This window comes from Pristiophorus japonicus, chromosome 12 (genome assembly GCF_044704955.1).
Source record: "Pristiophorus japonicus isolate sPriJap1 chromosome 12, sPriJap1.hap1, whole genome shotgun sequence".
Taxonomy (NCBI): domain Eukaryota; kingdom Metazoa; phylum Chordata; class Chondrichthyes; family Pristiophoridae; genus Pristiophorus; species Pristiophorus japonicus.
In genome coordinates, this window is record NC_091988.1 from 20,531,126 (window position 1) to 21,684,558 (window position 1,153,433).

A 1,153,433-nucleotide genomic window follows, 5' to 3' on the forward strand; every position below is an offset into this window, starting at 1 on the left:
GTGGACTTCTGACTTAAACAGATGTGTCTACCTTTTGTCATGAGTTCCAGTAACAGTGAGAAATCTGTTGAGTTGACTTTGCAGCAATAGTGTCCAGTGCATCTACTGTCAACTGATGGCAGAGATTCTTGGATGCTCATTGCTGTTCAGAAGTTAGATGAATTAGATGATTCTGTTTTATTCTAGAAAAAAAAACAATAATCTCAAAGCCACTGGAGGTTAGTATGGTCTAAAGTTCATTTATGTACATTTTAAAGTTGACAAAAGTAGATTAGAAGAGGCTGATTGAGATAGTAGTCTCATCTCGTGCAATCATCATCATCATCATAGGCAGTCCCTTAGAATCGAGGAAGACTTGCTACCACTCTTGGAATGAGTCCTCAGCTGGCTGAACAGTCCAATACGAGAGCCACAGTCCCTGTCACAGGTGGGACAGACAATCATTGAGGGTAAGGGAGGGTGGGACAGGTTTGCCGCACGCTCTTTCCGCTGCCTGCGCTTGATTTCTGCATGCTCTCGGCGATGAGACTCGAGGTGCTCAGCGCCCTCTCGAATGCACTTCCTCCACTTAGGGCGGTCTTTGGCCAGGGACTCCCAGGTGTCAGTGGGGATGTTGCACTTTATCAGGGAGGCTTTGAGGGTGTTCTTGTAACGTCTCCTCTGCCCACCTTTGGCTTGTTTGCCGTGAAGGAGTTCCGAGTGGAGCGCTTGCTTTGGGAGTCTCGTGTCCGGCATGCGGACGATGTGGCCCGCCCAGCGGAGCTGATCGAGTGCGGTCAGTGCTTCAATGCTGGGGATGTTGGCCTGGTTAAGGACGCTAATGTTGGTGTGTCTGTCCTCCCAGGGGATTTGTAGGATATTCCGGAGACATCGTCGGTGGCATGCACAAACAGCCATTCGGATTTGTCAGCAAACATTGCCTTTGTTCTCCTGCAGTAATGCTGCAGCCCGAGAAAATACAGGTTGAACGTCCCTTATCCGGCACCCTCAGGACAAATTGAATGACCATAGCTATGCCATAACTTGAATAACGGAACGTTGTGCAGGGTGCCAATGAAAAGAAATGATACACTGACTATAGGAAAGGGGTGTGTGTGCATGCGGTGCGCGGGTGGGGAGAGCCAACTATGAAGCAGATGGAGCTATCTTTGAGCCCTTCTTATATATTTTCGAAATACATTACCTCCCAATATTCAGAAGAAACGTATTACCAAAGCATTCATGGGTAGTTGTGCAGGAGATTGCTGGAACAAAAAGCAAAGTACTGCAAATGCTGGAAATCTGGTCTATAAACAGAAAATGCTGGAACGACTCAGTAGGTCAGGCAGTGTCTGTGGAGAGAGAAACAGAGGCCCTGAAATCCCGGTCCTCCGCTTCCCTCGGACGTTCGCCAGAAAATGGCTAAAAAGATGCGCACCTGCCTGTTCCTGCTGCACCCACCAGTGATCCCGGTCCTGAAGCCTCCTCTCCCTGCGCATCGGAGCGTGTGCACATTGGGACGTCTGTCTGCTGGAGCTGGAGTCACATGGCACTGGGCAACCAATCCAGTTACAGTATTTTCTCAATCATAATAATGAGAACGAACAGGAGTTCTCATTATTATGATTGAGAAACACCTCCCCAACACCAAAACACCAATAAAACATTGAAAAAAAACATCACATTTAAATTAAAGTTAATAAATGTCTTAGTTAAAAAATATATTTTTCCGATTTTTTAAAACGTTTTTTAATTATGGTTTAAAATAAACTTACCTTCATTGCAGGGTTTTTAACGTTAAAATGTGTTTTTAAAATGTTATTTTCATATGTTTTTGTACGTTTTAAAACTCTTATGCTGCTAAAGGTAGGCTATGTGCTATGTTCATTCGCGGGCAAGAGGTGGGCAAATACTGCAATCTTGCTCATGCGAATGTCCTGGTTGTGGGGATATGGAGGATCTGTCAAGCCAGAGCTTGACAGATTGGAAAAGCCGTTTTTTGGCTTTCGCGATGCCTTCCCAGGTCTGTACACACTCTGCACAGACCCGGGAGGCCAAGATTTCAGGGCCAAAGTTAACGTTTCAGATCTGTGACCTTTTGTCAGAACTAGAAAATGTTACAGGTTTAAGCAATCATCATCATCATAGGCAGACCGTCGAATCGAGGATGACTTGCTTCCATGTCAAAAAGTCCACAGGTGTTTCAGTAAAGGACCTAATATTTCAGATCCCAAATTAAATCTTGAAGGGTGGAAGATGCCTGTGCGTGGATTTTTTTAACGTGTGGTGACCGTTGCACACCAGCCACCACACGGGCTTGACAGAGCTAGGTCTTGGTCCAGTGACAAGGATTAACCAAGACGACTGGAGACCTGCAATGTAATTTGTCGAATGTACTACAATGTATCCCGTATTGTAGCGAATTGTACTTGAACTGAAAAGCAAGGAAATGTATCGAACGGAACTGCCGTCAGCACCCAAATGTAGTGTATGGGATTGCTGACCGCAGCTAAATGTACTGAACTGCTTTTGAATGTACTGTACAAATTTTTATATGAATAAAGTATATTTTGAAATAAAAAAAAATGTATGTAACCTTCATGTAACAACACTGCAATATACTTGAGAAATGCACACATTGACCACAGGGGGTGAACTTGTGGGAGACACTCCTCACCTGGTCATCCAGGCATATAAAGGGAGGTCCCACGCTGGTTCATCACTTCTTGGTCCTGTGAATAAAGGTGTAGGTCATGGAGTGACCTTGTCCATAGAATGTGCCTCGTGTGGATTTGTGGTATTGGGTAAGGACTTTACAGTGGCGACGAGAAACGGGAATTAACGACCCACGAGAATGGCCACCGGTAGCACAGAGGAACGGTACTGTGATGGTGAGGACTGGGACGATTTCATTGAGAGGCTTCAGCAGAGCTTTGTCATGAAGGACTGGCTGGGAGATGCAGCGGCCGACAAGGGAAGGGCTCATCTACTGACCAGCTGTGGATTTAAGACTTACGCGCTCATGAAAGACCTGCTAGCACCCGAGAAGCCAGCGGACAAAACCTTTGAAGAGCTCAGCAAGCTAATCAGTGAGCACCTCAAACCGGCGAGCAGCATACACATGGCCCGACACAGATTTTATACCCACCGACGTCGGGAAGGATAGAGCATACCGGACTTCGTTGCGGACCTCCGGCGCTTGGCCAGCCTCTGTAAGTTCACAGACGCCTGCAGGGGGGAGGTGCTAAGGGATTTCTTTATTGAGGGCATCGGTCATGCCGGGATTTTCAGAAAGTTAATTGAGATCAAGGACTTGACCTTGAAAGCGGCGGCGTTGCTGGCTCAGACTTTTATGGCGGGGGAGGAGGAAACCAAGATAATATACGCACGGAACTCTGACTCCAACGTGGCGATGGATCAGGGAGTCAATATCATAAACGCGACTCAGAGCACAGCAGGCAGGCAAAGGTAGTTCGACACATCCCAGGCAGTAATAGACCCCAGAACAGGTTTTCAACACAGACAATGGCAGACTGAACGGACATTTACACCATCTCAGTGGACAATGCGTTCTGGGATTGGGCCAATCACACCCACTAACAGGGTGCTCAAGAGCAGTCAAAGGGACAATCAGCGAGGAATGCCTGGTAACAGCTCTTTTGTTCACAACAATGGGGATCTCAGTTCATGCTGGAGGTGTGGGGGCAGACATGCTGCCAGGACTTGCAGGTTTCAACACTTCGTCTGCAGAAATTGTAACCTCAGTGGCCATTTAGCCAGAATGTGCAGGAAGCCTATCACCTGGATAATTTACGAGGCGGATGGACCAGAAGAGGAGTCTGCCAGGCAGGATGACGCGTGGGGCAAATCAATGGACGCTGAAGTTCAGCGGGTTCATGTGGCAAACATTCACAGCTCATATACCAAAACGCCACCTATGATGATGAAGGTCCGATTAAACTGCATCCCTGTACGCATGGAGCTGGACACGGGGGCCAGCCAGTTACTCATGAGCGTTCAATGATTCGAAAAGCTATGGCCACTCAAAGCCAGCAGATCCAAACTAGAACGCATTGAGACTCAATTACGGACGTACACCAAATAAATCATTCCAGTGCTAGGCAATGCAACGTTAGCTGTCACACACAATGGATCAGTGAACCGGCTGTCGCTCTGGATTGTCCCGGGCCGTGATCCCGCACTGTTGGGGAGGAGCTGGTTAGCTGAGATGAACTGGAAATGGGGGGATGTGCACGCAGTGTCATCTGTGGAGCGAAGTTCATGCTTACAGGTCCTACTGCAATTTGAGTCGCTATTCCAACCTGGCGTCGGGACATTCAAAGGTACCAAAGTAGTGATTCGCATCACCCCAGATGCCAGACACGTGCACCACAAAGCCAGAGCTGTGCCGTATGTGATGCGGGAGAAAATTGAAAGCGAATTGGACCATTTGCTGAGAGAGGGCATCATCTCGCCCATTGAATTAAGTGATTGGGCGAGCCCCATTGTTCCCGTCCTAAAAGCGGATGGCTTGGTCAGGATCTGTGGCGACTACAAGGCCACTATCAACCGGGTGTCCCTACAAGACCAATACCCGCTTCTGAGAGCGGAGGATCTTTTTGCCAGGCTGGCAGGCGGCAAGCTGTTCACCAAGTTGGACCTCACTTCAGCCTACATGACCCAAGAACTGACCGACGAATCCAAACTACTGACCACAATCACCACGCACAAGGGACTGTTTGTTTACAACAGGTGCCCATTTGGCATTCGATCAGCGGCCACGATCTTTCAAAGAAACATTGAAAGCTTGCTCAAATCCATTCCTGGAACGATCGTATTCCAGGACGATATCCTCATCACGGTCGGGACACTGAGGAACATCTCCACAACCTGGAGGAGGTGCTACGCCGACTGGACCAGTTAGGCCTGCGACTCAAGAAGCCTGAGTGTGTGTTTTTGGCTCCCGAAGTCGAGTTTCTGGGCAGGAGGGTTGCTGCAGACAGGATTCAGCCCACCGAATCCAAAACAGAAGGGATTCGACGAGCGCCCAGGCCCTGCAACACATCGGAGTTGTGTTAATTTCTGGGACTCTTGAACTATTTCGGGAACTTTCTGCCGAACTGAAGCACATTGTTAGAGCTGCTACTCATGCTTCTGTGTAAGGGTTGCGATTGGTTTTGGGGGGCTGTCAAGAACGGGCTTTCAATCGGGCGCGTAACCTACTCTATTCAAATAAGTTGTTGATCCTGTACAACCCCAGTAAGAAATTGGTTCTGACATGTAATGCATCGTCCTATGGCGGTGGGTGCGAGTTGCAGCAGTACAGTGCTGAGGGGCAACTCCAACCTGTGGCTTATGCCTCCAGGTCGCTCTCTCAAGCAGAACGTGGATATGGGATGGTTGAGAAGGAAGCACTCGCATGTGTCTATGGGGTGAAAAAGATGCACCAGTACCTTTTTGGCAGGAGGTTCGAATTAGAAATGGACCACAAGCCGTTAACATCCCTGTTGTCAGACAGCAAGGCTGTCAATGCCAATGCGTCAGCTCGCATACAGCAATGGGCTCTCACGCTGGCTGCGTATGACTACACCATTCGGCACCGGCCAGGCACTGAAAATTGCGCTGACGCGCTCAGCAGGCTTCCACTGGCCACCACTGAGGGGGCAGCGGAGCAAAGCGCTGAGATGGCCGTTGATGCCTTTGACAGCGCAGGCTCCCCCATCACAGCCCACCAGATCAAAATCTGGACCAACAGAGATGCCCTCCTATCTTTGATCAAGAAATGTATCCTGACTGGGGATTGGGCGCCCGCACATGGAGCATGCCCTGAGAAGGTCAAACCGTTTCACAGGCGGATGGATGAGCTCTCCATCCAAGCCGACTGCCTACTATGGGGCAGCTGAGTAGTCATGCCCCAGAGGGGCAGGGAAGCTTTCATCAGGGAACTGCACAGCGAGCACCCAGGCATCGTGCTGATGAAGGCCATTGCCCAGTCACACGTTTGGTGGCCGGGAATTGATTCAGACCTGGAACACTGTGTTCGCAGGTGCACGATGTGTGCTCAGCTGGGAAATGCCCCCAGGGAGGCCCCGCTCAGCCCATGGCCCTGGCCCACCAGGCCATGGTCACGCATTCACGTAGACTACGCGGGTCTGTTCATGGGGAAAATGTTTCTCATCGTGGTTGATGCGTACTTGAAATGGATCGAGAGCATCATTTTGAATTTGTGCACGACATCCACCACTGTGGAGAGTCTACGTGCGGTTTTTGCGACCCACGGTTTGCCGGACATCCTTGTTAGCGATAATGGCCCATGTTTCACTAGCTACGAATTCCGGAAGTTCATGTCGGGTAATGGTATCAACCATGTCAGGACAGCACCGTTCAAGCCGGCCTCCAATGGCCAGGTGGAATGTGCGGTCCAAATCATAAAACAAGGCATGCTCAGGATTCAAGGTCCCTCCCTTCAATGCCGCCTATCGCGCCTCCTGCTGGCCTATAGGTCCCGACCGCACTCGCTCACGGGGGTCCCGCCCGTGGAGCTCCTTATGAAACGTACACTCAAAACTCCGCTGTCCCTCATTCATCCTGTCTTGTCCGACATTGTTAAAGGCAAGCGCCAGTCCCAAAATGACTCCATGACCATAGTTCAAGGGGGAGATGTATAGAAATTGGTGACCCCGTATTTGTTCTCAATCACGCTTTGGGGCCTAAATGGCTTGAAGGTACTGTAATAGACAAAGAGGGGAATAGAGTCATCGTGGTTAAACTTAACAATGGGCAGATATGCCACAAGCATCTGGACCAAGTAAAAAAAAGGTTCAGCATGGACTCTGAAAAACCTGAGGAAGATCATGAGATGATATTCACACCACCGCTAGTGAACCGAGCAGCAAGAACATTCAGCCGCATGCACAGTCCCTGCAGTCAGCCCGGACAGGCCGGAATCACCACAGGGGACAGCCAAGGCTCAACAGCCAGAGCCCCAACTGCGGCGCTCCACGAGGGAGCGCAGACCACCCGAAAGACTTAACCTGTGATCCCAATAAGACGTTGGGGGGGAGGTGATGTCATGTATGTAACCTTCATGTAACAACACTGCAATACTGTATGTACTTGAGAAATGCACACATTGACCACAGGGGGTGAACTTGTGGGAGACACTCCTCACCTGGTCATCCAGGTATATAAAGGGAGGTCCCACGCAGGGTCATCACTTCTTGGTCCTGTGAATAAAGGTGCAGGTCACAGAGTGACCTTGTCCATAGAATGTGCTTCGTGTGGGTTTGTGGTATTGTGTAAGGACTTTACAGTTTTGTGCTGCGTGCAATGTGTGATTGGCGCAGTTATGCACATATAGACCAGGGCAGGAGCCTCACTCTCTCTAGCCTACATGAAGGTTCTCTGGCCATCATCATCATAAGCGGACCCTCGTATCGAGGAAGACTTGCTTCCATGCCAAAAAGGGATGAGTTCACAGGTGTTTCAATGAAGGACCTAATATTCCAGATCCTGAACTACATGTTGAAGGGTGGGAGATGCCTGTGTATGGATTTTTTTAACATGTAGTGGCTGTTGCAAACCAGCCACCACACGGGCTTGACAGAGCTAGGTCTTCGTCCAGTGGCAAGGGTTACCCAAAACGACTGGAGACCTGCTCTGCTGCATGGACCTTATGCGCACACATATCGCAGTGTGGGCTGGCTCGTGCTACCCCGGCGCTCGCCTCTTCTGGCTCCGAACTCACTTCTATCCTGGGCCCCGATCACATCACCAATAATGAAGGTAACAAACCCCAGCAAATAGCTGCAATCCATGATCTTAAAACAACGATGCAGGCAAACTATGTGCAGATCCAATGCTGCAGATGTAAATATTCATGAAGCATTTCCTACAGAAACCAGAGCACGAATCAGACCTACTGATCTGAAGCAGTTCAGCAATATAAATGCACTGTTTGACAGATAAGAAACATAATAAGAACCACATGCATAACATGCCCATTTGGCATACCTAGAGGTATATTTTTGTCAAATCTGTTGCTTTGGAGTGTTGCAGAGCTTCTTATTGACAAGATGGACTGATCTAATTTCCCTTTTTCCCCCACCCCCACTCAGCCACCAGAATTTTCATCTTGCTAAAGGAATGAACAGATTATGGGCTCTACCTTCGCCATGACTGTGCGCCATTTTTTGGCAGCCAATTGTTTTTTGGCGTGAAATACTCACTTTCCAACTTTCGCCAACATTTGGACGTCAGCGCCGAGCATGTGCGGCAGTTGAAATATTTTTGGCGAAGACACGAGTCAAAACGGGATCCGCCGCCGTTTTTGGGGGCTTAATTGATTTTGGCCGTCCATGATTTTTTTCAGCGCGGCGCAAAAAAAACCGTACCTTAACTTAAAGAATCGGCACGGGGCACAAGAGGACAGGAGTGAGGCAATAAGAATACACAATAAAATACCTTTTCTTTCACAGGGAACTCTTCTTGGAGCAAGGGAAGAAGATTTCCAGGCCGAAAGGAATGCTTCCACCGCTGCAATCCCGGGCCGAATGGCCTCCCGCTCAGTCCCGCTCCTCCTGCGAGGTGAAGTTCGGGAGCGGGAGGGCCATTCGGCCGGGGATTACAGCGGGTCCAGCGGGGGAGAGGTCCTTCGGGGGCCTGGGATTACAGCGGGTCCAGCGGGGGAGAGGTCCTTCGGGGGCCTGGGATTACAGCGGGTCCAGCGGATTTCACTTTTTAAATGCTGGATTGTATGGTATAGAAATGAGCAGGTTAATCATTTTGGGGTACAGAGTACAGCAGTGATCAACTCATCGCTGAGAGCATGCAGAAATCAAGCACAGGCAGCAGAAAGAGCGTGCGGCAAACCAGTCCCACCCTCCCTTTCCCTCAAATACTATCTGTCCAACTGTGACAGGGATTGTGGTCCTCGTATTGCACTGTTCAGCCACCTAAGGACTCATTTTTAGAGTAAAAGCAAGTCTTCCTCGATTCCGAGGGACTGCCTATGACTGACTGACGATACCTTAGTAAAGTTGTCTTACGATCGCTAATCCCTCAGTGTGAATGTCCATGACTCAAAGACAGGAGCGGGCTTCAGCTTGCTTCAGCATCTCTGGTTGCCCCGGCAGCTTCAGCTTTTTGTGCATGCTCAGGGGGTTTTTGGCACAGACTTGAAGCTCCGCTCCCGAGACTAACAACGGAGAGCGCTGCACCAAATTCAAATAATTCTTTGCCGAAAGTCCCGATTTTTTTTTTGCCGCAAACAGGCACCAAAAAAATCGGCTGTACATCCTCCTGGGTGCCAAAAATCGTCAAAGAGGAAAATAGAGTCCTGAGAAAGTTGGGTTTGGGTGTCTGGAAGAATTGTGACTTAAGCCTGCAAAGACAGATGTGAAATGTAACCACATGCTACCAGGTCAGGGTTAAACATGCTCCTCCATGCACTCATGCATAAATTACATGATCTGGAGGCGGTGTTGGACCTCGTCTGCCCTTGCTAATAGTAGGCTCCCGAGGTATGGAAAATGGTCCACGTTGTCCAAGGCCGCGCCGTGGATTTTGATGACCGGAGAGCAGTGCTGTGTGGTGGGGTCAGGTTGGTGAAGGGCCTTTGTCTTACGGATGTTTAGTGTAAGGCCCATGCTTTCGTACACCTCGGTGAAGATGTTGACCTCGAGTCTCATCGGCGAGAGCATGCAGAAAACTAACACAGGCAGCGGAAAGAGCGTGCGGCAAACCAGGCTCCCCACCCACCCTTTCCTTCAACCACTGTCTGTCCCACCTGTGACAGAGACTGTAATTCCCGTATTGGACTGTACAGTCACCGGGGAACTTACTTTTAGAGTGGAAGCAAGACTTCCTCGATTTCGAGGGACTGCTTATTATGATGATGACATGATCTGGAAATTTGTTTTTTTATTGAGAAACCAAGACCATAATACAGAACACCATCAAGGTTGGAAGGAATAGAGGAAAAGAAAAGATAAATCAAGTTAGGATTTTAAATGCCAACACGGAGAAAGGTAAGAATTTCCAGAGTTGAAAAGTTTAAATTGGATTTTTTTATCCCATGGGACTGATACAACTTCTCATGGGAGTGACACAACTGATAAATTTATTTTATAGCAATTGCTCAGAACTGAAACCTTTTTGCTTCCAGACTGCAATCCTGCTACTGTGCTTAAGGTCATTCTTGCTATTTTATTTAAGATCCTGTTATGTCCTGTCCATGTATGAGGTAACCAAATATAAATGTGAGTGTAAGTGCTGGGTATAATTTATAATGAAATACATATCACAAGCAATCTTTTACACATTTTAACGCACATAACTATATTACATGTCAAACAAGATACATATTAATCCTCCAGCACAAAAGAACATTTAAATTCTAAGAGTAACAGTACTCAATTAGGTTTTCCTTCCATGCCTCGGTTCTCTTATCCACGGACAATGTAAAGTTCTGGGGAAATTGAGGAACTGGGGGAAAAATAAAGAAGGATTTTCCGCACAAGCATGACAAAAAGATGACCTAGGAAGTGGGGGATTTCATTTTGTTCCACTAGTTCTTAAACCGATTGATACGTCCTTACTATACAGTATAAATGCACACGAGGCCCATGCTTGAGAGAAGGTCAGTCTGTGACCTGTCCTTTATTCCATAGCACTCCAGTGATGGAAGTGGGTGGAGCTTCCCCTTTTATATCTGAAGGTCCAGGTTAGGAGTGTCATCCACAAGTTCACCACCTAGTGGTCATTGTTCCCACAGTGTACAACTTAGGTCAGATTATACATGGGTTACATTGCTGGCTGAATACATGACATCACCTCCCCCCCCAAAGTCTTATTGGGATCACAGGTTGAGTCTCTCTGGTGGTTTACGTTCTCTTGTAGAGCGCCTGAATTGGGGCTCTGGTTGTTGGGCGCTAGCTTGTGTGTCTGTTTGCGGTGCCTCAGGCCTGTCCAGACTGCCCACAGTGTTTGGGCTCTCCTCCCTTTGGTTCCTGTGTTCGGTCACCTGTGGTGGAGTGACCTCTATATCGTGTTCTTCCTCTGCTTCTTCTATGGGGTTGCTGAACCTCCTTTTTGTTTGATCCACGTGTTTGCGGCAGATTTGTCCATTGGTAAGTTTAACTACCAGAATCCTATTTCCCTCTTTGGCAACCACAGTGCCTGCGAGCCATTTGGGCCCTGCAACGTAGTTGAGGACAAAAACAGGGTAATTTACATCGATACATTGCGCCTTCGCATTCCTGTCATGGTAGTCATATTGTGACTGGCGCCTGCTCTCGACAATTTCTTTCATGGTGGGGTGTATAAGGGATAACCTGGTTTTGAGCGTCCTTTTCATTAGCAGCTCTGCGGGTGGAACCCCTGTGAGCGAGTGTGGTCGGGATCTGTAGGCCAACAGGAAGCGTGATATGTAGCATTGTAGGGAACCCCCTTGGATTCTGAGCATCCCCTGTTTGATTATCTGCACTGCTCGTTCTGCCTGGCCGTTTGAGGCCGGCTTGACCGGTGCCGTTCTGACATGGTTGATTCCATTACCTGCCTTGAAGTCCTGGAATTCAGTGCTTGTGAAGCACGGGCCATTGTCGCTGACCAAGATGTCCGGTAGACCATGGATGGCGAACATTGCCCGTAGACTTTCTACCGTGGCAGAGGATGTGCTTGAATTTAAAATGTCACACTCGATCCATTTGGAGTAGGTGTCTACTACAACCAAAAACATTTTTCCCATGAAAGGACCTGCGTAGTCCACATGGATGCGTGACCAAGGCTTGGCGGGCCATGGCCAGGGGCTAAGGGGGGCTTCCCTGGGCGCATTGCCCAGCTGGGCACACGTGTTGCATCTGCGAACACAAAGTTCCAGTTCTGTGTCTATCCCTGGTCACCAAACGTGTGACCTGGCAATTGCCTTCATCGTGACAATGCCCGGGTGCTCATTATGGAGTTCTCTGATGAACACCTCTCTGCCCATCTGGGGCATGACTACGCGGTTTCCCCACAGTAGGCAATCGGCCTGAATCGAGAGTTCATCCCTGCGCCTGTGAAATAGTTTAAATTCCTCAGGGCGTGCCCTGTACGTGACTGCCCAGTCCCCATTCAGGACACATTTCTTGACTAGAGACAATAGCAGGTCTCTATTTGTCCAGACTTTAATCTGACGGGCTGTCACGGGTGAGCCTTTGCTTCCGAAAGCTTCAACAGCCATGACCATCTCAGCAGCATGCTCGGTAGCCCCCTCAGTGGTGGCTAGTGGGAGCCTGCTGAGTGCATCGGCGCGGTTTTCGGTGCCCGGTCTGTGCCGAATTGTATAGTCATAGGCGGCTAACGTGAGTGCCCATCTCTGTATGCGGGCCGATGCGTTTGCATTTATGGCCTTGTTGTCGGCCAAAAGGGACGTTAGGGGTTTGTGATCTGTCTCCAGCTCAAATTTCCTGTCAAACAGATACTGGTTGTGGAAATGTATTTTTTATCTAAGCTGATACCACACAGTATTTGTGTGCCCTTTGCAATATATATATAACAAAATGGAGTCCTGGTCCTTCCAGAACTTTCTGCATAAAAGCAGTCGGCTTGATTAAACAGCTAAACCTGGTTTGAGATGGCTGATGGCCATCAGACAGCTAGGAGACAAGTCATGCTGAGACAAGTACCCCCCACCCCCATGGTGCTCTCCTATTGTCTATACGACACCAGTTCCATGCCACCCCACCCTTTTCGAAGTACTCAAACCACTAGCCATTATCTCTTGTAGAGACCTCATCCATTTGATGCAAAAAGATAACTGACTAGGAAACTGGACAATCCTGACACAATGCAAGACAGGTAATAGCTCATTACCACACTCTCATGGAGTAATGGCCGGCTGGCCAACAAAGAACCTTGACAAACCATGTCTGGAAACCATGTCAGGACAAGGATGTAGTAATTAACTCTTTATCTGTATTCACTGACTGCGAGACAGAGCCAATACACAGGGAGAGGCCATAACTTGGGTTTTTCTGCATAAATATCTCGTGAAACTGTACCATTTCGGAGGTGTTCACTTAGCCATTGACTGAGTGTGACCTGCAAGTAAATTAAAGAAACTTCTGCCGGAGCTGAAAGTTTCTTCACTGTTGAATCGCATATGTAATCTGTTGTCCACAGGGGAGGTACTGCAATCTACAAGACTCGACATTTAAAAGCTAAAGTTATTTTTTTTAACCATTTCTTTCTCAGCTTGCAAGCAGGAGAGAACGGGTTCTGGAAAAATCTCGAAACAGCCCAGGGAAGGTTTCAGTAGGTAAAGTAGAAACAGCGCTAGTCGATTGAAAAAGGTTCCTGAAGGTTCTTATGTAATAAGATTAGAAAAAAAAAGCGCTAATCGATCGAAGGTTCTTATGTGATAAGAGTTAATTGTTTTTAATTAGGAAAAGGTTCTTATGTGATAAGAGTAGGAAAAAAAAAGAAGCGCAATCAATCGAAGGTTCTTATGTGATAAGAGTTAGGGTAATGGAACCATAAGTTTTATCAGTTTTATAAGTTTTATTAGGATAAGTTAAGGACTCGGTCTGTAGTGGCATACAACGCAGACTGAGAATTGATTATTTGTTTAGATAGAGTTTAAAGGTTATGATTTGTGTACTCGCGTGAATGTTGTTTGTCCTAGTTATCCTTGTTATACTGTTGTGTGCAATACCTTTGTGCGACATTGCCATTAGAGAAACGGGAAGAGTCACGAGGGAAAATTGTGATTCGGAAAAAAAAACAAGGATTGATTCAGAAAAGAAACAGTAACTGATTGATCAACTACTGTTGGTTCGTGCCAACATATCTCACACACCCAGACTGAGCCCGAATTAAGAGCCTTTTCAGGCCACGTAACGGCCAGGAGGAATGGGCGTAGAGAACTCGGTTGGCCGAAAGGATTGTGAGATCAGAAACTGTGGAAAATCTTAATCATCCAGAATGGGGGCTGGAGCAAGTAACCCACCACCAAAAGGGACCCCAGCCCATTTTATGCTCCAGAATTGTGGTCAGTCTTCAATTGACCACCTAAGAGAATGAGTAAAGTGGACTAAGGGTGAAAACAGGCCATTTCCACCCGATGGGTCATTCAATTTAGAGAGAATAACATGTCTAGAAGAATGCCTTATCGACAGAGACCCAGGTAGAAGAGGTAAAAAGAAAGTGAATTGGTCAGCGTTTGGAGATTGGAAAAGGGAAGCTGAGGAACGACACGAGAAGAGCCTAAGAGTTAGCAAGCAGTGTACTAGAGGGAGAAAGCAGGTGGATGAACGAGTAGAGCAGGTGAATCGCCCTCGACATAGCAAACATCCATCTGTTATGGTTGCTAAAGAGACAAAGGCACACTCACCAAGTGCCCCTAAGGGTTGGGAAAAAGATGAGGATGACGAATGGGACGAGGATTGGACTCCCTACAGCCATCAACCACCGCCGTATGTTCCACCCCCGGGCGGCGCTCCAGGCCAACAAGGAGGAGACGATCCTCGGGCCGGAGCACAGGGAAATGGGGTAACACCCGCTCCCAACGATGCAGGTGCGGCTGCAGGTAAAATAGATCAGTCACAAGGGAATCAATACCATGTCGGCCCTGTAGGTGGCACACGAAGTCTTACCCGTGGACCAGGGCCAGGGCCCAGTGCCATCATCATCTGCATACCCAGTAAGACTTTTTCCCAGTCCACTCTCTGGGGGGGCTCCGGTCCCTATTTATCGATCATGGTCACCAAGTGAGTTAAGAATAATTGTGGAAGGATTGGCAGACCCGAAAACCAATATTGAAAAAGCCATAGACCAGTTAAATGTGATCATCTTGTGCCATGAACCCAGTATATTAGATGGTCAAATCTTACTGAAAGCATGGTTAAAGGACACGAAATTTGCCGAACTTGAGATAAAATTCAAAAATTTTAAAACCCATCGAGAGGCTCCAGATGCAGATTCCAGCACGAAGCCAGGAGAGGGGTTCTGGGAAAGATGTTGGGAAGCCTTACATTCGGTGTTCCCAAGAAAAACGAATTGGTCCAAAATTATGGAAACTACACAAAGAAAGGAGGAGGATGTTGAGGATTATGTAGAAAGAGTGCGAGAGATCATGAACCAATGTTCAGGCATGAAAATAGAGGAGGTAGAAGCTCCTATGATCAGCGCCGTGGTAAACGGGCTACGACCCGAACTCAGAGATCCCTTTAAATTAGTTTGTCCCGGATGGCGACAGGAATCGCTATCCAAGGTTGTATCTATGTTAAAGGACATACAAGAGCGAAATAGAGAATCTAAAAGCAAGGTCACCGTGTTTGTGGAACAAGCAGCTCCAACAACACCCACCCCGGTGACACCGTCCTACGGCTCCCCCCAGGGTAGAGGAAGAGGGCGAGGCAGAGGAGGAAATTTCAGGGGAAGAGGGAGAGGAGGTGCAGGGCGGGAACAATATGATACCTGTTACAATTGTGGTCAGATTGGACACTGGGCGAGAAATTGCCGGGCAAAACAGCAACAACCAAATTATGATTGGACTCAACAGGCAGGTAATAGAGCACCCCCTCCCCCTCCAGGACCCAACCCGTATGCGACCCAAGTCCAGGTACAAGCTAGACCTCAGACTAATTTCTCTGTTCAAGATCCATTTGGATCACAGAATCAAAAGCAATTCGGCCAACAACCAAATTGCCCGTATAATGATCAATGACGCCCAATCCCAGACCCGAGTGCTGCGAACAAACAGCTACCCATCATTTCGTTAAATGCCATAGGAGAACCTGAAATAAAAATACGAATACAAGGAAAGGATATCCCATTCCTGGTGGATACTGGTGCCACCTATTTGGTCCTTTCAAGGGAGGATACGAGGGGAATTCCCACTTCCACTAATTAAACCTCAGTGATTGGACTATCTGGACACGCTTGGCAAATGTTTTTCTCCAACCCTATCAATGTACAATTAGAAGATTACGAAGATAGTCATTCATTCCTACTGTCTAATGAGGTTCCAGTGAATCTGTGTGGACGTGACCTATTATGTAAAATGAGTGCCGCGATCCTCTGTTCCCCAGCTGGTCTGGAGGTTCGAGTCCCCATAGATAAATGTGGCGCATATCCACTACTTCAACCCACAACTCCCATATTGTATGCCTGGAAAAATTTGGACCCCACACTAAGCAAAACCCTATCCTATTTGGTTGGTTCATACTGGTGCGTAACAAGGTTAATCACAGACTACCTCAAATCTCAAACCTTGGGAAATTGGTACGAAACATTACACTGCACAGCATATTGTGACAACACGAGATCAGACGCTACAGCACAAATCTTTTATCAACCATTCCTGCACCAGAAACATCAATTGATGATCGAACAAATTTTTATTGAACCTGAAGGCATAGCGGCAGGGGTTGAATTATCCTCCCACAGTCAGAGCTTGTTTAGGGTTAAAGGGAGCGTTCCACACTGCACCCTTGCGGTTGCAGGCATACATAAACCCCAGGATTTGGGACGAATGGTTAAAAGAATGTAAGGATCCCCAGTGCAAGAGGAATGGCACACACTTAATGGAACTTTGGGGCAACATGAAAGGGGGGGAGGCTATTCTGTCAAGTTGAATGGGAAAATATACTTCGATGCTGTCTTAGAAGAAAGGATGCTTTCAGCCATTAGCTTCCCATTACAACAAAGCACAGTGGAACTTCTTGCTAAGGTTCCAGAGCAACTATGGTCAACACACGCTAATGAAGTAGGAAAGATGCTCACTGCCCAACCATATAAGGTAGCGATCAATTCAACCGCCCCACTCCCCAGGAAGCCCCAATACCACTTGTCCCCAGCCGCAGAACAAGGTATTGAGCCAGTCATTAAGTCCCTGCTGGCCCAGGGAATAATCGTTCCAACTAGAAGTCCATGTAACACACTGATCTTTCCGGTGCAGAAGCCCAATAGTGACAAATGGAGATTTGTCCAACACCTACGAGCTGTGAATCATTCTGTGTTCCCAACTTATCCGGTGGTACACAACCCGGCAATTATACTTGCCAGTATTCCGGCATCCTCAAAGTATTACACAATAATTGATCTGTGTTCAGCATTTTTCTCAATACCCATTCACCCAGAGTCTCAATTCCTGTTTGCCTTCACATATAAAGGACGCCAATATACGTGGACAAGACTCCTACGAGAGCCCTACTATATTCTCACAATGCCTAAAGAGGGATCTGGAAGATGTAATTTTACCAGCAGGTTCTACACTTGTGCAGTATGTTGATGACTTATTGCTCGCCTCACCCTCCAAATTGGCCTGCGAAATGGACTCTCTTGTGTTATTAAAAGCCCTGGCCTCGAAAGGAGACAAGGTGTCAAAGGCAAAGTTACAATTTGTCTCAGAAAAGGTTCGGTATCTAGGGCACGAATTGGTCAGAAATACGAGACAATTGACACAAGACCGAGTAAAAGCAATCTGCTCTGCCACACTATCAGTAACCAAGAGAGAAATGAAACACCTCTTTGGCATGACAGGATACAGCCGGCAATGGGTTATGAGTTATTCCGAGATCGTTAGACCACTGTTAGACATGTCCATGCCCGCACTACCAGAGAAATTGATTTGGAATGAGGTATCCCAGAATGCTTTCCAGAACCTTAAACAGTCCCTCACTTCAGCACCCGCCTTGGGATTACCAGATTACACTAAGCTATTCAACTTATTTGTGCATCACAAGTCGGGTTTTGCACAATCTGTTTTGACTCAGTTACATGGGGACAGGCAGCGGCCGGTAGCGTATTTCAGTATCCAACTAGACCCAGTGGCACGCAGACTACCAGGATGTCTTCCTTCGTTGGCAGCAGCTTATTATGCTATGCAACAGGCTCAGACAATAACTCTAATTCATCAGACCATTTTGTACATCCCATACTCTGTCGAGATTTTACTTACTAAGTGTGCCACCCAACACCTAACCTCCGCAAGAACCACTAAATATGAAGTTGAACTGTTATCAAATCTGAATCTTATCATCAAAAGATGCACGACCTTAAATCCAGCCACTCTACTCCCCACGGAAGAAGACGGCGAACCCCATTCATGTGAAATGGTAACCGAATTAGTGACTAAACCACGTATCAATCTAACAGATGTACCAATGTGTAACCCTGATCTAGTGTACTATGTTGATGGATCAGCCCTACAAAATGATAGGGACCAACCTACAGTGGCTTATGCAATTGTAACCCAGTTTAATGTTGTCAAAACAGCCTCTCTTCCAGACTCCTTTTCAGCCCAACAAGCTGAATTGTTTGCGTTAACTCGAGCCTGTATTCTGGCTGAAGGACAAACAGTTAATATCTACACTGATTCCAGGTATGCTTTTGGGGTATCACATGATTATGGACAAATTTGGAAGATTCGCGGGTACCTGACTTCTTCAGGAACCACTATCAAAAATGCAGAACAAGTGGAAAATCTTCTGCGAGCCATTGAGTGCCCCTTGAAACTTGCCATTATCAAATGCCAAGCACATACAGGCCAGTCGAATGAGGTGGCACTTGGAAACGCCAGAGCTGATAATGCAGCTAAGTCAGCAGCTCTGTCAAAAGGGGAGATGCAGGTGTCATTGTTCCCACTAAGGAACAATAATTGCTCAGACCCGCCACCGACTATTAATGATATGCTGGCCTTTCAGACACAGGCCAGTACGGAGGAGGTGGTGACCTGGACGAAGGATCAATGTTATAAAAATCCAGAAGGAATATGGGTTCACCATGACGGCCGCATGGTGGCGCCCAGATCCTTACTTCCATGGATTGCCCGATGTGTTCATACATTCACACATGTAGGCAAAGGGGGGATGGCAGATAATATTTTGGCAACTTGGTATGCACCAGGTATTTCGGCAATTGCAAAACAAATCTGTGAAAATTGTGTTACCTGTCAGACAATGAATCCGGGTAAGACGGAAAAAGTAGAATCTGCCTCCCACCGAAATCCAGTCGGGCCTTTTGTACATTTACAAATGGATTTTATTGAATTACCTATGTGTATGGGATTCAAGTATGTATTAGTTATTGTAGATGTGTTCTCTAGATGGATTGAAGCCTTTCCATGTAAAAAGGCCGATGCCACTACTGTTGCGAAATGTTTGTTAAGAGAAATCGTTCCGGGCTTCGGAATCCCTGCTAAACTATCAAGTGATAATGGGTCATATTTCACGGGAACTGTTATAAGAGAAATGTGTAAAGCTTTACAGATGAATCAACGTTTTCATTGCAGTTATCATCCACTATCAGCTGGACTTGTTGAAAGATATAATGGAATGCTTAAAAATAAGCTGGCAAAACTATGCAATGACACTGGACTGAAATGGACAGAACTGCTGCCCTTAGCTTTGATGGTAATGCGATCTGCAACCAACAGAACAACAGGCCTGTCACCGCATGAGATAGTTATGGGACGTCCCCAACGACTATCTTTTACAGCACCATTTACTGCAAAACAAATGGACATCCACAAAATGGAGGAAAATATGTTGAATTATTGTATTGCACTAACCAAATGTATTTCCAGCTTTCATTCACAGGTAAAGGAAGCTCAAGTCAAGCCAGCGGAAGGGAAGTGTCATAACCTGGAACCAGGGGAATTCATTTATATCAAGATTTTTAAAAGAAAAAGCAGTCTACAGCCAAGATTCGAAGGACCATACCAGGTCTTGCAGGCGACCAATACTGCAATCAAGGTAAAGGAAAGACCAACATGGATCCATGCATCCCAATGCAAACGGGCACCCGACCAGGAGGAAGGGAAGAAGGAACCAGAGGAACAGAAAAAGGAAGACTGAATAAGGAACTGTATGGACTATGGGGACTGATGGTGCTGGGCTTGACAGGGTTTTACTTTGCATTATTGATTACACCAGGGGTACAGACCCGCCACCGAAGGGAATTGCAAGTAAACGTATTTATGGCACTGAGTCATAAGTATGCTCAAGAAAGAAACTTGTCGAGTTGTTGGATATGTTCCCATGTACCTGTCCACTCCAAAGGGGGTATTCCCCTGAGATCTGTCCCCTTTAATGAATCAGAAATGGTAGAATGATTGATAGTGCAAAATAGGACAAACCTAACTAAGGGGCCAGAAACGAAGGAGCAAACAGAATGGAGGTCAGCAGGGTATAAACTTACAGCCTTCCAGGGATGGTACCAGCCCAATTATGATAATAACCGTCAGCCTCCCTTCCTAAGCATTACTCCCAGAATAGGAAATCCTGAAGGTATAATATGCATAGTGAGTAATGAGACTAAAGGAGCAGAAATGGGTCGCAGCAAGTGTTCCCAAATGACTAAATGGCATGCCACAACTAATCCCACTGATGGGAGAAAGATAGCAACCGTTGGCGGGACAATGGTCCATAACAAAGGCCCAGGTGAAGGGTGGGAAGGTGAGACCACTCGAGTATGGATGGCGCGAAAGGACCAGGAGCTGACGTCCTATAATTGCACCTACTTTATTTGTGGCCATAAAGCCTACCCATGGTTACCAGCCAACTGGACAGGGTCCTGTTACTTAGGATATGTGGTACCCTTTATCAGATCAATAAAGACTCTAACGGATGCCTATGGAAGTCATAGATTTAAACGGGATTTGACATGGCAAAACGGAATATTCAAGGTAATGGTGCCACCCTATGGAATAGCATCAACCGAATGGCAGTTACGGGAACTGGCTAACTTAGTCGAATCAGTAGCCAACGCAACTTCCCAAGCCTTTGAAGGGGTGAATGATGAAATGGTAGCTATTCGAACAGTGGCTCTCCAAAATCGTATGGCATTAGATTATCTCCTAGCCAAGGAAGGAGGGACATGCGCATTAATAGGTGGAGAATGCTGTACGTATATCCCGGATAAATCAGAAGAAATCGGCAGTCTAGCTGAATACATCAGGAAAAAGGTAATAGAGTATAAACAGACAGTTGGCCAGGACGGTATCACCTTGTGGGGTTGGGCATCAGGATGGTTGGGATCCCTAGGGAAATCTGTGGTACAGGGTTTGATTATATTCCTGCTGATAGTCTTCGCCCTGTATCTATTATTTGTCGTCGTTAAGTGTTGCTGTGCCAGGGTGGGAAAAACTATGTCACCTAACGAGACCACGGCTAGAGTTATGGTAGCAACAACTGCTGAAGGCTCTTGTGTGGAAATGGAAATGGAGAGACTATACAAGATCAGAATGGATTAAGTTGTCCTTGTGAAGGACAAAATGGGGGAATGTGGAAATGTATTTTTTATCTAAGGTATTTGTGTGCCCTTTGCAATATATATATAACAAAATGGAGTCCTGGTCCTTCCAGAACTTTCTGCATAAAAGCAGTCGGCTTGCATAAACAGCTAAACCTGGTTTGAGATGGCTGATGGCCATCAGACAGCTAGGAGACAAGTCATGCTGAGACAAGTACCCCCTCCCTCCCCGCCATGGTGCTCTCCTATTGTCTATACGACACCAGTTCCATGTCACCCCACCCTTTTCGAAGTACTCAAACCACGAGCCATTATCTCTTGTAGAGACCTCATCCATTTGATGCAAAAAGATAACTGACTAGGAAACTGGACAATCCTGACACAATGCAAGACAGGTAATAGCTCATTACCACACTCTCATGGAGTAATGGCCGGCTGGCCAACTAATAAGCCTGACAAAAGGAAATATCTGGAAACCATGTCAGGACAAGGATGTAGTAATTAACTCTTTATCTGTATTCACTGACTGCGAGACAGAGCCAATACACAGGGAGAGGCCATAACTTGGGTTTTACTGTATAAATATCTCGTGAAACTGTACCATTTCGGAGGTGTTCACTTAGCCATTGACTGAGTGTGACCTGCCCCTTGCTAGCAAGTAAATTAAAGAAACTTCTGCCGGAGCTGAAAGTGTCGGAGTCATTTTTTTCGGAGGTTGAGATTTTGACATGGTGCATTTTCTTTACCGCATATACACATGCGAGCGCCTCCTTTTCTACCATCCCGTAGCCCCTTTCTGCCTGGGACAGACTTCTGGAGGCATAAGCTACCGGCTGTAACTGACCCTTGGCATTGACATGCTGCAACACACACCCGACACCATAGAACGACACATCGCACGTTAACACAAGTTTCTTACATGGGTCATATAATGTTAACAGATTGTTGGAACATAACAAATTGTGTGCTCTATTAAAAGCCCTTTCCTGGCTGTCCCCCCAGACCCATTCGCGATCTTTGCGTAGGAGCACGTGTAGCGGCTCTAGCAGCGTGCTCAATTTGGGATGAAAGTTAACAAAATAGTTCAGAAGCCCCAGGAATGAACGCAGCTCCGTCGTGTTACGGGGTCTGGTTGCTCTCCGGATCACTTCCGTCTTGGACGCAGTAGGGCTGATCCCGTCTGCTGCTACCCTCATCCCCAGGAATTCTACCTCTGGAGCTAGGAAGACGCACTTCGCCTTTTTCCGTCGCAGCCCTACCCGGTCCAGTCTGCATAGCACCTCCTCCAGGTTGTCGAGGTGTTCTTCAGTATTGTAACCCGTGATGAGGATGTCATCCTGAAAAACCACCATCTCTGGAATCGACTTGAGGAGGCTTTCCATATTTCGTTGGAAGATCGCGGCGGCCGAGCGAATCCTGAACGGACATCTGTTGTACTCAAACAACCCCTTGTGTGTCGTGATGGTGGTCAGCTTCTTTGACTCACTTGCCAGCTCCTGGGTCATGTAAGTTGAGGTCAGGTCCAATTTTGAAAAAAGTTTGCCACCGGATAGTGTCGCAAAGAGGTCCTCCGCTCTCGATAGCGGATACTGGTCTTGGAGTGACACCCAAGATTGATGGTGGCCTTGTAATCACCACATATCCTGACCGACCCATCCGCCTTGAGCACCGGCACAATCGGGCTCGCCCAGTCACTGAATTCGACTGGCGAGAAGATGCCTTCCGTCAGCAGGCGGTCCAATTAACCTTCGATCTTTTCCCGCATCACGTACGGCACCGCCCTGGCCTTGTGGTGTACTGGCCTGGTGTCCGGGTTTATGTGAATCACTACCTTGGCCCCCATGAAAGTGCTAATGCCGGGTTGAAATAATGATTCAAATTTGTCCAGGATCTGTGAACATGATACTCGCTCCACAGAGGAAATTGCATTGACATCGCCCCATTTCCAGTTCATGACAGCAAGCCAACTCCTCCCCAGTAGTGTGGGACCATCCTCCGGGACAATCCAGAGTGGCAACCTGTTCTCCGAATCTTTGTGAGTCACGACTACCGTGGTGCTGCCTAGCACCGGAATGATCTGCTTTGTGTATGTCCGTAGCTGTGCGTCAATCGCCGATAATTTTGGCCTCCTGGTCTTGGACGCCCACAACTTTTCGAACTGTTTGACACCCATCAGGGACTGGCTGACCCCCGTGTCTAGCTCCATTGATACTGGGATGCCATTGAGGAGCACTTTCATCATTATCGGTGGCGTCCTGGTGTATGAACTGTATACGTGCTCCACATGAACTCGCTGAACTTCAGCTTCCAGCGATTTCCCCCAGCGTTCATTTCTGCAATTTCTGCAGGTATTTTGCTCATCTCTGCAAACTTCGGCTGAGTGTGTGCCACCACGCCTCCAACATGAGCTGCTGTTTGAAACAAAAGGTCCCTTGCCAGTCTATCGTCCCTGACTGCCCCTGTTATTGTCCTTGAGTGCGCCATTAACAGGTGCTGATGGCCCCGTTACTGGCCGCATTGTCCCTTGCAATGCCATGAATCGCCGTTCAGCTTGCAATTGTCTCTGTCGAACTCCCCCCCTGGGTTTGACTACGTGTTGGGGCATGCCCGATTGCCCTTGTCTGCCTGGAGAACTGTGTGTTGCTTTAACAATGTTGAATCTCTGTCCAACCATTCCTTAACACAGTACCTCTCATCTGTTCTGCTAGTGGTCATGCTTGTGTGGTTTAAATCCCAGTTTCTCGTCGCCATTTGATACGTCCTTACTATACAGTATAAATGCACACGAGGCCAATGCTTGAGAGAAGGTCAGTCTGTGACCTGTCCTTTATTCCTTAGCACTCAAGTGATGGAAGTGGGTGGAGCTTCCGCTTTTATACCTGAAGGTCCAGGTTAGGAGTGTCTCCCACAAGTTCACCACCTAGTGGTCATTGTTCTCACAGTGTACAACTTCGGTCAAATTATACATGGGTTACAATGCTGGTTGAATACATGACACCGACCTTAATATCAAAATTGTAAATGAATCTATTTCCACCTAGGATTGTATTCTTTCAGGTGAGACCAGACTGCTCACTCTCAGGGCACACACCCATGCTGATTCACGTCATCCATCAGATAATGGCCCAGAAATCTCGATCGGCTGCTTCCCGCAGGTAAAAAACTTTAAAAAGATGCGCACTTACCTGAAGCTGCTGCGCTCACGCGAGTTCCTGGTCCCGAGGCCGCCCCTGACTGCGCGTCGCAGCATGTGCGTGTCAGGACGTGTGCAGGGCTGGAGCTGCCGTCACATGGCTCTGGGCAGCCAATCAGGTAAAGTATATTTTCATTCATAATAATGAGATGTCCGTAAGTTGGAGTTCCCATTACTATGAATGAGAACCCCCCCCCCCCCCAACACACAAAACTCTAATAAAAACTAGAAAAAATACACTACATATTTAACATTAATTTAAATTAAAGTTATTTATGTATTATTAAAAATATATATTTTTCTGATTTTTAAAAAAGTTTTTAAAATTATGCTTTAAAATAAATTTAACGTCGTGGGCAAGGTTTTTAAAAAGAACATGTGTTTTATTAATTTTATTTTTTATGTTTTAAGTGTGTTTTAAAACTCTTACACCTATAAAAGTAGGCTATGCACCTGCCTTCAACAAGCACAAGAGTTTTCAGAACATTTGCTGGGCAAGATATGGGTAATTACCGCAATCTTGCTCATGCAAATGTCTTGGCTGCCGAGATACGGAGGATCTGTCCAGCTCCAGCTTGACAGATCGGAAAAGCCCGTTTTCAGCGCATGGGCATTGTGCACTGCAAACCGGCTTTTGCGATGCCTTCCCGGGTCCATACACACTCCGCACGGACCCGGGAGGCTGGAATTTCTGCTCCAGTGTTAAAATATCAGTAATATGTGCAATAGAAACCAGAAGATTACATCAGGTGTTTATATTTGCCTGCTGTAAATCCCATGATGGCATGGAGCAGATTTACATTTGAAGTAAGGTCAATGTAAATAAATGCAGCATTTACACTAGCAATAATCATCATCATAGGCAGTCCCTCGGAATTGAGGAAGACTTGCTTCCACTCTAAAAATGAATCCTTAGGTGGCTGAACTATTCAATACGAGAACCACAGCCTCTGTCACAGGTGGGACAGATAGTTGTTGAGGGAAAGGGTGGGTGGGACTGGTTAGAAATAATAGGCTGAAAACAACTACAAACTTGCAAAATTTCCAAATTTGCAGTTGATGAACAAATGAAGCTATACTTATCCTGTCTGAATGTATAGTCAATTAATTTAACCAAAAAGCTCTAATGAGATTGTGTGCTGGAGATAACTTGATGCATTTTATCGTAAATGAAGCTTTCAAAAACCCAACTCATTTCCTTTGGAGATTAAGTAGTAAATATATATTGTTTCGCATTTTGTTATTTTAAAGGGCAATTTAAATTCAATAATAGGCCCACAAAGCTTTGCCAATCATTTACGAGTCACAACAGTGCAGCGTAAGTGATTTTTGCTGTACTCAATGCTTTCTTTGGCATGAAGCCGTGTTGACTGTCACTGGTATTCTTGTTTTGAGTCAGATCTCAAATAGCCTTCAACAATAATTCCAAGATCCTCGGTAACTATGGCAATAGGAAAATAATCAAACACACAGTTATGATTTGTGGCTTTTAGTCACTTTAGTGTTAGACATAATATTCAAATATATTGGCATTGAATTTGTTCATGTTTTCTGGCATTATCGGGACTTACTGGCGAGCATAGCACAAATTGGAGCAGAATCTGTTTGCATCGAATTTCTACCCCATTGTCAGACTGAAAAGAAAGAAGGGACTTATATTTATTGAGCATTTTTCGTGACCTCAGGATATTCCACAGCCCCCAACAGCCAATTAAGTACTTTGTGAAGTATAGTCACTGTTTAATGTAAGGGAACATTTGCACACATCAAGGTCCCACAAACAGCAATGAGATAAAAAAGGACGCAATTATTTGCACCGGCAAAAAGCTCTGATTGTCTTTGATCTGCTCACATGATCACATAACCTGATTGCTGACTGGTCCCCTTGGAGGATAAGCCACACCCAGATGTTTCTCTGGAATGAGTAATTACAACCGCCCAGCCCAAGTTCTGAGTGACGTTGCAAAGTGCAATTTGAGCCATTCTGACTTCAGACCCCAGACAGATAGCGCTCCCCCATCCCAGCACAAGTTCCTGACAACCCCAGCCCAAGTTCATGCTCCCCAGCCAAAGTTCCTTACCAACACCCCTCCCCAGCCCAAGTTCCTGACTCCCCCCCAGCCCAAGTTAATGCCCCCGCCCCACCCAAGTTCATAACACCACCCCCTGTCCAGCCAAAGTTCCTGCCCCATCCCAGCCCATGTTCCTGACACCCTCGGCCCAAGTTCCTGACCACTCCATTCAGTCCAAGTTCCTGACTCCCCTCCCAGTCCAGGTTTCTGAGCCCCCAAAACCAAGTTCATACCCCCCTCCAGCTGAAGTTCTTGACTCCCCCCAGCCCAAGTTTATGCCCCCGAGCTGATGTCCATTACACTTCCCTCCCCACCCCCAGCCCAGGTTCTTGACCTTATGCCCCCCCCTCACTCCATCCCACCATAGATGGGGCATTGTGTGCGGATCGCAGATTGTTTACAGGTTGATTGGGTATGAAGTGAATAGTGACAATGTTGTGACTTCCGGATTTTATCCACTCCAACGATATCCCTTGTCACACATGCACCGAGCTTTCCGAGAAATCAGGTGTGGGTGCAAAGGAAGTTGGAAGAATGTGATCCATCTTCCCTGAGTTCCCTCTCTCCCCTCCGATCCTCTCCCCTCTCCCACATGCCCTCTCTCTCCCCCAGTCTCTGTCTCTCCCTCCCCAGTCTCTCTCTCTCTCTCCCACCCAGTCTCTCTCTCTCTCTCTCCCTCCCCAGTCTCTCCTTCCCCAGTCTCTCTCTCCCCCTTCAGTCTCTCTCTCTCCCCCTCCCCCAGACTCTCTCTGCCCCAGTATCTCTCTCCCCCCCCCCCCCCGTCTCTCTCTCTCTCTCCCACCCAGTCTCTCTCTCTCCCTCCCCAGTTTCTCTCTCTCCCCCCAGGCTCTCTCTCTCTCTCCCTCCCCAGTCTCTCTCTCTCTCCTCCACCCCTCTCTTCAGTCTCTCTACCCCAGTTTCTTGCCCCCTCTCCAATCTCTCTCTCCCACTCTCCAATCTCTCGCACCCCTCACCAGTCTCTCTCTCTCCCTCCCCAGTCTCTCTCTCTCTCCCTCACTAGTCTCCCTCTCTCTTGTCCACTACTTCAGATGCTTTCTCTCCCACAGAAGGCCGCAAAAATGTTCCAAATAATCCAAAAGCTCGAAGCAGCTCCGGCTCCAGCAGCAGCGCCACGCAGTTCATGGTTTGGCCCCACTTCCGACTTCCGGCTTCCTCGTACGTCGCACTGCGCATGCGCGACCGAATCTAGGGCCCATGCTCAAAAAGGGGGCGGAGTCCAATGCGCACATACGCAGAAGGACAGAAAAAAACTAGTGCAAATAGTCACTCTGGATAAATAACCAATTAAATTGTTTTAGTGGTGTTGCTTGATGGATAAATGTTGGCCAGCACAACGCCTGCTCGTCTTCAAATAGGGCAATACTATCCTTTACGACAACCGAAGAGGGCAGACAGGATGTCAATTTTAATGTCTTATCTGAAAGATGGTACCTCTGACTGTGTAGCGTTCCCTTAGTACTGCACTGGAATGTCAGCCGAGATCATATGCTCAAGTCCTGGAGTGGAGTTTGAACCCACAGCCTTCTGACTCAGAGGTGAGAATGCTACCAGTGAGCCACAGTGGCAAATCTTATAGAAATCCCATCATAGGCAGTCCCTCGAATCGAGGAAGACTTACTTCCACTTCTAAAGTGAGTTCTTTGGTGGCTGAACAGTCCAACACGAGAGCCACAGATCCTGTCACAGGTAGGACAGACATTCGTCGGGGGAAGGGAGGGGTGGGACTGATTTGCCGCACACTCCTTCCGCTAACTGCGCCTGACCTCTTCACGCTTGCAGCGTTGAGATTCGAGGAGCTCAGCGCCCTCCCAGATGCACTTTCTCCACCTCGGGCGGTCTTCAGCCAGGGTCTCCCAGGTGTCAGTGGTGATGTTGCACTTCACCAGGGAGGCTTTGAGTGCGTCCTTGTAACGTTTCCGCTGCCCACCTTTGGCTTGGTTGCCATGAAGGAGCTCCGCGTAGAGCAATTGCTTGCGGCGTCTCGTGTCTGGCATGCGAACTAAGTGGCCTGCCCAGCAAAGCTGATCGAGTGTGGTCAGTGCTTCAATGCTGGGGATGCTAGCCTGGGCGAGGCCACTGATGTTGATGTCCTCCCAGGCGATTTGCAGGATCTTGCGGAGACATCGTTGGTGATATATCTCCAGCAACTTGAGGTGTCTTCTATACATCATCCATGCCTCTGATCCATACAGGAGGGCGGGAATTACTATGGCCCTGTAGACCATGGGCTTGGTGGTAGGTTTTAGGGCCTGGTCTTCGAACACTCTTTTCCTCAGGTGGCCGAAGGCTGCACTGGCGCACTGGAGGCGATGTTGAATCTCCACCTCAATGTCTGTCTTTGTTGACAAGAGGCTCCCGAGGTATGGGAAGTGGTCCACGTCTTTGAGGGTCGCGCCATGAATCTTGATGACAGGGGGCAGTGCTGTGTGGAGAGGGTAGGCTGGTGGAGGACCTTTGTCTTACGGATGTTAAGCGTAAGGCCCATGCTTTCATATGCCTTGGTGAATACATCGACTATATCCCGGAGTTCAGCCTCAGAATGTGCGCAGGCGTCGTAAGATATCACACATCCAAATTTCCATAATTTTTGAAATAAAAGCAAAAGATACTGGAAATACTCAGCAGGTCAGGCAGCACTTGTCCAGAAAGAAACAGAGTTAACATTTCAGGTTGAAACAACAAAGAGCAAAGAGAATGTGGCAACATTGAGCAAGGATGAGGTCAGCCCAGAACCACTTGAACTCTGCTTCAATAGGGCCAGCAATTCTTATGGGGGACTGAGTGAGTCTTTGCAAACATTGATTCACAAAGGAAGTCCTGAATGACTTGTTCCAGCTTCCACACATTGACTTGAAGCCCAGAACAACTGCTAAACAGCTTGACCATCTGGTCCTACATTTGCGAGGTCATCAATGCTATCGTTACAAGAGCTGGGGAATACATCCATCTTTGGATGACTCTGAAGCGAGACTCATGTTGCTGGCTTCCCCAAAGTTCATGGGGCAATCAAAGGCACCCACATTGCAGCATGTGAGCCCATTTAGTTTCCTGATTAGAAAAGGGGTTCCACTCCCTGAAAGATCAAATTATTTCTGATCAGCAGCAATTACATCTCCATGGCATGAAACAGTTTAGCCTCCCAGATCTATTCAGAGAATGGGACTGAGTAACAAAGCAAACACCCCTTGCATCCATGGCTCATTACTTGACTTCAAGTGCCACCTTCACCAGCTAACATTAGTCCGGTGAAGCACATTCATCAACTCGAGTAGCCATTGGGATGACTATTAAGATTCTGAGAGGAAGGATTTGCTGCCTTGTGAGATCAGGTTGGGGCCTACAGTAGGCTCCAGAACACGATTCTCGCATTGCGGTTGCTTGCTGTGTCCTGCGCAAATTTGCTCACCTGAAGATTTCCGAGCCCCACCCACAGGAAAGGATATGCAGCAGCAGCATGGGTTCTCGGTGTGGGAATTTCTCTGTATGTAATCTAAATGGCCAGAGATGCAGAGAACAAAAAAGGAGAGTGAGGTAGCATTGAGTATCGATGAGGACAGCATGGATGAGAAAGAAATGGAACTGGAATTCCATGGGGGAGGCTGAGGAACTTGGAACTCAACATCATGAGGATCCTGACTCAGAGAAGGCTGCTGGTCCCATCTGCCCAGGAAATTTGGAGGCAGATTATTAGTAATACATTCTTTTCAGATTAACGCATTCCCTGGCTAAACTTTCATCGCTAAATCTCCCTAGCCGTCATGCCTACTCCAATTCTTTTATGACAACACAGATGTCTTTTTGACTTCCTAAACAAATATACCACTGCATCCCAACCAAACCTCCCGAGACCGAATGAGCTTATTGAATAACAGAGCAGATTCACATAACAACTTCTGAGTTATTATTCTTATATACAGTTGCACTTCAATACCATGCCCGACTTATTATCTGCATGGTTCCCCTGGGTGCCCGGATGTGCTATCCTATGACCTACCCAGGTGCCAGTGTTGTGAGAAATGGTTGGCTGCTCAATTGGAACAAAAGCCTCTTGAGACTGAGATGGCCTTCGTTTCATGACTGCCTGGGATACTAGGCTGTGTGTCCTATGTCCTTTTTGAGTAGGCCCCTGAGGGGCTAGACCAGAGACCCGGGGGAGAAACTGGGCTACCTTGTGCCTCCCATTAGCGCCCGGTGCGCGAATGAGTCTGCGACCGGACGCGGCACTGTTAACGACTCCTGCTAAACTTAGCGGCAGCGCTAGAATGTCGCGCCCCCGATCTTCTGCGCCTGGAGGCTGTGACGTCATCGCCGTCCGCATCGCCTCATTGGAGCCCCAGCCCCTAAATTGGGTCTCGCCCCCTGCAGCTGCGATGGGCGACAACAGCGACAGCTTCAGGGGTTGGGATATCGGGCGACCGATCTCCGACCGAAGCTAAAATTAAAGGGGAGGTGGCCGGCTGCTGAAAAAAATAAACCTCACCTTTTTGTTCCCGCTCCTGATGCAGTTTCTTCATGGTGTCAGGGCCGCGATCGCTCAGCCTGGCACTCTGCTTGAGTGTCGGGCTGATTGGGGCACCCCTGCTCCAAAGTGGTTCAGGAAGGTGCCTCCTTGGGGTACTGAGGTGAATGATCAGTCATGATCTTATTGAATGGCGGTGCAGGCTCGAAGGGCCGAATGGCCTACTCCTGCTCCTATTTTCTATGTTTCTATGTTTCTTCTTTTTGCAGAGGACGCAGCGTGGACTCTTGTCTTTGATTGAGTGATGAGCTGTGAAATCAATTGATTGCGGGGAATCCTGCAATTTGTTTACTAATTCCAGAAAAAGGGATTATTTGGGAAACTTATTCCAATAAGGGAGAATTAGTAACTGATGACTACCTGCACAATCATTTTACTCTTCGGAAAGAGAAACATTTGGGACCTTAATTTCCATTAGGGTAGGAGAGCGGAAGTGAAGCACATTGCCCAATTGTGGGGTCGGGGTGGCAGGGGGCGGGATTTCTGGGGAGAAAACCCAGAGCTTCTTGCTTTTCACTCCATGTAAGATCCAGCCCAAATTCAGATGGGGGAGGGGGGGGGGTGAAATGGGGCCAGTGTGGGGGGCGGTGAGGATATACAAGTCTCCAGCCTACCTCTCCTCCATCTGAAGGGCTCATTCGGTCTCGGGAGGTTTGGTTGAGATGCAGTGGTATATTTGTTTAGGAAGTTAGAAAGATCATCTGTGTTACCCCGGGAATTCTACCCATTACACTCTCCCTTGGCACAGCAGGGTCTGCCCCAGCTGGGAGCTGATGTAGGTCACACACTTGTTTTTCCAAAGGCCTGTAAAGAGTCAATGGCAAAGGTAATCTATCCCAGAGGGGATTGATTGCCTTAGAATTAAGACTACCATCTACCAATGCTAAAAAATGTTTTAAATGATCTTCGGCCCATCAAGAGCGTTTGCCACCACCCAATAGAGTGGCAGGGTGCTGTTTTAATTTTCCTCCTATCAGTGGGCCAGGCACCTGACAGGTGTGGGCGACCCACCTAACTATTTAAATAACCCAGGATTCGGAATGGAGCCCACAGCATTGGTCACCAGCAGTCTGGAGATCTGCTGTGATGCTCTGCCAGTGTTGGAACAGGGACCTTGCAATTTCCGGGTCTCAGTTCCTAAGATGCTTTGATGAGATGTTGGAGCATTCATGGATGCGTCTATTTGTACTAACTGAAATGCAACCATTTCTCTGATTGGCTCTCCAGACCAATTGCTGATTGGTCCCCTTGGAGGATAAGCCACACCCTGAAGTTCTTCTGAAATGTGGAACTGGAACTGCCCAGCCCAAGCTCTGAGTGATTTTCTGATCTGTAATTCGATCCATTTTGACTTCAGAAGCCACAGAGGATAGATCTCCCAAAAGCCACCAAATTCCAGCCAAAGTCCCTTACCCTAGCATAAGTGCTTCCCTCCCCCTGCTGAAGTCCCTGACCCCAGCGTAAGTGCTTCCCTCCGTTAACTGAAGACCCTTACCCCAGCAATCCCTCCATCAGCTGAATACCCTTACCCAAGCGCAAGACCTTACCCCGCCCCCGCTCCCCCCCCCCACCATAGATGGGACATTGTGTGCAGATTGTTAACAGGTTTATTGGGTATGAAGTGAATAGTGTCAGTGTCGTGACTTCTGGATTTCATCAACCCCAACGATGTCCCTTACACGCACCAGAGGCAGGAAGAACGTGATCCGTCCTCTCTGAGTTCCCTCTCTCCCTCCCATCCGCCCGCACCACCACCCCCCCATCCTGTGGCTGTCTCATCCACACCCCCCCCCCCCCCGCTCTCTCTCCCCCCCCTCCCCTCCCCCAAGCTCTCTGCCCCCCCTCCAATCTCTCTCTCTCTGCCCCCCCCCCCCAAGCTCTCTCTCTGCCCCCTCCACCCAAGCTCGCTCTCTCCGCACTTCTCGCGGTCACTCTCTCTCGCCACTGACCGCTGTCCCCGGTGCTGTGGGAGGCTCGGGGCCCGTTCGGCTGCTCAGTGGAGGCAACATAGTGTTGGACGCATGCGCAGAAAAGGGTTAGTAGGAATTGTGCTTGTGGGGGTGGGGGGGGGGGGTGGTGTCAGTGATATTTGTCTTAACTCTCGCTTCTGCACATGCGTCGGGAGACACATGCACAGAGGGGAGACTTAGTACAAATAGTTACTGCGAGGGGCTACAGTCAATGAACTCTACTACTGAGGAAAGATTAACAGTAGATAAAATGGTACCTGTACCCATGTCTGTGTAGCACTGTCTGGTAAAACAGTACCCTTTGTTGAAAGTTCCTCGTTATTTTGTTTTTGCTTAAGATTAAAAGGGATATCCAGTCTAATGCCCTTCAGTAGCCTAACAACATTATTGCTTTTTTTTATTATTTGTTATTAGGTTTCATGTAAAAGTGAATATCATTGTCCCACATGCATATGATGTCAGCATGGGCCTTCTGGCTCCCCAGAGACAAGCACAGTTACTATTTAGGTGCGAATTGCTCGTGGATTTCTTTTATCACTAAGATCGAAGGCAGCTTTGCAGCTACCTCTGCTGTGTCCTTCCGTTCCCTGGCTTTCAGCCCCCTCCAGTTTCCCCACCCATTCTAGCCCTGATCCTCCGTCTGTCTGCAGCTTCCGCCCCCTTTCCCCCTCGCCCTCTCCAAGCTAATCTCATTTGTGGGACCCACTTCCAGTTCAATCACGTTCCTACTTAACTGACAACCCAGCTTCCCTTGCTGGCTCAAATGCTAGCTGACATTTTCAATGGTTTTCTCTCCTCACGCACTTCCCCTAAACCCTTCAGAACTGCTGTCATCACCCGCCCTGCAAAAAAAAACACCCTCAAATCTTCTGTCATCACCAATTACTGGCCATCTCAAAACTTCCATTCTTCTCTAAGATCTTTGAACACGTCACCTCCTCCTATGCCCATGTGTCCCATAATTCCAAACCCTTCAATCTGACTTCCACATTCCTCACAGTATTGAAAGGGTTGTAACCAAAACCTTGAACATCCTTTGTGACTGTGGTTGTGGTGCTTTATGCCTTATTCATCTACTCAGCCTCCCTGCAGGGATTGATGTGATTGACCACATATGAGAGAGAGAATAATTTAATTTATAAACGATTTGGATTTTCTTTTTATTAGTTTTGTTTGTTTTGCCATTTTCTGTTTTGTCTTTTCAAAAGGATTGAGTCAGTACCACATATGTTCTGATACACCCAACTCTTACTTTCTCATTGATCCCAAATCTGTCACTGCGCCCTCCAACTGCCAATCTGATATTAAGTCCTGGATACGGCAGAAATTCTTAATGTTTCATGTCAGCAAAATCAAACCACCTTCTTTGGATCTGACCAGCATCTATGTGTCTTCTCTTGGCTCTATCAGACACCCAGCTGCCATCTCAAACTCAGTCAAGAGCTGTGGAACCTTGGTGTTCTGCTCAATCCAAAGCTCAAATTTGTCCCCTCACTCACCTGCTCCATTATCAAGGCAACTACCTTTCCCCTCTGCAACACTGCCTGTATCCATCCAATGAGTGCATGCCTTCATCACCTCAGGGCTCAATTTCTCTCAACATTTTCCCAGCCGACCTCAACCTTCCACTTCTGTAGCATTGGGCTTTCTGTTGCCCCCTCTCCCTCTGCTCCATCATTTGTAGCTGCCCATTCACTGACTATGCCCCTGCACCTTGAAATGAATGTTTCCTCTAGTTCCCTTTACCTTGCCTCCTCAATACCTGTTTTCAGAAATCTCCTCAAAACTCTTCTCTTCAAGATTCCTTTGGTTTCTCAGCCTTGGGCTTTCCATTTACCATTTCCCCTTCATGTTCAGTGCCCACAAATTTTGGGACTACCTTCAGCAACAGCACTGGAAAAGAAATATTGAGCTGTATGTACATTGGGTTTAATGGAATCCCAGGGCTGCTGATTCCTGAAAACACAGGTTTTAAACTGCTGGTGGCAACCCCAGAGTAAACTTACCAGATTTGCTAAGACAAATACCATTAAGGGACTGCTTTAAGTACAATATAATGGCAACTAAGTAAACAATAAAATAGGTGTTTCTGAATATTACAATGTTCCCAATATACATCACTACTTAACAGAGCGTAGGAGCAATTGAATATAGTTAAGGATTTAAGGTTCAGTAGAAATTGCCATAACGTTACTGTTCAAGCACTATTTCAGAATGCAGCCTCATATAATTACAAACTAGGAGTAATAAAGTGCACAAATTTAGCCCGGAACAAGCAATTTGGGAGATGCAGAGATAGGCAGTAAATTTATAAATGTAACTTTACATTGTGTACATCTCCTAATAAAATATTATTTGGCTGCTACCCAAGATGCTTGTTATATTGAGTATCCTGTATATTTTGCCATAAAAGTACAAACTGGTAAACTGCTTTCTATTAGATGTAAGTCATTTTAATTAAGCTTTTTATTGGAATATTCATGTATCATATTTCTGATATAGGCAGCACATGATTTGCACTCGACATCTCATCCACAAGTGAACTCACCCCCATGTCAAACAAACTCATGGCCTGCTTTTTGTTTTCCTGCAGCATCTGCTCCTTCTTATAATAATCTTCAAAACACTTACAAACGGTTTAATCCCCACCTAAGATTTTGTCCATCCCACCCTCTCCGGAGGTTGCATAGCGAAGAGCCTGGTCTGAATTTTCCCGCAGTTGGCTACCTGTTTTGGGGTGTGGCCAGCGTTACCAACAGAGCAAAATCAAAGGAGAGTTGAGGTGATTACCAGGTTATCAAAGTTCTGCAGGCACTACTTTCATCAACAACAATGTATTTATATAGCACCTTTAATGTATTGAAACGTCCCAAGGTGCTTGACAGGAGTGTTATGAGATAAAAAAAATTTGACACTGAGCCGCATAGGAGAAATGAGGGCAGGCTTGGTCAAATAGGTCGGTTTAAAGGAGTTAGAGAGGTGAAGAGGTTTAGGCAGCGAGTTCCAGAGCTTAGGGCATTCTGCACATTCGAGGCGGCATTCACCTGTTTCCATTCATCCTGGATTGCCTCAAGCACAATGACTGCCACCGTAACATAGAATTTACAGCACAAAACAAGCCATTCCGCCCAACAGGTCCATGCTTCACACACACCCCCTCCCACTCCTCTTCATTTCACCCTATCAGCATATCGTTCGATTCCATTCTCAAGCTTCCCCTTAAATGCATCTGTGCTATTCACCTCAACCACTCCATGCAGTAACGAGTTCTTTGCTTTTCAATTTTCTTCTTCTGGAAACAAACCTCAGATTAGCTGCACTTTTTATGACTTTGTTAACCTGCAAAGATAGAAGTGGAGTGCTCTCTGCTTTCTTGCAGTCCTTCATGTTATTTGCAAACTGGTGATCTTCCAAATTTGAATTTAAATCCTACAGCAGCACTTACGTTCCTGCTCATCAGTTAAGCTGTAAATCACAGACATTTTGCTCATCCGTACCTCCAGTTCTGCATTAAAATGAGGCTGGCCTCAGCACAGTGTGTATAAGTTGGGTGTGATTTCCACACTGGCCCAATTCCAGCTGGGCTTTTGCCTGATTGGAAACACCATACCATTCTGCATCTCTGCAGAACTCTAAAAATAGCTATGTCATAGCTTGATTGACTGATCATATTTAAACTCGATAAGTAAAAAGAGGAATATTGCAAATGCTGGAAATACACAGCAGCTCCACCGGTAACTGTAAATAGAATCAATTGATTAACTTTTTAGGTATCTTCTATGTGCTACTCGTCGCCGAGAGTGTGCAGAAATCAAGCACAGGCAGCGGAAAAATCGTGTAGCAAACCAATCCCACCCACCTCTTCCCTCAACGACTATCTGTCCCAATATGTAACAACACTGTGCATTGTATACAACTGTGAAATACACACCTTGACCACAGGGGGTGAACTTGTGGGAGACACTCCTTACCTAGTCAGCCAGGTACTTAAAGGGAGGTTCCACGCAGGCTCAGCACTCCTTGGTCCGGGGAATAAAGGTGCAGGTCATGAGTGACCTTGTCTGCAGTATATGCCTCGTGTGAATATGTTCTAGAGTTGAGAACTCTACACATGTCACATGTGCCCCATTTAATGGTCAGGCAGAGAGAGCAGTGCAAACCATCAAGCAAGGCTTGAAGAGAGTTACTGAAGGCTCACTGCAGACTCGCCTATCCTGAGTCCTGCTTAGCTACCGCACGAGACCACACTCACTCACTGGGATCCCACCTGCTGAACTGCTCATGAAAAGAGCACTTAAGACAAGGCTCTCGTTAGTTCACCCTGATCTACATGAACAAGTAGAGAGCAGGCAGCTTCAACAAAGTGCATACCATGATAGCGCAAATGTGTCACGCGTGATTGAAGTCAATGATCCTGTATTTGTATAAAAATTATGGGCAAGGTCCCAAGTGGCTTCCCGGCACTGTCATGGCCAAAGAGGGGAGCAGGGTGTTTCAGGTCAAACTTTCAAATGGACTCATTCACCGAAAACACTTGGACCAAATCAAACTCAGATTCGCGGACTACCCTGAGCAACCCACCTTGGACCCTACCTTTTTTGATCCCCCTACACACATACACGAGTGGCAACCAACACCACAGTTGACCACGAAGCAGAACCCATCATCCACAGCAGCCCTGCAGGGCCCAACACACCAGGCATCCCAGCAAGGCCAGCTGCACAGCAGCCCAGCGAGAGCCCAGCAAGTGATTCAACAACACCAGCCTTCACACCGAGACGATCAACCAGGGCAAAAAGGGCCCCAGATCAACTCACATTGTAAATAGTTACACTATTGACTTTAGTGGGGAATGTCATAATGTATGTGGACTTGTATATACTCTCTACAGCCACCAGAGGGCTCATTCCCCGGAGTCCCAAGGGATCTCATAATCCCTTGGGAGCACAGGTATTTAAGAGTGCTTCACAGGTTGGAGAGGCACTCTGGAGGCCTGCAATAAAAGACTAAGGTCACACTTTACTTTGAGCTCACAGTGTTCAGTCTGACACTTTCTCCATATACTACACACCCTAACGGAAAAATCATTTACCCGGAATAACCCAATCCCCGAGGGACCCGGATAATCGAGAGTTGCCTGTAATACTATGTCATTTCTGCTCATCTGTTGTCACTTTGGTGCAAGAGCCGCAGAAACCCATGAAAAACAGCACAAGCACTGTTGATGCCATTTTCCTGGGCTTTTGCCAGCTCTACCTTCAAAGTTATGGTGGGTGAATGAGAGAACCTGGTGAAAATCTGCCTTCAGCCACTAACACAAGGCCAGTGACAACTATTTTATAACTATATTGGGTGCACATTTTTCGACTACATTTTTTTTCTGTTGACTGCAATGAATTTTGGGTTTAAATTTAAACTGTGTTTTTTTTTTGTTATGCTTCTTTCAGATGACCGTTCAGAATTTAGAATTTATTCCTCGGATGTAACATTTTTGTTCTGCTCTCCGTTTAGAATTTAAGAATTGGTTCTGCAATCCAAATATCTTCATGTGAAATTAATGCCTGCTGGCCAGCGAATCAGAATCTTACGCTGTGCTCAATTTTGTATGAGCAGGAAAATAATTAACATTTCAACAAGATTGTACAGGGAGCTGAGAAATGTTTAAAGCTTGAGATATCATTGAAGCTCCTCGGAAAGAATTTCTTTTGTAAGTGACTGCCTCGAGATATTACAGGATTCTCTGCTGATTGCATTTACTGGCCAAATACCACATTGTACAATCACTGTCGCCGTGTGTAATGGAGGTGGTGTCACACAGCAGCTGAAGGCTGGTTAAAGAATGCAGGCTTTCAAAGTACATTAATGCTTAAATCAAGCATACCAATTTGGTTGCTTGATTTAATTAATCCATCTGCTAATAAATATAATTGAAACCTTGAATAAGGACTTTCAAAATAATTAAACCAATATTGAGGAGCGAATTAGAGGGCTATGGTCTGCAGAGTCAACAGAATCCCATGAAAATTGATTATTTCAGTTCTCTCAGTGGAATTCCCCTGGTCCCAAGTAATAAACACATTTCAAGCGGGTGATGGCTCAGTGATACAGTACATCAGTGCACTAATCTGCTGTGCCCAACTGCAACAAAAAACTTGTGATCTTCTTTGGATCTTTTCGGATCCTTTTTGGATCTTCTTTAGTCTAGATAATTTTCTCGAGTTCAGCAGCTCAGACCATTCCCATCGATGAGCTCTCAGGTGAACTGCCGTGATTGAACAAAAACACTCATCACTATATTTCAACTTGCTCTTTCAATCATGGGCCCTCATGCTCGTCCTTGACTTCAGAAAACAGTAAAATAAACAATTCACTATATGTGTTTTCAGACTGTAAACTGCCAAACAGATTTATTACACAGTAGCAAAGGTAGATTCACATTAGTTACAGGCTTAATTTCCCTTCCTCAGAAGATAGAAAATAATAAACAAAATAACTATCGATCTGGTGCACTAAAGTGCAAAGTAAACATGAATATTAATGCTTCATGTTGGTTTCTTATTGACTGTCTCTGGAGTCTGTCTGTTTTTCTATCTCTATGGGCTAGAACCTCCACTTTATGGCCACTTAACGCCCATTTAACCGCTGAAATGACATATAACGCCCAGATATCGCCCATTTGGGCACAAAATGGAAACTGACGGGCTTTTTTAGGAGGCTTATCGCAGAGCGTTATTTTCCCAATGGGCTTAACGTCGAGAAAAAATATTACTGCCCGCCCACTTTTTTTCGGCGGAATCAGCAGAATGGGTGATTTCAACGCCCCATATTGTCGCCCAGTGTTACTTTCCTCACGGACTTAACGCTGAGATTCAATAATAACACCCTGCGACTGTTTTTTGTCGTAAAGAGCATATTTACCCAAACTAGTGGTCATGGAGATCGCCCACCATCAATTTCACCACCTCCTACACATCGCCCAGTATATCGCCCGCAAATAAACGCCCACAAAAAGTGGAACTAACCGGGACGGACGCCAGCAGTGTAGCTGGCATTTGTTAAGTCCCACTCTTACATGAGGAGCTGATATCAGAAAGATTTGCCTGAAAGAGCGCTGATGTAAGTGACAATGCTGACACACTGCTGTGTGTGTGCAGCTCAGACATCAATGGTGCCCATCATCTTGGTGCCAGTTAAAGTTTACGTTGATTGATGTTAAGTTGTATTTAACCCTTTCACCATAAGGAATCACCAGTGTGCAATGATCCAGCTATCTGAGACAATGCGCAACAAGGTTACGTTCAATAACAAAAGTTTAATACCAACATTGGTCTGAAATCATAAGTGACTCAGCCAATCATGCCCAACCCCTGCCCACATCCCACTTTTTCCAACATTGACATAAATCACATGGTCAACATGTTCAGCTACACAAAATACAAAGGCAAAGCATGAGCGTGGTCCCTAGCCCCCATACATTGCATCAAATTGCATACACCCAGATGGAGATATAACACAGCCATCACCTGCGCACATGCACCTCACTTTCCTTCCCCCTCTCTTTCTTCTGCCCAACTCTATCCCTTCCCCGCCTCGCTCCACAGCGCCTGGCCGAGGAGCTCCTCAGGCGGTGCCTCATTGGGGGGGATGAGGGCAGATGCGTTGGTTGAACAGGTACAGGAACGGGGGGTGCCGACGGGGTAACATTCTCTGATGCAGAAGCAGAATCTTGGTCCTTGCTTGCATCTGTCGTTCACAGTGGTCGTGCCGAACCTAGGGGTGGAGTGCCGCGCTCGGGGACCACTGGGAGGGCTGTAGCAGCAGTGTCCCTGGCTATCACATCCAGAGACTCCGCCATGCGCGGAATGTACTCGGACATGGTGGCCAGGTGTCGGGATATGCCCCCCAAAGCTTCGATGAGCTGGTCACCAATGTCTACAGTCCTCCTGGATAACTGAGCCATCTCTCCGCTGTCATGTGGCGCTCGTGGAACAGACCTGCCGCGTCTACGAAGCCTCTGCAGGGTCGGCGCCGTCCTGGGGACAAATGGGGTGCCCTGTGGAGAGGTGCTTGGGGCTGGCACCTCCAGAGTGGAGGCGGGAATGACTGGAGGACCAATAGATGGCTTTGGGGTGGAATGGGTTCTGGAGCGTGGCGATGCAGGTTCTTCGAAGTCCGCGCTCACATCCGTCAAGAACAGATCCAGCGGATTGACGGGCGAGAAACGGAGATCCTCAGCACCAGATGTAGTAGGATCGTCTGCTGACTCCTGCCCCGTACCCTGACCCCCACCTTCTGGCCTCTGTGGTCTTGCCTTGGGCCGCGCTGCTAGCTGAGCTGCAAGACACAAATGAGATTGTTAGAGAAGAGGAGGCTGCTGGGGTGACAAGGTGAGTCCAGCGCATATGGATGACAAAAGCACCACCGCTCTCAAAATCATCACAGACATCACATTTCATGACCATCAACACACTGTGGATTGCAATGATTTTCATTAGGCCAGCATTATTTCTGTGACACTTTTAGAAATCATCTATCATTTCTGATTGGTCGGATATGAGTTGGTGTGGCATCTATTGACTTTATATCACGCAATGGTGTAAGCTTTGCTCAGTTGACATCACTTCAAGGTCTGCATCCGTGGCTGTCCGGGGGTGCTTTCCCACGAGTGCGAGCACTCGCTCCTCCATGTCAGTGATGTCGATGGGGACTGGTGGCCCCCCACCCGTTTGCCTCTGCATGGACCTCATCGTCGATCGCTTCTTCTGTAAAAGATGACAGGACGACATGGCATGAGATCATTGCATGATATCATTGCTAGGTACTGTCACAGACACTGATACACTACATAACCGACAGATGTAATCATGGTTATTATCATTCTTTACCTAAAGATGTACACCATGACCACAGGCTTTGAGTAAAACATTCCCTGTCAAAGTGCAAGACCTCACATCTACTGATTGTCCCTCATGACTGTTACAAATCAAATTATATAAATACATAAGTACTTGTAAATCAATGTAATACTTACTCTTGCGGATCCCACAAGGGATGGGCTTCCCACCCCCTCCCTGTGTCAAATCACCCCAGCGTAACTCGACCTCCTGCAGGAGGGAGACATTTGCCTCGTCCGAGAACCTCCTGGCTCTTTTGCAGCCTCCAATGTGCTCCTCTCACATCTCACTGCTCTCTCCAGCGTCAGTCTCCACAGCGTGCTGTGATGCCTCCTCCTCTCTCTCCATTATAGATCAAATTCGGGCAAATATATGGCTGGTAACAGCTAATTTTTGTTTGCCTACTTGCTGTGAAGCTCTAAAGTCTTCCTCCTTCCTCCCAAAGCAGCCACACCACATCCAGCCACGCCTTCAGTCCCTCTGAGCTCCCTCTCTCTCTGTCTCCTCTTCTGCGCATGTCATGATGACCCTTGACCTCCTGAATCGTGGGAATCGAGTGTTGTCATACTGTTGCTAAGGACGGCCACACTTTATGGCAGAAGGTCAAAAAAAGTTAACGCCTTCGCCCATTTGATAACGTTCACGGTAACGCCCATTTTCAAAACTGTAAACTCGGTGTTTTGAGAATGGGCGAGAAGCCAGCGATCTGAAAACCCTTTTTTACTGCCCATGCCGGAAATAAGACCCATTAAGGCATTCGTGAGTTTGGTAAGTAGGTGAGTTTAGGCAAGTGGGGGTGGCAGGTGCTGTTTTGTCTTGTTTTTCCTACCAGTGCTGACACTAGAGCAGCTGATAAGGAGTGCGAGAGTAGGAGACAGAGGCCCAGAGACCAGCCCAACCAGCTGCAGACAAAGATAGAGAGGTGCGAAATCGAGAGGTGACGTCACAGCCAAGCTGGTAAGTGGTTGGCTATTCGACTGGTAAGTATAACTCTCTTTAAGACTGACTTTTAGATTGGTTTAATTGGCAGCGAACTACTAAGTAGCTGTTTGGTGTTTAAGTAAATTTTAGTAAGTAAATTAATTTAAGGGTTAAGTCATAGCAGGAGAGCTCGGACTCAGGTCATGCTCCTCCTGTGCTATGTGGGAAATCAGGGACACATCCAGTGTCCCTGACTACTATGTGTGCGGGAAGTGTGTCCAGCTGCAGCTCCTGACAGAACGCATGACGGCACTGGAGCTGCAGATGGACTCACTCTGGAGCATGCGCGATGCTGAGAATGTTGTGGATAGCACATTTAGTGAATTGGTCACACCCCGCAGGTAAAGGTTAGGACAGATAGTGAATGGATGACCAAGAGACAAGGCAAGAGCAGGAAGGTAGTGCAGGAGTCCCCTGTGGTCATCTCCCTCCAAAACAGATATACCGTTTTGGATACTGTTGGAGAAGATGACTTACCAGTGTAAGGCACCAGCAGCCAGGTTCATAGCACCATGGGTGGCTCTGCTGCACAGAAGGGCGGGAAAAAGAGTGGGAGAGCTATAGTGATAGGGGACTCTATTGTAAGGGGTATAGACAGGAGTTTCTGCGGCCGCAACCGAGACTCCAGGATGATATGTCGCCTCCCTGGTGCAAGGGTCAAGGATGTCTCGGAGCGGCTGCAGAGCATTCTGGAGAGGGAGGGTGAACAGCCAGTTGTCGTGGTACATGTAGGTACCAACAATATAGGTAAGAAGCTGAATTTAGGAAGCTAGGAGTTAAATTAAAAAGTAGGACCTCAAAGATAGTAATCTCTGTATTGCTACCAGTGTCATGTGCTAATCAGAGTAGAGGGAGCAGAATAGTTAGAATAAATACGTGGCTTGAGCAGTGGTGCAAGAGGGAGGGATTCAAATTCCTGGGACATTGGAAACAGTTCTGGGGGAAGTGGGACCTGTACAAAAGAGACGGTTTGCACTTGGGCAGGACTGGAACTGATGTCCTGGGGGTAACATTTGCTAATGCAGTTTGGGAGTGTTAAAATAATATGGCAGGGGGGTGGGAACCTATGCAGCGAGACAGGGCGAAGTAATATGGAGTCAGAAACAGATGGTAGAAAGGTAAAAAGCAATAGTGGAAGGCCGAGTCAACAAAGGCAAGAAACAAAAAGGGCCGCACAACATCATAATTCTAAAAGAACAAAGGGTGTTAAAAAAACAAGCCTGAAGGCTTTGTGTCTTAATGCAAGGAGTATCCGTAATTAGGTGGATGAATTAACTCTGCAAATAGATGTTAACAGATATGATGTGATTGGGATTACAGAGACGTGGCTCCAGGATGATCAGGACTGGGAACTCAACATCCAAGGGTATTCAACATTCAGGAAAGATAGAATAAAAGGAAAAGGAGGTGGGGTAGCATTGCTGGTTAAAGAGGAGATTAATGCAATAGTTAGGAAGGACATTAGCTTAGATGATGTGGAATCTATATGGATAGAGCTGCAGAACACCAAAGGGCAAAAAACATTAGTGGGAGTTGTGTACAGACCTCCAAATAGTAGTAGTGATGTTGGGGAGGGCATCAAACAGGAAATTAGGGGTGCATGCAATAAAGGTGCAGCAGTTATCATGGGTGACTTTAATATGCATATAGATTGGGCTAACCAAACTGGAAGCAATACGGTGGAGGAGGATTTCCTGGAGTGCATAAGGAATGGTTTTCGAGATCAATATGTCGAGGAACCAACTAGGGGGGAGGCCATCTTAGACTGGGTGTTGTGTAATGAGAGGGGATTAATTAGTAATCACGTTGTGCGAGGCCCCTTGGGGAAGAGTGACCATAATATGGTGGAATTCTACATCAGGATGGAGAATGAAACAGTTAATTTAGAGACCATGGTCCAGAACTTAAAGAAGGGTAAGTTTGAAGGTATGAGGCGTGAATTGGCTAGGATAGATTAGCGAATGATGGGGTTGACAGTGGATGGGCAATGGCAGACATTTAGAGACCGCATGGATGAACTACAACAATTGTACATCCCTGTCTGGCGTAAAAATAAAAAAGGGAAGGTGGCTCAACCGTGGCTACCAAGGGAAATCAGGGATAGTATTAAAGCCAAGGAAGTGGCATACAAATTGGCCAGAAATAGCAGCGAACCCGGGGACTGGGAGAAATTTAGAACTCAGCAGAGGACAAAGGGATTGATTAGGGCAGGGAAAATAAAGTACGAGAGGAAGCTTGCAGGGAACATTGAGATGGACTGCAAAAATTTCTATAGTTAAGTAAAGAGAAAAAGGTTAGTAAAGACAGACGTAGGTCCCCTGCAGTCAGAATCAGGGGAAGTCATAACGGGAAACAAAGAAATGGCAGACCAATTGAACAAGTACTTTGGTTCGGTATTCACTAAGGAGGACACAAACAACCTTCCGGATATAAAAGAGATCAGAGGGTCGAGTAAGAAGGAGGAACTGAGGGAAATCCTTATTAGTCGGAAAATTGTGTTGGGGAAATTGATGGGATTGAAGGCCGATAAATCCCCAGGGCCTGATGGACTGCATCCCAGAGTACTGAAAGAGATGGCCTTGGAAATAGCAGATGCATTGACATTCATTTTCCAACATTCCATAGACTCTGGATCAGTTCCTATGGAGTGGAGGGTAGCCAATGTAACCCCACTTTTAAAAAAAGGAGGGAGAGAGAAAACAGGGAATTATAGTCCGGTCAGCCTGACATTGGTAGTGGGTAAAATGATGGAATCAATTATTAAGGATGTCATAGCAGCGCATTTGGAAAGAGGTGACATGATAGGTCCAAGTCAGCATGGATTTGTGAAAGGGAAATCATGCTTGACAAATCTTCTGGAATTTTTTGAGGATGTTTCCAGTAGAGTGGACAAGGGAGAACCAGTTGATGTGGTATATTTGGACTTTCAGAGGATCTTCGACAAGGTCCCACACAAGAGATTAATGTGCAAAGTTAAAGCACATGGGATTGGGGGTAGTGTGCTGACGTGGATTGAGAACTGGTTGGCAGACAGGAAGCAAAGAGTAGGAGTAAATGGGTACTTTTCAGAATGGCAGGCAGTGACTAGTGGGGTACCGCAAGGTTCTGTGCTGGGGCCCCAGCAGTTTACATTGTACATTGATGATTTAGACGAGGGGATTAAATGTAGTATCTCCAAATTTGCAGATGACACTGAGTTGGGTGGCAGTGTGAGCTGCGAGGAGGATGCTATGAGGCTGCAGAATGACTTGGATAGGTTAGGTGAGTGGGAAAATGCATGGCAGATGAAGTATAATGTGGATAAATGTGAGATGATCCACGTTGGTGGTAAAAACAGAAAGACAGACTATTATCTGAATGGTGACAGATTAGGAAAAGGGGAGGTGCAACGAGACCTGGGTGTCATGGTACATCAGTCATTGAAGGTTGGCATGCAGGTACAGCAGGCGGTTAAGAAAGCAAATGGCATGTTGGCCTTCATAGCGAGGGGATTTGAGTACAGGGACAGGGAGGTGTTACTACAGTTGTACAGGGCCTTGGTGAGGCCACACCTGGAGTATTGTGTACAGCTTTGGTCTCCTAACTTGAGGAAGGACATTCTTGCTATTGAGGGAGTGCAGCGAAGGTTCACCAGACTGATTCCCGGGATGGCGGGACTGACATATCAAGAAAGACTGGATCAACTGGGCTTGTATTCACTGGAGTTCAGAAGAATGAGAGGGGATCTCATAGAAACGTTTAAAATTCTGACGGGTTTAGACAGGATAGATGCAGGAAGAATGTTCTCAATGTTGGGGAAGTCCAGAACCAGGGGTCACAGTCTAAGGATAAGGGGTTAGCCATTTAGGACCGAGATGAGGAGAAACTTCTTCACCCAGAGAGTGGTGGAACTCTCTACCACAGGAAATATATTCAAAAAGGAGTTAGATGTAGTCTTTACTACTAAGGGGATCAAGGGGTATGGCGAGAAATCAGGAATGGGGTACTGAAGTTGCATGTTCAGCCATGAACTCATTGAATGGCGGTGCAGGCTGGAAGGGCCGAATGGCCTACTCCTGCACCTATTTTCTATGTCTATGTCTCTATGTCTATTTTTGGGCGATAAGTTCAAAAGTGGAGGTTCTAGCCCTATATCTCTATCTCGAGCAATTTCTATCATTCTATATCTCTTATTCTATATCTATATTTATATCTGTCATTCCATATTTATATCTATCATTCTAAATCTATATCTATCATTCTAAATCTCAATCTATCATTCCATATCTTTCATTACATATCTATGTCTATCATTCTATGTCTATCATTCTATGTCTATCATTCTCTATTTCATTATCTATCTATCTTTATGTATCTATCTTTATCTATCTATCTATTGTGTTCCTAACACAGATGAGACTGCACACAGGGAGGTTAAAGTAACAGCGACCTCAGTCTTTATTGAGACACTCCAGAGTCAGGAACAGGCCTTATGGGCTGGCTTATACACAGCGCTCCCAAGGGATGCTGGGATCCCTTGGGACTTCAGGGGATGCACTCCCTGATGGTGGAACATGGGAGTGCATGCTTTACAGACACACAACATCACTCCCCGCCAAAGTCAAAGTGGAAACTATTTACAAGGTGAGGCGGTCGGGAGCCTTTCTTTCCCTGGTGGACCGCCTCGGTACAAATGTCTGTTCTGGTGTGTTGGCTGTGCCCTCGCTGGGCTGGCGTGTTGTTGGCCCTGCAGGGCTGCTGGGTGAGCTTGGCCTTGCTGGGCTGTTGGGCGTGATGGGTTCGATTTCCTGGTCCGGCGTGGTGTCGTTGATCCTTTGGGTGTGTGTTGTGGGCTGAAAAAGGTGGTATCTACTGTGGGTTGTTCAGGGCAGTCTGTGAACTGCAGCCTCTTTTGGTCCAGGTGCTTTCTGCAAATTTGTCCATTGTCTAGTTTGACTACAAACACCATACTCCCTTCTTTAGCTATCACTGTGCCCGTGATCCACTTGGGACCATGTCCATAGTTTAGCACATACACAGGGTCATTCAGATCAATTTCCCATGACATAGTGGCGCGACCATCGTTTACATTTTGTTGCTGCCGCCTGCTCTCTATCTGATCATGCAGGTTGGGGTGAACCTGCGAGAGTCTGGTTTTAAGTGTCTTTTTCATGAGTAGCTCAGCCGGGGGCACCCCTGTGAGCGAGTGGGGTCTCGTGCGGTAGCTGAGCAGAACTCGGGACAGGCGGGTTTGGAGTGAGCCTTCTGTGACTCGTTTAAGACTCTGTTTGATTGTTTGTACTGCCCGCTCTGCCTGCCCATTGGAGGCTGGTTTAAATGGGGCCGAGGTGACATGTTTGATCCCATTGCGGGTCATGAATTCTTTAAATTCAGCACTGGTGAAACATGGCCCGTTGTCACTGACCAGTATGTCAGGCAGGCCGTGGGTGGCAAACATGGCCCTCAGGCAGTGGCGGTGCTTCCCGACATTATTTCACATTCAATCCATTTTGAAAAAGCGTCCACCACCACCAGGAACATTTTACCGAGAAACGGGCCCGCATAGTCAACATGGATCCTTGACCATGGTCTGGAGGACCAGGACCACAAACTTAGTGGTGCCTCTCTGGGCGCATTGCTCAACTGAGCACACGCTGCATTGCTGTACACAGGACTCTAAGTCAGAGTCGATACCGGGCCACCACACGTAGGATCTGGCTATCGCTTTCGTCATTACTATACCCGGGTGTGTGCTGTGGAGATCCGAGATGAACGTCTCCCTGCCCTTTTTGGGTAGCATTACGCGGTTACCCCACAACAGACAGTCTGCCTGAATGGACAGCTCATCCTTTCGCCGCTGGAACGGCTTGATTAGCTCTTGCATTTCAATGGGGATGCAGTACACAGTTTTTTACTCGGGACAGCAGAGGATCTTGGCTGGTCCAAGTCCTAATCTGGCGGGCCGTGACAGGTGATTTATCATTTTCAAACGCTTCCATGACCATCAGCAAGTCTGTGGGCTGCGCCACCATCAACAAGTTTGCAGGCTGCACCATTTCCACCCCCGTGGTGGGCAATGGTAGCCAACTGAGAGCATCCGCACAGTTCTCGGTGCCTGGCCTGTGGCGGATGGTATAGTTATACGCTGATAGCGCGAGTGCTCACCTTTATATGCGGGCTGAGGCATTAGTATTTATCCCCTTGTTTTCAGCGAACAGGGATATGAGGGGCTTGTGATCGGTTTCCAGCTCAAATTTGAAGCCAAACAGGTACTGATGCATTTTCTTTACCCAGAACACACAAACGCTAATGCCTCTTTCTCAATCATGCTGAAGGCCCTCTCGGCCTTAGACAAGCTCCTGGAAGCATAGGCGACAGGTTGCAACTTCCCCGCAACATTAGCTTGTTGTAATACACACCCGACTCCGTACGACGATGCATCACATGCTAGCACAAGTCTTTTACACGGGTTATACAATACAAACAGCTTGTTGGAGCATAAAATGTTTCTGGCTTTCTCAAAAGCAATTACTTGGTTTTTTCCCCATACCCAGTTCTCATCTTTACACAATAACACATGTAGGGGCTCTAAGAGGGTGCTTAACCCTGGTAGGAAGTTACCAAAATAGTTGAGGAGTCCCAGGAACGACCGCAGCTCCATGATGTTCTGTGGCCTGGGCGCGTTCCTGATAGCCTCTGTCTTGGCGTCTGTGGGCAGAATGCCGTCCGCCGCGATCTTTCTCCCCAAAAACTCCACTTCTGTTGCCATGAAGACGCATTTAGACCTCTTCAGCCGCAGCCCTACACGATCCAGTCGCTGGAGGACCTCCTCCAGGTAGTGTAGATGCTCGACGGTGTCCCAACCTATGACCAATATGTCATCCTGAAAAACCACCATGCATGGTACCGGCTTGAGTACGGTCTCCATGTTTCTCTGGAAGATCGCTGCAGCCGACCGAATTCCAAACTGGCATCTGTTGTAGATGAACAGTCCCTTGTGCGTATTGATGCAGGTGAGGCCCTTCGAAGACTCCTCCAGCTCCTGTGTCATGCAGGCCGAAGTCAGTTCGAGCTTGGTGAACATCTTGCCTCCTACCAGCGTCGCAAGTAGGTCGTCTGCCTTAGGTAGCGGGTATTGGTCCTGTAGCGAGAAACGATTAATAGTTACTTTATAATCGCCGCAAATCCTGACCATGCCATCATTTTTGAGTACTGGAACAATCGGGCTGGCCCACTCGCTGAATTCCACTGGGGAGATAATGCCCTCGCGTTGCAGCCTGTCCAGCTCGATTTCCACTCTCTCCCTCATCATGTGAGGTACCGCTCGCGCCTTGTGGTGAATGGGTTGTGCCTCTGGAACCAAGTGGAGCCGCACCTTTACCCCGGAAAAGTTTCCAATGCCTGGCTCAAAAAGGGAAGGAAATTTGTTAAGAACCTGGGTACATGAGGCCTCATCGACATGTGATAGCGCTCGGATGTCATCCCAGTTCCAGCAGATTTTGTCCAGTCAGCTCCTTCCAAGCAGTGTAGGGCCATCGCCCGGGACAATCCAGAGTGGCAGTTCATGCACCGTGCCCTTGTAGGTGACCTTGACCGTGGTGCTGCCCAGGATATTGATGAGCTCTTAGGTGTACGTTCTCAGTTTCGTGTGGATGGGGCTCAGGGCTGGTCTGAGTGCCTTGTTGCACCACAGTCTCTCAAACATCTTTTTACTCATGATGGATTGACTAGCGCCAGTGTACAGTTCCATGGCTACGGGTAAGCCATTCAATTTTACATTTAGCATTATAGGTGTGCATTTCGTTGAAAATGTGTGCACCCCGTGTACTTCAGCACCTGCCTCCTGTCTCTGAGACTCGAAATTGCTTTGATCCACCATGGACCGATCTTCCTCTGCCACGTGGTGGTTAGCAGGTTTTGCAGAGCTTGCAGCTTGTCTGCAAGCTCGTTGGAGGTGCCCCATTGTTCTACAGCTCTTGCAAACATACCCTTTGAAGTGGCATGAATAAGCTGAATGGAAGCCTCCCCAACGCCAACAAGGTGTGAATTGCCTTGCATTCATCCTTTGTTGCAGACTCTGAGTCATCTGGGTCACCTGAGGCCTGCTGGCAGTTGCAGACTCATGGTTTCTGCCCTGTACATTTCTGCTCGCAAACACAGTTCCAGTTAATTTATGAACATTGTTAGCACTTGTGTGCTGAGAGATTTGTTTGGTGTTATCACTGGTGGACATAATTGCCTGTGCTATCGCAATGGCCTTACTAAGGGTCGGTGTCTCTACAGCCAAAAGTTTTCATCGGATGGTTTCGTGGCCAATGCCCAGTACAAAAAAGTCTCTGAGCATTTACTTCAGGTAGCCATCAAACTCACATTATCCTGCAAGTCGCCTTAGCTCGGCGACGTAGCTCGCCACTTCCTGATCTTCAGATCGCTGGCACGTGTAGAACCGATACCTGGCCATCAGCACGCTCTCCCTCGGGTTAAGATGCTCCAGAACCAGTGTACACAGCTCCTCATATGACTTATCTGTGGGTTTCACCGGAGCCAGAAGATTCTTCATGAGGCTGTAGGTCGGTGCCCCGCAGACTGTGAGGAGGACCGCTCTCCTTTTTGCAGCGCTTCCTTCTCCGTCCAGCTCGTTAGCTACAAAGTACTGGTCTAGCCATTCGACATAGGCTTCCCAGTCCTCACCCTCCGAGAACTTCTCCAGGACGCCCAGTTTTCTCCATCTTTGCGTTGGATTCATATACTCGTCGCCAGTTATTGTGTTCCTATTGCAGATGAGACTGCACACAGGGAGGTTAATGTAACAGAGTCCTCAGTCTTTATTAAGACACTCCAGAGTCAGGAACAGGCCTTCGGGGCTGGCTTATATACAATGCTCCCAAGAGATGCTGGGATCCCTTGGGACTTCAGGGGATGCACTCTCTGGTGGCGGAACATGGGAGTACAGATACACAACACTATCCATCTATCATGGCTTCAGAATGACGGCTTGAGTGAAACAAGTCTGATTGAGCAGTACTTTTCAAAATTTGACTCAAACATGGAAGTTTAAATACGTGTATAGGTCTCACAGACCCCAAAAATGCTGGCAATGAAACATACAGTCAAAAACACATAGGGCTAGATTTTACACTTTTGTGCAGATCATCCAAAAATGGGCGTTATTTCCGGCGTGGGCAGTAAAAATGGGTTTTCAGATCGCTGGCTTGTTGCCCATTTTCAAAGCCCCTAGTCTCCATTTTAAAAATTGCCCGTTACCACGAGTGATATGAAATGGGCATTAGCGTTAAATCTCTCTGACCTTCTGCCGTAAAGTGTCGCCGTCCTTAGCAATAGCATGGCAACGCTTGATTCCCGTGATTCAGGAGGTCAAGGGTCATCATGACATGCGCATAAGAGGAGACAGAGAAAGAGAGGGAGTGAAGGCGTGTGTGGGTGTGGTGTGGCTGCTTTGGGAGGAAGGAGGGAGAGTTTTGAGCTTTATAGCAAATTGTGCAAAAACAATTAGCTGTTACCAGCCAGATATTTTCCTGAATTTGATGCCTATAAAGGAGGGAGCGGAGGAGGCGACACAGCACACTGTGAAGACTGACGCTGACGAGAGCAGTGAGCTGGGAGAGGAGCACATTGGAGGACGCACAAGAGCCAGGAGGTTCATGGACGAGGCAAATGCCTCCTTCCTGCAGGAGGTTGAGTCACGCTGGGGTGATTTGATACCAGGAGGGCATGGGAAGCCCACCCCAAAGGCCTACCAGAAGATATGGGCCGAGGTAGCAGAGGTGGTCTCGTCGGCGACCAACGAGGTGTGTGAGGACAACCAATGCCGCAAACGATGGAACGACCGTGTTGGATCCGCAAGAGTAAGTAATACATTTATTTACATTTACTTATATATTTATATAATTTGATTTCTAAGAGTCATGTGTGACTATCATCAGATGTGAGGTCTTTCACTTTGACCGGGAATGTTGTACTCAAAACCTGCGGTCACGCTGCACGTCTTTCGGTAAAGAATGATAATTATCATAACCGATAGATGTAATCATGATTATTATGTGTTGTGTCAGCCTCTGTGATAGTACCTAGCAATTATATCACTCAATGATCTTATGCCATGTCGTCCTGTTACCTTTTATAGAAGAAGCTATGGACAATTGGGTCCGTGCAGAGGCGATCGGGTGGGGGGGGCCACCAGTCACCAGCGACATCACGGAGATGGAGGAGCGAGTGCTCACACTCATTGGAAGGCACCCCCGGATGGCCACACAGGCAGCTGCAGACCCTGAAGTGATGCCACGTGAGCAAAGCTTACACCATTGCATGATGTGAAGTCAAGTGATGCCACACCCACGCATACCCATAAGAACATAAGAACATAAGAATTAGGAACAGGAGTAGGCCATCTAGCCCCTTGAGCCTGCTCCGCCATTCAACAAGATCATGGCTGATCTGGCCGTGGACTCAGCTCCACTTACCCGCCCGCTCCCCGGAACCCTTAATTCCCTTATTGGTTAAAAATCTATCTGTGATTTGAATACATTCAATGAGCTAGCCTCAACTGCTTCCTTGGGCAGAGAATTCCACAGATTCACAACCCTCTGGGAGAAGAAATTCCTTCTCAACTCGGTTTTAAATTGGCTCCCCCGTATTTTGAGGCTGTGCCCCCTAGTTCTAGTCTCCCCGACCAGTGGAAACAACCTCTCTGCCTCGATCTTGTCTATCCCTTTCATTATTTTAAATGTTTCTATATCCGAACAATAATATATGATAGATGGTTTCTAAAATTGTTCTATAAATAATGCTGGCCTCATGAGAATCATTGCAATGCAGAATGTGTTGATGGTCATGAAATGTCATGTCTGTGATGACTTTGATAGCAGTGATGCTTTGTCGTGCATCTGCTGTGTGTCGCGCTGTAATCACCTTGTGACCTTGTGACACTAACACCGCCTTCTCCTCTAATAACCTCATTTGTGTTTTGCAGCTCAGCCAGCAGCGAGTCCCAAGACAAGACCAGAGAGGCCGGAAGGTGGACTCGGCAGACGATCCTACATCTGCTGCTGAGGAGGTCCGATTCTCGCCCGTCAATCCACTGGGTCTATTCTCTATCAATGGGAGCGCGGACTTTGAGGAATCTGCATCGCCAGGCTCCAGAAGGCATTCCACCCCAAGGCCATCTAATGCTCCTCTGACCATTCCCACCTCCACTCTGGAGGTACCGGACCCAAGCACCTCGCCACAGGGCACCCCATTTGTCCCCAGGATGCTATTGTGGATACAGCAGGTCTGGTCCACGAGCACCAGATGAGAGCGGAGAGATGATGAAGTTGTCCAGGAGAACTGTAGACATTGGTGACCAGATACCAGATGCATTGGGGGGGCATATCCTGACAGCTGGCCAGCATCTCCGGCACCATGACTGAGTTCCGCGGATGGCAGAGGCCCTGGAGGCTTTAGCCAGAAACACTGCTGGCACAGGCCTCCCAGGTGGTCCCGGAGCGCGGCACTCCACCCCTAGACTCCGCACCCCCAGTGCCAATGACACATGAGAGGCAGCAGCAAGATCCTGCTTCTGGATCCAAGAATGTTCCAACCTCGGTATCCCCACTCCCGTACCCGTGCAACCACCGGCTCTGCCGTCAACCCCACCAATGAGGCACCGCCTGAGGAGCGCCTCGGCCAGGCGGTGTGGACCGAGGAGGGGAAGGGGTAGGGGTGGGGAGAAGAAGGGGAGGGGCGAAGGAAAGTGAGGTGCATGTCCGCAGATGACGGCTTTGTTATATCTCCATCTCAGTGTATGCAATTTGTTGTAATGTATGGGGGAAGGGGGCTACACTCCTGGTTTGCCTTTGTGTTCTGTGTTGCTGGATATGTTGACCATTTGATTGATACCAATGGTCGAAAAAGTGGGGTGGGGGTGGGGGTGGGGTGTTTTTGCCCGTGATACTTATAATTTCAGATCAATGGTCATATAAAATGCTTTTTATTCAACATAACCTTGTTGCGCATTGTCTCAGATAGCTGGACCGTTACACACTGGTGATTCCTGAACATGAAAGGTTATAATTAAACTTAACTTGAATCAATTTAAACTTTAACTGGCACCAAGGTAATGTCCACCATTGATGTCTGAGCTGCACACACACAGAAGTGTGTCAGCTTTGTCAATAACAGCAACGTTCTTTTAGGCAAATCGCTCATTTATGAACTCCTGACGTAACAGTCTTGCCACCACGGGCCCTTTCCTGTGGTCTGAGGGGTGGGGCGTGGGCATGGTTGCATAGTCAGCCTGATTGTCTGGCTTGAGGTCAGCATCCAGCCCCTCGTCCTCCTCTTCCTCTCTTTCCTGAGGTGGACCATCAGTCCCTTCTGGCAATTCTTGTCCCCTCCTGATAGCCAGGTTGTGCAGCATGGAGCACACAATCACAAATTGAGCTACTTGCTCAGGGTTGTATTGTGGCTCCCCTCCTGAGTGCTCCAGGCATCTAAAGCGCTGCTTAAGCACACTACTTGTTTTCTGGACCACATTGCGTGTGGCTCTGTGGCTCTCATTGTATCGCTTCTCGGCCTCGGTGTGGGTGTCACGCAGGGGGGTCATCAGCCAGGTGGCGAGGCCATATCGGTTGTCACCAAGCATCCAGCATTGACTTTGTGGCTGATTGTTAAACATGTCAGAGACAGCGCTTTCAGGCAGGATGTGCATCTCATTGAAGCTGCTTGGATATTTGGCATTCACTGCCATTATTATCTGGTTATGGTCGACAACTAGTCGGACCTTCAGGGAGTGAAATCCTTTTCTGTTGCGAAAAACCTCTGGGTCCTGAGAAGGTTGTGATGTGAGTGCAATGTATTGCTCCCTGCACCTTGGGGAACTTAGCAATGCGGTAGAATGCTCCAGCCCTGTCAGTCTGAGCCTCCGTGGTCATGGGGAAGATGATAAACGTCCATCCTTCATGTGTACAGGGCCTCCGTGACCTGGCTAATGCAGCGATGTGTGGCATGGTGCGACAGTGGGGAAATGTCAACCACGGAGGCACAGACAACAGGCAGAAGCCATCAAGGGCCACAGGAACGGCCGTTCACACCTCATTAAACCACAATGCAAGCAATCAACTACAAACTGAGAGAAGCTCAAGAGAGATCAGCCAAACGCAGCTCATTCTTTGCAAGCAGTCTGTGCTGGAGGTGTGGGGGTGGGCACTCGGCAAGGGGATGTCGATTTCAGCAGGCTGTTTGCAGGAACTGTGAATATACATAGCATTTGGCCCGCATGTGCAAAAAAACGGCAGCTCAGCTGGTACACGAATCAGATGGGTCGGAAAGCGGACCAGAAGATGGTGGGGACAGTACCCGGGACACCGGTGTACAGCGGGTCAACACGATCAATGGCCGTTGCTCCTACAACAGGACGCCTCCTATAATGATGAGGGTCCTACTCAACGGGATATCTGTCAACATGGAGCTGGATACGGGAGCGAGTCAATCTCTCATGGGCGCTCAACAATTTGAACAACTGTGGCCGCATAAAAGAGACAGACCAAAACTCACAAGGGTCGACACCACACTAAGGACCTATACCAAAGAAATCGTACCAGTCCTCGGCAGCGCCATGCTCTCTGTCACACACAAAGGGACAGTGAACCGACTTCCCCTGTGGATTGTCCCCGGAGACCCCCCAGCACTGCTGGGGAGAAGCTGGCTGGCAAAACTAAACTGGAAATGGGATGATGTCCATGTCATGTCATTCGAGGAACGGACCTCCTGCTCAACAGTTATAAAGCGATTTGAACATCTCTTTCAGCCAGGTGTGGGCACTTTCAAAGGGGCCAAAGTCAAAATCTACATCACACAGGATGCTAGACCGGTCCATCACAAGGCCAGAGCTGTACCCTATGTGATGAGGGAAAAGATTGAACACAAACTAGACAGGCTTCTGCGGGAAGGCATTATATCACCTGTGGAATTTAGCGACTGGGCATGTCCCATCGTCCCAGTTATGAAGCCTGATGGATCCGTACGAATCTGTGGGAACTACAAATCTACCATAAACAGAGTCTCCCTACAGGACCAGTACCCACTGCCCAGAACGGAGGACTTATTTTCCACATTGACTGGAGGTAAACTTTTCTCAAAATTAGACCTCACATCTGTGTATATGACGCAAGAATTGACCGAGGAATCCAAGCTACTCACCACCATCAACACACACCGAGGCCTTTTCATGTACAATCGATGCCCATTCGGCATCAGGTCGGCAGCTGCTATATTCCAGCACAACATGGAGAGTCTGCTCAAGTCCATCCCGGGGATGGTTGTATTTCAAGACGACATACTTATCACGGGCAGGAACACCGACTCCCATCTCCGTAATTTGGAGGAAGTACTAAAGCGGTTGGATCGGGTAGGCCTACGAGTCAAGAAATCCAAGTGCCTGTTTCTTGCACCCGAGGTTGAATTTTTGGGCAGAAGGATTGCCGCTGATGGAATCCGCCCAACAGAGTCCAAAACAGAAGCAATTCGCCTGGCACCCAGGCCCTGAAATGTCTCAGAACTGCGCGCCTTTCTCGGGCTACTCAATTATTTTGGGAACTTTATGCAGAACTTAAGCATGCTGCTGGAGCCTCTCCACGTGCTACTCAGGAAGGGGTGCGATTGGTTTTGGGGGGACGCCCAGGAACGCGCCTCCAATAAGGCACGCAACCTTCTGTGTTCCAACAGTGTTTTGACTTTCTTTGACCCAGGTAAAAAGCTAGTTCTCACATGCGATGCATCAGCGTATGGGGTCGGGTGCGTTTTGCAACATGTCAATAGTGCGGGCAAATTATAACCCATAGCTTATGCCTCCAGGTCACTTTCGCGGGCAGAGCGCGGATATGGAATGGTAGAGAAGGAGGCGCTCGCATGCGTGTACGGTGTCAAAAAGATGCACCAATACCTTCTCGGGGCCAAGTTCGCATTAGAAATTGACCACAAGCCCCCTCACGTCCCTCCTATCCGAGAGCAAGGCAATAAACGGCAACGCCTCGACACGAATTCAATGGTGGGCACTCATGCTGGCGTCCTACAACTATAGCATAAGGCACAGACCAGGCACAGACAACTGTGCCGCTGCGCTCAGCAGGCTACCCCTGGCGACCACGGAAGGGTCTGACGAACAGGACTGTGAGATAGTCATGGCAATCGATGCCTTTGAGTCCACAGGATCGCCCATGACGGCTCGCCAAATCAGAGCCTGGACGGCCAGCGACCCCACGTTATCCTTAGTAAAAAGATGTGTCCTAACCGGTGACTGGGCAGAGGCTCGCGATGACTGCCCCGAGGAATTAAAACCCTTTCACAGGCACATGCATGAGCTATCACTACAAACAGACTGCCTGATGTGGGGCAGCCAAGTAGTCATGCCTCTGCGAGGCAGAGAGGCATTTGTCCGGGAGCTCCACCGCGAGCACCCGGGGATCGTTCTCATGAAGGCCATAGCCAGATCCCACGTCTGGTGGCCTGGTATTGACGCGGACTTGAAGCTCTGCGTCTGAAGATGCACTATTTGTGCCCAACTCAGCAATGCCCCCAGACTCCACTGAGCCCCTGGCCCTGGCCTACCAAACTGTGGTCGCGAGTGCATGTAGACTATGCGGGCCCATTCATGGGCAAAATGTTCCTCGTAGTTGTAGATGCATTTTCAAAGTGGATCGAATGCACCATTTTAAACTCGAGCACAACCTCCACCACTGTGGAGAGCCTCGCAACCATGTTTGCAACGCATGGAATCCCTGACATAGTGGTCAGTGACAATGGTCCGTGCTTCACCAGCGCAGAATTCCAATACTTTATAATTGACCACTGCATAAATCACATCAAGACGGCACCATTCTAGCCGGCCTCCAATGGCCAGGCGGGGAGAGCAGTGCAAATCATTAAACAAGGCATGCTTAAAGTCCAAGGTCCCACGCTGTAGGGTTGCCTGTCGCGACTGCTATTGGCATACAGATCTCGTCCGCACTCAGTGACTGGGATCCCCCCGCGCAACTGTTGATGAAAAGGACTTTAAAAACAAGGCTCTCATTAATCGTCCAGGCATGCACGAAATCGTTGAGGCAAAGCGCCGTAAGCTGACTGAGTACCATGACAGAAATTCGAGGGGGAGATTTAATGAGATAGGGGACAAAGTGTTTGTACTAAACTATGGCAGGGGTCCCAAATGGCTTGCAGGGACAGTAACAGGCAAGGAAGGAAACAGGCTACTGGTAGTACAAATGGACAATGGCAAAACCTGACGGAGGCATGTAGACCAAGTCAAAAGCAGATTTACCAACAACACTGCGGAACCAGAGGCAGACTACAATGTGGAACTCACACCACACCTGGTGGACAGACAGAAGGAACAACCTGAGGAAAGGGCAATCCCAACAGATAGCCCAGGCGAGTCAACAACAATCACACCAATCGAAACAGACAGCCCAGGCGAGATACCAGCAACCACACCCAAAGAAAAACAGACACCAAGGCAAACAACTGAACCACAACTCAGACGCTCCACGTGAGAGCGTAGACCACCTGAGAGACTGAACCTATAAAGACAATAAGACCTTGGGGGAGGGTGATGTCATGTATCTTACATTATTATATATAACTGTATCCTAACATGCTATACATGACTGTAATAAGATATGACCTGTAACCACCAGCATACCTTACCACCAGGGGTGCACTTGCAAGAGACAGGTATATAAGGTCAGGTCTCAGGCAAGTGCTGCATTCCAGAGTTGTGAATAAAGGTGCAGGTCCAGAGTGACCTTGACTTCACTACATGCCTCCTATGAATCTGTACTGAGGGGACAGAACTTTACGATGTATGTAACACTCGGTGATAAGTGTCTGAAAAATGGGCGTCGGTTTCCATTTTGTGGCTAAATGGGCGATATCTGGGCGTTACACCTCATTTCAGCATTAAAATGGACGTTAAGTGGGCGTTATGCATGCCAAAATAATGGAAAATCTAGCCCATAAAATGCTTGTATTTGAATTGAATGGCTTGGCCCCTCCTTTGGATAACTGCTACAGACATAATGGCTGAGATTGTACTCCCAGCGGCAGTGCTCTGGCAGTATAGGCCGGGATTTCCACCGATCCCTCTGTCACTGCCAGAACCTCGAGCGACTGCGCAAGGAGATCAGTGTGGTTCATATGGAGGGAGAAGAGGCTGCTACAAGTCTCTCTGTTTCCATTGAAGAACCCAGGATCATTACTGGCATTTCCTGGGACCTACCGCCGCTTTCCTCAGAGAAAAGTTTTGAGGAAAGTTTTGAAAACAAGGAAGGAGGAGGCAAGGTAAAGGGAATTATGGGCTGTAATTGGTGTGGGCAGAGGGGACATCTTCTGGGGGGCTTGGCCCTGCATTCCAACTGCCATTGACATGTGAGAGTTGGGGAAGGAGTGGCCACCATTAGTCCCAGCGATGGGGGATGTAACTTCCAGTCAGGATGATGAAGGCCTCACTGTTTGCATTTCCCATCATTCTCCAGGGCAATGCCGCCCAATTTTGGGTGAGATCAGAAAGCAAATTTCTGGCCAATGTCTTTTATGGGGCTATTATGTATCAAACTTGCTGGATCATTTTCTGTAAGTGAACCTGGCTTTTAACCCTATATGTTCATAACAGAAAGAAGGATGCCAATACCAGGACACATCATCCCTAAGTCAGAGAATTTGGCACTCATGCTGCTGCCACAACTCATGCTGACTACAGATTGCAAATGATTGTGGCCAGAGAAATAGCTATGTGTCTACGTTCAGTCAGGAAGTGGTATTTGGCACAATGGTGAGACTAAGCTGGGAGAAAAAAGAACTTAAAAAAATAGGATAGAAGTTAAGGGAAATCGTCAAAATGATCATCTTAGAATTTTCAAACAATTGGAGAGTGAAGCTAAAGCTTTGTTATGTCTGCTAATCAGCTTGATTGTTTTAATTGCCCTAAAGCCATAAGAATTCATGAAAGTTCCCTGCAAATTCTGACATTTCCCACAAATGTGTATGGAGATTAGTATTCTGTGCTACCTGGAATGGCAACTGTTATGTTTAGAGTAACTCCAAGACTGAGTACTGTAAGCTTAAACTGATGTGACCTTCGTCTATTTAATAAAACTCCAGAGTGCCAAAGCAGCATGGCAGACAACCTTTTATACTCGCTTGCATGAGGTGTGTAGGAGACCCTTGGGCCTCTAACAGGTGCAAGTCTTACACAGTTATAATGTTTACATACATAACATCAATGCTCCAGGAAGATAGAAAAACTAACTGTCTAAAGGGACCCTATTCTCCAACTGCTTTCAGCTAATGAAGACTGCATTAATTAAATTGCCAAAAAAATACTTTGAGTTGCAAAAGGTTTTGCCACTCGCTCGTATAGCAGAGCACAATAACAGCATTTTCTGTACCTTGGGCTGTATTGTCTAGCCCACAATACAACTTGAGATGATTTCTCCTCCGAGATATCACTGTAACACAATTGGTATACATTTGAAATAATGCCCTGGGTAAATCTATTACGTCTTCAGACATTTTTATCGTTATAACATCAGTTTCATTTCCACTTCTCTCTTGGAGCTACTCATCCATGAGCAGTACCATCTCTCTTGTACCTTGCCCAAGTGGCTGGTTTTGTTTGCGTTAATGGCAGGCCGCTCAACTGTGGAGGACATGATAAGATAAATCTTTTGATTATCAACGTTCACATTTGAATACTTTAAACAAAGCTATCAATATTAACCTATGTACTTCATTGTTTCGTGAATCTACCCATATTCTGAGGTGAAAAACCAGCATTCTCACAAAAAATTACATTCAACTTAAAATATCGATTCCTTGGTTGGATTCAGATGAGAGCAGACCTTTTGAAACTGATTTGCTCGCACAATGAGTCTTATGATTGAACTGAAACAGATCCTCCCAATATTTGATTCCCTTTCCTACAACAATCACTCTTTCTCATGACTTTTGCATTTGTCTATTCATTTTCAATCTGGTCCAGTGACTCATGATACGTGAACCTGGTTCTTATTATCCTATTCCTGCATAAAACTCTGCCGTGAACTGTGCTACAATATCCATTTCATTTTTACAATGTAATTTTTTAATTGATTTTATGTGATTTGTAGTCATCTAATAAAGATAAAAATTGATTTACGGTTAAGGACTAGAAATTGTAAGTCCTATTAACATCTTTTTCCTTTTTTTGTAATTTGCTGGAATCAACCTTGTTGGTCTCCAAGGATCTGCAATGTACCACCAACTGTATCTCCTTTGGATGTGCTCATTTTTCTAAACCACTTATGCGCATAAATGTAAATGGCTCACTTTAGGTGATATCATAATTTGAACTGCTGGAGATACATATTGAATGGCTGAGTATGTTTTATTTATAATACTGGGTTATTTATTTTTTCTTCAGATGTAACCTGTATCAGTTTAACACTTAGCCACAGGAGCAATCCTGCAATGTGTTCAAAGATAATACAATTCTGACATATTCCACAGCCTCAGGTGGGACTATAAATAGAGGCGTTTTTAATATGCCTATATTTCATCTTCATTCAATTCTGCATTAGCCAAAATAATTTATTTATGAGCTATATCGCTGTAGCAAGATGCCAGGACAATGTCTGGATCTCCCTCATGTGAAGGCATTGGATTGTAAGGAAGCAGGTTCAATGCTGCACTCCAGAGAGATAGAGACATTTGCTCCCACTCTTTGCAGCCAAATAATGCAGGGCACAGGCTGCTACTGGTTGGTGTCAACACAAATTGAATGGTCCCAATCAGCTCTTTCAAGTCCTTTGAAATTATCCCGCAGAAAGTATCTATAGAAGCAGTTGTACCCGCCACTCCAGAAGCCACCAAAGTTTTTGGAAGCTCTTTGCAGCATCTTGGTGTCATGACATTGACCTTTTGAATATCTGGCTCCCCCGATTCCTTCAGCCAAGGACAGTCATCTCTTTCCTCTTCTGTGGGAGAACAGCACTCTTCCATTCTTCTACTGCCTGATCCTCATTCTCACTAATGCTCAGAGCTTCACTTGGTGACAACCCTTTTGACTCACTAATTAATTCCTTGTGAGTGGGTGTCTCTGTGCAGGTAAGATATGAGGAGTTGTTGAGGAAGTGACAGGAATGGCAGATCTATGAGTGACAGCATCTGCATCTCTGGAAGTGCTTGGGTGGCCTGTTGGTCTGAACGTCACCCCCTATGAATTGAAAGAGAGAGAATCTTGTTTAGTTGTGCGGTGATTTTTTTCCTGAAAGAATAGGTTGCTGAGTTAAAAGCATAGCAATACTTTGAGAAAGCACATGAAACCTCATGAAACCACTGAGAAGAGTTCTGAGCTTTGCCCGAGCTTCACCAACATTCTGCTGCCAGCTTGCCTCCAACGTTGCTCTGTCCTATCGAAACGTATCAGATTATGAGGGGGCTTGACAAGGTGGATGCAGAGAGGATGTTTCCACTGATGGGGGAGACTAGAACTAAAAGGCATGATCTTAGAATAAGGGGCCACCCATTTAAAACAGAGATGAGGAGGAATTTCTTCTCTCGGAAGGTTGTAAATTTGTGGAATTCGCTGCCTCAGACAGCTGTGGAAGCTCTGACATTGAATAAATTTAAGACAGAAATAGACAGTTTCTTAAAATGATAAGGGGATAAGGGGTTATGGGGAGCGAGCGGGGAAGTGGAGCTGAGTCCATGATCAGATCAGCCATGATCTTATTGAACGGCGGAGCCGTATGGCCTACTCCTGCTCCTATTTCTTATGTTCTTATGTTCTTATAATGCCAAAAAAGCAGTAAGCTTGAGGATTGGAAGGATTTTAGAATCAGCAAAGGAGGATCAAGAAATTGATAAAGAAACAAAAAACGAATATGATAGTAAACTAGTGAGAGACGTAAAACAGAATGTAAATGCTTCTATAGGTATGTAAAAAGAAAAATATTATCAAAAGTAAATGTGGGTTCCCAACAGGATGAGACAGGAGAAATTATAATGGGGAATGGGGAAATGGCAGAGAAATTAAACAAATACTTTTTTGTGTCTGTCTTCACGGAAGAAGACATAAAAAACCTCTCGAAAATAGTGGCGTACCAAGGGTCAAGCGAGAATGAGGAACTGAAAGAAATTAGTATTAGTAAAAACACAGCACTGGAGAAATTAATGGGACTGAAAGCCAGTAAATTCCCTGGACCTGTTGGCCTGCATCCTCGGATTTTGAAAGAGGTGGCTGTAGAGATAGTGGATGCATTAGTTGTCATCTTTCAAAATTCCATAGATTCTAGAACGGTTCCTGTAGATTGGAAAATAGCTAATGTAACCCCGCTATTTAAGAAAGGAGGGAGAGATAAAACCGGGAACTACAGACCAGTTAGCCCGACATAGTAGGGAAAATGCTAGAATGTATTATTAAAGAAATAAAAGAAAGATTTACATTTATATAGCACCTTTCACGAACACCGGATGTCTCAAAGCGCTTTGCAGCCAATGAAGTACTTTTGGAGTGTGGTCACTCTTATAATGTGGGAAAGGTGGCAGCCAATTTGTGCATAGCAAGCTACCTCAAACAGCCATGTGATAATGGCCAAATAAACTGGTTTAGTTATGTTGATTGAGGGATAAATATTGGCCAGGACACCAAGGATAAATCCCCTGCTCTTCTTCGAAATAGTCCATGGGATCTTTTGCGTCCATCTGAGAGAGCAGAAAGGGCCTCAGTTAAACATCTCATGTGAAAAACACCACCTCCAAACGTGCAGCGTTCCCTCAGTACTGCACTGGAGTTTCAGCCTAGATTTATGTGCTCAAGTCCCTGGAGTGGAACCTGAACCCACAACCTTCTGACTCAGAGGCGAGTGTGCTACCCACTGAGCCATAACTGAGACTTTAAGGACGTGGTAACAGGGCATTTAGATAAAAATAGGATTGGACAGAGTCAACACGGAAATATGAAAGGGAAATCATGTTTGACAAATCTGTTCGTGTTTTTTTGAGGTTGTAACTTGCAGAATAGCTAAGGGGGAACCAGTGGATGTGGTGTATTTGGATTTTCAGAAGGCATTAAATAAAGTGCCACACAAGAGGTTATTAAACAAAATTAGGGTTCATAGGATTGGGGGTAATATACTAGCATGGATTGAGGATTGGTTAATGGACAGAAAACAGAGTAGGAATAAACAGGTCATTTTTGGGTTGGCAGACTGTAACTAGTGGGGTACCGCAAGGGTCAGTGCTTGGGCCTCAACTATTTACAAGCTATATCAATAATTTGGATGAGGGGACCAAATGGAATATATCCAAGTTTTCTGATGATACAAAGCTAGGTGGGAACGTAAGTTGTGAGGAGGATGCATAGTGGCTTCAAGGGGATATAGACAGGCTAAGTGAATGGGTAAGAACATGGTAAATGGAATATAATGTGAAGTTATCCACTTGGGCAGGAAAAATAGAAAAGCAGAGTATTTTTTAAATGATGAGAGATTGGGAAATGTTGGTGCTCAGAGGGACATGGGTGTCCTTGCAGACAAATCAGTGAAAGTTAACATGCAGGTACAGCAAGCAATTAAGAAAGCAAATGGTATGTTGGCCTTTATTACAAGAGGTTTTGAGTATGAGAGTAAAGACGTCTTACTGCAATTATATAGGGCCCTGGTGAGACCGCATCTGGAGTATTGTGTCCAGTTTTGGTCTCCTTACCAAAGGAAGGATATACTTGCCATAGAGGGAGTGCAAAGAAGGTTCACCAGACTGTTTCCTGGGATGGGGGGATTGTCCTATCTGGAGAGATTGAGTAGACTAGGCCGAGGCAATTAGAAAGGAAAGTGACATGTTGGCCTTTATTGCTAGAGGGTTGGAGTACAAGAGTAAGGAAGTCTTGCTACAATTATACTGGACTCTGTTGAAACATAGAAACATACAAACATAGAAAATAGGTGCAGGGGTAGGCCATTTGGCCCTTCGAGCCTGCACCACCATTCAATAAGATCATGGCTGATCATTCACTTCAGTACCCCTTTCCTGCTTTCTCTCCATACCCCTTGATCCCCTTAGCCGTAAGGGCCATATCTAACTCCCTCTTGAATACATCCAATGAACTGGTATCAACAACTCTCTGCGGCAGGGAATTCCACAGGTTAACAACTTTCTGAGTGAAGAAGTTTCTCCTCATCTCAGTTCTAAATGGCCTACCCCTTATCCTAAGACTGTGTCCCCTGGTTCTGGACTTCCCCAACATCAGGAACATTCTTCCCACATCTAAATTGTCCAGTCCTGTCAGAATCTTATATATTTCTATGAGATCTCCTCTCATCCTTCTAAACTCCCGTGTAAAAAGGCCCAGTCGATCCAGTCTCTCCTCATATGTCAGTCCAGCCATCCCGGGACTCAGTCTGGTGAATCTTCGCTGCACTCCCTCAATAGCAAGAACGTCCTTCCTCAGATTAAGAGACCAAAACTGAACACAATATTCCAGGTGAGGCCTCAGCAAAGCCTTGTACAACTGCAGTAAGATCTCCCTGCTCCGATACTCAAATCCCCTAGCTATGAAGGCCAACATAGCATTTGCCTTCTTCACCGCCTGCTGTACCTGCATGCCAACTTTCAATGACTGATGAACCATGACACCCAGGTCTCGTTGCACCTCCCCTTTTCCTAATCTGCCGCCATTCAGATAATATTCTGCCTTCGTGTTTTTGCCCCCAAAGTGGATAACCTCACATTTATCCACATTATACTGCATCTGCCATGCATTTACCCACTCACCTAACCTGTTCTAGTCACCCTGCAGCCTCTTAGCTCACACCGCCACCCAGTTTAGTGTCATCTGCAAACTTGGAGATATTACACTCAATTCCTTCATCTAAATCATTAATGTATATTGTAGAGAGCTGGGTCCCAACACTGAGTCCTGCAGAACTCCACTAGTCACTGTCAGCCATTCTGAAAAGAACCCGTTTATCCAGACTCTCTGCTTCCTGTCTGCCAACCAGTTCTCTATCCACATTAGTATATTACCCCAATACCATGTGCTTTGATTTTGCACACCAATCTCTTGTGTGGGACCTTGTCCAAAGCCTTTTGAAAGTCCAAATACACCACATCCACTGGTTCTCCCTTGGCCACTCTACTAGTTACATCCTCAAAAAATCCCAGAAGATTTGTCAAGCATGATTTCCCTTTCATAAATCCATGCTGACTTGGACTGATCCTGTCACTGCTTTCTAAAGGCGCTACTATTTCATCCTTATGCAGGGAGGCAAAGGGAAATAAAAGGGAGACAGAGGCTAAAGATAGAAAGGAGAATAGTAAAAGTGGAGGGCAGAGAAACACAAGACAAAAAACTAAAAGGGCCACATTACAGCAAAATTCTAAAGGGGCAAGTGTGTTAAAAAGACAAGCCTGAAGGCTCTGTGCCTCAATGCGAGGATTATTTGGAATAAGGTGGATGAATTAACTGCGCAGATAGCAGTTAATGGATATGATGTCATTGGCATCACAGAAACATGGCTCCAGGGTGACCAAGGCTGGGAACTCAACATCCAGGGGTATTCAACATTTAGGAAGGAGAAACAGAAAGGAAAAGGAGGCGGGGTGGCGTTGCTGGTTAAAGAGGAAATTAATGCAATAGTAAGGAAGGACATTGGCTTGGATGATGTGGAATCAGTATGGGTGGAGCCATGGAATACCAAAGGGCAGAAAACGCTGGTGGGAGTTGTGTACAGACCATCAAACAGCAGTAGTGAGGTTGGGGACAGCATCAAACAAGAAATAAGGGACGTGTGCAATACAGGTACAGCAGTTATCATGGGCAACTTTAATTTACATATTGATTGGGCTAACCAAACTGGTAGCAATGCGGTGGAGGAGAATTTCCTGGAGTGTATTAGGGATGGTTTTCTTGACCAATATGTCGAGGAATCAACTCGAGAGCTGGCCATCCTAGACTCGGTTATGTGTAATGAGAAGGGACTAATTAGCAATCTTGTTGTGCGAGGCTCCTTGGGAAAGAGTGACCATAATATGGTAGAATTCTTCATTAAGGTGGTGAGTGACACAGTTAATTCAGAAACTAGGGTCCAGAATTAAGGAAAGCTAACTTCGACGGCATGAGGCATGAATTGGCTAGACTAGACTGGCAAATGATACTTAAAGGGTTGACTGTGGATAGGCAATGGCAAACATTTATAGATCACATGGATGAACTTCAACAAATGTACATCCCTGTCTGGAGTAAAAATAAAACAGAGAAGGTGGCTCAACCGTGGCTAACAAGGGAAATTAAGGATAGTGTTAGATCCAAGGAAGAGGCATATAAATTGGCCAGAAAAAGCAGCAAACCTGAGGACTTGGAGAAATTTAGAATTCAGCAGAGGAGGTCAAAGGGTTTAATTAGGAGGGGGAAAATAGAGTACGAGAGGAAGCTTGCCGGGAACATAAAAACTGACTGCAAAAGCTTCTATAGATATGATAAGAGAAAAGATTAGTGAAGACAAACGTAGGTCCCTTGCAGTCAGATTCAGGTGAATTTATAATGGAGAACGAAGAAATGGCAGACCAATTGAACAAATACTTTGGTTCTGTCTTGAGAAGGAAGACACAAATAACCTTCCGGATGTACTAGGGGACCGAGGGTCTAGTGAGAAGGAGGAACTGAAGGATATCCTTATTAGGCGGGAAATTGTGTTGGAGAAATTGATGGGATTGAAGGCCGATAAATCCCCAGGGCCTGATTGTCTGCATCCCAGAGTACTTAAGGAAGTGGCCCTAGAAATAGTGGATGCATTGGTGATCATTTTCTAACAGTCTATCGACTCTGGATCAGTTCCGATGGACTGGAGGGTAGCTAATGTAACACCACTTTTTAAAAAAGAAGGGGGAGAGAAAACGGGTAATTATAGACCGGTTAGCCTGACATCAGTAGTGGGGAAAATGTTGGAATCAATTATTAAGGATGAAATAGCAGCGCATTTGGAAAGCAGTGACAGGATCGGTCCAAGTCAGCATCAATTTATGAAAGGGAAATCATGCTTGACAAAATTTCTGGAATTTTGTGAGGATATAACTAATAGAGTGGACAAGGGAGAACCAGTGGATGTGGTGTATTTGGACTTTCAAAAGGTCTTTGACATGGTCCCACATAAGAGATTGGTGTGCAAAATCAAAGCACATTGTATTGGGGGTAATGTACTGGCGTGGATAGAGAACTGGTTGACAGACAGGAAGCAGAGAGTTGGGATAAACGGGTCCTTTTCGGAATGGGAGGCAGTGACTGGTGGAGTGCCGCAGGGCTCAGTAGTGGGACTCCAGCTCTTTACAATATACATTAATGATTTGGATGAAGCAATTGAGTGTAATATCTCCAAGTTTGCAGATGACACGAAACTGGGTTGCGGTGTGAGCTGTGAGGGGGACGCTAAAAGGCTGCAGGGTGATTTGGACAGGTTAGGTGAGTGGGCAGATGCAGTATAATGTGGATAAATGTGAGGTTATCCACTTTGGGGGCAAAAACACAAAGGCAGAATATTATCTGAATGGCGGCAGATTAGAAAAAGAGGAGGTGCAATGAGACCTGGGTGTTATGGTTCATCAGTCATTGAAAGTTGGCATGCAGATACAGCAGGCGGTGAAGAAGGCAAATGCTATGTTGGTCTTCATAGCTAGGGGATTTGAGTATAGGAGCAGGGAGGTCTTTACTGCAATGTTGCAGGGCCTTGGTGAGGCCTCACCTGGAATATTGTGTTCAGTTTTGGTCTCCTAATCTGAGGAAAGACGTTCTTGCTATTGAGGGAGTGCAGCGAAGGTTCACCAGACTGATTCCAGGGATGGCTGGACTGACATATGAGGAGAGACTGGATCAACTGGGCCCTGGAGGTTAGAAGGATGAGCGGGGATCTCATAGAAACGTATAAGATTCTGACGGCATGGGACAGGTTAGATGCGGGAAGAATGTTCCCAATGTTGGGGAAGTCCAGAACCAGGGGACACAGTCTTAGGATAAAGGGTAGGCCATTTAGTACTGAGATGAGGAGAAACTTCTTCACTCAGAAAGTTGTTAACCTGTGGAATTCCCTGCCACAGAGAGTTGTTGATACCAGTTCATTGGATATATTCAAGAGAGAGTTAGATATGGCCCTTACGGCTAAAGGGATCAAGGGGTATGGAGAGAAAGCAGGAAAGGGTTACTGAGGTGAATGATCAGCCATGATCTTATTGAATGGTGGTGCAGGCTCGAAGGGCCAAATGGCCTACTCCTACACCTATTTTCTATGTTTCTATGTTAATAATTCATTCCAACATTTTCCCCACTATTGATGTCAGGCTAACTGGTCTATAATTACCCATTTTCTCTCTCCCTCCCTTTTTAAAAAGTAGTGTGACATTAGCTATTCTCCAGTACATACGAACTGATCCAGAGTCAACTGACTGTTGGAAAATGATCACCACTGCAACCACTATTTCTCGGGCCACTTCCTTAAGTACTCTGGGATGCGACTTTCAGGCCCCGGGGATTTATCGGTCTTCAATCCCATCAATTTCCCTTACACAATTTCCCACCTAATAAGGATATCCTTCAGTTCCTCCTTCTCACTAGACCCTCGGTCCCCTTGTACTTCCGGAAGGTTATTTGTGTCTTCCTTCTCAAGACAGAACAAAAGTATTTGTTCAATTGGTCTGCCATTTCTTCGTTCCCCATTATAAATTCACCTGAATCCGACTGCAAGGGACCTACGTTTGTCTTCACTAATCTTTTTCTCTTCACATATCTATAGAAGCTTTTGCAGTCAGTTTTTATGTTCCCTGCAAGCTTCCTCTCAGACTCTATTTTCCCCCTCTTAATTAAACGCTTTGTCCTGCTCTGCTGAATTTTAAATTTCTCCCAGTCCTCAGTTTTGCTGCTTTTTCTGGCCAATTTATATGCCTCTTCCTTGGTTTTTACATTATCCTTAATTTCCCTTGTTAGCCATGGTTGAGCCACCTTCCCCGTTTTATTTTTTACTCCAGACAGGGATGTACAATTGTTGAAGTTCATCCATGTGATCTTTAAATGTTTGCCATTGCCGATCCACCGTCAACCCTTTAAGTATCACTCGTCAGTCAATTCTAGCCAATTCACGCCTCATATCATTGAAGTTACCTTTCCTTAAGTTTAGGACCCTAGTTTCTGAATTAACTGTGTCACTCTCCATCTTAATAAAGAATTCTACCATATTATGATCGCTCTTCCCCAAGGGGCCTCGCACAACAAGATTGCTAATTAGTCCTTTCTCATTACACATAACCCAGTCTCGGATGGCCAGCTCTCTAGTTGATTCCTCGACATATTGGTCTAGAAAACCATCCCTAATACACTCCAGGAAATCCTCCTCCACCGCATTGCTTCCAGTTTCATTAGCCCAATCAATATGTAGATTAAAGTCACCCATGATAACTGCTGTACCTTTATTGCACACATCCCTTATTTCTTGTTTGATACTGTCCCCAACCTCATTACTACTGTTTGGTGATCTGTACACATCTCCCACCAGCGTTTTCTGCCCTTTGGTATTCCGTAGCTCCACCCATACCGATTCCACATCATCCAAGCTAATGTCCTTCCTTACTATTGCATTAATTTCATCTTTAACCAGCAATGCCACCCCACCTCCTTTTCCTTCCTGTCTGTCCTTCCTAAATGGTGAATACCCCTGGATGTTGAGTTCCCAGCCTTGGTCACCCTGGAGCCATGTCTCCGTGATGCCAATTACATCATAACCGTTAACTGTTATCTGTGCCGGTAATTCGCCCACCTTATTCCGAATATTCCTCGCACTGAGGCACAGAGCCTTCAGGCTTGTCTTTCAAACACACTTTGCCCTTTTAGAATTTTGGTGTAATGTGGCCCTTTTTGCTTTTTGCCTTAGGTTTCTCTGCCCTCCACTTTTACTTTTCTTCTTTCTATTTTTTGCTTCTGCCCCATTCTACTTCCCTCTGTCTCCCTGCATAGGTTCCCATCCCCCTGCCATATTAGTTTAACTCCTCCCCAACAGCACTAGCAAACACTCCCTCTTGGACATTGGTTCCGGTCCTGCCCAGGTGCAGACCATTCGGTTTGTACTGGTCCCACCTTCCCCAGAACCGGTTCCAATGTCCCAGGAATTTGAAGCCCTCCCTTCTGCACCACTCCTCAAGCACATATTCAGCTGAGCTATCCTGCAATTCCTACTCTGACTAGCACGTGGCACTGGTAGCAATCCTGAGATTACTACTTTTGAGGTCCTACTTTTTAATTTAGCTCCTAGCTCCCTAAATTCGTCTCGTAGGACCTCATCCCATTTTTTATTTATGTCGTTGGTATCTATACGCACTATGACAACTGGCTGTTCACCCTCCCTTTTCAAAATGTCCTGCACCCCCTCCGAGACATCCTTGACCCTTGCACCAGGGAGGCAACATACCATCCTGGAGTCTCGGTTGCGGCCGCAGCAACGCCTATCTATTCCCCTTACGATTGAATCCCCTATTACTATCGCTCTCCCACTCTTTTTCCTGCCCTCCTGTGCAGCAGAGCCAGCCAGGGTGCCATGAACTTGGCTGCTGTTGCTCTCCCCTGATGAGTCATCCCCCCAACAGTACCCAAAGCGGTGTATCTGTTTTGCAGGGGGATGACCGCAGGGGACCCCTGCACTACCTTCTTTGCACTGCTCTTCCTGTTGCTCATCCATTCCCTATCTGGCTGTGTACCCTTTACCTGCGGTAAGACCAACTCACTAACCGTGATGCTCACGTCATTCTCAGCATCGTGGATGCTCCAGAGTAAATCCACCCGCAGCTCCAGTACCACAATGCGGTCTGTCAGGAGCTGCAGGTGGTTGCACTTCCCGCACATGTAGTTGTCAGGGACACCGGAAGCTTCCCTGACTTCCCACATATTACAGGAGCAGCATAACATGTGTCCGAGCCTTCCTGCCATGACTTAACCCTTAGATTAACTTAATTTGGCAACAACAGTGCTAAAAGGTTACTTACTGATAAAGAAAAGAAAAATAAAACTACTCACCAATCACTTACCCCCTTGGCTGTGACGTCATCTTTCGATTTCTTTCTCCTTCTTTTTTGCCTTCTCTTCCTGCTGCAACTGCACCAGCTGGCCTCTCCGACTGCCTCACGAACTCCCAGCTGGCCTTTATAGGCCTCCCGACATTGCTCCTTGATCTCCCACCTCTCCGACTGCCTCACGAACTCCCTGCTGGCCTTTAAAGGCCTCCCGACATTGCTCCTCGATCTCCTGCCTCTCCAACTTGAGACCACAGCTGGAGTACTGTGCACAGTTTTGGTCTCCATATTTGAGGAAGGATATACTTGTCTCAGAGGTGGTGCAACAAAGGTTCACGAGATTCATTCCTGTGATGATAGAATTGCCCTTTGAGGAGATTGGGCCTAAACTCTCTGGAGTTTAGAAGAATGAGAGGTGACCTCATTGAAACATATACATTTCTGAGAGGGATTGACAGGATAGATGCCGAGATTGTTTCCCCTGGTTGGAGATATGTTGGGGAGAGGGATGGAGTCGGTGGCTAGAGAACGGATTTAGTGGCAGGGACCGAAAACAAAGGCTTCGGTTTTCCAAATATTAATTGGAGAACATTTCTGCTCATCCAGAACTGAATATCAGACAAGCAGTCTGACAATTTAGAGACAGTGGAGGGGTTGAGAGAAGTGGTGGTGAGGTACAGCTGGATGTCATCAGCGTACATATGGAAAATGACGCCATGTTTTCAGATGATGTAGCTGAGCGACAGCACGTAGATGAGAAATAGGAGGGAGCCAATGGATAGATCCTTGGGGGACACCAGACGTAACGATGCAGGAGCAGGAACAAAAATCGTTGCAGGTGAATGTCAGTAAACTGGGACATTAACCTGCACTGAACCAACCAGAAAGCTAGCTAGATAAATAAATAACCTCTCGAACTTTGGACTCAATTTTCCCCAATTATCTGCGCCGTTTTTTTGCTGTGCACCATTTTTTTTTGGAGTAAATAAAAATCTCCACGTTTCCCCAAAGTTTCTGCGCCAGCGTAATTCAATTAGGTATGATTTTATTCGGTTACCATTTTTTTGCATCATGGGGTCGTAACCTGATGTCTGCGCCAGTTTTTCAGATTTAAGCGAGTTTGGCCAACTTTCATCTTTCCTTGGACGGCGTATGTGACCACTCCCAAAAAACTTTCTGGGCACTTCAGAAAAAGCAGCGCACATTAAGAGATCGGTGCAGAAAGACGCCATTGTTTTTCACTGAAGTTTTGGAGGGAGTCAAGAAGGCAGAGAATATGCATCATAAAGCTTAATTTTTCCAAGATCAAAAGGGAGAAATTGGAAATCTAATGCAATTCTTGGCTTTTTGTTCAAAGTACCACACCACCATCGAATGTCTCCTCACCGGGCTCGAGGGTCGGAGCGTCGGCCGGCAGAATCGCTCCCTCGCCCAGCCACAGGGGCTCTGGGCTCGGCTTCAAAAGAAGCCTGGAGTGGGGGTGGGGCGGGGTGGGGTGGGGTGTTTCGAGCCCAGTGAGGAGATGTTCGGTCAGTGATGGGGCGGTACTTTGAAAAAAAATCAAAAATTCAACAATTGCATTGGACTGTGTTGCCACAAATATCTTCATTGAATGCCTAACTTCCTGTTCTAAGCAAGCCTACCATGCTTGCACAGACCAGGGTGTGGTCCATACTAGGGCATGCACTTTGGAGAGAGAGAGGAAAGAAGAGGAGCGTGTGCTTTGTCCTGCTGTTTTAAGGTTGTTGCAAAGCTACAATTTAATTATTGGAGCAATATTGACAATGCCATTCCTCGTGCAAGCCTTCTGCATGATGGTGCTGCAGAGGAGAAGATTGATTCGACATCATCGCCTGAGGAACCTCAGAGCACATAGAATGATGGGCAGGAGGCCTTACCTACATCGGGTATATCGGGACTGGTGTTCACACGTGCACCTGAGTAATGCAGACTGTGTGAGAAGGCTGCGTTTCCGCAAAGAAGTTGTAACCGAGATCTGTGAGTTAGTAAAAGCAGACCTGCATCCTAGAAGCATCAGGAGGACTGGTTTATTAGTTGAAGTAAAGGTTACAGCTGCACTTTCATTCTATGCATCTGGATCAATCCAGGCCACAACTGGGGATGTGTACACCATTTCTCAACATACAACACATATCTGCATTTGGCAGGAGACTGTTGCACTATAAGCCCGGAGGAATGACTAAATAAAGTTCCCCATGACCGCCCAGGCAATGCGTGATAGGGCTGTGGGCTTTTCCAGGATTGCTGGCTTCCCAAAGGTACAGGGCTCCACTGATTGTACCCACATCGCCTTGCGAGCATCTTTGGAGGATTCGGAGATGTATAGGAACAGAAAAGGCTTCCACTCCGTGAATGTGCAGCTTGTCTGTGACGACATGCATCGCATCATGGCAGTTGATGCGAGATACCCTGGGAGCACCCATGATGTGTTCATCCTGCACGAGAGTGCTATATCTGCCATGTTTCAGCAGCAGCCAGAAGGCAGAGCTGGCTGCTGAGAGACAAAGGGTACGGCCTCGCCACCTGGCTCATCGGCACCCTACGCGTAACCCGGACAGAAGCTGGGCAGCAGTACAACATGTCGCACATTGCGACGCGCAGCATAATGGAGAGGACCTTTGCCATCTTGAAGCAGCGTTTCCGATGCCTGGACCATTCCGGAGGCTACTTGCAATACTCTCCTGGGATTGTCGGTCAGTTCACTATTGTCTGCTGCGTGCTGCACAACTTAGCCATATGAGGCAGCAGCAGCTGGTAGTAGAAGACCCAACTGAGGTGAGAGTGGCTGATGATGATGAGGAGGAAGATGACGAGGAGGACGAGGAAGCCATGCAACTATCTGAACTGGAGCATGCCGGCGGAGGAGGGCGGGCCGTCATGCCCCTTTAACGATTGCTCGAACCTTGCGCCAGCAGCTCATCCGTGAACGCTTTGCTGCCTAAAGTCTCAGCGGCAACTATTCCACATGGAGCATGTTTACTGTTTGGACCTGTTCCGTAATGTTGTGTTAATAATGGAACCAATAATGTAAATGATTCAGTTATAATTTAAAATATATATTTTATTCAAAATTTTAACACTTGTTTGTACTTAAATTAATTTTAATAAAAATATTTTTGTATCAAACTTTAAAGTATTCAGTTAAGATCACTTACAAACTTTTAAACTTGCAAATTTACATCACTTACAAAAAACTTTTAATTTGATGAGAACAGTAACAATAACAGTAACAGCAAACAAAGGCTGTCCCCATCTCTCCTCCACATTATTCTAAGACCGCCCGCTGTGCTTGGTCTTGTTGACTCCACCTCTGCCCACAGACGGTGGCGCAGCATTTCTCGGTTTGGTACCAAATTATTTTTTCCAGCATCTTGGGTAATGTGCACTTGTTGGGGGGCGTGGGCAGGTAGTAATGTGGAAGGCCTGGCTTGGGCCTCTTCAGCGGTTGGTCTGGGAATTGGAGTGGAAATGGCAGTTGATTCTGTCAATTGCCGTGGGGTCTGGGCGTGCTTCTTTATTGCAGCAGCTAACTCCGACATTCCCTCCCTCATGTGCCCAGAACCACATCTGTTAGATCCTGCATCTCAGAAGAGCGCTTTCGAGCTCTCCTTCCACTCCTCACCCTGGGTGTGGCTCGCAGCATCCCACTGAGACCCATAGCCTCAGATGGTGGGTCCCTGGGTGTGGCTCACTGCATTCAACTGGAACCTGCAGACTTGGACAGTGTGAAACCATGAAATCTCCCAACACTCGCACCACTCAGGAAAGGGGCTGAAGGGGCTTGCACCTCAATAGGCAGCACTTGCACCTCCTCCAGAGTGAGTACAAGAGTGGGGGCTTCATCGTCCCCCTCCCCCTACCCCTCCCCCTCCCCCTCCCCCCTGTTCTCTTGGTCTGGAAGGTGGGATTGGAAGATGTTCTCCTCAGGCTCGTCCGTGTCTGAATCTTCTTCTGCATCGGCTTCAGCCTCGTCAGGGTTGGCCTCAAGTTCTGCAAAATATAACAGAGCAGAGAATTGGTTAGCAGCAGAGGAGGGGCCAGGGTGGCATGAGTAGGCACACACAGCGCAAGCAGCAGGCTCAGTTGAAGGGCCACGATGAATGACAGCACATTGCATCAACCGAAGTGTAGCTGACGGAGACATCCCCATGAACCGAAGCATGGCTAGCCCGCGCAGTACTTAACATTTAGCAAAGCCAGACTGTGCAATTTGCAGGACTTACCCTCTCCCTCGAGTGTGGACCCAGCTTGTGCAGTGGTGATTGCTTTTCTCCAGGCAGGACCCATCAAAGCAGCGACCCTGTCATCCAAGGGTGTCAGTGGGTGCAGATTTGCCGGGACTCCTCCTGTTCGAGTTCTTTCCCTTTTGTTGTGTGCCGCCTTCCTCTGCAAAGATGAATATATAACTTTTTAGAGAGTGTGTCTTTTTGCTGGGTGGGGCATACATATGGTCACATTTACAATTGCAATTCCAGTGACTAAATGAAAATATTACTTACACTAACTGCTTGTCCAAGGTCCTGCCACATTTTGCACTGGCCTCCGGACCTCGGGGTGGTCACCAGTGCACAGTCGTCTTGTGAAAGTTGGTTCCAGCGTTTCTTCATTTCTTTTGGTGAAACTTTTATGTGACCTCTGCTGGTGTCCAGCTCGTGCCATCTGGCCTCAATTACAGTAACTAGTGCCTCCACATCGTCCTGTGAGAAATTCTTGGTCCTTGAGCCGTGTTGCATATTACAGCTATAATTTTTTTCCACTCCGAATTAAAGTTCTCACACACAACTGGCTCTTTAAAAATGGCTGAATGCAGACCGGGAGGTGTACTGGGCGTGCGCGCCCATACCAGTCACGTTAAAAAAAAAAAAAAATTTTCACACATGCGCAGGGCGGGTGGGGGGAGGGGCATAATTTTTTCGCCGCAGACATTAGGCTCCACCCCGCCAAAGCTAAATGACAGGCTGCATGGCGCCAATTTCAAAAATTAGAACATGGAAACTTTCAAATTCTTTTTTGGCGTAGCCGGGCCCAAAAAAAACAGGTGTAGCTCTTCAAATACGCCAAAAAACGACATTGGGGAAAATTGAGCCCCCTGTCTCTGGATCCCGGCATATTAAGTAACCTCCTCCCGTTCCCTGCCTCTTTGCTTGCTTAAAACCTGTTATATCTCTAATTTTTTTCCAGTCTGCTGATAGGTCATTGACCTGAAACTTGAACTTTGTTCTCTCTTCAAAGATGTTGCCTGACCTGCTGAGTATTTCCAGCATTTTATGTTTTTATTTCAGATTTCCAGCATTCGCAGTATTTTGCTTTTATATTAAATAACCTACACGTGCTGAACGGTGCCATTGAAATCACCAGGACTGGGTACAGCCTGGGAGCTAGAGTGTGGCATCGGCACCATTCTTAAACTTCGTCTTTTGGAATCGTCTTGGCACTTAACAGTTTTTCTGTGGCTACATGTTAAACTGAATTTCCATTTGGCAATCTGCTGGCTCACATTTACAATAAATTTGCACCTGTGGGAATTTCTGGAGCTGCAAATCAATTGTCTTTAGTAATGGGCAAGCACAGTAAGTGGAATTTTAGTTCCATGTTCGTGGGACTGATGCAGTGGGTCAGCACACCATCATTCTCAGCTTTTAAAGCAGCCCTGTCTGATGGAGTGAAAGCCTCCTGGCTGTAAATAACTTTTGTGTGAAATAGGTTTGGGTATGCTGTTTTTTTATTCCATAGACCCCATGCCATCAGTCACTTGTCGATGGCTGACTGTTCCTTAATTCTGGCATAACATTCCTATGGCTGAATTGCTAACCAGCTACACTAAGAATTACATTTAAAGTGTTAAGCAGCGATATGAAGTGAGTAATGAGAATGGAATGAAGGATTTAACATAGCTCACAGCCTGGGAATACAGTTTTAACTTGGTGCTGCACCACAATCCATGTGGGATCCTGTGCAAGGAAATGGTTAATAAAATGTTACTTTGGACTTCTTTGCTGGAATTAATTGTAGAAACATAGAAACATAGAAAATAGGTGCAGGAGTAGGCCATTCAGCCCTTCAAGTCTGCACCACCATCCAATAAGATCATGGCTGATCATTCCCTCAGTACCCCTTTCCTGCTTTCTCTCCATACCCCTTGATCCCTTTAGCCGTGATTGGAAAGACATTGAACCAAATGAAATCGGGTGCTCCCCATATCTTAGCCTATTGTGTCTAAACCCAGACTTCCAAAGAGTGCTCTTATTGGACCATGATGAGCTTTTCCTTTAATTCCAGACAACATCCATGGTACTATATATATATATAAAGTAGTTGGGCCCAAGTTTCAACCGACCCGTAGAACAGCTCATCTCCGAGAGGTTCACCGACTTTCTAGAACGAAAAGCACGCCTCATATTTACCTCGGTATTCTCCACGACGATCAGGCCTGCTGTGGACTCGGCGCAGCGCAGCAAAAGGAGCGAGGGGCGGAGCTACAGCCCTACGCCAAAAAGAGTGCTGGCAGATGCGCGTGTGCGCAGTGGAGTCTGCGTGCATGCGCAGTAGCTCCTGGACCTCCTTGCGTGTCCTGTCTCCGGGCGACCCTATCCCTGGCCGAAGGGATGTCGCGATGTTCGCCGTCCCTATCCTGGGCCGCACAGGCCGGCCACTGCCTTCCCGCGCTCCCTGAACAATTCCCACGGCAACACGGCCGTATGGAGCGTGTACACAGGGAGATTTAGGCCAATTTGTTTGCAGTGCTAAGGAAATAATGTTGGCAGTCGATATAATATACTCCAGTACATAAAGTTAATTACTTTGAGCATGCATATATGACATATTTACCTCGCACTCTTTTCAGGAGGCAGGACCCTTTGTTCTTGGATCAGCAGCCCTGCCAGAACTTCCCCCTTTGATGTTTATGTATCTCAAATAGTATCAGCATTTTACACGATGACTAAGTATGCTACAGTAGGTGATGTAGGAACTTTTAATGTTTTATTTATTGATTTATTTATTGATTGATTTTATTTATCATTTATTATTGATGATGGTTCTTTATTTTTAAAAGTGAATTGTTTAATGCTTTGGAAAATCCTCTAACTTCCCTCTAACTTCCCTTCCACCCCCCCCCCACCCCAACCTCTGGCTACTTGCGCCTGATTTCTAAAGTGCCCGCAAGGTTTTTCTGAGCGTACAAAAGTGGACACTTACTCTGGCCTAAGTTAGTTTGGAGTAACTTTTCGCTGTCTAAACTTGTTTAAATGGCCAAACCAGGCATAAGTGGCTGGTAACACCCCCTTTTGTAAAAAAAACACAACCAAAACAAAACTGAACTAACTGACTGAAACTGGAGCAAACTAAATGAGGTGAATTGCGATTTTTAGGATACTCCAAAAAAACTAGTTGATCCAAAAAAATAGGAGCAACTCCTGTCGAAACTTGGACCCATTAGCTCGAATTAAAACAGAAAATGCTGGATGTACTCAGCCAGCAAGTCAGGCAGCATCTATAGAGAGACAAACAAAGTTAATGTTTGAGGTCGATAACCGGTCGTCAGAACTGGAAAAAAGTTAGAGATGTAACACGTTTTAAGGAAGTACAGAGATAAGGAAAAGGGGGAGTGAAGGAAAGAACAAAAGGGAAGGTCTGTGATAGGGTGGAAGGCAGTAGGGATTAAATGACAAAAGGTTGATGGTGCAAGGCAAAAGGGGATGGTTATGGGACAAGTAAAGGAACAAAGGATGGGTCTGGGGGAGGTATAAATGGCAGTAACAGAACCATTACCAACAGCTGCTGTCAGTAACAACGGGAGCGGTGGTTCTGATCTTAAATTGTTGAACTCCGTGTTGAGCCCAGAAGGCTGTAAAGTGCCTAAAGTTCCTCAAGCTTCATTAGAACAGTGTAGGAGACCAAGGACAGAGAGGTCAGAGTGGGAGTGGAGCGGAGAATTAAAGGGATAGGCGACCGGAAGCTCAGCATCACTTTTGTGGACTGAACTGTTATGTATGTAATAACTCGATAGACTGAATACTGTAAACTAACACAGATACAAACCTGGCTCTGCTTTATTAGGGCCCAAAGTGATTACATTACATGATGGCTTGCCTTTTATATCTGGGTTGCACAGACGTGCGTACAGCTCAATGACCTCCGACAGTGGCGCCACTTGGTGGCTAGTAACCCCAAGCATACATACATGACATCCAGAAAGTAATCACCCAATCTGCACTTGGTCTCCCCAATGTAGAGGAGGTCGTATCATGAGCAGCGAATGCAGTATAACTAAATTTAAAGAAGTACAAGTAAGTCGCTGTTTCACCTGGAAGGAGTGTTTGGGGCCTTGGGCGGTGGCACGGGAAGGTGCTGTGTGAGGGGGAGGGGCTGTTGGGGGTAATTGAAAAGTGGACCAGGGTGTCACGGAGGGAACAGTTCCTTTACAATGCTAAAAGGGGAGAGGAGGGGAAGATGATAGACGTGTTCAAAATTATGAGGGGTCTCGACAGAGTAGCTCGGGAGAAACTGTTCCCATTGGTAGAAGGGTCGAGAACCAGAGGACACAGACTGAAAGTGATTGGCAGAAGAACCAAAGGCGACATGAGGGAAAACCTTTTTATGCAGCGAGTGGTTAGGATCTGCAATCCGCTGCCTGAAAGAGTGGTGGAGGCAGATTCAATTGTGGCTTTCAAAAGAAAATTGGATAAGTACCTGACGGAAATAATTTGTATTGCTATGAGGAAAGGGTGGGGAGTGGGACTAGCTGAAGCGCTCTTGTAGAAAGCCGGCACAGGCTCAACGGGCCGAATGGTTATAGCACAAAAGGAGACCATTCTATGATTCTATGATTTTGGTGGTGATATGGTGGAAATGGCGAGGACGATCTGTTGATTGTGGAGGCTGGTGGGATGGAAGGTGAGGACAAGGGGAACCCTAAAATGGTTCTGGAAGATGGCGGAAGGGGTGAGAGCAGAAGTGCGGGAAATGGAACGGGCACGGTCGAGGGCCATGTCAACCATGGTGGTCCTCCGTTAAGTCATTGGCTAGGTTTTTACAGACATTTTTGAGAGTACTTATGTCATTGTTCCTGATTGATGGGGTCTTGTGCATCCCTTCGCCGAGCCCAAAGTAAACTTGCTGGACTTGCGAAGTTTGGATGTCAGGAAGACCAAGTTAACAAAACATTTTGTTGTGTAAAACCATTGGGCCTGAAATTCCAGCTTCCCCGGGTCCGTACGGAGTGTGTACGGACCCAGGGAGGCATTGCAAAAGTCGGTTTTCAGCGCGCAATGCGCATGTGCCGAAAACCTGTTCTGGCTTGACAGATCGCACGCATCTCGGGGAAAAGGACATTTGCACGGGTGAGATTGTGTTATTTGCCCATCTCTTGCCAGCGAATGTCCTTAAAACTCTTGCGCCTGGTAAAATCAGACGCATAGCCTACTTTTACCAGCGTAAGAGTTTTAAAACATATAACAATAAAAATTTTAAAACACATTTTTATGTTAAAAACCTTGCCCCTAAGTTTATTTTAAACCCTAATTACAAAACTTTTTTAAGAAATCCCCAAAATATATATATATTTTCTAACACTTATTAACTTTAATTTAAATGAATGTTCAATATGTGAGGTGTGTTTTTTATTTCTTATGTTGTGTTTAGTGTGTCTGGGTTTTCTTTTCTCTAATAGCAATAAGAACTCGTAGATACGGAGTACTCATTGCCATTAATGAGAATACTGTACCTGATTGGTTGGGCAGTCACATGTGACTGCACCTTCTGCGTGGGAACGTTGAGGACGGGAGCGCGCTTCGCAGCGGGGGAAGAGAAGGCCTCCCAGCGCAATCGCAGGCGCCTCCGAGACCACCAGGTAAATTCGTTTAAAAATTCTCAGGTCGGAGGCGTTCGTTGGAAAGAAGCCTCCGACCCGAATTTCAGGCCCAATATGTTAGACTTGTGGCTGTAAAAATAATATATAAAATAAGTTTTGGTTGTCTCAACCCACTTTCTCATAGACATGGGTATGCACCACAAACCTGTTTATAATTCAGCAGTAATTGACAGTCACCCGTAGAGAAGCCATAAGGATGGGCGGTGAGAGAAGTGGAAAAATTCAGATTGGTACCATGGGGAGTGCTTTCCTCAGGTTCAGGTTGAGCAGAATAAATGAAGCAGTGCAGAAGGAGCATTACTCTGCATCTGACTCCTGCTATGTTGCATCTGGGAATGCTTGAAGCTGGCACTAGTGCTGAAGTAGTAAAATGTTCCGACTCCAGCACTGCCATTCCTTAGCATTAAGACACAATCCGTAAAAGTATATTTACGACATAAGTATCCTCTAATGCTTGTGTCAAAGTAGCTGATGGCTTTATGCATATGGGACCATGGATGTAGTCTGGAATCAAAGGAAAAACTCACCATGGTGCAGTAAGAGCACTATTTGGAAGACTGGGTTTAGACACAATGTCAGGCTAACATCGAGGGAGCACTTAATTATATTTGGTTCAATGTCTTCCATAAACTGACTGATTAATTCCATCACAGAAAATAAAGGAGGAAAAAAAAACATGATTATCTAGCATAGAAGCCCAAAGTCACTTTTTATTAACCAAATAATAAAACTTGCATAGTAGAGAAAATCACTCTTTTGTGCTCACTTTTTCAAAATAATCGACGAACTCCAAAGGAATGGGACAAATAAAAATGAAAACGGTTCAGTTGCCCAATAACTCAGTTGGTGAAGGCAGTGAGTCGGTGAGTCAAAAGATTACAACCAACTCATGTTTGCCAGGGTGACGCTTGGATGCTACAATTGGCCTCAGTGCCCTGGATCAGTGAGGGGAAAATTGGCCCAGATTCCTGTTGTAGAAAATGCATGTGTGGACATTGGCCGAGGGCTGCACTGGGCTTGAACCCGATGTCCCTTTTGTTCAATAGCCCACCAGCACTCATTACATCCTGCTCATTCACGACGAGAGCCAACGTGGGAAAGGTACCGAAGTGTAGCTGGTGTCAGTGGAGCCAGGCCCAAGTTAACACCTGCAGGAAAGAAAAATGAGAGAAAATTCATCAAAAAAGAGAGCTGAGCCATGTCCGCTATTTGTTCTGGTGCTAACCAGTGCTGTTGACACTGGGGATGAGCATTGTTGGGTAAGTACAATTACAACTGATTTTTTTGTTTACAGATTTCTTTTTCAACATTTACCATAGAAACAAGAATACTAGAGTGCTGCCATCTATTGACCACTATCTGACCACTAAAAAATCTACTGCAATGAATATATATCAGCGAATTCAACCTCACATTCAATGAATGGAGAGATTTATCACATCAACGTTCACAAACATTTGGTATTTTTATCAATGAGACAAATATCGATTTACAATCAAATGTAACAAAAACTCAATGAGGAATTTGAGGTTCAAACTCATTCCGTGGTTGTTGGTAACCATGTTGAACTTCACCAAAGTGCTCATTGTGATTATTGATATAAATACAAGGTTTTTTTAATGTTATACTATAATAGTAGATCATCACAGAAACAGGCCACTCGGCCCAACCAGTCCTTGATGGCATTTATGCTCCACGCAAACCTCCTCCCATTCTTCCTCATCTAACTCTATCAGCATAAGCCTCAATTCCAATTTCTCTCCTTATCTAGCTTCCCCTTCTATACTATTCACCTCAACTACTCCCTGTGGCAGCAAGTTCCACAGTCTTACCATTCTCTGGGTAAAGAAGTTTCTTCTGAATTCCCTCTCCCCTCCGACTCTCCTGCGGCCATTCAGGCTTGAATTCCCCTTGGATCATCATCATAGGCAGTCCCTCGGAATCGAGGAAGACTTGCTTCCACTCCTAAAGTGAGTTCTCTGGTGGCTGAACAATCCAATATGAGAGCCACAGACTCTGTCACAGGTGGGACAGATATTCGCCGAGGGAAGGGGTGTGTGGGACTGGTTTACCGCACGCTCCTTCCGCTGCCTGCGCTTGACCTCTTCATGCTCTCGCCGTTGAGATTCGAAGAGCTCAGCGCCCTCTCGGATGCACTTTCTCCACCTAGGGCGGTCTTCGGCCAGGGACTCCCAGGTGTCAGTGGTGATGTTGCACTTTATCAGGGAGGCTTTGAGGGTGTCCTTGTAACGTTTCCTCTGCCCACCTTTGGCTCATTTGCTGTGAAGGAGCTCCGCATAGAGCATTTGCTTCGGGAGTCTCGTGTCTGGCATGCGAACTATGTGGTCTGCCCAGCGGAGCTGATCGAATACGGTCAGTGCTTCAATGCTGGTGATGTTAGCCTGGAAGAGGACACTGGTGTTAGTGCACCTGTCCTCCCAGGGGATTTGCAGGATCTTGTGGAGATATCGTTGGTGATATATCTCCAGCGACTTGAGGTGTCTTCTGTACATCGTCCATGCCTCTGATCCATACAGGAGGGTGGGTATTACTACAGCCTTGTAGACCATAGCGACTCTGTATGCTTTTTGTTATATTCTTTGAAAGGCCCATCGAGTCACCAGTCACTACCATCTTACGAGCAGCAACCCCAACTGTCCTGTTCTCCTCTTTTGCTGACTTTCCCCCGCAGTGCAACTTCTGGGGGCTAACTGCATCAATCTCCTTCCTGTCTCACTCACCCCACCTACCACTGTCATATTGAACTCTGTCAGCGAACCATCAATTACTGTCCGTCTCCATATTTCCGTATAGAATGTCCCTTTACTAGCAAACAAAGCCACTTCCTCACACTCTGCTTTGATGCCCTTTACTCTCTCCCATCCTTGTTGATCTCCTGGCATTGTCCCCATTTTCCCTCCCACAGGTCCCAGGGGCGGAAACTTGAATGTATCTGGTGCACAAATGATTCAGCCATCCATCATCAGATCTCGCTGGACCACCTCGAGCACGATCGGGCCTCCTCTGCTAAAATCACACACGACTGCAGGATCATTTTGGAGAGGAAAGATAACCGCAGCTTCTTTTCTCCTCCACCAACCATCTCCCTAAACCCCTCTCTCCAGCTCCCTCCAACATCACATCCAACAATTGTGAGGAGCTCATAGACTCCTTTGTCACTCAGATTGAGACCATCCATTCAGCTGCTTCTCCCTTTCCCCTTTCATCGGACTCTTCAGTCACCTGTTGACTCATTTTTAGTGTGGAAGCAAGTCATCCTTGATTCCGAGGGACTGCCTAAGAAGAAAAACCCCGCCCCCGAAACCCTGCGCTCGGCCCGGTTATACCAACCTGCCTAGCCCTGAGCCCATATCTTTCTCCAGTCTCTGAGTCTCTGTCCTTTCTCCCTTAATGCCCTCTCCGAGCACAAGGAGTCCAAGGCATTTACCGGAAAACAATGGGGGACAAAGCACAACCCAAGAACTGTAGCTCTAGTCCAGCCAATTACTTCAAATTGATCCTTAGGCTCCTGACATAAGAGTTGGCCTCTCTGAGAAAATGTTTCCCAAAGATTTACAATATTATATAGGAAATTCCAAATGAGAATAAACATTTTATTCTGAATTATTTAATATTTTTATGGGTTTCTTAGCTATTAATGCTACTTTTATCAGCAAATTTTCAGATAGATGAAAAATTAAAGATGGTGGTTTCAACTAACTTTCCTAAACTATTTGAGATTTGATTGGTGACTTGCCATAGGGGCAGTTTGTGGTTGATAGCTGTGAAAAAAATGGAATGATTTAATTGGTCAGTTTTCTGCTCATTCCTCTTTTGTACTTGTTGATTGCAACTAGTCGCTTTTGATTAATTTACATTTAAGTCAATTGGATGTTTGATTGGTGACAACCGATAAATCCGTCTTTTGCCAATCATTACTTTTTGTCCTGCAGAGCTCAGCAGTAATGCCCTGAAGGGTTATACTTCCAGATGTGCAGCTTTTGACTGGAATGTGCTGAAGAATCAACACTTTTAGTTACATTGATCTGTGAGCTTCGGCTGGTTATTTATCTTGGGAGAGTATCATAGCCAAGCCCCTAATCTCGTCCTCACTCAACATCCATATGTACTTCTAAACTGAGCCAATGGATAACCAGTGGTTACAGAACTCTGGTGGATATTTTCCACTCTCTACCTCAGAGCACTGTCAATTGTAGGACCCCAACTGCATCCCCAGCTGAGGTTAGTGAACTCAACACAGAATTAAACTCGGGAAGCTCTGCATTGTATGGCTTCGTGTCACGCTAGGCAGTGCTATTATCAACTTGAGGGAGAACTTTAGCTCCCATTTTAATCTTCCTGTCGAAACTCTGCCAGTTAGAATGCAATGTATCTTGTCCATGTGCCATTGCCTTCCTTTCTAAGGAATTTGCACATCCTTGTTCTTCGCATGCAATTTTCATAGGGTTGTATTTCAGTCTGTGGATCCAGCCTGTGTTTGCTATTCTTTTGTAGTTGGTGTGTGATTCTTCCCTTCCATAACCTATGGTTTCTGAGGCCTGTTGCAGTGTTTCAGCTAAGACAAGCTCAACTGGCGCAAACTGAGATTGAACCGGAGACGTTCCTGGTTGTTATGGTTCAGTTCTGGGGTTGAAGCTGTTTTCCAATAGTTTTCCACAATTAAGTTGCTTCCCCAAGTTGTCTCATGCTTTTTGGCCCTTTCTGTTGTTGACCCACTGAGTCCCAAGTACCCTCATTTACATATATGGTAATTAGGACAATGGTATTGCAGCTCTGAGTTTTCTGCTTTACACTCAATGCCCTTAGGGTAACTGAGACCATAAGGTGCAGCTATTGCCCGGATCAGTTGAGACAAGTGAAAATGGAACAGTCTGGAGAGTTTGACCAATGATTTCTACAGCTGAGAAACAACGCTTCTCGGCCTTTTGGCTAAGATCAAGTGTAGTATCTGTTGATTGTGCATTCATATTCAAATTGACTGACTGCAGAAACACGTTTTTCCAGTTTTGCTGGCTCTGGCCTTTGGCTTGGACCAGGCGCCAATTGGAGAGAAGAGGAAAATCTGCATGTCGACCGACCATTCGGCGGGCCCGCAGGCCCATCAGGGGGCAAGCCCAGAGGCCCGGCCAAGCACCGGACTGGCACAACGAGAGATTGAGGGCTTCGGCCAAAATACACATCGAAAGGAGGAATCGGCAACCCGGATGGCGGCCAACCGAGCGGCGAACGAGGGTGTCCGAAACACCATCCGAGTGACGGTGAAGAAAGTGGAAGGCCAGACAACGATCAACCGGGACCTGTTTGTGAAGAAAATCCTGCTGGGAACATGCGGCATGAAAGTCGCCGACATCTTCGCCTTGCAGGACCTCCCGAAGAGAGGTTACTTCGATGTGACCTTCAGAACCGTCGCCCTGTTCCTGAAGTTCCTGAAGGGACTGAAGGAGGCGAGTGAACCACTGCGCTCAGTGCTGACTTGGGACTGTTCACCCTCCCGTCGCAGAGAAGACGCACTATCACAGTGCAGATGTACAACCCCCACATCCCCGTCATTGATGAGCTGACTTTCCTCGCCAGGTACATCGATGGGGCAGGAAACAGCAGCGACGTGAAAGACTTGCACGGGATATGGACCAGCAAGCGCCAGATCCAGGTCACCATGAAGGTGGACGCCAGCGGAACCATCTTGCACCCCCCCCTCCAGCTTCGCCATCGGAGGAAGTCGGGGCTACATGGTGTACGCTGGCCAGCCCAATGTGTGCCGGACCTGCGGGAAGGCAGGCCATGTGGCGGCAAGCTGCAAAACTCTCATCTGCCGAAACTGCAAGAGCGAAGGCCACCAGACAAAGGACTGTAAGGAGACCAAGTGCTGCAACCTCTGTGGTCTGGCTGGGCACCGTTACAAAAACTGCCCCAAGCGCAACTTCAGCTATGGGCAGGCAGCAAAGAACATTGCACCAGAGGAGGAGGAAGCTGAGGAACACAACGCTCCAGAGGAGAGCCACACCCTCCCCCCGACCAACGCCCCCGTGGACTCGGAACAAGTCGGCGAGGAAGAGAAGCCTGCCACGGCGAGCTGCGAGACACCAGCAGCGAAGCTCTCCCCCAGCGCACCGAGTCCAGCAACGAGGAGACAGCAGACGATGAAGCGGGATGGGAGACCGTCAAGAAAAAGGCCCGCAAACGTAAGGAGAACAGGCGAGCAAGGGCCCGTGCGGAAACGACAGGGAAGAGGCGGCTAGCCACCTCCGACAGACAGCAGCGGCGGCAGCTCGTCTCATGAGGAAAGGCGAGAAAAGGCCCCTCACTACCGACACCAAAACAAGAGGCAATACGCCAGCCCACAGCCACAGGCGACCGGGAGCAGTGAAGCGACCAACGCACACGAGCTCCGGAACACCGAGAGCGAAGAAACGACCAACGCAGACCAGCTCCGGGATAACAGGAGCAGTGAAGTGCCCAGCACACCCCACCTCCGGAATACCGGGAGCGACGCAGCGATCGAAGCACACCAGCTCGAAACCGCCGCGACTGAGGAAAAGAGGGAACCACCAACACCAGGCGAGGACTGCACAGAGGACATAACGGACTTAATTACAGAACTGCAGCAGTCCCCTGGTCAAAACACCCCCACGGCAGAGGACGACCACCACGCCAGCCCAGGTGCAGTAGACTTTCATAGTAATAACTTACGCATGCTGGAAATGGCCATTGAGCAGATGTCGGACTTTTAGAACAATTTATCCGAAGTGTAATGTTTGAAACTGTAAAAAATAGCTTTAAAATGGATTTAAAAATTGCTACTATTAACGTGCGTAGCGTAAAATCTACTACGCGATGTGTTTCCACCTTGGGGTACCTCGCCAAGGTCAAAGCGGATCTGCTGTTCTTACAGGAGTGCGGTCTGTCGCACTACAGCAGTTACTGGCAGTGGTCACGATGGTGGGCCCATGGACCATCCATATGGTCAGGAGGCAACGACAGCCGGTCTTCCGGCCTGGGCATTCTGCTGTGGGGAGGCCACTTCACCATCACCGAAGTTAAGGAGGTGGTGGGCGGCCGCCTCCACGTAGCAGACGTAATGTACAAAAACTCCCCTCTCAGGTTAATTAATGTTTACGCCCCAGCTCACAAGAACGAGAGGCTGGCCCTCTTCCAGCAGCTCCCACTGCTACTGGCAACGTCCAGGCCGGTCATTCTGGGCGGTGACTTCAACTGCATCATCTGCTGGACAATCCAGCAGAGCCGACAGCAAACTGGACGCCACGTCCAAACTCCTGATGGATGCGGTAAAGGATGCCAAGCTGTGCGACGTCTTCAGCAACCCTGCAGACGGAGCACCGCGCAGATACACCTGGTCGAGACCAGACGGGTCCGTCCGTTCCAGAATAGACTTCCTGTTTGTGTCCCACACGCTCAAGGTCAGATCCACCGACGTCACGCCGGTGTTCTTCTCTGACCACTGCCTCCTACTGGCCGACTGTCACCCACAGGAAAACCAGAAAGTTGGCAGAGGGATATGGAAGCTGAACGTAAAACTGTTGACTCCGGAAAACGTTGAGGAACTCAAGAGAGATTACAAAGGTTGGAGAACAGTAAAGCCCCTCTGCGACTCCCCGATGCACTGGTGGGAAACAATCAAGACAAACATCAAGAGGTTCTTCACCCTCAAAGGTGTTCAGCAGGTGAGAGGGAGACAGAGGGAATTGTGCCAACTCCAGACGAATATGCAAAACCTGCTCCTGCTGCGGTCGATGGGGGTCGATGTCGCGGGGGAACTCGAAGAGGTGAAGGGCCAGCAAGCCTCGCTCTTTGCCTCAGAATCTTCCAAGATCATCTTCTGCTCCAGAGTCCGCTCCGTCATGTAGGATGAGACGTGTTCGCGTTTCTTCTTCCAAAAGGTACACAAGGGGAGCTCTGTGATCACCAGCCTAAAGGAAGAAGACGGTTCTGTGACGTCTTCGCAGCCTGACATGCAGAGGATCAGCAAATCCTTCTATGCCAGGCTGTACGACGTCAAGCCCACAGACCGCGCGGCCTCCTAGTCTTTCCTTTCATCTATCTCGGAGGTCTTAGACGACAGCAAGCGGGAGAGTCTGGACCACCCGCTCACTCTGGACGAGCTGACAAAGGCCGTCCGGTCCTTCGAGACGAATAAAACTCCCGGAAGCAACGGCTCTGTGAGACTGGATAGGCCCAGACCTGCTGGAAGTGTACGGGGGTATGCTTCTGGCCGGCAGCATGTCAGAATCAATGAGGAAAGGCATCATCACCCTCATCTACAAGCAGAAGGGGGAGAGGGAGGAAATCAAAAACTGGCGGCCCATTTCGCTGCTCAATGTGGACTACAAGATCCTGTCAAAGGTCATCGCCAACAGGGTCAAGTCTGCTCTTGAGCTGGTGATTCACCTGGACCAGACCTGCGCTGTCCCCGGCAGGAAGATCTCTGATAGCCTCGCGCTACTCAGAAATACGATCGCCTACGTGTGGGACAGGGGGGTGGGCACCTGCTTAATCAGCTTAGACCAGGAGAAAGCCTTTGACAGGATATCGCACACGTACCTGATGGACGTGCTCTCCAAAATGGAGTTTGGGGAGGGTTTCCGCAATTGGATCCAACTGCTCTACAGAGACATCAGTAGTGCAGTCCTAATCAACGGGTGGGAAACTCAAAGCTTTCCAATCAGATCTGGAGTCAGGCAAGGCTGTCCTCTCTCGGCTGTCTTGTTTGTGTGTTGTATCGAGCCCTTTGCCGAGTCCATCAGGAAGGATGCGGGCATTAGAGGGGTGACAATCCCAAGCAGCGGAGGCGCTCAGGTAAAGACCTCCCTGTACATGGACGACATCGCCGTCTTTTGCTCGGATCCGCAGTCGGTCCGCAGATTGCTCGCAATCTGCGACTAGTTTGAACTGGCCTCGGGAGCAAAGGTCAATCGCAGCAAGAGCGAGGCCATGCTCTTTGGCAACTGGACCGACCGCGCATCCATTCCCTTCACCATCAAGCCAGACTTCCTGAAGGTGTTGGGAATATGGTTCGGAGCGGACGGGGCGTGCGCCAAAAACTGGGACGAGCGTATCGCCAAGGTCAAACAAAAACTGGCATTGTGGGAGCAGCGCTCCCTTTCCATTACAGGCAAGAACCTGGTCATCAGGAGTGAGGTGCTCTCGGTGTTGTTGTACGTGGCACAGGTCTGCCCCATCTCACACTCCTGCGCCGTGGCAGTCACCCGGGCCGTCTTCCACTTTGTCTGGACGTCCAAAATGGACCGTGTCCGCAGAGACACGATGTACAAATCTCTAGACAGTGGAGGAAAGGACGTTCCGAATGTGGCCTTCATCCTGATGGCCACCTTTGTGTGCGGCTGCATCAAGCTGTGCACAGCCCCCCAGTACACAAACACCAAGTGTCACCTCATGCAGAGGCTCTACCCGTCCCCGGTGTTGCGAAGGATGGGTCTGGCCACGCTACCACGAAATGCCCCCACCAGTTGGACCATGCCTGTCCATCTGTCCTTCGTGGAAAAGTTCTTCACAAGAAACCCCTTCGACCACAAGGCCATAAAACAGTGGTCAGCCTGTAAGGTCCTGGACGCCCTACGAAAGAAGGAGAGGGTGGACCCTGTCGGGTGATTCCCTGAGCGGACTGTTGAACTTGTTTGGCAGAACGTCTCATCGCCAGAGCTTTCACACAAGCACCAAGACGTAGCTTGGTTGGCGGTGAGGAGGGCCTTACCCGTCAGAGCGTTCATGTACAGCTGACGTCTCAGCAGCACGGCACGGTGCCCCCGTGTCGGCTGCGAGGCGGACAAGACTGTCACCCATCTCCTTCAGGATTGCGCCTTTGCAACGCAGGTCTGGAAAGAGATGCAGTGGTTGCTGTCGAGGTTCATCCCAAGCAGCTCCGTAACACAGGACTCTGTGCTCTACGGGCTGTTCCCAGGGACACACACCGAGACAGACATCACCTGCTGCTGGAGGGCCATCAACTCGGTCAAAGACGCTCTTTGGTCTTGCCGAAACTTGCTGGTCTTCCAGAACAAGGAGATGACCACGTCTGCGTGTTGCAGACTGGCGCAATCCAAGATCCAGGATTACGTGCTGAGGGACGCACTTAAAATTGGTGCAGTCGCCGCAAAGGCACGGTGGGGAAGGGCCACAGTTTAAAGCCCTTCTGCCACGGTAAACCCGGGGGGCAGGAATCAGTACAAAACCCCCCTCGGGCCGTACTTGTAATTTACTTTTTGTGTACATGGAGCACCAAATCTGTAAACACCTATGTAGTGCCATGTACAATGCAAGGTCTGTTGCGAAATGCATGTTGAAAAGAAAAATGTAAATGTACCGTCACCCATTCCGTGTACTGTATTGTAACAGATGAAATGTAATTTATTTGAATGTACCACAATGTATCCCGTATTGTACCGAATTGCACTTGAACTGGAAAACAAGGAAATGTAACGAACGGAACTGCCGTCAGCACCCAAATATAGTGTATGGGATTGCTGACTGCAGCTAAGTGTACTGAAATGCCTTCAATGTACTGTACAGATTTTTTTAATGAATAAAGTATATTTTGAAATTAAAAAAAACAATTTTTTCGTTGATTTCCAGCCCCCCTCCCCCCTCTCCGCCTCACCCCCGCCCCCCCAACAACAACAACTTGTATTTAGTAAAAAAAAGTCCCAAGGCGCTATGCAGGACTATGAGACAAAATTTGACACTGAGCCACATAAGGAGAAATTAGGGCAGGTGACCAAAAGCTTGGTCAAAGAGGTAGGTTTTAACGAGAGTCTTTACAGGAGGAAAGAGTGGTGGAGATGTATAGGCAGGGAATTCCAGAGCTTAGACAACAGAAGGCACGGCCGCAAATGGTTGAGCAGTTATAATTAGGTGTGCTCAAGAGGGCAGAATTAGAGGAGCGCAGACATCTTTGGAGATAGGGAGGGGCGAAGCCATGGAGGGATTTGAAAACCAGGATGAGAATTTTGAAATCGAGGCGTTACTTAACCGGGAGCACAGGGGTGATGGGTGAGTGGACTTGGTGCGAGTTAGCACACGGGCAGCCAAGTTTTGGATCACCTCAAATTTACGTAGGGTAGAATGTGGGAGGCCAGCCAGGAGTACGTGGAATAGTCAAGTCTCGATGTAACAAAGGCATGGATGAGGGTTTCAGCAGTGGATGAGCTGAGGCAAGTTGGAGATGGGCGATGTTACGGAGTTGGAACTAGCTGGTCTTATGCTGCGGATATGTGGTCAGAAGCTAATTTCAGGGGCAAATATGACACCAAGATTGTGAACAGTGTGATTCAGCCTCAGGCAGATGTTGGGGAGAGAGATGGAGTCAGTGGCTAGGGAACGGAGTTTGTGGCGGGAATTGAAAACAATGGCTTCAGTCTTCCCAATAATTAATTGGGGGAATATTTCTGCTCATCCAGAACTCTATGTTGGACAAGCAATCTGACAATTTAGAGATCGCGGAGGGGTCGAGAGAAGTGGTAGTGAGGTAGAGCTGGGTGTCATCAGCGTACTGTGGAAATTAATGCTGTGTTTTCTGATGATGTCGCCAAGGGGCAACATGTAGATAAGAAATAGGAGGGGCCTGGCGGACACCACAGGTAACGAAGAGAAATCGTTGCACGTGATTCTCTGGCAATGAATTGATAGACAAGAATGGAACCAGGCGAGTGCAGTCCCAACCAGCTGGATGACGTTGGAGAGGCCTTGGAGAAGGATGCAGTGGTCAACCGTGTTAAAGGCTGCAGACAGGTTGAGAAGGACGAGGAGGGACAGTTTGCCTTTGTCACAGTCACAAAGGATGTCATTTGTGACTTTGATAAGAGCCGTTTCGGTACTGTGGCGGGGCGGAAACCTGATTGGAGGGATTCAAACATGGAGTTGCGGGAAAGATGGGCACGGATTTGGGAGGTGACAACACGTTCAAGGACTTTAGATAGGAAAGGGAGGTTGGAGACGGGGCGGTAGTTTGCAAGGACAGAGGGGTCAAGGGTTGTTTTTTTGAGGAGCAGGGTGATGACGGCAGATTTGAGGGAGAGGGGGACAGTATCTGAGGAGAGAGAACCATTAACAATGTCGGCTAACATGGGAGCCAAAAAAGGAAGTTGGGTAGTTAGCAGTTTGGTGTGAATAAGGTCAAGGGAGCAGGAAGTGGGTCTCATGGACAGGATGAGCTCGGAAAGGTCATGAGGGGAAATCGTAGAGAAGCTGGAGAAGGATGTGAGGTCAGGACTACGGCAATGGAGAACCTTGGAGGAAGTTTGGCCCGGTGGGCTAGGGGAAGGAAGGGAACAGGCAGAGGCAGCTGATCGGATGGTATCAATTTTCGAGGCAAAGAAGTCCATGAGCTGCTCTCACTTATTGTCAGAGGTGAGGGTGGAGACAGGGGAGAGGGGTTTAAGAAGATGGTTAGCAGTGGAGAATAGAAGCCGGGGTTTATCTTTGCATTCCAGAATGTTTCTGGAATAGTGAGTAATTTTGGCAGACAAGAGCAGTACCTGATAATGCTTTATGTGGTCCAGCCTGATCTGGTGGTGAATGGCTAAACCAGTTGTCCGCCACATCCGTTTAAGTCTGCGTCCTTTGGACTTAAGGGAGCGAAGATGAAAGCTATGCCAGGGTGAGAGTGCGATAGTTTTAATAGGGACTAAGGCATCAAAAATGGTAGTGAGCATCTGGTTGAGTAGATCCCCCCGCCCCCCCCACCCCTCACATTCTACCATCACACCTCACTCTGCTTCTGGCAAGGTCAGACCACCAATAGATTTTCAGCCCCACTCCCTGACCCGACCTGCAGTGGGGTCTTCTCAGGGGCAGGTATGGCATTCTCTATTGGCGTCAAGATCCTGCAAATCCCCTGGGAGGACAGACGCACTAACGTTAGCGTCTCGATCAGGCCAATATCCCCAGCCTCGAAGCACTGACCACACTCGACCAGCTCCGTTGGGCGGGCCACATTGTTCGCATGCCTGACACAAGACTCCTAAAGCAAGCGCTCTACTCGGAACTCCTACACGGCAAGTGAGCCCCAGGTGGGCAGAGGAAACGTTTCAAGGACATCTTCTAAGTCCTCCTTGATAAAATGCAATATCCCCACCGACACCTGGGAGTCCCTGGCCAAAGACTGCCCGAGGTGGAGGAAGTGCATCGGAGAGGGTGCTGAGCACCTCGAGTCTCGTTGCTGAGACCATGCAGAAAACAACCACGGACAGCGGAAGGAGCGTGCGGCAAACCAGTCCCACCCACCCTTTCCTTCAATGACTGTCTGTCCCACCTGTGACAGAGATTGTAATTCTCATATTGGACTGTTCAGTTACCTAGGAACTCACTTTTAGAGTGGAAGCAAGTCTTCCTCAATTTTGAGGGACTGCTTATGAGGATGATGACCCATGTATTCCATGAGCATGGAGGAGGAGAGGAGCAGCATAAGATAGAGCTAAGGAAGTCAAATGGCATTTAAGGAGGATGCATCCCATTTTTCCTTTCTGTCTCTTTTTCTCTCTCTCACAATCCAATCTTTCTTTCCCTCTCTTTATTTCTCTTTCTGTACCTGATTTGAAATTGATTTCATCCACTTTAATTTACACTTCCTTCTCAGCCCTTGCGCTGTTATTTTCACAATCCATCAATTTGATTGGTTAAGGAGATGTACAGTTGCTTGTACTGTTCACTCAAGTCCGAGATGCCCGTTTCCCTCACTGCAACGTTATCAGCTCGCACTTTCAACAACTTGCCACGCAAACAAGTATAAAAACCTAAACATGCAAGGACAAGTCTAACTAACAGCAGACATCATTAGATGCCCTGCTACAGCAAAATTTGGCCCAATGCATTTGCAAGACCGAAGACATATATTTGAACATGAATCATGTTCACATGTCACAGGATTTGCTGGACACTTTCTAATATTGACATTGACAACAATCTTGCTCTCAAAGTTTAAGCGATGAGTAATACAGACCAAGAAGCCCGTAGGTTTGATTCTTTGTGCTGAGTTCGCTGATTGCAGCTAGAATTGTGGTTAGGTTCTACAACTGTCCTATAGACTTCGAGGTTACGTGGGTAAACTTGGCCAGGGTTTCTGCTTGACTCACTTTCCAGCCCCATGTGTGTCAATATGAAATGAACAATGGATTGGGCCCAGCTGTGATTCTCCCATGAAGGAATAGCCTGCGAACATTTTCTGTCAAGACTCTCAAATTTCAATGAAGCATAGGAGGGTTCACATGTAGCCACGCCCCAGAGAGAAGTCACCACCTTCAGAAGAGGAGAGAAATGAGGGAACGAGAGGTAAAGGAAGACAGGTGGCAGAGAAAACTGAAGAAAAATTAAAGCAATAAACAATTTTGCATTTTGCCCCAAGGTCTCAAAGAAGTGGCATTCCCCTTAAAATTTCTAGATATGCCTATTCCTCCGAATCAGTCAACCATCTCCCAATTCATTTATCTTTTAGTTCTACCTTCACTGAGGATGAGTGCTGGGGGAGGCACTGTCTGAATGACTTCTTCATAAATGACAAGCTGTTCTGCTATTTTATGGGACTACTCTCGCATGTTGTCCATTTGTGTGAAGGATTAATGACTTGGAAGAAATTCCTTTCGAAACGATTAATGAATTTTGAAATAGTCATCACCATCATAGGCAGTCCCTCGAAACGAGGATGACTTGCTTCCACACCAAAAAAAAGGATGATTCACAGATGTTTTGAATGAAGAACCCGAACTACATTCACGCCTGTGCATGGATTTTTTTAACGTTGCACACCAGCCACCACACGGGCTTGACAAAGCTAGGTCTTGGTCCAGTAGCAAGGGTTACCCAAGACGACTGGAGACCTGGTCTGCTGCACTGACCTAGTGCGCACACATATCGCAGTGTGGGGTGGCCCGTGCTAACCCTGGGCCCCTGGCACCGAACTCACGCCTCCCCTCCACAGTCTCTCACAGCTCCTTCGCCCCTCTTGCCGCTCCTGCTGTATATGCCCATGCGCCAATCACTGACCTCGACCTTGATGACGTCACTCTTCGCTACCGTTGCCCTCCTGCACCAGCTCACGCTGCCTCCACGCTGCTTCCTGGGCTGCACGCCACTCCTTTTATGGCCCCAACCTGCTGCTGATGATTTCTCACAGGTTGTGGCCTCCACTATTTGAAATATTACCTTTTCAAAATTACCTCAAAGATACTTTCCTCCTCGAAGTGCAACTTAGTATATTCTAAATTCTATGACCTGGACTAAGTGCACTTTATGACATAGTAGATAGAGAGAAACTGTCCCCATTCATGGAAGGGCCGAGAATCAGAGGACACAGATTTAAGGTGATTGGCGAAAGAACCAAAGGCAACATGAGGAAAACCGTTTTGACGCAGCAAGTGGTTAGGATCTGACGTGCACTGGCTGAAAGGGTGGTGGAGGAATTGGATAAGTACCTGAAGGACAAAAAAAAACATTTTCAGGGCTGCGGGAAAAGGGCGAGGGGGAATCGACGGGCCGAATGGACTCTTGCTGTGCAGGAACCGTTCTGTGATTGCTCACGGAAGAAGATAACGGGCTTTAGGACCCGGGTGAGGGCCTTTCCATCCGCGGTGTGAGGGCTGGCTGGCGCATGCGCCTGGCGCCGGCTGCTTTGAACCCTGTTGGCTGTGAGCTGGAACAAACAGAGTTGTGGGGATTGAGCAGGACACTGCAAAGAAAGTCGGAAACTGTGTGTGTGTCGGGTTAAAGCAGCCACAGGCAGGACTGCGAGAAAGTGCAAAGCGCCCTGAAGTTGGGACACTTGAGCCTCAAACACTTTGCAACTACAAAAAAAAACACCAATCTTTTTTTTGGTGTTGTTTTCCTTGTGTGGGGAAACTGTGGACCGTGGACGTTCCAAGCGGAGCCAGCAGCAAATGTTCACAGTGCCTTTTGAAAATGTGAAGCTATGATCCCTCCTGCAAGAAGTTGCCTTACAGAAGCTGCTCCAGAGGATATTCAGGAACTGATTGTCGAACTGGCGGCTAATGAGGCAAGTTACTGAAGGGGAGAGAGAGAGACTCTATGAGCCGTTCATCACCTGTCTGCGCTCACTCTGTTGAGGCTGCCTGCTGGCCGCAAGCACCATGTCTAAAGTGATTCAGAAGAAGAATCACTGGACCACGAAAGTGCACGAAAGTGTGGTGTGCAAGAACCGGCACGGGGAGCTGAATGTGGTGGTCTCGGGCGGAGCAGAGAATGGAGAGTTCTCCTATCTGAGGGAAGCCAACCAGGATCAGATCGTTTACAGCACCGGGGAATTAAGGGAAGGCGAACTGCTGCTGGAAGTTGACGGTGTCCATGTGTCCGGGCTGCCGCTTTATGATGTACGCGGTGTGGTGAAGAGCAGCAAAGATCCTATCCGCCTGAAAACTGTCAAACAAGGTATGAAACTGACCCGGGGATCTGAAATTGACCGGGGGTATGAAACTGACCCGGGGTATGAAACTGGGGGTCTGAAACTGACCCGGGGGTCTGAAACTGACCCGAGGTCTGAAACTGGGGGTCTGAAACTGACCCGAGGTATGAAACTGACTGGGGGGTCTGAAACTGACCCGAGGTATGAAACTGACTGGGGGGTCTGAAACTGACCCGAGGTATGAAACTGACCGGGGGTCTGAAACTGACCCGAGGTATGGTACCCATGCTCCAAAGATTAGCATTAGCATTCATAAGAACATAAGGAACAGGAGTAGGCCATACGGCCCCTCGAGCCTGCTCTGCCATTTAATACGATCATGGTTGATCTGATCATGGACTCAGCTCCACTTCCCTGCCCACTCCCCATAGCCCCTTATCATTTAAGAAACTGTCTATTTCTGTCTTAAATTTATTCAATGTCCCAGCTTCCACAGCTCTCTGAGGCAGTGAATTCCACAGATTTACAACCCTCCGAGAAGAAATTTCTCCTCATCTCTGTTTTAAATGGGCGGCCTCTTATTCTAAGATCATGACCTCTAGTTCTAGTCTCCCCCCCCCCCCCCCCCCAATCAGTGAAAACATCCTCTCTGCATCCACCTTGTCAAGCCTCCTCATAATCTTATATGTTTCGATAAGATCACCTCTCATTCGTCTGAATTCCAACGAGTAGAGGCCCAACTTACTCAACCTTTCCTCATAAGTCAACCCCTCATCCCTGGAATCAACCTAGTGAACCTTCTCTGAACTGCCTCCAAAGCAAGTATATCCTTTCATAAATATGGAAAACAAAATTGCAGGCAGTATTCCAGGTGTGGCCTCACCAATACCTTATATAGCTGCAGCAAGACTTCCCTGCTTTTATACTCCATCCCCTTTTGCAATAAAGGCCAAGATACCATTGGCCTTCCTGATCACTTGCTGTACTCTTTTGTGTTTCATGCACAATGATTCCATATCATTTAAACCTTAATTCATATGGTAGGTATTTGACTGATTTTGTATTGTTCTCCCGGTCAGTCTACTATAACCATAGTTGCACATCCCACCCCAAGAGATTTTCCAAGGTGTATAAAAAGATCCATCAGTCTGGGCGTTTGGTGACGAAGCAAGATGTTCGACTGAGTTCCTATTTTTAGAGAAGCAGCGACACAGTGTTGTTCGTGGTGTTTGTGTCGCGAGGTGGAATTCATTGGTCTATGGGGACTATGTGTAGCGTCACAAGTTTTGATAGGACTTGGAAGATGCCCAGGTTTATTCAAGCACATTGGGAAATAGTGAAGAAATACCGTTGGCCATTCCCAACTGTTGTTCCCCTGACACTGCTACAAGGCAAGAGAGTCGTAACCTCGCACCTGCTTATAAACATGAGCTTGAATGAAAAGTTGGCAATCAGTTACTGAAACGACTTACCGGCTTTATAATGCTGAATCCTTCTCTCTCTCATAACTCTGACCGCGAAAACCTTCTCTTTATATCCCTCTCGTCAGCAGGGTGGTCCCGAACAATTTCAGCGGCCTGAGAAACGTTAAGTTTCATGCCTCAGAACCCCCACACAAGTCATGGCCTCGTGTCTCCCAGCAAGATGAATCATTTTTTAATTGCCTTTATTTGGAATTTGAGATTGTTTGTGTGACTGCTTTCTGGGAAGACAACAGAATCGTAACTAATGAAACCTCTTTTTAGCAAGTTTTGTTGGCGATTAGGTAACATTCATTTTGAAATGTAATATATACTGTGTCCTGCAGGAGAAGGTAAAGCTGGGAGAGGTTGATGGCCTGCCTTTGATTTGTTGCGAGTGATATTGTAATTCATTCTGACCGCAGGGTCCCTGTAGAAATGAAGCAAAGTCTGCAAATTCCGTGTTGTGCAGAGCATAATACTGAGGAGGGAATGTGCTCTCCAAGTTGAATAGGAATGTCTCCCCTTTTGTAAGCATAAAATAAATCCCCGTCTTCTGCATTTAGTGTAAGGAATAGGAGGACGCACGCTTGGCAATGGCATAAGTCGGTCCCTGCCCACTCTTGGCTACAGGAATAACGTGGGTGGTGTGTCTAAGGGAGTGGGTGGGGAAGGAGGAGGCTTTTAAACGTTTTATATTAAAGCATGAGCAGGATTGTCGTGCAAGGCCGTAACACATTGAGGAGTCTCTGATGATGATAAACTGTAAGATTAAAGCCCTTGTGCTTTGTGGTCCCTACTGTGTATTGTTTAAATGCGCCTCAGTCCCTGTACTTTATGAAGTGTGCACAAGAAATCCATTTTCTTGTTTGGCAAATTGGAAAGAAACAATTCCCACTCAGCACAGTTAGAGTTTGTGGTTGCCCTTTTTTCCCTGTTTTGGGTGACATTTTTGTTTCACAATAGTGGGTGCTGTGATCACCAATCTCCGAGTTGGTGTACTCTAGGACTGCCTGTTGCAGTTGTCCAATAAAATCTTGCATATTTTTTTAGAAAACGGCAAAAGTTGTAGACTGGCCGTCCCCTCCCTTATGATGATAAAACCAGCCTGATTATGTTTACATGAGGTCCATTTACAGACATGGTGAATATGATTTGTATTGGCATGGATAACGAAGTGTACCAAAGCATGTTGTTTTAGGGCATATTTGAACTGTGGGTTACACTGGGCAGAGTTGGAGTTTAAGTAGAGGTAATGGTACCGTTATGGAATATTCTCAGATTATGTCATCTGAATAAACATGGCTCAGTTGTCAAAGGTTCAAAGGACATTCCTGAGAAGGAGATTTTGTATAACCACTTGGAATTCACCATGTCAAGAGTTTAGAGTCCACCCTTTCAGTTAAACAGGTCAGCCTGTAAACGTGCTGACAGTTGAACAACTGAATAATCGTAATATGTTGAGGTAGTGATTATGCACATCTAGCAAACTGTCTCATTCTGGCTGTGCAGCAGCTGTTTCTTGTCTTTTAAAGTTGGATGTCAGATTGCAGGACATTTCATCACGTTCAAAGTGAAAGCATCTGTGGGTTCATCCTGTCGTGGTCAAATGACAGCCTATCTGGCCATGTGTGTTTTATGTATGTTTCATGCCACTGTTTTTGTGGCAATGTCTGCTAAATTCATCATGGCTTCATGCGTTTGCAGGAGTTTGAATACAAGTGACTGCCTGTTTTATGGAGATTATACCAAGATAGTGTAATGCTCATTATTGACAATGGAGCCAGTGCATCATCAGTTGTCGAGGGTAATCTGTGTAGACAAAATCCTTTTACTATCTCTTGTGATTAGTTTATGATCACTAAGGCTTAATGACTTGCGAAAAGACTGATCCTTTTTCTGAGTTTATGGATTTTCTGAGTTACCACTGATTATATCCATGCCGTGATTCAAGGACAGCTTTCCAAACAGGAAAACAATTCTTCACCTTTTTCCTGCTCCTTTTGATGTATCAGTGAGCACATTTTTGTACCTTGTTACTGAGCTCTGAGTGGGCTAGTTAGCACCTCCGTTCCCCCGTTCTGCTATTCAATTAGATCATGGCTGATCTGTATCTCAACTCCAGTTACCCGCCTTTGTTCCATATCCTTTGATACTCTCGTCTTACAAAAATCTGTTGGTGCTCAGTCTCAGCATCCCCATCCTTTTGAGGGAGTGAGTACCAGAGTTCTACTATCCTTTGTGTTAAAGTAGTGCTTTCACATTTCATTCCCAAAGGGCTGAGTTGTAATTTAAGATTATGTCACCTTCTTCTGGATTCCCCATCAGAGGAACTAGCTTCTCTGCATCTACCCTATTGAATCCCTTTAATCATTTTTAAATACTTCAAATAGATCACCCCTCAACCTATTAAACTCAAGGGAATAAAAGCCACGTTTATGCAACGTGTCTTCATAATATAGCCCTTTAAGCCCCATTAACATTCTGGAGAATGAAGTCCCAAATGCAATACCTGGCCTCAGTTTGTTGATCTGATTTGGGTCAGTAGTGAGTGCACTCTGGCTGACTCAAGTGCCCCAGGATTCCTACTCCTTATTGCTGTCCAGTATGAGAGTGCATATGTGTAGACTTCAGAACTAATACCCTTCTCATCTCTTGCGGTGGTCTGCAAGCGGTCACTATCTCAGTTCATACACCAAAAAAAGGCCCCAATGGGGGGGCTGTTGATACTTGTGGAGCTGAATCCTAAGAATCAATTAATGCTTTCAGGAGGTGAGGGAAAAAATACCCTACCTTCTCTGTGAAATTCATGTCCATCACTGGGAATTTTAGATAGGTTATCTAAGTAGGCAAAAGAGCTTTTAACAACAACTTGGCAGTTTTCTTGGATAACCCTTGCCACTGGACCAAGACCTAGCTCTGTCAAGCCCATGTGGTGGCTGGTGTGCAACGGCCATCATACATTTTTTTAAAAATCCACGCACAGGCATCTTCCACCCTTCAGACCTGGAACATCAGGTCCCTCATTGAAACACCTGTGAATTCATCCCTTTTTGGTGTGGAAGTAAGTCATCCTCGATACAAGGGACCGCCTAAGAAGAAGAAACAGCATTTATATAACACCTTTTAACGTAAAAATGTCCCAAGGTGTTTCTTGAAGCATAATCAAACAAAAATTGGTGCCGAGCCAAAGAAGGAGATATTGGGAGGGTTGACGAGTGAGTTTTAAGGAGAATCTTGAAGGAAGAGAGGCAGGTGCAAAGGTAGAGAGGTTTAGAGTTGGAATTCCATAGCATAGGGCCTAGATAACTTTTTATTCGTACAGGAGGGGGGTCGGTTGCACAAAGTGGGAGGAACACAGAGTGCCTGGAGGGTTGTGGCCATGGAAAAGGTTGCTGAGATGGGGAGGGACAAAACCACGAAGGAATTTAAATACCAGGATGAGAAGTTTAAATAAATTTTTTTTTTTTTAGGTGTGCTATTTTTGTGTGACATGTTGGGAAAAGCTGGAATATCCAATGTGCTAGAGTTTGGAATGCTTCAACTTTCTGCCATTTCCACCAATATAACTGCAGCTACAAGGTTATCCAGAGGTGACTTGAAATTGTAACAATCATGTTCACTTATCTCATTTGTGATTAGTAGACTGGCTGAGTGGGACTGTTTACTATTCAACAGTTGTGCCTGATCTCAAAACTGAAGTTTGAGCAGTTCTGCTCCAGGTCTCTAAGGGATTTTGTTCCTGATTTTATTCCTCAAAAGTCTTGGGGTGCACTTCTTTTTGAATCGATGTTTCAAATTTTTAGTTTGCAGCTAATGGTAGCCTTCTGAGTTCTTACAGTTGTGCCAGAGTTTTTCTTGCATTGAAATTCTGGGAAAAAACATGGGGTGAGAAGCTTTGGTAGTTTTTAAAATACTGCCTGTAGCAGAACAAAGATGGGTAATATTGACCTGGGGATTTATGTGCTTGGTTACATAAGTTTTAGTATGTATAATTGAACAGTTGAGAGAATAATTTTATTCTATTTGCTTTTTTTCCTTTTGGTACTTGCTGCTGCCCGTGAAGTTAGCTGATCGCTCACATGTACATTTGTGATTGACTGGCATTAATTGTTACTGTACCGTGTTGAATTCCATCCCGTAGTCTTGAGGTATTGGAGATCATAGCACTAATACAGTAATATACCCACTAACTGCACAGAGTGTGAAAATTTAAATTCAACAGAATGCCTATCATGAACTTTTAAATAGAGTAATTTGGAGCCACTCCACTGTTTCATCTGCTGTCATTGTCGTGGCTGGTGTGCAGTTAAGGGAGTTATTTTTTTATCCTCTGCAGCTTGATCCCACCTTTTTAATTCTGTGATGATATGGATCCCTCTCAATTGTTTTTCAAATCTATGCTTTTTCTTGAGTCTTGCGGACCCACTCTCAAACTGCAGCTTTGAGGGCAGGTGGGAAACCATTGTAGCCTGGCACTCGCTCTTCCTATATTTGTCCCTTCTTTCTATGACGATAGGCCTAGCCGGCTCCACTTGATACTTCGCTAAGCAGCATGATGAGGTACAGCTCCCAGCCAGAAATGGAAGCCGCTCTCTTCCCTGTGCTGGCACTCAGTTCAACCACACCCCTGCGATACATTTCTACAGCACTGTTATTCAGGAACAGTTTGTCATTGTACCTGATCATGAGGAAGCATTGAGAATGTCGTACACCAATCATATTGAGCTTTTCAAAGGAAAAGTTTTGACGGTTTCAGGAGAAGGGGAAGAAAATTTAACATTATCACTGGAGCATCTTTTAACGGAAATAGAAAAATGAGAATTGGCGCGTACATTACCATTTGCTGCTTTATCTTTCCCTTGAGAGATGATGCATTGGAAAAGTTTAAAACATTTTCTTTATTTCCTGCTGTTTGATATTTATTTTCCTGACTTCTACAACATAAAAAGAGTCCTACACTTGGATTTTAGTTCTGTTGATCCTTGGCACTCTAAAATCTCTAGCATACGTTGCTGATTTTTTTCACCACCATTCGCCTTTTTTTTTTATCTTGGCTATTCAAATCCATTCACCCTGTTTGAGTTGTGATATTTAGCAGACAATCCAGTGTCTGCTTTTTGATCATACCCCTGGTTTTGCAGGTCCTAACTCCACTCCAGGATGTTGGAATGGGCCTGCCTACAAGCGTTCCATCAGTGGCCATCACCCAGCTCTATGTATTGGGATTGAAATAGACAAGACTGGATTCCCCATTGATGATTAATGCTGAAAGATTGCAGGGACAGCCAACCCGAGGAGTCAAAGCTGTCCGCTTTTGCACTGTGCCATGATTATTGCTGTCATAGCAGTGTGTAACAAGCATAATCCAGGCACAGGTGGCACTCCTTCTCCAAGAGGTTACACACATGTCATGTTGTTCTACATGGTGAGGTCAGTAATATCACTCGGAGGAAAACCATAAGATATAATTACCGCAACATAATTGAATAATAGAACACACAGCTTAGGACCAGGGGAGGTTCCTGGTACATAACAGCCAGCCGCGTGACACTGTGCCTGCCCCCATTACATAACCTGGTTTCTCCAACTGGCAGAGCCTTTGAAACAGAATTAAACAGAAAAATCAAGCTTAAAGAGAAAAAAAACAGCCTGATGCAGACAGATGGTTGAAAAATGATATAAATGTTAAATGTGATTTGCGACAAGAAGCAAATCATAGTAATAATGAAGGATCGTAATTTTGACTTATTTTAAATAAATAACCCAGGAAATAAGGCCAACCCTGGATGACTACATTGCTTCTCCCTGGAGAATGTACTAAGTTGGACAGATATTCTTAATCTGATGGAGAGGCTTTTTATTTTTGAAAGATTTGTGAACAACCTAATGCATTATAAATGTTTTTTAAAAAGTAGATACATGATTTATGAAATGAATCAGTAACAAAAACAGACACAGGAGAAAAAAATTGAGATCATAAAAATGGCTTTAAAAATAGTCAGGGAAAGTATTAAACACATATACCACTCTTAACATAGATATCCTTTTAAAAGTCCTATCAACATGTCTGTAAATGCCCCTCAGAATTCTACGTTTGCAATTTCAGCTACAGAGCTAGAGGCTCTGTGCCCGGGTGCAGTTGCTATCAATTGCAGTCTGTGAGTAGGCTGGAGGAGGTGTACATAGATAGCAGGACAGACATGTCTTCACTTTTTGCCCTCTTGAGATGGAGTGCACTGTTACCCCAAAATGCGTTGTCTGTTAGCTGTGTTGACCACTGAAATAAATTGTGTTTGAATGTAGGCCTCAAACACTCTCTGACTCACTCACTGTTGGAGCTTAGAACATAAGAAATAGGAGCATCCTCATTATCTTATATGTTTCGATAAGATCACTTCTCATTCTTCTGAACTCCAATGAGTATAGGCACAACCTGCTCAACCTATCCTCATAAATCAACCCCTTCATCTCTGGAATCAAACTAGCTTTCCAGATTATCCCAGGCAGACACATTAGTGAGTTAACATTGAAGTGTCAGCTGCTCGGGGCAAGTTGGTGCTCCAACATATTATACTGTTGCGTGAAGTAACGTCAGTTTCTGGTTACAGTTTCCTATGTGGTGAGTCCCCAAGTTATGAAACTAAAGCTGCACTTTCCTGCTGGGGTGATTGGGGATTGGAATCTGCCAGTTAGTCCCTCCCGGTGCCACTCTGGCATATCTTCTGTGAGCCAGCTCAAAAACCGAATTGGCAGATGCCTGGGCATAAGTCTCCTGCCCTTGAGTCAGCTGCCCACATAGTGGTTGTGGGTATTTTGTGCGGCATGGGAGTCCCAAAAGTTATGAAAAATTAATTTAAAAAGATCCCAAAATGTACTTATTACAAAACCGTAACAAAGGAGTACAGAGACTATCAGAGGGGAATTACAGGAAGCTCCTTGGGAGGGAACTTTATTGTGAACAAAGAGATCCTGTGTCCTTGCTGGTCTTCCTGGTACTTTCCTACATTATTGGATGCTTTTCCTGTTGTCGTGCTGCTTTAGCAGAATGTACAACTTTATTATTGTCTTACTGGAAGGAATGTAGAACTTTATCACAAAGAAATACTGTTTTACTTTCTAACAGCATAATGATTTGAATATCAAGAGTAAGGTTACTGAAATAAATTATGTGCCCTTCATAGTTATGGGGTTGTTGCAACCTGTACTATAAACCTGTCATAGGATCATGAGGGCTTGATAAGGAATCGTCCTGTTATTGGCCAGCATTCTCTGAACTTGCAGAGTATTGACTTGTTTTGACTGTATTTTGCATTAGCTAATTTTTCATTTCAGCACTTCCATGGGACTAACGAGCCCCGTTAACATTGCAAGCAACAAAGTGATTTGTGGGAGAAACAGGCAGAAGGTGAAATGTACAAGGAATGGTGGAATTCATTGGATAGTCTCCAGGCTGGTACAGAAAACGATCTAATCATTCACGGAATGTAATGCCGAAATAAGATTCAGGTATCTGCTGCAAAGCTGAAGCCAAAGATTCCACAATACCACAACAGCAGAATTAATTTGTAAAGGGAAAAGACACAAGTATTTTCCAATTGAAGCAACGTGTCCAGGCTGGATTTTTCTGGCTCCTGTTCTTTTAAGGCAAAATACAGTAATCTTTGGACGTCTCTCAAACAGTAACTGTCCTCACTGAGTACATGCAATAAAATAAGAAAAGAATCCAGATATAAGAAACTGATGGATTATTCTGCTAATTCAATAAATGTAAAATAAATACTTGCATTTATATAGCGCCTTTCACGGCTTTGCACAAAAGGAAATGCAGCAACCGATTTGCACACGGCAAGCTCCGACAAACAATAATTAAATAAATAGAAACATAGAAATTTACAGCGCAGAAGGAGGCCATTTCGGCCCATCGTGTCCACGCCGGCCGACAAAGAGCCACACGGCCCTTGGTCAGCAGCCCTAAAGGTTACATATAAAACCTATGAACAATGACTGAAAGGCAAAGAGCACCCAGCCTAACCAGTCTGCCTCACACAACTGCGACACCCCTTATACTGGAAACATTCTACACTCCACCCCAACCAATTATCTGTTTTCGGTGTTGGTTGACCAGAGCACCGGGACCACTTCCCTGCTACATATAATTGAATGAATAGTCTGATGCAGAGACCGTCATAACAATGGATCATTTACTAGTTAATGCAAATGTGTTCAGCAGATATGTGTCGGCACAATTGTTAATAGAGCCTTTTGGCATCTCTCTTGGCCCATTATTTACTTCAGCATGATTTCAAAATGCTGTTGTGATATTCGTGAGCTGTTTCAGTAGAACTCAACTATTTTTTTGTTCTCTCTGATATCGCAATCAGATGGGTTACTTGATGTATGTTGCTACAGGCGCATTGAAGTTGGGTTTAGTTTTCTACAGGTGTTTCGGCTACGACCAGCTGACTTGATACAGACAGGAAATTGATCCGAGGTATGCCTCCAGTGTGTGTGGCACTGTTGCACACTAAGGTCTTTTCACCAAGAAAGCCATCAGACAGTGAGTTCAGCTATCCTTGAATGGGAAATGAAAGGGCATTTGGCAACCAGCGAAACGAACAGGAATTGTGTGAATGAGGACTGAATATAGTGTCACTGTACGAATTTTGTTTGGGCCTGCAGAGCACATCCTGAGATTACTTCATGGGAATATAAAACACCTACCTTTTTTTTAATGTGGCTTTATTTTGTTGCCTTTTTGTGGTGAATGAACAAAATCAAATGGTTGTATTTGCACCAAAAAACCTGCATTGTGAGCCAAATGTACGTGTTTTGAGCTCCCTTGATGGCCTTAGTGAGTAAATAAAGTGCTCAGAGCAGTTTAGAAAGTAGAGATACCAGGTTTGATCCCCACTCTGTGCTCATGGAGCTTATTTTAGCCACTAAGAATCTGGATGCTATTGTTGGCCTCAGCACCACTGGCAAGGACTTAGAAAAACTCGGTAAGCCCTGCTGGAAAGCGTGCACTTGTGGACATCAGGTGAGGAGAAGATTGGGCTTGTCTAAATAGGCCCCACAATCTGTGATTCACTCCAAGCTTGTGTATGAGGAATGGCTCTGCCTGGTAATGTGGCTACCGGTAATGTGAGATCTCAGCTTGGCATGAAAGAGAAAGGAGGGGAGAACATTGGAAGAGTGAAAGTATCTAATTTAAAAAATAAAATCACATTTAGCTGTCAAATGTACATGTTTTCCATTTTTCATGGCCAATCATGTAATATAGGTGAAGGCATTTAAATCTCTTCAGTAAAGGAGGAAGATGATAATGGCTCCCCTTTCAGCCAAAACCCACTAATGAATGTTACAAGACTTCAGTTTGAATGTTGTAGAAGAGTGCAAGACCTAGCAGTGGTTGTACCATTTTATTCAATTACTGTCAAGTTTTTTGTTAAGAATTCTACACCATAGCCACGGTTAACACAACTGCCAAGGCCTGGAAAAAGCAGATGAAATCATTTTAGCCCCAAAAATGCATATTCTGTATTAAAGTACAAGGAAAGATTTTTTAAATTTACCTTGGAGGACTTTGGACAAACACTTGTGCGTCTGCCGGTTGAAGAATTTGGCTGCGTGGAATGCAGTTGTACCAGATAAGTATTTCCTTTGTCCTGAATGGTGCAATTTTGCTCCTGTAACCTCTGCAGTACCTTAATTAGTGCATTAAGGGTGGAGCTAAAGTAGTAAAATATTTAAAAGCAATATATATGCGTTTTGGTGCCACTGCATTTCTGCTGGGTTCAGAACTCTTGAGTGTGTGGGTTTTTTTTTAAAGCATGATTTTGCTTCTTGTAGTGCAGTGAAGTAGAAATTGCATGTAACAGCATTATGCTAAAGTCAATAAATTAAACCAGTTTTGGGGGGGACTGTGGTGTTTATCACTGCCACCTCTTTCACTTTCCCCTTTCAATTATCTGCCCACCTCTTCTGAAGGTGACTTGTGTAAGCAGCCTTCCGTTACTTTGTCCGGGTTGCAATTCATTATGTACGAGTCCAGATAGTCCGCCTCAGTGGGCTGTTTAGTTATGAAACACTCGACAGTCACACATGCACACTCCAGTCACGAAGTAGGAATTACGATTCTTGTCATGCTCTGGTTCCTCCTCCCAAATCGAGGGTTAGTCATAATGCCCATACTGCCGACACACAGACTTTATCCTCTGTAATGTTGCAGTAATTAAGAAGTAGTATTCTTACTGAGTTTTTTATGATGTTCAACATAATTTTAGAATGGCAGAAATTACAGCACAGAAAGAAACCACATGTCCCTCAATCTTCAGTTGGAGTTCCTGATTATAATCCTACTTCTGTGCTCCTTCCATACATCTTTTGATCTTCCTTTTCAATGATGCTGTGGTCTCTTGTCTCAATAGTCACTTGTGATAAAATGTTCCATGTTCGAATAGTAAAAAACGTTTCCAGTGGTCAAAGGGGTCCAGAGCAAGGGGACACGGATATGATTTAGGACAGAGGACAAGAAAAACTTCCTCCATGCAGAGTTATCAGCCTGTGGATTACAGTACCAGGGTTCGTGATTGAAGCAGAGACCACGTCAACATTTAAGAATAGATTGCATAAGTGGTTGAAGGAAAGGCAGATAGAGGGATGTGGGAACAGAGTGGGCACATGGGATCAGGACTACATCACATTGTGGAGGATGAACACCAATGTGGATTTGTTGAGCCGAGTGGCCTGTTTCAGAGATATCAATTGTGTGTGTGATATATATAATATATTTTGTGAAAAATTTCTTATGAGTTCCCCCTTCATTCTTCCGGTGATGATCCTAAGCCTATGCCCCCTTCACGATTCACCCCCTCAAAGCATTTCAGTATTTTGAAAATGTCCACTGGATTCCCCCCTTGACCGTCCTCTTTCTAACAGAAAAAGGCCTATTTTTTCAAGCCTGCCTTCATAACTATCACTTCTCATACCTGATACCATTTTAGTGAGCCTTTGAGTGTATCCTTCGCATAGCTCTAATATTCTTGGAATGGGGTGTCGAGAGTATGATACCAAACCTTTATCAGTTGTTTATTTTTAAATTGACTTAATAGTTCAACTGAAGAAAGCATGCACCACATTTACAAGCAGAATAACCTCAGGCTTTGAAAACAATAAACTCATCTCCCTTCCCGCCCCCGCTCCCAAGAGAGTTCCGTGTATGTCCCACTGTGTCTGCCGTTCTCTCACTATCATTCTTTGTCCTGCCTGTTGGCCCTCCACATTTCTGATTCAGAGAGTTATAGAAATGCATGAATGAAATGCCAGAGCCTTTGCCCCCACAGACCAAAAGCCAGGCTGCAAATATAGGACAGAAGACTATGTGATGCTGCACTAATCGCCAGGCAGCATCACTCTACTGACTTACCAGTTTCCACATGAATTACTACATAGAAAACGGCAGTATAATCCAAGAGAAAATATCATGTGCTTAGCATAATTTAAAATCTCATGAGCACATAGCCCATGGTATAGACAAGATGTACAATGCAACAGGCTTTACAGAAAGATAAATCATGAGGTGGATTCATTGGACATTAAGCCCATGAATATGTGCTTGATATCACTTGACTTGTTTTTGAGTAAACTTTTATACGCCTTAACAACATATCTGCTGCACACAGTGCGTTAAGAGATGGCAGTGCAACAGTGAAATCTTTATGTTCATATTCATTGAAGAAGCAATTTTGCCAAGAGCAATATTAAAATGCTAATGATCTTTAAAGAGTTACTTGGCTGCTTTGATGTAATTTTGCCTGCTTCTATTGCTGCTGCCTTTTAGTTTCTGCGTGTCTCCTGGCTGCAGAAATCCACCTGCAGTTCCTGCTTCACCTGTTCCACCTTTGTGACGCAGTGCATTCCAGAGCCAGCCACCTGTTTATGCTTCAGGCAGGCAGTCGCTTCCTCACAATAGTCAGCTTGACTTAATGCAGGAAGTATTTGCAGAGTGCCAGATACTGAAACCCAGTGGTTTCGATGGTGATTGATCTGCTGATACAATTGTCATCTTTTGCCAAGTCCAATTTATGAACTTTGACACGATCCCCAGTTGCAGCTTCTCTCTTCTGCAGAGAGAGTTGCTGGGAAACTTCAGTGCTGCAAAGACCGAGTTTAAACCTTGTTTCAACAAATCATAAGCTGTGTCGTAATGATGTCGCCTGGATGATGTGATGTGCCAGGCCCCCAGACAGAAATAATTGAAAATAAACAAGAATTGTATTTTAAAATGGGAATTGTGGTGTCTAGTCTTGATAATTCAGAGTTGTTTATTGCATTGATAATTTGAATTGTATAATAATTTGAATGAAACAATGGCAGTGTTGCAGTGTGGAAATTTGCATAAAAACTGGAATTACCAAATAATTTGAATTAAGCAACTTTGCATTGAAATGTTGACTGCATTCAGGACTACTTAAAAATTGAACTGTTCAATTCAAAACCAAATGGGTGGTGCCCTATTAATTGAGGTACCAACTTCTGCATAAATAACAATGCATTCAACACAATTAATTCATACAATTGTCAACATTTTTTATTGTGTTCTCTAAACTGTCAGGACAGGTTAATAAAACAGTTAATAAACCATGTGGGATCCTGGACTTTATAAATAAGAGGCACAGAGGAAGTTATGCTAAACCTATAAAAAACATTAATTTGTCCCCAGCTGGAGTATGGTGTCCAATTCTGGGCACCGCACTTTAGCAAGAACGTGAAGGCTTTGGAGAGGGCACAGAAGAGATTTACTAGAATGGTTCCAGGGATGGGGTATTACAGTTACGTGGATAGACTACAGAAGCTGGGGTTCTCCTTAGAGTAGCGAAGGCTGAGGGGCGATTTGATGGAGGTGTTTAACATCATGAAGGGTTTGGACAGAGGAGCTGTTTCCAATGGCTGTAGGGTCAATGACCAGAAGGCACAGATTTAAGCAGATTGGCAAAAGAACCAGAGGCGACATGAAGAAAAGCTTTTTTACGCAACAAGTGGTTAGGATTTGGAATGCACTGCCTGATAGGGCGGTGGATGCAGATTCAATAGTGGACTTCAAAAGGCAATTGGATAAATACTTGAAGGAGAAAAAAGTTGCAGGGATTTGGGGAAAGAGCGGGGGAGTGGGACTAACAATTGCTTTTTGGAAGAGCCGGCGCAGACTCGATGGTGCAAGTGGCCACCTCCTGTACTATACTCCAAAACAAGTGTTCTACTCAGAGCTCCGACACACCAAGCAAGCCCCAGGTGGGCAGCGGAAACGCTTCAGGGACACCCTCAAAGCCTCCTTGGAAAAAATGTAACATCCCCACCGACACCTGGGAATCCCTGGCCCAAGATCACCCAAAGCGGAGGAAAAGAATCCGGGAAGGCGCTGAACACCTCGAGTTTCTTCGCCGAGAGCAAGTTGAAGCCAAGCGCAAACAGCGGAAGGAGCGCGCGGCAACCCAGGCACCCTACCCATCTGTCCCTTCAACCACCGTCTGTCCCACCTGTGAAAGAGACTCTAGCTCCCACATTGGACTCTTCAGTCACCTGAGAACTCATATTAGTGTGGAAGCAAGTCATCCTCGACCCCGAGGGACTGCCTATGATGATTCTATGATTCTAAACAATTACTTCAATGGTTCACTCATGCTTTTTTTGAACGATGTCTTCATAGTGAACTCTTTTCTACAAAGGGTGACTTGATAGAGGTCCTTAAGATTATAAGAACATAAGAAATAGGAACCGGAGTAGGCCATACGGCCCCTTGAGCCTGCTCCGCCATTCAATAAGATCATGACTGATCTGTTCATGGACTCGGCTCCACTTCCCCGCCTGCTCCCCATAACCCCTTATCTCCATATCGTTTAAGAAACTGTCTCTTTCTGTCTTAAATTTATTCAACTTCCCAGCTTCCCCAGCAATCTGAGGCAGCGAATTCCACAGATTCATAGCCCTCTGAGAAGAAATTTCTCCTCATCTCTGTTTTAAATGGGCGGCCCCTTATTCTAAGATTGTGCCCTCTAGGTCTAGTCTCCCCCATCAGTGGAAACATAGAAACATAGAAAATAGGTGCAGGAGTAGGCCATTCGGCCCTTCGAGCCTGCACCGCCATTCAATGAGATCATGGCTGAACATGCAACTTCAGTACCCCATTCCTGCTTTCTCTCCATACCCCTTGATTCCCCCTAGTAGTAAGGACTACATCTAACTCCTTTTTAAATATATTTCGTGAATTGGCCTCAACAACTTTCTGTGGTAGAGAATTCCACAGGTTCACCACTCTCTGGGTGAAGAAGTTTCTCTTCATCTCGGTCCTAAATGGCTTACCCCTTATCCTTAGACTGTGACCCCTGGTTCTGGACTTCCCCAACATTGGGAACCTTCTTCCTGCATCTAACCTGTCTAAACCCATCAGAATTTTAAACGTTTCTATGAGATCCCCTCATTCTTCTGAGCTCCAGTGAATACAAGCCCAGTTGATCCAGTCTTTCTTGATATGTCAGTCCCGCCATCCCGGGAATCAGTCTGGTGAACCTTCGCTGCACTCCCTCAATAGCAAGAATGTCCTTCCTCAAGTTAGGAGACCAAAACTGTACACAATACTCCAGGTGTGGCCTCACAACTGTAGTAACACCTCCCTGCCCCTGTACTCAAATCCCTCGCTATGAAGGCCAACATGCCATTTTCTTTCTTAACCGCCTGCTGTATCTGCATGCCAACCTTCAATGACTGATGTACCATGACACCCAGGTCTCGTTGCACCTCCCCTTTTCCTAATCTGTCACCATTCAGATAATATCCTGTCTCTCTGTTTTTACCGCCAAAGTAGATAACCTCACATTTATCCACATTATACTTCATCTGCCATGCATTTGCCCACTCACCTAACCTATCCAAGTCACTCTGCAACCTCATAGCATCCTCCTCGCAGCTCACACTGCCACCCAACTTAGTGTCATCCGCAAATTTGGAGACACTACATTTAATCCCCTCGTGTAAAACATCCTCTCTGCATCCACCTTGTCAAGCCCCTTCATAATCTTATATGTTTCGATAAGATCACCTCTCATTCTTCTGAATTCCAATGAGTAGAGGCCCAACCTACTCAACCTTTCCTCATTAGTCAACCCCCCTCATCCCTGGAATCAACCTAGTGAACCTTCTCTGAACTGCTTCCAAAGCATGTATATCCTTTCGTAAATATGGAAACCAAAACTGCACGCAGTATTCCAGGTGTGACCTCACCCAATACCTTATATAGCTGAAAGTAAGACTTCCTTGCTTTTATACTCCTTCCCCTTTGCAATAAAGGCCAAGATACCATTGGCCTTCCTGATCACTTGCTGTACCTGCATACTAGCCTTTTGTGTTTCATGCACAAGTACCCCCCAGGTCTATCCTATGGTTATAAAATGGTTTGATAGGATAGAAACAGACAAAATGTTTCCACATGTTGGGGAGACCAAAACTAGGAGCCATAACTAAGATTAATAAATGCAGTAAATCTGATAGGGAATTCAGGAAGAACTTCTTTACCCAGAGATTGGTTAGAATGTGGAATGCTACCATATGATGTAGTTGAGGCGAAAAGCACAGATGTATTTAAGGGGAAACTAAACATATGAGGGGGAAGGATATGCTGATAGGGTTAGAAGAGGAGAGATGGGAACAGGCTCGTGTTGAGCCTAAACATTGGCATGGAACATTTGGGCCGAAGGGGCTGTTTATGTGCCATACGTTCTATGTGAACAAAAATGTTAGCACTGGTTGAATAATCAGGAATTACAGTGAGACCTCCATTATGTACGATAATGGGCAAACCATTACTCTTCTGAACTCTGAGTGGATAATGCAAATTGGTGGTTAAATGTGCGTGTGGAAATTTTTGTCATATGCTAATATCATGGAAATGAAGGGATGCACAACACAAATACCATAGATTAAAGTTTCATGGGCTGTGAGTTTAAAAAAAAAAAGTAACATTCATTCTTGGGATGTGGGCGCCGCTGGTATTTATTGCAAATCCCGAGTTGCCCTCAGATGGTGGCGGTGGGCAATAATCCCCCTTAATATTGTTTTGGGTGCGTGGCCCCTTTAACCGGCTGCGTGGTCCATTCAAAATTTTTCGCATGTGTGAAATTACACACTTGAAAAGCAGGTCCCGGACTGGGTGGCACCACGCAACCTAGAGAGAACGTTGGTGGTGGGCGTGCTAGGCTGCTTCAGAAGACATTTTAAGAGTCAACCACATTTTGTGGGACTGGAGTCACTTATAGGCCAGACCAGATAAGGACAGTATATTTCCTTTCGTAAAGGGCATTCGTGAACTGGTTGGGTTTTTATGACAATCCACTAGCTTCATGGTAATTTTTACCAAAACAAGTTTTCTTTTTCCAGATTTTTAAAAACTGAATTCAATTTCTCAAACTGCCATGTTGGGATTGAACTTCCATTCTCTGGATTATTTGGGCAGGCCTCTGGATAACTAGTCCAGTAACATAACCAGTACACTCTGTGCACCTCTGTCAGACATGGAGCTCTCTCACCTTTTGCTGAGTTCAAAGTCGAGCTGGGGGCAAACGTAAAGGAAAAAGATATCTTTATAACTATGACAGCATATTGATTCCAATTGAGTCTTTTCCTCCCTCAGAAAATTATATCATCTGGCCAAGAAAAGCAAAGGCAATAATAATAATCAGATAGGAGGAATTGGTATTCTGTATGGAGGATGATATTCTGCATAAGGCTTTGTTTGTGGTCCTGTGAGCCGCCTCGTGAAGTGTGAGGTCACTGACCGGACCACTGGGGTCACTGGCTCCGTGTGAGTCACCACAAAAAGGCCAGAGTCACCGGGGCTGAACTTCAGGGTCCCGACAAGGTCCTTTACTGTCGGAATGCGGCGACCAAGTGGCGGAATTCAGTGGCCGCCGATTTCTGATTGAATGGCTGCTGCCAGCCAAATTCAGCAAGGGAGGTTTTCTGGCGGCCCTCTCTTCTGCCCCGCCACTGCCGAGCGGCCATTAGTGCGTGCACTGCCAGGACTGCCCCAGCATCCCCCCACCCCCCCCAGCTCCCTCCCACCTCCGTCGATATTCAGACCAAAAAATCTAGTGCCCCCGACAGCTTAACTGATATCTGGCAGCAGTTTTACGGTAACAGCTCAATTAATACTTCGGCTCTGCTTCTAAATGTTTTGGGACAAGTGTTTGACCTAACCCAGTATAGTAAAAGTTTACAGTGAAAATCTACCAAAAAGGCACAATGCCCTGCCACCTTGGCTAACTGTTGTACTATAGGAATGTGACTATATGTGCACCAGCATAATAAGAATGTTCCATTATGTTAATGAATGCCAGTACAGATTTATCATCATCATCATAGGCAGTCCCTCGAGTCGAGGATGACGTGCTTCCATACCAAGAAGTTCACAGGTGTTTCGCTGAAAGACCTAATATTCCACGTCCCGAACTATATCTTGAAGGGTGGAAGATGCCTGTGCGTGGATTTTTTTAACGTGTGGTGGCCGTTGCACACCACATGGGCTTGATAGAGCTAGGTCTTGGTCCAAGATGACTGGAGACCTGCTCTGCTGCACGGACTTAGTGCGCACACATATCGCAGCATGGGCTGGCCCGTGCGGCCCCTGGGCCCTCGCCTCTTCTGGGCCCCAAACTCTCGCCTCTCCTTGACTTGCTGTGTGCAGTCTATCCTGTTTCCTTTCTTGTGCCTTGAGGCTTAGTTAAGTTTGCTTAAAGGGCATTTCCCTCCACAAAGTCATGACAAATCCTTTTAAATGGAGGCTTCAAACGGTCTGATTTTAATGTGCAAAGGACCCATGGAGTACTTGTAAAATCTGTAAAGTGCCATGCGTCAAACACTATCCATCAGTCAGTTTAAGATTTCAATTTTAGATTGTTGGCATGAGCGAGTGCAAAAACATGTTTAGAAAGCCTTTTGTCCAAGGTTGTTTGATGATTAGGTGGGATATCTGGAGCTGATTATGTGTCAGTAATTTGAAGAAGTCATTGTTATCTGACACCAAGCTATTCAATTCAAAAACCTCAGTTAAACTTTCCTGGTATTTTACAAAAAGTTTGGAAGTGTTCCGTATGCTTTGATTTAGCGAGCCTTCTATCATATATATGTAGTGTGGAGAATGATTGAGTGTCTTGATCTTGTTCAGGATTGTTTGAAGAAGTATAGTTACCTGTCATTTCATTTTCATTCCATATCATCATCATCATCATATCCAAAGTGTATGGGGTTAAAAGTGAATGAGCTGAATCGAGAGAACCTCCCATAGTTGTGGGAAGGAGTTGGAAAACTGTTGGGGTGGGGGCTCATCTGCCTGAAGGAAGCTGCCAAAACTGGTCGTCATGAGCTCATACAGGAAAATCTGCACATTTTCAAGGTCAATTTTATGCAAAGTGACCGGTTCCATTTGATGATAGAGTTGGTGTGGGGTGGGCGGGCATGGAAGCAGCTGAAAGCATTCAAATTACTGGGCACTTCAAATCATTGAATCGTGTAGAAAGTCGTGCATACTCCGGAATGATTCCAGCATCCATTCTTTGTAAATAAACCAAGGATTAAATTACGAGGAGAGATTACACAAACTATGATTGTATTGCCTGGAATTTAGATGGTTAAGAGGTGATTGGATTGAAGGTTTCCAGATATTAAAGGGAACGGGTGAATGGAGGAAGACCAATTCCATCAGCTGGGGAGCCCAAGACAGGGGGGCATAGTCTAAGAATTAGAGCTACCCCTTTTCTGAGTGAAGTTAGGAAATATTCCTACACGCTAAGGGTGGTAAAAGTTTGGAACTTCATCATTTTAAAGACCTTGATCAGGTCACCTCTCAGCCTTCTCCAAACTTGTTCAGTCTTTCTTGGTACTTATATCCTTTGATCTCTGTAATTGTTTTTGGGCCGTGCACAGCCCCTTCAAAATAACACGCATGCGCATTTTGTACATTGAAATGCCAGCAAGCCAGCTGCATGGGTTCCCTGGAGCAGTGTGTGGCTGAGCACCTCACAAGGAACACTGGTTATTGTTACGCTCATAATAAAATGATACAACTGAGTACTGTATGCAATGGGTAAGTGTGACCTTAGCTCCTTTAATTAAACTCCAGCGTGTTGGTACAGCATGGGAGGCCTGCTTATATACAGTGCTCCCAAGGAATGCTGGGATCCCTTAGGACTCCAACAGGTAGGCCCTCTGGTGGTGGTATGATACAGGTTGCCAAGGGTTACATACATAACAGTTATAACCTCCCACTTCTGGTATCATCCTTGTAAATCATTTTTGCACCTTCTCCAAAGCCTGTATATCCTTTTTATTGTATGGCTCAGAGACATGGACTGTGTACAGTAGACACCTCAAGTTGCTGGAGAAATATCACCAACGATGTCTCCGCAAGATCCTATAAATCCCCTGGGAGGACAGATGCACCAATGTTAGCGTCCTCGAATAGGCCAACATCCCCAGCATTGAAGCACTGACCATACTCGATCAGCTCTGCTGGGCAGGCCACATTGTTCGCATGCCAGACACGAGACTCCCAAAGCAAACGCTCTACTCGGAACTCCTTCACGGCAAGTGAGCCAAAGGTGGGCAGAGGAAACCTAACAAGGACACCCTCAAAACATCCCTGATAAAGTGCAACATCCCCACTGACACCTGCGAGTCCCTGGTCAAAGACCGCCTTAATGGAGGAAGTGCATCCGGGAGGGCGCTGAGCACCTCGAGTCTCATCACCGAGAGCATGCAGAAATCAAGCGCAGGCAGCGGAAAGACCATGCGGCAAACCTGTCCCACCCACCCCTTCCCTCAACGACTATCTGTGATGGGGACTGTGGCTCTTGTATTGGACTGTTCAGCCACCTAAGGACTCATTTTTAGAGTGGAAGCAAATCTTCCTCGATTCCGAGGGACTGCCTATGATGATTCTTTTTATTATATGGAGACTCGAACTGTGGTCAGTAGTCCCAAGAGTGGTCTAACCAAGTTTCAATACAAGTTTAACATTACTTCCATGCTTTTGTATTCTATCCCTCTAGAAATGAACCCCAGTGCTTGGTTGACACTTTTTATGGCCTTATTAACCTGCGTCGCTACTTTTAGTGATTGGTGTATCTGTAGCCCTAGATCCTTTTGCTTCTCTACCCCATTTAGAGTCTTATCCAAGCAGCGTGTGCCTCTTTATTCTTCCTACCAAAATGCACTACTTCACACTTATCTATATTGAAGTTCATTTGCCAATTCAGCAACCATTCTGCATGTTTATTAATGTCGTCTTGTATTTTGTCACAATCTTCCCTTGTATTAACGACAACCCCTAAATTGGTGTCTTCTGCAAATTTAGAGGGGAAGCTGTAAGGGCAGCTGTCGTGTGTATCTGGCTGTGATATAACTGACCTTGGAGTGCTCGATGCTGATTCTGTGTGCATTAAATGGGAAGACTTCCATTACCTGGCAAGCATATCCCTCACCTTGGTTTGCATAAAAAATGTCGTAACAATTGAAAGAAAAGTCTGTCTCTGTGCTGATGGGCTGTGAAGGTCCAGTGACTCACCATGTAGCCCGTCTCTCAAAACATAGCTAAGGCTGTACGGAAAGAAATAACTAGTATTTATCTAGTGCCTTTCAAGAAGTTCCAAAGTACTTCACAGCCAATAAAGTTGTTTTAAATTGTAGTTACTGTAGGGAAACATGACGGCCAAATTATGTGCAGTAAGGTTCCACAACTAGCTGAGATAAATGACCAGATCATCTGTTTTTTTTAAGTACTGTTGGTTGAGGAATAAATATTGGCCAGGACTCTAGGGAGAACTCCTCTACCCTTCAAATAGTTCTCTGTCTATCTGAGAGTGCGTAAGGGGCTCATCTGAAAGATGGCACCTCGAACAGTGCAGCACGCCCACAAGATTGGACTGAAGTATCCGCCTAGTTTATGTACTTAAGTCAGTGGAGTGGGGCTTGAAGCCTAAACTTTCTGATCGAGGGAAGAGTGCTGTAACCAAGCTAAGGCAGACACCTAACTGGCCCAGGGCCATATTGTGTACCTGCAGCTTCACAGAGTTATTGAATTTACAGCAGATAAGGAGGATCTCTGGCCCATCATGTCTCTGCTGCTTGCAGCATTAACATTCACTCCAGCTTCTTGGTCCTGAGATTGATGAGGTTGAAGAGCAGAGGCAACTGGAGTAAATGGATAGAAGGGTTACCAATAGCATTCACTACTGCAACAATTCTCCAAAAACAAGATGCGAGGAGCACAAATACTTCATTGGCTTTATTTCCGGTTCTCCCCAGAGAATTTCTCTGGGTTGTTTTGCCTGTCGCTGCTTCAACCTAACGATTCACCTTGCTACAATTGGGATCGGGCATTTAAAATTATAACATTTTTTGGATGTTGACCGAATTTGACTGTTGTGATATCCTTCATAAGTAAAAATGTGCAGATAGTGCTACATTTTCTCTGGCTGACCTGAAGTCACTGGCCCTAAGAGATGGAATGCTTTGAAGATGCACATCCGGTGAGAAACAGAATCTGCACCTTGTAGCACGGCAGCAGAGGAAGTGGTGATTACATAGCATTAACATTTGTGGAAAAGTCCAATGTTGGAAACAGAAGCAAGCAGGCTAGTATATAACTTTATCATAACTTGAATCATATTTATTCATTCTACAGAGACCCATTATTTGTTTCTCAATTTTCGAGGAAGCATTTGTTTAAGGAGCTGAAATTGCCATGTTCCATGCACTGAATGAGAATGACTGTCTCTGACTTAAATATGTCAATCTATGAAGCATATTGTTGGTAATATTGCAGCATCCACTATGAAAATCAACTCTGCCAAATGTTATTAGTGAATTGATATTGTTCCATAAGCCAGGACAGAATGGGCGAGTGGTTGTATGATTCCTATACTGAAACTTTTAGATTAACCAAATCAGTTTTCTTTTCTCTTGTTTAATGTGTGCTGTCAATTATAAAGCTTATACTATTGAAAGAAAAGAATGACTTACATTTATATAGCGCCTTTCACGACCACCGGACATCTCAAAGCACTTTACAGCCAATGAATTACTTTTGGAGTGTAGTTAATGTTGTAATGTAGGAAGCGCGGCAGCCAATTTGCACACAGCAAGCTCCCACAAACAGCAGTGTGATAATGACCAGATAAACTGTTTTTGTTATGTTGAGTCAGGGATAAATATTGGCCAGGACACTGGGGATAACTCCCCTGCTCTTCTTCAAAAAAGTGTCATTGGATCTTTTGCATCCACCTGAGAGAACAGACGGGCCCCGGTTTAACGCCTCATCCGAAAGACGGCATCTTCGACAGTGCAGCACTCCCTCAGCACTGCACTGGAGTGTCAGCCTAGATTTATGAGCTCAAGTCTCTGGGGTGGGATTTGAACCCACAACCTTCTGACTCATATGCGAGTGTGCTACCCACTGAGCCACGGCTGACAAAAATGGATAAAAGTAATTTGAGTCCAAGTAATTGCAGGATATGATTGGGCCCGATGTCTAAGCTATGTTTCCATCGATGGCTATTTCATTGATATTTTGGGGTCTGTTTTCCTGTTTTCACTAATTCTAGTGAAATAAACTTACTAAAAATTGGTGTAATGTCAGGAAGACATTTTTAACATACTTCCTCTGTATCCAAAAATAGATGATGGGATATTACTACAAGCAAGAGGTAAGGGCAAAAAAAAAAAATGCATTTTCTAAATTGTTAAAGGCTTACTAAAGTTAAGTTAAACATTAATTATGAACTCTCAGTGCATTTTGCACTTAGTCAAATGGAAATTAATGTTTTACTTCAGGTCAGATGAAAGGGAAGGTTTTGATGTATCTGGCACACAGCAGTGAGAGTGAATGGTATAAGACCATTTTCTGCCCATAAGGAAGTGGGACGTGTCCTTTAGCAGGTGCAGTCAAAAGAAGAGAGGGAAATCTGTGACTGCAAAGGATATCGGAGGTGCATGACTCACAATAGGACTTACACCAGACAGTGTTTGTAGTATAACAGAGCTACGTGTACGTGAGAAGAGCAGTACATGGGGCCAAGGTCATAACTCTCTTGAACTTTTGTCCACAAGCTCATCTCACACATCCATAGATGACATGACAGCAGTCACATTTTGTTTGGCTTTGGGTCACGTGACATTTGCTTTTCTGGATGGTGCAGCAATGAAGTACTATTTTAAGTGAATCAGATTTAAGCCAGTGATTGTTAGTACCTGTAGTATCTGTGCTGACTGCATTTTGCTGCACCATTTAGCCCTTGTGCTGTGAAGTTCTTTGTTGTGGTTGTGGATATGGTTAACTACTAATTACTCCTTAGTTGGGGGAATACCTCTCGTCGATGCCAACATGGCTCATTATTGAGTACAGGAGACACCGAAGGTCGACGAACTGAATCTTTGACTCACCAGGATGGATCCTCCTCTGTGGGTCAATGGTTTTTGTTGATGCTTATGTGGGCTTATCGCTTTCAGAGGCAGAACCTACTGTCACATGTCTAGAGCTATGTGATGGCATAATGCTGCATCTGACATAAATTCCACATGGTTGCTCCTGTGCTACTCTATGCATGCTCCTACTCAAAGATCTGCTTATAATGCACATTACTCTGTGAGCATAGAATCGTGAGATTTTGGAATCCTCCCTCATAATTATCTGTATTAATTTTCCAAGGCACTTGAAGCTGGCCATGTCTGCCTCTTGAAGCTTAGATCTCAAAGATTCCAAAGCTGCAGTGGGAACTTTCATCAGAGTACCCCTGGGAGGCGGACAGACGCACAAACATTAGCGGCCAACATCCCCAGCATTGAAGCACTGACCACACTCGATCAGCTCTGCTGGGCAGGCCACATTGTTCGCATGCCAGACACGAGACTCCCAAAGCAAGCGCTCTACTCAGAACTCCTTCACGGCAAATAAGCGGAAACATTGTAAGGACACCCTCAAAGCCTCCCTGATAAAGTGCAACATCCCCACTGACACCTGGGAGTCCCTGGCCAAAGACCGCCCTAAGTGGAGGAAGTGCATTGGAGAGCTCCTCAAGTCTTGTTGCCGAGAGCATGCAGAAATCAAGCGCAGGCAGCAGAAAGAGCGTGCGTCAAACTAGTCCCACCCCTTACCTCAACGACTATCTGTCCCACCTGTGACGGGGACTGTGGTTCTCGTATTGGACTGTTCAGCCACCTAAGGACTCATTTTAAGAGTGGCAGCAAGTCTTCCTCTATTCTGAGGGACTGTCAATGATGATGATGATGATCTATGGTCTTTGGACTTGGGCTATTAACTCCAGATACCATTGGTGCTAAAATATACTCACTAAAGCAATTGTTGGTCGAACCTAACCAATCCACCAAACATACTGTGTGTTTAGAGACATATGACTGTTCAGAGCACTGTGCTCTCACTGCCTTCATTGGGAAGAAGAACTGCTGTGCTCTGTATTCCTGTGCAACTCCTGTGCTGGATTTTCACCTGGCACTGGTCTACTTCTCATGAACCCTCAAGACTCTGTCCCCAAATCACAACGGCCAGATTCCTCACTATAATCTTATAGAATCATAGAAATTTACAGCACGGAAGGAGGCCATTTCAGCCCATCGTGTCCGTGCCGGCTGACAGAGCTGTCTAGCCGAATCCCACTTTCCAGCTCTCGGTCCGTAGCCCTGTAGGTTATGGCACTTCAAGTGCACATCCAAGTACTTTTTAAATGTGGTGAGAGTTTCTGCCTCAACCACCCTTTCAGGCAGCGAGTTCCAGACCCCCACCACCCTCTGGGTAAAGATATTTCCCCTCAAATCCCCTCTAAACCTCCAGCCAATTACTTTAAATCTATGCCCCCTGGTTGTTGATCCCTCTGCTAAGGGAAATAGGTCCTTCCTATCCACTCTATCTCGGCCCCTCATAATTTTATACACCTCAATAAGGTCTCCCCTCAGCCTCCTCTGTTGCAAAGAAAGCGAACCCAGCCTATCCAATCTTTCCTCAGCTAAAATTCTCCAGTCCAGGCAACATCCTCGTACATCTCCTCTGTACTCTCTCTAGTGCAATCACATTGTTCCTGTAATGTGGTGACCAGAACTGCACACATTACTCTAGCTGTGGCTAACTAGTGTTAACTAGTATACTGTTCAAGTATAACCTCCCTTCTCTTGTATTCAATGTCTATATGTGCTCTTAGCTCATCTGCCTTATTCCCTATACACCTTGCATTGAAGTATATATCATTTAGCAATGCCAAACTTCCTTGTTGTCTATTTTCTAGCCCTTGTTTCGTCTGTCTTCCAAATTCACTTTCTACTTTTCTGCTTTCCAATTCCAACTTTGCTTCTCCCCCTACTGAATCTATTCTCGGGTTCCCATCCCCATGCCAAGCTAGTTTAAACACTCCCTAATAGCACTGCAAAACCACCCACCCACCCACCCCCTTCATGGAATGTTAAAGATAAAAATGTACCCTGTTCTGAGGACATCCATTTTGTGCAGTATCCTTATGATGTACAATCATTGAGAACAGGCAAGTTACGATAAGATATTGTACCAATCATAAAACATATGGTACATACCTCCCAGCGTGAAGGTGGGAACATTGGATGAGCAGAGACATTTAAGGGTCCAAGTACAGAAATCACTAAAAGCTCAGACACGGGTCCAAAAAATAATTTAAAAGCCAAATGGAATATTGGCCTTTATCTCGAGGGGTGGAATATAAAGCGGTAGAAGTTATGTTGCAGCTGGGTAGTCAGACCCCACCTGCAGTACTACATTCAGTCTGGGCACCACACCTCAGGAAGGATATATTGGTCTTACCTTGGGGGTGTAGCGCAGATCCACGAGAATGATATCAGGGCTCAAAGGGTTACATTGTCAGGACAGGCTGCATAGACTAGGCTTGTCGTCCCTCAAGAATAAAATAAATTAAAAATGATTTGATAGGGTAGATAGAGAGAAGCTATTTCCTCTGGTGTGAGAGTCCAGAATTGGGTGTATACGTTAAAATTAGAGTTAGGCTGTTCAGGGGTGATGTCAGAAAGCTCTACTTCACATAAAGGGTAATGGAAATTTGGAACACTCTTTCCCCAAACAAACTATTGAGGCTAGGTCAATTGAAAATGTCAAGACTGAGTTTGCTAGATTTTTGTTAGGTAAGGGTATTAAGGATTACAGAACCAAGGTGGGTAATGGAGTTAAAATACAGATCAGCCATGATCTACTTGAAGGACAGAACAGGCTCTCTGGACTGAATGGGCAAATCCTATTCCTATTACTATTAGTTTTTCACAATACTCTAATTTCTGTCTTCACATACGTCAATTGTTGCTTGCTCATATATATCATCATAGGCAGTCCCTCGGAATCGAGAAAGTCTTGCTTCCACTCTAAAAATGAGTTCTTGGGTGGCTCAACAGTCCAATATGAGAACCACAGCCTCTGTCACAGGTGGGAAGGTAAAGGTGGGTGGGACAGATTTGCCGCACGCTCTTTCCGCTGCCTGCACTTGATTTCTGCATGCTCTCAGCAATGAGACTCGAGGTGCTCAGCGCCCTCCCAGATGTACTTCCTCCACTTAGGGCGGTCTTTGGCCAGGGGCTCCCAGGTGTCAGTGGGGATGTTGCACTTTATCAAGGAGGCTTTGAGGGAGTCCTTGTAACTTTTCCTCTGCCCACCTTTGGCTCGCTTGCCGTGAAGGAGTTCCGAGTAGAGCGCTTGCTTTGGTAGTCTCGTGTCTGGTATAATGAGTTCCTGGAGATCAAACAGTGAAACATCCAATTCCACATTGTGCTTCCTGTTATGTGCCACTACATGATAAAACCGCAATTAAAGTTTGCAACAAAGCCAACCCTGTGAAGCTGATCTAGTACCTGAATCCACCCGGACTGCAACGCTCCAGGGAACTGATGATGATGATGGACCAACTATTCTGGTTTAACAGAAACTCACCGGGGCTGGACTTCCTCCCACTCAGCTCCAGATAATCCTGCAAGATAATCCATGTCTCTACCAACCTGCACTTGAGCGTCCTGGATTCAGGCAAGTGGGGTGTGTCCCTGTGGGGAATGTGTGTGCACGCCATAGTGGACAAAGAGAAATCAAATGGGTGTGGATTTCTCAAAAGCTTGAATTAGTGACCGGTAAATGTGGTGATGGTTTTTTGTGTGTGTCAGAGACTGAGCTAACACACCATCAAAAACAAATCTGGAGTCAGGGCCCAACCTTGTGTTGTCAATGGCGCCATAATTGTGTCAATCTCCCTGTCGGAAACCCTGGGGGTGAAATTGCACGACATGACAGTTGTGATGTAAATGCAGCTTAGTACTCTCAGATATAGCGTAACGTTTGAGATAATTCACACTGCATATGTATCTTTAATTGAGAAACCAAATACCCATTCCATAGCTTGCCCCTGGCTTCTTCCTTGGATAGCGTTAAATCCAAGGAAGAGGCATATAAATTGGCCAAAAAAAGCAGCAAACCTGAGGACGAGGAAAAATTTAGAATTCAGCAGAGGAGCACAAAGGGTTTAATTAGGAGGGGGAAAGTAGAATATGAGGGTAAGCTTGCAGGGAACATAAAAACTGACTGCAAAAGCTTCGACAGATATGTAAAGAGAAAAAGATTAGTGAAGACAAATGTGGGTCCCTTACAGTCAGAATCAGGTGAATTTATAATGGGGAACGAAGAAATGGCAGACCAATTGAACAAATACTTTGGTTCTGTCTTCACTAAGGAAGACACAAATAATCTTCTGGAAATACTAGGGGTTCGAGGGGCTAGCGAAAAGGAGGAACTGAAGGAAATCCTTATTAGTCAGCAAATTGTGTTCGGAAAATTGATGGGATTGAAAGCCGATAAATCCCTAGGGCCCGATAGTCTGCATCCCAGAGTACTTAAGGAAGTGGCCCTAGAAATAGTAGATGCATTGGTGGTTATTTTCCAACATTCTATAGACTCTGAATCAGTTCCTATGGACTGGAGGGTAGCTAATGTAACCCCACTTGTTTAAAAAAAGAGGGAGAGAGAAAACAGGGAATTATAGACCGGTCAGCCTGACATCGGTGGTGGGAAAAAAGTTGGAATCAATTATTAAAGATGTAATAGCAGCTCATTTGGAAAGCAGTGACAGGATCGATCTAAGTCAGCATGGATTTATGAAAGGGAAATCATGCTTGACAAATCTTCTAGAATCTTTTGAGGATGTAACTAGTAGAGTGGACAAGGGGGAGCCAGTGGATGTGGTGTATTTGGACTTTCAAAATGCTTTTGACAAGGTTCCACACATGAGATTAGTGTGCAAAATTAAAGCATATGGTATTGGGGGTGATGTACTGATGTGGATAGAGAACTGGTTGGCAGACAGGAAGCAGAGAGTCGGGATAAATGGGTCCTTTTCAGAATGGCAGGCAGTGACTGGTGTTGTACAGCAGGGTTCAGTGCTGGGATCCCAGCTATTTACAATATATATTAATGATTTAGATGAAGGAATTGAAAGTGTAATATCTCCAAGTTTGCAGATGACACTAAGCTGGGTGGCAGTGTGAGCTGTGAGGAGGATGCTAAGAGGCTGCAGGATGACTTGGATAGGTTAGGTGAGTGGGCAAATACATGGCAGATGCGGTACAATGTAGATAAATATGAGGTTATCCACTTTGGTGGTAAAAACAGGAAGCCAGATTATTATCTGAATGGTGACAGATTAGTAAAAGGGGAGGTGCAATGAGACCTAGGTGTCATGGTACATCAGTCATTGAAAGTTGGCATGCAGGTACAGCAGGTGGTGAAGAAGGCAAATGGCATGTTAGCCTTCATAGTGAGAGGATTTGAGTATCGGAGCAGGGCGGTCTTACTGCAGTTGTACAGGGCCTTGGTGAGGCCACACCATGAATATTGGATACAGTTTTGGTCTCCGAATCTGAGGAAGGACACTCTTGCTATTGAGGGAGTGCAGCGAAGGTTCAACAGGCTGATTCCCGGGCTGACAGGACTGACATACGAAGAAAGACTGGATTGACTGGGATAATATTCACTGGAATTTAGAAGAATGAGAGGGGATCTCATAGAAACATATAAAATTCTGACAGGATTGGACAGGTTAGATGTAGGAAGAATGTTCCCGATGTTGGGGAAATCCAGAACCAGGGGTCACAGTCTAGGGATAAGGGGTAAGCCATTTAGGACCTAGATGAGGAGAAACTTATTCACTCAGAGTTGTGAGCAGATGGAATTCTCTACCACAAAGTTGTTGAGGCCAGTTTGTTAAATATATTCAAAAACGAGTTAGATGTGACCCTTAAGGCTAAAGGGATCAAGTGGTATGGAGAGAAGGCAGGAGTGGGGTACTGAAGTGCATGATCAGCCATGATCATATTGAATGGTGGTGCAGGCTCGAAGGGCCGAATGGCCTACTCCTGCACCTATTTTCTATGTTTCTATGTTTCAACACACAGTGAATTTGCGGGATTAGGTTGGCGCAAAGACTGGGCTGAATGGCGGCCTCCTGTGCTATAAATTTCTATGATTCTATAAATTAGTGTACAAGGATGTTAATTGACGACATATATTGTATTGAAACATACTGCACACAGTATATATTTTTACCACAAAATTTGAACCTTGCCACCGATTCAATCCCACACCCTGCTCACTGTCTCTGGTTGAAGCAGACTGTTTCCAACTTCGATGTCCCTTTTTACCCCTTATGTTCTTCGCCATGACGATCACTTACTTCCATCTCTCTAACATTAGCCTGCTTCTGCCTCTCTTCCGGCTGGCTTCCCATCTGTAAACTTCACCTCCTCCAAAACTCTGCTGCCTATCTCCTATGCTGCACCAACTCCCGCTCACCCCTCACTCCTGTCCTTGCTGACCAACATTGGCTCACCATCCTCCAAAGCTACAAATTTAAAATTCTCATTCTCAAGTTTATATCCTGTGGTGGCCTCACCCTTCTGTACCTTGAAACCTCCTCAAGCCTTACAATCTCCTCAGAACTCTGTTCTTCCGACTCTGGCCTCTTGTACATCCCTCTTCCTTTTTTGCACCACTATTATTGGCTGTGCTTTTAGCCATCAAGGCCTGGCATTCTTAAATTTCTTCCTTCGACAGGCCTTCTGCCTCTGCACCATCCTCTCCGCCTCCCTCTCCTCCTTCACGACCCTCCTTAAAACCCACCTCTTTGATAAAGCTTTTGGTCACCCTGAATGAACCAGACTTTGTGGTGGGTAATGATGGCTAACTGTCAGCATTCATCGTCATTAGTCCTCTGAAACAGACTACAACTTCGGGATTTAGCATGTACACATCTAAGTGCGGAAATCCTGTAGTTGCAGTCAGTTATTCGCTACTCTGACACAGGCTGCACTGTGGACCCGTTTCGCCCTATAGCCGGCAATCAGTGAAACTGATGAAAACTTGAGATTTATATTTGTGAAATGTTGACTTTCTCCATTTAAAAATAAATAAATAAATAAATAAATAAAAGCTGGTTTATGATATTTCAGCATCTATCTTACCCCCATGTGAAAGTCCCAATCTATATTTCACTCTAACATTTTTAAAAAGTGAGGAATAAAGCTGCTTTTTATTTCCTGGTTTGCCATCTGAGAATTATTTAATATGATTGGCTGCAGACAGCTTGTTGATGTCACTGCAGCATCACCATAGGAGACCCCTATTCACAGCACTCCACTCAATTACATGTCGAGAAACCTGAAGTTTTCGCTACAGAGATCACAAGATCTCTGTGGGCAGCTTTTTTTGAGGTTAGCAGTAAGCACCTATGCTTTGCAATTTGCCCGCAAATTACGGGCCGATATCTCCTTCTTTGTCTTGGCGACTATATTTGTCTGATTGCACTTCCTATGAAGCGTGGGACTTTTTTCTAGGTTAAAGGCAAGTTGTTGTTCAGCAAATGTGAACTGATAGTCTGCTTTTTGAGTTGTGTCAATGTTGACTGTGCCCAGGAGGACGATTCTGCAATATTTATATTGCTCTAAACAGCAGCTGATCTTGAGGAGCTGCCACCTTCTGATGCCTCTCGGCCAAGGTCCGTGTCGGCCGGATTCAGGAAAAAAGCTGTCGACTGAACAATTTCCTGTTTAAGCTGCTGATGCTGAAAGGGATTTCCTCCTCTCGGCCCTTTGCTTCTTGCCACCCTGATCAGCGGAAGCCTTGTTTGCTGAACGAAGCAGAATCCTTTTTCATCATTGTTATTCTTGAGGAAATAGCTGAAGGCAGCATGTAGCACAACTTTGGAATTGAGTGTCTGCAGACCAACACCATCGTGCCAGTCAGTCCCCTCAGCAGCTCAGTGAACAGTAGTACTAAATCATTGACATCACAGTTGCTGTTTGTCATCCACGAGCTTTATTTTTGTTGCTGTGATTTATATGCAAGATGAAATCTGGCTGGAACATTTTGCGTAAGTAGTTTATAGTCTGCCCATTCCTTTTGGTATGTTCTTGAGTCTCATCTTGATTGGAAACATAAAACGGGGCTGTCCATGAACTATGTGAGTGAAAGATCATAATTCTTTGTCCTCTCTGCCTTGCTGCTAAACATTTGCCCTTCCAACCTTCAAACACATACTTTTGATCTCCTGCAGTCTCTGCCACCCAAAAAGCTTTTTACTTCAGTTCATTTTCAATAAAGCATTTTGAGTAGAGATAACACTTAAAAAAAAAAAAAAAAAAAATAACTAAAAAAATAATTTAAAAAAATATACACGAGCTTTGACAAAACTGCCTCTTCCCCTCTTTTTGGTATTTAAAAAAAAAAAATCATTTTTGGGATATGGGTGTTGCTGGCAAAACCAGCATTTTTTTGCCCAATTCCTAAACGCACTGAGAAGGTGGCGATGAGCCGAATTTTAGAGCCGCTGCAATCCGTGTATTAAGGTAAGGGGTTCCAGGATTTTGGCCCAGTGACGATGAGAGAATAATGATGCATCCTCAAGTCAGGACAGTGTTTTCAAAATCCGGACCCTATTGTTTCCGCCTTTTGTTCAGAGAATTACAGCTGGAGAGACTTGATGTCAGAATCTGTTATTAGTGTATTCACAAAGCATCATGTACTGTTGATTTTTAGGGAGTTCTACTCAATTATCTGTGTATCTTTTGAAGCGAGACATTTTTCCTTTGAGCATCTTGAGTTTTTTTTAAACTGTCTCAATACTGTATGTTCGAAACGTTTCATTTTAATTGGCATCAGAAGGCTCCTTGGTAGTAATTAGAATGAGAAACCATTGCATGTGGACAAGAAGATTGCTTTTCAACAACTCTCATTTTTAGAAAAACAATGACCCTTCAAACCTTTTCCTGTTCATTTGTGATTTATTCTTCTTTCCCTGCCACTCTTTGTGTGTAGTTCCCAGCTGAAAGTCTATGTTTGACCAAGTGTAACACACACGAGCTGAATTATTGTTGGATTAAAGTATCTTGATTTTGGCAATTAGAAATCAATTAGCAATTTCCACCAAGGTCACAGTCATCGTCATCGACGACGAGATCCAACACCGCCTCCAGTGCAGCCTTCGGCCACCTGAGGAAAAGAGTGTTTGAAGACCAGGCCCTCAAAACTGCCACCAAGCTCATGGTCTACAGGGCAGAGTTAATACCTGTCCTCCTGTATGGCTGAGACATGGACCATGTACAGTCGACATCTCAAGTTGCTGGAGAAATATCACCGACGATGTCTCCGCAAGATCCTACAAAATCCCCTGGGAAGGCACACCAACATCAGCGTCCTCATTCAGGCTAACATCCGCAGCATTGAAGCACTGACCACACTTGATCAGCTCCGCTGGGCAGGCCACATAGTCCGCATGCCAGACACGAGACTCCCAAAGCAAGCGCTCTACTCGGAGCTCCCTCACGGCAAACGAGCCAAAGGTGGGCAGCGGAAACGCTACAAGGACACCCTCAAAGCCTCCCTGATAAAGTGTGACGTCCCCACTGATACCTGGGAGTCCCTGGCCCAAGACCGCCCTAAGTGGGGGAAGTGCATCCGAGAGGGCGCTGAGCATCTCGAGTCTCAATGCCGAGAGAATACAGAAATCAAGTGCAGACAGCGGAAAGAGGGTGCGGCAAACTTGTCCCACCCACCCCTTCCCTCACCGACTGTCTGTCCCACCTGTGACAGAGTCTGTGGCTCTCGTATTGGACTGTTCAGCCACCAAAGAACTCCCTTCAGGAGTGGAAGCAAGTCTTCCTCAATTCTGAGGGACTACCTATGATGATGATGATAAGATCTGTTCTTAATGTACATATGGTGATGACAGTCCCTCGTGTTTCCTGCTGTGTTTTCTATCTTTTACACAAGTGTTATTTTACAGCCTACTCTGTCTGTAATGGAGGTACTGTACCCAGTGGACTTAATGTTAATTCTTCTCCTATGTTCATTAACAAAAACGTAATAAAAAAATCATTATTGCAAGAAGTATTTCTCCTTGGCTGTTTTTAAATTGATTTGGGCCATGTTTGTACCACCAGCTCCTGATGCAACAGGACGTAACCTCCGAGTAAACTTGTTGGATTTCTGGAGGCTGCCCATCAAGTTTTTAAAAAATTGGCGATTTAGCCGAGAAGGGAGTTTTGGGTGAATTTCTATCATGATGTTGTATATGAAGTTACATTCAGTGTACAAAGCGGTTAGCTCCCAGTAGCACAGAAGCTATCTGGGATACTGATTGGGTCCATTAGCGAAAGCACCAAAGTCGTAAACAGAATTGTGTACTTTCCACTTCCTTCTGACTCCGAGCTAAGATGGCATTGACATTTTAATTTTTAGGTATGCATATTAAATTACCAGAGTGCAGGTGCCTGTTATTATGGTGACTGTTGAGATGTCTGAATTTTTTGCTGGGAAATTGGGTCTGAACTTCCACTGCGATCCCCACTTCATCGCCATGCATTTCTATTCATTACATTGTTCATGTATTGTACAGGTTTCTGCACAGTACATTGCTAGAGTCAGCAGCCATTGAAATGGACAAGATTGGAATTAATGTAGTCCCTCCCAATCATCATCATAGGCAGTTCCTCTGAGTCGAGGATGACTTGATTCCACATTAAAAATGAGTTTTCTGATGACTGCTAAGTCCAATGCAGGAACTACAGTCTCTGTTGCAGGTTGGACAGACGTTGGTTGAAGTGTCGGTTTGTTGAAGTGCTTGGTTTGTCATGCACTCCTTCCACCATTTGAGCTTGGTCTCCGTTTGCTCCCGGCAAAGAGACTCGCAGTGTTCAGCGCCTTCACGGGGCTTCTTCTCCTGAACTTTGAGCGATCTTGCGCCAGGGATTCCCAGGTGTCGGTGGGGATTTTGAACTTCTTCAAGGAGACTTTGAGGGTGTCCTTGAAGCATATCCTCTGCCCACCTGGGGCTCGTTTACAGTGTCGAAGCTCCAAGTAGAGGGCTTGCTTTGGGAGTCTCATATCTGGCATACGGACGATGTGGCCCGTCTATCGGAGCTGATCGAGTGTTGTCAATGCTTCGATGCTGAGGATGTTGGCCTGGGCGAGAACACTGACGTTGGTGCACCTATCCTGCCAATGGATTTGCAGGATCTTCCTGAGGCAGCGTTGGTAATACTTCTCTGGCACTTTTACGTGCCTGCTGTATATAGTCCATGTCTCACAAGCATATATGAGGGCAGGTATCAGTACTGCTCTGTCGACCATGAGTTTGGTGCTGGTTTTAAGGTTCTGGTCTTCAAACATTATTCCTTAACGACCAAAGGCTGCACCGCCACACTGAAGGTGGTATTGGAGCTCGTCATCAATGTTTCTCCTTGTTGACAGTAGGCTTCTGAGATATGGAAAATGGTCCACGTTGTCCAAAGCCTCATGAATTTTGATAATCGGGAGGCAGTGCTGTGTTGCAGGGACAGGTTATAAGAACATAAGAAATAGGAACACGAGTAGGCCATACGGCCCCTCGAGCCTGCTCCGCCATTCAATAAGATCATGGCTGATCTGATCATGGACTCAGCTCCACTTCCCTGCCTGCTCCCCATAACCGTTTATCCCCTTATCGTTTAAGAAACTGTCTATTTCTGTCTTAAATTTATTCAATGTCCCAGCTTCCACAGCTCTCTGAGGCAGTGAATTCCACAGATTTACAACTCTGAGAAGAAATTTCTCCTCATCTCTGTTTTAAATGGGTGGCCCCTTATTCTCAGATCATGCCCTCTAGTTCTAGTCTCCCCGATCAGTGGAAACATCCTCTCTGCATCCACCTTGTCAAGCCCCCTCATAATCTTATACGTTTTGATAAAATCACCTCTCATTCTTCTGAATTCCAATGAGTAGAGGCCCAACCTATTCAACCTTTCCTCATAAGTCAACTACCTCATCCTGGAATCAACCGAGTGAACCTTCTCTGAACTGCCTCCAAAGCAAGTATATCCTTTCGTAAATATGGAAACCAAAACCTCACGCAGTATTCCAGGTGTGGCCTCACCAATACCTTGTATAGCTGTAGCAAGACTTCCCTGCTTTTATACTCCATCCCCTTTGCAATAAAGGCCAAGATACCATTGACCTTCATGATCACTTGCTGTACCTGCATATTATTCTTTTGTGTTTCGTGCACAAGTACCCCCAGGTCCCGCTGTACGGCGGCACTTTGCAATCTTTCTCCATTTAAATAATAACTTGCTATTTAAATAATAACTTGCTCTTTGATGTTTTTTCTGCCAAAGTGCATGACCTCACGCTTTCCAACATTATACTCCATCTGCCAAATTTTTGCCCACTCACTTAGCCTGTCTATGTCTTTTTGCAGATTTTTTGTGTCCTCCTCACACATTGCTTTTCCTCCCATCTTTGTATCGTCAGCAAACTTGGCTACGTTACACTCAGTCCCTTCTTCCAAGTCGTTAATATCGATTGTAAATAGTTGGGGTCCCAGCACTGATCCCTGTGGCACCCCACTAGTTACTGGTTGCCAACCAGAGAATGAACCATTTATCCCGACTCTCTGTTTTCTGTTAGTTAGCCAATCCTCTCTCCATGCTAATATATTACCCCCAATCCCGTGAACTTTTATCTTGTGCAGTAACCTTTTATGTGGCACCTTGTCAAATGCCTTCTGGAAGTCCAAATACACCACATCCACTGGTTCCCCTTTATCCACCTTGTTCATTACATCCTCAAAGAATTCCAGCAAATTTGTCAAACATGACTTCCCCTTCATAAATCCATGCTGAATCTGCCTGACCTAATTTTGCTTTACCAAATGTCCTGCTACTGCTTCTTTAATAATGGACTCCAACATTTTCCCAACCACAGATGTTAGGCGATGTCTAAAGTTTCCTGCCTTTTGTCTGCCTCCTTTTTTGATAGAGCACCTTTGTTTTATGGATGTTTAATGTAACGACCATGCTCTCTGATGTTTTAAAAAATATATTTTGAAGACATTTAATTGAGAATTTTTTTGATGAGTCAACATTTCCTTTGTCTTTAATTAGTGCCTCCCTCCCCTGACCTGCCTCCCAGTATTCCTGGTTGAGCGAACAGATGACCTGTTGCCAGGCCTCTCCCAAGGCTGCTCTGAAACCATTTACCTTCCTTCCTGTGTCAGGCAGCAGCTTTAGCAGCACAGCTGAGATTGGGAACTCGCTGGGTGGAGGCGGCATTTTAGTGAACACAAAAATAGAGACACGGAGTAAATAGTTGCAAAGATTTTTTTTTTAGTGAGTGTGAAATTTACATTGATTATGCTTTGTGCCCTCTGTCAATATCAAAAAATGTTCAAAACCCGAAGATATTTTCCCAATCCCTATGGATGAGCCTTAATAATATAGATATTATATTTTTTGGTGTAACTGTCCCCTATATCCTTACCGTGTTTGGTGCGAATGATCGGTTCATCCTGCAGACACGTGCACAGATGCTACCACATCATTCCTTAACAAATTGACTAGGTGCTTTGTTGGAGCGATTTATTGTAAACCATTTTCTATAGCACCATTTCTCCTTCCTCTCTTAGACAAGTAACAGTCGAGCCTTTGATAATTTACACTCCAGTCTCCTGATTGGCAGTCTGACCATGGATCCATTTTTGCCTTTCTTTGCCCCTGCCCCCCCCCACCCCCCGACCCACCACCTGCCGGCCCCCAAATCAGCATTATGCATTATGACAGCTAATAACAGACACAAAATCTTTATATATTTGTTGAAGGCACTTTCTGTTTACTAATGGTTTATTTGATAAGTGAGGCTAAAATGGTTCGGCAATTGATTGTGCTTTTGGATCATAAATGTTGAATTTGTTGAATTTCTTTCTGCTGCAAGGTCATTCTGTGTTGACTTGTTGTCTAGGTGTATGATTTTAAAAAAGGAATGCTCGATAAGAATTACCATAACCTTTTTCTATTCTCATTCTATCGTCAAGCAATCTGGGAATGTCTGATTGACAGAATTGATAGAAAAGATGGAACATTATCCTGTCAGGGGATTGAGTAGTTCTTGGTCTGAACTATTTCAACCACCCCACTGCTTAGGGGCCAGTCAGCTTACATTACAATTATTGATTCTTCCAGTGCCTTTGAATTTTCTCAAAGATCACTGCTGTTCAGGGGCAGTTCTGCAAGAAGAAGCATAGCAAGGACTGTTGGATATCCATCTCTCGTGTTGAAATGTCTGCACTCAGCTCAGAATGGACACTTGCTTCAGCCGCTTATGATTCAGAAGCTGTTTTGCATCGGATTTTGCTGCTGGTATTAACTGCTCAGTCTCTCAGCTGTAGTGTTGATGCCCCTAAATCCCATGCAGGCTGTAAGTGGTTGAGGAAGTTTGGGAACTTGTGGAATTGCATTTTGATGTGTCTAAAGTTCATGATATAAGCTTTCACTGGAGAAATGCAAACTGCATATCTGTGGAGTGACATGAAGCTGAAAGCTCTACGATCAACTGGGGAAAGAAAACTTTGAAACATAGAAACAGAAAATAGGTGCAGGAGTAGCCCATTCGGCCCTTCGAGCCTGCACCACCAATCAATAAGATCATGGCTGATCATTCCCTCAGTACCCCTTTCCTGCTTTCTCTCCATACTCCTTGATCCCCTTAGCCGTAAGGGCCATATCTAATTCCCTCTTGAATATATCCAGTGAACTGGCATCAACAACTCTCTGCGGCAGGGAATTCCACAGGTTAACAACTCTGAGTGAAGAAGTTTCTCCTCATCTCCGTCCTAAATGGCTTACCCCTTATCCTAAGACTGTGTCCCCTGGTTCTGGACTTACCCAACATCGGGAACAATCTACCCGCATCTAACCTGTCCTGTCCCGTCAAAATCTTGTATGTTGCTATGAGATCCCCTCTCATCCTTCTAAACTCCAATGCATAAAGGCCCAGTTGATCCAGTCTCTCCTCATATGTCAGTACAGCCATCCTGGGAATCAGTCTGGTGAACCTTCGCTGCACTCCCTCAATAGCAAGAACATCCTTCCTCAGATTAGGAGACCAAAACTGAACACACTATTCCAGGTGAGGCCTCACCAAGGCCCTGTACAACTGCAGTAAGACCTCCCTGCTCCTATACTTAAATCCCCTTGCGATGAATGCCAACAAACCATTTGCCTTCTTTACCTCCTGCTGTACCTGTATGCTAACATTCAATGACTGATGAAGCATGACACCCAGGTCTCGTTGCACCTCCCCTTTTCCTAATCTGCCACCATTCAGATAATTGCGTTTTTGCCCCCAAAGTGGATAACCTCACATTTATCCACATTATACTGCATCTGCCATGCATTTCCCACTCACTTAACCTGTCCAAGTCACCCTGCAGCCTCTTGGCGTCCCCCTCACAGCTCACACCGTCATCCAGTTTAGTGTCATCTGCAAACTTGGGAGATATTATGCTCAATTCCTTCATCCAAATCATTGATGTATATTGTAAAGAGCTGGGGTCCCAGCACTGAGCCCTGCGGCACTCCACTCGTCACTGCCTGCCATTCTGAAAAGGACCCATTTATCCCGACACTCTGCTTCCTTTCTGCCAACCAGTTCTCTATCCACGTCAGTATATTACCCCTAATACCATGTGCTTTGATTTTGCACACCAATTTCTTGTGTGGGACCTTGTCAAAAGCCTTTTGATATCCAAATACACCACATCCACTGGTTCTCCCTTGTCCACTCTACTAGTTACATCCTCAAAAATTCCAGGAGATTTGTCAAGCATGATTTCCCTTTCATAAATCCATGCTGACTTGGACCGATCCTGTCGCTGCTTTCCAAATGTGCTGCTATTTCATCCTTAATAATTGATTCCAACATTTTCCCCACCACTGATGTCAGGCTAACCGGTCTATAATTACCCGCTTTCTCGTTCCCTCCCTTTTTTAAAAAAGTGGTATATTAGCTACCCTCCAGTCCATAGGAACTGATCCCGAGTCGATAGACTGTTGGAAAATGATCACCAATGCAGCCACTATTTCTAGGGCCACTTCCTTAAGTACTCTGGGATGCAGACTATCAGGCCCCGGGGATTTATCGGCCTACAATCCCATCAATTTCCCCAACACAATTTCCCGCCAGTAAGGATATTCTTCAGTTCCTCCTTCTCACTAGACCCTCAGTCCACTAGTACTTCCGGAAGGTTTTACAATTTAAAAGAGGAGGTCATGAATGTACTTTTGCAACATTCAGTGTGAATTAGCTCCGCCTGTGTTCTGTGTATTTCTATGTAGTGTATATATAGATAAGGAAGGCCATTTGGCCCAATGCTATCTAATCAATGCAGAAAGAACCTACAGCCCCATCCCATCACAACATCCATCTTTTTATTTAATGATTTGGGGGAGGGGGTTGCCTCCAGTATTTGGTTCATGTATCCTATCCAGAAGTAAATCCCACACATTGTTCACTTTTGTATGAAGAAAAATTCCTGATCGTTCTAATTTTGCTTTCCACTATTTGAACGCATGTCCCTTTGTCTTGATGTTACGGTTGGATTTGAAGCAATGATCTGGATTTTCCTTCTGCATGCCAAATAACATCTCACATACTTTCGATCTCCTCTCAGCCACGTGCTTTCAAGGCTGAAAATCTCTGTTATTTCCTCAAATTTAAATCTTCTGATGCGAGGACTTTGTTCCATGCCTGCGCTTTGTGCTGTTCCAGAAATTGAAAGACTGCCTTTTGTTTAATTGACCACAGATCAATACAGTACGCTGTGGCGTGAGCAAGAGCTGTTTTGGGATTAGTATAAGATCCATGCAGTTCACTATAAATTAAGTAATGGTTTGCTGTTCTCATACAGCTACAGACCCTGGATGATCTTAACCAGTATTGTTGCTTTGATGACGGAAGTGGAATGTGATCACATTTGGCCAGTACACGGTCATGAATTGTGCAGAAATGCACAACTAGTCCTGTGGGAACACAGGATTATAATTGTACTGTCGTGATGCAGTTGTGGAGGTAGAGGTTACACCTTTGAGTGTAATCTGTTTGTTTTTTGTTTTCACTTGGGACAAGACTGTTCGTGTATAACTGGTTTTAGTGCTGAGTTTTGTTTGTACAGGGGGAATGATTTTTAATGCTATCTGGCAGTCTTGGGGCACTGAGAGGCGTTCAAATTATTCAGTAATTTAAGAAGTATGCCAAAGTACAGATTAAACTGAAGGGGAAAAGAAAACTTAGGCAAAGCATTATATTTTTGAAGAAGATAATTATTTTCTCTTTTTGAAAATATATTGTGTATTCTGACTCTGGACTCTGAACAGCAGCTCATGAATAGTGCAGATTTCAGGTTGAGGGAGGATAAGGTAACATAAGAACATAAGAAATAGGAGCGGGAGTCGGTCATTTGGCCCCTTGAGCCTGCTCCGTCATTCAATAAAAGATCATGGCCGATCTGATCATAGGCTCAGCTCCACTTCCCCACCCGCTCCTCATAACCCTGTACTTCCTTATCGCTCAAAAATCTGTCTATCTCCGTATTAAATATATTCAATAACCCACCCTCCACTGCTCTCTGGGGCATAAAATTCCATAGATTAACAACCCTCTGAGAGAATAAATTTCTCATCTCAGTTTTAAATGAGCAGCCCCTTATTCTAAGACTATGTCCTCTAGTTTTAGTTTCCCTTATGAGTGGAAATATCTTCTCTGCATCCACCTTGTCGAGCCCCCTCATTATCTTATTAGTTTCAATAAGATCACCTCTCATTCTTCTGAACTCCAATGTGTATAAGCCCAGCCTACTCAACCTATCTTCATAAGTCAATCACCGCATCTCCGGAATCAACCTAGTGAACCTTCTCTGAACAGCCTCCAATGCAAGTATATCTTTCTTTAAATACGGAGACCAAAACTGGATGCAGTACTCCAGGTGTGGCCTCACTAATACCCTGTACAGTTGTAGCAGGACTTCCCTGCTTTTATACTCTCTTCCCCCTTGCAATAAAGGCCAACATTCCATTTGCCTTCCTGATTACTTGCTGTACCTGCATACTCACTTTTTGTGTTTCATGCACAAGGACCCCCAGGTCCCTCTGTACTGCAGCACTTTGTAATTTTTCTCCATTTAAATTGTAATTTGCTTTTATATTATTTCTGCCAAAGTGGATCAGCTCACAATTTCCCACATTATACTCCATCTGCCAAATGTTTGCCCACTCACTTAGCCCGTCTATATCCCTTTGCAGATTTTTTTGTGTCCTCCTCACAATTTGCTTTCCCACCATCTTTGTATCATCGGCAAACTTGGCTACATTGCACTCGGTCCCTTCATCCCAAGTCATTAATATAAATTGTAAATAGTTGAGGCCCCAGCACCGATCCCTGCGGCACCCCACTAGTCACTGTTTGCCAACCGGAACATGACCCATTTATTCAGACTCTCTGTTTTCAGTTAGCCAATCCTCTATCCAAGCTAATATATTACCCCCAACCCCGTGAGCTTTTATCTTGTGCAGTAACCTCTTATGTGGCACCTTATCAAATGTCTTCTGGAAATCCAAATGCACCACATAGACTGGTTCCCCCTTATCCACCCTGCTCATTACATCCTCAAACTCCAGCAAATTTGTCAAACATGATTTCCCTTTCATAAAACCATGAATCATGCTTTACCAATAGTCCCGCTACTGCTTCCTTAATAATGGAGTCCAGCATTTTCCCAACAACAGATGTTAGGCTAACTGGTCTATAGTTTCCTGCTTTTTGTTTGCCTCTTTTTTTTTTAAATAGGGGTGTTATATTTGCGGTTTTCCAATCTGCTGGGACTGCCCCAGAATCCAGGGAATTTTGATAGATTACAACCAATGCATTTACTATCACAGCCGCCACCTCTTTTAAGACCCGAGGATGTAAGGCGTCAGGTCCAATGGACTTGTCTGCGAATAGTCCCATTATTTTACCTAGTACTACTTCATTAGTGGTAGTGATTTATTTTGATGGAGCTGCAGTTTGGAATGTGGGCTTTCACACATCTATCATTGGGAGCTGTACTCATAGGGAGGCCAAGTATTGATTACCACCTTATCCCAAAGTTGAATATTTCTTGATTTGTGGAGCCATCGATTGGGTTTGCTGGGAATTTTACGACAGTACAACTAAAGCTGGCAGATTGGAACTCTTGACAGTTCTGGTGATTCTGGATATTCATTGAATCATAGAAATTTACAGCATGGAAGGAGTCCATTTCAACCCATCGAGTTCACGCCGGCTGACCAAGAGCTATCCACTTTCCAGCTCTTGGTCCGTAGCCATGTAGGTTACAGCACTTTAAGTGCTATGGGCCCAAATTTCCCCAGGGGTTCCTCCATTTTTTTTTTGGAGCAACTTGATTTTTCTGGAGTATCTTTTTAGTTGCAGTTCTGGCCATTTAATTTGCGCCAGTGTAAGTGAGTTAGTTAGGTTTTTTTTTTAAGTTTAGTTTTTTTTTCAAAAAGGGGCGCTCCTAGCCACTTATGCCTGTTTTGGCCATTTAGCGGGTTTGGCCAGCAAATAGTTGCTCCAAACTAACTTAGGCCAGCGTATGTTGTCACTTCTGTCCGCACAGAACAGGCCTTACCTAGAGTTAAGGAATCGGCACAAGTAACTACATTTAAAGCACCACCAAGTACCAAGCAAAGCACGAAAAGTAATAAGCATTCAATAAAAAATAAAGAACTGAAGTAAATCCTACCTTCAACTAAACTCGGCAGCAGCTGGCCTTGCGGGAGTCCCTTCGGCCTGGGATAGGAGAGGGAGAACGCGGCATCTGAATGATGGGGGGGGGGGGGGTGGGGGACACACGCACACTCACACCTTGCCTTGTCTTGGAATGTTCCTTCACTTTCACACGCTGCACGAAACCGTCCCTGCTCTCTGAACGCTTCATGTGCCCCACACGCGCATAAACCCTGTTGCCAAGCATCTCCTGTCTTTGACTTGCAGGTTGGCAATCATGCCTTCGGCAAGTTATGCTGCAAAGATCCCAATCTTGTCAAGATACTTTAAATCAAAGCGTGCGCCCACACATAGGCACAGCCACTAAAATAATGCTGCTGGGGCCATTGGGGGCCCGCTCACATGAACGCGGCATCGGGGGAGCCCATTCAGCCAGGGCTAGGGGCGGCGTGCTTCGGGCCCTTCCCGCACAGCCTGCAGAGATTCTGGTTGCGAGGAGCTGCTGCACATGCGCGCACACTCTAGCGCGCATGTGCAGAGGTCCCGGCACTGTTTTCAGCGGCGGGACCTGGCTCCGGCCCCCCACGCGTTCTGCTGCGCTGCGCCAAGGGCCTGGATCGACCGGACTGCGGGGAGAATACCAAGGTCAATAATAGGCGCCATTTCTGTTCTTAAAAAGTCGACGCACCGCACGGAGGTGCACCGTTCTAACCCTGGGGGCAAACTTGGGCCCTGTGACACTAAAATAGGCTGTGTGGTTGCTAATGAAGGAGAAAGCTGCAGATTGCAGGAAGAAATAAATGTACTGATCAGGTGGGCGGAACAGTGGCAAATGGAATTCAATCCAGATAAGTGTGAGGTATTGCATTTGGGGAGGTCTAACAAGTATTTTTAAAATGTGGTGAGAGTTTCTGCCTCTACCACCCTGTCGGGCAGAGAGTTCCAGACCCTCACTACCCTCTGGGCGAAGACATTTCTCCTGGTTGTTGACCCCTCTGCCGAGGGAAACCGGTCTTTCCTATCCACTCTATCCAGGCCCCTCATAATTTTATACACCTCAGTCAGGTCTCCCCTCAGCCTCACCTGTTCCAAAGAAAACCGACCCAGCATCTTCAATCTTTCCTCATAGCCAAAATTCTTCAATCCAAGCAACATTCTTGGAAATTTCCTCCATACCCTTTCCAGTGCAATCACATTTTTCCTGTAATGTGGTGGCCAGAACTGCACACAATACTCTAGCTGTGGCCTAACCAATGTTTTATACAGTTCAAGCATAACTTTTTTTTTCAAAAATATACTTTATTCATATAAAATTTTCACAATACATTGGAAAATAGCTTAATACCTTGTGGTCAGCAATTCCATGCAATTCGTTTGGATGCTGACAGCAGTTCCATACAATGCACTAGGTTGCATTTCATTTCAAGGTACAGTTTAGTACAATCCGTAAATCACGTGACATGTGCAAATGGGGGTATTACATGGAGCAGATGAGAACAGGTTTACATTACATTCCAGGATACATTTCAATACCGATCACCAATCATGTTACATGTAGCACTATGCAGATGAAAGCAGTACACGGACCGGATGGGGATATATTTACATTTCTTTACAAGTTACTAAACTGTGCAGAGACTTTCATTATACATGGCACAACACAGGTGTTTTTCAGTACATGGTGCTCTATGCATACAAGCAGATTAACAAGTACAGCCCGAGGGGGGTCTGATTCCATCCCCTGGGTTTACCGTGGCGGAAGGGCCTTAAACTGTGGCACCAATCTTTAGTGCGTCCCTCAGCACGTACTCCTGGACCTTGGATTGCGCCAGTCTGCAACACTCAGCCATGGATATCTCCTTGCTCTGGAAGACCAGCAAGTTTTGGGAAGACCAAAGTGCGTCTTTCATCAAGTTGATTGCGCTCCAGCAGCAGATGATGTCTGTCTCGGTGTGCGTCCCTGGGAACCGTCCGCAGGGCACAGAGTCCTGTGTTACAGAGCTGCTTGGGATGAACCTCAACAGCAACCACTGCATCTCTTTCCAAACCTGCCTTGCAAATGGGCAGCGCATAACCTCCTTGCTCTTGTATTCCATGCCTTGAAAGGCAAGTATTCCAAATGCCTTCTTAACCACCTTATTTACCTGGCCTGCTACCTTTAGGGATCTGTGGACCTGCACTCCAAGGTCCCTTTGTTCCTCGACACTTTTCAGTGTTCTACCATTTAATGTGTATTCCCGTGCCTCGTTAGATCTCCCCAAATGTATTACCTCAGCCTTATCTGGATTGAGTTCCATTTGCCACTGTTCCGCCCACCTGACCAGTACATTGGCAAACTTCCTGCAGTCTGCAGCTTTCTTCTTCATTATCAACCACACAGCCTATTTTAGTGTCATCTACAAACTTCTTAATCATACTCCAACATTCAAGTCCGTCATTGATATATGCCACAAAAAGCAAGGGACCCAATACTGAGCCCAGCGGGACCGCACTGGAGACACCATCCAGTCACAAAAACACCCATCAACCATTACCCCTTGCTTCCTACCTCTGAGCCAATTTTTGATCCAACTTGCCATTTTGCTCTGGATCCCATGGGCTTTTACTTTGATGATCAGTCTGCCGTGTGGGACCTTATCAAAAGCTTTGCTAAAATCCATATACACTACATCATACGCACTGCCCTCATCGACCCTCCTGGTTACCTCTTCACAAAATTCAATCAAGTTGGTCAGACACGACCTTCACTTAACAAATGCATGATAACTGTCCTTGATTAATCCATGTCTTTCCAAATGAAGATTTATCCTGTTCCTCAGGACTTTTTCCAATAATTTTCCCACCACTGAGGATAGGCTGACTGGCCTGTAATTACTCAGACTATCCCTTTCTCTCTCTTTAAACAAAGATACAACATTAGCAGTCCTCCAGTCCTCTGACACCACACCTGTAGCCAGAGGGGACTGGAAAATGATGGTCAGAGCCTCTGCTATTTCATCTTTTGCTTCTCAACAGCCTGGGATACATTTCATCCGGGCCTGGGGATTTATCCACTTTCAAAGCTGCTAAGCCCCTTTATACTTTCTCTCTCACTATGTTTATGTTTATCTTGTCTAATATTTCACAGTCCTCCTCCCTCATTGCAAAGTCTGCATTGCCCCTCTCTTTAGTGAAAACAGATGCAAAGTATTCGTTGGGAATCATACCCATGTCTTCTGCCTCCACACACAGATTTCCTTTGTGGTCTCTAATAGGCCCCACTCTTTCTCCAGTTATCCTCTTGCTCTTAATGTATTTATAAAACATCTTTGGATTTTCCCTGATTTTACTTGCCAACATTCTTTCATGCTCTCTTTTTGCTTTCCTGATTTATTTTTTAATTGCCCCCTGCTCTTCTTATACTCCTCTAGAGTTTCTGCAGTGTTGAGTTCTTCGAATTTGTCATAAGCTTCCCTTTTTTTCTTTATCTTACCCTGTATGTCCCTTGACATCCAGGGGCTCTAAATTTGTTCGCCCTCCCCTTTTTTTTAAGGGAACATACTTGCTCTGTACCTTCAGGACCTCCTCCTTGAATGCCTCCCACTGCTCTGACACTTAATTACCATCAAGTAGCTGTTTCCAGTCCACCTTGGCCAAATCCCATCACAGCTCAGCAAAATTGGCTTTACCCCAATGGAGAACTTTTTTTCCTGGTCCACCATTGTCTGTTTTCATAACTACCCTAAATCTTACAGAATTATGGGGCCCAAGTTTCGGGCCGTGCCTAAAACGGCGCAGCCCGGACCTGGACGCCCGTTTCTTGCGCCACAAAGTGCGCCTAAAAAAAACTTGCCTATTCTCCAGCTCCCTGCAGACTCTCTGGAGCTGGGCGCGGTGCAGCACGAGCTGTTGGGGGTGGAGCCAGGTCCCTGCGCTGAAAACAGTGCCGGGACCTCTGCACATGTGCGCTACAGTGGGCGTGCACATGTGCAGTAGCTCTAGGCGCCCAAAACTGTGGGAGGGGCCCAAAGCACGCAGCCCCTAGCTCTGGGGCTGCGTGGATAAGGCTCCTCCCACCGGCCCCCGCTCTCTTTCCCCACCCCCCCCCCCCCCCCCCCACCCCACCCCGGCGACTCGACCCCTGCTTCCCCCAGCCCCCCCGGAAACCCGACGCCACCTGTAAATCCAGCCCGAAATCTTGGGCCCGGCTGTTCAGCCTCCTTCTCTTCCTCCCTTCCCTCTCCCTCCCTTCCCTCTCCCTCCCTTCCCTCTCCCTCCCTTCCCTCTCCCTCCCCTCCCCTCCCTTCCCTCTCTCTCCCTCCCCTCCCTTCCCTCTCTCTCCCTCCCTTCCCTCTCTCTCCCTCCCTCCCTTCCCTCTCTCTCCCTCCCTTCCCTCTCTCTTCCTCCCTTCCCTCTCTCTTCCTCCCTTCCCTCTCTCTCCCTCCCTTCCCTCTCTCTCCCTCCCTTCCCTCTCTCTCTCCCTCCCTTCCCTCTCTCTCTCCCTCCCTTCCCCCTCTCTCTCCCTCCCTTCCCCCTCTCTCTCCCTCCCTTCCCCCTCTCTCTCCCTCCCTTCCCCCTCTCTCTCCCTCCCTTCCCCCTCTCTCTCCCTCCCTTCCCTCTCTCTCTCCCTCCCTTCCCTCTCTCTCTCCCTCCCTTCCCTCTCTCTCTCCCTCCCTTCCCTCTCTCTCTCCCTCCCTTCCCTCTCTCTCTCCCTCCCTTCCCTCTCTCTCTCCCTCCCTTCCCTCTCTCTCTCCCTCCCTTCCCTCTCTCTCTCCCTCCCTTCCCTCTCTCTCCCTCCCTTCCCTCTCTCTCTCCCTCCCTTCCCTCTCTCTCTCCCTCCCTTCCCTCTCTCTCTCCCTCCCTTCCCTCTCTCTCTCCCTCCCTTCCCTCTCTCTCTCCCTCCCTCCCTTCCCTCTCTCTCTCCCTCCCTCCCTCCCCTCTCCCTCCCTCCCTTCCCTCTCTCTCCCTCCCTCCCTCCCTCCCTTCCCTCTCTCTCCCTCCCTCCCTTCCCTCTCTCTCCCTCCCTCCCTTCCCTCTCTCTCCCTCCCTCCCTTCCCTCTCTCTCTCCCTCCCTCCCTTCCCTCTCTCTCCCTCCCTCCCTTCCCTCTCTCTCCCTCCCTCCCTTCCCTCTCTCTCCCTCCCTCCCCTCTCCCTCTCTCTCCCTCCCTCCCCTCTCCCTCCCCTCTCCCTCCCTTTCTCCCCCCTCCCTTTCTCCCCCCTCCCTCCCCCCTCTTCTCCCCCTCCCCCCCCCCTCTTCTCCCCCTCCCCCCTCTGTCGGAAAGTGAGTGAGACACACACAGACACACTGGGGGGACCGTCCCAGCACACTGTTGGAGGACTCCCGGTGCTGCAGTTGGTAAGTAGAAAATGTTTTATTTATTGATTTAAAAAAAAAACATTTTATTTTTTATTTTTTTTTGATTGATTTATTGGTTGATTTATTGATGTATTTATCATTTATTATTGATGATGGCTCTTTATTTGTAAAACTGAAATGTTTAATGTTTGTAAACTTCCCTTTTAAACCCTCCCCACCACCCATTCCCTACGCCTGATTTGTAACCTACGCCTGATTTTCTAAAGTGTAGACAAGGTTTTTTCGAACGTACAAAAATCTTCACTTACTCCATTCCTAAGTTAGTTTGGAGTAAGTTTTCACTGCCTAAATTTTGAAAACAGGCGTAAGTGGCCGGACACGCCCCCTTCTGAAAAAAAAATTCTGTTCCAAAGTGAAACTGTTCTAACTGACTAGAACTGGAGCAAACTAAATGCCGAGAATTCAAATTTCTAAGATATTCCATTCTAAACCAGTTGCTCCAAAAAAACAGGAGCAACTTGGCCCCATGATCACTAACACCAAAATGCTCTCGCACTGATACCCCTTTCCACCTGCCCCTCTTCATTCCCCAAAACCATGTCCAGGACCGCCCCCTCCCTTGTTGGGCTTGTTACATACTGGCTAAAGAAGTTCTCCTGAATGCATTTTAGGAATTCCGCATCCTCTGTACCATTCACATTGCTTTTTCCCCAGTTATTATTAGGGTAGTTGAAATCCCCCACTATTACAACTCTATAGTTTTTGCACTTCTCAGCAATTTGCCCACATATTTGTTCTTCTATCTCCCTCTGACTGGGGGTCTATAGAACACTCCCAAGTCGTGTGATGGTCCCTTTTTTGTTCTTCAATTCAACCCAAATGGCCTCGTTTGATGACCCCCTCGAATATATCATTCCTTCTCACAGCTGTAATTGTTTCTTTCATTAATATTGCAACACCTCCTTTTTGCCCCCTCTCTATCCCGTCTAAAAACACTGTAACCAGAAATGTTGAGCTGCCATATCTATCCTTCTTTCAGCCATGTCTCAGTAATAACTATAATATCGTACTCCCAAGTGTCTATCTGTGCTCTTAGCTCATCTGCCTTATTCCCTGTACTCCTTGCATTGAAGTATATACCATTTAGTGGTGCCAAACTCCCTTGTCGCCTATTTTCCAGCCCTTGTTTCCTCTGTCTTCCAAATTCACTTTCTATTTTTCTGCTGCCCATTCCAGCTTTGCTTCTCTTCCCCACTGAATCTATTCTCAGGTTTCCATCCCCCTGCCAAGCTAGTTTAAAACCTCCCCCAACAGCACTAGCCAAACCCCCCCCACGAGGATACTGTCCCAGCTTTGTTGAGGTGCAATCTGTCCGGCTTGTACAGGTCCCACCTCCCCCAGAAATGGTCCCAATGCCTCAGGAATCTAAAGCCCTCCTGCCTGCACTATCTCTCCAGCCATGCATTCATCTTCTCTATCTTCTTATTTCTGTACTCGCTAGCACGTGGCACCGACAGTAATCCAGAGATTACTCCCTTTGAGGTCCTGCTTTTTAATCTCTCTGCTAGCTCCCTAAACTCTGCCTGCAGGACATCATCCCTCTATCTACCTATATCATTGATACTGATATGGATCACGACCTCTGGCTGTTCACCATCTTTCCCCCAAAATGTTTTGCAGTCGCTTCATGACATCCTTCACCCTGGCATCACGGAGGCAACATACCATCCTGGAGTCATGTCTGCGGCCGCAGAAAAGCCTGTCTGGTCCCCTGACTATCGAATCCCCTACCACTATAGCTCTTCCATTCTTCTCCCCCCCCCCAGTGCAGCTGAGCCACCCGTGGTGCTGTGGATTTGGCTCTGGCTGCACTCCCCAGAGGCAACATCGCCCTCAACAGTATTCAGAATAGAATACTGGTTGGAGAGCAAGATGCACTCAGGACTCCTACCTTACCTGCCTAGTCCTCTTCTGTCTGGTAGTCACCCACTTCCTCCCTGCCTGCACACTCTTTAGCTGCAGGGTGACCACCTCTAGAAACATGCTATCCACGGAATTCTCAGTCTGGTGGATGCACCGCAGTGACTCCAGCCACTGCTCAAGCTCTGAAATGCAGAGCTCGAGTTGCTGCAGTTGGAGACACCTCCTGCACACATGGTCATCCAGACGATGCGAAGTATCCAGGACTTCCCACATGCCACAGGCTGTGCACTCCAGGGGACTGAGCTGCCCTGCCATGCCTCTAGTTAATTGATGATAAGTTTATTTCATAGTTTAGTTTAACACTCAAAGGCAAAAAAGACCCCACTCACTGGCAACTCACCAATCAGCTCCTTCCCTTGTGCTGATGTCACTTTTAGTTTCTGACATCACTCCGCCTGTTCGCTCCTGCCACTGCTCCGGTCTGCGCTGTCTCTGGGCCTCCCGTTCAATGCCGTGGTCTGCCCTTCTTCCCCCTCTTCTCCGAATTCCCACTCTTTCCAAATTCCCAAATAAACCACTCTGTTTAAATCTACTCCCTTTAAGACCACTCTATGCAGACCACACTGTGCTTTGAAAAGCTGTTGACTTTTTGGAATGAGTGTTCTTGCTGAGGCTATTGCCTGTTACTCTCTATGTATCTTTATACCGGCTTTTCATTTAGGTCATGTTTAATTGTACATGCTTAATATTGCTCGAAGGAGTGTCATTACAAAGTTCTATTTGATCTGATGTTTTTTTAGTCCTACTTTGCATCTTTATCGAATTGAATCTTTGAACAGGACAGCTCCACCCTAATTACGCAGATGAACTAAAAGGTCACTACTGTTGTAGTCAGTCATTCTCTGTCCAGCTCCACAGAGTTGCTGGTGATCCAATGAACGGAGTCATTTATCTCCGTTACTTGACACTAATTCATTGCTACCACTTAGCTGGGTTTTTTTCAGAGTCTGGCTTCTTCCTGTTTAAGGTGGCCGAGCACATCGATAGTGCAGGTCCCAAACTGCTGGTGGAATGTCAGAGCAGTTACGTACTGCTCTCGCAGAGAGGAGCTCGGCAAGACTTTTGAAGAACAGTGTCGTCTTCTTTTCCCAATGGAGCAAGGGGCCTCTTGAGGAAGCTAATCGATGCCCTCTGACATTGATTACCTTTGCTTAATAAAGGTCTGCAACCTTTTTTTTTTACAGACCTCAGTGGAGATCCCCAGACATGCCATTTGATGTGTGGTGGAGTAGGCAGAAGATTGGTCCAGAAAATGGTGGATGCAAAACACTGGGTGGAATCCCCGCAGACTGGGCTTCTGTGGTTTCATGGAGACATTGAGCAATTGACCCTCTGGCAGCTTCCCAATAAATTGAAGAAATTCACGTTTCGTACAACTTCAACATCAATTAGTCTTTAGAGTTGGGCCAGTGGGGATTAAAAGTTCTAGAGCCTGACTGTTACAAATAGATGGGCTCAATACAGATTTAAAGTATTGGTGATATGTTGATCCAATTCTAAACCGAGCCACAACAGAGGGCAGTTGGGATTCTGCTTTGGCTCTGTTTAGAATTGGATCAACATATCACCAATACTTTAAATCTGCATTGAGCCCATCTATTTGTAACAGTCAGGCCTTAGAATTTTTAATCTCCACTGGCCTGTCTCTAAAGACTAATTGATGTTGAAGTTGTACGAAACGTGAATTTCTTCAATTTATTGGGAAGCTGTCAGAGGGTCAATTGCTCAATGTCGCCATGAAACCATCGAAGTCCTGTCCAGATCGATTGATTCACCAGGAGTAGAGAAGAATGAAAAATAAACATTGGTTGCAATAATCAATCTGTATTCTTAAATTTCTGCGTGTCCAAAGCTTGCAATCTGCTGTAATGCATAACTTAACACATCATGCCAACAGTCTATCATTTGGGATAAAGGTTCATTCATGTCTCTCAGAACAAATGCTGTGGACCATGCATGAAACTGATTACAGTAGGAAGTTCCTGAGGGATTCAGAGATATTGCGAGATAGAATTACCATCTCTGGCTAACCGATCTTTCAACTTGTAATTTCATAATCAATGGGCTCAATTTTCCCCAAAGCATTTTTTTGACGTACTTGAAGAATTGCGCCCGATTTTTTTTTTTTTTTGGGGGGCCCAGGTATGCTTAAAAAATGTTCTAAGTTTCCCCGTTGGATTTCATCATTTTAACCCGAGCTTTAGTTTTGGGGGTGGAGACTTGATCTGTGCCAAAAAGATCGTGCTGCCACGGTAACCAGGGACACAACGCGAGCTGAGGCTGCAAAGTGAAGCATACAGCCAGCTCCAAACGTATTAAAAGAATTGAAAAACACATAGCAGCAGCTTCTCCCTCCCTCCCTCCCTCTCTCCCTCGAACTGGGGACCGAGAATGGGACCGAACCCCAGACAGCCTTCGGGCGGGGTTGGAGGCAAGTTGCTGCTATGTGTTTTTCAATTCTTTCACTGTGTGCGGGAAACTGTGGTTTTACAACTTAGAACAAAAAGAGCAGCCTGTTCCCCCCCAAAAAAAGCCGCAAATCATTGGGGAAAATTGAGCCCATTGTCTTTTGAGATCTGCTTTTTCTTCCTGCCAGTGGCTCAGTTGAAGAAAGCCAGCACGTAGCTGCATTGTACAGGCCAACGTTTTGCAAGCTGTACTAAGTTAACTGTTCTTGTGTTCAGGTGGCAGTCGGGGTACTGCCCTTAGCGCGGCTGGGCTAAGTAATGGCCACTTGAGTAACGTACTGTTTAATGACTCAAATCATATTTCAGCAGGAGTCAGTGCCTCTAGAAGAGGAGAGGGAGGAAATATTGGCCAATAAAAGATTGTGTTTTATTTTGAGAAAGTTAAACATTGTTGATTGGACAGGGAATTTCTCCCCTTTTGTCCAGTAGCGCTAACCAATGCTGGAGAGCAGTTCCATGGGTGCTACCTACCCATCAACCATTATTTTGAAAATGCCTATCCTTCATGTGTAACTCCAAATGGTGTGCATCAGCAGCCTATTCTACAGTGGGAAGCATCGCAAGCATTACTTGAACATATCTAAAACTCTGCTGCACGCATCCTAACTCGCACCAAGTCCCTTTCACCCATGTGCTCGCTGACCTACTTTGGCTCCTGGTCTGCAAACACCTCACTTAATTAATAAAAAATTAAAAAATTCTCATCCTTGTTTTCAAATCCCTCCATGGCCTCGCCTTTCCCTTTCTCTGTAACCACCTCCATCCAAGATCTCTGCGCTCCTCTAATTTGGGCCTCTTGCTGATCCCCAATTTTAATCGCTCCACCATTGGCAGCCGTGCCTTCAACTGCCGAGGTCCAAAGGTCAGGAATTCCCATCCTAAACCTCTTTCCTCCCCCCCCCCCCCGTGACCCCTCTCTCCTTCTTTAAGAGGCTCTTTAAAACCTACCTCCTGTCCTAATATCGCCTTATGTGGCTCGGTGTCAAATTGTGTTTGATAATGCTCCTGTGGAGCGCCTTAGGACATTTTACTACGTTAAAGATGCTACATAAATGCAAGTTGTTGTTGCCCTTCACTGGACATGCACGTGTGCAGTTTTCAGCAGGTGTCGATGGATCAGTTGAAAACTTTTGCTGACTTTATTTTCCCCCTCCCTAGATCAGGAAGTAGCTTCCAGCTAAAACCTCGAGCAGTAATAAGCCTCTGTGTACTGCTAATAGACGGTGAACAAGTCTATTCTGCATGATTGGAGTACGAAAGCTGCATGAGCGGGAATTACCTTTATTGCACTCAAAAAGCTGCACTCTCGACATACGTGCTTAAATTGCAATATTAATCTGCACCAGTTAAATGTAATAATGCGATTTACTCTGAACTAATGGGGGGGAAAATTACAGGGATGTTGGGAATGAGCAGGGCAGTGGGAGTAATTGGATATCTCTACCAAAGAGCCAAACAGGCACGGTGAGCCAAATGAGCTCCTTCTGAGCTGTATCATTCTGTGAATCTATATCCTGTTTTTGCGTAAAGTGGTTGAACTTTTATTGTTTTATATATTCCCTACAAGGAAGCTGCTGTGACCCCCAGAACAGTTACTGCAATGTAACATTTGCAGTCTGGATGGTACAATCACTGAATCATTTTCTCATAATTGACTGTGGATCATCTCTCAGTCAATGTGAGGTAATCACGACTTGATCGTTAAATCTTCAGTGTGGACAACACCACACATCAACTGCAAGAAGTGACTAGCCCATCATGACACTGAATGCTCGTAGACAGAAACTCGAAAGACATTCCATCAAATTCACTCTCTAGTTGTATGTTACAAGCTCATCGTGCAGGAGACATTCATAAACCAGTGACAGACGCGACCAAGGTTGACAAGGATGGGAGAGAGGTTAAGTGATGCCAAGCTTGAGTTTTAAGAGCATGCAGGAAGAGGGTAAAGAGTGAGCCAAATGGCGAATTCTACAGTTTGAAGATCTTGGGGAAAGAATGAGTTTAATTTAGGAAATCGATCATGATTTTACCACAGTGCAGATGAAGGGAAAATGAAGTGTGTCGGATGCGAAATTTGGAGTATTGAAAGAACGAGAGAGGAAAGTTCAAAGGAGCAAATACTACTGTGGTATCAACAAGATTTCAAAAGGTCCAAAACAGTTGCACTGCAGAGAGAGAGGTTGGAGGTTAGCAATGAGAGAAGAATCAGCCATCACATGACGAGTTTTTTCTTACATTCTGTCCAGATATTAGAAGTTCCCAAGATTTCTGGCTCAATTTTCCCCAAAGCTTTTTTTTTGGCATACTTGAAGAGTTACGCCTGTTTTTGGGGGGCCCCAAGTACGCCCCAAAAAAATCTTCCAAGTTTCCTCATTGGATTTCTTCATTTTGCCGTGGCCTAACCTGTCCTTTAGTTTTGGGGGCGGAGCCTTGATCTGCGCCAAAAAGATCGGGTTGCCACGGTAACCAGGGACACAATGCAAGCCGAGGCTGCAAAGTGAAACATACAGCCAGCTCCCAACACATTAAAACACATTGCATCAACTTACAAATACATTAAAATATACTGCAGCAACTTAGCACCAATTATTAAAGCTGGTCCCGCTACCCACCAACCCACCCCCCCCACCAGCCCTGGCCAAAAAGCTCGCCAGTCTGCTCCCCCACCCGACGCTGGCCCTGAGTACCTTGCCGGCCCACTCCCCCACCCCTATGCCAGGCCGAATGGCCTCCTCCCTCCCGGTCCCCGCACCTAACTACACACAAAAGGCTTCCCCCCACCCCCTCTTTCTCCCCCCCCCCCCCCCCCCCCCACCTCTCTCTTCATCCCCCCCGGCCCATCTCCCCCTCTCTCTTACCTTTCCTGCTGCTGCTGTCTGGGCATCTGCTGCACTTACCTGCGCCGATTTCTTTAACTCTCCAGAAGGTTTTTGTGCCGAGGCCACATACGCTGGCCCAAGAAGAACTGGAGTAACTCTCAGCTGGCCAAACTTGCCTAAATGGCCAGAATTGAAGCGGGTGGCAGGTTTACGCCCTCTTTGGCTGAAAAAAAAAACTTGCCTAAAAAAATCGGAACTAACTGACTTACACTGGTGCAAATTGATTGGGGAAACTGTGATTTTTCAACTTGGGCCAAAATAAGCAGCTTGCTCAAAAAAAAACGGCGCAAATCACCGGGGAAAATTGAGCCCATAGGAACAGCAATCATAACATCATGTCCCTGAATTTGCGGTCGGAGGCTTCCTTTGGGGAAATGCCTCCGATCCGCAAATAAAATGTCCGCATAACAGGAAGTGTGGAGATTTGCGGTCCTGGGCCGCTCCGGGTATCTGCAGGCAGAGGTCCACGTATCTCTGGGGGCGCAGGCGGTTCGCAAGCGCTCCTGGGATCATGTGGGCCAGCCCAACCAATGAAAGAAGGGAATTTCCATTCATACATACATACGAATCCCCGTACAGAATACCCCACAAAATGCATCTACACATCAAATAAATAAATACAAATTACATACCGGTATTTAAATTGAATTAAAATGGCATTTAATTATTTTTAATTAATATTTAAAAACATTAAATTATTAAAAATGTTTTAAAGGGGCTAAAAATAAACTTGTCTTATTGTACAGGTTTTTAATGTATAAATTATATTTTATTTTTATGTTTTTTTTAACCTCTTGCACTGGTAAAAGCTGGACTTTGGCTTGCTTTTACCAGGCGTAAGAATTTCATGGGCATTCACTGGGCAGAAGATGCAGTTTCCCGCGAATGTGTTGGATCTGTCAAGAAGATTCTTGACCGATCACAAGTTCTTGGTTTTCGTGCATGCGCTTCGTGTACGAAAACTGGAACTTGTGCGGCCCCTATGTAACACTTTTTTTTAGTCCATTTGTAACACAGTTACTGCACCTTGTACGCGCCTGTAGGGGCCGCAAATTATGGCCCAACTTTTTAAGGCATGTCAGAGAACTTTGTGCACTTTTCCTTTGGCCCCACATTGTGCTGGAGAGAAGAAACAGGAATTAGGAGGGAAGGGGATGAAAGCATCTTTGAAGAGGTGAACAGGAAGAGTGGTGGCAGGGGGAAGGACTTTGGGAGGAAGGGAAGAGGGGACCGGGAGCAAGGGAGCGTTTCAAAGGACAGCTGTTGGAAGAGACTCCCCTGGTATTATGTAGTCACCTGTTCCTCTTGATGAAATTACCATTTTTCTAATCAGTCCTGCTCATCTTTTGAGTCCATTCTGGAAAACTATTAGCGATATTGGTCCTATGACATGATATAATTTCAGATGTTATGCTTCCATGGCCTTGTTTACAATCCCCTAATCTGTGCCACAACATTTCTGTTATCCTTTGCATGTATGCTGTAGACCATTAAACATTAAACTTCATAAATATGATATTTCTTAAAGCAATAGTTGGTATTGAGCTAGAAATTCAGTTTCCGACATCTGCCCACGTTCATAAATCGCCACATTTCATTCCTGTGGTTTGTGACGCCATTAAGACCATTTGATTGATTTACTGCTATGTAATTCACCGGCAGCTATGTATTATTATCGTTTAAATAGTTTGCTGACAAATCTCTGATCTCTGATAGTACAGCTCCTTTATCAAATGGTAAACAATGAGTCCTCTCCTGCTGTGAAATCCTTGCAGCTTCAGCACCAAACGCTGATCTGTGAGTTTATGTGGCAATTAGCAGTTGATGTGTTGTTAGTGAGAGTATTTAAATAATGAATTAATTGATGAATTTTAAACCTTGTTTCCCAAACTAAAGCTGGTAATATGGGCCCCAAGTTTCCACATGATTTGCTCCTGATTTTTAGGAGCAACTGGTGTAGAACGGAGTATCTTAGAAATCGGAATTCTCCACATTTAGTTTTCTGCAGTTCTAGTCAGGTAGAACAGTTTCACTTTGGAACTGAATTTATTTTTCAAAAGGGGGTGTGTCCGGCCACTGACGCCTGATTTGCAAGTTTCCACAGTGAAAACGTACTCCAAGCTAACTAAGAATGGAGCAAGTGAAGATTTTTGTACGCTTGAAAAAACCTTGTCTACACTTTAAAAAATCAGGCGCAGGTTGCAAATTAGGCGTCCGGAACGAGGTGGGGTGGGGGGGGAAGGGAAGTCATTAAATTCTACAATTAATCCTTAGTTATACTTATACAAATATTATACAAATAAATCCAACCTGAATAAAAATTAATAAGCAAAGAAAAGATTAAATAAACCATCTTCCTACCTGTGTGAAAGTGCTTCAGGCAGGCCTTTCAGGCAGCGGTGTGGCGTCGGTCTCGGGGGCAGGGGCAGGCAGCAAGCAGCCTTTGTGCTTGAGGCAGGCCTTCATTCCCCGCGAAGATGCAGCACCCGGACGGACTTGAGGCCATTCGGCCATGGGATTGCAGCGGCGTCAGTGGCTGGTCGAGAGCAGCAGCAGCCTTCGAGCTGTGAGAGGGACTGACTGAGGCCATTTGGACAGGGAGAGGCAGCCACATCGACATCTTTTATATTTAAATTTGCAGAATGAGTGCACCACATATTATGCGATGGTTTGCTTCCTCATGCAAGAAATTCTTTGTTCTTGGTGGAAGTTGATCCATTGCAAAGTTGAATTGGCACTTTTATTTCTCCAAACACACAGTCCTTAACTTGCAGGCACCGGTTCTGCAAGTTTAGCAGTGAAAAGCTGAACTCACTGATTTCAGCAGGTGATTTATTCAGCAGTGCTGCTAAAAGCACTCCCTCACACACAGAAATATCAAGAAAATTAAAATGCAAGCCTTTGCAGGGACCCAAGAAACAAATCTTCACTTTTTCTGCAGCACTTTTAAAAATGGCCGAGTGCCAATGTTTACTTCAGACTGCGCGTGCGCGAACACTCCAACGCGCACGCGCAGGGTTGCCGGCACCAAGAAGCCTCATTTAAATTGTACCCGCCCCCTCCTACTTACAAAATCGGCGCGAGTGGTAGGCTCCGCCCCCTGTGCGCCGCGCCAAGCAGACATCGAGCTCCAAGGAGCTTGAGAATACCGTGTTTTTTTTCAGGCGCCGTTTTCGATGCAAAAAACAGGCGCCCAGCTCTGAGGGGCGCCTTTTTCGCCGCGTGTGGAAACTTGGGGCCATGGTGGCAGCTGTTAGCACAGCACAGATAATCTACAAGATGCAGGTTATTTTCAAATTGATTTCTGGTGTTTAGATAAAGTAAGCTGTGCTTAGTAATAAGATTTTTCTCTGCCTACGTGTATCTTGAAATGTCACAGAGCAGAATCATAGAATAGTACAGCACAGAAGGAGGCCTTTTCGGTCCATCGAAACTGCCTCTGCTCTTTCGAAGAGCAAATCAGTTAGTCTCACTCTCCTGCTCTTGCCACGTATCCCTGCAGTTTGTACTCCGTATTTATCCAATTCCCTTTTGAAGGGTGCTGGATACAGATTCAATAGTAACCTATCAGGCAGTGCATTCCAGATCCTAACCGTTCCTTGTATAATATTTTTTCTCATGTCGCCTCTGGTTCTTTGGCCAATCACTTTAATTCTGTGCCCTCTCGTTATCAACCTTTCAGCTATTGGAAAGTGCTTCTCTTCAGTCTATCTAAAGCCATAATGATTTTGAACACCCCCATCAAAGCTCCTCTTAGCCTTCTCTTCTCTAAGGAAGCAGATGGAAATGTAACAAGTTGTATTTTAAAGACTTTTCTGCCTAAATTACATACACTGCACGAGTCATACTTGATTATAAGGGTGCAAAATTATAATGGGCATTGAAATCTAACACGATTACATAAAAGTAATGTTGAAAGACCTCTATTCATGCACTTTTTTGTGAAAGCCTATTTGTAATGAATCTGCTTAAGTGAGGACATTAATAATCAACATCTAGCAGTCAATCCAATGAAGGTCTTGACTCTCAATCCTTTCTCGGCAAAGGCTGCAGATATTTTTGAAAAAGCAAGTTTGCAGGGTATTTAATCTTCGATACATTTCGAAACATCTCCAATAACTTTGCGCTGCATGGCATTGTCGTGTGCATGTGAGAGAGGAATGTAAATTTACTCAAATGTCAGCAGATGGGGAAAGCACATTGCCCAGCAGGTCAGAACAGATCCATTAAATGTCACTGGCCAACCCTTGCATCAATCGAAGCTTTTCAGCTGGTTGGCAGTTTTCCGACTTCTACCCATTTCTCCAACTGTGTCCCATATGCCCTTCCAGTATTCCACTGTCCTCCCATAGGTCTGTTTCCCCTTAAAATCTCTTGGACTGGGAAATTAATGGCGAACAAGAAGTCAAGAGCTGTTCTAATCCAAGATAACCAAACTGCTTTTTAAATAGCTGTGTCTGGTCAAACTGACCAGACAGAGATATTTCATTAGTACCTGGAGTGGTTGTGGAGAGCCAGAGCATCTGCTATGGTTTTTGAAACTTATTTCGGGGTTGGTCAAGGAATAAATAACTCTTGTTTTAGTCCATTTGTAACACAGTTACTGCTTTTAAACTGTCCACGTAAATGTGATTGTCTGCCGTGCTGTAAAATATAACTTAAATCATGCTTGCTCCACGTATTGTTTCATATGTGGTCAACCATTGTGCTGCTATGACTTTACATTTTCGTGATCATAAACTGAGAGTCCAATTAACTCTCCAAGTGAATCAATGAGCCCAGTTGGTGCAATGGTCTCCCATATCCTGGAATAACGCAAGCTATGGACAGTGTTCTTGGAGACAAGTGATTCTAATGAGTGTTCATGTAGATGCAGGGAGTTTAACTGAATTGAAGCTGTAATATTCCAATTCAACCTCATTATTACTAAAACAGCAAAGTAGTATCAGGGATTCAAGAAATGTAGCTTCTTGTGCCTTTACTGTGTATTATACAGCTCCCTGAGGGCACAAGGGAAAAACATTGGAATGAAGTTCCTCCATTCTTTCATCTTTAGTGCAAGGATGGGAGTTTGATTTTTGTCAGAGATAAATCAGGTGTTGCCAAAATATTTTCACTCTTTTTAAAATGTTAGCAAGTATGTACGCTCTCAGAACTTTGCACATAGTAAAACGGTGAGCTTTGAGCAGCAGGAGAGCAGAAATTACTGTTGGTGATGTTGTATGAAAACATAACACACTCCTCCTGCTATTTAAAAGTAAACAGATTAGTGGCTCTGTTTTAATAGCGGTGTGTGCAATATGATACCAGTGCATTTAGTGTTCATACAATAACATTACCACTAGTCATTTCTGCCTTAAATCTTTTAGTCGTGACTGCTCTGGTACAATGATAAATGCTGTTTGAATCAGTGATGATATATTGAGCACAGTGCTTGCTCAGACTCTGATGGGTGTATGGAGCCATCATCAGGGGAGAAGGTGATAACGTGGCTGCAGCTGGATTTAAATTAAACATTCCAGATTTATTCTTGTTGAGAAGCTCGACTCCCGATCTGTGGGTGTATTGATAGTACAGGCAGGAAGAAAGTACAATTTTAAGCAATTGCATTTTTGGGTTCTCTCATTGGCACTCACTTATTGATGTGGGATGCAGTGTGTTACCTAGACACATCCCTTTTTTGTTGTAATGGGATAATATATCAGTACTGATGTGCTGCTGCCACAGCATCTGGGTCCTTTCTCAGTACTAAAGAAAGCGCAAAGGCCCTGCACGATGAAGCAGTAACATGCTGCATCACAGTATGTAGTTAAAATTGATCTATAGACGTATGCATCATTGCACAGCCTCAGCCAGTCAAGTGCTGTGTTTGTATAATGTCTGAAATGTCTTAATGGAATAGGATGGTTGTAGAATGAGATTAAAAAATAGAATCAATTCCTTCTCACTTAGACCCTACATTTTGATTGCTTCTGTAGGCAATGGACATTTTCCAGAACATCAGCAATGAGATAAATTCAATTCTCAAAGTAAGTGAAAGTAATGACCGCTGCTTTATTAGCAATATCGCTAGGAAAAAAGGTAATGGATAGCGTTTAGTAATCTAGAACTGCTGCAGCTGGCTAGTAACTGCTGACTTTGTTTGGCTAAATGGCTAAATGCAGTAAATGAACTGATTACAGGCTTTCAAGTGAGAAACAGAGGTGACCTTGTTCTTGATGTTTATACATTGTACAAAATGTGCATAGCTGTGACTGAAAAGAGCTCAATGGCATAGAAACTGGGTGTGGCTTGATACCATGGTGAGCTGGGCTATACATGACATGAAGGATCGTACTGAACAAAGTGCACTATATGGGATGAGTACAGTCTTTAAAAAAAAACCTAGGTTTATTGTATAAAATAGCAGATGTTACACAATGGAAAGATTGGGCAGAAAGAGTGCTTATTCACTCTTGTATCACGGAGTTCGCCTACTCATTTTCCAGTCATAACTGAATTGCCATAGATTGGGAGCAATAGCTGCAGCGTGTCAGAGGAAGGCCAATGTTAAATGTTGTCCGATCAGCACAAAGGAAGTGGGTCTTGATGTTACAAGGTTCGGTTGTTGGCAAAAGAACATGCTGGGAAGAAAGCTCCCAATAAGACTTGCATTTAGCGGTTTGTCCCTCAACTGAATGTAATTTATGTCTTGCTGAATACTGCTACTATGTCAAGGCCTTGGAGAGGGTGCAGACAAGATTTACCAGAATAATACCAGGGATCAGCGACTTCAGTTTTATGGAGGTACGAGAGGCTAGGATTGTTCTTCTTGGAGCAGAGAAGCTTAAGGGAAGATTTAATAGAGGTGTTCAAAATTATATGAGGTTTTGATAGAGCAAATAGGGGCAGCTACCAGGAGACGTAGATTTAAGATAATTGGCAAAAGAGCCAGAAGGGAAATGAGGTATTTTTTTTAACTTAGCGAGTTATGATCTTTAATGCATTGCTTGAAAGGGTGATGGCAGCAGATTCCATATTAACTTTCAAAAGGGAATTTGAGATATACTTGGAAAACAAAAAGTTTGCGAAGGGGGAAAAAAAACAGGAGTTGGGACTAATTGGATAGCACTTTCAAAAAGCCTTCGCAGGCATGATGGGCCGAGTGGTCTCATTCTGTGCTGTATGATTCTATGGGTTAGATTTTTGGTTTTCGGCAAAAACGGTAGTTGTATGCCAAAATTGCCATTTTCACTGCACTGCCGTTAGGCCTAACCTTCGGCCTTTACGTCTGCACCATGGGTAAAGTTGGCATTGCACGAGGATTCGCGGCGTAAACCGCGATTTTTGGCAATTTTTGTCCGATGCTGGTAGCGCTGCGAGAGAGGCCTTGGGAGAGGCGAAAAACAAAAAATAAAACTGCAAGAAACATTCACAAAACATTCAAAAACCCTTGCCTACTAAATCGCTGAAAAACAATTTAAAAAAAAATAAAAACTTTTAACTTGCCTTTTTGCAGTCTTCATACTTTTACCGCTGCTGGCAGGGCTGCACCAACAGGTTTGACCCTGTCGGTATTCTGGGTGTGGTTTAAGGGTCGGGGGAGGGCCAAAAGTATGTCGTTTCACGTTGGCGCACCTCTCCCCGGCGGTACGTGGAAGCGCCGCCACAAAGGGGTGCCCGAGGATCCCGCCAACCAGGTTTTTGCGCGGAGGGTCAAATCGTGGTGAAAACCCGATTGTAAAGTTAGCGATAATCCAGCCCACTATGTTCCAGCCTCCTGATAATAGCCAGCCTTAGTACTGTAGATAGATTATAATATTTACAAGATTTAATGGGCTAATAATTGGATTTTCATGTGCAATTTATTCTTGTATTCAAAGAATTTTGTTTTGAATTTTGTCAGTTATGAGTGCAGAATTTGACTGTCATGGCCTGAGAATATGATAGTTACAGGTTCCATTCTGGCTTTAGTCAGTTCCTTGTTTTCTGCTTTAAAACTCAGTAAGGATTTCAGTGAAATCCTGTCCAATGGGGTTTATAAAAAAGAGTAGGCAAGTGGAAGCTGTGGGAAGAGCGAGGAAGTAGATGTTTTCGGAACAGATGTTGAATATGGTGTAGCATTCCACGCAGCCTGTGGAATTTTGTTTTAGCGGAATTTTCCGATTTGAGGTCAGTAGTTTCAAGAGCAGAGGTTTTGGTGGCATTCAGTTTTCTTCCTGTTTTAGATAGTTGGGTGCATGAAATGTTATATTACAGGAAAATACATCTTATCCTGGGAATAGCAAACTAAAAGGAATACTCTCTCTGCTCTGTAAATTCAGTGAACCAGGAGCTTAGGGTTTCACACGTTTATGTAATGTAATTCTTCGTGATGTTTGAGAGTGCTTTTCTTGAAAGGTCTGATGTGCATTCGAAGTATGCATTGCTTCTGTACCACAAATCACAACATTGAGGAGTAATCTTTGCCTCTTAACAGCAGTGACCACATTTCATAATGTAATTCATTGGATGTCAAGTACTTTGGGATGTGGTAAGGGACCCCATAAAGGCAACTTTCTTTCTTGCTTGATTTCTTTCTTGCTTATTCTGGCCATGTTGGCATGTTTGTTGCCAAGGTGACTTTTGTGAGTGAACCTGGCTACTTTGTGCACTTTCAGTTTTGTCGACGCAACCCAGTGCTCCTTAAACTGATGAGCCCTGATGTGCACTATTGAATATGAACTGCTGTGTCCTTCCGGGAAATCTGGATGTATTGCAACAACAACTTCCATTTATATAGTGCCTTTAATGTACAGAGAGGATGTACTGGGCATTAACTGTTTCACATCCAGACCTCCAACAGAATAGCAAGAGAGGGAAAAGTGACTCAGAATGGATGTGCTGTCTGATCTTTGCAGCAAAGGCAATTCTTTATAACTTTGAGTGCCATAGTTCTTTCTACATTTTTAACAGTTGCTGCAGCCAAAGGTGAACATGGCGTCTGGTTGCCAGGGAGACTCTGGTCTACATTCTGTGTAGCTACATTGGTAACTATCTCTCGGGCCTGTTCAGCAATGTTCAGTTAAAATCAAATCATAGGCTTTCTTCAAAATTATTCTTGCAACAAACATTTAAACATGCTCGTAATGGTGACCAATGCCTGCAAACAAGATATCTGACCTGACTTCAATTATCAACATCTGTACATCGCTGAAAGCCAATCTCAGCGCAGCCGTTTCTGGTTTGCATTCAGCCTTGCATGTTTACCTTCACTGCCTTCTGTTCAAAGCATTTTTTGATTGTCTTGAATTGAAGGCAGTGGAATTGAATACTTGTTTCCCCTCCTCCCATAATGCTCAGTTCACTGTCATAAATGACGAGATTTCCTTGATACCACTTGCATCATTTGAAATCTCTGTGAATGAGTGGGCGGGGGGAGGGGGGAGGGGGGGTGTCCTCCGTGTCCATGTACCCAAAATTTCCAGTCATTCATGTAATGTGTGTAAGGATTTGTATATTGCACTCTAATTATTTTAGTAGCAATTAATAACACAAATGAATAAACCTGTCTTTACGTCCAGAAGTTTACGTTTTAAAAAAAAAAATCATTTGTACTTCTGAACATTTATGACATGTTTCATGTTTGCTCCATGGCCTCGGCCATGTCAGAAGTCTCCTATCATTTTAGTGTATACAAAAGCAAAGATTAAATTGATGGGTATTGATGCTGATTGGAGGACCAACCTTAGTTATTGGCCTGGATTTTGCGTCCGTGGCGAAAAAACGGCGCTTGCCATGCACTATGCTTACAGCTGCCCACAGATATTTCATGGGCTTTTGCGGAACAACCTTTTCAGTGTGGTGCCCTCTACAGTAGATCTATGTCGTGTGTAACCATCATCACAGGCAGTCCCTCGAAACGAGGATGACTTGCTTTCACGGCAAATAAGGATGCGTTCACAGGTGTTTCAATGAAGGACCTAATATTCCAGGTCCCGAACTGCATCCTGAAGTCTGTAAGATGCCTGTGCGTGGATTTTTTTAACGTGTGGTGGCCACTGCATACCAGCCACCACACGGGCTTGACAGAGCTAGGTCTTGGTCCAATGGCAAGGGTTATCCAAGACGACTGAAGACCTGCTCTGCTGCACGGACCTAGTGCGCACGTATCACAGTGTGGGCTGGGCCCGTGCTGTCCCTGGGCCCCGGTCACTGCCCTCGACATTCTCTCACCGCTCCTTCGCCCCGACCTCGCCGCTCCTGCTGGACCTGCCCACGCTCCAATCACCGACCTGGACATTGATGCCGCCCCTCTTCGCTGCCGTCACCCTCCTGCACCAGCCCGCGCTGTGCCCTGCAGTGGTACGCTGCCCATGGCCGCCGCTCGCTGCTCCTTTTATGGCCCCGACCTGCCGCTGATGGTCTCTCACAGGTCGGGGCCTCCACGCTGCTCCCGAGGCCTCCAAATCGCTGTGTGTGTAAACTGGGCAAGCAACAGCGTGTCTCTTCAACCAATAAGATTGAAGAAGCTTCACTGAGACATGCAGGGTCTAAGCCAGGAAGTATCAATTAGAATATTTAATTCCTTGTAAAACCATATACAGAAAGCAAAATAAAGAGAGGGAAAGAACTACGGGATTAAGAGAAGTCAAAGAGACAAAGAAAAAGTTTTTGAAAATTTAAAATAAAAAAAAAAATCTTCAACAATGATTAAAATCTGAAGGACAGAGAGTCCACACTTGGAAAAGTAACTTTTCAATGCCAGACAGCTTGTTTGGCAGTAATTTAGTAAAAATTCACTTTACACCTGAATGCACCAACTCTAACTTTTTCTGGTATGTTTAGTGGATGTCTAGTGGGCAAATACTGCAACTTCATATCCTCCTTGCGTTTGAATGGCGAATCTATCGGCAAGGTACCAGTGTAGTGAAGCTGTGGAGGAACAGGGAAAATCGCACCGGGATTTCCGTGGTTTTCTGCGCACGTATGGACTCCCGGAAGTTGCTGTCCGATTTACTCCATAATAGTGGTGAGCACTGATAGCCTCACCATTATTCCTATCTCAAAATCCAGGCAATAGTGTCAATGTGAACTTCTGAAGACTGAAAGAACAATGTGTCTCTTAGAAGCCTCTGAAAGTATGGATAATACAGAATGACCCAATGGGGTGATAGTTTTCTTTTTAACAAAAATTGGGAGAATTCCCATTGTAAAACATAATTAATGATCAAACAAAATTGCACATGTCAAAGCTGCACGTTCCCACAATGTTAGAAACAGGTCAGTAACGACAGAGAGCAAAAAAACCCTCCTCCTCCTGTTTTTCATTGGGGTGAAATTTCACCCCTAAGCATCTACTATTCCTTTTTGTCATCATCATCCGCAGGCCCTCGGAATCGAAGAAGACTTGCTTCCACTCCTAACATAGAAAATAGGTGCAGGAGTAGGCCATTCGACCCTTCGAACCTGCACCAAAAGTGAGTTCTTTGGTGGCTGAACAGTCCAGTACGAGAGCCACAGACTCTTGTCACAGGTGGGACAGATAGTCGTTGAGGGAAGGGGTGGGTGGGACAGGTTTGCCGCACGCTCTTTCCGCTGTCTGCGCTTGGTTTCTGCATGCTCTTGGCATTGAGACGCGAGGTGCTCAGCGCCCTCCCGGATGCATTTCCTCCACTTAAGGCAGTCTTGGGCCAGGGACTCCCAGGTGTCAGTGGGGATGTTGCACTTTTTCAGGGAGGCTTTGAGGGTGTCCCTGTAATGTTTCCTCTGCCCACCTTTGGCTCGTTTGGCTTGAGGGAGCTCCGAGTAGAGCACTTGCTTTTGGAGTCTCATGTCTGGCATGCGGACTAAGTGGCCTGCCCAGCGGAGCTGATCGAGTGAGATCAATGCTTCAATGCTGGGGAATAGAGCACTGCAGATCTCTTCCTTTCAGGGTGGTGAATCTGATGATATGGCTCTGCATTTCTATTCAGATTTTTTTCAATGAAGGATGTGTGAACAAAAAGCTATGATTGGCTTTTGTTGCTCTGCAAAAAAAAAAAATGCACTGGGATTACTCCATCTGCTGTCAGTTCTTTAGCTATCTATCAGGAGACTGATTGATTGATTAATGTGCGTCATTCATTTATGAACATTCTGTGAATGCAGGGGTGCAGTATCTTGCCAAGATAATGTAAGACTGATTCATTGAAGGAGAGCACCACGTGTTGTGGTCTAAAGTAGCTTTTCGCTTCAATTCAGTTCATTCACACACGCCATCCTTTTATTTCAGCACCTGTGTGCAGTTCTTCCCCTCGCCAAATCCCTGACTTACTCGGGAAGGGGGAGGAGGGGTTCCATTACAGGAAGGTTCATTATAAATGACTGATGTGAATGTCTTTACCCTTCTTAGTATTTGTCTAGACATAGAACCAAGCTTCAGAAGTGTTTGTTTTTGGTTAACTAATTCCAGGTCACCACCTAATCACTGTTTCTCGATCTAATGAGTCTTCGCTCCTGTTGTACTCAATTTAGGTGCTGTCCTGTACTATTGGCATTTGGCCTTTTGTACATTTCTCCATACAAAATGGATTTCGACAGAATGATATAGTCAAACATGGTGATGCTCAGAAAGGCTATTTGGCAGTAATTTGCTGGGTTGTTCACAAAGAATTATTCCTAAGAAATTCACATTTAAATAGATGTGAACTGGCTGTTGTTCCACTTCAGATGATGATTACAGTGGCACCTGGGGAATACAAACACATCAGCACAAACCTCTCATTATAACCAGCCTTATTCCTGCTTAATTATAGGAGCTCGAACCGCAGTGAGATGAATCCCTGATGAGAACGGCTGTTTTGCCAATTGCTAAGAGTTTGGGACTTAACACAATGTTCCTAATTTGTTAATTCATATGATATTCCTTAATTGATATGGTTACTGTTGAAATCATCAAGAATGGCACTTTTAAAAAAAAATGTATCATTTTATCGGCTTTCTCCCAATATCTCCTGGGAGAATGCATTGCATAGTTTACTCCTAAGTCATACAGCAAAATCCCAGCTTTAATCGCCAGTCTTTAGCTGATCTCACGTGGGGCAGAACGCAGTTGGCCTGAGGGAGGGGGAAGCGGGGTGGTGGAGAAAGAGCTAGAGTTGCTGTTTCTGGTCACTATCCAATGACCTGTGCAGGAAAGGTGTGTGTGCATATGTGTACAGGTGTGAGTGCACATCCGTCTGGTGAAAACTGTTTTTCAGGACACAGATGTAGCAGCCATTGTACGTTCTCAATGTCATACAAAGACACCAATGGAATCAATGGACAACAAGCTAATCTGTTTTTTGATGGTATTGATTGAGGGAGTGATGTTGGTCAAGCTAGTGGAGACCTCCCTGCTTTTTGATCAGTGCCATGCCAAATTTAACACCTACCTGAACTACTGGAATCGGCAGCTTGCAACCTGTTTAAAGACTCTGCTGACCATACAGCACTCCCTCAGTCGTGCACTCGTGTGCCAGATGGATTTAGTGTTCAAACTCTGGTACAGGGGATGAAGCACAGTCTCTGACCCGGGGGTGAGTGTGCTAGCTCATTGATGTGTCTCACAATCAAGTAGCCTTTCAGCATACCACTTGGGCGAGGATCTGGAAGACCGCCAGTGTTACACTCATAATAAATGGTCAGACTGAGTACTGTGTGCAATGAGCAAGTGTGACCTTAGCTCCTTTATCAAGATGCCGGAGTGCAGGTACCTCGTCGGTGGCCTGCTTATATACTGTGCTCCCAAGGGATGCTGGGATCCCTTAGGACTCCCAACAGGTGGGCCCTCTGGTGGTCAGGTGTCATGCAGGTTACAAAAGGTTAAATACATAACAGCTGGGCAGGGGCCTGTGCCTTCAAGGGAAGAAGGACATTGAGGGGAAAAAACATTTAATTTCAAAACAAACAAACAAATGAATTCCGACAGGACTCCTGCTCCCTTTCCAATGGCAGCCCTGGACAGATGAACAGATTGCAGCAGCCGTTTAGTGTTAGCAAAAAAATCTTGCTAAAAATTTACCAAAGTATTGATGTATGTAATATTTCAGAACTCCATCGAGCATATCACACAAAACAGATTTTCTGTCCATAAAATATGATTCAAGTTAGTCTTAAAGTTAAGAATAATTGGACTGTTGCTTTCGCGGATGTCAGATACTCATTTGTTAGAGCCTGGATTTAATGCTTCATTTCTTGAATTGCCTTGCATACCTATTCATTATGCTGCTTGTAAAATAATAGTTCATTCCATCCAAACAAAAGCCAGAGCCAGGAAGCAGGGTTGTCTGTCTAATTAATCTTTCCTTAATGTTGGAAGCTGGACTGTTGCCATGGTATTGATCAAAGCAATTGAAGTGGGTTTATGAATGAAGAATGTCATTCTTCACCTTCCAGAAAGGATGTATATGGTATGTTTTAATATGAACTTATTAGAATGTTTTTTTATGGGATCTTACCCTCATGATGTGTGTCTCCCACCCCCTCTTGGCACTGGAATGTTTCTGAGAATGATGAATATGTATGGGTTGTGGCATTGTTGGAGCTGCATTTCAACTGGCTTTAACACCCTGCTTCCAATCTTAAAAAAAATACAAAGGCTATTCTTTTCACATCAGTTCCTGGGCTTCTCTGACCTCTGGATCCATCCTGATTTCAAACCATATCCAATCAATGTGCACTCCTGTTTGAGCTCAATGAACAGAAGAATCTGAAAATAGACAAGGGCATGATGTAAGGTTATCATCATTGGCAGTCCCTCAGAATCGAGGAAGACTTGCTTCCACTCTTTAAAAATAACGCCTTCGGTGACTGAACAGTCCAATATGAGAACCACAGTCCCTGTCACAGGTGGGACAGATAGTCGTTGAGGGAAGGGGTGGGTGGGACTGGTTTACCGCACGCTCTTTCCGCTGCCTGCGCTTGATTTCTGCATGCTCTCGGTGATGAGACTCCAGGTGCTCTGCGCCCTCCCGGATGCACTTCCTCCACTCAGGGTGGTCTTTGGCCAGGGTCTCCCAGATGTCAGTGGGGATGTTGTACAGGGAGGCTTTGAGGGTGTCCTTGAAACGTTTCCTCTGCCCACCTTTGGCTTGTTTGCCGTGAAGGAGTTCCGAATAGAGCGCTTGCTTTGGGAGTCTCGTGTCTGGCATGCGAACAATGTGGCCTGCCCAGCGGAGCTAATCAAGCGTGGTCAGTGCTTCAATGCCGGGTAAATGTAAGATTGGAGTACAGATAAAGGGTCCCGGCACGTGCACAAAAGGGAGAGATCTGTGATGGAGGAGGGCAGAAGTGATTAAATAATGGCGCTCGGGTGGGCTGCACTCCTGGAGTCTACCTGCTGTTCCGAGACCAAGGAGGCCTTCCTATCTTTGCCAGATTTACCATGCTTCCCTCCTCTTCTGCTATTCTGCACTAACCATTTACACTTCCCCGGGACACTCTTGTTTCTATATAAGTTTATTATCCCCTCAGTATGCCTTGCACCATCATCACCTTTGTCATTTAATCACTCCGACCCTCCAGGCCATGATCGACCTCTCCCAATCTTTTTCTGCCCCAGCCCCCGCCCCCATTTTTCTCTGACTCTGTACTTGCTTAAAAGCTGGTCATCTCCAACATCTTGCAGTTCTGATGAAAGATTATCGACCTTAAGTGTTAACTCTGTGTCACTCTCCACAAATGCTGCCTGCTCATCTGAGTTTCAAGCACTTTCAGTTTATATTTCAGATTTCCAGCATCTGCAATATTTTTCTAGCTTTTTACATTTTCAGATGCTGATTGACTTACTGTGTATTTCCGTTGTTGAACTGCAGTATGTGGACGACGCCTGCGTCTGCGCACATTCTGAGTCTGAACTCCAGGATATAGTCAATGTATTCACCGAGGCGTATGAAAGCATGGGCCTTACGCTTAACATCCGTAAGACAAAGGTCCTCCACCAGCCTGTCCTCGCCGCACAGCACTGTCCCCCAGTCAGCAAGATTCATGGCGCAGCCCTCGAAAACGTGGATCACATCCCATACCTTAGGAGCCTCTTGTCAACAAAGGCAAACATTGATGCGGAGATTCAACACCGCCTCCAGTGCGCCAGTGCAGCCTTTGGCCGCCTGAGGAAAAGAGTGTTCGAAGACCAGACCCTCAAACCTACCACCAAGCTCATGGTCTACAGGGCTGTAGTAATACCTGCCCTCCTGTATGGATCAGAGGCATGGGCGATGTACAGAAGACACCTCAAGTCGCTGGAGATCTATCACCCACGATGTCTCCGCAAGATCCTGCAAATCCCCTGGGAGGACAGACGCACCAACATCAGTGTCCTTACCCAGGCTAACAGGGTCAGGGTCTGTGGTTTTCGTGTTGGACTGTTCAGCCACTAAACAATTCACTTTAGTAGTGGAAGCAAGTCTTCCTCGATTCCGAGGGACTGCCTATGATGATTTCCAGCATTTTCTGTTTGAATTTCAAACTGGGTGGTTAATTGTGGGACATAATTTGAGACAGATTTGAACTATATAAAACACTAGGCCACAACTAGAGTATTGCGTGCAATTCTGGTCACCACATTACAGGAAAGATGTGTTTGCACTAGAGAGGGTATAGAGGAGATTTATGAGGATGCTGCTGGGACTGGAGAGTTATAGCTATTAGAAAATGTTGGATAGGCTGGGGTTGTTTTCTTTGGAATAGAGGAGGCTGAGGGGAGACTTAATTGAGGTGTACGACATTATGACACGGACTAGATAGAGTGGATAGGTAGGACCTATTTCCCTTCGCAGAGAGAGAGAAAGAAAGGCTTGGATTTATATAACTCCTTTCATGACCACCAGACATAGAAACATAGAAAATAGGTGCAGGAGGAGGCCATTCGGCCCTTCTAGCCTGCACCGCCATTCAATGAGTTCATGGCTGAACATTCAACTTCAGTACCCCATTCCTGCTTTCTCACCATACCCCTTGATCCCCCTAGTAGTAAGGACCTCATCTAACTCCTTTTTGAATATATTTAGTGAATTGGCCTCAACAACTTTCTGTGGTTTACAGGCAATGAAGTGCCTTTGGAGTGTAGTCACTGTTGTAATGTAGGAAACCACTGTTTTAATGAGAGGTCACTAACCAGGGGGCACAGATTTGAAGGAATTAGAAGTAGGATTAGAGGGGAGTTGAGAACTTTTTAAAATCCAGAATGTGGTGGGGGTCTGGAACTCACTGCCTGAAAGTGTGGTAGAGGCAGAAACCCTCATCATATTTTAAAATTATTTGGATATTCACTTGAAGTGAACCTACAGGGCTAAGGACCAAGAACTGGAAACTGGGATTAGGCTGGATAGCTCTTTTTCAGCCGGCATGGACACAATGCGCCGAATGACCATCTCCTGTGCTGTAAATTTCTATGATTCTGTGGTTCTATTAAAATAGAAGTATTAAAATTATGTATAATCTTTGGTGGGGGGGCGCGGTAAACAGGTCTTCCATAGCATTACTGATAGAGGACGGGCTATTTTATTATCCACAACCATGTCAAGGTCCCCTGTGATGGATCTCATTGCAGCACTTGCACTGACAGGAGAAGAACATTATACTGGAAGCTTTTTATGTGTGATACGTAATCTTTTCGAGCACCACGTTGAAGATGCCATCTTTTGGATGAGATATTAAACCAAGACCTTGCCTGCCTGTTATAGTGGATGTAAAAGATCCTATGGCACTATTCAGAGCTCCGAAATGGAGAAACGGCCACAAAGGCAATTGAGTGATTAGAACTGGGTGAGGAAGGTAGGCTTGAGGCCTGCCACTGTATCATCAAGAAAGCAAACAGGCCGAGTAGGAAGTGAGTCAGCCAACACCTGAAACTGAACAGTTAGAAATTGGATTGTGGAGGTGGGAGGGAGTCTTGGAAATGGCTAAGGGGTGGTGGGGTGGGTGCGTAGGTGCACCCTGTATCAGAGGCCCAGCTCTTACCTCCTCACTCCTTCCCACATAGCCATGACCTTTGTGCTGACGGTCTGTGTCCAACATTAAGTCATGGATGAGTCCCAGCTTCCTCCAAGTGAACGGCAGGAAGGCCAAAGCCATTTGCTTTTGGACTCCGCCATAAACTCTATTGCCTTTGCAGTGGCTCCGTCCTCCCCTCGCTCAGACTGTGAAATCCTGGCATCCAGTTTGACCTTGAGCTGAGCTTCAAACTTCACATTCTATCCATGACCAATGCAACTTAATTATACCTCCACAACACTTCCAACCGCTGCCCCTCGTTCAATCCCCTGCTGCTGAAGTTTTTATCCATATTTTTGTCATCTTAAGAAAATATTTTCTCAAGTCTTCCTTGCTGCCCTACAATAACTCTCTGTCTCCCAACACTTTGAATTTAATATCCTCATTTTCATCTTCAAATTGCTTCATGGGCTTGCCTCATTCCATCTCGCAGAGCTTGCCAACCTTGTATCCCTTCCTGCATCATGTCATCCTCTGGCCCTTTCTGCATCCACTATTGGTGGCAGAGTCTTTCGCTGCTTTTTTTTGTCTTGTAACACTCCTGTGAAGCGCCTTGGGACGTTCTATGTTAAAGGTGCTATATAAATACAAGTTGTTGTTGTTTCATCCCTGTTCTCTGGAACTCCCTTCCTTAACTCTTCTGCCTCTCCACTTCATTATCCACCTTTAAAAAAACCTTTGCAAACCCTCCCTTTGTGACCAATCTTTTAGTCACCTCTCCTAATAATTTTCATCTGGCTTAGCAGCCATTCTTTGTATTTTTTTTCCCGCTCTGTCAACACCTTGCCTTATGTTAAAGATAGCAATTGCAAGTAGTTATGGTTGTGGCCATTGTAGTTAAATCTTTATGAAGGGCACATTGACAAATAAACTGGTGCAAAATATTTGGGCAAATTGTATCCAGCTGAATAAACTTTATTGGCGTATATCTTTCTGTAGCACAAAGTTAAATTCTCCTTCACTGGCATAGTTTTGCCAATGTGTAAAGAGACTTTTTTAAACTTCTGTGCAGTAATTATGATCTAATATATGCTAAAGATTTACAGTAGTATTGAAGGATAACTTAAAAAGGTTACTTTTCTCAGGAGTTTGGACTTTTCAGAAGCTCGCAGTTAGCATACATTCTTGCAGATAGGCCCGGATTTTGCAGTGGTAACAACGTCAGCATTCACCGTCTTTACCCCTCTGAAACTGACAGCAACTTCAGGATTTAATGCAAGTGCTGATAAATGTGGAAATTGAAGGTGCAGTGAGTCATTCATTACTCCACCACAGACTGCGCTGTGGAAATCCCCAGAGCCGGCAATCAATTGAAATCACATGTAAGGATTAAAACTTGCTCTATTATGCTGGAATATCGCTATTAACCTGCCCTTCTCCCCATAAGATGTTACACCTTGTTGAGAGAGGTGTAACTGGGGTTTTGATGATGTATTGACTGCTGAACAACCGTTCTGGCCCTGAAAAACTAATTTTATATTGTGAAATGTCAAATTTTCCATTTAATTTAATTAAGAATTACAGGTCTTTTAAATATATATTACATTTCTTTGATATTTCAGCTTCTACCTTAACCTTGTGTGTATCTCAGTCTTTATTTCACTCTCTGTAAAATTTATAAAAGGTCAAGTAGAATCTGTGCATTTCACTTCCTGGTTTGCTGTCTGTGAGAATTCTTCAATGTGATTGGCTGCTTCGCCAGATTGATGACGTCGCTGTTGCTGGACACTGGAAATTCGCTTGACAGCGCCAGATTCAAACAAAGGTCGGAAGAGCAGAAATCGACACCACTGAGAGCATTAGATCTTTGTGACAGCTTTCTTCACGGTCATGGGGAGAGCGCCGTCACTTCATCACTAGACCACAAATTCGGGGCCATTGCCAATATCTGCCGCTAGCTGTAGCTCCAGTGTGATCTAAATAACCAATCTCTACACAGTTGCCACCTAATGGTAAAAATACACGTTTACATCTTATAATACTGACTGATGTCTAAGATTATAACCTATGAGGTTCCATCAGAATACATAGTCTAATATCAAGAGCAGTTTTTTTTTTTTTCTTTTCTCCCTAATTTTCGAGGGTCAAGCGTCAGTGAGCCAAAGCAACTTTGCTGGTTCTTGGGTTAATTTTCTGCCCTCCTCTGCTGGAGGGCATTAAAGTGAGCTCGGGTATTGTCTTCATCCAATGTCCGCACATGCTTATTTTGCAGCACAGGTCACTGAATAGTCGTATACCTACCACCTTTCCTAACCCAGTGCCGTGTCCTTTACTGCTCTGGCTAAGATCAGCTAATCCAACGCAGGTCACTATCTTGAACCTAATTCTTGATCTGTTTGTACAACAAAACATTGAGTGGCTTTGGGGTTTTGCCTGCTTTAAAAAAAAATATATATATTATTTAATTTGTTTTGGGGGCGGGGAAAACATTGCTATATGCGGTGTGAGTAATTACCATGCTGCATCGCACTCTTAAATCAGGCCCCATTGTCAACAGCAGCTGCATGTTGCATTTATTTCAGTAGCAGCAAATATTGTTTGGAGGCTGAGCGGGATCAAAGCAAACTGATCAACTCATGAGGTCGAGCAGCCGATGAACCAGGAACGGAATAAGTGGAAAGAGAGCAAGCTCTTTTATTTAAAAAAAAATTGTAATAATTCATTGGAATCATAGAATCTTACAGCACAGAAGGAGGCCATTTGGCCCATCATGCTTGTGCTGGTTTCTTGAAAGGCTTAGCATAAGTTCCTTGCTTTTGTACTCTATGCCACTATTTATAGGATCCCATAAACTTTTTTTTAACCACTGTTAACTTGTCTTGCTACCTTCAAAGGCCTCTCTGCTCCTGCACCCATTTAAAAATTGTTCCATTTAGTTCATATTGCTTCTCTTTCTTCCTCCCAAAATGTATCGCCTCACACTTCTCTGCATTACATTTCTTTGACCATGTATCCGCCCATGTCACCAGTCTGTCTATGACCTCCTGAAGTCTGTGACTGTCCTTCTCACTGTTTACAACATTTCCAAGTTTTGTGTCATCTGCAAACTTTAAAATTATGCCCCCGATATCCAAGTCCAGGCTATTAATATATATCAAAAGAGCGGTGGCCCTAATACCGACTCCTGGGGAACACCGATCTTCCCTCCAACCTGCAAAACATCCATTCAACTCTGCTTTCTGCTTTCTGTCCCTTAGCTAATTTGGTATCCATGCTGCCCCTATGGCGTACATTCATTGATTTGCAGTCTTTTATTTTGTTGGGAAACATCAAACAATTGCCTCTCATTTGCACATAATTACCACAGTTATCAGAACACCGGTTTTGGTGAATTTTCAGTGTAATGGCCCAGAAATCCCGGTTGGCTGTTTCCCACGGGCGATCGGGTGAATATACCAAAAATGAATTGTGACATTAGTTAACTATTTTTGAGATTCACGTTTTATTTTTTGGTTTCATACCTCATGTACTCTGATGAAAAACATCCAGACAAAGGAAAAAGAGGGAAGGAGTGGCTTACAGAAAGAGTCACTGGAAGAAAGAGTGAGAGAAAAAGAAAGAGTCCTAGAAAGCAAATAGTAAACAGACAATGAAAAAAGTAATGTGACATCTAGAGAGAAAGAGGGAGAGAGAAAGACTAAAAGCAAACAAAGACAGAAAAGATGGAAAGAATTAGTGTTGGGAAGCAAAATAAAAAAACAATTAAATTGTACATGCCACAGGAATGTGTTTTGATTTGGATAAAATGAATGAGTGAAAACATTCCGAAAATTTTCTTTGATAAAATTGAAAGAATGAAAAGACAAATGAATGGCTATTTTAAGGGTACAGAGATTGCATAATTTTGTTTAGATACCTGCTACACCAGGTTAAAATGTTCTACTGCATATATATATATATATATATATATACTTTAAAAATAAATGAGATTGTAGATGAATCATCAAGATCCTAACAGTATTTAATGCTGCTGTCATGAATTTTTTATAAAGTATATCTGAAATGACAATTTTCATCATGCATTTTATTTCATTTTTTCTCAAAACCGGTAAAGGCCCATGAGCCAGTCAAATCCGTGTGACTACCGGATTGTCGTAAAAAACCCATCTAGTTCACTAATGTCCTTTAGGGAAGGAAACCTGCCGTCCTTACCCGGTCTGCCCTATATGTGACTCCAGATCCACAGCGATGTGGTTGACTCAACTGACCTCTGAAATGGCCCAGCAAGCCACTCAGTTGTAACAAACCGCTACAAAGAGCAGCGGTTCAAGAAGGTGGCACATTAGCACCTTCTCGAGGGCAATTATCGATGGGCAACAAATGCTGGCCTCGCCAAAGGGGCCCACATCCCATGAATGAATAAAAATGTTTTTAAAATGCTGGGATTGTGTGAAGACTTGTATAATTCCCGCTTCCAGTAAATGTTACTGTCATATTGACTTCATGTAAAACCTAAGGTGATTTTAACTTTTCTGAATTATACTTAATGCTGGAGATTGCACATTTTAAAATTCAGATTGTACGATTTACTGTGAAAATAATTTCCGTCCATAAATGACTTGCGCAAACCATGACTATTCATGTGACATCATTTTGAACGGAATAGAATAGAATTATTAAAACTGTAAAACCGAGTTTAACAGAATTGGACATATGAAAACATCATCTGTTTAGGATTTCGAAGTAGATCACCTTGTCAAAGCTTTACAAAAAAAAACAGCACCACTGATTTTGAGTCACTAGTTCCTGTACTTTATAATTGAAGAATACAGGTGTGTTTGTATGGAGGACTTTGTACCAATGAGAGATAATAGACTTCAGGTGGATGTAGGAAGAATAGGAGCTGAAGTAAAGTTTCACAATTCTCTTTGTACTTCCTCCTACAATTGCATATAGTAGGTAATCCCCTTATCACAATATGATGAACTGCACATATTAATAGCTGCTGTCCTGTATAATCTTTCCATTAGCGAGTGCCACTCCTCATGTGGCTGGCACATGTGAATGTTAGTTTTAATTGGGACCTGATCCTTGCCCACAGTAATTTGTATATTTTGAACTGTTTTACGCAATAGTTTATCAAAATAATGCAGTATTCAGGGGAATCTGGCACAGTCGCTAGCAAGGCATCTTTCTACTTTCAGGTTTGAGAGTTCAAATCCACCACAGACTTCCGGCTGCTAAGTTAAATGATTTGGAGATGGCCTCCAACTAGTTCCTAGGTGGCAGGAATCTATAATATGCTATTGCCCATAACCTGCTGCTAAGTTGGTAATACCCTGTATCATCAATATGTTCACAGGATGAATGATAAAGGAATGGAAATGTTACTGTGGTGCCACAGGGCATGCTTTCCTGTGGTCGGGTGAAGGTCGATAGTTGGACTGGAGAAGAGGAAGGCAAACTGTTTATATCTAACCTAGCAGTGTTAGATGTTGATGGTGGTGTGAAAAGTGCTCCTTTGTTTGGAGTGACTGCCCAATGTGTAATGCACAACATTTTAGTTAGAAATAAATAACCACTCTACAAGAGAGAGTTCAAGACCTCAGATAAATGGTTGGTTCTAATAAACATGCCCACGTAAAATTCTGGGCAAGACTGAATGGTGTGTTAGATTCTTTCCCATTTTGTCATTTAAAAGCCATTTATTTATTGAGTGTTTTATTTTTTTTCTTGATCCCTTGTTCAAAGGATTGCTATTTGTTTCTCGCTCAATAATTCAAGCAATACTCCCATCATTTTACGAGCTTTATAAGATAATGTTGGAATTTGTCATGCTTTCTTGCATTGCTATCTGGTGCATGAACACATTTATATGAAGGTGATGTCATTTTCTAGTAGAAAAAAGACATTTACTGCTCCGGAAGAGGGATGACTAGTTAATCTGGTTAAGTGCTAGTTATGAGCATTCCCATTTGAGGCAGGGCTGAATCTGAGCTTTATCTGATCTTTCTGTTCTGAGCGCTTGTCCTCCTACACTGTGAGCGTGGACGCTAATGGTGTTCTGTGTTGATCATTGTAGAAACCCTGACAGAATAAATAAATGACAGAAAAAATTCTCTGGCTGTATTTTTCTGAATTCTTGTCTGTGATGTTGAGATTGATTTGAACTACATTAAGGATGATTTCTTGTGACCTTGTTTTTTGCTTTGTGAAATGCTTCAAAGACGTGTCATGTCCCAGAGTGTGGTAATCTAAGCATCAGAATGAAGACTGAGCAATCACAATCGCAATATGGAAGAATAACGAACAAGTTCTCTGGTGTTCCTTGTCATTGAACAAATTCTCTCTTTCAGCAAATCTGCCAGACTTACATTATTTTTTCCTGCAGTGCTCTGTATCTCTAGCCAATAAAAACAGGGAGATGTCTATGAAAGCCAGAGTGTCATCTTGGATAGAAATGCTTCCAAGTAATCCGAGAAATATTTTTAATCTGCTACTGTCTTCATTCTACTCTCCACCCGCTCCAATTTTCTCCCCTCATCTCAAGGTGCTAGCTCATGCCTGGTATGCGCCACCCTTCAGTATTTTGTCTCTGTGGTCATTCATCGTACATGCGTCACTGAATGCCGTCAGGCAATGTGACGTTGGTGGGTGCATTATAGCCGAGTCCAAAAATTCCCTCTGCTAGTGTTCACATAAATGCACTTTCCAGCACCAGTTCGCAATCAGCACCCCCTCCCCAACTTGCTCCAGTCCAGGGGAACTAATACCAACTGTAATCTGGCAAACACGACCCCAAATGAATAACTTACTTGGATCAAGCCTGGGATTTTTCTGGTCTGTACAACTCTGCTGCATATTAGGCAGCACCTTCAGCAGCCGAGACATTAAAGCAGTTTTGTGCAGAAACCTTGAAACAAAGGGAAGATTGGAGCTTAGTAATCTGTAAAGATCATGTAATAAAAGATAAATGCTTCCACCAGTGAAGAAAAAAATACTTGCGTAATTGTAATGGAAATCTTTGACAATTATATTAGCAAGTATGTGAGATATCCCAGGTGCAGAATTCTGTTCAGTACAGTTAGAAATTTCGAGGGTATTTCACGCATGCACCTTTCTAACACAGAGAGAAGGGAGTACCGAGGCTTCCAGACCCTGGTGAGGTGTTGGCCCGGAAATTTCCTGGAAAGTTTTAATGTAACTATGGAGTAAAAGTTTCGGAGGGAATTTGTGCAGAACTGAATTTTACCGGTTTTACGATCAAACACGACTTTGTGTGCAAATTTCCTCAATCGTTTGCGCTGCTTTGGGGATATGTACACTGAGCCCCTGTGCCATTTATTTACATAGCCCCCGCCCCCATGCAAAACACCAGCTCGCGCCAGGAAACCATACGCAGCCATAGATTTATGGTCAAATATTTAGGCGCGGCACGGCCCGAAGTCTCCCGATTGCAGCATAACTGAGATTTCTGGAGTTTGATCGCGATTCCCTTTTGCATTTATTAACTACATTTAACCAGAGTGCTGTCCGTCTCATTGTAACTGACATTTTTCATACCCCACTGATGTATTCAGAAGGACTAAGCAGCTAGAATGGCCTCCCCAACAGGCGCATTCCTGTTCTGAAGTAACAGTGGACAAGGAGCAGCTAAGGCAAGCAGCTTGGAGGGTGAAGGGCCATGGTAGAAGACAGCAGCCCAGTATATTTCCTCGATCCGCAGCACTGCATTTTCACCTGTTTTATATTGGTTTTTACATTCCAGTGTCGGCAAATGAGCTCTACAGAGAATTCGGGCGTAATTCCCATCAAAGATTTGTGCAGCAACGGGCATTCATTTTGGTGTAATTTCTGCATGGTGTAACTCAGGAAATTTCAGCCCATTATATCTGTTATATAGGTGTGGCCACAAGTGCGGGAAGAAGAGATAATGGCACTAATCTCAATAGTCAGACACAAATAAAAAAATTTTTGCAGGCTTTCCTATTTTTTTATGGCATTGCATCCATGGATTATTTTGTTGATGCCAATAAAAGAAGGGCTACTGCCAGGGATATTGCAAAACTTTGTTATTGAACTTGGAAATCCCATATGTATTTTTAGTCATGGTCAGGGTGCTGTGTCCAAAAATATGTAGCTGGTAAATAGGCCGTATTCCCACGAGTTTTTTAAAATTGTACAGTAATAATGGTTGGGACAAACAAAATATTGTAGAGTGTAATGGAAAAGATTAAAACTAATATATTTCTGGTCAAATTCCTATAATTTTGACCTCTGATTGTGTCTCTAACTCTTGGCATGATACTAATTCAGGAAAGTTAGGCAATACTGGATGCTGTTCCACCCATCATCATACCCCTCAAGTGTCTGGACTTTAACACAGTACACTGATGTTGCTTCTCCACTTTATCATAGAATAGTACATATCATAAGAACATAAGAAATAGGAGCAGGAGTAGGCCATACGATCATGGATGATCCGATCATGGACTCGGGTCCACTTCCCTGCCCTCTCCCCATAAACCCCTTGTTCCCTTATCGGTTATGAAACTGTCTATCTCTGTCTTAAATGTATTCAATGTCCCCAGCTTCCACAGCTCTCTGAGACAGCGAATTCCACAGATTTACAACCGTCTGAGAGAAGAAATTCCTGTACAGCACAGAAGGAGACCATTCAGCCCATTGAATCTGCATTTGTGCCGGCCCTTTCAAAGAACAATCCAGTTAGTCCCATTCCCCGGCTCTTTCCACATATCCCTGCACTTTATTTTTCTTTCAAGGACTTATCCAATTCCCTTTTGTAAACTACTATTGAATCTGTGTCCACCACCCTATCAGGCAGTGCATTCCAAATCCTAACCACTCGTTGCGTAATTTTTTTCCCTCATGTCGCCTCTGGTTCTTTTGGCAGTCATCTTAAATCTGTGCCCTCTGGTTATCGACCCTTCAGCCATTGGAAACCGTTTCTCTTATTTACTCTGTCTAAACTCTTCATGATTTTGAACACCGCTATCAACTCTCCTCTTGGCCTTCTCTACTGCAAGGGGAACAACCCGAGCTTCTCTAATCTATCCACGTAACTTTATACCCTCGTCCTTAGAACCATTCTAAGTAATTCTCTTCTGAACCACCTTCAAAGCCTTCACGTTCTTCCTAAAGTGTGGTGCCCAGAATTGGACACACTAGTCCAGCTGGAGCCAAACTAGTGTTTTATATGGGTGTTGCATAACTTCCTGGCTTTTGGACTCGATATTAAAATGGGCTGGAAATTCGGCAACTTTTGCGACCGGCTTTTTGGTGCTATTTCACTTTTTTGGCAAAAACTCGGTCGGCGGAAATTTCAGTGACGTTTTGCAGCAGCGGTTTTCAAATACCGCTGGAGAGCGGAGCGCCACCGCGCAAGACCTGAAATAGCGTTTTCGCCAGAAATTTGGCTCTGTGCGCACCCGTATTTTGCGCGAAAAATACCGCCAGGGAAAAAAGCTGCATTGCAGCCCTTGGAACTGTGGTAGGTTTGAAGACTTGCAAAAAAAGTTAAAGTTTTTATTTTTTTAATTCTTTTGCAGCAATTCGTTAGATTAGTGTCTGGTAAATGTTTTGTGAATTTTTTTTTCTAGTTTAATTTTTGGTGATATTTTTTGCGGCGGCGGTCCTCCCAAGGCCCGGCTCGCTGCAATATCGGCCACGGACTAAAGTTGGCAAGGATCGCGGTTTGCGCCACGAATCCTCGTGAAACGCCGCTTTTTACCGCTGTGCAAATTAAGGCCTGAATTTACAGCCTGATAGCGATAGCGAAACGATAACAGTAATTTTGGTGAAAAAAATACTGTTATCGCTGAGAACCGAATTTCTTGCCCATTTAATGCCTCTATTTATAAATCCCAGGATCCCCTATGCTTTGTTTACCTGTCCTGGCACCTTCAAAGATTTGTGCACAAACACCCCAGCTCCCTCTCTTCTTGCACCCCTTTAAAAATTGTACCATTTAGTGTGTGTGGTCTCTCCTCATTCTTGCCACCAAAATGTATCACCTCACACTTTTCAGTGTTGAATTTCATCTGCTATGTGTTTGTCCATTATGGTCATCTTAGAATAGTTTGCCTTCATTGTTTCCTCTTGCAGTTATCCTGGCATACTCCTCAATTTTCTCAACAACTCTTGGCCACTGTTGCCCCTTCCCTACAGTAGCTAGGGCATCCAATGCAAAACAATTTAGCATACAATGAGTACCAAAGGAGTGCAGAAGATTCATAGTCATGTGCCTGTTAGTTGTGTACATTGGCAAACAGCTTGTTTAGTCTTACTTTTTCTTTAAACCTTCCACGTTCATTGTTTCCTGAATTTCCAGCGCTCAAGTGATGGGAGTTCAGTAAAGCTGCCTGTTTTCAAATGAGTCACATTTGAACTTCCAACCTTCAGAAAGCCTGACTTCAGAAAGTGCTGTACATAGCTCCGGGAGGTCCCTGTATTCTGAGGATCATCAAAGAGAGACTGAGACTGAACAATTCTAAGATGACACATGTTACAGAAAAGAATGTCTCCGTATTGCCTTTGAGTGCTGTGATGCGTACAAAAACCTATGGAGTCCTGTTGTGATAAGGATAAAATATAGTAATCGTGATAAATATAGGAGAAGCATCCACAGAGCACAGGTTGCGATGGATTATATACTAGGATAAATGAAAACTCGGGTTCCAAGCAAAATTACTGGATTAATTTTATTTAGAAGTGTTGTCATTATTAAAGTGCAGCTTTGTGTAGATCCTTCCAGTTTGGGCATTCCACCTTATGATTAAGTAGGGGGACTACTTTTGTTTTTAGTGGCTGATGACCTGCATGTTTGATTTGCACCGTCTTTTCTCTAAGTTGTTTCCTTATTTAAGATTCTTATTCAAATCTTCTCAGCGGTCTTTCATTCCAAAGGTCAAATTTGACTTTTGCCTGGCAGCTTATTGCTGAGTAGGCAGGGGCTGAACTTTCATTCTTTGCATTTATGATGCTGCAGGGTGAATCCCTAATTCCTTCGAGCTCAATCTTTGTGCTGCTCCTGTCCCTGAATATCTCGATGTTGTCGCAAAAGCTATTTAGCCTCCAACCCCACACCAAGCTCATGGTCTACAGAGCAATACCCGCCCTATATGTTCAGAGACATGAACTATGTACAGCAGGCACCTCAAAGCACTGGAGAAGTACCACCAATGCTGCGCAGGATAGGCGCACCAACGTCAGTGTTCTTACGCAGGCCAACATCCCCAGCATCGAAGCATTGACCACGCTCGACCAGCTCCGTTGGACGAGCCACATCGTCTGCATGCCTGATATGAGAACCCCAAAACAAGCGCTCTACTTGGAGCTACGACACGGCAAGCGAGCCCCAGGTGGGCAGAGGAAACACTTCAAGGACACCCTCAAAGCCTCCTTGAAAAAGTGCAACATCCCCACCGACACCTGGGAAATCCCTGGCCCAGGACTGCTCAAAGTGGAGGAAAAGCATCCGGGAAGACGCCGAACACCTCGAGTCTCTTTGCCGGGATCAAGCTGAAGCCAAGCACAAACAGCGGACGGAGCGCACGACAACCCAAGCACCCCACCCACCTGTCCCTTTAACCACCGTCTGCCCCACCTGTGACAGAGACTGTAGGTCCGTATTGGCCACCTCAGAACTCACTTTTAGTGTGGAAGCAAGTCATCCTCGACTCCAAGGGACTGCCTATAAAGAAGATTTAATAAATGGATTGTACTTAGTACAAGACGACAACAACAACTTGCATTTATATAGCACCATTAACATAGTAAAACGTCCCAAGGTACGATTATCAGACAAAATTTGACACTGAGCCACATAAGTAGATATTGGGACAGGTAACCAAGAGCTTGGCCAATGAGGTAGGTTTTAAGGAGCATGTTAAAGGAAGAAAGGGAAGTAGAGCGGCAGAGAGCTTCAGGGAGGGGATTCCAGAGCTTAGTGCCTTGACCATTGAAGGCACGACTGCCAATGGTGCAGTGATTAAAATTGGGGATGTGCAAGAGACCAGAATTGGAGGAACGCAGAGATCTCGGAGGGTTGGAGGAGCTAAGAGAGACAGGGAGGGGTGATGCCACAGAGGGATTTGAAGACAAGGATAATAATTTTTAAATCAAGGTGTTGCTTAACCAGGAGCCAGTATTGGTCAATGAGCATAAGGGTGACGGGGAAATGGGACTTGGTGCAAGTTAGGATACGGGCAGCAGAGTTTTAGATGAGCTCAAATTTATGTAGCCAGGAGAGCACTGGAATAAGACAGCAGTAATTGTGAGATTGATTAGATAAGAAGAAAAGAGGCAAGTGTGGAAAATCAGAAATATAAACGGAAAATGCTGAAAGTGCACAGCAGGTCGATCAGCTTTAGAAAGAGAGGGATAGCTAAACGTTGAGTTGAACTGGGTACTGATGAGGGGTCATAGCCAAAGCTTTCGCCCATCTTTTTTATTCAGATACTGATTAATGTGTGCATTTCTGTTTTTATTTCATAATCATGTTATTGCTCAATGCCATATTTTGCCATTGCAAACCTAGAATCGGCTTGAATACAGTGAAGCTGATGACTGAAGAAAAATCTCTGCCTTCATTCGTTACCAGGCTTTGCGATGCTCACAGTAGCCGAAGGTTGTGATGTCTGGCTGCAGAGTTGGATTGTTCCTTTAAGGCCACAGCTGCTGTGAGAATCCAGGTAATTGTAGCTGCTTGTATATTTTAACTAAATTAGAGCTCAGTCAATTTTGGGCTCGATGTCTGAAGAATGCAGGATTAAATGCCTGGCTTTATTTTTCTTCTCTCTGCGTTCAAAGATTGCTTTACACCTGTACGAAATACGCTGTTGAGAGTGGGCCAGGCGTGTGTGCCTGACTTTCTTCTACATATCAGTGGATTTCTGCAGCATTGCTCACAGTAAATTGAATGGTTCACCGTTTTATAATGACAAGAGCACTATACCATGTGTTTTGCGTTTTTACTTCAGATGTTTTTCTCTAGTCAGCCATCTCTGACCACTCCCTTACCTTTGCCTGCCCAGAATCTAAATAATTTGTTGGGAGTCCAGTGATTGAACAGAAAAGCCTTGTTACAGTATTGTGGTTTACTGGCTATATCATGTGTCCTCGTATGATCATCCTCCACATTGGAAGGTGGTAGAATAAAAACTGCACTAGACTAGGCTATAAGATGGCAAACTAATTTATTAACTCCTAAATAGTGAAGTGAAAAGAAGCAATGATGTGCTGTAGATTTTGGCATTACAGTAGTGAAATGGCGGTTGTTGGATGAGTCACCTCGAGATCCAGACTAATAATCCGTAGAAAGTGAGTTCCAATATCTCCATAGCAATTTGAGGAATTTGAATTGTTTTTTTTAAATCTTGAAGTTAAAAAGCTGGTATCGGTAAAAGATTTTGAATACCTCCCATCAAATCTCCTCTCAGCCTTCTCTGCTCCAAGGAGAACCACCCCAGCTTCTCCAGTCTATCCACATAACTGGAACCATTCTTGTAACTCTTTTCTGCAATCTTGTAAATCTAAGGCCTACACATCCTTCCTAAAGTGCAGAGCCCAGAATTGGCCGAACCAGTGTTTTATAAACTTCCTTGCTTTTGTACTCTAGCGGCTAGAAATTCACCGACTTTGCGACCGGGTTTTTGGCGATATTTCGCCATATTTGGCGAAATCCTGGTTGGCGGGAAATTGGTGACATTGTGCGGTGGTTCTTTCCACATGCTGCTGAAGAGAGGAGCGCCGCCGTGCAAGACCCGAAATAGCGCTTTTGCCAAAAATTTGTGTCTCTCCGCACCCGTATTCTGCGCTCAGAGTACCGACACGGTCAAACCTGTCGTAGCAGCCCTGCAAAAAGGTAAGTTAAAGTTTTTATTTTTAAATTCTTTTTCAGCCATTCGATAGATAAGTGTCTTGTACATGTGTTGTGAATTTTTTTTTGCCTCTCCCAAGGCCCAACTCTCAGCGTTGTCGGCCTCGGACTAAAGTTGGCGAGGATCGCTGTTTGCGCCACGAATCCTCATTGAACACCGATTTTTTACCGTTGGGCAAATTAAAGCTTGAATTTCTGGCATGATAGTGATAGCGAAGCGATGATGGTAATTTTGGCGAAAAAATACCATTTTCGTTGAGAACCGAATTTTTAGCCCATACCCTCTATTCATGAAACCCAGGATCCGGTAAGCTTTTTTAATCGCTTTCTCAACCTTCCCTGCCACCTTCAACAATTTGTGCACATATACCCCCAGGTCTCTCTGTTCCTGCCCCCACTTTAGAATTGCACCCATTAGCTTATATTGCCTCTCATTCCTCCTACCAAAATGTATCACTTCACACTTTTCTGTGTTAAACTTCATCTGCCACGTGTCCGTCCATTCCACCAGCCTGTCTATGTCCTCTTGAAGTCTATCACTATCCTCATCAATGTTCATTATACTGCTAAGTTTTGCCATATGCAAAATTTGAAATTGTCCCCTATACACCCAAGTCCAAGTCATTAATATATATCAAGAAAAACAGTGGTCCTAGAACCGACCCCTGGGGAACACCACTGTATACCTTCCTCTGGTCCGAAAAAACAACCGTTCACCACTACTCTTCGTTTCCTGTCAATTAGCCAATTTAGTATCCATGCTGCCACTGTCCCTCTTATAACATGGGCTTCAACTTTGCTGACAAGCCAATTATGTGGCACTTTTTATCAAATACCCTTTGGAAATCCATGCACACTACATCCACTACATTACCCTCATCAACCCTCTCTGGTTACCTCATCTAAAATCTCAATCTAGTTAGTTAAGCAGGAATACAAAAGCAAAATATTGCGGACGCTGGAATCTGAAATAATAAATGCTGGAAATCTCAGCGGGTCAGGCAGCATCTGTGGAGAGAGAAACAGAGTTAACGTTTCAGGTCAAAGGTCCTTCGTCAAAACTGGCCGTAGTTTGAAATGTAACCGATTGTTAAGGAAGTGCTGGGGCCCTGACGGTGGGGGGAGGGGAGGCAAGAACAAAAGGGAAGGTCTGTGATATGTGGAAGGCAGAAGAGATTTGAGAGACAAAGGGGATGATGGGCCAAATTGAGATGGTAATAGCACAGGTTAGGAAACAAAAGGTGAGTGTAGATGGAGTGTGAATGGCAGAATGATTACCAGCTGCCACGGAAAACCGAGAGAAACAAACTAAAAATAAAGAAGTGGAGGGGGGGAGTTTTTGTTTTTTTTAAAAAAAAAGGAAAGGGAAGAAAATGTAGGCAGAGATTATGGCCTGAAATTGTTGAACTCGATGTTAAATCCAGAAGGCTGTAAAGTGCCTAAATGAAAGATGAGGTGCTGTTCCTCGAGCTTGAGTTGAGCTTCGTTGGAACAGTGTAGGAGACCGAGGATGGAGAGGTCAGAATGGGAGTGGAGTGGAGAATTAAAGTGACAGGCGACCGGAAGCTCAGGGTCACCCTTGCGGACTGAACGCAAGTGTTCCGCAAAGCGGTCACCCAATCTACGTTTCGTCTCCCCAATGTAGAGGAGACCACATCGTGAGCAGCGAATATAGGATACTAAATTGAAAATGAAGCAGGATTTGCCCGTAACAAATCCATGCTGGTTTTCCTTCATTCATCCAAATTATCCAAGTAACGTTAATTTTGTCCCGGAATATCATTTCTAAAAGCTTCCCCATCACCGAGGTGAAACTGACTGGCCTGTAGTTGCTGGGTTTATCCTTGCACGCTATTTTCAATAAGGGTCTAACATTTGCAATTCTCCAGTTCTCTGGCACCACTCCAGTATTTAAGAGGATTAGAAGAATGTGATCAGTACCTCCGCAATTTCCACCTTTACTTCCCTAGGATGCATCTCATCCGATCCTGGTGACTTATTGACTTTAAGTATAGCCAGTCTATCTAGTACCTCTTCTTATCAATTTTTATCTCATTCAGTATTCTTATACTCGGTGCCCCTCTTATTTCAATTTTCTATAGTCAGCTTGGTTCTCACATATTCTCAACCTGACATCGGTCATATGCCCCCTTTTTCTGCTTCATCTTACTCTATATCTTTTTCATCATCCAGGGAGCTCTGGCTTGGATTGCCCTACCTTTCCTCCTCGTAGGAATGCACCTTAACTGTACCCAAACCATCTCCTCTCTAAAGACAGCCCATCGTTCGATTACAGTTTTGCCTGCCAATCTCTGATTCCAATTTACCCGGGCTAGATCTGTTCTCATCCCATTGAAACTGTCCCTCCTCCAATTAAGTAGTTTTACTCTAGATTGCTCCTTGTCCTTTCCAATGCTAATATAAATCTTAAGTAATATAATATAAGTCCCCTGTTATTACTGTTCTATAGTTCTTGCACCTCTCTGTAAATTTGCTCCTCTACATTCTTCCCACCAGTTGGTGGCCTATAGAATACACCTAGTAGTGTCATGGCACCTCTAATGTTTCTTAACTCTAACCAAATAGATTCTGTATTTGACCCCTTCAGGACATCTGCTCTCTCCAGCACTAAGATATTCTCCTTAATCAATACTGCCCCCCCCCCCCAACTCCTTTCTTTCATTCCCTATCTTTCCTGAACACCTTCTATCAAGGAGTGTTTTGTATCCAATCCTGCCCAATTTTGAGCCAGTTCTCCGTTATCGCCACAACATCATATTCCCATGTGGCTATTTGCGCCTGCAGCTCACCAACCCATTTACCACACTTCGTGCATTTACACCACACATGCACCATAAGCCTATCTTCAACCTTGTATTCTCTCTTAATCTGACTCCACTTAATACCTTACTATTTCTTACTCTAGTGCTGTCGGTCTTTCTCAATCCCTTGTGCACCTTGTTTCTCCTTTCTAATGCTACATCCTGGTGCCCACCCCCTGCCAATTAGTTTCAACCCACCCCAACAGCTTTCGCAACCCTCCTCCCCTCTCTTCTCCCTCCCCCCAACCTCCCCGCCATGAGGATATTGGTCCCAGCTCTGTTGAGATGCAACCCATCCGACCTGTACAGGTTCCACCTCCCCCAGAGCCAATGTCCCAGGAATCTAAAGCCCTCCCTCCTGCACCATCTCTCCAGCCATGCATTCATCTGCTCTATCCTCCTATTTCTATACTCACTAGCTCATTGCATCGGGAGCAATCTGGAGATTATTACTTTTGAGGTCCTGCTTATTAATCACTTTCCTAGCTTCCTAAAATCCGCTTGCAGGACCTCATCCCTCTTTTTACCTATGTCGTTGATACTGATATGGACCACGACCTCTGGCTTTTTGCCCTCCCACCCCTGCCACCCCCACTCACCCACCCCAGAATGTCCTGCAGCTGCTCAGTGACATCCTTGACCCAGGGAAACAACATACCATCCTGGAATCATGTCTGTGGCTGCAAAAATACCTGTCAGTTCCCATAACCCGACCCCCCCCCCCCCGGTCCTATACAGCTGAGCCACCCATGGTGCCATGGATCTGGCTCTAACTGTACTCCCCAGAGGAATTATTGCCCTCATTGGTATTTACAACTGAATACTGGTTAGAGAATGAGATGCACTCGGGACACCTGCACTATCTGCCTGGTCCTCCTTGTCTGTCTGGCAGTTACCCATTCCCTCTCTGCCTGCACGCTCTTGAGCTGCGGGGTGACCACCTCCTGAAATGTGCTATCCATGATGCTCTCAGCCTCACGGATGCACCGCAGTGATTCCAGCTGCTGCTCAAGCTCCTCCAGCTGACGACACTTCGAGCCCATGTGGTTATCCAGTACACGGGAAGCGTCCTGGAGTTCCCAGATGGCACAAGATGTGCATTCCACGGGACTGAGGTGCTCTGCCATGCTTCGATTAAATTGTCTATTAACTAACTTCACAGAAATAAACTCGACATAAAAAAAATTATCACCATCTACTCACCAATGAGCACCTTCCCTTGTGCTGACATCATTTTAGGTTTTCTACCTCGCTCCTTGATGCTTGCCATTACTCCAGGTTCGGGTCTCTCAGGCCTACCTTTATCTCCAGGCGCTCCCCTCGCTCTCCCGCAGATCCACCCTCGGGCCTATTAACTGAGAGCCCTTGGGTTCTGTGGCTCCATTCCTCCTTTTCAGTTGGATGTCACAACTGCCTTCCTCCTCTCCACCGATTCCTGTCATCACAAATTCTCCCACTGCTTGCGATCCACTCCGATTGTGTTCACCCAGCTCTGTCTCCAAGCTCTGTGCTCAAGCTAGTAGTTGAACTCCATGGTTTGGCTGTTCCCTGAGATACCTGACCACATTTAATCACTGTGAGCTTTCTCGGGTGTTTTCCCGATTGGTTGCCGTAAACTGGGTTTCTGCCGATCATTGGCCAAAGTTACAGCGGCTCATCAGCTTCCGTGAGGAATTTCTGGACGAATGTCTGTGTATCGAAGTAAAAGGGGCCATTTTCTGTGAATGTAAGTGCATTTTAACATCAAATATGCCTTGACAAAAAGAAAAAATCTAATACTGTGATGCATTACAGACACAATGCTTCACTTTTGTCTTGCCAAGTAATGCAAAAGGTATTATTCTGTTGCTAATATGCAGCTGCTTTGAAAGTCTGTTTCTTTGCCATAAAATCTAATTGGTATGTGAAAATAGCCTTCGAGTTTAATCTTGGTTTTGTCAAAGAACGAGATTGGAATATGCCTGCCAGTTTAATATTGCAAAGCAGAAGTAATCATCATTTGAAGATTTAGTTGTACCTGCAACAGAGTGTTCTGCCGAGTGTTAATGTGTCATGATATATTGTACACGAATCAACCATACTGTGGTGCAGCTTACATTAAGTCAGAGGATACGCTTTTGCAAGAGGAAGGATTGCACATTTTTGCTGAAAGGATTTGGAAAGAGGTTTGTGAGAGAGAATCTTTAAAGGAAGTGCTTTTTAGTTTATGGAATTCAGTAGTAGTTTTCCCTCGTCATCATCATCATAGGCAGTCCCTCGGAATCGAGGAAGACTTGCTTCCACTCTTTTATTAAAAAAAAATGAGTCCTTAGGTGGCTGAACAGTCCAATATGAGAACCACAGTCCCGGTCACAGGTGGGACAGATAGTCGTTGAGGGAAGGAGTGGGTGGGACTGGTTTGCCGCACGCTCTTTCTGCTGCCTGCACTTGATTTCTGCATGCTCTCAGCAATGAGACTCGAGGTGCTCGGCACCCTCCCGGATGTACTTCCTCCACTTTGGGCGGTCTTTGGCCAGGGACTCCCAGGTGTCAGTGGGGATGTTGCACTTTATCAGGGAGGCTTTTAGGGTGTCCTTATAACGTTTCTTCTGCCCACCTGGGGCTCGCTTGCCTTGAAGGAGTTCCGAATAGAGCACTTGCTTTGGGAGTCTCGTGCCTGGCATGCGAACAATGTGGCCTGCCCAGCGGAGCTGATCAAGTGTGGTCAGTGCTTCAATGCTGGGGATGTTGGCCTGGTCGAGGACGCTGACGTTGGTGTGTCTGTCCTCCCAGGGGATTTGTAGGATCTTGCGGAGACATCGTTGGTGGTATTTCTCCAGCAACTTGAGGTGTCTACTGTACATGGTCCATGCCTCAGATCCATACAGGAGGGCGGGTATTACTACAGCCCTGTAAACCATGAGCTTGGTGGCAGATTTGAGGGCCTGGTCTTCAAACACACTTTTCCTCAGACAGCCAAAGGCTGCACTGGCGCACTGGAGGCAATGCATTTTTCCCTCGTACCACTGGTAAATAAATAATTCTGTACACGTGGGGAAAAGGGCAGCTTCGTGGCTCAAGCGAGAAAAGACAAACTCTGAGTAAGAATAAGCATTTAATTCTGATTTGTTTTTGCATTTTATGGGTTTCTTATGCTATCAATGTTACTTATATCGGTTTACCTTATTTAATATTGTGCCCCCCTCTTGGCCAAGTTGTCATCATTGTTTTTAAAAAGAAATGGTGCTTGAGCAATGAGTGGTGCAGTGGGTGTTAGTTCTATTGGTGCTTCACGTTTGGGATCTGCAGTTGAATTCAGGCAGCTGTGGTTGTTGGAATGAAAGGCTAATCTGCTGTCAGCAAGGGTCTTGTGCCAATCGTATCGCAGTGTGGGCAGGCTTGTGCTGCCCCTGGGCTCTTGGCTCTCTTGGGCCACGTACCCTCATTCGCTGCACCTTCGCCCACGATGTTCCAGGGCCCGGCGTTCCAGCTCTATTTATAGCCCCGACCTGCAGTGGTGTTCTCATTCTAGGTCTGTGCAGCAGAGCAGGTCTCCAGTCATCCTGGTTCAACCCTTGCCACTGGATAAAGACCTAGCTCTGTCGAGCCCGTGTGGTGGCTGATGTGCAACGGTCACCACATGTTAAAAAAAATAAATCCACGCACAGGCGTCTTCCACCCCTTCAATTGGAGTTCAGGACTAGAACATCGGGTGCTTCATTGAAACATCTGTGAACTCTTGTGGAAGCAAGTCATCCTCGTTCGAGGGACCACCTATGATGATGATGAGCCAATCAGATTGGACTGTCTCCACCCAGCTCCTGATGGTCAAAAGTCTTTGGACAAAACTGCCATTGCACAGCACTAAGGCTGCCTTATTCTAGGGTGACCATATTTTTGAATCCGAAGCTGAGGACACACAGGGTGGGGGCACAGCAAAATAGCCAGGATTGGAAATGTAGTTTCCGCAGCATAGTGAGGAAAACTGCTGAGATCCGGGGACTGTCTAGTGGGGTTGGGGGTTGGAAGAAGGGGGTTTAGAGGAGGGGCGTAGGAGAGGGGGTGTGGAGCATGCGCACTGCGGCTACAGAGCATGATCTCTGCATAAATTGAAGTCCCTCAGTGAGCCCACTGGTTGAAAACAGGAGATTGACATCTCTCGCACCAATCGGAACTTGCCCAGCTGCACAGGCCCATCCAATGCGTTGACCAATGACAGGGCAGCTCAGGGTCACATGGCTCCAAATTTGAACCCGGCGGCCATTAATACAATAGAAACATTCTGATATTTCTCTCTAACACATTTATTATTTTTTTAGATATTTAGCAGACACCATTATTGAATTCATTGAATTGATGCTAGATCAATTACTAATTTTAATTACTTTATTCGGCAAGGCCACAAAGATGATTGGTGATGGAAATGGAGCTATGGCACGAATGCAGCAGAACCATCTCCTCAGATGTGGTGCGTCAAGTCACATTGCTGAGGCAATGCAGAGCTGGCTTTGTTCAACATCTAATCCGTACTGTGCTGATCTGAGAGCATTTGAAACTGTGCAAACAGTGAAAAACATCTAGCATTGACATTCCAGCACAGTGACCCTCAAATTACACCCTGCAGATAAAGTTAACTCCACAACAGCCAGAGGTTAATGTTGCAGTAAGTGCTTTGAATAATCGGTTTCCCATTACACAGTGGCATTGGTCTTTTGGTCTCAACATTATTGTGGCAGCTGGCACTTCATACCACTTCTGTTTCAGCAACTGATGTGCTGGCAGTCACTGAAAGATATGTGGAACGGTGAGCTGTGCCTTCATCTTCAGCCTAATATGACAGCACTGGAAAGTGAGTATCCATGAAATTAAATTGTTAATATTGATATCTTTACTCAATATGGTGGGAAGTATATTAACAATCGCTACTAAATGTCCAATATACTGCAAATCTCCCAGATCATCATTAGACTATTGCTTCAAACAAGATTATTTATACTGTCCTGGTATTCTGGAATTAAGATGAACTCAAATTGAAGAGAATTCTTTTTTAAATAAACGGTGTGATTGTCAAGTTTCATGTTCATAATCTTGGGTTTCAGGTCAGTTATTTGTTGACCTATGATTATTGTTGTAAGCCCTCTGTTCTATGATGTATGTAACCTCTCAATCCAATTAGTTATAGGTTTGGGTGTTGCACCATGCCATGGTATCCCCCATGTCCAGACAGATGGCTGCTGATTCAGAGTTTCTCGTGAAACTGCCGCCAGAAAACTGAGATGTCATTGAAATCTGAACAATCTGTTAAATTTGACCTAAGCTTCATGTTTCTTCGAAGGTTCACTTCTTTTTCTCTTTTTGTTTGGTTGCTCCATCTGTAAAATGTTTACTCTTCAGCTGAAAGCCTTTTATGTTTGCACAGCGCTGATACATCTGATGATAAAGTCAGCTGAACAAGTTCCTTTTTTACTTGATGGAATTTCATTTGTTCAGTGGCTGGTTTGAAAAGTTCCCCAATCTGCTTGACGCGAGTCTTTTTTTTGCAAAATGCCTATCTCCAGAACAAGGGGTGCCCTCTGTGCAGCTGTAGATACCTGATTGATGGGTGAGCAGCGTAATAATACACAGGTGGCTGGAGGCAGGAATAGGGAAAGGCAAGTCTTAAATCCTTGGAAACAAAAATTGTTTTAAGAATGACCTTGAGGAACAAATAGGGTAGATAGAGAGAAACTATTCCCACTGGTTGTGGAGTCTAGGATTAGAGGTCACAGTCTAAAAATTAGAGTCAGACCTTGGAGTCAAATTAGGAAACACTTCTACACACCAAGGGTGGGAGAAGTTTGGAACACTCTTCCGCAGACTGCAATTGTTGCTAGATCAATTGCTAATTTTAAATCTGAGATTGATGGATTTGTGTTATCCAAAGGTATTAGGAATATGGGTCAAAGGCAGGTCTATGGAGTAAGGTTGCAGATCAGCTATGATCTCATTGAATGGCGGAACAGGCTCAATGGCCTCCTGTTCCTATGTTACCTGATATAGAAACATAGAAAATAGGTGCAGGAGTAGGCCATTCAGTCCTTCAAGCCTACACCACCATTCAATATGATCATGGCTGATCATGCAACTTTAGTACCCCATTCCTGCTTTCTCTCCATACCCCTTGATCCCTTTAGCCGTAAGGGCCACATCTAACTCCCTTTTGACTATATCGCGATGGATAAATACAAAGCAAGCTGTGGTTCTGAGCCATACAAACCTGGAAGGCCCCACTTTGATCCTCTGTTTGTACTGACTGAGCTAAGCTGTCAGATTGCAGTAGGCCCACTACCGATGGTCTCGCTAGGGACGGGAAACATTTGCCAGAGTTGCCTCATCTGCATACAATCCAGTGAATTGTGTTGGTGTGTCTGGATTTTTACTGAGGACAGCCCGACCATGATCATCATAGGCCGTCCCTCGGAATCGAGGAAGACTTGCTTCCACTCTTAGAATGAGTCCTTAGGTGGCTGAACAGTCCAATAAGAGAGCCACAGTCCCTGCCACAGGTAGGACTGACAGTCATTGAGGGTAAGGGAGGGCGGGACAGATTTCGGTTATAGCTAGATGTCAATCGCAGATAAGGCCATCTCTGACCACTTCCTTGTATCGCTCTCCACCCACATCCACTACCTCCCCGCCTGTCTTCCTGCACACCCCCCCCCCCTCCCCCTTGCTGGTCTACTTCTCCCTGGAAAAACTCTCTAACAACTGCACTTGTGAAATCTCAACTGTCCAGCCTTTGGCCCTCCATTCATCATGACATTTCTGTAGCTGCCAATCTGCTCAACCACACTCTAACCATCATCTTTGATGCCCTAGTGCCTATTAAAACCATAATTCTCTCTCACCCTGGCCATTCCCCCTGCTATGGCCCTCATCTTTGCTCCCTTAAGTCCAAGGGACGTAGACCTAAACAGATATGGTGGACAACTGGTTTAGCCATTCACCGCCAGATCTGGCTGGACCACATGAAATATTATCGGGCCCTGCTCCCGTCTGCCAAAACAGCTCCCTATTCCAGAACCATTTTGGAATGCAAAGATAAACCCCAGCTTCTATTCTTTACTGCTAAACATCTTAAACCCCTCACCCCAGTCTTCTCACCCTCACCTCCAACAACAAGTGCGAAGAGCTAACTAACTTCTTTGTCTCTAAGATTGAGACCATCCGATCAGCTGTCTCTGCCACTTCCCTTTCTTCCTTCCCCTAGCCCATTGCCAAACTTCTTTTAAGGTTCCCCCCCTTCCCCAGTCCTGACCTTGCATTTTTCTCCAGTTTCTCTCCGATCTTCCCTCATGGTCTCTTCACGCTCATTCTGTCCATGAGACCCACTTCCTGCTCCCTCGACCCTATTTCCATTAAATCTGCTGTCCTTCTGTGGTCTGGCCTATATGTGACTCCATCCATACCTTTGGCAATGTTGGTGACTCTTAACCACCCTCTGAAATGGCCTAACAAGATACTCGGTTGTATCAAACTGTGACAAAAAATAAAAGTAAGAATAAAACCGGATAGACCACCTGGCTTTGGACACAACAAAGGCACATCCAGTCCAGACGACCCTGCAAAGTCCTCCTCACTAACACCTGCCGACTTTTGTATAATTGGGAGAGCTGTCTCACAAACTAGCCAAGGAACACTGCCACCGTGCTAAATGGGATAGATTGTCCCACCGGCAGGACACGCCCACCAGAGATGCCAGCACAGTGCTATACAGTCGGGAGGGAATGGCCCTGGGAGTCCTCAAATTTGACTGTGGACCCCGTGAAGTCTCATGGCTTCAGGTCAACCATGGGTAAGGAAACCTCCTGCTGATTACCACCTACTGTCTTCCCTCAGCTGATGAATCAGTAACTCCTCCATGTTGAATGTTGTACAGTTTTATTGCTCTTTTCACTTCGTTGCTTTAAACGTCAAATTACACACACACTCAGTTGTAGTAAATGCCGATCAGCTCTTTTATTTAGACATTCATACTATACAAACCAAGTATGAAAGTTACTGAGACACTTCACAAAGGCAGCTCTTCCAATTTCCATGGCTGGTTGTGACACACACATCTTCCGAGATTCCAATGTCTAGTGTCTAATGAGTGTGTGTCAAACTCTCACCTTTATACCAAAAAAGCCTTTGAACTCTTGTTTCTTTGCATATTACATATAGACAATTAACATGCAGATGATGTAGAATCAAAATGACATTGTCCTAAAATCACGGCTAACTGCTTTCTGAATTACTATACACAAACCAGATCATTTAACATACAGACGATGTCATCAAATTATTATTTGCATAGTAACAAGGTACACTCAAATACAGACAATGTCATGAATTACTATACACAACTCAGATTACTATTCGCATGGTAACAAGGTACACTCAAATACTTAACATACAGATAAATGACCAGCCACTCATTATCCTGAAGCCAATGCTCACTGGCATAAATCGACTCGCACCATGAAGTACTGTAAACGCACAGATGATCAGATAGACACATTTCAATGGCTAGATGGCTCCATATCATCTAGCAGCCTGCTTCGATCCAAACATCCTGTTTTAATCCAAACTTTAATCTTCCAACCTTTAACCTTTTCGATATCTCCAGACTGTGCCGAACAAAGTGTTTCAGAAATGCGGGCTTGTGCTCCCACATTGAATACCACTTGGAAGAGGCACGGAGGATAGCAAGGGTACAGAATGTACTCAGGTGGGGTACTTCAATGTCCATCAGCAAGAGTGACTCAGTAGCACTACTACTGACCGAGCTGGCTGAATCCTGAAGGACATAGTTGCCAAACTGGGCCTGCTGCAGGTGGTGAGAGAACCAACATGAGGGGAAAAACCTATTTGATCTCGTTCTCACCAATCTACCTGTCACAGATGCATTTGTCCATGATAACATTGGTTGCAGTGATCGCCACACAGTCATTGTGGAGACCAAGACCTGCCATCACGCTGAGGACCTTGAACATCCCCATCCTCAATGATGGCGGAGCCCAACACGTGAGTGCAAAAGACAAGGCTGAAGCATTTGCCACCGTCTTCAGCCAGAAGTACCGTAGGGCTGATCCATCTAGGCCTCCTCTTAAGGTCCCCACCTTCACAGAAGCCAGACTACAGCCAATTCGATTCACCCAGCGTGATATCAGCAATGTCTGAGTGCACTGGATGAAGCAAAGGCTACATATCCCGGTGGTTGTGCTGAAGACTTGTGCTTCAGAATGAGCTGCACCTCTAGCCAAGCTGTTCCAGTACAACTACAACACTGGCATCTACCTGAGAATGTGGAAAACTGCCTAGCTATGTCCTGACCACAAAAAGCAGGACAAATCCTATCCAGTCAATTACCACCCCATCAGTTTACTCTCAATCGTCAGCAAAGTGATGGACAATGTCATTGACAGGGCTATCAAGCAGAACTTACTCACCAATAACCTGCTCCCTGATGCTCAGTTTGGGTTCCGCCAGGACCACTCGGCTCCAGACCTCATTACAGCCTTGGTCCAAACATGGACATAGGAGCTGAATTCTAGAGGTGAGTTGAGAGTGACTGCCCTTGAAGGAAAAAGGTCTAATAACTTGGTGGGGGTGGCAGATTCAGATCGGGCAGCACCGGTTGGTAAAAAAAAATCCTACAAACATTGAATAATGTGTTTTATTATTGGTTCCTGGAAGGTAGGTGACTATTGTTTTCCATATCACAGCTACATCAGTAATTAGAAAGATTCTCTTGCATCTCTGCCCCTGTGGAAGAATAAACACTTGGTTGCTTTAATATTTATTTTTACATTCCAGCAGCAAAATTTAGTCAGCCATTTCTTGCATTGTTTGGGAAGCAGGCAAGGCGTGTCGTCAGCAACTCTTGTGATGGGCCAGTCTTGCTGTCAATCATAAACACCTCCAGAAATGACCTGAGACTTGAGTCGAAAATAGTTTTATTTTGGATTAAAAACCTTGATAACAAAATTGTTTATTATCAGGTTAATGCAGAAAAAAAAATTACCTGACACAACTTCCAGGATTGTACCCTGAACAGTCAGTAATAGATTCAAGGTGAGCAAATCTTGCTCCGATTTTAACTCAGTGTGGGAATCGGGTCGGTGTGTGATGAGGCTAGTGGCACTCCCTCCTCCCTCCCTCCTCCCACAGACCTCGGTAGCATGAGGCCTGGACAGTTGAAGCACCAGGCTTCACCTTTATGCCACCGGTCAGCTGTCTACCCGAAACAGGTGTGATGCAGTCGCTGGCCAGAGGGCAGGATCGCAATATCAGGTGGCAGAAGGTCACCAGCCAGCACCAAAGGAAAGGAAATAAGAGCATAGCATTGCCTTTCCGCCTACCTGATGCTAACTTCCCAGGCCAAGGTGAAAGCCTCGATCTCTGGGCTCCACCAATGCTTTTCCATAACTTGCTGTGGAAAAACATGAGAATAACTTGGGTGACCCTCCCTCTTTTTTTTTTTTTCTCTTCCTTCCTATCACCAAGCCTCTAGTCTTTATTTGACACCTTGACCAGATAGTACAGCTGGTGACCGAAAAATCCCTGCGTGGGGAATTGCAGACTCAAATAAAGATCGTATCACTTAATGACACAACAAATTGGAGATCTGGTGTACTATGCTTCTGTGGCATTTTGCACTTAAGAGACATTAAATTTGTATTAGGTCAATAATGCTTGAAAGGCTATGTGAAAACAACACAGGAAAAGGAAGCAACCTTTGTAAAAAAATCAGGCCCTTTTATTTTTGTGTCTGCGTACACTTTGTTGTAGCATTATGACTGCTGCTTAAATTATTTACACAACCTTCATTATCAGTACTTAATGGTGGTGAAATTCCTGCAAGCATTGCTCAAGGGTTTAGTTTAGTTATTGAACTGACAACTTTAATGTTTGCATGCATTGCCAGAATATCAATCCCCTGGCTTAGAAATGAAAAATTTAAGGCCCGTTTGAGTTCCAAGGCTTCTTGTCAGTTGAATTTGCCAGGTTAATTTATCATGTGTAACAATTTATTCTTCCTCCATTTTTCTCCCCTCATCTTGTGAACTTTCCAACTCCTTGATGTGGGATGGTTCTATGAGAGCAAACAGCTCTCTGATATCTCAGTCAAGTGCCATTCTTTATGTGGCAAAAGGCAAGTGTTGGGGACCCCACCAATGTGAGTGGGGTAATGCTCGAGACGAACAAGCGGAAACTGCACAATTTACTCACACAGCACATGAGTAGGCTTCCCACTGATCATCGAACTGGGATCATGCTACCTAATAGGGCTTTGATGTCCAAGTTTATCCGGGACTGAATGGGAAGATTCCTAACCCACAGGTATACCACTCCATTTCCCATTCATGAGCTAGCTTTTCCAGTAAATTATCAACAATGCCCTAGGATGTTGTAGGCCTCTAGCAAACAACCAACACAGACATAATGGGCTGAATGCCCCCTTCTGTGCCATAAATGTTCATGGTTTTCAGGACGTGTTTGGCTTGTATTCGCTTACTGAGTCTTCCATGGAGGGTCAACTCAGTTCCAATGTTCCATCGTCAGGTGTGTCAACTGGGAACTAACCTGACTCCAAAGAGATCCTGCCCTGTCCCAAAAAGGATGGTCCTGGACAATTGACAAGTGTGAGGTTCTGCCTTGCTAAGTAGATATCAGATAGCATCACAAGGGCCATGGTGAGCAGCACAATGGAATCATAGGCAGCCCCTCGAAATTGAGGAAGACTTGCTTCCACTCTAAAAGTGAGTTCTTAGGTGACTGAGCAGTCCAATATGGGAATTACAGTCTCTGTCACAGCTGGGACAGACAGTCGTCGGAGGAAAGAGTGGGTGGGACTGGTTTGCCGCACGCTCCTTCCGCTGTCTGCATTTGTTTTTTGCTTGCTCTAGGCGACGAGATTCGAGTTGCTCAATGCCTTCCCGGATGCTCTTCCTCCACTTAGGGCGGTCTTTGGCCAGGGACTCCCAGGTGTCGGTGGGGATGTTGCATTTTATCAAGGAGGCTTTGAGGGTGTCCTTGTAACGTTTTCTCTGCCCACCTGGTGCTCGTTTGCCATGAAGGAGTTCCGAGTAGAGCGCTTGCTTTGGGAGTTTTGTGTCAAGCATGCGAACAATGTGGCACGCCCAACAGAGCTGGTCGAGTGTGGTCAGTGCTTCGATGCTGGGGGTGTTGGCCTGATCGAGGATACTAACGTTGGTGCGTTTGTCCTCCCAGGGGATTTGCAGGATCTTGCGGAGACGTCGTTGGTGGTATTTCTCCAGCGCTTTGCGGTGTCGACTATATAAGTCCACGTCTCTGAGCCATACAGGAGGACGGGTTATCAGTACAGCCCTGTAGACCATGAGCTTGGTGGCAGACTTGAGAGCCTGGTCTTCGAACACTCTCTTCCTCGGGCAGCTGAAGGCTACGCTGGCGCACTGGAGACGGTGTTGAACCTCATCGTCGATGTCTGCCCTTGCTGATAATAGGCTCCCGAGATATGGAAAGTGGTCCACATTGTCCAGGGCCGTGCCGTGGATCTTGTTGACTGGGGGGCAGTCTGTGTGGTGGGGTCTGTATAACATGTATGAGTGTATTACCATGATCCTCCTGAGCACAGCAGTGTAAATGCGTTTCCCCAGAACCTGATGATATTCCACCATCTCTTATAACACTATAAACTGCCTTACATATACCCAGAAAGAGTCAGCTTCCTTTTTGATTGCTCCACAAGCTTCCAAAGCATCAGATAAGCATGCTGCCATGATCTGAGAAAATCAAGTGACATTAATGAGATTCTTTAGTATTTTTTGGTCTCACGGGTTCCCCCATCTTGTGGATAGAAAGCACCGTTGTGCTCTACAGGGTATGCATATTGCAAAAAGAATCCTGTTAGCATCAGCATCCTGCTGAGTTATAATGGCAGTTTCAAGGTGAGTTAAAAGCTCCTGGGAGTAAACTTCAAGACTAGAACCATATTTCCTCCCTACACTCACTGAGAGCAACTTTGAATTAATTCAGCATGAATACCACCCAACACTTGCCTAGCTAGTGTAGTGTGGAGTATTTTTCTCTCAATGAACTGGGTCATTCAGACCTTTGAATCTGTGCAGCACATTTGACCAGCTTTCTGACATCAATGCAAAGGGATCGTTGGTGTAGCCTATTGGGCAAGATCCCAGGGATGGTCTCACTGGTTTGTTGAAATGCACCAGTCACCAGCAGCCTGAAAGCCTTTAAACCCCCAATCAGAGTGGTTAACGGACCTTGCGTTACAATTGGTCGCTCCAAGATGCTCAGCTGTGAAACCTGGGACCAGGTCTCTCTGATTGCTGATGGGGTGGACTAAATGGTGACTTTCCTGTCCAGGTTACTGGATAATGATCAGGATTGTGAATCATGGATGATTCCTTCCCCTTTCCCAACTTAGTTTCCTGATAGCTGCCATGGCTGAGACCAGCTAACTCGATATAAACTGGGGAACTGAATCTATGACCTCCTGGTCACTGGCTCATCATCATCATCATGGGCAGTCCCTCAAAATCGAGGAAGACTTGCTTCCACTCTAAAAGTGAGTTCTTAGATGATTGAACATTCCAATACGGGAATTACAGTCTCTGCCACAGGTGGGACAGATAGTCATTGAAGGAAAGGGAGGGTGGGACAGGTTTGCCACAGGCTCCTTCCGCTGCCCGCGCTTGATTTCTGCATGCTCTCGGCGATGAGACGCGAGGCGCTCAGCGCCCTCCCAGATGCACTTCCTCCACTTCGGGCGGTCTTTGGCCAGAGACTCCCAGGTGTCGATGGGATGTTGCATTTTAACAAGGAGGCTTTGCGGATGTCGCTTGCCGTGTAGGAGTTCCAAGTAGAGCTCTTGCTTTGGGATGTCTTGTGTTGGGCAAGCGAACAATGTGGCCCACCCAGCGGAGCTGGTCGAGTGTGGTCAGTGCTTCGATGCTGAGGATGTTGGCCTGGTCGAGGACATTAACGTTGGTGCGTCTGTCCCCCCAGTGGGTTTGCAGGATCTTGCGGAGACATTTACAGAAGGCTTAAGGCTGTGGTCCACAAAAAACCCGCGACCTAAAGAATAGATGGTGTGCGGAGAAAGCACAGGAGATTCATCAGCTGGCCGACAGCCATGAGTATGGCTCAGTCCTGTACTGGGACACAGGACTTTTGTAGTCAGCCTTGAGGGTAGCTCAGTTTCTTAATTTCTGGTTGAAGCTATTTGGCAAAGTCATTACACATATACAGCCCTATGTTTGGGTGAAGGAGTGGAAAAAAGAAATACACTCACAGTATCTTCGACAATCTTCAATGCTGGCTGGAAGTGAGCATCTTGATGATGGATAAATGAAAGCATTGAGGTTTGGGGAAAGAATAAAATTAGCAGGAAGGGAAAACAGGGGGAAATGGTTTTAAATGTGTGCCAGAAAGTCCTTTATCTTAACCTGCATGATTGGGTATAAATTAATTCATGGAGAACCAGATTTCAAACGGTTAGCTCATTTAATCAGAGTTTTGCAGATGTTTTGAATGTTAGAAAGCTGCTGTCTGTCTTTTAAAATCCTGGGAAATAGATGACTAGCAGATTTTGCAATGAACTGTTAACTATTCAAATTACTTCATTCTTGCTTCATCTATTACCCAGCACAATTAGCCCATAAAGCAGTAATAAATTTAGATGAAGTCGTTTCAATCAAAATCACATCTATATTTTTTGGCTGTCTTATTTTTTTCTGCTATTCTTAGTTAAAGGAACTTTAGTGCCATTACACTGTTGAGGGCCGTATAAAAGAAGGAATGCAAGTGTAGTACACAGTAGGGGTGATTTTAACTGGGCGTTGGTATAAAGCGGGTGTTAGCGAATTCGCCGCCCATTTTATACCACACCCAATTTCCCTTTCCATTGAAATCAATGGAAGAATAAACTCGGTGGGGCGTAAATGGGATGACCAATCCAATATCACCCATTGTACACCATCGCTCAGGGTTAAAAGTATCCCCAGTGAGTGGTGGATCAAAGTTGGTCAAGGTTTCTCACTGGATTCATTAAGCCAGGCTGAGGACGAAAATATTTTGGAGCAGATTTGTCAGGAATTTGTTGCAATTGACAAAATCCTTTCTTGTCACACTTCCCCTTTATATCTCTCACTTGGAGCGAAATTCCGTGCAGGAATGAGAAGACCAGAAAGGTCCAAGGTATAACCGATCTGTCCTCTGTTCCTTGATGTGGGAGCCAATGATGTTAAGAAATGGCGAAAGCTATTTGGTTTACACTTGAAGCTCTTAGCGTTTCTGATAATAGTCATGTTGGTCGGCTGCAGAGTTGTCTGCCAAATAAAAGCCTGGGATTTCCTGTGCATTTGCTCTGCGAGTCACTCACAATTAGGGCGGAAGTTAAATACACGGGCCAAAAAAGACTCTGGGATTTGGGGCTTAAGTGAGCCACGCGTGCAGGTACAATACGTCCAAATCTCCTTGGTCTTTTACAATCGTCCATTGAACTCTCTGCCCACAGACACCTGTCTTTACTACGGGTGAGGTATATAATGGGCTGCCCAAAGTTACAGGGGCCTTATACACATGTTTCCTGCAATGGTGCATGATCAGAGAGTCTCACTTCCAATTACGACCAGAATTTCAGGCACAACAGGGAAGAGCCATGTTTCTGCTGTTTTGTAATTTTTGAATATTAAAAAAAAAAATGATCACTGTTTCTTTGAATGGATTTTTATAGCATCAGTATAAGTCACATTGAAAAATAGAAACGCTTCCTCGATTGTTTCACCTGGAAGGAGTGTTTGGGGCCCTGAGCGATGGCAAGGGAAGGTGCTGTGTGAAGGGGAGGGGGTATTAGGGGTGATTGAAAAGTGGACCTGGGTATCATGGTGGGAACAGTTCCTTTGGAATGCTGAAAGTGGAGAGGAGGGGAAGATGAAGGGAAGGTGATAGAAGTGTTCAAAATTATGAGGGGTCTAGACAGAGTAGATAGAGAGAAACAGTTCCCATTGGTGGATGGGTCAAGAACCAGATGACACAGATTTAAGGTGATTGGCAGATGATCCAAAGGCGACACGAGGAAAAACTTTTTTACGCAGCGAGTGGTTAGGATCTGGAATGCACTGAAGGTGGTGGAGTCAGATTCAATCATGGCTTTCAAAAGGGATAAATTGGATAAGTACCTGAAGGAAACAGATTTTCTAGGCCAAGGGGAAAGGGAGTGGGACTAACTGAAGTGCTCTTGCAGAGAGCCGGCACGGGCTCGGCGGTCTGAATGGCCTCCTGTGCTGTGACCACTTTATGATTTTATTCTTAATAAGCCTCCTATATGGTGGCACTTTGTCAAGTGCCTTCCGAAATTCCAGATATACAACATCTACTGCACTACCTTGATCACTTTCTCTGTTACCTCATCAAAGAATTCAGTCAAGTCAGTCAGACACGATTTTCCTTTAATAAATCCATGCTAACTCTCCTTGATTAACCCATGCCTTTTCAAATAAAGTTTATTTTGTCCCTGATAATGGTTTCCAATTACTTCCCCACCATTGATTTTGATGGATAATCCTAAACGAAATTGACCAGGAGTTTGAAGGTTTAATTCCCAGTCTGTGAGAGTTAGCTGATCTCAATTAGGGTGGCAGTAGAGGTATTACAATTGGTCTCCAGGCTAAGGAAGAGAAAGAAAGCCAGGGTACTACCTTTAGATGGTATCCCAAGGCTTTTGGAAATGTGTATATCAGGTGTGGACAGGATTGGATTCAAATGTGATGCCTGGTGTGATTGTTTTTTCTGGTGATACTATCTGTCACTGACTACTTTAGAGTACCTAGGGAGGCAGACTTTTGTGATTTGTATCCTAGCGAGGAGTCAGTTCCTTGAGGAGAGGAAGGAGGAGAGGAAACTGGCGAGAAATTAATCCTATATTGTAATGTTGTAAAGGTTTGTGAAGGTTGGCATAACCGAGAGATTTAACTATATTCCCCAAACCCCGGTTACTATTGGTAGTGGTTCGATTCTGGTACTGAGTTTGAATTGGTGCAAATGGACAACCCATAATAGAATCCACACTGAATGTGCTAACTACATAAAATTGATTGGTATTACTATTGCTGCTGTGTGGTGAACTGCGAGGTGATGCTATTTATAATTCATTAAGATGCGTCATGAAACCTACATACTGCAATATATTGATTGTCGGGTAACATTACTTGGTGATCAACATAATCCAATGTGTGACAAATAACTGGAAAATAACTTGCTTAATTTTTGTATGAATTATTAAACCTGTAACTAGATGTTATTGATATGTTTATAAAAAAATGTGAATTAATTTACGACTATCGTGTATATATTGTTTATATAGTCCAGATATGTGGTCCTGGTGACTTGCATAGAAACATAGAAAATAGGTTCAGGAGTCGGCCATTCGGTCCTTCGAGCCTGCATCACCATTCAATATGATCATGGCTGATCATGCAACTTCAGTACCCCACTCCTGTTTTCTCTGTCTACCCCTTGATCCCTTTTAGCCGTAAGAGCCACATCTAACTCCCTTTTGAATATATTTAACGAACTGGCCTCAACAACTTTCTGTGGTAGAGAATTCCACAGGTTCACAATTCTCTGAGTGAAGAAGTTTCTCCTCATCTCGGTCCTAAATGGCTCACCCCTCATCCTGATACTGTCCTGTAAATATGGCCCCTTTGGATCTGTACAGAATTTGTCACATTGGCCGGTAGAGATTAACAGTTGTAACGGGAATGTGGCTGGTGTTTGTTTAAAATCACCAGTATTGTTTCTCTAATTATCAAGCTGTCAGTTTCATTATTTCAGAATCAGTTAACTGGTGATTGGTGTACTCGGGCTGAATACAGAAAATGCCATAAAATCTAGACTATACGCTCAATAACAATATGTTGTATGGATCTTTTTAAATTAACTTTTTTTTCTTGGAAGGCGCTCACTTAGCTCTTTTTTTTACATTTTTATCTTTATTGGTCCATCTGTAATTTGCAATTCTCTTTTCTGTTTCTTTGTCTAATCTACTCTAGCTTTGAAGCTCCCTCCTTCTCACAATGTTGGGCCTTGCCCTCTCTCACTCGGTCTCCTTATTTGAGCTACAAAGGAAGTAAAAAAATATGCTTCATAACCAGTCACTTTTTATTTTCCTCTCCTAGTCTGCCCATGCCCCATTCCCCAGTTGGGAAGATACGCAGATACTCCAGTTCTCCTGAGGACCATGGCCAGGCCGGAAATTGTAGATTTGTAACTCTGAGCTCACATGTTACTGCTCTGTGAAGCGATGCTTTTGCACACCAGTACCGATAAAATCCAGCTAAAATATGCCAGAGTCGAACTTGGACTCATTCAATTATCACATCTGAATTTTAAAAAAAATTAATACTGTTCTGCAAAAATTCACAAGTTATCCCAATGGATTTGTTCAAAAGTCATCTGAAGTAACAGTCCCAAAAGCAATTATTTTTAGATTTAAAAAAAAAAAATAGGTGGTAGGTTTTTACCAATAAGGGAATTAAGGGTTACGGGGAGCGGGCGGGTAAGTGGAGCTGAGTCCACGGCCAGATCAGCCATGATCTTGTTGAATGGTGGAGCAGGCTCGAGGGGCTAGATGGCCTACTCCTGTTCCTAATTCTTATGTTCTTATGTTCTCGGCCTACATATGTTCATTCATGATTTTGTTTGCCAAATGTTGCTAACCCTGACTCGTCTTGTTTCATCTCTGAAATATGAGTATTAAGATTCTGCTTAATAACTACACTGTAGAAGATCACTAATAACCTCTCATGAGACTTTACAATACCTGACAGTGTCTCTAGACTTCGTAAAGCACAGATATTTTTGCAGTCTGATGTTCAGTTCCAGGAACACTGCATCAGTCTGCAAAGCTTTTGTTTATATTAAAATTAAAAAGCCGGTACACTTGTTCTCAACACTTATCATTATAGAGCAGCACAACGTGATCTGGGGGTTTTGCATAGCTGAGAGAATGCAAACATTTCTTGTACTGTTTAATATTCTTTAACTTTGTGACTCAAAAGCACTTTGCAGTTTTGCGGCAGCGGAAAGAGCGTGCAGCAAACCAGTCCCACCCTCCCTTACTGTCAATGGCTATCTGTCCCACCTGTGACAGAGACTGTGATTCTAGTATTGGACTGTTCAGCCACCTAAGGACTCATTTTTAGAGTGGAAGCAAGTCTTCCTCGGTTCCAAGGGACTGCCTATGATGATGATGATGATGCGGTTTTGTGTTGTCATACATCTAAAGGACAAGTTGTAGAAGAGCTGTGACTCCATTTTGAAATGGTTTTGCAGCATGGCGATACTATGTGCAGTGACCTGGTGAAGTGGTTTTGCACCCTGTTGCACACAGTGACATGGTACATAAGAACATAAGAATTCGGAGCAGGAGTAGGCCATGCAGCCCCTCGAGCCTGCTCCGCCATTCAATAAGATCATGGCTGATCTTCAACCTCAACTCCACTTTCCCCGCCCGATCTCCCTATGGTGATGTGACTTTCTTTGTCATGACATAGTGACATTGCACACAGTATGCAACGATGTCACACGCAGTGACACAAGTTGCATTTATATAGCTCCTTTAATGTAGTAAAGATGTCCTGAGGTGCTCCACAGGAAAGTTATCAGACAACATTTGACACCGAACCACATGAAAAGAAACGAGGACAAGCAACCAAAGGCCTGATCAAAGAGGTAGGTTTTAAGGAGCGATTTACAGGAGGAGAAAGAGCTTGAGAGATTTTGGGAGAGAATTCCAGAGCTTAAAGCCGAGGCAGCTGAAGGTACGGCTGCCAATGGTGGAGCGATTAAAATCGGTGATTCACAAGAGGTCAGAATTGGAGGAGCGCAGAGATCTATTTGGGGGGGGAGGGAGGGGGCAGGGGTGGTGTTGTCGGGCCTGGAGGAGGTTGCAGAGCTCGGGAGGGTGAGTCCTTGGAGAGTGTTGAACACAAGGATAAGATTTTTAAAATCAATGCGTTGCTGGATCCAGAGCAAATGTAGGTAGTGAGCACGGGGCGAAAGGTGAACGGGATTTTTGTGCAAGTTAGGATACGAGCAGCAGAGTTTTGGATGAGCTCAAGTTTGTAGAGGATGGAAGGAGGAGGCCGGCCAGGAGAGCATTGGAATAGTCAATTTAGAGGTCACAAAGGCATGGAAGTGGGATTCAGCAGCAACTGAGCTGAGGCAGAGCAGAGATATAGTGCACAATAATGCAGTGACATGGTACACTGTGATGTTGCATGCAGTGCTAAGATAATGTTTCACTGTAAATTGTGGCCCAGGCTGATGTCTTGACAAACATTAAGGGAAAAACGTGCTTTGCCTCTTCGCATGTTCTGGATGCCCCTAAAAGAAAAAAAGATTGGCATTTCTATAAGGCCTTTCCCGAAGACTGGAAGCCCCAAAGCGCTTTACAGCCCATGAAGTACTTTTGGATTGTAGCGTAGGAAATGTGGCAGCCAATTTGCGCACAGCAAGCTCCCACATACAGAAATGTGATAATGACTTGATGATTTGTTATGTTGATTGAGGGTTAACTATTGGAGCTGACTGTTTATGGCTCTTGTTTGGTCTTTCTGCGCATGTGTCCCCTCGAGACTCCGCCCCCATGTCTGCAATCATTCCGACCATGTAGCTGATCCTCCACGAGCCTGCATCAGTCAGACCACGTTGTTGAAGGGGCGGGGCAGGGCAGAGAGAGAGAGAGAAGAGAGAGAAGAGAGAGAGAGAGAGACTGGGGAGGGGAGAGAGAGAGCCTGGGGAGTGGGGGGGAAAGAGAGCCAGTTGGTGGTGTGTGGGGGCGCGGGAGAGAGTCTGGGGGAGGAGGAGGATTGAGAACGAGAGAGAGCCGGTGGAGGGGAGGAGAAAGAGAGAGAGAGAACCTGGTTGGGTGGGGGGGGAGGGAGAGAGAGAGATAGCCTGGAGGAGGGATGGGGAGAGAGAGCGCCTTGGGGGGCTGCGGGGGTGGTAAAGAAGAGAGAGAATTTACAACACGGGAACAGGCCATTCAGTACAACTTGTCAATGACTGGGTTTATGCTCCACATGAGCCTCGTTCCACCCTCTCCATCTCGCGTTAAGAGGTTGGGTTACATTTATGATGTTTGTATAGGGAGGTTCACAGGTCTTTTAGGATTCCCAAGTACATTTGATAAGTTTACATTTCTGCTTGGCTTGTATTTGGCAATGTACAGTTTTCAAATACTACTGGTTACTTTCCCTGGAAAGCACTGTGACTGACTGCCATTCATGAGAATGGAAACTGAGACTATGTTTGTTATATGTTGATAGGGATAGTGTACTGAAGAAAATAGGACCATTCTTTGTGGAGGATGAAATTTGTCTAAATTTAAAGAATAATTTAAATATGTGCTTACTTTTTGAAGCAATCAACCCTATCCATGATCTCTGAACTGAGTGAATTAAGTGGATTCATCCTCTGAGATTCCTGCGATTGTATGCAGTGAATTCACTGATTTACTTCAGATTTGAGATTGGTTTGATGTTCTATGGATCTCACTGGAGGTCTCTTTTTTTCTATCATGATGGAAATGGAACCTATTGGATGTAAAATTTAATATGTGATGCTAATCTGTAGCACAAGTGTTTACATCCATTACAGATACTGCAAAATTCTAATCCCACATGAGCCAGGTACAGTAAACTAGCTGTTGTGCTTACACAGATTTTTGGGGGTGCAGCTTAGCTGTCAATAGGGCACTGATCAAACTTAACTTCTATGTTTCCATGTAGAGATTATCTTGCATTTAAAATCACTCCTTGAGCTGGCGAGCTTGTCTGTGTTGAATACATTATTTGGCCCACTGCTTTCGAAGTATGTGGTGCTCTGTGTGGAAGTGGTGTTGCTGCATTTGTGCCCAGTGATCAGAAATAAATAGCTTTAACACAAGATAAAATACTTTGAATTTAAAAGTGAACTGACTGTTTAGAGGAGCAGCGTTAACATGCAGCATAGTGAAGGGGCAGGATGACAATTAAACAAATCCATTGCACAGTACTTTGTGCTCGGTTCATTCTGCATGAATCTTGGCTTGTCGGTGGAACTTAATGTGGTGCCACATTGCAGATTATCACAAAACACAGCTGTTTTGAAAGCTACAACCTGCAACTGCACAAAGGTCTGTATTCTCATGAACCCCAATCCTTTCCTCTGGTTCTCTTTGCCCAGTGAATTGATTTCAAGATTTTCATGCTCAGTTTCAAATCCTCCATGGTCGCGGCCCACCTGAGCGACACTTTCCCACGTGCACCGCCTGCACATCTGAGACCACATGAGACACCTGGGAGTCCCTGGCCAAAGACCGCCCTAAGTGTAGGAAGTGCATCCGGGAGGCCGCTGAGCACCTCGAGTCTCGTCGCCGAGAACATGCAGATATCAAGCGCAGGCAGCGGAAAGAGCGTGCGGCAAACCTGTCCCACCCATTCTTTCCCTTAACGACTATCTGTCCCACCTCTGACAGGGACTGTGGTTCTCGTATTGGACTGTTCAGCCACCTAAGGACTCATTCTAAGAGTGGAAGCAAGTCTTCCTCGATTCCGAGGGACTGCCTATGATGATGATGCCTTTTCCCCACTCCCACTGTTCCACCACCAGAGCCACTCTTTCAGCCATTGCATCCTCCAAAAATTCCTCCCTGCTTTCGTAAACCTCCACAAAACCTTCCCTTCATACTTCCCAGCTTCTGTGTTTTCATTTTGCCTCCTGCTCGTCATCCACTGTTCGGTCTCTGCCTTTTAAAGCGCATTGAGGTGTCTTTCGCTACCTAAGCCCTGAAGCTGTTACTGGATATCCTGCAAGAAGGTTGCCTGCTGTCAACTGAATGGGTTTTTGAAGTGTTGACCTCCCAGTCAGCTGGCAGACACTCCATAGTAAATGACAGCAACACAGGATTTACCTACACCATCATGTTGCACATAAGTGGATCCAAGACTTAGAGCCACTTGTGCACAACACACATTGATGCTGAATTTAAATGTGTTGAGGGGGAATATGATCCATGTTTTTTTTTTAAGCTGAAAGAATGATGTAGTTGCGCATGGAATTGTAGATGCCGAAACCAATAAGCACATTTAAAGGGAGGCTTGATGCATCCAGCAAGGAGAAGACAATACAAAGAAATGGGGTAGGGCAGGAAGAGGAAATTATAGAAAGAAGCGGCTCGTGTGGAATATGAACCCTGGCATAGACCAGTTGGGGCGAATGGTCTGCTTCTGAGCTGTGGATCCAAGTAATGTAGGCACAATTAAATCAGCTAATTTGGATGAAGCAAGTGTAAAATGAACCACTCTCCAAGTAAGTAAGGCTTAAGATTAGGACAGATCCAATACTAATCTGGTTCTGAATAATGAATTGAATGAAACAGGACAATTAAGTGAGATGAAGGTAGACAAGTCTTTTGAAATTGTTTCGCATTAACAATAGATAAAGTAGAAGATTATTCGAAGATTCAAAGATAAATGTGTTGGACTGGAAATGAGCTCATTTTAGTGAGATGAAAGGGCACCTATCCAGATAAATTAGCTAGAAAAATTGGCAGATGAATAAATGGACCAGAAGTGGGACATATTTAAGTATGTGATAGATATGGTACAGAGTAAATACATTCTGACTAAGTAAAAAGATGCATCAGGGGCTGGGTCTCATAAATAAATAGAGAGATCAGAGAAAGAATGAGGTTTAAAAAGGAAATGTATGATTAAATACAACAGAAAACTGAGAAATGTACAAGGCCAGAAAGGAAAATAAAAAGGGAGACTGAGGGAGGCTAAGAAGCAGCATAAGGCAATACTCATGGGCAACATACGGGGAAATAGCAAGTGCTTTTATGACCAAATAAGTAAAAGGATGGTCAAAGAAGGGATGTGGAACCCCATTAAGTTGAAGAGGACAGTCTTGTACTTGAGAATGTGGGAATAGCAGAGATGCATGCATTTTGTGCTACTCTGTATTAAGATGTGGAAGAGGTACTCTGGGAGATAAATATTCACAAGAAAGCTGTATTAAAGAAGTTGATGTGACAAAGTAGAAAAGTCACCAGCCCAAATGGCAGGCATCCCATAATTCTAAGGGAGGCTGAAAAGGAGAAAATGGAGGTGCTAATCATCATTTTCCAATAAAATCTTGGGAAATACGAGATAGTGTCAAAAGATTGGAAGATGAAAAATGTTACACGTTCAAATAAATATGAAAGGTAAAGCAAGAAAATCATTGTTGAGAGTTTTCTCTCAAAAATGAGTAAAGTTCTACAGTGCATCATATGAATGGAATTAATAAGCACCTAGAAAGGCATGGCTTAAGTGGGTACAGTCACCACGTTGTACAAACGGCAGGTTGTGCTTGGCCAATGTAATTGTTTCTTTTTGGAAATCAGAGTGTATAAATAAAGGGATGTGGTGGATGCAGTGTATATATAAATTTTCAAAACCATTTGATAAAGTGCCATGTAAGAGACTTATTGCAAAAACTAAGGCACATTGTAATAAATGGAATTTGGCTGCATGGAGACATGGCTAAACCAGAGAGTTTGGGTAAAGGATGTTTTTCTGATTGTGACAGGTCCTAGCGATCTGTGTTGGTATCTCTTTAGTTTTCCATTTATATTAATGAATTGGACTTGGGCACAAGAGGAATATCAAATAATTGTAGGAGAACATAGAGATAACAACAGTAACTTACATTATATTGTGCCTTGAACATAAAACAACATCCCAAGGTCTATCACAGAAATGCAAGAAAACACAGATGTTGAACCAAAGAAGGAGAACAAAACCTTGGTCAAAGAGGTGTGTTTTAAGGAGGAACAGAAAGAGGAAGGATTTAGCAAGGCTGTTATGGGCATCGGGGGTGGGGGGGGGATTGTCCAAGAGACCAGAGTTGCCAAGATAAAAATTGCTTTTTTCAGTTGTCTCTGTTAATCCATGTCTATATCCCTCCACTTATGAACATGGTGCCCCTTGGCGATATCATCGCAGACATGGTTAACAGGCAGCTAAGTGGGTAGATAGGTGCCAGATCCAGTTCAATGCAGAGAAGTATAAGGTTGTACATTTTGGAAATAAGAATGTGAAATCAAGTAAACCTAAGTGGTAAGATTCTTGACAGAGTGGAAGAACAGAGAGATCAGGGGTGCATAGACATAGATCTTCTTGATCACATCTTTGTTCACCTCCATAACTCCGATTATTCAATGTCTATTTCGGCTATGTGAAGCTCAGTGGGATGTTTACTATGTTTAGCACTATTTAGTATATAAATGCAAGCTGTTGTTTAGGAAGGAGATTAAGAGTTATGAGAGTCAGTGCAGATGGTGAAACTAGAACATTATGGCTGCTAGAACCACAGAAATTCAAGCCAAGAAAGGCAACTGGTGTAATGTGGAACACAAGTTTACCTCCGGGGACAGGAAAAGCATTTCCTCAGTAAATTAAATTCGTTGGTTAGATTTCATGAGAGACATTCTGTGGACTTAATGGGTTTAATAGGATGAATTGCATTTCTTGTTTTATTGTCTCTTGGGTTCTTGCACAGCAGGAGCTTATGCACTTGAGACAACATTGGACCACACCAGAAAAAAAAGGAATGGAATATTCCCAGAAGGAGTTGAATGGCACAAAATCCATGATGGCTGCCAAAAATCCATGAGGCTGTATTGGCTCCATAGTTAAAATGAGTGGTTCATGACTTAATCAAGTGCTTGTTATAAGATTGTTTTTGACAGAAGCACACATTGTGACCAGTGGTGAAATGGTAGGGTTGGGGGAGGGGTAACCTTGCTGTGTTTTGTAGTTAAGCATAAACACAAACACTGTAGCATACAATTCTAATTATGGGTTGAGAGGAGGAGGTTCTTAATGGCCCATCCCATGTAAAATTAAGCAATACCCCATCCCTGCCAAAAGTCTTTCAGCATTATAGTCTTAGTTATACCACATTCTAGAAAATCTGACCCCAGAAAACCTTCTCCGTTTCTCTAGTTCATTGCAACTGGTCTCTTGCGTGTCCTGTACCATCCTGAATTCAAAACAAGCTCTCTCTCTTTCATATCCCTTTTGCATAGATCGCTTAAAAGCAGTTAAAGGAATAAGCTTTCCTGTTGGCAATGGATGGCACTCAGGGTGTGGGATGTGTATAATGGTAATGGATAATGCTTGTGGACACTATTGTCTGTCGCTGGCCTCCATTAGTCACAACAGCAACCGATGGCTGGTTATTCATAAGCGGTCCCTCGTATCGAGGATGACTTGCTTCCACACCAAAAAGGGATGAGTTCACAGATGTTTCAATAAAGGACCAAATATTCAGGTCCCAAACTACATCCTGCGTGTGGATTTTTTTAACGTGTGGTGGCCGTTGCCCACCAGTCACCACACGGGCTTGACAGAGCTAGGTCTTGGTCCAGTGGCACGGATTACCCAAGACGACTGGAGACCTGCTCTGCTGCACAGACCTGGTGTGCACACAATCGCAGTGTGGGCTGGCCCGTGTTGCCCCTGGGCCCACGCCTCTTCTGGTCCCAAACTCACGCCTCTCCCGGGCCCTGATCACCATCATGCTGGAACCCCACTGCTGATTTTGGGAGGCCCTGCCCCATCTGGGAGGAGAGAATAGCGATGCCTCCTGGAAATTATGGGGCTTCCCCAAAGTCGGCAGTGGGGATCTAGCACAATGGTGATAACTGTCCAGTGGTTCCTGTTGTGACTAATGGAGGCCACGACAGATCATGCTTGTGGACATATCGTCTATTACCATTATACACATCCCACACTCATTGGCAACAAGGAAACTTATTGAACTGTTTTTGGGGATCCATGTAAAAGGCATATGAAATAGAAAGATCCTGTTTTGAATTTGGTATGGTGTAGGTCACTCTTGAGAGACCAGTTGTGATGAACTTGAGAAGCAGAGAGGGCATTCTGGGGTCCGACTTTCTGGGTGAATGCGATATAGTTGTGGATTATGCGAATGACTTTTTGGGGGCCTCTTCCCAGTCGAGTAATGTCAGATATGCATGCTGTTTTTGCAATAAAGCTGCTAAAGACCTACAGTGTAGTTACACACATATAGCCATATATACAAGCTACGAAAATCCGGTATCGGGCACTTTTTGCTACATATAAACATGATTGGTGGCGCATGAGAGAGGGAGATAGTTAATGGCTCACCCGATGTTAAAATTAAGCAATGTTCCCTCACAGCTGAAAGTTGTTAAGCATTATAATCTTGCAAATTGAACAAAAAAACACTTTCTTTTTTTTAGGTACCAGTGGTGCCTTTGCAGAAACGGTCTTTAATAACCTTAAGTGAGTGATGCACAATACACTATGTGCCGTTGTTTAATGGTCCATACTCCAGTAAAGCTTGGTGTCGGTACTATTCGTCATGTCAGTAATGGCTGCTGCAGCTTATGGTTTGCCCATAGCCTGAACAGATTTCAGAATACTTCTTCCCACACCTCTGCCATATAATTTACAGCCAACATATTTCAGTGCAACACTTATCTGCCTTTTTGGCATTATCTTGTATCTGTCTAATTATCTCAGGTGAATAATATCCCTAGCTGACAAAACTGCTTTAATTTTTCTTACATTGAGGAAACTGCCCCCTTACTTTATCACATTTGTGCCAATGTTTGTTCATTTTCTATAACTACAAACTATTCAAAAGCTTTGTTTATTGCAATGAGTTGTATTTAATCCACTTACCTGAGCCTGCAGTGTTGCTCTGTCTCTGAAGGCAGTGAGTAGAATTTGATTACCTTTGTGTAATAAAATGAGGCATTGCTGGCCTACAGAAACGCTACTTGCAAAATATTTGATTATCCTTTGTAGCAATGTGCCACCCTGGAGGTGGGGAAATTTTCATTGTTGCGCATTGCTGATGATATTTTATTGTAATATCAGGACCTGGTGGTATTGTACAGACAATCTTTGTAGTGGTATAAGGGACATTATACTACCACTTCCTCTTTATTTTTTTATGAGAAATGATCTTTCTACGGGAGCACCATTTCCAGTTCTTGCGCATATTTATTCCTGAATTACCCTTTTCTGAGGAGTGATCAATCACAGAACCATGCAGCACAAATCGTTTATGTCCAGACAAGGCCTCATTTTTGAGGATGTAACGAGCAGGGTGGATAAAGGAGAACCAGTGGATGTGGTGTATTTGGATTTCCAGAAAGCATTCAATAAGGTGCCACATAAAAGGTTACTGTACAAGATAAGAGCTCACGGGGTTGGGGGTAATATATTAGCATGAATAGAGGATTGGCTAACTAACAGAAAATAGAGAGTGGGGATAAATGGGTCATTTTCACGTTGGCAAATTGTAACTAGTGGGGTGCCACAGGGATCGGTGCTGGGGCCTCAATTATTTGCAATCTATATTAATGACTGGAATGAAGGGACCGAGTGTAACGTAGACAAATTTACTGATGATACAAAGATAGGTGGGAAAGCAAGTTGTGAGGGGGCTGTAAAGAATCTACAAAGGGATATAGATAGGCTAAGCGCATGGGCAAAAATTTGGCAGATGGAGAATAATATGGGAAAATATGAGATTATCCTCTTTGGTAGGAAAAATAAACAAGCAAATTACTATTTAAATGGGGAGAGATTACAAAATGCTGCAATACAGAGGGATCTGGGGGTTCTTGTACATGAAACACAAAAAGTTAGCATGCAAGTACAGCAAGTCATCAGGAAGGTAAATGAATTCAAATGGAAGGAAGTCCTGCTCCTTGGGGCACTGGTAAGACCACACCTGGAGTACTGTGTACAGTTTTGGTCTCCTTATTTAAGGAAGGATATCGAAACATAGAAACATAGAAAATAGGTGCAGGAGTAGGCCATTCGGCCCTTCGAGCCTGCACCGCCATTCAATGAGTTCATGGCTGAACATGAAACTTCAGTACCCCCTTCCTGCTTTCTCGCCATACCCCTTGATCCCCCGAGTAGTATACTTGCATCGGAGGCAGTTCAGAGAAAGTTCACTAGGTTGATTCCTGAGATGAAGGGGTTGACTTATGAAGAAAGGTTGAGCAGGTTGGGCCGATACTCATGAGAGTTTAGAAGAATGAGTGGTGATCTTATTGAAACGTATAACATTCTGAGGGAGCTTGACAGGGTAGATGCAGAGAGGGTGTTTCCCCTCGTGGGGCAATTGAGAACTAGGGGGCATTGTTTCAGAATAAGGGGTTACTCATTTAAGACAGAAATGAGGAGGAATTTCTTCCAAGGGTTGTAAATCTTTGGAATTCTCCACACCAGAGAGCTGTGGAGACTGGGTCATTAAATATATTTAAGGTGGAGATACAGATTTTTGAATGATAAGGGTGCCAAGGGTTATGGGGAGTGGGCAGGGAAGTGGAGTTGAGGCCAGGATCAGATCAGCCATGATTTTGAATGTCGGAGCAGGCTTGAGAGACCAAATGGCCTACTCCTGATCCTATTTTTTATGTTCTTATGTTAATGTCTCATCCGAAAGACAGCACCTCCAATACTGCAGCACTCCCTCGGTAGTGCAGTGTAGTGTTAGCTTAAATTGTATGCATAAATTTCTCGAGTGGGGCTTGAACCCAGAACCTTCTGACTTCGAGGCAAGAGAGCTACCACTGAGTCACGGTTGACGCATTACGCAGACATATGAGGCAGCTATTTTGTGCACAGCAAAGTCCCACACAGCAGTGAGATGAATGATCAGTTAAGCTAGTTTTGATGGTGTTGCTTGAAGGAGGTATGTTGACCACGAGAGGAACTCTTGACCTGTTCCTCTTTTATATCATGCTTTAACATCAACCTAACATCTCTTTCAAAGAATGGCATCTCCGGTGAGATATCGCTCCCTCAGTTCTGAAGTGTCTGGCTCGATTACATGCTGAAGTCCAGGAGGACTGTTTGAACCTGCAGCTTTTTGAATTGAAGGCTAGAGTACGACCAACTGAGTGGAGCTGAGGTTTTACTGTGAGAGCTTTATTCCACATGGACCTAGCTCAATGGGAATAGCCAACTTGGAGCATTTAAGTATATTTTTAACGTCTAAAGGGTTGTCTTAAGTGTATGATTCCATTGACCATAGAGTGGTTGTATTAAGAGTTGCTGCTATGAGACCTGGACCAGGTGGATAGTGCTTTACCTGCCAGACTTCATAGTTTTGTTTTTCATGATATTTCTGTGATTTCAACAAATTAAGCAAACTGCTTTGAGGAAAGCGGTGTATTTAAAATGATGTAAATAGCCTGTTGAGATGTTGGCGTTTAAGGGGTTGAGTTATGGTTTTGGAAGTCATGGAGTCTGATGGAAGCAGGTGTAGGAGCGTACTATTCCACCAAACTGTGGGTGAAGCGATTGAGAGGGACAGTCATTGCATTTTTTGAAAATCTCTTGCTCTTTTTACATCTCAAAACCAATTTGGGGTGGGCAGGAGTGGGGAAATCTCTGAAATGTTGTCAATTAAGAAAGAAATAATGTGCATTGATAGCCTGCCTTTTACATCCTCAGGATGCCCCAAAGCACTCTGTGACAAATAAATGACTTTTGATGTGCGGTCACTCGTTGTTTTCTAGGTGAACACGACAGCCAATCTGCAAATATCCCAGTTCATCTGTTTTTGGTGATGTTTGTTGAGGGATGAATATTGGCCAGGACACCAAGCAAACTTCCCTGCTCTCCTTTGAAGAGTGGCATGGGATCTTTTACAGTGCTGAACCCCCATCCACTTGCTCAGGTGTCATTTAAACTTCGCACCTGAAAGACGACACCTCTGACAATGTGCTGCACTTAAGCATCAGCTTAGATTATGTGCACAAGTTCAGAGGGTGGGGTTTGAACCCACAACCTTCTGATTCAGAAGCAAGCACGCTACCATACAGCCAAGCTAACACTTGATTAATACAGTAAGCAGATTTAATTTTTGCAATGTAACAGCAGTATCATCGTTTTGGAAAGCCTTCATCGTTCAATAGCATTTTTGCAATCTAGCTTTGTTAATTCAGAGTCATTAAAAAATGTTAATAATCCAGGTGGGCGAATTTAAATAAAACAGCTGTTTGTTCAGTTTCACTTAATTGAATCAGCACTGGAGCAGTTTCAATTCAGATTGACACATTATTTGAATTAAGCAACCTCAAATTAAGAGAAGATACTCCTTGTGAATAGGTACGAATATTTTTAAACAGAATTCATGTTATCAAAACTCGTCAACTCCTTAAAGGAAGAGGATTAAAATGACCTGCTTCAGGAGATGCATCGATACAAAAACTCTGGAAAACCTCCAAAAGGTGGGGTGGGTAAAATTCCTTCGTTTTATGGGCTAGAATTTCCCCCAAAGCCTGCCAACGCCAGATTGCCACCCAAAAAACCACTAAGGCTGGGAAGATTATCGTCGGCGCAAACTTCCCGAAAAAATGTTTTCAAATCACCCCAGCGAAAAATATGGGTCTTGCATCCCCAATCTGGGCGAAAATGTGCAATTTGGGCTAGATTGGGCGGTGCCGAAAGAAAATGGGCGATTAAATTAAAAAATCTATAAAAATTTACCCCGAGGCTGCGAGTTGGGCCTAACACCAAAAAAAAAAATATTTTTTCAAAAAAACGAACTAAAAAATCCCCAAAAACATTCCCAAGACACTTTAAAATTAAATCCCGCCAACAGATTTTGAAAACTAACAGTAAAAAAACCAATCGCTTACCTTTTTCTTGCAGACTTACTTACCGACTGCCCAGCTCCACTGATCGTCGTAGGCGGTTTTTACAATTTTTTTTTCATACTTGCCTACGGATCCCTGCTCAGCCAAAGATCACCCCAGGGCGATCTGTGGAAGTTGCACGCCGGCGGTCTGCTCCCCAGCGGGACTTCGAAACCGCTGGCGTGCCTCAGCTGGGGAATTCTTTGCCGACCCGCTCCTCGCCCAAAATAGCCAATACTGCCGAGAAACCGGGCGGTGAACCAGTGCACATTGTAGCCCTATGTTTTTTGGTTATATCAGAGCTTTTGAACAAACACATATTTAATAGATCCCAGTGACAAAGCTGATGAATTTTGGTGGAAATGCACAAAGCCCTCCCGAGCAGCTGAAGCTTTTTTTAAAAAAAAAATCACGTAATTCTATCTCTGACATGGGAGCAGGCTTGGAGGTGAATTCAGCCAGGTTTTAAATTACCATCTGGAATAAATCAGCTGGAATTTTCTTTCTGAATCGTTTACTGTTTTGATAACGGACGGCAAAATTGTTGATGGCTGACATTTCTAACCCCTCGCTGCGAGGGTTTCTCTATATCTGTCGACACCGGCTTTATAACAAGAGAGAGGTACTGTTCTTCTTTTTCATTAGTTGGGAGGAAATGCTGCAATTTGGGGAATAGTGTTCTGTAAGGTCACACTGTATGCTCCACAGGGGCTAATAAAAGATCTTCCCTGATCCTTTCTTGACTCAGGATTTGCGGCACGTACTGGCCCATTTACTTTACCAAGTTGCTTCAAACAATGTCAACGGCACTAAAGTTGCTTCTATATTCTAGCAGTCCAGCCAACGGCCTCTGTGCCATCCTCCTCCTGGACTGTTGACTTAGCTTGTACAAGCGGGAGTGAAATGCTCCTGGGTTGTGAATGCCTATCATCTGACGTGGGAAAATAAATGGTGGGGGGTGATGATGGAGCAGGAGGCCAGAATGGCATTATTCTCCTGAAATCATAATTGCGAAATAAGAATGGATCTTGTTTTCCCTTGAGGAGCTGGGGGTTCCCTGGGGTGTCCCCAATCTCTGGGTACTGTCGCGAGCAGCGGAAAAGCAAACACCCAGGTTTTGTTCAACAGAAATCTGCTTGTCGCCCCACCCATGTTTTTATTGCCATCTCCAAGGGATGTATATCTGGGTAAGTGATGGTACAGATAAGATCATGTGACAAGTATGCAGGCATTGGATAGATTATGTTGCAAATAGGGTTATGTGGCACTCGATGGTTTTGAATAACTATGCACTTATTCCTTATTGAGATAATTAATTGGAAGGAACAAGGAGGCTTTAAAGCTGTATTTGCAGCAACACAACACCACTTGCTTTTGTGTTTGCCGACTGGGACCACACTCGACCAGCTCCGCTGGGCAGGCCACATTATTCGCATGCCTGACACAAGACTCCCAAAGCAAGCGCTCTACTTGGAACTCCTTCACAGCAAACGAGCCAAAGGTGGGCAGAGGACACTCTCAAAGCCTCCTTAATAAAATGCAACATCCCCACTGACACCTGGGAGTCCCTGGCCAAAGACCGCCCCAAGTGGTGGAAGTGCATCCGGGAGGGCGCTGGGCACCTCGAGTCTCGTTGCCAAGAGCATGCAGAAATCAAGCGCAGGCAGCGGAAAGAGCGTGTGGCAAACCTGTCCCACCCACCCTTTCCCTCAACGACTGTCTGTCCCACCTGTGACCGGGACTGTGGTTCCCGTATTGGACTGTTCAGTCACCTAAGGACTCATATATTTTTAGAGTGGAAGCAAGTCTTCCTTGATTCCGAGGGACTGCCTATGATGATGATACAGAATACCCTGATAACAATCCTCACCCCCACAACAAATAAGCAAACCAATGTTTGATTTTGCTTTAATGCTTTCCATGGTGCCTGAGGAAGATTTATAATTTACAACACAACTCCTGAGTTGTTTTTCTGTGACGGATTGAATCTGCTGTAAATTGGAGAGAGGTACTCCCTTCACCTCACCCCACCCCCTCACCCAGCCAGACTCATTTCAATTTGTATCCCGAACAACTGTTTGCGAGATGAAATCTTTATCCCTTCTGTCCAACCTATATTTGAACCTGACTCCCAGAGGTGAAAAGACAGTATTATAATGCGTTGCGTCAGTCAATTCCCTGAGGGATTTTTCACAAACAAGTCCATGACAAGTGCGATGAGATTCATTTTCCATCAAATATCATGTGACAAATAACTGCTTTTTATTTTCATTTTTCACATTAATTGAATGCCTGATCCAGCTCTTCACCGTGGTTTATTTGGAAGCAGTTTTAAGCACATTTTTAACTGAAGCAAGTTCACACTGCTCCTCTGTCAACACTTTGGACATGGAATTGAAGGATAACAAGGGACCAATGAAATGGCAGTGATCATGACATGCATTCATATTTATAGGTTTGTATCCAACTTCAAGAAAAGAAACTTATTGTACTTTGAATAGAATCTGTAACGACTCTGGTTAGAAAGTCAAATTCCCGGGTAATTGGTGATATTAGTTTTGTGATATATTGGTACTTTTTGATCTCGATGAATGGACTTTTACTTTCAAGGACACATTTGCATTGTGGTCTTGGTTTGCATTGGCTGTGGTATAGATTCAACTGTTCAATAAAAAGGAACTACAAATTCCAGGGTCAATAAATGTGAAAACGCCCCATGAATTATCAAGTCAGGCCAGCCCACAGCAAATAACCAGCCTGCATGAGTCCAGAGTACATATCCTGCCTGATTTTACAGTTGCCTGGCAACACAGATGTTGACATAGGAGAGGCTTAAAGGTATACAGGGCACGTGCAACTCCCGATCAGTATGCAGAACTATTCTATGAATAGTTTCAGTAAGAAAGATTATGTCTTGAATTAGTATTAATGGGGTAAGGTCATTTTCATGGCAATTAATATACATTCACTCAAATTTTCAAACATTTTTTTTTCTCTCCCTTGCCTTTATTTCCAGCACCTTCCTACTCATAAGGGTTGTCTTGGAAGTCAGCTGTTGAAGTAAATTATCAATGTTTAATACCTTTTGAAGTCATCGAGACTACAGTTAGGAGGGTTTCTGCAGGGTGACTTTGAACTCTGGATGTCACAGTTGATGAATATAACTACAATCATCAGACCACTCCACTGGCAGTGGGCCATTAGGGGATTTGCATCCCAAGCAGCAACTCTCAACCTCCTCCAACCCTGGAAGTGCTGGTACACCTATCCTACATTGTCAGCACCTGCTATCAGAGAAAATGGGAGCTGCGATTGGGTTAAAGTCAACGTTCAGGCCAAAGTGCCGAGTAGAACGATGAGATGCTGTTCCACAAGTTTGCGTTGAACTTCACTTGAAAAGTTTAGATGGTCAAAGACAGAGAAGTCCGAGTGGGAATGGGACAAAAAATCAAAGTGACAAGTGGTCGGGAACTCGGGGTCAATCTTTCAGACAGAATGAAGTTCTTCAGCAAAGTGATCACCCAGCAAAGCAATCACCCAATTTGCGTTTGGTCTCATGGAGTTAATGGTCCCTTCAGAATGCTGACGGAGATGTGGAAAAGATGTGTTTGGTGTTGGGAATCGCATTGGAAGTGGCAGAAATGGATAAAGATGACCTGTGGGGTGGAAAATGAGGACAAAGGGGACTCGATCTTAGTTCTGGGAGGGAAGTGAAGGCAGAAGAGTGGAAAATGGGACAGACTCAGTTGAGGGGCCCCATCCACCAAGGTAAAGTTAAATCCTTGGCTGAGGAAAAAGGACATTTTGGAAGCTCTGGTTTGGGAGGTAACATCGCTAGAGGAAATGCAACAGAAACAGCAGTTGTTTCCTCCTGTTGTGTGCCAGTTTCTACAAGCAGAGAGGAGGTGGATTCATTTTGTGCCCTGGGCAAGAACCTTCAACCCTTGCCTCATGAGCCAACTTACTATAGTATCAACAAGCACAGGAAGAAGCAGCAAGTGTAGCCAAGATGGAAAAGTAGTTGTGAGGGCAGTAACAGCTTTTGTGAGAGAGAGAGAGAGAGAGAGTGAAAGCAGAAAGTATGTACAGTGAAGCTTTCCCTACTGATTTATGTACACCCTCGGCAATGTGGGGAAAGGAAGAATTGAGACAAAGGCAGAGTCCAGTCGGGCTGTGCAGAAATTGAGAGCTGTGAAGGGAAGGCTTACTTGGTGAGATCAGTCCATTGCTTTCTGCAGTTGAGCTGGATCCTGGAGATAATACTGCTTGGATTCCCATATTGTGCCACCCTTTGTCAGGTCCAGCCCGTAACAACAACAACAACTTGCTTTATATAGTGTCTTTAACCTATCAAAATGTCCACCAACTTGGCTTGGCATAAGAACATGGCATAAGAAATAGAAGCAGGAGTAGGTCATTTGGCCCCTCGAGCCTGCTCCGCCATTTAATAAGATCATGGCTGATCTGATCATGGGCTTAGCTCCACTGACCTGCTGGCTCTCCATAACCCTTTACTGTCATTGTTCAAAAATATGTCTATCTCTGCCTTAACTATATTCAATGACCCAGCCACCACAGCTTGCTGGGGCAGAGATTTCCATAGGTTTACAACCCTCCGAGAGAAGAAATTCCTCCTCATCTCAGTTTTAAATGGGCGACCCCTTATTCTGAAACTCTGCCCCCTCGTTCTAGATTCCCCCATGAGTGGAAATATCCTCTCTGCATCCACCTTGTCGAGCCACTTCATTATCTTATATGTTTCAATAAGGTCACACCTCATTCTTCTGAACTCCAATGAGTACAGGCCCAACCTGCTCAACCTTTCTTCATAAGTCAACCCCTTTATCTCCAGAATCAACCGAGTGAACCTTCTCTGAACTGCCTCCAATGCAAGTATATCACTCCTTAAATACGGAGACCAAAACGGTACCCAGTACTCTAGGTGTGGCCTCACCAATACCCTGTACAGTTGATTCAGGACTTCTTTGCTTTTACACTCTATCCCCCTTGTAATAAAGGCCAACATTCCATTTGCCTTCCTGATTACTTGCTGTACCTGCATACTAACTTTTTGTGTTTCATGCACAAGGAGCCCCAGGTGCCAGCAAATACTGCAGCATTTTGTAATTTTTCTCCATTTAAATAATTTGTTTTTTTATTTTTTCTGCCAAAGTGGATAACATCACACGTTCCCACATTATACTCCATCTGCCAAATTTTTGCCCACTCACTGAGCCTGTCTACATCCCTATGCAGATTTTGTATGTCCTCCTCACAACTTGCTTTCCCACCCATCTTTGTATCATCAGCAAACTTGGCTACATTACACTCGGTCCCTTCATCCAAATCATTAATGTAGATTGTAAATAGTTGAGGCCCCAACACCGATCCGTGTGGCATCCCACTAGTTATTGTTTGGCAACCGGAAAATGACGCATTTATCCCGACTCTCTGTTTTCTGTTGGTTAGCCAATTCTCTATTCATGCTAATATATTACCCCCAACCCCGTGAACTTTTATCTTGTGCAGTAACCTTTTATGTGGCACCTTCTCGAGTGCTTTCGGGAAATCCAAATACACCACATCCACTGGTTCCCCCTTATCCATCCTGCTCGTTACTTCTTCAAAGAATTTCAGAAAATTTGTCAAGCATGATTTCCCTTTCATAAAACCATGCTGACCCTGCTTGACTGAATTATGCTTTTCCAAATGTCCTGCTGCTGCTTCCTTAAGAATGGACTCCAGCATTTTTCCAATGACAGATGTTAGGCGAACTGGTCTATAGTTTCCTGCCTCCTTTTAAATAGATGCAAATGCCAAGCATCCTAGCGGAAGGGGGTCCTCGTTTCTATTGTGAAATTGTTTCAACAGCCTCTCCACAGCTGTACCTGAAAGTGTTGGGGCCCTGTTGGAACTCTTGTTGCTCCCAGACATCTTTCTGCAGCTGCAGCATGTTGCTTCCTTGCTTCGACCACAAAAATTCCACTTGCCCTTTAAGCCCCTTATTATCATTATCATAGGCAGTCCCTCGAAACAAGGATGACTTGCTTATACGCCAAAAAAGGATGAGTTCACAGGTGTTTCAATGAAGGACCTAATATTCCAGGTCCTGAACTACATGTTGAAGGGTGGAAGATGCCTGTGCGTGGACACCAGCCACCACACGGGCTTGACAGAGCCAGATCTTGGTCCAGTGGCAAGGATTAACCAAGACAACTGGAGACCTGCTCTGCTGCACGGACCTAGTGCGCACATATATCGCAGTGTGGGCTGGGCCCGTGCTGCCCCTGGGCCCGCGCCTCTTCTGGCCCCGAACTCGCACCTCTCCAGGGCCCCAATCATGTCCCTCTATATTCTCTCGCCGCTCCTTCACCCCGACCTCGCCACTCCTGCTGTACCTACCCACGCTCCAATCAGCGACCTGGACCTTGATGACGTCGCACTTCGCTGCCGTCGCCCTCCTGCACCAGCTCGCGCCGTACCTTGCAGTGGTACGCTGCCCATGGCCGCTGCTCCTTTTATGGCCCCGACCTGCCGCTGATGGTCTCTCGCAGGTTGGGGCTGCCTCGTCCCTCAACAACCTGTAGCAATATCTAATTTCCCACTTTTGTATTGGCAACCTGTCTATGGCGAGTGCAATTTATGTTTTGTGCTGGCAAGTTGTCTCACTCGTGCAAATGACTAAAGAACTGGAGACTGAGATGGCTCCGTTGCCAACTCGTTCAGGAAGTTGTTGGTCTCGCCCCTCTCCCGACCACCATCACCTTCTGCCAGTTTCCCACTGAGAGACAAAACATTGACCCCATTATGTTTTCCATTAAAATAACCCTGATAACTCAACCGTAAAACTCGTTGGAGGGGGGAATAAACTTGTCATTTTGCTGTGTATTCAGCAGTGAACTGTCGTGTGATTTTTTTATTTGTGTGTGTGAGAGAATGGGAAGGGAGAGGGAGAGGAAGTAGTTTTGTTTTATGAAGCAGTGTTACATTAAATCATATGTTTAAAAATGAACAAAATGATTGCTTCTGTCTTGGAACAAAGATTCCTTGTGAGATGGAAAATGGTTGATATTTCATATGAAACATTGAAATTCTGCTTACCTTTAAGCTGAAAGAAGATTGCTGGGAATATTTGGTGTTCCTAGAATTTATACTTTTTAAAAGCAAACTTAGCATTTGAAAATCTCTTGCATCAAGAGTTAATTTTATCAATACTGCCTCGAGTTTTGTTGAACAGTTACATTACCTCAGTGTGTCAGTATAAGATGGTTTCATATGCCTAAAAGTGGCAGTATAATCTGACTTTTTTGTTTATTTAATATTCCATACATCAAAGCAAGAGCCTTCTAGTAGACATATTATTCCAGCGTAGCACAAAGGTGTGTTTTAGATGTGTCCAATCGGTCCATTAAACTTCTGTAGACTTCATAAACTTACTTTTCACTTTAAAAAAAAAAAAATGGAGTCAATAGGTTGTGGGTTCAAGCGCTGTTCCAGAGAAACATAATTTAGTTTGACACTTCAGTGCAGTGCTGAGGGAGTGCAGTACTGTTGGAGGTGCCGTCTTTTTAATCACATGTTAACAATAAAGCCTTGTCTGGACAGAAAAGATCTCAATGATACTATTCACAGAACAGTGAGGCAGTTCTCCTAGTGTCCTGGCCAATATTTATCCCTTAATCAATACCACCCAAACAGATTATCTGGGCATTGGATTTTATTGCTGTTGGTGGAACCTTGCTGTGTGTAAATTTACTGTCGCTTTTCCTACATTATAAGTGATTACACTTCAAAAACTACTTAATTGGCTGCAAAGCGCTTTGGGACATCTGGAGGTCATGAAAGGTGCTGTATCGATACAAGTTTCTTTCTTACCAGCCAGAGAGCAAAGCTGTGTGGGTGCATTCAATCATACAGAACAGAGTTGCAGTTAGCAGTATAATTCCCTTTGCTAACTGAGTTTTATGTGGGTATCAGTCTCACAACCCAAGTGGAGGTTCTGTTCACTTGCATAGATTCAAAAATTCATAGATAAAAATGGCATAAGCACAAATCTGACGAGAGTTAATTTAGTCTATCTCATTGATTTCTTCACTATTTAGGTGACTTAAATTATCCAATCACCGACCTGGATCTTGGTGAAGTCCCTCTTTACTGCCGTTACTCTCCTGCTCCAGCACGTGCTGCTCCCTGGAGTGGTACACCGCCACACTGCTCCTTCCGCTCCCCAGCCTGCTCCGATGGTGCTCGCAGGCCGGGGGCCGCATAGACTGTTGGGCTAGGCCGCCACGCTACACGAAGTGTGGGCATGTACTGAAGGAGCGGCGAGGTCAGGGCGAAGGAGCAGCAAGAGATTGTAGAGGGATGTGACCGGGGCCCAGGAGAGGCGTGAGTTCGAGTTCCAGAAGGGGTGAGGGCCCAGGGGCAGCACGGGCCAGCCCACACTGCGATATGTTTGTGCACTAGGTCCGTGCAGCAGAGCTGGTCTCCAGTTGTCTTGGTTAATCCTTGCTACTGGACCAAGACCTAGCTCTGTCAAGCCCGTGTGGTGGCTGGGGTGCAACGGTCACCCCACGTTAAAAAAATCCACACACAGGCATCTTCCACCCTTCAGGATGTAGTTTGGACCTGGAATTTTAGGTCTATTATTGAAACACCTGTGAACTTTTTGACATGGAAGCAAGTCATCCTCGATTCGAGGGACTGACAATGATTAAATTATAGTAGATATGCACCATGGTTTTCTGTAATATATATTGTCAAATATCCTTTAAAATGGTTTACAATGCAGACATTTCCATAGCTGATGCAGTGGGTCCTTTTCTCAATCTTCCATTTACAGTTTCAATTTCTATAGGATGTCCCCATGGTATGCTGATGTTGCACACTCCAGCTTTTTTTCTTGCATTGGATGAGGCAGAGTTTGGCAATCAGGGTCTGCTCATGTAATGTGTATTAGATTTAATGCTGTACAGTACCATGGTTTGTCTGAGAGTGACACATCATCAAATGCTTATTTGAGGACAGTGGACTGGGAAGAGCTGCTAAATTTCAAAATTATGTTTCTTAACTGTCTTTAAAACGTCTTCCATAGAATGGAAGTTACTCTTCCAGAACTCCAGCATTTTGACTTAGGCCAGCTATTCCTGAATCACATAGAAACATAGAAATTTACAGTGCAGAAGGAGACCATTTCGGCCCGTCGTGTCCGCGCCGACTGACAGAGACTTGGTCAGCAGCTCTGAAGCCAATGAACAATGGCGGAAAGGTAAAGAGCACCCGGCCCAACCAGTCCGCCCCATACAACTGCGGCACCCCTTGCACTGAAACATTCTACACTCCACCCTACCCAGAGCCATGTGATCTCCTGGGAGAGGCAAAAACCAGATTTAAAAACCCAGGCCAATTGGGGAAAAAAATCTGGGAAAATTTCTCTATGACCCAAGCAGGCAATTGAAACTAGTCCAGGAAATCACCCTGGCCGTATTCGATTCCCGGCAGTACTTACCTTTATATATGCGCCGCATAACAAGAGGTTATCCAGTCTAACCCCAATTACCAGCTCGAGGTCAATGGTAATGCATTGTTTCTAATTTGAACTTTGCTTTCTCTTTGGTCTCCAAAAAAGGTGTCCATCATCTAATTGAAAGTACATTAGATCCTCAACACTAATAGCATTACTTGAAGTGAAGCATGACATTTTAATTATCCCTGTTCCACCCATAGTCACCATGTAAGCAGAAGCCCAAATTACTGTAAAAGTTTTAGTGATCATTAGGACGAAGGAAACCTGTGTTGTTTGATTTCTATACGATTCCTGCAGACAACTGTGGCTAGGTATTGTTTTGAGTTACTCAAAGTTTGTTATTTCTGGGTGTTTGCCATTAAACATGCCTTGGATACCATCAGTGTTTTGGTTTTGAACCAGTAACCAGATAATAATCTGTCCTCATGAATAATATGCTGAAGTGTGACTCCCTTTGCTAATACTAAGGTATTTCTGCAGATAACTAATTCTCACATCGTCAATGCCAGCCCAACTTCCTGCATATTTGCACGCTGCCGAATGAAATAAGAAGTGGTGGTGTAAGGCGGCCTGAGTGTTGTCAGAGGTGGAGGAAACTGTCCCTTTTAATCATTATTGATATCCAAGGTCTTTTTAGAATCAAATATTTGAGGTAGTAAGTTGAGATAGAAAATCTCTGGGTCTCACCACCAGAATCTGCACTTGCCTCTGCTCTTGATGCTGTTTCTCCAGTTGTAATTATCTTCAGCAGCAAGACTGTCAGTCATCGGACTCATTACCTCCTCGGACCGTGCAGTCTTCTACTTCCAAGGCAGCCAATCCTGTCTTGTAGTATAAATGATCAGCTTACTTGTTTCTTGGTCTTTCTAGTTGTAGCATGGAACCATTATCAGCATCAGCCTCGAGCAATTCTTCTGGATTAGATTTAATTCCCTCCAGTTCTTGGAGTAATATCATGCTGGTGATTGCTGAAGATGATTGATCGCCAACTTGACTTGTTGAAGAGAACTTCAGCGAGTTTCTGTTTCTCTGAGTTAGCATTGTATTTTACAAAGGTGGTTCTCTTGTTTGCAACTGAAGCCATATTTCTCCGAGGTTTAAACTGATTATTTGGTAGGGGTGGTGTAAAATTGTACTGTTGAATGTGGGCTTCAGTCACCCCATTATCCCTCAGAGGCGTCACATGCATCTGTTGCCTAGCATTTTGCGGTAAAGATTGGTTTTGATTAACTCTCTTCCAATATATCTATGTTATTGATAGCCTTCCGAATGTGCAGCAGCCTCTTGTATCATAACTTAGTCATAAAATAACAGATTGTACTATTTCAAAAGTAATAAAATAAATTTCAGATACTGTACATAAATGTATTTCCCCCAAGTCTGTCTGTGCAGCATCACTAATGATCTTTAATAACTACTGTAACCCACAGAGTTCAAATGCTGTTTTCATCAAAACAGATGCTAGAATTACTGTTAACATTTTTGCAATTTTTTAAAGGAAGTTCGGCATCCTAAAGTAACAGTAAAATTTTGTGTGCATGTGCCAAACTAAACCTGCACATTTTGACAGCTGCAGAGGACGTTCGATAGTCGGAGGGTTCATACCCTCACCCTATAGCACAATACCAGCCATGTAGTTGGGCTGTAGCATGCTTAAGGTATCATTTCCTTCCTCTTTGAATAACGATGCTCAAGAATTTCTTCTCCCCTCCCCTTTACACTCCCAGGTTTAGCTTGTATTTTATGATAGAAAACAACAAGCGATACAAGAACTCGAGGCATTTGAGTGCTCATTTATAATCTCATTTTTAGTTCAATAGCTGAACAGTTAAATCAGCCAGCTGAAAAAAAAACTTGTTATTTGCTAATTGTTGCAATTTGCAGCACAAGCGTTTCTTTATAAAATGCTATTGTAGAGAGTGCAATCCTTTCAAATCTCCTCGTCTGTGCTTCATGTTCTGTTTTATCCGGCCTGAGCCCAGTGCTCTGATTCATAACCCTTTGTCCTCTCTCTAAATAAACCTTTTTATTAACCATCAATGCACCATGATTGGATCAGTGTACTCTGCAGTGGCAGGAGTTGTGGGCTGCAACAGTCTGAAAGAAAACCCTGTTTGTAGAAGATCTCTGTTGCAATTTTTCTTGGCAGTGCAACCATCCAAGTTGCACTTTTCTGCTTAATCAGTTTTATAAGCAACTATTGGGCACATTGTGTAAGTGCAATATTATGGTAAGCAGGCTGATAATATGTCCCATGGGGAAACCCCTAATGGGTTCCAATGTGGCAGCAGCAGCAGACATCTGCAAGGGTTAGTTGATGGATCACAGCATTAGTTCCACAACACAACAGGTCAATCTGACAGGAAAACTTCATAGTTCTAAAAAGGTATTCTTATTAATGCAACATTGAGATAGGTGTGAGTTAAAGTGATGCATTTGTTTTCGATAGAGCAGAGATGAACATTTCCATTAGTATGCTGTCCTATTTGGTGTAGATTTATGTATCTCTAAAAACACAACATTTTATGCATATACTGAAATAAGAGCAGATGGGATTTCAACGTAATATTTTTCCACATTATTGAGACACTAATGGCCATCAGTAGCATTTTATAATGTTACCTTTGACACTTATCGGGAGGATCAGAAGGGAACATCTCCTCACAGATGGGAAATGGAATCGATTCAAATTGTGAATATATTAACTGATAGTTTGTAATGGTCTGCAGTGGAAAGTTTGAACTATTGCCACGGACATGGCACACAATCCAACAATTCAGCACTTAATTCGCAACCTCGCTCAGAGGATCGCTGATGTGGGAAATTAAGAAAATATCACACTGGTTCAGTCGTGTATACCTTTCACTGGTTGGGCTGGGGCACATTGTCCGTGTGGCAGACACGAGACTCCCAAAGCAAGTGCTCTACTCAGAACTCCTTCACGGCAAACGAGCCAAAGGTCGGCAGAGGAAACGTTACAAGGACACCCTCAAAGCCTCCCTGATAAAGTGCAACATCCCCACTGACACCTGGGAGTCCCTGGCCAAAGACCGCTCTAAGTGGAGGAAGTGCATCTGAGAGGGCGCTGAGCACCTCGAGTCTCATCGCCGAGAGCGTGCAGAAATCGAGCGCAGGCAGCGGAAAGAGCGTGCGGCAAATCAGTCTTACCCTCAGCGACTATCTGTCCCACCTGTGACTAGGACTGTGGTTCTCGTATTGGACTGTTCAGCCACCTAAGAACTCATGTTAAGAGTGGAAGCAAGTCTTCCTCGATTCTGAGGGACTGCCTATGATGATGATTGTTGGGCAGAGTAGTGGAAGCTTTACTGTGCATTTGACTGCTCTAAGCTTGACCTGAGATGGCTAATGCTGAAATTGAAAGAGTTCCATTTCCAGCACTAACATCCTTCATGGCGATGAGCACAAAAATGGAAGATTTTTTGAAAAGCGCTTTGTAAAGTTATGTTATGTCCCAATTAGCATAAATGATAGGGATATCCTGTGTGCTGAAGGAGTTATCCATTGTGAGAATGTCGAAATCTGTGTGTGAGATGAAGTCTCAGACCAAAATGGATGTTGCTGATGGGATAATGTTTCAACTGTTGTTGAATTTCCCAAGTTGTCCTGCATCGCATCTGTTATATTTGAAAACCTGTAAATACCTTGTTTAACCACCAGAGGGCTCATCCCCTGGAGTCCCAAGGGATCCTACAATTCCTTGGGAGCACCTGTACTTAAGGAGGCCTCACAGGTTGGAGAGGCACCCTGGAGACCTGCAATAAAAGACTACGGTCACACTTTACTTTGAGCTCACATTATCTGATCAGACTCTTTATTCATACACAACAACATCAACTGTCACATTTGATACTGGCTGTGTGGCTTTTTACACCAAAGCCTGTTTAAACACTTGAGATTATGTGTTGATTCATTTATACAAAACAAAAGCTTGGTCATTAATTTCAGGATCTATAAAATCCTTCCCTAATGAGCAAAAACAGGTTCTCTGCCGCATTGAGGCTGACTTGTTTGGAAATGCTCTGAATGTACCATCTATAAATGTACCATGACTATATTGTTGGCTCGGATGTTTTATACATCAGGTGTCAGGATGAACTGTAGTGGCCATGATGTGTTCCTGAACTCCGGTTTTCAAGGTCAGGAAGTGAGTATTTAGCCAAGTGTGTTGTCAGTATGGCAGTGACAATTAATGGAGCAAATTCCTCATTATGTGAGACCTTTTTGAAATGTCTTTATTTTCCATCCTTCCCCAGAAACTGTCTGGCGTTATCTTTTTCTTTTGAGAAAAGTTGTATTTCTATCATATTTCGTTCATTTTCAGACCACAAGTGCTTATCTCTGCCACGTATGATACTGTTTGCATTCAAGAGATTGGTGACATTTATAGGCAATTTTCAATTCAATGTTCAAAATGGTATTGGGGGTGGGGGGGGGGGGGAAAGAAACATTAAATCTGTAAACTACAAAAATAAGATTTGTGTTTATTACTTAATGTTCTGCATTCTATGTTACAATCTGAATGACTTGTACTCGTAACAATTAATAGTGCGTTTTCTAATCCTGTCGGTTGCTACATTATATTCAGTGGGGGAAGATTTTCTGTGTTCTGCACTTAGTGGAAACAAAAACACATTACTGAAGAGCAGATTTATAGTTTCATTACACTGAATGTACAGAAGAGATCATTGTCCTCTGTTTATATACTTTTGTACGAACGGAAAGTTTATACCATGTAAAGTATTGCTTCGCAAGTACAAAAAACAATAACTTTATTAAGATTTAATATCTTTTATTTATTTAGCACCTTTTAATGTAGTAAAACGCCCCAAGGCGAGTGTTGCATACAAACAGATAAAGTTGACACCGAGCCACAGAAGAAATGAAAGTAGATTATCAAAAGCTTGTTTAAAGAGGTAGGTTTTAACGAGTGTCTTAAAGGAGGAAAGAGACGTAGAGAGGTGTAGAGGTTTAGGGAGGGAGTTCCAGAGCTTAGAGTCCAGGCAGCTGAAGGCACGTCCACCAATGGTTGAGCAATTGTAATGAGGGATGTTCAAGAGGCCAGAATTTGAGGAGTGCTGTCATCTTGTGGGATTGTGAGGCTGAAAAAGATTAGAGATAGGGAGGGGCAAGTCCATGGAGTGATTTGTAAACTAGGATGAACATTTTGACATTGAGGCGTTGTTTAACTGGGAGCCAATGTCGGTCATCTTGACTTGGTGCGGGTCAGTGCACGGGCTGCTGAGTTTTGGATGACTTCAAGTTTACGTAGTGTGGAATGTGGAAGGCCGACCTGGAGTGAGTTGGAGTAGTCAAATCTAGAGGTAACAAAGGCATGAATGAGGATTTCAGCAGCCGAAGAGCTGAGGCAGGGCGGAGGCGGGCAACGTTAAGGCAGTGGATAAAGGCAGTTTTAATTATGCCGCGGATATGTGGCTGCAAACTCATTTCAGGGTCAAATATGACACCTAGGTTGCGAACAGTCATGTTCATCCTCAGATTGATGTTAGGGAGAGGGATGGAGTCAGTGGTTCGGGAACACAGTGTGTGGCGGGGACTAAAGATAATGGCTTTGGTCTTCCCAATATTTAATTGGAGAACATTTGTGCTCATCCAGCACTGATTGTCAGACAAGCAGTCTGACAATTTCGATACCAAGCAGGGGTCGAGGGAAGTGGTGGAGAGGTAGAGCTGGGTGTCGTCTGCGTACATTTGGAAACTGACTGTGTTTTCGGATGATATCGCCAAGGGGCAGCATATAGATGAGAAATAAGAGGGGACCAAGAACAGATCCTTGGGTGACACTAGAGGTAACGATGCGGTTGTGGGAAGAGAAGCCATTGCTGGAGATTTTCTGGCTACGATTCGATAGATAAGAATGGAACCAGGCGAGTGCAGTCTCACCCAGCTGGACATTGGTGGAGAGGCATTTGGAGGAGGATGGAGTGGTCAACTGTGTCAAAGGCTGCAGACAGGTCAGAGTGTGACCTTTGGCTTTAAAATGTTGAACATTTCAGATGCTTTGCTAATCATCAATACCTGTGGCCAGGCCTTGAAGCAGGGCCTCTGAAAGGATGAAACCATGGAGATATACATTCGGAGGAACATTTTTTTTTCATGGACTGCTCTCTTTTTTTTCCTGCTGGCTTTATCTGTCACTAGCTTCTAATTGCAAAATGCATCTCCGTGAAAAAGATCCACAGTTCACTGTTGTGTGCTGCACGCTGCATAACTTAGCCATCATGAGGCAGCAGCAGCTGGTAGTAGAAGACCCACCTGCGGTGAGGGTGGCTGATGATGATGATGAGGAAGATGCAGATGACAAGCAGGAGGAGGAAGATGAGGAAGCCATGCAACTACCTGAACCCGGAGCACAACAGTGGAGGAGGGCGGGCCGTCATGCCCCTTTAACGATTGCTCGAACCTTGCGCCAGCAGCTCATCCGTGAACGTTTTGCTGCCTGAAGGCTCAGCGACAACTATTCCACATGGAGCAATGTTTACTGATTGGACCTGTTCTGTAATGTTGTGTTGTGTTAATTGAACAAATGGTGGAAATGATTCTTCTTTACTTTAAAACGTTGTGTTAATAATGGAAATGATGCAGTTATAAATTAAAATATATTTTATTCAAAAGTTTAGCAAACATTTGTTTGTACTTAACTTTAATAAAAATATTCTTGTATCAAACTTTAAAGTTTTCAGTTAAGATGACTTACAAACTTTTTAAAAAAACGATTAATTTTTAGAACGGTTACAGCAGTAACAACAATAATAACAACAGCAGCAAAGAAAGGCTGCACCCATCTCTCCTCGACCTTATTCGAAGACCACCAGCTGTGCTTGGTCATGTTGACTCCACCCCTGCCCGCGTGCAGTGGCACAGCGTTTCTCGGGTGTTACCAAGCTTCTTCTTTCAAACATCTCTGGTAATGCGCACTTCTTGATGGGGTGGAGGCAGGTGGTAATGTGGAAGGCCTGGCTTGGGCCTCGTCAGAGGCTGGTCGGGGGATTGGAGTGGGAGTGGCAGTTGATTCCGTCAATGGGCACGGGGTCTGGCCGTGTTCCCTCATTGCAGCAGCGAACTCCGACATTCCCTCCCTCATGTTCACTGACAGCGCATCGGCTACCTGCGACATTCCATCCCTCATGTTCGTGGACAGTGTTCCCATTTCTCGTGAGTGTTGTTACTTCTCCCGACAGTCCCGATACCTCATCACTCACCCCACTGATGGTGTCCAGGAGTGATCGCGTAAGGTCAATGCTCTCCGTATTCATTGCCATCCTCTGAACCACATCTGTTACATCCTGCACCTCAGGCGAGTGCTGTCAAGCTCTCCTTCCCCTCCTCACCCTGGGTGTGCCTCGCTGCACCCCACTGGAGTTCCTAGCCTCGGATGGTGTGAAACCATCGAATATCTCACCAACACTCATACCACTCAGTGAAGGGACTGGCACCTCAATGGGCGGCACCTGCACCTCCTCCAGAGTGAGTACAACAGTGGGGGCTTCATCCTCCCTCTCCCCTGCCCCTCACCCCCATGCTCTTGGTCTGGAAGGTGGGATTGGAAGATGTTCTCCTCTTCAGGCTCATCCGCGTCTGAATCATCATCTGCATCGGCTTCAGCCTTGTCAGGGTTGGCCTCAAATTCTGCGAAATATAACAGAACAGACAAATGGTTAGCAGCGAGGAGGGGGCATGGTGGCATGAGTAGGCTCACACAGCACAGGCAGCAGGCTCATTTGAAGGACCACGATGAATGATAGCACATTGTATCAACCGAAGTGTAGCTGACGGAGACATCCCCATGAACCGAAGCATGGCTAGCCCGCGCAGTACTTAACTTTTAGCAAAACCAGACTGTGGAATTTGCAGGACTTGCCCTCTCCCTCGAGTGTGGAGCCCAGCTTGTGCAGTGGTGGTTGCTTTTCTCCAGGCAGGACCCATCAAAGCAGCGACCCTCTCTTCCAAGTGTGTCAGTGGGTGCAGATTTGCCGGGCCTCCTCCTGTTCGAGTTCTTTCTCGTTTGTTGTGTGCCACCTTTCTCTGCAAAGTTGAAAATATAACTTTTTAGAGAGTGTGTCTTTCTGCTGGGTGGGACATACATATGGTCACATTTACAATTGCAATTCCATTGAATAAATGAAAATATTACTTACACTAACTATTTGACCAAGGTCCTACCATTTCTTTTTGCACTGGCCTCCAGACCTCGGGGCGGTGACCGTTGCACAGTAATCTTCTGAAAGTTGGCTCCAGCGTTTCTTCATTTCTTTTGGTGAAACTTTTATGTGACCTCTGCTGGTGTCCAGCTCGTGCCATCTGACCTCAATCACAGTAACTAGTGCCTCCACATCATCCTGTGAAAAATTCTTGGTCCTTGAGCCGCGTTGCATCTTGTATTGCTGCTCTGATTTTTCCAATGAGAATTAAAGTTCTCACACACAACTGGCTCTTTAAAAATGGCTGAATGCAGACCAGGAGCTGTGCTGGGCATGCGCGCCCATAGGAACACTTGAAAAATGTCCCTTTTTTTTTTAAACGCATGCGCAGAACGGGGAGGGGGCGGCGGGGGGGGGGCATCATTTTCTCGGCGCAAACATTAGGCTCTACCCCCCGAGGCTACAGGACTGGCTGCACGGCGCCAATTTCAAAAAATTGACCGGTGAAACTTGCTCTTTTTTGGGGGGGAATAGTTGGGACTGAGAAAAACGGGCATAACTCTGGCAATACGCCAAAAACCGGCATTAGGGAAAATTAAGCCCTGGCCAGATTGGTTACACAGCTCATCCTTCTGAAGAAAATTATTGTGCATTCTGGTTATGAAACACATGGGCTATGTTTATGTTATGTCTTTAGATGCTCTGATAATGACTCCACGAGGCAATGTGTTGTACTTGAACTGTAGTGACCTTAGTCCTTTATTGATAACTACAGAGTGAGGATCACCCTGGTGGCCTGCCTTTTATACTAGGCCAGGCACACCTGTACAGGTAACCTTCAAGTCTCCCACTGAGGTGCCCCCTAGTGGTACACCTTGTAATAGTAACATAGAAACATAGAAAATAGGTGCAGGAGTAGGCCATTCGGCCCTTCTAGCCTGCACCACCATTCAATGAGTTCATGGCTGAACATGCAACTTCAGTACCCCATTCCTGCTTTCTCACCATACCCCTTGATTCCCCAAGTAGTAAGGACTTCATCTAACTCCTTTTTGAATATATTTAGTGAATTGGCCTCAACAACTTTCTGTGGTAGAGAATTCCACAGGTTCACCACTCTCTGGGTGAAGAAATTCCTCCACATCTCGGTCCTAAATGGCATCCCCCTTATCCTTTGACTGTGTCCCCTGGTTCTGGACTTCCCCAACATTGGGAACATTCTTCCTGCATCTAACCTGTCTAATCCCGTCAGAATTTTAAACGTTTCTATGAGGTCCCCTCTCATTCTTCTGAACTCCAGTGAATACAAGCCCAGTTGATCCAGTCTTTCTTGATAGGTCAGTCCCGCCATCCCGGGAATCAGTCTGGTGAACCTTCGCTACACTCCCTCAATAGCAAGAATGTCCTTCCTCAGGTTAGGAGACCAAAACTGTACACAATACTCCAGGTGTGGCCTCACCAAGCAGTAACCATGTAGAATACATGACAATTAATTAACACGAGAGATGAATAAATTGTGGCAAAAATAAAATGTGTGGTAATGTTATTGTCTTTGATAATTGGCATTTTTCACAATCTGTGCAGCCACGCCTGTTGCATAAATTTCTGTTTGTGTTCACTGTAACTCTGGGGAGGAGTGGACCCTTTTGAAAAGTCCTGTTTCATGTAGAGAAATTGGTTCTTTTGACTTGATCACTGCACCATAAGCATTCAGGCAAGCTCGATGGCTGAAGAGTACATTTATATCTGGGTGCCATGTTGTTGCTCTGCATTAACTGTGAATTAGTTCATTCTAAATTCCTTTTGCAGGAATTTGCCATCCATAGAACTTGAACTCTGATCTGTAAAGCGCTTAGCAACCAGTTCCACCTTTAAACCGCAGTGTGTTTGCAAATGTACAGCAGCTGGCACAGCATGTCTTTACGTTTATTCACTGCGCACAATATAACAGGGGAACATCCTGGTTTGTGCACATGAATCAGATGTGAACAAGTTTCTGATTATGGATTGTCAGGGAAAGCACCCAACAGAGGTTGGATATTATCGGGACAATTGGTAGCTGATTGACTGTGCAGCTCCTAATGCTAATGTACGGATCCAGAGGCATCGAATCAAGTCATGCAGTGGCCCGATCACCTGAGGAAGAGGACCAGAAATGAAAAACATACTTGAAACATTTGGAAACTGTTTCTAATAAATGTGGAAGATATCATATGCCTTTCATTTGAATTCACATTGTTAGGCGAGGGACGTGCGCTTGATTTTATCAGCACCAAAATGCCTAAACATGTGTCCATTATTAATGTTGCTTCCTGTGACATGTCTAATGAAGCCAGTGTTAATTGGTGACCTTTAACAGTGTTCTCAGGCTTGGTCCACACATTCTTCCTTGCCTGAAGCATGTTGCCTTTACTTCACATCTTGTAATTTGACAACAAGATATGTTGTTTTTAATAATGTTGATTTTAATAACGTTGATACAGTAAACATTACAGCAATATGTTACAGGAATGCATGCAGGCAAGTTGTATTCCCAGAAACCGTTTGCTTAAGTGTTAAATTATCACAATGTGAGCTTCATCATTCAGAAAATTATGCGCCAAAAATGTTGCACCTTAATTGCTGTTGAGAATGGAGTTGTTGATATTGTAATTTGATAAACTCTCTTCATTGTTTCTCACCTTGGTTGCCATTTTGCATACTGCATTGTGTACTGAGCAAATTGCTTGTGCATGTCCCTGCATATTTATAACCTGACCCTATTCCCCTGTCAGCAATACAGTAATACGTGTAGTAGTTCATTATTATGTCTGTCACTCAAGATGATCACACTGGTGATAGGACCAGTTGGGTGATGGGCATGATGGACAATCTTTCAGTGATGAGGGTGTATTCTAGTCTTTTAAATAATGAGTAGATAGGCTCCTGGGTTAACTTGGAAAATATAAAAGAGGCAGTGTGAAACTCTTCATGAAGGAATTAAATAAAGATTCATGCTCAGAAATTAGGATTCCAGACTGAGAACAAGCAGCTGCATCTATTACCACACAGCCTCTGATTAGAATTATGAAGGTATTGTCAACAAAAGAATTCCTTTCCAATTACTCAAGGTTGAAAAAGAGGGGTGAGCTCTCCTGGTGGTTCAGTGAATAGCTGAACCATACAGAAGGAAGTCGCAAGTTAATTTCTTGCACAGCAGTAGTGGTGCTACAATTGGCCTCAGCATCTCTGGGTTGGAGAGAAGAAATTGAGCCAAGGCCCTCGCTCCCAATTGTTATCCAGCAGCTGCGAGAATTACATCATATTTACAACATGGAAACTGGCTGTTTGGTCCAACAAGTTTGTGTTGATGTTTATCCTCCACACAAGTAGTAGTCCCATGTGCGTGTCCTGTTCCCATATCCCTTTATCCACTTTTTCTTCAACCACCTATCTAACCTATTCTTAAAAGTTGACATGGCCTCTGCTTCAGTCACTAAGTCTGGTAGCACATTCCACAGCTTTATACAGGTACAGTGTCGGGAATCCACAAGCCTCGAGAATGAGGCCGCTCCAGATTCTGTGTATTTCTGGACTTCGGAACTTCTTTCTGACTTCCCGAATTCGGAAACGCCTGGGCCAAGGTGGGGGGGGGGGGGGCGGCCCGAGGCGAGGGCAAGGTCGGTGCCAGCGGTCCGAGGCGGGGAAGAAATCGGTGGCGGCCTGAAGCAGGTAAAAGGTCGGCAGCAGGGGCGAGGTCGGCGGAGGAGAAGTTGGCGGCAGCCCAAGTTGGGGGAGAGGTTGGCGGTGACTCGAAGCGGGTAAGAGTTCGGTGTGAGCGGTGGCCCGAGGCGAGGCGGGAGGTCGGCGGGTGATAGGTTGGTGGTGGCCCGAGGCGGGGCGGCGGGTAATAGGTCGGTGGTGGCCCAAGGTGGAGATCCGGATTCCGAAACATTTTCCCGATTCCGGACGACCCCGGTGTCCAGATTCCGAAACAGTACAGATTCCAGAACTCTGGATTTTTGATGCTGTACCTATAACCTTCTTTGCATAATTAATTCTCCTGCTGCCTGTTTGTCATCTCTTGCATTTAATCTTGTATCGATGCCCCCATTTTACAGACCCCGCAACCACTGCATTCCCTATTTGGACAACCTTACTTATGGGATGGTTTATTTTCTTGATGTTCTTTCTCCATCCATGCTTCACATCATTCTCCAATCCAGTGAGGGGAGTGTTGGGTAACCTGACTGTCCGCCTTGGCCAGTCATGATCTTGAGCCACACGCTAGATGGTGTTTTTTCCCTCATCTTTGAACAATTACCTCAACTTGACTCCGCGCCACTCCTTAAAGACAGTGCCAAGTTTAGCAGATCAAGCGAGAGAATTTGGGCACCAAACTATCCTTCCATCAATGTCCTGCACCATAACATTGTTCAGAGAGCAGTTTTAGGCAAATATATTAGTTTTTCAAAATTCCCATCTGCTTCAGTGAAGCTATCCGTGCACTTCTGTATAATTCTACTTTATACTGCAGATAGTGCTGAGGGAAAATGTGCTATTCACCGTTTGTGTTATGGCTGTGAGATAATTGGTATTAAAATGTACAACAAACAACTTTAGCCAATCTAATAGAGTGGAAGATATATTGGAAGGTTTTGAGAAAGGCAATTCCCACGTGCTTCAGATTGGTGGTTTGAGGCTCTTTGACTGAAGAAGATGTAATTTAATTCGAACAAAGCCAACAAGGATTAGACTCAGTCTCCAAGTGTGGATGGTTGAAGATATCGTGGGCTGTGGTTTAATGCCCTGAAACTGGTTTCTGTGGCACACCAAAGCGCTCCAGAGCTGATAGCTTTGTGCTGTCACTGATCAGATGCATTTTCATCAGCGGCAGGTCGGGGCCATTAAAAGGAGCGGCGAGGGACAGCATGGCGGCGTACCACTTCAAGGTACAGTGTGAGCTGGTGCAGGAGAGAGATGGCAGCGAAGAGTGATGTCATCAAGGTCCAGGTCGCTGATTGGAGCGTGGACAGATACAGCAGGAGCGGTGAGGTCGGGGCGAAGGAGCGGCGAGAGAATGTAGAGGGATGTGATCGGGGCCCAGGACAGGCATGAGTTCGAGGCCAGAAGAGGCGAGGGCCCATAGGCAGCACGGACCAGCCCACACTGCCATATGTGTGCGCACTCGGCCCGTGCAGCAGAGCTGGTCTCCAGTCGTCTTGGGTAATCTTTGCCATTGGACCAAGACCTAGCTCTGTCAAGCCCCTGTGGTGGCTGGTATGCAACAGCCACCCCACATTAAAAAAAATCCACCCACAGGCGTCTTCCACCCTTCAAGATGTAGTTCGGGATCTGGAATATTAGGTCCTTCATTGAAACACCTGTGAGCTCATCCCTTTTTGGCATGGAAGCAAGTCATCCTCATTTCGAGTGACTGCCTATGATGACGCATTTCCACCGTAAAAGCTTGTTTCCATTATGCAATGGCGTGCATAGCTCCTTTAATGCAAATAAGCATCCAAAGGTGCTTTAAAGAGGGGAAAAATAAAAGAACCACACCAAGTTAAGATGCTACAAGGGCTCACACGCAAGAATGATCCGCTGTGTGCTCTGTATTGGTGGCCATGCCTTCACCAGTGTTATCCATAAGCTTTGGAATTCTTTCCCTAAACCTGCCTGCTGCGCTACCTCTCTCCTTGAAGATGCTCCAAAAAACCTACCTTTTTCATCTGTCCTCATATCTTCTAATGTAGCTTGGTGTCAAATTTTGTTTGGTAATCACTCCTGCGAAGCGCATAGGAACATTTTACTTCGTTAAAGGTGCTATCTAAATGCAACTTGTTGTTGTACCATGGCCTGCAGAAATCCAGCTGATAATGTTACTTTTTAATACTACTTTTTAGCCAGCATTCTTCGGGGAGTGGAGTAGAAAGAGTGAATGATGTGCCAGTACCTTGCTGTCCACAGTGTGCTCTGGATAGAATACTGTGATTGTATGTGTGCTCTGTTACTGTGGTATATAGCTATGCATATAATTTTGGCTCACAGGAAATAAGCAATTCATAGATTCTTCAGAGGCCAGATTCTAAAATTCAAAGCTATCCCTTTCAACACACAGCCCTTTTTAAGTATATCATTTGTATAAAAGCCAACATTCCCCTCAGAAATGTGTGAAAACCCGTTCTGTTCGGGTTATGAAAACAAGTGTAGGTAATGATTTGAATCTAGTTTTCCATTCTGTGCCTGCTTTGCACTCCTGAGATGTTTATTAAATGTGTGAAATATGGGGGGAAAAAACATGATGAAACCTCAACCGTCTGAAGGGTGTAGTTTAAAAAAATATATATATATTCCTTGTATTCTTGGGTTAAGCCAACTTTTAGCTTCCAGGGTGAATGCTGCAGCAACATTCTCATCATGGCCTTTGTGTGATGTGTTGCAGGGTAACGTTGGTTTGGATACAGCTTTCTATTTTATTTATTCTCGGGTTGTGGGTGATGCTGCCCACATTTATTGGACAAATATGGACACATTTATTGCCCAACTGTGATGGCTTGCTTCACTTCAGAGGCTATTAAGAGTCAACCATGTAGCATGGACTGGAGCCACATGTAGGCCAGTCTGAGTAGAGGTGCTTAATGGACCAGTAGGGGTTTTACAGCATTTCAGCAACTTTAAAGGTCATATTTTTCCCCATTCTGGCCCATCAATTATCAGATTTACTGAGTTCAATTTCACAACTTGCCATGGTGGAATTTGAACTCATGAACATAAGAACATAAGAAATAGGAGCAGGAGTAGGCCATTTGGCCCCTCGAGCCTGCTCCGCCATTTAATAAGATCATGGCCGATCTGATCATGGACTCGGCTCCACTTTCCTGTCCGTTCCCCAGAACCCTTTACTCCCTTATCGCTTTAAATATATTCAATGACCCAGCCTCCACAGCTCTCTTTGGACTTTGGAACTTTGGAGTACCATGCTGCAGTACCATAACTATTACACAATCATACCTGCTTGTACATGAAAGTGTCCATCTCCAGCTCTCTGACCTTGGTATTCTTCCTATATAGTGGACCGATACTTTTCAGGTGCAAGATGGACATCTATGAGTTAAAGTTCTCCCCCTCTACCTCCAATAGCTTTTTTAAGCCAAAAAACCTCGACAGTGCATGTTGTTTATAAGGTTATTGCCCATTTATATTATCGTCTTGCATTGGGTGGTAAAAGCCACACAGAAGGCACCCTTGCAACAGAAAGGAAAAGGAGCACGTTTACTATTGGAGGAAATGAAAGTCTCGTTGAGAGGGCGTTTCATTGGATGACTCTGATGAAAAGTGTCACCAGCAACCAGGCTAACTGGCTCCCATTGTTGGTGCTTGCATTGGCTCCGTTGCCCTTGTGTTGTGAAATGGGTGAGTTGATTTCTCAGCTAGCCCCTACCAGATGCAGTAATAGAAACATAGAACATAGAAAATAGGTGCAGGAGTAGGCCATTCGGCCCTTCGAGCCTGCACCACCATTGCAATAGGATCATGGCTGATCATGCAACTTCAGGAACCCATTGGCACTTTCTCTCCGTACCCCATGATCCCTTTAGCCGTAAGGGCCATATCTAACTCCCTTTTGAATATATCTAACAAACTGGCCTCAACAACTTTCTGCAGTAGAGAATTCCACATGTTCGCAATTCTCTGAGTGAAGAAGTTTCTCCTCATCTCGGTCCTAAATAGCTTACCCCTTAATCCTTAGACTGTGACCTTGGGTTCTGGACTTCCCCAACATCGGGAACATTCTTCCTGCATCTAACCTGTCCAATCCCGTCAGAATTTTATATGTTTCCATGAGATTTCCCCCCTCATTCTTCTAAATCAGTAATGCACTTCTCTCACTGGTAGTCTGTAGCAACTCCTTCTAACATCGCCGAACAACATAACAGTTCTAACGTCAGAACTAACTATTTAAAGTTTTATTTAAAGTTTCTGAGCAACTGTGATTTAGTTATTAGCCAGTGCTGGCGTACTTACAAAACCATTTCCAGTGGAAACATTTTGGTAAAACAAAATAACTATTGGTGGAATAGGGCACAGTGTAAGTATCCACTCCGAGAAGTAGTTTTCATTTGCTTCAAAGCACAGTAAAATAATGTCAGTGGAAACCACACACAGTTCATCTGAAATTAGTTCTTTGTTCTTTTTGCATTTCACTGCCAGTTCTGGCCAGTCTTTCACTCATCCTTTTCTTCTACTTGCTGTGGGAATGCGAACATTTCAGAGTTGCTGATATCCACCTACAGGCTTCTGGCTTGCAGCTGTCTAAATTGAATCCCTTTGCCACAAGTATTTCTTTGATAGAGCTGAATTTTGCTTTTCTCTTCTGTGGCTCTTGGGAGAGATGGGGGGGGGGGGGGGGGGGAAATGTAGTTATTTTGATATTACGACAGATTTTCCTCTGATGGCAAATCTCCCAGCTCACTGGTCCACTTGAATATCTTCATTTTATCTCAGAATTGTCAATTTAAATATTATTTCCTGGTAATCTGCTGACTATTTGGATCACTGCCATTATTCCTATTGTATCTTCGGAAATTGAGGCACTGTTTTCCCCAGGGGGGCCCAGGTGGGTCCTAACGTCTTCATCGTCACTTCCCTCCAAAACCTTGCAAGCTATTCCCGTGGGATCTGGCAAACCTGGTTTTAACTTTAGTGATCATTTTTAAGGTTCCATCAATTAGTATTGACCCATTGAGTTCTAAAAGCACTGAAATAGACTATTTGGTTGATCAAGTCCGTTCCAGGGTGTTTCTTCTAAACAACCTAACCCACTCCACTGCTCATTCTCCAAAACTCTATCCTTAATATTCTTCTTTGTCCAGCTCCAGACTGATTATCTGTTGAAAGAATTTATCGATTCAGTTTCAGCAACTGTTTGTGGCACATTCCACATTCCAACCACCGTCTGTGTGAAGAATTCTTTTCCATCCTTTCTTTCTTTTGATGATTTTCTTAAATGTGTGTCATTTTATTACCATCTCGCAGACCAGTGAAAACAATTTATCTCTATTTACCTCATCATAACCTGATATTAATCTTGAAGACCTCTATTGGATCATCCTTACCAAGGACCTAGTGAAAAACAAATTCCTCAAGGGCTAGAAATTAAATTTTTGGTGATATCGGGTTTTTCCCGTTATTTTATGGACAACATACCACAAAAACCGCGATCCTTACCAACTTTACATAAGAACATAAGAAATAGGAACAGGATTAGGCCATACGGCTCCTCGAGCCAGCTCCACCATTTAATAGGATCATGGCTGATCCGATCATGAACTCGGGTCCACTTCCCTGCCCGCTCCCCATAACCCCTTATTCCCTTATCAGTTAAGAAGCTGTCCATCTCTGTCTTGAATTTATTCAATGTCCCAGCTTCCACAGCTCTCTCAGGCAGCAAATTCCACAGATTTACAACCCTCTGAGAAGAAATTCCTCTCATCTCAGTTTTAAATGGGCGGCTCCTTATTCTAAGATTATACACCCTTGTTTTAGTCTCGCCTATCAGTGGAAACATCCTCTCTGCATCCACCCTGTTAAACCCTCTCATAATCATATACATTTTGATAAGATCACCTCTCATTCTTCTGGATTCCAATGAGTAGAGGCTCAACCTTTCCTCATAAGTCAACCCCCTCGTCTCCGGAATCAACCTTGTGAACCTTCTCTGAACTGCCTCCAAAGTAAGTATATCCTTTCGTAAATATGGAAACCAAAACTGCACACAGTATTCCAGATTTGGCCTCACCAATACCCTGTATAACTGTAGCAAGATTTCCCTGCTTTTATACTCCATCCCCTTTGCAATAAAGGCCAAGATTCCATTGGCCTTCCTGATCACTTGCTGTACCTGCATACTATCCTTTTGTGTTTCGTGCACAAGTACCCCCAGGTCCCGCTGTACTGCAGCACTTTGCAATCTTTCTCCATTTAAATAAAAACTTGCTCTTTGAACTTTTTTCTGCCGAAGTGCATGACCTCACACTTTCCAACATAATACTCCATCTGTCAAATGTTTGCCCACTCACTTAGCCTGTCTATGTCCTTTTGCAGATTTTTTGTATCCTCCTCACACATTGCTTTTCCTCCCATCTATGTATTATCAGCAAACTTGGCTACGTTGCACTCAGTCCTTTCTTCCAAGTTAATATAGATTGTAAATTGTTGGGGTCCCAGCACTGATTCCTGCGGTACCCCACTAGTTACTGATTGCCAACCCGAGAATGAACCATTTACCCCGACTCTCTGTTTTCTGTTAGTTAGCCAATCCTCTATCCATGCTAATATATTACCCCCAACCCCGTGAACTTTTATCTTGTGCAGTAACCTTTTACGTGGCACCTTGTCAAATGCCTTCTGGAAGTCCAAATACACCACATCCACTGGTTCCCCTTTATCCACCCTGTTCATTACATCTTCAAAGAATTCCAGCAAATATGTCAAACTTTAGCCCGAGTCCTATCACTGCCAAAAATATAGGCCCTGGGAGGGGCAAAAACAGAGACAAAAATGTATTTTTTAAAATTAGAAAACATTCACTATACACTTAACTAATGAATTGCTGAAAGATAATTTAAAAATAAGCACTTCAACTTACCTTTTTTGTAGGTCTTCATATCTACCACTGTTTCTGGGACTTCAACACAGGCTTTTCTTGGGCGTTTTTTTTTCACCCTGAGTACGGGTTCCCCAAACGGCCAAATTTATCGGTGCCTTTTTTTTGGTATTGCACGTGATCGATCCGCTTTTCGGCGATATTTCAAAACTGCCATTCATTAACTTTGGCCAATTTAGGTAAGTATCTTTTAACGGCAAAAAACGCAAAATATCGCCGGAAAAAACATGCGCAAGGCTGGCCAATTTCTTCCCCACGTCTCTTTATAACTACAACATCCTAGGGAGTTCTACACAACACATTTTCCATTGCTTTTATATCCTTCCCATAATGGAGTATCTATAATGCCGCTAATGCTGTAATGATGGCCTAACTTAAGTTCACCGTTACTTACTCACTTTTGTATTCTATGGGGGTCATTTTGATATTGGGCGGTGGTGTGTAATGGGCGATATTGATTCAGCCGCCTGTTGTACATCTCAGAAATGAAAACCGCCGTTTCGCCCAGCGTCAAAACTACCCCCTATCACTCCGGTTACAAAACCAATTTGCCTTATCTGTTTGCACTGTGTATCTGTTTGCACTGTCATCTGCATACCTATACTCTTCTGCTCTTCCTTTTATTTAAAATCATCATTAAAGAAGTATTTCCTTTCTCGGGTCTTGCTTCCAAAATGTAACCCTTCACATTGAACATCATAGAAAATAGGTGCAGGAGTAGGCCATTCGGCCCTTCGAGCCTGCACCGCCATTCAATGAGTTCATGGCTGAGTTCATCTGCTCGTCTTCCCAATTTCCAGTTGCACTCTTCTCAGTCTTTATCACAATTTACCATACCTTCCAATTTGCTGTCATCAGGAAATGTCAATGTTCTCTGTTGCAGAATGTTTATGTATCTGGTAAATACCAGTGACTCCAGCACAGACCTCTGTGGAACACCTTCACCACACCCCCCCTCCCCTCCCTCTCCTTTGCTTCCTCACTCCCAACCCAAGAGTTTAGTGAAGCAAGACCTGCTTTTTAGGAATCTCTGCTGACTTGCCCTGATTGTCTTAAGTTTCTCCAAATGCTCAGTACTTTTATCCTGTGTTATACACTGGTAGTTTACAAACAACTGAACTAAGCCTGACTTCACTAAAGCTGCTGGCTTATCCTTGTCTCCTTTTTAGACATTTGTCATCTCCAAACATCTGGCACAATTTTCCTTTCCACAGCATTCTGGGACATTGGCCCAGATTTTGCGGTCTGGCAGTGTTTGCCATCATTCCGCCTTTGAAACTGACCGCGACTTCGGGATTTGGCACAGGCCTATGTGTAAATCCTTAAGTTGCGGTCTGTCATTCACTGTTCTAACACGGGCTATGCTGTTTTACCCCCCACCTCCACCCCCCACCACAGAGCTGGCAATCAGTGAAATCACTCAAATCAGGGAAACTGACCAAACTTCAGCCTTTCCGCAGTAATATCGCTGTTAAATTCCCCACTGAAAGTGAGATCAAAGGGATTAGGTGTAACTGGGGTTAAACAAAGGTTATGGGCCTGAAAAACTAATTTTAATTTTGTGCAGTGTCAAATTTAAACATTTTAATAAAAAATACATTTTTTTTAAAGAAAATTTAAAAAAAAATGTTGAAAGTTTGTTGATCTTGATTTCAGGTTACCTTTTCACCAACTGAAGCCCCAATCTTTGTTTTGCTCTCTCTAACATTTTTTAAAAGTTAGAATTTTATGAATTTACGCACGTCCTTGTTTGCTGTCTGAGAATTCTGCGTTTTGATTGGCTGCTTAGATAGCTTGTTGACGTCACAGCAGCTCGCACTAGGGGATCCCCACTGTACTCTGTTGATTTGAATAGAACGTCGGAAAACCCAAACTTCGAGGGAGCTTTGGGACCAGCAGTGAACAGCTTTGCTTCGAGGCTGACCTCAATTTCTGGACCATTATTCTGGCTTTCTTTATTATTAGCCCTGTAAATGCGAAGTACTATGTTTCATTTCAGATTTCATCTAATCTCCATGGAGCACCAGCCTTGAACATACTCTGTTTTTCCTCTGACTTGAATATACTTCATTTGTACCCTTTCATCTCCTGACTAAATATTGCTAATCTATGCTTCTATTTTCCAAGTTTTCCTTTCATCTAATCTGACCCAAGTCCTTCTTGCTAAAATGCTCTTTTTGGTCAGTGAAGTACCCTTGTCCTTGACTCCTTTTTTGTACTTCCACTAAACGGAATTATATTACGGTCACTGCTTCCCAGATATTCCCTTACTTTTAGATTCCATAATTGTTCTGTTTCATTAACCAGAACCATGTCATACTGTTTGTTTCTTTTATTGCAGTTGAAACAAATTGACTGAGAAAACCGTCATGAAGATAAAAAATAACTCCGTTTTCTCACCATGTTTTCCCCATTCTTTGGCAGTTTTGGGATAATTAAAATCTCTTGTGTTCGCAATGCTATTGTTAAAACATGCCTGTCCATTTTGTCTGGGAATTGCAGCCATTATTTCCTTTCCATGATTCATTGGTCTATAATGTATGCCCAGAGTGCCACTGATCGCTTGTTATGTTCAATCCCAAGGAATTCTGTTTGAACCATTTCTCCATTTAAATCCTCATATTCTGGTCTTATGATAATGGCCCGGATTTTGCAGTGGGAATGATATCGAAGCTGTCGGTGTTCACTGTCATTACCCCTCTGAAACTGACTGCAACTTCAGGATTTAGCGCATGCGCAGATAAACGTGGAAATACTGAAGTTACGGTTAGTCATTACTGCTCTGCCACCAGCTGTGCTGTGGAATGCCCATAACCAGCAGTCAGTGAAATCAGTTAAACTAATGAAAACTTCCCCATTTACGCTCTAATATCGCTGTTAAACACACCATAAAAAGTTAAGCCTTGTTGAAATAGGTGTAACTGGGGTTTTAATGGTGTATTAACAGCTGAACAACCGTTCTAGGCTGGAAAAGAATTTTATATTTGTGGAATGTCCAATTTCTCCGTTGTGATTAAAAATGAGTAGTCTTTTAAAATAGATTTGTTTTAAAGATTTGTTTGATATTTCATATCTCCATATCTCCATATGTCCGAATCTTTATTTTGCGCTCTGAACATTTTTTTTTTAAAAGTCAATAATAATCGGTGCCTTTTATTTCCTGGTTTTCTTTTTGAGAGAATCATTGCTAATGCAAGCTGGCGATCCCCTTTTGACAGCGCTGCAATCAAATTAAGGTGGAGAAAGCTCAACTTTTCGCAACATAGATCGCAAAAACTTTTGCAAATCCTGACCCAGCTTCAGCCACATTCCTGTTACTGCTACTGTATTATGTCATAAATTGTATTCAACAACTCTATAGTTCCCCCAGTTTTGTTTGTTGCACTCTGGGAATTGATGTACATACATTTATGTTTGGATTCCTTTATTTTTTCAATGTTTCATTTTTATTGACTTCACTTCTGATTTCTTTTTGCATCTAAAACTTGCTTTATCTTCCATGAATCCTTCTCTGCTCTACAGCTTTAATTCTCGTTCACAACATTTAAGTTTGAAACCTCTGATTGTTGAATATCCAACTTGTGACTTCAGTTCTTATATAAGAACATAAGAACATAACATAAGAACATAAGAACAGGAGTAGGCCATACGGCCCCTCGAGCCTGCTCCGCCATTCAATAAGATCATGGCTGATCTGATCATGAACTCAGCTCCACTTCCCTGCCCGCTCCCCATAATCCCTTATCCCCTTATCGTTTAAGAAACTCTCTACTTCTGCCTTAAATTTATTCAATGTTCCACCTTCCACAGCTCTCTGAGGCAGCGAATTCCACAGATTTACAACCCTCAGAGAAGAAATTTCTCCTCATCTCTGTTTTATCCCTTATTCTAAGATTGTCCCCTCTAGTTCTAGTCTCCCCCATCAGTGGAAACATCCTCTCTGCATCCACCTTGTCAAGCCCCCTCATACTCTTATATGTTTTGATAAGATCATCTCTCATTTTTCTGAATTCCAATGAGTAGAGGCCCAACCTCCTCAACCTTTCCTCATAAGTCAACCCCCTCATCCCCAGAATCAGCCTAGTGAACCTTCTCTGAACTGCCTCCAAAGCAAGTATATCCTTTTGTAAATATGGAAACCAAAACTGCACGCAGTATTCCAGGTGTGGCCTCACCAATACCCTGCATAGCTGTAGCAAGACTTCCCTGCTTTTATAATCAGATACCATTGGTCTTCCTGATCACTTGCTCTACGTGCATACTATCCTTTTGTGTTTCATGCACAAGTACCCCCAGGTCCCGCTGTACTGCGGCACTTTGCAATCTTTCTCCATTTAAATAATAACTTGCTCTTTGATTTTTTTTCTGCCAAAGTGCATGACCTCACACTTTCCAACATTATACTCCATCTGCGAATTTTTTCCCATTCACTTAGCCTGTCTATGTTTGTCTACTGATTCCCAACCCGTCTTAATATGTGTGTGCCCTTTCATTAGCGCAGCCCTTACTGGACCCCCGGTATCCTTGTCTGAGGTATGCCCAAGAATCGTACTGCTGCTTCCTTCCTCTCCCCCTTTCCTTTGTATTTTGCTCCCCAGTCCATGTTCTGCTATTTTCACCTGATCTCTACAGTTTTCCTAAATGAAGATTGTAGCTGCATAAAATTATTTGTAGCTTAGCAGGACACACGAGATGTTTCTCATTTCAGCCTGTACATCACATGACTTTTTAAAATGTATTTATTCTTGAGATGTAGGTGACAGTGGCACATCTGCATTTGTTGCCCACCCCTAGTTGCCCTGAGAAGTTGACGATGTACCTGCTCCTTGAACTGCTGCAGTCCCTGAGCTGAGTGATGGCGCTGCTTCCAAGATGGCGTCATGGCAAGTTGTGCAATTGAATTCAATAAATGTGGTCATTTGTGGGCTGGCACATGGAGAAATGATCATCCAAGCCGTTGGACTGTCGTAAAAACCCAATTGGTTCACACATGCCCTTCAGAGAAGGGAGCCTGCCACCGCGATCCAATCTGGCCTACATGTGACTCCAGTCCCACAACTTCTTCATCCCTCTGAAGGGGCTTAGCAAACCAGTTAATTGTAGAATGACTGCAGTTGAATTTTGCTCTTGTGTTGGCAGTACCAACTGTGGAGCTGCTAAGTACAAATCAAACTGTTCCTCACAAATGGCAATTATTTTCTGAAATAATTAATGAAGTAACAGATTGTTGTCTACTCGGAGAAAGCAAGAAGTATTCTTTGACAAGAATATTAAAAAAAACAAAGCAAAATTGGAACGATTTCCTGCTGTGGGGTTTCATATGGTGAATCTTTGTTCCAGCTAATAGTCTGCAAGTCTATTAACCCATTCTATACATGTCCTTTTTAATGGTTCTGTAAATTTGCTACTGCTGGCTCAGTGTATATTTGCTGTTAAGAAATAAGATATTCTGTTGACACCAGCTTTCTAAATACAAGAGTTCTTTTTACAAGGGTATTGTGTTCAGAACCTTTTTTTTAAAGAACATGAATTCCAGCATGTTAGCTGTGGCTCAGTGGGTAGCACACTTGCCTGTGAGTCAGAGGGTTGTGGGTTCAATTCGCACTCCAGGGACTCGAGCACATAAATCTAGGCTGACACTCCAGTGCAGCGCTGAGGGAGTGCTGCACTGTCGGAGCGGATTCGGCGGTGGTCCGTCCAGTCAGCTCCGATCATGGCGCGGGTGATACGCACGTCCTTGCGGTCCCTCGTTCGGATGACGTAGTCGAGCAGGTGCCAGTACTTGGAGTGAGGGTGTAGCCATGATGCCTTGTACTTGTCCCTCTGATGGAACAAGGTGTTGGTGATGACAAGGTCATGTTCTCGGCATTCTGTCAGGAGCAGGGTATCGCTGGAGTTGGTTTTCCCTACCCGCTCTCTGCTGATCATACCTCGCTAGAGGTCTGTGCCCTTACCGACTCTGGCGTTGAAGTCGCCGAAGATCATCTGTAAGACAAAGGTCGTCCACCAACCTAACCACGCCACACAACACTGCCCCCCGGTCATCAAAATCCATGGTGCGGCCTTGGACAATGTGGATCATTTTCCATATCTCAGGAGCCTACTATCAGCAAGGGCAGACATCGATGACCAGGTCCAACACCGCCTCCAGTGCCGTGCAGCCTTCGATCACCCGAGGAAGAGTGTATGAAGACCAGAACCTCAAATCTAGCATCAAGCTTATGGTCTACAGGGCAGTGGTGATCCCTGCCCTCCGATATAGCTCAAGAGACGTGGACTATGTACAGCAGACACCTCAAAGCGCTTTGAATTACCACCAGCGCTGCCTCTGCGAGATCTTGCAAATTCACTGGGAGGATAGATGCACCAACGTCCATGTTCTCGCACATGCCAACATCCCCAGCATCGAAGCATTGAACACACTCGACCAGCTCCGTTGGGCGGGCCACATCGTCCACATGCCCGACATGATACTCCCTAAGCATGTGCTCTACTCGGAGCTCCTACACGGCAAGTGAGCCGCAGGTGGGCAGAGGAAATGCTTCAAGGACACCCTGAAAACCTCCTTGATAAAGTACAACATCCCCACCGGCACCTGGGAATCCCTGGCCCAAGACCACCCAAAGTGATGGAAGAGCATCCGGGAGGGCGCTGAGCACCTTGAGTCGCCGAGACTATGCAGAAACCGAGCGCAGGCAGCGGAAAGAACGTGCGGCAAACCAGACTTCCCACCCACCCTTTCCTTCAACCACTGTCTGCCCCACCTGTTACAGAGATTGTAATTGCCGCATTGGACTATACAGCCACCTGAGAACTCACTTTTAGAGTGGAAGCAAGACTTCCTCGATTTCGAGGGACTGCCTATGATGATGATGATACACTGTCGGAGGTGCCGTTTTTCAGATGAGAAATTAAACGTTTGCTGTCTCGGGTGGAAGTAAAAGATCTCATGGAACTATTTCGAAGAAGAGCAGGGGAGTTATCCCCCGGTGTCCTGGACAATATTTATCCCTCAATTAACATAAAAACAGATTGGCCCAGAAATTCTTGCCACCCGGGTCCGTACTGAGTGGGAAGATATCGCAAAAGCTGGTTTTCAGCGCACAGTGCGCAGGCGCTAAAAACTGGCTTTTCTTATCAGCTCATCCGCATATCGGGAGCGAGGACATTTGCTTGGGCAAGATTGCAGGATTTACCCATATCTTGCCCAGCAAATGTCCTCAAAACTCTTGCGCCTGATAAAAGCAGGCGCATAGTCTACTTTTACAGGTGGAAGAGTTTTAAAACACACTTAAAACATAAAAAATAAAACTAAAAACACTAATTTTATTTTTTAAAACCCTGCCCACTACGTTAAATTTATTTTAAACCATCCTTTAAAAAACTTTTTAAAAACTCGGAAAATGTTTTTTCACTAAGATATTTATTAACTTTAACTTCTGCGTGGGAACCTGAAGGACGGGAGCGCGCTTCGCAGCGCGGGAAGAGAAGGCCTCCCCACCGGAATCCCACGCTCCTCTGGGACCACCAGGTACTTTCGGAAAAATTCTCCGGTCTGTGGCATTCGTCCAAAAGAAGCCTCTGACTGCAATTTCAGGGCTGTTATCTGGTCGTTATCACATTGCTGTTTGTGGGAGCTGTGCGCTAATTGGCTGCCACGTTTCCCACATTACAACAGTGACTACACTGCTAGTACTTCATTGGCTGTAAAGCTCTTTGAGGCGTCCGGTGGTCATGAACGGCGATATCTAAATGCAAGTCTTTCTTTCTTTCATCTTATGTTCTGCGGAGTGGCAGAAGACGGTGGAGTTAGGGGCTTCTAATGCAGAGGGTCTCTTGAACTCCAATTACACTGCTCCAAATCTCTTAACCATAACATTTGACTGAAAATGTTGAGATCCGCCAGGATTTTATGTTTTCACAAGATTCTACAACTAGTGAACACTATCTAAAAACTGCACACCCCCACAAAAAAACCCATAATGAACTAGATCCTAAGCTGCAATGTGTGGCCATTAACTATTGACTTTTTATCCTACATAATAAGTAAAAACCAAGCAAACTGCAAGTATGAAATGCAGGTATTTTAAAGCACATCTGATGTATGGCCATTGAGAATTTCTGGCTTATAAGTTAGAAGACGCCAGATTTTAAGAAATGGCTATGTTGGAGACTGAAAATCTCCATTATGTAAAACAAGTCCAAAACCCCCAAACTCTCTTTTTTGACAGTGCAACTTTAATTTCTTTTTGAAATCCAGGCTTGGAAGGTACAGCACTAACCACAAATTGGCAGAGACCCTTGAGTATTTTTCTTGCAGTCATGTTGCTTCTCCCTGTGGATATTCTCTTGACATCTCTAAATCGCTAACGCCTCGTTTGATGACGGAATGTTTTGATTTGCTTTTCTTTCTCTCTTTTTTTTGGCTACACTCTGACCTTACTTGGCTTGGTTATGTGCAGCCCTTCTGATCAGGAGTTCGAGCACAAAACACTGACTGGTTGTTTCACTTATCACTATGGAAATCTGTATTATTAAATCTTCCAATATGCAACATGTTTTATCCAACTTGACACCAAGAAGTTCCCTTTCATGGTCTGGTTATTCTAAATGTTGTCCTGTCAGTAACTGAAGCTTGGCATCTTGTTTTACATACACAAATTAGAAATATTTAAAGGAAATGTCAAAGAAAATATACTATTTTAGTATATTAGAGACTGCCTTGTATCTTTTTCCTTGCGTAAATGATTTACTTATTTGCCCTCTCACTGTGAATGGTGTATTATGACACCAAGAGAGACGCAATGCCCTCTGTTAAAATACAGTTAATGGCCTCTTGTTTTTAATGTGTAAGTGTATGAACATAAGTACAGGAGTAGGCCATTCAGCCCCCCTCCCCCCACCCCGAGTCTGTTCTGCCATTCAATAGATCATGGCTGATCTGTACCTCAACTCCACTTATCCACCTTTGTTCTACATCCCTTGAACTGTTGCCCAACAAAAACTAGTCGATCTCTGTCTTAAACATTTAAATTGACCCAGGATCCACAGCCATTTTAGTAGATTTAACGTGAGCAACATGAACAGTGAGTGAAAAAGCTTGGCAACTATGCTTATAATTTCTTAAATAGTCTGTTGAGGCCATACTGATTTGTTGCAATAAAGAGATGTATGTCTTATCACAAGGTTCTGGATTGCACCACAATAAATTCCAATCTTTTAAGCATCATTCTGCTTGTCCTTTGATTTGCATTGGGGTATCTGGTTGAAAGAAGACTTATTCAGAAGCTGAATGTTTAAAATGAAAGTTATTGACTGATACAGAGAACGATCCTGTTAACTTTTGAAGGGCATTCGGTGCTCCACAGACTAAATATTTAGCTTTCTGAGATCTCAAAGGCATTTAGCCAGGAAAGAGATGAAAAACTTTCGGACAAAGCATAGTGATGTGATTTACAACCAGCGTGGTCTCATCCGAGTCTAAAAATGGTAATGTTCGTACGTTTATAGAAAGCTACTGTTGTATGATGCAAGGGGCACAAAGTTTCTGCTATAAACATCATTTTGAATACATCTGTAACCAAGTAAAGAGTCAATCAGCAACATGCATCTACAGATCAGATTCTAACATTCAAATGAAAGCCTTGGGTAGTACGTATTGAAGTTATTCATTGCACAAGTAGCATGTCGGTACTGACTTTGATCAACGTACATAAACGTCTCACACAGCTGGCTTGGTTTCAACATTTCAATTGCAGTGTTATGAATATAGTGCTGGTGGGATATGATTTCTGCTTGGACATAATTTCTATTCTTCAGTTTTCCCCCGTGTGGTTTCCTTAAGTTAGTGAAATGGAGCGTTCCTATAAAAACACGGCAGTCCTCAAATACGTTCAACCTGCTGGTTTGTGTTTTGAATGTTTTCCCTTTTAAAATACAGATGGCGAACTGTTAAATCAAGAACTTTTTGAAAGAAACATAGCTGCTGACCCTCTCCACAAGCACTGCACACTATGGGCTCAATTTTCCCCAAAGCGCTTTTTTGGCATACTTCAAGAGTTACGCCCTTTTTGGGGCCCCAAGTACACCAAAAAAAATGTTCTAAGTTTTCCCGTTGGATTTCTTCTTTTTGGCGCAGCCGAACCTGTCCTTTAGTTTTGGGGGTGGAGCCTTGATTTGCGCCCAAAAGATCGGGTTGCCGCGGTAACCAGGGACACAATGCGGGCTGAGGCTGGAAAATGAAATATACAGCCAGTTCGCAACCTGCACAAGCACATTAAAATACATTGCAGCAACTTCACAAACACAAACACCTTGCAGCAACTTACCTCCATTAAATTATTAAAGTCCCCCCACCCCTCCTGATGCCGGTGCCGATTCCCTGCTCCTATCTCAGGCCGAAGGGCCTCTCAGTCTGCTCCCCCGCACCTAGCCCTGGCCAAGTGGCCTTCTCCCTCCAGGTCCCCGCACCGAGGCCTGGCCAAGTGGCCTCCTCCCTCCAGGTCCCTGCACCTACCTCTGGCCGAGTGGCCTCCTCCCTCCCGGTCCCCGCACCTAGCCCTGGCCAAGTGGCCTCCTCCCTCCCGGTCCCCGTACCTAGGCCTGGCCAAGTGGCTTCTCGGTCCGCTCCCCCGCACCTAGCCCTGGCCAAGTGGCCTTCTCCCTCCTGGTCCCCGTACCTAGGCCTGGCCGAGTGGCCCATCAATCCGCTCCCCCACACCTAGCCCTGGCCAAGTGGCCTCCTCCCTCCAGGTCCCCGCACCTACCTCTGGCCGAGCGGCCTCCTCCCTCCCGGTCCCCGCACCTAGGCTTGGCCAAGTGGCCTACTCCCTCCCAGTCCCCGTACCTAGGCCTGGCCGAGTGGCCTCCAGGTCCCCGCACCTAGCCCTGGCCAAGTGGCCTCCTCCCTCCAGGTCCCCGCACCTACCTCTGGCCGAGCGGCCTCCTCCCTCCCGGTCCCCGCACCTAGCCCTGGCCAAGTGGCCTCCTCCCTCCCGGTCCCCGCACCTAGCCCTGGCCGAGTGGCCTCTCGGTCCTGTACCTAGGCCTGGCCAAGTGGCTTCTCGGTCCGCTCCCCCGCACCTAGCCCTGGCCGAGTGGCCTCCTCCCTCCAGGTCCCCGCACCTAGCCCTGGCCGAGCGGCCTCCCGGTCTACTCCCCCGCATCAATCCCAGGCCGAACACCCTCCCGGTCCGCTCCTCCGCACCTAGCCCTGGCAGCTCCAATCTCAGGCCGAAGGGCCATTCTGTCCGTTCCCCCGTACTGGCCTCCTCCAGGTCCCGCTTCCCCACACCTATCACAGGCCGAATGGCCATCTCCCTCCCGGTCCCCGCACCTAACTATACCTGAAAGGTTTCCCCCCGTCCCACCCTCTCTCTTACCTTTCCTGCTGCTGCTGTCCAGGCATCTGCTGCACTTGCCTGCGCCGATTTCCTTAACTCTCCGGAAGGTTTTTCTACAGAGGCCATATACACTGGCCTAAGCAGAGCTGGAGTAACTCTCAGCTGGTCAAGCTTACCTAGATGGCCAGAATTGGCGCGGGTGGCAGGTTACGCCCCTTTTGGCTGAAAAAAAAACTTATCTGAAAAAAATCGTAACTAACTGAGTTACACTGGTGCAAATTGATTGGGGAAACTTTGGTTTTTTAACTTAGGCCCAAAAAAGCGGCCTGTGCCAAAAAAATGGCACAAATCAGTGGGGAAAATTGAGCCCCATAGCTGTACTTTTTATATCACAAAATATATATATATATACATTGAAAAAATTATATACCAAGATGGGGATATTTTACAAGTACATGGCATACATTTCCAACACTCGCTGGCAATGGGCAAGCTCAGGATATGACTCCTATAGTCTGTATTTTGTGATCATTAAGGTGAGGGATCTTTGGGTCAGGGAGCAGAATAATTTTCATTTTCAGCCTCAAGCATTCTCATTGTTAAATGTGCCATTTTAATATTTTTCCATTTCACAATGGGCATCTTATTCATCATCATAGGCGGTCTCTCGAATGAGGATGACTTGCTTCCACAAGAGTTCACAGATGTTTCAATGAAGCACCCGATGTTCCAGTCCTGAACTCCAATTGAGGGGGTGGAAGACGCCTGTGCGTGGATATTTTTAACGTGTGGTGACCGTTGCACATCAGCCACCACACGGGCTCGACAGAGCTAGGCTTTCATCCAGGGGCAAGGGTTGAACCAGGACGACTGGAGACCTGCTCTGCTGCACGGACCTAGTGTGAGAACACCACCACAGATCGGGGCTATAAATAGAGCTGGAGTGCCGGGCCCTGAAACATCGTGGGCGAAGGTGCAGCGAATGAGGGTACGGGGCCCAGAAGGGCCCAGGGGCAGCATGGGTCTATCCACACTGCGATATGATTGGCACAAGACCCTTGCTCACAGCAGATTAGCCTTTCATTCCAACAACTTCAGCTGCCTGAATTCAACTGCAGATCCCTGAAGTGAAGCACCAGTAGCCTACCCACTGCACCATTGGGTGCATGCTCAAGCATCTTATTACCACTAAGGGATTAACGATTAGTGTAATTACCTGTGAACCATGCCCACTGGAAACTGGGTTGATAATGTCCAAACTAATTTTAGAGAAGACCTTTGTCCCATCAGTCTGGGCTAGTTTTAAATCTGAGCCACTGCACCCAGCATGCTGCTTGCCATTTTCAGTAATGTCCTTTTCCCATCCCCTGCACTTTTCCTTGACAATCAGTGCATGCTGCATCACAAATGTACCTTGGTGGTCAAGATGGATGTCTTTATTGATGGTTTTCAGAGTGGTCTCTCCATGGTTGTTATATTTTTTTTCCCCCTCCAATTTTCACTCCTCTTCTGGAAGCTCTGCCACATGCTTTGGTACAGTGACACGTAAGTGGTCACCCTTTTATATTTCAGCCAAAAGGCCATTTTTGATGTGCGAGTCTCGGTAGTGAGCCTTAACACAATGTTCAAATGTGGAGAGATCACAACCAATCTGGATGCTGTCAACATCAAGTCAGCATAAACCTGAGTCTCAAGCCTTGGATCATCTTGAACTTTATTTTTTGTCCCAGAAACTGAATCTGCCCAAAAACTACAGCAACAACATTGCTTTTAACATTGATTCTAACGCAAGTTATTTAAAAATAAAATCGACCCAGGAGCTAACTGCTTATATATTTTATATTACTGACTTGCCTGCCTCTTGATTTATGAATTTAATTAAGACCTTGTTAGCTGCGAGATGATTAGTAACATCTTCACTTTTTGTGTTTTCAGCAGGAGTGCAACATAGAAACATAGAAAATAGGTGTAGGAGTAGGCCATTCAGCCCTTCGAGCCTGCACCACCATTCAATAAGATCATGGCTGATCATTTCCTTTGTACCCCTTTCCTGTTTTCTCCCCATACCCCTTGATACCTTTAGCCGTAAGGGCCATATCTAACTCCCTCTTGAATATATCCAATGAACTGGCATCAACAACTCTCTGCAGTAAGGAATTCCACAGGTTAACAACTCTCTGAATGAAGAAGTTTCTCCTCATCTCAGTCCTAAATGGCCTACCCCTTATCCTAAGACTGTGTCCCCTGGTTCTGGACTTCCCCTACATCGGGAACATTCTTCCCGCATCCAACCTGTCCAGTCCTGTCAGAATCTCTTATGTTTCTATGAGATGCCCTCTCATCCTTCTAAACTCCAATGTATAAAGGCCCAGTTGATCCAGTCTCTCCTCATATGTCAGTCCAGCTATCCCGGGAATCAGTCTGGTGAACCTTCACTGCACTCCCTCAATAGCAAGAACGTCCTTCCTCGGATCAGGAGACCAAAACTGAACACAATATTCCAGGTGAGACCTCACCAAGGTCCTGTATAATTGCAATAAGACCTCCCTGCTCCTATACTCAAATCCCCTAGCTGTGAAGGCCAACATATCATTTGCTTTCTTCACCACCTGCTGTATCTGCATACCAACTTTCAATGACTGATGAACCATGACACCCAGGTCTCGTTGCAACTCTCCTTTTCCTAATCTGCCGCAATTCAGATACTATTCTACCTCGTGTTTTTGCCCCCAAAGTGGATAACCTCACATTTATCCACATTATACTGCATCTGCCATGCATTTGCCCATTCATCTAACCTGTCCAAGTCACCCTGCAGCCTCTTAGAGTCCTCCTCACAGCTCACACCGCCATCCAGTTTAGTGTCATCTGCAAACTTGGAGATATTACACTCAATTCCTTCATCTAAATCATTAATGTATCTTGTAAATAGCTGGGGTCCCAGCACTGAGCCCTGTGGCACCCCACGAGTCATTGCCTGCCATTCTGAAAAGGACCCGTTTATCCCGACTCTCTGCTTCCTGTCTGCCAACCAGTTCTCTATCCACGTCAGTACAAAGTTATTTTGAAAAGATTATTCTTCAAAATCTTGCTCAATGCTAAAACTTATTTCTTTTACCTGTTGGTGAAATGAAATATTTGACAAAACACATAAAGTCTGGTCTGTTGTGAACGTGTTCCTAAAATACCTGGAAATGAAAATAATTCTCGCTCAAACGACCAACACTTTTTACAATGTTGCTGGCAGCATCTTGATAACTGAATTTATTGCCACAGTGTTTGAGATGCTGGACATGCACTGGGTCCAGTTCTGAAACTATCTGAACTGTTTGCATGGCAATTTACAAATCTTAAAAAAGCTGACTGTTTCAAAAATGATGACAAATCTAAAAAACAGTGTACAACTGAAAATAGCCCCGAATAAAGGCCAATAACATAGAAACATAGAAACATAGAAAATAGGTGCAAGAGTAGGCCATTCGGCCCTTCTAGCCTGCACCGCCATTCAATGAGTTCATGGCTGAACATTCAACTTCAGTACCCCATTCCTGCTTTCTCGCCATGCCCCTTGATCCCCCTAGTAGTAAGGACCTCATCTAACTCCTTTCTGAATATATTTAGTGAATTGGCCTCAACAACTTTCTGTGGTAGAGAATTCCACAGGTTCACCACTCTCTGGGTAAAGAAGTTCCTCTGCATCTCGGTCCTAAATGGCTTACCCCTTATCCTTAGACTGTGACCTCTGGTTCTGGACTTCCCCAACATTGGGAACATTCTTCCTGCATCTAACCTGTCTAACCCCGTCAGAATTTTAAATGTTTCTATGAGGTCCCCTCTCATTCTTCTGAACTCCAGTGAATACAAGCCCAGTTGATCCAGTCTTTCTTGATAGGTCAGTCCCGCCATCCCGGGAATCAGTCTGGTGAACCTTCGCTGCACTCCCTCAATAGCAAGAATGTCCTTCCTCAGGTTAGGAGACCAAAACTGTACACAATACTCCAGGTGTAGCCTCACCAATGCCCTGTACAACTGTAGCAACACCTCCCTGCCCCTGTACTCAAATCCCCTTGCTATGAAGGCCAACATGCCATTTGCTTTCTTAACCGCCTGCTGCACCTGCATGGCAACCTTCAATGACTGATGTACCACGACACCCAGGTCTCTTTGCACTTCCCCTTTTCCTAATCTGTCACCATTCAGATAATAGTCTGTCTCTCTGTTTTTACCACCAAAGTGGATAACCTCACATTTATCCACATTATACTTCATCTGCCATGCATTTGCCCACTCACTTAACCTATCCAAGTCGCTCTGCAGCCTCACAGCATCCTCCTCGCAGCTCACACTGCCACCCAACTTAGTGTCATCCGCAAATTTGGAGATACTACATTTAATCCCCTCATCTAAATCATTAATGTACAGTGTAAACAGCTGGGGCCCCAGCACAGAACCTTGCGGTACCCCACTAGTCACTGCCTGCCATTCTGAAAAGTACCCATTTACTCCTACTCTTTGCTTCCTGTCTGACAACCAGTTCTCAATCCATGTCAGCACACTACCCCCAATCCCATGTGCTCTAACTTTGCACATCAATCTCTTGTGTGGGACCTTGTCGAACGCCTTCTGAAAGTCCAAATATACCACATCAACTGGTTCTCCCTTGTCCACTCTACTGGAAACATCCTCAAAAAATTCCAGAAGATTTGTCAAGCATGATTTCCCTTTCACAAATCCATGCTGACTTGGACCTATCATGTCACCTCTTTCCAAATGCACTGCTATGACATCCTTAATAATTGATTCCATCATTTTACCCACTACCGATGTCAGGCTGACCGGTCTATAATTCCCTGTTTTCTCTCTCCCTCCTTTTTTAAAAAGTGGGGTTACATTGGCTACCCTCCACTCTATAGGAACTGATCCAGAGTCAATGGAATGTTGGAAAATGACTCTCAATGCATCCACTATTTCCAAGGCCACCTCCTTAAGTACTCTGGGATGCAGTCCATCAGGCCCTGGGGATTTATCGGCCTTCAATCCCATCAATTTCCCCAACACAATTTCCCGGCTAATAAGGATTTCCCTCAGTTCCTCCTCCTTACTAGACCCCCCGATCCCTTTTATAACTGGAAGGTTGTTTGTGTCCTCCTTCGTGAATACCGAACCAAAGTACTTGTTCAATTGGTCCGCCATTTCTTTGTTCCCCTTTATGACTTCCCCTGATTCTGACTGCAGGGGACCTACGTTTGTCTTTACTAACCTTTTTCTCTTTACATATCTATAGAAACTTTTGCAATCCGTCTTAATGTTCCCTGCAAGCTTCTTCTCGTACTCCATTTTCCCTGCCCTAATCAAACCCTTTGTCCTCCTCTGCTGAGTTCTAAATTTCTCCCAGTCCCCGGGTTCGCTGCTATTTCTGGCCAATTTGTATGCCACTTCCTTGGCTTTAATACTATCTCTGATTTCCCTTGATAGCCACGGTTGAGCCACCTTCCCTTTTTTATTTTTATGCCAGACAGGAATGTACAATTGTTGTAGTTCATCCATGCGGTCTCTAAATGTCTGCCATTGCCCATCCACAGTCAACCCTTAAGTATCATTCGCCAATCCATCCCAGCCAATTCACGCCTCACACCTTCAAAGTTAGCCTTCTTGAAGTTCTGGACCATGGTCTCTGAATTAACTGTTTCATTCTCCATCCTAATGCAGAATTCCACCATATTATGGTCACTCTTCCCCAAGGGGCCTCGCACAACGAGATTGCTAATTAATCCCCTCTCATTACATAACAGCCAGTCGAAGATGGCCTCCCCCCTCGTTGGTTCCTCGACATATTGGTCTAAAAAACCATCCCTTATGCACTCCAGGAAATCCTCCTCCACCGTATTGCTTCCAGTTTGGTTAGCCCAATCTATGTGCATATTAAAGTCACCCATTATAACTGCTGCACCTTTATTGCATGCACCCCTAATTTCCTGTTTGATGCCCTCCCGAACATCACTACTACTGTTTGGAGGTCTGTACACAACTCCCACTAACGTTTTTTGCCCTTTGGTGTTCTGTAGCTCTACCCATATAGATTCCACATCATCCAAGCTAATGTCCTTCCTAACTATTGCCTTATTCTCCTCCTTAACCAGCAATGCTACCCCACCTCCTTTTCCTTTTTATTCTATCCTTCCTGAATGTTGAATACCCCTGGATGTTGAGTTCCCAGCCCTGATCATCCTGGAGCCACGTCTCCATAATCCCAATCTCATCATATTTGTTAACATCTATTTGCACAGTTAATTCATCCACCTTATTGCGGATACTCCTTGCATTAAGACACAAAGCCTTTAGGCTTGTTTTTTTAACACCCTCTGTCCTTTTAGAATTTTGCTGTACAATGGTCCTTTTTGTTCTTTGCCTTGGGTTTCTCTGCCCTCCACTTTTCCTCATCTCCTTTTTGTCTTTTGCTTTTGCCTCCTTTTTGTTTCCCTCTATCTCCCTGCATTGGTTCCCATCCCCCTGCCATATTAGTTTAACTCCTCCCCAACAGCACTAGCAAACACTCCCCCGAGGACATTGGTTCCGATTCTGCCCAGGTGCAGACCGTCCGGATTGTACTGGTCTCACCTCCCCCAGAACCGGTTCCAATGCCCCAGGAATTTGAATCCCTCCCTGCTGCACCATTGCTCAAGCCACGTATTCATCTGAGCTATCCTGCGATTCCTACTCTGACTAGCACGTGGCACTGGTAGCAATCCCGAGATTACTACTTTTGAGGTCCTACTTTTTAATTTAGCTCCTAGCTCCTTAAATTCATTTCGTCGGACCTCATCCCTTTTTTTTTACCTATGTCGTTGGTACCAACGTGCACCACGACAACTGGCTGTTCTCCCTCCCTTTTTAGAATGTCCTGCACCCGCTCAGAGACATCCTTGACCCTTGCACCAGGGAGGCAACATACCATCCTGGAGTCTCGGTTGCGGCCGCAGAAACGCCTATCTATTCCCCTTACAATTGAATCCCCTATCACTATCGCTCCCCCACTCTTTTTCCTGCCCTCCTGTGCAGCAGAGCCAGCCACGGTGCCATGAACTTGACTGCTGCTGCCCTCTCCTGATGAGTCACCCCCTCAACAGTACTCAAAGCAGTGTATCTGTTTTGCAGTGGGATGACCACAGGGGACCCCTGCACTACCTTCCTTGCACTACTCTTCCTGCTGGTCTTCCATTCCCTCGCTGGCTGTGGACCCTTCTCCTGCGGTAAGACCAACTCGCTCCACGTGCTACTCACGTCATTCTCAGCATCGTGGAGGCAGCAATGATTTGGATGAAGGAATTTGAGTGTAATATCTCCAAGTTTGCAGATGACACTAAGCTGGGTAGCAGTGTGAGCTGTGAGGAGGAAGCTAAGAGGCTGCAGGGTGAATTGGATAGGTTAGGTGAGTGGGCAAATGTATGGCAGATGCAGTATAATGTGGATAAATAAGAGGTTATCCACTTTGGTGGCAAAAACACGAAGGCAGAATATTATCTGAATGGTGGCAGATTAGGAAAAGGGGAGTTCCAACGAAACCTGGGTGTCATGGTACATCAGTCTTTGAAAGTTGGCATGCAGGTACAGCAGGCGATGAAGAAGGCAAATGGTATGTTGGCCTTCATAGCTAGAGGATTTGAGTATAGGAGCAGGGGAGGTCTTACTGCAGTTGTACAGGGCCTTGGTGAGGTCTCACCTGGAATATTGTGTTCAGTTTTGGTCTCCTAATCTGAGGAAGGACGTTCTTGTTATTGAGGGAATGCAGCAAAGGTTCACCAGACTGATTTCCGGGATGGCAGGACTGACATATGAGGAGAGACTGGATCGACTGGGCCTTTTTACACTGGAGTTTAGAAGGAGGAGAGGGGATTTCATAGAAACATATAAAATTCTGACCGGACTGGACAGGTTAGATGCAGGAAGAATGTTCCCGATGTTGGGAAGTCCAGAACCAGGGACACAGTCTAAGGATAAGAGGTAAGCCATTTAAGACTGAGATGAGGAGAAACTTCTTCATTCAGAGTTATTAACCTGTGGAATTCTCTACCACAGGGAGTTGTTGATGCCAGTTCGTTGGATATATTCAAGAGGGAGTTAGATATGGCCCTTACGGCTAAAGGGATCAAGGGATATGCAGAAAAAGCAGGAAAGGGGTACTGAGGTGAATGATCAGCCATGATCTTATTGAATGGTGGTGCAGGCTCAAAGGGCCGAATGGCCTACTCCTGCATCTATTTTCTATGTTTTCTATGCCCCTGTGCCAAGGTGACTGAACTAAGTTCAGAGAGGTCAATAACCAGGGGGCATAGATTTAAAGTAATTGATCGAAGGATTAGAGGGGAGCTGAGAGAACATTTTTCACCCAGGTAGGGTAGTGGGGGTCTGGAAGTCACAGCCTGGGTGGGTGGTAGAGGCAGAAATTCTCAACACATTTCTCAAGTACTTGGATATGCATTTGAAGAGCTGTAACCTACAAGGCTATGGACCAAGAGCTAGAAAGTGGGATTAGGTTGGATAGCTCTTTTTCAGCCGGCACAGATGCGATGGGCCGAATGGCCTCCGTTCGTGCCGTAAATGTCTATGATTCTAGTTTAATTTTATTACATTGAGCTTTCGGGGTTTTATTAAGATCGCATTCTGTAATTCATTTTTAATTGAGGAAACAGAAACCCAGTAGCTTCTTGTATGACATATGAAAAGCGGTAGCTATGTGGAACTGCAGTTACTGAGGCAGCAATTGTGGCAGCAGTACTGGAAGCACATGAAGAGTAGGACCAGAGCTTGTCTGGTACACCAGCACTCCGACAAGGGAGGGAATAGAATGGATGGTGGCAGAGTTTGTGTTATCCATTGAATACAGACCACAGGTATGGACAACACAAACACAAGTCTCAAATGCTGACTGCCTGTATGACCCCTCGCTGTAACGCATTCCAGCCTATGTGACACCTCCTTTGTCTAGTAGCATGCTGCAACCTGCATATTACTCTCTCTAACAAGTTTCAGCCTGTTTATTACTGTCTGCAAACTGTTCTAGCCTGAGTGTTACTCTCTCACTTAAAGGCTCCATCCAGCCTGTGCATTAATCCCTCTCTCTCTCGCTCTCTCTATATATAACATGCTCTAGCTTAAATGTCGCCCTCACTGTAACACAATCCAGCCCGTGTATTACTCTTGCTGCATCATTTTGCCTTGAACCTCATTTCCCTTTCTCAGCCCTTTCCCATCTGCTTGTTAGTCAATTGTTGGAGGGTCTAAGTCTATTGTCTTCTCCAAGGCCACATGATTAATGGGATCCTGATCAGCTGACAGCTTGCTCAGTGGTCATTTTCCTGAAATACTTTTTATTAAAGCACTAAGTTAGTACAGGCATTGACTCTCCACAAAAGATTAAAGGAGGCGTATTGCTCCAGTGACGGATGCTAAGGAAATTTGCAAATGGAATGCATTTATTCCAGAAAGTGAACACTGGGAGCACTACGTGAGTCATGTAAGCGGAAGGCTGAAACATCGATTGCTCACGCAGAAAGCAAGAAGTTGCTGACTCAGTGCTCAGATGTACTTTATGCTGTGTCCTTATGAGGGAGATGATGAATCCCCCCCCTCGCTCTTTGTGTCCAAGAGAGCATCATTAGTACTGGAATTTGACACTTTCCTTTTTTCTCTCGGCATCAGCTGCTTCAGGTTAATTGCAAGGCACAGCTGTATGTTCTCCTGGCTGGCCTCTCATCATGCTCTGCAAACTTAGGGTCATCCATAACTCTGCTACCTGTATCCTGTCCCGTACCAAATCCCACTCAACCATCACTCATTCTTGTTGAACTACATTAATCCCCAGTCCTCCAACGTCTCCAATTTAAAGTTATCCTCCTGTGTTTAAATCCATTCATAGCCTTGTCCCTCCCTATCAACCCCCTCCAGAACTTTGTTCCTCTGACTCTGGCCTCTTGTGTATTCTTCCCTCCTTTTGCCTCACCATTGGTGGCTGTGCTTTCAGCCACCTGGGCCCCATGCTCTGGAATTATCTCCATGGACACCTCTGTCACCTCACTTCCTCTCTCCTCTTGTTAAGACCCTCTTCAACCAAGCTTTTTGGTCACCTTTCCTAGTTGTGCCTTATTTGGCTTGGTGTCCATTTTTGTCTAATTGGGACATTTTTCTTTATTAAAGGCACTATATACAAGCAATTTATTGTTTGAAAAGCAAAAAAGTTTTTAGATATGATGGAACTGGCCTTCGCATGATATCTTTGAAGAGTGTACTGTGCCTTTCATTGCAATTTCAAAAATTTGCCCCTTCCTTTTGTGAGTTGGCTATCGAGCCTATTTTTATTTGCTGAACAAGATAAATGTATCGTGCAAAACATAGTTTTCAAGATTGTTACATGCTTTTTAAAAATGTTATTCTTCGGATGTGGACATCGCTGGCAAGGCTGGCATTTATTGCCCATCCCTAGTTGCCCTGAGATTTTGGGCCTTCTGGTAGTGGTTTGATACAACTGACTGGTTTTGCTAAGCCATTTCAGAGGCATTTGAGAGCCAACTATGTTGGTGTGGGACTGGAATCACATAAAGGCCAGACTTGGGTAAGGACGGCTCGTACTGCTCATACTATCACATGTAAGGGTACTGCACGCAACACGTTCAGTGTAGGATGGAAAACAATGGGAATCAGTTGAATACAATGTTTGAAGTATTAAAGCGCAGCATATTTTGGATGAAGATTAGTTAGAGCTTCTGTTACCAAGAAAAGTTTTTTAAAAAAAAAAGAAAAATTTTGGTTTACTGATATAAAACTATAAAACTAGCTGTTGTATATGATCTCACTTGGGGAGTGCCCGTGAGTACCACAAGGTCAGGAATGTCATATTGCAAGTTCAGGAACATCTTTATGTAGATGTTGATATGAAAAATATTTCCTGTAACTGGAGCGAGCCAGAACATTTACATTGCATCAATCCATCGTAACATGAGAGGTTTCAAGGGTGAGATGCATTCATCCATTGACCTCTGCCTTTATTGTTTCGACTCACCTGGTCTAGCATTCAACTGTATCTTAAAATGCCCCAACTTTTCAGTTCCACCACCTCAACTGGTAGATTGTTCCAAATATTTACCATCCTTTGAGTAAAGAATATTTTTCAAAAACTGTTTTAAATTTAAATTTTATTTTCACTCATTTAATTTAATGTCTTATCCTATTGACTTCACTGACTAGGTAAAATTCTGGCTTCAACTTGTTCATAATCATTGTATAACTCGATAAAGTCCATCCTAAACCTGCTCTCCAGGTTTAAGGTTTATTCTTTCCTTCAAGCTCATCCCCATTATAGTTGAGATCATTTTTGTTGCTTTTCTTAGCATCCTTGCCAATGCCTTTATGTCTTTCTTGAAATCATCATCATCATAGACAGTCCCTCTGAATCGAGGAAGACTTGCTTCCACTCTTAACATGAGTTCTTAGGTGGCTGAATAGTCCAATACGAGAACCACAGTCCCTGTCACAGGTGGGACAGATAGTCGTTGAGGGTAAGGGAGGGTGGGACAGGTTTGCCGCATGCTCTTTCCGCTGCCTGCGCTTGATTTCTGCATGCTCTCGGCGATGAGGCTCAAGGTGCTCAGCGCCCTCTCGGATGCACCTCCTCCACTTATGGCAGTCTTTGGCCAGGGACTCCCAGGTGTCAGTGGGGATGTTGTACTTTATCAGGGAGGCTTGGAATTTGCATTTATTGAAATGCAGTGAAGTTGTTGTAATTCATTGACAATAAATGGACTTCTGCTTTGGAAAGGTGTTAATAATTGTTTCAGAAAAACTGTCCCTTGGAAATATGGTGACCAGAATTACACAAAGTTTTCCAAATTAATTCTGATCAGTACATTACAAAGCCTCAGCAGACTCTGTATCCTATATATCCACGTTAACTCTTTCTCTTTCCACAGATGCTGCCTGACCACCTGAGTATTGCCAGCATTTTCTGTTTTTTATGTCTGCAGTTACACCCAGGTCCCTTTCGACCTCAACAAAACCGGCCCCAATATCCCAGTGGGGGGGTTTGCTAGTTCTGTTGGGCAGGGTTTGAACAAGCTTGGGCAGGGGGATGGGAACCTGAGAGGTGATTGAGAAGGGAAAGAAGCAAAGCTGGAATTGGAAAGCCAAAAATTAAAAAGTGGATTTGGAAGGCAGGGGAAACAAAGGCTAGAAAATAGATAACAAGGAAGTTTGGCAGTGCTAAATGCTATATACTTTAATGCAAGGAGTCTTGTGAACAAGACAGATGAGCAAAAGCACAGATAGACCCTTGGGAGTATGATATTATAGCTATTACTGAGACATGGCTGAAAAGAGGGCAGGTATGGCAGCTCAACATTTCTGGTTACAGGGTTTTTAGATGGGACAGAGAGGGGGTCAAAAAAGGAGGTGGGGTTGCAGAATTAATTAAAGAAACAATCACAGCTGTGTGGAGTGAAGTCAGTCATAGGCGGTCCCTCGAAACGAGGATGACTTGCTTCCACGCCAAAAAAGGATGAGTTCACAGGTGTTTCAGTGAAGGACCTGAACTACATCCTGAAGGGTGGAAGATGCCAGTGCGTGGATTTTTTTAACGTGTGGTGGCCGTTGCACACCAGCCACTATACGGGCTTGACAGAGCTAGGTCTTGTCCAGTGGCAAGGATTACCCAAGACAACTGGAGACCAGCTCTGCTGCACGGACCTATTGCGCACAGGGGATATGTTAGAAGGATCATCAAATGAGGCCATATGGGTGGAATTGAAGAACAAAAAAGGGACGATCACACTTCTTGGAGTGTACTATTGACCCCCAAGCAGTTAGAGGGAGATAGAAGAGCAAATATGTAGGCAAATTTATGAGAAGTGCAAAAACTTTGGGCAGTAATAGTTGGGGATTTCAACTACCCTAATATTAACTGGGATGGAATTAGTGTGAAAGATATAGAGGGTGCAAAATTCCTAAAAATGCATTCAGGAGAATTTTTTAACCAGTATACAGCAAGCCCAACAAGATTCTGGACTTAGTTTTAGGGAATGAAGCTGGCCAGGTGGAAAGAGTATCAGTGGGAGAGCATTTTGGTGCCTTTGGTCATAATTCAATTAGATTTAGGGTAGTTATGGAAAAGGACAAAGATAGATCAGGAATAAAAGTTCTCAATTGGGGGAATGCCAATTTTACTGAGCTGAGATGGGATTTAGCCAAAGTGGACTGGAAACAGCTACTTGATGGTAAATCAGTGGGAGGCATTCAAGGAGGAGATCCTGAGGGTTCAGAGCAAGTATGTTCCCTTAAAGAAAAAGAACACTTCGAGAGCACCCTGGATGATCAGCCATGATCTTATTGAATGGTGGTGCATGTTTGAAGGGCCGAATGGCCTACTCCTGCACCTATTTTCTATGTTTCTATGTCAAGGGGCATACAGGGTAGGATAAAGGAAAAAAAGGAAGCTGATGACTGATACCATGGGCTCAATATGCAGAAACCCGAGAGGAGTACAGAAAGTGCAGGGGTGAAATTAAAAAGGAAACCAAGAAAGCAGAGAGAGAACATGAAAACATTTTGGCAAGTAAAATCAAGGAAACCCCAAAGATGTTTTATACATTAAGAACAAGAGGATAACTAGAGAAAGGGTAGGGCCTATTGAGACCATAAAGGTAATTAAAACTGCTGACAAGGGTGATTAATCAAGGACAGTCAGTATAGATTTGTTCAGGGAAGTTTGTGTCTGACTAACTTAATTGAATTTTTCGAGGAGGTAACCAGGAGGGTTGATGAGGGTAATACGTTTGATGTAGTGTATATGGATTTTAGCAAGGCTTTTGATAAGGTCCCACATGGTAGACCGATCACGAAAGTAAAAGCCCATGGGATTCAGGGCAAAGTGGCGAGTTGGATCCAAAATTGACTTGGAGGCAGGAAGCAAAGGATAATAGTTGATGGTGTTTTTGTGACAGGAAGGCTGTTTACAGTAGGGGTTCTGCAGGGCTCAGTGCTCGCTCCCTTGCTTTTTGTGATATATATCAATGATTTAGACTTCAATGTAGGGGGTATGATTACGAAATTTGCAGATGATACAAACATTGGCTGTGTGGTAGTCGTGAAATGCCTTAGAAGGACAACATTTTATAACCAGCCACAACAGCTCCACCATCGAGATACTTGTGTTTAAATAAATTCCTTGCATTCCTTACAAATATGCTTCTCACCTTTAAGAACTGTCCAAATAATTTTTTTAATTAATTCCTGCATTACCACATTCCCATATTACAATAGTAACTACACTCCAAAAGTACTTCATTGGCATTGAGATGTCTGGTGGTCGTGAAAGGTGCTATATAAATGCAAGTCTTTCTTTTCTTTGGGCATGGGCCAGCATTTATTGCCCATCCATAGATACAACTGAGTGGCTTGCTCAGCCACTTCAGAGAGCAGTTATGAGTGAACTGTGTTGGTGTGGGATTGGAATCGCAAATCGGCCAGAATAAGTAAGGGCAACAGGTTTCCTTCCCAAAAGGAGATTAGTGAATCAGCTCGATTTCTATGACTATCCAATAGCTTTTTGGTCACTTTTACCGGCACCAGAATATTTTTTATTAAACTTAAATCAAATTCTCATGGTGGGCTTTGAACTCTCATTCTTATGGATTGAGTTCAGGCCTCTGGATTACTCGTCCAGTAATATAACCACTACAATACCGTACCCTATGATTGCAGAACAGGTCCATTTTATGGGAGTGAATTCATAAAATAGTACAGCATGGAAGGCGGCCATTCCACTCATTGTGCCTAACCTGACTCTTTGAAAGAGCTGTCCAGTTCATTCCACTCTCCCTGCTCTTTCCCCATAGCTCTGTTTCCCCTTCACGTACTTATCCAATTTCCTTTTGACAGTTATTATTGAATCTGCTTCCACCACTCTTTCAAGCAATACATTCCAGATCATCATAACTTGCTGCATAAAAAAATCTGAAGTTTGCACAGAAATGATAATGGAATTATTATCCACTTACAGAAAATTAATGGTTATATTTTAAATATTTACCACTTCAACAGCAGAATTTGCTTTCACTGTGAGGCCTTGCAAAACTGATATTTGTAGATTTTATGTATTTAAAAAAAAAATGTATTCAAGTGTGCTAGTGCACAGAGATATATATTTTTCTGGAGCCACTCATCATCATAGGCAGTCCCTCGAAATCGAGGAAGACTTGCTTCCACTCTAACAGTGACTGAACAGTCTAATACGGGAATTACAGTCTCTGTCACAGGTGGGACAGACAGTCACTGAGAGAAAGGGTGGGTGGGGAGTCTGGTAACGGGCCTTAAAAAAAAAAAAAAAAAAGGGGGGGCAATTTCGCCCTCAAATTATCTTTAGCAGTAGATGTGCAGGAAAATTATTTCTGATAGAAGATGAGCTGTCAGGTAAACTCTCAGTGTTGAGGTCCATTTACGTGAGAATCAGGTTTGCTGTTACATTCCCAGATGCACAGAAGAGGAGACAGAGAGAGGGTCTGAAAGTGTGTGTGGATGTGGTGTGTCCTTGTTTGGCTCTTGTGGGAGGCAGGAGGGAGATTCACCAGCAGCAAAAAGCCTACTAAGCACCAGGAATATAGTTGGCACTGAGTTTTGGTCCAACAAATGATATATAACATTAAAGGGATGGTGGAGCCCCTGGAGCTGATAGACAGGAATACTGGTGGCAGAGGGCTCCCAGTGGTCCCGGAGCGCGGCACTGCACCCCAAGGTGCCGTACCCCCATTGCCAACGACACATGAGAGCCAGGAGGAAAATGTTGCTTCTGGCTCAGAGCACATTCCCACCTTGGGACTCCATCATCCCCCCCCCCTGCCAATGAAGCATCGCCTGAGGAGCTTCTCAGCCAGGCGGCTTGGAGTCAGGAGGAGAAGGGGTAGAGGTCGGGAGGAGAAGCGGGGGATGGGGGAAGGAAAGTGAGGTGCATGACCGCAGATGTTGTCTGGGGCATATTTTTAGGTTGCTGCTGCTATTTATGGCAAGGGGCGAGGGGGCTACCTTGTTGGTTTGCATTTGTGTTCTGTTTTTCTGGAAATGGGGACCATTGTAATGATGTAAATATGATAAATTTGTTGTGCGGTAGGGTGTTTTTTTACAGTTATACTTATAACTTCAGACAAATGGTAGGATTAAATGTTTTTTATTTAACACAACCTTGTTGCGCATTGTCTCAGATAACTGCACCATTACACACTGATTCCTTAACATGAAAGGGTATAATTACACTTAACTTGAATCAACTTAAACTTTAACTGTCACCAAGGTGATGCGCACCATTGATGTATGACCACATCCAGCAGTGTGGCAGCTTTGTAAATACCACCAACGCTCTTTCAAGCAAAGCGCTCATTTATGAGCTGCTGACGTAAGAGTCTTGCAGCTATGTAGCCACCATGGACCCTTTTCTGCGGTCTAGAGTGGGGTGGGGGCACGGTTTCAGCATGAGCCTGATTGTCTGGCCCGAGGTCAACGTCCGACTCCTCATTCTCCTCTTCCTCTCTCTCCTGAGGTGGACCGTCAGTCCCTTCTGGCAATTCTTGTCCCCTCCCGATAGCCAAAATTGTGCAGCATGGAGCACACCACCACAAATTGAGCTACCTGCTCAGGGTGGTATTGGAGCTTGCCTCCTGAGTGGTCCAGGCATCTAAAGCGCTGCTTAAGCACTCCAATGGTTTTCTCAACGATATTGCGAGTGGATCTGTGGCTCTCGTTGTATCGCCTCTCGGCTTCGGTATGGGTGTCACGCAGGGGGAGTCATCAGCCAGGTGGCGAGGCCATATCCTTTGTCACCAAGCATCCAGCATTGACCTTGTGGCTGACTGATAAACATGTCAGCTACAGCGCTCTCACGCGGGATGTGAGCATCATGGATATTGCCCGGAAATGTAGCATTCACTGCCATAATAATTTGCTGGTGGTCGACAACAAGTTGCACATTCAGGGAGTGGAATCCCTTTACCTTAAAAGGCCTCCAGAGTACATCCAAACTCCCCTGAGGTTGAAGCAGAGCAGCCTTTTAAATGATGCGACCTGTGATTTAGAAAATGGCATCCATACCACTGTGATTAGTTCAGGTCAGTTCAACATTTTCACCGCATTTTTTTCGGCGAGCGATATTGTCGGCGAGATGTGTGCGAGGTGCCGAAAGTAAGGCTGGGCGATTTTTCTGGGCATTAGTTTTGGAAAATGTGATCTTTACGACGAAAAACAGTGACCGGGCAGTATTATTAAATCTCGGCGTTAATTACGTGCCGAAAGTAACGCTGGGTGATATTATGGGTGTTGGTTTTGCCCATTCTGATCTTTCCGCCCAAAAAAAGTGGGCCAGCGGTATTATATTTTATCGGCATTACATATATCCCGAAAGTAACGCTCGGTGATAAGTGACTGAGAAATGGGCGTTACTTTCTATTTTGTGGCTATATGGGCATTATAACTCATTTCAGCATTAAAATGGGCGTTAAGTGGACGGTATGCATGCAAAAATAATGGAAAATATGGAATGTTGCCCTCAAAGAGAATGCTGATTTAAATTTGTTTCAATTCTACAGCGTTTGTTTCTCTTTCAAAGTAAAATTTAATTCAGAAATTGTGTGGATGTGTGTTGTGGGTGTGTACATGTCTAATTGTGTGTGTTTGTGTGTGATAAACCACAATGTACTGGCTTTTAAAAGCTGGCTTCAACAAGTTACAGTAACTCCCAATAGGTCTCCTGGTGAGATAGCTGATAAAGATTTCTCACTCTCACATACCATTCATTGTTGCTGCTGTTGTGAAAATAGACCGAAACCCAGCGTATCATGTTCTGATAATTATGTCAGATGATAATAATGTGGTACATAAGGAATTCATGTCACTACCTCCCTCAGTTTTATATTTCATTAGCTGTCCTTGGAAATTTTCTCGGCCTCAAAGCATAATTTTAATAGTTCTATTGCAATTGTTGAACCCATTTTGTGAGTTTTGTAGCCCTACTACCCAGCCGTGAACTTTCATGACCGTTTGCAGTGTTAGAAGTAACATTTATGAGGGGAGGGAGAATTTAAAAAAGAGATATTGGCCTTTACTGATTTACGGACCACTTTCTAATCCTAACACAAATTGCTTCTAACTTATTCCCAGCATTTAATGAATCTCATTTGTTGGACTGTGGGGCAAAAAACCTAGCATGAGAATTGGACAAAACTTTGTAATTTCCCACTTGGCTGAAAGCTGACCGTTTCTATTGAAAGTAATAGAAATTGCTCTGATTATCAGGAGTAAGGGTTCTCAGTAGGAATTATTAAAGGTACAGACTTGACGTCAAACTTTCAGGTTGTTGTTGCAGACCTTCCACACCTCTCGTGACTTTAAAAAAGAGACTTTTCAATTGTTAAAAGAAAGCATCAGGGAATTGAGACTAATTTCTAGGAGTCTTGCAGTTTGGTTGGAGAGGTTTACCATCTCATCCTTCCATGTATCTTCTATGTATCACATGGTCACAGGGTTTCAGGTGGGGTGGAGTGTGTAAGTTGTGATACACAAGGTATCGCAATTGCGTGGGACAGGCTCAATGGACCAGATGGTCTTTACCTGTCCGTCATTATTTGTATGTTTGTATATTATTCTTTCAAAATAAACATAGCTTTAACCTTCATACTGATTGGACAAAGCAAATTGGCCAGGGTATCCTTGAGGAAGAGTTCATAGAGTGTATCCAGGATATTTACCTTGAACAGTACGTTGCGAAACCAACTAGGGAGTAGGCTATCTTAGATCTGGTACTTTGTAATGAAACAGGATTAATAAATGATCTCTTAGTAAAGGATCCTCTAGGAATGAGTGACTATAACATGGTTGAATTTCAAATTCAGTTGGAGGGTGAAAAAGTTTGGATCTCAAATCAGGATCCTAAGCTTAAATAAAGGAGACTGCAAAGGTATGAGGGCAGAGTTGGCTAAAGTGGACTGGGAAAATAGATTAAAGTGTGGGATGGTTGAATAGCAATGGCAGACATTTAAGGAGATATTTCACAACTCTCAACAAAAATATATCCCAATGAGAAGGAAAGACGAAGAGAAGGGAGAACAAACTGAGGAAATAAGGGATGGTATCAAATTGAAAACCAGGGCATACAATGTGGCCAAGACTAGTGGGAGGCCAGAGGATTGGGAAAATGTTAAAAGCCAGCAAAGAATGACTAAAAATATAATAAAGAAAGGGAAGATAGATTATGAAAACTAACTAGCACAAAATATAAAAACAGATAGATAGTAAGAGTTTCTACAGGTACACAAAAAGGAAAAGAATGGCGAAAGTAAATGTTGGTCCCCTAGAGGATGAGACTGGGGAATTAATAATGGGGAACAGGAAAATGGCAGAGACTTTGAACAAATATTTTGTATCGGTCTTCACGGTAAAAGACACTAAAAACATCCCAATAGTGGATAATCAAGGGACTATAAGGAGGGAGGAACTTAATACAATCACTACCACTAAAGAAGTCGTACTTGGTAAAATAATGGGACTAAAGGCGGACAAGTCCCCTGGACCCGATGGCTTGCATCCTAGGGTCTTAAAAGAAGTGGCTGCAGAGATAGTGGATGCATTGGTTGTAATCTATCAAAATTCCCTGGATTCTGGAGCGGTCATAGCGGATTTAAAAAAGGAGGCAGACAAAAAGCAGAAAATTATAGACCAGTTAGCCTATCATCTGTCGTTGGAAAAATGCTGGAATCCATTATTAAAGAAGCAGCAGCAGGTCATTTGGAAAAGCAAAATTCAATCAAACAGAGTCAGCATGGTTTTATGAAAGGGAAATCATGTTTCACAAGTTTTCTGGAGTTCGTTGAGGGTGTAATGAGCAGGGTGGATAAGGGGGAACCAGTGGATGTGGTGTATTTGGATTTCCAGAAGACATTCGATAAGGTGCCACATAAAAGGATACTTTACAAGATAAAAGTTCACGGGGTTGCGGGCAATATATTGACATGGATAGAGGATTGGCTAACGAACAGAAAACAGAGAGTCGGGATAAATGGGTCATTTTCCGGTTGGCTAGTGGGGTCTCGCAGGGATCAGTGCTGGGGCCTCCACTATTTACAGTCTATATTAATGACTTGGATGAAAGGACCGAGTGTAATGTTGCCAAGTTTGCTGATGATACAAAGATGGTGGGAAAGCAAATTGTGAGGAGGACACAAAAAATCTGCAAAGGGATATGAACAGGGTAAGTGAGTGGGAAAAGATTTGGCAGATGGAGTATAATGTGGGAAAATGTGAGTTTATCCACTTTGGCAGAAAAAAAAGAAAAGAAAATTGCAAGTTAAATGGAGAAAAATTGCAAAGTGCTGCAGTATAAAGGGCCCTGGGGGTCCTTGTGCATGAAACACAAAAAGTGAGTATGCAGGTACAACAAGTAATCAGGAAAGCAAAAGGAATGTTGGCCTTTATTGCAAGGGGGATGGGGTATAAAAGCAGAGAAGTCCTGCTGCAACTGTACAGGGTATTGATGAGGCCATACCTAGAGTACTGTGTACAGTTTTGGTCTTTGTATTTAAGTAAGGATATACTTGCATTGGAGGCTGTACAGAGAAGGTTAACTAGGTTGATTCTGGAGATGAGGAGGTTGACTTATGAAGATAGGTTGGGCCTATACTCACTGGTGTTTAGAAGAATGAGAGGTGATCTTATAGAAACACATAAGATAATGAGGGGGCTTGACAAGGTGGGTGCAGAGAGGATGTTTCCACTCATAGGGGAAACTAAAACTAAGGGTCATAGTCATAGAAACATAGAAAATAGGTGCAGGAGTAGGCCATTCGGCCCTTCAAGCCTGCACCGCCATTTAATAAGGTCATGGCTGATCATTCCTTCAGTACCCCTTTCCTGCTTTCACTCCATACCCCTTGATCCCCTTAACTGTAAGGGCCATATGTAACTCCCTCTTGAATATATCCAATGAACTGGCATCAACAACTCTCTGCGGCAGGGAATTCCACAGGTTAACAAACTTCTGAGTGAAGAGGTTTCTCCTCATCTCAATCCTAAATGGCCTACCCCTTATCCTAAGACTATGTCCCCTGGCTCTGGACTTCCCCAACATCGAGAACATTCTTCCCGCATCTAACCTGTCCAGTCCCGTCAGAATCTTATATGTTTCTATGAGATCCCCTCTCATCCTTCTAAACTCCAGTGGATAAAGGCCCAGTTGATCCAGTCTCACCTCGTATGACAGTCCAGCCATCACTGGAATCAGTCTGGTGAACCTTCGCTGCACTCCCTCAAGAACAAGAACATCCTTCCGCAAACTAGGAGAACAAAACTGAACGCAATATTCCAGGTGAGGCCTCACTAAGGCCCTGTACAACTGCAGTAAGACCTCCCTGCTTCTATATTCAAATCCCCTAGCTATGAAGGCCAACATACCATTTGCCTTCTTTACCGCCTGCTGAACCTGTGTGCCCACTTTCCGTGACTGATGAACCATGACACCCAGGTCTCGTTGCACTTCCCCTCTTTCTAGTCTGCCGCAATTCAGATAATATTCTGCCTTCGTGTTTTTGCCCCCAAAATGAATAACCTCACATTTATCCACATTATACTGCATCTGCCATGTATTTGCCCACTCGCCTAACCTGTCCAAGTCACCCTGCAGCCTCTTAGCATCCTCCTCATAGCTCACACCGCCACCCAGTTTAGTGTCATCCGCAAACTTGGAGATATTACAATCTATTCCTTCATCTAAATCGTTAATGTATATTGTAAAGAGCTGGGGTCCCAGCACTGAGCCCTGCGGCACCCCACTAGTAACTGCCTGCCATTCTGAAAAGGACCCGTTTATCCCGACTCTCTGCTTCCTGTCTGCCAACCAGTTCTCTATCCACGTCAGTACATTACCCCCAATACCATGCGCTTTTATTTTGTACACCAATCTCTTGTGCGGGACCTTGACAAAAGCCTTTTGAAAGTCCAAATACACCACATCCACTGGTTCTCCCTTGTCCACTCTACGAGTTACATGCTCAAAAAATTCGAGAAGATTCGTCGAGCATGATTTCCCTTTCATAAATCTATGCTGACTCGGTCCGATCCTGTCATTGCTTTCCAAATGCGCTGCTATTTCATCCTTAATGATTGATTCCAACATTTTCCCCATTACTGATGTCAGGCTAACCGGTCTATAATTACCCGCTTTCTCTCTCTCTTCCTCCTTTTTAAAAAAAGCGGCGTTACATTAGCTACCCTCCAGTCCATAGGAACTGATCCAGAGTCGATACATTGTTGGTAAATGATCATCAATGCATCCACTATTTCTAGAGCCGCTTCCTTAAATACTCTGGGATGCAGACTATCAGGCCCCGGGGATTTATCAGCCTTTAATCCCATCAATTTCCCTAACACAATTTCCCAGCTAATAAAAATATCTTTCAGTTCCTCATTCTCACTAGACCCACTGTCCCCTAGTACATTCGGAAGGTTATTTGTATCTTCCTTTGTGATGTTCCTCCTTACTATTGCATTAATTTCCTCTTTAACCAGCCACGCCACCCCGCCTCCTTTTCCTTTCTGTCTATCCTTCCTAAATGCTGAATACCCTTAGATGTTGAGTTCCCAGCCTTGGTCACCCCGGAGCCATGTCTCCGTGATGCCAATGACATCATACCCGTTAACTGCTATTTGCTTAATTAATTCGTCCACCTTATTCTGAATACTTCTCGCATTGAGGCACAGAGCCTTCAGACTTGTCTTTTTATCACACTTTGCCCCTTTAGAATTTTGGTGTAATGTGGCCCTTTTTATTTTTTGTCTTGGATTTCTCTGCCCTCCACTTTTACTCATCTCCTTTCTATCTTTTGCTTCTGACTCCATTTTATTTCCCTCTGTCTCCCTGCATCGGTTTCCATCCTCCTGCCATATTCGTTTAACTCCTTCCCAACAGCACTAGCAAACACTCCCCCGAGGACATTGGTTCCGGTCCTGCCCAGGTGCAGACCGTCCGGTTTGTACTGGTCCCACCTCCCCCAGAACCGGTTCCAATGCCCCAGGAATTTGAATCCCTCCCTTCTGCACCACTGCTCAAGCCACGTATTCATCTGAGCTATCCTGCAATTCCTACTCTGACTAGCACGTGGCACTGGTAGCAATCCTGAGATTACTACTTTTGAGGTCCTACTTTTTAATTTAACTCCTAGCTCCCTAAATTCATCTCGTAGGACCTCATCCAGTTTTTTACCTATATCGTTGGTACCTATATGCTCCACGACAACTGGCTGTTCACCCTCCCTTTTCAGAATGTCCTGCATCCGCTCCGAGACATCCTTGACCCTTGCACCAGGGAGGCAACATACCATCCTGGAGTCTCGGCTGCGGCCGCAGAAACGCCTGTCTATTCCCCTTACAATTGAATCCCCTATCACTATTGCTCTCCCACTCTTTTTCCTGCCCTCCTGTGCAGCAGAGCCAGCCACGGTGCCGTGAACTTGGCTGCTGCTGCTCTCCCCTGATGAGTCATCCCCCTCAACAGTACTGAAAGCGGTGTATCTGTTTTGCAGGGGGATGACTGCAGGGGATCCCTTCACTACCTTCCTTGCGCTGCTCTTCCTGTTGGTCTTCCATTCCCTATCTGGCTGTGGACCCTTTACCTGCGGTAAGACCAACTCGATAAACGTGCTATTCACGTCCTTCTCAGCATCGTGCATGCGGAATCCACCCGCAGCTCCAGTTCCGCAATGCGGTCCGTCAGGAGCTGGAGGCGGATACACTTCCCGCACACGTAGTCGTCAGGAACACCGGAAGCGTCCTTGACTTCCCACATGGAACATGAGGAGCATAACACGTGTCCGAGCTGTCCTGCCATGACTTAACCCCTAAATAAACTTCAATTGGCAACAACAATGCTAAAGGCTACTTACTGATAAAGAAAAAAGAAAAGAAAAGATACTTGCCAATCACCAGCCAATCACTTACCCCCTTGGCTGTGACGTCACCTTTCGATTTATTTCTACTTCTTTTTTGCCTTCTCTCACTGCTGCAGCTGCACACCGGTAGGCTTCTCGACATCCCCGGACCAAGGGGCCAAATGGCCTACTCCTGCTCCTATTTCTTAGTTGTTTATTTAAATGGGTTTGCAAAACCCTAAAGAAAATTGCTTAGAAGTCTCCCACTTTTGGAACCAAGTGTAACCTATTAAGACAATAATCACTCGTCTGTAATATTTAAATAGGTTTCAGTTTTACAAGGAATTTCCAATTCTAATGTGTTGAATTAGTTTGTCAGGTTCCCTTTCAAAGTAAGCCTGAAATCTTTTTTATGGTAGATCATGTCTAAGATTTCAAAAATGCAAAGGTAATTCAGCATCCCTCTATGTCATCCAATCAAAGCCAAAGAAGGTGTTGACTTATCAGCAGTGTTAGATAACGGGATTGAATGCAGCGCAGGCTGAACATTTCAAGCTTTTTCCTATTTATTTATCAGGTATTCATTCAATTACATGAATTGGATCCTAAAAAATAATTATTTTAGTAATTCAGAATAACCTACTTCACACCTTGAGATTTGCCTGCTTGAGATTTCATATCCAGGTAGCCCTGGATCAGTGTCAGGCTACAAACTGTAATGTGAGTAAATTGGGAGAGTTAATTATTTATTATATCGTGTACTCAATTTTTATAGGGCCTCTTTTATAGAACCGATTACAGTTCACTACAGTAAGATCCCCCAGTGTATGATCCTATATCCATCTCGATGTCGTGCTTTATTTAAAGACTACAGTTTTAAATTTTTAATTGAAATAAAACCGTTCAGTCAACAACTCCTGACTGAGCACATGAACAGCAGGAGGGCTGGTGCACCACAACATGCTGTACAAATAGTGTCAGGGTCAGTGCCTTTCTAATCGCATTTTCACATTTAATTTTCTTAATTTGGGTGAGAAACTGGGATGAAATCAGCTGCCTGTTGAATACATGCATTTTGTGGTCAAAAAGGAAACTGTTTTTCATTAGAAAACTTTGTGTTCAAGTGGCAAATTCATTTTGATAAGAATAAACTACCATTACATAACATCACGTATAATCTGCAACACGGAAATAGGCATTCCAGCCCAACTAATCTATGCTGGTGTTAATACCCCACATGAGCTTCCTCTCACTCTAATTACCTTTGGCCACCCTGATCCGATATCCCTCTATTCCCTTCTCCACATTATGCATCGAACCTCCCATGGAATGTGTTGTGTATCTATAAAGCATGCACTCTCATGCTCCGCCACCAGTGAGTGCATCCCCTGAAGTCCCAAGGGATCCCAGCATCCCTTGGGAGCGCTGTATATAAGCCGGCCCCGAAGGCCTGTTCCTCACTCTGGAGTGTCTTAATAAAGACTGAGGTCACTATTACTTTAACCTCCCTGTGTGCAGTCTCATCTGTGTTGGGAACACAATAACTGGCGACGAGTATACGAATCCAACACAAAGATGCAGCAAACTTTGGGCATCCTGGAGAAGTTCTCGGAGGGTGAGGACTGGGAAGCCTATGTCGAGCGGATAGACCAGTACTTTGTAGCCAATGAGCTGGACGGAGAAGGAAGCGCTGCAAAAAGGAGAGCGGTCCTCCTCACGGTCTGCGGGGCACCGACCTACAGCCTCATGAAGAATCTTCTGGCTCCAGTGAAACCCACAGATAAGTCGTATGAGGAGCTGTGTACACTGGTTCAGGAGCATCTTAACCCGAGGGAGAGTGTGCTGATGGCGAGGTATCGGTTCTACACGTGCTGATGATCTGAAGGTCAGGAAGTGGCAAGCTACGTCGCCGAGCTAAGGCGACTTGCAGGACAATATGAGTTTGATGGCTACCTGGAGCAAATGCTCAGAGACTTTTTTGTACTGGGCATTGATCACGAGACCATCCTACGAAAACTTTTGACTGTAGAGACACCGACCCTCAGTCAAGCCATTGCGATAGCACAGGCGTTTATGTCCACCAGTGATAACACCAAACAAATCTCTCAGCACACAAGTGCTCGTAATGTTCATAAATTAACTGGAACTGTTTGCGAGCAGAAATGTACGGGGCAGAAACCAGATGACTGAGTCCGCAACAAAGGATGAATGCAAGGCAATTCACACCTTGTTGGCATTGTGGAGGCTTCCATTCAGCCTATTCATGCCGCTTCAAAGGGTATGTTTGCAAGAGCTCCTCCAACGAGCTTGCAGACAAGCTCTGCAAAACCTGCTAACCACCACGTGGCAGAGGAAGATCGGTCCATGGTGGATCAAAGCAATTTCGAGCCTCAGAGAGAGGAGGCAGATGTCGCAGTACACGGGGTGCACACATTTTCGACGAAATGTCCACCTATAATGCTAAATGTAAAATTGAATGGCTTACCCGTAGCCATGGAACTGGACACTGGCGCTAGCCAATCCATCATGAGTAAAAAGATGTTTGAGGGACTGTGGTGCAACAAGGCACTCAAACCAGCCCTGAGCCCTATCCACATGAAACTGAGAACGTACACCTAAGAGCTTATCACTGTCCTGGACAGCGTCATGGTCATGGTCATGGTCACCTACAAGGGCACGGTGCACAAAATGCCACTCTGGATTGTCCCGGGCAATGGCCCCACACTGCTTGGAAGGAGATGGCTGGGCAAAATCTGCTGGAACTGGGATGACATCTGAGCGCTACCAGATGTCGATGAGGCCTCATGTACCCAGGTTCTTAACAAATTTCCTTCCCTTTTTGAGCCAGGCATTGGAAACTTTTCTGGGGCGAAGGTGCAGATCCACTTAGTCCTAGAGGCACGACCCATTCACCATAAGGCGCGAGCGGTACCTCACATGATGAGGGAGAGAGTGGAAATTGAGCTGGACAGGCTGCAACGCGAGGGCATCATTTCCCCAGTGGAATTCAGCGAGTGGGCCAGCCCGATAGTTCCAGTATTCAAAAGTGATGACACGGTCAGGATTTGCGGCGATTATAAAGTAACTATTAATCGTTTCTTGCTACAGGGCCAATACCCGCTACCTAAGGCAGACGACCTATTTGCGATGTTGGCAGGAGGGAAGATGTTCACCAAGCTCGACCTGACTTCGGCCTACATGACGCAGGAGCTAGAGGAGTCTTCGAAGAGCCTCACCTGGATCAACACGCACAAGGGACTGTTCATCTGCAACAGATGCCCTTTTGGAATTCGGTTGGCTGCCGCGATCTTCCAGAGAAACATGGAGAGCCTACTGAAAAACCACCAACTTTTCGAGCCCACAACACACACCCAAAGGATCAACGTCATAACCCTGGACCAGGAAATCCAACCCATCACGCCCAACAGCCCAGCAAGGCCAGGCTCACCCAGCAGCCCTGCAGGGCCAACAACACAGCAGCCCAGTGAGGGCACAGCCAACACACCAGAACAGACATTTGTACCGAGGCGGTCCACCAGGGAAAGAAAGGCTCCCAACCGCCTCACCTTGTAAATAGTTTTCACTTTGACTTTGGCGGGTGGGGAGAGTGATATTGTGTATCTGTAAAGCATGCACGCCAATGTTCCGCCACCAGGGAGCTCATCCCCTGAAGCCCCAAGGGATCCCAGCATCCCTTGGGAGCACTGTATATAAGCCAGCCCCTCAGGCCTGTTCCTCACTCTGGAGTGTCTTAATAAAGACTGAGATCACTGTTACTTTAACCTCCCCGAGTGCAGTCTCATCTGTCTTAGGAACACAATAGAATGTATCAATGTTATCTGCACTAACACTCTATTAGCCAGCGAGTTGCACATTCTCACCATTCGCTCTAACAAAAACATTACTCCTAAATTCTTTATTTGATCTGGTCGTGGCTATTTTATATGCATGCCCCCTTGTACTCGGATTTACCCACAGGTGCAAACAGTTTCTCTGCTATCACCCTATTGAACCCCTTGATAATTTGGAAGACCTCTATCAGGCAATGTTCCCACTAAGTTGCACGGCCGTGCAGCCACACAGCGGTCTGGAGGTCCCGCACAGGCCGTCCACCGGCTTCTAAATGGAAGAAACTGCGCATTCGCAAAAATTTGAATGGGTCACTCGGCCAGTTAGAGGGACGGCAGATGTAAATAAAAAGTAGAGGGAAAATTGCCATCAGGTCTCCTCTTAGTCTTCTCCATTTTAGAGAAAAGAGCCCCCAGCCTGCTTAATCTTACATGACGAGTTGCATTTTTTTCAATTCTGGGAACATTAATTTTCATCTTTTCTGTATTTTTTCCAGTGCTTCAATATCCTTCTTGTACAATGGAGACCAGAACTGCCCACACTACTCCAAGTGTGGTCTAACCAAGGTTCTATATAAATATAACATTACCTCCCTGCTTTTGTATTCTATTCCTTTAGAAATGAATCCCAATTTTTTGTTTGCACTCGATGGCCTTGCTACTTTTAGTCATTTATGTATCTACATACCCAGATCTCTTTTCTCCTCTATGCTATTTAGCTTTTTACCTTTCAAGTAATAAATGGCTTCTTTATTCCTCCTACCAAAATGAGCTACCTCACTCTATGATATATTAAAATTTAATTTGCCATTTATCCACCCACTCTGCAAGCCTGATAATGTCCTGCATTTTCATGCAATCCTCCACTTTATTAACAAAACCCTCAAATTTGGTATCAAATGCAAATTTCAACTGAGACAAATTCTGGCTTTTGGTACCCTGACAAAGATAAGAACATAACATAAGAAATAGGAGTAGGCCATATGGCCCCTCAAACCTGCTCCGCCATTTAATACTTTCATGGACTCAGATCCACTTCCCTGTCCGTTCCCCATAACCCCTTTATTCCCTTATCGGTTAAGAAACTGTCTATCTCTGTCTTAAATTTATTCAATGTCCCAGCTTCCACAGCTCTCAGATTTACACCCCTCTGAGAGAAGAAATTCCTCCTCATCTCCGTTTTAAATGGGCGGCTCCTTATTCTAAAATTATGCCCCCTAGTTCTAGTCTCCTCCATCAGTGAAAACATCCTCTCTGCATCCACCTTGTCAGGCCCCATCATAATCTTATATGTTTCGAAAAGATCACCTCTCATTCTTCTGAATTCCAATGAGTAGAGGCCCAACCTACACAATCTTTCCTCATAAGTCAACCCCCTCATCTCCGGAATCAACCTAGTGAACCTCCTCTGAACTGCCTCCAAAGCAAGTATATCCTTTCTTAAATATGGAAAATCAAAACTGCACGCAGTATTCCAGGTGTGGCCTCACCAATACCCTGTATAACTGTAGCAACATTTCCCTGCTTTTATACTCCATCCCCTTTGCAATAAAGGCCAAGATTCCATTGGCCTTCCTGATCACTTTCTGTACCTGCATACTATCCTTTTGTGTTTCATGCACCAGATATGCCAAATAACCAGACAAATCCTTAAGTCCTTACCAAGGAATTGTCTCGGGTTTTACTTCTCAGCGTATGTTTTGTTATCTCATCTTTTAGCAATGATTCTACTATTTTAATACCACTGATAAGCTGATTAGTCTGTTGTTCCCTGGATTACTTCTATCTCCCTTTATGAAGAAGGAATTACAATTGCTGACTGCTCGTCCTCTGGCAATATTCCTTTTTCTATTATGAGAAAGAGAAAAGATCAGCATTGTAGCCAATCTAGTCTTATGCGTCAAGTACTTGTCACTCTTTGCTATAAAACAATGAATCACTTTAAAGATTTTATATTTATAAGTGAATCTCCAGGGAAACATATAAACATAGAAAATAGGTGCAGCAGTAGGCCATTCGGCCCTTCGAGCCTGCACCACCATTCAATAAGATCATGGCTGATCGCTCACCTCAGTACCCCTTTCCTGCTTTCTTTCCATACCCCTTGATCCCTTTAGCCATAAGGGCCATATCTAACTCTCTCTTGAATATATCCAATGAACTGGTATCAACAACTCTCTGCGGTCGGGAATTCCACAGGTTAACAACTCTCTGAGTGAAGAAGTTTCTCCTCATCTCAGTCATAAATGGCTTACCCCTTATCCTTAGACTGTGTCCCCTGGTTCTGGACTTCCCCAACATCGGGAACTTTCTTCCTGCATCTAACCTGTCCTGTCCTGTCGGAATTGTATATATTTCTATGAGATCCCCTCTCATTCTTCTCACCTCCAGTGAATGCAGGCCCAGTCGATCCAGTCTCTCCTCATATGTCAGTCCTGCCATCCCAGGAGTCAGTCTGGTGAACCTTCGCTGCACTCCCTCAATAGCAAGAATGTCCTTCCTCAGATTAGGAGACCAAAACTGAACACAATATTCCAAGTGGGGCCTCACCAAGGCTCTGTCCAACTGCAGTGAGACCTCCCTGCTCCTATACTCCAATCCCCTAGCTATGAAGGCCAACATACCATTTGCCTTCTTCACCGCCTGCTGTACCTGCATGCCAACTTTCAATGACTGATGTATCATTGCTCTTAACAGAAATGGTGTGCCCCTTGGCACTATTTGTTGAGCTAGGCTGTGAAAGGTAAAAGTGCCATTGTTGGAGCAAGCAAGAGACAGCAGATGACATCTGCAGCATTCTCCATGATTTCAATGTACTAGAGGTATGGCAGCTTTACCAGCTCCTAAGATTTTAGATCTGTTGTGGACATTTTAACAGTATTGGCTGGAGAGCAGCATTCATTGATGAATGTCCTGAACTGAATTAACGGAATCCCAAGTTTTGCATGAAGATCTTTGATATTGGGAATAAGGTAGTGGATGAGATGTACTTCATAGCCTGATTTGTACAGAGTCTCTGTGTGATAGAGTTAATCGTATTTGTTTGCTTCTATTGTTTTGCACTGTCGAAGACTGACCCAGGCAATCATTCCTTTCAAATTAATCAGTTTTCATGCTGAAAGTCACAAGTATGCTATTCATTTTCAAATGGAGACAATTATCTGTTCTGTTGTGAACAAACAACTCTGTTTTCGAGGCCCAGAATAGAGCAGAATCCAAGAGCTTTGAAGCATTGCGACTGGAAGGGTCACAGTGGTTTCTCCAGAATATTAAAGATGGCTACAAAACAAAAAGGTAGTTGTGTACTATTTTTGTAATTGCCATCCCTGTCCCTTTCCCCTCAGTCCATGATATCGATCACAGTTTGGTGAGAACAAGTGCCTTTAGTCCTTGGCTATTTACATAGCTATTGCTTTTTGGTGGTTGTTCCAGGAAAACCAGTGACCTGGGATGAGACTCACTTGGCTGAGACTAGCAAACTGGTTCATGTGGATAAGTCTGAATTATCAGTCAAGACTGAGTTGTGAACGTGAGATTTCTGTTTGAGAGTTCAGCACTGCGATGTTGTCAGTATCAGGGCAGACATGTTTCTTGTTCTTTCTCTACAATTTAGTTTGCCCAGTCCCAACAATCTTCAATTGAGAGGGCAATTCAGTGACAATCTCTTGCTTTTACCAAAGCTGCTCTGTAATTTAAGTTGTTTGACAGTGTTTCTGTAAACCTTTAGATATTATTTAGCCAAGGCAGATGATAGGAAACCAATAAATCTGCAACTTATTCTCCCAGGTGAGAACAACAAAATAATTGAAGTGCCACTGTTGTGTGTACTATAGAAATCTCATTTATATATTGACTTGTGTTGGAAACATAGAAACATAGAAAGTAGGTGCAGGAGTAGGCCATTTGGCCCTTCGAGCATGCACCACCATTCAATATGATCATGGCTGATCATGCAACTAAAGTACCCCATTCCTGCTTTCTCTCCATACCCCTTGATCCCTTTAGCCATAAGGGTCACATCAAACTCCCTTTGCGCACTAATCTCTTGTGTGGGACCTTGTCAAAAACCTTTTTAATGTCCAAATACACCACATCCACTGGTTCTCCCATGTCCACTCTACTCGTTGCATCCTCAAAAAATTCTAGAAGATTTGTCAAGCATGGTTTCCCTTTTATAAATCCATGCTGACTTGGACCGATCCTGTCACTGTTTTCCAAATGTGCTGCTATTGCATCTTTTAATAATTGATTCCAACATTTTCCCCACTACTGATGTCAGGCTAACCGGTCTATAATTCCCTCCTTTTTTTAAAAAGTGGGGTTACATTAGCTACCCTCCAATCCATAGGAACTGATCTAGAGTCTATAGAATGTTGGAAAATGACCACCAATGCATTTTATTTATCCACAAATGTTACATAAAATATTGTATGTTTTTATGTTAATGTAAGTAGTGCTCCTTAGACGCTTGGGGCTCTGTCTTGCTAGCCCACTCAAAATTGGAAAATGGGGCAAAAGCGCACAGAGAGACCTGCAGCAGAGATTTGTAGCATAAAATATTGATGTATGCAGTTTTATTGGTAGCAAAATGTTCTCCTGTTGCTGGCCATTCTCACCTCGGTGAAATGAAACTCCAGATTCCATTCAATGTTTATGTTGCAAATTTGTTTTTCACTATTTATGCCAAAGGTAGCATCAATAGTACATTTTCTGTCACCTCTTCGTTGCCTCTAAGTAATGTTGAAAGCAGTGGAAGCTTGCATCAGGACTGCTGGAGGGTGCGCTTGTTGCTGCATCGTCCCATTTTCATCCGAAATGTGGGTTGCGGAGGAGCAGTGGATCAGTCAGGGAATAATCGCTTCTTGGCCTCACTGATTCTGTATTGGTGCAGTGCTAACCAGCCGCACTAAAAATGACACTTAAAATATCATTAAGTAGCGATATGAACTCTGTAATGACAATGAAATGGAGAGCTCAGCACACCCTCCTGGCTTGATAATACAACTTTAAAAATGAATAAAATGAAGAACGTCTAGTTTGTTGAAGAGATGTATAGGAATGAAGGCACGCCAAAACCTATGAAGTAGCTTTGCAAGTATTTGGTTAATAAAATGCATATATGGGCTTTGTTGCTCGTAAATTATGTTTTCTTTCCTACTTTGCTTTCAGTGACGCCATTAATCAGTCTCAGATCAGATACATGTAGCACCAGATATAATAGAGTTGTTACCCGGATGTTGTGCAGAAACCTAGACTCTCAAAAGTACTCGTGCTAGACTACGTTGAGCATTGCCTTTGGTCCCAGACATTGATCCTAAACCTAAAAAGTCATTGGGCTGTAATTTGTGACTGCTACGGGTGCGTACGTGGTGTGTACACGTAAGACCTGCTTTTACCAGGGCAAGTTTAAAAATGCATCAACATTTTTTTCTATCGTTTTATTCATTAAAAGCCCTGTGCAATAAGGTAAGTTTATTTTTAGTCCCTTAAAACATGTACATTTATTTATCAAAAAATTTTAATTTTTGTTTTAAATATTTAAATGCCATTTTAATTAATTTTACATATGTATTTGTTTATTTATTTATTTGATGTTGATGTATTTTTTATGTGATCTCCATTCATGCTTATGGGCATTCCGTACATACGGAATCTCTATGAGCATGAATGGGGATTACCTTCTTTGGTTGGGCCAGCTCATGTGATCCCAGGGGTGCTTGCGAACCGCGTGCGCCCCTGGGATATGTGGGCCTCTACGCAGGCCTATGCCTACAGGCCCAGGAGCACAAGTCTCCGTGGATCCCAGGGCAGAAGGTAAGTGCGTAGATTTTTTGTTGGTCGGAGGCCAAGGCAAGCCTCTGACCGCAAATTCAGCCCCATTGTGTCAGAACAAATATGCATTTGTGTAATTTGTCAATGAGGTTTGGTGTTTTAATGACTAGTTCATTATATAACAAACAGAATAGGGTGGTTTATTTTTCAATATCCTGCAAATGACCTAGTTATTCTCATTTTTATCAACAGGAAGTAGCTATCTGTGCAGACAGAATTTGATGCAAAACGAATGATGAATGAATTGGTAGATTCTGCTTGCAGCAAATATCAAACCTTCAGTTCTGACAACATGAATTGTACCAGATGCCAGTGGCTCCAAAATCTGGCCATATACAAGGACTAAACTTGCTGATAAAATACTGACTATGTGCAGACAATCAGAACTTCACTTTTTCCTGTTTGTCAATTACATTCAAAGTCATAAGCAAAAGAATCTGACATTATTAACTTTTTGTCAATTGGGGTGCTTTAGGTGAACTGCCAAACAGACCAGAATTGCTTTGCAGTTGAGGGCATTTCTTTTAACCTTTTGGTGCAGTCAACAAGGTAACTTGTTTTACAAAAGCAAAATACTGCAGCTGCTGGAAATCTGAAATAAAAGCAGAAAATACTGGAAATACTCAGCAGGTCAGGCAGCATCTGTGGAGCGAGAAACAGAGTAAACGTTTCAGGTCGATGACCCTTCATCAGAACTGGAAAAAGTTAGAGATGTAACAGATTTTTAAGCCAGTGTAGTGGGAAGGGAAAGCGGGGAGGGGAGGAAAGAACAAAAGGGAAGGTCTGTGATAGGATGGAAGGCAGCAGAGATTAAGAGACAAAAGGAATAGTGGTGCAAGGCAGAAGGAGATGGTAATGGGGCAAGGTTATAAAACAAAAGATGAGTCTAGGATAGGGTGTAAATGGAAATGGCAGAATCATCAACTGCTGCCATGGAAAACAGAAAAAAAACAGAAAGAAGAGAGAAAATAAAATGGGGCAGGGGTTATGGTCTGAAATTGTTGAACTCGATGTTGAATCCAGAAAGCTGTGAAATGTCTATACGAAAGATGAGGTGTTGTTCCTCGAGCTTACATTGAGCTTTGTTGGAACATTGTTAGAGGTCGAGAACGGAGAGATCAGAGTGGGAGCAGAGAATTAAAGTGACAGGCGAGTAACTTGTTTTGTCAGCTTGCTATTCCCTTCACCACTGTGACTTAGCTCGTCGGGAAACTTCAGGTTGACAAATGTTGGCCTGCAAATCAAATCATATTGTCTGACCTATGCTGTGACTGAACTAATTAATCTATGCTCATCAGACAAATAAGCAGTTTTTGCATGCCCTTTCGTAAATTGTTTTTAGAGGCTGATGATTTTAATTTAAGTGGGTTGATTTAGAATAATGGTTGACAGAGATGAACAAATTGGGCATGGACATAATATAAACTTAAATAAGAAAAAAGATAAAATGGTATGCATGGAAGAAAAAACTGCTCAGGATCAAGAAATAATATTGAAAAATGTTACTGTGTCAATTTTCTCCCTTCTGACGATGTTGACTGCGATATGATTCTGTGCGCACTCCCTCAGTAACACTCTCCAGTGTCGGCAGCCTATTGCACTATAGTGCGGGGCAATGCAGCTCAATAACAACTTGCATTTAAACATTTGAAAACATCCCAAACACATCACGGGAGCGTTATCAAACAAAATTTGACACCGAGCCACATAAGGAGGTATTAGGACAGGTGACCAAAAGCCTGGTGAAAGAGGTAGTTTTTAAGGAGCATCTTGAACATAAGAAATAGGAGCAGGAGTAGGCCATTTGGCCCCTCGAGCCTGCTCTGACATTCAATAAGATCATGGCTGATCTGATCGTGGCATGACTCCACTTTCCTGCCCACTCCCCATAACCCTTATCTCGCCTGTAGTCCAAGAAAGGAGTAGAGAGAGGTGGAGAGGTTTAGGGAGCTCAGCCCGAGCTGTTGTCAGTCAATGGCCTGAAAGATACAATTCATACAATAGATAGAAATTGGGAGCAGCAACGACAGCCAATTTTCGCTTCTTTAACCAAGGAGTGTTGGACTTCACTGTGCCACTGTCGTTACCGAGGCTGAAACTGATTAAGTCAGCACAGACCAGGAATGGGATCTGGAATCTTTTCTTTCTTAAAATAGTTAAAAATGCTATATGTTAGTGGCTTAGCGTTAAATGGTTGGAATTGTGTCTTTTCCTGATGAATATTCTTATTACAGTAATTTACTAGTGTGTCTGTGTGTGAGATAAACTCCTTGAAAAAGAACTGGCTTATCCAGGGGAAACGGAATTAATTCTGTGTGTGCGCGCAAATCTGACTACGTTTTTAAAAAAAACTTGTGATAGTTGGGATATTGGATAATAAAAAAATTACATGCTACAAACTCATCGCATTGTAGAAGTGTTGTGACCTGAAGGTTGATGTATAATTAAAGCACTTCTGTGAATATGAAAACCGCCTCGGGCTTTCTTCGACTGCACTGTGGGATGTGTGTTGCTGTATTTTATGTTGTGCAACACAGTCCTACTACTAGTCCTCAAAGATTTTTTAAAAATAGCTGTTTGACATTTCCACATTTGTGCTGTTTTTAAACCTCGCAATCCAAGTTTTTACTTCTGGTGATGTGCTATTTACTTGAACTCCTAGTCTGTGGAAGTTGTAATTAATACAAAGTATTGATCTAAAAAAAATTGCATTTATCAGTTGAATAGTCATGGATATTTTACACAAACTCTGAAGAAAAATGTGGAGCCTTTATACCTCCCACTAGAACTGCAACAGAACTGATAAATCTCCACCGATATAAATATGCAGACATGTTTTGAAGCGAGATTGGGTGATGGAAGCAGTCCCTGACCTTTTGAACTCCTGTAATCCTGGCTTGTGGTTTCAGCACAGTTCCCTTTCTAGCTGTGAAATAAATCTCTGCTGTTCCTGGGAATGTGCTTTGGAACAAGATTTTGTTGACATTTAATTCATCACTGTATCTGATGAAGGATGAGCTCAAGGTTAACAAACGATGATGTTGACAAAAGAAAATGCAAATATATGGTAGCATAAAGTGTGCTGTGACGGATCCTAAAAGCAGCAGAGTTCCATTGAATTTTAAACGTACCCTCCACCCTCTAGACAATACCTTTTGAGAGCTGTGTTTTCTTTACAGGCCCGGTGAACCTGTAAACCAGCAATCTCTATCTCTTGACCGATCAGCTCGGGCAATGGACACGCCAGTCAGTGGCGTCTTACTATCCCGTGCAACCTGTCAAATGGGGAGGCAGCAGGTGTTTGTTGAAGAGCAAAGGTGGAGTTTGTTTGGCCCTGTAAAGAATGTAAGCAGCAGACCTGGCCGGGGAGCTGGTGAACAAGGCCGCGGGCTTTCTGCTCGGTTGCGCTGTTTTTTTCGGTGCAACTTGCCCGAAGAATTGTGAACCTGTGGAATTCTCTACCACAAAGTTGTTGAGGCCAGTTCGTTAGATATATTCAAAAGGGAGTTTACCCTTATGGCTGAAGGGATCAAGGGGTATGGAGAGAAAGCAGGAATGGTTGACTGAAGTTGCATGATTAGCCATGATCATATTGAATGGTGGTATAGGCTCTAAGGGCCGAATGGCCTACTCCTGCACTTATTTTCTATGTTTCTAAATCGGTGCAAAAGATTGTGGAATTTGAAGAGCAAATCGAGTTTAAAAACATCATGCTCTAAGCCGGCCCCGCCCACAAAACTGACCACGGCAGGGTGAATTCATCAGTTTTGGGAGTTTCTGCTAATTGCATCCGTTTGCAGGCCTTTAAGGAGGCTTTAAAAAATGAAGCTGGTTCTTTTGGGTGCAGGGGCACTAATTAATAGGAGCCTTTCAAAAGTTTTTGAATATAATTATTTTTTGAATTTACTAAGAAACTGGCTAATGTACCCCAATATAACTCGCAAATGGTTCTGAAAAGTCATTCTGTGAGAACATTGATGCCTGTTGAGGAAGGTAGGAACACTTTTGTTTTACATGCCCTTGCATACAGTTGTATTATTTTAATTTCTAAAACTAGATAAACATGGAGCCAAGTTTTGTTGGTGAAGTTGAGCAGGTCCAAAGTTATTGGCTTCTTGAGGAAGGGTGTGTGGGACATTTGCACCTTATCTGTCATTCTGTAGCCAATTGAATCCTAAAAATGATGTGGTTTGAAGCAACACATTTAGTTCCCCAAACTGGAGGAAGGAAACCGCCACTAGGGGGAGCCCACGCCATGTTTCCCATTGGTCGTCAAGTTTGAATAATTCTTTTGTCCAGATTAGGATAGATTTGTTCCTGGTCAAAGGCAGACCAGCGTGAATCCTCACATTCTACCGTAGAATTCAGAAAAACAGTTAAGCGGTTTGATGTTTCATATACAAAGAAGTTCACAGACCAGCTGTCATAGAGTAAAAGCAGTATCGAGTTGAAATGTGATTTATTGCTACATGTCCCTCATGTGTCTTTGAGAACTATTTACTATCGTTGACCTCTCGCAGAAGTCTTCTGGGTATTCTGACTTGACTTCACCTCCTTTATATCAACACGAGCTTCAAAGCAACCATAATTCTTTCCCCCTGCAATTAAACGCTCTGTTCAAGCAGTGACTGAAATACAAACTAGCCTCGTAACATCAGGACTGCACCAGGACAACTCTTTCAGACTTGAGAGATATGCAGACAATTACATCAGGCCATTATTTTTCACGGCCCACATATTATATTGCTTCTCTACTTTTCAGACACTTGTATGCTGCTGAGAACCCATACCTTTTTGCCTTTTTCCATTCTTGAGGTATATCTATGCCCTCTAGTGCACCGGCAGATGAACTACAATTTTTCTTTATTGTAGAAACTAATACTGCACTCTTGCATATTTCATTTTGTTTTGTAAATTGGACCATATATAACAATAAAGACGCCCCTGTTAATCTCCCATGACTGATGTAGAGGGAGGCATTTAATGGAAATATACAGCACCTCTGGACTACAATTTGTGAAATAATACATCAAAATGAATAAAATATTTGTTAATTCAGTCAGCTGCACAAATTCACAACACCCAATTTGTTATATGATTGTGTATCTTTATATTCCCCTTGTTTCACTATCCCAAATCAAAACCTCTGTTGGATCCTGCTTTCAGAATCCATTTGTATCCCATTTAGCTTACAAGGATGTCTCCAACTGCAAATAGGCTGTTTGGCTTTAACCTTGCAACAGTAACGTGCCATTTGGGCACCTGAGTGCCTCTGAAACAAAGTGCTGAAAGCTGCTTCACAAAACAAGTGCCATCAGAGGGCACTTGCATTCGGCCACCATTTTGAGTGGGTTGCGTCTGCTATATTATAAACCAGTACAGACCTTTCCCTGACAACAGGGAAGACTTGTGTCAGAATGACACATTATAAACTAGATTTTGTTGTAACTCTGCACTCGATTTATAGGTGTATTTGAGGTTTTTGAGTAATTGCATGTGCTCAATTCTTGTGCATGCACCATGGTTCCTGAATCAACATAACGGTATCAACAGGATAAATTTAGCAAAAAGTACCTTGGCAAATGCTACAGAACGGCTTTAATTGGAAGCAGTTCCATAATATAGTATTAAGGAAGAATTAGTCAATAAACTGTCTGATGGAGAAAACTATTTTGTTGAAAATTGTTGTGTATATTTTTGCCAGGTTAATTAAGATTAATGGGAACCTTCAAGCAAATGAGAAGCAGTGACTTGCTTGAGGGATTCAGCTAGTTTTCAGAGCTTGTCTCTCTACTATCTATCTGTGTGTATATATAATATATTAAAAATCTTCGGTCTGTATGCAATAACTGTCTATTTTTCTCAATTATAACTTCCTATGCTCACTTTTGCAATGAAATCTTGCCCCACTGTAACGACACCTTCCCACAATGGAGGCACTAAGAAAGAACTTGCATTTATATCGCATCTTTCATGATCTCAGGACATCCCAAAACACTTTACAGTCAATGAAGTACTTTTTGAAAGTAGCCGCTGTTGTAACGTGCAGAAATTTGACTGCCCTTTGGTGCACAGCAAGTTCCTTCAAACAGTAATGTGATAATGACCAGGTAATCTGTTTTAGTGATGTTGGTTGAGGGATAATTGTTGGCTCGGATACCGGTGAGAACTCTCCTGCTCCTCTAAGAATAGTGCCATGGAACATTTTGCATTCACGTGAGAGGGCAGAGAAGGGCCTTGGTTTAACATCTCATCCAAAATACATAGGAATTAATAATGGAAATATATATAAAAATAAGGATAGAATGTTCAGGATATGAAGACAACTGTGCTGGCAGCCATGCTGGAAGAAAAGAGACACCAAGAGATTAAAATCTCCACGTTTGACTGAAGATGTAAACGCAAGGATTTTGGTGTTTTTGTTAATGGTTTTCAGTGCTGATTTACAGTTTGTTTTCTGTTTGTGCTAAACCTGGTGTTTCAGCATTGCTTTCAGCAGGAGTTAATATTGGGTAAGCAGCAGCTGATCAGGACCTTGCGACCAGACCCCATGTTGGTTTAGATTCCCATCAGGTCACTCTAAAGCAAGGCTGCTCTGCCACAGTTGATCCCAAAAGAATACAAGTTGGCTTCCTGAGTTCCGACCAATAAACCTGGAAAACAAGATCAAATGATTTTGTGACAAGTGAAAGTACAGCTCTCCCATGGCCTCATCAATACAGCAGAGGATTTTAACGGTTCTCAAGAAGAACTTCTATCCTAAATCTCTGAGCTATGGTTAAACACACCAATACTACAGAATAGAAAGTGGAGACAAAATATAACCTATAAATAATGATTACCTTACCTGATTGATTTTGCAGTTTGAATGGCACTCACTAAATTGAAGTTCAAATTACTTCTTTTTACAAGATTAGAGCAGAGATTATTCAAATTGATTTACTTAATACACAGAGCATATAGAATATATCCATTCTTTAATAATTATTTTGACCTTAAATCCACATCTATGTGTGCTACCTAAACCTCCTTGCATCAGACCAGATAATGCCACAGTAAAGGGGAATTACCAAACAATTACTGGTGCTTTTTAATTGCCATATACTTATCTCATTAAACAGTTTACTAGTATATTTTGTATCAAACAGAATAAATGAAGAGCTTATGACAAACTAAAGCTTATGAGTCATAAGGAGATTTGGCTACATTTCACGCTTTCTGCATTTGGTTGAGTTTTCACCCTAATTAAATTTTCCTTAGGCTGAGAGGTCTGTGGAGGATATTAGCTCCCTCCAGTGCCTGATGCTTTAATTTGAGACTTATAGGAGATTGATCACAAGCAAACAATGGTCTAGTGCTGCATTTGTTAAAATCCCACACAATGTGTTTATATCTTTCAAATGAGGGATTGCCAAAGCCCTTGGACTAAGGCACGCATACATACCTGTTTTAGGAACAAATATTTTTAGGTTCCTTTATACTAGATCCACTTTTCAGAAAGCACCATTCATGCACTGATCTCCCCACTTTTACATTCCGATGAAGTCGTTATCCCCTTGACAGAAGCCTAGACATATTTATTTGTGGGTCTCAGATGCTTCTGCTCCCTGGAACTTGGGCTTACTTACACTACAAATGGAGACCTTTCACATTTGCATTTGGCACTTAGTGTATAGTTGTTTTTGTACTGATTCCAGGAGGCTGATGTTGATGAACTCTTGGCTGGCCTCCCATCTTCCACCCTCCATAAACTTGAGCTCCTCCAAAACTTGGCTGCCCATGTCTTAACTTGCACCAAGTCCCATTCATCCATCACCCCTGTGCTCGCTGAAATTCATTGGCTCCCGGTTGAGCAAAGCCACGATTTTAAAATTCTCATCCTTGTTTCCAGATCTCTCCATGATCTTGCACATCTCGATCTCTGTAATCTCCTCCTGCCCTACAACCCTCTGAGATATCTGCACTCCTCCAATTCTGGCCTCTTGTGCATCACTCTACCATCGGTGGCCGTACCTTCAGCTGCTGAGGCCCTGAACTCTGGACTTCCCTCTCTGTACCTCTCTGCCCCTCAACCTCGCTTTCATCCTTTAAGACGCTGCTTAAAACCTATCTGCCCGAATATTGTCTTATGTGGCTCGGTTTCAAATTTTGTTTGATAAGCCTCGTGTGAAGCACCTTGGGGCATTTTACTGCATTAAAGGTGCTATATAACTGCAAGTTGTTGTTGTTGGACTGGCTCCCAACATTTACATTGCTAAATCTAACTCCTTCAAACGTAGACTTGTTGGCGTCTGGGTCTGGATAACAAAGCTGGATTTAGCAGTGCAAACATCGGATGTTGGTCATGGCTGTTGGTGTCTGGAATCCGATCTTGAGCTGCTTTTGTTATACAGGTATATGAGATCCATGCTGGCACTGGTCTTGCACAACTTGTGACAATCCAAAGATAAACTTGCCAGGATACGCTAAGTCAGATCCCAGGAAGACTTTGCTCGAAAGTGGGTTTTCCTGGCCATTGGCCCTGGCGGGTCTACCTCGGGTTGGAAGCCTGCTGCACGAGACCCACATGTTGGGCATCACCCAGCATTAAACCAGTTTCAAACAGTGCCAGTATAAAATCGATTTTAAAAAATGCCCTTTTTCTTGCTTGGTCTACATGTGTTCAATTTATGGCTGCAATTTCCATCTCGTGCTGTATTTGTTTATGCTGAAGGATCACTTCAAGAGATGGTCATGCAACATTGCCTCGGGGTCCAGATGCAAAATGCAGCATTAGACCATCCAGAAACCATTCTGTTGCCATTTTGGGGCAGACCGCACAGCACCGAGAACAACAGATAAACAACTGCGTTAAAGCAAGCTTTTGAAGGGGATACTATGTTGTGTGTTGCGATAGTGGAGAGAAGGTGCAAGCAGATGCCCCACTCCCTCCCCCGCCCCTTGTTCTACCTCTGGTGGTAACCCTTTAACCCCTTAAAGAGTTGGTTCTTTGACAGAGTCAGGTGCAGAATTCATTTTCTTTACATTGATGTGCCAGCAGTGGAAGGGTTACCGTGTAGCTGCCCCTGCCCCCACATTTTCAGCGTAATAAGTCACCTTGCAATCATGGTTTCCAAACATTTTCTGGCAGCTGTACTCCCCCATTGAAGGTGCATGGAACCAGTGAACACAAAGTATTTCACTGGTCCGAGCAAGTGGAATGAACTGCCCAGGTCACCCGTCTGCATCTCTGACAGCAATGTTTATATTGCCACCAAGGTGGCAGTGCCTCCAGAGACCCTCCTCTGAAATCACCTCTTTAAGTAGACCTCTCACATTCTCCCCCCCCTGCCCCCGGCTTATTTGATGTGAAGTTCAACAATCTCTGCTGTTTTATTTGAATTTGCTTGATGTGGGCTGAATGCAACTTCACTGTGTAACACTTGTAAGATGAGGGCAATAAAAAGGCTTGAAAGACTTGCATTTATCTAGATCCTTTCACGACCACTGGAGGTCTCAAAACGCTTTACAGCCAATGAAGCACTTTTGGAGTGTAGTCACTGTTGTAGGAAATGTCTTGTAGGAATCTGTAGACAAGGGCAAGGTGCTTCCACTAGTGGGGAAGACCAGAAGTAGGGGCCATAAATATGATGGTCACTAATAGATCCAATAGGGATTTACGGAGAAACCTCTTTACCTAGAGAGTGGTGGGAATGTGGAACTTGCTACCACGTGGAGTATTTGAGACAAATAGCATAGATGTGGAGCTGAATCCATAGTCAGATCAGCCATGATCTTGTTGAATGGAGGAGCAGGCTCGAGGGGCTAGATGGCCTACTCCTGATCCTAATTCTTATGTTCTTATGTTCTAATTAATGTTGGGGAAGTCCAGAACCAGGGGTCACAGTCTAAGGATAAGGGGTAAGCCATTTAGGACCGAGATGAGGAGAAACTTCTTCACCCAGAGAGTGGTGAACCTGTGGAATTCTCTACCACAGAAAGTTGTTGAGGCCAATTCACTAAATATATTCAAAATGGAGTTAGATGTAGTCCTTACTACTAGTGGGATCAAGGGGTATGGCGAGAAAGCAGGAATGGGGTACTGAAGTTGCATGTTCAGCCATGAACTCATTGAATGGCGGTGCAGGCTCGAAGGGCCGAATGGCCTACTCCTGCACCTATTTTCTATGTTTCTATGCATTTAAGAGGAAAGGTCAACCCTTGCCACTGGACCAAGACCTAGCTCTGTGAAGCCCGTGTGGTGGCTGGTGTGCAACGGCCACCCCACGTTAAAAGAATCCACGCACAGGCATCTTCCACCCTTCAATACGTAGTTCAGGACCTAGAATGTCAGGTCCCTCATTGAAACACCTGTGAACTGATCCCTTTATGGTGTGGACACAAGCCACCCTCGATACGAGGGACTGCCTAATACTACTAGATAAGTAGATGAGGGAGAAAGGACTAGAAGCTTATGCTGAGGGTGGTGACAGGGTGTGGGGGGGGGGGGCAGCTGGCTGGTGGGGAGAGGAGACTTGTGTGGAGCATAAACACTGGCATGTACGAGTTGGGATGAATGGCCTGTTTCTATGCTGTATATTCTATGTAATTCTATGTAAAGCGAGCATCTATGTAAAGAAAGTTATAAAGATTTGGATTTGTATAGCCCATAAACACATCACACTGTTTTGCACAATAAGTTGTTTTTGTGATGTAACATTTTTGTGCATGGCAAGATCCAACAATGAAATGAACAGCATGCTAATCAGTGGTGTTGGTTGAGTGAGCAATCTTTGACAGTTCACCCAAGAATGCCTGAATGTTGTTGTTCCACATATACAGAGCTGCAAATCCTGCAAACATTCTGACTTAATTAAATAAATGTTAATACATCCTTAAGTCACATTGGCTTCATTATAAATTGTCGATAGAAATAGGTCTCTGCTGTTGAAACTCATTTTTATTTTAATTTCCTGTTGGAACTCATTTTTATACTTTTTATTAAAAAGAAGTGTGAAGTGAATTCTTGGTTCTGTTCCATGTCTTTCAAAATGGCAAAATCAGGATCTGTTGCACATGAAGCCTGGTTCCTAACACACTTCCAGCAGTAAAATGTATGTTCAGTAATTATGCACACTACGTGCACACTATGCACACTACACACAATACACTAGGATAGAGCACCCTCATGTGGCCAGGTTTTTGTGTGTAGTTTTTACTCCAATGAGTGAAGTACTCCAACAGAGTACAATGGAAGGTCATTCGGTCATTAATTTGGAAACTTTAGCATGTTCTGGAGTAAAATTTTAGTAGTCTCTCCAATGGGATATTCCTACAATTACTTTTGCAAGTGGTTTAAAGTTGTATTTGAACATTAACATATGCCGGATTTCTGAGCACAGCTACAGGTAAACACACAGGTGATAGTTCTGGCAGGTTTCATTGTCAGTGATTTTAACAAGAAAGGAGGCACTTGTTTAATGAAAAGAAGTTTGAAAATGCCAAAAATAATGAAGGTAATGTGGGAAAAGCAGGTTTGGCATGTTCTTCAATCTCTTGCAGTAGAAAGGGATGATTTAATTGGCCTTGATCACATCTCCCTTTAAAAATGTGCCTTTCTTGAAAATCAATCTTTGAGAGGAAATGTCAAGACTGATTTGATGAAAAAGGTCATCACTGTAATAATATTTACTGAAGCATGGTGCATAAAAGTGCAGTAAATCTGCCTTTTAAGAATTTAAGGTCTTTCAGAATGATACCACATTATATCATTTCAGACTTGATGTTCAGTAACTAAATGACCAGAAACGCTGCACCTGTACATAGAAGCGTGCGGTACCCTGGCTCTTCACTGGGCTATCTTTCCACGTTTGCAGCCTGTATTTTATGCTCCTGTCTAAGATTTCTGCCTGTTAAAGATTAGCTCAGGGGATTTTCAGCTTACCCTTTGGGTTTTGGTTTACACTTTGTGGACTAATGTACCCCTTGCAGTGTAGAGGGGCAAAGAAGCGGCAAGAGTTTGTAGCAGGAAGTAACGGGGTCCAGGAGAGGTGAGTCTGGAGCCTAGAAGAGGCGAGGGCCCAGGGGCAGCACGGGCCAACCCACATGGCGATATTTGCGTGCGCTAGGTCCGTGCAGCAGAGCTGATCTCCAGTCATCTTGGGTCATCTTTGCCACTGGACCAAGACCTAGCTCTATCAAGCCCGTGTGGTGGCAGGTGTGCAATGGCCACCACACGTTAAAAAAATCCACGCGCAGGCATCTTCCACTCTTCAAGATATAGTTCGGGATCTGGAATATTAGGTCCTTCATTGAAACACCTGTGAACTCATTCCTTTTTGGCATGGAAGCAAGTCATCCTCGCTTTGAGGGACTGCCTATGATGATGATGCAGTGTAGATGGTTCTTCCTTTGACTTCTCCCTCTCTCTCTCCCTCCCTGTAGGGAAAGTGCCTGCTGTTGCCTGCACCTCCTTCCCCTCCCTCCAAAACACACACACACACACACACACACACACACACACACACACACACACACACACACACACACACACACACACACACACACATTTGCTGACACTCCTGAGTCAGAAGTTTGACGTGATGGATCTGACCCGCCATGGATTTCGCCATGTTCTCATGCAGTGTGTTCGGGCTGCAGCATGTCACAGCATTCTCAGAATAATCATTTTTTTTTTAAAAAAGAGCCTTTTTTTAGAGAAAACAAAACTTACCTCAATGATGCTCACATAGTTTTAGATCGATTCTATAAAGTTAAAAATGGGCTCCAGTTTTCTGCCCTTCGCCACTTCCTGAAGGCCGTTTGAGTACTGTGGTTGCATGCAGAATGGGAACTACCAGTTGCGGTTTGCAGGGTTAAATAGTCAATCGGCTCGGAGCCAACCTCATTTAAATGAATTCCCAGTAACTTGCTCATGCTTCTCACTGCAGTGACTGGAAGTTGACAAACTGCTTGATATTCTGATACAGGGGGTACTGCATATTCTGCTCATTGATCAGTTATACCAAGAGGAGCTTGACTTGTCACTATTGTACCTTGCTGACTTGTGGAACAGCCCAGCATTCCTGTTTCGGTTCCTGGGGCCATTATAGGTTTCAGTTGACGTTTAAACTTGCTCTGCTTTGCTTATCAGTACCACGGTAGTCTATTACTTTTAGCACAAAGAGCTGTTGAATATTGATAATGTATTCATTTGGGAGTTTGCCGAAGACAGGTTTGGGCTTAAAACCATGATTGATTAAAATGTTCTATAGAAATTAGCAATGAGAGCAGAATATACAGCCAGGATACTCTTGTGCAGGGCCGTACTTAAAAAAGCAATGCCCCGTGACCTTTTGTAGTATTTTCTTACACTGAGCATTGCAAATGTATTGCTGGACACCTAATGGAAGAACCTGTGCACCTTCATTCAGCATTGCGGACAGCAGAATCAAAATCCGGTGATTCTATTGGGCCCATTCTGCTAAATCCAAATCCAGTTCTGCAGGTTAATTCTCCTTTTTGTAAACTTTTTGATCGTAAATTTGAAACAATTTAACATCGTATACGTTCTAGCCTAGTTCAGTTTGTGGGTGTTTCTGCTGCTTACATCGGTTCTTGATGGGAGGGAGATGAGACACTTGGATCACTCTCACCTCACATCACTCTCACCTCTGCTGCTAGATTACTGCATTGTTTATCACTATCTTAAGAAACACTGCTAAGTGCCATTTGCTACATGTTTAGGTCAGGGCCATTCGGGTTTGGATTGAGGAGATGATCTGTGTTGGATTTTTTGACTGAAACTGATGGGGTAGGGAGAGGGAAAGTCCAGGGGCCCGAAATTCACGGTCCCCGAAGGGACGATGACAGCGGAGTTTGGGCGCTCGATGGATAAAATCGATGGGCCGTCACGGTCGGGTACTTTTCCCTCCCCGAGCCATATTCAGCTCGGGGAGGATTTCAGCAGTGTTCACTTCCGCTGGAAACGGCGCGGTGAAGCCACTGTAAAGGAAGGTTTCCGGCGGTGAGCTCTGCAGCGTGTGGGCCGCTGAAAAGGGACTAGCACAGCGAAATTCACCGAGGAAAAAGTAGGACTTTTCCGGGCAGTGCCCCCGCGAGGTTTTCGATGTGGTGCTTGAACACGACACCACTGGGGCCCTTTGTTGGTAAAAAGTTTTATTACTGTTTTTATTTCATTTTCCAGCATGCATCTGCAGTATTTATCTTTTCATATCGTTTTATTAATTGTTTTGGCTCCATTAAACCTGCTGAATGCTGCTCAGAGGTTTGCACATACCCCTGCACTTTTGTACAACTTTCAGGTCTGACTCTTTAGTGGAGGCCTGTGGGCTGCAGAGACCTGCTGGGCAGGGTTCACCCTGAGGATGGGAGGAGTGTTGGGAGGGCGACACCTGGTACACCTGCTCAGAAGCAGGGTGATGTGCAGGAGAAGGCATCGCCGTCAGCACTGTGCAGACAGGCAGCGGGCAAGGGAGGCAGCAGCCATGATTCATTCATTCTGCGCCAGACCAATGTGTCCACCGTCTTTACCGGCCCAAATCAGGATTGCGGTTGGCTGTTTGGGGACAAGGGATATCTCCTGTCCACTTGGCTACTCACTCCTCTGCGGAAGCCCAGGACAGCGCCAGAGCATGCGTACAATGACGCTCATTGTGCCACCAGGTGCATCATCGAGTAGTGCATAGGCATCCTTAAGCAAAGGTTCCGGTGCCTGGACTGCTCTGGTGGCACCTTGCAGTACTCTCCTCAACGGGTCTCCATAATCGTCATGGTCTGCTGCATGCTGCACAACCTGGCCATCATGAGGGGCCAGCTGTTGGAAGTCGAGCCAACAGTACCACCTGAGGAGGAGGAGGAGACGATGCAGGAGGAGGAAGATCCCCGTCGCCCCAGAGCTAGGAGGCGTTGACCCATCGCCATCCTGGAAGGGCCGGGTGCAGACTGGCCAGAACCCTCCTGGGAGGGTGCGTCCTCACATATATGGAGGTGCCTGACACCTCCCCTGCAATCTCCCTCCATGCATTATGTACTGGCGGCCTGCCAGGTCTCCCCACGACAGGAAACAGTATTCTTCTTCTGTCCTCCACACTGTCCATCAGTGTCTCCAGCTCCATATCAGTGAACCTGTTGGCTCTCCTTGCACCTCTTACACCAGCCATCCTTCCAAACTTCTTCCCCCCTCAGGACCTTGCTGCAAACCCTGGCCTTTTTAGCAGCTGGCTCATTAGAAACCCTTACCTGCATGCTGAATTTCTCAGTGGCGATAACGCTCAAATTAAGACAGCCACACCTCTAAAAGATCCACTTTGGAAAGGTTCATTAGCGCTGGAACCCATTTGTTCACTTTTGGAGCTGAATATGAGGTGGCCCAACCACTCAAAAATGTTGGCGCTAAAGGCCACAGAAAGGTAGGGGAGAGCACCAGCTTTCCAGTGGTACTGAATTGCGGGCCCTCGGTGTTGGAGCTGCTGGGTGTACATAAAAGATCAAGTCATCTTGAAGTACACAGATGGTGATTGTTCACAATTCTGAAGCTGATGGTATTCTGTGGGAGGCTCGTGTCTTTATGTTCGTGGCAAGTTTGCGGGAGTGGATTGGTGAAAGAAGTACTGACAGCCTTGGTAGGGAATCAGCAACGAGCCTGCAAGGGTAGGCTATGCAGGGGAATATGTCCAAACGTGATGCAAACTGGTTCAGTACCTAAAGTGTTTCTCTTACTTTAGTTATGAAGAGCAGAAAACACAAACCGAGTCACGAGCTTAAAGAAACAAAACTGGATCATTGACCCCATCAACCAATGTCCTGTGTTTTTCGTGGAGGCCGCAGATTGGTAGATCCAGTTTTTGAGGGCCTATGGGCTGCTGCCAGAACAAAGGAGCCAGATTTAGTAATGTAAACGCTGAGAGTTGGCTCAGCAACGAGTCTCCCAGAATTCGAATTAAAACCAGGCCGATATAAACTCAGCTTTAGTACTTCAGACCATCATCATCATTATCATCGGCAGTCCCTTGCAATTGAGGAAGACTTGCTTCCACTCTTAAAATGAGTCCTTAGGTGGCTGAACAGTCCACTACGGGAATTACAGTCGTTGAGGGAAAGGGTGGGTGGGACAGGTTTGCCGCACGCTCCTTCAGCTGCCTGCGCTTGATTTCTGTATGCTCGAACGTGTCAGTTGTCGTGTGAAGTTGCGCGACAAGTGGGCCCATAAGAATGTGATTGTTGAGGCACAGTGGGAGTAGGGCTGCACCACATGTCTTTAAAACACTGAAGTAAAGAGATGATTAAAAGAATTGTATTGAAATCGGGGAGAGTACACCCCTCTAATCCATTTCCCACTTTCTGCTCTTCCTCCGTTTTTTTTTCAGGCTAAGATTGACACTGACCGACCTATATTTAAAAAAAAAAACGAAGACAAAGCAAAACTCTTCCCAGCTGCTCTGGCATGTAATGCAGTTGCACCCGCTGAAACCAGGCGTATCTAAGCACACAGTATTATGTGGCGGTGCATTTCCTGGACTGTTGTTTATCACCCAGGCAGAGCTGTAGAATTAGTTCAGCAGTCAGTAATACAACTCACCGGGCCAACAGCGTCCAATCATTTCACTGGGAATAAATCCTGATAAACTTCAGACAGCCAGAGAGAAGCACTCCCTTCAATTGTTTGTGAAAGGGAAGAGCATGAAATCATCTCCCTCCCATCTGCCATTGGCCCATTGTAGGATTTGCAGGCCTAATTAGAGACATTTGTTTTAGCCCGCCAGGCCCGACCACCTCCAGTGTAATTAGGCCTCGGTAACCAAATGTTTAATGTGGAGATGGCAGATGGCAGCCTGTCGTTTTCACAGTAAAACACAGTCAGTCAACAATTTCAGTAGGGACTGTGTTCTGGGTCAGCATTTGATTTCAGTGTAGAAAGTGTCATACAAGTGCCCATAGCTTTTGGTTGTTGTCCTAAAAGCTTTGTAACCTTATACGCCTTGATATAAATGCAAGTTGTTGTTGCCACGGAATGTTTTTTTGATATGAATTGGTTCCCTGAATTCTAAATTCACTCCATCTGTAACCCAGGGCAAATTTGGAGATGGGCAGTTGTCATGAAGGAACTGTGATCTTGTACATGCACAATTGCTCTGTAGTCACACTTGCATCTTTCCCGTTCTGGCTGCAGGTCTTCCCCCATTTGGGCGAGGGTCCAGACAGGGTAATGATGCCCAAATCACATTGCTGGGTCAGAGTTCAGCCCACCAATGGCCAGAATTGGGCTAGCAGCAGTCATTTCAAATGTTTCCGCTGCTGGCATTTTGCCTCCAGAGACAGGTCTACAGGTTCATTTATTTTAGCCGTGGAGACATTGTGATATAAATGTGATGCAAGAAATCAATCGTCGAATGTCAGTTGTTGCTATGCTGGTGATCAGCCTCCACAACCGATCAACTGCACAGGGCCCAATTAAACACACACACATTTTACAATTTTCTTTGCTTTGGGGAGCACTGAAGTATTTGAAATGTGTGCTGGTAGCAGCACACTGAATGATATCTCATTTTCTATCGGCTAATGCCTCCTACCTGGAGACTTGCTAGGAATCCACTCCATGCATACTGTAGTACAGTACTTGCAAAGCAGGCAGCTGCTAAGCCCTATAAACCTTGTCAATAGGCTGGACAAATGATAGAGAGGTCATTACATAGAGACAGTGCAGAGTGACTTAATATCGTAAATAAATCAATAAAGACGTTTACTTTCTGCATCAGCAGCATTGTGGAATTAGATTAGGTTTTCTTAGACAACTTTTTAAAAAATTACATTTAAACAGCTTTGTTTCCTTATCGTCACAGTTCATCAAGAGGCCTCAAACCTTAATCTGAAAATTAATCGGAGATACTTAATGAGGAGTTGTTGATTTACAGAATTGTAATCACACGTAAGGAGGGTTGGGATTATTCATGAGCTGCACAAGTGAGTCAGTTGCATTGTTCCAAGTTGTATGCGGAACACATTTGTTAGTGAGCACTTATAAATGATTATTCTCTTTATCATCATCATCATCATAGGCAGACCCTCGGAATCGAGGAAGACTTGCTTCCACTCCTAGAATGAGTCCTTAGGTTGCTGAACAGTCCAATACGAGAACCACAGTCCCTGTCGCAGGTGGGCAGACAATTGTTGAGGGTAAGGGGGGTGGGACAGGTTTGCCGCACGTTCTTTCCGCTGCCTGCGCTTGATTACTGCATGCTCTCGGCGATGAGACTCGAGGTGCTCAGCCCCTCCCAGATGCACTTCCTCCACTTAAGGCGGTCTTTGGCCAGGGACTCCCAGGTGTCGTGGCGATGTTGCACTTTATCGGGGAGGCTTTGAGGGTGTCCTTGTAACGTTTCCTCTGAACACCTTTGGCTCATTTGCTATGAAGGAGTTCTGAGTAGAGCGCTTGCATTGGGAGTCCCGTGTCTGACATGTGGACAATGTGGCCTGCCCAGCGGAGCTGATCAAGTGTGGTCAGTACTTCGATGCTGGGGATGTTGGCCTGGACAAGGACGCTAATGTTGGCGCTGTCTCCAGGCCAGGTCCAAGACTATTCCAACCTTTGTCGTCGAGCTACAGTACGCGGGCGATGCCTGTATCTGCGCACATACAGAGGCCAAACTCCAGGACATAGTCGACGTATTTACTGAGACGTACAAAAGCATGGGCCTTACGCTAAACATCCGTAAGACAAAGGTCCTCCACCAGCCTGTCCTCACCGCACAACACTGCCCCCAAGTCATCAAGATCCATGGCGCGGCCTTGGACAAGGTGGACCATTTCCCATACCTCTGACGCCTCTTAACAACAAAAGCAGCCATCGATGGGAAGATTCAGCATCGCCTCCAGTGCGCCAGCGCAGCCTTCGGCCTCCTGAGGAAAAGAGTGTTTGAAGACCAGGCCCTCAAAACTGCCAACAAGCTCATGGTCTACAGGGCTGTAGTAATACCCGTCCTCCTGTATGGCTGAGACATGGACTACATACAGTAGACACCTCAAGTTGCTGGAGAAATACCACCAACGATGCCTCCGCAAGATCCTACAAATTCTCTTTATACCACGCACAAGACTCCAAAAGGTCAGTTTGGATGTAGACTTTTTTTCCTGGTGGTAGGATACAACTCTATGGGAGCTGGCCTCCTGCACCTTGCCTAAGCAGCCATTCTTCATTTTTGAACATGATACAACGAGTGTCGTCTGCGATTCACTACCACCTTACACTTATGTAGCTCATTAAATGCCTCCCACTGCTGCTGAGGTCTGACCCCCAACTATGGCACTTTTGATACATTAAAGGCACTATATGGATGTTGAAGAGGTAAGTTTTACGGAGGATTGTGAAGGTGGGGAAGATGAAGGGGTTTAGGAAGAAAGAAAGACTTGCATTTATATAGCACCTTTCGTGACATTAGGGCACCCCAATGAGGTGCCTTTGATGTGTAGTCACTATTGTAATGTAGGAAACAAGGTAACCAATTATGCACAGCAAGCCCCCACAAACAGCAATGTGATAATGACCAAATAATCTGTTTTAGTGATGTTGATTGACGGATAAATATTGGCCAGGACACAAGGGAGAATTCTGCTGCTCTTCAAAATGGCGCCATGGGATCTTTTACATATACCTGAGAGGGCAGATGGGGCCTCGGTTTAATATCTCATCCAAAAGTCGGCACCCTGACAGTGAAGCACTCCTCAGTACTGCCACTGAGAGTGTCAGCTTGGAATATATGCTCTAGTTTCTGGAGTGGGACTTGAACCCACAAGTTTTCCAACTTGGGGGCGAGGGTGCTATCACTGAGCTATGGCTGACACATGGCAGAAAGTTCTTGAATGTGAGACAAGATGGTTGAAGGCTCTGTCGCTGATGGTGGAGGGAATATACAGTGGACCAGAGTTGGAAGACATCGGGCTGGAGGAGTTTTGGAGCTATCTCTTCACCAACAAGTTACAATGATATTATGCCTTTTAATGTACCAAACGTCCAGTGGTGGGGTTAGTCCCAAGTGGAAACACAGTAGGGGGGCATATTAGAGGATGTAGCATGCTGCATTTACTCTCAGCAGTAACCCTGTAAATGATATTTAATGAGACCAGTATTGTCTGCAGGAGAGTGAATGTAGTGGGCTGCCCTCGCAGTCTGGTTGCTGGTAGCAGCAGATTTAAATCACAGCTGCAATCAGTTTCAAGGTGTGGCTGCTTTCTCACCCACATAGGCCAGGAATTTGCTATCCTCTTTGCTGACTTGTACAGTCATTCCCTAACGCCAGAGATGGTCCTGGCCAAATTCACAAAGTTCAGAATGGTGACGTACGCTCGAGGTTCGTGACTGTGACTTTGGAGTAGCTACACATGTGTAAATCTCACACGTGCAGTTAACCTACTGTTGCTCAATCTGTCCCGCAGTCTAAACAGGCTGATTCATCAGCAAGGGAAGCAGCAGTTACTGAGTCACTTCCAGTGGACGCCGTGGGACGTTTTACTACGTTAAAGGCGTCATTAAGAATGCAAATTGTTGTAATACGTGGAGTGTGAAGATCCCTCTGCTCAACCCCAAGGATACGCTTCAACTCCCAGCATTGGAATGGAATATGGTGCCTCTTGATTCACTGATGTGAGATTTTTCCTGTCCCACATCAATTAACATTGGAGCCTTTCTGACTAAGACTGCCAAGTTTGTTTCAATTTGTGCTAAGGTGCGGTTGATTCTCTGCTGTGAATCCACGCCCAGTAGAAACTGGAGACTGCCCAAGCTGGTTTTCTTTTTGACTCTTGTAGCCAGGAGGAGGAGAGAATTTCACTTCCATTAATCCGGGCTGGATTCTGACTCAAATGTGCAAACACAGTGTTCTAAACCACTGCACCACCTCACTCCTCAACCCAATCTTCCCAGTTAGAGACCTCCTGCATCTGGTGATCTTTCTCAACTTGCTGAATGGGACACTGACACAGGAAATGAGCCTTTCATAGGTAAGGGACGCAATATCATTATCTCTGATGAAAGTAAAACTAGTTATGCTATATTGGAGCTGCAGAGACCGAGGTATAATCTTTTGGAAAAGTAATCTTTGTTCCGATGGTGGAGTTTAACAAATGAGCAAGTATGAAGGAAAGAAAGAACTTGAATCACAGCACTGTAACACTTTGTCACATCTGTCAAAAATGGGCTGAACAAACAACACATTACTTTGCAGTTCATTGAATCTTTTTGGTAAAGATCATTGAGGGAGTATTTGCCAGGATATCTGCTCCTCTTTCAGTAGTTGCATGGAATGTTTAAAATCCACCCGAGCTGTCAGAACAGATGTCAGCTCATTTAAACATCTCACCTGATAGGTGGTAGCTTTGACAGTGCGTCAATCTCTCAGTACCGCACTCGAGTCAGCCTAGATAATAGAGTGGGGCTTAAACCCACAAACGTTTTGCTCCGAGATGAGAATGCTACCACTGATTCATGCTTGACACAAATACATTTATGCTAAATCTGTTCTATAAATGGGATTTCACTCTCCGTATTTATTGAACGCATATTTATTTTACTTAGATACTGTATCAATCTATTTACAAGCAATTTAATTGAGTCTCAGAGAATCATGATGCTTATGGGGAAGTGCTGAGTCAAATGCCTCAGTGATCGGTGTTAGCATCCTTGGTGTTTCTAATTTATGTTAATGGCTACTTCTATTCTGCTGCCGTTTTAGATGTGATTCCTGGAGACCATTTTCTCTGCGCCAATTCCCTGAGCTTAACCACAAAGTCAAGCCCTCTTATCCTGACAGCAGAATTTAGGGATAGATTTTCCACTTACCACCATGAAACTGGACTTGTGGATTGGCCACCCACTAAAAGTGGGCAAAAATTTGGCAGATGGAGTATAATGTTGGAAAGTGTGAGGTTATGCCCTTTGGCAGAAAAAAAATCAAAGAGCAGGGTATTATTTAAATGGAGAAAGATTGCAAAATGCCGCAGTACAGCGGGACCTGGGGGTACTTGTGCATAAAACACAAAAGGATAGTATGCAGGTACAGCAAGTGATCAGAAAGGCCAATGGTATCTTGGCCTTTATTGCAAAGGGGATGGAGTATAAAAGCAGGGAAGTCTTGCTACAGCTATACAAGGTATTGGTGAGGCCACACCTGGAATACTGCATGCAGTTTTGGTTTCCATATTTACGAAAGGATATACTTGCTTTGGAGGCAGTTCAGTGAAGGTTCACGAGGTTGATTCCGGGGATGAGGGGGTAAAATTATGAGGAAAGGTTGAGTAGGTTGGGCCTCTACTCATTGGAATTCAGATGAATGAGAGGTGATCTTATCGAAACATATAAGATTATGAGGGGGCTTGACAAGGTGGATGCAGAGAGGATGTTTCTACTGATGGGGGAGACTAGAACTAGAGGGCATGATCTTAGAATAAGGGGCCGCACATTTAAAACAGAGATGAGGAGAAATTTCTTCTTTCAGAGGATTGTGAATCTATGGAATTTGCTGCCTCAGAGAGCTGTGGAAGCTGGAGCATTGAATAAATTTAAGACAGAAGTAGACAGTTTCTTAAATGATAAGAGGATAAGGGGTTATGGGGAGCGGGCAGGGAAGTGGAGCCGAGTCCGTGATCAGATCAGCCATGATCATATTGAAGGGGCCTTATGGCCGACTCCTGCTCCTATTTCTTATGTTCTTGTAGAAACAGCCCGATTTCCATTGAAATCATGTTGAAACTCCATTGCACAGACTTTATTTTAGGTGGGGGGAGGGGGTGTGTGGTCTACAATTCTGCTAGTGAGATAAGGAAGCCACATTTAGCAGAGTAAACTTACTGAGCAGGTTCACAAATGCCAGGTTTCCAGAATTTGATCTGAAATGGTGCCAGTGTAAAAGTGATTTTGGATGCAGAAATTCAATGGAAACGGGTCGTATTGTCTGACAATGCCAATCTGGGGTGGCAGGTGGCCGTAATGCACCGTTGAATCTGTTTAAATTTGTAGTCTTGAGGTCAAACATTTAAGTGAGCAAAGAATGTCAGATGAAATTCAGTTCTGTAAAGTACTAAAGTTTAGAAGAATTTGTAGGTGGTATAAGTACTCCATGTGTGAAGCTTTTATCAATCCAGTTTACTTGCCATTTAATATAAGGGAACAGCCAGTTGAAACCAGATTTGCAATCTATTTCAACACTTCTACAGTTCTTCTGTTGACATAATAGGTTTCAGTCTGTGGTTGAATCCGTATCGTCCTCATCCCAGAATGAAGCAACTAAGTAATTCATTATTTGGCCGTATATTTTTATTTACGATACTGGAGGCTGTCCATGATATTAATAAGATGGGCATTATGTGATGTTACTATTGCAAGTAGCTCTTGCCTGTAGTGTGCCAGTGATGCATATTGGTGGTTAGGGTGTAGGAAGGATGTAATAAGTAAGTAACTAACTAACTTGAAGACGAAGGAATGAAATAAGTAACTAGGAAGGGCCATTCTCTAAAACATGGGACAAAGTGAAGGGCTGTTTTGAGATAAATCAACAAATGAGCTGAAACATAACTCTCCGGAAAGAAAAAAGATAGGAATATTGAAAGGAATAAGAATCATGAAGTGAAAGACTCGGGATGAACCTTTGTGGGAATTAAATCAATAACTGGAAAGGGACAAATTTAAGACTGACTTCAAATAAACATAAATGAAGGAGTGGCCTATTGGGAAGTCACTCAATGGGAAGGGCTGACCTAGTTGCAAAATTAATAAATAACCACTGACGAGACTGCAAATAAAAATAAATATGAGCAGCAACAGCCCTCTGTGGAAATAAATGGAGAGGCATGGGAGAAAAAGAAAGCAGTTGGTGGGTGCTGGCGCGGAGGGAATTGAAGGAAGAGTGATTTAGGCTAATGGAGGAACCAACATGAAAGAACTTGGGGCGGAGTACATTTTCAGGAATGTGCTCAGAGGGCATGAAGTAAGTATCGAATTGGTTTTTAATTGGTTGGAATGATTTGCGTCCTGTGGATGTCAGCAGTTTTTCCATGGCTTAAGAATTTTCTTATGACCCCTGAACACAAAACATAAATAATAATTTTAAGTTGTTGGTCTAAACGGTTTTTCAGATTTTGCCACAAATTTTCTTCTATGAGTGAGAGGGAATTTTTATTGAAGAAAGATCTGTGTGTTTAATTAGGGTGAGATGATACTAATAATTGTTTTTAAAACATTGTTTTAATTAACTTTCAATAAAAGTATGTAGGGTGACAGTGTAATAACGCAAAGAGAAAATGTATTCTTTCACGTGTTGTGAAAAGATATCATAATTTCTGTTTGTTATGTATGCAACACCTTGTAACCAGCATTCTACCACCACCAGAGGGCGCATCTGTTGGAGTCCCAAGGCATACAAGCAGGCCTCCCATGCTGTGCCAGCACTCTGGAGTCAGAATAAAGAGACTATGGTCTACAGTACTCAGTCACATTGCTTTATTTGAGGCATAACACTATTCATGGCTGAATGTGGTGTTTTAAAGGGCAGATACTCATTTTACTTGAGGCTGAATTTACCTTGTGCATGGGATATTTGTACAATGCACTCCACATGTTTTTGAGATAAAAAGCTTTTTGATTCATCTTTCACACTAATTGAAGAGAACATTATTCAGTTCAAAAAATTGTTGTTCAATGAATATTATTTGTAGGACTGTGAAAATATATACTTAAAGTAGCAACGTTGTTCAGAATGTTTGACTTTGGAATGTGACAGTCAGATGCAAGATGTTGAAATGCATCTTTTTAAAAAAAAAACATCGCACAAAAAGCTAGGTCAGTGCTTCAGGTTGATTAATGTTTAAAATGAAAACTGCCAGAACGACACAAGTGATATTAGCAGCTAAAAGAGAACTGCTGGTTAATGTACCATGTGTGAAATCTCATCAGAGAGTTTGTTCAAGGTCTCCATTTGAGGCTATTTTTACTGTGTTTATATATTGGGATATGTGGATTGAAAATTCTATGGGGCATAAATTCAACATAACCAATTTAGCAGGGCAGAGGTCCGTGCCTGATTTGTAGGGGCAGTTGAGCCACTGCTAAATCGGTTGGGCCATTTTTAGGCTCCTGTGCTCATTTACTGACCTGGATTCATTTACACTCGTGTGTACAGGTCTTGAGCGGCTTATCCATTGACGGCCATTCAAGGATAGGCTCCAAAACTTTGTGAAATTGGAAGGAGCACGAGTGTGGGCCACCATCAACTGTCGTACCAAAGGTCCTTTTACATTGTGACTTGATGCCAAAATAACCTTGTATCGCAATGCCATTTTTATGTTTGAGGTCTGTTTCTAGAGTTCTGCATATTTCTAATGGCCGATCCAGACACCTACAAAACCTCAACATGGTAAATTGGCCACATCGTTGACGCTACAGTTTGATGGAGTTGCAGTTGTGCAGGTCATTACAGATTTTTGAGCCATGCAGAGGTGGAACTTCCTAGGATTGATTTGTGCTCTGTGCCAAAGCAGTGGCCAGAGTGATATAATTAGACTCATCAATCTTAGGCCAACACAGAGAAAATTAGCCCGAGTTTCTTAATTATGATCCAATGTCTCATGCTGAACCATGCGGCCTGGAGCTCTGGTGAGGACATTATCTGCTGAACTGGGGATTTCCTCGTTCAATAACTTACCCCCACCCCACCAGGAACTTTCCAGTTTTTGATGGGGTTTTCGGCACCCACACTCATGCTTCTGTAGCTTTGAAAGTCTAATGACCTGTGCATGGTAAAAATACAAATTTTTAAAAAAACGTTCATTTGAAATTACACAGAATATGCTGAAAAAATGCAGCAGGTAAGTGAGTATTTGTAAAGAGAAACAATAGGGTTATGATGTTTCAGGACCGCACCCTGCTGTGTACATCCAGAATTTTCTGTTTTTTAATCTATGACTAGACTACGGAAATAATCTATGGGTTTTGTTTCTGTCTTGGTCTGTGTTTTTATTATCTGTTGTAGTCACGGTGCTTATTTTATGCATGACTCAGCTGGACGGAATCCGAGTAATTCTGAGGAATCTTAGTAAGATTAAGGGGTGATCTAATTGAGGTGTTTAAGAAGATTAAGGATTTGATAGGGTATATAAAGAGAAATCATTTCCTCTGGTGGGAGAGTCCAGGACAAGGAGGCACAACCTTAAAATTAGAACTAAGCTGTTCTGGGTCACGCCAGGAAGCATTTTCTTCACACAAAGGGTCGTGAAAACCTGGAACTCTCTCCGCCAGGCTAGGTCAATTGAAAGTTTCAAAACTGAAATTGATGTTTTTTTTAGCCAAGTATATTGAGGGTTACAGAACCAAGGCGGGTAGATGGAATTAACATTCAGATCAGCCATGATCTAATTGAATGGCGGAACAGGCACGTGGGGGCTGAATGGTCTACGCCTGATGCTACGCCTGCTTAATCAACCAGAAACAATAAATGACGAGCTCTATTTTCTGACCTTAGATGTATGTTCATAAAGTTCAAATGCTTGATGGGTTTCCCTCTGATATGGTCAGAGCAACTGAGCTCCCACGAGATTTTTTCATTTATGTCATGTCTGTAAAATGGATGTAAATCCTAATAAGGGAAATAATGCAGAAGGAAAACAGAAAACGTTGGAACTAATTAACAGGTCAATCAGCATCTTTGAACAGAACAGATAGGTTAATGGTTCAGGTGTAACTCTTCATTAGAACTGAAAATTTAAACAAGTATTTTAGTAGAGTTGGGAAAAAGAGCCAGGAGGAAGAAGAAATGAGCGGTTCTGCAGTCACGGAGAGGAAGTTGATGGACTGGAGTCTATGATTGGAGTATCTATTCTTTCTTCCTCACCCTCCATTCCCCACACCCAACTCTATTAGGAGGGCTTGCTTATATTTCAGTCTTCAGTTCTGACGCAAAGTTGGAGATGTTCACTGACCTGCTGTGTATTTCCAGCAGTTTATGTCTCTCTATGTAAATATGTGTGTAAGAACATAAGAAATAAGAGCAGGAGTAGACCATTTTGCCGCTTGAGCCTGCTCCGCCATTCAGTAAGATTATGGCTGATCTGATCATGGGCTCAGCTCCACTTCCCTGCCCGCTCTCTGTTAGAGTACAGCAATCCATTAGGAGAGGGGCTGGTGAAATAACTGGTCCTCACAACAACAAAAAAACTTGCACTGTCGAGCCTGGTTGTTATTCCTTTAGCTAAAAGATGCAAAGGCTAATTGCTAAGGTTCCCATGGTTCACCCATCTAAAATCAGCTTGTTTCGCGCAGACAAAGGATTATCCTCAACTGGCATGGCCGCCACATATTTGGGAAGCAGCTTAGCAGTTCTGCTTTTATATGAAGGAACCATTTTGTGTTGGTTATTTTACTGTCTGGAATGAATATCATTCAGTGTCTGCACGTTCATAATGTCTGTAAGAACTAACCAAGTCTGATTAAACTACCAGCCAGGATTGCTACCTCATGCTTTAATGACAATGTAGCTTGATATATGACAAAGCACATAGACAGTTTCTTTTGAAGAGGATGATCCAATTATGGATGAGCATCTTCAGGAATTTGTTTTAAAAAGGAAATATTTATTCGTGTTTCATCAAAAATATTACCCTAAATAATTATCTCAAAAATGAACAAACAGCTGAAAACTCACAAAGTATCATTTGGGGGTTCCAAATTCAAGTATTATTATGTTCTTACTGTTTGTAGCAGTGAAAATTGAATAATATTACTATCCATTTTATGCAAATGTTTGAAGTTTGTCACAGAATTTCTGGGAGAAATACACACACAATACTTCCCTCAACAACTTGGGTTAACTCAGGAATTCATTGTGGGTGGAATCTTGGCCGCAAAGTCACCTCTTTCACTCTTGTGACATAGTGTGTTGGTGTTACAGTGGGCCACACCTGCCCTGTTGGGCACCATTGATTTAGGATGTTATTGTTGTCCCAAGTGATTTCTTTTTTTCTCTGCTGAAGGTGATGAACCCATATTAGGGCACAATTCCATGGGCGCTGATACCTCTCTCAAGTAGATAGTCTCCATATGTGAGCCCAGATAGTGTTGTTTCTGCAAGTTGTTTAACCCAGGGGTTATCCTCGCCGAGCTTGGCTCTCCCTTCAGAGGATGTCCTGATACAACTTTTCCAGTAGGGCCACTTGGCTGGTCTCCCTCCCCCACCTCCCCCTTCCCCCCCTCAGTATAGAGGCACTGAAGTGCATTGTAATGACCCTACAATCATTACAGCTGAGATCAACTCATTCAACATGGGTGAGATTGATGGCGTTAAATAGGTTATCTTGCTAGTATGCAACATTTTTTAAATAACCATGCTTAAAAGAAGTTTTTTAAAGTCAGGCTGGAGCTTTGACTTTGAGATATAGATTTGAATCTTTATATTCAGCATCCTTCATTCACTGGTCTGGTTTTACAAATACTTGCACAATGTCAAGTGCATTGGAACTTTTCTTTGTCTGATACTTGAGTGCATTTCAGAAAAACTGTTTTACCTTATAAAGGAAACCACTTCAAATCCACACATATGTAAATAGTTGCACAGTCAAGTCTCAATCCAGACACGTGTTTAATTAACTAGGTTACTAAATAAACAACCTTGAGTTACATGGAAAGTTCTGACCGACAAACATTGGCATCTTCAGAGTGGCTGATTACCTCCGACCAATACATCACCGACTTTGAAGTATCTGCAGTGTTTGCTTCTCTGATTAAATGCAGCAACTGCCATCGTTTTCTCATGAATTATGGATGGTAAGGCTTTTCAAATACATAAATATTGATGCCAGTCAAAACCAAAATCTAAATGGTAATTACTTAATTCCTGCATCAGTGGAGTCTCCGTTCCCTGTACATGACCCTGATGTTTTTCAGTTTAATTTTTCTATCCAAACATACATAATGAGTCTTGGGAGTAGTAACCTGTACCTCCCAGTGTTAGCAGTCAGAGAGCAGAACTGCAAAATGAGCATGAAACAGTTTGGAGTTGTAAAACGCCTGCCACAGGACTGGGTGTTGTGTTTGGTGATTAAAAATTTTAAAACCTTTTTTTGTACTATTTAAAAATGTATAATTCACTGTCAAATCAGTTGTCGGGGTCAAATTAGGCCTTCCCTCCAGGCCTTCACTCTTTGAGACTGAGACACAGAGCAGCTCTGCGCACATAGCTCTGGTTCCAGCCTCACTCTCCACACCACCCCCCATTGCAAGCAGCATCCTTCACCTCGAGCCTACACCCAGACCTGAACCATTGCTCTTGCCTTGCTTAGGAGAGGTTCATTGGTGGAACTTGTTGCCCAATAGCTTTCTTGTACTTTGCAGTCGGCTAAATCAGAAGATTCAAATATTCCATGTAGCTGAGAACATTCTTAACCAACATCACAGCTCCTTGAAGCATGGGAAATTCAAACCAACTTAACGAACTAGCTGCAAACGACAGATGGGCAGCTGACTGGCAAGATTTGTCAATGGTCCTCGCCAATCAACACAAACACAGGCAGGATGGGCTCTCTGCATGGGAGACTTCAGCAACTGAAGGTAAATGGTCATCATCGTAGACAGTCCCTCGAAGTGAGGATGACTTGTTTCCACACCAAAAAGGGATGAGTTCACAGGTGTTTCAATGAAGGACCTAATATTCCAGATCCCGAACTACATCATGAAGGGTGGAAGATGCCTGTGCTTGGAATTTTTTAATGTGTGGTGGCCGTTGCACTCCAGCCACCACACGGACTTGACAGAGCTAGGTCTTGGTCCAGTGGCGAGGATTACCCAAGGCTAACTGGAGCCCAGCTCTGCTGCACAGACCGAGCGCGCACATATATCGCAGTGTGGGCTGGCCCGTGCTGCCCCTGGGCCCTCGCCTCTTCTAGGCCCCAAATTGACGCCTCTCCTGGGTCCCGGTCACTTCCCTCTATGGACTCTTGCCACTCCTTCGCCCCTCCTGCTGTGCCTGCCCACACTGCAATCAGCGACCTGGCTTCATAGCAGTCGCCCTCCTGCAGCAGCACGTGCTGCTCCCTGCAGTGGTATCCCGCCACACGCTGCTCCCTCCGATGGCCCCGGCCTGCTGATGGTCTTGCAGGCTGGGGCAGCACTGATTTCCGGGCTGGACCACTGCACACTGCTCCCTCCAAATGGTACACCACAGATGGAGGCCATTTGACTTATTGTGTCTCTGTTTGTTCCAGCTTCACATTGGGGTAATCTACTCTAATCCTGTTCCTCAGCTCTTTTCCTGCCACCTTTTAACATTTTTCCTCAATGATAATCTAAATACCTCTTAAATGCCTGAATTGACTCAGCCTCAATAGTTACTTATTACATAGAATATACAGCACTGAAACAGGCCATTCAGCCCAACTCATCTGTGCTGGTGTTTATATGACACACAAGAACATAAGAACATAAGAATTAGGAACAGGAGTAGGCCATCTAGCCCCTCGAGCCTGCTCCGCCATTCAAAAAGATCATGGCTGATCTGGCCGTGGACTCAGCTCTACTTACCCGCCTGCTCCCCATAACCCTCAATTCCCTTATTGGTTAAAAATCTATCTATCTGTGACTTGAATACATTCAATGAGCTAGCCTCAACTGCTTCCTTGGGCAGAGAATTCCACAGATTCACAACCCTCTGGGAGAAGAAATTCCTTCTCAAATAATAACTGCATTGGCCGGGAACAAGTCTCCTCCCATTCCATCTGCCTCATCTCAGTCTTTTTGCAGATCTTTCTATTCCCTTTTCTCTCATGTACTCGCCTAGATTCCTTTTGAAAGCATCGAAGCTATTTGCCTCAACCACTTCCTGTGGTAGCGAGTTCCACTTTCTGAGCAAAGACATTTCTCCTCATTTCCCTATTGGTTTTATTAACTAGCTAGTTTTGGATTCTCCCACAAGTGGAAATATTCGCTCCATATCTACCCTGTCCAATCCATTCATTATTTTGAAGACCTCGATTAGGCCATCTCTGAGTCTTCTCTTTTCTAAAGAAAAAAGCCCCAACCTGTTCAATGTTTTCCAATAGCTATATTCTCTCAGATCTGGTACCATCTTTGTCAATCGTTTTTGCACTTTCGCCAGTGCTTCTATGTCCGTTTATAGTGTGGCGACCAGATCTATGCACAGTACTCTTAAGTGCGGTGCCCCCAAAGTCCAATACAGGTTTAACATAATTTCACTACTTTTGAATTCTGTAGCCCGAGAAATAATTCCCAGTGCTTTGTTGGCATTTTTAATTGCTTTGCTTACCTGCGAGGCTGCTTTTAATTTGTTCACCTGTATCCCGAGTCATCTCAGATTTATCAAAGTTAAGGTTCATCTGCCCAACCTGCAAGTTTTCTAATGTCTTTTTGTATTATGCTGCATTGTTCCTCCGTGTTAGCTACACCTCCAGTTTGGTTTCTTTCTGCAAATTTTGATAATGAGTTACTTGTTCCTAAATCCAAATAATTAATGTAAGTTATAAATAACAGTGGTCCCAGAATATATTCCATGCTAATAATATGTGTAACTTTCCCCTTTATGCTTTTAGTAAAATTCCTCATTGTTGACTCACAATTGGGTAATGTGTACTGTATAGGGCAGCTTATTATGCAAAAGATATTGGGGCCATGGAAAAAGTGCAACGTAGAATCATTGAGATAATACCAAGAATAATAGAATACAGTTATGGTGAGTGACTTGAACAAACTTGAACAAACTATCTGGATAAGCAAGGGTTAAGGGTAAATGGATCTTATCAGTCCACATTCTACATTTTGAAAGGGTTTGCGAAAGTAAATAGAGAAAGATTATTTCCACTGGTCAGTGAATTGCTAACAAGTGGTCAACAATGAGGAATTTTACTAAAAGCATATAAGATCATAAGAATTAGGAGCAGCAGTCGGCCATTCAATAAGATCATGGTTGATCTTCTACCTCAACTCCAGTTTCCCATATCCCTTGATTCCTTTATTATCCCAAAATCTATCGATCTCTCTTTTGAATATATTCAAAGACTGAGCCTCTACAGACCTGGGGTAGAGAATTCCAGAAATCCATCACCCTCTGAGTGAAGACGTTTCTCTTCATCTCAGTCCTAAATGGCCGACCACTGATTCTGAGACTGTGACCTATGGCTCTAGACTCCCTAGCCTGGGGAAACATCCTCCCTGCATCTACCCTGTCAAGCCCTGTAAGAATATTCTATGTTTCAATGAGATCACCTCTCATTCTTCTAAACTCTAGAGAATATAGGCCTAGTCTGCTCAATTTCTCCTCATAGGACAATCCCCCCCCCATCGCAGGAATCAGTCTGGTGAACCTTTGTTGCACTCCCTCTATGGCAAGTATATCCTTTCTTGGGTAAGGAGCCCAAAACAGTACACAATACTCCAGGTGCGGTATATGGCTATGGTTATCTTCCTGAAATCCTGGATGTGGCCTTGCTCCTCACTGCCAGGCAGCTGTTGATGTTCGCTCGCTCTGCTGATTGGCAGTTGGGTAAGATCCTGGGTGGTGCCTGTGGAAGTGAATCCCAGCAAAGAACCACATCTTCAGAAGCAGCCAGGAGTTGCTTTCTCTTATTTTGGCAGACTTTGAGGATTTACTGAGGAAAGTAGCAATTGAAAGCAGGTTCAGGAACGAGCTTTACTTCACTTTCATTCTTTGAATAAACTTTAGAGAGATATTTTTCACTTAATGAAGAAATACAGTTCTCAGTGCAGGACATGAGAAACAGATTTTTATTTTTATGATCCTCCGAGAGAGAACAAGCTATTGAGTTGTTAACTGTACAGTACACTTGAGGCACTTTTTCCATCTGTAGAACATCATTCAGAATTGATGAGTGATCTAAGATGTTAAACGGTACAGATGGTTTGTCAACTGTTTGTTCTACATATGTCGACTAGCTTCAGAAGATCTGTAGTGAGTGTTTTTAATGTAATGTTACACAGAAAATATTTTAGTCGATGTTGAAAATTGAGTTTTTCTGTGAAGTTTGGAACAAAATAACAAGCCACAGGATATTTTTTCTAGTAAGTTCATAATGCTATCCTGGCTACTTCTATAAGTGCCTAGTAATTGTTCAGCTATGTTATGGAAAATGCGTGATCGTTTTCAAAAAAAAAGACAGACTTGCATTCATATAGCGCCTTTCATGACCACGGGACATCCCAAAGCGCTTTACTGCCAATTAAGTACTTTTTGAAGTGTAGTCACTGTTGTAATGTAAGACAGCAGCAGCCAAATTGCGCACAGCAAGCTCCCACAAAGAGCAACGTGATAATGACCAGATAGTGATGTCTACTGTTTTAATGATGTTGGTTGAGGGATAAATATTGACCAGGACACCGGGAATAACACTCCTGCTCTTCTTCGAAATAGTGTTATGGGATCTTTTACATCCACCCCACGTCAGTTTGACATCTCATCTGAAAGATGGCACCTCCGACTGTGCAGCACTCCTTCAGCACTGTAGTGGAGTGTCAGCCTAGATTTTTGTGCTCTGGGGTGGGACTTGAACCCCCAACTTTCTGACTCGGAGGTGAGGGTGCCACCCATGGCTAACCAAGCCTCCTTCAGTACCGGATGTGACTTTTAAACAGGTTGTCAATGTAATATCGATCATGAGCTTGGATCAATGAGCTTGAATTTCCAGATCAAATGAAGTTTTTAGAATCTTTCTGCTTCCATCATTCATTAAAGCAGAAGTAATCTGAAGGACACACCTTGGCCCTTGCTGAAGAACATTGAACAATAACTCACATCTTTAGCCACTGAGTCTTTGGAAGGCTCCCTACACCAAGTTAGCTGATAGATTGGACCCTACAGCTGTTTGTTTTCAGCTTTTTCCTCCTTTAGTCTTGCAAAGTTTGACAATCCTTCGATATTAGAAATATGATTCATCTCAAAGAACCTGATTCAGTTTCAAACACATTTGGGATTTCAATATGAAACAGCATTAATCCTTTGAAAAGTTCAGTGTTTATTTTTGATGAACTTTTTTTCCGCTCAGAATATCAGAAATATTTGTTCCACACTGTAGATGAAAGAAAAAAACGCACCCACTGAAAACCTTTTATTAAAAAAAGTAGGAAATGCTGGAAATATATCTGAAAAGAAAAGACAGGTTTAATATTGTCAGAATCTCTTGTTCTGTTCGTCGGTCTACACCTGAACGTTAACCTGTCCTTTCTCTATAGATGCTGATGGTGCTGCTGTCCATTTATATCATTTTTTTTGTTTTATTTTTCTATTTAAAAAAAATTGTTTTGGTGTTTTTCACCACATAGCTTTGACCAGGTCTGGGCTCATTAACTCTCAAATGGCCTTTCTTCCGTGAGGTGACCACATCCACATCAACAATTGTGCTACCCGTTAAGCCAGTCTACTATGCAGAGTTTGTCATGGTTCTGCACCAGGGATCAGGATAATTGGCTGGTACCTCTGAAAAGCGTATGGATTCTTTGGAACAAAATATTGCTGTGTGTCTCCCCTCTACTCCCTTTCATTACCAGGACTATTTACAAGGAGCAAAGTACACTGATTCTCTTAACATCCCATTGGCTAATGAAAGACTTGTTCTTTGATTTTCTGGTCCTATGGGTTTAAAAACCTTAACCAGATCCCTTGAGTCACAAATGGAGGGTCAGTAACTTACAGTTAACACACTGATTCTTGAGAGGACTAGCTTAAGAAGAGCTTCTGTCCCTGCACAGTTCAAATGCTATGGGTATTAGAAAAGCTTCAACCCTGAAAGCTTGCAAGAACAAGTGGAAGTATGTTCACTGGTGCTAAGATTACAGCTGTGTAACCTGCTGGAACAGGAACTTTTACCCAGTTCAGTCACAGCTTATCTTCTGTGTACAGCTTGAACCTCGCTTATCCAGAACTCCCTTATCCGGAACCACTCCTCGTCAGGAACAGGTGGTGCATGCGCAGAACTCCGACATGAACAAATTGAAGTCCTTCCTCGTTGCCGACTCCCACAATCGCTGGTCTGACCCCGTGATCCACCGCTCCCGCCCCCCCCCCCCCCCACCCCCGCCTCATGATCTCTCCGCCACAGTTCCAGCCCCAAGCCCGCCAGCCCCAATATCCCCTTGCTCAGTACCTACCTGTACCATCCAATTTAACGTGACCACCCCTCGTCCGGAAAAATCCCTTATCCAGAACAGGCCAGGTCCCGAAGGGAGGTTCAATCTGTATTATTCATAGCAAAATCGTGAACTTGACAATAATAAATATATTACGATTTCTTATTAATATTGAACAGAGGAAACCTTTCCCTGCATGGCAGTTATACTGACACATCACATTTTAGAAGTACTACAGGGTATATCAATAATAAACAGCTATGCTGTCTGTGAAATAATTTTAAAGAAATCCCAAATTACATATAAGTGCTCAAGTAGACTGCTTTACAGACCCACGAGGAATGCTGGAAATATGTTTTTATAGTGACAAAAGCTCTTCATCAGAAACTCTTCTAAATATGATTTAAGTCCTTAACTGGCAGCAGATGTTGAAAATCCCATTAAGGTTTCTGTTAGATTCCTGAATCAACGATTTTTTTATTAACGATTATAGAATTTTTTGTTTGTTTGGAATTCCTGTACTTGGGCTGATGCGCATATTCTTTTACAAAGTAGATATGTCATATCAGAAAAATATAATGTACCGTGTTGTGCATGTACAGAATAAAACCTGTAAACAGCTGTCAAAAGACGTTCTAAGCTTTGGGTGAGTTATCACTGTTTTGTGGAAAAAACCCACCCCAAGACATTATCAATCGAAGAACATAAGAACATTTTTCAGCATGAATGATGATTGCACAGTTTAGCTAAGACCTTTTCAGGCCATCGGTCCTTCAAAGAATTGACTGTTTTTTTATGTTGCCTCTGCATGCATTTTTGTTTGATCCTCTATTTAACCCAAAGCTGAGTATCAAACCCCATATCTCCCCATCGCAAAGATCACAGAGTTACTCCTGAACATCACTGACTGCCTCTGCCCAAGTTTCAGTTCATTACGCAAGCCTTTGTCATCGCCAGACTCGAGTATTCCAGTGCTTTCTTTGCTGCCCTCCAGTCCTCCACCCACCAACTCTAGTTTGTCTTCAACTCTGTCAAATGTTTTCTGTCTAATTCTAAATCTCACCCACCCATCACCCCTCTCCTAGCTGACCTGCATTGGCTACCCATTCCTCAACTTGTTAAATTTGAAATCGTAGCCCCATCTTTAAATCCATTCATGGCCTTACCTCACCCTATCGCCATAATGCCTTCCAGCCCGATGCCTCTGTACCCAAACTCTCCATTCTTCTTACTCTGGCTTCTTGTGCAACCCCCTTCCTTTGCTCCATCATTGGGAGTAGCCCCTTCAGCCCCATGGGTCCTATTCTCTGGAATACCCTGCCTAGCTCTGCTGCTCCAAACTATGACCACGTTTTTGTTCACCCTTCCAAATACCTTTCACCCCTCACCTGGATCAGTGTCCAAATTCCTATCTGTGAGGTGCCTTGGCATTTTTTTGTTATACGTCAATATATTGCAGTTTTTGTAGTGATTGTAGAATATACATTCCTCTGTGCACTGTGACAAATGTTTTAACTCATGACTTGGATACACTTATCACATTGTGATTATGAACTGGGTAAATTATATTTGTTCATATATGTTGTTTTCATTTTCGGCAATCTTTTTTTACATGTGGACAATATGTTGCACTCCATTAACTAATGATTAATATTTGTAGCTATCCAGAGTTACAGCCTTCCCATTCCTTGGTAACGAATATTCCTACATTTAGTTGTGCTCTGTATTCAATCTAGATATACATCCTGCAAGAGTGTGCAGGGACAGAGAGACCTGGGGGTTCATGTGCATAGATCTTTGAAGGTGGCAGGACTCATTGAGAGAGTACTTAGCAAAGCATATGAAATCTTGGACTTCATAAATAGAGCTATTGAGTACAAAAGCAGGGAAGTTATGCTGAAGCTTTCTAAAGTTCTGGTTCGGCCACAATTAGAGTATTGCATCCAGTTTTGGCTATCACACTTGAGGAAGGATGTGAAGGTCTTTGATGGGTGCAGAGGAGATTTGCCAGAATGGTGCCAGGGATGAGGGATTTTAGCAACAAGGTTAGGTTGGAGAAGCTGGGGTTGTTCTCCTTGGAACAAAGGAGGTTGAGAGGAGGTTTGATAGAGGTGTACAAGATTATGACGGGTTTAAATAAGGTAGACAGGGAAAGGTTGTTCCCATTAGCTGATGGTACAAGGACTAGGGGACACAGATTTAAGGTTTTGGGCAAGAGGTACAGGGGGATGTGAGAAAGAACTTTTTTATGCAGCAAGTAGTAATGACCTGGGACTCGCTGCTGGCGGGTGGTGGAAGCGGAGATGATCAATGATTTCAAAAGGAAATTGGATGGGCACTTGAGGGAAATAAACTTGCAGGGCTCCGGGGCTAGAGCGAGGGAATGGGACTGACTGGATTGCTCTAAAGAGAGCCGGCATAGACTCGATGGGCCGAATGGCCTCCTTCTGTGCCGTAATGACTCTATCCTTGCTGTTCCAATTACTGGTTGTTTAGAAATGTGGATTCCCTTTCGTACTACTGCAGATATTTACTATCTAATAGTTGTCTCTTCTTGTAGCAGGTGTCGGCCTCTTGTCTTTTATTTCCTCAGCAACTTCAGGTGTTCCCTTCACAGTCACAAACACTGAATTTAAACATTTAAATGTCTGTCTGAGACATTTCATGTGATGCAGCTGCATTTAGCCAACTGATGCCATTGCATAGTGAGCAGAAACCCAACTGTTGCATTAATACCCTTCACAGAAGAGACCTGCTTCACCCAGTCCATCCTACATGCATTTCCAGTCTCACCCTCTTTCACTCTTAATACAGGCTACCCTCAAAGCAACTAGGATTGGGCAATTAATATTGCTAATGTGGGCCACAATTTTTAAGAAAATGTCTTGCGTATTTAAAATTTATTAACATTTATTAGCATAGGATTACATAGGATATGCTGCCCAGGGGCAGCACGGGCCAGCCCACACTGCGATCTATGGATAGTTCGGAGCATGTGTGCGCACTAGGTCTGTGCAGCAGAGCTTGGTCTCCAGTCGCCTTGGTTAAGCCTTGCCACTGGATCAAGACCTAGCTCTGTCAAGCCTGTGTGGTGGCTGGTGTGCAACGGCCATCCCATGTTAAAAGAATCCATGCACGGGTATCTTCCACCCTTCAGTATGTCGTTTTGGACCTAGAATGTCAAGTCCTTCATTGAAACACCTGTGAACTCATCCCTTTTTGGTGTGGAAGCAGGTCATCCTCGATACGAGGGACTGCCTAATAGTATACATAGGATATGCAACACAGAAACAGGCCATTCGGCCCAGCCAGTCCATGCTGGCGTTTATGCTCCACTCAAGCCTCCTCCTGTCTTTCCTCATCTAACTCTATCAACATAACCCTCTATTTCCTTCTCCCTCGTATGCTTATCTAGCCTCCCCTGAAATGCATCTAGACTATTCATTTCAACCACTCCGTGTGTAGCGAGTTCCCCATTCTCACTACTCTCTGTGTAAAGAAGTTTCTCCTGAATTCATTATTTGATTTCTTGGTGACTATCTTATATTGATGGCCTCTAGTTTTGCTCTTCCCCACAAGTGAAAGCACGCTCAAAGCCTTTCATAATTTTAAAGACCTCTATTAGCTCACCTCTCAACCTTCTCCTTTCAAGAGAAAAGAGACCCAGCTTGTTTATCCTTTCCTGATGGGTATAACATCGCATTTCTGGTATCATCCTTGTAAATCTTTTTTGCACCCTCTCTAGTGCCTTTTTAATATGGCGACCAATATAGCAGACCAATATGATCACAAGCTAAACCCAAATAATTCTATATGATGAAGTAGTGTTGGTGCCGATAATCATACAAAATAGGTTTAAGATATTTGATTCTTGTTTTAGAGGCATTCCGTTTAGTCACAGCCAGACAATAGAATGGAATACAGGTTCATTGTATTAACTCATGTGGGAATTGCTCAAAAACTTCCATGTGTATTCATAATTATTGATTGAAGCCTCTGGAAGAGGCAACGTTGGCATTCGTCTGTGCAGTGTAGGGATAACTGGTGTTTAAACATTAACTGGACATGTGACCAAACCACCATGAACAATTTCCCCACCGCCGGTTTGTCCCCTCTGATCATGAAGTTCATGCTGCTGTACTGTTCCAAAGGCACCAGCTTCCCACCTCACTCTTCATGTGTGAACCTGGCCAGTGAATGTCAATAGGTTGTTTGACCATGTCCGAGGGGGAGATGGCTTGTGACTAGGAGTTAAACCTGATTGTGTCCTCATTGAAGTTTAGAAGGACACACTTTCGAGCGAGAGTTACTGGACAATGATCAGGTTTAGTAGATTTATTTTCTTTGTTAGTCCAGGGATGTCATGACTCGAGCACAGCCACAGCTGAAGATTTTTGAGAGCTTGGGTTCAATCTACATTCTCGTAGACACCGCCCTCCGTCCCAGAATTGTTTGTTTCAGTTGTATTTGGTTTTGTATGGCTGTAATACGATCATTTATATCTTCCTTACTGTGTGAATAGGTTTGGGGCTGCTGTGTTTTGAAAAGGTCTGCTTCAACTCATTTCCCTCTGAGCACTGTCACCTTGATGTAACCTAATCACAAAAGCAAATAGGAGATTTATTTACCAAAGCACCCAGTGGGTGGCAGTATGCTGGGCTTTTGAGCAGTTCTAACAGTGTAATCATCTTGGTTTCCATGGTGATAATTTTATAGCGATCAGTGTGTTAGCTGCTCAGAGAAAAATCCTTATAGGGGGCAGCGTTGCTTTGAAACAGCAGATAGGTTACATCTGGCACTGGCATCAGCTGAAACAACTGCACCAGGATTGAGGCTACTTTTCAGAGGATTGACACCCAATTATGTCAGAAACGGCTTCATTACAATCTAATGAAAATGTGGCTGTGCCTTCCCTTATTTTAAGCACTGCATTAAGTGATACGAATTAAGAAATACATTTCTTCAGGACAATTTTATGTTGACGCTGTGAACTACAACAGAATGTACCTGCACTGTAAAGTGAAAGTTACTGTAAATACAAAGGCCCTAATTTCACTTGATGTGCAATTAGAGTTGTTATCTGTCCGGCTATGTACTGGATAGTCTCGATTTTGCGTGGTGTGTCCGTAGATATCTAAAACCGAAGGCAGACACCTGTATAAGGTTTAAAATGGAACTTTCTTTCCATTCCTGTATTTTTAATGTTCAAGTTGTCGCTGGTAAGGTTTTCAATGAATTTTCATCATCAACGAAACAAACAAGAGAACTGAAGCTATGATCCCACCCGTAGTTTTGTCCCCGACCTGCCACCAGTCCACCTATGGAGTTTGCAAAAGGTGACGGCACAGAAACACGAGCTGCTGCTCTCTTCCTCCCTGTGAGCCAGGTCAAGGAAGTTTAGAGTAAGGAATAGAAATGATTGGAGTGGCTAGAATCAGGGAGCACATTCTTCTCTTGCAGCCAGCGTTGCATTTCTCCCACACTCTCATATACATGGGCATAAATCGGACACCGACACCACATCCTACCTGTTTTGTCCCAGAACACACTGCTCTTTTTGCCCCCATGGGGATTGAGGGCGACGGGGAGAGCAGATTCATTTCCCACTGGAACAGATGTCAATCCACCATTCCAGATTATTTGACAATCTATACTATATTAAAAACCCTGGATCTGCATGCACTGCTTGTCGACATTTCCCATTATAAATTTCAGTGTCCACAACTGTAATGGAAACTGCCTGAGTAAACTGGTCACGTTGTAATTACACCCGCCAACCAATGTCTGCTGGCTACTCAGCTCATACTAAGGAGAGAAGCCTATGCTGCAACCAAATCTACTTCTCTGCTTTCCAAATTGTAATATGAAATCAAAATATATAGAATTAAAAGCAAAAATGTATGTACTTAAAACAGCTACTGGACCCCCAAAGGATCTTCATTTTGAAAAAAAAAATGTTTCCAAAAGGTTGAGAGGACCCTTGTCAGGGCGAAGGCCTTGTTATGGGTCGACCAGAGATTTGCTCAAAGTGCCGCTTGCAAATGAGGTGCTCTCTCTGATCCTTTAGAGAAATTAATGGTAATGAAAGCTGATAAATCCCCTGGACCTGATGGTCTACATCCTAGGCTTTTTACAAAAAAGTGGCTTTCAAGATGGTGGATGCATTGGTTGTCAACTTTCAAAATTCCACAGATTGGAAGGTAGCCAGTGTAACCCCATAATGTAAGAAAGGAGGGAGAGAGAAAACGGGGAACTATCGCCCAGTTAGCCTGACACAGTAGGAAGGTAAATGCTAGAATCTATTATTAAGGACATGGTAACAGGGCACTTAGAAAAGAATAATAAAATTGGGCAGAGTCAATGCGGATTTATGAAAGGGAAATCATGTTTGACAAATCTGTTGGAGTTTTTTGAAGTTGTAACTAGCAGAATAGAAATGGGGGAACCAACAGACGTGGCGTATTTGGATTTTCAGAAGGCATTTGATAAGGTGCCACACAAGAGATTATTGAACAAAATTAGGGCTCATGAGATTGGAGATAATATACTAGCGTGGATTGAGGATTAGCAAACAGAGTAGGAATAAACAGGTCATTTTTAGGTTGGCAGACTGTAACTAGTGGGGTGCCCTAAGGATCGGTGCTTGGGCCCCAGCTATTCACAATCGATACCAATGATTTGGATGAGGGGACCAAATGTTTGCTGATGTTACAAAGCTAGGAGGGAATATAAGTTATGAGGAGGATGCAAAGAGGCTTCAAGGGGATATAGACAGGCTAAGTGAGTGGGCAAGAACATGGCAAATGGAATATAATGTGGAGAAATGCGAAGTTATCCACTTTGGTGGGAAAATAGAAAAAAACAGAGTAGTTTTTAAATGGTGAGAGATTGGGAAATGTTGGTGTTCAGAGGGACCTGGGTGTCCTTGTACATGAATCACTGAAAGTTAAGATGCAGATGCAGATGCAGGTACAGCAAGCAATTAAGAAAGCAAACGGTGTGTTGGCCTTTATTACAAGAGGATTTGAGGACAACAGTAATGACGTCTTACTGCAATTATATAAGGCCCTGGTGAGACTGCACCTGGAGTATTGTGTATAGTTTTGGTTTCCTTACTGAAGGAAGGATATACTTGCCATCGAGGGAGTGCAATGAAAGTTCACCAAACTGATTCCCGGGATGGGGGGATTGTCCGATGAGAAATTGAGCAGACTAGGCCTTTATCCTCTCGAATTTAGAAGAATAAGATAATTGAAACATGCAAAATTCTTACAGGGCTTGACAAGGAGGATGTTTCCACTAGCTGGGGAGCCTAGAACCAGGAGTCTCAGCAAGTGTAGGACAGTTGATAACAGTGGTGTACATTTAAGGAGATATTTCACAATTCTCAAGAAAAATATATTCCAGTGAGGAGGAAAGGGTGTAAGAGAAAAGAGAGCTATCTGTGGCTAATGAAAGAAATAAAGGACGGTATCCAATTTAAAAACAAGGGCATACAAAGTGGCCAAAACTAGTGGGAGGACAGAAGACTGGGAAGCTTTTAAAAGCCAGCAAAGAATGACTAAAAAAATGATTAAGAAAGGGAAGATCGACTATGAAAGTAAACGAGCACAAAATATAAAAATAGATAGCAAGAGTTTCTATAGGTATATAAAAAAGAAAAGAGTGGCTAACATAAATATTGGTCCTTTAGAGGATGAGGCCGGGGAATTAGTAATGGGAAACTCTGAACAAATATTTTGTATCAGTCTTTACGGTAGAGGACACTAACAATATCACAACAATAGATAGTCAAGAGGCTATAGTGGGGGGAGGAACTTAACACAATCACAATCATTAAGGAGGTGGTACTCAGTAAGATAATGTGACTAAAGGCAGATAAATCCCCTGGACCTGATGGCTTGCATCCTAGGGTATTAAGAGAAGTAACGGCAGGGATTGTGGATGCATTGGTTGTAATTTACCATAATTCCCTGGATTTTGGGGAAGTCCCAGCAGATTGGAAAACTGCAAATGTAACGCCCCTATTTAAAAAAAGGAGGCAGACAAAAAGCAGGAAACTGTAGACCAGTTAGCCGAACAACAGGGGTTGGGAAGATGTTGGAGTCCATTATTAAAGAAGCAGTAACAGAACATTTTGAAAAGTAAAATTCGGTCAGGCAGAGTCAGCATGGATTTATGAAGGGGAAGTCATGTTTGACAAATTTGCTGGAATTCCTTGAGGATATAACGAACAGGGTGGATAAAGAGGAACCCATGGATGTGGTGTATTTGGACTTCCAGAAGGCATTTGACAAGGTGCCACATAAAAGGTTACTGCACAAGATAAAAGTTCACAGGGTTGGGGGTAATATATTAGCATGGATAGAGGATTGGCTAACTAACAGAAAACAGAGAGTCAGGATAAATGGTTCATTCTCTGGTTGGCATCCAGTAACTAGTGGGGTGCCGCAGGGATCAGTGCTGGGACCCCAACTATTTACAATCTAGATGAGCGAATTGGAAGAAGGGACTGAGTGTAATGTAGCCAAGTTTGCTGACGATACAAAGATGGGAGGAAAAGCAATGTGTGAGGAGGACACAAAAAATCTGCAAAAGGACATCGACAGGCTAAGTGAGTGGGCAAAAATTTGGCAGATGGAGTATAATGTTGGAAAGTGGCAGAAAAAAATCTAAGAGCAAGTTATTATTTAAATGGAAAAGGATTGAAAAATGCCGCAGTACAGCAGGACCTGGGGGTACTTGTGCATGAAACACAAAAGGATAGTATGCAGGTACAGCAAGTGATCAGGAAGGCCAATGGTATCTTGGCCTTTATTGCAAAGGGGATGGAGTATAAAAGCAGGAAAGTCTTACTACAGCTATATAAGGTATTGGTGAGGCCACACCTGGAATACTGCATGCAGTTTTGGTTTCCATATTTACAAAAGGATATGCTTGCTTTCGAGGCATTTCAGAGAAGGTTCACTAGGTTGATTCTGGAGATGAGGGGGTTGATTATGAGGAAAGGTTGAGTAGGTTGGGCCTCTACTCATTGGAATTCAGAAGAATGAGAGGTGATCTTATCGAAACGTATACGTTTATGAAGGGGCTTGACAAGGTGGATGCAGAGAGGATGTTTCCACTGATGAGGGAGACTAGAACTAGAGGGCATGATCTTCGAATAAGGGGTCACCCATTTAAAACTGAGATGAGGAGAAATTTCTTCTGAGGGTTGTAAATCTGTGGAATTCGCTGCCTAAGAGAGCTGTGGAAGCTGGGACATTGAATAAATTTAAGACAGAAATAGACAGTGTCTTAAATGATAAGGGGTTATGGGGTGCGGGCAGGGAAGTGGAGCTGAGTCCATGATCAGATCAGCCATGAATTAATTAAATGGCGGAGCACGCTCAAGGGGCTGTATGGCCTACTCCTGTTCCTATTTCTTATGTTCTTATGTAATAAAGCTTCGGCCATTTTGGACTGAGATGAGGAGAAATGTCTTCACGCAAAGGTTGGTGAATCTTTGGAATTATCTACCCCAGAGGGCTGTGGAGGCTCAGTCATTGAGTATATTCAAGACAGAGATCGATAGATTTTTGGATATTAACAGAATCAAGGGATATGGGGATAGCGCAGGGAAGCGGAGTTTAGGTAGAAGATCAGCCATGATCTTACTGAACAGCGGAGCAGGCTCGAAGGGCCGAATGGCCTACTTCTTATGACCCAGCTAACTCTAAAAGAAAGACTTGCATTTAAGTAGCACTTTTCACTAACTCAGGATATCCCAAAATGCTTAATAGCCAATTAAGTGTGATGCAGGAAACGTGGCAGCCAATTTGCACATAGCAAGCTCCCATAACCAGCAATGTGATGAGGAATAGATAATTTTTTTTTAGTGATGTTGATTGGCCAGGGCACCAGGGATAACTTTTCAAAATAGTGCCATGGGATCTTTCACGCCCACGTGAGAGAGCAGACTGGGCCTCGCTTTAATATCTCTTCCGAAAGACAGCATCTCCGACAGTGCAGCACTCCCTCAGCACTGCCCTGTAATGTCAGCCACACTCTGGTGGTTGTGGGAGTCGGGAGGCAAGGGTCAGTGATGGAGGGCACTTTTTGGTTGTGACCCCTGTGTAACCATGGGGATCGTGACCTGAGGAATTCTAACCTAGGATCAATGCATCGAATTGTGGATGGGCTGAGCGATGATTTCATTTTTGAACCGCTCACAACTTTGAGCAAAGAATAACAGTAAGGGAAAAAAAAAATCAGTCCCAAGTATTTTGTATAATAAATATGCACCAGTTCTATTCGAGGGGATGTTAAAAAGAAGCCGCTGGTGTTTATAGCTTGTAATTCTGTAGCATTATGTAGCATGTTCAGAGATATTATTGTTTACTAATAAGAGATCTCTTTACAGCGGAGACTGATTTTCATCATCAAGTCTGTAACAGTCTGTCAACCCCCAAGTGTATTGAGAAATAAGCTCCCTTGTTTCGTTCCTGATGTGTTTTTCACTGCATAGACTTTACCACCATTATCTCACTATAATTAAATCTTTAAGACTTGATCATTTGACTTTTATTAGCAAGGCAAATATAATCATTTACAAAAATATCTAGGACCTGAATAATTTGATTGTTCTGAGAATTGTGTGATCTTTGTGACAGGATCAGACTTGGATCCAGCTGTTGGTTCCTGTCAAAACATTGTTTATAGTAAAGTCACGGTGGGCTCAGTCTGCCTGAAGCCATCTTTAGTGTTACTAAACACAGCTCTTTTGGCAGCTAAGACCAGAGGCACTGCTGTGCTGAATGTCTTCTGCTTAATTATTTGCAAGGAAGAAAATAGAGGGCATATTGGCTTCAAGCTAATCACAGTTGGCAAATTCATAATAACTGCTTTGCAGCATTTATTAACATATAATGTATTGTACCTCGAGCATGAAAATAGATAATTGTCTTTTTTTTTAATTTTGAGGTAATGAATCTCTCTAGTTCCTCCCTTTCCCCCCCCCCTTCCTCTGGATGTCTCACTAGACCAAGTGCCTTCTGTGGTTGTGTGGGCCAGTGACCTCATCCCAGACCTTCATCAATTTGCAACTGCACTGGTTGCTAGGAGGCAGGCAACAGCAGGCAGTGATGAATCCTGCTGTGGGGTAGCATTTGGTCCATCCACTTTGCAGCAGTGTGATAAGATCAGGAATGCAGGAGTGTGGTCCCAATGTACTGCAGCAGTCATTTTCATTCATACAGGTTCTTATTCTTGGGTCTCTTTTGATGACTGACTGGACAAATGTACCACATTGTGCGGGACTGAGCCATTACAGATCAGGCTGGTCCCAAGGTTGGCCCATCTTTGTGGGAAGTCAGCTGACCAATTGTAGTTGCCTCAATGCAAAACAGTTCCAATTGGTCCAAGTGCTCCTGGACTAGGGCATGGAAGATGCACCTCAAGGACCAATATCCACTCGTTTCTGCTAGAAGGTACACAAGTACATCAGGATGTTCTTGGGCTCGAGTGGGTTGTTTTGCACAGTTAAATAACGAACTGAACCACACTGTCAGAGTTTGACATGAAGAATGGCCACTTGGGAGAGATGACAGAAGACTACCAGAGCTTTTGAAATCGTACCCATGCAAGGACATAATGCCTCCTGGAAAGTCGTGCATTTATATAGCACCTGCCATTACTTCAGGATGTCCTAAATCACTTTAAAAAGTACTTTTGAAATGTAATCACTGTTGTAATATAGAGGAACGCAGCAACCAATCTGTGCACACCACAATTCCACAAACCGGAATGAAACAAGAAAATGTTGGTTGAGAGATAAATATTGGCCAGGACACCGGGGAGAACTCCCCTGCTCATCATCAAATAGTGTCATGGGATTTTTTCTGTCCACCTGTGGGGGCAGACGGGTCTCGGTTTAACGTCTCAGTCTTCAAGTTGGCTCATGTGAAAAGAACAAGTCCTGCTCAGTTTGACTGCCTTGAGCTGTTTGTCCACCTGCGGGTAGAAAAAGCCCAGCTAATTATTTTGCTGTAAATATTCAGGAACCAGATCCTGACTAACCCTTACTTAGCATACAGAAAAATGCACATTCACGTCAAGAGGGATTTAATGGATAATATAAGGATCATGAAGATTCTTTCAGGATATAATCTAGAATCCCTTGAGTTTATGAAAAATTAATAAGTGCATGTTTAGTCATATTTTCTCATACTGCAAAGAATCATGGGAATTTCTGGGAACAATGCATTATTCCATAATGCAGTATCTATCAAATATGCTCAGTACATCATGAGATAGATCCAATAAACAGATGAAAACTTGTTCATTGTCTGCCTGCAGTGTAAGGCCACTGTGTTAAAACCAAGGAAGAGGCATATAAATTGGCTAGAAAAAGCAACAAAGCTGAGGACTGGCAGAAATTTAGAATTCAACAGAGGAGGACTAAGGGTTTAATTAAGGGGGGGAAAATAGAGTACGAGAGGAAGCTTGCAGGGAACATAAAAACTGACTGCAAAAGCTTCTATAAATATGTGAAGAGAAAAAGATTAGTGAAGACAAACGTAGGTCCCTTGCAGTTGGATTCAGGTGAATTTATAATGGGGAACAAAGAAATGGCAGACCAATTGAACAAATACTTCGGTTCTGTCTTCATGAAGGAAGACACGAATAACCTTCCGAAGGGGATAGTGGGTCTAGTGAGAAGGAGGAACTGAAGGATATCCTTATTAGGCGGGAAATTGTGTTAGGGAAATTGATGGGATTGAAGACTGATAAATCTCCGGGGCCTGATAGTCTGCATCCCAGAGTACTTAAGGAAGTGGCCCTAGAAATAGTGGATGCATTGGTGATCATTTTCCAACAGCCTATTGACTCTGGATAAGTTCCTATGGACTGGAGGGTAGCTAATGTAACACCACTTTTTAAAAAAAAAAAGGAGGGAGAGAGAAAACAGGTAATTCTAGACCGGTTAGCCTGACATCAGTAATGGGGAAAATGTTGGAATCAATCATTAAGGATGAAATAGCATTTGGAAAGCAGTGACAGGATTGGTCCAAGTCAGTATGGATTTATGAAAGGGAAATCATGCTTGACGAATCTTCTGGAATTTTTTGAGGATGTAAGTAGCAGAGTGGACAAGAGGACAATGGATGTGGTGTATTTTGACTTTCAAAATGCTTTTGGCAAGGTCCCACACAAGAGATTGGTGTGCAAAGTCAAAGCGCATGTTATTGGGGGTAGGACCTCAAAAGTAGTAATCTCAGGATTGCTACCAGTGCCACGTGCGAGTCAGAGTAGGAATCGCAGGATAGCTTAGGTGAATAGGTGGCTTGAGGACTGGTGCAGAAGGGAGGGATTCAAATTCTTGGGACATTGGAACCGGTTCTGGGGGAGGTGGGACCAGTACAAACTGGACGGTCTGCAGCTGGCCAGGACCGGAACCAATATCCTAGGGGGAGTGTTTGTTAGTGCTGTTGGGGAGGAGTTAAACTAATATGGTAGGGGGATGGGAACCAATGCAGGGAGACAGAGGGAAATAAAAAGGAGGCAGAAGCAAAATGTAGAAAGGAGAATAGTAAAAGTGGAGGGCAGAGAAACCCAAGGCAAAAAACAAAAAGGGCCACATTACAGCAAAATTCTAAAGGAGCAAAGTGTATTAAAAAAACAAGCCTGAAGGCTCTGTGCCTCAATGCGAGGAGTATTCGGAATAAAATGGATGAATTAACTGCGCAGATAGCAGTTAACGGATACGATGTGATTGGCATCACGGAGACATGGCTCCAGGGGGACCAAGGCTGGGAACTCAACATCCAGGGGTATTCAACATTTAGGAAGGATAGACAGAAAGGAAAAGGAGGCGGGGTGACGTTGCTGGTTAAAGATGAAATCAATGTAATTGTAAGGAAGGACATTAGCCTGGATGATGTGGAATCGGTATGGGTGGAGCTGCGGAATTCGAAAGGGCAGAAAACGCTCGTGGGTGTTGTGTATAGACCACCAAATAGTTGTAGTGAGGTTGGGGACAGCATCAAACAAGAAATAAGGGATGTGTGCAATAAAGATACAGTAGTAATCAGGGGCGACTTTAATCTACACATTGATTGGGCTAACCTAACTGGTAGCAATGCGGTGGAGGAGGATTTCCTGGAGTGTATTAGGGATGGTTTTCTCGACCAATATGTCGAGGAACCAACCAGTGAGCTGGCCATCCTAGACTGGGTGATGTGTAATGAGAAGGGACTAATTAGCAATCTTATTGTGCGAGGCCCCTTGGCGAAAAGTGACCATAATATGGTAGAATTCCTTATTAAGATGGAGAGTAATAAAGTTAATTCAGAAACTAGGGTCCTGAACTTAAGGAAAGGTAATTTCGATGGTATGAGGCGTGAATTGGCTAGAATAGACTGGCAAACGATACTAAAAGGGTTGATGGTGGATAAGCAATGGCAAACATTTAAAGATCACATGGATGAACTTCAGCAAATGTACATCCCTCTCTGGAGTAAAAATAAAACTGGGAAGATGGCTCAACCATGGCTAACTAAGGAAATTAAGGATAGTGTTAAAGCCAAGGAAGAGGCATATAAATTGGCTAGAAAAAGCAACAAATCTGAGGACTGGGATAAAGTTAGAATTCAACAGAAGAGGACTAAGGGCTTAATTAAGAGGGGGAAAATAGAGTACGAGAGGAAGCTTGCAGGGAATATAAAAACTGACTGCAAAAGCTTCGATAAATATGTGAAGAGAAAAAGATTAGTAAAGACAAACTTAGGTACCTTGCAGTCGGATTCAGGTGAAATTATAATGGGGAACAAAGAAATGGCAGACCAATTGAACCAATACTTCGGTTCTGTCTTCACGAAGGATGATACAAATAACCTTCCGAAGGTACTAGGGGACAGTGGGTCTAGTGAGAAGGAGGAACTGAAGGATATCCTTATTAGACGGGAAATTGTGTTAGGGAAATTGATGGGATTGAAGGCTGATAAATCTCTGGGGCCTGATAGTCTGCATCCCAGAGTGCTCAAGGAAGTGGCCCTAGAAATAGTGGATGCATTGGTGATCATTTTCCAACAGTCTATCGATTCTGGATCAGTTCCCATGGACTTGAGGGTAGCTAATGTAACACCACTCTTTAAAAAAAAAAGAGGGAGAGAGAAAACGGGTAATAATAGATCGGTTAGCTTGACATCAGATCAGTAATGGGGAAAATGTTGGAATCGATCATGAAGGACGAAATAGCAGCGCATTTGGAAAGCGGTGACAGGAACAGATCAAGTCAGCATGGATTTATGAAAGGGAAATCATGCTTGACGAATCTTCTGGAATTTTTTGAGGATGTAAGTAGCAGAGTGGACAAGGGAGAACCAGTGGATGTGGTGTATTTGGACTTTCAGAAGGCTTTTGACAAGGTCCCACACAAGAGATTAGTGTGCAAAATCAAAGCACATGGTATTGGGGGTAATATACTGACGTGGATAGGGAACTGGTTGGCAGACAGGAAGCAGAGAGTCGGGATAAACTGGTCCTTTTCAGAATGGCAGGCAGTGACTAGTGGAGTGCCGCAGGGCTCAGTGCTGGGACCCCAGCTCTTTACAATATACATTAACCATTTGGATAAAGGAATTGAGTGTAATATCTCCAAGTTTGCAGATGACGCTAAACTGGGTGGCGGTGTGAGCTGTGACGGGGACGCTAAGAGGCTGCAGGGTGACTTGGATAGGTTAGTTGAGTGGGCAAATGCAGTATAATGTGGATAAATGTGAGGTTATCCACTTTGGGGGCAAAAACACAAAGGCAGAATATTCTCTGAATGGTGGCAGATTAGGAAAAGGGGAGGTGCAATGAGACCTGGGTGTCATGGTTGATCAGTCATTGAAGGTTGGCATGCAGGTACAACAGGCGGTGAAGAAGGCAAATGGTATGTTGGCCTTCATAGCTAGGGGATTTGAGTATAGGAGCAGGGAAGTCTTACTGCAGTTGTACAGGGCCTTAGTGAGGCCTCACCTGGAATATTGTGTTCAGTTTTGGTCCCCTAATCTGAGGAAGGACGTTCTTGCTGTTGAGGGAGTGCAGCGAAGGTTCACCAGACTAATTCTAGGGATGGCTGGACTGACATTTGAGGAGAGACTGGATCAACTGGGTCTTTATTCACTGGAGTTTAGAAGGATGAGAGGGGATCTCATAGAAACGTATAAGATTCTGACGGGACTGGACAGGTTAGATGCGGGAAGAATGTTCCTGATGTTGGGGAAGTCCAAAACCAGGGGACATAGGATAAGGGGTACGCCATTTAGGACTGAGATGAGGAGAAACTTTTTCACTGAGTTGTTAACCTGTGGAATTCCCTGCTGCAGAGAGTTGTTGATGCCAGTTCATTGGATATATTCAAGAGAGAGTTAGATATGGCCCTTATGGCTGAGGGGATCAAGGGGTATGGAGAGAAAGCAGGAAGGGGGTACTGAGGGAATGATCAGCCATGATCTTATAGAATGGCGGTGCAGGCTCGAAGGGCTGAATGGCCTACTCCTGCACCTATTTTCTATGTTTCTATGGTATCAGTGTAAATCACAAGGTTGGGTGACTTTTACAAAGCAGTAACAACTTTTACTTTGGTTACAGTTAATTAATATTGCATAAATCTTCTATAATCCCAATCAAAGCAAAATAAATTCAACCTATTAATAGTATTTGACATCTTTATGGGACAGTTTTGAAGTCAGAACTGAAGATTTGTGTTTTGCAGTGTATGTAAATGAGATTAAAAAAAAAGGCCTGAAGTTATTTGACTGATTTTATTATACTGAATAAATATTCTGCTAATTTAATTAATTAAAATTGTTGGTATTTTTTTCAAAATGGGTTGGCAGTGTATTGCTTTTGTTAATTTATCTAACTTTTATTTTCATTAAACATGCTGAAATATTCATCAGAAAATAGATTGAAACAGCTGCTTTGGTTGTGAAAAAATGCTTTGCAATCTTCACGTATTGAAGTTATTTTTAAAAGAGAGGACTTGCGTTTGTTTTAATATGTTGGGGTGTATTTTCTTTCTGCAAGTTGGAGTTTGATTAGTGAGTACAGTTGAGATATGCTTTTATGATGTATAAATAATGCGGGCAAAGTACACATTAAGTTGCAAATTCTCTGTTGGTAAACAAAATTAAGAAATAAGCTACCACAATAAAACCTTTCTTTTAAACTTTGCACAGTATGTTTGCAATTTAGGCTATTCTGTCTGTCCCCTCCCTCCACTACCATCACAATGCCTTGGTGCAGTTGGTCCATCTGTACACATGGTACGTTGCCATAGTAAACTAATATTTCCAGGCTCGAGCTTGCTTTTGATAATGGAATGACATTTTTAAATTTCTCCGGCGCACCATAACAACCATTTTGTTGTTGCACACATCCCATTGCTGACATGAAGCACACTTGATAGCAGACAATCCTCTTGAAAGATATATTCGGAGAGATACTTTATAGAGTGTTGCCTTCCTTCCCAAAATAAGTTTCTCGACTGGCTTCAGATTGGAATGAAATATTTCTAAATGATCTGCTTGTGGGCATCTTTTACACGCCTGATACCAGCTGACTGTTTTCTGTCTCGCCTTGTTGAGTTGATTTGCTCTGTGGAAAAACGGGTAAATTGCCTGGTCATATGTACAAAATGCCGTCCCATATTCCATAGTCGCTTTTATAGTCATTGCTTATGTAATTCAAACCAGATCTCCTTATGCCAACAGCAGAATTGTAGACCAGTGGAAATATGGATGTAGAATTCTGGCCTAATGATAAAAATACACTGATGTTGCTTGTCCCATCCACGCTGAATGTACAAGTACCTAATCACTATCCTGATTCATACAAAAAAATATATATTTTTAAATCAAATATTAGTGTAACGGATGACTACATTTTTATTCATAAACTGGATTTTGGCGTCATTACAGATTGGAGTATTAAAACGGTTCTGGTATAGTTATGGAAAGGTGCAGTAGTATCTGTTGCTTGAATTTACAAGCCTGTTTCATTGACCTTTTGACCTGGTGGAGTGGAAAGTGAGGTTTGCCGAGAGATGATAACCCACTTCATGAGGTGATCGAATCAAATCCCTGAGCGAATAGAGATGCAGATTGTCACCTTGAATCATGTTGACCCTGAAATCCCGGTTTCTTCTTCCCGCGGGCGTTCGAGTAAAAATAGAAGAAAATATGCGCACTTACCTTTTGTTCAAATGCTCACTAGAGATCTTGGTCCTGAGGCCTCCTCTTCTTGCGCAACGGAGCGCGTTCATATTGGGGCGTCCGTAGGAGTCACGTGGGCCTGGACACCCAATCACGGTAAAGTATTTTTTCATTCATCGTCATAGGAGTTTCGGAAGTCCGAAACTCCTATTAACGTGAATGAGAAACACCCCCAAACTCTACACCAAACATTAAAAAAACACCTCACATAAATACATTATAGAAATTAAAGTTGATAGAAATGTTTTTGGAAAAAAAAATTGCTGATTTTAAAAAAAGTTTTAATTATGGTTTAAAATAAAATTATCTGAGTGGGCAGGGTTTTTAACATAAATATGCATTTAAAAATGTTATTTTGATATGTTTTTGATATGTTTTTAAATTCTTACGCTGGTAAAAGTAGGCTATGCGCCTGCTTTTACTGGGCGCAAGAGTTTTAAGGGCATTCGCAGGGCAAGAGATGGGCAAATAGCCCAATCTCTGCCGTGGAAATGTCCTTGCTCCCGAGATGTGGCCATCTGTCAAGCCAGAAACTTGATAGATCGGAAAAGCCGGTTTTCAGTGCATGCGCATTGTGCGCCGAAAACTGGCTTTTCCGATGCCTTCCCGGGTCCATACACACTCCGTACGGACCTGGGGAGGCCGGAATTTCAGGGCCGTTATCTTTGAAATATGTTCAGTCTCTTAACACTAGATTTAAATTGGTGCTGATACATTCCGACAATATTTATTTTATCTCCTGTTTCAGCAGGTTCGGCCATACAGCACTCAGTGCTGTTTTTACTTATTCCAGTGTTGAATACGTCTGAATAAACTTAATGTCATGTACTTTTCCCATTTATAGTGCTGTTTCCATTTCTTTCTACTCTCGCCTTCAGACCACTTCAAAGGAATCTGCATAATAGGGGTTCTTCTGACAGATAATACAGCACATGACACACTGTGCACGGTGGCAGAATCCCAGCTGCCCCACATGGTGAATGCATATGTTGGATATTCCCCAGGAGGGAAGCAGAGCCACTCTACCCCTCTTCAATACCCACTGGAACCAGGTCAGGCGTGGCATCAGAAGAAGCCAAGGAACAGGTTGTTTACCATGTATAATGTATTTGCTTCATGGGTTCTTTGCTTAAGAATTCATAGCAACACATTGCTATTAAGAACTAGTTGGTTTATTAACAAAGGTTTAACAATCTCACAGCACATTACCAGTTCATCCACCAGGCTCTCAATGGCATACCTCATCGTGAATGACCTAGACCCAACTGGCTGGGGTTTTATTGAGTCTTGTGAACATCACGTGACTGGCTAAGCCACTCACAATGCAATAAACAGTTAATCCAAGTGCCCCCTCATTAAAGGGGGGACACTCCAAAAACTTTTCAGGTGCCCTTTTTTTTTGTTTTCTTTTGTGTTTTTTAGGGCACCCAACAGCTCTACAAAGCTGAGAGCATACTCACAGGTGCCTACATTACACCATGGATTTCGGCCAGCGAGTGATCAGAAGGAAAATTAAACAAAATAATTATTCTTAAAAAAAAAAATGGGAAAGGGGAATCAAAGACTGCATGTTGTGATGGCTGCATTGCTATTGATCAAAATTCCAATATGATTTCCTGTCAGGAAATCTACTCGACGTATTTCAAAATTTATCAAAAAAATCGGAATAGTTGTTATTACAATTCCAAGGAAAGATGCTAACTCATTAATTGTCAAAGCCATGTTTTAAACATGTTAAAAAGTAAAATGTTAAAAGGAAACTGCATTACATTCAGCAATCTTGTGCAATATATTTTGCTTGTTCATAAATGACACGTAGGTCAACAAAATGAATACAGTGACTCTAATGAGGACTCTACAGTTCTGCTGAAATCATATCTTTTGTATTAAGATTGAGGGGCCATCCATAATTGTCATCATTTTCACAAGAGCACAAAGACTATTCTACAGGGAGGGGGTTAAGCTCTGGTATAATATCTAAATATATAGAAAAATCAATGTTCTACTATTTTTAAGTGCATTCTGTGGAGGGTGGCGGGGGAAGCAAGAATTTTCTTTTGTACTATTGCAAACAAGTGCAATTAGGAGTGGCCCCTTAGCAATAGCACAAAGCGTTTGTTATACAAAAGGCTTTACATTCAAGAAGCCATGATTATCCCTGATTTCCTGTTGCTCCATATGGTGAATTCATTCAGTGTTTTTAATTTCATGGACTAGTTGCTGTCCTTGTCTACTGTAGATTATATATATTTTGCAGTTGAAATGATAGCTTTATATTCCATCAAACTACATCCTGGTGGTAAGTTCCTGGCTAGCAAACAAATAACAGATTTTGGAAACATTAATTACCCTAAAGATAAGATTGCCTGTGGTGCTTCTCCAGTGGCTGGACTAGTTTGTTCACTTGCCTATCCGTATAAGGCAGCAAGGTCCCAAATTCAACCCGCAGTCCAGGTTGAGTTAGCGGATCTCCACTGGAGTGCAAGCAAGAACGCTACAATTGGCCTCAGCACTTCAATGTCGGGAAAGGAAAACTGGCCAGGACCCTCCGCTGTTACATAGGCTGCTGACTTCAAGGTCTTTGCATGAATTAATGGCCATATGGTGACAGACTGGAAGGCAACCAAGCAACAGTGAGGAGTCAACCGCATCAAAAGGGAAGGGAAGAAAATGGCAAGCCAAATGTCCTGTGATCAGCCATGATCATATTGAATGGTGGTGCAGACTCAAAGGGCCGAATGGCCTGCTCCTGAGCCTACTTTCTATGTTTCTGTGTGATTTTCTACACCAGTAGCACATTATTTAATATTGCAGTTGAGATTGTCTTATTTACTTTAAATAAGTGGAAGTTCAGAAGCAATGAAAATGAATGTTACAGAACAGTTTTCCCCAATTTTCTCCTCTCCTCTCTCCCAAGGCACTAATTCATGACCGGGTCCAGTTCGAAGGCCACCGACCACTCTCCAATGCATTCCTTATTCTTCATTTGAGAATCCAGACAGTGAGTGTTGGCAGGCTATTTGGCTCTGTGGGGAGGAGAAGGGAAAACTCATCCTAACTGATCTTGTGACAACCACACACATTCCCAGCAGGGGGGACTGGTACAAACTCCCAGTTGATATTTAGCTCAAGGATGCTGAGGCCAATTACAATGCTTCCACTACTGCCCTCGCCGAGACAGCACAGACTGGGGATTAAATCTGAGTGTTTCTTGGTCTTCATGGCTCAGTATCAAAAATGGGTAATGTTTATACCCACTGAGCCATTCACGGAATCATAGAACGGTACAGCCCAGAAGGAGGCCAGTTGTCCCATCATGCCTGTGCCAGCTCTTTGGTAGAGTTATCCAATTAATCCTATTACCCTGCTCTTTCCTCATAGCCCTGTAAGATTTTTTTTTCTCTTCAAATAATTATCGAATTCTCTTTTGAAAATTACTATTGAATCTGCTTCCACCATCCTTTCAGGCAATGTATTTCAGATCACAACAGCTCACTGTAAAAAAAAATAAAAAAAAAAAATATCTGTTTCCTTAAGTTTCTTCTGGTTCTTTTGCCAATCACCTTAGATCTGTGTCCTTTGGTTACTGACCCATCTGTTGCTGGAAACAGTTTCTTATTTACTTTTACCAAAATCCTTCATGATTTTGAACACTTTTATCAAATCTCCTCTTAGCTTTCCCTGCTCAAAGGAGAACAACCCCAGCTTCTCCAGTCTATCCACATAACTGAAGTCCCTCATCCCTGGTCCCATTCCAGTAAATCTCGACTGTACTCTCTCCAAGGCCTTGACATTCCTAAAGTGTGGTGCCCAAAATTGAATGCTATACTCCAGTTGAGGCCTAAGAAGGGTTTTATGAAGGTTTAGCATAACTTCCTTGCTTTTGCATTCTATTCCTCTATTAACAAAGCCAAAGATACCATATGCTTTTTAAAAAAAAAAACAGCCTTTTCATCTTGTCCAGTCATCTTCAAGGATTTGTATACACATACCCCTAGGTGTCTCTGTTCCTGCATCCCATTTAAAATTGTACCATTTAGTTCATATTTCCTCTCTTCATTCTTCCAATCAAAATGTATCACTTCACACTACTTTGCGTTAAATTTCATCTGCCATGGGCCTGCCCATTTCACTCGTCTTTCAGTGTCCCCCTGAAGTCTGTTACTATCTTCCACGTTGTTTACTATATTTCTGAGTTTCATATCATCTGCAAACTTTGGAATTATACCCTGTGTCCCAAATCCAGATCATTGATATATATTTAAAAGAGCAGTGGTCCTAATGCCAACCGCTGGGGAACTCCACTGTATATCTCCGGATAGTCTGAAAAACAACCGTTCACCACTGCTCTTTGCTTTTTGTCCCTTAGACAATTATGTATCCATACTGCCACTGTTCCTTTAATCCCATGGGCTTTAATTTTGCTAACAAGTCCATTATGTGGTACTTTTTCAAACGTCTTTTGAAAGTCCATATACACAACACCAACCCCACTACCGTCATCAACTCCCTCTCTTATTTTATCAAAGAACTCCATCAAGTTAGTCAAACGTGTTTTACCTTTGACAAATCCATGCAGGCTTTCATTTATTTGCTCATACTCTTCCAAATACCAATTAATTTTGTCCCGGATTATTGTCTCTAAAGGTTATCCACCATCAACGTTCGGCTGACTGGTATGTAGTTTCAGGGTTTATCCCTCACCCCTTTTAAACAGGGATGTAACATTTGCAATCTTCCAGTCCTGTGGCACCAGCCTGTATCCAAGGAAGAGTGGAAGATTGTGGCCAGAACCTGAACAATTTCCACCCTTCCCTCAATAACCTAAGATGCATTCCATCCAGACTGGGTGATTTTCTACTTTGAGGACTGCCAAGCTTTTAAGTACCTCTATTTATGTTTACCCTATACAATACTGCTTCATCCTTTGCTGCTACATTGGCAGAATCCTCTTTAGTGAAGACAGATGCAAAGTACTCATTTAGTACCTCAGCCATACTCTTTGTCTCCACAAGGAGATTTCCTTTTTAATCCCTAACTGGACCCACCCTTCTTTTGAGTATCCTTTTTTTGTAGGAGAAAATTGAGCAGTGGGTGTGATTTCAAATCTCTCTAAAATAATACCAAATAACAAGCACTTTTTATGAATACAGTACTGAGAAAGAAGTGGAATAGGAACAAGGTGATTTTTAAATTAGTTTTAATGAAAAACTGGACAGAATTGCAGAGTGCAATTCTGAAAATGGCAGTAAAACAAAATCTTCTGTAATGAAAATGAACTTGACTTAACTGCCCACTATAAACTAGAGTATGATGATGTAATGTATGTATGCCTGGGATTACCTGCCACCAGGGGGAGCGACCGTCGGAGGTCATTGGGCCACAGATGCACATGTGCAGCCCTTGTATATAAAGAAAGCCTCCATGTTTAATCCTCACTTTGAGAGCTAATAAAATAGAGTCAGGTTGCACCTGATTGAGTTCACGGTACTAAGCCTATTGAGTTATTGTGTATGCAACATTTGCCAACGAGGCACAATACGAACTTTCAGGCACAAAAAAAATGAGCATCGTTGGAATCCTGGAGCGATTCGTGGAGGGAGAAGACTGGGAGGATTTTACAGATCGCCTCGACCAGTACTTCGTGGCCAACAAGATGGATGAAGACGCTGACACAGTTAGGCGCAGGACGGTTTTCCTCACGGTTTGTGGTCCAAAAATCTATAGCCTCATAAAGAATCTGCTCTCACCTGCACGTCCAACGGAAAAGACCTATGAGGAATTGTGTGCTCTGATTCAGGACCATCTCAAACCTAAAGAAGGCATCATTATCTCGAGATATCGCTTTTACAAGCATGTTCGTTCTGAGGGCGTGGTGGAATTTGTTGCCGACCAGAGACGTCTCGCTGGGCCGTGTAAGTTTGGAACCGCGTTGGAAGACATGCTGCATGACGACTTTGTAATAGGCATAAACCACGAGGTGATCCTGCGGAAGCTGCTGGCTGCGGAGACGCTGGATCTGAGCAGGGCCATCACGATCGCCCAGGCTTGCCTGACCACGGTCGATAGTACAAAGCAGATGTCCTCGCAGAGTCGGAACTCCACGGCAAGTACTGTGCACCAGATTGTGTTGTCGGTTGGCAGAGCTGCACCTGGCAGGGTCTACCCGACTGTTTGCGAAACCTATAGCTACTCGAAGTCTGCCATTGGGCACGAATTTGATTTCACCCTGTTGACATTGTGGGGGCAATCATCGGCCTCATCACTGATGTTTCAGGCAGTATATTTGTAGAGGCTGTGTGAAAATGGGGCACCTTCAGCGTATGTGTCCGCAGCTCAGCAAGCGTGCTGCAACACACCACGTGGATTATGATGACCGATCCGGAGCGGATCCGGCAATGCAACCCGAGATACCCGAGGAGGAAGTATATAGTGTACATTTGTCCTGACAAAGAGCCAACCGATAATGATTGAAGTAAAATTGAACAGCGTGCCGGTATCTATGGAATTACACACAGTTCTGAGTCAGTCAATTATGAGCCAGAGGACTTTCGAAAAGCTGTGGGACACCATGGCCATGAAACCCAAGCTGAGTCCAAAAAATGCAAAATTGCGTACCTACACAAAGAGCTCATACCAATGATTGGCAGTGCAGCATGTCAAGGTGTCATAGGATGGGGCGGTTCATGATCTATCGCTATGGATCATAGAAACATAGAAAATAGGTGCAGGAGTAGGCCATTCGGCCCTTCGAGCCTGCACCGCCATTCAGTGAGTTCATGGCTGAACATGCAACTTCAGTACCCCATTCCTGCTTTCTCGTCATACCCCTTGATCCCCTTAGTAGTAAGGACTACATCTAACTCCTCTTGAATATATTTAGTGAATTGCCCTCAACAACTTTCTGTGGTAGAGAACTCCACAGGTTCACCACTCTCTGGGTGAAGAAGTTTCTCCTCATCTCGGTCCTAAATGGCTTACCCCTTATCCTTCGACTGTGACCCCTGGTTCTGGACTTCCCCAACATTGGGAACATTCTTCCTGCATCTAACCTGTCTAAACCCATCAGAATTTTAAACGTTTCTATGAGATCCCCTCTCATTCTTCTGAACTCCAGTGAATTCAAGCCCAGTTGATCCAGTCTTTCTTGATAGGTCAGTCCCGCCATCCCGGGAATCAGTCTGGTGAACCTTCGCTGCACTCCCTCAATAGCAAGAATGTCCTTCCTCAAGTTAGGAGACCAAAACTGTACACAACTCTCCAGGTGTGGTCTCACCAAGGCCCTGTACAACTAGTAACACCTCCCTGCCCCTGTAATCAAATCCCCTCGCTATGAAGGCCAACATGCCATTTGCTTTCTTAACCGCCTGCTGTATCTGCATGCCAACCTTCAATGACTGATGTACCATGACACCCAGGTCTCGTTGCACCTCCCCTTTTCCTAATCTGTCACCATTCAGATAATAATCCGTCTCTCTGTTTTTATCACCAAAGTGGATAACATCACATTTATTCACATTATACTTCATCTGCCATGCATTTGTCCACTCACCTAACCTATCCAAGTCACTCTGCAGCCTCATAGCATCCTCCTCGCAGCTCACACTGCCACCCAACTTAGTGTCATCTGCAAATTTGGAGATACTACATTTAATCCCCTCGTCTAAATCATTAATGTACAATGTAAACAGCTGGGGCCCCAGCACAGAACCTTGTGATACCCCACTAGTCACTGCCTGCCATTCTGAAAAGTACCCATTTACTCCTACTCTTTGCTTCCTGTCTGCCAACCAATTCTCAATCCATGTCAGCACACTATCCCCAATCCCATGTGCTTTAACTTTGCACATTAATCTCTTGTGTGGGACCTTGTCGAAAGCCTTCTGAAAGTCCAAATACACCACATCAACTGGTTCTCCCTTGTCCACTCTACTGGAAACATCCTCAAAAAAATTCCAGAAGATTTGTCGAGCATGATTTTCCTTTCACAAATCCATGCTGACTTGGACCTATCATGTCACCTCTTTCCAAATGCGATGCTATGACATCCTTAGTAATTGATTCCATCATTTTACCCACTACCGATGTCAGGCTGACCGGTCTATAATTCCCTGTTTTCTCTCTCCCTCCTTTTTTAAAAAGTGAGGTTACATTGGCTACCCTCCACTCCATAGGAACTGATCCAGAGTCTATGGAATGTTGGAAAATGACTGTCAATGCATCCACTATTTCCAAGGCCACCTCCTTAAGTACTCTGGCATGCAGTCCATCAGGCCCTGGGGATTTATCGGCCTTCAATCCCATCAATTTCCCCAACACAATTTCCAGACTAATAAGGATTTCCCTCAGTTCCTCCTTCTTACTAGACCCTCTGATCCCTTTTATATCCGGAAGGTTGTTTGTGTCCTCCTTAGTGAATACCGAACCAAAGTACTTGTTCAATTGGTCTGCCATTTCTTTGTTCCCCGTTATGACTTCCCCTGATTCTGACTGCAGAGGACCTACGTTTGTCTTTACTACCCTTTTTCTCTTTACATATCTATAGAAGCTTTTGCAGTCCGTCTTAATGTTCCCTGCAAGCTTCCTCTCGTACTCTATTTTCCCTGCCCTAATCAAACCCTTTGTCCTCCTCTGCTGAGTTCTAAATTTCTCCCAGTCCCCAGGTTCACTGCTATTTCTGGCCAATTTGTATGCCACTTCCTTGGCTTTAATGCTATCCCTGATTTCCCTTGATAGCCACGGTTGAGCCACCTTCCCTTTTTTTATTTTTACGCCAGACAGGGATATACAATTGTTGTAGTTCATCCATGCGGTCTCTAAATGTCTGCCATTGCCCATCTACAGTCAACCCCTTAAGTATCATTCACTAATCTATCCTAGCCAATTCACGCGTCATACCTTCAAAGTTACCCTTCTTTAAGTTCTGGACCATGGTCTCTGAATTAACTGTTTCATTCTCCATCCTAATGTAGAATTCCACCATATTATGGTCACTCTTCCCCAAGGGGTCTCGCACAACGAGATTGCTAATTAATCCTCTCTCATTACACAACACCCAGTCTAAGATGGCCTCCCCCCTCGTTGGTTTCTCGACATATTGGTCTAGAAAACCATCCCTTATGCAATGGTCCAACGCCGTTCGGCAGGAGTTGGCTCGAAAAAATAAAGTGGAACTGGAACGATATTAAAGTTTTGTCATTGGTGGATGACGCTTCGTGTGCTCAAATGCTGAGCAAATTTCCCTCGGTATTTGAACCGGGCATCGGCAACTTCACGGGAGCCAAGGTGTAGATCCAGCTGGACTCTGATGCAAGACCTGTCCATCACAAAGCCCGGGCGGTCCCGTACATGATGAGGGAGAAGGTCGAAATCGAACTGGACAGACTCCAAAGTGAAGGGGTCATTTCACCGGTCGAATTTAACGAATGGGCTAGTCCCATTGTTCCTGTGCTGAAGAGTGATGGCACTGTCAGGATTTGTGGAGACTACAAGGTTACAATCAACCGAGTTTTGAAACAGGATCAGTACCCGTTACCAAAGGCTGATGACCTGTTTGCACTGCTAGTCAGGGGAAAGTTGTTCACCAACTTGGATCTGACGTCGGCCTAAACGACACAGGAGCTTGTCGAGTCATCGAAGAAACTTACATGCATCAATAAGCATAAAGGGCTGTTCATTTACAACAGGTGTCCTTTCAGAATTTCAGAGAAACATGGAGAGTTTACTGAAGTCTGTCCCTAGAATCGTGGTGTTCCAAGACAATGTTCTGGTCACAGGTCGTGACACTGCCGAACACCTGCACAACCATGAAGAGGTTCTACGTCGTCTGGACAAAGTGGGGCTCAGGCTGAAACGTTCAAAGTGAGTCTTTATGGCACTGGAAGTCGAATTCCTGGGAAGGAAGATTGCTGCAGACTGCATCAGACCTACGGACTTGAAAACAGAGGCCATCGAAAATGCACCCAGACCCCAGAATGTGACGGAGCTGCGCTCATTCCTTGATCTTCTCAACTACTTTGGTCATTTCTTACCTAAATTGAGCACATTATTAGAGCCACTGCACATGCTGCTCAGAAAAGGCGACAACTGGGTTTGGGATGTATCTCAAGACAGAGCCTTCGAGAAGGCTAGAAATCTGCTTTGTTCCAACAAATTGCTGGTACATTATGACCCGTGCAAGCGTTTAGTATTGGCCTGTGATGCTTCATCATATGGGGTTGGTTGTGTGCTCCAACAATCCAATGAGTCGGGCAAACTACAACCCGTTGCGTCCGCGTCGAGAAGCATGTCTAAAGCGGAAAGGGCCTACAGCATTGTAGAGAAAGAAGCTTTAGACTGCATATATGGGGTTAAAAAGATGAACCAGTATATGTTTGGGCTTCGTTTCGAGCTTGAAACCACAAGCCGCTCATAGCTTTGTTTTCCGAGCATAGAGGTATCAATACTAACACGTCGTCCCGCATCCAGAGGCGGGTGCTGACATTATCTGCCTATGATTGTCATTCGACCTGGCACCGAGAATTGTGACGATGCATTGAGCCGTTTGCTGTTGCCCACGCCGGAGGTGGAAACGCCACAGCCCGCAGACCTATTGTTGGTCATAGATGCTTTTGAGAGTGAAGGGTCAACTGTCACTGCTCAACAAGTTAGGACCTGGACCAGCCAGGATCTGATCTTATTGGTTGTAAAATGTTGTATCCTTAGTGGTGATTGGTCGGCCATTCCCAGGGACATGTGTGATGAAACCAAACCTTACAACCGATTGCTATGGGGTAATCATGTTGTTATACCCAAGAAAGGCAGGGAGAGATTTGAACGGGATTTACACAGAACCCGTCCCAGTATTGTGATGATGAAGGCCATTGCCAGGTCTCACGTTTGGTGGCCTGGCATTGACTCTGATTTGGAGTAATGTGTGCATCATTGCAACACTTGCATGCAGTTAAGCAATGCACCAGTGGAATTTCCGCTAAGTCTGTGGTCGTAGCCATCCAAACCATGGTCGAGGATCCAGATCGACTATGCGGGTCCTTTCCTGGGCAAAATGTTTTTGGTGGTGGTGGATGCGTATTCTAAATGAATAGAATGTGTAATCAGGTCATCCAGCACATCTACCGCCACCATTGAGAGCCTTCGTGCCATGTTCGCCACTCATGGTCGACCTGACATCGTTGTGAGCGACAACGGATCGTGCTTCACAAGTTGGAGTTTCAAGACTTTGAGACTCAATGGCATTAAGCACGCAAGGTCAGCACCATTCAAACCCACATCCAATGGTCAAGCGGAGCGGGCCGTCCAAACCATTAAGCAGAGCCTGAAACGTGTAGCTCACAGTTCTTTGTAGACTCGCTTGTCACGCATACTGCTTAGTTACAGGACGAGACCCCACACGCTTACCGGGGTCCCCCCTGCTGAACTGTTGATGAAGAGAGGTCTCAAGACCAGGCTCTCGCGTGTCCACCCTGATCTTAACGATCACGTTGAAAACAGACGTCAACGTCAACAGTGTTATCATGATCGCACTGCCGTGCCACACAACATCTCTCTTAATGATCCTGTGTGTGTGCTAAATTATGGTCAAGGCCCCAAGTGGGTCACTGGCACTGTTACGGCCAAGGAGGGTAACAGGGTACTTATTGTCAGGCTCACTAATGGGCAAACATGCAGGAGGCACATTGATCAGACGAAATTGCGGCACACAAACAAACTGGAACAGCTTGAAGAAGACACCATCAATGACCAACCGATTCATATTCAGCCATCAGAAGACCCTGCTGTTGTCAATGAATCTGGACCTTTAATCCCCGACATGGACACTGCCACTCCCATTAGATCGGCTACCCAGCCTCAAGTCATGATTGACTCGGAGAGCTCACCCAGATCTGTAATTGAACTGAGACAATCAATTCGGGAGCGGAAAGCCCTGGACCGTCTCAATTTGTAAATAGGACTGATAGCAAGATCTTGGAGGGGAATGATGTGATGTATGTATGCCTGGGTTTACCTGCCGCCAGGGGGCGCGACCGTCTGAGGTCATTGGGCCACAGACACACACATGTGCAGTCCTTGTATATAAAGAAAGCCTTCATGTTTAATCCTCACTTTGAGAGCTAATAAAGTAGAGTCAGGTCGCACCTGATTGAGTTATTGCATATGCAACAGATGTATATCCTTTCCATGAATGACTTAAGCTGTCTGCTTCACTTGTAGAATAACCACACATTCAATATTCTCCAGTCCAGGAAGTATCCTCTGTGTATCCTTTTTTTATCGGCACTATGGTAATCGAGCAAAACTGATATTAAAATCAATTAGATCCATTGTGCTGGGGTCTCTTGGAGCCTGTTTTTTTTTAAGGAGTGATAATCACTAAAGTCTTCACTGTGCCTGATATAGTGCATATATGTTGTGTCAGAACTTTCTTTCTGTAATATTATGTACAATATATTCACAGCCAAGAGAAACTTTGAAACTGCATTTTTTCATTGAGTACCACTCTGTTTGGAGTGTGCCGTACACTGGCAGCACGAACTCCCATTAATAAAGCAAGGACAAGATGTGAAAAGTGTGAAATGTTTCTGTACTTCTGAAGTGCATGATCTAATTAATTGGCAATTACAGCTGCCATCAGAACTTACCAAATGGGATAATTACCCTGTGTGCATACTCTATTTGTTTGTTACAGCGCACAGGACGGGCATTAGGACCCTGCAGGAGCTGTTCACAGTTGCTGTACTCATGCTGGTTTGGGGACTCCATTTTGCGTTATATAAAAGCAAGTTAAGTTAAGTTACATTTCTCCTGGCTCAGTTTGTCAGTTATTTACGTGTACACAACACACAAAATCACCCTTTTTAAAAAAATTAATCATTTTGATAACCCTTTGGAGACTGTACGAATTTAAAAATATTTTGAAACACACAGCCATTTTTTTTCCAGATGTAACTTGCACAATGCATGCAACTCTTCAAGGAATTTATTCATCTCTGAAATGAATGTTTTCAAATTCATGATTGCTGTGTATTGGCAATGTTCTTAAAGCTGGTAACTGCCAGAGGAACTCAATTCTCAAAGGGATACATGGTATCTTTTTATTTCATTTGAGTTTCTGAGACAGCAATCAAGTGCTCCTGAAGGACATTTTCTCTTTTTAAAAAAAAAATTACGCTAACAGCTGTGAATCGCCCTGTCAGCAGGCTGTGAGACCTTTGAACTGTTGGTTGCTTGTGCTGATCTATACTGCCTGTAGTATGTTGGCAACAGAGCTTGCAGTGTTGTCTTTGCGCTGAAATTGAGCACTTCAACTGTGAGCACTTTTTTTTTTGAAGTCCAAGAACATATTTTTCCTCCTTTTTTCTTCCCACTCCCTCCAGGTGGTAACACCATCGCAAGGGAATTTTCTGTTGAAAATTGTTGTGCAGTTCTCTGCTGTGCAGGCTTGGTATCCCAGCCAGGTGATAATTGATTTCTTGTTTCCTGCCAAACATCAGGATCCAGTATTGTGGCTGATTCCAGAGCCAGAGGAAGCTCTCAATCTGGCACCACCTGACCCAGCAAAAAAAAATTCAATGTTGTTGTCATCCTTCTAGTTCCAGTGATCTTTCAGCATCACTTCAGAATGGACAGTATTTGAAGTAAATGTTAAGACATTCGGCCTGATTTTAATCCGTCACGCCTGGCAGGAATGGTGCGGAGGGTAAGGTCCGGGGGCTTCGCTTTGAATTTCCAACCTCCCATCTTAACTAGTCTGAATTCAGGCACAGGGGGGCTGCCTGCCACAGAGGAGCGGAGGCCTAATTTAAATGTCAAAGTCACATCGCACTGACGGCATTGGGATGCACAAGCCATTTTAAATGTGGGGCTGCCAAGTGTCAAACCCGCCAGCAAAAGCTAACGGCAGGCCACATCCTGGCCACAGGAGGCGTAGGTAAGTTGATTTTTGTTTAACATTTTATAGGTTCCTTGTGGGCCATGGGGAGCAGGAGTCTTTCTCGTAGCTCAGTAACGATACCTTGAGCCTCCCCTTCTCCGGGCTTCCCAGTCCTCCCCCCCCGATCACGAACCTTTAACAATCCCACCCTCACCTGAATCTGTCGAGTTCAATTTCTATCGATCGCCAGCAGCGGCCAGACCATGACGATGTCTGACACCCGCACACCGACAGTCATATCATTCCCGTCAGCTGCGGGCGGGAGTCAGCAACCTAACAGGCAAATGAGGCCTGTGCCCCTCACGCATTCTATGTGAGAACATAACAAGAAATAGGAGCCGGAGTGGGCCATTTGTCCTCTCGAGCCTGCTCCGCCATTCAATAAGATCATGGCTGATCTGATCTTGGCCTCAACTCCACCTTCCTGCCTGCTCCCCATAACCCTTGACTCCCTTATCGCTCAAATATCTGTGTCCCTCCATCATAAATATATTCAATGACCCAGCCTCCTCAGCTCTCTGGGGTAGAGAATTCCAAAGATTCACGACCCTCTGAGAGAAGAAATTCCTCCTCATCTCCATTTTAAATGTACAACCCCTTTTTCTGAAACTATGCCCCCTCGTTCTAGATTCCTCCACAAGGGGAAACATCCTCTCTGCATCTACTGTGTCCAGCCCCCTCAGAATCTTATATATTTCAATAAAATCACCTCTCATTCTTCTAAACTCCAATGAGTATAGGCCCAACCTACTCAACTTTTCTTCATAAGACAACCCCTTCATCTCAGGAATCAACCTGGTGAGGGTTTCCCAACCCGTACATCTGCCTGATTCCTGGCTCAAGTTCCAATCGGGGCATTTACAGATGATTCACTGACACAGCCATGTGCCAGATGTTCTAATCTCACAACATGTCGACTGAGAAAACGAGCAATAGTTGATGAACAGCTTCAAAAAAAGACCAACAGGAATCTGGGGATTAGGTAGTGAGGCAGGGACGGAGGTTGGAAGTGAGGCAGATGTCAGAAATGCCCTGCCTGTTTGTCAATTGTATCGCTCAATTTGAATGGCATTTGTTTCATCGACCTGTCCCAGCAATCCACGTAGCTGGTCAATGGATCGAGTTCTGTCACGAGGAAGCAATTTTTTGATTTTTGTACTTCTAGGAACAGTTTTATGGAAATATATTAGCTGTGAATTTAATTGCCAAGCATCATTCATTTTGTTTACTGCAACAAGATTTTGATATTAACCAAGTCATTTGTCTCCTACCTGAAAGTGAAAAGTAGAACTGGTTAAATCCAGCCTTGATTTCTGGTGCCTTAAATTCTGTGAATTCTGAATTGAAACATGTTCATTAAAATGCAGTATAATTTTGAATATGAAAAGTGGCCACGCAAAGACCCTGTGATTGACAAGTGGTAACTAATCTATGTAATGGGCTGATTTCAACGGCTGTTAAATACTTTACAAATAGAATCCAGGTCAGATGTTGATGAATGCTTCTGTGTATTCAGAGATTGAGGTTGATAAGTATGTAAGTGTGGCTGTTAAATTAACTACTATTATTAGAGTTGGAAGCAAATTGATTATGAGTGTCATTTAATTTCACGTGTACTGTTCATATCAGGCTGTAAATGTTTGTGTTGCAGAGTTCTATCGAAGTATAGCTTCTCATTAAATCCATGCTTCTGTAGACCTTAAATTGTTGGTCACAAGATAATTTTGGATGAGAAGGCCTTTTAGGCCCTTAAATTTCTACAATACCAACCCAACCGTCCTTCCTTTACAACATCGAGCTGTTCCCTGAATAAACCTCCGCCATTGGCAGCTGTGCCTTCAGCTGCCTCGGCCCTAAGCACTGGAATTTTCTCCCTAAACCTCTCAGCCCCGCTAACACTCTCTCTCCTCTTCGTCCAAGCTTTTAGTCTTCAGTCCTAATATGTTTTGTTATGTTGGCGCAGGTTAGGTTTATAGCGATCACCACTTCTGAAAAGTAAGGGAATCATGCCAGAAATTGTGGTTCACATAGGAACCAATGACATACGATTGAGTAGGAGGAGATCTTACAGATGGAGATGATAGAAGTGCAAGACCTCAAGGGTAGTGTTCCATTCATGTAGAAGCAGATTATATACATAAACTAGTGGCTAGATGACACAGAAGAGAGGGTTGAGATTCCTCAGACACTGGGACAAGTAATCTATTCAGATGAAGCTCTGGGTGAATCTACAGGGCATCAGTGAATGCAGGGTCGGAGGGTGCGGGAGTGGCAGAGGGGTTCTACCGCAAACAAGCAAACGTGATATCTATTTTCAAAAAGCTGTTTAAACAAACCTATGCAAATATAGACTCATTGCTCTAGATTAGTGACTGTCAAAAACATGGAATTGATCATTAGGTTTAAATTCAGAAGTACCAACCCAATAAATGGCAGCCAGCACAGTTTCAGAAGGAGCAAATCCTTCATGATCAACATCCTTGACCCTTTTGAGGAAGTTACAGCCAAATGCCTGTTCTAAAGCCCATTGATACAATAGACAGACTTCCGGAAAGCCATGAATAATGATCCACATGAAAGATTGCTGCACAGGCTTAATGCAGTGAGTATTGGAGGTGAATAAAGAATTGGCTGAAAGCGAGGAAGCAGTGAGTACTAGTTAGGGGAGTGATGGTGAGCTAGGAAAATGTACTGACAGGACTACCTGTAGCCCCCTACTGTTTCTGGCCTGTACAAATGATCTGAATTCAGTAGCGCAGTAAGTTGGTCAAATTCTCAGATGATTCTAATGGAGGGGGGTAATGGAGTCTTGACAAAGCAGCTAAGAAATTACATAAGGAGCGAGATAATAATTGGACCGAACAATGGCAGATGCAACTCCATTCAAATAGGTAAAAGGTCTTGCACATTGAGGAATAAATTGAAGGTATACTTTAAAAAGTGGTAACTAACGAGGGATCTGGGAGTAACCATAGACTACATTAACTGAGCAGCAATTAAAAAAGCGAACAGGATACTGAGCTAGATTGCCAAATATGTAGCGTGCGATACCATCATGTGGAAGCTCTACACTGCTTTTTTCAGGCTGTACCTTGAGCACTGTCGGGCCACCCAGGTTCAAGGCAAATATCCAAGCCCTAGAAGGTTGCACAGAAAGGCCACAATGCTAATTTACAGTGTCAGAGTTATGAGGGAAGGTCAGGAAACCTGAACTCTTCAGCCTTGAAAGGAATATGAACGAGAGGGGACCTTGTTGATATGTAACGTGCTACGTGGAATGGGAAAGGTTAATCTGCGGCACTAATTCAACTTAAACCACGGCAGCAGGGCAAGTGATCAGAAGTACAAACTAGTAAAAGGCAAGCTCAGGACTGATATTGGGAAGCACTTTTCCATATAAAGAATGGTTGATGCCCTGAATGGGTTTCTGGGTCAGGTAGTAGAGATACAACTCAGTAACACGTCGGTTTGACTTTGTGATGGGGGTTGTAGATTTGTACCGAAAGATGTGCGCGATGGGCCAAATGGCAGTACTCATCTGTACTTATCTTTGTGATTTAAAATGATAAGCCATTGCATACTATTTATTGCTTGTAAGGTTCAGTGTGATTTATCTGGTGCTGACCCTACAGATGGGATCTTTTCTAGGTATGGGTATTGTCAAGAGAATTTATCAATCAAAATATTTATAGACTGTCGGAGACTGCGAACACAGACTGGAGCTAAGCTTGGGACTAAATTTGAAGAAAAAGAGAAAAGTGTTCTTATTGAATTTTTCAGCTCAAATTTATTGCCTATTCATTCAAAGAAGCTGCTCGTCTGCTGGTATGTTTTTTAATTGAATATCATAAAACTGCTGGAACGTATTGCACTACGTGCCATTTTCTCTGAAGAATTTAATAAATCATGGTGGTATGTGTTTTCTTTAATATAAATATATGTTGTTGTGGCGCTCTATCAAAATGATGTCTCGCTTCTTGGAATCCTCAGTCTGGAATTGTGGGTCCAGTAAAAGCAGAGAATTTTTTTTTTTTAAATCAGGGTAGATCCGAATATCGAACCATATATTTTCCTCATTCTCAGTGTAACTGTACAACTCCATTAGGTTAAAGTTTTCCCTATGCCCCACCATGGAAAATACTTTTTGACCAACCATGAACTATTGTAATAACTTGCAGCTACAAATCTATGCTGATGACTTGCTCAGAGAACATCAGATGTCTGTATGATTTTTGTTTTTTCATTGCGGATCAGTCTACAAATTCTGATAACTTCTCACACACAAAACACAAGTTCATTTTGCAGCAAATTAGTTGCAACCTATGACAAATGGTCAAAAAGGTGCAAGTAAGGGAGGGAAAAAGCTTCTTAAAGTTGATGCAGGTTTTGTTGTTGCTTATCAAGACACCACTGTTTCAGTCCAACATCATTGCTGTTCTGTTAATTAAAATGCTACCCTTTAGGCATTGGATATAATGAATTACTTTCCTCTTGCAGTATAATTTTCTTCCAATCTTTAATTATACACGTTCTATATTCTGTAGTAATTTAGGCATTGGTATGCCCTAAAACCTTTATCATATTAGGTTTACAAAGTAGCCTTTATCACACATCTACTCTAAATGTTCCAATAATTATACAATTACTAAAGAAAATGTAGCTGAACTCAAGTGATTAATTAAATTATCTAATCTTTTTTTCCAGTCATTCCCAATATCTTTGAGGACCATTATGCACATTTTGTGTATCACTTGTGCCATCATACTTTGTGTAATCAGGATCAATCACTGGAAAATGACCGCAGTTACTAGATGTTTTTCCAGTATTTCTGCTGAAAGCCTTCTGCATGAAGACTGATAGAAGCAGCTGTGCTGATGCTGCTTTGAAAAATGATCTCTCTCTCACAGTCAATACGTTGCTTCTGCAGATATTTTCAATACATTGTTAATGTGATAGCCGTGTGCCTCTCCAGTTTGGTTATAAATCTGTTTAATAAAGTATGTAGTCAGAATGCAGTAACCTGAAAGATTGGATGGCTATTAAGAGTTTCAAGCTGGAGACAAAGCAACTTTTCCAAAACAAATAATGTAATCCTGTCCGAAGCAGTCCAGTGGAACTGAATTATTTTCTGCTTTCAGCTTTTTTTGCATTTTATGTTTTAAGTTTGTTCTGGACCACCATTTTGAGGTATGCATTTCAACTACAAGTGTTATTTTAAACATTGATTTTAGATAGAAGTTAAAACTTGGTTAATATCCAAAGTTATTTTGCTACTTCTGAGACCTGTGCTCAAACGCTACCTAGACTGTGCCACCCATGCATACAATATTTGCCCAGTCTCAATCCAGTTCCTGCTATGCACAATTGTCCATAGATTGGCGGTAAATTGGCAGTCTTACTCAGAGAGGCTTTAAGGTAACTTTCCTGATGGCTCAAGGTAGCCTGCTAGATGACTGTGATTAGGTTCCCAGCATCAGTCATGCAGACCAGAAAGATCCCAAGGTCAATTGCTGATCGATGATAAGTGAGTTGCACTCAGACAGGATAACTGTTGGAGTACTGTGCTTTGTTTCAGTGCCCCTGGGCTGAGTAGGGGGGAAAAAAATCAGGCCGAATTTCTGTTCCTAATCATTATTCACTGACCTGTGCTGAAGAATATGCAGACGGATTTAGTTTGGTTACAATGCTGTCTGTGGTTTGTGCCAGGGTAGGGTTCCACAAGTATTAAGTCTTAGCTACAATGCTCTTTATGGTTAAATAGCATGCGGCAGACAGTGTTTAGGCTTATGCCTGAAGAATTGCCACTTGGATGAGGTACAGGGGGAAGTCACTGCTTGTGGAACCTTATCTTAGCACAGGGCAGGGCCTTCAGAAAGTGTGAGAGATGAAGAAAACAATGGGGAGCTAACATTTTAATGAGCTAAGAATGGAAACTGGGAGTTCAATCAACCTTTTCCGGTGCAGTGTGCGATGCTCTGTTGAGGCCGGGTTTGGTGTTGGAGCAGCGTAGAGCAATTTTACATCGAGCTGCATTCTACCCGACGAGAATGTTGGCTTCGGACACTAGGTGCTGAAAATGGAGAAAATCTTGCATTAACCAGCGAATTCCTTATTGTGATGAACATAAAAATTCACCGAAAAAGATAAATAATTGGAAGGTAAAAGTTGTTGGATGTTGCCCATGCTGATTGGCGTCCATTGGCAGTTTGTTTTGATATGGTTCGGTTTGAGGAAGGGGAAGAGTGTTGTATGAGATGTTTTGCCACATGTTCCACAGCTGCATTTTTTCTTCTCGGGGCCAAGTGGGGAAGCCTGGGGAGCGGGTCCTCTCATCCTCTGGTCTAGCAAACTGATGCATGATCGAAAGAGAGCTGGATAACTTCTTTACGTTCAAAACTTTAGATGCAGAAGAATGATATTTAAAGTACATTGTGGTCATTTAAAAGATCAATAAAATCATAAAGAGGAAATGAAATTTGCAGATTTGAATTTCTTTCATGGTTTACTTTGTATAGCATGGCTCGGAACAAGTTTGCCACAAGCCAGTTTCCAGTTGGCTGCAGCTGTGCAGTCCAATAAGATGTGGTGCTGATGTGGGAAAAACCCACAGAACCCACTCCATAATCAAACTCACATAGTTAGCCTTAATGCTGCATTGCGATTAATGTTCACAAATGCTCTTTGTGAAAATCACAATATCTCATTTCTAATTCTGCAGTTAAATTGTATTGAGAGTAGCCATGCTCTGTCCAATTGCTTCTGCAGTCTGGCGCTGGTTGAAATTATTTTCAATCACTGTACAAAATAACTTTTTAGGTTATCCAGTTCTCTGTGGCTTAAGACTCAGGATTTGAAGATATGAAATGCTGATCTTTTGTGTTCAGCTTCACCAGGTTTGATCAGGTTGCCTGGAGGAGAAGTGGGAGGGAGGAGAAGCCACTTTGAAGGAGGGGAGTTTTCCTATATTGCTAAAGCAGGGGTCAAGAGCGAGCGAGCAGTGGCCATCAATATAAACTGTACGCAATGTGCTTATTCCTCCTAACTGACCAGCGTAGCACATACTCATGGCGATGGGAAGGTTGGGCCAACAACATTGGTGTTCGTTGTTTAAAGAAACCTCCTGTTTGTTTGAGCACTTGTTTTCAACTGCCCTACTTTTGATATTGTGTTAGATTTTTCATGCCTAGTTTGATGTGTATATAATCTAGTCGGGCTGCAAAGTAGTATAATGCATGGATTTGTACAGTGCTTTATTATAAATCACCCCAAAATGCTTCACATAATGAATAACTTTCAGTTATAGTGACCGTATAGTTACTGTGTCTGCAAATTAAGCAGCCTTTCTGTGTCAGCTAAGTCCTCCAAATAGCAATCAGATGAATGACCAGTTTGTCTAGTGTCTTGGTGATATGGATTGAGGGAAGAATATTAGTTTCTCTTTGAATGGTGGCAGATTAGGAAAAGGGGAGGTGCAACGAGACCTGGGTGTCATGGTATATCAGTCATTGAAAGTTGGCATTGAAGAAGACAAATGGTATGTTGGCCTTCATCGCTAGGAGATTTGAGTATAGGAGCAGGGAGGTCTTAATGCAGTTGTACAGGGCCTTGGTGAGGCCTCACCTGGAGTATTGTGTTCAATTTTGGTGTCCTAATCTGAGGAAGGATGTTCTTGCTGTTGAGGGAGTGCAGCGAAGGTTCACCAGACTGATTCCCGGGATGGCTGGACTGAAATATGAGGAGAGACTGGATTGACTGGGCCTGTATTCACTGGAATTTAGAAGAATGAGAGGGGATCTCATAGAAACATATAAAATTCTGACGAGACTGGACAGGTTGGATGCAGGAAGAATGTTCCTGATGTTGGGGAAGTCCAGAACCAGGGGACACAGTCTAAGGATAAGGGGTAAGCCATTTAGGACTGAGATGAGGAGAAACTTCTTCACTCAGAGTTGTTAACCTGTGGAATTCTCTACCGCAGAGAGTTGTTGATACCAGTTCATTGGATATATTCAAGAGGGAGTTAGATATGACCCTTACAGCTAAAGGGATCAAATGGAGAGAAAGCAGGAAAGGGTACTGAGGTGAATGATCAGCCATGATCTTATTGAATGGTGGTGCAGGCTTGAAGGGCCGAATGGCCTGCTCCTGCACCTATTTTCTATGTTTCTCTGAATCTAGCCAGGGGATCTCAATGGCTTGATGTGGCAGACAGGCTTCAGTTTAACGTTTCATCTGAAGGGTGGCACATTGCAGCATTTCCCGAACATTGCACTAGAATGTCACCCCAGATTATGAGTTGAAAGTTTTCAGTTAGTTACACAAATCTTATTTCTGCAGCATGCCACGCAAACAAATTTGCTCCTGAATCCCACTGATGATTATTAGTAGACTTTTTCTAATCTGCCTTTCTGTTTTTGGTACATAATGGGAATATTGCTGTGATACTAAAAATAAACGCACAGTTACATAATTTCACCATTTAGGGTTTCTTGAAACCCATTATGGAAACTCTGGATTAAGAATGCCTCAAAAGGGTTTGGTGATGCTGTGGATTAATATCAACATGAACTAGTTGGGTCAAATGGCTTATTTCCTTGTTGTAATTCTATGTAATCTCTGAAACCTAGTTTAAATTCAACTTAAACCAATAGAATAAATGTTCCTTTCAAAGTCATAAATGACATCCTTTATGACTGTGACAAACGCAAACTATCCCTCCTCGTCCTTCTTGACATGTCTGCAGCCTTTGACACGGTTGACCACTTCGCCCTTCTCCAACGTCTCTCCACCATCGTCCAGCTGGGTGGGACTGCACTTGCCTAGTACAATTTTTTTCGATCGCATCATTACCTCAGGTGTCCCCCAAGGATCTATCCTTGGCCCCCTCCTATTTCTCATCCTTGGCGCCATTATCCGAAAACACAGCATCAGTTTCCACATGCACGCTGATGACACCCAGCTCTACCTCACTACCACTTCTCTCGACCCCTCCTAGGTCTCTAAATTGTCAGACTGATTGTCTGCCATCCAGCACTCATCCAAGCCTTTGTTACTTCTCGACTTGATTATTCCAACGCACTCCTGGCTGGATTCCCACATTCTACCCTATGTAAACTAGAGGTGATCCAAAACTTGACTGCCTGTGTCCTAACTCACATCAAGTCCCGCTCACCCATCACTCCTGTGCTCGCTGACCTACATTGGCTTCCGGTTATACAACACCTTGATTTCAAAATTCTCATCCTTCTTTTCAAATCCCTTCATGGCCTCGCCTCTCCCTATCTCTGTAATCTCCTCCAGCCCCACAGCCCCCGTTGCCCCCCCCCCCCCCCGAGATGTCTACGCTCCTCTAATTCTGCCCTCTTGAGCATCCCTGATTATAATCGCTCAACCATTGGTGGCCGTGCCTTCTGTTGCCTGAGCCCTAAGCTCTGGAAATCCCTGCCTAAACCGCTCTGCCTCTCTACCTCTTTCCTCCTTGAGGACGCTCCTTAAAACCTACCTCTTTCACCAAGTTTTTGGTCACCTGCGCTAATTTCTACTTATGCAGCTGGGTATCACATTTTTTCCCCATAATACTCCTCTGAAGCGCCTTGAGATGTTTCACTACGTTAAAGGTGCTATATAAATACAAGTTGTTGTTGTTCTTTTGGAACGCAATGTGAAATTAGTTTGGGAAGTTTCAGTTGTGAGTGCTTGTTGCCCCTTGGTGCAACACCGCCATAGATTAGTGCAAAATTGGCGTTCAGAGCAAGAAGAATGGCGAGTGTGAGAAATGGAAAATAAAGTGTTTTGGTGCAATAAAATGTGACTTGGAGGGAGTTGGAGGTTACATTTCTGTAATTGGGGCTAAGATGCATTTGGCTAGACATTCCACCATTCGTTACATTTATTTCATGGGCAAAATCATAGTAATTGCATCATCTTTCCTATGGGTTAAATGCAGAGTCTTTTCCTCCATTGTCAGTAGTTGCAATGGAAATTATCTTTTTTTTTATCCAGTACTAGCATCCTTTGATTGTATGAGTTGAAAAAGAAAATCTCTCTCGTATGTCAAGTCCACATTAACTGCCAGGAGAATGTGACTGACTTTAAAGGGTAAGATGCAGTTTCAGCACTGACTGGTGGCTATATTCAGAGGCAGCCCGATGGACAAGAAAATGAAATGTTGTTGCTTACAGTTGAAGGTTAATTTCAAATTGTTTAAAAGCTGAGTGTAAGGGATTTCTGTTTATTTGGGGAAATATTCTGGTTTTGTTAAAATAATTTTGAACAAAAACTCTGCACGTCAGTATTAAAGGTAGACTTCCATTGCTTTAGTTTAATTCCCTGAGCATTTATTCAATTGTTGCACAAAGAATAATTAAATCTAGAATGATCATTAAGGAACTACTCGGGATATTTTGTGAAAAATACACAAAATAAACGTGTTTTCGTTATAAAAAGTGTATTTTTTAATTGGCTTCCAGGAAAAACCAAGAAACTGAACAAGTGTGTGTTAATGACGGAGTAGGCACTTAGAAGTTGAGCGATTGGTACAAACTAAACAAGACCAATTCGTTGTCTTTATTGATTACTATGGAGTCCAGGATTTAAAAAGTCATGTACATTAATATCCGAGAAGATTTACACTTATTTTTCTCTCAATTTTCTCCTATTGAGGGCCCCTTGCTGAGACACAAGTCTATGGTGCTGATGTTGGTTGAGGGATCTTTTACATCCTCCTAAGAGGGCAGATAGGGCCTCGTATTGACGTCTTATCCAAAAGACGGCATCTCAGAGTGCTGCACTCCCTCAGTACTGCATTGAAGATGTCAGTCTAGATTGTGTATTCAAGTTTCTGGAGTGAGGCTTGAACCCCAGAGGCAAGGTTGTTACCACTGAGCTAAGTCTGGCATCTTGATTTACACCACTAAAGTTGAAGATTTTCATTAATAGATACATTAATATCACACATTACTCTTTGGCTAAAGCTAAGTGCTGAAAATTATACATCAGCAAGCTTTATCTCCCCTCACATGTAAAGTTCTTATTACCCTTCCTCTCTCCCATTGTGTTATCCCTGTCTCCTGTTTTCTCCCTCCATTGTGTAAGCTGAGCGGATCGATAGGCAACCAGTTGCCAGGCCTTATCAGCAGCATGTTAGAACTTGATTCTGGAACGTTGCTGGTTGATTTGCTTTCAAATTTCCTCCGAGTATGTTACTGCATTGAGCATGGTACCTCCCCTGATCACTTGGGTGAAATCCAGATCCTGGCATGTGAGCAAATACTCTGAGGAAGTCCTTCAGTGGTGCGGTGCATTAATAATAAATACTAATTAATAAATCACACTGAGCAGCTGAGCTTGCCTTCTGGGTACTTTACGCAGAGAACTGTTGCTCTAGGCCTGAAAGTGCGAGAGCTTTATTTTCTTCATACTTTTAAGCTTTTTAACTACAGGGGCTACTCATTTCTGACGACTTGAACCCAGAGATTGATTAAGCTACTCGCTCATATTGAGCATCTTTTGTTAATGGATTGCAGACCCAAAATGTGTTTCTCTTTCTACTGATCAGATATATTTCACTTTAAAACACCAGTAAATATAAATTGTTCCCATGCACTGGATACCAACACACGGCCAAATTTTAGATTCTATGGTATTAAATGTTCTTGCTTAGCTCACGTGCTGAAATCATTGCATCCTCTTTCCTATATTACAATAGCGACTGCACTTCAAAAATCATGGGAGGCGCTGTAAAAATTCAAGTTTGTTTTTCATGTCAGCTGTCTGAAAACTGAATGGGGCTTTGTCTCATGACAGCTGTCTGGTTGATCGATCCTGTATTAGGATATCATGTCCATCTGTTTGATTATTGTACATTTCTGATCACTAAGGGCAACTCTAACATTGATGAGGGTAATTGGGATTCATCCAGATTGAGCTATCAGCTTTTAGGAGCAGTAGGAAATTAATGAATGCAATTAATTGCACCGATATTCATTAGAAACCAGTTTTCTGAGTTTTCTGTATTGTACAAGATTCTTCAAACTGTTCCAAACCAACGGTAGTTGGATATCATAGTCCAATGCAGAAATGTCTCTTTCAATACAAATTCTTCTACAGATTAAGCTTGATTCCTCAGCCCTCTGAAGCTCCATTTTCCTGTTGGGGCTGTTTTATTTTGCACTGTGCAGAGCATTGCTTCTGCAGTAATGAATCGGCTATGCTCCCTGTTGGCCTGTTGTTCCAAGTAGCTGAACAGCACAGAGAAAATACAATCAGATCTGGAAGTGATTATGTAAGATTTGCCGTATAAAAAAGCCTTTGGAACCAGAGCGAATAAAATCATCATTTTGTAAAGATATCAGTGCAGTATTTATTTAATTTTAGTTGGGGGATATCGTATTAATGTATTTGTATATGGCAGGAAAAAAAAGCATCTGAACAGAGTAGGCCTGTGAAATACAGTCAATGCTTTTCAAACTCTGAATAAGGTTAAATATTAAACTCATTGGGCCCAAGTTTCGGGCCGTGCCTAAAACGGTGCAGCCCGGACCTGGACGCCCATTTTTCGCGCCACAAAGTGCGCCTAAAAAAAACTTACCTATTCTCCGGCTCCCTGCAGGTCCTCTGGAGCTGGGCGTGGCGCCGCGCGAGCTGTAGGGGGCGGAGCCAGGTCCCTGCGCTGAAAACAGTGCCGGAACCTCTGCACATGCGCGCTACAGTGGGCGTGCACGTGCAGTAGCTCCAGGCGCCCAAAACTGTGGGAGGGGCCCGAAGCACGCAGCCCCTAGCCCTGGCCGAATGGCCTCACTGGGGCTGCGTGAATAAGGCTCCTCCCACCCGACCGGACCCGACTCGACCTCTGCTTCCCCCCCCCGGCGACCCGACCTCTGCTCCCCCCGGTGACCTGACCTCCGCTCCCCCTCACCCCCCGACCCGACCTCCGCTGCCCCGACCCCGACCTGACCTGACCTCTGCCCCCCCCGCCCTTCGCGACCCCTCCCGAGACCCGACGCCACCTACCTGTAAATCCAGCCCGAAATCTTGGGCCCGGCCATTCAGCCTCCTTCTCTCCCTTCTCTCCTTTCCTTCCCTCCCTCCCTCCCTCCCTCCCTCCCTCCCTCACCCCATTCCCTCCCTCCCTCCTCCTTCCCTTCTCCCCCTCCATCCCCCCTCCTCCTCTCCACCCCCCCACCACCCCCCCTGCCTCGCCCCCCTCCTCCTCCTCCTCCCCCCTCCCCCTTCACCCTCCTCTCCCCTCGCTGTCAGAAGTACAGACACTGACAGAGAGTGAGAGACATACACACAGACAGACAGAGAGATGGAGACACTGACACTGACAGAGACACACTGGTGGGGCCATCCCAGCACGCTGTTGGAGGACTCCTGGTGCTGCAGTCGATAAGTAGAAAATGTTTTATTTATTGATTTTTTTTTTAAATTATTTTTTATTAATTTTTTTTGATTGATTTATTGGTTGAGTTATTGATGTATTTATCATTTATTATTGATGATGGCTCTTTATTTGTAAAAGTGAAGTGTTTAATGTTTGTAAACTTCCCTTTAAACCCCCCCCCCCCCAATTCCCTACGCCTAATTTGTAACCTACGCCTGATTTTCTAAAGTGTAGACAAGGTTTTTTCGAACGTACAAACATCTTCACTTATTCCATTCTAAGTTAGTTTGGAGTAAGTTTTCACTGCCTAAGCTTTGAAAACAGGCATAAGTGGCCGGACACACCCCCTTTTGAAAAATAAATTCTGTTCCAAAGTGAAACTGTTCTAACTGACTAGAACTGGAGCAAACTAAATGCCGAGAATTCAAATTTCTAAGATACTCCATTCTAAACCAGTTTCTCCAAAAAATCAGGAGCAACTGAGGCCGAAACTTGGCCCCGTTGGAATTCTCTGATAATTATCTAAACACAGATCATTTGGTGATTGTTTGAAATACGTTAGCCTGTATCCACATGGACTTGTGTACCTCCGATTAAGGGGAAAATTGAGTGACCCAGAAAGAAGCTGCTTGTTGTAAATGTTTAACGGTTGGGTGGGGCTGCTTTGAGTCTGTATCAGGTAAATGGCACTGGATCACAGCAGCATGGCGGCTGCTTGAACTTGCTGTAGCATCCTTAGTAGCAATTTCTTTACAGCTGGATAAACTGGTGTTCGTATTATTCCTGCAAACTGTCTGGGCCAGGCTATTATTTCTTTCAAGAAAGAGCATTATCTTCAAAATTAATTGCTACCAGATCTTTTATTACAACTGAAGACAGCAATAAAATTGATTCACCGTGGAAGACCATGCTGGTCTTAGATAACCAAAGAAAACCAGTTTTCAGTTTTATGTCAAGTCTGTAATGGGATTTTTCAGGAAAATAAGACCAAATCCATTTATCTTTGAGAATGTGGTTTTCTTAAGTTAAGTGGTGTATTTTTCAAAAATATGTGGAAGAAAACCTCATTAGCATGCACTGCGTTAACAACAGCTTAAAAAAATAATCTTGAAATGTTCCTTCGTGTCTAAGCGCCCATTTAACTATTGTTATTGATCAGCCCACTACTTGCATGCTGGCCGAAGGAACAGATGTTGCTCCTGTTTTTTTCTCTGATGTTTGTGTACTGGAAGATCTTCAGTAATAAAGAACTGTCAGTAGTTCGTGCTCTGTAAATTCACTGTGATTACATTTCCCAGAGACCCTGTGCTAGTCCAAAGAAATTGTGTCCAAATAATGTATCATTAAACAATTTAAGGAATGCGGCAAGATGAGCTGCTTTTAAAAATTTGCTCTGTTTAAAAACTCCAGTGTATACACTTGGGTGCACAGAGTTTGAGCTGACATATATCTCCAGCCTAAAGGGGTTAGATCACATAGCTGGGATATAGTTCAGGTTTGATATTTGACGTTTTTCATGTAATAAATGAAGATGCCGAATTTTATAACATTTGAAAAAAAATCATAAATCTTCCTTCAATTTCTGCAAAATGACAGTGTGCCAATATTGTGGAATCAAAGCTGGAGGGAAGGATTAGGTTAGAACGCTGACTGCCTTTATGGCCCTGGTACTTTATTTCATGTCCATCTCAAACTGAAAGCTTGATAGATTCTTAAGGATTACCGTACCATATTAACCTAGTAAACAGGAATCAACATGGATTCAGATGAGGAAGATCCTGCTTGACTAACCTCCTTGACTTTTATGGGAAGGTGACATTGGAAGTATATTGCAGAAAGCCTTCTGACATGGTATATCTTGATTTTCAAAAAAATATTTCGCAAAGTTCTACATGAAAAGTTACTACGGGTACTTAAGCTGCCAGCAGTGGGGATTTGGGGTAAAACCTGTGAATGGGTAAGAAATTGACTGAAGAGTAGGAAGTATGCTATAGGCAGTCCCTTGAAATGAGGATGACTTGCTTCCGTGCCAAAAAAGGGATAAGTTCACAGGTGTTTCAATGAAGGACCTACATCCTGAACTACATCCTGAAGGGTGGAAAATACTTGCGCGTGGTAGCCATTGCACACCAGCCTCCACACGGGCTTGACAGAGCTAGGTCTTGGTCCAGTGACCAGGATTACCCAAGACGACTGGAGACCTGCTCTGCTGCACGGACCTAGTGCGCACACATATCGCAGTGTGGGCTGGGCCGTGCTGCCCCTGGGCCCCTGGCCTCGAACTCACGCCTCTCCTGGGCCTTGATCACATCCCTCTACATTCCTTTGCTGCTCCTCCGCCCCGATCCCGCCGCTCCTGCTGTAACTGCCCACGCTCCAATCACCGACCTGGACCTTGATGACATCACTCTTGGCTGCCGTCGCAGCTCGTGCTGCTCCCTGAAGTACTTGTAGGAGGAATCATGTCGGGATGGGAGGAGATACTGAGTGGGATGTCCCAGCGATCAGTGTTTGGAGCCCTACCGTTTCTAACTTATATGAATGATTAAGATTTGGAAACTCAATGCAAACTGATCAAATTCATAGACAAAGCCAAAATATAACTGCTTACTTATTGTTGTTTTAGTTTGGATTCCCGGAGACCAGCGTCGGTCAGCCAGTTTCCAGTAATTTATACAACCAAATCTCAAAGATTGCCAGCTCTCTTATCATAGCAGCAAAATAGTAGACACCATTTTTCCTGGGTCTAAGACAGATTCCACTGTCATTGTGTCTGTAAGCACGCTAGTATTGACTCCACGAGGTAAGGTATTGTACTTGAACTGTTGTGACGTTAGTGCATTTATTGCAGCTCCTGAGTGAGGGTACAGTATGGTGAGCTCCCTTTTATACCTGGTTACCTGTAGTGTACAGGTGACCCCGAGGTCTCCACCAGTTGCACCCTCTGGTGGTACAAACATAGGACATACAATGTAAATGTACATCCAGTAGTCTTATGTATCTGTACATTGAGTGTACAGGGAGTATACTTACCACAGCAACTGTCAAGACAACAGGGCCAGATTTACTCCTGTAAGGCTGTAAATGTCAGCGCCCTGGGTCCAAATTAAAGCAACACTCTTATAAAACCTGCTTTTGAGGGGCAGTTGAGTCTCGGGAGTTGAAATCCACAAGAAATGCAAAATGAGTTTAATAAAATATGTAAGTGGGCAGAACAGTGGAACGTGAAATTCATTATTGAGAAGAATAAAGTACTGCTTTAGGGAGAAAAAAATAGCAAGTCCACACCAAGTTGTTAGTGATTATGATATAAAGAGGGAAACTACAAATGCTAGAAATGTGAAATTCAAAACAAAATGTTGTAAATGCCACAGGTCATCAGCATCTAAAAAGAGAAAAGACAGGTTATCATTTTGGGTGTTGGGTGTTGACACTTTGTCAGAACAGCTGGAAGGGTCAATACCTTAAATGTTAACTTCATAGAATCACAGAATGGTTACAGCACAGAAGGAGGCCATTCGGCCCGTCGAGCTCATGTCGGCTCTCTGCAAGAGCACCTCAGCTAGTCCCGCTACCCCACCCTTTCCCCGTAGCCCTACAATTTTTTTTTTCTTTCAGATACTTATCCAACTCCCTTTTGAAAGCAGTGATTGAGTCTGCCTCCATCACCCTTTCAGGCCGTGCATTCCAGATCCTAACCACTCGCTGTGTAAACAAGTTTTTTTCTTATGTCACCTTTGGTTCTTTTGCCAATCACCTTAAAACTGTGTCCTCTGGTTCTCGACCCCTCCACCAATGGGAACAGTTTCTCTCTATCTACTCTGTCAAGTTCCCCCATGATTTTGAACACCTCTATCAAATCTCCTCTCAACCTTCTCTGTTCTAAGGAGAACAACCCCCAGTTTCTTCAGTCTATCCACTTAACTGAAGTCCCTCATCCCTGGAACCAGTCTGTAAAAAAATTTCTGCCCCTTTCCAAGGTCATCGCTCCTACAGTCCCTTGTCTTTATCTTTACAGATGTTGGTGGGCCTGCTGTGTATTTTGAATAGTTTCTGTTTTTATTCCTTCTAGTTGAGCGTTCACATCACAATATAGCTTGGAGTGTTGCATTCATTTGGTTTGATAGAGTAAGTGAGGAATGGAACTTGCACAGCACTGGATTAAGATGCTTTTTTATGAGGTGACCAACTATTTTGTTATGCACTGTGTACAGAGGAAATCTTCCCATGGAAGGTTTGTGCAGATTGGGGTGTGTTGAGGGGTGATTTACCTTGTGTGTAGGTTCTGTTATAGTTAACTGTGGAGTACTTGATGCTGAGAAGAGGTGCAAATATTAAGGTGAAAATAAAACATGCAGTTTATCAAGGCTTTAAAAATTCCTATTTTTTTCACATTGAATACCCAGCTTAGAGGATGGTTTGGTAACATGGGGGAATTAGAACTAGGGGGCATAGTCTCAGAATAAGGGGCCGCCCATTTAAAACTGAGATGAGGAGGAATTTCTTTTCTGAGGGTTGTAAATCTGTGGAATTTTCTGCCCCAGAGAGCTGTGGAGGCTGGTCCATTGAATATATTTTTAAGGTGGAGATAGACAGATTTTTGAGCAATAAGGGAATAAACGGTCATGGGGAGTGGGCACGGAAGTGAAGCTGAGTCAATGATCAGATCAGCCATGATCTTATTAAATGATGGAGCAGGCTCGAGGGGCCAAATCGCCGCCTCCTGCTCCTATTTCTTATGTTCTTATGTCCACAGGCTTCTGACATTGCTGGTCTATGATCAGAGGCGAGGATAGGAATTGCTTTGGGAATGATACGGGTTTTTTTTTCTATCTCAGTCATCCACCACTTTTCTAACTGTTGAAAAGTATCTGGACTTTGTGAAAATGTTTTAGTACAGCCTGTACTGCTAATTGGAGGCATGAACCCCTTTTGACCATTCCATGCCCAAGTATGTTGGTAAATTAAGCCTCTGTAGCTCCGTGCTTCATACTTACTGTGGCTCTAAATACAGACAGATCATAACAAGCAACAGCTACAACCGAGGAGGAAAAATAGTAACGACTGATGCATTTCATGCTACCTATAAGGCAGACCAAATTATAATTCTACACTCATTCATACATCCAGAGAGCTTGACTGTATAAATCCTCCTAATTTTCGAGCTGACTGTCGCAAAATGAGCTTAATTTATTGAGTGCTTAATATGTTCGGATTCATAATGAAAAGGCAGATCTTCCAGGGACTGTACCAGTATGTCAGTTCTTGGAGCTGCTGAATCTCAATTTATTACTGGGACTCATTTTATTCAGGTTACTGTTCACATCATCTGTCGAGCAAATATCTTATTGCACGAAGAGATTTATTTTCATTTAGATCTACTCAAAAACGAATGTTTTCACTGCTTCTGGAAATTGTTAGATTCTAAGGGCTAGAACCTCCACTTTTGTGCTTATTGCCCAAGATTGGGCATAATTTCCGGTGTGGGCGTTAAAAAAAGGGTTTTCAGATCGCTGGCTTCTCGCCCATTCTCAAAACACCTAGTTTCCATTTTTGGAAATGGGTGTTACCGCGAGCGATATCAAATGGGCGGTAGCATTAAATTTTTTTGACCTTCTGCCGTAAAGTGTGGCCGTCCTGAGCCACGGCTTGGCAACGCTCGATTCCCGCATTTCAGGAGGTCAAGGGTCATCATGACATGCGCAGAAGAGGAGACAGTGAGAGAGAGCTCAGAGGCACTGAAAGCGTGTGTGGCTGCGGTGTGTGTTTGTCTGGCTGTTGTGGGAGGCACGACGGAGATTAACCAATAGCAAAAAGCCTACTCAGCACCAAGAACATAGTTGGCACCGAGTTTTTGTCCAAAAAATAAGATATAATGTGGAAGGGATGGAGGAGGCTCTGGAGCCGGTAGCCAGGAACACTGGTGGCAGAGGGCTCCCAGTGGTCCCGCAGCACCGCACTGCACCCCAAGGTGCCCCACCCCCATTGCCAACCACACATGAGGGCCAGCAGCAACATCTTGCTTCTGGCTTGGAGTACATTCCCATTGTCCTCTGTCCTCTCCCGTATCCATCCAAGCAGCACTTCGGCCGTCAACCCCCCCCCCCCCCCGCCCCCCCCAACGAAGCATTGCCTGAGGACCTCCTCAGCCAGGCGGCTTGGAGTCAGAAGGGGAAGGGGTAGAGACAGGGAGGAGAAGCGGGGTGGGGGGTTGGTTTGTACAGAAAAACTGATGATTTCAGACTAATGTTCGGTTTAAATGTTTTTTATTCAACAAAACCTTGTAGCACATTGGCTCAGACACGCTGCATCAAAGGGTATAATCACACTTAACTTCAATCAACTTAAACTTTAACTGTCACCAAGGTGATTGATGTATGACCTGCACACTCAGCAATGTGTCAGCCTTGTAAATAACACCAACATTCTTTCAGGCAAAGCGATCATTGATGAGCTCCTGATGTAAGGCTCTTGCAGATATCATGCCACCATGGGCCCTTTCCTGTGGTCTACAGGGGGGCAGGGGCATGGCTTCAACGTCAGCCTGATTGTCTGGGCCGATGTCAGCATCCGCCGACTCGTCCTCCTCTTCCCCTCTCAGGTGAGGTGGACTTTCAGACTCATCAGGCAATTCTTGTCCCCTCCTGATAGCTAAGTTATGCAGCATGGAGCACACTACCACGAATTTAGCTACATGCTCAGGGTGGTATTGGAGCTCGCCTCCTGATTGGTCCAGGCAACTAAAGCGCTGCTTCAGCACTCCAATGGTTTTCTCCACGATATTGTGAGTTGCTCTGTGGCTCTCGTTGTATCGCCTCTCTGCTTCGGTGTGGGTGTCACGCAGGGGGGTCATCAGCCAGATGGCGAGGCTATATCCTTTGTCACCAAGCATCCAGCATTGACCTTGTGGCTCATTGTTAAACAAGTCATATACAGTGCTCTCACGCAGGATGTGAGCATCATGGATGCTGCCCGGAAATTGAGCATTCACTGCCAGTATAATTTGCTGGTGGTCGACAACCAGTTGGACATTCAGGGAATCCCTTGCAGTTCCTGAAAACCTCAGCATCCTGAAAAGGTGCCTGCATCGCGATGTGTGTACAGTCCATTGCTCCCTGCATCTTGGGGAAGTTTGCAAGTCTGGAGAATCCTAGAGCCCTCTCACTCTGAGCTGATCCCTCCTGCATGCATACAGGGCTTCAGTGACCTGTCTAATGCAGCGATGTGTGGCATGCTGAGAAAGTCCGCAAATGTCGCCAGCTGAAGCCTGAAAAGAATCCGAGGTGTAGAACGACAGTGCCGCGGTGACTTTGACCTCGACGGACAGGGCAGTAGTGATGGTGCTGGCAGGCTGCAGATCTGCCCTTATCAGCTGGCATACCTCAGTTGATAACCCTTTTGTGGAAGCGCAGTCTCCGAAGGCAGGTGGTGTTGGGCAAGTTGAGGTAAGAATGCTTCTCCTTGTACTTGCGTGGGGTGTAACGTCTGGTCCTCCTCATCAGTCTGTCATGTCTTACATTGGGCACATAATGCAGTGGATCGTTCCTTTGGCGATGTCGAGTCTGCTGTGTGTAATTGGTCAGCAAGAGAGGGTGAGAAAGGACAGGCCCCATTGCAGTAACTCTCTTTTCCACTAATTGGTCACAAACAAGGAATGCCCTGACGAAGACACCTATTCAATTCCAATCGGTCACAGTGTGGTCAAGATGTTTTTACCGATGTTCACATCAACTCCAGCGACCTGCAGAGTACATCCGAACTTCGCCGAGGTTAAAAGATGCGATGTGATCTAGAACATGGCGTTCATAGCGCTGTGATTCATTCCGGTTCGATCCACTTTTTCTGGGCGTTTTTTTGGGCGAGCGATATTGTGGGCGCTTTGTGTGCGAGGTGGTGAAATTGACACTGGGCGATCTCATGGCCGCTAGTTTCGGTAAATATGCTCATTACGACAAAAAAAAGTGGGCGGGCGTTAATGAATCTCGGTGTTAATTGTGTGCAGAAAGTAACGCTGGGCATTGAATTTGCCCATTCTGCTGATTAAGCCCCAAAAAAGTGAGCAGGTGGTAATATTTTTTCCCGGCGTTAAGCACATGGGGAAAGTAACGCTCGGCGATAAGTGTCCAAAAAATGCCCGTCAGTTTCCATTTTGTGGCAAAATGGGCAATATATGGGTGTTATATGTAATTTCAGCAATAAAGTGGGTATTAAGCATGTAAAGAAAAGTGGAGGTTCGAGCCCATAGAATGGTAACAGCACAGAAGGAGGCCATTCGGCCCGTCGAGCCCGTGCCGGCTCACTGCAAGATCATTTCAGCTAGTCCCACTCCCCCACCCTTTCCCTGTAGCCCTGCAAATCTTTTTCCTTCAGGTACTTAACCAACTTCCTTTTGAAAGCCATGATTGAGTCTGCCTCCACCAACCTTTCAGGCAGATCCTAACCAATCACCGCGTATAAAAGTTTTGCCTCATGTCGCCTTTGGTTGTTCTGCCAATCACCTTAAATCTGTGTCCTCTGGTTCTTTACCCTTCTGCCAATGGGAACAGTTTCTCTCGATCTACTCTGTCCAGACCCCTCATGATTTTGAACACCTCTATCAAATCTCCTCTCAACCTTCTCTGCTCTAAGGAGAACAACCCCAGCTTCTCCAGTCTATCAACGTAACTGAAGTCCCTCATCCCTGGAACCATTCTTGTAAATCTTTTCTGCGCCCTCTCCAAGGCTTTCACATCCTTCTTAAAGTCAGGTGCCCAGAATTGGACACAGTGCTCCAGTTGCGGGTGGATCAGTGTTTTATAAAGGTTCACCATAATTTTTTGCTTGTGTACTCTATGCCTTTATTCACGAAGCCTAGGATCCCGTAAGCTTTTTTAACCACTTTTTTAATCAGTGATTTGTGCACATATTTGTGCACATATACCCCGAGGTCTCACTGTTCATGCTGGGGCAGCGGATCATGCTCCACACGTTATGTGTGAGATGTCCTTTCCTAATCTTTCACCTGCCCCCAACTCTCCCCCAGGATTTTCTCCACTTATCCAGTGATTGTTGCTGCTGGAGGAGTAACATTTCTTTTAAACTTGAGTTCACATCACCATAAGAACATAAGAAATAGGAGCAGGAGTAGGCCATACGGTCCCTCGAGCCTGCTCCGCTATTCAATAAGATCATGGCTGATCTGATCATGGACTCAGCTCCACTTCCCTGCCCGCTCCCCATAATCCCTTATCCCCTTATCATTTAAGAAATTGTCTATTTCTGTCTTAAATTTATTCAATGTCCCAGCTTCCACAACTCTCTGAGGCAGCGAATTCCACAGATTTACAACCCTCAGAGAAGAAATTTCTCCGCATCTCTGTTTTAAATGGGCGGCCCCTTATTCTAAGATAATGCCCTCTAGTTCTAGTCTCCCCTATCAGCGGAAACATCCTCTCTGCATCCACCTTGTCAAGCCCCCTCATAATCTTATACGTTTCGGTAAGATCACCTCTCATTCTTCTGAATTCCAATGAGTAGAGGCCCAACCTACTCAACCTTTCCTCATAAGTCAACCCCCTCATCCCCGGAATTAATCCAGTGAACCTTCTCTGAACTGCCTCCAAAGCAAGTATATCCTTTCGTAAATAAGTCTTCCAAAACTTGAACTCTCAGTTGTGTCATCATCATCATCATGAGTGGGTTAGCGTGCCCAGGTTTAACAATTACCCTTTAGCCATGGTATGTCGCACCAGAGATGGATTCTATCCTCTTGCTTAAAACGATAGGTGATAAATACCACACATTTGAACCTTTATATTTAAAACTAATAGGTTTACTTACAAGTTAGATAATTAAAAACAAAATAAAATGTTGGAGATGCCATAGCATCATCATCATAGGCAGTTCCTCGGAATCGAGGAAAACTTGCTTCCACTCTTAAAATGAGACCTGAGGTGGCTGAACAGTCCAATACGAGAGCCACAGTACCTGTCACAGGTGGGACAGACAGTTGCTGAGGGTAAGGGAGGGTGGGACAGGTTTGCCGCACGCTCTTTCTGTTGCCTGTGCTTGGTTTCTGCATGCTCTTGGCGATGAGACTCGAGGTGCTCAGCGCCCTCCTGGATGCACTTCCTTCACTTAGGGCAGTCTTTGGGCAGGGATTCCCAGGTGTCGGTGGGGATGTTGCACTTCATCAGGGAGGCTTTGAGGGTGTCCCTGTAATGTTTCTGTAAAGTCCTTACTCTACAGCATGAAACCACACGAGGCACATTCCAGGGACAAGGCCATTCAGTGACCTTAACTCTTTATTACAGCACTCCAGAAGTGAAGACCCTGCATGGGACCTCCCTTTATATACCTGAGTGATCAGGTAAGGAGTGTCTCCCACAAGTTCACCCCCTATGGTCAAGGTGTGCATCTGTGTTGAGTGTATACAGTAATACAGTGGTGTTACATTGTAGTTACAAACATGACAGTTTCTTCTGTCCACCTTTGCCTCATTTGCCGTGGAAGAGTAGTGCGCTTGCTTTGGGAATCTCGTGTCTGGCATGCAGACAATGTGGCCTGCCCAGTGGAGCTGATCAAGTGTGGTCAGTGCTTCAGTGCTGGGGATGTTGGCCTGGTCAAGGACACTAATTGCCATCAGACGCAATAAGACACAACAAGTCGCTGATGGCAGAAAGATAAAAGAAAACAGCAAGGATGGAATCAGACCAAAGGGATTGAATTATCCTCTTTAGAACATAGTTCAAAATATGCAAGACCGTTGGAATGAAATGGTCTTTTATAGACTTCCCAATGCAATATTTATACAAGTTCTGGTTGGGTGAATCGAGTAAGGCTACTTCCTCTAGTCAGGACGTCTGTGATCGGCGGGGGGAGGCAGTGGCGTGATCCATTTAAAATGAGTACTAAGAACGGAGGAGACATTTCTTTATCCAAAGAGTTGTTGGAGCATAGAATGCTTTGCCATGGAGATTAGTTGAGACCATTGCACCTTTTAAGGGGAAATGGAATAACATCTGAAGCAGAGGAACATACATAGCTATGAGGAGAGAGCAGGGCAATGAGTTTGGATTGCTCTAATGAAGAGCTCACTGAATATCCTCTTTCTGTGCTGTAAACTTACATGGCTCTATGGGTGATGTGATCAGACACCAGCTTCACAAGTATATGCAGGTTGAGCAGCTAAGGCAATGTCTTTATGCCAAAGGAACTCTTGATTGTCACAGATGACTTTAACTGTCTTTTGTCCTCTGATGGAACGGCCCTTACAAGTAAAGAATTTGCCTACTTTCCAACTGTCTGCTGACTCACCTAAATTAGCATTTTGAAGTGACTGCCAAGTTACCAAGTAAATTTTGATCAAATTAGTTTCTGAATACAGGCTATGGCCTCGACAAAGAAGACTTGCTTGTGTGAATGGATCTGGCCAATTTCATGCATTGACCATCAATCACCTTGCCATACAGATAAAATGCCACCATTTCAGGTTAGAGCTAATTGACACCAACTTTTAAGTTGCATTTACCCTGTTGAATTTACCCAAATCCATAATTGGTAATAAAATGAGAGAGTATTTAGAAATGCAAGGATCAATCAAGAACATGAATCAAGTTCGATAGGATTTATTGAAGGCAAATTGTATTTGACAAATTGACTTAAGACATTTTTTGAAGAAGTGACAGATAAAGAGAATGTGGTAAATGTGGGGTATGGTAGCATAGTGGTATTGCTACTGGACTAGTGCTCAAGAGGCCTGGACTAATAATCCAGAGATGCGAGTTCAAATCCCACCATGGCAGCCGGGGAAATTTAAATTCGGTTAATTAAATAAATCTGGAATATTTTTTAAAAAGCTAGTGTCAGTAATGATGACCACGGGCTGGAATTTCCCATCAGTCTACTAGCGCCCGATCCCTGCCCAAAAAACCACTAAGACTGGGAAGATTATCGCTGGCAAAAACGTCCCAAAATTTTTTTTAAACTTGGGTGTTGCCCCCCCACCCATTCTGGGCAAAAAAGTGCAATATAGGGTCGAATGGGGGGTTCGTAAACAAAATGGGCGAAAAATTAAAAAATCAATTAAAAAAATTTACCCTGAGGCTGCGGGTTGGGCCTAATGCCAGAAAAACAATAAAAATAATTTTTCAAAAAACATCAACTAAAAAAAAAATCAAAAAAACACTTTAAAACAAAATCACCACAACACATTTTTAAAATAATTAGTAAAAAAACAATTACTAACCTTTTTCTTACCTACCGCCCAGCTCCGCTGATCCTCGTGGGCGTTTTTTAAAAACTTACCTATGGGTCACCACTGAGCCAAATATCATGCCAGGGCGATCTGAGGATGGTGCGCGCCGGCAGTCCGCACCCCAGCCGTACCTTGAAACCGCCGGCGTAACTCAGGTGAGGACATTTTCGCTCACCTGGTTATCGCCCACAATGGCCAATACCGCCCAGAAACCCGGCGGTAAGCCATTGGAAATTCCAGCCCCGTGAAACGACCGGATTGTCAGAAAAACCCAACTGGTTTACAAATGTCCTTTAGGAAATCTGCTGTCCTTGCCTTGTCTGGCCTATATGTGACGCCAGACCCACAGCAATCTGGTTAACTCTTAACTGCCCTCTGAAAAGGATTCAAAACCATTAAAAAAAGCCAATACAATTGTGTGTGTTTTTCATTAGGGCCACACAGCACAATAATGAAGAAATAATGATTGAATATATACACAACATTGCTTAGCCCACAGTTGGAGCACTCTGCAGTTTTTGAGCACCCCATTATAGAACGGACATTAAAACCATACCAAGATGATGCCAGGGATGGGAAACTATAGTTATGGGAAGAGACTTCTCAGCAATTGTGGAAGGAAATGACTCGAGGAGCTCGATGGGATGAACAGTTTCCTCATTTCATTCTCATGTTTAAAATTCTCAGCCTTACAGAAAATTTGATTTATTTATCAATGCCATGTGTATATATGTTTTGAGCGACACTTTATTTTATTTCATCTTTTGATAACATTGGTTTTGGAGGACTGCTATAAGTTCTTTAAAATGTATTTTATTTGTATATTATCAATGTTTTAAAAAATTCACCAAACCAGCTGCCAAATGTTTAAATTCTAGTATTGATTCACTTTCTCATCTGCAAGCACCACCTATTGAACGGCTTTAAAATTCATAAACAGCTGTGCCATTGATCTCTCAAGACTACTTTACTCCTTACCCTTGGCTTAATATCAGACTCTTTCATTATTAATGACTATTCTACCTATGCTTCAGCACCAACTAGCAATCAATCATTTCTGGAACTCTCTGCTTGAAACAGTTTCAGCTATAAAGGCAAATCTCTGACTTATTTCAAGCTTCCTTTAACTACACCCTTCTCTCAACATACATGCTACTCTAATGCTGCTAGGATTTATTTTGTTTACCCGGTTGCACATAACATAACCCCTGTTCTGATTATTTGGATTCTGTTCTGCATCTAGGATACCCGGTTGCACATAACATAACCCCTGTTCTGATTATTTGGATTCTGTTCTGCATCTAGGACTGGTGAACTGAATCTATTGGATTGTTCTCCATCACTGTATCCTTGTATGAATGTTAAACATGAGTATCACCAGTTACTACAGAATAACTGTCGTGGCAAGATGGTCTTCTGGATGTTGAGATATTTTTACGGGATTATACGGAATACTGGGTGGAGACCAGATAGCCTCATTAAAAAGTCAGATATTGCTACCAGGGCTATTCTCCCACATTGTCTTTACAAAAAAGTGAATTGTAAATCGTATTCCATGCTGAAGTGTCAGTATTGGCTCAATAGTCATGCTCTCACCTCTGGGTCAGGAAATTGTAGGTTCAAGCCCCGCTCTCTCAGATCTTGTGCACCATTTCCCATCTGAAAGGTCCACATATTGTTAGGACTTTCTTAATGCAGTCCTTGAATCAGTCGCTATAGATGTGCAAGAGCATCCCTAGTTGGCTGCTGAAAGAAATAAAAATAGACTGACTGGAACATTTTACCACAGCAAGATGTTTTTAGAGATGTGGTTTAGCACAGATGAAGTCTGGTGTTCAGGTACTGCAGTGTATGTGTTATTTAACAGAAGACTATGAGGTACATATTGGCAGCAGTAGCACATGTAATGCAGCGTTGAGTAACAATTTAAATGCTAGGCGAATTAAGTACAGCTCACATTATTTTTCAGACATGCGAGAAATGCAAACATCTAATTATTCTTCACACATACCCACATGCCATTTAGCTATGTCACATTAACAAAAATGTGTCTGGGCCTATTATAAAAATTTCAACAGCTATTTATTTCAATTCATCTGTGTTTTGATATACCAAGAGCCTCCTGAAAAGGTTGACGAGTGTTTGCATTGCATTGGTTTGTGGCTTTGAAAAGACGAAATACATAGTTCATTTTATCAGCTGACAAAACGCAGGGGAGTTCATTTAGCAACAATGAGCATTGTGTTGAATGTTGCTACAACTGAAATTTTCCTCTGTACTACAGCAACAGGAGGAAAATGGAGATGACACAATACATTAAAAGGATTAACATACTTTTAAAGTAGAGATAGAGGTATCCTGAATGTTCCCTGAACCTTGGACAATCGGAGCTCAAACAGAGTTAATCAGGTTTACTTGAATGTATTGTTACAGTTTAGGTTATCGCCAGCATTTTTACCTTGTGTTCCATAAGCAGGCTGAGTCCCCTATGAACCCAAACCTGCATTCTTATACATACCATGTACAGATTAGTGTACCTAGATTTAATAAAGAACTGGTAATCATGGAATATTATTCGCTGGAGATCACATGGGATTCCCACAACTTTTTCTTGCCTCTTGCAAATACCAAACTCACGGACCAATACGTATTGGTTAAAACTACTTTGATGGACTAATTTACAGCTAAATCGAAGATATGCCAAATGATGCAACAAAATACTGATTTGACACAACAACAAAGCAAAATTAGAATCAGTCAAGAGGAGGTTAACATGCCTTTTGTTAGAACAGATTTCTTGGAAAATGATATGTAGGATGAATTTTGGGTGAAACAGTCAAGTTTGCCTTGTCTGAACCAGACTATTCGCAACCTTGGTGTCATATTTTCCCCTGAAATGAGCTTCCAGCCACATACCCACAGCATAACTAAGACCTCCTATTTCCACCTCCATAACACCGCCCATCTCCGCCCTTGCCTCAGCTCATCCGCTGCTGAAACCCTCATCTATGCCTTTGTTACCTCCAGACTTGACGATTCCAACACACTCCTGGCTGGCCTCCCACATTCTACACTACGTAAACTAGAGGTGATCCAAAACTCGGCTGCACATGCCCTAGCTCACACAAGTCCTGCTCACCCATCACCCCTGTGCTCGCTGACCTACATTGGCTTCTCATGCTTATTTTCCAATCCCTCCATGACCTCGCCCCTCCCGATCTCTGCAATCTCCTCCAGCTCCACAACCCCCCGAGATGTCTGCGCTCCTCTAATTCTGCCCTCTTGAGCATCCTTTGGGTGGCTGTGCCTTTTGTTGCCTCAGCCCCAAGCTCTGGAACTCCCTGCCTAAACCTCTCCGTCTCTCTACCTCTCTTTCCTCCTTCAAGACGCTCCTTAAAACCTACCTCTTTGACTAAGCTTTTGGTCATCTGTGCTAATTTCTACTTATGCGGCTCGGTGTCAAATTTTTATCTCATAATACTCCTGTGAACCACCTTAGGACGCCTTTAACGCAAGTCAAAGCGACGGACAGGTCAGTAAATATAAGCATTGAGGTTTTTCCCTTCTTTCTTTCCTTCTTAATTCTTTCTTTCACCCCATCCCACCCCATCCCATCCCATCCCATCATCGTCATGTGAAGGGAAGAATGAAGTAAAATAACCAAATGTACCTAATGGGTAAAGGTGAAGCCAAAATCCTGGTTCCATCAGCAGCTGTTACTATTGCCGTGGTCAGCTCTTGTAGTATAGTGCTCTCACCGCTCCTTCGCCCTGATCGCGCCGCTCCTCTGCTGCTTGCTGCCTCTCCTGCTGTACCTGTCCACACTTCGTTCAGCGACCTGGATTAAGGTGACGTACAATCCAGTCGCCCTCCTCCAAGTCGTCGCCCTCCTGATCTGGCGTGGCTGTCCCTTGCAGTTGCATGCCACCGTCACACTGCTCCCCTCTTTTGGTGTGGAAGCAAGTCATCCTCGATACGAGGAACCACCGAAGAGAGAAGAGAAGAGTGTAGGGTTGGGTGACCATAATGCCCTGTTTTCTGGGGACAGTCCCTGGATGAGGTACTGTGTCCCCAGGCAAATAATGTCCCTGATTCATGAAACTCGTCCCCGAAGTGTACCCGTGGGCAGTGAGTGTACCTGTGGGCAGTGAGCATACCCCCGGGCAGTGAGTGTACTTGCCTTCCTGGGTCTGTCAGTTTGCGGCTCTAAAACTAAATTAAACACCACCTTATGGAATTGCAAGAGTGACTGCACATGTGTGACCAGATGGTCTTTCTGCGCGTGTGCTGGTGGTTGTTTGAGTTTCTGGTTAATATTGTGCTGCTTGAATTTTGGCGCCGGAAGTGCCTGGGAGCACAGCAACCAGAGTGCGTGGGGGAGGGCCTGGGTTTTGGGTGGGGTGTGGGGGGGGGCTTATCCTAGACACTGAGTGGGGGAGGGGGGGGTCAAGTGTGAGCTCAATCACTGGGGGTGAGGAGGTCAGGTGCAACTGGCTGAGGTCAGGTACCTGAATGTGCTTCAATAGTGCGACGTCACATTCACGGTAATTATATGCACATTTATTTTGCATTTGTAGTGTATATGTGCAACTGTTAATATATAGGCTTCTAAAAAATTTGCTTCGCAACGCTGCGCAAACGACATTTTCTGTCCTGGCTGCCTTGCTGTGCTGCCACCCTTTGTGTCCGCAAATTTGGTTTAAAAAATATGGTCACGTATTGTAGTGGATACCTTTGTGGAATCTGTTATCATTGTACTCCGGTTATTGTCATATCCTGTATATGACTTTTGCCAATTACCTTCTGTTGATGGTAGAATGCAGTTGACAAATAGTTAATTACTGAATGACCCTTATGTGACCAATATTTCATTTGTCTGATTGCAGAGCAGCTATTAGGTACTTCCTACAGAAGACAGCAGGATTATCATTGGTTTCTTAAAATGCATATAAATTACATGATCTGTTGTGATTAATTTGGTGTATTATAATCATTGGATTTAAACCAGACAGCACACTAGAACAATTTTATGCTTCTTGTCATCCTTCCTTTCTTTAAAGTACTGGCACATGCTGGGGAAATAGATTTACACACACAAGCAGCCGATCTTGAGTGATCCTGGAACCTCCTTGAGTACAGGTGGTGCCATCCAGAAACATCGGGACCGAGGCCGTTCCGGATTTCGGAACGTCTTTCCGACGTCCCGAATCTGGAAACACCTGGACTGAGGTTCGGGTATTTCCAGATTTCATAACATCTTATGGTGGGAGAGGGGGGGGGGGGGGGGAGGGAGGAGAGGTGAGATCGGCAGCGGCCCGAGGCACGGATCGGTCTGGATTCTGAAACATTCCGAATTTCCGAACTCCGGATTTCAAATGTTCAACCTGTACTACCGTTTATAAATGGGAAAGGCAGGGAATATGACATTTGCATTAACTCTTGGGCCAGTTTATGTAGCATTTGTACTAATGCAGAAAGAACATTGTGCCGGTGCATTTTCTTTACATTGGCTGACCTACTGTCTGACAATATTTAGCTGAAGTCTTTAAAATAGTATAAGCCTCAATGTGTGGAATATTAAAATGGATTTACACTATTTTGAATTTATTAGGCTTTCAAAATATATCTCCAGTTGAAACATTGAAACCCAGTTATTATGGCCTCTCTTCTGCATTCATTACCCATGAAGAAGTGGCATACTATCAAATGGCCTACATATACAGGGATAAACATAGTAACATAATAGTTTCAGGCAAGAGAAGACATTTGGTCCCTCTCGCCAGTTATCCACAGTGCTCCCTTGGTGCATTTCTAATCATTCTCAATCCCATTTGTTGACCAGAACCTGTCTACTTCCTTTGTGAAACTCATATTAAGGTTTCTTTTCTGCCAGCTGGGCCAGTAATCTGTTCCACATACTTATTGCCCTTTTGGTTTAAAAAAAAGTTCCACCTGCAATTTCTTTTGTTGTCCTTAATTTGTAAATATAGTAATATGGTCCTTCAATGTCCCTGCACTGATTCAGTTCCAAGATAGCGAACCAAGCATAGGTAATAATGACTATTTTTTCACAAACTGTTAGATTTGCTTTATTAATCTACTGTTAATGTTTCCAGGATAGCTTTGTGTTATATTCTATTGGAAGGTTTTTCATAAAGATTTTGGATAATTTTTAGCAATGTGACTTTCGGGGACCTGTAGGCCTGCCTTTCCTCTTGTCCTATTATTTGTGATTTTTAAATTATTAACAGCAGGTGTCAATCACCTACAAAGCAGTTTATAAGCCCAGAGGCACCTAGTCTTGTTTTATACTGTGGGAACGTAGCTGCTTGTTATACTTTGAGCCATTAAACCATATTGATAGTTAGCTTTCTGTTAAAGATTTACTTTACATGCACTGCATCGCATTTCTTTGAACAATACTTGAGTTTGAGGTCTGCAGATCTTTATTGATTACCAAAAGACCTTACTAAAATCTCCCATTTCAGGTAACATTTGTGCTCTGAGATGGACAATGCCATTAAGCAATTCAGCAAAACTGAATTCTTGGAGACCTGAAGAGTGGATTTAAAAAATATATTACTCGTCCTCAAGTACCTGCGTTAGAAGTTTTAAAAACAATTTTTGCGTCTCTCCTGTTCATTGTAAAATGTTTATATTTTGATTAGTGCTTCTGCAATTGTCCAGAGTCAAAAAGTGAGCTTGCGCCTGAACCTTTAGCACATACTGCCATGGAAATGTGATTATGATCGAGCTGCAACTGTAACTCTTTCAACTGGTGCACAATAAATATGGTCATTCCAATGGTGATTGAGGAGCCTATCCAGGTTGTGCAGAGGATTTTTTTTTGTTGTTGCAGCAAACTGCCTGCCAGTTACTCTGTAATTTACGCTTTGTGCAAGAACATCGGAACATTACCTGGGCAGCAATGTAAAATCTTTCATGGCATCTGCTTCACACTAGGCTTCATTGGCTATTCGACCAGCACTAGAGCAGCTTTTTGTTTCTGTTTATCATGACGTTGCTTCAATAATGAGATGCATGTTGTGATGTACTGCATGTGGAACCTATTGGCAACTAGGTGCAACAATTGCATTTCCAGTAAATTGTGCCTGAGAGTTTAAAACGCTGTTAGATGGGCAATTGTAGTGCCAGTTTGTGCCCTAACCATATTCAAAACAGTGTGAAATTCCCCAGTGACACGCTTTCCCGTTCTCTCCAACTTTGGCATTATTTTATACTTCTGAGTTGTCGTAAGCTTATGTTGTTGACAATTTATCATGATTTAGAAGGAAATTATATTTTAGACAAATAGTGGAGATGTAAGAATTGTGTTGAGTGAAGCAGATGCTTTAAATGTGGTAATTTTCAATGTGTTAGCAATGTTTTAATTACAGTCGGCCCTGGGACAGATTGAAAAGAGGGAATAATCTGATACATGACTGCTTTGCAACAATAGGAGAGTTGCATTTCCCACGCCTTGTGCCTTTTTAGGAAATTTGTGAGAGCTGATTACCATTAGTGGGAGGAGATAACATACAACCCCATAAAACATCAGAGCCAGCAGCTATAATTCTTCCTGACTCTGCACCAGCAGTTCCCATTGTACAAATCAACCTCTTACAGTTCACCTAGTTTCATGTAATGACAAATTAGCTGCAGAACGGAAACTGAGGATATCATGAATAGTTAATGTTTTATATTTCCTGAAGTTCAAAACAAATTATTCCATTCATCCAAATTTTTAACTTTCAAAATATAAAGATACATGTTGCATAAACAATTATTTTGACAAACCGAACTTGAATATTCTAGTCGATCGCCCGTGGCATTGCACGCAAGCAGTCAAGACCAATATGCAGGTGAAGCAGGAGATAATTCGACCAGGGTGAACAGATATAATTGAATCCCTAATTTAAAATACATACAATCTGCTTTTATTTTGTATAATACTTGAATTTATGTGGAGTTGGTTGGAGCATAAGAATTTCTTTGTGGTACAGGCTAAGGAGTTGGGACATGCACAATTGAGACATGACAGTGCCACTACTGGCAGAAGGATTTTAATTACAACATGACAAGTTTACATAAAGAAAGACTGGCATTTATATCATAATCCTAGGCAATCCCTCGGATTCGAGGAAGACTTGCTTCCACTCTAAAAATGAGTCCTTGGGTGGCTGAACAGTCCAATGCGAAAACCACAGTCCCTGTCACAGGTGGGACAGATAGTCGTTGAGGGAAGGGGTGGGTGGGACAGGTTTGCCGCACGCTCTTTCCGTTGCCTGTGCTTGATTCTTCAAGCTCTTGGCGATGAGACTCGAGGTGCTCAGTGCTCTCCCGGATGTTCTTCCTCCACTCAGGGTGGTTTTTGGTATAGCACCTTTCATGACCTCAGGACATCCCACAGCACTTTATAATGAAGTACTTTTGAAGTGTAGTCACTGTTGTAATGTAGCAGACGAGGCAGCCAATTTACACTCAGCAAGGTCCCACAACCAAATAATCTGTTTTTGTGATGTTCATCGAGGTATAAATATTGGCCCAGACACCGAAGATAACTTCCCTGCTCTTCTTCGAAATAGTGCCATGGGATCTTTCACGTCCACCTGAGAAAGCAGACAGGGTCTTGGTTCAACATCTCATCCGAAGGACGGCACCTCCAACAGTGCAGCACTCCCTCAGTACTGCACTGTAGTGTCAGCCTCGATTTTTTTGTGCTCAAGTCTCTGGAGTGGGACTTGAACCCACAAACTTCTGATTCAGAGGCGAGAGTGCTGCCCACTGAGCCATGGCTGAGACTTTGCACAGGCAATTTCCATTATAAATGTAAATATGGAAATTTCTAAATGAGAAATGTTGACAGCAGGAAAATAGGTTTTGTAGACAGGAAGTGCGCACACACAAGATTTTTAAGATAGCTGTTTGATCATAGCATTTAGAAATGCAATGCTTGCATTGTAGCTGACTATTGGACATTCAAAATCGGTTGACCCCACCCTTGAGACATGGCAGGAAGTTGACCAGCAAATAAATGACAACAGTAGCAGTGGAGAGTTCGCAGTGTGTGAAGTGATTATTTTTTTTTTGTAAGCTGTAAAGACTGAAAATTCAGATTGAAACAATAGCAGAGACTGCAACTGAAATCTGGACCTGGACTGTGTTTGAGAACTGAGTTAGCCAGTTGTCTCGAGGTTTTTGCCTGATTTCTTCCTTCGAATTGTCTTGCTACACTGTACTACAGTTCAAGCATAGTAAAATCTCTTACTTGTTATATTTGTTTAGAAATTGAATTCTGGTTCTTAAGAATTATTTTATTTTTACATTGTTAAGAACAATATTTCAACAAAACCCAAGTAATCCAGATGCATTAGAAGTCACGTGATATGATAGCTCTCTGGAAACACTAATTTTATCACACAAATGGAACAATTTTAGGCAGGGGGGACTCTTCAGGTTGCTATTGACAATCAGCATCAAAATTAATATTACTTGTTAAATAATCATATTGTCAAATATTTTGCAGTGCGCAGTTAGCACGATGTATGGTAATAAAGCATGATTAAGATTTTTTAAAATATGTTTGCCAATATCTTCTCGAGTGTCTTATTTCATATCCAATATTCCCATGCAGTGAGCTCCTGTTTCTCAGCCATGAGATCAGAATTTTTCTTCTTTATTAGTTTCACTATCAATCAATCAATTAGATAAATGTACAGGGTTATTAATGCACCAACAGTCCTTTGATTCAGGCTTCTGGCCGTGTGGTCACGACTCAAAGTGGGCTAACCCTTTTATTTTCAATATCATTCAGTAAGTATACTGTGTGGATTCTTAACATTTTCTATCAGTGATCATCTGTAAATTTTAACTTGACTATGTTTTGTGAAATTAGGTACTTCTGAGATGATTTTGGAAAATGTATTTTTTTAAATTCTGGTCATGTTTTATTTCCAAATATTGTGCTTAACTGAGCATCTCAAGATGTTTAGTACAAAAGCAAAACACTGCGGATGCTGGAATCGGAAATAAAACCAGAAAATGCTGGAAATACTCAGCGGGTCAGGCAGTAGCTGTGGAGAGTTCTGACAAAGGGTCATTGACCTGAAACGTTAACTCTGTTTCTCTCCAAAGATGCTGCCTGATCCGCTGAGCATTTCCAGCATTTTCTTCTTTTATCTCGAGGTCTTTGATACTTTGATCCAAAGTGAACATTCATGTTGAAATTTTGACTGTTACATGCACATAGAAACAAAGAAACATAGAAAATAGGTGCAGGAGTAGGCCCTTCGAGCCTACACCACCATTCAATATGATCATGGCTGATCATTCAACTCAGTACCTCTTTCCCGCTTTCTCTCCATACCTCTTGATCCCTTTAGCTGTAAGGGCCATATCTAATTCCCTCTTGAATATATCCAATGAACTGGCATCAACGACTCTCTGCGGCAGGGAATTCCACAGGTTAACAACTCTCTGAGTGAAGCAGTTTCGCCTCATCTCAGTCCTAAATGGCCTACCTCTTATCCTAAGACTGTGTCTCCTGGTTCTGGACTTCCCCAACATCGGGAACATTCTTCCTGCATCTAACCTGTCCCGTCCCGTCAGAATCTTATACGTTTCTATGAGATCCCCTCTCATCCTTCTAAACTCCAGTGTATAAAGGCCCAGTTGATCCAGTCTCTCCTCATATATCAGTCCAGCCATCCCTGGAATCAGTCTGGTGAACCTTCGCTGCACTCCCTCAATGGCAAGAACATCCTTCCTCAGATTAGCAGACCAAAACTGAACACGCTATTCCAGGTGAGGCCTCACAAAGGCCCTGTACAATTGCAGTAAGACCTCCCTGCTCCTATACTCAAATCCCCTAGCTATGAAGGCCAACATGCCATTTGCCTTCTTCACTGCCTGCTGTACCTGCATGCCAACTTTCAATGACTGATGAACCATGACACCCAGGTCTCGTTGCACCTCCCCTTTTCCTAATCTGCCACCATTCAGATAATATCAGGGTCCTTATGAGTAAGACGAGTACAAGTAGTTGTATATGAGAATAGTCTTCGGTGACTAAAAGTTGTGCTTTTGACTAACTATATTTTTATCTTATTTCAGGAAGCAAACTAAACAAAGACCTTCGGCACTATCTCAGTCAGAGATTTCAGAAAGGATCTGCAGATCATGAACTGCAACAAATAATACGAGACAACCTTTATCGACATGCTGTGCCTTGTATGTATAACTCCAGAAACTGCTTGCCTTTAGCGATTAATTTAAATCACTTAATATTGTGGTACTGTGATGATTTTGGACCTCTTCAATATTCATGATGTTCAGCTGGTACATTTTGTTTTACACTGCTGTTGCCTTCACCAAGAGATTCCTTCCTCCTTTAGTCTCGAACTAAAAGGATACACGTCAGCTATCTATGTAATGATGTGGGAAGGAACTGGGCCTTGTTGAGATGCTTCTTGAAAAGGGAAGGGAAATTGGAAGGTGATTGACAAGCTGCTGTTGCGTATTTGAGAATGGCATTAGCAGAGACCCAGGAGAAGGTTATCTGCTCACCTCAGTTAGAGATTATTGTTGCATGTTTAAGGCCTTGCCTTAGATATTTTCTGACCATTCCTGTAATTTCAAGTGTCATTATGTTGCCCAACATCCAATTATATGATGGTGACACCTGGGAGTCCCTGGCCAAAGAGTGCCCTAAGTGCAGGAAGTGCATCCGGGAGGGTGCTGAGCACCTCGAGTCTCATCGCCGAGAGCATGCAGAAACCAAGCGTAGGTAACGGAAAGAGCGTGCGGCAAACCAGTCCCACCCTCCCCTTCCCTCAACAACTGTCTGTCCCACCTGTGACGGGGACTGTGGCTCTCGTATTGGACTGTTCAGCCACCTAAGAACTCATTTTTAGAGTGAAAGCAAGTCTTCCTCGATTCCGAGGAACTACTTATGATGATAATGATGGTGTAACTCAGGGCATAACAATAGAACTACCTTGTCATCTGAATTGGATATCATGTCTTTCTCACGCACGCTTCCTTAATCCTTCCAAAGGCAGAATGAGAAACACTTAGGATGTGGCAAGAAAAATAATCGTTAAGGTGCTATATTTTACAGACAGGAAGCAAGACTGTGACGTGACATTCATGACGCATTTTCAGCTGGGATCTTTAAAGGGACCATGGCCACATTATATTTGAAATTTAATCTAACAAAGTGGGTGTTGAATCTTTACTCTACAATAATATAATAAAAGTTATATATGAAATATTTAAATAATATTATCATTAAGTAATATGACACCATCTACATAATATAATTTTAAAAGTACATTAATTGAATAGTTATTGGTGCTTTAGTCACAAATCTAAAGACCTGGTAACTGGTACAAATAAAAGATGTGTGTGTATGGGCAATATATAAAATTAAACAGATTTTCCAGAGCAAAGGTCACTAAATTGCACCTCTCTCCTAGCAAGATGGGAATAAATAATATATTAGGCACCCTGTCCCTTTTGTGGGCGGGCTGGCTTGTTTTTGGCAATACCTTTCTTTCACAACAAGTTATAACTGCAAAAACAGACCTCGTGCATTTTAGCTTCCAGCTGTGGGCCTAAGCCAGGAACTTAGTCTTTTGTTTAAAAACCCGATTGACTGCCCATGTGTTTCTTTGTCCCTTTCTCCTCGTACGTGACTTTATTCCTGTTCAGTGATTTGCCAGTAGGCCTGTAAATCAAACCCGCAACTTCCCACCACCCTCCTTGCTGGGTTGCAGGTTTAAACAAAACACCTCCTGTTAATCTCAGGGACATCGTGACTTAATCGATGTGGGGTGAACAAAATTGATCTCTCACAAACTGGCTCATCCGGCTTTAATATAAATCTTCAATGACTGGAGCCAGTGGCTTTTTATTTAAAAAAGGTATGAATTCACTTTTAAAACTGACTACTTAAACATAACTCAATATCCCCATGAAGAAAGTAACGATCAAAACTCTCAAAATGTGACCATATTTTTATATATCCTTTTGTATGGAAAAATATCTGAGCATACATCACACATGGGATAAGGAGAAAGTGGTTGAAGAAGGAGGTTTTTAGATGGGGCGAACAAGTATTTGGTCGAAAAAGTGGGTTTTAAGGAAGGCCTTAGAGGAAGGGTACTAGTGAAGAGGCAGTGTGATTTAGGAAGGGAATTCCAGAGTGTGGGGCCGAGGCGGCCGAAAGCATGGCCACCAATTGTGAGACGAAGAAGTAGAGGAGGCACAAAATTTCGGGGTCAGAAGAATGCTTGGAGTGGGAGTTTGTAGTAGTGGTTCCTTGGAGCAGCACAGCAGTTTGAGTTAAGATGAGTAATTGGTTTGTCAATACTTTTAACTCTGTCTGTGAATTTGTGTGTTCTGTGTTCTTTTCTTCGCCCCTAATTACCAGAGTTCTCAAAAATATTTGAAAGGCGTGATGATCTTAATTGTTGTCATTTTTAAACTGTAACCCTTAAATCTCTACCTCTTGGAATTTTACATTTCAATTGGACCTGTTGGCAAAGATCCGTCCTCTGTATCGCTACAGACATTAGTCATTGGAAAGGACAGAATAAATATTCAAAGATCTAACACGGTGGATCATAATATTATTATTACCTCTAGAAAGATTGGCACTTAAAGAAAGAAGGTTCTCCTGTGCTGAAGCCCTTAGACGTTTCCTTACCGTCAAGGTATATTAGGTAAAAGTCTAAAGCAGAATTCCATCAGTGTAAATGTATGTATGCATTTTGCTGTCTTTTGAAAGAGCATCTAGATTTTTGAGAGACTCGGCAAACTAGCTCCCCTTATTAAATTCTAGCTTCAGCACAATTTATACATTTGATCTTGTGGTTCATCCCTTTGAAATCTGTGGCTTAGAATAGGACAGGACTTTTCCTTGATGTTCCAACAAAGTAATCAATCTGGATCAAAAAAATTCCATCAAAAAAAGAAAGACTTGCATTTATATTGCATCTTTCATGACCACCAGACGTCCCAAGGTGCTTTACAGCCAATCTCGTACTTTTGAAGTATAGTCACTGTTGTAATGTAGGAATCACCCTCACTCCACATAATGTTACATTGTAGAAATAATGATTCGTGGCAGAAATTCATTCATTTGTTTCCGTACCATGGTAACTTTTATCTCAGTCATTATATAGCAGCTGGTGAACAAAGATTCTTCCTGGATAGATTGGTGATTCAATAAAAGTAGTAGCATAGGGCTCAATTTTGGTCAGAAGTTTTCTTTGGATTAACTTGATTTTTCTGGCGTATCTTAAAAATCCCCATTTTACACATTCAGTTTGCGCCAGTGTAAGTGAGTTAGTTACGATTTTTTTTTAGTTTAGTTTAGTTTTTCTCAAAAGGGGGCATTACCAGCCACCTATGCCAGTTTTGGCCATTTAGGCCAGGTAATAGTTACTCCAAATCTACTTAGGCCAGCGTATGTGGCCACTTCAGAAAACCCTTGCGGAGAGTTAAGAAATCAGCGCAGGTAGGTACATCGGAGGCCATTCGGCCTGGGATAGGGGTGGGAAGGGAAGCAGAGGGGACCTGTACCGAAAGCACCAAGACTTACAAAGCACTAAATAAAGCACAGAAAGTAATAAGCATCCAATAACAAATAAAAAATAGAAGGAAGTCCTACCTTCATCTGAAAACTTGGCCTGGGAAGGCAGCAGGCTGACCGGTGCGGGAGACTACTCGGCCAGGGATAGAGGCGGGACGACCGGGAGACCACTCGGCCAGGGATAGCGGCGGGACAACCGGGAGACTACTCGGCCAGGGATAGGGGCGGGACGACCGGGAGACCACTCGGCCAGGGATAGGGGCGGGACGACCGGGAGACTACTCGGCCAGGGATAGGGGCGGGACGACCAGGAGACTACTCGGCCAGGGATAGGGGCGGGACGACCGGGAGACCACTCGGCCAGGGATAGGGGCGGGACGACCGGGAGACTACTCGGCCAGGGATAGGGGCGGGACGACCGGGAGACCACTCGGCCAGGGATAGGGGCGGGACGACCGGGAGACCACTCGGCCAGGGATAGGGGCGGGACGACCGGGAGACCACTCGGCCAGGGATAGGGGCGGGACGACCGGGAGACCACTCGGCCAGGGATAGGGGCGGGACGACCGGGAGACCACTCGGCCAGGGATAGGGGCGGGACGACCGGGAGACCACTCGGCCAGGGATAGGGGCGGGACGACCGGGAGACCACTTGGCCAGGGATAGGGGCGGGACGACCGGGAGACCACTCGGCCAGGGATAGGGGTGGGAGCGATTGACCTGCTGACAGCAGAGCACACACAGGCTGCAGGAAACAAATTCACCGGACAGGCTGCAGCAAGGGCAAAACAGAAGCAGCTACAATTTCTTTTTTTTTTTAAAAAAAAGGCCGATTGCCAAATTTCGGCGCTACTGCGCATGCGTGGACATCGCGATCCGACTCCAATGCGCATGTGCAGATGTCCCAGCACTGTTTTCAGCGCAGGACGCTGGCTCCGCCTCCGACTTGACTGGCCACGCTGCGCGACGACCGGGGAGAGGCCGGGCAGCGGCCAAAGCGGGGAGGAATATTTTCGGTGCACTTCTGAATGGAGAAAAGTGGCGCATCTCCGGTAAGTGCGCCGAAAAAAGGGGTTGGCCAAAATTGAGCCCATTGATTTGTGTAAAGTGAAATTTCTCCCAGAAAGTAATAGTTTTTCACTTCGTTATATTTTGAAATACATTGGTGCACTTTTGTAAAAATGAAGTATTATTTAGGTGTACCTGTGGGCTTATGGTCAAATAGTATGTCCAGGAGCAGAGGAGGAGGATGAGCAGTATTTGTACATATGATATTAATATCCAGCTGTTGTCCACTGATGGGCTCCAAAGGTCACGTTATTTAAGATAGGAAGAAATCTGACCCTGGAGATTGTAACTCCATGAGTTTGACTTTGGTCATGCGGAGCTGTTCTAATATAAGATATATGGGTTGTGATCTGATTACTTGAAAGATTGGTGGTTATTTGGATACCCAACAGGGATTTATAAAATGTTATTTCTGCTTTCCAAACCTGATTGAGTTCTTTGAAGAAGTGACTAAAATGGTAGATCAATGATCATGCAGTTGATGTTGTGTACTTGATAAAATATCATGTAGATAGCTTTTAGAAAAATATAAACATCACGGTATTGGAGGACAGTTATTATGATCGATAAGTTGCTGGATGAAATTGAGTAAGCAGAGATTTGTTTTTTATGGGGGTGGATTTAATTGGGGTATAGTTAAGAGCGGTGTTTCTCAGGGCTCTGTACTCAATCCATTATTGTTTATCATTTTGATAACCTACAGAGGAATTTAAACAGTAATGTTCTCAAATTTACTGATGGTTCAAAATGTGCATTGGAACCTGTTGTGTATCTGTAAAGCATGCACTCCCATGTTCCGCCACCAGGGAGCTCATCCCCTGAAGTCCCAAGGGATCCCAGCATCCCTTGGGAGCACTGTATATAAAGCCGTCCCCTAAGGCCTGTTCCTCACTCTGGAGTGTCTTATTAAAGACTGAGGTCACTTACTTTAACCTCCCTGTATGCAGCCTCATCTGTGTTAGGAACACAACAACTGGCGATGAGAATACGAATCCAACGCAAAGATGCAGCAAACTGTGGGTATCCTGGAGAAGTTCTCGGAGGGTGAGGACTGGGAAGCCTATGTCGAACGGCTAGACCAGTACTTTGTAGCCAACGAGCTGGACGGAGAAGGAAGCGCTGCAAAAAGGAGAGCGGTCCTCCTCACAGTCTGCAACTGCCAGCAGGCCTGCAAAATCTTCTAACTACCACGTGGCAGAGGACGATCAGTCCATGGTGGATCAAAGCAATTTCGAGCCTCAGAGGAGGCAGATGCTGAAGTACACGGGGTGCACACGTTTTCGACGAAATGTCCACCTATAATGCTAAACGTAAAATTGAATGACTTACCCGTAGCCATGGAACTGAACACTGGCGCTAGCCAATCCATCATGAGTAAAAAGATGTTTGAGAGACTGGTGCAACAAGGCATTCAGAGCAGCCTTGAGCCCCATCCACACGAAACTGAGAACATACACTAAAGAGCTTATCACTGTCCTGGGCAGTGCCATGGTCAAGGTCACCTACGAGGGCACGGTGCACGAACTGCCACTCTGGATTGTCCCGGGCGATGGCCCCACACTGCTTGGAAGGAGCTGGCTGGGCAAAATCCGCTGGAACTGAGATGACATCCGAGCGCTATCACATGTCGATGAGGCCTCATGTACCCAGGTTCTGAACAAATTTCCTTCCCTTTTTGAGCCAGGCATTGGAAACTATTCCGGGGCGAGAGGCACGAACCATTCACCACAAGGCGCGAGCGGTACCTCACATGATAAGGGAGAGAGTGGAAATCGAGCTGGACAGGCTGCAACGCGAGGTCATCATTTCCCCAGTGGAATTCAGCGAGTGGGCCAGCCCGATTGTTCCTACTCAAAAGTGATGGCACGGTCAGGATTTGCAGCGATTATAAAGTAACTATTAATCGTTTCTCGCTATAGGACCAATACCCGCTACCTAAGGCAGACGACCTATTTGCGATGCTGGCAGGAGGCAAGACGTTCACCAAGCTCGACCTGACTTCGGCCTACATGACGCAGGAGCTGGAGGAGTCTTCGAAGGGCCTCACCTGCATCAACACGCACAAGGGACTGTTCATCTACAACAGATGCCCATTTGGAATTCGGTCGGCTGCAGCGATCTCCCAGAGAAACATGGAGAGCCTACTCAAGTTGGTACCACACACGGTGGTCTTTCAGGACGACATATTGGTCACGGGTCGGGACATCGCCGAGCACCTACAAAACCTGGAGGAGGTCCTCCAGCGACTGGATCACGTAGGGCTGCGGCTGAAGAGGTCGAAATGCGTCTTCATGGCAACAGAAGTGGAATTTTTGGGGAGAAAGATTGCAGCGGATGGCATTCGGCCCACAGACGCCAAGACAGAGGCTATCAGGAACGCGCCCAGGCCACACAACGTCATGGAGCTGCGGTCGTTCCTGGGACTCCTCAACTATTTTGGTAACTTCCTACCGGGGATAAGCACCCTCTTAGAGCCCCGACATGTGTTATTGCGCAAAGGTGAGAACTGGGTATGGGGAAAAAAACCAAGTAATTGTTTTTGAGAAAGCCAGAAACATTTTATGCTCCAACAAGCTGCTTATATTGTATAACCCGTGTAAAAGACTTGTGCTAGCATGTGACGTGCGTCGTATGGAGTCGGGTGTGTATTACAACAAGCTAACGTTGCGGGGAAGTTGCAACCTGTCGTCATGGGGGTGGAAATGGCGCAGCCTGCTAACTTGTTGATGGTGGCGCAGCCCGCAGAGTTGTTGATGGTCATGGAAGCGTTTGAAAATGATAATTCACCTCCTTGGGAGCATTGTATATAAGCCGGCCCCTAAGGCCTGCTCCTCACTCTGGAGTATCTTATTAAAGACTGAGGTCACTGTTACTTTAACCCCCCTGTGTGCAGCCTCATCTGTGTTGGGAACAGAATAGAACCCAATTTAGATAAGTTATTCGAAAGGGGCTGTTTGTGACATGTCATTTAAATGCCATCACACCTTTTAGGTTAAAAACCCCAGTTATGTCTAGACCTCACAAACTCACTTGTTTAAGGTTCATCTGGGTATGCAACGGTCTTCTTTTGTTGCGATTGAGAATTTAGCTTTTTCTCTTGCTCTGTCCTATAGGTAGATAATACTCGGGGTATGAAATGCTCTGGCATATCTGCACTTGAAATATTACTTGGAATCCTACATTACAACAGTGACTACTTTTGAAGAGTACTTCATTGGCTGTAAAACACTTTGCCCCGTTTTGCGCAGGAAGTTATTTTTGCCCAGGGTGGGGATGGGGGCTGGTGGGGGGGTGAGGCATGACCATCTGCCGCTAAACTGCGCGGGAGTTAGCGGGGGTGTTGACAGGGTAGCGCCACGCCCTGAGGTAGTGCCCCGGGCCACCCCGCAACCGGCGATGTGGGGCGCGAACCGGGCTGGCGTCCACTTGCAGGTCAGAAGTTAAAGAGGAGGAGGGCTATGCCACGTGCCACCATTTTGTATATTTGGCCAACTCGCCCAGTGGAGGCCATCGGAGGCCGTGCAGAGTGCGCAGCGGCCTTCCTCCTTAATGGAAGGGGTGGGGCATTGAAGCATGTCAACACTATACGCAACAGCTGTGTAGTACTTCCGAACGCGACCCCGAACCCACCCCAACAGGAAGTGGAGCACGCGACATTGTGCTTCACTTCCTATAAGGGGCGGTAACCGCAATTTTGTGATGTCCTGAGGTCTTGAAAGACACTATATAAATGAAATACATTCTTTATTAAAAACATAGAAAATAGGTGCAAGAGTAGGCCATTCGGCCCTTCGAGCCTGCACCACCATTCAATATGATCATGGCTGATCATGCAACTTCAGTACCCCATTCCTGCTTTCTCTCCATAACCCTTGATCCCTTTAGCCGTAAGGGCCACATCTAACTCCCTTTTGAATATATCTAACGAACTGGTCTCAACAACTTTCTGTGATAGAGAATTCCACAGGTTCACAATTCTCTGAATGAAGAAGTTTCTCCTCATCTCGGTCCTAAATGGCTTACCCCTTATCCTTCGACTGTGACCCCTGATTCTGGACTTCCCCAACATCGGGAACATTCTTCCTGTATCTAACCTGTCCAATCCCGTCAGAATTTTATATGTTGAGTGTAGAAGCACTCCTGCAGCCATTAAAGGAGTGCCTTAGCACCAAGGCTTTGGCCGAAGGAAGCTCCTTGGGCCTACTTGATCTCATTCCTCTGGACTGGTAACCCATTCTCCAATTACAGCATCTATTTCTTTCTTAAATCAACGAAACAACAACTTGCATTTATATAGCACCTTTCATGTAGTAAAACGTCACACGACGCTTCACATGAGCATTATTGAACAAAATTTGACCCCAAGCCACAGAAGGAGATATTAGGGCAGATGACCAAAAGCTTGGTCAAAGAGGTAGGTTTTAAGGAGGGTCTTAAAAGGCGGAGAGAAACACGGAGAGGTTTAGGGAGGTTCCAGAGCTTTAGGGCCCAGGCAGTTGAAGGCACGGCCACCAATGGGCGAGTGATTTAAATCGGAGATGCTCAAGATGCCACAATTGGAGTAGTGCAGAAATATCGGGGGGTAGGGGGGTGCGGTTTGTTACTGGAGGGCTGGAGGAGGTTACAGAGATAGAGAGGGGCGAGGGCCATGCAGGGATTTGAAAACAAGGGTGAGAATTTTAAAATCGAGGCGTTGGGGGATCGGGAGCCAATGTAGGTCAGCGAGCACAGGGGTGATAGGTGAGCGGGACTTGGTGCGAGTTAGGACACAGGCAGCTGAGTTGTGGATGAGCTTAAATTAACGAGGGTGGAAGATGGGAGGCTGGCCGAGAGCTGTCTCCAATCAAGGTTGGAGACTGCGTGGCTGTGAGTGACTGGGATCGATATTATGCACAGAATTTGTATGTAACTATTCGCCAGACATTGCAGTTTGCCAGAGGTTGGAAGGTGTCGGAGAGAAGATGAGGTGTATCATAAAATAACGATGAAGTGATATCAAGCTTGAACACTGTAGGAAATGGGAAAAAATTGAGTGATGTGAGGTGTTTCACAATGCTGTGGTCTTGGGGTGGAATAAGTTAAATTAGGGAATTGAAAAAAGGAGTTTCTCGACAGCAACTATTGAAATCAGACTCTCCTATTTAAAAGTATCAGGGTAGGCACCGTACTCAGTGTTATATCTTTAGATGCTCCGACAATGACTCCACAAGGCAAAGCACTGCACCCGAACTACAGTGACCCCAGTCCACTCAATACAACTCCAGAGTGAGGACCACACACGGCGGCCCGCCCTCCACACCAGGCCTGGCACACCCGCACAGGCAACCCACAAATCCCCACTGCAGCCCCCTCCGGCGGCACACCCCAGCGACCACACAGCCGGTGCACAAGTCTCCCACAGCAGTGCCCTCCGGTGGGAAACATGTCTGGGATACATGATATTCAGGAAGGGATATCGAATCATTGATGTCTTCTACGGTAATAGATGCAAAGGAAATGTTCATTTTGTGCGCAATCTTCATTGTATGATGCCCATGATCAGGCAATGTTGAAGATCCCATGGCTATGATCAAAGAGCAGGAGGTTCTCCCAGTATCCTGGGAAACATTTGTTCCTCAACCATCTCTACCACAACAGATAAACTGGTCCTGACTTGGAATCTACTGCAACAAAGAAGGGTTGATGAGAGGATCCTCACTGGGTTTTATTGCCCATGAGGTTTCCGTTTTAATTAAGCCCTACAACCTAGTGTCAAGATTATGCCCAAGGTAGAAACCCTCATTCAACAAACTATTCAACATTCACTCCCTCCACCACCGGTGCACCGTGGCTGCAGTGTTCACCATCTACAAGATGCACTGCAGCAACTCGCCAAGGTTTCTTCGGCAGCACCTCCCAAACCCGCGACCTCTACCGCCTAGAAAGACAAGGGCAGCAGGCACATGAGAACACCATCACCTGCAAGTTCTCCTCCAAGGCATACACCATCCTGACTTGGAAATATATCGGCCGTTCCTTCATCGTCGCCGGGTCAAAATCCTGGAACTCCCTCCCTAACAGCACTGTGGGAGCACCTTCACCACACGGACTGCAGCGATTCAAGAAGGCGGCTCACCACCACCTTCTGAAGGGCAATTAGAGATGGGTAATAAATGTTGGCCTTGCCAGCGACGCCCACATCCCGTGAATGAATAAATAAAACAAATTTAAAATCAGCTCATTGCTATTTGTGGGATTGGACTGTGTGGAAAATGGCGGCTATTGGGGCCAATTCCCATGCCGAACACAAATGAGGCGTGCAATGGGTTAAAATGGAGATAATGTCCGGCAGAGCACCCCACACTTACTGTAATTTTAACTCAGGTTTCAAGAGGTCTGTGTGGCTGTTGGTTCATAAATAATCAAAAGTTGGGGTCCATTGACATAATTTGGATGTGATAGATTTTAATTGGCAGTTGTGTGCTCAGTGAGGCACTACACGGCAGCAGGCTCAGAAGAGGACCCATAAGAACATAACATTAGAACATAAGAAATAGGAACAGGAATAGGCCATTGGCCCTTCGAGCCTGCTCCGCCATTTAATAAGATCATGGCTGATCTGATCATGAGCTCAGCTCCACTTCCCTGCCCGCTCCCCATAACCCTTCACTCCCTTATCATTCAAAAATCTATCTATCTCCACCTTAAATATAGTCAATGACTCAGCCTCCACAGCTCTTCGGGACAGAGAATTCCACAGATTTACAACCCTCTGAGAAGAAATTATTCCTCATCTCAGTTCAAAATGGGCGACCTCTTATTAAACTATGCTCCCTGATTCTAGATAGTAAGGATAAGTTACTTTGATGTTTTTAAGTTCCTTGTGGTCCAGAGGAGCAAGAGTGCTTCACAAATAAACCTTGGGCCTCCTTTGCTCTGGGCTGCTTCCACTCATCATCATCATCATCATAGGCAGTCCCTCGGAATCGAGGGAGACTTGCTTCCACTTTAGAATGAGTCCTTAGATGGCTGAACAGTCCAATACGAGAGCCACAGTCCCTGTCAGACAGTCGTTGAGGGAAGGGGAGGGTGGGACTGGTTTGCCACACGATCTTTCCGCTACCTGCGCTTGTTTTCTGCATGCACTTGGCGATGAGACTCGATGTGCTCAGCGCCCTCCCGGATGCACTTTCTCCACTTAGAGCGGTCTTTGGCCAGGGATTCCCAGGCGTTGGTGGAGATGCCGCACTTTATCAGGGAGGCTTTGAGGGTGTCCTTGTAACGTTTCCTTTGTCCACTCTTGGCTTGTTTGCCATGAAGGAGTTCCGAGTACAGCGCTTGCTTTGGGAGTCTCGTGTCTGGCATGCGGACAATGTGGCCTGCCCAGCGGAGCTGATCGAGTGTGGTCAGTGCTTCAATGCCGGGGATGTTGGCCTGGTCGAGGACGCTCATGTTCTCCCAGGGGAGTTGTAGGATCTTGCGGAGGCATCATTGATGGTATTTCTCCAGCGACTTGAGGTGTCTACTGTACATGGTGTATGCCTCTGAGCCATACAGGAGGGCGGGTATTACTATAGTCCTGTAGACCATGAGCTTGGTGGTAGATTTGAGGGCTTGGTCTTCGAACATTCTTTTCCGATGGCTGTTCACCTTCCTGGCGCACTGGAGGCGGTGTTGAATCTCCATCAGTGTCTGCTATTGTTGATGAGAGGCTCCCAAAATATGGGAAATGTCCCGGGAAATGCCATGGAGCTGCCAATATCCACCTCCGAGTCAACAAGCTCCCCGCTGGAGTGGAACTAAACTACAGAACCAGTGGGAAGCAGTTTAACCTTCGCCGCCTCCAGGCCAGATCCAAGACCACCCCAACTTCTGTCATCGAGCTACAGTACGCGGACAACGCCTGCGTCTGCGCACATACGGAGGCTGAATTCCAGGAAATAGTCAACCTATTTACTGAGGCATACGAAAGCATGGGCCTCAAGACAAAGGTCCTCTACTCGCCTGTCCTCGCCGCACAGCACTGCCCCCCAGTCATCAAGATCCATGGGGCAGCCCTGGGCAACGTGGACCATTTCCCATACCTCGGGAGCCTCTCGTCAACAAAAGCTTTCACTACCCCGATAGCAATCCCCGCTGACCCCCTCAACATAGTTCTCTGACTGCCGGGGATCGCTTCCTTAGATCCTGGGCAATGGCATTGCAGCCATGCGATTTTCTGCTTCTGCCTGCTGGTCTGCACGTCATTCCTGCCAGGTTGAGGCTGGAATCACTCCTGGGATATTGCACTGAGACCCTGGGGTTAAAATAGCCTGGGTCTCATGGCTGCGAGTCAGGAGAGATCTGCAGCCCATGCTCGCACCGCACCCCAGGTTAAAATTGAGTCTATTATGTCCAATTTTGGTCCACGCATGATGAACGATATCAAGGCACTGGAGAAGGTGCAGAAAAGGGCAGCCAGAAGGATACCAGATCTCCGAGCTCTTGGTTAATGAGGTAGGCTCCCAGAGAAACATTGGCTTGTGTGGGTGAGGGGGCACTTGATTAGAGTTTTTAAAATGATGAGGTGATTGGATACTTTATTTAATATGTTACTTGGAATGGATATGGTGGTGAGAACTAAAGGTTATGCCTAGATAGTCCTTAGGTGCTTATGTTTTAGGTTAAATGTATCAAACTCTGGGACAAACAGATGAGTCATAGGCCATCATAGTTTCCTGGAACTTCGCTTAATTGCATTAGAGAGTCAGAGAGGAATTTTTGGAATTTGCCCTGACTTATAAGCAGGTTTTTCTCTTTCTTTCCTCGCAGGCAGCTTTGGCAGAAGGTGGAGGAATAATGTGCAAGGTTGCACCATTGACTGGATGGAGCAGGCTTGATGGGGCTCATGGTCTTTTCTTGTGCTTCAGTGTCAACATGGTTCAGTTAGCAGCAGTCTCGCCTTTGTGTAAGATGGCTGTGTGTTCAACCTCCACTCCAAAGTTGAGCGTTGAACCTTCAATGCAGGGCTGTAGCATGCTGCATTGTTTGAGGTGCCATCTTTCAGTTTAGATGTTAAACTGAGGCTTAATCTGTCTGCTTAAGTCGATGTGAAAGGTCCCACGGCACTCTTGCAAGAAGAGCGAAGAGGTTTCCCGCTGTCCTAGCCAATGTTCTTCCCTCAGCTAATACCAACAAAAACAGATTAACTGGTTAATTATTCACTTAATGGTTGGCTGCTGTATTTGCCCACGTAACTGTTGTGTATGGAGAAAGGGTCAGACTGAACACTGAGCTCAAAGTAAAGTGTGACCTTGGTCTTTTATTGCAGGTCTCCAGAGTGCCTCTCCAACCTGTGAAGCCTCCTTAAATACCTGTGCTCCCAAGGGATTATGGGATCCCTTGGGACTCCAGGGAATGAGCCCTCTGGTGGCTGTACAGAGTAAATACAAGTCCACATATATAACAGTAACAACAATGGCTGCGCTTCAAAATTACCCCTGGGTTTCACAGAGTTTTGGGTTGTCCTGCGATATGGCAAGACATTTACATACTTCAAGTTTGTTTGTTGTTCCTCTATTTCCTTCATGTGTTTAGATGAATAGACCCAGTTTGGTCATTCTTGATGAGCAATGTCCAATCCAAAAGTCCATTATCAAACGTAATGATTTTCAACTGGGCTCATCCAATTGCGTTACACACGATGGCTTTTTGATATAGTTCCACACAAAAGGCTATTAATGAAATTTAAAGCTGTATGTTTTCAGATTACATGCATAAGAAACTAGCTGAAGAGTAGGAAACAATGAGTACTCATTGGAGGAACTATTTAAGTGTGGGGCATGGGGTGGGGGGGAGGCGCGATTGGGGGGATTACACTCGACACTAAACATGCGCAACCAATGCAGAGCAGCATTCAGCAGAGTCAGAGGGATGGTGAACTGCATCGCAAAAACAGGAGAATGCAAATTCAAAGAGGAGATGATAGAAACTTTATTGCGCTCTAGTCAGACTGCATTTTATGACTGCATCCAGTCCTGGTTGCCAAGAAATGAGAGAGACATTCAAGTGCTTGAGGTAGTGCAGAGAAGAGCTGTGAGGCTGATCCCTAGTATCTGGGTCAGAGTTATGAGAGGAACTTATGCTTTTCAACCTACAAAGGAGAGGTCTGAGAAAGGAGCTGTAGAGGTATATAAACAACAACAACTTGCATTTATATAGTGCCTTTTAAGATAATAAAACATCTCAAGCCGGGTCACAGGTGCGTTATCAAACAAAATTTGACACCAAGCCACATAAGGAGATATTAGGCCACATTGGTCAAAGAGGTCAGTTTTAAGGAGCATCTTAAAGGAGGAAAGAGAGAGATAGAGAGGCGAAGAGGTTTAGGGAGGGACATCGAGAGATTAGGGCCTAGGCAACTGAAGGCACAGCCACCAATAGTGGAGAGTTTAAAATCCGGGATGTGCAAGAGGACAGAATTGGAGGAGCGCAATTCGTAGGCTTGTATGGCTGGTGGAGGTTCTAGAGATGGGGAGAGATAAGGGCATGGAGGAATTTCAAAACAAGACTGAGAATTTTAAAATGGAGGCGTTGGTTGACCGGGAGCCAAAGTCGGTCAGTGAGCACAGGGGTGATGGGTGAACGGGACTTGGTGCGAGTTAGGATAAGGGCAGCAAAGCTTTGGATGAGCTTAAGTTTATGGAGGGTGATAGGTGGGAGTCCAATTAGGAGTGCATTAGAATAGTCAAGCCTAGAGGTAACAAAGGCATGGATAAGGGTTTCAACCATTGCGAAAGTTAGCGCAAAAGCTGCTCCAGATTATTAATTTAACTTAAACTGTGGGAATAGAGCAAGGGAACACACATTCAAACAAGTAAAAGTTCATTTTAGAAGTACCTGTAAGTCAAAAAATTAATTTATCACATGGGGAAGAAAAATCCAGATGGAGGCACAAATCCTGCATTTATTTGAAACAATGGTGGGACATTAAAATCTCTCTGGATGGACGAATTAAGATTATCCTTCTCATCCAAGTGGCCATTCTCATTTATTTTTGGCCCAGAAATTGTGGTCAAGGCTTCCCGTGGGCGGATGCCTCCAATAAAAATTTTTAAATGAAACATAGAAACATAGAAAATAGGTGCAGGAGCAGGCCAACAGGCCCTTCGAGCCTGCACCACCATTCAATATGATCATGGCTGATCATGCAACTTCAGTATCTGGTAGTCCCGGAGGAACGTAGACTTGTGCTCCAAGGCCTAGCTGTGCAGTCCATATAGGGGCCCACGCATTCCAGGAGTGTATGTGCAGCCTGGGATCACATGGGCCGGACCAACCAATGAAAATGGCGTATACCAATTCACAGTAAAATGGTGATCTCCGATTGTACGGGAATCTCCATTTCTGTGAATGTGGATACCCCCAAAAACACAAACATTTAAAATAAATAAGAAAAACGCTTCACACATTTAAAATGAATTGAAATTGAATTTAATGTTTTAGACCAAAGATTATTTTTTTTTTTGAAATTTTTTTTTGTATGTGCCCGTGGAGACCGCGATTTTTGATCCAATGTCTTGTGGCCTATAAGTTTTTGCAGAGAGCAAAATGGACAGTCTATTTTACCAAGTATTTGTTCGCACGGTGTGGACCACTGACCTCTCTGGTACAAAAGCATATTCAGCACAGAAGGTATTCGAATGTTCTGATGTGAGCCTGTCAGGGCCTGAGGCCAATGCCTTTTGCTATCTCCTCTTAAAGAAACATGGGGCAGGGAATGAGTCAGGCTTTTCTTTCCTAATTGAGAGAATGAAAGGGGAAATACTTGCAATTGATATTCCGCTGGGAGTTTTTACTCTCGGCTGATTTAGAGTAGATGAATGCAGAGTCCTAGTTTTAGGTCCAAAGAGACCATACCATCTAATCACTTAACGTTTTCAATGGTTAATTATTGATTTGTTTATGGAGGTTACAGGCACTCTGGATTATCGGAAGGGAGTTTAATTCCCGACTGGATTGAATTGCTGCTCAGATTTTCGGGCCAGGAGTTGCTGGTGTTGTATTTCTTTATCCTGTTTAAGGATCTTCTGACTGCACATGTAATCATCCCCTTTTAATTGAGGTATCTCGGAGTGCACTTTTTATGCATTTGAGTAAATTGTGAAATTTTTGCTATATTCTATATTGAAAAATACCAACACTTTTCTTCTAAACAAGGGATATGAAAGTGGTTCTATTTTGATTTACTTCTTTGCTTATGTAAAACTTAGCTTGTTTTTAAAAAGAGTATCATATGGAAGCTTTCAAAATACAGATTAGAGGCAATTTTCCTGGGGCCCATGGAAATGTTCAAAACATATGGGCAGTGCACAAAAATAGTGGTGCACTTTATCTCACATCAGGCGGCCTGAATTTCTTCTTGGGCCTCACTTGCATCTTCTGGGTGTCCTCTGAGAGGTCTATGAATGTCATCCTTGGTCCATACAGGCACTCAGCTGGGTACCTCTGCATTACCACTCTCCTCTTCTGGGCATGGCTCACTTGCCCTCGCTGGCAATATTTTTTGCTCCTTCTCCTCCTCCATATAACATGCCAATGAGGATACCAAAGGGCATTCCTATCCTTCGCCTTGCACTGCTATCCCTCCAGCCACCACAATTAGCAGAAGAAAATACCCCTTTTAACAGCAGCTCAAGTGTTCCTGTATCAGATTACTGGCTTTACCTTCACAAATCTACTGACTTACTGACTCAAGACCTCTCTGTGATGTAGCAGCTCTTTAACTTTTCACTATGTCCCCTTTTTATGGGGACAGCTTGTCAATTATATGCGACTGCGCACTGCAAGTCTGCATGCAACTATACTTTTTCCCATCAGATATGAGCAGATTGTAAACAGCAACCCACAATTATCTATTTAATGTAGAAAAAGTGCCCAAGTGACCCAAATCTTGGCCTAAGTGGTGGGGTTTAGGAAAGTCTTAATGAAGGAGAGGTAGAGGAGTTTGGTGAGGGAATTCCATAATGTGGGACCTCGGCAGGCGAAGAAACAACTGACAATGGTGGGTGAAGGTTGGGGAGATGCACCAGAGGCTAGAATCATCAAAATTGAGAGTTCCGGAGGTTGTGGTATAGGCTGGAGGAGCGAGGCCTGAAGGGTTTTAAACACAGGCTGAGAATTTAAACATGATGTAATCAGGAAACCAGGAACCACTAAGTTAGTGAGGACAGGGGTGATGGGTGGGCGGGATAAGTTATGGGCAGCAGACTTTCAGATGAGCTGAAGTTTGCAGCGGGTGGAGGATGGGAGGCTGGCCAGGAGAGCATTGGAATAGTTGGAGTCTGGAGATTATAAAGGCATAGATTTAGATTTCAGCAGCAGATGGGTTCAATCCACTTACAAATTGTCATCAGACCAGCAAATGTGAAAACAATGCAAATGCACCCAAAACTCTTAACAGTGCATTAACTACCAGACTCTTGATGGCCTGGTGCAGAGATAACTCTGTATTAATTTGCCAGATTGGGAATTTTGATGACAAGAGTTACTCACTCCATTGAGTAAATGGACCATGAGATAGAGAATAAGGAGCATAAGGATTGTTTTTAAAATTCTGCAATGCTTTAGTTCGATGAACCTAGACAGTGAAGTGCAGGAAATTGTAGGTGGGTATATTGTACATCATTCTTGGGAGTTGGGGTCTGCTCTCCTAAAAATATTAGGTTTTTAACACTTGCAAATCCTGGATTTTGGTGTAAACTTTTTGTATTTACACAAACATTTTCTGATGTGACACTATTTCATATGACCGATTATGTCCAACGAATATGGAACAAAATCAAGATCGAGTGAGTCACACATATTTCACTATCCATTAACAAAATGAAAATGTGTTTCTTGACCCTTGTTGCTAGCTATATCAGTATATACCTTTTTAAACCAGGAAACCTGTTGGTGGTATTAGTCATATAGATCTGACCACTATTTTAACACCAATGTTATAATATAATATAATATAATATAGATAGTGGATGCATTGGTTACAATCTACCAAAATTCCTTGGATTCTAGAGAGGTCCTAACGGATTGGAAAACTGCAAATGTAACACTCTTGTTTAAGAAAGGAGGGAGACAGAAAGCAGGAAACTGTAAACCAGTTAGCCTAACATCTGTCATTGGGAAAGTGCTGGAATCCATTATGAAGGAAGTAGGAGCAGGACACTTGGAAAATCATAACACAGTCAAGCAGAGTCACCATGGTTATATGAAAGGGAAATCATGTTTGACAAATTTGCTGGAGTTTTTTGAGGATTTAACGAGCAGGTTGGATAAAGGGGAACCATTGGATGTAGTGTATTTGGATTTCCAGAAGACATTCGATAAGGTGCCAGAAAAGATTACGACCCAAGATAAGAGCTCACGAGGTTGGGGGCAATATAATTCGCATGGATAGAGAATTGGCTAACAGAAAACAGAGAGCTGGGATAGATGGGTAATTTTCCGGTTGGCAAACTGTAACTAGTGGGGTGCCACAGGGATCATTGCTGGGGCCTCAACTATTTACAATCTATATTAATGACTTGGATGAAGGGACTGAGTGTAATGTAGCCAAATTTGCTAATGATACAAATATAGGTGAGAAAGCAAATTCTGAGGGGGAACCAAAGAATCCGCAAAGGGATATAGATAGATTAAGTGAGTGGGCAACAATTTAGCAAATGGAGTATAATGTGGGAAAATGTGAGGTTATCCACTTTGGGAGGAAAAATAAAAAAGCAAATGATTATTTAAATGGGAAGAGATTACAAAATGCTGCGGTACAGAGATTTGGGGGTTCTTGTACATGAAACACACAAAGTTAGCATGCAGGTACAGCAAGTAATTTGGAAGGCAAATGGAATGTTGGCCTTTATTGCAAGGGGGATGGAATATAAAAGCCGAGAAGTCCTGCTACAGCTGTGCAGGGTATTGGTGAGACCACACCTAGAGTACTGCGGACAGTTTTGGTCTCCTTATTTAAGGAGGGGTATACTTGCATTGGAGGCAGTTCAGAGAAGGTTCACGAGGTTGATTCCTGAAATTAAGAGGTTGTCTTATGAAGAAAGCTTGAGCAGGTTGGGCCTAAACTCATTGGAGTTTAGAAGAATGAGAGGTGATCTTATTGAAACGTATATGATTATGAGGAGGCTTGACAGGGTAGATGCAAAGAGGATGTTTCCCCTCGAGGGGGCATCTAGAACTCGGGGGCATAGTTTCAGAATAAGGGGTCACCCATTTAAAATGGAGATGAGGAGCAATTTCTTCTGAGGGTCGTGAATCTTTGGAAGTCTCTACCCCAGAGAGCTGAGGAGGCTGGGTCATTTAAGGTGGAGATAGACAGAATTTTGAATGATAATGGAGTCGAGTGTTATGGGAAGCGGGCAGGGAAGTGGAGTTGAGGCCAAGATCAGACTAGCCATGATCTTATTGAATGGCGGAGCAGGCTCGAGCAGCGAAATGGCCTACTCCTGCTCCTATTTTTCTTATGTTCTTATGTTCTATAACTTGGATGCTTATGACCTTCGTGGGAGAATGACTGCCCTTGTTCCTTTTACCTTGTATAATTTGCCATTTTGTGCTTTTTGAGCCAAATGTTACCTACAATGACGTGGTTAAAAAGTATATTTTAGGATCCAAAAATTTTAAAAAATGGGTTTATTCTGTATACACTGGTATGTCCTCCAATATACCCCTGCAAATATGTGTACAGGTTTAAGCTGCCCCCCAGCAGTATGTCCTTTTTAATACCAATACGCTGTCAGTCACTCCTTGCAATTCAACTACCCTGCAATTGAAGGAATGAAAGCAGAATCTCGAACCATCCAAACTCTGCTGAGTTAATCCTGCTTGCATTTGTTGAGGTGGATTTCCTGGAAGAAAGTCAATATGGTATGTGTGTGTGCTATAAATTCTCTAATTTGTAGAATCGTTGAACCGTATTGCTTGAAGGGAGTTACTGGACCTGGCCATAAATGAAGCATGTTTATGATTGTTGGCTTTGGAGCCATGTGGCTGTTGGCACTCGTGTCTGAATACTTCGAGAAACAGATTAGTAAATTTGAGTTAAATAGGGTGAGAATTATATTAAAAGGCCATTGGGTTTTATCTTGAGTCATTGCGACAGAGGTCATATGGCTGTATACAGTAAAATGTGCTCCCTTCTCACTCCACTCTAGCATGTATACTTGTTTTAAATTTTTAATTATTTTCTGTAATTGTAATGCTTGGAATTGCAGCAATACCATCAGCTGTTGGGTTATTGCTGCCATGTTGTCTCTGCAAGATCCTACAAATCCCCTGGGAGGAAAGACACACCAACATTAGTGTCCTCGACCAGGCCAACATCCCCAGCATTGAAGTACTGACCACACTTGATCAGCTCTGCTGGGCAGGCCACATTGTTCGCATGCCAGACTCGAGACTCCCAAAGCAAGCACTCTACTCGGAACTCTTTCACAGCAAACGAGCCAAAGGTGGGCAGAGGAAACATTACAAGGACACCCTCAAGGTCTCCCTGATAAAGTACAACATCTCCACTGACACCTGGGAGTCCCTGGCCAAAGACTGTCCGAAGTGGAGGAAGTGCATCCGGGAGGGCGCTGAGCACCTCGAGTCTCATGGCCGAGAGCATGCAGAAACCAAGCGCAGGCAGCGGAAAGAGCGTGCAGCAAACCTGTCCCACCCACCTGTTCCCTCAACGACTATCTGTCCCACCTGTCACAGGGACTGGAGTTCTCATATTGGACTGTTCAGCCACCTAAGGATTTATATTTTTAGAGTGGAAGCAAGTCTTCCTCGATTCCGAGGGACTGCCGATGATGTTGTGGAGGAGTTATTTTGATCAGTGAGCTTCTGTTGACTCGTGCTTCTCAGTGTTTTTGGAGATAGTTGTGTCTGATGTGATATGATGTCTCCGTCAACTTGAATTATTTTTGTTGTCAACTAAGAACCAGCAATTACTTTCAAAGAGAACTCTTTACACTGGTACAGCATTTTTTTTGGTTCCAATTTGTTAAAAAAAAAAATTTGAATTTCTGACGAAGGGTCATCGACCCAAAACATTAACTCTGCTTCCTCTCCAAGGAATCTGCCTGACCTGCTGAGATTTCCAGCATTTTCTGTTTTTATATATAATAAAATGGTCAGCTTGTGTGAGGGGCCACAAGTCTGTATTAGACGGCATCACCAAGATCGAAGAGCAAAGACTAGTTGCATCAGGAAAATGAGACCTTATTTGGTATGCTTCAGATTTGTAACTCAATTCTCTATCTCTGTCAGGCTGTCTGCTAGAGGTATGGATTGAAAGTAAGATGCTTCTGCACAAGATACTTGGAGAGTCTATCCTATTTCTCCACATGGCACCGACTGCTCTACAAGCCCCCCTCCCTCTGCTGCACATTTCACCTACTGATGCAAATTATTTTTTGGCAGAAACCTGAAAAAAAAATCTTCCTACACTTTCAGTTGGGGATTGGAGATTGGCATGGGAGACCTGAAGAAAGATAAGCAAATGCTGACATTTATTCTATGCAGTTCTGCATAATATTCACTTGTTATTGCTTGATTAATAAATATGCATGTTTAGGACTCACGACTATGACTTTTGAAGCAATGACTCAAAATAAGTACCAACAACTTTTAAAATAATGTATGGACCTGTTCACTCAAATGTAATAATCCATGTTTATAAGTGTCTGGCACAGGAGGCAACCGACAACCGGCTCACGGCTCCAAACCCAACTTCAGACCATTAGCAGTTGGTACTTCTCACTTTAGAATGTCACAAAGTGAAAGAGTGAGGTCTGCTGTGCTGTGCTGTGCTATCCTTTATCGGAATAGATCCTGTAGAGGTGCAAGAGCAATTCCAGTAGTTTATAAATAATTAATAGACCAGGTTATCCTGTATTATTTTTCTAGGCACATTACTGAACATCTACCTAGGTAGTAAGGCTAGTGAAGACAAGAATTAGTAGCAGGAGGAGGCCATATGGCCCCTCGAGCCTGCCCCACTATTCAGTAAGATCATTGCTGATCCTCGACCTCAACTCCACTTTCCTGCCCGATCCCCATATCCCTCGATTCTCCATGAGTCCAAAAATCTATCTATCTCAGCCTTAAATATAAACTACTCTGTTTCCACAGCCCTTGGGGGTAGAGAATCTCAAAGATTCGCAATCTTCTGAGTGCATAAATTCTTCCTCATCTCAGTTTTAAATGACCGACCCCTTATCCTGAGACTGTGCCCCCTAGTTCTAGACTCTCCAGCCAGGGGAAACAACCTCTCAGCATCGACCCTGTCAATCTCCCTCAGAATCTTATATGTTTCACTGAGATCACCTAAACTCCAGAGAGTATAGGCCCAATCTACTCATTCTCTCCTCATAGGACAACTCTTTTGTCCCAGGAATAAATCTAGTGAACCTTTGTTGCACCGCCTCGAAGGCATTTCTGCCATTTCTCAGTTAAGGAGACCAATACTGTGCACAGTGGTATGGGCTCACCAAAACCCTGGACAATTGTAGCAAGACTTCCTCACTCTTGTACTCCAACCCCCGTCCAATAAAGGCCAACATGCCATTTGCCTTCCTAAATGCTTGTTGTACCTGCATGCTAACTAACTCTGTGCTTCCTGTACGAGAACACCTAAATCTCTCTGAACACCAACACTTAATAGTTTCTCACAAATTTAAAAAATATTCTGTTTTTCTATTCTTCCTTCCAAAGTGAATAACCCCACATTTCCCCACATTGTACTCCATCTGCCACCTTATTGGTCACTCACTGAACCGGTCCATATCCCTTTGCAGAATCTTTGTGACATCCTCACAGCTTACTTTCCCACCTAGCTTTGTATCGTCAGCAAACTTGGATACATTACAATCGGTCCTTTCTACTAAATCATTAATATAAATTGTGAATAGCTGAGTCCCAAGCAATGATCCTTGTGGTACCCCACTAATTACAGCCTGCCAACCGGAAGATTACTAGTTTATCCCATGGGCTAGATTTTTGAGAAGTTTGCCACCAGATTTTCGCCGCGATTTGACCCTCTGCGGCGAAATTCCAGTCGCAAAGCCTGGGCGGGATCCTCAGCTCATTGTTTGCAGCGGCGATGGGGCGTACCGCCGGGGAGAGGAACGCCAACGTGCCACACCGCGTTACCGTGGGACTTTCGGCTCTCTCCTGACCCATACGCCGCGCCCAGAATACGAACAGGAAAAGCAGTGCAAGGAAGGTAGTGCAGGGGTCCCCTGCGGTCATCCCCCTGCAAAACAGATACACCGCTTTGGGTACTGTTGAGGGGGATGACTCATCAGGGGAGAGCAGCAGCAGCCAAGTTCATGGCACCTTGGGTGGTTCTGCTGCACAGGAGGGCAGGAAAAAGAGTGGAAGAGCTCTAGTGGTAGGGGATTCTATTGTAAGGGGAATAGATAGGCGTTTCTGCAGCCGCAACCGAGACTCCAGGATGGTATTTTGCCTCCCTGGTGCAAGAGTCAAGGATGTCTCGGAGCGGGTACAGGATATTTTGAAAAGGGAGGGTGAACAGCCAGTCATCGTGGTGCATATAGGTACCAATGATATAGGTAAAAAAACGGGATGAAGTCCTACGAGACAAATTTAGGGAGCTAGGAGCTAAATTTAAAAAGTAGGACCTCAAAAGTAGTAATCTCGGGATTGCTACCAGTGCTACATGCTAGTCAGAGTAGGAATCGCGGGATAGCTCAGATGAATACGTGGATTGAGAAGTGGTGCAGAAGGGAGGGATTCAAATTCCTGGGACATTGAAACCGGTTCTGGGGGAGGTGGGACCAGTACAAACTGGATGGTCTGCACCCACGCAGGACCGGAACCAATGTCCTAGGGGGAGTGTTTGCTAGTGCTGTTGGGGAGGAGTTAAACTAATATGGCAGGGGGGTGGGAACCTATGCAGGGAGACAGAGGAAAGTAGAATGGGGGCAGAAGCAAAAGATAGAAAGAAGAAAAGTAAAAGTGGAGGGCAGAGAAACCTAAGGCAAAAAGCAAAATGGGCCCTATTACAGCAAAATTCTAAAGGGGCAAAGTGTATGAGAAAGACAAGCCTGAAGGCTCTGTGCGTCAATGCAAGGAGTATTTGGAACAAGGTGGACGAATTAACTGTGCAGATAGCAGTTAACAGTTATGATGTAATTGACATCATGGAGACATGGCTCCAGGGTGACCAAGGCTGGGAAACTCAACATCCAGGGGTATTCAACATTTAGGAAAGATAGACAGAAAGGAATAGGAGGCGGATGGCATAGCTGGTTAAAGAGGAAATTAATGCAATAGTAAGGAAGGACATTAGCTTGGATGATGTGGAATCGGTATGGGTGGAGCTACGGAATACCAAAGGGCAGAAAACACTAGTGGGAGTTGTGTACAGACCAATAAACAGTAGTAGCGAGGTGGAGGACAGTATCAAACAAGAAATTAGGGATGCATGCAATAAAGGTACAGCAGTTATCATGGGTGACTTTAATCTACATATTGATTGGGCTAACCAAACTGGTAGCAATGCGGTGGAGGAGGATTTCCTGGAGTGTATTAGGGATGGTTTTCTCGACCAATATGTCGAGGAACCAACTAGAGAGCTGGCCATCCTAGACTGGATGATGTGTAATGAGAAAGGATTAATTATCATAGAAACATAGAAAATAGGTGCAGGAGTAGGCCATTCGGCCCTTCTAGCCTGCACCGCCATTCAATGAGTTCATGGCTGAACATGCAACTTCAGTACCCCATTCCTGCTTTCTCACCATACCCCTTGATCTCCTTAGTAGTAAGGACTACATCTAACTCTTTTTTGAATCTATTTAGTGAATTGGCCTCAACAACTTTCTGTGGTAGAGAATTCCACAGGTTCACCACTCTCTGAGTGAAGAAGTTTCTCCTCATCTCGGTTCTAAATGGCTTTCCCCTTATCCTTAGACTGTGACCCCTGGTTCTGGACTTCCCCAACATTGGGAACATTCTTCCTGCTTCTAATCTGTCTAAACCCATCAGAATCTCTCATTCTCTCTCATTCTTCTGAACTCCAGTGAATACAAGCCCAGTTGATCCAGTCTTTCTTGATAGGTCAGTCCCGCCATCCCGGGAATCAGTCTGGTGAACCTTCACTGCACTCCCTCAATAGCAAGAATGTCCTTCCTCAGTTAGGAGACCAAAACTGTACACAATACTCCAGGTGTGGCCTCACCAAGGCTCTGTACAACTGTAGCAACACCTCCCTGCCCCTGTACTCAAATCCCCTCGCTATGAAGGCCAACATGCCATTTGCTTTCTTAACCGCCTGCTGTATCTGCATGCCAACTTCAATGACTGATGTACCATAACACCCAGGTCTCGTTGCACCTCCCCTTTTCCTAATCTGTCACCATTCAGATACTAGTCTGTCTCTCTGTTTTACCACCAAAGTGGATAACCTCACATTTATCCACATTATACTTCATCTGCCATGCATTTGCCCACTCACCTAACCTATCCAAGTCGCTCTGCAGCCTCACAGCATCCTCCTCGCAGCTTACACTGTCACCTAACTTAGTGTCATCCGCAAATTTGGAGATACTACATTTAATCCCCTCGTCTAAATGTAAACAGCTGGGGCCCCAGCACAGAACCTTGCGGTACCCCACTAGTCACTGCCTGCCATTCTCAAAAGTACCCATTTACTCCTATTCTTTGCTTCCTGTCTGACAACCAGTTCTCAATCCATGTCAGCACACTACCCCCAATCCCATGTGCTTTAACTTTGCACATTAATCTCTTGCATGGGACCTTGTCGAAAGCCTTCTGAAAGTCCAAATATACCACATCAACTGGTTCTCCCTTGTCCACTCTACTGGAAACATCCCCAAAAGATTCTAGAAGATTTGTCAAGCATGATTTTCCTTTCACAAATCCATGCTGACTTGGACCTATCATGTCACCTCTTTCCAAATGCACTGCTATGACATCCTTAATAATTGATTCCATTATCTTACCCACTACCGATGTCAGGCTTACCGGTCTATAATTCCCTGTTTTCTCTCTCCCTCCTTTTTTAAAAAGTGGGGTTACATTGGCTACCCTCCACTCGATAGGAACTGATCCAGAGTCAATGGAATGTTGGAAGATGACTGTCAATGCATCTGCTATTTCCAAGGCCACCTCCTTAAGTACTCTGGGATGCAGTCCATCAGGCCCTGGGGATTTATTAGCCTTCAATCCCATTAATTTCCCCAACACAATTTCCCGACTAATAAGGATTTCCCTCAGTTCCTCCTCCTTACTAGACCCTCTGACCCCTCTTATATCCGGAAGGTTGTTAGTGTCCTCCTCAGTGAATACCGAACCAAAGTACTTGTTCAATTGGTCCGCCATTTCTTTGTTCCCCGTTATGACTTCCCCTGATTCTGACTGCAGGGGACCTACGTTTGTCTTTACTAACCTTTTTCTCTTTACATATCTATAGAAACTTTTGCAATCCGTCTTAATGTTCCCTGCAAGCTTCTTCTCGTACTCCATTTTCCCTGCCCTAATCAAACCCTTTGTCCTCCTCTGCTGAGTTCATAATTTCTCCCAGTCTCTGGGTTCACTGCTATTTCTGGCCAATTTGTATGCCACTTCCTTGGCTTTAATACTATCCCTGATTTCCCTTGATAGCCACGGTAGATTCACCTTCCCTTTTTTATTTTTATGACAGACAGGAATGTCCAATCGTTGTAGTTCATCCATGCAGTCTCTAAATGTCTGCCATTGCCCATCCACAGTCAACCCCTTAAGTATCATTCGCCAATCAATCCAAGCTAATTCACGCCTCATACCTTCAAAGTTACCCTACTTTAAGTTCTGGACCATGGTCTCTGAATTAACTGTTTCATTCTCCATCCTAATGTAGAATTCCACCATATTATGGTCACTCTTCCCCAAGGGGCCTCGCACAACGGTATTGCTAATTAATCCTCTCTCATTACACAACACCCAGTCTAAGATGGCCTTCCCCCCTAGTTGGTTCCTCGACATATTGGTCTAGAAAACCATCCCTTATGCACTCCAGGAAATCCTCCTCCACCGTATTGCTTCCAGTTTGGTTAGCCCAATCTATGTGCATATTAAAGTCACCCATTATAACTGCTGCACCCTTATTGCATGCACCCCTAATTTCCTGTTTGATGCCCTCCCCAACATTACTACCACTACTGTTTGGAGGTCTGTACACAACTCCCACTAACGTTTTTTGCCCTTTGGTGTTCTGCAGTTCTACCCATATAGATTCCACATCATCCAAGCTAATGTCCATTCTAACTATTGCATTAATCTCTTCTTTAACCAGCAATGCTACCCCACCTCCTTTTCCTTTTATTCTATCCTTCCTGAATGTTGAATACCCCTGGATGTTGAGTTCCCAGCCCTGATCATTCTGGAGCCACGTCTCCGTAATCCCAATCACATCATATTTGTTAACATCTATTTGCACAGTTAATTCATCCACCTTATTACGGATACTCCTTGCATTAAGACACAAAGCCTTCAGGCTTATTTTTTTAACACCCTTTTTCCTTTTCGAATTTTGCTGTACAGTGGCCCTTTTTGTTTTTTGTCTTGGGTTTCTCTGCCGTCCACTTTTCCTCATCTCCTTTCGTGTTTTGCTTTTGTCTCCTTTTTGTTTCCCTCTGTCTCCCTGCATTGGTTCCCATCCCCCTGCCATATTAGTTTAACTCCTCCCCAACAGCACTAGCAAACACTCCCCTTAGAACATTGGTTCCGGTCCTGCCCAGGTGCAGACCGTCCGCTTTGTTCTTGTCCCACCTCCCCCAGAACTGGTTCCAATGCCCCAGGAATTTGAATCCCTCCCTGCTGCATCACTGCTCAAGCCATGTATTCATCTGCGCTATCCTGCGATTCCTACTCTGACTAGCACGTGGCACTAGTAGCAATCCCGAGATTACTACTTTTGAGGTCCTACTTTTTAATTTAGCTCCTAGCTCCTTAAATTCGTTTCGTAGGACCTCATCCCTTTTTTTTGACCTATGTCGTTGGTGCCAATGTGCACCACGACAACTGGCTGTTCTCCCTCCTTTTTTAGAATGTCCTGCACCCTTTCATAAAACCATGTTGACCCTGCCTAATCATATTATGATTTTCCAAGTGTCCTGTTACTACTTCCTTAATAGTAGATTCCAGCATTTTCCCGCAGACTGGTGTTCGGCTAACTGGCCTGTAGCTCCCTGCTTTCTCTCTCTCGCTTTTCTTGAATAGTGGGGTTACATTTGCTATCTTCCAATCTGCTGGGACTGTTCGAGAATCTAGGGAATTTTGGAAGATCGCAACAAATGCATCTACTATTTCTGCAGCAACCTCTTTCAGAATCCTCGGATGTAGGCCCGAGGATTTGTTTCCCTTTAGTCGCATTACTTAAATACTTTTTGTCTTCTGATATTAATTACTTTAAGTTCCACTCTTATTAGCCCCTTGGTTCCCCACTATTTTCGGCATGCTTTTTGTGTCTTCTACTGTGAAGACAGATACAAAATATTTGTTTGAAGTCTCTTGTAATTTCCTTATTCCCAATTATAACTTCACCTGTCTCAGCCTCTAAGGGACCAACACTTACTTTTGCTACTCTCTTCCTTTTTACATACTTGTAGAAGCTCTTACAATCTGTTTTTATATTTCATGTTCGTTTATTTGCTGGACACTTTGAAAGCAGGGAGTTGAGGCGCACCTACACGTGTTTTACAAGAACTGAAAAATCTAGAATAAAGAAGGATAGCAAAGACTGAAAAATCAAACAATGGATTCAAGCCCAACTTCAGACTTGAGCACAGAATCCACGCTAATTTTCTGTGCAGTACTAAGGGAGTACTGCATTGCTTTTCACGTGAGATGTTAAACCGAGGCCCCGTCTGCCTGCTCAGGTGTACATAAAGGAGCTGCTGATGCTGTTCAAAGAAGGACAGGGGTTTCTCACTGTGTGTTGATTAACTTTTGTCCTCCAAGCAACACGATTTGAAAATAGGTGAACCAGCCGTTCATCTGATTTGCTGTTTGTGGGAACTTACTGTATATTAGCTGCTGCGTTTGCTAAGATATCAATAGTGACTGAACTTCTAAAGTAATCCAGTGATTTTAAATCCTTTTGGAATGCCTGAGGTGCGATATAAATGCAAATGAAATTCTTCTCAAACACACCAATAACTTTGACTCAGCATTTCTGCCTCAAGTTGCTGCGCAATTGACAATGAGAGAAAATGTGGCCTGATCGATTCCGACATCTTTGAGTCGTAACCTGCTACTGATTTGTGGATTTCTAATGCATTTCAATCCCACCCGCCAAATGATTTGATTGGCAGTCCTCTGTGCAGCCCTCCAACTGATTGGGCTGGTTTGAACAACCGTCACTCCAGCTCTCCAACTGATCTGTTAGTTCTGCTGACCTTGGGTCCTGTTCTCCATCTGAACGGCTCTGTCCTGCTTCCTAATGATGTGACTGTTGACATTGACAGCCTCCAATCCCAGTAAATAAAAAAATGATTCTTGTGATAACCTCACAGATTCACAGATGGATTGAAATGCTGCCTGTCAACTTGAAATGCTGGTGGTTGGCATGGATGATTCCAGAAACCTAACATTCCTTTTCTCACAGGGAGGGAAGAAAGAAGACAAAACCTTCAACTGTTGTTCTCTCTTTCTCTGGTTTTGTGCCTTACCACTCACTCTCCTGATGAGAAAAGCTTCCATGAGTGGCATTAGCCCGTTCCATGAGTGGCATTAGTTCATTGATACTGAAGTTTGCCTTTACATATGCAGAAACCAAGCGCAGGCAGCGGAAAGAGCGTGCGGCAAATCTGTCCCACCCACCCTTTCCCTCAACGACTATCTGTCCCACCTGTGACAGGGACTGAGGTTCTCGTATTGGACTGTTCAGCCACCTAAGGACTCATTTTTAGAGTGGAAGCAAGTCTTCCTCGATTCCGAGGGACTGCCTATGATGATGATGATGCATATGTGAGCATGAGTCGTGGTTGTCAGCAGGTCGTCTGTCTGTGGAAACTCGTACATCTCCAGCCTGACGCCACCTACCATTTCACCTGAGTAACATACAGGTTGATGCATGACGTGACGAGACACTGAACACTGATTATGAACAGAGAACCCAACCCTGGGGTGTGTGTGTGGTGTGTTTATATAATCCACCACATCATAGGTTACATTTACTTATGGAGCCATCTGGGAATTTTTGGGAGCCCATTTTGTTTTGTTTGTATAAATCTGTGTTGTTGAGCAGGTGTGGCGGGAGAGGGGGGAAATATTTTTCCAATTCTCAACTGAAGTTTTTAAGTTTCATATTGTAACTTCATATTTTGGTAAGACCTGGAGGTGAACCACATGGGGGCACTATATTAAGGTTATGGGAAAGAACAGTCTTTCACTTCTCAGTTGGATTGCCTGAGTTACCACATAATACATGAAGGACAAAATTACCAGATGAATTTGAAAAATCTGTGTTTTATCATTGCTTGTTATAAATGATAAATCAAGCCCGATGTTGATGCAGTTCTGGAGTCATTTTGTGGCGTATTATTTTTAGGTTTTTCTTAACTGCCCTTTAAAGTAGTTCTTTCCGAGCTGCGAGCGCCGAGTTGAGCATGGCGAGGGTTGCAAGCAAACAATTCGGCTCTGTTTGATTTTTTGCTTTTGAGCTTTTTGTTCTGCAGTATATAATTTCATTTTTTAATTAAAATTCTTTATTAAATAACAGTAGTATTTAGTCATTGAGTGCTACATATTCATAGGACTTTATTAATTGTACAAAGGAATAAAATAACCAAAATCATAAAAATAGGTTAATGTTATGCTGGGGGCATTTTGTTCAAACCTATGTATGGGTTTATGTTAGCAAAATCCTTTGTGATCTGATGTGTGTCGTTTCAGCAATTAAGCTCACATGTTGATGCATATGTAATGCTTATTTAAAGATAAGAACAAGGGTAAATGATAAAATACATGACACATTTATTTTTTATGAATTGAAATTAAAGGCATTGCTGCTTTGCCTAATAACATGATTGCTGCTGTAGGCCTGGGGAATTAATGTGGAGCCCTGGATGTATGTGACACACACAACATTTGCTATTTTCAGAGTGCATGTGACTTGCAAATCCAGCTGGCTTGGCCAATGGCGAATGCGGTTGGATTATTAAATCTTGTATTTTTGAAAAGTACAATTTCAAGTGATTTAAAGGCCAGTCAATCCCAGGGTTACCTTTCCTGTCACCAGAAATGTTGGTGCAGTCCGAAGAGGTGATTTAGCAAGGCGTGCGATCACTGCAGCGGGTGACAAATGGCACTCGAGAACCAAAAGGTGTAGCTTTTGTTCCTTGACGCATGTGTTTTGCATCCCAAAAGAGAGAAGTGATGATCTGGGCTCTCAGCAGGAAGAATCAGTAATAAAAACAGGAGCAATCAACAGTGCAGTGCTAGATCGCCACACACTTGCGAATGAGTTCATTAAGCTTCACTTCAGAAAAGTCTCTTTGTTTTTGTTAAATTATTTTAATATTTTGAAGTAATTCAGTTACACCTTTAGGCCTCAATTTCCTGGTACGATTGAGCAAATGTTGAGACAAATCCGACTGAACAATTTTGTAAGCTAATATTTAATATTGAAGGGGAAGCTTGAAAAGATACAATTTCTAGTTACCAAAACCAATGAAATTATGAAGCAAATATGTTTTTTTTTTAGAATTCAGCCATGAGCGTGATATAGTTCTTTAATTATTATTGTATTTTTCCAATTGTTATGAATTTACACTACAGATCCTTAAGTTACTCTGTACTTTAAATTGATAATGTGACACGTTGTTGGATCACTGAGTAATTATAGGACTTGAATTACCCCAGAGTTGGGATATTCTAAAGTTTCCTTTACATGCAGGTCATCATGGGCAGTCCCTCGAAACGAGGATGACCCGTTTCCATGCCAAAAAAAGATGAGTTCACAGGTGTTTCAATGAAGGAGCTCATATTCCAGGTCCTGAACTACATCTTGGATGGTGGAAGATGTCTGTGCGTAGATTTTTTTTTTTAAACATGTGGTGGCCGTTGCACACCAGCCACCACACGGACTTGACAGAGCTAGGTCTTGGTCCAGTGGCAAGTGTTATCCAAGACAACTGGAGACCTGCTCTGCTGCGCTGACCTAATGCGCACACATATTGCAGTGTGGGCTGGCTCGTGCTGCCCCTGGGACCCTGGCCCCGAACTCTCGCCTCTCCTGGGCCCCCACCACATCCCTCCACAGTCTCTCGCTGTGTCTGCCCACGCTTCAATCACCGACCTGGACCTTGATGACATCACTCTGTGCTGCCGTCGCCCTCCTCCACCAGCTCGCGCTGCTCCCTGGAGTAGTATGCCTCCACGCTGGTTCCGGGGCCGCTGCACCGCCCCTCCTTTTATGGCCCCGACAGTGGAAGCTCTGTCACTCTGCAGTTCTATCAACACGGTATCAATGCTGTCTGCCCTTCACCAAAAGAACCTCCTCTGGGTTTCTCATTGGTGGTGCTCCTGAACCCTTTCAGGAGTCTGGTAAGAGCGATGCTGATCTCTTTTTCTCTCCAGCTGCAATGTTCTTCTTCTTGCACCGGGCTGCAGCTTGGTTGCAAAAGCTGTCGCGCCTGGGACTGCGCTAGTTTTGGAAAGCAACCTTTAAAAGAATAATAACACTGGAGGTGGGACGAGGCAGGTGAATCAGCGAGCCACCTCAGTGCAAAGAACCAGGATCACTGCTCCCACCGAGTGTCAGCCCTTCCTGATTGAACCCACCTTCCCCCCTCCAATGCAGGTACAATGTTGTCCCAGGGCTTATTTTAATATATTGGTATCAATAAACTATAAGAAAAGTTGTACTTAAGACAATAAATTTGTTTAATGTTCATACTTTAACATTTCAAATTGCTTCCACCAAAGCACATATTCTGTGATTCAAATGGACACGATATGAACATTTCACACATACTAAATGATGCTTTACCAAGATCCTAGTAGAGAAAATGACTACAGTGCATTTGCATTTAAATTTTACTTACTCACCTTTACTCCTGACTGAAATTCCACTGACAATGAGATTGGATATAAACAACAGCTTATATTTGTATGGTGTAGAATGTCTCAAGACACTTAACAGTGCAGGGATAGAAAATACCAAGCGGGCGAGAGAGCATGAAATGGGGGATTGGAAGCACAGTTAAAGAGACAGGTTGATAGAATTGACAAGGCAAAGTAGTTTGAGAGAATTCCAGAGTGCAGGTGTATCGTGACTGGCGGTTTGGCTGATGGTAGAACAGAATGAGAAGGAAACAGTAACCGGAATCAATGAAGTAAGGGTACGTGCTGGAATTCACAGTTGGAGGAAATCACTCCAGTTGGAATGGGCAAGAGTGTGGAGAGATTTGAAAAGAAGGATAAGGACCTTGAAATTGATGTTCTGCAGTATGGAGAGTCAGTGATAGTTGGGAGTGTGCAATCTGGATGCACTCTGCAGGCCATCCTCTGAAAACAGTGCCTTGTGTGCAAAAATAATGTGCACAACTGACGACCCCTCCCACTTTTTGATCCATATTCTTGACAATGAAGCTAGAATTTGGGGCCAAACATCAACAGCGTGAGTTTGCTAATTGCGCAATATTGAAGTTTAAACTGCTGCAAAAATCGAGCTGATGAGAGATTCGGGTTACGTGTTTCAAGGGAGCTATCTAACTCCTATCTATACATGATGCAATGTTAATTATGGGTTAACATTGCAGCTTTAAGTAAGAATAGGTGGTTAATAATGATTCAGCTCAATATGTTCACTTTAGACATCTTTCCTCCCACTCAGCCCAATTGTTTCCCTTTTTTACTGAAGCACTGACTCCAGCTGGGTAATTCTGATAGCTCTCAGATGTCCCATTCAAGCATCCTCACGTGTGAATATAGATATTAACTATTAGCAGTTCACTTGACACAACCAAAGCCTGATTCTTCCTTCATCCAACCAAGCTTTCCAGCAAGGGCAGTGACTAGGAGCAGGACCCCTGACTATGCAGTCGAGGGACACGCGAGCCATTGTAACACCTCCCTGATGTTATCCCAGCTGAAAATAGCCAACTCAGCACAGGCCGAGGACCAAATCTGAGACCTGGGCCATTCGGCTCAGTGCAATACCTGCTTTGGAACCAGCATTCACGCTTTTACAATAAAATAAATGATTACATTTCAATACTTTTATTATTATGATGAATAATAAGAATTCCATTGTATGTAGATAGGGCTTTTAATTCTGATTATATTGCTTATATTGATTACATTCTGCTTAAAGTGAGGATACTAAAAATATACAGTACAGACTGTTTCTACATAAGCCAGTTCTACATCTGTATTTAATTTACTGGGCCCAACACATGCTTACAATTTCCACAGCGCTCCTGTACATTGATGAGTGCAGGCTACATTCTGGACCTTTCAGGAAGCGTCATTTAGTTTCCAACAAATACATGGAGATCAAAATTCAATTGTAGTGCAAGGCTTGTGGAGAGCTGCAATTGAATCCTGTTCTCTAGCACAAGCTGAGAATTGTAATGACCTGCCCAAATAGTGATCTCTCGCTGTACTGTTTAAGTTCGACATCTGAAACTTCCAATGTTGCACAGAACCAGTTTTCATCCTCTATGGATACAAAAATTATTGTTGCTGTTCTCATGTATATCAGTAAGACTGCTGTAAACAGAAGTGATCTGTTATAGGTTGGAAGGACTCAAGAAATGGACACACCAGCCTGGCAGCTATACTTTTCCTATATTTTAACAGTGGCTACCCTTCCAAAGTATTTATTGGTTGAGAAGCACTTTGGGACATCCTGAGACCATGAAAGGTGCTGTATAATTACTCGTTAGTTTTTTCTTTTTTCGTGGGTGAAGAGATTGGACTCTCGATGACATGTCACAAATTTGACTCCAAATATATCCAGTCAAATTTTACCTTAATTTAAAAAAAATATTACTTCCAAACATGAAAATAATTATTTTATTATTTAGAATCTGATAAAATATATTGAAGTTATTATTGACAGTGTAGGTAAGTGGCAAGATAGGACTGTGAATGTAGTACCTTTGTTTAAAAAGGGAGAAAGGGCTAGACCAAGAAATTACAGGCCAGTCAGCCTAACCTTGGTGGTGGGAAAATTATTGGGAAAAATTCAGAGGGACGGGATAAATCTTCATTTCGAAAGATATGGATTAATCAAGGGACAGTCAACATGGATTTGTTAAATGAAGATCATATTCTACTAACTTGATTGGAATTTTTGAGGAGGGTCAATGAGGATAGTGCATATGATGTAGTGTATATGGATTTTAACAAGGCTTTTGATAAGGTCCCACATGGCAGACTGGTCATGAAAGTAAAAGCCCATGGGATCGAGGGCAAAGTGACAAGTTGGATCCAAAATTGGCTCAAAGGCAGGAAGTAAAGGGTAATGGTTGATGGGTGTTTTTGTGACTGGAAGACTGTTTATAGTTGGGTTCCGCAGGGCTCAGTGCTGGGTCCCTTGCTTTTTGTGGTATAAATCAATAATTTAGACCTGAATGTAGGGGGTATGATTAAGAAGTTTTCAGATGATACAAAAATTGGCTGTGTGGTTGATAATGAAGAAGAAAGCCGTCGACTGCAGGAAGATATCATTGAATTGGTCAGGTGGACAGAATAGTGGCAAATGGAATTCAATCGGGAGAAGAGTGAGGTAATGCATTCGGGGAGGTCTAACAAGGCAAGGGAATACACTGGTAGGACACTGAAGTGTCGAGAAACAAAGGGACCTTGGAGTACATGTCCACATATCCCTGAAGGTAGCATGTCAAGTAGATAAGGTGGTTAAGAAGGAATACGGAACACTTGCCTTTATTAGCCAAGGCATAGAATACAAGAGAGGGAAGTTATGCTTGAACTGTATAAAGCACTAGTTAGGCCACAGCTAGAGTACTGCATGCAGGTCTGGTCACCACATTACAGGAAAGATGTGATCGCACTAGAGAAGATACAGAGGAGATTTATGAAGATGTTGCCTGGACTGGAGAATTTTAGCTATGAGGAAAGCTTGGATAGGCTGGGGTTTTCTTTGGAACAGAGGAGGCTGAGAAGAGCCCTTATTGAGGTGTATAAAATTATGAGGGGTCTAGATAGAGTGGATAGGATGGACCTATTCCCTTAGCAGAGAGGTCAACAACCAGGGGGCATAGATTTAAAGTAATTAGCAGAAGCTTCAGAGGGGATTTGAGGGGAACTTTTTTACCCAGAGGGTGATGGGGGTCTGGAACTCACTGCCTGAAAGGATGGTAGAGGCAGAAACCCTCACCACATTTTTTAAAGTACTTGGGTGTACACTTAAAGTGCCGTAACCTACAGGGCTATGGACCAAGAGCTGGAAAGTGGGATTAGGTGGATAGCTCTTTGTTGGCCGGTGCGGACACGGTGGGCTGAAATGGTCTCCTTCCGTGCTGTAAATTTCTATGATTCTATGATATTCCAAACAGAGTGAAACATGTCAGAAATGATCAAACTGATCTTTTTCCCAAAATCTATAAAATGCTGCTCGATGGTCCTTTTCCCAAGAGCCCTGTATTCAGTCGATTGGTCATAGGACATTATTGAATCTGCCCTTGGCGAAGATCATCCGACTCCCTGTGGCGAATGGGCAAAGCAAGATGGCAGCAGCAGAGGGGAAGCGAAAGGCCCCATTTTGAGGTTGGGATGGCTGCTATAAAGTGCTCAACATTCTGTCATTACAGTGGTCTGAATCCCAAGATTACATTTTTGTCTTGCAAGTCATTCCTACCTATCAATATACAAAGCATTGGTTTATAGGCAATATTACAAAAGAATATCTGTACCTCATTTTCTGCAGCCATATATATTTTTTTAAATGAACAGCTGCTTCTTGAACACTTGTTCCAAATTTGAGGACAGTTTTGGCATGTCATTTTTACTCTGCGAGTCCCCAAATTGTGTGCAGATGGGCTTTGTTGTCATGTACCAGAAATGTCATGAATGATGTAAAAACGAGGCTGCTGCACTTCTCCCTTTTGCACCGTCAGCTGCCGGAAGATTATTCTTCCCTGAAATCTTTTGTTGTGTGGCAGCAGCCCTGATGTAAGTAAACCCCTGCCTCTGTCATCCCTCAGCACTCGGTACTGCAGGGGCTGCACAGCGTTACTCCGAAAGGTCTGAGACACGATCGCTACATAAAGAGGATTAATTCCCCATGCAGGTTTTGAATTTCGTAGGATTCTGGCAAACTGTAGGTATATCTGTGCGTTTTGTGCCATTTTCATTTGTTTTAAATTGCGAGCGGTGGCAAATCGAAGCCTTTTTATGTGCGATCGGTGCAATGGTGATGAATGCAGTGCAGTTAGTGAGGTTTAGCAGCTTGGGGTTGTGCATGAGTAGAGAACTTGTTTAGCAGTAGCCTGTCTTAGGGAACAGATGGCTTGTGGTGCTTTTAATTCATCTCGCAGGCTTTACATGAGGCCCAACAGCACACTGGGACCTTCTTTTCACTTCAGTGGTGATGTGCAGCATTGAAAGAAGGTCAACAGACACGAATAGGCGGAGATCAGGTCCAGATGCTTTCAGAACAAAAGGGCTTTGAAATAAATTCAGGAGGAAGTGTGGCGCTTGCATTGTATTCTCTCCGCAATGCAGGTTGGGTTGCCCAGCTAAATTTTAATGAACTGCATTCCACAATTTTTCTTTTTTTCTTTTTCTTCCAGTTTGCATTTTTAAAGGCCTTGTCAAAATAGTGCATGAGATACAATAAAAGAAGAAAAGATTGCATCATTAGAGTCTGAAGAAATCAATATAGTCTATCAATAAATTGTAAAGTATGTTGTTGTGCTGTACCAGGTGGTGTTAGCTGGTAATGGTCATTATTACATTGGACAGGCTATGTGTGTCTCTGTATGTGTATTTACTGCAGCTTCGCAAAAAGGCTTTTTGTTACTTAACCACAATTGCATGATCAAGAATTTTCAATTGTTACCCTGCCTTAAAATCGCTGCTTTTTTTAAAAAAGGTGCCCCTTATATATGTGACATCATAATGCTGAAATCTTATTGTTAGCTTTTAAAACCTGCAGAGATTTCAATTCTTCCACTGACCACTGCTGGAACTTGGACATTAGGGCAGCCAGTAAATACCGTACAAAACATTAGTCATTCAAGTCTGAGCAGCCAAATCAATAATGTATAATTTTTGGATTCCTGGGAGTGCACCAGTGGGTTGCAGTATATTAATATGCAGCAAGTAGTGCAATAAAAATTGGAACTGCTCTGTCATGGTAACAAAGAATTGGTAATTTATAGTAACATGTCTGTGGTTTCAGATGAATCATTGAGGTCACGACAGCAGTATGATTAGTAGCTTGACGTTTCCCCAAGCCTGTTTCACATGCAAACCCCTTCACGAAAACTATGCAAATCTTCTAATACTGTCTGAATTTTTTTCTTTAGTTTGGAATATTCTGGTATCCTTTGGATTTGAAATCTCATTCTGTATGCTAATCCTTTATGGTTTCACATCTAGGTCTTGCACCTAATCCTGCATTGTATGGTTGGGCTTCATGCACATATTTCAGAAATATCTCAGCTGGCTTGAAGGTGTTTCCTCCAGCTGAACACAATGCACTTTGCGTTGGAAAGGCTCAGTGCTCAAGCCCATTACATTCATCAGCATGCAGCAACTTTGGTCTTTATGCATATAGAGTTGGGTTTTTTTCTATCTCCCACTTTAATCTCTTTATAATTTAAATCCATTTGCAACTGTTGAAAATCTCTCTGTCGTTCATTCCCGAAATCTGTGCATCAGTGATTTCTTTTTTAATCGCTCAGTGGCTGTCAGCATCTGCATGTATTTAGATTGACTGTTCAGGTCCTCCACTAACCAAAAAAAAACATGCATTCCCTGGCACTCGTGAGAACAAGATGATACCATGGAAACTAATTATGAAAATTACTTTGTGGGTATTAAAAGCCCCATTGGTAAGCATCTATATTGAATGTAATGAGCATTGAACATGCCTTTTTGTATCGCCTTTGGTAGTTTTGCAAGATTGTCATTTTTTAGTTTGTTGCCAGCAGGTTATTATAAAAGGTTTCCTGAGCGTATTCTTTCTCTTCACACTATTAATAATTATGATTTGACACAGAGGGAATGTAGTTGCGACTCTGTTGTTGTGTCTGCAAGCTGCAGAATTGCTCAGCTTTCAGCGTGGTTATCTTTTGTTAAGATAATATTTCACCTGTTTCATCTATCAGCCTTTGTCTCTGGGGAATCTGGAGATTTAAGGAAAAGCAGCAGGGGGTGCAACTAATCTGTTGAAGACAGGTTTGCATCAGGACCACTTTCATGCAAGGGCGTGCCCTTAGCACAGAAATGAAAGAGCAGGATTACTAAAAGTAATCCTGCTCTTTCATTTCTGTGCTAAGGCACGCCTTGCATGAAAGTGGTCCTGTGCAAACCTGTCTTCAACAGATTATATTGATGTGTTTTCTTAAAATCTCCAGGGTTTTCATTTATATATCTCAAAACATTCGGGCATCTACTCATTCTTCCAAAAATAAACAGCATGGTACCTGTCGGCAACAGAGAAGTGGGATCAGACAGCAGGGATTTGTGGCAAGGTGCATGAATAACTCCCCATGCTGACTCAGCTCTAAAATGGCAGTCTGAGATGGGTTGACACATGCTCAGTTCATCTATTATTTAAAAAGCGTTCATCAGTGATCAATCTGGAAGTCTCTACTAGTCTATCTCCTGTGGCATTACACATGGTAAGTTGGAGCACATGGTTATTCTCTCGTATCTTTGATGTCTCTCTCTCTCACTTTCTGTTAACTTTGTGCTTCTGTCCTAATTTGTTCTCTCTCTGCTTTTACCTATTTTCTTTTAGGTGGGAGGTGTTGCTTGTGTGCCAGGGGAAGGTGCTACCAATGGCTGCAGGCAGCAGTTGGGCTGGGGGTTTCTGGGAGAGGCTGGCCCTCAGTGGCTCTCTCTCCCCCCGCCCCCAATCCAGTCACTTGTGGTTCCCCTCACTCCCATTGCTTTCTCTATCATTACTACTCCCACTTCATCTTTGAATTATGCACTCAAAACCTCTATACTCTCTTCATTGTTGCTCCACTGTTAGTCACTTCTTTTAAGTTTTCATCCACTCTCACTCTCCCCAAGGATAGGTATTGAGACGTCATAGGCCCATGCAGCTTCTATCCCTTCCCCAACTCCTCTTCCTTGTTCCCTTTCCCTCCTCCTCCTCTCCATGGCTCCTCTTTTCTACTCCTGCCTGCCCTCTCTTCTCCCTCTCCCTCTCCAAATTTTTCCATCACCACTTGCCTCCCCTTTCCCTTCCCCTGCTCTCTTGCCCTCCTCCCCTTCCCTTTCCACCTACTCCCTTGTCCCCTGCTCCTTCCTCGTCTCCCGCTACCTTCCTGCCCCAACTGTTTCCCTCAGAGGCATTTATTTGCTTCCAAATTTCACCATGTCAAAAAATAAATTCAATTTGAAAGATGGAAAGATTGCTTCTCTATTTGTGTCCTTCCCCTTTCTGTCTTTTTTTCTCCCTCTGCCTCAGTTTCTGTCTCAGTTATTAACTTTGACCTTTTCTAAATGTCAGGTGGATAATCAGTTGGCTTTAAAATTCAACTGTTTTGACGCAACATGAAATAAAAAAAGCACACTCTCTCACCTCTTTCTCTTTCTTTTTTTGTTTCTGGCCCCAGTCTTTTTCTGCCCCCTCCCTCAGTTTAATGCATTTTTGAAAGTTTACATAACATAAAACCAAAGCTACAACAGGTGTTAAATAAAAACAGTGTCATTTCTTCTCACTCTCTCCCTTTCTCTCTCGCGCAAGACACACACACACTTGTTTTCATTCTATAAATTTTACCTCATTAAAACTTTAAAAAATTTGCCCTCTTGTTTTTTGAAATTATTTGAAGAAAGGCAACTGAGCAGAAATTGCTCGGGGCTAAAGAAAAATATTCCGTTGTTAGAGCTAACTGAATAGTACTGAGGCACATGCCCAGACTGTACAATCCAAATTCAGCTTACAGTGTCATAGCTCTGGCAAGAATATCAAGACCAAACCCAGCATTTTGAGAGAGGCTGTAGTCTTCAAGCATAAATTTAAATTTAAGGGCAGAGAAATCAAAGGCAAAGAGGGCCACATTACAGCATAATTCTAAAAGAACAAAGAGTGTTTAAAAAAAACAAGCCTGAAGGCGCTGTGTCTCAATGCGAGGAGCATTCGTAATAAGGTGGATGAATTAACTGCGCAGATAGCTGTTAACGGATATGATGTAATTGGGATTACGGAGACATGGCTCCAGGGTGACCAAAGCTGCGAACTCAACAGCCAGGGGTATTTAATATTCAGGAAGGATAGACAGAAAGGAAAAGGAAGTGGGGTGATGTTGCTGGTTAAAGAGATTAACGCAATAGTAAGGAAGGACATTAGCTTGGATGATGTGGAATCTGTATGGGTAGAGCTGCGGAAAATGCCAGTGGGAGTTGTGCACAGACCACCAAACAGTAGTAGTGAGGTTGGGGATGGCATCAAACAGGAAATTAGGGATGCATGCAATAAAGGTACAGCAGTTATCATGGGTGATTTAAATCTACATATAGATTGGGCTAACCAAATTGGTAGCAATACAGTGGAGGAGGATTTCCTGGAGTACATAAGAGATGGTTTTCTAGACCAATATGTCGAGGAACCAACTAGAGAGCTGGCCATCCTAGACTCGGTATTGTGTAATGAAAGCGGATTAATTAGCAATCTTGTTGCGCAAGGCCCCTTGGGGAAGAGTGACCATAATATGGTAGAATTCTTCATTGAGATGGAGAATGACACAGTTAATTCAGAGACTAGGGTCCTGAACTTAAAGAAAGGTAACTTCGATGGTATGAGACGTGAATTGGCTAGAATAGACTGGCGAAGGATACTTAAAGGGTTGAAGGTGAATAGGCAATGGCAGGCATTTAAAGATTACATGGATGAACTTCAACAATTGTACATCCCTGTCTGGCGTAAAAATAAAATGGGGAAGGTAGCTCAACTGTGGCTAGCAAGGGAAATTAGGGATAGTGTTAAATCCAAGGAAGAGGCATATAAATTGGCCAGAAAAAGCAGCAAACCTGAGGACTGGGAGAAATTTAGAATTCAGCAGAGGAGGACAAAGGGTTTAATTAGGAGGGGAAAAATAGAGTATGAAAGTAAGCTTGCAGGGAACATAAAAACTGACTGCAAAAGCTTCTACAGATATGTGAAGAAAGAAAAGATTAGTGAAGACAAACGTAGGTCCCTTGCAGTCAGAATCAGGTGAATTTATAATGGGGAACAAAGAAATGGCAGACCAATTGAACAAAAACTTTGGTTCTGTTTTCACTAAGGAAGACCCAAATAATCTTCCAGAAATACTAGGGGACCAAGGATCTAGCGAGAAGGCGGAACTGAAGGAAATCCTTATTAGTCATGAAATTGTGTTAGGAAAATTGATGGGATTGAAGGCCGATAAATCCCCAGGGCCTGATGGTCTGCATCCCAGAGTTACTTAAGGAAGTGGCCCTAGAAATAGTGGATGCATTGGTGGTCATTTTCCAACAGTCGATAGACTCTGGATCAGTTCCTATGGATTGGAGGGTAGCTTCTGTAACCCCACTTTTTAAAAAAGGAGGGAGAGAGAAAACACGGAATTATGGACCGGTTAGCCTGACATCGGTAGTGGGGAAAATGTTGGAATCAATTATTAAAGATGTAATAGCAGCGCATTTGGAAAGCAGTGACAGGATCGGTCCAAGTCAGCATGGATTTATGAAAGGGAAATCATGCTTGACAAATCTTCTAGAATTTTTTGAGGATGTAACTAGTAGAGTGGACAAGGGAGAACCAATGGATGTGGTGTATTTGGACTTTCAAAAGGCTTTTGACAAGGTCCCACACAAGAGATTAGTGTGCAAAATGAAAGCACATGGTATTGGGGGTAATGTATTGACATGGATAGAGAACTGGTTGGCAGACAGGAAGCAGAGAGTCGGGATAAACGGGTCCTTTTCAGAATGGCAGGCAGTGACTAGTGGGGTACCGCAAGGTTCAGTGCTGGGACCCCAGCTATTTACAATATACATAAATGATTTAGACAAAGGAATTGAATGTAATATCTCCAAGTTTGCAGATGACACTAAGCTGGGTGCAATGTGAGCTGTGAGGAGGATGAGAAGAGGCTGCAGGGTGACTTGGTCAGGTTAGGTACGTGGGCAAATTCATGGCAGATGCAGTATAATGTAGATAAATGTGAGGTTATCCACTTTGGTGGCAAAATAGGAAGACAGAATATTATCTGAATGGTGACAAATTAGGAAAAGAGGAGGTGCAACGAGACCTGGGTGTCATGGTACATCAGTCATTGAAAGTTGGCATGCAGGTACTGCAGGTGGTGAAAAAGGCAAATGGCATGTTGGCCTACATAGCTAGGGGATTTGAGTATCGGAGCAGGGAGGTCTTACTGCAGTTGTACAGGGCCTTAGTGAGGGCACACCGTGAATATTGGGTACAATTTTGGTCTCCTAATCTGAGGAAGGACATTCTTGCTATTGAGGGAGTGCAGCGAAGGTTCACCAGACTGATTCCCGGGATGGCAGGACTGACATATGAAGAAAGACTGGATCGACTAGGGCTTATATTCACTGGAATTTAGAAGAATGAGAGGGGATCTCATAGAAGCATAAAAAATTCTGATGGGATTGGACAGGTTAGATGCAGGAAGAATGTTCCCGATGTTGGGGAAGTCCAGAACCAGGGGTCACAGTCTAAGGATAAGGGGTAAGCCATTTAGGACCGAGATGAGGAGAAACTTCTTCACTCAGAGTTGTGTACCTGTGGAATTCTCCGCCACAGAAAGTTGTTGGGGCCAATTTGTTAGATATATTGAAAAGGGAGTTAGATGTGGCCCTTACGGCTAAAGGGATCGAGGGGTATGGAGAGAAAGCAGGAATGGAGTACTGAAGTTGCATGATCAGCCATGATCTTATTGAATGGTGGTGCAGGCTCGAAGGGCCGAACAGCCTACTCCTACACCTATTTTCTATATTTCTAAATGAATGCATTAAAATACACCAAAGGCAATTAAATTGATAAATTAAATCATATGATTGTGAAATATGTATTTTTTTGAATTTTTCATTTCATCTAAACTCTTATTAGACCATTAGAAATTTTATTGATCAAGTGACAGATGAAAACATTTCTTAAAGCAGCATTTGAACGTTTTTTGAGAATCCAATGGCTGGTTTGCACAATCCCAAGATAATGTACTCTAATTATAAAATAGCAGCTGTTGTGTGACACATTCCACATTGAAAATTCTTACCACAGTGTCACCTACAGGCGTAACAGGTAGTGCAGGTACTTATAATGACACGTGTCTCCCACATATTGAATTTCATAAAGATCAGCAATTCCGTTGGCAACTTCTGAATCGTGGCAGGGCCATTCTGCGAAGTAGTTGAACAAATTATAATTCCTAAGATTGCTTGATTTGTATTTATTTATGTAAACGGTGATTTCAACTGTGCTCATGTATAACTGAATGATTGGACTGCAGATTGTGTGAGCAGGAGCGCTAGATTCCATGCTGTTCTCCAGATTGGTTTTCTGCTGACCCAGCCATTATCTCTTCGCCATTATGTCATTCAGTCTGTTTGAGGAGCAGTCGGGCTTAGAGCCCCAAATCTTTTCTCAGATCAGGTTCTGCACGCCAATCATGCCTGTCCCTGACCAGCTCGACTGACTCCCTTATCCCCAGTGCATGAACTTCAAGGTGGGTTTGGAAATTGGGAATTGCAGCAGTGGCTAGAATTTCTATTTTCATAGTGCCCCTTTATAGAGGAGCATTGCCGAGTGCTTTACAATGGGGAAGGGAGAATGCTGAGGAGGAGATAGGGTGGATAATATGGAAGAGAGACTGAAACAGGGTCAAAGCGAGAGGTTTTCAAGAGAAAGGAAGAGACTTAGCAAGACAGTGTGTCTTTGGGAGGGATTTGCAAAAAGAGGGCCAGAGGGTGTGGGTGAGAATGCACTGCTGAAGTAAACTGCCCATCAAAGGTGGGCTGAGAAGTGAATGTAAATGATAAGGATCTTGAAGTCCATGCTGTGAGGAAAAGGGAGTCAGCGGAGCTTGGTAAAGATGTGAGTGATTACCGTGCAAAGCCCTACCTAGTTCTGCTAGAGTGATGAATGGAGCCAGAGGCAGAGTTGAGACTGTTGAAAACCAAAAAGGATTGCTTTGATTTTAGCAACATTGATCTGAAGACATTTTCAACTCACCGAAGGTGTACTGTCCATCAGGCAGTCAGTGAATATGGCAGCAGCCTTGGAGTCAATGCTGGTGCGAGAGAGGCTGGCTTGGGTATCATCAGCATGCGAGTGAAAGTTAATCCCTTGTTTGCAGATGATCTGCCCAAGGTGTAGCATGTAGGCAATAAACTATAGGAGACAGAATCATGAGATACAGCACAGCTGTCTGTGCAGGCAAGGTCAATGAGAAGAAAATCCGTGTGAGCAGATAACATGGCTACATTAAGTGAGACAGAATAGAACCTCGGAAATGCAGTGCTGTGGAAACAGGCCACGTAAGAGGCAATGGAGCATTCAACAATGTTAAATGTGGCAGAGAGTTTGAGGATGGATGATAACCAATGGTTGCAGTCACAGAGGATGTCATTGATGACAACAAGGATTTATGTTTTTTTTAAAAAAAACTTCCAATTTTTTAAGTGTAGCTTTTCATTCATTATTCTTCATAACACTTGGAAAGTGGGAATATAATGTATTTAATTTGAGAGCACTTCATTTGAAGTGTCTGCAGTAAACCAGTATGGAACTCCCTAACCCATATTCACGGCCACCCCCTCGACCTTGGCGTCTCTCGTGGCCTCGCTACTCCCATCGTGTCAATCGCAAATAAGGCCGTCTCTGACCACTTCCTTGTATCGCTCTCCACCCACATCCCCCTTCCACCCCACTCCAACCCTATCCCCCTGGAAAGAAACTCTCTCCCGACTCTTACAACTGCACTTATGAACTCCCAACTGTCCAGCCTTTGGCCTTCCATTCACCATGACATTTCTGTAGCTACTGACCTACTCAATCACACCCTCACCACCACCTTTGATGCCCTAGTCCCTGTTAAAACAATTACTCTCTCTCACCCTGGCCATTCCCCCTGGTACAGCCCTCATCTTCTCTCCCTTAAGTCCAAGGGACGCAGACTTGAAGGGATATGGTGGACAATTGGTTTAACCATTCACCACCAAATCTGGCTGGACCATATAAAGCATTATCGGTTCCTGCTCTCGTCTGCCAAAATCGCTCACTATTCCAGAATAATTCTGGAATATAAAGATAAACTCCAGCTTCTATTCTCCACTGCTAACTGTCTTTTTAAACCCCTCTCCCCAGTCTCCACCATCACCTCTGACAATAAGTGTGAGGAGCTCATGGACTTCTTTGTCTCTAAGAGTGAGACCATCTATTCGGCCGCCTCTGCCGCATCCCTTCCTTCCCCTAGCCCACCAGGCGAAACTAACTCTCAGGATCCATCCTTGCCCTAGCCCTGACCTCACATCTTTCTCCAGTTTCTCTACGATCTCCCCTCATGACCTTTCCAAGCTCATCCTGTCCATGAGACCCACTTCCTGCTCACTTGACCGTATTCCCACCAAACTGCTGACCACCCAACTTCCTTTTCTGGCTCCCATGTTAGCTGACATTGTTAACGGTTTGCTCTCCTCAGGTACTGTCCCCCTCTCCCTCAAATCTGTGGTCATCACCCCTCGTCAAAAAAACAACACTCAACCCCTCCGTCCTTGCAAACTGCCACCCCAATCTCCAACCTCCCTTTCCTCTCCAAAGACCTTGAACATGTTGCATCCCAAAGCCGTGCCGATCTTTTCCTCAATTCCATGTTTCACTCCCTCCAATCTGGTTTCCATGCCTGCCACAGTACCAAATTGGCTCTCATCAAATTCACAAATGACATCCTTTATGACTGTGACAAAGGGAAACTAACTCTCCTCGTCCTTCTTGACTTGTCTTCAGCCTTTGACACGGTTGACCACTCTATCCTTCTCCAATGCCTCTGCACTGACGTCCAGCTGTAGGGACTGCACTCGCCTGGTTTCATTCTTACCTATCTAACCGTAGCCAGAGAATCACCTGCAATGGCTTTTCTTACCACCATGCATTGTTACCTCTGGTGTCCCCAAGGATCTATCCTTGGCCCCCTCTTATTTCTCATCTACATGTTTCCCCTTTGGCGACATCTTCCAAAAACACAGCGTCAGTTTCCACATGTACGCTGATGACTCCCAGCTCTACCTCAGTACCACTTTTCTCGACCCCTCCTAGGTCTCTAACTTGTCAGACTGCTTGTCCGACATCCAGTTCTGGATGAGCAGAAATTTTCTCCTATTGAATTTTGCGAAGACCAAAGCCATTGTTTTCGGTCCCCGCCACAAACTCCATTCCCTAGCCACTGACTCCATCCCTCTCCCCAACTTCTGTCTGAGGCTGACCCAGACTGTTCACAATCTTGGTGTCATATTTGAACCTGAAATGAGCTTTTGACCACATACCTGCAGCAGAACTAAGGCCGCCTATTTCCACCTCTGCAATATCGTCCGCCTCCGCCCTTGCCTCAGCTCATCCGCTGATGAAGCCCTCATCCATGCCTTTGTTACCTCTAGACTTGACTATTCCAACATACTCCTGACTGGCCTCCCGCCTTCTATCCTACGTAAACTGGAGGTGATCCAAAACTTGAAGCTGCCCGTGTCCTAACTCGCTCACCTATCACCCCCTGTGCTCACTGACCTACATTGGTTCCCGGATAAGCAACGTCTCGATTTCAAAATTCTCATCCAATTTTTCAAATCCCTCCATGGCCTCGCCCCTCCTTATCTCTGTAATCTCCTCCAGCCCCACAACTCCCCCCCCCCCCCCCCCAGGTGTCTGCGTTCCTCTAATTCTGCCCTCTTGAGCATCCCTGATTATATCGCTCAACCACTGGTGGCCATGCCTTTTGTTGCCGAGGCCCCAAGCTCTGGAATTCCCTGCCTAAACCTCTCCCTGCCTCTCTACCTCTCTTTCCTCCTTCAAGACGCTCCTTAAAACCTTCCTCTTTGACCAAGCTTTTGGTCATCTGCCCAAATTTCTCACGTGGCTCGGTATCAAATTTTAAAAATCTCATAATACTCCTGTGAAGCACCTTGGGATGTTTCTCTACCTTAAAGGCACTATATAAATGCAAGTTGATGTTGGAATGCTTAACAAGGCTATATTGCTTCAGTTATTAGTTTACGATAATACTTGTTACAAATAAATATTTAAGCTGTTACACCAGTACAATTAATATTTCAGCAAACCTGTAACCTATGTTGTTTTTAAATACAGATAGTTGAATTTTGTGTCAATAAATATAGAGCGATAAGATGAACAATAAATAATTATATCACCATACAATATTGGTCCATACATATCATCCTAAATTACCTCCCGACAACCCCTTTATCAAGTGCTTCAAAATATTACATCCTCTCCAAGAGTGCAAAGAGAGTAATAATTAATTGTCAACAATAAGTGTTGCAGCTTCACCTGTAACTCAGCTATAAATAGGCAGTTAAATAATGTAATGTGCATGACTAATCAACAGTAATCACTGACTCTGAAACATTTAGTTTAATGCCACCAAAGGCACATCTTTCCTTCTGAAGCTATGTAATTCTCATTGAGATTATTCAGAAAATGGGCAACTTCATTCATTAGTGAGCACATGTACTGCAGTTATATTATCTCATTTTTGTCTTAAAACCATTGCAGAATGAGAATACATTGGGCATGCAATAAATTGTTATAATTCATCACTGCTTTATTTAAAATCTCTTAACTTCTTAAATAAATTCTTGAGTAAGTTCAGATTAGTGATGTCACTTGGCAGTGGTTTGATAGATCTAGTGTCGCACCATTGGTGATGGCACCTTTGGAATTTCGCATGGCTCGAACTGAAGAGGTAGGCCAGAGCATGACTCCAAATGTGAGAACAATGCAGATAAACCTTTCTCCTCTTTTTGGTGTATTATAAATTAATAATGTGATGCGCCAAATTGTCAAACATTGCTGAAGTGGGTCTAGTTTTGTATTTGGCATTCACAAATTAATTCTGATTATATGATATGTTGGTATAAATAATTAATGTTACGACAACTGCTAAATTTCCTTGAGCTGGGATATTACAGCTCAGCCTGTATAGTCTTCGTGTTAGTTTCAGAAAGTGTAACGAAAGCTGTCCGTGCAGCACTGGCTCTTGTCGTCGCATGAGGCCGTTTATTATCATTTAGAATTTTTGGCACCATTCTGCGCCGTTTTTTTGGCGTCCGCTGTTTTTTTTTTGGAGCAGCTTAAAATCTGCAAGTTTCACCAAAGTTTCTGCGCCATCCTAAACTACTTTATGGACGATTTATTTTTTTTTAGTTCCCGATTTTTTTTTTGACATCACTGGGGGTGCCAGCTGCCGTCAGTGCCATTCCTGGCCATTTAAGTGAGTTTGGCCAACTAGGATTTTTTCGAAAACAGCGCAGTGCACCATTCTGAAAAACCTTACCTAACTTAAGAAAATCGATGCAGAGAAGACGCCATTATTTTAGCGGAGCTGAGTTAGGTTTTGGAGGGAGGGAAGAAAACTTGACACCGGGGGCGGGGGGGGGGGGGCATTCGGCTTGGGATAGTAGCAGCATCAGCACCAGAGGTGGGGGCCATTTGACGCGGGATAGCAGCGACACAGACACCGTGGGTGGGGGGCATTCGGCCCGGGATAGCAGAAGCACCAGGGCTCGACAATTGCTTGCTGCATCTTGTATGTTTCACTTTGAAGCCTCAGCCCCTTCAGTGTGTCCCTCGTTACCCTGGCAACCTCATTTTTTTGGTGCAGACCTTAAGCTCCACCCATCTGCGCCGCTCCAAAATGAAAGTTTATTACGGCGAAACTTGCAACTTATTTTTGGCGCAGTCGGCCACGAAAAAAATCGGATGTACCTCGACAGCTGCGCCAAAAATCGGCAATGTGGAAAATTGGTCCCATCGTTTCCATCATACTGTCACGTGACTCCAACTGTCTTTTACACCCAGCTCTCTGGTGAACTTGTTCCTAACCGGCAGTAGCAGACCGTTGACTCCAGTGACCAATCACATCATACAGCTAGCAACAGGCAATAATATTTGTAGTGTACCAGCTAATAAATAGGTTGGTTGAAGCGAGTGACTTATGGAGAGTAATAATAATCTACAAAAACCATTGCACCCTGACGTTTGATGCTATGTGTAACCCTTGTGGAATTGCCTCATCATACACCACCTTACATTCTCCGTGTCGCTCACTTAAAACGACTAAGCTATTTTTAAAAACAGTTTTTCACCCCCTTCAGATGCCTTCTACTCTGGCAGGTCTTCCCTTACTCAGTGTTAACCTTGCTCCCGTGAGCCTATGCTCTGTAAAGCATCATTGCATTGTGGCTACGTAGCTGTGGCAATGTAATATCTCCAACTTTCGAACATATTGTCACCCAGTCACCACCATGTAATAAAGGTTAATGGAATGTTGTCTTTATCTCAAGGGGGTTGGAATTCCAAGGGGAAGTAGTTGTACTTCAGTTGTGCAGAGCCTTGGTCAGACCACAACTGGAGCACTGCGTCCAGTTCTGGGCACTGCATCTCAGGAAGGATATATTGGCCTTGCAAAGGGTACAGTGCAGATTTACATGAATGGAGCTTAAAGTGTTACATTATGATGACAGGTTGCATAAACTTGGTTTGTATTCCCTTAAGTGTAGAACATAAGAACACATAAGAAATAGGAACAGGAGTAGGCCATACAGCCCCTTGAGCTTGCTCCGCCATTTAATACGATCATGGCTGATCTGATCATGGACTCAGCTCCACTTCCCTGCCCGCTCTCCATAACCCCTTATTCCCTTTTAAGAAACTGTCTATTTCTGTCTTAAATTTATTTAATGTCCCAGCTTCCACAACTCTCTGAGGCAGCGAATTCCACAGATCCACAACCCTCAGAAAAGAAATTTCTCCTCATCTCAGTTTTAAATGGGCGGCCCTTTATTCTAAGATTATGCCCTCTAGTTCTAGTCTCCCCTATCAGTGGAAACATCCTCTCTGCATCCACCTTGTCAAGCCCTCTCATAATCTTATACATTTCGATAAGATCACCTCTCATTCTTCTGAATTCCAATGAGTAGAGGCCCAACCTTTCCTTATAAGTCAACCCCCTCATCTCCGGAATCAACCTAGTGAAACTTCCCTGAACTGCCTCCAAAGCAAGTATATCCTTTCGTAAATATGGAAAGCAAAACTGCACGCAGTATTCCAGGTGTGGTCTCACCAATATCCTGTACAACTGTAGCAAGACTTCCCTGCTTGAAGATTGAGGGGGTGATCTAATCAAGTGGATTGAAATGATAAAAAGGATTCAATCGGCTGGACACAGAGGGCTCAAGTTTCGGACTCCTGCTAGAACAGCGCACATCGGAGAGGCCCGCCTAATTTGTAGAATAAAAGTTGCGCCGACTACTTACCTCGCGATTCTCTGATAGCTGTAGGCCCGTTTCTTGCTCGGCGCGGCACAGCAGGAGCTTCTGGGGGGGGGAGCTACAGACCTGCGCCAAAAACAGTGCCGGCAGCTGCACGCGTGCGCAGTAGCTCCCAGCGCGTCCCGTCTCCCAGGCTATGACCCTATCCCAGGCCGAAGGGACGTCGCCCCTATCCCGGGCCGAGTGACCTGACACATCTTACCTCGTCGTTGAAGGGGCCCGCCCGCTTGGCCTCTCTCTGGGGGCGGGCCCTGCCCGAAGAGTCGTCGGCGTCTTCTGCATGCGGGCCCCGCTCGAAGTCCTCGGCGGGGCCCGGCTTCATTGGCAGCAGCGTGGCCCGCCTGCCCGGCCTCTCGCTGGGGGTGGGCCCCACCTGAAGAGTCGGCGTCGGCAGTAGCCCGGCATCGGTTACACGCGGGCCCTGCCCGAAGTCCTCGGTGGGGCCCGTTCAGCTTCTTCTCTCTCTTTTCCCCCTCCCCCACCATTCATCTTTTCCCCCTCCCCCCCCTGTTCATCTCTCTTTTTCCCCCCCCCGTTCATCTCTCTTTCCCCCCCCCGTTCATCTCTCTTCCCCCCCCCTCCCGTTCATCTCTCTTCCCCCCCCTCCCGTTCATCTCTCTTCCCCCCCCCTCCCGTTCATCTCTCTTTCCCCCCCCGTTCATCTCTCTTTCCCCCCCCGTTCATCTCTCTTTCCGCCCCCCGTTCATCTCTCTTTCCCCCCCCGTTCATCTCTCTTTCCCCCCCCGTTCATCTCTCTTTCCCCCCCCGTTCATCTCCCTCCCCCCCCCGTTCATCTCCCTCCCCCCCCCCGTTCATCTCCCTCCCCCCCCCCGTTCATCTCCCTCCCCCCCCCCGTTCATCTCCCTCCCCCCCCCCCCGTTCATCTCCCTCCCCCCCCCCCGTTCATCTCCCTCCCCCCCCCCCGTTCATCTCCCTCCCCCCCCCGTTCATCTCCCTCCCCCCCCCCGTTCATCTCCCTCCCCCCCCATTCATCTCTCTTTCCTCACCCCCGTTCATCTCTCTTCCCCCCCCCCCCGTTCATCTCTCTTTCCCCCCCCGTTCATCTCTCTTCCCCCTCTCCCCCCCATTCATCTCTCTTTCCTCCCCCCGTTCATCTCTCTTCCCCCCCCCCCCCCGTTCATCTCTCTTTTCCCCCCCCCGTTCATCTCTCTTCCCCCTCTCCCCCCCATTCATCTCTCTTTCCCCCCCCCCGTTCATCTCTCTTCCCCCTCCCCTCCCTCGTTCATCTCTCTTCCCCCCCCTCGTTCATCTCTCTTCCCCCCCCCCCGTTCATCTCTCTTTCCCCCCCGTTCATCTCTCTTTTCCCCCCCCATTCATCTCTCTTCCCCTTCCCCCCCCTCCCCCCTCCGTTCATCATTCCCCCTCTTTCCCCCCCCCCCCCCCCAGGTCATCTCACCCCCGCCCCCGTTCATCTCCCCCCTTCCCCGCCCGTTCATCTCCCCCCCCCGTTCATCATTCCCCCTCTTTCCCCCCACCCCCGTTCATCTTCCCCCCCCTTTCATCTTTCCCCCTTCCCCCCCCACCCCCATTCATCTTCCCCCCCCTTTCACCTTTCCCCCTTCCCCCCCCTTGTTTATCTTCCCTCTCCTCCCCCCCCCCCCACTCTTCTTCCTGGTGCTGCAGTAGGTGAGTAGAAATAATGTTTTTATTTACTGAGTGATTTTTTAATTATTTTTTTTATTTTTAATTTTTTAATTTTTTAAAATTGATTTATTGATTTATTTATCATTTATTATTGATGATGCCTCTATTTGTAAAAGTGAAGTGTTTAATGTTTGTAAAACCCCCTCCCACCCTGCCCCCACATCTCGCGTTCCCTACGCCTGATTTATAAGTGTAGACAAGGTTTTTCTGAGCGTACAAAAATCTACACTTACTCCATTCTAAGTAAGTTTGGAGTAAGTTTTCGCTGCCTAAACTTGCAAAACAGGCGTAAGTGGCTGGACACACCCCCTTTTGAAAAAAAATCTCTTCTAAAATGAAACTATTCTAACTCACTAGAACTGGAGCAAACTAAATGCCGAGAATTGCAATTTCTAAGATGCTCCATTCTAAACTAGTTGCTCAAAAAAAATGAGTAACTCAGGTTGAAACTTGAACCCAGAGAAACTATTTTGTCTGGTGGGGGAATCCAGAACAAGGGGGGCACAATCTTTAAAGTTAGAGCCAGGCCGTTCAGGAGTAAAATCATGAAGTACTTCTTCGCATACAGTGCAGTTTGAAGCTGGAACTTGCGTTACAAAAGGCTGTGGATACTGGGTCAATTGATAACTTCAAGACTAAGATCGATAGATTTTGGTTGGGTAAGGCTATTAAGGGATATGGAGCAAAGGCGGATAAATGGAGTTGAGGTGCAGACCTGCCATGTTCTAATTGAACAGGCTCAAGGGACTTAATGGCCTAATCCTGTTCCTGTGCTTCTAAGTAGATGGCACAGTTCTGCAAAACCAGTGGTGCGGCCAAGTGTGAAAGGATGGAGCCGATCTTTTCACAGAGGCGGTGAGCCACAGGAGACAGCAGGAATTTTTTTACATGAAGAATTCTCTATGTGCTATGTTCTACTTACAATGTGCTGCCATTTTACATGTTGACAGTCCAACATTGGGCGAAGTTTTCATCCTCTGGTGTTAAACATTTCTAATTTCATTTTCACTGCTTTAAGATCCACCATGTCCTCAAGTGCTAATACCACTCAATCTTCTGGGGTGGGGAGCAGAAAATTAGAAAGCTTCTCTCGAGCATTGAAAGACATCTCAACCCGTCAACAACCTTTGCCAAAGCTAACGAGGTGGGTGGTGGTGGGGGGGTGGGGGGGGGGGGGGGGGTGAACAAGTTACAGGCCACGATGAAGGGAAAGGGATCCATAGGTGCAGGCACAAGTCTACAGGCAAGTGACAGTGCAGCCGAGCACTTGGCTGAAGTTAAGGTTGTGCTGCACGAGATGTTTGTGGGGTAGGTTCTCCTCTGTGCCACTGCACAGCAGCATCCCAAAGGTCATCACTGTAGCATGCCTCCAAGAAGGGGCAGTCAAGGCCACAGCTGACCATTACTGTCCCTGCAGGTGTTCAACAGCAAAAACTTGTATTTATGTGACACCTTTAACGTAGTGAAATGTCCTAAGGCGCTTCACAGGAGTATTGTGAGATTAAAAATTTGACATAAGGAGAAATTAGGGCAGGTGATCAAAAGCTTGGTCAAAGAGCTAGGTTTTAAGGAGCGTCTTGAAGGAGGATAGAGAGGCGGAGAGCTTTAGGCAGGGAGTTCCAGAGCTTGGGGCCTAGGCAACAGAAAACACGTCCACCGATGGTTGAGTGATTATAATCAGGGATGCTCGAGGACAGAATTAGAGGAGCGCAGACATCTCGGGGATTTGTGGGGCTGGAGGAGATTAGAGATAGGGGCGAGGTCATGGAGGGATTTGAAAATAAGAATGAGAATTTTGAAATTGAGGCAATGTAGGTCAGCGAGCACAGGAGTGATGGGTGAGCGGGACGTGGTGTGAGTTGGGACATGGGCAGCCGAGTTTTGGAACACCTCTAGTTTATGTAGGTCAGAATGTGGGAGGCCAGCCAGGAATATGTTGGAATAGTCAAGTCTAGAGATAACAAAGGTATAGATGAGGGCTTCAGCAGCAGATGAACTGAGGCAGGTGCAGAGACGAGCGATGTTACGGAGGTGGAAATAGACGATCTTCGTTGTGCTGCGACAATGTGGTCGGGTGATCTTTTCAGGGTCAAATATGACACCAAGATTGTGAACAGTCTGGTTCAGCCTCAGACAGAAGTTGAGGAAAGTCAGTGGCTAGGGAACAGCGTTTGTGGCGGGGAGCTAAAACAATGGCTTCGGTCTTCCCAATATTCAATTGGAGAACATTTCTGCTAATCCAGAATCGGACAAGCAGTCTAACAATTTAGGGGAGGAGATTACAGAGATAGGGAGAGGCGAGGCCATGGAGAGATTTGAAAATAAGGATGAGAATTTTGAAATCGTGGCGGTGATTAACCAGAAGCCAATGTAGGTCAGCAAGTACAGGGGTGATGGATGAGTGCGTCTTGGTGCGAGTCAGGACACGGGCAGGCGAGTTTTGGATTACCTCTAGTTTACTCGGGTCAAGTGAAGTGGTAGTGAGGTAGAGCTGGGTGTCATCAGCATACATGTGGAAGCTGGCATTGTGGTTTTGGATGATGTCGCCAAGGGGCAGCACGCAGATGAGAAATAGGAGAGGGCCAAGGATAGATCCTTGGGTGACACCAGAGGTAACGATTCAGGAGCTGGAAGAGAAGCCATTGCAGGTGATTCTCTGGCTAGATATGAGATAGATAAGAATGGAACTAGGCAAGTACAGTTCCACCTCGCTGGATAAGGATGGAGAGGTGTCGGAGGAGGATGAAGTGGTCAAACATGTCAAAGGCTGCAGACAGGATGAGAAGGACGAGGATGGATAGTTTGCCTTTGTCACAGTCACAAAGGATGTCATTTGTGACTTTGATGAGAACTGTTTCGGTACTGTGGCAGAGGCGAGACCCAAATTGGAGGGATTCAAACATGGTGCATGGTAGCTGCTGGTAGCCTTGCAGATGGTAGAGCTTGACATCTTCTTTGCGGATTCAGACTCTCAGAAGGTAGATTACAAGAGTCATTCCCAGGTGGCCTTCCAGGGGCTGCAGAGATGGTTGGTGAATTCTTGGGAGCTGTGACCAAACAGGCAACACTGGCTCCTGACCACTCTGGTATGCCATACCCTGGAAAGCATGACCAGTTGTGATTGGGGTGCATCTGTAGAATCTGCCAGCGCAAATATTAGTCAGGCTTTTACATCTTGATGTGAGGCCACCGCAGGTCTGCTGGTGCAGCCATCATTGGGAAGAAGGGCCTTCAGCAAAAACAGAAGTCCATTTTGCGTCCTCTCTGTGCGGATGTTGCAGTGCGGGCAGGAGGGTACAGAGCACCTCTTGGGTATCTTGACGTGCCTGGTATCTGTCTGCCAGAAGACTTCTTTCTGCAAACCCTCCGGTGCTGGTGTCAATAAAAGAAACTTGGAGCAAAATAAATAAACAACAATAACTGGCACAAAGGCTCATCAAAACCGAAATGCCAGCTGGGGTGCGGGGGTGGGGAAACAAAATGAAACTACAGGAAAGACCTTAAAATCATCTATTACACCTACCCTTAAAGTATGTAGTCCTTTTTAAGGACCTCCTGCCTGCAGGTCCACCCAAGGCCTCATTCCTGGCAGGTTACACTGGGTGTGCCGGTAAGTGATGACGTGGGCCCGAAAATGGAACCTTTCCCGGTCCACACCGCTTACATACTGATCGGCTAACCGTTTGAAATGCCCGCCCAGGGTTCGAGCAGAAGAGCTGGCCTGAAACCAGTGGGAATCTGGCATAACTAGATTTACCGGTTTCTACCATGTTGCTATTGCTCCCACCTTCCTTTCCACTGTGGCCATTCTTATATTTAAGTCTATGTAGTGTCAGTAGGTGATTCAGCCGCAGTGCCATCACAGCTAGGATTGCAAAACCTCCCGGACAGGAAGGTTGATCTCCCAGGCGCACTGTAGCTAGCAACCAGGTGGGAAACTACCACATTCGTGCTTCGCGCCTGCATACTTTGACTTGAGTTTAAAGGTTCTGAGCTTTGCCTGCAGGAATGCTGAAGGTGGTGGCCAAGCTTTGTGCCACCAGGGGGACGTACTGCTACTTCATCGGCAAACAAGTGGGCTGGTGTGAGATGACCTGGTCACTGGACTGTGCATCGATCTCAAGATAGTGCCGACCTCCCCATGACTCTCCCTGGGGTACAGTTTGATGGGCACTGACTCTCCCTGGGGCATGGTTTGATGGGCACTGACTCGGGTATGGTTTGATGGGCACTGACTGGGTATGGTTTGATGAGCACTGATTCTGGGGTATGGTTTGATGGGCACTGACTCGGGTATGGTTTGACGGGCACTGACTGGGTATGGTTTGATAAGCACTGACTCTGGGATACGGTTTGATGGGCACTGACTCTGGGGTATGGTTTGATGGGCACTGACTCTGGGGTATGGTTTGATGGGCACTGACTCTGAGGTATGGTTTGATGGGCACTGACTGGGGTATGGTTTGATGGGCACTGACTCTGGGGTACGGTTTGATGGGCAGTGACTAGGGTATGGTTTGATGGGCACTGACTCTGGGGTACGGTTTGATGGGCACTGACTCGGGTATGGTTTGATGGGCACTGACTCTGGGATACGGTTTGATGGGCACTGACTCTGGGGTATGGTTTGATGGGCACTGACTCTGGGGTATGGTTTGATGGACACTGACTCTGGGGTACGGTTTAATGGGCACTGACTCTCCCTGGGGCATGGTTTGATGGACACTGACTCTGGGGTATGGTTTAATGGGCACTGACTCTCCCTGGGGCATGGTTTGATGGGCACTGACTCTCGCTGGGGCACGGTGCCAGCCGCCCTTGAGGGGCCATTCTTCACGTGTGAGCCTAGAATAGGTCACGTGATCAACCATCCAGGAATATGTCGAACCAGAGTTGGAAAGCCTAATCACAGCTGATCCCAATCCTAACTTCACCCAATGCCCATACACATGCACCTGACAGGCAAGGGTGACTGGACAACACTCTTCAGCAGGTTAGGAAGTCTAAGTGTCTGTATATTTTCCCTCTATAACTCACGGGTTTGACCCCAGTTTTAGCACTCCCATCAGTTGATTCAGCACAGATTGACATTGAAGCTGGGACCTTCCCGACTTTTATAGCTCAGTATCACACAGACTGCGTTTATTTACTTGGCTATTCAGGGTGCCAAACAATCAAATATTTAAAAGAGGATTGAGCAAGAGTATCAAAAGGATAAATGTAGGGAGAAGAATCCTTTAGAAAAAAATCACCTTAGAAAAAAGTAATTGTAAATGATAAGAATTCAGTAGAGAAATCAATCTGAAGGATGGCATGAGAGAGACTGCAACGAAACGCGTTTGAATGAAGTATTAAAAGGAAAGTAACACTTCATGATTAAATGGGGTCATAGCGAACCTTTGATTCCTTGTGTGCTTTTCATTTTAACTTCTGCTTAAAACGCAAAAGCTGCAATGGAGGGAGCTCGAAGCCATTAAAAGATATCAGTAATGAAAAATAATGTGCTCGTAAAATGACGCTGGGCTCAGCTGCTTCAAATGTTATATTTTGCCTGAAAAGTTGGGAAAGATCCTGCAAACCTGTGCGTGATTCCTGGATTTGGCCGCCTGTGAGTAAACTGGTTTGTTCGTTGGCAAGTCGTGCTGAAGGAGCGCAACTAAAGTCACATCTGCTGGGGAGCTGGAGATGGGAATGGGCCTCACTATTAACGGGCACTCGTCCAGTTTCTTCATTGTCACTGGTACCAACAGCTGAACTCTCAAACTACATGTGTGTTCCTCCCTCAGTTTAACCCTTTAACTGAATGCTGACTGCCAATCAAATTATCGCTGAAATCGGTGAACAATTTGGTGCCTTCAGTTGATTAAGGCAGTGAACTATTGAGCGGCCCCGATCGGGAAAGCTGCAGGCTCGATCCACAATCTGTGCCGAGTTACCGGCTCTCCGCCCGGTTGGCTACCAGTTGGCCTCAGCACCCTGCGGTGAGGGGAGAGAAAATTTAGGACCTCGTGATTGCTATCCGCCATTCCTTGCTGGAACTACAGTTGTGGACATTGAATGAGGACAGAACCAGACTCGGCTCTGATGTTTCCCCCATGGATGAACGATTGGCCGATATTCACTGTCTGGGCCTCTAAGTGAAAATTGGTTGCTTTGGTGAGGTACTGAAGGCCGTGGAACTGCACCCCAGCAGGTCTTCAGAAGAAGGGAGGAGAGAAATTTGGCAGAAAAAGTGTTCGGTGTCAATAAAGCATTTTTGAAAGTGGTTCATGATTCGTTGGGCAAAAAGCCTACAAATTATCCAATAGGTATTATGTCCAACCAGTGGAGTTCATTTTGCCATGTTGTAACTTTTGACACCTGTATCTGCAATATGCTGTAGACAGGAATCCTCAGTTGTGTATCTTGTTCAAGAAGATTAAACATCAAAGTATGAAGTGTTACCTATCTATGTTAAACAAGGTTACCCGACAACATGTTCAAAAGCTGGACGTTGAAGAGCAATGGTGTTACGTCACTTAGCCCATTGGTTTCATCCTGCTGAAGTACAGACAGAGCAACTGAAATACAATCGAGTTCCAGGTTCAGTGGCGAATGAGTTTGTGAGTCTGGTTACTTTTATATACCACCAAAGTGAGTCCACCCATGAAGTGGGAAGGGTGGCCCCCTCAACGAACCTGAATCCAGCAATGGTAATGCCACACTCCGATACTTGTGAGTTAATCCTTCAGCGTCTCATCATTTGCTTTTCAGTGTTGATTGTCGGGGTCACATGGCCCTTTTCTGGGTGATGCAAGTACCTTGTTTGTCTAAAGACCATGTGGAGGTGGGCGGGTAGACAGCAGGGGAGAGGGAGAGGAGGGTGCAGTGGAATCAGAGGAGCATTCATTGAGTTGGGTCTGAGTGGAAGAAATCATTTGCTGTGCCTGTGGGCATTATAAAAGGAGCAGCTGTTGGTAAGTACTTGTTTAGATGCATGTAGATCAGCTGGAGATGAGCTGCTGAGAAGCCCGACCAGGAATTACTGTATGTGGTAGCTCTTTGTCTTGGTGGAACAAGCTACAGATTTTAATGAGGATGTTGTTTATTGAAATGATTCCTCTTTGGTGACAAATGTCCGCTGCCGTGGTTCATGTGTGGAATACAGTTTATGAGGAGAATGGCTGCTACTGTGTGAAATCCTCCTCCCTGGCATACAGCTTGGAAAAGAAGAGGATTAATGCGTGTTGTATTGTGGTTAAACTGTGTGTTTTTTTTAAAGTGGTGGCATTCTTTATTGTGAACCTGGCTCTAATGGTGAATGCATTTAAGCCTGACCCTGGTCTTGCCGCTGTTTGACATATAGACCAGCTGCATTTAACAGATGACTATCCCAGAACTGATGGTTCCTGAGAAAGGTAGGTAGGCTATGTGTTGTCCCTTTTTGCTACTGGGCCTCCACAGGCCGAGAGTGTCTTTAAAATTAAAATCACTTCTTTTTGGATTGATGTTTCCTCCAGTTGAAGAATTTGCTTTAAATCTTAAAGTTTCTGTCGGTGTGGATGTTTTTACCAATTAATTCGGCTTCCGATTTCAGCCTGTAGGGTTTTTTTTTAAAGCAGCATTTCAATAAAGCTGTGGCTCAGCTGGAAATATGGAGAATTGGAGAGTGTGAATGGATGGCCTTTTGTGTTTCAGCTCTATTGTGTTGGAGTCCTGGTTCGAAAGTGCTGGCAGCCGTTTGTATGCTGCACCTTAGTCACCAGGTTCCCAGACAGCCGGTCACTGACAGCGCTGACGGAACCATTGAATTGAATTGTTGCTGTCAGACTGTAAGATGTTCTGGAACCGGAGTATGTGGGATGCTGTAGAGATAGCTCCGTAGGCGGGGATCCGAAATAAGGTATTGTTCAAAAGGGAGCAAGTATAGCTTTGTGCTTGTAGTGCGAGGATGAATTGTGGAGGCACTGTTGTCATTGGGCATTTAACTTTCAGCAACATGGCTTGAGATATGCGCCATTCATGAAAATACTGTCCGCTTGCGAAAGAATGAAAGTGAATTTATGTGTGTGAGCTATTTACTTTGACTTCTGGATGTTTATGCCTAGGATATTATCTCTGGAAATTGTGCCGTTGTTGTGCAAGGAGAGAGCAGCACACTCTCTCTTTCTGGATGATGCTGCCAATATTTGCACTCGACAAAGGGACCGAGAGGAAGGTTCGAGTTTATGCTGTTGTGTGTTGGGTCTTTTCAAAACTGCAGCTAGCATTCAGCATTCAGAATCCGTTCAGCGGTTCAGCCACTCAGCAACGAGCGCCATACCCTGCAGAGCTCCCTCATAAAATATTAAACCCGGCTTTGCAGAAAATAGGCTCCTAATCAAATACAAATTCGGGTACATCTTTTTGTAGCTATTGTGATTTGATGGAATATTGGAACACTGTTACTAATTGATTTGGTCGAGGAAAGTTTGCTGTTGATTTTGCATGTTGTGCTGCCGACAAATCTTTTGTCCAGCCAGCCGATAGTACAAGCTATTGTTTGGTGATGTTAGAAACTATTAACCCTTGACGAGCCTAAATCTGAATGTATTCCCCTTTGCGTATTGCCTCCTGTTTACCAGAATACGCAGTAAGTCTATTGCACTGCACATCCCAGAAGCGACAAACTTTGGCATTCTTTCGGTTTTGCATGATTTTTCCGCGAGCCGAAGCTGTATTTGGAAATATTCTAGTTGCCATCTTGGTCACTGGGTTGGGTGGAATGGCCATGTGTTATTTTTTTTTAAATCAGGATAGCTTTGGGGCTCATTTTGACACACATTGCGTTGTTACTTTACAATGTGTAGCAAACACGGAGAAAAAGGAAAAGGTTTGCTGATCACTTCAATGAAGACAGTGCCCCTTTAAGAAGTCATCCTACGCTTGGTAATGCCCTGCCCTTGGACTAGGAGACAGCTTATTGTAGGGTGTCAGCAAAAGAAGCCTACCCTCAGGCATTCAGTAGTGGGCCCATCACAAATAATTCAAAACACGGGATTACAAATCTAGCTTTACTGTAGATTTGTAAACTGTACACGATTAAGTTCTGAAATGTGATATTTTATCCTCGTGTATTCCGTGTTCAGTTGCAGAAAGTGGTGAACGCTAATGAACACAGTTCCATTGAAAATGATAGTATGCATGGGAAGATATGTTTAGATTCTGGCATACTGTGGGGATGCACTTTGGAAGGGCTTAAGAGGTGGAATTCAGGTCAAAACACTATGAACTGGTTTTAGGCAACTTAAAAGCACCATTAGGTGATTGTCTGAACTGCTGCGGATTGCAGAGGTGCTGTGGTTCAGTAGTGACGTTCCCAGTTGTCTGCAGTGCTTGGGACTTAGTCGACAGAAGCTGACGATTGATGTTGAGGCTGGGAGCAAACAGCTGTTGATTCGATGATTAGTGTTTCATCTCTAACCTTTTGGAGTGTTAAAAGAATATTTATACACCAAGCCCTGCTTAACAGCATTCGTCATTGTGTTAGCGCTGTGCTGAGGGTAAGATATCTTTGTGTGACTCAGATTGTACTGGCTTTTATCTATTGCTGGAGCTCATTACATGTTATTGTATGGACAAAAATCTTTTAAAGTTCTGTATTGCAAGAAGCAAAATTAGATTTGTTAGTGCCATTTGATACAAATAATAGGAATCGTATTAACTGTGCATGTCTGTTAACCCATTCATCATCCATTAGTCCCCAGAAAACAAGCATTTTCAGAGTCTTTGTTTCCTGGGCTTAATTTAGCATCAACATTATGACCAATTTGTTCTGGCCTGTTAGTTTTATATCCATTTTAATTCAGTGTCAGCTACTAGTGTATTTAAAAAGTCGGAAGATTGATCTTTGGTTAGGAACCCAGTGAATCTACCTCTGATTCTTCTGTTGCTCCAGTTGTCCCATTGTATCGTAAGTAACCGGCTTTGTAAAAAAAAAACACCAATCTGGAAAATTTCAGAGAGTATCGGTAAAGATTTAAAACAATGTCGTTCAGCCGGGACTTCTGCCCCATTCATATTGCAGAGCCGATCCACTTAATTCTGCGGCCCTTGGAGCTCTGAAATACTCGCCATTTACAGTGCAGGCAGATTCCAGAGCACCAGTGACGGTGGAGGTACAAACGCCTACAGAAGGCCACAGATTGTACTCCAGGCAGGGGGAAAGTCAGTACAGGTCTGATATGCTCAGCCTACTTGTGCCCTGAAGTAGTTAGTACTGCCAGATGTGGCTGACCACATTTACTGCCAATGCCAATGTGCCTTCAGTGGTGCTAATATAAAACAATACACCTCCTTGAAGCAGTTACAAAGCTTGGTTTATGTTCCAGTACTGAGTCTGAACTCAAGGCTGCTTTCAGTGATGGTGTTTAAATCTAAAACACATTAAACTAAATTGCCAGTCCATGTCAAACCACTTCTATTTCATACTCAGGGAAAGGAATTAGTTTAACAGGTGTTGATAGAAAACAAGTTTGGGGTTTTCAGCAGCCAGTCTGAAAGCTGTGTTTGGTTCAAGTCTCCTTGTCTCTGGCAGGTGGCAAGACACCTCCTGGGATTAATGAAAGAGCGGGGCTGTGAAGGCTGAGCCCAGAGTGTTTGATTAATTGCATGTGGCTGACAAGGTTAAAAGAAACAAAATATTGATTGTAATACTCAAGCCAAGAAATTGTTCCTACTTTGCAGGAATGAATATTACTACACGTACCATGTTTGCTATTTTTTCTAATTTTTTATTCGAACAAAGAAACGACTGGAAAAACTTTTTTAGTCTTGCGAAAACTATAACGAATCAAGAATAAACATTAGACGTTTCACATATTTTTAAAAATTTAGGACAGTATAATTCTTAGCATGAGATTAATGATTTTGGGATGTTTACGAACAATCTTACTTACAGAACTAACATTTGAAGTGGTGCATTGAGAAAGGCTATTGAGGGACATGGGTTGTCTGCAGTTAATAGGAAGTTCCTTTCAGATTATGAATGGGGAAAGTGCAGCGATCACCTGTTGATGTGGCTCATTGTTACCTAATAACAGCATTCAGGTTTCCAAATGTTTTTCTTTAAGGGAAATTATACACCAGACACAGACTTATTTTGTTCATTGTAGAAGATCTTTCTCAGTGGCGGAGGGCGAGAAAAGTGCCATAGGAATTGTGGGCAATATAATTGAACTATTGAGTGATCAATTGCAGGTCTAATTTATAGGCACAAATTGTTAACCTTCAACGTGAGGAGATTTTAAATGTGGGCTTCCCATTGAAATCTATAATCAGGTTAAGCTAATTCTTCAGTGAAATGCAGATACAAATTTTACATATAAAAATGAAGTTAATACACTTGCAATTTAAAATTCCTGACATTTGGGACATAGCACTTCAGGCTGTCCAAAGGTTAATAGCACTCTGCTAAACTCATAATGCGGTTTAGTGATGCGGGAAGTAGAAGGGAAGCCATATCATGTTGGACAGGTATTTTCATGATCTCATTAAATGTTGGACACATGAGGAATGACTGTTTGTTCTCTGAAAGTTTGATAATCTAATCAGGTTTTGTGCAGTGTGTTGGATTTTCACTCCAGAATTTGAGTGCATAAACTCGTCTGTTAGTCCAGTGTGTTATTATGCATCGTCTGAGGTACTCTCCATCAGACAAAATGTTTAACCAAGATTCTGTCTGACTACTTGGTAGTTCAGTGAACATTAAATGTTCCATGGCAGTATTAGAAGAAGAGCAGGTATCATGATTAGCATTTCTCCATCAATGACTACCAGAAACCGCTTAACAGATCATTAATCGCATTGCTGTTTTATGGGATCTTACTGTCTACAAAATGGCTGCCCTGGTTGTTCACTGCATGTGAAATGCTTTAAGATTTTTTGAGAATTATTATAAGGCACTATATAAATAAATCCTTCTTTCTTTCCTTCTATGCTTTTTGTTCCTTTTTTTTTGTTCTTTCTGATTAGATAGCATGTATTGCTAGGATAATGTTTGGTGCATCAGTCTATGCATTGATCACAAAGCCATATATACTTGCACCTCGACTGAAGGGAGAAGGCCCACCTTGCCCAAAGTGGAGTGTTGATTGCTCTCGTGTTTCATGAAATGCTTCAAATACCAGGGATCAGCCCCTAGTTGCTGCTATAAATCAAAACAAGGAAAGACACGTCGGTATCACAAAAGTAATACGACAAATATCAATTGAACTCTCCTTGTAAAGTGATTTATTTTTGGAGGTGACACCTGCCTGCTATAAGGTTTCATTGTTAATCAAAATTTTCAGGACACTCTGGATTTAGCATTTACGCACAGGAAAAGGATGTTTCACAGTGACCAAGTAGATGAGGAAAATGTGGAACTTTATCTCCACCAATAACTCTTTCTTTCCCCCCCCCCCTCCTCCAAAACTAATATGAGGTGTGCGGTGAAACTGCTACACTAGATGCTTTAGAATCTCAAAAGGGGAACGTTTAGCTCCACCCAGGGAAACCTTATCCTTGTTTTTTCCCTTTCGCCGAGGCAACAAGACAAAGAGTTCCAGATCCAGTTGCATAGACGAGACTTGTATTCCCTTGAGCATGGATTAAAGGGTGATCTAATTGAGGTGTTTAACATGATTAAAGGATTTGATATGGTAGATAGAGACAAACTATTTCCTCTAGTGGGAGAGTCCAGAACAAGGGGCTATCACCTCAAATTAGAGCTAGGCTCTTCTTGTGATGATGTTATGAAGCACTTCTTCACACAAAGGGTAGTGGAATCTGGAATTCTCTCCCCCAAAGAGCTGTTGAGGTTAGGTCAATTGAAAATTTCAAAACTGAGATTGATAGGTTTTTGTCAGGCAAGGGTATTATGGGTTACGGAACCAAGGCTGGTAAATGGAGATACAGATCAACCATGATCTAATTGAATGGCTGAACAGGCTTGAGGGGCTGAATGGTTTACTCCTGTTCCTGTTCTCTGAATAGTCGCAGCAACAACAACTTTAATTTATCTAGCACCTTTAACACAGTAAAACATCCCTTCACAGGGGAACACTTCACACAACTCGAAGTTCACCCACGAGCCAAGATGAACATTCAGCCGACAAATGTGATGTGTACTGCTGATTCTGAAAATACTATTTTATTTAAACAATAAAATGTGCCATTATTTCATAATTTTCTGTGCTTTTGTCTCCAAGTCACAACATTTTAAAGACAGAAATCAACAAAGTCTGCTTGAAAGTAAGGATTCTCCGAACAGCTGCTTGCTGGGCTGGGTGATTTTTCAAAGCTTAAGATCCAGAAATTGTAACCGACAATTTTTTATACCCTTTTGGATTACAATCTTGACAGAGTGACAGCAAGAGTGAGTCTTAACTCTACAGAGCATTTAAAACAATCACATTTCACACCCGGGGCCTCGGACTCCATTGTTGAGAGACTTCAGCGCAGTACCAACAACTCGCATGGTACATCTTGTTTAATTTCACCATGTTTTCGTTTTCGTCTTCCCTTGCCTCTCGTTGAAGGAGAGTTTCTCAGTGTAATTCCATCAGACTGGGATAGGACCACAGCTGTCTATTCCTCGTATTTTATTAAATATTTACTGTACCGAAAGTTTCACCTCAACTCCAGTTTCCCCCCACCCCAAAAGGAATCCAATTAAAGAAAAAAACAGTTGACATCTCAAAGTTTCAACGCTCTGTAGAATGTCATTCCATTAAAAGATGCTTATTTTGGATTACTTGTTCTGAACCTGAAACCCCTCAGTGCATTATTAGGACTAAGTCTTGCAGAATGAACAGCCTGAATCATATAACGGTAACAATTCTCCAACACAGCAACATTTTTTTTTCATATTTTGAAGCGTTGATTTTTTCCCCATATTTATAGCACTGAAGTAGCTATGTTTTTCTGACCATTTTGTTTACTTCTTCCTCTCTTGGTTTCACTCGTCACTCAACCATGCTTTGTGCTTCCGTGTGTCAGCTGTGGCTCAGTGGGTTGCACTCTCGCTTCTGAGTCAGAAGGTTGTGGGTTCAAGTCCCACTCCAGGAACTGGAGCGCACAGATCTAGGCTGACATCCAAGGAGCACTGCACTGTCAGAGGTGCCGTCTTTCGGATGAGACGTTAAACCGAGGCCCCGTCTGCTCTCTCAGGTGGACGTAAAAGATCACATGGCACTATTTCGAAGAAGAGCAGGGAAGTAAAGCGCTTTGAGAAGTATGGTAGTTGTAAAAGGCACTATATAAATGCACATCTTTCAAAATATAGGTCGCTGTCTTCTTAAAAGGTAGCTTCGTGCCTCTAATAAAGTGCTGCCCTCTGCCCCTCACAAGATGTCACCTTGCATTCCTCACTCCATGATATACTTGCATTGGAGGCAGTTCAGAGAAGGTTCACTAGGTTGATTCCAGGGATGAGGGGGTTGACTTATGAGGAGAGGTTGAGTAGGTTGGGCCTCTGCTCATTGGAATTCAGAAGATTGAGAGATGATCTTAATGAAACATAAGATTATGAGGGGGCTTGACAAGGTGGATGCAGAGAGGATGTTTCCACTGATGGGGGAGACTAGAATTAGAGGGCATAATCTTAGAATAAGGGGTCGCCCATTTAAAACTGAGATGAGAAATTTCTTTTCTCAGAGGGTTGTGAATCTGTGAAATTCGCTGCCTCAGAGAGCTGTGGAAGCTGGGACATTGAATAAATTTAAGACTGAGATAGACAGTTTCTTAACCGATCAGGGGTTATGGGGGGGCGGGCACGAAGGTGGACCTAAGTCCATGATCGGATCAGCCATGACCGTATTAAACGGCGGAGCAGGCTCGAGGGGCCGTATGGCCTACTCCTGCTCCTATTTCTTATGTTCTAATGATGCTACACTCAGTGCAGCACGCTAAATTGTTGAAGCCCCCCAGTCTACAACTGGCCGCAGCAGGTCACGCGCAGCACAGCCAACGAATTAAAAGTGGCGAGATGTTGCAGCTCGCTGTTCGCCAGCGTGGTCTGTTCGCCACCTTGGGGTTGGTGGCTGATTTCCCATGTTTGCGAGGGATGTAACTGAGAATGCTTGCCGCAGTAGTTGAAAATGAGTTTCTTGCACAAGATAGCAGAGATATTGGGTACTATTGAAATTGCATGGATTTTGGCTGTGCTAAACTTAGGGTGAGTATTTTGCATGGATTTGCCTACTCCGGAGAGAAAATTGTATTTTACCATGCAGATATTGTGGAATTCAAATCTGCATTTTGACTTCTATTTAAATTTGCATTATTCAGCTGGCAGTCTAAACATGACCTCCATTTGTACAATGCAGATAGTCATTGCCTTCGCTATCTTGTTTTAGCAGATGTTGGATTTAACCCCAGCTGATCTCTGTGTCAGAAAATGGTGGAGGTGGCTTGGAAAACACAGGGAAGGCTGAGATCCTGGGCCAGACGGGAGAGAGCCGAGAAACAATTTAAAACAAGCACTTGTGCTGTTTTCTGTTCAAAATACTGCACCAGACCTTCATCTTGAACAGGCCCCTAACTTAACCACAAAATAAACAACCAACAGCACTCAAGTGCTTCCTACAGAGACCAATTTAGCCAAACTTCATTTGACTTTGACAGTCATGTTCTTGTGTTTGTAGGAATCAGATTAAGTGCACCCACTCACACCTGGCGAGAAGAATAATCAGCCTCTGAAAGGTGCCTCCTTTTAAAAAAACACGCACACTAATATTCCAAAAGTAAAATGCCATTTTTGTCAGATTTTGTTCGTATGCATCGGTGATCCTGTAAGAACCCAAACATTATTCAAAATCAAGTTTTAAGCCTGAGAAACATGTCTTCCAATGTATTTCGAAGTCTTTATTCCCAAAATGTAGTTGAATTTAAATGAAAGAGGTCGTCAAAGCCACAACCTGTGACCATCCAGTCTGATTGTCCCAAATCTCAAAGGTGCACAGTTTCTGTCTTTATGTCAGCCTGGATAAATCATCCTGCACTTTGTAGCAGCTCATTCATGGCTTTTCCTGAGGTATTTTCAGAGATCTTAGGGGCTGAAGAAACTTCAGCTATTCAGCCTTGAAAGGAAGCAATGGGAATAGGACATCAGAGAGGTGTGTAGGATAGCAAAAGGTATATAAAGGGTAAATCTGGAATATTACTCCATATTGAAGCATGTTATTGGGACAGAGAGAATGTACAGGTTCAAAGTAATATACAGCAAACTTGACACACAGTGGGATCAACATGGAATGGACTTTTAAATACAGTTGTGTGAAGCAGGAGCTCAAGACACATTTGACACAGATCTGTTCTGTGATAGAGGGATGAGATTTTTCTTGCACAAGTTGATGGCGCTTCTTAATTTGTATCTATTTTGTGATCTTGTGAAAAAGCCACATCTTTTAGGTTTGCAGCTGTATGTTGTAATTAAATCTTTCATTTAACTTTAGAAAATAATTCAAATCTGACCAAAACCGTCAAGAACTCAGGTTGGCAGAATTTGATTGACCCTCTTCCCAACCATTCACATGAGCGCAGAGTTCAATTTTATGGTTATGTGTGGAAGCTTTAAAATAAAGTCCAAATAACCATTTTGAATTCTGGCTAGCAATTATGTTAAACCGATTAGAAAATGAGTAAATCAAGGGATATGGAGATCGGCTGGGAAAGGGAAGTAGAGGTCGAAGATGAACGATGATCTTATTGAAGGACTGAGCAGGTTTGAGGGGCCGTATGACCTGCTCCTGCTCCTAATTCTTATGTTCTTATATAAAGAGACCTTCAGTCTTTCTGCTAAAAGTTTATCCTTTATCATTGTAATGGAAGCACTAATTCAGTATAGCACTAAGATAAAATACTGGCGTGTGTGTGTGTGTGTGTATGTATGTATGTATATATACATTCACATCTGGTCTTATTCATATAGCTGCTTAGTTTTCCCTTTGTAGTTCGTGCCATACAAAATTGTGAGAAAAAGTGCCAGAAAATCACACTTTTGGTATTATTAGAACATGTACAATAGACAGAATATTAATCACCATATGGACATTTAAACGACGCCCTGTGCCTATTTAAAACCACAAGAGTCTTTTGTATGCTGAAGTCAGTCCTGCTGTGGAGTAGTCCTCTAGTAAGGCGTCAGATGTCTTAATTTCTGAAGTTGCCAACCACCAGGGCCAGTCGCTTAGGTTGTCCTCTCTCATGCTCTCCCAGGCCGCGTGCTGTTAGATTGTGGCAGGAAATCTGCCCCCAAAAAATCCCAGTGCTGTAATCTCTGGGCATTTCTTGTAATTGCTGCTTTCATGCCGAGTTCAGCTTGATTGTGAATTGGTTCTGAATTGATTATGTAAGATGTCGGGTATGACGACATTGAACATGTTCTTCATCACATAGGCTGCCATTTTGTCACAGTACAAGCTAACCTGCAGCTGTCATCTAGTTATACATTTCTGTCATTCAACTGGAGTCAAGTTCTGCACTCTCAAATTAAAGGCGGATCTAACCCATATGCCATTTGTTTCAGTGCTGACTAATATTTTGTTTACTTCTGCTTGTTATATATCTGCACAGTCGCATATTGTCGCAAAAACTATTCAGGTGAGCTTAAAATGCAAATGAATGGTACAGTGCAGATTGGAGTGGCAGCCTCCACAAGATGCAAATCCATAAAGGTAAGAATGTAAAAGGAAAGTGGCCCACTTAATTAAGTAGTGCTGCTGTTTTCTCTTCTCTTTGGTGTCCATCTAGGTCTATCATTTTTCTGGGCCCAGCTTTGCACCATGTAATAGAAAGATTTTATTTTAAATTGTAAAACATTATCAGGTTGGCTAGCTGGCTGACTGAAAGACAGAATGCAGAGAGTAGGGGTAAAAGGTAGCTATTCCGAGTGGCAGAAGGTGGGAAGTGATGTTCCACAAGGATCAGTGCTGGGACCACTGTTCACAATTTATGTTAACGATTTAGACTTTGGAATCAAAAAAACAATTTCTAAATTTGGTGATGACACCAAATTGTGAGGGATAGTCAACACTGAGGAGGACAGCAACAAATTACAAGACAACATTCATAAACTTGAAGAATGAGCATATAATTGGCAAATTAATGTCAGCATAGATAAGTATGGGGTAGAGGAGCGAAGGGGAGAAAATCACTGAAAGTTGTGACGCAGGTCAATAAAGCCATAACACAAGCAAACCAAGCACTAAGGTTTATTTCTAGAGGGATAGAATTGAAAAATAGAAATGTTATGCCAAACTTGTATCGAACATTGGTTAGACCACATTTTGCAATTCTGGTCACCATATTATAAAAAGGATATTGAGATTTACAAGGATGATACCAGAACTGTGAGATCATACCTAGCAGGAAAGGCTGGGTCTCGTTTCCCTTGAAAAAGAGAATACTGAGGGGTTACTGAAAAGAGCTTTTTAAAATTATGAACGGTTTTGATAGTGTAGACACATAGGGCTCAAAATTAGCCAGGAGTTGCTCCCTTTCTTTTGGAACAACTTGTGTTTTTGGGGTATCTTAAAAATCCCCATTTTGCACATTCAGTTTGCGCCAGTGTAAGTGAGTTAGTTACGATTTTTTTAGTTTAGTTTTTCTCAAAAGGAGGCGTTACCAGCCATCTATGCCAGTTTTGGCCATTTAGGCCACTTTGGCCAGCTAATAGTTACTCCAAATCAACTTAGGCCAGCATATGTGGCCACTTCAGAAAACCCTTGCGGAGAGTTAAGAAATCAGCGCCGGTAGGCACATCGGAGGCCAGCAGAACTTAATGACTTGATTAAAGAATGTGAATAGGATCAAACAGCTATACAGGACATCATATGACAAACTTCGCAAAGTTAATTTACTATACAACAGAAGCATTCATGGAAGCTTAAACTACAAAAATAAAAGAAGTAAAAGATATTTGAATTAAATTGCCCTAATCTCACAACTAATTTAAACAACTATTTGTTTGCAATGATTATACTGGGCCAAAATTGAACCCCATATTATCTAAATAAAGTCTACTTCAATAATTAAGATATTCTCTGTGTTCCTCCGTCACTTATGTCCTTCTTTCACAATGGCACCAGGTAAATAGGCTTGACAAATGGTCACCACGATTCACAAGAGACAAAACATATTTACATAATTTTTTCAAAATATCCAAAAGTCCAGGAAAATGACAAGCCATTAAGAAAGTTCAAAAATAGCCACAGTGCACAAAATTTCAAACCCCGAGGTTGATCGCACCAGAATGCCACTCGGCCAGAGCTAGGGGCGGGCAAAGAGTCCCACACACACAGCGCGTACACCGAGGCTGGTGGCGAGGAACTACTGCACATGCGCAGACACTCCACTGCGTATGTGCAAACGTCCCGGCACTGTTTTCAGTGTAGGATGCTGGCTCCGCCCCCGACTCGACTGGCCACGCTGCGTGAAGACAGAGGAGAGGCCGGACAGTGGTCAAAGTGGGGAGCGATTTATTTTTTTTTGGCGCACTTATCAACGGAGAAAAGCGGCGCATCTCCGGTAAGTGCGTCGAAAAAATGGGTGGGCCAAATTTGAGCCCATAGTGTTTCTAGAGGCCATCAATATAAGATAGTCACCAAGAAATCAAATAGGGAATTCAGCAGAAACATCTTTACCCAGAGAGTGTGGATCACGCTACCAAAGGAAGCGAATAGTATAGATACATTTAAGGGGAAGCTAGATAAACATATGAGGAAGAAGGGAATAGAGGGTTATGCTGATGAGCTAGATAAGGATGGATGGGAGGAGGCTTGAGTGAGCATAATTGCCGTCATGGACTGTTTGGGCCGAATGGATTGTTTCTGTGCTGTATACCCTATGTAATATTCATAAAGATACAATATAATAACTTCATGACTATGGTAAGTGTATTGGGCTTGTATTCACTGGAGTTCAGAAGAATGAGAGGAGACCTCATAGAAACGTTTACAATTCTGACGGGTTTAGACAGGTTAGATGCAGGAAGAATGTTCCCAATGTTGGGGAAGTCCAGAACCAGGGGTCACAGTCTAAGGATATAAGGGGTAAGCCATTTAGGACCGAGATGAGGAGAAACTTCTTCACCCAGAGAGTGGTGAACCTGTGGAATTCTCTATCACAGAAAGTTGTTGAGGCCAATTCACTAAATATATTCAAAAGGTAGTTAGATGAAGTCCTTACTACTAGGGGGATCAAGGGGTATGGCGAGAAAGCAGGAAGGGGGTACTTACTGAAGTTGCATGTTCAGCCATGAACTCATTGAATGGTGGTGCAGGCTAGAAGGGCCAAATGGCCTACTCCTGCACCTATTTTCTATGTTTCTATGTAAGTGGATGTGGTTCCACAATATAACTCCGTTTCCATACTGCTGTATCTGCTCTGTTCACATTCTGGGACAGATTCTTTCAGCTCAGTCTTTCCATAATGACTGGAGAAAGTCAGCAATTTTAGAAGCATTGACGTATTCCCAGTTAAGTGATCCGACCTAGTCAGTGCAAGTTCTGCCAGTCACACCTAGCTGTCAGAAGCACCCTTAGAAACCCATCTCAGGGACAGTTTGGTGCATCCTATGATGGTGACTTCATTCATTTACTTTGTGGCCTTGCTTCCAAGGGACTCTTGCCATTGACATCAATCTGACAAAGTAGGAGAAATCACCTTTGAGATAGAAGTTGTACAGGGAACAAGCTGGCTTAGTTGTGGTTTATCAATCTGTATGACTTTGCAAAAAATGTTTTCAGTTAATCCCTGTCATAGTTTAAGTTCAGTACATCGCTAAAATCAATTGGATCCTATTTGATTCTACCAAGTAACTGCTATCTTAGAAGGGAAGTGTTCTGTGGAAAAGAGATTAGAAAGACAATTAATTGCATGGTATATGGTTTTTGATTTCTTTGCAGATGTGCAAAAAAATGCATGTGTAAAATTTCTAAAATGGTGGTGAAATGAGGCAGTATTTTGACATGCAAACTCCAAATCACAGTCAACAGTGGCATTGCATCATAAAATTATAAAACCACCTGCTCTCCCCACCCGCCCCCCCCCCCCCCCCTCACACATACACACACATTAGGTATACACACACTTTATTCCCTGACTAAGAAAGGCAGCAAGACTTCACCTTCCAGGTGTTTAGGAATCTGGCGCAAGTTGCCATTGAAGCAAAATTGGGGAGGGAGGCAAGGCACATTTGAAAAGGAAAATGGGAAAACGCTGAAGGCAAATAAAGGCAGGTTGCTCTCCGGGAATGTACTGATAGCTGGCTTGAGAGCGGCAGAGACAAGGGGCAGATTCCTCGTCTGCACCCTCAGCCAGGGGATGATGGATGAAATACATTTGGAGAAATGGGATAATTGTAACCTGGCCAGTTGCCAAGATTGCTTCTCATACCGCATTAAAAAAACAATGGTACCAGATATATATTTAATTGAACAATTCTCTCCAATTCTGCTGTGTCACAGGAAGCAAAGAATTAATTTATGTTTCATACCCTCTTTAAAAGGTGATATCTAAAGTGTTGCTGAACAGAATCTTAAAAACTTCTATATAGGAGACCATTTGGTCCATTGTTTCAGAGCTACCTCTCCCACTGGAGTAATAGAGTAAAATCTCATTTCCCTTCACTTTCACTGTAGTCCTATACATCTATTGTAACATTTGTTACAATAACAAAAAAAAAATGGATAGATATCTTGTAAATTTTCACCTGATGTAGATGTTTGTATGACTGACCTGAATGCATTTACGTGTGGGTTAGTGTCACTGTTGAATTCGCAGATGGTTTATGAAAACCACGCGAAATGCCATCTGTCAGGCGTGTGTCTAGTTGTAAGCTTATCGTCCTTCGACATGAGGGTAGATGTGCCTTTCTTTTCAGCTCCATTGAATGTTGCAACTCAACAATTGGTCAGATGCGAGGCTGCCTTTCTCGAGGGTGACCTGCACATTCCAGGGCATCGAGCTTGGCTACAGTAGGCACGCGCAGAGAGAGCCTGCACTCCGCTTTGGCCTCCCTGCTGTTATGTTCAGCAAGGGTACTTGGGATTATTTCTTTGTTCTATGTCTGGCTTTTTCCCTCCCCAGACACAAAGCAGTCTTAACAGTTTAAAAACTGGAAGTAGCATGATGTGGTGGTTGCTTTGGGAGTTCATCTCCACAGGCAATACCCATCAGAAATGTACATGACTGGACACATATTTAATAGTTTGTTTTTTTGGACAATACTTTCCAAAACATTTGTGCCACTTCTCGCCTCCATTATTGCAGCATCTATGCTTCAGTTATATCTATCTCAGTGCACTCTTTTAAAAAAAAAAATTATTTTAAAGTCAAGATAAAAAAAAATGATTTTAAAGTCAAGATAAACTCAATCAGTGGAGGTAAAAATGATCTTTCTTATGTTTTCTTTTTCTGTTACTCAGAAGTGTGGCAGGCACTTAAACACAAACAAAGGGGCAGTGCTGCTCAATTGCCTGACCTGTCACTGTGGCTCCTTGCCTATTCAGGGACGCTGCATCTTCATGACTCTGCATCTTTCCTTCCGTTCCCCTGCTCCACAGCCTAATCTTACTTCCATGGCAACAGATAATTCGTGTCAGGCCTGATAGCCTAACTATGGTGCTTTACACTATACCTGACCTCCAAACAACCTGAGATGATGGACAGAAGTGTTGGAATGTTTAGGGTGCAAAACCCTAAAAACAAGATCATTGCTTCTGAAATCTGATGTTCAAGTACAAAAGTTCATGGGGCCATTTCCCACGCATCTTCAGTTGAAATTGAAAAGAAAGAAGAAAGGCTTGCATTTATATAGTGCCTTTCACAACCACTGGACATTCCAAAGCGCTTTGCACCCAATGAAGTCATTTTGAAATGTAGTACTGTTGTAATGTAGGAAACGCGGCAGCCAATTTGTGCACAGCAAGCTCTCTCAAACAGCAACAAGGTAATGACCAGATAATCTGACTTTGTTATGTTGATTGAGGGATAAATATTGGCCAGGACACCGGAGATATCTCCCCTGCTCTTCTTTGAAATAGTGCTATGGGATCTTTTACGTCCACCTGAGAGGACAGACAGGACCTCGGTTTAATGTCTCATCTGAAAGACAGCACCTCTGAACGTGCAGCACTGCACTGGAGTGTCAGCCTAGATTTATGTGATCCTGGAGTGGGACTTGAACCCACAGCCTTCTGACTCAGTGGCGAGAGTGCGACCCACTGAGCTACAGCTGACACTGAAACTAGGTAATTGAATAATTTATTATAAAAATTGCATTCCCATACAATAAGTGTATTGGAATGTTGAGACTTATCTCTAAAATGGTGGCCAGAACCTTCAACAACATAGCGCAGAATTATAGCTTTGTGACTTAGCGAGGTCCCTTTATTTTCTGTCGAATGGAATGAAGCTACAGTTTAGTATTGCTGGTTTATAGCCATGGCAATTGATTTGGCGCAGTGGCAAATGCTGAAAATTGTAATTGGAAAAAAGTAAATTGAAAGTTTTTACTTTCAATGCTGCTTTTATTCAGCTCCAACATGTGAGGTCCTAGGGGAATAAAATGGCTAATCTACAGTCCAGCTGCTCAAAATAATATCAAAACATCGAAATTAGGTGGGTTTACCTTTCATTGCAAAACCTTCCAGCTCCAGATCCATTAGAGCAAGAACTAACCACTGACATCACTGGCATATGCAGCGTAACAGAACAGGTTCAGTCATTAGGAGTGGAGTTTCAGAAAAGTCAGCAAGAAATGCTTCCAGTGTCTTGGAGTCAGCTCTAGCGAAGTGTGAAACTGGCAATTTAAGTAACTTTGGCACCTTTCTTTGGAAAGCATGCTATCAGTGATCAGTCCTGTCACAAGGTGGCATGCCATGACTTACTTACAGTTCATTTACTTTGCCAGCAGCAGTCCTGCTATCACAACAGCAAGGAAAAATAAACAAGGTGGCATGCCTTACCTCCTGACAGTCTGCACCCTCCCCAAAAAAGAAGTTTCTGTAGCACTGATGGTGACAGAAATATTGAGGACCTTGTCGACAGAGACGGACAGGTCGTATTATCGTGCTAGTGTTGACAGGCGAGCCTCGTGGTTTTGCTGGTCTCCAGTCGTCTTGGTTAATCCTTGCCACTGGACCAAGACCTAGCTCTGTCAAGCCCGTGTGGTGGCTGGTGTGCAACAGCCACCAGACGTGAAAAAAATCCACACACAGGCATCTTCCACTCTTGAGGATGTAGTTCGGGTCCTTCATTGAAACTCATCCTCGTTTCGAGGGACCGCCTATGATGAAGTGGTTTTACACCCACTGGCATGGATGCTTCCCCATCCATTAAGGTGCAATTTTAAAAGAACTGCACAGGCAGAATTGTTTTTCTGTTCTGGTTGCTATCGACACACCTGTCCAATATAAACCATGTGGTCTCCACAACAAACCAGGGCGCCACTGTTGCAACATTTCTTGCAGTTTTTCTGTGATATATAATGCTCAATTAAATTCAAGAACTGTGCTGCTAACGATAACTTTGAACAACGGAAGTGAACCCTGGAACAGCTGTGAGTTCCAGTGCTTGTTGCTCTTCTCTCCAAATAAATCTCGCTGCAAATTACACCGTGCAGTCATTTGATAATCTGCTCGAGCTGGCTTTCAGTTCCTGTTTTTTTTTCTCCCCCCCCCCCCCCCGCCCCATGGAAACTGTATTTTACCTTTCAAGAATATTCTGTTCAAATTGACTACTTGAACAGTTATTAGTTTACAGACATCTGAAGAATTTTTTGTGGAGTAAATCTAAACACAGAACCTGGACTTTTGGAAATAAAATTGTTTTTTTTATATAGTTTCACAATATAAATCTATATGTACAAAACATTTATAAAAAAAAAAATGCTCATAGTTTGATTTTTTTTTAAACTCAGAACATCAGATTTAATTGTATTGACCTCACCTTCATATCGAGCAGACAGCTAGGGCCAAGCATTCTATACATTATAACAGAGTCTATATTCAATTAAATATCAGAAATCCAGCACAATGCCTGACATACAGAAGCCTTCTACTAGAAGTCACATTATAATTGAAGAGCCGCTTTGTGCAGGCTTTCTATAGAAAAAAGCAGCCTGATGATGCTGCCCCGAGATTGGAAATCTGCTGTTTCTTAGAGTAGTTTTTGCAGAAATCAATTTGCAATAGCTGATCATTATTGCAGTTTCAGAGTACTGTCATCTGGTGCTTTAATGTTTCAAGACTGAATTATTGTATGTCCCAATGAGGTGCTGCAAAAGTATGTTTTTGGAGTTGTGTTGAGATATTATCTATATAGGTGGAGTTAAGGAACAGAAATGGAAATAATATTCTCAGTATATTACAGGCTACCAAGCAGTGGATTTAAGATAGAGGGGGAGATTTGTAAGGCAGTTCAGAGAGATATCGAAGAACAACTGGGTAATAATATTGCATGATTTTAACTATCCCCAAATGAACTGGGATAAAGATATTCTATGTAGTCAAAATGGAGAATGCATTTTGGAACCAAGATTGATTCCTGGATGAGTATATTTCTAGCCTTTCCAGAAAAGAAGCATTGTTTGATTTAGTTCTGGGAATTGAAGTGGAACACACAACTGATGAGAATAGTAGGGCAATTAGGAAATAGTGATTACAACTTAGTAACGTTTAATGTGGAAGCAGCAAGGCACAAAAAAGATTCAACGATAAGGGTGCTAGACTAGAAAGATACAAAATGCGGTAAGGTAAGAAGGGATCTGGCCCAATGTAATTGGGCATAAAAGATGGCAAACAGGAGGAAAGATCAGCAGTGGGAAATCTTCAGATATGAGATGGATAGAATAGTTCCACAGTCCACTTGAGATGTCAGTTCCTCAAACATGTCAAGGAAGTTATTCTGCTGTGAGGTCTTGGGTCAGGTGGGCAAAGAAGAAGCATATGTAAATCCGGATAAAGGGCAAAATGCAACCAAAAATTTTCCTAAGGAAAAATATTTGACATTTCTTGTTAAGGAGATGAGCATTTTGTATTTTTTCCCCTCAAGGCACAACTCGGCCACCGCGAGACGGGGAGGCTCCTGGTGTTGACTACAACTTTCTCACAGTAAAGGAGTTCTTTGACCTTGAGGAAAGTGGGACTCTTCTGGAAGTTGGAACATATGAAGGTAAACCTTTTATGCTTAAATAATTATCTTCTAAACACCAGGGCTAACCGCAATGGCCAGAATGATTTATTTTCCATGGGACCATCTCCCCGCACAGCCTTTGTCTATCATCATCATCATCATCATCGGCAGTCCCTCAGAATCGAGGAAGACTTGCTTCCACTCAACATGAGTTCTTAGGTGACTGTACAGTCCAATACGAGAATCACAGTCCCTGTCACAGGTGGGACAGATAGTCGTTGAGGGAAGGGGTGGGTAGGACTGGTTTGCCGCATGCTCTTTCTGCTGCCTGCGCTTGGTTTCTGCATGCTCTCGGCGACGAGACTCAAGGTGCCTATTAATGTCACTGGTGACTTCAGTCTCCTGTCTTCAACTTCTCTCAAAGCTTACTCTGGCATTATTGTCTCTCAAGTATGGCTTTTATGTTTTTTTTGAATGTTGTCTGTTTGGAGCACTATAAGCAATCACTCCTGTTTATATTGATTTTCCAGAGTCATTTCTGGCAATTTTCAATCGGTAGTTTTGAAAGGGCTAATAGTTCACCAAATGAACATGGTTTCACTAATACTACAGCGGTGTCAAAAGCAGGTATTAGTGCTTTGATACCAAATATGGTGACAGGTTAGTTAGTTAACAGAACACAGCTACATCACGTATGGAAATATGCAAGGAATTAATTTCCAATTGAGCGGTTCATATAAATTAAAATATGAATTTCTATGTAGAGTAAAGTCTTAATTTGAATGCCGTATTGTATTCTTGTACTGTGGAAAGCACACTGATTCTGGTCCTGTGCCACTACAATAAATAATGTGCAGCAGTCCTTTACTAATTAGTTGTTTACTTCATCCTGAAAATGTTCCTGGGCTGGTCCATTCCACTCACTGTACATCACCAAGGATGCAATTCATATTGTTCAGAAGTTTACATGGGCATTAAATAAAGGATTACCTCCATGGTCAGCTTTCCCTCTATCCTCCTGACTAAAAGCTGAGCACAAATACTCATCAGGTCCAGTATTTGATTGAGGTTTTGCAGGTTCAGACTGGGTTTCTAACCAAACATGAATAACTGAATTACTGACAAAACTGAAACCTATTTCCTCACCCCCCCGCCCCCGACTTCACCAAGAGTTGGTAGCACTAGAGTTGACAATGGGACATAGTAATTGATGGTAGTAATCTGTAAACATACATTTTAATACAGTTCTATTATCTGTTGTTTAAAATAGTTATTTTTTTTAAAGTAGAAAGAAATAAAGACTTGCATTTATATGGTGCCTTTCATGACCACCGGACGTCCCAAAGCGCTTCACAGACAATGAAGTATTTTTGAAGTGTAGTCACTGTTGTAGTGTAGGAAACGCAGCAGCCAATTTGCGCACAGCAAGCTCCCACAAACAGCAATAAGATAATGACCAGATAAGCTGTTTTTGTTATGTTGATTGAGGGATAAATATTGACCGGGACACCGGGGATAACTCCCCTGCTCTTCTTTGAAATAGTGCCATGGGATCTCTTACATCCACCTGAGACAGCAGACAGGGCCTAGCAGACCGGGAGGGTTTAAACTAATATAGCAGGGGGACGGGAATCTATGCACTGAGACAGATGGAAGTAAAATGGGGGCAGAAGCAAAAGGTAGAAAGGAAATAAGGAAAAGTGGAGGGCAGAGAAATCGAAGGCAAAAATCAAAAAGGGCCACATTACAACATAATTCTAAAAGGACAAAGAGTTTTAAAAAAACAAGCCTGAAGGCTCTATGTCTCAATGCAAGGAGCAATTGTAATAATGTGGAGGAATTAACTGCGCAGATAGCTGTTAATGGATTTGATGTAATCGGGATTAATTAGCAATATTGTTGTGCGACACTCCTTGGGGAAGAGTGACCATGATATGGAAGAATTCTTCATTAAGATGGAGAGTGACACAGTTAATTCAGAGACGAGGGTCCTGAACTTAAAGAAAGGTAACTTCGATGGCATGAGACGTGAATTGGCTAGGATATACTGGCGAATGATACTTAAAGGGTTGAGTGTGGATAGGCAATGGCAGCCATTTAAAGATCACATGGATGAACTTCAACAATTGTACATTCCTGTCTGGTGTAAAAATAAAATGGGGAAGGTGACTCAACAGTGGCTAACAAGGGAAATTAAGGATAGTGTTAAATCCAAGGAAGAGGCATACAAATTGGCCAGAAAAAGCAGCAAACCTAAGGACTGGGAGAAATTTAGAATTCAGCAGAGGAGGACAAAGGGTTTAATTAGGAGGGGGAAAATAGAGTCTGAGAAGAAGCTTGCAGGGAACATAAAAACTGACTGCAAAAGCTTCTATAGATATGTGAAGAGAAAAAGATTAGTGAAGACAAAGGTAGGTCCCTTGCAGTCAGAATCAAGTGAATTTATAATGGGGAACAAAGAAATGGCAGACCAATTGAACAAATACTTTGGTTCTGTCTTCACGAAGGAAGACACAAATAATCTTCCGGAAATACTCGGGGACCGAGGGTCTACCGAGGAGGAGGAACTGAAGGAAATCCTTATTAGTCAGGAAATTGAGTTAAGGAAAATGATGGGATTGAAGGCCAATAAATCCCCAGGGCCTGATAGTCTGTATCCCAGAGTCCTTAAGGAAGTGGCCCTAGAAATAGTGGATGCTTGGTGGTCATTTTCCAACATTCTATAGACTCTGGATCAGTTCCTATGGATTGAAGCGTAGCTATGTAACCCCACTTTTTAAAAACGGAGGGAGAGAGAGAGAACAGGGAATTATAGACTGGTTAGCCTGACATCGGTAGTGGGGAAATAGTTGGAATCAATTATTAAAGATGCAATAGCAGCACACTTGGAAAGCAGTGACAGGATCGGTCTAAGTCAGCATAGATTTATGAAAGGGAAATCATGCTTGACAAATCTTCTAGAATTTTTTGAAGATGTAACTAGTAGAGTGGACAAGGGAGAACCAGTGGATGTGGTGTATTTGGACTTTCAAAAGGCTTTTGACAAGGTCCCACACAAGAGATTAGTGTGCAATATTAAGGCACATGTTATTGGGGGTAATGTATTGACATGGATAGAGAACTGGTTGGCAGACAGGAAGCAAAGAGTGGGAATAAACGGGTTCTTTTCAGAATGGCAGGCAGTGACTCGTGGGGTACCGCAAGGATCAGTGAATTGGACCCCAGCTATTTACAATATACATCAATGATTTAGATGAAGGAATTGAATGTAATATCTCCAAGTTTGCAGATGACACTAAGCTGGGTGACAGTGTGAGCTGTGAGGGGGATGCTAAGAGGCTGCAGAGTGACTTGGACGGGTTAGGGTGAGTGGGCAAATGCATGGCAGATGCAGCATAATGTGGATAAATGTGAGGTTATCCACTTTGGTGGCAAAAACAGGAAGGCAGAATATTATCTGAATGGTGACAGATTAGGAAAAGGGGAGGTGCAACGAGACCTGGGTGTCATGGTATATCAGTCATTGAAAGTTAGCATGCAGGTACAGCAGGCGGTGAAGAAGTCAAATAGCATGTTGACCCATAGCGAGAGGATTTGAGTAAAGGAGCAGGGAGGTTTTACTACAGTTGTACAGGGCCTTTGTGAGGCCTCACCTGGAATACTGTGTTCAATTTTGGTCTCCTAATCTGAGGAAGGACATTCTTGCTATTGAGGGAGTGCAGCGAAGGTTCACCAGACTGATCCCCGGGATGGCAGGACTGACATATGAAGAAAGACTGGATCGACTAGGCTTATATTCACTGGAATTTAGAAGAATGAGAGGGGATCTCATAGAAACATATAAAATTCTGACGGGACTGGACATGTTCGATGCAGGAAGAATTTTTGTTCCCGATGTTGGGGAAATCCAGAACCAGGGGTCACAGTCTAAGGATAAGGGGTAAGCCATTTAAGACCGAGATGAGGAGAAACGTCTTTACTCAGAAAATTGTGAACCTGTGGAATTCTCTACCACAGAAAGTTGTTGAGGCCAGTTCGTTAGATATATTCAAAAATGTGTTAGATGTGGCCCTTACGGCTAAAGGGATCAAGGAGTATGGAGGGAAAGCAGGAATGGGGTACTAAAGTTGCAAAAATGATCAGCCATGATCATATTGAATGGTAGTGCAGGCTCGAAGGGCTGAATGGTGTACTCCTAAACCTATTTTCTATGTTAACGTCTCATCCAAAAGATGACACCTCTGATAGTGCAGCGCTCCCTCAGTACTGTCAGCCTAGAATTTTGTGCTCGTGTCTCTGGAGTGGGATTTGAACCCACAGCCTTCTGACTCCGAGGCAAGAGTGCTACCCACTGAGCCACAGCTGACACTGAAAGGAAGGCAGCTTTCCTGCTGCCTCGCCAGGTTGTCATTGTGGTCGAATTGACCATGCATGTTCATTCTTGCGCACCTGTGTTTTGTTTTCATTTTTCAGGTAAAGTGTGGGACAGTGAACAATGCACACAAGCTCACTGTTGCAGATATCCCTCGATTGATCTCGTATTGTATTTTATTCATTTTCAAATAAATCATGCTTATTTTCCCCCCTTTTTTGCCCCCTTTTTCTTTCCTGAAGATGCAGTCCCATGAATATTGTTTTGGCAAAGTTTTGTTGGGAAAGAAATGCAAATATTCTATATTGATAACTTGGCACCTGCTGTCATCTATTGGTGTTTCTTCATTCTTTTTCACACTCCTCATTTTACTTTTCGTGAGGCCTGATCTGTGCTAAATACTAAAAGTGCACATTTTACATGCAAGAAGAAAACAGGACAAACAGTAGAACAGAAGCTGGGACAATTGTGACCTTTTCAATCAATCATACGCAGTCCCTCGGAATCAAGGAAGACTTGCTTCCACTTTTAAAATGAGTCCTTAGGTGGCTGAACAGTCCAATACGAGAACCACCATCCCTGTCACAGGTGGGACAGATAGTCGTTGAGGGAAAGGGTGGGTGGGATAGTTTTCCATTGCCTGCACTTGATTTCTGCATGCTTTTAACGTGCTGTTTGCAGCCCTGAATGTCATGTTACTCAATTCTGCTGCACAGGAATGGACTAATGTTAAATGGCTTTGCCATTTGGATTTTGCTCTTTCCAGAATCTGCTGCTGTCCATTTCCCGCTGCTGCAGTGGACCAGGTCTGCAATGAAATCAATTCACTGGGAGCCTCTGTTAGAAAGTGCTGGCCTGTCTTCTCACAGCAGTTGTTCACAGTTAGTTTTAAGTGTACATTCTTAATTAAGTGCCAGATCCAATGCCAGCAGCTCCAAGAGGTGCCTGTAGCAGCAAAATGTGTGAGCTTCATTGGGACCTCGGGAGAGGAACAGAAAATTATTTTCAAACAACTCGTGGGCATTATGCTGAGGGTAATTTTCACCTTCACCGCTTGGCAGAGCAGTTTGCCCACAAGGTATAGAAACCGCCCAATTTTCATTTCCATTGTCCCACTCGAGGAGTTTACCGCCAAGTGGTGAAAGTGAAAATTACCCGCAGTATGTCTGTACTGTTTATCATTTCTATACACGATACTAGTTGCGATTCTCAGTAATTTCACAAAGCATATTCAAATTAGTATTTGATTCAGAGTTTGACAGATTTATATAGAAACCACTTCAAATTAAGGGTACATGACACAGCATCTGGAGTTGATCATTGAACAAATTTGTTGCTAATATGCAATAACAATTATAATTGGCATCGAGTTTTGGAGCTGTTGAACTCAATCTCCTGGTGTGCAATATATGCTGTTGAATTCCTGTTCCTTCCAAAATTATCTGCTTGCACTCTATACAATCATTTACAATTAATTTAAATTACAAATCTGAATACTTCCCTCAGATGATAGGTTTTGTTAAACAGTGTACTACTGTCATACTAGGTGTGAGGTTGGTCTTGGAAGGAAAACAAAATTTTCAAAATTTCGTTGTAGAAGTTAGGCTTGAAAACAATCCACAATTCTCACATGAACATGCTGTACGACACTTACTGACCCATAAGAAAATTAGGTCAAAATATCACCCTATCCAAGGAAAGACAAAAATCTTATGTGATAATCTTTTCATGTGACAGATTTATATCTCGTGCAATTTCACAACCTGGACTTTGTATCTAGCAAGGACTAACATTTTTTAAAAGTGATAAAAACATAAATGATACCTAAATACTGTCGTTACAGAAATCAGACATGATTTATGGCTGCAGCTTTTGCGAAAATGTAATACATTCATTCTTATCGAAACTAAAAGTAGGTGTGGTGCAAAGCAATTTTGCTCTTTTTTTTTTGGAGTAACTTGGTTTTTCTGGCGTAACTTAAAAATCCCCATTGCCCCAATCAATTTGCACCACCGTAACTGAATTGGTTACGATTTTTTAAGTTTTGTTTTTTTTCTCAAAAGGGGGCGTTACCAGCCATCTACGCCAGTTCTGCCCATTTAGGCAACTTTGACCAGCTAATAGTTACTCCAAATCTACTTAGGCCAGTGTATGTGGCCACTTCAGAAAACTCATGTGGAGAGTTCAAAAAATCGGTGCAGGTAGATACATCGGAGGCCATTCGGCCTGGGATAGGGGCGGGAAGGGATACGGAGAGGTCCTGCACCTAAAGCACCAAGACAAACAAACCACCAAACCTTGCAAACAAAAAGTAATAAGAATTCAATAAGAAATAAAAAATTGAAGAAAGTCCTACCTTCATCTTCAAACTCTGGGAAGACTCCTGCCCGCCCACCCCTAGCCCTGGCCGAGTGGTCTCCCGGTGCGATCGATCTCTTCGAAATCGCACCGGGAGGCCACTCAGCCTGGGCTAGGGGTGGGAGCGATTCCAGTGGCTGGCATCGGGTCCCACAGAGCGGCTGCAGCAAGACACAGAGGCTGGGGGCGAGGAGCTACTGCGCATGCGCGGACACGCCACTGCGCATGTGCAGACGTCCCGGCACAGTTTTCGCCGCAGGACGCTGGCTCCACCCCCGGCTCGACTGGCCACGCTGCGCGACCACAGGGAAGAGGCTGGACAGCGGTCAAAGTGGGAAGGAAATTTTTCGGCGCACTTCTGAGCGGAGAAAAGTGGCGCAACTCCGGTAAGTGTGCCGAAAAACGGGCAGGGCTGAAATTTGAGGCCAGGGTTACTAAGGATTTGGACTTTTCTCAGAATTCCAGTGTTCTGTTGGTGTTTCATCAGCAGCTGGTTGAGGACTGTTAATAATCACTTAATGAAGGCAAGTGGATTAATGTGTTCATTCTCTCCTCTCATGAAGGCAGTGGCTCATACTAGGGTATGGTTCCATGGGCAGCAACAGGCCTCCTTTGCATTACCCTTAGGGCCATACTTCATGCTTGTTCCGGAACAGAATGTGTCAGCAGGTGATTTGACCCTGGAAGCAACTGAGCAGTATTGGCCTCACTGGATCTTCACATATGAACACTTTCATCAGAGATAGCTATTAGGAATGGGAACTAAGTTCAGTTTCCTGCCCACTCTTTAAGCTGAAGCTGCTCCTTTCCCATTTTTATTCTCCTCAGCTTGCTAACTGAGATTGGCTAACTTGGCCCTGAGCTGATCTGGGGCCAGGTGTGCACTAGTCTGAGTGGGCTGATGAACTTTTGTTTACCTTCCTCTATCTCAAAGTTGTCTCGGGCATCGCACCATTCTTCTTCTAAGATAAGGACTGTCAATACTTTAAGCTTGTTTGTGGGATGTACGTGAGAGAAGTTACTACATTATAGGACAACATATCCTTTTAAGCTTCAGTCGCTTCTTACCTGCCTCAAAGATCTGTCCAAATATGCCAACTCCTGACAGGAGCTTTTGTCAACAAGATTAAGAGTGGTGGAGTCAGCTTTTTTGGCATATTAGTATCTGGGAAAGGGCTTGTGGTGGAAAAGCATTCATAAAGCAGTTTTAATCTAAGGTAATATGCTTGTTTACTAGTGGCAAACTCATTTTTTTTTTTCCAGAACATTTTACTTTCAATGCAAATATAGACAACTGAGTTTTTGCTTGAACCAGTGATTTCATACCCTTTAAGGGTTTTATTTTGAATGTTGTCTTTTTGGCCAGCGATAAACAACATTTTTTATTTTGGTTGTATCACTCTCTCGTCAACTATATAAATAACTACCTGATAAGTTAATTAAATGAAAATAATGGTACAATTCTGATGCTGCCAAATTCCATGACTATTATAAACCATCTCCACAGAGCCAGTGCCAGGCTCCATTATCTTTAAAGTCCCAGGTATGTCATCCATGAATCAGCCACAGTCTTCCACAAGGCCACCTTCTCACTAACTACCACATCTCCAGGGCAACTGTAGCCATCCCTGAGGATGCAACCTTCCTCTCCCAAAGACACCACCAACATTTACAAGGACAGTGCCATGTTCCACAGACCTGGCCAGCCACCACCTGAGGCTGATGGAATGATCCCTGAGGATGTTGGTCACAGGGAAACTGCCATCATTGATGGAGCTGCTGACAGCTTACTTTGGATATGCACCCCGAAAGCACTGACGTTGTGCATAAATTGACTCATTTCTTGCTCCCTCCCCAAACCCCCCTCATCCAGCAGACATTATTTGTGCAAAGGATGGGTCCAATTGGTGAGCATCACTTACTTAGATATCAGCTTCACAGTTCTATATATCCTACCTAATTTCCTTGTATATCACTTTGGATCAAAATGGGTTTCTAAATGTTTTGCTTCCTCCAACCCCTCTCTAGATTCTAATACTCCAACAAGATGACTCAACAGGTCCTAATCCTGTTGACAAAAGCTCCTGTCAAGAGATGGAATTATCCCCAAACAAAGGCTGTTTTTCAATTTCAGTGCATGAAGGAGTAAACGCAGGGCAGAATACCTAGAGCATTAGATAGACGAGGAGCTCAAAGTCTTTGAGATTAAAATTCCTTGCACACACAACATATCTGGCTGTGCTCTAGTTGTTGTGCACTTTCATTGTTTGAAGAATACTAAAAACTGAATGTGTGAGTGTTGATCATAGAATATGTATTTTTTAAAGACGGTGCAAATTTGCAGAGCAAAATATTGTACTTGCTGAAAAAATGAAGTGTAAGATTTTTGTGGAAACCAGAGGGGACATTGCAGATGAGTGAGCAGCAGATATTGCAAAGTGAATGAATGTATGGTCCCTTTAATACATGTAGATGCTGAACTCTGGATAAAGGTGGTGCCCCTTTGATTAAAAGAAGGAAAGAATACGTCTTTCAAAGCTATACAGAGGAAAAATAATTAATGGGAGCTCAGCTTTTAACAAATTATCTCCATTTCTGAAGTTAACATGGAAATTTGTTCCTGTTGCCTAGGTAACTATTATGGAACACCCAAACCTCCAAGCCAGCCACTCAGTGGGGAAGTAATTACCAGTGATGCTTTGCGAGGCCCTCAGTCTGGCTCAAAGCCGACTCCAAAACGAAGCAAGTCATACAATGATATGCAAAACGCTGGAATAGAGCAACCAGAAAATGAAGATGATGAGGAAAACCCTGAAATGAACAGTAGTTTTACAGGTAAACTGAAGGCTTCCAGGAGATCTCAACAGCCTAACAGAAATGTGTAATACAAAATTGTAGTAATGTCCAATTCCATGCATTAGAGCGTGTTTAACATAATTAGAACAAGATAGAAATAAATAAATAATGGTGTATTTTGAAATCTGCAGTACACTTAGTGAAACATGTTGTACAGTTAACCATGTGATACAATAACTGAGAGGGTATGGCAGCATAGTGGTTTCTTTACTGGACTAGTAATCCAGAAGCTGGGACAAATGATCTGGAGATATGAGTTCAAATCCCACCACGACAGCTGAGGAATTTTAATTCAATTTATTAAGTAAATCTGGAATTAAAAATCTTGTATCATTAACGGGGACCATGAAACTACTGGATTGTCAGAAAAACCCTTCTGGTTCACTAATGTCCTTTTAGGGAAGGAAATATACTGTCCTTACCTGATCTGGCCTGTATGTGACTCCAGACCCACAGCCAAGTGTGCTCTTACCTGCCAACTAAAATGGCCATTCAGTTGTACCAAACCTTCACCCCATGGATGCTGGCTCACCACCATCTTCTCAAGGACAATTAGGGATGGGCAATAAATGCTGGTCTTGCTAGCGACTCCTACATCCAATGTATTAAAAAAAAATCACAGAAAGATGAAAACAAATTATCAGTTTGGTAATCTTCTCACTTCTGACTTAAGGATTTGGGCACAAATTAAATTCTAGATTTAACATTGCACCATGACCTCCGTCGTTTCCCTAACGATCTAGCCTTGATGCCCACCTATTCCTCATCTATAGGCTGCCCCTTGGCAGCATCATCTGCAGTCATGTGATGAGCTGTCACATGACGGCACCCTGCCCTACCAGTTTCTCTCTGCTGTCAGACTGCTTGTTCAACATCCAGTCTCGTTTGAGCCACAATTGTTTTCAAATTATACATTGGGGTAAAACCCAAAGCTGTTGTCTTCGGCCCATGTCACAAATTCTGTACTCTTGCCGCTGGTTTCAAGTTGCTTCCCCGGCAACTGTCTCCGGCTTTACCAGACCTCTGGCAACCTTGGCGTCCTCTTTGGCCCTGAGCTGAGCTAACCCTATATCCTTCTGACCACAAAGATCGCCTACTTCTACTTCCGTAGCATCACCTGTCTCTGCGACTGCCTTACCTTATCTAGTGCTGAAATATCACGAGTCACCTCGGGCTTGACTAATCCAATACTCTCCTGCCCATCCTCCAACCTCCATAAACTTCAGCTCAGCCACAACTCTACTGTCCTTATCAGATCCCACACCAAGTCCTGCTCAACCAGTCCTTCAAAGTTTCAGACTTAAAATTCTCATTTATTTTTAAATCCCTTCATTGCCTCACCCTTACCTATCCCTGTAACCTCCTCCAGCCTTAGAACCCCTCTGAATTCTCCATTCCTCCAACTTCTGGCCTTTTTTGAATTCCCCCTCTCCTTTCATTGCATCATTAGTGGCCGTGCCTTCAGCCACCAAGGCCCCACAGTCTGAAATTCCCTGTCTAAACGCTTCCAATTCTCCAACTGTCTCCTCCTTGAAGACCCTGCTTAAAATCCACTGGTTCAACCAGGATTTTGGTCATCCCCTCCGAATGTCTCCTCCTTTGGCTAAACGTTCAGTTTTTCCTTTATGCTTCTATTAAGCAAATTGGGACATTTTCCTATTTTAAAGGTATGATATAAATGTGAGTTGTTGTAGATTTGTACATATAATCCAGGCTGATACTCCACTGTAGTATTGAGTGACTGCTCCATTTTCAGAATGCTGTCCGTCAGATGAGATATCAAACTGAGTCATTTTCTGCCTGTTATGATTTGAATAGATGTTAAAATTCCGTAGCACTTTTTGAAGAAGCACAGAGTGTCTCCATTCCTCAACCAACACACCAAATAACAGATTTATCAATCATTTGTCTTATTGTGGTTTGTGGAATCTTGATGTATACAAAATAGCTACTGTGTTTGTGTACATCGCAACAGACACTGCATTTTAAAGTTATTCACTGTAACATGAAGTGCTTTGAGATATTTTTGAGATGTGTGATAATGTGTTAGATCAATAAAAATCTTTTTTTTTCCTTTCAATGATATGTAAAGGTCAGCTTTCCTGATGGCTTAATTTTTCATAAACATACCCTTAATTGTCAAGACTGTGAGTAGATTACATAATCGTTTGGCAGTATAACTGCACTGCAGCACACCATGTGCTCTATCTACTAAATTAAGTAATCAATTGTGTATATATGTAAATTAGGGAATCTGCTGCCAATGTTGTTGGCCAAGCTAAAGAGTACAGAGGCATTTAAAATAATCTCTGTAAATAAAATGGGAATTATGAGATTGTTTTTTTTAATAGGAAACATTGCAATAGAGGTTTTTATTTGAGTTCCATAGTAACATCGAAAATAGGTGCAGGAGCAGGCCATTCGGCCCTTTGAGCCTGCAATGCCGTTCAATATGATCATGGCTGATCATTCAACCTCAGTACCCCACCCCAGCCTTCTCTCCATACCACCTGATCCCTTTAGCCATAAGGGCCACATCCTTTTGAAGATGTTCAACGAACTGGACTCAACAACTTTCTGTGATAGAGAATTCCACAGGTTCACAACTCTCTGGGTGAAAAAGTTTCTCCTCATCTCGGTCCTATATGCCTTACCCCTTATCCATAGACCGTGTCCCCTGGTTCTGGACTTCCCCATCATCGGGAACATTCTTCCTGCACCTAACCTGTCCAGTCCTGTCAATTTTATACGTTTCTATGAGATCCCCTCTCATTCTTCTAAATTCCAGTGAGTATAAGCCATAGCCGATCCAGTTTTTCCTCATATGTTAGTCCTGCCATCCCGGAAATCAATCTGGTGAACCTTTGCTACACTCCCTCAATAGCAAGCACGTCCTTCCTCAGATTAGGAGACCAGAACTGAACACAATATTCCAGGTGAGGCCTCACCAAGGCCCAGTACAACTGCAGTAAGACCTCCCTGCTCCTGTACTCAAATCCCCTCGTTATGAATGCCATTTGCCGCCTTCACCACCTGCTGTGCCTGCATGCCTACCTTCAATGACTGATGTACCATGACATCCAGGTCTCGTTGCACCTCCACTTTTACTAATCTATCACTATTCAGATAATCTATCTTCCTGTTTTTGCCACCAAAGTGGATAACCTCACACTTATCCACATTATACTGCACCTGCCATGCATTTACCCACTCACCTAACCTGTCCAAGTCCCCCTGAAGCCTCTTAGCATCCTCCTCGCAGCTCGCACTGCCACCCAGCTTAGTGTCATCTGCAAATTTGGAGATATTACATTCAGTTCCTTTGTCTAAATCATTAATGTATATTGTAAATAGCTGGGATCCCAGCACTGATCCCTGAGGCACCCCACTAGTCACTGCCTGCCATTCTGAAAAGGACCCGTTTATTCCCACTCTTTGCTTCCTGTCTGCCAACCATTTCTCTATCCACGTCAACACATTACCCCCAATACCATGTGCCTTAATTTTGCACACTAATCTCTTGTGTGGGACCTTGTCAAAAGCCTTTTGAAAGTCCAAATACACCACATCCACTGATTCTCCCTTATCCACTCTACTAGTTACATCCTCAAAAAAACTCTATAGACGATTTGTCAAGCATGATTTCCCTTTCATAAATCCATGCTGACTTGGACCGATCCTGTCACTGCTTTCCAAATGCACTGTTATTACATCTTTAATAATTGATTCCAGCACTGTCCCCGTTACTGATGTCAGGCTAACCGGTCTATAATTCCATGATTTCTCTCTCCCTCCTTTTTTAAAAAGTGGGGTTACATTAGCTTACCCTCCAGTCCATAGGAACTGATCCAGAGTCCATAGAATTTTGGAAAATGACCACCAATGCATCTACTATTTCTAGGGCCACTTCCTTAAGTACTCTGGGATGCAGACTATCAGGCCCTGGGGATTTATCGGCCTTCAGTCCCATCAGTTTCCCTAACACCATTTCCTGGCTAATAAGGATTTCCCTCAGTTCCTCCTACTCACTAGACCCTCGGTTCCCTAGTATATTCGGGAGGTTATTTGTGTCTTCCTTAGTGAAGACAGAACCAAAGTATTTGTTCAGTTGGTCTGCCATTTCCTTGTTCCCCATTATGAATTCACCTGGTTCTGACTGCAAGAGACCTACATTAATCTTCACTAATCTTTTTCTCTTCACACATCTATAGAAGCTTTTGCAGTCAGTTTTTATTTTTCCTGCAAGCTTACTCTCATACTCTATTTCCCCCTCCTAATTAAACCCTTAGTCCTCCTCTGCTGAATTCTAAATTTCTCAGAGTCCTCAGGTTTGCTGCTTTTTCTGGCCAATTTGTATGCCTCTTCCTTGGATTTAACACTTTCCTTAATTTCCCTTGTTAGCCATGGTTGAGCCACCTTCCCTTTTTTATTTTTACGCCACACAGGGATGTACAATTGTTGTAGGTCATCCATGTGATCGTTAAATGTCTGCCATTGCCTATCCACCGTCAACCCTTTATGCATCATTCGCCAGTCTATCCTAGCCAATTCACGTCTCATACCATTGAAATTTCCTTTCTTTAAGTTCAGGACCCTAGTCTCTGAATTAACTGTGTCACTCCATCTTAATAAAGAATTCTACTATATTATGGTCACTCTTCTCCAAGGGGTCTCACACAACCAGATTGCTAATTAATCCTCTCGTTACATATCACCCGGTCTAGGATGGCCAACTCTCTAGTTGGTTCCTTGACGTATTGGTCTAGAAAACCATCCCTTATACACTCCAGGAACAACTCCTCCACAGTATTGTTACCAGTTTGGTAAACCCAATCAATATGTAGATTAAAGTCACCCATGATAACTGCTGTACCCTTATTGCACGCGCCCCTAATTTCCTGTGTGATGCCGTCCCCAACCTCCCTACTACTGTTTGGTGGTCTGTACACAACTCCCACTAACGATTTCTGCCCTTTGGTGTTTCGTAGCTCTACCCATATAGATTCCACATCATCTACACTAATGTCCTTCCTTATTATTTTGCTAATCTCTTTAACCAGTAACGCTACCCCACCTCCTTTTCCTTCCTGTCTATCCTTCCTGAATTTTGAATACTCCTGGATGTTGAGTTCCCAGCCTTGGTTACCCTGGAGCCATGTCTCCGTAATCCCAGTTACATCATATCCGTTAACAGCTATCTGCGCAGTTAATTCATCCACCTTATTATGAATGCCCCTCGCATTGAGACTCAGCCTTCAGGCTTGTTTCATTTTTAACAAACTTTGTCCTTTTAGAATTATGTTGTAATGAGGCCTTTTTTGATTTTTACCCTTGATTTCTCTGCTCTCCACTCTTGTTTTTCTCCTTCCTACCTTTTGCTTCTGCCCCCTTTTTACTTCCCTCTGTCTCCCTGCATTGATTCCCATCCCCCTGCCATTTTAGTTTAAACCCTCCCCAACAGCACTAGCAAACACTCCACCTAGGACATCGGTTCCGGTCCTGCCCAGCTGCAGACCGTCTGGTTTGTACTGGTCCCACCTCCCCGAGAACCGGTTCCAATATCCCAGGAATTTGAATCCCTCCCCCTTGCGCCGTTCCTCAAGCTACGTATTCATCTGAGCTATCCTGCGATTCCTACTCTGACTAGCACATGGCACTGGTAGCAATCCTGAGATTACTAGCTTTGAGGTCCTACTTTTTAATTTAACTCCTAGCTCCCTAAATTCAGCTTGTAGAACCTCATTCCGTTTTTTATGTATACCGTTGATACCTATATGCACCACGACAGCTGGCTGTTCACCCTCCCCCTCCAGAATGCGCTGCAGCCGCTCCGAGACGTCCTTGACCCTTGCACCAGGGAGGCAACATACCATCCTGGAGTCTCGTTTGTGGCCGCAGAAGCACCTTTCTATTCTCCTTACAATAAAATCCCCTATCACTATAGCTCTCCCACTCTTTTTCCTGCCCTCCTGTGCAGCAGAGCCACCCACGGTGCCATGGACTTGGCTGCTGCTGCCTTCTCCTGATGAGCCACCTCCCTCAACAGTACCCAAAACGATGTATCTGTTTTGGAGGGAGGTGACCGCAGGGGACCCCTGCACTACCTGCCTTCCCTTGCTCTTCCTGATGGTCACCCATTCCCTATCTGGCTGTGCAACCTTTACCTGCGGTGTGACCAATTCACGAAACGTGCTATTCACGACATCCTCAGCATTGCGGATGCTCCAGAGTGAATCTATCCGCAGCTCCAGTGCCGCAATGCGGTCTGTCAGGAGCTGCAGCTGGATACACTTCCCGCACACACAGTAGTTGGGGACACTGGTCGTGCCCCTGATTTCCCACATAGCACAGGAGGAGCATGACATAGGTCTGGGCTCTCCAGCCATGACTTAAGCCTTAGATTAACTTAATTTGTAACAATGCCAAAGGTTTCTTACTGCTAAGAAAAATAAAAGATCAAATACTCACCAACCAGCCAATCACTTACCCGCTTGACTGTGACGTCCCACTTCGATTTCTTCTTACTACTTTGTTTACCTTCTGCCCCTGCCCCTGCAAGCCTCCTTCTACTCTCGGGCCTTTATATTCCTCTGGAAATTGTTTTTTCAAAGGATGTTATCAGTATTTCAGAATATATTAAATATTAGGAAAGGTATTTGTTCACAATAATCTATGTTGCCTTGAATGATTCATAAAATTTAATTTGGAAACGCATATGAGTTATTGAATGCACATAATCACCAATCACTGGACAAAATGGCGATCTCTGGTGAGTGTCCTGGCAAATCTCTCTCACCCTGTCTCTGCTGCTTAGTTGCAAAGAAAATTCTTTACCTCTGATGATGTACTGGATCCCCTACAAATTCAGAGGATCCTTTGTGAATTAATTATCAGACTGTTGATTTGTTTAATGCATTTAAGTGATTACATGGTGCTCATCCTGTTTGTTAACTCATTTGAATGAAAATGGAAAAAATGTTTTTGGCAAGTTCAGAAATATGGACTTTGTTCATAGATGCCATTTAGAATATATAGTCTTTTCAAATTTTTTTTTTGGACTTGAAAATTGAACATTTACTGTGTTTTGAGTCTGCTAAAACATTAACTGCCCAGTCACATGACCCGCAAATACTTCAGTATTCCAGAATGAAACCGTAAGAATGTGTTTTTTTTTTCTGACTTTAATATTCAGCTGGTTTTTAGATTCTAGTGAACAAGACGAGCAAAACACTCACGCTCCCAAAGAAGCGGCACCTCAATACAGCAACCTCAACAACTCCAATACCCAGAGCACAGAGCTGACTCAGCAAACAGTACAGAACTCTGATCTCACAATAGACAACCTTGGCCCTTTGCCTGACAACTTGGAAATGGCATTTACTGAAAATGGAGAAGTCTACTTCATTGAGTGAGTAGTTTCCTTTTTATTGAAATCATATTTAGTGGTTTGCAATGTGTGAGTCATAAATCTATGAAGAATTATAGACCTGGTTCATTGAAGATCAGAACTTCTTTGGTGACTTTGGGAAAAGTTAAGCACATTTGCAGTGGTAATGAAATGATAAACCAAGTTTTTCCATACACCACCTCATGGCATGATGGAGAGCAGCATCAGCAGATACTTTGAAGCAAGACATAACAGCTTGCATTTATAAACCGCCTTTAATGTAGTAAAATGTCCCAAGGCACTACACAGGAGTATTATCAGACAAAATTTGACACTGGAAATATTGGAACAGATTAGTCAAAGAGTTTGGTTTTAAGGAGCGTCTTAAAGGAGGAGAAGTAGTTATTGAGGCGGAGAGGTTTAGGGTGGGAATTCCAGAGCTTAGGACCTAGACAGCTGAAGGCATGGCTGTCAATGGCGGGGAGAAGGAAATAGGAAATGCACAACAGGCCAGAATTGGAGGAACACAGAGTTAATAAGAACATAAGAAATAGGAACAGGAGTCGGCCGTACAGCCCCTCGAGTCTGCTCTGCCATTCAATAAGATCATGGCTGATCTGATCATGGATTCAGCTCCACTTCCCCGCCTCCCCATAACCCCTTATCCCCTTATCGTTTAAGAAACTGTCTATTTCTGTCTTAAATTTATTCAATGTCCCAGCTTCCACAGCTCTCTGAGGCAGCGAATTCCACAGATTTACAACCCTCTGAGAGAAGAAATTTCTCCTCATCTCTGTTTTAAATGGGTGGCCCTTATTCTAAGATCGTGCCCTCTAGTTCTAGTCTCCCCCATCAGTGGAAACATCCTCTCTGCATCCAGCTTGTCAAGCCCCCTCATAATCTTACATGTTTTGATAAGATCACCTCTCATTCTTCTGAATTTCAATGAGTAGAGGCCCAACCTACTCAACCTTTCCTCATAAGTCAACTCCCTCATCCCCGGAATCAACCTAGTGAACCTTCTCTGAACTGTCTCCAAAGCAAGTATATCCTTTTGTAAATATGGAAACCAAAACTGCACGCAGTATTCCAGGTGTGGCCTCACCAATACCTTCTGTAGCTGTAGCAATACTTCCCTGCTTTTTTACTCCATCCCCTTTGTAATGAAGGCTAAGATACCATTGGCCTTCTTGATCACTTGCTGTACCCGCCTACTATCCTTTTGTGTTTCATGCACAAGCACCCCCAGGTCCTGCTGTACTGCGGCACTTTGTAATCTTTCTCCATTTAAATAATAACTTGTTCTCGGAGGGGTTGTAGGGCTGGAGGAGGTGACAGAGATGGGGAGGAGTGAGGTCATGGAGGAATTTGAACACAAGGATAACAATTTGAAATTTGAGGCATTGCTGGACTGGAGCCATTGTAGGTCAGCGAGCACAGGGAAGATCTCCTATGAATAGAGCATGATGCAGGATTATCCTAAGGGAGGAAGAAAACAAAAGTTAAAAAAAAATAATTGGGTGGAGAGTGATTATTAATTGGATAATTTGATCCAAATGTCTCAATTGTTAATTCAATTTAAGAAGTTGGTAACTGAACTCCTCTGCACTCTGCTTTGATATTTGTATGAGTATAGAACACTCAATTCATAATTCTTTCACCTTGACTATTCCAACACACCCCTGCCTGGCCTCCCACATTCTACCCTATATAAACTGGAGATGATCCAAAACTCGGCTGCCTGTGTCCTAACTTGCACCAAGTCCCATTCACCCATCGCCCCTGTGCTCGCTGACCTTCATTAGCTCCCAGTTAAACAATACCTCAATTTCAAAATTCTCATCCTTGTTTTCAAATCCCTCCGTGGCCTCGCCCCTCCCTATCCCTGTAATCACCTTCAGCCCCACAACCCCCTCAGATATCTGCGCTCCTCTAATTCTGCGCTCTTGAGCATTCCTGACTATAATCGCTCAAGCATTGGTGGCTGTGCCTTCTGTTGCCTTGGCCCAAAGCTCTGGAAGTCTCTGCCTAAACCTCTCCACCTCTCTACATCTCTTTCCTCCTTTAAGATGCTCCTTAAAACCTACCTGTTTGACCAAGCTTTTGGTCACCTGCCCTAATTTCTTTTTATGTGGCTCAATGCCTTAGGATGTTTTACTATGTTAAAGGTGCTATATAAAAACAAGTCGTTGTTGCTTAATCTGGATATATTCCTCGCTCTCCCACTGTTTCAGTCATTATTATTTCTATTTGTTCACACTTTCTGTTCAAGTCATACGAAGCTGAAAAAGTTTGGCCCAGTGGCAGTGTCTTGGCTCAGAGGCAGCACTCTCGCCCCAGACCCATCCCAGAGCCTTGAATGCGTAAACTAGGCTGGCAATTCAGTGCGGTACTGAGAGAGTTCTGCACAGGCAGAGGTATTGTCTTTAGGATGCGACGTTAAACCAAGTCCCTGTCAGCCTTCTTCGATGGACGTAAAAGATCCCCTGGCACTATTCGACAAAAGGCAGGGGGCATTCTCCCCGGTATTCTGGACAATACTCCGCCTGCAACCAACATCACTTTATAAAAAAAAAACACAGATTATTTCATTGGTGTGTGTGGGACCTTGCTGTGCGCAAATTGACTCCCGCCATGTCCCTACAGTACAACAGTAAGTCCACTTCAATAGTGTAAAATTGGGTGTAAAGCATTTTGGGACTTCCTGAGGTCGTGAAAGACACTATATAAATGCGCACTCTTCCTTTTCAACTTGTAATCAAGATACTCTGATAATTTTTCTGTGTATCTAAACCTTTCAAACTACTGTCTTCAGGATTTACATTTCTGCATCATAAAGCGGAGTTCAATATTTAAATCTTTACATATTTGATATAAAGCTATGATGACCCACATAGAAGGTATACCGTGGGATACAAGTGTTTAAATGTTTAATTCATTTGTCTGAAATTTCTCTGCTTGCTATTTTAGTGAAGCTGTTAACCTAGTTATATTTCAATATTTGTATTCTGTCTATGAGGAACATATTGTTGCTAAGAAGACAGTTCTTTTGCCTCTAGGCTGAAATCTACCCCACAGGATGAAAGTCTCCCCTCTTCAGTTGTAAATCTGTTATGTGAAAAGTGCAGAACTAGGAACAATTCCACAGTTTAAAAAAAAAATCAATAATTTAATCCTAAATTACCTTTTTATTCAAAAACATCACAGAGATGGCTGGTGTGGGAATTGGATGCTTTATTTTTAATGTCAGAATACTTTTCTGAGAATGAGAAAATGGAGGGTGATCTACTCTGCTTTTTATCTTCATCTCAGAACGTGGCTGGATGAAGATAAAAAGTGTATAAGTATTCCCTCTCTAGCTTGATGAATAGAAACTTTACCAACGACTTTGCATTATAAGCATGGCAGTAAGAGAAATATATGACACTTTAATTTGATATTTAATTATCATTTTAGTTGAATAGACATTTTGCAGACTTTATTGTTTTCTATTTCCAATTTTTTTTAAAATTTGTTCATGGGATGTGAGTGTTACTGGCAAGCCCAGGATTTATTGCCCATCCCTATTTGCCCTTGAGAAGGTGTTGGTGAGACACCTCAAGGTTCAACCGCTTTGTAGTGATTTGGTGCAACTGAATGGCATGCTGGGCCATTTCAGAGGGCAGTTCAGAGTCAAACACATTGCTGTGGGTCTGGAGATACATATAGGCCAGACCAGGCAAGGTTGGCAGATTTCCTTTCCTAAAGGACATTAATGAACCAAATGGGTTTTTACCACAATCCGGTAGTTTCATGGTCACCATTACTGACACTTGCTTTTTATTCCAGATTTATTTAATTCGCTGAATTTAAATTCCACAGCTGTCATGGAAGGATTTGAACTTGGATCCCCGGATCATTAGACCCGCCTCTGGATTACTAGTCCAGTAACATAACCAGTATGCTATCACTCTCATTTGGAGCCTCCAAAAGCTTACTTTGTGATAGCTGGTATTTCTTGTGTGATTGTCCGTTAACACTGTGATCCTGCAAGGTTTTGTCCAGGCAGTATTTCATGCACAGTTTACTGTTATTTTTTTGTTGTTGTTGACTGCCTTTATTGCTGGGTGTTTTTTGTAATTGGGGTTTAACTTGTCTCTGAAAAAGATGATTACATGACATTAAACATAGTTTTCAGGTAGTGCATGACGTCACCTCACCAGGGAATAGTGGAATGTTCAATATTTCCCTATAAATGTGCACGTGCCTGATTTCTGATCTCGGCTGTGTTCTTGGTGCAAGTGCCAAATGATTTTCAAGCATTTCAGATAGACTGAATAAAAGGCGCAAAATAGGGTGAATCAAGAGCAGCATTGCATTTCTTTTGATTAAAAATTAATGAGTGTTGCGTGTTATTGACTCTTGTTGCCAGAAACATATTGAAAATCTATTTGACAAAAGAGTAAATTTAATTTGTAGCAAGTCACAGGTCTCATTGTAAATCTGACTTGGCAGCCACAATCTACTGCACCCAAATCCACAAACTGCACGTGTAGTAGATGTTGAAGTAGCCTAATCATTGCTCACTGTAGAAAAATGCATAAGTATCAAAATGACAGTTCACAGATTATACATTCAGAAGGGGTGCACCTTTTTAAAAAGAAAAAGTGATGTTATTTTCATGGCACTATAGCTTTAGAGAACTAAATTCAACAATGACCTTTATTTATGCATTGTCCATGTCGGTTAAAGATATCGGAATCAATGTTGAGTTTTGGGCGACTAACCTACGGAGTGTGCTGGCTGGTTGCCCACACTTAAAGTGAAGAAATGACAGTGATTTTGAGCCGCAGCCTCATTAATACCAGCTACATGGCTGCAGGCACTAAACAGACGCCCCGATGCAGCTCGGCAGTTTGAGGCCTACCAGTATCTGGGGCCCAGAGGAGCACTCCTGCTCTTCCTGATCCCACAAAAAATATCAGACTTATTCTGACTGGGGCCCATCTCCTCAATCACCCATGGAAATGACATGAGCTTTGACCATTTCTAACCTAAAATGGCATTTGGGGCCCTAAGATCACAATTTGCATATTGAACGGGCCTACAGTCTGAAACAGGCAGGTGCTTCGGGCGGCTAGCGGTCAGTCCCTTTCAAATGTCAGGGTTTATGCGACGGTACGGCTACTGGCCCCATTTGGAGGCTATTCCTGTGCTGTTAACACCAGCCAATACAAGTTTAAATCAACCCCATCTAGTAGAAGAATCCATCCTTAAGTCCCTTCTTGGATCTCTGATTGTCTCCTTGTCATAAAGAAATAAAACTGCATCTCTTGGAAAGTCAGTGTTCATATTTTTTCAATAATGAAGCTAATAAGCTGATATTCTATGTCATGATCCGCATCCAATAATGTTCCAGTTCTGCTGGAAACCTACTCTACAGGATCCGAAACAACTATGAATTTTTATGTAAAAGTTTGAGGTAGAGATTGAGACATCCTCAAGTGGATGAAAACTGTTTTCTATTTGGATCTTTATGTTGTCCATCTGACAATCCAGAAATGACCATACATTTGCAACCACTCGATCCACTCTACACCTGGAATCTCTGCCCTAAATGCTGGGCTGGAGACTCTCCCTTGTGCCACTTCCTTCAAAAAGGAGTGTTGAAGGCTCCTGTTCTGGTTGCATTTTGCTTGTATGTTCCTTGTGCAAGTTGACTTGATATTATTTCTATTACTCTCCTCCTCTGTTTGAATTCTATAATTTGTCTGTGTAACAGGTTTCGGTTCTAGTTTTTGGATGGGCATTTTCACTGTTTGAAAAATGATTGTTCAAATCGTTCATTCCACTTTGCTCATTACCCTTCTAATTTGAGATTTTCCTTTTGGGCTCCTGTTGACATTTGTCAGATTCATGTCTCCCTGAACTCAATTTGCCTTTCTGTTTTAAGAAATGGCTCGGTTACAATCCATAGTAGTTGCTGTCTGTTTTCTCCGGTCCATTTGCTCCCGTTTTAAATCTGCTCGGTTTCTTTTCGGATGGGTTCTTGATCCATCTGCAGCAATAGTTTAAAGCAACCCCGCTCCTCCCCCGAGAAGATCAGTTTCGGATGGAAGTGCCTAAAATAGCTGTGTTAAAAATTTCTCATCATTTGCTTCTGTAAGATTTGATATAATTGTGTGATCAGAGGCATTTCAGTTAATTGCCTGGGGTTGAACATTTTATCTCCTTAAGAGTAGCTGCCCGTCAAGTTCATTCAGAGCATGTTGGTTAAATTATTATGCCTTTTCGCAATGTAGAATTTGCAGTATTTACCATTGTATTCAGCATGCTATAGATTCACCTGGCCTGTTCCGGATAAGGGATTTTTTCCGGACGAGGGGTGGTCACGTTAAATTGGATGGTACAGGTACTGAGCAAGGGGATATCGGGGCTGGCAAGCTTGGGGCTGGAAGTGTGGCAGAGAAATCATAGGGGGGCGGGATGGAGCGATGTCAGGTCAGTGATTGCAGGAGTCGGCAGCGAGGATGGACTTCAATTTGTTCGTGTCGGAGTTCTGCGCATGCGCCACCCGGTGGCCGGGAGTGGCTCCAGGCAAAGGGGTGGTTCCGGGTAAGGGAGGTTCAACCTGTAAAACTAAAGCTTTCGAAATTTTGGGTAATATATGCGAATACTTATGTACATTGTTAACTTCACAGCCATAATACAAAGACCACATCATGGCTTGATCCGAGGTGCCTGAGCAAACAGCCAAAGCCACTGGAAGAATGTGAAGATGATGGTAAGTGTGTGAAATGTGCCGATTCTTGCAACTGAAAAGCATTCATTTGTTCTTCAGAAAGGTTTGAAGTTGCAACAAAGCACAATTTATTTGCTGACAGAAATATACTCTTAAATTCTTTTTTTTGAGCAATCCACTAATTAATTAGCTGCTCTAAAACACCAATGGCTCCACTCAAATACTTAATGGAATGTCACTCCAGGTTACAGATTTCAGTGACTAAGCTGGTGTGCACCTTCAGTTTTAAAGATTGCTTTGAAGTCCAAGAATTTCCTTGCAATGTTTATTTATGCTGTTGTTTGTAAAGATATTGGGTGCTAGCAAACCACTCACTACTTCCAAAACCAGTCAGTGTTCTTAGAAAATAAATAGAAATTCTTAGATGTAAAAGGCCGCAGATCAGCCATGATCTCATTGAATGGCGGAACAGGCTCGAGGGGCTCTATGGCCTACTCCTGTTCCTATGTCCCTAAAGTGTTGAAAGTTTCTATGCCTATATGAACATACATAATTTGAAACTTTACCAGTTTTAGGTGATTACTCTGATAGTCAAAGTGATTTAAAACATCTCGAATTCTGTTGAAATTATTGTCCCTGTTTAGAACGTTAGCTTTAATTTGATCTTTAAATGAGCTATTGCCCTTTGACTGACTTAATGACTTGGGGAAATATAGCAGCTTGAAATATATGTAGCATTTTGGTTGTGTTCTCAGTTAGCCCTTTCCTCTTGGAATTCCCTTTCCTGGATTATGCCTGTGCTGTTCATTTATTTAAAGCTGCGGTATCCTTGTTGGTCTCTTCATTTGATAACCTGCCCTCATTTACAAACCTCATCTTAATTGTGGAGGTCTTTCGTATTTACTTACATAAGCAAATATAAATTATTAAAGAAAATAGCGTTTTTTTAAAAACAATTGATGCCAGCTACAGAGTTTAAAGCATTCAAAAAGATGATTGAAAGATTATTAGAATAATAAATTTGATGTCTATATTATATGGCTGTTTCTTTAAGCCATTTGCACAGGACAACCCAAAATGGATACAGTAACTTAAATGGTGTGGAATGCTAGACATCCTTTAGAAAATCTGGGATTTTGTGGGTTGCTTTTGTTTCCTGATGTTTTTAAATAACTCTGTGTGTGAAGCTACTGCTGTTGGGAGTGGGGTCTGTGGTTGTTGGTATAACTCTGATTTTAGCTAAATTCTTTTCTGTTGCTTTCTTCTGCCCTTGCTTGGTGCATTTTCCTTGGAGAAGAAGGGGTACACACAGAGGAACTGGACAGTGAAATAGGTAACTCACCATATAGCATGATGTGCAGTAACCCGTGTTTCCCCTAATATTCTCAAATTGTTAAAACCCTGTACTATTTTTTTTCTCAAATGTTTTAATTATTATTGTGATGAAAGCAATTCAATGCTCCTGTTAGTTGACTCGACGTTTGTGTCTAACTGGAAGCCCTGTCCTTATAGCAAAGCAATCTGTATGTAATTTTAGACCATTCTGACCTGTAATCAATGGTTATCGATCACAAAAGATACAAGATGCATCTATGTGGTTACTGTGGTGGATGAGATTAGTCTGAGGGTACGACATTAACATTTCTCAAAGTATAAGGCCAGCATCAACATTGAATGATCTATGGGTTTGAATAATGTGCGTGTGCGAACATATATTCAGAATCAGACGATCTAATTTGAATCATTCACAGTTAGGGAATGTACACTCCGGAGTCAATCATTATGCAGCTGTATAGAAGAGCTGTGTATTTTGGAGCTGCCACCTCCTTTAAATATCTGGCAGAATTGTCTTTTTACAGAATCTGAAACCTGAAAATTTGGCCATCACAAATGAATGGTACTACATTACTCAAGAGTGCATTTCTGGAGTGCCTCTTATTCCTTCAAATGCTGGTAATTTGTTGCAGTCTCACCTGGGCGCAGACTGCTGGTGCCAGCTTTGAGAGCTGCTCGGAGAGTGTAGCGACATTCAGCAAAGGTTGTACCAAGCTGAGCTGAGAATTCATTACTATCTAAATTATAAAAACCTCTAGCAAGATGCTGTTCAGACAAATGCGTCACTCCAGGCAATGTCGTGTAGTAATTAATGGGATGAAAAACATAGATTGCTGGAGTTTAAAAGCAAAATTTTAAGTATATTTAGAGCAATGGATCCTTTTTTATTTATGCAATAATCTGTTGAAATTAATGCACTCTCAAAATTATTTTTTCTATTTCTGTTTCATTTAATAATGGGTGCAGCACATTTACATCCATTGCTTTTTTTCAAGTGTGTGCACAGGTGGCGAGACATGCAGAGTAAGTGTTCAAACCTCCTGACTTTTTTTTAAAAAACGATTTTGGTGAAGTCCTTGCATGATTAAAATCTTTTTTTCATGCCCCACATGAAAACACATTGAGATTAAATTGTTTGTTCCATAACACAATATCAAGAGGGGGAGCTTACACACAAATAAAAATTAAACCGGTCAATGTTTCCTTTTAATTTGACCTCTATACAGGGAGGGAGAGTCAATTCCTGGGCATTTGTGTGTATAATATCTTGATTCCAGCTGGTGTCCACCCCTCCCCTCCCCCCCCCCCCCCCCCTGCCCCGCTATGATGGTGGGCGAAGATCAGAATAGCTATTATTAGCATAAACCCTGTTTTGTGCTTGCTGCAGGTACAAATGCACATTGACAAAGAAATCTTAATTTGCACCCAAAAAGTCACAAAATAAATTGTGAATGCTTTGCTTTCATAAATTACTTCTAAAATCTGATTTGCATAGAATTACATTGAATATACAGCACAGCAACAGGCCATTCGGCACAACCAGTCCATGCCGGTGTTTATGCTCTGATCAAGCCTGTTTATAATCAGTACACATCAATTTATAATTTTTTTAAAAAAAAGATGTTTTTAGGTTTTGACTCAATTGGACTTTTAATAGTAGTGATACAAATGTAAAGTAACATAAGAAAAACTAGCCAGTTGTATGTATATCGGAAGGATTAAACAGAGCTAACAGATGTCTGCATGTTCTCCATTGGAACTGAAGCAGGTATCATCAAACTCTAGAAATGTTCATTGCTGGGAGGCCATTGCAAAAGTGGTACTCGAGGGTTAATAAAGCATGCAATTTCTGCCAGATGTAATTCATTTACTGTTTGACAAAAAACTGCCAAATCATTGGTGTATTTACAGACTTGAGGGCTTATAGGGAAGAGCAGAGAATGGTCTGGGAAGGGTGGCCTTATGTATTTCCTCTGTCACTGGTAGAGTTGAAGAGGTATTGAATATACTATGACAGGCAGATGTGTATACACAAACACGCTTGCACGTGCATATGCACACGCACCCTATTTTTATATATACATACACGTGCGCACAATTTTTCTGTACACGCACGCACACACCGACATTATATATATATATATATATATGTATCCGCACACACTATTTTTATGCAGACACACGTGCACAGACTATATATAAATATAGTATGTGCACGTGTGTGTGTGTGTTTATCACACAAACACGCTATATATATATATACATACACACACAAATCCATATATGCACACACACAGACACCCATATACACACACACACACATACAAATATATATAAAACAATATATGTACTTAAAATTTGATTATTTCAGTTATTTGATCCATACCCTCGTACTTCAAACTGATAAACTGATCGTAGGTCTTGGCCAGTGCCCGATAATAGATGAAAGGGAAGTAAATTGGGGACTTGCCAGACACATTATCCAAAGATTATACCTACACAAAAGGAATGTGTTCCTTGGCTTATTTCCTGTTAAAACCATGAGTATAATTAGAATTCGATATAAATTTTTTAAACTAGAAATAGGATAAAAGTGAGGCAGAATATTGAGGATTCAGGTTATATCGGAAATAATTGCATTACTAAAGATGAAAACAGTGGCTATGAATCATTGTTTCTGTCTTTGTGGCTGCAAGGGCCATGGAAATCATTTGGCCTGGGTCTTGTGTTCTCTGGTGGAGGTTTGATTGCCAGAGAAATAGTGTTTAACCACATAATTTTTTTATCTGAAGCTTGGAGAAGGGAAGACAGCTTAAACCAAAAACAATGGTCCAAAAAATAGTTATATTAAAATTTCTGAATGATGCAAGTTACATTCTTCAGAACTCATATACACCACAATGTAACCATTTAATATTGCATGGTGTAGTTAGAAGATTTTTTTTTTAAATGGGACTAGGTGGTGCAGTATGGTAGTATACTGTCTTATGACCTCTGGACCCTGGATTTAAATCCAGTCCAAACTGAGGGAATGAAAATCTACTCCCCCTCTCCCCACTGCCTTTAATGGTCCTGTGTGTAATGAGCATTGATGCCTAGTGTACAAAGCCATTGCTAATTTGGCACTGTGTTGCCGATCTCACTCTGAGAACCCACAAGGATAGCAGACGTGGAAATAGGAAAATATCCTAGAATGTAATAAGTGTGCTGTCACGAGGTTGGCGCCCAGGCACATTTTTGGATTGGCGTTGATTCTGACTGGGTAGTGCCCGAATTGCAGCTGCATGCTACTGATATGGAAGGTGTCCATACCCCAGTGCTAACATCCTTCACCTTGGTGAACACAAAAGATTGCCCAAAAAAGATTTGTAAAAACCTGATTGCTTGCTGTGGGAATTTTACGAGTCACAAAAATTAAAGAGAAAATGTCAAACGTTGCAGGGTGATCTTTGAGAGAGAGGAGGTCAGGATTACCAGAGCAGGTACCAGGTTTTAATGCACACACACAGCAATTGAATTGCAGAACATGGCACAATAGAAATAGAAAATGCCAATCGCGTCAAGGGCTTTTGACACAGTTTTCAAGTTTGACCCATTTTTAAAATGTGGGCCACTGCAGCTTCACTGGGGGAAAAAAAACGAGAATATTCTTCCAAGAAAAAAAAATCCTCCTCTTACACTGCTGACGTCTGGGCCAGAATCAGTCTGCAAAGATCTAGTCACATGTCTTTTGTTCAGTGTTTATTTATTTCAAAGCTCAGTATTCGTGGAAATTGAGATTACTGGAAGATTTTTTTCACGAGGGTTATTACGGCATATATTATCATCATTATTGATGCATTAAATTGCTGTAAGTGCTTGCTCGAGAGCCAGTGTAGAGTAATTCCAGTCATGCTGCATGCTTTTGTACCAATACGGAGAAAAATGATGATTTGACAATCCTGTGCATTTTTTTTTAAGTCATTCTCCGAAGACAGATGACATATATACATAAATAAATTCAAAGATTTTTTAAATATAAAATTCAGAAGTGTATTTTAAAATGAATGTCGATGCACTGATTCAGTGGTCTGTGATAGGTCTGTTTGATGCTGAACACCTGCCCCTGATGGACTGAGTCTTTGGTTTAGTGAAAGCATTCCCATCTCTAGCCACAGGGTGTAAGGTTCAAACCCTGCTCCAGACAGATCTGCTGAGTGGAGACTGGAGCTCCAGCTCTGAATTCTGGGTTGACATCTAGCGGGATACTCATGTCTGGTGGGTGTGGTTACCCTCCTCCACCTATTGCCGCATGGGTTGTGGGAGCCCATAAAACCCTTCCACCATATAGGACTCATCACCCTATTGGTTTGTACAGGTTGTACCTCTCCAGTCCGGGACTCTTTGGTTCGGCAACATCCCTGGTACGGCATCATTCCTGGGGGGGCGGTCGTGACCCGCGCTGCATCCTGGGGCTGGCTGCTCCTCTTCTCCCTGCTGCCTCCGGTATTCCCTCCTTGGTCGGGCCGACGCGGAGAGGGAGCAAGTAGCGTGACGGTTGACTGAGGCGCCAAAGCTGGACCTGAGAAATACTGCATAGTAGGCTTCTGCGCAACGCATGCACAGAACACGGCCGGGTCATTGTCAGCAGCGTTGTCAGCAGTACCCGGTAAGTCTCATCATAGGCGGTCCCTCGAAACAAGGCCAAAAAAGGCTAAGTTCACAGGTGTTCCAATGAAAGACCTAAAATTCCAGGTCCTGAACTACATCCTCAAGGGTGGAAGATGCCTGTGCGTAGATTTATTTTAACGTGGGGTGGCCGTTGCAAACCAGCCACCACACGGGCTTGACAGAGCTGGGTCTTGGTCCAGTTGCAAGGGTTATCCAAGATGACTGGAGACCAGCTCTGCTGCACGGACCTAGTGCGCACACACATCACAGTGTGAGCTGGCCCGTGCTGTCCCTGGCCCCGAACTCACGCCTCTCCTGGGCCCCGATCACATCCCTCCACAGTCTGTTGCCGCTCCTTCGCCCCAATCTTGCCGCTCCAGCTCCAATCACCAACCTGGATCTTGATGACGTCACTCTTCGCTGTCATCGCAGCTCGTGCTGCTCTCTGAAGTGGCCTGCCTCCACGCTGCTCCCAGGCCGTTGCTCGCTGTTCCTTTTATGGCCCCGACCTGCCGCTGATCTCACGCGGTAAGTGGAGGGTACTGCTGACAACGCTAGGATTGCCGTGACCTCCCATGGTCCGGAAAATTCTTTGGTCCGGCACCGGTCAGGTCCCAAGGGTGCTGGACTGGAGAAGTACAACTGTATAAAGATGGCAATCGCCATTGAAGGAGGGTTCACGTTGCGGCCTGTCAGGTTGTTGTTGATCATCCCACGAATGCTTCCACTACTTCGTATTGTTCTCCGAAGATACAAAACCAAAACACCATCTGTTCTTCATAAAGCAAACTCACTTTGGCACAGGAAATAAATCTCTTTTTTATTTTACATTTATACAGGAGTCGGCTCATTGATTCTAGCTGTAGTGAATTATCGTAAACAGTAAATGGTACCTTTACTTTACTGTCCACAGTACTATCTTCTGAAAACCACTCAGGATTCTAGGCTTTTCCCTTTTCCTCAGCTCTGTGCTTACTTTTGAGGTTATTTGTACCTATTTTTGAATTCATTTTGTCTCCCTAGACATAAAAAAGAATTTCCTGTACAATATTAGCTCATTCAGTTTTATCCAAATCTACAAATGGATAGACTGGTTTTAGAATGTGTCCAGCCCGAGGAAAAATAAATTAAGTGCTTTTATTCAAATGTTTAAAATGCACCCCTCCCCAAATCATGTCCTCACCTGACGGTGTCAGCTGTGACTCAGTGGGTAGCACCCTCACCTCTGAGTCAGAAGGTTGTGGGTTCGGAGTTCTTCTCCAGAGACTTCAGCACACAAATCTAGGCTGGCACTCCAGTTCAGTGCTGAGAGAGTGCTGCACTGTCAGAGGTGCCATCTTTTGGATGAAGCGTTAAACCGAGGCCCCGTCTGCTCTCTCAGGTGGACGTAAAAGAACCCACGGCACTATTTCGGAGAAGAGCAGCAGAGTTATCCCCCGTGTCCTGGGCAATATTTATCCCTTAATCAACATAACAAACAAACAGATTATCTGGTCATTATCACATTGCTGTTTGTGGGACCTTGCTGCGCACAAATTGGCTGCCGCGTTTCCTACATTACAACAGTGACTACATTTGAAAAGTTCATTGACTGTAAAGCGCTTTGGGATGTCCAGTGGTCGTGAAAGGCGCTATATAAATACAAGTCCTTCTTTCTTTCTGACATCTACATGTGGCACTTACCATGAGATTTTATTTTCACACTAGCCAATGGGATCAAATGTAGCATTTCACCATTCTATATTGTACTCTTCAATTAGAAAAGCTTTAAGTCAGGGCCATAATCCATATAAAATAACAATTGCTTTTTTTATCATATTTATAACACAAGTACATTTCTCAAAGCACTTCATAAATAAGTATAAAGAAAATGAATGGTGAGTCAAGAAGGAAAGGTGCCTGAAAGCTTGGGCCCAGAGTTGGATCTTGCAAAGAGTTCTAAACTGTGAGTGAGTGAGTGATTGACTTTGGAAGGGAGTTGCTCCGGATAAGGAGGGGTGGGGTGCACAACAAGTCAGAGTCCGAGGAATGAAGTGTTCAGAAGAGGAGATAGGAACAAAGAGATGCATTGTCACAAGGCCACAGAGGGAGTTCGAGAAGAAGACAAAAAGTTTGAATTTAATATAAGGTACTTTTCAAAATAAAAGATTGAGGTGAAATCCTGGCTTTGTTGACTTTAGCAGAAGGTGGATGTGAATGAAAATGCCATTGCATTTACAGGGGTAGAGTTTCTGCCTTGGGTGCAATCATCTATCTGGGCATAAATTGCGCTTGAAATTGTGCTGGGTTTCCAAAGTGAGGTTGTGATTCAAGTTTCCGTTCAAATATATTTGCATAATTACAAATGTAAAACATTTCCTGAACCAATGCAATCGATCAGCATAATAGAATGCAATGGTTGATTTTATTTTCCTTGTATTAGAATATATTAATTGATGTATTTAAAAGTGGTAACCTGGTGCAGTTTTATTAATACAACTGAAATTGGGTTTAGCGCAAAAAAGTAAGCATTTTTACTAAAAATGTCCACCAGTGAGTAATCTGATTTTAAATCACTGAAAATGACTTTAGATAAACTAAACTGAACCGTTTACTAGTTCATTGGTGTACCCCAGTCAGTTTCTTAGTAAATTAAGTGTTTTTTAATATTTGCAAACTTTCATACCATGCCTTTGAGCAGGCACGAAGGGCTGTAGGGCCTTCTCCTACTCCTATTTCTTAAGTTCTACTAGTGCCTTTTGTGCCTAAAGAAAACCGGCTTAATTTGAAGAGCCTTCTCGAACGGGTGCAATCGGTGAAAACTCGCTATGCTTATCATTTTAAGCTGAGGGCGTAGCCAGTTTTGAGGGCGGGGCCGGCTTCAAGCGCAATGATTCTTAAACTAGTGTTAAAAATCGCAAAACCTCAAAGTAACTTGCACTTGAAATCCCTCGATCTTTGATGCTGGTTTGGCGAATTTCAGGTGAATTGGACTGGTTAAAACCAACCGGAAACTCTAGGCCACTATCTTGGTAAAATTGGCAACGAGAAGAATTTGAGCCTCATGTTTTTAAATATCTGCATTTAATCTATACTAGAAGTGAATCAACAAAGGCATCTTTCTGTCCTTTCAGAGCTGCCCTCTGGGTGGGAGAAGATAGACGACCCTGTATATGGTGTTTACTATGTTGAGTAAGTTTGTGATTTTCTGCCATATCTAGAAGATAACTGAGCCAACAACCAATAATTTTTAAGCAGAAATGATTGTAATCAAGAAAAAGGTACAATTCAGTTTTACCTTTTATTTTACAGCTTCTGTAAAGCTATTCCTTCTCCCTCACCCTTCTCTTCCCCTACCAACCCACCCCTACCCCCACTCCCCTACCAACTCACACCCCCTACCAACCCACCCCCACTCCCCGTACCAACCCACCCCCACCCCCGCACCCCCTACCAACCCACCCCCGCCCCCGCTCCCCCTACCAACCCACCCCCACCCCCGCACCCCCTACCAACTCACATCCCCTACCAACCCACCCCCACTCCCCCTACCAACTCACCCCCGCCCCCACTCCCCTACCAACTCACACCCCCTACCAACCCACCCCCACTCTCCCTACCAACCCACCCCCGCCCCCGCTCCCCCTACCAACCCACCCCCACCCCCGCACCCCCTACCAACTCACATCCCCTACCAACCCACCCCCACTCCCCCTACCAACTCACCCCCGCCCCCACTCCCCTACCAACTCACACCCCCTACCAACCCACCCCCACTCTCCCTACCAACCCACCTCCACCCCTACTTCCCCTACCAACCCACCCCTACCCCCACTCCCCTACCAACTCACACCCCTACCCCCACTCCCCTACCAACTCACACCCCCTACCAACCCACCCCCACTCCCCCTACCAACCCACCCCCACCCCCGCACCCCCTACCAACTCACATCCCCTACCAACCCACCCCCACTCCCCCTACCAACTCACATCCCCTACCAACCCACCCCCACTCCCCCTACCAACTCACATCCCCTACCAACCCACCCCCACTCCCCCTACCAACCCACCCCCACCTCCACTTCCCCTACCAACTCACCCCCGCCCCCACTCCCCTACCAACCCACCCTCACTCCCCTACCAACTCACCCCCGCACCCCCTACCAACTCACCCCCGCACCCCCTACCAACCCACCCCCGCCCCCACTCCCCTACCAACCCACCCTTCTCTTCCCCGACCAACTCACCCCCGCCCCCACTCCCCTACCAACTCACCCCCGCACCCCCTACCAACCCACCCTCACTCCCCTACCAACCTACCCTTCTCTTCCCCTACCAACCTCACCCCTGCACCCCCTACCAACTCACCCCCACTCCCCTACCAACCCACCCCCACTCCCCTACCAACCCACCCTTCTCTTCCCCTACCAACTCACCCACCCACCCCCAAGGATACAGACATGTGACCTTCTCTTGGGATTCTGCCAATACCTCACTGTGTGAGGCAGCTGCACGTCAATTTATTTTTAAACTATTTGTATGAAGAAATATCTGACCACTGTTTCTTCACAAATTTTAGTTTCTGCATTATTTTCAATGTTTTTTGTCTTTTTTTTTAAATGTTATTCCTTCCTTTGAACTAGCAGGTCTGCTTTCCCAGGGGAAGAAGCCTACATGAGGCATTGACCTGTTGATGAAAGGCACGAGTGGTGCTCCCTGCTCGGCTGATGGAAGGCACTCTGTGGCCTAAAAAAAGTCCCTCTTTTACCTTTTTACCTTCATCTTTTGTCACGTTTGTTAATTTATTAAATATCACCAGCAACTCTTTGCTTATTTGATTAGGCACTGATCAATTTCCCAGATTAACCACTTGGCTGGTAATCATGTCATAGAATGTCTCTGAAGACATCACAGTCTTTTCTGGCTGAGATCCACTGTTCTTTGCCTTGTGTTGCAGTCCACAGAGAATGGAAGCCTTTTATTTATTTGTATCTGTCTAAATTCTATGGGAAGTTTGGTTGTGACATATATACATTATATATATATATACATGTATACATAGATTTATATTTGTTTAGATTGTTTATGGTATTCGGTGTTCTATCATATTTTACCGGCAACGTGAATTTGTTAATATGAATGGTACATGGTTGATGCAAATGCAACATAAATTTTGATTTCTCTGGGGATATGTGTTTTTTCTTAAGGAGGATTTATTAAGGAATAAATGCATAATATATATTTATCTGTCAGCTTCTGAATTTGCTACAGGGATGCTGATACAAAATTAAAAACTCATTCCCAGAGCTAGTTTGTATCCTAACACAACGCTGTCTCTCTCATTAGTCACATCAATAGGAAAACACAGTATGAGAATCCTGTTGCTGAGGCCAAACGCAAAAAGCAACGTGAACAACAACAAGCAGAAGGTGAGTTGTGAATTCTGACTGGCGCATCACTCAGAAGATATAATGAGGAAAATGTGCAATCAGATAACTTCTCTCACAAGACATCGGCACTGAACACATCTGCTCAATCATCAGCATGGCATAATATAGGTTACGTACTGTACCTGGGCTTGGCAAGAAAACTATCCCGATTATAGAGTGATTGGTAAATTTAATGCTCATCACCATAATGAAGAAAAATAATACAGACCATTTCAAACAGTGGAAATGATTTCTTATTGTTAAGGCAATGATTCCTTAAATAGTCATTGAAAGCAAACTTGGGTTGAGGCCATTGTTGAAGTAGATCATCCACTGAAATAATACTTTGAATTCATTTTTCTCACCTCTCCAGAGTGGACGGAGCAACAAGCATCTCCTGGTCCCAAAGCTCCTAGCTACATGCAGAATAGTCAGGAGTCTTTCAGAGAAACCCCAGCACAAGGTATATATGCTTCGGCATAAGCATGTATAATTTACAATCTGAAAACAACTGAACTCTATCATAAAAATTAAAGGGAAAACAGTAGATAAAGCTCTGAAGGTTCATTTGTTGAGGGATTTTGAGAGTGGGATTGGTTGGGGCAGGGTTTATGTGTTTATTTGCTATAAAGTCACAAGAATCCTGTTCCTTGTAGAGTAACAGCACAACATTCAAATTGCCAACTGCAATAAGAAAGGTTTTAAAAGCCATTTTAAGTCAACACTACCTTGCCAAAGCAAATTAATAATCCTTAACTGAGATATAATTTGGATGGTGTGCACAATAGTAACATCCTTATTAATTGAGCTGACAGTTAACTTCAAATCAAATAGAAGTTTCTGAAATCATTCTTCGCTGATTTCAACACGTTTAAAATGTTCAACAAAGGTACAATTTCTCTAGTTCATTCCTAGCTGGAAGGCTGACACTGAACAAAAACTATTTCATTTGCAATTCATTTCTATGAACAGGCAAGCCCTTCTTTACAAGAAACCCTGCAGAGCTGAAGGGGCAGTTCATCAACACCAAACTGAAGAAGAGCACCCGAGGATTTGGATTTACTGTTGTTGGCGGTGATGAACCTGATGAATTTCTACAGATTAAAAGTTTAGTCCTTGATGGACCTGCAGCACTGGATGGCAAAATGGAGACAGGTACCAAATGAGCAGAACCATTCTCGACAGCGAGTTGGGCCGATCCATGATGCAGATGTCTCCATGACAACCTCTGGCCAACCTCTGTGGGATAAGGACCAGGACTGGGTCTTCCACTTTTTCCCTTCTCTCTTGAAGTGTTTTGCTCCACTGTGAAGCTGCACTCCATTTATCTGCTAAGATGAGAATCAACAGGGAAGTTTGAATGCAAGTCATTGCTGAAATTCGAGCTTGTGATCCACTACGCCACCCAGCCTAGTGCAGCCTCCATTACCACCAGGGTCACTGCTCTTCAGTGTGGCTGAATAAATCAAATTGTGCTGTTATTAAATGGAATTTTGTGGATCGCATTCTATGATTCTGCCTGTTTCTAATTCGGTTTATGTTGACTGAAAAGTCAAATTCCAGGATTCTGGGGTCTCCCTTGAAAACCACAAACCACTGGCCTTGATTGTAGTCTGGTTGTTTCTCTTGACTTTTAAGTTATTGGTTACATTCAGTATACCTACCCTTGGTACTCACCAGTATTCAATTGCTGCCATTGTCAAAATGTTATGCAAATTGTTTAAAAAAAAATTGCATTGCACAACACCATTTGTGAATTAAGTATGTAATTGTGAAGGTAATGTGCATAAATGAAGTAACTTACGATGCATTAATGTGACTAATCTCTTCTAATTTTCTCTTTTAGGTGATGTGATAGTAAGTGTAAACAGCAGTTGTGTGCTGGGGTATACCCATGCTCAAGTTGTGAAAATCTTCCAGTCTATTCCAATTGGTGCAACAGTGGATCTTGAACTTTGCCGGGGTTATCCTCTGCCATTTGATCCAGATGATCCGAATACTAGTTTGGTGACATCAGTTGCTATTTCAGATAAAGAGCCAATTATTGTCAATGGCCAAGAAAACTATGACTCCCTTTCAAGCCACAGTAGCCAAACAGCTCCTGCAAATGGGAATGGAGTGAAAGACCAGAGACCATATAGTCCATCATCTGGTGATGTTTCATCAAATGGATCCCATGCAAGCTATCCCAATGATAACGTCTCCTTGGCTTCCTCTATAGCAACTCAGCCTGAACTTATAACTGTTCATATAGTAAAAGGCCCAATGGGTTTTGGTTTTACCATAGCAGACAGCCCTGGAGGTGGTGGCCAAAGAGTTAAACAAATTGTGGATGGTCCACGTTGCCGCGGCCTGAAAGAAGGGGATCTCCTACTAGAAGTCAACAAGAAGAATGTCCAGAACCTAACCCATAATCAAGTAGTTGATACACTGTTAGAATGTCCCAAGGGAAGTGAGGTGACGCTCCTGGTTCAGCGAGGAGGTGAGTTTTGAATCTACATTCTGACGATTTTAGATATGTATGAAACTTTTCAATAAAAGTTACATGTTGTGAAGCCCATTCCCTCCTAGCAATCATTCTCTAGTCCCTGCAGTCCATAAACACAAATATATTTTGTATAGTTATATAATCGACATGATCAATCATCTTTATTGCTTTAGGAAACATTCTTGTTAGATCTCTTAATTCCCAATGAAATACAAACTCCGGTTGTAGATTTAATGTAACTTTATTCTGGCAGCAGCAACAAGCTTCTGGCTTTAAGCCAGGCCTTTGTCCTTCTGAGACCACATGGCCAAAATGGCTGTACTTATACCTGGTTCAATTTACAGAAAAGAACTCGCCTTCTTTGACTTTATTGGCTCAATTAATAGTCTGTTAACCTTTAATTGGCTCGCTACCCAAAGGTCCTAAAATGTCAAGTTGATTGATGACTTAATGCAATGTGGTCTGTGTTTTCTCAAAACTACAGCCGGGCTGCAGAGCTTGAATTCTCTTATCAATCCCCCCTTTGATTCTTTCGCAAACTGAATCATAAAACATCAGGTATCACTGGTTAAACATGCTAAAAAATAATTTCATGCATATTAATAGAGTTTCCTTCTAAAATGTGTTGATGTATTTCACCACATGTCCGGACTAGTAGCTTCCACACAAATTTACACTAACCCGAGTTCTATTGTGGCCACAATGGAAGTCTGGTTTTAGGAGGTTAATTAACCTTATTCCAATTTAATCCAAATCAGTGTCTTAATTCAACCAGTAAACAGCCTTCCCTTAAGCATAACATACCCCTGTGCTGTGTACAGACGGTCTGCTGGGACAGCAGCTATAGCCGCCTGGTCGCAACAACATTTAATCAACATAAACAAACAATATAAAAGTAAAATAATTACAATGAATAGAATTAAGCCTTCCACCAATGAAGTTCCTATTGAACCTAGCCATTCAGTGGCTCCGCTCCACAAAGTGAATGATGGGGGTTGCTTAAGTTTTTCTACCTCCTTTTGGATATGCTCCGCTAAGTGGGGAATTTCTTCGGAGCTATCTGGGATATATGTGCAACACTCAGTTCCGAGTAGGTGCAAGTACCTCTCTTTTCAGCCAGGATGTAATCAGGGGCCAGTCTATTCTGTAGGGCTACTGTGCGGATTGCTACCATTTCTGCATTGATTTTAACTCGGGCCTCTGAGGTATCATTGGCTACCCGTTCCACAACGGATGCCATGTTAATGGATTCCCTTGCCAGTCTGGCGGTCCCATACCTGGGGATCAGAATGGCAAAGAACCTCCCTGTTTCTGTGATAGCTCTCTTAGGACGGTGTAAATGTTCCGACAGTGACTTTATATGATACATATAAGGCACAATGTAGGTTAAATAGCAGGATCCCGTCCAATTCTGGGGCAGCCAAGGGTAGGCCTTGTGGCCACATACCCAATAGATGCCATTATAGGAAATAGGCTGTTTCTTTGTCATCAACACTCCGGGGCCTGTCCAGGCTTTTCCATCTGTTTTATTCAGAATCCCTGTTGCGTTATAAACTCCCATATCGGCCCAGTTTGGACGGTTCCGTGGCTTGATTACATTATAATTCCGGGAGCAGTTACTATAACCCATATTTTGGCCTCCTTTGATGTTTCTAATCAGACAGACCGATTCCCCCGGTCTTCCTATTCCCGTTGTATTAGTGATAACAAAAAATGGGGGCCGTTTGGAATTATTGCAGCACGGTTGGTATCCCCTTTCAAAGGTAGTCAGGTTGTAACCTGCTGACTTCCATTTACGTGCCCAGTTTTCTGTATCCTGAAACGCATTGCCTGTTTTGTTTTGATTAATTATCCACTCAGCCATTTCCGAGATATTCAAGGGAACTCGCCTCAAGGGAATCCCTCCCTTTGAGTGAATAGGAATATGCACACATACCCAACAACTATAAATGTTACCTTGTTTGGCATAAATGTATGACATATATAAAAAGGTATTTACATATAATTCCCTTGCTACCCTCTTATTTCCCTTTGGTGTAGAGGGTCGGCTAGTAAGAAGTAGGCCTATGCCTATGCCTAGAATACCTACAGTCAGTAATACAGTAAATTTATACATTTTGGCAAAAAGTAATTGTCCTTATTAGATTTCAGCTTCAGTTACGGGTGCTCGTTTAACGTGTGAAGCGTGGATCCAGGCTTTCTTTCCTTGGACTTTAACAGCTGCCTGGGTGGTCAATAACACTTGATAAGGTCCCTCCCACTTGGCACCCAAAGAAAGGTTCTTTATGCAACTTTTTCACATACACCTAGACTCCCGGGATGATGTCGTGTCCTCCTTCGGGTGGATTACCCCAAGCTGCCGATACCTGTCGGGAAACAGAACTAATAGCATTGGTTAGGTTCTGACAGTATGATAACAGTGTCACTCATTAAGTGAACATCAGCTTTCCTTAAATCAATAGTTCCTGGCAGGACATGGGTCTTCCTGTTATAATTTCAAATGGGCTTAGACCTGTAGTTCTGTTCGGGGTTGCCCTAATGCTACATAGCACTATTGGTAGTGCCTGGGGCCATGGTGTTCCTTCTTAGTGATATTTGGCAAGCTGTTGTTTCAGAGTTCGATTCATTCGCTCTACTTGTCCTGATGATTGTGGATGAGAAGGACAGTGTAAATCCCACGTAATGTTCAGTAACCTATAGACTTCTTGGCAGACAGCACATGTGAAGTGTGTTCCCTGATCTGAGTCAATGCTACTCGGGATCCCCATCGGGGAATGTAATCCTTACACAAGACCTTTGCAGTGTGATTGGCTGTGGCTCTTTTAGTTGGGACAGCTTCTACCCATCTAGAGAATCTGTCGACCATGACAAGAATGTTAGTGTATCCTTGGCATGAGGAAGAGATATATAATCAACCTGCAGATGCTGGAATGGTCCGACAGGGGCAGGGGGCCTCAGTTGGGGCATTACCGTGATGTGTCCAGAATTATTTTTCTGGCAGACCACACAGAGGTCTACTATCAGCTGGGCATGTTTTTTAAATCCCCGACCCCACCAGCTTTTCTGGAACCGTGCCGTCATCTGTTGTGAGGCCAGGTGTCCCCACGAGTGGATCTGTTGGGCTAAAAAAGGCATAAGCGCTTGTGGCGCGACTGGCTTGTCGGTAACTCTTTATCTCCAGACACCATCTTCACATAGCTTAATTCCTGCCTCAATCCTTGTCCATTTTTCCTCTCTGGAGCACTCGCCTTGCATTGTTTGAAGGTCTCGTGTCAGAGTCCTGAGTGCTTTCAATCTGCACATCTGTGTTGGTTCTTATGGGGGAGCGCCCTGTGAGGCGGTATCTTTAGCTGCATGGTCGGCTAGGGCATTTCCCTGTGCTTCCGTGATATTTTCCTTGGTATGGGCCTTACACTTCAGGATGGACACTTCCTGAGGTAATTGTATGGCCTCCAGTAAGTCTCGGACTTCTTTTCCATTTCGGATAGGTGTACCAGCAGCAGTGAGGAATCCTCTTTTCCGCCATAACAGACCAAAGTCGTGAGCGACTCCAAAAGCATAACGTGAATCTGTGTAGACATTAGCTGTCTGTCCTTCTGCTATTCGACATGCTTCTGACAGGGCCCGTAACTCGGCCTGTTGTGCTGACATTCCTGAGGGTAAACATCCTTTTGCCACTACCTCATATAAGGTTGTAACTGCCCATCCTGCTTTTCTGGTACCATTGTCAACAAAGGAGGAACCATCTGTAAACAGGATGAGGTCTGGGTTGTGCAGAGGCTCCTCTGCTGCTAAGGCTGCTTCTTCTGTTTCTTTTAAAATCTCCATGCAGTCATGCTCTTCACATTCTCCCCTCTCTTGCTCCCTCGATTCTGACATCGGGAGCATAGTTGTGGCATTAACCGGGCTGGCCCGGACGATATGGAGATTAGGAGCTTCCAAAACTGCTGTCCAGCGGGTCCATCTAGCTGCCGTCACCTGAGACATTCTATTCATAGACAGCAAAGCGTATACGGTGTGGGGACACTTGACAATCAGCTTTTGGTCGAGGACTAGACCCGCAGTGATCATTACCGCTCGACATGTAGCTTCCATGGCCCTTAGGCACTTTCCCCATCCGAGGGCTACCGCATCCAGTTTTGCCGAATAATAGCCAATAGGTTTTTGTCGATCCCCATGTTCTTGTGTCAGTATAGCTGTCATGTATCCTTCTTTCTCATGGACAAACAGGGTAAATGGTTTACCACTGTCGGGGATTCCCAGAGCCGGTGCCGAACACAAAGCCTTTTTCAAACTCAGGAAGGCCTCTTGCTGTTCCTTAGTGAGGGTGATGGCTTCTTTAGAGGCACGTTTCCCCTTTAAGATACCATTCAGTGGCTGAGTGAAGGAGTCAATCCAATTTCTGTTAAAGTTACACAATCTCAAAAAGGACCTTAGTTCCTGAATAGTGGTGGGTTTTTTTAGCAGCCCGAATGGCTGCAGTTCTATCCTGGGTAAGTTCTCTCTTTCCTTGTGAAATCTTTTGTCCCAGGTATACAACCTCTTCTTGGGATATTTGTGCTTTGTCGATGCTGGCTTTATGTCCTTTCAGCCAAAGGTGGTCCAGCAAAGCTCGTAAATCTTGTTCACGCTGTTCTTCCTTGTTTGAAGCTAGCAGGATATCATCTACATATTGGATGACTGGATGACAGGGGAGGTAATTCTCGCAAATAGCTTTGTAAAGCCATGTGGAATACCGTAGGGCTGTTGTGGAAACCCTGCGGTAACCGCGTCCAAGTATACTGTTGTCCTTGGACAGTGAAAGCAAACCACTGTCGAACCTCCGGTGCCAGAGGCACTGACCAAAATCTGTTGGCCATATCTATAACCGAGAAATATTTATGTTCCGGTTTGAGGGCATTAAAAATGGTGGAGGGATCTGCGACCAAAGGAGCTTTTTGATCAATACACCTGGTTAGCTTTCCTATAATCGACAGTCAAACGCCAAGTCTCATTAGATTTCTGTACCGGGCACACGGGGCTATTGGAGGAGCTATGCGTTTTAATAAGCACCCCTTGTTTCTCCAATTGCTGAATAACCGGTAAGATTCCCGCGATGGCAGTTGGACTGATGGGATTCTGTTTAGTGCATGGAGGCTTGGTCCCAGTAAATGATGCAAGCTCCATCTGGAGTAGGCTGCAATCGTTCTTATCTTTTGCCCATATTGGGTGTTCCTTCAATTCTTCTTTCTTCAAAATTCTAATTGAGCATGTCACCCGACCATCCTCGAAATGCAACGATAAATCTACTTGGATTAGAACGTCCATTCCCAAAAGGGGTTGATCTACTGGGCCTGTCCAGACCGGCGTGGTTAGTTCATGTGGACCCAGCCCTATAAGTCCTTTTAATTTCCATTTTATGGCCCCCAACTCCATAGGCTGTACGTGCCCTACCATCCAACGGCAAAAAGTCTCCATATTGTAGGGGTAAGCATGTTAATTCCGCCCCTGTGTCTAAAAGACAGTCCACATCCTTATTGCCCACCCTCACAGTTATATATAGCCCATCTCCCCTCTGTTGTATTAGTGCGAGGAGGGGGGCCAGGGTAGGCTATAATAGTTTTTTGCTATCCCAAGTAACTCCTTCTGTTGTTGTATTGTCAGTCGCTTAAATGCTTCTATGAGGTCGGTATCTTGTGACAAGCCTGGTTTGTTGGCTGAATTGTAACCCTGGCTGCGTCCTTTTTCCCGGCCGCGACCTTGCTGTTTTGCCCTGCACGTCTTGGCCCAGTGACCACCTTTCCCACAATAATGACATTTTCCGGGTAATGTTCCTAAGAACTGTTTATCGGAATCCTGGGATTTCTATCCCATAGCCTGTACAGCTCGGACTTTAGCTCCCATATCCCTATCTAATTGGTTACATCGATCCACCAATGCTGCAAAGGTCGTTCCTCTACCTTCCCAGTCCGGTAACACTACCTTAAACATTTTGGACAATTCTGGCTTTAGACCTGCCACGAAAGCTGCTTTCAGAGGTCCCAACACTTGTTCATCCATTTCCTCATCCGTATTATTCATACCCGAATGTTCTAGCCTCGTGCATCTAAACCGCTCGCCATAATCCAGGACCTCCTCTGTTCCTTTCTGTTGGCAGGCTGCAATTTTTCCCCAGTCTGTCTTTGCTGGACTGAAGGCTTGCAGCCAGTGTTGAATCGCCTCCCGTCCTGCGTTTAATTCTTGCTCATCCTGCCCCATCTTCTACCTTGTCGTGCAATTTTCTTCCTTGTGTTTTTGGCACCATTATGGTCAAAATTTGCACTCCGTCCCAGGGATGAAGTTGATATATATTTCTTAAGCGGTCCAATTGGTCCCACGTTTTTACTCCCCTTTTCTTTGGATTGGGCAATTCCTTGGATCATTTATCAATTTTCTCTGGGTCTGCCGGATCATGAACTAAGTATACACCCTTTTCCTCGTTTTTTTTGGTTCCGCCCTCATCCGTAGTCTTTTATGATTTGACTACAACTCGTCTTTTTTTAAACGGGGCAAAGCGCACCCCTAATTCTTCATCCTCCGACACTGTATCGTCAGAGGATTCAGAATCCGTATCTATTCCTTGGTCGTGTCTTCGGGTTTGCGCTTTTAATTTATCCAAACATGGGTACCCTGGGAATTGACCGATATATTTTCCTTTTCCTATTACTGTCTCCTCACCTAATGATTTTTTCCATTCTTTAATTTCACCTTTAAGATCTTTAACTTCCGCTTCCGATTTTTCAAGTTCAAGTCTTGTCTGTCGCAGCTGTGCACAAACAGCTTGCAATTGGTCCTTTGTACTTGTCAATTCTCGATCATGTTGGGAACGCATTATAATTTCATTCCGCTTTCGGATCTGTCCCATAACAGCTAGGGACCATCTAGTTCGCTCTTTATTTTTCATACGGGTCGTTTTTCCCCAGACCCTTTTAATCTCGTCCAAGGACCATTGTCCTTTGGAGGTACCGTATTTTTGTTTGATCTTAACACAGGTTTTAGATAAGTTGAATTGTTGCTTTATGTATTCTTTCAACTGTTGGAGGATTTCATCTATCGAAACTTCAGGTGGTGCCTGCCCACCTTTAACAGTTGTAGGCAATTCTTTGCTCTTGTCTCCTGCTGCCATAATACTGATTTCTTTACTGGGGTCTCGAGTCGTAGGCTTTCTAGCCGATCAGTAGGTCGGTGATTAATTAACTAACACACCGCCGAAGTTAGACGTCTATGGGATCTCGAGCCGACTATCAACCGGAGGGTTCGCAAACCGGAGGCTTTCGGAATCGTGTAGAAGGAGAGGCGAATTTAGACTTTTGACCGAGGACTTTTATAAAGAGGAGTCCTTGCCTCAGTATGTAGGTCCGATGTCTAAAATTCAGTTTCTTCCCTCAGCGATCGTGTTCGTCACACCAAAATTGTTAGATCTCTTCATTCCCAATGAAATACGAACTCCGGTTGCAGTTTTAATGTAACTTTATTCTGACAGCAGCAACAAGCTTCTGGCTTTAAGCCAGGCCTTTGTCCTTCTGAGACCAGATGGCCAAAATGGTTGTACTTATACCTGGTTCAATTTACGGAAAAGACCTTATTGGCTCAATTAATAGTCTGTTAACTTTTAATTGGCTCGCTACCCAAAGGTCCTAAAATGTCAAGTTGATTGATGACTTAATGCAATGTGGTCTGTGTTTTCTCAAAACTGCAGCCAGGTTGCAGAGCTTGAATTCTCTATCAATTCTGAAGTTGCCCATCCTTTGGAAAAGCTATTCACCTGTACTTTGTAATTTGTATTTATACACCATTTTAGAATGTGGCAGAGCGCTCATTCAATTTAAGATTGCTTTTAGTTAAATCTCTTTACACTTGTACAGGTTTAATAGCTTTTGCTGCATGCTGTTCTTGGGTAGGCTTGTCGCAATGATTGAGCTTGCTGTGGTGCAGTGAGTTTAATCTTCTGATTAACTTTTGACAAAGTGTATAAAACACAATGAAATAATAGGATAATTTAATTTGTGCAGTTTGTGAACACAATAAATTGTTGGGGAGGGGAAGAACTGATGGAAACTTCTGTATGGAAGAGGTGAGAGAAGTCATTAAATGTTTCTACGTTATGAGTTTGATTCATGTCTAGGGCTTAATTGGTGCAACAATACTAAATGGCTCAAATGACTTGAGTTCGATTCGTAAATTGATTGTAACTGCTGTCGTGGCAAAGTATTATTTTGTCCTTGTGATTGAAATAAATTGAACTATAGAAAGCAAGTCATTAATGAAAGTTAAATATGTTAGCTGAAAGAACTAAAGTCTGATAATGGATGAACATTTCACATATTTATTTGACATTCCTTTGTCTACTATATGTCCTCGTAAAAATAGCAGACAGAGAATTGTTAGATGAATATTATTATTTTCAAGAGTAAGTTCCAGTCTTAAATATATATAATACATCCATCTGTATAACTACAGTTCTTGCGTCATGATCGCGTCAGCTATTTCTCTCATTGGTTAAGTGTGTGTACCTCAGGCATTTTTCTGTTTTCGAACAGACTAGTCCTATGACTCACCAATCATACTGCATGGAATTATTTTCCCAAAATTCAATTTTCTCAATCAAATTGCACCAAAAGAACATTTCTCAGATGAGATGTTAAAGCGAGGCCCTCTCAGGTGGACGTAGATCTTCCTGGTGTCCTGACCAATATTTATCCCTCAATCAACATCACAAAAACAGATTATCTGGTCATTATCACACTGCTGTTTGTGGGAGATGCCGTGTTTCCTATATTACAACACAGACTACACTTCAAAAGAACGTAATTGGCTGTAAAGTGCTTTGGGACGTCCTGAGGTTATGAAAGACACTATATAAATGCAAGTGTTTCACGTCTTTCTTTAGATATGCCACCACCTGCTCAATTATAAATCCTTAATATAAATTTGGAACATATAAAAGGGGGGGAAAGTTACAGACTTGCCCATAAACTTACTCATTCCATCTTTTAGTTTTTGAACAATTCCCTCTCTGCTTGTCTGTGCTTTCAGTGCACCTCCACCAGATATCACTGACAGCCTTGACCCCAGGTATACCTTCCTCAGGCAACAGAGAGCAGCTCACAGTACTGACATTTCACAGCTCGGCCTACAGGGAAAAAAAACCTCAAAACATTAAATAGCTCTCTCCACCACATCATCATCCGAAAAAAAAACCCAATCGCACTTATCTGAGGTCGACATTATTTACTCACTGCAGCCGCTACAGGTTGGACCGCCCGCATTCACAGGCAGTCCCAGCTCTACGCAGTGCTACGGATCAGGCGGAGGAAAAACTCGAGCCGGTATCCCAACCAGGGGCATTGCACACCGGCTCGCCTCTTCCGGGCAGTAATGCTCCACGCCTTGCCGAAGCCGGCCCCGAAAATCCCGGTGGGGCTCTAGAAGCTGGCCGCCCGCCCAGAAGAGCTTACCGTCGCCATTGCCACCCCTCCCGGGCGAAAACCGAGGCAGCAGCAAGTCGAAAATCCAACCCTTAAACTTTTTTCCATCAATAACAAATTGGCGTGTGGAAGAGGTCAGCTCTTGTGATGCAATTAAACTTTATCAAACGACAGAATGTAGATTTGGCAAGTAGCCCTTGGTTAGAATTTGAGCAGTTTTAAAACATTTTTGCTTTTGGTAGAACATAGAATAATAGTTATATTGTTGAGAATTAGTGTGGTGAACGGTAGCTCCTTCATTCCAGCTGTGTAGTGTATTAGTTGAGCTTACAAATAATACAATCCTAGTTAGACTTCTGTACAGCTGCAGAAATGAGGCGTTGCATTTTGAATGCAGCTACAAGTCCATTCTCACAAAATATCACTGCTCTTATGCCGTGCTGTTGTATCAAAAATGAACTTGCATGTCTGGAAACATTACTTTTTCTTATATGGTGACTCAGTATTCATAAATGTGCTTTTGTGCTTTTTTCAGTGTAGGTGTACATAAATCTGACCTCTCTAATCTGGATTACAGATATGTTTGGAATGAAATCTCCAAGGATTTGTCTGTTCAGGAACCTGTAACGTTAGGTCACCTTCCCATTACGGTTGAGATACATTGATTGTTGAATAATGCATCGCAGTGTTTCTTTCACATTTGACATGTACCTTACAGTCATCGGATGGTGCTTTTGGTAACATAGCTGCATGTGCTCTCATTTCCAGCAGCAATGAGAGCCATTAGTGTGAATTATTTATTACTGTCTGCTTGCACTTTAGTTCATATATAGACCACTGGATGTTGGTGACAGAATGGGAAGAATGAGTGAAGTAGTGTTACTCATTTCATTTTCGTTAAGTACCAAGATGACGGTTTTCAAGCTAGTTGGCAAGAGATTGATATTGTTTCTCGGGAGATCACAAAGTGGACTCTGAGATTCCAGAGCATTCGGGGGTCTATGTGAGGATCCCAGCAGGACTCCAGGGTCATCAGATTGTTGTTCATTTTGTACAGGTTGTAGCTCTCCAGTCCGGGACGTTCTAGTGTAGAACCAGCCCTGGTCCGGCATCAGTCCTGGCGTAAGTGGCATCCATTGGCAAAAACAATTGTGGCTCCACGTGTTTAACATACATGTGATGCATTTTGGATGACAATCTTGACAGTTTGCCCTGGCCAGCTGGAGGTTTTACACACTGGCTGGTGCCATGGTTTGACACGCACTCCTCACTGCCGAGGCCGCCTCTCCTTGCCTGATTGGCGGCGGGTGCGCTGAAGGCTGCGGCTGCAACTGCAGCGCTGGGCTGAACCGACATTTCCCCCCCGTCCCCCGGTCTCGAGGGGGGAGTTGTGTGTGTGTGTGTCTCGGTGCGAGGAGGCTGCCGTTTCCACCAGTCAGGTTCTGCTCGCAGCTTACACACAGACTGGCGCCGGGAGCAGCATAATGAGTAAGGGTCGTTTTTTTTTGTGTATGCATGTATTTTTTTTGAGGTGTTGGTGTTCATTGAGGTTAGTGGGCTGGGCAAGGAAAGGAAAGGGCAGGTGGCTGACTGAGGTGCCGAAGCTGGGCCGGAGGGTTTAAAAAAATGGAGTGATTCTGGATGACTAAATGCTGCGCAGTAGGCTTCTGTGCAGCGCATGCGCAGAACGCGTCTGGGTCGTTGTCAGCAGCGTTGTCACCAATTGACCTCCCGTGGTTCGGAAAATTCTCTGGTCCGGCACCGGTCAGGTCCCAAGGGTGCCGGACCAGAGAGGTCCAACTGTATTTGTTCTATTAATTTTATTGTTGTATCTGTTTTAAATTAAAATCACAGATAGTGGGTCACAACATTCCATTTCAAATGACATTGAAACTACAGTGTCAGGCTCCAATAGATTTATAATAGGAAACCCCATTTCTAACTATGCTAAAATGTAACGTCATTACCGATAGCTCCTTTAAGTGGCACTGTAATGAGGGTTTTCAACATTAAATATCATGCAACGTTAGCTGTGAAAACAATAACTATCAAATAGAGTCATAGAATCTTTTATGTCCACCTGAGAGGGCAGACTCAGTTTAACGTCTCTTCCAAAAGACAGCATCTCCGACAGTGCTGCACTCCCTCAGTAGTGCACTGAAGTGTCAGCCTAGATTATGTGCTCAAGTCTCTGGAGTGCACTTGAACCCACAACCTTCTGACTCAGAGGCAAGAGTGCTGCCACTCAGCCACAGCTGACATCGGCCTTTAAACCGTTCTATAACATTAAGTTAAAGTTTTTAATTTTTTTAAATATTCTTCCTGATATATTCCATGGATAGCCTCCCACCTAATCTGCCTCTTTTCCAAGGCTCCCAATCTCCCAACCCAGAACGTTAGCCTTATCAGAGCAGTCGGCAGCCCAACTATCCTCTGCTGAACTGTGCCTTTTTGCCCTGAGCCCAAAGTCTCTGTCACTGTTACATGGCCGAACATTCCCTTGTGTGTCTAGCTGCTGCTGTGGCCTTTTTACCCTTCCATTTCTGGGTCCAATGAACCCTCCACCTTCTAACCCTGCTTGATCTGAACACTGCACTTGGTCTTGACTCTCTGTGTACAACTTGGCTGGTACTGATCAAACTTGTTTTCTACAACAATAGCACAATGTTCTGTTTGATAGCTAACACTATCTTTCAAAACTTAGGTCAGCGTCCCTTGGTGTCTCACTATTTTCAGCAGGTTGATGATATTTTTGCAGGAGGTCCCCCATAGAGACTAATGCAAAAACTACTGACCTAGACTAGAGTTTATGCTGCTTACAATACAGCCAATAGACTAACTTAAATGGAAAACATGATTAATGTTAGCTATTATCTCCTTGGCCAGCCTATTTCATTAATGGGAAAACATTTCATTCTTGCATTTACTTTTCTTCCTCATTAAAATGTTTAAGTGCAGCCCACAGAATGGTATATATAATACAAAAAAAATGGATTAATGCTGCTCAGAGGAATTTTTGTTCAAACCTAAATATAATATAATTTGTCAATCATTTAATGCAGTCTTGTATCAGCGAATGTGCTAGAATTTTTTGATAATCTTTCACATTTGACATTTATTTTTAATTACCAGGGACCGAGACTGGGGAATTAGTAATGGGGAACATGGAGATGGCAGAAACTCTGAACAAATATTTTGTAACAGTCTTTACGGTAGAGGACACTAAAAATATTCCAACAGTGGATAGCCAAGGGGCTATAGGGGGGAGGAACTTAACACAATCAAAAATACTAAGGAGGTGGCACTCAGTAACATAATGGGACTAAAGGCAGATAAATCCCCTGGACCTGATGGCTTGCATTCTGTGGTCTTAAGAGAAGTAATGGCAGGGATTGTGGATACGTTGGTTGTACTTTATCAAAATTCCCTGGATTTTGGGGAGGTCCCAGCAGATTGGAAAACTGCAAATGTAACGCCCTTATTTAAAAAAGGAGGCAGACAAAAAGCAGGAAACTATAGACCAGTTAGCCTAACATCTGTGGTTGGGAAAATGTTGGAGTCCATTATTAAAGAAGCAGTAGCAGGACATTTGGAAGAGTAAAATTTGGTCAGGCAGAGTCAGCATGGATTCATGAAGGGGAAGTCATGTTTGACAAATTTGCTGGAGTTCTTTGAGGATGTAACGAACAGGGTGGATAAAGGGGAACCAGTGGATATGGTGTATTTGGACTTCCAGAAGGCATTTGACAAGGTGCCACATAAAAGGTTACTGCACAAGATAAAAGTTCACGGGGTTGGGGGTAATATATTAGCACGGATAGAGGATTGGCTAACTACAGAGAACAGAGAGTCGGGATAAATGGTTCATTCTCTGGTTGGCAACCAGTAACTAGTGGGGTGCTGCAGGGATCAGTGCTGGGACCCCAAATATTTTTAATTTATATTAATGACTTGGAAGAAGGGACTGACGTAGCCAAATTTGCTGATGATACAAAGATGGGAGGAAAAGCAATGTGTGAGGAGGACACAAAAAATATGCAAAAGCTCATTGACAGGCTAAGTGAGTGGCCAAAAATTTGGCAGATGGAGTATAATGTCGGAAAGTGTGAGGTGATGTACTTTGGCAGAAAAAAATCAAAGAGCAAGTTATTATTTAAATGGAGAAAGATTGCAAAGATCGCAGTACAGCGGGACCTGGGGGTACTTGTGCATGAAACACAAAAGGATAGTATGCAGGTACAGCAAGTGATCAGGAAGGCCAATGGTATCTTGGCCTTTATTGCAAAGGGGATGGATTATAAAAGCAGGGAAGTCTTGCTACAGCTATATAAGGTATTGGTGAGCCCACACCTGGAATACTGAGTGCAGTTTTGGTTTCCATATTTATGAAAGGATATACTTGCTTTGGAGGCAGTTCAGAGAAGGTTTACTAGGTTGATTCCGGGGATGAGGGGGTTGACTTATGAGGAAAGGTTGAGTAGGTTGGGCCTCTACTCATTGGAATTCAGAAGAATGAGCAATGATCTTATCGAAATTTGTAAGATTATGAGGGAGCTTGACAAGGTGGATGCAGAGAGGATGTTTCCACTGATGGGGGGGACTAGAACTAGAGGGCATGATTTTAGAATAAGGGGCCGTCCATTTAAAACAGAGATGAGGAGAAATTTCTTCTCAGAGTTGTAAATCTGTGGAGTTCGCTGCCTCAGAGAGCTGTGGAAGCTGGGACATTGAATAAATTTAAGACAGAAATAGACAGCTTCTTAAACGATAAGGGGTTATGGGGAACGGGTGGGGAAGTGGAGCTGAGTCCATGATCAGATCAGCCATGATCTTATTGAATGGCGGAGCAGGCTCAACTCGGCCTACTCCTGTTCCTATTATGTTCTTATGTATTAACGGTTCACTTCATGTTGATAGCCAGCTCACCTGAGCATGTCTGGGACTATTCATTATTGCTGCACACCCTGCCCCACACGTACTTTTAAATGAAATCAGAAACTATTTATCAAAATAACGCAATGGGGGGGGGGGGGGAATCAGCCTTTAATTTTGATTAATTCTTGTGAAATTTTAATGTAAATTGCACTATAGAACACTCTGCTGGTTATGCATTTGTGCCACACAAAAGGTTACTACAGAAGATAAAGGTACGCGGAGTCAGAGGAACTGTATTAGCATGGATAGAGAATTGGCTAACTAACAGAAAGCAGAGAGTCGGGATAAATGGGTCCTTTTCAGGTTGGAAATCGGTGGTTAGTGGTGTGCCGCAGGAATCTGTGCTGGGACCAGAACTGTTTACAATATACATAGATGACCTGGAAGAGGGGACAGAGTGTAATGTTACAAAATTTGCAGATGACACAAAGATTAATGGAAAAGCAGGTTGTGTAGAGAACACAGAGAGGCTGCAAAGAGATTTAGATAGGTTAAGCGAATGGGCTAAGGGGGTTTGGCAGATGGAATACAATGTCAGAAAATGTGAGGTCATCCACCTTGGGGAAAAAAAACAGTAAAAGGGAATATTATTTGAATGGGGAGAAATTACAACATGCTGCGGTGCAGAGGTACCTGGGATCCTTGTGCATGAATCCCAAAAAGTTAGTTTGCAGGTGCAGCAGGTAATCAGGAAGGCGAATGGAATGTTGGCCTTCATTGCGAGAGGGATGGAGTACAAAAGCAGGGAGGTCCTGCTGCAACTGTACAGGGTATTGGTGAGGTCGCATCTGGAATACTGCGTGCAGTTTTGGTCACCTTACTTAAGGAAGGATATACTAGCTTTGGAGGGGGTACAGAGACGATTCACTAGGCTGATTCCGGAGATGAGGGGGTTACCTTATGATGATAGATTGAGTAGACTGGGTCTTTACTCGTTGGAGTTCAGAAGAATGAGGGGTGATCTTATAGAAACATTTAAAATAATGAAAGGGTTAGACAAGATAGAGGCAGAGAGGTTGTTTCCACTGGTCGGTGAGACTAGAACTAAGGGGCACAGCCTCAAAATACGGGGGAGCCAATTTAAAACCAAGTTGAGAAGGAATTTCTTCTCCCAGAGGGTTGTGAATCTCTGGAATTCTCTGCCCAAGGAAGCAGTTGAGGCTAGCTCATTGAATGTATTCAAATCACAGATAGATAGATTTTTAACCAATAAGGGAATTAAGGGTTACGGGGAGCGGGTGGGTAAGTGGAGCTGAGTCCACGGCCAGATCAGCCATGATCTTGTTGAATGGCGGAGCAGGCTAGAAGGGCTAGATGGCCCACTCCTGTTCCTAATTCTTATGTTCTTATGTTCATTAATCAATCTTGAAGAGATGAAGTGCCCACAAAGATTTTATATAAGAAATGTATCTGAGTGATATAAAATGACTAAATCAACTAATATGTGCAAGTTAAGTTTTAATAAAATCCAAGCATTTCTTTCTGTGAGAGGCACAAATACGCATTGATGGAATTCCTCTTGCTGGATGGGGTAAACCTGTATTATCCTGGAAGGTTAAATTTGCCTCTGTCTTAAACTGAGAAATCTCTCTAATGTTTCCTCCCTATCTCTGACCCCTCCATTTTTCAGTGCACCTTTTAAGTGAACATTCAGCATTTTCAATATTCACAACTAGTTAATGTCGGAAAAACCATGCACGAGGGAAAAAAACTATTTGGCCCTTCTGAGCTCATCTCTCTAGTACTTCATGGCATCTAAATGTGCTTTGAATAACCCAGATGCTTTTGTCTCTATTACTTGGGTGGATTGTTTCATATCTACCAATCAAAGTATTTGCAGTATTTTCTAATCTGTTTTCCATATTTTTTCTTTTTATTTCTCATGTATGATATCTCTTCAACTGGGGCAAATGAATGTTAGTGAGGATATTTTCAAGATAGGAAAATTGTACATATTCCTTAGGTATTATTGAGAAAAGGATTATACTGAAAGTACGATTGTGCACATACGTGCACATTACTCTCTTTCTCCCCCTCTCTTGTTTTTCTAATTGATAAGTGGCTAGTTTTAACTAAACATTTCCTGGAAGAGTTTGTGTACCTGGTATTGCAAGTCATCCCTCATAACTAATCGGCAAATGATGATTCAAACGGCAGCAATTGATATCAAGAGCATATTAAATAGGGGGTATTCTTGGAAACTGTCTCTTTGCCATCGCCTTTGCACTCTTATTTATCCCTCTAGTCTATCCGTATGCCTGTTACTCATCTCTTTCCTTCCTGTCCACCTCGATGAGATGTATGCTGTGAAGTAGAATATTACAGCAGGCCCTACCAGTAATATGAACTTTGAACAAATTCTGCATGGATCAATCTCCAATGAAGAAACTAAATAAACATCCTTTTTAGAATGACCATTAAAACCTGTTTTCCTGGTTTTCAAAGGCTGCATTATACAGGAGATTTAGATCTCAAAACAATGAATGCAATAGAGAGCTGTGGCAGCAAATGAATGACCCTGAGGGTTCTGGAAGTGACTGACTGTTCGAATGCATGACACAACACTCAAGGTCACTTCTAAAAACTGAAAGACCAGTTTTTTGTACTTGAAATCCAAAACCATACTTACATATTATATCATAATTAGAGACTGCAAAATATAGCAGATAACAAATGAGTTATGGGAGCAGAGATCAAAAATAAAACACATTCTTTGCATCCCAATTCCTTGGCAGCAATTGTCATGGATCCAATGAAGTGAAGCTGTTGACATTTTTGCAGTGCTCTAGTTTGCACTTGGGATACGATGTGTGTGTTCCAATACTTCAGGGAAACCTTTTCACTGGTTTCATGCAGTATATGCCAACTGCAGCACTCATTGGTAGCCACTAGTTAAGATCTATTGAACACTAACATAAATTGGAAAGAATTGCTCAGAATTTCTTGCATAAGGTGCTCGTCAGCAACTTGTGATTATTGTATCAATCTAAGATTTTAAAAATTAGACTGAGAATTTAGTTTGTTTCCACTGGCAGGAGGGTTTGATAATAGTAGACACATATTCAAGATAATTTGCAAAAGAACCAGGGTGGAGATGAGGAGAATTTTTTTAACGCAACGAGTTGTTATAAGGAAAGAGTAGTGGAAGCAGATGCAACAGTAACTTTCAAAAGGGTTGTATACTTGAAAGGGAAAAATTTGCAAAGATTTGGAAAAAGAGCAGGGGAGTGGGACTAATTGGATAGCTCTTTCAAAGAGCTGACTTGGGCACAATGGGCCGAATGGCCTATTTCTGTGCTGTCAGATTCTATGATTCTAATTGTATTTTTATATATTAATAATAAATTGGTCATTCGTCTTGTCGTGCACAAAATGGCTGTCATGTTTGCTTGCAGTCACTGCACTTCAATGGTTCATTGTACATGAAGAGATGTGAGATGCTTCTGATCAGGTGCTTATCAATGCAAGTCTTGTCCTATTCTCATTTGTTATCAGCAGTGATAGAAAATAATAAATTGTAGTATCAGTGGGTTCCGGTTTCTGTCTTTCCCCCTCTGCCAGTGCTTTAGGTTTCACATTTTATTGGTCCATACGCCATGGGGCATCACAAGCAACAAATGGCCGTTATTTCACCTGTGGTTAAATAGGTAAATGCCCATTACATGGTGTGGCACTGAGCCCTGCAGTGCAGGGCAGCCTTAATCTATGCTGAGTCGGTCAGTCCTGATGCAAGTGCTTCTGGCCTTGGTACCCCACGGTTGAGGAGAGGAAAAGTTAGCCAAGCTTTCTGTCTTTGATTGTTGACAAATTAACTGTGAGTGCGCACGCGCGCGAGCGATGACAGGATTGGGATCAGATGTGGATGGCAACTCATTTGTTCCAAGCTCATCTCAGAGAATGAGTCCTTGAATGAGGTACCAGGAATCTTCAATGGAATTACATTCAGCAGGATTTGCTGTCTCCAGAGAGGAGGGGTAAGGAGAAAAATCTGAGGAGAGCAGGGGGAAAAGGGGAGGTTTTGATAGCCCAATCACAAATGAAGCAGTGAAATGTTGAGAATAAAGCCATTTGGCCAGGTGCACTGTTAATGGTTAGTATCAGTGTTTTTGATGCCAGCACTGACAGATGGGATACGCTGTTGGAAACCACACCTCTCATGCTGCCATCACATTGAGTCTTTATCTGTCTTGACATTTGTCTAGTGGATGCCATGAATGTGATAATTTTACCTTAAATGGTTTAATATTTTGTCTGCTGAGTTTGCCATTTTTCGATTTGACCTGGGGTGCGCTGCACTCTTGATATCTGACAACCAATCAGCCTGTCACTGGTGTGGGAAAGGTACAGACACAGTAAACTATTTATTCCATGTTGCACCTTCCCAGTGCAGTCAAAAAATAATAAACATCGACATTTTAATAAATGGTGTTGGTTTGTACTAATTACGATTTCCATGATATTCTGTATGATACGTGCCTTCTGGTTAGAGGCAGATAAATACTGATTAAATGTATCTTCAAAATATGGATTTTACTTGGTTTTTGAGGGGAGAAAGATTAGATTTTTTTTTAAGTCTTCCCCTCTCCCCAACAAAAACTTCAAGCCACCGCTCACACTAGTGACTACATGCTTTGTGTGCTCTCTCAGAACTAGAGACCAGGAAGGTCCACTGGTCAGTCTTTGATCTAGGTTGGGTCAATGTTCAGGGTGCTACAGTTGGCGGCCTCAGTGTCCTTGGACAGAGGGAAAAAGCCAGCTGTGATTCTCACTCCTAACTGCAGTGCAGTGCCCCTTGCTGAAAATGTGTAGGAGTGGATCTGTTGAGAATAGAACTGGGTTTGTTGTCTACGCTCTCGTGAAGATGGCCAATAAAGCAAGGCGCTGGAGGGCTGCCACAATCATTCAAGTATCAGCATACTCTGGAGAAGTGCAGAGACAAGTTAAACATTTGCCTCTTTTAGGGGATCATGTCTTCGAACAATAAATAAGAAAGATGCTGGCTGATCGCTCATTCTTCACACTATTCATCTTTTCTCTTGACTAGAACTTTTTGGAAGAGAATGGAGAGAAAATGAGTGTGGGTCATTTTCAGCAAGGGAGAGGAAACCAGCAGGCAGGTGAAGCTAGACCTTCCACACACACTAGCTGACACCTAACTCAAAACACTGGCAGAGGCCTGGAATCATTGTGGTTGGGAATAGTATGAAATAGATAAAAGGAGGGGGGGGCGGGGGGGGGGGAGATAACAAAATCTCCATGTCCGACCTAAACTGCTCCCTCATTAATCTTTTAATTTGCCACATGAGAGAAACTACATTCATAGACAACAGTCAGGATAGGAATGATTTATAGACCTTACATAGATTGTCAAATACCTATAACTAAATAACATTTTAAATCAGGCTTCCAGCTGTTCCAATCATCTTTTAATAGCACAGATAAATTATATATAGTACATGTGTCTGTGTGATGCTGTGAATTACGTCCTGGTACAATTAAACATGGTAATGACTCGGTTTCTGGAAGTTCCGAGCTGTGGCATCGAGTGGAAACCTGTCAAGCTCTGTTTCTGGAACCTTCTCTGTGTTTTTGCTAACGTCTAAAATGAGCCGGAGGAAGCTGTTAACTGTTGGTGTGCTGACATAAGAGCACAGGCTTGCTATTTATAATCTCTCATTTTGGGGAATTTTAGATTTTCTAAAATTTAAAAAGAGGATAATAATCCTGACTATTTCAAAAAAGAGTTTGACTGTTAAATTGTAGCTCTAATATCATTTGAACTTGCTGGCCTTTACTATACTTTGAAAGTTGTCGATAATCCTGGCTGGTTGCTGGATGGAGCACTGTTTCAGGGGTACACAAGGGACCAGTCCCTCCTAAAAGAGCTGCACCTCTTGCTGGCTGATCTCGCCTGGAATCATTGTGGTTGGGAATAGCATGAAGTAGATGAAAGTGGGGAGATAGATGACAAAAACTCCATACCTAAGCTGTTCCCTCATTAATCTCTTAATTTGCCACATGAGAGAAACTATATCTGACAGCAGACAAGATAGGAATGATTTATAGACCTTACATGGATTGTCAAATACCTTGAACGCATCATAGACAGTCCCTCGAAACGAGGATGACTTGCTTCCACGCCAAAAAAGGATAAGTTCACAGGTGTTCCAATAAAGGTCCTGAAATTCCAGGTCCTGAACTGCATCCTCAAGGGTAGAAGATGCCTGTCCGTGGATTTTTTTAACATATGGTGACCGTTGCACACCAGCCACCACACGGGCTTGACCGAGCTAGGTCTTGGTCCAGTGGCAAGGATTAACCAAGACGACTGGAGACCAGCTCTGCTGCACGGACCTAGTGCGCACACATATCGCAGTGTGGGCTGGCCTGTGCTGCCCCTGGGCCCCTGGCCCCGAATTCACGCCTCCCCTGGGCCCCGATCACGTCCCTCAACAGTCTCTCACTGCTTCTTAATTAAATAACATTTAGCTGGCTATACTGTTGGTAGCAAGCATAGAGAAGCATTGTGGTGGGAGGGTTGCACAATTCCTCCTTGGAGGTAGCCTGTTCTGCAGGCAACTTAAGGAAAAGGGTACAAGTCAACTTTGATCAATGTAAATGTTTTTCTTTGTGAACATTATTCCATCTGAACATTTATATTTCTTTGTTTGACATGGCTACCATAGGCGTCAGTAGGTTAGCTAACTGGAGAACTTCCATCTATTGCAGCATCTCTGTCATGTCTGCACAATCATATGGTACAAATTCACACGGAGGGGTGATAGTTTGTGTATCCATAAGACTATGAATGATGGGCTGCCTGCACAAGTTTATGAATAAAAAATGCTCTGAAGCTGTACAAGTATGGAGGCACCAGGGAAATGAGAGGCATTTGAATTCCTACTATTTGAACGGAAAATTTAAAATTCCTTTGATTTTATGTTGCTTTTACAATGTCTCCATAACCGGTGCTGTAGAATATTTTCTGTTTTTGCTGTAGAATTTGGTTTCCTAGGTCACGCAGACTTGTTTAGACTGCTAGCCTCGAGGCTGCTGATTCACGAGTCAGCATAAGCGATGCACCTAGAGTTCATTGTGCTGTAATCTGATGTGATCAGACTCCGAACACAACGGCTGACACAGAACTTAACATAGTCCAAGAGCTACATGCTCACTATACACACTTTGAGGATTTCCTGTGTTTTTTTTTAAAGGTTGTGTTATTGCTGTGATCCTGAATGTGTCTTTTTGTTTTTGCTGTTTCACAGGATTGCCTCCCAAGAAAAGCCCAAAGTCGGTAAGTTTAATACAAAGCCTGTTGTCTCGTCTCTTATTGTGCATCTGTGTGCTCCTGAAGAACATGTTGGTGTCTGCTCAGTAATGCGTTGCTCCCTTCCTCATTCTTTCTCCTGATTATCAATTTTCCCTCAATATTACTGAGCTGTGTGTATATGTGTTATTTATGAACGTGCCCTCTTTGCCTGGCTGATCGGACAGTACTGCAGATTGGGATGTGGAAGCTGAGAGCAATGAACAATAAATCTCCTGTTTTCTCATGCCAAGTCTCCGTGTATGTTTCCCCCCCCCACCTCTTGACCACGAAGAAATTCCTAAAATAGATAATTAATGCTTTTCTAATGGTTGCAAGGCAACGCTGATTAAAGTCACATTAAAGTAACTTCAGGCCCACTCCATTGTCAGATTGTATTAGGTCTGTGAAGGGGAAGCGTGGTTGTATTCACTATCAAATCATAGAAATGTCAGCCTGCATGGGCTTCTTTGTCAGTTTCAAATAAATTTACCCTTTGGCAGAATACATCTGTGTGCACAGTATATGTTCACTTTCCGTGTGTTTTGCAGTTGTTTTTAAGGATACCTAAGCGTTCTGTTCGAAGAAAGTAATACCCTCTTGTGTATTTTTGAACCTGATATTAAACGCGTCACTTATATTCCCCAAGCGTTAGAAATATCTGAAACTGTTCGAACAAGCAGGATTATCGTAGCTCTCTATTCAATGCGGAGTAGGCTTTTTATGATGGGCTGCACTTCTGAGGAGAGATGTTTTTTCAAAATGGGAGCATTGTATCGATTCCTCGCACTCTCTGAAAAGCTGGACTGACCTTCTGTTCTCTTGAATAATTGCAGCAGGCACTGGAAAGAAAGGACAGCCAGAACAGCTCCCAGCACAGTGTCTCCAGCCAGCGGAGCACACACACTGCTTCACCAGTCCTGGGCGCCCCTGGGCTTCCAGATTACCCTTCAAACGAAACACCAGCACTGGATCAAACAGATAACTCTGCGCAAAGGAAGCCCGATCCTTTTAAAATCTGGGCCCAGTCGAGAAGCATGTATGAAAGTAGGCGTAAGTAACCGAGGAAAATTTAAAACATGCATTCTTTCATTTGACTAACTCTGCCTCTTTCACCAGAAATGCAATTGTAATTTGCACACAAAGATTGACATTTGTGTCCTGTGCATTTATGTACTCTGCAATTCAGGATTAATTTCTACTCAATTCATTGAGGTCACTGGCATTACCAAATGTCACATTGTTAATGTTGTCGCAGGTTATCACTAAAACATGCAGAAAATGCCTCTCGGCACCTCAGTAAAGAACTATTTTGTTTTTTCATGATGGCCTTTTATTCAAAACGCTAATTGTTTTACGCTGTGAACTGAAGAGGAGCGCGCTGCATCGATGACTTTGCCACTGTCGTTGTCCGACTGTTCAATGTGCAACTGTCCTGTGACGTTGCCTTTAATTGTGTCCATGGAACTGTTCAGAAGTAAGGCTTTAGTGTTATTCTATCAAAATGCAGGACAAGAAACAAATTTAGAGCTGTCGAACAGCACCATTTAAAAGTAGCTGGTTACTAAAGATCAGTTCCAGCAAGCATAGTTCCCAATTTCAGTCTCGCATCTCAATTCCCTTCAGTATCCAATGACCTGCAGTAACAATCTGGGCAAAGAGTTAGAAATAGAATTGGCTGGCGGCCGATGTCTTTGTCTCCCGGCATAAACTCTATTCTCCAGCCACTGGTTCCATCCCCCACCCTGGCCATTCTGGAGTTGTTCTCTACTACTTGCTGGATACAAATGTTACATGAGTTTACCTCAGTGTGGGATAGTCTAACAGGTGTGCAGCGCAGCACTCATGGTTCCAATGTATCTTCCCTACTATCTGATTTCCCCATCCAACACTGTTGCTATCATTTATAATGTGAGCACTGTTGTGTATAGAAGAACTCCACGAGGCTGAGTACTGTGAGCTAAACTTAGTGTAACCTTAGTAGTCTTTATTACAACCCCAGAGTGCCTAAACAACATGGCAGCCAACCTTTTATACTGGCCCTGCACGTGTGTGCAGATGGCCATTAGGACTCCCAACAGTCGTGCCCTCTGGTGGCAAGTATTACTTAGTTACATACATAACATCCACCACCGCCAAATTAACCATAATCAAGATCTCAGATCTGCCAGAAAACATCAACATCAGAAATCTTTGTATCTCCCTTTAGTATTTCTTTAGGTTTCTGGCTCTGTGTTGTATCTTCACAATGGCTTTTGTCTGCTTCTTTCAAGGGGCCTCAATCATAGCTTCAGTGGTGAACAGTTGCTTCTACCCTGCAGCTCCCTTGCTCATTGTTCCCTCCACACCTCAAGTTGCACATTGATGTGACTCCCACAGAGTTTTCCCATCACTGGTGCTCTCCCATCACTGTAGGCAAACATCTTGTTTTAAATTTCCACATTTTTAAAACGAATAGGAATCTCAATATGCAATTGATGGCGACCCAGTCAATATTTGCCACATTGTGGATCATCATATACTTCTTTCTCCTCTCGGTGCAAGGGAAGACTTTTTTTACATTGTTGCAGTTGTTCGAGGTACAGATGGAGCAAATGGTAATCTGTTGAAAGCTGCTGAGAGAACAGGAGCATATTGGCATTCCCAGCAGAGCCATTTGCTCCAGACAGACTAAAGCCAGTGATCTGCCTGGCAATGTGTAAATGGTAACAGAATCCCACATGGTGGCTATGCACTTGTGTCCAAGAAAATGATTTGTCAATTGCTATACCTTTAAACTAACTGAGTTTTAATCATCATCATAGCATTGCGAATGGAAAATTGGTCATTGTAAATCCATGACAGTTAGTTGCTGTACTACAAGGAATAACAATGATCATTGAGATACTGATGTAATAGATGCATTTAGATTGCTGTCTTATTAGTTGCTCCAGTTACCATATTAGCACGTATAAAACATTCTTGATGGTTTCATTCAGCAGATGTGATTTGTTATCCTGCTACACAGATTGATCATTTCCTGCAGGAAAGCCACTAGTAAATCACAGATGTGAATGAACCTTTTAATGGCCAATGACACCACAAAGCAATAATCATTTACAGACATAGTAGGATTGAGGAGAGGCACAGCCAGATACTCCCTCCACCACCCTGGCTGCAGTGTGTACTATCTACAAGATGCACTGCAGCAACTTGCTCAGGGTTCACCGTCAGCACCTCCCAAACCCGCGACCCCATCACCTAGAAGGACAAGGGCAGCAGGTGCATGGGAACACCGTCACCTGCAAGTTCCCCTCCAAGTTACACATCATCCTGACTTGGAAATATATCGCCGTTCCTTCATTGCCGCTGGATCAAAATCCTGGAACTCCCTACCTATGGGAATACTTTCACCACAGGGACTGCCGCCATTCAAAAAGGCAGCTCACCACCGCCTTCTCGAGGGCAATTTGGAATTGGCAATAAATGCTGGCACATCCCATGAATGAATTTAAAAAAAAAAAGATAAATAAACCAAATCTTCACATCGGGCGGCAAAATCCTGAAATTCAGAGATTCTATTTATAGATGGCCATATTGTGGAAATCCACCAAAAGGAGTTTCAAGCACGAGATGATGCGATTCTTCCCCTTTTTAAGTTTATATTGAGATTCCAATTTTTTCTTCTGCTTTTTCTTGAGAAGTCTTTAATTTTCTTTTCAAATTTTATTTTTATTTTACCTGCTTTTTCTTGCTCCTATTTGAAGCATTATCCCAACATTTGCCCTAGTACTTGTTATCACGTAGGAAATTGTGTATTTGTAGACTATTATTATTTCAGTATCTTTCTTCCTTGCATATTATTAAAGTGTTCTCTTCCATTTGTCTGTCGCGATGTGAGGAAGATGGTGACTCATACTGGGGTTTGGTACCACATTCGCTGGAAATCTTCTAATACTTGTTGACAGTGAGGGTCAGTAGGCTATTTAACAGTAGGAGCCATCAGAGCCAAGCCTGGTCCTACCCTTGTCCAATGTTCACACATGCAAACTTTCCAGCAGAGGTCAGTGGATAACAGCAATCTTGTTATCCCCAGCATTGAAGCACTGACCACACTTGATCAGCTCCACTGGGCAGACCACATTGTTCGTATGCCAGACATGAGACTCCCAAAGCAAGCGCTCTACTCAGAACTCCTTCATGGCAAACGAGCCAAAGGTGGGCAGAGGAAACGTTACAAGGACGCCCTCAAAGCCTCCCTGATAAAGTGCAACATCCCCACTTACACCTGGGAGTCTCTGGCCAAAGACCGCCCTAAGTGGAGGAAGTGCATCTGGGAGGGCACTGAGCACCTCGAGTCTCATCGCTGAGAGCATGCAGAAATCAAGCGCAGGCAGCGGAAAGAGCATGCGGCAAACCTGTCCCACCCTCCCTTCCCCTCAACGACTATCTGTCCCACCTGTGACAGGGACTGTGGTTCTCGTATTGGACTGTTCAGCCACCTAAGGACTCATTTTTAGAGTGGAAGCAAGTCTTCCTCAATTCCGAGGGACTGCCTATGATGATGATGATGATCTTAGCTGAATTTTTTTTTGCCTTCCCTTCCCTTCAAGACAGAGGTCCAATGCTGTACTCTCAGCCTGAGCCCAGCTTACTCAGCACAGGCTGGAGACCAAACCTGGAACCATTCTGATCTACATAGCTCAGCAGCATAGTGCAGTAATGGGTTAACCTACTGATGCCATCAAGAGAACTCCTTTTAGTTACATTTCTATCATCGAATACATTTTCATATAAGATCAATTTAACTTAACAACCACTCATGTCTCCTTTTTTGGATTTTACATCTATCCAGTTGACAGGTTAATTTTGATGAAAAATGCAGAACAAAATTTGGGATAGTTAAGTTCATATATAAAATGATTGCTGATGTAGTAATTGTTCATGGGATGTTTGCTGGAGTAAGGTGACAGATAGGTGATTAAAGTATAGCTGCTATTCAACAGTAAACTTGCGGCTGTGTGCATTATTACCACCAGTAAAATCTGGTCGTCTTAGCAATGCAGACATTAATACCGGCTTTTTTGACCAATTGGGTCACTTATTTCATTCAACCTTTAACCAGCTGAAAATATAATTGACTGCACAGTAGAACTATGCGAGGACTGAGGTTTGATCTCTCTATGAACACAAACCAATTCATCTTGCACGTTTGGCAAATGCTTCAAAAGCTTCCATTGAAGCAGCTGCCTTTTCAGAATGGCAGGCAGTGACGAGTGGAGTGCCTCAGGGCTCAGTGCTGGGACCCCAGCTATTTACAATGTACATTAATGATTTGGATGAAGGAATTGAGAGTAATATCTTCAAGTTTGCAGATGACACGAAGCTGGGTGGCAGCGTGAGCTGTGAGAGGGACGCTGGAGGCTGCAGGGTGACTTGGACAGGTTAGGTGAGTGGGCAAATGCATTGCAGATGCAGTATGATGTGGATAAATGTGAGGTTATCCACTTTGGGGGCAAAAACGCGAAGACAGAATATTATCTGAATGACGGCAGATTAGGAAAAGGGGAGATGCAGCGAGACCTGGGTGTCATGGTTCATCAGTCATTGAAAGTGGGCACGCAGGTACAGCAGGCAGTGAAGAAGGCAAATGGTATGCTGGCCTTCATAGCAAGGGGATTTGAGTATGGATGCAGGAAGGTCTTACTGCAGTTGTACAGGGCCTTGGTGAGGCCTCACCTGGAATAGTGTGTTCAGTTTTGGTCTCCTAATCTGAGGAAGGACATTCTTGCTATTGAGGGAGTGCAGCGAAGGTTCACCAGACTGATTCCCGGGATGGCAGGACTGACATATGAGGAGAGACTGGATTAACTGTGCCTTCATACATTGAAGTATAGAAGGATGAGAGGGGATCTCAGAAACATATAAGATTCTGATGGGATGGGACAGGTTAGATGCGGGTAGAATGTTCCCAATGTTTGGGAAGTCCAGAACCAGGATAAGGGGTAGGCCATTTAGGACTGAGATGAGGAGAAACTTCTTCACTCAGAGAATTGTTAACCTGTGGAATTCCCTGCCGCAGAGAGTTGTTGATGCCAGTTCATTGGATATATTCAAGAGGGAGTTAGATATGGCCCTTATGGCTAAGGGGATCAAGGGGTATGGAGAGAAAGCAGGAAAGGGGTACTGAGGGAATGATTAGCCATGATCTTATTGAATGGTGGTGCAGGCTCAAAGGGCCGAATGGCCTACTCCTGCACCTATTTTCTATGTTTCTATGTTAATCCTGCCCTCTCCTATTGGGCATTAAGAAAGAAGCTGTGGTGCAGCCAAAGTGTTTTGGATTTGCTGGCAGCAATGTCCTTATTGAATTTCTACCCTACCGCCATCTCGGAGCCATTGCCGTGATTCACAATCTAGATGTTGCAGTAAATTGCAACACTAGAACAGCAGCCTGTGAGTTAGACCTAAAATCAATTGGGGATGGTGACACCAATTCAAACAATGGAAGCCTTTAATTTGATAGTGCCATTTGCTGAACCATTCTAAGGCTCATAAAACTGTCAGAAGAGCAAACAAAATACTGTTTCTGTCCAGTTGTTCATGGATACCAATTGACCTTCATTATGTTTTTATGGATGTATGATGTTATGACATCTATATGCTTTTCCCACAGTTCCCGATTACCAGGAGCAAGATATTTTCCTCTGGAGAAAAGAAACTGGATTTGGATTTAGGATACTTGGTGGAAATGAGCCTGGGGAGCCAGTGAGTAATTAAAGATGGCTTACAAGTGCTGGATATTTTGTTTGTGATGCTATATTTAGGGAAATAAGATCTACCCTTTTCCTGCATCAGGCCCGAGGTGAAATTGATGCAGTACTTTACCATTTTAAAATGACGCATAAGTAATACACCACTTAATGGCTGCCTACTAGGGTTTGAGGCTAGTTTGGTAGGTTTAGTCTTATCTGAGACGTGGGCTGAACACATGGAGCTACTCGGTATTATTTTGAGTTAATTATGTAGCACAAAATAATGTACATCCATTTTGAAGTTTCTCACGTTACAGACAGTTTATCAACGTACAGCTGACATAATGGATAGGATTTTCCAGGGTTCTACCAGGCTGGGGGGAGGGGGGGAATTGGAAGAGGATGGGGAAACATGGAAGGCTGTGTCTCCTGGCACACTGGAGTTTTAACTCCACAACATGCGTGCGATGTCGGGGGCAGTTTTCCAGCCCAGAAGTCAGCCTGATTGACAAGCTGGCTTTCAGTCGGACGGAAAACTCCGAGAATGAGGCCACAGCAACAGGGTTAGTGCTGGGCCCGGGAGGGTGGGGGCGCAGCGTGGGTGGGAGGTTGTCTCAGCTCAGGGCGGAGGCCGGGAGAGGGAGGGGCTGTGGGGGAGTCCGAACTCCGATTCGGGGAGGGGCAGGCTGTTCTTTGGGGGGGGGTACTCCCGCTCTTCCCGGCCCACAAGGATTGCTCCCCGGGACTTGTTGAAACCCGAGCCCCAGGATCCCCAGCCGCCTGCAGTAAAACCTGCAAAACATTACAATACGTAAATTGCCATCCCGCCTCTTGGCAGCGGGTTGCCTGCCCGACCCCCTGTCCCGCCTCAGTGAAAGGTAGAAGGTCGGGGTGGGGTCGGGGTTCACATTTTCTCAACTTTCACTTCCCACACCTCCAACCCACCCGTTCTTACCTCTGAAAATCCCGGCCAATATTTTCTTTCCTCCCTTTCAGCTAATAACAAAGATTAAATATTTTTCCTGTTTCTTTATGTGGATCAGCGCCCTCCTGAATGCCAAGTTAAATTCTGCGCCAATAAGTTTTGAAGTCACTAATGCTGCTCTAGTAGCATCAGGGGTTTTCCCACTAACTTAGCAGGAGTTGTGCTTTAAGTTGAAGTCGTTCCCTTCTTTGTTTAGACATGTATCTGTGAGCCCAATCTCACAGTGTTGTAGCTCTTACCTCCTCTGTACGCCTACATATCCAAAACACAACATTTACTGCTTTAGGTGCAGTGTGCGTTATCAATAACGTGCTCTCTATTTTTGTTATAAAGTCAGATGTTTATGGCAGATTGAGCTGAACTGAACAAACCAAAAAACACCTACCTGTGTTAAAATTTCTTCCAGAAACTTCAATCAGAATAAAAAGAAAATGATTAATAAACTTAACTTACCTACATTAAAATGCCAAATATTTTGGGATCTTTTTTCAGAAATTCAGGTCTTGAAATCTGATCTTTTATTTTGCAAGGATTAGGTGCCATTGGTTCATCTTTTGCAAAACAAGAGCCGGAATGTTTACGTTTTGACCCATGAGCAGCGGGGGTGGGAGGGGGGCCTGCCAGGTGGGAAGAGCCCGCCAGGGAGGGGCCACTGGGGGGGTGGGGGGGGGTGAGGGTGTGCCTGCCGTGGGGGGGAGGGAGAGCCTTCTGGTGATTGGGGGGTGGGGAGGTAGGATGGGGGCGGGGGGGAGGTAGGAGAGGGGAAGGGAGGGAGGGGAGGGGAGGGGAGGGGAGGGGAGGGGAGGGGGGGGGAGGGAGGGGGAAAGAGGGAAGGTAGAGGGAAGGGCCCAGTAGAGCGCGAGAACCTCAAAAGTTTGTTTTTTTCCTGCACGCTCTGGAGTTTTAGCTCCACGGTGTAGGTGTGATGTCATGACAGGTTTCCTGCCCGGAGGTCAGCCTGATTGACGGACCTGCTTCCAGTTGGGTGGGGGAAGGTCGGGTAGGTGCGAGCTCCGACCTGGGGGGAAACCGATCCCGCCGGGGGTGTCCGATCTCTGTGCAGAGGGCGGAGGGTGGGGTGGAGGAGGAGCTGATGACAGAGGAGCTTGGGGGGTGTTGGGAGGGAAGCATTCCTGCTCCTTCCGGCACACAAGGAGTGTTCCCCGAGGTTGTCTTCGCCTCGCTGCAGCTATCGCGAATCTCGAGGCCTGGAATCGCCAGCCGGCCACAGTTAAACCTGCATAGCAGGTTAAATCCGAAGCTTAATATAATATTTAATATAATATTATATTAAATATAATATTTAAAGTGCCAACCCGCCTCCTGTTAATATTGGAAGTGGGCGAGTTGGGTTTGGGATTTCGGTTTTTAAACACTTTAACCTCCCACTCTATCCTAATCCACCTGTTTAAATTCCCCCAAAGGTATGCAAAAAAAATTTCAACGTCAACTAAATCAGAATTTAGACTTTTAAATTCTAAAAGTTCTCGAAGTTTAATACTGTACTAAATTTTGTAACTATAGCTGTTTGAAGGTTAACAGTATTTTACGAAACTGAACAAACCTTTCCTGCTGCGTAGGCTTCTATGTATCAAATTCTGAATCATGCATCGGTGCAGCTGTTATCCCATTAAAAATTCCTTGTTGAGGTTTGAGGGACTCATTTTCACTTTTTAGTGCTGTAAACCTGCTGATTGTGATTACATGCTGACTTCTCACTGAAGTTTGTATAATCGCTGTGGCTAACACAAGAAATGTTAAATGTTGTGACTGATCATTTTGATGAATTGAACTTTGCAAACTGTGCAGTTCGGTTCCTGACATATTCTGAATAATTTCCTATTTTAATTTCCCATATTTTAATGTGCTTATTGAGCCTTTTTCTTTGGATCATAAAATCATTGCAGTTTTTCCAGATAACAATCCAGCATTTCCTGTTGGCTGCATATTTCTGTATTATCTCCCACTCCAATAAAAGCTCAAAGTCATTGGCAATGATTTATTTCGCTAAATAGTAAAAGAAGCGCAGTATTTGCACCTGGATGAGACTGGCATACGTGATTGGCCCAAAATGCCACTTAGTGGGCACCATTGTTAGTTTAGTGATGGATGCCTGGCGGATGCATGTATCTGATCTGTTCTGTTTCATACATCTCATAACATCCCCATTTTAAACTTGCTATAGCCTGTTAATGCACTATTACCAAATGTCCATTGGACTTTTATTTTCTCCTGTTTTTTTTTTCTCCCAGTACATTTAGCTGTGAAAAATGGGAATTAAACTGCTCTATACTTAATCACTTGAATATTGTGGAAGACACATAGAAACATAGAAAATAGATGCAGGAGTAGGCCATTCAGCCCTTTGAGCCTGCACCACCATTCAATATGATCATGGCTGATCATGCAACTTCAGTACCCCATTCCTGCTTTCTCTCCATACCCCTTGATCCCTTTAGCCTTAAGGGCCACATCTAACTCCCTTTTGAATATATCTAACGAACTGGCCTCAACAAATTTCTGTGGTAGAGAATTCCACAGGTTCACAATTCTGAGTGAAGAAGTTTCTCCTCATCTCGGTCCTAAATGGCTTACCCCTTATCCTTGGACTGTGACCTCTGGTTCTGGACTTCCCCAACATCGGGAACATTCTTCCTGCATCTAACCTGTCCAATCCCATTAGAATTTTATATGTTTCTATGAGATCCCCTCTCATTCTTCTAAATTCCATTGAATATAAGCCTAGTCGATCCAGTCTTTCTTCATATGTCAGTCCTGTCAACCCGAGAATCAGACTGGTGAACCTTCGCTGCACTCCCTCAATAGCAAGAATGTCCACATATTAATGCTATTGTGTCTCCATCAACTTTTCTTCTTCCTTTCGATGCACAGATCTACATTGGCCATATTGTGCCCCTAGGCGCTGCCGATGCAGATGGACGGCTGCGCTCGGGCGATGAGCTGATATGCGTGGATGGCACAGCCGTAGTTGGGAAGTCCCACCAGCTCGTGGTTCAGCTAATGCAACAAGCGGCCAAACAGGGCCACGTTAATCTTACTGTGAGGCGTAAAGTGGTTTATGCAGGTTAGTGGCCGTCAGCGATTGATTGGGAATAAAATGTACTGCCTTGCTCGTGCAGGAAAGGTGTTGCTCCTTGGAATACAAAGATTTTCGCAAGATCAGTTGACAACAAAATACTGGATTTTGTACATTAGGGAATATTGCAGTAAACAGCATAATTTTGCTCTGTTTTTGAACTAAGTCAGTAAAACACGTTAATTAAACTACAAATGTATTCCACTCTTATTTTAGTACACACTTGAATTGTGCCCACTCATGTCACTACACTATATAATTTATAGATTCCTAGAATAGTACAGCGCAGGAGGCAGGCTTTCAGCCCATTACTCTCTGAGGGTTGTAAATCTGTGGAATTCTCTGTCCCATAGAGCTGTGGAGGCTGGGTCATTGAACATATTTAGACAGATTTTTGAGCGATAAGGGAGTGAAGGGTTATGGGAAGTGGAGTTGAGGCCAGGATCAGATCAGCCATGATCTTATTAAATGGCGGAGCAGGCTCAAGGGGCCTACTCCTGCTCCTATTTCTTACGTTCTTATTGCTCTTTCGAAGAACAATCCAGTTAGTCCCACTCCCCTGCTTTTTCAAAGCTCTTTTTAAGTTTTATAAAATTTCACAACCTTCTGATACTGCACAGCTTGATACAATCTGATAAATGAAAGTGAAATTACTGGTTCGTAAAAGTTGACAGTCATTCCCACTAATTGTAGTTTTTGCATAATCTGTGCATGTTTAGAAGCTTTTTCTCCCTAGATGCATATTTACTGGATGAGGCACTTGCTTTTGTGCTCTGTGCTGTGCAGCTTAGGGAAGTCCACCAACCGCCTGCCTCATCTTGGAGTGACTGCAGGACCCGAATTGAGATTTCTGGATGATTCTCTCAGTGACTCATCCTGCAGCATTCATTCGAAAATGGCCTACGTATGAGTTTGCGTCAGTGTTAATGAAAAAACGTGTGAAACGGGTCATGCCAAAAGGAGCTCTGGGGCTTCTTGGAAATTCCTGGGAGGTAGGACACAGAGTGCTGCCGACTTTCTGTTTGGATCCGTACACTTCACACGCTGAACTATGGAGCTGCTAAGAAAGAGGTTAGAAACTCCATTGTCTGGCACGGGTCACAAGGTCTCACTGAGCCTGTCATAGACATGAAAACAACAGTATTTTTTGCTCACTGGCAAATGTGTTTCAACGCAGTGGGGTTTTTTTTAAAGACGCGGACAGCAATTCTTCTTGGGTAAAGGTCGCCTTTGTGATGTGCTCAAAATTGTCAGGTTTCAAATTGTATGCTGTGCTGCCCTGTGACCGTGAGGCACATGTGATGCAGGAGATGGAAATGTTTTTGAGCTTTGTTGGGGAGTGGAGGCACAGTTGCAGAGACGTTGGCTCACATTTAAGCTTTTGGAATGTGGCCAGGTCCTGGATGTGTTGAATTTTGGGCAGAGTACAGAATAATTTCTGTTGGAGGGGGCTGAATTTGTTCTTCCTGCTACCCTTTTCATGGCACGCATAAGGGCACAGGATACAGTGCACGAGAGATTCAACTGCTTATGGAAATGGTCTTTTTACTGTGAACATACATTGAATTGTTGGGGAAAAAGTCCAAAATGTGCAGTGGTCATCACTTATGAAGAGCAAGACCCACCTTGCTCGTGTGATAAACATGTCACCTCCATTCCCATCAAGTAGCTTTTATTTACTAAATCTCATCATCACAGTGTACAGACTTCTGAATTTCTGTCTAAAAGTTTACAGCAAGTTGGAAACCCTCTATGGTTCCAAGGGTGCGTGTTGCCCTCTTGCATCTTGCGTAAGTGGTCATTATTCATGTACAAGTTTTGTTGGTAGTTTGTTGTCAGGATATTTGACCATGAGGAGCACCACAACTGCACCTGATTTTCTCATCTGCACACTTTCAGCAGGTTCACAACCTTGCCGACTTATTTGACCCGAGTTGAGATTTTGACTCCATATCGTCCGCATCAACAAGACCGCCTACTCCCACCATCTCCCGTCTCTGACCCTGCCTCAGCCCAGCTGCTGCTGAAACTCTTACCCATACTTTTATTACATTCGGACTCGACAATTCCAAAGCTTTCCTGGCCAGTCTCCTATCTTTCACTCTCCATAAACTTCAGCTCATCCAAACTCTGCTGCCTTTATCCTGCCTCACAGAAAGTCCTGTTCATCCATCTCCTCTGTGCTCTCTCAGCTTTTTTTGGCTCTCGATCCAGCAATGCCTCGGACTTAAAATTCTCATCCTTGTTTTCAAATCCCTCCATGGCCTCACCCCTTCCCATCTATGTAACCTCCTCCAGCGTTCCAACTCTCCGAGACATCTATGTTCCTTCGACTCTGGCACTTTTGTGCATCCCTGATTTCCTTCACCTCTTCCACTGGTGGCAATGCCTCCAGCTGTCTAGGCTCTAAATTCTTGAATTCCGCCTCTCGAGCTCTGCCTCCTCCTTTTAGGTACACCTTTATACCTCATTTTTTGACCAAGCTTTTGGTCACCTGTCCAAGGTGCTTCACAGAAGCTTTGACAGACAAAATTTAGACCCAATCACAAAGAAGACATTAGAAAGAAAAGAAAGACTTGCATTTATATAGTACCTTTCATGACCACCGGATGCCTCAAAGCTGTGTCAACTGTGGCTTTGTGGGTAGCACACTCGCCTCTGAGTCAGAAGGTTGTGAGTTCCAGTCCCACTCCAGGAACTGGAGCATATAAATCTAGGCTGACACTACAATGCAGTGTTGAGGGAGTGCTGCACTGTCGGAGGTGCCGTCTTTCAGATGAGACATTAAACCAAGGACCCGTCTGCCCCCTCAGCTGGACGTAAAAGATCCCATGGCACAATTTCGAAGAAGAGCAGGGTAGTTATCCCTGGTGTCCTGGCCAATGTTTATCCCTCAATCAACATAACAAAAACATTATCTGGTCATTATCACATTGCTGTTTGTGGGAGCTTGCTCTGTGCAAATTGGTTGCCGCATTTCCTACATTACAGCAGTGACTGCACTCCAAAAAGTACTTCATTGGCTGTAATGTGCTTTGAGATATCTGGTGGTCATGAAAGGTGCTATATAAATGCAAGTCTTTCTTTCTAATATCTCCTTTGTGGCGTGGTCTCAAGTTTTGTCTGATAATGCTTCTGTGAAGTGCCTTGAGATGTTTTACTACGATAAAGTTAATATATATCTATCGTATACATATGTTCTTGTTCATTATGTTCAGGATTGGGAATCCAGATTGATGTTCCTCTTCCTAATCCAAGGCACTGAGGCTAATTGTAATGCCCCCATTTTCTCCCTGGCTTGAGGCTAACTTACTCAGTGCAGGTTGGGAATCCTTGCCGATATGGCTCAGCTAATTGCTGAATGAACCCATTAAGTTTTCAGGGAATCTGCAAGCTGAAATCTGTCTGATTGCTGGCAGTGACGGGTTAAATTGTATTGTGTTTTATCCCCTCGCTAACCAAATGAAGAGCAATGCTGTTATCACCAGTAACTGCCTAAAAATGAAAAGAAATTGTGAGCCATTTTTCGTTCTTCTGGCGCTTTCTGGCTAATGGTTCTGTAGAGAGCAGCTGCCATAATTCAGGGGCGAACCTAAACCGTGAGTGTCAGCAGGTTGATTGGCTGTGTGGGGCATCACACCATAGTCCTCGCCCAACTTTCGCAGGTAAGATTTTCCAGTAGGGCTGACTGGAGGCGGACTCAATCATGGTTTTCAAAAGACAGTTGGAGAAGTATCTGAAGGAAAAAAATGTACAGGGCTACGGGGAAAGGGTGGAGGGTGGGACTAGCTGAAGTGCTCTTGCAGAGAGCCGGCACGGGTTCGAGTGGCCGAATGGCTGCCTGTGCTATAACCATTCTATGATACAAATCAAGATTGGGAATCCTGGATGATTTTTATCCCCTTCTCTGGCATAGGTTGCCGCGACAAATTCTCTCAGTGCAAGTACTGCCCCAGCTGATGTTAACTAAGCGTGGATTAGTCATCTGTGTTTTCTTTGTTTAACCCTTTCAACTTTACTTGCGTTTCAAACGTAATCCGAGATGCTAATTCTTCAGTGTGTAAAAAAAAAAAAATGAAATTGTTTCACTCTTCTAAACCCAGCAGCCATTCCAAAGCCCGAGACCGAAGTCCCTGCCTCTCCAGTCTCATCGCACCACAGCAGCAACCAGGCCGTCTCTCTGACTGAAGAAAAGCGCACCCCGCAGGGCAGTCAGAACTCTTTGAACACGGTGAGCTCTGGGAGTGGCAGTGCCGGTGGTGGCGGCGTTGGTGGTGGAGTGGGTGTGCAGCCATACGATGTGGAGATACGGCGTGGAGAAAATGAAGGCTTTGGCTTTGTTATTGTATCTTCAGTCAGTCGACCAGAAGCGGGCACCACTTTTGGTAAGTTATTTTTTAAATCATACATTCGGATAAAATACAAAACCAAAATGGCAGATTTTAAGATGCAAACTTTGTCCATATTCTACAATGAGCAAAACTATTAAGATATTTCATATTTCTCTGAACTAGTACTTAGATAGTGAAGGTATTCCCGTACGATTTTTTCATTCAATCGTTCAGGTGAGCTGCCTATGCGAAGTAGAGCACAGAAATTATTTAATTCCAGTACACCATTTATTTTTAATAGTTTGTCTTCTGTATTAGAACAACAATGTCATGAAAATATTTAATGTGTCCTGTTTAAGGAAGAACCACAAAAAAACTTGTTTTCAAGCAACAGATTAATTGAATCGATAGAGTAACTTGGTTTAACGTATCGGATATCTTAATTGTGTGTGGATTTATTGTGGTCGTTGGACTTTCCTAAAACCCTGCATGAAATGTCTGCTTTCTGCTTTGCCTTGCTACTTGTATGGTTCATCTTAACTGGGCAATTCTTTGGGTTACAATGAGTGTGCTTTCTTTGCTAATGGTTAAATGTAGCTGATTCAAGCCTGCCTTTTAATTGTTTTTTCAGTTATGAGGTCACAGAAGAATCCACGCAGTTTACTTGCTATCACACTCTGCAGCTCACAGTTTTTAATCAGTGGCAGTTTTTTTTTTCTCTGAGTATCAAAGCTGTAGTGTAGAAACTAACGTCTTGGTTCAAAATGGTTCTCACTGGGTTTGAGGTTTGCTTGCCTTTCTGCAATGAGAAAGAACAGAACATTGGCAAAATACTAAATTTAAACACCACTCCACACAAAACAGCTCCTCGAGTGTAATGTTGGCACGATGGATACAGGAGACAAACACCAGAAAAAGCGATAGCTAACCGCAATCAAAGTGTTGATTTGCATTCGGATGTTGTATTGGAATTATGACACCCTAAAGGAATGAGTCTGTACTGAAGTTTCACCTTCGACCTTTTGGAGGTTTCACAAGTCCCTTATCCCCTTGTGTTTTCATGTTTATGCATGCTAACACACAGTTCTCCTTTGTGTTAATTAATCTGGATGAAAACAGATGTCTGAATATACACAGTTTAAATGTACATTCATGGGGCCTTTACTTAAGGCTTCAAATTTCCAAAGGTTTTAAAGGTACATGAATTAAATTTACACTTTTCCTGTTAAAATACAGGCATTTTTGTATTTGTGAACAGATATTTTAGTGTATAATAAATACTTTGTTAACTAAATTAAAGGTCCCAGAATATCTCAAAAAATATACTATTCCATTTTTCCTTTTACTGCCCATGCTACTCAAAGCTTAAAATGTTACATGTTGACTTGCATGAACTTTTAAAAATTTTAACTTTTTGAAATCTGGAATGATTATTTGTTGTCTGAGGTAATGGATCTCAATAGAGTGCCTGCTTCTTGCAGTTGGCCTTTACTTGCTCGAGCCTTGTCCCAAGTGTCCATTGGCGTAATGCGCTGGAATTATTTTATTAAAGAAGGAAACAGACCGTGTACTTAAGCAGTAGGAACTGCATGCACCCTCTGAAGACCCTATGATAATTACTGGAAATTATATTTGATTATTGACACCTAAAAATTTTTATTGAAATAGCTAAAGAAAGAGCAGCACATTACCACTTCACAGCTGCATTAAGTAGAACTGATTGCCAATGTTTTGATCATTAACCATGGGATGTAATGCATTCCATCATTAATTTTGCTTGGTGGCACAGTGAATTAACCCCTGACCTTCTGTCTCCCTGTCCTCCTCTCCTAATGGTTCACCTTTACCACCTTCCCAATTAAAACTTGTACAAAACCAGGCAATGCATGTGTAGCCATGCCTCACAAAATAGGTCGGATAATCGAAGGAAGCCCTGCAGACCGCTGTGGCCAGCTTAAAGTTGGAGACCGTATTTTGGCCGTTAATGGATGTTCGATTACCAACAAGTCCCACTCAGATATTGTCAACTTGATCAAGGAGGCTGGAAACACCGTAACCTTGCGCATCATTCCTGGTGATGGTGAGTTAACAGCCTTCCCACTTTTACAGAGATGAAACAAGTAATAACACTTTGGTTATGTGTTGCTAATCGCTATTTTTACTTAAATAATTTTCTTGCTTTAATTTGTGGTGTATTTTTATTTTAGTAATTTACTTCGTTTGTTGCATTCAAATTAGTTGATTTTTGGAATGTAATTTAAGAAGTCCCGTGAGTTTCTGGCTACATCAGTTTACTACTATATATTTGTGAGTGATGCGATAACTTTTATGATTTGGCATTCCCAGCACAGAGTTTTGTGTGACTGAAGAGCCCATTGGGAATTTGGGCCTGGGGGTCTGTGCACCTGATTTTCAGCTCATACAATTTTCTGTCTGTAGTTTCCTACATGACCTTCTGTTGTCATACATTGTAAAACTGATATCATTATCCTATGCCCAAGGCCACTGCTTTTCGGTCGATCTAATTTTTATTATTTGAGATATCGGCTTCTCCACCGATATTTTAGTGGTCCCATTTCTTGATTCAGTGCATTTATAATTCAACCCAATAGTTTTATGATGACTGAACAAATCAAATTTTGTTTTTATTTCATGGCATTAAGGAATTTTTCCTGGTGCTTTGTTTAAAAAAAAAAAAATTTAATCCACATTCCTTTATGGTAAAATCTGCATAATCAGATGCATTGTTCTTATGAGTCTGGAATAACATGGGAATATGTAGATAACCACCAGTGCTATATAATCACACAGTAAAACATTGTTCAATTCCTGGTTAGTTCAACATACATATAGTTAAACTGAATTGCTCTCAACTTGTGAGTATCAGTCTGCTTAAGAATTAGGAATAAGCTATATAGTTATATAACAAATTATTATAATATAAAAACAAAATTATTAGTTGTCCAAGAATTGTCAGTATAAGTGAAGCTAAATATCAGGTGCTTGTAAAATGATAACAATGAAGAAATGTTTCTCCCTGAACTTTTTTATAATCTATTCCGTATAATTATAATCTTATATCTGTTTGGAAGATGTGTAAAATATTAATATGACCAGTATAGCATCTTATTTAACATTTCATTTTTTATCTTTCAGAATCCTCCAATCCATCCTTGCTAACAAATGCAGAAAAGATTGCAACAATTACAACCACTCATACCCCCCAGCAACCACCACAGGAAGGACGGTAAGAATCTTCCCTTGAGTCCAGTGGTTTCCAAGATGTAACTATGTTTGGAAGCACTCCATTAGTTTCTGGGGGCTAGAATTTCCCTAACCTGTTTTTCTGGCGCTGTTTTTGTCCGCCTCCAAGCGCGCCGAAAAAAGACGTCGGTATTCTGGCTGCTCCCCAGCCTCTCTTCGGTCGTGACGCAGCGTGGCCCAATGGATTGGAGGCGGAGTCAGGTCCCGGCGCTGAAAACAGTGCCAGGACCTCTGCACATGTGCGATAGAGTCTGCGTACATGTGCAATAGCACCTGGCAGGCTGTTTCTGCAAATGCGCATTGCAGGCTGTGTGGGAAGGGCCCAAAGCACGCTGTCCCTAGCCCTGGCCGAATGGGCTCACTCATCGGTGGCCCGCTGCCTTTCCTAAGGTAGGACTTCTATTTTTTATTATTTATTGATTGATTTTGGTGCTTTAGGTGCAGGGTTCCTTCTATTTTATTTTTAATTAATTGCTATTACTTTTTGTGCTTTGTTTGGTGCTTGGTGGTGCTTTAAATGTAGTTACTTGTACCGATTCCTTAAGTGGACACATACGCTGCCCTAAGTTAGTTTAGTACAACTTTTTTCTGGCCGAATTGGCAAAGATGGTGTAAGTGGCTGGGAACTTTTGAAAAAAAAACTGACCTAACAGCTCACTTACAGTGGCGCAAATTAAACGGCCATATTTGCAACTAAAAAGATACACCAGAAAAATTAACTTACACCAAAAAAACCAGTGCAACTCATGGGGAAATTTGGGGCCCTGGGTTAGAACAAAGAAAAATCTACATCTTCATCACTATCCAGTTCTACATCTTCATCACGATCCAGTGCCTTCTGTTTTTGCACAGACATGAGGGCTGAACTTCCTCCTGCCACTAAATGTACTCCCCTCTGATGAAGTTATCAGCAGGAGGAATTTCCCTACAGTGCTGAAGGCAGGCAATCTGCCTGCCGATAGGCAATATCTAGGGTTGCTCATGAAGAATAGGGATTTGGGTGAGTTGCCACAGGGCTGCCAATGGTCATGGAACTGACCCCCATCATAAGAACATAAGAAATAGGAACAGGAGTAGGTCATTTGGCCCCTCAAGCCTGCGCCGCCATTCATTAAGATCATGGCTGATCTGATCTTGGCCTCAACTCTACTTCCCTGCACACTCCCCATAACCGTTGACTCCACTATTGTTCAAACATCTGTCTATTTCTACCTAAATATATTCAATGACCCAGCCTTAATAGCATTCTCGGGGGTAGAGAATTCCAAAGATTCACAATCCTCTGAGAGAAGAAATTCCTCCTCATCTCCGTTTTAAATGTGCAACCCCTTATTCTGAATCTATGCCCCCTAGTTCTAGATTCGCCCATGAGGGGAAACATCCTCTCTGCATCTACCCTATCCAGCCCCCTCAGAATCTTGTACATTTTAATAAAATGACCTCTCATTCTTCTAAACTCCAATGAGTATAGGCTCAACCTGCTCAACCTTTCCTCATAAGACAACCCCTTCATCTCAGGAATCAACCTCGTGAACCTTCTCTGAACAGCCTCCAATGCAAGTATATCCCTCGTTAGGGTTACACCCTTGAGGCTGTAGTTCGGGTTCTTCATTGAAACACCTGTAAACTCATCCTTTGGCGTGGAAGCAAGTCATCCTCGTTTCGAGGGACTGCCTATGATGATCCCTCGTTAAAGAAGGAGAACAAAACTGTACGCGGTACTCCAGGTGTGGCCTCACCAATACCCTGCACAGTTGTAGCAAGACTTCCCTACTTTTATACTCCATTTCCCTTGCAATAAAGGCCAACATTCCATTTGCCTTCCGGATTACTTGCTGTACCTGCATGTGTTTCATCTACAAGAAGCCCCAGATCCTTCTGTACTGCAGTATTTTGTAATCTCTCCCCATTTAAATAATAATTTGCTCTTTTATTTTTCCTACTAAAGTGGATCGTCTCACATTTTCCCACATTATACTCCATCTGCCAAATTTTTTCCCACTCACTTAACCTACCTATATCCCTTTGCAGATTCTTTGCGTCCTCCTCACAACTTGCTTTCCCACATATCTTTATATCATCAGTAAATTTGGCTACATTACACTCAGTCCCTTAATATAGATTGTAAATAGTTGAGGACCCAGCACTGATCCCTGTGGCACCCCAATCGTTATAGTTTGGCAACCTGAAAATGACCCATTTATCCCGACTCTCTGTTTTCTGTTAGTCAATTCTCTATCCATACTAATATATTGCCCCCAACCTTGTGAGCTCTTATCTTGTGCAGTAACCTTTTATGTGGCACCTTATCGAATATTTTCTGGAAATTCAAATAAACTACATCCACTGGTTTCCATTTATCCACCCTGCTCGTTACATCCTCAAAGAACTCTATAACAAATTTGTCAAACATGATTTCCCTTTTATAAAACTATGCTGACTCTGTTTGACTGTATTATGATTTTCTAAATGTCCTGCTACTGCTTCCTTAATGATGGGCTCCAGCATTTTCCCAATGGCAGATGTTAGGCTAACTGGTCTAGTTTTCTGCTTTCTGTCTCCCTCCTTTTTTAAATAAGGGCGTTACATTTACGGTTTTCCAATCCGCTGGGACCCCTCCAGAATCCAGGGAATTTTGGCAGATTACAACCAATACATCCACTATCTCTGCAGTCACTTCTTTTAAGACCCTAGGATGCAGGCAATCAGGTCCAGGGGACCTGTCCACCTTTAGTCCATTAGCTTGCCTAATACTTTTTCTCTCGTGATAGTGATTGTTTTAAGTTCCCCACTCCCTATAGCTCCTTGATTATCTATTATTGGGATACTTTTAGTGTCCTCTACCATGAAGACCGATACAAAATATTTGTTCAAAGTCTCAGCCATTTCTCTGTTTCCCATTATTAATTCACCAGTCTCATCCTCGAAGGGATCAACGTTTGCTTTAGCCACTCGCTTCCTTTTTATTTACCTGTAGAAGCTCTTTCTATCTCTTTATATTTCTTGCTAGTTTACTCTCATAATCTATCTTCTCTCTCTTTATTATTTTTTCCATTGTCCTTTGCTGGTTTCTAAAAATGTCCCAATTCCCTAGCTTCCCACTAATCTTTGCAACATTGCCTCTGTTTTCAATTTGATACCATCCTCTGTCAGTACATTCGGGAGGGGGGGGGGAGGGGCAGGAAAGTGGTGTAAAAAAGGATAAAACTGGAAAAAAGTTGTGTTAATGCATAAGCACTTACCGTTTGATTTTACGTTATTCTGTAAAATTACCATTCAACAACTGATTTTTATTGCAGCATTTTAGCCCAGTGTGAATAAATTACTTGAAAACAAGAAGGAAAGCTCATCTGTATTTTTTTTCTCATTTTGTTTGAAGGAATAACACAAAACCAAAGCCAGATGTATCGTTTGATTACAAATCGGCTCAGGTAAGTGACAGTCTTGGGTTTATGTACTAGAAATAGATGCAGTGCCTAGTGTAGTGCCATTAGACCAGGGCCATTTACAGGAGGGGGAACACCTCTCAACATCAAGTTCACTGCTGCCATCCTTAACCTCGTACTTGCTGAGATCAGTAAAAGGTTTTGAGTGGGGGAAATTACTCATTTAAAAAGCTCTAATGTAATTTTATTGTCGCCTACACACTATTTCATCAGCGAGGAGGCTACTTGGCCAATGCCACTTTTGAACCAAGAACTAGGAAATACTAAAGTGGACTGGGTTAATTTGCTCTCTGGTGTTTCCTCCCTCTCCATGGGGGAATGTTGGCCTTCTGCTCAACACCCACTGCCTGCTTCACATCTGCCTCCACTTTGGTGGACGTTAGAGATTGAAAACTCTCGATGCGAGTCCAACTTTTTACCACCGTGCAGCACGGCATATTGGAGTACCAATATTTTATTCGACCAACATGTTACCGTACCTTGAGTCTTCAGTGTTTTGGTCATGTAGATAAGGTTGCTTCTGAGCATTACTTTTTGGCCTCAGCAATTAATTCCTGAATGAAAGAGGTTAGCTTAAATGTAGCTGGTTTAAACTATTTTCTAGAGTGTGACTTTCATCCAAACATACTGAGGATTTGAACGTGCAGTCATTAAGTTTAGGCGTACTGATGCACTATTATTGCAATTGAAGTGCTGAATGAAATAGATGCAAAGGATGAATAGCTTTTGTATCTCTTCACTTTGCAAAATTTGTTGAAATTCAGTGAATGATTTAAAAATACCAACATTTTTACAAATACAAAATGGTCAAATCATGCAGGACAGTGATAGCAGTTTCATTGAGAAACAAAAACATGTTCTGTCTGCGTTTCTATTTTGTTTTATCAGGTAATGATGCAAGAATTACATTAAATTTTACAGGACAGAAACAGGCCATTCGGTCCAACAGGTCTATGCCACTGTTTATGCTCCACACACACACACCTCCTCCCACCCTCTTCATCTCACTCTATCTGCATATCCTTCTATTCCTTTCTCCCTCAAGTACTTATCCAGCCTCCCCTTAAATGGTTCTATGCTGTTCTCCTGAACTACTCAATGTGGTAGTGAGTTCCACTTTCTCACCACTGTGTAAAGAAGTTTCTCCTCAGTTGCTTATTGAATCAACCCTATCAAATTCCTTCACTGATTACTGATTACCCTGCAGATTCATAATTTTAAAGAACTATTGCAGGTCATCTCTCAGTCTTTTCTAGAGAAAAGAGCCCCATCCTTTTCAGCCTTTCCTGACAGTTTTCTGATATTAATGAAACAATTGCAAATGGCCATTAATGTATTTTTTCAACACTCCCCTGAGGGCCTAGTAGTTAAAGGCACTGTGTAATACTGTACAGCATTAAATTCTTCAGGACAAAGTATCTCATGCTCAGTTTGTGATTTATCTTGATCACAACCAGAGCAGTAGTAGGGCTGGTATTAATGTGACTATCTCTGATTAGAAAGGGGAAAATTCCACTCACCCCCCCCACACCCATCCCAAATTATTATCCACTGATTCCCTGCTGGAAAATACATTGTGTGGATGTCAGATGGTGTCTAAATCAGACTCAGCTGTGATACCCTCAGTGGTCAAGAGCCACAGGACACCTGCCCCACCAGCAGCAGCCTCACTGGCACTGCACGGAGAGCCGGGCCACCAGAGAATGCATCGTGGGATGAAATGCTTTGTCAATACAATGGAGAGTTCCTTTGCCTACTGTTCAGGTGGCTGAGATTGAGGATTTTGGACAGCTGAAGATAGCTGAAGAAATTAATTATGAAGGTCCAGAAGAGGCAGGAGATATAAAGATGGAGCTGCAGAACTGAAATTGTCATAAACAGTTTAAAAGCAAAAAAAAAGGTTGCCAACACTGTCTAGACTCGCAAACAAGGAATGGCCATTTCAGAAACAGACTGCAGTCACAATGGCATCATAGACCATTGTCATTTAGGGATGAGGAGAAAGTTGAATGAAAATATTTTCTCCGGGATGTTTTTTTTTTGTTACGACTTAACGGACAGTAATATCATAACTATATCAAACTTAATTAGAGAAAACTGATCACCCTGCAGAAATAACAAAAGAAATCCAACTTCTGATACCTCCGTTAGCAGTTACACTGTGCAGTATGAAACAAGAAGGTCCCAGGTTTGTTCCTTCGCCTGTGCTGAGATAGTAATAGATCTCATTACATATCTCACTCGAGATGTTATAGTTGGCCCTGTATTTCTGCATGGAGAGGAGAAAAATAAGTCAGGGTTCCCACTCCTGATGACTATCAAGTGACCCCTGGTGGAGATGCATGGAAATCGGGTGGGAACTGCATTAGATGTAGCTGTGATGCTCCTAAGCCTAATTTCCTGCCAATGCTGACGGTATAGGAAAAGATTATCAGCATTTCTGTTCCCCTCCTACTCCAAACGTGGATTAAAGGAATAGCTTAGCAAATGTTTATTATCTCCTACTTTGCACATATATGTCTGATATCTCAAGAAGGGTTCCATCAAATTAATTAAGAAATTCTAATCTACTTACTATCATAACTGTCAAGATTTTTTTATAGGTAAACAATTTTAATAAAATATTTTCTTCATCTGTTGAAAATTTTTTGTGGTGAAATCACACCACAGGACAGGAAACTGGACCACGGGGTAACAAAGGCAAACTGTATTCCGAGTCTGAAAAAAAACATGTATTTTACACAAGGAGTCACTCGGTTTAAAGTACAGTTTTGACTATGTTGATTTTTCAATCAATTAAATTTTTTTGTATGCAACAACGAGCCAAATTTTTAAAAACTTCATTATTCTGTAGGAGGCATGTCGATACCACTGAGAATACCAGCCTCCAGATGTCTGCTATAACATCTCACTGAGGGGCTAGAGGTGGGCGTCAGACCAGAGAATCTGTCTAACTCATGTAACTGCCAAATTTATTTTTGTAAAGTCATCAGGATCAGCCCCCTTACTCGGAACAGGAGAGGCGGGGGGGCGGGGGGGAGGCCAAGGTATTATCACTGGTTCGGGGGGGTCCGAGGCAACCTCCCTCACAAAAAACAGCCAAAAAACATTCTAATTGAATGGCAAAGGCAGACACAGTCGAGGCACCTGCACTATTGCGTGCCCATGCCAGTTAACTGCCCTTCCGCTGAGCCCAGAAACACGGGAGGGCACATTCCTGGCATAACCACAGGAATGGTGGCCCCTGGATTTTCAATACTTATGCTTTAAATTCACATAGAGTAAAACTGACGTGAACTCAGACTTTGGGTCTGCTTTTATAAGGCCACATACGCAAAACGTTCTCAGTCACGTAGATAGGGAGCAGTTCATCTTTTATAGAGAAAAGTAGCTAAATGGGTTTAATGTCTACACTTGACTGGCATCCAACAAGTTGGAGAATATTAATTGAAAAGAATTGTGCATTCTTGTTTCTGAAATGCCATTCTCATAATAGATATTTTATTAGCATGGCTTTAATTACAATGTTAATCTTGTTGCAGTGTGATGCAATATATAAAAATGAAAGATTTAATTGGCTTTCCTAACGTATGGATCATGGCTTGTAATTTTTTAATAGTTCTGCATACCCAAGATTCTGCCTTTGAAAAGGCTGCGTTCCTTACTTTGACATTGCTCGTGGCAGAAGCTATTGTAATGCGTCTGCCAAATAGAAATGTTTGATGTTAATTAAAAGCAGAATACAACGCTGCAGGAGTGCCATTTTACAGGTGGGTGGCCTGAACAGGCTACAGCTGCAGTGTGAGCACATCCCTCAAACATCTAAAGAGATAGAAATCACAGTCCTGGAGGGAGATGAACTCGCTGCATTAGGGAATCACTTTATGATTAATTAACTTTAAAATAAATGTTTAAAAAAATATATATTTATTTTTATTAAGAATTGTGGTGCATCGAATTTATTTTTTTTGAACGAAGCAGAGAAGCATGCAACTCCTCCATTCGTACCCCATATTCCTGGGTCACACACCATACACATTCTATGTATCGGAGATGCTTGTCAAGCCTTAAATGCATCTATAAATGTAACTAGTAGAGTGGACAAGGGAGAACCAGTGGATGTGGTTTATTTGGACTTTCAAAAGGCTTTTGACAAGGTCCCACACGAGAGATTGGTGTGCAAAATTAAAGCACATGATATTAGGGGTAATATATTGACGTGGATAGAGAACTGGTTGGCAGACAGGAAGCAGAGAGTCGGGATAAACGGGTCCGTTTCAGAATGGCAGGCAGTGACTAGTGGAGTGCTGCAGGGCTCAGTGCTGGGATCCCAGCTATTTACAATATACATCAATGATTTAGAGGAAGGAATTGAGTGTAATATCTCCAAGCTTGCAGATGACATGAAGCTGGGTGGCAGTGTGAGCTGTGAGGAGGATGCTAAGAGGCTGCAGGGTGACTTGGACAGGCTAGATGAGTGGGAAAATGCATGGCAGATGCAGTATAATGTGGATAAATGTGTGGTAAAAACAGGGAGGCAGAATATTATCTGAATGGCGGCAGATTAGGAAAAGGGGAGGTGCAATGAGACCTGAGTGTCATGGTACATCAGTCATTGTATGTAGGCATGCAGATACAGCAGGCGGTGAAGAAGACAAATTGGCCTTCATAGCTAGGGGATTTGAGTATAGGAGCATACTGCAGTTGTACAGGGCCTTTGTGAGGTCTCATCTGGAATATTGTGTTCAGTTTTGGTCTCCTAATCTGAGGAAGGACGTTCTTGCTATTGAGGGAGTGCAGCGAAGGTTCACCAGACTGATTCCTGGAATGGCAGGACTGACATATGAGGAGAGACTGGATTGACTGGGCCTGTATTCACTGGAGTTTAGAAGGATGAGAGGGGATCTCATAGAAACATATAAAATTCTGACAGGACTGGACAGGTTAGATGCAGGAAGAATGTTCCCGATGTTGGGGAAGTCCAGAACCAGGGGACACAGTCTAAGGATAAGGGGTAAGCCATTTAGGACCAAGATGAGAAGAAACTTCTTCACTCAGAGAATTGTGAACCTGTGGAATTCTCTGCCACAGAAAGTTGTTGAGGCCAGTTCATTAGATATATTCAAGAGGGAGTTAGATATGGCCCTTATGGCTAAAGGGATCGAGGGGTATGGAGAGAAAGCAGGAAAGGGGTACTGAGGTGCATGATCAGCCATGATCTTATTGAATGGTGCAGGCTCGACGGGCCGAATGGCCTACTCCGGCACCTATTTTCTATGTTTCTATATTTTTGCGGCTCACTGTCTGCATGTGACTTTCCTCTCATTTTGTTTTCCCTCTATCATCCGGGCACGTTTCCTGCTTCAACTCAGTGACTCTCCACAGGTGAAATCAGAAACTTAGAAGCACCGGGATTAAATATATGTCATCACCACTGTAATCAATCATCATCATAGGCAGTCTCTCGGAATCGAGGAAGACTTGCTTCCACTCTTAAAATGAATCCTTAGGTGACTGAACAGTGCAATACGAGAACCACAGTCCCTGTCACAGGTGGGACAGATAGTAGTTCACATAGGCAGTTTCCACTATAAATGTAAACATAAAATTTTATAATGGAAAAACTTGTTTTAAGTATTGTGTGCAGACAAAAGATTTTTAATACATTATGCATTATTGTTAGAAATAACCTCTTTACAGCTATCTCTGGTCACTTTAAATAATCAGGTTCAAGTGCAAACCAATATGGTCGGTATATTGTGTTTAATCAGAGTTTAAGACAGAATATAACACATTAGTTATACAGCAAAAACATATGGCCGTGACAAGTAGCTGATGCCGATCCGATTGGACAGGCGGTTAGTACACGTGAGCAGTTCTCTGAGCGGTTTCTCTTCCTTTCATCGAGAGCCTATAGCTCTCTCCTCTGCCTGTGAGGACAGGCCCACAGGAGATTACTTTTATTCTATTTTTAAGGGTGGCCCTGAAATGGGATAATGACAAGACCTTTTGGCCTATAGAGGTTCCCCATAAAACTTAGTACCCAATGGGGCTTTGAGTTCTTTGTCTCAATTCTTGAAACAAAGCCCTCCTTAAAGATATCTCATGATCTTGTCCACATGTCTTTCCTGTTTATATTTTCTCAGGGTTTTTTTCATTGGAATTCATGTCTTATCTCCCTGGATCCTGTCCTCTCAGATACCATTAATACAAGGCCTAGCCCAGTACTCTTTCAACCATCGATCATTACCTTTCTTTAGGTCCTAGCAAATTACTCCGCTCTAAGATATTGTTTATATTAACTTACCAACTTCCTTCAATTCTAAGTGTTTCTATAACATGTTAACTTTTACTGTCCTTTAAGATTCTATGTAATTCTATGTAAGTCTTGCATCATTACCTTATAAAACAAAATAAAAACTCAGCCAGAACATTTTTTTGTTTCTCAAGCAGTTCTGTTAAGCTAACTCCAACTCCTACCGTAGCATTATAACTTGATAAGGGATTAAGGGGTTATGGGGAGAGGGCAGGGAAGTGGACCTGATTCCATGATCGGATCATAGAAACATAGAAAATAGGTGCAGGAGTAGGCCATTCGGCCCTTCGAGCCTACACCACCATTCAATAAGATCATGACGAATCATTCACCTGAGTACTCCTTTCCTGCTTTCTCTCCATACCCTTTGATCCCTTTAGCCGTAAAGGCCATATGTAACTCCCTCTTGAATATATCTAATGAACTGGCATCAACAACTCTCTGCGGTAGAGAATTCCACAGGTTAACAACTCTGAGTGAAGAAGTTTCTCCTGATCTCAGTCCTAAATGGCTTACCCCTTATCCTTAGACTGTGTCCCCTGATTCTGGACTTCCCCAACATCGGGAACATTCTTCCTGCATCTAACCTGTCCAGTTCCATCAGAATTTGATATGTTTCTATGAGATCCCCTTTCATTCTTCTAAACTCCAGTGAATACAGGCCCAGTCGATCCAGTCTCTCCTCATATATCAGTCCTGCCATCCCGGGAATCAGTCTGGTGAACCTTCGTTGCACTCCCTCAATAGCAAGAACGTCCTTCCTCAGATTAGGAGATCAAAACTGAACACAATATTCCAGGTGAAGCCTCACCAAGGCCCTGTACAACTGCATTAAGACCTCCCTGCTCCTATACTCAAATCCCCTAGCTATGAAGGCCAACATGCCATTTACCTTCTTCACCGTCTGCTGTACCTGCATGCCAACTTTCAATAACTGATGTACCATGATACCCAGGTCTCGTTGCACCTCCCCTTTTCCTAATTTGCCACCATTCAGATAATCTGCCGCCTTGTTTTTGCCCCCAAAGTGGATAACCTCACATTTATCCACATTATACTGCATCTGCCATGCATTTGCCCACTCACCTAACCTGTCCAAGTCGCCCTGTAGCCTCTTAGCATCCTCCTCACAGCTCTCACCATCACCCAGCTTAGTGTCATCTGCAAACTTGGAGATATTATACTCAATTCCTTCATCTAAATCATTGATGTGTATTGTAAATAGCTGGGATCCCAGCACTGAGCCCTGCGGCACCCCACTAGTCACTGCCTGCCATTCTGAGAAGGATCCGTTTATACCTACTCCCTGCTTCCTGTCTGCCAACCAGTTCTCTATCCACATCAATACATTACCCCAATACCATGTGCTTTAATTTTGCACACTAATCTCTTGTGTGGGACCTTGTCAAAAGCCTTTTCAAAGTCCAAATACACCATGTCCACTCTACTAGTTACATCCTCAAAACATTCTGGAAGATTTGTCAAGCATGATTTCTCTTTCATAAATCCATGCTGACTTGGACCGATCCTGTCACTGCTTTCCAAATGCGCTGCTATTACATCTTTAATAATTGATTCCAACATTTTCCCCACTACTGATACCGGTCTATAATTACCCATTTTCTCCCTTCCTACTTTTTAAAAATGTGGTGTTGCATTAGCTACCCTCCAATCCATAGGAACTGATCCAGAGTCGATGGACTGTTGGAAAATGACCACCAATGCATCCACTATTTCTAGGACCACTTTCTTAAGTACTCTGGGATGCAGACTATCAGGCCCTGGGAATTTATCAGCCTTCAATCCCACCAATTTCCCTAACACAATTTCCTGACTAATAAGGATTTCCTTCAGTTCCTCCTTTTCACTAGACCCTCGGTTCCCTAGTATTTCCAGAAGGTTATTTGTGTCTTCCTTCGTGAAGACAGAACCAAAGTATTTGTTCAATTGGTCTGCCATTTCTTTGTTCCCCATTATAAATTCACCTGAATCTGACTGCAAGGGACCTACGTTTGTCTTCACTAATCTTTTTCTCTTCGCATATCTAAAGAAGCTTTTGCAGTCAGTTTTTATGTTCCCAGCGAGCTTCCTCTCATACTCTATTTTCCCCCTCCTAATTAAACCCTTTGTCCTCCTCTGCTGTATTACAAAATTCTCCTAGTCGTCAGGTTTGCTGCTTTTTCTAGACAATTTATATGCCTCTTCCTTGGATTTAACACTATCCCTAATTTCCCTTGTTAGCCACACTTGAGCCACCTTCCCCGTTTTATTTTTACACCAGACAGGAATGTACAATTCTTGAAGTTCATCCATGTGATCTTTAAATGTCTGCCATTGCCTATCCACCGTCAACCCTTTAAGTATCATTCGCCAGTCTATTCTAGCCAATTCACGTCTCATACCATCGAAGTTACCTTTCCTTAAGTTCAGGACCCTAGTCTCTGAATTAACTGTGTCACTCTCCATCTTAATAAAGAATTCTACCGTATTATGGTCACTCTTCCCCAAGGGGTCTTGCACAACAAGATTGCTAGTTAGTCCTTTCTCATTACACATCTCCCAGTCTAGGATGGCCAGCCCTCTAGTTGGTTCCTTGACATATTGATTGAGAAAACCATCCCTAATACACTCCAGGAAATCCTCCTCCACCGTATTGGTACCAGTTTGCTTAGCCCAATCTATATGTAGATTAAAGTCGCCCATGATAACTGCTGTACCTTTATTGCATGCATTCTTAATTTCTTGCTTGATGCTGTCCCAACCGCATTACTACTGTTTGCTGGTCTGTATACAACTCCCACTAGCGTTTTCTGCCCTTTGGTATTCCGCAGCTCTACCCATACAGATTCCACATCATCCAAGCTAATGTCCTTCCTTACTATTGCGTTACTTTCCTCTTTAACCATCAATGCTACCCCACCTCCTTTTCCTTTGTGTCTATCCTTCCTGAATGTTGAATTATCCTGGATGTTGAGTTCCCAGCCTTGGTCACCCTGGAGACATGTCTCCGTAATCCCAATTATATCATATTCGTTAATAGCAGCCTGCGCAGTTAATTCGTCCGCCTTATTACGAATACTCCTCGCATTGAGGCACAGAGCCTTCAGGCTTGTCTTTTTAACACACTTGGTCACTTTAGAATTTTGATGTAATGTGGCCCTTTTTGATTTTTGCCTTGGGTTTCTCAGCCATGATCGTATGAAATGGTGGAGTAGGCTCGAGGGGCCGTATGGCCTACTCCTCCTATTTCTTATGTTTTTATAGAGCTTAGTTGGTTAAATTAAAGATATATAACCAAAGTTGAAGTCTCAACTTGAAAACAACAGAGAATTGTATATGGTTGTCATAGTGCAGAATGATATAATATCAGCAGGGAACCAAAACATTAGCACTTCTAAGCATCTATCAAGTCTGAGGAGACTTGTTGTCTCCAACTTTTATACCATCATGTAAACACGGCATTCTTCGTATCACAGTTTTAGTTGCATAACGAAATGTTTTTTAGGTATCCCTAGTTTCTAACATTATGCAGTTAGGCAAGGAGTGAGAATGGTGTGCAAATAGAGAAGATTTATATCTGTAGGAGTGAATAATTCTAGATGATCGCCAAGATACCAGAGATTCTTGTCTGTAGAAGAAAATCATGTTTACAATTTGTGATGGGATAATAGTCCCTGCTCTTGGTTTCAATTAGTTGTCTGGGCAGGAAGATAGCTTGACTGAAAAACCAACGGAGAATGGAGAGCAAAGGAAAATTAATTCCAGCCCAGAAAATTCCATGGAGGTTTTACTAAAGCAGGAATTCAGCAAATCCTGGAGCAAACTGAGGAGACCTGGAGACGTTGAGTTTTCCCCGTTTCTCCGAATTTCCGGTTGCCTGGGACAGGGAAGAGTTGCTGGGTCCCAATAACTTGAGGGTCCCAATAACTTGATGGTGTTAATCTGCAGAATTCCCGCAGGCCTGGATTGCTCCTTTTTTAAATTAATCGGGCGTGTTTTCAAAGTGAGCGGCACTCATTTGCCTAGCCTTTGTAATGTAAATTTGTTTTTGTGAATGTTTTCATGATCTCAGAATTCAGGAACACGTCTCTCTCTAATTTACCGCAATCATTGTTCCAACACGATTTGTATCTTAAAGGAACCTGAACTGTACACTGTGGAGTTGGATAAGGGACCAAAGGGTTTTGGATTCAGTCTTCGTGGTGGGCGTGAATACAACATGGATCTGTATGTACTTCGCTTAGCTGAAGATGGTGCTGCCATAAGAAATGGTAAAATGAAGGTGCGTAGATTTAATGCAGTCTCAAAGAACAGATGGTGCATTTATTTATTATTAGATACCAGAACAGATGATTATAGTCTATCCTTAAAAAATGCTGCCAAGCTTATGGGGTTTGATAACTCTTTTGCAAAAATTAAAAAATGCAGGTTCAAGAGAGGGATGAAGCATGACCTCAGTTGATTGAGTATCATGTAAAGTTTTGAATTTAGCTTAAGATTAAATATTCTGGTTTGTGAAGTAGAGTAATTTAATGTGATTGAAAGATGATATGACTTCCAAATGAGTTTACAAACTCAAATATTAAAGAAATTGAATGACCAGGAAAGGCTAGGAATTTATCAGGTTACACAGGTGTCACTCCAAGTAAAGCCTAGATGCTTCTCACGAGTTCTGATTTTTCTGTTTAACTTAAGGTGAATAATCTACAATGATCTGAGTCTGCAATGGGACAACCTGGTTAGCAATGTAAATATAAGTTAGCTTTAGTTTTCAAGTCAAAAAGTTTTGGAACAATGACATTTGCCCTTCCCTACAGTGATACTGTAACTAACCTGTCCTACTCAATTAGAATTGCTCTCATCACTATAATTTCACTTTTTTTGAAGATTATTAGTGCATGCACGATGAGCCAATAATGAATAGGATGACGTACATACTGAGTGACTTTTGATCCTTCCCTTTGGCTTGAGGTGAAGATGTATATTTGGTTTGTAGTTTGCAAACCAAATATAGCTTCAAGACTGTTTATAGCAATTGGATTCCTTTTAAGTAATTCATTTACTTTTGCAATAAGATGCTTCCTCATTTTCACTTGCCTTGATTGCAATGGCAAATCATAAATATTAATAAGAAAGAAAACATTGAATTAAGCATGCAGGTCAGAAATGTTAAACTGCTATAATAACGGACAGCAACACATGAAAGGTTCAAATACAATGTCCTGAAATGATTACACGAGCAGATTAGCAACTATTTCAATAAAGTACAGTGTTGAGATTGATCTCCTTGTCTCAGTTTGTGTCTTATTTGCCAGTCTTTTACAGCTGAGCCTTTTTTGTTTTTTTTCGGGTCGTTGTAGTTATATGGGTGGGAGAAGATTGCCTCTGTGTGCTTTGTGTAAGAAAATCATAAATCTCGCTTATTATTTCAATACCCGTAGCACATAGACATTACTTTGAGGCAATACTGTTTCAGTTCATTTTGCCGGTAATTATTTCTACATCAGGAAATTTTAAAAATATAGGTTCAGTACACCCTTTTTGGAATCTTCTCGTGGGAAACTGATGGCATTGGCTCAGTTTTACACCCCACCCAATTTTACTTTCCACTGAAGATAGGTTGATATTCCCTCCCCCTGCCCCCCCCTCCCCCCCATTTAGTGCTATCTTTTTATAACTGAAATTGGTATTTATACAGATAAGATCCTCTTTAAATTATTGAGATTCTAGTAATATTTCAATAATGCACTCCAAAATGCAACAGGTTACAGGGTTTTTCAAAAGTTTGTTCCAAAAATTCTACGCATAATATTCTTTCCTTCTGGCTGGTTCTTTAATTATAACTATACATGATAGAGACTGAGCAGGAAACCATTTTCACAGATGCTACATGAAAGAAAAGCTGTGCACATTCGGACATCTGAAAAAGTTTGTAACTCCTTGAAAGCTCAACGTTTTTTCAGTTTACACATATGTTGGTCTTGTCTCATCTCTTCTCATTTCCACCAATGCTGGATTTCAGAATACACAGATCCATGCAATATTCTAATTCATGACATTCCTGGCCCCAAATTTTGCTATATAATTATTGCTGCAATCCACAGAGGGTTCAGTAATCACTGTTAGAATATTTTTAGAGGGAAAATCTGGACTGAAGCTAAAGGGCTGTTGAGATATAAGTGCCTGATCTAATCCAATTTAGCATTCTCTATTCTCATGGTGTCTTGAAATGATCAACTTTGTTTCACGATGTAATTTTTGGCATCTAATAAAATTACAAGCTTCATCAAGTTGTGATTGTATTTTCCAGGGGTTCCTGTGACAGTCAGGCAGATAGACACAGCTTATTTCAATTATCCCCCTGTCGGTTTTCCAGCTGGTGATGTGACTTAATAATTGCATGCAGATTTTAATACACTTACATGTCATTTCATTCAATAAGGCACATGTTATTTTTCAACAAATACTTAAGAATGCAATGACACATCAGCTGCAATTCTTCTGTACACCACCCAATTTGTTGAAGTTATTTGTGCTCGTGAATTACTGTTTAAGAATCGGCCACCTACTTTTAAGTGCAAAACAGCCTGCGTTACTGAGCCGTAAAGACTTGGGAGGTCCCAGGTTCAATTCCTGCTCTGTGTGGAATGAGCTTGTCTCAGTCTGAGCAGTGATAGGGTTGTTACAATTTGACCTCAGTATCCCTGGACTGTGGAGAGGAAAAAAAATCAGCTAGGGTTTCTGCTTTTGATCTTGCTGGAAAGCAGAGTGTGTAAAAGCAAGCTGTGGTCTTTATCCTTTACGCTCAGCTTGGGCTAATAAGTGGCAAGTAATATTCACGCCACACAAGTGCCAGGCAATGACCATTTCTAACAAGCGAGAGTCTAACCACCTCCCCTTGACATGCAATGGCATTACTATCGCCGAATCCACATCCTGGGGTTCACCACTGACCGGAAACTTAACTGGACCAGCCACATATATACTGTGGCCACAAGAGCAGGTCAGAGGCTGGGTATTCTGTGGCGAGTGTCTCACTTCCTGACTCACTAAAGCCTTTCCACCATCTACAAGGCACAAGTCATTGGTGTGATGGATTACTCTCCACTTGCCTGGATGAGTGCGGCTCGAACAACACTCGGGAAGCTCAACACCACCCAGGACAAAGCAGCCAACGATTGGCACCCCACTCACCACCTTAAACATTCACACCCTCCACCCCCAATGCACCCCGGCTGCAGTGTGTACCATCTACAAGGTGCACTGCAGCAACTTGCTGAGGCTTCTTCGACAGCACCTCCCAAACCCGCGACCTCTACCACCTAGAAGGACAAGGGCAGCAAGTGCATGGGAACACCATCACCTGCAAGTTCCCCTCCGAGTTATAAATCATCCTAACTTGGAAATATATCGCCGTTCCTTCATCGTCGCTGGGTCAAAATCCTAGAATTTCCTCCCTAACAGCATTATGGGAGCAACTTCACCACATGGACTGCAGCGGTTCAAGAAGGTGCTTCCCCACCCCCTTCTCAAGGGCAATTAGGAATGGGCAATAAAAATGATACTCACTGTTGTAAAAATGGCCACTTGAGAAAGCTACCACATGGCACCTGCTGCCTGAGGAACCTTAACCCAGTATGACTCATGAACATAAGAAATAGGAGCAGGAGTAGGCCATTTAGCCCCTCGAGCCTGCTCCACCATGGCTTATCTGATCATGGACTCGGCTCCACTTCCCTGCCAGCTCCCCATAACCCTTTATTCCCTTATCGCTCAAAAATCTGTCTATCTCCGCCTTAAATATATTCAATGACCCAGCCTTCACAGCTCTGGGGCAGAGAATTCCACAGATTTATAATCCTCTGAGAGAAGAAATTCCTCCTCATCTCAGTTTTAAATGGGCGACCCTTTATTCTGAAACTATGCCTCCTCAGCAGCTTTATAAGAAACGAGGAGAAAATTGGAAGAGGGAATAAAAAAATATTTGACCAATATGGAAATATCTGACATGATTATTCTCAAAGGTCCCCTTGTGCTGCTCTTGTGAAATCTTATTTATATTTATGATTATCTCCTCCTTAGGTTGGAGATGAAATTCTGGAGATCAATGGAGAAACGACCAAGAACATGAAGCATTCTCGTGCTATAGAACTGATTAAAAATGGTGGTCGAAGAGTCTGCCTATTTCTGAAACGTGGAAATGGTTATGTGCCAGAATATGGTGGGTTGCCCTATGAAAATGTTACTTTCTCCCATACTGTCACACAATGAGTGATTTTTTTTTTGTTCTCTCTCTCGTATTTTCTGTTAAGATCTGGGAATTTTTTTCTTCTTTTCACAAATGTCTTACGCTTCTGTACAGTTTTTGGTTCTAATCTGCTGGTACTAATTCTGCACATTTGCTGTTTTGCTTTAGAATGGTCTGGAGTAAATATAAGGATACATAACAGAGTAGTCAGGACAACATCTCTTTTACACCTAAAAATATTTTAATGTATTAAATTCTCTGTAGTTCAATTGCTTACTGAGTATACAACTGTAAAATCGAATGTAATTAGTTAAATAGAAATGAAACCGCAATCTGAGTTTACATCATGTGGCCAAAACTTGAATACAAGTGTTCTAATATTTATTAATTTAACTTATCATTATTATGTATAGCGTTTGAAAACATCATTTTATAACCATTCTTTTAGTTATGGACATTTAGCTTTTCATTAACAGCACTGAACAATCTCAGTTACCTGTGGAAATTTTGCATAAATACAGATTAGTTTTACACTTGCATTCTGCAGTATCCATACTCCAGACCCTTTCTAAGGGATATTTTCTCTTTAACAAGTTGATTTACCCAAACAAAATAACTTCAGATCCTCTTTATGACTTGTTTAATGCCTTGCTGCTTCTTTGAAAGGTTTATGAAGTTTTGCAGGAAAATATGAAGCTGAATTTGAACAGCTAAATCTACTAACATCTTTCTTGAATCCAAATTAATGGGATTATATATTATTTTAAAAAATATATAGTTACCAAAAATAGAATTCTGAACTTCCTGAGCTTTTGAATTTTTTGATCTCCATCAAAATAATGGGTCTCATCTATCTGTAAGGGTATATATTTTTGTAACAAGTTCTGTAATTACTTTTAATACGATACATAACTTTCCATGGATTTAAATGTAGAATTTGTAAATATTTAAATGAGTCATTGTTTACATGCCATTTTGATTTGTTGTATTGTGATAAAAAAAATGGAATGAATTTCCCAGTAGAATTTCCTGGTGCTCTTTTTGCTGTATTCTTTGGTCCTGCAACTGCTGTCTTTGCAGTCTAATTGTTTTTGCCTGGACAATCTGACTGGAACAATAATAAACATCTTTCCATGATCAACAGAGTGATCAATCCTGTTGCTGCTTACTAATAGGGAATCTAAACCTATCTTCTGCTCTTTTTCTTTCTCGTCTTTCCTGGGTGCTGGGCTCTTCGTTCTGCCCTCAGCGATGATACCTCCTAATCTCTCCTCATGCATAAGAAGCGACAAGCACGGGGAGTCTTGCTTCTACTTAATGGGCCCTAATCAAAATACGGTTGGTAGATAAATCAATATTTGCTGCTTCCATCTTGCTGCCTTATTTATAAAGGCTCATACTATGTTCCATTTATATCCATTCAGCCATATAGTATTCAGTATGCTTGCGTTCGTCAGGTTGCCAACTGATCATGCTAGCCAGACTCATTTGCCTACATTTGTGGGACACAAGCTCTTTTACAGAGATTGCTCTGATGTTTTCGTAGTTGCTATAATGCTGTCTTTTCACAAAGATGCAACATTCCATAACATAATTGGTTCCACGAGCTAAAATTAATGGTGTTTTTTGTTTTCATGATAACACAAGCAGTTGCCTCAAGACTTTATTTTAAAAGGTAAACATTCAAAATAAAATTCTGAAGGAGAAGGAAGCATAGAATTGATGAAGGCTTTTCATTTTCAAATCTTGCTTCCTTTTGAAAACTTGAAAAGCACATCCATTGTGCATATCACTTTATTATGCTTTAGCGAGTATCGCTGGAACTTCCACCAAAGGTAGGGGTGCATAACGGGTGATCAGCAGCTGTTATAAGCCTTGCCTGATTTTTTTTTTCTATTTGAAGTTTATAGAAAGAAATCGAGCAGGGTGTATACGGGGTGCCAATCTGATGCCTGTTATTCACGTTTGCTGAAGTTGGTTCCTAATCTAAAGTTGTGGTAAAGTGTCACACTTGAATATCATGCCTAGTCCCATCATTCATACCGAACAGCAAGGCATTTTGCCACAAATAGTTTATGCTTTGTGTCATTTATTTTATACAGCCCCGTTCATTGATTAAGATATACAGACCTGAATTTTGATGATTTTGCCAACCACAAGATGTGAAGCTCAAATTGTTATATTGCAGTACAGAAGTTTGTTGTTTGTGGTTGCATTGGGTTCTTATTTTGGCATACTGAATTGCAAGCCTTCAGACTAACATATGAGCAGCTTCATTAATTTCTGACACAGTGCACCACATTAAGTTCCCGATGCCCGAAACCCTGTGTTTGATCTTGTGGTATTAAGTACCTTTAAACATTTCTTGCGACACACCATACACACTGTTAATAGTTTTGACTGCATACCTCAGTGTTTAATCTTTATCAAAATTGGGATTTTTTTTAAACATGTGGCTTCTATACTGCAACATAATCCGAGCTCAGCTCCATCTCATAACATTAAAAGTGTTTTCCTACAGAAAGGGGACAAAAATCTCTGCCATTACAAGGTGTCGAACTTGACGTAATGTGTTCGGAGCTTGGATGGGGAGTATGTATGATTGACACATCTCATGTAAAGTGGAATTGGATTCCTCACACGTGCATGAAAGAAGAGGCTGGATCACAGAAATGATATCACATCAGTGATTCTATCATTTGACAAATTAGAAAGGTGTATATCTCACGAGGACTGTATGTGAGTTAAGAGGAACAGCACACCATGGGTACCTAGTCGCCCAGCACAATGTTTGGTTTATCCAGTGGCTATTGAATTGAGATTTAAAATGGTTACAAATACACTTATCAGTTAGAAGCAGTGCAACTGGCATGAGGTTTGGTTTGTAGATAGGACAGCAGATGTAACTAAATCAACCCATCACTTTAAAGGAATGCTCCAGAGAATGCTCACTGAAGCACATTTGTACTCTTCGAACTACTCCAAGAGCTAAAAAGTACATCTGGATTGTTGGCTGAGAGGCATTTGGTTGTTCGAAATAACAGGCCCAACACTGAAGTGTGAGGAATAGAGACTCTATGTAACTATTCCCCAAGTCACCTTAGATCAGCTTCAAGTGTCAGCATACTCGAAGAAACGAGAAGATAATTCAAACACTGGGACAAGTATTTGGGAAATTAAAATGATCATTTAAGTGTCTTTAAGTACCAGGTTTCAAATTTTAACTTACAATCTCAATCAGATTTTTAAAAATTTAATGGCACTAATGTCCTTTTCGTAGATGTCCCCTGAATATTTCTTCACTGAATTCCCTGTGTTCCTAGATTCCATTATACAGGAATGGTTGCTGGATCTGATGACTTTTTTCAGAAAATATTAAGTGAATTGAAGTTCCCTTTTCTACCCAATTTCTTCACTTTGTCAATTTCAGCCCCAACCGAGGTTGTCTGATGATGTAACCAAGGTCACTTTTAGAATCCCAGAGATGTTCCACATAAATGGATTTTAATCTCTCTATTGATTGGACAAATCAAATTGGTCAGGAGAGCCTTGAGGAGGAGTTCATAGAGTGCATAAGGGAAGGGTTCCTTGAGCAGTATGTAACGAAACCAACCAGAGGGCAGGCTATCTTGGATCTGGTCCTGTGTAATGATACAGGATTAATAAACAATCTCCTCTTAAAGGATCCCCTCGGAATGAGTGATCATAGCATGGTTGAATTTCAAATTCAGATGGAGGGTGAGAAAGTTTGATCTTAAACCAGTGTACTAAGCTTAAATAAGGGAGACAATCAAGGTATGAGGGCAGAGTTGGGTAAAGTGGACTGGGAAAAGAGATTAACGTGTAGGACAGTTGATGTACAGTGGCGTACATTTAAGGAGCTATTTCACAACTCTCAAGAAAAATATATTCCCGTGAGGAGAAAAGGGTGTAAAAGAAAAGAGAGCCATCCATGGCTAACTAAAGAAATAAAGGACGGTATCCAATTAAAAACAAGGCCATAAAAAATGGCCAAAACTAGTGGGAGGCCAGAAGATTTGGAAGCATTTAAAAGCCAGCAAGGAATGACTAAAAAATGATTAAGAAAGGCAAGATAGACTATGAAAGTAAACTAGCACGAAATATAAAAACAGATAGCAAGAGTTTCTATAGGGAAAGAGTGGCTAAAGTAAATGTTCCACCTTTAGAGGACGAGACTGGGAAATTAGTAATGGGGAACATGCAGATGGCAGAAACTCTGAACAAATATTTTGTATCAGTCTTTACGGTGGAGGACACTAACAATATTCCGACAGTGGATAGTCCAGGGGCTATAGGGGGAGGGAGGAACTTAACACAACCACAATCACTACAGAACAAATTGGAAAACTGCAAATGTAACGCCCCTATTTAAAAAAAGGAGGCAGATAAAAAGCAGGAAACTATAGACCAGTTAGCCTAATATCTGTGGTTGGGAAAATGTTGGAGTCCATTATTAAAGGAGCAATAGCAGGACATTTGGAAAAGCATAATTCAGTCAGGCAGAGTCAGCATGGATTTATGAAGGGGAAATAATGTTTGACAAATTTGCTGGAATTCTTTGAGGATGTAACGAACAGGGTGGATAAATGTGAACCAGTGGATGTGGTGTATTTGGACTTCCAGAAGGAATTTGACAAGGTGCCACATAAAAGGTTACTGCACAAGCTAAAAGTTCACAGGGTTGGGGGTAATATATAGCATGAATAGAGGATTGCTAACTAACAGAAAACAGAGAGTCGGGATAAATGATTCATTCTCGGGTTGACAATCAGTGACTAGTGGGGTGCTGCAGGGATCAGTGCTGGGACCCCAACTATTTATAATCTATATTAACGACTTGGATGAAGGGACTGAGCGTAACGTAGCCAAGTTTGCTGACGATACAAAGATGGGAGGAAAAGCAATGTGTGAGGAGGACACAAAAAATCTGCAAAAGGACATAGACAGGCTATGTGAGTGGCAGAAATTTGGCAGATGGAGTATAATGTTGGAAAATGTGAGGTCATGCACTTTGACAGAAAAAAATCAAAGAGCAAGTTATTATTTAAATGGAGAAAGATTGCAAAGTGCTGCAGTACAGCGGGACCTGGGGGTACTTGTGCATGAAACACAAAAGGTTAGTATGCAGGTACAACAAGTGATCAGGAAGGCCAATGGAATCTTGGCCTTTATTGCAAAGGGGATGGATTATAAAAGCAGGGAAGTCTTGCTACATTTATATAGGGTATTGGTGAGGCCACCTGGAATACTGCATACAATTTTGGTTTCCATATTTACGCAAGGATATACTTGCTTTGGAGGCAGTTCACAGAGGGTTCACTAGGTTGATTCTGGAGATGAGGAGGTTGACTTATGAGGAAAGGTTGAGGAGGTTGGGCCTCTACTCACTGGAATTCAGAAGAATGAGAGGTGATCTTATTGAAACATATAAGATTATGAGGGGGCTTGAAAAGGTGGATGCAGAGAGGATGTTTCCACTGATAGGGGAGACTTGAACTAGAGGGCATAATCTTAGAATAAGGGGCCGCCCATTTAAAACTGAGATGAGGAGGAATTTCTTCTGAGGGTTGTAAATCTGTGGAATTCGCTGCCTCAGAGAGCTGTGGAAGCCGGGACATTGAATAAATTTAAGACAAAGATGGACAGTTTCTTAACCGATGAGGGATTAAGGGGTTATGGGGAGCGGGCAGGGAAGTGGACCTGAGCCCATGATCGTATTAAATGACGAAGCAGGCTCGAGGGGCTGTATGGCCTACTTCTGCTTCTATTTCTTATGTTCTTTTGTTATGTTAAATAAATGAAAATGACTAATTGCATTAATTTTCACTGGCAAGCTGGGACAAAACTAGCAAAGCTTCAAAATTCAAGCTTACTAAATTTGGTTCTTGAATATAATGCAGTGTCTATTCTACATATAATGTGGACTACACAGGAACAGCAGGATCCAGATATCTGCAGTATGTGGGTGTAATAAAAAAATGTTGTATCATAGATTTGTGTATATTGTATGAAAGCTCTTTTTAAATAAACTATTCTGCAGCCGTTGCAACCTGAACCTTGCCATGTCTCTACCCTCCTGTCCTCCCTTAACTTCTCCCTCCATATAAACTCTCCTACCCATGTTCACGGCCATCCATTCGATCTTGCCATCCCAAGTGTGGCCTTCTTTTCCCACCGTCTCAATCACAGATAATGCCATTTCTGACCACTTCTTTGCATCCTTTATCATTTGCATCCCCATTCCAACCCCACTTCCTTTAGCATCTACACCTGGAAACACTCTCCCCAAGGTCACTTACAACAACACTTCAAAACCACCGAATGTCTAGCTTTGGCCTGCCATTTGCCACAATACTTCTGCAGTTACCATTCTGCTCAATCACACCCTCACCTCCACCCTTGATGCTCTTATCCACCTTCATCATTCTCAACCTATCTGAAGCCTTTGCCATGGTTGACTGCAACATCTTCCTCCAACACCTCCTTTGTTGTGCGGCTGAGTGGGACTGCCCTCGCCTGGTTCCTTTTTTACCTATCCAGTCATAGCCAGAGAATCTCTTGCAATCTCTGGAGTCCACCAAGGATCTATCCTTGGCTCCCTCTTATTTCTCCTCTGCCTGCTGGCATCTGGCAACATCATCCGCAAGCACATCGGGCATGTATGTTCAGCCATGAACTCATTGAATGGCGGTGCAGGCTAGAAGGGCCGAATAGCCTACTCCTGCACCTATTTTCTATGTTTCTATGACATCCAGCCCTACTTCACCACCACTTCTCGAACCATCCTCTGAGTTGTCTGACTGCTTGTCCAACATAGAGTCCTGGATGAGCTGAAATTTCATCCAATTAAACATTATGAAGACCAAAGCATTGTCCCACCACAAACTCCATCCTCTTTTCTAGCCACTGTCTCAGACTGTACATAACCTCTGCGTCCTATTTACCTTGAGCAGAATTTCCGGCACCATATATTCTCCGTCACCAAAACTGCCTACTTCCATCTCCGTAATATTGCATGTCTGCACCCCTTCCTCAGCTCATCTGCTGCTGAAATCCTTATCCAGGCTTTTGTTACATCCAGACTCAATCATTCAAATGTTCCCCTGGGCAGCTTCGCATCTTCCACCCTCCATGAACTTAAGCTCATCCAAAACTCTGCTACCTGAATCCTAACTCGCAACAAGCCCCGTTCACCTATCACCCCTGCGCTTGCTTATCTACATTTGGTCCTAGTCCCCGAACGCCTCCATTTTAAAATTCTCATCCGCATGTTCAAGTCCCTCCATGGCCTCACCCCATCCCATATCTAACCTCCCCCCGCCATACAATCCTCCAAAAACTTTGCATTCCTCTAGCTTTGGCCTCTTGTCCAATCCCCCCTTCCTTCACACCATTGGTGGCCGTGCCTTCTGCAGTATTGGCCCCTAATCTCTGGAATTCACTCCCTAATCCTCTTCACTTCTCTAGCTCTCTCTCCTCCATTAAAATACTCCTTAAAACCTACCTCTTCCCTGTCCTAATGTCTCCTCCTTTGGCTCGGTGTCATTTTTTTGTTTGATTATGCTTCTAAGACATTTTACTACATTAAAGGTGCTATATAAATGTAAGTTGTTGAGGGATGTGTTGAGAAAATAGAAAGCATTTACTTAGAATTTAAATTTTTTAGCTTTAATCTGGTTAGGGATATGAATTTTCATAAGTTTGTTTTACTATTGGACTGGCAATTGGTAATGGATTGACTATTACTTATGGTAGCATGCTGTTCTTTTAAATAGAGAGGAACAGTGGAGCCCAGACAGACCAAACTCTAGAATTCAATGATTGTAGAGTCGTAGAATCATACAGCAGAGCAGGAGGCCATTCGGCCCATCATACCTGTGCTGGCTCTCTGAAAGAGCTTCTAATTAGTGCCACTCTCCTGCTCGTTCCGCCAATTTTTCCTTTTTACATAGTTATCCAATTCACTTTTGGAAGTTACTATTGAATCTGCTTCCCTCACCCCATCAGGCAATGCATTTCACATCATAACAACTGGCTGAGTTTTTTTTTTTAAATCTCCTCATCGCCCCTCTGGCTTTTATGCCAATTATCTTAAATCTGTGTCTTCGGGTTACTGACCCCCCTGTCAGTGGAAAAAGTTTCTTCCTATCTATACTTTTCAAACCCCTCATAATTTTGCGCACTTATATTCGATCTACCCTTAATGTTATTTGCTCTAAGGAGAGCAATGCTAGGTTCTATAGTCTCTCCACATAACTGAAATCCATCATCCGTGATACTATTCTGGTCATTCCCTTCTGCACCCTCTCCAAGGTCTTGACAGCCTTCCTATAATGTGGTCCCCAGAATTGGACACACTACGCTAGCTGAAGACTAACCAGTGACTACTTGATTAGCATAACTTCTTTGTTTTTGTACTCTCCGCCTTTATTTGTAAAGCCAATGATCCCAGGCTTTTAACTGTACCATATTTGTTTCCATTCTCCACTACCCCACCCCCCCTCCCCCCACCCCCAATTTATTCCCATCCCCTCCAAGTATTGATTCCTTTGCTGGTTTAAGTTCCACACACTCCAATTGTGCTCTGCTACGTGGTCCAAGTGGCCATTCTTAATGTCTGAGCCTCACCACTGAGCGTCAGAGGGCTATTCAACAATGAGATAGAGATAAGAGATCATAGCCGAGCCCAATCTTATTCCAATGCAGCATCTACATATGTGCACCTTTAGAATTAGAAAGCATGTCTCTTCTTTTCCCTTCCCAAATCTACAATTGCTAATACCACTTGTGACTGTTGTCTCAGCTGAGATTAGCGAACCCCCAAAATAACTTGTTTGATCTGTATGACTCAGGTACTCACTGCCTTAAAACAGCTGAGCGATCATGAAGCCCATGATGTGAAAAATTAATAGTTGCCTTGTCTATTTCTTCTCAATGCCACTTGATACTTTCACTCTGAGTCTCCCTAGCTCGTGACTGCATGATCGTAGCCAGATTATTGGACACAACACTGAGTTTCGGCAAGGTGCCTGGCCTAATTGATAGAAAAGAAAGAAAATCTTGCATATACATTAGTATCCCTTCTATGAGGCTGAAGAGTAGTGCTGGTAGAAGCTATAGTGATGATTTCTCTGTCCTCTTGGCTGCTGACTATTTCAGGGAGCAATGTGGAGAAAAAAGTACTGGCCAAAGTTCATTTTATTCAAAAAAAAATTGTTAAATAGAAAGAGTACCTAGACATTATATATAACTATTCATTATAATCCTCATATTTGTGGCACTGTGCTCATCAGAAGATGATCACTGTTTTGATGCAACAAAACACCTTCCCACGATTTGTAACCTGATTAATGGGAGCTTAAATATGAAATGGGAATTATTATTGCATTGAATTTAATGCACAGAAACAGGCCATTCAGCCGGTGTTTATGTTCCACATGAGCCCCCTTCCACTCTATTTACCATCTCACCTTATCAACATATCCTTCTACTCCTTTCTTCCTCCTTCCCCTTAAATAGATCAATGCTACTTGCCTCAACCACTTCATGTGATAGCTAGTTCCATGTTCTCACCACTCTCTGAGTAAAGGCATTTCTTCTGAATTCCTTATTGGATTTATTAGTAGCTATCTTATATTTATGACCCTTAGTTTTGGATTCCCCCCAACCCCCCTCTCCCAACAAGTGGAAACATCTTTTCCACATCTACCTTAGAAACCCCTTCATCATTTTACAGACCTCTATCAGACCTCTTCTCAGTCTTCTCTTTTCAAGAGTAAAGAGCCCCAGACTGTTCAGTCTTTCCTGATAGTTCTACCCTCTCAGTTCTGGTATCATCCTTCTGAGAGTACCAAGGGGATAGGGCAGGAAAGTGGAGTTGAGGTCGAAGATCAGCCATGATATTGACTGGCGGAGTAGGCTCAAGGGGCTGTATGGCCTACTCTTGCTCCTATTTCTTACGTTCTTATGTATATTTGTTTCACTTTCGTGCTTCTATATCTTTTTTGTAATATGGAGACCAGAACTGTGCATGGTACTCTAAATGTGGTATAATCAAGTTTAACGTAACTTCTCTGCTTTATGAATTGTATTCCTCTTGAAATGAACCTCAGTGCTTTGTTTGCACTTGTTATGGCTTTGTTAACCTGTGTTGCTACTTTTACTGATTTGTGAATCAGTACCCCTAGATCTCTTTGCACCTCTAATCCATTTAGATTCTTCTTTTCCAAAGAGTAGGTGGCCTCCTTATTCCCCCTACAAAATGCACCACCTCACACTTGCCTATATTGAAATTAATTTGCCATGTACATGCCCATTCTGCAGGTTTGTTGATGTCTTCTGTTGTTGCAGTCCTCCTCGGTGTTAACTTTACCCCAAATTTTGATATTCTTCCAATTCCTGAGTCTAAGTCATTAATGTAACTAGTGAACAACAGTGGCCCCAGCGTCGATCCATCCCTGTGGAACACCACTTTCCACCATCTGCCAATCGGAGTAACCACCTTTAATCCCTACGCTCGGTGTTTTCTGTTTTGTCGACGGTTTGCTATCCATTCTACTTGTCCCCTGACTCCATATGCTCTGATCTTAGTCTACTCGTGCTATCTTATCGAAGTCCATTAAAAGTCCAGTAATAAAACTGCAAAGTAGAATTGCAATAGAATTAACAAAATCAAAACTACTTACGATTTTGAGTAGGATGTGTCTAATATCAACTCCTGTTTGCTCCTTGTGGGAGCTGGTGATGTTTTAACATATAACAAAAATTGTTCAAGAGGTGGAAGACATTTTTTTCTATTTTTTTGTTGCAGGAAATATCCCTGCAGTGACCCACTAATCAGTTCAGAGAGGTTCTGTATGCGTGTGTATTAGCTTAAAAACCTTATTACCCGCCTCCTATTTAAGTACAGCATTACTAGTTAATGAAAACTGTAGAGTTAGTTTTCATTTGATACAAAAAGAAACGCTTCTTAAGTAATTGTAATGTTTTGCCTATTAATGCTGCTTATTGCTGGGATTTGTAGTCTGATCCTAAAATCTCCCAAATTTAATATTTTAATCAGACAATAACTCCCAACACACACAGCAAGTCAGTTAAATAGCACAAAGCTTCAGAGGCAACTGTATTTAGTCAGGTTTATTACTGTAAAGCTATTCCAATGCACTCCTGGCTGGCCTTCCACGTTCTACTCAACGTAAACTTGAGATGATCCAAAACTCGGCTGCCCATGTCCTAACTTTCACCAAGTCCCATTCATCCATCACCCCTGTGCTTGCTGACATACATTGGCTCCTAGTTAAGCAACGCCTCAATTTCAAAATTCTCATACATGTTTTCAAATCCCTCCATGGTCCTGCCCCTCTCTATCTCTGTAATCTCCTCCAGCCCCACAAACCATTCTCCCCCGCCCCCGCGATATCTGCGCTCCTTTAATTCTGCCCTCTTGAGCATCCCTGATTGTAATCATTCAACCATTGGTGGCTGTGCCTTCTGTTGCCTAGGCCCTAAGCTCTCGAATTACCTCTCAAAACCTCTTTCCTCCTTCAAGACGCTCCTTTTAAAACCTACCTCTTCGACCAAGCTTTCAATCATCTGCCCTAATTTCTCATGTGGCTTGGTGTCAAATTTTTTTCTCTTATAATACGACTACAAAGTGCCTTAGGACATTTTACTACATTAAGGGCGCTATAGAAATACAAGTTGTTGTTGTAATCTTTTAACACCTTATTTACTGCAAAGTTCTAATCTGAATTCAGAAACACCGATTGATTTTCTGTTTGCTCCGCAGAGTCATTGAAAAGAGGACAACCGGGTATTTGGAAGTATTTGAGCCACAATAAAACAAGCTGAATTCAAATAAATGACAGGGACATGACAATAATTGCTGGAATGGGATAAGCCTGGCGTGTGTCATAGCAGCTAATGTTAGAGAAGGCTCTTGACTGAACTGGTCAGTTCAGCTTGTTCTCTGACACTGCCATCAAAGCTGTAAACAGCACACTGCTTAGTGGTAATTAATTGAGTTTCTACCATTCAGCTAGTTCAATAGTTAAGGAATTGTTCAGGCTGGAAGTTGTTAGGACAGGAATGAATAACCTGCTTTGGTTTAAATACCATCTGTCTGCTGGTTACATGCATCAGTTGGACCGATTAAAACATCCGTGCTTCCTTGAAAACAGTTGTTTGATGAGGTTCGGCCCTTGAAGCTTTCCACTGTCTGCATCCTTTGCTTGCAAAATTAACATTTTTCTAGCGATCATCTGTTTGATTCAGTTTGCTTTACATAGGTTTTATGAATATTTTGTCACTGTGCCTAGCTTGTGTCTATTTTAGTATGTTTTGTTTTAAATATAAATTCTGAGCTTAAAGTTGTGGAACTGGTTATGCAAAACAGAAATAAGCTTTGAATTAATAAAATCTTGAGGTCTATTTTCTTCAGCCGCTAATGTGAGAAAAGAAACTTCTGCGAGTATATAATAGGTTTTCCTGTTTTATACTCAAAATGGCTTTTTTTTGTTCACAACTTGTATGCTCACAGCGCATATATACCCCGTAATATTGGGTATTTAGATCCCATTAATTTACAGCTTATTTCTGTTCAAATCAGTGCACAAGTGTTTTAGAGGAAAAATCTTACTACATTCTAAGCTGATCTATGATTGTCCTTGTCCTCACATGATTCCAAACTAAAATTGAATCAACTTATCCATAGAAACCAATTGGTATACACAAATCCAATTGAGCCCATTGTAAAATATGTTTGAATAATTATATAAAGTGAGTGTAGTCTCAAGGAGGAAGCATTGAATAGTAAAACTGTTGCATGAGCTTGGGTCACATCGAATCACTACTTGTGGGAAGTGTCGGAAACTCTTTATATAGATGACAGTTACTTCTGCGCGGGTTCTCCTGATTGTTCGCCGTAACTTTGACAGAAGATCAGTGGAAACCCTGGAGAAATGGCTCTTCTGATGCATAGGCCCAATTAGATAAAGTCCAGTAATGAGCAGTCAGATGGACTCCCGACAACAGCGATACTATATCTATTTTTTTTTTTGGCAAAGAAAGCTAGCTACTAGCTTGCCAGTATTTCAACACAATGGCAGTTCAATTTGAAAAGGAAAATGTTGTATATCATAGAATCACAGAAATTTACGGTGCAGAAGGAGGCCATTTGGCTCATTGTTTCTTGGGTCTTCTGTTTGCTCCCCATACAGCCCTATTTGTCTTTTGCTCTGTTGTTCTCCTGCCCTCCCATTTCCTGCTGTCTTGTTGCCATTATCAGTTGCCAGTGCAAAGATGCAGTGCTGCTCCTCTCTCTCTCTCTCTCTCTCTCACTATTCAGTTAGCAAAAGCATTCCATCGTCCCATCAACAAAAAGAAGCCCCACTGAATGCAGCAGAGCTGTAACTTGGATGGAGCTCTGTTACTAGCACTGTAGATGATGGGGAAGTCTTACCTGCTTCCTGCTTTCTCCGATTGAAGCGGGACAAGAAGCAGCATTGCACCCTTGCACTGGTAGCTCTGTAGCCCAAGTATTGGGGATGGATGTGCAAAGACCTGATTCAGGTTTGCATGCAAGCAAAAGACTTGCTTAAAAATAAGAATAATTGCACTGCAGGTGCCATCATGGGTTTAGGAAGGGCGGGAGGTGGGATTCAGGAGACCTGTATACAACTGGGATTTGTTTACAAGTTGGCTTCCTTGTCTTGATAAATTTGTTTGGGTGAGTACCAAGCTCGAGTATAAATAAGGAAAGATTTCTGTGGCTACCACTCTTGTGACTGATACTTCGGTTTCCTCTACTTTGTTATTTAACTTTATTCATACAGAATATGGAAAAAAAAATCAAAAGTTGACAAAAGTATTGGCCTTTTGGAATCTCTGTTCCCCGTCTAATACTTCATCCTTTCAAAAGAGCCAAAAATAATGAAGTAATTGGATGCACAAACCCTAATTCCTTTAATCAGTACAACATTTAAATCTTAATCAGTATCAAGTCATTTGAATGTTTGAGGGTTATGGATAAAAATAGTTTTTTTTAATTAAAGATTACTATGCACTAATTTTCTTAGAATGATGTAGACTCCATACATTTCTATTTTTATTTTGTTTCTCAGAGCTAGAGCTGCACTGAAATCTTTTAAATGAACTGAAATCTGCTGATAATGTATCACCTTCTGTGGAGCCTTTTGCTGTGTTTGCATTGCCAGTGAAACACTAGCAGTTTCAAATGTTGACTTTTTGTTGGTGTGAAACAAGTTGTCCTAACACAAATATGCACATGCAGTCGGCCATCTCTTCATGTACAAAATACTCTACATGATCTGTTTGCCCACATGGATTTTGTTGCAGAGCAACAGAAAAAGGATGAGCCAGGCTGTTTTTTGTAAAGTTGAGGATATATTGTCTTATAGCAGAAGAACATGAATTCTTTATTCCCGGTAGGAAGATCATAATTTTGAATTTGAATTGTCTGTTTCTTAAATCTGCCAATCATGATCACATGCTTCTCATCAGTTCTATAAGGATCATATGAGCAAGAACAACATCAAAACGGTGGGTGAATGGTTGGGATCGAATCTCCAGTCCTTTGAAGGCTCAGACGAGGTTCATTTATTTTTTCTCCAGTCGAAGCTGTTTTTTAGGGCATTTTTTTCTATGGACCATCTGCGGCTGAAAGAACAGGTGACCTCCTTCCAACCCAATACCAATCCAAGTCTGTAACCAGCTACTTGGAGATGTGTGAGAGTGACACACGAGCGAGGAATAACCCTTGGTCCGATTTCCCCCATCTCCATGTGGAGAAGTATCGGGCTTGCAGTCATTGGGGTAGACATTGTATCCGCTGCCCGTCATTGGGGTAGACATTGTATCCGCTGCCCGTTACATGCCCGTTGCACTTCTATTGACTTCAGCGGAACTGATTATTGGGTGGGCCATATAACGAATTTCTACTCCAGTGTTTTTCTGGGGACAATGTAGTGTTCAAGACTATTTAATAAATTAAATGTTACATTCCAGAATAATCAATTTAGCTACCGTTGGCTTATGTCAGTAATGATTAAGTAACCTGTGATCCACTATGCCAACTGCCAACATGAGATCCCCAGAGTGACTACCTCGTTTAATCACTTTCAAATGCCAATTTCTAAGATTCTCCAAAGGAATTGGTATTGGACGCATTTGCTGTTGTTTACTCTGAGTTGGTGTCTTCCAGTCAGTTCCCATTCAGTCCCTGCTAGACAATTACCCTCTCACAAGCCCCTGTCCTCTCAAGTGAAATCTCTTGCTTCCCAATGCTCACGGCAGAAGTACTGATAAAGATAAGAAATATATGTGACTGGAGTAATGTGGAACATCACGTCTATTAATTTATTAATATTCTTATTAATATTGTGCTATTATGTACAAACCTCATTTCCGAGCATTATTGCTGAATATTGCACAGCTGTATTGTGCAGTGGGTTAGTTCAATATTATTCTGGCATTTTGAAAATGAATTTATTTCTGTAGATCGTTGATGGATAAAGACACCATATTGCTCAATTATATTCCCGTGTGTATGTAAATTACCATGACCTTGCAGGCCCATACTCTTCTGACTGGTCTAATGTGGAATGAATAGATTCTCATTGGTTGACAGCAACTGTGATGGTATTGCTGCACTCTATAACTAATCTCAGTTACACTACCAGATGGAGCATGTTAATGAGGCATTGCAATCTGCAGAGTTAAGGAGCATATTGTATATATATTTGAATTCCTGATCTATTTCTGTCACACTAATTGTGCCTCCTTCCAGTTAAGTGCAAAACGTCATTGATAGTTGTCTGAGAGAACTACAGATCCTTTGAAGCTTACTAATTCAATGAGAGATTCCCTTTTTCCCCTCAAATATATAACTTTCTTGTATGTGTCTTTTTATAAATTAGACTATTCAAAAATTTCAGCAGCTTTTCAGACTGTTACCCTGGTTTGTCTCATACGATGACTCTGCTGTGAATGGCCTGTTACCTTTTACACTCAGCACATTTATCATTCAGTGTATCCCACCCTCCCAGCTGCAGGAGGATATATGGTAGACAGTGGCCTGCAAGGGAATAAAAATAGATGAAAATAAATCTAAAGAATTAAAAAAACAATTCTATGTTTAAAGGATTACGAAGCTGTAGTATTGGAGTTTGGAGGATGCTGTATTTGAGTACAATTCAGTACAGGCCATCATGGAACCAGCATGTGTGGTGAATGTAGGAGTATGCTACAATGCAGCAAGTTTTGTCAGCCAAAGTTATGAATTAAACACAATAAAACTGATGTTGATAAACAGTTTTAGCTTTGCTCTTAGATTATATAATCGATTCAACCCACAGAGTTTACTGCATTGTAATCTACTATATTTATCACACATACACGTTCCAATATGGCTAGTGCTAAATTGTAAATGGGTGCCGCATCCTGCAAACTCCAGCACAAACCTCCCTATGCATTACTGTATGTGTTATATACAAAAATAAAATTTCTAAACATTTTATGGCAAATCTGTAACTAAAGATTGAAATAAACAGACCCTTACGAGTGTATCATGTGGCTCCGGCTGCAGTAATACCGCAATGCGATGGCAGTGATGGAGTTTTATTTCACTGAATGTTCGAGTAATTCTCTGGGTTTTTTATATTATAGACATAAAATAATATAATGGAATAAATGTTCTCTCACTGGGATCATTTTTGTGTGCGTGCAGAACTTAGCTTTGTACTTAAAACCAAGAACAAGGTATTTTTAACACCACTGTTATATATTTTTTAAACAATCTAACATTTGGTCAATTCTAGTTCATCAGGAATATTCACGAGATTGATTTGTATAATCAAGTTTTGTTTGCAACAGGACCTAAGATTGTTGTGTGCCATCATTTTACATCATTTATGGCTGACTTGTGGAACAAAAAATAAATCTTTACCAGAATTTTTGGAAACAGTTCCCCATATTTTAAATATATAAATTGATAAATAATGTAGCTGCGACAATCCTGATTGAAATGTATGATATACATATTTCCCAATTTAGATATTTACAATTGTTATATTTCTACTTCAAATATTAGTAAACTATGGAAGAGTGAATGAGCCATGCAATGGGGCGGTGTGGATAAGTTTGATATATGTGTTTACTTAATGATATGAACAGTCCACAATGTTCTCCCAGATTATTTTGGAAGTCTGAAGACTGGTTTGAAGTGGCTTTCATTCAACTCATGATGAAACTAACAATGAACTTTTTCCATCATAAACATCCCTGAAAATCTGTCAACCATCCCTTTAATGCAATCTGAGTGTAACCCTTTCACCTCACCAAAATATAATCAGCTCTTCAAACATCTGTCTGCCCCAGCAAAACTGTCGTTGGTGAGGACAAAGACTTATCATGTTCAAATCTGAACTTTGACTTGCTGATGTAAATTACACACATACGATTCCAAGAAAATATCCTTTACACCCTTGTAAAACTGCAGTTTAAATGAATAGTTGCAATGCTTCGTGTTTAGGCAGGATTGTGTAAAATGACGGCACACCACAACCTTGGTCCTGTTGAAATCACTTCATTGTATAAACCTATTGTTCGTGTTTGCACTTGTAGTGTAATAACACAGAAAGGGAAGAGTTATGTGTCATCTTTCCTTCCATTTGTAGAGTTATCGACATGGCCTTTCATCTGGTAGTTGCTCTGTTGTGGGACTTGTTTTAAATTCTAAACATCATTGTGTTGAATAGACATGCAAGACATGCACACTGTATCTGGCATATATGGAAAGCAAGAAATTGATCACCGATATTTTTCTAAACCAATTTCCTGCACAGAATATTAAGAGGTGAAGTCCATTACCAGTTGCCATTATTGCACAGACTGCCCTTGACTAGTTTTTTAAAAATCCACAAATCTGAAAGGAATTTTCAAATTGTCTGATGCTATTCATGCAAATGAAAACCCAGTAGGGATCGATTACATGGTCAAGGAGTTCAGGCACTCTAAATTGTGAGAGTGAAGCTCAAGTGGGTTTTGAACATCTATTCAACCCATGGTTTAGTTAACAGACAGGAGGGTCTAATTTCAAATTGTGATTTAGAATGTATGCTAGTGTTTATATAGTAGAGTTTCACTCTTTCTGTAATTGGACCTTTTGTTAACTTATTTGTAGCTTGGTGGTGCTATTCTGGCTTCTGCTAGAAGGTGAAGATCATGACACATAATGTTACAGAACTATTTAGTTTTCGTGACATCTTACTACATGGTTACAGAAAAAACTAACCTGTATTAATTATATTGAAATATTTCTATCAAATATATATTATAGAAGAGAGTGGATATCTGCAGGTGAATTATAAAATGGTTATCCAGTCAAGGACTTCAGATGTCACTAGTCATGAGAGTTAAATTTGAGCAGTTCGGTTTTTGTTTTTGTCTGAACCCTCAGGTTGGATACATTTGAAATTCACTTATATGTATGTTATAATTTATACTACAAGCCAAATATTGAGTTTTCATTTAAAATGGTTTCCTACTCTAGCTAATGATGTTTGAAGATGAAAGCAATGCCTCATGACACAGGTCAAAAAGCATTATTGATTTCATAATGTAGGACCTCAAGGTGTAATGGCTGACATTATGTATTGCTATTTCCCCCCCATCATGGATTACCAGAGAATTCATTATCGGATATCAATTATTTAGGGGAGACTTATAATTAGGAACGTGCTCTGCTGCAAGGCAGCAACACACTGCAGGATTCCAATTACATCGTAAACTGCAAGATCGAAGGTTGTGGTTTATTACGAGCCTGAGATGCATTACTGCTTTGAAACATTAGTGCTTAGCAGAAATTGATATTGGAATTGATTAGTAAGTTCCTGGGCAGAAAACACCTGTAACTGTACCACCCTGCCTCTATGTGGCATTCTATCTAAACTGGCTGAGAATTAATCATCCATCTGACGCACGTGAGCACCAAAGACAAACAGGTAGATGATGCAAACTCAACTTTCTTGTTAAGAGCCAAGTACTTGATTGCCATAATTTCTGACTTCGAAAGATTGATTTATTGGAAGTTAATGAGTTTTGTTGCTTAAAATAGCTATATGTCATTTGAGGATTTTCTTATGCCTGAAGTAAAGGCTCCTGCCATAGTACTGTAGGTGCAGATTTAATATTTTAGCAAATGTAAGTATTCAGTGACCATAACACTGGACTACTGTTCTACTGGAAACATATTACATAAGAACATAAGAAATAGGAACAGGAGTAGGCCATACGGCCCCTCGAGCCTGCTCCGCCATTTAATAAGATCATGGCTGATCTGATCATGGACTCAGCTCCACAACCCTATTTTCCCTTATCGTTTAAGAAACTGTCTATTTCTGTCTTACATTTATTCAATGTCCCAGCTTCCATAGCTCTCTGAGGCAGCGAATTCCACAGATCAAAAATCCTCTGAGAGAAGAAATTTCTCCTCATCTCAGTTTTAAATGGGCAGCCCCTTATTCTAAGATTATGCCCCCTAGTTCTAGTCTCTTCAATCAGTGGAAACATCCTCTCTGCATCCACCTTGTCAAGCCCCCTCATAATCTTATACGTTTCGATAAGATCATCAGTTGTTATTCTGAATTTGAATGAGTAGAGGCCCAACCTACTCAACCTTTCCTCATAAGTCAACCCCCTCATCTCTGAAATCAACCTAGTGAACCTTCTCTGAATTGCCTATTGATCAATAGTTTTTGTGTGTAACATTCCACTTGGTTAGTATTTTGAAGTTGGGGTTCTACGTCGTAGAGAATCCAGGAGTGATTAAATTCTCACGGTTTGAGAGTAATTTAAAAAGCAAGATAGGGTCAGTCTTTCACAAATGACTACTTAAGTAATGTTACTTTGTAAATCTGTTGCAATCAATAGGAATGATGAAAGAATTCAAAACTTTTTTACATTACAAATATCACATTCATAACATATACAGTAGTGTTAAAGTTTGAATTGAAAATGACTGTCAAAAGTCATTTTAATTGAGGCAGCCATCAAATCCTGTACAAAATCCTTATGTATATAAGCTTAGATTGTCATATATTTGAAATATCATGCTTGTGACATTAAGATGCATTGCCCTTGAAATGGCTTTGTGGGATATGCATTCGTCTGAAATTCCTCTCTCTGCTGCTTGAAAAGTTAACCCGTTTAAAATAAATGAGCTAACATCTTTATTGAAATAGTGGAGAGAGGAACTTTAAATGAATGTGCTAAACATCAACAGCCTAGTATCCCAGTGTATAATTTCAGGGCAAAATTGATAGAGTTTTACCCATCATCCATTTTGTGCTATGATTGATATAGAACTAATTGATAACACTATGCAAAAAAAAAAAGTTCCTTTTAACCTATATTCTTAGACAATCTATACACCAATATTCTTTACATTGATGAGCACATAATTCATTAAAAATTATGAAATATTTACAACATTTAATATATTAAATGGCAAATTGCAGTCAGTCAGAGTTTAATTTAAGGTTATTCATTTAATAAAATACATATAGTTAATTAACAAATGATTATTTACAATGAGCGGTCATACATGAAATTCTTCTGGGAGAATAGTTCCAAGGATGTTAGTAGTAACAGAAAAATTGAGGGGGTACTTTTTTTAACGGACCATGTTAAAAGATTTTACTCTTATCAATACTTGAACAAAATTATCTTTCTTTTATCTTTCAGACCCAAACAATGACAGGGGCAGTTCCACAACAGGTTCACAAAATGTACCGGAAGTGAAATACTTATCAGAAAGACGACCTCATCCATCACTGGAATCCAGTTATCCACCAGAAATTCACAAATCATCACAGCACAGGGAAAGGAGGATTAGTGAACAAGAAGAGCCAATAGGCAGAAAAGAACACAGCAGACCAACCAATGAACACCACAATACGACCTGGAATGGTACTTCCAAAAGAAAAGAAAATGTACCCGGAAGGAGGAAGGACAGATCACCTGATAGGAAACAACGTCAAGAAAGGAAGGCAGAGAATGGATACCATCGAAGATCTCCCGAAAGAGGTAGGGAAATATCAAGGACGACAGGTCAAAATATGGAACGGAATGAAAGATCTCTTGGCAGACATAAGGAGGGACCGTCTGAAAGCAGAAAAAGATCACCCGAAGGGAGATGGGAAGATTTACCTGATAGAAGGAGAGAAAGGTCACCTTACAGGAAGAAAGAAACGGCAGTTGAAAGAAGAAGAGAACGGTCACCTGATAGAAGGAGACACAGGTCACTAGACACAAAAAGAGACAGATCACCTGAAAAAAGAAGCAAAGGTGATGAAAGATTGAGGCACAGAGATGAACATAACACGGAAAAAAATGATTTTACCAGAAGCTCTAGGCAATCCCCACAGCCTAGAAGGAAGGCTGTTAGAGAATGCAGCACTGATCTCAGCATCTGAATGAAAGATTATGCACTGGACAAGTCAAGTTCTGTCTAAAAGGACAACATAGGTTCTCTGAAAAGATCCCAAAGTTGATTAGAGTTTGTCAGCTTGAAAAGACTTGAGGCCTACTGATGTAAAAAAAATTACAGAATACATACAAAAATGACACTGTACATATGTCAGGAAAATGTTAACAGTAAAATGTGCCTGACCCAACACAAGCTAGGGATTGCTTAAAAGGAAAATAGTATTGAAATTACATGTCAAATGTAAGCCTTAATTGTATTATTGATTTTAGATAACTTGCCAGATATTTTGTTAGTTCTTGGGGTGTCTCCAACATACTAATGAAACAAGACGACATTAGCACAAAATGATTGCACTTTGTCGAAACACTATGCCGTTTTAATACTAAGTATTTTTCTACATCACACAAAAAGTTTGGAGGCTTTCCAAAACATCTAAAAATTGATGGGTATGGTATTTAAACTGGTGAGTTGCTGACCAGATAACTTAAAAGAGCAAGCTTCTAAACTGGAGTAATATGACTCATGATGCTGATATACTTATGAAGGAGAGAGTGTGTTTAGACCAATAGAAAAATGGCTAAAACGATTGTGCAGACTTTAGCATCAATTGTAAACAGGTGGTTTATTCAAAATTCGAAGTGGAATAGTAATGTAGGTTCATTTGATAATTTTTATGCCAATTGCAAAAGGGGACTGTGTGGTGGAAGGTCTGCTGTGGCACTGCTTGAAAAATGAGAGGAGAAACTGCCTAGCTGAGCCATGAGGATGCTCTTCATTACTGTTGAACCACTAAGTGAGCTGCTTTCAGTGCTTCAGTGTGTATATGTATACTGTTCACATTTCCATTACAACACAATGTAAGCATTGCAAGTTCTATCACTGTTGTTGCCATGGTACTGTACAGATGTATGACTAACCATCTTGTGTACAAAGTTTAAATTGTAATTAATAGAGCCTGTTGGAAAATGTTGCCTTTCTTGTAAAAAGAGCAAAACTATGGCAGAACTAGTTGTGAGGAATGTGATCGTGTTTATATTTCGGAAATGGAACAAACTGATTTATGGGACATATTTTAAAGTAAAATAATTCAGGTATATAAAACTGTTTTCAAAAGGAATACTATATCAGTAATTATTAAGTTTTTGTTGGTTTTGAAATTCTATTTCTTGATGGTGAACTTGCCTGTATATTATAAAACACTTGTATGCAGTGTGTGTTCTTTAAGCATTAATTCTTGCAATGTGCTATAGACCTAATGTTCCGCTATGTAGATTGAAAGCAATATATGGGCAAATCTTTTTATAAAACACTATGCATATATAAATACTACATTGTTCGTAGCTTGACCCATGTGGCTATATACATAGCTTTAGTGTAGTAAAGTATAGTAAGTAGATGTTAATATATCCGTATAGCTTATTCCCCATCCCCCCGCCTCCCGAAACAGATCACATGTATATGTAGCTACAAAAAGAAGTCTGTGAATGCTATTTTTATTATCAAATAAAATTTTCCATACAAATTCTTCAGTTTAGTGTTAGTGAGTGTCATGAAGGGTCTGTCCTGTTTTCTACTATTTGATTGTCTTCCAGGCTATATTTTTATAAGATGCTCATAAATGATTTATTGATGTTTTATGTTCCACTGTTACCTCGATCTACATTGTTTCATTATGCACACCTTGGATCAGATACTCGAGAGATAGAGGGTTGAAGGGGTAAAGTTGCAATATATGATTGGCATTAAATAGATCTTTAAAGATGGGCCTGACAATCGTTTGTCTCTGTTTCAGCCTCAAGATATGTTAACTTGCATTAGGAATGTGCTGCAGGTTACCAACAATGGATTTTTAATGTTGGTTTCACAGAAGAAAGAAACCATTTGCATAGTCATCCTGCATGATACAGATTTGATGGCAACTCGTATAGTTATAAATGTGTATACTTAGTGACAGTAATTGTAATTATAGACCTCAATTGGTATACAGTTGTCACTAATACAATCCATGCATGGTTTCCTGTCTAAAATAGGCTGTTTTCCCACAGAGTAAGAGAACTCTACTGTTGTCTTTGAATTCTCTTTCACAATTTTGGAAATTTCTACTATTAACATGGGAACATTGTTAAATAATTTACAAGAGCCACATGATTATTAATTGAACACAAATCCTCAATCAGGAGTGTAATAAAAAAAATGTTGAGAACAAAAAAAACAGTTAAGGAGTTTGGAATTATTTTCTTGGATTGTGAATAAATGTACCAATAGCTCCAAAATGGAATGTGCCAGCAAAAGATCTATTATTAATATTATAAATAATAATCCAAGTTTTTCCCTGTTGAAAGACTGCTCATTAACTGAAAGATCTACACTACAAAAACCACACTGACAGCTATAATATAATATATATTCTATATATATATGGACAAGTCTGAAATGTAAATGTTATTTCATCAGTGCTGTTTTCAACATGTGAAATTAACACCCAGTATTCATACCGTACAATCTTGTATAAATTCCATGAACTACCCGGCACATAATTTATTGACAAATTTAAACCACAGTTGGTGAGACTATCTTCTAAAATGTTACATCATAATACCAAATAGATAATATTCAGTAACCTTTAGTTTTGAAAGCAAGAGTACTAGGTTTTATTTTTGCAATGAGCATTGACAGTAACAAGAGATGCAATGCACACCGAAGATATCTGTTTAAATATACTTCCTGTGTGTTTTCATGCTGCCATCATTATTTTGCTGCAATGTTTGGAAGAGTGGCCACATACAGCGCCTGCAGTTCCAAATGACCATCCTGCTGTGTACGGAGAAAGAGAGTCAGACTGAACACTGTGAACTCAAAGTAAAGTGTGACCATAGTCTTTTATTGCAGGTCTCCAGAGTGCCTCTCCAACCTCTGAAGCCTCCTTAAATACCTGTGCTCCCAAGGGATGATGGGATCCCTTGGGACTCCAGGGGATAGAAACATAGAAACTAGGTGCATGAGTAGGCCATTCGGCCCTTCAAGCCTGCACCACCATTCAATATGATCATGGCTGATCATTCACCTCAGTACCCCTTTCCCGCTTTCTCTCCATACCCCTTGATCCCTTTAGCCATAAGGGCCATATCTAACTCCCTCTTGAATATATCCAATGAACTGGCATCAACAACTCTTTGCGGCAGGGAATTTCACAGGTTATCAACTCTCTGAGTGAAGAAGTTCCACCTCATCTCAGTCCTAAATGGCCTACCCCTTATCCTAAGACTGTGTCCCCTGGTTCTGGACTTCCCCAACATCGGGAACATTCTTCCCCCAACTAACCTGTCCCGTCCTGTCAGAATCTTATACGTTTCTATGAGATCCCCTCTCATCCTTCTCAACTCTAGTGTATAAAGGCCCAGTTGATCCATTCTCTCCTCATATGTCAGTCCAGCCATCCCTAGAATCAGCCTGGTGAACCTTCGCTGCACTCCCTCAATAGCAAGAACGTCCTTCCTCAGATTAGGAGACCAAAACTGAACACAATATTCCAGGTGAGGCCTCACTAAGGCCCTGTGTAACTGCAGTAAGACCTCCCTGCTCCTATACTCAAATCCCCTAGCTATGAAGGCCAACATGCCATTTGCCTTCTTCACCACCACCTGTACCTGCATGCCAACTTTCAATGACTGATGAACCATGACATCGAGGTCTCGTTGCACCTCCCCTTTTCCTAATCTGCCACCATTCAGATAATATTTTGCCTTCGAGCTTTTACCACCAAAGTGGATAACCTCACATTTGTCCACATTATACTGCATCTGCCTTGCATTTGCCCAATCACCTAACCTGTCCAAATCACCATGCAGCCTCTTAGCATCCTCCTCACAGCTCACACCACCACCCAGCTTAGTGTCATCTGCAAACTTGGAGATATTACACTAAATTCCTTCATCCAAATCACTAATGTATAATGTAAAGGGATGGGGTCCCAGCACAGAGCCCTGCGGCACTCCACTAGTCACTGCCTCCCATTCCGAAAAGGACCCGTTTATCCCGACTCTCTGCTTCCTGTCTGCCAACCAATTCTCTATCCACGCCAGTACATTACCCCCAATACCATGTGCTTTGATTTTGCACACCAATCTCTTATGTGGGACCTTGTCAAAGGCCTTTTGAAAGTCCAAATACACCACATTCACTGGTTCTCCCTTGTCCACTCTGCTAGCTATATCCTCAAAAAATTCCAGAAGATTTGTCACTGCTTTACAAATGCGCTGCTATTTCATCCTTAATAATTGATTCCAACATTTTCCCCACCACTGATGTCAGATGAACCAGTCTAAAATTACCCATTTTCTCTGTCCTTCCTTTTTAAAAATGTGGTGTTACATTTGCTACCCTCCAGTCCATAGGAACTGATCCAGAGTCGATAGACTGTTGGAAAATGATCACCAATGCATCCACTATTTCTAGGGCCACCTCCTTAAGTACTCTGGGATGCAGACTATCAGGCCCCGGGGATTTATCGGTCTTCAATTCCATCAATTTCCCCAACATAATTTCGTGCCTAATAAGGATATCCTCAGTTCCTCCTTTTCACGAGACCCTTGGTCCCCTAGTACTTCCGGAAGGTCATTTGTGTCTTCCTTCATGAAGACAGAACCAAAGTATTTGTTCAATTGGTCTGCCATTTCTTTGTTGCCCATTATTAATTCACCTGAGTCCGACTGCAAGGGACCTACGTTTGTCTTCACTGATCTTTTTCTCTTCACATATCTAAAGAAGCTTTTGCAGTCAGTTTTTATGTTCCCGCCAAGCTTCCTCTCGTACTCTATTTTCCCCCTCCTAATTAAACCCTTTGTCCTCCTCTGCTGAATTCTAAATTTCTCCCAGTCCTCAGGTTTGCTGCATTTTCTGGCCAATTTATGTGCCTCTTCCTTGGATCTAACACTATCCTTAATTTCCCTTGTTAGCCACGGTTGAGCCATCATCCATGTTTTATTTTTACTCCAGACAGGGATGTACAACTGTTGAAGTTCATCCATGTGATCGATAAATGTTTGCAATTGCCTATCTACCGTCAACCCTTTAAGTATAATTTGCCAGTCTATTCTAGCCAATTCACGCCTCATGCCGTCGAAGTTAGCTTCCCTTAAGTTTAGGACCCTAGTTTCTGAATTAACTGTGCCGCTCTTAATGAAGAATTCTACCATATTATGGTCACTCTTCCCCAAGGGGCCTCACACAACAAGATTGCTAATTAGTCCCTTCTCATTACACATCACCCAGTCTAGGATGGCCAGCTCTCTAGTTGGTTCCTCGACATATTGGTCAAGAAAACTATCCCTAATACACTCCAGGAAATCCTCCTCCACCGCATTGCTACCAGTTTGGTTAGCCCAATTAATATGTAGATTAAAGTCACCCATGATAACTGCTGTACCTTTATCGCACGCATCCCATTTCTTGTTTGATGCTGTCCCCAACCTCACTACTACTGTTTGATGGTCTGTACACAACTCCCACCAGCGTTTTCTGCCCTTTGGTATTCCACAGTTCCACCCATACCGATTCCACATCATCCAAGCCAATGTCTTTCCTAACTATTGCATTAATTCCCTCTTTAACCAGCAACACCACTCTGCCTCCTTTTCCTCTCTATCCTTCCTAAATGTTGAATACCCCTGGATGCTGAGTTCCCAGCCTTGGTCACCCTGGAGCCATGTCTCTGTGATGCCAATTACATCATATCCATTAACTGCTATCTGCGCAGTTAATTGGTCCACCTTATTCCGAATACTCCTCGCATTGAGGCACAGAGCCTTCAGGCTTGTCTTTTTAACACACCTTGCCCTTTAGAATTTTGCTGTAATGTGGCCCTTTTTGTTTTTTGCCTTGGGATTCTCTGCCCTCCACTTTTACTATTCTCCTTTCTATCTTTTGCCTCTGCCTCCCTTTTATTTCCCTTTGTCTCCCTGCATAGGTTCCCATCCCCCTGCCATATTAGTTTAACTCCTCCCCAACAGCACTAGCAAACACTCCCCCTGGGACATTGGTTCCGGTCCTGCCCAGGTGCAGACCGTCCGGTTTGTATTGGTCCCACCTCCCCCAGAACCGGTTTCAATCTCCCAGGAATTTGAATCCCTCCCTTCTGCACCACTGCTCAAGTCACGTATTCATCTAAGCTATCCTGCGATTCCTACTGTGACTAGCACGTGGCTCTGGTAGCAATCCTGAGATTACTATTTTTGAGGTCCTATACTGTAATTTAGCTCCTAGCTCCCTAAATTCATCTTGTAGGACCTCATCCCGTTTTTTTTACCTATATCGTTGGTACCTATGTGCACCACGACAACTGGCTGTTCACCCTCCCTTTTCAGAATGTCCTGCACCCGCTCCGAGACATCCTTGACCCTTGCACCAGGGAGGCAACATACCATCCTGGAGTCTCGGTTGCGGCCGCAGAAACACCTATCTATTCCCCTTACAATTTAATCCCCTATCAGTATAGCTCTCCCACTCTTTTTCCTGCCCTCCTGTGCAGCAGAGCCACCCACGGTGCCATGAACTTGGCTGCTGCTGCCCTCCCCTGATGAGTCATCCCCCTCAACAGTACCCAAAGCGGTGTATCTGTTTTGCAGGTGGATGACCGCAGGGGACCCCTGCACTACCTTCCTTGCACTGCTCTTCCTGTTGGTCACCCATTTACTATCTGGCTGTGTACCCTTTACCTGTGGTGAGACCAACTCACTAAACGTGCTATTCACGTCATTCTCAGTATCATGCATGCTTCAGAGTGAATCCACCTGTAGCTCAAGTGCCGCAATGCGGTCCATCAGGAGCTGGAGGCGGATATACTTCCCGCACACGTAGTCATCAGGGACACCGGATGAGCCCTCTGGTGGCTGTACTGAGTAAATACAAGTGTACCTATATAACGCTCCCCGCCCCCCAACCCCCAAAAGTCAATAGTGTAACTATTTACAATGTGAGTCGATCTGGGGCAGTTCAGCAGGTGGGTTCGCAGTGAGTGAGTGGGGTCTCATGTGGTAGCTAAGCAGGACTCGGGATAGGCGAGTCTGCAGTTACCCTCTTCAAGCCTTGCTTGATGGTTTGCACTGCTATCTCTGCCTGACCATTGGACGCTGGTTAAAACGGGGCAGATGTGACATGTTTGATCCCATTATGGGTCATGAATTCTTTGAACTCAGCACTGGTAAAACATGGCCCGTTGTCGCTCACCAGGACATCGAGTAGGCCGTGTGTGGCAAACATGGCCCGCAGGCTTTCAGTAGTGGCAGTGGACGTGCTAGCCGATATTATCGCACATTCAATCCATTTGGAGTATGTGTCCACAACCACAAGGAACATTTTACCCAAGAACGGGCTTGCATAGTCGACGTGTACCCTAGACCATGGTCTGAAGGGCCAAGACCATAAACTTAGCGGTGCCTCCCTGGGTACATTGCTAAACTGCGAGCATGTATTACATCTGTGAACGCAGGACTCTAAGTCCGCATCGATACCTGGCCATCACACGTGGGATCTGGCTATCGCTTTCATCATTACAATGCTGGGTGGGTACTGTGGAGGTCATTGATGAAGGTGTCTCTGCCCTTCTTGGGGACCACTACTTAATTGCCCCACAGAAGGCAGTATGCCTGGATAGACATTTCATCTTTGCACTGCTGGAATAGCTTTATATCTTCCTGCATTTCCACTAGGACACTGGACCAGCTCCCGTGAAGCACACAGCTTTTGACTAGAGATAATAAGGGGTCCTGGTTTGTCCAGGTTTTGATCTGCCAGGCAGTGACGGGTGATTGCTCACTCTCAAATGCTTCCATAACCATGGCTAGATCTGGGTATGTGCCATTTCCAGCCCCATGGTGGACAATGGCAGCCTACTGAGCGCATCGGCGCAGTTTTCTGTGCCTGGGCTGTGGTGGATGGCGTAGTTTTATGCAGACAACGTGAGTGCCCATCTCTGGATGCGGGCCGATGCGTTGGTATTTATCCCTTTACTCTTGGAGAACAGGAATAAAAATGGCTTATGGTCAGTTTCCAATTTGAATTTTAGCCCAAACAGGTATTGATGCATTTTCTTTACCCCATAGACACACGCTAAAGCTTCTTCCTCAATCATGCTGTAGGCTCTCTCAGCCTTAGACAGACTCCTGGATGCATAAGCAACCGGTTGCAGTTTCCCGAAATCATTAGCTTGTTGCAATACATACCCGACGCCATATGACGACGCATTATATGTTAGTACCAAACGCTTACGTGGATCATACAACACAAGCAATTTGTTTGAGCATAATAATTTTCTCGCTTTTACAAAGGCATTTTCTTGGCTTTTGTCCCAAACTCATTCGTCCCCTTTTTGTAGTAAAACATGCAGTGGTTTTAACAGTGTGCTTAGACCCGGTAAGAAGTTACCAAAGTAGTTCAGGAGTCCCATAAACGACCGCAGCTCTGTCATGTTCTGTGACCTCGGTGCTTTCTCGATTGCCTCCGTCTTCGTGTTGGTGGGCCTGATGTCATCTGCCGCAATCCTCCTTCCCAGGAACTCCACTTCAGGTGCCAGGAATACTCACTTCGAGCTTTTCAACCTGAGCCCCACACAGTTGAGTCGACGAAGAACCTCCTCCAGGTTCTGCAGATGCTCGACTGTGTTCCGACCTGTGACCAAGATGTCGTCCTGGAAGACCACGGTGTGCGGGACCAACTTCAGTAAGCTTTCCATGTTTCTCTGGAATATCGCCGCCGCCGATCATATTTCAAATGGGCATCTGTTATAAACAAAAAGACCTTTGTGCGTGTTGATGCAGGTGAGGGCCTTCGATGATTCCTCCAGTTCCTGCATCATGTCGGCTGAAGTCAGATCCAGCTTCGTGAACGTCTTTCCTCCCGCCAGCATTGCAAAGAGGTTGTCGGCCTTTGGTAGTGGGTATTGGTCCTGCAGGGAGAAACGATTGATAGTTACTTTGTAATCGGCACAGATTCTGACTGTGCCATCTCCCTTGAGGACTCGGATGATCAGACTGGCCCACTCGTTGAACTCGATTGGGGAAATTATGCCCTCTCTTTGCAGCCGGTCTAGCTCGATCTCTACCCTTTCTCTCATCATGTATGGTACTGCTCTCGCCTTGTGATGGATGGACCTGCACTTTTGCTCCTTGGAATTTCCCGATGCCTGGTTCGAACAGCGACGTAACTTTGTTTGAGACTTGGGCACACGAAGTGTCATTAACGGGCAATAGCGCTCGGACGTCGTCCCAGTTCCAGCGTATCTTTCCCAGCCAGCTCCTGTCGAGCAATGTGGGACCATCGCCCGGTACCACCCAGAGTGGTCGCTTGTGCACCGCTCCATCGGAGGAGACCTTTGCGGTAGCACTGCCGATTACAGGAATCAGTTCTTTCGTGTAAGTTCTTAGTCTCGTGCGAACTGGAATTAAGACTGGCCTTGAGGCCTTGTTGCACCACAACCTTTCGAAAGGCTTTTTGCCCATGATGGACTGGCTCGCGCCTGTGTCCAGCTCCATTGACAACGGGAGTTCATTTCGTTCAACATTCAGCATTATCGGGGGACAATTCGTGGTGAATGTGTGCACCCCATGTACCTCTGCCTCCTTGATCTGAGGCTCTGGTTCGTCGTGATCCTCCGTGGATCTGTCCTCCTCTGCAACATGGTGGTGTGCAGGTTTAACAGGCTTTGCAGCTCACCTGCACATTCGTTGGAGGTGTCCCATTGTTCCACAGCCCTTGCAAATGTACTCTTTGAATCGGCATGAATGAAAACACTGATTCCCCCCCCGCAGCACCAACAAGGTGTTAATGGCCTTGCATTCATCACCCTTGATGGTGGACTCTGTGACATCTGCGGACGTGTAGCTGCAGGTATGTGTAACCTGCCCTGTATGTTACAATTCGAAAACAACAACATCACTTTGTTCACAGTACTTGTAGCAGCATTTGTGTGCTGAGATTTGCTTCGTATTGTCAATGGTTGCAATGAACGCCTGGGCTATCGCTATGGCTTTACTCAAGGTTGGGGTCTCTACAATCAAAAGTTTGAAAAGTATGGTTTTGTGGCCAATGCCAAGTACAAAAACGTCTCTGAGCATGTGCTCTAAATGTCCTTCAAATTCTCAATGTCCTGCAAGGTGTCTTAGCTCAGCAACATAAATCGCCAGTTCCTGGCCTTCAGACATTTTGTAGATGTAGAACCGGTACCTTGCCATCAGAACGCTTTCCTTCGGGTTCAAATACTCTCAGACCAGTGTGCACAAATTGTCGTACGATTTCTCCGTGGGTTTCGTTGGAGTGAGCAGATTCTTCATGAGGCCATACGTTGGTGCCCCACAGACAGTGAGGAGGATCGCTCTAAGTTTGGCTGCGCTCTCTTTCCCCATCTAGCTTGTTGGCCACGAAGTATTGGTCGAGTCGCTCCACAAAAGTTTCCCAATCATCTTCCTCCGAGAATTTCTTCAGGATGCCCACTATTCTCTGCATCTTTGGGTTCGCTATCTGTATCTCGTCGCCAGTTGTTGTGTATGGAGAAAGAGTCAAACTGAGCTCAAAGTAAAGTGTGACTGTAGTCTTTTATTGCAGGTCTCCAGAGTGCCTCTCCAACCTGTGAAGCCTCCTTAAATACCTGTGCTCCCAAGGGATTATGGGATACCTTGGGACTCCAGGGGATGAGCCCTCTGGTGGCTGTACAGAGTAAATCTAAGTATACATATATAAGACATTCCCTGGTGGAGAATCATTGTGAAAGATAAGAAGCCAATCTACAAAAGGTATTTAAGTCATTCAGAAGGCTTCTGTACAGGGATTTATCTTTTTTGTTGCAATTCCTTTTGTGAGCACTTCATCATAGGCAGTCCCTCGAATCGAGGATGACTTGCTTCCAGGTGTTTCAATGAAGGGCCTAAAATTCCTGGTCCTGAACTACATATTGAAGGGTGGAAGATGCCTGTGTGTGGATTTTTTTAACGTGTGGTGACCGTTGCACACCAGCCACCACACGGGCTCGCCAGAGCTAGGTCTTGGTCCAGTGGCAATGGTTACCCAAGACAACTGGAGACCTGCTCTGCTGCACGGACCTAATGCGCGCACACATCGCAGTGTGGGCTGACCCGTGCTGCCCCTGGGCCCTCGCCTCTTCTGGGCCCCGAATTCACGCCTCTCCTGGGCCCCGGTCACATCCCTCTACAATCTCTCGAGAGATTGTGAGGGCACTTTAAATGATAATGAAGTGCTTCCCCTGTACTGCTCGTCCTGTACTGCCACAGGATAATATAAATATAAATGACTTGATACATCATATTCAAGTGGATTTGCTTTACCCCTGTGGAACGTCCACCCCAATAAAATGGGAGAATGGGAAAGTAAAATATATTGCTGTTTTATAAGCTGTGAACCTATGTTATTACCACAACCTGTGATGTTAACACTAACTAGCAACCACACAATTACAATTAAATTTGCCCCAGTGTTTGATGATCCTAAAATTTAAGATTCTATAGGAGCTACGTACTCGCAGATGAAGATGCAAATGTGCTTGAAGTTATTTCACCAGGATCAGCCTATGAATCACCTAATAATGCAATTATAATCCCGTTTTGTGTATTGCTACAGAACACATTCTGTGATTTAACTGCAGCTACTTGTTCATTTAACTGATGTATCCATATCTCCTATAATTAAACTAATTATAGAGACAGCTGGTTGCAGTGAAGTGAGGTCACAGAGCTGTGGAATCAATGCATGGAACTTTACAGCACAGAAACAGGCCATTCGGCCCAACAGCTCAATGCTGGTGTTTATCCTCCCACCTTACTTCATATCCTATATCTTCCTCATGTACTTATCTATGACAATTAGGGTTCCCATCCTTGGGTGGAGTTTATCGGATCGGGCGATTGGTCTCCTGAGTGCTGCTGCTGGCAACTCAAGAGAAACGCTCGTTGTATGTCCGGTTCGTGCATGTGCAGTACACTGGCTGTCACGGCTTGCAACCAAACTACGTGCTCCGGGCCCTGCTGGTCTCCCTCCTATTTGAATACACTGCTTCCTTACCGGTTGTGAGGATGACCGTATCGGGCCAACAAAAATCAGCTGGAAACTCTTGAGTCCTGAAAAAGCAACAGAGAGAAAAACAAACTGGGGGAGGGAGGGAGAGAGGAAGCAAGACAAACTGGGGGAGGGAGGGAGAGAGCAAGACAAACTGGGGAGGGAGGGAGGGAGAAACACAAACTGGGGGAAGGAGGGAGGGGAGAGAGTGAGAAAGACAAATTGGGGCAGGAAGGGAAAGAAACATGCCATGAGGAAGGGGGAGAGAGAGAAACACAATCTGGAGTGAGGGAGGGTCCCTGTCAGCCTGTGATGTGGGCTATTATACAGTATGCTTTATTAAGAGAGTCGGGCAGCTTTGGTGCTGTCCCTGAAGATTGAACCTCACCTCCTGAACGTCAGTAGTGGGGTGTGCGAGTCAGTGAATTGAATTCGTTTTGGTTTTAGTTTTATTTATTGTTTTCATAGCTTGCTGTGTATTGTAAAATGTCATAAAATTGTACAAAAACTTTAGTTAGAAGTTACTTCTATCGGATTTTGTTGAATCAGTGGTATTTACTTAGTGTTTCTCATTGTGGTCTATTGTGGAAACATTACAGAAGTAGCTTTTATTTAAACATTACTGATCCTTAAACCTTTCTATTTGTGTTTTTTAATTTATAAATTGTTATTCAACTCACTCTACAACAAAAAGTCAAATATTTTATTCAGGGCTTGGCGATGCTAAGACACTCATCGAAGGGAAATGCACTAACATTTGCAAGCATGGGCAAATGTCATGTGATCAGGTGTCGCGCGATCAAATCTCCAGGAATACGTAAAACGTGTGGTGGTTGCACACTAGCCACCACCACTCTGCTGAGAATATGAATCACCTGTGAAAATGTACGGGTAGATTTTACCGTTCACGTGGCCAACTAGCGCAGTGCGCCGGCCAGTCACCTCCCACAATTTTGAGGCCGGGCCTCGTGAATCTAAGTGCTGAGCTGCGGATCCCTAACTGGTATTCCATGGCCCCAGGAACGTGGCAGGCTTGGACGCTGGCAGCAGTGGCAGATAAATCCTGGGAGAAGTGGAGGGAGCAGGACCGAGGGGGCCATGCCGAGGTCCCAGTATTTATGTGAGGCCTGCAGGAGTACTCCTGCTCCTCCTCCTAGTCTCTCAAATATCATTTCATGGCCTCTTCGGCTCTATTGGCAATGAAATGAGTCAGAGCATGCACGGTGCACGCTCCCAACCAGTTCGATCCTAAAATGGTATTCGGGTCCCATGTACATCATAGAATCCCTATTTCTATGTTAAAAGGGCCCTACTGCCTGATACAGGTAGGTCCCTGTGAAAGTGACAGCGACATGAGCTTTAGGGTTAACTGCTCCAAACTGGAGCGTGGGCAAGTACAGCAGGAGCGGCGAGGTTGGGGCGAAGGTGCGGCGAGAGATTGCAGAGCGACGTGATCGGGGCCCAGGAGAGGCGTGAGTTCGGACCCAGAAGAGGCGAGGGCCCAGGGGCAGCATGGGCCAGCCCACACTGCGATATGTGTGCCCGCACTAAGCCCGTGCAGCAGAGCTGGTCTCCAGTCATCTTGGTTAATCCTTGCCACTACACCAAGACCTAGCTCTGTCAAGCCCGTGTGGTGGCTGGTGTGCAACGACCATCACACGTTAAATAATCCACGCACAGGCATCTTCCACCCTTCATTGATGCAGTTCAGGACCTGGATTATCTGATCCTTCATTGTAACACCTGTGAATTCATCCCTTTTTGGTATGGAAGCAAGTCATCCTCGATACGAGGGACCGCCTAAGAAGAAGGAGGGTGAACTGGCAGTAAGTCTACTGGCTCAATTTTGAGGTCATTGCCACATTGTTACGGCATGTTAAAATCAATCCTTTGTAAATTAACTTTGGGAGCATAGACTTACTCGGACACTATACTTTACATTATAAAACTACAGTGCTAACTTGAATGAAACTACAAAGCTTGGATTTACAGTGCGAACTAAAAATATTAATATAACGCAGAAATGTTGCTGAGGGGATTATGAATATGCATCATACACACATAGAAACAAAACCATAATCCAGACACGTATTTTATTAAAGAAGTCATTACCAGCAGGTTTTATGATAAAAGCAGGGTCTCAATTATACCTCACAACTGAAGCTATTTTGTTATTATTTGAATTTGTTTTTTAAAAAAAATAGAGGTAGCTGAGGTGGCTAGTTAAAATGTGTTAACTTTCTTCAATCAATTAAATGACAATAAATATTGTATTAACCATTGAACTAAAATGACTGGCCATTCGTGAAAAAACTGCCAATTCTATCTTAGTTGGAGAGGGGGGGCCATCTGAAAAATTCGAAATCCTATCCCATAAGAATTTTTTATTTCATAATACTCCTGTGGAAGCGCCTTGGAACATTTCACTACGTTAAAGGCGCTATATAAATACAAGTTGTTGTTGATGAGAGTAAGTGGATGATTTTATGAATGAGCAATGTAACACAAGTGTTTCAATACAGAAAGTGAAATTTAAAATGGCTGATGATAGAGTTGGAAATATTGGCTAGTATTTTTCTCTCAGCTGCAAAGGAAAGACACTCACCATTCACCGAGCTGACAGCTGCCCACAGATCTTTTGCAGGCTTGTCAGCGAAGATTTACTCGAATCTGGTGTCTGATCCAGTGTGGCGCCCTGTGGCATCTGTGAACAGGACAAGCAACAGCAAGGCTCTTCAACCAATCAGATTGAAGAATCCTCATTGAAATTCACAGAGTCCAAACCAGGAAGTATAAAGCAGGAAATATAAATTTGATTAAAATGATGTACAGAAAGCAAAATAAATATTGGGAAATACATATGAGATTAAGAGAGAGAGATAAAAGAGACAGACAGAAATACAAAAAAAAAGTTATTTAAAAAATAATCTCTAATTTTCTAATGTTCCCCTTATATTTTGGGGGGTGCGCTGGTCCTTTAAAGGATTTCACGGCCCATTCAAGTTTGACACGAGCACAAAATTTAACATTGGAAAAGCTGGTCCCGGGTTGAACAGGACCAGAAGAGTGTTGTGCAGCCGTGCAGCTTAGAGGGTATGTTGCTCCATACTTAAAAAAATTATTTTTCAGGGTCAGAGAGGTTGTTCAGCAGTAATTATCACTTATTCTGTGGTTAAAAACTCACTTACTCCAAAATGCACCAGCCCTAACTTTTAGTGGGCAAGTACAGCAAATTCACATTGTTTCAGTCTTTTCATGACCAGTTTATCAGCAAAGACTGCAACAGCATAACCTTTGGAGGAGCGGGGTATCCGACAGCAACTTCTGGATTTCTATGTTTAACTGCACATGTGCATACTCCAGAAGTGTCAGAGTTCCTCCATTATAAGGGTGAGCACTGATAGACTCACCTTTATTTTCATCGCAAATTCTGGGCCAATACTACTGTAGAGTTGGAAATATTTCCCATAAATCTATCTTTGTTCCCCTCCGATTTCTCATCTACATGCTGCCCCTTGGTGACATCATCCAAAAACACAATGTCAGGTTCCACATGTAAGCTGATGACACTTGGCTCTACCTCACCACCACCTTTCTCTCCCCCTTCACTTCGTTTGATTTGTCACACTGCTCGTCTGATATCCATTACTGAATATGCAGAAATTTCCTCCATCTAAATATTGGAAAGACCGAAGCCGGTGTCTTCAGTCTCCGCCACAAACTGCGTTCCCTAGCCACCGACTCCATCCCTCTCCCTGGCAACTGTCTGCGACCGAACCAGACTGTTCAGAAACTTCGTGTCATATTTGACCCCGAGCTGAGCTGTTGTCCACATATCCGCTCCATCACTAAGACCGCATATTTCCATTTCTGTAACATCGTCTGACTCCGGCCCTGTCTCAGCTCATCTGCTACTAAAACCCTCATTCATGCCTTTTTTACCTCTAGAATTGACTATTCCAAAGCTCCCCTGGCTAGCCTCCCATCTTCCACCCTATATAAACTTGAGCTCAACTTATATTCTGCTGCCCGTATCCTAACTCGCACAAGTCCCGTTCACCCATCACGACTGAGCTCGCTGACCTACATTGGCTTCCAGTCCAGCAACGTCTTAACTTTAAAATCCTCATCTTTGTTTTCAAATCCCTCCATAACCTTGTCCCTCCCTATCTCTGTAACCTCCTCCAGCCCTACAACCCACTGAGCTATCTGCGCTCCTCCAATTCTGGCCTCAACCGTTCGACCATTGGCAGCTGTGCCTTCAGCTGCCTAGGCCCCAAGCTCTGGAATTTTCTCCCTATACTTCTCCACCTCTCCCTCTCTCCTTTAAGACACTCTTAAAACCTACCTCTTTGACTAAGCTTTTGATCATATTTCCTAATGTGACTTGATGTCAAATTTTGATTGATAACACTCCTGTGAAACATCTTGGGATGTTTTACTATGTTAAAGGTGTTATATAAATTCAATTTGTTCTAGAGTTTGAAGTATTGTAGGGTTGGATCTTTTACTGAACGAGAATAATAGAAAAAGCATCAAAACCTTGTTGAGGATCACCATAAGAATGTTTAGGATGATTTTGAAGCGAATTATATAAACATATACAGCTAGTTTTCCATCTTTTTAAAATGGTCGCGCTGCCTATGGAGGCATGAAAGGCACCAGCAGCTCACAGAAATCATCTAAGGCCTGAGGCTGAAACTAAATCATAGCTCTACTTGTTAATCTTGGTGATTATTTAATTTGGTTTGTAATGTGGCGAATGTTACAGTGGTGAGGTCCCATCAAGTGCGTTTTCTGTCAGTCACACCAGCAGAATACACACACATTGTGAAATTCAGGAATGCACAGACTTGTTTGCAGTGTAGTGTGCATGATATCGCTCATTATGGAGTAAATGAAATGACTAGCCAGAAAACATTGATTTGGTTATGATTTACCACACCTGACATCTGCTTGAAATTGCCCATTTTGTTGCATATATATTCAGCTTGGCTTCTAGAGAGTACAGCAGTTGAATTAATGTAGCACGCCTTTATTTATATGCTAGCTGCAGTAAAATAAATGTATAACATCTGTTCTTACCCTGATAAAGAAAGTATTGTTGTGTGCTAACACAAAGATTAGGTAATGAAAGTAATGAGGCTCCAAAGCAAAAAATATCTCGGCTAGTTCCTTTGTTCATGTATAACTCATGCAATAAGGGCAGCAACTGCACAGCTAGCTATAGGCTACGGCCATTGACTGACCTTGATGCACATTCTATGGTTGTCATGGGAACTGAAATAAATTCTGCATCAGCCGCTGGATGTGAACAGTGCAGTTACTTGGGGTCACAAGGCATCATTCCTTGGCTGCTGTATTTAAACCATGAAGGAAATGTTTAACTCTTATCAAAGAAGGATAGTTGGAAAGCTTGGGTTTTTTTGCCCCCAACCCATGTGCATCAGTAAAAGGTGGCAAGGATTAGCAAATTAATTCAATTCATGGCCGACTTATGTAGCCCTTAGTAACCATGTCAGAGACGTTGGGGTAAAAATGAGTTATGGCCCATTTTCGGATGCATAACCAGCAGCACACTGTCAGCATGTACCCGAGCCAAGGGGTCTGAGGCTGGCCCAAATTTGGACCTTGGACCTTATTTATATGATTTCAGTGAGCTACTGGTGCCTGTCGAGCCTCCACAGGAAACTCGGCCATTATAAATAAATGATTAGCCCTAAGCTATGTAATGGTTGCGATGTTATGGAGGAGGGGATGATCATGAGTACTGTGGAGTCAGAGGGACACTCCTGCTCCTTCTAGCTCCACAACAATGCTTTTTCAATTGTTATAAAAGAAAAATGACTTTTTGTTGGTAGCTGCTGCTTTGACTGCAGAAGCATCCTTAATGGAGCAGGCCGGGTGCCTGTTCACTGCTCATTTACGTATGTAAGGACCTAACGCCTGTTTTGGGTGGCCACCATTTATTCCTTCTTGTCTTCAATTTACATGGTGTCAATCCTGATGCTCCATGCTGGAAAATAATTATGAAGTAGTAGAAGTGAAAGCCTTGGAATCATTACAAAAACTTCCAGATAGTGGGGAATGATGTCGGGTACTTCAGGTTGAATGAATTAAGATAGGCCCGAATTGCCTTTCTCATCTATAATTATTTTGTGAAAATGAATTCCACCACCTGATTCTGAATGTAATACATTTTTGGTAAATGAGAAAAATAATCGCTTTGTGTGAGGATGAAAAATTATAGTTATTTCAGCCTCTGGAATCAAACCCTGCAATGTTTCTCTCTTTCCCCCTCTGTATTGTCTATTATAGACCATTCATAAAACCAATTGTATTGAATAGTAAAAGGATGATGAATTTGTTTTCATCTAATAACTTAAGTCGTAGTTGTTATGTATTTAACCCTTTGTAACCTGCATGACACCTGACCACCAGAGGGCCCAACTGTTGGAGTCCCAAGGGATCCCAGCATCCCTTGGGAGCACTGTATATAAGCAGGCCTCCCATGCTGTACCAGTACTCTGGAGTTAGAATAAAGAGACTAAGGTCACATTTACTCACGTCTACAGTACTCAGTTACATTGCTTTATTCTATATCAAAAGACAGCTGTTGCACCCAATTGCACTTCAATTTAGTGAGAATTAGAATGGACCATCTGCAAAGTGAAACTTTGCCATTATAAATCTCTACTTTGCAACTTTCTCTACGTTATCTTTAGCACATTAATATTGTGAACGGGCTTGTTTTGCTTGTGGGGGACTGTTTGGCATGCCCTATGGAGGTTGGATGTTTTCCTGGAGGGAAAGAAAAAATTGGACACTGAAATCACCATTCTTGTGATCGTGATTTATTTAAAAACAGCAAAGGTCACGGAGCAGTGTACCGCCGTCACCAGTCAGTAAAGGGGCACAGGAGCGGCGAGAGACCGTGGAGTGATGTGATCGGGGCCCAGAAGAGACGAGGGCCCAGGGGCAGCACGGGCCAGCCCACACTGCGATATGTGTGCCCACTAGGTCCGTGCAGCAGAGCTGGTTAATCCTTGCCACTGGACCAAGACCTAACTCTGTCAAGTGCGTGTGGTGGCTGGTGTGCAATGGTCACCCCATGTTAAAAAAAAAAAAATCCACGCACAGGCATCTTCCACCCTTGAGGGTGTAGTTCGGGATCTGGAATATTAGGTCCTTCATTGAAACACCCGTGAACTCATCTGTTTTTGGCGTGGAAACAAGTCATCCTCGATACGAGGGACCGCCTATGATGATGAATATTGTGGAACTGTTTCCATTCAAGCCTTGCCCTGCAGCACACTGGAAACCAACCTGCTTACAGTATTTGCAGATCACAAAGCATTGGTAGCAACGAAGAAACATCGGGGCAAAATTGCACAGGTGCACTTGTTTAAAATCATGACTGGAATTTAGAAGCAGCTGCACATACACAAACTCTTGCATGCATCATTGAGAAAGCAATAAGTTGCATTTGTATAGCACCTTATGGAATGCTCAAGATATCTTTCCAACCAATGGATTACTTTTGGAGTGTAGTCACAGTTATCATATACACAAATGCGGCAGCCAATTACCAGTAAGTCCCACAAACAGTTGCAATGGTATATGGTATATAAATTCCTCTGTTAGGGAGGAAGCACCATTCAGGCTAGCAATGCAAAATCTGAGAACTCAGGCCCCTCCCTCCAGCCTTAAGAAATGGCAATCACCGATAACAGTGCTTTAATATAGATGCATGAGAACCACCTGACAGGAAGGTCTGACTTCAAGGTAATTCTACTGTACAGGAACACTTTCCATAAAAATGGGATAATCAGAATCATATTCTGATAAGTCACACCCTCCCAATGCCAACGATCCTTTTTGTCCACTAGTTTCACTTTGTACTGTCACCCTCCCTGCATGCTAGAATTTTAAAAAAAATACATAACCATCTATACCTGTGTGTGTGTATATATATATATATATATACACCAACTACAATGCATTTAAATTAAGCCTCTATTTTCAATTTGGCTGAAATACATGAGGCAGCAGCAGGAGGAGGTGATATGTACTCTTAAATGGCATGTGGTACCAGCAGGAACCATGTCTGGACTGATTTCAGTGGGAGATCCTATTTGAATATAGAGCCAAGATTACAATAACCTAACTCAACATTAACACTGCTTATTCTAATTTTAATCCCTGTCTGGCGTGATACTGAACTATGCAGACCAGAATGGGCCCTGGTTTGTTCCTTGGCCTGTATTGAGATAACTGATCTCAGCTAAGGAGGCAGTGGGATGCTATAACTGGGGCCTCAGTGTGCCGAGATGCGGCAGACAACGATTTGCCAGGGTTTCCCTTCCTAATCACTTTTCGGTGAACTCTACTAGAAAAATGTGAAGATTGGCTTTGGGTGTGACTCTTCCTATAGTCAAGTAACTTGCAGAAATTTGCAGTGCAAGATCATATATTGAGATGCTCACTTGGAGGTACTGGAGGTCTGTTGATGTATATTGAACTGTACCCTAAGAGGAGGTGTCATTTTCAGGAGAGGATGCAAAATAACTGAAGAAAAAAATGAGCAGTATAAATAGCATTAGCTGTAATAGGAGCGACTTCTAGGCTGAAATCTAATCTCCTGTTTTGAACAACAGTTATAAACCATTCAAGCTTTGCTCTCTTAGTTTTTGATGTGATATGAAACATTGAATTATATTACTTCTAGGTGTCTATGATTTATCATATCAGCACACATACGTACACAGGTTTTCAGTTTCTCTGACACAGATTCCTTTGCTCGATTTCCTAGTTTCATATTTTGTATAATTAATAATGCATGGGCAAGTGTAATTTGTTTTGATCTTCGCAATTCTGGTTAGAATAATCTACTTGACTTGATTTATATCACCATCTAGGGGATCTACATGGAATTAGCGCTAGAACATCATTCTGAGTTACATTTGATTAAGTTCTGCCATGTGTTACAGAGACAGTGTTTATTCACTAACATGAGCAATCACATTTGGCCCACTCAACATTTTAATTAGATTTTTAAGATATCAGATAAATGCACATTTTATGACTTGCAGTGCAAGCCAGTTTTTATATTGCAGCAAGAGAGGTTGATCATATTATGAATAGGGGAAGTAATTTTCAATTTTAGGAAATGAAGTGTGCAATATCGATTGGCACATCATAAACTCAACACAGTAAGGCTTAAGTATTCAGGAGTGCCGAGTTATGTCAAGCTGGCAAACAAACTTTGCACCTGCATTTTCAGAGCTGAATGCAGGTCTTGCAAAACTGCACTAATGTTGAGACTAAGTAGTTCTGTTACAAAAGTAGTGATATGTCCTTACTAAACAGTATAAATGCACAAGAGGTCTATACTTGAGAAAAGGTCACTCTGTGACCAGTTACCTTTATTACCAAGACCTCAAGTGATGAAGGTGGGTGGAGCTTCCCCTTTTATACCTGAAAGTCCAGGTTAGGAGTGTCTCCCATAAGTTCACCTCCTTGTGGTCAATGTTGCCAAGGTGTACAACTTATGTCAGCTTATACATGCGTTACAATGATAGTTGAATACATGACATCATCTCCCCCCACAAAGTCTTATTGTGGTAGTTAAGTCTCTCTGGTGGTTTACGCTTCCTTGTAGAGCGCCTGAGTTGGGGCTCCGGTTGTTGGGCGTGGCCTGAGTGTCTGCTGTTTGTGGTGCCTCAGGCCTGTCCGGACTGCCCACAGTGACTGGGCCCTCTTCCACTTGGTTCTGGTGTTCGGTCACCTGTGGTGGAGTAAACACTACGTTGTGTTCTTCCTCTGCTTCTTCTATGGGATTGCTGAACCTCATTTTAGTTTGATCCACGTGTTTGCGGCAGATTTGTCCATTGGTAACTATCAAAACCCTATTCCCCTCTTTGGCAATCACAGTGCCTGCAAGCCATTTGGGCCCTGCAGCGTAATTAAGGACAAAAACAGGGTCATTGACATCAATACATCGTGCCTCGCATTCCTGTCATGGTAGCCACATTGTGACTGATGCCTGCTCTCAACAATTTCTTTCATAGTGGGGTGTATAAGGGATAACCTGGTTTTGAGCGTCCTTTTCATTAGCAGCTCTGCGGGTGGAACCCCTGTGAGCGAGTGTGGTCGGGATCTATTGGCCAACAGGAGGCGTGATAAGCGGCTATGAAGGGAACCCCCTTGGATTCTGAGCATCCCCTGTTTGATTATCTGCACTGCTCGTTCCACCTGGCCGTTTGAGGCCGGCTTGAACGGTGCCGTTCTGACATGGTTGATTCCATCGCCTGCCATGAAGTCCTGGAATTCAGTGCTTGTGAAGCATGGGCTATTGTCGCTGACCAAGACATCCGGTAGACAATGGGCGGCGAACATCGCCCGTAGACTTTCTACCTTGGCAGAGGATGATCTTGAATTTAAAATGGCACACTCAATCCATTTGGAGTAGGCATCTACTACAACCAAAAACATTTTCCCCATGAAAGGACCTGCGTAGTCCACATGGATGCGTGACCATGGCTTGGCGGGTCAGGACCAGGGGCTAAGGGGGGCTTCCCAGCTGAGCACACGTGTTGCACCTGCGAACACAAAGTTTCAGGTCTGCATCTATCCCTGGCCACCAAACATGTGACCTGGCAATTGCCTTCATCATGACAATGCCCGGGTGCTCATTGTGAAGTTCTCTGATAAACACCTCTCTGCCCATCTGGGGCATGACTACGCGGTTTCCCCACAGTAGGCAATCGGCCTGAATCAAGAGTTCATCCTTGCGCCTATGAAACGGTTTAAATTCCTCAGGGCATGCCCCGTACGTGGCTGCCCATTCCCCATTCAGGACACATTTCTTAACTAAAGACAGTAGCAGGTCTTTATTTGTCCAGACTTTAATCTGACGGGCTGTCACAGGTGAGCCTTCGCTTTCGAAAGCTTCAACAGCCATGACCATCTCAGCATCATGCTCAGTTGCCCCCTCAGTGGTGGCTAGTGGGAGCCTGCTGAGTGCATCGGCGCAGTTTTCAGTGCCCGGTCTGTGCCGAATTGTGTAGTCAGAGGCGGCTAACGTGAGTGTCCACATCTGTTTGCGGGCCGATGCATTCGCATTTATGGCCTTGTTGTCAGCCAAAAGGGACGTTAAGGGTTTGTGATCTGTCTCCAGCTCAAATTTCCTGCCAAACAGGTACTGGTGCATTTTTTTTTTTACTGCATATACACATGTAGCGCTTCCTTTTCTACCATCCCCTAGCCCCTTTCTGCCCGGGACAGATTTCTGGAGGCATAAGCTACCGGCTGTAACTGACCATTGGCATTGACATGCTGCAACACACACCTGACACCATAGGACGAAGCATCGCACGTTAAAACAAATTTCTTACACGGGTCATATAACGTTAACAGTTTGCGTGCTCCATCAAAAGCACTTCCTGGCTGTCCCCCCAGACCCAATCGCGACCTTTGCGAAGGAGCCCGTGTAGCAGCTCTAGCAGCGTGCTCAATTTGGGAAGAAAGTTACCAAAATAGTTCAGGAGCCCCAGGAATGAACGCAGCTCCGTCATGTTACGGGGTCTGGGTGCTCTCTGGATCGCTTCCGTTTTGGACGCAGTAGGTCTGATCCCGTCTGCTGCTACCCTCATCCCCAGGAATTCTACCTCTGGAGCTAGGAAGACTCACTTCACCTTTTTCAGTCGCAGCCCTACCCAGTCCAGTCTGCGTAGCACCTCCTCTAGGTTGTGGAGGTGTTCTTCAGTATCATAACCCGTGATGAGGATGTCGTCTTGAAAAACCACCATCTTTGGAATCGACTAGAGGAGGCTTTCCATATTTCGCTGAAAGATCGCAGCGGCTGAACGAAACCCGAACAGACATCTGTTATACTCAATCAACCCCTTGTGTGTTGTGATGGTGGTCAACTTCTTCAACTCACTCGCCAGCTCCTGGGTCATGTAAGCTGAGATCAGGTCCAATTTTGAAATAAGTTTGCCACTGGATAGCGTCGCAAAGAGGTCCTCCGCTCTCGGTAGCAGGTACTGGTCTTGGAGTGACACCCGATTGATGGTGGCCTTGTAATCACCACATATCCTGACCGACCCATCCGCCTTGAGCACCGGCACAATCGGGCTCGTCCAGTCACTGAATTCGACTGGCGAGATGATGCCTTCCTTCAGCAGGCAGTCCAATTCGCATTCTATCTTTTCCCGCATCACGTACGGCACCGCTCTGGCCTTGTGGTGTTCTGGCCTGGCGTCCAGGTTTAAGTGAATCACTATCTTGGCCCCCATGAAAGTGCCGATGCTGGGTTGAAATAATGAGTCAAATTTGTCCAGGACCTGTGAGCATGATACTCGCTCCACAGAAGAAATTGCATTGACATCTCCCCATTTCCAGTTCATGACAGCAAGCCAACTCCTCCCCAGTAGTGCGGGACCATCCCCTGGGACAATCCAGAGTGGCAACCTGTTCTCCGAACCTTTGTGGGTCACGACTACCGTGGCACTGCCTAGCACCGGAATGATCTTCTTTGTATATATCCGTAGCTGTGCGTCAATCAGCAATAATTTTGGCCTCCTGGCCTTGGACACCCACAACCTTTTGAACTGTTTGATACTCATCAGGGACTGGCTGGCCCCTGTGTCTAGCTCCATTAATACTGGGATGCCATTGAGGAGCACTTTCATCATTATCGGTGGCGTCCTGGTATATGAACTGTATATGTGCTCCACATGAACTCGTTGAACTTCAGCTTCCAGCGATTTCCCCCAGTATTCATTTGGCCTCGTAGGGCTTACATCGGCCCCATCCTCCTTGTATATCAACCTGGCTGCAGGCTTCCTGCACATACGCGCCAAGTGACCGCTGACGTTGCAGTTTCTGCAGGTATATTGCTGATACCTGCAAGCTCTGGCTGGGTGTTTGCCTCCACACCTCCAGCATGAGCTGGAGGCCCCATTGTTGGAAACAAAAGGTCCATTACCAGTCGATCGTCTCTGACTGTCTCTGTAACTGTCCTTAAGCGCAGCATTAACAGGTGTTGATGGCCCCATTACTGGCCGCATTGTCCATTGCGATGGCATGAATCGCCATTCAGCTAGCCATTGTCTCTGTTGAATTCCCCCTTTGGGTTCGACTACATGCTAGGGCATGTCCTATTGCCCTTGTCTGTTAACAATGTTGACTCCCTGGTCGTTTGTCGCATTTGAGCCAAGATTTTTGTCATACATCATTCTGGTCTCTTCCTCCCCTGAGGTAAATGTCTGGGCTATCAGAGCCGCCGCTTCCAAGGCCAAGTCTTTGCTCTCAATCAGTTTCCTGAAAACCCCAGCATGCCCGATGCCCTCAATAAAAAAAGTCTCGCAGTGTCTCCGCTTTGCATGCATCTGTGAACTTACATAGGCTCGCCAGTCACCGGAAATCTGCCTCGAAATCTGGAACGCTTTGCTCTTCTCGCCGCCGGTGCGTGTAAAACCAGTGTCTCGCCATGTGCATGCTGCTTTCCAGTTTAAGGTGTTCCCCGATCAACTTACTGAGCTCTTCGAACGTCTTGTCCGCCGGCTTCTCTGGTGCCAGAAGGTCCTTCATCAGGGAGTACGTCCTGGATCCACAAACCGTCAGGAGATGAGCCCTGCGTTTGTCAGCCGAATCCTGTCCCAACCATTCCTTAGTGACAAAACTTTGCTATATAGTCTCAATAAAATTGGCCCAATCATCACCAACACAATACCTCTCTTCTGTGCTGCTAGTGGCCATGCTCGCATGGTTTAAATCCTATCCTCGTCGCCAATGATATGTCCTTACTAAACAGTATAAATGCACACGAGGCCCATACTTGAGAGAAGGTCACTCTATGACCAGTTACCTTTATTACCAAGACCTCAAGTGATGAAGGTGGGTGGAGCTTCCCCATTTATACCTGAAAGTCCAGGTTAGGAGTGTCTCCCACAAGTTCACCCCCTTGTGGTCAATGTTGTCAAGGTGTACAATTTAGGTCAGCTTATACATGGGTTACAATGATAGTTGAATACATGACAAGTGGAACAAGAACTTCTACGAGAAAATAATGAATACGTGGAATAAACTGTCAAAAGATGCCATTAATGCAATAATGATTTGATTACTTAAGAGTTGGTGATGCTTTTATTCCAGGAGGGTACATGAAGATACAAGTTGCATCTACGACTGGAATGAAGAAAATGTAAACATTGGAGTTGAAGGAGAGACTTTTATTTATACAGTACTTTTTCAATTCATCATATTCAATGAATTATTTTGAAGTGTACTGACAGCTATTAAAGTATATAATATATTATATATAGTATATTATATATACGTCTGACTGCTATTATGTAGGAAATCATAGTAACCATTTTGTGCACAGGAAGTCTCTCAAATAGAAATGAGAGGAATGACCAATTAATTGGTTTTTGGTAGTGTTGGCCATGAAACCAGGAGAACTCCCTGCCCTTCTTCAAATAATGCCACTGGATGTTTGCCATCAACCTAAACTACCAGGACAAATACCCAGGCCTTTGTTTAAACATTTCACCTGAAGAAATGCAATTTCGCCAATGTGGCACTCCCCATCAATATTGTTTTGGAGTGACAGACTAAATGATGTACTTGGGTCCTAGCGTGGGTCTTGAACACAATACATAGTAGCCCATTTTTCAGGCTTGAAATGGGCACTAAGGGTCCAGTTTGGCAGGTGGCATGTGCACCTTTCCGTCCCGTGCCAGAAGTGTGCCATCTGCCATATTGGACTATTAGTGCCTGTTTCACACCACAACAAATTTGGTCAGGATGTACTGCGGAGCATCTCCAGGCAGAGGAAATCTTTGGTTGATCTTTCCTTCCCATCATTCGTAGAGAGCTCATGATTCATGGAAGGAATGGCTAAGCCTTATTGCCCAAAAAGCCATTTGGACATTTGACTCTCTTCCATGAATAGTTTGGGGGGGGGAGGGGGGTGGGGGGGGGGGTGGGTGCTGGAATTCTTGAGCAGAAAGTCGTTGGGATAACTGCCTGCAAATTCAGCATTGCCATGCGGACATCTTTGCAGCTGGTCATAGATTATTTGTACGTTGAGCAAATGGTATCCCTTTCTATCTAGAAAGTTTAAAGGGTTGAATGTTGGAGGCTTCAGTGCAAAAAGAATGTCTTGAACTTTGAGGTAGCCAGAAATACAATAAAACTGTAAAGCCCCAACACACCACTGCCTTACTGTTGTCCCAAATTGTATGAATTCCCTAGCTCTCCTGAAGACTGTTATCTGTAATCTGGTGAATGTATACCCAGAGGGCACTCTGGGTAATGTTGCACCGGAGCAAGTGGTTGTTTTCCAAACTCTGGAAAAATGCAGAGAACCATCTTGTGTTTGTTGTGCACAGATATTTAGTAACACTTTCTTATTCCATTGAATTCCTTTCATTTGTCCATAATTCTTGGGCAACCCATAAGTTGGAGATGCATTAACCCTACCAGGTTAGTTTGCCCTTGCACACTATTTTCCTGGAATTAATAATTTAGGAATTTTACCACCAGCACATATGTTTTATTTAGATCTGTGGAGCTTTAGAAAGGGTACATTACATGGTGTTTCAGTTAATTACAGATCCTTTGTGTAGACAAGGAGCGAAAATTTAACAGTCTCTGATTTAATAGCATAATGTCTAATATAATTGCTTATGCAATTAAACTGCTCAGTAAATGTCATGTCGGGTAGTCCTGTACTACAAAGGGAGTCTTAAGACTACACTTTTATGTTGAAGATAATTCCCTGTAAAAAATGTAAACATATACAAATGTAATTTGTTGTCACAAGTTGAACATCGTTCATGTAGCCAGTATTGGGGGGGGGGCGGGGCGGAATACTGCAATCTTCCTTTAATCATAATATGGTAGAGACCAGAAGAAATGTAGCTAAATTATTCCGATAGAATACCAGTGTATTGAAGTATAGAAGTAATTTACATCTTTGTTTCTGCCTGTGAAAATTAATGAAAATGTCATGGTATTTGTGTCTATGTAGATTGCCGGTTGAGTGGTTCCATATTAAGTATGTTATGTTAATATCAACACATTGAATTGTTATACAGTGACATTTTTTGGCATTATATAAATTGTGATATTTTATTCATTGACGTGGTGTGACAAGTAATGATAAGGGTTCAGGTTTCTTCATGCAACAAGTAAGAAAATGTCTCAAAAAAACTCACTTTCCATCATCAGTGTAATATAACAAATTATAACATGCAGAAAGGCAAGAAAATCTATATAGATTTGACTACTGATCTGTGGCATTGTTTTTACAGTAGGATTGAGAACAGAGTTCTGATCTACAATGGTAATATGTAAAATATTGTAAAGTTACATTTATCTTTTGTTCTGATTTATGGTTAATGTGCAATGGTACAGTGCATAACATACGCTATGATATCACCCGAGCAATATACTTTATTACAGGATAAAATATTGGCAGGTATTGTATAATTACTGATTGCTTGTAGGTACCACTGGTCCTGCTTTCCATGAAGAAGGGTTGAGGAGCTTTATTGTGGTGGATTCATGAGCTCTTAATGCTAAGCATGTTTCTCTCAATGAGAATGGCTGCTATGTACTTTTCCAGTTTACTTTACTTAATCTGGAAATGGCTGGTTATCTGATTGTCTATCAAGATTTCTTTCTTGCAAGTATTCAAGCTTTTGTTGTTTAACAGATACAATACAGAAACACATAAATAGACCATCTAATAAAGGGATGAGTATCCGGAATGCTGATATCAGTTAGATACTACCCTGCTCTATTGAGCTCATGGAATTGATGAAGGCAGTGACTTAATGTTATGAACCTTGATTCCACCTTATGCTGTTTTCATTACAACCATTTAGCAGTGATGCCTAAAGGAGGCATAGCTTCTCTGCACACTAGTTAAGAAACACTTCCACCGGGCTGTACAGGATGTCAGGAGATCCAGTCAGCAATATAGGAGTAGAAGATACCTCCATTGTTTATGTATAACTTTTTATTTTGCAACATCAACAGTCTCCTATACATGGCTATACCGATCGTGCGTCTGATCTTGTAGCTGTATTGCATTTTCTATCATGAGTAACTCTGGATTATCTAAGACGTGAAATGTAACAATTTCTGAGACATTCCACAGAAAAACTCTTCAGAGATATTTCAGTTGTAGGCAAAACAATAAAAAAGCGTTTCCCATACCAACTATTCTAACAGCCATCAATCCTCCAACCCTCTATTAAATCCTGTACAAATTATTAATTTATACTATTTGCTCTACAATCCGTGCATCTCCATTAATCATTGCCTCCAGTGCGCCAGTGCAGCCTTCGGCCGCCTGAGGAAAAGAGTGTTCGAAGACCATGTCCTCAAATCTGTCACTAAGCTCATGGTCTACGGGGCTGTAGTAATACCCGACCTCCTGTATGGCTCAGAGACATGGACCATGTACAGTAGACACCTCAAGTCGCTGGAGGAATAGCACCAACGATGTCTCCACAAGATCCTACAAATCCCCTGGGAGGACAGATGCACCAACATTAGTGTCCTCGACCAGGTCAACATCCCCAGCATTGAAGCACTGACCGCACTTGATCAGCTCTGCTGGGCAGGCCACATAGTTCGCACGCCAGACACGAGACTCCCAAAGCAAGCGCTCTACTCGGAACTCCTTCACGGCAAATGAGCCAAAGATGGGCAGAGGAAACGTTACAAGGACACCCTCAAAGCCTCCCTGATAAAGTGCAACATCCCCACTGACACCTGGGAGTCCCTGGCCCAAGACCGCTCGAAGTGGAGGAAGTGCATCCGGGAGGGCGCTGAGCACCTCGAGTTTCAACGCCGAGAGCATGCAGAAAACAAGCGCAGACAGCGGAAAGAGCGTGCGGCAAACCAATCCCATCCACCCTTTCCTTCAATGACTATCTGTCCCACCTGTGACAGAGTCTGTGGCTCTCGTATCTGTGACTGTTAAGCCACCAAAGAACTCACTTCAGGAGTGGAAGCAAGTCTTCCTTGATTCCGAGGGACTGCCTATGATAATGATGATGAGGTGCTCCCAATCGTCCCCTGTAACTCCAGCAGAGGATCCATGGAAACCCGAAATATATGGGTTTGATTCTCAATTATTGTTACAACATTATAGAAATTGATCAAAAACTGCTACCACCGGTTTGCCGCCAAAAAACACACTATGACTCTGCTATGATTCCAAGGAGGAAGTTTGGTGAAAAAAATGGGGAAAAATCCGCCCGGTGGGAAAAATCGGCGGTGCACGATGATTCTTGGTGGAAACCACGAATCACCTGCAACTTTTCTCCGCGGCCGATACCGCTGTGAGTTGAGCCAAGGGAGGGGGGAAAACACACACAATATTTTTTTAAAGAATCAAAAAACATTCACAAGACCCTTTTGGAGTGGATCACTGCAAAAAATGTAAAGATAAACTTTAACTTACATTTTTTTCAGATTTTCATAGCTACCGTCGTTCTAAGGGCTCCACCGACATGTCTTTTCTCGGCGTTATTTTTGAGCCTATCTACAGGTCACCACTGTAGACCAAACACGGGCAAGTGCGATATTTCCATTCTTGCACGCCAGCGGTCCGCTCCCCAGTGTTATTTCAAAACCGCTGGCAGAAGACGGCAATGAATTTTCCGCCGCATCGTTTTCCGCCCAAAACGCCGAAACGCCGCCGAAAAACCCGGCGGAAGGCTGTTGAATTTCCAGCCCTATATATGGATTTGAATGCCACTTTTTCCTCAAACAGAAATGCCTATTTAAAAGGTTGCAGGTGTGGGCCATATTTACAAAGAAATGGTAGGACATTGAGAAGTGTAGAGGAATGGGGGGATCTGGGAGTGCATGTCCACAGATCCCTGGGGGTGACAGCCCAGGTGGATAAGGTGGTTAAGAAGGCATATGGAATGCTTGCCTTTGTTAGCCGAGGCATAGAATATAAGAGCAGGTGGGTTATGCTTGAACTGTATAAAACACTGGTTAGGCCACAGCTGGAGTACTGCGTGCAGTTCTGGTCCTCGCATTACAGGGGGAGGGAATGTGATTGCACTGGAGAGGGTACAGAGGAGATTTACGACGATGTTGCCGGGAGTGGAGAATCTTAGTGATGAGGACAGATTGGATGGGCTGGGTTTGTTTTCCTTGGAACAGAGATGGCTGAGGGGAGATCTCTTTGAGGTGTATAAAATTGTGAGGGGCCTAGATATGATGGATATAAAGGGCCTATTTCCCTGAGCAGAGAGGTCAACAACTGGGGGCATAAATTTTACAGAAAATTGGTGGAAGGTTTGAAGGTGATTTGAAGGGAAATTTCTTCACGCAGAGGGTTGTGGGGGTCTGGAACTCACTGCCTGAAAGGGTGGTAGAGGCAGAAACCCTCACCACATTTAGAAAGTACTTGGATGTGCACTTGAAGTGCCGTAACCTGCAGAGTTATGGACCTAGAGCTGGAAAGTGGGATTAGGTTGGATAGCCTCTTGTTGGCCAGGCCGAAAGGGCCTCCTTCCGTGCTGTAAACTTCTATGATTCTACCTGAATAGTTTTTTACGATTCTTTGCAGGTGAGAAAGATGGTTCTATCCTTATGCGCAGCTTGAACTAACTACATAAAAGTACTCGCTCAACTTTCCACACCTTCAGTTCTTTAATATTTTGTTTGGTTGGGTCTGGTAATAAATATATATATATCAGCTAAGCATCCTTTTCTTGTCTCTGCAGTATTATAGGATAAATGTTCTAAGACCTGCACCAGCAGCAGAGCCTCACATGCAGTGCATGATTAATTGGAAACCTGCAGGTTTAATGCCCACAATTTTCCGTCAATTGATTATCCTACATCTTACGTAATAGACTGTGTTCTGTTCTTTGTTGTGCACAGCATTATCACAGGCCCTCCTGGGTGGCGTTATGATTTTTGTGGCCACTGATCAGATACAAAGCAAGTTTGGGCATGTGGACAAAAGTGTGTTGATGCTATAACAAACTGAAATGCCATGCATGCTTGCAGAGATCAAATGAAATGCCCAAAAGCTGAGTGACGAAAGCCAGTCACCAAATTTGGTAAACCTTGGATTAAATCTTAAAACATTAAGGAGAAGAAATGAATGTTGAAGGACCGTGTTTTAATTAATGATACCTAGCATTATTCACATTATTCAGAAAGAAATTTAGGATTCGATATTCGTTACCGTCATTTTTGAGGCGGTGTCACTGCATGAGAGAAATTTTTAATGTCTTGCTTCAGGTGCGCTCCCCAAATGCGAAATTCAGTGTTGACGCCTAAAGAATTGATAGCAGTGTAAAATCATGGCGTTGCACACATACCTGGATGCGCTAAGTGGGCCGTTAAGCGTGGGCTTAACATCCGGGAGTTAGGCAGCATTTGGAGCTGCGCCATAGATATAGTGACGCCACCGGGATTGAATTGCGGCGTTGATTGGGCGCCTCAGTGCCTCGTGGGTATATTCGCTTCCGACGCACTCACTCAGACCGTGAGCATGACAGACCTTGCAGCAGCATCTCGTCAGCGTGCCCACCAGTTCACGGATGCCGCACTGGATGCACTCCTTGATATACAGGGAGAGGCGTCGGCAGGTGCTGAGGACAGAGGCTGGGAGGAGACCCCAACCCCAAATGTACCGAATGCTATAGAGGGAAATAGCAGAGCGAGTGCCTGCGAGCGACACGATGCCAAGGACAGCGATGAAATGCCAATAAAAGTGGAAGGACCTGACGCGGATAGTGAGGGTGAGTATCTTTAATTTCAAACATCAACATGCTATGCTCTGACCTCAATCTACACTTTCTGCTCAATGTAGTGTTTCTGAATCCATGCTCTAAGTGGGTGAGGCCACAGTCAAGGTTCCCATTGGCAGCCTCACCCACTGCAAAGGACTGCATGCAGTGTTAACCTTGCTACTCGGTTCTGCAGACCCAACCCTCGTTGTTGACTCCTCAGTCTTCATATGCATGTCGAAGATGGTAGCCTCCCCGTTACTGTTAGGTTCTATCACCCTAATCCACCATTGCCACAGCAAGTCCACGCAACGAATAGTACTTGCATCTAACTGTGAAGACTGTCATAGAGTAAAATGTACTAAAGTACGTAAGGCACTTGGGACACACTGATTGAAGGTCTCTACCTTCGACTTTCTCTTTAATGTTATGGTCAAAGATCGCACACAACAGACAGGAGCAAATGCGACTGGTGGAGGGGAGCCAGAACTCCAAGTGCTCACTCCGTTGGAGGAACGGATAGCTGCCCTGATGGGCTTGCAATTTGATGCGATGGCAGTGGGTGCGGCCGACCCCTCGGGACAGTGACGGTATGTTTGAGTTCCTCTGCAGCGTCCTGCAGGACACTTGGCCCTCACACCATCAACATGCAGCTATTTCCATGAGACTGGCATTCAGGAATGCCTTTCCCGCTCCGGGCCCCCTCCCCTGCAGGTAACCGCTATTCTGTGCTTGTGCTTTCAGATGATCAGCCAGATCCACCGGGACCTTCCACGGGCGCAGATGGTGGCAATGATGACAAGGACGAGGAGCAGCAGAAGGACGACACCTCCTTCGACCTCACACAGGAGGCTGCGCTGTCTGAGAGCGGGGCCAGCAGCGGTGCTGACCAAGGGGTGGTGGGGGAGGTGGAGGTGGGTGAAGCTCTGGGACCCAATGGCCTCCAGCAATGCCACGGGGGAGGGGAAGCCCGGTGGCCAGCTCCCCGGAGGGTGAGTGCACGCCTGAGTGATGCTCATCAACACGCTGACGATGAGCCCGACCTAGAGGTTGTCCCAAGACAATCCCTGCAGTTGCACAGCAATCTGCTGGATGCAGTAGCATGGGTGCCCCAGAGTCTCGATGCACGAGCTGTGAGGATGGAGGAGTCCGCCTCAACTATTACTCATGGCTCTCAGCAGTCCACCGAGCCCATCCTTGGTAGATACCAATGGATGCTGGATACAAACAGTGACCATGGGGTCCCAGACATGATGGTATGGGCTATGGCTGATGTTGCAGTGACCATTGAGCACCAGGCCGAAGCTATTGTAGGCCTGCATACTCAAATGTCTTCAGTGCGTGATGCCCTGGGTCAGCTCTCTGGTATACTGCAGTCACAGACACCCTTAAGGCAGAGGCAATAGATTCAACAGACGCACTGACTGCTGCCATCCGGTCTGGGGCCCCATCAGTTGGACGGGGACCTAACCTTGCTGAACCAGGGCAGGATTCGGCCACACCCAGATTTCTGCAGATATTCAAGGGATAAGGTCCTACGAGACGAATTTAAAGAGCTCGGAGTTAAATTAAAAAGTAGGACCCAGTGCCACGTACTAGTCAGAGTAGGAATCGCAGGATAGCACAGATGAATACGTGGCTTGAGCAGTGGTGCAGCAGGGAGGGATTCAAATTCGTACGGCATTGGAACAGGTCCTGGGGGAGGTGGGACCAGTACAAACCGGACGGTCTGCACTTGGGCAGTGTTTGCTGGTGCTGTTGGTGAGGAGTTAAACTAATATGGCAGGAGGATGGGAACCAATACAGGGAGACAGAGGGAAACAAAAAGGAGACAAAAACAAAAGACAGAAAAGAGATGAGTAAAAGTGGAGGGCAGAGAAACCAAAGGCAAGAAACAAAAAAGACCAATGAATATAAAAGGGCTGCAGGAGGGGTAAAAACTAAAAATCATGGTTTAAAAACTAGGATGAAAACACTCTACCTAAATGCACGCAGCATTAGAAATGAGTTGACGGCACAAGTCATTGCAAATGGGTATGATTTGGTGGCCATTACAGAGACATGGTTGCAAGGTGGCCAGGACTGGGAATTAAACGTACAGGGGTATCTGACGATTCGGAAAGATCGGCAGGAAGGGAAGGGAGGTGGGGTAGCTCTGTTAATAAGGGATGATATCAGGGCAGTTGTGAGGGATGATACTGGCTCCAATGAACAAAATGTTGAATCATTGTGGGTGGAGATTAGAGATAGTAAGGGGAAAAAGTCACTGGTCGGCGTAGTTTATAGGCCCCCAAATAATAACTTCATGGTGGGGCGGGCAATAATCAAGGGAATAATGGAGGCATGTGAAAAAGGAACGGCAGTAGTTATGGGGGATTTTAACCTACATATCGATTGGTCAAATCAAATCGCAGGGGGTAGCCTGGAGGAGGAACTCATAGAATGCATACGGGATTGTTTCTTAGAACAGTATGTAACAGAGCCTACAAGGGAGCAAGCCATTTTGGATCTGGTCCTGTGTAACGAGACAGGAAAAATAAACGATCCCCTCGTAAAAGATCCTCTCGGAATGAGTGATCACAATATGGTTGAATTTGTAATACAGATTGAGGATGAGGAAGTTGTGTCAGAAACGAGAGTACTATGCTTAAACAAAGGGGACTACAGTGGGATGAGGGCAGAGTTGGCTAAAGTAGACTGGAAACAAGGACTAAACGGTGGCACAATTGAGGAACAGTAGAGGACTTTTAAGGAGCTCTTTCATAATGCGCAACAAAAATATATTCCAGTGAAAAAGAAGGGCGGCAAGAGAAGAGATAACCAGCTGTGGATGACCAAGGAAATAAAGGAAAGTATCAAATCAAAGACCAATGCGTATAAGGTGGCCAAGGTTAGTGGGAAACGAGAGGATTGGGAAGATTTTAAGCAACAGCAAAGAATTACTAAAAAAGCAATAAAGAAAGGGAAGATAGATTACGAAGGTAAACTTGCGCAAAACATAAAAACAGATAGTAAAAGCTTTTACAGATATATAAAATGGAAAAGAGTGACTAAAGTAAATGTTGGTCCCTTAGAAGATGAAAAGGGGGATTTAATAATGGGAAATGTGGAACTGGCTGAGACCTTAAACAATTATTTTGATTCCGTCTTCACAGTGGAAGACACAAAAACCATGCCAAAAATTGCTGGTCATAGGAATGTGGGAAGGGAGGACCTTGAGATGATCACTATCACTAGGGAGGTAGTGCTGGACAGACTAATGGGATTGAAGGTAGACAAGTCCCCTGGTTCTGATGAAATGCACCCCAGGGTATTAAAAGAGATGGCGGAAGTTATAGCAGATGTATTTGTTATAATCTACCAAAATTCTCTGGACTCTGAGGAGGTACCAGCGGATTGGAGAGCAGCTAATGTAACGCCCCTGTTTAAAAAAGGGGGCAGGTAAAAGGCAGGTAACTATAGGCCAGTTAGTTTAACATCTGTAGTGGGGAAAATGCTTGAAACTATCATTAAGGAAGAAATAGCAGGACATCTGGATAGAAATAGTGCAATCAAGCAGACGCAGCATGGATTCATGAAAGGGAAATCATGTTTAAGTAACTTACTGGAATTCTTTGAGGATATAACGAGCATGGTGGATAGAGGTGTACCGATGGATGTGGTGTATTTAGATTTCCAAAAGGCATTCGATAAGGTGCCACACAAAAGGTTACTGCAGAAGATAAAGGTATGCGGAGTCAGAGGAAATGTACTAGCATGGATAGAGAATTGGCTGGCGAACAGAAAGCAGAGAGTCGGGATAAATGGATCCTTTTCCGGTTGGAAATCAGTGGTTAGTGGTCTGCCACAGAGATCAGTGCTGGGACCACAACTGTTTACAATATACATAGATGACCTAGAGGAGGGGACAAAATTTGCAGATGACACTAAGATTAGTGGGAAAGCGGGTTGTGTAGAGGACTCAGAGAGGCTACAAGGAGATTTGGATAGGTTTAGCGAATGGGCTAAGGTTTGGCAGATGGAATACAATGTCGGAAAATGTGAGGTCATCCACCTTGGGAAAAAAAACAGTAAAAGGGAATATTATTTGAATGCGGAGAAATTACAACATGCTGTTGTGCAGAGGGACCTGGGGGTCCTTGTGCATGAATCCCAAAAGGTTAGTTTGTAGGTGCAGCAGGTAATCAGGAAGGCAAATGCAATGTTGGCCTTCATTGCGAGAGGGATGGAGTACAAAAGCAGGGAGGTGTTGCTGCAACTGTATAAGGTATTGGTAAGGCCGCACCTGGAGTACTGCGTGCAGTTTTGGTCACCTTACTTAAGGAAGGATATACTAGCTTTGGAAGGGGTACAGAGACGATTCACTAGGCTGATTCGAGAAATGAGGGGGTTAACTTATGATGATAGATTGAGTAGACTGGGTCTTTACTCCTTGGAGTTCAAAAGGATGAGGGGTGATCTTATAGAAACATTTAAAATCATGAAAGGGATAGACAAGATAGAGGCAGAGAGGTTGTTTCCATTGGTGGGGGAGACTAGAACAAGGGTCACAGCCTCAAAATACGGAGGAGCCAATTTAAAACCGAGTTGAGAAAGAATTTCTTCTCCCAGAGGGTTGTGAATCTGTGGAATTCTCTGCCCAAGGAAGCAGTTGAGGCTAGCTCATTGAATGTTTTCAAGTCAAAGATAGATAGATTTTTAAGCAATAAGGGAATTAAGGGTTACGGGGAGAGGGTGGGTAAGTGGAGCTGAGTCCACGACCAGATCAGCCATGATCTTATTGAATGGCTGAGCAGGCTCGAGGGGCTAGATGGCCTACTCCTGTTCCTAATTCTTATGTTCTTATGTTCTTATGTTGATGCTCTGCCCCAAGAGAGTATCAGCCTGTTGGGCCAATTAGAACGTGATGTCATTTCTCAGCACGACATAATTCCACCTTCGCACCTGCCGCCCTCTGCACCCCATCTACACCAGAGTGCTGCCGCCCATGCTGAGGTGATGCAGTCCGCAGCCGGGTCTTCCAGGTTCCAAGCTGGTCGGGGACATCCTGCTAGGCCATCATGTGTGGCTGCGGATCTCAGTCAGCAACCGTCTACCAGCCTTTCTGAAGGCCCTGAGACCCCATTGAGGAGGAGCAGTAGGTGTGGGAGGGGGCAGAAGGGAAAGGTGATAAAGCCTTCAAGACAAAGCAATGACCTCTGGGAAGGTGACTACATATGCTCACCTTGTTAAGATATGAGCTTTTAAAATTAGTTGCACTTGCATGACCCACCAAACACTTGCTTGATAGTCAACAGAGATGGCTAGGTTGTTGCACTATGAGCTCATGTAAATTGTTGCACTTGGATGAACAATGCCACAATTGTTTGGTAGTCGCCAGAGTGGCTGCCTTGTTACAAAATGAACTGATGTCAATAGGTCCACTTGGATGTCTCTGAGAATGTTTGAAGGGGTTTTGTGGGTATGTTGACGTGTTGGGGATGAAGTTGTTCTCTTGTGGTTGTTTTAAGCACAGATGATTTATGTTTGCAATAAAGGAAGTTTGGATTATTCACATGGTGAGGCACTGATTATTTACAATGGAGGGTAGCAACTGTAGCGATGTGTTTAGTTGATGCCCACATCTATAGGCTGGCCATTTGGCACGTCAAGACTCATTCACTGGAATCAATGAGCGATGAGTCTCTGACGAGCATTCCTTCCAGCCACAGCAGTGTCAGGCTGCCTCCTCCATCAGTGAGGCTTCTCGTCTTCCTCCTCATCGATGTCGTCCTCCCGAGCTGGATCATCCATCCCTCATAATGGCTGGCCCCTCATAATGGCCAGGTTGTGCAGCATGCAACAGTCAATGGTGAATATGGAGACTCTATCAGGTGTTTACTGGAATGCCCCTCCAGAGTGGATCGCTGCTTCAGAACCCCGATAGTTTGCTGGATAATGGCCCAGGTTGTGGTATGGCTGGTGTTGTAGCGCTGCTCAGCAGGGGTAATGGGATTGTGGAGGGGTGTTATCAGCCAGGGGAGACATACTATATCCTTCGTTGCCACGGCCTTCATGCGGTGGCTTGAAAAGTTGTGGCACAGGATGAAGGCACCGTGGCAGCTGGCAGGATATCGGGCATTGACAGCAAGGATCATCTGCCTGTGATCGCCGACCAGCTGTACATTGAGGGAGTGGAATACCTTGTGATTCCGAAAGATCTCTTCATTGTGGGAAGGGGCCCTCAATGTCAGATGCGTACAATCAATGGCTCCCTGAACCTTGGAAAGGTTCGCTATCCTGGCAAAGCCATGGGTGCGCTCATCCTGGTCTTCCCTGGACATGCTGAACTTGATGTAATCCATTCATTTGCAGTAGAAAGCATCGGTCACCTGGGGAATGCAGCAATGTGCTGCAAGCTGCGAGATGTTGCATCTATCGCCTACAGAAGACTGTAAGGAGCTCGTAACATAGAGGTTGAGTTCTGCTGTCACTTTCACTGTCACTGACAGCGAGGTCCTGGTGCCGATGTCAGCTGCCAGGTATGTCTGCAGAAGGTTGCAAAGCTCCGTCACCACCTCCTTGCGAAACTTCAGCGTTAAGCACTGCTCCTCGGACATCTCAAGGTAAGAGTAATGCACGCGGTAAACCCTGCGTGTGTATGGCCGCCTGCCCCATCGCCTGAGGTGTCACCTCTGGGGAGGATCCACATTTGCTGTAAGCTGTCTCTGCAGCCGGCGCCTTTCAAGTCATCGCCGCAGGACGACATGGTGTGCTATCACTGCCCCAATCCCTTGGCACAGGTCACAGCGAAATGCAACTTTCAAATTTTCCCGATATGGAACCCAATGTGTCCGAGATACTAGTACTGAATCTGACGAGTCAACAGCAGTATGAGGTCAACACACCCTACTGTCTGTGCGAGCATCGATCGCAGCACTGACCGAGACCTCTGAGCCCCAGCTGCAGCTCTCTTTAAATAATGCCATGGATTAGTTTCTCCACCTTGTGCAGTCCAACTTTTTCAGGCGTCATGGACGCCAGCCGTTAAGTGAGGCGACAAAAGTGAATGTGGCAAGAAGGGCGCCAAGGAAACGTTGTACGCGTTCTGACCTCATGATTTCCATGGCGTTAGCCAATGGGATGTAACGTTTTAACGCCCTTAAAAAATGACCACTGAATTTCCCGTCGGGCATGACGAGCACCCAGCGCCACTCCCAAATGCCTAACTCCCAGTTAACACCAAACACTGGCGTTATCAGCAGGCATTAGCAACCGAATTTTGACCCCTTAATAAATGGCCACATTTAATTTGTACAAAATGAAAAATCCCGAGTTGTTTTAATGTAGTCAGTTTAGGGCCAAAATTGCCCCTTCCCTTAAGGCCTATTACCGCCGGAAATCCGCGGCCACGCTGCGGAGTGCAATGGCCGCTGATTTTTCGTGTTATGGCCGCCTTTTTGAAAATTCCGTTCCTGTGGTATCCCGGTGGTGACTCGCTCCCCCCCCTCCTACCGCTCCGCTGCTGCCAATCCGATCGAAGTGTGTCATCAGGATGTTCCCCACGATGGCAAAATTCCGCCGAAAATATCTTGCTCCTTCCGTACGGTGCCAACAGCAGCTTTTTTCTGCCGGTCCAGTGAGGTTGTAGTCCTTCTAAAATGGTGGTGTGGCTCCCATTAAAGGGGAGGGCCTACTGCCGCAGCCGCCATGTTCTTTTTGTCGGTCGGCTGCCATGTCGGGCTGGCAATTATGCCCCTGAGTTCGGCTGGGCTACTGGCCCGGCCAAAACCCTCCCTGGTGGCCCAGTGGATCGAACTTAAAGAATCGCGCAGGATCTCCCCTTTAAGTAAAGGAGTGAACCATGGTGACGTGGCACTGTGATGATGTCATCAGTGCTACGCTGATGAGTGATAGCGGCGGACTCTCTGCCCGCTCCCAACCTCCGCCCCTCTGGACTGCGAACGTCCGCTCACCACCCTATTATGACCGACTTCCGGTCCGCCTGAAAAAAAGCCAAAGAGTGGAATTTCGCTCAAGAGGCCACCACATCCACTGCGCCGGTAAAATCAACAGAAACAGGTTCGGTGCACCCCATTTCCAGTGGTGGGCAATTTCGGCCCCTTTATCTGCAGCAAAAGCTTCTCTTTCCACTCTTGCACCTTTACCTCTACTATCCCCAAGGATTTAACCTCGGCCTCGCTTGTTCTCTTCTACTTGCTGCTCATTGTTGACATCATCCACAAGCATAGGGACAACTTCTATATGTATGCTTATGATGTCCAGCTCCATCTCACCATTAGTTCTGTCAATCACACAACCACTCCTGTGCTGTCATACTGCTTGGCTGACATCAAGTCGTGGGTGAGTCACAATTCCCTCCAACTGAACATTGGAAAGTCAAAAGTCATAGTTTTTGGCCACTGGTGAACCAGAACACTTATTTCCACATCCGTAAGAGGATCATCTCTGCCATTACCTTAGCCCTCTGCCAATGAAGCAAATTTACCCATGCTTTTATCGCATCTATCCTCAATTTCTCTAATGCCTTCCTTGTTAGCCTTCCTACTCGACCCTCTATGAACTCCAACTGATCCAAAATGCAGTTGGCCATTTGCTGTCCTGCAGTCAGTCCCACTTTCACATAGCCTCCTCCATACTGACCTACAGTCCCCACAAAGCATTCACTTTTAAATCCTTGTTTTCATCTTGTATTCCCACCATGGCCTCACACCATCATAGCTTTGCAACCTCCTCCTGTCTTATATTGGCTCCTGTATCCTTTGTTTCTCTCACTTTGGCCTTTTGTGTATCAAGAGCAGGCATTGACGATGAGATCCAACATCGCCGCCAGTGCAGCCTTCAGCCGCCTGAGGAAAAGAGTGTTTAAAGACCAGGCCCTCAAAACTGTCACTAAGCTTATGGTCTACAGGGCCGTAGTAATACCTGCCCTCCTGTATGGCTCAGAGACGTGGACCATGTACAGTAGACACCTCAAGTCGCTGGAGAAATACCACCAATGATGTCGCCGCAAGATCCTACGAATCCCCTGGGAGGACAGACGCACCAACATTAGCGTCCTGGTCCAGGCCAACATCCCCAGCATTGAAGCACTGACCACACTTGATCAGCTCCGCTGGGCAGGCCACATAGTTCACATGCCAGACACGAGGCTCCCAAAGCAAGCGCTCTACTTGGAACTCGTCCACGGAAAACGAGCCAAAGGTGGGCAGCGGAAACGTTACAAGGACACCCTCAAAGCCTCCCTGATAAAGTGCGACATCCCCACTGACACCTGGGAGTCTCTGGCCAAAGACCGCCCTAATTGGAGGAAGTGCATCCGGGAGGGCGCTGAGTTGCTCGAGTATCATCGCCGAGGGCATGCAGAAATCAAGCGCAGGCAGCGGAAGGAGCTTGCGGAAAACCAGGCTCCCCGCCCTCCCTCCCCCTCAACCACTGTCTGTCCCACCTGTGACAGAGACTGTGGTTCTTGTATTGGACTGTACAGCCACCTAAGAACTCATGCTAAGAGCGGAAGCAAGTCTTCCTCGATTCTGAGGGACTGCCTATGATGATGATGATGATGATGATCTCCTTTCATTCCACTATTGGTGGTAGAGCCATCAACTCATCCCGGCTCATCTCCACCTCTCCGTGTTTATACACCTTCTCACAACACAACTTTGACCGGACTTTTAGTCACCTCTCCTACTCTCTCCCTCCATGTTTTGGCATCTATTCCCTTATCTAAAATGCATTGGGATATTTTCTATGTTTGAAACACTGTAAATAAATGAAAGTTGTTGCTTGCCTGTGTAAAACATGGATGGTTTTCCTGCATACGGCCTTTGAACAAAATAGCACATTAGTGTGACAACTGGAATCCATATCCTATAAGCATCATTATCATAGGCAGTCCCTCGAAAGGAGGATGACTTGCTTCCACATCAAAAAAGGATTTCACAGATGTTCCAATGAAGGACCTAATATTCCAGGTCCTGAACTACATTCTGAAGGGTGGAAGATGCCTGTGCGTGGATTTTTTTAACGTGTGGTGGCCGTTGCACAGCAGCCACCACACGGGCTTGACAGAGCTAGGTCTTGGTCCAGTGGCAAGGTTTGTCCAAGATGACTGGAGACCAGCTCTGCTGCACAGACCTAGTGCGCGCACATATCGCAGTGTGGGCTGGGCCCGTGCTGCCCCTGTCCCCGAACTCTCCCCTCCGCTGGGCCCCGATCACATCCCTCCACAGTCTCTCACCGCTCCTTTGCCCTCATAAGCACTCACACTGCGAATGACATGGTATCATTTTAAATGCTACAGAAAATTAACATCTGAAGCTGAGTAGTGAGTGGATGTGGTCTTCTTCCTCACAAACTTTAATAGTGGGATTGTTTTCTGCTCTACAGCAGTGACTTGTTCTTTCTCCATTCTTGCCCATTCTTCCGAGACAGTTATTTTAAATCACCTTTAATCTCCCATTCTTTAGTGGTCTGCGGTGTTGCTACTGATATTCTGCAATCCACCCCAGAATGTAAACTGGATGAAACCAGAGCACCAGTACCCTTATCACTGCTTTCAGTAGAGGTGGCATGATGTAAACATGCAAATAGCATCTCAATACTTCATAGTTATAGTCCATAATGTTCCCTTTTAATAAATTAATACATGTGTATAAAACTTCCTTTTTTCTGAAACATGGCTTTTGTGTGGTTGTGGTTTTGAAGGTCCTTTTCCTTGATTTACAACCAATGGAAACCAAGCCAAACTTATTAATAATGCTTTGCAGGTTGAAATTTCTAAAATATTATTCTGACTGTTCAGTGGCAATATTCATGTGATTAATGCATAGTTACTACTTGAACATTGTCTCAAATTAAACTGTGACAGGAGGACAAAGTCAAACTAGATAGAGGCAAATTTAGGTCTATGGCAGCAAGTTCTTCATCAGATAAAGAGTAATGAGCATGCAAAAGACACCTCAAGTAGGACAATGAAGGTACCAACCCTGAAATAATTTAATAAACAGCTACATGCTGTGATGGAGATAGAGGCTGTAATTTTTTTTTAATGGATGAATGAGAATGCTGAATGGACTTCCTCAACTGTATCTTTCCTATAATTTTGTGTCAAAAGCCTTTACTTTTGCTCCAAGGACAATTCCGTATAATATTTTCAAACATAGCTTCTATAATAAAAACAGCTAAAGAACATCAGTGCTGAGATAATTTACTGGATTACTTCTATTTTGGTTATGGGAGCACCATCTTTGTTTGAAATTATTGCTTGTGTGGCACAGCTGACAGTAGAATCACTGACATTGTGACTTAATGACCAACAATCTTCCAAGGGTACTATTAAAATATATGGGGGTGAATTTGGTCCTGGGTGTTAGAGCATAATAGGTGATAGTTATCATGTATTCAACCAGCATTGTAACCCATGTATAATCTGACCTAAGCTGTACACTGTGAGAACAATGACCACGAGGTGGGAGACACTCCTAACCTGGACCTTCAGGTATAAAAGGAGAAGCTCCACCCACCTTCATCACTTGAGTGCTAAGGAACAAAGGACAGGTCACAGACTGACCTTCTCTCAAGCATGGGCCTCGTGTGCATTTATACTGTATAGTAAGGACATATCAATGGCGACGAGAAACTGGGATTTAAACCACGCGAGCATGGCCACTAGCAGAACAGACGAGAGGTGCTGTGTTAAGGAATGGTTGGGACAGAGATTCAACATTGTTAAAGCAGCACACAGTTCTCCAGGCAGTCGGGCATGCCACAACATGTAGTCGAACCCAGAGGGGGAGTTCGACAGAGACAATGGCAAGTTGAACGGCGATTCACACCATTGCAAGGGACAATGCGGCCAGTAATGGGGCCATCAACACCTGTTAATGGCGCACTCAAGGACAATAATAGGGGCAGTCAGGGACAATCGACTGGCAAGGGACCTTTTGTTTCCAACAGCAGCTCATGTTGGAGGCGTGGAGGCACACACTCAGCTGGAGTTTGCAGAGATGAGCAAAATACCTGCAGAAATGAACGCTGGGGGAAATCGCTGGAAGCTGAAGTTCAGCGAGTTCATGTGGAGCACGTATACAGTTCATACACCAGGACGCCACCGATAATGATGAAAGTGCTCCTCAATGGCATCCCAGTATTAATGGAGCTAGACACGGGGGCCAGCCAGTCCCTGATGGGTATCAAACAGTTCAAAAAGTTGTGGGTGTCCAAGGCCAGGAGGCCAAAATTATCGCCGATTGACGCACAGCTACGGACTTACACAAAGCAGATCATTCCGGTGCTAGGCAGTGCCACGGTAGTCGTGACCCACAAAGATTCGGAGAACAGGTTGCCACTCTGGATTGTCCCAGGGGACGGTCCCGCACTACTGGGGAGGAGTTGGCTTGCTGTCATGAACTGGAAATGGGGCGATGTCAATGCAATTTCCTCTGTGGAGCGAGTATCATGCTCACAGATCCTGGACAAATTTGACTCACTATTTCAACCCGGCATCGACATTTTTATGGGGGCCAAGGTAGTGATTCACATAAACCCGGACGCCAGACCAGTACACCACAAGGCCAGAGCGGTGCCGTACATGATGCGGGAAAAGATAGAAGGCGAATTGGACTGCCTGCTGAGGGAAGGCATCATCTCGCCAGTCGAATTCAGTGACTGGGCGAGCCCGATCGTGCCGGTGCTCAAGGCGGATGGGTCGGTCAGGATATGTGGTGATTACAAGGCCACCATCAATCGGGTGTCACTCCAAGACCAGTACCCGCTAGCCAGAGCGGAGGACCTCTTTGCGACGTTATCCGGTGGCAATGTTTTTTCAAAATTGGACCTGACCTCAGCTTACATGACCCAGGAGCTGGCGAGTGAGTCGAAGAAGCTGACCACCATCATGACACACAAGGGGTTGTTTGAGTACAACAGATGTCCGCTCGGGATTCGCTCAGCCGCCGCGATCTTCCAACGAAATATGGAAAGCCTCCTCAAGTCGATTTCAGGGATGGTGGTTTTTCAGGACGACATCCTCATCACGGGTTATGATACTGAAGAACACCTCCACAACCTGGAGGAGGTGCTTTGCAGACTGGACCGGGTAGGGCTGCGACTGAAAAAGGCGAAGTGCGTCTTCCTAGCTCGAGGTTGAATTCCTGGGATGAGGGTAGCAGCAGACTGGATCAGACCTACTGCGTCCAAGACGGAAGTGATCCAGAGAGCACCCAGACCCCATAACACGATGGAGCTGCGTTCATTCCTGGGGCTCCTGAACTATTTTGGTAACTTTCTTCCCAAATTGAGCACGCTGCTAGAGCCGCTACACGTGCTCCTACGCAAAGGTCGCGAATGGGTCTGGGGGGACAGCCAGGAAAGGGCTTTTGATAGCGCACGCAATTTGTTATGTTCCAACAATCTGTTAACGCTATACGACCCATGTAAGAAACTTGTGTTAACGTGCGATGCGTCGTCCTATGGTGTCGGGTGTGTGTTGCAGCATGTCAATGTCAAGGGTCAGTTACAGCCGGTAGCTTATGCCTCCAAGAGTCTGTCCCAGGCAGAAAGGGGCTATGGGATGGTAGAAAAGGAGGCGCTCGCATGTGTATGTGTGGTAAAGAAAATGCACCAGTACCTGTTTGGTAGGAAATTTGAGCTGGAGACAGATCACAAACCCCTAACGTCCTTTTTGGCCGACAACAAGGCCATAAATGCAAACGCATCGGCCCGCATACAGAGGTGGGCACTCACGTTAGCTGCCTATGACTATACAATTCAGCACAGACCGGGCACTGAAAACTGCACCGATGAACTCAGCAAGCTCCCACTAGCCACCACTGAGGGGGCTACCGAGCATGCTGCTGAGATGGTCATGACTGTTGAAGCTTTCGGAAGCGAAGGCTCACCCATGACAGCCCGTCAGATTAAAGTCTAGACAAATAGAGACCCGCTATTGTCTCTAGTCAAGAAATGTGTCCTGAATGGGGACTGGGCAGCCACGTACAGGGCATGCCCTGAGGAATTTAAACCATTTCACAGGCGCAGGGATGAACTCTCGATTCAGGCCGATTGCCTACTGTGGGGAAACTGCGTAGTCATGCCCCAGATGGGCAGAGAGATGTTCATCAGAGAACTCCACAATGAGCACCCGAGCATTGTCATGATGAAGGCAATTGCCAGGTCACATGTTTGGTGGCCAGGGATAGACGCAGATCTGGAACTTTGTGTTCGCAGGTGCAACACGTGTGCCCAGCTGGGCAATGCGCCCAGGGAAGCCCCCCTTAGCCCCTGGCCATGGCCCGCCAAGCCTTGGTCACGCATCCATGTGGACTACGCAGGTCCTTTCATGGGAAAAATGTTTTTGGTTGTAGTAGACGCCTGCTCCAAATGGATCAAGTGTGACATTTTAAATTCAAGCACATCCTCTGCCACGGTAGAAAGTCTACGGGCAATGTTCGCCGCCCACGGTCTACCGGACGTCTTGGTCAGCGACAATGGCCAGTGCTTCACAAGCACTGAATTCCAGGACTTCATGGCAGGCAATGGAATTAACCATGTCAGAATGGCACCGTTCAAGCTGGCCTCAAACGGCCAGGCGGAACGAGCAGTGCAGATAATCCATCAGGGGATGCTCAGAATCCAGGTTCCCTACAAAGCTGCTTATCATGCCTCCTGTTGGCCTATAGATCCCGACCACACTCACTCACAGGGGTTCCACCCGCAGAGCTGCTAATGAAAAGGATGCTCAAAACCCGGCTATCCCTTATACATCCCACCATGAAAGAAATTGTCGAGAGCAGGCGCCAGCCACAATATGACTACCATGACAGGAATGCGAGGGCGCGATGTATTGATGTAAATGATCCTGTTTTTGTCCTCAACTACACTGCAGGGCCCAAATGGCTCGCAGGCACTGTGATTGCCAAAGAGGGAAATGGAATTCTGTTAGTTAAACTTACCAATGGACAAATCTGCCGCAAACACGTGGATCAAACAAAAAGGAGATTCAGCAACCCCATAGAAGAAGCAGAGGAAGAACACGATATAGAGTTCACTCCACCACAGGTGACCGAACACCGGAACAAAAGGGAGGAAAGCCCAGTCACTGTGGGCAGTCCAGATAGGCCTGAGGTACCGCAAACAGCAGACACTCAGGCCAGCGGCCAACAACCAGAGCCCCAACTCAGGCGCTCTACAAGAGCGCGTAAACCACCAGAGAGACTCAACCTGTGATCCCAATAAGACTTTGGGGGGGAGGTGATGTCATGTATTCAACCAGCATTGTAACCCATGTATAATCTGACCTAAGTTGTATACCGTGAGAACACTGACCACTGGGTGGTGAACTTGTGGGAGACACTCCTAACCTGGACCTTCAGGTATAAAAGGGGAAGCTCCACCCACCTTCATCACTTGAGTGCTAAGGAATAAAGGACAGGTCACAGACTGACCTCTCAAGCATGGGCCTCGTGTGCATTTATACTGTATAGTAAGGACGTATCAATAGTGAATCCTAAACACCCGTTTTACACCCCGCCAATGTTCCCTCTAATTTTTATTTTTGCCGCACGGTCCTTTTAAATTTTTTGCCTAGCCTTGCATGCATGGTCTCTTTTCCAGCGGAGCAGCTGATGAGTGACCTTGGGCAGGACTTCACGATCGCGGCATGGTCACATGCCCACGCAACTCCGGGGGAACAATCCCCCCAGCTGATTTTCTTCTCTATTGGCCTGATTTACCTTTCCATTGAAAGTGCTCCTTAGAGCTTCCTCTTTCATTCCTTTTAATGATTAAATACGCTGTTCTATATCTTCTTCCTCCTCACATTGTGCCCACTTGTGTTGAAATCAGGATTTGTTTGCCGAATTTCCCACACTCTAACTCATCCTTTCCAGGATGTCAGTACTGTGGTACGCCTTTCCTGCTTTCCGATTTAACTTGTCTTCTCCTTGCCATTCTTCAACCATGGCCTTTTACCTTGGTTTATCAACATAAGCAACAATGGGAGGTACAATTCTTTAAATAGCCAAACAAGAACTGAGAAATTCTAAATAATGCAGCCACTGATGGAGCTAGTCTAACCTCTGGAGGCGATGGAAAATCTAAAATTGCAAGACAGAAAAGTGAACAATTTCTCAGTAAAATCCTTTCTTTTCTCACCTGACCTCAGTATAACTTTTGTAATAAGGTCCTCCTGACATATGTCTTCTATATGTTTGTGATGGCTTGTGATTAAATGTAGTAATGAATGCACAAATGTTGGCATGTAAACTCCAGTGGCAACAGTCTGAATTATTGTGTGTTATATTCAAGGCAACCTTGATGTCTAAATGGTATTTGCAAATTGCTCAAAGTTGCTCCCATGGGGTTGTTCTCCAAATTAGTCAAGTTTGCTGCTGTCATGTACAATATTCCCAGTCGATGTTTATGCTCCGTGTAATATTCACGAGAAAATAGGAGCAATCAGCAGCACTGGGAATGCTTGCTTGGGCGAGGAGTCACTTCTGCAACGTCTCCATATAAATGCTGCTTACGCTGCTGTTTCTTACGATAATTTAATTTTCTGAAGTGTTTAGAGATCAGTCCAATTCTATTTCTGGCTATGCTATTCAAAATTGCGATTTGAACGGCCTTCAGTCCATTACATAGCAAAATCCAACACTAGGCTGCCCTTTACTGTGTCCAATGGATCTGACAAATTCATTCAATATTAGAATATCAATTTTTATCCGTGACAGAAATGGAATATGAGACTGAGGAATACAGGGAAAATGAAAGTAGTGTTTCCATGGCAATAAAACATCAATAAATTCCTTTGTACTGCTGCTTTAAAGCTTGTGCCTGCAAGAAGCTGTATCCGAACATATTTTTGGAATTTATAGGATGCTGAAAATGTTGGTAGTTTTTAAAAAAGCAGCTGGGCAGGTAACCTATAATATTTAATTGTGATGTACATAATATTAAATGTGGTTCATCAGATTTCAAACCAGAAATACATAATTGATTGTGTTTTTCCTGAGAGGTTAGGGCCTAGAAATCCGATTGTGCCCTGGAAATGGGAGCACACAGGGCAGGGCACGTACTGAACCTGTCTGTTCACCTGCTCCCAAGAAGCATGTGAATTTGGTCCCGTCAGACCATTCTAATACATTAGGCGTGTAGCCAGTTTGGGGAGGGTGGGGGAAATCAGGTCATGGATGCCACTTAAAAGCAGGCAGCACTTGTTAATGGAGTAAGTGCAAATTCTCTGGCGGAGAAATTCATTATCGCCCCATTTGGGGGAGGCAACCTTTGAAAGCCGGGAAACTTAGCGCCAGGCACTAATGTTTCCCTGCTCTCAAAAATTGGCTTTAGTGCTCCAGGAAAGAAGTGGAGTGCTAAATCAAGCCTTCCTGGAGCGCTAAAGCACGAGGGCGGGGCGGAGAGCTTAGCAGCCCTCCACACTGAGCCGCGCAGTGCTGTCGTGTGCAAAGGACCCTTCCCTCCCTTAAAGGGAAGGCCCATTGTTGCAGGCTCTGCGATTTAAAATGAACCTACTTGGACCACCAAGGGAGTGGCGAACCCGTGTGATCAAGCAGAATGCCGGGCTGAATGATTGAGGGCAATAACCCACAAAGAAAACGGCATCAACAAAAGTACGTTTTTTTTTAAACTTACCTCGGCCACCTCGCCTTTAATCAGCACTCTGGTCCTGGCCGGCTGCGCAAATGTATTGACATTTCTAGCTCTCTGACTGCAGACAGGAAGGAACGCTTCTGAAGACAAAAATGACTCGAGATTGGGCCCCCAGGTTCTCCGATGCCACTTTGGAAGCTCTGGTCCAGGCAGTAGATAGGAGGAGGGAGATCCTGTTACCACCTCCCCACCCGCCCATCTGCCAGCGGACAGAAAGCACTCCAGGCAACACATCCGTTACCAGTGGGAAGATAATGCAGAGGAAGTCAATGCCAGTAGCTTAATTTCCAGGACATGGCTACAATATAGGGAAAAGTTTAATGACCTCACCAGAGTTGTCAAGGTAAGAAAGCTAACTCATAGCTCTCTCATGTTCTGCTCACAATCCCACCACTCGTAACCTCACTACTCACACTATTTCTCTTCATTCTCCTCCAGTCACTGCACTAAACTTCACTCCACTTTGTTGTAGGAGGTAGGCACCTTTAGAATATACCAGAATACTAGGCATTAGGCACCTGCTAGATATATCAAAACTCACATAAGCTTAAAATGGACACACACATAAAATGGCTGCCCAGGCATGATGGGAAATCAGGTAGTCAAGCTGTGAACTGTTGAACGTTCAATGACCAAGCAATAACCCTGTGAGGCCCACTGTAGGAATGCCTGGGATGCGGGAAGACAGAGATAAGAAGGAAACCATCTCCTGTGAACAAGGTCATAAACCAATTAATTCCCCAGGAAGAAAGATAAAAGGGAAACCATTTGCTGTAAACAAGGCTATAAACCAATTATTTCTCCCAGATGAAAGAACTAGGGAGAGAACCTATAAAGTCATCGATCAGCCCAAGCTGACAATAACCGAACATATGGTTCCCTGGATACTAGGAGAATTCTATTGGGTTAAAAGAACCTATATGTAATCTATAATCGTTGTGATTGGCTTGTGTCCAGCCGTGATGGCCTGTGTAACTGTAGTAAACTGTTTTGTAACTGTTGTGAAACATATAAAGGTACATGTAACCCTTTGTTCTGTGGAGAGAAACCTGGATACGGTCCTGAGTTTTTCCTCCCCGCTGAGCGTTATTAAATGCTGCCAGGCGTTGGAACCGACTCTGAGTGTTGAGTGATTCTTCAGAGAAAACACTAACGCTAACAACTTCCTTCTTCTTCTCTCACACTCTGCACCTCCTACTCTCATCACTGATTCAACCCTCATTTCTTCAAACCTCACATCTTACAACAGATGAACTATTTCTCCATGACGTGCACTTTCTCTGAGCACCTCACAAGGATGTCACTAACACACTCATTACTTCCTTGTCGAAGAATGCTGTGTACAACTTGCGGTAGGAGGCTGTGAGCGGGAAATGCCGAGCCTGCCTGAACATCTCGACCCCCCTGTGGAGTAACGCATTCTAGCCGTCGCGGGCATGAAGAGATTCACATGAGACGTCACAAAGTGTTTATTTAAACCGTATCCTCTTTTTCCCTTCTCACTTCTATTTCACCCTACACACTCTGCATGAGAAATTGCAACTGTTTTCAACAGCCATTCATTTCTCTCTTCTATCACTGAGCACTAAGAGCTATAACCCTTCACGTTGTGACTGGAATGCTTCAGCAGAACTTTCCACCTCACTGTGATTCCTCCAGTGGTCTTTCAGAAGAGGATCCACCACCAGCAAAGTGAGGTTTGCTACTCTCTCTGCAGATATTGGAGTTGCCGATCCGGAATGTTAACTCTGCTTTCTCTCCACAGATGCTGCCTAACCCGCTGAGATTTCCAGCATTTTCTGTTTTTATTCCAGATTCCAGCATCTGCAGTATTTTGCTTTTGTGTTGGAGTCTTTCAGGTCTGGCCTCAAAATGTACCTAATTCCCAACCTCAGAACAGCACTTTGTAGTACTGTATTCAAAAAAAATCAGCATAAATCTTTAACATTATAGTAATTTTGAGTGGACCCGAGGATGTATGTTTGATTGATTGAGTGATTGATTGATTGGTTGTGGGCTGGTTATGCAGAGTTTATTTAAGAACTGGGACTTGGGACCATTTTGTTTGTTCTATTCAGACAGGAGGACTGAGCTTGTCTGGTATGTTTTGTGCTATACTGAATTGTATTTGTTTATTGACTGAAGTTTTCAGCTTATGATTGGTAATTTGGAATATTTGTAACAGAGGTTTTAGTTGTGTTCGTAACATTATCACTCTTCCAATTCCATTATTATGGCAACTTCACTTCCACAACTAGTATCCTTTTGACCTCTATCTGGTGTTAGGGAAACTGATGGGACTGAAGGACGATAAATCCCCAGGGCCTGATATTCTGCATCTCAGAGTACTTAAGGAAGTGGCCTTAGAAATATAGATGCATTGGTGGTCATTTCCCAAAATTCATTGGACTCTGGATCAGTACCTATGGATTGAAGGGTAGCTAATGTAACCTCACTTTAAAAAAAAAAAAAAGAGGCAGAGAGAAAACATGGAATTATAGACCGGTTAGCCAGACATCGGTAGTGGGGAAAATGCTGGAATCAATTATTAAAGATGTAATAGCAGCACATTTGGAAAGCAGTGACAGGATCGGTCCAAGTCAGCATGAATTTATGAAAGGGAAATCATGCTTGACAAATCGTCTAGAGTTTTTTGAGGATGTAATTAGTAGAGTGGATAAGGGAGAATCAGTGGATGTGGTGTATTTGGACTTTGAAAAGGCTTTTGAGAAGGTCCCACACAAGAGATTAATATGCAAAATTAAGGCACATGGTATTGGGGGTAATGTATTGACGTGGATAGAGAACTGGTTGGCAGACAGGAAGCAAAGAGTGGGAATAAACGGGTCCTTTTCAGAATGGCAGGCACTGACTAGTGGGATGCCGCAAGGTTCAGTACTGGGACCCCAGCTATTACAATATATATTAATGATTTGGACGAAGGAATTGAATGTAATATCTCCAAGTTTGCAGATGACACTAAGCTGGGTGGCAGTGTGAGCTATGAGGAGGATCAAGAGGCTGCAGGGTGACTTGGACAGGTTAGGTGAATGGGAAAATGCATGGCAGATGCAGTATAATGTGGATAAATGAGAGGTTATCCATTTTGGTGGCAAAAACATGAAGGCAGAATATTATCTGAATGGCGGCAGATTAGGAAAAGGGGAGGTGCAACGAGACCTGGGTGTCATGGTACATCAGTCATTGAAAGTCGGCATGCAGGTACAGCAGGCGGTGAAGAAAGCAAATAGCATGCTGGCCTTCTTGGCGAGAGGATTTAAGTATCGGAGCAGGGAGGTCTTACTGCAGTTGTACAGGGCCTTGGTGAGACCACACCTTGAGTATTGTGTGCAGTTTTGGTCTCCGAATCTGAGGAAGGACGTGCTTGTTATTGAGGGAGTGCAGCGAAGGTTCACCAGAATAATTCCCGGGATGGCAGGACTGACATATGAAGAAAGACTGGATCGGCTAGGCTTATACTCACTGGAATTTAGAAGAATGAGAGGGGATCTCATAGAAAGATATAAAATTATGACAGATTGGACAGGTTAGATGCTGGAAGAATGTTCCCGATGTTGGGAAAGTCCAGAACCAGGGTATGAGGTAAGCCATTTAGGACCGAGATGAGGAGAAACTTTTTCACCCAGAGAGTGGTGAACCTGTGGAATTCTCTACCACAGAAAGTTGTTGAGTCCAGTTCTTTGGATATATTCAATAAGGAGTTAGATGTGGCCCTTACAGCTAAGGGGATCAGGGGGTATGGAGAGAAAGCAGGAGTGGGGTATGGAAGTTGCATGATCAGCCATGATCATATTGAATGGTGGTGCAGGCTCGAAGGGCCGAATGGCCTACTCCTGCACTTATTTTCTATGTTTCTGTGTTTCCATTTTATCCCTAGGATAGAAACCATCTCATCCTGGGGACTTGTCACTCTTTAGTGCCATTATTTTCTTTATTACTGTTATTTTATGTTCGTTAATTTTATTGAGTCCCTGTCCCTGATTCAATATTAGTTTCCTTGGGATTTCCGGTAATTATTCATCATGTCTGCCATTGCCTTATCATTGACAATATCACCGCTTTCAGTTTGTAAGGTGCCAACATTGTTCGTGGCTACCCTCTTTTTCCTAATGTAATTGTAAAAATTTTTCGTATTGATTTTGATATCCCTTGCACGTTTCTTTTCACACTCCCTTTTTGTCGCTCTTACTGTCTGTTTTGTCACCCTTTGCTGTTCCTTATATCTTTTCATTCACCAGGATCTGTGCTATTTTTGTATTTTTGTTTACCTTTTCCTTTAGTTTTATGCTGTCCTTCATCTCTTCAGTTGTCCATTGCTGTTTTTTTTTTTGGCAAGTAGCGCTTTTGCCCCTCAGCGGAATAAACTGGTTCTGTATCACGTAAAATTATTTTTTGAACATCTCCCACTGATCTTCTGTCATTTTACGCATTAACAGATTTGCCCAGTTTACTGTGGACCATCTCTGCCTCAGCCTGCTGAAGTCGGCCTTACCTAAATCTAGAATCTTCTTAGCTGCTTGGCATTTCTCCCTCTCAAACGTTATGTTGAACTCAATCATGTTATGATCGCGATTGGATAAATGTTCACGCACAGTTAGGCTGTTAACTAAATCTGGCTCATTACTCAATACTAATGAGAGCTAGCTGACAGATAAATCTCTGCCCAAAATGGAGTCAGCAAGAGCCTTTCCATTCGTCAAGTAATCAAGTGTAATGTGGAGCATGTGTGTGTTTTTCCCAGCATGACCTACAACTATTTTAGTTGAAGACAATTAAATCGTTAAATCAAGTGCCCCTTGATTAAAGTGCGGGGGGTGGGGAGGGGGTGCTAATAAGGATTTCCCTCAGTTCCTCCTACTCGCTAGACCCTTGGTCCCCTAGTATTTTCGGGAGATTATTTGTGTCTTCCTTAGTGAAGACAGAACCAAAGTATTTGTTCAATTGGTCTGCCATTTCCTTGTTCCCCATTATGAATTCACCTGATTCTGATTGCAAGGGACCTCATCATCATATCATTATAGGCATCGAGGAAGACTTGCTTCCACTCCTAAAGTGAGTTCTTTGGTGGCTGAACAGTCCAACATGAGAGCCACAGACCCTGTCACAGGTGGGATAGATATTCGTCGGGGGAAGGGGGAATGGGACTGATTTACCACACGCTCCTTCCGCTGCCTGCGCCTGACCTCTTCACGCTCGCAGCGTTGAGATTCGAAGAGCTCAACACCCTCCCAGATGCACTTTCTCCACCTAGGGCGGTCTTCGGCCAGGATCTCCCAGACGTCAGTGATGATGTTGCACTTCACCAGGGAGACTTTGAGGGTGTTCTTGTAATGTTTCTGCTGCCCACCTTTGGCTCGTTTGCCGTGAAGGAGCTCCCCATAGAGCAGTTGCTTAGGGAGTCTCGTGTCTGGCATGTGAACTAAGTGGCCTTCTCAGCGAAGCTGATCTCTTGTGGTTAGTGCTTCAATGCTGCGGATGTTAGCCTGGATGAGGGCATTGTTGTTGGTGCGTCTGTCCTCCCAGGGGATTTGCAGGATCTTGCGGAGACATCGTTGGTGATATATCTCCAGCGACATAATGTGTCTTCTGTAAGTCGTCCATGTCTCTGACCCATAGAGGAGGGCGGGAATTACTACAGCCCTGCAGACCATGAGCTTGGTGGTAGGTTTCAGGGCTTGGACTTCGAACACTCTTTTCCTCAGGCGGCCGAAGGCTGCACTGGCACACTGGAGGCGATGTTGAATCTCTGCATCAATGACTGCCTTTGTTGACAAGAGGCTCCCGAGGTATGGGAAGTGGTCCACGTTGTCAAGAGCCACGCCGTGGATCTTGATGACTGAGGGGCAATGCTGTGCGGCGAGTTCAGGTTGGTGTAGAACCTTTCTTACGGATGTTAAGCGTAAGGCCCATGCTTTCATATGCCTCAGTGAATACATTGACTATATCCTGGAGTTCAGTCTCCGAATGTGCGCAGACGCAGGCGTCGTCTGCGTACTGCAGGTCAACGACAGAGGTTTGGGTGGTCTTGGACCTGGTCTGGAGGCAGTGTAGGTTAAACAGCTTCCCACTGGTTCTGTAGTTTAATTCCACTCCGGCGGCGAGCTTGTTGCCAGTGAGGTGGAGCATGGCAGCGAGGAAGATTGAGAAGAGGGTTGGAGCGATGAGGCAGCCCTGTTTGACCCCGGTTCGGACGTGGATTGGGTCTGTAACCGATACGCTGGCAAGGATCATGGCCTGCATGTCGTCGTGGAATAGGCGAAGGGTATTGACAAACTTTTGGGGGCACCCAAAATGGAGGAGGACACTCCATATGCCCTCACGATCGACAGTGTGAAAGGCCTTTTTTAAGATCGAAAAAGGCCATGTATCAGGGCTGGCGCTACTCCCTGCGTTTTTCCTGCAGTTGTCATGTTGCAAAGATCATGTCAGTTGTTCTCCGTAGGGGACGAAATCCGCACTGTGACTCCAGGAGGAGCTCCTCTGCCACAGGGAGAAGACGGTTGAGGAGAACTCTAGCGACAACCTTCCCAGTGGTTGATAGCAGGGAGATTCCCCTGTAGTTGCCGCTGTCGGATTTGTTCCCCTTTTTAAAAATGGACACGATCACTGCATCTCTGAGCTCTCCCAGCATGCTCTCCTCCCTCCAAATGAGAGAGCTGAGGCCATATTTTAGCAACTCAGCAGGAATTCCATCCGCACCCGTAGCCTTGTTATTCTTGAGCTGTTGTACAGCTTTGCCTACCTCTTGCAGCGTTGGAGTTTCACTGAGGTGGTGGTGGGTTGCATGCTGCGGGATGGAGTTGAGAACACTCGAGTCAAAGGCAGAGTCTCAATTGAGGAGATCTTCAAAGTGTTCCTTCCAACAGGCCCTAACAGCCTGTTTCCCTGTTCTTTGCCAGGAGCGGGGTGGGGCCTTGGGAGCTTGGACCGTAGGTGGCCTTGACTGCAGTGAAGAATCCTCGTATGTCATGGCTGTTGGCTAGTTGTTGTATCACCTGCGCTTTCTCCATCCACCGCCTGTTCTTTAGGTCCCAGGTTTTTTGTTGGACCTCAGCCTTGAGCCATCTGTAACGTTGCTTGATAGCTCCCGAGTTTGGTTGTTGCTTGAGGCTCAAAAATGCTCTGCGCTTACAATCTATTAGTTCTTGGATCTCCTGTTCGTTTTCATCAAACCAGTCCTGGTGTTTTCTGGTTAAGTAACCAAGTGTCTTTTCACAGGCACTGGTTATGGAGGCCTGGAGGGCAGACCAAGCACTGTGGGCATTGAGCATTTCAGGGTCATCAAGGCACGCCAGATTGGCTGTGAGGCACTGGTTGTATCGGGCTCTCTTAGCTAGGTCTCTAAGTGCCCCGGCATTAACTTTTTTGCAGCACTGCTTCTGCTGTCCCCTCTGCTTTGGGGCAATGTTAATATTGATGATGGATCGGATTAGGTGATGATCCATCCAGCAGTCTTCAGCTCCCGTCATGGCGCGTGTGATGCGCGCATCCTTGCGATCCTTGGCTCGGACGATGACATAGTCTAACAGGTGCCAGTGTTAGGAGCGAGGGTGTTGCCACAATGTCTTGTATTTGTCCCTCTGGCGGAACAGGGTGTTGGTGATGAGGAGTTTGTATTCTAGACATTTTGTCAGGAGTAGGGTACCGCTGGGGTTGGCTTTCCCTATCCCCTCTCTGCCAATCACGCCTCCCCAGAGGGCTGTGTCTTTGCCGATCCTGGCATTAAAGTCTCCTCGGAGGATCAATTTGTCGTCCTTGGGGACGCAGGACAGGGATGTCTCGAGGTTGGAATAAAAACTCTCTTTAGCCTCGTCCGTTGCATCGAGTGTTGGGGCGTATGCACTGATGACTGTGGCACATTGGTTCTGGGATAGGATAAAGCGAAAGGTCATCAGGTGTTCGTTAATCCCACAGGGGGAGTCTTTGAGGCGGCCGACCAGTTTATTTTTGACGGTGAAGTGACTCCACGAAGGCGGCGTTCTTCCTCTGGTTTTCCTTTCCAGAAAAAGATATAACCTCCACCATGTTCCTTAAGCTGGCCTTCCCCTGCCTGCCGGGTCTTGCTTAGGGCGGTGATGTCGATGTCAAAGAGTCTAAGCTCCCGGGCAACTATGGCAGTGCGGCATTCCGGCCTGTCACTGTTGGAGTTGTCTATTAGGGTCCTGACGTTCCAGGCCCTGAACTTCATATTAAATGAGTGGAAGATGCCTGTGCGTGAGTTCTTTTAACGTGGGGTGGTCGTTGCACACCGACCTCCACATAGGCTTAGCTGAGCAAGGTCTTGGTCCAGTGGCAAGGGGGTCCGAGGCGACTGGAGACCAGGCACTGCTGTCTGAGCCTAGTTGCCTACAGCGAGATGTTGGCCGCAATCTCGGCACCGAGTAGCGCACTTGATGGTAGGTGGTTGGGGGCAGGCATTGAAGCTGTCAGCAGTTCCCTGGAGTTCAGTGTGATCACCATGTGCTGGGGGAGAAGAAGACAGGACATCAGCAGGGAAGGAGAGGCCCAGTTGTCGTTGAAGGGGAAGAAAGCCCGATCACCGTTGAGGAGTTGAGGTCCAGCCGTCGTTGAGGGACAAGGAGAGGCCAGCCGTCATCACTGAAGAGGAGAGGCCCAGTCCTTGTCGCTAGAGGAAGCCCAATTGCCGCTGGAGGGGGCCCGATCGTCGCTAGAGGAGGCCCGGTCATCGCTAGAGGAGAACCAATCGCTGTTGGAGGGGGCCTGGTCGCATTTTGAGGGGGCCCGGTTGCCTTTGGATGGGGCCCGGTTGCCTTTGGAGGGGGCCCGATCGCCTTTGGAGGAGGTCCGGTCGCAGTTGGAGGGGGCCCGATCGCCGCTGGAGGCTCACCTGGCTCACAAGGCATCGTCGAGGATCGGGTGGGGCAGCTGAGTCGACATCGAAGGAGCAGATCGCCAGAGAAGGTCGCTGAAGGAGGGAAGAGGTCCAGGTCCAGTTCACTGCTGCAGTAGGAGACTCGGTCGTCGTTGTTGGTGGTCCGGTCATCGTCGAAGTGTGGTGTGGGGTTTAGGAGGAAGATTCGCGCACGAGGTAGGCCCAAATTTGTGGATTATAGGAATAAGGATTTCAGGTAAAATTTAAGAGAATGTACCCCCTATTGGGGTCTATTAAGGTTAGGAAAGGTTTAAACAGTGGGAGGGGTGGAGGTTGAGAGTGAAAGTTGCCGGATGGCTCAAGATTCTAAGTTTAAGTTTGTTTTCTCAGGGGACCTAGATTAGTCTTCACTTATCTTTTTCTCTTCATATATCTATAAAAGCTTTTGCAGTCAGTTTTTATGTTCCCTGCAAGCTTACCCTCACAATCTATTTTCCCTCTCCTTAGTAAACCCTTAGTCCTCCTCTGCTGAATTCTAAAATTCTCCCAGTCCTCAGGTTTGCTGCTTTTTCTGGCCAATTTATATGTCTCTTCCTTGGATTTAACACTATCCCTAATTTCCCTTGTTAGCCATGGTTTGAGCCACCTTTCCTGTTTTATTTTTTATGCCAGACAGGGATGTACAATAGTTGTAATTCATCCATGTGATCTTTAAATGCCTGCCATTGCTTATCCACCGTCAACCCTTTAAATATCATTCACCAGTCTATCCTAGCCAAATCCCGCCTCATACCATCGAAGTTTCCTTTCTTTAAGTTCAGGACCCTAGTCTCTGAATTAACTGTGTCGCTCTCCATCTTAATGAAGAATTCTACCATATTATGGTCAATCTTCCTCAAGGGGCCACGTATGACCAGATTGCTAATTAATCCTCTCTCGTTACACAAGACCCAGTCTAGGATGACCTGCTCTCTAGTTGGTTCCTCAAAATATTGGTCTAGAAAACCATCCCTTATACACTCCAGGAAATCCTCCTCCACAGTATTGCTACCAGTTTGGTTAGCCCAATCAATATGTAGGTTAAAGTTACCCATGATAACTGCTGTACCCTTATTGCATGCGTCCCTAATTTCCTGTTTGATGCCATCCCCAACCTCCCTACTACTGTTTGGTGGTCTGTACACAACTCCCACTAATGTGTTCTGCCTTTGGTGTTTCGCAGCTCTACCCATACAAATTCCACATCATCCAAGCTAATATCCTTCCTTACTATTGTGTTAACCTCCTCTTTAACCATTAACGCTACCCCACCTCCTTTTCCTTCCTGTCTATCCTTCCTGAATATTGAATACCCCTAGATGTTGAGTTCCCAGCCTTGGTTACCCTGGAGCCATATCTCCGTAATCCCAATGACATCATACCCGTTAACAGCTATCTGCGCAGTTAATTCGTCCACCTTATTACGAATACTCCTCGCATTGAGGCACAGAGCCTTCATGGAAATAGATGAGCACAGTGCAGATACTCTAACTATAATCTTCCAAAGTTCTCTTGATTCAGGAACTGTTCTTTTAAATTGGAAATTGCACATGTCACTCAGCTAATTTAAGAATGGCAAGAGAGGGAAACCAGGGAATTATAGACCAGTTAGCCTGAAGACTGGTGTCGAGAAATTTCTAGTCTGTAACTAAGGATAGGTTAGCTGACTACCTCGAGATTTTTCAGTTGATCAGAGAGAGCCAGCATAGATTTGTGAAAGTTAGGTCATGCCTGACAAATCTGATTGAATTTTTTGAAGCGGTAACTAAAGTAGTGGACAGGGGAACATAAGAACATAAGAAATAGGAGCAGGAGTAGGCCATTTGGACTCTCAAATCTGCTCTGCTATTTAATAAGATCATGGCTGATCTGATATTGAAATATCTATGGATGTTATATGAATTTCCAGAAAGTATTTGATAAAGTCCCTCACAAGAGCCTTAGATGATGGCGTAGAAAGTCATATATCCAAATTTGCCGATGACACAAAGATAGATGGCATTGTAGGCAGTGTAGATGAAAGCATAAAATTACAAAGAGATATCGATAGATTAAGTGAATGGGCAAAACTGTGGCAAATGGATTTAGATGTAGGCAAATGTGAGGTCATCTAATTTGGACATAAAAAGTACAGAACTTTCCAAATGGTGAAAAGTTAAAAACAGTGGTGGTCCAAAGAGACTTGGGGGTCCATGTACATGGATCATTAAAATGTCATGAACAGCTAGAGAAAATAATCTAAAAGGCTAATGGAATGCTGGCCTTTATATCTAGAGGACCAGAATACAAGGGACTGGAAGTTATGCTGCAGCTATACATCATCATCATAGGCAGTTCCTCGAAATTGAGGAAGACTTGTTTCCATTCTAAAAGTAGTTCTCAGGTGACTGTACAATCCAATACGGGAATTACAGTCTCTGTCACAGGTGGGACAGACAGTGGTTGAAGGAAAGGATGGGTGGGAAGAAAGCCCTGGTTAGACCACACCTGGAGCACTGTGAGCAGTTCTGGGCATCACACTTTAGGAAGAATATATTGGCCTTGGAGGGAGTGCAGCGTAGGTTTACCAGAATGATACCCGGACATCAAAGGTTAAGTTATGAGGAGCGATTACACAAATTAGGTTGTATTGCCTAGAATTTAGAAGGTTAAGGGGTGATCTGATCGAAGTTTTCAGGATATTAAGGGGACCAAATAGGGTAGATAGAGAGAAACTATTTCTGCTGGTTGGGGATTCTAGGACTAGGGGTCATTATCTGAAAATTAGAGCCAGACTTTTCAGGAGTGAAATTAGGAAACACTTCTGCACACAAAGGGTGGTAGATGTTTAGAATGTTCCACAAACAGCAATTGATGCTAGATCAATTGTTAATTTTAAATCGGCGATTGATAGCTTTCTGTTCACCAAAGGTATTAAGGGATATGGGGCAACGGTGGGTATCTGGAGCTGGATCACAGATCAGCCCTGATCTCATTGAATGATGGAATAAGTTCAAGGGGCTGAATGGCCTACTCCTGTTCCTCTGTTCTTATGTCAGCAGTTTGCAGGTCATTTCTGCAACCTCGGAAACCACTCTCACCACATTGCTAGCAACTATCATGGCAGCACGGGCCAGCCCACACTGCGATATGTGTGCGCACTAGGTCCGTGCAGTAGAGCTGGTCTCCAGTTGTCTTGGGTAATCCTTGCCACTGGACCAAGACCTAGCTCTGTCAAGCCCATGTGGTGACTGGCATGCAACGGCCACCACATGTTAAAAAAATCCAAACACAGGCATCTTCCACCCTTCAATATGTAGTTCGGATCCTGGAATATCAGGTCCTCATTGAAACACTAGTGAACTCATGAGTGAACCTTTTTGGTGTGGAAGCAAATCATCCTCAATACAAGGGACCGCCTAAGAAGAAGCAGCAACTATCACAACATTGAGCGATCGGGCCTCTGATCTCCACTTGACCTGCCATCTATTACATCAGCAGGGGTGCCGCTTACACTGTCTCAGCCTGGACCTCAGAATAGGACCAAGATGAGCCCAGCACCAGCCACACCAGCAATAGCCACAACACTAGCAGCCTTCTCCTCAACGACCTGATGCTCCACAAGAGAGAGGGGGTCAGCACAGGGTTACACAGGCAGAGGATGAGCTTCCTGGACATGACTGAGCAGCAGTGCTTCAGGAGGCTTATGTTATCATGCCAGGTCGCCACAGACATTTGTGGCTTGCTGGAACAAGACCTGTGGCCCAGAGGACCTGGTGGACAGTCCTTACCAGTGGTTGTCAAAGTCACCTCCGCCCTCAACTTCTTCACGTCAGGCTCCTTCCAGGGATCTGTAGCAGACATTTGCAGCCAGCCGCCCACAGATCCATCACACAAGTGACTGATGCCATGTTCAACAAGTCAGCCAATTATGTAAACTTGGCCACCGATGTCGCGTGTTACTGAGCGGCCGCTCAGCTTTGCGGCTCTGGCTCGGACTCTGGCAGGCTTCCCACAGGTGCAGGGCATCATCGACTGCTCACGTGGCCATCAAGGTACCCCAACATCACCCAGGAGTGTTTGTGAACCGCAAGGGCTTCCACTCCCTCAACGTGCAGCTCGTCTGCAACCATAAAAAGATCATCATGCATTTGTCTGCCAAATTCCCCAGCAGCATAAATGACTCATAGAAACATAGAAACATAGAAAATAGGTGCAGGAGTAGGCCATTCGGCCCTTCTAGCCTGCACCGCCATTCAATGAGTTCATGGCTGAACATTCAACTTCAGTACCCCATTCCTGCTTTCTCGCCATACCCCTTGATCCCCCTAGTAGTAAGGACCTCATCTAACTCCTTTTTGAATATATTTAGTGAATTGGCCTCAACAACTTTCTGTGGTAGAGAATTCCACAGGTTCACCACTCTCTGGGTGAAGAAGTTCCTCCGCATCTCGGTCCTAAATGGCTTACCCCTTATCCTTAGACTGTGACCTCTGGTTCTGGACTTCCCCAACATTGGGAACATTCTTCCTGCATCTAACCTGTCTAACCCCGTCAGAATTTTAAATGTTTCTATGAGGTCCCCTCTCATTCTTCTGAACTCCAGTGAATACAAGCCCAGTTGATCCAGTCTTTCTTGATAGGTCAGTCCCGCCATCCCGGGAATCAGTCTGGTGAACCTTCGCTGCACTCCCTCAATAGCAAGAATGTCCTTCCTCAGGTTAGGAGACCAAAACTGTATACAATACTCCAGGTGTGGCCTCACCAATGCCCTGTACAACTGTAGCAACACCTCCCTGCCCCTGTACTCAAATCCCCTTGCTATGAAGGCCAACATGCCATTTGCTTTCTTAACCGCCTGCTGCACCTGCATGCCAACCTTCAATGACTGATGTACCATGACACCCAGGTCTCTTTGCACCTCCCCTTTTCCTAATGTGTCACCATTCAGATAATAGTCTGTCTCTCTGTTTTTACCACCAAAGTGGATAACCTCACATTTATCCACATTATACTTCATCTGCCATGCATTTGCCCACTCACCTAACCTATCCAAGTCGCTCTGCAGCCTCACAGCATCCTCCTCGCAGCTCACACTGCCACCCAACTTAGTGTCATCTGCAAATTTGGAGATACTACATTTAATAAGAGGACTCTTTCATGTTACGCCAGTCTACCCTCCCTCAGCTCTTCACACCTTCAAAAAGACTTACTGGCTGACTGCTTGGAGACAAGGGCTGTCCACTGAAGACGTGGCTCATGATCCTTGAGGAGGCCAAGTACTGAGGCCCAGGTGTGTTGTAATGAGAGCCGCATGTCCACCAGATGTGTCATAGAGCAAGCAATCGACATGCTGAAGATGCGCTTCAGATGCCTTGGCAGATCTGGAGGAGCTCTTCAGTATGCACCAGTAGAGTTTCCAGGGCCATCGTCATTTGCTGCAGGCTGCACAACACAGCGCAGCAGTGAGGATTGGAGCTGCAGGAGGCGCAAGGTGCAGAGCACACAGCCTCCTCACAGCAGGAGGAGGATGAGGAAGAGCTGGAAGATGAGGAGATGGAGGATGAACCTGATGTGGAGATGGCATCAGCAGTGGCGTATATTGCTACCCTGGAGGCCGAGGATGGGCCCCTAATGGCCAGATTTGCTTAACTTGCTGCAATTTGTTTTTATTTGTTCCTGGAATGTGGACGTCACTGGCAAAGCCAGCACTTATTGTCCATCCCTAATTGCCCTCAAGAAGGTGGTGGTGAGCAGCCTTCTTGAACCACTGCAGTCCGTGTGGTGAAGGTACTCCCACAGTGCTGCTATAGGGAGGGAGTTCCAGGATTTTGACCCAGCGACGATGAAGGAACGGTGATACATTTGCCAATCAGGATGCTGTTTTATTTGAAGGGGAACTTACGGGCAATGGTGTTCCCATGTGTCTGCCGCCATTGTCATTCTAGATGGTAGAGGTCACGGGTTTGGGAGGTGCTGTCGAAGAAGCCTTGGTGAAGCCAACATGGAGGCCCCGACCTGCGAGGGAACATCAGCGGCAGGAGGGGGCCATAAAAGGAGTGATGAGCGGCGGCCATAGTCAACGTGGAGGCATGCCACTACAAGGTACAGCGCGAGCTGGTGCAGGTGGGCGATGGTTGTGAAGAGTGACGTCATCAAGATCCAGGTCGGTGATTGAAGGATGGGCAGATACAGCAGAAGCAGCGAGGTCAGGGCGAAGGAGCAGTGAGAGACTGTGGAGGGATGTGATCGGGGGGCCCAAGGGAGGCGCGAGTTCGGGGCCAGGGCCCAGGGGCAGCACGGACCAGCCCACACTGCGATATGTGTGCGCACTAGGTCCGTGCTGCAGAGCTGGTCTCCAGTTGTCTTGAGTTAGCCTTGCCACTGGACCAAGACCTAGCTCTGTTAAGCCTGTGTGGTGGCTGGTGTGCAACCCCACATTTAAAAAATGCATGCACAGGCATCTTCCACCCTTCAGGATGTAGTTTGGGCCCTTCATTGAAACACCTGTGAACTTGTCTTTTTTTTTGGCGTGGAAGCAAGTCATCCTCGTTTCGAGGGACCGCCCATGATGCTGATGGTGAGTTGCTGCAGTGCATCATGTAGATGGTAGGTACACGGTGTGTCAGTGGTGGAGGAGTGAATGTTTAAGGTGGTGGATGGGGTGCCAATCAAGCGGACTGCTTTTTCCTGGATGGTGTCGAGCTTCTTTGAGTGTTGTTGGAGCTGCAGTTATCCACTCATCCACCCCTATGCCTGCCACATGCCGTAATAAGTTCCTCCCTCACCCTCTAACAACAACATAACGTATCCCAACAATGATCAAGCCATTTTTGTCACCCAACCACTCCTCCAAGTGACAAAATCACTTCCCATGTAGCATGCAAAAATGGACAAGACCGGAAAGTGGTGCAAATAAATACATTTATCTGTGTCCACAAAAATAACTGAAACTTATCACAAACATTTGTTCATACAGCCATGTGTATACCTTTGTGCATCTACGAATGTGCCTTTTTTTGTTTCCGAATGCTTCTACAAGGTGCAACCTCTGTAACTTCAACAGAGGTAGAGGCAGGCTGCTCACGTCCCTGCTGCGGCTGCATAGACACTTTTGGTGGACGTCTCTAGGTTTTGGAGCTTGTGATGGCCCCGGCAAATGCTGCTCCTCCTGCATCTGCGCAGGGGCAGACTCGGCCATCAGGAGCCGAGGAAGCATGTGGGGCTCTGACTGAGGGGGAGGCAACGGGGGAGAGGTGTAAGCGCTTTGAGAGGAGCCCCCACTTCCATGTCCCCTCTCGCCATCATCCCTCTCATGGACCACCCGCACTGCCTTGCTAACAAGGAGCTGGACAGCACCTTGGTGCACAGCAGTGGGGCGATGAACGTCCAAGTCTACGTTAATGCCCCTCCTCGAGATGAGGTCTTTTGTTCACAGCAAGCATGTGCTCATGTGTCTGGTGCATTTGCTGCTCCATGCAGGTGGCCAGCCTTTCCATGGAGCAGCACATCATCGGCATCATTTGTGACACGGTGGTGTTTATGTTGGAGATGGACTCCTCCATTCTCTGCACATTTGCAGACATCACAGCTGCAAAGGCTGGCAGAGCCTCATGCAATTGTTGCTGCCCCTCCACGATCACCCTCTTTCTCGATGGCCTCCGAGGTGCAGCATCTGCATGCAGCTCAGCAGAGTGGGGAGATACTGCGGCCTCTGGGAAGGAGTCTCCACTGCACTCCACTCCACTGTGATGTGTGAGACACCAGGCGGCAACACTACTCTATTTCTCACATAGGATCCAGTGATCCTGTGCGAGCAGTGTGTGTGCGCACTAGGTCCGTGCAGTAGACCAGGTCTCCAGTCGTCTTGGTTAATCCTTGCTACTGGACCCAGACCTAGCTCTGTCAAGCCTGTGTGGTAGCTGGTGTGCAACGGTCACCATACTTTAAAAAAATCTTCCACCCTTCGCGATGTAGTTCGGCCTTCATTGAAACACCTGGAAACTTTTTGACATGGAAGCAAGTCATCCTCGATTCGAGGGACTGCCTATGATATGATGATGCATTTACCAACTAAACTATTAGGGGAGCTTTTGTGTCTTAAAATGAGAATTGAATCATCCAGATTCTATCAATTCCCTATGTGTGTGTCAGCACATTACACCTTCAGAAGTTCATGAAATCAATATAACTCTCCCTCATCTATGAAAATATGACAGCTCGCACTGGAATTTCACCTTTCATGTAGTGACATGTCTCAAGGCATTTCGGGTGGAGGAGTTGGGAAAGCTGAGCAGGAAGAGAGAGATAACGTAAAGGAGTTCGGTGACTAATAGAATCATACAGTACAGAATGAGGGCATTTGGCCCGTCATGCCTGCGCTGGCTCTTTGAAAGAGCTGTCCAATTAGTCTCACTTCCCTGCTATTTCCCCACATCCCTGCAAATGTTTCCGTTTCAAGTCTATATTCAATTCCCTTTTGAAAGTTGCTGTCGAATCTGCTTCGACGAATATAGCAGGGGAACCAATGCAGGGAGACAGAGGGAAACAAATTGGAGACAGAAGCAAAAGACAGAAAGGAGATGAGTAAAAGTGGAGGGCAGAGAAACCCAAGGCAAAAAACAAAAAGGGCTACTTTGCAGCAAAATTTTAAAGGGTCTAAGTGTGTTAAAAAGGCAAGCCTGAAGGCTCTGTGCCTCAATGCGAGGAGTATTCGGAATAAGATGGACGAATTAACTGTGCAGATAGCAGTTAACGGATACGATGTGGTTGGCATCACGGAGACATGGCTCCAGGGTGACCAAGGCTGGGAACTCAACATCCAAGGGTACTCAACATTTAGGAAGGATAGACAGAAAGGAAAAGGAGGCGGGGTGGCATTGCTGGTTAAAGAGGAAATTAAGGCAATTGTAAGGAAAGACATTAGCTTGGATGATGTGGAATCGGTATGGGTGGAGCTACGGAATACCAAGGGGCAGAAAACGCTAATGGGAGTTGTGTACAGACCTCCAAACAGTAGTAGTGAGGGCAACAAACAGGAAATTAGAGGTGCATGCAATAAAGGTGCAGCAGTTATCATGGGTGACTTTAATATGCATATAGATTAGGCTAACCAAACTGGAAACAATACGGTGGAGGAGGATTTCCTGGAGTGCATAAGGGATGGTTTTTTAGACCAATATGTCGAGGAACCAACTAGGGGGGAGGCCATCTTAGATTGGGTGTTGTGTAATGAGAGAGGATTAATTAGCAATCTCGTTGTGCGAGGCCCCTTGGGGAAGAGTGGCCATAATATGGTGGAATTCTACATTAGGATGGAGAATGAAACAGTTAATTCAGAGACCATGGTCCAGAACTTAAAGAAGGGTAACTTTGAAGGTATGAGGCGTGAATTGGCTAGGATAGATTGACGAATGATGCTTAAGGGGTTGACAGTGGATGGGCAATGGCAGACATTTAGAGACCGCATGGGTGAACTACAACAATAGTACATCCCTGTCTGGCGTAAAAATAAAAAGGGGAAGATGGCTCAACCGTGGCTATCAAGGGAAATCAGGGATAGTATTAAAGCCAAGGAAGTGGCATACAAATTGGCCAGAAATAGCAGCGAACCCGGGGACTGGGAGAAATTTAGAACTCAGCAGAGGAGGACGAAGGGTTTGATTAGGGCAGGGAAAATAGAGTAAGAGAGGAAGCTTGCAGGGAACATTAAAATGGACTGCAAAAGCTTCTATAGATATGTAAAGAGAAAAAGGTTAGTAAAGACAAACGCAGGTCCCCTGCAGTCAGAATCAGGGGAAGTCATAACTGGGAACAAAGAAATGGCAGACCAATTGAACAAGTACTTTGGTTCGGTATTCACTAAGGAGGACACAAACAACATTCCGGATATAAAAGAAGTCAGAGGATCTAGTAAGAAGGAGGAACTGAGGGAAATCCTTATTGGTCGGGAAATTGTGCTGGGGAAATTGATGGGACTGAAGGCCGATAAATCCCCAGGGCCTGATGGTCTGCATCCCAGAGTACTTAAGGAGGTGGCCTTGGAAATAGCAGGTGCATTGACAGTCATTTTCCAACATTCCATAGACTCTGGATCAGTTCCTATGGAGTGGAGGGTAGCCAATATAACCCCACTTTTTAAAAAAGGAGGGAGAGAGAAAACAGGGAATTATAGACCGGTCAGCCTGACATCAGTAGTGGGTAAAATGATGGAATCAATTATTAAGGATGTCATAGCAGCACATTTGGAAAGAGGTGACATGATAGGTCCAAGTCAGCATGGATTTGTGAAAGGGAAATCATGCTTGACAAATCTTCTGGAATTTTTTGAGGATGTTTCCAGTAGAGTGGACAAGGGAGAACCAGTTGATGTGGTGTGTTTGGACTTTCAGAAGGCTTTCAACAAGGTCCCACACAAGAGATTAATGTGCAAAGTTAAAGCACATGGGATTGGGGGGTAGTGTGCTGACGTGGATTGAGAACTGGTTGTCAGACAGGAAGCAAAGAGTAGGAGTAAATGGGTACTTTTCAGAATGGCAGGGAGTGTCTAATGGGGTACCGCAAGGTTCTGTGCTGGGGCCCCAGCTGTTTACATTGTACATTAATGATTTAGACGAGGGGATTAAATATAGTATCTCCAAATTTGCGGATGACAATAAGTTGGGTGGCAGTGTGAGCTGCGAGGAGGATGCTATGAGGCTGCAGAGTGACTTGGATAGGTTAGGTGAGTGGGCAAATGCACAGCAGATGAAGTATTATGTGGATAAATGTGAGGTTATCTACTTTGGTGGTAAAAACAGAGAGACAGACTATTATCTGAATGGTGACAGATTAGGAAAAGGGGAGGTGCAACGAGACCTGGGTGTCATGGTACATCAGTCATTGAAGGTTGGCATGCAGGTACAGCAGGCAGTTAAGAAAGCTAATGGCATGTTGGCCTTCATAGCGAGGGGATTTGAGTACAGGGGCAGGGAGGTGTTACTACAGTTGTACAGGGCCTTGGTGAGGCCACACCTGGAGTATTGTGTACAGTTTTGGTCTCCTAACTTGAGGTAGGACGTTCTTGCTGTTGAGGGAGTGCAGCGAAGGTTCACCAGACTGATTCCCGGGATGGCAGGACTGACCTATCAAGAAAGACTGGATCAACTGGGCTTGTACTCACTGGAGTTCAGACGAATGAGAGGGGATCTCATAGAAACATTTAAAATTCTGACGGGTTTAGACAGGTTAGATGCAGGAAGAATGTTCCCAATGTTGGGGAAGTCCAGAACCAGGGGTCACAGCCTAAGGATAAGGGGTGAGCCATTTAGGACCGAGATGAGGAGAAACTTCTTCACCCAGAGACTGGTGAACCTGGGGAATTCTCTACCACAGAAAGTTGTTGAGGGCAATTCACTAAATATATTCAAAAAGGAGTTAGATGTAGTCCTTACTACTAGGGGAATCAAGGAGTATGGCGAGAAAGCAGGAATGGGGTACTGAAGTTGCATGTTCAGCCATGAACTCATTGAATGGCGGTGCAGGCTAGAAGGGCCGAATGGCCTACTCCTGCACCTATTTTCTATGTTTCTATGTTTCTATGTTTCTATGTTTCTATGTTTCTATGTTTCTATGTTTCTCTGTTTTTACCACCCTTTCAGGCAGTGCATTCCAAATCATAACTTTTCGTGTAAAAAAAAAAAATCCTCATCCCCCTATTGTTCTTTTGCCAATTAACTTGAATCTGTGGCCTCTGGTTATTGACTCTCTTGCCAGAGGAAACAGTTTCTCTTTCGTTACTCCATCAAAACTCTTCAGGCACTGTTTTAAGTGGTAGGTTCTGAGGAGGCTTTTGAAAACATGGACCGGTTTACGAAGAAAATTCTAGAGTGCAGGATATACTGGTTAAAAACTCTGCCACTAGTGTTAGCGTGGAGGAGAGATACATAGCAGACCAGAATTGGAAGAAATATAGTGCATTCTGGAGCATAAGGTACAACAGATTGCAGGGATGTGGAGGAGAAAGGTTGTTTGAGCAATTTAACAAGATTAATCAGCTTTTAAACAGAGATTAAACAGCTTTAATGATTTCAGATTGTTATCTGACTTGTAGTTTCAAATGAGTTGCAATTTCCTCCAGTTAAACATTGGAAAGACTGAAGCCATTGTCGTTGGCACTCATTACAAATTCCACACCTTTGCCACTGATTCAATCCCTCTCCCAATCCCTGTCTCAGGCTGAACCAGACTGTTTGCAACCTCAGTATCATATTTGAGCTTCCCATGCAAATCCTGTCCATCACTAATACTGTCTACTTTCATCTCCCTAACATCGCCCACCTCCACCTCTACTGCTCCTGAAACCCTCATTCATACCTTTGCCACCCCAAATTCAACTATTGCAGTGCTCTGCTGGCCAAACTCCCATTCTCCACACGTTGCACGTTTCAGCTCATCCACAACTTTGCTTTCCATATTGTATTCCGTGCCCAAACCCACTCACTCATCGTCCCGTCCTTGATGATCTGCTCCGCTGGGCAGGCCACATTGTCCACATGCCAGACACGAGACTCCCAAAGCAAGTGCTCTACTCTGAACTCCTTCACGGCAAACGAGCCAAAGGTGGTCAGAGGAAAGTTACAGGGCACCCTCAAAGTCTCTCTGATAAAGTGCAACATCCCCACTGACACCTAAGAGTCCCTGGCCAAAGACCGCACTAAGTGGAGGAAGTGAGTCTCATCGCCAAGAACGTGCAGAAATCAAGCGCAGGCAGCAGAAAGAGCATGCGGCAAACCTGTCCCACCCTCCCTTCCCCTCAACGACTATCTGTCCCACCTGTCACAGGGACTGTGGTTCTCGTATTGGACTGTTCAGTCACCTTAGAACTCATGCTAAGAGTGGAAGCAAGTCTTCCTCGATTCCGAGGGACTGCCTATGATGATGATGACTTGGTCTCCAATGCCTCCACTTTAAAATTCTCATCTTTGTGTTTAAATCCCTTCAAGACCTCATGCTTCCTTTCTCTGCTACCTCATCCAACCTCTAACTTCAACTCTGGGTCAAGCAGAATATTGGGGCTACATTCGGGTTGCCAGCTCTGGTTGGACATATTCCTGGAGTTTTCATCGCATGACCTCCAACCATCCTGTCCAGTGTTCAAAGAAAAGGCTCAATTTATTTTCATTCCACTATGATTTTTCTCCTGGGTTGCTCACAGTGTCCAGGAGATGAATCTTTAATTCCTGGAGACTCCAGGCCAACCCTGGAAGGTTGGCAACCCAAGGCTACAGACTGTCAAGTACAGCCTGAACTCGTGGTTGGAAAAGGAGATGGAAATGATATTTGCGGCACACAATTTCTTCTGGTAACTGAAGACAGGGGGCAGGATTTTCATTTTTTGAGATTTGGGGGCGGTAATGGTGGCGGGCGGTCCTGATACCACCTGGGAAAGTTTGCACCGTCGTCTGCAAAATTCAGCAAATAATGAGATTCCATGATCTGGAGCGCAAAGTCAGGGATTGCAGCAGGAAGTTTTTGCTTCCTAGCCGAAAATCATGGCGTTAAAAAAAGTTTTGTTGATTTTAGGAGCTTCATTGTTGTTTATTGCCCTGCAACAAAACGTTGTATATTGTATGTTTTTATTTTGGTGGGGGGAGTTTTTCTGATTTTTTTTGAATTAAAATTTAGGATTCATCATTTGCCATTGGTGTCTTATACAGATGTGCCTTTTATGAGGGCACATAACATGTCCAGTATTATCTCCATCCCCCAGTTTCCTCCATTGAGGAGAACCGGTCCATTATGAGCTGGCGACATGCGACTCTTGGTCCGGCAGCATCTCCATGCTGCCTCCACCGTGGATGGTGTGGCTATCCAATGGGGGCCTCGCCAGGCTCCTCTTCATCATCATCCTCCTCCTGAGGTGGGCCTGCAAGCCCAACTGGCAAAGCCTGGCCCCTCATAATGGCAAAGTTGTGCAACATACAGCACACCACAGGTCTGCCTGTAGGAGATGGCATATCTCTATCAGTACTTCCTTTCGGAAGCGCAGCCTTCTCACACACTGCTCCTCAGAGAACTGGAGGTATGGTCGTTGGTGCCTGTAAACCCGTGGGGGGGTAGGTGGGGTAAAGCCCTCTTCCCGGGGCGTCTTCGACCTCTCCTCATCCGTGGGCCAACATGGCCAAGAACCCTTCTAGCTTGACGCCGCCTGGCAATAGCATGGAGCATGATACGCTGGCGAATTAGTAATGCCCCCGTTAAATTTTCTCACTCACCTTGTAAGGGCACTGTAATGGAGGATAAAAGCACCGTTTGCAAGTCGGAGCTTCACACAGCGTGATGTGCGCACCCGTTGCAGTTAATGTGACCTGCGATCCTCATCCCTCCATTTAAAAACACTGCCAATACTGCCTGCTGTACCCTGGGAATGCCTGGTTTTTCAGATGGTTCCTGAGGTGGGTGTTAAATGAGGCATTGGGCCAAATTTCCCATTTGGGGTGCTAGTGGAGCGCTGCACGATGATTAACATCATGATCTCAGTGAAACTAGAGGGCGGGGCAGTAAGTTTTTGCCCCGCCGCAAAAGTCGAATTTGCCGGTTGGACAGTGAAAGCTGGATGGCCAGCGTTATGCCTAGAAATACCATTTACCGCCCCTCTGTGGCGCAAACCAGCCGAAAATCCAGCTCAATGGACTTCAGTCTTGTCGGTCTTGTTGATGCTATGTTGTAAAACGATCTGGGTCATCCACGACTTCAAAGAGGCTGTCAATATGCACAGCAGCAGCCATGGTGTTCAGGATAGTAGTGGACGGAGCTGATGCCTTGCTTACAGACAATGTTATGGAAGGGCTGCATGTAAAAAAGAATAGAAAGGGTTAAGGGATGGGGCCTTGGAGATGAGGGGGATGATTATGCAGATGTAGGAAGCGAATCAATTCAAAGAGGTAATATGGTGGAGAAGGGAGGAAAGGAATGTAATGTAGCAGGGTGGAGACTCAGAGGAGGAGGAAATTGATCAGCACTGACAGTCATATAGGTGTTTGTTGATTTGACCGAGGCATGGTCAGCACTGTGGGAGAGACGGAAACCAGAATAAAGGAATTCAAACAAGGAGCGTTTAGTGAGATGGGCACAATTCAGGAGAATGTTAGGAGGTGTAATAGTTACAGTGGACTGGGGCGTGAAGGGTGATATTTTTAAAAAGGCTAAAGCAGGTTCAAAAAGTATTCTGATGTTAAATTCAGTTACACATAAACTAATTAAGAACATTAACAAAGGCCCTCATAACTTGTTTTATTTACCAGATGGTTATCAGCACAAACTACAGACATTTAAGCCCCCTCTGTACTTTTTGGTTCTTGCCCCTCCATTTAATTTTAATCCAATTTTCTCTTTTTTTATTAGGCTACTTTACATAGACCACTGATTTTCTCCACTTTTCTTGAAGGGGAGAGTGCTGAGAATAAAAGATTAAAGGTAATTTTAACCCTAATACCTGGTGGGAATGATACGGGTGGAGGCTTAAGCCATGTTCCTGATGTATTCCCACATCACCGCACCCCCCTTCCATCTTAACTAGCCACAATCTTAGCACAGGAAGACCGATTGCCCACCTCAGAGGAACAGGAGCCTCACTAAAAAGGCAAGTCGCATTCCGATGACTTCATCGGGACGCAGGAGTATTCATCCTGACCACACAAGGATACTTCATGCCTTCCGTACCCTGGGCATTCCTCCTCCTCGATCACAGACTTTTCTGATTTTCTCCCATCATTCCTGACATTCTATTTCCGTGGGTCCATGAAAACATCCTGACACCCACTGCCAATTTCAACCCGCTGATGGCGTTATCATTCCTGCTGGCTTCAGGCAGGAGTTAGTATCAGAGTATTCAAATGGGGCCCGGAAGTTATAATCTCTCGGGCCTCACGGACCTGGTTAAGGTGGGCCATCACTCGCTTTCACACCTGCACACCAGATTCCCACCCTGAGTTAAAATGAAGGTTAATGTCTCCCCTCGGGTGTCATTGTTATGTACTGTAAGGGGAGGGGTGAGCAATTAATGCCACTTTAGAATTGCCTGCAGAAGGTAGGTGATGGTAACCTGGGACTATTGGCCTCTAATTTTCTTTCCTTGTTGACCTTCTCTCTGCTGGTGCCTCCATGCAGCGACACAACTGAGATCAGCTGCTCAGCATGTGGGGGATTAAGGGTATGATCCCGGCTTGTGATCATTCTGTTTGTGTAGCTTCTTTCTCTTCTCTATTCTTTTTTGACTATTTGATAATTCTGTACTTCAAATGTTGCATTTTGTTATTTTATTCCTTGCCTGGCAATTTAGAAACTTTTTGACCCCTGTGGAGACAGAAAACATTTTTTGGAATGCATCATGTTCAAAAATACTGGATATCACATTTCAAATGCAATGTTCTCCCTCCCTCAGATTCCTTCCATCTGTTGGGTAGATCTGTAGACAAGCTGGCATGTACAATGATTTCTCCTCTCTTAGTCTCTATCCTCCTTTTCATATTCTCAGAATCTATTATTGTCTGATGTTCTGGGCTTGAGGGAGTCTATTGGTTTTGGCATATATTTGCTGGGTTGGTTTCTTCTGACTGTCAGCTTCTTTTGCAAGTTAGTTCCCAAGAGTTCCTCAATGTCAAGAGCAGAAAATGGGTTTGGCTTTCTATTTGAAGATTTTGATACGATTCTTTCTACTAACGCTCTATATCTCCTCCCACTCCAGATTGTTGAAATTATCAGCCTCTGTTGTAAGCTTTCATTTTGTTTTGCTTTAGGCACGGGATGCTAATCTTAGCATTGTTGATTTGGTCATTTTATCATTGTTGGGACAGATGCAATCATCTGTGACGATTCATTTTTCACCGCACTGCACCTTGAGTTTGATTCCTCAGTCCGTTGTGCTTAAATATGGTAATTAGCCCAGATTTTCCTGTCAAAGTAACGGTGAGGCTAATGACGTTCGCCGTTATTTCTGCGCAAATGGTACAGCAACAGCAAGCGAGGGACATATGCACGGTTAAAGTTTTTGGCCACAAAATGGGCAATATTGAGGCCCAACGATGTTAAGCTGCACCAGGTCAAAATGGGCCAGGTAGCACGCAAAGTCCATGCTCAGTCCTCATTAACATGATTGTAGGTGTGATCGCAGTGCTAAAACCGGTACTCATTGGCTTACCACTCAACAGGTGGGCCAATATCGAGTCCAGTCTAATTCCCAGTCATCTTTGTGACAACGGCTTTATTCAGTACTTAAAGGGTAGGTGTATTGGTGCTACAGCCGCTTACAACTTCAGCTGGAAGGAGACGGCAGTGGAAACGCATGGCAGAGCCTCAGCACAGGGAGAGGGCCTGCAGATTCTCCAACGCGGTTCTTGAGGCACTGGTCATGGCCGTGGAGAGGAGGCGGGTTGTCCTCTTCCCACATACTGGCAGGAAGCCCTCACCACACACCTTTCGAAGTTTCAGGCAGGAGATAGCCGCCTATGTGACGGCCAGCACTGTGGTCCCAAGGTCAGCCATCCAATGCCGAAAGAAGTTTAATGACTTCACACGACAGGTCAAGGTGAGTGAAGGCAACAGCAAATGCCATATCCCACCATCTGCACCACAAGCCTCACACACACTGCTCAATGCACCACACCCCCAGCACTCACCTACCAACAATCTATACCTATCACCACTCACATCTCACAATCATAGCTTCACTTCACCGGCACAACCTTACCACTGCTGCAACACACACACACACATCTCACACCTTGCACACACTGACAGTTATTCAACTATCACACAAACACATTGCACCATACTCACTGACACACTTCCCTTTCTCTTGCAAGCCAAGGTGATGCATAATCCAAGGGAGCAGCGGCAGACAGGCGGAGGATAAGCTTCCATTCAGGACCTCAGCCAGCTGGAGGAGAGAGTTCTGGAGATCATTTGGCAGCAGATCATGGAGGTCATGGCAACTGGCGAGGTTGAAACCCTTGAGGACAACAATGGTATGTTGATTCCTAATCTTTCTGATCACATCTCAACTTCCCCCTCATCCCACAATCTCTTCTCACTTTCAAGCTGCTGATGTTTATGCATGGATATCTTGCCCTCACGCAGGTCGGGGCCTCCACGCTGCTCCCGGGCCGCCGCACCACCGCTCCGGTCCGCAGGTCGGGGCCACAAAAGGAGCGGTGGTGCGGCAGCCCAGGAGCAGCGTGGAGGCATACCACGTCAGGGAGCAGCGCGAGCTGGTGCAGGAGGGCGACGGCAGCGAAGAGTGATGTCATCAAGGTCCAGGTCTGTGATTGGAGCGTGGGCAGATACAGCAGGAGTGGCGAGGTCGGGGCGAAGGAGTAGCGAGAGACTGTGAAGTGATGTGATCGGGGCCCAGGGGAGGCGTGAGTTCGGGGCCAGGGGCAGCACGGGCCAGTCCACACTGCGATACATGTGCGCACTAGGCCCGTGCAGTAGAGCAGGTCTCCAGTTTTCTTGGATAACCCTTGCCATTGGACCAAGACCTAGCTCTGTCAAGCCCGTGTGGTGGCTGCTGTGCAACGGCCACCACACGTTAAAAAAATGCATGCACAGGCATCTTCCACCCTTCAGGATGTAGTTCAGGATCTGGAATATTAGGTCCTTCATTGAAACACCTGTGAACTCATCCTTATTTGGCGTGGAAGCAAGTCATCCCCGTTTTGAGGGACCGCCTATGATGATGATGGGATATCTTGCTCCCCCACCCCCTCAACGCACTATAACCTGACTCTTGTGTCTTTCTGCTTTCAGCTAATCAAGAACAAGCACCAGACCAGCCTGTACCCGAGGCGATGCAGGAGAGCGAGAGGGGGGGGGGGGGGGAGAAGAAGAGGAGGAAGAAGACACCGCATCACTGCATCTATCAGTCGCAGACACCAGCTCAGAAATTGGCACTGCGCGTACTTTAGAGGCTAGTGGAGAAGTGGGATCTGCACCCGGTGAGACACCAGGCATGAGTGGGCTGCAGCAAGGCCGGGTGGGGGAGGGGGATAGCTCAGGGGCCAGCTCCCTGGAGGGCGAGTTTGTGTGCGAGTTCTGCTGCACAGGACTCAGATGAGGTCCTCGATGGGGTGGCCTTCAGTCGAAGGGTGATGAGCATGCGCACCAAATTGCTCGGTGCAATGGCAAACCTGCCAGAAACCCTTCGGCAATGTCAAGGAGCTGGGAGGAGTCCGCCTCCAACATTGCACGGGGCTCTGTGCAGAGTGTCTCATTAAGTCTCAGCTTACTGCCACCCATGCTCAGACTGCTGCCACCGTGGCTGGGTTTACCAGTGTCGGCCAGGGTGCTGCAGCAGCCCAGCAATCTGTACTCCAGAAGATTACAAGGAATGCCGAGGTGCCGCCCCAGAGGAGGGTCAGTGAAGCAGGACCTTGCTGCCCTCTCTCAGTATGACAGCATTCCTGTTCCCACCACTGCCACTCCACTTGTCGCTGCCTGTCAGACCAGACTGCTGCCGCCCATGCCGAGGTGGTGCAGTCTACAGCCATGCCTTCTCGGGCCAGAGCTGTTTGAGATCGTTCTGCAAGGCTATCTGACGTCTCCCACATGGAAACTCGGCAACCTTCCACTAGCCGTGATGCAGCCACTGGGGGAACACTTCACAGGCGCACTCATCATCATAGGTAGTCCCTCGAATGAGGATGACTTGCTTCCACTCTTTAAAAAAAAAAGGATGAGCTCACAGGTGTTTCGAATGAAGGATCCGAACTACATCCTGAAGGGTGGAAGATGCCTGTGCGTGGATTTTTTTAATGTGGTGACCGTTGCACACCAGCCACCACACGGGCTTGACAGAGCTAGGTCTTGGTCTAGTGGCAAGGATTACCCAAGACGACTGGAGACCAGCTCTGCTGCACAGACCTAGCGCGCACACATAGCGTAGTGTGGGCTGGTCCATGCTGCCCCTGGGCCCCTGGCCCTGACTCGCGCCTCCCCTGGGCCCCGATCATATCCCTCCAAAGTCTCTCGCCGCTCCTGCTGTACCTGCCCAAGCTCCAATCACTGACCTGGACCTTGATGACGTCACATTTCGCTGCCGTCGCCCTCTTGCACCAGCTCGCGCTGCTCCCTGGAATAGTCTCCCGGGGCCGCTCCTTTTATGGCCCCGACCTGCCGCTGGTGTTCTCATGCAGGTCGGGGTCTCCATGCTGTTGGAGTGTCTAGGACAGGCAAGGGGACCCGAATGACGGGCACCGAGGGATGCACAAGGCTGATTAGTTCATATCGAGAGTATAACTTGGTTTTGGATAAATGTATTATTTTGTTTGGAATCTTTTGTGGTGGCTCTCATTTCAGCTGTACCCAGGAGGACGCTGTGATATTCCATGACAGAGGGATAGGAGGATGGAAATGTGGTGAGCACCGGGGATCTGAGGTTTCATTCATTGGAATCGGGGTCTGATGAGGCATTCACGGACAGCTCGTCCGGAAGGGGGATTGGCTGCCTGCCTCTCCTTCCCTCCTCATTGTCTTCCTCTTCCTGTTGTTCATCTTCCTCTTCCTCCTCCTTCTCTCCCTCATCCCCCTTCCCTCTCCCTTGTCCTCCTCCTGAGATGGTCCCGCAATCCCTGGTGCCAAGGGCAGACCACCACGAAATGGGTCATCTACTTCGGCTTGTACTGGAGGGCTCCTCCCGAGTGGTCAAAACAGCCTAACCATTGCTTCAGTAGCCAGATGGTATGCTCGATGATGTTCTTGGTGGAAGTATGGCTCTTATTATATCAGTGCTGGGCACAAGTGGTGGGATTGCGGAGGGGTGTCATGAACAAGGGGGAGACTAGCCACCCTCGAGTTTCATGTGGTGGCTGGAAGATTGCTGACACACCGGACTGACACAGGATGAAGGCTTCATGGCTGCTGCCAGGATAGCGGGCATTGTCCATCAGGAAACGCTGGGCATGAGCACATACCAACTGCACATTAAGTGAGCAGTAGTCTTTGTGGTTATGGAAGATCTCAGGATTGTTATACGATGCCCACAAAGTCACATGGGTGCATTCGATGGCACCTTGCACCATGTGGAAGCCCACTATCCTGGCAAAGCCACATGTGCACTCATCCTGCTTCTCTCTGCTGAGAGAGAAGACAATGTAGTCTCTTCTCCTGGTATAGAGAGCCTCAGTGATCCCCTGGATGCAGCGATGGACGGTGAACTGGGAGATGTTAGTTATGTCTCCTGCTGCAGACTGGAAGGGTCCCTGGCAAAGAAATTGAGGGCCACAGTGACCTTGACTGCACTGGGAGAGCCGTAGTCGCCCTGCTCTCAGGCTGCAGGTCTGGTTATAGTTGGGCAGAATTCTGTGACCATCTCCTTGGTGAAATGGAGCCTCCTAACACACTGCTCCTGGCTTATGTGGATATAAGAGAAGACCCTAGGTGGGTAAGGCCGCCTGTTGAGAACCCTCATGGCCCACCTCCTCCTCACTCTGTGTGCATCTTCTAGTCTTCCTTGCTGCCTCTGCCCCCTCTCCCTAAGATATTCAAGCACAAGGGGGACTGCCAGCAGAGCCCCCATGACCGTGAGCAAGTATTGTGAGCAGAAGCCTTTAAATAATAATAAAGGCATTCTCCACTCGCAACAACACTCCCTGTTACCTTACAGCCTTGAAAGAAGTTAAAGCTGCTGGAGTGGCAGGAAGTTGTACAGAGCCAGTCAACTGCAGAAATATGTCAGCTGCAAGTTGTTGCTGATGATCCCTTCAAATAATGTTGCTGCAGCCTCCTTCCTGCCCGAGAGCACTTGCTCAGCTCATTGCACTTAGGACATGCTGGTAAGTGGAGCAGCAGGGAGCGTGGACATCGGCAGCGCTGCCGGCCATCCGAAAATGATGGCCATCGTCAGACTCGCTGGCACATGAACGGCAGCCACCATTTTTTTGCCCGAATCTGGCGGTAAAGAGGGCGCTAAACCTATCAATTTCTGGGCCAAATATCCAAACGTTGCTGTGCGAGTTGCAGTACTCCACATCTCGCTACTGGCTCACCACTGAAATGCATTGAATGGCATGAAGTTGCTGTATTTGCATGGAAGATACGAACTAAACTCTCCACAGATCTTGCCCATTCCACTCTAAGTGGAAGAAAGAGCTTGTATTTATATAGCGCCTTTCGCAACCTCAGGCCATGCCAAAGCGTTTTACTGCCAATGAAGTATTTTTGAACTGTTGACACTTTTACATTACAAAGGATTACGTAGGCTATACGGCATAGAAACAGGTCATAACTCCTAGAACAAGCTTTCTCTGCGTCATTCTTGCATTAGAGATGGCAGTGTTCCTTTTGTAAAGATGTGTGCAAGGAATTACATGTGGATATGCGACCAGGATGAACTATCCTGGCAGCTGAATCATCTTGAAACATCGGATTGGATTAGAAACAAATTTGATTCATGCCTTGATATGAAGAGAAGGCAAATAAAAATCTTATGATGCAATCACCTAGTTCCTTCATACTAATCGACTAGCCAGCAAAACATATAGATTTGGCACTGCTCAAATTGGTGGCGTGGAGAGGGCGGGGGTGCGGGTTTTGGGTCCTTTTGTTATCCCTCATAATCAGTCAATTTATAAAAACAATCATTATGTAACATAATTATAAGTACAGTTCATTAAGCTGTGCTTACATCTGGTTGCAATATAATGTTGGAAGACACCTAAGAAACTGCTTGGCAGCCTGCCTTGTCTTTACCCAGAAAAATGTCTTTCCATCCTAATTATAAAAGCTTTTACACATTTGAAAGCTATTTGAGTAACCTTGCAACGGCCTGTGATATGTCATGATTAATGAGCCTGAGCTGCAACCTTGCACTGAAGATTGGAATATTGGATTTTGCCGAGTGTTAGATCCGGGGTTATCGTTGTTTCAATGGGATGCATGAGGCTGATCTTGGGAGAATCATTTGGTTACATTAACATCGTTAGGTGCCTTGAAGTAATTGGTATCTATTTTGAACATTGAATCAAATGTCTAGGCTCATTTTATATCATTTTGCTTTGTGTAGTCTTTACTACAGCTTTTCAAGAAATAATACACTTCAGAATTTTTAAGTTTATATGATAATGTACACATTTTTTATATCTTCATTTCACACAAAGGCATACTACATATACACAATTATAGAGGAGAACTATCTAAACAGAGAGTTTATTAGAATGTTATCCCTAAGATGAAATTGTGGTTGGAATGTGTACTTGAGATATGAAATGTTTAGATTTTATCAAAACCTTATTGATGATTAGTAATGAGCAAAACTTAACGAACTTTTGCTGAGGTTTCTATTTATTTTTGCATAATTTCCCAGGTGGTCAGTGACTTGTCGCTAGGAAACCGCCAGTTCTGCTCTGTAATTGGCTGCTGGGAGCAGGACAGGATGAGCTGCAACCTGATTTTTCACTCCTCCCTATCGGTGAATTCAATGTCCTAGTTTCTGCATTGCTTCTAATTGCCTCAACCTCTGCTCTGCTCTGTGCTTCCCTCAGATGCTGTGGCTATGTGCAGTGAATGATAAATGTCAGCCTGTGTGTGGGAGCACCTTGGTACTTTGCCATTGTAGTACCTCACCAAGTCTTTTTTTAAAGAAAGCATCAAGAAAGAATCTGCATCAAATAAAATTGGAAAATGATAATCACATTATTTAGGTTAGTGTTGTCTGATCGAAATTGTAGGCTAGTTACAGCTACAATATTTTAGTAGAAAACACTTCCTACACAATACAGGAAAATGTACTTTGTATGTACATTTACTTAACACACCACCATTCAGTGCAAAACTTTGCAGTCTTTTTCTCTTTCACCAAAGTGTGGAATTTCAGCATGAATTTATTATACACGGTACATCTTAGTGCGGCTGCTAGGTGGTTGTCCAGCAGTTATGATTTGTCTTCATCAAATTGCTGAGAATGTTGACTCGCACAATGAGCGGTGCCAGGCCCACCCTGGGTCTCCGACCAGAACTTGGTTAGAAACTGCTTGCCCTTTGCCATGACATGCCCTTTTGGAGCTGCTGACTATTGGATGGGCTTATTTTCTTCTGCTGGCCTGGAGTGATTATTCTGATTGGTCGAGCTGACCACAATGACAGTTCCACTCTCCATACCAAGTTGCTGGTGTTCCCATGGTGCATTTTCACACTAATTTAGAAAATAACCAATAAGCAGTAATCAAAGAAATTGAGCACACGCAATGATCAAAAGAAAATTGCACTCGGTTTTTTGTTTTGCCATTTTACCAACAAAGGCACAAAAAGGTTATATGCGTACGCTGTGCATTGAGATATGCTCAACGACAATGTCTATTACTTATTTACTAATCAAAAATGCAATTTGCTACATCATCATCATAAGCAGTCTCTTGGAATCGAGGAAGACTTGCTTCCACTCTTAGAATGCGTCCTTAGGTGGCTGAACAGTCCAATACGAGAGCCACACTCCCTGCCACAGATGGGACAGATAGTCGTTGAAGGAAAGGGTGGGTGGGACAGGTTTGCCGCACGTTCTTTCCGCTGCCTGCGCTTGTTTTCTGCATGCACTCGGCGATGAGACTCGAGGTGCTCAGCACCCTCCCGGATGCACTTCCTCCACTTAGGGCGGTCTTTGGCCAAGGACTCCCAGGTGGCGATGGGGATATTGCACTTTATCAGGGAGGCTTTGAGGGTGTCTTTGTAACGTTTCTTCTGTCCACCTTTGGCTCGTTTGCCATGAAGGAGTTCCGAATAGAGCACTTGCTTTGGAAACCTTGTGTCTGGCATGTGGACAATGTGGCCTGCCCAGCGGAGCTGATCAAGTGTGGTCAGTGCTTTAATGCTGGGGATGTTGGCCTGGTCACGGACTCTAATGTTGGTGCGTCTCAGGGGATTTGTAGGATCTTGCGGCGACATCGTTGGTGATATTCCTCCAGCGACTTGAGGTGTCTACTGTACATGGTCCATGTCTCTGAGCCATACAGGAGGTCGGGTATTACTACAGCCCTGTAGACCACGAGCTTCGTAGATTTGAGGGCCTGGTCTTCGAACACTCTTATGCTCAGGCAGCCGAAGATTGCGCTGGTGCACTAGAGGCGATGTTGAATCTCCTCATCAATGTCCGCTTTTGTTGCAATTAGCTACAGCTAGGTTTCCAATTAGCTTAACGTGGCTAGTGGCTAATGTATTGGTCAACACTGATTTAGGTACAGGCTAATCTCATTTGCTATTTTCAGAGTCAATTTCATGGTTCTATTCAGGAGGAGATCCATGGTGTGGATATGATTTCATGAATAGCGGCAGCCATCCCAAAACTATTTGACCATGAGAATCACAATAATTAAGCCCAATCCTGTCTTCACCAACAACAAAACATGCATAGTTTGCAGTAATGATCACTGGATAGCGATCAGTGATGGAAATCTTAGTTAGGTTTTTCTTTTCCTCTACCAAGATATTTAAGCCAATTGTAGTTTCTCCCCACCTTTGCCTTGTCTGTGATCAGTTACATCAGCAGAGATCAAGGATCAAACCTGGTCTTGCATGTCTCTGTGATGCATCATCTAACAAACTTGGGACTCTCCTGGTCTGTATTGCTTAGTGGCAGGTTACATGAAGCATTAACACATTGAACATGTCCATTCATTCCAACAGGATGCACTAACACTGATTTTACAAAATGACAGTAGATATAGAAGAAATACATTTCTTTCAGCTGATTTAATACGAGCACTCAGAAATTCTCTACTCTACCTGTATTCTCCTTACCCTTGGTTTGCTTATGTATTGAGTTGAAATCAGCTGAGACGGACGGCGGATCATCAGGAAGGTCGCATTCTTTTTTTCAAAGTCACCAGCACCCTCAACTTCTTCACCTGAAGCTCCTCCCAGGGTTCTTCAACAGACATTTGCTGCATCTCGCAGTCGACCACCCACTGGTCACCGATGACAAATCAGCCAATTATGTCAACTTTGCCATTGATGAAGCCAGTGTTACTGATTGGTCACTGGCCTTTGCCTCTCTGGCTGGCTACCCACGGGCGCAGAGCGTCATCAATTGCACACATTGGGCCATCAGGCCACCTCGTCATCACCCCGGAGTCTTTGTCAATCGCAAAGGTTTCCATTCCCTCAAAGTGCAGTTGGTTTGCAACCATAGGAAGATCATCATGCATGTGTGCGCTAAATCCCCTGGCAGCAGCCGTAACTCTTTCATCCTGGGCCAGGCCACCCTCCCTCAGCTCTTCACTTCTCTTAACAGACTTATTGGCTGGCTGCTTGGAGACAAGGGGTATCCATTGAAGACGTGACTCATGACACCCTTGAGGAGGCCAAGTACTGAGGCCAAGGAGAGATATAATGAAAGCCACATTTCCACCAGATGTGTCATAGAGCAGGCAATAGGCATGCTGAAAATGCGCTTCAGATGCCATGACAGATCTGGAGTAGCCCTCCAGTATGCACTAGCCAGGGTCTCCAGAATCATCGTGGTCTGCTGCGCTCTGCACAACCTGCGAGGATTAACACTGCATGAGGAGCAAGGCACCGAGCGCACCGCCTCTTCAGAGGAGGAGGAGCATCAGCTGGAAGGCAAGGAGGAGCAGGAGCTGGGGGAACTTGTGGTCCCAATCCCACCAGCAGCCGAGCACATTGCCAGATCAAGGCCAGATTCACTTAACTTCATGCAGTACACCCTTATGGCTGCCACATGCTGCGCCAGGTTGACAGCACCCCACACATTAAAGACCCTTACAATGACCAAACCATTCATGTCACACTGACCACCATTGCTGGAGATACCATTGTGCCTCACCATTCACTGCAACTTACTAAGCCACTTTGTCCAAGACTGGAAAGTGGTGAAAAGAAAGATTTTTTTTATGGTTGAGTTCACATTAACGGAAACTTAACATTAACATTGAATAAAACACCCAAGTAGCTACCCTTGTGAATCTACTTGTGTGTCATTTTTCTCTCACGCATGCTTCTCGGACATGCTACCCAATTGGCTTTAGCAGAAGTAGACGCAGCCTGCTCACTTCCCTGCAGTGACTGCTTAGACACTCTTGGCGGACAGCCTCTGGGTTTTAGAGCCTCTCATGGCCCCGTCAAAGTCTGCTCTTCCTGCGACTGTGCAGGGGCAGACTCGGCCCTCGCGATCTGAGGAGGCATCTGGGGCTGTGACTGAGGGGGAGGCAATGTGGTGAAGTGGGAGCGCTTTGAGAGGAGTCCCCACTTCCATGTCCCCTCTCACCATCATCCCTCTCGTGGTCCACCCGCACTTCGCTGCTAGCAAGGAGCTGGCGAGCACCTTGCTGCACATCAGTGGGGCCATGAGGACCCATGTCTACACTGACATCCCTCCTGGAGAGTAAGTCTATTCGCCTCTGCCATCTATTCTCCAGAGATAGCATGTGCTCCTGTGAGTGGCACATTAGCTGCTCCATGCAGGTGGCCATCCTTTCCATGGAGGAGCCTACAGTCGCCATCACCTGCGACATGGTGGTGGCTCATGTTGGAGAAAGACTCCTCCGTTGTCTGAACATTTGCAGACATTGCGCTTGCAAAACCTGTCAGAGCCCCCTGTACTACTTCCTGCACCTCCAGGATCACCCACTTTCTGGATGCTCCCTGAGGCTGAGCGTCTGCACGCAGCTGAGCAGAGCTGGGAGGGTCCTGCACCCTCCAGCGAGGAGTCTCCACTGCTGTCCCTGTCTCCACCATCTCCTCCTACTCACTTGTGAGTTGTGAGACACCAGATGACAACACTACTGTATCTCGCATGGGACCCACCGAGGTGTGTGTATCTGTGCTGGTGCTGGGGGCACTTATGTCTGGTGCTAGTGCACCCTCGGGGGCTGGAGGCTCCTCTGAGGAGTCGTCTTCCTCTTGCTCCTGAACAGTGGGGGGGGGGGGTTCTTGATGGACCTGCGTGAGAGTAAAGTGATGAGTTCGATATGTCACATGAAAAATTAGTACAGATACCATTATGCACGTGTTGACCATTGAGTGGCTGATGACATCAGTCGCCATATGAATCTGTGCTGTATGCCATGTAGCTGTATATCTTATTCTGTCACCAGGTTGCTGAGATGTCCCCCTCCCCCCGTCTCCCACCCCCAGCTGCTCAGCGACTTCAGAAACTTCCAAGGCGGCCTCCTCTGATGTTAGGGTCGCCAATGATGGAGTTCCACCTCCGCTTCTCTCTCTCTCCCTCTTATTGTGGGCTCTTTTTTTGCAAGAAGAGAAGGTTCAGTGAGAGTGATGGATGGGAGTGAATGGGTTACATCTTTAGAGGGAGACTATGATGGATTGTGGTGGCAATGCCAAATGGCCTCCTTGTGTGCTGTTAGTTGGTATGATTGGACTAGGATGAGGGTAAGTGTGAGGGATGGCTCGTTAGATGGGGATGTGATAATGTAGATAGAGACAGAGGTAGGGATGGGTGGAGGTGCAAGGTATATTGGTGTGAATAAGTATGGGCAGGAGTAGGGTTGGGAACGCAGAGTGATGGGGATGTGATGAGAGGCACAGCAGGATGAAGTGCCCCTTCCAGTGCCCCTTGCACATCCTTAAGAATCTGTTACATTTCAAACTTTTGCCAGTTCTGACGAAAGGTCAATGACCTGAAATGTTAACTCTGTTTCTCTCCACAGATGCTGCCTGACTCGCTGAGATTTCCAGCATTTTCTGTTTTTTTTCCAGATTCCACCATCCGCAGTATTTTGCTTTTGTGAAGTTGAGTATGGCTTTGCACTCACCTTTCCTGATCATCTGAAATAATTGAGCCGTTTCTGGCACTGCACCCCGGTCCTCCTAAACACATCCCTGCTCTTTACCTCCTCTGCTATTTGGAGCCTGGCTTTGTTTTCCTCCTGGGGAGGTCTATTCTGCCCATCAGAAGGGAAGAGGACCTCCCTGCATGCTCTCACTCTCTCCACAAGCATATGGAGGAAATCAACCTGCCTCTGTGAACATAAGAACATAAGAAATAGGAGCAGGAGTAGGCCACTTAGACCCTTGAGCCTGCTCTGCCATTTATTATGCTCATGGCTGATCTGATCCAGGCCTCAGCTCCACTTCCCTGCCCGCTCCCTATAACTCTTTACTCCCTTATCACTCAAAAATTTGTCTATCTCCGCCCTTAAATATATTCAATGACCCAGCCTCCACAGCTCTCTGGGGCAGAGAATTCCATAGATTTATAACCCTCTGAGAGAAAGAATTTCTCCTCATCTCAGTTTTAAATGGGCGGCCCCTTATTCTGAGACTATGTCCCCTAGTTTTAGTTTCCCCTATGAGTGGAAATAGCTTCTTTGCATCCACCTTGTCGAGCCCCCTCATTATCTTAAATGTTTCGATAAGATCGCCTCTCATTCTTCTGAACTCCAATGTGTATAGGCCCAACCTACTCAATCTATCTTCATAAGTCAACCCCCTCATCTCTGGAATCAACCGAGTGAACCTTCTCTGAACAGCTTCCAATGCAAGCATATCCTTCCTTAAATATGGAGACCAAAACTGTATGCAGTACTCTAGGTGTGGCCTCACCAATACTAGTACAGTTGTAGCAGGACTTCTCTGCTTTTATACTCGATTCCCCTTGCAATAAAGGCCAACATTCCATTTGCCTTCCGGATTACTTGCTGTACCTGCATACTAACTTTTTGTGATTCATGCACAAGGACCCCAGGTCCCTCTGCACTGCAGCACTTTGCAATTTTTCTCTCTTTAAATTATAATTTGCTTTTCTATTTTTTTCTGCCAAAGTGGATAACCTCACATTTTCCCACATTATACTCCCTCTGTCAATTTTTTGCCCACTCACTTAGCCTATCTATATCCCTTTGCAGATTTCTTGTGTCCTCCTCACAATTTGCTTTCCAAGCGTTTGGAACAATCTAAAGCTCCAGTGCAGTGATGGCACACTGCTAGATGAACCTTCAAATGCAATTGGCCACAGCTCCTTTAAATATCCCGGCTGAAAATGCGTATCGATGATGTCATCAGATGCACACCATTTAATAAGATCAGGATTATGTGCAGGGCGGGCTTAATAGAGCCTATTAGCGGAAAGTTGATTTCTGCAGCTGGATGGAAGCAAGAACGGGTTTACGACCCGCCACGCCAACCACCCGCACCTGACCCGCCTGGGTAAAGAAAATGACAGACTTTGGGCTCAAAATTGGCCAGGAGTTGCTGTTTTTTTTTTGAGCAACGTGATTTTTCTGGAGTATCTTAAAAATCCCCATTTTGCACATTCAATTTGCGTCAGTGTAAGTGAGTTAGTTCGAATTTTTTTTAGTTTAGTTCTTTTTTCAAAAGAGGGCGTTATCAGCCACCTACGTCCGTTTTGGCCATTTAGGCCACTTTGGCCAGCTAATAGTTGCTCCAAATCTACTTAGGCCAGCATATGTGGCCACTTGTGAAAACACTTGTGGAGAGTTAAGAAATCAGCGCAGGTAGGTACATCGGAGGCCAGCAGAACTTAATGACTTGACTAAAGAATGTGAATAGGATCAAACAGCTATACAGGACATCATATGACAAACTTCGCAAAGTTAATTTACTATACAACAGAAGCATTCATGGAAGCTTAAACTACAAAAATAAAAGAAGTAAAAGATAGTTGAATTAAATTGCACTAATCTCACAATTAATTAAAGAAAGTGATTCAGCACAATGATGATCCCACAGCAAACCCCCATGGACTTCAGCCCTTACCGTGTGCAGTGTGATTTTTGCCCCACTACTATAATTCTGCAAAAAGTCCCAAATGGAGAGGATATGACAGTTTCTGGGTGGCAGCACATCATTGCTTGTGTCAACAAATCATTACTTGCCACAACAAATCTTAGCAAACATTAACATAATGAGCAGCATACAGCAATGTTATTCAAACAAAGCCCAAGGGATAAAATGCTGAACTGGAGCTTTCAAGCTGGCTTCAAAGTGGAGAGCTGCATAGTGCCAGTCATACTTGGAATCGCATTTTAAAATAACCAAACACCAGCTAACTGCTTCCCGTATTCTGCAATAATTATGTACTTAATTATAAACGTACTACAACACGCCATTGCAGCCACGCGATATCGATGTCCGATCCGAACAAGGCATTTTCTCCTGCAGCGGGCTGGCCTGTGCAGTAGGCCACTTGGCCTGGGATGGGGGCGGGATGCATCGGGTCCCCCGCTGCAGCACGCACATTGAGAGGCTGGGGGAAGGAGCTACTGCGCATGCGCGCGCACTTCAATGCGCATGTACAGAGCTGCCGGCACTGTTTCTGGTGCAGGGCCCTAGCTCCGCCTCCCAATCGACTGGCTACGCCGCGCCAAGCCCCAGGAGAGGCAACACAGTGATCAGAATCGGAGGACATTTTTCGGCGCTCTTTTCATTCTACAAAAGCAACTCTGGTGAGTGCGGCAAAAATCTGCAGGGGTCAATTTTGAGCCCAATGTGTCTTTCACAATTTTCTACTGGGCCTGCTCATTACAGGACTGTAGCAGCATTCTTGTCTGGCTGCCTTCTATCTATTATTGGACAAGACATAGCTATAAAAGAGTGTGGGCGTAATGCTTGAAAATGATGATAAGAAAGGTTATCATCTTCATAAGAGTTTCTGTGAACTTCTAATGTTGAATATTCTGAAGGTGAATTACAGAAATGTAGGGAGCCAAAAATATACTTCAAACAATCTGATTTTCTTTCTCGGCAATAGCAACGAATTACTGTCGTCCTCAAAGGATTAAATGTAGCAAAATGTTCTTTGCCATAAAAGCATTCCCTAAAATGGATGATCATCACTTTATAAAAGATCCTTAGTAGCACTTTACTTGCAGTTCTGCTGTAGGCATTTCATCCCGATTAATTTGGCAGAAGAAATCTATAATGTGTGACTTACTTTCAATTTAAAAATCAAGGTAACTGTGATTCTCCAGTGTGCCGTGAAGTCATGTCATGATTAACAAACTGCGGAGTGAGTCACTCACAAATTAAAAAAAAATCTCAAATTCAACTCAGCATATTTCTACTGTGTATGAAAAAAATGGATTCCATTTACACTTTTCTGAAAGGTAATTTATCTGTACGACTGCATTCACCAAAAAATAATAGGTTAACTTTAATGTTTAATTGTTTGCAGGACACAGATGAAATTAAAACCAAATTAAGATTTTAAAACATTATAATATTAGGATATAAAGTCTATGATTTAACCATAGTTGTGCCCAGGAAATGAATATAAGGAATGAACTTTTCCAAGAACTGTAACCCATATAGACCATTATTCCCATGAGGTATTTTTATACTTCGTAGTAATGTGAAAGTGGAAAGCAGATGGAGAAGGAGACCATTTCATAGCAACATTATCATAACAACTTGGCAATCTTCATATTTTAAGCAAGTTCATATTTTAAGCTAATATTTTGATCACTTAATGACGAGCTATGACATTCTGATCTACTTATGATGTGATCATAACAGAATTGCTCATAATTCTACAGGTCACTCCCCCAACTGTGGAATAAAATCTGATACTTTTGCTCATTGTTGATCTTATATTGTACTTTGGATTCTATTATTCAGTCCATGAGCTATTTTTTTACAAGACTATGTTTTCTTCTTTAAAAGGCCACAGTAAAAATCACAACATTTGAACTCTGAGCAATTGTTTCTCTTTCAACTCTCTGCTATAGAGAATCCTATATTAAACATGTGTTTCCCTGGCAACGAAACTGACATTTTGAATGAGCATACTCGAGCCAACCAATTAAAATTATCCCTGCAGTCACAGCTATGAGAAAGACGCAGCCTTTTTTTTGGAATGCTTTAAAAAGATGCTGCATCTTCTCAGATATCACCATGACTGCTTCACTTTTATTACCAGTTACTCACTTAAACTGTTCCTGTTTGTATCCATTGTACGATTGGAAGTTCACCAGGTTAAATGCTGGCTATAATTTTTAAACAGTGAATACATGACATTGGATGTTTTATCCACTTTCACCTTTGAAATGCAAAATAAAATTCCGTCACTGAACTACGTTTGTCCTGGAACTGTACAGCCTATATCCCAGGCGGCCAATTCTTAGATGATTTATCAGGAGGCTCGGTGATCTCCTCCATTCATCTGCATTGGCAAATGGGGCTCCTCAACTACAATTATCTCCTGTCTCCTCTGCATTTATTCTGGGTGTCCGAGCCAATATTTAGCCCTCAATCAACATCACTTTTATAAAAAAAAACAGATTATCTGGTCATTATCACATTGCTGTTTGTGGGAGCTTACTGTGCGCAAATTGGTTGCTGCATTTCCTACATTATAAAAGTGACTACACTTCAAAACATATTTAATTGGCTGTAAAGTGCTTTGGGACGTCTGGTGGTCATGAAAAGTGCCAAATTAATGCACCTTTTTCTTTCTGTAGGAGCAAGCAACTCAAAAATTTTCAGATAAACAGTGGGTGTGCCAAGACATGAAGGGAAGGTGAGTCAATGGGTTAAGCAATTCACAACTAGTTATTTTGTACCTATGCATTGGCAGGGAAAAGGTTGTGTCTCGAACATCTGTTAGAATCAGACGAGAACTAGGTACAGTTTGAAGTCAGAATTGGCTTCGTACATAAACATCCAAAGACGAAAAGAACTGGCAGTGGCTTCATGGGCTGGATCAAAGCATCTTGCAGATTGCATTTGGCCTGAAGGCTTCATCTTGAACACCCAGGCTTAGTGAATAAATGCACCATGTGTGCGATGTTGAGCAATTTAATCTAGAACAAAAGGTCTGGGGTTTGATTCCCAGCTTGTGCTGAGCTGGCTGATTTCAGATACAGCTGCGATAGTTGCCCTCGGAGCTCCTGGGCTAGAAAGGTGAAGATGAAATATGAACCAAGGTTCCTGCTCCAGATTGTTATCCTGTGACCTCTGCTGAAAAGCATGCACGTGGACTTTGGATGAAAATAATATTCAGCTCAGCATGGTTTGAGATCAGTACAACCCACTGAAGGTACTTTCAGGATGCCTGCCCCTTTTAAGAGCAACTGTCTCATCCAGTTGCTTTATTTTTCCATTCCTGAACCATCTATATCTGTCCCATGTCAGCTTTGTTCAGTTATTTATTCATTTTCCTCTCAACATCATCAATTACATTTAACCTTTCCAAAGAAAAATAAAATAGGCAGCATACCCAGGACTGCACTTCTGATGGTTTGCGGCTACACGAATTAACTTTTAGATTTATTTCCATCTGTTTGAGGATATTGTCACTTCTTTATTATATTAAGAATGATGGTGCGATTGAGGTGCATTAAATAATGGTGATTCTCACACATGTGACAGTAAGTAGTATGTATGTTCCCTATAAATGGCGAGTACACCACATGCCCACATGTGTAATACATGTTGTGACTGTGGTAAGTGTCTATTGTCTATTTGTCAGCTACATGAGCCCCTGAGAATATAGAGTAGAAAACTGATGTGCGAAAGAGGAGAAAAATGGCTGCTGGCAAATTTTTAAAGTAGTCAAAAATTTTAGTTGGCTGCGTTACAATTTGATTTAGATTGTTTTTGTACTTTTTTTGGTAGAATCTCAGTTAAATATAGATAATGAAGTACATGGGCAAAACACCAAAGGGGATGCAAGAAAAGTACAGAAAACTGAACTGTACATACTTAACCGTGATCTGAAAACGCTGACAATGTGAGCTCAATCTGACTGTCTTGTGCTTGAGAGCTTGCCTATACAATCTCATTAGAATTTGACGCCTTAAGTTTTTAATAATGAAATATCCAGTGCTCTAGTGAAAGCTATATCCAAAAGGTACCGTGGATTGTGGGAAGGAAGGGCAAATGCTGTTTGTAATTGAGAAGATGAAAAAAATATAGCGGGTGAAATTGAGTAGCCTCAAATGGGCGTTAAGTTTTATCTGTTAGAACAGTTAGCATCCGACGAGATGGGCTTCAAAATTGTGCGAGATTAGACACTTTTCCCTCAGAAATGAAGGGAGGCGGTATCTGAGGTGCTAATGGCCTCAGTGGGGCACTGCAGGGGTGCTATTACCAGAGCTGCACCCAATTTCAGCTGACTTTCATTTGGTGATAATCAGCCTCCTGCTTATTCCAGTTCGTAAAAGGGATGTCGTTTCAGGCAGCACCTGGCCATTTTCATCATTGCTGGAATTGATTGAGAGCTGCAAGGAATGTCTCGATGGCTGCTCCAATACCTCTTGGAAGGGCCACTCGGTTCATTGACCTGGCATTGGATACATTGCTGGGGGCAGTGGAGGGAAGGATGGATGCACTTGTTCCCTCCATCTGGGAGAAGGCCAATGCCACAGGTTTTTAGGGCCGTGGCCGCAGAGGTGTCGGCCAGCACCATGGATGACAGAAATCCAACACAGTGCCGCAAGAAACTCAACGACCTCTGTCGGGTGGTCAAGGTGTGTCCATGTTTGCACAAGTCTTACATACCAGCCTCTGAGCCTCTGTCTGTGCACACTCTGCAAACCAACACTTAACCCGGCAGGCAACCACCAGTCATCTGTACCTACTCACAGTCATTCTTCATTTCACACCTTGCCTACATTCACAGCTATTTAACCACGCAGGCATATCTTCCACATATATAACTGGACTCTTACTCACACAGGTTCCTCTCTTTTGCAGGCCAGGATGGAGCAGCAGCGGACTGGAGGGGGGAAGCTGAACTGTGGCAGCTGACTGGCCCGTAGGTGGTGGGCGCCGTGGCTGGTGGAGACAGTGAACCCGCTGGGGGCAACAATGGTATCTTTATTTCCTCTTCTCAGCCGACTTCCCATTAAACCAGAAGGCCTTGTCACTTCCCAGCTCCTCATACTGTCTCCATTCCTGCCCCCCTGCCCTCTTGTGCCATTTATTCTTTCAGATAACCATTCAGCAGATAAGCAGCCTGTGTCTGAGCACCCCCCAACTGAGGGAGATGAAGAGGGGGGAGGAGGAGGAGCCGAGCACTGCGTCAATGCTTCTCTCACCCGCAGGCACCAGCTCAGATACTGGCACTACCCGGTTATTAGAGGTTAGGTTAGTAGAGGGGTCTGCACTGGGTGATGCGCTGGGACCTAGCAGGGTCAAGGGAAAGGGAACCTTGGGAGCTATTTCCCCGGAGGGCCAGTTCGCATGCGAGCTCTGCTGCAGAGGACGCAGATGAAGGCCTTGATGGGGAGGCATTCACACAAAGGGCGATAGCCATGCACTCCAACATGATAAGTGCAATGGCAAGGTTGCCCGAGAGTCTGTCGGAAGTAGGAAGGAGTGTGGAGGAATCCACCTCGCACATTGCACGGAGCTCTTTGCACAGCATGGAGCCCATCATTGCCAGTGTACAGATGATGGTGGACTCCCAGAAAGACCGTGTGGATCCAGACCTCATGACGCATGTCATGGGTGCTGTGGCAGCTTCCATTGCGGCACAGGCGGAAGCATCGCAACGTGTTGGTGTAGCAATAGATTCAATGGTTGCTCGCATGCAAGCTCAGACTGCGCTCATGCAGTCTCAGCTTGAAACCACACAATGTCTTGATGCTGTCATGCAGTCTTAGTTGCATGCCACGCAAGCTCTGACAGCTGCTATCATCGCTGGGTCCACCACAGTCGACCGGGGATCCCACGGTCTCGCAGCAGCCCAGCAATCCGTGCTCCATCAGATTGGTGGAGATGCTGAGGCGTTGCCCGGGAAGTGGCAGTGGGTCAGTGGAGCAGGAACCTGCTGTCCTCCCTCACAGTGACAACATTCCTGATCCCACTACTGCCACTCCGCCAGTGCACTTGTCGCTGCCTGTTACCCAGCCAGCCCAGACGGCCACTGCCCAGCCTGAGGTGGTGCAATCTACAGCCGGGCCTTCCAGGCCCAGAGCTGGTCGAGGGCGCCCTGCAAGGCCATCTGTAGTCTCTGGCCCTGACACGCAGCAGCCTTCCACCAGCCATGCCGCAGCCACAGGGGATACACTGCAGAGGAGTATTGGAATAGGTCAATGAAAAAAGGGCTATAAGGAATTTCATAATGTTGATGAATAAATACACAGCAATTCATTTTATTGTTGTTTTATAAATGTTGATTGGAATGTTTAATGTTTGCTGTTGTCTCTCAGTGTTGGGGATTTGGTATGGAAGGGTAAATGGATGTGGTGATGGGGACGTCCACAGGAACCGGGAAGTGGGATGGCAATCAGTGGAAACGAGTTCTGATGAGACGGTCGTGGACCTTCCTTACAGGATCATGATGGAGTCACTGCCTCCTCCGTCGCGGCTGTTGCTCCTCCTCGTCCTCCTTGTCCTCCTGCTGTTGCTGCTCCTTCTGGTCCTCTCCTCCTGAGTTGGTGCAGCTATGCTTGGTGGCAATGGCTGTGCCCTCATGATGGCCAGGTGATGTAGGAGAATGGTTGCCGGAATACCCTGGGACAGCAAGGCCTCCTGTTGCCAGCCCTGTGATGCCTTCTTCCTCTGGCAACATGTTGATGTGGTTCTCCATGTCCTACTGCCTGTGGTTTTCCCTGTGCTCTTGCATGTATTTGCCTGTCTCTTTGCCTCTCCCTGTGGCATGCTCTAATATGTCCTTACTATACAGTATAAATGCACATGAGGCCCATACTTGAGAAAAGATCACTCTGTGACCTGTTACCTTTATTACCAAGACTTCAAGAGCCAGACGGTGGGTGGAGCTTCCCCTTTTATACCGGAAAGTCCAGGTTAGGAGTGTCCCCACAAGTTCGCCCCCTGTGGTCAGTGTTCTCAAGGTGTACAACTTAGGTCAGCTTATACATGGGTTACAATGACAGTTGAATACATGACATCACCTCCCCCCCAAAGTCTTATTGGGATCACAGGTTAAGTCTTTCTGGTGGTTTACCCTCCCTGGTAGAGCGCCTGAGTTGAGGCTCCAGTTGTTGGGTGCTGGCCTGAGTGTCTGCTGTTTGCGGTGCCTCAGGCCTGTCCGGACTGCCCACAGTGGCTGGGCTCTCCTCCACTTGGTTCCGGTGTTCGGTCACCTGTGGTGGAGGAAACTCTATGTCGTGTTCTTCCTCTGCTTCTTCTATGGGGTTGCTGAACCTCCTTTTAGTTTGATCCGCGTGTTTGCATCAGATTTGTCCATTGGTAAGTTTAACTACCAAAACCCTATTCCCCTCTTTGGCAATCACAGTGCCTGCAAGCCATTTGGGCCCTGCAGCATAATTAAGGACAAAAACAGGGTCACTGACATCAATACATCGCGCCCTCGCATTCCTGTCATGGTAGTCACATTGTGACTGATGCCTGCTCTCAACAATTTATTTCATAGTAGGGTGTATAAGGAATAACCTGGTTTTGAGCGTCCTTTTCATTAGCAGCTCTGCAGGTGGAACCCCTGTGAGCGAGTGTGGTCGGTATCTATTGGCCAACAGGAGGCGTGATAAGCAGCTTTGTATGGAACCCCCTTGGATTCTGAGCATCCCCTGATGGATTATCTGCACTGCTCGTTCCGCCTGGCTGTTTGAGGCCAGCTTGAACGGTGCCGTTTTGAAATGGTTGATTCCATTGCCTGCCATAGAAACATAGAAAATAGGTGCAGGAGTAGGCTATTCAGCCCTTTGAGCCTGCACCGCCATTCAATAAGATCATGGCTGATCATTCCTTCAGACCCCTTTCCTGCTTTCTCTCCATATCCCTTGATCCCCTTAACCGTAAGGGCCATATGTAACTCCCTCTTGAATATATCCAGTGAATTGGCATCAACAACTCTCTGCGGCAGGGAATTCCACAGGTTAACAACTCTCTGAGTGAAGAAGTTTCTCCTCATCTCGGTCCTAAATGGCCTACCCCTTATCCTAAGACTATGTCCCCTGGTTCTGGACTTCCCCAATATCAGGAACATTCTTCCCGCATCCATCCTGTTCAGTCCCGTCAGAATCTTATATGTTTCTATGAGGTCCCCTCTCATCCTTCTAAACTCCAGTGAATAAAGGCCCAGTTGATCCAGACTCTCCTCATATGACAGCCCAGCCATCCCTGGAATCAGTCTGGTGAACCTTCGCTGCACTCCCTCAATAGCAAGAACGTCCTTCCTCAGACTAGGAGACCAAAACTGAACACAATATTCCAGGTGAGGCCTCACTAATGCCCTGTACAGCAGCATTAAGACCTCCCTGCTTCTATATTCAAATCCCCTAGCGATGAAGGCCAACATACCATTTGCCTTCTTTACCGCCTGCTGTACCTGCGTGCCCACTTTCAGTGACTGATGAACCATGACACCCAGGTCTCGTTGCACCTCCCCTTTTCCTAGTCTGCCGCCATTCAGATAATATTCTGCCTTCGTGTTTTTGCCCCCAAAATGGATAGCCTCACATTTATCCACATTATACTGCATCTGCCATGCATTTGCCCACTCACCTAACCTGTCCAAGTCACCCTGCAGCCTCTTAGCACCCTCCTCACAGCTCACACCGCCACCCAGCTTAGTGTCATCCGCAAACTTGGAGATACTACACTCATTTCCTTCATCTAAATCATTGGTGTACATTGTAAAGAGCTGGGGTCCCAGCACTGAGCTCTGCGGCACTCTACTAGTCACTGCCTCCCATTCTGAAAGGACCCGTTTATCCCGACTCTCTGCTTCCTGTTTGCTAGCCAGTTCCCTATCCACATCAGTATATTACCCCCAATACCATGTGCTTTGATTTTGCACACCAACCTCTTGTGTGGGACCTTGTCAAAAGCCTTTTGAAAGTCCAAATACACCACATCCACTGGTTCTCCTTTGTCCACTCTGCTAGTTACATCCTCAAAAAATTCCAGAAGATTTGTCAAGCATGATTTCCCTTTCATAAATCCATGCTGACTTGGTCCAATCCTGTCACTGCTTTCCAAATGTGCTGCTATTTCATCCTTAATGATTGATTCCAACATTTTCCCCACTACTGATGTCAGGCTAACCGGTCTATAATTACCCGTTTTCTCTCTCCCTCCTTTTTTAAAAGTGGTGTTACATTAGCTACCCTCCAATCCATAGGAACTGATCCAGAGTCAATAGACTGTTGGAAAATGATCACCGATGCATCCACTATTTCCACGGCCACTTCCTTGAGTACTCTGGGATGCAGACTATCAGGTCCCGGGGATTTATCTGCCTTCAATCCCATCAATTTCCCTAACACAATTTCCTGCCAAATAAGGATATTCTTCAGTTCCTCCTTCTCACTAGACCCACTGTCCCCTAGTCCCTTCGGAAGGTTATTTGTATCTTCCTTCGTGACAACAGAACCGAAGTATTGGTTCAATTGGTCTGCCATTTCTTTGTTCCCCATTATAAATTCACCTGAATCTGACTGCAAGGGACCTACGTTTGTCTTTACTAATCTTTTTCTCTTCACATATTTCTTGAAGCTTTTGCAGTAAGTTTTTATATTCCCTGCAAGCTTCCTCTCATACTCTATTTCCCCCTCATAATTAGACCCTTTGTCCTCCTCTGCTGAATTCTAAATTTCTCCCAGTCCTCAGGTTTGTTGCTTTTTCTAGCCAATTTATATGCCTCTTCCTGGCTTTAACACGATCCTTAATTTCCCTTGTTAGCCATGATTGAGCCACCTTCCCAGTTTTCTTTTTACTCCAGACAGGGATGAACAATTGCTGAAGTTCATCCATGTGATCTTTAAATGTTTGCCATTGCTTATCCACCGTCAACCCTTTAAGTATCCTTTGCCAGTCTATTCTAGCCAATTCACGCCTCATACCGTCGAAGTTACCTTTCCTTAAGTTCAGGACCCTAGTTTCCGAATTAACTTTGTCACACTCCATCTTAATAAGGAATTCTACCATTTTATGGTCACTTTTCCCCAAGGGGCCTTGCGCAACAAGATTGCTAATTAGTCCCTTCTCATTACACATCACCCAGTCTAGGATGGCCAGCTCCCTGGCTGGTTCCTCGACATATTGGTCAAGAAAACCATCCCTAATACACTCCAGGAAATCCTCCTCCACCGCATTGCTATCAGTTAGGTTAGCCCAATCACTATGTAGATTAAAGTCGCCCATGATTACTGCTGTATCTTTATTCCACACATCCCTTATTTCTTGTTTGATGCTGTCCCCAACCTCACTACTACTATTTGGTGGTCTATACACAACTCCCACTAGCATTTTCTGCCGTTTGGAATTCCGTAGCTCCACCCATACCGATTCCACATCATCCAGGCTAATGTCCTTCCTTACAATTGCATTGATTTCTTCTTTAACCAGCAACGCCACTCCGCCTCCTTTTCCTTTCTGTCTATCCTTCCTGAATGCTAAATATCCTTGGATGTTGAGTTCACAGTCTTGGTCACCCTGGAGCCATGTCTCCGTGATGCCAATCACATCGTATCCGTTAACTGCTATCTGCGCAGTTAATTCATCCACCTTATTCCGAATACTCCTCGCATTGAGGCGCAGAGCTTTCAGGCTTGTTTTTTTAACACACTTTGCCCCTTTAGAATTTTGCTGTAATGTGGCCCTTTTTGTTTTTTGCCTTGGGTTTCTCTGCCCTCCACTTTTACTATTCTCCTTTCTATATATTGCTTCTGACTCCATTTTATTTCCCTCTGTCTCCCTGCATAGGTTCCCATCCCCCTGCCATATTAGTTTAACTCCTCCCCAACAGCACTAGCAAACATTCCCCCGAGGACATTGGTTCCGGTCCTGCCCAGGTGCAGACCGTTCAGTTTGTACTGGTCCCACCTCCCCCAGAACTGGTTCCAATGTCCCAGGAATTTGAATCCCCCCTTCTGCACCACTCCTTAAGCCACGCATTCATCTGAGCTGTTCTGCAATTCCTATTCTGACTAGCATGTGGCACTGGTAGCAATCCTGATATTACTACTTTTGAAGTTCCACGTTTTAATTTAACTCCTAGCTCCCTAAATTTGTCTCATAGGACATCATCCCATTTTTTACCTATGTCATTGGTACCTATATGCACCATGACAACTGGCTGTTCACCCTTTTCAGAATGTCCTGCACCCGCTCCGAGACATCCTTGACTCTTGCACCAGGGAGGCAACATACCATCCTGGAGTCTCGGTTGCGGCTGCAGAAACGTCTATCTATTCCCCTTACAATTGAATCCCCTATCGCTATAGCTCTCCCATTCTTTTTCCTGCCCTCCTGTGCAGCAGAGCCAGCCAATGTGGCATGAACTTGGCTGCTGCTGCCCTCCCCTGATGAGTCATCCCCCTCAACAGTACTCAAAGCGGTGTATCTGTTTTGCAGGGGGATGACCGCAGGGGACCCCTGTCCTACCTTCCTTGCACTGCTCTTCCTGTTGGTCTTCCATTCCTTATTTGGCTGTGTACCCATTACCTGTGGTAAGACCAACTCACTAAACGTGCTACTCACGTCATTCTCAGCATCGTGGATGCTCCAGAGTTCATCCACCCGCAGCTCCAGTGCCGCAATGCGGTCCGTCAGGAGCTGCAGGCGGATACACTTCCCGCACACGTAGTCGTCAGGGACCCCGGAAACGTCCCTGACTTCCCACATTGTACAGGAGGAGCATAACACGTGTCCGAGCTCTCCTGCCATGACTTAACCCTTAGATACACTTAAATTGGCAACGACAATATTAAAAGGTTACTTACTGATACAAAATGAAAAAGAAAAACTACTTACCAATCACCAGCCAATCACTTACCCCCTTAGCTGTGACGTCACCTTTCATTTTCTTTCTACTTTTTTTTGCCTTCTCCCTGTAGCTGCACAAGCACGCCTTTATAGGCCTCTCGCCGACCCCGGACTCACAAATCAGCGACCACGAACTCCCGCTGCCTCTCGCGGCCTATATAGGCCTCTGCCGATCCCCGGACTCACGCCTCAGTGACCATGAACTCCCGCTGCCTCTCGCAGCCTTTCTAGGCCTCTGCCGATCCCCGGACTCGCGCCTCAGCGACCACGAACTCCCGCTGCCTCTCGCGGCCTTTATAGGCCTCTGCCGATCCCCGGACTCACGCCTCAGCGACCACGAACTCCTGCTGCCTCTCGTGGCCTTTATAGGCCTCTGCCGATCCTCGGACTCACGCCTCAGCGACCTTGAAGTTCTGTAATTCAATGCTTGTGAAGCACAGGCCATTGTCGCTGACCAAGACATCCGGTAGACCATGGGCGGCAAACATTGCCCGTAGACTTTCTACCGTGGCAGAGGATGTGCTTGAATTTAAAATGGCACACTCAATCCATTTGGAGCAGGTGTCTACTACAACCAAAAACATTTTTCCCATGAAAGGACCTGCGTAGTCCACATGGATGCATGACCATGGCTTAGCGGGCCAGGACCAGGGGCTGAGGGGGGCTTCCCTGGGTGCGTTGCCCAGCTGAGCACACATGGGCACCTGTGAACACGAAGTTCCAGGTCTGCATCTATCCCTGGCCACCAAACATGTGACCTGGCAATTGCCTTCAACAGCCATGACCATCTCAGCATCATGCTCAGCTGTCCCTTCAGTGGTGGCTAGTGGTAGCCTGCTGAGTGCATCAGCGCAGTTTTCAGTGCCCGGTCTGTGCCGAATTGTGTAGTCATAGGCGGCTAACGTAAGTGCCCACCTCTGTATGCGGGTCGATGCATTCGCATTTATGGCCTTATTGTCGGCCAAAAGGGATGTTAGGGGTTTGTGATCTGTCTCCAGCTCAAATTTCCTCCCAAACAGGTACTGGTGCATTTTTCTTTACTGCATATACACATGCTAGCGCTTCCTTTTCTACCATCCCATAGCCCCTTTCTGCCCGGGACAGACTTCTGGAGGCATAAGCTACCAGCTGTAACTGACCATTGGCGTTCACATGCTGCAACACACACACGGCCCCATGGGATGACGCATCACACATTAAAACTAGTTTCTTACACGGGTCATATAACGTTAACAGTTTGTTAAAGCACGCAGTTTGTTGTGCTCCATCAAAAGCCCTTTCCTGGCTGTCCCCTCAGACTCAATCGCGACCTTTGCGTAGGAGCACGTGTAGCGGCTCTAACTGCGTGCTCAATTTGGGAAGAAAGTTGCCAAAATAGTTCAGGAGCCCGAGGAATGAACGCAGCTCCGTCGTGTTACGGGGTCTGGGTGCTCTCTGGATCGCTTCGTTTTGGACGCAGTAGGTCTGATCCCATCTGTTGCTACCCTCCCCCTCAGGAATTCTACCTTTGGAGCTAAGAAGACGCACTTCGCCTTTTTCAGTCGCAGCCCTACCCGGTCCAGTCTGCATAGCACCTCCTCCAGGTTGTGGAGGTGTCCTTCAGTATCATGACCCGTGATGAGGATGTCGTCTTGAAAAACCACCGTCCTCCGCTCTCGGTAGCTGCTACTGGTCTTGGAGTGACACCCGATTGATGGTGGCCTTGTAATCGCCATACATCCTGACTGACCCATCCGCCTTGAGCACCGGCATGATCGGCTCGCCCAGTCACTGAAATCGACTGGCGAGATGATGCCTTCCCTCAGTAGGCGGTCCAATTCGCATTCTATCTTTTCCCGCATCACGAACGGCACCGCTCTGGCCTTTTGGTGTACTGGCCTGGCGTCCGGGTTTATGTTAATCACTACCTTGGTCCCCATGAAAGTGCTGATGCCATGTTGAAATAATGAGTCAAGTTTGTCCAGGACCTGTGAGCATGATACTCGCTCCACAGAAGAAATTGCATTGACATCGCCCCATTTCCAGTTCATGACCGCAAGCCAACTCCTCCCCAGTAGTGCGGGACAATCCCCCGGGACAATCCAGAGTGGCAACCTGTTCTCTGAATCTTTGTGGGTCACGACTACCGTGGCGCTGCCTAGCACCGGAATGATCTCCTTTGTATATGTCCGTAGCAGTGCGTCAATCGGCAATAATTTTGGCCTCCTGGCCTTGGACACCCACAACCTTTCGAACTGTTTGATACTCATCAGGGACTGGCTGGCCCCCGTGTCCAGCTCCATTAATACTGGGATGCCATTGAGGAGCACTTTCATCATTGTCGGTGGCATCGTGGTATATGAACTGTATATGTGCTCCACACGAACTCGCTGAACTTCAGCTTCCAGCTATTTCCCCCAGTATTCATTTGGCCTCGTAGGGTTTACATCAGGTCTGTCCTCCTCGTACATCAACCTGGCTGCAGGCTTCCTGCACATACGTGCCAAGTGACCGCTGACATTGCAGTTTCTGCAAGTATATTGCTGATACCTGCAAGCTCTGGCTGGGTGTTTGCCTCCACACTTCCAGCATGAGCTAGAGGCTCCATTGTCGGAAACAAAAGGTCCATTACCAGTCGATCGTCTCTGACTGCCTCTGTAATTGTCCTGAAGCGCACGTTTAACAGATGTTGATGGCCGCATTGTCCATTGTGATGGCATGAATCGCCATTCAGCTAGCCATTGTTTCTGTTGAATTCCCCCTTTGGGTTTGACTGCATGCTGGGGCATGTCCGATTGCCCTTGTCTACCGTGTTAACAATGTTGTCCCTGGTCATTTGCCACATTTGAGCCAAGATTGTTGCCACAAATCATTCTGAGATAATTGTCTGGGCTATCATAGCCGACGCTTCCAAGGTCAAGTCTTTGGTCTCAATCAGTTTCCTGAAAACCCCAGCATGCCCGATGCCCTCAATAAAAAAAGTCTCGCAGCATCTCCGCTCTGCATGCATCTGGGAACTTACATAGGCTTGCCAGTCGCCGGAAATCTGCCACGAAGTCTGGAACGCTTTGCCCTTCTCACCGGCGGTGCGTGTAAAAAAGGTGTCTCGCCATGTGCATGCTGCACGCCGGTTTAAGGTGTTCCCTGATCAACTTACTGAGCTCTTTGAACGTCTTGTCCGCCAGCTTCTCTGGCACTAGAAGGTCCTTCATCAGGGAGTAGGTTCTGGATCCACAAACCGTCAGGAGATGAGCCCTGCGTTTGTCGGCCGAATCCTGTCCCAACCATTCTTTAGTGACAAAAGTTTGCTGTAGTCTCTCAATAAAGTCGTCCCAATCATCACCAACACAATTCCTCTCTGCTGTCGATAAAAGGGGCAATTTCGCCCCTACAATGTTTAACCTGAATCTCTCCACAATAGAGTGTTTTAAAACACTTGGCAGAAGGTTTTGTTTGTGAGTAAGCTACAAAGATAGATACTTTTTGAAAGAGACATTTTCTCGGCTCTGCTAACTCATGCAATAATTAAACGTTGAGAGATATCCCACACTTATCAAACTCGCTGAATGATGTTTACTTACTGATCTGTCATTTGGAGAGGCCTTTCTTACCCATACTGCAGAAGGTGATTGAAATGTTCCCTCTGTTTGAAGACAATGGGCCAAATCTTCCTGCAAAAGTAACGGTGTGTTATTGATACATGCGGTTATTATAGCGCAAATCAGCCAGCAAGTTCAAAGGATGAAGAGATACGGCGTGAATCGCAAATCTCCAGAACTTTAAACCGCTCCTCCATTTGACTCGCCCAAACAACACCTCGCCCTTAGCCTCCCTGGTATTTTTAAGAACTTGTTGGAGTTGCACATTAATTACCCATTAAACTGATCACAGAAAGGTAGGGCTCATAATTACAGCTAATAGCTTAAGTATTCTTTTAATGATGTGATATTCCAGAAGGCATTTGACAAGGTTCCACATAAAAGATTACTGCACAAGATAAAAGTTCACGGGGTCGGGGATAATATATTAGCATGGATAGAGGATTTGATGACGAACAGAGAACAGAGAATCGGGATAAATGGATCATTCTCTGGTTCGCAACCAGTAACTAGTGGAATGCCGCAGGGATCAGTGCTGGGACCCCAACTATTTACAATCTACATTAACGACTTGGAAGAAGGGACTGAGTGTAACGTAGCCAAGTTTGCTGACGATACAAAGATGGGAGGAAAAGCAATGTGTGAGGAGGACACAAAAAATCTGCAAAAGGATATAGACAGGCTAAGTGCGTGGGCAAACATTTGGCAGGTGGAGTATAATGTCGGAAAGTGTGAGGTCATGTACTTTGGCAGAAAAAAATCAAAGGGCAAGTTATTATTTAAATGGAGAAAGATTGCAAAGTGCCGCAGTACAGCGGGACCTGGGGGTACTTGTACATGAAACACAAAAGGATAGTATGCAGGTACAGCAAGTGATCAAGAAGGCCAATGGTATCTTGGCCTTTATTGCAAAGGGGATGGATTATAAAAGCAGGGAAGTCTTGCTGCAGCTATACAAAGTATTGGTGAGGCCACACCTGGAATACTGCGTACAGGTTTGGTTTCCATATTTACGAAAGGATATACTTGCTTTGGAGGCAGTTCAGAGAAGGTTCACTAGGTTGATTCCGGGGATGAGGGGGTTGACTTATGAGGAAAGCTTGAGTAGGTTGGACCTCTACTCATTGGAATTCAGAAGAATGAAAGGTGATCTTATCGAAATGTATAAGATTATGAGGGGGCTTGACAAGGTGGATGCAGAGAGGATGTTTCCACTGATGGGGGAGACTAGAACTAGAGGGCATGATCTTAGAATAAGGGGTTGCCCATTTAAAACAGAGATGAGTAGGAATTTCTTCTCCCAGAGGGTTGTGAATCTGTGGAATTCGCTACCTCAGAGAGCTGTGGAAGCCGGGACATTGAATAAATTTAAGACAGAAATAGACAGTTTCTTAAATGATAAGGGGATAAGGGGTTATGGGGAGCGGGCAGGGAAGTGAAGCTGAGTCCATGATCAGATCAGCCATGATCTTATTGAATGGTGGAGCAGGCTCGAGGGGCCGTATGGTCTACTTGTGTTCCTATTTCTTATGTTTTATGTTCTTATAATTGTTGATGCACTGCCAATCAATCCCTCCGGCCTAGAAAGGGAACAATTTAAACTCTTCAGTCCTATTTCTGCATGGAGTGAATTTTTAAGAGATTTAAACAATGTCACGTTTTAATTCACCCTCCTTCACTGATTTTCTCTCAATCCTTAAAATTCATTGGTTAAGGTTACACTGTTGGTCCCGCTGTTCACTAAGGTCCCAGATGCCTGTTGCCATCGCTGCTATCGGATTGCACTTCCAGGAAGTTACCACGCAAAAAAACTTCAAGCTGAAGAGTGCAAGAAAAATGTCCATCTAATGCCCCACTCTGCCCCATCGTCCTACAAGCTTTAAGTTTCAAACTTGTAACCAAGTGAATTGCTAGGCTCAAGTAGCAAGTTTATATGCGTGTGTGTTGTGCATCTGTGCCTAAAAAGCAAAAGCCACCTTGGGTTTGGGAAGCAGTCAGTGAGTCAGCAAACAAAGACTGAGCATCAGGTTTTTATAAATAAACATGTTTGTTTGAAATAAAGCCAACATTTCCCAATCATTGAATGAGCCAGAGAGGAAAACACCAAAAGAAAATTTCTGTGACTTTAGATAATTACAAACACTTTAGTTGGCAACGTTAAGATTGAAGATGCTGAATTATGCTATAGAGACTTCCAAGTCATTTTAATAGCAGCTTTGGTGAGTTGGAGCTCATTTGTTAAGTAATATTCCCTCCTTGACTCATGCTAAATTATTTGATCTCAGCCTTGAGGGTACTACCCCCTGGGTTAAGGAGGAGAAAAATAATCTATGGTACCCAGACCTGATGATTATACACTGCCTATTGTTGGAAACTGCTTGTATGTGACTATCAGGCAAAAAAGGGTCAAGTTGAACTGTGATGGCTCCCCTATGTGGAAAAACATGGCTGTAATGCCTTCCCTATAATGTGGTGCCCAGAACTGCATGGCAAATTTCAATTGTGACCCAACCAATGTCTTGTATCAATTCAACATCACTTTCTTGATGGATACTTGGGCAAGGTACCACAGGTTGGTGGCCAGCACATGTGCCCCAACATGACTCAGCACCTTCAGGTTGGAAGACTGTTGAGGAATGTGCGTGAGAACCCAAGTTTAATTCATTGCAAAAATACGTAAAGAAAGAACTTCCATTTATATAGTGCCTTTCGTGACCTCAGGATGTCCCAAATGAAGCCAATAAAGTACTTTTGAATTGTAGTCACCATTGTAAGGTTGGAAAACGCGTAGCTAATTTCCACACAGCAAGGTCTCACAAACAGCAATGAGATAATGACCAGATAATCTGTTTCAGTAATGTCGGGTGAGGGATAAATATTGGTCAGGGCACTGGGGAGATGACCCCTGCTTGTCTTCCAATAGTTCATGGAATCTTTTATGTCCATCTGAATGAGCAGATGGGGCCTCGGTTTAAGGTCTCAGCAGAAAAACTGCACCTCCGACAGTGCACCCTCATCAGATCTGTACAATAATATAACAAATTATTGCCAAGAACAACATATGCCTCTGTTACAAATCAGTACAATTTAATACCCTTCCATGATCCTGTGTTGAAATTGAAATAATAAATTTTTTAATGTTTAAGTAGAAACCTACTTTTTAGCTATTGGGCTGGATTTTCTGGTCCTTTGCGCTCCAGGTTTCGCCCCGGGGAGACGTGAAAGACGGTGTTCAGGCCTCCTACATCTGGTCGCGATCCTCCGGTCTGTTTTTGTGGTGGCGCTGAGCAGCACCACCAGGAAGAGCTGCACTAGGTGTGCAACGCCTCTCGTTGCGACATTGTCCGAGTTTTGACTCCTGTCCGACCCGTACGCCTGGAATTGCGCCTCGCAATGACCTCCTGGGAAATCAGTACGGTCCAACCATGCCAGCGGCGATGATGAAGGTAAAGTGCTGTACAAGTAAGTGTGAGTGTTTGTTCTTTTCATTTTTTTAGCGAATTGTGTTGTGGTGGCATGGGCAATGTTTTGGGAAAAAAAATTTAAGGAACCGCCCCCCCCCCCCCCCCAGGTCTATCTAGGAGTGCACTTTAGTTCGCGAGTTTCCCATTTTTGCGCCTCAAAGTGTACAATGCCTCCCTTCGTGCTGCACCTCCTGGCGTACTTGGTAATGCCTTACCAAAACGCAGACTATTCCCGGCCGGTAACGTTCCCGCCCCGACTCCATTTTCACCCCGAAAACAAAAGAGCCTAAAATCTAGCCCTTTAGGTTTAAATCCAATTTCCAGTGTTGGATAAGTAAAATGCATGTGTAGTACCTTAGGTTATGATGATGTGCTGTCATTTATTGGCAGATTAATCCATACACATGCGAAAAACTGCACAGATTTTGAAAATCAGATTTGTGACTTTCAGACAGTGAGCAGACCTCTTGTATGTTTTTCATGTCTTTTAGTTATATTTGATCAAATACAATATTTTTTCCACACATTTGTACAGTATTTGCTATATATATGTGAGCGGCAGATATCAATAGATGTATTGTTTTGGTAACAACATTTACAATGAAATAGATTTGCCACCACATTTCATTTATTGGTCACATTCATCCTGAGGACCGACCCGACCACAGGTCACTCGTACAGTTTAGAATGACCCCCACATTTGCAGGTGCTTCAAACTGGGGAAAAGGAATGATTTATGTAATGGATGGATTTAAGATGTATCCAGAATTGATAATTGCAAAATTATTTACAGATAATTTTTTTTGGTTCGATTTTTTAACTATTTCTTTGCTATTTGCTCTGTATATCAAATTGATGTGGTGTTTGGTACTAGGCACTCTAATAATGACTCCACGAGGTAAGGTATTGCACTTGAACTGTTGTGACCTTAGTCCTTTTATTGCAGCTCCTGAATGAGGTTACAGTAAGGTGGGCTCTCTTTTATACCTGGTTACCTGCGGTGTACAGGTGACCTCTGGGTCTCCACCAGTTGCACCCTCTGGTGGTACAGGCATATTGTATACAGTGTGGAGATGCATTAATTGGTTTTATGTAACTGTACCTTGAGTGTACAGGGTATATACATACACAACAATTGGTATGCCAAAACTTTACTGGAAAATAATTAAGGGAAGTACAGCAGAATATTGATGGGTAGTGGATAGTGCAGTTTCAAGTATCTTATTCCATTCTGAGACCCAGGCAACATGTTTCTTGCCTCTGCCAATGCCCATCTTGGTTCAGCTGCCCAGAATTTGATGATAGTGGCTTGGAATGCCTCAGTCTCTGATCTTCCTGCTCTCCATGGAAGCAACTAACCTCTCCCAATGCTATGCCTTAAGTGTAAGCCCTCAGCTTGTCAATTTATGGGACAGAACATTGGAGGAGCAGTGCGAGTTATCTGATGAATGCATTGGGAAGGTTTTCCTTGATCTGTGTCCAGTTGTACTGGATCTCCTGGGTGCAGAGAATATCAGAAGATTAGATGGGTTGGAGCACACGCCCTATGATCAGATCAGCCATGATCTTATTGAATGGCGGAGCAGGCTCGAGGGGCCATATGGCCTACTCCTGCTCCGAATTCTTGTGTTCTTATGAAGGAATTTGCCTGAATTTTCTCCCAAACTCAATTTAAACGGAGAGAAAACGCAGGAGAGGGGGAAGGCTATTTTACAAGCACGTGCTCTGACCTGCCCAATTTTATGATATTTGCTGCGCGCAGGCAATCAGGTGCAGCCAGGAAAATCTCTCCTACTTTTTCAACTTTTCTGTATTGAGCAGCTTTTGTAGTTTTCAATTTATGTGCTGACTTTTAGCAACAACATTTTAAAAAGAAAACTAATCTTGCTGGATATTATAAAATGGTATTTCAGGAATATTCTGGAAAAAAAAAAAATCACAGGTTTCATAATTCACATTCCCTCAGAAGTTGAAAACAGTGAAGCTCAGTAGATTAGCAGTTTGGTCGTTGAAAGCTTCAATGAATGTTTAAGAATATAAGAAACAGGAGCAGGAGTAGGCCCTGCGGCCCCGCGAGTCTGCTCTACCATTCAATAAGATCATGGCTGATCTTCCACTTCAACTCCACTTCAAAGGACAAATACCCAGGATGCCAGGTTAATGTAGCTTGACAGAGGTAACTTTGTGTGCAGATTTAATAGCTGGGTTGGTTGTGTCATTTTAATGTGAATTTCTGCATGAAAAAAGAACAAGCTAATTCAGTGTTGAATTTACCATGCTCAGCTTTGTCCTTTAGAATTTGAGTGTTCAGGGTCGAGGACTCAAGTCATTTACTTCGAAAACAAAAAAAAACTATTTTTGTATGCAAAGCAGAAAATCGTTACTTATCACAAACAAATCAGTGAGTCAGTCTGTGTGAAGCGATGCCAGCATTTAATTTGGTTAACAATTTATTGATTGTGTTATTGTTGAATGTGTCCAATTCAAGAGGTTAGAGAGAGAAAACAAAATTCTCTCTTTCTCCTATCACTGCTAATTGTGTGCATTCAAACAATAATGCAAAATCAATACATTAAAATAGGGAGTGTTAGCAATTTAAGTATTTCAAGTGCACTTGTACTTTTCAGCTACGATCTTGAGTTTTGTCGGAACCACGGGCCCAAGTTTCGGATGGAGTTGCTCCTATTTTTTTGGAGCAACTAGTTTAGTTTGGAGTGTCTTAGAATTCGCAATTTTCGGCATTTAGTTTGCTCCAGTTCTAGTGAGTTAGTTTAGTTTCATTTTAGTTCAATTTTTTTTTCAAAAGGGGGTGTTATGCCTGTTTTGCAAGTTTAAGCAGCGAAAGGTTACTCCAAACTAACTTAGAACGGAGTAAGTGTCGACTTTTGTACGCTCAGAAAAACCTTGCGTATACTTTAGAATTAGGCGCAGGTAGCCAGAGATTGGGGGTTGGGGGGAGGGGTGCGGGAGGGAAGTTAGGGGATTTTCCAAAGCATTAAACACTTCACTTTTACCAATAAAGATCAATCAATCAAACAATCAATCAAAAAGTTCTACTTACCTACTGCAGCACCTATCCGTTCAGGAGCACTAGGAGCCCTCCAACAGCCTGCTGAAGAGCTGGTCGGGTGGGCCCCATTGCCGAGGAGGTGTTCGGGCGGGGCCCGCCATCGGGGAGTAGTTCTGGCGGGCCCCACCACCGAAGAGATGCTAGTCGGGCGGGCCCCGCCACTGAGGAAGTGTTCGGGTGTGGCCCACCACCGTGGAGTAGTTTGGGCCGGGACCGCCACTGGGAAGGAGTTTGGCCAGGGAATAGGGGAGGCCTGAAAATCACCGGGAGGGTTTGTGTGCCATTGCGCATGCAGCTCCAACGCGCATGCGCAACGTTGCCGGCACTCAAACTGACGTTGGGCCCTAGCCCCGCCTCCCTGCCAGCAGTGCTTTCTCAGAACGGCGTTTGCTCCGCCCTCAGCAGCTCCTGTTGCGCTGCGCTGAGCTAGAAACGGGCCTACAGATATCGAAGAATTGCGAGGTAAGTTTTAGGTGCTTTTTGAGTTATAAAAAATTGGCGGGCCTCTCGGAGGTCTGCCGTTCTAGCAGATATCGGAAACTTGGGCCCCACAAGTCAGAGAGCGGAAACCAATTTTTTTTATTGGGAGGGATTAATTAGAATTTTTCTCCAAACATCGCTTGCCACACAACATTCCCTGATCTAAGTGTGAACAGACGTCCTACTCTCAGGGTCCTGCCCATTCTGGTTTGTAACTGGGCACTGGGAGGTGGAGAACAATGACCCAGAATGACACGCCTTTCAATTTTGCTGCCTTTCTGGTGGAGGTGCACTTAGTCCTCTTGGGGACATAGTTAAGACTGAGAATTGATGCATAGTGGCATATGTCTTTGAACCTGTGTACGATCAACTCAGTGGTAATATCATCATCGCCATCCTATTTACATTACTAAAATAGAATCACTGAGCAGAGAAAACTGACATTAACCAGCAAACAATAATGGGACCAAGAGAAGATCTGTCATGAGCTGTGTAGAACTGGGTAATCATGATGTCAGTTTTAGTGATATCTGTAATTTGCAGCAATATTTTAGAATCTCCAATTTCTGGGAGAATCTTGGTAGCCATTTTAGAAGTAGGCAGGAAACAATAATGCAGAAAAGGCCTGAAAAACATTGAATTTTACAAATTCCTCACCCATGTTATTTTCATTAGGATTTCTGTTATAAATGTCAACTAGAAAGTACAATTAAAAGTCATTAGAAAACACTCCTTCTCCTATAGACTTTAAAAGTGAATTGGACAAAATGTTCCTGAAGGGGTTATGGTATAAACAGCATCTGTGCTGGTAGTATTGTTGTTCGTTGCTCTGTTCTGTAACTGCAAGTCTATAAGGTACCACCCGATCATGTTCTCTCCTGTTTAATCATGACAGACCAGTCGATGCACTCATTACATAAGGAACAAATGAGACAGAAGAGTCCTCATTCCACCACACATGCAGTTCGTCCCATTCAAGAAAAGCGATGCTCTGCAGTGCAATTAAGATTTTTAAAAAATTTGTTCCTGGGATGTGGGCATCGCTGGCAAGGCCAGCATTTATTACCCATCCCTAATTGCCCTTGAGAAGGTGGTGGTGATCCGCCTTCTTGAACCGCTGCAGTCCATGTGATAAAGTACTCCCACGGTGCTATTAGGGAGGGAGTTCCAGGATTTTGAACCAGCAACGCTGAAAGAACGGCGATATATTTCCAATTCAGGATGGTGTGTGACTTGTAGGGATACATGGAAGTGCCGGTTTTCCCATGTGCCTGCTGCCCTTGTCCTTCTAGGTGGTAGAGGTCACGGGTTTGAGGTGCTGCCGAAGAAGCCTTGGCGAGTTGCTGCAGTGCATCTTGTGGATGGTAGATACTGCAGCCACGGTGCGCCGGTGGTGGAGGGAGTGAATGTTGAAGGAGGTGGATGGAGTGCCAATCAAGCAGGCTGCTTTGCAACTCGATGATGTCGAGCTTCTTGAATGTTGTTGGAGCTGCACTCATCCAGGCAAGTGGAGAGTATTCCATCACACTCCTAACTTGTGCCTTGTGGTGGAAACATAGAAACATAGAAAATAGGTGCACGAGTAGGCCATTCGGCCGTTCGAGCCTGCACCGCCATTCGATAAGATCATGGCTGATCATTCCTTTCTTGTTTTCCTGCTTTCTCTCCATACCCCTTGATCCCCTTAACCGTAAGGGCCATATCTAACTCCCTCTTGAATATATCCAATGAACTGGCATCAACAACTCTGCGGCAGGGAATTCCACAGGTTAACAACTCTCTGAGTGAAGAAGTTTCTCCTCATCTCAGTCCTTAACGGCCTACCCCTTATCCTTAGACTGTGTCCCCTGGTTCTGGACTTCCCCAACATCGGGAACATTCTTCCCGCATCTAGCCTGTCTAGTCCAGTCAGAATCTTATATGTTTCTATGAGATCCCCTCTCATCCTTCTAAACTCCAGTGAATAAAGGCCCAGTTGATCCAGTCTCTTGTCATATGTCACTCCAGGAATCAGTCTGGTGAACCTTCGTTGCACTCCCTTAATAGCCAGAAGGTCCTTCCTCAGATTAGGAGACCAAAACTGAACACAATATTCCAGGTGGGGCCTCATCAAGGCCCTGTACAACTGCAGCAAGACTTCCCTGCTCCTATACTCAAATCCCCTTGCTATGAAGGCCAACATACCATTTGCCTTCTTCACCACGTGCTGTACCTGCATGCCAACTTTCAATGACTGATAAACCATGACACCCAGGTCTTGTTGCACCTCCCCTTTTCCTAATTTTCCGCCATTCAGATAATATTCTGCCTTCGTGTTTTTGCCCCAAAGTGAATAACCTCACATTTATCCACATTATATTGCATCTGCCATGTATTTGCCCACTCGCCTAACCTGTCCAAGTCACCCTGCAGCCTCTTAGTGTCCTCATCACAGATCACACCGCCACCAAGTTTAGTGTCATCTGCAAACTTGGAGATATTGCACTCAATTCCATCATCTAAATCATTAATATATATTGTAAAGAGCTGGGGTCCCAGCACCGAGCCCTGCGGCACTCCACTAGTCACTGCCTGCCATTCTGAAAAGGCTTTGGGGAGTCAGAAGGTGAGACACTTGCCACAGAATACCCAGCCTCTGACCTGCTCTTGTAGCCACAGTATTTATGTGGCTGGTCCAGTTAAGTTTCTGGTCAATGGTGACCCCCAGGATGTTGATGGTGGGGGATTATGCTTGGAGCTACAATGACAGAAGCGGCTACAATTTTAGGTTACTCATTGCTGTATGGTGATGGGACCTTTTGAAAAGGAAGAATAGAACTTATTTTGCACTTTCCAAAGTGGATCTGTAGCTGCTGAGTGATTTAGAAAACAGTTCATTATGGCCATGTATCATTCCGTTCTTACCACATCCTTGCTGGTGCACTGCTGATAATAGGCCAGCAGTATCTTTGGAGTACATTCTTGTGGCAAGTGGGTACTGTATGGTAAAGAACCCTTTGGCATAACAGTGACTTTTGCTTTTTTCTAAACCACCGCAGTGAATTAAGTTTAATATTGAGGAAATGAATTCCTGCAGGAATATCATCATCATCATCTATAACTATATGAAAACTATACATCGAATTGACAACGCTGAGTGCATATGTATATTAATTGCTTCAAAGTTGGTGTTTGACTTTTTTTTTAAATTGGGAAATAATGCTCAATTGTTCAATCAGTCCAAATTAATTTTGAATTGCTGTCCATTTATTTTAGTTTGCCCAGATTTCTAAAATGATTTGAAAATTTATTGAAATAGTGACCAATAAAAGAGCAGATAGCAACCAGACACCTTTTTATAATTCACATTTGGCCTGCTGATAATGTTTGCACCAAAAGATGAGAGTTATCCAGCAATTTGAATGAACCAACTTCAAATTAAGAGTAGACTATGTACAGCTCCCGTGTTAAATTATTTTTTTAAAAGAATCGGCTAAATATTTAGGTACAGAAATATTTGACCATAATATTTTCATCAACAAGTGGTTAGGATTTAAAATGCACTCCCTGACAAGATGGTGGATGCAGATTAAATAGTAGCCTTCAAAAGGGAATTGGATAAATACCTTGATGGAGAAAAAATTGCAGGGATATGAGGAAAGAGCGGGGGAGTCGGATTGCTCCGCGAAAGAGCCAGTGCAGATCTAATGGGCTGAATGGCCTCCTTCTGTGTTGTACTATTCTACGATTCTATTCTATAAGAATACATAGGTTGCCAGATTATAAAAAGGATATAGAGGCACTGGAGAGGGTACAAAAAAGATTTACAAGGATGATACCAGAAATGCAAGGATATACCTATTAGGAAAGGGTGAACAGGCTGGGTCTCTTTTCTCTTGAAAAGAGATGGCTGAGGAGAACCTAATAGAGGTAATTAAAATTATGAAAGGCTTTGATAGAGTAGATAGAGAGTGTTTCCACTTGTGAGGAAGAGCAAAACTGCAGGCCACCAATATGAGATAGTCACCAAGAAATCAAGTCGGGAATTCAGAAGGAACTTCTTTACCCAGAGAGTGGTGAGAATGTGGAGCTTACTATCACAGGGAGTGGTTGAAGCAAATACTTTAGATGCATTTAAGGGGAGGCTAGATAAGCATATGAGGAGAAGGGAATAGAGGGTTACTGTCATGTACGTACATGCTGTTTGTAGCCACCAGATGGTGTCATTGTTGGAGGCCACAGAGCAGCACGCACATGGTGCTGTTCTGGTATAAAAGGCCAGCCGTTTTGTGAGTCAGACACTTTGGGCCTAAATAAAGCAGAAGCAGGGTTGTACCTTGCTTAGTTAAACAGTACTCAGTTTGAACCTTTATTGCATACATAACCGTTATGTTGATAGAGTTGGATGAAGAAAGACGGGAGGAGGCTCGAGTGGAGCATTAATGCCTGCATGGACTGGCTGGGATGAATGGCCTGTTTCTGTGTCATATATCCTATGTAACCCTATGTAATTACTTGTCAATACTAAATCTACAGCTGACGTGTAAAACTATTAATATTCCACCAGACTTTTCTATGAAAAAGTTTATAAGTTAGCTAGCTTGACTGCGAATAAAGTATATTATCTCATCACACATGGGCTTCCATTTTAATGGAAGGGTTTTATTATCCTGAACATAAACTTACATTTAGAACACTGCTGCATTTTTACTTTCTTGGCAGATTGTACAATGACATTAAATGATTTTAACAAGGGCATATTGGTGGCAAGAGAATATCCATCTGTTGCAGTAATAAAATAAATCATCTGCTGTGCTTTAAAGCTTTCATCAAAATCATACTTGAATTTATAATGGTTAATGATAGCAGCTATTTCTCAGAATGGTCGTCAGCATTGGAATAATACTGAACAGTGCCAGTTCCTTGTAAGAGTGAAATTTATGGGAGTTTTGGAAAGGCATACAGCTTGACTTGTTCTGATAAGCAGAAATGTGTTTCTTCTCTTATAGTTTGTTGAAAAGTAAATCAGTTTTATGGAGGCCATTGTAGCAATGATTGTAGAGATTCTATGAAAAATGTATTTTCATTGGCTTATTTAGGACATTAAACATAATGAAGTGCCATGGCTTAAGATATCAATGTACAGTAGTGCAGAGGGAATTGAGAAATAGACCAGATCATTTGTTATTAACATTGACAGTAATATTTTGTAGAATAGCTTTCAATGATTGTCAGTATTGTATATCTGTTTTATGAATCCTTTCCCTTGAAATCCATAAGAAGCATCCAGCAAGGATTAGGGGATAAAAGCACATTTACAAACAAAGCTAAAATGGAAGCCAAAATGCAAGTCAAAGGAAAGTATGAAAAGCTGCAGAAAATTGCAGATTTCTTCTAATAATTTCACTGATTTTAAAGTGAATGCTGTAGTTAGTTGTGTGTAACTGTTAAATGCACATCATGAGATCTTGGATGTTTGTGTGGTAAGTTTGTATAGATATTTTGTAGACATTAAGGCCCCAAGTTTGGGGCCGCGCCGAAAACGGTGCAGCCCCGAGCTGGACGCCTGTTCTTCGCGCCTAAAAGTGCGCAGGAAAAAAACTGTTTAATTCTCCGGCTCCTCGGAGCTCTAACTCAGCTTGGTGCGGCGCGCACATCACAGCGGGGGGCGGAGCCAGACACTCGCGCCGATTCTCTAAGCAGTAGGGGGGCGGGTCTAATTCAAATGAGCCAACGTCGTGCCGGCAACCCTGCGCGTGCGCGTTGGAGCGTGCGCGCATGCGCAGTGTGAAACAAACATTGGCACGCGGCCATTTTTAAAGGGACTGGAGAAAAAGGTGAAGATTTGTCTCTTGGACCCCTGGAAAGGCTTGTGATCTAATTTTTGTGATATTTTTGTGTGTGAGGGAGTGCTTTTAGCAGCACTGTTGAATAAATCACCTGCTGAAATCAGTGAATTCAGCTTTTCACTGCTAAACTTGCAGAACCGGCGCTGCATTGGTGCATGCAAATTAAGGACTGTGTGTTTTGAGAAATAAGAGTGCCAATTCAACTTTGCAATGGATCAACGTCCACCAAGAACAAAGAATTTCTTGCATGAGGAAGTAGAGATATTAGTCAACGTAATTGAGCAGAGGTGGCAGGAGCTAGATACCAGCAACAGAGGTCGCATAAAAGTGCCACCAAAAGAAATGAAGAAACGCTGAAACCAAGTTGCAGAAGATTACTGCGCAGTGGTGCATACCATGAGATCTGGAAGCCAGTGTAAAAAGAAATGGCACGACCTTGGTCAAGTAGTTAGTGTAAGTAATATTTCCCATTTTTTATTTAATCGTAATTGTAACTGGCTATCTGTATGTCCCACCTTGCAGACTGACACACGCTGTAAAAAGTTATATTTTACTCTTTGCAGAAGAAATTGGCCCACAACAAAAGGGAGGCAACTCGGACAGGAGGAGGCATGCCCAATCTGCATCCACTGACGCCCTTGGAACAGAGGGTAGCTGCTATGATGAGTCGTACATGGAGAAAAGCAATCAGTACAGCACAAGCTGGGCCCGCACGCGAGGAAGTGTGTAAGTCCTGAAAATGCATCGTGGCCCTTTAAATCAACCTGCTGCCTAACCTGCTATGTGTGAGAGTACTCATGCCATCCATCCTGCCCCCTCCCTTGCTGTTAAACATTTGACCGTTCTGGTGTATTTTGCAGAACATGATGATGATGATGATGACGATGCTGCTGCTGCTAATCCTGAGGGTACAGAACAAGAACCAGTACAACCAGCTGCGGACGAACCAGACTGGGTGATGGCAGCGATGACTGAAATGTCTGCAGGGGAGAGCTTCCAAATTAATGTTTAGGGGCATCAGAGTTTCAACCCCTAGCATAGGTCTTGGTTCCACCTTCCATGGCTTTGCATCTGATGTTGCGGGTCCCAGTGGTGCTGCTGGTATAACGCAGCATTCTACAGTCAGTGCACTACCGTCCGAGCCTGCGCCTCTCTCTCGCATAGGTTCTGGTTCCGCCTACTATGGTTTTGATTCCAACGCTGCGGGTCCCAGTGCTGCTGCTGATATCATGGAGCAGTTTGCACCCATTCATCCAACATCCCAACCCATGGCTCGCACTCGAGTGCTGTCGTCTGGAACACCGAGTGCCCCACCATCCCAGCCCGAGCCTCTCCCTCCAGTTCTGCCGTCGAGCGTCCCACAGTCCCAGCCCGCGCCTCCCTGTGTAGTGGTGCCACGAGGCAGACCCAGGCAGAGAGGAGGAGGAGATTGGAGACACACTCTCCTGAGATGCAGCGTGTAACAGATGCGGCTCAGGTTGTGGCATTGGGTATGGAGACCAATGAGCTTACCCGATCACTCATCGGTAGCGTCAGTGCAGTGGGTGAAGAGTTGACGGTCCTGATGGGAGAAATAGCAGTAATGACATGGGAACTTAGGGAGGGAATGTCCGAGGGAGTGCAAGTGTCGGCACAGGCTGTCAGGGAGGGCTTGGTTGAGGTAGCTGCTGCAATAAGGGCACACAGCCCCGCCAATCAAATGACACCCCCATGAGGAAGTGAACATTCACTGAGATATGGATGAGACATGGTTGCAGCCTTTCTTTGCTGCTTTTGTTCTTGTTCTTGATGTAGCTGTAGTAGCGTTTTTCAAATTGAAATTGTTTTGTAAGTTTTGTAACTTTACAACTTATAAGTGGTCTTATGGTTTTTAAGTGATCTTATAGTGTAAATGCTCTCACATTTTTTTGTATCTTATTTAATTTTGCATCTAAAAAGTGATCCTGAAGTTTAAGTGTTCTTCAGAGTGTAAGATTTTTCACATTGAAACTGTTTTGTAAGTTTTGTAACTTTACAACTTATAAGTGATCTTAAAGTTTTTTAAGTGATCTTCAAGAGTCATATTAAAAAGTATAGTTTGGTACAACAAATATTTTATTACAGTGACGTTAACTTTTCAATAAAATATTTTTTCATTAAAACTGTTTCATGTTCCATTAACACAACACAACATAGGAACAACTGCAAAGTATAAACATGTCCATGCGCAAAAGTGGTCACAGAGCCCTCAGGCATAGGTAGTTGAAACATTCACGGATGAGCTGCTGGCACAAGGCTCGAGCAATCGTTAAAGGGGCACGATGGACGGCCCTCCGTCGACCTCGTGCTCCGGCATCAGGCACTTGCATGCTTTCCTGATCGTCGTCATCATCCTCATCCTGCTCTTCCATAAACCATCATCATGCACTGGACCCTCATGTAGGGCTTCTGGTTCCACTACCAGCTCCTGCTGCCTCATGATGGCTAAGTTAAGCAGCATGCAGCACACAACGGTGAAGTGACCGACAATCTGAGGAGAGTATAGCAACTGTCCTCCGGAATGGTCCAGACATCGGAATCGCTGTTTCAATATGCCAATGGTCCTCTCAATGATGCTCCGTGTCGCAATGTGCGCCATGTTGTATTGACGGTCAGCTTCTGTCCGTGTCACGCGTAGGGGCGTCATGAGCCAGGTGGTCAGGCCGTACTCTTTGTCTCCCAATAGCCAGCTCTGCCCTTCTGGCTACTGCTCAAACATGTCAGATAGAACGCTGTCGCGTCGGATGAATGCATCGTGGGTGCTGCCAGGGTATCTCGCATCGACTGACATGATGCGCTGCTTGTCGTCACACACGAGCTGCACATTGATAGAATGGAAACCTTTCCTATTTCGGTACTGCTCAGAATCCTCCACAGGTGCTCGCAAAGCTATGTGGGTACAATCAACGCAGCTCTGTACCTTTGGGAAGCTGGCAATCCTGAAGAAGCCCACAGCCCTCTCATGGATCGCTTGTGCGGTCATTGGGAAATTGATGAAGTCATTCCTTTGCGCATACAGTGCAGCTGTGACCTGGTAAACGCAGGCATGTATTGCACGTTGAGAGATGGCACACATATCTCCAGTTGTAGCCTGAAACGATCCCGAGGCATAGAAAGAAAGTGCAGCTGTTACCTTTACTGCAACAGACAGGGCAGTTGGCGTTGTGCTTCTGGGCTGCAAACCTGCTCTCACCATATCACAGATCTCAGTGACAACTTCTCTGCGAAAACGCAGCCTTTTCATACAATCAGCCTCGCTCATGTCCAGGTACGAGCGCCTGGCTCGATATTGTCGATGTGGGTATGGTCTCCTGCCCATCAACCTACGGGCTACGACGTTCCTGGTGCGGTGAGCTCTAATCAATTCTCTCCTATGCAGTGAATTGATGGCGAACCATTGCCTAATATGTGGTGTTGACAATGCAGCACCCATTCTGCAAATTTAAGTATAAAACTGTCTATGTGGCTGCCTCTCCCTGTCCAAATGGCCTCAGTCCCCTCACAGCTTGAAGGCTGCTGCTGTATCTTCGGCTGCCGGCCAGCCACTGGCGCCGCCCCTATCGCGTGGCCAAATGGCCTCAGTCCCCTTCGAAAGCTGCGTGCGTGTTGCTTCCTCGGCTGCCGGCCTGTCTCCAACATGAAAGGCCTGCCTGAAGCACTGCAGCTCGAAGGCTGCTGCTGTTTCACACAGGTAGGAACATGGTTTATTTAATCTTTTCTTTGCTTGTGAATTTTTATTCAGGTTGGATTTATTTGTATAATATTTGTATAAATATGACGAAGGATTGATTGTAGAAATATATTCAATATATATTCAAAATATATTCAAAAAGGAGTGAGATGAAGTCCTTACTACTAGTGGGATCAAGGGGTATGGCGAGAAAGCAGGAATGGGATACTGAAGTTGCATGTTCAGCCATGAACTCATTGAATGGCGGTGCAGGCTAGAAGGGCCGAATGGCCTACTCCTGCACCTATTTTCTATCTATCTCTCTAATTTAATGACTTCCCTTCCCCCCCCTCCCCCCCTTGTCCCCTACGCCTAATTTGTAACCTATGCCTGATTTTCTAATGTGTAGACAAGGTTTTTTCGAACGTACAAAAATCTTCACTTACTCCATTCTAAGTTAGTTTGGAGTATGTTTTCACTGCCTAAACTTTGACAACAGGCGTAAGTGGCCGGACACGCTCCCTTTTGAAAAAAAAATTCTGTTCCAAAGTGAAACTGTTCTAACTGACTGGAACTGGAGCAAACTAAATGCCGAGAATTCACATTTCTAAGATACTCCATTCTAAACCAGTTGGTCCAAAAAAACAGGAGCAACTCAGGCCGAAACTTGGCCCCTAACTTACAGGTACACTGTCAAAACTTTCCTTTGATTTTCTCAACGTTAAAGAAGCCAACATTTCTTTTTACACAAAAATAGTTATCATCATCATAGGCAGTCCCTCGAAGCGAGGATGACTTACTTCCACGCCAAAAAGGATGAGTTCACAGGTGTTTCAATGTTCCAGATCCCGAACTAATATTCCAGATTCCGAACTACATCTTGAAGGGTGGACGATGCCTGTGCTTGGATTTTTTTAACGTGTGGTGGCCGTTGCACACCAGCTACCACACGGGCTTGACAGAGCTCGGTCTTGGTCCAGTGGCAAGGGTTATCCAAGACGACTGGAGACCAGCTCCGCTGCACGGACCCAGCGCGCACACATCGCAGTGTGGGCTGGGCCTGTGCTGCCCCTGGGCCCTCACCTCTCCTGGGCCCCCGGTCACTTCCATCTACAAACTCTTGCCACTACTTCGCCCCTCCTGCTGTGCCTGCCCGCACTGCAATCAGCGACCTGGCTTCGCAGCCGTCGCCCTCCCGCAGCAGCACGTGCTACTCTCTGAAATGGCATGCCGCCGCACGCTGCTCCCTCCAATGGCCCCGGCCTGCTGATCGTCTTGCAGGTGATTTCCGGGCAAAAATAGCTAATGAAATAGTTAATAGTTAACAAAAAAAAGTTAATGAAATCGCTGAATGACAGCTGAAGGAAAAAAAATGATTGAATAAATGAAGCCATGGTTTTAAGCTACATGATGGAATGGAGTGGGTTTATGGTGGGGGAAGGCAGCCCCAAATATGTAAAGAGGGGCGAAGTGCGGCACTCTGTTTCTGATTGTTAACATTGTCTCGGTAACTTGGAGAACCTGCCCGGTGTCCAGGGGAGATTGAATGGCTTTATTGAATAGTACAAATGGAAGCCACGTAGCCACACCAGGACGTATATGGATATGAAAGCAGTAATTAGAGATGTATGGAAAAAAAATACAAAAAATAATAAGCAAGGATGAAAGTATTTGAAGTGAAAATAGCAGACTTTGCAAATTATGCAATGGGGTGGAAATGTAGTCGTGTCTCCACTGGGGAGGTGTCCCGGGCGGAGCGATACATTTTGCGCTGGCAAATGTTTTGCGTCTGCCGCTGCAAAATTCATCAGCTGGGCCCGGAGTTGGGAGCAGGGCGCTAAGGGAGACGTTGCATGCCTCTTTTAGGGCACTAAGCCGGTTGAGCAATGGAAAATCCTGAGCCATAACAGAGGCCTGGGGGGGGGGGGGGGGGAAACAATACATAACTCATGCCACCACAACATAAATCGCAAAAAAAAAAATGTTTTTAAAACAATCGCACTTACCTCAAGTCGGCATTACTTACCTCACTGTGGCCACGACAGATTCCCACCAAGGTATCGCTTACAGGGTGCTACGGGTCGGGTGGCAATCAAATATCAAGCCAGTGTCACAACCTCGGGCGTTGCACACCGGTCCTGCTCCGCCCCCGTTGATACCCACACCGAATGTCCCAGCGGTGCGTTGGGAGCTGGCCACCCCCTGCGCAACTGCTTTCCGCCGCCATTGCCGCCTCCGGGGTGCTAAGAGGGGTGGCAGAAGACCGAATTTCCAGCCCAATGGATTCCAGAGGGGAGGCCCCAAAAATATGCACGACGGTGCATTTCAGTGTAAACCCCACACCTCCGCTGCTGAGCCCTACTAAAGTTCATGGGGTCAGGAGGAGATCCTCTCATTTAACTACATTTCACAAGTATTCTATTGACTGTAAAATGCTTTGGGATGTGCTAAGGTTGTGAAAGGCACTATATAAATGCAAGTTTGTTCTTTATTTCTATAAATATGCAAATATCAAGATTCACTCCATAAATACCACAACATCTTCCACAATACTGTGTAATAAGTAAATCAGTAAACCTGATAATATATTGTACGTTGCATGAACTACAACAGCATATCCTCTGACTCAATGAGCAACAAGTTCCAGTACGTAATATACTATAATGGGTGGGTTGCATTCTCACTAGTGGTGAAGGTGTCAGCAAGCCACTCCAGCATCACTCTCAGTTGAGATGATATGAATCCTTCCGTGTAGTTATTTCCCTACCCAGAGTGACTTTGATTACGAATGCAAGCTTAAACTAGTGTTTGACCTTGCCCTTTGGTACTGATCATTAGGGTGCAAGAGTGGTGTCGTTCTGTTCTCAATTTTCCAGTTCCTAAAATATTTCCTATTTTTATAAGAGGCTTTGAAGTTACTAAACAAGATGGCCGATGTCATCCCCTGAATTGTAACACGGGTGGAAGTGTGGCAGGGTGGGATTTCCACCGATGCAAGGAGGTGCCCCTGATCTCAGCCATGTTTCAGGTCAGGATCTTTTAAATAATCATTGTTCTAATAATTCGGAATCTCTCTGGGCAGAGCCAAATTAAGAATTCTTCGGACCCTGCACACCAAGAACATTTGTGGCCCATCCGCACCAACACTGCCCCCACACCAAGGCAGGCAGTGCAGGAGTCCCAGTGCATCTCGCCCTCCAACCAATATTCAGTTCTGAGTACTGGTGAGGGCAATGGTTCCTCTGGGATACAGCTAGAGCCAAGTCTCTGGCACCACGGTTGTACAGAGGCGATGGGTGGGGGGGGAGGAAGGAGAGTGGGACAGCAATAGTGGTAGGGCATTCGATAGTTAAGGGAGCAGAGAAACGTTTCAGTGGCCACAAACGTGACTCCAGGATAGTGCCAGGGTCAAGGATGTCACTAAGTGGCTGCAGAACATTGAGGGGGAAGGTGATCAGCCAGAGGTCGTGGTCCATATCGGTACCAGTGACATAGGTAGAAAGAGGGATGAGGTTCTGCAGACAAATTTTAGGGAGCTAGGAGTATTGTGTACAGTTTTGGTCTCCTTACCTAAGAAAGGATATAGTTGCCATAGAGGGAGTGCAGCGAAGGTTCACCAGGTTGATTCCTGGGATGGCAGGATTGTCGTATGAGGAGAGATTAGGTTGACTAGGCCTGTATTCACTAGAATTTAGAAGAATGAGAGGAGATCTCATTGAAACATATAAAATTCTGACTGGGTTAGATAAAATGGATGCGGGGAGAATGTTTCCCCTGGCTGGAAAGTCTAGAACAAGAGGTCACAGTCTCGGGATGCGGGTTAGGAAATTTAGGACCGAGATGAGGAGAAATGTTTTCACTCAGAGGGTGGTGAACCTGTGGAATTCTCTACCACAGAAGGCTGTGGAGGCCAAGTCACTGAATATATTTAAGAGGGAGATCGATAGATTTCTAGAAACAAAAGGCATCAAGGGGTATGGGGAATAAACGGGAATATGGTGTTAAGATAGAGGATCAGCCATGATCTTATTGAATGGCGTTGCAGACTCGAAGGGCCAAATGGTCTACTACTGCTCCTATTTTCTATGTTTCTATATTTCTATTAATAAGCAGGACCTCAAAAGTAGTAATCTCTTGATTACTCCCGGTGCCACGTGCTAGTGAGTATAGAAATAGAAGGATAGAGCAGATGAATGCGTGGCTGGAGAGATGGTGCAGGAGGGAGGGCTTCAGATTCCTGGGGAAGGTGGGACCTGTGCAGGTTGGACAGGTTGCACCTCAACAGAGCCAGAACCAATATCCTCACGGGGAATTTGCTACTGCTATTGAGGAGGGTACCAGGATGTAACATTAGAAAGGGCTCAAAGGATTGGGAGAGGCAGAGAGCACTAAAGTAAGAAATAATAAGGTATTAAGTGGGGTCCAACTAAAAGAGAATACAGGATGGTCTAAGATGGGTTTGCAGTGTATGTATGTGAATGCACAAAGTGTAGTAAACAAGGTAAGTGAGCTGTCGGCACAGATAGCCACATGGGAATATGATGTTGTGGCAATAACTGAGACCTGGCTCAAAATAGGCAGGATTGAGTATCAAATATTCTTGGTTATAAGATGTTCAGGAAAGATAGTGAAGGAAAAATAGGAGATGGTGTGGCAGTATTGGTTAAGGAGAATGTTACAGTGCTGGGGAGGGAGGATGTCCTAGGGGGTTCAAGGACAGAATCTATATGGCTGGAGTTAAGAAATAATAGAAGTGCCACTAGTAGGTATATTCTATAGCCCACCAAATTGTGGGAAAGATATGGAGGAACAAATTTGCAGAGAAATTACAGAGGTGCAAGAACTATAGAGTCGCAATATTGGGGGATTTCAACTATCCGAATATAGACTGCGATTGTAATAGTGTAAAGGGCAGAGAGGGGGAAGAATTTCTGAAGTGTGTCCAAGAGAACTTTCTTGATCAGTATGTATCCGACCCGACGAGGACGGAGGCATTGCTGGATCTGATTCTGGGGAATGAGGTGGGCCAAGTGGAACAAGTGTCTGTAAGTGAACATTTAGGGAACAGTGATCATAGTACCATAAGGTTTAGAATGGCTTTGGAAAAGGACAGGGAGCAATCTAGAGTAAAAGGGGGCAAAACTGGTCCTTTGATCGATGGGCAGCGCTAATGGGGTGCAAAATGGTTTTCGCCTGGGCGCACCACAGAAATCACCCTCCGCGGAATTGGGTGGGGGTTTTGCAGAGGTATTGCCCTGGTCCTGCCAGGAGGGCTGCGCGGGGTGATGATGATGACATCATCGCCATGTGCTTCGCCCCCTTACCATTACTCTTTCTCTTACCCTGGTACAGCCCTCATCTTCACTCCCTCAAGTCCAAGGGGCCAATCACTGCCAGATCTGGCTGGACCACATAAAGCATTATCAGGTCCTACTCTTGTCTGCAAAAATTGCTCACTATTCCAGAATCATAACCCCCGGCTACTATTCTCTACTGCTAACCATCTTCTTAAACCCCACTCGCCTGACTCCACCACATTCGCCTCCAGCAGCAAATGTGAAGAGCTCGTGGACTTCTTTGTCTCAAAGATTGAGACCATCTGATCATCTGCCTCTTCCAGTTCCCTTCCTTCCCCTAGCCAACAGGGGAAAAGTTCCTCTGAGGTTGCCCATTGCCCTAGTCCTAAACTCGCATCTTTCTCTAGTTTCCCTTTGAACTCCCCTCTTGACCACTCCACGCTCACCTTGTCCATGAGGCCCACTTCCTGCTCCCTTGATCTTATTCCCACTAAACTGCTGACCACCCAAATTCCTTTTCTGGCTCCCATGTTAGCCGACATTGTTAACAGTTCTCTCCCCTCAGGTACTGTCCCCCTCTCCCTCAAATCTGCCGTCATCACCCCTCTCCTCAAAAATCCAACCCTTGACCCCACTGTGCTTGCTAGATGTCATGTATCTCACACTGCTGTACATAACTGTATCTTACCATGCTATACATGACTGTAACTAGATATGACCTGTAAACACAAGCATACCAGAGGTGCACTTGCAGGAGACACTGCATACCTGTTCCACACAGGTATATAAAGACAGGCATTTCGAGATCTGTGTAATAAAGGTGCAGATCCTGAATGACCTTGACTTCAGCATGTGCCTCGTGTGAGTCTGTACTGCAGGGACAGGACATTACACTAGCTATCGCCCCATCTCCAATCTCCTTTTCCTGTCCAAAGTCCTTGAACTTGTTGTCGCCTCCCAAATTCATGTCCATCTTTCCCGGAACTCCAAGGTATGAATCCCTTCAATCCGGTTTCCGCCCCTGCCACAATACCGAAACGGCTCTCATCCAAGTCAAAAATAACATCCTTTGTGACTGTGACAAAGGTAAGCTATCCCTCCTCATCCTCCTCGCCCTGTCTGCAGCCTTTGACACAGTTGACCACTCCATCCTCCTCCAAAGCCTCTCCACCATCGTCCAGCTGGGTGGGACTGCACTCACCTGGCTCCATTCCTATCTATATAATCATAGCCAGAAAATCACCTGCAATGGCTTCTCGCACTCCTGCATCGTTACCTCTGGTGTCCCCCAAGGATCTATCCTTGGCCCCCTCCTATTTCTCATCTATATGCTGCCCCTTGGTGATATCATCTGAAAACACAGAGTCAGTTTCCATATGTATGCTGACGACACCCAGTTCTACCTCTCCACCACTTCCCTTGACCCCTCCACGGTCTCTAAATTGTCAGACTGCTTGTCCGACATTCAGTACTGGATGAACAGAAATTTTCTCCAATCAAATATTGGGAAGACCAAAGCCATTGTCTTTGGTCCCTGCCACAAACTGCGTTCCCTAGCCATTGACTCCATCCCTTTCCCTAGCATCTATCTGAGGCTAAACCAGACTGTTCGTAACCTAGGCATCATAATTGATCCTGAAATCAGCTTCTGGCCACATATCCGCAGTATAACTAAGACCGCCTATTTCCACCTCTGTAACATCGCCCATCTCTGTCCCTGCCTCAGCTCATCTGCTGCTGAAGCCCTCATCCATGCCTCTGTTACCTCTAGACTTGACTACTCCAAATCACTCCTGGCTGGTCTCTCACATTCTACCACACGTAAGCTTGAGGTCATCCAAAACTCGACAGCCTGTGTCCTAACTCGCACCAAGTCCTGTTCACCCCTCTGCTCGCTGACCTACATTGGCTCCCGGTTAAGCAATGCCTCAATTTCAAAATTCTCAACCTTGTTTACAAAATCCCTCCACGGCCTCGCCCCTCCCCCCCCTCCCCATTTCTGTAATCTCTTTCAGCCTCACAACCCCACGAGATGTCTGCATTCCTCAAATTCTGCCCTTGAGCATCCTTGATTAAAATCGCGCAACCATCGGTGGCCGTGCCTTCAGCTGCCTGGGCCCTAAACTCTGGAGCTTTCTCGCTAAATCTCTCCGCCTCTCTACCTCGCTGTCCTCTTTTATGACGCTCCTTAAAACCTACCTCTTTGACCAAGCTTTTGGTCACCTGCTGTAATTTCTTCTTAGATGGCTCAGTGTCAAATTTATTTGTTTTGTCTTATAACACTGCTGTGAGGCGCCTTGAGACGTTTTTACTACTTTAAAGGCGCTATATAAATAAAAGTTGTTGTTGTTATTGAAGTTAAATTGCTCCACGCAACCTACCTTAGTGTCTGGCGATGACAACGTCAGCTGTGGAGTTGCAGTCGGGAACCAGATGGCACAGCGCTGTTCAAAGGCACCATCTTGAAAACTATTTTCTGTCGGTCATTACTTTTTTCTGCTTTCCACCAAATAGGCAGAGTAGCTGGTGGACCGAGAGCAACGATTTTTACCTCAAAGATTCTTCTGCCTCCTAACTTTTCCCCTGTATAAATAGTTCTGTCGCTTCATGGGGGCGGAGCTGGCACTCAACCACCTGCTCCGACATCACCGTCAGAGGATGCTTCGCCAAAGACAAAGGCACCGCCAATTACAGAGAGAAAGGCCGGAGGCGAGGGAGAGAGAAAGGCAAAGACAAAGAGAGAGGGAGCACCATAGGGAGAGGCCCAAGGAGCGAGGCACAGACAAAAACAGGCAGCAGCACAGTGAGCACCAGAGGCAGCAACACAAGGAGAACCACAGCAACATGTTGCCAGAGGAAGAAGGCTCCACAGGACCGGCAACAGGATACCTTCCTCTCCCAGGGTATTCCGGCAGCAGCTCTCCGACATTAATTTCCACTGAGGAGCAGTGTGTGCTAAGGCTGCCTTTCAGCAAGGACATGGTCACAGGGCTCCGCCATCTGCTGTAACCAGACCTCGAGCCTCACACCAGGGTGAGGACGACTCTCTCGGTGGCAGTCAAGGTCACCATCATGCTCAATTTCTACGCCAATGGATCTTTCCGGGGAGCAACAGGAGACATCTCCATCATCTCTTAGTTTGCCATCCATTGCTCCATCCGCAAGGTCACAGATGCTCTGTACAGGAGGAGGAGGGACTACATTTCCTTCCACGTGACTAGCGAGAAGCAGCACAAGTGTGCATGTGACTTTGCCAGGATAGTGGGCTTCCCCATGGTGCAGGGTGCCATTGACTGCACCCATGTCGCTTTGAGGGCACCGCACCACAATCCTGAGATCTTCCGTAAGCAGAAAGGCTATCACTCACTGAATGTCCAGTTGGTGTGCGACCATACACGCAGAATATTCACCTTCAATTATCGCTATCCTGGCAGCAGTCATGATGCCTTCATCCTGCGCCAGACCGGTGTGCCAGCTCTGTTCCAGCCCCCAAATGAAGCTCGCGGTTGGCTGCTCGGAGACGAGGGCTATCCGCGATCCACTTGGCCCATGACTCCCCTCCGCAACCCCCCCACTCCTGCCCAGCACTTTATCAATGAAAGCCATGCCGCCACCAGTAATATCATTGAACAGACCATCGGTGTGCTGAAGCAATGGTTCCATTGCCATGACCGCTCAGGAGGAGTCCTCCTGTACTCGCCTGAGCAGGTGTCCCTATTTGTCGTTGGCTGCTGCATGCTAAACAAACTGGCCATCATGAGGGCACAGCCATTGTCACCAGGCATAGCCACACCACCTCAGGAGGAGGAGTAGGAGCAGCAACAGCCACGACGGAGGAGGCAGCGATTTCATCGTGATCCTGTAAGGGAGGTCCACGACCGTCTCATCAGAGCTCGTTTCCACTGATTGCCATTCCACTTCCCAGTTCCTGTGGACGTCCCCATCACCACATCAATTTGCCCTTCCATACCAAAGCCTCAAGACTGAAATGAGAAAAAACAGCAAACATTAAACATTCAAATCAACATTTATAAAACAACAAAAAATGTCTAAATGTATATTCAAACATCGCCCTTGTACATTTCCTTATAATCCCCTCTTTTGACCTATTCCAATACTCCTTTGCAGTGTATCCCCTGTCGCTGTGGCATGGCTGTGCAATTGCAGTACACAATACTTCCACATCCATTGTGTGGAGCTACAAACATTTCAAGCTTACAGACATTACACTTCTCCCTCCTTAATGAAGAAGTTATTACAACAAACATCATACATAACTTTCAAGTTTATACACAACACAGGATATAAACTTATTTTTTTCCATATTTACAAATTTAACTTCACCACTTGTTTTCTGTTTCAAAGAGGATACCTTCGCTCTCGAACAGAACCTTCCAAACATGGTGTCGAATCTAAACTCATTCGAGGCTCATTCTGAGGAACGTTTTCCTCCACGAAACTTCCTTGATTTTCATTTGAATTCACTCTAACTTCAGGCTCTTTGTTTTCCTGATTCGGACTCAGACTTTCATTCTGATTCTCTCCTGGATTTGTTTCCAGTACATTGAATTTAGGATTTGATACTCGTGTATCAAAACTATCTGATGAGTCAGAAATAATTGAATCATTCCCACCTTCAACTCCTTCCATGTCTGTAGGTAAAATATGATCAATATGAACAAACCTAACCTGTCCATTATCAAACATCTTTACCAAATATGTGTGAGGACCACATATCTTCACCACTCTTCCTGGTAACCACTTTAACCATTTATGGTGATGGTTCTTCCCTCGCACCTTCTGGTTTAATTTCACACTTCTCTCTTTTACTCTACCTCTATCATGATTCTCTTTCTGTCTTAATTGTGTCTCTTCTACGGACTGTGTCAAATTTGGCTTTAACAACGAGAATCTGGTTTGTGGCTGTCATTTGAGAAACAACTCTGCTGGTGTTCTACCAGTATGAGGAGTATTTCGATATGTAATAAAAAATTAGCCAAGTTGTGATCCAATGACAACTGTCGTTTCCTTGGATTTGGATCTAACATTTGTTTTTTGAGGGCACATTTTACAATTTGCACCATTCGAAGCAGGATGGTATGGTGGAACCTTGGTATGTTTCACACCATTTTTGTTCGTGAATTGTGCAAATTCTTCTGAACGAAATTGTGGTCCATTATCCAAAAAAATCTCTTGAGGGAGGCCAAATGAAGAAAATAATTTTCGTAAAATGTCCAATGTTTTACTTGTTATTTTCCACATTGGAAACACCTCAACCTACTTCGAATGGCTATCAATCACAATGAATAATTGTGTCCTTCTAACTCAGCAAAATCAATATGTAGCCTTTGCCACACCCTGGGAGGCCATTTCCATGGCTGTAATGGTACTGGTGGTGGTTGCTTGCTTACCGATTGACATGTCGTACACTGACTCACGATGTACTCTATATCTTTATCAAGATCTGGCTACCATAAATAACTGCGTGCAAAACTCTTGGTCAAGCACATTCCCAGGTGCTGGTCATGGAGATCTCTAATAATTTGGACCTGAATTTATTTGGTATAACCACTCTTGCACCCCACATGATACAATTTTTATCGACTGATAATTCATTCCTATGAATGAAGAATGGATGTGTATCTTTGCCTGTTACCTGGTTTTGCCATCCATTTGCAATATACTCATACACCTTTGACATCACTGGGTCACGTTTGGTTGCTCTACCAATCTCTTCAGCTATGACTGGCAGTTCATCAATGTATGAAAAATAAAACACTTCTTCCCTATCGGGTGTAACTTGTGATGGGGAAGGCAATCTAGACATTGCATCAGCATTACTGTGATCAGCTGATCATCTGTATTCAATATCATGTGTATATGCTGACAAAATCAAAGCCCATCTCTGCATTCGGGCTGTAGCTAATGTTGGAACTGGGGACTTTGGATGGAGGATTGCTGTTACGGGCTTATGGTCCGTAACGATGGTAAACTTACGACCATACAAGTATTTGTGAAACTTCTTGACCCCAAAAATGAATGCCAAAGCTTCCCTTTCAATTTATGCATAATTACTCTCACTGGCACTGAGAGTGCGTGAAGCAAAAGCAATTGGTCTCTCCTCCCCACTACTTAAAATATGAAAGATTACTGCCTCAACTCCATATGGAGAGGCATAATCTTCTTAGATATGTCATAGTGAACTAACATGGTGCTCTCTACCAATTTGCTTTTACACTCCTTGAATGCTGTATCGCATTCTTTTGACCACTTCCAATGGACCTGTTTTTTCAATACTTCATTCAGTGGATGTAATACTGTAGCCAAATTTGATAGGAACTTCCCATAATAGTTCAAAAGACCCAAGAATGAACGAAGTTCAGTGACATTCCTGGGAGTGGGTGCATTTCTAATTGCATCCAATTTTTCCATGGTTGGATGTAAACCATCTTTGTCTACTCTGTACCCTAAGTACTCCACTAAGTTTTTAAATAACTCACACTTACGAGCAGACACTCGTACTCTGTGCTTCTCTAGCCGTTTGAGGACTTCATTCAATATGTTATTATGAATTTGCCTATTTGGTGCTGAAATTAGTATGTCATCCAAATAACATAATACCTCTTCAATACCTTGCAAAATCTGGTTCATCACCCCTTGGAATATGGCAGGGGCGGAAAACACTCCAAACGGTAGCCTATTAAATTGACATAGGCCGAGATGAGTATTTATAGTCAAACATGATTTGGACTCCTCATCTAGTTCAAGCTGTAACTAGGCATTCGTAAGATCCAGTTTTGAGAAAATCTGACCATCTGTCAGTGTTGTGAAGAAATCTTCTATATTCGGCAATGTATTGGGGACATTACCCTCTAGAACCTGGTTTACGGTTACTTTATAATCACCACACAATCTTACCTTACCATCGGACTTAGGTACAACAACAATGGGTGTGGCCCAATTACATCGATCTATCTCAGTCTCTAGTCTTTTGAGTTCTTGCTCAACTTTCTCCTTGAGTGCATATGGTACAGAACGTGGCTTGTAGTAAACCGATCTAGCGTCCTTCTGTACCCTGACACTCGCCTTGAAGTCTTGGATCGGACTGCCCGTTTCACAGAACACCTTCGGATACTTCTTGATAACCTCATCCGTTGATGAAAATCTCGCGTCCACACAGAAAATGTTACTCCAATCCAGCTTCAGTGAACTCAACCAATTTCTTCCTTGTATTTCTTCCGAGTTGTCTCCTTTCACTACTATTAAAGGCAAGTTCTGAAATTGATCTGTATATCTCACCGGTACGGTGATACGATCTACCACAGGAATTTTCTCTCCCGAGTAGCCTCGCAGCTCTATCTTGGATTTCTCCAGTTGGAATTCACGCAATTTGTCGAGGTACAGTGACTCCGGTACTACACTCACGGATGCACCCGTGTCAATTTCCATTGGTATCTTGAATCCCGCAACATCTATGTGGATTTTGATGCTTTCCGAATCGCTGTCCGTTAATCTTGTGCTCCTGATGACGTGTAACTCTAACACCTCCTCGTCCTGTTGGTGTTCTTCCATGCTATATAGTCTCTTGGGATTTCTACTCATAGCTTTGAATGCTGGACTCATAGCATTAAAAGCTGGTTTACCCTTCAGTCGGCATGCCTTCGCAAGATGCCCAGTCTTTCTGCAGAAGAAACACTCTGCCTTCACGTATGGACAACTTTGAGCAATGTGTTGTCCCAGGCATCGAAAGCATGGCTTCGACGCTCTGTTAGAATTTCCAGTTTCTGAGATTTTGGGCCCCCACCATCTTTTACTTTGAACCTGCAGGTGATTTACTTTGGTTGACTGACGACCGTAATTATTATTTAATTCTCGGGAATATTGTTCGGCCATGCCCATCGACCTTGCTGTCTGACAAGCAATCTCAAAAGTCAAGTCATCCGCCATTAATAACTTCCTTCTGATTGCATCATTTTTCACCCCACAAACAAAACAATCCCGTAATGCTCGGTTTTGAAAGTTTCCAAAATTTCAGTGCATCGATAGCTTTTTTAATGCTACGATGTAATCAGTGATACTTTCATCAGCCTTTTGATTCTGAATCCCGAAACGATAGCTTTCAGCAATTTCTAACGGTTTGGGGTTATAGTGCTGCTCCAGCTTCGTTAAAATCTCTTTAAGCGTTGTGTCCTTTGGCTCGTCAGGCACAAGTAGATTTACAAGGGTGTCATACAATGTCGGACCTGCCTCCGATAAGAAGATCACTTTCTTATGTTCCAACACAGCCCAGTTCTGGACTGCATTGTCTGGAACTTCGATTATGTTATTTGCAGCAAAATACATTTCTAGCCGATCCACATACGCTTTAAAATGTTCCCGGTCGTGTCTATATTCCCCCAAATGTCCAATTACACCTGCCATTTTAATCTCTAGCTGTTCACACCATGTGCTGTGTTTTACCTCAGATTTTGTAGCTTTTTCCAAAGACAGAAACTTCCAAAGTCTCTTTGTCGGCTGGCTGAATCTTTCACCAACAAAATTTAAGCTTTAAATCATCCGAAAAAATCCCATCTCGCCGCCAAATGTGATATATTCACAGAGCACCAGCACACACAGCTTCCTACATGGCAGGCAGCTCTCTCGGAAGCTTCCGGAAATCTGCCTGGTTCTGTTTAATTATTAACTGTGCAATTGCAGTACACAATACGTCCACATCCTTAGTGTGGAGCTACAAACATTTCAAGCTTACAGACATTACAGAATGCAGCAGAGACTGCATGACATCACCAAGACGTTGCGTGGCATCAATCTGAGACTGCATGAGAGCAGTCTGAGCTTCCATGTGAGCAGCCATTAACTCCATTACCGCACCAAGACGTTATGTTGCTTCCGCCTGTGCCGCAGTGGAAGGTGCCACATCGCCCATGACACACGTCATGAGGTCTGGATCCACATGGTCTTTCTGGGAGTCCATCATCATCTGCATCTCGCAATGATGGTCTCCATGGTGTGTGCAGAGCTGTGTACAACGTGGGAGTGGGACTCCTCCACACTCCTTACTGTGGTGAATTACAATCCTAGCCCCCTTTGGAACCATCTTGGGTCAGACGTGTTTCTCAGGTGTTCGCTCTCCACTTAAGGTTGGGGTAGCCAAAGCCTAAAGACGCAGAATGGGTCTGACGGTCTAGTCTACCTCTTCCCAAAGGAAAGGGACAACTCAAGATTGTAACCGTCCTCCAGATAGCACTTTTTAGCAAGTTTCAGACAGATTGGCCCAGAAATCTTGGTTTCTCCTTCCCGCGGGCGTTCGAATGGATTTTAGAAAAAAGATGTGCACTTATCTGAAGCTGCTGTGCCCACGCGAGATCCCAGACCTGAGGCCTCCACTGAATGCGCATCACAGCCGTGTGCACGTCAAGACATGCACAGGCCTGGAGCTGCAGTCACATGGCTCTGGGCAGCCAATCAGGTAAAGTATATTCTCATTCATAATAATAGGAACTCCGTAAGTTGGAGAACCCCTCCCCCCCCAAACACTAATAACCAATAATAAAAGATAGAAAAAAAATGCACAACATATTTTTATTAATTTAAATTAAAGTTATTTATATATTTTAAAAATATTTTTTTTCCTGCTTTTTAAAAAAGTTTTTTAAATTATGGTTTAAAATAAACTTGCCGAAGTGGGGAGGGTTTTTAACAATAACATGTGTTTTAAAATTTTTATTTAACAATGCTTTTGTGTGTTTTTAAACTCTCACGCCTGTAAAAGTAAGCTATGCACCTGCTTTTATCAGGCGCAAGAGTTTTGAGGACATTTGCTGGGCAAGATATGGGTAAGTATCGCAAATGTCCTCGCTCCTGATATGCGCAAGATCTATCAAGCCAGAAACTTGACCGATCGGAAAAGCCAGTTTTTAGCGCATGCGCATTGTGTGCTGAAAACCGGCTTTTCCGATGCTTTTCCGGGTCCATTGAAACTCCGTACAGACCCGGGAAGCCGGGATTTCTGGGCCATAATAATGTCCTGGATGTTATAAGGGTCCGAGGGTCTCTCCTCAGAATTGTACCTCTTCACCAAAAGAGTGTACGGAGATGTGGTTCATGAGTTAGTGATACAGAAGACTATGAAAGACAATTCTAAAATGTACAGAGGTTTATTAAAGAACTGATCTGCAATTTACAGCTGGTGAGACAGTCAATCGCAACATGAGCAGTTCTTAAAAAAAAGATAAAAAATACAGGGGCTGAAATTCATCAACTCACTGCCCACTGCAGCCGACATTGCTCTTGCAGATCCGTCCAGTGCCATTTTCGAGGTGGCCTCGAGCAGGTGGGAGAGGAGAGCCGCCGAGAACAGCCCGCTGACATCAGCGGGTGGCCGAGTGGTGCAACGGACACACACTGGGTGGGACCTGATGACTTTTACCTCTCATTTTATAAAAATTGGACACTCTTAAATTTAATTCAAATGTTTATGTAAAAATTTAAAAACTATAGAACAATTGTAAAACTTTGTAAAACTTATAACTTTGAAAAACTGTAATAAAAGTTCAACAAGTTTAGCAACTTTAACAACTTTAAATAAACTTTAAAAAATCAAACTTAAACTATTTACAATTAACAATACACAAAGCACCCTTTACTGTTCTCGACCTCGACCGCATTCTCGTCCACCCTTCGGACTCAGCCCCCTTTCTTTCTCCTGCCCTTCTCTTTCCCAGTGCCCCTGAGCCCGGACCTCCCCGTGGTGGTACCAAGCCGGTGTGCAGCAGTGCACCCTGAGTGCTGTTGCTGTCGTTGGGGGTGAGACATTGCAGGCGCAATGAATAGGGCCTCAGGAGAAACTCATGATCTGGAAGGCACGACTTCAGGGCTGGAAGCTGCTGGCAGCTCCCCACATAAGAACATAAGAATTAGGAACAGGAGTAGGCCATCTAGCCCCTCGAGCCTGCTCCGCCATTCAATAAGATCATGGCTGATCTGGTCGTGGACTCAGCTCCACTTACCCGCCCTCTCCCCGTAACCCTTAATTCGCTTATTGCTTAAAAATCTATCTATCTTTGACTTGAAAACATTCAATGAGCCAGCCTCAACTGCTTCCTTGGGCAGAGAATTCCACAGATTCACAACCCTCTGGGAGAAGAAATTCCTTCTCAACTCGGTTTTAAATTGGCTCCTCCGTATTTTGAGGCTGTGCCCCCTAGTTCTAGTCTCCCCCACCAATGGAAACAACCTCTCTGCCTCTATCTTGTCTATCCCTTTCATGATTTTAAATGTTTCTATAAGATCACCCCTCATCCTTCTGTACTCCAAGGAGTAAAGACCCAGTCTACTCAATCTATCATCATAAGTTAACCCCCTCATTTCTCGAATCAGCCGAGTGAATCGTCTCTGTACCCCTTCCAAAGCTAGTATATCCTTCCTTAAGTAAGGTGACCAAAACTGCACGCAGTACTCCAGGTGCGGCCTTACCAATACCTTATACAGTTGCAGCAACACCTCCCTGCTTTTGTACTCCATCCCTTTTGCAATGAAGGCCAACATTCCATTTGCCTTTCTGATTACCTGCTGCACCTGCAAACTAATCTTTTGGGATTCATGCACAAGGACCCCCAGGTCCCTCTGCACCACAGCATGTTGTCATTTCTCCCCATTCAAATAATATTCCCTTTTACTGTTTTTTTTTGCCAAGGTGGATGACCTCACACTTTCCGACATTGTATTCCATCTGCCAAACCTTAGCCCATTCGCTTAACCTATCCAAATCTCCTTGTAGCCTCTCTGAGTCCTCTACACAACCCGCTTTCCCACTAATCTTAGTGTCATCTGCAAATTTTGTTGCACGACACTCTGTCCCCTCCTCTAGGTCATCTATGTATATTGTAAACAGTTGTGGTCCCAGCACTGATCTCTGTGGCACACCACTAACCATTGATTTCCAACCAGAAAAGGACCCATTTATCTCGACTCTCTGCTTTCTGTTCGCCAGCCAATTCTCTATCCATGCTAATACATTTCCTCTGACTCCGCGTACCTTTATCTTCTGCAGTAACCTTTTGTGTGGCACCTTATCGAATGCCTTTTGGAAATCTAAATACACCACATCCATCGGTACACCTCTATCCACCATGCTCGTTATATCCTCAAAGAATTCCAGTAAATTAGTTAAACATGATTTCCCCTTCATGAATCCATGCTGCGTCTGCTTGATTGCACTATTCCTATCCAGATGTCCCCCTATTTCTTCCTTAATGATAGTTTCAAGCATTTTCCCCACTACAGATGTTAAACTAACCGGCCTATAGTTACCTGCCTTTTGCCTGCCCCCTTTTTTAAACAGAGGCGTTACATTAGCTGCTCTCCAATCCGCTGGTACCTCCCCAGAGTCCAGAGAATTTTGGTAGATTATAACAAATGCATCTGCTATAACTTCCGCCATCTCTTTTAATACCCTGGGATGCATTTCAACAGGACCAGGGGACTTGTCTACCTTCAATCCCATTAGTCTGTCCAGCACTACCTCCCTAGTGATAGTGATCATCTCAAGGTCCTCCCTTCCCACATTCCTATGACCAGCAATTTTTGGCATGGTTTTTGTGTCTTCCACTGTGAAGACGGAAGCAAAATAATTGTTTAAGGTCTCAGCCATTTCCACATTTCCCATTATTAAATCCCCCTTTTCATCTCCCACCCTCTGGTGCTGTCGACCCAACTACGATGGCATGGGGATGTCGGTGGTTTGCTCCATCGTGGTGATCCGATGCGACATATCCTCTGACTGTCGTTCTGAATGCGCAGCGATTTTTCCAGCTATCGTAGCCATGGCCTTGAGTAGTTCTTGACCTATGTCGACGCTGGCCTGTGACAGACGTACCATGTCCTGGTACGCGCCGATCTGTCTTGCAGCAATGGATCTTTCCTGCACCAATCTCTGTCGCTGCGGCAAAGGCGCTGCAACACTGGGGGTGCCTTGCTGCGCACGGCATGGTCCCGCAGAATCAATGGAGACATGGGGGTGTCCCCTGAATATCGACTCCGTGGTGGTGGATGTTCCAGCTGGCCCACATGTAATTGTTATCTCCTCCTCAGTCTCTACCCTCACATCCACCTCCACTGGCTACAGGATGAACTGTTCTTCCTCTTGCTCTTCCTCTTCCTCATCTCTGGCAGGGGTGAAGTCAGGAGAGGGCTGGGTGACGCCAGAGGTGGAGGCAGTGGGTCTGTTGTCAGATCTCTCTGCGGAGGTCTGGTCTGAATCCTCCGAGTCTGGAAGTACAAAACAACATTTAAGTGCTTGGCACCAGGGGAGGGGGTCAGGGTTACATGAGTAGAGTCACGTAGCGCAGTCTTACTTAAATGTCCAACACTGCTGCATTACTGCATTACATATCACAGACAGACAATACATACATGCATATATGCATTGCGTTACATGCCCCCAACATTACAGTACATTACATGAGCCCAATATTACAGTACATAATAGACACTACATTACATGACCCCATCCAATAAAATTACATTACCTTACACGAGGCCAACATTACAGTACATTATATACATTACATGCACTACATTACATTACAGGACCGCAACACAGACCGGGGATTGTATTGAACTGACCATCCTGTGTGGGTGGGTCAGCTCCAACACCGGTGGTGGCGCAGTTGCCATCCCCCGACCAACTACAGGGCACAGATTTCAATCTCCGTCAATGGTTCTTGCGTTGGGGGTCCTTCCCCCGGTGCGTCGCTGATGAGTTGCTATTGCAGATGCCGCCTTCTGCAGAAATGAAAGTAAAAATCTTCAATCCATTTGACATCGCACACACATCGGTTCACACACACGCATCAAAACACTAGTCCTTATTTTAATCTCCCATTAATGTTCAAGCAATGTACAATTAAGTGTCATACGGTTTGAGGCAAAACCCCAACGTGCTGAAGCACAAATACATCCCCGTAACCTTAAGATAAATAACATTATCCATGTGACACTGAACCTACATTTACATTGTACATGGCACATGGGGGGGGGTGCTTAAATAAAATCATTACTTACTCTTGCTACCCTCATCAGGTCGTTCCACCGCTTACGACACCTTTCTCCAATGCGCATCACTGTACTTGTGGAGGAGACAGCCTCCCCAATCTTGTTCCATATTTTGTTGTACAAGCTTTGGGGCAGGCTTTCCACGACCACCCTTGGTTAAGTCGGAGTGTCTCTCCGTGAGGTTCACCAGCAGGACAGGTAGCTCAGTTTTGCCGAAGGCGGGCACCCTCACCCTCCTGTTCTTCTCGATATTCCGGCGCTTATATTTATTTTTAAGCATTTTCATTGAGTATTTATTATATTATATGATTTGTTATTAAATATGTATTATTATTGATATTTTATTATTATTTGTTACTAATATTATTTGACTATGGAATTTCTGATTTTAAAACAACCAACCCTCGAATACTTTCCTGCTCCTTCACACTCTCTCTCCCTCCACTCCAACTCTCTGTGCATGCGCAGGTGACCCCTGACCCCCGAAATCGTGGGGAAAAATGAGCTGTAAAAAAAAAAGGACAAAAAAAAAAATTTGCGCATACGCAGTGCAGTGCTGTACCATCCATCGAGAAGAAAGTCGATCTTGACCGCCTATAATGCTGAATACCATCCGCTGCACACCGCTCGCATACCACCGAAAAAAAAATGATTAAACTAGCAGACTTCAATCTCGGCGGTATTCCGGCGGTTATAAACCACGCATCGCTGGAATACTGCTGAGAAGTGGGCGGACCTTAAATCTTGATGAATTTCGAGCCCTTAATGTACTCCAGATGCCTTTGAGTACCATTATAAATACTATTACCAGTGTAAATTCCACTGTAAAGTAATTGTTCACCTCTGAATACTGAGGTGTAGCTTTTGATGCACAGTTCTCAATTTCAAAATGGAGTCGGTACCGCCTATTTAAGATCGAGTAAAAGCATCTTCTCCAGGATGATATCCAGTTCTGGCAGTATGGCGGTGATATGTCATGAAACTTGCACTTTGGGCAGTATGTGGGCAGTTCCACATGGACAGACAGTGTGCAGGACCACCCGGTGCTAGGTGTATCATGAATCTACTGCCGAGCGGTATGTCGGCAGTAGATGCTTGGTGGTTTTTGATGAAACTTGTATTTCTCGGCGGTTAGTGGGCGGTATGTCAATGAATTTCGGGCCCATAAATAGTAAATGGGAGAGGTGGGCTGATTAGGGACCAAAAAGGAGACCTATGCATGAAGGCAAAGGATACTAAATGAGTAATTTGTATCTGTCTTCATCAAGGAAGAGGATGCTGCCATGGACGTAGTGAAGGAGGAGGTAGTGGAGACACTTGATCGGATAAAAATTGATAAAGAAGAGTTATTAGAAAGACTGGCTGTACTTAAAGAAGATAAATCACCAGGAGCAGATGGGATGTATCCTCGGATGCTGAGGGAATTGAGGGCAGAAATCGTGAAGGTACTGGCCATAATAATCCAATCCTCCTTAGATACAGGGGTAGTGCCAGAGGACACCATTGTTCAAGAAAGGGTGTAAAGATAACCCAGAAACTACAGGCCTGTCAATTTAACCTCGGTAGTGGAGAAACTTTTAGAAACAGTAATCAGGGACAAAATTAACAGTCACTTGGATAGATGTGGATTAATTCAGTAAAGCCAACACAGATTTGTTAAAGGCAAATCATGTTTAACCAAGTTGATCGAGTTTTTTGATAAGGTAACAGATAGGGTTGATGAGGATAATGCGGTTGACGTCGTGTACATGGATTTCCAAAAGGCATTCGACAAAGTGCCATATAATAGGCTTACCAGCAAAATTGGAGCCCATGAATAAAAGGGACAGTGGCAGCATGGATACGGAATTGGCTAAGTGACAGGTAACAAGAATAGTGTTGAACGGTTGTTTTTCGGACTGGAGGAAGATTTACAGGAGTCGGTTCTAGGACCACTGCTTTTCTTGATATATATATTAATCACTTGGACGTGGGTGTACAGGGCACAATTTCAAAATTTGCAGATGACACAAAACTTGCAAGAATAGTGAACAGGGAGGAGGAGGGTGATAGACTTCGGGAAGACATAGAGAGGCTGGTGGCAGATGAAATTTATTGCCGAAAAGTGTGAAGTGATGCATTTTGGTAGAAAGAATGAGGAGAGGACATATAAAGTAAATGGTACAATTCTAAAGGTGCTGCACAAAACAGAGAGAGACCTGTGTGCACAAATGGTTGAAAGTGGCGAGGCAGGTTGAGAACGTAGTTAAAAAGGCTTATGGGATCCTGGGCTTCATAAATAGACGTATAGAGTACAAAAGTGTGGAAGTTATGATGAACCTGTATAAAAAAAACTGGTTCGGCCCCAACTGGAGTATTGTGTCCAATTCTGGGCACCGCACTTTAGGAAGGATGTGAAGGCCTTGGAGATGGTACAGAAATAATTTACGAGAATAATTCCAGGAATGAGGGACTTAGTTACTGGAGAAGCTGGGGTTGTTCTTCCTGGAGCAGAGAAGTTTGAGAGATTGGATAGAGGTGTTCAAAATCATGAAAGTTCTGGACAGAGTAGAGAGAGAGAAACTGTTCCCATTGGCAGAAGGGTTGAGAACCAGAGGACACAGATTTATGCTGCAGTAAAGAGGAGGATTTATATGTTATATCCTCCAAAGGCAGTTGAATTAATTGCAGGGCAAACAATTTAACACCCCAACCCTGTTATTTTGCACAATTTGAAAAAAATGCGGGCACCTCTTAGGTTGCCCCAAGAGGTGCCAGCATTTTTTTCAAAGGCGACGTAAGAAAACACTATTTTACGCAGCGAATGGTTAAGATCTGTAATGTATTGGCTGCAAGGGCAGTGGAGGCAAACTCAATTCTATCTTTCAAAAGGGAGTTGGATAAGTATCTGAAGGAAAAAAATTGCAGGGCTACAGGGAAAGGGCGGTGAGGGGGAGTGGGACTAAGCTGAGAGCCGGCACGGGCTCGATGGGCCGAATGCTCTTCTTCCGTGCCGTAATCATTCTATGATTCCATTAAAATACATTGAAGGAATAGGCCTGTAGAATTTTTACACACTGCATTATTAATCATCATCATAGGCAGTCCCTCGTAATCGAGGAAGACTTGCTTCCACTCCTGGAGTGAGTTCTCTGGTGGCTGCACTGGCGCACTGGAGGCGGTGTTGAATCTCTGCATCAATGTCTGCCTTTGTTGACAAAAGGCTCCCGAGGTGTGGGAAATAGTCATAAATGGGAAAGAAATCAAGTCATATCACTATACACTACGCTTCAATAAAACATTTGCACAGGATTCGAAGTGCAGGTATATTTGGCTGAGGCCCCTGTAGCCCTTTGTGTTAATCCGTGCCTGCATCTCGGAGCAGTCAGAGAAGGGATTTAGCGAGCGTAGAAGACGCGATGTAACATAGCACATCCGTTGATCGGTTGGGAAACTAAGAGGTGCCAGCAGTTTTTTTTCAAATTGTGCACAACAACAGGGTGCGGGTGTTAAATTGTTTGCCCCGCAATTGATTCAGCTGCCTTTGGAGGATATAATGTATAAATCCTCCTCTTGACCACACATAGCAATGCTGGACACAAGGGATGCAGTCATTCCTAGTATCCATTGTTATTAAGGGGCAAAAGATGGGAATTGCATTGTACAATATCTTCCTGCTGTTTGTTTCTAATTATAAAGCTACCCCACCCCAATATTTGAGCAGACAATCATCATCATCATAGGCAGTCCCTCGGAATCGAGGAAGACTTGCTTCCACTCTAAAACTGAGTCCTTAGGTGGCTGAACAGTCCGATACGAGAACCACAGTCCCTGTCACAGGTGGGGCAGATAGTCGTTGTGGAAAAGGGTGGGTGGGACTGATTTGCCGCACGCTCTTTCCGCTGCCTGCGCTTGATTTCTCGGTGATGAGACTCGAGGAGCTCAGCGCCTTCCCGGATGCACTTCCTCCACCTAGGGCGGTCTTAGGCCAGGGACTCCCAGTTGTCAGTGGGGATGTCGCACTTTATCAGGGAGGCTTTGAGAGTGTCCTTGTAACGTTTCCTGTGCCCACCTTTGGCTCGTTTGCCGTGAAGGAGTTCGAGTAGAGCGCTTGCTTTGGGAGCCTCGTGTCTGGCATGGGAACTTGTATGCTCAATGTCATGCCTGGAATATAGCACGTGCGAAACCGATGGAACGACATTCCAAAATATCCCAGTGCTCTCTGTTTAAGTTAAGCACAGGAGCTGGCATAACATGAGCAGTAAATCTAGGTCAATATGACTACTCTCCCTTTAAACATTTACAATATGGGTACCTTTTAGTGATTTATTCCGAATGCATCATTAGTGATGAAGGCAAAGCTGGCCTGTCTGAACTTCAGTGAATCAGCAGACCCAAAGATAAAACCATCCTTCAACTCCACACTTAGAAACCGATACACGTTGTCATTGACCTGGAGGAGGATCCAACAATTCCAGTTGAATGAATGAATTTGATGAAGTAATTTCTGTTAACCTGGTGACAATGTACTATTGCGACAAAATGTGCTGTGCAATAGCAAATGCAATTTAAAGCAAGGCCCAACACTGTCTTACATTGTGTAAAATGCTGCTGACCAGCTGTAGGGCTTAGTTGACATGGATAGAAAATAATGCTACAAGTCGGATTGAAGTAAGCAAATAGTCACTTCTAATTATTTTATTTCAGAAACACTGGGGCAATTTTATATTGCTGTAGGTAAGGTGTCAAACAACATGCATCATTCTGATCCATCACAACCCTTTAAATCCATGCAGCACAACAGCAACAAAATTAAAAACAGATCAAGTTAGCAACATAGTTAAAAATAATACAAAAGCAAAATACTACAGATGCTGGAATCTGAAATAAAAACAGAAAACGCTGGAAATCTCAGTGGGTCAATTGTTAACTCTGCTTTTCCCTCCACAGATGCTGCCTGACCCATTGAGATTTTCAGCATTTTCTGTTTTTATATTAGTTAAAAAATAATGGCGCAAATTAAGAAATGTTACTGATTTTTATCATTATAGTTTATAACACCGAGGGTTATGACTATGTAGAAAATATTTTTGTAGATGTTATCTGAGCAGATATATATTTTGAAAACAAGGCTTTACATATTTTTATATAAAACCCTTTCTGCTTTTATTAATGAGCAGAATGTCAATGCACTTTCTCACTTTTGAACACTAATGGGGGTCATTTTAACTTCTATCGCAAGTCAAAAAACAGATGGCAGCAAATCAGCCGTCCATTTTACATCTCGCTCGATTTTCTTTTCCATTCAATTATAGGCAGAGCAAAGCTCTGTTTACTTTACTCATTGGGGCAGATTTTCGGCTCCTCTGCACTCCGTTTTATGCCCTGCAGTGGCGGCAATGGTGGTGGTAAGGTCTTCTGGACAGGCGGTCAGCCTCCAGCAGCGATCCTCGGGTCCTGTTTTGCGGCGGTGTAGAGCAGCACCGCCCGGTGAGCTGTGTGCCCGGTGTACAACGCCCCTGGTTGTGACACCGGCACAAGTTTTGACCCTCGCCTGATCCGTACACCCCGAAGCTCGCCCCGCAGTGAACGCCTGGGAAATCAGGCGGTGCAAAGATACCGACAAGTAATGCACCCCGAAGGGTTTTTGCGATTTGTGTTGTGGTGGGGTGGGCGATGTCATGGGAATGTTTTTGTAGGTTTCTTTTTTAGGTTTCCGCAGTGCCCGCCCCCCCCAGTCGTCTCTCGGAGCGCTCCCTGCCCGGCTCTTTAGCTCGGGAGTTTCCCATGCTAGCACCCAAGAGAGGTGTACAACGCCTCCCTTAGCACTGCGCCCCCGACACAGGGCCCAGATGCCCAATGTTACTTACTGAGGCGCAAACTGTTCCCGGGCGCAAACTTTACCGCCCCACTGCCATTACCGCCCCAAAAACATCATAGCCGAAAATCCAGCCCAATGTGCTTTAACTTCAACCTCTTCCTCACTTGCACACCGCAACTGTATCAGTTTGATATGTTTGATTACCTAACACGCTTTCCTTATCCACTACGTGAAGTTGGCAGTTTTGCTCAGTACTAATGTTTGATTATTTTGTCCTGTAGACATGTGATTTCTGTCCATGAATTGGATTAAGGCTCTCGCTTATGTCATTCAAGGCTCCACATCTCTGGCAGAAAGAATAAACTACATGCTATTTTTCTGGACTGGAGGCAAAAACCCAGAGGGTAAAGTGCAAAGCTCCTTATTTATTTTTCTGTCTATTTTGTTAAAACATTGGGTGTCAGCCAAGTCTCAGTGGGTAGCACTCTCGCCTCTGAGTCAGATGGTTGTGGGTTCAAGTTCCACTCCAGAGACTTGAGCATAAAATCTAGGCTGACACTCCAGAGCAGTACTGAGGGAGTGCTGCACAGTCGGAGGTGCCGTCTTTTGGATGAGACGTTAAACCTGGACACGCAGTCTGTTCACTTGGTGGAAAATGAAATCCAAGCCAGAATAGATCAGATTTTCGGCAACTTGGAACGATTTGAAATACTGACCAGCATGGAACCTCCAAACAGATGGCAGAACGCCAAACTCCGATTGGTCAACTGAAATAAAACCGCCTGCCTTCTCAGGTGGATGTAAAAGATCCCATGGCACTATTTCGATGAAGATCAGGGGAGTTCTCCCTGGTGTCCTGGCCAATATTTAGCCCTCAATCAACATAACAAAACAGATTATCTGGTCATTATCACATCGCTGTTTGTGGAAATTAACTGCTGTGTTTCTTACATTACAACAGTGGCTACACTTCAAAAGTACTTCATTGGCTGTAAATTATTTTGGGATGTCCTGAGGTCATGACAGGTGCTATATAAATGCAAGACTTTCTTTTTTTATCTTTAGAACTGGCTTATCATTATTGACTTTGTCAGTGATGAGGAGTGCTGCTGATGGTGGGTATGGGTTGTAAATTGCGGTACGCGACCTTGTGTGCCCAAGGTGCAATGTGTCACATTTTGCAGCACCAATTTGGAGGCTAAGAATGACGCTACAAGCATGTGTGAGCCTCATTTAAATAGAATCATTATTTAAAATAGGTTCGGCAATTAATCCCTTACTTTGGGCAAGACCCTGCCCACAACACGCATCTCACCCATCTCTAAAACGGGTACATGAGTGAGTGGGGCCTGGCCTGTTAAGTTAACACATTACTCCATGCAGCCATTGGTTTTGTTGGGTGGTTTGCCATTTCCCCCCCTACTGATACTTTGCAACATGATTCTTGGTTGCTACTGATATTTAAAGTTCACTTTTGAAAGTGGTAAAAAGTTGGTTGTTTCTTTGGGGGTTCCTAACTCACTACATGATTTAGAAACATAGAAACATAGAAAATAGGTGCAGGAGTAGGTCATTCGGCCCTTCGAGCCTGCACCACCATTCAATATGATCATGGCTGATCATGCAACCTCAGTACTCCACCTCTGCCTTCTCTCCATACCCCCTGATCCCTCTAGCCATTTAGATGAGGAAGCAGAGCCAACAAATACAGGAACAACAACAATAACTCGAATTTACATCATGCCTTAAACATAGTAAAACCTCTCATGGTTGGTCACACCTGTTACCGAGGGGTACAGATACTTTTCTCCTGATATCAGGAAACCTCGTCCCCTGTTGCAGTCAGGTCTCGAGGATTTGGGTGACTGTGCTAACTTGACTGGCAACCTCCCTCCAAACAGGGCCACCATTTCGTTAAATCTGCTGCAGTTGGACGTCCAATTCTTCAGCATCAAAGGGCATTGTGATTCCCATATGTGTCTGTTCTGCCATTATGAATAATTCGTCCACCATTTTGCCAACACCACAACTACCCATTCAATAGCAAACTACAGCCCTTTTAAGAGTCAAATCTTGTAGACCTTAGCCATGTGTGCTGCAGGACAAACTATCTGGGCAAGCTTTTCATGTGCCTGTCGCATATTCGAATTAGGAGGAGAGACTTTTGTCACATAACTTGCCGTCGCCGACCCCTTGCACTGCGGATTCCACATGAGCTGTGCCACAGTCGACCTCAGACCCATTTTTGTTATTCTTGCTAAATCTGTGTAATAATATTTACTGATCACAATAGCCTGAGACAATCCATGGCCAGTAACAAGAGATGGTCCATCTTCGATTGTGCTTGTTAATTCAGCTCTCTCACGATGCTAAGCTAACTTAAAGGCTTTAAAAAGCATTGATGAAGTTTGTTCTTTAAAAGGACCTCCAAAGCTTGTGGAGAAGTTCTTGCAGCAATTTACATTAATCCGAGTGCTCCCACAACAAGGAAAACATAATTTTCCAGTCATAGGATGGCACTGGTGGAGGTTCTGCAATAAAACATCACTTGCATGTGAAGTTATTATATGTGGTTTCAAACTTCTAAGTTTTCTCTTTTGTCATTGAAGTTGGCTGAATTTCTATGGTTGTAAAATAAAGAAATCGCGACCTAATTAATGTGTTGTAATAAGAGGTGTCCTACTATTAGTGATACTCTAGAGGGAGCTAATAGGCAATGTATCACATGGTACTGTGATCTTTACAAAGAAAACTATTCAGAATTTGACTTGCAATCCCACCTTTGTTTAATTTTAGTCACCATTCTAAACATTTTAAATTTACAAAGTTTTGTATTCTGCTACAAAGTAGATTGTTGACTCCCTGAATGGCTCAATGGGTTTATCGGATGAGTATCTGGAAGGAACGGAAAGGCTTCAGGTTAGATCCGAGAGTTAGTTGGTTGGTCTCGGTTACGGTGGTGGTAGAACACTACATTTTGCTTCAGCCCCTTTGGGTTAGGTGGAGGACAACTGGCCAGAGGCCCTGCTCCTGCTCATTATCCAGTAACCCCGCTAGCTGTACATGCGTGGGCATCGAACGGTAAAAGGATCAGACTCCATTGGGATACCCACACATTTGAACAAAAGATGCTTAGGTGAAGTATAGTTGAGTGCCTGTGAAAATTGAAGTTGATGCTTTCTGGACAGGAAGAATATAATCAGAAGGTACTCCAAGTTAGCTCCATCAATGGACCTTACAGCAAGAGATGATTTAAACATTGCAGGAAGTGTATGCCATTCTGCCTTAAATTACACACACTCATAGTTGATATATAATTTCAATATAATTCAACCTGTGAGACTCAATCGACAAATACGCACAATATGTGCAGTTGGCATGGAGCATTCCTTAGTATTTAAGATTGTCATTTTTACAGATGGCTTCTATTGTTTTTACATAATCGTGCATTCAGTTATAAGATTTATAAACTCAGAATGGCACATTTACTTTGGATATGTTATGTACCTGCAAATAAACTCCTTAGAAAATGCAATAGTTTAGAATTGATTAAAGAAGGTTATTTGAGATTCAGGTAATGCATGACCAAACATTAACAGGTCAACGCTCACAGTAGTGAAAACGTAGTTATAGATTGCAAACGTATATTTTAATTGCATAAGTTACTTCCGAATTTCCAAAAATTGGGTCAAATATAAATAAATGGGGAAAATTGAGATTTCAGATGAACTCAGGGCCATAGTTCTCGCTGTGTGATGTTTAATGAAAAAGCAAAAGATGCAAGGCCAAGAAAGCCATTACAGGCTTTTTTGTTTTGTTACTGGTACAGTAGTAACAAAAAGATTTACTACAGAAAGATGAAATATATTTGCAAGAACTACATAATGAAAAACAACATTCTCCTTAATGACGTGGGAACTGGTTATAGGCCAGGAACTTGTGAGCCAAGCTGAATAAACACAAAAATTGAGTTTCATCACTCACATTAGTACCTGTGAGTTAGTTGTAGGGGAAAAGAAGTACATGATTGATAAGTTTCGCCTCACGACTGATGGCAGAGTGGCTAACGCTGATTGTTTTCTAATGCAGCAGCAGCAACAGCGAGGAAAGAGCAGGAAAAATGGGAGGCATTCTCGCAGAGGGGCAGTACATGAGTAATCTGAAACTCAGCAGGTTGTGAGAAAGGTATTATTACAGATCGGCTTTGATTGGCTGTTTCTTCTCATTCCAATCATGAATTAGTGTTGCACAGTCATCCGCAGCAAAATTATACACAACCGGCGTTCTAACTGGGGAAATATGTTCCAAGAAAAGAATCAGAATTGTATAAGTCAAATAATGTAACATTGTAGTATGCAAGCTTTCGCGTGTGAATTGTTCAAGTATGAATATCCTTGGGTTTAGCAATAGGCTATCTTGAATTAATATTAGTGATCATTCTATTTGTCCCATCGAAGTTTGGGTTTTACTTAATGTATTTTAAGTATAGGGCACTGAACACATAGCATTTAGATCTTAAATTGAAAGCAATTTAATTTTTGGATATAAATTTAGGTTTTTAGGTCAGGAGTTGAAAAGCCAGTGAGAATCAACACCACTCACTTCATTAGTTTAGATTTACATATCAACCTAACATAAAACATGTTTCTTCAAAATGATATAACAACAGCCACATTCTCTGCTTTATGACAGTTTAATAGCTCATATTACATCTGCTGTCTAACTCCATGAATGGAACTTAGTCGGTAGCACATTTGAGAAATACATTTCATGCTTGAAAGGCTGGGGAACTTCTATTGTAAAGCTATCAGTGCACTCTCTTGGAATTTGGCAGTTTGCTTTTTTATCACTTGCTTTTCCTGACTGGATCTGTGGAGCCATGCATTTGAAAATTCAGGATTAGACGAAGATTCACCAACCTCAGGACACTCTGTTCCTAAACACAGGAAGTTGTTTGATGTAAAGTTTCAGATAAAATCTTTCATTAATGCATACATATTCCCACAAATTACTGTGTTCTGAGGCGAGTACACCCGAGAGCAGCTATTTCCCTGTGTTTTGTGTCAGTTTCAGACTCTTGATTACACAGGACTATGAGATAGAGATAGAGGCAGTAAATTGCTCTTCCAGTGGTTCCTCGTAAATAATGGGGAATGGTTTTGCTTTGATGTACAAGAGTAACTTTGTGCCTGGCCAGGGATCTTATTCAACAAACCTTTGACACGTTAATGTCCTTGAGTATTTTATGTAGGCATTACCTCCCCTGTTGCTATTGCGATATCGCTGTAAATAGTATTTTAACAGCTTTCAGCAAACTTCCCCCAGTGTAAAACCAATTGAAGAAAATTTGACCAAAATCGCTAAAAAGGTTAATGAAATTATCCGAGTCAGAAACAAATTGAACTTGGGAATGATTTGCTTCTAGCAGAATCTTGAATTGATTTCTAAAGAAAAGTCTGTTAAATGGTTTTAACCATACCTGATCAAGCTAACTGAAATAACGTAATGTATCATTGATTTTCCTATCGAAAGAACTTGTATATTTGGCGCGCTAAAGTAATCAAAGGAAACGCTAGCAGATGTACAATTTGGGAAAGAGTTATACAGCACTACAATTACATCAAAACCCCCCCTTGGACACATAGGGCCCACTACCACCGAGAATTGGAAGTTTGGTGGAAAAACAGCTGCATACTACCGACATACCGCCCGGCGCGACTTTGGTGACTGACATACCGGCGAGCGATATGCGCACCGTCCGCCGACATTGAAGGCCCGACATACCGCCGAAAACTCCAACATTGGTCACTCACTGCCGACGTACCACCCTGAAGCATACCGTTCTGGTAAACGTGCTTTTATGCTGAGTAAAGTGGGGCGGTAGCACGCGGTGCGTTCATTTGGACATCGGGAGAAGCAACAGCATTTTGGGGATAAGCAGGAGCATTGGAGCAGAGCACTTTTTGGAGGGAAGGAAGGATTTCTGGAGGTCATTTTGTTTATTTAAAAATGGGGAAAAATCGTGAAAAATCGGGAACACCAGGGAGAAGCAGCACTGTTTGGAGGAGAACACTGAAGTTGGAGTAAGTGGCTTTAAATAGTCAGTTTAAAAGCGAGGAAGGCTTTTTGGAGTGTATTAGTTGTTTGAAAAATCCGCGCATGCGCAGTGCGTCGCTATACCGTCGATCGAGGAAAGCCTTTCCCCGGCTCAACTCCATTCTGCGAGACCGCCCGCTGTGCAACGCTCGCACAATGTTGGCAGACCGCCGAAAGAAAGACGGCCAAAGTCGAGACCTTGCATCTCAGCGGTCTGCTGTCGGTGAAAATCGACGGACTGCCGCGATAACACTGGGAACTCAGTGGATCATCGGTAAGCACCATAGTCGGGCCCATACAGTTTGTCTAAAAGTGTATCATTTTTATTCCTGTTTTTCTTTTAAATAATTCTCTGCAGATTAGAATAGGGTTCACTCAATTTAAGTAGAATTAGTTTTACTTAACTGAATTTGTTCCGATAATATTCAGAAACCGGGCACTCCTATACTTTATATTTTTTGTATTTTCATCCCTACATTTTTCAGGTTCCTGGATCATACATCATGTTCTGGCTGACAGGACAGGCAGGTGACCTGCTCCCATACTTTTAACACTGCTCCATAACTGCTACTAGAAAGGTGCCAGCAGCTGCACGTGACTTCTGCACTAGTTTTCCTGCCAGGGGCTTACGAGGAAAAACCTGAATAGATTTGCCAACTGACACAAATTTTCTTGACTGAGGTGAAAGGCCCCATGCTGAATATTGCCTGAACTCTGGTCCTAATCCAGTAAGCTCCTGGTCTTTCCCTTTGGAGCATTATACGCAGTGCATCCTCCTAATGGCACAGCTGAAATCAGAAACTCATGTGGGAAGCATCGACTTAAAAAAAACACATCATACCATCCTGTGCTATAGAACATTGCAGCATCATGCACTGTTGCATCATATTCTGCTTTCCAGCTTGTAATTACTTGATTATATATTTAAATATATAAAAACATAGAAATTTACAGCGCAGAAGGAGGCCATTTCGGCCCATCGTGTCCGCGCCGGCCGACAAAGAGCCACACGGCCCTCGGTCAGCAGCCCTAAAGGTTACATATAAACCTATGAACAATGACGGAAAGACAAAGAGCACCCAGCCCAACCAGTCCGCCTCACGCAACTGAAACATTCTACACTTCACCCCAACCGGAGCCATGTGATCTCCTGGGAGAGGCAAAAACCAGATAAAAATCCAGGCCAATTTAGGGAGAAAGAATCTGGGAAAATTCCTCTCTGACCCATCCAGGCGATCGACACTAGTCCAGGAGATCACCCTGGCCGTATTCGATTACCTGCAGTGTGAGCATATCTGCATGTGCAGTTGTTTACTGTTCCACTTTGAGTGCCATGCTGTCAGCAGACTTATGTTATGCTTCTTTACCCGACAGGGGGGCACATGGTGCAAATTCTCATTCACAGAAATCTAACGTGATTTGTAAATTTCCTTGTGTTATCTAATACACAATCGAACACATGATATGCATGTGCTTTAAATAACACTGATAACACAGAATTCCTCACCATATTCCACGGCTAACTATTTGTCTAACCTCATGATTAGTTATTTGGATCCTCTATTTTCCACAACAGTCTCAGCAAACTGCTAATAAATCATCTCAGACACAGAGTTCCCAGAAATTTGCAGGCCATCACAGTTTGATTTGATGTGAGTGAGTTACTATTGACATCCTCGCCCATTAGAGATCACTGTGATAAGATTTATTTGGTGTGGCGTTAACTCGGTGTATTTAAATCTGCCTTTCAGAGTTGGAATTTATTTTGATTCTCAAGTCCAAAATGTTGAGAATGCAAGGTTAACCCAGCAATTTCTAAGAAATTGCTTGAAGGATAAGCAGCAGCAGGTACGTTAATGGGGGGAGGGGGATGATGTCAAGGTTGGTGAGCCCCAGGGACCATTCATCATAGAATCATAGAAACTTACAGCACAGAAGGGAGGCCATTCAGCCCGTCGTGCCTGTGTTGCTTTTTTGCTTTTTGTCCTTTACCCCATAAGTTCCTCATCCTCCAGTACCTGTCCAACTTGTTATGTCTTTAGATGCTCTGATAATGACTCCACAAGGCAATGTGTTGTATTTGAACTGTAGTGACCTTAGTCCTTTATTGATAACTCCAGAGTGAGGATCACACCTGGTGGCCTTCCTTTTATACTAGGCCAGGCACACCTGTACAGGTAATCTGCAAGTCTCTCACTGTGGTGCCCTCTGGTGGCACACCTTGTGATAATACTTGCAGTAACCATGTGGGATGCATGACACAACTTCCTTTTAAAGTTGTTTATGGAATTAGCTTCCCCCACCTTTTCCGGTCGAACGTTCCAGATCCCGACAATTCTCTGAACAAAATTCCCCTCGACTCCCCTTTAGATCTTTTGCCAATGATTTTGAACCTATGGCCTATGGTTATTGACCCACTCGCCAGAGTGAATAATTTTTCTCTATCTACTCTATCAAAATCTCTCATCATCTTGAAAACCTCTATTAAGTCAACTCTTAACCTTTTCTGTTCCAAGTGAAACAGTCCTGACTTTTCCAACCTCTCCTCATAATCAAAGTCCCTCATCCCTGGTAACATCCTGGTAAACCTCCTCTGTACCCTTTCTACGGCCTATGCATCTTTTCTGTAGTGTGGTACCCAGAATTGTCCACAATATTCTAGCTGAGGCCTAACCAGGGATTTATAAATTTCTAGCATGATCTCTTATAAGAAATAGGAACAGGAGTAGGCCATACGGCCCCTCGAGCCTGCTCTGCAATTCAATAAGATCATGGCTGATCTGATCATGGACTCAGCTCCACTTCCCTGCCCGCTCCCCATAACCCCTTATCCCCTTATCGTTTAAAAAACTGTCTATTTCTGTCTTAAATTTATTCAATGTCCCAGCTTCCACAGCTCTCTGAGGCAGCAAATTCTACAGATCCACAACCCTCTGAGAAGAAATTTCTCCTCATCTCAGTTTTAAATGGACGGCCCCTTATTCTAAGATCATGACCTCTAGTTCTAGTCTCCCCCATCAGTGAAAACATCCTCTCTGCATCCACCTTGTCAAGCCCCCTCATAATCTTATACGTTGGCTAACCATTTTCTGGTTGGCTAGCCAAATTTAAAGGGCGTCATGGCATCAGGCAACTGAAAGTATGTTTATAAACCCAAGTATCCCACATGCTTTTTTAACCACCTTATCAATGTGCCATGCCACCTTTAAGGATTTGTGTACCTCGACACCAAGGCCTTTCTGCTCATCTACACTTTAAAAAAAAATGTACCAAGAAAATTGTTGGGACTTCTACTGTTCCAAATTTCCAGCAACTTGGATTAAGAAGCTAAATGCAAACTTGTCAAATTCACAGATTACACCAGACCAGGAGGCAAGTATCGACCTACAGATGGTACAGCCTTCACAAATAACACTGATAACACAGAATTCCTCACCATATTCCACTTGGCTAACTATTTGTGTAACCTCATGATTAGTTATTTGGATCCTCTATTTTCCACAACAGTCTCAGCAGACTGCTAATAAATCATTCCAGATACAGAGTTCCCAGAAATTTGCAGTCCATCACAGATAAAACCGTCTTCACAGTGTACTCCCTCTGCTTAACCATGCATGGCCAGAAAGTATTACAGGTCCTGTAACTATAGAGCCGAAGGGGTCAATAGAACCATAGCAACACCAAGTTGTGCACTTCTGATCATTCCAGCATTGACCATTGTTCTGACACAGTTCATTTCACAGAGGATGTGTGGGTAATGAGATTGTCTCTCTAAACTGGAACAGCTTGAAACCTTCAATATGAAAACCACTGTGTCTGAGATTTTTCAGGACTGATAGACCATTACTATGCTTAAGCTTATCATGCAAGATGTAAGATAATAGGAGTCATGCAGGCTTTTGTAAGGATATACAGAATCCCTAAAAACCAACATGAAACGTACATTGTAACAGCACAGGTCAGTCTAGCATGCGCCTCATTGTCAAACCCACGTACCATTTCCTTATGCATTTTAGACCCTTTAATGCAACAGATTATAAGGTCAAGGCTCTGGGAAAGGACTTTGACATTGCTTCACTTTTTTTAGAATTTATCACATACTCAGGCTATGCACTAGATTACCTCATACTCCATTTGAGGTCCTTTATTACCAACTAAATGCTGAGAGGATTAGGTCAAATGATGCCCTTTTCTCTCTTCAGGAGGCCTGTTCTTCCAAAAGCTACTTTTCTGAGGTGGCCTCTGATAAACCAACAATGCTGCCAAAATACTGATTAGTGTCTTGTCTGTCAGTTTTCAAATCACTACGTTGTTGACTAACCAGTGAGGGCTGAGACACTGGAAGATGCAAAAATGCCATGTAGAGAGTTGTCAAAATCTCTGCAGAGTTATTTGATTGTCATGAATAACTTTTTCATTAAAAACTTGTTTTCATTTTTGCACTGCAAAAATGAATTGTTCTGTGACCAGATGGAATTATTGGAAGGTTTTATCAGCTCATTTATTTTATTGATTGCTGAAGTTTATGACTTCATTCTGGACTTCATTTCTCGGTACAACTGCAGATATCATGGAATTTAGCCCATTTTTTGCACTGCAAAGGTTAAAAATCCAATCTATCTGATTCCACCTCGGTAGCGACATTCTTTTCCTAGTTGAAGAGAGATGCTTCTCTTGCGACTTTAGTTATCTTGCATCATTTCATTAGAAGCAAGGATTGGAGGGGCCATCTTGGAGACTTAATAGGCCTCAGCATTGGTCTCAGGATGAGAGCACAATGATGGTGGTATTTTGACAAGTCTGGGCAGTCAATTGAGCTGCCTTCTACTCGTACCATAAGACTTCAGAAAACAAAAAGAAGGAAGCTAGAGCTGAATGCTGTTAGTGGAGGAACAAATATTATTGTCTCCATAGTTAAACATATAATGGACATCTTGACAACACAGCTTACAGAAGTCCTACATGTGTAGGTAGATGACATAAAGGGGCTTAAATTGGCCCCTGCTGGAAATGAGGCGCACACACCCCATTTCTACTGTTTTTACCGCCACGGTGGTTGAGGTGGTCTCTTGAGCGAAATTCCGTTCTTTGGCTTATTTTTTTCAGGCAGACTGGAAGTTGCTCATAATGAGGGAGGAAGTTGGGCGTGAGTGCACTAGAGGGACGGAAGTTGGGGTGGTGAGGAGCGGCCGCTACTGTCAGTCATCAACGTGTCAATTTTGGCCCCTACGTGTTATCACTTCTCCAACTGGGTTTTCGCCTTCAGCTAGTAGGCGTCTTTGCATCTAAATAGGCAGGCGAGAATTTAAGTAGATGCTGACATTTGTATTGGAATAACTAACACTTCATAAGTTCTCTTTAATATCTTGTTGCTCGTGCTTTTTTTCCTCGGACCATAGGTGGTGACCCCTTTCTTTGATATTTTTTACAGCTGCAGTTTTCATCTGGTTCAGGTTATTGCTGAACCAGTTTGTAACATTTGTTAATCTGACTTACTTCTTACTCATTTCAGTCTTGTGGTTGTGGTCACGGCGTACAGATCTGGAATATGCTCAGACTGATGAGAAATGTTACAGCTGGGTTATATAGGATCTCAGTAGTAGTCCTCGCTCTTCTTTGATGTCACTTTTCAGACTACCAGTCTACTCCTCTTCCCCAATTGTAATGGTTCATGCAGACATGTAAAGAATATAATCAACTAGTATACAAGCAAGGCAAAATGGTAAGCCCAGTGAAGTGAAAAAAAATTCAAACACTGCAGTTTCAGATTTTATGTTAAAATACATCCTCAAACTACACTTGTCACTTCAACTGGCTACTTGAAACTGAACAGATGTGAACAGGATAAAACTAGAAATAGTTGAATAGATCAGAAGTAATCAATTTGCTGTTTTCAGATTTGGAATGTTTTAGAACTCAACCATATTATTAGCATTTCTTGAACTCTTAATTTTCTGCGTGTGGAGTCCTCGTCACAAATTCTGGCAGAAAGAAGGAAACAAATGGATGAAGATCACGGTGTAGATTTTCTTCTTTACCAGTTGCATGCCAAGCATCATCTCAGCAGAGAGGGTCATGTGGTCAGGAGGAACGCATGCCAGTAATGGAACCCCCGATTTACAATCAATCCTTTTGAATTAATGAAAGGGAATGGGCGAGTTCTTCAGCTGCGTGCAATCCTCCCCACTCCGCCCAGGCAATAAAGATGAAAATCTACCCCCAAATTTTTGAATGGAATACTCACTGGCCTAGAACTTGGTTTGCACCCGCCTGACGGAGTGAACGGGGCATAGAGAATGAACTTTGTGTCGGAATGGGAAGGCCTCGAGCCCAGTCGATATCGGGCCGCAGTTCTCATTTACATCAGACCATTTGAATTTTAAGCCCAAGCGTCGCTGTCATTGGCCCTCGGGTAAGTCTTTTAAGAGGTGGAGATCAATCGCGAGGGGGGAGGGGGCTGGCGGGGTGTGTGGAAGTGACCGTGAGAAAGACTGGTAGAGGTGGGGACAGACCAGCTGCACATTCAGTGAGCGGTAGCCTTTGCGGTTATGGAAGATCTTAGGATTATGATGCGGTGCCCGCAGAGCGACATGGGTGCAGTCAATGGCGCCCTGCACCATGGAGCAGCCCACTATCCTGGCAAAGCCAAATACATGCTTGTGCTGCTTCTCTCTGATCATGGGGAAGTATCCTCTGTCCCTATACAGACCATCTGTGACCTCGCAGATGGAGCAATGGATGGCAAACGGGGAGATGTTGGAGATGTCTCCTGTCGCTCCCTGGAAGTTTCCATTGGCATAGAAATTGAGCGTGATGGTGACCTTGACTGCCACTGAGAGAGCCTTCCTCACCCTGGTCTGAGGCCTGAGGTCTGGATGCAGCAGGTGGCAGAGCTCTGTGGCCATGTCCTTGCTCAAGAGCAGCCTTTGCACACTGTTCCTCAGTGATATTGATGTAGGAGAACTGGTGCCAGAATACCCTGGGATGGTAAGGTCTCCTGTTGCCAGCCCTGTGGCAGCTTCTCCCTCTGGCCAAATTTTGCTGCCTTTCTCCCTGTCCTCCTTGTTGTGTAGGCATGCCTGTTCACTGTGTGATGTCTGTAACACTGTCATGCAACATTGAATGTACCCTTGTACTGTACACACCTCACCGGTACACTAGAGGGTGCTGTTGCTGGAGACCCAGGGGTTGTCTGCACACGGCAGGTAACCCAGTATAAAAAGGAATACACAACTTCTTGTCAGCACTCAGGAGCTGCTAATAAAGTACCATACCCTGCCTCATGGAGTCATTACTAAAGGTGCCGACATACATTACAACTGGCGACGGGAATACGGGATCACGAACTACACGCTCAACATGTCTAACCTCAGCAACTTTCAGCAATTTACGGAGGGGGATCATTGGGATGCTTTTGTGGCAAAATTGGAACACATCTTCGTAGCCAACGTCCTGGACGGGGACACACCGGCCACACTACCGAACAAACGCAGGGCCATCCTGTTGTGGGCCCACCATCTACGGTCTTGTCAGGGACTTACTAGCCCCAGAGAAGACAACCACCAAGAGCTATGAGGAACTTGATACAGGAACAACTAAAACCGAAAGAAAGCATCCTCACAGCCAGGCACCAGTTCCACACTTACTGGCGACCTGAGGGCCAAGAAATTGCCAAGTATGCTGCACACCTAAGAAGACTAGCTGCACCGTGTGAGTTTGGCAACCACCTTAATGAAGCACTAAGGGACATATTTATCATCGGAATCGGCCACGAAGGCCTCCTACACAAATTGCTCTCGGCTGACACCACGGTCACCCTGCAGAAAGCAATTCAAGTGAGCCAGGTTTCGGCCAGCGACTCCAGGCGAATACTGACCCAGGACTCTAAACCAGCGAGTGCAGTGCACTGCATGGACACTTCTAAAGGCAGAAATGCTGCCCCGAGTCCCGCAACCCTGAGTCCGCCACATGGGGCAAACCGGATAGCCCCGTGCTGGCGCTGTGGAGGAAACCACAGGGCCCACCAGTGCCGCTACAAAGATAATGCATGCAAAGGCTGCAAAGAGAAAGGGCACCTTCAGAGAATGTACAGAAAAGGCTGTACTCACTGTGTCTCTGATGAGTTGGCTGATCACCGGGGCTCCAACACAGATGAAGATGAAGCTGCTCCAACCCTGGGAGATGAGTATCGAATCTTTACCTGCTCCACCGGAAGTTCTCCGTGGATGATGGAAGTAGACATCGACAGGGTCCCAGTCTCCATGGAGGTCGACACAGGGGCGAGCCAGTCTGTGATGAGCCAAAAGACCTTTGAAAAAATTTGGAGGAATCCTGCCACTCGACCAAAACTGTCTCCTGTCCAGGCAAAGCTGCTCATCTACATCAAAGGTAAAATCCAAATTGTTGGCAGTGTAGACATCCAGGTCTCCCAGGGTGGCATGTTGCACAAACTCCCCCTGTGGATTGTAGCTGGCGATGGTCCCACGCTGCTGGGCAGGAATTGGATGAACCGGGTCCACATCAGGCGAAGTGGTGCTGTGGAAGAAAAGAGCACCACAGCCTGCCTGTAGCAAGACCACAGAATGACTGCAGCACCACCAGCATGTGGAAGAAAAGAGCACCACAGCCTGCCTGCAACAAGACCACAAAATGACTGCAGCACCACAAGAACATGCAGGAAAAGAGCACCACAAAATAGCTGCAGCACACCAAGCAGCAGACCTGCATTCAAAATGGCCTCCTCCATACCACGAGTCAACATGGAGGAGTATCATGTGACATCGAGCGGCCAATCGGATTTGAAAGCTCCCTTAAAGGAGATCGGTAACCAAAAAAATTTAAAGGGGAAGTTCCAACTATTTGAGTACATGGACTTTAAAGCTAAAGATGCAATTAAAGGGTGCAAATATGAAAATGTATGCAATGTAACCATGGATTGTGATGCTGGTTTAACTGATGTGACTAATGAGATGAATGTAGGTGTCAGTAAGGTTAAGAACAAGGTTATTATGCTTAACAACAATGATAGAGATTGTGAAATACTTAATGTAACCATGTCTGTTGAAACCAGGACACCCAAAAGTGATGCAAGTGCTAGAATGTATAATGCAGGCTCGACTATGTGTGATCAGAGCCATGGTGTCATGTATACCGGTAGGACACTGCCAAAGGACATTGGGTCCTACAGGGACCATGCTAATGCCAATGGAATCCCCCTTGTGGGAGACCCCCAGGTCCAGCTGACTACCTGACCATGTAGCCTGGATCTTTGGAACAAATGTGATGCCCCCTGCAGGACACACACACATGCAGTGGGAGCAGACCCACTACAGGGACAGTGGTCAATGGGCAGCCCAGCCACCACCAATGGCAACCGGCACCAGACCAGCCCTACAGCCCCACTCCACCAGGGCCAACACCAGAAGCATGAGGCCAATACCCTCCAGCTTCCCTGGCAAACCCTGGGATGACCTGACCCTCATCCCCATTGGTGGACAAGGAGCCCACCCAGTCTTGTGGCCCTGCCCACCACCCCACAACTACCCACATCACAGTGTATACACACCATCCACTGCTGCCGTGGCTACCTCCCCGAGGGATCCCACAACAGTGACACCCACTTGGTTTGTGTGTGAGGGAGGGGAACGTACGAGGCCAGCCTCAAGCACAGGGGTCACACCTGGCAACCACACAACCCTCACCACAACCTCCAATAGTCCACCACTGATCACCTCCCCTGGTCATGACAACTAGGATATGAAAAATGCTCAGGGGGGAATATTGTTGTGTAGGCATGCCTGTTCACTGTGTGATGTCTGTAACACTGTCATGCAACATTGCATGTATCCTTGTACTGTACACACCTCACCGGTACACTAGAGGGTGCTGTTGCTGGAGACCCAGGGGTTGCCTGCACACGACAGGTAACCCAGTATAAATAGGAACTCGCAGCTTGTTGTCAGCACTCAGGAGCTGCTAATAAAGGACTGCAGGTCTATACAGTTTAAGTATCATACCCTGCCTCGTGGAGTCATTACTAAAGGTGCCTACATACACTACACTCCTCCCTGTCCATCTCCCTGTGCCCTTCCCCATGCACCTCCCTGTGTCTCTCCCTCTCCCTGTGCTCTCCCTCTCCCTCTACCCGTCCCTCTCCCGGTGCCTCTTCCTCTCCCTCTCCCTGTGCCTCTCACTCTCACTCTCACTCTCACTCTCACTCTTCCTGTGCCTCTCCCTCTCCCTGTGCCTTTCCCTGTCCCTCTCCCTCGCCCTCTCTCTCCCTGTCTCTCTCTCTACCCATCCCTCTCCCTCTCCCTCCCTCTCCCTCTCCCTGTGCCTCTCCCTGTCTCTCTCCCTCTCCCTCTCCCAGTCTCGCTCCCTCTCCCTGTGCCTCTCCCTGTCCCTCTCCCTGTGCCTCTCCCTCTCCCTCTCTCTCTCTACCCGTCTCTCTCCCTCTCCCTCTCCCTCTCCCTGTGCCTCTCCCTGTCTCTCTCTCTCTCCCTGTCTCTCTCCCTCTCCCTCTCCCTCTCCCTGTGCCTCTCCCTGTCTCTCTCCCTCTCCTTGTGCCTTTTCCTGTCTCTCTCCCTCTCCCTGTGCCTCTCCCTGTCTCTCTCCCTCAATTTGTGCCTCTTCCTGTCCCTCTCCCTCTCCCTCTCCCTGCGCCTCTCCCTCTCCCTCTCTCTCTCTACCCGTCTCTCTCCCTCTCCCTCTCCCTCTCCCTCTCCCTCTCCCTGTGCCTCTCCCTGTCTCTCTCCCTCTCCCTGTGCCTCTCCCTGTCTCTCTCCCTCTCCCTCTCCCTCTCCCTGTGCCTCTCCCTGTCTCTCTCCCTCTCATTGTGCCTTTTCCTATCTCTCTCCCTCTCCCTGTCTCTCTCCCTCAATTTGTGCCTCTTCCTGTCCCTCTCCCTCCCCCTCTCCCTGCGCCTCTCCCTCTCCCTCTCCCTGTGCCTCTCCCTGTCTCTCTCCCTCTCCCTGTGCCTCTCCCTCTCCCTCTCTCTCTCTACCCATCTCTCTCCCTCTCCCTCTCCCTCTCCCTGTGCCTCTCCCTGTCTCTCTCCCTCTCCCTGTGCCTCTCCCTGTCTCTCTCCCCTCCCTGTGCCTCTCCCTGTCTCTCTCCCTCAATTTGTGCCTCTCCCTGTCTCTCTCCCTCTCCCTGTGCCTCTCCCTGTCTCTCTTCCTCTCCCTGTGCCTCTCCATGTCTTGCCCCAGGCCTTTCTCTCTGCAATTGTCTCTGCCTTTTTCTTCACTTGAGCAATCTCCAATGGTGACGTCGGAACATGTTGACCGCCAACACAGCCCCCATGAAAAGGGAGAAATGTTGTAATTTCAAATCTGCCCTGAGTGATGAAGGGGAATAGTTAGGAGGTAGAACAGTCCTAGAAGTAAAAGTTGCTGCGATCGATCCACCAGCCACTCTGCCTATGTGTTGGAAAACAGAAAAATGTAATGGCCGACAGAAATTTTGTTTCAAGGTGGCACCTTTAAATAGTGCTGCTCCAGCTGATTCCCGACTGCAACTCGACATCTGAAGCTGTCGTTGTCACTGCCAGGCGCTAAGTGAGGGTGCGCGGCCCAATTTCACTTCTGTGGTGGTAACGGGCGATGCGCACAGTGATGATGTCATCATCACCTTGTGCAGCTGAGTGCCTCCGCAAAACCCCTGCCCAATTCCGCGGGGTCAATTTTAGCACCACACCTGGGCGGAAACCATTGTGCCTCTGGGAAGTGCAAACGGCAGTTGCAAAACAGTGCAATTTTGGCCCCTTACCTTTTTCGGTGGTTGCCTGCAATAAGCCACACGTAGCCCTATGTTTGTCAAACTTCTCAGATTGCCCAAGACACTCCCGAATGGGGCATGGGTCTCCTAGGCACTGCAGCTCGTAACCCGGGAGATTTTTGCATTTTAAATTTCTGCACTTCTGGCTCAAATTGCACATGGGTGTGCTGTCCACCAATTAGGATGCTATTGCAGCTGTTTTACATCTGTAAGACGGTCACAGCTTCTTCGAGCTTCCATGCCGGTTTGCTTACACCAAGCAATAATTTCAATTAACCTCATTAATGCACAATTTTTTGATAATTATTGAGCCCAAAAATACACACCAATATATTTTAAATAATGGCATGGCAAGGACAATGGGGCATCTGGGACTTTAGTTATTGGTGGGACCAACAGTGTATCTCCTTAGCCAATGAGATTTAAGGAGTAAGAAAGAAACAGAGGAACGATGGAGAAAGTGGGTAAATTAAAGTTAAATCAGGTATAGAAAGAGAGGGATAGAAATGTTGGATTAAGAGACAGAGAAAAAAGGAGAGAAAATAAAAATAAGAATTTTTTTGAAATCTCTAACAACAATTGTCTGCATGCAAGAATGAAATTTCACACTTTTAAATTGTACCCGTTCTAGGTCAGAGAGGTTGATTGGCATTGCATTAACAATTATCACTTGTACACACCAAGCAATGGCATGAAATTTCAAAGTATAATTTCAAATAACCTCATTAATGCTATATTCATGCACAAATTTTAATCATTGTAGAACTAAAAAATGCACGCCAATATAATTGAAATTCCTAGACCCTCATGCACGTAACAGGTGATGGTGAATTTTTGTTCATTTATGAGAAAGACCTATGCAACCTATGAAAGGAAACAGTACATCACATAGTATTCGCTATTATTCATAATTACAGATGCACACAGAGATAGAAAACACCATTGGCCCGTAATTTGCAGTCAGCGGCAAAGGAAACACATTCTCCACTGGCCCCAAAGTAAGCGACGTCGGCTTTTCTGATATGCATCTGAAATCAATGTAGTATAATGGGAATCCCATCGCGTGAGCCGCTGTGATGTCAACAAGCTGACTAAGCAGCCAATCACATTGCAGAATTCTCACAGCCAGGGGACCAGGAAATAGAAAGCATTATTAATCAATCTTTCGTTTTTAGATTACAGAGAGTGAAAAAAACATTTTTTTTTTACATACACAAGGGTTAATTAAGGTAGAAGCTGAAATATCATGAACAAGAAATTTTTTTATTCATTTTAAAATCTAATAATTCTTAACTGAATGGAGAAATTTGACATTCCACGAATATAAAATTAGTTTTTCAGGGTCAGAACAGTTGTTTAATCAGTAGATATTACTCATTCCGCTGCGCTGTTTAAAAACCTAATTACACCTCGTTTGAATGGGTCTAACTTTTTACAGCGATTTCCCCTTTCAGAAAAGGGGACATTTTGGTCAGATCAGTGATTTCACTGATTGCCGGATCGGCGGGTGGCGTCCACAGTGCAGCCTGTGGAGGAGCAGTAAATGACAGGCTGCAACTTCAGGATTTCTGCATTCCACTGCGCATGCACGAACTCCTGAAGTTCCGGTCAGTTTCAAAGGCGAAATGACAGTGAACGCTACCAGTTCACCATCATCAGGACCCCAAGTTTCAGGCCAATGTATTAATGGACCTTTGATAAACTGGAAAAAACTATGAGCAACAAACACTTGCGAACTGAGAAAATAATGTGCTGTAATTATATTCCTCTCTGCTTTTACTCAAGTTACAGTAACTAGACATACATTGTTACTGTGGAATTTACTTATTCCTCAGTTTCTTACAGAAATAGACCACAATGAATCAGTGACTCATTAAACTATACTAAAGATTCTGGGAATCAGTTACTGACTCTGCACTTTATTTACATAGATCCACATCAAAGATAATTGGTCTTCATGCAATTATGCTTAGTTTGCTACTCAATATAAACATTACTGTATGGAGGAGGCTGAAATTAAATACAAATGCACTAAGTATAGACAGTACAACTGCCGTATTTCCCATGATGGTGAACTTTCAGACAAAGCTAAAATAGTACCATCCTTGGATAGTCTAAAATGTTGTAAATATTTAGTTAATAGCTGACAGACTAGTAGACTTTAGTAGCTACACTAAAGGCTGTGGCAACTATTTGTTTTCGAATCAAATCACTACTTTAGTATTTTGAATGGGTCCTGTTATACAGTGCACATTTAGATGGTGAGAGTAGATGTGATACAAATCTTGCTGTGTTTTGGGGTTATATCATTAACCTGAATATTTGAGTTGCATTATCATCAATAAGTCACTGCCACACAAGATTATTCAATGAACTTACATTTTTGGATTAAGTAGTTTGCTTACAGAAACGCACTGTATTGGATCAATGAACATGAATAGGTTTTAACATAAATAGAAATATCAAACATAAATAGGTTTTAACATATGTAATAGAAATATTTAACTATTGAAGAAAATGCCTTTTTTTCTGGGTCACTCATTCTCACCCACTGTAATGATCGAAGCAGATTTCTGTAGAACACAGCCTGATAGAATTAGAGGCATATGAAGTTATGAAGTATCATGCTACATCAATCACCAGCAAATTAGTCACACTTTTTCAGTTAGATTACAATTTTTAATTCACGGGAAACACGATGACTACTGTGCAAAGGATTGATCTGATATTTTCAGCTGTTCCATCTCTCTGAAGGTGAAGGTGTGTAGTGTGAGGCTATATGCACCAGAAGGAAACAGCTGATATCCAACATGCTTGTATTCTGCTTTGTAGTTGGCGATCCCAGTTTCGGGAACGAGATATTTTGCATGTGGTTGAACCTACTAGCTCAGCATATTTAGCTGGCTTCCACTTCTGCATTCAGACAATCTACCACAAGAGCAATCTGGGAAATCTTGATGCATTAATGAGATTCAATTTACCACACAAGGTCTCTGCTAATAAAAGGAAACCTTATTTGTGCAACCCACTGTGGACCTCAGTGGTCCTCCACATTCAGACCAATTATACAAAATCTGCCCTGCAGAGAAAGCTGTCTACATCTGGAAAGAGATTCCTGAGCAGATACATAAAAGATGAGCAGCTGTCAATTTCTCCCAGGATGCCATCAAGACAATGTTCCTCCAAGAGAATTTCTCACACACCAAGATAATGTATTCTGTCAAACAAAAGATAGACTTTGTGTTGAGTCTATCAATCAAAAGAAAGGGTACAAGATGCTGTTTTTTCCCCTAAATCTTTTTTAAGTTATGGAAAAAATGGCTTTATAATCGGTCTTTTAGTTTTATTTGCGTTATGGTTGCAAAAGGTTACCAGAGATCCATCTTGTATTTTGAATCAGTATTTCTTATACATGTGTTTGTATGTGGAAACTGAAAATTGAAGAAGAATGCTTGACTATGTCTATAGCTGTAATGCATTTGCAGAATGAGAAAAATTACTCAATGTCCAAAACGGTTATTTCACTGCCTGCTTAACCGTCTCTTTTCACTGAATGACTAAGAATTAAGACTCCAGCATGAGTGATGCTGCTGTGGTACGTATAAAGTGCTACTTTTGTCTGAAGGAACGATGATATATTCCAGCACAAGGTATCATACACAACTAATCAGGATCCCCCCCGCCCCGCCCCAGGAAAGCATAAATGTTGAAAGATGTAGGGGCCAAAATTCACCATCCCCGAAGGGGCGGTTACCGCCGAGTTTGGGCGGTCGATCAAAGAAGTCGGGTACTTTTCCCTTCCCGAGCCATATTCAGCTCGGGAGGGATTTGAGCGGTGTTCACTTTCGCCGGAAACGGCGGGGTGAAGCTGCTGTAAAGGTAACTTTCCAGCGGCGAGCTCTACAGCGTGCATGCTGTTGGAAAGGGGCAAGGATAGGGATTTTCAGCTGCACAAAAGTAAGACTTTTCCCAGCAGTGCCCCTGCAAGGTATTCGATGCAGTGCTCGAACGGGACCCTTTGTTAGAGAAATAGTTTTATTAATTTTAGAGTTTTTGTTTCAGATCCAGCATCCACTGTATTTATATTTCAATAGTTTTATTAATGATTAGTCTTTTTTATTTCAGATTCCAGCATCCACTGTATTTATCTTTTCATATAGTTTTATTAATTGTTTTAGACCCATTCAACTTGCTGAGTGCTGCTCAGAGGTTTGCACATACCCCTATACTTTTGCACAACTTTCAGGTCTGACTCTTTATATAGAAACATAAAAACATAGAAAATAGGTGCAGGAGTAGGCCATTCGGCCCTTCGAGCCACCACCACCATTCAATAAGATCATGGCTGATCATTCACTTCAGTACCCCATTCCTGCTTTCTTTCCATACCCCTTGATCCCTTTAGCCATAAGGGCCATATCTAACTCCCTCTTCAATATATCCAATGAACTGGCATCAACAACTTTCTGCGGTAGGGAATTCCATAGGTTAACAACTCTCTGAGTGAAGAAGTTTCTCCTCATCTCGGTCCTAAATGGCTTACCCCTTATCCTTAGACTGTGTCCCCTGGTTCTGGACTTCCCCAACATCAGGAACATTCTTTCTGCATCTAACCTGTCCAGTCCCGTCAGAATTTTATATGTTTCTATGAGATCCCCTCTCATCCTTCTAAATTCCAGTGAATAAAGGCCCAGTCGATCCAGTCTCTCCGCATATGTCAGTCCAGCCATCCCGGGAATCAATCTGTTGAACCTTCGTTGCACTCCCTCAATAGCAAGATGTCCTTCTTCAGATTAGGAGACCAAAACTGAACACAATATTCCAAGTGAGGCCTCACCAAGGCCCTGTACAGCTGCAGTAAGACCTCCCTGCTCCTAAACTAAAAACCCTTGCTATGAAGGCCAACATACCATTTGCCTTCTTCACCGCCTGCTGTACCTGAATGCCAACTTTCAATGACTGATGTACCATGACACCCAGGTCTCGTTGCACCTCCCCTTTTCCTAATCTGCCGCCATTCAGATAATATTCTGCCTTCGTATTTTTGCCCCCAAAGTGGATAACCTCACATTTATCCACATTATATTGCATCTGCCATGCATTTGCCCACTCACCTAACCTGTCCAAGTCTCCCTGCAGCCTCTTAGCATCCTCCTCACAGTTCACACTGCCACCAATTTAGTGTCATCTGCAAACTTGGAGATATTACACTCAATTCCTTCATCTAAATCATTAATGTATATTGTAAATAGCTGGGGTCCCAGCACTGAGCCCTGTGGCACCCCACTAGTCACTGCCTGCCATTCTGAAAAGGACCTGTTAATCCCAACTCTCTGCTTCCTGTCTGCCAACAGTTTTCTATCCATGCCAGTACATTACCCCCAATACCATGTGCTTTAATTTTGCACACTAATTTCTTGTGTGGGACCTTGTCAAAAGCCTTTTGAAAGTCCAAATACACCATATCCACTGGTTCTCCCTTGTCCACTCGACTAGTTACATCCTCAAAAAATTCCAGAAGATTTCTCAAGCATGATTTCCCTTTCATAAATCCATGTTGACTTGGACCGATCCTGTCACTGCTTTCCAAATGCGCTGTTATTTCATCTTTAATAATTGATTCCAACATTTTCCCCACTACTAACATCAGGCTAACTGGTCTATAATTACCCGTTTTCTCTCTCCCTCCTTTTTAAAAAAGTGGTGTTACATTAGCTACCATAGAAACTGATCCAGAGTCAAGAGACTGTTGGAAAATGATCACCAATGCATCCATTATTTCTAGGGCCACTTCCTTAAGTACTCTGGGATGCAGACTATCAGGCCTTGGGGATTTATCGGCCTTCAATCCCATCAATTTCCCTAACACAATTTCCCGCCTAATAAAGATATCCTTCAGTTCCTCCTTCTCACTGGACCCTCAGTCCTCCTATACTTCTTGAAGGTTATTTGTGTCTTCCTTCGTGAAGACAGAAACAAATTATTTGTTCAACTGGTCTGCCATTTCTTTGTTCCCCATTATAAATTCACCTGAATCTGACTGCAAGGGACCTATGTTTGTCATCACTAATCTTTTTCTCTTCACATATCTATAGAAGCTTTTGCAGTCAGTTTTTATGTTCCCTGCAAGCTTCCTCTCATACTCTATTTTTCCCCTCCTAATCCTTTGTCCTCCTCTGCTGAATTCTAAATGTCTCCCAGTCCTCAAGTGGCCAATTTATATGCCTCTTCCTTGGATTTAATACTATCCTTAATTTCCCTTGTTAGCCACGCTTGAGCCACCTTCCTTGTTTTATTTTTACTCCAGACATGGATGTACAATTGTTGAAGTTCATCAATGTGTTCTTTAAATGTTTGTCATTACCTATTCATCATCAACCCTCTAAGTATCATTTGCCAGTCTATCCTAGCCAATTCACGTCTCATACCATCGAAGTTACCTTTCCTTAAGTTCAGAACCCTAGTCTCTGAATTAACTGTGTCACTCTCCATCTTAATAAGGAATTCTACCATATTATGGTCACTCTTCCCCAAGGGGCCTCGCACAACAAGATTGCTAATTAGTCCTTTCTCATTACACATCACCCAGTCTAGGATGGCCAGTCCTCTAGTTGGTTCCTCGACATATTGGTCCAGAAAATCATCCCTAATACACTCTAGGAAATCCTCCTTCATCGTATTGCTACCAGTTTGGTTAGCCCAATCTATATGTAAGTTAAAGTTGCCCATGATAACTGCTGTACCTTTATTGCACGCATCCCTAATTTCTTGTTTGATGCTGTCCCCAACCTCACTACTACTGTTTGGTGGTCTGTACACAACTCCCACTAGCGTTTTCTGCCCTTTGGTATTCCGCAGCTCCACCCATACAAATTCCACATCATCCAAGCTAATGTCCTTCCTTACTATTGCGTTAATTCCCTCTTTAACCAGCAATGCTACCCCACCTCCTTTTCCTTTCTCCCTATCCTTCCTGAATGTTAAATACCCCTGGATGTTGAGTTCCCAGCCTTGGTCACCCTGGAGCCATGTCTCCATGATGCCAATTATATCATATTCATTAATTGCTGTCTGAGCAGTTAATGGGTCCACTTTATTACTAATACTCCTCGCATTGAGGCACAGAGCCTTCAGGCTTGTCTTTTTAACACACTTTGCCCTTTTAGAATTTTGCTGCAATGTGGCCCTTTTTAATTTTTGCCTTGGGTTTCTCTGCCCTCCACTTTTGCTTTTACTTTTCTTCTTTCTATCTTTTGCTTCTGCCCATATTTTACTTCCCTCTGACTCCCTGCGTAGGTTCCCATCCCCCTGCCATATTAGTTTAACCCCTCCCCAACAGCACTAACAAACACTCCCACTAGGACATTGGTTCCGGTCCTGCCCAGCTGCAGACCGTCCGGTTTGTACTGGTCCCATCTCGCCCAGAACCGGTTCCAATGTCCCAGGAATTTGAATCCCTCCCTTCTGCACCACTCCTCAAGCTACTCTGACTTGTGGAGTTCTGTGGGCTGCAGAGACCTGCTTGGTAGGGTTCACCCTGAGGATGGGGGAAGTGTTGGGTGTCAGAGTAGGAATCGCAGGATAGCGCAGATGAATACGTGGCTTGAGCAGTGATGCAGCAGGGAGGGATTCAAATTCCTGGGGCATTGGAACAGGTTCTGGGGGAGGTGGGACCAGTACAAACCGGACGGTCTGCACCTGGGCAGGACCGGAACCAATGTCCTCGGGGTGTGTTTGCTCGTGCTGTTGGGGAGGAGTTAAACTAATATGGCAGGGGGATGGGAATCAATGCAGGGAGACAGAGGGAAACAAAAAGGAGACAAAAGCAAAAGACAGAAAGGAGAATAGTAAAAGTGGAGGACAGGGAAACCCAAGGCAAAAAACAAAAAGGGCCACTGAATATAAAGGGGCTGCAGGAGGGGTCAAAACTAAAAATCATGATTTGAAAACTAGGATTAAAACACTCTACCTAAATGCATGCAGCATTCGAAATAAAGTAAATGAGTTGACGGCACAAATCATTACAAATGGGTATGATTTGGTGGCCATTACAGAAACATGGTTGCAGGGTGGCCAAGACTGGGAATTAAACATACAGGGGTATCTGACGATTTGGAAAGATAGACAAGAAGGGAAAGGAGGTGGGGTAGCTCTGTTAATAAAGGATGATATCAGGGCAGTTGTGAGAGACGATATTGGCTCTAATTAACAAAATGTTGAATCATTGTGGGTGGAGATTAGAGATAGTAAGAGGAACAAGTCACTGGTGGGAGTAGTTTATAGGCCCCCAAATAATAACTTCACGGTGGGGCGGACAATAATCAAGGGAATAATGGAGGCATGTGAAAAAGGAACGGCAGTAGTCATGGGGGATTTTAACCTACATATCGATTGGTCAACTAAAATCGCACGGGGTAGCCTGGAGGAGGAATTCATAGAATGCATACGGAATTGTTTCTGAGAACAGTATGTTACAGAACCTACAAGGGAGCAAGCCATTTTGGATCTGGTCCTGTGTAACGAGACAGGAATAATAAACGATCTCCTAGTAAAAGATCCTCTCGGAATAAGTGATCACAGTATGGTTGAATTTGTAATACAGATTGAGGGTGAGGAAGTTGTGTCTCAAACGAGCGTACAAAGGGGACTACAGTGGGATGAGGGCAGAGTTGGCTAAAGTAACACAGACTAAACGGTGGCACAATTGAGGAACAGTGGAGAACTTTTAAGGAGCTCTTTCATCGTGTGCAACAAAAATATATTCCAGTGAAAAAGAAGGGTGGTAAGAGAAGGGATAACCAGCCGTGGATAACCAAGGAAATAAAGGAGAGTATCAAATCAAAGACCAATGCGTATAAGGTGGCCAACGTTACTGGGAAACTAGAGGATTGGGAAAATTTTAAACAACAGCAAAGAATGACTAAAAAAGCAATAAAGAAAGGAAAGATAGATTATGAAAGTAAACTTGCGCAAAGCATAAAAACAGATAGTAAAAGCTTTTACAGATATATAAAACGGAAAAGAGTGACTAAAGTAAATGTTGGTCCCTTAGAAGATGAGAAGGGGGATTTAATAATGGGAAATGTGGAAATGGCTGAGACCTTAAACAATTATTTTGCTTCGGTCTTCACAGTGGAAGACACAAAAACCATGCCAAAAATTGCTGGTCACAGGAATGTAGGAAGGGAGGACCTTGAGACAATCACTATCACTAGGGGGGTAGTGCTGGACAGGCTAATGGGACTCAAGGTAGACAAGTCCCCTGGTTCTGATGAAATGCATCCCAGGGTATTAAAAGAGATGGCGGAAGTTATAGCAGATGCATTCGTCATAATCTACCAAAATTCTCTGGACTCTGGGGAGGTACCAGCAGATTGGAAAGCAGCTAATGTAACGCCTCTGTTTAAAAAAGGGGGCAGACAAAAGGCAGGTAACTATAGGCCGGTTAGTTTAACATCTGTAGTGGGGAAAATGCTTGAAACTATCATTAAGGAAGAAATAGGGGGACATCTAGATAGGAATAGTGCAATCAAGCAGACACAGCATGGATTCATGAAGGGGAAATCATGTTTAACTAATTTACTGGAATTCTTTGAGGATATAACGAGCATGGTGGATAGAGGTGTACCGATGGATGTGGTGTATTTAGATTTCCAAAAGGCATTCGATAAGGTGCCACACAAAAGGTTACTGTAGAAGATAGAGGTACGGGGAGTCAGAGGAAATGTATTAGCATGGATAGAGAATTGGCTGGTGAACAGAAAGCAGAGAGTCGCGATAAATGGGTCCTTTTCGGGTTGGGAATCAGTGGTTAGTGGTGTGCTACAGGGATCGGTGCTGGGACTACAACTGTTTACAATATATATAGATGACTTGGAAGAGGGGACAGAGTGTAGTGTAACAAAATTTGCAGATGACACAAAGATTAGTGGGAAAGCGGGTTGTGTAGAGGACACAGAGAGGCTGCAAAGAGATTTGGATAGGTTAAGCGAATGGGCTAAGGTTTGGCAGATGAAATACAATGTCGGAAAGTGTGAGGTCATCCACCTTGGGGAAAAAAAACAGTAAAAGGGAATATTATTTGAATGGGGAGAAATTACAACATGCTGAGGTGCAGAGGGACCTGGGGGTCCTTGTGCATGAATCCCAAAAGATTAGTTTGTAGGTGCAGCAGGTAATCAGGAAGGCGAATGGAATGTTGGCCTTCATTGCGAGAGGGATGGAGTACAAAAGCAGGGAGGTCCTGCTGCAACTGTATAGGGTATTGGTAAGGCCGCCCCTGGAGTACTGCATGCAGTTTTGGTCACCTTACTTAAGGAAGGATATACTGGCTTTGGAACGGGTGCAGAGACGATTCACTAGGCTGATTCCGGAGATGAGGGGGTTACCTTATGATGATAGATTGAGTAGACTGGGTCTATACTCGGAGTTCAGAAGGATGAGGGGTGATCTTATAGAAACATTTAAAATCATGAAAGGGATAGACAAGATAGAGGCAGAGAGGTTGTTTCCACTGGTAGGGGAGACTAGAACTAGGGGGCACAGCCTTAAAATATCGGGGAGCCAATTTAAAACCGAGTTGAGAAGGAATTTCTTTTCCAGAGGGTTATGAATCTGTGGAATTCTCTGCCCAAGGAAGCAGTTGAGGCTAGCTCATTGAATGTATTCAAGTCACAGATAGATAGATTTTTAACCAATAAGGGAATTAAGGGTTACGGGAGCAGGCGGGTCAGTGGAGCTGAGTCCACGGCCAGATCAGCCATGATCTTATTGAATGGCGGAACAGGCTCAAGGGGCTAGATGGCCTACTCCTGCTTCTAATTCTTATGTTCTTATCTTATTCTTATGTAACCCCTTACCTGCAAGCTGAATTTCTCAGTGGTGATAACGCTCAAATTAAGACAGCCACATCGCTGAAAATTTCACTTTGGAAGGGTTCATTAGTGCTGGAACCCATTTGGATAGGTTAGGTGAGTGGGCAAATGCGTGGCAGATGAAGTATAATGTGGATAAATGTGAGGTTATCCACTTTGGTGGTAAAAACAGAGAGACAGACTATTATCTGATTGGTGACAGATTAGGAAAAGGGAAGGTGCAACGAGACCTGGGTGTCACGGTACATCAGTCATTGAAGGTTGGCATGCAGGTACAGCAGGCGGTTAAGAAAGCAAATGGCATGTTGGCCTTCATAGCGAGGGGATTTGAGTACAGGGGCAGGGAGGTGTTGCTACAGTTGTACAGGGCCTTGGTGAGGCCACACCTGGAGTATTGTGTACAGTTTTGGTCTCCTAACTTGAGGAAGGACATTCTTGCTATTGAGGGAGTGCAGCGAAGATTCACCAGACTGATTTCTGGGATGGTGGGACTGACCTATCAAGAAAGACTGGATCAACTGGGCTTGTATTCACTGGAGTTCAGAAGAGTGAGAGGGGACCTCATAGAAACGTTTAAAATTCTGACGGGTTTGGACAGGTTGGATGCAGGAAGAATGTTCCCAATGTTGGGGAAGTCCAGAACCAGAGGTCACAGTCTAAGGATAAGGGGTAAGCCATTTAGGACCGAGATAAGGAGAAACTTCTTTACCCAGAGAGTGGTGAACCTGTGGAATTCTCTACCACAGAAAGTAGTTGAGGCCAATTCACTAAATATATTCAAAAGGGAGTTAGATGAAGTCCTTACTACTCGGGGGATCAAGGGGTATGGCGTGAAAGCAGGAAGGGGGTACTGAAGTTGCATGTTCAGCCATGAACTCATTGAATGGCGGTGCAGGCTAGAAGGGCTGAATGGCCTGCTCCTGCACCTATTTTCTATGTTTCTATGTTCACTTTTGGAGCTGAATATGGGGTGGCCCAGATATGAAAAAATGTCGGCGCTAATGCCCACAAAAAGGTGGGGGGAGCACCAGCTTTCCAGTGGCACTGAATTTTGGGCCCGATGTATCTTCAAGTCCACTTACCTGTACAGAAGGCAAAATATTCCATTTGTATTCAGAATATTCTGCTGCCATCCCTGAGTCTAGGCTTCCCTGGGTGCAGTTTGACAAGGCCCCATGTTGTGTTTATTGTTGAGTTCAATATTAAGCAGAGCTTTTTTTTTAGTTTGATGCCAACACAATGATGACATTAAGGCATTCCAGACAGTGTGCGTCAGGATATCTTTAAATTCAGTGAGCGGTTCTGTCTCCTTTAACTGCTGTTGTCACAACTTTTTATTAAACAGGTGGCAGTGCAAACCCAATTCCTGTCTGTCAGCACTTGTCAGCTTGAAAACTATAACAAACTCTAATTTTCTAAATTGGCAATCACTGAACAGTTAGATATTGTCAAGAGTTGATAATTACATTCTAGACATGCAGGTGAGCATTTCCCTCATCACTGCAAAAGTCTTTTTGTGGTGTTTGATCTGTTTATCTTGTGAATGAAGATCTAAAATTCACTTTGAGGCCCTGCACTTCATTCACAGGACAGTGGAGATGTTGGAACAGATCTATGAGGTGAGTGAGCGAACGCTCCATCATAAGTGATTTATTGCCTGCTGCACCAAATGACACTGAAATGCTCCTTAAGAATTGTTTGTAAAATTGGTGTTAATTAGACCTTTTGGTTTCATCACACCACAAGAAGGACTTTAACTGGGTTTTTAGATTAAACAAACCATGGTTAGACCAATCAAAGGATTTAAAACCCAAGATAAATTTCTTATGATGCATTAAATCTGAACTGTTTCCGTTCTCATTGCAGAACCTTATCACTAAATTCTTCAGAGGTAATCAAAAATGGATTAATAATGCACAGGTGTATGGACTTATGACAGCATTACTTTTCATCTTGTGCCAAAAACAATCTTGAAAGAAGAAATGTCTCAACAATGAAGACTTTTGTGGGGTATTTATATAAATTAGATTATAGAAAATTTACGTGGCTATGGGGAAAGAGTAAGGGAGTGGGACTAATTGGATAGCTCTTTTAAAGACATACTGGGCAGAATGGTCTCCTGTGCTGTATCTATAGACCAGCTCGTTTACAAAATGAAGTGACAAATCTCTGCTTAATTTTGCCTTTAAAATGATGCATGGAGCTCTAACATCCAAATAAATTACTTTTATCATTACAGGAAATGAAACACACTTTTCTTTAAATTATATGGCCGGATTTTGTGCTCAGTATGGTGGCATACTGTCATCCCCAACCTCCGATCTGTCAAGTTCCGACTTGACAGATCATCCACACCGACATTGAAAACCTAATTGCTGTTGCAGAGTTGGGCTAATTGTTCACCAACTGCCCAACAATTACGCCTTAAAATATTACGGCTGGTGGAAACAGGCGCAGGACCGGTTGTGCAGTGTAAGGGGATAACCGTCAATAAAATATCTTCATTTTGATGAAAATCCTTTCCTTTAACAGTTATTACTTTGACACTTAAACATGGGTTAGAAAAAAAAATCAGTTTTGCAATCAATATTATTGCATGATATGACTTGTTTTATTGTGAGCGATCCATAGTAATCTTACCTTATTGTTTTATTGTGAGCGACCCACAGTAATCTTACCTTATTGTTTTATTGTGAGCGATCCACAGTAATCTTACCTTAATTGTTTTATTGTGAGTGATCCATAGTAATCTTACCTTATTGTTTTATTGTGAGCGATCCACAGTAATCTTACCTTAATTGTTTTATTGTGAGTGATCCACAGTAATCTTACCTTAATTGTTTTATTGTGAGTGATCCACAGTAATCTTACCTTAATTGTTTTATTGTGAGTGATCCACAGTAATCTTACCTTAATTGTTTTATTGTGAGCGATTCACAGTAATCTTACCTTATTGTTTTATTGTGAGCGACCCACAGTAATCCTACCTTAATTGTTTTATTGTGAGTGATCCACAGTAATCTTACCTTAATTGTTTTATTGTGAGCGACCCACAGTAATCTTACCTTATTGTTTTATTGTGAGTGATCCACAGTAATCTTACCTTATTGTTTTATTGTGAGCGACCCACAGTAATCTTACCTTATTGTTTTATTGTGAGTGATCCACAGTAATCTTACCTTATTGTTTTATTGTGAGTGATCCACAGTAATCTTACCTTATTGTTTTATTGTGAGCGACCCACAGTAATCTTACCTTAATTGTTTTATTGTGAGTGATCCACAGTAATCTTACCTTAATTGTTTTATTGTGAGTGATCCACAGTAATCTTACCTTATTGTTTTATTGTGAGCGACCCACAGTAATCTTACTTTCTCCATTACTGGAAGGTGTACAATCTGATTGTAGCATCAGCCCAGGTTCCAGGAACGCTTCCCCTGGGATCCATGGACCACTGGGATCCACGGACCATTACGCTGCCCTCTATTCCACAGCTTCTGAGAGGAACATTTTGTGGGCCTTACAAACAGGTAAGTGCGCATTCAGATCAGCTGCCGGCAGCGTAATCTTTAATTAGGCCGCCGACCGCTGTTGACTCTATAGTGAGGGAAAAGTTGCATCAAAATCAAATTATAATCCAAATTGATAGGATTTGTGAACAAACGGAGGTATATATATGTTCTAGGGAAGTGTGATCATAACATGAAGAATTTCGCATTTAGTTTGAGGGTGAGAAATTTGGGTCTGAAGCTCGTGTCTTAAACTTAAATAAAGACAATTACAAAGGTATGAAGGCAGAGTTAGCTAACGTGGACTTGGAAAATAGATTAAAAGGTAAGACGGTCGAGCAGTAGAGCAATATTTTCGGAGATATTTCTTAATTCTCAACAAAGATATATTCCTTTATGAAAGAAAAACTCTACGAGAAGGATGAACCATTCGTGGCTAACTAAGGAAGAAAAATTGAAAGAAAAGGCATACAATGTTCCAAAGATTAGTGGTAGGCCAGAAGATTGGGAACATTTCAGAAACCAGCAAAGGATGATTAAAAAAAATCAAGAGGGAGAAAATCGATTCTGAGAGTAAACTAGTAAGAAATATAAAAACAGGCAGTAAGAGCTTTTACAACTATATAAAAATGAAGAGAGTAGCTAAAGTATATGTTGGGCTCTTTGAGGATGAGACTGGGGAATAATAATGGGAAACAGGGAAATGGCAGAGATTTTAAACAAATATTTAGTATCTGTCTTCATAGTAGAAGACACTAAAAGCATCCCAATAATAGTAGAAAATCAGGGAGCAAAAGGGAGTGAGGAAATTAAAACAATCATTATCACTAGAGAAAAAGTACTCGGCAAACTAATGGGATTAAAGGCTGAAAAATCCCTTGGATCTGATGGCCTGCATCCTAGGGTCTTAAAATAAGTGGCTGCAGAGATAGTAGATGAATTGGTTGTAATCTTCTAAAATTCCCTAGATTCTGGAACAGTCCCAGCGACTTGGATATCTGCAAATGTAATGCCCCTATTCAAGGAGGGAGACAGAAATCAGGAAACTATAGGCCAGTTAGCCTAACATCTGTCATTGGGAAAATGCTGGAATCCATTTTTAAGGAAGTAATAGCAGGATATTTAGAAAATCCTAATACAAGAGGAATCTAGAACTAGGGAGCATATCAGAATAAGGGGCCGCCCATTTAAGACCGAGGTGAGGAGGAATTTGTTCTCTCAGAGGGTCGTGAATTTTTGGAATCGTCTACCACAGAGTGCTGTGGAGGCTGAGTCATTGAATATATTCAAGGATGAGATAGATAGATTCTTGAAATATAAGGGAATCAAGGGTTATGGGGAACAGGCAGGAAAGTGGTGTTGAGATGATGATCAGATCAGCCATGATCTTATTGAATGACGGAGCAGTCTTGAGGGGCCGTATGGCCTACTCCTGCTCCTATTTCTTATACCCTTATGTTCTTGTGTTCTTATGTAAATGAATGTGAAACTGTTAATGGAGGAATGCCTTCCAATTTCTCCCTTTCTCTCCTGAAGGCTCTGACTGGCTAGGGAACTGTTCTACAGGCACTGGCTATACTGCTTTCTATTGACACATGGGCATTCTTCCTATGTGAGTTTAGACAGTGAAGGTTGGCAAGTGATACAACCTGGAGAGACACTACAGCTAAGTTCAATTCTGTGAAGTCCAGATTTTCCAAAAGATGTCACTGGACAACAATAGGAGCAGAAATCTCTGTTGGGTGCTTTTTTCTTACAAGCTCAGGAGCGCAGACACCACAATAGTTTTATACCTCCCAACATCCTGGCTAACACAGCATATGCTTGTAATCAAAAATGGGGCTTTTCTAGTCTGTACAGCTCAGTTTCACTCCAGGCACTGTATGTACCGACTGTGCTATTGGAGGAGCTAATATGAAATTTGTTAGAATCGAGAAATGTGAAGTCTCAAATATGAGACAGTTGATGTACAATAAATTATAGCTCACATTGCAGAAAATGGGGTTGGGAGTCCTATATTAAAGCGATGACAGCTCCTAAACAAAGTCTGTATTATATATAACTGAACGAGTACTTCATGGCACCTGATGTGATGTTAGCCAGCTCATTTCTTTCAATCTTTTTTCATTAGAATGGCCCTGTACCTAACATTGAGCAGATCAGTGCAGTGAATGGGCCCAACCTGGGAGTAAATTACAATATCTCAAAACACTAACCTTGTGGAGATTATTCAACCCTGTCCCCTTCTCGCTCCCCCTCTCTGCCTTCTCAGAAGTATGCACAATATTCCAGTATTGTAGCTGAAACAACAACAGCAATTACAGCCAAAATGTGCCACTTTTCCTGCTCAAAATAAAAGAAAATTGCAGAGAGTTGAGTGAGTCGTGTCCTTGGAGAAACTAATTGACCTCGGTAAATCCTGAAGGCTTGTCATTCAGGTCACTGCCTCACACTTAGCAGCCATCAGGCACCTGGTCGGCACCACAATGAATCTGACCATACCTAATGAAGTGAAGTGATGAGAAATGACACAAACATTACAAAAGTTGCAATGCTTGCCCAAATAGGTTAATACATGAGACAGAAGAAACACTTAATAAAATAAGTCCTGTATTTTCTTCATTTTTTTTGCCCGGTTTTTCAAGTATCATTTTCCTTGAAGGTGCTTTTTGAACATGCACTCACCTCTGACTAACAAAACAGAGAGTAACCTGCCCTGAGGTTAAGCCAATTACATTGTGTAACAAGATGGGCTTTGAATGCAGCTTTCACAACACAAATTGACTTTCCCTTGCTTTCATTCATAATGGCCCATTTGTATTTTTTTTGTTCTGTCATAATGAAGGGATACATTTGTAAACAAGATTCAATAAAGGCTTTTTAGTTACTGCTGTGAAATATCAATTTGGAATTAACTAATTCTGTTCTAAGAACATAAGAACATAAGAAAATAAGAAATAGTAGCAGGAGTAGTCCATACGGCCCCTCGAGCCTGCTCCGCCATTTAATATGATCATGGCTAATCCGATCATGGACTCAGGTCCACTTCCCTGCCCGTTCCCCATAACCCCTTATTCCCTTATCATTTAAGAAATTCTCTATTTCTGTCTTAAATTTATTCAATGTCCCAGCTTCCACAGCTCTCTGAGGCAGCGAATTCCACAGATTTACAACCCTCTGAGAGAAGAAATTTTTCCTCATATCAGTGGAAACATCCTCTCTGCATCCACCTTGCCAAGCCCCCTCATAGGGCCCAAGTTTCGGCCTCAGTTGCTCCTGATTTTTTGGAGCAACTGGTGTAGAACGGAGTATCTTAGAAATTCAAATTCTCGGCATTTAGTTTGCTCCAGTTCCAGTCATTTAGAACAGTTTCACTTTGGAACAGAATTTTTTTTCAAAAGGGGGCGTGTCCGGCCACTTACGCCTGTTTTCAAAGTTTTGGCAGTGAAAACTTACTCCATACTAACTTAGAATGGAGTAAGTGAAGATTTTTGTACGCTTGAAAAAACCTTGTCTACACTTTAGAAAATCAGACGTAGGTTACAAATCAGGTGTAGGGAATGGGGAGTGGGGAGGGTTTAAAGGGAAGTTTACAAACATTATACACTTCAGTTTTACAAATAAAGAGCCATCAGCAATATTAAATGATAAAAACATCAATAAATCAATCAAAAAAAATTAATAAGAAATAATTTTTTTTTAAATCACTAAATAAAACATTTTCTACTTGCTGACTGCTGCACCGGGAGCCCTCCAACAGCGTGCTGGGAGGCCCCCCCCCTCCACCCCCTCCAGTGTATCTCTGTCAGTGTCTCTATCTTTCTGTCTGTCTGTGTGTGTCTCTCACTCTCTGTCTGTCAGTGTCTGTGTTTCTGACAGCGAGGGGGGGCAGGGGGAGGGGAGGGAGGGAGGGAGGCAGAGGGGGAGGAGAGGGAGGGAGGCAGAGGGGGAGGAGAGGGAGGGAGGCAGAGGGGGAGAGAGAGAAGGGGAGGGATGGGGGAGAAGGGGGAGGGAAGGGGGAGAAGGGGGAGGAGGGGAAGGGGAAAGGGGGGAGAGGGGAAAGGGAGGGGCGAAAGAAGAAGGGGGGGGAAGGCTGAACGGGCCAGGCCTGGCCGGGCCTAAGACTTCGAGCAGGGCCCGGCCCCAACACCAGATTTACAGGTAGGTGGCGTTGGGTCGGGTCGGGTCCGGTCGGGGGGAGGGTGGCAGGTGGCGGTTGGGAGCACGGGTCGGGTCGGGGGGGTGGGGGAGGATGGAGGTCGGGTTGGTTTGGGTAGGGGTGGGGGGGGGAGATAGGGAGCGCGGGTCGGTTCGTGTCAGGGGCGGGGGGAGGGAGGTCAAGTTGGGTCGGGTCGGGTCCGGGGTGGGGGGGTCGGGAGCGTGGGTAGGGTCGGGTGGCGGGGGTGGGAGGGAGCGCGGGTAGGATGGTGGGAGGGAGGTCGGTTTGGTTCGGGTCTGGGGGGGAGGGAGAGGGAGATCAGGTTGGGTGGGGGGGTGGGGGGGAGCGCGGGTCGGGTCCGGGGGCGGGGGGAAGAGAGCGGGAGTCGGGTAGGGTCTGGAGGCGGGGCCGGGAGTCGGGTTGGGAGGAAGCAGGAGCTGGGCGTGGGAGGAGCCTTATGCACGCAGCCCCGGTGAGGCCATTGGGCCAGGGCTAGGGTCTGCATGCTTCGGGCCCCTCCCACACAGTTTTGGGCGCCTGGAGCTGCTGCACATGCGCGCCCACTGTAGCGCGCATGTGCAGAGGTCCCGGCACTGTTTTCGGCGCAGGGACCTGGCTCCGCCCCCTACAGCTCGTACTGCGCCGCGCCCAGCTCAAGAGGACCAGCAAGGAGCTGGAGAATCTGGAAGTTTTTTTAGGCGCACTTTGTGGTGTGAAAAATGGGTGTCCAGGTCGGGGCTGCGCCGTTCTAGGCACGGCCCGAAACTTGGGCCCATAATGTTATACGTTTCAATAAAATCATCTCTCATTCTTCTAAATTCCAATGAGTAGAGGCCTAACCTCCTCAACCTTTCCTCATAAGTCAACCCCCTCATCTCCGAAATCAACCTAGTGAACCTTCTCTGAACTGCCTTCAAAGCAAGTACAGGCAACTCTCGATTATCCGTACACGGATCTAACGGAGAACCCGCTGCAACGGCACTTTTGAAAACTGTCGTACACGTGAATATCTCGATCAGCTCAAGTGTCAATCACACATAAATTGACTCGGGGGGGGGCACTCCTTTCTCACTTCGCAACTGACACAGGCATTAAATAATTGTCGCACACGTGAAAATCTCCATCACTTCAACCAGCAAGCACACATTATTAAAGCAGGCGAGGACTTCTTTCTCAATTTGCAACTGCCACACGCGTTGAGAGCAGTTCAAGCAGTCGGGTGCACAATTTAAAATGTCTTGTGGAGGCACTAAAAGGAAATGAAAGGTATTGTGCATCCAGCAGAAGTTAGAAATTATAAAGAAGTATGAAGCTGGCAGAAGTGTGCGTAACTTGATGGAGGAATATGAAGTTGGATCATCAACAATTTACGATATCAAGAAGGAAAAGAAAGAACTTGAAAGATTCACCGATGCTTCTGAATCGCCCGTGAAGGTAATGGCCCACAAGAATTTGCAAAAGCCGAAGTTTGACAAACTCGACCAGGTGCTTTATGAATGGTTTGCTTTGAAGCGGTCTGAAGGTGTGGCAATTTCAGGGCCAATGATTATAGCAAAGGCCAAGGACTTCAAGGCGAGAATGAATCCAGATGAAGAGTGCATTTTCTCAGAGGGGTGGCTCACACGATTTAAGCAGCGCCATGGCATTCGCCAGCTGGATGTGTCGGGCGAGAAAAGATCGGCAGACAATGAGGCTGCTCAGAATTATGCAAGAACATTTGCTGGAATGGTACAGGAATTGAAATTGACCGCAGATCAACTGTACAATGCCGATGAGACTGGCTTACTGTGGAGGTGTTTGCCGGCTGCCACGTTGGCTGCTGCAGAGGAGAAGGAATCTGCAGGCTTTAAGATGAATAAGGAGAGGTTGACAATCTTAATTTGTACAATGCCTCCGGTGAACATCGACTTCCACTGTTAGTGATTGGCAAATCAAGAAGACCACCTGCTTTAAAGGGAATTGCTCATTTACCAGTCAGCTCTAAGGCTCCGAGAAGTGCGTGGATTGCCAAGGACAGATTCATGGAATGGTTCTCAACAGAATTCGTCCCCCCAGCTCGAGAAAACATGAAGAAAATAGGCAAACCTAATGGGAAGTGTGTCCTGCTTCTGGACAATTGTAGAACACACCCGCATGAGCCAAAATTATTGTCCTGTTGTGGCAACATCTTCACATGCTGTCTGCCCTCCAGTGTGACCTCGCTCATTCAACCTATGGATCAGGATGTCATACAAAACTTCAAGTGCCACTATAGGAACAACTTTATTCGCAAGTTGATTAATAGCGATCTATCAATCTCTGATTTCCATACACTATTAAAGATGCCATCTAGGCATGCTTTCTGGCATGGAGAGAAGTAAAAAATGTAACAATGATGAGGTGTTGGCGTAAGTTGTGGCCCAATGTCATAATTGAAGACAGTGCTTCTGAAGACGAAGAATTCGAAGGTTTCTATGCTGGGGCTGATACAGAAGAGGCTGTCAAAGAAATCGTGGAGATTGTCAACAATGCTCACGATACAAATGCACTTAAATCCCAAGCAGAGGATGAGATTGCTGAGTGGATACATGTTGACATCGACATAGCCGTAGCAAAATCTTATACCGACGAGCAGCTTATCGGCATAGTCACCAATAAAGACAAATCTGATGAAGGGATGAGCGATTCAGACACTGAGATTGAAGTAAAAGAAAAGAAAACTTGGGCACATGCTGAAGAGGCAATGAAATATGTCGTAGGTTTCTTTGAGGAGAATTCTCATTTCACTTCTCACGAGGTTCTGCAAACACACATCATCCACAACACTTTAATAAAGAAGAAAATGAATTCATTTAAACAAGCAGATATTGATTGCTTTTTTAAAAATCAAGCTAAGTTTTAACATTTTTAACTCTTAACATAATAAAATAATTTCGAGACGAAATGAATCCATTGTCATTAACTTCACGTCATGATAACACGAACTAAGTCTTCGTGGTTGGTTCTATCAATGTCAAATTTCAGCACTGAGACGTGCACTCGCCCTAGTGGCAAAATCATTTACCTGGAATAGCCCGATCCCCGAGCGACTGGATAATCGAGAGTTGTCTGCATATCCTTTTTGTAAATATGGAAACCAAAACTGCACGCAGTATTCCAGGTATGGCCTCACCAATACCTTATATAGCTGTAATAAGATTCCCTTCTTTTATACTCCATCCCCTTTGCAATAAAGGCCAAGATTCCATTGGCCTTCCTGATCACTTGCTGTACCTGCATACTATCCTTTTGTGTTTCATGCACAAGTACCCCCAGGTCCCGCTGTACTGCAGCACCTTGCAATCTTTCTCCATTTAAATAATAACTTGCTCTTTGATTTTTTTTCTGCCAAAGTGCATGACCTCACACTTTCCAACATTATACTCCATCTGCCAAATTTTTGCCCACTCACTTCGCCTGTCTATGGGCTAGACTTTCCAATTTTTTTGCATGCTTAACGCCCACTTAACATTCATTTTACCACTGAAATGATATATAACGCTCAGATATCGGCCATTTAGCCACAAAATAGAAACTGACGTGCATTTTTCGGAAATTTATCGCCGAGCGTCACTTTCCCCATGTGCGTAAAATAATACCACCCGTCCACTTTCTTTGGGCGGAATAATCAGAATGGGCGAAATCAATGCCCATAATATCGCCCAGCGTTACATTCCGCTGAGAATTGATAATACCGCCGGGCCACTTTTTTTTGTCGTAAAGATCATATTTGCCAAAACTAACGGCCATGAGATCGCCCAGCATCACTCTCACCACCTCACACACATATCACCCACAATATCGCTCGCCCAAAAAAACACGCAGAAAAAGTGGAAACTAATCACAGCGTTATCGACGCCATGTTCTACATCACATGTTGCATCCTTTAAAAAGCTGCTGTGCTTCAACCTCGGGGGAGTTCGGATGTACTCTGGAGGTTGTTGGAGTGGATGTGAACCTCTGTACAAACATCTTGACCATACTGTGACCGATTGAAATTCATCAGGACATTCATTGTTTGTGACCAATTGGTGTAAAACAGAGAGCTATTGCAATGGGGCCTGTCCTTTCCCACCCTCTCTTGATGACCAATTACATACTGCAGACTCAAGATGGGTGAAGGTATGCTCCACAGCATTATGTGCCCAATGTAAGATGTGCCAGACTGATGAGGAGGACCAGACGTTACACCCCCTGCAAGTACAGGGACAAGCGGTCTTACCTCGACTTGCCCGACACCACCTGCATTCGGAGACTGCACTGCCACAAAGAAGTTATCGCTGAGGTATGCCAGCTCATAAGGAGAGATCTGCAGCCTGCCAGCACCATCAGTACTGCACTGTCCGTCAAGGTCAAAATCACCATGGCACTGTCTTTCTACGTGTCTGGTTCTTTTCAGGCCACAGCTGGCAACATTTGCAGACTGTCTCAGCATGCCACATGTTGCTGCATTAGACAGGTCAATGAAGCTCAGTACGCATGCAGGAGAGACTTGATCAGCTTCCCAATGACCAGGGAGGCACAGAGTGAGAGGGCTCTAGGATTCTCCAGAATTGCAAACTTCCCCAAGTTGCAGGGAGCAATAGATTGTATGCACATCGTGATGCGGGCACCTTTTCAGGATGCAGAGGTTTTCTGGAACCGCAAGGGGTTCCACTCCCGGAATGTCCAACTCATTGTTGACCACCAGCAAATTATAATGGCAGTGAATGCTAAATTTTCGGGCAGCATCCATGATACTCACATTCTGTGTGAGAGCACTGTATCTGACTTGTTTAACCATCAGCCACAAGGTCAATGCTGGATGTTTGGTGACAAAGGATATGGCCTTGCCACCTGACTGATGAACCCCCTGTGTGACACCCACACCAAAGCTGAGAGGCAATACAACGAGAGCCACAGAGCCACTTGCGATATCATGGAGAAAATCATTGGAGTGCTTAAGCAGCATTTTAGATGCCTGGACCACTCGGGAGGCGAGCTCCAATACCACCCTGAGCAGGTAGCTCAATTCATGGTGGGGTGCTCCATGCTGCACAACTTGGCTATCAGGAGGAGACAAGAATTGCCTGATGAGTCTGACAGTCCACCTCACCAGAGAGAGGAAGAGGAGGACGAGGACGAGGAGGCGGACGCTGACATTGGTCCAGATAATTAGGTTGGCACTGAAGCCATGCCCCCGCCCCCCTGTAGACCGCATGAAAGGGCCTGTGGTGGCATGATAGCTGCAAGACTCTTACATCAGGAGCTCATCAATGAGCACTTTGCCTGAAAGAACGTTGGTGTTATTTACAAGGCTGACACACTGTTGGATGTGCAAGTCATACATCAATGGTGGGCATTACCTTGGTGACAGTTAAAGTTAATTGAAGTTAAGTGTAATTATACCCTTTGATGTTAAGGAATCACCAGTGTGTAATGGTGCAGCTATCTGAGCCAATGCGCAACAAGGTTTTGTTAAATAAAAAACATTTAAACCGAACGGTTGTCTGAAATCATCAGTATTTCTGTAAAAACCAACCCTTCCCCCACAACTTCTCCTCCACACCTCTACCCCTTCCCCTGCCCCTCCTGACTCCAAGCCGCCTGGCTGAGGAGCTCCTTAGGCGATGCTTCATTGGGGGGGGGGGGGGATGACGGCCGAACCGCTGCTTGGACGGATACGGGAGAGGACGGTCCTGAGGTGGGTACGTGCTCTGAGCCAGAAACAAGATGTTGCTGCTGGCTCTCGTGTGGTTGGCAAAGGGAGTGTGACACCTTGGAGTGCAGTGCCATGCTCCGGGACCACTGGAAGCCTTCTGCCACTAGTGTTCATAACTACCAGCTCCAGGGCCTCCACCATCCCTTCCATGTTGCATCTTATTTGTTGGACAAAAACTCGGTGCCAACTATATTCTTGGTGCTTAGTAGGCTTTTTGTTGCATGTTGAGAAATTGCACACACATCCCCAGTTGTAGCTTGAAACGATCCGGAGGCATAGAATGAAAGTGCAGTTGTAACCTTCACTTCAACTGTCAAAGCACTCCTCCTGATGCTTCTAGATTGCAGGTCTGCTTTGACCAACTCACAGATCTGTTACAACGTCTTTGCGGAAACGCAGCCTGCTCACGCAGTCTGCATCACTCAGGTGCAGGTACGAACGCCTGTCTTGATATACCCGAGGTGGGTAAGGTCTCCTGCCCAGCACCCGAATGGCTCTGAGTTTCCTCATGCGATGACATTGAATCATTTGTCTCCTCTGTAGCACCATCATGGCATTGTCAGTATTGTCCCCATGCTTAAATTTTACCTTTGCAAGAAGCTCAAAGAAGTAGGAAGTCAGGCAGGACAAGTTCTTTGTTGTCTCTCCCCAAGGTCTGTATGGACCACACCCAGGTCTCAGCAGTCTTGTGACTTCTCCCCTCTTTTCCCCCCCCCACCCCCCTGGCTCATTGCTGGCTTGTGACTTCTCCTCCCCCAGCTCATTTGCTGCCTAGTGCAGTCTTCCGTTCGCCACCTCCCCCCACCACCGGGCTTGCTTTGCAGCCAAGCCCTGAGCCCAGAGCTCCCGTGTCCGGGCCGACGTAAAAAAAATCGTAACTAACTCAGTTACGCCAGCACAGATTCCTGGGGGACATTTTGATTTAAATACCTACACCCAAAAAACAGTGCAAATGACCTGGGAAAATTAAGCCCATTATGTCATCGAGTTTGGGGGTCATATATTAGCACAGGAATTTCTTCACTCAGAGGGTGGTGAATCTTTGGAATTCTCTACCCCAGAGGGCTGTGCAGCCTCAGTTGTTGAATATATTCAAGGCGGAGATCGATAGTTTTTTGTGGACTCGGGGGAATTGAGGGATATGGAGATCGGGCGGGAAAGTGGAATAGAGGTTGAAGGTCGGCCATGATCTTATTGAATGGCGGAGCAGGCTCGAGGGGCCGTATGGTCTACTCCTGCTCTTTGATCTTATAAGGCTTGCTCCTGCTTAATCCATTCTGTTTGCAATGTGCTATGGTCGGTCGCCTACTGTGCACCAGAGCTGGTCTCCAGTCGCCTTGGTTAATCCTTGCCACTGGACCAAGACCTAGCTCTGTCAAGCCTGTGTGGGGCTGGTGTGCACATCTGATAGATCCTGCACCCCACAGTCGAGCTCTCCTTCCCCTCCTCCCCATGGGTATGGCCTGCACCACACCACTGGGACCCACAGCCTGGGACGGTGGGGCCCTGGGTGTGTCTCACTGCACCCTACCACTGGAACCCACAGCCTCGGACATTAGGAAACCATGGAATGTCCCACCAACACTCAAACCACTACTCAGAGAAGGGGCTGGCACCTCAATGGGCAGCACCTGCACCTCCTCCAAAGTCAGTAAAACAGTGAGGGCTTCATCCATCCCCTCCCCCTCCCCCTCACCCCCATGCTTTTGGTCTGGAAAGTGGGATTGGAAGATGTTCTCCTCTTCAGGCTTGTCCTCATCTGAATCTTCTTCTGAATCATCTGGGTTGGCCTCAAATTCTGCAAAATATAACAGAACAGACAAATAGTTAGCAGCAGAGGAGGGGGCAGGGTGGGTGGCATGAGTAGATTCACACAGCGCAGGCAGCAGGCTGATTTGAAGGACCACGATGAATGATAGCACATTGCATCAACCAAAGCGTAGCTGACGGAGAATCCCCATGAACTGAAGCATGGCTAGCCCGTGCAGTACTTAACATTTAAGAAAGCCAGACTGTGGAATTTGCAGGATGTATCCTCTCCCTCGAGTGTGGGCCCAGCTTGTGCAGTGATGGTTGCTTGTCTCCAGGCAGAACCCATCAAAGCAGCGACCCTCTCTTCCAAGGGTGTCAGTGGCTGCAGATTTGCCGGGCCTCCACCTGTTCGAGTTCTTTCCCTTTTGTTATGTGCCACCTTCTTCTGCAAAGATGAAAATGCAACTTTTTAGAGAGGGTGTCTTTCTGCTAGGTGGGTTATATACAACTGGTCACATTTACAATTGCAATTCCATTGAATAAATGAAAATATTACTTACACTAACTACTTGACCAATGTTCTGCCACTTCATTTTATACTGGTCTCCAGATCTCGTGGTGGTCACCATTGCACAGTAATCTTCTGCAGAGTGGTTCCAGCGTTGCTTCATTTCTTTGGGTGGAACTTTTATGTGACCTCTGCTGGTGTCCAGTTCCTGCTATCTGGCCTCAATCACAGAAACTAGTGCCTCCACTTCATCTTGTAAGAAATTCTTGGTCGTTGCATCTTGTATTGCAGTTCCGATTTTTCCAATGCTCTCACACAGCATTCAATGTTCTCACACACACAACTGGCTCTTTAAAAATGGCCGATTGCAGATCTGGAGCTGTACTGCGCATGTGCGCCCACTGGGATCATGTCAAAAACATCCTTTTCTTTTTGCGCATGCGCAGAAGGTGCGGCATCGTTTTTTCGGCACAGACAGTAGGCTCCACCCCCCCCAAGGCAACTAGACAGGCTGCGTGGCGCCAAATTTGAAAAATACAGCAGGGAAACTTTGGAGAAATATTTTTGGCGCATTTCTGGCCTAGAAAAACAGGCGTAACTCTGGCAAAATGCCAAAAAACGGGCTTGGGCAAAATTGAGTCCAATATTGTACATTAATATTGTGTTACAAATACCTGCAATCCATTGACACTGATCAGACTTCATACTTTATGCATATTTCAATGTTGTGCATATGTTTACTGATTATACTAATGAGTTTTGATCCAACACCAATGTGCACTTCTGCAAAACATCTGAAAATTGAACTTTTTTAATTTTGCTGTCAACGTAGCCATAACTGCCCTACTTTTACACATTTTGAGGAATTAATTTTCAGTCCTTGCATGAACGAATTACATTCTGTCCTGTAGCCTTTATCATTTGTGGCTCATCCATCCTTTACAAGGTTGTCCAGAGAACATCTTTTGCCACTGCCACCAATTTGAAAAGTGAAAGTAGTTTTAAGCCATTTCGGTCAGATGTTAAATCTCTGATTCAATCATACACAGGAAAATGAATAGTTATTTGGTCTGTACACATCAATGGGTTGAAATTGAATTAAGTAATTCCTGTCCTCATCTTTCCCTGTATTTTTAGTGCGATTTCAATTGTTGTAGATATTTTTAAAACTTTTTCACCGAGAAAGTGTTCAAGGCATTTAGAATGTCCCAGAAGGAAAAAATCCCATCATGAAAGCAGTCTTTGATTGTGTACTGTATATCTTTGCCAGGCCTTTTCTGGGGAAAATCAAAAATCTAAAGGCAGTTACTGAAATAGCATCAGTTCTGTGCCAATAAAAGAATGTCAAAGTTAATGGTAATTGTGTTTTTTTTTTAGAAAAAGGATAGTAAGACTTAAAAATATATATATAAGCTGCCTGAATCATTGACCGAGATAATGAATTACCTATTGAATTATGCATGATTCGGGAAATCTGAATTACCCGACCTCTTCCTGATGTACAAATAACACATCCCATAACTTCTGATAGTTGCGTGCAGTCACTCATACTGTCTCTCATGGTAGTGTTGTATGGCAGGCATCAATTTGCAATTGGTACTTGGAACAATTCAGTCAGCAGTACTGCTGCTCTCTCCCACTCTCGTCAGGCAAGCTAACCTCTGTATAGTGCCCAGAGCTCTCGCTACTGGTGCAGAAGTGCTACTTGTATTTTAGGGAAGAGCTGATGCAATAGTCAACTATTAGCCCAGATAAACACTTAAGAATCAGGTATTAAAGTTGAACCATCTAGGAATATTTTGCAGTTCATTTTACTTTTGTTTTTAAACCAAGGTGAAGGATCAAGATATTAGGGCTGGAAATTCGGTTGAAGGTTTTTTAAGGCGTTAATGTCAGGTGGTGTCGAAATTTAGGGAAAGGGTTTGCATCGGCAGCCAAAAGATTCAGTGGTTATGTCCCAACAGTGGAGTGGAGCATTAAGGGAAACATTCCACACTTCTCGTAGGGAGCTAGGTCGGGTGAGCAAATGAATATCATGAGCTAAATAGCCAGATTTGTAGCGCCCGATGAGAGGCCTCCCTGCAAAAAAAAGAATCGGAACAAAAAACATTCCCAATACATTACTCACCCCAAATAAAGTTAAAGTACAAAAAAAAAATCAATCACACTTACCTCATGCAGTCTTTTCCTTCCCTTAGTGGCGCCTGGACAGCTATGCATGCCAGCTTTCTCTGGCGGTGTCACTACGGGGTGCGACGGGCAGCGCAAAACAATTTTTTTTATGCGTGTCGATATTGGGGAATGTTGTACACTGGTGCGATGCTCCCAGGCGATATCCCTCTGTGCATTGGTACACACTGAATTTGCCGAGTGGCGCGAATGCCGGCGCTCGTGGCTGCAAACCTTTTAGCGCCTCTGTTCCGACCCTCGCGAGGGACGGTACCCCACCAAATTTCTAACCCCTAGTGTAGGACATCACAAGTCTAAAAAATAACCGAAGGAGAAGGTGAGGTAAACCAGAAAGTCATAATTAGGTACTGGCAATGAAGAGAGTGTGAAGATATAGGATGATACTTAGAAGAAACAAGAGAGGAAGTTTCGCAGGACGAGTAACTATAGTTAGATTGGTAAAATAGGGAAATACAGGATGTGCTGTAATAGAGAGAGAGCGAGAGAGAGAGAGATAGTTGGCAGGCCAGAACTGAGAGAAGGATCACCAGTCAGACAAAAAGCTATTTCTGTCCAGGAATGCAACAAGGAACTTGAGGAACTCCAACAGAAATTGTAGCAGTATTCAATTTTAGAATTGATTTAGCCTTTATATGGAGACATGAAAAATGTAAAGAGAAAAAGGTTGGTAAAGACAAACGTAGGTCCCCTGCAGTCAGAATCAGGGGAAGTCATAACGGGGAACAAAGAAATGGCAGACCAATTGAACAAGTACTTTGGTTCGGTATTCACTAAGGAGGGCACAAACAACCTTCCAGATATAAAAGGGGTCAGAGGGTCTAGTAAGGAGGAGGAACTGAGGGAAATCCTTATTAGTCGGGAAATTGTGTTGGGGAAATTGATGGGATTGAAGGCCAATAAATCCCCAGGGCCTGATGGACTGCATCCCAGAGTACTTAAGGAGATGGCCTTGGAAATAGCGGATGCATTGACAGTCATTTTCCAACATTCCATTAACTCTGGATCAATTCCTATCAAGTGGAGGGTAGCCAATGTAACCCCACTTTTTTAAAAAGGAGGGAGAGAGAAAACAGAGAATTATAGACCGGTCAGCCTGACCTCAGCAGTGGGTAAAATGATGGAATCGATTATTAAGGATGTCATAGCAGCACATTTGGAAAGAGGTGACATGATAGGTCCAAGTCAGCATGGATTTGTGAAAGGGAAATCATGCTTGACAAATCTTCTGGAATTTTTTGAGTATGTTTCCAGTAGAGTGGACAAGGGAGAACCAGTTTATGTGGTATATTTGGACTTTCAGAAGGCTTTCGACAAGGTCCCACACAAGAGATTAATGTGCAAAGTTAAAGCACATGGGATTGGGGGTAGTGTGCTGACATGAATTGAGAACTGGTTGTCAGACAGGAAGCAAAGAGTAGGAGTAAATGGGTACTTTTGAGAATGGCAGGCAGTGACTAGTGGGAAACCACAAGGTTCTGTGCTGGGGCCCCAGCTGTTTACACTGTACATAATGATTTAGACGAGGGGATTAAATGTAGTATCTCCAAATTTGCGGACGACACGAAGTTGGGTGGCAGTGTGAGCTGCGAGGAGGATGCTATGAGGCTGCAGAGTGACTTGGATAGGTTAGGTGAGTGGGCAAATGCATGGCAGATGAAGTATAATGTGGATAAATGTGAGGTTATCCACTTTGGTGGTAAAAACAGAGAGACAGACTATTATCTGAATGGTGACAGATTAGGAAAAGGGGAGGTGCAACGAGACCTGGGTGTCATGGTACATCAGTCATTGAAGGCTGGCATGCAGGTACAGCAGGCGGTTAAGAAAGCAAATGGCATGTTGGCCTTCATAGCGAGGGGATTTGAGTACAGGGGCAGGGAGGTGTTGCTACAGTTGTACAGGGCATTGGTGAGGCCACACCTGGAGTATTGTGTACAGTTTTGGTCTCCTAACTTGAGGAAGGACATTCTTGCTATTGAGGGAGTGCAGCGAAGGTTCACCAGACTGATTCCCGGGATGGCGGGACTGACCTATCAAGAAAGACTGGATCAACTGGGCTTGTATTCACTGGAGTTCAGAAGAATGAGAGGGGACCTCATAGAAACGTTTAAAATTCTGATGGGCTCAGACAGGTTAGATGCAGAAAGAATGTTCCCAATGTTGGGGAAGTCCAGAACCAGGGGTCCCCTTATCTAAGGATAAGGGGTAAGCCATTTAGGACCGAGATGAGGAGAAACTTCTTCACCCAGAGAGTGGTGAACCTATGGAATTCTCTACCAACAGGAAGTTGTTGAGGCCAATTCACTAAATATATTCAAAAAGGAGTTAGGTGAAGTCCTTACTACTAGGGGGGGGATCAAGGGGTATGGCGAGAAAGCAGGAATGGGGTACTGAAGTTTCATGTTCAGCCATGAACTCATTGAATGGTGGTGCAGGCTAGAAGGGCCGAATGGTCTACTCCTGCATGTATTTTCTATGTTTCTATGAAACTCGATTTCCTGGAGGTAGCTTTAGCAATGAGGTATACTTGGGAGGTCCACTTGAGGTCAAAGAGCATAGTGAGGCCAAGACTATTGATGGGTGAAGAAAGAGTGAGAATGGACACATCCAATACTAGAAGTGGTAGCTGTTGGTAAAAATAACATTTCCATTGCCCCATTTGAATGGCGTACCGAAAATGATGGTTTAGTGATTCCGCCATTGCAGTGAGGTTTGAGTGCTGTAAAGACTGAGGGCACGTGATCTGAAAGAGATGATTTATCAAAAGAATTGATGTTGGTCGGAGGAGATTATTAATATGAAAAAGGAGCAGAATGGGAGATCAATCAGAGCCATGGGGAGTCCCTGATTTCATGATAAAAGAGCGTAAAGGACAGGCCATCAATACAGTGCAGATAAAGCTGTTTGAGAAAACACTGGATACCATGAAGAGAACTCTGATGGATGACCACATGATGGTGAGTTAAATAGAATGGGATAGTACCAGACAAGGTTAGGGCTTCTGAAATATCCAAAGAAATCGTGTAAGATCTGCTAAAATCTTCCAAGAGCAGTCTTCTGGAGGCATTTAACATAGACAACATCAGTAACATTGCTGAGACCAAATGCAGATTGGGTGACCGCTTTGCCGAACATCTCCATTCAGTCCACAAGCGTGACCCCGCGCTTCCGGTCAACTGTCATTTAATTCTCCGCTCCACTCGCACTCTGACCTCTCTGTCTTCAGCCTTCTACACTGTTCGAATGAAGCTCGACGTAAGCTTGAGGAACAGCACCTCATCTTTTTATTAGGTACTTCAAAGCCCTCTGCCTCTGCACTGAGTTCAACAATTTCACATCATAACCCCATTTTTTCAGACAGCAACTATTGCTGATGATTCTGATATTCTCATTTACACTTCCTCTCGAGCCATCTTTTGTTTCGTTACTTGTCCCATTACCATCCCCTTTAGCCTGCACCATCATCCCTTTTGTCATTTAATCTCTCCTGCCTTCCACCCTATCGCAGACCTTCCCTTTAGTTCTTTCCTCCCCTCCTTCCTTTCCCCGCCTCTGTGCATGCTTAAAACCTGTTACATCTCTAACCTTTTCCAGTTCTGATGAAAGGTCATCAACCAGAAAAGTTAATTGTTTCTCTCTCCACAGATGCTGCCTGACCCGCTGAGTATTTCCAGCATTTTCTGTTTTTATTTAACATCAATAACACAATGGGCATGCCAAAGATTATATACGACTAATCTTGCATTAGGCCGGACTTTTAAGCTGATGGATAATTTGAGCGATTAAAACAGATGCTATAACACTTGAAAGCAATACCAATGCAATAGGGCCATGATTAGAAAAGGGCACAGTGAACATGAACTATTTCTAGAAAGAACCAAGAGTAAATTCGGAGTAAGAAACCGAAGAGGTGACATACGACAGGGGTGAGCACAAATCTTGCTGTTGAGAAGATTACAATACGGCAAGAAACATTACTGTAGTTCAGAATGAAGGATCCAGGCAATCATGGTGGAGGGGAGGAAGAGAATAAAACTTTATGGATGTCACGATGGTCAAACAAGAACCAACATGAAGAGAGATTCTGTACAAGATAGAATATTGGAGGAGAAAAATGATCCAAAATAGTGAGCTTTCTCTTTGTGGATGAATTGCTGATTATCCCAACAAGATAGAAGAGATGTAGGAAGGTGAATTCACAATAGGTTCAAAAGACAGCTTTGGCAAGGGACAAGAAAAAGCTGAAGGGGCTTTGAAGACATCAGTTGACAGTTCTTTTCAATAACATTGTTGTATTTAACAGCTCTTAATATTTGGTATACATAAGATTTGAGCCAAGATAAAAGTTGACTTAGGATACTTCAACACACATACGCACACACGCATGCACATACACACACACCAGCTGAAAATGTTTCTCCCAGGAATTCTATGGGCTAGAACTCCACTTTTGTGCTTATCACCCAAAAATGGGTGTTATTTCCAGCGTGGGCGGTAAAAAAGGGTTTTCAGATCGCCGGCTTCTCGCCCATTCTCAAAACACCTAGTTTACATTTTTGAAAATGGGCGTTACCACGAACGATATCAAATGGGCGGTAGAGTAAAATTTTTTTGACCTTCTGCCGTAAAGTGTGGCCATCCTTAGCATTGGCATGGCAACGCTCGATTCCTGCGATTCTGGAGGTCAAGGGTCATCATTACATGCGCAGAAGAGGAGACAGAGAGAGAGGGAGCTCAGAGAGACTGAAGGCGTGTCTGGGTGTGGTGTGGCTGCTTTGGGAGGAAGGAGGGAGACTTTAGAGCTTCAGACCAAGTAGGCAAACAAAAATTAGCTGTTACCAGCCACATATTTGACCGAATTTGCCCTATAATGGAGGGAGAGGAGGAGGCATTACAGCATGCTGTGGAGACTGATGCTGGAGAGAGCAGTGAGGTGGGAGAGGAGCACATTGGAGGCCGCAAAAGAGTCAGGAGGTTCTCGGACAAGGCAAATGCCTCCCTTCTGCAGGAGGTCGAGTTACGCTGGGGTGATTTGACATAGGGAGGGCGTGGGAAGCCCACCCCAAAGGCCGACCAGAAGATATGGACCGAGATGGCAGAGGTGGTCTCATTGGCGACCAACGAGGTGTGTGAGGGCAACCAATGCCGCAAACGATGGAACGACCTTCTGGGATGAATGACTATCAGCAGATGTGAGGTCTTTCACTTTTACCGGGAATGTTTTACTCAAAGCCTGCGGTCACAATGTACGTCTTTAGGTAAAGAATGATAATAATCATAATAATCATGATTACTTCTGTCGGTTGTGTTCTTTCAGTCTCTGTGACAGTGCCTAGCAATGATATCATGCAATGATCTCATGCCATGTCATCTTGTCACCTTTTACAGAAGAAGCTATCGACGATGAGATCCGTGCAGAGGCGAACAGGTGGGGGGCCATCAGTCCCCAGCAACATCAGAGATGGAGGAGCGAGTGCTTGCACTCATGGGGAAGCACCCCCGGACAGTCACGGACGCATCTGCAGATCCTGAAGTGATGCCACGTGAGTAAAGATTACACCATTGCGTGATGTAAAGTCAATAGATGCCACACCAACTCATATCCGAACAATCATATATGATAGATGATTTCTAAAAGTGTCATAGAAATAATGCTGGTCTAATGTAAATCATTGCAATGCACAATGTGTCGATGGTCATGAATTTTGATGTCTGTGATGATTTTGATAGCGGTGGTGCTTTTGTCGTGCATTTGCTGTGTGTAGCGCTGGACTCACCTTGTCATCCCCTTCTCCTCTAATAACCTCATTTGTGTCTTGCAGCTCAGCCAGCAGCGTGGCCCCAGGCAAGGCCACAGAGGCCAGAAGGTGGGGGTGTGGGTTTGGGGCAGGAGTCGGCTGACGATCCTACTATATTTGGTGCTGAGGTGCTCCAATTGTCGCCCGTCAATGCGCTGGGTCTGTTCTTGACGGATGAGAGTGTGGATTTCGAAGAACCTGCATCGCCACGCTCCAGAAGCCATTCCACCCCAAGGCCATCTAATAGTCCTCCGGTCATTCCCGCTTTCACTCTGGAGGTGCCGGCCCCAAGCACCTCTCCACAGGGCACCCCATTTGTCTCCAGGATGGCTCCGACCCATCGGAGGCCTCGTGGATGCGGCAGGTCTGTTCCACGAGCACGACATGACAGCAGAGAGATGGTACAGTTGTCCAAGAGGTCTGTAGACATTGGTGACCAGCTCATTGAAACATTGGGGGGCATATCCCTACACCTGGCCACCATGACCGAGTACATTTCATGCATGGAGTCCCTGGATGCGATAGCCAGGAACACTGCTGCCACAGGCCTCCCAGTGGTCCCGAGCGCGGCACTCCACCCCTAGGTTCCGCACCACCGCTGCGAACGACAGATGAGAACAAGGCCCAAGATCCTGCTTCTGCATCAGAGAACGTTGCCCCCTCGGCACCCCCCGCTCCCGTACCCGTGCAACCACCACAGCTGCCTTCATCCCCCCCCAATGAGGTACCACCTGAGGAGCTCTTCGGCCAGGCACCATGGAGCGTGGAGTGGAAGGGGTAGAGGTGTGGAGAAGAAGGAGAGGGGGGAAGGAAAGTGAGGTGCGTGTGCGCAGGTGATGGCTGTGTTATATCTCCATCTGGGTGTATGCAATTTGTGGGAATGTATGGGGGCTGGGGACCACGCTTTTGCTTTGTATTCTGTGTTGCTGGACATGTTGAACATGTGATTTATGTCAATGGTGGAAAAAATGGGGTGTGGGCAGGGGTTGGATGTTATTGGCTAATATACTTATGATTTCAGACCAATGTTGGTATTAAACTTTTGTTATTGAACATAACCTTGTTGCGCATTGTCTCAGATAGCTGGACCATTACACACTGGTGATTCCTTACCGTAAAAGGGTTAAATACAACTTAACATCAATCAACGGCACCAAGATGATGGGCACCATCGATGTCTGAGCTGCACACACACAGCAGTGTGTCAGCGTTGTCACTCACATCAGCGCTCTTTCAGTCAAATATCAGCTCCTCACGTAACAGTGAGATTTAACAACTGTCAGCCACACTGCTGGCGTTCGTTCCGGTTAGTTCCACTTTTTGTGGCCGTTTTTTTGAGCGAGCGATATTGTGGACGGTATGTGTGCGAGGTGGTGAAATTGACGATGGGCGATCTCCATGGCCGCTAGTTTGGGTAAATATGCTCTTTACGACAAAAAAACAGTAGCTGGGCGTTAATATTGAACCTCAGTGTTAATTCCATGCGGAAAGTAACAGTAGGCGATATTATGGGTGTCAATTTCGCCCATTCTGCTGATTCCGCCACAAAAAAGTGGGCGGCGGTGATATTTTTTTCCCTGCATTAAACCCATTGGGAAAATAACGCTCGCCGATAAGTCTCCTAAAAAAGCCTGTCAGTTTTGTGCCAAAATGGGCGATATATGGGCTTTATATGTCATTTCAGTGGTAAAATGGGCGTCAAGTGGGTGTTAAGCATACAAAAAAAGTAGAGGCTCTAGCCCCATATCCCTTAAATGATCAAAAATCAAGAAATATCCCATTTGACTGTTCAGACACATAGTGTCGCTTGCCCCTTTCTTGAGTTTGTTTCCCATTTATATATCCCGGCAAACCAGAGTGTTCATCAGAAATGAGACATTTGATAACCTGAAGTGGTGAATTGTATAAACTTTGGGTATTTACAAATCGAGTAAAATTGGGTTATTTCATGTAATTTGATTTCGCAAATTGTTTCAGGCTGCATTCTTATTCATTCCTGATTTTCACTTTTTATTTCACAAGTAACATTGTTTAATAAGATTAAATTGAATAGTCCTTCCTTTGGGCGATTGAAAGTGTGATACAATGGTGTGCTTGAGGATTGTAAATGCATTTCAATTACTAGGAAAAGCAAATTGTTTCCATGAAATATCACCTAAATTGCATGGTAAGAATTTTTATGGACCTTAAAACTACAACACATTCATGTAAAACAGACTTTTAATTTGTGTAACTTTTAAAATGTAGACATTTGCTTTATGGTGTGCAGAAAAAGAACAAAGTACTATTTTATTGCCTAAAGTTTACAACTAGTGCCATGATGTCATAGTATTCTACTTATCTAGCGGTTCAGATGCTTGGTACATATCCATGTGTTTGTGATTCAAGATTTAATGCCTTCACGCTCGAATCCACAATCGCACATACAACCAACCTTGTCAGTTCTGCTCTTTTGCTGCAGAAGTAAATATGGAGGTGAGAGGCTAGCTAGGGAAATGAAACAAACAGTCACGCTCCTAATACATTCGTCTTTGTAGCAGCACATTGCTAAGAATAATTCTGTTACATATTTGCTTAACCTTAATTTAAAGCATAGTTTGTATTACTGGAATTAAAATCTAGAATATATACAATCATCATTTGACTTCTTTTTTGAAAAGTTAACTGCTTTTAATCCAATTTTGTATTGCATTATTCACCAGTGGAGAAAGTGAATAGGCAGGTAGGCGACCTTATTCAAGAGATTTGTCATATTGATTCTGAACTTATCATTATGATTAGAGAACCTGGGATTGTTCTCCTTGTTAAGAGCAGATTGGATAGAGGTCTTCAAAATTATGAAGGGCTTTGATCGAGTAAAGAAGGAGAAAGTGTTTCCACTGGCAGGAGGGCCAATAACCAAATAACACCGATTAAAGATAATTGGCAAACGAACCAGATGGGATATGAGGAGAGTTGTTATGACCTGGAATATACGACCTGAAAGTGTGGTGGAAGCAAATTTAATCATAACTTTCAAAAGGGAATCGGCTATATGCTAGAAAAGGGAACATTTGCATGGTTTTTGGGAAAGTGTAGAACATTGGGATTAATTGGATAACTCTTTCAAAGAGTCGGCAGATGCATAATGGACCGAATAGTCTCCTTCTGTGTTGTTTGATTCTATGCAGGAGAGCAGTACAGCAGCCTTGCTCTCAAAAATTCCCTTTCTCACTGATATCCCCTTGCTTACTCTAATGAAGTAACTGCTTGATCACTCCTTGGGTGACTCGCCTAAAGCCAGGACTTGGCATCTGATGCAAAATGTTTGTACTTCAGAATTTCGTTCTTTATTGTTGCAAAATTCACTGGATTTTAACTATTTTATAGAGCTGATGGTTTGTGGTTTTTCAGGTGAGGATATCCATACTGGGGATTTAAATACTTCGGCCTAGACTTTCATCAGTGCAATCCGGCTGAAATCCGCCAAACCAGTGCAAAAGCTCACGGGATTTTAAATGCAAATTATGTCGAGCATTATTCAAGTTTCCGCGATCTCTAACGCTTGTTTAAAAAGCATTGCGCTGGAAGCTGGCCTCCACCCACAAAACTGGCTATCCCCCCCCAGATCAAAATAATGAGCACGCCGCTTTTCAGCCAATCGCTGCCGTTCGAAAAGGCTCTTAAAATTGAGCATGTTTTTTTAGTGTACAGGCACTAGTAGGCATGTATTTAAAATTTTTACATATTAAAAATAGTAATTAATTTACTCAAACTGATTAGTGTACACCAATGAAAATAGTAGATAGTTCAGTATAGTGGAGGCACACTTATTTAAAATGCTTATTTTCGTGATAAACCCACTTTCAGCTACGTTAATAAAACGGCACCAGGTTACCACTCTTAATGAATTAATATTATTTAATGCAAAGAAAAAAAATAAACAATTACGTTGCATTATGCAAACTGATTGCACTATTTCATGTAAGATTTTATATTTGTGATTATGCAAATGAATCTGGTGGAAACTTGAACCACAACTTCACGTCGGAAAAACAACAAAATTTAAAGCGTACTTTGCGACCAGTTTGCCGATTGTGTCCAAAGTAGACACTCTAGCCCGACACTTTATCTGTAACCTTTGACAGCTGGGGGCAGATTTCCTCTAATTGCTATTTGTAATGCAATTGTAAATACGAGTATAAAGAACATGCTGCAGTTTGGCTATGAATAATGACCAGAGGGAATCTTCTCTCCCACCCCCTCCATCCCTTATGTCCATGTGTCAAGTAACAAATGCACTCAGGCCAAGTATAGTCGCGGCCCGTAGAATTCTGTGGCATATCGGGGCAATTTCTGCGGCATGAGAAGGCAGATTCTGCACCAAGACTGTCCAGGTTTTGCCACTTCACAATATGAATATGTAACATTAAAAAAACATTAAAACCGTGTTAAATTTGTTGAGGGAAAAAACTGTGCATTTTAATTCGATTAAAAGAAATAGACGACACAACTTCTTGAGTTTCTAATAATAGCTATCACTTAACACTTAGCTCATCGGATTTACCACCTGGCCAGGTGAGGCAGCAAGGTGTTACCGACAGCTTATGTTTAAGGTGGGTAACCAATACCTGGTATGCCAACACTTGGTGTTCTGGATCCAAATGGTGTAATTTGATACCCATTTCTAAATCCCCATTGAGTTGCAGCTGGTTAATCCGCATTCATTTCACACCTTTCACATTCTAAATTTGACATAAAGCTTCTTCAAAGCCATTTGATTGAAGAGCTGAGGTAATAGGTAACATAATCCCCATACATTTCACATGTTGCACAAGTCAGGAGAGCATTGGAATAATCGAGTTGACAAAGGCATGAAAGAAGGTTTCAGTGGGAGATGGACTGAGGTAGGGAAGTGGTGGATGATGCTAGAATTGGAAGTAGACAGGCTTAGTAATGGGGAGAAGTCATGGTCAGAATCAGACATTGGTTCTTATATAATTACAATGAGGAACACCGGGGAAGGAAAACAGACAAAATTCTACAGCTGGAGCTAAATTCAGCAAGTGATCAGGAAGGCCAATAGAATCTTGGCCTTTATTGCAAAGGGGATGGAGTATAAAAGCAGGGAAGTCTTGCTACAGCTATACAGTGTATTGGTGAGGCCACACCTGGAATAATGCGTACAGTTTTGGTTTCCATATTTAGGAAAGGATATACTTGCTTTGGAGGCAGTTCAGAGAAGGTTTACTAGGTTGATTCTGGAGATGAGGGGGTTGACTTATGAGGAAAGGTTGAGGAGATTGGGCCTTTACTCAATGGAATTCAGAAGAGTGAGAGGTGATCTTACTGAAATGTATAAGATTATGAGGGGTCTTGACAAGATGGATGCAGAGAGGATGTTTCCACTGATGAGGGAGACTAGAACTAGGCAGCATAATCTTAGAATAAGGGGCCGCCCATTTAAAACTGAGATGAAGAGGAATTTCTTCTCTGAGGGTTGTAAATCTGTGGAATTCGCTGCCTCAGAGAGCTGTGGACGCCGGGACATTGAATAAATTTAAGACAGAGATAGACAGCTTCTTAACTGATAAGGGATTAAGGGGTTATGGGGAGCGGGCAGAGAAGATGACCTGAGTCCATGATCGGATCAGCCATGATCATATTAAATGGCGGAGCAGGCTCGAGGGGCCGTATGGCCTACTCCTGCTCCTATTTCTTATGTTCTTATGTTCTTAAATTCCACGGTGATTTCCATGGCCATGGACTGGTAGAATACCAGAAGCCCAAGGTATGTTATGGGCAGGTGCAAAGTAAAGTTCTCTCTACTCTGCAACAAAAATTTTATGTAACCTTAATGTCGGAGCATGAATTATTTTTGATTTTCCACACCAGCCATCTTCTGAGTGAGCATGCGACTTCTGCACTATTTATTGCTGAATTATAGACAGTCATAAATCATAAATTCATACGCACTAGGTACTGAATTCAGGCTGCCCAAACTTATTTAAGGTGAGATTATTAAAGTTGTCAGAGAAAAAAAGCTTTCATGCCATCAATCCAGATGGATTTGAACGTATATTTTTCATTCATCTGCTTACAGGAGTAGGCCATCCGGCCCTTCGAGTCTGCTCCACCATTCAATAAGATCATGGCTGATCTTCGACCTCAACACTTTCCCACCCGATCCCCATATCCCTTGATTCCCCTAGAGTCCAAAACTCGATCAATCTCAGCTTTGAATATAGGCAACAACTCAGCATCCACAGCCCTTTGGGGTCGAGAAATTCCAAAGATTCACAACCCTCTGAGTGAAGAAATTCCTCATCATCGCCGTCTTAAATGGCTGATCCCTTATCCTGACACTATGCCCCCTAGTTCTAGACTCTCCAGTCAGGGGAAGCAACCTCTCAGGATCTACCCTGTCAATCCCCCTCAGAATCTTGTATGTTTCAATGAGATCACCTCGCCGCCTTCTAAACTCCAAAGAGTGTAGGCCCAACCTACTCAATCACTCCTCACAGGAAAACCCTCTCATCCTAGGGATCAATCTAGTGAACCTTTGTTGCACCACTTCTACGGCATGTATGTCCTTTCTTAGGTAAGGAGACCAAAACTGTGCACAGTACTCCAGGTGTAGTCTCACAAAAGCCTTGTACAGTTGTAGCAAAACTTCCTTACTCTTGTTCTCCAACCCCCTTGCAATAAAGGCCAACATGCCATTTGCCTTCCTAATTGCTTGCTGTACCTGCATGCTAACTTTCAGTGTTTTCTGTATGAGGACACCTAAATGCCTCTGAACACCAACAAAGCAAATAACCTCACATTTTCCCACATTATACTCCATCTACCACCTTTCTGCCCTGTCTATATCCCTTTGCGGGCTCCTTGTGTCCTTACAGCTTAACTTTCCCCACCTTGCTTTGTATCATCATCAAACTTGGGCACGTTGCACTCAGTTCCTTCATCTAAGTCATTAATATAAATTTTAATTAGCTGAGGTCCAAGCACTGATCCTTGCTGCACCCCACTAGTTGTAGCCTGCCAACTGGAAAATGCCTCATTTATCCCTATTCTCTGCTTTCTATTCACTAACCAATCCTCTATCCGTGCTAATATATTACCCCTCAATTCCATGAGCCCCTATGTCTGTATACCTGACACGAGACTCCCAAAACAAGCGCTCTACTCGGAACTCCTACACAGCAAGCGAGCCCCAGGTGGGCAGAGGAAATGATTCAAGGACACCCTCAAAGCCTCCTTGATAAAGTGTAACATCTCCCCCGGCACCTGGGAATCCCTGGCCCGAGACCGCCCTAAGTGGAGAAGGAACATCCGGGAGGGCGCGAGCACCTCGACTCTTGTTGCCGATAGCATGTAGAAATCAAGCGCAGGCAGTGGAAGGAGAGTGTGGCAAACCAGACTCCTCACCCACCCCTTCCTTCAACCACTGTCTGTCCCACCTGTGACAGAGACTGTAATTCCCCTTTTGGATTGTACAGTCACCTGAGAACTCACTTTTAGAGTGGAAGCATGTCTTCCTCGATTTCGAGGGACTGCCTATGATGATGAGAAACCTGTTATGTGGCATCTTATCGAATGCCTTCTGGAAATCCAAATATACTATATCCACTGGTTCCCCTTTATCTACCGTTACAGCTTCAAAAAACTCTAACATATTTGTTAAATATGATTTCCCTTTCATAAAACCATGTTGGCCTCTGCCTAATCATGTTATGATTTTCTAAGTGCCCTGTTACCACTTTCTTAGTAATGGATTCCAGCATTTTCTTGACGACTCGGGCTAAATGGCTTGTAGTTGCCTGTTTTTCTCTATCTATCTTTTCTTGAATAACGGGGTTACATTTGCTACCTTCCTTTGCAACATTATAAACCTCTTCTTTCAAGCTAATACTAGTCTTAATTTCTTTAGTTAGACATGGATGGATCATTTTTCCCATGGAGTTATTATTTCTCAATGGAATGTATATTCGTTGAGAATTTTGGAATATTTCTTTAAATATTTGCCACTGCTTATCTACCACCCTAATTGACCAATAAATCTAATTGACCAATCTACCTTAGCTAACTCGCCCCTCATACCTATGTAATTGGCTTTATTTAAGTTTAAGACTCTCTTTTCCGATTGAAGTATTTCACTCTCAAACGCAACGTGAAATGTTATCATATTATGATCACTCTTCCCCAGAGGATCCTTTACTATGAGATTACTAAATGATCCTTTTTCATTACACAATACAAGATCTCCATCTCCTGCTCCACCATCACCTCTTTACTCGCTGACCTCCTGCCTCCTCCTTATCTCTGTAACCTTCACCAACCCCATAGCTCTCCAAGAACTCTGCATTGCTCCAACTCTGACACATTCCCTTCTTCCCACTATTAGTGGCTGTGCCTTCAGCCATCTCGAGCCTAAGTTCTGGAATTTCCTCCCTAAACCTCTCTGCCTCACCACCTAATTTAAGACCCTTCTTAAAATCTACCTCTTTGACCAAGCTTTTAGATAGCCCTCCTAATATCTCCTTATATGGCTTGGTATCAATTCATATTTGATTATTCTTCCATGAAGCACCTTGACACATTGTTGTTCATTGAAGGCACTATATAAATGCAAGTTGTTGTATCTCTAAACCAACCCTTTGATATAAACAAAATAAAATGTCATCTGCTCATCAAACTTTGATTATTTCTGGCTATTACAATCCAGATTAATGGGAGTCATTAAAGCAACTTCATTAGGCTAGGAATGTGTGCATTATAATAGTTGTGACCAGTACCCTCCCCTCCCCGAGACTATTGTAGCATTACCCAAAGGAAACAATAATCTGGAGCCTACATACTTCCTCTGTTTGGCAAATTCAACTATCTATATCAAGTGATTTAAAAGTGTAGATCATAGATATCCTACTCTTGTATACAAATAGGAAATAGGCAATTATTATTCCAAACCAACATCATGTCAAGTAACATACACAATATGGGGAAATGGCTTTGCTTTTATGAATCGTTCACTGTAGAGCATTCAAAGCTTGTGTAATTCACCACTTCGGAACATTTCAAAGCTCTTCAGAAAATATCTCAAAATTATTTCCTGGAAGTCTTTATTGGCCACAAAGAAAATTACACACTAGCAACTTCTGAAGAATTACAACAGGAAAAGAGACATTTTGTGGCATACTGTTCAAACTAATTCTCATGTATGTGGAACTTAGGAATCTGCCTCGCAGTTGATTACTTATTTGTTCAAGATGATTAAAGCCATATTAGCAAACAACATCTCAAGATGTCTTTTAACATCTTTTGACCTATGCCTTGAGTTTAACTTCATCCCAAAACAAAATGGCCTGGATTATCCAGTTTCGCAATGGTTTTATTTGGCTTCTGCTGGAGAATTGTATCCATTGTGGCAATAAGATGAGCAGATTAGATTCGATTCGATTCGATGAATCAAGAGCAGATCTGTGGCTTACCTGATTTTCCTTGTTTTTAGAAAGAGTAGTGACTGGGCCTTACTACTGAACTACTATTGCTTTCTGTGTTGTTAATTTGGCTTGAACAGCCCCCCGAGGCAGCAAGGGAAGGGAAGTCCAACCTTAATTTACAGCTTCTCCATTAATCATCAGTCTAAAGAAGAAAGAAAAACTTGGATTTATATAGCGCCTTTCACAACCACTGGATGTCTCAAAGTGCTTTACAGCCAATGGAGTAGTTTTGGAGTGTAGTCATTGTTGTAATGTAGGAAATGCAGCAGCCAATTTGTACACAAGCAAGTTCCCACTAACAGCAATGTGATAATGACCAGATAATCTGTTTTTTTGTCATGTTTGCCATGGGATCTTTTACGTTCACTTGAGAGAGCAGACAGGCCCTCGGTTTAAAATCTTATCCGAAAGACGGCACCTCCGGCAGTGCAGCGCTTCCTCAGCACTGCACTGGAGTATCAGCCTAGATTTTTTGTGCTCAAGTCCCTTCTGACTCAGAGGCAACCCACTGAGCCACAGCTGCCTGTAATTGTGTTCTTGCCCCATTCCCTAGGGGGAAGGCTAGGGCTGGGCCTGCTCTCGGAATATGACTGTGCCATGAAAATGATCCAGCCCACCAAATTTCCGCATTCTGAGGCCTGGACAGGCTAATCTGTGCCTATCCAGTTCTCGGACAAAAGGAGACAAGATATCGGAACCATTGTAAAATAAATTCATATAATCTACTCTTAATTCAAAGCAAATTATGAGATGATTTTATTATTTTCATTAACTTCACACTTTGCTATATTACACTACTTAATTCAAATTGATTTCTTAGTGCAAGCATGACTTCAAATTATCAGGAGTAGACTTTATTTTGAACTCAATGGCTGGTACTTGATGCGTATTAATTTACTCTCATCTGCTTATCTGAATAAATTCAAGCATCTTCCGAAATATGCTTTAATTTGGACATCTCACACCCAACTGAGTTTAGCCCCTCAGGGAAACACTTTGTCAATGGAAATTCATTTTCTGCTGAGGGTTGACAACTTCAGAAAGTGCTTTTACAATGTCCCTGTCACATTCCAAGATTCTTTGTCCACATTACTTTTAAATGTTGGGGGTTTCCAAAAAAGTGTATTCACACAAGTATTTATTTTTAAAAGATAACTGAGATGAAAGGTGGATAAAATGCTAATTCCCCCCAAAGACTGTAAACAATAGCAATTTTCTAGCTTCTCTCACTAATCAGTAAACGCCTCACACCCACTGTGTTGGGCAGGTTCTGGTCCTGCGTGTTTGGCAGAAGTTGCCTGAAAGTTTTCTTTTCTGGCTGTGAACACAAGAGATAAAAATAGAGATGAAGACACAGGAGGTCAGAAAAGGCTCCAAAATCAGTCAGTTTTGAAAAAGAAAACTGCCAGGCCAAGCATTGGCCAGGCTCAGAAGGAGAATGCAGGAGGTTAGTTAGTGGCAATTTTGGTTAAATTAACCAATATGGCCCACTGATGTGGGAAGCATGATGTGTTCATTATTTTGTATTATGCAAAGACTTGTCCTGATTGGACACACAATATTCAAACATATCCATTGTTCTGTTTGTTCACTTGCTGTAAAATTAAGAGGCCGAAATTGAGCCCAGCCCCAAACGGGGCACACCTACCGTTTTTGAAAGTTTTTCTCCACCCCAGTCCATGGGGCGGAGATACCAGAGAAACGTCTGATGACGTCATCGTGCGGACGCATCACAGCATCTCTCGCCTTCAGTTAAAGGGGAGGGCCACTGCGAACTCTGCAGCCACTTCAGCCTGTTGGCGGCCCGTCTGAACCCATGGCCATAATTGTCGGCCTGGCCTGGCAGTTGGCTGACAAAAAAAAATAACATGGCGTCGAAGGCAGCAATACATTCCCTTTAAGGGCAACTCTTGCGGGGCAATTCCGGGAAAGGGGCAATTTCGGCAAGGGTTTCCTGCCGTTCGGTAAGGGGTTGGCGCGTGCCCCGGACACCACTCCAACCTGACGACGAGCAATTAAAAAAATGTCTGTCCCTCCGTGGAGACTCGGCGGCCATTCTGCACCAACGTGTGGCCACCGCGTTCATTCCCAAATGTAGAAAGCTCAGACTTTTGAAAGTGAAAGAGTATCAAAGGGATGACACTGTACTCTGTTCGTATATATGTGGTTGTGCTCGATGTGAATAATGTGTAACATTTTTGATGATTATATTATTGTGATCTTGTAATTACCAACATTCATACTGCCAGCCAAAGAATGTTGCATCAGAGAAGGCAGCCAAGATGATACAATCTCAAATCCTAGAAAGGCTTGATTGAGGGAATTGTCTTGGAAAAATAATCCCTTCCCCGCCACATTTTTTTCTCCTTTAATGTCATTTTTAATCTCTCTTTTTCTCCGAAATCAAAGGCTTTTCTCCCAAAACCCTGTCAAAGGTTGATACTTTTGCGAGTATTGAATCGGATCCAATGCAGCAACATTCTTTCAATCTGTCCAACAATCTGTGGTGCCTTTTGTTTGTTTATAAAGAGAAGAAACAATTTGGTGGTTTGAGCATCTGCCCAGCGTTCTGATTAGAAATCATAATTCCTCAAAAACATGTGTTCAGCACTCTCCACTATACTTAAACTGTAGCAGAGTGGCTGTAGTAATGCAAAGTGCAACCCTCATTGTTTGTGCTCTGCTTTCTGGACTTTAGATTCAGGATTTTCATCGAACAAAGCCCCTCACCCAGAGGCTGCTAATATCAGCTTCCCCTTGTCTTGGGTGGGGGCAGGGGGGAGTCAATCTCAACTCAAGAAAGATTAGTTACTTTTTGTGCTGTTTCTGTCTTCTTTCTAACGCATAGGCTATGTTTGGAATATTGTGTGAAATTGGGCCGGCTATGGAGAACTTGCTCACTCGATGGCACTCTGCAGCAGAAACACCTGGTTATAGTCAATGTTGAAGTCAATGGAAAGGAAAATGGAGCAAGGTGCTAACTGGCGGCAGAACCTATATCGTTCGTTTTACACCATGGCCAAAAGTTAAAATTACCCCCATGCGCTTTTAAGCAAGGATTACTGACTCATGCTCATGCTCATAAGAACATAAGAACATAAGAATTAGGAACAGGAGTAGGCCATCTAGCCCCTCGAGCCTGCCCCGCCATTCAATAAGATCATGGCTGATCTGGTCGTGGACTCAGCTCCACTTACCCGCCCTCTCCCCGTAACCCTTAATTCCCTTATTGGTTAAAAATCTATCTATTTTTGACTTGAAAACATTCAATGAGCCAGCCTCAACTGCTTCCTTGGGCAGAGAATTCCACAGATTCATAACCCTCTGGGAGAAGAAATTTTTTCTCAACTCGGTTTTAAATTGGCTCCTCCGTATTTTGAGGCTGTGTCCCCTAGTTCTAGTCTCCCCCACCAATGGAAACAACCTCTCTGCCTCTATCTTGTCTATCCCTTTCATGATTTTAAATGTTTCTATAAGATCACCCCTCATCTTTCTGAACTCCAAGGAGTAAAGACCCAGTCTACTCAATCCATCATCATAAGGTAACCCCCTCATTTCTGGAATCAGCCTAGTGAATCGTCTCTGTACCCCTTCCAAAGCTAGTATATCCTTCCTTAACTAAGGTGACCAAAACTGCACGCAGTACTCCAGGTGCGGCCTTACCAATACCTTATACAGTTGCAGCAAGACCTCCCTGCTTTTGTACTCCATCCCTTTCGCAATGAAGGCCAATATTCCATTTGCCTTCCTGATTACCTGCTGCACCTGCAAACTAACCTTTTGGGATTCATGCACAAGGACCCCCAGGTCCCTTTGCACCACAGCATGTTGTAATTTCTCTCCATTCAAATAATATTCCCTTTTACTGTTTTTTTTCCCAAGGTGGATGACCTCACACTTTCCGACATTGTATTCCATCTGCCAAACCTTCGCCCATTCACTTAACCTATCCAAATCTCCTTGCAGTCTCTCTGAGTCCTCTACACAACCCGCTTTCCCACTAATCTTAGTGTCATCTGCAAATTTTGTTGCACTACACTCTGTCCCCTCTTCTAGGTCATCTATGTATATTGTAAACAGTTGTGGTCCCAGCACTGATCCCTGTGGCACACCACTAACCACTGATTTCCAACATGTCTAAAATAAATGCTGATTGATTTCCAAGTACAGGATGGTCCCATCTATATTTTTCCTCATTTCTTGAAAGAGCTTAAAATTATGAATTGGCACCCCACAATTTCTTCCGCTACTTGATGAGTTCTGAAGGGATGGTTTGTGGCAGGAATGATGAGCTACTGTGCATTAACTATTACATCCTGGTAATATCTGGAGTACTATTGCTATATATAGACATTTGTGATCAAAATTACGAGCCTACATGTGTACAGTTTGAATCTCATGTAGTTTATCATGAATGGCATTTAAAATGCAACATCAAAGTAAACACTAATATAAAAAAGCAAAATACTGCAAATGCTGGAAATCGTAAATAAAAACAGAAACTGCTGGAAATACTCAGCAGGTCAGGCAGATTTGTGGAGAGAGAAACTGAGTTAACGTTTCAGATAGATGACCCTTCGTCAGAACTGGAAAAACTTAGAAATGTAACAGCTTTTTAAGCAAATGCAGGGGCAGGGAAAGGGCTTGTTACATTAATAAAGATGCATTGCTGACTTCCAAGTTATGGGAGGAAATGGAGGAGGAAATCTGTTATCAGAGAGATGAGTAGGAAAAACAAAATTATTGTTTAAGGAGATTTTAATTGTGCCCTAATCAATTTGGAGGAAAGGAATAGAATTCTTAATGTGTACCGGACTCCTTCCTCAAGCAACATGCTAGTCGGCTTACAAGAGCGGAGACGATCTGGTTACAGGTAATGAAACCCATCAGGTGAATGAGCTAAATGTGGGTGAGCATCTCCGGAGTAGTGACCACAAAACCAAAAGGAATCGATTTTTACCCGGAGTGGGTTTCGGGCGGGTGGGGGTAGGAGAGCGAGTGACTGCAAAATGCACTCGCTGGCCTCGATTTCAGGCCTGGAGTATTTTAACTCCTGGGCCTCATTTAAATTTGACAAATGTGTTGTGAACGGGAAACCAACCTACTTTCTGGGCATTAGGTAGGCCTCTGGAGGCCTGCCAGAAATAAAGCGGGAATGCAGCTCAAACAGAGGTTGCATTCACTTTACTGGCATTGCTGTCTTTTAGTGCTACAATCTGCAAGATGAGCCGGAAACAAGTCTTCATGTAATCTGAAGCTTCCCTGTAGCAAACTGTTTGCAATAGTTGAGGGATCCAGAATGAGAGGCCATAGATACACAATTAAACATAAGTGATTTCGAACAGGAAGCAAAAAAAACATTTTCTGAGTTTTGTGGGGGTTAATGGTTGAGATGTCAAGATTGAAGATTCGATTGGATAAGTGACTGAAGCAAAAGTGGTTGAGGGGATATAGGAACAGGTTGGGTAGATGTAATTAGAACTATTTGCTTGCATGGAGTGTAAACACTCTCATGAATCGGTTGGGCCAATGTTGCCGTTGTCATTGCCATGTAGGTGAGAATTTGGCGTGAACATTTAGCACTTAACTGTCAGATACTTTGTTTTGATTGCAGTCTTTGAAGACTACAAAAGCATCACTGGGCTGCACCTTCTCCACACAAAATGCAACATGTGGACTTTCTAGTTAGATAAACACTGCCTATAACCTTAACAACAGTGCAATATGGTGAAGCAAGTTGGGGCTGAGGATGTGCACTGGAGCCTATCTGGGGATTTAAGGCTAAGATTTAATATGTGTGGTGTCGGACATTTTGAAGAGTCTAAACCTGCTCTGGAAAGCTATGCTTATAGAGAATGAAAGTTTCATGGGGCACTTAGGAAATTAAAACTGCTAGTGAAAGTGTGTCTGGGGATGACGCAGTTTTAAAATCAACCTCTGCTATTCAGCTCTATATGTGTGGCATAAACTAAATGGCATAGGTGCTCCATGTGTACATAATCCAATCTCTGTGTGACTGTTCAGATGGTGTTTGCCATTACACTTTTCATAATCTTTTAGAAATCAAATTAATCCAAGTACGAAAGGCATCAAAGCAGAACTGCAGTCCCACGGAATGATTGAAGCCTTGAAATTTGGGTGTATGAAGATTAACCTATTGAATTCTTAACTCCACTGTTTTAATGGAAACATTGACCTGTTTGAAATAAAAGTTAATGCCTCTTAACAGTGAACAAATGAATTTAAAATAAATGTTAATTTTAAAGCCTCAGTATCTTTCTGATATGATTAGTTCAGGATAAGGCTCAATAATAGTCTTATCCCAGAGGTATATATCTTCTTAAATATTACAACCACATTAAATTAAAATACTCCTCATACTTTAAAAGGTTAACCAGAAAAATCCTTTTATCTATGGCTAACTTTTCAATCGAAGCCAACCACCTTTTATGTACTTCAGAGAGTCTGGAGCTTGTATTACCAGAAACACAGCATTGAGTCCTGTCCTTTCTGGAGCACAGCTCAACGGCTGAGAGATGCCTCATGCAAATTAATGGTTGATGTGACAGGAAGGGAGGGGCCTTTTTCTGACACACGCTTCCATGTTTGTGGCTGGACTACAGTTGCCGAGTTGCTAGAGTACATCCTGTAGATAGTACACACTGTAGCCATGGTGGAGGGAGGGAATGTTTAAGCTGGTAGATAGGGTGCCCATCAAATGGACTGCTTTGTCTTGGATTGCTTTGAGCTTCTTGAGTGTTGCTGGAGCTGCATCCATCCAGTCAAGTGGTAAGTATTCCAGCACACTCCTGGCTTGTGGAGTGTGAGGAGAAGAGGGCCCAGGGACAGCAGGGGCCAGCCCACACTGCGATATGTGTGCGCACTAGGTCCATGCAGCAGAGCTGGTCTCCAGTCGTCTTGGTTAATCCTTGCCACTGGACCAAGACCTAACTCTGTCAACCCCGTGTGGTAGCTGGTGTGTAATGGCTACCACACGTTTAAAAAAACATCCACGCACAGGCATCTTCCACCTTTCAACATGTAGTTCGGGATCTGGAATATTAGGTCCTTCATCGAAACACCTGTGAACTCATCCCTTTTGGGTGTGGAAACAAGTCATCCTCGATACGAGGGACCGGCTAAGAAGCACAGTTTGCCATAAGCATGCTGAAATCCTGATGAACCAAAACCTGTGCACCCTGATTGTGTGGGGGGCCCCCCATCACATTCTCTCAGCACCTCTGCAGGTGAAAATAACTCGCTGACACCTCTGCCAACTACACTTAAATCTATTTACAGTTAAAACAATATAAAGAAGGAAAAAGACATCAAGATACTGAATCAACACAATGACCAACTTTATACAAACTGTATTTAAAAACAAGATGAAGATCTTAAATTCCTGCAGCTTTCCAAAGCAAGTTCTTGGAAAAAAAAGTGTTTGATAACCTTATGTGTGAACAGTTGCACATGAAGCTCCTGTTGACATGTATTAGTGGTGAGGTGGATAGCAAGTGAAAGACCCCAAGTCTGTTTGTTTTTGGCACTCGACAACAGCTATAAAACATAATTTTATCTACCTCATCAAACCAACACATTTTATTAGAACAAAGAATTCTTTAGCTGTGAGTCAGCTCAAGTTTTTCTGAACAGCGGAGACCTTTTTTTTTTAAAAACACACCATTTGGAATCCATCTTAAACTGACACAACTCTAAGATGATATATCTATCTATATGAAAAGTGTTTGATCATGCATGTCCTATTTGTCACACTTATTTCTTGTGTCACAATTTGATCATGCGTGGCATGACGATTTTCTCATGTCTGTGGTAATGCCTGGCTGTATTATTTTTTAAACTTAAAAAGCCTTTAAAAAAAAGTACAGTACCTGCATCCTTATACTTAGCATTATTTACCTTGCAGTGCTAGAAGTGATTGTTAAAATAAATGATATTCCCAACCTAGTGCTGGAAACCAGCTTGACTTGCCGTACAGTGGAATAATAGGGGACTGGACAGGATAGATTAAGAAGATGCATATGATTAGTGTGGAGGACACTGAGGCATAATTACAGTTCCTCATTCTTGCTCAAGCCTTGCTCACTTGTTCCCACACCCACCATCACACTTGCTCTCTTTCCACTCCCCACTTTACCCCCCGTCTCCTTTCACAACAATGCAGTCATCATTTTCCCTCATCCTCAACCCGCATGCTCCTCTCAACCATCTACAGCTGGCCACCAACATCCCAACCCAGGAGTGAGTGAACAGGGCATGCAAGGGCCTCATAGTTTCCATTGCCCTTGGTCAACCTGACCCATCTCCTGTCAATCCTGTTTACTCGGCAATCTCACAATCTCAACCACCCTCACACACTTGCAGAATTCTCTGCTGTGCGACCCTGCTCTGTCCACCCCCACGCACCCCCACCCCCCGCTCTGTCCACCCCCCCCATCATCCCATAGCTGCACTTTGGTTTGAGCCAGAGAGAACCACCTTCAAACTGCATGGCTCCTGCCTGCCGACAGCTGTCAGAGTTTTGCCTGGACATAGATTTGGGCCGAGCTGTCCCGCAACAGTTTAAAAACTTAAATGTTTGAGAAGTGGGGTGGGAAGATACCCCACTTTCTAAACATTTAAATTGAGATTTGGTGGATTTACTGAGCAGTCCATAAACCAGGTTTGACCCTGGATTTACGCTCCATATAGTGTCAAACAGAAGTGGTATGAAACTATACTTTCCATGGAGTCTCGGTCTGCTTCTCTTGGGAGTCAGGTGGGGCAGTGATTCGGAATTAGATTCCCAGTTTAGCATCCAAATTGCTTTGCACCAATGCTGAGGGGTAATGGGAATGCATTCTGAAAATGCTGTGTGTAAAAATATATGTAAGGAAGCTAGAAATATTTCTAAATAGGCCGAGAATTAACTCATGTACTGAGGTATGCATCAGCTAGCGAGGGAAATTTCCCATCAACTGAAATGCTTACTTTCTTATTCCTAACTAAACTTCACTTTATTGTCTTATAAATTAGCTGCCCTGAGATATTAAAATGTGACACTAAGTTTGTGCAGTATTGATACACTGTCACTGGTGCACTATCACACCATGTCATCACATGTCACTAGTGCACTATCACACCATGTCATCACACAATGCTATTGCACTATCACACCATGTCACCACATGTCACTCGTACACTATCGCACCATGCCATCAGACATCACTTGTGTACTATTAAATCATGCTATCATCACATGTCACTTGTTTTATAGCTACTTGCGCACTGAGGTAGGTCTGACTACAGTTTCAGGTGACCCGATTGTCAGGTATCCAGACTAGAAGAGGCTCAATTAGAGCATCTCATGATTCTGCTGGTGCTGAGATGAACAGGGACTGTGCTCCCTAAGAACATATCCGTCACATCCATCTTGTCCCGATCCAAGGCCGTCCCATCCTCTGTCAGTGAATCACAGTATGCAGGTGATGCTTGCGTTTGTGCACACTTGGAGGTCGAGCTCCAAACCATCATCAACACCTTCACCGAAGCGTATGAGAGTATGGACCTTACACTAAACGTTCATAAGACAAAGGTTCTCTACCAACCTGCCCTGCCACACAGCACTGCCCCACGATTATCAAAATCCATGACGAGGTATGGACCATTTTCCATGCCTCGGGAGCCTACTGTCAACAAGAGCAGTCATCGATGACGAAGTCCAACACTGCCTCCAGTGTGCCAGTGCAGCCTTCGGTCACCTGAGAAAGAGAGTGTTAGATGACCAGGATCTCAAACCCGGCACCAAACTCATGGTCTATAGAGCAGTAGTGATACCCGCCCTCCTATATTCTTCAGAGACATGGATTATCTACAGTAGGCACCTCAAAGCACTGGAGAAGTATCACCAACGCTACCTCCACAAGATCCTGCAAATCCATTAGCAAGATAGGTGCACCAACGTTAGTGTTCTCGCTCAGGCCAGCATCGAAGCATTGACTACGCTCGATCAGCTCCAATGGACGGGCCACATCATCCACATGCCCGATACTAGACTCCCAAAACAAATATTCTACTTGGAGCTCCGACATGGCAAGCGAGCCCCAGCTGGGCAGAGGAAACGCTTCAAGGACACCCTCAAAACCTCCTTGAAAAAGTGCAACATCCCCACCGACACCTGGGAATCCCTGGCCCAAGACCGCCCAAAGTGGAGGAGAAGCATCCGGGAAGGCGCCGACCACCTCGAGTCTCTTCGTCGGGAGCAAGCGGAAGCCAAGCGTCGACAGCAGAAGGAGCACATAACAATCCACGCACCCCACCCACCCGTCCCTCCAACCACCAGCTGCCCACCTGTGAAAGAGACTGCAGATCCCGCATTGGACTCATCAGTCACCTGAGAACTCGTATTAGTGTGGAAGCAAGTCATCCTCGACTCCGAAAGCCTGCCTAAGAAGAGATTTGGCCTGCTGCAGTGCCTCGGGCTAATCGGGCTGGCTGCCATCGGGGACCAGCTCACCGGTCCCAATGCAGGGCCTGCAGTGATGGCCCTTCCCTTTAAGGGAGGGACTGAACCTCGAAACGTGGCAGCGTTGACAACTACCGCCCCGCCTGTGTCCTGTAAGGCTCCAGGAAGGAAGTGGAATGCTTGATTTAGCGCACCACTTCCTTCCTGGAACACACACATCAATTTTTTTTTAAAGCCTGGAATCATTAGTGCCTGCCGTTCATGATCCCCAGCTTTCAAAAGTTAGCGCTCCAAATGGGGTACTCCCAAATTTCACCCCCTTTGTCCATGGCAACTTGTTTTTTTGGAGGGGTGGGGTTGTAAAATGAAAAGAATTGTGCATTCACTGAACAAATTCAAAGCTAATTTTAGATAGCGAAAGTGTAATTTTATATTTCTAAAGTTTTGCTTTTATTTTCCAATGATTGGACGTTACATTAAAAAAAATAAACACTGCAGCTGCCAGCAAGGTTCAAGTCCTGTGAAACTGAGGTAGGCGGGCCCCAAACCAAGCCAAACATCACAATCTTGGCGGGCTCCTTCTCTCCTACATCTGGGTTCCAAAAAAAAAACTCTTCAAACCATGGCATAAAATTCTTGCAGTCTGATGCTAGCCTGTTGTCTAAAACTGTGTTCTTTGTGCATTAATTTAGTGCGAGACCCAATTGAGCACTGGGGGAATTCCCAGTAAATGTTCCAAATAACAAAGTTTCCACCATTCACACCCAATATAATAATTAATAATAATGTTTTTTTTTTCCAGTCATGTTAACGTTAATTGCAGTAAAATATGCTGGGTTCTAGAAGTACCATGAAACCCTGTCTGGAACTTGAGTTCCCTGTCTCACTAATGTGCTTTATCTAACGCTGTGACGCTAACCCATAATGCAATAATATGTCTCTGGATGTATTACATTAAATAAAATATCTCTCAAATGGTCCATCAGGAAATATTTTGGGTGAAGATAATTTGTAAAAATGATGTAGGCTTTAAGATACTACATCAGCAAAATATTACAATAAATATTTCCAAATGTTGCCTGAGTTTATCTGTGTCCATACACTGTCTCTTTTCTGTCTCAATGTCTCTTTACACTCCAAGTTTGTCAGTAAAATATTAATCTGCACTTTGGGATCTGACTTCACACAAATAAAATGTTTTATAAAAATGACACCTCACTGATAAATTTATCTCAGAAATGAATGTGTCTCATAACAATTGTATTTTCACTGTTGGTTGATATGTTAGCTGATAACTTAAAGTAGTTCTTCTGCCAGGTGACTTGTGGCATATAGAAATTTCAGGAGCATCAGCAAGGCCACATACTAAATGAGCTTGATATTAATGCGTGATGCTTCCACAGATTACTATACTGAGAACACACTTTTCGTGTGGTGAATTGTATTAGAAGTTACAAAGAGAACTTGATTTTCTTGGTTTCATTCTGTGGGCAGTAATAAGGTCTGTTTCAAGTATGATCATTCAGAATTTTGGCATGACATCAGTATATTGATCTGTGCCCCATTCTCCCCAGCCCTCCACCCTCCCCAAAGTAGCCTTAGGAGTCGAAATTAAATTTGTTGTGCCCATTTTAAGGGCATAAGATGAGCGTGACGAGAACCAATTTTGGGGACTAATATCCTGCGTCCAAAGGATACCTTTTTCAGGCATCCCTGGTGACCACCTAAAATAAGCATTAAGTCCCTTACATATGTAAATGAGGGGATTTACATCTGTTTTAGGCCCCCTCATCAATACTCGATTTTGCTGAATGGAGACCGGCCTGCTCCGCTTGGGATTCCGAAGCGGTTGCTGGATGATCACCACCAAAAGTAAGTGATGTTTGGGAAAAAAAAAATCATTGCTGTGGAGCCAGGAGGAGCAACGGCCACCCCTCCCCCATTTCCCTCCTCCCCCATCGCACCTTGCGACCCCTGATCCTGCTCCACATCCCCATTCCCGGGACATAGCTTAGGGCCGCTGCTGGAGAGGCAAGCGGCCCAAAATTAATTACTTCAAATATATGAGCTGCCTGTGGAGATGCAGCAATTAATATTAACGAGGTATATTACTGCCAGACATTAAGGGGTGTAAATTAGTGAGTCCCCGGTTTTTGCAGCGAAAGTGCGATGCGGCTACAATGTGCGCCTGAACTGGAAGCTCAAGGTCAGCCCAAAATTGAGTCTTGGGACTTCCATGTCAGGACAATAAATTGGCAGAAAAATGACTGACCATCACTGATCATCCAACCCTTTGTTGGAGCTGTCACATTTTGCCAAAGCCGGACAGGGAGGATTGCCAAACTTCCCAGATTATCTGGGAGTCTCCCAGAATTGAGGGTTGATCTCCTGGGTGCGGCTGCTAGCAAGCTAGGAGAAAAGTAAAATGTCGCGACTGTGCACCTCAGATAGATTCGAGAGGGGAAATGTCGCCACAAAGATAGAGAGGGGTATACAAAAGGAGGGGTGGGGGGTTGCAATATTGGTTAAAGAAACAATTACAGCTGTGAGGAGGGATGATTTGTTAGAAGGATGATCAAATGAGGGCATACAGGTTGAACTGAAAAACAAAAAAGGGGCGATCACGCTGCTGGGAGTGCGCAATAGACCCCCAAACAGTCAGAGGGAGATAGAAGAGCAAATATGTTGGCAAATTTCTGAGATTTGCAAAAACGATCGGGCAGTAATAGTAGGGGATTTCAACTACCTTAATATTAACTGGGAGAAGACCAGTGTGAAAGGTATAGAGAGTGCAGAATTATTAAAATGCATTCAGGAAAACTTTCTTAGCCTGTATGTACCAACGAAAGGGGGTAGTTCGAGACTTAGTTTTAGAGAATGAAGCTGGGCAGGGGGAAGGGGTATCGGTGGGAAACATAGAAACATAGAGAATAGGTGCAGGAGTAGGCCATCCGGCCCTTCGAGCCTGCACCACCATTCAATATGATCATGGCTGATCATGCAACTTCAGTACCCCATTCCTGCTTTCTCTCCATACCCCTTGATCCCTTTAGCCATAAGGGCCACATCTAACTCCCTTTTGAATATATCTAACGAACTGGCCTCAACAACTTTCTGCGGTAGAGAATTCCACAGGTTCACAATTCTCTGAGTGAAGAAGTTTCTCCTCATCTTGGTCCTAAATGGCTTACCCCTTATCCTTAGACTGTGACCCCTGGTTCTGGACTTCCCCAACATTGGGAACATTCTTCCTGCATCTAACCTGTCCTATCATCCATACCCCGCACCCCCCCTCCGTTATTTAATTGCCAGTGTGCGCCATCAGTCTCTCGCTGAGGAGGAGGTGCTGGTTTATTTTTTTCTATGCTGCTGACCTCTGCTCCGGGTGGGGAGGGGGCGGTGGGGAAGCCCCAGGATCAGATCGGTGGGAAGCGTGGCTGAGAATCAGTGGGGGAGTTCCCCTCTGAGGGGCGCTGGTAAACAGAGAGGCCCCAGCGACTGCTCAAGATGGCCGGGACCTGGAATTGACCCCGCCCTAGGACCCGTAACCTGCTGGCCCATCCAGCCCCACCCCACACACACTGCCATGCCTCGCGATACATTCATTCCCCACCACCAACTGGATTCGTTTGATCTCCTGGGAGAGGCGAAAAAACAGATTTTTTTTAAAAACCCAGGCCGATTCAAGAGAGGGGAAAAATCTTCAAAATTCCTCTTCCCCTTTAGGTAATCTAAACAAGTCCAGGAGATCACTGGCCCTGACCACCATGACATACGAAATAGGAGCAGGAGTAAGCCATTCGGCCCTTCAAGCCTGCTCCGCCATTCATTCAAATCACGGCTGATCTTCGACCTCAACTCCACTTTCCCGCCCGATCCCCATATCCCTCGATTCCTTTAATATCTCAAAATCTATCGATCTCAGCCTGGACTATACGCAATGACTCAGCATCCACAGCCCTCCGGGGTAGAGAATTCCAAAGATTCACATCACCTCTCGTGGATACGCGGATGCCTGATGAATGATGGGAACAGTTGGGTGGGGTAGCGGAGAGGCTTGGCAATTGGGGATCCGTACCTGAGCGAGAGTTGGCGTTTTCAGGAGCGGAACAAGGACCCTCAATCCAGTGTAGAGCTGGGCAGGAGCTGACCGTTGGGTATCACACAGTGCAATATGGAACGTGCTACCACAGGGAGGGGTTGAGGCGAATAGTGGAGTTGCATTCAAGGGAAAGCTGGATATACACATGAGGGAGATAGGAATAGGGAGAGCATTTTGGTGGTAGCGATCATAATTTAGTTATATTTAGCGTAGTTATGGAAAAGGAGAAAGATAGACCAAGAGTAAAAGTTTTCAATTGGGGAAAGGCCAGTGTTACTAAGCTGAGATGTGATTTAGCTAAGGTGGACTGGAAACAGCTGTGTCAGAGCAGTGTGAGGCATTCAAGGAGGGGATAGTGAGGGTTCAGAGCAAATATGTTCCCACAAAGAAAAAGGGTGGGACTAACAAATCTAGAGCCCCCTGGATGTCAAGGGGCATATAGGGTAGGATAAGGCAAAAAAGGGAGGCTTATGTCAGATGCTGAGAGCTAAATACTGCAGAAAGCCTAGAGAAGTATAGAAAGTGCAGGGGTGAAATTAAAATGGAAATTAGGGAAGCAAAGCGAGAGCATGAACAAATATTGACAAGTAAAATCAAGGAAAATCCAAAGATGTTTTATAAATACATAAAGAGCAAGAGGATAACTAAGAAAAGAGTAGGGCCTTTTAGAGACCAAAAAGGTAAACTGTGTGTGGAGGCGGAAGACGTGGGTATGGTTCTCAATGAATACTTTGCATTTGTCTTCACAAAAGAGAGTGATGATGCAGACATTGTAATTAAAGAGGAGGAGTGTGAAATATAAGATGAGATAAACATAGTGAAAGAGGAAGTATTAAGGGGCTTAGCAGCTTTGAAAATGGATAAATCCCCAGGCCCGGCTGAAATGTATCCGAGGCTATTAAGAGAAGTAAGGAAGGAAATAGTGGAGGCTCTGACCATTATTTTCCAATCCTCTCTGGCTCCAAGTGTGGTGCTGGAGGACTGCTAACGTTGTACCGTTGTTTAAAATGGCAGAAAGAGACCGAGTAATGACAGGCCAGTCAGCCTAACCTTAATGGTGGGCAAATTATTGGAAAAAGTTCTGTCAGACAGTATTAATTATCATTTAGAAAGGCATGGATTAATCAAGGACAGTCAGCGTGGATTTTTTAAGGGAAGGTCATGTCTGACAAATTTGATTGAATTTTTTGAGGCGGTAATAAGGAGGCTTGATGAGGGTAGTGCATTTGATGTAGCCTACATCCTACAAGGCAGACTGGTCCAAAAAGTAAAAGCCCATGCGATCCAAGGGAAAGTGGCAAGTTGGATCCAAAATTGGCTCAGTGGCAGTAAGCAAACAGTTACGGTCGACGGCTGTTTTTGTGACTGAAAGGCTGTTTCCAGTGGGGTTCCACAGGACTCAGTACCAGGTCTCTTGCTTTTTGTGATATATATTAATTATTTAGACTTCAATGTAGAATGTATGATTAAGAAGTTTGCAGATGATACAAAAATTGGCAGTGTGGTTGATAGTGAGGAATAAAGTTGTAGACTGCAGGAAGATATCATTGGATTGGTCAGGTGTGCAGATAATTAACAAATGCAATTCAATCTGGAAAAAGTGTGAGGTAATACATTTGGGGAGGGTTAATAAGGCAAGGGAATACAAGATCATTAGTAGGATACTGAAAAGTGTAGAGGAACAGAGGGACCTTGGAGTGCATGTCCACAGATCGCTGAAGGTAGCAGGACAGGCAGATAAGGTGGGTAAGAAGGCATACTAGATACTTTCCTTTATTAGCTGATGCATAGAATATAAAAGCAGGGAGGTTCTGCTAGAACTGTATAAAACATTAGTTCGAGTACTGCGTGCAGTTCTTGTCACCACATTACAGGAATTGTGTGATTGCACCAGAGAGGGTATGTAAAGTCTTGACTCTGCAGTGCAGACTTACACGAGGCACATGCTGAAGTCAAGGTTACTCTGGACCTGCACCTTTATTTCACAGCTCTCGCGTGCCACACTTGCCTGAGACTTGCCTTTATATACCTGTGTGGAACAGGTATGCGGTGTCTCCTGCAAGTGCACCCCTGGTGGTAAAGTATGCTTGTGGTTACAGGTCATATCTAGTTACAGTCATGTATCGCATGGTAAGATACAGTTATATACAGTAGTGTGAGATACATGACATCACCCTCCCCCAAGGTCTTATTGTCTTTATAGATTCAATCTCTCAGGTGGTCTACGCTCTCACGTGGAGCGTATTAGTTGTGGTTCAGTTGTTTGCCTTGGTGCCTGTTTTTCTTTCGGTGTGATTGCTGGTATCTCGCCTGGGCTGTCTGTTTTGTTCAGTTTGATTGCTGGTATCTCGCCTGGGCTGTCTGTTGAGACTGCCCTTTCCTCAGGTTGTTTCCTCAGGTTGTTCCCTCTGTCTGTCCACCAGATGTGGTATGAGTTCCACATTGTAGTCTGCCTCTGGTTCAGCAGTGTTGTTGGTGAATCTACTTCTTACTTGGTCTACATGTCTCCGGCAGGTTTGGCCATTGTCCATTTGTACAACCAGTAGCCTGTTTCCTTCCTTGCCTGTTACTGTCCCTGCAAGCCATTTGGGACCCCTGCCATAGTTTAGCACAAACATTTTGTCCCCTATCTCATTCCACCTCCCCCTCGAATTTTGGTCATGGTACACAGTTAGCTTCCGGCGCTTTGCCTCAACAATTTCATGCATGTCTGGGAGGATTAACGAGAGCCTAGTCTTTAAGGTCCGTTTCATCAATAGTTGCGCAGGGAAAACCCCAGTCAATGAATGCGGACAAGATCTGTATGCCAGCAGCAGTCGCGACAGGCGGCTCTGCAGCGTGGGACCTTGGATTTTTAGCATGCCTTGTTTAATGATCTGCACTGCTCGCTCCGCCTGGCCGTTGGAGGCCGGCTTGAAAGGTGCCGTCTTAACGTGATTTATGCCGTGGTCAACTATAACATCTTGAAATTCTGCGCTAGTGAAGCACTGACCAATATGTCAGGAATTCCGTGTGTTGGAAACATGGTTCTAAGGCTCTCCACAGTGGTGGAGGTGGTGCTCGAGTTTAAAATTGTGCACTCAATCCACTTTGAAAATGCGTCGACGACTACGAGGAACATTTTGCCCATGAATGGGCCCGCATAGTCTACATGCACCTGCGACACAGTTTGGTGGGCCAGGGCCAGGAGCTTAGGGGGGGCCTCCCTGGGGGCATTACTGAGTTGGGCACAAATGGTGCACCGCCGGACGCAGAGCTCCAAGTCCGCGTCAATGCCAGGCCACCAGACGTGGGATCTGGCTATGGCCTTCATTAGGACGATCCCCGGGTGCTCGTGGTGGAGCTCCCGGACAAACGCCTCTCTGCCTCGCAAGGGTATTACTACTCGGCTGACCCACATCAGGCAGTCTGCCTGTAGTGATAGTTCATGCATGTGCCTATGGAAAGATTTGATCTCCTCAGGGGAGGCATCGCGAGCCTCTGCTCAGTCACCAGTTAAAACACATCTTTTGACTAAGGATAACGTGGGGTCGCTGGTCGTCCAGGCTCTGATTTGGCGAACTGTCATGGGCGAACCTATGGATTCAAAGGCATTGATTGCCATGACCATCTCACAGTCCTGTCCGTGGTCACCAGGGGTAGCCTACTAAGCGCGTCGGCACAGTTGTCTGTGCCTGGTTTGTACCTTATTGTGTAGTCGTAAGACGCCAGCATGAGTGCCCACCGCTGAATGCGCGCCGAGGTGTTGCCGTTTATTGCCTTGCACTCGGATAGCAGGGACGTGAGGGGTTTGTGGTTGGATTCTAATGCGAACTTGGCCCCGAAATGGTATTGGTGCATCTTTTTGACATCGTACACGCACGCGAGCACCTCCTTCTCAACCATACCGTACCCGCGCTCCGCCCGCGAAAGTGACCTGGAGGCATAAGCAATGGGTTGTAATTTACCCGCATCATTGACATGTTGTAAAACGCACCCGACCCCATATGCTGATGCATCACATGTAAGAACTAGCTTTTTACCTGGATCAAAAAAGGCTAAAACACTTGGAACATAGAAGGTTGCGTGCCTTATTGAAGGCGCGTTCTTGGGCGCCCCCCAAAACCAATCGCACCCCTTTCTGAGTAGCACGTGGAGAGGCTCCAGCAGCGTGCTCAAGTTCTGCATAAAGTTCCCAAAGTAATTGAGTAACCCGAGAAAGGCGCGCAGTTCTGAGACATTCCGGGGCCTGGGTGCCAGGCGAATCGCTTCAGTTTTGGATTCTGTTGGGCGGATTCCATCAGCGGCAATCCTTCTGCCCAAAAATTCAATCTCGGGCGCGAGAAACAAACACTTGGATTTCTTAACTCTTAGGCCTACCCGATCCAATCGACTTAGTACTTCCTCCAAATTGCGGAGATTGGAGTCGGTGTCCCTGCCCGTGATGAGTATGTCATCTTGAAACACAACCATCCCCGGGATGGACTTGAGCAGACTCTCCATGTTGCACTGGAATATAGCAGTTGCCAACCTGATGCCGAATGGGCATCGATTGTACATAAAAAGGCCTCGATGTGTGTTGATGGTGGTGAGTAGCTTAGACTCTTTGGTCAGTTCTTGCGTCATATACGCAGATGTGAGATCTAGTTTCGAGAAAAGTTTTCCTCCAGCCAATGTGGCAAATAGGTCCTCCGCTCTGGGCAGTGGGTATTGGTCCTGTAGGGAGACTCTGTTTATGGTAGACTTGTAATCCCCACAGATTCGTACGGATCCATCAGGCTTCATGACTGGGACAATGGGACTTGCCCAGTCACTAAATTCCACAGGTGAGATAATGCCTTCCCGCAGAAGCCGGTCCAATTCGTGTTCAATGTTTTCCCTCATCACATAAGACACAGCTCTAGCCTTGTGATGGACCAGTCTGGCATCCTGTGTGATGTAGATTTTGACTTTAGCCCCTTTGAATGTGCCCACACCTGACTGAAGGAGACGTTCAAAACGACTTAGAACTGTCATAGGATAGCTCAGATGAATACGTGGCTTGAACAGTGGTGCAGCAGGGAGGGATTCAAATTCCTGGGGCATTGGAACCGGTTCTGGGGGAGGTGGGACCAGTACAAACCGGACGGTCTGCACTGAGGCAGGACCGGAACCAATGTCCTAGGGGGAGTGTTTGCTAGTGCTGTTGGGGAGGAGTTAAACTAATATGGCAGAGGGATGGGAACCAATGCAGGGAGACAGAGGGAAACAAAAAGGAGACAAAAGCAAAAGACAGAAAGGAGATGAGTAAAAGTGGAGGGCAGAGAAACCCAAGGCAACAAATAAAAAGGGCCACTGAATATAAAGGGGCTGCAGGAGGGGTCAAAACTAAAAATCATGGTTTAAAAACTAGTATTAAAACACTCAACCTAAACGCACGCAGCATTCGAAATAAAGTAAATGAACTGATGGCACAAATCATTACAAATGGGTATGATTTGGTGGCCATTACAGAAACGTGGTTGCAGGGTGGCCAAGACTGGGAATTAAACATACAGGGGTATCTGATGATTCGGAAAGATAGACAAGAAGGGAAAGGAGGTGGGGTAGCTCTGTTAATAAAGGATGATATCAGGGCAGTTGTGAGAGACGATATTGGCTCTAATGAACAAAATGTTGAATCATTGTGGGTGGAGATTCGAGATAGTAAGGGAAAAAGTCACTGGTGGGCGTAGTTTATAGGCCCCCAAATAATAACTTCATGGTGGGGCGGGCAATAATCAAGGGAATAATGGAGGCATGTGAAAAAGGAACGGCAGTAATCATGGGGGATTTTAACCTGCATATCGATTGGTCAAATCAAATCGCACGGGGTAGCCTGGAGGAGAATGCATACAGGATTGTTTCTTAGAACAGTATGTTACAGAACCTACAAGTGAGCAAGCTATCTTAGATCTGGTCCTGTGTAATGAGACAGGCATAATAAACGATCTCCGAGTAAAAGATCCTCTCGGAATGAGTGATCACAGTATGGTTGAATTTGTAATACGGATTGAGGGTGAGGAAGTTGTGTCTCAAACGAGCGTACTATGCTTAAACAAAGGGGACTACAGTGGGATGAGGGCAGAGTTGGCTAAAGTAGACTGGAAAAATAGACTAAACGGTGGCACAATTGAGGAACAGTGGAGGACTTTTAAGGAGCTCTTTCATAGTGCTCAACAAAAATATATTCCAGTGAAAAAGAAGGGCGGTAAGAGAAGGGATAACCAGCCATGGATAACCAAGGAAATAAAGGAGAGTATCAAATTAAAAACCAATGCGTATAAGGTGGCCAAGGTTAGTGGGAAAATAGAAGATTGGGAAAATTTTAAACGACAGCAAAGAATGATTAAGAAAGCAATAAAGAAAGGAAAGATAGATTGCGAAGGTAAACTTGCGCAAAACATAAAAACGGATAGTAAAAGCTTTTACCGATATATAAAATGGAAAAGCGTGACTAAAGTAAATGTTGGTCCCTTAGAAGATGAGAAGGGGGATTTAATAATGGGAAATGTGGAAATGGCTGAGACCTTAAACAATTATTTTGCTTTGGTCTTCACAGTGGAAGACACAAAAACCATGCCAAAAATTGCTGGTCACAGGAATGTGGGAAGGGAGGACCTTGAGACAATCACTATCACTCGAGGGGTAGTGCTGAACAGGCTAATGGGACTCAAGGTAGACAAGTCTCCTGGTCCTGAAGAAATGCATCCCAGGGTATTAAAGGAGATAGCGGAAGTTATAGCAGATGCATTCGTTATAATCTACCAAAATTCTCTGGACTCTGGGGAGGTACCAGCGGATTGGAAAGCAGCTAATGTAACGCCTCTGTTTAAAAAAGGGGGCAGACAAAAGGCAGGCTATAGGTCGGTTAGTTTAACATCTGTAGTGGGGAAAATGCTTGAAACTATCATTAAGGAAGAAATAGCGGGACATCTAGATAGGAATAGTGGAATCAAGCAGACGCAGCATGGATTCATGAAGGGGAAATCATGTTTAACTAATTTACTGGAATTCTTTGAGGATATAACGAGCATGGTGGATAGAGGTGTACCGATGGATGTGGTGTATTTAGATTTTCAAAAGGCATTCGATAAGGTGCCACACAAAAGGTTACTGCAGAAGATAAGGGTACGTGGAGTCGGAGGAAATGTATTAGCATGGATAGAGAATTGGCTGGCGAACAGAAAGCAGAGAGTCCGGATAAATGGGTCCTTTTCGGGTTTGAAATTGGTGGTTAGTGGTGTGCTACAGGGATCGATGCTGGGACCACAACTGTTTACAATATACATAGATGACCTGGAAGAGGGGACAGAGTGTAATGTAACAAAATTTGCAGATGACACAAAGATTAGTGGGAAAGCGGGTTGTGTAGAGGACACAGAGATGCTGCAAAGAGATTTAGATAGGTTAAGCGAATGGGCTAAGGTTTGGCAGATGGAATACAATGTCGGAAAGTGTGAGGTCATCCACCTTGGGAAAAAAAACTGTAAAAGGGAATATTATTTGAATGGGGAGAAATTACAACATGCTGCGGTGCAGAGGGACCTGGGGGTCCTTGTGCATGAATCTCAAAAAATTAGTTTGCAGGTGCAGCAGGTAATCAGGAAGGTGAATGGAATGTTGGCCTTCATTGCGAGAGGGATGGAGTACAAAAGCAGGGAGGTCCTTCTGCAAGTGTACAGGGTATTGGTGAGGTCGCACCTGGAGTACTGCATGCAGTTCTGGTCACCTTACTTAAGGAAGGATATACTAGCTTTGGAGGGGGTACAGAGACGATTCACTAGGCTGATTCTGGAGATGAGGTGGTTACCTTATGATGATGGATTGAGTAGACTGGGTCTTTACTCATTGGAGTTCAGAAGGATGAGGGGTGATCTTATAGAAACATTTAAAATAATGAAAGGGATCGACAAGATAGAGGCAGAGAGGTTGTTTCCACTGGTAGGGTAGACTAGAACTAGGGGGCACAGCCTCAAAATACGGGGGAGCCAATTTAAAACCGAGTTGAGAAGGAATTTCTTCTCCCAGAGGGTTGTGAATCTGTGGAATTCTCTGACCAAGGAAGCAGTTGAGGCTAGCTCATTGAATGTATTCAAGTCACAGTTAGATAGATTTTTAACCAATAAGGGAATTAAGGGTTACGGGGAGCGGGCGGGTAAGTGGAGCTGAGTCCACGGCCAGATCAGCCATGATCTTGTTGAATGGCGGAGCAGGCTCAAGGGGCTAGATGGCCTATTCCTGTTCCTATTTCTTATGTTCTTCTGTTCTTAAGTTCTTATGTTGAGCAGGAGGTCTGTTCCTCTGACGACATGGCGTGAACATCATCCCATTTCCAAGTTAGTTTTGCCAGCCAGCTTCTCCCCAACAGTGCTGGGAGATCTCCGGGGACAATCCACAGGGGAAGTCGGTTCACTGTCCCTTTGTGTATGACTGAGAGCATGGCGCTGCCAAGGACTGGGACGATTTCTTTGATATAGGTGCTTAGTTTGGTGTCGATCCTTGTGAGTTTTGGTCAGTTGCTTTTGTACGGCCACAGCTGTTCAAATTGTTGGACGCTCATAAGAGGTTAACTAGCTCCCGTGTCCAGTTCCATATTGACAGGTATCCCATTGAGTAGGACCCTCATCATTATTGGAGGCATCTTGTTGTAAGAACAGTGGACATTGATCGTGTTGACCCGCTGTACCCCGGCGTCCCGGGCACTGTCCCCACCGTCTTCTGGTCCGCTTTCCGACCCTTCCGATTCGTATACCAGCCGAGCTGCTGTTTTTCTGCACATACGGGCCAGATGCCCTGTATAGTTGCAGTTTCTGCAAACAGCATGTTGAAATCGACACCCTCTTGTTGAGTGCCTACCCCCACAACTCCAGCACAGACGACTTCCATTGTTTCCGAAGGATGAGCTGCATCTGGCTGATCTCTTTTGAGCTTCTCTCAGTTTGTAGTTGATTGCTCGCATTGTGGGTTGATGAGGTGTGAACGGCCGTTCCTGTGGCCCTTGATGGCTTCTGGCGTCACTACCTGCTGTTGAAGGCCTGCTCTCCTGCCTTTGTCTGTGTGTGGGGGTAGCGGCTTGTTTCACGCTGTGAACCCCTTGTTCCGATGTTTCGTTAATTGTCGTACCCGCAGTATAGATCAACCTCATTTCTTCTTCTCCTGCCAAGAATGTCTGTGCACCCAGTGCTGCTGCCTCTAGCGTCAAGTTCTTAGTCTCTATATGCTTTCGGAATATGCCTGCGTGGCTTATTCCTTCAATAAAAAAGTCTCTCAGTACTTCTCTCCTCAGTTCATCGGAGAACTCACATAAACTAGCCAGCCTCCGAAGTTCCGCCACAAAGTCGGGTATGCTCTGGCCCACACAGCGTCTGTAGTTGTAGAACCTGTGTCTGGCCATGTGTAGGCTGCTCGCTGGCTTCAGGTGGTCTCTCACCAGTGTGCTCAACTCCTCAAACGACTTGCTTGCTGGTTTCTCGGGTGCCAGTAGGTCCTTCATTAAGACGTATGTTTTCGAGCCACAGCTGGTTAAGAGATGGGCTCTTCTCTTGTCTGCCTTATCATCGCCCAACCAGTCTTTGGTCACAAAGCTTTGCTGGAGCCTTTCTATAAAGTCCTCCCAATTGTCTCCAGCATTGTATTTCTCATCCGAGCCGTTGGTCGCCATTCTGTGGATTCTGTGATCCCGTAACTCGTCGCCACTGTAAAGTCCTGACCCTGCAGTGCAGACTTACACGAGGCACATGCTGAAGTCAAGGTCACTCTGGACCTGCATCTTTTTTTCACAGCTCTCGAGTGCCACACTTGCCTGAGACCTGCCTTTATATACCTGTGTGGAACAGGTATGCAGTGTCTCCTGCAAGTGCACCCCTGGTGGTAAAGTATGCTTGTGGTTACAGGTCATATCTAGTTACAGTCATGTATAGCATGGTAAGATACAGTTATATACAGTAGTGTGAGATACATGACAGGGTACAGAGGAGATTTACGAGATTATTGCAAGGACTGGAGAATTTGAGCTATGAGGAAAGATTGGATGGACTGGGTTTGTTTTCTTTGGAACAGAGGAGGCTGAGGGGAGACCTGATTGAGGTGTATAAAATTATGAGAGGCAGAGATAGAGTCGATATGAAGGACCTATTTCCCTTAACGGAGCTAGTCGAGTGTGGTTAATGCTTCGATGCTGGGGATGTTGGCCTGAGCGAGAACACTGATGTTGGTGCATCCATCCTCCCAGGGATTTGCAGGATCTTGTGGAAGCTGCGCTGATGGTATTTCTCCAGTGATTTGAGATGTCTGCTGTATATGGTCCACGTCTTTGAGCCATATAGGAGGACGAGTATCACTACTGCCCTGTAGACCATAAGCTTGGTGCCAGATTTGAGGTCCTGGTCTTTGAGCACTCTCTTCCTCAATCGACCAAAGGCTGCGCTGGCGCATTGGAGGCGGCGTTGGATGGACCACATCGTCCACATGCCCGACACGAGACTCCCAAAGCAAGCGCTCTACTCGGAGCTCCTGCATGGCAAGCGTACCCCAGGTGGGCAGAGAAAACATTTCAAGGACACCCTCAAAGCCTCCTTGATAAAGTGCAACATCCCTACCGGCACCTGGGAATCCCTGGCCCGAGACCGTCCGAAGTGGAGGAAGCGCATCCGGGAGGGTGCTGGGCACCTCGAATCTCAACGACGAGAGCATGCGGAAATCAAGCGCAAGTAGTGGAAGGAGCGTGAGGCAAACCAGTCCCACCCACTCTTTCCTTCAACCACTGTCTGTCCCACCTGTGACAGACTGTAATTCACATATTGGACTGTACAGTCACCTGAGAACTCACTTTTAGAATGGAAGCAAGTCTTCCTCGATTTTGAGGGACTGCCTATGATGATGATTTCCCTTAGCAGAGAGGTTAATAACCAGAGGGCATAGATTTAAAGTAATTAGTAGAAGGATTAGAGGGAAGTTGAGGAAAATTGTTTTTTCTTCCAGAGGGATCTGGAACTCACTGCTGAAAGGGTGGTAGAGGCAGAAACTCTCATCACATTTTAAAAGTATTTGGCTATGCACTAGAAGTAATGCAATTTACAAGGCTACGGACCAAGAGCTGGAAACCGGGATTAGGCTGGATAGCTCTTTTTCGGCCGGAACTGACACAATGGGTTGAATGGCCTCCTGCTGTGCCGTAATTTTCAATGATTCTGTGAAGATGTTAAAACGCAGCCAATAACTGGGAAGGCAGGAAATGCCCTGCACAGGGTGGGCTGGTAGGGTGGGGGTGGGGGCTGAAAAATTAGCCTTTGCCTCTGCATTATTCAAATTTTCATCTCAATTTAAATTACCCACATGGCGTCCTGAAAAGGCGATTGGCCCAGATCGGCCACAGAGCAATTGCTGACAAGAAGAGCCAGAATAACAGGCAAAGGGCGTCAGAAGTGAAAAGTGATGGATTGGAAAACACGGAGTGTGAGCAAACCGCAGGGAATGCGAGGGCAAAAGGATTTGGAACAGAGGAATATTCACTCTTGGTAGAAAAAAAGTTTCGCAGTCATCCAAAAACAGCTCAAGAATTGGGTTACGCAGACTTGCTTCGATTTAATCCATTGGTCTGGATTTTCGGCTTTGATGATTTTAGAAACATAGAAACATAGAAAATAGGTGCAGGAATAGGCCATTCGGCCCTTCGAGCCTGCACCGCCATTCAATATGATCATGGCTGAACATGCAACTTCAGTACCCCATTCCTGCTTTCTCGCCATACCCCTTGATCCCCCTAGTAGTAAGGACTACATCTAACTCCTTTTTGAATATATTTAGTGAATCGGCCTCAACAACTTTCTGTGGTAGAGAATTTGGGAGTGGTAATGGCAGCAGGGCGGTAAAGTTTGCACCCGGGAATAGTTTGCACCTCAGTAAGTAAGATTGGGCAGCTGGGCCCCGAGTCAGGGAGGCGTTGTACACCTCTCTTGGGCGCGAGCATGGGAAGCTCCCAAGCTAAAGAGCTGGGCCGGGAGCACTCCGAGAGATACCTGAGGAGAAAAAAAACCCTAAACCACCGCCCAACCCCCCCGCCCCCCCCTCCCCCCACAAAAATATTCCCAAAACATTGCCCACGCCACCACAACATAAATCGCCAAAAAAAATTAAAAGAAACAACAATCGCACTTAACCTCAGGAGTCCATTACTTATCTCTCTGTCGTCGGTATCGTTGGACTGCCTGATTCCCCAGGCGTTCACTGTGAGGCGCGCTACGGGGCGTACTGGTTGGGCAAGAGTCAAAACAGCGTTGCACACTGGCGTGCTCTTCCGGACATTGCTGCTCTGCGCCGTTGCAAAACCGGACCCGAGGATCGCTGAGGGGTGCTGGAGGCTGGCCGCCCGCCCAGAAAACCTCACCGCCGCCGTTGCCGCCACTCTGGGGCGAAAAACGGAGCGCAGACAAACTCACTGAAATCTTTATATTCGACAAACAAAAGACTGAAATATTTCATGTTATTTGTAAAATATTGTAATATTTTGTTACATGCACGTGATCAAATGCCGTGTGATTAACTGTCACGTGATCGAATGCCACCTGGTCAAACATCACATGATGAAATATCACATGATTAAACCTCCAGGAATACGTCCAACCAGAGTTGCCACCCTTGCAGACAGGTGTGGGTGGGAGGTCTTGATTCACTCCCAGTCCCCGACCACTCCTCATTGAAATCCAGCCCCTTCAGAGAAAAATGGGATTTAAAAAAAAAAAGACGAGAACAAAGTAAGCTCTGGTGACTGCATTATAATTGGAGCGGTGTAGTGCAAACGTCTGCGATCAGCTTTGCTCAAAACCTTAGAATTAATTGGGCTCAGTCCTCTGCTGTGCACTCCACAGATGCCACAGACTGTGAATTCAAGATATTGAAAATGTTTTGCTCTGCAAGTGGAGGGAAGGCCTTGCTTGTGCACCTGCAGGGCCATGTTTTCAGGAGCTCTACCCTCCCTAAAATCAGACTATTCGTGGTGGATTTTAAAGCATGTTGGGGTAGATTTCAGCTGTAAAATTGCTGTTGTGGATCAACCACCCATTGTAGAAATTGCACCGTTTTCATTTCCACTGGGAAAGCAAGCGGTTTCTGTAATGGTTTGTCAATCTGCAATGGCAGTTTTATGTTGAGGTGGCAAATTTGCCCTTATAAAAACCAGGCAGCCTATCCAAAAACTGGATTGTCTGGTTTAAGTTGGAGTCAGAAAGCCTGATAATAACTCTGAGGCGTGTTTGGAGTGGGGGGTGGGGATGGGGCGGGGAGTGCAATATCAGGCGATAAACCCAGAAGTTTTAGCATGGCGGTTTGTGCAATTTCAACGGGTCACTGCATTATAATATTACTTCCGGGTTTGGCATCAAATGCGTGACAGCGGGTGTGGTGCAGACCCACTGGAGCATTTAAAGGGCCAATTCAGGGGTAGAATTTGGAAGAATTAGGAGTTGCAGCAAAGTGAAGGCGAAGTGCTGGAATGGATTCAGGAAGTTCAGCGGCTGCGCTAAAATTTAATGACGCATCCCTTGAAGCACTGATGGGTGCAGAGAGGAGCCGGAGAGCAATACCCTTCCCCAGCAATGGGAGGAAGAAAGCCACTGCTGCCACAAAGACAGAGGTCAGCAGCAAGAGCATTGTGTCACTCTCCTGGATTCAGTGCTGGAAGTGCTTTAATGACCTAACAAGGTCAGAAAAGGTGAGTACAGTTGGATATTCACCTACATCCTGCTGTGCACATCACCATCCTCGCCCCCCAACCCCCACCATCACGAAGCCAACTCCATCACATCATTCCTCACACCCACTTACCTTGCAAGCGTACCCATCCTTCTCTTTCTATGCACTTCCTCACTTCCCCATCTATCCATCCACCACTGCCACTCACCCTCATCCTTTTGCAATTTGTTGCCTCTCCCTGATAGTCACCCTCGTTAAATGCACTGCATCCATCAAGTGAACACACGTCATTCCTGTGCCTCACAGGTCTGTTCTTTCCCCCATTGCAGAAGAGAGAGCAGAGCATTCGGGAAAGGGGGAGGACTGGGGTTAGGCCTCCACAGATTGTGCAGTTGATAGCTGCAGAGGAGGAAGTGCTGGGGATCAGTGGTGTTTCGTTGACCCTGACCATCGAAGGTGGAGAAATTGGCACCTCCCAGCTATCTGGGGATGGAATTAAATATTAGTACACCACATTTCATTCAACACTCAGTCATGCTGATTTGATTTTAGCAGTGAGTGAAATATGATCATCTTCATAATGCTAATTTGCAACTTTCTTCCCTTGCCAATGCCAATTTATATATTTTCTCTCGCCAGAGCCATCACGCATATACCAGCAGTCGGTGGTGGCCGTGCCTTCAACTGCCTCGGCCCTAAACTCTGGAATTCTAAACCTCTTTGCCTTTTTACCTTTCTCTCCCACTTTAAGATGCTCTTTAAAACCTACCTCATTGACTAAGCTTTTGGTCATCTGTTCTAATATCTCCTTATGTGGCTCTTGTTAATTTTTTTTTGATAATGCTCCTGTTAAGCGCCTTGAGACATGTTACTACATTAAAGGTGCTCTATAAACGCAAGTTGTTATGGTTATTACTACTACTAGTTTTAAGGGAATCCCAGGCGGCAATGGGAATGGCCGGAAATGCGTTGTGTGTGCCACTTTTAAACTCCGTCCCTTCCTTGTCCTCCTCCTCCTATCTGGAATCATCCAGAAACGATGTGCGTTCAGCGCCTTGTTCCTCCTGCAGCTCCAATCCTTGTCGTGCAATGTCGTGCAGAGCGTAGCACACCACGATCAATCTAGAGACTCTGGCTGGCGATCACTGAAGGGTCCAGATCAGTCCAGGCACCTGATGTGCACCTTGAGCATGCCAATGGTTTCACATTGACACATCTGAGAGGGATATGACTGTCATTGTACCGCTCTTGGGCTTCATTGGTGGGGTTCCTTACCAAACAGTATAAATGTACACGAGGCCCATACTTGAGAGAAGGTCACTCTCTGACCAGTTACCTTTATTACCAAGACCTCAAGTGATGAAAGCGGGTGGAGCTTCCCCTTTTATACCTGAAAATCCAGGTTGGGAGTGTCTCCCACAAGTTCACCCCCTTGTGGTCAATGTTCTCAAGGTGTACAACTTAGGTCAGCTTATACATGGGTTACAATGACAGTTGAATACATGACATCACCTCCCCCCGAAGTCTTATTGGGATCACAGGTTAAGTCTCTCTGGTGGTTTACGCTCCCTTGTAGAGCGCCTGAGTTGGGGCTCCGGTTGTTGGGCGCTGGCCTGAGTGTCTGCTGTTTGCGGTGCCTCAGGCCTGTCCGGACTGCCCACAGTGACTGGGCTCTCCTCCACTTGGTTCCAGTGTTCGGTCACCTGTGGAGGAGTGAACTCTACAACGTGTTCTTCCTCTGCTTCTTCTATGGGGTTGCTGAACCTCCTTTTAGTTTGATCCATGTGTTTGCAGCAGATTTGTCCATTGGTAAGTTTAACTACCAAAACCCTATTCCCCTCTTTGGCAATCACAGTGCCTGCGAGCCATTTAGGCCCTGCAGCATAATTAAGGACAAAAACAGGGTCATTGACATCAATACATCACGCCCTCGCATTCCTGTCATGGTAGTCACATTGTGACTGACGCCTGCTCTCATCAATTTCTTTCATAGTAGGGTGTATAAGGGATAACCTGGTTTTGACCTCCTTTTCATTAGCAGCTCTGCGGGTGGAACCCCTGTGAGCGAGTGTGCTCGGGATCTATTGGCCAACAGGAGGCGTGATAAGCGGCTTTGTAGGGAACCCCCTTAGATTCTGAGCATCCCCTGTTTGATTATCTGCACTGCTCGTTCCGCCTGGCCGTTTGAGGCCGGCTTGAACGGTGCCGTTCTGACATGGTTGATTCCATTGCCTGCCATGAAGTCTTGGAATTCAGTGCTGGTGAAGCACGGGCCATTGTCGCTGACCAAGACATCCGGTACACCATGGGCAGCGAACATTGCCCGTAGACTTTCTACTGTGGCAGAGGATGTGCTTGAATTTAAAATGGTACACTCAATCCATTGGGTGTAGGCATCTCCTACAACCAAAAACACTTTTCCCATGAAAGGACCTGTGTAGTCCACATGGATGCGTGGCCATGGCTTGACGGGCCAGGACCAGGGGCTAAGGGGGGCTTCCCTGGGTGCGTTGCCCAGCTGAGCACATGTGTTGCACCTGCGAACACAAAGTTCCAGGTCTGCATCTATCCCTGGCCTCCAAACATGTGACCTGACAGTTGCCTTCAACATGACAATGCCTGGGTGCTCATTGTGAAGTTCTCTGATAAACACCTCTCTGCCCCTCTGGGGCATGACTATTCAGTTTCCCCACAGTTGGCAATTGGCCTGAATCGAGAGTTCATCCTTGCGCCTATGAAAGGGTTTGAATTCCTCAGGGCATGCCCCGTACGTGGCTGCCCAATCCCCATTCAGGACACATTTCTTAACTAAAGACAGTAGCGGGTCTTTATTTGTCCAGACTTTAATCTGACGAGCTGTCACAGGTGAGCCTTCGCTTTTGAAAGCTTCAACAGCCATGATCATCTCAGCATCATGCTCAGTTGCCCTCTCAGTGGTGGCTAGTGGGAGCCTGCTGAGTGCATCGGCGCAGTTTTCAGTGCCCGGTCTGTGCCGAATTGTGTAGTCATAGGCGGCTAACGTAAGTGCCCACCTCTGTATGCGGGCCGATGCATTCGCATTTATGGACTTGTTGTCGGCCAAAAGGGACGTTAGGGGTTTGTGATCTGTCTCCAGCTCAAATTTCTTGCCAAACAGGTACTGGTGCATTTTTTTAACTGCATATACACTTGCTAGCGCTTCCTTTTCTACCATCCCATAGCCCCTTTCTGCCTGGGACAGATTTCTGGAAGCATAAGCTACCGGCTGTAACTGACCATTGGCATTCACATGCTGCAACACACACACCCGACCCCATAGGACGACGCATCGCATGTTAGAACAAGTTTCTTACACGGATCATATAACGTTAACAATTTGTTGGAGCATAACAAGTTGCGTGCTCTATCAAAAGCTCTTTCCTGGCTGTCCCCCCAGACCCAATCGCGACCTTTGCGTAGGAGCACGTGTAGCGGCTCTAATAGCGTGCTCAATTTTGGAAGAAAGTTACCAAAATAGTTCAGGAGCCCCAGGAACGAACGCAGCTCCATCGTGTTACGGGGTCTGGGTGCTCTCTGGATCGCTTCCGTTTTGGAAGCAGTGGGTCTGATCCCGTCTGCTGCTACCCTCCTCCCCAGGAATTCTACCTCTGGAGCTAAGAAGATGCACTTCACCTTTTTCAGTCGCAGCCCTACCCGGTCCAGTCTGCATAGCACCTCCTCCAGGTTGTGGAGGTGTTCTTCAGTATCGCGACCCGTGACGAGGATGTCGTCTTGAAAAACCACCGTCCTTGGAATCGACTTGAGGAGGCTTTCCATATTTCGCTGAAAGATCATGTCGGCCGAACGAATCCCGAACGGACATCTGTTATACTCAAACAACCCCTTGTGTGTCGTGATGGTGGTCAACTTCTTCAATTCACTCGCCAGCTCCTGGGTCATGTAAGCTGAGGTCAGGCCCAATTTTGAAAAAAGTTTGCCACCGGATAGCGTCGCAAAGAGGTCCTCCGCTCTCGGTAGCAGGTACTGGTCTTGGAGTGACACCTGATTGAGGGTGGTCTTGTAATCGCCACATATCTTGACCGACCAATCCGCCTTGAGCACCAGCATGATCGCGCTCGCCCAGTCACTGAATTCGACTGGCAAGATGATGCCTTCCCTCAGCAGGCGGTCCAATTCGCATTCTATTTTTCCCGCATCACGTACTGCACCGCTCTGGCCTTGTGGTGTACTGGCCTGGCATCCGGGTTTATATGAATCAGTATCTTGGCCCCCATGAAAGTGCTGATGCTGGGTTGAAATAATGAATCAAATTTGTCCAGGACCTGTGAGCATGATACTCGCTCCACAGAAGAAATTGCATTGACATCGCTCCATTTCCAGTTCATGACAGCAAGCCAACTCCTCCCCAGTAGTGCGGGACCATCCCCTGGGACAATCCAGAGTGGCAACCTGTTCTCTGAATCTTTGTGGGCCACGACTACCGTGGCGCTGCCTAGCACCGGAATGATCTCCTTTGTATATGTCCGTAGCTGTGCGTCAATCGGCAATAATTTTGGCCTCCTGGCCTTGGACACCCACAACCTTTCGAACTGTTTGATACTCATCAGGGTACTGGCTGGCCCCCGTGTCTAGCTCCATTAATACTGGGATGCCATTGAGGAGCACTTTCGTCATTATCGGTGGTGTCCTGGTTTATGAACTGTATATGTGCTCCACATAAACTCACTGAACTTCAGCTTCCAGCGATTTTCCCCAGTATTCATTTGGCCTTGTAGGGCTTACATCGGCCCCATCCTCCTTGTATATCAACCTGGCTGCAGGCTTCCTGCACATACGCGCCAAGTGACCGCTGACGTTGCAGTTTCTGCAGGTATATTGCTGATACCTGCAAGCTCTGGCTGGATATTTGCCTCCACACCTCCAGCATGAGCTGGAGGCCCCATTGTTGGAAACAAAAGGTCCATTACCAGTCGATCATCTCTGACTATCTCTGTAACTGTCCTTAAGCGCACCATTAACAGGTGTTGATGGCCCCATTACTGGCCGCATTGTCCATTGCGATGGCATGAATCGCCGTTCAGCTAGCCATTGTCTCTGTTGAATTCCTCCTTTGGGTTCGACTACATGCTGGGGCATGTCCGATTACCCTTGTCTGCCTAGGGAACTGTGTGCCGCGTTAACAATGTTGACTTCCTGGTCATTTGCCGCATTTGAGCCAAGATTTTGGTCATACATCATTCTGGTCTCTTCCTCCCGTGAGATAAATGTCTGGGCTATCAGAGCCACCGCTTCCAAGGTCAAGTCTTTGGTCTCAATCAGTTTCCTGAAAACCCCAGCGTGCCCGATGCCCTTAATAAAAAAAGTCTCACAGCATCTCCGCTCTGCATGCATCTGTGAACTTACATAGGCTCGCCAGTCGCTGGAGATCTGCCACGAAGTCTGGAACGCTTTGCCCTTCTCGCCGCTGGTGTCTCGTCATGTGCATGCTGCTCGCCGGTTTAAAGTGTTCCCCGATCAACTTACTGAGCTCTTCCAACGTCTTGTCCGCCGGCTTCTCTGGCGCTAGAAGGTCCTTCATCAGGGAGTACGTTCTGGATCCACAAACCATCAGGAGATGAGCCCTGCATTTGTCGGCCGAATCCTGTCCCAACCATTCCTTAGTGACAAAACTTTGCTGTAGTCTCTCAATAAAGTCGTCCCAATCATCACCAACACAATATCTCTCTTCTGTGCTGCTAGTGGCCATGCTCGCGTGGTTTAAATCCCAGTTTCTCGTCGCCAATGATATGTCCTTACTAAACAGTATAAATGCACACGAGGCCCATACTTGAGAGAAGGTCACTCTGTGACCAGTTACCTTTATTACCAAGACCTCAAGTGATGAAGGTGGGTGGAGCTTCCCCATTTATACCTGAAAGTCCAGGTTAGGAGTGTCTCCCACAAGTTCACCCCCTTGTGGTCAATGTTCTTAAGGTATACACAAGAGATTAATGTGCAAAGTTAAAGCACATGGGATTGGGGGTAGAGTGCTGACATGGATTCAGAACTGGTTGTCAGACAGGAAGCAAAGAGTAGGAGTAAATGTGTACTTTTCAGAATGGCAGGCAGTGACTAGTGGGGTACCGCAAGGTTCTGTGCTGGGGCCTCAGCTGTTTACACTGTACATTAATGATTTAGACAAGGGGATTAAATGTAGTATCTCCAAATTTGCGGATGATACTAAGTTGGGTGGCAGTGTGAGCTGCGAGGAGGATGCTATGAGGCTGCAGAGTGACTTGGATAGGTTAGGTGAGTGGGCAAATGCATGGCAGATGAAGTATAATGTGGATAAATGTGAGGTTATCCACTTTGGTGGTAAAAACAGAGAGACAGACTATTATCTGAATGGTGACAGATTAGGAAAAGGGGAGGTGCAACGAGACCTGGGTGTCATGGTACATCAGTCATTGAAGGTTGGCATGCAGGTACAGCAGGCAGTTAAGAAAGCAAATGGCATGTTGGCCTTCATAGCGAGGGGATTTGAGTACAGGGGCAGGGAGGTGTTGCTACAGTTGTACAGGGCCTTGGTGAGGTCACACTTGGAGTATTGTGTACAGTTTTGGTCTCCTAACTTGAGGAAGGACATTCTTGCTATTGAGGGAGTGCAGCGAAGGTTCACCAGACTGATTCCCGAGATGGCTGGACTGACCTATCAAGAAAGACTGGATCAACTGGGCTTGTATTCACTGGAGTTCAGAAGAATGAGAGGGGACCTCATAGAGACCTTTAAAATTCTGACGGGTTTAGACAGGTTAGATGCAGGAAGAATGTTCCCAATGTTGGGGAAGTCCAGAACCAGGGGTTCCCTTATCTAAGGATAAGGGGTAAGCCATTTAGGACCGAGATGAGGAGAAACTTCTTCACCCAGAGAGTGATGAACCTATGGAATTCTCTACCAACAGGAAGTTGTTGAGGCCAATTCACTAAATATATTCAAAAAGGAGTTAGATGAAGTCCTTACTACTAGGGGGGGGATCAAGGGGTATGGCGAGAAAGCAGGAATGGGGTACTGAAGTTGCATGTTCAGCCATGAACTCATTGAATGGCGGTGCAGGCTAGAAGGGCCGAATGGCCTACTCCTGCACCTATTTTTCTTTGTTTCTATGTTTCTATGTTTCGAGGTCAGCTTATACATAGGTTACAATGATAGTTGAATACATGACAGGTATCATCAGCCACATTTGAAGGGGGGTATCCTTTGTCTCCTAGCAGCCACCCCTTAAGTTTGTTTGCAGATTCAAAGGGGTCAGAGAGCTTGGACTGCTGCAGGACGAAAGCCTCATGGCAGCTCCCTGGGAATGTGGTGCATACCCGCAGAAATCTTGTCTTGTGGTTGCACACCAGCTGAACTCCTTGCGGTTGGCGAATACTCCTGGTTGATCTGAGGGTGTGCGGATTGCCACATGTGCACCTTGAGTCTCATCGCCGAGTGCATGCAGAAATCAAGCGCAGGCAGCGGAAAGAGCGTGTGGCAAACCTGTCCCACCTACCCTTTCTCTCAACTGTGGTTCTCGTATTGGACTGTTCAGCCACCTACGGACTCATTTTCAGAGGGGAAGCAAGTCTTCCTCGATTCCGAGGGACTGCCTATGATGATGATGGTGATGATGATGCACTTGTGGGAAGCCAATCAGAGACACAAACCCGAGTGCCCCCTGATTCTGTCCAGCGTCATCACAGATGAAGTTGACATTATTGGTGGCGCTGGAAAACACTCCATCAGTCATCTTGCCTTATGCATTTATGTACAGTCGACTGGGAGATCCAGGCTAAGTCTTCTATAGCACCCTGGAAGGATCCAGAGGCAAAAATGTTGAAGCCGGTGGGCACGGCACTTCCTCAACCAGTGGTAATGCGTGGCCACCAAGTCCAGCAGGGAGCAGGTCGTCTTCTTGGAGGCTGCAGATGTCTGCCACCACCTGACATGACAATCTCAGCTCCTGAAAGAACTGCTCCCCTGAGAGGTCAAGGAAGCTGAGCCTCTGCCCGTACACCCTATTGTGCAGGCAGTGCCTTTTGCGAGCTTGACCTCCCTGCTGCCCCCCTCCCTGCTGCTCCCCTCTGTGCTACCCCCCTCCCCTCTCCGTTGCTCCCCTCTCTGCTCCCCCCTCCCCGCTGCTCTGCTCCCTGCTCCCCTCTCTGATGACCACTTGCAGGTCTGTCTGCAACAGCCTGTTGCTGCTGCTGCTGGGTGTCTTGCTCATCGTCCAAGGTCCAATCTAAGGCAGCTTCTCAACACAAGTCCTCTCATCAAACCCTTTCCCAGTGGGAGGTAAGAAAGCAGCTGTGAGCATTAAGTACAGTATTTATTGATGTCTTTGTGACTTTTAATTAATCCCATAAATTGCCATACGGTCTTCTCACCTTCCTTTCAACGGCACGTTTCAGGAAACCCATGCATGTGATGTTAACTTTAAGTGCTGGACAAAATCTCATTGCAAGTTGCTCATTTCAATATTATAAGCAATAACCCACGTCTCCGGAGGGGATTACACACACACAGCCCAACACGCCTGAGTTAAAGCCAGAAGTCGGCGTATTGGAGCCAGCTACTGGATATTTTCAACAGTTATAACAACCCTTCCAAACCCCAACCCACAAGCTCTTTAATATTAAAACTCCATGCATAGTCGCTCTGTCCTTTGTTTAATATCTTTTAATGAATTTAATATCCAATTAATATAATGGACTCAAACTAGGAGATGACATTGTTGCAGCTTACTGTTTGTGTAGCCATAGCTATCTTTCAATTGTAACTGGAAAGTCATGGATTTGCTTAAGTGTATGTTATGTAACGGTTAATTGATGCCATGCCAGTTCTAAACCATAATAGTGAGATGTACCAAGTAAACACTTTCTTGGTATTCCTTTTTCAAGAAATATTACAAGGGAAGAAAGATATTTGGAAATCTGACAAGGAATACATTAATACTTGAGTTCACTCGGCCTCAATGATGAAAGTTACTTTGTTGTAGCAACAGTGGTTTTATAAAGAATTTTCAGTCTTGTGGCTTGCAAAATGTGAATTTAATTAATTGTTTCATTACTTCATTGTGATTCCTGACAAAGAGCAGATTCGTGTACCTCTATTTTCCACAACTTTTCAATTTTACACAGTTGGAAGTACCCTATATAGAATAAAATGTGCTTGTTTTAAATGTGTTTCAGACATGGTCCCATTTAGGAAAACAAAAATGTACAAAACTGTCTGGCTTTAAGCAATGCATTGCAATATCTGAACATTTTTAAAAAACTTTCTTCCTTCAATTTTGTTGCCGTGCCTCTCTTCTCCCGAAGGCCGTGACTGGTAGGCGCACTGCTCGTGGGCAGCAGAAGCCCAGGGCTATATTACCCAACTGGCCATTTTTCATCTCTGAGCTGGCCACTGAATGTCAGTTAGATACTTATGCATGAGGGCTGCCACAATTGAGCCTGACTTGGTCATCACTGGGCCTCCAGAGCCTCCCTGATAAAGTGCAACATCCCCACTGACACCTGGGAGTCCCTGGCCAAAGACCGCCCTAAGGGGAGGAAGTGCATCCAGGAGGGTGCTGAGCACCAAGCGCAGGCAGCAGAGAGAGTGTGCGGCAAACCTGTCCCACCCACCCTTTCCCTCAACGACTATCTGTCCCAGCTGTGACAGGGACTGTGGATCTCGTATTGGACTGTTCAGCCATCCAAGGACTCATTATAAGAGTGGAAGCAAGTCTTCCTCGATTCCGAGGGACTGCCTATGATGATGACAAAAAAAAACTTTTTAATTATAGATGTAGAAAAATATTTTTCTGAAATAGAAATTCCTTCCGTTGGTTTATAAGTTTCGATTTCAAGTGGTTTATTCCAGAGACGATGATGCCCAAAGTCGATTGGATAGTGACAGAGGCTGAACCCTTGTCTATTTTTCACCTTTATGTTGAGGCAAATTATTTCCCTCTCACTGCTGCACTTGCAATTCACTCACAAGACCTGTGATTTGTGAATTTCTATTGACGATTGTTACTTGCTGAAGAAAGTTTAATATGTAAAGAGCTGCATTTCAGTTTCTCACGTGAATCTGAGCATTAAAATCTTCTGCTCATGAGTGTTGGTAATGCTGCTTCTACATCTAACTGCGCATTAAAAGGGATCCATTCTGGAAATGTTCTGGTTTGTGTGGCTTGTCAGCATGCTTTATAAGCTCAAATAATAAATCGTGTATACTAATGCTATATTTTGGGTGCAAAACTCTACAATATATTATCGTGCGTACCAGAGAGATTCACTCTTGCTGTGCAACTATGGAGAACTTACTGATTAAGTGAAACTAAATCCAGTCTTTAACAGCTCTGGACAGCCTAGCTCCAATCAATCACACAGTTCCCAGGTGCTACTTAGAAAAGTTACACAATACTACTTTTCTTTATTAGTATGCTACAAGTAATACATAGTGGAAATATCAACCATTTGGTGCATTTAGACTGAATTTGACATACAGACCTTGGATTTAACTAGGGAAACCAAGGCAGGTAAGTCACCTGAGCAATTTTAACTACCCACCCACGCCTTGAGGCTGCTGGGAGCTGACCACCTGCGATTTTAACCTGCGCCACTGAGCAGGCAGCAAGGACACCTGCCCCAAGGAGGCGGGGTCCTTTATAACTTGTGTACGTTGGGTCTTGATGACATCAAAGGGACCTGACTGCAGGTTAACACCTCCAATCCCTGTAGGGAAAAGCTGATTTTTCTTTTTAGCTGCTAACAAACTGTCACATAGGTTCAAATACTGACTGTTGGTTTAAAATACTGACTGTTGACACATATGTGTAAAGAATACAATCTCAATTAATAGATTTTAACAATTAATATACATCCCCCTCTTTATGCTAATACAGGGTATATCAATAAAAACGTTGCAGTCATGATTCGTTCATTCTCTACTGCCTTTGTCTGTCAGGTTACAGACTGGCTACTGGGCGACACACGACTCATGCCTCCAGTCAGGAAACCAGGAACAGCCGCAGAGCTGTCCTACAACGAGAGCCATGCCAGAAATACCATCGAGCAGACTGTCTGCATGCTCAATCAATGCTTCCGCTGTCGGGACCATTCGGGAGGAGCTCTGCAGAGCGGGTATCCAGATGTGTGGTTGTGTTCTGCACAGAGTGTGTATATTATACATGAGGGCCTAAGAAATAGGAGCAGGAGTAGGTCATATGGCCCTTCGAGGCCTGTTCCGCCATTCAATAATATCATGGCTAATGTATCAATAACATTGTGGTGGAGGAGCAGTGAGGGATCATGGTGGAGGTGCGGTGAATGAGGGCACGGGGCCCAGAAGAGCCGAGGGCCCAGGGGCAGCACAGGCCAGCCCACGCTGCAATATGTGTGCACTAGGTGCATGCAGCTAGAGCTGGTCTCCAGTCATCCTGGTTAGCCCTTGCCACTGGATAAAGACCAAGCTCTGTCAAGCCCGTATGGTGGCTGGTGTGCAACGGTCACCACACGTTAAAAAAATCCACGCACAGGCATCTTCCACCCCTCAATTGGAGTTCAGGGCTGGAACATCGGGTCCTTCATTGAAACATCTGTGAACTCTCGTGGAAGCAAGTCATCCTCGTTCGAGGGACCGACTATGACGATGATGATGATGTGTTCTGCACGCTGAAGATCTTTGCAGTATTGAGGAACCAGCCTATATCACCTGGGAAGCAAGAAGTAGAGGAGGGTGAGCAGCATTGCCCACCAGTACCCCTAGCTGCTTGAGTTCTTAGACAGCAACTCATCCAAGAGCGCTTCGCGAGAACCATCTCTCCCAACCCCAATACACCAACAGTTCTGAAATCCTTATCACCACAATCCTTACTATCAACATCTGATTGCCTTCATTCAGTTCAGCCTCATATACCCTCGCATCATTATAACTATTAACACCAACACCTGTCATGTATGTACATGCTGTTTGTAGCCACAAGATGGTGTCATTGGTGGAGGCCACATGGTGCTGCTCTGGTGTAAAAAGGCCAGCCATTTTGTGAGTCAGTCACTTTGGGCCTAAATAAAGTAGAAGCAAGGTTGTACCTTGTTTAATTAAACAGTACTCAGTTTAAACCTTTATTGCATTCATAACAACACCAAATCCAGAAAGAAAATGTAATCCAACAACATAACCATCTGTGCATAATATTTAAGAGGAATTTAAGTGCAATTCCTTAATGCCTGTCTTATGTATTTGTTTACCTATCCTAGTGGTCCTACAAGGTGTATCCCCAATAGCTACAGCTGAGAAGGTGGAAAGCTGTTGAGCTTCTATTGAGAACACTTCAGATAATCATGGTAGGTAAGCTCAAGCAGCTGTGGGCCTTGAGACTACAGACTGCAGCATTTCTGCATGGGCCAGGCAATGTTCCCTAGCATTTTTTTCATGCGCGGTCCTTTTAAATTTGCTGCATGGTATCTTGCAGCGGCAGCAGCTGGTGAGCGTTCTGCGTGGGACCTCCCGATTAGTGCGCACCAGCGCAGCCGTGTACCTTAGGGGGAAACATTGGTGCCAGGTCATTCTGGCCCAGCGGGCTGTGTGACACTAACAGGGGAACTGGAGAAATAGATGGAAGGGGAGCAGGCATACTGTTACCCTGAGAGAACATAAGAACATAAGAATTAGGAGCAGGAGTAAGCCATTCAGCCCTTGAGCCTGCTACGCCATTCATGGCTGAACTTCTACCTCAACTCCACTTTAATGCACTATCCCCATATCCCTTGATTCCCTTAATATCCAAACATCTATCAATCTCTGTTTTAAATATACTCAGTGACTGAGCCTCCACAGCCCTCTGGGGTAGAGAATTCCAAAGATTCACCACCCTCTGAGTGAAGAGGTTTCTCCTCATCTCAGTCCTAAATGGCCGAACCCTTATTCTGAGACTGTGACCCCTGGTTCCAGACTCCCCAGCCAGGGGAAATATGTTCCCTGCATCTATCCTGTCAAGCCCTGTAAGAGTTTTGTATGTTTCAATGAGATCACCTCTCATTCTTCGAAACTCTGGAGAATATAGGCCTCGTCTTCTCAATCTCTCCTCATAGGACAATCCCCCCGTCCCAGGAATCAGTCTGGTGAACCTTCGTTGCACCCCCTCTATGGCAAGTATATCCTTCCTCAGGTAAGGAGACCAAAACTGTACACAATACTCCAGGTGCAGTCTCAACAGGGCCCTATATAATTGCAGTAAGACATCTTGGGGCCGAAATTGCCTCTCTCCTTAAGGCCTGTTACCCCCGAAAATTGGCGGCCACGCTGCGGAGTGGAGTGGCCGCTGACTTTTGGTGGAATGGCTGCTAATGGCCCAATTGCCCTCCCGAGTTTTCCCGGTGGTGCCCCGATTCCCCTCCTCACCACTCTGCTGCTGGTAATCTGTGCTAAGCTCGCCATCACCATGCGCACTGCCGATCTAACCCCCCCGATGGCGACATTCCCCTCAGAAAATCTTTGGTCCGCCCAGCGGTGCCAAAACCTGTTTTTTCCTGGTGGTCCAGTGAGGCTGTGGCCTTCTGCAGTGGCTTCCCTTAAAGGGGAGGGCACACTGCCACTGCCGCCATGTTTGTTTTTGTCAGCGGACTGCCATGTCGGCCCGACAATTATGCTTCCTCTTGGGTGCCAGGCCACTGGCCCGGCCGAAACCCTCCCTGGTGGCTCGGTGGGCCAAAGTTTTGAAATGCGGAGGTTCACCCCTTTAAGTGAAGGGTGACGCAGGGTCATGATGACGTCATCGCGGCGGTCACTCCGCCTTGCCCACAACTTCTGCCCCTCAGGTGTTGCCACCACCGCGCTTCTGCCCCTCAGGTGTTGCCACCACCGCACTTCTGCCCCTCAGGTGTTGTCACCGTCTCCATTAAGACTGACTTCCGGATCAAAACAAAGAGCCGAATGTCATTCAAGAGGCGACCTGAATCGCAGCTGCGGTAAAAACCAGCGAAACGGGATGGGAGCACTCCGCTTCGGGCGGGGGGCAATTTCTACCCACTTCACTCTGATACTCAAATTCTCTTGTAATAAAGGCCAATATACTATTTGCTTTCTTACATGTACCTGCATGTTAATTTTCAATGATTCATGTACAAGGACAACCAGGTCCCTCTGAACACCAACATTTCCCAATCTCTCACCATTTAAAAATACTCTGTTTTTCTGTTTTTCCTATCAAAGTGGATAGCATTTCTCCACATTATATTCCATTTGCCATGTTCTTGCCCACTCACTTAGCCTGTCTATATCCCCTTGAAGCCTCTTTGCATCCTCCTCACAACTTACATTCCCACCTAGCTTTGTATCATCAGCAAACTTGGATATATTCCATTTGGTCCCCTCATCCAAATCATTGATACAGATTATGAATAGTTGAGGCCCAAGCACTGAACCTTGTGGTACCTCACTTGTTACAGCCTGCCTACCTGAAAATTACCTGTTTATTCCTACTCTCTATTTTCTGTCCATTAACTAATCCTCAATCCATGCTCGTATATTATCCCCAATCCCATGAGCACTAATTTTGTTTAATAACCTCTTGTGCAGCACCTTATCGAATGCCTTCTGATAATTCAAATACACCACACCCACTGGTTCCTCCTTATCTCATCATCATCATAGGCAGTCCTTTGAAATCGAGGAAGTCTTGCTTCCACTCTAAAAGTGAGTATTCAGGTGGCTGTACAATTCAATGCGGGAATTACAGTCTCTGTAACAGGTGGAGCAGACAGTGGTTGAAGGAAAGGGTGGGTGGGGAGCCTGGTTTGCCGTACGCTCCTTCCGCTGTCTGCGCTTGATTTCTGCATGCTCTCGGCGACGAGACTCAAGGTGCTCAGCGCCCTCTTGGATGCTCTTTCTCCACTTTGGGCTGTCTTGAGCCAGGGATTCCCAGGTCTCGGTGGGGATGTTGCACTTTATCAAGGAGGCTTTGAGGGTATCGTTGAAGTGTTTCCTCTGCCCACCTGGGGCTCGCTTTCCGCGTAGGAGTTCCGAGTAGAGTGCTTGCTTAGGGAGTCTCGTGTTGAGCATGCGGACGATGTAGCCTGCCCAACAGAGCTGGTCGAGTGTGGTCAGTGCTTCGATGCTGGGGATGTTGGCCTAAGCGAGAACACTGATGTTGGTGAGTCTATCCTCCCAGGGGATTTGCAGGATCTTGCAGGGACAGCGCTGGTGGTACTTCTCCAGCACTTTGAGGTGCCTGCTATATATTGTCCTATTCTGCTAGTTACAACCACCATCCTTTCTTAAATAGTGGGGTTACATTTGGCTCCTTCCAATCCATGGGAGCCATTCTAGAATCTATGAAATTTTGGAGGATGACAACCAATGCATCCACTATCTCTATAGCCACCTCTTTCAACATCCTAGGATGTAGTCCATCAGGTCCAGGGAATTTATCAGCTTTTAGTCCCATTAATTTCTTCAGTACTATTTTTTTCCTAATACTAATTTCTTTCAGTTCCTCATTCTCATTAGACCCTTGGTTATCCACCATTTTCAGGAGTTTTTTTTTGCATTTTCTTCTGTGATGACAGACACAAAGTATTTGTTTAATTTCTCTGCCATTTCCTTATTCATCATTGTAATTCCTCTGATCTCAGCTTGTAAGAGACCCATATTTACTTTTGCTAATCTTTTCCTTTTTACATACCTATAGAAGCTTTTACAGTCTGTTTCTATGTCCCTCACTAGTTTACTCTCATATTCTATTTTCCTTTCTTTATCAATTTCTTGGTCTTCCTTTGCTGAATTCTAATATGCTCCCAATCCTTCAGTTTATTGCTCTTTTTGGAAACATTATAAACCTCTTCCTCTGATCCAATACTATCTTTAACTTCTCTTGTTAGCCACGGTTGGACCACTTTTCCTGTGGGGTTTTTATGTCTTAAAAGAATGTATATTTGTTGTAAATTATATATTAATTCTTTAAATGCTAACCATTGCTTGTCTAATGTCATACCATCTAATATAGTTGCTCAATCTATCTTAGCTAACTCACCCCTCATATCTACATAGTTTGCTTTGTTTAGATTGAAGTCCCTAATTTCAGATTTAACTAAATCACTTTCATACTTAGAAACATAGAAAATAGGTGCAGGAGTAGACCATTAGGCCCTTCGAGCCTGCACCACCATTCAACAAGATCATGGCTGATCACCCACCCCAGCACCTCCCCCCCCCACGCCCCCTCCACACTCCCCGACCCCCCCAGCCACAAGGACCACATCCAACTCCCTCCCGAGCACATCCAATGAACTGGCATCACCAACTCTCCGCGGCAGGGAACCTCACAGGCCAACAGCTCCCCGAGTGAAGAAGTCTCTCCCAATCCCAGCTCCCAAACAGCCCACCCCCCCATCCCAACAGCGTGCCACCCCCCGGCTCCGGATCCATCCAACACCGGGAATACTCCCCCCGCACCCAACCCACCCCGACCCGTCAGAATCCTTCCCAAATGTTGAACACCCCCGGATGTCGAGCCCCGAGCCACTCCCCCGCGACACCAACCACACCACATCCACCAACCGCCATCTGCGCAGTCAACCCGTCCACCCCACTCTGAACACTCCCCGCACCGAGGCACAGAGCCCCCAGGCCCACCCCTCCAACGCACTTCGCCCTCCCAGACCTCCGCTGCAATGTGGCCCCTCCTGTCCCCCGCCCTGGGTTTCTCCGCGCCCCCACCAACACCACTCTCCCCTCCATCCCCCGCCCCCGTCTTCCCTCAACTTCCCTCTGCCTCCCACAGGCTCCCATCTTGGGGGCAGTAACCTTCTGGGGCAGGGAATTTTAGCCCCCAGCATGGAAGTCCTGCTCCCGCCGCAGAATTGGCCTTACCACCCCTCAATGGAAGCGGAGTGCAATTTCCCACACTCCACTTCCTTTGGGGGCAGTTACTGGGGCACGACTGGATGCTCCTGTGACAGTTGGAACTGGTGCTCTCCACTCTCCCGTCCTGTGATAGTTTGAACTGCCGCTCTCCACTCTCCCGTCCTGTGACAGTTTGAACTGGTGCTCTCCACTCTCTGTCCTGTGACAGTTGGAACTGGTGCTCTCCACTCTCCCATCCTGTGACAGTTGGAACTGGTGCTCTCCACTCTCTGTCCTGTGACAGTTGGAACTTACTTACTATAAAATTCTATTTTAGGACAGCAGATGTCTCTCCCATGGAGCCAAGGCCACTCTCCTGGGACCACAGCTTCACATTTTCACAGCTCTGCACAAGAACAGAGAGCAGGAGTTGTGTGATGTCTGGTCAATACTGGTCCCTACGCCAAGATGATAGCCATCTAACTTTCCATGGCAGCAGTGTGAGCTGCCATGGAAACTGCCAAAGCTGTCAGCAGATGATCGATCATGGAGAGCACCACTGTCATGTCCATGGAGCTGACCACCCTCTCCGTGTTGAACCAAATGGTCTCCATGCTTTGCGTGAAGCCTTGATGCAAGTTGGAGCTAGACTCCTCTGTACTCTGAGCCATTGTGCGCAAGCTCGCTGCCAAGGCTGCCCCGTGTCCCTGGCATTTCCTTGTGTATGCCAATCAGTCTTCTTTGGTAGATTGGACCCTCAAAGTCAGCATCTGAGTGCTCCACAGCAAAGCTAGTATGAAATCTCGCCCTTGGGTGTGCTGGCACCTGTGGTGCTACAGCTCTGGCTGGTGATTTACCACATGAAGACCCATCCTCTAACCCTCCCTTTGAAGTACGCAAGGTGCCAGTCTTTGATTTGGTGCACGCTAGGGTCAGATCCAGTAATGCTGCATCTTCAGGAAGGCAGGCCTCCTCTTCCTCAACTGGCAGAGGGGCGTCCACCTTTTCAGCACTTGAAAATAAATTGAGGAACAAGGGTTAGCTTTTAGTGTGAAGGGAGAGCAAAGAGAGATGACAGTTTGCAGCTAGCCATGCAGAGTGTGTAGCCTGAGATAGAAGTGGGAAGGGAAAAAAAGAATAAGGTGTGCCGAAACTCTGCGGGACGTGTCCTCCAGTGTGGCTCACAGCCATGACTCTCCCCGGGTGGATGAGGACAGCCTTCTCGCGGCCCACCCGGTCACGTTATCTTAGCTCTTAGATCACAACGAATGTCGTCTCAAAGGACACCGACCTTGTCGTTAAATCGACCTCCCAGTGACAGTAGCAACCCAAGTAAATCGAACGGTCCTCTCCAAAGAAAACTACATGTAGGCCCAGCCATCCGAATATGTCAACTGAACATCGAAGGCATCTCTCGTTCAAAATGTGAATACCTCTCAAGGTTACTCAAGAAACACAGCGTCGATGTTCTGGTGCTTCAAGAAACACACATTGAACACATCCCTCAGTTTGACACAAGAGGACGGATCACAGGTTTTGACCTAATCGCATTCAATAACCATCCAAAATATGACCTGGCGTACTATGTTAAACAAGGCACTGAAGGCTGCACTGAACTTGAGCATACCGGTATTGCCGGAGTTTTCACTACAGCAATACGCGTAGGGGAGCTAACAATCTCTAATGTCTACAAACCACCACTCATACAGTGGCCTGACCCCTGCTCCCTCCGAGTCAACATACATCCATCCATCTCAGAAACTTTACTAGGCACCACACAATGTGGGGCTATGCAAACACCAATTATAATGGAGAAGCAATTGTACGGTGGCCTTCACTGGAGAATAAATTCCTCCTTTTTGATGCCAAAGGTCGTGGTACGTTCCATCCGTCACTGTTGCAGAGAGATTAAAACCCAGACCGAGGTTTCCTCTCTAAAGACAGCGAAGGAAACCCAATCATCGCCTCCAGAACCGTTCTCAACGATTTCCCCAACAGTCAACACATCAACATCGTTGGGATCAAAATTCCTATCATCACATCGACACCGGAACCATGATGGAACTTCAAAAAAGCAGACTGGGAAACCTTCCAAAGGTCAGATGACACCAACATCAGGTGGCTTTCGCTAACCACCAATGCCTTCAATAGATTTATGGGAATTATTAAAGCTGGCGCAAAACGCAGTATATGTCAGGGGTTTATAAAGGCAAATATTCCTTGTTGGATGGAAGAAAGCGAGGCTCTCTACCAGGAGAATTTGCTGAACAAGAACCCAGCCACAGCCACTGCAATGCTGGAGTCCAATGGAGGAGCCTCTTGTGGAGAAGACTAACTTCACTCACTCCAGCAGGAAAGCATGGACCCTGTTCCGTTAACTTGGCAGGGCAAACCCCGCCTATAACCACAGAGTGACCATCAGAGCAGACACCATTGCATCCCACTTGATACAAACAGCAAAGGCTCCGGTGGACAAAGAATCTCGTCGGCAGATGAAGCGGCAGCTTTCGACAAACTTGACGGCAGCACCAAGATCGACAACTATGTCTGATCCATTCACCTTGGACGAACTAAACGCAGCCCGTCGACAACCAAATCTGGAAAAGATGCTGGTCCAGATGGTGTTTACCCAAAATTCTTAAAAGTATTTGGAGCCAAAGTGAAGAGCTGGTTGATCTCTCTCTTCTCTGAGGTACTGGCAACTGGTAAAATTCCACCTATTTGGAGGGAGACTAAAATAATTGCCCTCCTGAAGCAGGGGAAGAACGCATGTGAAGCCCCCAGATACCACCCAATCTCTTACTTTGTACTTGTTGTAATGTGCTGGAGAGGCTACTATTCCACAGACTAGCTCCCATCATCAAGCCAACCATCACTAAGGAGAAAGTGGGCTTCCCGAGCTGTCGTAACTGCTGCGACCAAGGGGTAACTTTAAGAATGCATATCGAAGCAGGCTTCCAGTGTCAGCTCAAGATCGCCGCTGCACTCGTGGACCTGTCAGTTGCGTATGACACAGTGTGGAAGCAGGGGCTGCTTTTCAAGCTCTCCACCATTTTACCCTGCAGAACAATGATCCATCTTCTCAACTCTATGCTTAGCTGTGTGTACTCTGGCACCCAGAAGAGCAGATATAGGACATTGAACAACGGACTCCCACAGGGTTCTGTCCTGGCACCCATATTATTCAATGTTTACACCAGTGATCCACCCGAAATAGAGTCCCGCACATTCGTATACGCTGATGACATTGCCTTGGCAACGAAAAACACAAATCTGTCCATCACCAAAGAGACCCTGACCAGTGATTTACGGAGGATGAAGGCCTACTTCCGCCGATGTTGACTCCAGACAAACCCGCAAAAGACCTTCACCTCGACAATCCATCTCAACATCCATCAAGCAAACCAAACTTTGAAAGTATCCTTTTCCATAAGAAAATAAGAACATAAGAAACAGCAGCAAGAGTAGGCCATTTGACCCCTCAAGCCTGCTCCACTATTTAATAAGATCATGGCTGATCTGATCATAGACTCAGCCCCACTTCCCTGTCCACTCCTCATAACCCTTTACTCCCTTATCGCTCAAAAATCTGTCTACCTCCGCCTTAAATATATTCAATGACCCAGCCGCCACAGCTCTCTGGGGCAGAGAATTCCATAGATTTACAACCCTCTGAGAGAAGAAATTCCTCCTCATCTCAGTTTTAAATGGGCGGCCCCTTATATTGAGACTATGTCCTCTAGTTTTAGTTTCCCTATGAGTGGGAATACCCTCTCTGTATCCACCTTGTCGAGCCCCCTCATTATTTTATATGTTTCGATAAGATCACCTCTCATTCTTTGGAACTCCAATGAGTATAGGCCCATCCTACTCAACCTTTCAATCTTCATAAGTCAACACCCTCCAGAATCAACCGAATGAACCTTCTCTGAACAGCTTCCAATGCAACTATATCCTTCCTTAAATACGGAGACCAAAACTGTATGCAGTACTCCAGGTGTGGCCTCACCAATATCCTGACAGTCGTAGCAGGACTTCTCTGCTTTTATACTCTATTCCCCTTGCAATAAAGGGGAATGCCTTCCTGATTACTTGCTGTACCTGCATACTCACTTTTTGTGTTTCATGCACAAGGACCTACAGGTCCCTCTGTACTGCAGCACTTTGCAATTTTTCTCCATTTAAATTATAATTTTCTTTTCTATTTTTTCTGCCAAAGTGGATAACCTCACATTTTCCCACATTATACTCCATCTGCCAAATTTTTGCCCACTCACTTAGCCTCTATATTTCTTTGCAGATTTTTTTGTCTCCTCACAATTTGCTTTCCCACCCATCTTTGTATCATCAGCAAACTTGGCTACATTACACTCGGCCCCTTCATCCAAGTCATTAATATAGATTGTAAATAGTTGAGGCCCCAGCACCGATCCCTGTGCCACCCCACTAGTTACTGTTTGCCAACTGGCAAATGACCCATTTATCCCAACTCTCTGTTTTCTGTTAGTTAGTCAATCCTCTATCCATGCTAATATATTACCCCCAACCCCATGAACTATTATCTTATGCAGTAACCTTTTATGTGGCACCTTATCGAATGCCTTCTGGAAATCCAAATCCACTGGTTCCCCCTTACCCACCCTGCTCGTTATATCCTCAAAGAACTCTAGCAAATTTGTCAAACATGATTTCCCTTTCATAAAACCATGCTGACTCTGCTTGATTGAATTATGCTTTTCCAAATGTCCCACGACTGCTTCCTTAATAATGGACTCCAACATTTTCCAAACAACAGATGTTAGGCTAACTAGTCTATAGTTTCCTGCTTTTTGTCTACCTCCTTTTTTAAATAGTAGTGTTACATTTGCAGTTTTCCAATCCGCTGGGACCACCCCAGAATCCAGGGAATTTTGGTAGATTACAACCAATGCATCCACTATCTCTGCAGCCACTGCTTTTAAGACCCTAGGATGTAAGCCATCAGGTCATGGGGACTTGTCCGCCTTTAGTCCCATTATTTTACCGAGTACTACTTCTTTAGTGATCGTGATTGTATTAAGTTCCTCCCTATAGCCCCTTGATTATCCACTATTGAGATGTTTTTAGTGTCTTCTACCGTGAAGACCAATACAAAATATTTGTTCAACGTCTCTGCCATTTCCCTGTTCTCCATTATTAATTCCCCAGTCTCATCGGCGCAGAGGTAAACCATACCAAAAAACCCTCCTATTTAGGAGTCACATTTGACCACACCCTGTCATATAGACAAATCTCCAGAACCTTGGGGAAGAAACTAAAGAGTTGGGTTAACTTGATCCAGAAACTCAGTGAATCCACATGGGAAGCAGACGCTCAAACCCTCGGTACAGCAGCACTCGCCCTGGTGTGCTCTACAGCGGAGTACTGCTCTCCGGCATGGCTATCAAGTCCACATGTCAAATCTGGTGATGTCCAGCTGAACTCTACTATGAGAATTATCACCGAAACGCTTTTATCGACACCAACATCTTAGCTCCCCGTGCTTGCACAATCACACCTAGGCCACAAATATGTAGTCTCCCGAGAATACAACCACTATACCAGCAAAGACATGTCGATCCAGGCCTACTTGAACAACCTACCACCAACCCGTCTCAAATCTAGAAGGCCATTTTGGAGCATCGCTGAAGCCCTTCAGCGATCTCCCCCCAGCTTTGATGCCCAACGGTGAAATGCTTGGAAGAACTGCAACATATGGAATGGATTCCTTATAGAGGATCCCACAGTACAACATGGAGGATCAAACCTTCCTCGCAAACAGTGGACAACCATCAACCTCCTGAGAAATATAGAAAATAGGTGCAGGAGTAGGCCATTCGGCCTTTCGAGCCTGCACCACCATTCAATAAGATCATGGCTGATCATTACCTCAGTACCCCTTTCCTGCTTTCTCTCCATACCCCTTGATCCCTGATACATCCTTACTATACAGTATAAATGCACACGAGGCCCATGCTTGAGAGAAGGTCAGTCTGTGACCTGTCCTTTATACCATAGCACTCAAGTGATGAAGGTCCAGGTTAGGAGTGTCTCCCAAACATTCACCACCTAGTGGTCATTGTTCTCACAGTGTACAACTTAGGTCAGTTTATACATGGGTTACAATGCTGGCTGAATACATGATATCACCTCCCCCCGCCAAAGTCTTATTGGGATCACAGGTTGAGTCTCTCTGGTGGTTTACGCTCTCTTGTAGAGCGCCTGAGTTGGGGCTCCGGTTGTTGGGCGCTGGCCTGAGTGTCTGCTGTTTGCGGTGCCTCAGGCCTGTCCGGACTGCCCACAGTGACTGGGCTCTCCTTCCTTTGGTTCCGGTGTTCGGTCGCCTGTAGTGGAGTGAACTCTATATCGTGTTCTTCCTCTGCTTCTTCTATGGGGTTGCTGAAACTCCCGTTTGTTTGATCCACGTGTTTGCGGCAGATTTGTCCATTGGTAAGTTTAACTACCAGAATCCTATTCCCCTCTTTTACAATCACGGTGCCTGCGAGCCATTTGGGCCCTGCAGCGTAGTTGAGGACAAAGACAGGGTAATTTACATCAATACATCGCGCCCTCGCATTCCTGTCATGGTAGTCACATTGTGACTGGCACCTGCTCTTGACAATTTCTTTCATTAGCAGCTCTGCGGGTGGAACCCCTGTGAGCGAGTGTGGTGGGGCCAACAGGAAGCGTGATAAGCGGCTTTGTAGGGAACCCCCTGTTTGATTATCTGCACTGCTCGTTCCACCTGGCCGTTTGAGGCTGGCTTGAATGGTGCCGTTCTGATATGGTTAATTCCATTGCCTGCCATGAAGTCCTGGAATTCAGTGCTTGTGAAGCACGGGCCATTGTCGCTGACCAAGATATCGAGTAGACCGTGGGCGGCGAACATTGCCCGTAGACTTTCTACCGTGGCAGAGGATGTGCTTGAATTTAAAATGTCACACTCGATCCATTTGGAGTAGGCGTCTACTACAACCAAAAACACTTTTCCCATGAAAGGACCTGCGTAGCCCACATGGATGCGTGACCAAGGCTTGGCGGGCCAGGACCAGGGGCTAAGGGGGGCTTCCCTGGGCACATTGCCCAGCTGGGGAAATGTGTTGCACATGCGAACACAAAGTTCCAGATGTGCGTCTATTCTCAGCCACCAAACGTGTGACCTGGCAATTGCCTTCATCTTTGACAATGCCCGGGTGCTCATTGTGGAGTTCTCTGATGAACACCTCTCTGCCCATCTGGGGCATGACTACGCGGTTTCCCCACAGTAGGCAATCGGCCTGAATCGAGAGTTCATCCCTGCGCCTGTGAAATGGTTTAAATTCCTCAGGGCATGCCCCGTACGTGGCTGCCCAGTCCCCATTCAGGACACATTTCTTGACTACAGACAATAACGGGTCTCTATTTGTCCAGACTTTAATCTGACGGGCTGTCACGGGTGAGCCTTCACTTCCGAAAGCTTCAACAGCCATGACCATGTCAGCAGCATGCTCAGTAGCCCCCTCAGTGGTGGCTAGTGGGAACCTGCTGAGTGTATCAGCGCAGTTTTTGGTGCCCGGTCTGTGCCGAATTGTATAGTCATAGGCGGCTAACGTGAGTGCCCACCTCTGTATGCGGGCCAATGCGTTTGCATTTATGGCCTTGTTGTCGGCCAAAAGGGACGTTAGGGGTTTGTGATCTGTCTCCAGCTCAAATTTCCTGCCAAACAGGTACTGGTGCATTTTCTTTACCGCATATACACATGCAAGCGCCTCCTTTTCTACCATCCCGTAGCCCCTTTCTGCCTGGGACAGACTTCTGGAGGCATAAGCTACTGGTTGTAACTGACCCTTGACATTGACATGCTGCAACACACACCCGACACCATAGGATGATGCATCGCATGTTAATACAAAATTCTTACATGGGTCATATAGCGTTAACAGATTGTTGGAACATAACAAATTGCGTGCTCTATTAAAAGCCCTTTCCTGGCTGTCCCCCCAGACCCATTCGCGACTTTTGCGTAGGAGCACATGTAGCAACTCTAGCAGCGTGCTCAATTTGGGAAGTAAGTTACCAAAATAGTTCAGTAGCCCTCGGAACGAATGCAGCTCCGTCGTGTTACGGGGCCTGGGTGCTCTCTGGATCGCTTCCGTCTTGGGCGCAGTAGGGCTGATCCCGTCTGCTGCTACACTTCTCCCCAGGAATTCTACCTCTGGTGCTAGGAAGACGCACTTCGCCTTTTTCAGTCGCAGTCCTACCCGGTCAAGTCTGCGTAGCACCTCCTCCATGTATTCAACCAGCATTGTAACCCATGTATAAACTGACCTAAGTTGTACACTGTGAGAACAATGACCACTAGGTGGTGAACTTTTGGGAGACACTCCTAACCTGGACCTTCAGGTATAAAAGGGGAAGCTCCACCCACCTTCATCACTTGAGTGCTATGGAATAAAGGACAGGTTACAGACTGACCTTTCAAGCATGTGCCTCGTGTGCATTTATACTGTATAGTAAGGACATATCAGTGGCGACGAGAAACTGGGATTTAAACCATTCGAGCATGGCCACTAGCAGAACAGACGAGAGGTACTGTGTTAAGGAATGGTTGGGACAGAGAATCAACATTGTTAAAGCAGCGCACAGTTCCCACAGTGTACAACTTAGGTCAGTTTATACATGGGTTACAATGCTGGTTGAGTACATGACAATCCCTTTAGCTGTAAGGGCCATATCTAACGCCCTCTTGAATATATCCAATGAGCTGGCAACAACAGCTCTCTGCAGTAGGGAATTCCACAGGTTAACAACTCTCTGTGTGAAGAAGTTTCTCCTCATCTCGGTCCTAAATGGCTTACCCCTTATCCTTAGAGTGTGACCCCTGGTTCTGGACTCCCCCAACATCGGGAACATTCTTCCTGCATCTAACCTGTCCAGTCCCGTCAGAATTTTATATGTTTCTATGGTCATGGTAGATGCTGCCACCTTCTCCGTAGGTGGAAGATTAAAGCATCCCCATCATGCGACTGTGCAGCTCCTAATCAGATCCTGGAGCACATCATTGAGCATTGGCCTCAGATGAAATTTACAGGTAGCCTACAAGATATCCATGCTGTTATACTGGAAGCTTTGGCCTGCATATCCAGTTTGGATATTGATGTTTGACTTGCTCTGCTTCCACCATATGAAAGAAAAAGACTCTCCACCAGCCCATGATACCCTGCATGTCTTTTCCACAGAGGAATGGGTCTGCTTATAGCGGCCCCCTCCTGCTGCATGGTGTGCGCGACCTTCTCCGGCAAGAAAGAAGGGAGTGTGTTTATGGCAGCCTTGTGAGGTGTCTTGAGAATGTGCCTGTCATGGTAGAAAAGGTCATATATTGTTTGTAAGATGTGAGGTGTGGGGAAATGAGGGTTCCAATTGTTGTGTGAGATGGAGGTGCAGTGTGCGAGAAGGAGGGGCAGTGCGGTGCAGTGATTGTAGGAGTAAGGGAGGTGGAGAGGGGAGTGAGTAGTGTCGATGTAGCTGTGAGGAGAGACTAATTGAGGTGAGAAGTAGGATTCTTAACCTTGACGACTCTGGTGAGATCATTGAACTTTGTTCTGCATTGCAGCCATGTTCTGGCAGTTAAGTTCCTGGCATTGACAACCTCAACGATATCTTCCCACTGGCAGCGGAGGTGTTGTCCGGAAGGCTTTCTGCCCCCCAAGGGGGTGGTGTAACAGGATCTCAGGCTGCTTGTTAACAGCCTGGACCAGGGTCTCAAAGCTGCACCCAAGACTTGGGTGCACTCTCTGCATCTCTTCCAACGATTTCTCGCTTTGGGTGCTGTCGGCTGCCAGAGTGCATCTCCCCTTTAAGACGTGTTGGCTGCCTTTAGATGGTGACAGTCATGTCCAATTTTCCATGTCCCCAAACAATAGACAGCTAATAAGCAGCACGGGTAGTGATAGCTGAACGCCTGACTCATAATAATGAGCTGGCAGCAGCAATTCCATGTGGTCCCTGGGGTCAGCCTCTTCCTGACTGACGTCCAACAGTTTGCTGTGGAAAACATCCTTCTGAAGCAATCCACAGCCATCGCAGGGTCATCTACAGCTTTCATTTTTAATTGTGTCACAATAACCTATGTTACCTGGTAAATAATCTGTTTTTTATTTGTCATTGTTTCTGCAATGGAATTTTCTTTGCAACGTCTGAGTGTTTCCAGTTAACCATAACAATTTGTGAATATTTTAGAGGAAAGGGATGAAATGTGAAGTGATCTACAAAAATTAGTCGTCTTGCAAATGAGATTTGATACTGAAAAATTAAGATAATATAATGTAGAAGACAACAACTTTAATTGCGTTAAAATGTAAATCATAAAGTCCAGCAGCAAGCAATAAATGGCTGGGTGTAATAGTTAATTAAATATGGAAAGTGTTGCTAAAATAAAGTGGCAGGATGTACATTGGAGAAACCCATCACATATTGGGTAATCACTTTGCTGAACAGTTCTGTTCTGTTCACAAGTGCGACCCCGGGCTTCTTGTCACTTGCCATTTTAATTGTCTATCCTATTCCCATGTTGACCTCTTTGTCTATGGGATTGTACACAGTTCAGCTAGAGAAACTTCGGCCTAGAAATTCGGGTCATTTGTGCCTCCCATTAGCACCCCCCGGGGCGCAAACAACTTTTTGCTCAGGCATGGCGCTGCTAACGACTCCCACTAAGTACCACAGGAGTTTAGCGGCGGCGGTAACCGCGCTCTGCTGCACCGGTGATAACGCCATCACCGTGCACAGTGCCACATTTTCGCCCCAGAACTAAAATTGGGGAGCGCCCCCCTGAAGCAGCGCTGGGCGATGCCCGCGACCGGTTCAGGGGACGTGAACCAGGCTGCAGACCACTCACGGGGTGCTATTTAAAGGGGCGGTAGCGGCCATGTTTAAAAAAAGTGGTGTTCTCCGCCACCCTATTGGTGCCTTGATCGCGGGGGCCGTGCCGCGATTGTTCAGCCCGGCACTCTGCTCGAGTGTCAGGCTGTTGGCACGGCACCCCTGCTCCCCTGGTCCATGGAGGCCCATTTCATACCTGCAGAGTTTGCAGCTTGGGCCCTTCCCTTTAATGCAGGGAAGAGCCCCTCCTACGTGCCAGTGCTACGCGGCCCAGTGTGTTGCACTGCATCCTGCTCTCAATCTGTCCGCCGCACTACTGCCCCGGAAAGGCTGTGGAGCCCGTTATTTTGCGCTCCACTTCCTTTTGGGGGCGGCAACCTGAATTTTTCGAGTGGGGCGGGACTTCTGCACCTGTTGCAGAATGTCCCGCCTCCCGGATGTTGCCGCCCCCAAATGGAGCGCAACGGAATTTCACCCCCTCTTTCTACCAGCCACTTTGCAGCCCTCTGACCTCAACATTGACTTTACCAGCTTCAGTCCTGAACTAAAATTCACATTTTATCTGTGGCAGTCGGTGCTGGCAATGGGAGATGGGTGTGCCAGTGCTCCGGCTTGGTACTTGGGGTTGGCAAGGCATCGCTGTCGGAACACCATTGATGGGTGGTCCATGGTCTTGGTGCCAAGCTGCTCTTCCACCAAACCCCTGGGGCACTGAAGTCTGCTTCACCTTGCCAGTTTTTCGTGCTTCCTTTTATCCTTATCTGCTTTTGGCTATTTACACGCACTCTCTATCCTGTGTATGTTTTTCATTACTTTGGTTTCTCTCATCCTGCCTCCTATTTCCTCCTGCCAGCTTCACGTCTGCCATTCAAGACTCCATAGGTTATTCTATTTTTTACCTGTGTGCCTGTGTTTTTCCCTTGCCCCTTTTCCTTGCTGGGTTCCTTTTTTTAAATGCTGCTCAACCGTAATATCTCCTACTCTTGATGAAGGGCCAGTGGCTTGAAACGGTGCCTGATGTTTCTCCACAGATGCTGCCTGACCTGCAGAGTCTTCCCAGCTTTTTCTGTCTTTACTTCTGGGTTTCTCTTGTCTGCTGTATTTTGCTATACCAGAACGCATATATAGACCTGTATTACGTGGGTCAATTATGCAATCCCGTTGTCTCTTGTGAAAACTTAAAGGAACTTGACCAGTAGAAGCTAACTGGCTTGTAATGAGTAACATTTGTTCAAAACCTTCATAGAAACATAGAAAATAGGTGCAGGAATAGGCCATTTGGCCCTTCGAGCCTGCACCACCATTCAATAAGATCATGGCTGATCATCACCTCAGGACCCCTTTCCTGCTTTCTCTCCATACCCCTTGATCCCTTTAGCCTTAAGGGCCATATCTAACTCCCTTTTGAATATATCCAACGAACTGGCCTCAACAACTCTCTGCGGTAGAGAATTCCACAGGTTAACAACTCTCTGAGTGAAGAAGCTTTAAAATATTTTCCAGCATTTTTGAAGGCATTTTGGAAAGAGAGAAGTGTCAAGGGACAGGAAACCTAATGAAAAGGCATGTTCTGGGGTCTGGAGTCAAAAGGGTAGGTTGACACAGCGCTCAACCCATGTTCAATGGCTATTGAAGTGCAAAACATACTGGCCTGGAGTTTCTGCTAATTCGCCCTAAATCGGCCAACCCAACATCAAAGATCGAGGAAATTACATTCAGCGCAAATCAAGTTTCCGTGTTCTTTCGTGTTAGTTTAAGAATCGTTGTGCTGGAAGCTGGCCCCGCCCACAAAACTGACCACGCCCCCAGATTGAATTAATCACCATGGCGAGTTTCCGCTATTTTCAGCCATTTGCGGACCTTCCAAGAGTCTTTTAAAATTAAGCCTTTTTTAGGTGCCAGGTCTCAAATAGGCGCCTTTTAAAAGTTTTTCAAGATTTATTTTAATTTACTAAGAACCTGGCTACTCTTCCCTAATGAAATAAATAAATTATTCTGTATAGTTTTTAAAGTCATTTTCAGTTATTTAAATTTGGGTTACTTTCAGGTATTGGACTGGACACTTTGATTAAAAAAATCTTGGGGCAGAAATTGCCTCGGAGAGGCGGTAATGGGGCGGTAAGGCCTTTCCGCCCACGGGCAAATGGCGGACGTGACGCATCTGCAATTGGCCTGTGCCGGGGGGGGCACAAACGGGTTTCCGCCACGCCCCATCTTTCCTGCCCAGCCCAGGGCGCCGACTACTTTTGCACCACGCTGGGGTAATTGCCCCGCGAGAGCACGCTCGGTGCCGCTCGGTGCCCCCGACAGCTTCGCAGAGCTGTGGAAAGGCGCACCCCATGGCCGCCATTTTGTTTTAATTGTCGGCCAACTCCTGAGTCGGCCCGACAATGGCGGCTGCTGGTTCGGCCGGGCCACCAACAGGGCCCTCTTGGGTGTCGGGTCACTGGCCTGGCCGAACCCCTCCCTGGTGGCCCAGTGAGCAACCACGGAAGCCTCACGAGGCTTCACAAGCGTCCCTCCCCTTTAAGTGAAGGGGAGGAACGTTGTAACACATCAGCAGGATGTGGCACATCTGCATCGCTCTGGTGTGGTGCTGATGGACACCGACCCGATCCCGCCCGCTACAGCCTCCAACAGCGCCCGAAAACGCAGGGAGGCATTTTTTGATTTAATGATCCCAATTTCCTGCCTCTTTCCCTCCCCCCCCCTCCCACTGGGCGGAAATAATTCAAATTATTCAAATTATTCGCCCAAAACAGAGCGGAGCACAATTCCCCCCCCCCCACCACCCCCCCCACCCCCCACCCCCGCCTTATTTTTTGTGAGAAACCATTTTCAGTTGTATTATAAAACTGCACCAGGTTACCACTCTTAAATATATCAAGGATATTTTTTAATGCAACTTTTTAAAAAAATTACAGCCTAAAACGTTTTATGTTCGGCAAAAAGAAAATGTGTTTTGAGGGGAAACTTGAGCAAAAAATTTAAGTGCAAAATTGGCACGATTTTGAGCGCAATTTAGATCCAGATCGGCAATCGTGCCCAAAGCGGAAACTCTTGGTCACTGTCTCAGTTGAGTCTTTCAAAAGAGAACTAGATAACATCAGCAAGTAGTGAAAGGATATGGGTTTGAAGTAGAAACATAATGATAAAGGTCAGTTTAGGATGTAAAATAGGAATTTAAGTAAATTCATCCCTTGTAGCCTCCCGCTGGGCAGAAATAATTCAAATAATTCGAATTATTCACCCAAAACGGGGCGGAGGGCAATTCACTCCCCCGCCCGCCCCCCCCCCTCTTATTTTTTTAAGAAACCATTTTCAGTTGTATTATAAAACTGCATCAGGGCTACAAGGGCTAAATGACATTTCCTCATTCTGTGTCTAATTGGAGGTTTATCAGTTTAGGCATCAAAAGTACAGATTTATTGTGGACACATTGTTCCCGATATTTACGGGGCAGGGGGTGGGGGAGAGAGTTCCGATGGGAAGTCTGGGTTTCCCTGAACATTGTGGAGTTATAATGCTGCAGAACAGGCCACAGCCTGGGGAGGGGTGGTGGGGGAGCGGGTACAGTGTGGTGTGGAGGGTTGGGGGTGATCGCGGGGATTCGGAGAAAGATGGGGAGTTGGGGGATGTTGAGCATGGGCCACGGGCGGGGGAGCCGGTGATCAGGGGCGGTCCAATCGCAGAGACTGGGTGGAGGAGAGCCCAATTTGAGGAGAGGGAAGCAGTTTAGCTTAAGGGGCCAGGGGGGTGGGGAGCATCCCTGCTCTTAGCCCACAAGCAGTGCTGGAAAGGCATTTACCTCGACCACGCAAAAGTTCTCGCCTCCCTTTAGCTGCCGGGTTTCCCGAGGACCGGCCAGCGTTAAAGCTGGAATAGAGATCAAATCTGAGGCATACAGCCGCATTAAAATCTTTAAATGAGCCATCCACCTCCTGGGCGTGAGCTGGTTTCCTGTTCCCTATCCCACTTCCATTAGAGCCCGAAGTGAGCAGGTTCAAGGCAGGTTCAGGTTTGAGATTTTTAAAACTTTAACATTCCACCCAAACACACCCATTTTTCAGGGTTAAATTTACCACATTCTGTCAGGCAAGAGGAAGATGATTGCTCCATTGTCATTCTGTCGTATTCAATTTCCATATATTTGTAGCTTTTCATTATCATCAGACCACACCTAAGATAATAGTCATTGTTTTTCATGTGAACAGAATGGCCCAGAAATTCCTGCCTCCCGGGTCTGTACGGAGTGTGTACGGAGTGTGTACTGAGTGTGTACAGACCTGGGAAGGCATCGCAAAAGCCGGTTTTCAGCGCACAATAAGTATGCGCTGAAAACCGGCTTTTCCGATCTGACACATCCAACGCATTTCCACATCCAGGACATTTGCATGGTTAAGATTGCGGTATTTACCCATATCTTGCCCAGCAAATGTCCTGAAAACTCTTGCGCCTGATAAAAGCAGGTGCATAGCCTATTTTTACAGGCGTAAAAGTTTTAAAACGCACTTAAAACATAAAAAATAACATTTTAAAAACACATTTTATTTTTAAAAACCCTGCCCACTGCGTTAAATTTATTTTAAACCATAATTTTAAAAACTTTTTTAAAAATCGTAAAAATATATATTTTCAATAATACATAAATAACTTTAATTTAAATTAATGTTAAATATGTAGTATATTTTTTCTATTTTTTATTAATGTTTTGTATGTTTGGGGGGGGTTTCTCATTCATAATAAGGGGAATTCCAACTTGCGGAGTTCCCATTATTATGAATGAGAACATACTTTACCTGATTGGCTGCCCAGAGCCATGTGACTGCAGCTCCAGCCCTCCGCACGTCCCGACATGCACGCGCTGCGACGCACAGTCAGTGGAGGCCTTGGGACTGGGAGTTCACGTGGGCGCAGCAACTTCAGGTAGGTGTGCATCTTTTTTCTCAAATCCAGTCGAACGCCTGCGGGAAGGAGAAACCGGGATTTCTGAGCCAACATTTTTCAATTCATAACAATGTCTAAACTGAATTTCATTGCAATTAATTACATTTTATATGCTGTACTTAAACATGATTTAAATATGAATTCAATGACAAGCCAATGTCATAAAAAAACATGTTTGCTTTCATATCATACACAAATGTAAAATTCAGAGTGATGGAGGGTGACATGATTTTCCTTGCAGTCAGTGTAACATTCAGTGCAGGATTATATTCAGCTTGCTTTGTAAACACTTCACATCAACCTGTCACCGACATACTAAAATGAGTAAATAGTGCAATTGATTATTTAGATTATGCCAGCACTGCAAAACTGGAGTAATTAAGAAAACCGAGCATCAAAGGTTGTGTCGTGAATTACAGGGGCCAAGCCTGAACAGTTTGCCAAAATATTCAGAAGTGAAATAGGAATATGTGAACTAGTTGAAGTTAAGAGATTTTCATGTCAGTGCAAGTTACACCTAAACCCAACTAAAGTGAAGCCAAACCAATCTGTTATCATTTATATCCCCAGTACAGAGATTGGTTTTAATTATATGAATAGTTTATTTAAAAGTAAAAAGCAAAGGTGATCCCAGCAGTGATAAATGAAGCTAATCTAAATCATAAATAAATAACTTATTGGTGTGGCAGACCAAAACAGATCGGAACTTTCCGAGTTTGGCACTGGCCTAGCTGATGTCAGCTGAGGCTAGGATGGGGACACTGTAAGGCTCTGTGCCGCTCGGCTACTAAGTATGGGGAAAAATCATCCAGGATTCCCACTTCTGCTAATGGTCCCTTCTGAACGTGTGTGTGTGGACATCAGGTGAAGAAAGGTTCGGGTTTGACTCATAGAATTTTGGTTGTCAGCAAAAATGTCAGTTTTATGTTAAAATGACTGTTTTCGCTGCACTGCCGTTTTTAGGCCTTTACTTCTTGGTAAACTCGTGCGTTGCACGAGGATTCGTGGCACAAACCGCAAATTTTGGTAACTTTAGTCCGAGACCGGTAGCGCTGCGACAGAGGCCTAGGGAGGGAGAAAACCCCCCAAAAATTGCAAAAAAACATTCACAAAACCCTTACCTACTAAATCGCTGCAAAATAGTAAAAAAAATAAAAACTTTAACTTACCTTTTTTGCAGGTCTTCATACTTACCGCTGCTGGGAGGGCTGCCCCGCAGGTTTAACCTGTCGGTATTCTGGGCGTGCCAAAATTACGGCGGTAATGCGATCCGTGGCGTTGCACGTCATTTCACGTCGGCGCACCTCTCCCCGGTGGTACATGGAAGTGCCGTCGCTAAAAGGTGCCCGAAGATCCCGCTGACCGGGTTTTGCCGCAGAGCGTCAAATCGCGGCGAAAACCCGTTCGCAAAGTTGGTGACATTCTCGCCCTCCCCACAGTTGAATATTATACTGACAATCATTATCACACAGGAAGAATGGCCACTTGGGCAAGTGACCCGAGCCTGCTCAGGAGTATGAATCACTACCTCCTGGAGAGAGGAAAATAAAAAACAACATTTGTAAAAACTGTTGTTAGATGCAGTACTGCAGAACAACAGATACATATTTCAATATATTCAGTACGGTGGCAGTCAAAAAAGAAGAAAAGCAAAATACAGGAAATACATTCATGTGACCGTCAGAAGATGCTCATTGATTCTCATCTTAACATTCCAAATGAATATTAAAGCATAACTAAATTCATCACTCAGCTGGTTGAAAACAGTAACTATTTCTACTACCTAATTTAATTTCCCACTTCAGTGAAGTTTAGCTCACTGTGATTGAAATCTAGATCTGACAGCGAGGAAAACAATTATCGGTTAAGCTAAATAAATGACATGCCATAATGTTATGCAGACTGTGAAATGGTTGCATATTTCTTTAGAATTTCTTTATCCTATTACAAACAGAATGACTGATTTGCTGAAAGGGCTCGATACCTTTCTAAACAGTAATTGATCATGTCCCAAAAATCACTGCTGAATCACTGGTCTCAACAGCACCAAAACTGTTGTATGAGTGTAAGTTTAAAAGGCTGCCTCTTTGAAATTGGCTGATGATGGTGACAGTGATCAAGCAGACTGCTTCAGGGGCGAAATTCCCCAGCGCCCCGTTTGGGTGCGGTAACTGAGTCGGGTGGGACTGCGTGGAAGTCCTGCCCCAGCCGCGAAATTGCGGTTACCGCCCTTCACAGGAAGTGGAGCACAATATTGCACTCTCCACTTCCTGTTGGGGCAGGTTCAGGGGCGCTACTCGAGCGTGTTCGGCAGCGCTGTGTGGCGTGGCGCGTAGCACTGATGCGTTTCAACGCCCCTGCCCTTCCGTTAAAGGGGAGGGCCTTTGATAGCCTCCACTGGGCCACCAGGGTGGCACCCAAACAGAGTAATTTTGCAGAAGCTGGTCGCACGCCCCCCCAACTCTCCACCACCACCCCCCTCCCCCTCCCCGCACCCCTGCCCCTCCGGGCTGAAACAGTTTTGCGCCCCATTAGTGCATGCTTTGAACACATGCATTTTTCAACACCTCCTGGGTCCAATCTGGATTCTCAAGATGTCATTGTTACCAATTAGGTTTTAAGCATTGTCTCTCCCTCAAAAGTTGTACCAGGCTATTCATCCATGGGCACTTCCCCATCATGATAAGATGAGAGCAAAGGCCAGAGTACAATATGATCAAACTATTGCATATATTTTCACAATACGATGCCCATGGAATCCTAAAAATGCATGGCTTTGGATCTTAGCTGTATTTGGACTTGCATATCACTTGGTAACTGTCCTGAATACAGGTCAGCATTAACTGCTTTGAAACACCAAGAAAAGCACATTAACAAGGTTCTGATAGACACTTCCTTTTTCTGCATTGAATGGCAGTGTCAATTTGTAAAGTATCATTCCTTTAACGCATGCCCAATGCAGCACCATGTATTTATATTTCATGTTAAATGCTTGAGGCCCTAGGCTGCTGGCAGAGCCCTGCCAAGTCAAGAGTGTGCCTGTAATTTTCTTTATGTACTGGGAGTTTACGCGTCCATGCCAGCAGTGTGCGGCTTCACAGAATTTACCCTTTAGCATTGGTAACCTAACCAAAACACAGGACGTAGAGAGTAAACAGTCGGCTGAATACTGTTGCGGTGATGTTTATTAAGTACATCATTAAAGAAGTGTTGGCATGAATTGAAGAAGGTCACTGATGTTCTTTGATCGGGCCGGGCAGTACATTTTCTTTTTAATGGAACCAGCTGAACAAAGAAAGAGCTACCCAGTTCTACAGACTGGCAAAGTTCCCACAGGTGGAAGGATCAATTGATGAAGTGCCTTCGGCAATCAAAGCTCCATACAAGAGCCTGCTCAATTTCATGAGCAGGAAAGCCTTTCATTTGATTAGTATGCAGCCAGTGTGTGATGCTCCTCACTTTATGCTGCATGTTAATGCCTGCTACCCTGGAAGCTGTCTTTTCCATGCGCCTGGATGACACAACGCCTTGTATCAGGATGGCTAATTAATGATCAGGGCTGTCCCCTGCAGTCATGGCTTACTCCAGTAAGGCTTCCACAGACAATGGGGAAGAACAGATATAATGAGGTCTATGGCACTATAATGAACGTGATAGGGCCAGACTATAGGCATTTTGCATGCCTGCACAAATCTAGTGGAGCCCTGCCATACAGCCCAGCTCGAGCCTCTAGAATTATTGTTGAAACATAGAAACATAGAAAATAGGTGCAGGAGTCGACCATTCGGCCCTTTGAGCCTGCACCACCATTCAATATGATCATGGCTGATCATGCAACTTCAGTAACCCATTCCTGCTTTCTCTCCATACCCCCTTGATTCCTTTAGCCGTAAGGGCCACATCTAACTCCCTTTTAAATATATCTAATGAACTGGCCTCAACAACTTTCTGTGGTAGAGAATTCCACAGGTTCACAATTCTGAGTGAAGAAGTTTCTCCTCATCTCGGTCCTAAATGGCTTACCCCTTATCCTTAGGCTGTGACCCCTGGTTCTGGACTTCCCCAACACCAGGAACATTCTTCCTGCATCTAACCTGTCTAATTCTGTCAGAATTTTATATGTTTCTATGAGATCTCCTAAATTCTTCTAAATTCCAGTGAATTTAAGCCTAGTCGATCCAGTCTTGCTGTGCCTACATAACGTTGCGATGAAGAAAGACTTGCTGCCTCTGGAGGCTGGAGGCAATGATGAAGATATTGCGGTGGTGGGACGGGGATGCAGAGGGTGGTGGGGAAGGTTGGAAGGATCTCCATCCCCACAGCATGAGGAGGCTGCACAGAAAGTACAGAATGTGGGACGGGACAAGGCAAGGAAAGGAGACTACAACTTATTGCCCTGTACTTTCAATGAATAAATGTTAACATATTGAATAAAGTCTCTGTCTGTTCACTTTCCCCCTTCCCCCACCGATTTAAAAATGGCCGATTGTCAACTTTCAGCACTACTGCGCATGCACGGACATCAGCACTGGACTCCACTGCGCATGTGCAGACGTCCCAGCACTGTTTTTGGCGCAGGACGCTGGCTCCACCCCCGACTCGACTAGCCACGCTGCGCGACCACAGAGAAGAGACCGGACAGCGGCCAAAGTGGGGAGGAATTTTTTTGGTGTACTTCTGAATAGAGAAAAGCGGCGTATCTCTGGTAAGTGCGCTGAAAAACGGGGTGGGGCCAAAATTGAGCCCAAAGTCCCTCACTGTCAAAGCCTTTTGCCTACTTCTTTCCTCAGACAAGTCTAAATTTCACCTGCCATCATCCAACACCTACCAACCAGAGAAATATCCAACCCCTTTCGCATTAATACATCTTTTTCTAAATTGTTTTATTTAGCCTCTGAATCACTGATATTGTCTGCCATTGTTACTAGTATCAGCACCAATCTGTTCAAATTCCATTTCATTTTTTTCCTCTGTGTGATTTCCACCTTATCATCACGAGCATCATTCTAATCTAAAACTGTATCCATGCGCAAGTCTTGATGTGTTCATTTACAAATTCTCATTTCTGTTTGCTTCTAGGGAAGTTTTCCTTTAAGTGAAGACACACACTACTTTCAAATTACTGGCTGGATGTAAAAGTATAGAATAGAATCTCAAACTTTTTAAAAACCAAACAGGAATGTTATTTTCAACAAGATGAGTGTTTTATCTGTTTTAGTGCTGTGGTTTTCTTGATCTTTGTGGGACTGATTGTTGCCTAGGTAACACTGGTGGAATAGATAGTGGAGGCAGACAGAGAGACGAGGTGGTGACAATTAACTAGTCTGTGCTGGTTAGGATTTTTCATCTGAGTCCCACTAAATTAAAGGGCTCTTTGTAGTCTGTTGGAGCTCTTCCTTATCCTATGAATGACTCCTTATCTGCCAAAAGTATATTTAACTCCGACTGTAAATTAATGTAATAAAAACAACGGCTTATCTATTGATATAATTCGATGGATTACGTGTAGTGGACGTGTGATAGATTGCACCATTAAATGGTTTAAACCTGAATTCAGGGCCTTGCGGACATCTTGGCCGAGAAATTAGTCTGGGCCCATATTTAGGCCCAACCTCAGCAGTATGCGCAAAACGAGAGGCCCGAGGATGGATGGGAATTGGTCCTTGGGCCTTATCAACATGCTTGGTGTGAGCTGTTGGTGTTGGCCATGCCTTCACAGGCAGCTCGCCTGACATCAATATCGGGTTAATAAAAACAGAACCTGCTGGAAATACTCAGCAGGTCAGGCAACATCTATGGAAAGAGAAACAGAGTTAACATTTCAGGTTGTTGACCATTTGTCAAAACCGAAGTTAGAGATATCAACATTAGGCTTCCTGCCTTGCTGGATAGGTAAATCCCAGGAGGGGAGGATTGGAGCGGGCTGCTGAGGGGTGGGGGTGGGGGGGGGCATTGTAACTCCTGTGCAATTGGGAGAAGCACTTCTGCTCCTCCTTGCTCCACAAGATGGGTTTTTCAAGAATTATTTATTTAAACTTGCGTGGAGTTGGCGGTTGTGGGGGCAGCTGAAGAGTCAGGTATGTGCCTGGGAAGGGGACAGGAAGCCCAGGGCAGGAGAGGCCCAAGGTTATTTAATCACTTACTTTTATGGACTTCTCCCAGCCCAGATCCGCTTGTAGCCAGGTTGACTTGGTGAGACAGCGAGACCCGCTCGGGCCTCAGGTGAAAATTGCAGTTGGGGGCCGATGATGTCATGAGAGCCTGATCTGCATATTTAAAGCAGGACGCCACTGCCTTCTGGCTGTGTTCCACGTGGCTGCTAAAAACTGCAGGTTAAAATTGCATTCTACGGGAAGGCCACAGGATTGGAGGGACAAAGTCGCTGCCCTGATTTTAACCAGGTGGGCGGGCAGGGTTACAAACAGGCCTATAGTTTCTCTTTTACATGACCTACTAGATTCTGTTTCAGAATTCATCTTACTGTAGGGAGGATTATCTTTGGCAAATAGGCTTTGAGTTGGTGAGCTGCCCATTATCTCATATTGTATTGTACCATTCAAGAAGAGTGTCTTCCCTGGTAGGGCGTGGGATTCTCACGGAAAAGGAGGTTAACAATAAGACATCGCTATGGAATCATTCACCGGGCCACTCAGGCAATCTCTCCATTTCCCAGATAGATAGTTGTCCCTGAGAGTGAAGTAAGGCTCTGTGTCAGACTCGTGTGCTTTTTCTAGGAATTTTATTCTCTGCCTTGTCATTTGACTACGGATACCTTGATGAGCTGGTGACATGCCTGAACTCATTGATTCACAAACTGCTGGAAGTGCTTTGAATCAAATGGTGGTCGATTGCCTGACATAACCTCTTTTGGAATTCAATGGCTGCAACATGAGCTTTAATCTTACTTATGATTCCTTTCCCTTTTTTTAATTAGAGTAATAATCAGAACAGAAGAAAGTTTCTTTCACCTACTTCAAACAGATCACACACACTTTTCTCCCAGGGGCTTTTCAGATGTGTGGTGCCTAATATGTGGTCCAATTACTGTGAGGCTCGAATGACTGACATATAACATAGCTTGATATGTATGTCTCTACATCTTTACTCATTAGAAGACAGTAAATCTCTCCTCTCGTCCTCTGGAGACCACCCTGGATTCTAACCTAGCCACTTTTTGTACATTGGTATGATGGGGGAAAGTTTAACCCCCAAAAGTGAATGAGTTTGGGTCAGGTGGGTAGTTATAATGTAAAAAATCTGAAACCCGAACACAACCCACTTTTGTTTTAATGGAGGCGGGGGAGGGGGGCGACCTACCCGCTCCCAGGAAGAGGGTCGCTCATTTAAATATTTTAATGAGGCTGCGTGCCTCAGATTATATCTGCGTCTGAGGGTCACTGCTGGTCGGCCGAGTATCCTGGGCCTTGCGGAACCCGGCAGCTAAAAGGAGGCAAGGACAGCTGCACGGGATGTGATCACCAACTCTTCCCTGACCCCCATCTCTCCCTCTGATCTCTCTCCGACCCCGCCGCCCCCCCCCCCCCCATCTCTGGCCCGACCTCTTCACATCCCGAACCTTCAAACCACATTGTACCCTCCACCACCCCCCCACACCCCCACTGCTGTGATCTCTACCCCGAGCAGCTCTTTTAGAGACTTGTGGTATAAAGATTAAGGTGGTCACAGTGAGAGGTGTTTAATAACTTCTATTCACAGATCAGACACCTGATTATAAGAGAAATAGGATTCCCTTTATGATAGATGATTTTAATAACTCGCATGTGGAAAAATGAATTCTATTCTCTACCTTTAAATGCACCAAACTCAAATGTACAATTTGACGTTATCTTCTCTTCCTAATTGTCGAAGTTTACCAGTTGGAGTAGGAGGTGATGTAGTTCAGAAGCAGGTTACTCCCATGGTTGGGAGATTCCTTGTAAAGTCTGTTTCTTTTGACTACAAAATGTAGCTTTGTGCAGTAATTGAGCAGGAATGTCACAAGTTTGGATGTTTTTTTGATGGCTGGGAAGAGCACTAAACCCAGCTGTTTTAGTGCTGATGTGAATACAGTGATGAGATTTTATAGTTTACTTGTAATCTTGAAACAGCTGTCTTTAAATATATTGTGCACCTTGTATTTAAAACTGTTTTAAGGATAATTGGTTTGTCAGCTACTTGGAGGCACCTACTGCATCAGAAAGCATGCCTCGATCCAGGATCACTGAGCCTGTGCTCACCCATAAATGATCAATCACGTATATTTTAAATCAGGCTGTCAACTGGATTGATGCAAATGTATTTAATATGAAAAAGAAACAGCTGAATCCTAATGATTTGCCAGACACCAACTCACAGATTGTATGTTCATACTCATAAAAGTAAAGTGCTTTTGGTCTTTTTGTATTCTGCTCTGAATAAGTTAGAACTATCCATGGATTCATTTCTTATTATAATAGGTCTTGCATGGAATCCACAACACAGAAACAAGCCATTCAGCCCAACTGGTCTGTACTAGTGATAATACTCTACACCAGCCTCCTCACACTCGAATTGCCTCTTCCCACTTTGCTCCCATATCCCTCTGTTCCCTCCTCCTCATGTATGCAAGTAACTGCTCTTCGTAAAAAAAATTCTATTCAAGTGGTGAGTGACTGTGGATGTAATTTTTAACATTACTAATGATAATCTTTACTAACATAGCTAATGATCAAAAATAATCTTTGCAACCTTCACATTAAGTTAAAAAGAAAGAACTGGCATTTATATAGCATCTTTAATGACCTTAAGATGTCCCAAAGAGATTTACAGCTAATGAAGTACTTTTGAAATGTAGTCACTGTTGTAACATTGGGAATTTGCGCACAGCAAGGTCCCATGAACAGCAGTGAGTTAATGACCAGATAATCTGTTTTTAGTGATGTTGCTTGAGGTATAAAAAATTGGCAGTATACCGGGGTAACTGCTCTGCTCTTCTTCGAATAGTGCCACGGGATCTTTTACGCCTAATTGAGAGGACAAACCAACGGTTTAAAAGCTCATCCAAAAAGTAGCACCTTCAAGCAGCATTCCCAAGTACTGCACTGAGATGTCAGCTGAGATTAAGTCTCTGGAGTGGTGCTTGAACCCACAACCTTCTCAGAGGCAAGAATATTGCCACTGAGCCAAGGTTGACTCCGAGTTGATCACAATGTTATTCACAATTGACAACTTCCTCCTCCATAAATGATAGTTAGGATTTCTATCATGGCCCAACCTCTGATTAAAATATGTTATGTTTCACAAACGGTCCATTTATATCTACAACTGTCTGTCTAATCTAACTCAATAAAGCCTAAATGTAAGCATTGTAGACTTTTATAATCATAAGTGACAAATAGTTTAATCTGACTCCCGGTGGCTTTATATATCTATCATGAATTAAGTGTAGTAGGAACTGACACAATTAAAAATATACTTTAATTACTGACTTTGCTACGTTACATGAATATACTGTAATGTATGTACATAAGGTCTGCTCACCAACAGGGGGCACTACCGTCGGAGGTCATAGGTACAAGTGCTGGGCCCGGTATATAAACTGAATTTCTCCTTTGTATCTTCACTTCTGGAAGCCGTTAAAGGCTGACCAGCTTACATCAGTCACTGGCTCACAATACGGAGTTCATTGTATCATTTCAGACACAACATATACGATAGTCAGACATGACAGAAAATCCAAGAGTAAAATGAGGATTGTGGATTTCTCTTGCTGCAGTAGATTGCATAGCCTCACTCTTCCCAAAAGAGACCATTTATGAATGAAAGTATTCAGTGCTCTATTCAATGAAAGTACATGGCATTGTGTGTCATCTACTACATAGAGTCACCAACAGTTCGGAACACCAACACCTTTCCTGGATTTCTTCTGTTACAAATCCCTGCCTTTTCCTACTCTATTCTCCCAATATTAAGAATTCACTTAAGCATTACGTATTTCTGCTGAACCCATTATTTATCACTAAGGAAGTAAAGCACTTTCCCAGTGCAGTATAATGAACATAGTAGATTAGCATATGATCCAGAGTCCACAAAACCTCCCTTCGAAATTACATTTGCAGATTACATGCACATTGTCACATCCTGTCTTTATGCACTGGAAGTACACACCCCATGTGAACATTTAGACATGGCTTTAGCTAGTTTTCTCAATGGGAAACCACGTATTTAGTCATTATTTAGCAAAATAAAACTCTGGAAACTCACGTTCTACTTCAACCCACCAAAGTAGGAAAGCTTGGATTTGACTCAAATCTTTTATGCTCAGTCTGAATCCCAAAAGATGTTAAAATTGAACAACTTTGAAAGATACATTACCAGTATACCGATTTTGGTTTTGTTACCTAGCTAATTTTATTGCTGTAAAAATGTCAACACAGTCATTGTTAGATGGTGATAATTAATATTGATACCGTATTCAGTGTTTGATTACATGATTATGGGCTCAATTTTCTCCAGTGATATGTGCCGTTTTTTTCGAGCAGGCTCCTTTTTTGACCGAAGTTAAAAAAACAGTTTCCCCAATCAATTTGCACCAGCGTAACTTAGTTAGTTCCGATTTTTTTAGGTAAGTTTTTTTTTCAGCCAAAGGGGGCGTAACCTGCCCATTTAGGGAAGTTTGGCCAGCTGAGAGCTACTCCAATTCTGCTTAGGGCAGGGTATGTGGCCTCTGCAGAAAAACCTTCCGGAGAGTTAAAGAAATCGGCGCAGGTAAGGAAATCGGAGGAGGCCATTCGGCCTGGGACAGGGGCGGGGATCGGACCGGCAAGCCCTTCGGCCTGGGCTAGGAGCAGGGAGCGGGGCTGGGAGGGCACTCGGGGCCAGGGTTGGGCAGGGGAGCGGATCGGCAAGCCCTTCCGCCTGGGCTAGGGGCGGGGGACTGAGACCAGTAAGGCACTCGGGGCTGGGGGGGAGCTGGAGCAAGGGGCTCGGGGCGGGCGAGGGATTCGGGGTTCGGCTACAAAACAAGCCGTGGGGGGGGGGAGGGAGAGAGGAGAAGAGGGAGAGATAGCCGATCAGAAGGCTTGCTGCCCGGGGAGGGGAGGGGAGTGGGAGGGAATGTTGTGTTTTATTAATGGAACATGATTTAGTTTTAATGTAAAATATATTTTATTCAAAAGTTTACAATGTACTTAACTTAACTTTAATAAAATTATTCTTGTAGCAAACTTTACTTTAATATCACTCTTTAAGATTACTTAAAAACTTTAAGATCACTTATAAACTTGTAAATTTACATAACTTAAAAAAACTTTTAATTTGAGAACAGTTACAACAGTAACAATAGTAATAACAACAACAGCAACAATAACGACAGCAGCAGCCAAGAAAGGCTGCCCCCATCTCTCATCCCCCTTATTCTAAGACCGCCCGCTGTGCTTAGTCTTGGACTCTCCACCACCCCTGCCCGCAGACGGTGGTACAGTATTTCTGGGCTTGGTACCAAGCTTATTCCTTCTAACATCTCGGGTACTGCGCACCTCTTGAGGGTGGGGGGTGTCAGCGTCAGGTGGCAAGCTGGAGGACCCGGCTTGGGGCTCTTCAGAGGTTGGTGTGGGGATTGCAGTGTGAGTGGCAGTTGATTCTGTCAATGGGCACGGGGTCTGGGCGTGATCCCTTATTGTAGCAGCTAACTCACACATGCCGTCCCTAATTCCCCCTGACAGTTTCTCAGCAGACTGCAACATTCCCTCCCTAATGGCCAGTACTACCCCTCACATTCCCTCACTCATTGCCAGTGTCGTGGTTTGCACTACCTCTGACATTCCCTCCCTCATGGCCACTATTCACTCACTGATGGTCCCGGCAAGTGTTGTAACTTCTCCCAACAGTCCCGCTATCTCATCACTCACCCCATTGATGGTGTCCAGGAGTGATCAGGTAAGGTCAATGCTCTCCGATTCAGTGACATCATCTGAACCACATCTGTTACATCCTGCATCTCAGGAGAGCGTGATTGAGCTCTCCTTCCCCTCCTCCCCATGGATGTGGCTCGCACCCCAGTTCTGGGTCCTGCAGCCGGGGACGGTGGGGCCCTGGGTGTGTCTCACTGCACCCCACCACTGGGACCCGCAGCCTTGGAAGGTGTGAAACCATGGAAAGTCCCACCAACACTCAAACCACTAGTCACGGAAGTGGGCGGCACCTCCTCCAAAGTCAGTACAACATGGGAGCTTCATCCAGCTCCATCCATCTCCCCTCCCCCCCCCCACCCCACCATGTTCTTGATCTGGAGGGTTGGATTGTAAGATGTTCTCCTCTTCAGGATCATCCTCGTCTGAATTTTCTTCCACATCGTCAGGGTTGGCCTCCAGTTCTGCAAAATATAACAGAACAGACAAATGGTTATCAGCAGAGGCGGGGGCAGGATGGGTGGCATGAGTAGGCTCACACATTGCAGGCCAGGCAGCAGGCTGATTTGAAGGGCCACGATGAATTTGCAAGACTTACCCTCTCCCTCAAGTGTGAGCCCAGCTTGTGCAGTGCTGATTATTTTTCTCCAGGCAGGACCCATCAAAGCAGGGACCCTCTCTTCCGAGGATGCAGATTTGCCGGGCCTCCTCCTGTTCGAGTTCTTTCCCTTTTATTAAGTGCCACTTTCTTCTGCAAAGATGAAAATAAAACTTTTTAGAGAGGGTGTCTTTCTGCTGGGTGGGCCATACACAGCTGGCCACATTTACAATTGTAATTGCATTGATAAATGAAAATATTATGTCCACTAACTGCTTGACCAAGGTCCTGCCATTTTTTACGCTGGCCTCCAGATCTCTGGGTGGTCACCATTGCACAGTAATCTTCTGCAACTTGGTACCAGCGTTTCTTCATTTCTTTGGGTGGAACTTTTATGTGACCTCTGCTGGTATCCAGCTCCTGCCATCGATTCTCAATCACAGTAACTAGTGTCTCTACTTCTTCCAGCAAGAAATTCTTGGTCCTTGGTCTGTGTTGCATCTTGTACTGCTGCAGCTGCAATTTTTCCAATGCTCTCACACACACAGCACTCCTTCTCTCACACACACAGCTGGCTCTTTAAAAATGGCCGATTGCCAACTCCGAACTGTACTGAGCATTCGTGTCCATTGGAGCGACATCAAAAGCGTAAGTTTTTTTCCCCGCGCATGTGCAGAAGGCACGGCTTCGTCTTTTGGCGCAGGCAGCAGGCTCCACCCCCCGAGGCGACTGGACACGCTGCGCGGAGCCGAATTCGATTTAAAGATTGGGGAAACTTTGGCAAAATATTTATGGCCGCATTTCTGGCCTAGAAAACCCGGTGTACCTCTGGCAATACGCCAGAAAACGGGCTTGGGGAAAATTGAGCCCTATGTATAAGGTATTGGTAAGGCCGCACCTGGAGTACTGCGTGCAGTTTTGGTCATCTTACTTAAGGAAGGATATACTAGCTTTGGAGGGGGTACAGAGCCGATTCACTAGGCTGATTCTGGAGATGAGGGGGTTACCTTATGATGATAGATTAAGTAGACTGGGTCTTTACTCGTTGGAGTTCAGAAGGATGAGGGGGTGATCTTATAGAAACATTTAAAATAATGAAAGGGATAGACAAGATAGAGGCAGAGAGGTTGTTTCCACTGGTTGGGGAGACTAGAACTAGGGGGCACAGCCTCAAAATACGGGGGAGCCAATTTAAAACCGAATTGAGAAGGAATTTCTTCTCCCAGAGGGTTGTGAATCTGTGAAATTCTCTGCCCAAGGAAGCAGTTGAGGCTAGCTCATTGAATGTATTCAAGTCACAGATAGATAGATTTTTAACCAATAAGGGAATTAAGGGTTACGGGGAGAGGGCGGGTAAGTGGAGCTGAGTCCACGGCCAGACCAGCCATGATCTTATTGAATGGCGGAGCAGGCTCGAGGGGCTAGATGGCCTACTCCTGTTCCTAATTCTTACGTTCTTATGTAACTAAGGTTGACTCCGGTTGCTTGTGACTCCAGAAATACTAATGTGCCCTGACTATTGTTAATGTTGATATCTTTGATGTGGGGTCCTTCATTTAAAAATATTTAAATCATGTCAAAATCACATGGCAATTTTTTCCCTGCAATTAGCATTAATGAATGCAATGATATCTGCAAAATTTACGTACATGTGGTTCAAAACTCCTGCTCAATCCCAGCATCTGTGCTATTCCCATTCTTTATTATTCTCTTCCTAAACTGACATAGAAACATAGAAAATAGGTGCAGGAGCAGGCCATTCGACCCTTCGAGCCTGCACTGCCATTCAATGAGTCCATGGCTGAACATGCAACTTCAGTACCCCATTCCTGCTTTCTCGCCATACCCCTTGATCCCCAAACTACAAATTTGCCATTAGTACCATTGTAACATACATATGTAAAGAAATTGAAAGCTTAAATCTGATACAGAATTCATATAATCCAAAAATGAAATCCCTTATATGCTCCCCCAAAAAGTATTAAATATTATTGCTATTATGGTTGCTAGATAATCTATTTTCCCCCCCTTTCATTTTCTTTAGTCTCCCTGTACCATGCACTTTCCTTGTTTGAAAGGAGGGAGGGTGATCAATGCTCCACAGATATTGCTCTGAAAGTATCCACAAAAAGATGCTGAGAGCAGTCAGGTTAAATCTCCCTTTGATTGTCAATTTCTTGTGCGGGTGCCTAAAACTGATCACTCACCACGTGCAGAATTACAGTTGCATACCTGGGGGTAGAGGTTCTGCTTGTTTCCATTAGTAATATCAGTGTAATCCAGGCAGAATCGGCTGAACTAGCACAAAAGATTGGAGAATATTAAACATTACATGCAAAACCACTTACATTTGAGCTTTCCGCAATCTTTAACACTGGTTCATGATTCAATTCGCCCGAATCAGGCTCCGCCCACATAACTGGCCACGTCCTCAGAGTAAAATTGCGAGATTACCCCGATTGTGCTGATTCGCAAAGACGTTTCAAATTGCACTCATTTTCTCAGACATGTTTTAAAAGTTTTATTATATCAAAAATTATTTAATTTACTAAGAAACTGACTAGTGTTCAGTATTTTTTTTTTGTAATTTTCAGTGATTTTAAATCAGGTTACTCATAGACGGAGCACTGGACACCCTTATTAAAATTGCTGATTTTTGCTGATTAAACCCATATTAACTGTAGTAATAAAACTCCCCCAGGTTGCCACTCTTAAATACATCAAGGAATATATTTTAATGGAAAGAAAAAAAGAAGAAACAATTGCGTCTATTACGCTGCCCGATTTCGTTGGTTCATGGAAGATTTTATGTTTGTGATTATGCAAATGAATTTTAGCGCTAACTTGAAGTGTTTAACCAGCGCAATTTCACCCACATTTTAGCAAAGTGGGAACTCTACCCACTGCATTCCACCATTCCTTGCGATAATTCATCGAGCGACTTCTCATCCTCATGTTTTCATGACCTCGCCATGCTCACCTTGTCCGTGAGACCCACTTCCTGCTCCCTCAACACCAATCCCACCAAACAGCTGACCACCCAACTTCCTTCGCTGGCTCCCATGTTAGCCGACATTGTTAACGGTTCTCTATCCTCAGGTACTGTCCCCCTCTCCCTCAAATCTGCCGTCATCACCCCTCTCCTCAAAAAAACAAGCCTTGACCCCTCCATCCTTGCAAACTACTGCCCCGTCTCCAAGCTCCCTTTCCTCTCCAAAGTCCTTCAACGTGTTGTTGCCTCCCAAATCCGTGCCTATCTTTTTCGCAACTCCATGTTTGAATCCCTTCAATCAGGTTTCCGCCCCCGCCACAGTACTGAAACGGCTCTCATCAAAGTCACAAATGACATCCTTTGTGACTGTGACAAAGGCAAACTATTCTTCCTCGTCCTTCTAGAGATGTCTGCCGCCTTTGACACGGTTGACCACTCCATCCTTCTCCAATGCCTCTCCACCATCGTCCAGCTGTGTGGGACTGCACTCGCCTGGTTCCATTCCTATCTATATAATCATAGCCAGAAATTCACCTTCAATGGCTTCTCTTCCCGTTCCTGCATTCGTTACCTCTGGTGTCCCCCAAGGATCTATCCTTGGCCCTCTCCTATTTCTCATCTACATGCTGCCCCTTGGCGACATCATCCGAAAACACAGCGTCAGTTTTCACATCTCACCAGCACTTCTCTTGATCCCTCCACAGTCTCTAAATTGTCAGACTGCTTGTCCGACATCCAGTACTGGATGAGCAGAAGTTTTCTCCAATTAAATATTGGGAAGATCGAAACCTTTGTTTCCGTCCCCGCCACAAACTCCATTCCCTATCCACTGACTCCTTCCCTCTCCCTCACATTGGTGTCATATTTGAACCTGAAATAAGCTTCCGAACACACATCCGAGGCATAATCTATCTCTACCTCCGTAACATCACCCGTCTCTGCCCCATCTCAGCTCATCCATTGTTGAAACCCTCATCCATGCCTTTGTTACCTCTAGACTTGATTATTCCAATGCACTCCTGGCTGGCCTCCCACTCTCTACCCTCCATAAACCTGAAGTCACCCAAAACTCAGCAACCCAGGTCCTAAGTCGCACCAAGTCCTGTTCACCCATCACCCCTGTTTTCGCTGACCTACATTGGCTCCCCGTTAAGTAATGCCTTGATTTTAAAAGTCACATCCTTGTTTTCAAAACCCTCCATGGTCTTGCCCCTCCCTATCTCTGTAATCTCCTCCAGCCCCACAACCCACGAGATATCTGCGCTCCTCTAATTCTGCCCTCTTGAGCATCCTTGATTGCATTCACTCAACCATTGGTGGCAGTGCCTTCTCTTGCCTAGGCTCAAAGCTTTGGAATTCACTTCCTACACCTCTCCACCTCTCTACCTCTCCTTCCTTTAAGACGCTCCTTAAAATCTACCTCTTTGACCAAGCTTTTGGTCACTGTCCTTATGTGGCTCACTCCTGTGAAGCACTTTGGGATGTTTTACTATGTTAAAGGTGCTATATAAATACGTTGTTGTTGTATAATATATAGTCGAATAGTATTTTGGACGAAATAGTAGCATTGCTGGTATCTTGGATATGTACCTTATTGTACAGTGATTTCCACTCTATTATTGATGACATAGTGGCACAGAATGAATATACTGGAAGTGCAGAAATCCGTTGAATCAAGCCCAATACTGGAAAAGTATTGTTCTGGCAGGATGTTCTTTTAAAACAAAAAACTCTCATTCTCGCCACACCTAACGCCAGTGACTTATGTGGGAGTACAGTTCAACTCTCATCAACAGATGGCCTATCCATCACTTTGGATCCATTCAAGGATGAGCTTTGTTAGAAAGTAAGCTATTCAACTGCAGTGGGCACCACAGCTCAGTTCCCACCTTGTCCATACACTGCACTTTCTAGCAAGCGCTCATTAGATCAGCAACGGGAATCCTGGCAGGTTTCCAAAATCAAATTGGAGCTGTCGAGTTCGCCAACTGCAGTGCAGAGCTGTTGCTCCAGCTGAGATTGATTCGGTCTTCACAGAGCAGGAATTGAACCTGGGATCTTCCTGGTTGGTCTAATTCTATACCACACTATCAGGCCATCAGTCAGCCTGACAGAAATACATTACATATACATATATTATAACTATTCATTTCAAAAGGGATCTGAAAAATGTTACTGATTTTCTTGCTTACCTTTGGGAATCTTGCTGCTGTCTTTTGTCTTTATTCTCTCATCTGATCAATGTCACAATGTTTCGATTATTCTCTGACGTGCCCAAACTGCAATGAATTGTATTTTGTTCCGAACTTTGCTTTGAATCTGCAGTCTATTATAGAAAGTTTTTTGTAAGTATTAACAGCTGATGGCTTGTTTTGTTTATACAGCACAAGCTGTCAAAATAAATCACACAGAATATACTGTCATAAAATATTAACAAAAACTTGTTTTCAATAGTCGCTGCTAATAAATTATCATCCTTTTATGGCATTTACCTGGATGTACAGGTTTAAGATTTACTGGCACCATTATAATGTCATCTACAGCTGAGGTGCTGACACCTGTAGGCTATTTTGCACTGCTGGTGGTTCAATCATGCGGTGGCCAAATATACCTCAGCTGGTTGAAGTGAGCAGAGCCTATAAGAGCTTTAGTCTGCATTTGTTTTACAGTTCATAATTTTACAATAGAGTCTTTGTGTAATATTACTATAAAAGGGAATCAAGGGATAGCTGGATAGAGCAGGAAAGTAGAGTTGAGGCATGATCTTATTGAATAACGGAGCAGGCTCGAGGGGCCGTATGGCCTACTCCTGCTCCTATTTCTTATGTTTTTAAGATGCTATCCAAATAATGTCTCAAAACAGATGGAATTTTTATGATAATGTATAGCATATTTCTAATCTCATGTAAACAACTTAAAATGATCTTTGTTGAATAAATAATTCACACAGAGTTCAATGTCGATTAATTGAATCCAGAGGAGATTGTTTAACAGAAATTGTGGATACTGTTTTCGCAAGTTGCCACATTTTTTATGCAAACTGTACTTTGAATTTATTTTCTGTGAGTAATTATTATATGAAAAGACATGTGCCTATCATAGGGATGAATACTTCGGGATATCATTTTTTTTCATTGCTGCAAAGTTTGAACTTGTCAGAGAAGTCATTGGATTGTGAAGTCAATGATAACACCTTGAAGGAAAGAATCCAGATAACAGTATAGTATGTTTAGGTTATTGCTGTCTGCATTAGTTTATAACACTGTAAAAGCCAAAATGTGCAGATCCTTTCAGGTATTAAGGCAACTATGAATGCTCAAAATAGAAAATGGAAATGTGCAACAAATCAAATAGTCTACTAGAGAGAGAGATGGGCAAATATTTTGGGTGTGACCCTTGATGAGAAATGTAGGGGCAGGTTAGAGAAGCCTCTATGGAGGACTGACAAGAACAAGTCTGCTCACACTCAAGGGGAAACAAACTAGGGGAGGGGCAAACAACAGGCAGAAGTCAATAAATACAAATGCATCTAATATAGGGTACCAGTGCTGAGGGAGGCCTATGCTTATGTAGTTCAAAGTATTTATAATGAACTGTAGATCTTGCATCTCGATGAGGCCATAATATCTGACCATTTTCTATGGTAAATCGTTCATGTGTGCTTGAAGGGAGTATGTTCAATATTGTTCAAAACGCATGTATCTATTATTTCAGAGCTATGGGGCTAGCTTTATACACCACTCACAACACACAGGTGTTGCTTGCAAACTCATGATGAGTTTTATTACGTAGGAAAACTGAAAACTAAAAAACTAGAAAACACTGCATGGTTTTTGTTATGGTCATAATAAAGGATGAAACTGAGTACTGTGTACAATGAGCAAGTGTGACCTTAGCTCCTTTATTGCGACTCCAGAGTGCAGGTACCTCGTGGGTGGCCTGATTATATACCGTGCTCCCAAGGGATGCTGGGATCCGTTGGGACTCCCAACAGGTAGGCCCTCTGGTGGTCATGTAATACAGGTTACAAGGGGTTAAGTATACAACAGTTTTTAGATTTTAAATTATAATTTTTTTTTTTAAGCGTTAATAGTATAATGTTAGTTCGGGATGGCTGAATTTTAATTGATTCAGGATTTATGGGGTGGACTTTAATTATCAGGCAGCTAATCAGCGGCCGGCCGATAATGTCAATGGGAGGCCCGGACCCTTTCGAGGGCCAGGCTTCATGACCATACGGCTGACAGGCTCTGGGTGGCAAATGGGCGCCCCACTTGAGCTTACCAGCTCTAGGCCAGCACAACATTAGGCAGACCTGCCCGCAATGAAGGTGGCATGGGGGGGGCTCCATTTGTGGAAGGGGGTAGGGGAGAGACCTGTGAGGCAGCGGCCCACAAAAATAATTACTTACCTTTGTTGCAGTAAGTCCTCTGGTCTTCTGAAGTTGAAGAGTAAGGAACAGTGTTGAATCAAATTAGAGGGAGGCTTACCTTGCAGCCAGCTCATGTTATGAGTGCTTCATGTTGACAAGGGATGACAAGGTAATATTGTTCCTTTCCCAGCACAGACATCCCTTACTTTGTTGATGTGAACATAAATGACAACTAGCATATAATTTAAAACAAAAGGCAGCCTTAATTATATGGATCACCACTCTTCCTCCACACTCTCTTTCTCTTCCCAGCAAGTGGGAAATACGAAGCACAACTTCGATTAACTTGCTTTTCGTTCTGCCAACATAATTAACTTTGCATTGACAACCGATATTTGCAGATTGCATTGAGATTCTTTTTGCAAACATCAACCAATCTGCTACGGGAATTATTCCCCTTGTGACACATTTCTTGACAGTGTTACATTAATCGGTTTTGGCAAAATATTTCACAGATCTGGGTAAAAATTTCAAGTAGTGCACAAAATGGGCTGCCCATTCATGCTAGCATGATGGCTGAGCCATTCTGATGCCTGGGACTAAGAAGCAAGTCACTGGCAGGCTGCAGGCACCAAGTGGATGTAACGGTAGCTCACCAGTTTTGGAAGGGTGGGAAATGGCTTGGCTCCCATTTGTCTGAGCCAGCCAGCAGGCTGGGTCTGGGAATGAGGGGGAGGCAATCCTGGGAAGGGGAGGGATAGGCTTGACTGGGTCAGCAGCCTGTTTGGAGTTTTTGGGGGGCCTGAGAAGCACTCCTGCTCCAAACATTGAAAGCTTCCTGAGCCATTTTTTGAGTGGACCCCAGCGGTCACTTTAAGGGCCACTGGTAAGGCCACTCAACACCTGATACAACTAAGTGGAGTGTGCACAGTGCGCTTGCACTTAGAAATTGTAATCAGGGTCCTAAAACCAGCATAGGACCCTGATTTGAATATTTAAACAGCTTCCTGCCTGATTCAGGTAGGCGGGCTGCTTGCCCATTTACAGGCCCGTGCGAATACTGCATTATCATTATCAGCATAGGCAGTCCCTCGGAATCGAGGAAGACTTGCTTCCACTCTTAAAATGAGTCCTTAGGTGGCTGAACAGTCCAATACGAGAACCACAGTTCCTGTCACAGGTGGGACAGACAGTCGTTGAGGGTAAGGGAGGGTGGGACAGGTTTGCTGCACACACTTTCCGCTGCCTGCGCTTGGTTTCTGCATGCGTTCGGCGATGAGACTCGAGGTGCTCAGTGCCCTCCTGGATGCATTTCCTCCACTTAGGCCGGTCTTTGGCCAGGGACTCCCAGGTGTCAGGCAGGGTTCAGACATTACTGGAACAGCAAAGGCATCCTCCTTGATTATCAGTTGAAAATCCATCCCATGATTGCTACATCTCTTTAGTCTGCTGTGTAAATAACTTTGGTTACTTCATTATCAGTTTATTAAATCTACTTTAAACTAAACAAAATGGCAGCATTTTAATTTGCTCTGAAGAGAAGGCTCCCAAAATGGTGTCTCATTCAGTACAAATTCACTCACATTTTTACAAATTTGGCCCACTCGTTTTCTCGGCGCACTCACGTGAGATGTGCCTACTTCCTAGGCTCAAAATAGCGGCAAAAAGATGTCCCCAGATTCTGGCCACTCTGTTGACTATCCCAGGGCTTGGCGGGTGTGGCGATTCCATTCGGGGGCGGAGCTAGGGCCCTGCGTGTGAAAGAGTGCCAGCAGCTGTTCGCATGCGCATTAGAGTGTTCGCGCATGCGCAGTAGTTCCTGCCGATGATGATGATGATGATGAGTGCTGCAGCGTGGGACCCGATGCGTCCCGACCCTATCCCGGGCCAAGTGACCTGCCGCACAGTAACGAGAGAAGCCTGCCTTCTTCTAAAGCACTTGGTTCTTTTGTTGGTAGCCTGCATTATTGCCACTTTTTGTCAATATTCTACTTGAGGACATTGCCATGCAAAGGTTCAGGTAGAATTGTCTATTTTGAAATCCATCTCAAAAGTTTGATGCGGTGGGGGGAAAGAGTTTTGATCGGGGGTGGGGGGAGTTTTGATCCCGGGGTGGGGGGGTTGTTTTGAACCTGGGGGGAGGGGGGTGGGGAGGCGGGGGTGATAACTGTGTAGCCAGTAATTTTAATGAGCTTATTCAAGACTTTCCTTAACCCTGTTGATGAAAATATTTTCCTACATAAGAATTACGAGCAGGAGGTACTTCTATTTTTTATTTGGATATTTTGAAAAAATTATATAAATATGTTTTGTCTCTTTACTTCTTTTATTTTTATAGTTTATGTAAAGTCCTGTCCCTGCAGTACAGACTCACACGAGGCACATGCTGAAGTCAAGGTCGCTCAGGACCTGCACCTTTATTACACAGCTCTCGAATGCCACACTTGCCTGAGACCTGTCTTTATATACCTGTGTAGAACAGGTATCCAGTGTCTCCTGCAAGTGCACCCCTGGTGGTAAGGTAAGCTTGTGGTTACAGGTCATATCTAGTTACAGTCATGTATAGCATGGTAAGATACAGTTATGTACAGTTGTGTGAGATACATGACATCACCCTCCCCCAAGGTCTTATTGTCTTTATAGGTTCAGTCTCTCAGGTGGTCTACACTCTCGCGTGGAGCGTCTTAGTTGTGGTTCAGTCGTTTGCCTGTTTTTCTTTCGGTGTGATTGCTGGTATCTCGCCTGAGCTGTCTGTTGGGATTGCCCTTTCCTCAGGTTGTTCCCTCTGTCTGTCCACCAGGTGTGGTGTGAGTTCCACATTGTAGTCTGCCTCTGGTTCAGCAGTGTTGTTGGTAAATCTGCTTTTGACTTGGTCTACATGCCTCCGGCAGGTTTGGCCATTGTCCATTTGTACCACCAGTAGCCTGTTTCCTTCCTTTCCTGTTACTGTCCCTGCAAGCCATTTGGGACCCCTGCCATAGATAGCACAAACACTTTGTCCCCTATCTCATTCCACCTCCCCCTCGAATTTCGGTCATGGTACTCAGTTAGCTTCCGGCGCTTTGCCTCAACGATTTCATGCATGTCTGGGAGGATTAATGAGAGCCTTGTCTTTAAGGTCCGTTTCATCAATAGTTGCGTGGGGGGGATCCCAGTCAATGAATGCGGACGAGATCTGTATGCCAGCAGCAGTCGCGACAGGCCGCTCTGCAGCGTGGGACCTTGGATTTTGAGTATGCCTTGTTTAATGATTTGCATTGCTCGCTCCACCTGGCCGTTGGAGGCCGGCTTGAATGGTGCCGTCCTAATGTGATTTATGCCATGGTCAACTATAAAATCTTGGAATTCTGCGCTGACCATTATCACTGACCAATATGTCAGGAATTCCGTGCGTTGCAAACATAGTTCCAAGGCTCTCCACAGTGGTAGAGGTGGTGCTCGAGTTTAAAATGGTGCCTTCGATCCACTTTGAAAATTCATCTACAACTGCGAGAAACATTTTGCCCATGAATGGGCCCGCGTAGTCTACGTGCACCCGCGACCACGGTTTGGTGGGCCAGGGGCTCAAGAGGGCCTCCCTGGGGGCATTACTGAGTTGGGCACAAATGGTGCACCGTCGGATGCAGAGCTCCAAGTCCGCGTCAATGCCAGGCCACCAGATGTCGGATCTGGCTATGGCCTTCATGAGAACAATCCCCGGGTGCTCGCGGTGGAGCTCCCGGACAAATGCCTCTCTGCCTCGCAGAGGCATAAATACTCGGCTGCCCCACATCAGGCAGTCTGCTTGTAGTGACAGCTCATGCATGCGCCTATGGAAAGGTTTGATCTCCTTGGGGCAGGCATCGTGAGCCTCTGCCCAGTCACCAGTTAAGGCACATCTTTTTACTCAGGATAACGTGGGGTCGCTGGTCATCCAGGCTCTGATTTGGCGAGCCGTCATGGGTGAACCTGTGGACTCAAAGGCATTGATTGCCATGACTATCTCACAGTCCTGTTCGTCAGACCCTTCCATGGTCGCCAGGGGTACCCTGGTAAGCGCGTCGGCACAGTTGTCTGTGCCTGGTCTGTGCCTTATGGTGTAGTCGTAGGATGCCAGCATGAATGTACACCATTGAATGCGTGCCGAGGCGTTGCCATTTATTGCCTTGCTCTCAGATAGTAGGGACGTGAGGGGCTTGTGGTCGGTTTCTAACGCGAACTTGGCCCCGAAAAGGTATTGGTCCGTCTTTTTGACACCGTACACGCACACGAGCGCCTCCTTGTCCACCATTCCGTACCCGCGCTCCGCCCGCGAAAGTGACCTGGAGGTATAAGCTACGGGTTGTAATTTACCCGCACCATTGACACGTTGTAAAATGCACCCGACCCCGTATGCTGATGCATCACATGTAAGAACTAGCTTTTTACCTGGATCAAAGAAAGCCAAAACACTGTTGGAACATAGAAGGTTGCGTGCCTTATTGAAGGCGCGTTCCTGGGCATTCCCCCAAAACCAATCGCACCCCTTTCTGAGTAGCACGTGGAGAGACTACAGCAGCATGCTTAAGTTCTGCATGAAGTTCCCAAAGTAATTGAGTAGCCCGAGAAAGGCGCGCAGTTCCGAGACATTCCGGGACCTGGGTGCCAGGCGAATTGCTTCGGTTTTGGACTCTGTTGGGCGGATTCCATCAGCGGCAATCCTTCTGCCCAAAAATTCAACCTCGGGCGCGAGAAACAGGCATTTGGATTACTTAATTCTTAGGCCTACCCGATCCAACAGCTTTAGTACTTCTGCCAGATTGCGGAGATGGGAGTCGGTGTCCCTGCCCGTGATAAGGATGTCTTCTTGAAATACAACCATCCCCGGGATGGACTTGAGCAGACTCTCCATGTTGCGCTGGAATATAGCAGCTGCCGACCTGATGCCGAATGGGCATCGATTGTACATGAAAAGGCCTCGATGTGTGTTGAAGGTGGTGAGTAGCTTAGACTCTTCGGTCAGTTCTTCCGTCATATACGCAGATGTGAGATCTAGTTTTGAGAAAAGTTTTCCTCCAGCCAATGTGGCAAATAGAACCTCCACTCTGGGCAGTGGGTATTGGTCCTGTAGGGAGACTCTGCTTATGGTAGATTTGTAATCCCCACAGATTCGTACGGATCCATCAGGCTTCATGACTGGGATGATGGGACTTGCCCAGTCGCTAAATTCCACTGGTGAGATAATGTCTTCCCGCAGAAGCCTGTCCAGTTCATGTTCAATCTTTTCCCTCATCACATAGGGCACAGCTCTAGCCTTGTGATGGACCGGTCTAGCATCTTGTGTGATGTAGATTTTGACTTTAGCCCCTTTGAAGGTGCCCACACCTGGCTGAAAGAGATGTTCAAATCGACTTAGAACTGTTGAGCAGGAGGTCCGTTCCTCTGACGACATGGCGTGAACATCATCCCATTTCCAATTTAGTTTTGCCAGCCAGCTTCTCCCCAGCAGTGCTGGGAGATCTCTGGGGACAATCCACAGGGGAAGTCGGTTCACTGTCCCTTTGTGTGTGACTGAGAGCATGGCGCTGCCAAGGACTGGGACAATTTCTTTGGTATAGGTCCTTAGTTTGGTGTCGACCCTTGTGAGTTTTGGTCTGTCGCTTTTCTGCGGCCACAGCTGTTCAAATTGTTGAGTGCTCATGAGAGATTGACTCGCTCCCGTATCCAGCTCCATGTTGACAGGTATCCCGTTGAGTAGGACCCTCATCATTATTGGAGGTGTCTTGTTGTAAGAGCAGTGGCCATTGATCGTGTTGACCTGCTGTACCTCGGTGTCCCGGGTACTGTCCCACCGTCTTCTGGTCTGCTTTCCGACCCTTCCGATTCGTATACCAGCCGAGCTGCCGATTTTCTGAACATGTGGGCCAGATGCCCTGTATAGTTGCAGTTTCTTCTTCTCCTGTCAAGAATGTCTGTGCAACCAGTGCTGCTGCCTCTAGGGTCAAGTTCTTGGTTTCTATGAGCTTTCGGAATTTGCCTGCGTGGCCTATTCCTTCAATAAAAAAGTCTCTCAGTACTTCTCTCCTTAGTTCATCGGCGAACTCACATAAGCTAGCCAACCTCCGAAGTGCCACCATGAAGTTGGGTATGCTCTGGCCCACACAGCGTCTGCAGTTGTAGAACCTGTGTCTGGCTATGTGTAGGCTGCTCGCTGGCTTCAGGTGGTCTCTTACCAGTGTGCTCAACTCTTCGAACGACTTGCTTGCTGCTTTCTCGGGTGCCAGCAAGTCCTTCATTAAGGCGTATGTTTTCGAGCCATAGCTGGTCAAGAGATGGGCTCTTCTCTTGTCTGCCTTATCGTCGCCTAACCAGTCTTTGGTTACAAAGCTTTGCTGGAGCCTTTCTATAAAGTCCTCCTAATTATCTTCAGCATTGTATTTTTCATCTGAGCCGTTGGTCACCATTCTGTGGATTCTGTAACCCCGTAACTCGTCGCCACTGTAAAGTCCTGTCCCTGCAGTACAGACTCACACGAGGCACATGCTGAAGTCAAGATCACTCATGACCTGCACCTTTATTTCTCAGCTCTCGAATGCCACACTTGCTTGAGACCTGTCTTTATATACCTGTGTAGAACAGGTATCCAGTGTCTCCTGCAAGTGCATCCCTGGTGGTAAGGTAAGCTTATGGTTACAGGTCATATCTAATTACAGTCATGTATAGCATGGTAAGATACAATTATGTACAGTAGTGTGAGATACATGACAGGTTAAGCTTCCATGAATGCTTCAGTCGTATAGTAAATGAACTTTGCGAAGTTTATCATACGATGTCCTGTATAGCTGTTTGATCCTATTCACATTCTTTAGTCAAGTCATGAAATACCTAACTGCGCTGATTTCTTAAATCTCCGCAAGGGTTTTCTGTGCGGCCACAAGTGGCCACATACACTGGTCTAAGTAAGCTTGGAGCAACTATTAGCTGTCCAAAGTGGCTTAAATGGCCAAGACAGGCGTAGGTGGCTGGTAACGCCCCCTTTTGAACAAAACTAAACTAAACTAAAAAAATCCTAACTAACTCACTGGCGCAAATTGGGGATTTTTAAGATACTCCAGAAAAATCAAGTTGCTCCAAAAAAAATGGGCAATTTTGGGCTCATATCCACTAACTGTGCCTTCAGAAATAAAACATTCTCATGAAAATAAATTTACTTTTACACTGCAGTATTACAAGAATAATTTTGATAATCCACCTGTGATGGTCTCGCCCAAACTCATTCGCCTCCTTTTATAGCCAGTTATTATAGTGTAGGTACAGCTGGTTGTCCGTGAGGATAACAGCGAATGTGAATAAGTTAAAGCTTTTGTTTTCTAGAGCTTGTTTGAGCTATAAAACTCAAATTCAAGAAAAATAATGTTGGAAAAATGTCATGATATTGATAGTGATGCAGAAACTGCTCACATACACTGACTCCATCAGAATTTTAATGGCAAATATAGTTATAATAATAATAACTAATAATAACTTTTATTTATATAGCACCTTTAACGTAGTAAAATGTCCCAAGGTGCTTCAACAGCAGTGGTACAAGACAAAACCGATAAATTTGACACTGAGCCACAAAAGAAGAAATTAAGGCAGATGACCAAAAGCTTGGTAAAAGGGGTAGGTTTTAAGGCGTGTCTTAAAGGAGTAAAGAGAGGTAGAGAGACGGAGGGGGTTAGGGAGGGAGTTCCAGAGCTTGGGGCGCAAACAGCTGATGGCACGGCTAGTGATAGTTGGACAGTTACAATGAGGGATGTTCAAGAGGACAGAATTTGAGGAGCACAGAACCTTGTGGGGTTGTAAGGATGAAAAAGATTACAAAGATCGGAAGGGGCAAGGCCATGGACTGATTTATAAACAAGGTTGAGAATTTTGAAATTGAGGCATTGTTTAACTGGGAGCCAATGTAGGTCTGAAAGCACAGGGGTGATGGGTGATCATGACTTGGTGCGAGTTAGGACACGGGCTGCTGAATTTTGTATCACCTTAAGTTTAACGTCGTATAGAATGTGGGAGGCCAGCCAGGAGTGAGTTGGAGTAGTCAAGTCTAGAGGTAACAAAGGCATGAACGAGGGTTTCAGCAGCAGAAGAGCTGAGGCAGGGGTGGAGGCGGGCAATGTTACGGAGGTGGAAAAAGGTGGTTTTAGTTATGCCGCAGATATGTGGCTGGAAACTCATTTCAGGGTCATTCTTGGGTTGGCAATCAGTAACCAGTGGGGTGTCGCAGGGATCAGTGCAATCTATATTAACGACTTGGAGGAAGGGACTGAGTGTAACATAGCCAAGTTTGCCGATGATACAAAGTTGGGAAAAAAAGCAATGTGTGAGGAGGACACACAAAATCTGCAAAAGGACATAGACAGGCGAAGTGAGTGGGCAAAAATTTGGCAGATGGAGTATAATGTTGGAAAGTGTGAGGTCATGCTCTTTGGCAGAAAAAAAATCAAAGTGCAAGTTATTGTTTAAATGGAGAAAGATTGCAAAGTGCTGCAGTACAGCGGGACCTGTGGGTACTTGTGCATGAAACACAAAAGGTTAGTATTCAGGTACAGCAAGTGATCAGGAAGGCCAATGGAATCTTGGCCTTTATTGCAAAGGGGATGGAGTATAAAAGCAGGGCAGTCTTGCTACAGTTGTACAGGGTGTTGGTGAGGCCACACCTGGAATACTGCGTGCAGTTTTGGTTTCCATATTTATGAAAGGATATACTTGCTTTGGAAACAATTCAGAGAAGGTTCACAAGGTTGATTCCAGAGATGAGGGGATTGACTTATGAGGAAAGGTTAAGTAGGTTGGGCCTCTATTCATTGGAATTCAGAAGAATGAGAGGTGATCTTATCGAAACATATAAGATTATGAGGGGGCTTGACAAGGTGGATGCAGAGAGGATGTTTCCACTGATAGGGGAGACTAGAACTAGAGGGCATGATCTTAGAATAAGGGGCTGCCCATTTAAAACTGAGATGAGGCAAAATTTCTTCTCTCAGAGGGTTGTAAATCTGTGGAACTCGCTGCCTCAGAGAGCTATGGAAGCTGAGACATTGAATAAATTTAAGACAGAAATAGACAGTTTCTTCAACGATAAGGGGATAAGGGGTTATGGAGAGCGGGCAGGGAAGTGGACCTGAGTCCATGATTGGATCGTGTTAAATGGCAAAGCAGGCTCGAGGGGCCGTATGGCCTTCTCCTGCTCCTATTTCTTATGTTCTTATGTTCTTATGACACCTAGGTTGTGAACAGTCTTGTTCCACACAGAAAGTTGTTGAGGTCCTACAAGCTGAATTTAGGGAGCTAGGAGTTAAATTAAAAAGTAGGACCTCAAAAGTAGTGATCTCAGGATTGCTACCAGTGACACGTGCGAGTCAGAATAGGAATCGCAGGATAGCTCAGATGAATACGTGGCTTGAGCGGTGGTGCAGCAGGGAGGGATTCAAATTCCTGGGGCATTGGACCGGTTCTGGGGAGGTGGGACCAGTACAAACCGGACGGTCTGCATCTGGGCAGAACCGGAACCAATGTCCCAGGGGGAGTGTTTGCTAGTGCTGTTTGGGAGGAGTTAAACTAATATGGCAAGGGTTGGGAACCTATGCAGGGAGACAGAGGGGACTAAAATAGAGACAGAAGCAAAAGATAGAAAGGAGAATAGTAAAATTGGAGGGCAGAGAAACCTAAGGCAAAAAACAAAAAGAGCCACTTTACAGCAGAATTCTAAAGGGTCAAAGTGTGTTAAAAAGACAAGCCTGAAGGCTCTGTGCCTCAATGCGAGGAGTATTTGGAATAAGGTGGTCGAATTAACTGCGCAGATAGCAGTTAATGGGTATGATGTGATTGGCATCACGGAGACATGGCTCCAGGGTGACCAAGGCTGGGAACTCAACATCCAGGGGTATTCAGCATTTACGAAGGATAGACAGAAAGGAAAAAGAGGCTGGGTGGCGTTGTTGGTTAAAGAGGAAATTAATGCAATTGTAAGGAAGGACATTAGCTTGGATGATGTGGAATCGGTATGGGTGGAGCTACGGAATACCAAAGGGCAGAAAACGTGAGTGGGAGTTGTGTACAGGCCACCAAATAGTAGTAGTGAGGTTGGGGACAGCATCAAACAAGAAACAAAGGATGTGTGCAGCAGTAATCATGGGCGACTTTAATCTATATATAGATTGGGCTAACCTAACTGGTAGCACTGCGGTGGAGGAGGATTTCCTGGAGTGTATTTGGGATGGATTTCTAGACCAATATGTCGAGGAACCAACCAGAGAGCTGGCCATCCTAGACTGGGTGATGTGAAATGAGAAGGGACTAATTAGCAATCTTGTTGTGCGAGGCCCCTTGGGGAAGAGTGACCATAATATGATGGAATTATTTATTCAGATGGACAGTGACAAAGTTAATTCAGAAACTAGGGTCCTGAATTTAAGGAAAGCTAACTTTGATGGTATGAGGCGCGAATTGGCTAGATTAGACTGGCAAATGGTACTTAAAGGGTTGACGGTGGATAGGCAATGGCAAACCTTTAAAGATCATATGGACGAACTTCAACAATTGTACATCCCTGTCTGGAGTAAAAATAAAATGGGGAAGGTGGCTCAACCGTGGCTAACAAGGGAAATTAAGGATAGTGTTAAATCCAAGGAAGAGGCATACAGATTAGCCAGAAAAAGTAGCAAGCCGGAGGATTGGGAGAAATTTAGAATACAGCAGAGGAGGACAAAGGGTTTAATTAAGACGGGGAAAATAGAGTACGAGACGAAGTTTGCCGGAAACATAAAAAATGACTGCAAAAGCTTCTATAGATATGTGAAGAGAAAAAGATTAGTGAAGACAAACGTTGGTCCCTTGCAGTTGGATTCGGGTGAATTTATAATGGGGAACAAAGAAATGGCAGACCAATTGAACAAATAGTTTGGTTCTGTCTTCACAAAGGAAGACACAAATAACCTTCCCGATGTACCAGGGGTCCGAAGGTCTCGTGAGAAGGAGGAACTGAAGGATATCCTTATTAGGCGGGAAATTGTGTTAGGGAAATTGACGGGATTGAAGGCCGATAAATCCCCGGGACCTGATAGTCTACATCCCAGAGTACTTAAGGAAGTGGCCCTAAAAATAGTGGATGCATTGGTGATAATTTTCTAACAGTCTATCGATTCTGGATCAGTTCCTATGGACTGGAGGGTTGCTAATGTAACACCACTTTTTAAAAAAGGAGGGAGAGAGAAAACGGGTAATTATAGACCGGTTAGCCTGGCATCAGTAGTGGGGAAAATGTTGGAATCAATCATTAAGGATGAAATAGCAGCACATTTGGAAAGCAGTGATGGGATTGGTCCAAGTCAGCATGGATTTATGAAGGAGAAATCATGATTGACAAATCTTCTGGAATTCTTTGAGGATGTAACTAGTAGAGTGGAAAGGGGAGAACCAGTGGATGTGGTATATTTGGACTTTCAAAAGGCCTTTGACAAAGTCCCACACAAGAGATTGGTGTACAAAATCAAAGCACATGGTATTAGGGGTAATGTACTGACGTGGATAGAGAACTGGTTGGCAGACAGGAAGCAGAGAGTCGGGATTAACGGGTCCTTTTCAGAATGGCAGGCAGTGACTAGTGGAATGCCGCAGAGCTCAGTGCTGGGACCCCAGCTCTTTACAATATATGTTTATGATTTGGATGATGGAATTTAGTGTAATATCTCCAAGTTTGCAAATGACACTAAATTGGGTAGCGATGTGAGCTCTGAGGAGGACGCTAAGAGGCTGCAGGGCAGGTTAGGTGAGTGGGCAAATGCATGGCAGATGCAGTATAATGTGGATAAATGTGAGGTTATCCACTTTGGGGGCAAAAACACGAAGGCAGAATATTATCTGAATGGCAGCAGATCAGGAAAAGGGGAGGTGCAGCGAGACCTGGGTGTCATGGTACATCAGTCATTGAAAGTGGGCATGTAGGTACAGCAGGCGGTGAAGAAGGCAAATGGTATGTTGACCTTCATAGCAAGGAGATTTGAGTATAGGAGCAGGGAAGTCTTACTGCAGTTGTACAGGACCTTGGTGAGGCCCCATCTGGAATATTGTGTTCAGTTTTTGTCTCCTAATCTGAGGAAGGACGTTCTTGCTATTGAGGGAGTGCAGCGAAGGTTCACCAGACTGATTCCTGGGATGGCAGGACTGACATATGAGGAGAGACTGGATCGACTGGGCCTGTATTCACTGGAGTTTAGAAGGATGAGAGGGGATCTCATAGAAACAAATAAAATTCTGATGGGACTGGACAGGTTAGATGCAGGAAGAATGTTCCCGATGCTGGGGATATAGTCTTAGGATAAGGGGTAAGCCATTTCGGACTGAGATGAGGAGAAACTTCTTCACTCAGAGAGTTGTTAATCTATGGAATTCCCTGCCGCAGAGAGTTGTTGATGCCAGTTCATTGGATATATTCAAGTGGGAGTTAAATATGGCCCTTACGGCTAAAGAGATCAAGGGGTGTGGAGAGAAAGCAGGAACGGGGTACTGAAGGAATGATCAGCCATGATCTTATTGAATGGTGGTGCAGGCTCGAAGGGCCGGATGGCCTACTCCTGCACATATTTTCTATGTTTCTATGTTTCTATGTTTAAATAAAAGGGGACCAAAGACAGATGCTTGGGTGACACCAGCGGTAATGATGCGGGAGTGGGAAGAGATGCCAGTGCAGGAGATTTTCTGGCTACGATATATAGATAAGAATGGAACCAGGCGAGTGCAGTCCCACCCAGCTGGACATTAGTGGAAAGTCGTTGCAGGAGGATGGAGTGGTCAACTGTGTCAAAGGCTGCAGACAGGTCCAGAAGTACGAGGAGGGATCGTTTACTTTTGTCACACTCACAAAGGATGTCATTTGTGACTTTGATGAGAGCTGTTTCTGTACTGTGGCAGTTATTAATTATTATTATTAATAATCCACCTCAAGAAATGGCTGCGCAGGAATGATTGGCAGCTGCCACTTAGACCGCAGCAACCACTGGAGAATCCTAGTTGGAGCAGGCCCTTCTCCTGCTTTGCCCTTCTCCTGCTTTGCTCATTCCAAAGCAATTTCTGGCAGGAGGCCTAAGACGGGAGTGAGGCTTCTCATTTACATATGTAAGAAGCCTGTTTTAGGGATGCCTGAAAAATGGCCAGACCCAATTTCGTGTCGGATGTTTTTCAGGCTTTCTTGAGCTGTGGGAAGTTCGTTCCAAAAACTGGGCTTAGCTGCGCCTGTTTTCCGCCTGTAATGCGGGTGCAATGATGCCCAACTTCAACCCCATAATCAAGGCTGATACTGCAATGCAATACTGAATGAGTACTGCATTTTCAGAAGCGTTGGCTTAGGAACTAGATTGTGCCTGAATTAGGGCACAATCCTGGTGCAGCATATAATGCAGGCGCCGAATGTGGCTGGCAGCAGGACCACGGCAAATTAGACCGCTGGCCTCATTAGGATAATACCGGCAAGCTTCAGGCACCAGTCACGACCCCAGAAGCAGCTTTCCAGTCACAGGAAAGCTTCAGGACATTCTGGGAGGGGAAGCAATTGGGAGGCCCATGGTTTCAATATGGACTCAGAAGAAGCACTTCTGCTCCTAAGGTAAGTAAAAACTTGAAACTTACCTTTTGGGTGACAGCTTCCAGTGGTCCCTTTAAGGACTGCTATTTTGACTGCTCTGCAACACGCATGCTGCGAGAAGTTGCGAACCAATTTCATAAAAGGGCCTAAAACAGGCAGCAAACCCCGATTTGCATATGCAATGGGCCTGACACCAGTTTCAGACACGAGCTACTGTGCTGCCAATCCAATATGGTGAGTGGCGCACAAATGGTGCGGAATGATCGCGCATGTTGGCTGCTATATTGAACCCTGAGGCACCCGTTTTATGCCTGTAAAATGAACGCAGTACAATCAAATTTTGGATGAGATGTTAAACTGAGGCCTCCTCTGCTCTCTCAAGTGGAGATAAAAGATCCCATGGCACAGGTGAGCAGGGCTGTTTCTCCAGATGTCCTAGCCAATAGTTATCCCTGAACCAACACCATGAAAAATAGAGCCCATCAATATAAGACATTCGCCAAGCAATCAAATAGGGAATTCAGAAGAAACGTCTTTACCCAGAGTGGTGAGAATGTGGAGTGGTTGAAGCGAATAGTATGGATGCATTTAAAGGGAGGCTAGATTAGCAGATGAGGGAGAAAGGAATAGAGGGTTATGCTGATAGAGGTAGATGAGGAAAGATGGGAGGAAGCTCGAGTGGAGCATGATGGCCTGTTTCTGTGCTGTACATCCTATGTAATCCTATGTAATTATCTGGTCATTTCACTCATTGAACTTGCAGTGCGCAAATTGACTGCTGCAACTGCCTTCATCACAATAGTGATTACATTTCAAAGATACATCATTGGCTGTAAAACATTCTGAGATATCCTGTGGTCATGAAAGGTGCTATATAAATGCAAATTTTTTCTATTTTCTTTCTTGCTTTCTTATATTTTTGTTGTTGGGTGCAAAGGATTGCAAGTATGTTGTATGTTGACATAAAATCAATCAATTTAATTCCTGCCAAGATTTAATTGATAGTAGAGGACCTCATAACCAACAATTCTTAACAGCAACATTTATCAGCTGGAGGGGCATTATTACTGTTTTTAAAAAATTCATTCACGAGATGTCACTGGCATGGCTAGCATTTATTGCCCATCGAGAATGTGGTGGTGAGTGAGATGGTTTCTTGAATACAACTGAGTCGCATGCTAGGCCATTTCAGAGGACAGTTAAAAGCCAACCACATTGCTGTGGGTCTGGAGTCAGACTGAGTAAGGACGGCATATTTCCTTCCCTAAATGACATTAGTGAACCAGATGGGTTTTTACGACAATCCGGTGGTTTCATGGTCACCATTACTGAAACTATTTTTTTAAATTCCAGATTTCTTTAATTAACTGAATTTAAATGCCCCAACTGCCTTGGTGGGATTTGAACACACGGTTCATTAGTCTAGGTCTCTGGATTACTAGTCCAGTAAAATAACCACTGTACTACTCTTCCCACGCTATGAGTCACATTGCAGCAATCTCTTACATTGCTTTTATATAATATCCTCATAGTGAGAAATTTATCTGACTATGTTCAAGCTTAATCTCTTCATTTAAGAACTAAGAATCGTCACTATTCAACTCATTACGTTTGTTTTCCATTGAAGGGTTTTCTTTGGCAACACTTAATGTAAAGAAACAAAAGGAAAAGTTACATTTATGTAGCGCCCTTCAGTTCATTCGGACCTCACCAAGCACTTCACAACCAATGAATTATTTTTGAAGTAAAGTCACTGTTCTTATGTAGGCCAATTGGCACATAGCAAACCAGAACTATGTTTCCAGGGGGAAGGGAGAACTGGTTTGGTGCTTGGGATGGGGACCCTTGTCAGAACACTGTGTTTACGAGGTGATCTTCATCCTTTGGGGTTAACCTGCTTTTTTCTTCCAATAGGCTCTTGGGCTGCTGAAACCAGCTCCGCTTTGGCAGTTTCCCATTTCCATCTGCCTCATCCCCCAACTCCTTCAGTTATTACAAACTTGTAAACAGCTTTTGGGGGAGAAATTCGGGCCATTTACGCCTCCCTTTAGCGCTAACCGGGCATAAATGACTTTTCGCCCGGGCGTGGTGCCACTACTGACTCCCGCGAAACTCCATGGGAGGTTAGCGGCGGCGCTGACCGGTAGCACCCTGCTCCGCTGTGCCGCCGATGATGTCATCACCGTGCGCTGTGACCCATTATCGCCCCGGAGCAAAAATTGGGTAGCGACCCTGAAGCTGCTGCCGGCTATAGGCTGCTCGCGGGGCAATAGTTAAAGGGGAAGTGGGGAATGTAAAGGAAAAAAAATGGCCGACTTAACGGTCGCGGCCTTCTTTGTCCTCGAGCGCAGGGTCCGTACCGCGATCTTGCAACCCGGCACTCCGCTTGTGTGCCAGGCTGCTGCCACGGCACCCCACTCCCTGGTGATCTAGGGACGGCCCCGCTTCCCACCCACAGAGTCGGCAGCTTGGCTCGTCCCTTCAATGAAGGGGAGGGCCCTGTATACGCGTCTGTGTTAGGCGTCCCGTCGCATAGCGCTGCGCCCTTTGCGGAGACTTTCCACCCCACCCGTGCCCCGCTCCCACCCCACTGAGCAAGTGGAGTGTGATATTGTGCTCTCCAATTGCTCTCAGTGGTCGTAACCTGAATGTAGGTCGCGGGGTGGGACCTCCGCGCCTGGCGCAGAAACTTCCACCTCACAGCTGTTGCCTCCCCCAAATGGGGTGCTACGTAATTTTGGGGCCTTTATTTCTTTGATTTAAGAACATAAGAACGCAGGAAATAGGGGCAGGTGTCGGCCATTCGGCCCCTCAAGCCTGCTCCGTCATTCAATAGGATCATTGCTGATCTTCTATTTCAACTCCACTTTCCTGCACTATCCCCATATCCCTCGATTCCCTGAGTATCCAAAAATCTCTGTCTTGAATATACTCAATGACTGAGCAACCACAGTTCTTCAAGAATTCCAAAGATTCACAACCCTTTGAGTGAAGAAATTTCTCTTCATCTCAGTCCTAAATAGCCGACCCCTTATTTTGAGACCGTGACCCCCCCCAGTTCTAGGCTCCCCAGCTAGGGCAAACATCCTCCCACCATCAATCCCTTTAAGAATGTTATATGTTTCAATTAGATCACTGCTCGTTCTTCTAAACTCTAGGGAATATTTGTTTGTAGGACAATCGCCTCATCCCAGGAATCAATCTAGTGAACGTTGGTTGCACTCCCTCTAAGCCAAGTATATCCTTCATTAGGTAAGGAGACCAACACTGCTAACAATATTACAGGTGTGGTCTCACGAAGGGCCCTATATAATTGTACTGAGACTTGTTTACTCTCATACTCCAATCCCTTTGTAAAAAAGGCAAGACTTATTTTTTAAATAAAAATATAAACTTTTTCTTTCTTTCTCTTTTATCTCTCTCTGTTAATCCCATCTTTTTATCCCTCTCATTATTTTGCTTTCTGTATATGATTTTACATTAAATTAAATATTCTAACTTACACTTTCTGGTTCAGAAATGCGGCTCCATAGCGACTGATTTTTCGGCGCTACGGTGGACTGTTTTATGATGAAAATGGTGCCTGCAGCGCTCACGCACACTTCTGATGCATTCCATGCCAGACACCATCTTGGTGAGGGTGGTAGGTCGGGTGTTAGGAGTGTGCACTGGAACTATGTTGAGTAGACAGAACGGGATGCCAGCACTGCCATTTTCGTCCTCAGTGCTGGAGCTAACGCCCTGTCTTAATCACACACATATGTTCAATTAGATTACTGCTCATTCTTCTAAACTCTAGGGAATATGTGTCTAGTCTACTCAATCACTCCTCATAGAGCTGCAGCTAGGACCTCCGCATCCCTCCACCAGTGATAGTTAATGGGGTCAGCAAATGTAATTGTTAATTAATTTCTACTGGCTCTGTATGAGTTTGCGGAAGTGTTTGGAGCTTTCCAGAGTTGGTGAGGTGGTGAGGTGACAGGGAGGGGTGCTGCCAGTGGAGAAGGCCTTGGTTCTGACTTCAAGGGTTCTGGTTAGGCCACTTGCTCCCAGTCATGGATACTCCAGTTGTCATCCCCCTTGGCCTGCAGCATAACAACATAAGAAATAGGAGCAGGAGTAGGCCATTTGGCTCCTCGAGCTTGCTTCGCCATTTAATAAGATCATGGATGGTCTGATCATGGACTCAGCTCCATTTCCCTGCCCGCTCCCCATTACCCTTTATTCCCTTATCGCTCAAGCATCTGTCGATCTCCGCCTTAAATATATTCAATGACCCAGCCTCCTCAGCAATCTGGGGCAGAGAATTCCACAGATTTATAACACTCTGAGAGAAGAAATTCATCCTCATCTCAGTTTATATGGATGACCTCTTATTCTGAGACTATGTTCCCTGGTTTTAGTTTCCCCTATGAGTGGAAATATCCTCTCTGCATCCACCTTGACGAGCCCCTTCATTATCTTATATGTTTCCATAAGATCACCTCTCATTCTTCTGAACTCCAATGAGTATAGGCACAACCTACTCAACCTATTCTCATAAGTGAACCCCCTCATCTCTGGAATCAACCTAGTGAACCTTCTCTGAATAGCCTCCAATACAGGTATATCCTTACTTAAATACGGAGACCAAAACTGTACACAGTACTCCAGGTGTGGCCTCATCAATATTCTTTAAAGTTATAGCAGGACCTCTCTGCTTTTATACTCGATCCCCTTTGCAATAAAGGCCAATATTCCATTTGCCTTCTTGATTACTTGCTGTACCTACATACCAACTTTTTGTGTTTCATGCATAAGGACGCCCGGGACCCTCTGTAGTGCAGCATGTTGCAATTTTTCTCCATTTAAATTATAATTTGCTTTTCCATTTTTTCTGTCAAAGTGGATAAACTCACATGTTCCCACATTATACTCCATCTGCCAAATTTTTGCCCACTCACTTAGCCTGTCTATATCCCTTTACAGATTTTTTGTGTCCTCCTCACAATTTGCTTTCACACCCATCTTTGTATCCTCAGCAAACTTGGCTACATTACATTTGGTCCCTTCATCCAAGTCATTAATATAGATTATAAATAGTTGAGTCCCCAGCACCGATCCCTGCGGCACCCCACAAGTTGCTGTTTGCCAATCGGCAAATGACCCATTTATCCCGACTTTCTGTTTTCTGTTAGTTAGCCAATCCTCTATCCATTCTAATATATTACCCCCAATCCCATGAACTTTTATCTTGTGCAGTAACCTTTTATGTGGCACCTTATTGAATGCCTTCTGGAAATCCAAATACACCACATCCACTGGTTCCCCCTTATCCACCCTGCTCATTACATCCTCAAAGAACTCCAGCAAATTTGTCAAACATGATTTACCTTTCATAAAACCATGCTGACTCTGCTTGACTGAAATATGCTTTTCCAAATGTCCTGCTACTGCTTCCTTAATAATGGATTCCAGCATTTTCCCAACGACAGATGTTAGACTACCTGGTCTATCGTTTCCTGCTTTCTGTCTGCCGCCTTTTTTAAATGGGGCGTTACCTTTGTTGTTTTCTAATCCACTAGGACCGCCCCAGAATCCAGGGAATTTTGGTAGATTGCCACTGCCACTTCTTTTAAGACCCTAGGATGTAAGCAATCAGGAGGTCCGGGGGACTTATCCACCTTTGGTCCCACTATTTTACCGAGTACTACTTCTTTAGTGATCATGATTGTATTAAGTTCCTCCCTCCCTATAACCCCTTAATTATCCACTATTGGGATGTTTTTAGTATCTTCTACTGTGAAGACCGATACAAAATATTTGTTCAACGTCTCTGCCATTTCCCTGCTCCCCATTATTAATTCCCCAGTCTCATCCTCCAGGGGACCAACATTTACTTTAGCCATTCTTTTACTTTTTATGTACCTGTAGAAACTCTTACTATCTGTTTTTATATTTCGTGCTAGTATACTTTCGTAATCTATTTTCCCTCTCTTTTATTATTTTTTTAGTCGTTCTTTGCTGGCTTTTAAAATTTTCCCAGTCCTCTGGCCTCCCACTAGTATTGGCTACATTGTATGCCCTTGTTCCAATTTGATACCATCCCTTATTTCCTTACTTAACCAGGAATCGTTATCCCTTCTCTTACAGTCTTTCCTTCTCATAAGGATGTATTTTGTTGCGAGTTATGAAATATCTCCTTAAATGTCTGCCACTGCACATCAACCGCTCCATACTTTAATCTATTTTTCCAGTCCACTTTAGCCAACTCTGTCCTCATACCTGTGTAGTCTCCTTTATTTAAGCTTAGGACACTGGTATGAGATCCAACTTTCTTACCCTCCAACTGAATTTGAAATTCAACCACGTTATGGTCACTCATTCCTGGAGGATCCTTTACTGTGAGATCGTTTATTAATCCTGTCTCATTAAACATTACCAGATCTAAGATCTGACAGGGAGATGCAGCATAGGCAGCAAAGAAGAGGACAAGCTGCTCTCAGAGGGAGGAGGAGGGGGAGAAGGGCTCTCAACAGGAGGCCTTACCCAACTAGCGTCTTCCGAGTGTAATTCTCTTACCTCAACCTGAGCCAGGAGCAATATGTGAGGCATCTGCAATTTACGAAGGAGGTGCTCAGAGAACATTCCCAATTCTTGCAACCAGACCTGCAGCTCATTACTCCACTCTTCAACCCAACCACACGTGGGCAGCATACGTACAACGAAAGCATGCTGCCACACAAAATCTGATATCGCAGACTATGGCTTCAAACAACGCTTCCGCTGCCTGGACCATTCTGGAGGAGACCTGCAATACTCATCAGAACAAGTCTCAAAATTCGTCATGGTCTGCTACATGCTCAACCTCGCCATCATAAGGTCACAGCCCTTCCCACCAGGCATACGGCAACGTGGGGAAGAGGTGGAAACGGAAGGGGGGAAGCAATCCAGACAACCCCATTCTGCCCCGGCTGTCCGTGATCGACTCATTCGATTGCAGTAAAAGTCAATGCAACCCTAATTCCATAGTCAACAGTACTCCCAGCCCTTACCATCCCTTTGTTACTGACCATCACAGCGTCCTCTTGGCCACTATTCTAAATTAAAAGCCAGCAAAAAAGAAACATTACAAACCAACTTTATCCATCAATCTATCCAATATTACATAATGAAGTTAACTAATCACCATTGTGCATTCCCTTAGTGCCTCTCTTCAGCATGCCTTTGCCTGTCCGAGAGCTCTATGAAGTGCTACCCCAGTGGCTGCAGCATGGTTGGTGGAAGGCTCCTGATTTTCACTGTACAAGACTGCAGTGTCTTGCAGGCCAACCTTGACCAGTTCTGGGCCTAGAAGACCCGGCTTTGCACTACACCACCTCAGCATGGGCAGCATCTGTCTGGCTAGCTGGCTGAAAGGCAACAGTAAGGGCACTGGTGCAATATAATCATAGAAATCTACAGCGCAGAAGGAGGCCATTTCGGCCCATCGTGTCTGCGCCAGCCGACAAAGAACCACACGGCCCTCGGCCAGCAGCCCTAAAGGTTACATATAAATCTATGAACAATGAACAATGGTGGAAAGATAAAGAGTATCCGGCCCAACCAGTCCGCCCCATACAACTGCGACAACCCTTGCACTGCAACATTCTACACTCCACCCTACCCAGAGCCATGTGATCTACTGAGCGAGGCAAAAAAACAGCTTAAAAACCAGGCAAATTGGGGGCAAAAATCTGGGTAACTTCCTCTCCAATCCATCCAGGGGATCGAAACTAGTCCAGGAGATCACTCTGCCTGTATTCGATTCCCTGCAGTACTTATCATCATATCTGCGCCAGCCAACAAGAGGTTATCCAGTCTAATCCCACATACCAGCTCTAGGTCCGTAAGCCTGCAGGTTACGGCACTTCAAGTGCACATCCAAGCACCTTTTAAATGTGGTGAGGGTTTCTGCCTCCACCACCCTTCCAGGCAGTGAGTTCCAGACCCCCACAACCCTCTGCATGAAGAAGTTTCCCCTCAAATCCCCTCTAAACCTTTCACCAACCCCTCATAATTGACACCAAGGGAAATAGGCTCTTGCCACTATATCCATGTTCCTCAAAATGTTATACACCTCAATGAGGTCTCCTCTCAGCCTCCTCTGTTCCAAGGAGAACAAACCCAGCCTATCCAATCTGTCCTCATAGCTAAGATTCTCCATTCCAGAAAGCATCCTCGTAAATCTCCTCTGCACCCTCTCTAGTGTAATCACATCCTTCCTATAATAAGGCGACCAGAACTGCATGCAGTACTCCAGCTGTGGCCTAACCAGTGTTTTATACAGTTCAAGCATAACCCCCCTCCTCTTGTATTCTATGCCTTGGCTAACAAAGGCAAGCATTCCGTATGCCTTCTTAACCACCTTATCCACCTGGCCTGCTACTTTCCAGGATCTGTGGACAAGCACTCCAAGGTCCCTTTGTTCATCTACACTTTTAAGTGGCCTACCGTTTAATGTGTATACCTTTTCCTTATTAGCCCTCCCCAAGTGCATTACCTCACACTTCTCCGAATTAACTTCCACTTGCCACCTGACCAGTGGATTGATATCCTCCTGCAGTCCATGACTTTCCTCTTCATTGTCAACCACACAGCCAATTTTAGTTTAATCTGCAAACTTCTTAATCATACTCCCTATATTCAAATCTAGATCATTGATGTATACCACAAAAAGCAAGGGACCCAGTACTGAGCCCTGTGGCACCCCACTGGAAACATCCTTCCAGTCACAAAACCATCCATCAACCATTACCCTTTGCTTCCTACCTCTAAGCCAATTTTGGATCCAACTTGCCACTTTGCCCTGTTTCCCATGGGCTTTAACCGTCGTGACCAGTCTACCATGTGGAACCTTATCAAAAGCTTTACTAAAGTCCATATACATTACATCATACACACTACCCTCATCAATCCTCCTGGTTACCTCCTCAAAAAATTTAATCAGGTTAGTCAAACATGATCTTCCCTTAACACATCCGTGCTGACTGTTCCTAATTAATCCTTGCCTTTCTAAATGTAGATTTATTCTGTCTTTTAGGATTTTTTCCAATAATTTTCCCACCACTGAGGTTAGGCTGACAGGCCTGTAATTACTCGACTTATCCCTTTCTCCCTTCTTAAACAAGGGTACCACATTAGCAGTGCTCCAGTCCTCCAGCACCATGTCTAAATCCAAAGAGGACTGGAAAATGATGGTCAAGGCCTCTGCTATTTCCTCTTTTACTTCGCTCAACAGCCTCAGATGCATTTCATCTGGGCCTGGGGACTTATCTATTTTCATAGCTGCTAAACCCCCGAATACCTCCTCTCTCACTATGTTTATTTCATCCAGAATTTCACACTTCTCCTCGATAGCAGTATCTGCATTGCCCCTTTCCTTTATGAAAAAAGACGCAAAGTATTCATTCAGAACCATACCAACGTCTTCTGCCTCCACATAAAGATTACCTTCATGGTCTCTAATATGCCCTACCCTTTCTTTAGGTATCCTCTTGTTTTAATATATTTATAGAACATCGTTGTGTTTTCCTTAATTTTACTTGCCAAGAATTTTTCATGCTCTCTCTTAGCATTCCTAATATCCTTTTTAGTTTCACCTCTGAACTCTATGGGCCCAAGTTTCCACATGATTTGCGTCTGATTTTTAGGAGCAACTGGTGGAGAACGGACTATCTTAGAAATCGCAATTCTCCACATTTTTTTTTCTGCAGTTCTAGTCAGGTAGAACAGTTCTACTTTGGAACAGAATTTATTCTTCAAAAGGGGGCGTGTCCGGCCACTGACGACTGATTTCAAAGTTTCTACAGTGAAAACGTACTCCAAACTAACTTAGAATGGAGCAAGTGAAGATTTTTGTAGAACTGAAAAAACCTGTTCTACACATTAAAAAATCAGGTGCAGGCTACAAATTAGGCGTCCAGAACGAGGGGGGGGAGGGGGGGGGGGAAGGGAAGTAATTAAATTCTACAATAAATCCTTATTTATACTTATACAAATATTATACAAATAAATCCAACCTGAATAAACATTTATAAGCAAAGAAAAGATTAAATAAACCATCTTCCTACCTGTGTGAAAGTGCTTCAGGCAGGGAGAATGCTGCAGTCAGCCTGAGGCGCCCGTTCTTCCCGCGGGGCGGGGGGAGGAGGCGCCCGTTCTTTCCCGCGGGGGGGGGGAGGCGCCCGGTCTTTCCCGCGGGGGGGGGGGGGGGAGAAGGAGGCGCCCATACTTTCCTGCGGGGGGGGGGAGGAGGCGCCCGTTCTTCCCGTGGGAGGGGGGGGGAGAAGGAGGCGCCCGTACTTTCCCGCGGGGGGGGGGAGGAGGCGCCCGTTCTTCCCGTGGGAGGGGGGGGGAGAAGGAGGCGCCCGTACTTTCCCGCGGCGGGGGGGGGGGGGAGGCGCCCGGTCTTTCCCGCGGGGGAGGGGAGGAGGCGCCCGTTCTTCCCGTGGGGGGTGGGGGGGGGAAGGAGACAGTGAGAAGGCTGCAAGTGCTGATGTGCTGATGGCAATGTGCTTTTATTAAAAAAATGTTCAAAAATTAAACAGCTACAAAGAACTACAAAAATGGCCGAGTGCCAATGTTTTTTTCACACTGAGCATGCGCGAACGTTCCAACGCGCACGCGCAGCGTTGCCGGCAGGAAAAAGACTAATTTAAATAGTACCCGCCCCCTCTCACTTACAAAATCGGCGCGAGTGTAGGTTCCACCCCCCTGGGTGCCGCGCCAGGCAGACAAGGAGCTGCAGAACGCTCCAGAATCGCGATTTTTTTTTAGGCGCCGTTTTAGGCGCGAAAAACTGGCGCCCAGCTCGGAGGGGCGCCCGTTTTTTATCGTGTGCAAACTTGGGCCCTATATTCCTCCAAAGATTCTACAGTATTTAGCTGTGGGTATATAACACAAGCTTCCCTTTTTTTCTTTATCCTCCCTTGTACGTCCCTAGACATCCAGGGAACTGTAGAATTGTTATTACCACCCCTTTTCTTTAAGGGCACATGTTTGGCCCAAGTCCTCCAGATCTCCTCCTTGAATGCCTCCCCCTGTTCCGACACTGATTTACCTTCAAGTAGCTGTTTCCAGTCCACTGTGGCCAAATCACTCCTCAACTTAGCAAAGTTAGCTTTTTCCCAATTTGGGACTTTTATTTCTGGTCTATCCTTGTCCTTATCCATAACTAACTTGAATCTGACTGAATTATGGTCACTGGCACCCAAGTGCTCTCCCAGTAATACCCCTTTCACCTGCCCAGCTTCATTCCCCAAAACTAAATCCAGAACCGCCCCCTCCCGTGTTGGGCTTGTTACATACTGACTAAAAAAATTCTCTTGAGTGCATTTTAGGAAATCTGCACCCTCTATACCCTTCACACTATATTTGTCCCAATCAATATTAGGATAGTTGAAATCCCCTACTATTACTGCCCTATGGTTTTTGGACTTCCCAGCAATTTGCCGACATATTTGCTCCTCTATTTCCCTCCCACTGTTTGGGGATCTATGATACAATTCGGCTCATATGGCCTCATTTGATGATCCCTTTAACATATCATCCCTCCTCACTACTGTAATAGTTTCATTAATCAATATCGCGACACCCCCTCTTTTAACCCCCCGCTCTGTCTTGTCTAAAAATCCTATAACCAGGAATATTGATCTGCCAAACTCTCCCTCTTTCAGCCATATCTCTGTAATGGCTATGATGTCATACTCCCAAGTGTCTGCCTGTGCTCTTAGCTCATCTGCCTTATTCGCTATACTCCTTGCATTAAAGTATATACCATTCAGCACAGGAAGACCTTCTTGATTACTACTTACTCAACCTTGTTTCCTGTCTTACAGATTCACTTTCTAAATTCTTGCTATCCAATTTCAGCTTTACTTCCTTCCCTATTGAATTTGTTCTCAGGTTCCCATCCCCCTGTCAAGATAGTTTAAACTCTCTCCACAGCACTAGCAAAACTCCCCACGAAGATTTTGGTCCCGGTAATGTTGAGGTGCAACCCGTCCAGTTTGTACATGTCCCATCTCCCCTCAGAACTGGTCCCAATGCCTCAGGAATTTAAAACCCTCCCTCCTGCACCAACTCTCCAGCCATGCGTTCATCCTCTGTACCCTTCCGTTCTTGTACTCATTAGCACGTGACACCGGTAGTAACCCGGAGATTACTACCCTTGAGGTCCAATCCTTTAATTTTTCTCCTAGCTCCCTAAATTCTGCCTGCAGGACCTCATCCCTCTTTCTACCTATGTCGTTGGTCCCCATATGGACCGCGACCTCTAGCTGTTCACCTTCTCCCCAGTGGTGGGAGGACAACAGGTTCTTGCTCCATAGAGCCACTGCCAGTCTTCTGGGGCGGTGCCTCAGCATTCCTAGCCATCAGCTGGAGGACAGATTGCTGGACTGATGTGACACCCTGCAAGCCCCTTTCCAAACTGGTAAAAGCAGCCTGTCTTGCATGGCAGGAAGCTGAGCTTGCATTACAGGAATCCGAGTTTCCACTGCAGCAGCCTGACATTGGCTGGCTTATGCTTCTGCTCCAATGGAAGCTGACACACCAGCCATCAGAAGCTGCATCATGGTTGGGTCCACAAGTGTGCTAATGGATTTTGCATACTGGAAAACAAAGGCTTCAAGCTCTGCGCAAATCCCTGTGCAAGATTGGTGTCAGACTCTTCCATGCTCCTTGACATTGCACTCAAGCTTTCTGGCAGGCCTGCCTTTGCACCAAGTATTTTGGTGCATACCCATCAGCGTTCTTCTGTCGGCCACCATCTGAGTCCTTTGCAGCAGAACTCATGTACAACCTTGCTCTTTGGGGAGTTGGTACCTGTGCTACCCTTTACCCCTGCCCTGGCTAGGCCCATTAGTGCTCAGTGACTCGCCACGAGCTGATCCTGATTCTAAGCTACCTTCAAAACTCTGCGCAGCGTCAGTACCTGAGCTGGTGACTGAGTGTCAGATCGAATCACGGTGTTTCTTCTTCTTCTTCACCCTCTTCTCCCCCTTCTTCTTGTACCATTGGCTGGGCAGGTTGGATTCCGTGGGTAGGGTTGTGGTGAGGGGAGTGGGGAGGAAAGCAAGAAGTGCATGCTGACACCATGTGCAGCTTGTATATCAGAAGAGACTGTGGGATGAGGGGGAAGTGGGGAGCGAGAAGGAGGATCACACATGAGGATAATGACATCTTGTATCCTTTTAGCTCTGCCACTGGTCACGGGCTCAACCATGCCCCTCCAAAGAATAGCCAGTACCACCTCCTCCACGGGATGAAGTAATGCAGGCGATCTTGTCCACCACCGGTTAGGTTCTGCAGGTGGCGGGTTTACGCCATCTTGTCCTGCAATGGAAAAGGAAGTGTGTCAGTGTGTGTGGTGCAATGTGTTTGTGTTACGTGCCTGTTATGTTTGAATAGCTGGCAGTGTATGCAAGCTGTGAGTTGTGGGTGAGTCTTTCAGCAGTGGTAAGTGTGTGAGGGTGAGGTGAAGCTCTGAATGTGAGGTATGAGTCATATTTAGTAGAGCGTGTTGGTAGGTGAGTGATGGGGCATGGTACATTGACCAGTGTGTGTGGCTAGTGGTGATATGGTGGGATGTGGCATTTGAAAATTAATTCACTGACCTTGACCATTCATGTGAGGTCATTAAACTTCTTCCTGCACTGCATCCACGTCCTCAGGGCTATACCGCTGGTATTCACCAAAGTGGCTATCTGCTCCCACTGCACTTTGATCTGTTGCCTGGAGGGCCTCCTGGCTCCCTGTGGAAAGAAGACCTCTCTCCTCATAGTGACCGCCTGCGCCAAAGCCTCCAGTGCTGCATCAGAAAACCTTGATGCATGCTCTCTCCACTGTTGTGCCATCATTTGTTCATTTCCATTGTCTTCCCCAGCCAGTTCAATGATATGCACCTCCCCTTTAAGAGGTGCAGACAGCTTTTAAATAGTGCAGGCTAGCTTTAATTGGTGCTAGCTTCACACGAACTTGGACCACCCACTGAGTGCTCAGACACTCATCAGTGCATTCAGCGCTGGGCTGAACGCCACAATTATGGAAATGAGCAGGCAACAGGAAGTTCACTTGCTGCCTGCAGTGCTTTGAACGGGTGCTGGTTGCTAGCACATCACGATTCCCATGCCCCTTTGCGGGGCAAACAAATTTCTAGACCATAGAATCTTGCAGCTCAGAAGAGGGCCACTCAACAAATGTGTGTATTTTCCATTCACCATTCCCTTTGTTCTGTTCCTTTTCATCTGTAATATCTTCCAATTTTGACAAATAATCCATACCTGAAATGTCAACTCCTCTGTTCTCTCCACAGTTGCTGCCTGACCTGCTGAGCATTTCCAGCATTTTTCCTTCACCATTCCTGGTTTATGTGGCTCAGTACTCACCAAACCATCAGGTGAGCTGTTGCTTTAATACTTTAGTACTTCATGTTTGAAGCTGAAATAACTATTGTGCACTGTGACTTAACAATTTGTCTTTCATTTTGGAAATAATCCAGATGTTTTGCCATAAGCACTGATCTGCAAAGTCCAAAACAAATGGTTATGAAATGCAACTGTTGGTTGTTTTTATTTGGATGTGATGGCATGACCTTGTTGCATTTGAAATGAACCAAAGTGACTAGCCCAGTCTTCGAAACTCTTTAAGCGATTTCATAAACTGAGTTCAGGTCATTTGAATTTCCTGAAGGGTAACCCAACCTGGACAGGAGAGTCCTCGGCACTTACTGAGAGATTTTGATGAAGCACAGATGTAATTGGGATTGAAGAAAACAACTTGGCAACATTTGAGAAAGTTACAGTACAGTATAAGCAGACATAATCGTTAACCTTCTCTCTTATAAGCCTAGAAATGACTATGGGAGGTATTAGTGCCTGAGGGCTTAGTACGTTCAAATTCCAAACCTCTATTTGTTATTTAAGTGGAGGTATTATATTTAATAAATAGATCAATACCTATGTTAAAATGGGCTGAGAAATGTCATACTATTGTGTTGCTTATTCACTGATACCGGCAGCAGTAATCTCTAAGCTACAGGCTCTATCACAATTGCATTCGTTTTAGAAACGCTGGGGCATAAATTTGTAATCGGGCAAAAACAAGGGCAAAATGGTTGGCATGCTCCAAATTGCGCACCTGTTCACAAGGGCTCTGTGACCACACTAAATTGGTCCACATGCCTGCTTAGCATTAAATAAGTGAGCTGCCGATCATGCTCTTCATTGGCAGCTCTCCGAATGGGTAGGTGGTAAATCGGAAGTCACTGGCAGTGCTCATGGAGGAGCTCGACAGCACGATGGACCACATCTTTCCATCCAGCGGCAAGAATGAGCAGAGGTAGAAGAGTAGATCAGCGCCACAATCGTTGCTCCAAGGACCTGACTACAGTGCAGAAAAAAGTTAAATGATTTGACTACGACTGCCAACAATTGTACATCCTTGTCTGGAGTAAAAATAAAACAGGGAAGGTGGCTCAACCGTGGCTAACAAGAGAAACTAGGGATAGTGTTAAATCCAAGGAAAAGGCATACAAATTGGCCAGAAAAAGCAGCAAACCTAAGGACTGGGAGAAATTTAGAATTAGGCAGAGGAGGACAAAGGGTTTAATTAGGAGGGGGAAAATGGAGTGTGAGAGGAAGTTTGCTGGGAACATAAAAACTGACTGCAAAAGCTTCTATAGATATGTGAAGAGAAAAAGATTAGTGAAGAAAAACATAGGTCCCTTGCAGTCAGAATCAGGTGAATTTATAATGGGGAACAAAGAAATGGCAGATCAATTGAACAAATACTTTGGTTCTGTCTTCACGAAGGAAGACACAAATAACCAACCAAAATACTAGGGGACCGAGGGTCTAGTGAGAAGAAGGAACTGAAGGAAATCCTTATTAGGTGGGAAATTGTGTTCGGGAAATTGATGGGATTGAAGGCTGATAAATCCCCGGGGCCTGAAAGTCTGCATCCTAGAGTACTTAAGGAAGTGGCCCTAGAAATAGTGGATGCATTGCTGATCATTTTCCAACAGTCTATCGACTCTGGATCAGTTCCTATGGACTGGAGGGTAGCTAATGTAACACCACTTTTTAAAAAAGGAAGGAGAGAGAAAACGGGGAATTATAGACCAGTTAGCCTGATATCGGTAGTGGGGAAAATGTTGGAATCAGTTATTAAAGATGAAATAGCAGCACATTTGGAAAGCAGTGACAGGATCGGTCCAAGTCAGCATGGATTTATGAAAGGGAAATCATGCTTAACAAATCTTCTAGAATTTTTTGAGGATGTAACTAGTAGAGTGGATAATGGAGAACCAGTGGACAAGGTCCCACACAAGAAATTGATGTGAAAAATGAAAGCACATGGTATTGGGGGTAATGTATTGACGTGGATAGAGAACTGGTTGGCAGACAGGAAGCAGAGAGTCAGGATAAACAGATCCTTTTCAGAATGGCAGGCAGTGACTAGTGGGGTGCAGCAGGGCTCAGTGGTGGAACCCCAGCTATTTACAATATACATCAATAATTTAGGTGAATGAATTGAGTGTAATATCTCCAAGTTTGTAGAAGACACTAAGCTGGGTGGCGGTGTGAGCTGTGAGGAGGACGCTAAGAGGCTGCAGGGTGACTTGGACAGGTTAGGTGAGTGGGCAAATGCATAGCAGATGTAGTATAATGTGGATAAATGTGAGGTTATCCACTTTGGTGGTAAAAACATGAAGGCAGGATATTATCTGAATAGCGGCAGATTAGGAAAAGGGGAGGTGCAACGAGACCTGGGTATCATGGTACATCAGTCATTGAAGGTTAGCATGCAGGTACAGCAGACGGTGAAGAAGGTATGTTGGCCTTCATAGCTAGGGGATTTGAGTATAGGAGCAGCGAGGTCTTACTGCAGTTGTACAGGGCCTTGGTGAGGCCTCACCTGGAATATTGTGTTCAGTTTTAGTCTCCTAATCTGAGGAAGGATATTCTTGCTCATGAGGGAGTGCAGCGAAGGTTTACCAGACTGATTCCCGGGATGGCTGGACTGACATATGAGGAGAGACTGGAGAGACTGGATTGACTGAACCTGTATTCATTGGAGTTTAGAAGAATGAGAGGGGATCTCATGGAAACATATAAAATTCTGATGGGACTGGACAGGTTAGATGCAGGAAAAATGTTCCCAATGTTGGGGAAGTCCAGAACCAGGGGTCACAGTCTAAGGATAAGGGATAAGCCATTTAGGACCGAGATGAGGAAAAACTTCTTCACTCTGAGAATTGTGAACTTGTGGAATTCTCTACCGCAGAGAGTTGTTGATGCCAGTTCATTAGATATATTCAAGAGGGAGTTAGATATGGCCCTTATGGCTAAAGGGGTATGGAGAGAAAGCAGGAAAGGGGTACTGAGGTGAATGATCAGCCATGATCTTATTGAATGGCGGTGCAGGCTCGAAGGGCCGAATGGCCTACTCCTGCACCTATTTTCTATGTTTCTATGTAAGACTTCTAAGTCATATTTCTCATTACTCTCTACTTAGCCCTGCATTGCCTGTCACCTCAGCACTTGGACCCTTTCTGCCCACCACTCTCCTACAATCACTGTTACACTTCAGTCCACCTCCATCTGCTGCTGTTACAGTACTCTGCACCTGCTACTCTCTTCATAATCACTTCCCACATCTCCTCACACCTGTGCTATCTTTCACACACCAGCAACACTGTTCTACCCTGACATTCAAATCTCTGAAACATCTCACTAACACACTTCTTTCTTGCGGGAGAAGCTGATGCATAATAACCAGAAGCAGATAGCCACAAGAGGAAGCAAATCATCTGTGCACATTCTGTCCCATCTGGAAGAGACCCTCATGGGCATTGCGGGCAGGAGCACATCAGAAGACTGTGGGTTCTGGGGAGGCTGAAGGAAAAATCGAGAAGGGTTTTTAGCCAACTTACCCTCTATCCCTTCTCATTGAAATCACACAGTATGCATGACAAAGGGCTGCTGCTTTCAAGCAATCACTCATCTGTCTCTGCTTACCCCTGCCACTAACTGTTAGTCCTTGTCACTCTCTTTGCTTTCAGATCCTGAAACTGTAGAGGGCACAGCAAGACTGGGGGAAGAGGAGGACATCCCATCAGAAGATCCAAAGTTACTCAAATCATAACCAAGCAAGAACCAGCTCAGAGACTGACACCCCACATAATTTAGAGAGTAGAGAGGTTTGCACTGGGGAAATTCATTGAGCACAATTGCGCAGGAGCAAAAGCAGGTGGATAGGATGACCCAGGGGAAGCATGTTGCCAGAGGGACCGTTGGCGAGACTGCACTAACTTCAAAGTGCATTGGGCAGTCTGCCAGCAAGCTTCCACTCAATGGCCAAGAGCATAGATGAGTCAAGCTCCAACCTGTGCTGGGTCCACGCACACGGCATCCCGACCATGGAGCGAGTAGTCACCTCCATGAAAACTGTATTGGGGCCTGCAATGATGGAGCCTTTGGTCGCAGCTCTCACAACTTTTATGGAAGGTCAGACTGCTGCCATCTTGTCCTAATGGTTTGCAAAGCATGAAGGAAAGCATTGATTGGGTCTTTGAGAGTGTCTCATCACTCCTGAACTCTGTTCTCATGCAGAGCAGTGGGAGTGCTGAGGTGCAGCCCCATTAGGGTGGCATGGGTTCCATGGGAAAGGCAGATGCTGTTCTCTCTCAGGTTTACAGCACGCCTACACCTCCCCACCTCCCCCCACTTCTCAAGTTGCACTCTCAATCAGTGACCTTGTTGGTCTCAGATTGCCCCAACTGCCACTGAGATGCTGCAGTCTGCAGCTGGGCCTTCTACAACCAAAGCTACTCAGGTCACCCAAAGCTGCTGGGTCTTGCTGTTCCTCTGTGGCCTCAGCTTCCTGATTCTGTTCCTCCTCCACCTCTTCCTGTTCTTCTACGCACGCAATTTATCAAACTAGTCCTTAGTCAGCTATAGGACTAAGGCAAGTCGGGAGTTCGGAGGCTTCGGCAGTCGGTGAGGTGAGTTGATAATAGCTCTCGTTTCTCTATTTCTTTTTAAGTAGGTCGGGAGTTCAGAGACCGAAGGTAGGGAGGCCACAGAGGTCGGTGAGGTGAATTGGTGAGTTGCTCTCTTTTCTCCAGTTCTTTTTAAGTAGATTTTAAACTAGCTAAGGCTAACTAGAGGAATGGCAGTGCAGCTCAGTCCCATGGAGTGCACATCCTGCGGCATGTGGGAAGTCCTGGATGCTTCGTGCGGCCTAGACAACCATGTGTGCAGGAGGTGTCTCCAGCTTCAACCGCTTGAACTCTGCGTTTTGGAGCTGGAGCAGCGGGTGGAATCAATAAGATGCATCCGCGAGGCTGTGAACTACGTGGGTAGCACATTTCAGGAGGTGGTCACCCCGCAGCTTAAAGGTGTGCAGGTGGAGGGGAAGTGGGTGACCACCAGACGTAGTAAGTGTGCTGGACAGGTAGCGCAGGAGTCCCCCCCCAGGAGTCCATCTCGCTTTCAAACCGATATTCAATTCTGAGTATCGGTAAGGACAATGGTGCCTCTGGGGAGTGCAGCCAGAGCCAATTCCAAGACACCACGGGTGGCTCAGCTGCACATGGGGGGAGGGACAAAGAACAAAAGAGCTCTAGTGATAGGGGATTCTATAGTTAGGGGAACAGATAGGCGTTTCTGCAGCCTTGGACGTGACTCCCGAATGGGTTTGTACCTCCCTGGTGCCAGGGTCAAGGATGTCACAGAGCAGACGCAGGGTATCTTGTGGGGGGCAGGGGCGGAGGGTAAACAGCTAGAGGTCGTGGTCCATATAGGGACCAACGATATAGGTAAAATGAGGGATGAGGTCCTCCAGGAAGAATTCAAGGAGCTAGGAAGAAAATTAAAGCGTAGGACCTCAAAGGTAGTAATCTCCGGGTTACTACCGGTGCCATGTGCTAATGAGTATAAGAATAGAAGGATAGAGAGGATGAACACATGGCTGGAAAGTGTAGGAGGGACGGCTTTAAATTCTTGAGACATTCGGACCGCTTCTGGGGGAGATAGGACCTGTACAAATCAGACAGGTTGCACCTCAACATCACCGGGACCAATATCCTCGCGGGGAGTTTTGCTAGTGCTGTGGGGGAGAGTTTAAACTAGCTTGGCAGGGGAATGGGAACCTGAGAACGAATTCAAAAAGGAAGGAAGTAAAGCAGAAATTGGATAGCAAGAATCTAGAAAGCAAATATGTAAGACAGAGGAAACAGGGCTTAGTATGTAGTAAGCAAGGATATCTTCCTGTGCTGAATAGTATAAACTTTAATGCAAGGAGTATAGTGAATAAGGCGGATGAGCTATGAGGACAGGTAGACACTTGGGAGTATGACATTATAGCCATGTCAGAAACATGGCTGAAAGAGGGGCAGGTTTGGCAGATCAATATTCCTGGCTACAGGATTTTAGACAAGATAGAGAGGGGGGTAAAAGGGGTGTGGGGGTTTGCGGTACTGATTAAAGAAACTATTACAGCAGTGAAGAGGGATGATATGTTAGAAGGATCATCAAATGAGGCCATATGGGTCGAATTGAAAAATAGAAAAGGGGCGATCACACTGCTGGGCGAGTATTATAGACCCCCAAACAGTGGGAGGGAGATAGAGGAGCAAATATATCGACAAATTGCTGTGAAGTCCAAAAACCATAGGGTAGTAATAGTAGGGGATTTTAACTATCCAAATATTGATTGGGACAAATTTAATGTGAAGGGTATAGAGGGTGCGGAATTCTTGAAATGCATTCAAGAGAACTTTTTTAGTCAGTATGTAGCAAGCCCAACACGAGAGGGGGCGGTCTTGGATTTAGTTTTGGGGAATGAAGCTGGGCAGGTGGAAGGGGTATTAGTGGGGGAGCATTTAGATGCCAATGACCATAATTCAGTCAGATCCAAGTTGGTTATGGATAAGGACAAGAATAGGCCTGGAATAAAAGCTCCGAATTGGGGAAAAGCTAATTTTGCTAAGTTAAGGAGTGATTTGGCCATAGTGGACTGGACACAGCTACTTGTGGATAAATCAGTGTCGGAACAGTGGGAGGCATTCAAGGAGGAGATCTGGAAGGCTCAGGCCAAACATGTGCCCTTAAAGAAAAAGTCTGGGGAAAATAATTCTAGAGCCCCCTGGATGTCTAGGGACTTACAGGGGAGGATTAAGAAAAAAAGGAATGCTTATGTCACATACCAACGGCTAAATACTTTAGAATCTTTAGATTAATATAGAAAGTTAAGAGACAAAATTAAAACGGATATTAGGAATGCTAAGAGAGAGCACGAGATATTCTTGGCCTATAAAATTCAGGAAAACCCTAAGATGGTCTATAAATATATTAAGACTAAGAGGGTATCTAAAGAAAGGGTAGAGCCTATTAGAGACCATGGGCCCAAGTTTCGGGTGGAGTTGCTCCTAGTTTTTTGGAGCAACTAGTTTAGTTTGGAGTATGTTAGAAATTGCAATTCTCGGATAGTAGTTTGCTCCAGTTCTAGTGAGTTAGTTTAGGTTGGCTTTAGGTAAGGTACTTTTTTTTTCAAAAGTGGGTGTGTCCAGCCACTCAGGCCTGTTTTGCAAGTTTCGGCAGTGAAAACTTACTACAAACTAACTTAGGATGGAGTAAGTGTCCACTTTTGTAAGTTCTGGAAAACCTTACCTAGAGTTAAGTTTAGTGCAGGCACAGCCAGAGACGGCGGATGGGAAGCATTAAACACAAAGGACACATCAACATCACAACAGGGGGGGAGGGAAGTTAGAGGATTTTCCATAAACAGCTTCACAACAACATTAAAGAAGCAAAGTACATTTAAAGCACTAAGCACTAAACAAAGCAGTACATTTAAAGCACCAAGCACTAAACGAAGTACAAAAAGTAATAAGCAATTAATTAATACAAAATAGAAGTCCTACCTTTATGTGAAGGGAAGGTGTCTCTGTCAGTGTCTCTCTCTCTCTATATCTGACAGTGAGGGGTGCGGGGGGGGGGGGGCAGGGTGGTGTGTGTGTGGTGTGTGTCTGTGTGTGTTTATGTGTGGGGGGGGTATGTGTGTGGTGGGGCGGTTGTGGGAGGGGGGTTTGTGTGTGGGGGGTTGGGAGGGGGTATGTGTGCGGTGGGGGTAGGAGGGGATGTATGTGTGGGGGTGTAGGAGGGAGGGAGTGTGTGTGTGAGGGTGTGTGTGCGGTGGGGGTAGGAGGGGGTGTGTGTGTGGGGGTGTAGGAGGGAGTGTGTGTGTGAGGGTGTGTGTGTGTAGGGGGGTGTGTGTGGAGGTGGGGCGTGGGTTGTGTGTGGAGGGGGGGTGGTGTGTGGAGGTGGGGGGGGAGGCTGGAAGGAGACACCCCTGCTCTCTCCTCCGGCCCTTCGATCATTTCGAGTTCCCCCCAACCCACGCCCCTCCATCCCTTGCCACGCTCCCCCTCCATCCCTTGCCACGCTCCCTCCCCTCCTCACCCCAGTACCGACGCTCATCCACCCCCCCCCCGGCCGGTACCCACGCTCCCCCACCCCCCGGTACCCACGCTCCCCCGAGCCATTGCACAGGCGCATATGCTCCAACACGCCTGCGCAATGCTGCTGGCACTGACAAGAAGGCATGATCCCTAGCCCGCCCCCCTGCAGGCTGCGATCGGCTTGCTCCTCCCCAGGTAGACTACGCTACTCCACGCCACGGTCCAGAATATTCCGGCGCACCTTCGAGCCCAGGCAGGTCACGTAAGTCTCGGAAGTGTGCCGTTTTCACCAGATGCCGAAACTTGGGCCCCATGAGGGTAATCTTTGTGTGGAGGCGGAATATGTTGGAAGTGTTCTTAATGAATACTTTGCATCTGTTTTCACAAAGGAAAGGGGCAATGCAGATACTGCTATCGAGGAGGAGTATGATATTCTGGATGAAATAAATATAGTGAAAGTGAAAGTATTAAGGGGTTTAGCAGCTTTGAAAGTAGATAAGTCCTCAGGCCCGGATGAAATGCATCCCAGGCTGTTGAGCGAAGTAAAAGAGGAAATAGGCCTTGACCATCATTTTCCAGTCCTCTGTGGATCTGGGCATGGTGCCAGAGGATTGGAGGACTGCTAATGTAGTAACCTTGTTTAAGAAGGGAGAAAGGAATAGGCCAAGTAATTACAGGCCTGTCAGCCTAACCTCAGTGGTGGGAAAATTATTGGAAAAAATCCTGAAAGACAGGATAAATCTGCGTTTGGAAAGGCAAGGATTAATTAGAGACAGTCAGCACGGATTTGTTAAGGGAGGATCATGTTTGACTAACCTGATTGAATTTTTTGAGGAATTAACCAAGAGGGTCGATGAGAGTAGTACGTATGATGTAGTATATATAGACTTTAGAAACATAGAAACATAGAAAATAGGTGCAGGAGTAGGCCGTTCGGCCCTTCGAGCCTGCACCGCCATTGAATGAGTTCATGGCTGAACATGCAACTTCAGTACCCCATTCCTGCTTTCTCGCCATACCACTTGATCCCCCTAGTAGTAAGGACTACATCTAACTCATTTTTGAATATATTTAGTGAATTGGCCTCAACATCTTTCTGTGGTAGAGAATTCCACAGGTTCACCATTCTCTGGGTGAAGAAGCTTCTCCTCATCTCAGTCCTAAATGGCTTACCCTTTATCCTTAGACTGTGACCCCTGGTTCTGGACTTCCCCAACATTGGGAACATTCTTCCTGCATCTAACCTGTCTAAACCCATCGGAATTTTAAACGTTTCTATGAGATCCCCTCTCATTCATCTGAACTCCAGTGAATACAAGCCCAGTTGATCCAGTCTTCCTTGATATGTCAGTCCCACCATCCCGGGAATCAGTCTGGTGAACCTTCGCTGCACTCCCTCAATAGCAAGAATGTCCTTCCTCAAGTTAGGAGACCAAAACTGTACATAATACTCGAGGTGTGGCCTCCCTGCCCCTGTACTCAAATCCCCTCGCTATGAAGGCCAACATGCCATTTGCTTTCTTAACCACCTGCTGTACCTGCATGCCAACCTTCAATGACTGATGTACCGTTGCACCTCCCCTTTTCCTAATCTGTCACCATTCAGATAATAGTCTGTCTCTCTGTTTCTGACACCAAAGTGGATAAACTCACATTTATCCACATTATACTTCATCTGCCATGCATTTTCCCACTCACCTAACCTATCCAAGTCACTCTGCAGCCTCATAGCATCCTCCTCGCAGCTCACACTGCCACCCAACTTAGTGTCATCTGCAAATTTGGAGATACTACATTTAATCCCCTCGTCTAAATCATTAATGTACAATGTAAACAGCTGGGGCCCCAGCACAGAACCTTGCGGTACCCCACGAGTCACTGCCTGCCATTCTGGGAAGTACCCATTTACTCCTACTCTTTGCTTCCTGTCTGCCAACCAGTTCTCAATCCATGTCAGCAAGGCTTATGATAAGGTCCCACATGGTAGACGGGTCATGAAGGTTAAAGCTCATGGGATACAGGGCAAAGTGGCAAGTTGGATCCAAAATTGGCTTAGAGGTAGGAAGCAAAGGGTAATGGTTGATGGATGGTTTTGTGACTGGAAGGATGTTTCCAGTGGGGTTCCACAGGGCTCAGTACTGGGTCCCTTGCTTTTTGTGGTATACATCAATGATCTAGATTTGAATATAGGGAGTATGATTAAGAAGTTTGTAGATTAAACTAAAATTGGCTGTGTGGTTGACAATGAAGAGGAAAGTCATGGACTGCAGGAGGGTATCAAGCTACTAGTCAGGTGGGCAGAGCAGTGGCAAATGGAAGTTAATTCGGAGAAGTGTGAGGTAATGCACTTGGGGAGGGCTAATAAGGAAAAGGTATACACATTAAACGGTAGGCCACTTAAAAGTGTAGATGAACAAAGGGACCTTGGAGTGCTTGTCCACAGATCCTGGAAAGTAGCAGGCCAGGTGGATAAGGTGGTTAAGAAGGCATACGGAATGCTTGCCTTTGTTAGCTGAAGCATAGAATACAAGAGGAGGGGTGTTATGCTTGAACTGTATAAAACACTGGTTAGGTCACAGCTGGAGTACTGCGTGCAGTTCTGGTCGCCTTATTATAGGAAGGACGTGATTGCACCTGAGAGGGTGCAGAGGAGATTTACTAGGATGCTGCCTGGAATGGAGAATCTTAGTTATGAGGACAGATTGGATAGGCTGGGTCTGTTCTCATTGGAACAGAGGAGGTTGAGAGGAGACCTCATTGAGGTGGACAAAATATTGAGGGGCCTGGAAATAATGGATAGTCAGGGTCTATTTCCATTGGTAGAGGGATCTATTACGAGGGAGCATAGTTTTAAGGTGGTTGGTTAAAGGTTTTGAGGGGATTTGGGGGCGGGGGCTTCTTTACGCAGAGGGTTGTGGGGATCTGGAACTCACTGCCTGGAAGAGTGATGGATGCAGAAAACCTCACCACTTTTAAGAGATGGTTGAATGGGCACTTAAAGTGCAGTAACCTGCAGGGTTACGGACCTGGAGCTGGTAATTGGGATTAGACTGGATGACCTTTTGTTGGACGGTGCAGGGAATAGAATACGGCCAGGGTGATCTCCTGGAATAGTTTCTATCGCCTGGGTGGGTCGGAGAGGAATTTTCCCAGATTTTTTCTCCCTAAATTGGCCTGGGTTTTCATCTGGTTTTTGCCTCTTCCAGGAGATCTCATGGCTCTGGTTGGGGTGGAGTGTAGAATGTTTCAGTATAAGGGGTGTCACAGTTGTGTGAGACAGACTGGTTTGTCTGGGTGCTCTTTGCCTTTCCGTCATTGTTCATAGGTTTATATGTAACCTTTAGGGCTGCTGACCAAGAGCCATGCTGCTCTTTGTCAGCCGGCGCGGACATGATGGGCCGAAATGGCCTCCTTCTGCGCTGTAAATTTCTATGTTTCTAGGACCTGCATTTTAATATTAAATTCAATACAGGGCTCGTTTCAGACGATCATCAGAGCTGTCTAGAAAACTCTCAGGGCAAAGTTAGAATTAATCCTGGTGCCTGTGCAAATCGAGCATGGGCTGTCGTGCTGCTAAATTTGTCTTCCTTCCACCCATTTCACGCAAGAACAGCAATGCAGAATTTAGACCTCCCTATTGATGCAATCATGAGGTTTCGCTTAATTACTTCAAATAATATAACAAAAATATTCCAGAATAAGAATCAATGGTGGCTTAATGCTGAGTAAAAAATACTCAACACAGAATGGCGAGTAAATCGACTGAGGGGCCTACGCTGCTCACTGTGCACTCAAGGTTGAGCGCATACATTTGGCATTTCATCATATAGCGCCAATACCTTACACCCTGCCCCACAATGGGCCAGGGGAGCTGGGAGTTATAGTTGAGGAATGAAATGTCCTGCTGGTGCATCAGTCTGGGAAATGTCACAAATGTCATGGCACAATCAAACATTACTTGGTAATGATCATTCTCCAATTAAAACATTGACATTGGGGGTGGCTATTCTTTCCTGTAAATACTCTGTCGGGTCTTATCCTTGGGTATTCATTTAAGTACAGTGACAGCCTTTGAAAGGGAACACCCATATGGTGAGCAAAACATTCTCTTTATCGAAGCAAACATCATTAAAGTATTAGTACTGATCCCTTTTGGCAGCCTTCCGTAAGCACTCAAGAGATAATGTTACTAAGGTTACACTGCCCCATAGGGCATATTTTCAAAAACATGTAGAACTGAATTATATTTTTGAAACATGTGGCAACGTAAGGTGCTAATTTGTACTTTGGTACAATGTGTTCTCTATTTCATGGTCTGGTGTACGTATCACCAGTGCATTGTTATATCTGCAAATTGTATGCATCGTTAATCAACCAAAGGGATGTCCAAATGACGCACTCTGCACTGTAAACAGTGAGTGTTCCTGCTGGTTTATCAGGATATGATTCAAACATGGAGGATTCTGTCTGAGAACAGGAGGGCTATGTAAAAGAACATCTTCCTGAGATTGAAATAGTGGCTGGAGTTTGCTGGAGCAGGGCAGCTGACAACATGCCCAGTTAGTTCAATGTTTTGTTGCACACTTCAGCTCAAAAGTTTTTTCCCCTTGAAGTACGAGCTGATAATGAAGGAAACAGGGCTTCTGGGCCCTTGGTGAATGATGGGACTAACAATGAACCTCCCTAACAAATGAGATTTGATAATTGAGAAATTAGAGTGTCAATGTCAAATCAGGTAAAAAGGGGGAAAGAAAGATTGGATTAAGAGAGATAGAAAAAAAGAGATAAAGAGTAAGTAAGAAAATAACATTTAAAATTTGACATCTTTAAAATCTCCAACAACAATTCACTACCAATGCTCCCTTTAAGCCACGATGCCATATGGCTGCGCGGTTCTCTGGACCTTCCACGTAGCCGGTTTGTGGCTTTTTAATTCAAAAAACCGTGTTTGCGCGGTGTTAGGATTGGGCCCTAAGGGGCCACGCACCCCCAAAAAACCTAAGAGGGCACATTGTTCACTATCTTAAGGAATGAGACTCCACTCTTTTAATTGTTCACGATCTGCACCCCAAAGAGGTTGATTGGTAATCATTAACAATTATCATGCCATTAAAAGGGTACTTGCATTATTAATTACTAGACTTAACTTTCCGTGGTAAGTTTAATGGTCAATTAATGTACAAATGTAGCAACTTCCTGAAAGTCACGGCGAAGTTAAATACGAGATGCTGTTTTTGCAATGCTAACAGCAGATTGGTGCGAGTCAGCCAGCAACTTGTGGCGATTCGCAACTCATGGGGCATTTCTTCCTTGCCACAAGTTGCTGGCCGATTTGCACATTAATGACGGTGTGCGTCATTCACAAGACATTATTTTTAAAAGCAAATTATTCCCTAGTGACTCTGGTGCTGAAGAATGAAGTACAATTCTTTGACACCAATACTGAACCCTTACTCCTTTCTCCTGCTTAGGTCTTATCCCCAATTTGTAAAAAAAAATGACTAATCAATTAAACATAATTTCCCACTTGAAAAATATAGGCAATTTATTTAACGGGGCAAAGTGAAGGAGCAAATGAAAATGAATGACAACATAATGGAAGACTCCACTCACCAGCTCCACTGACTGCAGCACAGTCAATCTTAGTCCTTGAGCAAGGTAAGATTGAAGTTGTAGGGAACCGAGACATATTAGGACCAATTTATGTATCACTACCACCCCATTTTTCAGCATGAACTGGCGGTAGTGCACAAAAATGGTAAATAGAATAATTGACTTAGCACTGGAGAGTTGCCTTTCTGATTTTCAGCCAGTGCCCTTGCTGTCAACAAGCAAGGCCATAATAAATATCATCATCATAGGCAGTCACTTGAAATTGAGGAAGACTTGCTTCCTCTCTGAAAGTGAGTTCTTAGGTAACTGAACAGTCCAATACGGGAACCACAGTCTCTGTCACAAGTGGGACAGATGGTCGTTGAAGGAAAGGATGGGTGGCTCCTTCCGCTGCCTGCGCCTGTTTTCTGCATGCTCTCGGCGACGAGACTCGAGGTGCTCAGCGTCCTCCCGGATGCACCACCTCCACCTAGGGCGGTCTTGGGCCAGGTGTCGGTGGGGATGTTGATTTTATCAAGGAGGCTTCGAGGGTGTCCTTGAAATATTTCCTCTGCCCATCTTGGGCTCGCTTGCCGTGTAGGAATTCCGAGTAGAGCGCTTGCTTTGGGAGTCTTGTGTCGGGCATGCGAACAATGTGGCCAATGGAGCTGGTCGAGTGTGGTCAGTGCTTCGATGCTGGGGATGTTGGCCTGATCGAGAATGCTAATGTTGGTGTGTCTGTCCTCCCAGGGGATTTGTAGGATCTTGTGAAGACATCGTTGGTGGTGTCAACTGTATATGGTCCACGTCTCTGAAGGCCCTCTGACATTGTTAAGGACCCAAATGCTACTTTCTTGTCAATCAGTGCCATCACTGCTACTTCTTCAATTTGCCCACAAATCATGAGTGCTACATGGTGGGATGCATCCATTTCTAGCACTACTTAAATGGATTCTCACATGCTTTCATTTAAAATGCTGCTTAAGCTTCGCAAACATTTTGCTGGTAGTTCACAGTGGCAAACACTAGTAGCGAGGTTGGGGACAGCATCAAACAAGAAATTAGGGATGTGTGCAATAAAGGTACAGCAGTTATCATGGGCGACTTTAATCTACATATAGATTGGGCTAACCAAATTGGTAGCAATGCGGTGGAGGAGGATTTCCTGGAGTGTATTAGTGATGGTTTTCGAGACCAATATGTCGAGGAACCAGCGAGAGGGCTGGCCATCCTAGACTGGGTGATGTGTAATGAGAAGGGACTAATTAGCAATCTTGTTGTGCGAGGCCCCGTGGGGAAGAGTGACCATAATATGGTAGAATTCTTTATTAAGATGGAGAGTGACACAGTTAAGTCAGAGACTAGGGTCCTGAACTTAAGGAAAGGTAACTTCGATGGTATGAGACGTGAATTGGCTAGAATAGACTGGCGAATGATACTTAAAGGGTTGATGGTGGATAGGCAATGGCAAACATTTAAAGATCACATGGATGAACTTCAACAATTGTACATCCCTGTCTGGAGTAAAAATAAAACGGGGAAGGTGACTCAACAGTGGCTAACAGGGGAAATTAAGGATAGTGTTAAATCCAAGGAAGAGGCATATAAATTGGCCAGAAGAAGCAGCAAACCTGAGGACTGGGAGAAATTTAGAATTCAGCAGAGGAGGACAAAGGGTTTAATTAGGAGGGGGAAAATACAGTATGAGAGGAAGCTTGCTGGGAACATAAAAACTGACTGCAAAGCTTCTATAGATATGTGAAGAAAAAAAGATTCATGAAGACAAACGTAGGTCCCTTGCAATCAGATTCAGGTGAATTTATAATGGGGAACAAAGAAATGGCAGACCAGTTGAACAACTAATTTGGTTCTGTCTTCACGAAGGAAGACACAAATAACCAGCCAAAATACTCGGGGACCGAGGGTCTAGTGAGAAGAAGGAACTGAAGGAAATCCTTATTAGGTGGGAAATTGTGTTCGGGAAATTGATGGGATTGAAGGCTGATAAATCCCCGGGGCCTGAAAGTCTGCATCCTAGAGTACTTAAGGAAGTGGCCCTAGAAATAGTGGATGCATTGCTGATCATTTTCCAACAGTCTATCGACTCTGGATCAGTTCCTATGGACTGGAGGGTAGCTAATGTAACACCACTTTTTAAGAAAAGAGGGAGAGAGAAAACAGGTAATTATAGACCGGTTAGCCTGACATCAGTCATGGGGAAAATGTTGGAATCAATTATTAAAGATGAAATAGCAGTGCATTTGGAAGGCAGTGACAGGATCGGTCCAAGTCAGCATAGATTTATGAAAGGGAAATCATGCTTGGCAAATCTTCTAGAATATTTTGAGGATGTAAATGTAGAGTGGACAAGGGAGAACCAGTGGATGTGGTATATGTGGACTTTCAAAAGGCTTTTGACAAGGTCCCACACAAGAGATTGGTGTGCAAAATTAAAGCACATGGTATTGGGGGTAATGTACTGATGTGGATAGAGAACTGGTTGGCAGACAGGAAGCAGAGAGTCGGGATAAACGGGTCCTTTTCAGAATGGCAGGCAGTGACTAGTGGGGTGCCGCAGGGCTCAGTGCACATTAATGATTTAGATGAAGGGATTGAGTGTAATATCTCCAAGTTTGCAGATGACACTAAGCTGGGTGGCGGTGTGAGCTGTGAGGAGGATGCTAAGAGGCTGCAGGGTGACTTGGACAGGTTAGGTGAGTGGGCAAATGCATGGCAGATGCAGTATAATGTGGATAAATGTGAGGTTATCCACTTTGGTGGCAAAAACACGAAGACAGAATATTATCCGAATTGCGGCAGATTAGGAAAAGGGGAGGTGCAACGAGACCTGAGTGTCATGGTACATCAGTCATTGAAAGTTGACATGCAGGTATAGCAGGTGGTGAAGAAGGCAAATGGTATGTTGGCCTTCATAGCCAGTGGATTTGAATATAGGAGCAGGGAGGTCTTACTTCAGTTATACAGGCTCTTGGTGAGGCCCCACCTGGAGTATTGTGTACAGTTTTGGTCTCCTAATCTGAGGAAGGACATTCTTGCTATTGAGGGAGTGCAGCGAAGGTTCACCAGACTGATTCCCGCGATGGCAGGACTGACATATGAGGAGAGACTGGATCGACTGGGCCTGTATTCACTGGAGTTTAGAAGGATGAGAGGGGATCTCATAGAAACTTATAACATTCTGATGGGACTGGACAGGTTAGATGCAGGAAGAATGTTCCCAATGTTGGGAAAGTCCAGAACCAGGGGATAAAATCTAAGGATAAGGGGTAAGCCATTTAGGACTGAGATGAGGAGAAACTTCTTCACTCAGAGAGTTGTTAACCTGTGGAATTCCCTACCGTAGAGAGTTGTTGATGCCAGTTCATTGGATACATTCAAGAGTGAGTTAGTTATGGCCCTTACGGCTGAAGGGATCAAGGGGTATGGAGAGAAAGCAGGAAAAGGGTACTGAGGGAATGATCAGCCATGATCTTATTGAATGGTGGTGTAGGCTCGAAGGGCCTGTTTCTATGTTTCTATGTTTCTATGTTTCTTTGGTATGTTACTTCATCTGAAAGTACTTAAAAATGGTGGAGCCCAAAAGCTGCACGGTGCCAATGTGAGCATTCCTGAGGGCTAGACTTTCCTGACAGCCCCTCAATGCCCGATTGCCTGCCCAGAAAAACCATTTGGCAAGTAACGCTGGTGAAAATTTCCATAATTAGGTTAAAAATAATCGCCCAGCGAGAAAATAAATCTTTCACCAGTTTTCTCGGCGGTTAAAGGGGAAACTAAGTGAAATGGGCAGTTATTAAAATGTTTTAAAAAATTTACTCCGAGGCTGCAGTTGGGCAAACTTGAAGGGGGAAAACTTTTTTTAAAAATTCATTAAAAAAAATGTTAAAAAACATTCCCAATACAATTTTAAAGCTAATCACCGTCTTACAATTAAAAAAAAAAATAACGAACCTTTAACTGAGCTTTCTTTGCAGAGTGCTCACCTACCGCGCTGTTTAAGCTGCTTTCACAGGGCGGTTCCCTCGGCGATCTGGATGGGCTTCCGTTGAGACCAAACTTATGCCCTGCCGATTTTCTTGGCGGTGCATGTCGGTGGTTTGCTCCCAATGGGCGTTTTGGTGGGCAGTACCTTTCAAAGAGTGAAGGGGAAACTTTCGCAGGGCGGTTTCTCTGCCAAAAACAGCTGTACCGCTGCGAAAACCGGCGAAAAACTGCCGAAAATGAAGGTGAAAGTTTAGCCCTACTACTGGTGCCACAAACTCCTACAAAAGAAGAACCCAACTGCAGCATTCATTTAGATGAGCACGTGCTCCACGGTTGACTGGAAAGTGTCAATGCCACACGCCAGAAACCCAACAAGCTGGTTGTGGACTCCTCCACCATCTCCAACATGGTGCGTTTCGTCCCTGGCATTGAGCAATTACTTGTGCACACAAAACATTTTTCTTTTGAAGACTGGCCCTATAAAATCTGCATCTCTCGAGCATATTTTTTTATTCATTAGCTGGATGTGGTTGTCGCTGGCAAAGCCAGCATTCATTGCCCATCCCTAATTGCCCTTGAGAAGGTGGTGGTGGCTGCCTTCTTGAGCTGTGGCAGTCTATTTAATGCAGGTTCTCCCTCAATGCTGTTAGGGAGGGAGTTTCAGGATTTTGACCGAGCGACGATGAAGGAACAGTGATATATTTCCAAGTCAGGATAGTGTGTAACTCGGAGGGGAGCTTGCAGGTGATGGTGTCCCCATGTGCCTGCTGATCTTGTCCTTCTCGGCAGTAGAGGTTGCGGGTTTGGGAGGTGCTGTCGAAAAAGCCTTGGCGAGTTGCTGCAGTGCACCTTGTATATGGTACACACTGCAGCCACGGTGCGCCGGTGGTGGAGGGAGTGAATGTTTCAGGTGGTGGATGGGTTGCCAATCAAGCAGGCTGCTTTGTCCTGGATAGTGTTGAGCTTTTTGAGTGTTGTTGGAGCTGCACTCATCCAGGCAAGTGTGTCAACACTTGTGACTCTGGTGCTGAAGAATGAAGTGCAATTCTTTGACACCTATACTGAACACTTACTCCTTTCTCCTGCTTAGGTCTTATCCCCAGTGGGTAAAAGAAAGTTGTTAATACAAATTAAATATTATTGAAAATAGTTGTACACTGCAATGCGAATGTGATATCCTCTCTGAACAAAGTCTTTGGTCTAGAATTTTGACAGGTTTGCGACCATTTTTCCATCTGGGTGAAACTGATTTTTTTTGGCGGGGGGGGGGGCGGGCGCTCAACGAGTTGCACAACATTTTGCGGCCGGGCAGAAATTTCGTCAGTGATTTTGCGCTGGCCTGCCTGATGTTTTAAGCCTTTTGATGACGTTAATCGGCGTGTAACATTGCGCTATCGCCCCGGGCGGAAAATTCGGCAATATCATCCGTTTTACCGTCCGCCCGGAAACCCACCCGGAAAAAACAGTCGGACCCAGGGTGCACCCGGTGCTAACAGGCGCCGGCTTGAAAACTGAGCAGTTCAGTTATCAAAGGATTTGGAGAATGAAGGCTGCGCTTTACAGTGAAGTTTTATGTGAGTTTATAGTTCATTTTAAAGGATATTTAAGGACATTTTAAAAAATGGTGGCTATACTGTGTTGACCATTATTCCTGGCTGCTTTTTCTCTGCAACGTCGAGCTGGAAGAAAGCTTATTCAAGAGCATTTTGAGCGTAATCGAAGAGCTCGCAGATGTATGGGGAGGAGACCTTACCCCCCGAGTTTACAGGGAACAACGCTTATACCTGCAGCTCTCTGAGGCACAGTGCGATGGAAGGCTGCACTTCCGAAAAGTGGTGGTCACAGAGATATGCCAGCTCATAAAGGCAGACCTACAGCCTACCAGTGCCAACAGGACTGCACTGACGGTCGAGATGAAGGTGACTGCACCACTTGCCTTCTCTGCCTCCGGCTCCTTTCAGGCATCAGCAGGAGACATGTGCTCCATCTCGCAGTACACTACACATCGCTGCATTTGCCAGGTGACTACTGCACTTTACGCCTACAGGATGGATTTTATAAAGTTCCCAATGACCAAGAAGGCACAGAATGAGAGGGCTGCAGGTTTTGGATGAATTGCTGGCTTCCCCAAGGTTCAGGGTGTCATTGACTCTGCGCACATCGCCCTGCGAGCACCCTTACTCAAGCCAGAGGTTTACCAAAACTGAAAGGGATCCCACTTCATGAAAGTACAGACCGTCTGTGACCATACTCAGTGCATCATGGCAGTAAATTGCCAATATCCAGGGAGTATCCATGATGCTTTCATCTTGTGTGAGAGCACTGTCCCATCCTGTTCAGGCGTCAGCCACAAGGCCAGAGCTGGATGCTGGGGGACAAAGGTTATGGCCATATCGCCTGACTCATGATCCCCCTCTGGAACCCTCAGACAGAAGCTGGACATTGCTATAATGAGAGCCATGCAGCCCCTCGCAATATCGTTGAAAGACAATTGGAGTGCTCAAGCAGTGCTTCCGATGCCTGGACCACTGTGGAGGGAACAGGATTTGCCACTGGGGACTGCAGGACCAGTTCAGGAGAGAGGGGAGAAGGACGAGGAGGAGGAGGAGGACAAGGATGAGGAGCCTGGCAAGGAACCCATGCTACCACCACCTCCACCACAAGGGAGGCCTCTTGGAGTTTTCGCTGCTGCAAAAGCCTTAAGTTAGCAGCTCATAATTCAACACTTTGCCTGGCCACTCTATCCCACCATGTTGACTATTCCCCCTCTATTCTGCAAATGAGACACTACACAGGAATGTTTAAGGTGAACAAAATAATTTATTAAGCATTGTACCTTGAAATAGATTTATTAAACATTGTATCTTAAATAAGATTTATTAAAAATTGTAACTTGAGTAACATTTATTAAACATTTCAAAACTGAAATAAAATTTCTTAAATTATAAAAGTTCACTCTAATGTTTAACGGGATTGGTAAACTTCTAAAACTTTTATAAAATAACAACAACAACAAAACAGCAACAAAACAACAATGAAACAACCACTGCACCAAACGTCTTTTACCTCCGGCCCCGCCTCCCCACTCATCCTAACCCCCCTCCTTCATGTCATGACCCTACCCAAGGTGGCACCAAGACGTCGTGCAGCAAGATGGTCAGAGTCCTGCTGTATTAGGGGGAGGGACAATGGAGACTCCATGTGTGGGTCCACTGGAGAAGCTTGGGGTGTGGAAGGCCCGGTTTCGGAGTGGCAAGCCTCGTCCTTGGCCTCGCCACTCAGGTGATGTCGGTCTGGGTGTGACACTGGAAATAGAAAACAACAGACAAGTGGTTAGCAGCAGGGGAGGGGACAGGGTGACATGAGGAAGGTCACATAGCACAGGCTCATTTGAAGGACCGCCGCTATTCCATTATATGCATGACATTGCCCCAACCCTAGTCCACAGACACTACATCACATTGCCCCAACCCAGCCTGGGGATTTTGCAGGACTTGCCCTCAGTTTCTAACGGGGGCTCAGCACCCCTATGGGCAGTTGCCCTCCCTGAGGCACCACGGTATCAGACCAGCCACTCTTTCCTCCAGGTCTGTCAGAGGCATGGTCCGGGGTGGACCACCACTGTCCGCCACTGCTCCCAGCGGTTATGCGACACCTTTCCCTGCAAAGATGACAATTGGAATGGTTACCAGAGGGCCCATCTGTTCTTGTGGCACACACAGATAGCCATCAAAGCACTGGTACCATACTGTGTGCATTTAATACAGTCCTCTGTTTAATGACTCTGGAAGTTGCACATGGTTCACGAGGAAGACATCGAAGTGCAGAAACATCTTTTAAAATCTCAGAAAGTAAGCTTAATAATGTGTAAAGATCATTCATGGTAAATGAGGTGAAACACTAAACCTACCTATACAAACATGTGTCAGATTTATAATTTAAGTAATGAAGCAGTGCAAAAATAGTTCTTCCTCTGATGACCCTGCAATGGTCATTGAACTTCTTGCAGCACAGGGTGTGGGTCCTTCGGATATCGTCGATACAAGACACCTCCTCACCGATGCTGGTCCAACTACGACAAAAAACCACTGGGAGAGGTTTACTTGCATCCCTCCTGTTTAAATACACCCATCTCCTCTCCACAGCAGTGACAAGTGCCTCGTTGGCCTCATTACTAAACTCTAAACTTCCTTGCTCTCTGCCTGCTCCCATCTCCTTCCATCGTGACTGTAATCTAAAAATGGCTGATTCAGCCCTGGATGTACTGTGTATGCGCGGGTGCTCACTGACAGAAAAAAAAAATCGAAATAAAAAAAAAAAAAATTTCCACATGCGCAGAAGGTCCATTTTTTTTTCGCTTGCAAATTTCGGCTCCAGCGCACAAATTCAGTTGTGCAATGCCGGATTTATCACTGTCACTCTTCACCATTTGCCAAATTTTAAGAGCTCTGGCGGCAGCGGCAGCCCAGCGCTAAAAATAAATTTTGCCGCGATTATCACCCAAAGATGGGCGAAATCGCTAAAAGCTGAAATTCTAATGCTATACATTCTGTCATTTGTTTTTCTTCTTGCTCATAATACCCAATATCATGAGCCTGTGAGACGAGCAGCACGCAATCTTCTGAAGAATGAGGTGCTTCACATAGCTATTCACATAGATTCCTAATGGCCCCTAAAGGTGCACTTTGCACACAGCAAGTTCATGTCAGACTTCAGCATGGTTGTTGTTGTGTGGACGAGAGAAAATTCCTTTCAAAAAGATTATATGAACCAAGTGAATGAAAAACGTGGGTGATGCAATTAGAGTGGGGGGAGGTGTGGGAAGTGAAGGAAGGGACATTTATAGGCCACGACCTATGGTTTGAAAGGTATCATTTAACAGCCCCAGCCTCACTTGCCTTCTCTATATCCTCCAGGCTTACTAATGCTACTATTGTGTTACATGACACTGCAGTTCACTGTACTTTTGATCAGAGAATGAAGGAAAATCTTCAAAGTGGTTCTAATGAAAGAGTGGGTACCTCCTGAACTGGAGAAAATTTGAATTTATAAATTGTTTTCTTATTTGTTTTTACTTTTATATCTTTTAAAACTCAAGGGGCTGGAAATTCGGTTGTGTAGTGCCTCTGTTGGGCGCCCCAGAGTGGTGGTTATGCGTCTTGAATTGCTTACCGTCCATCGGACCAGCTTGCAGCGCCCCGCCAGAAAATTTGTTGCCGCGGCGATGCCAAATGCTATTGCCTCGCTCGGTACGTTCATTCAGATCATGGCGTCAGTCATCGTGCAACGCCCCGCTACCGCCCCGCGCACAAAATGAGGTGCAGCAGCCTCATTTAGCGTCCGGTCCTAATCACACCAGAGAAACCAGGCGGTTCCACAGCCCGTTGGTGCTAACTACAGCCTATTTAAAGGGAGGGGAGAGGATCATATATCGGAGGCCACATTGAGCGTAACATTTCCGCACAGCACGCCACGTGAACCTCTGAGTTTAAATCGGAAGAATTTACAGCTTGAATGAAATTATGTAACGGGGTTGGATTTTCGGATCATTTGCACCTCAGTTAGCGCCCCGGCGGGACGGTAAATGCTGCTTTTGGGCATTATGCCGGGCGGCCAGGATTTACCGCCCGGGCGGAAGATTCGGCTATTGGTTTGCGGCGGCACAAAAACTTACCGCCCCGCCCTCCGGTTTTAGCATGATGGCGATGTCAATTGTCGTGCAACGCTGCGCTAGTGCCTCGGATGGAACATTCGACCTGAATGTCTCATTTAATGCCCACCCCAGGAAATGCCTGAAAACATGGTGCGGCAGGCGGAATTGGCAGCATTTTTAAATGGAGGGATGAGGATCCTACATCGCAGGTCGTATTGACTATAACGGTTGCACACACAATGCTGTGTGAAGCTCCAAATTGCAAACTTCACTTTTATCTGCCATCACAGTGCCCTTATAACTTCAGTGAGAGAATTTAATAGGGGCATTACTAGTTCGTCAGTGTATCATGCTCCATGCTATTGCCAGGCGGTGTCAAGCTGGAAGAAGGGCTCTTGGCCATGTCGGCCCACAGATGATGAGAGACCGAAGACATCTGGGGAGGAGGGCTTACCCCCACGGGTTTACAGACACCAACGCTCAGACCTCCACCTCTCTGAGGAGCAGTGTTGGAGAAGGATGCACTTCCGAGAGGAAGTGCTGAGAGAGATATGCCATCTCCTACAGGCAAACCTGCAGCCTCAGATCAGGAGGAGGAGGACGAGGAATAGGAGCCTGGTGAGACCTCGATTGGCCAGCCACACCAGGAGGAGCACCATCCACGGTGGAGGCAGTGTGGCAATGCTGCCAGCAATGGCAGATCATTCTTCCGATTTAACCTCAGAAGTTCACACAGCATGCTGTGCAAGAGCCTCATCTGTGGTTGGGAAAATGTTGGAGTCCATTATTAAAGAAGCAGTAGTAGGACATTTGGAAAAGCAAAATTTGGTCAGGCAGAGTCAGCATGGATTTATGAAGGGGAAGTCATGTTTGACAAATTTGCTAGAATTCTTTGAGGATGTAACAAACAAGGTGGATAAAGGGGAACCAGTAGATGTAGTGTATTTGGACTTCCAGAAGGCATTTGACAAAGTGCCACATAAAAGATAAAAGTTCACAAGATTGGGGGTAATATATTGGCATGGATAGAGGATTGGCTAACTAAGAAAACAGAGAGTCGGGATAAATGGTTCATTCTCTGGTTGGCAACCAGTAACTAGTGGGGTGCCACAGGAATCAGTGCTGGGACCCCAATTATTTACAATCTATATTAATGACTGGGAAGAAGGGACTGAGTGTAACGTAGCTAAGTTTGCTGACGATACAAAGAAGGGAGGAAAAGCAATATGTGAGGAGGACACACAAAATCTGCAAGACAGGCTAAGTGAATGGGCAAAAATTTGGCAGATGGAGTACAATGTTGGAAAGTGTGAGGTCATGCACTTTGGCAGAAAAAATCAAAGAGCAAGTTATTATTTAAATGGAAAAAGATTGCAAAGTGCCGTAGTACAGCGGGACCTGGGGGTATTTGTGCATGAAACACAAAAGGTTAGTATGCAGGTACAGCAAGTGATCAGGAAGGCCAATGGAATCTTGACCTTTATGGCAAAGCAAATGGAGTATAAAAGCAGGGAAGTCTTGCTACAGTTGTACAGGGTATTGGTGAGGTTACACCTGGACTACTGCGTGGCAGTTTTGGTTTCCATATTTAAGAAAGGATATACAGGCAACTCTCGATTATCCGCACACGGATACAACGGGAAACTGTTGTAACAGCATTTAAAATTCCGTGTGTGTGTGCGCGTTGCTGCAGCCGCTGTCTCTTGCGGCCGCCGCTGACGTCAGAGTCCTTTTGGCCCGGGAAGGCATTGCGCCGGTGCGTTCGGAGTCCTTTCGGCCCAGGAAGGCATTGAGCCGGTGCGTTCGGAGTCCTTTCGGTCCGGGAAGGCAGCGCGCTCCAGAACCCCGGAGCTGGACAATCTCCTCCTCGAGGCCACCAGCGTGCATGCTGGTAATGTCCATACTTAACTGCCTTGTTACTGTTTGTAGCTGATTGCACAGTATTTATTCATTGAAGTTTTAACTTTATAATGTCAACTCGCTCTAACGGAGAAATCGTTTACCCGGCATAGCCCAATCCCCGAGGGACCTGGATAAGTGAGAGTTGCCTGTACTTGCTTTGGAGGCAGTTCAGAGAACGTTCACTAGGTTGATTCCAGAGATGAAGGAGTTGACTTATGAGGAAAGGTTGAGTAGGTTGGGCCTCTACTCATTGGAATTCAGAAGAATGAGAGGTGATCTTATCGAAGTGTATAAGATTTTGAGGGGCTTGACAAGGTGGATGCAGAGAGGATGTTTCCACTGATGGAAGAGACTAGAACTAGAGGGCACGATCTTAGAATAAGGGGTTGCCCATTTAAAACTGAGATGAGGAGAAATTTCTTCTCTGAGGGTTGTGGATCTGTGGAATTCGCTGCCTCAGAGAGCTGTGAAAGCTGGGACATTGAATAAATTTAAGACAGAAATAGACAGTTTCTTAAATGATAAGGTAATAAGGGGTTATGGAGAGCTGATAGGGAAGTGGACCTGAGTCCATGATCGGATCAGTCATGATCATATTAAATAGTGGAGCAGGCTCAAGGGGCTGTATGGCCGTCTCCTGCTCCTATTTCTTATGTTATTATGTTCTTATGTCAGCGGCTCATAATGCATCAGGTCTCTTGAATGGAGGAAGCTGAGGGATGCAGCTAATACTGACTGCAATGTGCCACCATAATGCTACCATAAAGTCCACAATCAGACACAAGACAACAATGCAAAACGTCTTCTTGATCCTCTATTTTCCCACTCTGCTCAAAGTGCACAGTTGGCACTGTGCATGCGCATACTTATAGTGCCATGCCGTTAACACTCGGCTGCGCCCTGGATCTATCGGGGGTCTCGGAGTATGCGCATTTCGCTTTGCATTTTACCGCTGAGGTTTTCGGTTACAGTGATCGATCACAGGAGTTTAACGCCTGATTTAGCACCCCTTTCCCTCTTTACAAATTTACCGGTCGGAAGCACAAACCTCTAGAGGATGCTATACTTACCGCCCCGCCAGGAATAACGCCGCAACATGACCAGAAATGAATGGTCAGTTTATGGGGCCCATGCCCAGGGTATCCCATCCAAATATGGCACAATACTCAGTGTCGCACAGAATAGAGTGGGGAGTCCACGAAAGCTTCAGTGGGTTTCACCTGAAATTCAGAGTGTGCGACTTGAGCCGGCTGAGAGCAGAGAGGCAGCAGCAGCCGCGGCAGGTTTAACACGGACCGAGGATTTTATACCTTGAAGAACATAAGAATTAGGAACAGGAGTAGGCCATCTAGCCCCTCGAGCCTGCTCCGCCATTCAATAAGATCATGGCTGATCTGGCCGTGGACTCAGCTCCACTTACCCGCCCTCTCCCCGTAACCCTTAATTCCCTTATTGGTTAAAAATCTATCTATCTGTGACTTGAATACATTCAATGAGCTAGCCTCAACTGCTTCCTTGGGCAGAGAATTCCACAGATTCACAACCCTCTGGGAGAAGAAATTCCTTCTCAACTCGGTTTTAAATTGGCTCCCCCGTATTTTGAGGCTGTGCCCCCTAGTTCTAGCCTCCCCGACCAGTGGAAACAACTTCGCTGCCTCTATCTTGTCTATCCCTTTCATTATTTTAAATGTTTCTATAAGATCACCCCTCATCCTTCTGAACGCCAATGAGTAAAGACCCAGTCTACTCAATCTATCATCATAAGGTAACCCCCTCATCTCCGGAATCAGCCTAGTGAATCGTCTCTGTACCCCCTCCAAATCCAGTATATCCTTCCTTTAGTAAGGTGACCAAAACTGCACGCAGTACTCCAGGTGCGGCCTTACTAATACCCTGTACAGTTGCAGCAGGACCTCCCTGCTTTTGTACTCCATCCCTCTCGCAATGAAGGCCAACATTCCATTCGCCTTCCTGATTACCTGCTGCACCTGCAAACTAAGGAACATTGTGCACGGTTCTGCCAGGCTGAGCACTGACCAACACAGGAGGTACCTGCTGACTGCCTCCTCAGTCACACAGCCGCCTCTCGGAGCTCTACTAAAAGGCCCTTGGACCGAGCGAGCATGCGCTTAGGGAGTGCACTTTCTACCAAAGTGAAGGGGCCCCAAATGATCTTGGCGCCCAAAGGGCCCATAATTCTTAATCCAACTCTGCTTTTTAAGTATTGAGTAATTTGGAATAAATTACATTTGAGATGCTGTTTTTCATTTAGTGATAGACCAAAACAATATTGGTAATTCAATGTGTGACACACGGTGGTTCCTTCACTGCATCTCTTCTCAGCATTATTTCCTGAAGCTTTGGTGTGGTGCCCACATTTCTTGTTCGTCTTTGCAAACATGTGCAGCCAAAATTTTAACAATCTCTGTACCTCATGCTAATTTTTCAAAAACAATTTTACTGTAGATGGCTTCCTCCCTGCAGGGCCTACAGCCAAGACCTAATACTGTGCATGTGTGCACATCATCTCTCCTTTACAGTGTCAGACATTTGACCATGCAATTCCTATGGCCGGTAACTTTTAAAGTAAATGATTTTGCATGGTATTTCTATGAAGTTGTGGTCATTTAGCCGTAGTATACACATCAATTAATCAATGTGGTCGCGGAATGCTTTGTGCTCTTTGTCCCGCAAGCACAACCCTACTCATTAAGGTATTGGCCAGGAACTGAGTGAGAATTCCTGCCCTCAGTGACACCAGGCTAGCTGACCAGTTAATCATTAACAGTGGCCTGGATTATTGTGGGCCTGCCTGGTTCAGCTGTTGGATTATGAAACCTGCCATGGAGAATTCAGTTGAGAAATATGGGATTGTGGTAGGGCAAAGACAAAAAATAGTTAGTTTAGGTCCTAAAAAAACACCTGATAGATAGAAAGAGTTGGATAGACTGACCAGCTTCTTCTTATTGACCAATTGTTATGCTCTTCCATACAGTTTATAAAGAAAAGAAAATGGGGCCAAAAGTGCCCCTTCCCTTAAGGCCTGATACCGCCGGAAATCAGTGGCCATGCTATGGAGTGCAATGGCCGCCGATTCTTTGTGGAATGGCCACCATTTTGAAAATTCTGTTCCTGCGGTATCTCGGCAGTGACCCGCTCCACCCACTACTGCTCCGTTGCTGCCGATCCGTCCTAAGTGCATCGCCCGATCACAAAATTCCGCCGAGAAACTCTTGCTGCCACAGCTCGGTGCCACCGGCAGCTTTTTCTGCCAGTGCCCTGTGCTTGGAGTACTTGCAAAATGGCAGCTAAGGGGAGGACCTCCTGCCACGGCTGCCATCTTTTTTTTGTCGGCCCTACCATGTCGGGTCGACAATTATTCCCCTGGGTTCAGCCGGGCCACCAACAGGCAGCCTGGCGTTCCCTTCTTGGGTGTCAGGCCGCTGGCCCGGCCAAAACGCTCCCTGGTGGCCCAGTGGCCCGAACTTAAAGAATCGCACCGATCTCCCCTTTAAGTGAAGGGGAGAGACATGGTGACACGGTACCATGACGATGTCATCCACGCTACTCTGATAACTGACAGCGGCAGACACTCCACCCGCCCCCAACATCCGCCCCTCTGGACTGCGAACTGCCGCTCACTGCCGCACATCCGCCCCCATTAAGACTGACTTCCGGGCCGCTGAAAAAAAAAGCCAAAGAACGGAATTTCGCTCAAGAGGCCACCGCATCCAACCCGCCGGTAAAAACACTTGAAACACAGTAGGTGCGTCGCGTTTCCAGCCGTGAGCAATTTCTGCCCCAATGGCTTTTCATTCTGGGCCAGTAATATCAATGGGCCTCTCCCCTATAACTTCGGCAGGTGATTGGCAGAAACATCTCGAGAAAAGGCATAAACGGAAATTACAGAAAGGGATGGGATACCCCCGCGGAACAATTTATCCAACTAAAAATGGTGTATGTGCTTTGCTGACATCAGCCAGGAAGATTCTTGGAGAGCTCTACTTGCCAAAAAAAAACAGCCATGGACAACTAAAGAGGTGAGGGACAGCATAAAACTAAAGGAAGGGGTATACAAAAATACAAAAAAAATAGCACAGATCTTGGCAAATGGGATCGATACAAAGGATCACGAAACAGATAGTAAGAGCAACAAAAAGGGGGAAGAAACTTGTTTACGCAGCAAATGGTTCAGGTCTGGAATGTACTGCCGGAAAGGGTGGTGGAGGCAGACTCAATTTTATCTTTCAAAAGGGAGTTGGATAAGTATCTGAAGGAAAAATAATTGAAGGGCTTCAGGGAAAGGGCGGGGGAGTGGGACTAGCTCAGAGTCGGCACGGGCTCGATGGGCTGAATGGCATTCATCCATGCTGTAACCATTCTATGATTCCATGACTGCAACAAATTACAGGAGGACGTTAATAAACTTGCAGAACGGGCATATCATTGGCAAATGAAGTTCAACACAGATAAATGCTGTATTACTTTTTGGTACATTACAAAAAATGTATTACATTTTGGTAGGAAGAATAAGGAGGTCACTTATTACTTGGAGGGTGTGAGTCTGGGTGGGGTAGAGGAACAAAGGGATCTCGGTGTACAAATACACAAATCACTAAACGTTGCGATACAGGTTAGCGAGGTTTATTTCTAGAGGTATAGAATTGAAAAGTAGGGAAGTTATGCTAAACCTGTATCAAACCTTGGTTAGACCACACTTAGAGTACTGCATACAGTTTTGGTCGCCATATTACAAAATGTAGAGTCACTGGAGAGGGTGCAGAGAAGATTAACAAGGATGATACCAGAAATGTGAGGATATATGTATCAAGAAAGGATGAACACGCTGGGTCTCTTTTATCTTGAAACAAGAGAGGTGACCTGATACAGATCTTTAAAATGATGAAAGGTTTTGATAGAGTGGATTACAGAGAGAATGTTTCCACTTGTGGGAAAGAGCAAAATTAGAGGTCATCAATATAAGATAGTCACCAAGAAATCCAATCGGGAATTCAGAAGAAACTGCTTTACTCAAAGAGTAGCGATAATGTGGAATTCGATACACAGGGAGTGGTTGAAGCGAATACTATAGATGCATTTAAGGGGAGGCTAGATAAGCATATGAGGGAGAGGGGAATAGAGGGTTATGTTGAATGATTTAGATGAGGAAAGACAGGAGGAGGCTTGAGTGGAGCATAAACACCGACATGGACTGGCTGCACCGAATGGCCTGTTTCTGTGCCGTATAAAAAAGAAAAGAAACTTGCAAGGGCTATCAAAATCAATACGAATAATTTTTACAGTTACATTAGGAAAAAGAGTGTAGTCAGGATCAGTGTTAGCCCCATAAAAGCTGAAGGTGGCCATATTGTCAATGACAATGGGAAAATGGTGGACATGTTGACGAATTACTGTGCATCAGTATTTACAGTAGAATAGGATAGCATGCCGGAAATCCCAAAGAAACTAATATTGAATTGGGGACAGCGACTCAAAAAAATGAACGTAAATAAAATAACAGTAATGAAGAAAATAATGGCACTAAAGAGTGACAAATCCCCAGGGCCAGATGGTTCTCATCCCAGGGTTTTAAAGGTGAGCACATTGCAGATGCCCTAACTATAATCTTCCAAAGAAAAGATAAAACAGTGGAGGACCAAAATTGCACCTCTCCTTAAGGCCTGTTACCACCGCAAATCGGTGGAGTGGAGTGGCCACCGACTTTTGGTGGAATGACCACTGATTGCCCTTTCGAGTTTTCCCGGCGGTGCCCCGACCCCCCCCCCCCACACCGCTTCACTGCTGCCAATCCATCTTAAGCGTGTCAATCACCGTGCGCACCATCGATCTAACTCCCCGATGGCAACATTCCACTTCGGCCCTCCCGGCAGTGCCAAAACAAACTTTTTCCCGGTGGTCCAGTGAGGCTGTGGCCTTCTGCAGGGGTGGTGCGGCTTCCCTTAAAGGGGAGGATGCAACACCGTTGCCGCCATGTCAGCCCGACAAATATGCCCCCGGGTTCGGCCAGGCCGGCAACAGGCAGCCTGGCACCCCCTCTTGGTGCCAGGCTGCTGGCCTGGCCGAAACCCTCCCTGCTGGCCCAGTGGCCCAAAGTTTTATAATCCCCTTTAAGTGAAGGGGAGAACCGTGGTGACGCGGTGCCGTGATGACATCATGTCGGCAGTCACTCTGCACCCACATTCTGCCCCTCTGGTGTAGTCACCACCTCCATTATGATCAAGTTCCGGATCGGAGAGAAAAAAAAACAAAGAGCCGAATGTCGCTCAAGAGTTGACCTGAATTGCAGCGGGTGAGGGGCAATTTCTATCCCTGGATGTCCAAAGAGACTTGGGAGACTTGGGGGCCCATGTATATGGATCATTAAAATATCATGAACAGGTACAGAAAATAATCAAAAAGGCTAATGGAATGCTGGCCTTTATATTTAGAGGACCAGAGTATAAGGGGGTAGAAGTTATGCTGCAGCTGTACAAACCCTGGTTAGATCACACCTGGAGTACTGTGAGCAGTTCTGGGCATCACACCTTAGGAAGGATATATTGGCCTTAGAGAATCTGCAGCGTAGGTTTACCAGAATGATACCGGACTTCAAGGGTTAAGTTATGAGGAGAGATTGCACAAATTAGGGTTGTATTCCCGAGAATTTAGACGGTTAAGGGGTGATCGGATCGAAGTTTTCAGGGTATTCAGGGGAACACATATGGTAGATAGAGAGAAACTATTTCTGCTGGTTGGGGATTCTCTGACTCGCGGGCATAGTCTGAAAATTAGAGCCAGACCTTTCAGGGGTGAAATTAGTAAACATTTCTACACAGCAAGAGTGGTAGAAGTTTGGAACTCTCTTCCACAAATGGCAATTGATGCTCGATTAATTGTTAATTTTAAATCTGAGATTGATAGCTTTCTGTTAACCAAAGGTATTAAGGGATATGGGGCAAAGGCGGGTATATGGCGTTAGGTTGCAGATCAGCCATGAATGGTGGAGCAGGCTCAAGGGACTAAATGGCCTACTCCTGTTCCTATGTTCCTCAGCACATTCATTCGCCAAGCTGCTTGCTGTGTAATTTGTCTTTCTCCAGAGTACTGTGGCCATCTTTGCCTTTTTCTGTACTTCCATCTATATGTTAGTTTGAATGCAACAACACTCTGCAGTACAGTGGTGCTCTCTGTACTTCAATATTTGCATTGGCAGCAAATGTTATTTATGTTTAATGTATTCCTGATTTTATTGGATATATGTAATCTACATTCTTCTGAATTTACATGTAATCTGTCTCTTGGCAAATGGAGCCACTTCACGTTTTGGCAAGTGGTCTGAGGGCACACACGCATTGCTGGGGGCCTCGCATTGCTTCAGCTTTGCAGTGTAACTACAATGAGTGAAAAGTGAACTTTAAAAAGACAACACTTTATACTTAATTTTAAAACTTTTTTAGATCAGCAAATAGCTGGTAAAGCCATGCCTGCACTTTGGTAAATGTTAAAAATGTGACTGGCATTTGGATGATCAATGAATAGAACAATACACCTGAGAGCTTTCCGTTGCCCGGACAGAGGAGATTGTGGAATTGTGCAACACAGTACTTACTGTCAACTGCACACCGCTCAGAGTGGGTTTCAGTTTCCAACTAGTACCTGCAATATGACACGGTCTGAAAATCAAGGCTCCCTCCTCCTTCAGCAGCAGAGCATTGGGAACTTCACTTGCATGTGACTGTTCTATATCTGACCTCGGAGAGCTTGATGCCGACACTGGGTGCTTGACACGGGAAGACTTCTATTCCAGCATATCCCTCATCTCAATGAGCTGAACAATTTTAAATAGTCAAGTATAGCATTGATTGTTGAAAGATATAATTAAGTAGAGCTTTAAACAGAATTGCATCAACATATTACTCTGCAAGATACGGAACAACCAGTCAAGCATAAAATTGTGAAGTGAGCTTTGGCTTATTTGGAGTCAGATTTTCAGGCAATTATGTACACATTCTGACATCATTATAATCTGTTTTTCAGGAGCCAAATATTTTGCATGTTTTAACAAGGTCCACCCGCAATGGTGAATATCCCATAACAGCATGAAAATGTCAGGAGATAAGATATAGTCATCATGAAGCAAAACGATTACTTGTGAGGAGAATACAGTTTAGTTTGTCAATTGCCCAGCTAATAAATAGAAGAGTAAACAACAGTAACTTGTATTTATATAGCGCCTTTAATGTGGTAAAATATCCTAAGGCACGTCACGAAAGCTTTGTAAAACAAAATTTGACACAGAGCCATATAAGGAGATATTAGGGCAGAGATGTAGGCTTTAAGGAGCGTCTTCAAGGGAGAAAGAGAGATAGAAGGGTTTAGAGAGGGAATTTTAGAGCTTAGGGCCTTGGTAGCTGAAGGCACGGCCACCAATGGTGGAGCGATTAAAATCGGGGATGCCCAAGAGGCCTGAATTAGAGGAGCGCAAATATCTCGTAGGGTTGTGGGGCTGGGGGCAAGGCTATGGAGAAATTTGAAAACAAGGATGAGAATTTTAAAATAAAGGTGTTGCTTAAGTAGGAGCCAATGTAGGTCAGCAAGCACAGGGGTGGTGGGTGAACGAGACTTTGTGCAAGTTCGGACATGCACAGCAAAGTTTTGGATGACCTTCAAGTTTACAGAGGGTAGAACATGGGACGTCTGCCAGGAGTGCATTGGGATATTCAAGTCGAGAGGTAATGAAGGCAGAGATGAGGGTTGCAGTAGCAGATGAGCTGAGGCAGGAGAAGAGTTGGCGATGTTCCGGAGGTAGAAATAGACAGTCTTAGTGATGGCACGGTTATGTGGTCGGAAGTTCATCTCGGGGTCAAATATAACACCAAGGTTGTGAATAGTCTGGTTCACCCTCAGACAATTGCAAGAGAGAGGGATGGAGTCGGTGGTTAGGGAACAGAGATTGTGGTGGGGACTGAAGACAATGGCTTCGGTCTTCCCAATATTTCGTTGGAGGAAATTTCTACTCATCCAGTACTGGATATCAGACAAGCAGTCTGATAATTTAGAGACAGTGGAGGGGTCGAGAGAGGTGGTAGTGAGGTAGAGCTGAGTGTCATCAGTATACATGTGGAAACTGATGCTGTGTTTTTGGATGACATTACCGAGGGGCAGCATGTAGAAATAAGAGGGGGCCAAGGATAGATCCTTGGGGGACACCAGAGAGAATGGTGTGGGAGCAGGAAGAGAATCCAGTGCAGGTGATTCGCTGGCTACAATTAGATAGATAAAAATGAAACCACACTAACAATATAACAATGTTTGTTTTGAGGCCACAGTGATAGCAGGAGTCTGCTGCAGTGGAGGATCTGAACAGGCAGATTTAGAAGAACATATCATACCTATGTCATCTCTTCTGCCTTCCACCCTATCACAGACCTTCCCTTTTGTTCTTTCCTCCCCACCCCAACACTTCCTTAAAAACCTGTTGCATCTCTAACTTTTTCCAGTTCTGATAAAGGGTCATCGACCTGAAACATTAACTCTGTTTCTCTCTCCACAGCTGCTGCCTGACCTGCTGAGTATTTCCAGTATTTTCTGTTATAATTTCATACCTATGTTAGTTTGTTTAACAATGAGACAGTTATGAAAAGAACAAAAGTTAATCTCGCAAAGGTGTTCGTTTTGTATGTGCATGTATCATATGTATAACTAAGGTGTAGGAGGACATTCATATCTGTATTGAAATTGTGCGCTTTGTGTTGCCTTTCTTACTATTAACACAAAGACTCAGTAGATTCTATAGGAATTATTGTATGGTTCACCAGCACTACTATTATGATATAATATTTCTGTTTGCCTTTTCAGCATTTAACCAACCGAAGAAACACAAAGGAACTTTTGTCACAGCTGTTCATTGTTAATAAGAAGCAGATGAAATGCTGAACATATGTATGTAATTAATTTTGTTGCTGGTATCAAACTGTTTTGATTAGCAGGTGGGGCAACTGAGAATAATAGAAAATGCGTAGTAATCTTTGACAGATGAAAAGAATGAGTGGACAGAATGCAAGAGTTTAACACCATGTCTGTACAATTTGTGTACAGTGTCTGCTATTGGTTTCCCAAACAGTGAGCAAAAATATAAAACATAAGCATTTCTAATATCCTTACAAAGTACAATTAAAAATATTGTTCTCATATTAGAGAACATTCCACTCCATAATATGGACCTTGAGGAACAAGGTTTTTTAAAATTCATACAACAGAAATAATCTTATGATGATAGTAGGGTGTACGCAGAGAACATTTGAATATTCTAGCAACAGTAATGTTTAATATCCTTGTAAAACTATTCTTCCTGTTACTTGACTGGGACACGCGTTACACTTTCTTGTAAAATTTCTCTCCTCCTGTCACATGTCGAGAAGCTGCAGGGCAAATCATGATTACCATAGCAACTAGATATGCACCTCGATGGCAAATTGGGAGCATCTTTATTGAAACAAAATGGAAGACATACAAACTTGAATGACAAAAATATGGCTTTGGTCTGAGCGGAAGAAAAACATTGTCACTGGGAATGGAAGGCAGGAACCCCATTAAAAAGAAAAACATGCATTTATATTGCTCCTTTCATTATCTCAGCACGTCCCTAAGCACTTTTCAGCCAATTAATTTCTTTTAGGAATGTAGTTACTGTTGTAATGTCAGAAACGGGGCAGTCGATTTTCACACAGCAAAGTCTCACAAACAGCAATGTGGTAATGACCAGAGAATCTGTTTTAGCAGTGTTAAGGTGGAGATAGACAGATTTTTGAAATAGTGCCATGAAATCATTTACGTCCACCTGAGAGGACAGATGGGACTTCGGTTTAAGGTCTCATCCCAGTACTGCACCGAAGTGTTAGCCTCGGTTTAGTAATCTGGAGTGGGGCTTGAACCCACAACCTTCTGTCTCAGAGGCACCAATGCCACCAGCTGAACCACAGATGACTTGAACTGTTAAAAATAAACTAATAAACACATATGCTAGTAATTTCCTAAGGGGTTCTCCCAATTGTCTGCTGCAAATTTGCCGGAAGATTAGTGGAAACCTTGGAGACACAGCATGAACGACCTCTTCTGCTGATCTTCTGCCAAAGCTACACTTGGTAATCACTGAACCCCTGCGGGAGTTCTACCCCATAATGTGTTCTTGTGACAAGTGATTGCATTTTTATTTAATGCTTTTAAATTATATATATTTTTTCCTTTTATCCTCTTTAATCCTCCGTGTGCTACACACTATCCCCAGCTGAGAGGATGGGCTGAAGGCCTACTCCTTAGCTTTCCCTAGCATGACTCTTGTAAGCTACTGAGAGGTGCGACAGAGTGGCTTGAAGTGAGATGCTCTCTGATGTTCCCTCTCTGTAGGGCTCTCACCTTCACTTAGCTTAACACCTGCAATGGTTGCAAATCAGGACTTTACCATTTGGGGAATCATGTGTATGAAGATGAGTGGTGGATCCCTACCTGGAAATGGCTTTATCACAGGTTTAAGGTTTCAATAGCGATCACAACTAGTGCTTATATAGCACTTCTCACGTGCAGGAAAATGTCTTGGGCACTTTATAATAAGAAGGTGAAGAATATGGTAGCGATCAACTGAAACCAAAGTCAAAGAAGAGGTTTTTAAAATCAGGGAGGGAAATGACAACATGGGAAGAACTGGATAGTGCAGTGGTGTTAGTCGGGAGGGGATCACTGAGTCGAGGCCATACAGAGATTTGAAAACAAGGATGGGAATTTTGAAATTGACATATTAGGGCACGGAAACCAGCGAAGCTTGGAGAGTACCGCGGTGATCGCAGTGTGGAGCTACGGCATTTTGGATGAGTTGAATCTTTGTGGAAGGCTGAGGAAGGGAGGTCAGCCAGAAAAGCATTAGAGAAGCCACAGGTAGGAATGAGATGCATACATATAGAATCATAGAAAGGTTACAGCACAGAAGGAGGCCATTCAGCCCATCAAGCCCGTTAAGTTAGTTAAGAGAGGAACAAGGAAAGAACAGTGTTTTGGAAGTAGAAGAGATATGTTGGAGGATGATCACTGGTGTCAAACGTGAGAAAGAGCTCAAGGGAGATGAGGTGAAAAAGGGAGTCACAGTCATAGTTACACAGGATTTGATTTGTGACTTTGAATCCAGCACTGTAGCTGTAACAGAGAAGAGGGACTCGAATAAGAAGTGGTGAGTGAAGGGAGTATGGTTGCAAAGCAAAAACATCGTTCAGGACTTTGCTTAAGAAGGGAAAGTTTGAGATAAATCGAAGTTGAAGGAAATACAAAAGGTTAGGATGGGTTTCTTGAGGAGGGCAGTGACTGCAGGTTTGAAGAAGGTGGGGACAGTGTCCAATGAGAAATGCAGATTGCTAATGTTAGTAAGGATGGTGGTGAGGAAATGAAGATAACTTACCAAGGGCCAGGTTGGGAGATGATGGAGGGAGAAGATAATGAAGATACCAAAGCTGAGAGGGGTAGAGTTAAAGAGTGTGCTAGAGAAAAGGTTTGGGGGTAGGTTTTTTCCCCCAGAGGTGGAACGTGACAGTAGAGGGAGCTAGGGGCAAGCAGAGGCAAATTATCAGCGAATAGAAGTAAGGAAGTGGTCAGAAAACAATGGATATTTTGGGGATCTCAAGGCCACATGTGATGACAAGATTGAAGGGGTGACCATAAGGGTGGGTGAATTAATGAGGAGGGTGATGGTGAGACAGTCAAACAGGACCAGAAAATTGTTGAAGGCAGGGAAAGGTGAATTCAAGTGAAAATTGAAATAACTAAGGATGAGGATTCACTAGTGAAAAGGCAAAGGAGCAATTATATTTTACTAAGGAAAGTAGCTGAGGGCACCTTCTTCACTTACCTCACCTCTATAGACAAAGGACTAAAAATTCAGACTAAACAGTGGCTAAAAACTGTTTTTGCCACCACAGACCGCAGTTAGAACATAAGAATGTAAGAAATAGGCAGGAGTAGGCCATTTGGCCCCTCGAGCCTGCTCTGCCATTTAATAAGATCATGGCTGATCTGATCATGGACTCAGCTCCATTTCCCTGCCCGTTCCCCATAACCCCTTATTCCCTTATCGCTCAAAAATCTGGCTATCTCCGCTTTAAATATACTCAATGACCCAGCCTCCACAGCTCTTTGGGCAGAGAATTCCACAGATTTACAACCCTCTGAGAGAAGAAATTCCTCCTCATCTCAGTTTTAAATGGGCGATCCCTTATTCTAAAACTATGCCTCCTGGATTCCCCCCTGAGTGGAAACATCCTCTCTGCATCCACCTTGTCGAGTCCCCTCATTATCTTATACAGGTGCAGCGTCGAAAATCAAGAGTTCCAGAATCCGGAATGTTCCGGAATCCGGACTTGGGACCGAACGGTGGCAGGGTCGTCCGGAATCTGTAAACTGTTCCGGATTTCAGACCCGCCGACCCAGTCGACTTCGGGGTCCTGCCACTGCCCAACCTCGGGCCTCGCCTTACCGCTCCTCGCCTCGCCCCGCTGGTCACCGCTGCCCTTACCTCGGGGCCTCCTCGCTGACCAGCCCGGACACCTCCTTAGTGGCGACGGGGCTCGCCTGAACACCTCCTTGGCAGCGAGGCTGGTCTGAACACCTCCTCCTCGGCAGGACCCACCCGAACACCTCCTTGGCGGTGGGACCTTTCCGAACACTTCCTTGGCGGTGGGACCTTTCCGAACACTTCCTTGGCGGTGGGACCTTTCCGAACACTTCCTTGGCGGTGGGACCTTTCCGAACACTTCCTTGGCGGTGGGACCTTTCTGAACACCTCCTCCTCGGCAGGACCCACCCGAACACCTCCTTGGCGGTGGGACCTTTCCGAACACTTCCTTGGTGGTGGGACCTTTCCGAACACCTCCTTGGCGGTGGGACCTTTCCGAACACCACCTTGGCGGTGGGACCTTTCCGAACACCACCTTGGCGGTGGGACCTTTCCGAACACCTCCTTGGCGGTGGGACCTTTCCGAACACCTCCTTAGCGGTGGGACCTTTCCGAACACTTCCTTGGCAGTGGGACCTTTCCGAACACCTCCTTGGCAGTGGGACCTTTCCGAACACCTCCTTGGCGGTGGGACCTTTCCGAACACTTCCTTGACAGTGGGACCTTTCCGAACACTTCCTTGGCAGTGGGACCTTTCCGAACACCTCCTTGGCGGTGGGACCTTTCCGAACACTTCCTTGGCGGTGGGACCTTTCCGAACACCTCCTTGGCAGTGGGACCTTTCCGAACACTTCCTTGACAGTGGGACCTTTCCGAACACTTCCTTGGCGGTGGGACCTTTCCGAACACCTCCTTGGCGGTGGGACCTTTCCGAACACCTCCTTGGCAGTGGGACCTTTCCGAACACTTCCTTGGCAGTGGGACCTTTCCGAACACTTCCTTGGCGGTGGGACCTTTCCGAACACCTCCTTGGCAGTGGGACCTTTCCGAACACTTCCTTGGTGGTGGCACCTTTTCGAACACCACCTTGGTGGTGGGACCTTTCCGAACACCTCCTTGGCAGTGGGACCTGTCAGAACACTTCCTTGGCAGTGGGCCCTTTCCGAACACCTCCTTGGCAGTGGGACCTGTCCGAACACCTCCTTGGCGGTGGGGCCCATCCGACCACCTCCCTGGCGGTGGGGCCCGCCCGACGACCTCATCGACGGGGCCTGCCTGAACAGCTCCTCAGTGGGGACCCTCACCCCGCCCCTCCACTTTCTGACATTCCGAAATCTGGAAATACCCAAACCTGGGCTCGGGTGTTTCCGGATGCGTGACATCAGAAAGACGATCGAAAGTTCAGAAAAGCCCGGAATCCAGTACGACCTTGGTCCCGAGGGTTCAGATTCCTCACGCTGCACCTGTATGTCTCAATAAGATCACCTCTCATTCTTCTGAACTCCAAAGAGTACAGGCCCAACCTGCTCAACTTTTCTTCATAAGCCACCCACTTCATCTCAGGAATCAATCGAATGAACCTTCTCTGAACTGCCTCCAATGCAAGTATATCCCTCCTTAAATAAGGAGTCCAAATCTGTATGCAGTACTCTAGGTGTGGCCTCACCAATACCCTGTAGCACGACTTCTCTACTTTTATACTCTATCCCCCTTGCAATAAAGCCCAACATTCCTGATTTGCCTTCCTGATACTTGCTGTACCTGCATATTAACTTTTTGTGTTTCATGCACAAGGACCCCCAGGTCCCTCTGTATTGCAGCATTTTGTAATTTTTCTCCATTTAAATAATAATTTGCTTTTTTATTTTTTCTGCCAAAGTGGATAACCTCAAATTTTCCCACATTATACTCCATCTGCCACATTGTTGCCTACTCACTTAGCCTGTCTATATCCCTCTGCAGATTTTTTGTGTCCTCCTCACAACTTGCTTTCCCACCCATCTTTGTATCCTCAGCAAACTTGGCTACATTACACTCGGTCCCTTCATCCAAGTCATTAATATAGATTGTAAATAGTTGAGGCCCCAGCACCGATTCCTGTGGCACCCCACTAGTTACTGTTTGCCAATCGGAAAATGACCCATTTATCCCGACTCTCTGTTTTCTGTTAGTTAGCCAATCCTATATCCATGCTAATATATTACCCCCAACCCTGTGAACCTTTATCTTGTGCAGTATCTTATCGAATGCCTTCTGGAAATCCAAATACACCACATCCACTGGTTCCCCCTTATCCACCCTGCTTGTTACTTCCTCAAAGAACTCCAGCAAATTTGTCAAACATGATTTCCGTTTCATAAAACCATGCTGATTCTGCTTGATTAAATTATGCTTTTCCAAATGTCCTGCTACTGCTTTCTTAATAATGGACGCTAGCATTTTCCCAACGACAGATGTTAGGCTAATTGGTCTATAGTTTCCTGCTTTTTGTTTGCCTCCTTTTTAAAATAGGGGCGTTACATTTGCAGTTTTCCAGTCCGCTATGAGCTCCCCAGAATCCAGGAAATGTTGGTAGATTACAAACCATGCACCCACTATCTCTGCAGCCACTTCTTTTAAGACACGAGGCTGCTAGCCATCGGGTCCAGGGGACTTGTCCACCTTTAGTCCCATTATTTAACCGAGTACTTCTTCTTTAGTGACAGTGATTGTTTTAAGTTCCTCCCTCCCTATAGCCTCTTGATTATCCATTATTGAGATGTTTTTAGTGGCTTCTACTGTGAGGATCGATACAAAATATTTGTTCAAAGTGTCTGCCATTTCCCTGTTCCCCATTATTAATTCTCTAGTCTCATTTGCTAAGGGACCAACATTTACTTTAGCCACTCTCTTTCTTTTTATATACCTGTAGAAACTCTTACTGTTTTTATATTTCTTGCTAGTTTACTTTCATAATCTATCTCCCCTCTCTTTATTATTTTTTTAGTCGTTCTTTGCTGGTTTTTAAAAGTTTCCCAATCCTCTGGCCCCCCACCAAACATGGCAACCTTGTCTGCCATTGTTTTCAATTTGATACCATCCTTTATTTCCTCACTTAGCCACGGATGATTATCCCTTCTCTTAAAGTCTTTCCTTCTCATTGGCATATATTTTTGTTGAGAGTTATGAAATATATTCTTAAATGTTCGCCACTGCTCATCAACCATCTTACACTTTAATCATTTTCCCAGTCCACTTTAGCCAACTCTGCCTTTATACCTTTGTAGTCTCCTTTAGGACACTGGTTTGAGATACAACTCTCTCACCCCCCCCCCCAACTGAATATGAAATTCAACCATGCTATGATCACTCTTTCCTGGAGGATCCTTTACAAGAGATTGTTTATTAATCCTGTCTCATTAATCAGTAACAGATTTGAGATAGCCTGTTCCTTGGTTGGTTCCGCAAAGTACTGTTCAAGGAAACTATCCCGGATACACTCTATGTACTCTGCCTTGAGGCTACATTGGCCAATTTGATTTGTTCAATATGATGATTAAAATCGCCCATGATTATTGCCATTCCTTTTTTGCAAGCCTCCATTATTTCTTGATTTATACTCTGTACAACAATATAGCTACTGTTAGGGGCCTATAGACTGTGCCCATCTGTGATTCCTTCCCTTTATTATTCTTTATCTCCACCCAAGCCGATTCTACATCTTGATCTTCTGAGCCAATATCATTTCTCACTACTGCACTCATCTCATCCTTTATTAACAGAGCTACCCCATCTCCTTTTACTTTCTGTCTATCCTTCCGAATTGTCAAATACCCCTGAATATTCAGTTCCCAGCCTTGGTCACCTTGCAACACGTCTCTGTAATGGTTATCAGATCATACCCAGTTATATCTATTTGTGCCGTCAACTCATCTATCTTGTTATGAATGCTGAGTGCATTCAGATAAAGAGCTTTTAATTTTTTACCATTTTTCCCTGCTTTGACCCCACTTTCTGATACAGTCTTATGTTTATACATTGTGTCCTTTCCTGTCACGCCCTGGTTATCATTTTCCTCAGTCATCATCATAGGCAGTCCCTCGGAATCGAGGAAGACTTGCTTCCACTCTTAAAATGAGTCCTTAGGTGACTGAACAGTCCAATACGAGAACCATAGTCCCTGTCACAGGTGGGACAGATAGTCGTTGAGGGAAGGGGTGGGTGGGACAGGTTTGCCGCACGCTCTTTCCGCTGCCTGCGCTTGATTTCTGCATGCTCTCGGCGATGAGACTCGAGATGCTTAGCGCCCTCCCGGATACACTCCCTCCACTTAGGGCGATCTTTGGCTAGGGACTCCCAGGTTTCAGTGGGGATGTTGCACTTTTTCAGGTAGACTTTGAGTGTGTCCTTGTAACGTTTCCTCTGCCCACCCTTGGCTCGCTTGGTGTGAAGGAGTTCCTTCGGGAGTCTCGTGTCTGGTTTGTGGACTATGTGGCCTGCCCAGCGGAGCGGATCGAGTGTGGTCAGTGCTTCAATGCTGGGGATGTTGGCCTGGTCGAGGACACTAATGTTAGTGCGTCTGTCCTCCCAGGGGATTTGTAGGATCTTGCGGAGGCATCGTTTGTGGTATTTCTCCAGCGACTTGAGGTGTCTACTGTATATGGTCCATGTCTCTGAGTCATAAAGGAGGGCAGGTATTAATACAGCCCTGTAGACCATGAGCTTGGTGGTAGGTTTGAGGGCCTGGTCTTCAAACACTCTTTTCCTCAGGCGGCCGAAGGCTGCACTGGCGCACTGGAGGCGGTGTCGAATCTCGCTGTCGATGTCTGCTCTTGTTGATAAGAGGCACCCGAGGTATGGGAAATGGTCCACGTTGTCCAGGGCCCCCAGTGCTACCCTGCTCTAGCATTTCCCCCAGTGCTACCCTGCTCTATTGCCTTCTCCTTGCTCGTTGAATTTTAAACCCTACCCGCCACTAATTAGTTTAAAGGCCTCTCTACTGTCCTAGTTATTTGATTTGTCAGGCCACTAGTCCCAACACGGTTCAAGTGAAGCCCATCCTGTCATGTATGTAATCTTCATGTAACTGTAACCTTCATGTAACAACACTGTACACTGTATACACCTAAGAAATGCACACCTTGACCACAGGGGGTGAACTTGTGGGAGACACTCCTCACCTGGTCATCCAGGTATATAAAGGGAGGTCCCACGCAGTGTCAGCACTCCTTGGTCCTGTGAATAAAGGTACAGGTCACAGAGTGACCTTGTCTCCAGTATGTGCCTCGTGTTGATTTGCAGTAGAGTGTAAGGACATAACATTTGGCGATGAGAAACGGGAATCACCGACTCATAAGAATGGCCACCGGTAGTACAGAGGAACGGTACTGTGTTGTTGAGGACTGGGACGATTTTGTTGAGAGGCTCCAGCAGAGCTTTGTCACGAAGGACTGGCTGGGAGCAGCAGCGGCTGACAAGCGAAGGGCATATCTACTGACCAGCTGTGGACATAAGATGTACACGCTGATGAAAGACCTGATCGCACTCGGGAAGCCGGCGGACAAGACCTTCGAGGAGCTCAGCAAACTGATCGGCGAGCACCTCAAACCGGCGAGCAGTATACACATGGCCCGACACCGTTTCTGTACGCACCGACGTCAGGAAGAGCAGAGCAAACCGGACTTTGTTGCGGACCTTCGGTGCTTGGCCAGCCTCTGTAAGTTCACAGATGCCTGCAGGGGGGAGATGTTAAGGGATTTCTTCATTGAGGGCATTGGTCACGCCAGGATTTTTAGGAAGCTAATTGAGACCTTGGAAGCAGCGGCATTGATGGTTCAAACCTTCATGGCAGGGGAGGAGGAAACCACGATAATATATGCGTGCAACTCTGCTCTCAACGTGGCGATGGAGCAGGGAGTTAACATGGTAAACTCGACTCAGAACCCCGCAGGCAGGCAAGGGCAATTCAACACCAACCAGGCAGTAACAGACGCTAGGGTGGGTCCTCAACAGAGACAATGGCAGGTTGAACGGACAATTACACCATCACAAGGGACAATACGTCCTGGGATGGGGCCATTGACACCCACTAACAGAGTGCTCAAGAGTAATCAAAGAGACAATCAGGGAGGAATGCCTCGTAACAGCTCTTTTGTTCACAACAATCTCAGCTCATGCTGGAGGTGCGGGGGCAGACATACTGCGAAAAGCTGCAGGTTTCAACAATTTATCTGCAGAAATTGTAACTTCAGTGGACATTTGGCCAGAATGTGCAGGAAGCCCGCACCGAGGCTGGTTTACGAAGCGGATGAACCACAAGAGGGGTCTGCAAGGCAGGGTTATGCTTGGGACACTTGGGGCAAATCAATGGATGCTGAAGTTCAGTGGGTTCAGGTGGCAAACATCCACAGCTCATACACAAACACGCCACCTATGATGATGAGATTACTGTTAAATGGCATCCCGGTACGCATGGAGCTGGACACAGGAGCCAGCCAGTCACTTATGAGTGTCCAACAATTCGAGAAACTGTGGCCACTCAGAGCTAGCAGACCCAAACTAGAACGCATTGACACGCAATTACGGACGTACACCAAAGAGATCATCCCAGTGCTAGGCAGTGCAATGTTGGTGGTCACACATAATGGATCAGATAACTGGCTGCCACTCTGGATTGTCCCGGGAAATGGTCCCACGCTTTTGGGGAGGAGCTGGCTAGCCGAGATGAACTGGAAATGGGGGGATGTGCACGCCATTTCATCTGTGGAGCGAAGTTCATGCTCACAGGTCCTACAAAAGTTTGAGTCATTATTTCAACCTGGTGTCGGGACTTTCAAAGGTACCAAAGTAGTGATACGCATCACCCCGGACGCCAGACCAGTGCACCATAAAGCCAGAGTTGTGCCGTATGTGTTGGGGGAGAAAATTGAGAGTGAGTTGGACAGGTTGCTAAGAGAGGGCATAATTTCGCCCGTTGAATTCAGCGACTGGGCAAGCCCCATCGTCCCTCTCCTAAAAACGGATGGCTCGGTCAGGATCTGTGGTGTCTACAAGGCCACCATCAACCGAGTGTCACTAAAAGACCAATACCCGCTTCCGAGAGCGGAGGATCTTTTTGCCACGCTGGCAGGCGGCAAGCTGTTCACCAAGTTGGACCTCACTTCAGCCTACATGACCCAGGAACTGGCCGAAGAATCCAAGCTACTGACCACCATCACCACACACAAGGGGCTGTTTGTCTACAACAGGTGTCCGTTTGGCATTCGTTCAGCAGCCGCTATCTTTCAAAGGAACATGGAAAGCCTGCTCAAATCCATCCCTGAAACAATCGTATTTCAGGATGACATCCTTATCACGGGTCGAGACACCGAGGAACACCTCCACAACCTGGAGGAGGTGCTACGCCGACTGGACCGGGTAGGCCTGTGACTAAAGAAGTCAAAGTGTGTGTTTTTGGCCCCAGAGGTCGAGTTTTTGGGCAGGAGGGTTGCTGCAGACGGGATCCGGCCTACCGAATCCAAAACTGAGGCGATCCGTCGCGTGCCCAGGTCCGGCAACACATCGGAGCTGAGTTCATTTCTGGGACTATTGAACTATTTTCGGGAACTTTCTGCTGAACTTAAGCACATTGTTGGAGCCGCTATACGTGCTCCTGCGTAAGGGTTGCGATTGGTTTTGGGGGGACTGTCAGGAACGGGCTTTCAATCGGGCGCGGAACCTGCTTTGTTCTAACAAGCTGTTGACTCTGTACAACCCCTGTAAGAAATTGGTTTTGACATGTGATGCATCATCCTATGGAGTTGGGTGCGTATTGCAGCAGAGTAATGATGAGGGCCAACTCCAACCTGTGGCTTATGCTTCCAGGTCGTTCTCCCAATCAGAAAGAGGATATAGGATGGTTGAAAAGGAAGCACTCGCATGTGTCTACGGGGTGAAAAAGATGCACCACAAGCCGTTAACATCCCTGTTGTCAGACAGCAAAGCTGTCAATGCTAATGCGTCAGCTCGCATACAGCGATGGGCTCTCATGCTGGCTGCGTATGACTACACCATACGGCACCAGCCAGGTACCGAAAATTGCGCTGACGCATGCTTTCACTGACCACCACTAAGCGGGCAGCGGAGCAAAGCGCTGAGATGGTCATGGCTGTCGATGCTTTCAACAGCGCAGGCTCCCCCATCACAGCCCACCAGATCAAAACCTGGACACACAGAGATCCCCTCCTATCCTTGATTAAGAAATGTGTCCTTACTGGAGATTGGGCGCCCGCACACAGAGCATGCCCTAAAGAGGTCAGACCATTTCACAGACGGATGGATGAACTCTCCATCCAAGCCGACAGCCTACTATGGGGCAGCCGGGTAGTCATGCCACAGAAGGGAAGGGAAGCATTCATCAGGGAATTCCACAGCGAGCACTCAGGCATTGTGCTAATGAAGGCCATATATGGTGGCCAGGAATTGAAGCAGACCTGGAACACTGTGTTTGCAGGTGCACGACATGTGCCCAGTTGGGCAATGCCCCGAGGGAGGCCCTACTCAGCCCGTGGCCCTGGCCCACCAAGCCACGGTCACGTATTCACATGGACTACGCGGGCCCATTAATGGGGAAAATGTTCCTCATTGTTGTTGATGCATACTCGAAATGGATTGAGTGCATCATATTGAATTTGTGCATGACATCCACCACTGTGGAGAGTCTGCGTGCGGTCTTTGCGACCCACGGCTTGCCAGACATCCTGGTTAGCGACAACGGCCCATGCTTCACTAGCTATGAATTCCAGGAGTTCATGTCGGGTAATGGCATCAAACATGTCAGGACAGCACCGTTCAAGCCGGCTTCCAATGGCCAGGCGGAACGTGCGGTCCAAATCATAAAACAAGGCATGGTCCGGATTCAAGGACCCTCCCTTCAATGCCGCCTATCGCGCCTCCTGCTGGCCTATAGGTCCCGACCGCATTCGCTCACGAGAATCCCGCCCGCAGAACTACTCATGAAACGAACACTTAAAACTCGGCTGTCCCTCATTCATCCTGTCCTGTCAGACATTGTTGAGGGCAAGCGCCAGTCCCAAAATGAGTGCCATGACCGTAACTCAAAGGGGAGATGTATAGAAATTGATGACCCTGTTTTTGTTCTTATTCACGCTTTGGGGCCCGAGTGGCTTGAGAGTACTGTAATTGGTAAAGAGGGGAATAGGGTCATAGTGGTCAGACTCAACAATGGACAGATATGCCGCAAGCATCTGGACCAAGTAAAAAAAAAGGTTCAGCATGGACACTGAGGAACCTGAGGAAAATCATGAGATGCTGCCCACACCACTGCCAGTAACGAGCAACAAGAACCTTCAGCAGTATGCACAGTCCCTGCATCCAGCCCGGACAAGCCAGGTGACAGAGATGCATGCCAAGGCTCAACAACCAGAGCCCCAACTGCGGCGCTCCACCAGAGAGCGGCGACCGCCTGAAAGACTCAATCTTTGACCCAAAGACGTTGGAGGGGAAGTGATGTCATGTATGTAATCTTCATGTAACTGTAACCTTCATGTAACAACACTGTACACTGTATACATCTAAGAAATGCACAACTTGACCACAGGGGGTGAACTTGTGGGAGACACTCCTCACCCGGTCATCCAGGTATATAAAGGGAGGTCCCACGCAGGATCAGCACTCCTTGGTCCTGTGAATAAAGGTACAGGTCACAGAGTGACCTTGTCTCCAGTATGTGCCTCGTGTTGATTTGCAGTAGTGTGTAAAGACATAACACATCCAATCGGAACAGCTCCTTCTGACCCCTGTACTGGTGCCAGTGCTCCATAAACCAAAACCCATTTCTCCCACATCAGTCTTTGAGCCACATGTTTAACTCTCTGATCTTATTTACCCTATGTAAATTTGCTCGTGGCTCAGGTAGTAATCCAGAGATTATTACCTTTGTGGTTCTGCTTTTTAATTTGGCCCCTAGCTGCTCATCCTCCCTCAGCAGATCCTCTTTCTTTGTCCTATCTATGTCATTGGTACCCACGTGGACCACGACAACTGGATCTTCACCCTCCCAATCCAAGTTCCTCTCCAGCCCAGAGGAGATTTCCTTAACCCTGTCACCAGGCAGGTAACACAGCCTTCGGAACTCACGCTCTCGATTGCAGAGAACAATATCTATCCTCCTAATGATACAGTCCCCTACCGCTATAACGTTTCTTTTTACCCCCCCGCCCCCCCCCCCCTAGAATGGTCCCCTGTACCATGGTGCTGTGGTCAGTTTGCTCATCCTCCCTGCAGTTCCTGCTCTCGTCCACACGGGGAGCAAGAATCGCATACCTGTTAGACAAGAGCAAGGGCTGAGGCTTCTCCAATGCTAATTCCTGGATCTCCATACCTGCCTCACTCATAGTCACATCCTCCTGACCCTGACCATGTACCAAATTTGAATTAATTAACCTAAGGGGTGTGACTGCCTCCTGGAATACAGCGTCCCGGTAACTCTCCCCCTCCCTGATGGGTCGCAGTGTCTGCAGTTCTGATTCCAGCTCATCAACATGGAGCCGAAGTTCCTTGAGCTGCAGACACCTGCTGCAGATGTGGTCGGCGTGGACCTCAATGTTGTCCATCAGCTTCCACATGTTGCAGCAATGACATATTGCCTGCCCTGCCAGCTATAATGTATTTAATTAATTAGGTTTAGTTTTTAATCCCGGCCCTTAATTTAAAGCAATGCCCAAAAAAGAGAGAGAAACGCACCAACCAATCTCTTCCCTGCTTTCCTGTGACGTCGACTGTAGTCCCCGTTTGCCTTTGTCGCTCTCTCTGAGCTGCTTGCACTGCTCCATGCTGGGGCTGGGCTGCTGTTGCTCCTTTTATCCTCCGCTGCCGGCGGTATTGTTCCCTCACAGATCGGGGGGTTGCTGCTCTGTGCTGGGGCTGGCTCCTTTTAAAAGCTGCCAGAATTAATAGCACTGGCAGCAATGGTATATTGGTGCTGTTTGCTAATTAAAATTAGCGCAGCCCTAAACTTACTGTATCAGGCTGGTTTTCAGGTAGCAGTCTCAGAAGAAGACCCAATGTAGCATGGCCATTAGCCTCCTTGAAGCAAGAGCAGCATTGTCTTAAAGCTAGCTTGTCATTTTAGAAAGCAGTGTCGGTCCCTTAAAGTGGCACTGCCTTCTAAAATTAAAATTAAAAATCATTTAAAAATAGGCAGTTTTTAGCCCTTAGAGTTCAACTGCCTTCTGAAAAAAAAACATTAAAAAGAATTCCCAAATTGCAGTCTTCAGCTCTTAAAGCTGACTTGCCTTCCACACCTAAAAAAATTAGAAAAGTGCTTCAGTACGAACACAAATGGCTCAACAAGCCAGGGAAGGGACACCCAGGTTCTCACATGCAGCACTTCAGCTTTGTGCAGAGGGTCAACACTGCAGGAGAGGTCCTCTACCCGCAGAGGACAGGAGGTCCTCCAGAAATAACGATATGGGACCTCATCACTGATCTGGAAGGCACTGCCTGAAAGAGTGGTAGAGGCAGATTTAATCATGGCTTTTAAAAGGGAATTGGATAAGTATCTAAAGGAAAAAAGAGCAGTCCTACGGGGGAATGGGACTAGCTGAAGTGCTCGAGAGCCAGTATGGGTTCGACAGGCCGAATGGCCTGCTTCTGTGCTGTAACTATTCTATGATTCTAGCTCCACCCAGGTACCTTACTCATTTCACATACCCACAAAATGCAGCCTGCCCAGCCAATGGTTGATCAAGAAGAGGGAGAGGGGAATGAAGAAGAAGAAGAAACACACCACTTGATTTGACAATCCCAGTCACCAGCTCCTCAAAGTCGACCAGCAAGACCATTTGCAGTGTCCCCCACTGAACATCAGCAGCCTTCCACCAGCCATGTTGCAGCCATTGTGGTAGCACTGTGTGACATCAGTACCATAGCTAATGGCACACACAAGACAGTCACTAAAGGAATACATGAGGGTGATTCGTTGATTTCTTCATGTTATATTAGATAGATAGATGCATAAATTTGGATTGGAAAGTTTGCTTTGTGGTGGCCTTTATTTCAGTGCTGTGGCCAAGAGGACGCTGTGATGGTCAGTAACAGAGGGAAGGTAAGGTGTGGGACAAATGTTGAAAGGGGAATTGAGGTTGCGGTCACTGGTACCGCAGGTGGGTGAGTCCATCCCGGATATTCTGGACAGAAAGAGTTGCACCCTTCCTTCTGCTTCCTCTTCTTCAGCTTCCTCCTCTTCTGCTTCCTTCTCTTCTGCATCTTCATCCTCCCTCTCCGAGCGGATGATGGAAATCTGAAATAAAGGCAGTAAACGTTGGAAATGCTCAACAGTTCAGGCAGTATTTCAAACTGAGACGTGAACTCTGTTTCTCTCTGCACGGATGTTGCCTGACCTGCTGAGTATTTTCAGCATTTTTTGTCTTCTCAGAGGCCTTCCTTTACCATCCGAGGACTTGCAAGTGTCCAGCAGCACTCCATGCACATTTTTAAAACTTTTAACATCTATTGCACCAAGCCACTACTTCAAAAAAATATTAAAAATCCAGTTCAAAAGCTTAAAGGCAAATCTATCTGCAAAATGTGTGTGTCCCTTTAAGTAGCACTGACAGCGCCTCTGTAGGTCTGCTTCATGCTCACTTTTTTCAGCGGCTAAGGACGCAGCCTTAAACGCAGCACAAAGATCCAAGTTTGCAGAGCATGACATCAAGTCGACATTGCATGACGACTGACATCACCCTCTGCAAATTTGCATGGCTAGGGCCCTATGGTTCTCAACAAAATGGCGGCTGCCAAGTCCCAGGCCAGAGGCGGGCGGAAGTGATACGGCCACAATTTTCTTCATGAATCTGGTGGTAACAGGTGGTGGTAAGTACCCGAACATTTAGCCCAAAGTTTCTAAATGAGAAATTGGAGAGGTGGTAGAATATGAGGTGTTTTAATGAGAAAAAGGAACTGGAATAATAAGGGAAAATAGGCTGAAATGCAATCTTGATATAAGTGCCATGCCACCAATATGCCAATTTAGACAGGACAAAGCCAATGGAGGTGGTAGAAGTTTTTAATCAGGGCCAGAATATGGAGGTGTTCGTCCAGCTTGAAGTCATCGATGAGAAGTTACTGCACGAACTATTCTGAATGGGCCTACTTTTTCTATTTATAAACACGTATGGAGTTCATGGGCAACATGGTGTACAAGGCTGGTATTGACCTTATGTTAGTCTGATGTTCACCCTGGTTATCTTTTATTCCATATAAGGCTATGGGCTAGATTTTACACTTTTGTGTAGATGGCCCAAAAATGGCCATTATTTCTGGCGTGGGTGGTAAAAATGCATTTTCAGACCGCCGGCTTGTCGCCCATTCTCAAAGCCCCTAGTCTCCGTTTTTGAAATTGGGCGTTACCGCGAGCGATATGAAATGGGCGATAGTGTTCAATCTCTCTGACCTTCTGCAGTAAAGTATCGCCGTCCTTAGCAATGGCATGGCAACACTCGATTCGCACGATTCAGGAGGTCAAGGGTCATCATGCCATGTGCAGAAGAGGAGAAAGAGAGAGAGGGAGCTGAGAGGGACTGAAAGCGTGTGTGGCTGTAGTGTGTGCTTGTTTGGCTATTGTGGGAGGCACGAGGGAGGTTCACCAGCAGCAAAAAGCTTACTAAGCACCAAGAACATAGTTGGCACTGAGTTTTTGTCCAACAAATAATATATAACATGGAAGGGATGAAGGCGGCCCTGGAGCTGGTAGCCAGGAACACTGGTGGCAGAGGGCTCCCAATGGTCCCAGAGCACGGCATTGCACCCCAAAGTGTCGTACCCCCATTGCCAACCACACATGAGAGCCAGGAGCGACATCTTGCTTCTAGCTCTGAGCACGTTCCCACGTCGTGACCGTCCTCTCCCGTATCCGTCCGAGCAGCGGTTCGGCCATTATCCCTCCCCTCCCAATGAAGCATTGCCTGAGGAGCTCCTCGGCCAGGCGGCTTGGAATCAGAAGGGGAAGGGGAAGGGGTTGAGGTGGGGAGGAGAAGCTAGGGGCGGGGGGAAAGTTTGTTTTTTACAGAAATACTTATGATTACACACAACTGTTCAGTTTAAATGTTTTTTATTTAACAAAACCTTGTTGCGCATTGGCTCAGATAGCTGCACCGTTACACGCTGGTGATTCCTTCACATCAAAGGGTATAATTACACTTAACCTCAATCAACTTAAACTTTAACTGTCACCAAGGTGATGCCCACCATTGATGTATGACCTGCACACCCAGCAGTGTGTCAGCCTTGTAAATACCATCAACGTTCAGGCAAAACACTCATTGATGAGCTCCTGACGTAAGGCTCTTGCAGCTATCATGCCACCATGGGCCCTTTCATGTGGTCTACAGGGGGGCGGGAGCATGGCTTCAGCGTCAGCCTGATTGTCTGGGCCGATGTCAGCGTCTGCCTCCTCATCCTCCTCTTCCTCTCTCTGGTGAGGTGGACTGTCAGACCCTTCAGGCAATTCTTGTCCCCTCCTGATAGACAAGTTGTGCAGCATGGAGCACACCACGACGAATTGAGCTACCTGCTCAGGGTGGTATTGGAGTTCACCTCCTGAGTGGTCCAGGCATCTAAAGCGCTGCTTAAGCACTCCAATGGTTTTCAACACGATATTGCGAGTGGCTCTGTGGCTCTCGTTATATTGCCTCTCGGCCTCAGTGTGAGTGTCACGCAGGGGGGTCATCAGCCAGGTGGCGAGGCCATATCCTTTGTCACCAAGCATCCAGCATTGACCTTGTGGCTTATTGTTAAACAAGTCAGATACAGTGCTCTCACACAGGATGTGAGCATCATGGATGCTGCCCGTAAATGTAGCATTCACTGCCAGTATAATTTGCTAGTGGTCGACAACCAGTTGGACATTCAGGGAGTGGAATGCCTTGCAGTTCCTAAAAACCTCAGCACCCTGAAAAGGTGCCTGCTTCGCGTTGTGCGTACAGTCTATTGTTCCCTGCACCTTAGGGAAGTTAGCAATTCGGTAGAATCCTAAAGCCCTCTCAGTCTGAGCTTCCCTGGTCGTAGGGAAGCTGATAAAGTCCCTCCTGCTTGCGTACAGGGCTTCAGTGACCTGTCTAATGCAGCAATCTGTGGCATGCTGAACCAGACCGCAAATGTTGTCAGCTGAGGCCTGAAAAGAACCCGAGGCGTAGAAAGACAGTGCAGTACTGATGGTGCTGACAGGCCGCAGATAAGAACATAAGAACATAAGAAATAGGAACATGAGTAGGCCATACGGCCCCTCGAGCCTGCTCCGCCATTCAATAAGATCATGGCTGATCTGATCATGGACTCAGCTCCACTTCCCTGCCCGCTCTCCATAACCCCTTATTCACTTATCGTTTAAGAAACTGTTTATTTCTGTCTTAAATTTATTCAATGTCCCAGCTTCCACAGCTCTCTGAGGCAGCGAATTCCACAGATTTACAACCCTCTGAGAGAAGAAATTTCTCCTCATCTCAGTTTTAAATGGTCGGCCCCTTATTCTAAAATCATGCCCTCTAGTTCTAGTCTCCCCCATCAGTGGAAACATCCTCTCTGCATTCACCTTGTCAAGCCCCCTCATAATCTTATATGTTCCCACCTTATCAGCTGGCATACCTCAGTGATAACCTCTTTGTGGAAGCGCAGTTTCCGAAGGCAGGTGGTATCGGGCAAGTCGAGGTAAGAATGTTTCTCCTTGTACTTGCGGGGGGTGTAACGTCTGGTCCTCCTCATCAGGCTGGCATGTCTTACATTGGGCATATAATGCTGTGGAGCATACCTTCTGCCATCTCGAGTTTGCAGCATGTAATTGGTCATCAAGAGAGGGTGAGAAAGAACAGGCCCCATTGCAATAGCTCTCTGCTTTCCACCGATTGATCACAAAGAATGAATGTCCCGACGAAGACAACTATTAAATTCCAATTGTTCACAGTATGATAAAGATGTTTGTTCAGATGTTCACATCACCTCCAAAGACTTCCAGAGTACATCCGAACTCCCCCAAGGTTGAAGCACAGCAGCCTTTTAAATGATGTGATTTAGAACATGGCGTCCATAACGCTGTGAGTCGTTCTGGTTAGTTCCACTTTTTCCAGGCGGTTTTTTGGGCAAGCGATATTGTGGGCGATATGTATGCAATGTGTTGAAAGTGACGCTGGGCGAACTACTGGGCGTTAGTTTTGGCAAATGTGATCTTTACGACAAAATAAAGTATTATTGAATCTCGGCGTTAATTCCGTACGGAAACTAACGCTGGGCAATATTATGGCCGTTGATTTTGCCCATTCGGATGATTCCGCCCAAAAAAAGTGGGCGGGCGGTATTATTTTTTCCCAGCGTTACACACATGGGGAAAGTAACACTTGGCGATAAGTGTCTGAAAAATGCATTTCAGTTTCTATTTCTAAACGGGCGATATCTGGGCATTATTCGTCATTTCAACAGTAAAATGGATGTTAAGTGGGCATTAAGCATGCAAAAAAAGTGGAAAATCTTATATTTGGTGCACTATTTTTAAAAATTTGCATGCAAATTCTATGGAAGATGACTCTGACTGCTTGTTGGGTTGACTGTTGATCATACAGTTGAGAAATAGCATGGCAGAAGGGATAGGAACACTTAAAAAAAAATCTGTGTGTCATATCTATTCAGTGTAATGTTCCACCTATGGGTTAATGCTGGGCAGCCAGGCTCCAGAAGATTGCAACACTACATTAGCTGAACCCCCAAGTCCACAAGTGGTAAACCTGCATGGAAATTGAATATTTAACCAGTTTGTATCGTATTAAACTTTATTTTTGGTCATAAAAAGCAGCAAGGTCTTTATCTGGGATTATTTTGCTCAATTTTGTAAAGACAAATACGTAAAAGCAGTTATTGGAAACATTCTTAACATGGAGTTGGTTTGAGCGAAATTGGCAACATTTTATTTATATCAGCTGCACGGGATAAACCCCATCATGTGTATAAAATCATGACACGTTTTCCTTCATTTGTTGTTTTGTACATTGCGGGTCATGTTATCTGACTGCAGTCAGTTTTCCTTATATGGAGACAAATGTTTCCATTAATCTGAGAACAACTGATGTTCCTGCTTGTGAATTTTCCATGATCTCTATCTGCTTAAAGAGGTACTCTGTGTTCCATTAAACCCGTGGTCAGTGCTCATACTTCAGGCTCATCCCATGTTATTTTCAAGACAGACAGGAGTAGAAATAATGGGTAACTGTCTTGTCTTTCGATCCACAGAGAAGGGTACAGAAAGTAGTGGATGTCTCTGGAGTTTCTGTAAATGGATTTGAACCACTGAACAAATATATCATTAAAACTAGAACAGTTCAAGCTGTACAGAAACTTATCATTTCGACTTTTTTTTCTGAAGAACTTCCAGCGAGCTCCCAATTCCTGAAAAATGAATTAGCCATTTGGCCTGATCGAATCTAAACACTGTTTTCATGAATTCCAGTTGGTTTAATGTTCCCACTGAACTGGGAACACTCTCCAGTGAGCAAGTTATTATTTAAATGGAGAAAGATTACAAAGTGCCGCCGTACAGTGGGACCCGGAGGTACTTGTGCATGAAACACAAAAGGATAGTATGCAGGTACAGCAAGTGATCAGGAAGGCCAATGGTATTTTGGCCTTTATTGAAAAGGGGATGGAGTATAAAAGCAGGGAAGTCTTACTACAGCTTTATATAAGGTATTGGTGAGGCCACACCTGGAATACTGCGTGCAGTTTTGGTTTCCATATTTACGAAAAGATATACTTGCTTTGGAGGCAGTTCAGAGAAGGTTCACTAGATTGATTCCGGGGATAAGGGGGTTGACTTATGAGAAAAGGTTGAGTAGGTTGGGCCTCTACTCATTGGAATTCAGAAGAATGAGAGATGATCTTATCGAAACGTATAAGATTATGAGCGGGCTTGACAAGGTGGATACAGAGAGGATGTTTCCACTGATGGGGGAGATTAGAACTAGAGGGCACGATCTTAGAATAAGGGGCCGCCCATTTAAAACAGAGATGCAGAGAAATTTCTTCTCTCAAAGGGTTGTAAATCTGTGGAATTCGCTGCCTCAGAGAGCTGTGGAAGCTGGGACATTGAGTAAATTTAAGACAGAAATAGTTTCTTCAATGATAAGGGAATAAGGGGTTATGGGGAGCGGGCAGGGAAGTTGAGCTGAGTTCATGATCAGATCAGCCATGATCTTATTGAATGGTGGAGCAGGCTTGAGGGGCTGTATGGTCTACTCCTGTTCCTATTTCTTATGTTCTTATGTCCTTATACCAAAATCCTAGTTAAAGATTTTGTTGTCTGTATGGATGGTGTTCCTATTTAATGGGGTGATTTTCAGGTTCCAGCAAAACCAAAAACAGCAGCTGATTCAGAGTAGGGAATAGGCCACAAGTTTGTATCTTCATCATATACGTCTGGTAAACAAGCAGCTTATTATTTTATCAGGAACTCTGTAAAATTTAATCATAATTCCATCACTATCTCTGATGCCATTACTATACCTTTTGCCTAATTTTTATTTGGATAAGTAACTTTAGAAGAGTAATTCTATCAGCGAAGCTGTTACTTGTTTTTTCTTGCCAAGATCTGGAGGCTTTTTCCTAAAATCTTTCCAGTAATCTCTTTTGCATCATCTGACTTTTCTCTCATTTGGGCAGCGAATAAAGATTCTACTGTCTTCAACAACCACAACTTACATTGATATAGAACCTCTAATGTAGGAAAATGTAGCCACGGTATGCCAGGGGTGGAGAGGGTGGCTGTTTAGACGGGTGGAATGGGTGTCGATCAAGCGGACTACTTTGTTCTGGGTGGTGCCCAGATTCGCAAGTGCTGCTGCAGCTGCACCCATCCAAGCAAGTCAAGAGTATTCCATCATACTCCTCACTTGTGTTTTGTAGGTAGTGGATTGGCTTTGGGGAGTCATAAGATGAACGACTCACCACAGAATACATAGCTTTTGTCCTGCTGTAGTAGCCTCAGTGTTTATGTGGCTGGTCCAGTTGAGTTTCTTGTCATTGATGACCCCCTAGCTTGTTGATGGGAGACTTGGCGATGGTAATGCAATTGACTGTCAGAGGGAGTTGATTAGGAACATAGAAACATAGACACCTAGAAATTAGGTGGAGGAGCAGGCCATTCGGCCCTTCGAGCCTGCACCGCCATTCAATAAGATCATGGCTGATCATTCAACCTCAGTACCTCTTTCCTGCTTTCTCTCCATACCCCTTGATCCCTTTGGCCGTAAGGGCCACATCTAACTCCCTTTTGAATATATCTAACGAACTGGCCTCAACAACTTTCTGCGGTAGAGAATTCCACAGGTTAACCACTCTCTGAGTGAAGAAGTTTCTCCTCATCTTGGTCCTAAATGGCTTACCCCTTAATCTTAGACTGTGACCCCTGGTTCTGGAACTCCCCAGCAACGAGAACATTCTTCCTGCCTCTAACATGTCCAATCCCGTCAGAATTTTATATGTTTCGATGAGATCCCCTCTCATTCTTCTAAACGCCAGTGGATACAAGCCCAGTCGATCCAGTCTCTCCTCATATGTCAGTCCAACCATCCCTGGAATCAGTCTGGTGAATCTTCGCTGCACTCCCTCAATAGCAAGAACATCCTTTCTCAGATTAGGAGACCAAAACTGAACACAATATTCCAGGTGTGGCCTCACCAAGGCTCTGTACAACTGCAGTAAAACCTCCCTGATACTATACTCAAATCCTCTCGCTATGAAGGCCAACATGCCATTTGCCTTCTTCACTGCCTGCTGTACCTGCATGCCAAACTTCAATGACAGATGCACCATGACACCCAGATCTTGTTGTACCTCCCCTTTTCCTAATCTGTCACCATTCAGATAATATTCTGTCCTCCTGTTTTTGCCACCAAAGTGGATAACCTCACATTTATCCACATTATACTGCATCTGCCATGCATTTGCCCACTCACTTAACCTGTCAAAATCACCCTGCAGTCTCTTAGCATCCTCCTCATAGCTCACACTGCCACCCCGCTTAGTGTCATCTGCAAACTTGGAGATATTACATTCAATTCCTTCATCTAAATCATTGATGTAGATTGTAAATAGCTGGGGTCCCAGCATTGAACCCTGCGGCACCCCACTGGTCACTGCCTGCCATTCTGAAAAAGACCCGTTTATCTCGACTCTCTGCTTCCTGTCTGCCAACCAGTTCTCTATCCACATCAGTACATTACCCCCAATACTATGTGCTTTAATTTTGCACACTAATCTCTTGTGTGGGACCTTGTCAAAAACCTTTTGAAAGTCCAAATACACCACATCCACTGGTTCTCCCTTGTCCACTCTACTAGTTACATCCTCAAAAAATTCTAGAAGATTTGTCAAGCATGATTTCCCTTTCATAAATCCATACTGACTTGGACCGATCCTGTCACTGCCTTCCAAATGTGCTGCCTTCCAAATAGCAATTTCATCTTTAATAACTGATTCCAACATTTTCCCTACTACCGATGTCAGGCTAACTGGTCTATAGTTCCCCATTTTCTCTCTCACTCCTTTTTTAAAAAGTGGTGTTACATTAGCTACCCTCCAGTCCGATAGGAACTGATCCAGAGTCTATGGAATGTTGGAAAATGATCACCAATGGTTAGGCTCTACCTTACTGAAGACGTTCATTGCCTGGCAAATGTGTGGTTCGAATATTACTTGCATGTCTCAGCTCAAGACAGGTCCCGGCCTTGCTGCATGTGGGCATAGACGGCTTCATTATCAGATGAATTCTGAATGGGAGCTGAACACTGTGCAATCATCAGTAAACAGCGCCAAATCTGACTTTAGGATGAAGTGAAAGTCACTGATGGAGTATCTGAAGATAGTTGGGCTAAGACCGCAACCCCGAAGAACTCCTGCACCAAGATGCTAGCGCTAAGATGATTGGCCTCTGATACCTATTGACTTCAGCTTTACCAGTGCTTCTTGGTGCCACACTCGGTCAAATGTTGCTTTCATGTCAAAGGCAATCACACTCGGCTCACCACTGGGATTCAGCTTGTGTCCATGTTGAGCCAAGGCTGTAATGAGGTCTGGAACCAAATGCTCCAGGAGAAACACAAACTGAGCATCAATAAGCTGTTTAATATTTGGCGAGTACGTGCCACTTGATAGCACTGTTGATGACATCTTCCATGATTTTATTGATGATTTGGAGAAAGATGATGAAGTTGTATTTGCCCAGGTTGGATTAGTCCTGATTTTTGCAGACAGGGTAAACCTGAACAGTTTATCCTTTTGTCAGATAGATGCCAGTGCTGTGGCTGTATGGAACAGCTTGGCCAGGGGTGCAGATAGGCATGATGTGCAGGTCTACAGCCGGGATGATATTGGGGCCCATCACCTTGGATATGTCCAGTGTGCTCAGTCACGTAGAATGGCTCGAATTGGCACAGCATGATGGAGGGTGTCCTCAGTGTGAAGGCAGGACTTGGTCACTACATGGACTGTACAGTGGTTACTCCTACCAATAGACAGACACATCTGCAGCAGATAGATTAGTGAGAATGAGGCCAAGTCGGTTATTCCCTAATGTTGGTTCTCACACCACCTGCCACAAGCCTGGTCTGGCAGCTATGTTCTTCAGGACTTGGCCAGTTTGGACAATAGTGATGCTACCAAGCCACTCTTGGTGATGGACATTGAAGTCCACCACCCAGAGTACATTCTGTGTCCTTGCTACCCTCAATGCATCTTCCAAGTGATGTTCAACATGTAGGAGTACTGGTTCATCAGTTGAAGGCAGGCAGTCGGTGGTCATCAGCAGGAGGTTTCCTTGTTTATGTTTGACCTGAAGCAATGAGACTTCATGGGGTCCAGAGTCAATGTTGAAGACGCTCGGGGTCATTCCTACCTGACTGCATACCGCTGTGCCACCATCTCTGGTGGATCTATCCTGCCAGTGGGACAGGACATACCCAGGGATGATGATGGAGAGTTCTGGGCTATGATGTATATCGAATTGGTTACTTCATAAATTTTTGATGGTCTATGTTAACGTTAAAAAATTGCAGAATTTTCTTTTCTAAGTTGCAAGACATTTGTGATAAATTAATTACAAGTCCCTCCTATAGGTCATTTGAAATAATTTCTGATAAAATGGCAAGAAATTGTCTTGCAAACATTTAAAAACAATTCTAAGAGATATTTATTAATCAGTAATTGGGAAACCCGCATTTTCTTTCTAAAAAGTCACAACGCAGTTATTCTCTAGAAAACTTACACGATAATTGGGAGCATGGTCACTTAGATGGAGGGATATATAGGGGCAGAAATTCCGGCCTTCCGGGCCTGTACGAAGTTTCTACGGACCCAGGAGGACATCGGAAAAGCCGATTTTCAGCACGCAATGCGGATGCGCTGAAAACCGGCTTTTCCGATCTGTCAAGCTGGAGCCTGACAGATCATCCGCAGATCGGGAGCGAGGACATTTGCTTCAGCAAGATTGCGGGATTTACCCATATCTTGCCCAGCAAATGTCCTCAAAACTCTTGCGCCTGATAAAAGCAGGCATACAGTCTACTTTTACAGGCATAAGAGTTTTAAAACATACAAAAATATAACAAAATAAAATTTAACAAACACATTTTATTGTTAAAAATCCTGCCCACTATGGTAGTTTATTTAAAACCATAATTAAAAAAACTTTTAAAAAAATCGGATGAACATTTTTTTATAAGACATTAATAGCTTTAATTTAAATGAATCTTAAATATGTAATGTATATTTTCTATATTTTTATTAGTGTTTTGGGTGTTTGGGAGGGTTTCTCATTCATAATAATGGGATCTCCAACTTATGGAGTTCCCATTATTATGAATGAGAAAATACTGTACCTTGATTAGCTGCCCAGAGCCATGTGACTCCAGCTCCAGCTTACGGATGATCCAACGTGCACGCGCTGTGACGCGCACGGAGTGAAGGCCTCAGGGCCGGGATTTCGAGCGGGCACAGCAGGAACAGCTAAGTGCGCATTTCTTTTCCTTTTTTCAGTCATTTGCCCATGGGAATACCTCGACTAGAGTGACATTCCTTGAATGTCAGTGGAAAAAGTCTTGACAGATATTGTCTGGATAAGCAGTCAATAACCAACTGCATTAGTCCACATAGCAGATCATTCAATTACTTGTGTTTCAGTCACAGCAACAGAAAGGTGAATCGAAATATTGTGACCCAGTAAGATAGCGGAACCAATACATCACATACAGCAGTTTCTGAGAATGAAGAACTCGCCATAACCGAGACAATTGTCGTCAACCAGGTGCAGGCTGCTTAACAGCTGCTCAGTTTTTCTAGCAATCTAATGGCTAAAAATGCGATTGCCCCTGAAAACAGGCACGGGGATCGTGATGTGCAATCAGTCCGCACCCGTTCAAAGTAATTCAAGCAGCATGCAAACTTTGTGCTGCCTGCTAATTACAATGATTGTGGCGTGTAACCCAGAACTGAACGTGCTGCTGAGTGGTTGCACACCTCAGCAGGGGACCCAAGTTTGTGCAATGCTAGCACCAATTAAAACTAGTCTGCACTTCTTAAAGAAGAGGTGCATCTGACTGCAGCAGGTACCGAAAGTCGCTGTAGAGGAGTGTGTGGCCTACAGGAAGAGTAAAAATGGTGCAACATGACACAGAGATGGCTCCCAGATTTTCTGATACAGCACTCCTGGTGCAGGAGCTGGACAGAAGGTGAGATGTTCTGTACCCACAGGGGGGCAGGAGGCCCTCCAGATAAACTGTGAGAAGGCAATGAGGGCAGATAGCCGTCACGGTCAATGTCAGCAGTGTATCCCTGAAGATCTGAATGCAGCACCACAAGAAGTTTATCATCATCATCATAGGCAGTCGCTCGAAATCGAGGAAGACTTGCTTCCACTCTAAAAGTGAGTTCGCAGATGACTGAACAGTCCAATACGGGAATTACAGTCTCTGTTACAGGTGGCACAAACAGTCATTGAGGGAAAGGGTGGGTGGGGAGTCTGGTTTGCCGCACGCTCCTTCTGCTGCCCGCGCTTGTTTACTGCATGCTCTCGGCAACGAGGCTCGAGGTGCTCAGCGCCCTCTCGGATGCACTTCCTCCACTTAGGGCGGTCTTTGGCCAGGGATTCCCAGGTATCAGTGGGGATGTTGCACTTTGTCAAGGAGGCTTTAAGGGTGTCCTTGAAACGTTTCCTCTGTATTGTGTTCCTAACACAGATGAGACTGCACACAGGGAGGTTAAAGTAACAGTGATCTCAGTCTTTATGGGGCCGGCTTATATACAGTGCTCCCAATGGATGCTGGGATCCCTTGGGACTTCAGGGGATGCACTCCCTGGTGGCGGAACATGGGAGTGCATGCTTTACAGATACACAACATCACTCCCCCCGCCCAAAGTCAAAGTGAAAACTATTTACAAGGTGAGGCGGTCGGGAGCTTTTCTTTCCCTGGTGGACCGCCTCGGTACAAATGTCTGTTCTGGTGTGTTGGCTGTGCCCTCGTTGGGCTGGCGTGTTGTTGCCCCTGCACAGCTGCTGGGTGAGCCTGGCCTTGCTGGGCTGTTGAGCGTGATGGGTTCGATTTCCTGGTCCGGGATGGTGTCATTGATCCTTTGGGTGTGTGTTGTGGGCTTGAAAAAGGTGGCGTCTGCTGTGGGTTGTTCAGGGCAGTCTGTGAACCGCAGCCTTGTTTGGTCCAGGTGTTTTCTGCAAATTTGTCCATTGCCTAGTTTGACTACAAACACCCTACTCCCTTCTTTAGCTATCACCATGCCCGCGATCCACTTGGGACCATGTCCATAGTTTAGCACATACACAGGGTCATTCAGATCAATTTCCCGTGACACAGTGGCGCGACCATCGTTTACATTTTGTTGCTGCCGCCTGCTCTCTACCTGATCGTGCAGGTTGGGGTGAACCAGCGAGAGTCTGGTTTGAAGTGTCCTTTTCATGAGTAGCTCAGCCGGGGGCACCCCTGAGTGAGTGGGGTCTCGTGCAGTAGCTGAGCAGTACTCGGGAAAGGCGGGTTTGGAGTGAGCCTTCTGTGACTCGTTTGAGGCTCTGTTGATTGTTTGTACTGCCCGCTCTGCCTGCCCATTGGAGGCTGGTTTAAGCGGGGCCGAGGTGACATGTTTGATCCCATTGCGGGTCATGAATTCTTTAAATTCGGCACTGGTGAAACATGGCCTGTTGTCACTGACCAGTATGTCAGGCAGGCCGTGGGTGGCAAACATGGCCCTCAGGCTTTCAATGGTGGCGGTGGCGGTGCTTCCCGACATTATTTCACATTCAATCCATTTTGAAAAAGCATCCATCACCACCAGGAACATTTTACCGAGAAACGGGCCCGCATAGTCGACATGGATCCTCGACCATGGTCTGGAGGGCCAGGACCACAAACTTAATGGTGCCTTTCTGGGCGCGTTGCTCAATTGAGCACACACGCTGCATTGGCGTATACAGAACTCTACGTCAGAGTCGATACCGGGCCACCACACGTGGGATCTGGCTATCGCTTTCATCATTACTATACCCGGATGTGTGCTGTGGAGATCTGAGATGAACATCTCCCTGCCCTTTTTGGGTAGCACTACACGGTTACCCCACAACAGGCAGTCTGCCTGAATGGACAGCTCACCCTTTCGCCGCTGGAACGGCTTGATTAGTTCTTGAATTTCAACGGGGATGCTGGCCCAGTTCCCATGCAGTACACAGTTTTTTACTAGGGACAGCAGAGGATCTTGGCTGGTCCAAGTCCTAATCTGGCAGGCCGTGACAGGTGATTTATCATTTTCAAACGCTTCCATGACCATCAACAAGTCTGCGGGCTGTGCCACCATCAATAAGTTTGCAGGCTGCTCCATTTCCACCCCCGTGGTGGGCAATGGTAGCCGACTGAGAGCATCCGCACAGTTCTTGGTGCCTGGCCTGTGGCGGATGGTATAGTTATACGCTGATAGCGCGAGTGCCCACCTTTGTATGCAGGCTGAGGCATTAGTATTTATCCCCTTGTTTTCAGCGAACAGGGATATGAGGGGCTTGTGATCGGTTTCCAGCTCAAATTTGTGTCCAAACAAGTACTGATGCATTTAATTTACCCCGAACACACACGCTAACGCCTCTTTCTCAATCATGCTGTAGGCCCTCTCAGCCTTAGACAAGCTCCTGAAAGCATAGGTGACAGGTTGCAACTTCCTCGCAGTGTTAGCTTGTTGTGATACACACCCGACTCCGTACGACGACGCATCACATGGTAGCACAAGTCTTTTACACAGGTTATACAATACAAGCAGCTTGTTGGAGCATAAAATGTTTCTGGCTTTCTCAAAAGGAATTACTTGTTTTTTTTCCCCATACCCAGTTCTCACTTTTACGCAATAACACATGTAGGGGCTCTAAGAGGGTGCTTAACCCCGGTAGGAAGTTACCAAAATACTTGAGGAGTCCCAGGAACGACCGCAGCTCCGTGACCTTCTGTGGCCTGGGCGCGTTCCTGATAGCTTCTGTCTTGGCATCTGTGAGCTGAATGCCATGCGCCGTGATCTTTCTCCCCAAAAACCCCACACCTGTTGCCATGAAGACGCATTTCGACCTCTTCAGTCGCAGCTCTACGCGATCCAATCGCTGGAGGACCTCCTCCAGGTTTTGTAGGTGCTCGACAGTGTCCCGACCCGTGACCAATATGTCGTCCTGAAAAATCACCATGCGTAGTACCGATTTGTTTCTCTGGAAGATCGCTACAGCCGACCGAATTCCAAATGGGCATCTGTTGTAGATGAGCAGTCCCTTGTGCGTGTTGATGCAGGTGAGGCTCTTCGAAGTCTCCTCCAGCTCCTGCGTCATGTAGGCCGAAGTCAGGTCGAGCTTGGTGAATGTCCTGCCTGCTGCCAGCGTCGCAAATAGGTCATCTGTCTTAGATAGTGGGTATTGGTCCTGTAGCGAGAAATGATTAACAGTTACTTTATAATCGCCACAAATCCTGGCCGTGCCATCACTTTTGAGTACTGGAACAATCGGGCTGGCCCACTCGCTGAATTCCACTGGGGAGATGATGCCCTCGGGTTGCAGCCTGTCCAGCTCGATTTCCACTCTCTCCCTCATCATGTGAGGTACCGCTCGTGCCTTGTGGTGAATGAGTCGTACCTCTGGGACCAAGTGGATCCGCACCTTCGCCCCAGAAAAGTTTCCAATGCCTGGCTCAAAAAGGGAAGGAAATTTGTTAAGAACCTGGGCACATGAGGCCTCATCGACATGTGATAGCGCTCGGATGTCATCCCAGTTTCAGCGGATTTTGCCCAGCCAACTCCTTCCAAGTAGTGTGAGGTCATCGCCCGGGACAATCCAGAGTGGCAGTTCGTGCACCGTGCCCTCGTAGGTGACCTTGACGATGGTGCTGCCCAGGACAGTGATAAGCTCTTTGGTGTATGTTCTCAGTTTTGTGTGGATGGGGCTCAGGGCTGGACTGAGTGCCTTGTTGCACCACTGTCTCTCAAACATCTTTTTACTCATGATGGATTGGCTAGCGCCAGTGTCCAGTTCCATGGCTATGGGTAAGCCATTCAATTTTACATTTAGCATTATAGGTGGACATTTCATTGAAAACGTGTGCACCCCGTGTACTTCAGCATCTGCCTCTTCTCTCTGAGGTTTGAAATTGCTTTGATCCACCATGGACCGATCGTCCTCTGCCACGTGGTGGTTAGCAGGTTTTGCAGAGCTTGCAGCTTGTCTGCAAGCTCGTTGGAGGTGCCCCATTGTTCCACAGCTCTTGCAAACATACCCTTTGAAGCGGCATGAATAGGCTGAATGGAAGCCTCCACAACGCCAACAAGGTGTGAATTGCATTGCATTCATCCTTTGTTGGGGACTCTCAGTCATCTGGGTCACCTGAGGCCTGCTGGCAGTTGCAGACTCGTGGGTTCTGCCCTGTACATTTCTGCTCGCAAACACAGTTACAGTTAATTTATGAACATTGCTAGCACTTGTGTGCTGAGAGATTTGTTTGGTGTTATCACTGGTGGACGTAAACGCCTGTGCTATCGCAATGGCTTTATTGAGGGTCGGTGTCTCTATGGTCAAAAGTTTTCGTAGGATGGTCTCGTGGCCAATGCCCAGTACAAAAAAGTATCTGAGCATTTGCTCCAGGTAGTCATCAAACTCACATTGTCCCGCAAGTCGTTTTAGCTCGGCGACGTAACTCGCCACTTCCTGACCTTCAGATCACTGGCACGTGTAGAACCGATACCTCACCATCAGCATGGTCTCCCTCAGGTTAAGATGCTCCCGAACCAGTGTACACAGCTCCTCATACGACTTATCTGTGGGTTTCACCGGAGCCAAAAGATTCTTCATGAGGCTGTAGGTCAGTGCCCCGCAGACCGTGAGGAGGACCGCTCTCCTTTTTGCAGCGCTTCCTTCTCCGTCCAGCTCGTTGGCTACAAACTACTGGTCTAACCATTCGACATAGGCTTCCCAGTCCTCACCCTCCGAGAACTTCTCCAGGATACCCATAGTTTGCTGCATCTTTGCGTTGGATTCGTATTCTCGTCGCCAGTTATTGTGTTCATAACACAGATGAGGTTGCACACAGGGAGGTTAAAGTAACAGTTATCTCAGTCTTTAATAAGACACTCCAGAGTGAGGAACAGGCCTTTGGGACCAGCTTATATACAGTGCTACCAAGGGATGCTGGGATCCCTTGGGACTTCAGGGGATGCGCTCCTTGGTGGTGGAACATGGGAGTGCATGCTTTACAGATACACAACAGGAAGGCTCCCTGTAGACACAGTTGTCCCGAGTACTGCTCAGCTCCCGCACCAGACCCCACTCACTCACCGGGATTCCCCCAGCTGCTCATGAAAAGGGCGCTTAAAACAGGCTCTCTCTTGTCCACCCTGATCTCCATGATCACGTGGAGGACAAGCGGCATTAACAAAATGTGTACCATGATCGTGCAAATTTGTCACGCGATATTGAGATCAACGATCCTGTGTTTTTGCTAAATTATGGACATGGTCCGAAATGGCTCGCTGGCACGGTCACAGCCAAAGAGGGGAGTAGGGTGTTTCAGGTCAAACTGACCAATGGACAAACGCACAGAAAACATTTGGACCAAATCAAACTGTGGTTCACCAACAACTACGAACAACCTGAAGAGGACACCACTAACTTTGACCCTCCATCACACACACAAGTGGCAACTGACATCACGGTTGACCACGAAACCGAACTCATCATCCCCAGCAGCCCGGCAAGGCCGGCTGCCCAGCAGTCCAGTGAAGAACTGACCAACCCACCCACACCCGTATTTGTACCGAGATGATCGACAAGGGAGCACAAAGCCCCAGATCATCTCACCTTGTAAATAAAAATACTGTTGACATCATGGGGGAGTAATGTTATGTATTTAACCCCTTGTAACATGCATCGCACCTGACCACCAGAGGGCCCACCTGTTGGAGTCCCAAAGGATCCCAGCATCCCCTGGGAGCACAGTATATAAGCAGGCCACCCACGAGGTACCTGCACTCTGGAATCTTAATAAAGGAGCTAAGGTCACACTTGCTCATTGTACACAGTACTCAGTCTGATCGTTTATTTTGAGTGTAACAGTGGTGTGTGGCTCTCATCACCAAATCATACCTTGCTTTGCCCCCCTACTCCTCCGGCACTTTCTCCTTTAAACATCTCACCTTATTCCACCCCGCTCACCTCTCATTTAAAATTCTCGTTCTCTCATCATCATAGGCAGTCCCTCAAGTGAGTCCTTTGGTGGCTGAACAGTCCAATACAAGAGCCACAGACCCGGTCACAGATGGGACAGACATTCGTCAGGGGAAGGGGGGGTTGGTGGAACTGATTTTCCGCACCCTCCTTACGCTGCCTGCGCTTGACCTCTTCACGCTCGCGCCATTGAGATTCGAAGAGCTCAACGCCCTCCGAGATGCACTTTCTCCACCTAGGGCGGTCTTCGGCCAGGCACTCCCAGGTGTCAGTGGGGATGTCGCACTTTACCAGGGAGGCTTTGAGGGCGTCCTTGTAACGTTTCCGCTGCCCACCTTTGGTTTGTTTGCCGTGAAGGAGCTCTGCATAGAGCAATTGCTTGGGGAGTCTCGTGTCTGGCATGCGAACTATGTGGCCTGCACAGCGAAGTTGATCGAGTGTGGTCAGTGCTTCAATGCTGGGGATGTTAGTCTCGTTCGCTACCACCCACCCAAGTAACATAAAAATTTTATCAACGAGATATCTTCACTGCTTTCCTCCCTCAGCCTCTGCACGGAGCGACTTCTCATCCTCGGTGATTTCAATCTCCATTTCAATTCATCATGCACTCCATCCTCTGAGTTCACTAGCCTCCTATCCTCCATCCATGTGAACTCCCCAAACCATATTCACGGCTACTCCCTTGACCATGCCATCTCTCGTGGCCTTGCTATTCCCATCGTGCCAATTGCAGGTAAGGCCACATCTGACCATTTCCTTCTATCGTTCTCCACCCACATCCCCCTTCCCCACCCAACCCTAGTTTCTCTGAGTCCGCCCCTGGAAAAAAACATGTCCGGTCACATATCCGTGGCGTAACTAAAACCACCTATTTCCACCTCCGTAACATTGCCCACCTCCGCCCCTGCCTCAGCTCATCTGCTGCTGAAACCCTCATCCATACCTTTATTACCTCTCGACTTGACTACTCCAACGCACTCCTGGCTGGCCTCCCACATTCTACCTTCCGTAAACTTGACTTCATCCAAAACTCAGGAACCCATGTTCTAACTCATACCAAGTCCCGCTCACCCATCATCCCTACATTGGCTCCCGGTTAAGCAACGCCTCAATTTCAAAATTCTCATCATTGTTTACAAATCCAAATCCCTCCATGGCCTCATCTCTCCCTATCTCTGTAATCGCCTTCAGGCTCACAACCCCGCCCCCGCCCCCCCCCCGGGGTTGTCTGCTCTCCTCAAATTCTGCCCTCTTGTGCATCCCTGATTATAATCGCTCAACCATTGGTGGCTGTGCCTTCTGTTGCCTAGGCCCCAAGCTCTGGAACTCCCTGCCTGAAGCTCTCCGTCTCTCTACCTCTCTTTCCTCCTTTGAGACGATGTTTAAAACCTACCTCTTTGACCAAGCTTTTGTCATCTGCCATAATGTTTTCTTATGTAGCTCAGTGTTAAATGTGTTTGTTTTGTCTCATAACACTCCTGTGAAGTGCCTTGGGACGTTTTATTACGTTTAAGGTGTTATATAAATACATGTTGTTTTGTTGTTGCTGGATCCAGATCTGAATGGATCCTCTGTGATTGTTACTACTCAGTCTGTGGTTGCACCAGTCACAACAGCCATTTTTGCCACATGTTTTCACTTGGCATCAGAAGGAAATTATGGGGCCCCTGGTAAAACTCCTCATAAGGTGCAAACAACTGCTGGATCAAAATATTCTTCTCTTTGAACATACTGTCAGAAGGGGGCACGGTAGAGTCAGCAGATTTGTTACAATATAAATACTGACACTTTCCGCCTCGATTTTAAAATTCTCATCCTTATTTTCAAATCCCTCCCTGGCCTCTCCTTTCCCTTTCTCTGTAATCTCCTGCAGCCCTACAACCCCGCGAAATGTCTGCACTCCTCTAATTCTGCCCTCTTGAGCATCCCTGATTATAATCGCTCAACCATTTGTGGCCGTGTGTTCTGTTGCCTAGGCCCCAAGCTCTGGAACTCTCTCCCTAAACCTCTCTACCTCTCTTTCCTCCTTCAAGACACATCTTACGACCAAGCTTTTGGTCACCTGCACTAATTTCTACTTATGTGGCTCGGTGTCAATTTTTTAATCTCATAATCCTCCTGTTAAGTGCCTTGGGATGATTCACGACATTAAAGGCGCTATATAAATACAAGTTGTAGTTGTTGTTGGTGTTACAGTTCACATTTGTGATTTAATGGATCAGCACGGTGGGATGGGTGTTGTCGAGGGGCCCTGAACTTTCCACTTTATAAAATGGGCGTTACCGCGACACCGACAATTCTCAATCTGGTTCTGATTTTAGGTCTCAGAGAGTGGCTGGTTTATTCAATTCAATTCTCGAAGCGTGAACAGAAACCCAACAGTTGGCCACCCAGCAACAGTTCAATGCTATTTCTTGTTTTCCTAGAATGCTGGGTGTGGCCATAGAATCATAGGGCTAGACTTTCCATTATCTTTGCATCGATACCGCCCACTTAACTTCCATTTTAACACTGAGATGAGGTATAACGCCCATTTAGCAACAAAATGGAAACTAACACCCATGTATCGCTCACTTATCGCCGAGCGTTACTTTCAGCATGTACTTAATGCCGAGAATTAATAATGCCGCCCACTTTTTTTTGTTGTAAATATCAGAATGGGCGAAACTAACACCCATAATATCGGCAAGCGTTATTTTCAGCACCTCGCCCACATATCGCTGAAAATATCACTCGCCGAAAAAACCGCTGAGAAAAAGTTGCTCTCACCTGAACTAAACCCAGCGGTATGGACGCCATTTTGTAAATCGGAGATTGGTTGATATAAAAGGCTGCTTCAACTTCTGTAAAGTTTTGATGTACTCTGGAGTTCTTTTAAGGTGATTTGACCATCTGAACAAACATCTTATCATACTGTGGACGATTTGAAGTTATTTTAGGTGTTTTAGTAGTTAAATTTATTGTTTCTGAACAACAGGTATAATACGGATTATCGCCCATTTCACATTACTCGCGGTAACGCCCATTGTATAAAGTGGAAAGTTGGGGTTTTGAAAATGGGCGATAATCCAGCGATCTCAAAACCCATAATAAATGCCAACGCTCGAAATAACGCCCATTTTTGGGCGCTCTGCACAATAATGGAAAGTCTAGCCCATAGATATTTACAACACGAAAGGTCCGTGCCGGCCGACCAAGGGCTATCCAGCCTAATCCCACTTTCCAGCTCTTGATCCGTAGCCCAAGTAGAGAAACCAAACCCAAGTAGAGAAACAGGTGCCATCAATATAGTCATGTACATCAACCACAAGGCTTTCCATTCCCTCAACACTCGAGCGTCTGAGAGGCCCTGAAAAGGATGAGTGCACTATCTCCTGGGGACAAATATTTTGGGCCAACACATGCTCTCTAGTCTACTTAAAAAAAAATACAGAAAACAATGTTTTTAATTCAAACGTTGAAATATTTAGCAGCTAGTGAATACTTACCAATATATTTGTTTAGAGTCCTAGTTCCATCAGTGCATTAAAAGGGGTAGATATGAAAAAGCCTAATTTTGACCTTCCAAAATTCTGGTTCCATTTTTGAGTTAAACCTGGTAGAGCTCCCAAAGCAAGGCAATGCGATGTAATGGAAAAAAACGAAACCATGTGTATTATTATTCACTTTGCTTTGGAGCTCTGTGGGGAACAGTAAATTTCAGAAGCAATTACTTCTGTTTCCTTTCCTTTGCTGTCAATCACAACAACATTCACATACAATTAGGCTGAAAGACATACTAACTTTATTCACATCAGAGAAATAGTGTGAAATATCACACCCTCCAAAGAATTGTGTAATACAATTGCTACTGTTGTTTTCCCATTCTATTAAATGTCGGTATTGAAATATTCATTAAATTCTAAGGTTCAATGTCATTTGTGGCCATTTGTAATTCTGTTCAAGATGCTTGAATATATCATTGGCTTCCAACTTCATGCCCACCTCTCCTATGACTCTGAATTCAAATTCATTTAGTCTGCTTTCTGCCCTGAACACTAAGATTGCCTGGTCTATGTAATCAGCAACATCCTGTGTGACGATTATCAAAGCACCCTATCCCTTCTTGTTCTCTCTCACCTTTTCACAGCTTTCAACAAGTTGATCACTCCATCCTTCTTAACTGTTTCTCCTTCATGGTCACAACCCTATTTTGTTTGCATCCCTACTCATCCCACTTTGCTCGTGCATCCCCTTTAATGACTCCTCCTTCAGCCCTACATGGTCATCTCCAGTATATCCTAAGGCACCATCTTAAGCTCCATCCTCGTCCTCACTGTATCGCTTCCCCTTGGCAATATCATTTATATATTTGGGGTTAGCTTCCATGTGTATATCGATAACATCCAACTCTGTCACCAGCCTTGGCTTCACAACTGCCGCTGTTCTGTCCTTCTGCCTGAGGGACATTAAGAGGTCGAAATTCGGACCCGCTGTTTTTGAGGCGGTGTCACTGGCTGAGTGCTGGTTTTAACGCCAGGCGGTATGTGCCGCCTCAAACTACAAAATTCAGTTTTGCCGCCCAAAGATGAGAGAGCAGCGCCAACGGAGCGGCATCTCAGGAGGCCGACCGAATTTGCCCACCGTAGGCTGCCAGCATGCACTTTTTAAAAAATGAAAAAAAAAGTTTCACACACTTTCCCTCAGCCATACCCACTCACTGATCCCATTAATACCTAAGTGCTAAAAAAAATAAACATAAACACTTACTTTGATCCTTGGACGCTACCGCCCTGGGATCCCTGATGTCCCACCACCAGGCTGTATGGACGCCTGCCGTGAGGTCCACCAAACTCACCTCATTTCGGAGCAACGGCAGCAAGGGGGCGGTGCACGCTCGATGAGGTCACCATGTGGGTGGCGGCCGAGTGCGCAGTGGTACATCTTGCCGCTGCCCCCACTGCCCAACTAAAATTCCAGTCAGCCCAGTAACCCGATCACTGCCGACGGTAAGGAATTAGCCGCCCGTTAGTCACCCCTCTCCGGCGGCAACTGGTGGCATTAAAAAAACTAATTTCGACCCCATGTCTAGAATGAGCCAGAACTTTCTCCACGTCAACAACAGCCATTCTGTTAACTATCCACGAGAAAGCTTTGCATCTCTGGAGCTGATCCTGTCTCTTTCCCAGATGCCCACTCAGGATGAAATAAAAGTGCACAACCTGAGTCCCACTCAACTCTGAGCTAAATTTCAAACAACAGAGTTATTCATCAGTAAGACTACTTTGATCTCAAGGACTTCACTCACTGACAATCCTACCTTATTGCCATACTGCCGAAACCCACATCCATCCCTTTTTCCCCCTATGACTTGATTCCTCCAATGCTTTCGTTCCCTGATGACCTCTCAAGCTCCACCCTATGCAAATTCAAATTCATTCCTAACTCAGCTGCTCGGGACCTAACCTGTACAAAATCCTGTATTCCTGTCACCCCTAACTTTATTGGTTCTCCATATCCCAGTGCACCAACATTAAAATCCTCGGGGGGTGAAATTCCTTGGGGGTCTGCTGCTTGTCTGCCATTATTTCAGTGGAAGTAGCATGGCGACCCCAGAAAAATGATGTAAACAGCGGATGGGCGGGTGAAACCCCTCGAAAACTCATCCCCTTGTTCCCAATTTCCAAATCTCTGTGGCTTTGGTCTATTCTGTGATTCCCATTCCCCCCTCACCCGACCCCACCAATAATTAACAATATAATTAGAGCCACAGTGCTCCACAATCACCCCATTGTCCAATTGTCTTTATGTTATAGGTAGGAGGTGAGGATGCCCACTGATGGAGAAACCATGTCGCTTACACTGCCCTTAAGTTGATTCCAGTAACAAATTGTACCCTTGCTGATGGTCTATGATCATCATCTTGAATCCCTACCAACCAAAGAACTAAAGCACAGGAGAAACAATTAAAGTCAGCAGCACTAGTGCACAAAATAGACAGTATTGCTTTCAATGTCTGCTGTAAAAATTCAAGCAATCTAAAAATAGATGGAGTAACAACTACCTTTCATAATCTTTAGTTCCTGCCTTTGTGTGAGGAATATGTAATTATTGGGCAATTGCAAGGCAATGCAGATTTAAATTCCTCAAATTATATCTGATTTATATATATATATATATATATATATATATTAGCAGCTCTAGCCTGGTTAATCTGATTAGGAGTGAAAATATATGAGGTTACTTTGTGGTTACTGAAACCAGTGTTGACTGTGCTGAGATCCACAGTTACATTGCTTATTTTGCATTCTCACAATTCTTTTTATGGATGGTAGCAATCACAGTTTTAAGAACTGGGTGATGACATCACAAGATGACCCTTGGAAAGCTGCACAGGTCAAATTCAATCAATTATAGCACATCACTAGATCGATAAAGGAAGGGTCTTTTGAAGTTTCTTGTGGAATAGAGCAAGACTTTCATGGAGATAAGATTCTAATGATGAGGATAATAGCATGGACCTATAGATCTCCAATGGTAAATTCTCAGACCAGACAAAGGTGGAAAATCTTTTAAAAATTACTTATTGCTTGACATGTTCAACTTTTCTGAATCCCCTGAATTAGCTATTCACTCACCCCAAGCTGTGTTTTAACTAGTGGGAACAAATCTGAAAAGGAATAAAATGTACATTTGAAACAGATGAAGAGCTTCAAAATGGAAGCAGGAAAGAGCTGGAGCAGGTCACAAAGGATCAGATGCAGATGTGGGGAAACAGACGATTAGAGATGGTGGGACAAATGCATTGATGATACAAGCTTTGTTTCTCAAGACCTGACTAGTTTGGAGTAGGATTTACCCACTCTGTAATGGGTCCTATATTGTCACACAGTAATTGGTTAAAAGGCCTCTTGTGTAGTAGCTGAGAAGATGTGACCATGGTAAACAGTGTAGTTTTTTCAAACAGACACAAATTCACTTTTATTTCAATAGTAATTGGATCCCACATTTTGAATTCAGTTTTGATTTCTGGAATATCAGACTGACCCCTTTTCCACTTTTTTCATGTGTCATCTCGTGAGAGTGGGTTTGATGGCATCACTTTAGCACCTGGATCTGACGTGGATAAATATTGTCTCCGGGAGGTGAGGTCACATTTATGGTCACATGATGATCTGTTCTTACCATGGACCATGCAAGTGCCTTCTGAAGCTGCTCTAAAAGGTAGAAAGAACTTTTCACCTTCAGCCCAAAGGACAACTGTCTGAACACAATAATGAGAGCACAGGGACTTGTGTTGTGCAGTCTAACGAAGTATTTACTTTATTTAGCAACTACATGATGCAACAGCTTGAATGAGTGTATTAATTCATACAACTGTTGTGCAGCCTATGACATAACTCATTGTAATAGGAAGTCTATAATAGGTGCTGGTTCTGGAACTGACCTTGGTCTGTTGTTTGAGGGCATAGCCCTGCTGTGACCATGCAAGAGCCTTTGGCTGATTTTACGCAGATGGTTCGATATTATGGGTAGAGGGTCCTCCACCTGAATGTTTTTAAGCAAACTATACAAAATATTCCTGAATGCTCCTTCATTGTGATGCTTAACCGGTACGGTATGGTATGGTATTGCTATGTATGCAATAAAGGTTCAAACTGAGTACTGTTTAACTAAGCAAGGTACAACCTTGGCTCTGTTTTATTTGGGCCCAAAGTGTCTGACCCACAAAATGGCTGCCTTTTATACCCGAGCAGCACCATGTACGTGCTGCCCAGTGGCCTCCAACAATGGCACCATCTGGTGGCTACAAACAGCATGTACATACATGACAGGTATTACATAAAGTAATGTCACAGCACAAACAACCAGAATAGCACATGAACATAACAATGCAAAGCTAAACAAACTGACCCTTCCTCCCGCCCCACACACACACACAAAATCTAAGCCCAATTTGCCCAATAAATAAAAATAAGTTCAGGTTTGTGTATTTCTGTGAGTTGCTGTCTCATGCTAAATGAACAATTTGAGTTTAGTATAGTCACCCTCTTGATGGTTAAAATAATATTTAATCCTTATAATAGTAATAGACATCAAAAATGTTTTGAGTCAATATGTAATTAGATGGAAAATGCATTACTGCTATATTACGGAAAATGAATAATTTTAAGATATTTTGGCCTGGAAATCCCGCTTCCCTGGGTCTGTACGAAGTTTCTACGGACCCGGGAATGCATTGGAAAGGTCGGTTTTCAGCACGCAATGCGCATGCGCTGAAAACCAGCTTTTCCAATCTGTCAAGTTTCTGGCTTGTCAGAGCATCCACAGATCGGGAACGAGGACATTTGCAGGATTTACGCATATCTTGCCCAGCAAATGTCCTCAAAACTCTTGCGCCTGCTTTTACAGGCATAAGAGTTTAAAAACATATCAAAAACATGATTAAAATAAAATTTTTAAAAACATATTTATGTCAAATCCCTGCCCACTCAGGTAATTTTATTTCAAACCATAATTAAAACTTTTTTTTAAAAATCGGCAATTTTTTTTTCTTTAAAAAAACATTTCTATCAACTTTAATTTCTATAGTGTATTTATGTGGTGTTTTTTAAAATGTTTTATGTAGTGTTTGGGTATTTGGGGATGTTTCTCATTCATCATAATAGGAGTTTTGGACTTACGAAACTCCTATTACTATGAATGAGAAAATACTTTATCGTGATTGGATGTGCAGGCCCACGTGACTCCTGCGGACGTCGCAACGTGAATGTGCTCCGTTGCACAAGAAGAGGAGGCCTCGAGTCCGGGATCTCTGGTGAGCATTCGACCAAAAGATAGGTGCGCATCTTCTCTCCTATTTTTAGTCGAACACCCACAGGAAGAAGAAACCGGGATTTCTGGGCCAACAAAATCAGTCCTGCACCTTTTCTTCTGTGCTGGTTTTAATCTGGAACTCAAGTTAATTATAGTTGTAAATCCGAAACATATAAGGATGCAAAGATCAGGCCATGTATTTGACAGTATAGGTTAGCCTATGAAATTATGCTTTAACTGTACACATGCTGCCAAACAATGGCGTTTACATCAGAAAATTTAGTTCCAGTGGTGGTATCATTCCACATTTTACTTTAAAGAAACAAAGCTGTATTGGTTTACTCATAGTGTACTTCTTAAAAAGTTACTGGCCAGAATGTTTCCTTCTGTGTTGGGTCAGGTGCGTGTGGATCGCAGAGCGGGTCGGTACCGCGATGTCTTGATCAGCCCACTCTTCAGAGCGACTTTAGAGTAATGGCCCCAATTAAACCAACTATGCGCGTTTCCTGGCCCTATTATAGGGTGCGGCTCTGATGGTGTCATCGATGACTAATTTCCAGCACCCATATTTAAAGCAGCCTTGAACACATCTCATTTGAAGGTTGGTAAATGAGTGTGGAAAGCACAATGGAAAGGTTGGAGTTATTGTGTAAAGTGAAAAATATGAATCACCAAAGGCAGAAGGCTGCACCCCAATTTACAGATGCCTCACTGTAGTAAGAGCATGCGAGGAGGTCCTCTTCCCAGCAGATGGGCGCAAGAGACATCCCCAAGAGACCAAAAGGGCCTGACTGGAAATAGCAGAGGAGGTCAGCGGCAGGGAGATCTTGAGAGGGACTTGGATCCAGTGTGGGAAGAGATTCAACAATTCCAGGAAAGTACAGTGGAGCCGGATTAATTGAATAGCTCTTTCAAAGAGCCAGAACAGGCACGATGAGCCAAAAATACCTTCTTTTGTGCTGTAAGATTCTATGAAATGCAGAGACAGTGAACTTTTGAGTTTGGATGATATCAAGTTCAAGTGAAAGAGGAAGATGCAGTGGATCTCTTTGTATTCTCTGTGATCCTTTATTTTTACAGATCTTTATGCCTTTATAATAATGCCTGGGGAATTCCCCGATGGGTACTGGTTGAAATCTGTATCTGTGGATCTCTGAACCTCACTGTAATCTCTGCTGGAAATGCATGTAAAAATATCTCGAAGTTACGTCGCAGAATCAGACCATTCTGCTCAACCAGTTAGATCCCCGACCCCGGGAAGCAGGGGTGGGTCAGGGGCGATCCGATCCCTCACGCCAGGCAGGTCCAATCCCAAGGGGTTTGTATGAGAGGGAGGGGGGTTCAGTCTGATGGTGGGAAAGCTTGGGGGTGCAGAAGGAAGAACTCCTGCTCTTCCCGGTGCAGAAGGAGTGCTCCCTGAGACTATCCTCGCCTCGCTGTAACTGCTGAGATTCCCGAGGCCCAGGAACCTGGAGGGGCTGCAGTAAAACCTGCAAAGTAGGTCAAATCCGAGGCTTCCAGCATACTTAACATACTTAAAGTGCCAATCTGCCTCCTGGGAATGGGTAGATGTAGAGAGATTGTTCGCACTTATGGGAAGTCCAAAAGTAGAGGTCATCAATATAAGATCGGCACGGATAAATCCAATAAGGAATTCAGGAGAAATTTCTTTACCAAGAGAGTGATGAGAATGTGGAACTTGCTACCACAGGGAGTGGTTGAGGCGAATAGCAGAGATGCATTTAAGGGGAAGTTAGATAATCACATGAGGGAGAAAGGACTAGAGTTAGATGAAGTAGGGGGAAGGAGGCTCGTATGGAGCATAGACCTGTTGGGCTGAATGGCTTGTTCGCCGCTGTAAATTCTATGTAATTCTTACATTTAATTTTATATCTATGGTGCCTCATTGAGACCCCTCAACTAGTGAAAACAATCTGCTTCTATCTACCTTGTTCAATCTTTTTATAATTTTAAACACTTCTAATCTGCTTTGTTCTAATGAAAAATCCCCAATTTTTCAAGTCTTTCTCTGCATTTATATTTCCTTATACTGGGCAAAATCGGGGCGGAGGGTGATTTCACCCCCTATGCCTCTTGTGACAGAACCTACAAATCCATTCGCTTTATTTTTACAACCGTATCAACCTGTGGTGATATCTCAAGTCCCGTGAACCCGTAACACAAATATCTCTGCTCTTCCACAGCCCTGAGCCTCCTTCCATTTAGAATACAATTATTGTTGCTTTCTTTAACTAAAATGGATTACCTCACACTTATTGATATTGAATTCCATCTGCCAACTTATTTCAATATCCCTTTGCAGCTTCTCTTGGTCTTCCAAAGAATTAGCTTTACCTTCTATTTTGGTACTGCCTGGAAATTTGCACACCACATCCTTTAGGCTGCATCCAAATCATTGATATACGCAGTGAACAGAACTCACTCCAGAATTAAACCTGTGGGACACCATTGCCCACTTCCAACCACGGAAAATCTGCTCTAGACACCTATTCTCTGTTTTCTCCCTTCTAACCAATTTTAATCCAGTTTGCTATCCATAATTACATACCTTGTAATCTTTAGTAATCTCCCATGTGGTGCATTCTTGAATTCTTTCTTGAAGTTCATGTATACTTCATCCATTGCATTTCCACCATGTACCATTAACTCCTCAAAGAAATCTATGAGCTTTGTCAAGCATGGTTGTCCCTTTTGAAATCTCTGCTGGTTACTTCTAACTATTTTCTATTTATCTAGATAAATGATCATTTAATTCTTAATTAAAGACTCTAAAATTTCCCTTACCACATATGTTAAATTGCATATAATTATCTACATTGGCTCTGCCTCCGTTGTTAAAAATGGGCACTACATTGGCCACTCTCCAGTCCTCTGGAAGACATCAACGCTTAATAGAACTCTAAATATAATATACAGATCCTCGGCACTTTTCTCCTTTATCTCCCTCAGGGTCCAAGGATGTAGCCCATCAGGCTCTGGAACCGTGTATTCCTTTAACCAAACTAACGTAGCTAAAATGTTCCTTTTATACATCATAATATTGCTTATCTCACTCTCAACCACTTCAGGATTGACCTCCTCCTCAATATCCTTCTCATTAGTAAGGACCAATGCAAAGCTCTTATAAATATCTCTGCCATTTATTCATCATCATCTACAAAATGACAAAGTGTTTCAGATAGTCTCACCTCACTTTTACCAATTCTCTTTTTACTGATATACCTGTAAATCATTTTCTGTTCCTTTTGATTGTTCAAAAACATTTCTTCTCTTGGCTTTCCTTATCCTACTCTAATCTATTTTCTTATTTTCTTATATTCTCCTTCAGTTTTTCATTATTATTATTATAGTCCTCATAGGCCCTCCTCTTCAATTTGAATTGGTTTCGAAGCTCTTTGTCTATCCAGGGCATTCCATTTTTTAATGGCATGTATTTATTCTACACCTTTGCGATCTTTTTTTAAAAACATTCCACTGTTGCTCTACAGTCCCATGTGCCAATTTCCCCTCCCACCTCACCTCATCTCAGCTAGCTTGCTTCTCATCTTTCTAAAATGTGCTCTCGTCCAATTTGGTGTTACAGTTTTTGTATTGAATTTTTTCCTTTCTAATTGGATCTTAAACATTATATCTAACAAAGTTCATTAGATATATTCAAAAGAGAGTTAGATGTGGCCCTTACAGCTAACGAGATCAAGGGGTATGGAGAGAAGGCAGGAGTGGGGTACTGAGGTTGCATGATCAGCCATGATCATATTGAATGGCGGTTCAGGTTCGAAGGGCCGAATGGCCTATTCCTGCACCTATTTTCTATGTTTCTATGTTTCTATTATCATATTGTGATCACTACTCTCACATTTAGCTCGTTCACCCGATCTATTTTGTACTCATAACCAGATGGAGCAATGCCTTTGCTCCAATAGACCTAATAATATATTAGTTGAGGAAAGAGACCTGTAAACAATTTAGGAATTCCATTTGCTTTTCTCCATTTACTCCTCCTCTGTCCAAATTGATAAATGGATAATTAAAATCTCCCAGAAAAATAATGTTGTTATTCCTATTCATCTCTGAATCTGACTGCAGATTTTCTCCCCACAATTTGATGTCTCTAATACACCCCTACCAATGCAACTAGCCCTTTTTTCCAACGAGTTTCGGGGGAATTTTAACCGCTAAAAAACAGGTGAGTTGAGGTCGGGTGGGAAGTGAAAGTGTTTAAAACCTAAATCCCGGCCCCAACTCGCCTCCAAATAACCCACTTCCGGATATAACGGAGGCGAGACGCAGCGTGGTCAGTCAACCTGCTCCCAGGAGACGGGTTGTGCATTTCAATATAATAATGAGGCTGGTGTGCCACAGATTTAACCACCATTTTAAATGTAATAGTGACTGGTCGTGATTTGCAAGCCTTGTGAGACAAGCCAACTAATGGAAGGCGGGGACTGCTGGATTCCAGAAGTAAGTGCCATTACACTTACCTCCTGGATTCAGCGACCCTGCCTAATCCACCATACACGATCGGAGACCCCCCCGCCCCCCCCCACGAGGCCTCCGATCCCCCCTAGTCCTTCAATTTCACCCTTTCAGGCCTCCAATCATCTTCATGGCCTTCCCCACCCTCTTTCCCCCACTACGGCAATCCTCCAGCCCCCCTAATATCATCTTCCTTCCCCCGATACTCCTCCAGCCCCCACACAGTGATCCCTGGCCCCCTCACACAATGATTCCCGGCCCCCCACACAATGATCCCCTTCCCCCCCACACAATGAGCCCCAGCCCCCCCACACAATCAGCTCCCGGCCAACCCCCCCCCCCCACACAATGAGCCCCGGCCCCCCACACAATGAGCCCCCGGCCCCGGCCCCGACCCCGACCCCCACACACAATCAGCCCCCAGCTCCCCACACGCAATAAGCCCCCGGCCCCCCACACATTGAGTCCACGCCTACCCACACAATTAGCTCCGGCTCCCCACACAATGAGCCCCCGGCCCCGGCCCCCCCCCACACAATGAGCCCCGGCCCCCCACACATTGAGCCCCAGCTCCCCGCACAATGAGCCCCCGGCCCCAGCCCTGGCCCCCCCCACACATTGAGCCCCCGGCCCTGGCCCCCCCACACAATGAGCCCCCGGCCCCGGCCCTGGCCCCCCCCCCACACAATGAGGCCCCGGCCCCCCCCCACACATTGTGCCCCCGGCCCCCCCACACATTGAGCCCCCGGCCCTGGCACCCCCACACAATGAGCCCCCGGCCCCGGCCCTGGCCCCCCCCCACACATTGAGCCCCCGGCTCCCCACACAATGAGCCCCCAGCCTCGGCCCCCCCCACACATTGTGCCCCCGGCCCCCCCACACATTGAGCCCCCGGCCCTGGCCCCCCCACACAATGAGCCCCCGGCCCCGGCCCTGGCCCCCCCCACACATTGAGCCCCCGGCTCCCCACACAATGAGCCCCCAGCCCCGGCCCCCCCCCCACACATTGTGCCCCCGGCCCCCCCACACATTGAGCCCCCGGCCCTGGCCCCCCCGCACAATGAGCCCCCGGCCCCAGCCCTGGCCCCCCCCCACACATTGAGCCCCCGGCTCCCCACACAATGAGCCCCCAGCCCCGGCCCCCCCCCACACATTGTGCCCCCGGCCCCCCCCACATATTGTGCCCCCGGCCCCCCCACACATTGAGCCCCCGGCCCTGGCCCCCCCACACATTGAGCCCCCGGCCCTGGCCCCCCCACACAATGAGCCCCCGGCCCCAGCCCCCCCCCACACATTGTGCCCCCGGCCCCCCCACACATTGAGCCCCCAGCCCCCCCACACATTGAGCCCCCGGCCCCCCCACACAATGAGTCCCGGCCCCCCACACATTGAGCCCCCGGCCCCCCCACACATTGAGCCCCCAGCCCCCCCACACATTGAGCCCCCGGCCCCCCCACACAATGAGTCCCGGCCCCCCACACATTGAGCCCCCGGCCCCCCACACAATGAGTCCCGGCCTCCCACACGATGCATCCCAAACCCCACTGATGCTCCTCCGGCCTCCACATGTGCTGAGCCCCTGGCCCACCGATCAGCCCAAGGCCTCCACGCAATCCCTTCCCCCTCCCTCCTCTCTGCGTCCTAGTACCACAGGCCAACCTGGCTGCAGTTAGCCAGCCTCTCTTATCTGGCTGGTGCGGATGGGAAACAAAGGTTTCAAATGCAAATCAGGCCCTACCATTAAATTTGACAGGGTCTGAGCACCCCACCCCACCCCACTCCCAACCCCCCAATGGATTAAAATTCAGGTCATTATCTCTGTATGCTTTTCTTGTCTGGAACTCCCCTCTCCACAGCATGTATTCCATCTTTTGCCAAGTTGGGTGAGGACAGGATTGGACTAGACTGTGAGACCCATCATGAACCATGGATTGCTGACAGTGCCAAAGCTTGCATATGAATAATGGCTACTTTAATGTAGGCACCTGTGAGTATGCTCACAGGTTTGTAGAGCTGTTGTCACGGAGCAGTCCCGTGCAACAAATTTTTAAGCCGGTTCACGGGCTCCCAGGCCACCTGCAATTTCTGCGGTCTGGAGGAGTCTATGTTCCATGTTTTTATCGAATGCACAAGATTGCAGCCCCTGTTCCATTATTTAAAGGGGCTGCTCCTCAATTTCTGGCTGCACTTCAGTCCCACACTCCTAATCTTTGGGCACCCTGTGCGGAGGGGAGCGGGTAGGTCCAAGGGCCTCCTCGTAGGACTGCTCCTGGGCACGGCCAAGGGTGCCATCAGCCGGTCCAGGCAACGGGCGGTCGAGGGGGTCGTTCAGCCCGACTGCCTGCCTCTCTTCTGTGCGTACATCCAGGCCAGGGTGCCCTTGGAGATGGAGCACGCGGTGTCCGCCGGTATGCTCGCGGCCTTCCGCGAGAGGTGGGCGCCGGAAGGACTGGAATGCATCATCACCCCCGGCAACCAAATTTTAATTTTATTTTATATGTTTTAAAGTTTAATTTGTTTTCATTGCCGGGTTTTTAGTGTCCCCCTCCCCTTTTATAGGGGGCACTTGTAAATTATGGTTTTAGAGCCCAAAAAAACCCACAAAAAAAACCTACAAAAATACAAAAAAAATCCCAAAAAACAAAAAGGGCCTTGGGAATTGTTTGGAGTGTACCCAAGATCAGGGGGCATGATTTAAATGTTTATTTGTTTACTACAAAAGAGTTGTAGAGCTGTTGTCACGGAGCAGTCCCGTGCAACAAATTTTTAAGCCGGTTCACGGGTTCCCAGGCCGCCTGCAACTTCTGCGGTCTGGAGGAGTCCGTGTTCCATGTTTTTATCGAATGCACGAGGTTGCAGCCCCTGTTTCATTATTTAAAGGGGCTGCTCCTCAATTTCTGGTTGCACTTCAGTCCCACACTCCTGATCTTTGGGCACCCTGTGCGGAGGGGAGCGGGTAGGTCCGAGGGCCTCCTCGTAGGACTGCTCCTGGGCACGGCCAAGGGGGACATCAGCCGGTCCAGGCAGCGGGCGGTCGAGGGGGTCGTTCAGCCTGACTGCCTGCCTCTCTTCCGCGTGTACATCCGGTCCAGGGTGTCCCTAGAGATGGAGCACGCGGTGTCCACCGGTACACTCGCGGCCTTCCGCGAGAGGTGGGCGCCGGAGGGGCTGGAGTGCATCGTCACCCCCGGCAACCAGATTTTAATTTGATTTTATATGTTTTAAAGTTGAATTTGTTTTAATTGCCGGCTTTTAGTGTCCCCCTCCCCTTTTATAGGGGCACTTGTAAAATTTATGATTTTAAAGCCCCCCCCAAAAAAAATCACAAAAAAACACAAAAAAAAGGGCAGTTGAAAGTGTCTGGAGTGTCCCCCAGATCGGGGGGGCACTTGATTTAATGGTTAATTTTGTTTTCTCCAAAAAGAGTTGTAGAGCTGTTGCATAGTGAGTGGCTTAGCCAGTCACATGATGTTCACAAGGCTCAATAAAATCCCAGCCAGTTGGGTCTAGGTCATCCACGATGAGGTATGCAGTTGTGAGCCTAGTGGATGAACTGTAGTGTGATTGTTAAACCTTTGTTAATAAACCAACTAGTTCTTAATAGCAATGTGTTGCTATGAATTCTTAAGCAAAGAACCCATGAAGCAAATACATTACAGCTAACTGGATGAGTTATGAGAGGTTCCACTTGTCTGTGAAACTGTACACTATATTGCAGATAAAGTTTTACTTTTCCTGCTGAGCTCCTGAAATTATAGACATTTTTTAACTGTTTTAAACTGCAAAAGTTCATTCAGCTGAACAGTTAATAATATGGAACAGTAAGATAAAAATGCTGAAAATTTGAAATAAGAAATGGAAATGGTTGAAAATGCACAGTGTGTCCATCATCTTGTTACATGTGGGAGGCCTCCTGAGTGTAACAATGTATCAATTACATTTCCATTGGGTGCTTATTCAAATAGTAATTGGATCCTTGATTTGGTGTCGAGCAGTCTGGCAGTATTTCACATGTACAGTCAAGACAAGTTGTAATGAAAATTGTGAAACATTTCACAAAAAGTGCTGAATTGGCAGTCTGCAAACAGCAAAAAAATATTTCAGTTTATTGGGGTGTATTAGGGGAAGATTTCTTCTGTGACAAAGTGTTGAAATTGTATACATGTTCCTCATCAATATATTCGCAATTTTATTATACGTATCACACAGAGGGATGACCTGTAAGTAATGTTCGTGACATTCTTTTCCGATAATAACTGAAAATGGTTCAGATACACACCAGCATCTGAAAAGGCCGACAGCAGGCTATTATTTCATGTGACCATTCTCAGCATTGGAAAGGAAAATCAGCTCAAACGCAATGTAAATATTAGGAACTGTGGACCAGAAATTGCGTAGCCTCACATTTGCGGCGCTAACTTTTGCGGGTGCAAAAGTATCGGCGGGTGCTCCCCAATTCTAGTGGACGCAAACTTCCGGTTTAGTGCTCTCATCATCATCATAATCATCATCAGAGGCAGTCCCTCGGAATCGAGGAAGACTTGCTTCCACACTAAAAATGAGTCCTTAGGTGACTGAACAGTCCAATACGAGAATCACAGTCCCCGTCACAGGTGGGACAGACAGTCGTTGAGGGAAAGGGTGGTGGGTGGGACAGGTTTGCTGCACACTCCTTCCGCTGCCTGCGCTTGGTTTCTGCATGCTCTCGCCGATGAGACTCGAGGTGCTCAGCGCCCTCCCGGATGCACTTCCTCCACTTCGGGCGGTCTTGTGCCAGGGACTCCCAGGTGTCGGTGGGGATGTTGCATTTTATCAAGGAGGATTAGGGGGTGGCCTTGAAACGTTTCCTCTGTCCAGCTTGGGCTCACTTGCCATGTAGGAGTTCTGAGTAGAGCGCTTGCTTTGGGAGTCTCGTGTCTGGCACGCAAACAATGTGGCCACCCAGCGGAGCTGGTCAAGTGTGGTCAGTGCTTCGATGCTGGGGATGTTGGCCTGGTCGAGGACGCTAACATTGATGCGTCTGTCCTCCTAAGGGATTTGCAAAATCTTGCGGAGATATCCTATGAGGAAGGTGAAGCGCTAAGTCAGGGGCTACCACTTCCCTTGGAGCGCTAAACCAGGCAAGAGGGATGGCAGCGGCAGAGCGCTGCACATTGTCCAGTGCAGCGCTGCTGGGATCAGAGGCTCCTTCTGGGACACTGAATAAATTTAAGACAGAAATAGACACTTTCTTAAAGGATAAGGGGATAAGGGGTTATGGAGAGTGAGCGGGGAAGTGGAGCTGAGTTCATGATCGGATCAGCCATGATCGTATTAATGGCGGAGAAGGTTCGAGGGGCCATATGGCTTACTCCTGCTCCTATTTCTTATGTTCTTATGTTCTTAAAGGGAAGGACCATTGCTGCAGGCTCTGCAAGAAATGAAATCCCCCTGCTCGCTGACAGCAATCCGCACTGATCAGCCCCAAGCACTCGAACAGTTTGCTGAATAATATTCTTTCCTCTACCTCACCAGCAATCACTTTAAATACCACTCCCTAAGTGGCCGGCCTACCTTACAATGCCTCTGTCATGTATTCAACTATCATTGCAACCCATGTATAAGCTGACCTAAGTTATATACCTTGAGAACACTGACCACAAGGGGCGAACTTGTGGGAGACACTCCTAACCTGGACTTTCCGGTATAAAAGGGGAAGCTCCACCCACCGTCTGTCTCTTGAGGTCTTGGTAATAAAGGTAACTGGTCACAGAGTGACCTTCTCTCAATTATGGGCCTTGTGTGCATTTATACTGTATAGTAAGGACATATTATTGGCGATGAGAAACTGGGATTTAAACCACGCGAGCATGGCCACTAGCAGCACAGAAGAGAGTTACTGTGTTGGTGATGATTGGGACGACTTTATTGAGAGACTATAGCAAAGTTTTGTCACTAAGGAATGGTTGGGACAGGATTCGGCCGATAGACGCAGAGCTCATGTCCTGACGGTTTGTGGATCCAGAACGTACTCCCTGATGAAGGACCTTCTAGCGCCAGAGAAGCCGGCGAACAAAATGTTCGAAGAGCTAAGTAAATTGATCGGGGAACACCTTAAACCGGCAAGCAACATGCACATGGCGAGACACCGGTTTTACATGCACCAGCGGCGAGAAGGGCAAAGCGTTCCAGACTTCGTGGCAGATCTCCAGCGACTGGCGAGCCTATGTAAGTTCCCCAATGCATGCAGAGCGGTGATGCTGCGAGACTTTTTTATTGAGGGCATCAGGCATGCTGGGGTTTTCAGGAAACTGATTGAGACCAAAGACTTGACCTTGGAAGCAGCGGCTATGATAGCCCAGACAATTATCTCAGGGGAGGAAGAGACCAGAATGATTTATGGCAAATGCGGCAAACGATCAGGGAGTCAACATTGTGAACGTGGCACACAGTTTTCTGTGCAGACAAGGGCAATCGGACATGCCCCGGCATGCAGTCGAACCCAAAGGGGGAATTCAACAGAGACACTGGCTAGCTGAATGGCGATTCATGCTATCACAATGGACAATGCGGCCATCAACACCTGTTAATGGTGCGCTTAAGGATAGTTGCAGAGGCAGTCAGAGACGATCGATTGGTAATGCACCTTTTGTTTCCGACAATGGGGCCTCCAGCTCATGCTGGAGGTATGGAGGCAAACACCCAGCCAGAGCTTGCAGGTATCAGCAATATACCTGCAGAAACTGCAACGTCAGAGGTCACTTGTTGCCTATGTGCAGGAAGCCTGCAGCCAGGTTGATGTACGAGGAGAATGGGCCCGATGTAAGCCCTACGAGGCCAAATGAATACTGGGGGAAATTGTTGGAAGCTGATGTTCAGTGAGTTCATGTGGAGCACATATACAGTTCATATACCAGGACGCCACCGATAATGATGAAAGTGCTCCTCAATGGCATTCCAGTATTAATGGAGCTGGACACGGGTGCGAGCCAGTCTCTGATGAGTATCAAACAGTTCAAAAGGTTGTGGGTGTCCAAGGCCAGGAGACAAAAATTATTGCCGATTGACGCACTGCTACGGACATACACAAAGCAGATCATTCTGGTGCTAGGCAGCGCCACGGTAGTCGTGACCCACAAAGACTCGGAGAACAGGTTGCCACTCTGGATTGTCCTGGGGAGGAGTTGGCTTGCTGTCATGAACTGGAAATGGGACGATGTCAATGCAATTTCTTCTGTGGAGCGAGTATCATGCTCACAGGTGCTGTACAAATTTGACTCATTATTTCAACCCGCCATCGGCACATTCATGGGGACCAAGATAATGATTCACATAAACCCAGACACCAGACCAGTACACCACAAGGCCAGAGCAGTGCCGTACGTGCTGCGGGAAAAGATAGAATGCGAATTGGACCACCTGCTGAGGGAAGGCATCATCTCGCCAGTCGAATTCAGTGACTGGGCGAGCCTGATTGTGCCGGTGCTCAAGGCGGCTGGGTCGGTCAGGAGATGTGGTGATTACAAGGCCACCATCAATCGGGTGTCACTCCAAGACCAGTACCCGCTACCCAGAGCAGAGGACCTCTTTGCGACGCTATCCGGTGGCAAACTTTTTTCAAAATTGGACCTGACCTCAGCTTACATGACCCAGGAGCTGGCGAGTGAATCGAAGAAGCTGACCACCATCACGACACACAAGGGGTTGTTTGAGTACAGCAGATGTCTGTTCGGGATTCGCTCGGCCGCCGCAATCTTTCAGCGAAATATGGAAAGCCTCCTCAAGTCGATTCCAATGACGGTGGTTTTTCAAGACGACATCCTCATCACAGGTCGCGACACTGAAAAACACCTCCACAACCTGGAGGAGGTGCTACGCAGACTGGACATGGTAGGGCTGCGACTGGAAAAGGCGAAGTGCGTCTTCTTAGCTCCAGAGGTAGAATTCCTGGGGATGAGGGTAGCAGCAGACGGGATCAGACCTACTGCGTCCAAAACAGAAGCGATCCAGAGAGCACCCAGACCCCGTAACACGACGGAGCTGCGTTCGTTCCTGGAGTTCCTGAACTATTTTGGCAACTTTCTTCCCAAATTGAGCATGCTGTTAGAGCCGTACACGTACTCCTATGGGGGAACAGCCAGGAAAGGGCTTTTGATAGAGCACGCAATTTGTTATGCTCCAACAAACTGCAAACATTATACGACCTGTGTAAGAAACTAGTTTTAATGTGTGATGCGTCGTCCTTTGGGGTCGGGTGTGTGTTGCAGCATGTCAATGCCAAGGGTCAGTTACAGCTGGTAGCTTATGCCTCCAGAAGTCTGTCCTGGGCACAAAGGGTCTATGGGATGATAGAAAAGGAAGCGCTAGCATGTGTATATGCAGTTAAAAAAAATGCACCAGTAGTTGGCAGGAAATTCTAGCTGGAGACAGATCACAAACCCCTAACTTCCCTTTTTGCCGACAACAAGGCCATAAATGCGAATGCATTGTCCTGCATACAGAGGTGGGCACTTAAGTTAGCCACCTATGACTACACAATTCGGCACAGACCGGACACTGAAAACTGCGCCGATGCACTCAGCAGGCTACCACTAGCCACCACTGAGGGGGCAGCTGAGCATGATGCTGAGATTGTCATGGCTGTTGAAGCTTTCGAAAGCGAAGGCTCACCTGTGACAGCCTGTCAGATTAAAGTCTGGACAAATAAAGACCTGCTACTGTCTTTAGTTAAGAAATGTGTCTTGAATGGGGACTGGGCAGCCACGTACGGGGCATGCTCTGATGAGTTTAAACCGTTTCATAGGCGCAAGGATGAACTCTCGATTCAAGCCAATTGCCTACTGTGGGGAAACTGAGTAGTCATGCCCCAGAAGGGCAGAGAGGTGTTTATCAGAGAACTTCACAATGAGCACCCGGGCATTGTCATGATGAAGGCAATTGCCAGGTCACACATTTGGTGGCCAGGGATAGATGCAGACCTGGGACTTTGTGTTCGCAGGTGCAACACGTGTGTTCAGCTGGGCAACGCACCCAGGGAAGCCCCCCTTAGCCCCTGGTCCTGGCCCGCCAAGCCATGGTCACACATCCATGTGGACTACACAGGTCCTTTCATAGGAAAAATGTTTTTGGTTGTAGTAGATGCCTACTCCAAATGGAACGAGTGTGACATTTTAAATTCAAGCACATTCTCTGCCACGGTAGAAAGTCTACGGGCAATGTTCGCCACCCATGGTCTACCGGATGCCTTGGTCAGCGACAATGGCCCATGCTTCACAAGCATTGAATTCCAGGACTTCATGGCAGGAAATGGTATCAACCATGTCAGAATGGCACCGTTCAAGCCAGCCTCAAACGGCCAGGCGGAACGAGCAGTGCAGATAATCAAACAGGGGATGCTCAGAATCCAAGGGGGTTCCCTACAAAGCCGCTTATCACGCCTCCTGTTGGCCAATAGATCCCGACCACACTCACTCACAGGGGTTCCACCCGCAGAGCTGCTAATGAAAAGAACGCTCAAAACCAGGTTGTCCCTTATACACCCGACTATGAAAGAAATTGTTGAGAGGAGGCGTCAGTCACAATGTGACTACCGTGACAGGAATGCAAGGGCGCGATGTATTGATGTCAATGACCCTGTTTTTGTCCTTAATTACGCTGCAGGGCCCAAATAGCTTGCAGGCACTGTGATTGCCAAAGAAGGGAATAGGGTTTTGATAGTTAAACTTACCAATGGAAAAATCTGCCGCAAACACGTGGATCAAACTAAAAGAATGTTCAGCATCCCCATAGAAGAAGTAGAGGAAGAACACGACATAGAGTTTACTCCACCACAGGTGACCGAACACCGGAACCAAGTGGAGGTGAGCCCATTCACTGTGGGCAGTCCGGACAGGCCTGAGGCACCGCAAACAGCAGACACTCAGGCCAGCGCCCAACAACCGGAGCCCCAACTCAGACGCTCTACAAGGGAGCGTAAACCTCCAGAGAGACTTAACCTGTGATCCCAATCAGACTTTGCGGGGGAGGTGATGTCATGTATTCAACTATCATTGTAACCCTTAAGCTGAACTAAGTTGTATACCTTAAGAACACTGACCACAGGGGGCGAACTTGTGGGAGACACTCCTAACCTGGACTTTCTGGTATAAAAGGGGAAGCTCCACCCACCGTCTGTCTCTTGAGGTCTTGGTAATAAAGGTAACTGGTCACAGAGTGATCTTTTCTCAAGTATGGGCCTCGTGTGCATTTATACTGTATAGTAAGGACAATGTTGAGGTCCGGCAGTGCTGTCGGGGATGGAATCGCAGTTTGCATCCAGGCACCAGATGATGTCACTATGTCTGGGGTGCAGGAGAGCGTGGCGTAGGATTTACCGCCACTGCTCACCTGCAAAGGAAGTTTGCGGGCATCGGTATTCTTGCCGTGTCAGGTCGTAGAGCCAGTTGCGCCCCGTTATCGCCCTCCGAGGTGCTAATGGGAGGCGCAAAGGAGGACAATTTCTCCCCCTATATCTTTTCTTTCTCTGGACATTGATTTCAGCAATTGAAAACTTTAGGTTGGCTACCCATTTTACTGCTGGTTTCTCCCAATCATGTTTCACTAAGTTGCCTTCCATGATGCCACTTTTTACTCACTTTAAGGTGGTTTTACATTGTCGCCCAGGTCTTGGAAATGTGAGCGAACTGAGTCGCTCTTCAGCATTTAGTTTTGTAATGTGCAGCAGTCTTCCTGAAAACCCTCGACACTGTGGGAACCCAGCATTCTATGCAAATGCGGACTGGTTGTGGCTTTTTGGCCAGTGTGCAAGCATCGTGACATCATCTCCAAAATGAATTGTTGATGGGCAGCCGGCCAGGAAAACTCACTGAAAAATGGGCAGGCTAAAAAAATCCAACAGGTTTTTGTTCATGTGGTTGGCAGCTGCAACAATAGCAGTGCAAAGGCCAGTGCCTGATCTGCACAAGAGTTCAGGCCACTGCTAAATTGCCACCTGAAATGAGTGCAGGCCTCAATGCAATGTGCAAGTTCCGACAGGCATTTGCAGGTCTTGAGCAGTATAACCTGCACTCCTTAAATTGACCACTAGGGGCCCCAAAACTTCCAAAATGTTGATATCTGTGGAGGTGGAAGGAGGAGGTGTGAAACCTGCTTGCCTCCTCATGGTTGCCACTGGCCCCCCCCCCATTTACTGTTGGGCCTTGACCCTGAGTAGCGACATGCATCGGAACACCTAATTGGCACCAGCAGTTCATCTGATTTATTTTGCAAGGCTCAAGAACGGATTGACTTTGGTCCTCGAGCCTCTCCTTTCCAGCATGCTGTCGCCGTGTACAGGTGGAATCTTGCCCAGTTTGGGACGCAAAGGAATTTAGGCCCCATTAAGTAAATAGCACTGCAGAAATTTAACAATGATATTTTGGAAACTGAAAAGAGAAATAAATGTAGCTGAGCTGGTGCAGTGGCCTCTCAATGGTAGAAAGTGAAAATCTTTTATACTGATCAATGCCCTGGATATGGATATAGCTTTTACTCATTAATCCAGAGTACGTGAATGTATTGAATCTGTGAAATCCTAGTAGCATGGCAGCATGTTTGAGTATATAGGAAGAAGTGATGTTGAACTAGTACCAAAGATGGAAAGAGATTGGCCTGTAAGTCTAACAACAGAACACTGGTCCATTCTTGGAACCTGGGTTCAAAGCTAAGGCTCTAGGGCCCAAGTTTCGGGTAGAGTTGCTCCTAGTTTTTTGGAGCAACTAGTTTAGTTTGGAGTATTGCAATTCTCGGATATTTGTTTGCTCCAGTTCTAGTGAGTTAGTTTAGGTTGGCTTTAGGTAAGGTACTTTTTTTTCAAAAGGGGGTGTGTCCATCCACTCAGGCCTGTTTTGCAAGTTTCGGCAGTGAAAACTTACTACAAACTAACTTAGGATGGAGTAAGTGTCCACTTTTGTAAGTTCTGAAAACCTTACCTAGAGTTAAGTTTAGCGCAGACACAGCCAGAGACGGGGGGTGGGAAGCATTAAACACAAAGGACTCATCAACATCACAACAGGGGGGGGGGAGGGAAGTTAGAGGATTTTCCATAAACAGCTTCACAACAACATTAAAGAAGCAAAGTACATTTAAAGCACCAAGCACGAAACGAAGCACAAAAAGTAACAAGCAATTAATTAATAAAAAATAGAAGGAACCCTGCACCGAAAGCACCAAGACCAAAGTAATAAGTAATCAACCAATAAAAAATAGAAGTCCTACCTTTATGTGAAGGGAAGGTGTCTCTGTCAGTATCTCTCTCTGTAGTGTCTCTCTCTCTCTCTATCTGACAGTGAGGGGTGCGGGGGGGGGGGGAGGGGGAGGGAGGGGCGGTGTGTGTGGGAGGGGTGGGAGGAGGTGTGTGTGTGTGGGATGGGAGGGGGTGTGAGTGTGTGGGGGGTGGGGGGGTGTGAGTGCGTGGGGGGTGGGGGGGTGTGAGTGTGTGGGGGTGTGTGTGTGTGTGGGGGGTGGGGGGGGTGTGGGGGAGAGGCTGGAAGGAGGCACCCCTGCTCTCTCGTCCGGCCCTTCAATCATTGAGTGCCCCCAACCCACGCTCCTTCATCCCTGTTGCCACGCTCCCCCCTCTCCCCACCCCGGTTGCCACGCGCCCCCCACGCCCTCCCGGTATCCACGCCCCCCCCTTCCCGGTATCCACGCCCCCCCGCCCGTATCCACGTCCCCCCGGTCCACCCCCCCGCAACGTATCCACTTCCCCCCGGTATCCACGCCCCCCCGCCCGTATCCACGTCCCCCCGGTCCACCCCCCCGCAACGTATCCACTTCCCCCCGGTATCCACGCCCCCCCGCCCGTATCCACGCCCCCCGCCGCCCTCCCGGTATACACGTCCCCCCGGTATCCACGCCCCCCCGCCCGTATCCACGCCCCCCGCCCGTATCCACGCCCCCCCTGCCCGTATCCACGTCCCACCCCCCTCCCAGTATCCACATCCCCCCCCCTTCCCGGTATCCACGCCCCCCCGCCCGTATCCACGTCCCCCCGGTCCCCCCCCCCCCCCCCCAACGTATCCACCTCCCGGTCTCCACGCCCCCCCAGTATCCACGCCACCCCGCTCCCGTATCCACGTCCCCCCGGTCACCCCCCCCCAATGTATCCACCTTCCCCCCCCCTCCCCCGTTATCCACGCCCCCCCCAGCATCCACGCCACCCTGCCCGTATCCACGCCCCTCCCCCCCCCGCCCCCGGTATCCACGCTCTCCCCCCGCCCCCCCCCCCCCCGGTACCCACGCTCTCCCGAGCCATTGCGCAGGCGCGCATGCTCCAGCATGCCTGCGCAACGATGCCGGCTCTGGGAAGAAGGCATGATCCCTAGCCCCGCCCCCCTGCAGGCAGTCTCCTTCCCAGGGAGACTACGCTGCGCCGCGCCACGCCACGGTCCAGGAGGACCGGAGAATTGCTGCAGAATATTCCGCCGCACCTTCGAGCCCAGGCAGGTCACGTAAGTCTCGGAGGTGCGCCGTTTTCACCAGATGCCGAAACTTCGGCCCCTCGACACTAGGGTCCTCATCATCATCATCATCATCATCATAGGCAGTCCCTCGGAATCGAGGAAGACTTGCTTCCACTCCTGAAATGAGTTTTTTGGTGGCTAAACAGTCCAATTAGAGAGCCACAGACACTGTCACGGGTGGGACAGATTGTCGTTGAGGGTAAGGGAGAGTGGGACAGGTTTGCCGCACACTCTTTCTGCTGCCTGCGCTTGATTTGTAAATGCTCACGGCGTTGAGACGCGAGGTGCTCAGCGCCCTCCCGGATGCACTTCCTCTATTTAGGGCGGTCTTTGGCCAGGGACTCCCAGGTGCCAGTAGGGATGTTGCACCTTTGGCTCGTTTGCCGTGAAGGAGTTTTCAGTAGAGTGCTTGCTTTGGGAGTCTCGTGTCTGGCATGCGAACTATGTGGCCTGCCCAGCGGAGATGATCGAGTGTGGTCAGTGCTTCAATGCTGGGGATGTTGACCTGGACGAGGACGCTGATGTTGGTGAGTCTGTCCTCCCAGGGGATTTGTAGGATCTTGCAGAGACATCGTTGGTGATATTTTGCCAGCGACTTGAGGTGTCTACTGTACATGGTCCATGTCTCTGAGCCACACAGGAGGGCAGGTATTACTACAGCCCTGTAGACCATGAACTTGGTGGTAGATTTGAGGGCCTGGTCTTCGAACACTCTTTTCCCCAGGTGGCCAAAGGCTGCACTGGCGCACTGGAGGTGGTGTTGAATCTCCGCATCAATGTCTGCCTTTGTTGACAAGAGGCTCCCGAGGTGTGGGAAATGGTCCACGTTGTCAAGGGCCACACCGTGGATCTTGATGACTGGGGGGCAGTGCTGTGCGGCGAGGAGAGGCTGGTGGAGGAACTTTGTCTTACGGATGTTTAACATAAGGCTTATGCTTTCGTACGTCTCAGTAAATACGTCGACTATGTCCTGGAGTTCAGCCTCTGTATGTGCGCAAACGCAGGCGTCATCCGTGTACTGTAGCTCGATGACAGAGATTGGGGTGGTCTTGGACCTGGCCTGGAGACAGCGCAGGTTGAACAGGTTCCCACTGGTTCTGTAGTTTAGTTCCACTCCAGCGGGGAGCTTGTTGACTGTGAGTTGGAGCATGGCGGCGAGAAAGATTGAGAAGAGGGTTGGGGGCATAGTCCCTGTTTGACCCGGGTCCGGACGTGGATTGGGTCTGTGATGGGTCCGTTGGTAAGGATCATGGCCTGCATGTCGTCGTGGAGCAGGCGGAGAATGGTGCCGAACTTTTGGAGGCTTCCGAAATGGAGGAGGACGCTCCATAGACCCTCGCGATTGACAATGTCAAAGGCCTTTGTAAGGTCGAAGAAGGCCATGTGTAAGGGCTGGCGCTGTTCCCTGCAATTTTTCCTGCAGCTGTCACGCTGCAAAAATCATGTCCAATGTGCCCCATAGGGGACGAAATCCGCAGTGCGACTCCGGGAGGAGCTCCTCGGCCACGCAAAGAAGACGGTTAAGGAGGACTCTCCCGACGACTGAAGGTGGCCTCTGTGTTGGGGGTGGGGGTGGGGAAGGGGCGGAATTGTGTAGAGGAAACCTGGAAGGCAACTGAGTAGATCGGAATCTGCTCCCTCAACTGAATTGTACCAATTCATTTTGAGTTGCAGGTTTCACATCTGCCAACTGTGCAGTGTGCGTGCTGCGCACCCGCATGATGTGAGTTCAGCTATATTTAAAGGGACAGTACACAAATAGAAATTGCAGGTGTTCAGGTTGAATGGTGGACATTGAGCAAGGGCAGCAGCTAGATACAATAATGCCTCACTGGAATTACTGCTGTTGCAGTCAGGAGGAGGAGGAGGAGCATACTTTTGCCCAAGGGAGGAAGAAACCTGCTGCTCTCACCAAGAAGGCATGGTTGGAGGTAGCTGAGGAGGTGAGCCGCTGCGTTGTGCCCATGGATGCAATGTAGGAACCAGTTTAATAACCTAACCAGGTCTGAAAAAGGGAGTACATTTGCTGATACAATTGCATCCTGTGCTTTAAGCCTTACATCCTTTCACTCTGTCTTGCTTTGTGCTCTCCATCACATCACTCCTCACACCCACTCTACTTTCAGCACCCAGCGTTCACATTCTTTGCACTTCATCACTTCCCCATTTATCTACCCACCATTGACGCACACTCCAATCTCCGTCTGCAATGTGATGCATGTTCCTGATAGTCACCCTCACCGAATGCACTGCATCCATTGGGTGAATACCTCACCTTCACTCACTCTCAGCTCTGTCTTTTTGCCTCTTGTAGGAGAAGAGAGCGCAAAACGCAAGGGAGGGGGGACAGGACTGGAGGTGGGCCAGTACAAATAGTCCAGCTCACAGATGCAGAGGAGGACGGCCTGGAGGTACGTGGCACATCTGTGTCGCTCTGTGTCAGAGATGGAGAGACAGGGAGCTCACGGATAGCTGGTAACAGAATTACAAATATCTTTGACATGTGCTGACTTCATTTCATCAATGACTGAACTACGAGAAGACTGATTATGCTGGTTATGAATCTTAATGAATACTTAGCATCTGTTTTCACAAAAGAGAGGGGAGATGCAGACTTTGCAATGAGGGAGGATGAATGTGAAATATTAGATGAGATAAACATAGTGAGAGTGGAAATATTAAGGGGTTTAGCAGCTTTGAAAGTGGATAAATCCACAGGCCCGGATGAAATGTATCCCAGGCTGTTAAAAGAAGCAAAAGAGGAAATAGCAGAGGCTCTGACCATCACTTTCCAATCCTCTTGCTACAGATGTGGTGCCAGAGGACTGCTAATGTTGTGCCATTGTTTTAAAAATGGAGAAAGGGATAGACTGAGTAATTATAGGCCAGTCAGCCTAATCTTATTATTGAAAAATTATTGGAAAAAATCCTGATGGACAGGATAAATCTTCATTTGGAAAGACATGGCTTAATAAAGGACAGTCAGCATGGATTTGTTAAGGGAAGGTCGTGCCTGACTAACTTGATTGAATTTTTCGAGGAGGTAACCAGGAGGGTCGATGAGGGCATACGTAGTGTATATGGATTTTAGCAAAGCTTTTGATAAGGTCGCACGTGTATTGTGTTCCTAACAAGATGAGACTGCACACAGGGAGGTTAAAGTAACAGTGACGTCAGTCTTTACCAAGACACTCCAGAGTAACAGGCCTTAGGGGGCGGCTTATATACAGTGCTCCCAAGGGATGCTGGGATCCCTTGGGACTTCAGGGGATGCGCTCCCTGGTGGAGGAATATGGGAGTGCATGCTTTACAGATACACAACATCACTCCTCCCCAAAATCAAAGTGAAAACTATTTACAAGGTGAGGCGGTCGGGAGCCTTTCTTTCCCTGGTGGACTGCCTCGGTACAAATGTCTGTTCTGGTGTGTTGGCTGTGCCCTCGCTGGGCTGGTGTGTTGTTGGCCCTTCAGGGCTGCTGGGTGAGCCTGGCCTTGCTGGGCTGTTGGACATGATGGGTTCGATTTCCTGGTCCGGCGTGGTGTCGTTAATCCTTTGGGTGTGTGTTGTGGGCTCGAAAAAGGTGGTGTCTGCTGTGGGTTGTTCAGGGCAGTCTGTGAACCGCAGCCTCGTTTGGTCCAGGTACTTTCTGCAAATTTGTCCCTTGCTTAGTTTGACTATAAACACCCTACTCCCTTCTTTAGCTATCACCGTGCCCGCGATCAACTTGGGACCATGTTTATAGTTTAGCACATACATAGGGTCATTCAGATCAATTTCCCGTGACACAGTGGCGCGACCATCGTTTACATTTTGTTGCTGCCGCCTGCTCTCTACCTGATCATGCAGGTTGGGGTGAACCAGCGAGAGTCTGGTTTTAAGTGTTCTTTTCATGAGTAGCTCAGGCGGGGGCACCCTTGTGAATGAGTGGGGTCTCGTGCGTTAGCTGAGCAGTACTCGGGATAGGCGGATTTGGAGTGAGCCTTCCGTGACTCGTTTAAGGCTCTGTTTGATTGTTTGTACTGCCCGCTCTGCCTGCCCATTGGAGGCTGGTTTAAACGGGGCCGAGGTGACATGTTTGATCCCATTGCAGTTCATGAATTATTTAAATTTGACACTGGTGAAACATGGCTTGTTGTCACTGACCAGTATGTCAGGCAGGCTGTGGGTGGCAAACATGGCCCTCAGGCTTTCAATGGTGGCGGTGGCAGTGCTTCCCGACATCATTTCACATTCAATCCATTTTGAAAAAGCATCCACCACCACTAGGAACATTTTACCGAGAAATGGGCCCGCATAGTCGATATGGATCCTCGACCATGGTCTGGAGGACCAGGACCACAAACTTAATGTTGCCTCTCTGGGCGCGTTGCTCAACTGAGCACACACGCTGCATTGCCGTACACAAGACTTTAAGTCAGAGTCGATACCGGGCCACCACACGTGGGATCTGGCTATCGCTTTCACAATTACTATACCTGAGTATGTGCTGTGAAGATCCGAGATGAACGTCTCCCTGCCCTTTTTGGGTAGCACTACGCGGTTACCCCACAACAGGCAGTCTGCCTGAATGGACAGCTCATCCTTTCGCCGCTGGAACGGTTTGATTAGCTCTTGCATTTCAACGGGGATGCTGGCCCAGCTCCCATGCAGTACACAGTTTTTTACCAGGGACAGCAGAGAATCTTGGCTGGTCCAAATCCTAATCTGGCAGGCCGTGACAGGTGATTTATATATTCAAACGCTTCCATGACCATCAACAAGTCTGCGGGCTGTGCCACCATCAACAAGTTTGCAGGCTGCGCCATTTCCACTCCCGTGGTGGGCAATGGTAGCCGACTGAGAGCATCCGCACAGTTCTCGGTGCCCGGCCTGTGGCGGATGGTATAGTTATACGCTGATAGCGTGAGTGCCCACCTTTATATGCGGGCTGAGGCATTAGTATTTATCCCCTTGTTTTCAGCGAACAGGGATATGAGGTGCCAAATTTGAGGCCAAACAGGTACTGATGCATTTTCTTTATCCCGAACACACACGCTAATGCCTCTTTCTCAATCATACTGTAGGCCCTCTCGGCCTTAGACAAGCTCCTGGAGGCATCGGCGACAGATTGCAACTTCCCCGCAACATTGACTTGTTGTAATACGACGACGCATCACATGCTAGCACAAGTCTTTTACACGGGTTATACAATACAAGCAGCTTGTTGGAGTATAAAATGTTTCTGGCTTTCTCAAAAGCAATTACTTGTTTTTTTTTCCCATATCCAGTTCTTACCTTTACGCAATAACACATGTAGGGGCTCTAAGAGGATGCTTAACCCCTGTCAGAAGTTACCAAAGCAGTTGAGGAGTCCCAGGAACGACCGCAGCTCCGTGATGTTCTGTGGTCTGGGTGCGTTCCTGCTAGCCTCTGTCTTGGCGTCTGTGGGCCGAATACCGTCCGCCACGATCTTTCTCCCCAAAAACTCTACTTCTGTTGCCACGAAGACGCATTTCGACCTCTTCAGCCGCAGCCCTCCTCCAGGTTTTGTAGGTGCTCGGCGGTGTCCCAACCCGTGACCAATATGTCGTCCTGAAAAAGCACTGTGTGGTACCGACTTGAGTAGTCTCTCCATGTTTCTCTGGAAGATCGCTGCAGCTGACCGAATTCCAAACGTGCATCTGTTGTAGATGAACAGTCCATTGTGCGTGTTGATGCATGTGAGGCTCTTCGAAGACTCCTCCAGCTCCTGCATCATGTAGGCCGAAGTCAGGTCGAGCTTGGTGAACGTCTTGCCTCCTGCCAGTGTCGCAAATAGGTCGTCTGCCTTAGGTAGCGGGTATTGGTCCTGTAGCGAGAAACGATTGATAGTTACTTTATAATCGCCGCAAATCCTGACCGTGCCATCACTTTTGAGTACTGGAACAATCAGGCTGGCCCACTCGCGGAAATCCACTGGGGAGATGATGCCCTCGCTTTGCAGCCTGTTCAGCTCGATTTCCACTCTCACCCTCATCATGTGAGGTACCGCTCGCGCCTTGTGGTGAATGGGTCGTGCCTCTGGGACCAAGTAGACCCGCACCTTCGCCCCAGAAAACTTTCCAATGCCTGGCTCAAAAAGGGAAGGAAATTTGTTAAGAACCTGGGTACATGAGGCCTCATTGACATGTGATAGCGCTCGGATGTCATCCCAGTTCCAGCGGATTTTGCCCAGTCAGCTCCTTCCAAGCAATGTGAGGCCATCGCCCGGGACAATCCAGAGTGGCAGTTCGTGCACCGTGCCCTCATAGGTGACCTTGACCATGGTGCTGCCCAGGACAGTGATAAGCTCTTTGGTGTATGTTCTCAGTTTCGTGTGGATGGGGCTCAGGGCTGGTCTGAGTGCCTTGTTGCATCACAGTCTCTCAAACATTGTTTTACTCATGATGGATTGGCTAGCGCCAGTGTTCAGTTCCATGGCTACGGGTAAGCCATTCAATTTTACATTTAGCATTATAGGTGGACATTTCGTCGAAAATGTGTGCACCCCATGTACTTCAGCATCTGCCTCCTCTCTCTGAGTCTCGAAATTGCTTTGATCCACCATGGACTGATCTTCCTCTGCCACATGGTGGTTAGCATTGTTCCACAGCTCTTGCAAACATACCCTTTGAAGTGGCATGAATAGGCTGAATGGAAGCCTTTGCAACGCCAACAAGGTGTGAATTGCCTTGCATTCATTCTTAATTGTGGACTCTGAGTCATCTGGGTGACCTGAGGCCTGCTGGCAGTTGCAGACCCATGGTTTCTGCCCTGTACATTTCTGCTCGCAAACACAGTTCCAGTTAATTTTTGAACATTGCTAGCACTTGTGTGCTGAGAGATTTGTTTGGTGTTATCACTGGTGGACATAAACGCCTGTGCTATCGCAATGGCCTTACTGAGGGTCGGTGTCTCTACAGTCAAAAGTTTTTGTAGGATGATCTCGTGGACAATGCCCAGTACAAAAAGCCTTTGAGCATCTGCCCCAGGTAGCCATCAAACTCACATTGTCCTGCAAGTCGCCTTAGCTCAGCGACGTAGCTCGCCACTTCCTGATCTTCAGATCGCTGGCACGTGTAGAACCAATACCTCGCCATCAGCACGCTCTCTCCTGAACCAGTGTACACAGCTTCTCATTCGACTTATCTGTGGGTTTCACCAGAGCCAGAAGATTGTTCATGAGGCTGTAGGTCGGTGCCCCGCAGACCGTGAGGAGGTCCACTCTCCTTTTTGCAGCGCTTCCTTCTCTGTCCAGTTCGTTGGCTATAAAATACTGGTCTAGCCGTTCGACATAGGCTTCCCAGTCCTCACCCTCCGAGAACTTCTCCAGGATTCCCACAGTTTGCTGCATCTTTGCGTTGGATTCGTATTCTCGTCGCCAGTTGTTGTGTTCCTAACACAGATGAGACGCACACAGGGAGGTTAAAGTAACAATGACCTCAGTCTTTATCAAGACACTCCAGAGTGAGTAACAGGCCTTAGGGGCCGGCTTATATACAGTGCTCCCAAGGGATGCTGGGATCCCTTGGGACTTCAGGGGATGCGCTCCCTGGTGGAGGAACATGGGAGTGCATGCTTTACAGATACACAACAACATGGCAGATTGGTCACAAATGTAAAAGCCCATGGGATTCAAGGCAAAGTGACAAATTGGAGCCAAACTTACCTCAGAGGCAGGAAGCAAAGGTTTGATGGTGTTTTTATGACTGGAAGGCTGCATTCAGTTGGGTTCCGCAGGGCTGAGTCCTGCGTCCCTTCCTTTTTGTGGTATACATCAATGACTTGGACTTGAATTTAGGGCGTATGATTATTAAGTTTGCAGCTGACACTAAAATCTGCTGTGTGGTTGATAATCAAGAAGAAAGCTGCGGACTGCAGGAAGATATCAATGTACCGGTCAGGTGGGCAGAGCAATGGCAAATGGAATTCAATCCGCATAAGTGTGAGGTAATGCATTTGGGGAGGTCTAAGAAGGCAAGGGAATACACATTAAATGATACGACACTGAAAAGTGTAGAGGAACAAAGGGACCTTGGAGTGCAGGTCCATAAATTCTTGAAGATAGCAGGTCAGGTAGATAAGGTGATTAAGAAGGCATATGGAATACTTGCCTTTATTAGTTGAGGCGTGGAATACACGAGCAAGGAGGTTATGCTTGAACTGTATAAAACATTGGTTAGGCCGCAGCTGGAGTACTGTGTGCAGTTCTGGTCACCACATTACAGGAAAGATGTGATTGCTTTGGAAAGAGTGCCGAGGAGATTTACAAGAATGTTGCCTGGACTGAAGAATTTTGGCTATGAGGAAAGATTGGAGATGCTGGGTCTGCCTTCTTTGGAATCGGGGAGGCTGAGGGGGGACCTGATTGAGGTGTATAAAATTATGAGAGGCCCGAGTGAATAGAAAGGACCTGTTTCCCTTGGCAGAGGGGTCAACAACCAGCGGGCATAGATTTAAAGTAAGTGGGGGGAGGTTTAGAGGAGATATGAGGGGAAATGTCTTCACCCGGAGGGTTGTGGGGGCCTGGAACTCGCTGCCTGAAAGGGTGGTAGAGGCAGGAATCCTCACCACATTTAAAAAGTACTTGGATGTGCACTTAAAGTGCAGTAACCTACAGGGCTACGGACCAAGAGCTGGAAAGTGGGATTAGGCCAGATAGCTCTTGGTTAGCCGGCGCGGACACGATGGGTTGAAATGGCCTCCTTCCATGCTGTAAATTTCGATGATTCTATGATTGTCATGGACCTTCACACGTACAGCAAGTGTCACAGGACATCTATGAGGACGATTCCTCAGAGGACCTCATTCCTTCTGAGGGTGCACAGCACAGATATTCGCACTTTGGTGGGTCCACTTAGGAGAGTTAGTTAGGTTTTCACCTGGTGATTCACACCTCACAAATGAGCATGAGCAGACACTGCTGGCAGGGACAGCTGGGGAGAATCTGCATCAGGGGGTGCAAACCTCTCCAAGCTCGACTCAGCTGGATGCAGATGCTGAACTGCAGGGGCTATCGCTAAGACGGAGAATGCTAGAGGTGCATCGGCAACGTAACCAGGTGCTGACAGATGTGCCACGCACACTCACATTAATAGTGGAGAGGACGGAGGAGTCCAGTTTGTTCACTGGTGGATTGGTGGCATGGGGAATTGTGCAACGGCAGCCATGGGGAGAGAGGCTGCCTCCGTAGAGCTTCAGGCAAATGAGTTCATGCAGTCTTTGGATGGCAACTTGTCTGCCGCCTTAAACAGAATGACACATACGTTATCCATGGCCTTACAATACATCACTGATCTTCACCAATCTGGTCTGGCACAGAGTGGCAGGACTGTCCATCTCGCTTTCCAACCGGTATTTTCTTTTGAGCACCGGTGAGGGCGATGGTGCCTCTGGGGAGTGCAGCCAGAGCCAAGTCCAAGGCACCATGGGTGGCTCAGCTGCACAGGGGGGGAGGGACAAAAAAATAAAAGAGCTATAGTGGTAGGGGATTCAATTGTTACGGGAATAGAGAGTCGTTTTTGTGGCCGTAGATGTGACTCCAGGATGGTATGGTGCCTCCCTGGTGCCAGGATCAAGGATGTCACAGAGCGGACGCGGGGCATTCTGGAGGGAGAGGGTGAACAGCTAGGGGTCATGGCCCATATCGGGAACAATGACATTGGTAGAAAGAGGGATGAGGTCCTGCAGGCAGAATTTAGGGAGCTAGGAGAAAAATTAAAGGGTTGGACCTCAAAGGTTGTAATCTCCGGGTTACTACCGGTGCCACGTGCTAATGAGTACAAGATTAGAAGGATAGAGAGGATGAACACGTGACTGGAGAGTTGGTGCAGGAGGGAGGGTTTTAAATTCCTGAGGCATTGGGACCGCTTCTGGGGGAGATGGGACCTGTACAAACCAGACGGGTTGCACCTCAACAGCACCGGGACCAATATCCTCGCGGGGAGTTTTGCTAGTGCTGTTGGGGACAGTTTAAACTAGCTTGGCAGGGAGATGGGAACCTGAGAACAAATTCAATAGGGAAGGAAGTAACGCTGAAATTGCAAAGACAGAGGAAACAGGTATGTAGTAATCAAGGAGGTCTTCCTGTGCTGAATGGAAGGAGTACAGCAAATAAGGCGGATGAGCTAAGAGCACAGGTAGACACTTGGGAGTATGACATTATAGCCATTACAGAGACATGGCTGAAAGAGGGGCAGGTTTGGCAGCTCAATATTCCTGGTTACAGGATTTTTAGACAGGACAGAGCGGGGAGTAAAAAGTGGGGGGGGGGGTAGTCATGGTATTGATTAAAGAAACTATTACAGCTGTGAGGAGGAATGATTTGTTAGAGGGATCATCAAATGAGGCCATATGGTCAAACTAAAAAATAAAAAAGGCGTGATCACATTGCTGGCGGGGGGTCGGCGGCGGGGTGGGGGGTGCATTATAGATCCCCAAACTGTGGGAGGGAGATAGAAGAGCAAATATGTAGGCAAACTTTTGTGCAAATCAAAAATTATAGGGCAGTAATAGGGGATTTGAAATATCCTAATATTGATTGGGACAAATATAGTATGAAGGGTATAGAGGATGCAGAATTCCTAAAATGCATTCAAGAGAATTTTTTTAGTCAGTATGTAACAAGCTCAACATGGGAGGGGGCGGTTAAGAGCAAGCGGATAACTAAAGAAAGTGTAGGGCCTATTAGAGACCATGAAGGGAATGTGTGTGTGGAAGCAGAAGGTTTGGGTATGCTTCTTAATGAATACTTCGCATCTGTTTTTGCAAAGGAAAGGAGCAATGTAGATACTGCTATCGAGGAGGAGTGTGAAATTTGGGATGAAATAAACATCGTGAGATAGGAGGTATTGCGGAGTTTGGTAGCTTTGAAAGTGGATAAGTCCCCAGGCCTGGATGAAATGCATCCCAGGCTGTTGAGTGAAGCAAGAGAGGAAATTAGCAGAGGCCTTGACCATCATTTTCCAGTCCTCTTTGGATTCAGGCATGGTGCCGGAGGATTGGAGGACTGCTAATGTAGTACCCTTGTTTAAGAAGGGAGAAAGGGATAGGCCGAGTAATTACAGGCCTGTCAGCCTAACCTCAGCGGTGGGAAAATTATTGGAAAAATTCCTGAAGGACTGGATAAATCTACATTTAGAAAGGCAAGGATTAATCAGGGACAATCAGCATGGATTTGTTAAGGGAAGATTGTGTTTGACTAACCTGATTGAATTTTTCGAGGAGGTAACCAGGGGGGTCAATAAGGGTAGTGCGTGTGATGTAGTGTATATGGACTTTAGCAAAGCTGTTGATAAGATCCCACATGGCAGACTGGTCATGAAGGTTAAAGCCCATGGGATCCAGGGCAAAGTGGCAAGTTGGATCCAAAATTGGCTTAGAGGTAGGAAGCAAAGGGTAATGGTTGATGGATGTTTTTGTAAGTGGAAGGATGTTTCCAGTGGGATACTGCAGGGCTCAGTACTGGGTCCCTTGCTTTTTGTGGTATACATCAATGATCTAGATTTGAATATAGGGGTATGATTAAAAAGTTTGCAGATGACACTAAAATTGGCTGTGTGATTAATAATGAAGACTGCAGGAGGATATCAATCTACTGGTCAGGTGGGCAAAATAGTGGCTAATAAGGAAAGGGTATATACATTAAACTGTAGGCCAGTTAGAAATGTAGATGAACAAAGGGACCTTGGAGAGGTGGTCGCCGGAGGGACTAGAGTGCATCATCACCCCCGGAAACCAAATTTTAATTTGAACCACATGTCTACAGTTGAATTTGTTTAAGTTTGTTGGTTTTAGTGTCCCCCCCCCCCTTTTAGCCAGGGGGCACTTGTATAACTTATGTTTTTGGTGCCCTCAAAAACAAAGGGACCTTGGAGTGCTTGTCCACAGATCCCTGAAAGTAGCAGGCCAGGCGGATAAGGTGGTTAAGAAGGCCTTTATTGGCCGAGGCATAAAATACAAGAGCGGCGGGCTGGAGGATGGGGTGGGGTTATGCTTAAATTGTAAAACACACTGCTTAGGCCACAGCTGGAGCACTGCGTGCAGTTCTGGTCGCCGTATTATAGGAAGGATGTGATTGCACTAGAGAGGGTGCAAAGGAGATTTACGAGCATGCTGCCTGGAATGGAGAATCTTAGCTATGAGGACAGATTGGATAGGCTGGATTTGTTCTCCTTGGAACAGAGGAGGCTGAGAGGTGACCTCATTGAGGTATATAAAATTTTGAGGGACCTGGATATAGTGGATAGCAAGGGCCTATTTCCCTTGGTGGAGGGGTCATTTACGAAGGGGCATAGTTTTAAGGTGGTTGGTGGAAGGTTTAGAGGGAATTTGAGGGGAAGCTTCTTCATGCAGAGGGTTGTGGGGGTCTGGAACTCGCTGCCTGGAAGGGTGGTGGAGGCAGAAACCCTCACCACATTTTAAAAGTACTTGGATGTGCCTTTGAAGTGCTGTCACCTGCAGAGCTGGTAAGTGGGATTAGACTGGATAACCTCTTGTTGGCTGGTGCAGATACGACGGTAAGTACATCATGGAATCTAATATGTCCAGAGTGATCTCCTGGACTAGTTTCGATCGCCTGGATGGGTCAGAGAGGAATTTTACCAGATGTTTTTCCCCAGTTGGCTTGGGTTTTTTATCTGTAATTTTGCCTCTCCCAGGAGATCGAGTGTAAAATGTTGCGATACATGGGGTATCGCAGTTGTGTGGGGCGGACTGGTTGGGCTGGGTGCTCTTCACCTTTCCGCCATTGTTCATAGGTTGTTTACATGTAACCTTCAGGGCTGCTGACCGAGGGCCGTGTGGCTTTTTGTCGGCCGGCGCGGACACGATGGGCCGAAATGGCCTCCTTCTGCGCTGTAAATTTCTATGTTTGTGTGGCACCCTGGCCCAGGACAGGGTTGATGACGAAAGGGGAGATTGAAATGGAAATTCCACTGAAAGTACTTCCACATCTCACCCATTGCAAATGCCACCTCCCGCACCCCCACCAATACCCGACATGCTACCTCACCTCCACATAGCCGAGTCTGCCCATGCACAGAGACATGTGGAGCAGTCTTTGCTGGGCCCTAGAGGTCATTGGGAAAAGTTTCTCAGCATTCAGGCAGTGTGCCTTTACTTCTGCTGTGGCCACATGGGATGCACCACTTAGAATCAGTCGGAAGCTTAAGTTGAAGAGATTGTAATTCACTAGGGTATGCATATTGGTGTTTGACGAAAGGCCCGAAATTGCCCCGCACTGGGTTTGGGGCGCATAATTTGAATTAAAAGAAAATTTGGTGCCCAGCGAGATGGGCGGCCTAATCGCACGGAATTGGGGTCTGAGAGTAAAAGAAATGTGTGGGGCGGTAGCGGGGCAGTAGCGGGGTGGTCACGGGGTACGTCTATCGGCACCGTGCTGAGCACATCGGCATGGCACTGACGCGCTGCGTCACACTCATACGTCACAATGTACCTCCCTTTCTTTTAAAGGAGAGGGCCGTTGCAAACTCTACAGCTGCTTTAGTGGCACCCACTGGGCTACGGGGAGGGTGTTGGCAGCCCGGTCGCACTAACGCCCGCCATTGTCGGGCCGACTGAAAAGTCGGTCGACACAGAAAAGATGGCGGCGGTGCTACCACCTCCCCTTTAAGGGCGGCCTGAGCATCCCAGCCACCACAACTTCTCGCCCGATGCCAAACCCGCATCCCGCGGGGCAATTTCTTACCCTCCCGCTTCCAATTCACCCATTCCTGGGAGTTAAAATTTCCCCCCAGAATTCAGGTAATTTCAAAGGCAACTGTTGCTCACTTGTAGCTGGGCTACCGTATAGAATATCTTATGATAATGGAGTGGTCCATCTGAAGGGTGAACAGCAGGAAGTTAATGCTGACCCAGAATGTGTGAATCCTGTCAGGTAATATGTAATGGCACCAATACTAAATGGATTAGATTATCCTGCCTGTCTGCAAGGAAGCCAACATGAAGCAGGAATTAAATAGGCTGGAGGGGATTCAGTGGGAACCAATAAAAATAAACAAAAGATAAAAGTGCCATTAACATCTTACACTGAGATTAGCCTGTACAATGGACAGAAGACAAGAGCTGTATTAGGACAGTATACAAAACCAAAAACATGCAAAGATTGTTGCATGGGTAGATGCAGTCAAGAAAATCAAACTAATTATTTGGAAACAGGTAAAAACTTAACAGGTCATTTGTACAACTGAATGTCAAAATGAAGAAGGGATTTTGGGTGCGGTGAATAAGGGAATATTTAACTATTAAGAAACGTGCTGGCAAAAGAACAGAGAGAGAGCACAGCAGAAAGCTGCCAGAACACCAGGCATGATGAGATGATAGAAAAGCAAGAAAATCCTACATAAAAAGCTGGAAGGGAAATGAAACACTACACGATTAATAAAACACGGCATGATTGAAAGCTTAAAAAAAAAGGCAATAGAGAAAGGAAAGCAGCAATACTGACTCACACTGCTTAAAAAAAACACATTTTTAGTGAGTATGAAGGATTGTTATTAATATATAATACTGGTTCAATATAGGTTTCATGAACTTGCGACAGTAATTTATTATCTTGATCCACTCTGCTCTTTCATTAGGATTATGAGAACAACAGGTTCAAGGCAGGCAAGTTGCCATTGTTTAAAATTAATTGGCAGGGTCTCCCTGGAGGGGTCAGTGGATTAATGCACCACTTGAGGTGAAACTGAGCCTATCAAACAGGAAGGTCACAGGGATAGTCTCCAGTCTGCATTCATTTAGCTGATTTTAACCAGGGCGCTACAATTGGACTCAACAGCTCTAGACCAGGGAAGGGAAAAACCGGGCATGATTCAAACTCCTCAACACTATCCAGTAATCCTCCCAGTGAAGTGTATAGGTGCGCATGCAATGAACACTTGGCCCAAGGAGGCAGAGGGATGGTGACACCCATGGAACTATACCCCAGCATGAATCATTGTCTTAAAGAGGCTAAGGGACAAAAAGGAGAGGAAAGTAGGAAAATAAAATTGTTATTGCACTGAAACAAGCCAGATAAGAGATGGATGACCGCCTGAGAGAACTGGTTTCTAAATATATACAAATGAAATCATGTGATAATACTATATAAAGTTAGCCAACCACAAAATATTTCTGGTTAAGAAAGTTATTATCTCATTTACTTTACTGTCATATTCTGCAAAAAAACATAATACTGCAGCTGCCTCAGGGCCTGTTTATTATATTATATGCGGGTGGTAGAAAAATATTTACAAAAAATTTCAATTTAACAACATACAATGTTTATGGAGGACATATGGAGATGATCATGTGACATTAATGTGACATTAACATCACATGATATTGAGAAAGATGTTCAATTTGAGAAGTTTACATTTAGAAGCCTACTGTCAAGTAAAGTGGGGCATGTTGTATGACATTTTGTTCACTGCAGTATCTGGTAACTGTGATTTACAAAGTTAACATGTTGATAGCATTTTGGATTTTGTAAAAAAAAGAGTAATAAAGAAATTACTTACATTCTCTATTATTTTTTCCCATTTAAAATTGAATTTGCCATCTCCTTTCAGATAAGCCCTTCCCACACACCATTATCCATCGAAGAGGACAGGCAATTCCCCTCTTGTGTCTCTGATTTGCTCTGGTTTCTCCTCCCTTCCTGTGAGACGCATTTGACCTCTACTCGAGGGGGCCAAAATTGCCCCCCACCAAAAACGCGCCGCATTTACCGTGTTTCAGCTGTTTTTACCGGCACGGTTGTTGTGGTGGCCTTTTGAGCGAAATTCCGCTCTTTGACTTTTTTTTCCAGCGACCCGGAAGTCAGTCATAATGGGGGTGGAAATGCGGTGGTGAGCAGAAGTTCGCACACTAGAGGGGCGGAAGTGGGGGGCAGGCGGAGTATCCGCCGCTGTCAGTCATCATTGACTCACCATTGACAGATCGCTTCTGTCATCTCTACTTTACCTGCCATTTATTCCATCAGTAAGGGTGTCCTTTATACAGTCTCACATTGGTCCTCAGAATCCCACCACGATCCTCCCCAACACCAGCAGCACCAGGCACACCAGCAGCACCAACAAAAACACCAACCTTCTCCGCAATCAACTGATGCGGCACAGGGCATCAGCACCCGACCACATTGCTGCCCAGGAGGCCAAGGATGGCCTCACCATGGCCAGATTTACTTCACTTGACACTGTACATCCTGGCTGTCACATGATGTGCCAGGATGGCACCACCCCACACCAACACCACAAAGCATCCCCACAATGCCCAAGCCATTCCTTTCACGCTCATCACCAGCGCACGGGGTACCGTTATGTCTCACCATTCACTGAAACTCGCTAAGGCACTTCCAAAGGTGCAGACAAATCTGTCCAAGAAAGCGAAGTGTTGAGAATAAAGGTTTCAATGTTTGACACCACATTAACAGAAATTTTACATGGACATTGCCCAACCCACCGGATCAGGACGCAACGTCTTATCACCACCGCAAAATCTCGCCGAATTTAGAATGAGTCGCGGATCTCGCCACGCCCAGTCACAAACCCATTCGCGTCCTGTTATCGCTCCCCCCGGAGGCGCAAAGGAGCCCAATTTCTTCCCCTTAGTATTAAACGCTTTCCATGCTCATCAAAGTATTCAAAACTGGCTCCTGAAATCTCCAGCAGTCAAAAATGACTATCCAGAGACTCATCTTAATGGAGGTGGGGATCGCTTAAAATGTCAGTACTTTAGCCTGCTTCCTAAATGATCATGCCATATTTTTCCTGGGTGGGCTTAAAAATAATTGAATCAAATGCTCCCAGGCACCGATTTCCCCAAAGGGTCATATTTAAATAGGTGCATATATTATAAACTATTTGAATAAGTCCAGCGTTCATTTCAGGCAGTCGCTACGCATGCCTAAGGAGGGCCTTAACCAACCTGTTGGCCACTGCATTCTATGTGCATGCAGGATGTCCCACCACAATATAAACACAGATTGAACCTCTCTGGTCCGGGATGCTCTGATCTGGAAACATCCGTGGTTCGGCATTAGTTTGCGGAACTGCCGCTTTCGGCCATCTTCCCCCGTGCCTCTAGATGGACAAACTCCATCCCGAGGTGTTTCAGTGATCATGCCATTTTACATCTGGAGACACTGGGCCTCATTAACAGACAGCTTCTCTGCTATTATCAGCAGTCACTTTTATAAAGAAAAGTGCCCAAAGAGTAAAACACAAGCAGACAGTTACAAATGAAAGAATGTTACAGTTAGCCCAGGAGAGTGGTGAGCAGCACTCGACAGGTACCGGTATGCCTAGGCTAGGCGTATGCTTACGTAGGGTGTATCAGTACAGCCATATATTGAGCTCCCGTGGTTCAGAAAATTCTCTGGTTCGGCACCGGTTAGGTCCCGAGCATGCTGGACCAGAGAGCCTGAATGCCTGAATGTGGAATGCCTGAAAACTGGATGAAAGGCAATCGAATTTCTACCACAAATGGCCGAATAGAAATAAGCTTTGGTGAAGAAGAATCGATTTGAAATGTTTTGGCCGGATTTCTTTTACTCAAACTTACTTCAATATTCACTGTTTTGTTCATTAAAATGCAATCTAAATATTATTAGTTCTGACGGAAGATCATCGACCTGAATCGTTAACTCTGTTTCTCTCTCACAGATGTGCCTGACCTGTTGAGTATTTCCAGCATTTTCTGTTTTTATTTCCGATTTCCAGCAACCGCAGTATTTTGTTCCTGTCTAAATATTACTGTCATTGTTTTGTCAGTTTTCTTCCCTCCTTCTCTTCTGGAGGCATGGACTTACGCTGGGTGTGGTTGCACGGAGTGCTGAGCTCAATAAAATGGCCATTCCGCATGTGTGATTCCAGATGTAGGGTGACAACGTGCTATTTGACTGTAAGGATGTCACAGCCAAGTTTGATGCACATGCACACATGCACTTTCTAATCAGAGTCACTAAGGAGCAGGAATTCTGGCTAAGTTTTCCATTCCTTAACTCAGGGGCACTTAACTCACCCTGGGTGAGATCAGGCGATTTATCATAGAACAGGAATCAAACCTGGGCGTTTCTGCTTTGTACAACTCGGTTTGGTGCTGCCTCTACAAACTGGGGCAGCCAAGTTTTGTGCTTTCTATTCTCAATTATATTTCAAATTTAAAAACAACACTCAGAGTAAAAAGATCTTTTCATTTTTTGACTGTTGGGAGGTTGCCAGCTGGTAACATGAACATCCTTTCAAGTGAGTAGGGTAGAAATATACTAAAATGTTCAATTGAATTAACTCTAAACTTAGAAGTAATAATGCTGTCACTTATAGTGCGTTTGCTAAACATATTGGGCCTGAATTTGCTCTCAGAGTAACTGAGGCTAATGGCGCTTGTCATTATTTAATAACAACAACTTGTGTTTATTGTTGTTATTATTTATGTCCAAGTGCAGCAGCAACTTCAGGCCAGGGGCAGATGAGCGGTTAAATGCAGATATCCAAAAGTAGCTGTCCGAGTTACTGTCCACTCTGCCATTAGCTTCACGAAAATCCGCTCTACGTCACGATTGAAATGCATTGAATGGCGTGAAGTTGCTGTGTTTGTGGGGTAGATGCGAACTAAACTCTCCACAGAAATTTAAGTCTTGTCACTTCGAGTGCAAGTACCCTTTTAACGATGTGATAATTATTAATCACTGCCAATCAACCTCTCCGACAGTGAAAATTAAACTATTACAAGTTTGGAGTCTCATTTCATCGAGTATTAATTGTTGTTGGAGATTTTAAAAATGTAAAATTTAACATTTTTAATTTTCTTTTACTCTTCCTTTCTCTCTCTTTTTTTCTTTCTCTCCCAATACAATCTTCCTTTCCCTCTCTTTATTTATCTTTCCATACTTATTTTGACATTGAATTCACCCACTCTAATGTACACTTCCTTCTCAGTCCTTGACCTATTAATTTCTCAATTCTTCAATCTGATACACAGGAGATTTCAGTTGCTTGCCCTGTTCACTAAGGTTCCAAATTCCCAGGTTCCCTCGCTGCGACATTATCAGCTTGCACTTTCAGCAACTTGCCACACAAAAACTCCAAAATCTAAACGTGCATGGGAAGTCTCATTAACGGTAGGTGGCTTTAGATGCCCGGCGACAGGAAACTCTGGCCCATTCGTTCTTTCCCGATGTAGAAATTTATCATAGAACCTGAACACAATATTTTTCATGGGATGTAGGAACCAGAGATGACACACTGTGTGGGGTGAACAAAACAGCCCTGTGAAGGTCCTTAGGTTTGATTCAGCTGCTTCGGAACCCTCATGTAAGTTGCAGTTTGGAGCCCTGCGGATTTTTCAAAGGTTTATATGTTAAGTATGTGTAAGGCCCAGAAATTTGTGGCCGCCATGAAAGTTACCAGTGTCACCGTGGCCTCAGGTTAACGGCTGCGGCGGTAAAAGAAAAAAATTCATGCTGGGGCTAAAGATGATTTGCCCAGTGCTAACTCACCATGCAATGCCCTCCTGGTGGTATTAGTGCAGGCATCGGTAGCAAAGTTGGCCTCTAGAAGCGACGCTCCATCTTCCAAAAGCCACTGGAAACAAGGCAATGAGTTCACTAGGCATTGTGGGACATCAAAAGGGTGCTCTGCATTAAAAGGGCAATGCCTTCTGAAATGTAAAGAATTTAAATGAAGTAAAAAAAAAAGGCAGTTTTCAGCCCTTACTGCCTTGTTAAAAAATTTAACAATAAATGGGAGTCTTCAGCTCTTAAAGCTGAATTCCCTTCTGCACCTCAAAAAAATGTGAAAAGTGCGTCAGCACTAACACAAATGGTTCAGCAAGTCAGGGACCGGGCACCCAGAGTCTTGCATGCAACGCTCCAGCTTTGTGCAGGGAGTAAACACCAGAAAGGCCCTCCAGAAAGAAGGATGTGGGACCGCATCACTGAGGCCATCATTGCCAGCAGTGTCACCCCCTGCCACCTGGCTCCAGTGCCCAAAGAAGCTTCATGACCTCAGACCACTGGTCAAGGTCAGTGAATGCATCTTCAAAAGCCGTCTGTTGCCAACTGAATCACTAGCCTCACACATTGCTCAATGTACGACCCCCACCCCCCCAATCACTCACCTACCAACAATCTGCACCAATCATGAGGCACAGTTCCCATTCCTAGCCCCACCTCACCCCCTTGGAGGAGATGGTGCAGGCCATTCTTGGCAGGGGCCATGGCTGAGCCCTTGGCCAGTGGTGGGGCTGAAAGGATACACGATCCTGGTAACCTTAAACGCTACCCTCCCTCTCGCATGCACCTCTTGCTTTCTCGCCCTTCCCGCTCCACAACTCCACCCTTGTGACTTTCTCATTTCACATATCCAAGAAATGCAGCCTGCTCAGCCAGTAGTTTGTCAAGAAGAGGGAGCGGAGAGTGAAGATGAAGAAGAAGAAGAAACACCATCACTTGATTTCACACTCCCAGCCACCAGCTCCTCAAGGTTGACCAGCAAGGCCATTTGCAGTGACCTCCACTGAAAGTCAGCAGCCTTCCACCAGCCATGCTGCAGCCACCGGGATAGCACTGCATGACATCTGTAGGATAGGCAAAGGCACACACGATGCAGTCATGAAGAGAATGCATGAGGGTGATAAGTTGATCTATATCATGTCATATCGGATAGATAGATGTATAAAGTTGGATTAGAAAGGTTGCTGTGTGGTGGCTTTTACTTCAGCATTGTGGCCAAGAGGACGCTGTGATGATCAGTAACAGAGGGAAGGTAAGGTGTGGGACTAATGTTGAAAGGGGAATTGGAGTTGTGGTCACTGGTACCGCAGGCAGATGATTACATCCTGGATATGCTGGACAGAAAGGGGCTGTCTAGGTTACATCTTTCTTTCTGCTTCCTCCTCTTTTGCATATTCCTCTTCGGCCTCTTCATCCTCCCTCTGTGAGCGGATGCTGGCAATCTTAAATAAAGGCAGAAAATGCTGGAAATACTCAGCAGGTCAGGCAGTATTTTGAACTGAGACGTGAACTCTGTTTCACTCTGAATGGATGTTACTTGACCTGCCGAGTATTTGCATCATTTTCTGTTTTCTCCGAGACCTTCCTTTACCATCCGAGGTCCAGCAGCACTCCCTGCGTACTTAAAAAAACCTTATAACATGTATTGCAGCAAGCTACTACTGCAATAATATCAAAAAATTCCAGCCTAAATGCTGAAATGCAACTCACCTGAAAGATATGTGTGTCCCTTTAAGAGAAACTGACAGTGCCTCTATGAGTCTGCTCAACGTATTTTCATGGTGAGCTTAGGACCCAGCGCTGAACTCAGCGTTAAGGTCTGAGTTCACCGAGGTGACCTCACCTCTCTCTAATTTAAATTTGCAGGGCCGTCGCTCTTACCAGCAGCCTGCCGGACCTGGGAAAATGGTGGTTGCCACGGGACCTGCTACCGGCTGTCGCAAGAGCAGCGGCTGCCCTTTTTCCGTTACTTTTTGATGGTAACGGCTGGTGTAAAGCCCCCGCATATTTACCCCTAAATTTCAAAATGGAGTTGGATTATATAGTTTAAAAGCAAACATTTGCAGGGCTGTGGGGAAAGAGTAGGGAGTCATCTTCATCACAGGCAGTCCCTCGGATTGGATAGCACTTTCAAACAGCCGGCACAAGCACAATGGGCTGAATGGCCTCCTTGTGTGCTGCACGATTCCATGATTCCCTATCTCAATGGTAACACGCCCATTCTTAATGCTATTTAATGGTTAATATATGCACTTTGTCTGCACTGTTGTGAATTATTCATAAATTCAAAGGCACAAAGTGAAAAAGAAAAGCTCAATCTGAAAACAATCTCACATATTTCACATGCAACAAATCATTCTTGAATGTAGGACAATAATAGAAGCTTCCATTTAAACAGCGCCTTCGTGTGACAAATTATTGAATTCTTTAAATACATTTTTCAAATGTCAATTATTCATTAAAAATAAATTCCAAAAGGAGACCATGAAAGATGATCATACAAATATAAAAATAAAGTACAAGACACAGCTAATTTAATCAATGACAGCTATCTCAGAACAACCACAAATTATTCTCAGCATATTATATTCTCTGGGTGTGGTATAAACTAGTTGCTTTAGATCTTAGCAAAATGAATAAAAATAATGTTAAAATCAGTCATTTATTTTCTCATAGTAAATATCCTATCCATAAGGTCCTCAATCTGTTATCTGAAGATATAAGTTGCAATGTCAAATCCTTTAAACCACGGCATACGGGTTTGTTGTTTCACATGCTGCAAAGTGAGGTATCTTTAGCACAGATCTGCTTTCAACAGTAAGTCACTTTACCTTGGTGCGACAGCACAAATACTTCTTTCAATTGCACTGATGTGTTTTCAGGTCTGATGCTGAAACTTACCCTCTAGCTTTCTTCATCACTGGAAAAAATAACCTGTTGCTCAGATACAATTCCTGTCCTGGAGATATTAGAGGTGCAACAAGATTTTTTTTCCTCCTCCTTTCAAAAAAAGAGAACAAAATATGAGTTTTGATGCCTAACTTTTACTCTGTGTTTGACACTAGAATGTATTTTTTCACTAGAACGGACTCAAAAACGGCTGGCCGCGCACATCACAAATTAAATACAATTGAGGAACGCCATTCGCTCATCAATTCTCATCTACCCACAAAGAACCTATTGTATAATCGCAAAATACTACGGATGCTGGAATCCAAAACAAAAATCAGAAAATGCTGGAAGCCCTCAGCAGCCAGGCAGCATCCGTGGAGAAAGAGACGGTTAACGTTTCAGGTCTGAGACCCTTCGTCAAGAACCTATAGTAGCCCAGTCACCTCCAGAAATCGATTCCAAATGTTGGATTTCAGCTTGGCGCAGTTGATAGCTCTCTTACCTGAGTCAGAAAGCTGTGGCTCCAAGCCTCACCGTGCACTTGTGCACACAATCCAGGCTGAGGGAGTGCTGCTTTGTTGGTCTGTCAGTTGAATTTTTTTAAATGAGGCCCCATCTTTCTGCTTCTGTGGATGTAATAGATCAAGTGCCACTATTTGAGAGCAGGTTGTTCTCCTGACTACCATTCCTTCCTCAGTCAACACAAACAAAAACAGATTATCTGGCTATTCATTCACATATTGTCTATGGGACCTTGCTGCATGCAAGTTCTCTACGGAACAACAGTGACTGCTTTTCAAACTAAATCCCTTAATTATGAAGTGCTTTGGGATGTCCAGATGTGATAAGGTGCTATATAAATGCAAGTTATTTTTCCTTTCTATTCCCATTGGATGAGGTCACTGAAAGCTATATATAAATGAGGGAGAAAAGAGTTAAGAATAGATAAATTGGTCATGCTTTTTACAGGGAAGGGTGCATGGGGGCTTGGTACTGGGTGCCCAACCTGGAGATATTAACGATAGGGCCTCATTTGAAGAAATATTTCTAGAGTGCCATCCAACACTGTAGGGTGTTTGTTTTTCACTCTGCTCTGATTCTTAGACCTTGGAACTTATAGTGGGAAATGACAACACGTGGCACAAAATCTAGGCTTAACCCAGTGTCAGTTTTATTACCAACAAAAAACGACTAAAACTACAGGACTAGACTTCTGAGAGAAATTGACTTAAGACATACAATCACCAGCCCTGGCTGTAGCTATTGTAGGTTCGTGGTCATTGATTCCGTGACCTGTTGGTTCTTCTTCTGGCCGTTCTCTGCAGTGCTGTTCCTTTCGTGTCCTTCTGTCTCTCTGTTTGTCCATCTTCCCTTGTTCTTCCTCCTGCTTCTGTTCCTTCCTTTCCGTGCCTGCTTGTGTTCCTGTGTTCGTATATTTATATCCATAGTATGAATAAGTTTCCTGCTGGGCTGAGGTCTGATTAATGTGTCTGAATTGATGTGGTGATTTGTTTAACTGGCTGTGGTGATGCGTTTGAATGGCTACTAATTTGCTCCTTATCCCGAATGCCCTGTTATCCAAAAATGTGCATTTCGTAGGGTCCTTTGTAGTCCTGGTTTTCTTGCAGACTTGTAGTCTCTGGGGTATCAATGTCTTTGTCTGTATGCATAACCAAGTTTTGTCCTCGACCACAAAGATTGCTTTTAATGGGTGATGAGTCAGCATTTGCTGGCGTCTGTTCCCCTCCCAGGTAGTCCAAAGGTCTTTACTTTAAAACAGTTTGTTTTACTTTAAAACGGTTTGTTTGTGGCCTCTTCCTGTGCCTTGTTCCAAGAAAAATAGGTGTATCTTACACACCCAGCCAGATTGATGAGCTGGCAGACGGGAGAGGGAATTAGGCTGCAGCCGGAATCCCATGGGAACGGTCTCTGACAGCCGATGGCTGAAGGGGATTCCTTCACATCGCGGTGGTAGGGGGATGCCGGAGCTGAGAATTCCATGAATAGTGTGGGGATACAGGAGCTGGAGAGGCCCAAGGACTGTTTGAGAATCTGGGGCCGGGGGCGGGGGTGGGGGAGAGTGTTAGAGGGAGGAGTACTCCTGCTTCTCCTGGCACACCAGGAATTCAAAGACAGGCAAAGTTTTGAAACTTTCCAGGGCCTCTTCGGTCCAGTTGACAACCTCCGGCCATGGTGCTGTTACCGGGCCGCAGACAGCGCGGGACTCCTGTGGCATGGACCGTAAAATTATGTTGTGGTGCCGATGACATCATCAGTTTTAAATTTTGAATTTTAAGTAGGCCCCCACCTGCTTTTATCGGCAGCCTCGTCCAGGAACAGAATCGTCGCCAGTAAATACTACGGTGGCCTGGATCACAGCGGCTTGGAGGCGGGATCTCGACTTTGCGGAGTTTAACCCCTTGCTCGATCCTTTCCTGCCCACCAGGTTAGGGGTTAAAATCGAGGCCTTTAGATCAAAAAATGAAGTACATAAAACTTTGTTGTATATCCAGTGCATATCTCTGAATTCAGTATAGGTTAAAGGGAATCTAAATATTCTGTCTAAATATTTCAGCTTTGCCTTTGAAAGTCGCAATATAAAGATCTGATCTGCTCATATTGAAATATATTACAAAGGGCAGAGTAAATAGACTTTTGGTATATACCAAAGCTAGAAATAACTGGGTTATTTGGAACTGCCTTTAGTGTAACATCTGTAGTATCTCATTTTAATATTTAGATTTTAAAGCAGTATTAAACACAAAACCATTTTAGGAGTGGAGTAGTGTGTAAAATGTCTAAAAATAACTTGAGTTTGAAGTGGATGGAGAGGAGCTGAAAGGATTAGGACAGCATTTACAATCAGGTATTTGTGGATTTATGTGACATTTTTGGAAATAACCAAAGGAGAAAAACACATGCCTGCGTGTTTTTCTTTTGTGTGCCGATTTCCAAGGACATCAGAGAAAAATGCACACATTGTTCTTATACGTGTGGTCCGAGGGGCCTGACGTTTTCTGCTCTCTGGTTTAAATTAAATTTTTGCGGGACATAATTTATTTCCCCATTTCTCCCTCCGCCCCCCCACACCCCCACTCCCCCACCCACCTTTCTCTTGAAAGTAGTGACTAATACTGGGGCATAGTGCCATAGATGCTGGCTGCCCTCCAGTATATTGTCCAAGTATAAGCTGTTCTTCATGTGTAAGCCCAGTGAATAAGAGCATTCAACTGTGGAGACATCAGACTCAAGCCCAGCACTACATTCACAACAGACACTTTCCAGCAACAACAACTTGTATTTAGGAAAAGCTTTCAATGTAGTAAAATGTCCCAAGGTGCTTAACAGGAGAGTAATCAAACAATATTTGTCACCAAGCCCCATAAGGAGATATTGGGATAGGTGACCAAAAGATTGGTCAAAGAGGTAGGTTTTAAGTAACATCTTAAAGGAGGAAAGAACACTGATGTTGGTGCGTCTATCCACCTAGGGGATTTGTAGGATCTTGCGGAGGCAGGTTAGTGCAACTTCTTCAGCACTTTGAGGAGTCTATTGTATATGGTCCACGTCTCTGAGCCATATAAGAGGGCGGGTATCACTACTTCCCTGTAGCCCATAAGCTTGGTGCCAGATTTGAGGTCCTGGTCTTCAAGCACTCTCTTCCTCAGGTGACCAAACGCTGTGCTGGCACACTGGAGGCGGTGTTGGATCTCGTCATCGATGTCTGCCCTTGCTGATAGTAGGCTCCCGAGATATGGAACATGGTCCATGGTGTCCAAGGCCACGCCGTGCATTTTGATGACCGGGGGACAGTGCCGTGTGGCGGGGTCAGGTTGGTGGAGGACCTTTGTCTTACGGATGTTTAGTGTAAGCGAGGATAGATGCACCAACATCAGTGTTCTTGCTCAGGCCAACATCCCCAGTATCGAAGCACTGACCACGCTCGACCAGCTCCATTGGCCGGGCAACATCGTCCGCATGCTCAACACGAGACTCCCAAAGCGAGCGTTCTACTCGGAACTCACACATGGCAAGCGAGCCCAAGGTGGGCAGAGGAAATGCTTCAAGGACACCCTCGAAGCCGCTTTCATAAACTGCAACATCCCTGTTATGTATCTGGACTTGTATATACTCTGTACAGCCACCAGAGGGCTCAGTCCCCGGAGTCCCAAGGGATCTCATAATCCCTTGGGAGCACAGGTATTTAAGAGTGCTTCACAGGTTGGAGAGGCATTCTGGAGACCTGCAATAAAAGACTAAGGTCACACTTTACTTTGAGCTCACAGTGTTCAGTCTGACTCTTTCTCCATACACCACAACTGACGATGAGATACAGATAGCGAACCCAAAGATGCAGAGAACAGTGGGCATCCTGGAGAAATTCTCAGAGGGAGATGATTGGGAAATTTTTGTGGAGCAACTCGACCAATACTTCGTGGTCAACGAGCTAGATGGGGAAGAGAGCGCTGCCAAATGTAGAGCGATCCTCCTCACCGTCTGGGGCACCAACGTTTGGCCTCATGAAGAACTTGCTCACTCCAGCGAAACCCATGGAGAAATCGTACGACAATTTGTGCACACTGGTCCGAGAGCATTTGAACCCGAAGGAAAGCGTTCTGATGGCGAGGTACCGGTTCTACACCAACAAAAGATCTGAAGGCCAGTGGCGAGTTATGTCGCCGAGCTGAGACGCCTTGCAGGACATTGCGAATTTGAAGGACATTTGGAGCACATGCTCTGAGACTTTTTCGTACTTGGCATTGGCCACGAAAATATACTTCGCAAACTTTTGACTGTAGAGACTCCAACCTTGAGTTAGGCCATAGCGATAGCCCAGGCGTGCATTGCCACCAGTGACAATATTAAGCAAATCTCTCAGCACACAAGTGCTGCTACAAGTATTGTGAACAAAATGATGATGTTTTCGAATCATAATGGACAGGGCAGGTCACGCATACCTGCAGCTAGACGTGCGCAGATGTCTCACAGTTCATCATCAAGGGTGATGAATGCAAGGCCATTAACACCTTGTTGGCGCTGCGGGGGTGATCATCGGTTCCATTCATGCTGATTCAAAGGATACATTTGCAAGGGCTGTGGAACAATGGGACACCTCCAACGAGTGTGCAGGTGAGCTGTTAGGCCTGCTTAACCTGCAAACCACCACGTTGCAGAGGAGGACAGATCAACGGGGGATCACGACGAAACAGAGCCTCTGATAGAGGAGGCAGAGGTACATGGGGTGCACACATTCACCACGAATTGTCCCCCGATAATGCTGAAGGTTGAACTAAATGGACACCCGGTGTCAATGGAGCTGGACAGGGGCGCGAGCCAGTCCATCATGGACAAAAAGACTTTCGAAAGGTTGTGGTGCAACAAGGCCTCAAGGCCAGTCTTAACTCCAATTCACACGAAACTAAGAACTTACACGAAAGAACTGATTCCTGTAATCGGCAGTGCTACCATAAAGGTCTCCTACGATGGAGCAGTGCACAAGCTACCACTCTGGGTGGTACCGGGCGATGGTCCCACGCTGCTCGGCAGGAGCTAGCTGGGAAAGATACACTGGAACTGGGACGACATCCGAGCACTATCGCCCGCTAACAACACTTCATGTGCACAGGTCTCAAACAAATTTCCTTTGCTGTTCGAACCAGGCATCGGGAAATTCCAAGGAGCAAAAGTGCAGATCCACCTAATTCCGGGGGCGCGACCCATCCATCACAAAGCGAGAGCAGTACCGTACTTGATGAAAGAAAGGGTAGAAATCGAGCTCGACCGGCTACAAAGAGAGGGCATCATCTCACCGATCAAGTTCAGCGAGTGGGCCAGTCCTATTGACCCAGTCCTCAAGGGAGACGGCACCATCAGAATCTGTGGCAATTACAAAGTAACTATCAATCGTTTCTCCCTGCAGGACCAATACCCACTTCCAAAAGCTGACGACTTCTTTGCAACGTAGGCAGGAGGAAAGACATTCACAAAGCTGGATCTGACCTCAGCCTACATGACGCAGGAACTGGAGGAATCATCGAAGGCCCTCACCTGCATCAACACACACAAAGTTCTTTTTGTTTATAACAGATGCCCGTTTCGAATCCGATCAGCAGCTGCAATATTCCAGAGAAACATGAAAAGTTTACTGAAGTTGGTCCCTCACACCGTGGTCTTCCAGGACGACATCTTGGTCACAGGTCGGAACACAGTCGAGAATCTGCAGAACCTGGAGAAGGTTCTTAATGGGCTCAACCACATGGGGCTCAGGCTAAAATGCTCGAAGTGCGTTTTCTTGACGCCTGAAGTGGAGTTCTTGAGAAGGAGGATTGCGGCGGATGGCATCAGGCCGACCAATGTGAAGACGGAGGCAATCGATAACGCACTGAGGCAACAGAACGTGATGGAGCTGCGGTCGTTCCTGGGACTCTTGAACTACTTTGGTAACTTCTTACTGGGTCTCAGCACCCTGCTAGAACCACTACATATCTTACTACGAAAAGGAGATGAATGGGTTTGGGGCAAAAGCCAAGAAAATGCCTTTGTAAAAGCGAGAAAATTGTTATGCTCAAACAAATTGCTTGTGTTGTATGATCCATGTAAGCGTTTGGTATTAGCATGTGATGCGTCGTCATATGGAGTCAGGTGTGTATTGCAACAAGCTAATGATATCGGGAAACTGCAACCGGTTGCTTATGCATCCAGGAGTCTGTCTAAGGCCGAGAGAGCCTACAGCATGATTGAAAAAGAGGCATTAGCGTGTGTCTATGGGGTAAAGAAAATGCATCAATACCTGTTAGTGCTAAAATTCGATTTGAAAATTGACCATAAGCCACTTATATCCCTGTTTTCTGAGAGCAAAGGAATAAATACCAACGCATCGGCCCGCATCCAGAGACATTGTCCGCATACAACTACGCCATCCGCCACAGGCCAGGCACAGAAAACTGCACCGATGCTTTCAGTAGGCTGCCATTGCCCACCACGGGGGTGGAAATGGCGCAACCCGCAGATCTAGCCATGGTTATGGAAGCAGTTGAGAGTGAGCAATCACCCGTCACTGCCCGGCAGATCAAACCTGGACAAGCCAGGACCCCTTATTATCTTTTGTCAAAAGCTGTGTGCTTCACGGGAGCTGGTCCAGTGTCCCAGTGGAAATGCAGGAAGAGATAAAGCCATTCCAGCGGCGCAAAGATGTAATGTCTATACAGGCAGACTGCCTTCTGTGGGGCAATCGAGTAGTGGTCCCCAAGAAGGGCAGAGACACCTTCATCAATGACCTCCACAGTACCCACCCAGGCATCGTAATGATGAAAGCGATAGCCAGATCCCACGTGTGGTGGCCCGGTATCGATGTGGACTTAGAGTCCTGCGTTCACAGATGTAATACATGCTCGCAGTTAAGCAATGTACCCAGGGTGGCGCCGCTAAGGTTATGGTCTTGGCCCTCCAAACCATGGTCTAGGGTACATGTCGACTATGCAAGCCCGTTCGTGGGTAAATTGTTCCGTGTGGTTGTAGACGCGTACTCCAAGTGGATTGAATGTGAGATAATGTCGACTAGCACGTCTGCTGCCACCACTGAAAGCCACACATGGCTTACCCGATGTCCTGGTGAGCGACAACAGGCCATGTTTTACCAGTGCTAAGTTCAAAGAATTTATGACCCACAATGGGATCAAACATGTCCCACCTGCCCCGTTTAAACTAGCGTCCAATGGTCAGGCAGAGAGAGCAGAGCAAACCATCAAGCAAGGCTTGAAGAGGGTAACTGAAGGCTCACTGCAGACTCGCATATCCCGAGTCCGGCTTAGCTACCGCACGAGACCACACTCACTCACTGGGATCCCACCTGCTGAACTACTCATGAAAAGAACACTTAAGACAAGGCTCTCGTTAATTCACCCTGATCTACATGAACAGGTAGAGAGCAGGCGGCTTCAATAAAGTGCATACCATGATAGCGCAAATGTGTCACGCGAGATTGAAGTCTATGATCCTGTATTTGTATTAAATTATGGGCAAGGTCCCAAATGGCTTCCCGGCACTGTCGTGGCCAAAGAGGGGAACAGGGTGTTTCGGGTCAAACTTTCAAATGGACTGATTCACAGGAAACACTTGGACCAAATCAAACTCAGATTCACGGACTACCCTGAGCAATCCACCTTGGACCCTACCTTCTTTGATTCCCCCAACACACACACCAGTGGTGGCAACCGATACCACGGTTGACCACGAAGCAGAACTCATCATCCACAGCAGCCCTGCAGGGCCCAACACACCAGGCAGCCCAGCAAGGCCAGCTGCACAGCAGCCCAGCGAGGGCCCAACAAATGGCTCAACAACACCAGCCTTCACACCGAGACGATCAACCAGGGCAAGAAGGGCCCCAGATCGACTCACATTGTAAATAGTTACATTTTGACTTTGGGGCAGAATGTTGTTATGTATCTGGACTTGTATTTACTCTGTACAGCCACCAGAGGGCTCATTCCCCGGAGTCCCAAGGAATCTCATAATCCTCTGGGAGCATAGGTATTTAAGAGTGCTTCACAGGTTGGAGAGGCACTCTGGAGACCTGCAATAAAAGACTAAGGTCACACTTTACTTTGAGCTCACAGTGTTCAGTCTGACTCTTTCTCCATATACTACAATCCCCACCGGCACCTGGGAATCCCTGACCCAAGACCACCCTAAGTGGAGGAAGAGCATCCGGGAGGATGCTGAGCGCCTCGAGTCTCGTCGCTGTGAGCATGCAGAAATCAAGCGCAGGCAGCGGAAGGAGCGTGCGGCAAACCAGACTCCCCACCCACCCTTTCCCACAACGACTGTCTGTCCCGCCTGTGACAGAGACTGTAATTCCCGTATTGGACTGTTCAGTCACCTGAGAACTCAGTTTTGGAGTGGAAGCAAGTCTTCCTCGATTTCGAGGGATTGCGTATGATGATGAAAGGTGGAAAGAGAGGTTGAGAGCCGGAGAGGTTTAGGGAGAGAGTTCTATAGATTAGGGCCTCAGCAGCAGAAGGCATGGCCGCCAATGCACAAGGGACAGAAGTAAGTGGATAGTGGAAAGGGAAGGGGAGGGAAGGGAAGAAAGAAAGGAAGGGAAGTGAAGAAGGAAGGAAGGAAGGAAAGAAGAAGTAGCTATTCAATCAATCCCACTCCCGTGCTCTTTCTTTATAGCCCTTTATTTTTTTTTCCCTTCAAGTATTTATCTAATTCTCCATACTTTATATATCAGTAAAGATGTATGCTATTTTTAACAAATCTGGGATAAAGGAGCACAGCAGGCCCGAGAGCAGAAACAGCGAGAGCTGACGATTTCGGAGTTGGGGGAAAGGAACAACTCAAAACAGGTAGAATTTGAAAGAGTGATGTCAGAGTCAAAACCTAAAGTGACATCAGCACAAGGGAAGGAGCTGATTGGTGAGTAGCTGGTGAGTGGTTTTTTTTGAAGTTTTAGTTTATTTCTTCTAAGTTAGTTCTTGGTCTATTAAATAGAGGTATGGCAGGCTAGCTCAGTCCCACGGAGTGCGCATCCTGTGCCATGTGGGTACTTCAGGATGCTTCCCGTGTCCTGGACAACCACATGTGCAGGAAGTGTTGTCAGCTGGAGGAGCTCAAGCTCCGGGTTTCGGAGCTTGGGCAGCAACTGGAGTCACAGCGGTGCATCCTTGAGGCTGAGAGCATGGTGGATAGCACGTCTCAGGAGGCAGTCACCCCACAGCTTATGCGTGTGCAGGCAGAGAGGGAATGGGTGACTGCCAGACAGAAGAGGAGGACCAAGCAGGTAGTGCAGGAGTCCCCTGAGTGTATCTCGCTCTCCAATCAGTATTCTGTTCTGAGTACTGATGAAGGCAATGGTTCCTCTGGGGAGTACAGCTAGAGCAAAGTCCACGGCACCACAGGTGGCTCAGCTGTACAGGGGGGGAGGAAGAAGAGTGGGAGAGTAATAGTGGTAGGGGATTTGATAGTAAGGGGAGCAGGCAGGCGTTTCTGCAGCCGAAGACGTGACTCCAGAATGGTATGTTGCCTCCCTGGTACCAGGGTCAATGATGTCACCAAGTGGCTGTAGAAGGTTCTGAGGAGGGATGGTGAACAGCCAGAGATCGTGGTCTATATCGGTACCAACATCATCGGTAGAACAAGGGATGAGGTCCTGCAGGCAGATTTTAGGAAGCTAGGAAGGAGATTAAAAAGCAGGACCTCAAAGGTAGTAATCTCCAAGTTACTGCCGGTGCCACAGGCTAGTGAGTACAGAAATAGGATAGAGCAGATGAATGTGTGGCTGGAGGGATGGTGCAGGAGGGAGGGCTTCAGATTCCTGGGGCATTGGGATCAGTTCTGGGGGAGGTGAGACCTGTGCAGGCTGGGCGGGTTGCACCTCAACAGAGCCGGAACCAATATGCTGGCGGGGAGGTTCGCTAATGCTGTTGGGGAGGGTTTAAACTAAGTTGGCAGGGGGATGGGCACCAAGATGTAACATTAGAAAGGGGAAATAAAGTGCTCAAAAGATTGGGAGAGGCAGAGAGCACTAAAGTACAAAATAGTAAGGTATTATGTGGGTCAAACTAAGAGAGAATACAGGATGGTCTAAGATGGGTTGAACACACGAAGCGTAGTGAACAAGGTAAGTGAGTTTCAGGCACAATAGCCACATGGGAATATGATGTTGTGGCAATAACTGAGACCTGGCTCAAAATAGGGCGGGTTTGGGTATTAAATATTCCTGGTTATAAGGTGTGAAGGAAAGATAGGAAAGGAAAGATAGGAGGTGGTGAGGCAGTATTGGTTAAGGAGAATGTTACAGTGCTGGAGAGGGAGGATGTCCTGGAGGGGTCAAGGACAGAATCTATATGGCTCGAGTTAAGAAATAATAGAGGTTCCATTACACTATTTGGTATATTCTATAAACCACCAAATAGTGCAAAAGAAATGGAAAAGGAAAAAGACCGCACATGACAGATGACAGTTTTTTTTTCGTTCAGGGGATATGGGCGTCGCTGGCAAGGCCAGCATTTATTGCCCATCTCTAATTGCCCTTGAGCAGGTGGTGTTGAGACATCTTCTTGCACCGTTGCAGTCCGTGTGGTGAAGGTAGCCACAGTATTTGTGTGGCTGGTACAGTTAGGTTTCTGGTCAATGGTGACCCCCTAGGATGTTGATGGTGGCGGATTCAGCGATGGTAATGCCTTGAATGTCAAGGGGCAGTGGGTAGACTCTCTCTTGTTGGAGATCGTCATTGCCTGACACTTATGTGGTGTGAATGTTACTTGCCACTTATCAGCCCAAGCCTGAATGTCATCCAGGTCTTGCTGCATGCAGGCATGGACTGCTTCATTATCTAAGAAATTGTGAATGGCACTGAACACTGAGCAGTCATCAGCGAACATTCCCATTTCTGACCTTATGATGGAGGGAAGGTCATTAATGAAGCAGCTGAAGATGGTTGGGCCCAGGACACTGCCCTGAGGAACTCCTGCAGCGATGTCCTGGGGCTGTGATGATTTACCTCCAATCACCACAATCGTCTTCCTTTGTGAGGAAGTATTAGAAAGGCTGGCTGTACTTAAAGTAGATAAATCTTCCATTCTGTAACCATTCTATGATTCCATGATTCATGGTTAAAGCACATAAGGAGGCCATTCAGCTGTCAAGCCCATGCTGTCTCTTTGCAAAAGCACTTCAGCTCGTCCCACTCCCCTAGCCTATCTCTGTAGTCCTGCAAAGTTTTTTCATGCCGGTACTTATCCAGTTCCCTTTTGAAAGCCACGATTGAATCTACCTCGCTTCAGGCAGTGCATTCCAGATCCTATCACTGCGTAAAATGTTTTTCCTCATGTCACCTTTGGTTCTTCAGCCAATCACCTTAAATCTGTGTCCTCTGCTTCTCGACCCTTCTGCCAATGGGAACAGTTTCTCTCTATCTAGATCCCTCAAGATTTTGAACACTTCGATCAAATCTCCTCTCAACCTGCTCTGCTCTAAGGAGAACAACCCCAGCTTCTCTAGCAAAGTTTTCCTTGGTTTTTTCTTCAGTCCACATTGGCTGTCAGTTAGGCAAATTATCTGCAATAATAATTCTTCTTTGAATTCAGGATTGCAATGTATAGATTATTAATCTAGAAATCTGTGGTTACTGCAGTGAGTTTACCACATGGACCTAAGGTCCATAAAGCTGTTAGCTTTCAAACCATTTTCCAGATTCTAAGATCCAGTAACCAAATCTGCAACTATCCTCACAGGAGAACAAAAAAAAAACATGAATGGAAACACAAGAGTGACAAAAAAAGAGAAAGGCACAACACAACAAAAAAATAGCACAGGTGCATGAAAGAAAACTGAAAAAGTGATTATGAAGTATATAAAAACTTCCAAAATCTGCCCTTGACTCTGAGTCAAGATATTGTCAAAATGCCTCCTCTTACTCCCCCTCCACCCCCACCAGAGAAACACCCAGAGTTCAATGATTATTAACTTCACTGTGTTTTTAAAACATAAGAACATAAGAAATAGGAGCAGGAGTAGGCCATACAGCTCCTCGAGCCTGCTCCGCCATTTAGATGTTTAGATGGCTGAACATCGAGCTCAACTGCACTTTCCTGCCTGATCTCCATATCCCTTGATTCCCCTAGACTCCAAAAATGTATCTATCTCAGCCTTGAATATATTCAGCAACTCACCATCCACAGCCCTCTGGGACAGAGAATACCAAAGATTCACAACCATCTGAGTGAAGAAATTCCTCCTCATGTTTGTCTAAAATATATCCCCGGCATAACTAAAATCGCCTTTTTCCACCTCTGTAACATCGCCCGTCTCCGCCCCTGCCTCAGCTCATCTGCTGCTGAAACCCTCATCCTTGCCTTTGTTACCTCGAGACTTGATCACTCCAACGCACTCCTGGCTGGCCTCCCACATTCTACCTTAGATAAACTTGAGGTCATCCAAAACTCAGCAGCCCGTGTCCTAACTCACACCAAGTCCCGTTCACCCATCACCCCTGTGCTGGCTGACCTATATTGGCTCCCGGTTAAGCAATGCCTCGATTTCGAAATTCTCATCCTTGTTTACAAATCCCTCCATGGCCTCGCTCCTCCCTATCTCTCTAATCTCCTTTGGCCTCACAACTCCCCGAGATATCTGCGCTCCTCAAATTCTGCCCTCTTGGGCATCCCTGATTTTAACTACTCAACCATCGGTGGCCGTGCCTTCAGCTGCCTGGGCCCTAAGCTCTGGAACTCCCTCCCTAAACCTCTCTGCCTCTTTACCTCTCTTTTCTCCTTTAAGAAGCTCCTTAAAACCTACCTCTTTGACTATCTGCCATAATTTCTTCTTATGTGGTCGGTGTTAATTTTTTTTTTGATCTGATAACACTCCTGCGAAGCGCCTTGGGATGTTTTACTATGTTAAAGATGCTATATAAATACAATGTTGTTGTTGTTGTTGTCAATGGCCTACCCCTTATTCTGAGACTGTGCCCCCTAGTTCTGGACACTCCAGCCAGGGGAAACAACCTCTCAGCATCCACCCTGTCAAAGCCCTTCAGAATCTTGTGTGTTTCAATGAAATCACCTCGCCTTCTTCTAAACTTCAGAGCGTATAGGCCCATTCTACACAATCTCTCATCATAAGACAGCCCTCTCATCCCAGGAATCAATCTGGTGAACCTTTGTTGTACCACCTCCAAGGCAAGTAAATCCTTCCTTAGATAAGTAGACCAACACTGTGCACAGTACTCCAGGTCTGTAGCAATTGTAGCAAGACTTCCTTAATCTTATAATCCAACCCCTTGCAATAAAGGACAACATGCCAACATGCCATTTTCTTACCTGTGCACTTTTCAGCAGTGAAAGGCGTATGTATACAGGTACAAGCTCTGAAATCCAGACACCTCGGGACTGAGGCCATTCCAGTTTTTGGGTTTTTCCAGATTTTGTAACAGAAATCCGACGTTCTATATCCGGAAACGCCCGAGTCGCGTTTTGTGTTTTTCCGGATTCCGCGATCGACAAAAATTTGGTTCACAGTGCACCTGTAGGTAGGGCGGAGAAAAACGCCCAGGAAAAACCTGTGTTGCAGCCCTTGGAACAGCGGTAGGTATGAAGACCTGCAAAAAAGGTAAGTTCAAGTTTTTAGTTTTTAATTCTTTTGCAGTGATTCAATAGTTAAGTGTCTTGTGAATGTTTTGTGATTTTTTTATTTTTTGTTTTTGGCAATTTTTTTTGGTGTGTGTGTTTGTGCGGGGGGAGCGGGGTTATTTACAGAATACTGATCAGAATACCAAATATCCATTTCTGAAATTTTACTATGTTAACTTTATGAAGTTTATATCACTGTTGTGATAATGTCTGATTTTTGGAACAGGTTTCTGGATTCCGGACATCGATCTGCACAGTGTCCGGTTTTCGGAACATTCCGGTTTTCGGAACTCCGTATTTCTGAGGCTCTACCTGTATAATGTTTTAAATGTGTTGAAAAAAAGAAAAATAGACACAATGTACATAAATCTTTTTTTCAAGATACTGAAATTTATATCCCTTTTTTATAAATTCCTCCACAAAGTCCTGGACTTACCTTCTGTTTCCTCAGATTTCCAAAATGAGCATCATGCATCATGTTGCTTAGTAACACTTTGAATAAGAATTTGTATTGCTATGACCCTTTATACATCCTCCATTCCATTAGAAAAAGAATGGAATGAATGTCCCAGGATGCCATAAACCTAAGGGATTCCCTTCAAACATGTCTGCTCTTCATCACTCATGTCAGTGGGATCAGTCTGTTTAGAGCCCCAAGTTTTTTTTTACCAAAGGAGCCTTGTAAATAAACTAATCTCATGGTAGATTCAGTTCTTGGTCTGTGCTGAATGAGCTGATCCTCCAAGATGGCAGTTAGGGTACCACATTTTATCCCTTGGCTATGGAAGGAAATGCCAGCCAGCATTCCCCTCCCTAATCACTCTCCAAGGAGCATGTCAGAAGGCTGTGACACGTTGGCGTACCGTTTTGTGAGTGCTGGCAGCCCTCCACTACCTCACCCCCCCGCCCCCCCCCCCCCCCCCCAGAGCTGGGCAATAAATATTGGCAGGCTGTTTGACTATGAGGGCATCACATCTAATTCCTCAGCTGCCATGACCCTACTCCTACACATATGCACATCCAGGTGTTAACAAGTTCATGTCAGTTCTACTTGTTTTCTTAAGTGATCAAGAGCAGAAACCATGGCTTGTGTTTCCTTCTTCCCATCGCCAAACTGAACATGTTTGCTAAAAAGTTGAAGTAACAGGGAGCAGACATTAAAAGTTAGAAAAATAGGAATATAAAGTGAATTCGGTGGTATTTGTTTATAGAAATAAGGTTGTGGAATAAGTTGCCAAGGAAAGCCAGAAGGAGAAAATATAAATAGGTTTAAATTGCAATTAGGTGCACTTATTTATAACTTTTATTTATATAGCGCCTTTAACGTAGTAAAACATCCCAAGGCGCTTCACAGCAGTGTTACAAGACAAAACAGATAAATTTGACACCGAACCACAAAAGAAGAAATTAAGGCAGATGACCAAAAGCTTGGTTGAAGAGGTAGGTTTTTGTTATGTATGTAATTATGTAATACTTGCCACTAGAGGGCGCGACCATTGGAGTCCCAATGGTTACCTGCACACACATGTAGGGCCAGTATAAAAGGTTGGCTGCCATGTTGTTTAGGCACTCTGGAGTTGTAATAAAGAAGACTAAGGTCACACTAAGTTTAGCTCACAGTACTCAGTCTCTTGGAGTTCTTCTATACACAACAATTGGTGACGAATAACAGAATACGAGCCTTCACGCAACCATGGCTGCCGTTGGAATATTAGAGAGATTCATAGAGGGTGATGATTGGGAAGTCTTCGTTGAGCGTCTCGACCAGTACTTCATGGCCAACGAGCTGGAAGGAGACACTAATGCGGCCAAGTACAGGGCGGTTCTCCTCACCATCTGCGGGCCTAAAATATACGGCCTCATCAAGAATCTGCTCACAGCGACAAAACCAACAGAGAAGGAATATACAGAGTTGTGCATGCTGGTTTGGGACCACCTCAAGTCGAAGGAGAGTATCCTCATGGCCAGATACCATTTTTTCACGCACCATCGCTCCGGGGGCCAGGACGTGGCGGATTATGTCACTGACCTGAGACGCCTCGCGGGACCTTGCGATTTTGGAGCTGCGTTGGGGCAAATGCTGCAGGACTTTTTCATGCTGGGCGTCAGCCACGAGGTCACTCTTCGAAAGCTGCTGGCTGCCGAAACCCTAGACCTGAGCAGGGCCATCGCGATCGCCCAGACATGCATGGGCACGGACGATAACACCAAACAAATATCTTCTCAACATCGAAGCTCACCGGCAAGTACTGTGCATAAAATGACGTCGCTAGCAGGCTGAACTGCATATGGCAGGGCCTATATGTCTGCGGCGGCAAAACCTGTGATGACTCAGAGTCTGGCCATCAGGGGTGAATGTGAATCCTTTAGCACCGTGTTGACACTGCGGGGGTAATCATCGGACCCATCAATGTCGATTCAAGCACTACGTGTGCAAAGGCTGCGTAACAATGGGGCACCTCCAGCGAATGTGCAAACATGTTACGACATACCACGTGGCAGAGGATGATTGATCCGGCGCAGATCACGCAGCGCAGGCAACTCAACCCGAGGAAGAAGTGTATGGGGTACATACCTTCACCACCAATAGCCCTCCTATAATGCTGAAAGTCAAATTAAATGAAGTTCCAGTATCCATGGAGTTGGACACGGGTGCGAGTCAGTCAGTAATAAGCCAGAAGGCTTTTGAAAAACTGTGGGGCAATAAAGCACAAAGGCCCAAACTGAGCCCGATTAATGCAAAGCTGCGTACCTACACCAAAGAGCTCATACCAGTCAATGGAAGTGGGGCAGTGAAGGTATCGTATGATGGAACTGGGCATGACGTATCATTGTGGATTGTTCCAGGCAATGGCCCAACGCTGTTCGGCAGAAGTTGACTAGTAAACATAGAAACATAGAAAATAGGTGCAGGAGTAGGCCATTCGGCCCTTCTAGCCTGCACCGCCATTCAATGAGTTCATGGCTGAACATGCAACTTCAGTACCCCATTCCTGCTTTCTCACCATACCCCTTGATTCCCCTAGTAGTAAGGACAACATCTAACTCCTTTTTGAATATATTTAGTGAATTGGCCTCAACAACTTTCTGTGGTAGAGAATTCCACAGGTTCACCACTCTCTGGGTGAAGAAATTCCTCCTCATCTCGGTCCTAAATGGCATCCCCCTTATCCTTTGACTGTGTCCCCTGGTTCTGAACTTCCCCAACATTGGGAACATTCTTCCTGCATCTAACCTGTCTAACCCCGTCAGAATTTTAAACGTTTCTATGAGGTCCCCTCTCATTCTTCTGAACTCCAGTGAATACAAGCCCAGTTGATCCAGTCTTTCTTGATAGGTCAGTCCCGCCATCCCGGGAATCAGTCTGGTGAACCTTCGCTGCACTCCCTCAATAGCAAGAATGTCCTTCCTCAAGTTAGGAGACCAAAACTGTACACAATACTCCAGGTGTGGCCTCACCAAGGCCCTGTACAATTGTAGCAACACCTCCCTGCCCCTGTACTCAAATCCCCTCGCTATGAAGGCCAACATGCCATTTGCTTTCTTAACCGCCTGCTGTACCTGCATGCCAACCTTCAATGACTGATGTACCATGACACCCAGGTCTCTTTGCACCTCCCCTTTTCCTAATCTGTCACCATTCAGATAATAGTCTGTCTCTCTCTGTTTTTACCACCAAAGTGGATAACCTCACATTTATCCACATTATACTTCATCTGCCATGCATTTGCCCACTCACCTAACCTATCCAAGTCGCTCTGCAGCCTCATAGCATCCTCCTCGCAGCTCACACTGCCACCCAACTTAGTGTCATCTGCAAATTTGGAGATACTACATTTAATCCCCTCGTCTAAATCATTAATGTACAGTGTAAACAGCTGGGGCCCCAGCACAGAACCTTGCGGTACCCCACTAGTCACTGCCTGCCATTCTGAAAAGTCCCCATTTACTCCTACTCTTTGCTTCCTGTCTGACAACCAGTTCTCAATCCATGTCAGCACACTACCCCCAATCCCATGTGCTTTAACTTAGATGGAATTGGAACGACATCAAAGCACTATCTTCAGTGGATGACGCCTCGTGTGCTCCAGTGCTGAGCAAGTTTCCCTTTCTATTCGAACCAGGCATTGGCAACTTCACAGGCGCCAAGGTACAGATCCATCTAGGCCCCTATGCATGGCCCGTCCATCACAAGGCTCGGGCGGTTTCATACATGATGAGGGAGAAAGTCGAGATTGAACTGGACAGACTCCAATGCGAAGGAATCATATCGCGAGTCGAGTTCAATGAGTGGACCAGTCCAATTGTTCCGGTGTTGAAAAGCGATGGCACGGTCAGAATCTGCGGAGGCTACAAGGTAACGATTAACCGAGTATCACGACAGGACCAGTACCCGCTGCTCAAGACGGATGACCTGTTTGCAATGTTAGCCGGAGGGGAAGTCGTTCACCAAGTTGTGCCTAACCTCCGCCTACATGACACAGGAGCTGGCTGAATCTTTGAAAAGACTGACGTGCATCAACACACACAAAGGACTGTTTATATACCATAGGTGCCCTTTCGGGATTCACTCGGCTGCAGCCATTTTTCAGAGAAACATGGAGAGTTTGCTGAAATCTGTTCCGCGCACCGTTGTGTTTCAAGACAAAATGCTGATCACTGGTCGTGACACCATCAAACATTTACACAACCTGGAAGAGGTTCTAAGTCACCTAGACAGAGTGGGACTCAGGCTGAAATGCTCCATGTGTGTTTTCATGGCGGCAGAAGTCGAATTTTTGGCGAGAAAGATTGCAGCAGATGGCATCAGGCCCACGGACTCAAAGACAGAGGCCATCAAGAATGCACCCAGACCACAGAAGCTGCGTTCGTTCCTGGGACTCCTCAACTATTTTGGTAACTTTCTACCCGGGTTGAGCACGTTGTTAGAGCCTTTGCACATGTTGCTACGTAAGGGTGACGACTGGGTTTGGGGCAAATCTCAAGACACAGCCTTTGAGAAGGTCAGGAACCTGCTATGTTCAAATAAGTTATTTGTACACTATAAATGTTTAGTGCTAGTTTGTCATGCCTCATTGTACGAGGTCAGCTGTGTGTTGCAGCAAGTCAATGTATCGGGCAACCTCCAACCAGTTGCATACGCATCTAGAAGTCTGTCTAAGGCTGAGAGAGCCTATAGTATCGTCGAGAAAGAGGCGTTAGCATGTGTATATGGAGTTAAGAAAATGCACCACTACCCATTTGGACTTCGGTTTGAGCTGAAACTGACCACAAGCCGCTTATTTTGTTGTTTTCAGAGAGCAAAGGTATAAGCACCAATGCTTCATCCCGCATCCAAAGGTGGGCACTAACATTGTCCGTTTATGACTATGTTATCCGTCACAGACCAGGCACTGAAAACTGTGCTGATACTCTCAGCCGGCTACCATTGCCCACCACTGGGGTTGAAATGGCGCAACCTGCAGACTTGCTACTGGTCATGGATGCTTTTTGAGAGTGAGGGGTCACCCGTCACAGCTCGCTAGATCAAGACCTGGACCAGCCAGGATCCTGTGCTATCATTAGTAAAGAGTTGTGTGCTAAATGATCATATTGAATGGTGGTGCAGGCTCGAAGTGCCGAATGGCCTACTCCTGCACCTATTTTCTATGATTCTATGGTCGGCCATTCCCGGGGAAATGCAAGATGAAATTAAGCCGTTTCACCGACACAAAGCTGAAATGTCCATCCAGTCGGATGTCTCTTATGGGGTAATCACATGGTTTTGCCAAAAAAAGGCAGGGAAATGATATACACGACCTACACAGTACCCACCCAGGCATTGCCATGATGACGGCAATTGCCAGGTCGCATGTTTGGTGGCCCAGCATTGACTTGGACTTGGAGTCATGCATGCATCAGTGCAACACTTGCTCGCAACTGAGCAATGCACCAAGGGTGGCTCCACTGAGTCTGTAGACATGGCCCTTCAAACCGTGGTCCAGGATCCTCGTAGATTTTGCCGGCCCCTTTCTAGGAAAGATGTTTTTAGTAGTTGTGGACGCTTACTCCATTGAATGTGCAATCATGTTTTCTAGTACGTCCACAGCCACCGTTGAAAGCCTCCGGGCCATGTTCGCCACCCATGGCTTGCCCGACATCCTTGTCAGTGACAATGGACCGTGTTTCATCAGCTCGGAATTCAATGAGTTTATGATCCGCAATGGCATCAAGCATGTCAGGTCTGCTCCGTTTAAGCCCACATCTAACGGTCAAGCAGAGCGGTCAGTCCAAACAATCAAGCAGAGCATGAAACGCATGACTGACGGCTCCCTGCAGACCCGCTTGTCTCGCATTCTGCTCAGTTACCAGACGTGACCCCACTTGCTCACCGGGGTTCCCCTGGCAGAATTGTTAATGAAGAGAGCCCTCAAAGCCAGGCTCTCCCTAGTCCACCCGGATGATCTTAATGATCACGTGGAAACCCGGCGACACCGGCAGAACATGTACCATGATTGCGCGGCTGTTTCACGTGACATTGACGTTAACGACACTGTGTTTGTCCTGAATTACGGTCATGGTCCCAAGTGGGTTGCTGGCACTGTTTTGGCCAAGGAAGGGAATAGGGTGTTTATAATCAAACTGTTAAATGGCCAAACATGCAGAAAGCATTTAGATCAGACCAAATTGCGATTTACTGACAACCAGGAACGGCTTGAAGAGGACATCACCATCGACGATCCACCAACACACACCCAACCAGCAATTGATGTTGCTGTCAATCACAAGGATGAACCCACCATTCCTGACAGACCGGTCAGACCAGCCGTGGTGCAGTGCAGCAATGGTCCGGCCAACTCACACACGCCAGGGTATGAACTTAGACGATCAACCAGGGAGCGAAGGGCTCCGGATCGCCTCAACTTGTAAATAACTTGTACGGAAGACTTTGGGCGAGGGGGGGAGTGATGTTATGTATGTAACTATGTAATACTTGCCACCAGAGGGCACGACTGTTGGAGTCCTAATGGTTACCTGCACACACATGCAAGGCCAGTATAAAAGGTTGGCTGCCATGTTGTTTAGGCACTCTGGAGTTGTTATAAAGAAGACTAAGGTCACATTAAGTTTAGCTCACAGTACTCAACCTAATGGAGTTCTTCTATACACAACAATTTTAAGGAGCATCCTAAAGGAGGAAAAAGAGCTAGCGAGACAGCGAGGTTTAGGGAGGGAGTTCCAGAGCTTAGGGCCCAAGCAGCTGAAGGCACGGCCACCGATGGTTGAGCAGTTATAATGAGGGATGTTCAAGAGGGCAGAATTTGAGGAGCGCAGACATCTTGTGGGGTTATGGGGCTGAAGGAGATTACAGTGCTCGGGAGGGGTGAGGCCATGGAGTGATTTGTAACCAAGGATGAGAAAGAGAAGGGAAATGGTGGGACGGTGGGTGAATTGAGCTGAGATAGTTGGCTGACTGGCCTTTTGCTGTTCTCAAAAATACTTATGTGCTTATGTCACAGAGGTTAATTTAGCAAACCCACTGCTGCTTTGAATAAAGAAAAAATATATATTTTTTAAAGCGACATTAAACAAGGTGTTAAAAAAAAAAGTTTTAAAATACATTCAAACTGGTAATGAATGCATTTTTCATGAAAGTAAAATGGAGCAAAGATCACATGATTTGGAAATCTAAAGAAATCAATGTTCCTGACGCCATCTCATATGAAACATAAGACTGCAGTCTCTTTTGTCCAAGAGTTCATATAGATATGTTTGTTTGAAATAGGATAAACTGTTAAAGCACTTTGAAGTTAGATACACAGATGTTGTGGCGAGTGTCTCCCATGGCAAAATTCTAAATAGGATGCACAGAAATGACAGGAAGTTCAATAGACTGCAGAAAGCTTGCACCATGGGGACAGCCTAAAGCTACATTATGGTAAAATAAAACCAAATGATCAGACTCATTTTAAACTTTTACAGCTGTTGTTCAGAATTCTTATACCATGCAGTAAGAGTTTGAGCTGAGCACGATTTGTAGGTATGGTACATAATACTGTCTGGTAGCACCAGATACGTGGATTCTATGACATGCTCTAGTGCATTTCCAGACTAGTCAATTCAATGATATATGTTTGCAGGCAACTGTGCACTGTTGCACTGAGATAACAGTCTGTGTTTATATTGGGTATTGCCGCATAGTCACCGGAATATCTTCCTATTGTTAAGCTTCCATTAAGTTTGTCCTTGATGTCTAGAATCACACGGAGATATTGTTTAATGAAACCCAGCCATGCTAAACAGAGTATCTGATAAATTCTCAGTAAACTAGAGACGAACACCTGGTCCCAGTCGGAGTAGATTGCATTATCTCTGATGGACTGTGCGATAAGGAAACGAGATTAGGATTCAGTGAACTGAGAAATTTTGATTTAACTTCTGAAGAGCGGGGTGCCAATTGTTTCTCTTAGATGAAACCAGGACACCTGTGAACACTGCAAGGAGACGTTTTAATTACTCTAGAGGTTTAACTTAATTCTTTACAAACAAACCATGTTTCTGCTGCAAACTTTGATCATCCTGACTTGTGAAGGTACCAGCTGGTGATCTATGTGCAACAGAAGATAACCATTCAAAAGGAATAAGACCTCAGATATATTTGAATTAAAATTCAGATCTTCTAAATTCAAATTTTAAATACTAGGGATGCATTCACCTTCCTGACTATGGGATTGGACAGTCAATAGAATCTGGAAAATATGGAATGCCAAATTCAGCAGGTAGTGTGGGACGTGGCTGAACATCGATAATTCTTGCCATTTTCTCTCTGCTGGGCTCAAGTCTCCATATTCACTTCTCTCTCATCCCAGCCCACCTCCGCTTTACAGCCATTCCTCCGTACCTGATGTCCCGGAAAAGTTTGAATGATTGAGATTGAAGATAAGAGCAATGTACTTTGACAAGGTTATTTAATAACTGCAATCTTGTCATGGATTTCTTGACACTGCTCCTTCCATATTCTGCGTGTTAAGGGATTAAGTGGATGAATGTACGTAAGAGTCACCAGTAGACAGTGGATTTAAAAAAAAAATAAAGACATTGTCCCTTATAATAGCTTTTGTATTTTTCTTCCTATAATTGACTCTATCTAACAATTTTTCTTCTCTTTTGTCTCCCTCTGTGTTTTCCTCCTCCACACTTCTAATAACTTCTACAACTTGCTTTGTGTTAATCCTCATTGCTGGCCAATGGTACCTGCCCTCTCTGCCTACCCATTGCTCCTTGCTTCTCCAGAATTCCCATGGTTCTGTGCACACATGTGTAAATAAGAGAAAAATATCTAAATCAGATCATAAAAAGAAGCCGAAATCCCACTATGTTCTTGGCATGACAGAGTAAAATAAACACACAAACCCCGGCAGCTTGACACCCCTGCATCTTCCTGTCCATCTGAGAGCCAAAAATACGATTTTAAAAAGCTGTTGTTGCACAGCTGTTGAGTACGAAGGACCTAATAAAGGTGTGGACGACAAGAAAGACAAGTGAAATCTATCGATTGGTTTTAAACAACTGGGAAATCAACAAAGTCATTCTCACCAGTAGAGTTACAGCAATTGCAGATAGGTAAATAAATAACATATTAAGCGTGGTTTAAAATTTCTGCTGAGAGACTTCAACAAGAGGGACAGCCCTACCTTGGAAGGGTGATCAGCATTTTTTTTTTATTTGTTCCTGGGATATGGACTTGGCTGGCAAAGCCAGCATTTATTGCCCTTGAGAAGGTAGCGGTGAGCCGCCTTCTTGAACCACTGCAACCTGTGTGGTGTAGGTACTCCCGCAGTGCTGTTAAGGAGGGAGATCCAGGATTTTGACCCAGCAAAGATGAAGGAATGGCGATATATTTCCAAGTCTGGATTGTGTGTAACTTGGAGGGGAACTTGCAGGTAATGGTGTTCCCATGCGCCTGCTGCCCTTGTCCTTCTAGGTGGTAGAGGTTTGGGACGTGCTGTTTAAAGAAGCCTTGGCAAGTTGCTGTAGTGCATCTTGTAGATGGTAGACACCACAGCCACGGTTCGCTGGTGGTGGAGGGAGTGAATGTTGAAGGTGATGGATAGGGTGCCAATCAAACGGGCTGCTTTGTCCTGGATGGTGTTGAGCTTCTTGAGTGTTGTTGGAGCTGCACTCATCCAGGCAAGTGGAGAGTATTCCATCACACTCCTGACTTGTGCCTTGTCGATGGTGGAAAGGCTTTGGGGACTCAGGAGGTGAGACACTCTCTGCAGAATACCCAGCCTTTGACCTGCTCACATAGCCATGGTATTTATGTGGTGGTCTAGTTAAGTTTCTGGTCAATGGTGACCCCAAGAATGTTGATGTTGGGGAATTCGGCGCTCGTAATGTTGTTGAATGTCAAGAGGCGGTGGTTAGATGCTCTCTTGTTGGAGATAATCATTGTCTGGCTATCTATTGTGATGCGAATGTTACTTGCCACTTATCAGCCCAAGCTTGAATGATGTCCAGGTCCTGTTGCATGCGAGCATATACTGCTTCATTATCTGGGGAGTTGCGAATGGAACTGAACACTGCAATCATCAGTGAATATCCCCACTTTTTACCTTATAGAAACATAGAAACATAGAAAATAGGTGCAGGAGTAGGCCATTCGGCCCTTCTAGCCTGCACCGCCATTCAATGAGTTCATGGCTGAACATTCAACTTCAGTACCCCATTCCTGCTTTCTCGCCATACCCCTTGATCTCCCTAGTAGTAAGGACCTCATCTAACTCCTTTTTGAATATATTTAGTGAATTGGCCTCAACAACTTTCTGTGGTAGAGAATTCCACAGGTTCACCACTCTCTGGGTGAAGAAGTTCCTCCGCATCTTGGTCCTAAATGGCTTACCCCTTATCCTTAGACTGTGACCTCTGGTTCTGGACTTCCCCAACATTGGGAACATTCTTCCTGCATCTAACCTGTCTAACCCCGTCAGAATGTTAAATGTTTCTATGAGGTCCCCTCTCATTCTTCTGAACTCCAGTGAATACAAGCCCAGTTGATCCAGTCTTTCTTGATAGGTCAGTCCCGCCATCCCGGGAATCAGTCTGGTGAACCTTCGCTGCACTCCCTCAATAGCAAGAATGTCCTTCCTCAGGTTAGGAGACCAAAACTGTACACAATACTCCAGGTGTGGCCTCACCAATGCCCTGTACAACTGTAGCAACACCTCCCTGCCCCTGTACTCAAATCCCCTTGCTATGAAGGCCAACATGCCATTTGCTTTCTTAACCGCCTGCTGCACCTGCATGCCAACCTTCAATGACTGATGTACCATGACACCCAGGTCTCTTTGCACCTCCCCTTTTCCTAATCAGTGAATATCCCCACTTTTTACCTTATGATGGTGGGCAGGTCATTGACGAAGAAGTTAAAGATGGTTGGGCCTAGAATACTGCCCTGTTGAACTCGTGTAGCGATGTTCTGGGGCTGAGATGATTGACCTCCAAAAACTACAACCATCTTCCTTTGAACTAGGTATGACTCCAGCCAGTGGAGACTTTTCCCCTTGATTCCCATTGACTTCAATTTTACGAGGGCTCCTTGATGCCACACTCAGTCAAATGCTGCCTTGATGTCAAGGCCAATCACTCTCACCTCACCTCTGGAATTCAGCTCTTTTATTTATGTTTCAACCAAGGTTGTAATGAGGTCTGGGGCTAAGTTGTCCTGTCAGAACCCAAACTGAGCATCAGTGAGCAGGTTCCTGATGAGTAAATAGCACTGTTGACGACACCTTCCATCACTTTGTTGATGATTGAAAGTAGACTGATGGTGCGGTAAGTAGCTGGATTGGATTTGTCCTTATTTCATGGACAGGACATACCTGGGCAGTTTTCCACATTGTCGGGTAGATGCCAGTGTTGCAGCTATAATGAAACAGTTTGGCTTGAGGCACGGCTTGTTCTGGAGCACAAGTCTTCAGCACGGCAGCTGGAATATTGTCGGGGCCCATAGCCTTTGCTGTATCCAGTGCTCTCAGCCGTTTCTTGATAGCACGTGGAGTGAATCGAATTGGCTGAAGACTGGCTTCTATGATGGTGGGGACCTCAGGAGGAAGCCAAGATGGATCATCCACTCGGCACTTCTGACTGAAAACGTTTGCAAATGCTTCAGCCTTGTCTTTTGTACTCGCATGCTGGGCTTTGCCAGCACTGAGAATGGATATATTGATGGGATCTTTTCCTCTAATTAGTTGTTTAATGGTCCACCACCATTCATGACTGGATGTGGCAGGACTGTAGAGCTTTGATCTGATCCATTGGTTGTGGGGTCACTTAGCTCTTTCTCTAGCATGCTGCTTCCACTGTTTAGCATGCATGTTGTCCTGTGTTGCAGTTTTCCCAGGTTGGCACTTCAGTGCTTGGTATTCCTGGTGCTGCTCCTGGCATGCTCTTCTACACTCCTCATTGATCCAGAGTTGCTTCCCTGGCTTAATGGTAATGGTGGAGTGAGGAATATGCCAGGCCATGAGGTTACAGATTGTGGTGAAATACAATTCTGCTGTTGCTGATGGTCAGCAGTGCCTCATGGATGCCCAGCTTTGAGCTGCTAGATCTGTTCTGAATCTATCCATTTAGCACAGTGGTAATGCCTCACAATACGATGGAGGGTGTCTTCAGTGTGAAGGCAGGATTTTGTCTCCAAAAGGACTGTGCGTTGGTCATTGCTATCAATACTGTCTGGTGGGTCTCTCCTGCCGGTGGGACAGGGCATATCCAGGAATGGTGATGGAGGAGTCCAGGGCATTATCTTAATGCTATCTCTATAACCACCTCTTTGAAAACCCTAGGATGTAAGCCATTAGGTCCAGGGGATTTATCGGTTTTCAGTCCCATTAATTTCTCCTGTACTATTTTTTTACTAATACTAATTTCTTTCAGTTCCTCATTCTCGCTAGACCCTTTGTACTCCACTATTTCCAAGAGGTTTTTTTGTGTCTTCTTCCATGAAGACAGATACAAAGTATTTGTTTAATTTCTCTGCCATTTCATTATTCCCCGTTATAATTTCTCCTGTCTCAGCCTGTAGGGGACCCACTTTTACTTTTGCTTACCTTTTCCTTTTTACCTGGCTATAGAAGCTTTTATAGTCTGTTTTTATGTCTCTCGCTAGTTTATTCTCATATTCTATTTGCACTTTCTTTATCAACTTCTTGGTCCGCCTTTGCTGAATTCTAAAATGCTCCCAATCTTCAGGCTTACTGCTCTTTTTGACAACATTATAAGCCTCTTCCTTTGATCTAATACTATCTTTAACTTCTCTTGTTAGTCACAGTTGGACCACTTTTCCTGTGGGGTTTTTGTGCCTTAAAGCAATGTATGTTCGTTGTAACTTTTGTATTAATTCCTTAAACGCTAGCCATTGCTCGTCCATTCTCATACTTTTTAATATAGTTTCCCAATCTATCTGAGCCAACTCGCCCCTCACACCTATGTAGTTTCCTTTGGTTAGATTTAAAAGTTTTGGATTTAACTTAAATCACTTTCAAATTTAATGTAAAAGTCTATCATATTATGGTCACTCTTCCCTAAGAGCTCCTTTACTCATCATCATCATAGGCAGTCCCTCGGAATCAAGGAAGACTTGCTTCCACTCCTGAAGTGAGTTCTTTGGTGGCTGAACAATCCAATACGAGAGCCACAGACTCTGTCACAGGTGGGACAGATAGTCGGTGAGGAAAGGGGTGGGTGGGACTGGTTTTCCGCACGCTCTTTCCGCTGTCTGCGCTTGATTTCTGCATGCTCTCGGCATTGAGACTCGAGCTGCTCAGCGCGCTCTCGGATGCATTTCCTCCACTTAGGGCGGTCTTGGGCCAGGCACTCCCAGGTGTCAGTGGGAATGTTGCACTTTATCAGGGAGGCTTTGAGGGTGTCCTTGTATCGTTTCTGCTGCCCACCTTTGGCTAGTTTGCTACGAAGGAGCTCCAAGTAGAGCACTTGCTTTGGGAGTCTCATGTCTGGCATGCAGACTATGTGGCCTGCCCAGCGGAGCTGATCGAGTGTGGCCAGTGCTTCAATACTGGGGATGTTAGCCTGAGTGAGGACACTGATGTTGGTGCACCTGTCCTCCCAGGGGATTTGTAGGATCTTGCGGAGACATCGTTGGTGATATTTCTCCAGCAACTTGAGGTGTCTACTGTACATGGTCCATGTCTCTGAGCCATACAGGAGAGCAGGTATTACTACAGCCCTGTAGACCATGAGCTTGGTGGCAATTTGGAGGGCCTGGTCTTCAAACACTCTTTTCCTCAGACGACCGAAGGCTGCACTGGCGCACTGGAGGCGGTGTTGGATCTCGTTGTCAATGCCTGCTCTTGTTGATAGGAGGCTCCCGAGATATGGGAAGTGGTCCACGGTGTCCCTTTCTTGTTATGCCTGCGGTGGAGCTTGGCAGCAGGTTTTGTTGGTGCAAGCGATATAACCCAGTCAGGGTGTAAACCGAAAGCTCTGCATGTATGGCTTCTCACATTAGTGGAGGTGTGTGTGCTTTTGGCTGGGAGTACTGGTTGTTGGGTGCAGAATGCCTCTGGTGCACCCTTTACCTGCCTGACATCTCTCCATTGGTCCTCCTTTTCCTCTTACTCTAAAAAGCAGAAGTGGAATGAATTTCCAGGTCAGAATCCATTGTGGTCTTATCGCAGCAGGAATCAAAAAGGCAGCACAATGGCAACTGCCACAGAGGCTCTTAGAATACCTTAGTGGCAACAGAAACAGAAAAAAGGAAAAGTGTGGCAATCTGGTTTCTGAACTGAGTTTCATGCAGAACATAGTGCTAATAACCCTGAACATCCAATTTTTTTATGGGCAGCTGAAGGGAACACCGTGAAGAGGACAAAATGGAAGAACATTGCGGGACTCAGACCACTACATTATTACGCTTCCCCCCTACAAACTGCCAGGTGCTTCCTCCACCAATTAAAATCACGATTGTAAAATTGCAACAGATGCAAAATGGGCAGAAATCCAGCATGACAGATGTCCAGCTAATCTTTCAATTGCAATCACCCACTTTACGTCTAGAGAACTGGACATATCCAGTTGGAAAATCTGCCCTGGAGTCTCAAAATACTATTTAACCACAGGGAACATCATCACTCTCGCCTCAGAGTCAGAAGGTTGTGGGTTCAAGTCCCACTTCTGGGACCTGAGCACATAAATCTAAGCTGACACTCCAGTGCAGTACTGAGTGAGGGAGTGCTGCACTGTCGGAGGTGCCATCTTTCAGATGAGACGTCTGCTGCCTCAGGTGGATATAAAAGATCCCATGGCACTATTTTGAAGATGAGCAGGGGAGTTATCCCTGGTGTCCTGGTCTATATATATCCCTCAGTCAACATAACAAAACAGCTTATCTGGTCATTATCACATTGCTGTTTGTGGGAGCTTGGTGTGCGCAATTGTCTGCCGTGTTTCCCACGTTACAACATTGACTACAAAAGTACTTCATTAGCTGCAAAATGCTTTGGGATGTGCTAAAGTCGTGAAATGTGCTATATAAATGCAAATCTTTATTTCTTTCCAGTAGTGCTAGCTGGATAGTGATTAGGAGTGGGAACAATGAGTCATCTCGGGGTGCTTAGACCAACTGAAGCACTTCAACCAACATTCCAGCTGAGGTCAATAACTTAGCGCAGATCTGAGATCAAACCTGAGACTTGCTGGTCTCTATGGATCTAGATTAACTTACTGAGCCAAAAGTAGGGGCCCAGTTGTTCCTTGTTGGAGTGTTTCATACTTTAGAATTGTTAGTTTTAAGTTTTTATCAAAAGGCAAATGAGGTTAAGAACCCTGCACCTTTTCTTGTGGTCTGATCTAACTAGTTAGGTTTGGATTTGCAGTTTGATCCTGAACTCATCTCTGGTAATTACTAATACCCTGTATATGTAACCTGGGTACAAATAATTCTAAGACTAGTTAGTATGAGCATGTCTAGCACTGCACAGAAAGGTGGGACTGGGGCCCCATGTCTTGCTTTGTTTCCATCTTAACCCGAGTTCATATTTTTAGACCAGATGCAAACAGGTGTATGTGCTTAAATTGCAAATTACAAATTGATCCCTCAGTTTGATGTGATTTTTAAAGCACATCTGAAGATGTGTAAAATAAATTCATATGTTTAGTGAATTAATTAGACTCAACCAAAAATGGTGTTATTGAAATAGCTAACCAGAAGTTACATACCTAAGCAATGGTATGTGCTTTGAATTGAATTGATTCAGTAACTAGAGTTAACATCTGGGGACTTGTGCCAAAATTGGGAGAGCTGTCCCACAGACGAGTCAAGTAACAGCCTGACATAGTCATACTCACAGAATCATACCTTTCAGACAATGGCAGAATGTACTCAAATAACCCAAATCACCTCACATATTACCTACCCACAGCTGAAATATCCATGTGATTTTACCAGCTCCAACCAGCGATATCGAGGGTGTACTATTTATATTGGAGTTTGGAAGTCTAACCCCATTGGATATCTCATCTGTGGTCCAAGCAAATGTTAAAAATGAGCATGTCAGAAGGCCTCAAACTATACAAAAATGTGAGTGTAAATACAATTAAGAAAAAAATGTATAGTCAAAACCTGGACTTCCAAATTCGATAAAGTTGCCCAATAACAATGCCTATAGGTTTTTATACTTTATGTCCATAGATATTATTCATGCAGCCCAAAGAGATTGAGAAGGGGTGAAAATTGGAATACAGTGACATTTTCATTTATCATTTTCCGAAGGCCAAGGTTTATCTGAGACATATAGGGGGCATGGTTTAAGAATAAGGGGCTGCCCATTTAGAACTGAGATGAGGAGGAATTTTGTGTCTCAGAGGGTTGTAAATGTGTGGAATTCTCTGCCCCAGAGAGCTGTGGAGGCTGGGTCATTGAATATATTTAAGGTGGAGATAGACAGATTTTTGAAAGATACGGGAGTGAAGGGGTTATGGGGAGCAGGCAGGGAAGTGGAGCTGAGCCCAAGATCAGATCAGCCATGATCTTATAGCACGGCAGAGCAGGCTCGAGGGGTCGAATGTCTAACTCCTGCTCCTATTTCTTATGTTCCTGTGTTCCTAGAATGCTTATAGCGTTTGGGAGCACCCTTACTCTATGTGTGTGAGTGGCATGCATTCTGGCATATGGCCTAACACCAACATTATGATATCTGTTTATCTGTTTAGATGTGTGCACAGAAATAGAAACAGCAGAAACGCATCCAAATGTGTGGCATACGGAGAAATTTTCCATGAGCAAGCAAAGAAAGAACCAAACCAGTACCAATGGCAATAGCAAGCATGGTTTATAAAAATATATTTTCGGCAATTATTACCATGGGCTATAACCTCCACTTTTTTTGCATGCTTAACGCCCATTTTATCGCTGAAATGACATATAACGCCCATATATCGTCCATTTAGGCACAAAATGGAAACTGGCGGGCATTTTTCGGAAACTTATCGCCGAGCGTTACTTTTCCCAAGTGCTTAACGGCGAAAAAAATATTACCACCCGCCTGCTTTTTTTGGGCGGAACCAGCAGGATGGGCGACTTCAACGCCCATAATATCGCCCAGCGTTACTTTCTGCACGGAATTAACGCCGAGATACAATATTAACGCCCAGTGATGTTTTTTGTCACAAAGAGCATATTTACCCAAACTAGCAGCATGGAGATCGCTCATTGTCAATTTCACCACCTCGCACACATATTGCCCACAATATCGCTCGTTCAAAAAAACCGCCCACAAAAATAGGAACTAACCAGGATGAATCACAGCGTTATGGATGCCATGTTGTAGATCACATGTCGCGTCCTTTGCTTTCAATGCTCAATTTCCGGGCAACATCCATGATGCGCACATCCTGGGTGAGAGCACTGTATCTGACTTAGACATAGAAACATAGAAAATAGGTGCAGGAGTAGGCCATTCGGCCCTTCGAGCCTGCACCACCATTCAATGAGTTCATGGCTGAACATGCAACTTCAGTACCCCATTCCTGATTTCTCGCCATACCCCTTGATCCCCCTAGTAGTAAGGACGACATCTAACTCCTTTTTGAATATATTTAGTGAATTGGCCTCAACAACTTTCTGTGGTAGAGAATTCCACAGGTTCACCACTCTCTGGGTGAAGAAGTTTCTCCTCATCTCGGTCCTAAATGACTTACCCCTTATCCTTAGACTGTGAACCCTGGTTCTGGACTTCCCCAACATTGGGAACATTCTTCTTGCATCTAACCTGTCTAAACCCGTCAGAATTTTAAACGTTTCTATGAGATCCCCTCTCATTCATCTGAACTCCAGTGAATACAAGCCCAGTTGATCCAGTCTTTCTTGATATGTCGGTCCCGCCATCCCGGGAATCAGTCTGGTGAACCTTCGCTGCACTCCCTCAATAGCAAGAATGTCCTTCCTCAAGTGAGGAGACCAAAACTGTACACAATACTCCAGGTGTGGCCTCACCAAGGCCCTGTACAACTGTAGTAACATCTCCCTGCCCCTGTACTCAAATCCCCTCGCTATGAAGGCCAACATGCCATTGGCTTTCTTAACCCCCTGCTGAACCTGCATGCCAACCTTCAATGACTGATGTACCATGACACCCAGGTCTCGTTGCACCCCCCTTTACCTAATCTGTCACCATTCAGATAATAGTCTGTCTCTCTGTTTTTACCACCAAAGTGGATAACCTCACATTTATCCACATTATATTTCATCTGTCATGCATTTGCCCACTCACCTAACCTATCCAAGTCACTCTGCAGCCTCATAGCATCCTCCTCGCAGCTCACACTGCCACCTAACTTAGTGTCATCCGCAAATTTGGAGATGCTATATTTAATCCCCTCGTCTAAATCATTAATGTACAGTGTAAACAGCTGGGGCCCCAGCACAGAACCCTGCAGTACCCCACTAGTCACTGCCTGCCATTCTGAAAAGTACCCATTTACTCCTACTCTTTGTTTCCTGTCTGCCAACCAGTTCTCAATCCATGTCAGCACACTACCCCCAATCCCATGTGCTTTAACTTTGCACATTAATCTCTTGTGTGGGATCTTGTCGAAAGCCTTCTGAAAGTCCAAATATACCACATCAACTGGTTCTCCCTTGTCCACTCTACTGGAAACATCCTCAAAAAATTCCAGAAGATTTGTCAAGCATGATTTCCCTTTCACAAATCCATGCTGACTTGGACGTATCATGTCACCTCTTTCTAAATGCGCTGCTATGGCATCCTTAATAATTGATTCCATCATTTTACCCACTACCGATGTCAGGCTGACCGTTGTATAATTCCTTGTTTTCTCTCTCCCTCCTTTTTTAAAAAGTGGGGTTACATTGGCTACCCTCCACTCCATAGAAACTGATCCAGAGTCTATGGAATGTTGGAAAATGACTGTCAATGCATCCGCTATTTCCAAGGCCACCCCCTTAAGTACTCTGGGATGCAGTCCATCAGGCCCTGGGGATTTATCGGCCTTCAATCCCATCAATTTCCTCAACACAATTTCCCGACTAATAAGGATTTCCCTCAGTTCCTCTTTCTTACTGGACCCTTTGACCCCTTTTATATCCGAAAGGTTGTTTGTGTCCTCCTTAGTGAATACCGAACCAAAGTACTTGTTCAATTGGTCTGCCATTTCTTTGTTCCCCGTTATGACTTTCCCTGATTCTGACTGTAGGGGACCTAAGTTTGTCTTTACTAACCTTTTTCTCTTTACATATCTATAGAAGCTTTTGCAGTCTGTCTTAATGTTCCCTGCAAGCTTCCTCTCGTATTCTATTTTCCCTGTCCTAATCAAACCCTTTGTCCTCCTCTGCTGAATTCTAAATTTCTCCCAGTCCCCGGGTTCGCTGCTATTTCTGGCCAATTTGTATGCCACTTCCTTGGCTTTAATACTATCGGTGATTTCCCTTGATAGCCACGATTGAGCCACCTTCCCTTTTTTATTTTTACGCCAGACAGGGATGTACAATTATTGTAGTTCATCCATGCGGTCTCTAAATGTCTGCCATTGCCCATCCACTGTCAACCCCTTAAGTATCATTTGCCAATCAACCTAGCCAATTCACGCCTCATACCTTCAAAGTTACCCTTTTTTAAGTTCTGGACCATGGTCTCTAAATTAACTGTTTCATTCTCCATCCTAATATAGAATTCCACCATATTATGGTCACTCTTCCCCAAGGGGCCTTGCACAATGAGATTGCTAATTAATCCTCTCTCATTACACAACACCCAGTCTAAGATGGCCTCCCCCCTAGTTGGTTCCTCGACATATTGGTCTAGAAAACCATCCCTTATGCACTCCAGGAAATCCTCCTCCACAGTATTGCGTATTGTTTAACAATGAGCCACAAGGTCAATGCTGGATGCTTGGGGACAAAGGATATGGCCTTGCCACCTGACTGATGATCCCCTGAGTGACACTCACACAGAGGTTGAGAGGCAATACAACAAGAGCCACAGAGCAACTCGCAATATCATGGAGAAAACCATTGGAGTGTTGAAGCAGCGCTTCAGATGCCTGGACCACTCAGGAGGCAAGCTCCAATACCAGCCTGAGCAGGTAGCTCAATTCGGTGTGCTCCATGTTATACAACTTAGCTATCAGGAGGGGACAAGAATTGCCAGATGAGCCTGACAGTCCACCTCACCAGAGAGAGGAAGAGGAGGACGAGGAGGCGGATGCTGACATCGGCTCAGACAATCAGGCTGATGCTGAAGCCATGCTCCCGCCCCCCTGTAGACCGCATGAAAGGGCCCATGGTGGCATGATAGCTGCAAGAGCCTTACGTCAGGAGCTCATCAATGATCGCTTTGTCTGAAAGAATGTTGGTGTTATTTACAAGGCTGACACACTGTTGGGTGTGCAGGTCATACATCAATGGTGGGCATCACCTTGGTGACAGTTAACGTTTAAGTTGATTGAAGTTAAGTTGTGATTAAAGCCTTTGATGTTAAGGAATCACCAGCCTGTAATGGTGCAGTTATCTGAGCCAATGTGCTGCAAGATTTTGTTAAATAAAAAACATTTAAAGCGAACATTAGTCTGAAATCATTAGTATTTCTGTACAAGCCAACCTTTCCCCCACCCCCCCAACACCCCACCCCGCCCCACCCCGCTAAGGTGGATGAATTAACTGTGCAGATAGCTGTTTACTGATATGATGTAATTGGGATTACGGAGACATGGCTCCAGGTGACCAAGGCTGGGAACTCAACATCCTGGGGTATTCAATATTCAGGATATTGAATACCCCAGGAAAGGAAAAGACAGAAAGGAAAATGAGGTGGGATAGCGTTGCTGGTTAAAGAAGAGATTAACGCAATAGTAAGGAAGGACATTAGCTTGGATGATGTGGAATCTGTATGGGTAGAGCTGCAGAACACCAAAGGGCAAAAATCGCTAGTGGGAGTTGTGTACAGACCACCAAACAGTGGTAGTGAGGTTGGAGATGACATCAAACAGGAAATTAGGGATGTGTGCAATAAAAGTAAAGCAGTTATCATGGGTGATTTTAATCTACATATAGATTGGGCTAACCAAACTGGTAGCAATCCGGTGGAGGAGGATTTCCTGGAGTGTATTAGGGATGGTATTCAAGACCAATATGTCTAGGAACCAACGAGAGAGCAGGCCATCCTAGACTGGGTCTTGTGTATTGAGAGAGGATTAATTGGCAATCTTGTTGTGTGAGGCCCCTTGGGGAAGAGTGACCATAATATGGTTGAAATCTTCATAAAGATGGAGAGTGACACAGTTAATTCAGAGAGTCAGGTCCTGAACTTAAAGAAAGGTAACTTCGATGGTATGAGGCGTGAATTGGTTAGGATAGACTGGCAAATGATACTAAAAGGGTTGACGGTGGATTGGTAATGGCAGACATTTAAAGATCACATGGGTGAACTTCAACAATTGTACATCCTTGTGTGGCGTAAAAATAAAACGGGGAAGGTGGCTCAACCATGGTTAACAAGGGAAATTAGGGATAGTGTTAAATCCAAAGAAAAGGCCTATAAATTGGCCAGAAAAAGCAGCAAACCTGAGGACTGGGAGAAATTTAGAATTTAGCAGAGGAGGACAAAGGATTTAATTAGGAGGGGGAAAATAGAGTATGAGAGTAAGCTTTTAGGGAACATAAAAACTGACTGCAAAATCTTCTATAGGTATGCGAACAGAAAACGCTTAATGAAGACAAATGTAGGTCCCTTGCATTCAGAATCAGGTGAATTTATATTGGGGAACAAAGAAATGGCAGACCAATTGAACAAATATTTTGGTTCTGTCTTCATTAAGGAAGATACAAATAACCTTCTGGAAATACTAGAGGACCGAGGGTCTAGCGAGAAGGAGGAACTGAAGGAAATCCTTATTAGTCAGGAAATTGTGTTAGGGAAATTGATGGGATTGAAGGCCGATAAATCCCCAGGGCCCGATAGTTTGTATCCCAGAGTACTTAAGGAAGTGGTCCTAGAAATAGTGGGCACATTGGTGGTCATTTTCCAACATTCTATAGACTCTGGTTCAGTTCTTATGGATTGGAGGGTAGCTAATGTAACCCTACTTTTTAAAAAAGGAGGGAGAGAGAAAACAGGGAATTATAGACCGGTTAGCCTGACATCGGTAGTGGGGAAAATGTTGGAATCAATTATTAAAGATGTAATAGCAGCGCATTTGGAAAGTAGTGACAGAACCCTGTCCAAGTCAACATGGATTTATGAAAGGGAAATCTTCTGGAAAGTTTTGAGGATGTACCTAGTAGAGTGGACAGGGGAGAACCAGTGGATGTGGTGTATTTGGACTTTCAAAAGGCTTTTGACAAGGTGCCACACATGAGATTAATCTGCAAAATTAAAGCACATGGTATTGGGGGTAATGTATTGACGTGGATAGAGAGCTGGTTAGCAGACAGGAAGCAAAGAGTAGGAATAAACGGGTCCTTTTCAGAATGGCAGGCAGTGACTAGTGGGGTACCGCAAGGTTCAGTGCTGGGCCCTCAGCTATTCACAATATACATTAATGATTTGGACGAAGGAATTGAATGTAATATCTCCAAGTTTGCAGATGACACTAAACTGGGTGCCGGTGTGAGCTGTGAGGAGGATGCTAAGAAGCTGCAGGGTGACTTGGACAGGTTAGGTGAGTGGGCAAATGCATGGCAGACGCAGTAAGATTTCGATAAATGCGAGGTTATCCACTTTGGTGGTAAAAACAGAGAGACAGACTATAATCTGAATGATGACAGATTAGGAAAAGGGGAGGTGCAGCGAGACCTGGGTGTCATAGTTCATCAGTCATTGAAGGTACGGCAGGCGGTTAAGAAAGCAAATGGCATGTTGGCCTTCATAGCGAGGGGATTTGAGTGCAGGGGCAGGGAGGTGTTACTACAGTTGTACAGGACCTTGGTGAGGCCACACCTGGAGTATTGTGTACAGTTTTGGTCTTCTAACTTGAGGAAGGACATTCTTGCTATTGAGGGAATGCAGCGAAGGTTCACCAGACTGATTCCCGGGATGGCGGGACTGACATATCAAGAAAGATTGGAACAACTGGGCTTGTATTCACTGGAGTTCAGAAGAATGAGAGGGGACCTCATAGAAACGTTTAAAATTCTGACGGGTTTAGACAGGTTAGATGCAGGAAGAATGTTCCCAATGTTGGGGAAGTCCAGAACCAGGGTTCACAGTCTAAGGATAAGGGGTAAGCCATTTAGGACCGAGATGAGGAGAAACTTCTTCACCCAGAGAGTGGCGAACCTGTGGAATTCTCTATCACAGAAAGTTGTTGAGGCCAATTCACTAAATATATTCAAAAAGGAGTTAGATGTAGTCCTTACTACTAGGGGGATCAAGGGGTATGGCGAGAAAGCAGGAATGGGGTACTGAAGTTGCATGTTCAGCCATGAACTCATTGAATGGCGGTGCAGGCTCGAAGGGCCGAATGGCCTACTCCTGCACCTATTTTCTATGTTTCTATATGTTGGGGATGTCCAGAACCAGGGGTCACAGTGTAAGGATAAGGGGTAAGCCATTTAGGACCGAAATGAGAAGAAACTTCTTCACTCAGAATTGTGAACCTGTGGAATTCTCTACCACAGAAAGTTATTGAGGCCAGTTCGTTAGATATATTCAAAAGGGAGTTAAATGTGGCCCTTACGGCTAAAGGGATCAAAGGGTATGGAGAGAAAGCAGGAATGGGGTACTGAAGCTGCATGATCAGCCATGATCATATTGAATGGTGATACAGGCTCGAAGGGCCGAATGTCCAACTCCTGCACCTATTTTCTATGTTTCTATATTTCTATGTTTCTCCCCCCCCCACCTCTATCCTTTCACCTTACCCTCCTGACTCCAAGCCGCCTGACCAAGGAGCTCCTCAGGCGATGCTTCATTGCGGGGAGGCGGTGATGGCCGAAGTGCTGCTTGGATGGATACGGGAAAGGACGGTCCTGAGGTGTGAGCGTGCTCTAAGCCGTAAGCAAGATGTAGCTGCTGGCAATGGGAGTGCATCACCTTGGTGTGCAGTGCGACACTCGGGGATCACTGGGAGCCCTCTGCCGCCAGTGTACCTGGCTACCAGCTCCAGGGCCTCCACCATCCCTTTCATTTTATGTTATCTGTTGGATGAAAACTCGGTGCCAACTGTGTTCTTGGTGCTTAGTGGGCTTTTTGCTGCTGGTGAATCTCTGTTGTTCCTCCCACAACAGCCAGACAAGCGCACACCACAGCCACACATGCTTTCAGTGTACATAATCCCACCCAAAGTATCATATTTACTAGCATGGGTCAGTTTGTTACATAGAATTACACGGATTCTATAGCATAGAAATAGACCATTTGGACCAATTGCTCCACATCAGTGTTTATACTCTGCACCAGCCTCCTCCCACTCTAATTAACTCTTTCCACCCTGCCCCCAAATCTCTCTCCCGTTTTCCCTCATATTTGCATCAAGTCTCCCTTTCAATATGTTAATGCTACCTGCTTCAGCCACTACATGTGGCAGTGAGTTCTACATTCTCACTGCACTTTGTGTAAAGAAATTAATCACCTTCCACTTTGTTACATTGAATTTCATTTGCCGTTTATTCGCCCACTCAGCAAATCTATTTCTGTCTTCCTGCATCTTGGTGCAGTCCTCCAAATTATTTGCTGTATCCTCTAATTTTGAATCTCTGCAAATTTTGACACCATTCCTCAAATTCCTGAGTCCAAATCATTTTAGTATATGGTAAGCACCAATGGTCCCAACCAATGTTCCCTCTAATCTTTATTTTAGGTGCGCAGTCCCTTTAACTATGCTGTTTGGCCGCCATGCAGCCATGCATGCGCAGTATCTATTCCGGCGGAACAGCTGGTGAGTGGCTTGCGCAGGACATCCCTGGTGCATGGCCGCGCAGCTTAATGGGAATGTTGGTCCCAGCATGAATCCCTGTGGGACACCACTTTGAACTTTCTGCAAGTCTGAGAAATTTCCCTTAACTCCGACACTCTGCTTTCTATTTTGTAGCCACCTTTCAATCCATTCTGCTATCTGGCACCTGACTTTGCACGCCCTAACCTTTGTCAGGAGTCTGTTAAGTGGCACCTTATTGAGGGCCTTCTGAAAGTCCATAAATATCCCTTGTCTACTCTTTCTGTTATGAATCTAATAATCAGCTGGAACATTTTATTGGAGAGCTGGGAATTTCAGATCTAGAATGTTTCAATATATAATGAGGCTCTGAACATTGGCCCACATAATGGTATGAGTTTGACACTGTCCCTGACATCACCATGCATTTTCTTTCCATAGTTAACAAATGGTGCGCTAAACAGTAACAGATTGGTTTCAAGAAAAATAACTCAACAATAGCAAAGATCAGTAACAAAGAATCCAACAAGTCACTACAGGTCACTTTTTGTATATCTTCTAACATCTAGTTATAGAATAACATAGGGAGCTGGAGCCATTAAGAAATAAAAAAAAACAAACAAACTTGCATTCAAGTAGCTCTTTCCACATGTTCAGAATATCCTACATTTCTTCACAGCTACTTTTGCAGTGTTGTCACTGTAGGGAAACAATTAGGTGCCCCCTTAGTTAGGGAATGATACAAGGCACTGGGACCAACAAGAGGAAATAAGTCTCTCACCTGCCTTATCAATACCCCATGCTCAAGAGTAGATATTTCCAAATGTAAAATAAATTACTGATGTTATTTCTTGTATTCAATTGAAGCTATTATGGGGTCTAGATTCAGATGCCAGTCCTCATACTCATTCTGCATGAACTAAAGCATAAGAAAATCCATATGTCTGTTTTCTAAACTGGTGGCTTATATATGGACTAAAGCATTTGAACTCTTTAGGAGGTCTTATAGACTTCAGCATAACCAGTCCCAGTAGGTTTCTAATACAGTTCACTAACAACATGTCTAAATAGTGGTTAGCTGTGACCACAGCATATTTAGGAGTAGCCACAATTGGCATATTGAGCAGAGTGTGTACTATGGCAGAGTACATTGAAGATTACATAATTGGAAACCATCTGGAAGATGTGGTAAGGTCTAGAAGTTAAAAAAAACATATGAGAAACATCTGTTACCTTAGAAATGCAAATACAAATTGGTCTAGTACTGCATGTGGCCTGTAGAAACATACAGTATGATATTGTTTAATGCAATATATATTTTTAGCATAGTGCTAAGATCAGATACCTCAGAGTGAAGGGCATCTTCAGTGTTGTGTAAATTATTACAATAGATCGATGATACAGCAAAATAGACCAAGTTACAGGGTAATTGTATTAGTTATAATCATTTTTAAATAATTTACCAAACTAGCTTCCTCATTTTACACTTCAACTTGGAAATTAAGTCTTGTAGTATCGGCTACCTAGTAAGGTGAATAGATGAATCTCCTTTTATAAAATATGTTTCTTGATTCAGTAGTGAAAAAGGTGCGCAACTATTTTATGGCATAAATTGGCACATTCAGCTTATGTGCCTTTAGAATTGGCACAATTACTGTCAATCAATGAATATGCCTGATAGAGATTCAGTGGATTGGGAACAATATAAAGATCGGCCCTTCGATTCTGAGTAATATTGATTGGGCGACTCAAAGAATAGGTGTCGTTGGTGTATCTGATGATTTTGAGTTGTTAATTAGTCCAGTGAGCATTTGTTAGCCCTACTCGATGCTTGCAGTCTGGTTAACCAGCACGAACAATATTTGTTAAGGAGCATGTCCAGAATAGTGTAATGATCAGTTGGCCGAAGGTTCAGGTAATGGTTTCGCGTTAGCTTACTGACTATGGTAATATTTGCAATATGTTGTTGCCAGTTGGTGGAGAGTAGATGGTGTTGACATAGCGAAGGCCGATAATCTTGAAGTTGGGGCCTGACCAGAGTGCAAGTTTTAATGCCAGGCAGTAGGTAGTCTTGGAGGATAAAAGATTTAAAGCTTCATCTGCAGGCTCACTGGTCCACTCCACCATAGTTGTTACTGACAGATGACATAACAGATGAAGCAAAGCCAATTCTTTGGTTCACTTCTATGGTAATGTTATTGTTGTAGTGGACATTTCTACTAAGGTTGGACGAATTGTTCATGATGTCGATGGTGTTTCTTTCCAACTTGCACACAAGCAGCTAATGGAGATTGTTGATGGAAAGTAATTCCTTTTTAGTTGATTCTCATTCTAACTGAGGCAGTTTTTTTGGATAGGTGGTTGAAGCCTTAGCTACTTTCATCCCCAGAGCATTTTGGGGTGTCATGACTCTGTTATAAATAGGTCACCACCAAAAAAGGGATAACAAACTGACCAAATCATTTGTATGTATTTGTTACTGTGTCACTTATTAAAGTAATGAGCTATTTAATTCAATTTTGCATTCCTGAAGAGTTAACATCACAACATGCAGACTGTACATTCTACAGAGGTTCTGAATGCCTCCATGTACTTTAGATTGGAACAAAAAATTCCCCTGTTACACAGAGCAAAAAAATCCATTTGGAATGGTGATGGACAAATGATCCTTAATGTAACAGAGCAGGTGATGTAGAGCCTGACCAAGTCTCCTTAGCATCTGGCACGTAATGCGTACCAAAAATAGTGCAAGCAAGATTTTCTAAATAGGAAACTCCTTATCAGCAGTCTTAATTATTTCCCAGTACTATTCATTCAAGAACAGTATACTAAAATGATTTATAAACATTCCTTTATCATAAAATATCTTATGACAAAATCCTAACTTCAAAATATAAAATCTGATCCCTAACAATTTTGCAATATAACAAAAAGATTCTGTTTGAACGTTATACATCTGAAATACTTTTGCAGCCAGAAGTGTAATATTCTTTTTGAAAGATGCTATTGTAGACTTCATTCCATACTTGGCCAAACTACAAGTACAAAAAATGCAGACATGTAGGAGTAAGTTTTCTAAATCTCACTCCTGTGGATTCCATGCAACAGAATCTTATTCACGGATTGAAAAATCCCAGAGTTATCTTATGTTGTTACCCTTTCTGTTGGCTAAAATAAAAATTTAGAATTTGTTTGTGACTGTAATTAATCTTGCAATTTGCATTTATTTTTTTCCTTCACCGGCTTTCTTATTTTAACCATTTTCAACGAAGTACAGCATCATGTTCCTTCCAAAAATGTTTCACAACTATTTCCAAACCAAATACAAAAGTGATGTGCTTACAAATCTGTACCTGGGTTTGCCCCCTCAGCTTTGATGAATATAATTTATCTCACAAAGTATCTGTCCTTCTTACAAAGTATCCAGTCATTGCTTAAACCTTTCATAAAAACATTCCATTTACATTTCTGCTACCTATCTCCACTCAGAAACATGATCAGGATCTTGGACTCCATTACTCATTTTGGATTTCTGGGGATTTTTTTTTGATTAATTCTTTTTTCATTTGCAGTAAACTGTTGAATTTTTGTAATTTTTTCTTTTTTCCCCACCACCTACCATTCAAGGGAATTACACGTTGAATGAAAACTTCCCCCTAACGGACAGGGTGGGCATTCCTGCCCTCAGGGAGCCTGAAATAGTGGCGCAGTTGCATAGCAATGTTCAGAGGAAGATACCCCTGCTAATGAGGTGAATTGCACAGACCCACTGTTACCCAGGTATGTGGGTCCAGGTACCTCGTACCAGAGCGACTTGAGCCCACTGTGTCTATGCATCGCCAGGGAAACTGTCCTCTGGGGACTGTACCCTGCAGTGCCATATTGAGCAACCATGACAACCATGTTACGCGGTAGCACTTGATTTTGTTAGCCATCAAACATTGGGTCAGGTGCTGCACTGCTCCGTCACCTTTTCATAGAACCATTAGGATTTGGGTTTCCTTTTATTCCATTTATGCCTGCCACTTCTCTAACCCTCACCTCCTCATGCTTGGCAAGGTCTAACAGATATCTAAAACTGATTTGAAACTTTACAAAGCCTGAAGCCACGTACCCTGAAGTGCACACATCCCTTTCTTTGGATCTGCGAGCCAGACTTTCGGCATCTCCCCCATTAGGTTCAGACCCTGCAAAAGGCCAAAGCTGCACACAATGCAATAAATAATTATTCAATGAGTTGACCATGGAAAATAGCGAGAAATCAGTTCACTACCAAGCTTTGCTCTAGCAACTCAGCAACGAAGCCTATAAATATCCACTTATATTTAATCAAAACAAATATCACATAATCTAAGCAAAATGTTAATATGTGTATATTTGTTTCCTTGCTTTTCGGGAAAAATACACTCCAGGCCCCTTTTTCTAGGAATTGGGTTTAAATTGCCTGTAACAAATCTGCAATTTTAATAAATATATTTCTATTCTTGTAATATGTCATTGACTGAAGGAGGAAAACAATCCCTTAGAAACATAGAAACATAGAAAATAGGTGCAGCAGTAGGCCATTCGGCCCTTTGAGCCTGCACCGCCATTCAATATGATCATGGCTGATCATTCACTTCAGTACCCCTTTCCCGCTTTCTCTCCATACCCCTTGATCCCTTTAGCCATAAGGGCCACATCTAACTCCCTCTTGAATATATCCAATGAACTTGCATCAACGACTTTCTGCAGCAGGGAATTCCACAGGTTAACAACTCTCTGAGTGAAAAAGTTTCTCCTCATCTCAGTCCTAAATGGCCTATCCCTTATCCTAAGACTGTGTCCCCTGGTTCTGGGCTTCCCCAACATCGGGAACATTCTTCCCACATCTAACCTGTCCCGTCCCATCAGAAACTTATACGTTTCTATAAGATCCCCTCTCATCCTTCGAAACTCCAGTGTATAAAGGCCCAGTTGATCCAGTCTCTCCTCATATGTCAGTCCAGCCATTCCTGGAATCAGTCTGGTGAACCTTCGCTGCACTCCCTCAAGAGCAAGAATGTCCTTCCTCAGATTAGGAGACCAAAACTGAACACAATATTCCAGGTGAGGCCTCACCAAGGCCCAGTACAACTGCAGTAAAACCTCCCTGCTCCTATACTCAAATCCCCTAGCTATGAAGGCCAACATGCCATTTGCCTTCTTCATTGCCTGCTGTACCTGCATGCCAACTTTCAATGACTGATGAACCATGACACCCAGGTCTCGTTGCACCTCCCCTTTTCCTAATCTGCCACCATTCAGATAATATTCTGCCTTCGTGTTTTTGCCCCCAAAGTGGATAACCTCACATTTATCCACATTATACTGCATCTGCCATGCATTTGCCCACTCTCCTAACCTGTCCAAATCACCCTGCAGCCTCTTAGCATCCTCCTCACAGCTCACACCGCCACCCAGTTTAGTGTCATCTGCAAACTTGGAGATGACCCTTCCGAATAAAGTTCAAGAATCAGAAAGATTCTCAAACGATTTACCCAAAAGTGTTAATATAATACAACTATATTTACTAATCCTCATTTCAAGCAGCAATACTTTACAAAAGTTTTACCTATTAAGAAGGAATACATTAATATTTTATCATCTGATTAAAAGTGCATTCACACACTGGCACCGATTGTAAATCGAAGCGAATGCAAGTGATGGGGCAATGGGACTCGAGTCTGGCGCACCCCAGCTTGCTGACATAAGGCCCGGACCTCAATTAGTACAGCAGGCCTGACTCCGGCACGAAGCCGACAGGAATGATGCATATAGGTACCAACGATACAGGTAAAAAAACGGGATGAGGTCCTACAAGCTGAATTTAGGGAGCTAGGAGTTAAATTAAAAAGTAGGACCTCAAAGGTAGTAATCTCAGGATTGCTACCAGTGACACCTTTTTTAAAAAGTGAGGTTACATTAGCTACCCTCCAATCCATAGGAACTGATCCAGAATCTATAGAATGTTGGAAAATGACCACCAATGTGCCCACTATTTCTAGGGCCACTTCCTTATGTACTCTGGATGCAGACTATCAGGCCCTGTGGATTTATCGACCTTTAATCCCTTCAATTTCCCTAACACAATTTCCTGACTAATAAGGATTTCCTTCAGTTCTTCCTTCTCGCTTGACCCTCGGTCCCCTAGTATTTCTGGAAGGTTAGTTATGTCTTCCTTAGTTATATACACCGGAATTTAAAAGAATGAGAGGGATCTCATAGAAATTTATAAAATTCTGACGGGATTGGACAGGCTAGATGCAGGAAGAATGTTCCCAATGTTGGGGAAGTCCAGAACCAGGGGTCACAGTCTAAGGATAAAGAGTAAGCCATTTAGGACCAAGATGAGGAGAAACTTCTTCACTCAGAGAGTTGTGAACCTGTGGAATTCTCTACCACAGAAAGTTGTTGAGGCCAGTTCGTTAGATATATTCAAAAGGGAGTTAGATGTGGCCCTTACGGCTAAAGGAATTAAGGGGTATGGAGAGAAAGCAGGAATGGGGTACTGAAGTTGTATAATCAGTCATGATCTTATTGAATGGTGGTGGCGGCTTGAAGGACCGAATGGCCGACTCCTGCACCTATTTTCTATGTTTCTATGATGTGAGGCCAGTGGGCATGAGCGTGGCAGGAGGCCCCCATTTGGGACCCAGCACTTAAGTAAATGGAGCAGATGGGGACGGAGTTGAGCGTGGTTGCGGGCAGGGAGGGGAACCCTGATCATGGGAAGTACAAGGGTTCCTTGTGGGGCCCGGGGGAGCACTCCTACTTTGCACGGCCTACAGGGAAACCTGTGAAAAAAAACTTCCCTTTCTGTCCTCTTCTGGGCCTGCTGCTCCTTTATGCCAGGTTTCCCTGGCAAGACCAGCTCCAAACGTCAACCTCACTGAAAATTAGTTAAAGTGTCATAATTATTTTGTGAACATTTGTCGTGAAGTCATGATGTTGCCAAACAAATATCATGATGTCTCCACACAACCGAATCCCAACAAACGTAGATGGAGTCTTGGAGATATTAATATGAATTAGTCCTCCAAATTCCAAAATGAACTTAGGAACAATTTGCTGCAGATTCGATTGCTGGTATGTGAGTGAGCCTTCAAGATTTAAATCAGAACTGTTCCAATGGATCCTCCCTATCTAAGCATAAATATCAAATCAATTGCAGTGATTCAAGAAGAAGGCCCATGATCAGCTTTTCAGGGCAACTAAGGGTGAACAATACATGGGACCTTGCCAGCATTGCATGCATTCCGGGAACAAATATTTTTTTAAAATCTAGAATATTCTCCGAGCTGAATTTAATATTAAAAATTCAGGGCAGACACAGACCCCACTTTTTATTATATGCTAGCTGTTCTATTCACTTTACATGGGCTAGTTTACATGTCTAACTCCACAACTGACTGGCATTCTAAACACTAGGAGAAATAATACCTAAATTTAAAATTGTGGGCATTTGGCCTTCTCACTAATTGTTGGTAACAAAGGCAAGCTTCAGTTCCTTCTGAATTGGGAACTACCAGCGATTAGCAGCAAACCTGCAAGGTTAGAAATATCATTTTATTCTTGTAATATGTACAGGGCTAATTAGTCACGGAGAGTTACATTTATTCTAAGTACCAAATGAATCTCTTTGATTCTTCATGGCAAACAGCTATAAGTCTTACCAGCAGAACAGTAAGATGTAATTCCCTTTAGGTTTTGCATCTTTGTAAGGAGCTAAAAGGGTTAATGACTAAATGTGCATACTCTTTCATATATTAGTAATCTTCAGGTCTGGACTTAATTTGTAGACATTATTTCTATCTGACCTCAATATGAAGAACTCTGAACTTCTCCTATATGCTGGTAAAATATGTTGCCAGAGATACTTTGGCCGTTGTGCACCGAAATGATTTACTGTTGACCAGGTCAGTAGATCACCATATTTGCCGATCTTAACATCATGCTAGGTCACGTAAACACGTGGGAAAATCTACATTCAGGTAATTGCAGTGTCACACTAAAAACTACATCAATGATACCTACTTTGCAAATGACAGTCATAACATGAAAATTGCATAGACTTATTTTTCTGTCAACAGTGCCAAAATTGCTTTTTCTAGAACACTTTAAAAGTTGAGTAATGTTTACTTTGTGTAGATCAGTCTAAATTTCAGTTGTATGCCACAAAACATAACATGGTAAAATCTAAATATTATGTAATAGATATGATGCAAGTTATTTTTTTGAGTTAGAATTATGATCCTTTTTGAACAGAGGCTGCTCATGTCAAATTTATCTCGAGTTGACAGTCCTTATGAGAAGGTGTTGACTGAAACTTTGAGTAAACTGTTCTGTGAAAGTGAAAGAATGCAATATTATATTTACATACTGTTGTGGATCAGCGGCCAACATAAAGTGACTTTTCTGTTTTTAAAGAATATTCGGACTTCTTTAGACAAGTGTTAATGTAACGTCAATATATTTTCTACCAACTGTAATGTGTATGTAGAATATCAACCTTAATATTAACACCATAGCTGTCTTTTTATGTTAAGCTATCCAGTTTTGCTGTCCAGTTTGCAAAAAAATTAACACTTAAACCATATATTTAGCATAGTAGTAACATAGCAAATCTTGCTTCTTTTAATGCTTCAAAAATGTCTCTTTTTGCTTCTCAAAATGAATTGCTGCCACCTCTTACCTTTGATGGTTCCACCTTTAGGCTTTCTTTATCCATTCCCCTTCTTGACCGCATTATCTCCTCAGACCTCAAGTCGAACTCCCATCACTCCTTCACTGCCAGGAAGCTCCGTTTTGTCACTATTACCAAATACTTCTTCTCCCTCAATAACTTGTAACTCTTTACAAAGCACAAGGCTGAGTAGGGGGGTAGATTCTATGAGTTAGTGCTCCTGATGCAGAGCTTCAAGCAACAGGGGAGCATATTGGGAATTTGGGTGTGGAGATGAGAAACTACTCAACGTTCTCTGTCCATTTAAATGGTGGTAAATTGTGTGTGAAGCACTGATCTCCATGCCCAAATTCCCACTATGTGCTGCTGTTGCACAAATATCTGCCCCAAGAGTGCTAATTTGTAAAACCTGTCCCATTGTTCACTTTATCATGGGGGCCCTCTTATCATCTCTCCTGCATTCCTGAACAGGATATAAAAAAGGCATGTTGTCTGATGGATGATTTCTCTCTTACTATTATCTCACTCCAATCCATCTCTCTATCACAATCATTCTTATCTGTTTCTATTTTATCAGAGATGCTCCTCTGAGCTTTCTTCTCTTCCTTCTTCTAAGTTACTAAATTGTAGCTCTTTTTGCACTTTGTTTCCATGCATTTCACAGCCTCTTACTATTCTATCCTAAGATTTCAAAAGTCAGGAATTGCTTCCCTTCCCACCCTCCTACAATCTTCGGGCATTTAAAGTTTGGCAACATCAAGTCTCTACTTCCTGACTTACTGCGTCTTCTCAGTTACTCTTCTGAACCTCAGCCTTGATATCTCAATAAAAACCTTATGAAACTTAGTGTGTTGGTTGGAAGAGACACGCCGAATAATCCATTTTCTGATCCACATGTGTGTTTAATTAGTCTACTGAAAAGTAATACTAATGGGATATGCCCTTTTGATTTGTAAGCTCTTTATACCAATTCTCTCATATTCCTAGCTCCTGTATTAATTATGGCTGAGGAGGCAAGCAAATGGCCTGCATTCAGTGCTCTCGCAATGCTGCTCCAAAATGATCTCCAGGAATGAATTTCAGTCTGTTTTACCCGTTGCTGGGTGAGAGTGGTGGAGGCTGTAGGCAAACTTGGGCATGACCTGTTTTGTAGCAGCAATACAGCCAAAATTTTCAGTGGGGGAAATTGTCCCACGAGGCTGACGCAAGAGGATGTGCTCTCAGGCGGTGCTTAAAGAGGGCCACCATCTTTTTTTTGTCAGCTGACTCTCGGGTCGGCTCAAAGATGGCAGCTCTAGCGTGGTGGGGGCCGCCATTGTGCAGCCCGGCACTCCGTCTTGGGTGCCAGGCTGCTGGCCCGGTCACACACTGCCCTAGTGGAGGCCGTGCAGAGTGTGCAGCGGCCCTCCCCTTTAAGCGAAGGCGAGGGGTGTTGAAGCGCATCAGCGCTACGTAGAGTATCCGCGTAGTGCTGCTTTCCTCACCTCAGTAGCAGCCCGGTTACTGTCCCCAAAGGAAGTGGAGCGTGGGAGATTGCGCTACGCTTCCTTTCAGGGGAGGTAAGGGCAATTCCGTGTCGGGGGCAGGACTTCCGTGCCGGGCGCTAAAAGTCCTGGACGGTTACTGCCCTCAATCGGGTGCAGAGCAATTTCACCCCCTCAGTCTTTACAGGGTCATAGATGTGAACCCACATCCCACCAATTGCCACGAACATATAGAAAGAAAGAACATGCGTTTGTATTGTATTTGTATCTTATCAATTCCTCATGTGTTAAACATTTTGCAGTGCTCTTGTTCTTTAAGCAAACCTGGCAACCAATTTGCACACAGCAACATCCCACAAACAGTAAATTAGATAAATGAGTTATTTATTTGTTTTTGTGGTGTTGTTTGAGGGGTGAATGTTAGCCAGAACAGTGGGAGAACACCCTGTTCTTCTTCGAATGGTGCCATGGAATCTTTTACATACACCCGAACAACTAGACAAAGTCGCAGTCTAACATCCTATCAGTGAGACAGCATCTTTGACAATGCAGCACCCCCTCAGTATTGCACTGAAGTGTCAGCCTAGATCATGTGCCCAAGCCTGTAGCGAGACTTGACCCATAACCTCTGATTTAGAGCCAAGAGTTCTACCAACTGAGCTGAGTTGACTGAGTGTGTGGTATAATTAGTATAATACAGTTTTATTGGATTCCTTCAATTAATGTGCAGCTAATAGAGCCACCAAGCCTTCAACCTTTAACGTTTTGCAACACCTTTCCTTGCACTAGGATCACAATACTGACACCACACAACATTCGGGATTTGTTACTCTTTTCAGCAAATCCTTCCCTCTCCTCAGGCCTTTGAGAACAATAACTCCTACAGTGCAGTGCTGAAGATACTGTTGTTTGTTGCTGGGGTGTTGAAATGGGTTTGGTTTACTACAATATTGCATTTTCGGGAATTCTTAGGGGGAGAAATTGGACTCCGGGGGACGATAACGGGACACTAAAGGCTTATCGACCGGACGTAAGCGAAATCACCGACAACTTCCATGGCGTGCTAGCGCTGGTGCTAAAACTGACTGCCTCAATCTCTTGCGCCCCGGAGATTGTGACGACATCCAGTATGCAGCGCTCTGTAAAATTTACTTCCAGCCCCTGCAGCATCGCCAGGCGTCAACAAAGGCATCTGCAGGAGGTGTTGTCACCTTGGCTGGCCGCTTGGAGAGCGCTAATTAAAGGCAGTGGTGGTCAGGTATGCCAAAAAATAATTCTGTCCCCAGTGTGTTGGATTTAGTTTTTTTTGTAACCCACGATTGCTCACAGAGTGCTTGGGGCTGCTATGCGTGGAATTCAGGCGTCATCGCCCAACAGCCACAGCCTTAGGCTTCAAGGAACGCAGCATTGGCCCTTCCCTTTAAGGGAGGAAAGGAGTCTGTAAAACCAGCAGCGCCCTTAGTGCCCCGTTATCGTCCCCCAGAGGCCAATTACTTCCCTCTCACTCCCTTCAGTGTTCTAAAGGAAGTGGTAGCAATTGATTTAGCACTCCATGTCCCTCTTGGAGCACTAAACCACAAGTTGGAATCAATTGTGTAGCACACGGCGATACTTTTGCAAAAGTTATGGCCCCAAATGGGGCGCTACGCAAATTCTAGCCTTTAAGATTCAAATACCTCAGTGAGATTGTCCCCATTGAATATGAATTGCAAGGACCAGCCTCAAAATAGTGAAATCTTTCTGGTTGGTTTCTATAGATAATGTTAATTTTGATGATTACGATTATTGGTTAAATGAAAACTTGCTGCCATGGAGAATAGGAAAGAGCATAATAGTTCATTAAGATTTTAAATTGCTTTAATTGAATTCATGAAATACTGTATCAGAAATTGATGATATTTTTCAATCAATTTTATTGCAAGCCTTTTTTTCCTGCTTAAACTTTGGAAAGCGACATAGATGACTCCCCTATACTCTCTCCCTCTACCGTCCACCCCCACTGCCCCCCCCCCCCACCCCAATATAGAAACATAGAAACATAGAAAATAGGCCCTTCGAGCCTGCACCGCCATTCAATAAGATCATGGCTGATCACTCCCTCAGTACCCCATTCCTGTTTTCTCTCCATACCCCTTGATCCCTTTAGCCGTAAGGGCCAGATCTAACTCCCTCTTGAATATATCCAATGAACTGGCATCAACAACTCTCTGCAGCAGGGAATTCCACAGGTTAACAACTCTCTGAGTGAAGAAGTTTCTCCTCGTCTCAGTCCTAAATGGCCTACCCCTTATCCTAAGACTATGACCCCTGGTTCTGGACATCCCCAACATCAGGAACATTCTTCCCGCATCTAACCTGTCCAGTCCCGTCAGAATCGTATACGTTTCTGTGAGATCCCCTCTCATCCTTCTAAACTCCAGTGAATAAAGGCCCAGTTGATCCAGTCTCTCCTTATATGACAGTCCAGCCATCCTTGGAATCAGTCTGGTGCACCTTCGCTGCACTCCCTCAATAGCAAGAACATATGTTAATTTTAACTTTCTAGTCCCATCCCTCAAACAAGCATTAAGCTATCTCACAAGCTATTGATTCACCTTAGTTACTGTTATATTTAACTGACCAATGCAAATGATGTGCTTTAAATAACACTGCTTCACTTGTTCTGGCTAGATAACACACTGGGAGCTTTGGTATCCTGTAATAGTCAGTATACCCTTATGCATGTGCAGGTTGTTATGTATGCAATAAAGGTTCAAACTGAGTACTGTTTAACTAAGCAAGGTACAACCTTAGCTCTGCTTTATTTAGGCCCAAAGTGCTTGACTCTCAAAATGGTTGGATTTTATACCTGAGCAGCACCATGTGCATGCTGCTCAGTGGCCTCCAACAATGATGCCATCTGGTGGCTACAAACAGAATGTACATACATGACACAGGCAAACATATGCCGTCTGAATCAAGCAGCACTTATGTCTGTATGAAGGTGTTGTGAGTTCCAGAGTAACCTGGGCACACAAACTTTATGGGGGCGATTTTCCTTTCTGGGTCTCTGTCCAATGACCCAGGCCCACCGCTGTTGCAGGCTTACTACCAACTATGTATTGGGCCGGAAAAGAAAACAGGAGCGCAGCTGCAAGCCTGTGGTTCAGCTCCTCGTGACTGGTGTAGGATCTTCTGTCTGCTGCAAGCCCTAAAAATATAAATGATCAAATAAAACGTTTAAATAAGTGTCACAATTCGACAAGCAACAAGAAAATGTCACACAGCCGCCTTGTACTGTCATTTTTGTTGCGAAAATTTTTTGTGTGCAATCTCAGCCTTTGTGTTAGCTTCAACAGTTGTACTGGATCCGTGATAACACTGCTTACCCAAACTGCTACTCTTGGAGGATGCCGGGGCACTTAAAGACCCAGCTAAGAGAGCCCTATACAGCCAGCGCCTCACAGCTAATCTGGCGTGCCTTGTTGACACTGAGATGCTGAATGCCCACAGCGCTTGGTCTGCCCTCCAGGCCTCCATAACCAGTGCCTGTGAAGAGACACTTGGTCATTCAACCAGAAAACACCAGGACTGATTTGATGAAAATGATTAAGCAATCCAAGAACTAATAGATCGCAAGCGCAGAGCATTTCTGAGCCTCAATCAACAACCCAACTCGGGAGCAGCATAACAGCGTTACAGACAGCTCATGGCTGAGGTCCAACAAAAAACCCGGGACCTAAAGAACAGGGGGTGGATGGAGAAAGTATAGGAGATACAACAACTGGCCGACAGCCACGATATGCGTGGATTCTTCATTGCAGTCAAGGTCACCTACGGTCCAAACTCCCAAGGCCCCACCCCACTCTTGGCCAAGAACGGGGAAATGCTCATCAAGGACACCGAGGCTGTCAGGGCCCGCTGGAAGGAGCACTTCGAAGATCTCCTCAATCGAGACTCTGCCTTTGACTCGAGTGTTCTCGACTCCATCCTGCAGCATGCAACCCACCACCACCTCAGTGAAACCCCAACACTGCACGAGGTAGGAAAAGCCATAAAACAGCTGAAGAATGACAAGGTTACGGGTGCGGATGGAATCCCTGCTGAGGCGCGAAAGTATGGCGAAGAGGCCCGGATACATGATCTCATCTCTCTCATCTGGAGGGAGGAGAGCATGCCGGCAGATCTCAGAGATACAGTGATCGTGACTATCTTTAAAAAAGGGGACAAATCTGACTGTGGCAACTACAGGGGAATCTTCCTGCTGTCAGCCACTGGGAAAGTTGTCGCAAGAGTTCTTCTCAACCGTCTTCTCCCTGTGGCCGAGGAGCTCCTCCCGGAGTCACAATGCGGATTTCGTCCCATACGGAGCACAACGGACATGATCTTTGCAGCGCAACAGCTGCAGGAAAAACGCAGGGAGCAGCGCCAGCCCTTATACATGGCCTTTTTCGATCTTACAAAGGCCTTTGACACTGTCAACCGTGAGGGTCTATAGAGCATCCTTCTCCATTTCGGATGCCCCGAAAAGTTTGTCAACATCCTTTGCCTGCTCCACGATGACATGCAGACCGTGATCCTTACCAACGGATCCATTACAGACCCAATCCACGTCCGGACCGGGGTCAAACAGGGCTGCGTCATCGCTCCCAACCCTCTTTTTAATCTTCCTCACTGCCACGCTCCACCTCACAGTCAACAAGCTCCCTGCTGGAGTGGAACTAAACTACAGAACCAGTGGGAAGCTGGTTAACTTACGCCGCCTCCAGGCCAGGTCCAAGATCACCCTGTAATGTCTCAAGAGTCTTGTTACTGTAAACTGTCTCAGGTGTAAACCTGATTCAACTTTATTCGCGCCCAAAGTACCCGTGTGACATAGTACCTGCACTTATATACCAATGACCGCACACATGCGCATACAGCCCGATGACCTCCGACAGTGGCGCCCTCTGGTGTCTGGTGACCCCAAGCATCAATACATAACAACATCCCCCTTTCAAGATCTTAATATCAGTCTCTTTACAAATTAAGATGGTCTGGGACCTTCCGCTCACGAGTTGATCATCTCAGTTCAACTTTAGTTCTGGGCGAGCGTTCTAAGTCAGTTGTGACTGAAAGCTGAATAGCCGATCTGATGGGAGAGGTGATGACCACATCAGAGACTGAAGGTCCAGGTTTAGTAATGACAGCAGAGTCTTCTGGTGAATGAACATTGGTTGGTTGGTCACTGACTGTATTTTCCTCAAACGGTTCCAGTTCATCCGTGTGCCACAGTTTGACCTGACCAACATGTTTCCTGCATTTTTGCCCTTTCTTGAGCGACATGAGACACACCCCAGACCCAGTTGTCGCCTTTTCTGATAGCATATGCAATAGCTCTAGTAAAGTGCTCAGTCTGGGTAAGAAGTTACCGAAGTAGTTGAGTAGCCCAAGGAATGAACGCAGCTCCATCACACACTGAGGCCTGGGTACATTTTTGATGGCCTTAGCTTTCGAATCAGTAGGCCTGATGCCATCAGCAGCAATCTTCCTCCCCAGGAATTCAACTTCAGGTGCCATGAAGACACACTTCGAACGTTTCAGCCCGAGTCCCACTTTGTCCAGACAAAGTAGGACTTCTTCAAGATTGTTCAGATGTTCAGCAGTGATGCGACTTGTGATCAGAATGTCATCTTGAAACATGACAGTTCTAGGAACGGACTTCAGTAAACTCTCCATATTCCTCTGAAATATGGCTACAGCCGAACAAATTCCAAAAGGATACCTGTTGTAGACAAACAGTCCTTTATGGGTGTTGATGCAGATGAGGTTCTTCGAAGTGCCGACAAGCTCCTGGGTCATATAGGCCAACGTCAGATCTAGTTTAATGAATAACTTTCTACCAGCTAGCATGGTGAACAGGTCATCAGCCTTCGGGAACGGATACTGATCCTGTTTCAAAAATTGGTTAATCGTAACCTTGTAGTCTCCACAAATCCTGACAGTGCCATCACACTTCAACACAGGAACAATAGGATTGGCCCATTCGTTAAACTTGACCGGTGATATGACCCCTTCACGCTGGAATCTGTCAAATTCAATTTCAATCTTCTCCCTCATCATGTAAGGAACAGGCCGAGCTTTATGATAAACAGACCTTGCATCAGAGTCCAGGTGAATCTGCACCTTGGCTCCAGTAAATTTACCAATGCCCGGTTCAAACAAAGAAGGAAACTTCTTCAACACTTGAGCACACGAAGTGTCATCCACCGAGGACAACGCTTTGATATCATTCCAGTTCCACTTGATTTTCTCGAGCCAATTCCTGCCGAACAGTGTTGGACCATTACCTGGGACGATCCATAATGGTAGATCTTGAACTACAACATCATATGACACCTTGACTACTGCACTGCCAATCACTGGTATGAGTTCCTTAGTGTAGGAATGCAACTTGGCATTGACTGGACTCAGGTTAGGCTTCACAGCCTCAGTGTCCCACAGCTTGTCGAATGTCCTTAGGCTCATTATCGACTGACTCGCACCCGTGTCCAGCGCCATTGTTACAGGCACGCCATTCAGCTTCACATCAACGATTATCGGCTGGCTCTTTGCCAAGAATGAATACAGACCATACACTTCCTTCTCGGGTTGTGTATCTGGACCAGCACTAGCCTGGTCATCATCAACAATGTGATGAGCAGCAGCACGCTTGCTCAGTTGTGGACGCATTCTCCGAAGATGCCCCACTTCCGAACAGCCATTAAAGGCGTATTGTTTAAACTGACACTGATGAGGCCGATAATTGCCCCCACAACGGCAACATGGTGAAGTCAGATTTGTACCAGTTGACGGACTCTGAGCAGCTACAGGTTTCACATAAGCAGTCGAGTAGGCCCTGCCATAAGCAGCTCTGCCAGACGGCACAATCTTGTTAACCTGCCGTGGAGCTCTGACTCTTCAATGATATCTGCCTCAAATTATCATTAAAGTCATGCATGCTTGGGCAAACGTGATGGCCTTTCTAAAATCCAGCTTTTCTTCAGCCAATAACTTCCGGAGAATCACATCATGGTTGATGCCTATCACAAAGAAATCTCGCAGCATGTCTTCCAACATGTTCCCGAACTTACACGGCTCAGCAAGACATGGCAGGTCAGCGACAAATCCCGACACATCCTGGCCCTCAGCACGAACATGCGTATGGAAGCGATAGCATGAGATGATGATCCCCTCTTTTGGCTTAAGATGGTCATGCACCAAAGCACACAAATCCTCACACTCCTTGTCCATTGGACGTAAAGGCGAGAGAAGGATCTTCATGAGGCCATCAATTTTCGGACCACAAACAGTGAGGAAAACCGTCCTGCACCGAACTGCGGCAGCCTCTCCCTCCATTTTGTTGGCCACGAAATACTGATCTAGACAGTCGATAAAATCCGCCCAATCCTTGCCCTCAACGAATCTCTCCAGAATTCCAATAGTGCCCATTGTACATGTGAAGCCTTTTAATGTTGTGTATCTGTAAAGCATGCACTCCCATGTTCCGCCATCAGGGAGCGTATCCCCTGAAGTCCCAAGGGATCCCGGCATCCCTTGGGAGCACTGTAGAGAAGCCGGCCCCTAAGGCCTGTTACTCACTCTGGATTGTCTTAATAAAGACTGAGGTCACTGTTACTTTAACTTCCCTGTGTGCAGTCTCATCTGTGTTAAGAACACAACAACTGGCGACGAGTACACAAATCCAACGAAAAGATGCAGCAAACTGTGGGCATCCTGGAGAAGTTCTCAGAGGGTGAGGACTGGGAAGCCTATGTCGAACGGTTAGACCAGTACTTTGTAGCCAACGAGCTGGATGGAGAAGGAAGTGCTGCAAAAAGGAGAGCGGTCCTCCTCACGGTCTGCGGGGCACCGACCGACAGCCTCATGAAGAATCTTTTGGCTCCGGTGAAACCCACAGCTAAGTCGTATGAGGAGCTGTGTACACTGGTTCAGGAGCATCTTAACCCAAGGGAGAGTGTGCTGATGGCGAGGTATCGGTTCTATACGTATCAGCGATCTGAAGGTCAGGAAGTGGTGAGCTACATCGCCGAGCTAAGGCGACTTACAGGGCAATGTGAGTTCGATGGCTGTCTGGAGCAAATTCTCAGAGACTTTTTTGTACTGGGCATTGGCACGAGACCACCCTATGAACATTTTTGACTGTCGAGACACCAACCCTCAGTACGGCCATTGCGATAGTGCAGGCGGTTATGTCCACTAGTGATAACACCAAACAAATCTCTCAGCACACAAGTGCTAGCAATGTTCATAAATTAACTGGAACTGTGTTTGCGAACAGAAATGTACAGGGCAGAAACCATGAGTCTGCAACTGCCAGCAGGCCCACTGTGACCCAGATGACACAGAGTCCGCAACAAAGGATGAATGCAAGGCAATTCACACCTTGTTGGCATTGTGGAGGCTTCCATTCAGCCTATTCATGCTGCTTCAAAGGGGATATTAGCAAGAGCTGTGGAACAACGGGGCACCTCTAACGAGCTTGCAGACGAGCTGCAAGCTCTGCAAAACCTGCTAACCACCATGTGGCAGAGGAAGATTGGTCCATGGTAGATCAAAGCAATTTTGAGACTCAGAGAGAGGAGGCAGATGCTAAAGTACACGGGGTGCACACATTTTCGATGAAATGTCCACCTATAATGCTAAACGTAAAATTGAATGGCTTACCCGTAGCCATGGAACTGGGTACTGGCGCTAGCCAATCCATCATGAGTAAAAAGATGTTTGAGAGACTGTGGTGCAACAAGGCACTCAGACCAGCCCTTAGCACCATCCACACGAAACTGAGAATGTACACCAAAGAGCTTATCAATGTCCTGGGCAGTGCCATGGTCAAGGTCACCTACGAGGGCACGGTGCACGAACTGCCACTCTGGATTGTCCCAGGCGATGGCCCCACATTGCTTGGAAGGAGCTGACTGGGCAAAATCCGCTGGAACTGGGATGACATCCGAGCGCTATCACAAGTCGATGAGACCTCATGGACCCAGGTTCTTAACAAATTTCCTTCCCTTTTTGAGCCAGGCATTGGAAACTTTTCCGGGGCGAAGGTGCGGATCCACTTGGTCCCAGAGGCATGACCCATTCACCACAAGGCGCGAGCCATACCTCACATGATGAGGGAGAGAGTGGAAATCGAGCTGGACAGGCTGCAACGCGAGGGCATCATCTCCCCAGTGGAATTCAGCGACTAGACCAGCCCGATTGTTCCAGTACTCAAAAGTGATGGCACGGTCAGGATTTGTGGCGATTATAAAGTAACTATTAATCGTTTCTCGCGACAGGACCAATACCCACTACCTAAGGCAGACGACCTATTTGCGGCGCTGGCAGGAGGCAAGATGTTCACCAAGCTCGACCTGACTTCGGCCTACATGACACAGGAGCTGGAGGAGTCTTCAAAGGGCCTCACCTGCATCAACACGCACAAGGGACTGTTCATCTGCAACAGATGCCCGTTTGGAATTCTGTCGGCTGCAGCGATCTTCCAGAGAAACATGGAGAGCCTACTCAAGTCGGTACCACGCACAGTGGTTTTTCAGGACGACATATTGGTCACGGGTCGGGACACCGTCGAGCACCTACAAAACCTGGAGGAGGTCCTCCAGCGACTGGATCACGTAGGGCTGCGGCTGAAGAGGTCGAAATGCGTCTTCATGGCAACAGAAGTGGAGTTTTTGGGGAGAAAGATCGCGGCGGACGGCATTCGGCCCATAGACGCCAAGACAGAGGCTATCAGGACCGCGCCCAGGCCACAGAACATCACGGAGCTGTGGTCGTTCCTGGGACTCCTCAACTATTTTGGTAACTTCCGACCGGGGTTAAGCACTCTCTTAGAGCCCCTACATGTATTATTGTGTAAAGGTGAAAACTGGGTATAAAAAAAAACAAGTAATTAATGCTTTTGAGAAAGCCAGAAACATTTTATGCTCCAACAAGCATCCACCATGTAAAAAACTCGTGCTAGCATGTGATGCGTCGTCGTACGGAGTCGGGTGTGTATTACAACAAGCTAACGTTGCGGGAAAGTTGCAACCTGTCGCCTATACTTCCAGGAGCTTGTCTAAGGCTGAGAGGGCATACAGCATGATTGAGAAAGAGGCATTAGCGTGTGTGTTCGGGGTAAAGAAAATGCATCAATATCTGTTTGGCCTCAAATTTGAGCTGGAAACCGATCACAAGCCCCTCATATCCCTGTTCGCTGAAAACAAGGGGATAAATACTAATGCCTCAGCCTGCATACAAAGGTGGGCACTCGCGCTATCAGCGTATAACTATATCATCCGCCACAGGCCAGGCACTGAGAACTGTGTGAATGCTCTCAGTCGGCTACCATTGCCCACCACGGAGGTGGAAATGGCGCAGCCTGCAAACTTGTTGATGGTGGCGCAGCCCGCAGACTTGTTGATGGTCATGGAAGCGTTTGAAAATGATAAATCACCTGTCACGGCCCGCCAGATTAGGACTTGGACCAGCCAAGATCCTCTGCTATCCCTAGTAAAAAACTGTGTACTGCATGGGAGCTGGGCCAGCATCCCCGTTGAAATGCAAGAGCTAATCAAGCCGTTCCAGCGGCGAAAGGATGAGCTGTCCATTCAGGCAGACTGCCTGTTGTGGGGTAACCACGTAGTGCTACCCAAAAAGGGCAGGGAGACGTTCATCTCGGATCTCCACAGCACACACCCGGATATAGTAATGAATAAAGTGATAGCCAGATCCCACGTGTGGTGGCCCGGTATTGACTCTGACTTAGAGTCCTGTGTACGACAATGCAGCGTGTGTGCTCAGTTGAGCAACGCGCCCAGAGAGGCACCACTAAGTTTGTGGTCCTGGCCCTCCAGACCATGGTCGAGGATCCTTGTCGACTATGCGGGCCCGTTTCTCGGTAAAATGTTCCTGGTGGTGGTGGATGCTTTTTCAAAATGGATTGAATGTGAAATAATGTCGGGAAGCACCGCCACCGCCACCATTGAAAGCCTGAGGGCCATGTTTGCCACCCACGGCCTGCCTGACATACTGGTCAGTGACAACAGGCCATATTTCACCAGTGCCGAATTTAAAGAATTCATGACGCGCAATGGGATCAAACATGTCACCTCGGCCCCGTTTAAACCAGCCTCCAATGGGCAGGCAGAGCGGGCAGTACAAACCATCAAACAGAGCCTTAAATGAGTCACAGAAGGCTCACTCCAAACCCGCCTGTCCCGAGTACTGCTGAGCTACCACACGAGACCCCACTCACTCACAGGGGTGCCCCCGGCTGAGCTACTCATGAAAAGGACATTTAAAACCAGACTCTCGCTGGTTCACCCCAACCTGCATGATCAGGTAGAGAGCAGGCAGCAGCAACAAAATGTAAACGATGGTCGCGCCACTGTGTCACGGGAAATTAATCTGAATGACCCTGTGTATGTGCTAAACTATGGACATAGTCCCAAGTATATCGCGGGCAGGGTAATAGCTAAAGAAGGGAGTAGGGTGTTTGCCGTCAAACTAGACAATGGACAAATTTACAGAACGCACCTGGACCAAACGAGGCTGCGGTTCACAGACTGCCCTGAACAACCCACAGCAGACACCACCTTTATCGAGCCCACAACACACACCCAAAGGATCAACGACACCACGCCGGACCAGGAAATCGAACCCAACACGTCCAACAGCCCAGCAAGGCCAGGCTCACCCAGCAGCTCTGCAGGGCCAACAACACACTAGCCCAGCGAGGGCACAGCCAACACACCAGAACAGACATTTGTACCGAGGTGGCCCACCAGGGAAAAAAAGGCTCCCGACCGCCTCACCTTGTAAATAGTTTTCACTTTGACTTTGCGGGGGAGTGATGTTGTGTATCTGTAAAGCATGCACTCCCATGTTCCGCCACCAGGGAGTGCATTCCCTGAAGTCCCAAGGGATCCCAGCATCCCTTGGGAGCACTGTATATAAGCCGGCCTGTTATTCACTCTGGAGTGTCTTAATAAAGACTGAGGTCACTGTTACTTTAACCTCCCTGTGTACAGTCTCATCTGTGTTCGGAACACAACACTTAAGTTACCTCGTCGACAACTGTAATGACTCAAGAGTCTTGTTACTGTAAACTGTCTCAGGTGTATACCTGATCCAACTTTATTCATGCCCAAAATACCCACGTGACATAGTATCCGGGGTTATATACTAGTGACCGCGCACACGCGCATACAGCCCGATGACCTCCGACGGAGGAGTCCTCTGGTGTCTGGTGATCCCAAGCATCAATACATAACACTCCCCAGCCTCTGTCGTTGAGCTACAGTATGCGGACGACGCCTGCGTCTGCGCACATTCTGAGGCTGAACTCCAGGATATAGTCGATGTATTCACCAAGAAATATGAAAGCATGGGCCTTCAGCTTAACGTCCGTAAGACAAAGATCTTCCACCAGCCTGTCCTTGCCGCACAGCACTGCCCCCCAGTCATCAAGATTCACGACGTGGCCCTCGACAACGTGGACCATTTCCCACACCTCGGGAGCTTCTTGTCAACAAAGGCAGACATTGATGCGGAGATTCAACACCGCCTCCAGTGCACCAGTGCAGCCTTTGGCCGCCTGAGGAAAAGAGTGTTCGAAGACCAGGCCCTCAAATCTACCACCAAGCTCATGGTCTACAGGGCTGGAGTAATACCCGCCCTCCTGTATGGCTCAGAGGCATGGACGATGTACAGAAGACACCTCAAGTCGCAGGAGATATATCACCAACGATGTCTCCGCAAGATCCTGCAAATCCCCATGGAGGTCAGGTGCACCAACATCAGTGTCCTTTTCCAGGCTAACATTCCCAGCATTAAAGTATTGACCACACTCGATCAGCTTCGCTGGGCAGGCCACATAGTTCGCATGCCAGACACGAGTCTTCCTAAGCAAGTGCTCTATGCGGAGCTCCTTCACGGCAAACGAGCCAAAGGTGGCCAGCGGACGCCCTTAAAGCCTCCCTGATAAAATGCGACATCACCACTGACACCTGGGAGTCCCTGGCCGAAGACTGCCCTAGGTGGAGAAAGTGCATCCAGGAGGGCATTGAGTTCTTCGAATCTCAATGCCGAGAGTGTGAGAAGATCAGGCGCAGGCAGCAGAAGGTGTGTGCTGCAAACCAGTCCCACCCACCCCTTCCCTCGGCAACTGTCTATCCCACCTGTGACAGAGTCTATGGCTCTCAGCCACCAAAGAACTCACTTTAATAGTGGAAGCAAGTTTTCCTCGATTCCGAGGGACTGCCTATGATGATGATGACTGGATCCATGATAACACTGCTTACCCGAGCTACTACTCTGGGTGGTTCTCAGTGAAGACAGTGCAACTAGATTGGTGTGAGGTTTGATTCCACATATATTTGCTCAGTTATATGTTTCAGGTCCTACAACTGCAAGGTTGCAATATGGTTACATTTGGACAGTATTGCCTTCTGCTAGTTTTAAACTAAGAGAATAACATGATCTTAATTATGCCTCCACTCAGCAGATTTAATGCCAGGTTATAGATTTAACTGCAACCATACAAGGGAAAAGTCCAGTTTATGGCCTGCTCCACCTTACAGCCGCAGCTGCCACATGAACCTGAATTTACCCCTTAAGTACGAGGAAGTGTCTGCTGAACTTGCCTGATCCCTTTACTATGGCTCTGCCATGATGAGACTTGACTGCTGGATGATTTAATTAATGTCAGGGATTAGTGCTGAAACGCTGAGGCCAACATTCTTCACACAGCACTACTACTGACAACACATCCCCAACTGATGTATTTGTTGGCTTTAGAAACACTACTGTGTGGTATCAGTTACTGCCATGGAAAAATCTAAAAGGAAAAATCCATGGAAAATCAAACAATTGATCAAACACACTGAATAGCAGAAACGAGTGGAAAACAGCATTGTGTTAGTGTAATAAGCAGGAACACCAACGAGCTGAGTTTAAAAATAACATAAAGGTTCCTATATCTTAAGCATTCATTTTGCTTACCCCGAGTTAATTTGCTGTGACTTTAGTACTGCTGTAACATGCCCATAAGAATAATTCCACACAAACTAAATGCAATCAGAAACACTGATCAGAATTATTTTGAATCATCATTTGGGTCGAGTCCCTACAACATCATCAGATTTTAATTGTTATCTAATAAATTGTGTTTCTTTTTCATTTGAGCGAATAACCTTGAAAACCTACTTTCCTAGGCCCCTACTTTCACCACGATTGTGCGCCGTTTTTTGGTGGCCAAACGTTTTTTTGGCGTCAAATCCTCAGTTTCTAATTTTCGCCAATGTTTGTACACCGGTGCGGACCATGTGCACCAGATTAAAAATTTTTGCCGCAGACACGAGTGAAAACCAGCTCGGACGCCGTTTTTCCGCAGCTAGATTTTGGCCGTCCACGCTTTTTTTCAGCGCACAATGCCAAAAAGCCCCGAAAAAAAACCTTCTGTGAACTTAAGGAAATCGGCAAGGCACACAAAAGGACATTGGGGCCAGGCAAAAGAAGACAGAATAAAATTTAAATGCATGGATTTTTTTTGACAGGGTACTCTGAAAATTACTCGGAAAATAATTTCAGAGTTTTTGCAGCGAAACAATTTAATAAACAAATGTATAAGTTTTTCGGAAGGAGGGAACTTAAATAACTTTGCTGAGTTAGGGTTAGGGTGGTTCATTTCCACCCAAATCGTGACTGTCCACCCCAACACAATCGTTGCTGGCCGGCTCCAGGCACGGGTCGGGGGAGTGCCAGCCGGTCAGTGTCGCGGGCTCGGCCGGACACACGCACCAGAGCCCGGGAGACTCACTGTAGTCATCATCCAAACGGGAAGCTTCGTGCACAGGCACAGCAGCAAGCTAGAAATCAGCATTTATCACAAGTGACGCAAGAGAATCACTGTACAAACAAACAAAGGCATGCGCAGATCAGGGTGTGGTCCGATCTAGGGGTCACCCAGCCTTGTGGAGCCTCAGTGATTTAAGTAATTATCTGCATAATAACAATAATAATGGGTGCAACTTTTAGCATGCCTGATGTGATAAGGGCATTGGCCATACATGGCATGCACATGCAGAGGCGAAGAATAATTTGATGACGATATCGGGGAGACAGATTGATGAGGAGGAGGTCTTACCCTCAGCGAGTCTATAGGGACAGGCACTCATACCTGCAACTGAGTGAGACAGACTGCGTTCGTTGGTTGCGATTCAGAAAGGAGGTCATCACTGAGATTTGCCAACTAATCAGGGCAGACAAAAGGCCAAGAAGTGGAAGGATTGCCCTACCTGTAGAACTAAAGGTAACAGCAGCACTTGCATCCAATGCTATGGGATCATTTCAAGCTTCAACTGGGGACGTATGGTCGATCTCTCAGCACACCACCCATTGCTGCATTCGCCAGGTGACTGCTGCACTGTATGCCAAAAGGGACCAGTTCATCACTTTCCCTATGACCACGCAGGCAATGAGAGACAGGGCTGTGGGGTTCTCCAGAATTGCTGGCTTCCCCAGGGTACAGGGTGCCATTGATTGTATCCACATCGCCTTGAGAGCACCCTTGCAATATTCCGAAGTTTACCACAGCAGGAAACGGTTCCACTCCTTAAATGTGGTGTATTTAGATTTCCAAAAGGCATTCGATAAGGTGCCACACAAAAGGTTACTGCAGAAGATAAAGGTACGCGGAGTCAGAGGAAATGTATTAGCATGGATAGAGAATTGGCTGGCTAACAGAAAGCAGAGAGTAGGGATAAATGGGTCCTTTTCGGGTTGGAAATCGGTAGTTAGTGGTGTGCCACAGGGATCGGTGCTGGGACCACAACTGTTTACAATATACATAGATGACCTGGAAGAGGGGACAGAATGTAGTGTAACAAAATTTGCAGATGACACAAAGATTAGTGGGAAAGCGGGTTGTGTAGGGGACACAGAGAGGCTGCAAAGCGATTTAGATAGGTTAAGCGAATGGGCTAAGGTTTGGCAGATGGAATACAATGTCGGAAAATGTGAGTTCATCCACCTTGGGAAAAAAAACAGTAAAAGGGAATATTATTTGAATGGGGAGAAATTACAACATGCTGCGGTGCAGAGGGACCTGGGGGTCCTGTGCATGAATCCCAAAAAGTTAGTTTGCAGGTGCAGCAGGTAATCAGGAAGGCGAATGGAATGTTGGCCTTCATTGCGAGAGGGATGGAGTACAAAAGCAGGGAGGTCCTGCTGCAACTGTTTAGGGTATTGGTGAGGCCACACTTGGAGTACTGCGTGCAGTTTTGGTAACCTTACTTAAGGAAGGATGTACTAGCTTTGGAGGGGGTACAGAGATGATTCACTAGGCTGATTCCGGAGATGAGGGGGTTACCTTATGATGATAGATTGAGTAGACTGGGTCTTTACTTGTTGGAGTTCAGAAGGATGAGGGGTGATCTTATAGAAACATTTAAAATAATGAAAGGGATAGACAAGATAGAGGCAGAGAGGTTGTTTCCACTGGTCAGGGAGACTAGAACTAGGGGGCACAGCCTCAAAATACGGGGGAGCCAATTTAAAACCGAGTTGAGAAGGAATTTCTTCTCCCAGAGGGTTGTGAATCTGTGGAATTCTCTGCCCAAGGAAGCAGTTGAGGCTAGCTCATTGAATGTATTCAAGTCACAGATAAATAGATTTTTAACCAATAAGGGAATTAAGGGTTATGGGGAGCGGGCGGGTAAGTGGAGCTGAGACCACGGCCAGATCAGCCATGATCTTGTTGAATGGCGGAGCAGGCTCGAGGGGCTAGATGGCCTACTCCTGTTCCTAATTCTTATGTTCTTATGTGCAGCTGGTGTGCGACGATCTGCAGCGGATCATGGCAGATGATGCCAAATATCTCGGTAGCATCCATGATGCTTTCATGCTATGTGAGAGCGTTATATCTGCGATGTTTCAGGAGCTGCCAGAAGGGCAGAGCTGGTTGCTCGGGGACAAAGGTTATGGGCTTGCCACCTGGCTTATGACCCCCCTACGCAAACCCCGCACTGAGGCAGAGCGTCAGTACAATATGTCCCACATAACAACATGGAGCATCATCGAGAGGATAATCGGCATTTTAAAGCAGCGTTTCGGATGCCTGGACCACTCTGGAGGCTACCTGCAATACTCCCCTCACTAATTGCTCAGTTCACTGTCATGTGCTGCATGCCGCACAACTTGGCCATCATGAGGGGACATGTACTGGACATTGAAAATCATCCTGAGAGGAGAAGGAGGGTTCAGAGGAGGCTGATGACGAGGAGGAGGAGGACCAGTAGCAGGAGGAGGAACCACCTCAAGCCGCAGGACGATGGCGGAGGAGGGTGGGGCGATCAAGGGGACCTCTAACCATTGCTAGAGACTTGCGTTAGTGGCTCATCCGTGAATGTTTTTCTGCCTGAAGGCTAAACGGCGGCACGGTTGATTATAGTGTTGCACCATATTGACTGTTTACACCTGTTTGCACTTTTAATAATGTTGTGTTGGTTTATGTTGGTTAAATTCACAAAATAATGCACTGATTCTGGTTAAATTAAACGAATATGCACATTTGTACTTAACTTTAATAAAACATTTAACTTTTTAATGAAGAAATATCAAACTTCAAAATTTTCAATTAACATGTATCAAACATAGAAACATAGAAACATAGAAAATAGGTGCAGGAGTAGGCCATTCAGCCCTTCTAGCCTGCACCGCCATTCAATGAGTTCATGGCTGAACATGCAACTTCAGTACCCCATTCCTGCTTTCTCGCCATACCCCTTGATCCCCCTAGTATTAAGGACTACATCTAACTCCTTTTTGAATATATTTAGTGAATTGGCCTCAACAACTTTCTGTGGTAGAGAATTCCACAGGTTCACCAGTCTCTGGGTGAAGATGTTTCTCCTCATCTCGGTCCTAAATGGCTTACCCCTTATCCTTAGACTGTGACCCCTGGTTCTGGACTTCCCCAACATTGGGAACATTCTTCCTGCATCTAACCTGTCTAAACCCGTCAGAATTTTAAACGTTTCTATGAGATCCCCTCTCATTCTTCTGAACTCCAGTGAATACAAGCCCAGTTGATCCAGTCTTTCTTGATATGTCAGTCCCACCATCCCAGGAATCAGTCTGGTGAACCTTCGCTGCACTCCCTCAATAGCAAGAATGTCCTTCTTCAAGTTAGGAGACCAAAACTGTACACAATACTCCAGGTGTGGCCTCACCAAGGCCCTGTACAACTGTAGCAACACCTCCCTGCCCCTGTACTCAAATCCCCTCACTATGAAGGCCAACATGCCATTTTCTTTCTTAAACGCCTGCTGTACCTGCATGCCAACCTTCAATGACTGATGTACCATGACACCCAGGTCTCGTTGCACCTCCCCTTTTCCTAATCTGTCACCATTCAGATAATAGTCTGTCTCTCTGTTTTTACCACTTTAAACTTTAAACTTTAAACTTCTCGCAAACTTTAACATTTTCAATTAACAAAACTTTATTGTATCAAACTTTTCTATTAACAAAACAAGTAACAGCAAGATACAAATATCTCTCCTCCCACTTATTCAATGACCACTAGCGTGTCCCTCTTGCCTGCCCTGGTGTCTCTACCCTTAGCCCTGTCTGTTGGTGCAGCAGACTTCCTTGGCCCCTCAGTGAGCCGTTATTTTTTTCGTTTTTCATTGGTGGGGTTGGACAGGGGCAGGCCTAGTAGACACCTTTCTGGAATGCCCGAGTTCATCTTCATCTTCTTTGTCAAGCTGTGGATCACCCTGCAGCACAGTCCCTGTGGGTGGTCTGGGGATGATTTGATTGGCAGCAGTTGATGCCGCCAATTGGTATTGTTGAATGACAACCTGGGTGTGTTCCCTTATTGCAGCAGCTACCTGCAAATTTCCGTCACATGTGTCAGACAATTTCCTCATCAGCTGTCCCGACAGTGCATCAAGTGCATCCACCATTCCCTCCCTAATCTGCCCCGCCAGCAGTGGTCCTATTCCTCCAGAGAGTGTTGCTACTTCTCCTGATAGTCCTGCAATTTCTACCCTTACCTCACCCATGGTGTCCCGGAGTGACCTGGTTAGCTGCATACTCTTCCCACTCATCCCAATCAGCTGTACCATGTCTACCTGCACTTGTGATTCAGCTATCCTTTCCACCCTCCTTCACCGTCTCCCACCTGTGCCTTGCTCATCGATCCTATTGGACATCCCTCTCAGAGGTGTGCGTTGCTGGACCACACTGGGACCCACATCCTGATCCATGGGCTCCACCAGCTGCAGGTCCAATATGAGCATCTGATCAGTGTGAGGGGGGTCTTCATGCTGGCCTTCATCCAGATCATCCTGCTCAAAATCAGGAAACAATTCTGGACTCTCTTCTGGATGTCCTTTGGGTGCTACTTCTACTGGTCCTTCTGCTTGTCCTTCTGGATCACCTTCTGCCTCTTCCTGATGTGCAGCTACTGTAAAACATATCAAAAACATCCATTGACGCCTAGCTAGCCTAAGCAGTATTTAGCCAACCCACAGTGTAAATTGCAGGGCTTACCCTGTCTTTGACCTGGGCCCAGCGTCCACATTGGTGGTGGATCTTCTCCCGTGAGCTTTAAGCAGATCAGAGATCCTCTGTTTCAGCTGGCTCAATTGGACCTCCACCAGTACGATTCCTGTGGTTCCTGATCTTTGCATTCTTCAACTGTAAAGATGAAAATAGAACTTTTTAAGAGAGGGTCCTTCTGCTGTGTTGGCCCCACACACACACACACACACATGTAATTGCAGTGCATATTACTTTAACTAATTGTCCTAGGTCCTGCCACTTCTTTTTCAGCTGCCGCCGATTCTCCGGGTGATGGCTACTGCATTGTACTCTTCAGCAACACCATCCCAACGCTGAGCCATTGTAGCGGGATTTACTTTTTTCCACTTTTCCACCTAAGTTGCCAGCAGATCCCATTTCCTCTCAATGATATCAGGGAGAAATCGAACGGCCATTCCTTCTCCTCCTTCGAATTCCTCTTCCACGTCCCTCTCAGCCATGTTTTGCAGGTTTTAATGCTCACAAATGCAGAACGATCCAACCAGCACGATCGAATCATAAAAGGAAGAACGATCCGATCACAAAGAACTCTTTAAAAACGTCTGACCCAGACCAGGCAGTTGCTTTTTTCGCGCATGCGCAGAGAGTTTTTCACGCAAACTTGAAGCTCCGCCCCTCCCAGACAACTTCGGAGAGCATGGTGCGAAATTCAAATATCTGTTTGGCGAAAGTCCCGATTTTTTTTTTCTGGCGCAAACGTACAAAAAGAAAATTGTATGTTAACATGCGCGGGCGCCAAAAATGCCGCAAGTGGAAAATTGGGGCCCTAAAAAGTGAAGCAATTTGAAACAGCTGGCTGATGAGCAGTGATCAGCAGCTGTAACCATAGTAACGTGTGTCTAAAAACTATCAGTGAGCATTCTGTGCTGTTAGTACCACTAACAAAGCACGCTCTCATTGATACAATGCAACAATCTCCCATCCTCATTCTGGCTTTTAGTGCCAATCCAACTTGTCTCTCTGGTAACCATGATGCTACTTCACAGAGCTCTATTCGGTACAAGAAATAGCTGCACAACTCCATAATTAAAAGGTAAGTTTATTTTACAGTGTTAACAAAATATCATGAAATCATATCACAACAATCTTATAGTCATGGATATGATGTTTAATGTCTTCATGAAAGAGTCCTGTGAAACTTAGTTTTATTTTGTGGTGAAATTTCCGACACACTCCATCATTTTACTTTACAATTTTGTCAAATCAGGGTTATTTTGGAGTATGCTTATAAATTACCAGATAAATTATGGGAAAATGGTACTTTAAGAACATACTAACTATATACTGTCAAGCTTGATGACATTATTGGGGCCTACATAAGTTTTATCCGACTTTAATTTCTTCCTTCTTTCAAAATGACCTCAAGAAGAAAAATATCTTTGCAAGCATTTAAAACAATCATTGGAATTTAACCATCCGCTGTGCAAGTTAGCATGATCCAGCTTGACCAAGATGGAGTTCAGTCATTGGCAAGCCTTGGTGAGTGGTTCCCTGGCATCTTTTATTCATTTATATATTCCTGTGTTCTGTATTCCCTCAGATGACCCAAATGACCACACATGTCCGATAAATAATGCCACTGATATGTATATGATGATGATATTATGCATAACAAGGTTTCAGGCCCTAATTTTAACTTCAGGCCAGAAATTAGGTATTTTAAATCCTGGGCCCCATTTAAATCCCATCCAGGAGAGAAGTGTTAGAAAATCATGCAGCCTGGACACAGCTCCCCAACACCAGATAAGTGGCAGAATCTTCATACTGGAGGCTTCTCCTGGGACCCCAGCTATACACAATATATATCAATGATTTGGATGAAGGGACTAAATATAACATATACAAGTTTGCTGATGTTACAAAGCTCGGTGGGAATGTGCATTGTGAGGAGGATGCCTAGAGGCTTCAAAGGGATATAGACAGACTAGGTAAGTGGGCAAGAACATGGCAAATGGAATATAATGTGGGGAAATGCGAAGTTATCCACTTTGGTAGGAAAAATAGAAAAGCAGAGTATTTTTTAAACAGTGAGTGATTGGGAAATGTTGGTGTTCAGAGGGACCTGGGTGTCCTTGTACACGAATCACTAAAAGTTAACATGCAGGTACAGCAAGCAATTAAGAAAGCAAATGGAATGTTGGCCTTTATTATAAGAGGATTTGAGTATAAAGAGTAAATATGTCTTACTGCAATTATATAAAGCCCTGGTGAGACCACACCTGGAGTATTGTGTACAGTTTTGGTCTCCTTATCTAAGGAAGGATATACTTGCCATTGAGGGAGTGCAACAAAGGTTCACCAGACTGATTCCTGGGATGGGGGGATTGTCCTATGAGGGGAGATTGAGTAGACTAGGCCTATATTCTCTAGAGATTAGAAGAATAAGTGGTGATCTCATTGAAACATACAAAATTCTTACAGGGTAGATGCAAGGCAGATGTTTCCTCTGGCTGGGGAGTCTAGAACCAGGGGTCACAGTCTCAGAATAAGGGGTCGGCCATGTAGGAAGGAATTAAGGAATATTAAGGGAATCAAGGGATATGGGGATAGTGCAGGAAAGTGGAATTGAGGTTGAAGATCAGCCATGATCTTATTGAAAGGCGGAGCAGACTCAAGGGGCCGAATGGCCTACTCCTGTTCCTAAGTCTTATGTTCTTATGGGTCCTGCGATCGTGGGTGTGGAGGGGGGAAAGGGCAAGTGTATGGCAGGGCCTTGTTGGTTCTGAAAGAGCACTCCTACCACAAGATAAAGTTTAAGTTTTTGAACTTTTCTGGCCCGATGCTCTTCACATCTGGGTTAGCCTGGTGGGACACTCACTGCTGCCTCCCGCTCAGGCTGCCAAGTTAAGCAGGTTAAAATCCCGGTAGGTCCGCTCTCAGCGAGCCCAGGGTGGGGAAGTGAACTGGGCAATTTTAACGGCCCACTCGTTTGGTTTCTGCCTGGTGGGTCGAGTTAAAATCTCCCCCATAGTGTTTATGGGAAACACTATACATTGGGCCTCAAATTCGGATGAGCCCCGAGAATTTTTCACGAAATTACCTGGTGATCCCGGAGGCGCCTGCGATTACAGTGGAAAGCCTTCTCTTCCTGCGCTTCGGAGCGTGACCCCATCCTCGAGGTTCGCACGAAGAAGGTGGAGTCACCTGTGACTGGACAACCAATCACGGTACAGTATTCTCATCGATAGCAATAAGAACTTCGTATCTTCACCCAAAACACATTAAACACAACATAAAAAAAGCACCTCCCATAATTAAAATTAATTGAAATTAAAGTTAATTAAATGTTTAAAAAAATATATACTTTTTGGATTTGTTTTAAGTGTTTTAATCGGGTTTAAAATAAACTTACCTTAGTGGACAGGGTTTTTAACGTAAAAATGTGTATTTAAATTTTATTTTTATATGTTTTAAAACTCTTACACTGGTAAAAGTAGACTATGTGCCTGTTTTTACCAGGTTCAAGAGTTTTAAGGACATTCACTGGGCAAGAGATGAACAAATAGCCCAATCTCGATCAGAAAAACTGATTTTCGGTGTATGCGCATTACGGCTTTTGCAGGGCCTCGCCAAGTCCGTACATATTCCATACGGACCCGGCGAGGCCGGAATTTTAGCCCCATTGTCTTCAGAGCCCCTTCAGAGGCAGTTTCCACTATATTATACCACTGTCCGTGACAAGTGTCTCAACTATAATTTAATAGCTTCCATTTATCATGTAAGTACCGTAAATTGAAAATGGTGTTTGCTGTGTGTGTTCAGTCTTTAAGGGGTGTTACTGATGAACATAAGAACATAAGAAACGGGAGCAGCAGTAAGCCACCTGGCCCCTCGAGCCTGCTCCGCCATTCAATAAGATCATGGCTGATCTGACCTTGGCCCCAACTCCACTTTCCTGTCTGTTCCCAATAACCCTTGACTCCCCTTTAGTTCAAGAATCTGTCTATCTCAGCCTTGAATATATTAAATGACTCAGCTTTCACAGCTCTGTGGGGTAAAGAATTCCAAAGATTCACGTCCCTCTGAGAGAAGAAATTCTTCCTTATCTCCATCTTAAATTGGCGACCCCTTATTCTGAAACTATGCCCCCTAGTTCTAGATTCCCCCACGAGGGGAATCATCCTCTCAGCATCTAACTTATCAAACCCCCTCAGAATCTAAGATGTTTCAATAAGATCCCCTTTCATTCTTCTAAACTTCAATGAGTTCAGGCCCAACCTGTTCAACCTTTCCTCCGAAGGCAACCCCTTCACCCCAGGAATCAACCGAGTGAATCAACCTAGTAAAGATTGACAGCTTCCAATAATGGACGAGTCCAGCAAGCAACAGGCTGCAACATAGCACAAAAGATTAGAATCACTACTGGTAGAGAATATATACAGTTTGGAAGCAGAAAAGTTAAAGAAATTATAAAAATAGTTTATCTGCAGGAGTGACTAAGCATATGGCAGAGGGAGGAGAGTGGTATTTAGAAGAAAACAACAAAACTACAAAAGAACAAGCTAACACAAATGAAAAAACTGCAGAAAATGTATTTCAGCAGTCAGCAAAGGAGGGAGAAAGTTGAGAAACTAAAAGAGAACAGTGAATGCATTTTAGTTCAATCCAAATTCATTTGTGAGCAAGTCTATTTGTATAAAATAGGATAGGAGAAAAATATATAAACATTTTTGTTCTTTGGCCACAATGGGGGCAGATTTTGTTTTCTTTCCTGACCCAAGAAACTAACTTCAAACTGCAAGAATTGCACTTTGAATCATTAGACTTGACATTGGAAGGGAAGTTAGTACGAGTAAGAGCAGTCTTATTGTGTTATATGTTAAAAGCTAAAGCAGTTATCAAAACAGACTCGTGAATGACCCAATGGTTTTGTTAGTAATTGCAACGCCTATTGCGGAACTGAGCATTGCACAGAACAGGAGTATCCCAGTTTTGATCCTCAGTCTGTGCTGAATTCACTAATCCCCACCAGGTCAGTGAGGAGCTACAATAATGTCCCGAAATTTGCAGTGGTAATGATAGTGAACTACCAGTGTTCGCCTTGATTACTGTTCTAAAACTGACTGCAACTTCAGGATTTAGCACATGCACATCTAAACGTTATGGTGAATTCCTGCTGCGATGTCCAGGGGTTGAGAAGATTGGCCTCCAATAACCACAACCATCTTACATTGTGCTAGATATCACTCCAGCCAGTGGAGAGCTTTCCCCCTGACTTCCATTGACTAAATTTTACTAGGGCTCCTTGATGTCATACTTGGTGAAATGTCGAGGGCAGTCACTTTCACCTCACCTCTGGAATTCAGCTCTTTTGTCCATGTTTGTACCAAGGCTGTAATGAGGTCTGGAGCCAATTGGTCTTGGCGGAACCCAAATTGAACATCGGTGAACAGTTTTCTGGTGAGTAAGTGCCACTTAATAGCAAAGTCGACTACACTTTCCATCACTTGGCTGATGACTGAGAGTCAGGGTTGGTCCCCTGGCTTGATGGTAATGGTAGAGTGAGAGATATGCCAGGCCATGAGGTTACAGATTGTGGTGGAGTACAATTCTGCTGCTGCTGATGGCCAACAGGGCCTCATGGATGCCCAGTTTTGAGCTCCTAGATCTGTCCTGAATCTATCACATTTAGCACGGTGGTAGTGCCACACAACACGATGGAGGGTGTCCTCAGTGTGAAGACGGGACTTTGTCTCCACAAGGCTTGTGCGGTGGTCACTGCTACCAATGCTGTCATGGACAGATGCAGCTGCAACAGGTAGATTGGTGACGATGAGGTCAAGTAGGTTTTTCCCTCCTATTGGTTCTCTCACCATCTGGCACAGGCCCAGTCTGACAGCTATGTCCTTCCGCACTCGGCCAGCTCAGTCAGTATTTGGTGCTACTGAGCCACTCTTGGTGATAGATATTGAAGACCCCCACCCAGAGTCCATCTGTGCCCTTGCTACCCTCAGTGCTTCTTCCAAGTGTGTTCAACATGGAGGAGTACTGATGCATCAGCTGAGGGAGCGCAGGAGGTTTCCTTGCCCATATTTGACCTGGTGCCATGAGACTTAATGTTGAGGACTCTCAGGGCCACTCCTGACTGTATACCACTGTGCTGCCACCTCTGATGAGTTTGTTCTTCCGGTGGGACATGACATACCCAGCGATGGTGGTGGAGGAGTCTGGGACATTGGATGAAAGGTATGATTCTGTGTGTTATGTCTCGAATAAAGCAATGTAACTGAGTACTGTTAGACGTGAGTAAGTGTGACCTTAGTCTCTTTATTCTAACTCCAGAGTGCCTGTACAGCATGGGAGACCTGCTTATATACAGTGCTCCCAAGGGATGCTGGGATCCCTTGGGACTCCAACCAATGCGCCCTCTAGAATGCTGGTTACATAGTGTTGCATACAAAACATCACTCCCTCCCAAAGTCAATAGTACACTTATTTACAGGTGAAACGATCTGGGGCTTTTCGCTCCCTAGTCGATTGTCTCGGTACAAATGCAGGTGCAGGTGAGTTGGTTGGTTCTTCGCTGGGCTGCTGCTGCACAGCTGGCCTTGCTGGGCTGCTGGGGATGATGAGTTCAGCTTCGTGGTCAGCCATGATGGACTGCATCCCAGAGTACTTAAGGAGGTGGCCTTGGAAATAGTGGATGCGTTGACAGTCATTTTCCAACATTCCATTGACTCTGGATCAGTTCCTATGGAGTGGAGGGTAGCCAATGTAACCCCACTTTTTAAAAAAGGAGGGAGAGAGAAAACAGGGAATTATAGACCGGTCAGCCTGACATCGGTAGTGGGTAAAATGATGGAATCAATTATTAAGGATGTCATAGCAGTGCATTTGGAAAGAGGTGACATGATAGGTCCAAGTCAGCATGGATTTGTGAAAGGGAAATCATGCTTGACAAATCTTCTGGAATTTTTTGAGGATGTTTCCAGTAGAGTGGATAAGGGAGAACCAGTTGATGTGGTATATTTGGACTTTCAGAAGGCGTTCGACAAGGTCCCACACAAGAGATTGATGTGCAAAGTTAGAGCACATGGGATTGGGGGTAGTGTACTGACATGGATTGAGAACTGGTTGTCGGACAGGAAGCAAAGAGTGGGAGTAAATGGGTACTTTTCAGAATGGCAGGCAGTGACTAGTGGGGTACCGCAGGGTTCTGTGCTGGGGCCCCAGCTGTTTACACTGTACATTAATGATTTAGATGAGGGGATTAAATGTAGTATCTCCAAATTTGCGGATGACACTAAGTTGGGTGGCAGTGTGAGCTGCGAGGAGGATGCTGTGAGGCTGCAGAGCGACTTGGATAGGTTAGGTGAGTGGGCAAATGCATGGCAGATGAAGTATAATGTGGATAAATGTGAGGTTATCCACTTTGGTGGTAAAAACAGAGAGACAGACTATTATCTGAATGGTGACAGATTAGGAAAAGGGGAGGTGCAAAGAGACCTGGGTGTCATGGTACATCAGTCATTGAAGGTTGGCATGCAGGTGCAGCAGGCGGTTAAGAAAGCAAATGGCATGTTGGCCTTCATAGCAAGGGGATTTGAGTACAGGGGCAGGGAGGTGTTGCTACAGTTGTACAGGGCATTGGTGAGGCCACACCTGGAGTATTGTGTACAGTTTTGGTCTCCTAACCTGAGGAAGGACATTCTTGCTATTGAGGGAGTGCAGCGAAGGTTCACCAGACTGATTCCCGGGATGGCGGGACTGACCTATCAAGAAAGACTGGATCAACTGGGCTTGTATTCACTGGAGTTCAGAAGAATGAGAGGGGACCTCATAGAAACATATAAAATTCTGACGGGGTTAGACAGGTTAGATGCAGGAAGAATGTTCCCAATGTTGGGGAAGTCCAGAACCAGGGGTCACAGTCTAAGGATAAGGGGTAAGCCATTTAGGACCGAGATGCGGAGGAACTTCTTCACCCAGAGAGTGGTGAACCTGTGGAATTCTCTACCACAGAAAGTTGTTGAGGCCAATTCACTAAATATATTCAAAAAGGAGTTAGATGAGGTCCTTACTGCTAGGGGGATCAAGGGGTATGGCGAGAAAGCAGGAATGGGGTACTGAAGTTGAATGTTCAGCCATGAACTCATTGAATGGCGGTGCAGGCTAGAAGGGCCGAATGGCCTACTCCTGCACCTATTTTCTATGTTTCTATGTTTCTATGATGTCGGTTGCCACTTGTGTGTGTGTCGGAGGGTCGAAGTTGGTGGTGTCCGCTTCAGGTTGCTCGTGGCTGTCTGTGAATCGCAGTTTGGTTTGGTCCAAATGCTTTCTACAAGTTAGTCCATTTGCGAGTTTGACCTGAAACACCCTACTCTCTTCTTTGGCTATGACAGTGCCAGCGAGCCATTTGGGACCTTGTCCATAGTTGAGTACAAATACAGGTTCATTGACTTCAATATCGCGTGACAAATTTGCGCGATCATGGAACATGCTTTGTTGATGCCGCCTGCCCTCGACGTGATCATGGAGATCAGGGTGGACGAGAGAGAGTCCTGTTTTGAGCATCCTTTTCACGAGCAGCTCGGCTGGGGGAACCCCAGTGAGCGAGTGGGGTCTAGTGCGGTAGCTGAGCAGGACTCGGGATAGGCGGGTCTGCAGGGAGCCTTCCGCCACGCGTTTCAAGCATTGCTTGATGGTTTAGACTGCCCGTTCTGCCTGACCATTGGATGCGGGCTTGAACGGGGCAGATGTGACGTGCTTGATCCCATTACGGGTCATGAATTCCTTGAATTCAGCGCTGGTGAAGCACGGCCCATCGTCGCTGACAAGGACATCAGGCAGGCCGTGGGTGGCAAACACGGCTCGTAGGTTTTTGATGGTGGCAGTAGACATGCTTACAGACATTATTACACACTCAATCCATTTTGAATAAGCATCCATAATAGCCAAGAACATTTTGCCTAGAAACGGGCCAGCGAAGTCAACGTGGATCCTAGACCACGGTTTGGAGGGCCATGACCACAAACTTAGCGGTGCCTCCCTGGGTGCATTGCTCAGTTGAGAGCAAGTGTTGCATTGGCGCACACAAGACTCCAAATCTGAGTCGATGCCGGGCCTCCACAAATGGGATCTGGCTATAGCTTTTATCATTATTATGCCTGGGTGGGTACTGTGTAGGTCGCGTATGAACGTTTCCCTGCCTTCCTTGGGCAAAATCACGCAATTACCCACAAAAGACAGTCCGCCTGTATGGACATTTCGTCTTTACGCCACTGGAGCGGCTTGATCTCTTCATGCATCTCCGCTGGGATGCTGGACCAGCTCCCATGGAGTAAACAGTTTTTTTTTACAAGGGACAGTAAAGGATCCTGGCTGGTCCTGATCTGGCGGGCCGTAACGGGTGACTTTTCGTTTTCAAATGCATCCATCACCAAGAGCAAGTCTGCAGGCTGTGCCATTTCCACCCCAGTGGTGGGCAATGGCAGCCGACTGAGGGCATCAGCGCAGTTCTCTGTGCCTGGCCTGTGGCGAATTACATAGTTATATGCAGACAGCGTGACGCCCATCTTTGGATGCGAGCAGAGGCATTGGTATTGATACCTTTGCTCTTTGAGAATAGCGATATGAGCAGCTTATGGTCAGTTTCTAACGCGAACTTAAGCCCAAACAGATACTGATGCATTTTTTTTACCCTGTGAACATATGCCGGAGCTTCTTTTTCAATCACTTTCGGCCTTGGACAAACTCCTGGATGCATAAGCGACCGGTTGCAATGTTCCCGGTTCGTTTGCTTGTTGTAACACACACCCGTCCCCGTACGAAGACGCATTGCAAGCTACCACTAAACGTTTACAAGGATCATACAGGACAAGCAGTTTGTTGCAACATAACAGATTTCGGGCTTTCCCAAAAGCTGCCTCTTGTGATTTCCCCCATACCCAGTCATCTCCCTTGCATAGCAACACGTGTAGGGGTTCTAGCAAGGTGCTTAATCCGGGTAGGAAATTACCAAAATAATTGAGGAGTCCCAGGAACGACCACAGCTCCGTCACGTTCTGTGGTCTTGGCGCGTTCTTGATGGCCTTCATCTTGGCGTCGGTGGGTCTGATGCCGTCTGCCGCGATTCTTCTCCCTAAGAACTTGACCTCTGGCGCCAGGAAAACACACTTCGAGTGTTTCAACCTGAGACCCACGCGATCTAGCTGACCTAGAACCTCTTCCAGGTTCTTCAAATGTTCGATGGTGTCCCGACCTGTGATCAACATGTCGTCCTGGAAAACCACGGTGCGCGGAACCTACTTTAGCAGACTCTCCATGTTCCTTTGAAAAATAACCGCGGCTGATCGAATCCCAAATGGACATCTATTGTAGATGAACAGACCTTTGCGCATGTTGATGCAGGTGAGGTCTTTCGAAGATTCCGCCAGCTCCTGCGTCATGTGGGCCGAGGTCAGGTCCAACTGGTGAACATCTTTCCTCCTGCCAGCATCGCAAATAAGTCGTCTGCCTTGGGTAGCGGGTATTGGTCCTGCAGTGAAAAATGTTTAATCGTTAATTTATAGTCCCCACAAATTCTGACCGTGCCATCGTCCTTGAGAACTGGAACAATTGGACTGGCCCACTCGTTGAACTCCACCAGTGCGATGGTGCCCTCTCGTTGCAGCCTGTCCAGCTCGATCTCCACTTTCTCTTGCATCATATATGGCACCGACCGTGCCTTGTGGTGGATGGGTTCTGTACCGGGAACCAAGTGGATGTGCACCTTCGCCCCCGAGAAACTTCCGATGCCTGGCTCCATCAACAACAGAAAGTTGCTCAGAACCTGGACACATGGGGTGTCGTCGATGGACGAAAGTGCTTGGATGTTGTCCCAGTTCCAGCGGATTTTTTCCAGACAGCTTCTGCCGAACAGTGTGGGGCCATCTCCTGGTACAATCCATAGTGGTAGTTTGTGCACCGCTCCATCATAGGAGACTTTTACTGCTACACCGCCAATTACAGGGATCAGCTCTTTCGTGTAAGTTCTCAGCTTGGTATGAATACGGCTCAGCTTGGGCCTGTGTGCCCTGTTGCACCACAGCCTGGCATGATGGACTGACTCGCACCCGTGCCCAATTCCATGGATACTGGAATTCCGTTCAGTTCGACTTTTAACATGATCGGTGGATATTTCGTGGTGAAGGAGTGTACCCCTGCCTCCTCGGTTTGAGTCTCTAGTTCAGTTTGATCCACCATGGATCGGTCTTCCTCTGCAATGTGGTGGTTTGCAGCTCGTCTGCACATTCGCTGGAGGCGTCCCATTGTTCCACAGCTTTTGCAAGCATAGTGTTTGAAACAGTATTGATGGGCTCGATGATCACCTCCGCGGCGCCAACGAGTGTTAATTGCCTCTCATAAACGCTTGATAGCGGACTCTGGGTCATCTGCGGTCGTGCAGCTGCAGGCGTGTACATTCTGCCATATGCATTCCTGCCTGAAAACGACGCTATTTTGTGTACAGTACTTGCCGAAACATCTTTATGCTGTGAAATTTGTTTGGTGTTATCGCTAGTGGACATAAATGCCTGGGCTATCGTTATGGTTTTGCTCAGGTTCGGTGTTTCAACAGTCAATAATTTGCGAAGGATAATCTCATGGCCAATGCCAAGCACAAAGAAATCTCTTAGCATTTGCTCCAGGAATCCATCAAATTCGCAATGGCGCCTTAGTTCGGCGACATAGCTCGCCACTTCCTGGCCGTCAGATTGTTGACATGTGTAAAATCGATACCGAGCCATCAGCACGCTCTCCTTCAGATTTAGGTGCTCCCGGACCAGCGTACACAGTTCTTCATATGATTTGGCTGTTTGTTTCACCAGAGCAAGAAGATTCTTCATGAGGCCATAGGTTGTTGCCCCGCAGATGGTGAGGAGGATCACTCTTCATTTGGCAGCATTCACACTCCCTTCCAGCTCGTTGGCCACGAAGTATTGGTCGAGTCGCTCCACGAAGGCCTCCCAATCATACCCTTCTGAGAATTTCTCCAGGATGCCAACAGTTCTCTGCATTTTCGCGTGATGGTTCGTTATCTCGTTGCCAGTCGTTATGTCTCGAATAAAGCAATGTAACTGAGTACTGTAGACGTGAGTAAGTGTGATCTTCGCTCCTTTATTCTAACTCCAGAGTGCCTGTACAGCATGGGAGGCCGGCTTACACACAGTGCTCCCAAGGGATGCTGGGATCCCTTGGGATTCCAACAGATGTGCCCTCTGGTGGCGGTAGAATGCTGGTTATCTAGTGTTGCATACATAACACTGTGAGTATGACTATGTCAGGCTGTTGCTTGACTAGTCTGTGGGCTAGCTCTCCCAATTTTGGCACAAATCCCCAGATGTTAATAAGGAGGACTGTGCATGGTCACTGGGCTGGGTGTGTCTTTGTCGTGTCTGAATCTAGTGCCATGGTCGATGCCGGGTTGTCCATCCAGTTTTATTCTTACTGGTTTTCCTAGTAATTTTGATTCACTAAATGGCTTGCTAGGCCATTTCAGAGGGCAGTTAAGTGTCAACTACATTGCTGTAGATCCAGGGTCACATATAGGCTAGACCAGGTAAGTGAGGCAGATTTCCTTTCTAAAAGACATTACTGGACCAGATGGGTTTTTACAACAATCCGTCACTTTCATGATCACCCTTTCTGATACAAGCTTTTTATTGCAGATTTATTTAATTAACTCAATTTAAATTCCACAACTGCCACGGTGGGATTTGAACTCACGTCTCTGAGGTAGGGAAGAGAAAAAACAATCACAGTTCTTTCTCCTCATTACTCTCCAGTGACCTCTGTTGTAAAGTGAACATATGAAGGTTAGGTAATGACAAATTGGGCTTGGCTATGATCCCTTCCATAGTTGAATAGCCTCGCAAAACTCTTTGGTTCAGCAGCTCTGCGCCTGGAGAACTGTACCCCAGTATTTCAGTAAATTCACAAGCAGATGGGAGAAAATTGGGGGAATGATGGATCATTTTGGTCTTGAAACCAATCTGGCAGGTCATTGCAGAGTGACAGAGCAATTTTGTCCACTTCTTTCTTTTCAGTGCAAAGAGAATGCTCCAAGGTGTTTCTCACTAGAGTTCTATATATCCACTTCCAAACTGAATGCTTATCAAATGAACAAACCATGAAGAATAAAAAGGTATTCACAGTATATGGAGCTGCTTTTCTGAGAAAAGTTTCCTTTCAAAGTTGTACATAACAATTAAAAGAAACCTTGGCCTAACCCCTTATGTATCAGTAGGGCTCCGTACTGCTGGACTACAGATTCAACATTTTAGGTTTAAGAAGTAATACGTGAGAAGGGCCAGGTATCCACTAGAACAGGAAGCTGCTCCACCATGTCCTGTTACTGATGATATAAAGGTGAGTAAAATAATTGAGAAAAGGGTAAGGCTGGTTTCAAGTGTTTTCTTAGATAGACATAATCAGCTGGAGATTTTCCCCCCTTTATTTTAGTTTCTATAGGTGGTATGGCACATTGGTGTTCCATCGTGCTGTGCTACTGAGTCATAACGGAAGGGCTTGTGTTCAGGATTCCTCACACATCTCTCAACCCTGCCACCTGCGGAGGGTCTGAATGAAGGCCAGGCACTTCCCAACGGTGAGGGAGGTAAATTGAGAGTCTTTGAGTGCTGCTCTCACATCTTCCAGTTGTCAGTTCAAGAGCAGCATTGACAAAGCCCTTGAAAGCATATTCCTTAACTAGCCTCTGTGGCAAAAAGAGCTCTAAGTGAGGGACAGAAAGTATCATAAACATAGTTTTGGTGAAAAGAAAGATTTATGTCTAAAACATGGCTGTCACTAAAATGAGTTCGTATCAATAATGTCACTAGGAAACAATAGTAAGGGTAAAAGGAAATTAAACCGAATGATATGAAACAAGTTCCACTATTTTATACAATGTAAATGGGATAACTGTTTTGTGATTTCTATTTTGTGCAGAGATTTTCTTTAAGTTTCGAAGGAATTCACTACCTCAGCTTGATACGCTATTAGCAGAAATTCTTATTCTGCAGCTGGAACTGAGATGCTTGAAAGGGCTGCTTAATGCAGAAGGGAAAGGCTCATTGTAGAGAGTTAGTGTTTAGTAACCGCATTTGCAATTGATAAGTTTTATTCTGCTTTTATTTGCTGTAGAGACCAAAGAGAAGCTAATACCGTCAGTCATTTTGTATGAGACAGATTCTTTGGAATATTAGCAATGAACGTGGAATCTTAAAAGGAATAGTTACAAAATGGTGGCCTCACAATCAGGTGAACTATGCAGTCCTTTGATTAACTGTTAAAAGTTGCAAGAAATACTGCTTAGGGTAGCTCCTTATTGCCAATGTCAATTGTAAATGTGCCTGAAATGTTGAAATAAAAAGACAAAAACTGCAAATATGGAAATCACATATCCAGTTCAGCTTTTTACTAGACGTGCTAGCCTTCTTCAAGCTAATTCGACATAAAATAATTTAGGCCAAGAAAATTAAGAGATTTCACCTAGTCAGACTGTACTTTATCTGAACTAATCCAAATTGGACAGGTTTGATCAGGGAGGCCAATGGTATCTTGGCCTTTATTGCAAAGGGGATGGAGTATAAAAGCAGGGAAGTCTTGCTACAGCTATATAAGGTTTTGGTGAGGCCACACCTGGAATACTGCGTGCAGTTTTGGTTTCCATATTTACGAAAGGATATACTTGCTTTGGAGGCAGTTCAGAGAAGGTTCACTAAGTTAATTCCGGGAATCAGGGGGTTGACTTATGAGGAAAGTTTGAGTAGGTTGGGCCTCTACTCATTGGAATTCAGAAGTATGAGAGGCAATCTTATCGAAACGTATAAGATTATGAGGGGGCTTGACAAGGTGGATGCGGAAAGGATGTTTCCACTGATGGGGGAGACTAGAACTAGAGGGCATGATCTTAGAATAAAGGGCCGCCCATTTAAAACAGAGTTGAGGAGAAATTTCTTCTCTCAGAGGGTTGTAAATCTGTGGAATTCGCTGTCTCAGAGAGCTGTGGAAGCTGGGACATTGAATAAATTTAAGACAGAAATAGACAGTTTCTTACATAATAAGAGGATAAGGGGTTATGGGGAGCAGGCAGGGAAGTGGAGCTGAGTCCATGATCAGATCAGCCATGATCTTATTGAATGGCGGAGCAGGCTCGAGGGGCCGTATGGCCTACTCCTGTTCCTATTTCTTATGTTCTTATGTTCTTATTTCAGAACAATATAAACCTGAGTCAGTTGGAACCAGTTTAAGCTGTACCTAAAAATGAAATGAAGTGTTTCCAGAGGAGGAAATGTTTCAGTGGCAGGTATCCATGACACCATGTGTGGTCTTTCTTTTTAATTTCTGCCTTTGGTGGTAGAGCTTTTATCCAGTTTAGTACAATGAAAGGAGGGACGGCATATGGATATGTATCTGATATCTTGTAGTCTGTTTGACGGAGGATTATATATTTGATCTCTGGCAGTTTAATGGCAGTATATGTGTCTGAGCTGTTGTTGGCCCAGTGACAGTAAAAATCCCAATGTCAGGTGATAGAGCATGTCTGTCAAATAATGCTCTCTTCAGTATCCACCTTTTGAACTTTGGATTCGGGTATATCCAAATTTCAGATCATGAAAATACAACATCTGACTGTGGCCAAACACTCATACCTAATTAGCACATATTTCAAAATAAAAACCATCCTGTACTTTTTCTTAGTAAAATTGACAAAAACACTAAGGGCCCAATTTTCCCCAACCCCTTTTATCGGCGCAAAATGCGGCGACTTTGCAGGCTGGAAACGGCGCTGAAAAAAAGTGGCCCCATCCTGCCCACTCGGCTGAGACTCAGGTGTCCCAGCTTGGTGTAGCTAGTGAAGTGGGGGGCAGAGCAACAGCCCAGCGCAGAAAACACTGCCAGCAGCTGTCTGCATGTGCAGTGGCGTCTGCGCGCATGCTCCTCGCCCTCCCAGCGTGTCTTCCAGGCTGTGAGCAGGACCCGATGTTCGCCGCACCCTATCACTGACCGAAGGGAAGCCCCGATGTTCACCGCATCCTATCACTGACCGAAGGGAAGCCCCGATGTTCGCCGCACCCTATCACTGACCGAAGGGAAGCCCCGATGTTCGCCGCACCCTATCACTGACCGAAGGGAAGCCCCGATGTTCGCCGCACCCTATCACTGACCGAAGGGAAGCCCCGATGTTCGCCGCATCCTATCACTGACCGAAGGGAAGCCCCGATGTTCGCCGCACCCTATCCCTGGCCGAAGGGAAGCACCGATGTTCGCCGCACCCTATCCCTGGCCGAAGGGAAGCCCCGATGTTCGCCACACCCTATCACTGACCGAAGGGAAGCCCCGATGTTCGCCGCACCCTATCCCTGGCCGAAGGGAAGCACCGATGTTCGCCGCACCCTATCCCTGGCCGAAGGGAAGCCCCGATGTTCGCCACACCCTATCACTGACCGAAGGGAAGCCCCGATGTTCGCCGCACCCTATCCCTGGCCGAAGGGAAGCCCCGATGTTCGCCACACCCTATCACTGACCGAAGGGAAGCCCCGATGTTCGCCGCACCCTATCACTGACCGAAGGGATGCCCCGATGTTCGCCGCACCCTATCCCTGCGGAAGGGAAGCCCCGATGTTCGCCGCACCCTATCCCTGGCCGAAGGGATGCCCCGATGTTCGCCGCACCCTATCACTGACCGAAGGGAAGCCCCGATGTTCGCCGCACCCTATCACTGACCGAAGGGAAGTCCCGATGTTCGCCGCACCCTATCACTGACCGAAGGGAAGCCCCGATGTTCGCCGCACCCTATCACTGACCGAAGGGAAGCCCCGATGTTCGCCACACCCTATCACTGACCGAAGGGAAGCCCCGATGTTCGCCGCACCCTATCACTGACCGAAGGGAAGCCCCGATGTTCGCCGCACCCGATCCCTGGCCGAAGGGATGCCCCGATGTTCACCTGGCGAGTGGGGAATATCCTGCAGTATTTATTTAGGGTTGCTCAGAGTTGTCAGAAAGAGAGTGCAAAAGTTGGGAATTTGATAAGTGGGAATTTGGTGCAGAGGGGAAGGAGGTTCTGTTTTTTGGCTTCAATACTTGTAATGGTTCATGTTACATATTTAAATATTTCATATAATCTACCTATAACTTAAACTAGATCAAGTATTGAGTTAAGAAACTATGCTAAGTTGATTAAATAGATGTTGAAAGGTTGTTTCCCCTGGCTGAGATTATCCACTTTGGACCCAAGAAAGATCAGAATAAATGGTGTGAAGCTCGGAACTATGGTGCTTTAAATGTACTAACCTGCACCGAATTCTTAACTGCCTGCACTGTTTTGCAGAGTTGGCCACATATGCTAACCTAAGTCGATTTGGAGTAAGTTTTAGCTGGCCAAAGTGGCATAAATGGCCAAAACTGGTGTAAGTGGCTTGGAAAAAAAACTCCTAAAAAAAAATCATACCTAACTGTGTTACCCTGGAGCAAGTTTATTGGGGAAAATGGCGTTTTTTAACTTACGCCAGAAAAACCAACTTACTCCAAAAAAATTGGAGCAAGTCATGGCCATAATTGGGCCCAGAGGAATTGTCATCAACTATTTACAATCTATATTAATGACTTGGATGAAGGGACTAAGTGTAATGTAGCCAAGTTTGCTGATGCTACAAAGATGAGTGGAAAAGTAAATTGTGAGGAGGACACAAGAAATCTGCAAAGGGATATAGACAGGCTAAGTGAGTGGGCAAAAATTTGGCAGCTGGAGTATAATGTGGGAAAAAGTTACCACTTTAGCAGAAATAATAGAAAAGCAAATTATAACTTAAATGGAGAAAAAATGCAAAATGCTGCAGTACAGAGGGACCTGGGGGTCCTTTTGCATGAAACACAAAATGTTAGTATGCAGGTACAGCAAGTAATCAGGAAGGCAAATGGAATGTTGGCCTTTATTGCAAGGGGGATAGAGTATAAAAGCAGAGAAGTCCTGCTACAACTGTACAGGACATTGGTGAGGCCACACCTAGAGTACTGCATACAGTTTCGGTCTCTGTATTTAAGGAAGGATATACTTGTACTGGAGGCTGTTCAGAGAAGGTTCACTTGGTTGATTCTGGAGATGAGGGAGTTGATAGTTGACTTATGAGGATAGGTTGAGTAGGTTGGGCTTATACACATTGCAGTTCAGAAGAATGAGAGGTGATCTTATTGAAACATATAAAATAATGAGGGGGCTTGACAAGGTGTATGCAGAGAGGATATTTCCAGTCTTAGAGGAAACTAAAACTAGAGGACATAGGGCCCAAGTTTGCCTCCCCCCCCGCCCCCCAACCCAATTAAAACAGTGTGCCGACTTTCTACACTAAAAACGGCGCCGAAAACTTACCTAGGAATTCTCCCCGCTCCTTGGAACATCACAGGCCTTGGCACGGCGCAGCACAAGTTGTGGGGAGCGGAGCCAGGTCCCGGCGCTGAAAACAGTGGCGGGACCTCTGCACATGCGTGCTAGAGTGTGCGCGCATGTGCAGTAGCTCATCGCCCCCACAATCTCTGCTTGTGCTCTGCAGGCTGTGTGGGAGGAGCCTGAAGCAGGCTGTCCCTAGCCCTGGCCGAATGGGCTCCCTCATCGGTGGCCAGATTAGCTACCAGAATATCTGTATTTGTAAGTAAAATTGAAATTATGTTGACATATTGCAAAGTACTTGAGGGTTGGCCATTAAGGCGTTTTATCAGCATGCTGGCGGAAATCCTCTGGCACAGTTGCTAGAGTACGTAGTTCTTGAATGTGCATAATTTTGTCTAACATAAATGCTCAGTCCAAAATAAAACCCCCAAATCAAGCAAGTCTTAATGTTGGGTTATAATATTTTCAGATAATTGATCCTACAAATGCTCAGGCAGCCCATGTGGATTATTAAACATGAAAGCACACATTGGACACAGCTCAGAGTGTTTTGACAAGTGGCTCATGTAGGGGCACCCAGCATGCCTGATTGGTCAGAAACAACATCATATTTATAAAGGTACCTTATGCAATACTTATCAGTTAACCTTTGTTTTGTCAGAGTTAAAAATGGAATTGGAATCTAGATCATAAATATGTAAATCTATTTCAATGGCTTCATAGTTAAGAAGAAAAGTTACATTGCTCTGGATAAATTAAATTCTCCTCCCCATAAACATTTTTTTTAACATTACAAACCAGAAGCTGAATCCACTCATATACAGCAAATATTTAAAAAACAAAGCTTTATTGTTGGATCTTGGGAGAGGTGGTGGAAACCAAATCCAACAGCAAAGCCTGTCAGACTGGAACGAAAGACCAAACAAGACAAACAACAAACACAGAGATTTAGAGTATAAAATTCTGAAAAAATAAATAGTTTAAATGTCATATAAAACATTCCTGTAACCTTTTGATAAAGGTGCCTTTGTTGGTACAAGAATACTGTATGAAAACATTCTACAAGGTAATAAAACACATTGTGCTTCAGAGGATAGAATAAACCTGCTCATCAAAATGTCCTTTGGAAAACTCTTATTTACAGGACTTGCTATAATGTATTTGCTGGTTTACCAGTCCATTTTTAATCTAGTTGTTTAGTGCTTTGTAAGTGTTGGTGCTAGGTGCAGGTCCTCTCAGCTTCCTTGTATTTATTATTTGTTATTGAATGCTTATTTTTGTGCTTTGTTCAGTGTTTGGTGCTTTAAATGTACTTATGCTTCTTTAATGTTGTTGTGAAGGTGTTTAGTGCTTTGCAAGGTCCTCTCACTTCCCTCCCCCCCCCAACCACCCCCTATCTCTGGCTACCTGCGCTGATTTCTTAGCTCACCGCAAGGTTTTTCTGTGCGGCCACATACACTGGCCTAAGTTAGTTTGGAGTAACTTTTAGCTGTCTAAACTTGCTTAAATTGCCAAAACAGGCGTAAGTGGTTGGTAACGCCCCCTTTTGAAAAAAAACATAAACTTAAAAAAAAAACTAACTAACTCACTTACACTGGAGCAAATTAAATGGGCAGAATTGCGATTTTTAAGAAACTCCCAAAAAATCTAGTTGCTCCAAAAAAAAGGAGCAACTCCTGGGGAAACTTGGGCCCTTAGTCTTAGAATAAGGGGCTGCCCATTTAAAACTGAGATGAGGAGAAATTTCTTCTCTCAGAGGGTCCTAAATCTATGGATGCTCTGTCCCAGAGAGCTGTGGAGGCTGGGTCATTGAATATATTTACGGTGGAGATAGACAGATTTTTGAGCGATAAGGGAGCAAAGGGTTATGGGGAGTGGGCAGGGAAGTGGAGCTGAGTTCATGATCAGATCAGCCATGATTTATGGCGCAGCAGGCTCGAGGGGCAAAATGGCCTACTCCTGCTCCTATTTCTTATGTTCTTATGTTCTCCAGTGCTTTGAGGTGCCTATTCTACATAGTCCATATCTCTGAAGCATATAGGAGGGCAGGTATCACTACTGCTCTGTAGATCATGAGCTTGGTGCCGGGTTTGAGATCCTGGTCTTCGACCACTCTTTTCCTCAGGTGGCCGAAGGCTGCACTGGCACACTGAAGATGGTGTTGGGCTTCATCATCGATGTCTGTCCTTGCGGATAGTAGGCTCCCAAGGAATGGGAAGTGGTCCACATTGTCCAAGGTCTCGTCATGGATCTTGATAATCGGGGAGCAGTACTGTGTGGCAGGGGCAGGTTGGTAGAGAAGCTTTGTCTTACTGACATTTAATGTAAGTCCCAGAATCTCGTACACTTCAGTGAAGGTGTCAACGATGGTTTGGAGTTTGAACTCCAAGTGTACTCAGACGCAAGCTTCATCTGCATATCGTAATTCAATGACAGAGTTTGGAACAACCTCGGATCTGGACTGGAGGCGTCGGAGATTGAACAATTTCCTGCTTGTCCTGTAGATTAACTCCACTCCAGCGGGGAGCTTGTTTGAGGTGAGATGAAGCATTGCTCGCTGGCCTAGATTGGCTCCCGGTCCGGAAATGTCGCCATTTAAAAATTCTCACTCCTGTTTTCAACTCTCCAGGCTCTCGCCCCTTCCTATTTCTGTAAGCTCCTCCAGTCCTGCAGTCCCCTGAGATCTCTGCGCTCCTCCAATTCTGGCGTCTTGCACATCCCAGATTTTAAACGTTCCAAAAGTGGTGGCTATGCCTTCAGCTGCCAAGGCCCTGTGCTCTGGAATTCCCTCTGTAAACCTTTCCACCTCTCTACCTCTCCCTCCTCCTTAAAATCTACATTTCTTGCCAAGCTTTTGGTCACCTGTCCTAATATTTCCTTATGTGGCTCGGTGTCAAATTTTGTTTGGTGACGCTCCTGTGAAGCCCCTTGGGACGTTTTACTACAGGCGCTATATAACTGTAAGTAGTTGTTGTTTTGCAACTCAGATGATTCAAACATGCTTGTAGTTGCTTCAGTACCTTCTTTTAAGGGGCTTCTGACATTCCACTTATTTCTTCATGGGGTTCCTTCTGGGAATTCCATTCTGGCAGGAGGAGGAGGAGGAGAAGGAGGAGAAGGAAGAATAGAAACAAGAGGAAGGAGCAAACAGAGCTTCTGCTGGCAGACGAACAAATAGAAGGAGGAGTGCCCACAGGAATTCTTAACCTCCCAACAGAGTTATATGCCCAGGGCAACATACTTCAGTTCTCGGAAGAGCAGTGTGTAAGCAGGCTACGCCTCTTTACGGAGGCTGTGACAGAGTTGTGCTGCCTCCGTAATAAGACCTGCAACCAACTACCACAGCTCGCATTGCATTGCCTGTTGCAGCCAAGGTCACTGCAGCCTTGAATTTCTCGATGGTTGGCTCCTTCCAGGCTACCATCAGCAACATCAGTCAGTCTGCAGTTCATGCTGGTATCAAGCAGGTGCTAAATCAAACACTTTCATCACTTTCCCCATGGATAGTTGGAAGCTGCACAATAGGGCTCTGGCGTTTACAGATTGCTGGCTTCAACCATGACCTGGCTTCCACTCTATTATCTCGCAACTGTTGTATGAGCACCAGCAGTTCATCATGCATGTCTGTGCCCACTTTCCTGTTTTTTAATATTACAGCAATCCTACGGATGAGATGTTAAACTGTGTCCCTGTTTGACTTTTCAGGTTCGATGTAATAGTTCCTGTGGCCCTATTCAAAGAACAGGGCGGTTTTCCTGGAGTCTTGGAAAATAATTGTTCCTCAACTAGCAGACCTGAAACATATTACTTATCTCATTTGCTGGTAGTGGGACCTTGCTGAGCACAAATTGTCTGCTGCATTTGCCTACATAACAGTGACTATTTATGTCTGAGCCCTGACAGTGAGCATGTGTAGACTGAGGGAAATTCACCTTTGTCCTTACCCAATGTCCATACTTGCACACTTTCAGCAGGAGTCACTGGATAGTAATCAGGAACCCTGGATGATTTTCCCTCTTTAACCCAGTGATATTAAGACCTACTGCAACATATTCCTTCCTCGGCTGTCTGGCTCAGCCACTCACTGAATAAACTCCATGAGCTATTGCAGGAGCTCAGTTAATACCCTTTTCAAAATGGTTTTAGCTTTTCACTAGGTACAATTAAGAATGGTAATCATATCTTTCATATCCCAAATTTATATTAAAAAATGTTGAGAAGGTTTGTGAAACATTTTCAGTGGTAATGTCTCTTCAATAATGCTGTCATGAATCACCTAATCTTTTGGAACTGGCAATTAAAAAATATTTGTGTGCGTGCATGTGTATGGCTACATAGATATTTACCTGAGATACTTGTGTGACAACAAAAAGTACTTTTCCTACCTTTTTGGGCTTGCAATTATTATTTGCTGAAAATTATTTTCTGTGTATCCTTGTGGTTCAAGTTATGAAATATTGTTACAGACCTTTGTTACAGACCATCGATATACAATCAGTGGGAGTTAAAATCAGGTTAGCTGTGAGTCTTGTCACAAAGTTGTTTTTTAAGAGAACAGGTGAGAGAAGAACTGAAAACAATCAAACAAAAGTGAAGGTCACTTTTTCAGAAATAAAAACAGAAAATGCTAGAAATACTCAGCAGGTCAGGCAGCATCTGTGGAGAGAGAAACAGAGTTAACGTTTCAGGTCGATGACCTTTCGTCACTAAGGATAAGGGGTAAGCCATTTAGGATCGAGATGAGGAGAAACTTCTTCACTCAGAGAGTTGTTAACCTGTGGAATTCTCTTCCGCAGAGAGTTGTTGATGGCAGTTCGTTAGATATATTCAAGAGGGAGTTGGATGTGGCCCTTACGGCTAAAGGGATCAAGGGGTATGGAGAGAAAGCAGGAATGGGGTACTGAGGTGAATGATCAGCCATGATCTTATTGAATGGTGGTGCAGGCTCGAAGGGCCGAATGGCCTACTCCTACACCTGTTTTTCTATGTTTCTATGTTTCAGATCTATTTTTTTTAAACACCAAAGGTTAAAAAACATATTTAAACCAAAAAGGTTCCTTGAAACGGAGCAAGTTTGAAGGGCCATATGGCCTATTCCTGCTCCTATTTCTTACGTTCTAAATAATTATGAAAACAAAAATTCTCTTTACAGCATTCTTTAATACATTACAGTCAGTTAAGATATTCTCTTGACTTTTATGCATGAAACATGTAAAACAGCACTGTTTAGGATAACGCAATGGTTCAGATGATTAGTTCCTTTCTATATCATCACGATTTATGATAGGATATGGGTCTTTGCTCTTGATTTACCAAACAACGAATTCTCAATTTCAGCAATGCTTTCTGGGTTGACTGGAACATTAGTATAGGTGACCCCACAGAGGAGAGTCACTCTCTCAGTGGCACTGGATCGAGAGCAGGTAGACTGCCCATACTTTTAGCTGGAAAATGGTGCATTGTATAGAGAGAGAAAAAAATGTAAAAAATGGGAGGGAGTTGGAAATGAAACAGCACCATGTTTTCTCAGACTTAATTGCTGTCTGCACATTGTCCAAGTGACACCTCAACTTTTAAAGAGTGCAACTCGTGGCATAAAATGTAAAAGCTTGTTAGGTTTAAAAATGAAAAAAAGCACAAAATCATTTAAAAGGGGGAGTAAAAAAATAAACAAACAGTCAAAGGAAGTGTATATTGTAATTTTTTTTTAAAGTTTTGCAAATAGATTCTTTTTTAATCTGTGGCAGGGGCAGTTTTGTTGAGTAAGCCATTGACTTACTGCTTCCTGTTTGTACAAAATGTCAGAATCACTTACTGTTTTCCAGACCAGGAGAAACAGTGTGACCAGAGCAACATCTCAGATCCTGTTTTAAAAACCATAAGTTTACAAGCATGTAAAAACAGATGTTGATAACAGGAGATAAACTGAGCATTCTGTTTAATGTATCAATGTAAAGCGCACATGAAGTGAATTAAACTGCGTTACCTTCTTTTCATGCACTGGAATAATCGCAATAATGTGATGTCGATATGAGCTATTCTTTCACATGCAGCCCACACCACCTCCACTCGACTAGTTCTGACAAATGAAGTATTCCTTCTATGTCTGGAGATGGTTGTGAACCTTTATTTATTGCAAACTAACCAATAACTTTCATAATACAGGCGCAGCCTCTGATGGGGAGGGAGAAGTTATTGTAGTTTTACTGAAAATTACAGGCTTTGGATTAAATGTAAGTCTAGCCTTTAATATTTTAAAAGTTGGCTCCCACTGATTTGTTTTTAAAAGTTGCCAACATAAAATACAGTAATAATTATTTTTACAGAGAAACAAAATCTAATTGACGGCCATTCTATCAACAGTCAGCTGTGCCCTGGCTTCTCAAAACAACATGACTATATCAATTGTTATCTTTAATTATAACAAGACTTATTTTTAAATTGGGTCTTCAGTAGTCCACGCAGGCAGCTTATTATTGTTCTCCATGTATATAGACTTCTGGGGGCTGAAATTGCCCCTCTCAGAAAGGTCTGTTAGCACCTCCGGGAGGTGCTAATGGGGTGCGAAAGGGTTTTCGCCCGGACACGGCAGCCAGACCCCTCCCCGCGCCCCCCTCAAATTGCCCCTGAGGCGTCGCCGGTGAAAAGTGGCGTCGCCGCGATTAGTGCATCGGCACGGCGCAAGCGTGGCAATGACGTCATCGCCCCGCGTTGATCCCTTTGCACCCCGCGGGGGGAGGTTGTCGTGGGGTGATGTCATCGACAGCTTCTCGGTGCGGGAATAAGAACATAAGAATTAGGAACAGGAGTAGGCCATCTAGCCCCTCGAGCCTGCTCCGCCATTCAACAAGATCATGGCTGATCTGGCAAATCTGTGGTGGCTGTGGTGACCCGGCCACCCGTAAAGGGGAGGTGGGGGCGCGACGACCGCCATTTTTTTCTGTCAGCTGCTGGTGGTGCAGGGCCGATAACCTGCAGACCGGCACCCACTGGCCCGGCCGACAAACTCCCTGGTGGCCAAGTGGCACCACTAAAGAGGCTGCAGAGAACATTTTTTTTGTCAAAGAGGCCAATTCCGTGCCAGGGGCTGGCGCTTCCCGCGCCGGCACAAAAGAACCATCTAATTTGAATCGACCGCCCCAAATCCAGCAAACCCCCCCCCCCAACCTCGGCAATGTGAGGCCGGGGAGATTTTAATCTACCCGAGGAGGTAGCCGGCAGACAGAAGAGCAATGTCGGGCGGCAGTGGGCCATCACCGGACACTGAAGGAACGCTCCCTGGCACTCGGGTAAGTCACGGGAAAGGGGTGCCGGATGGCCTGGCGATCGGGGGAGCTGAGTGCCCTTCCTGCCCGCTCAAAAGAGCAGGTTAAAATCGGAAACCTGCGGGAAGAGAATGGAATCTCACAGGGCTTTTCCCACAGAGCTGTACACCTGTCCTCCCACACGTATTGCACCGGGTAGGCAGGGTTAAAATGAGTCCTTTAGTTTTAGTTTTCCCTGATGTTCACTCATCCTGCCACATCACTCCCCCCCACTCCCCCCCTCAAACCTCACCTATTTCTGCAAGCTGCTTCCATCTCCGTCATTGGGTGGGGGGGGGGGGGGATTTTAACCCCAAAACTCGGGGAGGTTGGGGTGGGAAGTTAAAGTGTTCAAAATCTGAATCCTGACCTCAACCTGCCTCCTACCTGCCCACCTGCATTTTACCAGAGCGGGGAAGGCCGGCTGGAAGTCGCTGCTTTACCCCGTGGGATTAACCGTGGCCGGCCCGGGTTTCCAGGCCTCAGGATTACCGGCAGCTGCGGCGAGGCGAGGATAGCCTCTGGGAGCACTCCTTGTGGTCCAGGAGGAGCAGGAGTGTTTCCTCCCTGCCCCTCAAACACCCCCACCATAAGCCCCCCCCACCTCGGGGTTGTGGCCTCTTGTCCAGCTTACCCCGCTCGACTGGAAGGGCTTCCGGGCGGGGAACTCGTCCGTGACATCACATGCACATAGACTTTCCTATGGGATTGTGAGAGGGGTTGTAACATCGTGTACTGTATTTTGTGTTTCCATGTTTGGTTTATTTAATGCCATTAGGGGGAGCAGCATGCAGCGGCCCGGCCCGGAAATCGGCACGGTTTCGGCCTGCAAGACCATCAGCAGGTCGGGGCCATTAGAGGGAGCAGCGTGCGGCGGTATACCACTGCAGGGAGCAGCGCGTGCTGCTGCAGGAGGGCGATGGTTGACTGCAGTGCGGGCAGGTACAGCAGGAGTGGTGAGGTCGGGGCAAAGGAGCGGCAAGGGTCCATAGAGGGATGTGATCGGGGCCCAAGAGAAGTAAGAATCGGGGCCAGAAGAGGCGAGGGCCCAGGGGCAGCACGACCAAGCCCACACTACGATATGTGTGCGCACTAGGTGTGCAGAGAGCTGGTCTCCAGTCGTCTTGGTTAATCCTTGCCACTGGACCATGACCTAGCTCTATCAAGCCCGTGTAGTGGCTGGGGTCACCACATGTTAAAAAAATCCACGCACAGGCATCTTCCACCCTTCAAGATCTAGTTCGGGATCCAGAATATTAGGTCCTTCATTGAAACACCTGTGAACTCATCCCGTTTCGGCGTGGAAGCAAGTCATCCTCATTTCGAGGGACTGCCTATGATGATGATTTAATGTTACCAGTTAAAACTCCGCAGCCTTCGAGCAAACCTGGACTCCCCGCGGTCTACCAGGCTCCCCGCGGTCTACCAGGCTCCCCGCGGTCTACCAGGCTCCCCCGCTCCCGTCGGCTTTCCAGCTAAAAATTCCGGCCATTACGTTTTGCTTTCCAGTTAGTTGAGTGCTTCTGTAGTATTGCTGATTTTCTCTGTCGTCTAACTTTTCTAACTGTTCTCTTATATCCCTCCCCCCACACCACACTCTCACCAAAGCCATTGCGTTTCGTTTCACACCAGCACTTTCCCACCAGCCTCACAGGTGTTCCCTACAATAGGCTCTGCATTCCTCCCCTCTCCACTTTAAGTATAATAAAGCTCCCGATTGTTTTCGTTGACAAATTAATGCTGCTCCCAATGGAATGAAAAGAATGCTCCTGTTCTGTTCATTATTCCCGATCTAACAAAAACCTGTAAAGTAATATTTAAGAAAAAGACATTTTGTTTAATATGAAATAAAAGTTCAAACCTCACACATGTTTTAAACTTATATTTGTCGTATCGATTTAATCTTATTTGTCTCTGATTTCTTTGCCTGCTGGGCAGTAAGGTACATGACTATGGTTTAGAAAAACAGTGTGCAACATTTCGTATGTAAGGGAAACACATTCTGATGCAGAATCATATAGTTTGATGCTCTAATGTCCTTTATACTGGTTCAATGTGTCAATTTATTTTTGCATTTCGATGACTTTGCGCAAATGGGGTATGGGCTGTCTTGTGCGATTCTATTCACAAAAGACATTTAAGGCCTCTGATTTCAACACCATTATTTACATTGGTAGCAGATTATACACTTGACACTGTTTTGATATGGGTATTGGTGGCATGTACAGACTGTAGAAAGAATATTATCTGTGGCTTTCTTAATGTTACTTTAGTTTTATTGATAGACATGCACTCTTTCTGAAGATGTTACCAGTATTTTTCAGATCACCCGTGGGCATCGTCCAGTCAGTAATATTCAAAGTAATTTCTCAAGTCAATGCTGCATTACTAATGAAGGCTCTACTTTGTATCAGCTTCTGGAAATCCCAACAGAGAAATGAAGAGGCACTGGTGGAAGGGAGATTTAGAAGTGAGAAATACGTGCACACCTGAAAATAGACTTTCCTATGGGATTGTGAGAGGAGTTGCAACATCATGTACTGTATTTTGTGTTTCCATGTTTGGTTTATTTAATGGTACCAGCTGTAACACTGGAGACTGCAGTCATAACAAGATCATTGTCGGTCTGCTCTTTCTGCCTTAAGGTACATGCAGCCTCAGCTGTGTTGAAGCTTTGAGAAATGTTGTAATGGTGTGCAGATATTGAACTTTAATTCAAAACATCCTCCATGTACAGCACTGAAATTTATGATGGAAAATATTATCAGGATATATTCAGTGACCTCGCCCCTTAACACACAGAATCTAATTGCTCACTTCACAGGTGAGGTAGCAGGTCAGCAAACAGAAACGCTCACTTCACAGGTGAGGCAATGTGTCCTGTGGCTGTGCTTCTTGGTTTGACGATTTGAAAGTTATCAAAGGTTCACTCGGTCACATTATGATCGACTTCTGCTCACCTCTGACTTCAGATGCTCAATTGGTTATAAAATTAGCCATCAGAGGTTGATTTCAGCCAATCAAAGGCCAGGAGCCCGAAATTCACCTTCCCCGAAGGGACGGCTGCTGCGAAGTTTTGGCGGTTGATCGAAGAATTCGATCGGCCGCCGCGGTCAAAGACTTTTCCCTCCCCGAGCCATATTCAGCTCGGGGGGGGGGGGGGTTTCAGCGTGCTCACTTCCGCCGGAAACGGTGGGGTGAAGCCAGAGTGCGGTAAGGACAGCAGCGGACCGGCCACTGGGAAACAGCCAGCACCTGGATTTTCAGCTATAAAAAGGTAGGAGTACTTCGGGCAATGCCTCTGCCAGGTATTCGAGTCGGTGCTCGAACACGACACCGCTGGAGAGCTGCCGAGATCGGGGCCCTTTGGCAGGAAAATATTTTAATTAAGTTTTGAGTTGAATTTAAAGTGTAATACGTTGTAGTGATTGTTTTTGCTTCACTAAACCTGCTGACTGTTTCTGGAGGCCTGTAGGCCTCGTTGTGGGCTGCAGAGACCTGCTTGGCAGGGTTCACCTCAGGATGGGAGGAGTGTTGGGAGGGCGACCTCATACACCTGGTGAGAAGCAGGGCAGCACGGAGGAGAAGGCATCGTCGTCAGCACCGTGCAGAGAGGCAGCGGGCAAGGGAGGCAGCAGCCATGGCTGCACAACCGAGAGAAGGGCGTGCAGATGTGCGCAGACCTGCAGCTAGTGAGTGTGGCCAGGCGGCAGATGGGCACCAGGAGGAGGGTGAGGGATGCTGACCCCCCTCTCCATGTACTGGGAGAGGAACCTTTCCAGCAAGAGCCTCCACAGGAGCCCGAGAATGAGGAGGACCAGGGAGATGGCCAGCAGGTAACTGTCAGGGGAGGTGGCCAACGCAGGCATGGGGGAAGGAGGCCCTACTCTGAAAGGGTCTACAGACCTCAATTCTCCTTTCTCCAGCTCACTGATGAGCAATGCCTGCAAAGGCTACGATTTCAGAGAGAAGTACTCGGGGAGCTCTGCACTGTCCTGTGAGAAGATCTGCAGCCTCAGACACGCCTCAGGACCGCCCTCACCATGGAGACCAAGGTCACCATCACCTTGAATTTTTACGCGCTGGGTCTTTCCAGTCTGCCACTGCAGACATTGGCAACATCTCCCAATTCTTGGCATATCGGTACATCTGGCAGGTCACAGATGGACTGTACAGGAGAAGGATCCAGTACATCCCCTTCCTGATGATGAGGGTCAAACAGGTGGAGCGGCAGGCCGGATTTTCCCGAATGACAGGCTTCCCGAGGGTGCAGGGTGCCATTGACTGCACACATGTTGGGCTGAGAGCAGCGTAACATCACCCCAACATCTTTACGAACCGCAAAGGCTTCCGCTCTCAGAATGTGCAGCTCGTGTGTGACCACCAGCGTCAGATCCTGGCAATTGATCCGAGGTATCCAGGCAGCAGCCATGATTCGTTCATTCTGCACCAGACCAGTGTGCCCGCTGTCTTCACCGGCCCGAATCAGGATTGCAGTTGGCTGCTTGGGGACAAGGGCTATCCCCTGTCCACTTGGCTGCTCACTCCATTGCGGAACCCCAGGGCAGCGCCAGAGCATCCCTACAATGCCGCTCATTGTGCCACCAGGTGCATCATCGAGCAGTGCGTAGGCATCCTTAAGCAGAGGTTCCGGTGCCTGGACCGCTGTGGTGGTACCTTGCAGTACTCTCCTCAACGGGTCTCCGTAACCGTCGTGATCTGCTGCATGCTGCACAACCTGGCCATCGTGAGGGGATAGCCACCGGAGGTCGAGCCAGCAGCACCACCTGAGGAGGAGAAGGAGGGGGATCCCCGTCATCCCAGAGACAGGAGGCGTCATCCCCATCGCCACTCTGGAAGGGAGGTGCAGCTGCATGTCACAGCTGCTCGCTTCAGATAATCCCATCCACACATGATCCTTCAGCTCCCACTTTCAATGGCCATCGCAATGAGTGCCTTCACGCACAATTGCCCACTCTCAAATGCAACACCTGGCCAGATATATGTGCCAAAACGAAAGATTTATTCAATTATCCAAATCACTGCAAAAACAAACCATAAAGAACAACATAATAATATTGTTATTGTTTTTTACCCCTGTGCATCTCACTATAACACCTGTAACACATGATTACCCTAACACTATGCATAACTGTCATCCCCATCATGGGTCCGGGAAGGCTGCTGTGGTTGTTCTCTGGAACCTACAGCTGTCCTTCTAGGATGCCCTGGAACACCTCTGAGCCTGGAAGGGCCGGGTGCAGACTGGCCAGAACCCTCCTGGGAGGGTGCGTCCTCACATATATGGAGGTGCCTGACACCTCCCCTGCAATCTCCCTCCATGCATTACGTACTGGCGGTCTGCCAGGTCTCCTCAAGTTAGGAAACAGTATTCTTCTTCTGTCCTCCACACTGTCCATCAGTGTCTCCAGCTCCATATCAGTGAACCTGTTGGCTCTCCTTGCACCTCTTACACCAGCCATCCTTCCAACCTCCTTCCCCCTCAGGGCCTTGCTGCAAACCCTGGCCTTGTTAGCTACTGGCTCATTAGAAACCCTTACCTGCATGCTGAATTTCTCAGTGGTGATAACGCTCAAATTAAGACAGCCACATGGCTGAAAAATTCACTTTGGAAGGGTTCATTAGTGCTGGAACCCATTTGTTCACTTTTGGAGCTGAATATGGGGTGCCCCGGCCACAAAATTTTTTTGGCGTTAATGGCCACAGAAAGGTGGGGGGGAGCACCAGCTTTCCAGTGGCACTGAATTTCAGCTCTTTTGAATGTTTCAACTATTTGTTTCTGAGAAAAAAATAGAAGCATTGCAATAGATTAAAAGAGAAATTAAGTTAAGATAATAAAAAATAGACTTGAAAATAGGAACAAGAAAGAATTTGGGGAGGAAAGGTGAGACGTGTTTACCTTTTATCACTTCAATTTTTTAATTGTTCATTTTAGTAGTGGAAGGATAATGCTGCAATAATAAAGCTACTACTAAGGGTTGAGTATTATTGGCCCCAAGTTTCGCCATGATTTGCTCCTGATTTTTAGGAGCAACTGGTGTAGAACGGAGTATCTTAGAAATCGGAATTCTCGTCATTAGTTTGCTCCAGTTCTAGTCAGTTAGAACAGTTTCACTTTGGAACAGAATTTTTTTTTCAAAAGGGGGCGTGTCCGGCCACTTACGCCTGTTTTCAAAGTTTCGTCAGTGAAAACTTACTCCAAACTAACTTAGAATGGAGGAAGTGAAGATTTCTGTACGCTCGAAAAAACCTTTAGAAAATCAGGCATAGGTTACAAATCAGGCGTAGGGAATGGGGTGGGGTTTTAAAGGGAAGTTTACAAACATTAACCACTTCAGTTTTACAAATAAAGAGCCATCATCAATAATAAATGATAAAAACATCAATAAATCAACCAATAAATCAATCAAAAAAAATTATTAAGAAATAATTTTTTTTTAAATCAATAAATAAAATATTTTCTACTTACCGACTGCAGCACCGGGAGCCCTCCAACAGCATGCTGGGAAGCCCCCCCCCCAGTGTGTCTCTATCTCTCTGTCTGTCTGTCTGTGTGTGTCTCTCATTCTCTGTCTGTTAGTGTCTATGTTTCTGACAGCGAGGGGAGGGGGAGGAGGGGGGTAGAGGGAGAAGGGGGAGGGGGGAGAAGGGGAGGGGGGAGAAGGGGAGAAGGGTAGGGGGGAGAAGGGTAGGGGGGAGAAGGGGAGAGGGGGAGGGGGAAGAAGGGGGGGAGAAGGGGGAGGAGAGGGGAGGAGAGGGGGGAGGGGGGAGGAGGAGAAGGGGGGAGAAGGGGAGATGGGGAGGGGGAAGAAGGGGGGAGAGAAGGGGGGGAGGAGAAGGGGCGGAGGGACGGGGGAGGGGGAGGAGGAGAGGGCGGAGGGACGGGGGAGGGGGAGGAGGAGAGGGGGGAGGGACGGGGGAGGGAGAAGGGGGGAGGGACGGGGGAGGGGGGAAGGAGATATGGGGGGAAAAGGAGATGGGGAGGGAAAGAAGATGGGGGGAAAAGGAGATGGGGGAGGGAAAGAAGATGTGGGGGGAAAGGAGATGGGGGAGGGAAAGGAGATGTGGGGGGAAGGAGATGGGGGGAAAGGAAATGGGGGGAAAAGGAAATGGGGGGGGAAGGAGAAGGAGATGGGGGGGGAAAGGAGATGGGGGGGAAAGGAGATGGGGGGGAAAGGAGATGGGGCTGAAGGAGAAGGGGGAGGGAGGCTGAACAGGCCCATCCCCAGCACCAGATTTGCAGGTAGGTGGCGTCGGGTCGGGTCGGGGGGAGTGCGGGTCGGGGGGGTGGTGGGAGGGAGGTCGGTTCGGTTCGGGTCGGGGAGAGGGAGGTCAGGTCGGGTCCAGTCGGGGGGGGGTGGGGGGAAGCGGGAGTCGGGTCGGTGTCGGGTCCGGTCCGGAGGCGGGGGGTGGGGGGGTGCGGAAGCGGGAGTCGGGTCGGGGTCGGGTCCGGTCCGGGGGGGGGAGCGGGAGTCGGGTCCGGTCCGGAGGCGGGGGGCGGGGGGGTGCGGAAGCGGGAGTCGGGTCGGGTCGGGGTCGGGTCCGGTCCGGGGGGGGGAGCGGGAGTCGGGTCCGGTCCGGAGGCGGGGGGCGGGAAACGGGAGTCGAGTCGGGTCGGGTCGGGAGGAAGCAGGTGCTGGCTGTGGGAGGAGCCTTATTCACGCGGCCCCAGTGAGGCCATTGGGCCAGGGCTAGGGGCTGCGTGCTTCGGCCCCTCCCACACAGTTTCGGGCGCCTGGAGCTACTGCACATGCGCGCCCACTGTAGCGCGCATGTGCAGAGGTCCAGGCACTGTTTTCAGCGCAGGGACCTGGCTCCACCCCCTACAGCTTCTGCTGTGCTGCGCCAAGCTCCAAACGACCTGCAGGGAGCTGGAGAATCTGCAAGTTTTTTTTAGGCGCACTTTGTGGCGCGAAAAACGGGCGTCCAGGTCGGGACTGCGCCGTTCTAGGCGCGGCTCGAAACTTGGGCCCATTATTACTACATGTGCATTAGTCTCAGTATCACAGAGTGTGAACTAAAATGGTTGTCCCAGAGAGACTGGAATTTCCCAAAGCTGTAGCAGTCTAACAATTAGTTGTTTATTCAGAAAAGAATGAGAAAGACCATTTCTTTCCACAAATCTCGTACAATGGGGTGGAAACATAGAAACATAGAAAATAGGTGCAGGAGTAGGCCTTCGAGCCTGCACCACCATTCAATAAGATCATGGCTGATCATTCCCTCAGTACCCCTTTCCTGCTTTCTCTCCATACCCCTTGATCCCTTTAGCAGTCAGGGCCATATCTAACTCCCTCTTGAATATATCTAATGAACTGGCATTAACAACTCTCTGCAGTAGAGAATTCCACAGGTTAACAACTCTCTGAATGAAGAAGTTTCTCCTCATCTCGGTCCTAAATGGCTTACCCCTTATCCTTAGACTGTGTCCCCTGGTTCTGGACTTCCCCAGTATCGGGAACATTCTTCCTGCCTCTAAGCTGTACAATCCAGTCCGAATTTTATATGTTTCTATGAGATCTCTTCTCATTCTTCTGGGCCTGTGTTCACTGGTGTTTAGAAGATCCAATCTCTCCTCATACGTCAGTCCTGCCATCTTGGGAATCAGTCTGGTGAACCTTCGCTGCACTACCTCAATAGCAAGAACGTCCTTCCTCAGATTAGGAGACCAAAACTGAACACAATATTCCAGGTGAGGCCTCACCAAGGCCCTGAACACTGCAGTAAGACCGCCCTGCTCCTATACTCAAATCCCCTAGCTATGAAGGCCATCATGCCATTTGCCTTCTACACCGCCTGCTGTACCTGCATGCCAACTTTCAATGACTGATGTACCATGACATCCAGGTCTCATTGCATCTCCCCTTTTCCTAATCTGTCGCCATTCAGATAATATTCTGCCTTCCTGTTTTTGCCACCAAAGTGGATAATCTCACATTTATCCACATTATACTGCATCTGCCATGCATTTGCCCACTCACCTAACCTGTCCAAGTCACCCTGCAGCCTCTTTGCATCCTCCTCACAGCTCACACCACCACCCAGCTTAGTGTCATTTGCAAACTTGGAGATATTACATTCAATTCCTTCATCTAAATCATTAATGTATATTGTAAATAGCTGAGGTCCCAGCACTGAGCCCTGCGGCACCCCACTAGTCACTGCCTGCCATTGTGAAAAGGTCCCGTTTATGCCGACCCTCTGCTTCCTATCTGCCAAACAGTTCTCTATCCAAGCAATACATTACCCCCAATACCATGTGCTTTAATTTTGCACACTAATCTCTTATCTAAAGCCTTTTGAAAGTCTAAATACACCACATCCACTGGTTCTCCCTTGTCCACTCTACTAATTACATCCTCAAAAAATTCTAGAAGATTTGTCAAGCATGATTTTCCTTTCATAAATCCATGCTGACTTGGACCGATCCTGTCACTGCTTTCCAAATGCGCTGCTATTACATCTTTAATAATTGTTTCCAACATTTTCCCCATGACCGATGTCAGGCTAACCGGTCTATAATTACCCGTTTTCTCTCTCCCTCCTTTTTTAAAAAGTGGTGTTACATTAGCTACCCTCCAGTCCATAGGAACTGATCCAGAGTCGATAGACTGCTTGAAAATGATCAGCAATGCATCCACTATTTCTAGGGCCACTTCCTTAAGTACTCTAGGATGCAGACGATCAGGCCCTGGGATTTATCTGCTTTCAATCCCATCAATTTCCCTAACACAATTTTTTGACTAATAAGGATTTCCTTCAGTTCCTCCTTCTCGCTTGACCCTCGGCCCCCTCGTATTTCCGGAAGGTTATTTGTGTCTTCCTTTGTGAAGACAGAACCAAAGTATTTGTTCAATTGGTCTGCCATTTCTTTGTTCCCCATTATAAATTCACCTGATTCTGACTGCAAGGGACCTACGTTTGTCTTCACTAATCTTTTTCTCTTCACATATCTATAGAAGCTTTTGCAGTCAGTTTTTATGTTCCCAGCAAGCTTCCCCTCATACTCTATGTTCCCCCTCCTAATTAAATCCTTTGTCCTCCTCTGCTGAATTCTAAATTTCTCCCAGTCCTCAGGTTTGCTGCTTTTTCTGGCCAATTTATATGCCTCTTCCTTGGATTTAAAACTATCCCCAATTTCCCTTGTTAGCCACAGTTGAGCCACCTTCCCCGTTTTATTTTTACTCCAGACAGGGATATACAATTGTTGAAGTTCATCCATGTGATCTTTAAATGTCTGCCATTGCCTATCCATCATCAACCCTTTAAGTATCATTTGCCAGTCTATTCTAGCCAATTCACGTCTCATACCTTCGAAATTACCTTTCCTTAAGTTCAGGACCCTAGTCTCTGAATTAACTGTGTCACTCTCCATCTTCCATAGATAAAATAGGTGCAGGAGTAGGCCATTTGGCCCTTCGAGCCTGCATCACCATTCAATAGATCATGGCTTCATAAAGAATTCTACCATGTTATGGTCACACTTCCCCAAGGGGCCTCGCACAACAAGATCGCTAATTAGTCCTTTCTCATTACACATCACCCAGTCTAGGATGGCCAGCCCTCTCGTTGGTTCCTCGACATATTGGTTTAGAAAACCATCCCTAATACACTCCAGGAAATCCTCCTCCATCGTGTTGCTACCAGTTTGGTTAGCCCAATCTATATGTAGATTAAAGTCACCCATGATAACTGCTGTAGCTTTATTGCACGCATCCCTAATTTCCTGTTTGATACCATCCCCAACCTCACTACCACTGTTTGGTGGTCTGTACACAACTCTCACTAGCGTTTCCTGCCCTTTGGTGTTCTGCAGCTCTACCCATACAGATTCCACATCATCCAAGCTAATGTCCTTCCTTACTATTGCGTTAATCTCCTCTTTAACCAGCAACGCTACCCCACCTCCTTTTACTTTCTGTCTATCCTTCCTGAATATTGAATACCCCTGGATGTTGAGTTCCCAGCCTTGGTCACCCTGGAGTCATGTTTTCGTAATCCCAATTATATCATATTCGCTAATATCTGCATGCTCAGTTAATTCGTCCACCTTATTACGAATACTCCTCACATTGAGGCACAGAGCCTTCAGGCTTTTCTTTTTAATACACTTTGTCCCTTTAGAATTTTGCTGTAATGTGGCCCTTTTTGATTTTTGCCTTGGATTTCTCAGCCCTCCACTTTTACTTTTCTTCTTTCTATCTTTTGCTTCTGCCCCCATTTTATTTCCCCCTGTCTCCCTGCATAGGTTCCCTTCCCCCGCCATATTAGTTTAACCCCTCCCCAACAACACTAGCAAACACTCCCCCTAGGACATTGGTTCCAGTCCTGCCCAGGTGCAGACCGTCCGGTTTGTACTAGTCCCACCTCCCCCAGAACCAGTTCCAATGCCCCAGGAATTTGAATCCCTCCTTTCTGCACCATTCCTCAAGCCACGTATTCATCTTAGCTCTCCTGTTATTTCTACTCTGACTAGCACGTGGCACTGGCAGAAATCCTGAGAAAGTCCCTTGGACCCGTTTTCGGGCATGAAGTGGGCCATGTGCACAGAGCACACGCTGTAACCGGGAAGCCCAAGGCTAGCGTGAAATTCGGCCTCGAGCCTCATTAACATTATTTGCATGAACTGCCGGCACCAGTTGTACATTAAGAAGAATGAGAGGTGATCTTATCGAAACGTATAAGATTATGAGGGGGCTTGACAAGGTGGATGCAGAGAGGATGTTTCCACTGATGGGGCTGACTAGAACTAGAGGGCATGATCTTAGAATAAGGGGTCATCCATTTAAAACAGAGATGAGGAGAAATTTCTTCTCTCAGAGGGTTGTAAATCTGTGCAATTCGCTCCTCAGTGAGCTGTGGAAGCTGGGACATTAAATAAATTTAAGACAGAAATAGACAGTTTCTTAAACGATAAGGGGTTATGGGGAGCGGGCAGGGAAGGCCATGATCAGATCAACCATGATCTTATTGAATGGTGGAGCAGGCTCGAGGGACCATATGGCCTACTCCTGTTCCTATTTCTTATGTTCTTATGTTATGTTCTTCACATTTAATAGAGATCAATGTCAGGCTGCTGTCTTCTCCTGCTCCTAGTCAAAACAAAAAAAAAACATAACTTTTTGGTGGCGGCTGCTTGGGAGACCACATCCTCACCTGGATTAGCTGAGGCCCAATGACTGCTCCATTCAGAGCAGCCCAATTTCCATGAGCATTCTGAAAACAGGCATTGTGCCTCTCAGTAGCCTATACAATGTCCCCAATGACTGCTTGAGCCGGCCATCCTAGACGCCTGAAAAATGTTCTGGCCCAATATCGGGTTGGATGTCTTTTAGGCATCCTTGGGGTGCAGGATGTTTTTGGATGAAATTGCCCTGCGCCCTGCTTGGAGGCATTAACCTGTTTAGAGCGGGACTTTCTGCGCCCAGCATGGTAATGCTGCCCCAGCTGCTGAATTGGGCTTAGCGCATCTCAAAGGAAGTGGAGCGCAATCTCACGTAGGGACGGGACCAGTGGCGGGATCGGGAGCGCTACGTGGATGCTCCGCAGAGCGCTGACGTGATTCAGTGCCCCTCCCCTTCGCTGAAAGGGGAGGGCCGCTGCACACTCTGCATGGCCTCTGATGCCTTCCACTGGACCACCAGGCCAGTGTGGTTCCGGGGCTGCAGCCCGACATCCAAAACGGAGTGCCGTTCTGCACGATGGCAGCCTGTACCACACAAAAAACAGGTATGGGTATGAGAGTAGGCAAAACTTCAAATATGACGGCGCAGGGCGCTAACGACCTTCCCTTTTACTTCCGCCTCGCGAACGGATGTCGGCCCGGTTCATGATTGCGAAGGTGGCGCTGACACCCACTCGGGATGAGTGGCAATATCCCCCGCAGGGTGGAAAGGGGTCAACGCGCAGCACTAAGGGGTCGCCATGCACAGCAATGATAGGGCGCTGCCCGTGAGGTGCGGCGCTGCCATGACAGCGCCTCCGCAATCTCCCGGGCAATTTCCCAGGAGCCGGGAGCCGGAAGTGCTGCCCTGCCCCCTCCACCGAAACATGAAAAGTGTTTTGCACCCCATTAGTGCCTCCTAACAGACGTCGCAAAAAGGGGCAATTTCGCCCCGTTAGTCCTCAAAATTGGGCCTCATTGCACCCATTTTAAATCCATAAATTGGGTGCAGTAATGTATCATTTCAAACCCAATGGCTGAGATTTTGTGGTCGGTGACGTAACGAAGGATTATGCTGCTGGATTGCAGTAATGCCTGGGCTCAGTGTGAGTGAATACGCACCTACCTGATAGGTACAATATTAGCATCTTCGAACAGGCCAACATCCCCAGCATTGAAGCACTGACCACACGATCAGCTCCGCTGGGCAGGCCATATAGTTCACATGCCAGACACGAGACTCCCAAAGCAAGCGCGCTACTCGGAACTTGTTCATGGCAAACGAGCCAAAAGTGGAAAGCGGAATCATTGCAAGGACACCCTCAAAGCCTCCCTGATAAAGTGCAACATCCCCACTGACACCCGGGAAAGTGGAGGAAGTGCATCCGGGAGGGCGCTGAGCACCTTGAGTCTCGTCGCCAAGAGCATGCAGAAATCAAGCGCAGGCAGTGGAAAGAGCCTGCAGCAAACCTGTCCCACCCACCCCTTCCCTCAATGACTATCTGTCCCACCTGTGACAGGGACTGTGGTTCTCATATTGTACAGCCACCTAAGAACTAATTTTAAGAGTGGAAGCAAGTCTTCCTCGATTCCGAGGGACTGCCTATGATGACGACCTGAGGAGTACCCTCCTCTGAGAAGTTGCTCTCCGGTGCTGTGGCGTAGAGGGCAGCGTAGCGGTCCACGGATTCCAGGGGCACATCATATGCAGAAGCATACCTGTGATCACGTGGGCTAGTGCTCCAATCAGCAAACAGAAGGTCTCTCATTAGAGATCAGAGGGCTATTCTCCATATAAACTTCAGTACTTCAAAAGCTATACTTAAATTTGCAATTTTGGGGTTGAGGTGTTTCAAAAAAAAAGTACGGATAACTCAAAATTGTGGTTCTACTTTGCTTTTTAGAGCAAGTTACATTTCCAACAATTTAGATTGAAAATCCTGGAGTTCCAGGAACCACAATTTTCCATATAATATTTCATATTTCTGCATTTATCCTTATAACTGTCAATCCTATTTTATCAGTTATTCTTGCAGCTTTTTATATCTAAGACTGTATTGGAAAAAAACTCCTAATCTTAAGTTTCTTTGAGGTTTTATAATTTTATATTCCTGTACTTCAGTTCCAGCTCACAGCCGAGGCTAAATATTGCTTTTTAATTTAGCCATAATAACTACCATTGGACATTAAGACTGCCTGCAAATTGAGATAAGGTGGTCGCTTTTCTCTTGAAAAGAGAAAGCTAATAGAGATCTTTAAAATTATGAATGGTTTTGATAGAGTAGACACAGAGAGAGTGTTTCCACTTATGGGGAAGAGCAAAACTAGAGTCCATCAATATGAGATAGTCACCAAGAAATCCAATAGGGAATTCAGAAGAAACTTCTTTACCCAGAGAGCGGTGAGAATGTGGAACTCGCTACCACAGGGAGTGGTTGAAGCAAATAGTATAGATGCATTTAAGTGGAGGCTTGTTAAGCATATGAAGGAGAAGGGAATAGAAGGTTACGCTGATAGATTTAGATGAGGAAAAATGAGAGGGGGCTCGATTGGAACATAAACGCCAGCATTGACTGGTTGGGCCGAATGGTTTGTTTCTGAGCTGTATATTCTACGTAATTCTATGCGATAATACTGTCCAAGCTTGCTTTTCTAGTCAACTTTCAAATTTCATACGGATATAATATTTCCCAAACATTACAGCACATAAGGAGACCTTCAATATCTCTTCAAACTAGTAAACCAGGGCTAGGTATTCTCCCATTGACCAATGTTATGGATACCGTTGTCCTAATCCCAAGAATGCATAATAGACATTGCAGAAGAGCCATGTAATTCCCTTAGTACATCTCCAGTGTCTGCCAAATCAAGCCCATCTTTTCCAAAGCTAAACATGGCAAGTTGTAATAAGATATCTCAATAAGAGGTCAGTTCATCTAAATTAAGCTCACACAATGCTGCCATCAATTTAACAGAACCTGTCAGAGTCAGCGTGAAATTTTCTCTCCTTTCTCCCAAATTCTTTGGCAAGAAAGACAAAAATGACTGAATGGAAGACCACACCTCTGATTTAACAAATCACCAAGAAAAATAAAATGTACAATCAGAATGCCCAAACCATCTGTCCTCCACTTTCCCATTGTACGTGAGAGGCTCACAATGGCCCCAAGCTTACTTGGTAGTCTATAGGGATGATATTAATGGATGCCACTATTTACTATTGCTGTGGTTACACTCCCTTGACTTGGGTGCCTAAAATGGCAGTGTGTTACTGTACAGCTGTCATCCGTGAATTTTGGCTTGTAGTTTTTCCGACTCATTCCTTTACATGGAAGTGAGTGAGACAGGCAAACTCTTTACTTGCTCATAAACAAATATTGCTGAAGGAATTTCTGATACACTAACAGAGCACTGAGTAAGAAACACCCTTACGTAACATTGGAAGTTTAAAGGATTATTTCTGTCCCAATTGTCAGATAGAAATCAGCCACCTCATCAGAAAAATAAATCAACTCACCAAAATACCATGAGGTTGATGCGCTGTCAGAAAAAAATCTAACTCTTCACTAATCATGTGCCTATGCCTCCGTAACAGGATGTCTCAAAACTCTTCTGTCACTAACTGGGGAGAGAGAGAATAATACATTTGCAGGAAAATGGAGGACAGATGGTTTGGGTATGCTGATTGTACATTTTTGGGGGGTGATTTGTTAATGCAGAGGTATGATCTTCCTTGATGCACTACTGAAACATTTAGGCTGGAATATTCAAGGGGATCAGCAGGCAGGATTAGTGGTGGGGTGGGTGGGAAATTATTGATCTTTCACAGTGGGGCGGGACCCTGCTATGAACCCATCGCCATGCTCCTTTCCCAACGTCTGGTCTGTCAATGCTGAGCAAACCCGACCGGCAGTGGCGGGGGACCTAAATAAAATGACTAGCATCTCGTTGTCAGATGCTTAACAGCCTTTTATCACTTACCTTTTGTCTTTAACTTCATGAGCACGGGATCCCTGCTGTGCACAGACCACAGTTGTCAAGCTGAGCCGTGAGTTCAGTGGTCATTGCTCCAGCTGATTACTTGACAGCTTTAAATGTACACTAAAAGCTCCCACCTGAGTGATATTCATTTTCCTCAGGCAGAAGCTTTCTCTCATTCCATTTCCAGCACACATTCGGCAGACTTTCCACTCTCCAACCAGTCTCACCTCATTGGAAGAACTCGCTCACCATTGACTGAATGCTTCTGTCATCTCTACTTCACCTACCATCTATTCCAGCAGAATTGGTGCCCTTCATGCTATCTCACCTTGGTCCTCAGAATCCCACCATGATCAGCCCCAACACCAGCAGCACCAACAACAACACCAATCTTCCTCGCAATCAACTGATGCTGCACAGCACACAGGGCAGCAGCACATGACCAGGAATGGCTTCACCATGGCCAGATTTACTTCAGCAGATGCTGTACATCCTGGCTGCCACACTAAGCACCAGGTTAGCTCCACCCCACACCAACACCATAAAGCATCCTTGCAATGCCTAAGCCAGTCCTTTAACACCATTCACTGTAACTCACTAAGCCACTTCCAAAGATGCACAAAAAATCTGTTCATATTCAATGTTTTACACCACATTAACAGAAACTTTACATGAACATTGTATAAAACACCCAAGTGCCTACCCTTGTAAGTTGTTTGTTGGTATGTTTGCACTGGGATGAGGGTGAGTGTGAGGGACGGCCAGTGAGATGGGGATATGAGAATATAGATTGAGAGAGAAGGATGGGTGAAGGTGCAAGGTAAGTTGGTGTGAGTAAGGATGTGCAGGAATAGGGTAGGGAAGGCTGAGTGATGGGGATGTGATGAGAGGCACAGCAGGATGAGGTTGAGTATGGCTTTGTACTAAAGTTTTGTGATCTACTGAAATCATTGAAAGGTTTGCGGCACTGCACCCGGGTCTTCCTGACCATGTTCCTGCTTGTACCCTTCTCTGCAATGTGCAACCAGGTTGTATTGATCTCCTGGGGAGATCTCTCCCGCCTATGGGAAGGGAAGAAGACCTTCCTGCCTGCTGCATATGGAGGGAGTCAGGGGAGAGCCTGGGTGCAGTCCTGTGACTTTGTGCAGTCATTGTCAATGTTTGCAGCCCCTCAATACTGTAGAACACTAATAGCACAAATGTCAAGAAAAATGTGGCCATGGTCCCTTTAAGGAAACCGGCTGTTCACACGTTATGAAATGATGTCACCAGTTCCACTATCTCTAATTGGGTCGGGAAACACGCTGGTGGGGGGGGTGCTTAACGAGCCCAATCAACAGAAAGTAATTTTACATGGTGGGATGGAGCCAGCAGTGGGGCCGTGAAACCTCTGTTCAGTTTTGGCCAATACACCGCAAAATGGATATATTACCTTTGATAGGAGTACAGTGTAGATTTACCATAATGTCACCGGGGCTTCAAGAGTTCAATTGTGAATATTGGTTGCATAAATTTGGCTTGTATGCCTTTGAAGATTCAAGGGAGGGCGCAAAAGGCACCCTATTAATGCAAATTCTTTCTTTAACCATTCTCTTTAACAAATTTGTCATAACTTCTTTGCTCTTGCACTCTATGCTTCTATTTAGAATTGCTATCGAAGCTTGCATCAGATTGCAAAGAGATCATAGAATCATAGAAATTTACAGCGCAGAAGGAGGCCATTTCAGCCCATCGTGTCCGCGCTGGTCGACCAAGAGCTATCCAGCCTAATCCCACTTTCCAGCTCTTGTTCCGTAGCCCTGTAGGTTACAGCACTTTAAGTGCACACCAACTATTTTCTAAATGTGGTGAGGCTTTCCGCCTCTACCACCCTTTCAGGCAATGACATCCAGACCCCCACCACCTTTTGAGTGAAGAAATTTCCCCTCATATCTCCTCTATACCTCCCCCCAATTACTTTACATCTATGCCCACTGGTTGTTGACCCCTCTGCCAAGGGGAACAGGTCCTTCCTATGCACTCTACCCAGATCCCTCATAATTTTATACACCTCAATCAGGTCTCCCCTCAGCCTCCTCTATTCCAAAAAAAACAGACCCAGCATCTCCAATTTTTCCTCACAGACAAAATTTTCCAGTCCAGGCAACATTCTTGTAAATCTGCACCCTTTCCAGTGCAATCACATCTTTCCTGTAATGTAGTGACCAGAACTGCACACAGTACTCCAGCTGTGGCCTAACCAGTGTTTTATCCAATTCAAGCACAATTCAAGCATGCTCTTGTATTCCATGCCATGTGCCTTTTTAACCACCTTATCTAGGTGGCCTGCTACCTTCAAGGATCTGTGAACCTATACTCCAAGGTTCCTTTGTTCCTCTACACTGTTCAGTGTCGTACCATTTAATGTGTATTCCCGTGCGTTGTTAGCCCTCCCCAAATGCATTACCTCACACTTATCTGGATTGAATTCCATTTGCCATTGTTCTGCCCACCTGACCAGTAGATTGATATCTTACTGCAGTCCGCAGCTTTCTTTTTCATTATCAACCACACAGCCAATTTTAGTGTCATCTGCAAACTTCTTAATCATGCCCCAACATTCAAGTCCAAGTCATTGATGCATACCACAAAAAGCAAGGGACCCAATACTGAGCCCAGCAGAACCCCACTGGATGCAGCCTTTCAGTCACAAAAACACCCATCAACCATTACCCTTTGCTTCCTGCCTCTGAGTCAATTTTGGATCCAACTTGCCTCTTTGCCCTGGATTCCATGGGCTTTTACTTTCGTAACCAGGCTGTCATGTGGGACCTTATCAAAAGCTTTGCTAAAATCCATATACACTACATCGTATGCACTACGCTCATCGAGCCTCCTGGTTACCTCCTCGAAAAATTCAATCAAGTTAATCAGACACAACCTTCCCTTAACAAATGCATGCTAACTGTCCTTGATTAATCCATGTCTTTCCAAATGAAGATTTATCCTGTCTCTCAGGACCTTTTCCAATAATTTTCCTACCACTGAGGTTAGGCTGACTGGCCTGTAATTACTCGGTCTATCCCTTTCTCCCTTTTTAAACGAAGGTACAACATTAGCAGTCCTCCAGTCCTCTGGCAACACACCTGTAGCCAGAGAGGACTGGAAAATGATGGTCAGAGCTTCTGCTATTTCCTCTTTTGCTTCTCTTAACAGCCTGGGATACATTTCATGCGGGCCTGAGGATTTATCCACTTTCAAAGCTGCTAAGCCCCTTAATACCTCCTCTCTCACTATTTTTATTTTGTCTAATATTTCACATTCCTTCTCCCTCATTGCAAAGTCTGCATCACCTCTCCCTTTTGTGAAAACAACGCAAAGTATTCATTAAGAATCATACCCATGTTTTCTGCCTCCACACACAAATTTCCTTTGTGGTCTCGAAGAGGCCCCACTCTTTCTCTCATTATCCTCTTGCTCTTAATGTATTTATAAAACATCTTTGGGTTTTCCCTGATCTCACTTGCCAACATTCTTTCATGCTCTCTCTTTGCTTTCCTGATATCTTTTTTAATTGCACCCCTGCACTTTTTATTCTCCTTTAGAGTTTCTGCAGTGTTGAGTTCTCGGTATCTGTCATAAGCTTCCCTTTTTTTTCTTTATCTTACCCTGTATGTCCCTTGACAAGGGGCTCTAGATTTGTTAGCCCCACCCTTTTGTTTTAAGGGAACATACTTGCTCTGTACCCTCAGGATCTCCTCCTTGAATGCCTCCCACTGCTCTGACACTGATTTACCCTCAAGTAGCCGTTTCCAGTCCACTTTGGCCAAATCCCATCTCAGCTCAGTAAAATCGGCTTTACCCCAATTGAGAACTTTTTGTCCTGGTCCACCTTTATCCAAAACTAACCTTACTTAAATCTGACTGAATTATGATCACTAGCACTAAAATGCTCTCCCACTGATACCCCTTTCACCTGCCCCTCTCCAATCCACAAAACCACGTCCAGAACCACCCCCTCCTTTGTTGGGCCTATTGTATACTGTCTAACAAAGTTCTCCTGAATGCATTTTAGGAATTCTGCACCCTCTGTACCATTCACACTACTTTTTCCCCAGTTAATATTAGGGTAGTTGAAATTCCCCACTATTACAGCTCTATAGTTTTTGCTCTTCACAGCAATTTGCCCACATATTTGTTCTTCTAACTCCCTTTGACTGTTTGGGGCTCTATAGTACACTTCCAGTAGTGTGATCGCCCCTTTTTTGTTCTTCAATTCAACCCATAAGGTCTTGTTTGATGATCCCTCTAACATATCATCCCTTCTCACAGCTGTAATTGTTTCTTTAATTAATACTGCAAACCACCCTCCCTTTTTATGCCCCTCGCTATCCCGTCTGAAAACCCTGATAACACGAAAGTTGAGCTGCCATTCCTGCCCTTCTTTCAGCCATGTCTCAGTAATAGCTATAATATCATACTCCTTGCATTGAAGTATATACCATTTAGTGGTGCCAAACTCTCCTGTTGCCTATTTTCAAGCCCTTGTTTCCTCTGTCTTCCAAATTCACTTTCTACTTTTCTGCTGCCCAATTGTAAGAAATGCTTTCAGCGTAAAAGATCTGAAGATACTATTCAGAGTAGAGCAGGGAAGTTCTGGTGACCTGGCCAACATGCCTCACTCAACCAACATCACCAAATTATTGGGTCATTCATCTATGTGCTGATTTGTAGGACCTTGCTGTGCGCTAATTTGGCTGGTGATTTGCCTGCATAATAACAATGGGGTAGATCTTGACTTTGTGCAGTTGTGTAAAACAGGTGATAGAGAGTCAGCAGCTCTCCCAACTGACTTCAATGGAAAAAGAAATTGGGAGAGATGTCAAATGGACTGTTGACTTGCTATCACCAGTTTTATACTATAGCACAAAGCCAAGATCTGCCCCAATGAGTCCACATTAAAAAGAATCCATTGGTCACAAAGCTTGCTTTCTTTCCCACAACAGTGCATTCTGCATATAAACCTGTGGATGGGATGGATAGGTCAAGTGGTCTTTTCACATTGTCTGCTTTCTTATAAAAGAGAAAGGAAATCCGATAAAATGAGCAAAATATATGGAATCCATGTAAGGTCACTCTGCAAACTATGGAAGGAACCTACTCCGTGGTAGCCTGAATCAAGGATCATTCAAAATTCTTGGGATAATTGTGTTAGACTTAAAGTCAGCTAGGAGGCCAATGTTGTTGGCATCCCTGAGTTCTCTCCATTCTTGTTTCACCCAGCTACAGAGCCTTAGTGGAAAAGGCATGCCGCAGTGATGGTGAAGCAGCTGTAAGAACATTGGGCCTGAAATCCCGGCCTCCCCAGGTCCGTACGGAGTGTGCACAGACCCGGGAAGGCATTGCAAAAGTAGGATTTTGGCGCGCAATACACATGCGCTGAAAACCGGCTTTTCCGATTTTTCGAGTTCTAGCTTGACAGATCGCATGCATCTCGGCAGTATGGACAAGATTGCGGTATTTGCCCATCTCTTGCCCTGCGCATCTCCTTCAAACTCTTGCGCCTGGTAAAAGCAGGCATAGAGCCTACTTTTACCAGTGTAAGAGTTTTAAAACATATAAAAAACATATAAAAATAAAATTAAAAAAAACATTGTTATGTTAAAAACCCTGCTCACTAAGGTAAGTTTATTTCAAACCCTAATTACAAAACTTTAAAAAAAATTGGAAAAAGCGCAATCACAGGCACCTCCCGGATCAACAGGTAATTTCATTAAAATTCTCGGGTCGGAGGCGTTCATCCGAAAGAAGCCTCCGACCGGATTTTCAGGCACAATGATTTGAAACTCCAAGGGAATTTGGGTTATGAATGAAAGGGAGGAGAGACTCGCTGGAGCCAGAGGAAGTGCACAACCCATAGCCCAAATCAAGGCCTGTGGAGATTTCCTCTGGTAATATTTGTAGTGAAATTGTAAGTGGTTTTTTAGACCTGCATTTATGATTTCACTACAAACAGCAGCCAGAGAAAGTCTTTCCCCAGTGAACTTAAAACCGTTTCTCCCCTTTATTTAATTTCTTATGTTCTAAGTTTAACAAGTGTCTATCTCATATGAGGAAAGACTGGATCAACTAGGCTTATACTCACTGGAATTTAGAAGAATGAAAGGGGATCTCATGGAAACTTATAAAATTCTGACTGGACAGGTTAGATGCAGGTAGAATGTTCCTGATGTTAAGGAATTCCAGAACCAGAGGTCACAGCCTAAGGATAAGGGGTAAGCCATATAGGACTGAGATGAGGAGAAACTTTTTCACCCAGAGAATTGTGAACCTGTGGAATTCTCTACCACAGAAAGTTGTTGAGTCCAGTTCATTGGATATATTCAAAAGGGAGTTAGATGTGGCCCTTACAGTTAAAGGGATCAAGGGGTATGGAGAGAAAGCAGGAGTGGGGTACTGAAGTGCATGATCAGCCATGATCATATTGAATGGCGGTGCAGGCTCGAAGGGCCGAATGGCCTACTCCTGCACCTATTTTCTATGTTTCTAAAAGACTGATACATTCATTCACAGTTTTTAAGCAAGCTACATGTTATGTTTAGTTGTACTTGTGTACCATCCACTGTAATTCGTTTGATATAAAAACAGAAAATGGTGGCAGTACACAGCAGGTCACTTAGCCGCTAAAAGGCCGAAGACAGGTTTTGGGTAGTAACCCTTCATCAAAATAAGTCTCATGTTCATTTGTGCTACATAAAATAACTTCTATCCATAAATTAGGGATCTGCAGTTAACTTATGTGAATTTCAGCAACTAAATAGGAATATATTAGCAAATAAGCAATGTTTATTGATCTGTACCTTATCTACTTTTACCCACTTATGCTCCATATTCCTTGATAGCCTTACCTAACAAAAATGTCGTAATGGTGAAAACGATCCACTGCTTTTCTGGCTTTTAACCCTCGCTAAATAAAAATAGGTTTGTCGAACACTTTCTTATGAAGTCAGGGTCCTATTTATGTGTTTACCTTTGTGATATATTTTGTCATTGAAAATGAGGAAAGAGAATGCTGAGAAATAGAACATATATTTTGTTTGTAGGCAGTGACAGAATTGAATTATTTCAGGCCAAGCATGGCTTAAATCCTCAAATCAAACTTCAGATCTTGCCCCTCATTTCCTATACACCACTGTGACATTCTCATATACTTCAACACGGGTCCTTATAACCTTTCTGTGAGATAATTTACAGTTAATGGTCTATTGAGCTAGTTATGCTATATTGATCATATTTATTGTTTAAATATCAATATTTGATTTATTTTCTTTCAGTATTTTGATAGTACTGAAAAGTTGCAAGTATGGATAATATTAAAAAAACTTCAAATAAATGTATATATACTGTAAGGCTCAGCGTACGAAAATCCAGAGCCTGGAAGGAAAATGTATTCGGTAATGCAGTCTAGTTACAAGTAGAAAGTAAATATATTAATTTGTGAATCTTCAGTCAAAACTGTAGAGAACAGTCAAGGTTTAGATACATTAAGTAATTTTTCAGACCACACACATGGTGTACCTAGTAATCTGTTTTGCTAGTTGTACCCTCGCTGTGTTGTTTAATAGGGAAGTGATTTTACAAGGTAATACATCAAGAAACTGTTGGGGATTTGCATTCTGTAAATCTCGAGCAGTGGTTAAAAAAAACTACCAGACCTCCACACGCACACAATATTCAAGGTGAAGAGGCCCCTTTCTTTACTTATCAATTAGTCTGCATCACATTCATATGATGAGGCCTGGAGCTCAGTGAAGGCAGCCAATCTTAATGGCATCATCACATATTCTGTTCCTCAGTCATCTTAAGACCATCAAGCATTCCAGCCCAACAACAATTTGCATTTATATAGCACCTTTAAAGCAGTAAAACATCCCAAGTTGTTTCGCAGGAGCAATTATCAAACAAAATTTGACACCGAACCACATAAGGAGTTATTGGGACAGGTGACCAAAAGCTTGGTCAAAGAGGTAGGCTTTAAGGAGCATCTTAAAGGAGGAAAAAGAGGTAGAGAAGTGGAGAGGTTTAGGAAGGGAATCCCAGAGCTTAGAGCCAAGGCAGCTGGAGGTGCAGCAGCCAATGGCGTAGCAAAAGAAATCGGGGATGTTCAACGGGCCAGAATTGGAGGAGTGCTGAGATCTCTGAGAGTTGTAGGGCTGAAGGAGGTTACAGAGATGGGGTGGGGTGAGGCCATGGAGGGATTTGAAAATAAAAATGAAAACAAGAAATCAAAGCATTGCCTGAACGGGAGCCAATGTAGATCAGCGAGCACAGGGGTGATGAATGAACAGGATTTGGTGCAAGCTAGGATACAAGCAACAGAGTTTTGGATGAGCTCAAGTGTGCAAGGTGGGAGGCCAGCCAGGAGAGCATTGGAATAGTCAAGTCTAGATGTAAAAAAAAAGCTTGGATGAGGGTTTCAGCAGCAGATGGGCTGAGGCAAGGATGGAGATGGGCAATGTTACAGAGGTGGAAGTAGGTGGCCTTGGTAATGGAGAGGATATGGGATCTGAAGCTCAGCTCAGGGTCAAATAAGATGGGATAGTTTAGCAAAATCTGGTTCACCCTCCGAAAGTGGCCAGGAAGAGGGATGGAGGCGGTTGCTAGGAAACAGAGTTTGTGGCGAGGACCGATGTCTTCCCAATATTTAATTGGAGTAAATTTCTGCACATACCTGGGCAGTTTTCCACATTGGCGGATAGATGCCAGTGTTGTAACTGCATTGGAACAGCTTGGCTCGAGGCTGGATGTCGGACAAGCTGCATGACAAATCAGAGGCAGCAGAGGGGTCGAGAGAGGCAATGGTGAGGTAGATGTATCAAGGCCATGTAACAAGATGGATAATTGTTGACTAGAGCTATCCCCTCCACTCATGACTGATGACTCCAGTAAAACTTCCACAGACAGACAGTGAGAACAGATATAATGAGGCTCAGCAACCACAAAATGCATCATAGAGTACACCATTGGAATTCTGTATTCTCCTTTGGATAAATCCAGTGAAACACAGCCCAGCTAAAGTCTCCAGGATCATTGTATGATATTGTGTCCTTCACAATATTGTCAGGAAGAAAAGCTTGTTGCATCTGGAAACTGTAGACAATGATAATGAAGAGGAATTGAAAGAAACGGGGAGTATGCACAGGAAGGAGAAAGCATGGGATAGGACAGCCAACAGTC

General features: G+C 44.8%; 1 protein-coding gene and 2 pseudogenes across 6 annotated transcripts; all 3 read left to right on the forward strand.

The window, feature by feature from the left end:
• The first annotated feature begins 87,736 nt into the window (after positions 1–87,736).
• On the forward strand, positions 87,737–87,886 carry LOC139277779 (U2 spliceosomal RNA; annotated as a pseudogene).
• Positions 87,887–98,486: 10,600 nt separating this feature from the next.
• Positions 98,487–599,299, forward strand: magi1b (membrane associated guanylate kinase, WW and PDZ domain containing 1b). Of its 6 annotated transcripts, none has more exons than XM_070895208.1 (23): positions 98,487–99,237; positions 400,236–400,352; positions 480,244–480,363; positions 489,686–489,889; positions 497,114–497,318; positions 503,978–504,060; positions 505,316–505,351; positions 513,117–513,174; positions 515,329–515,411; positions 515,785–515,874; positions 516,384–516,566; positions 517,258–517,893; positions 539,549–539,577; positions 540,426–540,642; positions 546,245–546,336; positions 550,201–550,393; positions 554,509–554,790; positions 556,616–556,816; positions 557,893–557,983; positions 561,380–561,431; positions 571,901–572,044; positions 575,845–575,983; positions 596,792–599,299. In XM_070895208.1, the coding sequence occupies exons 1-23, from the start codon at positions 98,940–98,942 to the stop codon at positions 597,520–597,522; spliced, it is 4,284 nt and encodes a 1,427-aa protein (XP_070751309.1). In that variant the 5' UTR covers positions 98,487–98,939; the 3' UTR covers positions 597,523–599,299. The 6 variants fall into 6 exon arrangements, with proteins under 6 accessions (XP_070751309.1, XP_070751311.1, XP_070751310.1 ...); XM_070895210.1 differs by having other exon boundaries at positions 556,649–556,816; XM_070895209.1 differs by having other exon boundaries at positions 554,512–554,790.
• Positions 599,300–782,490: 183,191 nt separating this feature from the next.
• Positions 782,491–783,617, forward strand: LOC139276747 (jerky protein homolog; annotated as a pseudogene).
• The last annotated feature ends 369,816 nt before the right edge of the window (positions 783,618–1,153,433 follow it).

Excerpts from the sequence above, each read along its gene's own strand:
- magi1b (XM_070895208.1), top strand. The coding sequence starts at position 98,940 with ATGTCTAAAGTGATTCAGAAGAAGAATCACTGGACCACGAAAGTGCAC. Across the intron at positions 515,412-515,784 it reads TGAACAACAACAAGCAGAAG|AGTGGACGGAGCAACAAGCA; the intron begins GTGAGTTGTGAA and ends TCACCTCTCCAG. Across the intron at positions 557,984-561,379 it reads CAACCACCACAGGAAGGACG|GAATAACACAAAACCAAAGC; the intron begins GTAAGAATCTTC and ends TTTTGTTTGAAG.